Raw genomic sequence first — 1,153,433 nt, 5'->3', positions numbered from 1 at the left:
GCTCTCTTCTTTAGCCTATCCTTATCTCTCTCATTTTTTCCTTCTCACCCCCGCATCCTGCAAGCCCCCGCCCCCCATCATTGATTTTTCCTCCTCTCTTTCCCATTCCTTAGAGTCCAACCCTCCTGGACCTTCCCTTTCCTGAATTTTCCATATGATTTGGGAGAACTCAACTTGTTTTATGTATTCTTACCTCACCATTTGATGGGAAGCAACATGGCATAATGGATAGAGCAGGGGCCTGACAGTCAGAAGGCCATGGGTTCCAATCCTGCTTCCATCATTTGTCTGCTGTGTGGCCTTAGGCAAGTCACTTTACTTCTCTGTGTGTCAGTTACCTTATCTGTAAAATGGGGAATAAGACTGTGAGCCCTATGTGGGACAAGGGCTGTGTACAACCCTATTTGCTTGTATCCATCCCAGTGCTTAGTACAGTGCCTGTCACATAGTAAAATGCTTAACAAATACCATTATTATTATAATTATTATTGTTATCTACAACATCACAACTAAATCCCCAAAATTCCATTGCATCATTTTAACAAGCTTAATGGGACTTTTACCATCATTTGCTGATTTCAAATTTCTGGGACTCCCATCAGATTATATCTACTCACTTTATGGGATTCTCTCAAGACTTTAGTAGAGTGCTGTAAACACAGTAAGTGCTAAATAAGCAACATTACAATTGTAACAGAAACAGTAATAATTGTGGTATTTTTTAAGCACTTACTGTACTAAGTACTGGGGTAGATAGAACACGATCAGGTCAGGCATAGTTCCTGTCCCACATCTATCAATCAATCATACTAGGCCTTCCCAGATTGAGCCGCCTCCCCCCTCACCCCCTCTCCATCCCCCCCGCCCTACCTCCTTCCCCTCCCCACAGCACCTGTATATATGTTTGTACAGATTTATTACTCTATTCATTTTACTTGTACATATTTACTATTCTATTTATTTTATTTTGTTAATATGTTTTGTTTTGTTGTCTGTCTCCCCCTTCTAGATCGTAAGCCCGCTGTTGGGTAGGGACCATCTCTAGATGTTGCCAACTTGTACTTCCCAAGCGCTTAGTACAGTGCGCTGCACACAGTAAGCGCTCAATAAATATGATTGAATGAATGAATGAATTTATTGGGCAATTACTGTGTACAGAGCACTGTATTAAGCGCTTGGGAGAGAATACTATAACCGAGTTGGTAGACATGTTCTCTTCCCACAACAAGCTTACAGTCTAGAGGATCTAGGGCTCATTGTTTAAGTAGGAATCCCCATTTTACAGATGAGGAAACTGAGGCACAGAAAAGTGAAGTGACTGGCCCAGGATCTCTCAACAGTCATTTGGGAGAGTTGAGATTAGAGCCCAGGTCCTCTAACTCCCCAGGCCCTTGCTCCTTCCACTAGAACATGCTGCAATATCGCTTTCCATAAAAAAGGCATATTCTATACTACTTTTTAATTTCAATCAAAATTCTTCATGAAACCGTGATTGCCAGTTCCCTAATTTCCAAAGCATCTGTTTATTTTTAGCTTGAAGTTTCAGGAAGATACAAATTATATAGTGTGGTAAAAACTTTGCTTCCTCTTCATTCAAGGAACTCAAATTGCTTTCTAAAAACACATTTCATGCCTCAACACGTGGGTGTGTTTGGTCCATCTTTCCTCACTCCTCAAGCATTTCCGGTGGTTGCCCATCAATCAGTCAATCAATCAATCGTATTTATTGATCTCTCCATCCATCTCTGCATCAAACAGAAACTTCTTTCTTTGGCTTTAAAGCACTCAATCACCAACCTACTCATTGTACCTCCATCTAGTCTATCTCAGGCCTGACCCCGGCCCACTTCCTGCTTCTGGCCTGGAATTCCCTTTACCTCTATTTGTCTACCACTCTGTTACATTTTACTCTCATTCATTCAGTTGGACTTATTGAGCGCTTACTATGTGCAGAGCACTGTACTAAGCGCTTGGGAGATTGATCCCGGCTCAGTTTTCTATTACAATCAAAATCGACCGGGTCCTGGACTTGGTTCTGATAATGAATAATATTGATGGTATTTTTAGCTGTATGTCTCCGGATAAATCTCTTTGCTCCATTGTGACTAATCTCTGATAGGGGTTAATAACCCTTGGATTTACCTAATGTGAGATAAGTCATTTGATCCAGGATAGAAAGCAGTATGTAAGTTGACGCTATTACTGTTATTATTATTAGACCTGATAACCAGCCCTACTTCCTCGTTCACGTCTCCCGGCTGACTCCCAAATGTAGTGGGAATCAATTAGGCCATTTTATAAGTTGTTTCAGGAAATATCAATAGGAGGTGGAATTTCTATAAATCCTGTCATGGCCCAGCCCAATCAGCATTACCTAATGATCGATTGGCCTCCGCTGTTTTTCCTCCCATTATCCTCAGAACTAGCTTTAATCCCGGTTCACTTTTGTTAGCTGCCTGGAGGTTTCACCAAATCTGCTCTAACGACCCAAAATGTCAGAAAAATCTATCACGAGCCCGCAGTTTGTTTGACTATGATGGTCGCGACGCAAATTCATAGAGTTCAGTCAATTCGTTACTGAAAAAAGGTCAGTAAATGAACACAGACAGCAAAATGCCTGTAATTTGCCCATTATTCAAGTGTACATTATACAGATACACTGAATTGCCCTGCACCTTTCTAAAATCTGGGGGGTTCCCCCACCCCACCCTCCCTTTAACTTCCAGTTTGTTTTGTTGTGTTTGTACAATACGCAGAAAATTGCTCAGCTTGTGGTCTATAGCCAGCAATTAACACCACTTAGCAGCTGTTAAATAGGGTAATCGCCTGTTGTTATCTTCCCGTAGCTTAATTCAAATGCTAATTGCTCTCAGTGCACTGATCATAAACCTACCAACACACCAGGTATGATCTGCTGGAGACATTCTGGAGTGAAATAGACCATGCTCTTCCCACCGCAGAAAAAGCGCAGCTGAGGGGAAAAAAAAAAACCCAACCCTGTTGGAAAATCATTGATTCATTCAATCGTATTTATTGAGCGCTTACTGTGTGCAGAACATTGTACTAAGCGCTTGGAAAGTAAAATTCCAATTAGAGAAGCAGCGTAGCTCTGTGGAAAGAGCACGGGCTTTGGAGTCAGAGGTAATGGGTTCGAATCCCGCTCCGCTACTTGTCAGCTGTGTGACTTTGGGCAAGTCACTTAACTTCTCTGGGCCTTAGTTCCCTCATCTGTAAAAAATGGGGATTAAAACTGTGAGCCTCCTGTGGGACAACCTGATCACCTTGTAACCTCCCCAGCGCTTAGAACAGTGCTTTGCACATAGTAAGCGCTTAATAAATGCCTTTACTATTATTACAATTTGGCAACAGAGACAATCCCTACCCAACAATGGGCTAACAGCCCAGAAGGGGGGAGACAGGCAACAAAACAAGTAGACAGGCATCAATAGCATCAAAATAAACACATAGAATTTTAGATATGTACATATCATTAATAAAATAAATGGAATACAAAACATATATATACACACACGTGCTGTGGGCAGAGCAGATTCCGTGGTGAAAAAAGTTGATAGAGGACAAAATTAGAACTGTTCAGGGCAGAAAGAAAGTGGTTCTAAAATTATAAGAGAAAGAAATAGTTTAGAATGAGTTGAGTTGAATGGCCTTTGGATTAATCCCGTGAGGAGCAGGTTATTCCAGTTAACTCCAGTGAGTGCAGTCCAGTTGTAAGAGGGTCTTGGGACTTCATCTCTTCATCAGTGGTCTCAAGGAGCTGAGATGGAACAACCAATCGATTGTATTTAGTGAGTGATTACACTGTGCGGAACACTGGGCTACGAGCTTGGGAGAGTTCTATAGAGGTAGTTAGACATTTAACACTCCAGGAGCTGATGAGTCACCTAGCACTAGATCGAAACTAAGCACTAGTTCAGAACTCTTTTAGACTGTGAGCCCAATGTTGGGTAGGGACTGTCTCCATATGTTGCCAATTTGTACTTCCCAAGCGCTTAGTACAGTGCTCTGCACGTAGTAAGCGCTCAATAAATACGATTGATGATGATTATAACTAAGCTTTCAGTGCAGTACTAAGCGCATAGTGCAGTGCTAAGTGGGTAGTACAGTGCTCTGCACACAGTAAGCACTCAATAAATACGATGGAATGAATGATGATGATGATGGCATTTATTAAGTGCTTACTGTGTGCAAAGCACTGTTCTAAGCACTGGGGAGGTTACAAGGTGATCAGGTTGTCCCACGGGGCGCTCACAGTGTTAATCCCCATTTTACAGATGAGCTAATTGAGGCCCAGAGAAGTTAAGTGACTTGCCCAGTTACACAGCTGACAATTGGTGGAACTGGGATTTGAACCCATGACCTCTTACTCCAAAGCCCGTGCTCTTTCCACTGAGCCACACTGCTTCTCTATGAATGAAAGTAAGCCATCAGAGAAGTAGAGTGGCTTAGTGAGTAGAGCATGGGCCTGGGAGTTCGAAGGAGCTGGGTTCTAATCCTGGCCCCACCACATGCCTCCTTTGTGATCCTGGGCAAGTCACTTAACTAATCTGGGCCTCAGTTACTTCATCTATAGAATGGGGATTAAGAGCGTGAGCTCTATGTGGGACAGGGATGGTGTCCAACCTGATTAACTTGTATCTACCCCTGCTTTTAGAACGGTGCTTGGCACGTAGTAAGCGCTTAACAAGTAGACAAGCAGTGTGGCTCAGTGGGAAGAGCACGGGCTTCGGAGTCAGAGGTCATGGGTTCAAATCCCGGCTCCACCAACTGTCAGCTGTGTGACTTTGGGTGAGTCACTTCATTTCTCTGTGCCTGTTACCTCATCTGTAAAATGGGGATTAAAACTGTGAGCCCCCCCGTGGGACAACCTGATCACCTTGTAACCTTCCCAGCGCTTAGAACAGTGCTTTGCACATAGTAAGCGCTTAACAAATACCATTATTATTGTCATTATTATTAAATACCATTATTATTATTATTTAATGGTTTCTTTCACTTGTATTTTGTTTTATAGATGCTTTACGGAGGATTTAGCAGCTCAAATCATACTGAGAAATTTAGAGCCAGGCTGTTTGAAATGGTGGCACCCAAAACCTTGAGAAGGATTGGAGATTGAGAGCACCCTGATCTAAACCATACAGGAAAGGACATGAATCCACGAAGTTCAAAGGTAACTCTTGTCAGTCTCAAACAACAGGGATTCTTTTCCAGACAACTCCTCACCTGCTGCAGTCTGCTCCCTGTGATACTCCTGAGTAGAAGGGTAGCGAACAGGTATTTCCTCAACCAGAATTCCCAGTAAATTCAACTGCAGCTCAAACATGCCTTATCTCCATTCTGCCTTTTCTGTTTTGGCGTAATTTCCCTGAGATTTTGTATTCGTGTGAAATTGGGAACATTTCTCGCCATTCAACTTCTGATGAAAGGGAGAAGTGTCAGGGAGAGAAATAAAGTGAAACCCATTTAATTAATTATTGAATTAATGGGAGGAAACTGCATGCATTTTAAAAGTTATCTTTAATAAAAATGCATTTGCTTGTGTGCACTTTGGAACATTTTCCAGGCAGCAGGAAGCAATCGTTTCCTCTGTGTGTAGTTATATATGAATGCAAAATCATTTGTATTTTTGGCTCCATGGAACATGTAAATGGAATGTGTTTGGGTCAGTGTTTCTAATCTGGACACAGCTCTATTGATTTCCTTCTGACTCGCTCTCTTCACTTTGCCGTCTTGAGATGCTAGACATGTTATTGGATGAGATATAAAGCTGAGGTCCTGACCATTTGTGGTCGTTAAAGATCCCCTGACACATCTTGCTAGGATAGAAGAGTTAGCTTTGAAATCCTGGCCGAATTCCAAGCTGAGTAATTACATTCTCTCTACCAAAATTCTGTTCTACTCTCAAGTGGAAATCCTCAATTCCCAATCTCCAAACTGCTGGAGTGTGTCTTTCTGCTATTGTTAAACTGCTTCCTGGGCGTCCTTCTCCAGGGAGCGCTTAGTGGGGAAAAGCCTCTTAGAGGAGATGTGATTTTAGTAAGGCTTTGTAGGTGGCGAGGCTGGTGGTCTTCCATATATTGTGGGGAACGGAGTTCCGGACAAGAGAGAGGATGAGGGAAAAAGGGGTTGGTCTTGAAATTGATGATATCGAGGTATAGTGAGTCGGTTAGCACTGGAGAAGCAGAATGTGCGGACAGGGTTCTAGGAGAAGAAGGCTGGCTTCTCCTTCTTCAAGAGAAGCAGCATGGCTCAGTAGGAAAGAGCCTGAGCTTTGGAGTCAGAGGTCATGGGTTCAAATCCCGGCTTCGCTACTTGTCAGCGGTGTGACTTTGGGCAAGTCACTTCACTTCTCTGGGCCTCAGTTACCTCATCTGGAAAATGGGGATTAAGACTGTGAGCCCCATGAGAGACAACCTGATCACCTTGTAACCTCCCCAGTGCTTAGAACAGTGCTTTACACATAGTAAGTGCTTAAGAAATGCCATTATTATTATTATTATTATTATTATTATTATTATTATTATTATTCTTGGTCTCAGTGGTTAAAAATGGTCAAGAAAGATGGTGATCACACTTAATACAGTACCTAGCACATAGTAAGTGCTTAACAAATACCATCATTATTATTATTTCCCCCTCTAGACTGTGAGCTCATTGTGGGCAGGAACGTGTCTATTTGTTGTTATGTTGTACTCTCACAAGCGCTTAGTACAATGCTTTGCACACAGTAAGTGCTCATTAAATACTATTGAATGAATGAATGAGTCAGAAAAGAAAGACTCCCGGAGGGTTTGCTTTTTTTATTTTAGGTATTTAGTACTTACTTTGTGCCAGTCACTGTTCTAAGCACTGGGGTAGGTACAAGCTAATCAACTTGGACCCATTACCTGCACCACATGGGGCTCATAGCCTTAATCCCCATTTTATAGATGAGGTAACTAAGGAACAGAGAAGTAAAGTGACCTGCCCAAGGTCACGCAGCAGAGAAGTGGCAGAGCCAGGATTAGAAACTGGGTTCTTCTAACTCCCGGGCCCGTGTCATACAATAGAAGAGCCAGATGGAGCTGCAGGGGAGAGCAGTGTAAAGAAGCCACCAATCCTCCAACTTCTCCTTGGCCAAAGTTTCCTGCTCTGGCCTTCTCCTGTCACGTCTGCTATGGCTGTCATAACTCCTGCTACACTGCTGTCTGCTCCCATCTACTCATGCAAATTCTGAGTGACATCCTATGAAAACACAATCTTCACTCTCCAACACATACGCTGAATTTTGGGCAATTTGGCTCAATTAAATAATAAATATTTTAAAAAGACTATATTGATCAAATCTTATTATATATTAGCCAGGGTTTTACATAACACATATATTTCTAATCGAGGAAACTCACCCTTCATATATGTGTATGCCCAGGGACAAATTACTTCAAGATGGGGGAAAACAAACATTTTATTTCTTTCCCCTTCTCTTTCCATCACGACACACTTGTCTTTACGTTTAGTGGGACACGAAGCTGTCCAGAGCCAAATTAATCTTTCTGTTCCCTTGCTTCTTCTCTCTTCCGTTGACCTTTCTCTCCCTCTCCCCATCTCTTGTTCTGTAGAGAATGGCAGAGGAAAGAATACGTAGTGAAGGAGCAGTCAAGACAATTTCTGAGGCTACAACTTCAGTTGAGGAGGAGAATAAGAAAGCAGAGTGGGCTCTGGGCGAGGAGGAAAGGTTACCACGAGCAAAATGGCTGCACCAAAATATTGCAGCCTCACAGTCTGAGGAACTGTAGCATTTCATATACAAAGAAATGTTCTATTATTCCTATTTATCAAATGCCAGTGGTGCATTGAACTGAATTGGTGTAATCCCTAACAAGTGCACACAGAAGATGATTATTATAGGATCCTTCTGTTTTGAAAAGAGATGGAAATGGAGCATAGTATTAGGAGGAGAATTATAGTTATTTATAAGTCTATTATGTATGAATTTGCCCAGACCTTATTCCTCATAAGTCAGTGCCCTTTGTATGCCTGCGGAATTATTTTATTCTATTGCTGACTTGGTAAGTACTGGTAATAATGTTTTCTTCCTCATTGTGTAGAATTTAGAAAGCACTCGCTGATATTCAGCACTGAGCTAGATACTGTTCAAAACATGATCCACGGACATAGTCAAGTTCAAAGAAAGCTTACTACTTAATTGAAATTCAATTCACTGCTCACCAAGTTGGATTCTAGGTAGATGTTTTTCTTATTAATTCTCATTTCCTATTCTCTTCCCATACCTACTGAGCATGTGCGTGCACACACATACACATACACAGCGTGGCTCAGTGGAAAGAGCACGGGCTTTGGAGTCAGAGTTCATGCGTTCAAATCCCGGCTTCGCCAACTGTCAGCTGTGTGACTTTGGGCAAGTCACTTCACTTCTCTGGGCCTCAGTTACCTTATCTGTAAAATGGGGATTAAGACTGTGAGCCCCCCATGGGACAACATGATCACTTTGTAACCTCCCCAGCGCTTAGAACAGTGCTTTGCACATAGTAAGCGCTTAATAAATGCCATTATTCTTCTTCTTATTATTATTATACACAAACACACACACATGGAGATGTGAAAGCATTCTGTCATGAAGATGAAAATTAGAGGTTCTTGTCATCATAAAACTTTGTTTTACCACTGATAGATGACTCTTGCATTATATCAATACTTGCATTTCTTTTTCTGTTTGTATGTTTGAGTCATCATCAATTCTGATATGGAGCAAGATTCCTTGTACTTTTTTCAGAATACATTTATGTTTTTAGGAGATTCTCATTCCCTTCGAGAACATTTAGATGTTGGTGGTAATAATAATAATGGTGGTATTTGTTAAGCACTTACTATGTGCCAAACACTGTTCTAAGCACTGGGGTAGATACAAGGTAATCAGGGTGTCCCATGTGGGGCTCACAGTCTTAATCCCCATTTTACAGATGAGGTAACTGAGGCACAGAGAAGTTAAGTGACTTGCCCAACATCACACAGCTGACAAGTGGCGGAGCGGGGATTAGAACCCAAAACCTTTGACTCCCAAGCCCGGGCTCTTTCCACGCTGCTTCAGTGGTATTCTGTGTTTGTATTTACGTTGGTCTTATATTAAAAATATAATCAAATTTATGACATTTCACTCACTATATGCAATTGAAAACAGGTCTACTCTAGGTAAAATCCGCATAAACAGCAAATGATTTCTTCATGTCATTATTATACATGATTATTGTGTTCAAATGTACTGTGCCATATTGTGCATCTGTTTCAACCCAGAAAATAGATTTTAGTACAGATGTATTGGCTTGCGTTCAATGCTATTTGTCTACTGCAAAGCTGTTGTACTTGATGGTACTCAACCCAGAGTAGATATTTGAGAATTTCCAAAGTTGCTAAGGGACTCAGAAATGAGTTGTTGCCAAAGGACACTGGCTGCAGGGAAAGGGGGAAATTGTTCTATAGCCTTGCACTTGGTTACTTCTTTTATCTATAATCCATTTTAATGTCTGTCTCCCCCAATCAATCATATTTATTGAGCGCTGACCGTGTGCTGAGCTCTTAGGACAGTACAGGATAACAGAGTGGTAGAAACGTTCCCTGCCCACAATGAACTTATATTCTAGAGGTGAGTTTGCAGACTAGAGATAAGCTTAGAGTCTCGAGATAATAGTAATAATAATAATAACTGGGGTATTTGGTAAGCGTTTACTCTGTGCTAAGCACTAGGGTAGATAGAAGATAATCAGGCTGGACACAGTCCCCGTTCCACGTGGGGCTTACAGTCTTAATCTCCTTTTTAAAGATGAGGTAACTGAGCTGTGCTGGACCATGAGAGTGCATACTTTCGTCATCAAGAAGGGCATTTGTTGAGTAATTACACTGTGCAAACCGCTATACTAGGCACCTAGAAACCATTCAATTAACATTATCCAATTTCTGCCAATCTAAAATATATAGGCCCCATCCCGGGATATCCCACTGGAATGTAGTAGTAATAATGTTATTTATTGAGAATCTACAGAGAATTCACTGATTAAGGACTTAGTACACCAGAAGCACAAGAAAAGTCCCTGGTAGACAAGGCATTTACACTCCAGTCAGAGTGAAAGAAAGCAATATCCCCAGGCAATGGAATTAGGAGAACTGAAATTCTGTGTTCAATTGAACATACATAAATACATTTGTCTCACAAGATTCATCTTGTTTCCCCTCTCTGGAAAACTGTGTTAGTTCCACTCAAGAGCCTTCATGGGTGGTTCAGACTAGGAAATGCTGGGAATAAAATGGGGGATTGGATGTTCTGTCCCTGGTACTGACACAGTGGATTGGATTTACCCTCGGGACGGGGGCGGGGAGGAGATGGGACTATCAGGTTTACCCTGACCCCTCCCTGAGAGCACCCCTGGAGCAGAAATTCCAGACTGGTCTCAACGAACCAGCTGCGCAGAGCTGGGTTCAAGCCTGTGCTTTAAAGTTGTTGTGTAATAACACTAGTAATAATAATTGTGGTATTTGTTAAGTGTGTAATATGTGCCAAACACTTTATTAAGTACTGGGGCACATACGAGGTCCCACATGGGGCTCAAAGATTAAGTAGGAGGGAGAGCAGGTATTGAATCTTCATCTTGCCGATAAAGGAACAGAGGCACAGAGGAGTGTGGTGACTTTCTCAAGATCACACAGCAGTCAAGTGGCAGAGCCACCCAGCTTCTCTGACCTTCCAATCCTGTGTTCTTTACACTATACCACACTGCTTCTCTAGACTGTAAGCTCGTTGTGGGCAGGGAAGGTGTCTGCCAACTCTGTTGTACTTTCCCAAGTGCTTTGTACAGTGCTCTGCACACGGTAAGCGTTCCATTAATACCACTGATCGATCGATTGATGTATCAGACTCTTCTAGTCCTCTCTGCTCCATCCCTAAACTCCTAGGCAGCAGCCTCTAAACTGGGGCACTGGGGAAAGGGACAGCAGCATACCACACCCAAGAAGCAGTGTGGCCTAATGGATAGAGCACAAATCTGGGAGTCAGAAAGACATGGCTTCTCATCCCGGCTCTATCCCTTTTCTGCTGTGTGACCTTGGGCAAGTTGCTTAACTTCTCAGTGCTTCAGTTACCCCATCTGTAAAATGGGGATTAAGACTGTGAGCCCCATGTGGGATAGGGACTGTGTCCAACCTAACTGTCTTGGCTCCACCCCGGTGCTTAGTACCGTGCCTGGCATATAGTAAGAACTTAACAAATAACACAGTTATTATTATTATTATTATTATTATTATTATTATTATTACATGGACTGTGTCCAACCTGATTAGCTCGTTCTGCCCCAGCGCTTAGTACAGGGCCTGAATCCTAGTAAGCTCTTAGCAGATACCATTAAAAAAATAGCAATTAGAGGGCCAATTCCCCCCTTGGCACTGGGTACTTTGTCTTTCGCCATCTATGGAATTGGCCTAGAGGTTCCAAGCACAGATTAGGCTGAACAGCCGCCTCAGGACGGTTCATGTTTGGCTTAGAGAAGAGTCACATTACCTGCTGCTTAGCCATATTGCTTCCCACATGGAAGAGGTGCTTTGAGAAGTAGATTTTGTTAACATAATCCTATCTATAATCTTAATTTAGCCAGGTGGCTAGATAGGCAATCTATTTATCCTCTGAACAAAGTCATCCGTACTGCTGAGGGATGAAATACGGTGAAAAAATAAATCAAACAGGAAATCTACAGCTGTATAAATACACAATTTTCAAGCCTGGGAAGGCGCTGTCTTCTATGAATTATTTATAACCTAATTAAAATAGCATAAATCATAAATTTACGTTAGATGCAGATGGGCTCCACTATTGACAGTCCACCAGGCGGGACAGATTTGATATGACCTTAAAACTTTCTGTAATTGATGTTTAGTGGAGCAGTTGAGAACTGTGCTATGTATATTTTATAACCCAAATTGAAACAGTTCCATATTTATTAACATATGTTAAAGCCACCTCTGCTTTCTTCTCTTGCTCATGAAGCAGCTGTAGCAGGAAGCTGGATTCTAATCGTGCGTTGCAAATCAGAAAACTGAACAATAAAGTCAACCGGAAGAGTGGGTAAAACACCCTTGCAAATACCCGATGCCCACAAAATTCTTTTTGACCTGAAAAATTCCATTACTGATTTGCATCCTTAATACCTTCCTCTAGCCCGCATCTTGTCCTTGCCACAGCCCAGGGACAAGAAACAGGTAATGGATACAGATGCCCAGTGCGTTATCAACGCTTCCCGTTTTGGTCAGGGAATCGATAGAAAATTACTAAGAAAAATGTTAAGGTATTCGTTTTAACAGTACTCTTCATTATCACAATGATCACCAAGGGTGAAGTGTCTTCTGCCCCACTCCCAAAGGTCCTGCATGGTCTAGTGAATAGAGCGTGGGCCTGGGTTTCAGGTCATGGGTTCTAATCCCAGCTCCGTCACTTGTCTGCTGTGTGACCTTGGTCAAGTCCCTTCACTTCTCACGTGGGGCTCACAATCTTACTCCCCATTTTCCAGATGAGGTAACTGAAGCACAGAGAAGTAAAGTGACTTGCCCAAAGTCACACAGCCGATAAGTGGAGGAGCCGGGATTAGAACCCATGACCTCTGACTCCCAAATCCGGGCTCTTTCCACTGAGCCACGCTGCTTCTCTACTTACTATTCCTTAAATGTCATCATATACAGTACAATGTCCCAGAAATCTTAGAACACAGAGACAGTGAGGGCCTGGTCCCCTAGAAACAGGTTTTTAAGATTTCCCATCAGGGGGATTTATATCAATTCATGTTTCTCCTGCTGGCCCTGAGAGACAAGATGCCATAATGGCAACAGCCACCTACCTGGTAGTTGGGCATGGAATTGTCAGGAGAGAAGGAAAGGGGAAGAGAGAGAGAGATATGGAAAGCAGCAGTAGGGGTTCCACTGGATCATGGCAGGACTCAAAGTTAGGCTACTTAAGGAGAGGAAAATAGGCAGAAAACAGGCTAAATGCTATATAATGTTTCATAAGCTTCAGCTAGGTCGTCTTCCACTCAGCACCAAACAATTATAAGCAAAAGAGAAACTACGTGGTCTAAGCGGAAAGAGCACGAGCTTGGGAGTCAGAAAGACCTGATCTAATCCCGGCTCTGCCACTCATCTGCCGCGTGATTTGGGACAAGTTACTAACTTCTCTCCACCTCAGTTACCTCATCTGTGAAATAGGGATTAAATCTTACTCAGTTTTACTGTCAGCCATTTTGGGGGATAGGGATTGTGTCCAAATAGATTATCACGTATCAACCCCAGTGCTTAGACTAGCAATTGGCACATAGTGCTTAAAAAATATCTTTAAAAAAAAACCCCAAACACAAGAGTAGACATCTGAGAAGGCATTTTCTACTACGGGTATTGGAGACCACTAAACATACTGATTCCTCCTTGCGGCAGTTATTGTTTCAGACTGACTCATTAACCAAGCAGATGGATTTGTTTTACAAGTACCATCTTCTATTTAACCAAAAATTCTCAGAAAAATAATAGTTAAATCTGCTTCTTTCAACTAGAATAGCTGTTGGTGCTGGAGAGGTGGGCTGATCATAGTCCCTCATTTAGCTTGGATTTCGAAGTTGCCCTGGTTATTTTGTGCCAGTCAAATCAATCAATCAGTGGTATTTATTGAGTGTTTACTATGCATAGAGCACTAAACCAAGCACTTGGGAGAGTATAATGCAACAGATTTGGTGAACCCAGTCTTTGGAAATTGCTCTTGCTCAGTTTAAATTCTGGGACCTTTACACCCAGACTGGAGCGTGTTCTTCCTTTTTTTTTTAATGATATGTGTGAAGCGCTTACAATGTGCCAGACACTGTACTAAGCACTAAGGTAGATACAAGATAATCAGGTTATATATGCCCTTTTCACTAGGCCATGCTGCTTCATTACATGCTCACTTAGGATTCATTTTGGGGTTTGGGCATCTGGAGTATGTGTATCCCAGAATGTTTGAGGGGTTTATTCAATCAGTGATATTTATTGAATACTTACTGTGTGCAGAACATTATAGTAAACACTTAGGAAAGCAGTGTTGGTCGGCAATGATCCCTGCCCACAAGCAGCGTGCAATTTTCCATCTTCTCCTTTCCCCCTCTGCTCTCGTGGTCACCAAGAGGGAAAGCTAAGGACTTCAACTCGGAGTGATGTCCCAATATATTAATTTTCCACAAAAATACTATAGTCAGCTTAGTTTGGGGTTACCTAAATTGTAGGCCAAGCCCTTTGTCTCCTTAGTCCATAAACAGTCCTCTAAAGAACTGATCAGTCGGGTGCAAGAACCAGGACCAAGTGAACCAGAAAAAAACCAGAGGATTAGAAGCGGTGATGGTGGGGGCAGGTTTATTTTTTTCACTTTGCAGTTGATAAAACTGAGGTACAGCAGACCAGAGGAAGAATTAGGACTAGAACTCAGATCAAGTAACGGCCAAACCAATTATTCTAATAATAATATTACAAATAGTGGTATTTGTTAGGCACTTGCTTTGTGCCAGGCACTGTACTAAGCGCTGAGGTAGATACAAGATAATCAGGTTGGACACAGTTCTTGTCCACATGGGGCTCACAGCCTAAGTAGGAGGGACAACAAACAGCTCTTGAATCTTCCAGTTTATAGATGAGAAACCTGAGGCACAGAGAAGTTAAATGACTCTCCCAGGTCACTTAGCAGGCAAGAAGCAGAACCTTGCATTAGAGCCCAGATCTTTTGACTGCTAGGCCAGTGCTCTTTCCACTAGGCCAGGATGTTTCTAGGTAAACTGGTTTATAATCAGTTCTTGGAAGAGGTTAGCAGCTAAAGGAATTTCAGATATTGTGGTTTTCTCAAGCTATGGTGAACTTATAAATCAAAACCAGTGTAAGTTATTGTCTGAGCTAAATCTAGTTGATTAAAACAAAATTGGAAAGGACCATGAATGAGCTAGATTTGGCCAACTCTTTCTTTTGTTCTCAAAATCATAATGTAGGAAGCACACTGGTGTTTAAGGCGGATCTAACGGTTTGCAGGGACCCACCCAATAACAGTTGTTAAGCATCAACAGCATTCATAAATGTGTCTTCTCTATTCCTTCGTGACACACATGATTTGAATAATTGGTGATAATTCAAATAGGCTTTGTCAATGAGTTAATGGAGGCACGATTTATTTCCAGTGACAGCCTTTCACTTTATGACAACAAGGTACGTGTCCCTGACATGCAGAATATAGCTAACAATGTCTTTGTACTTCATTAGTGTCAAAAATCCTGCACTCTAGAGACAGGGTAAATTTATATATGCAACATCTTTTGTAATTTGCCTCTTAACAAACAATGAAAACAGACATAAAAACATATTTTGGTTTACGTATTCCGTCACTGTGGATCAGACTGGTGGTTCCTCCTGCATCCCGCTTAGTGTTTTGTCCCCAACTGCAACGCCGAAGAATGCTAGAAGAAACAGGCCCTCCTTATCTCCTATGCTTGTGACTAAGGATTTACCTTTTCCCCTCACTTAGCTTTATGGGATCTTTCCAAAACCCCAATCTCCTCATACTCTCTGACTGCTGTCTTTAACTGATGGTGTTGGAGCCCTAAAATACAAGTGTGAACATGAAGTTGTGGGCAGAGAATGTGTCTGCCAACTCTTCCAACTGCTTAGTACAGTGCTCTGCACTTCGGAAGCGTTTAATAAATACCACTGATGTTGGTATGCCTAAAAAATTGGCTCTGCCCAGGCTAGCTCCTTACTGCTGTGAAATGTCATGAATCAACCACTTAGCCTACAGAGAAATGCAGTTTTTCTTTTTCTTTCCTTACAAGTCTGTTGCCACCACCACCAAGACCTCTGTCTGGATGTTTTGAAATCCTACAGTCTTACCAAAGTCTTATTGCTGTAGTATACTACGGCTCAGTCTAACAAAAACAGGTCTTCCATTGGAATGGAGAGAGAATTTGAGGAAATTTCACCAGTAAAGCCTTAGTAGATGCCTAAATGAAAAGCTTCACATGCTAGGGCCAATTCTGGATACCTGACTGCTCCCAGAGTAAGATAAAGAGAGAGGAGATAATCCAATTTCAGTATGGGAGCAGCGAGGCTTAGTGGAGAGAGCATAGCTTTGGGAGTCAGAAGACTTGGGTTCTAATCCAGACTCTGTCAGTTGCCTGCTGTGAGAGCTTGGGTAAATCACTTATACGATTGAATGAATCACTTATCTTCTCTGTGGCTCAGTTTTCTCACCTGTAAAATGGGGATTCGTTCCCTATTCTCCCACTTACTTAGACTGTGAGCTCCATGTGGGACAATGACTGTGTCCAACCTGATTAACTTGTATCTGCCCCAATGCTTAGAACAGTGCTTGACTCATAGTAAACACTTAAATACCATAATAATTGCATTACGAAGTAAGTTTCAAGGGCAGGCTAAAATAGTGTTCGGACAATCACCCCAGACACGTCACAATCTTCATATTTGTTTCAGCCTCTCTTCCAGACATACTGATTTATTTATTTTCTCGGAATAGTTTCTTAGTGGGCTTTCTCTTAGAGCAAAAGACTCCACTGTTTTATTTAGCTCATCATTGGACAGAGTATCTGTTATGCTGACCAGAATGCATTAGTCTCTTATACAGTTTTTCCCTCATGTATCTTAATGTGCTATTTCCCCAAAAGTTTGGGCCTTGTATTCATATTGATAGGGCTTTAATCTGCTCAATAACTCATATTTGAGGCTGATATATAATCCTCATACTAGTGCCAATTTAATCTAAAAGAGCCTTGTTCTGAAGGCTTGTAAACCACCAAACACTATTCGCCTCTAAGAATAATGATGGTGGTAGCTGTGAAGCAATTACTATTCAGTTGTATTTATTGAGCACATAGTGTGTGCAAAGTACTGTACTAATTGCTTGGGAGAGTACTATGTCACAATAAACAGACACATTCTGTGCCCACAGTGAGTTTACAGTCTAGTGGGAAAGTCAGACATTGACATAAATAAAGCACTGATCTGTACAACAAACTACTGACATGCACAGCATACTATATACTATGTACCAGATGCTAAATTAAATGCTGGGTAGATGCAATACAAGCCTATCAGACACAGTCTCTGTCCCAAATAGTAGGGCTCATTGAGGGATAGGAACTGTGTACAATTCCCACTTGTATCTTCTTTTTGGGCACTTATTTCACTGGTCTGTACACAGTAAGCACTTAATAGATGACTATTACTACAATACTACTATAGGAGGAGGGAGAACAGGTATTTCACTCCCATTATACAGATAATAACTATAATGATAATGGCATTTGTTAAGAGCTTCCTATGAGCCAGGCACTGTACTGAGCGCTGAGGTGGATACAAAGCAAATCAGGTTGGACACAGTCCCTGACCCACATAGGGCTCACAGTCTCAATCCCCACCCTACAGATGAGGCAACTGAGGCACAGAGAATTGAAGTGACTTGCCCAAGGTCTCACAGCTGGCAAGTGGCAGAGCTGGGATTAGAACCCAGTTCTGAGTTCTTTCCACTAGTCTATACTGCTTCTCATGCTGCCCCAATGGATCAGAAAGTTATTGCTTTTATTGTTAATCCGGTTCCCCAGGGCAGGGGGGCTGGGGTGGGGGTGGGGGGGCGGGTAGCCATTCACTTGTTCTCCAAAGCTACAGTTTAGCTGCATGGTCTCCCTAGTTCTGCCACTGAAGCGAATGTGTGGCTCGTCTTCCCTGCCTTGAGGAAAGCATCTCTAGGTGGGTTAATGCTGTGATATCCTGAGGGTCCCTGAAACGAGAAGCCTGGGAGAGTTGCCCCCCACCTGGAATGGGTGCCAGTTCCAGTGAGGTGATGAGGGCAATGGCCCCCACGACTCTTTGAGTAGAATCCCAGCTTCCCTCATCCCAGGTCTCCGACAAGCCACCGAGAGCTGCCAACCAGAGATGAAAAGACCCAAATTGGTGGCTATCTGTATTAGCTGCTTGCAGACTGTCTCATAATAATAATAATAATAATAATAATAATAATAATAATAATAATAGTATTAATAATAAAGATGATGGTATTTGTTAAGCACTTACTATGTGCAACGCACTGTTCTAAGCACTGGGGGAGATACAAGGTGATCAGGTTGTCCCACGTGGGGCTGACAGTCTTCATCCCCATTTTATTTTACAGATGAGGTAACTGAGGCACAGAGAAGTGAAGTGACTTGCCCAAAGTCACACAGCTGACAATTGGCGGAACCGGGGCTTGAACCCATGATCTCTGACTCCAAATAATAATAATAATAATAATAATAATGGCATTTATTAAGCGCTTACTATGTGCAAAGCACTGTTCTAAGCGCTGGGGAGGTTACAAGGTGATCAGGTTGTCCCATGGGGGGCTCACAGTCTTCATCCCCATTTTACAGATGAGGTAACTGAGGCACAGAGAAGTGAAGTGACTTGCCCAAAGTCACACAGCTGACAATTGGCAGAACTGGGGTTTGAACCCATGACCTCTGACTCCAAAGCCCGAGCTCTTTCCACTGAGCCACACAGAGATCTTCTTCCATGAGAGGAGAAGCACGTTGTGGGGAGAGAAGGTGCCTCGGGCTTCTGTTATTATTTCAATCAATCAACCAATCAATCAGTTGCATTTATTGTGTGCTTACTTTGTGCAAAGCAATCAGTCAATGGCATTTATTCAGCACTTACTAGGTGCTGAGCACTGTGTTAAGCACTTGAGAGAGTACAATATAGCCGAGTTGGTAGACATGCAACGAGTTTACCCCCAAGCACTTAGTAGATGCATTGCATCCAGTAAGGGCCAACTGATACCTTTACCACTTGGTGCTTAAAGAAGTCTCTGTTTGATCTGAGCAGTTTTAGGCAGCTCTTTTTTCTCCCTAGGAGAGTAAGGTTGATCATCATTATTGCTGTATCATAGTAAAAAAGCCGTAGCCTTAGGCTGCTTAGCATAAAATGGAACAGGTTCCGATGAGCTAGGTGACACTTTCAGCTCCGTGATCTCATCCTTTGACTTTTCCTTTTGGTCTTGGACCTTACAATGGTGAACACTGCATTTCCTTGCATTTGTATTGAAACTCCTGTGAGAGGGCTAATAAACTCTTGGAACTTTTCATCATTCAAACTTCAGAACAAATGGAAAGATTAAGCAGTTTGGTGCGCCCCGACTTTGTCATTAGGATAATTTTGGCAGGTAATTCATCTAGCCTAGCTTTCGATTAGCTCTTGCTATTCCTTTTTGAGAAACCTTAACAAAGCATTTTGGTGCCAGCCTGAATGACCTTGATTACTCACATTTGTTAATCTAAGTAAGGTTGACATATGCTCACTTCAAGGTGGTCTTTTGATAACAGACAATGATCTTCACACAAAGTCCTCCCTTCCACTCCCCCTCCACATCCCAACACTGTTTTTGATGAAGTATTAATTTATTGCTTTCCAGCTATGCCACGCAAGAAATGAACATCCTTTTAATTATCTCTCCTCTCAATGCCCAAACCCAATAAGAATGTGGCAGTGGTAGGAATCGAGCTCTAGAAAAATGATTACTGCTAGACAACAACAGATTTTATTTACTTATTCCAAAATTGGCCATAGCGAGCGAAAAACTCAATAGTTTGATGCAGCCAGTGGAACTTCTCATCAGAGTCACAAGCAGAGGGGACTGATGGCAGCATTTAAATGATGAACACATTTTCCTTTTTGTTGGATGTAGCTTTCTGAGTTTCCTCTTGCTCTCAATGTCCCCATGTCGACTAACCTGTGGAGTAAGGAATCTTCAACTCCAAACTCCTTCATTTACCACTGTATGCAGCTTTAAAATAAATAGATGGCTTGTGTTTATAACAAAACGAAACAAAAAACCCTCTCAGTGGCCAGTCTCCTCTAAAGGTTTTTCTTATAAATTCCATCCGATGAAGTTTTGCTACATCATTCATTCATTCAGTCATATTTATTTATTCATTCATTCAATCATATTTATTGAGCACTTACTGTGTGCAGAGCACTGTACTAAGCGCTTGTGTAGTGTATCCTCCTCTTCCACCCTTTTTCTAGGAGTCACAATTTGCCTGTGAGGAGCTGCGTGGCCTAGTGGAAAGAGCACAGGATTGGTATTTAGAAGACATGGGTTCTAATCCTGGTTCTACTACTTGCCTGGCTGCATGACTGTGGGCAACTTACTTAACTTCCCCATGCCTCTGTTTCCCCCTTTGTAAAACTGGGGATCTGATACCTGTTCTCCCTCCTCTGTAGACTGAGAACCCGATGGAAGACAGGGACTGTGTTCAGTCTACTTAGATGTTCTCTCTAACCCAGTGCTTAGTACACTGCTTGGCACATGGAGTGCTTAGCAGAGACCATATTTATTATTATCGGTTCAATGTAGAAAGCAGTGTAAAACGACTCTCCATTGCCTCCTCATTTCCCAGTTTTCCAAACCTTCAGGAAGGACGTGAGTAGCCAAAAGCAATCTCCCCAGAGGGCTTTCAGTGTGGACATCGAATCCTGCTGCAAATTGGAGGATTCTTTGTTTCGGAAACTCAAAAGTGGAGCCATTTCTCAAAACTCATCCTCCTCACTCTCCAGATGGTAGTGCCCAGAGAAGACTTCCACAAAATAGGCAAGCTTGAAGCACTGGGATTGTAAGCCCCACGTGGGATTTAGACTGGACCTAATCTTTTACCTTGTCATTGCTTCAGAATTTAGCATGGTACTACATACAGAGTAAGCCCATGATTGCTACTACTCCTGGAACCTAACCACCAGTACCATTCATTTCTGTGTTTGGAAATATACTGGGCGGTATGGAAATGGCTATGGTAACTTTTTTTTTTTTAAGGCAACATTCTCCATTACTTTCACACAATTTGTAAAACACCATTTTGTTTTTTTGATGCCAACAACTGAGAATCCACGTTTTGTCCAAGACTGTTGAAACTTCTTAGTCTTCTTTATAGCCAAGACTATAAACTCTAGGCTTTAAGCACTTTGTGGTCTGGGTGCTTAGTATAATGCTCGGCACACAGTAAGTGCTGAATAAATGGTACTTATTGATTGCTTATTATTCAAAGCTTTGAAAAGATGAATGAACATCAGTCAGGGAGTTTTTATTAGAAACATTCAGAGACTGAAAAGAAACTTCATGGAAAATGCATCATATTCATAAATGAGAGACTAGAAATGTCCACCTTTAAAGAATAAACTTTCAAATAAGTTATTTCAATTCAAATTATCTTCTAGAACCTTACAAATTATTCAATTCAAACATATCTGTGTTTTCTCAGTAATGATAAGATAATGATAGAGAAGCAGCGTGGCTCAGTGGAAAGAGCACGGGCTTTGGAGTCAGAGGTCATGGGTTCAAATCCCGGCTCTGCCAATTGTCAGCTGTGTGACTTTGGGCAAGTCACTTAACTTCTCTGTGCCTCAGTTACCTCATCTGTAAAATGGGGATTAGGATTGTGAGCCCCCTGTGGGACAACCTGATCACCTTGTAACCTCCCCAGCGCTTGAAACAGTGCTTTGCATGTAGTAAGTGCTTAATAAATGCCATTATTATTATTATTATTATTATAAGACCACATTTATCAAATGCCTTATTCATATTAAAATATTTGGGTGAACACCACCTCCCAAGGTGAAAATTATCCCTCAATTTGAAGTACGGAAGCAGACTCAAGGACAGTCAGTAATAACCATAGTCCGATGTGTTTTTAGGTAATTTAGGAAAATCTTTACCCATTTCTTTTTCAGAATCACCTTATGCATCAGCTTAGTGCCAATGAACGTTAATAATGAGCTCATTTCATTGTAAATGGACTAGCTTTCATGCCATCTGCTACCCATGTATGAGATTGGCTTTAAGCCATTTACCACAGTCCTGTAGGAGCTGTCCTTTCACCTTCCAGAAAGAAAACAAACCCAACTTTCACTTAAAAATCTCTCTTTATAAAAAACAAGTGCTGATCAGTAAAGGGCAGACCAGTGCTGGGCTCTACCATTGCAGGAAACCCCAAAAACCTGGAAATCTGCTTTGGGAATCCCATTTATGAGTTCAGTCTTGGGGAGACATTAAACAAAATGTCTACTCGTTCACCACGAGGCAGGTGTATTCATAAGTATGTGTAAACATCTTCACTCTCAGTCACCCACTCGTATATTAAAGCACTTGAACTTGACGGATAAGAGCTAGAGGGCAGCTAAATAGCTAGATGAGAAGGATACGGTGGAAAAGTACATGAGGCACATCACAAACATATTCATGAAAATTCAACATACGACTGCTGTTCAAATCAAGGCAGTTGGCACTACCCCACCCATGAATCAATCACCGACAATGTGCGAAGCTCTGTATTAAGTGCTGGGGGAATGCATGGTAATTTATTAAGACACATCTGTGGCCCTGAAGGGGTTCACAGTTTTAAAGGGGCATGGCAGATATATACGGAAAAGTTACCTGGAATTTTAAAGGGAATGGCTAAATCCAACAACTCCAAAGCAATGACAGCCAAATGATGGTTCCTTGGTCCTTGGGGCCTAAGTCTAAACTGCCGTCCCCCTCCGGGTGTTCTACAAGCCATGTAGACAGGATTTTAATCCACTCTCTGCCTCTCCCTCTCTCTCAGGAGTGGGTGGGAAGATCAATCAATCAATCGTATTTATTGAGCACTTACTGTGTGCAGAGCACTGTACTAAGCGCTTGGGAAGTACAAGCTGGCAACATATAGAGACATATAGAGAAGATATATAGAGAAGATGGGATTCCACAGGCCAACAAACCCATCCCTGAGGAACCATGGAGACTAGGTGGTGAGGCAACTCAGAGAGGTACTTCTCGGCACATTTAGAAACGTGGAGTTTTTGAGTTTCTGAACAAGGTACGTGTGGTTATGGAATGAAGAAGGCAAAGTGGTTGAGTCTGCACTGTGGTGGTGAGGGAGAGTAGCATATGCAGATACTGGCTTCTGGACAAGAGCTAGGCCCAATCAATGTATTGAGCCCTTACTGTGTGCAGAACACTGTTCTGTTGCCAACTTGTACTTCCCAAGCGCTTAGTACAGTGCTCTGCACACAATAAGCGCTCAGTAAATACGATTGAATGAATGAATGAACACTGTACTAAGTGCTTGGGAGAGTACAACATAACAGAGTTGATAGACACGATCCCTGCCCACAATGAGCTTACTGGGGGAATTTGTTAGTTTCATCAGGTTTTCACTTTGCCTATCTGGACCCTCTTCCCCTGCCACCAGAAAAAATTATAATTGTGGTATTCATTATGCTCTTACTGTGTCCTAAGTGCTAAGTACAATTCAATTGGGAAGCAGCACGGCCTGGTAGATAGAGCTTGAGCCTGGGAATCAGAAGGACCTGGGTTCTAATCCCGGCTCTGCCGTTTGTCTGCTGTGTGACCTTGGGCAAGTCACTTAACTTCTCCGTGCCTCAGTTACCACATCTGCGAAAAGGGAATAAAGACTGTGAGCCCCACGTGCAACAGGGGCCTTGTCCAACCCAGCTTTGAACAGTGCTTGCCACATTGTAAGCACTTGACGAATACCATCAGTATGAGATCATATATAGTCCCTGCTCCAAGGGGGGCTCACAGTCTAAGGAGTTGGGAGAACAGGTATTTAGTTCTCATTTTATAAATGAGAAAACTGTGGTGCAGAGAAATTAGGTGACTTGCCCAGGTTTGCACAGCAGAAAAGTGGCAGAGCTGGGATTAGAATCTCGGTCTTCCAACCCCCTGACCTGTGTTCTTTCCAGTAGCCCAACCTGCTTGCAAAATTATATCCAAGAAATACAGTGATAAACAGGCATGTGTCGTCTTAAGTTTATTATATCCAGATCAGTTTTATGGGAATAAAGATAGCTCACAGTCCTCCACTAGTATAACAAGGATCACAGTATTCCATTTGATCTCACACCTGAATTTAGTAGCTTCTTCCCAATTTACAGTATTGTTTGGACAGGAAAAAATCCTACCTTCCTAGGTTCTTGCTTAGCCATGCCCTACTGTGTCATGCAGGGTAAATTAAAAGGGAAAATGGGAAGAAAGCGCAAAGATTTAAAACAAAACAAGGCTCCTGGTAAAATTCCATATCTTTAAAACAATAGCTATCAGAAATCTAGCGCTCAGGAGGAAATCACTGATTGGTTTCTTGATTGGTTTATTTATTTCGAGCTGGGATAAGTGGTTGCATTCAAATTGATATGTGGCTGATATCAGAGTTTTGGCAGGTCCTCTTATTTAGGGTTGTTAGCTAAATTCATCATTGTAGTATGCCCATATTTTTTTTTGTTTCTTCAAATAATTCTTGTTTCAATTTAAAATGTCCCAACATAATCAGTAAAATTCTAATTTAAAGAGATAAAGCGCTGTTTGTTTATCCTTCTGCAGAGCGTACTTCGAGCCATATAAGGAAAGTGATAATTTACAGAGAGCTTTCTGTTATGTGAAATCCCATTCACTGCTTTTTTTGTATTCTGGTTTCAAAAAGAGGGCTTGCAGTACAAAGTTCCCAGATAACCAGTTAACTGATGCTTTTTTTCTGGTCCTATGTCCTCTAAGTTGTTGATTTAGTCTAAGTTGGAAACAGGCGCAGTGGCACACACCCAAAAATATATTTGCATACTTGTCTTCCAGCTTAGTTGAGAAATTGGTCAAGGGGAAAAACTTCAGTAGGAAGTTATTCCTGGAAATGATAAAGAAGCTTCAATTAATCTCTTATCTCTGAATCTTATGTGAACTTCCTAAGCAAAGAGTGGCCTTCTGGATAAAGCACAATCCTGGGAATCAGAACTTGAGTCCTAGTGCTCCTTCTGCTACTTTATCTGCTGTGTGACCTGGAGAAAGTCACTTCACTTCCCTGTGCCTCAGATACCTCACCTGTATATTGGGGATTCAAATTCTGAGCCCCATCTGGGACACGGGCTGTGTCCAACTTGATTAGCTTGTGCTTAATTTAGTGCATGACACACAGTAAGCACTTACAAAAAAACAAAACAAAACAAAAGTAATGAGAATCCAGGTGCTCCTGAAGCAGTGTTTCTAACCTGCTAAGGTTTTGGACTATGAAAAATAGGAATGTGGCTGCTTTAGGATGATTAACAAACGTACTTATTATAGAAAATATACGGAAGGCTTGAAAAGAATATTTTGCTAAATGCTAACATTGAAATGATGGAAGCCTAATTTTTGAATTTATCATTGTGATATTATTCAGTTAAAAGTTTTCAGGCTGATTTTTGGTGGTGGAAGGGGTTTGAGGGGAAATGGTCTTTATTAAGCACTTACTGTTTGCCAGGCACTCTGTTTGCATACAAGATAATCAGATTGGATATTGTCCCTGTATTGCATAGTGCTAATAAATCTAGTGGGGAAAGAGAGCAGGTGAGATGAGAAAACAAGCACAGAGAAGTTAAGTGACTTTCCCATTGTCAAACAGCAGGCAAGTGGTGGATCCAGGACTGGAACCCAGGTTTTGTGACTCGAAGGTCTTATTTCTTCCACGGGGCCAATCTGCTTTTTTGCTGAGTTTATTCATGGTTGAGGTTTTACATAGTACATTTGGGGTACATCAGGAAGTTGAATCATTCAGAACAAAATCAACAGTATTTATTGAGCATCTAGTGTGTACACTGCATGTTCCTTCAATGGTAGGTTCCTCTCCCACCCACCCCCGCCCCACTTCTACCTGTCTTATTGTTATAATTCTCCACCTCACTCTATTTGGGTGGAATCACATTACATTAGTTAAGTCCATGCCATACCTCCAATAGTTAACTTCCTATTAAGGGATCTTTATAGATCCTTTTCAAAGAAAGTATAATTCTGAAATTACCTTTTCATTTATATTTGAAACAGTAAATACTGAATGATAAAGTTGGATGAAAATACTTGTAAAACAGGGTTTTGATCAATAATTCATTTGAATCTATGAATATCTATCTTTAGAGATAACTAAACTATTATTTACATGTCATTAAAACAAAGTAAAAATGCAATAAATAATTCATTATGGTAATTGCATCATAAAAAACTTCCTTTGGCCCCCAAATGGCTTATCCTTTATTTACGTATTTCCACAGCATTACCAATTCATCAGCGAAACTACTCAAGCTTAGTCTAATTTTTTGCACCAATTGTTTCCCCTGGCTGCAAAAATCTCTCTTTTACTATCCAATAATCTTGAGACATTCTTTATTATAAGACCAGGGTACTGAAATAAGAGTAATATTTGAAATCTTCCACTTTAAATTTAGGCAAAGTTTCAAAGTAGCTCTCCTTTAAAGGGCAAGCAACAAAGAGTTTAAAAGGAAAACTGTACTGGGGGACTGAGTAGAAATGGACTGAGAGAGGGCTTGACATGGGAGATTGGCTGGGATAGTTTATGGATAAATCACTTTTCTTCTCTGTTCCTTGGTTTCCTGTTCTATAAACTGGGGATAAGATACACATTCTCCTGCCCCCGGAGTGTCAGGAACTGTAACTGATCTGCTACAGTGCTGGGTTGATAGCAAGCATTAAAATGCCGCAATTATCCATATAGCTGATTCTTGATTAAGATGTAATTTGTGTACCTTCTCGAAGTGTCTGACCTCTGAAGTCTGCGGATACAACTTCCGTTTTTTTTTTTTAATCTTTTTTAGCTGTCAAAGCCAGAGCAGTAGAAATGAAAGCAATTTTCAACTACAGAAATATTTAAATGGAGAGTGTCTTTTAATCTCCATTTCTCTTCATCTTGAAAAGCAGACAAATGTACGATAGTTCACAATGCTCAAATGTAATTAGGCTTTTAACTGATCTCAGGTAGAGGTCATCTTCATCTCTCTTCTGGAGAAAGGAGAGCCAGAGCAGGTGGAGCAGGAAGAAAAACAAACTAACTTTTAATAGCCCCAAGAGGCACAGATAATGCAGGGTGTTCAATTACCAACCGATACAACATACAAAACTGTTTGTCATTCAGAGTTAAGCACTGCAAATCAATAGAAAGATCCAAGCGTCAGTAAAGGGGAAGAGAAAACAATGCAAAAGCCCATGTCCCATAAAACACAGTTATTCAACAGGACTGACCTGGTCACCAGAGTTTCCTCAAGTGAAATGCTGGCCGAAAGGGACCGAGAGGTAGAGCTAAATCCTCCTGAATTCTGGAAAAAAGAGGAGAATCTTCATTTAGAAGGCATTCTCTCTGGTCTGAATAATGATAGTAACAATGATAATAATAATTGTGCTATTTATTAAGCGCTTACTCTGTACCGAGCATTGAGAACTTGTCTACCAACTCTCTTGTATTATACTCACTGAGAGCCCCTTTGTTGGCTGGGGATTGTCCCTATTTGTTGCTGAATTGTACTTTCCAAGCACTTAGTACAGTGCTCGGCACACAGTAATTGCTCAGTAAATATGATTGAATGAATGAATTCTCTTCCACCTGCTTCTTACAGTGCTCTGCACACTGTAAGCATTCAGTAGATGCCACTGATTGATTGATTGATTGTGCTAATTGCTGGGATAGATAAAAGATGATCAGACTGGATACAGACTCTGTCCCACATGGGGCTCACAGTCTGCGAGGGAGGGAGAACATCTCCATTTTACAGCTGAGCAAACTGAGGCACGGGTAAGCACCTTGGCACAGCCAGACTTAGAACTGAAATCCTGCATTATTTCCCTTTAGCCATTCTTCTTTCCATGGTTTATGTTGGCCATGATGGAAGAGTGACCACTTCTGAAATGTCCTAAATGGACACAATATGTTAGTGTCCCTGGAGACGAAGTGTGGACAGACAAATGAAAGGACTGTCAACATATCAGTCTAGTCCTCTGGGAACAGTCTCTTGGGGTTCTAAGATAGAATAAGCACCCATTAGTTTTCCATATAATAATAATAATAATAACAATAATAATGTTGGTATTTGTTAAGCACTTACTATGTGCCAAGCACTGGGGTAGATACAAGGTAAACAAGTTGTCCCTTGTAGGGCTCACAGTCTTCATCCCCATTTTACAGATGAGGTAACTGAGGCACAGAGAAGTTAAGTGACTTGCCCAAAGTCACACAGCTGACAAGCGGTGGAGCCGGGATTAGAACCCACAACCTCTGACTCCCAAGCCCGGGCTCTTTTCCACTTAGCCACATTGCTTCACCTGAGTCAAGGGTTTTCCAACCGCTTCAAATTTTGGGGCCCCAAACAAAGTTTTCTTACTGTGAGCCGTGGCCTGTCTGCGGTAATTCAGGAAATAAAGCAAAAAAAAAAAAAAATACTTGAGGCCAAAGGCACAGAAATACAGTGATCACCAGCCTGATTGCCCTTGACATGATTGGTGAGGGGGAGGATTGGCCATTTAATTAACCTAGCAGTGGCCAGAAAATCAGTTCGATCAAAGCAAAACCAAAATCTTCAGGGTTTTTTGTATCAAATTTTGCTCCCTTTTCCCTCCATATACATTCATACTCCTCTTCTGAATTGGCACCCTATTTGTAATTCAAATGATGATTCTACTTGCTTTTAATATGTTTTTTGGATAGAGCGTGAAGGCAGAATTAGGGGACATTTTTCTAATCATGCAAGTCTGGATGCAGCACAATGAGGTGTTGGGAGATGTGGATCCTAGTGGAAAGATCACAGGACCGGTTTTTGGGAGACATATGTTCTCTTCCCAGTTCTGTAATTTCCCTGCTGTGTGACCATGGGCAAGTCACAACTTCTCTGTGCCAGTTTCCTTATTTGTAAAATAGAGATTATATTCTCCCTCCTCCTTCCTCTCTGAGCCCCAGTGGGGACAGGGGATATGTCCATTCTAATAATTATTATTATGTGCCAGGCACTGTTCTAGCACCAGATTGGATACAAGCAAATCAGGTTGGACACAGCCCCTGTCTCACGTGGGGCTCGCAGTCTCAATCCCCATTTTTCAGATGAGATAACTGAGGGCCAGAGAAGTGAAATGACTTGCCAAGGTCACACAGCAGACAAGTGGTGGAGCCAGAATTAGAGCGCATGATGTTCTTACTCTCAGGCCCATGCTTTAGCCACTATGCCATGCTGCTTCTGATTATCCTATATTATCCCAGAGCTTGGAACATAGTAAGTGATTAACAAGTGCCACAATCATTATAATTATTGTTGTGTTTGGGTATCTGATGCCACAGGGTTGGAAGAAAAACCTTGTGTGCGTGTGTATACGAGGGAGGTCCCATGCACTTGGTGTTGAACACAGAGCATACTTAGATGCGGGCACATCTTATAGTGGAGTTCCTATATTATAGAAGAGCTAGATGTACAATAACGTAGGCTAAATAACACACGTAGCACTTAGTACAGTGTTCTGCCCATAGTAAGTGCTTAATAAATACTATGAATCCTTACGTAGGTAGGAGTAATTCAAATAGCATAACCATGTTTCAAATGCACCTTCCAAACTTGGTACTTAAACCATTAAACCATGCTAAACGATTGCAAGAAATTTCCCATCTGTTTCTGAGCAAGTCACTTCACTTCTCTGCACCTCAGTTCCCTCACCTGTAAAATGGGGATTAAGACTGTGAGTGCTGTGTGGGACGGGGACTGTGCCCAACCTATCTTATATCTACCCCAGCACTTAGAGGGTGCCTGGCACATAGGAGGCACTTAAATACTATTATGATGATGATGACTACTATGATTACCATCATTATTATTTTGGAAATCCGTGTTTGAATGCCTCTCCTTTGTGCTCGCTACAAGCTTTCCTGGCTTTTCTTCATTTGGATGAGATAGAGAAAATAGCAAAAGTCCATCACGTTCACCAGATGTGTCTAATTAAAGTGCACTTGTCTGGGCAGCAGCAAAATTCCGCCCTATTTATCCCTGGCGAGCCGACCTCTCTGTGTAGCGCAGGCTTTCCGCTAAGCAGACGAACAAACAAAGGACCCTATCTATCAAGAACATTTGGAAATGTCCCTTAAAGTCACACAGTGGGGTAGAGGCTAGTCTGCCTTTGCTATTGATTTTACCTTTCATTATTTATCAAGTCCTGGCCACTTGCTTCCTGCAGCAGGAAATAGAAAATTTGAGCCAACGTGCGACCATGAGGCTGGTATTAAAAACAGACAAATGAGACTGAGCAAAAATACAATTTGGAATTCACGCAAAGGAGAAGTAGATGCCAACGGAAGAGAGAGCCAATGGGCATCTCTTGGCCACAAAATCCTTGGAGCAGAGTTACTTTTGCTCCCATCTGACCACATCACTTTCCTGATTTGTTCTTGTTGCAAATACCCTCTTTCCTCTCTCTCTCCTCTCCCAGATTCCAAGAGTTTTCTAAAGATACTAGAAATCCCGGTAACAACCTTCTTTTTATGCCAGTCTGCTGGCTGGTCAGTGTGAATGGTGAAAGGGGTTGAGAAACAAGGAGTAAATTTTGAACTCAATTCTACCAATGAGGCCTATACAAAGGGAAATAGCATACCGATAAGGAATTTAGCAATAGGTTCCCTCCCTCTTCATCCAAAAGGCTACCACCTCAGCCCAGGAGCTCATAATACCCCAGCTAGGTTATTGTATCAGTGTCCTCACTGTTCTTCCTGCTTCCAGCCTCTTCCCTCACCCCACTAGGTTATTTTTCAGTGTCCTTACATGTCGCCCTGTATCCATCCTCTTCCCTCACCCAGCTAGATTACTATATCAGTGTCCACATTGGTTTCCTTGCTTCCAGACTCTTCCCCCATCAGTTCCTACTTCAGTTTTCTGCCCAGATTATTTTTCTAAAACATCTTTCTCCACATGTTTCCCCACTCCTGAAAACCTATTGGTGACTATCCATTTCCTCTAGGCAACAAACAGAGATTCCTTTCCATTGACTTTAAGGCATTCTGTCCCTCTTGATTATTGGCACTCTTACCATGATAAACTAGCTCACACTATTTTTTCTCCAGTGGTGTTTGTGACTCTGTGCCAGGCATTGTACGAAGCACTGGGGTAATTACAAGATCACACAGACCGTGTCCAACATGGGGCTTAGAGTCTTAATCTCCATTTTGCAGATGAGGGAACCGAAGCTCCCAGAAGGGAAATGATATGCCCAAGGTCACACAGTGGACAAGTGGCAGAGCCGGTATTAGAACCCAGGTCTTTTTGACTCCCAGCCCTGTGCTCTATCCACTAGGACATGCTGCTTCTCCCAGCTCTCCTCCTTAGCATTATTATAGTATTTTTTAGTGCTTACCCTGTGTCCAGCACTGTTCTAAACTCTAGGGTACTATTAGTTAACCAGGTTGTTCAAAGACCTCCTGAAATCTACCTCTTCTTCGTGGCTTTTTCCAATTAATTTTTCTTTACTCCAAATCATTTTCTCCCAAATCATGTGTAAGCTCCTCGGCATCAGGAATAAAGACTCTATTACACTCTCCCCATTTCCAAGAACAGTGCTCTCCAATACAGTGCTCTCCACGAAGGTGATCAGTAAATGCTGCTATCAATCAATGTCCTATATTGAGCACTATTTTGATGGATGGGTTGATAGGGACAAAGGGAACAAGATGACAAAAATCACTTAGATCACCTTTCACATTTCTCAGAACTCATTGCATTTTTATTAGTTACTCTGGGTTTGGGCCATAGTGACCTCAGGAAATCTTAATACAAGCTTCTAGTTATCAACATAAATATCTCCATAAGAAAGCAAAGACAAATATATCTCCAACCAATTTGAAAGTTGGGCCTTCCTTTCTTTTCCCCCGCAACCTGAAAAAAATGAGTTTATAGTGCTTCTGATGAGCAATTATTAAAATTGTTAGCAACAAGATTATAGCCTGGAGTTGAATATTCTGATTGTAAAAAGGACTAAAGTGACTTTGCTTTTCAAGAGCTAAATTTTCAGCCAAACATTTTTTTTTAAGCTTTATGATGAATCCACTTATGACAGGTCCCGCTGAGTGGCATTGGTCAAGCTGTGTTATTACTAGTCTATCAGGGAATGCTGGGATATGTGACTGACAACTTAATATTTCGTTTGAGCAAGGAAAAAAGGAGACTTTTGTTGTTTTTTTCCTCCCATAATGAAGACCTCTGTTGTTGTTTAATATTTGAGTGCTTTTTGCACTCTGGCTTTTATCGAGAAAAGTATCCTGTGTGGGTGGAGGTGGACGGAAGATTCTTGGACTTATCACAAATTACTCTATGCTGTATCTCAAATACAGCCAGTAATGCCATTTAGGTGCTTTTCTATTGAATTTCAGTTGCTACTAAAATTGTCATTGGATTGCTTCAATTGTTTCCTGCAATTTTATTGCATTTCAACAGACAACTCTGTGGAAGGGTTCTAATTAGGGTGGATGGCAGCCTCAGGGGCTTCCAAACCCATAGTTCTGGGGGCATTTTGGCTGATGAAACTGAAAAGGCTCCTAGTAGTCAAAAACATCACCAGCAGCTTTTAAATGGAACAGCACCCCATCAAAAGGTGGTGCATTGTAATCTCCTAGGCTGATCAGAAAGCAGAGGAAAAAATATGGAGGTTTTTAAAACAAGTGTTAACAGCGTTATTTCAACGGTATTATTGATTCATAGGTTTTAAAACAAGAGGTTGTTACCCTCAGCATAGCAACTTTTGCTATGCCTTCAGGCAGAGCACAAATGTGAACACATTCGGGTCAAGGTTCTTAATAATCATAATATGATGGTTTTTTAAGTGTTTACTATGTGCCAAGCACTGTGCAACTACACTTGGGCAAACATAAGATAATCAGATAGGACACATTCTCTTTCCCAAATGGGTCATTTATCCCCATTTCACAGTTAAGCAAACCGAGGTCCAGAGAAGTAGAATGACCTGCCCATGGTCACACAGCGGGCAAGTAGTGGAGCCGAAGCTTGAATTTAATGTCTTCAATTCCCAGGCCCATTTTCTAGGCCGTGGCTGCCTCTCAGGTTTGGGAAACAGGCCCAGGTACAGGCAAAAAAGCAGTGTGGTCTAGTGAATAGAGCCCGGGCTTGGGAGTCGGAAGGGCGTGAGTTCTAATCCCGGCTCCTCCACTTGTCTGCCGTGTGACCTTGAGTATGTCACTTCATTTCTCTGTGTCTCGGTTACCTCATTTGGAAAATAGAGATTAAGACTGTGGGCCCCGTGTGGAACATGGACTGTGTCTAACCAGGTTAGCTGGTATCTACTCCAACATTTAGTTGGAGAAGCAGCGTGGCTCATTGGAAAGAACCCGGGCTTGGAAGTCAGAGGTTGTGGGTTCAAATCCCAGCTCCGCCACTTATCAGCTGTATGACTTTGGGCAAGTCACTTAACTTCTCTATGCCTCAGTTATCTCGTTTGTAAATGACTAAGTGTGTAAGTCCCATGTGGGGCAACCTGATAACCTTGTATCTACCCCAGTGCTTAGAACAGTGCTTGGCACATTTAACAAATGCCATCATTTTTATTATTATTATTATAGCCGAGACTGGTAGAGTATTGGAAACTCTCTAGGTGCAGTCTGGGGGAACAGTGCTGGGGTAGATACAAGATAATCAGATTGGACCCATTCCACGTCCCACATAGGGCTCACTGTCCTTAATCCCCATTTTACGGATGAGGTAACTGAGGCACAGAGAAGTGGTCTGACTAAGGGTACACAACAGGCAAGTGGCAGTGCTGGAATTAGAACCCAGGTCCTTCTGATTCCCAGGCCCAAGCTTTATCCACTAAGCATCTGCTCTATCCACTGGGCCACACTGCTTCTCAGTGTTAAAACATTTTAAGGATGTTCTAGATGTTTGCCTAAATTCAGCGGCAAATTGGGAATGCCAAAGAGATTGATATTGTAGTTGAAAGATTTTCTCTGAAATCTGTTCAGAACTTGGGGAAAATAAATGGCAAAAATATAAAGGACCACCATAGCCTAACCATTGAAAAATTCAGAATAAATGTGTTTTCCTCTTGCTTAGAAACTGGAGAGAACTTTCCCAGGTAGGCCAAAACTGCCCAAAATGTTTAGATGAAAATCCACTCTCATCCTGGAGTCAGTCCCTATTTAAGCAATTGATACCTTTTCTTTCCAATGAAAGCCGGGATAGTTAATTTTAATCTGGAGGATTTTCTCCTCTTCGCTGTACAAGAGAGGGAAAGTACAGCACCATGTTGTCAGGTGATACCTGATGGCACTGAATCACAAAGTAATGAGGTAGACTTAGTGATGTTGCCTTTCTGAATCAAATGCCATTGGCGTCTCTCCAAATGAGTCGAGACTGTAAATTTAGTGTATTTCACTGGAAAATGTGAAGGTGTCTCCTGTGGATGAATTTATAGACTGTCAAGAAGTATTACCTGTGACATGGGGAAATGACCTGTCTCACACAAATCAAAGCTTCAGAGTGATAGTAAGCCGCTCCAGGGACCAAGAGCCACTGACCTGCCTTTTAGAGACATAAACGTGTTGGTAGTACTTTATAAATTACTTCTCGTGTGGGGAGAGGACACATTTCGCTTCTAGAAAGGTCAGCTGTTCTAAAGGAAGCACTTAGACCGTCTTTATTTTCTTTTCATTTCACACTGCTTCTCAAACTTCTGTTTATGCTTTATCGATACAACGTTATGATCTTCTTCCTCTGTTATGCTAGTTATCAGATTTCTCTGTAAAAAGAAGCATGCAGAGGAAATGTGCATTTGAAAATGGATTGTGGCTGGGTTACACACTTGGAAGAAACTTTTAAGGAGCAATTTTTTCTTCCTGGGGGCTGCAAGAAAAGGTTAATTATGGAGCTATCAGTCTGTTGAAATTTCTATAGCTGTTCTTCATTTCCCACTTCTGTATTCACAACATCAGTCTCTACTGAATCTGAGACAAAGCTGCCTGAATGTGTGGAAGGGGCAAGATCCTGGCTTCCAATCTGAGCCCTGCCGCTTTCCTGCTGTGTGACTTTAGATCGTTTCTGTCCTGATTACCTCGTATCCACCCCAGCGATCAGTAGAGTGCTTGGGACACAAGAAGCACTTAACAAATGTCACAGTGATTATTATTACACTACCTTTCCCCATCCAGGGACCTCACTGGCTTCACCCCTGACAACCTGTTCCATCCGCTCCAACCACCAGGACTGACCTAATGATGAGTTCATGACTCTAACCTGTAGACAGCCCTCTACTCTACAGCAAAGAAATCAGTATTAATGATAAGAGTTGGACAATGCTGCTCACACTTTCCCTGTCTATCTTGGTCCTATTGGAGCAGGAAAATCAAGGATTACTCTACCCTTTGGAACATGTCCGCTTATTCTTGTGTACTCTCCCAAGTGCTTAGAACAGTGCTCTGCATGTAGCGCTCAGTAATAATAATAATAATAATGGTATTTGTTAAGCGCTTACTATGTGCAAAGCACTGTTCTAAGCACTGGGGAGGTTACAAGGTTGTCCCACGTGGGGCTCACAGTTTTAATCCCCATTTTTTACAGATGAGGTAACTGAGGCCCAGAGAAGTTAAGTGACTTGCCCAAAGTCACACAGCTGACAGTTGGCGGAGCCAGGATTTGAATCCATGACTTCTGACTCCAAAGCCTGGGCTCTTTCCACTGAGCCACACTGCTTCTCTGCTACCATTGATGTTCGATTGATTGACTGTTTGATTCTGTAATATATTTTGAGAAGCAGCATGGCGCAGTGAATAGAGCACGGGTCTGGAATTCAGAAGGTCATGGGTTCAAATCCCGGCTCTGCCACTTGTTTACTGTGTGACCTCGGGCAAGTCACTTCACTCCTCTCGCCTCAGTTCCCTCATCTGTAAAATGGGGATTGAGACTGTGAGCCCCACCTGGGACAGGGACTCTGTCCAACCTGATTTGTAGGTATCCTTGCCAGCACTTAGAACAGTGCCTGGCACATAGTAAGTGCTGAACAAATACCATAATTATTTATTATTATTATTATTGATGTCCGGCTCCCCCTTCAAATCATAAACTCCTTGAGGGCAGGGAGCACATCTACCAACTCGTACTGCACTTTCCCAAGTGCTTAGTACAGTGCTCTTCAATCAATCAATCAATCAATCATATTTATTGAGTGCTTATTGTGTGCAGAGCACTGTACTAAGTGCTTGGGAAGTACAAGTTGGCAACATATAGAGACAGTCCCCACCCAACAGTGGGCTCACAGTCTAAAACACTTCATGCAGAAAGTACTCAAGTACCATTAATTGATTGGCTATAGCACATTGGCAAGTGCACACAAAGGTTGTCACACTCAACCAGCTCTTCTAAAACCGGATAAATGTGAAGGACAACCGCTCACCAAATACAGTTCCTTTTCTCATTTGTGAAAAAAGAGACCCTGTTTCCCATGGATTTGTTGTGATGAATCGCACTGGCAGGATTTGACTTAGAAGAAAGTTTGGGTGGCAGAGACTGAATGAAGAAATGCATAGAGAGCAGGGTGGTAAGACGTGGCAGAAACCCAATGCTGCATTGTAGAAATGTGCAACAAATGTTGCTTAGATACAAACAGCGACCCAGGCCTTAATCCTACCATACTTATGACTGCCACTGCTTCAGTTCATATCGTGCAACTGACAGGTTCTTTACTGTGCTTCAGTAATATTTAATGCTGTCATTGCTCTCCAAAGGACTGAGTCACTGGTACAAAGCAACTAGGGAAATAAATCTCTTTCCCTCAAAGAATTTAACAATCCAAAGCAAGGGTTGTTAAAATTATTGTTGCTCCCATTTTTGAGTCGTGTTTGAAGTTATTTTAAGGGGTTGTGTCATGCCTGCGAGTCTCCTATTCTTCTCTGCTTTCCTGGAGAATGTAGGCTGTCTGGGTAGAGGATGATATTTCAGGCTTCTGGCTGTTCTTCTCTCTAGTTCTCCACACACTTTTTCCTCCTGGTGATTTCTCTCCTTTTTGAGTAGCTGGAAGGTACAACCAAGAGGAAATCTTCAGTCAATAGATCTTGCCTTGGCCTGCTAACAGTTATCCCTGAACTGATCAATGAACACTTCTCCCTTTGTGTCAGAATAGACTCAACATTGCAGAGAACATTTAAAATGCCCAGTCCTTAATAATATGGATTGCAAATGCTCCAGGTGTAAATGCAATGATGTTGTACGAATAAATGATCAAACATGTTATTAGAATATGAACCCAAGGGCAGGCCTTGAAAGAAAGCAGTCCAGGCACCATAGAAATTTGTGGTAAGCCTAAAATAATTATATTAATCTCTGCTTCTCTTTATAATAAGAAAAATGATACTGGTAGCTGAGGTATTTGCCAAACACTTATAACAATAATAATTATGGTATTTGTTGTGCTCTTACTATGTGCAGAGCACTGTTCTAAGCACTGGGGTAGATACAAGGTAATCAGGTTGTCCCACGTGGGGCTCACAGTCTTAATCCCCATTTTACGGATGAGGGAACTGAGGCCCAGAGCAGTGAAGTGAGCTGCCCAAAGTCACACAGCTGATAAGTGGCGGAGCCAGGATTAGAACCCGTGGCCTCTGACTCCCAAGCCCGGGCTCTTTCCACTGAGCCATGCTGCTTCTCTTATTGAGTGCTTACTGTGTGCAGAGCACTGTACTAAGCACTTGGGAGAGTACAGTATAGGAGAGTTGATAGGCCTATTTTATACTTATAATGATCTTAAAATACAGAGGATTTATCTCCACTTTAGAGGTGGGATAACAGAGGCACACGAGTTAAGTAAAATGTTGAAGTCCCACAGCAGGGAAATAGTGGTGTCAGGATTGAAATCCAGATCCTCTGACTGGGGGCCCAGTAAGCTCTGATTGTCTGCTCACAGCTCAGTAAAAAAATGAACAAGGCTCATATTTTTCTCGGTCACATGTAAATAAAATACCGAGAAGTGACTGTGAATAGTATGTAGGTGAAATTCCTTGTGAGCAGGGAATGTGTCTGTTATGGTTCTGTTTGTCTTCCTCCAAGCGCTAAGTGCAGTGCTCCGCACACAATAAACACTCCATTCATTCATTCAATCGTATTTATTGAGCACTTATTACGTGCAGAGAATTCAGTGAATACAAGCGATTGATTTGATTGATGTGAAACTGAATGGAAGTCTTAAAGATGACAAAATCAAGTCTTTCAAAGGATAATTTTAGTGCGGAGAAGAGTGGTACAGCATAAAGTATTTTCCTCCCTAATAAAGTTCATTATCTTATTGTGTTTTTCTACCCCTGATACCTTTAGAATGGGTAGCAGGATTTTAGTTTCCCTTAATCATTTTACAATTGTGCACCAGACTTAATTGATAAACATGACTTACTTCACTTTATTTTTTTTTCTTCAAAGAGTACCACTGATCTAACGGCTTAAGCTAATTTTATATGCCAGTTACACAGAGATGCAGCTTAAATTTTCATTAATGCCAGTTCCTTAAGGGATCACTGACTATTATAGGAGAGTGATAAAATATGATGCAAGGACTTCAGTTATTCTGTGTTCATTTTTACCATTTTTGGACTTCCAATAGTCCATAAACACTTTTCTGCCTTTAAAATTGAATAAATCATCAATCATCAGTGTTTATTGACCACATACTGAGTGCAAAGCACTGCACTAAGTATTTGGGAAAACAACAGAAGCAAGATTTTATTTCAACATTGTGATGGTATCCAAATCTGATATCTGTATGCCATTAATATCAATACCCAGTGTAAGAAAAGTAATTTCAGTGTCTGGTGCAACAAGAACCTCAAGGCCAACGAGATCTATCTTAAAGTCTTTGAACTTTTATCTTGTTCAATATAAATGCCAATTTATTTTGGTTTCTTATGATCTTCCTGGGTCTCTACTCTGAACTCTTTTGGAAAGTTTTTAATAATGAGTTACTTAAAACTGTAAGCTAGGGAGGGTCTTACAAGAACAGTTCTATTCCTCTTATGATATTAAGCCTCAATTCATGAAGTTCAAATCATATTATAATCTTTTCTGATGCCTTAGTCCCCTGAAAAATAATGTCTAATAAACTGTCTCCACTCTCTCTCCAGTCTCCTGTGAAATGACTACCTTCCAGCTTCTCTTTCTTTGAGTGTTTCACACTTTCTCTTTGCTACCTCATCCAACCTGGAAATTTCCTAAACTGAATTTCATTTCATTTACTCTTAATATTCATAACTTCCCTAAGTAACTCTGTCTAATTGCTCTATGCTACCTAACGCTTGAAGCATCGGTTAATTTATGTCATCCGCAGATTTAATTAACATGCTATTTATGCTGCCCTCTTCCAGATCATTAAAGAAAGTGATAAGTAAAGCTGTTCCCATTACCAATCCCCTCAGTACTTAACTAGGTTACTCTACCTAAACTAATACTTTGTCACTTTGCTTTCCTCTTTCAAGTCCCTAGTTCCAGGTTCTATGTAAGTAGTCATTCTAAAATCTAGATAAAGCAATATAATCCATGCATTTTATGAACAGTAGGTCTTAGCTTTATCTTGTAGTCAAGGCAGCACAGTGCTTGGAACATAGTAAGTGTTTGATAAATACTATCATTATCATTGTTATTATCATTAACCCCCTTCAGCCCCATCGTAAACATATCTGACAGGATCGCACAGCTGAATGGTTGGCAAATAGATTTTCTCAAAAGAAAACACAAATGGTGAGACTTCCCCACCGTTTTTATCTTTATTGCAGATTCCATTAATGCAAGTTTCTCCTCTGTGACTGTCACAGTTCCCTCCTGAAGGCATAATGGGTAGTCATCATTCTTCTGAAAACACCTCACATTCATTCCTGAGTGCATGTGGGCTAAATCAAATAATTCCATAGTGCCATAATGTCCAACAGATTGGGTATCAGTTTAATAATGACATTCAATTCAGAAACCACTTGACTGGGATGTTAACAATCCCAGGTTCCTAGCTGTGCTTCTCCCCATTTTCACCCAGTGTCGGTCTTTCATCATCTGCAACAGTCTTTATGCCTCTTTGCACCAAATTTACTCCCTAATTCTTCTCCAAATCAATATCAAGACCCATCAGGCCTCCCTGCTCAATGATTCTTAGCCATTTACTTGAAAAATAACAGAGTTAGATCCTCCCCACGTTCCAGTGTCCAATCATTTTCCTTCTGCTTTGGCCCAAACTTCTCTTGTCTATCAACCAACGCTATGTTCTTGCTGTAATAGTCAAAAGCTTCCTTACAGCTGAATGCACCACTGTAATAGTCTATGAAGCCTTTTGACACATATATATGAATGGCACCATCCCAAAGCGGATTGCACAGCTTCTTTTTCTCCTCACTTTTCATATTCTCGCTCCCTGGGTTCATAAAAAAGAGCATTATTTTCTCTCATTATTTTTAAGGAAGATAGGCTTTTTCAATATAATTTCACCAGGATAGCATATTTGATGTGTGAATGACCAGCCACTTTATAACCACCTACTGCAATTCCAATTTTACCAAGGGAAGGTCTGACTCAGCTGTTCTTTGGAAAATTAGGTTGAGTCTTCCCTGGTCTACTTGACTATTCATTTGCCTTGGAAGGATAGGGCCAGCCCAAAGAAGATCAGTTACCTCTGGAGCATTTTTTTTTTCCCCATCCTTCATCTCCAGATAATAGGACTTGCGGGATGGCCATCTATGCAAACATAATAATAATGATGATGATGGCATGTATTAAGTGCTTACTATGTGCAAAGCACTGTTCTAAGTGCTGGGGAGGTTACAAGGTGATCAGGTTGCCCCTCAGGGGGCTCACAGTCTTAATCCCCATTTTACAGATGAGGTAACTGAGGCACAGAGAAGTGAAGTGACTTGCCCAAAGTCACACAGCTGACAATTGGTGGAGCCGGGATTTGAACCCATGACGTCTGACTCCAAAGCCCGGGCTCTTTTCACTGAGCCACGCTGCTTCTCTACCCCTTATGACCGACTCCCATCATCTTCTCTCCTACTTCCACCATCCTCCTTCTCGGCCCCTCCCTCTCTTCCTGCCTCTTTCTTTGCCTTTTTGGCCCCATTTCTTCCCCTTTTTGAACTCCCCAAATAGCACCTCAGGAAGCAATAAGCATGACCTAGTGGAAAAAACACAAGCTCGGGAGTCAGGAAATTTAGGTTCTAATCTCATCTCCAATTACTCTTCTGCTGTATGACCATGGGCAAGTCACATAATTTATCTGGGCCTCAGTTTCCTGATTTGTAAAATGGGGATTAGATAGCTGTTCCTCTCCCAACCCCTTAAGGTGTGAGCTCCGTGTGGCACAAGCCTTTGCCAACTCATTGTGGGAAGGGAATGTGTCAGTTGGCTGTTGTACTCTCCCAAGTGCTTAGTACAGTGCTTTGCACAGAGTAAACACTCAATAAATACGATTGAATGATTGAACAGACCTGATTGTCTTGTGCCTACCCCAAAGGTCTGTAATAACAATAATAATAATAATGATGATGGCATTTATTAAGCGCTTACTATGTGCAAAGCACCATTCTAAGTGCTGGGTACTTGGTCCATAGTAAGTGCTAAATAAATACAATTATTGGAAATAAAACATGGAACTCATGGTCTAAGAAAGAGGTAAGTCCGATTTTGAATCCCCATTTTGCAGATGAGGGAACTGTGCCACAGAGAAGCTAAGTGACTTCCCCAAGGTCACACAGGAGGTAATTGGAGGAGTGGGATTAGAACACAGGGCTCAGTGGCTTGCTTCAAAACTGAACCTTTCAGCTTTAAAGTACTCAAAAATCACGGCCTGCTTGTAGGGGGTTTCCGTGTTGAGATGTCAAAGAATAGCTTTAAACAATGCACCTCTAAAGCATTTTTTTCTTCTCTGTCATGCTTGTTAATACCCTCCATGTTATCATTCTCGTAATATATACCAAAAACCAAGGTGTATTTGAACAACTTCAATACCTGTGGAGATGCTACACCTCCAAAAACAAATTTGAAAATATTAATAGGAAAAACGTGTGGCATTCAGACATCTTCACAAGCCAAGTGTCATGATAAAAGTTTTGATGGAGTACAAGTATTTAATTTTTCAACATTTGCCTAGGGAGTTCAATTTAATACCTTCCGTGTGTCCACCCCCTCATGATGTCTCTGGTTATTCCTGTGTATGCAAATGTTCCTGTCAAATCTCAAAGGAAATATCTGAATTGAATCATTATTTATGATTAAAAATATAGGAGTAATTACCACTACTGGCTTCAGATCTGTGTACTGTATTCCATGCCAAAAGGTACATTCGGGGTCTAATTAGTCTTAAGAAGGAAATGTTTTTCTCCTCGTTTATTAAATGAGAGAGATTTTCTCCTTATTTTCCAGAGCTGTTTGTCTATCAGCCATGAGCCTCTCAGTATTGGAAGGTATTCAGTGAATTCACAAGGCTCAAAGATGAGATGTTCTGGATTTATATTAGTTGTTGGAGCAAAATCATTTAGTCAAAAATCACGTGGCTCAAAATTGACAGTTTTAAATGTCAAAATTGAAAAACAAAGTTGATTAGAAGTACAAAGATTCATATGAACACCAGGTATGCTGAGACATTTACATATGGAGAGCGTGTTGATGCATCTTTACTTTTCCATTTTCAAAGATAGTGGTGGTAATCTGTCCATACCAGCATGTCTGGATGAAAAGAATAGCGTAGGGCTGATCTTCCAGCTACTGGTGGGCTACATTTACAACTTGCAGAGCTTGTTGTTATTTTCAGAGGCACCACATGATTGGAACCAGTTTTTTTGTTTTGGGTTTGGGTTTTGGGTGGTTTTTTTTGGTGGGGTGGTGAGGCTTCAAGCTGTCAGGAGCCATTGGTTGGAACAGACGGGAGAAGCAATGTGGCCTAGTGGGAAAAGCATAGAAGCAACATGGCTCAGTGGAAAGAGCCCGGACTTTGGAGTCAGAGGTCATGGGTTCAAATTCTGACTCCGCCAAGTGTCAGCTGTGTGACTCTGGGCAAGTCACTTCACTTCTCTGTGCCTCAGTTACCTGATCTGTAAAATAGGGATTAAAACTGTGAGCCCCTGGTGGGACATGGACTGTGTCCAGCCTGATTAGCTTGCATCTTCTCTAGTGCTTAACACAGTGTCTGGCACCTAGTTAGCGCTTAACAGGTACAATAATAATAATTTAAAAAATAAAAGTAAACTTAGCCAGTCCATGCTGCCTGCAAGGGAGAGCTCTCCTGGATTTAGCCTGGGAGAGGATTGTGAAGACAGAAGACATGGGAAGTTGTTCCAATTCTTAACCTCTTCCTTTCCCTTCCAGATAACTTCAGTGTTTTCTGCCCAGGATGGCCAAATGTGTTGCCCCACTTCTGCTCTTTAGGAGCCTTAGGATATATTTAACAGCTGCTGTGGTATTCTGCTATCATTTCATTTTCTCTCATGTCTTGTCCAGTGAAGCTATCAATCAGCTGTATTCATTGAGCTCTCACTGTGTGCAGAGCACTGTAATAGCATATAGGTGAGTACAACAGACATGTTACTTGCCCACAAGGAGCTTACAGTCTAGAGGATCAAAGCTATGAACTGTGTTCCACTGTTGATAATAATGCACCGATGACTCTGCTACTGGGGGTTGTTAGACGTGAGGGAGAGAAATCTCAAGCTGTTTTCACTCGACCCCTGGTCTCTTTAAGGTGAGAATTTGGAAGAAGAGACTCGAAGTGATGTCTGAGAAGATAGGCAGGGGATGAAGTGTTAAATGGAAGTAGAAGGAAGAGGATAGTAAGGGATTATGTAGGTGACAGTTTTTCATTTTAGTCTGTGGAGCAGAAATCCAGAGAAAAGATGAGGTAGTGCGGAAGACCAGGGCCACAGTCTGTGATCACAGGCTGCACCCCTTCTCCCTAGCAGCTATCTTACAGTGAGGGCTGTTGGCTTCCCTTTATTCACCACCCTCAATACTTCAGCACTAATATCTTGTCTTATGCTGTCGAGTCGCTTCCGACCCATAGCGATTCCATGGACACATCTCTCCCAGAAGGGCCCACCTCCATCGGCAATCCTTCTGGTATGGTATCCGTAGAATTTTCTTGGTAAAAATATGAAAGTGGTTTACCATTACCTCCTTCCGTGCAGAAAATTTGAGTCTCCATCCTCGACTCGCTCTCATGCTGCTGCTGCCCAGCACAGGTGAGTTTTGACTTGTAGCCGATGGCCTTCCACTCCCTAGCCACTGCCCAAGCTAGGAATGGAAAGGGTAGGCCTCTGCTTGACTCTCCCTCCCATAGCCAAGACTGGTAGAGTGCTGGAAACTCTCCAGGTGTGATCCTGAGGGTCAGCACTTACGTACATATCCTTATTTTATTTATATCAGTGTCCCTCTTCTCCTCTAAACTGTAAGCTCATTGTGGGCAGGGAATGGGTCTGTTATATTGTGTTGCACTCTCCCATGCACTTAGTACAGTACTCTAAACATAGTAAGTACCCAATAAATGTGATTGATTTATTAATTAAACAGCCCTTCCAAGCATCTTGTTGCCACATGAGTATCCAGAATATTGGGTTGAATGGTCCACTGATGAAATCCAGTAGTAGCATTTTGTTCGTTTTCTTCAGAGTCTATGGCCATTAAGGAGCTGGATAATTTAATGGTTAACTAAGTCAGTGTTGAATTTTTAAGTATATTACCACTTCTTAGCCCCATGGTACAACCCTGCTATTTCTGATCAGTTTTTCTGATGCTTCATCAAAGCAATGCATCGTACCCTGTGCCCTGGAAGAATGAATTAATCTCACATGAGTGGGTAGTTCACTTCAAAAAAGTATTTATGGAATGAAACATCCTACAGGACCAGGGCAAGTGTATTTGCATTGGTATTGATCGCTAATCAGCTTCCCGTAGCCCCTTAATGCCTAAGGAGATGGATGATGGTAGAAGTTAGGAATTGACAATAGTGTTCCTAATAATGTGTGTGTGTGTGTGTGTATTATATAATTTTAATTACAATTCAAACCACCCATATATATTTTAGCAAGAAATGTAATTATTTCCTAGTTACCCATAAACAGGGCAGTGCTAATTCAACATGCTATTATGCTTTTTAATATTCCTCAAGTAGGGAGAAATGTGTATTTCCCTTTTCTATATGAAATCAGTGTTGAAAAGGTCATTTAGATGGTTCATACAAATCACTCAAAACCACGAAAATAGATAAGTATGGTATTTTCCAAAGGGCAAAAATTGAATCCCAAATTTAGCATATCATTAGCAGTCGTGTATTGTATACAGTTGTCATTGCTTTTCTAAAGCCACAGGATGTGAGTTTACTTGGCATATTTTGTTTCTTCATCCTCAGTTCTATTTTTAATTACTAGTGAAAGGGATAATAATGAAAAGAACAAAGTTCAGTTATTATGCCAGCGACTAATTCATTTGGTAATAATTCAGACGGTATCTGTTGCTTCTTCGGTAAGGTAGGCAGGAGATGAGTGAGCAGTCCAAAAGAGGAAATAATGCATTCCGCTGAGGTGCTGGAGGGAGAAATAGTACACCATTTCTGGGAGACATAGAGGCAGGACACTCGAGAAAGCTATCAATTTTGTGGAGCTTCCAGAAGTTTGAAAGGGATGATTGAAAATGTGCTCTATTTGGATTTTTTTTTTGGTTGTTTCTCTCAATCTACCCTATATCTTTATACCTGGTTGCTTCCCCCTAACTTGTAATATCTTTTAGTGTCTGTCTCCCCTTTACTGCAAGGATACTTTCTAATAACTACGGTACTCTCCCAGGTGTTTAGTACAGTGTTAGTCAATAAAAACAGTTCACTTATTGATTGAGGATAGACAAGTTTGGTTCTTCATGCTAGCAACTGTGCTAAATGTTGGGGTAGATTGAAAAAGAAAAACATGATTTAAGGCATGATCCCTGCCCCATAAGAGGCTCGGAATCTAAGGAGGAGAAGGCACTTGGAAAACAGGATTCTTACAGTCAAGGGGAGCGCTTGACAAAATCAAAATTTTAGAGCATTAATCATTAGTTATTGAGCACTATCTGCTTGCAGAGCACTGTGTGCAGAGCAAGTACAGTAAGGTTTGTATACATTATCCACTAAACTGTAAACTCACTGAGGGCAGGGAAAGTGTCTTCCAACTTGTTATATCGTATTCTTCCAAGCACTTAGAACAGTGCTCTGTACACAATAAGCACTTAATAAATACGATTGATTGCTCCATGCTTTCAAGGACTTTTCAATCTCAACAGCAATTGGAAGGAGTAAGCCTCTGGCCCCTCAATACTCCAGGCGAGGGACAATCAACCAGTCGATGGTATTGCTGGGAGTGTGAGGTGAGCACAAAAGTGCTTAGACTTTCAGTGCGTAGACAACTCAAAAGGGAAGACGAGACCGTATTGGGACTGTAGGGGATGTCCATTTTACCCACTGGCATCAGGAGAAATCCAGCTTTAACCTTTGCTCTTCCTCAGACAGCTGAACTCTTCCATCCCAACAAACAAGCTCCTCTAAAAGTGAGGCTATCTCGAACTTCCAGACATGGCCGATTAAGGATTGTGAAAAAAAACACCTCAGTGTTATAAGAAAGAAATATAAGCCCCTTTAGAATTAAAAATACCAAGTGAAACCATGAAGGTCCTAAAACATTGGAATATGACAAAAATGTGAATGTGTAGAAATACAAGCACTCATAAATCTTCATTGCCAAGGAAGGTGGCACTTTTTGCTTTCTAAGACATTATATAAAGTGATTTATACCAGAGTGGCAGGGAATTATACTCTGAGCTGTCTTGTCATCTGGAAACACAATACCTAGCAAAGCTTTGTGAGGAGAGTGGCATGAAACACTGGGATTTTGAAAAAAACAAGGAAAACTCTTTGTTCTATTTGTCAGAGTTTAAATGATGGAATTCTTCAAAAAAAATCAAAACATTATCCATCCCTGGTATTTATACTCAATCTCTTTGTGTTAGAGGTGTTATTAAAATTACTGGTTCAAAAATACTATGATATATGGCTTCAGTAAGTACACCTCATGCATTTGACTTTCCCCAATGCCCTGATATATTTTCTTTGAGGAAATGCAAGTTTTCTAGGAATTACAGTCACAAATTGCTGAAATATCATATTCACCTGCATCAGTGCCTCCACGTTATTTCTTCACCTGGATTTTTCAGTTGGAAAAAATATATATATTTTTTGTACCACATAAATGAATGCATGACTGAATAGAGCCTGCCCTAGGTTTGTCAACAGCAAGAATTGGATTCATGACCCAGTGTCGAGAGGGGTGAATCCAGGTTGAGGCATCAATCTCTCTTGCCTAGCTGATGGCTAGCTCTGGTGCAGAATTTGTTCTGACCGTTTTGACACCTGTCTGTATGTTTTGTTTTGTTGTCTGTCTTCTAGACTGTGAGCCCGTTGTTGGGTAGGGACCATCTCTATACGTTGCCGACTTGTACTTCCCAAGCTCTTAGTACAGTGCTCTGCACACAGTAAGCACTTAATAAATACGATTGAATGAATGAATGAATGAAAAGGAAGGAATGGCTATTTAAATTCATTTTATAATGGAAAACATGAGACATTCACTGTAGGGAAAAACCCTGGAAAAAACAAATTTCCTTTTTATGGAAAAGCCGTATCTCCATTACCCAACATTCATTTCCCACTGAGTTCACTCACTCACACACACACACTCACACATATACGCATACACACATAAATAAAACATAGTCATTTTCTACTCTCTGATGACAAATTGCCATGACCCCACTGAATTTCAGCACAACCTTTTTTAATCTTTCTACAGTTGGGAGGGTGGCTACCCGCAGAGTTAAGTGACTAGGCTCAGCTGCATGTATGCTAACAGAATCCCTTCCTGGAGGACAAGGAAGAGAGGGAGCTCTTGTTCATGTTGGTCATGCATATTTCCATTCTTTGTTGGACTCGTTTGAACCAATTCCTTTTGATTGACTACACTTTGACTGAAAAGTCTTGATATCCAAGAAGCAGTATGGCCCAGTGAAAAGAGCACAGGGCTGGGAGTCAAAGGACTTGGGTTCTAATCCCAGCTCTGCCACCTGACACTGGAGTAATTATAATAGTGGTATTTGTTAAGCACTTGCTATGTGCCAGACACTGCACTAAGTGCTCGGATGGTTACAAACAAATTGGGTTGAACAAAGTCCCTCTCCCACTTGGGGCTCACATTCTTCATCCCCTTTTTAAGGATGAGGTGACCAGGGCACAGAGAAGTTAAGTGCTTTGCCCAAGGTCACACAGCAGACACGTGGTGGAGACAGGATTAGAACCCACATCCTTTTGACTCACAGGTCTGGGCTCTATTCACTAGGCCACATTGCCTCATCTGTGTAACCTTGGACAAGTCATTTCACTTCTCTGTGCCTCCATTACCTCATAAGTAAAATAATAATAATAATAATAATAATGCTATTTATTAAGCACTTACTATGTGCAAAGCACTGTTCTGAGCACTGGGGAGGTTACAAGGTGATCAGGTTGTCCCACTTGGGGCTCACAGTCTTCATCCCCATTTTACAGATGAGGTAACTGAGGCACAGAGAAGTTAAGTGACTTGCCCAAAGTTACACAGCTGACAATTGATGGAGCTGGTATTTGAACGCATGACCTCTGATTCCGAAGCCTATGCTCTTTCCACTGAGCCACGCTGCTTCTCTAACTCCTACTTAGAGTGTGAGCCCCATGTTGGACAGGGACTATGTCCAGCCCCATTATCTTGTATCGACTCCAGTGCTTAATACAGTGCTTGGCACATAGTAAGCACTTAACAAGTATTATCATCATCATCATCATTATTCAGATGCTGCCCAGAAAAAACTGAGCATCACCCATTTGGCCACCTAGTGCTGGAGAGTATTTCACCATCCAACCTCCCTTCCAGATCCGTCTAATTACATTAACTCTGCATGCGCCTGCAAGGTAAGGTGATGACATCACACGAAAGTCTGATCAAAGCCCCAAATTGGAGCATTTCTCTGTGGGGGGCTTTGGGGAGAAAGGTGGGTAGGGGGTTCAGGCTCACACTCTTAGAAGCAGCATGGCCTAGTAGGTACAGCCCGGGCCTGGAGTCAGAAGGCCCTGGGTTCTAATCCTGACTCTGCCATTTGTCTGCTGGGTGATCTCGGGCAAGATGCTTCAATCTCTGGGCCTCAATTACCTCAACTGTAAAATGGGGACGGAGACTGTGAGCCCCACGCGGGACAGAGACTGTGTCCAACTCGATTTGCTTGTACCCACCTCGGCGCTTAGTACAGCGCCCGGCACGTAGTAAGTGCTAAGCTTAGAGAAGCAGCATGGCTCAGTGGAAAGAACACGGGCTTTAGAGTCACAGGTCATGGGTTCAAATCCCGGCTCTGCCAGTTGAGCGCTGTGTGACTTTGGGCAAGTCACTTCACTTCTCTGTGCCTCAGTTCCCTCATCTGTAAAATGGGGATTAAAACTGTGAGCCCCCCGTGGGACAACCTGATCACCTTGTAACCTCCCCAGCGCTTAGAACAGTGCTTTGCACATAGTAAGCGCTTAACAAATGCCATTATAGGTTCAGTCAGGGAAGAACCCTGATCCTCTACTTGCACCAGGGTCGTGGTGGTTCTTTTCTGGGGCCCTGTTCCAAAAGATGTTGCTTCCAACAAGTCCACCCAATAATAATAATAATGGTATTTGTTAAGCACTTACTATGTGTCAAGGACTGTTCTAACCCCACTGATCCCACAGTGCAGCAGTACATAACTGCCTCACTGACCATTTGATTTCCAGTCCTTTGCACAGAGCAGCAAAATAAATCAGGTAGGGGAACTGGGGAATGAAATCCCCATGATTGAGCAATGTGGGAGTCTGAAGTAAATCTAAGCCTACTGGAACGAGTCAGTAGGAACATTTCAAATAAACAGCCATCCAATCGGACATTACTAGATGTTTGTTCACCCTTAAAATGTAGAGTTAATGATCTCAAGCTGTATCTTGACAGCAAGAAACCAAGAGTGGGCTTCCATGAAGACAGACACCCCACAGTCCTCTGTGTCCCATGCAGCGGAAACTATTCACCGTGATGGTCATTTAAATCAAGCTTCTAAAGTATTTAAACCCATTCCAAGATGATTTGTTTTCTGAGAGCCTGAGTGATTAGGTCTTTGGAATAGAAAAAGCAAACATGGAGTTAGGATATTTTAGATTGGTGAATAAGTGTTTTAATGTGTGGGGGATCATTCTAAAATATAGCTAGTGGAACATGAAAGTTTCATAAAGCATTATGGGAAAGTTTACACTCTTTCCTTGTTTGTATGGACAGAACCCATATAAAGTTGTTCTGAAATGAATTGGATGCAGAGAAAGCAAGAAAACTGCATGTGTACTGAGTGCAGGAAGCATTATCAGTTTAATCATTTTAATTGCACCAATGTATTATTTCCATTACACATAAACATTTATTAGTTTTGAAATGAACCTCATATTAACATTTGTCTCTCCCATGCACCAAAATGTCAGACTTTCTTATTCATTTAGATTAGTAATGCCTCAATGAGTTGCAGAAACATTTTTATCTTTGCGGATCTTCATTATTTACTTTGACAAAATCAGTTCTATACATTATTAACTTCTTAGGGCTGCTGATCATTGTACCAGTGTTTCTTGTTTCGGTCTAAGACCATGATCCCTCCTGGTTCACAGTTCTAAATCATCTTTTCCTCTAAAGGCATGTTGCTTTGTATAATGTTCTCCTCGGTTGTGTATGTCAGTGACATTTCCTTTTGCCTGGGAAAATTTTCAGACCACTTTGATCAACTCTGCCTCACAGTGGCTATTTGTACTCCTTCTATAGGCCCAGAAAGAGGACAAAGAAGATTCAGCACTTGTTTCTTGTGCAAACCTGAAATGCACCATTGAGTGCTGTTAAAAGTTACCTTAAACAAGGGTTACTTTATGTCAGAACTCAGTCTACATTTCAAAGGGGATCCTCACTTCAATTCCAGTTAGCAGTGTGGCTCAGTGGAAAGAGCACGGGCTTTAGAGTCAGAGGTCATGGGTTCAAATCCCGGCTCCGCCACTTGTCAGCTGGGTGACGTTGGGCAAGTCACTTAACTTCTCTGTGCCTCAGTTCCCTCACCTGTAAAATGGGGATTAAGACTGTGAGCCCCCTGTGGGACAATCTGATCACCTTGTAACCTCCCCAGCGCTTAGAACGGTGCTTCGCACATAGTAAGTGCTTAATAAATGCCATAATTATTATTTATTATTATTAGTGACTTGTAGTCTGGGTTCTCGGAGAGACAGCATGGCGTAGTGGTTAGAGCACGGGCCTGGGACTCAGAAGGTTGTGTGTTCTACCACTTGTCTGCTGTGTGACTGTGGGCAAGTCACTTTCCTTCTCTGTGCCTCAGTTACCTCATCTATAAAGTAAAGATTGAGAGTGTGAGCCCCACATGGGATTCACCCCTCACATCCAAGCCATCACCAAAACCTGCCGGTCTCAGCTCCGCAACATTGCCAAGATCCGCCCTTTCCTCTCCATCCAAACTGCTACCCTGCTCATTCAAGCTCTCATCCTATCCCGTCTGGACTACTGCACTAGCCTTCTCTCTGATCTCCCATCCTCGTGTCTCTCTCCACTTCAATCCATACTTCATGCTGCTGCCCGGATTATCTTTGTCCAGAAACGCTCTGGACATATTACTCCCCTCCTCAAAAACCTCCAATGGCTACCGATCAATCTGCGCATCAAGCAGAAACTCCTCACCCTGGGCTTCAAGGCTCTCCATCACCTCGCCCCCTCCTACCTCACCTCCCTTCTCTCCTTCTACTGCCCAGCCCGCACCCTCCGCTCCTCCACCACTAATCTCCTCACTGTACCTCGCTCTCGCCTGTCCCGCCATCGACCCCCGGCCCACGTCATCCCCCGGGCCTGGAATGCCCTGCTCCCTCTGCCCATCCGCCAAGCTAGCTCTCTTCCTCCCTTCAAGGCCCTGCTGAGAGCTCACCTCCTCCAGGAGGCCTTCCCAGACTGAGCCCCTTCTTTCCTCTCCCCTCGTCCCCCTCTCCATCCCCCCGTCTTACCTCCTTCCCTTCCCCACAGCACCTGTATATATGTATATATGGTTGTACATATTTATGACTCTATTTATTTATTTATTTATTTATTTTACTTGTACATTTCTATCCTACTTATTTTATTTTGTTGGTATGTTTGGTTCTGTTCTCTGTCTCCCCCTTTTAGACTGTGAGCCCACTGTTGGGTAGGGACTGTCTCTATGTGATGCCAATTTGTACTTCCCAAGCGCTTAGTACAGTGCTCTGCACATAGTAAGCGCTCAATAAATACGATTGATTGATTGATTGATTGACAGGGACTATGTCCAACCCGATTTGCCTATGGACGGAGAATGTGTCTAATAAGTCTGTTATATTGTACTTTCCTAAGTGCTTAGTGCAGTGCTCTGCACACAGTTAAGTGCTCAATAAATATGACCATGTTCTTTCTTCTGGGCCGCACTCCTGATAGAAGGACAATTTTAGACATTTATATGAGTTTCTGTGTATTATATAGCTTAAATATCTATTCCTGGTATTTATTGAGTGTTCACTATGTCTAGAACACTGTACTAAATGTTTGTGAGAGTGCAATACCACAGAATAAGCAGACATGTTCCCTGCCCATAACAAGCTTACAGTGTAGAGGCGGAGATAGAAAATAATAATAAATAATTTACAATATATAATTTAAAAATACATACAAAAATGCTTTGGGGTTCAGGTTGGAGTAACTAACACATGTCCAGAGGTCACAGATTCAAGTGCATAGATGATGCAGAAGGGAGAGCAAATGGAGGAAAGGAATGTTTAGTTGGGGAAGACCTCTCGGAGGAGATGTGATAACAAAGCTTTGATGGTGAAGAGAGTCGTGGTCTCGCATATGTTGAGGGGAGAGAATTCCAAGGTAGGCGAGGATGCGGGAAAGGAGTTGGCAGTGAGCTAGACAAGATTAGGGCACAGTGAGGTTGCTGGTTCTAGAGGAGTGGTGTGTGCGGGCTATAGTAGGTCAGTGAGGTGAGGTAGGGTGGAGCAAGATAAGTGAGTGTTTTAAAGTCGATGGTAAGGAGTTTCCATTCGATGCAGAGGTGTATGGGACAAGCCATTGGAGGTTCTTGAGGAGTGGGGAGATGTGGACTGAACAGTTCTGTTGAAACCAGATCCTTGCAGCAGAGTGAAGCAAGTACTTCAGTGGGGAGTGTTAGGAGGCTGCGAGGTCAGCAAGAAGGTAAATGAGGTAGTCAAGCCTGGATGGGATAAGTGCTTGGGTCAGCATGGTAGCAGTTGGTTGGAGAAGACAAAGTTTTAGCTAATTTGGTGACAGATTGAATATGTGGGTGGAATGAGAGCGATTGAGTCGAGGATAAGGTTATGGGCTTTTGAAATGAGGGAGATAATGATCTTCAGATTTTTTTTTACATCTAGAATAATAAAAAATAATTTTGGTATTTGTTTAGCACTTATTATTTACCAAGCATTGTACTAAGTGCTGGGGTAGATACAAAATAATCTGGTCAGGAATAGTCCTTATCGCATATGGGTTTCATCCCATATGGGTTTCACAGTCCAAGGGGGAAAGAGAACAGGTATTAGATCTCTATTTTCCAGGTGAGGAGACAGAGGCCCAGAGAGGTCAAATGATATTGTGCTGTCCCAGGTGCTTAGTATACTGCTCTGCACACAGTAAGTGCTCAGTAAATACGACTGACTGACTTGTGAAGGTCACACAATAGGAAAGGGGTGGAGCTGGGATTAGAACACAGAACACTTGACTTTGAGGCCCGCGTTCTTTTCACTAGCCAAACTCATGACTTCAAGAGGAAGACAGCACAAGATGCAGGGAGATCAACAAGGAGGCTGACCCAGTAGACAAGGTGGGATATAACTGCCCAGATCAGCATACTAGTAGCCCAGAGAGAAAAGGGAGGATTTTAGCAATGTTTTGAAGGTAGGACTGACAGGATTGGTGACATGTTGAATATGTGGGTTGTATGAGAGTAATAAATTGAAGCTGTTCACTCTTTGGTGGGTCCCCTCTGTTTTCAAACCTGCTCACATCCATAAGGAAAAAAAAGTCTGGATCCCATCAAATTTTCCAGTTTTAACCCCATCACCCTACTTGAAGTCCTTTCCAAGTTCCTTGAATAGGGTGTATAACTTCTTCCCCCTTCATAACCACCAGATTCTCTCTTTCCCTGTTTTCAAGGCCCTGCCGAAACCATCTCTTCAAGGTCTTCCCTAAATGACTTCTAATCTTCCCAAATTATGTACTCAACAAAAACCACTTCAGCACTTGTGGCAACTGAGCACTTGTGGACATCTCTTCATATCCTTCTACTTAAACATTAACTCAGAAACACAGTCCCTCCTCCTCCTTCCTATCAGTAAATTATTTTAGCGTCTGCCTTCCTTGCTAAACTATAAGATCCTTGAGACCAGAAATCATCTTCATTTGTCCTATTTGCTCTTCTAACTGCTTGATGCAGTTCTCAGCAGAGAGGAGGTGCACAGAAAATAATACCAATGAAGATGAGAGTTCAGCATGGTGGGATTGGAAAAAGAGTTGTGGCTGCAGGCCCGATGACATCTTCCTTTCTAAACTCCTGTGCGCATCCAATTTGGACTGTGAATCTGACAGAGTGACAGCAGCTATCCTAGAATGCAGGAGGCAGTGAACCATTTTCATCACCCAGATTTTAGGACTTCGGGGACGGCTTTGAACCCACCCAGGGAAGCGGTGAAGTAGAGAGGTAGAGTTGAGGGGTGAAAAAGTCTGGGCGGTTTGTCAATCAAGCTGTCAGTCAAGCTCCAAAACCATCCGTCTTGTGTGCACTTCACAGTCTCTGCTAATATTTGATTAGTGTTTGATATTTGCTTAGACCCCTGTGGAATTTGGCCAGAGATGAGACTTTTCCCCAGGAAAATTCTATTCCCAAAATAGGCTTGGACCATGCAAATACAAGCCCTTAACTTGGGTAATAATACCGGCAGTGTTATTTGTAAAGCACTTTTTGTGTTTCAAGCACTTGTGAGAAGAAGTTTATCTTAGTAGATAGATCACAGGCCTGGGAATCAGAAGGATCTAGGTTCTATTCCCAGCTCTGCCACTTACCTGCTGTGTGATCTTGGGCAAATCACTTCACTGCTCTGTGCCTTAGTTATCTCATCTGTAAAATAGGGATTAAGACTGTGAGCCCCTCATGTGACGTGGACCGTGTCCAACCTGATTAGCTTGGATTTCCTTCGGTGCTCAGTGTGGTGCCTGACACTTGGTAAGCATTTAACAAGTGCTATTTAAAAGAAGCGTTGTACCCAGTGCTGGAGTAGATACGAGTTAATCAAGTCATCCACAGTCCCTGCCCGACATGGGAATCAGAGTCTAAATAGGAGGGAGAACAGGAATTGAATCCCAATATGACAGACGAGGAAACTGGGACTCGGAGAAATTTAAGTGACTTGCCTGAGGTCACACAGCAGGCCAACGGCTGAGCCGGCATTAGAACCCAGAGCCTCTGAGTCCCAGGCCCCGCTTTTCTCACCAGGTCACTAGTGGCACTGGGCACTTTAATCAATATTCTCTGCAGGATTTCTGTCTTAAGAGCATTAGAGCATCGGAATTGAGACACATCTTGTTGCTCTCATTGGAAGATTTCCTCAACAGTTGAAGAGCAGAAGCTTAAGTTTGAAAGCTGGCCCAGAGCTAGTTAGGAAAGAGAAGTATTTAATTTGAAATGATGGCGTGTTGTGGTTAATCCTTCTCATCTTTCACAAGGGCTTCAGAGATATTTATTGAACACCTGCTGTGTGCAGAGCACTCCACCAACCAATTAGGGAACATGCAAGAGCAGGGGAAGATGTGGTTCCTGTCTTCATGGAACCAATGGACCTGGCTAAGAGGGAGATAATAGATGCAATAGACTATTTTGCAACACAGCAACAGTTTGAGGCTTTGTGTGCACACTAGGTATGTACTTTCTGCAAATGGGGCTCACAAGGCACACCAGCTACTATACAGCGTTATTAATGATTGTTTCATTTGAATGCGTTTAGCTCCCAGAGTGCATATTGAGTACTGCTACAGGAATATTCTGTTCTTCCATGCAATAGAATAATTTCCTCATGGAAAGTAAGTTTTCTGTATTCATTCCCAGCCCCCCACTCGATTCTCAAAGCGTGTTCCTGGTGGATAGTTTCCAAACAGTTTTTTAATGGGTTTGTTTTCCCATTAACCCCATCGCCACCAGTCTCCCACTGTCCCTCGAGCATAAACTTAGTTTTGAAAACTCATTTCCTGGCCTGAGCCGAGCTCTGATCTAGCTGAGACAGTGAACCCAAAGAGGCTGCATTTCGGGACTGTGGTTGTTTTCCATTTTTATTGCATTCTTAAAGCCTAATGTCTTTGAGGCTCATAGCTTGTGGTCTCTGCTTATGTTCATGGCTGCCACCTCTGCCTATAGCCTGGCAACGCCTAGTACAGTGCCTCTTCCTTAGTAAGCACTTAACAAAAACCATAAAAAAAACCTTTCTGTCTAAAAAATGTCCACAAGAGCAATAGGAGAAGGAAGATATAAATTTTAAATTTTAGACCATTTCTATCTCAGAACTGGGCTGGATTAGATAGGTATATCTTCTGAATGCCTTAATATTGATATTTACTTGAATTTATTGAATTTCCAGTAACAAACATTACAAATGCATAATCCTACTAAAATCTCTTCCCTCACTTTACCTGTGTCTGACAGAGATTTTAGTAGGTAACCCTTAAAGGCCAGAAGTACGAGGGAATCTCAAAGTCCATAAAAATACAGGAGGGAATCATCCATACCGTGAATTAGACTTATAGGTGGCACAAGGCCCTCAACCATAATTGCTTACTGGCTCTATGAATAAATTTGCAGTGTCCATTTCTAGTACTTTGGATCAGCACATTTCTTGAAAACTTCCCCCGTAAGACATTTGGGTTAGCATCCTCCTCTTCAGAGGCCCATAAAGACTAAATTTACTATATACAATAAAGCACAGGGAAAACAATTAATTGATTCGATGGACAAAACTCTTTTACTGATTGAGAAGATGTATGGTGCACTAAAATTCAGAACCACTCCACATCCCTTCATTGGCGGCATTGGCTAGATTTACTTTAATTCGTATTTCCTTGTTGATTTTTAAACGACCGTCTTTTCCAGCTATTACTGCACACTAATGAGAACAACCCTTTTATTCTCATCTAATTATTATCATTCAGCCTCTTGGTTTCCGTGCTGCAGTGCTAGAAAATTGAAAATAATAACAGGAGGCAGTTTTTTTTGTGAAAATCTTCAGAGAAGAATGGTCCACGACAGGGCACCTAAATGAATAAAGGCCCATGTTTTAGGCGAGCGGGTGTGACCTGCTCAGGCCTTGGCCAGACCAACTCCATCTTGGTAACAAACCGTCACTTGCTCTGAACAAGCACAGCATGTATCTCCAGGGCTTGGTGCTTAGAATAGTGCTCGGCACATAGTAAGCGCTTAACAAATGCCGTCGCTATTATTATTATAAGGAACCGTGGGCCCCTCGATTCTGAAAACCCACAAGGTCACTCGGGTTGAAATTTCTGATAGGTCTTGCCACACGATCTTCCTAAATATGGCCAAGGAAGGAGGAGGATCAGGACGTAGCAGGGTATATATATATCCTGCTATTCCTTATGGATAGGGGAGATGTGAGCATGTGAGTTGCTGCACAAACTCTTGCAGCAGGTCAGATCTCTGTCACACGATGTGGCGAGTCACCTCTGCCGGACCCTGTGTTGTGCCGAGTGACCTGTTGGAACCAGGAGAGGTGGGTCTTCCCTATCTCCTGTGTACAAGGGGACCCCCGGATGATGCCCAAGGGCTTGAGGTAGCCCAGGAGGCATCATCAGAAGCTGGACCATGCTGACCAGTGTAATGGCTGGGGATTGAGATTGTGAGCCCCATGTGGGACGGGAACTTTGTCCAGCCCAATTTGCTTTCATCCTCCCCAGCACTTAAGAGAGTGCCTCGCACAAAGAAAGCGCTTAACAAATACTGTAATCATTATTATGATATTATTATGAGAGAGTTGGAAAACTTAATCTTATTTTGAATATGCTTTGGTTCAGGTTGGCCTCGATTCAGGACTCTCCTTGATGGGATTGGTTCCATATGGATCTCCCAGAACCTGGCTTTGTTCATTAAATTTTTAATTAATTAGAGTGCTACGAGGCCTGTAATCATGAAAGTGCTGTGCACATAGTAAGCGCTTAATAAATGCCATTATTATTGTGATTATTATGAAAAGTTTACACCAGCAGGAGGGATGTGGCCTGAGCAAGATGCAGGTCAGAGAAGACCTTTCAGGCTTATATCAAGCCTCATCTGAGTCCTGGCGAAGGGCCCAGATGACTCTGAAAACATCCAGTAACAAATCCAGTGCTTAGTACAGTGCCTGGCACAAAGTCGGCGCTTAACAAATATCATTATTATTACTGTTACTAATTAAGATATTGGTGGTTACTCCTCTTTTCATACCATTATTACTTCATTTATTTGTTAGTTATGTTACATATTAAACCCTTACTGAGTGACAAATACTGTGACAAGTACTGGGCTGGCTACAGATGAATCAGATCAGACTCAGTCCGTGTCTCCCTGGAAGACAGTGATTTTATTTCCATTTTACAGGTGACAAAACTGTGTCCCAGAAAGAAAGATTAGCACACACAGCAGGCCTTTGTCATAACTGAGACTAGACCCTTGGCCTTTTAGCTCCTATTTCCATGATTGTCCATAAAGAAGATTCCTTTCTAATCATCGTAGCCTGCAGTCAAAGCCTCTTTTGCCTAAATCACACCCTCATGGCAAGGACTGTTTTTGGTTTTTTTTGTTTTTTTTTTGTTTTTACTTTAGTTACATTTTCTTAAGCTCTGCACACAGGAGGCACACAATAAGTACCATAATAGCTGCTATTGCCAATGCATTTTACACCACAGGGAGCTTGAACAAAGCCTGCTTATTAACATATCATACAATTCATGAAAATAAATAGAAACCAGAGCAGTCCCTAACTGGAAACCTGGTGAATGTCCCAATTCAATTGAGCTGCAGTGTATGATATCTATGAAATTTTAGTACAGTATAATTAAATATTAAGTTTTCTTCTCATTTTTGGCTAACATGCAATCACATGCAGTCCTCTTTCCTTCAGACTGAGTCTGATGCAGGAGAGGGACCATGTCCGACCTGATTATCTTGTTTCTACCCCAGAACTTGGAACATAGTAAGTACTTAACAGATAGCCCAATTATTATTATTAAACCACACTGTGATCTCCCGTGAAGTTACAAATGTTGCATCCAAGATTGTAGAGAATGAAAGCTTTATAGAAGTCTTTTCTTTACTCATTGCCTTGAAAATACTGGCATCTTAGATTCATCTGATAATGGCCTTTAAAAATTCGTTTGTTAAAGACATCCAAAAGAATTAAGATAAAGAAATGTAGGGAAGAAGCATGGCTTAATGGCTAGAGCACCAGCCTGGGAGTCAAAAGGTCCTGGGTTCTAATCCTGGCTCTGCCATTAGTCTGCTGTGTGGCCTAGTGCAAATCACTTAACTTCTCTGTGTTTCAGTTACCTTATCTGTAAATTGGGTATTAAGACTGTGATCCCCATGTGGGACATGGACTGTGCCCATCCTGATTATCTTGAATCTACCCCAGCGCTTAATACATAATGCATGGCACATAGTAAGTGCTTAACAGATGCCATAAAAAGTGTGACTACTTAACCGCACTGCTACCCAAAAGTGACACATTAAAACAATGCCGTCTATCAAATTAAAGATACAGCAAGTCTTAGTTTTCAGAAGTCTGTAGTAGCGATAACCCTTCCATCCACAAACACAGAATGCAACCTGAAACTGAATTATTACCAGAAGTAAAATAAATCGGGAGGGTGATCTGCTCCAGTCCAAGAAATAGGCAACAGCTCAAACCTCCGCAATATAACTCAACGCAAGTAGCGTCACCTGCCAGGAAGGCCTCAGGACTAATGCATCTTTAGGGGATATTTATTGAGGATACGGTTCAGAAATTTAGAAAATACAGCTAGTCCCTTAACCTTTGTACGAAGAGATATATCCTCTGGTAGTCATCTCTCTAGCAAATGTTCCCATCAACCCAGAGCCTGATCCCCGTGCTTTGCCATGCTGGAGAGGGGAAGAGGGCTCTCAATCCCCGAGACTGGAGAGCCCAAGTGCTCACAGACCTAATGAAATGGGCATCGATAAGAAAGGCATTGACTAGACCGAGCTAGGTGTTCTTGCACTCTGATCCATCCAGGGAGAAATATCGGACTGTCTTAGATGTTCTTCCGCTGACCTTGAAGCAGACTGCCATTAGGCCCCAGAAAAAGTAGTTGGCTGCTTAGGGAGCTCAGAAAGGATGTGGTCATCTATGCCAGAGCCCTAATTGGATGCCCCAGATGGGTGCTTGGCTTTAGTCTCTCATGTTGCCTGATATCAAAGGGGGAATCAGGCTGGGTGGAGCACTGAGGATCCTCTTTCTGGAGCAATGCAGTGGGGTGGGTGGGGGAGTGGAGGACACTCACCTATTCCCCTGAAATTCCCCTCCTCAAGTCTTAACTCCTCCCTTCCTTGCTCCTCTTTTTCACTCCCTCTGCCACGTTTTAGCAACTGCAGTATGGCCCCGTGGAAAGAACACCGACCTAGGAATCAGAGGACCTAGGTTCTAATTCTGGCTCTGACATTCGCCCGCTGTGTGAATTGGGGCTAGTTACATAATTTGTTATGCTCAGTTTTCTCATCTGTAAAATAGGGATTAAGCATCTGCTCTTCCTAATTTAGACTGTGAGCCTTGTTCGGGGGGGGTGCCCATTCTGATTATTTTGTGTCGCCTCCAGTGATTAGCACAATGCTCGGCACAAGTATTTGCATTATGATTATTGGTGGAGGGGAAGCAGCATGGGATCCTGGGTTTTGCTTGAGTACCTAGACGAATCAGAGGAAGGACCAATTTCACATTCAGTGGATAGAGCACGACTCAGGAAGTCAGAAGGTCATGGGTTCTAATCCCAGCTCCACCACTAGTCTGCTGTGTGGCCTTGAGCAAGTCACTTCACTTCTCTGTGCCTCAGGTACCTCCAGCACTTAGAACAGTGCTTTGCACATAGTAAGTGCTTAATAAATGCCATCATCATCATCATCATCATCATCATCATCATCATCTGTAAAACAGGGACTAAGACTGTGTGTCCCATGTGGGACAGGGACTATGTCCAACCTAATTTGTTTGTATCCACCCCACTGCTTAGTACAGGGCCTGGCACATAGTAACCGCTTAACAAATACCACAATCCGCAAAATCTTTGACTTGAGAAGAGTAGTGTGTTTACTATACTGAGCATTTACTATTTGGTGTGCACAATTTTGTTTGACAAATTGGCTGCCAGAACTGCTCCCTTCCCATAAATTTTATGTGGCTCCTGGGCACTATTACTGATGGCCCCCAAACTCCTTTAATTAAAGGAACTTCATGCCAATTAGTACAGTCCATTAAATTGCAGGGTGTTCTGGTAATGGGATTAGAGTATTAGTCCCTTGGCTTCCTGTTACAGTGGGCTGGCTGTGGGAATATCCAGTCACCAAACAGCACCCAAAATCTTATGCAAAAGCAGAATAAATAGTAGAAAGTCTACTCCAGAGACTTCAAATCATGGACTACATTTCCCAGGAGCCTTCAGGAGTTTTGGGTTTTTTTTTTTTTAATGGTATTTGTTAAGTGCTTACTATGTGCCAGAAACTATACTAAGTGAAGTGCTTGGCTAGATATAGGCAGAGTTTGTGTCCCAAATGGGGTTCACTTTCATAATCCCCATTTTACAGATGAAGGCAGTGAGGCACAGGAAAATTAACTGACTTGCCCAAGGTTATACAGCAGACAGGAGGTGGATCAGGGATTGGAACCCAGGTCATCTGACTCCTAGGCCATGTCTTATCTACTGGAGTACACTGTTTCCACATCAAGCAAAAACTCCTCCTCACTGGCTTTAAAACACTGACTCACCTTGCCCCCTCCTGCCTCACCTCACTACTCTCCTACACACACACACTCAGCGTGGCTCAATGGAAAGAGCCCGAGGTTTGAAGTCAGAGGTCATGGGTTCAAATCCCGGCTCCACCAATTGTCAGCTGTGTGACTTTGGGCAAGTCACTTCTCTGGGCCTCAGTTACCTCATCTGAAAAATGGGGATTAAGACTGTGAGCACCCCCGTGGGACAACCTGATCACCTAGTAACCTCCCCAGCACTTAGAACAGTGCTTTGCACATAGTAAGTGCTTAATAAATACCATTATCATTATTATTATTATTACATAGCCTGCACACTTTGATTCTCTAATCTAACTCTCTCACTGTACCTCAATTTCACCCCTCACCCACATCCTGCCTCTGGCCTGGAACACCCTCCCTCTTCACATCTGACAGACGGTTACTCTCCCCCCTCTTCACATCTGACAGACGGTGACTCTCCCCCCTTTCAAAGCCTTATTGAAGGCACATCTCCTCCAAGAGGCCTTCCCTGACTAGCCCCCTCTCCCCTCCATTTTCTTCTCTCATTCCCTTCTGCATCACCCTGATTTGGTTTCTTGGTTTTCCCCCCTCCCAGCCCCACCAAGTTTATGCGCATATCTGTTATTTATTTATTTATACTAACTTCTGCCCCGCCCCCTAAACTCGTGGACAGGGAATATATCTGTTTATTGTTGTATTGTATTCTCCCAGGCTCTTAGTATGGTGCTCTGCACACAATAAGTGCTCAATAAATACGATTGAATTGATATGAAGAAGACCAGGAGAGTGAAAGGTATTGCGATTTAACCAATCAGGACAGGGTATGAGAGAAGGTATTTAAAACACGTGCAGGGAATTCACGTGGGATTTTCTGTCCTGAGTCTGTGCTGCTCTTCTCCGTATGTGAGTAAGTACTAACCTGCCCTAAATTAGTTAGTGAGGCTATGTTGATTTTCGGATCCTATTATTGTTTCTGGGTATCAGAGAATTTATTTTCTCCAGGTTGGCTGCTGTGGAAGGGTTTTTATCTATGTTAATGTTCTCTCTGTATGAATGCAGACAGCATTGTGCTTGCCTGATTTAGTTTAGCAATCTCTTTGACTCCAGTACATGGACTTGAGTTCAGCTTCTTTTCCTGTATTCAAGCATGAGACCTTTGAAGGAAGTGCTGGGTGTTTTCTTAGAAAAAACATGGGCGAGACAGACCATAAACTTTATAGTGGCTAATAGTCATATAGAAACTCAGTTTGAGAGCTCTGACAAAGCACCAAAAGGACCACGCCCCAAAACCTATGATGCTTTTGAACTCAAATGGAAAAGCTCATGTAAGCAAGTACATTCTTCTTCATGATCAGAATATTTTCTCACCTTTCCTGTTGTAGAGCAAGCTGGGCCGTTTATAAGGCAAGGATACGGTGGCTTAAACTGGCCAATTTTACTTTATGGTTAACAGAAGGCAGGTTTGTTATCGGATATTTGGTGTCCGTCAGATTAGGCTTGGTTTTATGGCCAGAGATGAATCTCTGAGACCAGCAGATAAAGCTGAAGAAAATACATCACTTTGTTCAGCGGGAGCTTGACTTATTTACTGAGGTGGCTGATGAACTTATCACTAATGCTTTTCTTCATCTTCCCACAGATTTCCCCACGATTTCAGGAAAGTGGCCACATCTCAGAGCTGCAGAGTCTGGAGTTGATAAACAGCGGGGAGGTTTGTATCCTACACTCTCATTTGTGTAAACAGTGTGGCATACAGGCGTCTAACTGATTAGCGATGAATGGTTAGAGAAGATTAATCTAGTGTCACAGATTTAAGCCCTCCCTATTTTTCCCAACCTCTAGCTTGTTCATTTTCTTCATTAAATGTTTTGAAAGGAGCCACAAGTTTTCAGCAGTCCACAATTGGTAAAGGCGCCTCTAAAAAAGGAGTTCTAAGCAGCCAGATGTCTATATGAAAGAACTAGATGGTGCAATAATCCATCCTCATTTCAAACTAATTCTGCATTGAGTTCTGGGCCAGCCAGAGAAATTGAGTGAATTAAGTGATGCTGAGATTGTGAAGGGTGAAGGGTGTAGCTGCAAAGGGGTGGGGTGTGTGGGTGTGTGTGTGCAGTCCATTAGAGCTCAGCACAACTCTGCTGATTGTGAATGCATTTATCTCTTCTCTGGCTCTCCAGGAGAAAGAACAGCTATTGAATCCCCATTTTACAGATGAGGAAACTGAGAAGCAGCGTGGCTCAGTGGAAAGAGCACGGGCTTTGAAGTCAGAGGTCATGGGTTCAAATCCCAGCTCCTCCAACTGTCAGCTGTGTGACTTTAGGCAAGTCACTTAACATCTCTGTGCCTCAATTACCTCATCTGTAAGGCGGGGATTAAAACTGTGAGCCCCCCATGGGACAACCCGATCACCTTGTAACCTCCCCGGCGCATAGAACAGTGCTTTGCACATAGTAAGCACTTAACAAATGCCATTATCATTATTATTATTATTATTAAGCACAGTAGGAAAGTGGCAGACCAGTGATTAGAATCCAGGTCCCTTGACTCCCAAACCCTTCTCTTTCCACGAGGTGATGCTGTTTCTCTAACTGCTTGAGTCCTTAATCACCCAACCTCCAAGGCTGGGGTGCAGTGCGACTTGAACTCAGCTCTCCTTCACTACTGATTTTCAGTTTAGAAGAAGGAACTTGCCTGCTACTTCTGTCTTCTCTGTTTCTCAGCCACTATTAGAGGGAGCAGGTGTATCCCCAGGATTGGGGGGGCAGGGAAGGGATGAGAGGGGAGTGTCGCTGACCCCTAAAAGCATTGAAGACTGGCACTCTTCCCCTTCACTTCCTCAGATGTCCAGAGTCGCACCATAGCTGCAAGCAGCATCTCCGTTTTCCTGGAACTCTGAAGTTTGAAAAGCTTCCTGTCCTTTCTCTAGTGGGAGGCGGAAGGCTAGGAGGCATAGGTGTGAGATGACATGGGTGCTGCCACGGTTTGGTTTAAATCAAGTGCTGATTCCTGCCATCATTTGGTGAAATGCCATATTCTTCTGCTCTTGAAAGATCAATTGGATGAGTTCTGCTTCCGGAGTCTTTTTACTGTCAGGATGAGTTCTGCTTCAAGGGTCTCTTTACTGTCAGGGTCCTTCTTCATTCAGCTCGTGAATTTCACTACTTCGTTGATGGATGTCGACTTCAACTGTGGTATTTGGGAGTTTGAGGAGGTGTATTTTATACCGCTCTTCAAAAAGCTTTATGGCCCACCATATCTCTAGTACTTTGGGAAGACTCTGTGATTACAGCAAATAAATGAAAATAATGTATGATGAAATGTGGACTTGCAGCTAGTGAGATGAAAGTTTAAGGTTATAAGCATTAAAAGGCACTTATCACTACTAATTAAATGACAGCCCACAATAATGTTGGAAGTGTGGTGAGTCACAGATTATCTTTCCAGTTTTGTACACACAGAAAACAATGCCATTAGCATTGACATCTTTTCATAAGGAGTCAGAGACACACACCCCTGTGTGTATTTATCAATCACATTCATGTTGTATGTGCTTATAAGGGACAGGGTGGGCTGATATAAAAAGATAAACATTGCCATTATTTTATTAGTGATCCATTCACTGAAGTAGTCTGTCTCCAACAGTGGCAGTGAAGGATGGATGTAGGGTTTTTTTTTTTAATACTTAAGTGCTTATTATGTGCTAGGCATTGTAATAAGCACTGGGGTAATTGCAAGATAATCAGGTTGGACTCAGTCCATGCCTCCACGGGGCTTACAGTCTTAATTCCCATTTTACAGATGAGGTAACTGAGACACAAAGAAGTGAAGTGACTTGCCCAAGTAGTCAAGTGGAGGAGACGGGACCCTCAATCACCTCATCTGTAAAATGGGGATTAAGACTGTGAGCCCAATGCGAGAGAGGTTCTGTGTCCAATCTGATTTCTACCCAGGACCCTCAATCACCTCATCTGTAAAATGGGGATTAAGACTGTGAGCCCAATGTGAGAGAGGTTCTGTGTCCAATCTGATTATCTGATTTCTACCCCAAAACTTATTACAGTGTGTGGCTCATAGTAAATGCTTAGCAAATCAGTGTTATTATCATTGTCATCATCATTCCCATAACCCCTCTCCTGTGTGCCTTTGACCCAGGTTGTTGAAGATCTCCTTATCTGAATTCTATTGAGAAGCAGCGTGGCGCAGTGCGTAGAGCACATGCCTGGGAGTCAGAAGGTCATGGGTTCTAATGATGACTCTACCACTTGTCTGCTGTGTGACCTTGAGCAAGTCACTTCACTTCTCTGTGCCTCAGCTCATCTGCAAAATGGGATTGAGACTGTGAGCTCCATGTGGGACAGGGCCTCTGTTCAACCTGATTGCTTGTGTCCAGCCCAGTGCTTAGTACAGTGCCTGACACAGAGTAAGAGCTTAAATACCACAGTTTTTATTACCTACATAGCTGAAATATGGGCCCACTGACAGGCCTGGCTGATTCACTGATAATTTCTTGTCTTGTCTTTTGATCACAATGACAACACAGAGGTGACACTCAATGAAGCCATCTTTCCTGAACATGACGACTGTGACAGAGCTAGGAGTTTCATACAGTTACATAGATGACTGGAAGGTACCACCCATTTATAGACTTTCAGGGGTTGGTCTGTAGTTTGATGTCACTTAAATTCTTCCGTGTTTGGTGATTAGGCCCCTTTGGAGTTCTGATTTTGATGTTCTGTTCCCTTTCCAGGAAAAGACATCAGACTTAAAAGAAACCTTTGAGGTTTTCTCATTGAAAATGGATGTTCTTTTTTTTCCCACCCTTTCTGAATTTCATCAGAAATGTTGAATGTTACAGGGTGCATCTTGAATTAGCTGAATAGACAGAAAAAAACAAGGATTTTTGAAACTCCATAGTCCTGGAAAATCTCGATTAGTTCTGTCTGTCTTACTGTTCTGCAGATAATTCAAGTTTAAGGGACTGGAAACTCGACCCATTTATTTTGAAAAATGGGAGTCATGGCTATAAAGCTGAGAATTCTATTGAACTACAGTCATTTACTTCTTAGTAAACTGATTTATATTATATGTCACGCCTGCTTCCATTTGCATTATTAGTAAACCACATAGAGCCAAAGTAGGCATTTGGAATACCTTGGTCCAATTTTTCAAGCTCTTGGTTCCCATATTGTCTATTCAATTCAAATTCGGTGTAGGCTTTGGACATTTCTGATTACTTCAGAATTTCAGTATTCCATGCAGTAGAGAGAGAGAGATTTTGTTTTATTCAATGTCCAGTTAAGAAAAAGTGGTCATTAAATTACAGTCAGTGTCATGCTGTCCATTGTAATTAGGTTTTAGTTGTTGGAGTTAACTGCTAGTCCTGAGACTCCGATGGACCATGTCTGAAGTGCAGGGAAAAGACATTCTCTGGATGCAGACAAGTTCTAATTATTTCCACTGCCCTCTCCCTGCCTCTCTCCTACCTTCAACATCTCACCCCCCTCTTCTGTCAGGGTTTCTGTTCAGTAATCTTCCGTTCCCGGGCTCCAAAATTTACCCTTAAAAATTAACAAAATTTGGGTGCTAGCCCTTCTGAGAACACATCTCCAGGAGACCTGGTTAATCTCCCCTCTTTATATTCCCCAACTGCCCTTATAACCACCTAGCAACTTCCATTCCCATTCAATGTATGTGTATGTCCTAGGCACACTATTATTCCCCCTAGTTTGAATTTCTTTTAATTCTGTCTCCCCAACTTGTCTCTGTAAACACTTTGAGGCCAGCAGTTGTTTCCTCAGACACTTTATATTCTCCTAAGCACTTAATACAGGGTTTGGCACATAACTGTGGCTCATTCATTATCACCCAATTGGCACCCTTCAGAGTGAAGCTGTGACAGCTTCCAAGGGCAGTGGGTTGGGATGGGAGTTTCCAAGTACTCTACTGCTCTTTGACCTTGTTCTGCCTTTTCCTGTATGTTACATCATCTGAGAGACTTTTTAACATTCCTTTTCTATAATTTCACTTGATCCTTCTACTTTTTCTATACATTTTATGGCTGGTTACTTTGCCCTGAAACTTTTTATTTTTTCAGAGCATAACGTGCAACCCTTCAGCAACCTGATTGATTTCCAAATATCCAGTGCAGTCACTTCAATTATTTGATTGTGGGGTATTATTTATTCTCCAGACTGTCTCAAATGAGCTTTTGCAGTCTATTGTTAGCGGTGATAGCTAAACACAATGCATTTCTTTAAAATGGGAAAACATTGAAAATAGAATACAAAGATACAGGTCAGATTATCTCCCGGTGAAATTTTAGATGATTAATATGTAGTTTTATAGAGTTAATTCTAATGTATCACCCTATGTAGAGGGGGGTGGTTTGTGTGGGTGAAAAAAACCCCCTAAAACACTGTATTGTTGGACTATTGTAGATTAGGTAGGAGTACTCCCCAGGCTTCTTCTTTAGCCAATACAGACACAGTCATGATGGACAACTGGAGGCTACTCCACGCACGCAGAGTTTGTTCAATCAGTCCATGGTACTTAGTGAGCACTGACTTTGTGCAGAGCACTGTATGCACCGCCTGGGAGAGTAGAGTACAACAGAATTAGTTGACAGTTGCATTCCCTGCCCGTGGATTTTCACTGTAAAATGGAACACAGAAATAATTTATAAGATATGCACATAAAGTTCTGTGGGGTTGAGGGTGGGGTGAATATCTAAGGCCCAAAGGTTTTTGTATATAAAACCTGAAGTGGGCAGAGCCTGTATCTATGGTGACCAACATTGTCCTCAGGCTACAACTCCTCCATTATCTAGTAATAGCTTCTGAAAAAGGCTTCAGGAAGCCTGTAGTGAGGGCCTTCCCCCCCCCCCCCCCCTTTTTAAAAAAATCGTATTTCTTAAGTGCCTTAAATTGGGCTCACGGTCTTAATCCTCATTTTACAGATGAGGTAATTTGGGCACAGAGAAGTGTAGCTTCTTGCCCAAGGTAACACAGCAGACAAGGGTTAGAACTGGGATTAGCCACATCACTTCAAGTGGGGTAGAAGCCTCCTTCAAGGGAAGTGGAAGGAGAGTTTTCTGCCCCCAAGAAGGGCACCTTGATAGTGAAGAGGATATGCTGTCTCCTTGTTTGAGGGCCACAGTGCTAGTTAAGGAAGATGCTTTATCCACAGGATTTTATGGGGGGAGGAAATAAAGCCCTCTTATTTTCCCTAACAAATTTTGGGTTGGCTCTCTTTTAGGCAAATCCTTTCAAGAACATTTTCTAAATAATGTTGCTGTTACTAACTCAAACAATTTCATTTCATTCCATTGGTCAAATGAGCCCACAGTAAAAACTGCAACTGTTTGCCCTTGAATAAATATAGGTTGGCACTGAAATACCTAAACCCTCACAAGCCATCAATAGCAATTAGATATCCTGAGTGGTCTGATGTCCAAGAAAATGGAATTGGGACATTGTGTATTTGGAGAAATTTTAGTGCTTGGAGGAATAATTACTTGAACTAGATTGTATCGAGTCACTGACATTGAGCTCTGCTTATCCCTGCTAGAGAAGGTATAGAAGCACAGTCAAATGAAAATCGAGGTCCAAAAACAAATACCTTCTTTTTAACCATTCTGGGTTCATTCCTGTATAACAGTCCCATTTCTACCCTAGCCTAACTCGCTGACCCTTAGCAGCTGGGAACGCCGCAGTGGCATTCACAAATGTGTGAAATTTTGGCATACAGGATTTCAATTCATATTTTACAGGCAATCATTAAATGTATGGCAGAGACTGAGTCACACGAACACTATTAAATTCCTTCAGATCTCCTCTCGTGCCAGTCAGCCTGTCCTTGTGCTCTGAATTAACAAGTGCTTAGTGTATCGTTGAGGTTTTTTTAGATAGTATTTCTGAGTGATTGTGTTAAAAAAAAGATTGCATTCTTTAGTATTTTCCCTTAGGAAGACCCACCTGTGGCAGGTTGGCATGGTGATTGGTGTTTAATGTACCTTCCTCTTTGCTTTACATACTGAATATACGTATATGCCCACTGACAGAAATTGATCATATTTTCTTGTCAGAATTTTTTTGCCTTGAAAGAGGGTCTACAGTACCAGAGTACATATTCAAAAAGAAATGGGGTTTTCAGGACTAGGGCAGTTCCATAAGGTGTGGATTTGAAATTTTTTCTCACCCTCTGTTTTCATAAGGAATAGGTCAAGCATAATTTCTGAGCTATTTGTATGGCCATTGCTCAATTCTAAACCTTCAGTGAAACAACATCCTTAGTTTCTCCTTGAACAGGAAATGATGTTTATCATGACATGTGCCATTTCAAAACTGCATCGTTTTGTAGGAACATTTATTTTAGCATCTATGTATGAAAGGAAACTACATCTAGAAAGAGAAATAGCCTGGTTTACTGGAAAGGAAACAGACTGAGGAATAGGTGGACCTGGGTTCTCATCCCAGCTTTGCCACTTCCTCACTGTGTGACCTTGGGCATGTATGTGACTTCTCTGAGTCTTAATTTTCCTCATCTTTTAAAATAGGGATTTAACAACTGTTCTACCTTCTGCTTAGTCTGTGGTCCCCATATAGGATATAGGAATTGTTTGGCCTGATTATCTCTTATCTATCCCAGAACTTAAAACAGTGTTTGAAACATAGTAAGTACCTAACAAATTCCACAATTACCATTAGATCCACATAGCATTTAGCTAATGTAATTATGTATGTTTATAGATAAGCTTCTTTTCCTCAGTGATGCTTAATGAGCTGCCTAAAATTATCTGGACCTCTAGTAGGTAGCACCCTTCCAAAGCAGAGCTAGCATTTTGGCTAATTTCAACTTTTGACTTTTCTCCATATGTAAGGTACAAGCTAATGGATAGTAATCTTTATGTAGAAGGCATCAATATGGTTCCCAAATCAATCCCTGGTTGATTGAACCCACTACCCAGCTATTAATACGTCCAGTTAGAGTCTCAGATGATAGCCAAGGGTTTTACCACATTCAGCCCATTGACACCTTTTTGAAAGCACTCACTTCTTTTGCTCCTTCAAAATTCGATGGATCATTGATGGAATATTTTAACTTGAGGTTAACAGATCTAACTGGCTTAACTTCAGTGCAATTTTGGAGTCAAATTGGAGTCATATTTTGGAGTCAAATTGTAGATGTCCCAATGACACTTACAGGACCACAATAATTCTAAAGAATGTCAAGGGAATTGAATGGAAGACCAAAGCATTGGCTACATGGGCAAAGCCTAGAAATATGCAACAAATGACAAATGTCAGTGGCAAAGAGCTAAGTTTACCTTGCCCTTCTGGGAGCAAGTATTAAATAGTTTTACCTCCAATCTTGTCAGTGGTTGCCAATCACTCCTCCAACGTAACTGTTTCACCCTCTCCAGATGTTTGATGAAACTCCACGTGGGCTCTGGGCACTGTTCTTCTGAATCATTCTGTTCACCTTTTGAACTTCCTCTTATCCATCTCCTTACCTCCTTTAAAGTGTGCTCTCTTCTTCCGTGTTCCTGGGCTCTGTGCCCTCTTCATTTTAGCCAAAAAAGAAAGAAGGTTTAGGCTGCTGGGATAGGGCAGCTGGAAAGACTTAATAATAAAAAAAAACCCTTTTCTAGAAACTTTTCTGCCTGTGCATGTTACATACACGGCATTGTAGGGCCATAGAAGTTAGGACCCATTTGCCTCTGCTGTACTCAAGCAGGGTAAGAAGCAGTGTGGCTTAGTGGGATTCATTCATTCATTCAATCGTATTTATTGAGCGCTTACTGTGTGCAGAGCACTGTACTAAGCACTTGGGAAGTACAAGTTGGCAACATATAGAGACGGTCCCTACCCAACAGCAGACTCAGTCAGAGGACCTGGGTTCTAATCCCAGCTTTCTCAAATGCTCTGCCTATTATTTGCTGTGTGACCTTAGACAAGTCACTTCACTTCTCTGTGCTTGAGTTTTCTCAAGCTGTAAAATGGGGATTAAATATCTGTTCTCCCTTCTACTTTGACTGTGAGCCCCATATGGGACAGGGGCTGTGACCTAATTGTACCTACCCCAGTGGTAAACACTTGACAAAAACCATAAAAAAGGCATTTTATAAATAAAGTTTTCTGGGTAAGGATAGATCAGCTAGCTTCTTTGGATCCTTCTTCTCCTCCCCTCAGCAATCACTTTAACGATGTATCTGGGCTGTATAGTAGCCCAGGACACGAACTGATGGCCGAGCCTAGGTGAGACGATGTTTCAGCTTCTACTGAAGATGTAACTGAAGTCAAGCAGGAAGCAATATTTCCCAGAATACCGGTATTACCTAGAGACATCACAGAGGGATTTGTGCCAAGCACTGTACTAGTTAAACACCGGGGTGGGTATAAGATAATTACACCAGAGTGGATATAAGATAATTATTACCATTGTCAATGGTATTTACTGAGCCTTTACTAGGTACAGAACATATCATTAGGTCAATCACGGTCCTTGTGCCTTATGGAGAGTACAGTTCAAGGGGGTGGGAGAATAGCTATTTCACCCCCATTTTGCAGGTGAAGAAAGTGAGGCACAGAGAAATCCCATGACTTGCCCAAGCTCATAGAATTGGGGATAGAACCCAGATCCTCTAACTACTAGGCCATATTGCTTCTCATCTTGCTATGAAAACCAATCAAGCTTGGTTGAAGAATCTTTAATTAACAATTGTATTTATTGGAGCGCTTACTTTGTGCAAAGCACTGTATCAAGCACTTAACACGGTACTATTAGAGAGCTGTACTGCCCTCTCTTTCTTGCCTCACTTTGCTGAACCCTGCAGTTTTTATTGAGAATCATCTCTGTGCTCTGTTTATAAGTCCATAGACACACACCTTTATATAGCTAAAGACCTTGGCAGCAGGCTTATAAATCCTTCCTGTGTTTATTGAAGATTGCTTGTTCAAAGATGTCAAAATTTGTATCTTCCCACCTCTTCTCTTCCTGCCAATCATATTAAGGTTTTGTGTCTCGGTTCTGGATTTTTGGGAAATATCCGGAGGTAATTTTCCCTCATGTTTCTCTCTGGAGCCCTGTCGCATCACCTCCTTCAAAATACCACCGGGGAAGTAGTTGCAGAATTGTGGCTTGGAACCATGATCTGAGGCCTCTTTATAGAGCTCAGAGTGCATCGTAAGCATATCACAACTTAGGCTGTTTTTTGGGGATATGTGGATAGGGAAGAGGGTTAGCAAGGCAATCTTGGGTACACCTCATGTGCATGCAAAAAGCAGGAGTCATCACTGCCGTTGTCTTCTTCACCTAGAAGACAATTTAGACCACAGAGGGACGTGGTTTCAGGCAAGGGTCAAGGAATTCTTCAGTCATTGTAGAAAATCTGGGAAAGTTCAGGAGGGGAAGGAAACTCTTCTCCCCCTCTGACAGCCGGAAGAACAAGTTGTTATGGTGCCTCAATCCTGAAATGGAGAATTGAGCTGTTGTTTTGCTGCAGAATATGCATGGGAGTGTCAAAGCAATGCGTGTTCCTTTCATAAATAGGATAAATGAATCCTCTGAACATCTCAGTAGACATATTTTCATAATTCAATCCTTGTTCTTCTCTAGATTAAAAAATAAGCTATATTTTTATGGCATTTATTAAGTGCTTACTATGTGCAAAGCACTGTTTGAGATTGTTGTGCATTTCTTCAGCAATTTAGCAGATGAGGAGCTTAATGTTGACAGTACCTTCAGATTTCTTATAATAATAATAATAACAATGATGATGGCATTTATTAAGTGCTTACTATGTGCAAAACACTGTTGTAAGTGCTGGGCAGATTACAAGGTGATCAGGTTGTCTCACGTGGGGCTCACAGCCTTAATCCCCATTTTACAGATGAGATAACTGAGGCCCAGAGAAGTTAAGTGACTTGCCCAAAGTCACCCAGCTGACAAGTGGCGGACGGGATTTGAACCCATGACCTCTGACTCTAAAGCCCTTGCTCTTTCCACTGAGCCACACTGCTCTTATACTGCTGTGTGCCTGGTAGCCACTGTTGGGGATTTTTTGTTTTGTTTTGTTTTTTTTCAAAATCATAGCGGGCTGTGGACTGACAGATATGTGCTGTCAGAAAAGGGTTGTGTGATTCTGCCAGAGTGTTCTATCAAAGTCGTGTAGGCGAAAAATACTCTATGGAATAACTGATTGTAATTTTGCTATGCTCATAAAGTTCTTGAACTGTAGGGGCTAAAATGTGTACTGTCACAATTCAATCGCCATGTTATTGAGAGCACTGCTGCCTCAGAGCAGAGGGGCAGAACACGTGGAATGTTCAAAATTGGGCAAAACATTTGTAGAAAATAGATCTAACTAGAAATGGAAAATGCACAACACTTTATCAGGAAAGATGAAAGCAGAAATAACACCAAACTGTTAGGCTCTGAAATAGTGGAAACACTTTTTTGCAATACAAAGAAAAGATGTTCAGAGAATGCCAGGGTTTTAAATACCATCGTCATTTGCTGGTACTTAACCTAAAGATTACTGCAAGGTGGCAGGAAATCATGATTGTACGGCTATAAGAATGGTAATTTTAGTACACTCAAACAAATGGGGTGAACTATGACTATTGAAATGACACAGTTGGGTCTCATTTCTTCAAGAAGCACAGTTGTCTAGTTTAAAGTTTCAACTTAAGGTAAATCTTTGAGAATTCTAAAGATTTAACTCTAAAGAAATCCATTTAAGATGAGGAGAAATAGAGGAAATCAGCTTAACTACAGAATCATACTAGGTGAGGGGTCCTGCTTGTAGGTTAAGTTGGTGTCCGTGAGGGCAGCAAAGTCAAGTCGAGTCGTCCCTTTTGAGGAGAGGGTCATTATGACTAAGGTTAGCAGTTGTGGACCCTTCTTGATCTCTAGGCTTTCTAATTTCTTTCACCTTGATCCAGAACTCTTGACTCAGGATACTAATCTTCTTGGAGAAGAAATTCAAAAGAGAAGCCAGGTACCCTGCCTTATACCAAAACTTTAGGTGAAGAAGACAATCCAGTGATCGTATGTAATAATAACCGTAATTGTGGTATTTGTTAAGCGCTTACTATTTGCCATACGCTGTACGAAGCACTGGGGTGGATACAAGCACATCGGGTCACACACTGTCCCTGTCCCATGTGGCGCTCACCATCTCAATCCCCATTTTACAGATGAGGTAACTGAGGCACTGAGAAGTGAAGCGATTTGTCCAAGGTCACACAGCTGAGCCAGGATTAGAATCCATGACCTTCTGACTCTCCGGCCCCTGGTCTATCCACTATGCCATGCTGCTTCTCAACTTACACAATTTCTTGCTCCACACAAGGTGGATTTATTTTCCCATCCCTGCTTCCTCTCAGAGGCTATCCAAGAAAACACCACACTGGAAAGCTACTAAGTTTTCCCAGCTAATTCAGGGAAAGGGGTCTTTCGTCCTGATGGAAGTTGGAGGAAGACCAATTAATTCCAACGCCAGAGTCGAGTCAGTGTCTGGGTTCTGATGTGTGGGAATCAGAAAACCATCTTCACCTGGCTGAAAGAAGAGTAGTGGGTTCTGGAGAGGAGAGAGTCTCTTTTCAGTGCTACTCCCAGGACCAAAGTCCGCTGGGGCATAGAAGAGGCTGCAGGATTGGTTTACTTCAAAGTATTCTCCCTGGAAAGGGAATTAAGCATATATCTCCAGCCAGAATGGCTTAGGCCATTGTGAAAAAATATAAATTTAAATTGGCAAGATGAAAATGAGGAGCTTTCCATCATCTGATTTCATCATCACCATGAGCCGGATGCTCTGAACTTATGTGTTTCACCCTGATGCTCAATTCTGTCTTGGTTGCATAGACAGGATTAAGAAGTTTAAATGCAAGTGTTATTCCACTGTAACAAAGTCAGTTTAATGTAACTTTCTCAACGTAAAGCAGTGTAGAAGTCCGACAGCATCCTGCATTGTAGCATGATTACAAACACTGATGTTCATTTCTGTCAAATTTTACCAGCAATTACCATCTACTGATGCCAAAATGAATAAATGATAGGTGCGACAGTGGAATTAAGAATGATCAAAATGCCCTCCATTGTTAGAAATAAGTGGTACATTGATTTCAAGTGGTTTTATATTGCTGGAGCCTAAGAAGCAGTTCTATTCTGCATCTCTACCAAGTGGGAGGATGCATGGAGGTAGTGACCTTTATCTTAATAAATACAGTGTACACCAAGGTGAATTTTCTGTCAAGATGCTCACAAAGTTTAACAAAGGTCCATATTTTAAGAGTGGAAACCAAATTGCTTGTTCCCATTAAGAAAGACCTTAGTGACCTTTCCGCATTTCCTTCAACAGAATAAAAGCAAACTAAGCACGGGTGACAGAGCTTGGAAAAAGTGATTGTAGTGGCATTTTGAATCTGTCAAGGCTTTCTGTAACTACTGCACTGTAGGTAGTCTAATGAGACATACTGCATAGAAACCCAGTGAGGAAAAAAAAAACTCTTTAAAACTAGTGTTCTGGATAGCCCAGTGAGAGAAAACTCTTTAAAACTAGCGTTCTGGGTGTTAAAACTCTGCAGATCATTATTTCCTGCTGGGGAGCAGAATCTTTTGGTAGTTGTAGTTTGGGGTGAATTTTGTACAGCTGCCACCCCTTTTATCCTGTATTTCCCCAAGGACTTAAGGTAAGCAGAGACTTGTCTGCCCCCAGTCGGGAGCGTAAGCTCCTCCTGGGCTGGGGATGTGAGCTGTGTTTCTTTAGTTCTTTTCCAAGGGACACAGCACAATCCCTTGCACCCAGTAAATTTCATTACTATTACTACAGCAAGAAGCAGGTGAGATTTTAGAACCCATGTGGATGAATCCAGAAGATTCAAAGAGAAGCAGCTTGACCTAGTGGATCGAGCACAGTCCTGGTAGTCGGAAGGCCCTGGGTTCTAACTCTGGGCCCACCACCTGTCTATTGTGACTTTGGGCAAGTCGCTTAACTTCTCTGTGCTTCAGTTACCTCGTCTGTAAATTTGGGGTTGAATTTGTGAGCCCCATGCAGGAGATACGCTGTAGCCAACCTGATTAATTTGAATCTGCCCCCGTGGTGTGTAGAGTGCCTGGCACTTTTGAACAAGGACCATAAAAACAACAACTAAAAAACAACAAAAAAAAACTTCATGAACATGCTAAACCCAGTTGAAAATCTAATGAATTCTCCATACGAATTGCGGGGTTGATAATTGCGCGTATCTTTCTTGAGCCAGTATTGGAATCTGTCTTTACTTTCTTAAATAGAAAGAAAATTTACAGAAGCAAGAGGAACAGAAGAATATTTGATTTATAGAAGCTATCATTGTACACTGATCTTTAGAAATATGTAAATGAATATGAATGATATGAAATGCTCTGAAACATAATCAAGAGCCTTTAATTATGAACAACAGCACAACCATTTTTACCTTCACAGACTATAATCATAGTATTAATTGAGCACTGGCCTAAGTACTTGGGGAAAGTACATTATTGAGAAGACATGATCCTTGCCCTCAATGAGCTTACAGTCCAATATCTCGAGAGGCACATGATGACATATATAGAGAATGTTAGAGTTAGAATATTAGATTATGAGCTTCCCAAGAGACAGAGTTCATGTCTAATTCCCACCTGTATATTTCCTCCCAAGTGCTTAGCACAGTGCTCTGCACACAATTCATGCTTAATGCTGCTACTTGAATGAATTTGATATTCAAGCCTGCCATGAGCTTAAATGTATTAATCAATCAATCACTTGTAGCTATTGAATGTTTACTATGTGCAGAGCACTGTACTAGTGCTTGGGAGAGTCCAGTATCACAGAGTTGATAGACATGTTCCCTGCCCACAAGGAGTTTATAGCCTACAGGCCACGAAAATCATTCCAACAAATGGCTCTGTCTTGAACTTTACATTTTTCAGGGGAGGAGATTTTACCACATCTTGTGCTGAAGCACTTTTATCTTACAAATTGTAAAGTCAAGAAGTCTACCTTTGAATATGATCCAAATAATTTTTGTTGCGGTTTAAACCATTTCCTCCTGTCCTAATATCGCTGCTGGTGGTGGTGGTAGGAGTAAGAGTATTTACAGAATGGCCGCTAGGTTTAATGCACCAAACCGCCAATTCTTTGGAATTGTGTAATAATAATAATAATTGTGGCATTTAAATGCTTACTGTGTGCTAGGCACTGTACTAAGTTCAGGGGTAGATACAGGGTAATTGGTTTGGACACACTCCCTGTCCCACAGAGGGCTCACAGTCAATCTCCATTTTCCAGATGAGGTAAATGAAGCCCAGAGAAGTGAAGCAACTTCTCCCAGGTCACACAGCAGACATGTGGCATAGCCAGAATTAGAACTCAGGTTCTTCTGATTCCCAGGCCTGTGCTTTAGCCACTAAACCATGCCACTTCTCCTTCTGCCAATTCTATTTCACTATACTAATTTAGTACAGTTCTCTGCACATAGGAACTCGATATAATAATAATAATAATGGCATTTATTAAGCACTTAACTATGTGCAAAGCACTGTTCTAAGCGCTGGGGAGGATACAAGGTGATCAGGTTGTCCCATGGGGGGCTCACAGTCTTAATCCCCATTTACAATGAAGTAACTGAGGCAAAGAGAAGTTAAGTGACTTGCCCAAAGTCACACAGCTGACAAGTACAAAACAGACAAGTGCCACATTCCCTGCTCGTAAGGAACTTACTCTTTAATGTGGGGCAGACATAAAAATTCTTTCAAATATAGTAATCCAAGTAAGTGGCAGGAGTTGTGTGTATTCTTACATCATTTTCTTCTTTCCTATGAACCCAGCATTGGAATAGGGGAAGAAGTGGGGATAGACGGTCAGGGCAAAGAAGAAACTGAATACTCTCAATGTCTCAGAGCAGGAAAATTTGAGCCCAAGCAATATTGTAAGAAAAGATAGTGTTTTAGATCCAGTAACATCCCAATAAGAAGAATGGGTAGATTTCACTCTTTTGTAATGATGATAATAATAATGATAATTAGTGACATTTAAGCCTGCCGTTATTCAGGAGACACACTTAAGCGACTTTATATTTCAATTAACTTTGGTGTCTCGGCAACTAGAGACAGAGTGATTCAGCATGGACGCAAGTGTCATGCTGTTTGTCAGACTAGGATGCAAATTTAAGACAACGTCAATCTCTGCAGGTAGCCCAGAATGTGCCTAAGCGATGGAGACTCAGTTAGGAGGAGTTGGGGTTGGAAAAGGGAGTGGATAGAGGAAACTTTTCTGTTAACCTTTTTCCACTTCAGTGATTCCTCTATGTTACCATTTTGCCTATTTCAAATTATCTATTTCATTCTCATCCCCTCCTCACCTTCTCTCCCTCTCTTCCCTTCCCTCCACCTCTGCCATAAATGGATGGGCTTCTGTGGGTGACTTTTTAAAGGGGTTATTGCAGCATACACAATGTTCTCCTTCTTACCACAGTCACAGATCTCACTCTAAGAGAAAGGCTCCCCTTCTAGTCTGCAGTCTGTTTGTCAGCATGGATAGTGCCTACCTAATCTACTGTACTGTATTTTAAGCACTTTCCCAAGGGCTTAGTACAGTGTTCTGCACACCATCAGAACTCAGCAAATATTAGTGAATACAAGCCTATAAGGAGTTTGTTTTAGAGATATTGGAAATCTACAGTGAATACTTACCACGTGTGAGCTCATTAAAAGTGGGTCCTTTTGATTAAGATTTTAAGATTTTCCTCTTGCAGATGCAAAACAAGAGAAATTTTATCCTTGAAAATTTCTCAAAATAATGTCATCGCCTAGTAACGTGCCTAGCACATAGTAAGAGCTTAAAAAATACTGTAAGTTCAGTACAGGTTCAGTTAAATTTGGAATTTTTCATGTAACAAATTCCAATTGGCCAAAATGTTCTGGATTTTCATTTCAAGATGGTTTCCCATATTTTATGTCTTCCTGGAGCCCAATTAATCCGACTGCATTGTGATAGTAGACTGTGAGCCCACTGTTGGGTAGGGACTGTCTCTATATGTTGCCAACTTGTACTTCCCAAGTGCTTAGTACAGTGCTCTGCACACAGTAAGTGCTCAATAAATGCAATTCATTGATTGATTGATATAGCCATCTTATTCTCTCTCCATTGGCACACATCCATATACATTGACAACGTATGTCCCTAAAAATAGGCACCTCTGAATGGGGTAGAATATTTTGGCGAAAGCTGAGCTGCAACAATTGAACCCAGGAAGAATATTCCATCCAAATGAAGCTGTTTAAAGGCAGTAGGAGAAAACAGAAAACAAGATTACCCTGAAATGTTAAAGGCTGTCTGGAGTCATCTCTTTTAATAGGTCTTTTCTGAGCTGCCCATCATTAAGATGCCACATAAGTTAAGGGAAAGCCAGGACTGATGCCATTGTAGTTTGACTTAAAGGGTTCTCTTTGAAGCAGTGTAGGCTACTGGATAGTGAATGGGCCTGGGATCCAGAAGGACTTGGGTTCTAATCCTGCCTCCGTCACTCACCTGTTGTGTGTCCTTGAGCAAGTTACTTCACTTCTCTGGGCCTCAGTAATGTATCTGTAAAATAGGGATTGAAGACTGTGAGCCCTGTGTGGGATGGGGATTGTGTCCAACTCAGTTATCCTGTATCTACCCCAGTGCTTAATACAGTGCCTGGCACATAGTAAGTGCTTAGCAAATATCACAATTATTATTATTATTGTTATCACTGTTATTCTTAGCAAGATGCAGTTTCTCTTCCTACTGTCCCCAGCGTGGAGTTTTGCCCCCGATTGCCAAGATGCAGAGGTTACAGACTGCCTAACCCCTGCCAAATTGAGGGTGGTTGCTGTGTTGACCCTCTGCTTCAAGCCAGAAAAAACAGGACCACCCAAAGCACAGTGTCACCTCAAAGTAAAATGTCAACAGGCTGCTGTCAAGGAGATTTGTTTGTTTCCCCCCGCCCCCAGTGCCCACTAATAGGTCTTTCTGCATCAACATGTTCCTGAGAGATGTTTTCCCTCCTGATGATTTATAGCCTCTTCTCCCTGTATCTTTAACTGGAAAGTTGACGGTGAGCCTGTTGAGGTAAGAACCACACCTCTGATCTCCCCGTGTGAACGCAGCTCCACTAAGTAATAAAAAATAGCACTTATGCGTTACATGTCCTGTTAATTCCTCTCTTAGAGCCAAATTCCAAATAGCATTCTCTGGGTTTTTCATTTATATTTACACACTTTACTCTTAACAATACTCTACTCAAAGGAAACAATATGTCAAGAACTGTTTGGAACTGAGTACAAGGTTAAGGAAGAACTGTCAGGGATGTCTAGAATTATTAGTGTTTCTACGTGATATAGGAAACTTGGGATGAGGTGGGAAACAAAACAAAATGCAGACCAAAATGACTAAAGCATTCATGCAAATAGGAAAAAAAAAATCCCTTCATGTAGTGAAGCGCTTACTATGCGCTTACTATGTGCAAAGCACTGTTCTAAGCGCCGAGCACAAAATGAGGATTGAGACCATGAGCCCCATGTGGGACAGGGACTGTGTCCAACCTGATTTGCGTGAATCCACCCCAGTGCTTGGTACAGTGCCTGGCACATAGTTGGCACTTATCAGATGCCATAATGGGTTCATGGGTTCAAATCCCGGCTCTGCCAGTTGTCAGCTGTGTGACTTTGGGCGGGTCACTTAACTTCTTGGTGCCTCAGTGACCTCATCTGTCAAATGGGGATTCATTCATTCATTCATTCATTCATATTTGTTGGGCGCTTGCTGTGTGCAAAGCACTGTGCTAGGCGCTTGGGAAGTACAGGTTGGCAGCATGTGGAGACGGTCCCTACCAAGCAGTGGGCTCACAGTCTAGAAGGGGGATGAAGACTGTGAGCCCCCAGTGGGACAACCTGATCACCTTGTAACCTCCCCAGCGCTTAGAACAGTGCTTTGCACATAGTAAGCACTTAATAAATGCCATTATTATTATTATTATTAGTGTATTCTTAACATGTTTCTTCCAAGATTATCATCAAAGGGAACCAGAAAAGCAAACATGAAGCAAAGATGATGTGCATAATCAAAGTATATCAGCTTGAAAGCAAATGGCCCTTTTCTTGAATTTGTACAACTGATGAATAAACTTGGTTTACAGTGGGTGAAGAATGCCGAGAGGATCAAATGTTAGTTTGTGACACCCTGAACACCTCAGCATTCTAGATTACATGGTGCTTTAGTGGACAATGGAAAAAAAAATGACAAAAAATGAATTAGAGGTGAGTCGGAGGGGGGGAATCAATCAGTAATATTTATTAAGCACTTACTACGTGCAGAGCACTGTACTAAGTGCTTGCTAGAGTAACTACTACGAAATCAGCAGGAACGTTTCCTATCTATAACAAGCTTACAATCTGGAGGAGATGTCTGTGAAATTGAAGATAGCAGAACCCAGGAAGGGCAAGTCTGAGGGCAAGGAAGAATGATCTCCCAGAGGTAGGAGCAAATTCTTGAGGGAGATATGTGGAAGGGGGTGGTAAATAATACTATAATTGTGGCACTCGAGCTAAAATACAATCAGATGAGACACAGTCACTATTCCGCATGGGGCTCATACTATAAGGGGAATGGAGGACAGGTGATTTATTCCCACTTTAAAGATGAGGAAACACTGGATGTCACTGATAATTTGTACTAATCTATATCAGGATATGCATCCTTTGCCAGTTGGGGACATAAAGGCTGAGTCTAAGTAGAACTGTTGCGGCTGGTACTCACAAGGGTTAGCTCTCTAGACTGTAAGCTCATTGTGGGCAGGGAATGTCTGTTATATCATTGTATTATTTGCTCAAGAGCTTGGTACAGTGCCCTGCACACAGTAAGCGCTTAATAAATATGATTGACTTACTGACAGGTATTTGACAGGACTGGGGTTGAGACACTGACAGGAGAGCAAATGAGGCAGTCATCTGATATAACAGATTTGTACATATATAATCAGCAAAGAAAATGAAGAGAATTAATTGGAGTAATTAAGAAGTAATGAAGACCTAGAGAAGTAGCTGTTGATATAAATCAGGAGAAGGAATGCTTGGGAGCTTTGAAAAGTGCATAAACTGGCAGTTCTTGAATCACCAAAGTTGAGGGAGCTGAGGTTAGTATAAAAATACTTTGGTGTTAGGAAGCTTGGAAAACTTCGATGTGGGGGGATACAATAGACAAGAAAATTAAATGTGTGACGCAAACTTCATTACAAGCTAGAAAGAAGTGACAATAAGTATCTCTGAGCTTCCCTTTGACAATGGTGAAAGAAAAAGGACACCAGTGATTTGAGAAGATTGAGCGTCCTATGGATGAGAACAGTTATGTAGTCACAGATATTTTGTCCATTAATGAAATTTAGCAGATTTCTTTTACTTGTGACAATGGCATAATTAAGTTGGCAGAAATAAAAATGTAGTTTAGTAAACTGAGAATGATTTAAATACTAAAGCAACATGTCCCTGAGTTTCAGTATGTAAATGGAAGTGTCCTACAGCCCTTAGTAAAGATGGAATTCTGAAAGTGCTGAAGACTTACAGCCTCATCCTAGGAATTGTGCTTGAGAAGAAAGTTACACACCTGGAATTTTGAAAACTCCAGTTTTCCATTCATTCATTCAATCGTATTTATTGAGCACTTACTGTGTGCAGAGCACTGTATTAAGCTCCAGGGGCACAGAGAGGTTTTCCATATCAACCCAGAACACCACCACCTTGCCGGCCTTGCGTCAAAAGAGGATTCCTTTCTCATGTGCATATACACCCAGAAGCCATCCCTAAACAGGGCAAGAGAAAATATCCCTGAGCCATTCCCAAGTGACACTTTAGAAATGATCATTGGAAAGTTGGGGGAACACATCTGGTTGAGACCTAGGAAATATTGAGATTATTGGCAAATGGTTTTGCAGCACTGGAATTCCTGCAGTTTACATGTCGATTTGGGTAAAATGTGAAGGAAGAATGGGGGAACATAGTTTCCAGAAAGTGGCTATGGTGGGATGTGACTGCTGGTAATTACTTTAAAAGCTCATTTCAAACAAAGTGGCAAGACTAGGGGATGACGCTTACCCATATTCATTAGTTTTAACCAAAGGAACCAAGTGAAACTATTTAAAATTCATGGTTTACTGGAAACTGACTTTTACATATAAACTGATCTCCCTTGATGTACTACTGACCTGCTGACAGGTCCTCACTTCTTGAACCAAACTGTATGAAGCTATTTTTGTCCAATTACACTGTGACAGAAACCTTATATTCTTCCCATCATTTTTAAACATCCCCCCACTCATCCCCTCTCCTTCCATCGAAACAGAAGTTTTCACAGTGAGATTTTGAGATAACCTGAGAGTTTTCAAGAACACAGCTATAGTGTTGTATCAGGAAGGTCTACACCCTGTTCCTCTGGTAACTGTCTTTCCTGGCTCTTTGTGTTTGGTTAGATTCTCTTGCTAAGCCAAGTGAGAATTAGTGAGGAAAATAATTTTCAGAGTAAGCCTGTCATATCACTAAATAATGCATTGTCAGTGCCTAAAACACGTCAGCTGAGAAGACAAGGAACAATTGTAAGATATAAAAATATGTTCAGAGCCCATCATTATCCCCTCAGTGAGGTGTGTGATTACAGAATTTATCTAATAATAATGGCATTTATTAAGCGCTTACTATGTGCAAAGCACTGCTCTAAGCACTGGGGAGGTTACAAGGTGATCAGGTTGTCCCATGGGGGTCTCACAGTCTTAATCCCCATATTACAGATGAGGTAACTGAGGCACAGAGAAGTGAAGTGACTTGCCCAAAGTCACACAGCTGACAATTGGCAGAGCCGGGGTTTGAACCCATGATCTCTGACTCCAAAGCCTGGGCTCTTTCCACTGAGCCACGCTACTTCTCATGTACGTACACATACAATTATACGTTTCCTCCTTACAAGTGTGTTATGGGGAGAAGCTTTTAGTTTCTAGATTGGTTTTGCACAGTTGTGTTATTAGTTTGTTTTAGGTATCTGTTTTTCATCAATTCAATATGATCATACCAATTGAAAACCCCTCATTATGATTGTAGGGTTGGCCTGAGTGAGATAAGCTATTGTTGAGGAGTGCAAGCAGACTATAATGAGCAAAACAACATTTCCCTTCAAAACAATCCCCATAGTATAGGTAACAGAATAGACACTTACATTGGATCCACCTGTTTGACTCAGAAGTTCGGGTTTGCTCGTGAAATATAAGGTCGTAGTCTTTTTCCTTAGCCAAAAGGGAGCCTAACAGATGATCCCGCCCATTGGATTCTGTTCAAGTCTCTCGTGTAAATTGTGATTGATATATAGATACCAGTTTGTGTGTGTGTGTGTGTGTGTGTATGTGTGTGTGTATATATATATATACATATATATATTTATGTTTAAAGTAATCCTACACTTCAAAAGTTGTCAGTATTTAGAGGTTCTAATTCATTTTGACAGGAAATCACCAACTGTCTTCAGGCCCTTTTGTCTTATTAAAATGTACATCATCAGGATAACTAAGTAGTAGCTAGTTTGGGTGTTAAATGTTGCTGTTATTTAAGATGAATATTATATGTAGTTATTTGTAATATATACTTTATAGATGTATAAATTATAAAATTACAGCGCAAAATAAGTTTTTGTTTTGCCTCATTTCTTGGGGATATTGGAATATTGTCCTTTCAAAGGTGATTCTATTTATGGCATAGCAGAAATGAGCGATGTACAGCCAATGCTGTCACCCCCATTAGATTAAACAGGCTTCTTGAGGGCAGTGGACGTGTGTCTTCTTACAGTTTTCCTCTCACAAGCACTCCCCTCAGTAACGTGCCCACTCAGTGAAGTCCACTGATTGTGTGAATGTAAAGATAGTTCTTGACTACGTACGTGCCCCATGCCATGCCTATCTTCTTTCAAATTTCTCTTTTGGTATCCCAGTCTTTGTGGATAGAACAGCGCTATTTTTTTTAACAGTTTCCAGAGTTCAAGTTGGTGGATCCTGCCACATTATTTTGTGAACATCACGAAAACAGTTTTGAGGATTTGGCATTGCTCCCCGTGCTATTTTTGTGTGTGTCATATTACACACATCATTCCTGAAGTGCCGGATTTTGGTCTGAAGCCATGTTGCGATTCAGGGACTATTTAGTGGACTAATTCTTCAGTAATCTATCCAGAATGATTCTAGCTAGAATCTTGCAAGCAGTGGGAAGAAGTGAGATACTTAGTGTCCACTATCAATTCCCTTCTTTTCTTTCTTAAAAATCTTTTGAATCTACGTGTTTTGGTGTTCTACGTGTTGCGGAAGAACATGCTGTGCAAAACTCCCTCTTTGTCTATGATGAAGGTGGTTCCATCTCAATTTGCTGAATTGTACTTTCCAAGCACTTAGTACAGTGCTCTGCATGCAGCACACAATAAATACGATTGAATGAATGAATTCACAAGAATGCTGCAATTGTGCGTATGAAGCCATGTAGACTCTTTGCAAATGAGTAAAAGCCCTAAATTTGGTGGTGGTGTTGGGTAGGATATCTGCAGAAAGTGGTCTAAGTAAGATAAGGAAAGAAATAGTTAAAGATTGCCATTAAGAATATATTTTAAAACTATTCCAACATTCTAGGATACTGGAGGAATCAGCAGGTATTGCTTTAGAGCCACTAATCATTATGTTTGAAAACCTCAGGAAGATGGAGGAAATTAATGGCAAATGCGCAAATGCCACATTCATCTTAAAAACAGGGAAAAAATGATGGCTGTGCATTTTTGGCCAACCATAACATAATTAATTTACAACCACCTAGCATAAGAAATCTAGCAAATTTATGTCAGGCCACCCTGATTTTCTTATATGATAGTGTAGGTGGTCATTTAGAGTAAAAGAAGGGAGAGATGTACTCTATCTACAGCACTTAGGTTTTTAAACACAGGCCAACAACATTCCTATTGACAGCTGCCCTTCAATCGATAGCATTTATTGAATTCCTTCTGTGTGCACAACTCTGTCCTAAACGTTTCAGAGAGTACAGTAGAGTTAAACAACACAGCTTCTGCCCTAAAGGAACTTACAGTCTAGCAGGAAAGACAGTTAATTACAGATGGAGGAGTATTCTCTCTCTCTCTCTCTCTCTCTCTCTTTCTTTCTCTCTCTCTCCCTCTCTCTCCCTCTCTCTCTTTCTCTCTTTCTCTCTCTCTCCTTCTCTCTCGCTCTTTCTCTTCTACATCATCTATACAGTTGGATTAATACCCTTTAAGCACTTGATTTTCACCTCATCCACAGCCCCACAGCACTTAATGCATATCCTTATCCCCTGCCATTCCCCCATCTCTGTTTAGTTCAATGTCTGTCTCCCCGTCTAAACTGAAGTTCCTTATGGGTAGTACTGCTTAGTACAGTGCTACACACACTGTAAGCACGCAATAAGTACCACTCATTGATTGAATGGAGATCATGGGACAGGAACTGTGGCTGATGGGACTATCTTGTGTCTGTTTCAGTACTTTGGACAGTTAATGGTGGTATTTGTTGAGCACTTACTTTGTGCCAAGCACTGCTCTAAGCGCTGGAGTAGACACAAGGTAATCAGGTTGTCCCATGTGGAGCTCACAGTCTTAATCCCCACTTTACAGATGAGGTAACTGAGGCACAGAGACGTTAAGTGGTTTGCCCAAGGTCACACAGCAGACAAATGGTGGAGCCAGGATTAGAACCCAAACGGTGAACCCAGGATTAGTTGTGTGGCACATGGTAAGCATTTAATAAAAATCCATAATTACAATGATTCAAATCTCTAGTTTCCTAGAGGAAACCCAAAGATATGTCCCTGCTGGTTTCCAGTACTTTCAAGCTGTGACAATTTAGGTTACTCCCCCATCCACTTGTTCCATTTTAGCCTCCACATCTTTTCTCACTCCTCCCTCTATGCCACTTTCCATGCAACAGGCCACCCTTCATAAAAATATTTTCCTAACCACACACACATCTTCAGTCAGGAAGCTTTCTGCATGAATGGGGTAAGACAATATTTTCAAATTATTTATCCATGCTTCTCAAGCGCTTTCCTTCTTCAGTAACCTCAGGAACAAAATGAACTGAGAGAAAATCAGTGAAAGTATCCTTATAATATAACAATTAATATAATATCCTTATAGACTTTATATGCTACTAATAATTAATAACTATGGTATTTGTTAAGCACTTACTATGTGCCAAGCACTGTTCTAAGCACTGGAACACTGTTCTAATATTCAGTCTGAGGGGACAGAGAATTTTCTGGGGAATAGGGACTTGGTGATTCTTTTTTCCAAAATGGCTTTGCAGTTTGTGGATGCTCAGAAAATATTATTTTCTGTGCTTGAAGATGACATTTCTAATATTTTCCGTATATAAAAATGGGACTGAAGAGATCAGGGAATGACTAGCAGATCTTTCCATTCCAGCCCTTCAGAGAGTTTGCTCGTGGTTTGATTGGCTTCGAATGGCTTTCTGTTTCTTATGGTCTTGCCTCTTGCATTATAGCCAGCAGGACCATTTCCTCAAACTGAGCCATCCCATCTGTGATTGCCACATGCCAGCATGAGCTGACTGTCGCTTTCATTTACGAACCACCAATGCTAGTATTACGGCCCTTCAAATTGGGCATCCATCTGACACCGAAGCATTTCTTAGGCACTCCTTGTATCCCCTCCAATTTCACAGCCAGCAGAGAGTCTGACAGACTGGAATCATCCAGTCATATCCCTCAGCCGGCGCAGTGCTGTTGAGCTCAGAATGACCTTGTGTTCTGCAGAGATGGCGTCGGAATGAATCCATTCCAAAACTTTGCTCCTGGAAACCGTACCCTACCATGGAAGATTGCAGTCGAGTACCTCAGAGGAAATCTGGCCATTCCCTGATGTGCGTTTAATGGACATGATAACAGGACCCCTTCTGGATAGATCTTTAATTTGGTATAAGATTTAATGCCTCATTAGTGCCAAGCTTTATCTGCTAGACTGCAAAATCAGTATTGGTTTTGTTGAGAGGCTGTAGATCCTTGTCTATTAGTGCAACTCTGACAGGTTGCCACTAATTTAGAATTCCTTGACAGCTTTCAGTTATGTGTTCCTATTGACTAGTTGAAGCGTTTTCATGCTGTAGGCTAAAACATGACTTGAGTCTCACCAAGTTGACTGACACCCCTCTTGTAGTGCAAAGTCAGCAAAATGTAAAAAAAGCAAAGTTCATCTAAGACATTTGAGTTGTCACCCTTCCTTTTCCCGCTTGTTTAAAGCTCAATCTTCTGTCCTACTGTATCTTTCAATTTTTTTTTTAAGGGTACTGGTGAAGTGCTTACTATTTGTCAAACACTGTTCTAAGTGCTGGGCTAAGTGTAGTAATTAGATTAGACACAGTTCCTGTTTTCATGGGGTTCAAAGTCTAAGTCTTTTATCATAAGATAATAAACATTTTTTTTAACTGATAGATACTCAAGTAGTGATTGAATCTGATGGTTCTGTTTTGCTTTTGAAAATTTAGAGTAATATTATTTCATAACTCCAAGACTAGGATAAGAAAAGACTTATGAGAAAAATTGGCTGAAAAAGTAAACCATGCTTTTAATAAGGGTGTTGAATATAGGTCCTCAGTTACTAATTTTTATTCATTGAAAAAAGCTTTAAATTATGATTTTCTTCATTCCTTTGGTTCAGTTTTTTAGCAGTGTAGATGTTATACTCCTATAATGATGGACTCAATACCTGAAAAAAAAATTCAAATAGCATTTTGAGATAGAGCCTACAGTCGGTTTTCAATGTGTAGAGAAGCAGTGTGGCTCAATGGAAAGAGCCCGGGTTTTGGAGTCAGAGGTCATGGGTTCAAATCCCTGCTCCGCCAACTCTCAGCTGTGTGACTCTGGGCAAGTCACTTAACTTCTCTGGGCCTCAGTTACCTCATCTGTAAAAACTGGAGATTAAAACTGTGAGCCACACGTGGGACAACCTGATCATTTTGTAACCTCCCCAGGGCTTACAACAGTGCTTTGCACATAGTAAGCGCTTAAAAAATACCATTATTATTATTATTATTATATTTTCAAAATATCACTCCAGGTCTCTAAGGATACCTATCCACTCAAAGAATTATTCCTCCTCATAGACCACTGCTATCTCTCCCAGTGAGGTATAGCATAAAGAACAAAGAGATAAAAGCTGGCTCCAAGTCAAGGGCTTTTAATCACACTCTCTCCTGTAGGGGCTCAGCGCACAAGCATCCATCCTGAGACTGAGCAGTCCCCATCCTGAGTTTGGGCAGTTTACACGGGTGGGGTTTTAACATATCTTTTCATTTTCATGAACCCACCCACAAAGTCAGCTCCCCTTGGTCCTCGGCAAGATGCTCTGACAGAAATGAACACTCAATTGTCCCCGTGCTGTGTCAGGTTCCCTGGCTTCTCATTTGTGGTCGAGAAGGAATTTTGCATCCTTCGATCTCCAGTGGTACTGGTTCATTGCTCTTAGTCCCTCCATTTATTTTTATGGTATTTGTTAGACGCTTACTATGTGCCAGGCACTGTGAGGAGCACTGGGTAGATTAAAGTTGATCAGGTTGGACACAGTCCCTGCCCCACCCACGTCGGGCTCACAGTCTTAATCGCCATTTTTCAGATGAGGTGACTGAGGTGCAGAGAATTGAAGTGACTTGCCCATGGTCACGCAGCAAGCAAGTGGTGGAGATGGAATTAGAATCCAGGTCCTTTTGACACCCAGGCCCATGTTCTATCCATGAGACCGCACTGCTTTTCTCCTCCTCCAACCGTCTCCTCCTCCTCTCTCCAACTCCACCTTGATCTCCACCTTCTCTTAGGTCATTGTGATTTCTGGCCTGCTACAGAATTACATGGAGGGAGTAATCAGTGTATTGCCCGTGGTGAGGGTCTTCCCATCTTTTTTCCACATGGAAATACTCTTTTTTCCACACACAAAGGATCATTCTGGAGGTTTATATTCAAAAATTCAGGCAGCATCTGTTCTATTAATATAACTGAGCCAGAATATTTTTTTTCCCGGGGGAAGTACTATAACTCTTATATTTTAGGATCTTATCAAGTTCTCCCAAGCCTCTATACAGCTCTCAAGAATGATTTTTTTCTTGTGTGGGATCAAAAATGATCCTGTTCAGGAGTTTGAGTTAAAGTCTTTCCGGCTCTCCCAGCTTGCTAGTGGTTATTGCTCGGTAGCACTCTCACTTTGCTCTATCTCTTGTTGAATGTGGCTTCTATTTCCTCCTCCAAAGAGGTTATACGTTTCTGTAATCTGTTTTGCCCCACATGAATTACATCAAACATGCTCCTGAGAGATTATATTTCATCTTCTTTGACATCTGGGGGAGCATTCTCAGGCTGAGACAGAAATGTTTCTGGGCCCATCTGTGAACAGCTTCAAAATTCTATTTGATACTTTTCATTTTGGTTTAAAAACACAAAAGGGATAACTCCCGACTCTGCCACTTGTCTGCCGGCTCAATTTGGCAAGTCACTTAACTTCTCTATGCCTCAGTTCCTTCATTTGTAAAATGGGATTAAGACTGAGCCCCATGTGGGACATGGACTGTGTCCCACCTGATTAACTTGTAAAAATCACAGTGACTTTTAAAAATCACAGTGCTTAGTATGGTGACTGGCACATAGTAAACACTGGACAAATACCATTAGAAAATACTACTACTTGTTCCCTACCTAGTTTATGGAGAATCACAAGAATTGCACACTGCTGGGATATGCTTAGTACAGTGCTCTGCACACAATAAGCACTCAGTAAATACGATTGAATGAATGAATGGAGTAGATAGAGCACAGGCCTGGGAATCTGAAGGACTTTGGTTCTCTTCCAGGTCTAATTGAATTCCAATCGAATCTGGGAAACTGAAGCAAAAAGAAGTCAATTATTGGCATTTTTTGAGCATTTTCTCTGTACTGAGCGCTTGGGAGAGTACGGTAGCTCTTACTCTTGGATTATATGGAATTCTGATTGCATTGGATTATTAGATATGAATTTCTGTTGGTCACCTTAATTATGGGACAGGCTCTTGCTTAGTAGGCTGAATTCACAGGCACTCTTTAACCTGAACAGTTTCTCAAATGCTACTGGCACCCAAACATCATATTTTGTATCGGTATTAAACAGGAACAACTCAAATGACTGTATCAACCTGTAAGTAAGGTTGGTCTTTGTATTGTGCATTTATAAATCAGTTAGGTATGATATTAAGGCTTTACTAGGTGGCAAGCAGAATGATTATAATCATAGGAATAAGTACATTCATTCATTCAATCATATTTATTGAGCGCTTACTGTGTGCAGAGCACTGTACTAAGCGCTTGGGAAGTACAAGTTGGCAACACATAGAGACAGTCCCTACCCAACAGTGGGCTCACAGTTTAGTAAGGGGAGGCAGAGAACAAAATAAAACATATTAACAAAATAAAATAAATAGAATAGGTACAAGTAAAATAAATAAATAGAGTAATAAATACGTACAAACATATATACAGGTGCTGTGGGGAAGGGAAGGAGGTAAGGCGCGAGGGATGAAGAGGGGGTGGAGGGGGAGAGGAAGGAGGGGGCTCAGTCTGGGAAGGCCTCCTGGAGGAGGTGAGCTCTCAGTAGGGCCTTGAAGGGAGGAAGAGAGCTAGCTTGGCGGATGTGGGGAGGGAGGGCATTCCAGGCCAGGGAGAATGGCTTAGTGGGTAGAGTCCAGGCCTGGGAGTTTGAAGGTCATGGGTTCTAATCCATTTTTGCCACTTGTCTGCTGTGTAACAGTGGGCAAGTCACTTAGCTTCCCTTTGCCTCAGTTCGCTTAACTGTAAAATGAGGATCAAGCCTTACATGGGACGGGGCGGTGTCCAATCTAGTTATCCTGTATCTTCCGCAGCCTTCAGAACAGTGGCCTGGCACATAGCACTTAACAAGTGCCATTATTATTTTATATACTGAGCATTGTAGTAGGCACTGGGGTAGATGCAAGATAACCAGGGACTCACAGTTTAAGTGGGAGAGCGAACAGGTATTTAATTGCTCTTTTGTAGATGGAAAGACCAAGGCACAGAATACTAAGACTAGGCTTGAATCAGAAGCTGCACTGTGATAAGTGCCGAGGTAAATGCAAGATGATAAATTCATTGACAGGAGGCTAATATGAGTCTTCTCATCCTAGGACGTTTAGAATCACCAGGGAACCCAGGCTCAGCATGGCCTAGAGAACCATTATGGGCCTGGGTGTCAGAAGGACCTGGGTTCTAATCCTGTCTACACCACATGTCTGCTGTCTGACCTTTGGCAAGTCACTTAACTTCTCTGGGTCTCATTTACCTCATCTGTAAAATAATAATAATAATAATGATGGTGTTTTTTAAGCGCTTACTATGTGCCAAGCACTGTTCTAAGTGCTGGGGAAGATACAAGCTAATCAGGGTGTCCCACATAGGGCTCACAGTCTCCCCCATTTTACAGATGAGGTAACTGAGGCAAAGAGAAGTTAAGTGACTTGCCCAAAGTCAAACACCTGAAAAGTGGTAGAGCCAGGATTAGAACCCATAACCTCCAACTCCCAAGCCCGTGCTCTTTCCACTAAGGCACACTGTTTCTCTAAAAGCCACGTGCATTTTAAGCACGCATGCTTAAAATGGAGATTAAGACTGTGAGCCACATATGGAACAGGGACTGTGTCCAACCTGATTGACTTGTATGTACCCCAGAGCTTAGAACAGTGCTTGGCACATAGTAAGCACTTAACAAGTACCATTATTATTATTAGTATTAAGCATGTTTGACTTTTCCTCTATCCCACCACTGATCCACCATCCCATTTTCATACTACATGAGATTTCTGGCACAGAGACTTCCTGACCAATCAGGAGGAATATACCGTAGACGTACTGTCCTGTCTACATGGATCCTACTTATCAATTTCCTGTATAATAAAAAGTAGTTGATAATATTGGTGGCATTTTTTTAAGTATTTACTATGTGTCAAGCACTGTACTACGTTGGGGTGGATATAGCATAATTAGTTCATACACAGTCCCTGTCCCACAGAGGACTTCACAGTCTAAGTGGGAGGGAGAAGGGATATTTTATCCTCATTTTACAGATGAGGGTATAGACTTGCCCAAGGTCACACAGCAGGCAAATGGCACAGATGGGATTAGACAGTGCTCTGCACACAGTAAGGGCTCAAAAAATACGATTGATTGATTAGAATATAGGTCCTCTGACTCCCAGGTACATCACTTTCCACTAGATGAGTCTGCTTCTCATTTACACCATCCCAGAACTTCAAGCCAGGCAACAATTCCCTTATGGTGTTGGATCCTTAGCCCAAGAAGATTGGCTAAGAATGGGCCAAAGAAGATTTTTTTTCTGCATTTGGCTACTTATTACCAGTGTTCCTGTTAAGTGGTATCAGAAAACACAGGGCATGATAAATTATTCTTCACAAGGCATAATTTCTTTGGAAATCTACACTGAAGTGCACAGTGAATTGGTTGTGGCTTCCTTTTGGTTTCCCTGAAGTACTATATGTGTTGTATTTACTCTGCTGAAGTGTGTTTACATTTGTGGTCAAGCTCATTGTCTAGATAGTCTATGCTAAAGGGTCGTTTTAGAAATAAGCTACCAAACCTCTATATGATGATCCATCCGTGCGCAAAATAGATCTGGAATATTCTGTGATATGAAATGCAAGTTTTGGCATAAGTGGATGTTTACCACTAGATTCAGAGTTATCAAATAGTACTGTGGTCTTTTTAGTTCACTAACTACATGCTTGAGGCCTCAAATTTGCTTTATTTGAGCAACACAGATCAGTATTGATCAGAAGGAAGGAAAACTCTCTGAACTTAAAAATGATGTGTAGATTCACACATACATTAATATCCTTTACCAAATGAACTCATGAATCTATTTGTGAAGCATCTGTTCTGGAGCAAGAGTCCTCCAAATTAAATCTCAGTGTTGGAATCATAATTTTGGCTTGCAGTGGCATGTATATTAAAGGGCTGGGTAATGGCAGAACTTGGACAGTGGCATTTGTTATTTCAGGAAAGTGACTCATTTCATTAATGGTGCATTTCATGTGGAAACAGTCAATTGGAATTTTTTTATGGAATCCTCTGGTAAGGAGATGAGACCGTTAAAGGCTCCATAGAGCAAGCATCTGCCAGGGTACTAAGTTCACCCAAGCCCGTTTTCCCTCCAGCCACTTGCGGAAGTATGACTGAAATTAGTTATGCTTTTATGGCAGATGAAGGTAACAACCTGTAGAGCATGTTGGTAAGATGGTGGAACTGAGCGGTAGGTCTTTGGAATTGTACTTCCCGAAGGCTTATAGTTATAGATGTTCCTCGGGCTGGAAAGATGCCGTGATGCATCAATGTGCAGGGTTGGATGCAGGTCAGCAGGATGAGATAACTCTTCTCCGTGAAGAACATGAGTTAGAAATGATTAATTAATCGTGCACTGTGACACGATTAATCTTTCATCTAATCATTCATTTGCAGACATTTGCAGACACCCCCCTCCTTCCTCTCCCCCTCGTCCCCCCTCTATCCCCCCGTCTTACCTCCTCCCCTTCCCCACAGCACCTGTATATATGTATATATGTTTGTACATGTTTATTACTCTATTTTTTAAATTTATTTTACTTGTACATATCTATTCTATTTATTTTATTTTGTTAATATGTTTGGTTTTGTTCTCTGTCTCCCCCTTCTAGACTGTGAGCCCACTGTAGGGTATAGAGCCCGTCTCTATATGTTGCCAACTTGTACTTCCCAAGTGCTTAGTACAGTGCTCTGCACACAGTAAGCACTCAATAAATACGACTGATTGATTGATTGATTTTTGGCACTCCCTCTGAAACCAATGCTTCTAGGTCCCTCTTTTGCTTCATCATCACAACCCTTTCCATAGAATGATATACACTTACACAGACAAACACACTCACTCTCTCTCTCTCTCCATTATTCTCCTCGTCATTTTGGATTGCTTATCATCATCATCATCAATCGTATTTATTGCTTATCTTCACAGATTTCTGATTCATCCTCACCCCCTGCTGTAGTAACAACTCCAGCCATGACCTCAAGAGGAAAAACCTCTGAGAGAGCAAAAGTTTGTCAAAAAGCCATTCACACCCCAGGGAGCCCACTGAGGCTTTTCTTATCTGTAATCATTGGGAATTTAAAAAGCCTTCAAGAACCTTGAGACGGAAGCAGATTGATTGATTAGAGGGGCAACCGGGGACCCCAGGGGAGGATGAGCTCTGAATACTGTGGACATGAAATAAATCAAGTTTCCATTGTCAGGAAATCTGTTGAGATTGACGGAGAATCTGCATCTCTACCTACATTCTCTATATGTGTGATAAAAAAAGTTTTTCTAAATATATAAACCTTCATATCAGAAGAAAACATCTCAGACCATAAAATTCTCCCATGGGTGCTGATGTGACTGAAAACTAGGTAACATTGTTTTCAACAGGAAATCTGAAAAAGGCTTTTCATTTTTTCTATGCTAAAAATAGTTCAGACAGCTTTATGGTAAGTTATTTACCGATCCTTGTTTACACCTAGTTTCCTCATCCCACCCTGGGCCCAGTGGTAACCAGCTGTGTGCTAAGGCTCAGTGTGCTCATTTCACAGCATCCACCCTGACAGATGAGTGGCAGAGGTTTGAAGTTTCAGCCTGCTGTGAGCAGCTTAAGACACAGAAGTGATAGCTCGCTAGATTTCTCAGGTTTAAAATGGGTCAGCATCGGCAAAGCTAATCTACCTAAATTGAGAAACACCTGACAGATCAAACAACCCCTACAAGGGCTGTTACATGGAGCAACACATACCTTGAACAACTGAATGGATACCCAAGCTGGTTCGTTTTCCTCCCATGAGTGTGTAAAATAAACGTTCTTCTCCTTCTGATTTGGGACCCACTCTACTGAAGAATAATGGCACATTTTAAAGCTCATTTAGACAATGATCAGGAAACCTTCGTGATCTGAATAATACTTTTCTGAAACAGATTTAGGCCAAAATTCTCTGGAAGTTCAATCACTCAATAGTAAATAGGTAGTAGCTCATTTTGATCCAATGACATGATCTCTTTCCTTTCTAATTCCAAGCCAGATCTAAATATTCACAGTGACATTGAATCTGTTTTAATGATCAGTCCTATCATCCATCCTCAGCACTGAGAAGCAGTATGGCCTAGAGGAAAGAGCACGGGCCTAGGATTCAGAGAATCTGGGTTCTAATTCACCCTCTGCCATTTATCTGCTTTGGAATTTGGGGCTGGTCAAAACTTCTGTATGCTTCAGTTTCCTCATATAATAACAATAATAATAATAATAATAATAATAATAATAATAATAATAATAATGGTATTTGTTAAGCGCTTACTATGTCAAAAGCACTGTTCTAAGCACTGGGAAGGTTACAAGGTGATCAGGTTGTCCCACGGGTGGCTCACAGTTTTTATCCCCATTTTACAGATGAGGGAACTGAGGCCCAGAGAAGTTAAGTGACTTGTCCAAACTCACACAGCTGACAGTTGGCGGAGCCGGGATTTGAACCCGTGACCTCTGACTCCAAAGCCTGTGCTCTTTCCAGTGAGCCATGCTGCTTCTCCTGTCAAATGAGGATTAAATCCTGCTCCCTCTTGCTTAGACAGGGAGCCACATTTGAGACAGAGACTGTGTTTCACCTGATTATCTTGTATCTCCTCAAGCACATCTTAAGGTGCTTGACACATAGTAAGCACTTAACAAATACCATGATTGTTGTTTATTATTTTTTTAAATTATTAATAGCAGGCATAATTTTTTGTTATTATTTGTATGCATTTTTCACTTTTACATTTGATGATTAATTTCATTATTGTTGGTAAATCCATTTACTTTGGGGCCTCAGAATTACAGGCCACAGATGTTTTCTCCCAGTAGGTTCCTCAGTCATTAAAACCTTGTCATTCAACTTTGAACAGTGAAAGCCCACTAGTAGGGTCAAGGAACATGTAGTGTCAGAGAAAGGAGGACCCCAAAGAGACCAAGATGTGCAAGCCAAATACTCTATTAATTCATATCGATCCATTAGAGGGAAAAGAAGACCAGCCAAAGAACTTGATCATGTTAGAGTGGTGTAACAACAGGACAACCAGAGGGAATGAATGAGTCAGAGAAGTGGGAATGTGTCTGCCATCTCTGTTTTATTGTACTTTCTCAAGCACTTAGTACAGTGTTCGGCATATAGTAAACATTCAATAAATGCCACTGACTGATAGAGTGACCAGCCTTAGTGGAGAGCAACCAGAAAGAAAATCATAGGCTGCATGTTATAATATGGAGAAGCAGCGTGGCTCAGTGGAAAGAGCCCGGGATTTGGAGTCAGAGGTCATGGATTCAAATCCTGGCTCCGCCAATTGTTAGCTGTGTGACTTTGGACAAGTCACTTCACTTCTGTGGGCCTCAGTTACCTCATCTGTAAAATGAGCCCCCCGTGGGACAACCTGATCACCTTGTAACCTCCCCAATGCTTAGAACAGTGCTTTGCACGTAGTAAGTGCTTAATAAATGCCATCATCATCATCATAACCTTATGAAATGTGCTTTGCTCACTTGACAGTCTATAATTTGGGGGCTTTGGGTAAAATCTTAACCATTTTCTTGGTGTGAAGAAAATAGCATGGATGTATTCTGCAATGTGCTTGTGGTTTCATAGATCCAGAATACCAGTCTCATCTCTTCTTGACCTTCACATTTCTCTTTGGGGAATAAGGAACACGTGCTTTAGCATGAAATAATTCGTCTGCAGCCTTTGGGAAAGAGGGACACCTAGTAGTCCAGCAGAGAGTTTGGAGGGTTTAAATTCAGACCTTCCTTGGGGAGGCGTGAAAAATAGATTGCATTAGAATCTCTAATGAGTTTGACCTTTTCACAAAAACCTATCAATTTGTTGTTACCCTACCCATGTATTCATGGTTCAGTGGTTCGGCTATATTGTTGTACTGCTGTGTTTAAACCCGGGCAAAGGTGAAACAACATCCATTTTGTGCCGTCTACTGTGCAATAGCTAGGTGAATCCCACGGTCTCCAGCATAATAACTTGAGAGCATGATGTTTATTCTTTTTATTGAAAATGACACCGAGCAGTGCACTGGAGAACAGATGACCTCTTCTCCCTCCACAGTATGGAGAGATGCTGGCTTATTCGTTCAGTTGTATTTATTGAGTGCTTACTGTGTGCAGAGCACTGTTCTAAGTGCTTGGGAGAGTATGATATAACAATAAACAGACACATTCCCTTAGAAGCATGAACCCTGGGACATAAATGGTAATTGGAAGCAGTGTTGCCTAGTGGGAAGAGCCCAGAACTGGGAGCCAGGAGACCTGGGTTCTAATCTCTGCTCTGCCACTTGCCTGTCGGGTGACCCTGGGCTATTTAATTAACTTCTTTATGATTCAGTTTCCTCTTCTGCAAAATGGGGATTAAATACCTGTTCTCCTTTCCTCTTGGTGAGCTCCTGGTTGACAAGGACTGTGTCCAATCTCATTACCTTGTATCTATACCAGTGCCTAGTGTAGAGCTGGGCACCTAGTAAGTGCTTAATGAATGCCATAGAAAATAGTAAGCCCTTAGCTAATATCACAGTTATTAGCTTAGCTTGGGAAGAAGAAGAACAACTAAACAGAAGCTGGGGGGTGGAGATAGGAAGAGAGCTGATGATAAGAGTGTTGCCCTCAGAGGAGGCAGGCTCCTGGATAACTCACACTGGATCTAAATCTGGGTCAGAGAGAAAATGTAGATGGGAGAAGCCAGAGTTTACCCTCCTTCTCTGTATCTTTGGGTAAACTGTGAGGTCTTCAGAAGTCAAAGTAGGAAAATGCAGCTCCGCTTTCTCCTTTTTCATCTACTATTCTTATTTGTGTTTCTTTTTCAGATGGTCAGGCTCATTGTTAATATTCTTTCATTGCTTCAAGTTGTGGCAGAAATAGAGAAGTCATCAAATATCCAGTTTTGTTTGTTTGGTTACCCTAAATCCATTTTGGTGTTTGAATTTTCCATCCCTTTCCAGTGGGACTTCTTTTTGTCATCTTCACAGTGTCAATGCAAGTTCCATAATGGCACAGCGTGGCGTGATAGATCTGGGAGTCTGGCGGTCATGGGTTCTAATCCTGGCTTCCCCTCTTATCTGTTCTGTGGCTTTGGGCAAGTCACTGCACTTCTCATTGTCTCAATTACCCCATCTGTAAAATGGGGATTGAGACTGTGAGCCCCATGTTGGACAGAGATTGTATCCAACTCAAGTTGTTTGTATTCACCCCAACGAGTCTGGCGGTCATGGATTCTAATCCTGGCTCCCCCTCTTATCTGTTCTGTGGCTTTGGGCAAGTCACTGCACTTCTCATTGTCTCAATTACCCCATCTGTAAAATGGGGATTGAGACCGTGAGCCCCATGTTGGACAGAGACTGTGTCCAACTCAATTTGTTTGTATTCACCCCAGCACTTAGAACATTGCCTGGCACACAGTAAGTGCTTAACAAATACCAAAATCATCATTATTTGTCTTCAGATTCCTCCAAAGCTGGGGTTTGGGCTTGGGGGGTAGGGGAGGGAGAACGGTTTATTATTTTAGTTCCATTCCTTTAAAGAGGAGAAAAAAATAATCCAGAAAAGAGCAGCACAACCTGTGGTCTGAATTCATTGTCTTGTACCTATGCCAATGTTTAGAATCTAGGAAGCGTCAACCAGAAATGTCTTTTCTTCAGGGGTTCCTCAAACTGACGGCAGTCTGAGCGGCCTGAAACCCAGTCCCTTGCACATGTCCTGGCCATCTTGGCCACTTTGACTATTGAGGTGCCGCCACGGGTATCAGATCAGCCAAAGGCTTGCCATGGGGGCAGGGTTTGGTCCTGAGACAGTCAGGGCATCTCTGGACTGCGGTCAGCCTGGAAGCAGCATGACATAATGGCAGGAGCACTGGCCCGAGAGTCAGAGGACCTGGGTTCTAATCCCTGCTCCACCACATGCCTGTGTGTGATCTTGGGCAGATCACTTAACTTCTCTGGACCTCAGTTTCCTGATCTAAAATGGGATCTAAAATTTTGTAAAGTGGGAATTAAATAAAGACCCGCTTTCCCTCCCCTTTAGACTGTAAGCCTCATGTGGGACAGGGACTCTGTTTAACCTGATTATCTCACATCTACCCCACCGCTTTTTACAGTGTTTGGCATACAGAGCACGGGCTCGGGCGTCAGAGGTCATGGGTTCTAATCCCGGCTCCGCCACTTGTCAGCTGTGTTACTTTGGGCGAGTCACTTCGCTTCTCTGGGCCTCAGTTACCTCATCTGTAAAATGGGGATGAAGACTGTGAGCCCCACGTGGGACAACCTGATCACCTTGTATCCCCCCCAGTGCTTAGAACAGTGCTTCACACATAGTAAGCGCTTCACAAATACCATCATTATTATACAGTAGGCATATAAGAAATATTAATAAGTGCTCCTAGATGCTTTTCCTGAGTCTGTAGGTGAGGCTGGGCCTTGCTGAGGAGAGGGGCTTGGGCCTTGTATGAAGAGAGAGGCTAATGGGAAATGGACACCTGCTTCAGAGGACGGGGGAAAGAATGCAGGGGCACTAGGCTGGCACTTTTGTCTTTTGGGTGAGGTTGGGTTGTCCCTCCCTCCATTCTCTAGTAGTTAAATACTTCACAAGTAGACTGTAAATGTCCTGGGGACAGGGACCATTTTCTGAAGGGCATAGCATAGAGCTCTGCATGTATGTAGGAGTTTTGCTGGGTAAGAATTCCATTAGGTATGAAACCTTAATACACTGTTTTAAGACATGTCTACCAGATACACACAGTGCCCTGAAATACTCAGGTTGAGTGAGTTTTATGGACAGAGTCCAATAAGGAGGTTTTTCTGAAAGGTTGGAATTACATAAATGGCTAACAAGGGAGGGGAATTTGCCAGCTTTTGTTACCTATTCATTCCTGGTGCCTGCTTTCGGGTATGATTTGTAAAACTTTACGTTTGGCCAGAACTTTTTTAAGCTAGAAATCCACTTTGATGATACCAGCTGACTTCAGAAATTTTCACATAAAGCATTTTGAAAACATGGGGTCCTATAAAAATGCTTAATAATACAGTACATAGGTGAATTGTGTTAAGGTTGTCTATTAAGACATTTTGGCATATTGATTCCAATAGCACCACCCGATCCTTTTGATTAGGTGCCTTTGGGGCAGGGAATTCTATTTATGGCTTATTGATTTGCAATCTTAACTACTGCAGAGAAGCAAACATGCTTACCGAACTCTACAGATAATCAATAAGAAAGGTCAAGAAGGCATGGAATTATATTGCAGGATCATCAATTTAAAAGGATAAAATATTTGTTTATTCTTAATGCAATATGCTGGGTAATTAATCTGTGGAACTCACTGACACAAGATGTGATTGAGTCAGATAGTTTAGTAAGTTAAAAAAAAAAAAAAGCAAACACAGATCCTGCATGAATAAATAAAGGATTTCCAGTTACAGGAGATAGGATGAAATTAAGAAGGCTATTATCTTTGTAGTTCCAGACATTGCTTTTCTTAATAAGAATGACATTTGCTAATAGCTTACTATGTGCCAAGCACTTTACTAAATATTGGGGTAGATGCAGTACAATCAGGTTAGACACAGTCCTTGCCCCTCCTGGGGCTCAGACTAAGGTGGAGGGAGAAGGGGTAATTCATCCCCATTTTCATCCCCATCCTTCCCTTCCCCACAGCACCTGTATACATGTATATATGCTTGTACATATTTATTGCTCTATTTATTTATTTATTTTACTTGTACATATCTATTATATTTATTTTATTTTGTTAGTATGTTTGGTTTTGTTCTCTGTCTCCCCCTTTTAGACTGTGAGCCCACTGTTGGGTAGGGACTGTCTCTATATGTTGCCAATTTGTACTTCCCAAGCACTTGGTACAGTGCTCTGCACATAGTAAGCGCTCAATAAATGCGATTGATGATGATTTTACAGATGAGGAAATTGAGGCACAGAGAAGTTAAGCGAACTATTCAAGATAATAATAATGATGGTATTTGTTAAGCGCTTACTATTTGCCAAACACCATTCTAAATGCTGGGGTAGATACAAGGTAATCATGTTGTCCCAGGTGGGGTTCACGGTCTTAATTCCCATTTTACAGATGAGGTAACTGAGGCACAGAGAAGTTAAGTGACTTGCCCAGAGTCACACAGGTAGATCACAAGGAAGGCTAGTGGCAGAGCAAGCATTAGAACCCAGGTCTCCTGACTCCCAAACATCTGTTCTTTCCACTAGACCCTGCTGCTTCTTAAGTCTTTAAGTGGGAAGGGAGACCAGCTCTACAGCTGTGGTATCCAAGGTTCTGGCATGTGTAGTGAGTTGGCTGTGGGGGAAGGCAGTTGGACGGAGATAGAGACAGACAGACAGAAAAGCTGGAAGAGACAGCAGATTGCGGAGATTGAGAGAGAAAGGAAAAGGAAAAAAGTCAGTGAGCTACAAAGACAACTACTCAGGGTAGAAGGAACTCCTAGGCCTTCTCCAACACATGGGCAAAACCAACATACAGTACATACATAGTTGGCTCAGAGCTGAACAGAAGAAGCAGGAAGTGATTAAAAACAAAATAGCAGCAGCGAAATGTAGAACCCATGACCGCCATCTTCCTAAGATGCAGCAGAGAAGCAGCGTGGCTCAGTGGAAAGAGCACGGGCTTTGGAGTCAGAGGTCATGGGTTCAAATCCCAGCTCTGCCAATTGTCAGCTGTGTGACTTTGGGTAAGTCACTTAACTTCTCTGGGCCTCGATTCCCTCGTCTGTAAAATGGGGATTAAGACTGTGAGCCCCCCCGTGGGACAACCTGACCACCTTGTAACCTCCCCAATGCTTAGAACAGTGCTTTGCACAGAGTAAGCACTTAATAAATGCCATTATTATTATTATTATTAAACCTCCAGCATTTCTCTCCATCCTGAATCAGTAAACTCTGGGGAGCTGGCGGCTGCTGGATTTGTTCTTGCTCACTGCTATGTACTTTTTCTGGTTGCTCCTCCTCATTTCCTGGAGCCCCTCCTCAGTTCAGCACTGCTACCAGTGCCCCATAGAAATCTCTCATCTTCTCATCCTATCCTCCCCCTGGCCCACTGAATCAACTACCCACTTCAGTCCGCACCCCCTAAGCACTTACATATGCACTTCTCCCCCAAAAGCTCATTGTGGGTAGCGAATGTGTCTGTTTATTGTTGTACCCTTCCAAGCACTTAGTCCAGTGCTCTGCACAGAGTAAGCACTCAATATAAACGATTGACTTACTCACTGACCAGCCTTTTTGTTCATAGTTTTACACTCAGTTGCTTCCCTTTATTCACGATTCATTTTATTGTCTGTCTCCTCCACTACACTGCAAGCTTCTTGAGAGCAGGAATTGTTTCTACTAATTGTATTTATACTGTCTCAAGTGCTTAGTACAGTGCTCTGCACAGAGTAAGAGCTCAATAAGTACTCTTATTTGATAGCTTCTTTTTTTCCCCAGGTACGTTTTCTTCAAATGCCATCAGGTTGTCTCCGACCCGTAGCAGCTCCACGGACGCGCCCTCTCCAGAATGATCCATCTTCTGCCATAAAGTCATTCTGGTATGTGTATCCATAGAGTTTTCTTGATAAAGATACTGAAGTGGTTTACCATTGCCATCTTCCGTGCGGTAAAACCTCGAAGCTCTGCCGTTGTCTTTGATCAATGTTTTGATCACTTTATCAACCACCTTGGACTCTTTCCCATGTCTCTGCTGCCCAGCACAGGTGAATTGGCTTTTACTGATGCTTCGGCTTAGATCTTTCCAATATGGGTAGCCCTATATGGTATAGCTCTAAGCTTCATCAACAAACACCAACTCTCCTGCCATGATAAGGAATCAGTTCATAGGAGACAGCTTAGGCAGAGAGAAATAAATTACCAAATGGGACTTCCTATGACTGGGTCTCAGGAAAGAGGCAGGTGCAGGACAGGAATGTCAAATTTAATTTTCTCTCTTAGCAGAAGGCTTTCCTAGTATTGGCAGTTGAACCATTCTCCGGGAATATTTCAGGTATTTTTTTTTTTTTTTGATGTGGGGTCTGGAGAAGGAAAAGGGAAGGATTTTTTTATGGTATCTGTTAAGCACTTACTATGTGTCGGCACTGTACTAAACGCTGGGCTAATAAGATTGGACACAGTCCATTCCCACTTGGGGCTCACAGCTTTAATCCCCATTTCACAAATAAGGGAACTGAGGCCCAGAGAAGTGAAGTGAGTTGCCCAAGGTCACACAGCATTCAAGTGGCAGATCCAGGATTAGAACCGAGGTCCTTCTGACTCCTAGGCTTATGCTCTACCCTCTAGGGAACACCGCTTCTCATATTGTCCTTCTGATCCTTTTTGACAGAAGATCCCTCAAGACTGTGAGCCCTTTGTTGGGTAGGGATTCTCTCTATCTGTTGCTGAATTGTACTTTCCAAACGCTTAGTACAGTGCTCTGCACACAGTAAGCACTCAATAAATATGATTGAATGAATGAATGAAGAGCCAGCCTCCCCCCGAAATGTTTCAGTAGATTCTGTGGAGGTGGAGAGGGCATCTATTCCTTTCCCTGCAATTCTCTTGCTACTTCTCTGGTTCTCACTTATCTCATCTGTAAAATGGGGATTAAGACTTTGAACCCCATGTGGAACGGAACTGTGTCCAACCTGATTTGCTTGTACCCCCCCAGCACTTAGTACAGTGCCTGGCATATAGTAATAATAATAATAATAATGGTATTTGTTAAGTGCTTACTATGTTCCAAGCACTGTTCTAAGCGCTGGGGGAGATACAAGGTAATCAGGTGGGGCTCACAGTCTTTAATCCCCATTTTACAGATGAGGTAACTGAGGCCCAGAGAAGTGAAGTAACTTGTCAGCTGTGTGACAAGTGGCGGAGCCGGGATTAGAACCCATGACCTCTGACTCCTAAGCCCATCCTCTTTCCACTAAGTCATGCTGCTTAAGTGCTTAACAAATACCCCAGTTATTATTATTAGGTCAGTGGCCTTGATTTGTAAAAGTCTGTGCTACAGAGAAGAAATTGAATTAGGAACCAAAAAGGGAAAAAGGGAAGTCCCTGAATTGGCAAAAATGCTCCTTAAATTAATGGAATTTAGGAAGTTCTTACTCTGCGCCAAGAACCCTGCTCTCTGCTGGGATAGATACAAGATAACTGAAGTGGACACAGTCCCTGTTCCACAGTGGGCTCATAGTCTCCAGGGAAGAGAGACTAGTTATTTTCTGCCCAGTTTACAGGTGAGGAACCTGAGACACAGAGATGTTCAGTGACTTGCCCAAGGTCACATGGCAGGCAAGGGGCCTGAACGGACTGGGACTTGGGTCTCCTGACTTCCAAGTACCCTGCTCTTTCCATGAGGGAACACTGCCTCCAATTCTTTAAATCTTGCCACCTGCTTCTCTTTGAACCATTTTTTCAGGGCTCACTGGAGATATAGATGCTGGATTCATGGGCAGTTAGACTACCCTAGTTTTATAATTGATCAATCAATCAACAGTGTTTATTGAGTGCTCACTGTGATCAGATCACTGTATTAAGCACTTCAGAGAGGACAATGCAGTCTTACTATACTTTGGAGCAATCTCATCTTCAGCTGTTGAGTTTTGTTTGCTTCCTATTATATCCGTCTCCTTTTGGCTTTTCTAGCCCCAATAAAAGAAAAGCACATTTTACAATCCAAGAGCATTATTTCCAAATGCTTCAGCATGTCTCTTTCTAAAATCATTTCCTATCTCATAATTCAGTTATACCTAATGTTATAATGATTTAGAGCTACAGTAACAACTCTGTAATGTACCCAGAAGCACTTCAGCAACAAAAAATAAAACTAAAAAAGACTTCTATCATCAAATCACTTAACGGTACCTCCTTTAGTTTTTGGAGACATGAGACATAAGAATGTCTTGGGAAGTAAATGGCTTTTCGTGGGGGTTGATGGGTTACTCTTGTGAATGTAAGTGCCTGGTTTATGTTCGGGAAATTCTAAGGCAAAACAGGCTCCGCTAGATTAGTATAACAAGGGAAAATAATATCTACCTGTTAGTGTTTCTTCCCCAGAGTCGTCTTCCAGTAATGACTTCATTTCTTTGATAATGATCGGAAACAGATATTAAGGAATTATCTTTTAATTGGTTGTGACAGCACCAGTCAGAGACTTCACCAAACAGCAAATGAATCAAGTCCATTGTAATTGGAAGTGTTGCACAGAAAGCTCATTAGCAACCATGTTACCTGCAAGTATCACACTAAAATTAAAATCTCAAGAGCTGGGCAATTCCAGCGAGACAAACTGGGTACTGATGGTGACACAGATGAGAGTGAATTTTATCCTGGAGTGGCCAGAGGTCAGGAGAATCCATCAATGGTATTTATTTTTTGTGGTACTTGTGAAGTGCTTATTATGCGCTGTGACAGATACAAGGTGGGACACAGTCCCTGTCCTATATGGGGCTCAGTCTTAATCCTCATTTTACGGATGAAGTAACTGAGGCCCAGAGAAGTGAAGTGACTTGCTCAAGGTCAGACAACAGACAGGTGGCAGAGCTGGAATTCGAACCCAGGTCCTTCTGACTCTCGTACCATCAGTAGGCCCATCCTCTATCGACCGGGTTATGCTGCTTCTCTGCCTTATTGAGCAGAACATTGTTGCTAAGCACTTGAGAGCGTACAGCAGAGTTGGTCAACCTGATCCCCGCCTTCAAGGAGTTTCCAGTCTATCTCACAAACAAATATGGTACGACCGGTGGCCACCGTCACATTTTGTCCATACAAACACAGGCTGCAATTGCACTGATTTATTTGTGGTGCCTATTGCTGTTTTCTCTTTCACCTTGTAGCCTCACAGTCCCCTCAAAGCTCCTGTTCAATAAGATTTGCATCCTTCCTGACTGGTAATGATAATAATGATGGCATTTATTAAGTGCTTACTATGTGCAAAGCACTGTTCTATGCGTTGGGGAGGTTAGAAGGTGATCATGTTGCCCCACAGGGGGCTCACAGTCTTAATCCCCATTTTACAGATGAGGTAACTGAGGCCCAGAGAAGTGACGTGACTTGCCCAAAGTCACACAGCTGACAATTGGCGGAGCTGGGATTTGAACCCATGACCTCTGACTCCAAAGCCTGTGCTCTTTCCACTGAGCCTCGCTGCTTCTCAACCTGCTGGTACCCATCAGGCTGATGAGTCTAGACTGTAGACTAGAAATGGCATCCATCGTGGCACAGAGCTGCTCGGAGAGTTTGGGAAGTAGAAGAATCTTAAGCATGGGTGTAGAGAAGCAATTGCTTTCAAGGAGAAAGTTATCACAAATTCCTTGCCTCATCCAAACTGTAATAGTAAGAATGCAAATTAAACATTAAGTACAGTGAAAAGCTTGTCTTATGAATGTTAGCACTGAATCAGCAAGCTAATCTCAAATTTAAATACCCATAGTCCTGCCACAAGTGCTGCATTTGCACAAACATTTTATGTTAAAGCCGTCTTTACAATTTACTGAATGGTTTGGTGTGATTGCATACCCAGCTAAAACAGCCATTTTCCACTTAACTGAGCTGGTTTGGAGCCAGAGCAAAGATACTATTTATTTTACTGTCACCTATAGTTAAGGTTATGTCAGGGTTTCCATTCTAAACCGGTTTTCGGGGGTTTACAGCTCTGTAATAATTCTAATCACGAAGTGAATCCAAAACACTTTCCTCGGAGCACCTGATTGCTTTAGAGCAGTCATGCCAAATATTTAGACTTAAGGAGAGGTTTCGATATTAGAAGCAATGGAAATTGTATTGGGCACATTAGTCGACTGGTGAAGGTGAACGTTAATGGTGCCATTTTTGAAGGAACAAATGACCAGTCTTTTTATGAAAATAGTCTGGGGAGGAGAAAGCCCCAAACATATAACAGAAAGACCCAGGCCCGCTCAAAATAATCACTTCAGTTTATCAATCTATGGCACATTTTATGCTGTAGTGTACCCAGTCCTATCCCCAATACTAAGATTAATTTGACCTTTGGGAGATTTCCCTTCTGTACCTTTCCATTTCTCAGTGCATATTCTTGGTCTGTAGGTTTGCTTTTTCCTCTTTATTCTGACAGGCACACACAGCTTTCTGTTGAAAATGCTCGTTTTAAATTAGAGCGAACAAAGTCTACAGCCAGCCAGTATTTGGTCTCTCTGGTACAAGCGTTCTTGAAATGTCTTTAATTGACTGTGGCAGAGTGATAAAACCTAATTGTTTTCTCCGTAAATATCTGAAATGTAACGGTCCCCTGTGTTTTCCGAGATCTCTGAGGAGAAGCACCCAATTCCCAACCTGTTTTCTGAATATTCACCTGCTTTGATGGGTTCATTTATTTTTATGGTATTTGTTATGCACTTACTATGTGCCAGGCACTGTACTAAGCACTGGGATAGATCCAAGTTAATCAGGTTGGGCCCAGTTTATGTCCCAAGTGAGGCTCATAGTCTTAATCCCCAGTGTATAAGATGAGGTAACTGAGGCACAGAGAAGTTGTGTCTTTCCTCAATCCATCTAGCAGACAAGTTGGGCAGCCAGGTTTAGAACAAAGGTCTGTCTCCCCCTCTAAACCATGAGCTTATTGTGGGCAGGGAATATGTCTATTACATTATACTCTCTCAAGTGCACACAGTAAGTGCTCAGTAAGTACGGTTGACCAACTGACAGGCCTTTCTGATGTCCAGGCCCATATTCTGTCCACTCGGCCAAGGGTTAGGCATTTAACATGTGATATGACTTTGATTCTGCTGGGAATGTGTCTATTCTAAGTTGATCTAGCCTGAGTCTGGTCATTACCACCAATCTAGCTATCCCCTAATGCTTATTCATTCATTCATTCAATCGTATTTATTGAGCGCTTACTGTGTGCAGAGCACCGTACTAGGCATACATAATGTAAATATGTTTGTGCTCCTATAGTCTCCTTTTTTATTTTTTGCCACTGTTCCTGTATTCCGTGACAAGTTATAAATTGGTGTATTGCCATGTGCTCCCCATATTCTGGATTGCTTCAAGTTAAGATAATGTGGCAGTCTTTTTTAATGTATCTCTCCATACATTAGCATTACTTATAATGTTCATTTTTTAGTGTCATTGAAGTGCTTACTGTGTGCCAGGCTCTGTACTAAGTGCTGAGATAGATACAACTTAATTATGTTGGACACAGTCCATCTTGTACATAAGGACTCACAGCCTTAATCCCCATTTTACAGATGAGGTAAGTACAGCATAGAGGAAGTGAAGTGACTTGCCCAAGGTAGCACAGCAGAAAAGTGGCAGAGCCGGGATTAGAACTCAGGTCCTTCTGACTCCAGGCCGTTGCTCTATCTACTAGGTCATGCAGCTTCTCTAAGCACTTACTGATTGCAGAGAACTGCACTAAACACTGGTAGAGAATACTCATGTGAGAATTAGCCAAATTTCTTTCCCTTGGAACTTTTTTAGTGGTTTCCACAATCTCCCACTGCAATGTTTGCATTCAAAAAAAAAATTAACCAATTTCCAGTCAATATCATGAAATTTTCCCAACTGTGGGGAAAAAAGTACCTTAGGCACCCTACAACTCAAGAGCCAAATTCTGTTTTCAGCCAAAATGTCCCTGGTCCCTAGAGAGTTGTTCTTAGATGGTTTCACTGAAAAACATTGTGATAAAAGATCTTAAAACTGATTAATAGCTTTAGTGGATAAAATCTGAATTCACAGGCTAGTTCACTGAATTCCAGTTCCATATTGTGAGAGGATAAATGGGCAGGACAAAGTATACAAATTAATAATCCCCAGCAATTTATAGTAGCTGCACATAAACACATTCATCCAAGGTATAATACCCAGAGAATTGGGTGGAAAATGTAAGTTCCTTGCAAGTTGGTTCAGTTTCTTCTGAGAAAATGAGGTGAAGTAATAGAGACATTAAAGGAAGCCTATTTCCAATCCTGTTGCTTTTGATGAATTGAGTCGGTCTTTCCCTTCTTTCTTCTTCTCCTGAGCTGTTTAATTCATTTTGTTAAGAGTCTCTTCATATTCCATCTTACACACTGCAAAAGATGGTTATATCATTTTCCAGGAAAATAAGTCTCATGAAATTACAACAATAAATTTAAGATACTGCTTTCACTTCACTACCCAAACGAGGTAACATAAAAAGCAATTTCTAACTGATGTTTGGTATAATTGAGCCACAGACACGACCCCTTAATTGGACTGAACTATAATAATGTTTCATCACTGTAACTTTCATTTGTACTCAATTCCGGGGGTTTTTTGGTTTTTGTTTTTTTGTTTTTTTGTCACTAAAACTGAGAGCTTCAAAACTTGGCCAGGGAACAAGAACACTTTTTGACCATGATGATTGTTGCTCAACAGCCTTGAAATTAACTTCCTTTCAGCCACTAGAACTGAGCCTCCATTAATAAATTGAGGTGGATGTATTAGGAAGTGATTTGTATATATCAAAGAAAAATGTTGCTGATGATGAAAATGCAGATTTTAGGCTGGAATGATCAAGATTTTCAGGGACTATTGATCAAATTCACCATCATTCCATCAGTCAGTGATACTTGAGAAGCAGCGTAGCTCAGTGGAAAGAGCACGGGCTTTGGAGTCAGAGGTCATGGGTTCAAATCCTGGCTCCCCACTTATCAGCTGTGTGACTTTGGGCAAGTCACTTAACTTCGCTGGGCCTCAGTTACCTCATCTGTAAAATGGGGATTAAGACTGTGAGCCCCCAGTGGGACAACCTGATCACTTTGTAACCTCCCCGGCGCTTAGAACAGTGCTTTGCACATAGTAAGCACTTAATAAATGCCATTATTATTATTATTATTTGATGATTGATGATTCCATCGGCAATGATGATTTGAGCACACACTGTGTGTAGAGCACTGTATTAAGCATTTGGTATTTGGCACCGTGAGCAGTTGGTAGAGTGAGATCCCTGCTCACAGGGAGTTTATCATCTTCAAGGGAGACAAACATTCTAGATTAGGGATAGGAGAAATGGTAGCATAGAAGAACATTTATGCAAGTGTTGTGGGGCTGGGGTGAGTATTAAAGGGGACACAACCAAATCCACAGGCAACTCAGTAGGGAGGGTGGAGCAGCATGGTGGAGAAGATAGAACACGGGCCTGCGAGTCAGAGGGACATGGGTTCTAATCCCAATCCGCCACTTGTCTGGTGTGTGACCTTGGGCAAATCAGTTCACTTCTCTGGGCCTTAGTGGCCTTATCTGTTAAATGAGGGTTGAGACTATGAGCCCCACATGGGACAGGGACTCTGTCCAATCTGACGTTCTTGTGTCCACCCTAGCACTTAGCACAGTGTCTGGCATGGAATAAGTGCCTAACAAATACCATTATTATTAAATCAAAGGTTTAGTCTGGGAAGGCCTCTTGGAGGAGGCGCGATTCGAGGAGGGTTTTGAAGAGGGGGGGCGGGGTGGACTCTCAGATATGGAAGGAGAGGGAGTCCCAGGCCTGAGGGAGAACAAGTGCTTAATAAATGCCATCATCGTCCTCATCATCAACATGGGCAAGCTGAGGTACAGAGAGTAGGTTTGTGTTAGAGGAGTGGAGTGTGCAGATTGGGTTTTAGAGGAGGGGTGGCAAGTTTAATTGGAAGGGAGATAACTGAGTGAGTGTCTTAAAGCCAATGGTAAGGGAAAAAAATACGATTGAATGCAGAGGCGGATGGGGAAACGTTGGAGTTTTTTGAGGAATGGGAAGATATGGACTCAGTTTTTTTTTCCAGAAAAATGATCCAGGCAGAAGAGTGAAGTGTGGACTGGAGAGGGGAGAGACAGGAGGCAGGGAGGTCAACAAGGAGGTTTATGGTAGTATTCAAGACAAGAAATAGTGAGTGCTTGGATCAGCATGGTAGCAGTTTGGATGGAGAGGAAAAGGTGGATTCTAGTGCTGTTGTGAAGGTAGAGATGAAAGGATTTCATGACTTATTGATGGGGTAGAATGAGAGAGATGAGTTTTGTTTAATGCCAAGTTTATGGGCTTGTGAGACAAGGAAGATAGTGATGCAGTCTACAGAAACCGAAAAGTCACGGGGAGGGTAGTTTGGGGAGATGAGGAATTCTGTTTTGGAAATTTTAAGTTTGGGGTGTTGGCTGGCTATCTAAGAGGAGATGTCCTGACACCAGGTGGAAATGTGAGAATGCAGAGTTAGGACCGGTGAAGTAGATTTGTGAATCACCTTCCTAGAGATGGAATATTTATTCAGTCCTCACCTGTATTTTAGCCTCCATATTTAACATCTTTAGCCTGGCAATAGGGTTTCTTAATAAAAAGAAGAAATCCTTGGTAATCACTAATGTCTCAAGTTCTCCTCCTTCGATGACAGTGGACTGATTTAGATTTAGCAAGGTAAGCATGGTATGGTCAGCATTTCACTTCAGTAACCTGTTTGTCATTCCTAGCCAGCAAGTATACCGTCCAGATAAAGGAGGTCCTACTCAATTTAAATACCGGCAGGTAGAAAGAGAATGAAGGGGCTGAAATCCAAGCAGGTTTAATCTATTTTAGCACACTTTTAATCCATTGAAAGAAACCCATTAATTGCCTACCAAAGCACAACTTCAAATGCTGCTGCGTAGCACTGAGCAGCTGGGAAACGATAATGGCAGAAGAAACATGCTGCTATGAGCCAGTCCAAAATGGAATGAGTGTTGTTTAGCAAAGGTGTCAGAACTTGATTCTAGAGAGAAGCATGCGAGGCTCCATTAATAGCAGCATTTTGAAACAGAGGAACATTGTTTTCTTTTTCATCGTTGAAGTGCTTGGTGGTCAATCAGTCCATCGATTAATGGTATTTTTTGAGCACTTACTGTTTGCAGAGCACTGTACCAAATGCTTGGAAGAGCACAATACCAGATTGTCGATAGACCAGATCCCCACTGTCAGTGAGCTTACAGTCAAGTTAGGGAGACAGAACATTAAAATAAATTAGAGATTAATTCTTGCATCCATCCTGGCTGATAATAAGAGCAGTCACCATTAGGTGCATCATCTTTAAATCACAAGAAGAGCACCGAAAGAGACATTCGTATTTTTCTCTTGAAAGGAGCCGGCCTTCCTTATGAAAACAAAGATTTAGGGGAGGGGTTCTCAAGACCACAAAGGAGGAAAAAAAGCTATAGGACTTTTTTTATTTTAACGTGCAACTGTTGAAGGCTATCAACCAGTATTTGAAGTGCATTATCCAATATAACAAATGCATTAACTCTCTGGCACTAGAAGTAGGTCTCTGGGTGTACAAGATATTTTCCCTGAGTGCTCAATCAGAACATATCAACCCCACAGGCTCTGAAATTAACTCTTCTACCTCCTAATAGTACTTCATCTGATTTCTTTTTTTAATGGTATCTGTTAAGCACTCACTATGTGCCAGGCTCTGTTCTAAGCACTGGGGTAGATACAAGCTAGTCAGGTTGGGAACAGTCCCTGTCCCACATGGGGCTCACGATCTAAATCCCCCTATTACAGATGAGGTAACTGAGGACCAGATAAATTAAGTGACTAGCCCAAGGTCACACGGCAGAGCTTGCATTAGAACCCAGGATGTTCTCACTCCCAGACCCATGGTATATCCACTATGTCATGCTATGTAGGTCTAAATAGGTCTTTTGAGGGCCTTTTAGGGGGATTCCAGGGGACAGGAAAAGCGAGGGCACACAGTATATATTGAGCCAACCTTTTAGCCACCCACTGGGTAGACTCCCAATGGGATTGCCTCCTTTAGACTGGAAGCTTCATAAGATCAGAACTTCTTGTGATGTGCAGCTATTGAACTCGCCCATCCATTTACAATAGTGTCTTACCCTGGGGCTCAAAGAATTCCAATGATAGACTGAAAGCAAATGTTAAGCGTAAGGAGGAGTTAGAAAATTTTCCAAGGAGTGGGGGAGAACCTGAGTTGGGAGTTCAGTGAGAGAAGGAAGTTGGGTTTCATGGAATACCTTGAGTGGCTGCCCACCTCCCTCTAGAATGTAAGCTCATTGTGGGCAGGGAATGTGTCTCATATCGTTGTATTGTACTCACCCAAGTGCTTAGTACAGTGCTCTGCACAAGTAAGTGCTCCATAAATACAATTAACACTCTGACAAGTATCAAACAGAAACTCTTTACCACTGATTTTAAAGCACACAATCAACTTGCACCCTCCTACCCTATCTTGCCAAGTTGTACTTCCCAAGCACTTACTACAGTGCTCTGCACACAGTAAGCGCTCAATAAATACAACTGAATGAATGAATGAATCTCACTGATTTCTACAACCCGACCCGCTCACTTGTCTCCTCCAACACCAACCTACTCTCTGTACCTCAGTCTCATCTATCTCACCACCAACCCCTCACCACATCCTGCCTCTGTCCTGGTATTCCCTCCCCCTTAATATGTGACAGACCACCACTTTTCCCCCCCCTTCAAATCGTTATTAAAACCACTTTCCCCCACTTCAAATCGTTATTAAAATCACATCTCCTCCAAAAGGCCTTCCTTGACTGAGCCCTCATTTTCCTGACTCCCTCCTCCTATGACACCTTTGCATTTGAATTTGTACCATTTATTCACTCCTACCTTGTGCCCCTCAGCACTTATATGCACATCAGTTATTCATTTGTTTATTTTAATGACTGTACACCCATCTAGGTTGTAGCTTCTTCTGGGCAGGGAATGTATATACCCACTCTGTTATACTGTACTCTCCCAAGTACTTAGTACAAGTGCTCTGCACCCAGTAAGCATTCAATAAATGCCACTGATTTATTGAAACCAACAGACAAGACCCCGACAAGGAATAGATATGATGCCAATAACGTAATCAGGATGCTTATTCACAAAAGTGTTTAATTCTGTCATTATGCCTTAAATGTAATGTTTGGTGGGGACCAGTGTGCTTGTTGGCCCCAAACACTTTGATTTTGTTGAAATGGATTATGATTAAATGGATACTTTCTCCCCCTACTGTTTATGATTAATGTAGACAAGTGAAATCACAGTTGTCCTACGGGTGCCTGGATTTCAAATTTCAGTTTTCACACAATTTTGGAATAATTTGTTTGTTGAATCACCTTTTGATAAACCTGCCTGGGTACCTTAGAAATGTCACCGTTGTCTTCTGCTGCAACTAAAAGGACATCCTCCATTTCCTTGGGGCATAACAATTTTCTAGATCTTAATGTAGCACCCTGATGATACAAGTCTCATTAACTGACATCTTTTTCTGAATCAGACCTCTGATTTTATGAACTGGCTGAAAAGCCGCATGTCTGAGCCTATCCAGGCAAATGAACCGAAACTGTAACGTTCGTTTATTGGGTTCGAATTTTCCCGGTTGTTTATGTCTTTTAGATTTGTTATCCATCACAATCAAATTACTGAGCACACTAAAATAAACCTGTGCCAAATTAGCTATCAACATGAATAAAACATCTATGCTTTTCTCCCCATATACATTTTTTACATTCATTAGAACACCTAGCAATATCGTTATATTGTTAAGGTGCTTTGATTTTTCTTTTTTATTCTTCTCTGTATTTTGATATGCTCTTCACAGAAATTCAAAAGTAAAAACCATCACAATAGAGTAGTGGAAAGTCTCTAGTGTGGAGAATTGAAAACATTCAGGAGATTAATGTCAATTTTTGAAGCACCAAATAATGTCTGGCTCTATAGACTGTAGCGATGAGTTTGAATAGGCCCGCATATGTCATCCTTTGCTCTGTTAATGAGGATCATGTGAGCAGAACTGTCAGAAATTGTGACATTCCATTGCTTGCATTCTTATTAACTCATATCCCCAACTAGGCCTTGCGATGCTTTGTTTATGAAAGTGTCTTCGTCTGGTCTCACTATGCCTTTCTTAGATCTCTGGAAATCGTGCATCGTGAACCAAGGCTCTGTTTTACAGAATCAACATTGCTTTAAAAGAATCATATTAGAGTGCTTATCCAACCATTTCCATAATTTCAAATACCAAACAGATGTAGGAAAGGGTGAATGGAAAAAAATGGTATTCAGCTTGATACATACATATTTAGTGACAGTTTATAATCCCCAGCTCTCTGTCATCAAAAAACAAGGATGATATGGATTTTTGAAGTCTTGTTATCTCATAAAGCCAAATTTTCTCAGAAGTTTTTTTTTTTTTTTTTTACTTTTTTTAACTTTAGCACCAAATTTTAGGAAATAAAATTGGGAACTAGAATTCACTTTGACTTAATACTTTGCTTCCCTAAAGACCACAAAACGATTATATGTCTATTTTCCATTTATTCCTGTTTTTAAAAATATTATAATAATGGGATAAAATGTAGTAGGTGTCTGGTGCTGTGCTAAACATTGGGATAGATACAAAGATTATCAGATTGAGTCCCTGTTGAACACAGAGGTCACAGTCTACGAGTCAAGAAGAACAGTTATCTCACAGAAAAACAAATCGAGAGGCGTTGTGATTTGCTCACTTTTTAAAATTATTATTACTATGTGTTAAACACTGTTCTAAGTGTTGGGTTAGATACAAGCAGATGACTTCACACACTGTCCCTGTCCCCACATGGGGCTCAAAACCTTAATCCCCATTTTACAGGTGAGGTAACTGAGGCACAGAGAATGATGATGATGATGATTATGGTATTTAAGTGCTTAGTATGTGCCATGCTAAGCGCTGGGATAGATAGAAGCTAATCAGGTTGTCCCATGTGGTGCTCACAGTCTTAACCCCTATTTTACAGATGGGGTAACTGAGGCACAGAGAAGTGAAGCAACTTGCCCAAGGTCACACAGTAGACAAGTGGCAGAGCTGGGATTAGAACCCATGACCTTCTGAGTCTCAGGCCTTTGCTCTATCCACTATGCCATGCTGCTTCTCGAGGGAAGTGAAGTGGCTTGCCCAAGGTCACAATGCAGACAAGTGGCAGAGCTGGGAGATTTAGGATTTGAACCAGAATCCCCTGACTCCCAGAACCACTACTATTCTATTTATTTTGTTAATGATGTGCATCTAGCTTTAATTCTATTTGTTCTGACGACTTTGACACCTGTCCACATGTTTTGTTTTGTTGTCTGTCTCCCCCTTCTAGACTGTGAGCCCGTTGTTGGGTAGGGACCATCTCTATATGTTGCCAACTTGTACTTCCCAAGTGCTTAGTACAGTGCTCTGCACACAGTAAGCGCTCAATCAATACGATTGAATGAATAAATGAATGAATGAACCACACTATTTCCATGATACATTTTTTTAAAACTATCATTTTACTTTCCCTTGGGAGAGAAGCTAGGTCTTTGATCTGGTAAAGTCAATGGGCCAAAGCCTTTCACCAAAATTAATGCTGATTTTCTTTGAAAAGAAATAAAAATTGATTGACTGCATACTGTGTGCAGAACACTTTACTGAGGGTTTGGAAGAGTAAAGTAGAATTAGTAGCCATGTTCCTTGCCTTCAAGGGGCGTGCAATCTCATAGAGACAGACTCTAAAAGGAGATACATGTAGGCAGTGGCAATAAGAGTATAATACCCACATGCTTAGGTGATACAAAATTGCTGCATCACTTCGAGATTCTGGATTTCCAGAAACTGTACAGACAAAGTGATGTCTACAATAATCTGGTGCCAATTTTCTATATGTATAACATGATATTTTTCTGCAATTATACAAGGAGTTCTCCGATCATCCACATTTAACACACTTTAAAAGGGCCTATGAATAAATTGTGGGAGAATAGAAAGTTAACAGATAATAGGCATCTATACAAAAAAAGCATAACAGGGAACTTTTGTAACTCTGGTGACACCATTTTAGGACTGGATTAGTAACACTCGGTTGTTCAGATATCCACATAGGTGAGAAAAGAGCTAAAGAGACTATTGCCTATGGAGACAGTACTCTGCAATTCTCCAACTAGTTCGTGTGGAAGGATATTTGTGGTAGGATACCAGGAGCAAGAAACTAAAGAAAATGTGTTCTGTGAATAGTGAGCATGACTGAAAATCAGTGGTTCTTAAAGTACAGCGTTGCTTTCGAAATGTCTATAATAATAATAATGGCATTTGTTAAGCACTTACTATGTGCAAAGCACTGTTCTAAGCACTGGGGCTTAGTACAGTGCTCTGCACACACCAGTAAGCGCTCAATAAATATGATTGAAAGAATGAATACAAGGTGATCAGGTTGTCCCACATGAGGCTCACAGTCTTAATCCCCATTTTATAGATGAGGTAACTGAGGCACAGAAAAGTTAAGTGACTTGCCCAAAGTCACACAGCTGACAATTGGCAGAGTGGGATTTGAACCCATGACCTCTGAATCCCAAGCCCAAGCTCTTTCCATTGAGCCATTCTGCTTCCCTACTAACTGAACTGAATTTCCTCATCTTTTGGGGATTTGACCACTTCCTGAACTTTCCCCTAACGTGGAACTCTTCCCTCCTAGGCACTGGAGGAAGGGATTGGAAATGAGGAGGAACCAAGCCAAACTGGTTTTGATGGTTTTAGCCCTCCCTCTCCCCATCTCTTCCCTTGTAAAACATGCTGCTTTTATAGTTCATGGGCACAGGGATGAAAAAATGTGTCAGGAAACCATGTTAGAAAGAAATGGATAAGAGAGAAGAGAATATGAGCCTGTGAAAAGATGGAAACCACGATGTCAGTGTGTCTAAACAACCTTTTATAGACAGTGACTGTAAAAGAATATGTTGCATGTGTGAGCAAATAGACAATAGCAGATCTCATGCTATGTGATGTAATGAAAAGGACTAGGATATAAGAAAATCTCTGGTGTTGTCATGTGCCTCCAACTGCTATGTGAAAGATCAACAGAATATTAAAAAAGCCCTGGTTGAATGAAATACCAATGACTGTCCATGTATATGGCTGTTCTTAGGCGTAGTAGTAATAATAATTGTGGTATTTAAGCGCTTACTATGTGTCAAGCACTTTGCTAAATGCTGGGGTAGATAGAAGATGATCAGGATGGACACAGATGTGTGTCACATGGGGCTCACACTCTGGCCGTTGAGATTGTCGGAGATAGTCTTTTACTTAGCTTTTATCATCCTCATCATCAGTGGTATTTATTGAGTGCTTTCAGCGTGAAACAAAGATGTTAAAGATATCCGTTCATGACAATTTTGTCAATATCAAAGCAGAAAATCTCCATAACTAATAAAAACTTGCTCCTACTTATTCAGCATTAGTTTTTAATATTGCTTTTGACCAGCATCATTTAAACTTGGAAGTTATTTGGTGAGAACCATGATCATTGTGGGTATCTCTTAGGTTCATTTCAATCCATCAATCAATGAATCGTATTTATCAAGCACTGTCATAAGCACTTGGGAGAGTACAATATACCAATATAACATACACATTTCCTGCCTACAGTGAGCTTAAAGTCTAGAGGGGAAGACAGCATTAATTTAAATAAGTTACATATATGTCCTTAAGTGCGAAGGGGCTGGCAGGATGAATAAAGGGAGGAAATCAGGGTTTTGAAGAAGGGATTGGAGAAAAGGAAATGAGGGCTTTGTCAGGGAAGGCCTCTTGGTAGAGATGTGCCTTCAATAAGGCTTTGAAGGTGGGCTCGGTGGGGTCGCATAAGTGGGAGGCAGACAGCAACCTTAGCAATTGCAAAACAGTAAGATAAATAATCATACTTCTAAGTGTTGTACTTTGTTATGACCTAGTGTGTGCTTTCATTCCTTTTTTTAGCTAGAATGCAGTGGCAGAAAATGAACAACCTTCCACCAATGTGTGTCTGTCTGAATTCCACTGCAAGTGACATGGGAAGAAACCACTGTGAGCGTGCCCAAAGCGTCAGACATGAGGTGAGTGCTACAACATGAGTTTTCCTCCATGTGGTGCTCTAAAAAACAATGCCCGTGCTATAGGAAAAATGGGTATAAACTGTTTCTGAGCAGTGTTTTCATTCACACTTGATTTTCAGCAATGGACTAACCTTATCATCTTCCCCAGTTCACTGCCCCTCCATATTCCCTTCGTGCTAAAGACCTTGTTTGCAGATGTCATTTTGTTGTCCATGAATGCTGGTGGAAAGCTATTACTGAGGTAGGTCATAACTGATTGGGGGTAGGAATGCATTTCAATAGGCTACATTAGGGATTAAGACGAAATTTTAAATTGCTTTTGAGTGGCAGGTATTACAGCTGCTCTTGGTTCCAAATGCTTCCAATTTCCATCTGCTACCATGATAGAGAGTAGACAACAGGGATATATATTTCCCCTGCAAGAACAATATTAAGATTTAAGGCAGCCCATCTCTTTCATGATAGGTTTTGCAGTATGAAAATGCTCCCAGAAAAGGCTGTGATAGGCACACTCATTAGGCAATTTTTCTTACATAAAGACTCTGTAATCTATATTTCCTTCAGCCTAAGATAATCAAAATGGGTTCTAATAGAAAATTTCCATGAATTAAAAAACTGAGACCTATTAAGAAGCTTATAGCACATTTAAGGGATATAATCCCCCCCGTGAAAGCTTTATCATGCAGGCGCACTTCTTCGTATAAATAACTTGGATCATTTGAATGCACATTATATAGATTTATATCTGGAACATTTACCTTTCAGTCCAATTAGTCCTTTCATTCAGAGGGGTAAAGGTGCTCAGCATTCCTCCAGCTAATCAACATTTCCTGTTAATTTCCAATTAGTGCTTCACCAGAGGCCAGAGCCATTTGGTAAGTGAATTCGATACTCCTGAAGTGTGTTGGATTGACAGTCTTTCTGGCCACATGTACGTGTTTTTTTGTGGAGTAAAAATGGCCCGAGCAGGGATAAGTGTAAGCTTCCTCGAGGTCCCAGTGCATTCAAGCCTCACTTAAAAGGATCAACTTTTAAGGAGCTTAGGCTAAGCAATTCCATTTATTCTGCCATTTGTTTCTAGTCTGGATCTGCCAGAAATATTACCAGCCGATGCCATCTGGTCTGGTGTTTCTCATTGTGCCCACTGTCCACTAGCTGATTCGAAACCACCGATTCATTTTGCATAGATCATTAAGAACTGTCAGATGGTACAGAATTGCTGGGACTTTAATTCTCCTCAATTCTTTTGGCCTAAGTTGAGTAAACTTTCTCCAATTAATTCAAAGTAGACCTGTGATTTGGAATCGGAAAACTTTTAATGAACAAAGCATCCCTCGGTTGACTTAACTCTGTTTATTGCACACATTTTCCTTTCTCCAAATCTGGACTTTTTTTTTTCCCCTGCCTCTTCTCCTGACACACAGGATGGATGAGTTCGACCATTAACGCCAAATTTCCAAAAGACTTAAAATGTTTGTGTCTACTACCTGCCTTTAATATGATAGGATTCCTTGGGCATGTGGAGAAATCCAGTTGCCTGAATGCCTAGGCATGTTATGTATCTAAATGTTTTCCATGTTGGATTATGAAGTATGTGTAGGTGAAGGTGTTGCTTATGAAGTCATTTTGTTCAGTATCCAGTGGATGCAAAATAAAGTAGGCGGATTGGGAGGGAAGGTGACTGAAAGTTTAGTGACCATAAGATAGCAGTGTATTCATCTGTGCTTTCTGAGACAAGAGCTGAACTCGGCAAAGAAAAAGTTCTGTTAAGCATTTGAGACTGTCTAGATACTTGTATCATCGTATTTGAGTTGCTAACGTGTTTTAGGGACTGAATAGGGATTGATGTCTTGGTCTACATTGCCTCTGGAAATAGAAGGAAAAAGTAGTTCTGCTTACTTATCTTTCCAGATGAGTATTGGGTTTGATCCTTACCTACTGACTGTTGATCTAGGCAGTCTAAGAGGTTAGCTTGATTTACTCTTCAGGGCCTAGCATGAACTCAGTTCAGCCAATGCATGTGTTTTTCCCTGCGTGCTTTGGTTACAACTCAGGGAATGAGGGGGTGTTTTTCCAAAAACCTGAGCTTAAACTACTGATGCACATGGTATCGGAAGCGATGAGGCTACAGCTGGGTGAGAGCTAGAATGTTCAAGTTTCTGGAATGGGTTCAAAAGATGAAAATGCACTCTTTCAAAGTCAAAGCAGCTTTCATGTGAGAAGGAATCTCCATGGCACCTGGAAAAAGGCTGTGAAATATAATCTAAGGAAATGGAATGTCCAGTTTGTTATATGATGCAACTGCTCCAGAAATCATGGTCTGTAAAGGGTAATTCAACCTGTTTTGCCTCCAGACTTTTCACTCAGTGCCTTCATTGCTTTGGTCACCATGAAGCTGGCCTGTGAATGATTGCTCATTCAGCGATGCAGGCCTGCTAATGACAGCAATGTCTGATCCTCTATATCCTGATGGTCAATTCCTCTATGATTGGCTTGTGCTGATTGGAGCATTCCTGCAGACAGGTGCTTGCGAATCCAATTTGTCACACATTTCCTTCTCCATTTTCTTCTTCCATAATCACTGACCACAGAATTAGGAAAAGACAATATGTACCAATCAACACCGTCAAAGCACAGCCTTGTGATTTTGGGTCTAGTGCTTTCTTTAGAAAGAAGGCCAAGAATCTGGCCATGATAATGCACTCTGAAATAATAGAATGACCGCCTGGAGGATTCTGTTTGCAAACTCAGGTTGTCAGCCTTGATCGATAGAGAACAATGATGATGAAGCCTTTTACTTCTTCCCGAATGTCAGTGGAAGAGGTGCGCGGCAAGAAGCATTTCAACCACCCATTAAGAGCAGTTTTATTAATAGCTTCTGCTTACATGCGGGGAACTTCATCACTCATCATCTTCATTGTCTGTGACAAAATGCTGACACCATTGGCTCAGGATGGCTCAAAGAAAGGGGCAAGAAGTGGCAACTAAGGAACAGTGAGTTTAAGAAGAGGGTTTGGGAGAGGTGGCCAGTTTGTGGAGGGACCTCATGATTTAGCTGAGAAACTGGCATGCCAGAAGAAAACACTTTTGTCTTTGGAGGCAGTCGAAAGGTTTTTCAATAATGGCCATAGTTACAATTGTGCTGCGCTTAGTAAGAAAGAGAATGTTGATGCATTTGGAAAAATCTAGCTGGATTTTTCTAGGGAAAGATTTTATTTTTTAATGGTATTTGTTAAGCACTTATTATTTGCCAGGCACTGGACTAAGCGCTGGGGAACGTACAAGCTAATTAAGTTGGACGTAATCCGTGTCCCACATGGGGCTCACAGTCGTAATCCCCATTACGTGGATGAGGTAACTAAAGCATAAAGAAGTGAAGTGACTTGCCCAAGTTCACACAGCGGACAAGCGGTAGAGTTGGAGTGCGAATCTGGGTCCTTCTGATTCCCAGGCCCATGCTCTGTCCTTGAGGCCATGCTGATTCGCTGTCCCTGGGGCTCATCCTCTTTTCCTAAGAATAATAATGATGGTGTTTATTGATCACTTACTAGGTTCCAAATACTGAGGAAAATGGTGGGTAGACTGAGGATTAGAAGAGAGAATAGGGGAAATGAGAAGCAGCGTGGCTCAGTGGAAAGAGCAAGGGCTTGGGCGTCAGAGGTCATGGGTTCGAATTCCTGCTCCGCCGCTTGTCAGCTGTGTGACTTTGGGCACATCACTTCACTTTTCTGGGCCTCAGTTCCCTCATCTGTAAAATGGGGATTAAGACTGTGAGCCCCACAACGGACAACCTGATTGCCTTGTATCCTCCCTAGTGCTTAGAACAGTGCTTGGCACATAGTAAGCACTTAACAAATATCATCGTTATACAAGTGCTTAGTACAGTGCTCTGCACACAGTAAGTGCTCAGTAAATATGATTGAATAAATGAATGAATGAATGAGGTCTTCGTCTGGCAAGGCATTTTAGAGAAGATACGATGTTAATAAGACTTTGAAGGTGGAGTGAGTGATCACCTCTCAATTATGAAGAGGGTGGGAGTTCCAGACTAAAGGCAGCAAGAGTGAGCAGTGCAATTGCAAGGTTGAGGTAAGTGAGTAGGTTGGCAATAGAGGAGCAGAGTGAACATGCTGGCTTCTCGTCGTATTTGAGTTGCTAACGTGTTTTAGGGACTGAATAGGGATTGATGTCTTTGTCTACATTGCCTCTGGAAATAGAAGGAAAAATTAGTTCTGCTTACTTATCTTTCCAGATGAGTATTGGGTTTGAGCCATACCTACTGACTGTTGATCTAAGCAGTCTAAGAGGTTAGCTTGATTTATCTTGATAATATTAACCGGTTGAGAACAGGACCAGTGTCGAGCTCTTTCATCATCCTGGGTTGTCTCTTCTGCTCTGGGTCTCTCATTCACCGGGGTCAAGAAGAATGAACTCCTCAAGGGTTGGGCTATAGAAAAAATAAGGAGCAGAGAGAGGGTAGAGCAGCAGGAAAAAAGTGATCAGTTGTATTTTTGAGTGCTTACTGTGTGCAAAGCACTGTTCTAAGCACTTGGGAGAGTACAATGTAACAGAGTTTGTAGATGCATTCTAGAGGGGGTGACAGGCATTCTTGTCTTATACTGTCAAGTCGTTTCCGACCCATAGCGACACCACAGACATATCTCTCCAAGAACGTCCTGCTCTCCATCTGCAATCATCTGGGAGTGTATCAGTAGAGTTTTCTTGGTAAAAAATAAGGAAATAGTTTACCATTTCCTCCTTCCGCTCAGTAAACTTGAGTCTCCACCCTTGACTCTTTCCCACACCGCTGCTGCCCAGCATGGGTGAGTTTTGACTTGTAGAAAATTGCTTTCCACTTGCTAGCCACTGGCCAAGCTAGGAAAGAAATGGGTAGGCCTCTGCTTAACTCTCGCTCCCGTAGCAGAGACTGGTAGAGTACTGGAAACTCTCCAGGTGCGACCCTGAGAGGGGAGACAGGCATTACTATAAATAAATTATGAATGTGTACATAACTCCTGTGGGGCTGAGGGAGGGGTGAATAAACCATAAAGCAGAACATTAACCAAACCATTTAAATTGCCTTGGTAACTAAAATAGTAGAAAATAGCTACCCATTTCAAAAATTAGTGAATGTGATTTTTCTGATATCTGCAACAGAGTTAAACAGCAGTGTGGCTCTAACACCTTCAAAGTATGCCCCATTAGCAACAAGTTGCCAAAGGGAATTTTACTCAGTGAACACAACCAAACTGGAAATAATGTGCTATTATGTCTTTAGTTCAGTAGTTCATTACATTTGGCCAGAAATTTTCACCTTCACTTCTCTTGTTCCTTGACACATTTTAAAATATGATTGTGTTGTAAATCAGTCCATTTCACATTTGCGCTTCATTACATAACAAACTGAACATCCGAATTACAACGGAAAACATTTGTTCCGTTTGGGCAGTCAGAAACCCACCGAAGATGGGGAAGGGAGGGAGTCAGAAGGATTCAGAGAACCTCTAACTTAGAATGTCCTCCTTACTGAGGCACAGACCCCTCCAGTTCTGTCAGAACGAGGGTTTTTACTTTGCGTCATGGCTATAACATTGTTAGGGAGTAAGTGAGTACGTGATGAACCATATGAGTGCACTGGTGTAAATGTTTTTCAATTGTACTTTCAACTACTTTGTAATAATTGTGGTATTTGTTAAATGTGTACTAGGTGCCAAGTGTTGTACAAACTCTGGGTTATATATAAGATAATTAGGCTAGATTCAGGCTCTGTCCCACATTGAGCTCCTACTCTAAGTGGGAGGGGGAACAGGTATTGAATCTTTGTGTTACAGATGAAGAAACTGGGACATAGAGAAGTTAAGTGATGTGACCAAGGTCACACAACAGGCAAGAGGCGGAGCCGGAATTGGAATACAGTGCAGGCCCTCTGGATCCCAGGCTTCTGCTCTTTCCACTAGGAAACACTGCTTCTCCAATTCCCTCCTCTACATTTGATCATATACTCCACTACAGTAGGATTTCAAATCCAAATTAGAGAAGCAGCTTGGCTCAGTGGAAAGAGCACGGGCTTTGGAGTCGGAGGTCATGGGTTCAAACCCCAGCTCTGCCAATTGTCAGCTGTGTGACTTTGGGCAAGGCACTTCACTTCTCTGTGCCTCAGTTACCTCATCTGTAAAATGCGGATGAAGACTGTGAGCCCCCCATGGGACAACCTGATCACCTTGTAACCTCCCCAGCGCTTAGGACAGTGTGCTTTGCACATAGTAACTGTTGGGTAGGGACTGTCTCTATATGTTGCCAACTTGTACTTCCCAAGCGCTTAGTACAGTGCTCTGCACACAGTAAGTGCTCAATAAATACGATTGATTGATTGATTAATAAATGCCGTCATCATTATTATTATTATTATTAACTGCAGGACAATATTTTCCAGATTCTTAGTGATGATGGGGTAGAATCTGTCTCACTATGGCACTGGATAATGAAATGAGACCACATTGCTGTGGTTCATGGATGAAGTGGTCCCAGCATTTAAAAAAGGACGTGTTTTCCAAACACTGAAGAAAATAATCACTTTTTAAAATATCCTTTCAGTGTTACAAAAACAAGGCATTAATTATAATTAACTAAGCAAATTCAAATCTCAGCCTAAATCCACAAATAACTAAAAGAAGGCAGCTTCTTATAAATTATCACAACTATTCATTCTCCAAATGAGGCAATTAATTAAGATCTGATTACAAAGTTAGAGATTAAAAAAATGCTCACCAATCACTGAGATGGTTAACAATAATAATAAAAAAACCCTTTCAGAATTAGATTCCTGTATTGTTATTGAACAAATACAATTAGTTGAACTGCAGATGACACATCTGTGGTCATAAACTTATATTGAAAAACACAACAACCCTTTAATGAATTTTTCCCAAACATCGGAAACCATATCATATCTTCACACATAGCCCTCAAAAGAATTAGCAATATGTTGGGGTAAGGATACTGCTGTTTTAGGTGCAGTGAGCTAACCTTTAAAATAATATTAGATTTGTAATTCCTGTTGGCTGTTAAACTGGCTATAAAGTGAGCAGAAATTAAGTTGGAGTTCCATTTTGCAGGCTTCCATCTTGTTATTGTTAGTAATGTTATTTTTAGTAGTAATCTGAATAAACATTTAAGAGGACCCAAAGTCTTTCACACAGTATGGGAGACCTCTTCTTTCAGATTCGAAGTTGGTGAAAGGTTCAAGTTAGAGAAGCAGTGTGGCTCAGTGGAAAGAGCCCGGGCTTTGGAGGCAGAGGTCATGGTTTCAAATCCTGGCTTTGCCAACTGTCAGCTGTGTGACTTTGGGCAAGTCACTTAACTTCTCTGTGCCTCAGTTACCTCATCTGTAAAATGGGTATTAAAACTGTGAGCCCCCTGTGGGACAACCTGATCACCTTGTAACCTCCCCAGCACTTAGAACAGTGCTTTGCACATAGTAAGCGCTTAACAAATACTATCATCATTATTATTATTACAACAGATAATAGGCCTCATAGGAGGCCTTCCCAGACTGAGCTCCCTCCTTCCTCTCCTCCTCTTCCCCCTCCCCATCTCCCCAACCTTACCTTCTTCCCCTCCCCGCAGCACCTGTATATATGTAAATATGTTTGTACGTATTTATTACTCTATTTTATTTGTACATATTTATTCTATTTATTTTATTTTATTAATATGTTTTGTTTTGTTGTCTGTCTCCCCCTTCTAGTCTGTGAGCCCGCTGTTGGGTAGGGACCGTCTCTATATGTTGCCAACTTGTACTTCCCAAGCGCTTAGTACAGTGCTCTGCACACAGTAAGCGCTCAATAAATACGGTTGAATGAATGAATGAATGAATGAACAGATGTACCCAATAGAAGGAAATTATATACCAACAACATCAAAGTGATATGGAGGACCCAGATGGAATGCTCCCACTTGATTATCAGCCTTGATAACTGCATCAGACTCCTTGTTGACCTCTCCTTTTCCAATCTCTCCCCCGTCCAGTCCATACGTCACTCTGCTGCCTGGATATTTTTCTAAAAATCCATTCAGTAGGTGTTTTCCTATTCCTCAAGAACCTGCAGTGGTTGCCCATCCACCTACTCATCAAACAGTAGCCTCATAGCTACCACTCTTAGCCCTGCTTTGGAATGTGAATAGAAATGCATATGATTTTTCCGAAATGTTTATCCATCTTCCTTCTCCCCATAGCAATGTTAATCACCTCACTGGGTAGCAACTCTGCTCTCCCACCCTGATCCCCACCTCTTTGAACACAAAGCTGCAGAAACTCATCAATCGCCATTCTGCTGACTTGGGAGGACAGGAGGGTGGCCAGAAAGGGAGAATAGCTCAAAGATTAAGAAGTCAGAGTATTGAAAAAGATCATAATTATGAGACTGCCATTGTGGCATGACACACCGTGGGCGTTAGTTTTCAAATTTTGAAGCATTAGAACTTTATGGGTTCCAAAGTTTTGATGTGTTAAGTGTTTTCTTCTCATAAGTGCTGTCATTAAATATAGCCTTTTAAAAACATCTTGCTCTTTAGTGTTCAACTTGTCTGATCTGGAGTATTAATGTTTAAAACTGTAAATGTCAGATTTAGTATTATAAGGAAATACAACAAATGGGAAAAAAAGAATAAATCCTAGCTAGCAAGGAAAAAAAAAAACAACCCTCCAGTAGCAACCATGAGAAGACTGCAAGATGAATATATTTCTTGACTGTATTTTCACACAGCATTGAAATACTTTAGGGATGAGCTAATGATCAGTAAAGTAATGATGTATTTAGTATAGCTATTAGCAGGTTAAAATCAAAACTTAAGTTTTGCAGACTGAAACTCCTGGATAATAATTTTAGGGCTAATCAAAGGACACTGAAAGTGACGGACACTTAAAACTAATAATTAAATCCCCCTAAAGCAAATTCAAAGAGAACAAGAGGAAGAAAAAAATCCAGGTTTCCCAAAACAACTTGACGCACAAAAACTTCAGGGTAGCAGAATGGTGAGAAATGCTTTGCGTTTTTATTTCATTTTCAGTCTCCTCACCTAAATAATAATAATCTTGGTATTTGTTAAGCACTTACTATGTTCTAAATACTGTTCTAAGCACTGGGGTAGATGTAAGGTAATCGGGTTAGACACAGTCCCTGTCCCACATGGGATTTATTGTTTTAATCCCCATTTTACAAATGAGATAACTGAGGAACAGAGAAGTTAGGTGACTTGCCCAAGATCACACAGCAGACATCTGGTGGAGCCGGGATTAATTAGAGTAGTCCGTTGGTAATGATGGTATCTGCTTAGAGGGTGGTTTATGGCCATGCCTATTAGGTAGAGCCCGGGCATGGGAGTCACTTGTTACTGCCTGATCTCTAGGACTCAATTCCCTCACCTCTAAAATGGGGATTAAGGCTGTGAGCCCCATATGGGACAGGGACTATGTCCAACCTGATTTGCATGTATTCCCCCCACCCTCCGCCGGCACTTAGTACAATGCCTGGCACAAAGCAATTGCTTAACAAATACCAGTTATTATTATTATTATGATGATTATTTGCTAGAAACAAGACACACATTCGCTGCCTACCGGTTTACGTTCTAAAAATATCAATTAATCATATTTAGTGCTTACTGCGTGGAAAGCACTGTACTAAGCCCTTGGGAGAGTACAGTACAACAGAGTTGTAGATACATTCCCTGCCCACAATGCATATATATAGTAGGCGGTATCATTCATTCATTCATTCAGTTGTATTTATTGAGCGCTTACTGTGTGCAGAGCACTGTACTAAGCACTTGGGAAGTACAAGTTGGGAACATATAGAGACAGTCCCTACCCAACAGTGGGCTCACAGTCTAGAAGGGGGAGACGGAGAACAAAACAAGACATATTAACAACATAAAATAAATAGAATAAATATGTACAAATAAAATAAATAGAGTAATAAATATGTACAAACAGAAGAACAAGGATTAGCTAAGAGAAGGAAAAGCCAGATGAAAAGCACTCAGTTTAACATAATATGTGTACAATGTATTTTGGCTAGAACATAAACCGAGAATTAGGGAAAGTTCAGGCAAGGTACATCTGTTTTGGCTAAATATGTTGCTTTATTGTGGAAACTGCTAAAACTGCATGAAGTTAGAATAGAAGACTTTTGGACATACCTTGCAACTCTGATGCTTCTCCTATGTGTGATTTTAGTATCTGTTTCCTGTTCTAGATGTAAATTCCTTGAGGGCAGAAATTGGGTCTACTTTTTCTTTTGTGTTCTTCCAAACCCTTAGTGCAGTGATTCATTGATTATTTTAGTTTTCTTTAGCATATATTTTTGCTTCAATGCTACCCCAAATTTTAGAACTGGGTATACCCGAATAAATCAGAATTAACAATTGAATGTGCATCTAAACATGCTTATAAACTTAAGTGCTGAAGACGGATATAAATGAGTAGCGACAAAGAGATTTTTGACACAGAGTTGAATTAATATTTGGAATTTCCATGGACTAAAGTAAAATGAAGGCAAATATGGAAATAAGAAAGTTGGAACTCAAGTTCAGCAGCTAGATAAATTGAGTTGTTTTTAATGGATTTACTGTCAAAGTTTAGTTCACTTCAAGAACTTCTTTGAGTGCCACACAAGCAAGCAGGCCATCTGCTACAATTTTGGGGTGGGAAATTTTGCAAGAAACAATTTTGGTTTTGCCCCAAATTTGCCTGGGCCAAACCTAATGTTTGACTTCAAATTGACGCTTGCAGAAATAGCACCACAGAGGTAGATTAATGTTTTTTGAGCTCGGCTCCTCCTCTGCCTTGCTCCTAGTTTGTACATATTCATTACTCTATTTATTTATTTATTTATTTTACCTGTACATATCTATTCTATTTATTTTATTTTGTTGTATGTTTGGTTTTGTTCTCTGTCTCCCCCTTTTAGACTGTGAGCCCACTCTTGGGTAGGGACTGTCTCTATATGTTGCCAACTTGTACTTCCCAAGCGCTTAGTAAAGTGCTCTGCACACAGTAAGTGCTCAATAAATACGATTGATTGATTGATTGATTAGTGCACAGCTGCCTGAGTGACAGAGAGAAATTCACTTTTTCCAGTTCCAAGCCTAAAGCCAATCCTGAAGGCTTCAAGACAGTCTAGAGGCCAGGCAGATCTGGGGAAAGATAAAATCCTTTGTTCTCATTTAATTGAGAAACTATTGCCTGGTTCCTTAGCACAGTTTGGGGGAGAAGAGGAGAGGTACTTTGGGTTTGTTTGAAAGTAGGATTTTCAACTCATTCTTCAGCCTTAAAACAGCAAATGTCCAGTGAAGCTTGTTTAATTGGACAAACGGTGATCAGAAACAGGTTTGTGGTAGTTTAAAATAATGAACTTAGAAAGTCTGTCTATTTTTTTTGACTCCCTTTCCAGTAGATGTCATCCCCTACGTACTTTTCAATAACTTTAATTATATGATGCAAAGATAGGGATGGAGATGTTTACTCTGAAGATTATTTTAATATCTATTTTATAATACCTTTGTCATCGGTGGCGGTGTTGTTTTTCATTCTCCCTATTTTCAAGGTCATTTCCAGAAAAAATAATTTTTTCTAGATAAAGTCTCACAAAACTTTTGAGGAAAAGAAACTCATTCAAATTGGATTTCATCACAAAATAATTACTTGGATTAAAAATTGCAAGGAGGATATTATACCCAGAATGATGCTGTTTTAATTCAATTGTGTTGGGTGGCTAAGAGGACCCTAGAATGGTAAATGTTAGAAATGACTTTAGAGTTATTCTAGTGGAGTGTGGGGACATAATGCATGTATTGATGGAAATTTCAAGGTCTAACAAAGATAAGCATTCCAAGGTTTATTAATGTTTAATAATTTTCAGATTACGCAAGCTAAAACTATTTAAACAGTTAAGAATAGGGAAATGAAAAAAAATATCGGTCTAAAGTTTTATGAGGCTGGAAATTGTAAAGTGCACTGTACTATGGGTAAATATGTCTGGAGAAAATGCATCAAGGACCTTGGAAAAAAGATTTGAGGGTAAAAATGGAAAGAAAATTAAATGTCAGATTTTAATTATAATTTTGATGCTAATATTGGTATCTGTTACATGCTTGCTGTACTAAGCGCTGGGGTGGATACAAGTAAATTGGATTGGACCCAATCCCTGTCCCACGTGGGGCTCACAGTCTTAATCCCCATTTTACAGATGAGGTAACTGAGGCACGGAGAAGTTAGAAGTGAAGTGACTTGCCCAAGGTCACAAAGCAGACAGAACGCAGATCCTTTTGACTCCCAGGCCCAAAATCTAACCACTAGACCATGATCAGTGAAGTGTAATAACCAAGAGAAAGAAAAGATGGGTTTTGATGTGAATTCATAAAGGTATTACAAACACCCAGGTTTAATCCCCTCTGTGCAACTTCAGCAGACTGATATAGTTTATTTTAATATCTGTCTCTCTCACCCTCCCACCTCCCTCTGATTATCCTAAACTTCTTGTGGACAGGGGAAGCGTCTACCAACTCTGCTTTATTGTACTCACCCAAACAGTACACTCCTGCCCAAAGCAAGTCCTAAATAAATGCCACTGATGGACTGATTGGAGAGGTTTTCATAGTGAAACAACAAAATGTCTTAAGTGAGCAATAAAATGTGAAACATTTTGAAAGAGTAAGTACACTTTTGACAAGATGGAAAAGTGGTGTCCATGCGGAGCTTTGTGGCCTAGTGGAAAGAGTATGGGAGTCGAAGGACCTGGGTTCTAAATCTGCCTCTTCCACTTGGGCAAATCACTTAAGTTTTCAGTGCCTCGGTTTCCTCACTTGTTAAATGGGAATCAAGTGTCCGTTTTCCCTCCCTCTTAGAATGTTGCGTCCCAGATGGGATAGAGACTGTGTCTGATCTGATTGTAATGTATCGATCCCAGTAATTAATGATGGTATTTGTTAAGTGCTCACTATGTGCCAAGCACTGATCCCAGTACTTAGTACTGTGTTTGGCACATGATAAGCACTTAACAAATACTATCATTATCATTGTTGTTATCATTATTATAGTCGATGTGGATTTAGAAGGCACTTAAACCCATCAAAGAGCCTCTAAATATGGTAAATTCCTTGTGGGTAAGGATCATATCTACCAACTCTGTTGTAATGTACTCCCTTAACTGCTTACTTCAGTGCTCTATGTGCAGTAAATTCATTCAATCGTATTTATTGAGTGCTTAATGTGTGCAGAGCACTGTACTAAGCGCATAAATACCATTGATTGATGGCCTGTAATCGAGGAAGAAATAATAGAAATATTGGATCAACCTTAAGGACAGAGTCATTTAGATTAAATACGAGGGAATGATACCACAATGGGTATTTTTCAAGCAATCCAACTAATCATATTTATTGAGCACATATTGTGGTCAGAGCCCTCTTGTGAACATACCTCCTCAGCATCATTTGCTCTCTCTTCCCCCTTAGACTTGAGCCCCATGTAGGTCAGGGCCTTGGTCTCCTCTCACTGTATTATACCTACCCTGTGCTTAGCACAGTGCATGGCACATGGTAAACACTCAAACACCACAATTGTTACTACTTCCTTGATATTAAGCAGAGAGAGAGGTTTTTTTTTTTTACCCTCTTTGGTCCTGGACTGTGTCATGGTGCAATCCTGAAATTGCCAGTGGACAATCTACCTCAGTGATCTCTACATAAATAATTGCCATTAAGCCGATAGTGATTTTTTGCTCTAAGCTATCCTGAAAGGCCTGAAGCAATAAAGATCCAAAGCAGAAATATCATTTTTTTAACAAAGCAAGAAAAACCACCTCTAGGTACACACACACACAGAAGATTCATGCAGTGTCAATCTTCAAAATTGTTCTGTTGATATAACTGAGACGCACTGTCCTCCCAACGAAAGTCAAATCAGCAGTGTCACTGTGGCAGACAGCCACCTAGGTGCTGGCAGTGTTCTTGTTAAATTGTGTACTGCTTGAGAATGCACTATTATAACAGGGCAAATAAACTTGAAACACCAGCCGGAGGTCCAAGTTAAGATGTAAAGGGCTCCAAAAGGAAGCTGTCAGATTTACCTTTATTTGTATTTGTAGAGAAAGTGTCAGCATCCAAAAAAAAAAATCACGGAGAACAGAACATGGTAGAATGCTAGCTAGCAATGGCACTATTGGAAGTTTGTAAGGAAAAAAGTAAAGTTTTATTACCTTTCTAGCTCAGAGGTGGTAGAAATCCAGCAGCTAGGAACAGGTGGGGAAAATCAACCTCTGAACTCTTTTATCACAGCCTTTCCCTAAGGCCAATGACACTAGCCAAGTGATGTGCTTTATTTGTCCCACGTGGGACAACCTGATCACCTTGCATCTTCCCCAGTGCCTAGAACAGTGCTTTGCACATAGTAAGCGCTTAATAAATGCCTTATTATTATTATTATTATTATTATTTCTATTCCCACCATGAATAAAGTCATCTTCCAATTTTTGACACTCTTTAAACGATCAGTGGCTGCTAGTTTGTTCTAAGTTGCCGGGGTAGATATAAGATAATTGGACTATGTGCTCTGCACATAGTAAGTGCTCAATAAATATGATTGATGATTAGAGACAGTCCCTTTCCTCCATGGGGCTCACAGTCCTAATCCCCATTTTACAGATGAGGGAACTGAGGCAGAGAAGTGAAGTGACATGCTCAAGGTCACACAGCAGACAAGTGGTACAGCTGGGATTAGAATCCATGTCCTTCTGATTCAGGCACGTACTCTATCCACCATCCATCATCCAGGCCATGCTACTTCTTGCTGCTTTATGGGTAAGGGAAGCAGCTAATGTAAAGGTAAGGTACAGAAGTGCTGTGGGAGTGGGATGTAGGTGAGGTACTTGAGGTAAGATTCCCACCCAGGACTTGCTCCCAATGGCAGCTTGGGATCCAAAAATGGGTGGCCCAGTGGAAAGAGCCCAGACTTAGGAGTCCGAGAACTTGGGTTCTAATCTCAGCTCTGCCGTGTGTCTGTTGTGTGACCTCGGGTTAAATCACTGAATTCATCTGTGACTCTGTTTCCAAATCTGGAAAATGGAGATCAAACACCTGGTCCCACTCCTGAGACTGTGCGAGCCCTAATGTGGAGCAGAGGCAATCATGGGCCCACAGCAGCACTTAGTGTGGTGCTTGGCTCACAGTAAGTACTCAAATACCATAATTATATTCTATTTCTGGGTATTTATGATCATCCCATTTTATATCAGGCACACAGAGCAAATATTCTTGTTAATCCACAGTGTTCATGTGAACTACCTACTTTTCTTAACACTCAGTTGGAGAAGCAGCATGGGCCTAGTGGAAAGAGCAGGGACTGGGGGGTCAGAGAACCTGAATTCTAATCCCGGCTCTGCCAACTGTTTGCAGTGTGACCCCGGGAAAGTCACTTCACTTCTCTGTGCCTCAGCTCTCCTGTTCTCCCTCCTACTTAGTCTGTGAGCCCCATGTGGGAGAGGGACTGTGTCCAACCTAATTGATTTGTATCTATCCCAGCACTTAGAGCAGTGTTTGACACATAGTAAGCACTTACCTCCCCCTTCTAGACTGTGAGCCCACTGTTGGGTAGGGACTGTCTCTATATGTTGCCAACTTGTACTTCCCAAGTGCTTAGTACAGTGCTCTGCACACAGTAAGCGCTCAATAAATACGATTGATTGATTGATTAACAAATACCTTAAAACAAACAAAACAAACTCGGTGTGTTTGTTTCATTCACAAGAGTGGTCTACCCAAAATGCTGTTGTCTGTGAAAAATACCAAAATATGCATTCTAGGCTGTGTATCAAATCACCATTTTTCAGCCCTATTATTCCTACCCTGCAAAATGTTTTCTGGCTTTAAAGAATGAATCAACCTAATCATTGCCAAAAACCTTGTTTCAACAACAAAACACACATTTCTTTTAAGTAACACAAAACTGTTTGTTTTGTTGTTGTTTTTAAATCTCCCAGAAATGCGCTCTCATTGTTCATTGTCAACTCAGTCATTATGTTCCCAACTAAGCTGAAGTTTTTCATTTTTTTCCATTTTCAGGGCAAAATTAAAAATATGTTGGCACCCTGAACTACCATGCTCCCCTGAGGCTAGTGGAGATTATATGGTGATGAAAAGCCATTCTTTGTCCACACTTCCAGGAAAACCACACTGAATAATATCCAATTCTCTTTGTGATTATTCTCAAATCACTTTTCAAGGGGCCAGAATGATAGCAATGAGGCAAGCATTTCCAGCGAATTTTTTCTTGCTTACTAATCAATCAATCAATCAATCATATTTATTGAGCACTTACTATGTGCAGAGCACTGTACTAAGCACTTGGGAAGTACAAATTGGCAACATATACAGTCCCTACCCAACATTGGGCTCACAGTCTAAAAGGGGGAGACAGAGAAAAAAAAAACACCAAACATACTAACAAAATAAAATAAATAGAATAGATATGTACAAGTAAAATAAATAAATAAATAGAGTAATATATATGTACAAACATATATACATATATACAGGTGCTGTGGGGAAGGGAAGGAGGTAAGATGGGGGGGGATGGAGAGGTGGATGAGGGGGAGAGGAAAGAAGGGGCTCAGTCTGGGAAGACCTCCTGGAGGAGGTGAGCTCTCAGCAGGGCCTTGAAGGAGGGAAGAGAGCTAGCTTGGCGGATGGGCAAAGGGAGGGCATTCCAGGCCCGAGGGATGATGTGGGCCGGGGGTCGATGGTGGGACAGGCGAGAACAAGGTACGGTGAGGAGATTAGCGGCAGAGGAGCGGAGGGTGCGGGCTGGGCTGTAGAAGGAGAGAAGGGAGGTGAGGTAGGAGGGGGCGAGGTGATGGACAGCCTTGAAGCCCAGGGTGAGGAGTTTCTGCCTGATGCGCAGATTGATTGGTAGCCACTGGAGATTTTTGAGGAGGGGAGTAATATGCCCAGAGCGTTTCTGGACAAAGATAATCCGGCCAGCAGCATGAAGTATGGATTGAAGTGGAGAGAGACACGAGGATGGGAGATCAGAGAGAAGGCTGATACAGTAGTCCAGACGGGATAGGATGAGAGCTTGAACGAGGAGGGTAGCGGTATGGATGGAGAGGAAAGGGCGGATCTTGGCAATTTTGTGGAGCTGAGACTGGCAGGTTTTGGTGATGGCTTGGATGTGAGGGGTGAATGAGAGAGCGGAGTCGAGGATGACACCAAGGTTGCGGGCTTGTGAGACGGGAAGGATGGTAGTGCCGTCAACAGAGATGGGAAAGTCAGGGAGAGGGCAAGGTTTGGGAGGGAAGACAAGGAGTTCAGTCTTCGACATGTTGAGCTTTAGGTGGCGGGCAGACATCCAGATGGAGATGTCCTGAAGGCAGGAGGAGATGCGAGCCTGGAGGGAGGGGGAGAGAGCAGGGGCAGAGATGTAGATCTGGGTGTCATCAGCATAGAGATGATAGTTGAAGCCGTGGGAGCGAATGAGGTCACCAAGGGAGTGAGTTTAGATCGAGAACAGAAGCGGACCAAGCACTGAACCTTGGGGAACCCCCACAGTAAGAGGATGGGAGGGGGAGGAGGAGCCTGCAAAGGCATGGCTGTGTTAGGAATTGATATAGAGAATAATGTTTAGTACTAAACATTTGCACTCTAGACTGTAAGCTACTTGTGGGCAGGGAATCCATCTGCTAACTCTGTTGTATTCTTTCCTGAGCACTTAATTAAGTGTTCTGCAAACAGTAAGCCCTCAATAAATACCACTGATTATTTGATTGATTTGAGCTGAAATATCAGAAAGTTTTAAACAAAAGAAAGCGTATTTTCCAAGAGTGTTTGGAATTCACTCTTTTGCAAGATGAGCAGGTTGTATTAAGATGCACTGTGATGGTATTGACACCTGTCTACTTGTTTTGTTTTCTGTCTCCCCCTTCTAGACTGTGAGCCCGTTGAAGGGTAGGGACTCTCTCTAAATGTTGCTGAATTGTACTTTCTGAGCGCTTAGTATAGTGCTCTGCACACAGTAAGTGCTCAATAAATGCGATGGAATGAATGAATGGGTGCAAAATTTCATATAAATCAGTAAAGCTCCCAGCATGGTAATGTGTAACCACTGGCCACTTAGATACTCATCGAAAAACCCAGACATCTCAGTAGCAAATACAAATTAATCTTCAAATATAAGAGAAGCTGAATCTGTGGTGACATAACCTCATTCCATTCAGCACATCTGAGCCTCAGCCTCAAATTAAGTGCTTACAAAGTGTTAAGTACTTCTCTGGGCCTCAGTTTCCACATATGTAAAATGGAGTGTAAATATCTGTTCTTTCCCCTTAGATTGAGATCCCCATGTGGGACAGGATAGCATCCAATCTGACCGCATTACTTTTTTCCTTGCAATCAGCACAGTGCATGGCAAATAGTAAGCACGTAAATACCGCAATTATGATTTCTATCTTCTTAGTTGATTTTTTTTAGAGGAATTCAAACAAGAAGCTGAATAAAAATAACATTTATTTGTAATGGCCACCTTGAGAAGGCAGTTATAGATTTACTTTTTTTTGTTTTTCTTCTTCGAATCCCCGTAAAAAATTTTTGTCAGAGGCCTGCTTTAGATGAGAGAACTACTTCTGCCATTTTAATTACATTAAAGGAATATGGCTGATGCAAAGTTTCTGCCATTTACCTTCTGGTATAATTCTAAGCATGTACTCCCCTCATTCTTTCTGATCCATATTTCGATCTGTTTTCTTACACTTAATTATAGTACATTCATCAACTTATATCTACTGCCTCCCAATCAATAGTATTTATTGAGTGCTTACTGTGTGCACAACACCCCATTAGATTGCAAGCTTCTTGAGGGCAGAAATTGCATCTGTCAAATCTTTTTTTTTAAAAACTTTCCTTAAGTACCTAATACAATATTTGGCATGTAATAGTTCAGTAAACATTGTTCATGTCTATAAGAATATTGAGCAGCTTCTAAAAGTTTGTGTGAATACTGAACTGGAAACTTTATTCTACTCATTAAAAAGAGACTAGAAGACAAACACTCACCTTTTGTTCCGTGACAGTGTTACGCTAGTTTTATTTTTCTTCAGGAAAAAACCCTATGAATAAGAAAAATGTTCCCTTCTACAAAGCTGAATAGAGATCATTAAGCATAGATATTTTTCTGTTTGTTGCTAATTGCCCTTTCTACTTTAATTACTAAAATGGCTCATACATAACATTCATTTTTCCCCTTTAAATGCCCTTTAAGTTGGGAGTGATAGACTCCATTCATTGTTGCACTGCAGGGAACAGTCAACACATTATATAAAATAAAGAAAGGGAAAAGAAGAATAGAATAGAATAGAAAAGCAGCGTGGCTCAGTGGAAAGAGCCCGGGCTTTGGAGTCAGAGGTCATGGGTTCAAATCCCAACTCTGCCAATTACCAGCTGTGTGACTTTGGGCAAGTCACTTCACTTCTCTGTGCCTCAGTTACCTCATCTGTAAAATGGGGATTAAGACTGTGAGCCCCCCGTGGGACAACCTGATCACCTTGTAACCTCCCCAGCACTTAGAACACTGCTTTGCACATAGTAAGTGCTTAATAAATGCCATCATTATTATTATTATTAAAAGGGAAAAATTCCAGATTCCAGAGAGGAAATTAATCAATGTGTTTTCCACCCCTGGATATTAATGAAGGAATTTAAGCACTTATTATGTGCCAAGCACTGTTCTAAGCACTGGGGTAGATACAAGGTAATCAGGTTGTCCCACATAGGGCTCACAGTCTTCATCCACATTTTACAGAGAAGGTAACTGAGGCCCAGAGAAGTTAAGTTACTTGCCCAAGGTCACACAGCAGACAAGTGGCAGAGGCGGGATTAGAACCCATGACCTCTGACTCCTAAGCCCAGGCTCTTGCCACTAGGTCATGCTGCTTCTCGTGGATGCTAGTAATGAAGTTAAAGACCATGACATTTTCAGTGGTCAAAGGCAGTGTTTCAGGAATAGGTGAGCTTTAGCATCATAATTTCCAGAGAAACCACAAATTCCCTATCACAATAAGCTAGGATTTTTCAGTACCTGGAAAGCAATAAACTTCCCTTCCCTTCCCTTCAGGATCATTAATTTGAAGGGGACGTATAAAGGGCACTAGAGTATAAATACTAGGCATTATTCTAATATAAAATTATAAAAAAAACTATATAACCATATAGTATATTTCCATGCAGCAACACCACTTTAGATCATATACTCCACCAGCAGTTCCTGCAGGTCAGGTAAAACATATTTCTTCCTCAGGTAATAAAAAAAAAAATGTAACAAAGTATTAGAGAACTTGAAGTTTCATGAAATTGCCATTTCCCTTCTCTTTTTTGCCTTCAGTGTGTCATGCATAAGTACACGATCACGAACATCGAGAAAACACATTAATCAGTGCTTTCAACAGAATGAGTTTATTACCCTCCTGCACAGTCAGTCCCCAGCTCTTTGGCATGAAATTTTCCATTTTTCTGACATTTTGTCAAAGTTTTTTCCATTCACCACAACACTTTATATTCCTCTCGCTAAACTCTCCATGCTTCCCAATGTTTTGGTGGGAACTATTTCGTTTGCTGCTACTCTTTGGCTCTGATGAGTCACTGACTACAAAATCATCTCTTTTTGGCTCAAGGGATGCTAGCTATGCATTCTCCTGGAACAGAAAGACTACAAACATCCCAGTCATTCTCCAGTCACGGTGTTTTTTGCAGCAGTCAGCCCAGGGTCTATTTCTGGGACATTTTGCCAGAAAAGCCCCGTGAGAATTGTATGAAGTGTTCAGATTCTCACCTATGTACTCTCTACCAGAACTTACTAGGAAGCTCTGCACATGCTGTGACTATAACTACTGTGTCTCTTAAATAGAACTGGCTATAATCACAGATCATTATTCTGATGACACCTGTCCACATGTTTTGTTTTGTCGTCTGTCTCCCCCTTCTAGACTGTGAGCCCGTTGTTGGGTAGGGACCATCTCTATATGTTGCCAACTTGTACTTCCCAAGTGCTTAGTACAGTGCTCTGCACACAGTAAGCGCTCAACAAATACAATTGATTGATTGATTTTTCCACAGTAAGTGCTCAATAAATACGATTGAATGAATGAATCAGAAGAGAGAGGGAGCTTCACCATGTTCCAATCAACCAGTGTTATTTTTTGAGTACTTACTGTGTGCAGAGCGCTGTACTAAGCTCTGGGGACTTAGTACAATCTCCACCTTCAAGGAGCTCAAATATCACTTGTCAGCTCATGCAAAGAAACCTCAACACTAGAACCAAAATATTTCTTATTTAATCCAGCGCTTAGAACAGTGCTTTGCACATCATAAGCGCTTAACAAATACCATTATTATTATTATTATTATTATTATACAGAGGTGAATGTTATCTTTATATTCCATTACTTAGGCAGCATGAAATCAAAGCAGGGTTCTTGTCTACCAATTCTATGATATTTATTACTCTCCTACTCCTTTTGCTACTTTCCTACTCCAACCTAGCCTGCACACTTGGTTCCTTTAATACTAATCTTCTCACTGTACCTCAATCTCATCTATCTCACCGCTAACCTCTCGCCCATATCCTACCTCTGGCATGGAACACCCTCCCTCCTCATATCAGATAGACAATTGCTTCTCCCAACTTCAAAGCCTTATTGAAGCCACTTCTCCAAGAAGCCTTCCATAACTAAACACTCCTTTCCTCTTCTCCCACTCCCTTCTGCATCCCCCTGACTTGTTCCCTTCATTCATTCTCCCTCCCATCCCCACAGAATATTTGTATATATCTGTAATTTATTTATTCATTCATATTAATGCCTGTCTCCCCCTCTAGACTGTGGGCTCGTTGTTGTATTGTACTCTCCCAAATGCTTAGTACAGTGCTTTGCACACAGGAAGCGCTCAATTCATTCATTCAATTGTATTTATTGAGCGCTTACTGTGTGCAGAGCACTGTACTAAGCGCTTGGGAAGTACAAGTTGGCAACATATAGAGACGGTCCCTACCCAACAATGGGCTTACAGTTTAGAAGTGGGAGACAGACAGACAACAAAACAAAACATGTGGACAGGTGTCAAGTCATCAGAATAAAAAGAAATAATATGATTGAATGGATGTATGAGTATTTTACTCTCCCAAGCCCTTAGTAGAGTGCTTTATACACAGTAAGCACTCAATAAGTAACATTTTGCTTGATATCATCTAGAAGGTTGACAATGTTACCAATGGTATTTATTAGTTCTTGAGAGAAAAAAAGGTGTTAATTTTAATTATGGTATTTGTTAGATGCTTGCTATGTGCCAGGCACTGTACTTAGCACTGGGGTGGATGCAAGCAAATCAGATTGTACACAGTCCCTGTCCCATGTGGGGCCCACAGTCTCAGTCCCCATTTTACAGATGAGCTAACAGAGGCACAAAGAAGTGAAGTGACTTGCCCAAGGTCATATGCAGACAAGTGTCAGAGCCGGGATTAGACCCTTGACCTTCTGACTCCCAGGCGTGTGCTGTCTCCACTATGTGGTGTTAACCTCCTACATACCTACATGATCCAGGAACTTCGGGGTAGATGACTAGGGAATAACTAAGGCTTCCTAGTGATAGCTTTAATACCTCTAGACTGTAAGTTCATGTGGGTAGGGGATGTGTCTACCAACTCTGTTATTGTACTCTCCCAAGTGTTTAATACAGTGCTCTGTACACAGTAAGCAATCAAATGTCACTGATAGCACCTAAATCTTTCCTATGTATCTTTCACCCTTGAATTTTTCCAAACTCCGCTAACCAATGAGCCAACACCATTTCCTTCCTGCCCAATTTCCTGGGGTATCACATTCCCTATGCTTTTTTTTTTACCACTTTGTGACCAAGAGTATTTTTTTAAAGACCTCATTGGGTAGCTCTTTACATTGATGTTGCTATAGGGGAACCACAATTCAGTGTACACCCTGTCTGCAGCCCTTCTTGGTCTTTGTCTTGTCAGAATGAGAAGTCCTAATCCTTTTGGTCTATCCTTCAAATATTCCTCTTCCATCCCCGTGTTTATTCTGAAGGCCCTTCTCTCTGTTTCCCATCACCTTTAATTTTGCCCTTAAAATGCTGCAACCAAAACTGTGCCATTATTTCAAAAGACTTGGAAAACTCCTGCTACTGAGGATAATTTAATTTAATTGTTTTTATTGCAATTAGAGTTTCATGGCTTTGTTTTTTCAACCAGAAGCTTCCTATTCAGGAAGGTGAGGGAATAGTCATGGCTTTATCTGACTTCAACCCAGATCTCTTTGTCCCAGATTGGATCCTGAAATAGGATTCAGAATCAGGTGAGTTCAAGACTGACTGCCTTTCTAGATAACCTTTAGCAAGTCAATTCACCTTTATGCTTCTTTATGTAAAAGAGAGATAATAACACTGACCTATCTCATGGGGTTACAGGGAGAAATGGGGGTGAAAAAAATTATGTAAATCAAAGTATTGTAAAGCTACTTCTGGATCAGCCTGAGATCAGAAATGGCCCGTTTAGCTTTATAGGAAAATTATTGCCCAAAGGTTTTGAAGGCCACAAAGTAAATGTCTACAATGATTGAGTGGGCTGGAGCTGTTTGCAACTGAATACTCAGATGATTAAAAGGTCTAAGTGCAAAAATTATGGAAATTGCAGAAATCCACAATATGCTAAATCAACTTGCTTGAAGATAAGTCTGGAGGCTCAATCATGTTTTATTCTCCGGGTTAAGGACAAATATATCCTGTGAATGAATTTTCAATAACAGGAACGACAGCAAGTCTGCTAATAATACTAATGGCAATGTACTTTATATGAAATCTTCTCACCTCAAGACCAGAAAGGTCATCGTAAATTTAAGTCCTCGACTGAAGGATCGACTCTGGTTCAGCTATTAGCATCAAATCAGCAGGAAGAAAAATAATGCTGCTGGAAAAATCTGTCCTTAGAATGGAATAAATCGAATTGGTCTATCTTATAGGCATTATAAAATAATAGAACATGTCTTAAGTGGGAATGTTAATGATGAGAAACCCTCACTATTATATGCTTGCTTTAGAGAGATACTTATTAAGACCTGTTCCTAGCAATCAGTAGTATTCGAGTAGTATAGTGCTCTAAATATTTGGAAAAGTACAAAGCCATACAGTAGTCTCAAAAAATTTAATGCTTCTATTTTAAGCCATGTTGGTTTCATGAATACATTGCTTTTGTGTAAAGTCATACTGAAATGTCATGTTGCTGAGGGGTAAATATGATAGAACCATTTGAATTTACAGATTTGTAATTTCCCTCTAGTGAAACACCTTCTTGTGAAAGAAAAGTTGCAGGAGACTTGAACTTTCAGTAGTAACCTGCTACTGTACCTTGATCTCATTGATCTCGCAGCTGATCTCTCACCCGCATCCTGCCTTTGGCCTGGAAAACCCTCCCTCCTCATATCAATCAATCAATCAATCATATTTATTGAGCACTTACTGTGTGCAGAGCACTGTACTAAGCGCTTGGGAAGTACAAGTTGGCAACAAGTCTGTCATATGTGACAGACAATAACTCTCCCCCCTTCAAAGACTTATTTCCTCCAAGAGGCCTTCCCTGACTAAGCCCTCTTTTCCTTTTCAACTCCCTTCTGCTTTAATAATAATAATAATGATTGTATTTGTTAAGCACTTACTATGTGCAAAGCACTGTTCTAAGCACTGGGGAGGTTACAAGGTGATCAGGTTGTCCCACGGGGGGCTCACAGTTTTTAATCCCCATTTTTCAGATGAGGTAACTGAGGCGCAGAAAAGTTAAGTGACTTGCCCAAAGTCACACAGCTGACAGTTGGCGGAGCTGGAATTTGAACCCATGACCTCTGACTCCAAAGCCCGTGCTCTTTCCGTCTTTCCACTGAGCCAGGCTGCTTACCCTCACTTGCTCCCTTTATTCATCCATTCTTTACCCACAAAGAGTTTACAGTCTAATCCTTTTATACTTTGGGGAAGGTCATTTAGAGACAGGTTTAAAAGTTCAGATTTGGATCAGAAATACTGTAGGAGACCTCAGCGTTCTCAATTGCTTTCTGTCTATGGTAGCTCTAGTATCATTTATAAATGCAGATGGGGAATCTCACTAATCTTCATAGAGATCAAACTCACTTGCAAGAGACAGAGAAAAGGTAATGCCCAAATTACTGGGTCCATAGGATTCCATTTTCACAAGACTTGAGTTCTGCTTAGAGTCTGTCTCCATAAGGACATACAATGCAGAAATGTATAAAACTATCCTGATTATGAAGGTTAATCATAGCGGAGTTTTTTTTAAACTCATGAGGAGGTTTCGGATAAACCCTGAGTGAAAGTTCTTTCAGTACTTATTTTATCTTAACTGTTCTCCTTCCCTGCTGACAATTTCTTTTAAAATGGAAATTATAGCTCCAGGCCACTGTGGCTTTTCCAAACATCATGTACTATATGTAAAAGTAGCTTTCAAATGTTTAATCAGAGCAGTTGTTCAAGAATGTTGGAGTGCTTTTTTTGTTTTGTTTTTATACGAGCAGGAAGTTGACAACCCTTTCTTTGATGGTACTGTGGGTCCTCCACTCAGTTCTCTGTTCTTTTAAATTCCCACTATAAATATAAATGAATTGTATAGTCTCTTACAATTGATGTATTTCCAGGCTCATTTGCATAGTAATCATTTCCTTTGTGGTCACAATGGTTTACCCAATTGCAAAGTATTAACTTTTTCCAAAACCATTTCAGGAACTATTTGCTCTCACATGGTAATAAGAGGGGCTAGATCCATAGCTAATCTATATGTCCCAGACATTCCACTTATACAAATAAAATTTCTGCACTTACAGGCAAGATCTAGTAAGCAATGTGAATTTCTCCCATATAAATGTGCTCAGGAAAAAAAAGAAAATTTACAGCAGCCATTAAAGGCATTCTTGGCACAAATGTTCCTCTATCTCCTGAGGTCTGTAAATTAGACTATAAACAAAAGATATTGGAATTAGCAAGGCAGTAAAGAAAATGCAATGTGATGGTCTGACAGCAGTTATGTATAGAATGATTAGGAATTGAAATGAGAAAATGAGGTAAGGAAATTTTGCCCTGGTATAGTATTTACATCTATCTTATATGGTATTATGCACAGCCTAGTATAAAGATTTGTTTTGACTGCTTTTTTTGCTTGAACAAACCACAAAATATAAAAATGAAATGGGCAGAATGGGGAAAGCTATAGGGTTTCCAACCAATATTCAGTGCTCTTGCAGTAAGAGTTGAGTCAGCTAGATTGTATTTTTAGAAGCTTCTTAACAAATTCCTGTTGATGCAAGAAAATACCCTGCTATTGCTTCTTTGGGCCAAACTATAATTAGGACTTACCTTATTCAGCAGAAATCCAAACCTTTATCCAGTTTTTATCAACCAAAAACTCCAAACTTTCACTTGAGGTAAATTTTTGAAAGAACCCCACAGGATCTCAGCAAAGCAGTCCCTGGAAACAGTGACTTGCTTTGAGAGAAGAGGCAAACCTTGAATAATAATAATAACAATAATGGCATTTTAATAGCGCTTACTATGTGCCAAGCACTGTTCTAATCACTGGGGAGGTTACAAGGTGATCAGGTTGTCCCATGTGGGGCTCACAGCCTTAATCCCCATTTTACAGATGAGGTAACTGAGGCCCAGAGAAGTTAAGCGACTTGCCCAAAGTCACACAGCTGGCAAGTGGCAAAGCCGGGAATTGAACCCATAACCTCTGACTCCAAAGCCTGTGCTCTTTTCCACTGAGCCACGCAGCTTCTCTCTTGATGAAGGGGGAACTGTTTTTTGGGTCTATTCTGGTTTCTTCTCAAAAAGTTTCCCCTTGGAACTACCACCCAACATGAAAAATGACTGAGGAGATTGATGCTGGAGGATACATCTTTAGTGAGTCAAAAAATGCATTCCCTCTTCTGGTGGAATATAGCAGAAAGAAGTGTGGGTCATGAAAACCCCAATAGCAGGTGCAAAGTCTTTAACAGGAAAAAAGAAAGGAAGGAAGCAGCGTGGCCTGGTGGAAAGAGCTAAACCCTGGGAGTCAAAGGACCAGCTCCAGCTCTTGTCTGCTGTGTGAGCTTGGGTAAGTCCCTTAACTTCTCTGTGCCTCAGTTTCCTCATCTGTACAAAGGGGATTAAATCCTACTCAATCAATCAATGGTATTTATTGAGTGTTCACTGTGAGTGGAGCACCGAACTAAGTGCTTGGGAGAGTAGAAGCAGCGTGGCTCAGTGGAACGAGCCTGGGCTTTGGAGTCAGAGGTCATGGGTTCAAATCCCGGCTCCGCCGACTGTCAGCTGTGTGATTTTGGGCAAGTCACTTCACTTCTCTGGGCCTCAGTTCCCTCATCTGCAAAATGGGGATGAAGACTGTGAGCCCCCTGTGGGACAACCCGATCACCTTGTAACCTCCCCAGCGCTTAGAACTGTGCTTTGCACATAGTAAGCACTTAATAAATGCCATCATTATTATTATTATTAAAATACGACAGAGTTGGGAGGCACATTCCCTGCTCACAATGTGCTTACAGTCTAGCCCGAGAGACAGTGATGTAAATAAATAGCCGATAGGCACAAAAGTGCTTCCTCCAAATTACACTGTGAGCGTCACGTGAATCAGGGATTGTGTCCAACCTGATTACCTTGTTGTCTACCTCAATACCTACTACAGTACTTGGCTAATCGTAAGACTAATTTTAAAAAGTACGTGAGTCTTAGAAGTGTACAAGCAACGGGAAGCACGGGGAGCAGGCATGGCTCAGTGGCAAGAGCCCGGGCTTGGGAGTCAGAGGTCATGGGTTCTAATCCTGGATCCGCCACTTGTCTGCTATGTGACCGTGGGCAAGTCACTTCACTTCTCTGAGCCTCACTTCCTCATTTGGAAAATGGGGTTTAACACTGTGAGCCCCACATGGGACAACCTGATTACCTTGTATCTACCCCAGTGCTTAGAACAGTGCTTTGCACATAGTAAGCACTTAACAAATGCCATCATTATTATTACAAGCAAGAAATTTTAATGGGGACGTGAACTGCCGTCCAGCCACCCAGCCTCATGTCTGCTGATATTTCTAATCCCTGCTGAGGACCCAGGCTGGACTTCTACCATATTTCCATCCAAAAGGTGCCTTTGACGTAACACCTCACAACTAACATGGATAAATTGATTCTAGTTCACGTAGCGCCATTGCGCACACCTATCTCCACTTGTTGTGTTCCTGCTGTACTCATCCTTGGGAGAATTCACCAAGTGGACACGGATGTAGCACATTTTCAAGTACAGACTGAGATTTTTTTCTACAGGCAGAACCCATTTACGGCCAAAGTGTCCCAGGACAGGGCCTCCCCTCTGGACTGTAAGCCCCTTATGAGCAAGGAATGTGTCTACCAACTCTGCGGTATATTGTACTCTCCCAGGTGCTTAGTACAGTGCTCTCCACACAGTTAACACTCAATAAATATGATTGTTGGTTTGAGGCTGAGCCCTTAAGGACTGACCCGGCAGGCTGTTAGCTTGTTAACCTCTGGGATCTTCACTGAACACATTATCCAGTGGTATTTCAGCATTCCTTTCCCGTGATTTCCACATTCAAGTGTCCTTTGTAGTTCTTTGGTTAGAAACATCACCACGGATCATAGGGATGCAGCATGTAAAATTTGGTTTAGAACTCAGGCCTTCGTATTCCCAAGGCAATGCGCTGGCCACTGGTCCAACAGAAGGAGAAGCATCTGGAGCCTAGTGGAAAGAGCACGGGCCTGGGATTCAGAGGACATGGGTTCTAATCTCTGCTTTGCCACATGTCTGCTGCGTGACCTTGGGCAAGTCACTTCACTTCTCTGTGTCTCAATTACCTCATCTGGAAAATGGGGATTAAGACTGTGAGGCCCATGTGGGACAGGGGCTGTGTCCAACCTGATCACCTTGTATCTACCTCAGCGATTAGAACACATAGCAAGTATTTAACAAATACCACAATTATTATTATTATTACTTTTATTATTAGAAGGGCTGGCTGACAGTTTCAAAGTGACAATGAAGCTCTTAGGAGAGACAGCAGTTTTTTAGATGGCTCAGAAAAAAACCAAAGGAGAAAACAGTTCGACTGAACTGAAGGAAATCTGAACCACACTCAGCATGGATAAATGATCAGTCATCTGACTAATGTTCAATCAATCAGGCCACTGTATTCACTCCAAAACTCAATCTTCTTTAAGCCATTACTACTATCAAGCCCTTGCTAGAGTCAAACAACATGTTTGTGTCAGAGTGATCAATAGTTTTTAACCTGGTTCCCATTGTCAGCTTGCTTAATTGCATTCTTTAGAATCATAAAATTAGAAATCTACTCTTTCCTTCTGGCAGTGAGTTATTATTCCTTGTGTGTTCTTGTCAACTAGTTCAAGGACAGCAAATCAAAAAAGTTTTACCTTTCAAAAGTATTAGGACCTGAATACAAGCCAAGGGTTTATATAGGTGCTGAGTCTGTTGACTCATAAGCCAAGAATCGTAAATCTTAAGGTATGATGTATGGATGATAAACTGAAGCACAAAGCAGAAACTGTGGTGAAACGATCTGCGTAATCGGACAGCTGAATAGACAGTAGTGAATTAATCACCACCCTCATTCTCCAGCATATATTACTGCTAGGACACAATGTTGGACAGATCTGACTAGCTGAAATGTTGGTCTAGCTTACTGAGGCTATTATCCATTCATTCAATTATTCAATTGTATTTATTGAACACTTACTCTGTGCAGAGCACTGTACTAAGCGCTTGGGAAAGTACAATATAGCAATAAAGAGAAACAATCCCTGACACAGCGAGATCACAGTCTAGAAGTATGGAGGGAGAGAGGAGTCAGGAAAAAAAATTACAAGCCCCTGGGGCACAAGACAGTGGCTTACATATCTTATTCCTCTACCGAAACAGTGTAAAAGTCTATCAAACCCTAATAGGGAAAGGAAGAGGTTTCATGAGAAACTTTCTTAAGCCCTAGTTCACTTGACTAAAGATCTCATTCTCTGATTTTACTCATATTGATATAAATAGCTTTTAGAAGAGACACACAGGTCCTCAGATGGATGCATTATTAATCACATAACCATTTCTGACTTGGTGATCAGATATGTTGGAAAATGAAATTCAAAAGCCAGCACTTTTAAGCAGATACAGTTTTCCCATAGAAACTGATATAATCAGTCAGAGTTTAGGCCCCAAAGGAATGTTTTCTCTCTACAGGAGCATATACGCAAATATAGTATTAGTTCTGAATAAGCTTAAGTAAATTATTTAATTCACAAGTGATGACTGGTTAAGATAGAGACAGGGAGTAGGGAATATCTAGTTTAGTTCCCGGACTACTGATTTGCTTATGATGCCTGCTACTATTGCTGTTTGGTACTCCTCTTGATAGGTAATTGGACTCATAAAACTGAGGGATACAACCACAGTAATTCAAAAGTTTAGTGAATACTTGTAGTGAACTGATGCATACCCAGGAAGCAATAATGAAATGCTGACTCTCCTGGGTTGTTATAGACCATCAGATAATGATCTCAAAAGCATCCCAAGAGTCTCTTACTATACTATGAACAAAGGAGGTCCCTAAAGAAAAATAACCTAATAATATTCCGCTAATTTAACTTAATGCATTTTGTTAGAGCATTGTTGCAAAGCACCTGAATATATTTTCTAGAGCCACACCTACCGTTCTCATATGAAATGTTCATGTGAGCCATGAAATCAGGCATAGGTGATAGAGCACAAGCCTGGCAGTCAGAAGGTTGTGGGTCTAATTCCGTCTCTGCCACTTGTGTGCTGTGTGACCCTGGGCAAGTCACTTCACTTCTCTGGGCCTCAATTACCTCATCTGTAAAATGAAGATTGAGACTGTGAGCCTCTTGTGGCACTGGGACTGTGTCCAACTTGATTTTCGTGTATCTACCCCAGTGCTTAGTACAGTGTTTTGCAAACAGTAAGCATTTAACAAATACCACACTTGTTATTTTTGTTTAAATCAACCAGAGAGAGAAAGGAAACTAATAGATTATTTTCTCTAGAGATTCCTGGACTCTCCATCCAACAGTAGTAATAATAATAATGGTATTTGTTAAGTACTTACTGTGTATCAGGCACTGTTTTAAGAGCTGGGGTAGATACAAGGTTATCAGGTTGTTATCACAATCTTCATCCCCATTTTACAGATGAGGTAACCGAGGCACAAAGAAGTTAAGTGACTTGCCCAAAGTCACCCAGCTGACAAGTGACAGAGCCGGAATTAGAACCCATGACCTCTGACTCGCAAGCCTGTGCTCTTTTCACTAAGCCATTCTGCTTCCAATAGAGTATATTATACATATATTAGAATATATTACACATATATATATACATATATATAATCTACTCTTTATCTCTCTACCTCCCGCTCTCTCTCTTTCTCTCTCTCTCTATTATATATATATATATATATAATATATATATGTATTTATAGCAGAATATTTGCAACATTACTAATCCAGATTAATCTATTTCCCTAATGCCTCAATCTGAGCAGATTAGTGTCAAGATTCTTCAGTTGCATTTTGGGTGGTTACCAACCCATACCGCACCATTTTGACACCCAAGGAGATGGATCCTGGACTATTTTGTAACATTGGCCTCTACACCTCCTAATTGAAACTTTCACCAAGGTTTGTGACTATAGCATTAGATACGGTCATATGGCAGGTTGTACATTCTGACTCCTTTTCCTTCCATTTCATATCCCAATTAACCCATTGTTAGGGAGAAGACGACATGGTTTTTCTTACTCATCACTCAAATAGCTGCTATGAGAAATTGGGAAGCTTAACGGTTGATCATTCTGAAAGAATTATAATGAGGTATATAAAAAGGACAGCAAAAAATGACTTTAGCTCACCTACAGGCTAATTAGGGCGAACATGGAGCCAAGAGAAAATGGCCCAGAACAGGAGCAGAGATGCTAAAGAAAACCCATTAAGGAACCTTACCTTCTGCTTCTTTAACTTGTTAGTACAAGTAGTGTGACAAACATGTTCATATGTTCAAGTAGGGAGAAACAGATGCAATTCAACCAAGACACAAAGTGTCCAGAGTATAATCCAACCCAGTCATTATCTTTAAATTTCTGAATAAATTACAAGCATCACCAGTGTAAGAATCTTCAGGATTTCACTAGCTCTGATAAGGTAAAAAAGTCAATAAACTTTTTGGGCTCAGAGTGGCATAGAAGAGGTTGAATTTCAAAAAGACAAAATTTCAAGAGAGTTTCAAATATGAGGCAAAAGCTGTCTAGACAAGCTGTCATTTAAATGAATAAAACATATGACAGCTACAAAATATAGAGCTGTGATTTCATCAAGGGATAATGATAATGTTACTTGAATAGTTGCATTATCATTGAACTCTGGGCTGGCATTGTGGTTTCATAACTCAGAAAGAGTGTAGAGAGTCTATCCATAATGATTAGATGCAGGGTGACCATAATATTGCCTCATGATGCCATTGTTAGAGATAAATTCTAGATTTTTTTTTTACCAACAGCCTGACCCAATAATAGTGATGATTATTTTTTGTCTATTTAATCCATTTGTTATCATCCAAAAAAAATCAATCGTCTTTCTTTCCTCCACCCTCACCTTCTCAGCATGCTTTTTCTCCACCTATTCTAATTTCTCTTATTCCTTTCATTCTTGGATCACTATTTATCTTTCTAATGGTCTATGGAGAGTCCATTTAAGAAAAGCATTCATTTGGATGAGAAAGATAAACAGGATTTAAATGTTAGAAACTAGTGACTTTTTAATTCTATTAACTTTCACATGGGTAATTTCTGCACTATCCATATAGTGTATCCTTGAGGATCTTACAGTCAAATAAGGAAGACAATCACAGCCCTGCCACAAGCCTGCTGTGCGACCTTGGGCAAATCACTTGACTTCTCTCTGTCTCAGTTTCCTTACCTATAAAATTGTGATTTAAAAGCTGTTTGACTTCTCTGTTAAGACCGAATCCTGCCAGGGACAAGGACTGTGTCTGATCCAATTATCTACTCCTGTGCGTAATAATGCTTAACAAATATCACAGTTATACCTGAGATAATATAATAGTTTAGAAGAAACTGTACCTGCCCACAAGGAGTTTAGTCTAGCAGGCTCAACAGACAGATATTCTGGAACCTATGTTAGTAATGCGGAATTAATTACAGGGATTAAGTGAATAGAGTGGGTTTCACTAGCAAGGCTAATAATAATGATAAAAAAAAATTCAAGTTAGGATCTTAACACAAACAACTACCTAGAGTTTCCTAGCATATTAAGGATTGTACATTGGAGACACAATGAAAATGGAAAGACTCACATCTTTTTGTTATAGAGATATTAATGTTTGAATCCAGAATAAGTGGGGGGATTAGATGATGGATTAAAATGTACCTCTTCAACAACACTCCAAGTGGTTTTTGAAAAAGATATTATCTAGATGTTATTAAAACCTGTAAGTTCCAAGACCTGAAAACATATTACTGAAGCACAAAAGAAGTGAAATTAAAAAGAGAGCAGCTTATGGAGATATGTGTTTAAGCTTACTCTGTTCAGTTGTTGAAAAGTAGCTGTAATGATGCAATTTCAAAAGCACTGTGGGGACACACTAGGGAACTACATACCAATTAGATGAGTATTTTGCTATGGTCAGAGTCTTGAGATGCCTTTCCAGTAATCAATGAGGGAAAGATTTGGAAAAGCATGGTTTGATTGAAGGTACTGTACGCAGACTTACATAACAAATGGACAAGGCTTATTAACTTTGTAGAAATCTTTGAAGCATCTGTTCCCACAGTATTCCTCTCTGACTATTTTCCTAAAAAGTGGAAAAGCTTATACAAATTTCACAGCCAGTTCTGGGGAAGCAGATGCAAAAAGTGGTCAGCCAACATTAGGGAGCTGCTCTTCTGCTGGTGGGTTTGTTTTTCACTCAAGCATAAACATTCCCCACTGTTATGGCTTACATAAAACTAAGAGATAAAAGTGTTTTCTTTGAATAATTCAAGTCCTATCTGTTGTAGCATATCAAGCAGGAGAGGACGGCAGCTGAAGTAAAAATATAGCACTTATTTTTCAAATGAGCTTTTAAGGTGTTTGTTGTTAATACATCCTGATGCTATTTCAGTCTGAGAATTGGGCTGCCATCCAAAGAGTTATCAGGGAAGAGGCCATTTTGTCCCATTCAAAAAAAATGACCCTACTATGTAATAGGTACTGACTGAGTGCCTACTGACTGAAGCAGTATACTAAGGGCTCGGGAGAACAATCAGTGGTATTTGAGTGCTTACTGTGTTCAGAGCACCCTGCTAAACACCTGGGATAGTACAGTAGAGTACCTAGACATGCTCCCTGTCCTCAAGGAGTTTATAAATTAGAGGGGAAGGCACATATAACAAGAAATGACATAAGGGAAACAAGCCAAGTGGAAATATACTTATGTAAGTGCTGTGAGTGTGGGTGAGACAAATACCTATGTATTTAGGGAGTAGGATTAAGTACATAGGCATTTGTGAGGGCAGTCATAAATGTGCTGTGCCCTCTCTTCTGCATTTATAACAATAATAATAATGATAGTGGTATTTATTAAGTGCTTACTATGTGCCAAGCACTGTTCTAAGCTCTGGGGTAGGTATGAGGTAATTGGGTAGGACACCATTCCTGTCCCACATGGGGCTCACAGTCTTAATCCCCATTTCACAGATGAGGTAACTGAGGCCCAGAGAAGTTAACTGACTTGCCCAAGGTCGCAGTGCAGACAAGTGGTGGAGCTGGGATTAGAACCCAGGTCCTCTGAGTTCCGGGCCCATGCTCTTTCCACTAGGCCATGCTTCTTCAAGTGTATTGACACTTGACAAGAGCATTGTCTACACACTTGGATCTGTACCCTTTTAACACTTGATATTCACCCCCACCCCCGGCTTATACATATATCCTCATAGTTTCCCATTTCCCCTGCCCGTAATTTGTTTTAGTATCTGTCTCCCCATATAAAAACCATAAGCTCTTGTAGCCAGGGATCATGTCTACTATCTCTGTTGTAGTGTACTCTCCCAAGCACATAGTACTGTGCTGTCCACACATAAGCCCTCAGTAAGAGGCATTGATTGATTGGTGCACAATGGGGGAAAATTGGATGGGGAGATGACAGATTATGATGGGGAGGGTTTCCTGGATATGTGCTTTAATGAGGCTTTGAAAATCTGGGGAGGAGTGGACTGTTGGATATGAAGGGGGAGGAAATTCCAAGCAGGACAGTAAAACAGACATCAGACATGTTCCCTGCCACCAAGGAGCTTGCAATCTGATGTTAGTAAGGTACTCTTTCAGCTCTTAAGACTCATAGGCAGCCTTACAGTGATCCAAAGACCTTGAAAATAGTGACTCCATTCTCCCAAATGTTCAACATCCCTTTTACACCTCTTAGAGATTTGGTTCTTGACAGTAGGACCACTCGACCACCTGAAGTAATGAAGTACACTGGTCATCGTTCTATTTTTGTGAGCATTAACAATACATTTGTTTAGCCTCCCTGAGCCCTAGGCTTGATTGGAAGGTGCAAAGAGTGGATTGGAGGGGCTTTAGAAGCAGCAAACCAATCAATAAACTGGTAAATACTGCAGGAACCATTCTGATAGTAAGTGGACTCAGACCTGCATGGAAGGTCATTCTCAATAACCGGTTGTCAGTGGTTCAGTGGAGGGTGTAACAGGTTGAGTGGCAGGGAATAGTGAACAATAGTAATGCAGTCAATTCAGAGTGATGTATGGATCCTAAGTCTGCAGCGATTGGAATGCTGGAATGAGAATATGCTCACGTATTATTTGATAAAATTCTATAGACAAAGGCTGAAAGCCATTTGGACATTTCTGTCATATTCCTGGTCACATTTCCAGCCCAACACGGGATGGAATTTAATAGGGGCAAGGATTGGGTGCAACAGCAAAGACACACATCATAAATATGAGAGGGATAATAACTGTCCATTCTACAAGGAGCTTAGGAGTCTTCTACCGATGCAAGAGAAATCACATATGGAATCACTCCAGCTCTGAGAGCACTCTGAGAGCACAAAATTTTAAGACATCATACAGATAGCTCTCCAGGGTGAACTGTGCCCAAAACACAGCGTAAGCAACAGTGTGACTACCTCAAAGGATATTACATCATAGGAGATCAATCAACCAATCCATATTTATTGAGCACTATATGCAGAACACTGTAATAAGCACTCGGGGGAGTACAATGTAACCAAATTAGAGATGAAAGAAAACACAGTCATGTGTTCAGTCATGTGGAAAACCGCCCGAATATTCACTCATTCTATCATATTCATTGAGGTTTTACCGTATGCAAAGCACTGTACTAATCACTTGGGAGAGTACAATATAACAGTAAACAGAAGCATTCCCTGCCCACAATGTACTTACAGTCTAGAGGGGGAGACAGAAGTTAGTATAAATACATACATTATTTTGTTTTGCAACTTCACTTCTCCAAGTTCTTAGCTCCTGCAAAGCCTGAGCATTAACACTGGGTCACTGATGAAAGAGATCTTGGGTAACAAAGAGGGAGGGAGAGAGAGATGGTCCATGGGGAATAAAGAACAATTAATTTGAGTTCCAGGCAAAAAACTCCCTTCCTCTAGAAAAGGGGCAGGGTGGAGTTTTAGAAAATACATGGGTGGAGTCTCTGTGCCCCTTGGTTCAACCTACACCTTTCTGCCTGGCTTTTACTAACCCAGTCCCTGGTAACATCAGCTGGAACCCAAGGGAGGATTTTGGCAATCAGTCCGTGTTAATTATTAAACATTTACTGTGGGCAGAGTACTTGTCCAAGCACTCAGTAGAGTGTTCTGCCCACAGTAAATTTCAATTAACGTTATTGATTAATTGATGATATCCTTGTTATTTTATAAATTTTGGGTGTCATCCCCATTCAATTTGAAGCAACTTAGGGACAGGGATTGTGTCTTGTGGCTATCATACTCTTCCAATTACTTAATGCTTAGGAGTCAGTAAAGCCACTGATTCAAACTGCAAAGGATCACCGCTTCAAACACTGGCACATTTTCCTCAGTTTTAGGTTCTTTAATGTAGGCCATATGTGTAAATCTGGTAACTGTACAGACGGTCATTTGCATTTCTCCTAAGTGAATGCTTCTCCTAGAGAAGCAGCGTGGCTCAACGGAAAGAGCACGGGCTTCATGGGTTCTAATCCCAGCTCTGCCAATTGTCAGCTGTGTGACTTTGGGCAAGTCACTTCACTTCTCTGTGCCTGTTACCTCATCTGTAAAATGGGGATTAAGACTGTGAGCCCCTCATCGGACAACCTGATCACCTTGTAACCTCCCCAGCGCTTAGTCTTTTAGACTGTGAGCCCACTGTTGGGTAGGGACTGTCTCTATATGTTGCCAACTTGTACTTCCCAAGTGCTTAGTACAGTGCTCTGCACACAGTAAGTGCTCAATAAATACGATTGATTAGAACAGTGCTTTGTACATAGAGCTTAAAAGTGAAATTCCTTTTTATCTCACCCCCTACCAATAAATGGAATTTGAGTGCTTATTATGTACCAAGCACTATATTAAGTGCTTCAGAGAGTGCAATACGACAGAATTAACAGGCAAATACCCTGCCCATAACAAGCTTACAGTCTAGAAGGGGAGACAGACATTAATATAAATAATATGCCATTTAAAGAGCTCTTTCACAATCCAAGGAAAATACTGTATGCATTAAAAACAGGGGGAAAAGTACAGTGGCTTTCGATATGCCAAGTTCTAACCAGGGTAAGTTTTCAGTGGCTGCTCTCAAAGCCCTTCAGCAATTTGTCCCTTTCCCCTGGGACACTTCAAACGTTTCATGAGACTTAGCAAGGACCACCTTTGGACCCAAATAAACCCCAGTGAGGGTAGTATCCCTGAACCATCTAATTCCAATGCCAGGTTTTAGTCCAGGCTCACTGAATGCAGAAGTTTCTCCATGTTTCAGGGTGGGGCAGGAGAAAAAAAATCAGCATACTCTTCCCTGCCAGACTTTTAAGAAGTCAAATTAGTAGGCAGTTCTCCAAGTTGTGCATGCTTAGAGATGGGATATCGGGTGGTACTGGTTTGCTTTGCCAAGAGTAGATGTTGGTATGTGTCTTTTGAAATTCTGCTTCCTTCCTTTCTTAATTCCTGATTTTTCCAGTTAGATTGCCTCATCCATAATTTGAGATGCCATTGACTCAGATTTAAAGGACTCTGCCACAAGCGAGGAGGAAATTTGTAGATTACACGACACCTTCTCTGCAGATCTTGCCTCACGGTTTACCTCCATAAGATTTTCCTTCTTGATTGCAGCTACAGTAATAGTATTCATGGGCCAATTTTAAGAAAACCACCCATGAGAGCATTTGGATAAATAACATTTCTTTCATATATAGGCAGCATGCCTGCTTGTGCCTGAGTTGTGGAGCCAAACATCAGAGTACTTCCCTATCTTCACAGATAGGACTCACTTGAAGAATTACTTGCTTGGAATAATAACTTTTAATTCTACTAATTTGTAACTATGATTAGCCCATGTCTTAAAGTAGAGCATTATGTAGGTGATTTATTCACTTTTTAATGCAAGAAACCTGATGATTCAAGGGTGAAGTTACAAAATTCTCATAACTGTATTGCTGCCCTGTCAGACTTTTATATACACGTGCCATTTCCGTCTGATTAGTAGATCTTCACTGGCCTAAAATTGGAATCAACAGCTATAAAAAAAAGACAGTTGCTGAAAAAGCTATTTTCCCTAACACAAGTCTCGATTCTAGACTTGCTGAAAGAGCTATAAAAAGCAGTGCTTAAGTTAATTTTCATTTATCAGTAATTTATACATGCAACCTGTTAGGGATAAAACTTTTTGATAGATACCGTTAAAAGTTAGTAACAGACAGCATTACCCTAATGCCTACAATTTAATATACCTCCTTAATTGGGTACCACTACAAGACTGGACATTTTGAATTCACAGAATTCAAATGAAGTTGGCAAATTTTCATTAACAGCATCATCAGCTTCTAATCTTGAGCTCAGCAATTCGTGTTATAGATTCTCCAAAATATGGATTGCCAATACCAAATCCTTGAAAAAGTACCATATTTTACCAAATTACCATATGAACCTGCTTACATTTTCATTCTTGCCATCAATCTAAGGCTAAACCCGCATTTCTGTAAACGGAGGTGACCTCCAGTACAACCTAACACTGAAATCCAGTGATTCTAAACTGACTGTGAATAATGTGTTATCCATGTCAATTACGAACAGCATGCCTCTGACTATTTCCCGTATGTTTACTTACAAATTTAATTTCATAATACCAATTAGATATCATCAAATTCATTTGCACAAGGTTGCTGAATTTCTTGGGTGGTAAAATGCTCTTCAGCCTCAATGGATGATTATACCACCTAAGGCAGGAGAATAATCACTCAGAATGTATTGCTCATTATCCCATTATTGTCTAATAATTAGCCTAAACCTCCCAGCTAAAGTTGTTATTTATATCACAAAGTAGCACTATGCTAAGTATATAGCATTCATAATTTACCACCAAAAGAAGTTACTTGTGATGCCACTCTGACATAACTCAATCAGCTAGGATAAGATTGGTGGAATAAACAGAAAAAAAAAGGCAGAAAGACCCGAGAAGAAAACAAACAGGGGTGAAAAGGGTTGTAATTAGAAATACCCACCGAGGATTTTCCATTAATTTCTCTAGGCTCTGGCCTAGAATGGACAATTTGGAGGGGAGGAAAAAAGGGTGGAAGTTTCAAGAAAAAAAACAAACTGAAAAAAAAAATCAGTGGTACAAATTACTTGCATTTTCTTTTCATTTGCAATGTGTCTTACAAGATGAGTGGGTAGCCTAATGGAAAAGGCACAGTACTGGGAGTGAGTGTACCTGGGTTCTAAGTTTGGCTCCATCACTTGCCTCCTGGATGACCTCTGGCAAGTCAAAATTTCTCTGGGCCTCAGTTTCCCCATAGGTAGAATAGGAATTAAAAACCTGTTCTTCCTCAAACTTTGAGCCAAATGCAGAACAGGTGCTGGGGTCTGATTTGATTGCACAAGAAGCAGCATGGCATAATGGATAGAGCACAGGCCTGGGAGTAAGAAGGTCATGGGTTCTAATTCTGGCTCCACCACTTGTCTGCTGGGTGACATTGGGCAAGCCACAGTTTCCTCATCTGTAAAATGGGGATTAAGATCGTGAGCCCCGTAAGGGACATGGACTGTGTCCAACCTATTTATCATGTATCTACCCCAGCCCTTAGAACAGTGACTGGCACATAAAAATCACTTAACAAATACCATAAAAATAAAAGGGGAGGGGGCTCAATGTAGCGGGTGTTTATAGCCTGTTGGAGGAGTTTGGATGGAGATGCGGTGATATCAGTGGGGGAGGATAGTGGGATCTGAAGTTGTCAGGGTAGGAAAGAGTGGGCTTGGATGTAGAAAGGAAGGAACTAGAATGAATAGTGGAAGATCAAAGTCAAGGACAGAAGTTGTTTTTGTTTTCAGAAGATTAGTGGAGTGGGTGGAGTTGTTAAATTTATGTATTAGTGAACATATCAGAAACAAACACCCTTATTGAAAGAACTGCCTGTTCATTTTTTAAGGTATGGCTAGGACAGACTTGTTTCCTTTCAGTTCTCCCTGCTTCAAAGTCCTTAAACAAGTCTCCGTTAATCTAGCCTTATCCCAGATTGTACTAAATCCTAGAAGAATCAAGCTCCATGAGGAGAGACAGGTTTGAGTTGATCCAGCCTCACTGAGGCTTTATCCCTCAGGAGCTCTCCAATCAAAGAAGGCTTTACTGGAGAATCAGGATCAGTGCCATTAATCTCTTTTTTGCATTCCCTCTGATCCCTTTCCTTCCTGTGGTTTACTCACCTAATTCCAATTTAAAGTTCAAAGGGCCAAGCCTGCACCTTGACTTCTGCTACTCCTGAACTAAAGCAAAATGGAGATCGATAACAGTGATATTTCACTCAGTTTGGGATTCCACGGGTCAAAGGATGAAGCATTTGTGATGTTCTTCACAAAACCTACCAAGACCACCTCTCTTCAGCAGGGTCAATCACTCTAGGTGGAAATAATAATGATGGTATTTGATGGCAAATGTGAATGAAGCGATGACTTCAGAGTTCTAGGAGATGATAATAATAATTATGGTATTTGTTAAGCACATACTACTTGCCAGGCACCGTAATAAGTGTGGGATATGTGTGCACCACTGTAGTAAAATGACACATGTACTCTAGTGAACCAAATATACTCCCAGAGAGTAAAAGTGACAAAGTGATCCAAGTTTGAGAAGCAGCATGGCGAAAGGGAATGGACTTGGGAGTCAGAAGACCTGGGTTCTAATCCCAGCTCTGCCAAATGCTTGCTATGTGGCCTCAGACAAGCCACTTGACTTCTCTGTGCCTCAGTTTCTTCAACTGTGACCTGGGGATTAAATATCCATTCTCTCTCCTACTTAGACTGTAAGCCCCATTTAGGACAGGAACTGCATCCGATCTAATTAAGTTATACCCACCCCATTGCTTAGAACAATGTTGAACACATAATAAGCACTTTAAAAATACCATAAAGAACACTGATGTTTCAGGATTATTGAAAGGATCTAGAGCTGTAGAATTTCAGCAAGACTATTTCTTGATTTGCATATGTCCACCCCAGTGCTTAGTACAGTGCCTGGCACTTAGTAAGTGCTTAATAAGTAACATTATCATCATTTCAGTTCATTGCATCCTTAAAGCAGAGTGCTCAACAATGTACTAGTTATTAATAGTAATGGTGACAATGGTGACAGTAATAGTAGCAATCGTATCTGTTGAGCACTTACTGAGTGTAAAGCACTGTAATAAGTAAACATTTGATCTTTATCTAGTTCCTGAAATATTTTTAGATTTGATTCCCATGAAAGAGTGATAAACCCTTTTGTCTCTCACTCTCTAGACTGTAGGCAGGGAATGTGTCTGTTTACTGTTATAGCATACTCTGTCAAGCACTTAGTACGGTGCTCTGCACAGAATAAGTGCTCAATAAATAAGACTGAATAAATGAAATAAGGTTGTATGGAGTCAGTGAGTACACTACTAGCCAACACCATGGAGGGTCTTCATTCATTGTCGTATTTATTGAGCACTTAATTGTGTTCAGAGCACTGTAGTAAGTGCTTGAGAGAGTACAATACACAATAATCAGACACATTCCCTCCCACAACGACATTACTCCAGGATATCCCCTTAACCCCTTACATTCTGGTTAGGCTAATGCATTGTTGTTGTCCAGATCATCTAAGCCAAGCTGTGGTGTTTATTTTATTTATTTTATTTTGTTAGTGTGTTTGGTTTTGTTCTCTGTCTCCCCCTTTTAGACTGTGAGCCCACTGTTGGGGAGGGACTGTCTCTATATGTTGCCAATTTGTACTTCCCAAGCGCTTAGTACAATGCTCTGCACACAGTAAGCGCTCAATAAATATGATCGATGATGTTGATGGTGTTGGTTTGGATTTCTAGATCACTACTTCAAATTTTTCACTTCTCTGCATGTGTAGGTTCAACCCGAAGAAAGTAGCATCCAAGTCATCTAGAATACCTGATTAACTTCAGGCCCCTTGAAATAAAAGAAAATAAACTGCCACTGTGAAAGGTGTAATAGAACAAGTTGAGAGTGTTTATTTATGTTTAAATTGAATTTCTCACCTTTCAGTGGTTTTAATTGCTTCATTTGTTTTATCATTTTTGTGTCCATATTTCATCTCTTAAATGTATATGTTTGGAGAAGTTCATGTGATTATTTTTTAATATTTCATAATATTTACACAAAGGATTTTGATGTTTTTAGGCTGCTGTGAAAAATGTAATTACTCTACTTGTAAATTGATAATAGAAACTTTATAATAGGCTATTTTTCTAAATTGTTATGGCTCAAAGCAATCTGTCCCAATGTAGCAAATGTAACAAGTACGATATCTTAACAATGGCATATCAAATGCATATCATTTACTTATTTGGTGTTCTATTATGTGAATATGGACAACAGATTATTTTCAGTCTGGGGGAGTTGGTGGCAGTTAAGGAGGAGATTAAACATTTGATGTTTAAGTCTTGATAAAGTCCTGCCAGTTTCCTACACTAAAATAAGTCTCCCTAAGCCATAAAATGTTCAAGGCACTTGTATATTATATCTCAACTGTGTGTATACATCCAAAGAATTCCATCAACAGAAGGAAGAGTTTCCAAGAAGCTCTATTTTCTCTCCAGCCAAATCTACTCTAATTATTCCATTATCATTTCTTGGGGGTTGAGAAACAAATTGCCCCTTTTTATGCATTATATACATTTATTCATAAGTAATAATAATAATAATAATAGTACTTGTTAAGCATTTACCATGTGCCAAGCACTGTTGTAAGCACTGGGGGAGATTCAAGTTAGGTTGGACACAGTCCCTGTCCCACAAAGGACTCAAACTCTTAATCCCCATTTTACAGATGAGGTAACTGAGGCCCAGAGATGTGAAGTGACTTGCCCAAGGTCACACAGCAGATAGGTGGTGAACCTGGGATTAGAACCCATGACCTTATTTGTACATATTTATTCTATTTATTTTATTTTGTTAATATGTTTGGTTTTGTCGTCTGTCTCCCCCTTCTAGCCTTTGAGAACCACTGTTGGGTAGGGACCATCCCTATATGTTGCCAACTTGTACTTCCCAAGCGCTTAGTACAGTGCTCTGCACACAGTAAGCGCTCAGTAAATACGATTGAATGACTGACCTTCTGATTCCCAGCCGGGTGATTTACCTGCCAAGCCACAGTGCTAATCAATGAATACACGCAGAAATCACATACTCATGACTGAGATAGTCACCATTTATAGGAGGTTGCCTATCTACTGAGCTTCAGGAAGAATCACAGTATGGAAGTGTTCTTATAGGGACTTACAATCAATCAATCGTATTTATTGAGCACTTACTGTGTGCAGAGCACTGTACTCAGCGCTTGGGAAGTACAAGTTGGCAACACTACAGCCCCCCTTGAAGTCACAATATCAGCAGGTCCCCTTGACTTTGGTCATGTTGATTTTGGTCACAGCTCTCTCTCTACCAATCACTTATTTTTATTTTTCAACTAGTATTATAAGAGCTTACTGCATAAAGAGCACTGTAGCCAGCGCTGGAAGAGAGTTCACTGGTGGAATTTGGACACGAGCCATGTCTTAGCCTTGGGAGACTGGTTTTCAGAAGCAGCGGGGCTCAGTGGAAAGAGCCCGGGCTTTGGAGTCAGAGGTCATGGGTTCAAATCCCCACTCCGCCAACTGTCAGCTGTGTGACTTTGGGCAAGTCACTTAATTTCTCTGTTCCTCAGTTACCTCATCTGGAAAATGGGGATTAAAACTGTGAGCCCCCCGTGGGACAACCTGATCACCTTGTAACCTCCCCAGTGCTTAGAACAGTGCTTTGCACATAGTAAGCGCTTAACAAATACCATCATCATTATTATTATTTTTAATCAGAAGACTCTCAATATCCAGGTATCTTTTCTGAAGTGGAGTCCCCTGGTTTTTAAATACCTGCTGAGAGTTTACTGTGTTTGGGAGAAGGCATCTTTAAAAGCCCTCTAAACTGCACTCCTTGCCATGCCCCTCAAAAAAAAATCAAAGGCACTCAGTTTTTCTCCCCCAACCATGACTTTCAGATAACCCCAAAAGAAAAGCCCCACCCACACCTAAGGTATTGTTTGCTTCTCATTCTCGGTGGTATTTGATGAATGTTCACAAATGATGCCACTAGTCTGCTGTGTGACCTTTGGTAAGTCACTTCACTTTTCTGTGCCTCAGTTGTCTCATCTGTAAAATGGGAATTACACATTACAAGCATGTGCTTGACAAATGCTATCATTATTATACCTGAATTCCCTTGATTTTCAAAATGCCTTCTGAGGTTTCACCATTTTCAGGAGGAGGCAGTCTTTAGAACCTCTCTAACCTACACTCCTTATTATCCAGCTCCCCCCTCAAAAAAATCAAACAAAGAAGGGCACTTATTACTTTTATTCCCCCATCATGACAGTCAGATTAAAGAACCCCAAAAGCAAAAGGAAATACTGACACTCAGGCAGCCAGATCAACACCTAGTGAGCAGTTTACATGTAGTTACATTAGAGAAGCAGAGCAGCTCAATGGAAAGAGCCCGGGCTAGGGAGTCAGAAGTCATGGGTTCAAATCGCTGCTCTGCCAATTGTCAGCTGTGTGACTTTGGGCAAATCACTTAACTTCTCTGTGCCTCAGTTACCTCATCTGTAAAATGGTGATTAAGACTGTGAGCCCCATGTGGGACAACCTGATCACCTTGTATCCTCCCCAGTGCTTAGAACAGTGCTTTGCACATAGTAAGCACTTAAATGCCATTATTATTATTATTAGTTCTGGAGGGTATTGGCCTAATTTTCCTCTCCTTTATATTCAGGGACACCCTTCATCATTCCTTTCTCCAGCAAGCTTTCCTTTCCCTCAGCTCCCAAAAAATTATATAATGAACCAGCCTGACTAATTAGCACACCAAATAATAGACGTTTACAGAGCAGTGGCTACAAGATGAGTGAGAAACTTATCTCACACCACTTGTGACTAGCTCAAAAAATTACTAAGGAAATCATTCTCTTCCTGCAACTTCTAACTAAATGTTGCAAAGCCCCTCTTACAAGAAGTGATGGTGGGCTACAGGTGAACCTGTAATGTCCAGCTGCTCTAATGCTTTCCCACAGGAACCAAGAGAGTTCCGGAGCTCTCCACGTGCAAAATCCCTTCTTATAAGGAGGTGGAACTTTCCTACCGCATAATCTTCTCTCTGATAGTGTGTACTTAATCAGCTGCGTTCCAGGTTATTGGCTCACACCTCGTGCAAATTGGAGGGGGGTTCTTTTTGCTGTTGCTGTTGCATTTGTTGTTGGAAAGAGCCCAAGACACTATTTCCCAAGGAGTTTATGGTGGAAGAAGTCTGAGGTTCACCACTGCTTTTCCTGTCTTCTTTGAGTTACTTCTGGCAGATCTAAAGGTAATCCTTTTGATTTCGACTTTATTGCCCTTTTTATGCTAATGATAAACTAGAAAGCATATATATGGTTTCCACCTGTTTTATCGTGTCCACATGTTTTTCAACTCTTTTTATATCGTAATCTCCTGAGTGACTAGTAGAGTGGTCTGCACATAGTGTTCAATAAGTATAGTTAGATAGTTTAGCTTCTTCTTTTCAAGCTTGCATTAAAGGGTACTGACCAGATTTGCTATCATTATTTAGAGTGGTCTGCACATAGTGTTCAATAAGTATAGTTAGATAGTTTAGCTTCTTCTTTTCAAGCTTGCATTAAAGGGTACTGACCGGATTTGCTATCATTATTTCAATAACTTCATATTTATAAATTGAAAAACTTCCAGCACAAAGCCACCCTAAAAGCACAGACTTTATTTCTCATAGGGGTGGATTTATTGTTATTCTAAAAATCTATTCTAGGATTAAGAATGGAGAGTTAAGTGGGGGGGGGGGGGTGTCTTTTTTTTTCAAAACCACATTTTTGTAAGCAGGTATTCAGTGGTCTAGGTAATTGTATTTGCTTTTCAATAATCCCGTGGAAGACGACTTAAAGGTGATAATTTTGGGGAAAAACAATGTATTTAGCATAGAAGATAAGAAATCCATTTCAGTAGATTAAATTATTAACTGTCAGGGTCTATTTCACAGCTTTGTTTCGAGGATCTGGAGCCAAGCCTTAACGTAATTTATCCTTACAGGCATTAGCATTTGAATCATAAAACTACCTAAAAGAAAACAAAGTTTTTATCAACTAGATCATCATGGGGCATTGTAATCAAGAAATGAGTATCTTTTTCAGGCAGAAGCTCTTTGTAAGGAGGAGGAGATAAAAGAGTCAAAAGGAAAAAGGGCCTTGGGTGCTGGAAAAAAAAATTACAATGGCACACCCCCCCACACTCTCCCCCCCGCCCCCCACGACAGGTGTTTAACAGCAGAAGAGTTTGTTACTTGAATTTTGAAGTGTGTATAAATACGTGAAAATAATTGACATGTTAAATGATCAAGGTCTTTACGTTTTGGTTTATGGCATGTTCAGTGGAGAAGCTAAAAAGTTGTGTCATGTCTATATCAGAAAAGTTAGTGTTCAGTGACCATTACCGTAGGCATGAAAGTATCTTTATCTTTAAAGATTATAAATTTTAGCCTCCTCTTGCTAACTTCATGATAAATTATATGGAAGGACAAGGGCCTGGTTTCAGCCCCCATTTTTCTCTTTTTTTTCTTCCTCAGGCATTATTTTGTGAGGAAGAAAGTACAGACCTCAAGTTACAGTTTTGTGGTCATCACTTTAGTGAAAGCTCCTTTTAGTCAGGGGACATATCACTTAGGAATTCTGTACTTCCCAGCACTTATGTGGCACCAAGTGGGAGCTCAAATGCTATTACCTACAGTATATGGCCAAAGCATGCAGGTGTGACAGGGCTCACCAGAGGGGAATTCCTTAGTAAATTCTATTGCTAACCATTTATGTTAGGAAGCTTTTCTAGTTTACTATTACACTAAGTGAAAAATGCTGTTGAGATAGAGCTGGAAAGCACTGATGATTTGTTTAAAACGGAAGGACTTTCTTCCTGCATAACAGGAAAAAAGGGAGAGAAGTTTTCTGTGGACACTGGTTGCATTTTCACCATAACATTTATTAATTAATATTCTTTAATGCTCCAAACTCTTCCAATTCCCTAGCAGTGGAAAGAGCACTGGCTTGGAGTCAGAGGTCATGGGTTCTAATTCCGGCTGTGCCACTTGTCAGCTGTGTGACTTTGGGGAAGTCATTTTACTCCTCTGTACCTGTTACCTCATCTGTCAAATGGGGATTGAGACTGTGAGCCCCACATGGGGCAACATGATTACCTTATATCCCACCTAGCACTTAGAATAGTGCTTGGCACATAGTAAATGCTTAGCAGATACCATTATTGTTATTATTATTAATAATTCCAACAGGTTAATTTGTCACATAGTCACAGTCATAACATAGTCATAGCTAGTTATTTAATGCAGTATCTTCAGAGAGAATATATATTGTCTCCAGTAGATTTGGCTTTTTATTTATCCTTTAGAAGGGGCTTTGGGGCCAAACCCCAAATATCAGGAGTGCTCTTTTTGCAAAAATTCCTGAGTTCATGCAGAGTGTCTGTTTTTCAATAACTCGCTATCTGAAGCCCATTCTTTCCAGAGGTGCCCCAGAAGCCTTTTGACTGAGTAGATAAAGTGGATAACATTGTGCCTGCTTTAGCTAACGCTGTGCTTTTGGGCAAGATCGAAATGCTCTCATACATAGTCTTTGAACACCTGATTTTGTCACTAGAAAGCTCAAAGATTCAATTGGATTTATCCTTGTAAGAAGATCAGTACTAAATCAGAGAATAACTGCTCTTCATTCAAAACCGTAATACTTTTGCATTGAAGATATGGAGAGTGTTGTATTATATTCACCTTTCCTGTTACTGATAATGGTTTAACATTTCATATTTCCTTGTTAAATAGGATGGAGAGTTATTACAGCTTAATACTTTTTTACCCTATGGAAGATTTATTTGTCTGAAACATTATTATCTTTTATAAATATACCCTAACCCTCTGCTTAGCACTATTCTTCATAATCTTGCCCAGCCTCACTGGGGGAATAAGAGCATAATCATTGGCCATGACTACATGAAGCCTGGAATTTTTTTTTTCCCCAAAGGGATTTTCTAGTGGAAAATTCCATCCTACCTTTTGTTGGGTATAATACAGTCTTTACAAGATAATGCCCTATGCGTACAAGGTGTGTGTGTGTGTGTGTGTGTGTGTGTGTGTGTGTGTGTGTGTGTGTGTGTGTGTGTTTGAGCTATGTACCACTGGTATTAGCAGTATTTGGGCTATTAGACTGATAGGGAGTTAGGCGAGGGGGATGGAGAGAGTCAAGGTGCCGAGATTCACAGCTCCAGTCAGGTTGGTGCTCCTACTGGTCCTCTTCCCTCCCCATCTAATTTCTCATGATGGGGACGCAGTCAGCAGTGCCCCACCCAAAATAGTGCCAGGCATTTCCTCAAACATATCCAGCCCAAGTCCCAAAATTAAGCACCCCCCCCACCCGCCCCGCAGAGCCCACATTTATTCTTCTAAGACCTAGTAATAACTGGACTGTGTTCTACCCTATTACCTTGTATCTACCCCAGTGCTTAGAACAGTGCCTGGCTCACTGTAAGCGCTTGACAAATACCATAATTATTATTCTCCCATCAAGTCCACACTCTACTCTACTGCCCTTATCACTTTTCATTATTTTGTGCAAGTCTCCTACTCCTTCATTCATTCAGTCATACTCCCTAGAAACCTCCAATGGTTGCCCGGTCATTACTGTAATCAGTTGATGTTACTTACTGAATATCTATATGTGCAGAATCGGGTGTTTGGGAGAGTATGGTGGAATTATTCTGCATGATCCCTCACCTCAATATATAATCTGGCAGAGAAGACAATTTGTTGCATTGAAAATAATTCAGTATATAAAAAAGTACCTAAATGCTATGAAAGTTGGGAATTGCTGTGGTGTTGCAGAATAGCTGAAGTGGCCGTTGCAAAAGGAACGAAGGGGTGATAGAGGTGAGATTTGGTCAATGCCAACTAGTCAGTGGTATTTGAGCACTTACCATTACACAGAGCACTCTACAAAGCATTGTTAGGAGACATGATCTCTGCCCTCAGTGAAGTGTGATCCTGAGGGCGTTCATTGCAAGCCCTCCTCAAGCTCTTCATTGAACTTTTGTCTACTCTTCTCAGGAGAGATATTTTTTCCCCCCTTTACTGAATGTTTACTGAATGGTATCAGAGTTGATGTTCTGGTTTTATGTAGTAAAACTGTTAACATTACATTATATCCCTTGTACCTGCCAGTCAAAAGTTTTGGCCATGCAGGAAGACTCACGCTTATAACATCTTTCTTTGCTAAATCACCACTGGATAGTTTTAGATTGGGAAGGGACTGTCATTCTAGATCACTCTCAAGCTGTTGGAATGTGGAGAAATAACAGATAGTGGACTAAGATAAAGACCAGTTGAAATGCCATCCTGGAGAAATTCACCAAGTTTGCACTTTTATGCCTTCCCCAAAATTATAGAGAAGGGAAATTATCTTTCAAATTAGGGTAGTTAATTTGATCACTTTAATTGACATGAGGCTGAGTTCAACAGACCGAACAAAGCAGTAGCAAGTGGCTAACACTTAAGATTAATGTCAATCCTCTCAGGCATCGTGGCTTCTTCTTTTCTACTAATGTGGTGGAAATTCTTTGATCACTTGTGTATGTTTAACACTGGGGAAGGCAAATATTGTTTCTCTAGGAACATGCCACCAAAGAAATTAAGGGGCCTTCCAAATATGATCTCAAAAAATCATGTAAATAGTAAATCAAAGGACTCTTGAATCTTGGGCATCTGTTGCATGTTGTAATTTATTCTTTTAAAATGAAGCATGTTTTAAAGTTATATCAACTCATGAAATTCTGATAGCCAGGAGACTGCTGACATAATTTTGACTCTTATCGGGAGATCCCCATAAGCTACTGGAATATAGTATTTCCTGCCTACTATATTATTGTGTGTGTGTGTGCGCACAGTATGCCATATAATATATATTAATATTGTATACAATATAATGTGTTCCAGTACTGGGTGGGGAATCACCGAGTCAAAATTTGAAGTGAGCAATTTCCAGCTCTTCCATAGCATGCATTTTTCTCTATGTATTTGGATAGAGTACTGTTAGGAAAATAGGAAATGCTTTTCTAACAATGTCTGTCTTGGGCATGTGGACTGATTAACCTATGTCTACCCCAGCACTTAGAACAATGCTTAACAGATACCGTTAAAAAAAGCTTTTCTGAATGAAGATTTCACTGTGAATGTTAGCCCCATGTACTGTCAATGCAGAGTTGATATAATTTCCAAACATTCATATGACATGAGAGCAATGTTTCAGTATACCAGAAGCCAAATATATAAAACCCTGTAAAGGTTGATGGTCATTGTCAACTACTGAACCATAATCAATGAGATTGGAATTACTTCATTGCCTTCCTACCAAGTTAATTGTGAGTTTTTATAAATTTCATTTTAGCATTGAGAGATTGGTCTCAGGTGAATTTCCAAGTTCAGAAGTCAACAGTCCAACATTGTATGTAGATCATCTGCTGAATGTGACTTGTGCTAGCAAACTGTTGGTCTTTTTTTCTCAGCTTGAAGAATTTACAGGGGTTTTTTTCATAATAAACCCTAGAGTTCCTTCCTTGGCTGGATATTGTTTCCTTCCTTTATACTCTCTATTTCATCTTTATTTGATTTGAACTACGTTATCCCTTTTGTATCTCACTGAATTTTTCCTCATTATCCTGTTCTTGCCAATTCAGGATCACCAGTAAACTTGGAAATTTTACTTCCAATACCATGATTCACACCATTAATATACATAATAAAATGTTGGAGACTCAACCCATCCCAAAAGCTCCTCATTAATAACTTTTTCTCAAGCCTAACAGGGTTTCACTTATAGTGCTGCTTTAATTGGCTGCATTTTAGCCAACTTTCAATTCAATAAAAAACTTTCCCCTTATTTCATGTTTCATTATCTGTGCAATTACTGAGGTAAAACTATTTTTCAAAAAGATAAATACTTATGAAAGGATCTGAATTGGCAATGCTTGAAATGAAAATCCTCCAACTAGAGAAGAGAAAGCATTAGGCTAATTCACCTTTAGTTTTTCGTTGTTCAGAGGCGGTTTGGAAAAAAAGGACAAAGAAAAATATCATGTCGGACTCTTCCCAGTTTTGATGTGACCTGCAAGGTCAGGTCTCTCAGTTTGTCTCTGTCAGGCAGTGTTATAAACTAGAAAATAACAGTGATTTCTGTTCACGAACAAAGTCCCATTTAAATTACGTGCACTCAGAGGAATAGGAGGAGGAGTGAGTGCTGTCTGAACTTTTCCAAGGCCTTAGAGTACGGTTTAAATGCCAGCTTTTGTGCCCTAAATAACATCCTAATGGCCCAAGAAAGTTCATGGAGCTCTCAGAAGGGCCTGATTTTAACGCAAAAAGGTGAATACATATGGACAGCATCTGGCTCAGTAAGAATTTGTTGAAGAGGCAAGTTACCTTTCCCATTTGAATCAAGATGGAAATTTCACTTATAAATGGGACAGGTTTTGTTCCCTTTTCACTGTAGGACTGGACCTAAATGAAAGAGTTGAGTTGAAAGTCATGCCCAGTTTACAGGCTTGTGAGGCAGAGAGAATGGTGGCATTATCGCCAACTTGTACTTCCCAAGCGCTTAGTACAGTGCTCTGCACACAGTAAGCGCTCAGTAAATACAATTGAATGAATGAATAAGTGACCTATAGTGGTATCTATGGTGTAGTGGCTCAAACATGGGCTTGCAAGTCAGAAGGTCATAGGTTCTAATCCCAGCTCCGCCACTTGTCTGCTGTTTGGCCATGGACAAGTCACTTCATTTCTCTGTGCCTCAGTTACCTCATCTGTAAAATGGGGATTGAAACTATGAGCCCCACACGGGACAGGGACTATGTCCAAGCTAATTTGCTTGTATCTACCCCAGTGCTTAGTACAGTGCCTGGCATATAGGAATCGCTTAATACTGAGATTATTATTATCATTCGTTAAGGAAGAATCTAGGCAAGGACAGGGTTTGGGTGGGGAGATGAGTTCTGTTGCAGCAGAGAAGCAGCGTGGCTCAGTGGAAAGAGCCCGGGCTTTGGAGTCAGAGGTCATGGGTTCAAATGCCGGCTCCACCACTTGTCAGCTGTGTGACTGTGGGCAAGTTACTTCACTTCTCTGGGCCTCAGTTACCTCATCTATAAAATGGGGATGAAGACTGTGAGCCCCCCGTGGGACAACCTGATCACCTTGTATCCTCCCCAGCACTTAGAACAGTGCTTTGCACATAGTAAGCACTTAATAAATGCTATTATTATTATTATTATTAGCAGTAGGAAGTTTGGAAGCCAGAGAGAGGTGGCAGTAAAAGTAGATGTGTTAGTAGGTTGGTATTAATGCTCCCATTGTGCATTCTGCCAAGTTTAAAAATCATAAAACCAAGTACTGCATTGTTTTCATATTCGCCTTTGCTTTGATACTTGGTAATGTTTCCATTAAAGCTTGGAGAATATTTGATTACGAAGTTGTGAAAGTGTGCTATAAACACATTTCAAGAATGCAGCTAATTACTCTTTACATACATTTTCACCTCATTCCCTACTGTGCAACATGCATATTTGGATTATTGAGGCAGATTTTAAAAGAACAATGGGGTTGCGTCTTTTAGGTCATCTTGGTGTGTATGGTAAGAACAGTAGCATCACTTCTGCAAACAAAGGAAAGACATTATGTGTCTTTATACATATGGAATATTAGTACTTATCTATGCCAAAGAGGGTAACAAGCCATAAAACCACAGGGAAAATATTATATTAGATAATAAAAACAGGAAAATCTTTCTTATAAATATTTTTACTCCTTTGCCTAAAGCCCTTACTACCCTTAGTCTCACTGTTTATTCATCTGAATATTTTAATTTTTAATGTGAAGAAATAGGCTGACCATTGTTTTCCTTTTCCTGGCTTGGAGGCAGACTAGAGTGAAGGGGATATTATGGATATTTTGGATCTTCCTGGTACATAGGAACAAGGGTTCCCCTTCCTTTCAAGCACTTTTCAATTATAGTAGGAGTAAAGGTATTTACTAAGTAGAAAAGGGTACAAGGTACTGTACTAAGCATTTGAGAAAGCATGAATAAGATGGGATACATGCCATTGACATAAATCTAAAGCTGTCAGAGCTGACATAAGGCCAGTGGGATCTCCAGGAAGATAACTTGATGATAATGGTTGTAGCATTTAAGCACTCACAAGGACCCTGAAATTCTGCTTTTTTAACCACCATTCCCTTTTGATGTTTGCTTTTAATCTGAGCATTGGGTATTCATTCATATCTGGTTAAAGCCATTTTAATAATAATAGTAATGGTATTTGTTAAGCAGTTAACTATGTGCCAGGCAGTATACTAAGCGCTGGGGTGGAAACAAGCAGATCGGTTGGAAACAGTCCCTGTCCCAAGTGGGGCTCACAATCTCAATCCCCATTTTACAGTTGAGGGAACTGAGGCCAGGAGAAGTTAAGTGACTTGCCCAAAGTCACACAGCTGATAAGTGGCAGAGCCAGGATTAGAACTCATGACCTCTGATTCCCAAGCCCAAGCTCTTTCCACTAAGCCACGCTGCCTCTCTAATGCCATCTGATACTAAGCCCTTAGAAAAGCAAAGCAGAAGCACAACAGATATTCAAGCGGAGTAGAGACATTGATCTCTCATAATACAGTTTTGGAATCTGCAGCCCTATAAATTAATGGTATTTATTGAGGGCCCATTATATCATTTGACTTGGAGAGTACAAAGCAGTCCAGGATGTTGAACTCCCCATAGGTAATATATATCCAACAATGTTGTGGAAGTGTATGAAAAGAGAATTGGTACATTTTTATATACAGTGGGATCTTAGCCTACAGCCTGAATGTAAGTATTTTACTTGAAAAAGGGAAATGTAAACATAGTCACCAAGTCTTCTCCTTAAAGCACACATCATCTTCTCAAACCTGACTTCACAATTCATCATTTTTGTGGTTAGAACTTACAGTGATTGAGTGATCTAGCAGCAGGACTACGTGATTCAAAGGCCAAACCAAGTCTAAAATGAGAATCAGCCTTAGTAATGAGCTACATTGGAGAATTAAGACCATTCTGGATTGACAGCTAGATAGAAAGAGAAAATTAGATATCCAGTGAAGAAAAGTGTCAGGCTATACCCCAGTTAGATGACTATCCAAATTATATTTAAGTAGCTTGTCTAGCTTTGAGGTATATATGCCTGAGTGGGAAGGAATGAGTCAGACTCAATCATCATTCCTATCTACAACTCCATCAGGCAGGTGCTTCGGATCTGTCCTTTAATTTTCTTTTTAGAATATATTTATGTCAAGATAATATTGAATTACAGTGGGTTTCAGAACTGATTAGGGAAAATTCCATTAGATGGCTTGTCATAAGAAATATGAAAGGATGCTGTGATATTTTCGGAGGGGAGGGAAAAATTTAAGCAAATGATACATTATGGCAAATGTCTTCAAATATATTGTTACAGAAAAACTTCTGAACTTCATGCAATGCTGAATTTCTTAGAATTGAGATTCCATCCATCAGTAAACAGTATTTGAGTGCTTACTGTGTGCAGAACACTGTACTAAGCACTTCAGGGAGTATAATACAGGTTAGAAGGTAGGAATGGTTCCTGCCTATGGGAGATTACAGTGTAGTGGCAGAAAGCCAGGCCGGCTTTCCAAGGGCTGGTTGTCGGGAGTTAGGATTTTCTTCCTACAATTCTTCTGTCCCTGTCCCTCCTTGCTATGTGTCTGGCACTGTAATAAGTTCTGGGGTAGACACATACAACCTAGGTTGGACATTGTCCGTGTCACATATGAGGCTCACAGTCTTAATCCCCACTTTATGGATGAGATAATAATAATAATAATTATGGCATTTGTTAAGCGCTTCCTATGTGCCAAGCACTGTTCTAAACTGAGGCACAGAGAAGTTGTGACTTGCCCACAGTGCTTGTATCGAATAGCCTGTCACCTAGATAATAAAACAAAATGTAAGCCTGTGACTTCACAAATTCTCCCTGTTCCCAAGGAAGAACCAATCAATGGTATCTGAGTGCTTACGGACTAGAATACAATAGATTAGGTAGACAAAATCCCTACCCAAAAGCAGCTTACAACAGAAGGGAGGACCAACATTACACTAAATTACCAATGGTTTTTCATTCATTCAGTCGTACTTATTGAGCACTTATTATGTGCAGAGCACGGTAGTAAGCCTTGGAAAGTACAATACAGCATTAAAGAGAGACAGTCCCTGCCCCCAACAGACTTACTGTCTAGAAGGGTTATAAATAAGTGCTGTGAGGCTGGGGAAGGGGTGAATATCAAAGGACTCAAGGGCTTTAGACCCAAGTGTGCAAAGGCAACACAGAGAGAAGGCTTAGTCAGAGAAGATCTCTTGAAGGAGACTGTGATTTTCACAGGGGTTTGAAGATTGGGAGAGTAGGGATCCATCTGAAATGAAGGGGGAGGAAGTTCCAGCTCAGGAGGAGGATGTGGGCAAGGGGTTGGCAATGAGACAGAGGAGATGGAGGCAGCATGGTATGGTGCTAAAGGAGTCGAATGTTCTGACTGGACTGTAGCAGAAGATGCATTTGAGGCAGGATTAGAATCCAGGTCCTGTGATTGCTGGGGCTGTGTCCCGTTCACTATGTCTTGCTGCGTCTTTTTACACGAGAGCATAATGATTTCTGTCTAAGCGATAATTCACCATTGTAAAACCTGATTAAGAGCTACATTAGCAGATTCATTCAATCGTATTTATTGAGCGCTTACTGTGTGCCGAGCACTGTACTAAGCGCTTGGGAAGTACAAGTTTGGATGGTCCCTACCCAACAGCGGGGCTCACAGTCTAGAAGGGGGAGACAGACAACAAACCAAAACATTTAAACCAAATAAAAAATAAATAGAATATGTACAAGTAAAATTGAGTAATAAATATGTACAAACATATATACAAGTAAAATAAATAAATGGAGTAATAAATAAGTACAAACATATATACCGGGATTATTCATTCATTCATTCATTCAATCGTATTTTCAAGTTAGCTTCCCTATTGTAAAAAAAAAAAAATGTCTTTGTTTCAAAGCACGTTTGTATAGCGCTGTAACACAACTTGGAATGTGTGTTTTAAAAGGCCCTCTCATTTGCTTGTGGGAGTGTGTGTGTCTGCACACACTGTATATAATAAAAGCTAATGTTATTGGCATTTCTGAGTATATAAGGAAAATTTATTTTGATTTCAAACATGTTGCAGAAAGAATGAAAATCAATGCTGCACATAGTTCTCTAATACAATACTCAAGGGACAAAAGACTACTTCAAAGCCATCCTGTCCTAACAAAGACTAATGTAAACAGCCTTTATAATTAGAGAGTTACCAATATTCTTGCTACAGACAGTAACTGGATTGGTCCAATATAATTAGATTTTTTTTTTCCAGGCTCAGGACCAGACGTCTAAGGCAGATAAAGTCATAAAGGAAATAGCTTGTATCTGAAAAATGCACAGATGCTCAATGGTTGTACTTTCAGAATATAATGTAATGAATATACGTCATGTTTCAGGTTTTGATTTCTGATTCAAATCTTGTTTGCCTCTTTACCCAGGCAGAGTTTTATAGGTTCATTATTCCGTTTAACTGTCCCATAGCTTTCACTCTTAGTTCACTTTTGTTGAGAAATAAAATGTTTCAAGTCAAGCTGTTCACTGAACTGGATGGTTTTGTCCCAGACCTTATTTGATTTCCAAGTTAAAAAAGCTAAGGTTTAAACTGCTTTAAACCCAGTCTTGTCCTTTTAAGACAACCATATCTCTGACAGTATTCCATTAACAGTGAATCATTTCACAAGTCAAAAATGGAAGAAATTAGAAAAAAAGATATCTTTGCTTATGTTCATTCAGTGCTCAATCCTTTGAGTGTTTCCAAGTTTCTGTAACTTAAATATCTATGAAAGGAGCAGTTGCCAGTTGCTTTATTTTTCTGCCCAGATGTCAGTGGGAATATACTACTGAAAATCTGAAGTTTGTGGGCTGTTCAAACAACATAATGTTTTCTATTGTACATGTCTTCCACCCACACTTCTAAAATTCACTATTTAAAGCCTAATGATTTCCCTTTACTTTCACATACAGTGAAGTGTGTGGTAATGAAATGTAAAGGTGTGGTACTTAAGATGAGGAAAAATAGGGGAAGAACTCACTAATTGTATGCATATTAGCCTCCATTTTAACCAGGCTCAGAAAACAAGGTTAATAACAGAAACAGTGAATCCTATAGAACACTAAATGATTTATTTTTTCCATGACTATCCCTTTTCCTTCTCATTCATATTAACAGGTTAGAGTAATTCTACATTAGTTCTTGTCATAAATGTATCTAATGCAGCACTTTAAATTGATAAGAAGTTTTTTTTGAATGGTATTTATTAAGCGCTTACTATGTGCAAAGCACTGTTCTAAGCACTGGGGAGGTTACAAGGTGATCAGGTTGTTCTACTTGGGGCTCAGTCTTAATCCCCATTTTACAGATGAGATAACTGAGGCACAAAGAAGTAAAGTGACTTGCCCAAAGTCACACAGCTGACAGGTGGGGGAGCCGGAATTTGAACCCACGACCTCTGACTCCAAAGCCCGGGCTCTTTCCACTTAGCCACTAAGTTGCTTATAGAGAGGATGCTGATCCATTTTATCCACCAGTCCAAAATATGCTGATTGTCAGTATGCTCTGTCTCGGGAGTTGGATCATCGAGTTATTGTCAAATTCAAATAAAACTGGGTTGTGGGGTAGATGATTAGAAATAATGTCGTGCTTGGAGTATTATGTATTTTCCACTTAATGGTATTAACCTTTTACTTTGTGCAGCGGATAACCACTGAACTCTCTTAGTCAAGGCATTCCAGACCCCCGGGGGTTAAGGCTATATACCCAAGACAACTGTAGGGGAGGGGTCAGGATGAATAAAATGAGGTAAACTCATTTGGCTTGTCATATGGAGAAGCTCTTGTGTTGGTTTTCCCTGTGAGAGTGTAAACTCCAATCAATCAACTAATCAGTGGTATTTCCTGAGCACTGACTGTGCTGAGCACTGTACTAAGTGCTTGGGAGAGGACATTAGAACAATATAACGGGCACATTCCCTGCCCATGAACCCGGCTCCGACACCTGTCTGCTGTGTGACCTCTGGAAAGTCACTTTGCCTTTCTGGGCCTCAGTTACCTCATCTGGAAAATAATAATGATGGTATTTGTTAAGTGCTTGCTATGTGCCAAGCACTGTTCCAAGCACTGGGGGAGATACAAGGCAATCAGGTTGTCCCAGGTGGGGCTCAGAGTCTTTAATCCCCATTTTACAGATGAGACAACTGAGGCGCAGAGAAGTGAAGTAACTTGCCCAAAGTCACAAAGCTGACAAGTGGCGAAGCCGGGATTAGAACCCACGACCTCTGACTCCCAAGCCTGTGCTCTTTCCACTGAGCCACGCTGCTTCTCATGAAAATGGAGATTAGGACTGTGAGCCTATATGGAACAGGGGCTCTATCCAACTTGATAGTTTTGCTAGCAGGAAGAGGCCACCATAGTCCCATGTGGGACAGGGATTGGGTCCAACCTGCTATCTTTTATTTACCCCAGCGTTTAGTGCAGTGCCTGGCCCGTAGTAAGTGCTGAACAAATATCACTACTATTATGTTTTATAAACATGATGGAAGAGGAATTTCTTTTACTTGAAATTTTGGAAACTGAACCCATATGAGATGGAGATTTAGGAAATATGTGCAAGTACATTTTAGCCAAGGGGAAAAAAGGCAGTAAGTAAGCTCTTCATCATTCAGTTGTCATTATCAATTGAAATGACTATTTTTCCACTGAATGATAGAGACTCAGAATATTAGGCTTGCACACTTCGTGGCTCAGTGGAAAGAGTACGGGCTTTGGTGTCAGAGGTCATGGGTTCGAATTCCGACTCCACCACATGTCTGTTGTTTGACCTTGGGCAAGTCACTTAGCTTCTCTGAGCCTCAGTTACCTCATCTGTAAAATGGGGATTAAGACTGTGATCACCTTGTATCCCCCCCAGTGCTTTGAACAGTGCTCTGCACATAGTAAGCACTTAACAAATGCCATTATTATTATTATTATTATTATTATTATAAAACCAGCGTAAGATGTATGACTATATTCTGAAATCAGTATCAGAACTCAAAACTTAACATAACTACACAAAGCAAATCAGGTTGGACACAGTCCCAACCCCTTTTTTTACAGGTAAGGTAATTGAAGCTCAGAGTAGTAAAGTGACTTGCCCAAGGTCACATAGCAGACAAGTGGCGGAGCTGGGATTAGAACCCATGACCTTCTGACTCCTAGGCCCAGGCTTTGTCTACTATGCCATGCTGGTTAACAAATACCATCATCATTATTATTAACAATCCTTGGCATTTAGGGAGTGCTTACTGTGTGAATTCATGAGTTAGTGCTTAAATAATAGGGTGGATACCTAAATGTTTGGGGAGATTGTGAGGTCATAAGTGCATCGGTGGTGCAGAGGCATTGACCCATCTTGTTGGCCATTTGGATCAAAAGGAATAATTTATTTGAGCGCTTACTCTGTGCAGAGCACTGTACTATGCACTTTAGAGAGTACAATACAACAGTTAATACACATTTCCTGACCACAACAAGATTATACTGTAACACAATGATGTAATTTTTCTGTTTTCCCATTTTCCCCTCCAATAAAGTGGCATTATATTTTTTCTTACAGTAGAACTTGACTGAGGATACCATTTTATTTCTTTTTTTAAAAAAAAATTCACACACTCATGGAATTCTGCCATAAAATCTAACAAGCATTTAGAATGAATCCAGGCTTCCATCTAGCTCCCATTATTATCACTCTAACTCCTAAACTGAGTTGTCAGTTATATCCCTAACACTGTGAGGTTTTCAGTGGTGAATTTTCAAAATGAAATGTTATTCACAGATCGTGTCTTCTCCAGCAGTTCTTTTGGACAGTGGTGGTGCCCATTTAGAAAGCCCTTTGTAGCTGGGGTTTAGTAAGATAAATCATCAAATTCGGTAGGAATAGGTGATAAACATCCACAGTTGGGCAGATTTGTAAATAGGAGTCACACTTTATATCTGTCACCTCATATCTTTCATTTCCAAAAGGTAAGTCTCCACCTTCTAAGTCAGTCGGTAGGAAATGTTAACTATATCCAAGACCTAATAGTCTTTTTCTCATATCAGGCTATTTTTTTTCCCACTAGGGTGTTTCTACAGTATGTGAGGAGGAATCAGTATGAATATGTCTCCTTGTGCCTCCTTTCAGTGATAGTTTTCTGAACAGTACCCTGAAGTACCATTCTAGGAAGTTTTATTTAGTAGGAATCTCTAACATCTGTAGGATTCATTTGCATATGAATTTCTTCTGGGTCTAATGCTTCCTTTCCCCTGGGACTCCTGAGACTCAACATTTTTTCATCCAAAAGTGTTTTTGCTGCCAATTGTAGTCTTCCCTTTTTAAGCTCCCATAACTGTGATCAGCATTATTGTAGTATTCCCATTTTCAGTTAATCTTGTACAGGCCTGAATTTGGATTTTATTTTGGCCCACTCATGGTTCCTTATTTTCCTCCAGCCTGAGCTTAGTAGATAAATTTGTTATAATGCTTTAACACACAGAGAGCCTAGAATTTATTATTCTAAACTTCCATTAGGTTATTCATTATTCCAAATGTTTTATATTAACTCTCCCCTCTTCCCCAAATTGTAGAATTTGTTTTCAGCATTTCATGCCAAGCACTGTAATAATAATGATGATATTTGTTAAGTGCTTACTAAGTACCAAGCACTGTTCTAAGCATTGGGGGAGAGACAATCAATCAATCAATCGTATTTATTGAGCGCTTACTGTGTGCAGAGCACTTTACTAAGCGCTTGGGAAGTACAAGTAGACAAGTTTATCAGGTTGTCCCAACTGGGGCTTACAATCCCAATCCCCATTTTACAGATGAGGTAACTGAGGCACAGAGTAGTTAAGTGACTTGCCCAAGTTTACACAGCTGACAAGTGGCAGAGCCAGTATTAGAAACCACAACCTCTGACCCCCAAGCCTGGGCTCTTTCCACTAAGCCATGTGCCTCATATACTAAGTCCTGCGGTTGTTAAAAGATAACTAGATGGTTCACAGTCCCTGTTCCAGGAAGAACAAATATTGAATCCCCATTTTACAGAGGAAACTGGGGAACAGAGAAGTTAAGTGACTGGCCCAGGTCACACAGCAGATAAATGGCAGCCAGATTTACAACCCAAATTCTCTGACCCCGAGGCCCATACTCTTTCCTTAAGGCCACACTGCTTCTCAAATTCTATTTCAATACATTAATCCACTGATGAGTCAGACCAGCTTCAGTGGTGTGATATATGGAGGAACAGCTATTCAATCAGTCAATTGTATTTGAGCGCTTACTGTGCGGAGAGCACTGTACTAAGAAGTTGGGAGAGTACAAGATAACGGACACTTTCCCTGCCAAGGATGAGCTTACAGTCTAGAGGAACAATTTTGTTGTTTCCTGTCCAGGCCTTAGATAATTTTGAAGCCCTAGTAATGTTCCTTCTCACCCATCATTTTTAAAGACTGAGGCATCCTAATCTTTACTTGAACATCAGGATGCTTCTCCATCCTGATGGCAAACTGATATTGTCTTGTAAATTGTAAACACGTTTCTATGTTTCCTCCAACCAATCACATTTATTGACTGCTTACTGTGTGCAGAGCACTATACTACGTGTTTGGGAAAGTACAATGTATCATAGTTGGTAGACATGCCCCCTGCTCTGTCCATTAATGTGTAAGCTTCTTGGAGTAGTGAAGTAGTCTGTTAATGGTGTTTATTGAGTGCATATTGTATACAGAGCACTGTACTAAGTGCATGGGAGAATATAATATAACCAGTACATTCCCTGCCCACAAAGAGCTTACAGTCTAGAGGTGGAGACAGACATTAAAATAAATAATTCCAGATATGTATATAAGTGCTGTGGGCCTGGGAGTGGGGGATGAATGAAGCCAGCAAGTCACAGCGACGCAGAAGGGAGAGGAAGGAAAGGAAGACTTCGTCAGGGAAGGCCTCTTGGAGGAGATGTGCAGTTGTGGCCCAATGGAAATAACACTTGCCTGGGAGCAGAGGACCTGTGTTCTTATCCCATCTCTGCCACTTGCCTCTGTGGCACCTTGGGTATGTCACTTAACTTCTCTATGCCTCTGTTTCCTTCCCTGTAAAGTGGGGATTCAATACCTGTTCTCCCTCCTACTTAGACTTTGAGCCCCTAATATGTGGCAGAGACAGTGTCCTATCTACATAGACAGTCTCTAACCCAGTGCTTAGTACAGAGACTTGCATGTAGCACTTGACATATACTAAGATTAATATTATTACTAGGGAATGTGTTACTCCATTACTCTGTACTTCCCAAGTTCTTAAACTGGTGCAGCACCCTGGCCTTTGTACAGTTGTACTAAATAATAATAATAACACTTAAGCCCCCCTCTGTATTCTACCAATCTTGGCTATGGGAGGGAAAGTGAGGCTTAGGTATACCTATTCCATTTCTAGCTAGGCCAGTGGCTAGTGAGTGGAAGGCAATCTGTTACAAGTCAAAACTCACCTGTGCTGGACAGCAGCGACGAGAGAGAGAGAGAGAGAGAGAGAGAGAGAGAGAGAGAGAGAGAGAGAGAGAGTGAGTGAGTCGAGGGCAGGGACTCGAGTTCACTGTGTGGAAGGAGGCAATGGCAAACCATTTCTGGATTTTTACCAGGAAAACTCAATGGTCACAAACAGAACAAATTACAGATGGAGGTGGGGTATTCTGGGAGAAATGTGTCTATGGAGTTGTTATAGGTCAGAAATGACTCAAAGGCATACAACAAGAGGCAAGTTAATAAGATTGGCCACAGTCCCTGTCCCACATGGGGCTCACTCTTTTCATCCCCATCTTAAAGATGAGGTAAGTGAGGCACAGAAAAGTGAAGTGACTTGCACACATTCACACATCAGACATGTGGCAGAGCTGGGATTAGAACCCAGGTCCTTCTGGCTCCCAGGCCCGTGCTCCATCTGCTAGGCCTTGCTGCTTCTCAGCGTCTCATCTTCTGGGGTCTGGAGTCTATTTAAGGGATGACATAATAATAAATAATACTATTTGTGGTGTTTGGTAAGCACTTACTATGTACCCAGCACTGGGGAAAATCTAGTCAGATTAGACTGAGTCCCCATCTCTGTAACAGTGTAAAGGGAATTGAGAACAGGTATTTAATCCCCATAGTACAGATGAAGGAACTGAATCCCAGAGAAGTTAAGCGACTTGCCCATTCATTCATTCAATCGTATTTATTGAGTGCTTACTGTGTGCAGAGCACTGGACTAAGTGCTTGGGAAGTACAAGTCGGCAACATATAGAGATGGTCCCTACCCAACAACGGGCTCACAGTCTAGAAGGGGGAGGCAGACAACAGAACAAAACATGTAGACAGGTGTCAAAGTCACCAAAACAAATAGAATTAAAGCTATATGCACATCATTAAGAAAATAAATAGAATAGTAAATATGTACTGGTAAAATAGAGTAATCTGTACAAATATATATATATAAGTGCTGTGGGGAGGGGAAGGAGGTAGGGTGGGGGGATGGAGAGGAGGAGAAGAAAAAGGGGGCTCAGTCTGGGAAGGCCTCCTGGAGGAGGTGAGCTCTCAGTAGGGCTTTGAAAGGAGGAAGAGAGTTAGTTTGGCGGATGTATGGAGGGAGGGCATTCCAGGCCAGGGGGAGGACGTGGGCCAGGGGTTGATGGCGGGACAGGCGAGAGCAAGGCCCAGGGAGGAGGTGAGCGGCGGTAGAGGAGTGGAGTGTGCGGGCTGGGCTGGGGAAGGAAAGAAGGGAGGTGAGGTGGGAGGGGGCGAGGTGATGGAGAGTCTTGAAGCCGAGAGTGAGGAGTTTTTGCTGTTCTCTCCCTTACTTAGGTTGTGAGCCCTGTGTGGAGCAGAGACTGTGTCCCGAATATTTTGTGTCTTCCCCAGGGCTTAGAACAATGCTTGACAGAGTAAGCATTTAACGATTGTTGTTGTTACTATTATTGTTATGATTATTATTATCATCATCATCTTGAATCTACTCCAGTGCTTAATACAGTACATGGCACATAAAGAAGTACCATTTTAAAAACAACAGCAATATCAACAACAACAACAAAATAATAATTATGGTATTTAAGTACTTAACTTGCTCCAAGCACTGTTCTAAGTGCTGGAGCACTGTTCTAAGAACTGGGAAAACAGACGGTCTCTGCCAGACAGAAATCTCACAGTTTTGGGTGGAGGGAGAACATTTTTACAAGTGGGGAAGCCAAGGAGCAGAAAAGTTACATGACTTACCCGAAGTCATACAGAAGGCAAGCAGCAGAGCCAGAATTAGAACACGGGTATCCTAAAACACAGGTATCCCAACTCTGTCCTATGTTCCTAGCAATATGTCCTGTGTTCTTTCCATTCGACCATGCTGCTTCTTCCTGAAATCTTGAAGTCTGAAATCCATTTGTGATTCTGCAGAAATTACAGGGGCTAGCATGAATTCCCCAGACAGATGCAGTTTTAAAATCAGTGATTTTTTGCATAGTTTTTCATACATTCCCTCATACAAAATGATGATCTCCAACTCTAGTTACTGTAGTTGGGATAGTGGGGCTTGAAGAAATGTTTCTCAATGTGAGAATGATTTGTAATGCGTAAGCCATTAAAGAAATTTTGAATTAGTTTTTAATGAGAGAAATGAAGACAATACATTTGTGTGATTCAACACTAATGAGACCTTGCAAAAGCAGTTATTGACAAAAAGCAGGTCAGGGAATACTTGGAAAATTTGAACATATGCAAATCAGCCATTTCCTGATGATGTACGACTTTGGGTATTAAGGGAATTGGTAAACAACCCAAACCACTTATGGCTATTTTTGAAAAATCATTGAAAACCTAAGAAGCATATGCTTGGAAGCAGATAAAGTACTATCAGTTTTTAAGGGGAGCAAAAATAAATATCCCTGTAACCTTGAGACTTTGCTGGGTCTCAATTCCCTCATCTGCATAATGGTACCTGTTCTCCCTCCTACTTAATCTGTGAGCCTCATGTGGGAGCTGATCTTCTATCTACTCCAGCACTTAATACAGTGTTTGGTAATAATAATAAATAATAATAATTAGGGTATTTGTTAAGCTTTTACTATGCGCTAAACACTGTTCTCAGCACTGGGATAGTCACAAAGTAATCAGGTTGTCCCACGTGGGGCTCACAGCCTTAATCCCCATTTTACAGATGAGGTAACTGAGGTACACAGAAGTTAAGTGACTGGCCCAAGGTCACCCAGCAGACAAGTGGCAGAGCAGGCTTTAGAACCCAGGTCCTCTGATTCCCAAGCCCGTGCTCTTGCCATTAAGCCATGCTGCTTCTCTGGTATATATATAAATATATATATGCTGGTAAATACTAAGCATTTAAAAAACACCACTACTATTATTAGTGGCAGTAGTAAGATAATGGAATGAGTATGGAGATAAAAACCACTCAGAAAAGGTAATAGTACTAGAAGGCTAAAGCAATAATAGTATATACAGTAAATCATGGTCAACAAGTTTGATGACATTTTTCATGTTCAAATCATGTGAAGGGAGACCTTGATCCTTGTTCAAATAAAACATATGTAAATACATTGGTTCAAAGTGGAAAGAAAAAGAACCTGCTTATATGGATTCAAAATGGTTAAGGATCATGAGCACTAAGTTAGAAAACGACAAATGTGACCAATTTTGGGACCCAGTTGCACAATTTTTAGAAGGATGAGTGTTAGGTTACATTTTTTAGTAAACCTTTAATAATGAATTGAAAGATCATAAAAAGTTGTCTCAAACTTTCTGAGAATAGTAAATTAAGATGGACTGCAATGACAGCTATGTTATAGGGGAGTCTAGAGGGATAGGGGCAATATAGGCACAAAGTAAATTGATATTAAGATGGCTAAATACTAACATTATAACAAGTGGAATTTTTAGATTGCAAAAATGCTAGCCAATACAGCTGACATTTAACCCTTGAGACTATGATTTCATTTTCGGCATGGAATTTGTCTATCCATTCTGCTATATTGTACTCTTCTAAGCACTTGCTACAGCGCACTGCACACAGTAAGTACTCAAATACAGTTGACTGAAATTTACCATTTTAGAAAAATAGAAATGCTCAAGAGCAATTGAGAAGCCGTTCCCTCTTCTTTTATTTTAATTTACCTCCGAGTTGAAGCCATCAACAATTTTTATAGAGTTGGTGGAAGTGAGCAGGAGTCTATTCTAAGTGGAAGTTGTGGGAAAGGGTGAGGGAAAATGTTTAAAGAGAACATGTATATGCTTTTACTTCCAAACAGAGAAGATGTCCAGGAAAGAAGCAAGAGGGTGGGGTTGGATGAGATCCTGAGGGAATACCTTGGCTATGGGAAATGGTGCATGGCAACCTAAAGTAGCCTTTTTGTTTCTCAACCAACATCACTTGACAAAACTCATTGATTGTTGTGGTCATACATGTATGCTGTGTCTTTCAGATAACTAATTTGTATTATAGTTTCATAGCCCACTATATATTTCACAGGTGCTTCAAAATAATGATGCCTTGACATGGGTCCCTTCTGGTAATTTTCATTTTCGTAGTTATAGATAATAAGGTATTAACACAGGGAGTATTTGCTCACTAGATCCCAAGGACTTTTAAAACATAAAATCTCTGAGTGTTTAATTCTTAATTTGATTTCACCCCAGTTAAGTAGCACATACTATGCTTTTTCAAAGGTGGACAATTTAATTTTCATTCTCTCCTAATGCGACTAAGTCTGACAGAGTTGGAATGGAAAATAAAATAAAACATGGAAGTGCAATCCTAACCTTTCTGTGGTTATTAAAGATTTCAAGGCTATTTTCACCAGAGGAAAAGTGTTTGCCCTGTCAACCTGGACACATTCCAGTTTGGTAATCACTTCCACCTGCCAAATCTCTCCCTGCAGTTTTAGTCTGGGTATCTGCTAAGCAGCTGTCACATGCTCATCCTTTGGGTGCAGTTTGGCTTAAAGGAAATGGTTCCTTCCTCATTGTGGTAAAGACTTTGAAATCTTTTAAGAACAACATTTTATCACTAGATTAAAGAAATTAGAAATCTCCCCAATATAGTATATATTCTGTAATAAAACTAGAAAATCGGTAAGTTTCACCTACAGGGAGTTTGTCTGAAAAGAGGCTGCCTTACTGTTATGTCTTTGGGGACTGAGTCAGTCAAGGGCATTTATCGAGCACATACGCTGTGCGGATCATTGTTCAAAGTACTTGAGAGACTACAAGGGAAACCATATCCAATTCCATTTACTTGTATCCACCCCAGCACTTAATACAGTGCCTGACACGTAGGAAGTGCTTAACGAATGCCATGATTATCAATATTAAGGGAAAATGTCCTCCGAATTACTTGCATTATACTCTCTGATGCCCTCAGTACAGTGTTCTTCACATTGAGTGCTCAACAAATACGATTAATTACTATTAAAGGTAGCAAGCAAGGCTGCTGTCTTCTAGAGCCTCTCTCCACCACCGTACAATCTACTTAGGTGGAAAAAGGGAGGGAGGAGTGCATAATGGGGCTGGGTCCAGGGGAGAATTGTTACTCAAGTACAAGATTGTCACTCTACACGTGTGGGTGTTTACTTTCAAAGTATCAGCTTTGACTTTTGCCACGAATGCATTCTGATACAATGGCTTGATGCCCCATCATAAAAAGAAATAGCAAGAACTGTCTGGAAAGAATCGTGGCTGATGATAAACAAGGATGCTTACCTTCAACATTTACTTGGCATTTCAGGATTAATTAAGAAAGCGATAATGGGCTGTAGAGCAAACTGCTGGAGTAGTCACCAGATGAAGGGCAAGTGTTTTGAAGAGAGATAATAAACTTAGCACCGCATGTAATATCAAAGTTCTGGGTGTGTTGTTTCTTTCAAGGGAGTAAAGGTGAAATAAATTTATTTTAGGCACAGAGAATCGTTTAGGGGTTGGGAGAGGTTCTGATACTTTTAGGATGTTAACTGGAGTATAATAGATGGACTCTTCCCTGTTTCTCCTTTCTTTCCCCATAAAATAATCACAGGAGTTTTCCTTCCAAAGCACTACTGTTCTTTCGTCACCTTTCATTTTTGATCTCCTCATTGGTCCCTTGTGATATTTCAACTTGTCCTTTGCCTCAAAAATATCTGAAAACACAACCCTGTCATCTAACCTGAATCAAATGAAGAAAGGGACACAACAGGGGTGAACGTTTTCATGAAACAAAGCGAAGCAGCTTGGAATGAACTCTGGCAAAGTGGTCTTCCCCTTCCTTTTTCCAAAGGCACCCCCTGTCCTAGGAACAATACTTTTAAAAGGTCCATCAGTTTATAATCTGACAATGTCAGAATTGACCTTTTCTTTTACTTTTCATACTCAGCTCCGTGTTTGAAGTCAAACTCTTCCATTAAATTTGGGTAGTCCCATTTTTCTGAGAATTGACTTGAAAGGAATTCTCAAGTTTTTATTTTTGATCAAGTCATAAGCCTAAACATTTGCGGGTTTGTGGTTTTATTCCACTTAGATATTTTTACTGCTCAATTTCTAAGACAAAACAGGTATTTCCATTGAAATGTATGGTGAAGAAGTGCCTTAGTCACAACATTATATGCTGGAAGGTAGTGGGTTCTTGCAATTCTGAATTTCCTTGGGTCAGTTGGAATGCAGTATCTCTCTGGTACCTTTCATTTGAGGCTTGTAGTACTACATCCCAGAGATGCAAATTAATGGGATCTGTTTGCAATCCTGTCTTATTGCAGATTTGTCTTGGATAGCAGATCTTGGCACACACAGACCACTCTCCCATTCATCCTTGGAAGCAATCCACAGCTGTCAGTGATTTGGATAAAGATCCTATAACCTTGGAAGTGAGTGCTGCAAATTAGGACTCTGGAAGTAGAGCAGCTTTGAAAGTAATCACAGGGACTTAAAGGAAACCAGGGGGATTAATGAGAATTAGCCTACTAAGAAACCTACTACATTTTTTTAATGGTATTCTTTAAGCGCTTATTATGTCCAAGGCACTGTTCTAAGTGCTGGGGTAGATAAAAGGTAATCAGGTTGGACATGATCCCTGTCCCACATGGGGCTCACAGTCATAATTCTCATTTTACAGGTAGGGTAATTGAGGCACAGGGAAGTTAATGACTTGTCCAAGGGCATACAGCAGACAAAGTGGCAGAGATGGGACTAGAACTCCCCCCCAAGCTTGTACTGCAAGGCCACGCTGCTTCTGTTTCTCCTTCCTTCTCAATTTTTAGAATGGTGGGAAAGCTGTCTCCTTTTTGACCGTTTAGATGGAGACAGAATGAGGTTGAAACTGGGGGCTGGATATCCTAATCAGTCAATCATGTTTATTGAGTGTGTTGTAATAAGTGCTTGGGAGACTTCAGTACAGCTGAGTTGATAGACATGCTCCCTGTTTTCAAGGAGCTTGTAGCGTAGGGACTTCTTACGCACTTTTGCGTATTTGTGTATTTTTTCCTGACACTAACTACAGTGCTTTGCACAGAAGAGGTGCATAATAAATGCTAGTTGGATTGATGTCAGAAGCCAGAGGGCTGGATACTATGGAGCAGTACACATAATAGTAGTCCCTCATCAGTGGAATCCAGCTGAGTCCAACACCCTGTATTAACCCTTGCGAAAGTAAAGAGCACAAGATGTAGCAGACAATACATTATCATTTTCAACTAGTAAAATCACAATAGGCTATATATAAATATAAGAGGTGTTTGGGTGATAACACTTGGAATGTTGGGAAATGACCTCACTTCTATGGTATAAAACTGTAGGCTGCCATAAAGGCCATTAAATAAAATCCATGCAAAATGCTCTCTAGAGGCAGTTCTGCCTCTCTTCATTTTTCATGAGAAAATAATCTTCAGTAGGGTAACCTTTGGATTTTTTTTTTCAATTTAGAAAGCGCTTTGCATGGCTTGAAGGGAGGGGTAGCATTACAAATTGTGGGAGAAGGATGGATACAAATTTTGGAGGCTAGGTAGAATGTAGCGCCAGTGATTTGCAAGGATGATATAGAGGATTGTTTATAAAGGTTAGACCAGTACTTCATTTAAGAGTACTTTTGCTGAAATACTGGAATCCTGAAGTTTCCTCTCCAAGTCTTTTACCTCAGCTTATTTGCAAAAACATGCACTGTTGGGATGTAGAGAAAGGAATAACTAGACAATAGAAAGAGCAGCCACCTTTGAGAAAATTATGAAAAATTAAGTGACTTTCCTCTTGACCTTGTACTCTGCATCGGGAAATCATATCATAAATCCTTGGGTCTGCACAGCTCAATGTATCTTAATTAAAATACTATTTGCACATACTTGGAAAGTATGCAGTTATTTCTCATGTCACGAGAAGAGGTGAAGGGGAAAGAAGTCCATACCAATAAGAAAAGAGCCCTTCTCACTATAGAGAAGCTGTCTGCCGTGGCATGATAAAGACCCTTTGGAAGGTACAATATTAATAAGGACTATGATACATGTTAAGCACGTACTAGAGAAGCAGTGGGGTGTGGTGGACAGAGCCCAGGACTGAAAGTCAGAAGGATGTGGGTTCTGATCCTGGCTCTGCTACTTGTCTGCTGTGTGACCTTGGGCAAGTCACTTGAATCTCTGGGCCTCAGTTCCCTCCTCTGTAAAATGGGGAGATTAAGACTGTGAACCCCTTGTGGGACAGGAGAACAGTGTTTGGCACATAGTAAGCACTTAAACACCATTATTATTATATTAATCAAACTAGTCCTCTGACTCCCAGCCCTGAGCTTTTTCCACTAGAAAATTAAATGTGTAACCACCTTTGAGAAAGTTATTAAAAAAGTGACTTTTCTCTAGACCTTGTTCCCTGCACCTGGAAATCACGTCCTAAATCTTTGGGTCTGCACTTTCTCTGTAGGGTTTCCAATCCATCTCTCCTGGATTCTGACACCTGATATCCTAATTTGAGTTAAATAAGATAAATTGCTTGCCCAGAAAATATGTGGTGAAGTTGGAGTGGAAGCAGAGGAAGGCTCCATTTCTCTTTTTTAAGGTAGATCAATTGAAACAAAGTTATGATTTAATTACACTTCAATTACACTTCCATGTACCTGACTTTGCTTCTCACAGTTCAGTCTTTATCTGGCAAAAAATTGAAGCTGTAATACAGATACTTCAGGAAAAAAAGCTCACCTTATCTGGCTGAGGCAGGAGGAAATGTGTAATTTTCCATCTTAAAACATCCAAAGCATGGAAACCATTTAGGTCCAGGTAAGAAAATGTTGTTTTCTAGATTTATTAGTTCACGTTACCCAAAATAGGCCTTAATTATATTAAGTTGCTCTCTGAAAATTAGGTAACCAAAAAAAGCTTCTAAAATGAAAGAGCGTTAGGAAAAGGCCAAGGGCAAGGAGAAAAAGTTAGAAATTAAACTACAGCAATCATACTCTCCGTCTTTACCTAAATTATATTGTTTAAGCTGAACACACTACATTATTGAAATTTCATTGCTAAGAGCCAACTTCGGTTCCTGGTTTCTGTGGAAACCAGGTCGGGAAAAGCCATAGGTAACCAGCATGCATCCAGCATCTGAGAGAGAAATCTCACTTGCAGATTTTAGATGCTGACTGCCTGCTGGGAGAAGCAAGTGCCAGTTTTCAAAGGCAGCTTTGCACTGTTTCAAACTCTAGAGGAAAACTAATTAAAACAAAATAGTCCCCCTTTTAAAAATGTATGTATAACTTTAATTACAAAACTGAACGGAATGCTGAAATTCAAGTGCCGCGTTCTTATTGGCCAATGAAGTATTTTAACTTATGGAGAAAGAAGCATTCTATAAATGGAACACTGTCTCCATGGAAACAAGAGGTTCAACTTCTAACTTTTCAATGCATGAAAAGGTCACCTCTTATTTTTATCTTTCCCTGACTTATAAAAAACAATAATGACCTCTGAAGTGGGTATTTTCTGGCAGTTAATGATGGGTTGGGGTTGAGATCTTCAAGCTTTGCTTTCAGGCTACATCTAGTCATTATACCCAAAGAATAGCACATCCATTGGTTCTAAGCTTTGAAAGACTTAATGCTGTAAATATTGCAGCTGTGAAAGGTAACACCTAACCTTTAGGGTATTGAAGGTTTTGTGATTGGTCTTGCTTTCAAATCCTCTGAAAGCTGCTAGTGAATTTCGATTCGAAATTAAGTTGTTTTGGGTAAGGTTATGTAGCTATCCTTTGTTTTCAGACACAGTGCTATTGATGGTCAGGTCCTGTCCCAGACTGATACTGGGAAGTTGCACGTGAGACACTCAATCACTTTTCAGTGTTATTTATTGAGCACTTACTGTGTTCAGGGCACTGTACTGAGCGCTTGAAAAGTACAATGCAGAAATAAACAGATATATTCCCTGCCCACAACGAGCTTACTGTGTGCAGCGCCCTGTTCTAAGTATTTGGGAGAGCACAGTGTAACAGCTTATAGTCTAGAGTCAGACTTACTTTCATTCCTGCTAGCTTACAAACAAGGAAAGGTCTTCATTGTCCTGTTGAATTGGTTCCGCATTGTACCTATCTGTTTTCGTCTCTGCCTCCTTATTCTTCATAAACCCTTTATGCAATTAGTCAGTGGTATTTGTTGAGGGCTTATGTGCAGAGCTATGAACTAAGCACTTAGGAAAGCACGTTATAGCTAATAAACATTGTCCTGGTTTTTGAAGAGTTTATAACATAGCGATGGGGTGGGTAGAATCCAGCAGGAAATGAAGAACTTGAGGTTGGTTAAGAGCCACCCTTCTTCCAATTTCTATCCATCAGGGTTGCCCTTTGTAAGTACTATCATTATTACCGTTCATCATCATCATCATCAATCGTATTTATTGAGCGCTTACTATGTGCAGAGCACTGTACTAAGTGCTTGGGAAGTACAAATTGGCAACATGTAGAGACAGTCCCTACCCAACAGTGGGCTCACAGTCTAAGAGGGGGAGACAGAGAACAAAAACAAAAACAAACATACTAACAAAATAAAATAAATAGAATAGATATGTACAAGTAAAATAAATAAATAGAGTAATAAATATGTACAAACATATATACATGTATACAGGTGCTGTGGGGAAGGGAAGGAGGTAAGATATGGGGGATGGAGAGGGGGACGAGGGGGAGAGGAATGAGGAATGAAGGGGCTACCGTTCCCATAGCTTAGAACAGGGCAGGGCACACACAAGGGCTTAGCAAATGCCACAGTTATTGTTGTTGTTTTTTTATTAGCTTGGAAACCACAGCAGGTGGGAAAAAGGTGTTTAATCCCCATTTTTACAGATGGAAAACCTGAGGTAGAGAAGTTAAATGGCTTGGTACAAGGTTATCCAGCAGGCAAATGGCAGACCGAGGACTAGCATTTAGCTCTCTTCACTCCAGGTTGTTGGTTCTTTCCAGTAGGTCATTCTGGTTTCGTGCTTGAGTGGGTTTCATCTTCGATACAAAAGGTTGACTATGTGTTTACATTTGTTATTTTTCTCAAGTTGTTTTAGGTAGCATGGACCAGTGTGACAGCATCATGGTCTATAAATAACTATTATACTAAGTAATCTGTTGCCACTAAAAATATTGCCTTTCTTATGCAAAACCTTTCCCCAGGAAAAACACCTGTTTGGCCTTTTTCTTACTGCTTTTTGTCTCTAGTCTCTGCTTTTCATCGGTGACCTTTTTACTCAGGGGAATGCTTTAATACTGGTCTTTTCGAAGTTGCTATCTCTCCTTTCATTCATCTTACTCATGGATTGTATTCCAGCCTTTCTGCTTGCCCCCTCTTCACTCAACTACTTTGTGAAGGGGTCAGTGGCTCACAGAAGTTTGGAGATTGACACAGATACTCTGAGAATAAGCATGCAGTTGATGATTCTGTTTTGATCACTTGTCCTGTATTTTTGCAGAGATCTGTGAGGCGTGACTTAAATTTGTATCGTAGTCTGTCTGTGTGAAGTGTCAGATCAAAGGAAGGATTTAAGGAAAAGTAGCCCAATTATGCAAGGCAAAAATTCGGGCTCTGGTTTATGACAGTTTGGCTTAAGGCTGCAGTGGGTGTGAAGTGGCTTGCCAGTGTGGCCCAGAAGCTACAATTAGGTCTCTTATTGGCAAAGCTTTACCTCTCAGGGTCGCACTTGGAGAGTTTCCAGTAATCTACCAGTCTCAACTTTGGGAGGGAGATTCAAGCACAGGCCTACCCATTCCGCCCCTAGCTTGGGCAGTGACTAGCGAGTGGAAGGCAGTCTGTAACAAGTCAAAACTCACCTGTGCTGGGCAGCAGTGGCATGGGAGAGAGTCAAGTGCGGAAACTCAGGTTTACTGCATGGAAAGAGAAAATGGTAAACCGCTTCGATATTTTTACCAAGAAAATTCTATGGATACAGTACCAGAATCATTGCAGATGGAGGTGGGGCATTCTGGGAGAGATGTGTCCACGGGGTCTCTATGGCATCACTCGACAGCATAAGACAACAACAACAATTGGTAAGGCTCTTGAAAAGTCTGTCATCTATCTCAAAAAACTAGCCCTTCTAGATGTTTCCCTGTTGTTCTCCAGTGAAATTCTTAGGGCATGCCAGGCAGCTTCTTGTCCACATCCTGCCTCTGGCCTAGGACGCCCTCCCTCTTCATATCCAACAGAAAATCACTCTCCCCGACTTTAAAGCCTTTTTGAAGGCACATTTCCCTCAAGAGGCCTTCCTTGACTAAACCTCTTTTCCTCTTGTCCCATTCCCTTCTACTTAGCCCTGTCTTGCTCCCTTTCAGCATAGACTGGAAGAAGGTTGCCAGGTAACTGTTACTATGACCTCCAACACAAGTCCACCACATGTACGAATTTAGCATGGCCTAATGGAAAGAGCTTAGGCCTGGTGTCAGAGGATGTGGGTTCTGATCCTGGCTCTGCCATTTGTCTGCTATGTGTGACCCTGGGTAAGTCACTTTACTTCTCTGTGCCTCAGTTCCCTCATCTGTAAAATGGGGATTAAGACAGAGTGCCCCATGTGGGACAGGGACTATGTCCAACCCGATTACCTTGTATCTACCCCAGAGCTCAGAGCAGTGCTTGGCACATAGTAAGTGCTTAACAAATACCATCACAATTATGTTTAATTTTCCCTACTCTTTCTTGCTTTTTTTTTTACCTTTACTTTTCCTCCTGCAGTCCAGAAAAGAGCAGGGAGTGGTGGGCAAAGGCTACTTCAGGAAGTACCATCTACCCCTTGTTCATTTAGGCCATTTCTAATGACCTCTCCTGGATACAGGTCATGGCATCTCCTAAGTATTTCCCTAACCAACATAATAATTATGGTATTTGTAAAGCACTTACTAGGTGTCAAGCACTGGATTAAGTCCTGGGGCAATTCGCAATTAAGAAGGCTAGACACAGGAGGGAGGACAGGTAAATGAGGATGAGGAAACTGATGAGGAACTGAGATGCGGAGAAGTCAAGTGACTTGGCAACGGTCCCACAGAAGGTAAGTAAGTGGCAGAGCTAGGATTAGAACTCAGGTCCTCTGACTCCTAAAAATGTTCTCGCTCCACGAGACCACACTGCTTTCCAGCAGTTCATCCATTCTGTGTTTTCAGCTCCGCATAGAGAATGGGATGATCTTGAATCAGAGCCGTTTTATTCCATAAAATGAATTGCTGACTTTGGTAAACGGAAACAGACCATGTGATTTGAAATAACTTGTCACCCTTTGAAATTTAAAGGAAAATCTATACAAAACTCCCAAGTATATTTTCATTTCTCTTAATTACTGCATTACTGTGGTTTCCTGCTTTCCTGTCTACATCTTCCTGCCTCAATCGTATAATGTCATCTTAGAAATATTTGCCGAAATGTACTGGGTAAGAAGGATACCATGAGGAAGAGAAATCTGATATGTGAACATTGAACTCTGATCCCAATAATTGTCATTCCACAAAGACTGACCACGAGGTTTGGGTATCTTTACTATTAATTTTATTGAAAACTGCAATCTTTAAAATAAAATGCTTTGTAAAAAAAAAATTGGATTTCAAAACTATTGACATGGAGAAGGAATATACAGATTCAGAGTGAAGTGATGCCTTTCACAGGTCATGAAAATTGAAGAGTACAATCAAAAAAGACAGTGCAGAAGTAAACGATTATCAGATATCGTGCTGAATTAGTTGTTTTAGTCAGAAAGAGTTAGTAAATGGAAAGTTTTCTATTTCATCCCACTGTTCCCTTCTGCAAAGGTTAATGAAGGTAAGTCACATCACAATGTATTTATAAAATTCATCAATTTCTTCAGAATGTCTCCTGTACCTATGACATCCATCACATTGATCTCAAAGCTGTTTTTTGTTTCTAATGTTTTCATCATGTTTCAATTGAGATATGGCTGCTGAAAGCCCCAAATTTGCTCATTTTATTCTTTTTTTAATATTGTTCATTTTTAGAAGTTTGGGGATTTGATACACCTTTTTTCCCTAAAATGTATTATGCTGTTTCTTTCGCATTAACTGTGAATCAAGCGCTGTTATAAATTAGGTGGGTACACAGTCCCTGTCGCACATAGGACTCTGAATCCAAGTAGGAGCGAGGACAGGTATTTAAATCCTGATTTATAGATGAGGCCCTGATTCATACAATCCAATATACATTTGTGTAAAATATAAACAGTTAAAATTCCCTTCTATTAGATTATTTTGTCCCTGGCCACATAGGAGATAAGATAAACAGTCTTGTCCAGGGTGGACACAAGACAGAAAGAAAGAAACAGACAATAAAACAGCCTTAGTGCCCAACTCCTCTCAACTTGCTTAATGAAAAATCCTACCTAGGTCCTAGTCTTAGAATCGAGCTAAGGACTTCTGCTAAAAATACCAGTTTGGGGACACCAAAGCAGCTGAAAAGCCTGTTTACTAGTGCTCATTTTATATATGGTATTTTTTTTAAACACTTACTACATGCCAGCCACTCTTCTACGCACTGGGGTAGATAAAATATAATCAATCAATCGTATTTATTGAGCGCTTACTGTGTGCAGAGCACTGTACTAAGCACTTGGGAAGTACAAGTTGGCAACGTATAGAGACAGTCCCTACCCAACAGTGGGCTCACAGTCTAGAAAATATAATAATATAATCTGGTTGGATATGGTCCATGACCCACATGGGGATCAGAAGCAGCTTGGCATAGTGGAGAAAGCACAGGCCTGGGAATCAGAAGGTCATGGGTTCTAATCCCAGCACTGCAACTTGTCTGTTGTGTGACCTTGGGCAAACCACTTCACTTTTCTGGCCCTCATTTACCTCAGCTGTAACATGGGGTTGAGATTGTGAGCCCCATGTGAGACAGGGACTGTGTCCAACCCAATTTGCTTGTATCCACCCCAGCACTTAGTACAAAGTAAGTGCTTAACAAATACTGCAACTATTATTATTGTTATTATTATTTTGCAGCTGAGGTAACTGAGGCACAGTGAAGTTAAGTGAGTTTAGTTGAGTGGAGATGAGAGGCTTTGGTATTGTGAGGGCCCACCTAGACTGCAAGCCACATGTGGGATGCAGGCTGTGTCCAACCTGTTAACCTTGTGTCTGCTGCAGGGTTTAGAACAGTGCTTGGCACATAGTAAATGCTAAACAAATACCATTAAAAAAAGCTGGAACAATTCACAGATAGGAGGAAGAAGGAGAATCAATCAATCAATCAATCAATCGTATTTATTGAGCGCTTACTATGTGCAGAGCACTGTACTAAGCGCTTGGGAAGTACAAATTGGCATCACATAGAGACAGTCCCTACCCAACAGTGGGCTCACAGTCTAAAAGGGGGAGACAATGAGAATGAGAATCACTTCTAAACTAGCACGTCTTCATCTTTAAGGTTATTAGAAAATGTGAAATGTTTTGGAGCTCCAAGGGAAGTTTGAGGATTTGATAGAGCTTTCTTCCTAAAATGGATTATGGTATTTGTTTAGTGTTTACTATGAATCAAGGCTATTAGGAAGCTGTGAACTGTTTCGGAGTTCAAAGGGAAGTTCCCATTCCTTCTTGGGTGGCCAGATTGCTAGACATTCAAACTCATAAGAAGACTCCACATCCATGTAGATGTTTGCAAAATGAAAGATTCAGTCCGAATAACTGTATCCAGGCATATATGTGGTCTGTAGATGAATTTTTAAAGAAAAACATATTTTGAAGACATAGACTGTTCTGGGTTTCATGACTCACCTGTTGTTTCTGTAGTATTTTCCTTGCTACTCATGGGAGACATGATTCCCAGCTCCCACTCATGTGGATGGTTATGGTTATTTTCCAATGTCATAATAAAGCTGTGCATAAAGTAAATATTGTTCTTATGCACAGGAAAGATGTGGGTTCACGTTTAGCTGCTAAAGAAATCCACCACCCATCCATAATTTATGCCAACCTTGAAATTAGATTGAAAAATGAAGCAGTATATAAACAGTTTGATAAAATCATTCCAGTTTCAATCGGTTGGGTATTTTTTTTATGTTAAATGCTTACTACGTTCCAAGCACCGTCCACTGGGGTAGATACTAGCAAGTCAACTCGGACGCAATCCATCTCCCACATGAGACTCACAGTTTTAATCCCCATTTTACAGGAGAGGTAACTGAAGCACAGAGAAGTTAAGTAACGTGCCCAGGGTGCTACAGCAGATAAGTGGCAGAGCTGGAATTAGAACCCAGATCTTTTCCATTCATTCATTCAATCGTATTTATTGAGTGCTTACTGTGTGCAGAGCACTGTACTAAGCGCTTTGGAAGTACAAGTTGGCAACATATAGAGATGGTCTCTACCCAACAACAGGCTCACAGTCCAGGCCCGTGCTCTATCCACTATGGCACACTTGAGCACCTATTGTGCACTGAACAAGGTATTAAGTACTTCCCAGAATGCAAGCAAAAACATAATCCTTGGCCTCAACGAGTTTTCAGTCTAATGAAAGAACTCCAGATCTAACAAAATATTTTACAATCTTTTGCCAATCTCACTTTAATGCTACTTCTGAAAGATTATCCACAACCTTTTACTCTTTGGACTTCAAACTTCATTTACACAGTAAGGGTTAATGACTGACTGAATTCAAGAATGCCTACCAAAAAGAGTGACTGAAGAATTATCGGATGGAGGCTATTTCAAGTTTGATTAAAGTTCTTCCCGGCCCATCACTAAACGTTACTGTCTCTGAGTCTAATTTCAGCTGGCTTCTAGAATTGAGAGTCCCATTCCAATTTGCACAGCCTGTGGTTCATTCATTCATTCATTCAATCGTATTTATTGAGCACTTACTGTGTGCAGAGCACTGTACTAAGCACTTGGGAAGTACCAGTTTGCAACATATAGAGACGGTCCCTACCCAACAGCGGGCTCGCAGTCTAGAAGGGGTTCAAAGTAACCTATAGTTCTGTCTCTGCATTGGCCTCTGTTAGGAACTAGCTGGGCAGTACTGGCTTTTTATCCATTTTTTGGCTAAAATGACTAATTTCTGATTTAATTATCTTATCTGATTGAAAGGCAAGTTAGTATAATCATAGATCAGGGTATCCATCTATGTTGTTCGTTATGTCCGTTATAAGGGAACAGAACACTCTTAAAATTTCTAGATGAAGAAGCAGTGGTGTTGATTGAAATCTCCCTGTCAGAACCCTACTGTGTTTCATTTAAATCAATTTGAGCACTGGCCCTCCTCCAACCCTCCCCTGCCCTGCCACCCCCCCCCCACCCCCAGCCTAATTTGCAGAAGAGGGAGTGGCAGTGGGAGTTTAGGCGGTGAGCCTGTCTATAATGTGTCCAATGTAATAGTAGCAGTCTGAAGAAGTAGGAAAGCCACCGAGGAAAGAGACATATCTCCTCCAGGGTGAACTGTAGAGTCTTCAATGAATGACAAAAGCGTATTTTAAAATGCAGTTGCCCAATTGGAGTTTGTTGCCTGACTGAAAAAAGTCTGGCTGCTGAAACTTCACAGGGCTCTTCTGTAACATTGGACTGGAGAATAAATGGAGAGGGAGGAGTACAGTGGAGCACAAGTAAATGACATGTAAGCAAAGCTCTCTGACACACGTCTGCAATACCAACAGCTGTTAGTGTCTGGGAGGAAAGAGATGGATGTGTAAGTCAAAGGCTAAAAAGAGAACAAAGAATTCTGGGTGGAAGGGACTGAAAACTGGTTCCACTTGGCATGAAACTGGCAAAATGACCTTTGGCTCATTCAGTTGCTGAAAAGGGAAAGGACAGCAATATTCAACTAAATAGAAATTCATCTTATTTCTAATTCATTGCCTACCCATGGTTCCTTGATCTGCTACGGGAAGGAGTCTGGCCTATTGGCAGGAGCAAGGGCTTGGGAGTCCTAGGCCGTGGATTCTAATCCCAGCTCTGCCACTTTTCTGCTGTGTGACCTTCGGCAAGCCACTTTACTTCTCTGTGCCTGTTACCTCATCTGTAAAATGGGGATTGAGTGTGATCCTCATATGGGACAGAGACTATGTCCAACATGATTACCTCGTATCTACCCCAGTGCTTAGAACAGTGGCTGGCACGTCATAAGTGCATAACACATACCATTATTATTATTATTATTATTATTATTATGAGGTTGTCAATTATTTCCAGCATATGGTGGGTTTTCAAGTCAGCTTGTTGAATCACTTGATGTTTAATGTATCATAGTAGCAGCCAAAGGATCATAACCCCTTGCCTTTCATCCTGAACTGGGACAAAATATGCAGCTTAGTAAGCCCCATTTCAGTAAGGTGAAAGTGAGGCTGGCAACCACTGGGGTGATGAGAAGGATTTAATAACTTTACTGTGTCTTTTTCAACCTGCTGAACGATTTTTCTGATGGGGCTATTTATAGTTCTGTAGCTGATGGCCTGACCCGTTCACCTGCACGACTCGCAAAATGCTTAAGAGCCGCTCCTAATCATCCTCGTTTCCAATTTAGTCTAAATAAGCCAGAGTAACGTTTGGGACCATTTCATCTCCCGGAGTGATGTGGGATAACCATGTAACCTGGTATTTTTAGTTATCTGTCAAAGCAGTCAATTTTCCATTCTGGGAACTTCAGAAATCACGCATACAGCCCTGTTCTTATCAGGCTATGTTAAAACAGCCCCAGCTACTCCAAGGCACATAAATCCAGTCCTACCCACTGCCTCCTGGGAGTCTGTGACCTTCATAGTTCACTCCATCCCCATCTCATACTTCTATCTAGTTAAACTCCGTTCTTTTAGCTTATTTTTTCAGTCAGTCATTTATTGAGCACTTACTGTGTGCAGGAAACTGTACTAAGCACTTTGGAGAGTACAGTATAAAAATGAACAGACTCATGCCCTGCTTAGAGGAAATTTAACAAGCTTCTCCAGTGCTCCCAGATCCCACTGGGAGCTCAATCACTACTACTGCTTCTACCATCCTGGCTAGCTTTGCAGAAGTCGGGGTTGGGACCCAAACTGGATGTGATCAATGGTGGAAACATGGTGACTGCAATGGAAGAAGAGGAAGGGACATGGAGGAGAAGTCCCAGGATTGCCCCCATCCCATTCCTCCTCTTCTGATGCTGCTTAGCCACACCTCATTCTCTCCCTTCCTCCCTCCCTCCCTCCATCCCTCCCGCTCTCCCAACCCAGTTTGATTCCTGATTGTGTTAGCTTGGAATCTAGCCCACTTATTCAAGCTGTCACCACATCCTGTCAGTACTTATTCCCCAACGTTTCCAGGTTCTCCCCCTTCACCTCCATCCAAGTATCCACCGTAGTCCAAGCATTTTTCTCAACCCAGTTTGGCTACACTATCTGCTGAGCTCCCTTCCTCCAGTCTCTCCCCTCTCCAAAAGTAGTGAGTAATAGGATGTATTCAGCACTTACTGTGTGCAGAGCTCTGTACTATTCTCTGAGAGAGAATACACAAGTGGGAATTTGACAAGGGCCCCATCCCTCATCTGTACTTTATTCTGCTGCCTGGATTATTTTTCTTAATGTTCTGCACAGAACCTCCAGTGTAGAAATTTTCAGTGGTTGATCATTCTGCTTCACATCAAGCAGAAACTCCCTTCAATTGATTTTATTTTTAAGGCATTCCATTGTCTTTCTCCCTTATACTTACTATCTCACAACTGCATTCCATTTTCTTGCTTCATTCCTCTCAAGTTTATGTGCACTCTGTGCTTAATTCTTGTCTCCCATCGTTGAACTGCTCATGTTCTACCCCTGTCCAGAATTCTCTCCTTCTTCATATCCAAAGGACAACTCAATTACAACCACCCCCCTTCCCAGAGCCCTTGGGAAAATCCTTTTCCTCCAGGAAGTCTTCCTTAATGATTTTCTAATCTCCCTGTTTTATATCTCCCAACTCTGATGTCAGCACTCTTTCACCATCCATATTTTTAAGTATTCATGTCATACTCCTATACCAGTGGCACTTAGACAAATAGCTTATACTTTATCCCTTCCATTATCCATAATATATTTAAGTACTTGTCATCATTGAGGACAGGGGGTTCCTAATAATAGTAATAATGATGGTATTTGTTAGTTGCTTACTATTTGCCAAGCACTGTTCTAAGCGCTGGGGTAGATACAAGGTAATCAGGTTGTCCCACGTGGGGCTCACAGTCTCAAATCCCCATTTTACAGATGAGGGAACTGAGGCACAGAGAAGTTAAGCGACTTGCCCAAGGTCACACAGCAGACAAGTGGCAGAGCAGGCATTAGAACCCATGATCTCTGACTCCCAAGCTCATGCTCTTTCCACTAACTCACACTGCTTTGCATTCCTTTGAACTCTGAATTTTTAATTTCTTTGAACTCTCCCAAGTGTCCAGTTGAGGGATGTACACACAGGCACGCACCAAGTATCACTGGGTTTATTGATTGATTTAAAGAAGTGATTTTCACCAGGTTTGTGAGGAAACAATTTTTTAAGTAAACCAAAGCTACAGTGTAATGCTATATAACACTATTCTTTCCTAGTTCTTCAGATATCACCACACACTAATTCTGCGTGCATATTTATGACCATTTGGATTTTCGGGTATATTAACAAATAGACATATGTCTTCATGTATAAAATCAGTGAACTAGGCAATAAGAAATAGACGTTGGATTCCTTAGAGGATTGACTGGAAAAAACAGTGCACTGTGCCCATTTTAAGATGTCTATTGAACTTTTCATCTTCATACATTAAATGGAATAGAGTATATTTATCAGTCTGCCAAAAATGTCAGAGAATGTATTCTACAGCTACTGAGGGATGATATGTTGTGACTAGACTATCTTGTTTATTTGGAGAAATGAAACGAAAGAGTGCGTTGCTTTCAGTGCCATCCTTCCAAATGATTGGTGGGTAGCCGAGACTTTGGCTTCTCATTGACAGAGATTAGGGGAACGTAATTCAAGGGTTATTATGATCTTTTCTCTGATCTTTTCTCCAAATTGAGCACATAGAGTGAACAAGGAAACTTGTTGGCAGGCCTGCCCTGAGAAGTTAGGATTCAGAGGGTATCTTTGCAAGTGTACTGTTCTTACCGACTAAAGCAATGTCCACTTTATTCTATTTCTATTCCGCTAAGATATTACACCAGTTGTTTTACACCAATTGTTCTTTGAGTTGTTTTTCTTTTTTTTAACATTCATTGTCGGCTTGGGGGTTGAGATACCCCACTGGGCAAATCTATTTATCACTCACTTTGGGATTGCAGTCTACGCATGTTTTGAATGCTGCTGAGTTTTACAAGGTTTCAGATTGCAGTAACGTTTTGGCTTAGGTGAAGGAGTCCAAATAATTTGTTGTGCCTGCATTCCATTTGCACACTGATGTGCAGAGAGTTTTAATTCTGAGATGCGTTTGTATTAGCTGTTTTGATTATTATTGTATTTTCAAAGATTTATTTTGTTTACAGTATTTCGTCTCTCAGAATCGCTTGCGCTATTGAAACTAGATTAACGTGCTCCAGCCAAGATGGCCTAAATTAAACAGAGAGAATTACAAAACAAATAATATAAAGTGGCTTAGAGCCGGCAAGTGCTTTGCTTTAAACTATAGAATTAAAAGATGATGCCTAAAGTTAATTAAAAAGGCTGATTTGGTGACTGAGAATTGTGACTGTTGATATTGTTTATAGACATTGTGGAGAGAAATGTCTTGCATGATAGGTTGCTGTAGATGGTGAAGAAAGCAAGGAACTTTCTTTTTAATAGGAATTTCCTAAGTACTTTGTTTTAATAGTCTGATTAAGCACACACCATAGCCTCAAAATCATACAAGACTAGTTTATTGAGGGATAGGTATATCCAGCAGGATATATGTGTTCCTACAAGAAGGTTCTGGAATAGTCCTGGGGGCTGGGGGTTGGGGGTGGCAGAGAAGGGGGGATTTATAGAACAAGCACCCAAGCTAAGGAAGCTAATTAAGTTAGCAGCCAGCAGGTCTAAGGATTCCAGGAAACCAGTTTCACAGACAGGCTCAGATCTAAATGTAGAAAAACAATAGGAGTAACGCTAAGGAGTTCAAATTCAACAGAGCTGTAGACACCCTGTAATGACATTCCACTCTACAGGGACAGAGGCTCAGTGGAAAGAGCACGGGCTTTGGAGTCAGAGGTCATGTGTTCGAATCCCGGCTCCGCCACATGTCTGCTGTGTGACCTTGGGCAAGTCACTTAACTTCTCTGAGCCTCAGTTACCTCATCTGTAAAATGGGGATTAAGACTGTGAGCCCCACGTGGGACAACCTGATCACTTTGCATCCCCCCAAGCACTTAGAACAGTGCTTTGCACATAGTAAGCGCCTAACAAATGCCAACATTATTATTATTATAAAATAAATGGTATGTACCCGTGGGGCTTAAAATGGGTGAAGAGCAAGTACTTAAAGGATGCAAATCCAAGTGCATATGTGATGTAGAAGGGCGAAAGAAAAGGGGAAATGAGGGCTGGGTCAGGAAAGTCCTCTTGGAATAGATGGGATTTTTAATCAGGCTTTGAAGGTGGGGGGAGTGGTGGCTTCTCATATGAAGGGATTGATTTCTAGGGAAGAGAGAGGAGGACATGGACAAGGAGTGATGGATGAGATACATGAGATCGAGATCCAGGGAAGAGGTTGGTGTTAGGGGAGCCAAGTGGGCAGGGTTGTAGAAGGAAATCAGTGAGGTGAGATATGAGGGGATGAGCTGATTGCTTCAAAGCCAATAAATAAATTTTAAATTTACTGGGACTGTGCAGGAAGAGAATCCCAGTTGGTGGTGTATCCCAAAGGAAATTCAGGGATATGAACGCTCTGGCAATCAGTTCTCCAATTTACCACATTTGAATTCAGACTTTATTAATACTAGTTGGATTCCTGCTAACTCAGAAAATGGTATTATTCTCCCCTTCTAAACTGTAAACTCACTGTGGGTGGGGAATATGTCTGTTATATTGTAATCTCCCAAGTGCTTAGTACAGTGCTCTGCACACAGGAAGTGTGCAGTAAATGTGATTGATTGAATGAATGAATTGACTGTATGCAGAGCACAGTCAGAAGCACTTGGGATAGTATACCCTCTAGGTAGTAAGCTCCTTGTGGGCAAGGAACATGTCCACCAACTCTGTTATACTCTCCAAAGCTTAGGGAAGTGCTTTGCACCCAGTAAGTGAAGCAGAAAGACCTAGTGGAAAAAGCATGGGCTTTGGAGTCAGGGGATCTGCGTTCTAATCCCAGCTCTGCCCCACATATCTGTTGTGTGACTTTTGGAAAATCACCTAACTTGTCTGTACCTCAGTTACCTCATCTGTAAAAATGGAGATTAATACCATAAATTCCATGTGGGACATGGACTGTATCCAACCTGATTATCTTGTATCTACCCCAGTGCTTAATACAGTGCCTGACACATAGTGAATGCTTAACAAATACCATTTTATAAAAAAATGTTTCCACTAGCCTTCTGTGTCTTTAAGTGAAGCCCTCTCTCCTATCTACCTACTCCTGAGTATTGGTCTCTTTCTGTCTGTTTTGTTCTGTCTCTGATTCAGTCTTTGCTTATTTTTGTCACTGTCTCCTTAGTGCTGACTTGTGAATCTTTCTATTTCTCTATCACTCATAATACTCTGGCTCAGTCTCACACCTGTTTTCCCTCAGTGTTTCCATCTCATTCTCTGTCTATTCTCTGTGTTTCTACTTCTCTCAGTATCTCTGCTTCTCTATTTGTTTATGATTCTATCATTTTCTATGTCTAATTTTTTTTTTCCTCAGTGTATTTCCCTGACTCCATTTCTGCCTGCCTCTGTCTCTCTGATGCTTACATCATTTTTATCTGTTTGTCTTTTGCCTCTCTGCCTCACTGTCCTGTCTACTGGTCTTATTTTTTCTTGATCACCATCTCCGGCCATTTGATTTCTTCCCCCTTCCCACCCTCCCACATTTATCTCTCTCTCTCTATCTCTCTCTTCTTCTCCATGACCCACTGCCCCCACAATGACCCTTTAAAATGTAAGCTTTCTGTGGGCAGAGAGCATGTCTCTATTCTGTTGCATTTTCCAAAATGGAGTGCACCAAGAGGAAGCTCAGTCAATGCCATTAGTAACTACTGCTTAGTTACTGCTCTGACACTCTTCACCTCAATAGGTACACTCAGTTTGCTTGTGTAAATGCTGTTTCCTGGCTCCAATACTCCCTTAAATCATCTCCCTGATGAAACCAGTATGTATCGAGAAGCAGCGTGGCTCAGTGGAAAGAGCACTGGCTTGGGAGCCAGAGGTCATGGGTTCTAATCCCCGCTCCACCACTTGTCAGCTGGGTGACTTTGGGCAAGTCACTTAACTTCTCTATGCCTCAGTTACCTCATATGTAAAATGGGGATTAAGACTGTGAGCCCCATGTCGGACAACCTGATCACCTTGTATCACCCCTGCCCCCCCAAGAGCTTAGAATGGTGATTTGCACATAGTAAGCACTTATCAAGTGCCATTATTATTATTATTATTATACTTGTCAGCTGTGTGACTTTGGGCAAGTCACTTAACTTCTCTGTGCCTCAATTACCTCATCTGTAAAGTGGGGATTAAGACTGTGAGCCCCCCGTGGGACAACCTCATCACCTTGTAACCTCCCCAGCACTTAGAACAGTGCTTTGCACATAGTAAGTGCTTAATAAATGCCATCATCATCATCATCATTATTATTATTATTACCATTATTATCACCCATACATTCATTCCAGAATTTTATATTGTGCATCCAAGGGCCCATTCTATTTGCTCTCAAAAATTAGTTGCCAATGCTGCAAAGCACATTTGTGACCCACAAATAATGAACATAAAGAACCCATTTTTAATATCCCACTTAAAATTGGTAAGTAAATTACCATCTCAGATATGTAAAAGCACCCATAGCCTGTTCCCGTCAGCAATTCATTTGGTTTAACTTAGCTTTTTTAAAATTGAAAGCCATGGCAACAATATCCTATAAATACCAACAAATAGAATACAGGTTTCCCCACTGTCAGTGTAATGCTTAAGTAAGAAAATTGAAAAAAGCAAAGTGATGAATCCACTATCTACTTGTCTAATTGAAATCCTCGGCTATTTGTGATATACAGAATAATTAAATGCACTGAACGATTTCTCCATTCTGCCCCTCTTTTTTAAAGCACCAAGATCCCAAAGTGCATATTCTTCTCTTAGGCTTATACTGCTGATGTATGACATGTTTCTTAAATGCCTGCCTTGTCACCTGCCCTGAAGCCAGAGAATATTATCAAATGTAATTCTTACAGGATTTACTATGATGAGATAGTCCCCATGACCGCCCTTTTGGAAAATATAAAACTCGCAAATGTAAATCTGTCTTACTGCAGGTAATACTCTCATCGTAGTAATCCTGTTCTGGCTCAGTGGAATTCTGCACATAATTCATTTTCACCATAATTGCATATCAATGAACAGAGTTTTTGGAGATTCTAAAGCAAAATTTAACTCACCTTTGTACACTATTGCTTAAGAAAGAGGAGAGTATCCTTTTTAATAATTTTTTTCTCTTTCTGAGACAAATTGCATGCTGAATTCAGAGGCTGGGTTCAAAGAGATTGGGATGTCCATTTTAAGGGGCCACCCGAGACATGAGTTACTGGGTTTAGGTCACCTCCCCTGTAATGTGTGTTTTCTTTGCATGTTGGGGGAATTACAGAGCTTTTCACCCACACCCTGCATCTCATAGGATAAAGCATGTTGCGATGTCTGGAGGAATAGTCGGGCAAATGGACTCAACCTCAGTCTGGACGTGGGTATTATGGTCGAGCAAATTTTCCTTACTGCCTCTGATGTGCTCTCCCGTATGCTTAATACAGTACAGTAAGCGCTCAATAAATACCACTGATTGATTAATAGTATTGATTGGGTTTTGTCCCTGCTTTCCGAACTCTGATCTTTGCCTTCCTAGTCTATCCCAGTATGGAGAAAATAGGCTAACTGTGAGTATAAGTATGTTAACTACCCAGGCTTCTGCTTGGTGGGGGCTCAAATTCAAGAGTTAAGAGCATCTGTGTGCCTTCTTCTCTAGACTCATAGCTACTTGTGCGTGGGGAAATGTGTCTACCAGCTCTATTGTATGGTAGTTTCCCAAGCGCTTAGTACAGTGCATTGGACACAGTAAGAACTTATTACTGTTATCATTATTATTGTATTTAAGTGCTAACTACATGTATCTAGGTGAGAAGCAGTGTGGCTCAGTGGAAAGAACACGGGCTTTGGAGTCAGAGGTCATGGGTTCAAATCCTGGCTCCATTTATTGTCAGCTGGGTTACTTTGGGCATTTAACTTCTCTGTGCCTCAGTTCCCTCATCTGTAAAATGGGGATTAAGACTCTGAGCCCCCCGTGGGACAACCTGATCACCTTGTAACCTCCCCAGTGCTTAGAACAGGGCTTTGCACATCGTAAGTGCTTAATAAATGCCATCATTGTTATGTATCTAGCACTGACCGACTAACCACTGGAGTAGATAGAATTAATCAGGTCAGACACAGTCCCTGCCCCACATGGGTCTCACTGTTTAAGGAGGAGGGAGAAGAGGCATTTCATTTCCATTTGACAGACGAGGGAACTGAGGTACAAAGAAGTTAAGTGACTTGTCCAAGGTCACACAGCAGGTAAGTGGTGGAACTGGAATTAGAAGTTTCAAAGCAAACAGTCCAGTTTTATCACCAAATGGTTACTAGCCCTAAACCCTACGGTGCTTATGTGCATATATGTAATTCATATTAATGTCTGTCTCCCCCTCTAGACTGTAATCTTGTTGTGGGCAGAGAATGTGTCTGTTGTACTCTCCCAAGTGCATAATACAGTGTTCTGCACACAATAAATGCTCGAGAAATATGATTGATTCAATTTGATCTTTCTCAAAATAATTGATTTTCCCTGTGCAGTCATAACCAGAGAGTCCCTTGTTATCAAATTGGTGTTCTTAGCATAAACCACTGCTGCCTAACATTGGATATTAATTTGCTCAGGTGAATGTCACCTGCCCCTCTGTATACTAATGATTTTGAAATTAATCAAACACTTGCTATATGCCAGGTGTAGAGGCATATTATCAAGATTATCTGACGGGATAATTCTAATGATAATATGATTGTGGTATTTAAGAGCTTACTTTTAGTCAAGCACTTGACTAAACGCTGGGGTTAGTAAAAGATAATCAGGTCCCACATGGGGCTCCAAGGTTTGAGTAGGAGGGAGAACAGGTATTGAATCCCCATTTTGCAGATGGGGGCACTAAGGCTCAAAGAAGTGAAGTGACTTACCCAGGGTCTCACAGCAGACAAGTGACTGAGCTGGGATTAGAACTCAGGTCCTCTGACTCCCAAGCCCGTCCTCTTTCTGCTAGGCAACACCACTTCTCACGGTCTAAGAGGGAGAAGGGAGCAGGTAGTTTATTCTCATTCCACAGATGAGGATGCCCAAGATCACACAATAGGCTGGCGGTGGAGCCGGGACCAGAAGCCAGGAATCCTGATTCTCGGTCCCTTACTCATTCCACTGGGCAACACTGCCCTTCCCTAAAAACAGGACCGTGTTTTAGTGTCATCGGGGAGGCTCTAGAGATTGCTAGAATGACTGGGACTTCAGGTCTGCCCTTTGCACATTGAGGACAAATAGGACAGATCACACACATCCCCTTAACAATACTCAACCCCAGTGAACTCTTCTTGCTGTCAGACTTCTCAGTCTTCTGTGAGATGGGAGAAGAGCAGGCAGAGTTCACGCTTTATCAAGTAGGAGTGGATTTGTTCCCAGTACAATTAGAGACCTTTATTTAAGTAGGAAACAAGTGCAGATTCTAAGAGAACCGAGCCATCACTCAGTCTCCCCTTTGTTCAAGGAAATTCATTTGCTTAGGAAATTGTAATAAGCAAGAATTAACTGAACAAAAAATGGTATTTGGTATAAGCAAAATGCAATTTACAAACGTTCCCCAAGCTCGGAATTTAAATAGAAAAAGACAAATTAAGCCCATCGAAGGCCAATTAAAAATAGAACATTAGAAATTGGACTGAAATGGACTCATGAGAAAATGAAGGGACTGTAAACTACATTTTTGTCCTTTGGCACACTAGCTCTGCGACCTCGTCACCTTTCATCCTTTTCACTCACAGGTGGCTGTGGATTTGCCCATCAAACAGATCATTTATTCCAGTCAAGTGTATCCTAAAATATGAAAACAATTTAGAAATAGAATATATTAAGTATACTTTGACCTCAGGCATCAGTGTCCTAAATAAAAGTGTATTTAGTTTGGCTTTGCAATAGCGAAAACTAGAATGTTTATCATCTTTTAGTACTCAAAACACTTGCCAAAGTACTTGGAAACTACTGCTAAGGCACAGAGTAGTCTGTGTTTCTGATTTACATCTTTCTATTCACCTTGTGACAAAGAACTCATGTTTTTCACTGGTATTATTCCTCATTTTGCAGTTGAGGAAACTGATGTCCAGAGAAGTAACATTCCCGTGATGATGATGATGATGATAATAATAATAATAATAATAATAATTGTGGTAATTAAATGCTTACTATATGCCAAACACTGTTCTAAACACCGGGTGGATACAAGGTAATCAGATTGGATGTAGTCCCAGTCCCATATGGGGCTCACAGTGTTAATCCCCATTTTACAGATAAGAGAACCGAGTCACGGTGAAGTGATTTGCTCAAGATCACATAGACATGGTGGAACTGGGATTAGAACCCGTGTCTTGGCTCTCAGGCCCGTGCTCTTCCCACTAATTCATTCATTCAATCGTATTTAGTGAGCACTTACTGTGTGCACAGCACTGTACTAAGCGCTTACTGCTTCCCTTGGTAACACAGCAGACACATAGCAGAGCTGGAATTAGAACCCAGATCCTCCGATTCCAAGGCCTGTGTTCTTTTCACTGGGCCACACTGCTGCTCAACCGTATATGAGGTTAGTCATTACTCCAACTCTGTAGGCCTTTAGTTTGATCATAAGCCTAATACCAGGTGGCTGGCACACTCTCACAGCCTCCCAAATAATTTGCAGTCCATGTTGATTTAATTTTCAGTTTCTTTGTCTCTGAATTGTTGAACACTGCGATGTCTTGGAAACATGATACTGTAATGCTATCCAAATTCCATGTTGCCCATGTAGGTGTTTGGTTGCGTATAAGGTTTCCCAGGTCCAGACTGATACCTCACCTCCATTTTCTTCAGAACTATCATCAGGTCATAATGTCAGTCTGACTGAATAGCGTTTTGTTTTTGTTTTTATGGTATTTAAGCACTTCCTATGCGCCAGGCACTGTATTAAGCGCTGGGGTACATACACGCTAAGCCAGTTCGACTCATTCCGTATCCCACATGGGGCTCACAATATTAATCCCCATTTTACAGATGAGGTAACTGAGGCCGAGAGAAGTTAAGTGACTTGCCCAAGGTCACACAGCAGACAGTTGGCGAAGCTGGGATTAGTAGCCAAGTCCTCCTGACTTTCAAGTTCGTGCTCTGTCCACTAGACAATGCTACTTCTCAGTTGACAACGATCTGCCTATTTGGGGAATGTGTGCCTCTAGGTTAAATTAAATGCATTGAGTATTTTCTGAATGAGAACGTCAAATTCTCTAATCTAAATCTTTGAGTTCCTTTGCTTGATACTTGCCCCAGTTTCTCTCAGGCCCTGGAGGAGCAGCATGGCCTAGTGGATAGAGCCTGTGCCTGGGGGGCAGAAGAACCTGGGTTCTAATCCCGGCTCCACCACTTGTCTGCTGTGTGAACTTGGGCGAGTCACTTCACTTCTCTGTGCCTCAGTTAACTCATCTGTAAAATTGGGATTAAGATGGTGAGCCCCATGTGGGGCATGGACTGTGTCCAACCTGATTACCTTGTATCTACCCCAGCACTTATTGTCTGGAGCATAGTAAGTGCTTAACAAATACCATTAAAAGAAAAGAAAACAAAACAAAACAAAAACTCTGTTCTGTTCTTTTGTTCCATAGTGGGCTAGAGGGCTTCTTAAACTCCCTTGCAACTCCATGGCTCTATAATCATTTGTACAGTCTTAGAGCATAGTCCTCTCCATCACTGACTTATTAAGCACAGATACTCAAAAATGTAGTCATTGAAGAAATAAGGCATCATGGCAGCACACTGCCTAATCCAGGAATTTACAGACCCCTAGTGTGTTGGGATTTTAGTGTTCAATAGCCTTGCCTTAGTTCCATGTGACGTATTTGTTCATTTGATACTAATGGACTAAGACCTCATCTGAATCCAATCCCTGATGAAAACATTAAATCTAATATGGTTTTAAGAATCAATATAGCATATTATCTGCTACTTCCATATTAATCTGCATTACGAGGAATATGAATGTTACTGGATCTATTTTCCCCTCAGCATTACATTTATTTTTACCTTCCCAAACGGATGATTTTTCAATTAAAGAAAGGAAATTGTATCTGTTAGAGGCCTGTGCTCACTCCATTGGACTGTCTGATCCCGGATCTGCCACTTGTCAGCTGGGTGACTTTGGGCAAGTCACTTAACTTCTCTGGGCCTCAATTACCTCATCTGTAAAATGGGGATTAAGACTGTGAGCCCCACCGGGGACAACTTGATAGCCTTGTATCTCCCCCAGCGCTTAGAACAGTGCTCGGCACATAGTAAGTGCTTAACAAATTCCATTACTATTATTATTAGTAATAGTAGTATAACCTCCTCAGTGTCTGCCACTCTCTCCCCAGTGAGAAAATTGAGGCTCTCTAGAGGGACAAGAAAGTTTTCTTCTTAATTGTGATGAAAGGAATTTCTTCCATTATGTCATCTTATTTAGGTGAACTTCATCTTCTCCAATGCCCATTTTCACTTCCTTCCATTTTAACTCCTATTTTCATTTCAACTAATTGGTAAAGACAGAATTATCTTTTGGAAAATGTTATCTTGATTTATTTTCTCCTGTAGTAAAGAGTCCCAGTGGGTTTTCTCTTCAGAGTAGTTTCCTGTACTTTGGGTTTCAAGATCATCTTCAGAAGAAAGTTGTACTGCATTCATACTAAGAACTATACTTTATTATATGTTTGTACATAGAAGCAGCTAAGGTTTCTCCTTTTTGCATTATCAGATACATTTCTGTAGAATAGTGTTATTAAATAATTGCATTTCATTTCCCCAGTAGGTATTGAATGTGGGTTTTTGTGTGTGTATGTGTGTGTTGGGGGCGGGGGGGGGGGGGGGGGTTAGTGTGTGGGTTTACTTAGTGCATTGTATGGTTTCTGAAAATCTTCTGTACTCTGTGGCATGTTGTAAGTATGAATCTTTGTAGTGCCTATTATATCTGTGGTGATTTGTGTTCATTTGGTAACTTGTGGCTGAGTCATAATTACTGTTTTCTGAACTAACCTTCCTCCATCTACTTAACGGACAACAGACACAATAATATCTTGACTACCATTCTCCTGAAATTGTTTATGAAGCACAATATGCAAAAGCATTTTCGCTCAACATTTTTTAATTTTATAGTGATTGGTAGGGAGGAATTCATGCATATTCATTTATATAGCTATAGAAATATATAAGCTGTGCTTTGAAGGCTTAGGAACTACATATTTTATGTTTCAGCCTGTGCTTATTGTTCTAATTCAAGAAGACAGTCAGATTATACCTGGGAAAATAGGCTTGGTGGTAGTCTCCTGTGGTTAAAATCTGTTCCTCACTGTTAGTTGTAAATGCATGAAAGCAAAAAAAAAAGATAAATAAAAAGACCGATTGGTAGAATTTCAGTAATTCATGAGAAAAATAGCTCTTAAACTTCATCTTCCCCCCAGTCCTTTCCCCTTCTCCAGTGGGAAAAGATACAGAAAGGAAGCCAAAGATCCGTGTATCCTATGAGAAGCAGTGTGGCCTAGTGAATAGAGTACAGTTCTGCAAGTCAGTCCCAGCTCTGCCGCTTGTCTGCAGTGTGACCCTGGACAAGTCACTTAACTTCATTATTCATTTCCTCATCTCTAAATTGAGGATTAAGATTGTGAGCCCCATGTGGGATATTGACTGTGTCCAACCTGATTAGCTTGTTTTTACTCCAGGGCTTAGCATAGTGCTGAGCACATAGTAAATGCTTAACAAATACCATTAAAAAAAATCTTCAAGTCCGGGAAGGGATATGTCATCTGACACCCCCAGAGCAGGGAAAGGGGAAGAGCCCATAATTTTGCCATCCACCTTAGATGCTCCATTTTCTTTCCATGATTTAGCTTCGTAATTAAACCAAACTTTGCCAAGATATAAGCTTCTGTCAAGCAGAATATTAGGTGCTTGAGGAGGCTGACTGAACTCTGTCAGGCTTCAGTGCACTAAATAACCCCCTAATTAGCAATAGCAAATGCCTAACAGTGGTGATCTCATTACCATAGAGTCTGTCAAGCCCGTTTGTTTTGAACATTTGCATATCCAAACTGGAGGATTCATCAAATTATGAAAAATCAGAATTCCATTTATTTCCTGAGTTCTTCAATATGTGTAATTATCTCTTTATTTCGGTGGGTCGTTCTTTGCTAACCCATGTTAGGAAAGCATTTGAAAAGCAAATGAAAACATTCCATAAGAAAATAATGAAAAAAATGACTAGACTCCATTGAGGCCTTTTCCTCAGGAGATGGAAGTTTGGGATGCTCATCTGTATGCCTCCAAACTAGGGATAAAATGACCGGTCATCTTATATTTGCTATTATCTAAGGCAGATGTGGGATTAAAAACACCTACCCACATGCTGTTGCGATGTGTAGTCTCCAGTGACTCTGACTCAACAGATTCCCAAACAAGATAATGATCAAAATCAGAACTTAATTAGTAATGCAATTGAGAGGAAATCCCAAAAGAAAGTATTAAAGTCATGAATTTCAGGGTAATAGTTAATGCCACTGACGTTTGAGACGGACCAAATTGAGCGTTCGATTCAGGAATTCACAGACGTAATTAATCATTGGTATTATTGAGCACTTACTATGTGAACAGTGGTGTACTAAGTGCTTGGAAAAGTATAATAGATTAAGTAGACAGGATTTTGGGCCCAAAGGAGCTCAGAAGCTGCAAGGCATAGTGGATAGAGCACAGGCCTGCGAGTCAGAAGGTCATGGGTTCTAATCCCAGCACTACCACTTGTCTGCTGTGTGGTCTTGGGTACATAATCCTGAGTAGGAGGGAGAACAGGTATTAAATCTTCATTTCGCAGATCAGGGGAGTGAACCACAGAGAAGTTAAGTGATTTGCCCAAGGTCACACAGCAGGTAAATGGTGGAGCCTGGGATTAGAACCCAGGTCCTCTGACACTGAGGCCCATGCTTTTTCCTCTAGACTATGCTGCTTCGCTATGTTTATATGTTTGAAGAGGAACTCTCAGTAGGGTCATCTTCAGCTACAGAGGGCTGATATGGGACACACACTCACACACACAAACACACGCATACACAATTTATTTATTTTACTTGTACATATTCTATTTATTTTATTTTGTTAATATGTTTTGTTTTGTTCTCTGTCTCCCCCTTCTAGACTGTGAGCCCACTGTTGGGTAGGGACCGTCTCTATATGTTGCCAACTTGTACTTCCCAAGCTCTTAGTACAGTGCTCTGCACACAGTAAGCGCTCAATAAATACGATTGAATGAATGAATGAAAGCTCACTCTGTCCAAAATGACTATTTGAATAATATTACCTAATGAAAATATTGATGAAACAGTGCCTATCACAATGCAACACACTTGCTTCTTGGGTTATTCTAGTTTCCCCATTTATAAAAGCTGTATCTTTAATATTTAGAATTGTAGACACTTGCATTGAGTGTAAAATCACTGTAAAGATGTTGTACAACATTAAGTTTTTTTTAAGCTGAATTTAGGAACTTAATATGTGTGCAACATTTTACTAAGCACTGGGGTAAATGTAAGCTAATCAGGTTGGACACAGTCCATGACCCACGTGGGGCTCACAGTCTTAACCCCCATATTAAAGATAGAGGAACTGAGGCATGGATAAGTGAAGTGACTTGTCCAAGGGTCACCTGGCAGATAAATGGCAGAGGTAGGATTAGAACCCAGGTCCACTGACTCCTAGGCTTGTTTTCATTCTACTAGACCTCATTGCTTCTGAGGGGCAACTGTTCTTATTCCTTACCAGTGTTATTGACAGCATTCCCAATGACTAGAAAGTTACTTTGAAGAAAACTTCCCATATAATCATTAAAGTTTTTTAAATAACTCACATCCAAAATTAAATGACATTTAGGAATAGATGTGGCGAATTACAAGAAAGCTGAGAGTGTAAATAAAATTTCACATTGAGCAATATTATTAAGTGGAAAAGTGACACACTGCTATAGGATATCCTTGGAATAGCCTAGAAGCAGAAGTCAGTAGAGGTTTGTGCTGGGATTGCTCAGGGAACTAGGAATTATTCATACTTTCCAGGTTTATCCAAGCATTGAAAGAGTTTGCAATTGTTTTATAAATTCAACCATCTGAATAAATCATTCTGGACTTATTTTCCATCCAGTCTCTTTGAACTTGGGATTTTTGCTTTTAGGGGTGACACTTGAAATCTTCTTTATGAAGCAATACATTATCATCTTGATTTGAAACCCTTGGGAGACTACTGGGCATTTTTAAGGTAATCAGTTGTTAACCCACACCTCATTACCTGTACTTAAAACCATCTAGAGAAATGATGGCTTTACTGAAGCTCAGTCATTCACTGTTTATTTTCTGGTAAAGAAAACTTATAATTTACACTTCTTTAGGAACACTCCCTTGGCCTGCTTAGATTGCTTTTCAAGAAGGTTAGCGATCAACGAGTCTGTTGACATTTTGCTTTGCCACGTTGTTTAAAATGGGAACTTCTGGCTAGGTTTTTCCTAATATTGAAATTATCAGGGTTAAATTGTAAATTTGGACTACGTGGGTGAGACCTGAGGCAATGACTGTCTATCCAGAGGTAACTTAAGAAGCCTGCACATCACAACCAGTCAGTCACTGAGTCAGTTGTATTTACTGAGCGCTTACTTGTACACAGTACTGTACTAAACACTGGGGAGAATATGCTATAACAGTAAATAGACACATTCCCTGCCCAGAACGAGCTTACAAATTAAAGAGTGGCCATATTCATTTGGACTCATTCAAGCGCTTAGAACAGTGAGTGAGCACTCACTAAATATGATTGAATGAATAAATGAATTTAGGTGATACCTAGTTTGTGCATAGACCATACATAGGTGGATTTGACATGAAAAGACCAAGGTTTCAGTTAACTGAGCCATATTGCATCCCAATTTTTAAATAACTGCAGGGGTTTTATTCTTGGATAATCCTGCACTAAATAAATCACTCACTGTACCCAATGCCCTGTTGATATGCGGATATACACGTGTCGATACTATGTATTAAGCATCTACTTTTTGCAGGGCACTTCACCTATATAATAATAACAATGGTACTTATTAAGCGCTTACTATGTGCCAAGCACTGTTCTATATCTTGGGAGAGTACAATAGAATTAGTAATGATGATTGTGGTATTTAAGTGCTTGTGGGCAGGGACTCTATCTGCTATATTGTTATATTGTACTCTCCCAAGAATTTACTACTTTGCTTGCATACATTAAGTGCTCAATAAATATGATTGATGGAGTACTTACTGTGTGTAGAGTACTGTACTAAGTGCTTGGGAGAGGATAATTCAACAGAATTGGTGGACATGGTCCCTGCACACAAGGAACTGACTTCACCCTTAAATTATGATCACCTTTTAAGGAATGAACTAATTATCACTTGTCTTGATTTTTCTTATTCACTTTATTTTTATTTATCCAATGTTATTTTTGTGAGCCACATTTGATTGGAGCTGTGAACTTAAATAAGCTTTGAAGGTGGAGAAAGTGGTGGTCTGGCCTTTATGGAGCGGAAGGAAGTTCCAGGCTAGGGGGAGGACATGGGGAAGGGTTTGGGGCTGAGATAAATGAGATTGGGGCACAGTAAGAAAGATGGAGCTAGAGGAGTGGAGGGTGAGGGCTGGGAGATCAGTGAGGCAAATGATAAACTGCTAATTGGTTAAACCATGCAAACTCTACCTCAGAGCATATTCTCTGGCATGGCCTCCTTGGAAAGGATTGTGTTGCATGTCTATTGCATTACCTTATCACAGTGATATTTTGGTATACTGAGTAAGAGTTGATGGTGTTCTGGTTCCAGTTTTAACCCCTAGATCTGAAGGAAAATCTAGTGAGGAGGAAAAAGGGTCATTGGAAGTTTTACATGCTGCGAGAGACTGAAACAGAAGTATAGAGTCTGAAAAGGAAAGAGTTAAAGATTTAAATTGAGATATTTAAGTGTGTGAAGGTTAAATTAAAATTGGCCGGTGTCTCTTTCTCAAACTCTTTTAAAATAGGATTTCTCAATGAAATTAATAGCATGAAAAATTGGAGCCGATAAAAAGATCCACACATTTCAAGTAGGGTGAAGTCAACCCATGCAATTCAGTCTCTCAAGAGCACAGAGTTAAACAACTTAGCAGTATCAAAAAGGGCCAGATAATTTTATGACCAATAACAACATTTGCAGTTTTACATGCTAAGTGGAGAGGTAATCAAATCTCATGCTTCTAAGAATACACTAATTGATTTGATTTTTTTTCTTCCAATTTAGAGGACTGCACAAATTTTCACATCAACTGTGGGAAATGTTTGCCTTGTCAGTTTTTACTGGTAAAGGCCAGTATTCTCAATAGTTGGAATGAAATACTTTCTGCCTCTATATCTAATAATAATGACCGTTCAACCAATGTTCTACTGAGCACTTAACAAATACCATAAAAAGGGTAAACACTTATATTCATCTTCTCTCCCTGTCTGGAGCCTTCTCCTCTCCTACTAAAACATCATTCTGCACACATCTCCCTTGATTCTCAGATAAGGTCATCTTAGGCACCAGGGATTGTTGACACACTCTCAGTGGTCAGCAGTAAAATTCAGCAATTACAAAGGATTCTCTAAACCAGACAATAAGTTAACCTACTGACATTTTAAAAGTTCTCTTCCATGTTCCTCAAAATGGTATTCCTTGAGCTCAAACAATTGAGCTCAATTCTTTCCCCTAAAATTGAAATTAAAATTAAAAGTTTCTTTCCCCTAACATTTATTTCAGTGTTTTACAAAAAGTTTGTGCTCACCAATTTTTTTTTTTTAATTTCCGTGGTCTTCACGCAGGGCTTTGTTGTGAATTGACAACCTATACTTCCCAAGCTTTTAGTACAGCGTTCTGCACACAGTAAGTGCTCACTAAATACGATTGAATGAATGAATGAATGAATTGAGAAATGTTGTTGCATCGTCAGAAGTTTCCTAGACAGGGACAGATCTGGTCTGGAAGTTAAGCAGCAGATTTTTTTTCCTGCAAAGAAGTAATTGGGCCTTTTCAAATATGCAGTAGAGACATAAGGATCAAGTGATTATCACCACCCTCATTTCCTCTTCAATTTGAAACTCAACCAAAAAGGACCTCACATTCTGAGGCACAAACAAGATCCAAACATATGTAAACATCTTGCATAAATACCTTCTGCCCAGATGGCCTTTGCCAATTGTAATGCCGCAAACTTCAGCTTCTCGGGGTTCATTCATTCATTCAATTGTATTTATTGAGCGCTTACTGTGTGCAGAGCACTGTACTAAGCACTTGGGAAGTACAAGTTGGCAGCATATACAGATGGTTCCTACCCATCAGCGGGCTCACTGTCTAGAAGGGGGAGACAGACAACAAAACATATTAACAAAATAAACTTTGATGGGGGAAGGCAGCCGGGCTTGCCTTTTGATTGCTACCAACAGATTTTCGAATTCCCTGTCCTCAGATTGCAGGATTTTAGAGCAGAAAGAGATGGAGGGAATTTATGGTGTCAACTGATGGTGAAGAGAAGCAGTGTAGTCTAGTGGATAGAACAGAGGCCTGGGAGTTGGAAGGCCCAGGATTTTAATCCTGACTGTAAGCTCCTTCAGCTAAGAGATCATGTCTTCTAGATATCATTCTCTCCCAAGCACTTATTACAATGTTTTACGTACAGTTGGTGCTCAATAAATTTTACTAATTGATTGATTATTGCACATAAGAACCTGGGTTTTAATCCCAGCTCCGCTGCCCATCTGCTGTGTTACTTGGGACAAGTCACTTCTCTGTGCCTCAGTTTCATCATCTGTAAAACGGGGATTAAGCCTGTGAGTCCCTTGTGGGACAGGGACTGTGTTCGACCAGATTAACTTGTATCTACTGCAGCATTTAGAACAGTGCTTGGAACACAGTAAGCGCTTAACAAATACTGTAAAAAAAATTCCCCAAACTAGGAGGAAATCCCAGGGTGCTGGTTGGTTTCCTGGGCCCACCTCGATGTCTCAAACTGAACTTTCATTCTGGGCACAAAATTCAGAATCAATCAATCAATTGTATTTATTGAGCGCTTACTGTGTGCAGATCACTGTACTAAGCGCTTGGGAAGAACAAGTTGGCAACATATAGAGACGGTCCCTACCCAACAGTGGGCTCACAGTCTAGAAGGGGGAGACAGAGAACAAAACAGAACATATTAACAAAATAAAATAAATAGAATAAATATGTACAAGTAAAGTAAATAAATAGAGTAACTACCCTGCAGGGATGTAGCCCTCCAGTGCCTACTTAAAGCCCCCTCCAGCCTACATTTCAGGCTGGCTACCAGCTCCACTATAGCCTGGGTGGGAAGATATTACCTTCCCTTCAATTAGACTCCTGATAATAGTGGTGAAAACAAGCAGAATTTTAGCTACCAGTCAACACTTAGGCATTTTTCTCTACATGTTACCTTCATGTTCCATGGCTGATTAGGATGGGAAAGGACTCAAGCTCCAAATAAGATTGTTTACAACTCTGCCCTAGCTGTTAGCCATCTTAATTTGAGTTTCTCATAGACCACTGGCATCTGGCAGCCGACAAGCAGATAACTCCTTCACACCCAGTTAATGGGGAAGTGGGTGCGTTGTTCTAATTTAATTTTTCCGTTGTTTGGGGTTTCTCTATATGTAGGCTTGTGTAGATGCTGTATCTGACACCATTCAGATTCAGTGTGGTAGAATAACACAATTGTCCTGTAACCAAGAGAAAAATAGGAGCACCTTGGCCCTAAAGGTCAGTTCCTTCTCCTTAATGCCCAATGCTCCCTCATCCGTAAGAAGTGATAAAATTAAACAATCTTCTCACCTAGGGATAAACATCCCATTTCTTTAGGTTAGAAATGAAAAAGGCACAGGACTCAGCTTGAGGGAAGAGGGGTTGCTGTGGTCTGACATTCAGTTGAGGGTTTTTGAACTGCCTCTAAGTTGTACTTTTCTTCACTTTATACGCTATTAATTATTTGATTCAAAACACTTTGGAGAGAAAATCACCTTAATCTCTAAAATATATCCCTGCCTTTAAAATGCACTTATGCATGGAAATGAGCCATTTGACTGATGCTTTGAGAACCCTGCGATTTATTATTTTACTTAAAGCAGTATTAAGGGCTGGCTGAGAGAAATCTAAAATATTTTCTGGTGAAATCTTATGAAATTCACTCCAAAGATGAGTCTTTCTTGACCTTTATCATCTTCTTAGTCATTTCCCCCCCTCCTTTTTTAAATGTGGAAATGTCATAAACATTCATGACAGGTAGCACCATATTAATCTTACAGTAAAAAGTTATAAGAGCTTCCTCATGCCACCATGTTTTTGGAAGACTTACAGAGCGAGAAAATGAATAAAATGACTAAGGAATTAAGCTTTCTAAAATAAGAACAATAGTAATGGTAATATCAATGCAATTTGAACACTCAGAGTACAGTGTGCTATACTAAGTGCTTGGGAAAGCACAAAAGAAGCACATATATCTAAGTCCAAAAAGAACTTATGCTCTAACAAGAGACACAGTTATTAATTGATTCATTCATTCAGTTGTATTTATTGAGCACTTACTGTATACAAAGCACCTTACTAAGCACTTGGGAGGGGACAATATAACAACAGACACATTCCTCCCCACAACAAGCTCACAGTCTAGAGAGTGTGACAGACATTAATATAAATAGGTAAATTACAGATATAGATATATACATATGTGTTGTGGGGATGGGAGGAAGATTGAATGAAGGAGCAAGTAAGAGCAACGCAGAAGGGAGTAGGAGAAGAGGAGCGGAGGGCTTAGTCAGGGAAGGCTTCTTGAAGGAGATGTGCCTACAATAAGGCTTTGAAGTGGGGGAGAGCAATTAATTGTCTGATATGAGGAACAAAATGTGCGGTCTGAGTTGTAGTAGGGGAGTAGCATGGTGGGGTAAGAGGGAGTAAGGTGATTGAGAGCTTTAAAGCCAATGGTGATGTTTTTTGTCTGTTTGCGGAGTTGGATGGGCAACCACTGGAGTTTCTTGAGGAGTGGGGAAACATGGACTGAATGTTTTTGAAGGAAAATGATTTGGGGCAACAGAATGGAATATGGACAGGGGTGGAGAGAGACAGGAGGCAGGGAGGTCAGCAAGGAGGCTGATACTATAATCAAGGTGGGATAGGATAAGTGCTTGCATTATTGTGGCAGCAGTTTGGATAGAGAGGAAGGGGTAGGTTTTGGTGATATCGCGAAGGTAGAACTGACAAGATTTAGTGATGGCTTGAATATGTGGGTGGAATGAGAGAGAGGAGTCAAGGATAATGCCAAGGTGATGGGCTTGTGAGATGGGAAGGATGTTGGTGCTGTCAACAGTGATGGAAAAGTAGCAAAGTGAGCGTGAGGACAGGGAGGATGCAATTTGTTACCCGTTCTTCCGTGGGCCTTTGGAAAACTAAGGTAATGGTACCCGGAATCATTGACAATGGAAAATGAATTCTTATTCATTGTTGGCATTCAACCTGAATAATGTATATAAATCATACAATAGGGGCACATGTTTCAGGGGAGGCTAAATTCCTGATATAGTGACTTACCAAATAAAATAACTGATAAGTAAAAATGGAAGGATGACTACTTTATGATATGCCTTATACAAGTTGGTTGTAAGACTGCAATTACATATGCTTGATGGATACCAACAGACCTCCATTAAAAGGGATATATTGTAATCTGTTTATCCCCACGTATTTCCCACTGTATATTTGTGCTTTACTTTTGCTAGGTTCCCTTGTGCATTAAGCAGAAGAATGCTGTTTCAGCAGAAGGGTATCAGTTACCTTGCAAATTAAATTCCTATTCAATTTCCTTCCAATAGCTCAGAAGCATGGAGTCAGAGCACTGGGATTTAAGACTGAAAATCTCTATTGCCAAGCTAGAGTAATCAGCTAGTCTGACTAGATCACCTACTTTGACAAAAGGTTTGAGAGCCTTTCCCCAGCAATGTTTGGAACAGGACTCTTTGTACTGCGGGCACTCCAATACTATTAATAATGAAAATGAATAGATGATAGGAAAAAGCCCTTTCATCTCTTGGGCTTGAAAATAAATCTCTCCATTGACCACGAGTTTGTGTATTTGCAAGCTATTTTCCCTTGGGGTGGGGAAAGGGTTTAGAGTGGTATTTCCTTATCCTAAATTCATGCCCCATCTTTCTCTCCCACATTCCAATCCATTTCCCATAGGGGAAGTAGCGAGACATAGTGGGTAGAGCCCGGGCCTGTGAGTCAGAAGGACCTGGGTTCTAATCCTGGCTCCACCACCTGTCTGCTGTGTGACCTTAGGCAAGTTACTTAACTTATCTGGACCTCAGATGCCTCATCAGTAAAATGGGGATTAAGAATGAGCCCCCTGTGGGACAGGGAGTGTTGTCAGTGTGCTTAACTTGCATCTACCCCAGTGCTTAGAACAGTGATTGGCACATAGTAAGTCCTTAACAAGTATTATTATTATTGTTATTAGTATTATTATTAGTGGACCAGGGAAGGGGTGACCCCCAGTGCCTTGGGTGGTTTTAGGATCCCCCCCAACCCTGAGGTGATAAAGGTCTGCCGCACACTGCAGCTAAGACCTAAACGATCATGATTTTTCTCTAACAACCTTACTGAAAATTCATTCGTTCATTCACTCAATCATATTTATTAAGCACTTGTGCAGAGTACTGTACTAAGCACTTGGAAAATATAATACAGCAATAGAGATAATCCCTGTCGATTACAGGCTCACAGTTTTAAAAATGAAATGTCTAGTAAGAGTGAGGAAAGGGAGTAGACAAATTACAATTAAGAGAAGCAGCCAGTTCTGAAAACAGGAAACCACAAATACACATTGGGTGTAATCAGGAAAGTGCTTTGAAAAAACTCTGGTTACACTATATATAGATATAGTGAAAATACAATTCATGGGAATACAAAATTATGTTCAGAATGAAAATTCAAAATAAGTTATTTCTGTTCTTATTTGGCAGAACGCTCCTCGACTATTGTAAGGTGAATCCTCATCGATAGTATGAGCTCCTTGAGGGCAGGGATTGCATCACTAATTCTATTGTATTCTCCCAAGTGCTTAGTGCAGTGCTCTACATGGTGTAAGTGCTCAATAAATGTTACTGATGGCTTACTTCTTCTGAGGTGGTAGTTCTTTGGTGGTAAGATTTCATGAATGACAGATCTCACTGTCCTAAGTGGGAAGGAAGAAAGCAAGATCCTTGCCTAATTGTGCATCCAGTGATGGAAAAGGCAGAAGAAAGATATGAAAAGTAGTAGACTAGCCGTTGTTCAGATCATGGGGCACAGTCCAATTGTATGGAGTCAATTGAACTCAGGCAGTGAACTCCACACTGAGTCATTTCTTCCCTTCAAAACCACAGGCACCTGGCCACCTAATTGTCCCCAGATATCAATGAAATCATTACTGAAGGAGAAATATGGGATTTCCTGATGATCATTGCCTGTTTCACACACTATTTTGCAAAAATAGCCTATATTCCTCAATGATTTTCTAGGACTCTACCTTAGGGAGTGTTTCCATTATTTCCACAAAGAAAATGGTTTTGCCTTTGTCTACACAAATAGTTAATATCATGCTCTATTTGCAGACATAACTTTTACAAAGCTCTGTATCACCTGCATAACAGTAAGATCTTTTTTTATTCCGTTACCATTATTTTTCAACATATTTTCAAGTATGTCCACATCTCCTACACCCCCTCATTTTTTCCATCTATGCACTGAATTCTGATCAGTATTTTATTTTCCATATGCTTTCAGAATAATAATGTTGGTGTTTATTAAGCGCCTCTTAAGTGCCAAAGCACTGGGGGTAAGTACAAGGTAATCGGATTGAATTCAAATTAGGCATATGGCAGTGTGGGCAATCAACAGAAATATGCATTATTAATACAATAACACATGGCTGTCCTGTAAAAGAAAGTTTCCAGTTGTAGCTTTGAATACGTCCGACAATCGCTGTTTCCAGTTCTCCCCGACGCTTTCGTGGTTCATTCTAATTTTTCCCAGAAAAAGTTGTATGGTCAGGGTAAGAAGGCATGCAGGGTATACTTAACCAGAAATCATATCTATGTTCATTATATTTCCATTTGGGGTGCTGAGGTGGATCAATTATGCTCATGTCTTGCTGTGAGAGCCCAGCATGCTTTTTCCGCTGCTTCCAACTCCATCTTGTTTTGTTCCGTATATGTGTATATATATATATATAGATATCAAAGCCACACCTTAGAAATATGGCTGAAGGCTAACTTGACTGTGTAGGTAGTCTGGGGATGCAGGGCTATGTGTCCATTCACAGAGGAAGCCTGATACCATCCCCTCTCACTGTTGCTATGGAGTTGCAGCAGGGAGGAAAGGATGGGTAGGACCAAATGGGAAGATGAGTAGGAAAGGAAAATAAAACATTAACAGTAGCATCCATCATCTTTAGCTTAGCCACACAGATGATGCCCGTTAGTGTGATGACCTTTCTCTTTCCCTCCTGATGGTTGCTTCCAAGAAGATGGGAAAACCCACGGTGAAGGCTGTATGTTAGTGCAGTTTTAAGGTACCTGACAGGACTTTTTAATTTTATTTCATAGCTTACTTTCAAATTCACGGGACACTGTCAGTCTTCTCTATGTATTGGAGTTAAACTTGACTCAATCCATAGATTCAGGTGCATTTAGAGATGTAAGTATTTCTAAAATGAATAAGAAGAATTTCACCCGGAGACGCCTTACAACCTGTTCTCGTATCAGTCCATCAATCAGTGATATTTAGTGAGCTTGTGAAAGAGTGTAAACAGAAAATATACATTCAATGCCTTACAGGAGTCACGATCCAGTCGGTGAGATGGATCAAAGTTATTTATAAATAATATCAGTAGGAGAGGAATATTTTCATTTCGACATCCAACTTTTTACTGTACAATTTTAAGTAAAAATTGTAGGATGAGAAAAACATTGCTGAACTGGAGTTGTGCTTTACAAAATGGATTTATGATGACAGCTAACTGGAAGATCAAATTTCAGTGACTCATGAGGGGAAAAGAAACAACTTAGTTTAGGATGTTAAGCAAGCCATAGAATAAATCATTAAAAATCCAATGTGAAAAAGACAATAATTCACAAACAAGCTATCCAATTTATAGTTGCTAATATGCTAACAGTCCTTGCAGCAACAGAATCAGTCAGCTGCTATTCCTAACCCCATGTCTTATCCTAACATTTTCTCAACAGTAATCATCATCATCATAATAACAGTAGTAATAAGTGGTATCTATTAACTTACTGTATGCCACACACTGGGTAAAAGATAGATCAGACATTGTACTAAGTGCTGAGAGAATACAATACAATAGATTTGCTAGACACAATCCCTACCTACAAAGAGCATACAGTCTAATGGGGGAGTCAGAAACTAAAAGAAATTACTGATAGAGGAAATGGGAGAGTGTATGGGTATGTATGTAAATTTTGAGGGATTAAGAATGGTCTGAATGTCAAGCTCTTAAGGGGGTCCAGACCGAATGAATAATACTGAATACCATGATTATTATTGTGAGAACTAGTAGTATAATTTATTTATCCTGTCCTACTGACTTGAATAATAATAATAATGATGGCATTTGTTAGGCGCTTACTATGTGCAAAGCACTGTTTAAGCGCTGGGGTAGACACAAGGTAATCAGGTTGTCCCAGGTGGGGCTCACAGTCTTAATCCCCATTTTACAGGTGAGGTAACTGAGGCTCGGAGAAGTTAAGTGACTTGCCCAAGGACACACAGCAGACATGTGGTGGAGCCAGAATTAGAACCCATGACCTCTGAGTCCCAAGCCCGGGCTCTTTCCACTGAGCCACGCTGCTTCTCGTGAATGTACTCCCCCTTCCTTTTACCATACAACATAGTCTAGGGCAAAGAGTATGAGCCTATGAGGCAGGGGATCTGGGTTCTAATCCCAGCTCTCAGTTACTCGTCTGCTGTCTAACCTTGAGCAAGTCATTTAACTTCTCTGTTTCCTCATCAGTAAAATGGGGATTAAATATCTATCCTCCTTCCGCCTCAGACTGCCAGCCCCATGAGAGACAGAAACGTTATTATCTAATATCTACCCTAGGGCTAAGTACGATGAGAAGCAGCATGGCCTAATGGAAAGCTTAGACCTAGAGGAACTGGGTGCTCATCCCTACTCTGTCAATTGCTTTCTGTGTGACCCTGGGCAAGTCGCTTAATCAATCAATCAGTCAATCGTATTTATTGATCGCTTACTGTGTGCAGAGCACTGTACTAAGCGCTTGGGAAGTACAAGTTCGCAACATATAGAGACAGTCCCTACCCAACAGTGGGCTCACAGTCTAAAAGCTTAACTTCTCTGTCCCTCACTTCTCTTGGTATCCCTCCTACTTAGACTTTGATCCCCATGTGGGACAGAGACTGTGACCAACCTAATTAACATGGATCTACCACAGCACTTAAAACAGTATTTGGACACATAGTAAGCGCTTTACAAATACCATAAAAAGATTGTTATTACATCCTCCTATTACTACAAAGATAACCTGCGTTCTAAGGGCTGCCTGTCTGCTTCCTTTATGCTGACTGCATTACTTTATGCCCTGGCAGCACGAAAACAAATAAACTCAGCCTCCTTCATACTATTCCTGAAGGGTAGCTTCCTGGAGATCCAAGGTTAAACGAACACCCTTGAATAAATGCCAGGTACAGAGGTGAGGTGCAGGAGTCCCCTGATTTACCAGCTGTTTCAGTTTACAGTGGGGAAGGAAAGAGAGGAGATATTAAAAAGAGTTCTCATCTGCAGCAGGGAAACCTGGGCCCTATTTCAGATCAGCTAAGAGAGGTAAATAATAATGATAATAATGATGGCATTTGTTAAGCACTTACTATGTGCAAAACACTGTTCTAAACCCAGGGGAGGATACAAGGCGATCAGTTTGTCCCATGTGGGGCTCACAGTCTTAATCCCCATTTTACAGATGAGATAACTGAGGTCCAGAGAAGTGAAGTGACTTGCCCAGAGTCACGCAGCTGACAAGTGCAGCGTGGCTCAGTGGAAAGAGCACGGGCTTAGGAGTCAGAGGTCAGGGGTTCAAATCCCGGCTCCGCCACTTGTCAGCTGTGTGACTTTGGGCAAGTCACTTCACTTCTCTGGGCCTCAGTTACCTCATCTGGAAAATGGGGATTAAGACTGTGAGCCCCACGTGGGACAACCTGATCACCTTGTATCCTCCCCAGTGCTTAGAACAGTGCTTTGCACATAGTAAGCACTTAACAAATGCTATCATAGTTATTATTATTATAAGTGATGGAGACAGGATTAGAACCCATGACCTCTGACTACCAAGCCTGGGCTCTTTCCACTGGTAGAGGGAGGGGGCATCCATCTGGTCTGGAAAGGCGCTGCAGCTCTCCAATTGGTCTTTGAAAGCAGCTAGACCAGTGCATCTCTAGTCTCTGGGTGCTGGGGAAGGGAGGTGATATATATTTTTTAATGGTAGTTAAGTACTTTCTATGTGCCAGGCACTGAACTAAGCACTGGAAAATAAAATTGGACATAGTCCCTGTCTCACATGAGGCTCACAGTCAAAATAGGAGGGAGTAGGATTGAATTCCCTTTTTACAGATGAGGAAATTGAGACACAGCAGATTTAAGTGGCTTGCCCAAAGTCACACAGCAGACAAGTGGCAGAGCCTGGGATTAGAACACATTTCCTTCGACTGCCAGGCCCAGGATCTTTCCATTAGGCATCCCTGCTTCCCACCATCTCAGATCTCTTTTCAGATGCTGGAAGGGCTGGTCTAGTGCACCGTGCATAATCTCAAAGGGTTCCAGATGATCAGCCTTGCTCTCACAAAGGGAATTCAGTCAGTCAATCCTTGAGCATTTACTGCATACAGAACACTGTACTAAGCACTTGGGAGAATACAGTATAACAATAAACACATCTCCTGCCCTCATTGAGTTTACAGTCTAGAGGGAATTCTAGGGTCCTCCTTTTTCTTAGACCCAGAGAGGGGCTCAAAGGAAAAAAAAATAGACACCCTCTCTCTCCATCCTACATGGGCTAAAGGGAGAAGAAAAACTGTGTGATGGATTGGAGAGGACAGAGATGGAGAAGAGAAGTGAGGGATAAGGAGGTAGATAGGAAGGATAATGGACAGAATGAAATGAATCCCAAGGAAGTAGGGAGAATGGTTCAGGCCTTGGGGCAGAGAGGGAGAAACAGATGACAGTAAATACAGGAAGAGAGCAGGGAAAATGGATAGGGAGCAAGAGGAAGGAAAATGCCATCTGTATTATCCAGTTGAAGAATGGGTAATTAGGATAGATTGAAGTAATTTCCATGCTACTCTGTTTGACTTCTCCTGCTATAAGGCCCCCTCATCTTCACACTAATATATACAATGCATCTTCCAATATGAGCAAAGATCTGTTATGTGGGAACAAGTAATGAGTTCCCTGAACTCATAATCTAGGATCCTGAGGGTTCCCAGGGGTTTCCCTCTAAAGCTGAAAGGCACTTCAATTTGATTAAATTAATGAACATTAATTTCAACATTTCCAATTAACCTTCTCCGTCCCCATAGTCTCCCTATAGTTTTCAAATTGTCACTATACATTAATCTTATTCAGATATGCCTTCAGCCTTACTTTGGGTAATGTATCATCGTGGTTGATTGAGATTAGTGGAGAAATAGGTGCATGTTAAAGGGGGTTGATTTCTAATGACCTCTGTAGGAGAAAAAAAACCCACACACAGTTCATATGGATCTGGTATCACTGTTGAACTGTTTGTTTCTTGCACCGGTGAAAGGGAGAAGTTACAGGTTTTGCAACACAGAATCAGTTTGTTCTTTTTTACATCCTAGTCATAGGAAAATGCTTCCTTGCTTTTCTATACACCCATCAACACATCAGTCCACCTCTCTGGAAAATTAAGTAAAAAGGCAGAACTATAGTGAAAATCAAGCACTTAACCTGAGCTGAACTTTTCTTGATAAAGAAATGATAAATTGAGATCATGTGGTTCATGAACCCGAAACTAGTAAGGTTTTTTTTTCCCACTATTTTCAAAACATTTCCCAAAACAAGTATAATAAAGATAAGCAAGAATTTTCATCTGATGGATCCCTTCAAAGCACATTTGCTTTTAGATTTTGTGGCTGAGCACTTTGCTGCTGTGCCTGGTTATTTTCAATCCCATTTCATTACTTTTCTGAAACAGTGGACTACAACATTAGTAGTGTAACTAGAAATGTCAGATTATAACTATGGTGCAGTAGCAGTCTGAAAAGTGAAGCTGATTTTTTTTTTCCTAGAAGAAAGTTTGAAGAAATTCAATGAAAACTCTTCCCATTTGTAAAACAAATGCTCGTTACTTTTATTATTGTATTCTTAAATTATATAACTTGGATTTTTTATGGTACTGGTTAAATACCCACTATCTGCCAGGCACCATACTGATTGCTGTGTTAGATTAAAGGTAAGTAGGACACAATGCCTGTTCCACATGGGGCTCACAGTCTAAGTAGGCTGGACTAGGGTTTAATCCCCATTTTACAGATAAGGAAACTGAGGCACAGAGAAGTTACTTATTGAGCACTTATTGTATGCAGAGCACTGCACTAAGCACTTGGTAGAGTACAGTATTACAGAGTTGATACCCATGTATTGTACCAAGAGACAAAGCTGACAATCAAATGCTCCTAGCAGATGGCTTTTAAATCCTGCTCTCTGGAATCGAAAAGATAGATTCATTCAATTGTATTTATTAAATGCTCACTGTGTGCAGAGCACTGTATAAAGTGCTTTGTAAACTACAGTACAGCAATAAACAAGACACACAATGAGCTTATGGCCCTGAGGAGATGGTTGATCCAGTCATGGCTCTATCCCACAAGAGCACTTAGTCTAAAGGGGAGGGAAAACTGGTATTTATTCCTCACTTTACAGGTGAGGAAATTTAGGCCAAGTCAAGAGACTTGCCCAAGGTCACACGGCAAGCAAATGGCAAAAACTAAGAACCAAACCCAGGTCTGCTGACTCCTAATTCTGTGCTCTTTCCATTAGACCATGCTGCTCCTGTGTAGGAAAGAAGTCCCACAACAAGCACAAAGCTACCCAGACTCATTTCACATTGTCGAAGTATGGTCTCTTAAATGCATTTTTATAAAGTATTGATAAATTCAAGTGACCACTTCATAAAAAAAAAATCCCAGTTTACCAGCAGCTGAGTTAGAAAATAATCCCTGCTGAGAGCCATTTTTCTCAATCAAAGCAAAAATTGGGTACTTTTGCCTTTGGGCTGTTTCTGTGAAAAGACCATTTCGATTTCTGTCCATTTAGAACCAGACTATCCTTGAGGAATTGTTTTTTTAAATCTCAAAAACAGTATTTTACCACCAAACCAATAAAATGTGACACATCAAGAAGGAAATATGGACAGAAGACCTTAAAGATGCATTGCATTGTTTTGTGCAATCTCCACATTTACCTTCCAGAGCCACTTAAAGTTGCTGAGAAAAATTCCAAATTCAAGGTTAAAAAATCCTAGCCGGACCTAAAGGGGTTCAGTGTCCATGCCTGTCACAGTTTTTCCTGTGCTTTTTCTGCAGCTGAAGCATTAACCCTGGTAACAGGGTTCTTCAGGTTTTCTTTTCCCACTTGCCATGTTTAATTTAATCAGGCCATAAATAAAATCTGGGCAAAAATTGGAATGGGGCTAGAAGTACATGAATAGCCAGAGCAGATGGGCTTTACTCAGATGTTATTCTGCATTAATGACTGTAAGCTCACTGTGGGTAGGAAATATGTATGTTGCTCTGCACATAGTAAGCGTTCAATAAATATGATTGATGTTGAGCATGTCCCATTAGTGATGCTGATGGAACTGCTCAAGGGTTTAGGCATATTGTCTGTTGGAGAGTCCATGTCTTAGTCATAGAGAAGGTTGGTCAGAGCCTCAACCCTATAGACCATTCGTTTGGAATGAAGTCCAATAAAATTCTGCCACCACATTTGGGAGACTGCCAGTGATGTCCTTGTGTACTAAATTCAATTTCCTGCTTCCTTGGCGATTAGAAAATTTATACAAATGTTCTGATGCTTAGGAGTTCTTGGTGATATTAAGTACCTGAAATGCCACATGCAAGCTGAATTATATTCAATTATATCCCGCAGTATCCTGGGACTCTTAATACAACTCTCTCAAAATGGCAGAATGAATCTCCTCCCCATCCTGAGAAGCAGCATGGCTCAGTGGAAAGAGCACAGGCTTTGGAGTCAGAGGTCATGGGTTTGAATCCACACTCTTCCACTTGTCAGCTGTGGGACCTTGGGCAAGCCACTTAACTTCTCTGTGCCTCAGTTACCTCATCTGTAAAATGACATTAAGACTGTGAGCCCCACGTGGGACAACCTGATCACCTTGTATCCGCCCCCCCCCCCCAGCGCTTTGAACGGTGCTTTTCAAATAGTAAGCGCTTAACAAATACCATCATCATCATCTTCTACCTAACAGTCTTATGAGTGCTTAATGCAAGCACACAGCTCTATGGTATTTCTTGGCCCTGATTTTGAACAAACCAATCAAAATTTATGGAGTACCTGTGTGCTGAGCACTATACTCTGGGAAGCGGAATGGCTTAGTGGATAGAACCCAGGCCTGGGAGCCCGAATGTTGTGGGTTCTAATCCTGCCTCTGCCACTTGTCTGCTGTGTGATCTTGGGCAAGTCACTTCACTTCTCTGGACCTAAGTTTCTTCATCTGTAAAATGGAGAATAAGCCTGTGAGCCCCCTGTGGGACAGGGACTTTGTGCAACCCGATTTGCTTGTATCCACCCCAGCGTTTAGTACAGTGCCTGGTACACAGTAAGCGCTTAACAAATACCAGAATTATTATCGTTATTATGTTTGGGAGAATGCAATAGAATTAGTAGACATGATCCCCATTCTCAAGGTGCTTAATCTGTGTGTTTGTGTGTGTGTGTGTGTGTGTGTGTGTGTGTGTGTGTGTATATTCCTAGTTAGTATTTCCTAATTATTTTGTTAATGCATTACCTCCATGTACCCTGATCCTGTACAGTATGACTATAGGTTTTAGAGATTATTTTCTGGGGTGGAGATATTGAGATAGTAATGTACTTGGTTGGACTCCCCCTCCCAGATTAGAATATATGGACATTTCTATCTTTATAAGATGCAGTTGCTTTATGTGATACTATTTTGAGCAAATGAAATAATGAATTCAAAGTTCAGAAAAAAAAACACCTCAAATTTCTAAAAGGGCCAGGATTAAAGCCAGACTAGATCCCCAAACCTGAGTTTATGCAACTATGTAATTAGCACAAATCCTCTGTGTCCCCAAAACTCAGATTAGTCAATGTTCTAATAACTGTTTGGGGAAACTTTAAAGAGATTAATCATATTTCTGGATATTTGGAGTCCAGATTTTAGAATCATAATAATTTTGTGCTAATGAATTATAGGGAAACTAACACTATTAAATCATTCCAAGACAATTTACAAATATAAAATTGTTCTAAACAGTTTTCTAATAGTTTTTGTTAAAGGATTCTCAAACATAGCCCACCAAATTTCTTTTGGTTCTATTAAATTGTTACATCATCCAGTTTTGCTACTCCAATTATGTGCCTAGTTTTCTGCTTATGAGGATCTATACAGGCAAGTTTAGGCATACAATCTGTTCCCAAAACCATGCGTTCATGAAAACTGTAAAAAAACGGTAATAGGTAGTAGAAGCAGAAGAGATCAAATGTATTTGAGGTCTGCAATCTGACTTCCTTTAAGCACGGCCTGATTTGTTATGGACTCTGAGCATATGGGCACATGCTTGAGTTGCTTTTCAGTCTTTTCCTGCCAATTGCTTTTCTCTGGCTTATGAAATTGGGCTAAGTTTCCTTAGTCTCAGTTCATTGCTTAGCCTTACTTGCTTCGTTCACCACTCTATCCTTAGGCACGGTCTCCGGAATTTCAATTCCTGAAGTTCCCACGACATTTGGACCACACTTTCTATTTAATCTTTATTTGTAATCACCAAGTCATAGAGCTTCAAGGGAAACCTGGAGATCATCTGGTATAGCTACATATCTCCAGGCAGTGAATAGTTAGCTTTCAGAAGAAGTGGTTAGCCAATCAGTTCCAAAGCCACCAAATATGTGGACTCCTCATGCCATCTTCTTAGCTGATTCCAGCAGCTTGGGTATGAGCGGTGTGCCTTGAAACCCCTTAATCAGGTTTTGCAAAGGAATTGAATGGAAGTAAAGGAAAAATCTACCTGAACCAGCAAGCCATGAGACTGGTTGGTTATCTGATTTGGCCTTTCTCTGCCTCCGATTGAAAGCCACACCCACCTCTGAGGCAGAGCTAAATTGGAGCAAGTGTTTACCCAAAGGCCAAACCTTTCTCTCTGCAGGCTGCTTTCTCCTCCCCTTGCTATACTTCACAATCTCTCATCTTGACAGAAGATTACATGCATGGCTCAGTGGATTGGGAGTCAGAGGTCATGGTTTCAAATCCCGGCTCCGCCACTTGTCAGCTGTGTGACTTTGGGCAAATCATTTAACTTCTCTGTGCCTGTTACCTCATCTGTAAAATAGGGATGAAGACTGTGAGCCCCACGTGGGACAACTTGATCACCTTGTATCCTCCCCAGTGCTTAGAACAGTGCTTTGCACATAGTAAGTGCTTAATAAATGCTATTATTATTATTATTATTATTATGTAATAAGAATTTTCTTGTTCTGTTTAACCAATTCCTGTGGTCGAATAGGCAAGGGACAAAAGGATGAACACCGGGGATTTGTGATTCCACTCTTTTTCCTAGACATTTTCCTCAATTTTTGATGGTGCTGAGATTCTAGACTTTGTCATTCTTGGCCATTCAGAATGATCTTTTCAATCATTTCCTTGAATGCAAAAAGCAGTCCCTTCAATGGGAAATAGCAAAAGCTAACCGAAGTACTTAGATCTCCATATCTATGTTGATTTCGGGTCAAGTTTTAGCCTTATGACTTTGGAAAATATTCCCTCATCACTGATGGCTATTCTAATTCAGAGGCAAGCTGTGTTGTAACTTTATCCAGAAACTCTAATGGGTCCAATTTAACTTAAAAAGAAACTGTGATTAAGACATGTTGACAAGGCAAAATACAGTGCATGGTAAATTATGTCACTTCCAGTATACCTACTGGTTGCTCTAAGGGGGATTTTGCTGAAAGGGATTTTAAATGAGTTCCTGAAAGGATGAAATATTTGGGACTAAATATACTGGCTGAACTCCAAGATATCAGATAATTGAACTTGGATCCTTTTCTGGAAGCAATTAGGTCTAATTTGCATAGCTAAGGTCATTTGAACAACTTTCTGGTGGAAACTAAAGGTAATTGAGATTAATGACTCTTACATACATTGTTTCTCTTCCACTTAGCATATCAAGGTAATATTTCCTCGAGAACAGAAAATATTTTAGTAACTCTCAAACTGAAATAATAGAAATACACTGCCTTATTCCCATCTCTCCTGCTACATGGACTTCATGCTTGAGCTTTCCTCCCCCTGACTTTCCCCCTTCAAATTCAATAGACCACAGCTTTCCCCATTTTCAAAGCTCTCATAGAATCACATCTCCTGCAAGAGGCCTTTCCTTATTACTTTCTAATTTCCTTAGTTTATTTCCCTCTTATGGTCTCGTTCTTCTGTCCTACTTAAACATCGCCTCCTCTGTTATTTTATATCTTGCATGTCCTATTACTAAAGCAGCATGCCTACCCTGTTACTTGAAACAGTGTAGCTTAGTGGACAGAGCACAGGCTTAAGATTTAGAAGTACCTGGATTCTGATCCTGGCTCCACCACATGTCTGCTATGTGACCTTGGGCAAGTCACTTAATTTCTCTGGGCATCAGGTAAAATGGGGATTAAGAGCATGACCTCCGACTCGCAAGCCTGTGCTCTTTCCACTAAGCTATGCTGCTTCTCAAATAATGGTATTTGTTAAGCGCTTACTATGTGCCAAGCTCTGTGCTAAGTGCTGGGGGAGATAGAAGGTAATGAGGTATGGGCTCATAATGCCAATGTGACATTGGCATGACAATGCCAAGGGTATGAGCTTCTGAGACAGGAAGAATGGTTGTTCTGTCTTGACCGGAAAATCATCATCATCATCAATCGTATTTATTGAGTGCTTACTATGTGCAGAGCACTGTACTAAGCGCTTGGGAAGTACAAATTGGCAACATATAGAGACAGTCCCTACCCAACAGTGGGCTCACAGTCTAAAAGGGGGAAAAAATCGGTCTAAATCAGTGTGGGGGGAAGGGCTTGGGTGGGAAGATAAAGAGATCTGTTTTCGACATGTTAAGTTTGAGATGTTGGGACGTCCAAGTGGAGTTAACTTGAGGGCAGGAGTGCTCTGCACACAGTAAGTGCTCAATAAATACGATTGAATGAATGAAATGCGAGACTGTAGAGAGTGAGAGAGATCAGGGCTAGAGATACCAATTTGGTCATCATCTGCATTGAGGGGACAGTTGAAGTCATGAAAGAGAATGAGTTCTCCAAGGGAGTTAGTGTAGTTGGAGATCAGAAGGGGACCCAGAGCTGAACCTTGAAGGACTCCCGCAGCTGGGGAGTAGGAGACAGAGCAGGAGCCCACAAAAGAAACTGAGAATGAGTGGCCAGAGAGAGAGGAGGAGGATCACGAGAGGACTGTGTCAGTAAAGCCAAGGTTGGGTGATCTTTCTAGGAGATTATCTGCTAGGATGTTGAAAATCCTGAATTTCTGAAACACAGTTGTGGGCAGCAGATGTGTTTGTTGCACTCTCCCAGGTGCTTAATACAGAGCTCTGCACACAATAAGCACTCAATAAACATGATTGATTGACTCACTTATTGACAGAAAAATGAGAAGCAGCATGGCCTAGTGATTACAGCATGGACCTGGGAGTCAAAAGGACCTGGGTTCTAATCCCAGCTCTGTCACTTGTCTGCTGTGTGACCTTGGGCATGTCATTTAACTTATCTTTAATCTCAATTTTCACTCTGATAGCTTAACAAATTAAACTTTCTGTTCTCATTAGTAATCATTTTTTGAGGGGCAGGTTATACTTTGTACTGAAAATAAAGCAAGGCCCTTTCAAAATGTTTAAACTATGATGGTATTCTTTTCTAGAAGCTAACATGATGCCAGAACGGGTGCTGGGTTGAGGGAGCAATTTATAAACTAACTACAGAGGGAATTACAAGAAAGCACATGAAATACATTGAAAGGTGTTCTAAATTATTCAGAGCCATGCAGCCATTCTGCCTAAACCAAATCAGGCCAGTGAGGCATAATAGTAAATGAGCTTTCACAGCCAATTTTCTGGTGTTTTCTTCAGGGGGTGTAATTTTGACTTTGCATTCTTCTGAGCAGTTTAGATAGATGGGACTATTCTGTTTTCTTGCCAGCCTCCCACTCTGACTTGACTGATGAAAGTTTCTTTTATAGTCAATTAATGTTCCAAAAGGCTTTTCAATTCAGCTAAAGAGACTTATTAGAAATATATGAATTTGATTCTTATAAATGTCTAATAAATGTGAAGGCTAAATACGTAGGGTTTACTTGAATGGAAAAACATATGAGTTCAAAATGGATTCAGAATAAAATTGGTGAAAATAAGATACATTTCATAATTATACATTACTGTTGAACCCACAGTTTATCTACTTTGTCGCCACAAGCACAATAGTAGAATTCAATACACTTACACCCTGAATGTTCACTGAATGAGGACAGCTTAATTCCAAGAAGTTATTAGTGGCCATTGGCAAGGAAAGTCATGCAAATGTAGAAAAAAAGTTTGATTTGGAAGAGGTCAAAAACAGGGATCTTCAAAAAGGTCGTAATGCTCATATAGGATGACATTTGCTAACATTTGTTTAATTTATATCCCTCACCACCATTTTTCGTGTTAAAAAACAAATGAAAATACTGACCTAAATTACACATGTTTAAGGTGAAAAGAATCAGACTCAATTATAAATAATTTAGGAAACTGTTATTTAGAATCCATAGAGAAACAGCATGGCCTAATGGACAGGGTTCATGATAGAATCTAGGTCTCCTGTCTGATTCTAATTCCAACCCTGCAATTTGCTTGCTATGTGACCTTGGGCAAGTCACTTAATTATTTTGTCCCTCAATTTCCCCAGCTGTAAAATAGAGAATAAATTATTTTTCTCCCTCTTACTTGGACTTTGAAGTACATACATGGAACCTGGCATGATTGTTACTTAAAAAATACTTTCCACTAACCAAAGTGTCCTATCTTCTTTATAATAGTGTTCATTTTATTCACAAAGATTGTGCATTTGACAAAACAAATCACTGATGTTGTATGTGGGAAACATGTTTGATGTACCCAAACCACTTCAGGACCTAAATATATGTATGTATTGAAATTGTCAAGGGATTGTGAAGTTTAGACCTAAGCTCAAATTCTTTCTTTATAAATTCTCTCTGAAATACAGGTGATAAATCACCAGATAACAATTGCTATCAGCTTTTTAAATAAAGGAGAAATGTTTTGCAAAATTGAGAACCCATTATAAAAACAATTTCCATAATTAGCTTGCTTTTCCGCTCTCTGTTTTCCATAATTAGCTTGCCTTTGTCTGTTTTCATTGACGGTTCTACCTCAGTAGCCTCAAAATATCATTAAAAGGTTTATTATTGAAAATACAGCAAAGTTTGTCCTCAGAATTTGGCTTTTTAACAAAAAAGTGAGAATACTTTTCAAAATAGATTCGGCCTGCCAAATTTGCATGGTCCGTCCAATTTTTACCTTTGTTCTACCTCCCACCTTCTCTCCCCGTTCCTCCCTTGTCCATAGAGATTCCTACCAAGGTTTTCATTTCACCTCCACTTGATTCCTATTTAAACTGATTTCAACTTGTCTTTGGGTCTAAAAGTCAGGGTTTATTTTCAAGGTTCTTTACACATGTGCATGTTTAGGTGGCTCAAGATTGTTATGTCCAAGAATTCTCATGCTCCATTTTAGGCAGAAGAGGCTTATTTTTTGTTTAGGCTCCTTGTCCAACTTTAGACAGTTATATCCAGAGCTCCTTGTGGAAAGGGGATGTGTCTACTAGGTCTTTGGTACTGCATTCTCCTAAATGCTTAGTACACCTTGATTAGTGTTTCCTTGCTGATGTTCTTATCTCATGTCTCTCCCCACTCCAGTCCATATTTCACTATGCTGCCCCAATCATTTTTGTACAAAGTCCATGTTACCCCAGTCCTCAAAAACCTCAAGTGGTTGCCCATCCATCTCCAGATCGAAAGGAAACTCCTCACCATCAGCTTTAAAGCCCTCAATCACCTTGCTCCCTCCTACCTCACCTTACTGCTCTCCTACTACAGCCCAACCTACACAATTTCCTACTCTGGTGCCATTCTACTCTCTGTTCTTGGATCTCATCTATAATGCCGCTGACCTCTTGCCCAAGTCTTGGGATTGATTGATTGATTGGGAGCAGGGTGGCCATATGGAAAGAGCAGGGGTTTCAAAGTCATGGACCTGGGTTCAATTCCCTGCTCTGCTGCTTGCCTGTTGTGTGACCTTGGTCATGTTTGTTAACTTTTCTGTGCCTCAGTTTTCCCTACCTACCTGTAAAATGGAGATTCTATATCTGTTATCTTTGATTGAGAGCTCCATGAGAGACAGAGACTATAACCGACTTGATGCTCTTGTATCTACCACAGTGTTTAGTATAGTGTTTAGCACGTAATAGTTGCTGAACAAATACCATTATTATTAGTAATATGTGTGTGTCTCATGAACAAATTCAAAAGTATTTGCTTAATGTTCATTTTCGCCCTCCCAAAGAACCTGGGTTTTCAAAATATGAGCCTATGTTTTTAAGTGCCATACCAATGATCTTTTTTTCAACTGCCCTAACCCTCAATATGGGTAAAAGTGTGATAGTGGAAAGATAGTTGGCTTCCTGTGTAAAGCCTGGTGACAATGTTAAGTTTTAAAGTGATTTAGCAGCAGGAGATGAGGGTTATGTCCAAGTCCCAGTCCTTTACCCATTAATTAGCATCAATTCATTCTCACTGATTGCTCACCGGATGCAAAACACATCCTGGCGAGTTGAATTTATTTGGCACACACAGATTATTTGGGTTAGTCGAGCCACAGTGCATAAACTCTGATTCCATTATCATCCCAAAATTACAGTATAATCTTATCAACCCAGGCTCCCTAGGAACTATCACCTGCTAGGACATTGAAAATACTGAATTTCTGAAACACAAAGCATGAAGCCTATTGTGGGCTGCAAATGTGTTTGTTGCACTCTCCCAGGTGCTTAATACAGAGCTCTGCACACAATAAGCACTCAATAAATATAATTGATTGATTCAATTAGCGACTGAAAAATGAAGAGTAGCATGGCCTAGTGACTACAGCCAGGACCCGGGAGTCAAAAGGACCTGGTTTCCAATCCCACTTCTGTCACTTGTCTGCTGTGTGACCTTGGGCATGTCATTTAACTTTTCTGTACCTCAGTTAGCGCATCTGTAAATTGGGGATAAAGAGTAGGAGCTCATGTGGGACAAGGTCTGTGTCCAACCTGACAAGCTTGTATCTATCCCAGTACTTAGTATAGTGCTTAGCACATAGTAAGCAGCAAAAGTAAGTAAGCAAGTAAGAGAAGCAGCGTGGCTTAATGGAAAGCGCATGGCCTTGAGAGTCAGAGGTCATGGGTTCTAATCCTGGCTCCTCCGCTTGTCAGCTGTGTGACTTTGGGCAAGTCACTTAACTTCTCTGTGCCTCAGTTACCGCATCTGTAAATTGGGGATAAAGAGTAGGAGCTCATGTGGGACAAGGTCTGTGTCCAACCTGACAAGCTTGTATCTATCCCAGTACTTAGTATAGTGCTTAGCACATAGTAAGCAGCAAAAGTAAGTAAGCAAGTAAGAGAAGCAGCGTGGCTTAATGGAAAGCGCATGGCCTTGAGAGTCAGAGGTCATGGGTTCTAATCCTGGCTCCTCCACTTGTCAGCTGTGTGACTTTGGGCAAGTCACTTAACTTCTCTGTGCCTCAGTTACCTCATATGTAAAATGGGGATTAAGACTGTAAGCCCCACGTGAGACAACCTGATCATCTTGTATCCTCCCCAGCACTTAGAGCAGTGCTTTGCACATAGTAAGTGCTTAACAAATGCCATCATCATCATCATTATTATTATTATAGTAAGTGCTTAACAAATGAAATAAAAAAAATCTTTGTCATTTCACACTACACATTTCATTTGGGATCTGAAATAGGCACTGTTCACTTGCAACAATACCATATTTGCAGTTGAAAATATTAGTTTCCGATGTTATCTACAGTTTCCTACCAGATTATTTTCTACTCCTATCCGTTCTAATAGCTGTAAAACATACCCAATCACTATAACTTATGAGATCCACAAAATCACAGGCTAAATGAGCAATTCCAGACATTTGGGGAGATTACTGAAGTACTGCCAAACATTTTTAGAATCTAATAGAGCATTTTGTAAATGTCATTTTGAAAATACAGGGATTTTGAAAACCAGACTTATGAAGTTCTACTGCCATGAGTCTTTCCTTTGTGCATGGCATTGTATTAAGCAAAAAAACCTAAAACACTGCCCTCAAAATTTTGCATACTATCAAAATAATTCTCATGGACTTAAATGAGAAATGAAGTTTCTGAGCCTATGATGTAACAAATAGGGGCATTTTATCATTATTAGGGTAATAAGTGCTTACTGTGTGTCGTGTACTATACTAAGTGCTGGGGTAGATGCAAGAGATTCATGTTGGATGCAGTCAATGTCCCACATGGGGCTCACAGTCTTAATCCTCATTTTACAGATTCATTCATTCATTCAATCATATTTATTGAGCACTTACTGTGTGCAGAGCACTGTACTAAGTGCTTGGGCAGTACAGGTTGGCAACATATAGAGACAGTCCCTACCCAACAACGGGCTCACAGTCTAGAAGGGGGAGACAGACAACAAAAGAAAACATGTGGACAGGTGTCAAGTCATCAGAGTAAATAGAAGTAAAGCTAGATGGACATCATTAACACAATAAATAGAATAGTAAGTATGTACAAGTAAAATAAATAGAGTAATAAATCTGTACAAACATATACAGGTGGTGTGGGGAGGGGAAGGAGGACCGAGGCACAGAGAAGTGAAGTGACTTACCCAAGACACTTTTTTATAAATGGCTTACCCAAGGTCACACAGCAGACATGTGGCAGAGCTGGGATCAGGATTAGAACCCAGGTCCTTCTGACTCCGAGGCTCGTGCTTTATTACTAGGACAAGCCCTGCATTATTCCCTAAAGTGTGGATTCAGTCATTAGCTCTTCAGTATGTTAAATAATTAGGATATTTTTCCTACCCTAGCCTATCTTGAGAGACACTTAATTGCAGTAATAATAATAATTCTAACCAATTGCTTTTTCTATGTCAAGCACTATGCTAAATGCTGGGATGGATAAAAGGAAACCAGATTGGGCACCATTCCTGTTCCACACAGGTTTACTGACTGAGGGAGGGATAATAGGGACTTTATCCCCATTTTATAGATAAGGAAACTGAGGAACAGAAAAGTTAAGTGATTTAACTAATCTTTAAGCTCCTCCCACTAGACTGTAATCTCCTAATTAGCAGGAAATGTGTCTACCGACTCGGTTGTATTGTACTCTTAGTACTCTGCACCAAGTGCACAATAAATAAGATTGATTGATTGATTGGCTTGTCCAGGCATTAAGGATCTGGATCATCTATCTACCCATCCTCTGCTCTTTGCACTATCAATCAATCGTATTTATTAAGCTCTTACTCTGTACCGAGCACCCTAGGCCTTGCCAACACCCAAAAGCTGGCAACAATTCCAGAAATACTGCTCTAAAGTGCTTCAGCTTCATTTAATATTTTTCATCAGATCCTCAATTTTGAGATTTGAGCAAACTCAACCCTTTGAAGGAGACCAAAGAGGGATTACATTGGTTAAAATTGTAAATATGGAGTGAAATCAAAGGATCAAGATGATCAAATTTCATCAAATAACCATAGAATTTGGAATTTCTATATGGTCTCTATTCATGCAACCCTCCTATGCAAGCTGTCCAGTGGATCCAAACTTTTATATTTAAAAAATAGCGTATATCACCAATCTTCAGCACCACTTTCTTGTCCCAGTATGTCAAAGTTATGAATGCTTACAGGCTATGATGAGCCTTTATTTCAGCCTTTATTATTTTTATGAAAGGTAGGCTCCCTAGACTCTACCCATTAAAGAAAATTATGCCTGGATTTCCTCCATCCCTTTCAATCTGCTAAATACGTTCACATCAATGTTGAAATAGGAAATTAGTTTTAGAGTAGAGGAGTAATGATATGATAATTGTTTCTTACAAGTATATAACCTTGAAAAGATAGAATAATAGAAGGAGATTTCAGGCCTTTAAAATGGTTAGAATTTTCCATGTGAACAATTGGCATCTTATTATGTTCTTTTGTTTTCTCCTGAAGCCCTAGAACTTTAAAAACCATTATGAATGAGAGCTTCTCTGCAAGCCCATTCGCACAAAGTGCTTCCTGAAGATGTTCCCATTTCAATACCTGTAACTCCATTTCCTTCTAGTAATAAGCACATCCCTTTGATTTTTATCCCCAAATTCCTAAGCATAAACTGTCTTCGAAGTTCAAATGTCTGAATCCAAACCGCATAGAAGCATGAATGCTATCAATAACTGTCATCAGTCCCTTGCCTTTGACCTGCCTCTGGCCTGGAACACTCTCCCCCTTGATATCTGACAGACAACCATTCTCCCCATCTTCAAAGCCCTATTAAAATCACATCTCCTCCAGGAAGCCTTCCCCGACTACCCTCTTATTCCTCCCTTCTGCATCATCTGTGAATTTAGATTTATACCCTCTAGGACTTTTATACTTCTCCTGTTGTTGCTTTGACTCCTGTCATGAGTGACAGAGACTTTTTTAACCCATGACTCTAATCATTAGTCATTTCCAGTATACATTAGATATGTCACTTCTGGGCTCATGGATAAACTGCTTGTTCCTAATTTATTTAAAACCATTTTGTGTTTCATTAACAAAATTATTGAATGAACAAAAGTAGAAGTGAAGGAAGTCTTGACCTCCAACTTGACTCAACTCAAAATACCCAAAATGGGTGCCCAGACTGAAGACTCATTTTGAAAAGCTGCAGCAAACCTCTAGTGGATTAAAGCAGTTACACTTCAGAAAGGGATGAAATAGAAAAGCAGTTCATAGTAATAAAGTATAAAGATTGTGATTCTGTATCCTCAGTTATTACTGCCTGATTGTTGTAATCTAATTACAATCCTAATCCTAATCTAATAAACTTTCAGAAATATATTTGCTTTTCTCCTAAATACAGAATGTTCACCCATTACAGCAAGTGGGTATCAAACACATTTGTCATAATTAAAATATATTCAGTGTGGTTCCATAGGTGGCAAAATACAAATATATTTTTTTAAAAAAGCTACATTGTGTACATAGTTAACTGTCCTTCAGCAACACTAGACTGTCTTGCTTTCTCTAGTTCCAAACATACCCCATTTGTTCATGAGGTGGGTCTTAGTATAAAATAAGTGTATTACTGCAAAAATGCACATTGAAATGAAATTTATTTAAAGAACTAAAAACAATCAAAACTCATTAATATCCTTCCTAATAGAGAAAGCAACAAAGGTTATCTACCAAGAGCTTTTTACGGAAACCTTGTAAAGTGAGGTCTGCCGCAAAGTGAGTAAATTCCAAGAAAAAGGAAGATGGATTTGAAAGTAGGTTAAAGGGAAGAGCGAGGGGGAAAGCTGTTCCAGTTTTGCGCTGCCTCAAATTTCCTCCTGAGTGGGGAAAGTATTAGGAATAGGGAAGATGGGGGGAAAATGAGCAGTTTAAAAATCATTAATGGATAACAAATGATTAAGTTTCTGTAAAGGAGATATTGCTAGGGTAGAAAAATTAAATGTAGCCCCAATAGTACCTTCAAAGAGAAGATGAAAAATGAGCTTCTGATAAAAATTAAGAGAATTGGTTTGAAAGTTAGCTAAACCTTAGCATCTTTCTTTCACTACCTGCAAAGGGAGAAAAGAAAACGAGCAGGAATCTTATACTCATTAGACACGACTGAAGGCATACTGTAGATCCTAATGTATTGGTTTTCAATTTTTGAAAAGCAACAATGCTTAGCAGAAAGAGCACAGACCTGACAGTCAGAGGACTTGGATCCTGATCTTGGCTCAGTCACTTATGGGCAGTGTGACCTTGAGCAAGTCACTTAATATTTCTGTGCCTCAATTTCCTCCTCTGTAAAATGGGGATTCATTTCTTGTTCTCCCTCCTACTTAGATTGTGAGCTTCATGTAGGGCTGACAGGGAGTTAGTTTGACTGATGATCTATGTCTACTGCAGTGCTCAGTTCGCTGCTCAGCACATAGTTTGTGTTTAATATAATAATAACTATTATTATTATTATACACAGGGCCACTCTGGCAGTTCACTGCCTTTGAATATCCTAGGATGGGCACTCCCCCCAAAAGACATGTCCGGCAAGTACTTTAATAGAGTTATTAAATTAGACTTGTAAGCCCGTTGTGGACAGGGATTGTCTCTCTTTATTCCTATATTGTACTTTCCAAGCACTTAGTACAGTGCTGTGCACACAGTTAGTGCTCAATAAATACGATTGAATGAATGATTAGCTGCCTCCTTTGAAGAGCAAATTTGTTCCCTGCTGAACCTCCCTGCATTTTTCCTCAACTTACTCACTCAGTATGAGAATAGAGGGATGGCTCCTGCAGGGAGACAGGGGAAACAGTCACAGAGAGTGGCCGATTCCTCCTCCACGCTGGAGTCAAATGTCCTTCTGGATTTAAAACCCAACTAGCCATATCCCCCTAGTGTGTAAATTACACCCTGGGTGTAGTTTAGTTGCCAACAGAGGCCATATTAAGTCTTGTAGGTCACTAGAGTACTGATCAGCAAGACAGTTCTTGATTGTGGTTCTTAGTTACCAGTTAGGCAATGACTCCTTTACCTCACACAGGGAAACAGTCATTTAAATGATCTGCTAGTGACTAGCTTACAGTCTAGCTTGTGTGTTGAGCTAAGTTGATCTACTTTGTGGTTGCAACAGGTTGAAGTATTTCTGGGACATTATAAAGGAACTCTGGCCCTCTTGAAATCTCGGCTAGACTGTTCATTACCTGGAATTCCAAACCTTTCAGTGAGACGCATTAGATTATTAACACAAGCTAAATGAGTTTTAATCAGGTGGCGCCCTTTCTAATATTCCCTGTGCCATTGGATGAAACTCCCGTTCACTGTCAATTTCAGATATAATTGTGGCAGGTATTAAAATGAACTGGTATTTAAAGTGTGTGGTGTGAGTTTTTTTAAAAGGTTTGGTACATGCAGTATTCTCTGTCAGAAGGACTTTGGATTCTCAAAGCACATGCTAGTGTGCTTGACTATAAAATATAAAGCAATTACAAGTCTAAAAAGTAATGCTCAAAGGAATAATCAAAAAGTATGAAAAATCAAGAGGTTATCAAAAAGCATGCTAGTATTTCTCAGAGAAGATTGTGCTTATTTCTAAGGCTTTGGCCTGAAAACTAAGGAAACTAGAGTTTTGTTAGTATGCTACGTATCCACCTATTGCAACATGTGAGACAACAGTAACCAATTCTGATGTCTCTGTGGCTCAGTGGAAAGAGCATGGGCTTTGGAGGCAGAGGTCATGGGTTCAAATCCTGCTCCGCCAATAGTCAGCTTTGTGACTGGGCAAGTCACGTAACCCTCTGTGCCTCAATTCCCTCATCTCTAAAATGGGGATGAAGACTGTGAGCCCCCCGTGGGACAACCTGATCATCTTGTAACCTCCCCAGTGCTTAGAACAGTGCTTTGTACATAGTAAGCACTTAATAAATGCCATCATTATTGAGAAGCAGCGTGGCTCAGTGGAAAAGAGCATGGGCTTTGGAGTCAGAGGTCATGGGTTCAAATCCTAGCTCTGCCAATTGTCAGCTATGTGAATTTGGACAAGTTACTTAACTTCTCTGGGCCTCAGTTATCGCATCTGTAAAATGGGAATGAAGACTGTGAGCCCCACGTGGTACAACCTGATCACCTTGTATCCTCCCCGGAGCTTAGAACAGTGCTTTGCACATAGTAAGCGCTTAATAAATGCTATCATTATTATTATTATTATTACTTCAGCCTGGATTCTTGTAAGCACCGGTATAAAAGAATCGGTTTATGAAGAAATCCCTCATCTAGCAAAGCTTCCATTTGATTATCCTTGGAGTTTTCACTTGGTTTAAGCTAAATTCACAGGGATTTCCCTTTTTCGGTTATCATCACCACAATCAGTATTCTCCAGGATTTTACAATCTAATCCATTACTCTCCCCCCTTGTTTCTCCCTCCTTGGGTTTCCTTTTCTGCCTCCTCTCTAATTGGAATAAACAAAAGCTCACTCCTGGCTTCCATATCTCTTAGCTGATTCTAAAACACATCAAGCTCTAGTCAGACCCTTATGCCAAGGCTGCCAAAACTACTTTTTGTTACTGAGCCAGAGGAGTGGGAGGAAAGGAGATAGGCAGACTGAAAGGGAATTAGTTTCCACCTTCCTCTTCATCCAACGTCTCTCCCACCCTTTATTCTGCAGAAAGTCCCAGCATGGTGACTGGGAAGGATGAAGCGTCCCTAAGCCAGAAAAGGGAAGAAAGGTTTCTATATTTGGCAAAGAATGTTCTTAGCATAAGACAAAGGGAGAAGGGAAATCTATGCATAGTGCAATTCCATAATTTTTCTTTCCTGGGTGCATGAAATTTTATTATAAGGTTTCATAGTAGAACTATTGGGCAGTCCAATACACTAGCCTAATGAAAAATAACTCATCTTTCTTTGCTTGGTCATTCATCTCTTGTTGACCACGTTCCTATTCACAGAAAAATGAGCAATAAGTAAGGGTCAATAACTCTAGGTGTGCTGAAAGGATTCGCTGTTGTATGTTTTCATGGAAACATTGAATATACCACAGCAACTAAATGGAGGCTGGAACTGAGGTTTTATTTTTGAGCAGGGTAGGGTATGTTTATAAATGCTGGGATGCTGCTGTCATTTGGGCTTTTTGCTCCCTCAGCAGTGTGTTTCTCCTTACTCACTGCCATGATCACCTGTCATCTTTGCTTCATGTATTTCACCTTTCTAACCTCCACTCCATGCTACAAACTGTGCTACAAACTCATACTTTTGAAGACTTGGTTCTTTTCACTTCAGGACCATCTGCTCAACTCCCTGGAAGATTTAGTAACTACAAGTAAGTCCTCTTTCCAGCTGTAGAATTTCCTTTCATCAAGTTAAATCAAAGACCATGTGTCAGTATTAAAGAGACTTTCCTGATATGGGTGAAATTCATTTTGGTCATGAGCTAGCTGATTGTTATGTGAGAAACATTATGGCCTAAGTGGAAAGAGTACAGGCTTCAGAGTCAGGAAAGAGGCTGCTAATTTTCTTCTGCCCAGATCATTTTCTTAAAAAAAAAAGTTCAACCCGTGTCTCCCCACTTGCTTTTTTCCCTTAAAATTTGTATTTGTTATGTTCTTGAAGGTACCAAGCACTTTCCTAAGCTCTGGGGAAGATACAAGATGATCAGGTTGGACATAGTCCATGTCCTACATTGGGCTCACCTTCTTATTCTCCATTATGAGAAGCAGTGTGGCTTAGTGGAAAGAGCCCAGGCTTGGGAGTCAGAGGTCGTGGGTTCTAATCCCACCTTTGCCACTTGCCAGCTGTGTGACTTTGGGCAAGTCACTTAACTTCTCTGTGCCTCAGTTACCTCATCTGTAAAATGGGTATTGACTGTGAGCCCCTTGTGGGACGCCTGTGATGGTGACAGAACTGCCAGATTGTTGGCTGTGATTTTTGTGTTGGAGCTGTGCATCACAAACAGCAATATAGCTCTCTAAACCTTAAATTTAGCTTGTCGCAATGTTTGTGCTACAACTACCCATAGGATGTGCTGGCCTTTGTAATTTAGTTTCTCCATCCTTGTCTATCATTCCATAATGGAACAGTATTCTGCCTGGGTTATCGATCAATCAATGGTATTTTTGAACACTTTGTGCAGAACACTGTACTAAGCATTTGGTAGAGTCCAACACAGTAAGTTTAGTAGCCTATAAAATTAAATTACAATGTAGATATAGAAACTCTTGAGCAACTAACTGTCTCTCAGCTTTTCTATTGAGTGGGAAATTTGTCCTGGAGAATCTGAAATCTATTCTAGCCTCAGGTCCTTTAGGCATCCTACAGTGGAGCTGGATAGAATAAGTAGAATGAGGTTGGACTATACAATTGTACTTAGCCCCCATTGGCTATAGGAAATTGATCAGATAGGACACTGTCATCTCTGATTCCATCAGCCATTCAGTTTTGGACCAATTTCAGGCTATCAATGAACTTCTCAGGACAAAATAATTGCTAGAGACCTAATCACTGATGGTGTTAAATCATTTTATAAGGTCTAAGGAAAATGCATAGAGGTTTCAGTGTTGCTCCCTGCATATCTCATGGTTTTTACAAGCTACAGTGATCATGCTACTGTGCTTGGCTCTGGCCAAAAAATACACTGTGATTCTGAAAGTGTACAGTCCAGGAGATATTTAGTTGCTGAGCCAGAATGACTCTGTCTGGGATTTTTTTGGAAATAGAGGAGAATGATGTTCCTCGTGTGCATTTTTGTTCTGAAGATATTAACGAGGGGACATCTTTTTGATCTTCTAGCATTTTTCAGTTTTTCCTATATTAAGGAAAAGCTTGTGTAAGTTTTTTAATGTTACGCCTCCTCTGTACTTGTAGAACTTGTCAGGTATGCCATCAAATCTAAGCCTTTGACCATTTTTCCTAACTCAGTCAATCATATTTATTGAACGCTTACTGTGTGCAGAGCACTGTAGTAAGCACTTGAGAGAGTACAATATAGCAGATGTAGTCACTGCCCACAACAAGCTTACAGTATAGAGGGGGAGGCAGACATTCATAGAAAGAAAGAAATTACAAACATGTACATCAGTGCTGTGGAGCTGGGAGAAGGGATACATAAGGGGAGCAAGTCAGGGTGACACAGAAGGGAATTGAAAAAAAGAAAATGAGGGCTTAGTCAGGGAAGGCCTCTTGGAGGAGATGTGCCTTCAATAAGGCTTTGAGAGGGACAGAGTAATTTTCTGTGGGATATGCGGAGGAAGGGTGTTCCAGCCCAGAGGCAGGCAATGTAGGATAGGGACCCTGTCCAACCTGATTAACTTGTATCTACCCAGTGCTTAGTACAGTGGCTGGAACATAGTAAGTGCTTAACAAATATATGAAAAGAGCAAAGACACCAAGCCCAGTTTTTTTTACTGAAGGGAAAACTTGAAAACCCCCTGAAAATAACATGGGGAGGTGAAAATATAAGGCAGAAAGAGGATACCTGATAGAAGTGCAAATCTGTCACGGTGGAAATCTTGAAAACCCTCCAAGTTAATCAATATTCCTTACACTCAAAGCAGGTGTAAACTTGGAAGGAGTGCTCTAATCTTTTAAAATTAAAGAGAAAACAATATGTATTCCTATTTTACATCCGACCAGTTATTTCATCCAGATCTATTTGTGTTCCTTCCTTTTGTGTCCTTGTTCTTGCTCCGCTCCCATTATTGCCAATATTTTTTTCTGTCTGTCTCTCTCCCCCATTAAGCTCCAAGCTGCTGAAGGACGGGGAAAAGGTCTTTCACTGTTGTGGTACTTGTGCTTAGAAAGCTTCGTGCTCAGTAGCTATGCCAGCCCCAGTACTTGCTTATTTGAAGAGACTAGTCAGACCTAAGACTAAAATGGGTCTTTGAATAATTGAGAAGTAGCATGGCCTAGTGGATAGAGGCCGGGCCTGGGACTCGGAAGGAAAAGGGTTCTAATCCTGGTCTGCCACTTGTTTTCTGTGTGCCCTTGGGCAAGTTACTTCATTTCTCTGTTTCTCAGTTACCTCAGCTGTAAATGGGGATTAAGATGGTGAGCCCCATATGGGATAGGAACTGTGTCCAACCTGAATTACTCGTATCCACCACAGCACTTAATACAGTGCCGGGCAAATAGTAAGTGCTTAAGAAAAACCACAAGTATTACAATCTCTTATGACCAATAATGTTTTGCTTTTTAAGCAATCCCAGAAAGATTAATTTCCCTGTTTACTCACCTGAAGCCTGCACTTTTTTTCAAAACCGCATAAACCTCTAATCAGTGGTATTTACTTAGCACTTAAAGGGAGTGCAGAACACCATGCTAATCGCTTAAATCTACATGATGATTGTTATTCTTTCAGACCCTTAATGGGGGAAGGGAGAGTAAATAATCCTAGATTCTTCAACCTGCTGACAGCCAAGTGTACTTTTCTTTCTATTTGTCTTACCCAAACAAGGTACTAGTCTTTACTCCTCCAAGAGCCTCCACAGAGCCTATTTAAAGATGGGAAATATATCTCAGTCAGCTGAAAGCACTTTCTTCCTGGATGGGACTCAGGAGGTCCCCTGCCTGCAGCTCTTATCTGCCAGCAGGTGAGAGCCAGTAATTGAGGCTGGTTACACTGTTTCCTCTGTTTCTTGGTACGCCAATCTAGGATCAGTATTATTTCTGATCCTCATCGAAGGCACATGCCTTCCAAGAGGCCTTCCCTGACTAAGCCCTCATTTTCTCTTCTCCCGCTCCCCTCTTCATCACCCTGATTTGCTTCCTGCTCTGCACACAGTAAGCATTCAGTAAATTCGATTGAATGCATGAATTCACCTCCCCCCCAGCACTTCTGTACATAGCCATAATTTATTTATATTAATATCTGTCTCACCCTCTAGACTGTAAAATTGTTGCGGGCAGGGGACTGTCTACCAATGCTGTTGTAATCTCCCCAGTGCTTATGACAGTGTAACTTAGTACATATTCTGATGACTTGACACCTGTCCACATGTTTTGTTTTGTTGTCTGTCTCCCCCTTCTAGACTTTGAGCCCGTTGTTGTGTAGGGACCGTCTTTATATGTTGCCAACTTGTACTTCCCAAGTGCTTAGTACAGTGCTCTGCACACAGTAAGCGCTCAATAAATACGATTGAATGAATGAATGGATAGAGCAGGGTCCTGGGAGTCAGAAGTTCCTGAGGTTCTCATCCCCGTTCTGCCACTTATCTGCTGTGTGACCTTGGACAGATCATTTCACTTCGCCTGTAAGATGGAGATTGAGACTGTGAGCCCCATGTGAGACAGAGACTGTGTCCAACCCAATTTGCTTGTGTGCACCCCAGCACTTAGTACAGTGCCTGGCACAGAGTAAGCACTTAGCAAATACCACAGTTAATATTATTATTGTTGCAATGCTCTGCACAAAGTAAGCACTCAACAAATATAATTGATTCTGAGATAGAAACACTCCAGATAAATGTACTGTAAGTGCTTAGTACATTGCTCTGCACACAGTAAGTGCTCAATAAATACCATTGAATGAATGAATGTACTCTTCTAAGTGCTTAGTAGAGTGCTCTGCACATAGTAAGCACTCAATAAATATAACTGACTGACATAGCCATAATTTATTTTAATGTCTGTCACCCTCTCGAGGACACACACACACACATATATGTGTGTATATATATGCATATATATATATACATATATATATACACATATATATATACGTGTGTGTGTGTGTGTGTGTGTGTGCTCAAGAGGGTGACAGACATTAAAATAAATTATGGCTATGTCAGTATATATATATATGTATATATATATATGTCAGCTGATGTTTCTTCTGCTATAATGTCATAACAGAAGCAGAATGGCCACATATTTTGGCAAAACAAATTTGCACTGTTGTTAGTGGTGACAGTTAAAGGAACAGAAGACAGAAAGAATAGCTTTAGTACAATACTTTCTGGCCTTGGATAGCCAGGCCTTAGACCTCAATATTCTCATATCAAAATAATAATAATAATAATAACTATTATTATTGTTATTATTATTATTGTATTCGTGAAGCACTTACGATGTACCAAGCACTGTTCTAAACACTGGGGTCGGTACAAGGTAATCAGCTTCCACGTAGGGCTCACAGTCTTAATTCCCATTTTACAGATGAGGTAACTGAGGCACAGAGAAGTTAAGTGACTTGCTCAAGGTCACACAGCAGACAAGTGGTGGTGCCAAGATTAGAACCCACATCCTCTGACCCCCAAGCCTGTGCTCTTCTCTCTAGGCCATGCTGCATTGCCTTCAAAAATGTAGTAATGCTTAGTCGCTACATACACCATGGGAGGGTAGGAAGAATGCCCTAGGTGATATTTGTAAAGGGATCCAAGCAAACTGCACCATTGTCTTGGGTTGAGGATCCATGAAGGGAGTTTAAACTGGCAAATTGAATAAATTAGCCAGTTTGAATTGGGCAGCAAAGAAAGTCAATGAGAGTGGGCTGCAGAGACATTTGATGCAGTCCCTGAGGTGACCTAGATTGATTGCCTAACCCACCAGTATTACTATTACCTAGTAGTCATATTCCATGCTAACGCAACAGTTGAATGTCCTTCATAAAGCATTACCGGGCATTTTTCAGTGCTAATTAGACTAAAAAGTTGATCTCTCCACAGTGGTTTAAGTGAGGTGATATGCTCTAGGATATTAGTTACTGGTACCTTGACTTTTGAGAAGTAGTGTGGCTCAGTGGAAAGAGGACGGGCTTTGGAGTCAGAGGTCATGGGTTCAAATCCCAGCTCTGCCAATTGTCAGCTGTGTGACTTTTGGCAAGTCACTTAACTTCTCTGTGCCTCAGTTCCCTCGTCTGTACAATGGGGATTAAGACTGTGAGCCCCCTGTGGGACAACCTCATCACCTTTTAACCTCCCCAGCGCTTAGAACAGTGCTCAGCACATAGTAAGCACTTAATAAATGCCATCATTATTATTTAAATCACCCCAACATCAAAGTCCTTTTTAAAATTACGTCTCTTCCAAGACTCCCTGATTAATCTCTTATTTCCCAACTGCAAATCCCCACCTCGGCCTACTGCTATTCCAGCGCTTAGAAGAGTGCTTTGCACATAATAAGCGCTTAACAAATACCATCGTTATTATTATTAATTAATACTGTCATCCAAACACTTGGGGACTTGAACCCACTCTCACCCTCCCCACCCCCCTGCTCCCTTGTGCATATACCTTTAAAACTGTTGTTCTCCTTTACTGTAATTTATTTTGGAGGCTGTTTCACCTTAAGGGCAGCAGGGATCCTATCTACTATAACTCAATCATACTCTCACAAGTTCTAAGCCCAGGGTTTTGCACAGAGTAAGCCTGCAATAAATGTAATTACTTGGTGTGACCCTACCCCACAGGTTGGCAAAAAAAGACTGATATGTCCTCAGGACTGGAGATTCTAGCAGGGAAGGTCTCTGTAGCACTTTACCTACTATTGTTTCCAACAAAGATTAAAACTTAATGTCAGGATAATGGCTTTCAGGTCTGGGATCTTTCTTGAGTAGAGAAAGGGTAAGGAAATGTGCATTCAGTGTGGAGGGGGAAAATCTTTCTTTTAGAACCATTAAATTCTTCTAGAAGCTATTATTGTTATTATTATTATTATTGTTATTATTATTATTATTATGAATACAGCTAACTCTATTCATCTCACATTTTCATTTGGAGTGGCTAAGATGATACACACAAAACATAAAATAAAATACCTAGTGCAAAAGAAATTGAGACAGGCGGTTCATTTTCCTAGCTAATGTCGCCACAAAGCTATTATACATGTATTAATAAATAACTTTATTTTCATATATAGATTTGGGCCTTTAGGGAATGAAAATTGCTTTGAAAAGGAAAACAGTGGTTTCATTCTTACTGCATGAGTTAGATACACTTGGTGAACTAACAAACTAAAATGATTCTTTGCCTTACCGACAGTGACCTGTACTCTGATTGGCAGAAATTTTCGTTAATCAGCAGGGAGCAATTGATTTTTCCACTGGTCACTCAACTGTACTATATTTTATAACTTTAAAAAACACAGATAAATGCTGCTATAAATCATACAGTGTGGCTTAAACCCCTGGTGATCTTTTCAAAGTCAGTCATTTCTACTGCTAGGTTGTTTTCAGTATCTCTCTCCTTTGATTTTACATCAGCCCGTCTGAAACAGAAACTCAGACCAGCAAAGGATTTTAAAGATGTCACATCAATAGTTTCTCAACAAATCAGATTCTGTGAAATACTCAGGGCATTTTAAAATTCACATATTACAAAAGCAGGCTTCATATTTTCTCTTGGTATTATCTTGTCCTGTACTACTTAGGCGTTATATAAATATTTAGAAAGACTTAAGATGTGGTAATATTCAAGGGCTTAGTACAATGCTCTGCACACAGAAAGCACTCAATAAATACCATTGATTGCCTGAGTGCTGATTTAATTGTGGTGCCCAAAATACAGACAGTGCAGTCAAAAATCCACCGAGGACTATGTATTATTCGCAGCTAAATCTTTCCATTCTGCCTTCAGACTGTGATTGAATGGGAGGGGATTTTAATACTGCCAATTCGTAATACATGAATCCCTGCTCACAAGGAGTTTATAATCTAGAGAGGGTCTAGAGAGGGTGACAGACATTAAAATAAATTACGGCAATGTACCATCAGTGTTTTGGGGCTGAGGGTGGGGTGACTCTCAAGTGCTTAAAGGGTACACCTCTAAGAGTGTTTTTTGCAGAAAACATCCTCTGAGCTGAACAGTCTTGTAGCAGGGTTCTGAAATGGAGCCATTCTCCAGCAAGGATCATATTTATAAATGATTTTCAAGAACAGATCTAATTCCATTTCTTTATTCCATCATGTATATTGTCCACAGAGGGGAAAAACAAATGGAAGAAATCTAAAGCTAGGTTTTTAAATCTACAGGTTGAGCCTTAAATCCAACAACTCATCTGTGGTTAAGAGCTCAGTGTGAAATACCAGAGCTAACACTCTGTATTCATCTCACATTTTCATTTGGAGTGGCCAAGATGACACACACAAAACATAAAATAAAATACCTAGTGCAAAAGAATTTGAGACAGGTGGTTCATTTTCCTAGCTAATGTCACCACAAAGCTATTATACATGTATTAATAAATAACTTTATTTTCATATATAGAATATTCTTAGTATAGAGTTCATTTACTCCTGGAAATCCAGCAGAAAGGCTTGGATGACAGGTAATTCACAGCTACAATACCCTATACTAATTGAAATGGGATGAAACAGGAGAGTGCTAATCAGACATGATTTCACATTCTACTAACTTTAGGGAGTGAAAATAGCATCTTCTCCCCAGAGAGAAATATTGAAGATGCATAAAACCAACATGATGACTTTTTCCCCCATGTCTTACAAGAGAAAGAGGAATCTAACAAAGAAAGCTTCTTCTTGTTAAGTAAAAATGCTGTAATAAAAGGGATCAATTTAAAAGTCACCGGCCTGCAACTGCGAAAGATCAACAGGACTCTTCACATGGTTCTGTAGGCATTCACTGTCGTCAGAATGCTGACAACATATTTGGTTTGCAAAAAATAGCAATTTTCTAATGTATTTCCAATGGAAAAGTCATGCTACCACCCTGTGTTGTTGTTTTTAGCTCTCCCTAAGATCACTAATAACACACAAACATGGGACAAAATGAACAGAATAAAGATCAGCAAAGAAATGACTGTGGGAACAACATCACTGTGTACCTTTTAAACGCCCTAGAAGCTAAGATGAAAGCGAGAATTGCTCAGTGTGTGGGCAGAAAGATAAAAGGGTTATGTCTTTTTTTCTGCTAGAAGACAATTGTTTCCCAAATTTATATAGGCTGGTATATCACTAAACAGATAATTTGTAGGGAAGCATAGGTATAAAGGAGGGAGGAAGGATTTGGAGGACAAAGGAGGTTTAGAAAGACCCCAGTGTCATGAGAGAGAACAGCATCCTTTGTTTGTTTCTACACCATTAAGACCTAGCTTGTTTACCATTCCATGTATTAGAATCAGGGTCCCTGTCATGGTGATGTCAGGCTGAATAAAAATGAAATGCATAGCTTGATTCTATCAGCATATTAATAACACAACACCAAATATCCCATTGTCTCCCTTGGTGACATCTCGTACACATTCAGAAATAAAAGTGAGATAATGAAATGTTATTTTCATTCATAAAGTGTTACTGGTTGAGTTGCTTTCTTCTTACACAGATTTAAAAGCTTCTCAGTGTGGGTGAATACTATCAAGTTTGACAAGCAAGCATAAGTCTTACCCCGGCAAATACAGTGTGTTAATAAAATTCCTACTGCAGAAATTGAAGTGTAGATATCAAATATGTGGGAGTGTGCTTTAGATTCATATAATCTCCAAGGGAAAAAGAATCAGTATTCGGAAATGTTGTGGGTCCAGGGAGCATTTCCTTCTCTGGTGATTGCCAACCATGGAAATTAGGGATCACCAAGATAACGTTTGCTCTTTCCTCTGTGTACTTCCCTTTCTCTAACCCCTGGAACTATTTTCAGGCCTGACAGAAAGTGGGGAAGAAGAGAAACTGGGAAGGTCTAAGGGGTCCCTAGGTGGGCTTCATGGACTTTCATCGAAATCCTGAGGAATTAGGGGCTTGGGTGACTAGAATGAGGTAGATGCTCATGGCCCTCAGATGGTCATGGTGGACATCCCTCCAAAGCTGAGGAAGGCAGCATCTATAGTAGCAGTAATCACTGTGGTATTAAAGTGCTTTACTGTGTAGTAAGCACTGCACCAAGTGCCAAGGTAGATATCAGATAATCAGGTTGGACACAGACCCTGTCGCACATGGGACTCACAGTTTAAATAGGAGGAAAAAGACATTTAATGCCCTTTTGATTGTGAGGAAACTAAGGCTCAGAGAAGTTGTGATTTCTTACCTAAGGCCACAGCTCTGAGGGACACCCTCAGTAACCAGGGTGCTTGCTTATTTTTAAGAAAGAGTGATTTAGGAATTGAAAGATAGACAGATTCAAAGAGACACCATTTCTTGATGTTGCATATACGATGTGTAGTGTTTTCCCATTTGAAGTGGACACTGTGATGGTGAATTTCACTTATGACATCATTATTATCACAGCCCAAAACACTTCAAGCCTAAGATATTCATATTCACGCCCCACCCTTTCTGAATGGTAGTACTTGCCCTCTGGAAGTGATAAGTAGGCTGTCCATTGCTATTGAAAATTTTCCACGTGGATATGTCAGGCCATCAGATTTCATAGACTTTAATCAATTATATTTATTGAGCACTTCCAGTGTACAGATCACTGTTCTAAGCCCTTGGGAGAGTACAACAAAGCATTGGAACATACACATTCCTTGCCCACAGTGAGCTTTAAATTGGAATGGAAATAATTCAAACCCACTTTATAAACCACCTTTTCATTGACTCAGTCAATGAATAGCATTATTTGAGCACTTTGTGCAGAAGCAGAATATGGAATAGTGTGATCTAAAAAACTACAGGCTGAAGTTGATTGGTGGTCCTTGTAGCAAACAAGGGGTCCATGCATTTTTGTTCTCTCCCTTAAACTTACAATTGAAACAAGTTTAAACTGGGCAAATTGAAAAATGACCAACTGCTTGCTCATTATTTCTAAATAGATTAATCCTTGGAGTTTGTTGATAGGATTCTTACTAAGAACTTATGCAAAACTGAAATAAATACTCAACAGTACATAAAAGGCTCGACAACAGTTTTACTTTAATCTTTTAAATTCAGGCAACTTTGTTGCATTTCAGTTTATCATGGCAAATAAATGTCAGCATCTAATTATGGGACTATATTCTGTGCTACCTCATTTTCCCCATGATGACAAATCTTTGATAAAATACCTGCTGTAAAGTAGCAACAACAACAAAACAACAACCTGTAATTTAGCTTTGACTGCTAACTTCTTAATTTCCCTCTACATTCAACAGCCCTTTGCCCTCAGGCTTGTGTTTACATTTAGTAGTCAATTTTCACTGTCAAAGTTCTCTTCCTCCTGAGAAGTTGGAATTATTCCGAGTGTTAAAGTACAGAGGAGCCTTCTTTGACGCAGTCATCTGTGCTCTTAGTTCAACCCCACAGCACTACTGATATCAATATGAAAGTAGTTCAGGTGAGACATTGTTACTTCCACCTTGTTTTCTGTGAAATTCCCAATATGGAAATGTGGAATTGCATAGCGTATCTAAGGTGGGGACAAACAGATCAATAATAGTAATAATAATAATAATGGTATTTGTTAAGCACTTACTATGTGCCAAGCATAGTGTAACCTTCCTAGTGCTTAGAACAGTGCTTTGCACATAGTAAGCGCTTAATAAATGTCATCATTATTAAAGTACTGTTCTAAGTACTGGGGTAGATACAAGGTAATCAGGTTGTACCATGTAGGGCTCACACACTTAATCCCCATTTTACAGATGAGGTAACTGAGGCACAGAGAAGTTAAATGACTTGCCCCAAATCACACAGCTGATAAGTGGTGGAGCTGGGATTAAAACCCGTGACCTCTGCCCCCCAAGCCTGTGGACTTTCCATGTATGTGACTGTCATGAACTTGGTGCAAAGAGCCCCTTTCCAAATCATGTCACTGCCTCGGATGAAGAGCTTGGCCTCTAAAAGAACAATATATAATTGATTATGGTACTTGACAAGCTTACTGGGTGCTAAGCACTGAACTAAACACTAGGGTAAATACAAGATAATCAGGTTGGACACAGTACCTGTCTTACAGCCCCTGACACTCACAGTCTAAGTAGGAGGGAGAACAGGGCAAAATATACAGGACCCAAACATTTTATAGGAACCTCCAGGTACAAAAGACATTTCTACCCTATGACTTATAGGTACCTGACATTTCTAGCAGTTTTTTTAAATGTCACACTTAACAAAGCCAGGCTTGCTGTGACTGAAGAGGAGCCCTTATAAACTTAGTGATATGTTCTAGGATTCATATAGTACTAAGAAAAGAAAATCTATTAGGAGAAAATGCTTCAAAATAGACTGAGGAATTTTGAAATCCCTATTATATTGAATTTCTTTGGATATGAGTCACAATTATTGGAGTAACTCGGTCCCTTTGTTCTTTAGATTGCTGCATTTTACTCCAATTCATCTATCTGAGACTCCTCTTCCAGCCTAACTCAACAATAGATGTTGAGGCGGGTGGGGATTTCTTAACCAAACTGTTAGGGGAAAGAGGAGTTACACTTTAACTGCTACTATTATTGATACTAACTATTATTGATACTGGACAAAGTCATTTAAATTTTATCTTAATATTGCCAGAATCTTAGAATGTAGCTGATTATAAACCAAGTGGGACATTTGAAGAGAGCCAATCTCTCGATTTTCCCCTTGCCAAACCTTAAAATGGGAGAAAAATATCATTTTCTTCCCCGCAATTTAGAGGGAGCAATCCTATTAAAAGATGTGGAGAAATGCAAGAATAAAAAGAAAAATAAAGTGTAGTGAGTCCACTTAGATATAGATTTTATGCTGGCCATTGAATGATTGTCTCTGTTGTTGAATTGTACTTTCCAAGCACTTAGTACAGTGCTCTGCACACAATAAGCGCTCAATAAATACAATTGAATGAATGAATGAATGCCAAGCATAGTGACAAGCAGCCTGGTTTAGTGGAAAGAACTCAGTTCTTAGGTCTGAGAGTCAGACCTAATACTAGCTTGTAATCCTGGCATCGCCACTTGTCTGCTGTGTGACCTTGGTCAAGTCACTTAACTTCTCTGTACCTCAGTCAGTTTGAACACCAGTGAATTCTCCTGAGGCAGTAGAGAAAGGAAAATGCACCTTTCTTCTTCTGTCTGAAATCATGGGCTCTTTATGCTTTTAATATGAATACTGTGACAATTCATTCATTCATTCATTCATTCATTCAATCATATTTATTGAGTACTTACTGTGTGCAGAGCTCTGTCCTAAGCGCTTGGGAACTACAAGTTGGTAATCTACACATTGCAGCAATGGTACAATTTCCTGTCAAACCTGATTTCCTGTTAGAGGTGCCTTGGATACTTAGGATAGCTCTTAGGATAATTCATCTTTCTGAGGCTCTAGTCATTAAAAGTTTAAAAAAGCTTGAAAATTTAAAGGAACTGTGTTCTCCAAATAGGAAATTTTCAAGAGATTGCATTTCAAGAGCAAATTTCAAAACCACAAAGCTCAAGTGGGTTTAAAATTAATTTATATTCTTTCTTCCCTCCCTAGTTGATAACATATTCTTCAAAGCAATTTATATGCAAATGTTTATTTGAAAAAGGTACAGGATTATTGGGATAAACATTCAAACTCCACTTCATGTCAGTACTCCTTTTTTTCAAAACAGGGAAAAATCTCCGACTCTGCCCGTTTGTTTTGTATGGTAACTTTTGAGTTGGCTTTAAATTTGGTTCCTGAATTCCTTGTGGGTTAGAAATTGATCCCAAGAAATGAGAATTCTTGAAGCAACCTTGAATCGTGGTAGTTATTTGGAACTGGAGCAAAGAAGAGTAATTAACAACAGATAAGGGTGGTTTCCTTTAACTTTCTGCAACAGTCTGTGTGGAACAGAAAATTTACATTTGGCTTTATTGTTGAGATATGACTATGTGGATCTAAGAAACAGTGGATTCTGGTTTTGAGTGGCTTATTTAATAGTTTCTTGTGCAGGAAATCTATAGACTGCCTGTAACAGAACTTGACATTGGTAGGAGCCTTTGTACTCATTTTGATTGCAAGGCTCTTTGGCTTTAGATGTAGGTGTTGAATCATCAGATGGGTAGTTTTTGCTTTACTCAGATTTGGAAACTTAGAAGTCATTGCTCTGATGAGAAGAGAGCTCTATAGAAAGTAATATTTTCAAGATGGATCCCCCATTCACTTTCAAGGACAGAGTAAGAATGAGAGAGGGGGAAGAAACAGAACCCTTGTAGCAGATATTTACACACTAAAGACATTTTGCTGTTCCCATGATTGAAGGAGCAGCATTCCTCTGCTTTCCCATTTTTCTGTGAAATGCAACAGAGAAACATGGAGCTTTGTAGGTTGATTCCAGTTGTCCAAACCCACTCCCAAGGAGAGTTGCTTGTTTCCTGTTTGCCCAGCAAACTATAATCTGCAAGCCAGATTTCCCCTCCCGCTTCTGCCACTTAGCAGGACAGCTGCTGTCAGTTTAGAAGCAGAAGTGCCATTCATTGGAATTCCAAATGTCCAAAGCTGAGGACTGCCTGTCAAAAGAGGGGAAAGATTTCAAAAGGATCTAGGGAATGAAACTGATCATCAAGAAGGCAAGCGGCACTTTGGGAACAGAAATTTCTGAAAGATCGTGAGACGTAGGGGCCAAAGCAAAACTGCACCAGCCGCTGCCACCAACAACCACAACAGCACAACAAAAGGCAGTTTTTGTTTGTGTGCACAATATGGTCAGGATTGGCACAGTATGGTCAGTATTGGGCGTCCTCCACTAGCCTTTCTGCCCGCATGTGCACCCTCATGCAAATTTTACCACCAAGAGTGTCTTCAAGCATGAAGGACAAATATATTCATGGCGCGAGAGGCACTGGAAGCAATGTTGAAAGATGGAAAAACAAATCTTTAGACTTTGCAGATTGGAAAACTGAATAGCAATCACTAGTATTGAGTGCTTACTGTATGCAGAGAACTGTACTGGACACTAGGAAGGGTACAATACAACAGAGTTGATAGACACATTCCCTACCCACAGTAAGCTTGCCATCGTGAGGACAGTAATTTCTTACATCCACTAGATTGTAAGCTCGAGGGCAAAGGTGGTGTTTACCAACTCTATTGCAACTGGTCTCAGCCAAGTGTTTAGTACAGTGCCCTGCACATAGCAAGTGCTCAATAAATACTAACGATTGGTTCTGTTCAATGAGTGCACCAAATATTAACTCGTTATCCATTTGTTATGGTGATTGGCAGTGGCAAATGAAAGTAGGACATGGGGCTAGCAGCAGTGTCAGTAACTGTTTCCCCCATTGTCCACATCGGTCATCATCATCAATGGTATTTATTGAGTGTTTATTGTGTACAGAGCACTGTAGTAAGCACTTAGAGTACAGTACGGTAAAGCTAACAGACTTGTTCTGTGCCCATAATGAACTTACAGTTTATTGGGAGAGAAGGATATTAATACAAATATTTTTCTCTTTCCCTTTACCACCCTTCTCCCATTCATTTCCTTAGTCTTCCTGCTCTGTCTCTACTCTAGCCTGTCCTCAATTCTCCTTCCACTCTTTCTCTTTTTTCACCCTTTGTTTTTTGAGGGGGAAGGCCCTAGAGATTCATTTCACCTTACATCTTTTGCAAAGTGACATTTCTCATGATGATTACTTCATTAAATCAGAATCTAGACTTTTTCCCCTTTGTTTTCATCCTTTCCAATCAAACAATGGATTCTAGATAAAAAGAAGAAGAAAAAAGGAAGGAAAGCTACTGTAAAATGAAGCTTGGCTTACTTTATTCAAAGTAAGTCTAATTGCAATTATAAACAGCAGCATTAGCTAAAATACTCTGCTACGCAAGTTAACCAAGCTTTGCCAGTTGAACTGTTATAAATGCACCAATGAGCTCATTACGTGAATTAGAATCTTTGACTTTCCCATCAGTCTCTATTAGTTGCAGTTGTTGGCTTCTTATTTAAAATCAAAGTGAATGGCTTCAACTCATATCCCAGGTATTTACATGCATGAATATTTTGTCATGCAGTAAGATAATCTGGTTCTGTCAAATTCAAATTATGCCTCATAAAAAGAGAACTTAGTCAGGAAACTGTATTCCATTATTCCGGAGAGGCCAGCTGTGCAAAATTTTCAGCCATGAGCTGCATAATCTCAAGGAACATTAATTGTTGCTAATGATAATGGCAACAAGTGTGTTTATTCCCCCCCCCCGCCCCCCAAATCTCTTGGTCCTACTAGAGTGACCTAAAACATTTAAAATATCATCTGGAGCTCACCCTTGAATACCGTAGGTAATCTGGCACCTCAACACCCCAGTGTCAAGTGTTCCATAAAGTGTTTGAGAAGAACAGTGAGTTAGTAGGGGAGGTTGGTGGGGTCAAGATTTCTGCCCCACATCTGGTCCTCTTTTAGCCTGGAATGGGACACTAAGTCCATGTTTCCTCCAAACCGAATGCCCAGGAAGTTTTCTGGGCATTTCCGAATGCCCAGTGACACCTAGGCCATAAGTCAGAACAAGTCCATAAATTTTAATGAAAAGAACGTTGAAATAATAATTATGGTATTTGTTAAACACTTACTAAATCAATCAATCGTATTGAGTGCTTACTGTGTGCAGAGCACTGTACTAAGCGCTTGGGAAGTCCAAGTTGGCAACATATAGAGACGGTCCCTACCCAACAGTGGGCTCACAGTCTAGAAGGGGGAGACAGAGAACAAAACAAAACATATTAACAAAATAAAATAAGTAGAATAAATATGTACAAGTAAAATAAATAAAGAAATAGGGTAATAAATACGTACAAACATATACATATATACGTGTGCTGTGGGGAAGGGAAGGAGGTAAAGCAGGGGGATGGAAAGGGGGAGGAGGGGGAGAGGAAGGAGGGGCTCAGTCTGGGAAGGCCTCCTGGATGAGGTAAAACATATTAGCACAAAGTAAAATAAATAGGATAGTAAATATGTACAAGTAAAACAAATGGGGTAATGAATCTGTACCAACATGTAATAATGTGTATTATTATTCTTAAATGTCAAGCGCTATTCTAAGAGCTGGGGTAATCAGGTTGGACACAGTCCCTGTCCCACGTGGGGCTCACACTTCTATAACCATTTTACAGATGAGGTAACTGAGGCACAGAGAAGTTAAGTGCCTTGTCCAAGGTCACACAGCAGACATGTGGCAGAGTCGGAATTAGAACCCAGTTCCTTCTGACTCCCAGGCCTGTGCTCTATCCACTAAGCCATGCTGAAATGTGTAGAATAATGGTCCTGGGCAGCTATTACATTCAAGTTTAATTTATTATTTTCCAACTCTAAGTGAGGACCAGTCAGAAAAGAACTCCAAACCTGTTAGTAGAGTCCTGCTTTATAATTAAAAACTAAAGCAAGCACAAGATGAAGTTGAAGGATCAAAAAGGAAAGTTTTCTTATGAAAATAATAATAATAGTGGCAATTGTCAAATGCTTACTATGTGCCAGGAACTTTACTAAGCCCTGGGGTAGATACAAGGTAATCGGGTTGGACAGAATCCCGGTCACACACATAGAGCTCACAGTCTTACTCCCCATTTTATGGATAATTCAATCATATTTATCGAGTGCTTACTACTGTGCCAAACATGATACTAAGCACTTGGGAGAGCACAATATCACAGAGTTGGTAGATGCATGCCCTGCACACAGTGAGCATACAGTCTAGAAGGGTTCATGGTATTAATCCCCATTTTCCAGAAGAAGAAATTGAGGCACAGAGAGGTTAAGTGATTTGCCCAAGGTCACGCAGCAAATAAGTGGCAGGAACCCAGGTCTTCTGACTCCCAGGCCTAAGCTGTATTCACTAAATCCTTCCAAAAGTCCCAGGAAGGACTGTGAAATTGGCCTTGGATTTAGGTGGTACCGTTTGCTGATCAGATTATTCAATTATATTTATTGAATAATAATAATAATGATGGTATTTGTTAAGCGCTTACTATGTGCAAAGCACTGTTCTAAGCACTGGGGGGATACAAGGTGATCAGGTTGTCCCACGGGGGGCTCACAGTCTTTATCCGCATTTTCCAGATGAGGGAACTGAGGCCCAGAGAAGTGAAGTGACTTGCCCAAAGTCACACAGCTGACAATTGGCGGAGTCAGGATTTGAACCCATGACCTCTGACTCCAAAGCCCGGGCTCTTTCCACTGAGCCATGCTGCTTCTCTAATGAATTGAATTGAATGTTAACTAAACATACTAAAAATACTAAAAATACTTGGAAGGAACAATACAATAGATTTGGTAGACAGCAATTCCAGCCTTCAAGGACTTTACCGTTTTGTTGAATGGGTTCACCCTTGCCCACTTAATATCATAATGGTTATAATAATAAGCACTTACTGTGTGTCAAGCACTGTACAAAGCTCTGAGGTAGATACAAATTAAAAGGTTGGACACAGCCCCTGTGCTAGATGTGGCTCACAGTCTAAGTAGGAAGGGGTGGAGGTATTTGATCCCTATTTTACAGTTGAGAAAACTGATGCACAGACAAGTTTAGTTGCTTTCTGAAGTTGTGACCTTCACTTGGTCTCTGCAATTGGCAGAGCAGGGATTAGTAATAATAATGATGCTATTTGTTAAGCGCTTACTATGTGCAAAGCACTGTTCTAAGCACTCTAGTAGCATGGCTAGTGGACAGAGCATGGGCCCACAAGTCAGAAGGACCTCGGTTCTAATCCTGCCTCTGCCACTTGTCTGCTGGGTGACCTTGGGCAATTCATTTCACTTCTCTACGTCTCGGTTCCATGATCTGTAAGGTGGAGATTAAGACTGAGCTCCATGGGGCACATGGACTGTGTCCAACCTGATTAGATCGTATCTACCCCAGCGCTTAGTACAGAGCCTGGAACATAGTAAGCACTTAACAAATACCATTTAAAAAAATAAAAGTGCCAATTAGTAGAGCTTCCGAGTTGATTGGTAGTATTTATAGTATTAACTGTGTGCTTACTGTCTACAGAGCACTAAGGGCTGGGAGAGAATGATGATGATGATGATGGCATTTATTAAGCACTTACTATGTACAAAGCACTGTTCTAAGTGCTGGGGAGGTTGCAAGGTGATCAGGTTGTCCCACGGGGGGCTTACAGTCTTAATCCCCATTTTACAGATGAGGTAACTGAGGCACAGAGAAGTTAAGTGACTTGCCCAAAGTCACACTCTGACAATTGGCAGATCTGGGATTTGAACTCATGACCTCTGATTCCAAAGCCCGTGCTCTTTCCACTGAGCCACGCTGCTTCTCTGCACAGGTGACACTTAGACAGGGTTCCTGCCTCTCAGGGGGGCTCACAATCAAAGAGTTAAAGTGGGAGAAGGAATTGGAGAAGACAGTATGAGCTGGAGAATCCATCTTTTATGATAAGGATCTAGATTTTTCTTCTGGACTCAAGATTTTTCAGATGCAATGTTTTCTTCTGCTATTTTTACTAGGAAAGCAAGTGACTGATAGATGTGTCTCCATAATAAGGGCTACCAGCTTCAGGAAAGTGTATCAGGTCATATCCTGATTCCATCACTGGCCAGAATGCAGCTATGAAGACATAAATATTTACTGTATTTCACCCTTAGAGGTTCCTGAGTATTTTAGGTTCCCCACTCTGCTCCTTGCAGCTAGTTGTAAGTGTCTGTCTGCCTTTATCTCTGCACTATTGTCTCTCTCTCTCTGGGACTGTCCCTTTTCTATCTCCCTCTCTTCTTTTTCCTCACTATCTTTCTGCTCTCTCTGGGGCTATCTCTGTCTGCAATCTCCCTGTCTGTCTCTCTGTTTTACTCTTTTCCCTCTTCTGAATGAAGTCTCTGACTCTAACTGCATCTCTAGGTGTGCCTCTAGGCATCTTAGCTGTGTTTCTGGACCTTGTGTGTATTTTTTTCACCCAACCTCTTAGGAGCCCTAAGCCCAAGAAAACTTTCCCTACTCCTTCTTCACCCCCCTGTCACCTCAGAGCTCAAAATGAGCCTCACTGTTCAAAAGGCAAAGCCGAGAACTAACAGACGGCGGTGAGTGACAGAGTTGGGAATAATATCCGACTCTACAGATTCCTTTTATCTCTCTTAGTGAGAGCAATTCCAAGTCCCAGAAGAAAGGTAACAGAGTTGCACTAAATGGAATCTATGATCTAAAGAACCTACCTAGGGAAATCTCACATTGATTAAGTGCCTGCATTTCCAAGGCTGTCAGATTTGGATAATAATTTGCGATGGTGGATTTGACCCTGTTATTGTACAAGAAGCAACCAAAAATCAGTCATCAGAGAAAGGAATATTAGATTGAATTTGGATTCCCATAAATGTAGCTTGCTCCTCCTTCATATGGTTTAAATACTGAACATTCTAGACTTTATAGTCTTACCTAAGGTCATTGAACAAAAAGGAGAAGCTCTACCCTTAATTAATCATACGTGATGGCTTGAAGTTTCTGTTATATTTGGTCCAGTTCTAGCACTTCTTTCTTCCTCTCCCCAACAAGATCCTAGAAAAATCGTTGGCCAAGTCCCATTAACCTCCCAGCACCACCTCCAGATTTTAACAAGAACACATTGTAGGGGAAACAAAAAACTCTTCATGTGCTCTTGTTAATTGAGAGTTTGGGAGGAAAGTTCCAGGTAGTGCCTTTTCTTACTACAAAGAATCAAATTTGCCTGCATAAACTGGGCTTTGGAGAGTGGATTTTTGCTCAGAGGGAAGGAGCTATGACTAATTTCTGTCAGCTCTCTTGAAATGGAGTGGTGGTCAGAGAGATAAGCACGTACTCCCTTCTCTGTGAATGTAGGAAACAGAGTGAACTCACAATTATAGGATATTGTACTTAGAGTTAGGAAATGGTCAATAGAATCTACTGTACAACTGTGAGACCTGAATCCCAACAGGTACCACACACATCTGTCTTTTTGAGCAGTTTCAGCAATGCCACTTGAGAGCCCCAATCAATATCAAATGGCAAGAGAACATCACAACTTATGAATTCATCAATAGTCAGTCTCCCCCACAAAAGGAGTCTCTGCTTGATGCAGCAGGAAATGGGTAGCCAAACTATGACTATAAATAACTCTACCTAACAAATATCCCACCTCCCTGAGTATGCTGAGTATTTATATTCAGCACTCCAGAATGTGAATGTGTTTACTTATTTATTAATACATTTATTAACCTACACCAGTAAATAGTAAGTTCCTTGAGATACTGGTCTACTAATTCTACTTGTACTCTCCTAAGCACCTGGTGCAGTGTTCTGCACACAGTAAGTTCTCAATAAATGCTACTGATGTATTATCTTCTCACGATCCCTAATGGCCTGCATTTTCATTAATATATCTCTCCTTAATCGCCAAACCTTTAAAAAGTAAGTTCCTTGACGACAGGGTTTCCATTGTCAATAAATATTGTTGACGATGATCTTCTTTTGCCTTGAAAGATAGTTTGTGCTCTTCTAACAAATACAGGACTAACAAATCTATGATCTCTACTGATTCCTCTGCATTGAGAATTAAGTATATCACTTGTATTTCACTCATATTTATGAAGAACTTACTGTGCAGAGAGCACTGTACTAAGCTCCTGGGAGAGTACAGTATAGTAGACACATTCCCTTCCCACAACAAGCTTACAGTCTAGAGGGAGAGAAGGGAATTAATATAAATAAGTTACAGATACATACCTAAATGCAGTGGGGCAATTTGATATACATGAAAGACAGACAACTCAAATATTCAGAAAGTGAACTATTGATCAACTGCTAATTTTATTCCTTTTATTTTGACTCCTGGCTTCTGGGACATTCCAGTGATCCCTGCAATTGTTTTCCTTTGGCAAGGGATTATGAGATGGATTCATCGATCCTGACTATGGGCTATCCATTACATTAAACATGAACTTGACTGACAGGTCAGTAAGATCCAGGAAAAAAAAAACCCTTCAAATTAAATATTTACCTGTCCAAGGACCCATTCTTAGTTGGAAAGTACTCTCAACAGGGTTGTAGATTTATTAGACAAAGTTTAAATGTTGTAGAATCCCTGAGCTAATCCAGTCTTCATGTTAAACAACCCCAGGTGTGCTGCTCATAAACTAGTGTCATCTCGACCTCTTCCAGAAGCCTAAAACAAGGAAATGTTCCTAAAACATTTTTACACTCTATGACAAGACAAACTTTGAGCTGGTGGTGTACTTTTTCTCACAGTTAGTTAACTACATTGTATTGTAAAGGTTCTCAAACACCATTACGTCTACTAAAATCTCACTGTTGATGAGAAAATACTACCAGGGCTAATATGTCTCTCAGGCTGCTTATCTATTGCAAAATTTCTTGCCATTTATGTGACTCTGTCTATCGGTACAGATGCCAAGAAATTGTCCTACACCAGGAGCATGTCAAGTTCTAGCAAGTGCTTCATTAAAATCAATTTAAAGCAATATTCGCACACAGTCTTCAATGCTACAATTCTAGAACTGCCACCTGCAGAAGAGGCAGACTAGAATATACCAGGATATTTTTAAAATGGGGTCTTTTCCGAAGTCCTTTTAGTCTCTCCACCCCTGCCCTTCCACCCCTGCTCTCCAAGAAGCCTTCATTGGGTCCTGCAAAGCCCAAGTCACAACAACCCAACAGCCACCTTAAGCATTTATGTATATGTACTCATCTTAGCACTTAGGAATAATCATTCATTCAAATCAATTGCATTTTAGTGCTCATGTACCTATATATATATATATCCATTCCACTGAACATTCAGTTCCTTCCAGACAGAAAGCTCATTGTAGGCAGGGAACATATCTTCCCCTCTGTGTTATACCTTCCCAAGGGCTTAGTACAGTGCTCTGCACACAGTAAGTGCTCAATAGGTACCATTGATATATTGCTCATTCCTCTATTTCATCCTGACATATGATGATGGTATTTGTTAAGCGCTTACTGTGTGTCAATCACTGTTCTAAGCGCTGGGGTAGGTACAAGTTAATCAGGTTGGACGCAGTTCATGTCCCACATGGGGGCACACAGCATTAATCCCCATTTAACAGATGAGGTAGCTGAGGCACAGAGAAGTGAAGTGACTGGCCTAAGGTCACACAGCAGACAAGTGGCAGAATCGGGATTAGAACCCAGTCCCTCTGACTTCCAGGCCTGTCCTCTAGATACTAAGCCATGCTGCTTTTCCCTCCAGATCCCTCAGCTTGTAAATAATTTACATCTGATTGGCAGGGAGTATATCTTTTGTTAGTGTTCTGCATACAGAAGGCAATCAAAGTTTCCTAGCATTGATCAACTGATTGTTCACCACTGATGGAAATTGAAATGGGTGTTCATTCCAGACTTGGGGAAAGGTATGAGCAATGTGGTGGAGGGAAGAGAGCCGAGGGAGATGGATGGTTGGAAAATTTCATTGGAAAGAGCATTGGAATGTTCACAGACTGTTTGGGGGCCAGAGCAGAAAGCCGTGAAGAAGGGAATATCAGAAAGAAAGAAAGAAAAAGCAGGAGGGAAGGAAGGGAGGGGGAAGAAAAGAAGGAACGAGAGAAACTTCGATATGGGAAGCAAAGGGCCTGTTAGTTTATATTTAAAAGAGGCAAAGGTGATTTTTCTAGAGTGAAAAATGATGCTGTTGCTTCCTTCTCATAATTACAAACCCCCCACAAAACTATGGATCTTACAGATTCCATTTGCATTGTATAACATGCAGTTTAAATGAAATCTATGTATATCACCAAAGAATAAATGAGGATTTCCTTGAAGAGATGGTTTAATGTTTTATCATCTCTGAAGCTTCGTAAATTTCAATAGTTCATACATCCTTTTGGCACTGAAATTCAGTACAATGTTTAGAAACAGCTGTTACTCCAAAATTTGGAGAAGGTGAAACAGATGGGTAGGCAGAGAGCTGGAAAACTCCCCTGGGGTTTCATCATCTGCTTTCTGTTCTCAGAAAGGTGGACAGTAATAATTCCCAATATGGCCCTTTGAAAATGAAGGAACCAGGTGCCACTATTTTGTCGATACACTAGCTTTTTTTATTCTTAATCAGAATTTTCTACCTTTGACATCAGCAGTCTATTTCATCAATTGCCATCAGCACCACCAGTAGTAACTTGGATTTGCAAAAGTTTACCAGTCCTTTGCAAGTGCATTTCTTCTGACAGGCATTAATATTCACTTTCACTAAAACACGTCGTAAATCGCCAACTATCATCTCTGATGAGAACAGTGTTGCTTAGTAGAACTTGTTTTTTCCATGTGAGAATAAAGGCATATAGTCAGCTGAGAGAAAAATGAATGTGTATTTTACTTTCTGAGCTGGGCTCTGTAATTGGGGAAGTTCAGTATTGAAGACCCTCAGCTTTCATTAAGCTCCGTGCTAAGTACTCATCATATGCAGTCATCCTAGAAGAGCAATTACCCTTCCCAGACTGTAAATAGGAAACTTAAATGATGTTCTAGCTGATGATTCCAAACAAAGGACAGCAATGAAAAGCTGCAGGACAACAGAGTGAGCCACAGTGCCTAAAATGAAGGAATATGAATTAGCTAGGACTGAAGAAAAGTCAATCCTAGGAACAAAGGGAAGGAGCAAACAATGCGTTGCCCCAAACTTTAGAACACCTGAGAGTCAAGCAGTGCTTTATGTAGCTTGTGATGGAGGACCTAGTTTAAAACCGAAAACCTTTCAAGAAAGAGAAAAGAAAAACGGCAGATGGCGAAGCAAAAGAAAAGCCAAGAGAGTAAATTGCATGGGAAACAAACAGTGTGAAAGGCTGGTAGAAGTGAACAAGTACAATAGGGAACACAGAGGAATAATAATGATGATTTGTTAATTGATTAGCATGCCAAGCTCTGTTCTGAGCACTGAGGGAATACACAATAATCAGATTGGACACAGTCTCCATCCCACTTGGGGTTTGCAGTTTAAAAAGGAGGGAGAACAGGTACTTAATCCCTAATTTTACAGATGGAAAAATTGAAGCAGAGGAAAGCCATGCTCTTTCCATTAGGCTACTAGGAATGTAATTCTGGAAAAAAAAAAATCAGAAAGAAGGGATTTCTTGCCAGACTCTGCTTAGTCCAGGTGAGCTGATTTCAAATATGCTTCTGTGCTGGTTTGTTTTATTTATTTCCCTTAATTACTTTAAGCGGGGACAGTCTGGTTTGGAGGTTGCAGTATGATAAATACTTCTTCTAGTTCTTCTAGTAGAAATAGTTCTTAGTTCTTCTAGACTGTGAGCCCACTGTTGGGTAGGGACCATCTCTATATGTTGCCAACTTGTACTTCCCAAGCACTTAGTACAGTGCTCTGCACACATTAAGCGCTCAATAAATACGATTGAATGAATAAATGCTTTCATGAACATTGAAGTTCTGGAGCATAATCTGTCTCCCTGCATCAAAGTTGCACTCACCTCAACACAGCTATGCTGGGTGGGACATGCAGGAAGAATGACTGTCAAGAGGGTGTCCAAACAACTGCTGCATGGAGACCTGAAATTGGGAAACTGAAAGCTAGGAGGGAAGAGCAGACATAATAATAGTAATAATGGCATTTATTAAGCACTTACTGTGTGCAAAAGACTGTTCTTAGTGCTGGGAGGATACAAGGTGATCAGGTTGTCCCACGTGGGGCTCAGTCTTCATCCCCATTTTACAGATGAGGGAACTGAAGCACAGAGAAGTTAAGTGATTTGCCCAAAGTCACACAGCTGACAAGCAGTGGCGGAGCTGGGATTTGAACCCATGACCTCTGACTCTAAAGCCCGTGCTCTTTCCTCTGAGCCACGCTGCTTCTCTTAATGATGATATTTGTTAAGAACTTACTATGTGCCAGGCACTATTCCAAGTGTTGAAGTGGATACAAGCAAATCAGGTCCCTGTCCCACGTGGGGCTCACAGTCAATTCTCACTTTACAGATGAGGTAACTGAGGCACAGAGAAGTGAATTGACTTGCCCAAGGTCACACAGCATACAAGTGGCAGAGCCGGGGTTAGAACCCTCGTCCTCTGACTCCCAGCCCATGCTGTTTCCACTAAGCCATGTGATAATAATAATGATAGTAACAATAATTATGGTATTTGTCAAATGTTTACTATGTGCCAGGCACTGTACTAAGGCACTGGGGTGGATATGAGCAAGTCTGGTTGGACAGAGTCCCTGTCCCACATGGGTGTCACAGTCTCAGTCCCCATTTTACAGATGAGGGAACTAAGGAACAGCGAAGTGAAGTGACTTGCCCGAGGTCACCCAGCAGACAAGTTGCAGAGCCAGGGTTAGAACCCATGATCCTCCGATTCCTAGCCCTGTGCTCTATCCACTACTCCATGCTTACAAAACCTCAGACATTGTTGCATCCCAGCTAACAACTGGGAGCTGATTGCCAAAGATCCATTATCATCATCGTCATCAATCATATTTATTGAGCACTTACTGTGTGCAGAGCACTGTACTAAGCGCTTGGGAAGTACAAATTGGCAACAGATTCACCAGCCTGGCCTGGGGCCATCATGAAAGGAGTGATTGTTCAATCAATCAATCAATCAATCAATCGTAATTATTGAGCACTTACTGTGTGCAGAGCACTGTACTAAGCACTTGGGAAGTACAAGTTGGTAACATATAGAGACAGTCCCTACCCAACGGTGGGCTCACAGTCTAGAAGGGGGAGACAGAGAACAAAACCAAACGTATTAACAAAATAAAATAATTAGAATAGATATGTACAAGTAAAATAAATAAATAAATAAATAGAGTAATAAATATGTACAAACATATATACATATATACAGGTGCTGTGGGGAAGGGAAGGAGGTAAGACGGGAAAGTTGAAAGTTTTTCAACTTTCAGTGGAAAGTTGTTTAGTTAAAGGGAGATAGAGGCGAAGAGGAAAACATTGCTAGGTGCTGCAAACATTAAGGTGGCAACCCAACAAGGGCGAGCCTTTTGTGTGCACACTGTGGCCAGTAATAATAATAATAATAATAATAATGGCATTTATTAAGCGCTTACTATGTGCAAAGCACTGTTCGAAGTGCTGGAAGTAACTGGGAGGGGATCTCTCATTGGCTTTCTCAGTCACCAGTGGCATCAGATTGGACACAGTCTCCATCCCACTTGGGGTTTGCAGTTTAAGAAGGAGGGAGAACCATACTTAATCCCTAATTTTGCAGGTAGAAAAATTGAAGCAGAGGAAAGCCATGCTCTTTCCATTAGGCTACTAATGAAAAAGGCTACTTTTTTGAGTATTCATTCATTCATATTTATCTAGCTCTTACTGTGTGCAGAGAGTACAATGCTACATGAATGACACTGTGGTATAGTTGACAGAGCACGGCCCCAGGAGTCAGAAGGTCATGACTAATCCCACTCTGCCACTTCTCTGCTTTATGACCTTGATGAAGTCACTTCACTTCTTGGGCCTCAGTTACCTCATCTGTAAAATGGGGATTGAAGCTGTGAGCCTCATGTGGGATGGAGACTGTGTCCAACTTGATTAGCTTGTATCTACCCCAGTGGTTAGGTCAGTGCCTGACATTTAGGAAGCACTTGGCAAGTACCACAGTTATTTTTACTATTTTTCTCTCTCTCCCTCTCCCTCTCCCTACTGGGATACTAGTGGATGAGAGTAGACTCTTGCATATGAACTCCAGGCATTTCTTTTTTGGGATAAAAGTGATACATTTATACTTTTGGAGGGAATTGATTAATTAGAATTTATAGTAAAATGAACCTTCATGGCTTGTTTGTTATGAGAGTGGTATTGGAAGGGGATTAGAAAGCTCTTGACCAACAGACTGAATGAAAACTCATAAAATTCAAAAGACCTCAAACAGATTCTTTGCTAGTGACCTAGGCTAGTGATTTTTGAGATAATAATAATAGTAAAGATGACATTTGTTAAGAGCTTACTTTGTGCAAAGCACTGTTCTAAGCGCTGGGGAAGATACAAGGTATTCAGGGTGTCCCACGTGGGGCTCACAGTCTTAATCCCCATTTTACAGATGAGGTAACTGAGGCTCAGAGAAGTTAAGTGACTTGCCGAAAGTCACACCGCTCACAAGTGGTGGAGCCAGTATTAGAACCCATGACCTCTGGCTCCCAAATAAAAACAGGTAGGAAACAATTATTACTCTTATATGACTGATATGTGGTATTTGAAAATATCTGGAGAAAGCTAAAATAAGTTCATTTCAATGAATTTGACATACAAAAAAATCTTTCTGAAAGGATGTTTAGACTGTGAGCCCACTGTTGGTTAGGGACTGTCTCTATATGTTGCCAATTTGTACTTCCCAAGCACTTAGTACAGTGCTCTGCACATAGTAAGCGCTCAATAAATACGATTGATGATGATGATGATGATGTGTTGGAAATGGAGATAGCATTTGAAATCCTGTGCCAAGAATTCAATGAAGAACCTTAGTTTTAGGTCATTTAAAAGCTTAGAAAGTAAATTATTAGAAGAGCGATTTTATTCCAGATGGGCATTAGAAAATCATCTTCAGACATAGTCATTTAAACTACCATGATTGTGAAAGCAGAGAGAAGAGACTAGTTCTCCTAAATAGGGAATTATGGGAGAAAGATAAGGAAAGAGTGAAGTTAGCACTAACTGTGTCTCTGCCTTTAAAGTTAGAAATTTTTGTTGAACTAAAAATAAAAGTTCACTTTTTTTTTCCTCTATAAAAGGGCTCCCCACAATGGCATGTTGTTATTAAGGCTGGGAACTTTTAGATTTATTATTTTTTTAAAAAAATTTAGGCCAAACAACTAATGTCCTGCTGGGACCAAAATTGCCAAGTTTCTGACATTAGCTGACATTTTTAAAAAGCTTTCTGACACGAGGAGAGATCCTTTAAGCCTGGAATGTAGCCAGCATTAATGCTTTTGTCTATATGAAGGGTCTCTGAAACTCAGTCTAGAAGGAAAGTAGAAAGTAGTACAAAGTAGAATACTTTACTAAATGGGATAAGTTTTAGTTACAAACAACAGGAGAGGAAGGTAGAAGATGTAAAATCACAACGCTGCAATTCATTTTGACCTCTACTCCCCACCTATTTCTGTTTTCCCCATTCAGTAGCAGCTAATAAGCAGCCACACTGATTAATATTTCTCAGCCACTGTCTTTACCAGTGAATGGCTAGGAGGTGGTCTCATTGATTAATTCAATCTTATTTATTGAGCGCTTACTGTGTGCACAGCACTGTACTAAACGCTTGGGTAGTACAAGTCGGCAACATACAGAGATGGTCCCTACCCAACAACGGGCTCCTGATCAGGTGAGACCTAAGAAAAATAACTTAAATGCCGAGGCCAGTTAAATACAGTGAGTCAATAGAGAAACAAATCGGGAATTTGATATGGAAATGGCATGGGAGTCACCTGAATCGTTCTCTTTGAAGATAACCTGTTTTTTTTTCCCTGACATTGACTTGGAGACAGGAACTGTGTTTGATTCCCACCTGTGCATTCTCACCCAGTGCTTAGTACTGTGCTCTGCACATAATAAGCACTTAATAATTCCTAGCACTGCTACTATGCTCCTCTGATACAGGTTGGAATGCATTTGAGAGATGGAACTCATTTCCCAATAGAGAGAAGCCAAATATTGGTAAACATTCAGTTTGAAACTATCAGCCCATTTACAGGTCTCATAGCAGAACCCAAGTAAACAGCCTGGATGTAACATGGGGCAAAAAATGGGCAAGAGAAGATCTAGGGAAGGAGTAGCCAGCCAAATCGTTTTTCTTGTGTAAAGCATCTTCTTGTGACTTATTCAGTGCTCCCCATTCCCATCCCCATTCTTTTTTAGTCAACTCTTACCCAAGCAAATAACAGTGTCAGTTGTGTATGCTGCCACAATCATGTTGAGTGATCTCTTTGAATGATCATCTGTGGTTCCAGGAAGTGGAATTATTCCAGGGCAGAGATTTGTCCTCCTAAAACTACCCCCATTAATACTTAGAAAAAATCAAGTTGGGTGAATATGAGGGAAGAGATATTATTGATTGCCCCTAATCAACTCTGCCTCCCTTTTGACTGTGAGCCCCAAAGACTAGAAAAAGTTGTTTTCCTAGTAACACCTTGAAATGATTTAGTCATTTATATCCTGAGAGCTCCCAAAAGGTTTCATCAGATGCAATCATACAAGAATCTTATCATTGTGGAAAATGAGACATTTACAGGTCTCATAGCAGAACCCAAGTAAACAGCCTGCATGTAACATGGGGCAAAAAACATGGGCTAGCCAGTGCTTAGTGCAATGCTTGGCTCATAGTAAGCACTTAACAAATACCACAGTTATTATATAAAAGCTACTTTGCCACATATCTTCCTTGTGCAATAATGGCAGATGATCTGTAGTGTGTTTCAGCTGTTAAGATAGCAGGGCAGCACTGGCAAATAAAAATGATGATCCTATTAAGCATAAAGGATAATGTATGTATGGTACAGTGGAGAACATCCTAATGGTTGAATGCCTGTACTTTGAGATGATTTGGCTTCTTTCATAGATTTATGCTGGATGTGAATCAGTAAACTTGCTGGAAGCATCACTATGCATTTGTTATGGGAACTTTCAATGTCATGCATTATATGATTTCTATCCACAAATAGATTCAAATAAAAGTTGTCTAGAATTCTGGAAGTGTGCCAAGTGAATGAAAACTCATTTGATTTCCTATCTGTACATATATTTTTACATCTTCCGTAATTAACCCGTCAATCTAACTTTTGCTGAAAGACTGCTGCTAGGTATTATGGGTTGGATTCAGAGCTAAGAATTCAGGCTGTGCTGTTGCCAATCTTTGATACTAGAATACTAGCCCCTATAATGGGCTTATTCAAATTTAATTTTTAGGATTATATGTCTCGTTCGATTTTCCACCTGTGATATCAATTTTTGTCCCAGAAGAGTAAAATAAAACCAACCCCATCGCAACAGTGAGATCTTCTCTGGGGGGGAGATATATGGAACAGAAAATGAAGGACACTTTTACTTTCATTCGAGCCGTAACTATGGTTTTTAGGAAAAGCCACGCTGCTTCTCTTGGGTTGTACTCAGCCAAGAGCTTAGTATAGTGCTTTGCGCATAGTCAGTGCTCAAATACCGTTGATTGATTTTTTTTTTTTCCATCCTAGTCATGGTCATGATGGCAGAGATCCCAGCTGAATTAGCCACTGCTAAATCTTCTTGCTACCACTGGGGAAAGCAGTAGCAACATAAGGACAACCATGGCCTGTGCACTCTAGCCAGATTCCACTGTTGCTTCTGTTGCCATTTTCCAATGGCCTCTGGGAAATGTAGGCGTTCAGCTCCTTTTCTTCTTGGGTCATGACATTTTTCTTTCCTTCCTTCTCATCATTACCCTTTCCAGGTGTGATTAGAGAGTTTGAAAGCACATTGCTTTTACCCAGAAGACATGCCATGACTCAAGTGTCCATCAGGAATATGTGCTGAGCTTGGTTTTTCTTCTTTCTACTACGCCAGCTGTCCAAAGAGATCATTTGAGTGAGTGCATGAGAGAGAGGTGAGTAGGTCTGCTTCCTCAGTTGTGCTCTGATTGGAGTAAGCACTCAGTTGATACTATTAATTGACTAATGCCTTGGAAAGAAAGAGAACCTTGTCCAGTTTAACTGAATGTTTCCATTAATTTGTAAAAAAAAAAAAAAAAGAAACCCCATAAGACTCCACAGTGAGGCAACTAAAATAATCATTTGGAAGTACTCTTAAACGAACTAATGCTACAGTTGACGTTACCAAAATAAATCAAGGAAATATCTGCTAAACAACAACAATAACCATAAAAATCCCAAAAAACAGGAGTTTTCTTAGACTGCATCATTTGACAATGGGGTTATTTTGTCTGTTTTAAACGTCTTGTAATTGATAAGAAGATCCACAAGGGACAGGGACCAGATTTAATTCCCTGAACTCTCCCAGCGCTTGGTACAGTGCTCTGCAGTTGATCAATTAGTCGTATTGAGGGCTTACTGTGTGCCGAGCACTGTACTAAGCGCTTTAGACAACACAGTTGGAAGACATATTCCCTTCCCACAAGGAGCTTATAGTCTAGCACACACTAAGCACTCAGTAAATATTATTTCTACTACTGCGTGAATTACAAGGAACCTTTGGTTTCCTGAACGACACTTTCTTCAATGCTTTCCAACTACTCTAATTCCTTTGCAGGAGGGAGAGAATTTGATTCAACACTTATTAATTCTAAATAAAGTCCAGTGGGGAGCAAATGCATTCATCATGCAATTCATATTTAAAGACTTCGTCAGACCTCACAACCCATATTTGACTTAAATTGAACTTTAATGTTGAAAGAAAAGAGGTTGAGCATGGGTAGTCTGCTAATTAGCACTGTTATGTCATCTTTCTGTTTTCTTCTCATCTGAACTGCTTATAGCGGTACTAGTTGCATATACCAAGTCAGTCATCCTGAATAATATAATTTGTTTTTGAACAACAATTTACTCTAGCTTTTAAACAGAACATATTGTTAATGGGCTTTACCAATACCGTTTCTGAATGACATTAGGTTTACGTGGATAATGGCAGCATGGGTAATGGCAATGTGTATTTTTGGATTAAGAATGCTTCTAAAAGAGTGCGTCATTATTTCTCCACCTCCATGTTTCCAACTTAATTTTTGTTCTACCATAACAACAAATTGACAATGCATTAATTTAAGTGTTCAATTTAAAACCAGCCTTGGAGTTAATGCATTTAAATTGGTAAAAGCAAAGATAACAGCAGGCTAAAAGCCTTGTGGAAATTGAAATGCTATCAACCCAATTTAAATAATTTTGGTAGTACCACGATTTGTCTTCTTTGGAATAGGAAAAGGCTTTATCCCTGTTAACTTAGAGATGAAGTTTCCTGGGCTTTCTTTCTGTACTTTGGAAAGATACTATGGAAAATTCCCAGATCTTCATTAAAATAACATTTTATATAGTTTTCAAGAAAGATATACAATTTGAATCCAGATGCCTGGATATGCATTAGATTTCCTCATTTCTTTGTTACTTGCTCAGAACATTTCAAATTCAATTATTTAGCCTGAGGAAAGAATTATGGAAAAATGTCTGAAATGCAAATTTACTTATATAGAGTAATGTGTGGGACAGGGACTTTGTTATATCCTGTATCTACTGCCACACTTAGCACAATGGATAGCACATATTAAGCACTTAACAAATGTCATCATTATTATCATTAGCTGGAGAACACACACTGTAGTCTGCCCCTCTCCTTCCCGCTTCGGTGGTGGTGAGAACCCCACCCGCAATCAACAGTTTCAGATGCTGTAGTTTAATGGCCTGATATCAAAATAATTTCATTGTAGAAGTCTTCCCAGTCAACTAGCTATAGCACTACTGAATGTCTTTGAATTGGACACAAAAGCTGATGATGACTTTAAACAGGACGAAAGTACAGAGTAGCAGCATGGCCTAGTGGAAAGAGCACAGGTTTTAGAGTCAAAGGACCTGAGAATCTTGGCTCTACCAGTTGCCTCCCATGTGTCCTTGGTCAAGTCACTTAACTGCTTTGTGCCTCAGTTTCTTCATCTGTAAAATGGAGGTTCAATGCCTATTCTTCTTCCTACTTAGCCTGTGAGCCCCCTCCGGGGCATGTTCCTACCCAGGACTTAGAACAGTGTAAGCACTTGACAAATACCAGTCATAATAATTAAAAAACAGTAATATGGTGATTATGAATGACTTCATGTAGTTAGCCCACAATTGTTGATTGAAAGTATTCCTGAAGAAAACTTTAGTTAAGTACCACCAATATCATGCAACTCTTACATACAACCAAAGGTTTTTTGGCCACCCAGAGCTGAATGATGTTACTGACTACTTGTACATATGGGCTTTGTGTACCAAGTGAACCATGGGTACATGCAGCACAGCACTTATGTCCATATCTGTAATTTATTTATATTATTCATCCATTCATTTAGTCAGTCATATTTATTGAGCCCTGTACTAAGCGCTTGGAAGGTACAGTTCAGTAACAGAGACAATCTCTGCCCAACAATGGGCTCACAATCTAGAAGGGGGGAGACCGACATTAAAACAAATAAACAAGCATCAATGGCATCAATATGAATAAATAGAAAAATATGGAATGCTTCATGAATTTGTGTGTCATATTCATGTCTGTCCCCCCCTCTAGACTCTAAGCTCATTGTGGGCAGGGAATGTATCTGTTATATCATTGTGTTGTTCTCTCCCAAGAGCTTAGTATAATGCTCTGCACACATTAGGAACTCAATCAATATGATTGGTGGGTAGATGATGTAGGGAGCCAACTCAAAAAGGGCAGAGTACCTGTTGGAGATTAATGGATAAAAGGTGGCTGACGATAAAGTGTCTTCAAGCTTAATAGCAAGCTTAAATGCAACAAAAATGTGATAGTGTCTTGCCTTCTGCATGAGCTTTGAACCGATCACAGCATCTTATCCATTTTCTCAAGCAGTTTTTCTCAGGCATATTTATCAAATGGCAAGGCAGGGTTGCAAACACAGTGTTTAGGATACTTGTGACAAGGCATATCGGAACACAACATTGATGGATGGGGCATATGAGGAAAAAAAAGATGACGATGAAATTACCAAGCAGTCGCAAGAAGGCAGGACAGAGAAGGCATTTTAAGAATGTAGTGCAATGCAAACTCAAGCAATGTGGCATAATAGCCAATTGTTAAGAAATAGCAGCTGACTGACCAGATTTAAAACAGACCATATAAGGGTGACTTTCCTCAAGCAGAGATTTCAGAAAGTTCATGAACATTTCAAAGTAGCACCAGGCGCTTCCATTATCAAATGTGTCAGTGTGACAAAGAATTATCTTTATATACTTGTAGGGTTGGATATATGAGAGTCTTCAGCTATTCTTTTTCACATGGATAAAATATCTTTCTTCCACTCTCTAGGAAAAATGAGTTTGGTAAGATTTGGAACCAAACATAAAATTGACATAAGGTGCTGTAAGTATTAAAAAAAAAAAAACAGAAGAGGATCACTTTCTGCTAAAAAAAAAATAAAAATATATAACCCACTCTTCTTTATTCTGCATGAATAACCTATTGATCTAGCTAGTGCACAAGGTCTCAGACATGCTTAGTATAACAAAATATGTTTGTTTATAAGGGATGGTGACTAAAAATAGGTAGACTCAAGTGTAATGTATCTTAACTGGAAGGATTTGGTTGATGGCTAGAGAAGCTAAAGGGAGTTTGAATATTTAAATCCCGGTTTTAAAAAAAATCTGTTTTGTGTCCATGCTTGTGTGAACTGCAGGCTAACTAAATGCTTACTGTAAGAATATGCTTTTATGTTAGGTTGGTCTATGATGTGTTAGAGCGACAAGTTAGGGATGTAACAGGGCATCCTGCAGGTAGGTATACTGACGTAACTTTATCAACACTGTCCGTCCAAATATTTTTGTATTTCCTGTCAAAGACAATTCTTAGCTAAATGGACAGTTGTATCAATGCAGTGTGTCACTGCTTATAATCTTGTCTTAAATTTCTACATGAAGACTGTCACACAAATTGTAAAGAACATCGGTATAATTCAAACAGTGTTGCTTCTTTTGCCTTGATTGTTTGACTTTTGTAAAATGTGGCACTAAAACCACGTCAAAAAGGTGGTGGTAGTTCTATTCCCAAGCCTCAAATAATAAGTGTTGTTTTGTTTGTTTTTTCAATTGAACTTGAGCCAGTGGATATTGAGAAAGTCAATCTGATAATCTGAGAGTCAAAGGCTCTTCCTCAGAGGCATATGAGCTCTGTGAAGATATTAATGTCTTTTCAATGTTGGGGAAGTTGTGATTAGACAGATACTGTTTAGTGTCCATGAAAAATAAATGTATTTTTCTGATCACCTCAATCTCACACCATAACATGATTGGGTCCTAGTAAAATCAACAAACACCCAAATTTAGGATTCTTATGACCTTAGGTTATACTCAGTTTTTGAGATCTAATAATCCTTTTCAAATAGAAACATGTCGAGTCTTATGCATATTCTGTTAAAATATCATCAGTCATTTTTCATTGGTATGCATAAATGATCCTTCTTTGTTTGATCTCAGGGTAGTTCTGATTTTCTTGAAGCAGATACTGAATGGATCATTCCAAAATTAAAAAAAAAAAAGAAAACCTAAGGGAAAAGGCAATTCTGTTTACCTGGATCATTATGGAAGCAGTAAAGTTGGTATAACGTTATTTTGGCACACACAGCATTGTGATGTCTTCCATTTTCACATCACAATCACTAAACTAATGAGCAGCATTGTGTATCACATAGTACATTTTGTATCGCTGATTGATTTACTTGTCAAAACTACATATCCTGGGATTCATAACAAATTCCTAGCTGACATTTTTGAAGGAAAGGAAAGCCTTGCAACTACTAAGAGCAAAAAAGAAATGCCTTCCTTCATGAACCTCTCTGATATGCGTTTGTCATGATATTTCCTAATCCAGAACAGTATTCCAGTCTACTAAACATATACTGTTGAACTTAATTTTTCCCAGTTCCCAAGGATGACAAAGAAACCACTACTCTCAGCTTTCTTTCTTAACAACTCTCCTGCTCGAGGGATTTAATAGAATAAAAAGTAGTAAGGGTTTTAATAAAAAGAAAAATGTTTTTTAAAAAATGGAAATTGATATTTAATGTTATCATTTACTTACATTCCCAGGTTGATACCCAACTATGGAAATCAGTTTATGTCATCTAGGAATCTTTTGTACTTTGTATGATTAGATTTGGCTTCAAAAAATGTCGTATCCCAAAATCACTTTAATAGTTCCTTGCTTTTCTATTTGCAATGTAGGCAAATCATACTTAATGAATTGGTGACAAAGTAGATTTTTTCATTGTTAAAGTGTTATTTTAAAAAACTAACGAGTAGTTGAATTAGTCTCCAGTTCAGAAATATTTTGACTTAAATTTCTGAAATTAGATTAATACTTTTCAGGCAAGAATTCTGTGATTGTCTTTATTTCAGGAAGTTTTATATGGTGGCGTCAGGGTCTTGAAGAACTTCCTCCATTGGGAAATCATGTAATGGCCTCTATCTTCTCAGTGGAAATTGGTGGGAAAGGGGTTAACAGTTTGAGGATCCCTCCCTGACTGACATTTGATACAAATTCCAAAATTATTGTAACTTCGACCAGTTCCAATACTTTATCCCCCTTGGTCTTCATTATTGTTTTACTGTATTCCATATTGTAACACTGTGAAACACATAGTTCTCTGTGGAACAGCACAGTGAGGCCGAGGACAGGCTGGGAGCCTTGTCCCACTTGTCCTATTCACTTTCCACCCTCTCTTATTCTTGGGATTTTTTTTGTCCCCCTTTAGCACCCCAAACTTGAGTCCCTTCCTTCCTTATCTCCTTATCCCACAATCTATTATTTTTTTTTCCTCTTACCCAGGGAATTTTTTTTTTTACAACAGCCCAATTTTTCCCATTGCCCTGTGGGAGCAGAAGAGAAAGCTATTACAATAATCCTCTCTCCACATGAGAGATCACACACCCACAGCCCCCCCCCCCCCCCCCCCCACACACACACCCCACACACTCCACATCTTCTGCCCAGCTTGCCAATGTTGGCGACATTTTTGCCTGAGACAAGCCACCATGTGAAGCTATGGGGGGGAGGAGGGGGAAGGGAAAGGAAATTTTCAGGGGGTCGCAGTTTTTCCCATCATAAATAGGAAATTACTGGCCCAAAATACCACCAGACCACCTTGGGAACAAAACAAAGCAACAACAAACTTTTTGTCTTTTGGTGAACAAGAAAACATCTGTCAGTTCTCCCACAGTACACAGGCAGTAGAGCCTAAGGCTCATTACCTAGCAGGCTCCCTTATTGTTTTCTACATGCATGATAGAAGTCAGCTTGGTACTTTTAACACCTGTGTGAATGGACAAAAGCCACTTTGCCTAATGCAGAAAGCGATTCTAGGTATAGCTGAAGACTGCTCTAGATTTAAATAATTAATAGGAATTGATCGTCACAGCAAGAAGTATGGTATTTCTGCTAGGACTTTGATCTTTTTATTCCATAGAGATTTTTACTACTTGTAGTAGTAAATGGATTCCAAGGAAGGACGATATATCTATATGACAGAGTAATTTTCTTACCAGCAGGTTGCATTCGTCTGTCTACTTAATATACAGAATCCTAATTGTATGGTTCATAAGTAGAAACATTTTCATGAAAACACATCTGGTTAATTGTTGATGGGTTTTTTTTTAACTCCCACCTTCATCTTCATTTTTATGAATAATATCTGTTGAGTGGTTATTAATCCTTCCTAGAAATTGTGGATTTTATTTTTGTACAGACTGTACTTCTAAAGAAAATGTCTTCAGATAATCATTTGGCATGGTCAGCGGATGATGATCTTCAGTTGAAGACCAAAGCACTGAAATTATAAACTGTGCAATATTCCACCATATCTGTACTAGCAAGGCAGGCTGAATGTGACAAAGATTCAAGAGAATATTGACAGCAGCTTTATCCCCATGACTAGAGACGTATTATCTCTTTGGAGCTGGTTAGGCCAACTTTAAGAATGCTGAGGTGAGGTGATAGTGAGTGAAAAGGTATGTTCAACTCAAGTCTACTCCAAAATCAAATGGAAACAGTAGCATTCAGCCTCCTTTGCTTTTCCCCCCTTGCCATGCCTCTGTGACTCCCTTTCCTTGTCATTCTCTTCCATCCTATTCTTCAGTTCCATTTTCCTATCTGTATCTTCTTCTTCTTCTCCATCCTCCAACTCTTTTCTGTTTTTCTCTCTTCTCTCCCTTGAATTTCAAGGTCTTCCTGCCTTTGGTGAAATTAGGACAAGGGAGGGATCAAATCCCCTCCCTTAGGGCATTTCTGTTCTATTGCTGGAAGGGAAGCTGAGCTCTGCACCCTGAATATTAGAGAGCACTGAATCTAGGAATTTGGCAGCTTTCTTTGCCAGGCCTCATTGATTCCTAACCCTAACAGTCCTCCAGATAAAGGTTGAAGAATACACAAGTGGTCTTCAGACTAACAACAGAAACAGCATGGGCTCATGGAAAGAGCATGGACCTGGAAATCAGTGAGCCTTGTTCTAGTCACAGCTCCACCATTTGTGCCTGCTGTGAAACCTTGGGCAAGTCACTTAACTTTTCTGTGCCTCACTCTCCTAAACTGTAAAATGGGGATAAAAATACTTAGTGTGATAACAAACAAGGGTTTATGATGTTCCAAGAACTGCTCTATATGCTAGCCTAGATTCAAGATAATTACATCAGACCTAGTCCCTGCTCTATAAGTGCTCACACATAAGCAGAAGGGAGAACAAGTTTTTTTTACAGATGAGGAAACTGAGGTACAGAGAAGTTCTGGCTTGCCCTCCATCATCCAGCATGCAAGTGGCAGAGCCACTTGTCAATCATATTCTTGCAGTGAACTTTGCATTATTCCTTATTACAGAACAAACTATGGAAGAGGCTTTCCTTTAGACTCAGCATTATCTCTCTTTCCTTCTATATGACCAAACACACCTCTAGAAAAAGCTGAAATTGAAAGCTACACTGAGAAATAATGGATTCATTTTGAAATTTCACTTCAAGGCCTTGTACTTCAGGTTCAAGTTGAAATTCTAAACACATCTCATATTTGTGCAGGATGACAGGCAAAAAGCGTGATCAAACACATAGTGTTTTCCAACATAGGGAAAACTCTTCAAAGTAAAAGGCATTAATATATGCAGCAGCAACTTGAAGTTAACTGCTAATGTCATTACTTTGGAATTAAAGGTGAATGTTGTACCATTACTCAAGTTCAGCACTAATTTATTACTCATCAAATACTTCTAAAATACCACAGATTCTGTTTGAAAAGGTGATTCAATTTCATGCCATATTGATCCAAACCTATTACACAGTATCATCTGCATATAGATCGCATCAGGTATCCAAGGTGGAGGTACCTTATTAATATCACTGACATATAATGTATGAAAAACAATGAACCCCAAACTGAACCACGCAGACTTTCTTCCAGGTAATAGCTTTTAATTTCTTTTCATTCCCATAATAAATTAGCTAAAGTCCATTTGATGGGCATTACAATTGAGAATTTGCTTCTTAGTCCATTCCTCCAAATGTATAGGGTTACCAGGTTGATTGAAGGGCAATGATGTTATATTTTCTAGCATAGGTTCTCGTTACTATAGGAGGCATCGATGACCTATGGCCAGAGGACAGTTAAAAGGGGTCAACTTTGTGTTGGCAATCAGCATTCAACTTGGCTATTTTATTCAGCTCAGACTGGGAAGTCACATTCACTACTTTCTGCCAAATCTCCTACTTCTAGAATTGAGCCTTGGAGTCAGTGGGATGCTGTTTCTCATTCAACAAGTGGTTATAATTGTGATCCTTGTTAAGAAGACTAACTGTACTAAGCTCTGGGATAGATTATCAGTGCTTAGTACAGTGCCCCAGTGCTTAGTTCAGTCCTGGCACATAGTGCATAACAAATACCACAGTTATTAGCAGGTCGGTCACAGTCTAAAGTAGGAGAGAGAACAGGCATTTAATCCCCATTTTACAGATAAGGAAAGTGAGGCCCAGAGTCATTAAGGGACGTGCCCAACGTCACACAGCAGACAGGTGGTGGAGCTGGGATTAGAACCCAGATCATCTGACTCCAACGCCTGTGCTCTTTCCACTAGGACACACATTAGAAGGCAGGTTTCTCAGGAGCAGGAATGGATCTCTTGCTTCAGTTGTACTTTCCCTAGCTCTTAATGCAACACATTGCACTCAGTGAGTGATTAATAAATGCTGTTATTGCTGCTGCTGCGCAACTGCTTCTGCATTAAGCCTGTGACATGTCACAAGAAGTGGAAGGCCATTTCCCAACATCTGGCTTTTAAGAAGTGTATGCGTCTATTGGGGAAGTAAGATGTACCTAATAGTTGGGGAAGTTGCAAATCAAGCATAAATGCAGCAGAGAAAAAAATTCCCAGACTCTTTCCTGTCTAACAAATTAGGAAAACTCATTGCTGGATTTTTTTTGTGAATCGTGTTCACACAATGCCCATTGAGTCAGAAGACTTAGTCCCATTTTATTTGCATATAATCTCAGAAATACCCATTCATATGCTCTACTAAGGATGGAAAACATTCATTCATTCATTCAATCGTATTTATTGGGTGCTTTCTGTGTGCAGAGCACTGTACTAAGCGCTTGGGAAGTACAAGCTGGTGACATATAGAGATTGTCCCTACCCAACATCCTTTTATCATAAAGCATTGTGGTCTAGTGGAAACAGCACACACTTGGGACTCAGAGAACCCAGGTTCTAATTCCAGCCACTTGTCCCCTGTGTGACCTCAGACAAATCACTTAACTTCTCTGGGCATCAGTTACCTCGTGAGTTACCTCATCTGTAAAATGGGGATTAATACTTGTGAATTCCATGTGGGACATGGACTGCGTCCCACCTGATTAGCTTGTGTCTACCCCAGTGCTTAGTACAGTGCTTAGAACATAGTAAGCGCTTAAAAAAAAAACAACCAAACTCTCGATCCCAAGATGTTCATCAATTCATGGAAGTTTTCTGTGGACAAGGGGATGTGTCTTCCAACTCTGTTGTAATGTACTCTCCTAAACCCTTAGTACAGTGCTCTGCACACAGTAAGCACTCAGTGAATAACATTTATCGACTGATTCTCCCCATATCTAATCTATTACTAAATCCTACAGTGCCTTTAATAATGTCCTGTACCTGTTGGAGAGCAATAAATGTTTGATGCAGTGATGATGAGGAGGAGGATTAAAATGCCTTTCTCTTTTTATTGGAATTAAGAAGTTATGGTTGATGCACGAGCATAATACAAGCATCGGAAAATTCATAATTTTAATCCTAAAATTACTAAATGGCACTACCATTTCAGTCCTTGCAACACTCTTCATGGGGCCTGACTCCATTTGGGCTGAAGAATGCCTTGATTAACGCTGATCACATACAGAACTAAAAAAGGCAATTCAAAGATTTCTGACACAATCTCTTAAATGCCATGCCCTTAGGTTTTCCAAGGAAACAGGAGCTCAATCCTTCCCATCAAGCAGAGTAATTCACTAGCTATGCAGTTTCCCAAGCATGGAAAAGGGAACATAGGTTTCATTTGCCCAGTCAGAAATAGATCTAGAGACCATAGCTTATTGCAGCAATTAGCTTTCCATAAAAAATGACAGTAATTCAAAAGTAATCCAAGGATTTAGCCTCCTCTTAACTCTTAATCTTCTAGAAGGTCCAGGTTTATCACACAAGTGCCAGAATTCTGTTTCAAAATACAGTCAAGATTTCTCAGTTGATAGGAACAAGTCAATTTTATTCTAGTTAATAATACATCTGAAACACCCAAGCCAAAAGCTTAGGGGTCAAAACCTTTGAAATTCTGACAGGCTTTTATTCTTATCTATTTGAGGATAATTTAGCTTTGAGAAAACATTGCAAAAGATCATTAGACAAAGATAAAGTCCACAGAGTTTCTTCAGAAGGGATTCTACTGTCAGTTTTATCAGATTTATTTTGTTTGATTTTCAACTTATATTAATTCTACTTCAAAATGATAGTGATATTTTAGAAATGTTGAAATGATTAAATTAACCTTCAATTTCAAACTAAAAGCACTGATAAATCATTCTTATGCATGTATTATTTGAAAGTCTGATTCATCCATTTGCACATGGAAGGGGGAGATGGCTAAGACATAGGAAATATCAAATATCTTTGGTTCCTCTCGCATCGTTCATAATTTTTGCAATTGTTTGGGAGATTGGAATTCAGTTCTGCAGAAGAAATTGGAAAAATTGCATATGAGGCATGCCTCTGGCATACTCATAGGGGGCATTGACTTCAGCAAGGTTTCACGGTCTGTTTTCTTACCTACTGAATCATTCATTCAGTTGTATTTATCGAATGCTTACTGTGTACAGAGCACTGTACTAAGTGCTTGGAAAGTACAGTAGGGCAATAAAGAGAGACAATCCCTGCCCACGATGGGCTCACAGTCTAGAATCACATGTCAACCATCTCCAAGGTAGATCTGGACCTGCAGAGTTTGATTTTTAGCCAAAGGTTCTTAAACATTCTTACAAGGTGTCTTTTTGGTGTAATAACCAAGTTCTTATAAAGTAGCCTGCACAATCTTCTGTTGAAGGATTCCCAGCCCAAATGTACTTTCTTCTGGGAAGCCAGAAAAGGAGTATGGAGAGTTTCTATTTTTCCTTCTTTTCCTCTTAAAAATGCAGAGTTGATGAGAAAATGGCCCTAGATCACACGGGAATGTAAAATGCCTTTGGGAAAGCAATCTAAGCCTAAAAACCCACAGCAATGTTGAAAGTTAATGAATTTTTGACTTAATAACTTTTTTTCCCCATAAAGAAGTTACTTGAGATTTTCTAACCCGGAGGACCGTGTCATCAGTGATGGCTGCTTCCTTATAACCCCATATCTGTAATCCTTATCTCAGCAATAATGTGGCCATGTCACGAACTCCCACCTCATTACACCTCGCAGCCTGTGTTTTCACCATCTTTGTCAGAATTTTACTTATGTGGGTGTGTTTGGTGCAGCCAGCTGAGACACCAGAAACAAAACTCTGCCTGTCACCACAGAGATGTGTAGACTCCTTGTGAGTTTTAATTTTAAATTTTAAAGTTTACATTTTCAATTTAAAAAGCCATTAATATCTTCCCTGCAAGAGGGATGAAATCATACTTACCAGCTCGATTTTAATCTTCCTGTGTGTGCTCTGCACACAGTAAGTATTCAGTAAGTGGCAATGATTGGTTTGATTGAATGATTGAAGCAGGACAGATTCTACTCCTAGAATATGGCAGAGCAGAGCAAACCTGGACTATCTCCAATGAGTCCAGATGGCAAAATCTTCCCTGGTGGATCTTTAAAATCTTGCTTGGAAGGGAGATCAACTCCTGGGGCTTCTCCTCTAGGGAAGGAAGGAGTGACAGAGGTTTTAGGGGAGAAGGGTAGAATAGATGAATTATTTTATCCAAAAGATTGGTTTCTGCCCTTAGGGATGTCAGATATCCCATTTTCCATGGGGTTTTATCTATGTGCTTTCTCTCATTTTCCCAGAAAAGTCTGGCAAAGGGGATGAGGGTGAAGGGAAGGGGAACAAATAATGTTTCCATATTGGAGTGCTTCAAACCCCACTGTTCTACCAAAGAAGTAGTTGCATGCAGTCAGACATCTGCCAGGGTTCCAAAGCCCCAAACTGAAATATGTGGATCAGAGTGGAATTTTTTATTTGTCTCTGTTGGCTCCACTTTACAATTAGCAAAATTTGTAAATCATTTTGAAAATGCTAGCCAATTTCTCAGTAGCCTAGGAGATATGTCATCTGCCAATATGAATGTTCCAATTTCTTAATTATTTTATCAACTTTATTTTATCTGTCTCATTACTTCAAATATATTTTCTTCTCTTTTCTCTCACTGAAACAGCAATTTCTAATCCCAGACAATTTCCATCTTCATCACAATCTTTGTCATGACCATGTATCTCACAGTTCAGTTACTGGAAATTACTCCTTTCAGTCTTTCACCTTTATCATGAATTTAACTCCACCCACTAGCTTACTTACTGACCTGCTATGATGGCCCTTGAACTGCCTCCAGTTCTTGACTGCCACTTTCTTCAGGGAGTCCACCTTGATGGAAAGGAGCCACCAATGGTCATGTAGGTGATTAGAGTAGAGAGATTAGGTTTATCAGGAAAAAAAATGTTCAAAACATGTCACCCCACTCCTCAAAAAACTCCAGTGGCTGCCCATCTACCTCTGCATCAAACATAAACTCCTCATCGTCAGAGCAGAGCAGGACACTGAAGTCTTCCAGTGCTGTTCGACCAATCTTTTACCATCATCCTAGAGTACACAATAAGGGATTTAAACTCTTGGGAAGCTAGGTGGCCTATAATAATAATGATGATGGTATTTGTTAAACACTTACTATGTGCAAAGCACTGTTCTAAGCTCTGGGGAGGTTACAAGGTGATCAGGTTGTCCCACGGGGGGCTTACAGTTTTAATCCCCATTTTACAGATGAGGTTACTGAGGCACAGAGAAGTTAAGTGACTTGCCCAAAGGCACACAGCTGACAGTTGGCGGAGCTGGGGTTTGAACCCATGACCTCTGACTCCAAAGCCCGTGCTCTTTCCACTGAGCCACGCTGCTTCTCCTAGTTGAAAGAGTGCACGAATGGGAGACATAAAATGCAGGTTTTAATCCCAGGTGCCACGTGTGTACTGTGTGACCTTGGGCAAATCACTTCACTCCTCTGGGCCTTAGTTTCCTCAAATGTAAAATAATAATAATGATATTTGTTAAGCGCTTACTATGTACTAGGCACTGTACTAAACACTGGGATGGATAAAAGCAAATTGGGTTGGACACAGTCCCTGTCCCACGTGGGGCTCACGGTCTCAATTGCCATTTTACAGATGAGGTAACTGAAGCACAGAGAAGTCAAGTGACTTGCCCAAGTTTATACAGCAGACAGGTGGTGGAGCCAGGATTAGACCCCAGATCCTTCCAACTGCCAGGCCTGTGCTCTATCCTGCTGTATGCCTGCTCTTCCTCCCTCTTAGTCTGAGCCCCATGTGGGACAGGGACTGTGTCCAATCTGATTATTGTGTACCTATCCTAGCATTTAGTACAGTGCTTGACATCTAGTAAGCACTTAATCAACATCACCAATATTATTATTATGGAGTTAGAAAAGCTGTTGATAGAAAACTATTCAAAGTCAGCAGGGTACAAGCGTCGTCGAAAGGCTTTGAAGCAGTCATGCAGGGATTGCGGTATGATAGTGACTGCTACCAAATTAATACAGTCACTCATCCTATCCCGCCTAGATTACTGCATCAGCCTCCTTGCTGACTTCTCCGCCTCCTGTCTCTCCCCACTCCAGTCCATACTTCACTCTGCTGCCCGGATCATTTTTCTCCAAAAACGCTCTAGACGTGTCACCCCGCTCCTCAAAAAACTCCAGTGGTTGCCCATCCATCTCCATATCAGACAAAAACTCCTCTCCATTGGCTTTAGAGCAGTCTGTCACCTTGCCCCCTCCTACCTCACCTCACTTTTCTCCTTCTACAACCCAGCCCACACACTTCACTGCTCTGGTGCTAACTTTCTCACTGTGCCTCGATCTCTCCTGCCTTACCGTTGCCACCTTGCCCACATCCTGCCTCTGACCTGGAACTCCCTCCCTGCTCTTAATATGACAGACATCCTCTCTTGCCCTCTTCAAAGCCTGCTGAAGGCTCATCTCCTCTAAGAGGCCTTCCCAGACTAAGCCCCACTTTTCCTTATCTTCTGCATCACCCTGACTCACTCACTTTCCTCTCCCTGCCTCCCAGCCCCAAAGCACTTACGTAGATATCTGTAATTTTATTTAACCTTGTGCTCTTCCTCCCAACCCCAAAGCACTTATGTACAGATCTATAATTTTATTGAATTGTATTGATGTCTGTCTCCCCCACTCTAGACTGTGAGCTTGTTATGGGCTGGGAATGTCATTGTTTATTGCTGTATTGTACTTTCCCAAGTGCTTAGTGCAGGGCTGTGCACACATTAAGGGCTCAATAAATATGATCGATTGAATCAATGAATGACTATGCTTTCGAGTCAGAGATGCAAGGCATTCAGATCAACATCCTCATCATCATCTTTGGTATATCTTGAGGATATACTGTGTGCAGAGGTCTGTACTAAGCGCTTGGGAGAGTACAATACAAAAGAGTCAGTAGTTACCTTCCTCCTGCCCACAAGGAGCTTACAGTTCAGATGACTATTCACAGTACAGTTCAGCTTACAGTTCACAGGCTTCTAGACTGTGAGCCCACTGTTGGGTAGGGACCATCTCTTATGTGTTGCCAACTTGTACTTCCCAAGCACTTAGTACAGTGCTCTGCACACAGTAAGCGCTCAATAAATACAATTGATTGATGATTAGAAATTTTTACAGTCAAAGCAGAACTGACAGGGATTCTTTTCCCCCAGGATTCATGGTGATCTTCCACTCCCTGGAATTCTCCCTATAGTCTAACTTCACTTCAGAGCATTCCTCCTTAAAAATGGGGAAATGATAACCTCTGAATTGATTTCCGTTCTTAGATGGTGACCTGTTAATATGCTTGGTGATGTTTCTAGAAGAGCAAATTATTCTCTGTGCCTATTTTAGTTTTCAAGTGCCCTTGGGATTTAAGCACCTAAGAGTTAAATTGGATTGAAAGAGGTTTCTGAAAGATTTTAATTAATGATGAGTTTTTAGATGTAACCAGTAATACAGAAGATTGGTTTTTGCCTTGATATTTAGAATATTCTAAATGCAAAACAACTTCTGATTTTCTAAGCTGCTATATGAAAATGCTTTCTTAAATCAATTAATCATATTAAGTACCTCATCAAAGTTCTTTATTCCCTCAAAAATTCATGCCAAGTGCCATGACATTTCTATTACAATTCATTTCCAAATCAAAAATTGACCAAGAAATCTTAGGCTTTCTTGTGTGAAGTATGTGCCCTATTTCTTTCTAAAGAGGGCAATGTGAATGAAGGGGAAATATTTATAGTTTTCATTTGAGATTAACACTACAGTGGATTTCAATGGATCTGATGTTATAGGTCCAGGCCTGGAATGAGGATCAAATGGTGCCAAAAGGCATATTTTTACTCTCTTTAATGTACGGAATCATTCTGAACCTTACTTTTAATAGAAAAAAAAAATAGCAGTTCTTTAGAATGCAAATGTCAAGATAACAGGGACTTGGGAAACATGCCTAGCATATTGTTAGTACTTAGTAAATAATACTGTTAATTATTCAGAGTCATGAAAAAGTCATTTCCCAAAGGTAAAACAGTGTCAATCATTGGCAACCCCATCCTTATAATTTATCCTTAGCATTAACCCCAAATTGATTGTAATCTCCTCCCACTAGACTGTAAACATCTTGTAGGTAAGGATCATGTTTACCAAATGTATTATCCCAGATGCTTTGTTCAGTGCTCTGAATTTGGTAAGCACTCAATATAGACTATCCACTGATGACTAACTTAGCCCTGGCCCTTTTCTTTGCCTTTTCCAAACCCCATTCAAGTTAATTGGCAATTGAGAGAGTTGTTAGATTTCACTGTTTTAAACACTGACTATTGAATTTTGATGACAAGCCCTAGAAGTCAGGGGTCTTATTCTTATTCTTGTTACGTCTTCTTATTCTGGCATTTTTTCTCCAGTAATTAGTTGAGTGCTATACATCCAGTAGGTGCTTAAGAAATGCTATTTCTGCTGATTTAGATATTTTACTGAATTTAAAATCTGTTATTCCCCTCCAAATGCCAACTTTTAGAATATGATTTTCCAAATGACATTTCCTGTTTGTCTGAATTCCATGCAAAATTCAATAATCATTGAATAATTTGCATCCAGCTTGTACAAATGGAGCAGAGTTGAATCATCTTCTGATGAAATCTCCTGATAGTGCAGCATAAAAGCAGAATGCTACACTTGGAAGTTTAGGAGATGATAAGCTGGGTTCTGAACTTTGCCTATTTGCTTCTCTACTCCTGATTCCATAAAAATGATTGCTTAGAATTTTTTTCTTTTAATGGTACTACTTAAGTGCTTACTATATGTCAGGAAACTGTACTAAGGGCTGGGGTAGCTACAAGATATAATTTGGTTGGACACATTCCCTGTGCCACGTAGGTTTCACAGTGTTAAACTGGAAGGGGGAGGATTTAATACCCATTTTACAGATGGAATAACTGAGGCACAGGTAAGTCAAGTGATTTGTCCAAGGTCTTACGGCAAACAAGTAGCAGAGACAGGATTAGAGCCCAGGTCCTTTCTACCAGGACTGTGCTCTTTCTACTAAGCCAAACTGCTCCACGTCATGGAATGAGGAATGTTCAGAAAGTGGCAACATTCCACTTTTCGAATGATTTCCCTACAGACAACAGTGTTCATGATTGGGGAGCAGAACTCTGTAAAATGTTTCCAACCACATTCCCAATCACAGAGCTGACAAACATATATTTTACCGGTTCCCTGAATGCAGAAAATGTAAATCTTTGTATTCAGACATTTTTATCACTGTCCTACTGGAATGAAAGGCAGTCTTCTATGGTGAAAAGCATTCATCTTACTGATCCTTCATCACAGACAAAACTATTGGAAGACAATTTAAGAGGGCAGTAAAAAAGAGAGGACTGGTCAAGAAATAAGTCCTATGTATTGCTCTTGGCTTGGCCATCAAAATTGCCAGATAAATTTAGATGGCTCATTTAAACTCTCTTTGCATTTATTTCTTCACCTGCAAAATAGGAGTAATGAGGCGTGCTGTCCTTCTTGCCTGAAAAGGATGATAGTTGAAAGAGCCTGGAACATGATGTCAGGAGACCTGGGCCTGCTGTGTGACCTAGACAAGTTACTTAACTTTTCTGTACTTCAGTTTCCTCATCTGTAAAGTGGGAATAATGCACTTTACTCTGTCCCTTAGATTGGGCCCCAAGTGGAATGGAGACTCTCTCCAATCTGATTGCATGGTAACTATCCCAGTGCTTGGCACATAGTAAATGTTGAATAATTACTCTTAGTATTACTATACAGGGATGTTAAATTAGTCATTTAGTTAAATAGTTAGACACAACGATTCCCTTAGAGAAAGGTTTTCTTCCAGTTACAAATCATACTAAGTTGCAAACTGAAGTGGCAGCCCTTTAGAAGGTGTGTAACTTAAATATAATCTCTTTTTTTGTCAGCATGGAGAAGAACAGTATTTGTTTAAACATATCCTTTTCCAGATAAATTCAGTAAAGCCTAAAATGAGGCAAACTTCCTTTCCTCAACGAAGTAAACTCCAAGATTGTCCTATTGCCAAAAAACCCCATAACTACCTGGTATCTAACTCAAATAATTTGAATCCTCATTTCCTACAAAAACTGCAATCGCATGAAGATTTAGAAATCATCTTCAAGTCCTTTTTCAGCCAGATTTGACTTTCAACATACAATTTTGTCATCATTATCTAAATTTCATCATTTCGGAAACAGCATGTCCTAGTGGAAAGAGTACTGGCCTGGAACTGAGGGGACCTAGTTTCTCATCTCGACTCTGCCACTTGTGTGCTGTGTGACCTTGGGCAAGTCGGTACTCCATGCCTCAGTTTCCTCCTCTATAAAATGGGGATTCAATCAGTATCTGTTCTCCCTCCTCCTTAGATGATAAGACCCATGTGGGACCGAGACCGTGTCCAAAGTTGATTAACTTTTATCTACCCCTGTGCTCGGCATTTAGTTAATGCTTAACAAACAACTTGTTATTTTTTTTTGAGATTATTAGTTTTAGACAAATAGCATACAGTAGATGTGTGCCCACCATCTACTTCATCCATGCTTAAGTCCTTTATTTATCCCTGAGACCCATGTCTTAGTTGCTTTTCCTGCCCTTTCCTAAGCCCACTGTGGGCAGGGATTGTCTCTCTTTTTTGCTGTATTCTACTTTCCAAGCACTTAGTACAGTGCTGTGCACACAGTAAGCCCTTAATAAATATGATTGAGTGAATAATAAGTAGTACATATTCCCAAGTCCAAATGGAAGATTCAAGTCCAAAGAATTCCTCATGATTTTCATAATTGAAGACTTTTTTTCCTCCCCTCTGTCTTTTTGGTTCAGAAACACTGCATGACAGCCTTCCACACCTACTTTCTGAAGATGATATTATTAATAATAGGATGATATTAATAATAACAACAATAATAATAATGGTACTAAGTATTCTGTGCCACACATTGTACTAAAACATGGGACAGATACAAGATAATTAGGTCAGTCATGGTCCCTGTCCCAGGGGAAGCAGCATGGCCCAGTGGCAAGAGCCTGGGCTTGCGAGTCAGAAGTCATGGGTTCTAATCCCAGCTCTGCTACTTGTCTGCTGTGTGACCTTGGGCAACTCACTTAACTTCTCTGTGCCTCAGTTCCCTCATCTGTAAAATGGGGATTAAGACTGTGAGCCCCACGTGGGACAACCTGATTACCTTGTATCTACCCTGGTGCTTAGAACAGTGCTTGACACATAGTAAGTGCTTAACAAATACCATCATCATTATTATTATTATTAAATGAGACTCAACAGGAGGGATAACAGGTATTGTTAATCTCCATTTTAGAGATGAAGAAATTAAGACATATTGAAGTTAAGTGACTCCTCCAAGGTCATATCACAGGCATGCAGCCAAGCCAGAATTATAACCCAGGTCATCTTATTCCCAGGCCCATGTGCTTTCCACTACTAAGCCATGCTGCTCTATATCAAATTTCTAAGTCCGCTTTGTAACAAATGCAAATATACTAAAAGTAAAATAAAGGACAGTGAAATAAGGGGTATTTTTTGAATTCTTATCCTGGAGGTACAGGCTAGTCCCCTCATAAACAGATGAGTAGCCACATCATTTATCTGTGAATAAATCCTCTAAATGATATTAGAAGCAGGCTTCTCTGACAGTTATTATTTCTGGAGGGGAAGGTTTGTGTGAGGTTTATACGTTTCAGTGATGTGAATGATACCTGCATTTCACTAGGTTTTATTTTGGGTAAGAAATTATTTTTGCATTAGAAAAAGTAGAATGTATTTGTAAGGACAAGTCAATGTTAATCAAAAGGTCATCAAGAAAAGTATATCCTTGCAAAACCTTAATCTACTTAATGTTATCAGATAGGAGAGCACATTGATTAGGAAGATCAATAGGGTTCCTGTTTAATGATTCAAATTTCCTATCTCTCCATGCCCTGATAAAGATGCCCTCTGAGTATGCTTTACATAGGACAATAAGGATATTCATAACCAAAATCCCTTTTAACACAGAAATCCCAAGAGGACTGGGTAAGTAGATACTGTGTTTGTTTGCTATTCAGTCAGACTTGGGCAATACCTCTACTCACCAAATTTTTATTTAACTTCTCCCTGACCCTCACTTGCACTCTACTCTATATTTCATTGCAAACTTCATTGAACAAATAAGTCAAATTCTCTGAGCTCATGGATTTCAGAGCTATTCTTTGCTGCTTCTAAATCAGGCTTTTTATTTTAGCCTGTCAAATCAGGAGGGAGAGACATTGGTCTTTTCCCCCTATACCTTAGTCAACAATCTTTTACCCACATAAGAGCTTGCTTTATTAAGATATCTGTTGGTTAAAGAGAAACTATTCATCTGAAATTTAATATTGTGGTGGGCTAGAAAAATCCACTACCTCTAGATACCAAATGGCGACATATTTTTCCATCTCCAGTTAACTGTGTATACAATAGGATTAAGAAAAACTCTTGGCTGGCACAGAAAATTCTACACACTTTGCAACAGAAGTGGAAGAAAATATAACTCCAGTCAACTTAAATTTTCCAAGGAATCAAGGAGCAAATATCGTATAAGGTTGAGGATAATGACTGTGCCTTTGCAGATCCTCATTTGTCATTGAAAAATAATAAATAAAAACCACCAAATTAAGACTTGGGAGGATTTTAGAGGTCTTTTAAGTAATTTCCAGGAATTCACCTAACCTTCCCAATAGATGGTATTTATCTTATTCATAAAAATTTATGTGGACAATGATTCTACAACTTTCCTCCGAAAATCATTTAGATCTCAAAATTATAGGAAGGAGTCAAGGTAGTGGAAAGCTTACAGTCCCACATGGACTCTCAGTCTGAACAGGAATTTAATCTTCACTTTACAGGTGGGGAAACTGAGGCACAAAGATGCTAAGTGACTTGCTCAAGTTCACCCCACAGGCAGGTGGCACTACCTTCCACTACCACTTTTTCAGACCTTAAGAAAAGTCATGGAACTGTGGAAATTATGGTAGTGATGCTATTTTTTGTGTGCCAACACTGTACTGAGCACTGGGTTAGATACAAGATAATCAGATCAGACACGGGTCCTCTCCCACACAAAGCTCAGTCTAAAGTGGGAGAAAGAAGGGAGATCAATATTCCTTCTTTGAATATGAAAATATTTTCCAATGCTCCTTTTATTCCCCCTAAAATAAAGTCCAGAATGATATTTTAAATGAGGATCTATCCCTGTAACTGGACTGGCTTGGTTATCTGGAGGCAGGGTGATAATAATTATCGTACTTTTTTATGGCATTTATTAAGTGCTTACTATGACAAAGCACTGTTCTAAGTGCTGGGGAGGTTACAGGGTGATCAGGTTGTCCCATGGGGGGCTCACTGTCTTAATCCCCATTTACAGATGAGGTAACTGAGGCACAGAGAAGTTAAGTGACTTGCCCAAAGTCACACAGCTGACAGAGCTGGGATTTGAACCCATGACCTCTGACTCCAAAGCCCGGGCTCTTTCCACTGAAGCCACGCTACTTCTCTAACTTATTGAGCGCTTTCTATGCTCTAAGCACTGTTCTAAGCACTGAGGTAGATACAAGTTAATCAGGTTGTACACAGACCTTGTCCTAGATTGGGCTCACGCTCTTAGTCCCCATTTTTTTTTCAGATGAGGTAACTGAGGCACAGTGAAGTTAAGTGACTTGCCCAAGGTCACACAGCAGACAAATAGTGAAGCCGGGACCCATGACCTTCTGACTCCCAGGCCCGAGACAGGCTAAATTAAACCTGCAAGTCTGTTTCAGCCCTCTGATTATATGATCTCTGTACAGGGAGTTACTTAAAATTTAAACATTTGGAAGTCTTCAAAATGTTAATGTGCTAATACAGTAGTTACCCATATTGCTTTAAAGCCTATAAAAATAGACTGATTTAATTGTGATTGGAATTAGCGCTTCATGGTTGGTAATAAGTGTGAACTCATGCTTAGGACAAATAAGCAACTTTCTTTTATACTGAAAGTGATAAAGAGAAGTAGCACTATGTCATTTTTAGTTGAATTTTTAGAAAGCGAAAACTTAAATAGATAACTAATTCTGATTAGATCGTGAATTAATGACCTGAGGGGAGTCACTGAATTAGCTTTCCAAATTTACCATCCCATCCCTTGGGTGAAAACTCATAAAAGTTGTGAAACTTTGGCTAAGGAGACTCATAACACACTTGGGTTAGCATTGTTAAACTAAAAACCGCAATCCTTTATCTCCTCGTGTACTTAAATTGCTAGGAATGATTTATTGTATGTTCCAATTTAAGATGCACATGATAATTTGACACCAAATTGATCAAGAGAACCTCATCCAAAACCCATCAGGATGGTTAGTTCTGGTACCAAGAGAAGCAACGTGGCTCTGTGGAAAGAGCACGGGCTTTGGAGGCAGAGGTCATGGGTTCTAATCCCGACTCTGCCACTTAATAATAATAATAATACTGGTATTTGTTAAGTGCTTACTATGTGCAAAGCACTGTTCTAAAGCGCTGGGGGGATACAAGGTGATCAGGTTGTCCTACGTGGGGCTCACAATCTTAATCCCCATTTTACAGACGTGGTAACTGAGGCAAACAGAAGTTAAGTGACTTGCCCAAAGTCACACAGCCGACAAGTGGCGGAGCCAGGATTAGAACCCATGACCTCTGACTCCCAAGCCCGTGCTCTTTACACTGAGCCACGCTGCTTCAGCTGTGTGACTTTGGGCAAGTCACTTAACCTCTCTGTGCCTCAGTTACCTCATCTGTAAAATGGGGATTAAGACTGTGAGCCCCACGTGGGACAACCTGATCACCTTATATCCCCCTCAGCGCTTAGAACAGTGCCTTTGCATGTAATAAGTGCTTAACAAGTGCCATCATTGTTATTATTAGTACTAGGTTCCTAGAGTCAGCAATAGATAACAGACAGAGCAGTTTTGGAGAGTGAGGTAGCAGATAGGAGACTGAAGGGCCAGGTGAACTGGGTTATGGCTGGAACTCTTTCTCCCTGATTCCTGTTCCTTGCATTAGATATGGCATCTTGAGGCCTTCACTATTTCCAGCAGAAGCCCTAAGAGTGATCATGGTGACATTTGTAGCCCTTTCTGAGAGCCTGAACTGAAAGGCAGTAACTGAGAACTAGCATGGTCCAGTGAAAAGAACAGTCCCTCGCTTTCAGAAGTCCTGGTTCCCGACTCTGTCATTTGGCGGCTATGTGACTTTGGACACATCACTGAATCAATCGTATTTACTGACAACTTTTCAGTGTCTGTGTCTGGTATGCTTATATTGTTTCTACCCCCAGTTTTTTGTACAGTGCTGGGGACATAACCACTTAACAAATACCACCATTATCATTGTTATAAAATCATTATAGTTAGGATCTGCCCCTCCAAACTAAGGGAAGGTAGGTGGCAAGAGCAGTGGCTGAAAATAGTCCTTTGGAGCAAGAGAAGCTTTCAGGTGAATAAGAACAGAAGCAGCTAGTTCATGCTTCAGGCCTGGAATATGAGATAGAGGCAGAGCCAAAGTGGTCCTGCTCCAAAGTCAAGCAAAAGCAAGCTGGAGAGTTGCAGGATTATCTAGCTAATTGGGGACAGCTTATTTATTTCAGTGCCTGGCACATAGTAAGCGCTTAACAAATACCATAATTATTATTTATAAATACTTCTGTGCCTGCCTCCTCCATTAGTGTGTAAGATCCTCATGGAGGTGGACTGTATAACATGATTTTTTTTATACCCTTTACAATTGCTTAATGCCATGCATTACAATGAATGCTTTTACTAGAACAGTACTTTGCATATAGTAAGCGCTTAGTAAATGCCATTATTATTATTATCATTAATGAAGAGCAGTATGGCCTCTGAAAAGAGCATGGGCCTACGAGTCAGAGGACCTGGGTTCTAATCTCTGTTCTGCTTGTTACCTGCTCTGTGACCTTGGTTAAGTAACTTACCTTCTCTGTACCTCAGTTTCTTCTTCTGCAGAATGGGAATCCAGGGCCTGTTCTCCCTCTTACTGAAACTGCAAGCCCCATATGGGTCAGGGACTGTGTCCAACCTGATTAACATCTATTTACCCTAACAATTAGAACAGTGCTTGGCACACAGTAAGTGCTTAACACCTATAATAATAATAATAATAAAATAACACAATAATAGAACTATTTTTCAATGTTTATACCTCTACCAACTTAATGGCTTATTATACCTACTGCCTCAACAATAATTGTGGTATTTATTATGTGCTTACTATATGCTAGGCAGTGTACTAAGCACTGAGTTGGAGACAAGCAAATTGGATTGGACACAGTCCCCATCCCACGTGGGGCTCACAATCGTAATCCCCGTTTTACAGATGATGTAACTGAGGCACAGAGAATTGAAGTGACTTGCCCAAGGTCACAAAGAGGTGCACACAGTGAGCACTCAATAAATTGGATTGAATGAATGAATGACTCCTAACTGGGATGAGAGAGTGGGAGTGATAGCGTCCAAGCCACTCATTTGAAAATCTATTTCTTCAAGCAATTTCTTGGGGCCCCAAATCTTCATTAATGGACTGAGGCTCCTCTGTCTTTTACTATGTGAGATGCTGTCATTCACCATTGGTCCCTGGATGTGTAAGATTTATTACCACAGTAGAAACTGACAGTGTTATCTTTGAGAAGAAAAGGTAAAACTATGTAATTCATATTTGGTGTTAGGGGCATCAACTCATTCATGTTTACTTTTAAGTGACCTATACCAGGCTTGTTTTTGTTATTTCTATGAATTTTGTTGAATCTCTTCAGAAGATGATCCAGTACTGTGCCTCAGATTAATATCTCCTCATCTCTTTCTCTTACACGCACACACACACACACACCCCACCCCCACCCCCATTCTCCCTACCCTAAATAAATTAGAGTGTATTAACCTAGAACTGTGTTTCTTTAATGTGGCTACCATGGCAACATGGGTCCACCGGAGAAAAAATTGTGTGCGTGCTATATGAGAGAGAGCGAGAGGACAGAGATAGGGAGAAAGTGATGAGAGAGAAAGCAAGAGAATGAGATAGAGACAGAGGGAAAAAGAAAAATAGATAAGGGAGGCAGCAAAAGAAAGATAGGATAGAGATGGAGGGAAAAGGAAAAAATGTGACAACAAGGGAGAGAAATACAGGTGAGAGACGGAAAAAGAAAAAAATGATGAGAGGAGAGCAAGAGGAGAGACAGAGGGGAAAAGATTAAAAAGAGAGAGCATCAGATGGGAAAAATAGGTGAGAGAGATGAGAGAAATAAAGTGGAGAGAGGGTGTAGGGAGAGTGAGGAGGAGGAGAGAGAAAGACACAAAACAGGCTTGTTGTAAAATACTCTGAATGTTTCCAGGGTTCTGTTGGGGGCTGAGATGAGAGAGGTTGAAGCTGAGGACTAGAGAAAAGAGGCTCCTTAACCATCTTGAGCTGGCTCAGGGAGCTACCCAATGTTCTTGCATTTCTTCTTCGGTATGCTTAATTCCCTTCATCTGCTTCTTTGATCCTACCCATCTCCCCTCCTGACTGATCTGATGACTCTCGAACACTTCCCCTTTTGGACCCGGTGTGGCGTAGAGGAAAGGGGAACGGGGATTCAGAAGGCCCAGGCACTAATCCTGGCTATACCTGCTGATTGCTGTGTGACTTCACAACTTTGTCCCTCAGTTTCCTCATCTGTAAAATGAGGATTTAATACCCGTTTTCCCTCGATGGTGCCAGATCTCATTATACTGTAACTCCTTCAGGGCCTATTGGGTAATAAGTGCTAAACAAATACCCCACAGTTGTTCTGTGTGAAATGGCCAGGAATACGCAGATGCGGTGTTTCATCTCTGTTACTTATGTAGGAGAATCTACACCATAACTGGACTCTAGATGGGTTTTATCAGCAGTAACCAGCCTTTTGTTATCCTTTTGCTCCCTGGGTCCTTCAGCTGTGACCAACCCACCTACTCCTCTGGTTGTTCCAGCTGCCTGCTTGGTCATACCTGATTCTCTCTACAGTTCTTTTGTTAGCCCGGTAATTCCTACCTCAACTGAATTCCTCATAGTTTTCTTCATTGGCATGATTTGAAGGAAAGGTGGTCTCCAAAATATCATGCTGGTCCCCTGGAGAATCACAGCATATATATCTTTGAAAGCCACAAGCCTGAATTTCTCATCTGGATCATTCAAAAGATGCATTTGATCTCTGTGCCTGTTTGATTCCCTGAATTGGCCCAACCCTCTGCTTCCTGGTGACTCTATAGACCCGACCAAAGGGACAGAAAGCCAAAGAAGAAGAAAGGGAAGCATTTCCAGGGCTAGATTGCAGATCATATCACCTCCCATCTAAATAATCCAATTAGAAAAACAAGCCGCAAGTGGGAATTTTCAGATCTGAGCTTTAGTTGGAAAGCAAAAATTCCTTTATGCCATCTCACTTTTTTTGGTTCTTGAGTAATTATTAGACTCTTCCTTGCAGTCTAATTGTGGGCATTTTTAACCTTCCCTGATTAAATTCTCTCTGTCCCCTTACTGCCACTTGAGCATTTCTAAACCACCAAAACACCTGGGCTCTCAAATCTGCAGTAGCACATAAACCCTAGCTCATGGAGTTCTCCTCTTCACCTTCTTCCAACTATTGTTAAATTATTCTACTGACCATCTGCCCTTTTGGTTCTTGAGGATGGGAGATCATGTCTACTAACGGTTGTAATAATAATGATGGCATTTGTTAAGCGCTTACTATGGGCAAAGCACTGTTCTAAGCGCTGGGAGGGATACAAGGTGATCAGGTTGTCCCACGTGGGGCTCACAGTCTTCATCCCCATTTTACATATGAGGTAACTGAGGCACAGAGAAGTTAAGTGACTTGCCCAAGGTCACACAGCAGACAAGTGGTGGAGCTGGGATTCGAACCCGTGACCTCTGACTCCAAAGCCGGTGCTCTTTCCACTGAGCCATGCTGCTTCTCTTACTTGTGCTTTGTAGAGTGCTCCACTCACAGTAAGTGCCATTGATAGGTACTGTACATGCCACGGATTGATTGGGTGATTTTCAAGCATTTGAACCAGCCAAGAAAGCTGATTCACATTATTCAGACAGCAACAAAAAGCTCTTTTTATCAGAATGACCTGAAAGGTCCACCCAGGGTATACTGGATTCACTGAGGAAATAAGCAGTTCCCTGATTCACTTGAGCTGTGCAGTCCTGTCTGTAGTAAAGCAGAGCCTGGGCAAAGGAGTCAACTCTAGCTAGGCTTATCTTGTGTTATGCCATCTGTAAAGTGAACATTTCCCTCAACTCCAGATTTACTCAGATAAAAGTCATTTTGATCACAAGTGTTCTACCAAATTGGCTATGTTTGGCCTGAAGACCAGTGGCTAGCCTGGCAGTACTGTTTCTAGGGCAAAGCTGCACGGAAATGTGTGCCCGGGTTAGTTTCTGAACCCGAAGGGTGGGTTTTCAAGGTGTAGGCTACTCTTTAACGTACACTCCGTGCCTGTTTCACCTCCCCAGAGGGAACGAATGCACCGGGTTGAGCAGATTCCAGCTTCCACATCCACCCACCTTTGTCAAAGCGATACGCTGGGCATCAGAGGGAAGACTTGTTTGAGAAGAGGAAGGTTTACCAAGCCAGTTTCCCCATTCCAGGCACAAAACTGGAAGGTTCTAACCGTATCTCTGAGGAGATGCCAGTTCATATAATGAATCCAAAGGAAGTAAATAATTGATCTGAGCCTCTCCAGGAGAACAACCAAAAAAAATAGATTTGTTTTGATGTAGATTTGACACATTTGGAGAGGGAATCATTAAACATTTAAAAAAAACAACACTTTTTTGAGAGGAGAGAAAATAGTCCAAAGAAAAATAGAAACCCTTTACACATTAAAGCCTTGCTACCTATACTCCAAATAGTGCATAATTCAAAACTCGAAGGTCCCAGTGGCTAGCTGCTCTATTGTTCTTTAATAAAAGTATTGGATAATCCAAATGTGTCTAATTTATCATTTTTACAATTCTCCTTATATTGCAAATTAATGAGGCTTTGCTTTATCAAATAACAAAATCCCCTTTGAAGTTTAGCAAAATGAGTGAACAAAGTTTCTGTGTTGGTGATGAAAAGGATTCTAGAAACGGTTAACTCAGAATCCCCAGTAATAGAAAACTCCAGGGAGAGTATCTGAAAATACAATGAAACTCTGCTATCCATAGACTTTGATCATTTTTTTTATTTTACAGTTTGTTACCTTTTTGAAGAGCAGGTCATTTTTCCTTTTCTGATGCTAAAATATAGTTATTCTTTCAAGTGACCATTTGAGTAACTTAAAAAAATTAATTGCACTTGCTTTTCTCTGTTGTCTTAATATAAAGAGCTTTTTTTCTAGGAGATACTTTAGCAGAGCATCATCAAAAGGTATCACTAAATAGAAAAGCCCAGTCTTAATGGGTTTAGGTAATATCAGCTTGGTTTATTATATTCAGTGTATGTGTGCTCTTTGAAAAGTATTTTCACTGGTAACAGCAAAGAAGTAAAGAAGAAAGTGTAGGTGACGAATGATTAATAGCTAAACAGCAGCATAGCTGGTGATCCAATAACTGGATTTTGTTGGGATCTAATGAACTTGTTTTCCAGGCCACTCACTTGAATTTCTTCCTGTGGGAGCATCAAGGATAGTCATTAATAGTTGATAACACCTCCGTTTGCCATGCCACTAAAACAGGACCTCTGTCTAGCCCAGACCGAGGATCAAATGAGTGTGAGGATAATTACATGTTATTCATGAAAGCCCCAATTGGAGTTTCCCGCGTTAACAGTATCTCATCCTACTCTCATCCTACTAAAATCATCCGCTTCACTCACTCCCATCCCCGCTGACTTTTTAAAAACACCTGTTCCCACCATCCTTGCCCTCTCGCAGCTATTTTCAACCTCTCATTCTCCTCATCTTGCATTTTTCTGCCTAGAAACAAGTCCAAGATTTTGCCCATACTAAATAAGCCATCCTTTCACCCCTTCAAGCATTGTAGTTACTGTTCTGTCTCCTTTCTTTCATTCTTGTTTAAACTTCTTGATAATAATATTAACAGTGATAATTGTGCTATTTATTAAGCACTTTCTTGGAGCCAAGTACTGTACTAAGCACTGGGGTAGATGCAAGGTGATCAGTTCAGACACAATTCCTGACCCCTAAGGACGTCACAGTCTGAGGGAGAACAGTTATGGAATCCCTATTTTACTGATGAGGAACTGGGGCAAAGAGAAGTTAAGTGACTTGCCAAAATCATGCAGCTAAATGGCAAAGCCAGGATTAGGACCCAGGTCCTCTAACTGCTTGCTTGGCCTGGGCTTTTTTTTTTATTTTTACTAGGCCTCACTGCTTCTTCTTCAGCAAGTTATGTCCACCTGCTCCTACTGCTTCCTCTCTACCAATTCTCCACTGGTGACACAATCCTTTCCCGGTTCACTTCCTACCTCTCCGACCATCCTTCTCCGTTTCTTTGGCTGACACATCACCCTCACATCCTTTAATTCCTTCTAAGTTTCCAGGAACCATTTCCTTATCCCAGAACCTTTCACCTTTGGTGTCTTTGTTGACTCTGTTATTCACCTCCCACATTCAGTGTCTCACTAGAAAACCTGCCAGTTCTTTGCCTATTTTATTTCTCAGATCTACCTCTTCCTCTTGCTCAAGTCCTCGTTCCCTTCTATTTGAATTACTTGACAGACTGCTTATTCGTATTCTGAACTCAAGATTCTCCCCGCTTTCAACCTGTTTTACATATAATTTATAACCCTTTTAAAATGCTAATCCCTACAGTCCCCTCTTCATTCAGTTGTATTTATTGAGTGCTTACTGTGTGCAGAGCACTGTACTAAGTGCTTGGGAAGTACAGGTTGGCAACATATAGAGACAGTCCCTACCCAACAGCGGCTCCAACAAATTACCTATTTTTACGTGATTAATAAAAAAGGACTCTGATTCATTTTGTTCAAGCCATCAGCCAAATTCCTCTATGTATCCACTCTTTTCTCTTGTTATACTGAGGTAGTAGTAACAGACACAGGAGTCATAGTTGAAGCCCTGTTCTCCTCAACATTTCTTTTCATAGTTAAGGATAACATCTGACCTCAAGAAACCCATTATGGCCCTCACACTCATGAATTTATCCAAACCCTCCATGACCTTATTGATATTTTTCTACCTGCAGACCTTTCGGGGGTAATGAATTCTATGTTCACCACCCACTGGTTGAAAGAGTATTTTCTTGTGCAGGTCACAGTACCATACAGTGAGTCAATGACAGGGGCAGAAGTAGTCCTGAATTCCTTTGAAGTCTTAGGAAATTCTACTGTTCCCTGCATACTGTGTCTCAGCCTCTGAATCACTCTCACCTCTAAAAAATACTCCCGCACCTTGGAGTTGTGGCATATCAGTACAATCATGCAGAGAAGTCACTCCGGGGCAAACTTAATTATTGTGCCCTCAAATAAATATAGCATGCCATTTAAGACTTTTCAGTCAGATTTATATTTAAAATATAATAACCTGACATGTTAACAGTTAAAAGAATGAACCCCATGAGGCTCGGGGACTGTATTTGATCTGATTATCCTGTATCTCCTACATTTAACCTGCATGACATTATAGCTTGGAAAATGGTAACTTCATTAGCATATAGGAGCTCGACTTTTGAAATGTAAACACAGTAGTTGGAGTTCAAAACAGGTGTGGTGGTCTTATAGCAAAATAACGACTATGAAAGACAGCTATTTTACTGCGTGGCGAGGACAGTTGCAGTCACATTGCCCCCTCCAAGCACATTATGTTGGAACTGTGAGAACCGGTTTAATGAGATGGAGGCATCTCTGGTCTGAACGAATAAGGAGTTGTTTACATTCTTATATCAACTATGGAAATGAAGGTCAAAGTGTGTTGTGATTGGCTAAGCTTTGCAAAATGATATCACTTCACATCAGTACCAGAAGAGTGAAGCAACCTGTCTCAGTGAGTCAGGTCTTCTCTACGGCTTTGGAAAAAAAAAAAAGAGTAATTAAATGCAGTTGGAAAATAATCCTGATCTTAATATCATTGAACACAATTGAATTTCAGTAAGATGGCTTTAACACAAAATACATTCAAGGTCATGAAGTAATTTATAGTAGTGATGACAATTAGTACACATTGCTTCAAATGTTGCATATGTAAATTGTGGGTATGAACATATATATATCCTTAGATGCTCAAGGGAAATGCAAAGATAACCATACACATTTTGTGGTTGAGGGTGCATTGGTTTTAGGGTGATTATAGGGCTACTCTGATCTCTTTCTCCCATAATAGTAATAATAATAATAATGATGGCATTTGTTAAGTGCTTACTATGTACCAAGCACATAGTGCTGGAGGAATACAAGGTAATCAGGTTGTCCCTCATGGGGCTCACAGCCTTAATCCCCATTTTACAGATGAGGTAACTGAGGCACAGAGAAGTTGAAGTGAGTTGCCCAGAGTCATACAGCTAACAAGTGGCAGAGCCAGGATTAGAACCCATGACTTCTGACTCGCAAGCCCGTGCTCGTTCCACTGAGCCACGTTGCTTCTCTTAATGAAAACAAAATACAGAGTAGCCTCCCCCACCCATGGATTTCGATCCTTTTGCACACTGAGTCCATATTTCCTAGATATTTCCAAATGTATCTTCTCCCTTTCCCCTTTCTCCGATGTAACTAACCCCTTTCCTTAACCCCCTTCATCCCTGACTACCTTTCTCTTTTTTACTGTTCATCTTTCACCGGGTAAATAATGGGCTCATGAATCTTCTACTTCTCCACTAGGGTCAGGGGAGAGAGTTTAGGGTTGGGCTCTCCTGCTAGATTGTAAACTCCTTGAGGGCAGGGATTAAGTCTTTTGACTCAGTCGTACTTGCCCAAAAGTTCAGGGTGCGCAGTATCTCTATCGTGCCATTTGGGTTGGTGTGGGTACTGATAGGAATATGCTCAAAGTCGCATAGAGGATGTTTGGGGTTGGGGATTGGAGGCTGAGAGCGAAAAAGTCTATCTTCTTTGTGGGTAGTTATTAGTATGTGCTAGTATGTGCTTTGTTAGAAAGGAGACAGAATCTACCTTCAGAGTGCCACTCACATTTGGGGGATGAATCTGTCTCCTGCACTACACATTTTCTACATTTTGATCAGAGACTTGGACATTACCTCTTTGTCTAGTCAGTGCTTTTATTTGAACATCCTTTTCCCAGAAATAGATTTAGACGTACTGCAGTGAACTCCATGGGCACTGTAGATTTGCAGAGAACTGTGCGTCCGCAGGTTTCTGGCTGATACATCTGAACAGAGAAGCATTTAATTAGAGGTAACAGTCTGCCTGTAGTTGTGCTATCCAAAAAGAATCAACATCTCTTTAAGGAAAACTCATCTAGGCTTGTAGCCTTCAGAGGTGCCTTTACATGTCATACATAGTGTCTTCAGAGAAGGTATCTCCTCAACACTGTACATTGCAAGAATTGTCTTATAAATTAGAAATAAAATTGTTTGGGTTTTTTTTTTTTTTGGCTTAAGCACCTCCATAATCCCCTTTTTAAGTTCCAGTGCCTAATTTCCATTTCATTATGTGAGCAAATGCACTTGAAACAAAGTCATTTGCCCAGATTATATCCTTGAGACACTCTCCAATGGACATTTCTAAAGGAGTGAAACAATGTATGCACTTCTCTTGGGCATATCTTCGTTGTGACACTCTGTATATGCCAAAGGATTAAACTCAAAAACAATTAGTTCCTTTATTCTCCGTTATCATTACAGGTTAATTTAGGAAAAGCAGGGAGACATCCCTCTGACAACTTTAATCAAATCAAGCAAAGGCCTTGAACACTTACTGAGTGCAGAGCACTGTACTAAGTACTAGCTTGATTTCAACAGGGTTAGAAACAGTGATGCTTGCCTTCAGGAGCTTACAGTCTAATGGGTGACTGTACAAAGCACTAGCTTGAGTTCAACAGGGTTAGAAAAAGTGATACTTGCCTTCAGGAACTTACAGTCTAATGGGTGAGACAGGTATAAAAGTAGAGAAAGAAGAGAAGGAAGGAAAAATGGATATGTAGAGGAGGAAGTGCTTAAGGAACAGGGTATGCAAATCAATAATACTGATGATGGTATTTGTTAAGCACTTATTATGTGCCAAGTACTGTACTAAATGCTGGATTGAATACAAACAAATGGGGTTGGAGACAGTCCCTGTCCCACGTGGGGATCACAGTCTCAATCTCCATTTTACAGATGAGGTAACTAAGGCCCAGAGAAGTCAAATGACTTGCCTAAGGTCACACAGCAGCCAAGTGGTGGAGCTGGGATTAGAACCCATGATCTTCTGATTCCCAGGCCTGTGTTTCATCCACTAGGCCATGCTGCTTCTCACTAGGTAAAGAAGCGGTACAGGTACATAATTGGAGCATAATTGAGGTAAGCTAAGACAATAATAATAATTATGGTATTTATTAAGCACTTACTATGTGCTAGGTACTGTACTAAGCACAGCGGCAGATAAAAGATAATCGGGTTGGACACAGTCCGTGTATCATATGGGCTCACAGTCTTAATCCTCATTTTACAGATGAGAAAACTGAGGCACAGAGAAGTTAAGTGACTTGCCCAAGATCCCACAGCAGATAGTTGGCAGAGTTGTGATTAGAACCCAGGTCTTCTGACCCCCAGACCTGTGCTCTTTCCACTAAAGCACCTTTGCTGTACAAAATGCCAGGTAATAATAAGTACAAGTCCTGTTATCTTTTCTGGATTTCACCGAAGCCTTTGGAAAATGGCTTTCCAATCTGGGCTTTGGATCCTCAAACTGTTAAAAGAGAATAGTAATTCTTATTGGGAGAGGAATGCTGAATGAAGAAAAATGCAAAGGTCATTGAAGCCTTCTAATCCCACCTCTGCCACTTGTCTGCTGTGTGACCTGGGGCACGTCACTTCACTTCTCCATGGCTCAGTTATCTGTAAAATGGAGATTCAGGCTGTGAGCCCCATGTGGGACAGGGACTGTGTCCATCCCAATTTGCTTGTATCCACCCCAGCGTTCAGAACAGTGTCTGGAAAGAGCCTGGCTTTGGGAGTCAGATGTTGTGGGTTCTAATCCCGGCTCCACCACTTGTTAGCTATGTGACTTTGGGCAAGTTACTTCACTTCTCTGTGCCTCTGTTACCTCATCTGTAAAATGGGGATTTAGACTGTGAGCCCCAGGTGGGACGACCTGATTTCCTTGTATCTACCCCCAGCGCTTTGAACAGTGCTTGGCACATAGTAAGCGCTTAACAAATGCCATCATTATTATTATAGTATGTCCTTAACAAATATCATTATCATTATTGTTCCCAAATCTACATCTCCATTCCTGATCTTGCTCCTTCCCTAGAGTCTCACTTTTTCTCCTACCTTTAAGACATCTGTACTTGGATGTCCAGCTTTTACTTCCAACTTAACATGTCCAAACCAGAACTCCTTATCTTCACACACAAGCCCTGTCCTCCTGCTGAGTTTACAATTACTGTAGGCAACACAAGTATCCTTTCTGTGTCTGAAGCCCATCACCTTGACATATGCTTAACTCCTCTCTCTCTCATTCAACCCTCATACTTGATCTATCACTAAATCCTGTTCTTCTACCTTCTCAACATGCCTAAAATCCCTCCTTTCCTCTCCATCCAAACCGCTACCACGCCAATTTAAGCATTTATCCTTATCAGTGGCAACCCTAGTTTATCTTAGGTAGTCCAGACAACTGAGACTACTTCAGTTTTTCACTGGCCATTGTATTTTGCATTGATCCCCAATAGCTCTTGCTCACTTTAAATGTTTTGATTTCCACGTCTGGCTTAGAGCACGCTTCGGTCCCATGCCATTCTGGGACTTGTTCACTCATATTCCCGAATGCTGGGAGATGTTAACCTCAAGTTCTCCATCTTATCCCTTTCCCCTGTGGTTGCTCAGAGGAAAAATAGATGGGAATTAAATGGCTTAGGTCATGGACAAGGGCATACTGAACAAGAGTGAGTCTGACCATCTGCATGGCTTTTGGCTGAGTGACTACTATGATGGAATGCAACAATTGCCAATTCAAATGATGATTCTGCGAGGATGTAAAATTACAGAATGCTTCATCCATGCTTGAGAGGCATAATAACAACATCATCATCACCAAGTGTTCTCTGAACACCCACTGAGATCTTAGCACTGTGATTAGTCACCCAATGAGACACCAGCATTTAAAATAATATCAAATTTCAAAATTATTCTCTGTTCATTTGACCTTTTTTTTTTCTTTTCTGGAAAGAAAAATTGAACATAATCACAAGGGAAATGGAACCTGGGAGATGGTACAACCACACTAAAAACCTGCCCTCCCCCCCACCCCACACCCACCCGATTTTTTTTTCTAGATTCCCAGTGGTTATTTTGGTCTGAGGACTCATAATTTTTACATTCATAAGCTTGTTTTCCAGCAAATCCACCATAGTTTTCAGGATAATAACATTTTCCCCTGGGCACTGAACTTTGTTTCACTGTTTCTCCTTATGCAATCGGTTATTGCCTTCTACTTCTTAAACAGAAGAGGGTTAAAAAGGCCAGTGTTGTTCCTTGCTTGGTTTTAGGCACTTAGGGATTGACAAAATCTACATTCAAGCAGCATATCAGAGCAAGTACTCCAGTGAACTAATCATACAGCCTGAGTAAAATCAGCTAAGCATTTCTGCTTATTTCATATGATTACACCATTCAGGAACATGCAACCAAGTGATTGTCTTTTTTGTTTGTCTGCGGTTGTGGATTGCCATATTAAAATGTCATTTTTCAATTTCTCTCACAGATAGCACTGCATGTCCTAGCTGGGATTCATGTGAGAGTCAAGCAGTGTTCGATTGTGTGATAAAGGGAGTGATTCTTTTTTAATGGCGGGGAAGATGATCTAGATAATAGTGATTATAATAGTAACAACAATAATGATATGCTTTTAAATGATAGGGTAGGTTAAATAGAGCCTTTCCCTCCCACTGGACTTTATACATTGATTCACACATTTGTGCTGACATTCTGTGGAAAAGAATAGGCCAAGGATTAGCACCATATGTCTACAAAGGTTTGAGTCGAGTTTCACAGAGAGGTGAATTGTGTTGTCGGCAGCCAGTAGGTTAGTGGCAGAGGCAAGAGTCAAGATGTGGGTTGAGAGATTATCACCATAATGGATTTATGATTCACTGGTAGGAGCCCACATCCTTTCTCATTCAGGAAATAATTTGCGGGAAAGAGACCCATAAGTGAGTCTGGTCCTAAAACCTCCGATTCTCACAAAGACTGCTTGGTGGAGTATAGAGAGGGTTGGTTTCACTGAAAACTCAGGGAAGAACTCATATTTTAACCCATGGTATTTATTGACTGTGTACCGAACACTATTATTAGACAGTTGGGAGAGAACTGTGGCATTTGGAAACATGCCTCTCACCATCCAGAGCCTGTAAGGCTAGCTTCACTAAATGAAGGACGATGGTAAATTTGAGTTCTTGTATAGGGAAACTACCTGCTTGTTCCCTTCGATTCAGAGGAGAATTGAAGGTGTTGTTGAGCCCGAGTATCTAGGAATGTGGCTCCCACAGCTTTTGGAGATGATCTGAAACTCTTAAGGTGTAAATCAGCATTGCTAAGGGAGCAAAGTTGTCCTAATTGGTCCTCTCCAGCAATCACTTAGATTTACTGTCTTACCTACTACTACTACTACTACTACTACTACTACTACTACTACTACTACCACTACTACTAATAATAATAATAAATAATAATAATAGTCTTTGTAAAGTCATTACTATAAGTCCAGCACTAAGCACTAGAGTAGATATAATCAAGTGCTAAATAGGTCTCACAGTCCAAGTAAGAGGGAGGACAGGTTTTGAATCCCCATTTTGCAGATGAGGAAACTGAAGCACAGAGAAGTGAAGTGACTTGCCCAAGGTCACACAGCCGACAAGTGGCAGATAGAGGATTAGAACCCAGCCCCTCCGACTCCCAGGTCCATATACTTCACATTAGGCTACATAATCGGGCAAATGAGCCAGGGTAGAGAAACAGCAATGCAAGTTTTGGGACATCAAATCTCAATCCTGGAAACAGAGAAATTTCAACTCTCACATGGCTTTCCCAATCCAAACCTGGAAATGAGTTCATTCTGGGTATTTCTCCCAGCACACAGTGAATAGTGGTGAAGAGAAAACGTAGTCCAACAGTCTGAAAATTTGAATAGAGTATATATGAAATGATGCTCCAACGTTTTCAGACTTCTTGGAGCCTGTTATCTCTTCCCTGGTATTGTGCTGAATCCCACCAGTTCTGATTCCCAGATCCTTTGCTTTATATCCAGTCCCTTATGGCTCAGTTTGTTCTTGTTGTGGGTAATGTTGCATTCATTTCCTTGCCTGGCGTCTCACTTCCAGGTTGCTGATATCTATTTGGTGCTTAGTTTTTTCTATCTAATGTTACATCGATTTGGTTGTATATTGTATTGATTTTATCTTGTTCTGAGTATTCACTTTGGAATAGAAAAGAACTTCAAGTTAGCTGCCTGGAAAAGCATAAGCAGCCTGGAAAAGCTCATTTGGGCGGGTATGTGCTGAAATGGTCAGAGGCAGATTCAACCAATGGCAGAGAGTTGTTACACAGAAAACTGGACACACAGAGAGTATAAACTGTGGTTAACAATCCAATTTAGATACTAAATTCCACTTATTTCAGAGTTAGTATCAGAAGAAAGGATGAATACCATAGTGTGAGATATGAGAGAATACAGAAAGCTTTTAAACTGTGCTTATAGGACAGTGTATATGAACTAGAAATAGCATATTGTCACAGCTCATCTTGAAATATCAAGGAATTCCTCTGTTGCTGCAAACTGCAAAGTGAGTTGTCTTGGTCTGCAAACAAAGTGGTCCATTACTAAAAGAAGGCTGCCCTTAATCATAACTTGTTTATTTAATAGATGAAATTTCTCACAATTTCCAGGTGGACACATTGAAATGTGACAAGCCATTTGAGACCCACAGGTGAAAATTTGCCATAGGTATAAATGATCAACTCCACGCTCAGCCTACATCCCCCGGTGAATTCACCAAAGGAGTTAGATCTGGCATTTTTAGTTCCAATGTGCATCCACAAACTGCATCTTTGGAATGGAATCTGAAGTGTCTGTTCTGCGACTTTAACTGAAAATTGATTTTATTTCGGAAGCAGCATGGCTCAGTGAAAAGAGCCCGGGCTTGGGAGTCAGAGGTCATGGGTTCTAATGCCTCTCCGCCACTCATCAGCTGTGTGACTTTGGGCAAATCAGTTAACTTCTCTGAGCCTCAGTTCCCTCATCTGTAAAATGGGGATTAAGACTGTGAGCCCCACGTGAGACAACGTGATCACCCTGTATTCCCCCACCACTTAGAACAGTGCTTTGCACATAGTAAGTGCTTACCAGATGCCATTATTATTATTTTATGGGGGATTATTTCTCTGTGGGTCACTCTCTTAGTCTCCTTAACAGTGGATGCACTAAACAGTAGCGGGCTTTCCAAACTTATAAGGTATTTTATTCCCCCAGTGTGGGAGAAGAACAGGATACTAGGCATTTGCAAGGCAACCTCTAACTTGAAGATTATAATAATAATAGTGCTATTTGTTAAGCAGCTTTTTAAGTACTAGGGTAGCAGTATGAAGCAGATGACATAGTGGATAGAGCACAGGCCTGGTGGTCAGAAAGTCATGGGTTCTAATCCCAGCTCTACCTCCTATCTGCTGTGTGACCATAGGCAAGTCACTTCACTTCTCTGAGCCTCAGTTATGTCATTTGTAAAATGGGCATTGAGACTGTGAGTCCCATGTAGGACCGGGACCATGTCCATTCCATTTTGCTTGTATCCATCCCAGCGCTTACTTTTTTAGTCACTGTACTTTTTTAGGATACAATCAAATCAGACATGGGACTCGTAGTGTAAGGAGGATGAGAACAGGCATCAAATCCCTGATTTTCTGATGAGGAAACTGAGGCACAAAGAATTTGTGACTTTCTGAAGGTCACACAGCAGGAAGATGGTGCAGCCACTGGTTACAGAAGTATTACGTGGTGTCAGAGACAGAGGGTTTGATTCTCACCAGGGTTTAAATATCTACCAAATGGTGATAGCTACAGTAAGCATATGATTCTCTGAGAGTTTGGAGAAGCCCTATGGAACCTTATGCAGTTTTAGCAAGGTCTCCTTACTGCTGGCAGTTAAACATTTGTCCCTCCAACTTTAACAAGACAGAATGAGGTTAAGTAGCCATGTAGTCTGGATTTCTACAGTTGCTTTCTCCATTTTCTGAATGTGAGGATCCATTAGAGGGGGCATGCAAGAGTATATTTGGTAACTGGGAACTTTGGCAGATTGTCCCAATTATGTCTATACAATATAGCCCTCCTAGATTAAAATTGCCTTTTTGTTTAGTCTATTATCCACCATTTCCAAGCCAGGCACTACAATTATTTGAATAACTTTGATCATCATTTTGCTAAGAGGTTTTTCCAAAGCTTGAAAAAATGCTCATAGAGACCTGCTGGTCCAAAAACACCTGCAGTTCTCCATTGTTAGCATAGTGTAAAAATGGCTCATTTCTCCTGGTTCTCTTTTTTGCTAATTGCCCGCCAAAGGCCGGTGGAAGCTCTTGGTAACTTTTGTGAGATTCAGCAGTTAAACTGCAGGATTTCCCAACGGCAAATGCAGTAAGAAGCCTAGCACCTTCCACACCAGAATCCATATTGACAACTTGCCATGAGCCTGAGGGCTAAAGTCTAATGAGCAGTTCTTCTGGATCCAAAATAAATTCACTCCGTCTTCAAAACTGACTTCAGGAAAGCTTCAGTTGCTCCTATTGGGTCCTGCTCCACTAGGGTGATGGGGGAATCTTACTTGCATACTTCCTGGTGGGCGGGTGAAGCTACTGCCTTTTCTCCCCCATAACCTTTTGGGCTGGACGGGCTGGCTTCCCCCATCTCTTGCCTGTGATGAACGCTTTTCCAAGCAGCACTGAAAAGACCAAAAATTGGGTCTGTTTGACCATTTGCCCCTCCTAAATCACATTCCTCTCGGCCCATCTGGTAAAAACCTAGCCACTATTCCACCCCCAAACTCAGTCAGCGGTATTCATTGAATGTTTACTGGGTGCAAAGCAGTGTATTAAGGAGAGCACAATACAATAAACCTGATCCTTTCCCACAAGGATCTTAGAGACATTCAAATACATTACAGATTCTGCCTGCCCCCGCCCCCACCCCCTGACTGTAAACTCTTTGTGCAAGAAAGCAGCGTGGCTTAGTGGAAAGAACACGGGCTTGGGAGTTAGAAGTCGTGGGTTCTAATCCTGGCTCCGCCACTTGTCAGCTTTGTGACTTTGAGCAAGTCACTTAACCTCTTTGTGCCTCAGTGACCTCATCCATAAAATGGGGATTAAGATTGAGCTCCATGTGGGACAATATGATTACCTTGTATCTACCCCAGTGCTTAGAACAGTGCTTGGCACATAGTAAGTGCTTCACAAATACCATTAGTATTATTATTATTATTACTATGTTGCCAACTTGTACTTCCCAAGCGCTTAGTACAGTGCTTTGCACACAGTAAGCGCTCAATAAGTACGATTGATTGATTGATTATTATTACCCCAGTGCTTAGCTCATAGTAGGAGGTTTAACAAATAGCATTATTATTGTTAGATAAGATTTGGAGGTAAAGGAACTGTGAATTCAGATGTCTATAAGAGTCCCATTTAACAAGTGGGCAAGGTCAGCTACCTTCTTTTGAGTAATGTTATAATAATAATAATAATGATGATGGCATTTATTAAGGGCTTACTATGTGCCAAACACTGTTCTAAGCGCTGGGGAGGTTAAAAGGTGATCAGGTTGTCCCACAGGGAGCTCACAGTCTTCATCCCCATTTTACAGATGAGGTAACTGAGGCACAGAGAAGTTAAGTGACTTGCCCAAAGTCACACAGCTGACAATTGTTGGAGCCGGGATTTGAACTCATGACCTCTGACTCCAAAGCCCGGGCTCTTTCCACTGAGCCACGCTGCTTCTCTAAGCAACTTCTCTATCCCTGCCTAAGGGAAAGAAAACAGGAACATCTCTCTGGAATTTTTCTCAAGACGCCATGAATTTGGTAACCACGCTGGTTATTGGCAAACAGTATTAACCATTAGTAATAAGTCTTTCTCAAGGTCCCTATATTCTAAAACACTTTGTCATCTTCTCACCTCATAATTCTGTGAGGGAGTTTGGCACTGATATCCCCATCTCACAGGAAGCACAAGCACGAAGCTGTTTAGTCACTCTTTGACACGTTCACACAGCTTCTGTAACAGAGGAAGAATTTTCTCACGCAGACCCTGAATTCCCACCACTTCCTCAACCACAAAGCCACCTCACCTCCGTGCATTATAGTAGATTTAAATAATATCCATAGGAAACTGCAAATGTTGCAAGAGAAAACCAGAAGCTGGTGTGCCATCTTTAGCCCTCGGCAGCTGTCTTTGCTACTTTTTGTGCTCCTGAGAGAGATTGTTTACTTGATACCTGGTTAAATTGGAGTTTGGTCATTTTGTGCATTTCTACAGTTAATATTATTATGATCACTATTGTTGAATTTAAATGCTTACTATCTGTCAAGCACTGGGGTGGATGTAAGTTAAGTAAACCAGTCACAGTCCCTATCCCACATGGGGTTCATAATCTAAGTAGGAAGGAGGACAGGCATTGAATCCCCGTTTTATGGATAAGGAACTGAGGCCCAGACAAGTTGAGCAACATGCCCAAGGTTACACGGCAAGCAAGTAGCGGAACTAAGATTACAACTCAGGTCCTCTGATTCCCAGATCCATGCTCTTTTCACCTGGCCACACTGTTCCTCATCTTTCCCATCTCGAGATGAAATTTTCTCATCATCTGAAAGATGATATAAATGGTGGCCAAATTCTGGCAAGTCAACAACTCCAGGACGATATTTTTCTTCTACTGCTACACAGATGTTTTAGTTGCTTTACACGTTCAAGGTTTGTCTCTTGCTGGTGTTACCTGATGTCATAAAAGACTGCCCTCTTTGTGGGTTTAGATGTGTGCTTTGACACTCAGTAGGCCCTCAGTAAATACCATGAATACAGCTACTATTTCTGTCATGACTACTGTTAGTATTTAAGGCTCCTGACTTCTAGAACCATCAGACTCCCTTCACCTTTGTGCTGAAACTCTGTTCTGAGAGCATGGAACATACAACAGAAACAAAAGTCACTCTCCCTGCCCTCAAAGAGCTTACTTTTACTTACGGTTTACCCTTTGACCAGCAGCCAAAGGCTATTTCAGAACCTCTCACTCTTGGTAACTCTGCCTTTTGCACGTCAGGGATTCAGGACAAGAGAGGCATCATGGCCTAGTGGATAGAGCAGAGGCCTGGAGGTCAGAAGGACCTGGGTTCTAATCTCGGCTCTCCCGCTTGTCAGCTGTGTGACTTTGGGCAAGTCACTTCACTTCTCTGTGCCCGAGTTGCTTCATCTGTAAAATGGAGGTGAAGACTGGGAGTGCCGTGTGGGACATGGACTGTGTCTAACCTAATTAGTTTGTATCAATCCTAGCATTTATTACACTGCCTGGCACCATAATAAGCATTCAACACATTACTATGTTTAGGGGTTTCTCTGCAGTCTCTGATTCATCTTTGACAAATTATTCAACAGCTGTTGTTTCCTAGCAGTCAGTAGCTTTGCTTGCTTCCTTCCCTCCCTTTCTGCTTGGTTTGCGCTAGACTCTCAGCTCTTTTGTGTCTACTAACTCTATCATATTCTCCCAGGTGCTTAGGACAGGGTTCTGCATAAAGTAACTATGATCAATTGATGGATTGTACTAGCTTGTATCACTGTACGCCTATGGTTTAGGCATTCTTCTGTGATCTATTCTCACTGATGTCATGCCCAAATGAGGTGAGTTTTGATAAAGAATATCTGTGCTGCAAGGAGCCTTATCTATGCCTCAATCTCCTCATCTGAAAAAGGGGGATTAAATCCTACTCCCTCCTACTTAGACTGTAAGCATCATGTGTTGTTGTTTTTTTTCTTTTAACAGTATTTGTTAAGTGCTTACTATATGCCAGGCAAAGGACTTTGTCCAACCTGATTATCAGGTATCTACTCAAGCGGTTAATACAGTGCTGGACATTTAGTGCCTAATAAATACCATAAAACAGCTTAATGTGAAGATTTTGTTATTAATGGGAATATAGTGGGAGCCTTCATCATGATGCAGGACTGAAACAGCAATAAAAAACTAATTGAATTGCAATATTGAATCCACGCCACAAGAAATTACTTTATCACTGAATTAGGGACTGGTTGGAAGGACTGAGGCTGAAAAGAAAAACAACCAGTTTATCTAGAGCCTGGCTATGTGTCAGCACTCCTTAAGGTGAAACAAAATGTTTTATTGGATTGTCAGATTTTGCTATGAGTGAAGATATTTTTTTTTCCTTTTCTACCTGAGGAAAATTATCCTCGATGCCAACAACAAAAGTTGTGTGGGAGCTACAAGTCAAAGTGTAAACTCAGCTTACTGAAGAAGTGTTCCAGCCTGAATCATCTCCAGATCAGTGACAGCACTCACATTTTAAAGAGGGATTAACAGAAAAATGGGGGAAGATGTGTAGGAGTTTGGAGGGAAAATAAGTGGAAATACAGAGGGGGAAGGTAGTACAACTAGAAGAAGCTAATTTTTGCATATACTGTAGAAACAGTGAAGTTAAGTAGGTAAACTGTTATGTACTCTGTCTTGCACAGAGTACAAGAAACGTGAAAGCAAAAACATAGTCTCCTCAATGAAGCCTTCTCCCATTAACTCCACTGAACTCTGGTCACTCCAAATGCTCTTTCTCCCTGCTAACACTTCTGAACCTTGATCACTAGAAATAAATCAGTATCCTCACACTTCTTATATCTCTAATTTGCATATCACACACACACACACACACATATTCTCATTATCTCTGTCTCTCTCTCTTTCTCCACCCCAGCCCTCTCCAACTGGACACCAAAGCAGCTATTGAATGTTAAACTCAAGTGGTAGCTTGTAAAGATTTTAGATACAGTGCAGCATCAAGTTGTTGCTTTTTTAATGGGATTTGTTAAATACTATATACCAGGCTCTGTACTAAGCGCTGGGGTAGATACCAGCTAATCTGGTTGGACACTGTCCCTATATTCGTTCATTCATTCATTCATTCATTCAATCGTATTTATTGAGTGCTTACTTTGTGCAGAGCACTGTACTAAGCACTTGGAAGATACAATTAGGCAACAGAGACAATCCCTACCCAACAACAGGCTCACAGTCTAGAAGGATGAGCCAGACAGCAAAGCAAAACAAGTAGGCAGTCATCAGTAGCATAGCACAAGGGGTTTGCAATCTTTATCCCCATTTTATAGATGAGGTCACTAAGGCACGCAGAAGTGAAATGACTTGTCCAAGGTCACAGAGCAGACAAATGGCAGAGCTGGGATTAGAACCCATGTCCTTCTAAATCCCAGGCCCGTGCTCTACCCACCAGGTCATGCTGCTGCTGTTAAATAGTATGGGTAGCTGTACACTGATCAGTCAATCAGTGATATTTATTGAGTACTGACTGGGTGCAGAGCACTGCACCAAACACTGGGGAGAGTACAATACATTAAAGATGGTAGAGATTATAGTCTAGAGGCGGGGACAGCAATGATAAATAGGCCAGCCATGCCTGAGACGCAGTGTGGCTTAGTGGAAAGAGCACGGCCTTGGCAGTCGGAGGTCGTGGGTTCTAATCCCAGCTCTGCCACTTATCAGCTGTGTGACGTTGGGTAAAGCACTTAACATCTCTGTGCCTCGAGTCCCACATATGGAAAATGGGGATTAAGGCTGTGAGCCTGATTTGGGACAACCTGATAGCTTGTATCTCCACCACTGCTTAGAACAGTGCTTGGCACATAGTAAGCACTTAGCAAATGCCATTATTATTATTATTATTATTATTATTATTATTATTATTATTTGGTTCATCTCTGCAGTAGTTATTACTGCGGTGATTCTCCAGCCTCCAAATTTCAACTGTTTGCATGTCACTGGCGATGGAAAATCATCTAGTCTGCTCTTATACCCTCAATTCACTTCATAATAATAATAATAATAATAATGTCATTTATTAAGTGCTTATATGTGCAAAGCACTGTTCTAAGCACTGGGGAGGTTATAAGATGATCAGGTTGTCCCACGGGGGTCTTACAGTCTTAATCCCCATTTTACAGATGAGGTAATTGAGGCACAGAGAAGTTAAGTGACTTGCCCAAAGTCACACAGCTGACAATTGGTGGAGCCGGGGTTTGAACCCATGACCTCTGACTCCAAAGCTCGTGCTCTTTCCACTGAGCCACACTGCTTCTCTTCATTTTCAGCTGTCTCCTGAGATGCTGTCCCTGCCCTCTTCTCCCTTGTAAATGTTTGCTAATCTTGTGTCAGGTGCACTTCCCTGTTCAAGCAACACTGTGGCCTGGGTTTGATATGATTCACTTCCAAACTCATTGTTTTGCATCAAACCTTTCAGTGATGACAGACATTCACTTTCTCCCTTTAAGTCAGATTCTAAATTGCTTAGCCTCTCAAAAAAAAAAAATAGGAATCACCCCACATTTTCTCCAGATTTCCACTTTGTGAATTAGTATGGCATTCCTCTACACATTTATCCCTGTGGGTAGATAGGTAAGACGTCCACTTGGTTTCTTCTGAGATGGAAGTGATGATGGATGAGGCTCGAAACTGATTCATGACCATATCAATCATTGGTTCGAGGGTGGTTTCAGTAATAGCTTATGACAATGCCTTGGCTAGAGAGCTATGTTTCTGTCTAAGTTATAATTCCACCGTCCCGTCTGAGAGGTATCTGCAGGAACATTATCCAAAATGACTTTTAGGTCTCCATCAAGGACTGATAAATGACTACTTGATCAGAATCCTGGGTTATAAACCTGGGGAGGACATATATCTCAACTAATATTGATTCTTCATTGATTTTGGTCATTTATTAAGGAAGCCAATAATACAGGGGTAAATAGATGATGGCAGCCTCCTAGGGAAAGGTCATTTGTGCAACCTTGAGTGTTAACAAACTAAAGAGTCACTTTAAGCTGATGCTTCTCTATGCAGATGGAGGTCTTCAAGGGCAGATGTTTGTATCAGTGCAAGGACAATGAGACTGCAAAAAGCAATCCCTGTTAGGGTGATCTATTAGTACAATTCTTATTACCTAAATTCCTCGGTGATTCTGACTGTAGCTGTAGGCATCTTGTTAAGCTAATGAGCCTAGGGATAACATATGATAATGGCCTCATAGTAGCTAGGTATTTTGACAAGGCTGCTATTTTAGCACTTTGGAGATGTAATTTGTTAATAGCTAATTCAATTTCAGCATTTCCATGGTAAACACACACAAAAATCAAAGTAACTGCCAGAATCAAAAAGCTCGGTGCTGGTATCCCATCCCATGCACATCTTCATTTGGAGAGAAACTTGGTGTGGGTTAATATTTGATCCAAATCCCCTTTCCTTTGATGCTGCTCTTTAGTTTCATATGCTGCTGAGCTAGGATCTGAGCTAGGATCTACTAGGAAAGTCACACTCGACTGCTTTTACAGATCCATCAGTGTCATCTATGTGAAACACATCACCAAGGGCCAGATAGGCTTACAAGGAGTAGGGATGGGAACTCAGAATTGAAACAATGTTGGTTTTATTACAGTTTTGCTGGGAAAGAGATGTGAGGAGAATGGTTGACAGGATACCCAAGTAGTTACCACGAGCTGGCCAAAGTAAGGCAGACAAAAGAAACATTTATAGGTACATTAAAGCAAAGGTTGAAATCCTGTGGCATAGCTGTAATTGGTGGAATCCCAACAGAGACACCGTGGATGATTCTCAGAGCAAGTGCTTTGGAAATGTGATAAAAATGAGGCTCAGTGGTGAAAGGTGAAAATAAGCTTTGGATAATAAAATCTACAGTGTACCAAAAGAGAATTGTTAGAGTTGAATGACTTATGAAAGAGTGTAGGTTAGGTATTAGACTCTGGTCATTTACAGTAACATAGATCAACACTAGCTGCATAACTTTCTATCCTGAAAAACAGCTATATTCAAACTTCCATAATAATAATAATTGTGGTAATTGGCAAGAATTTCCTGTGCAACAAATGCTATACCCAGAGCTGGAGTTCTTTCTATCCCAGTGTTTACTGCAGTGCTTGTCATAGAGTAAGCCCTTAACAAATATTATTATTATTATTATCTTACCCTCCTTTGTTGCCCTCTCTGGGAAAACTAGAATACACAGATTTCATGTGTGGTTCTTGAATTTTGGGGTTTAAGACAAGTGTCTCCCATAAGTTGACATACGTGAGCAACCTTTTCACAAACAAAAACAGATTTACACAGATATATCTTGGGTACCTGGAGGTGCGTATTCCATTTTGAGAAAAAGCATGGCTCAGTGGAAAGAGCATGGGCCTCGGAGTCAGAAAGACCTGGGTTCTAATCCCAGCTCTGCCATATGTCTGCTGTGTGACCTTGGGGAAGTCACTTCACTTCTCTGGGTCTCAGTTACCTCATCTCTAAAATGGGGATTAAGAGTATGAGCCCCATGTGGGACAGGGACTGTGTCCAACCTGATTAACTTGCATCTATGCCAGTGCTTAGAACAGTGTTTGGCACATAGTAACCACCAAACAAGTACCATTATTATTATGATTCTAAGCAGAAGTAGGCATTTCATGACTAACATAGAATGAATAACTGAAGGAAAATTTTGTTCTCATTTCTCAAGACAAGGAAGACTGCTAAATCCATCTCTGACCCATTCAAAAGCTGATTTTGGGGTTATGAGTTTGAGAAGCAGCTTGGTTTATTAGAAATAGCTTGGGTGTCAGAAGAACTGGGTTCTAATCCTGGCTCTGCCACTTGCCTGCTTATGTGACCATGGACAAATCACTTCTATGTGCCTCAGTTTCCTCATCTTTAAAATGAAATTAAACACCTATTCCATGGGACATTCTGGGCCCCATGTGGGACATTGATTGTGTCCAACCTGATTATCCTGTATCTGCTTCAGCACTTACTACAGTGCCTAGCATGTAGTAAGTGCTTAAATTCATTCATTTATTCAGTCGTATTTATTGAGCACTTACTATGTACAGAGCACAGTACTAAGCACTTGGGAGAGGACAATACAACATAAACAGATGCATTACCTGCCCACAGCGAGCTTACAATCTAGAGGGACAAATACAATAAAACAGAAGCAAAATATCCCTGCAAAAACTATTGGCTTCTAAACTCCTAAGCCCTTTGTAATGTTATGAAAAACTGATATGAAATAATTCCCATAGGAAGAATTGATAATGAAAGTTCAAGTAGTATCGTGTAGCCATGGAATTTTGGCTGCATCAAACAGCAACAGGGTGAGCCTTTCAGTTAATCAGTGGTATTTACTGAGTGCTTTCTGCTCACTGTACGAAGTGCTTCCCCCAAAGTACTGTGCACCTGATGCAGAGAAAAAGAGAGAATTGGTGATATGATATACAACTAGTGACCACAGTCATTAACCGGGATTAAAGGCAATGTGTATATGCGTCTTGCAGGTAGAACTGCAGGTTAATACACTCATGCCATCAGATGGTAACAGAATTTGCACTTCTGCAGCCACTGAGATTAGCCAATCTGTCACAAATCAAGTAATGCCTCTTGGACCCCAAAATACAAATAGAGTCCCAATGATTGATTGCCAACAGATTGGTTTTGTTATTATCTCTGCCCTATTTGTTTATTGCATCAAGTGCTTGAAAAGTGTTAATGAATATAATTACCATACCGAGACAGATATAAACCCACACACTGCCTATGAGCAGTGACAGGCATTATTTTAAATAATTGGCCTTTAAGACATCTGGTAGGATTCCAACCTGGTCTCTCATTGACTATAAGTGAATAAATGATTTGTGAATTTACCAAGCTCATGCCAGTATTCAATGGCAACCCATTTTTGTGGTCAGATTCTGATGAATGGAAACTTAAAGGTTACTTTAGTGGGTGATAGCAGATTTAGTCATGAGATAAGGAAGCACTAACTGAAATAGAGAGTAAAAGTAAAATGTTTCTTCCCTTCCTCTCACTGAGGAGACATCTATCTTTCTGCCTTCCTCATCTAACATGATTATTTCCAAGTCCCCTGGAAAGGCAGGCTTTCCGGAATGAATGACAGAATGAAACATTTGGATGGATTATTATTATTATCATTATTATTTTCATCATCAGTTTGTTATTACTTTGTTGTTCAGAGGGAAGTGAGAGAAGCAACATGGTGCAGTGAGTAGTGCACGGGCCTCGGAGTCAGAAGGACCTCAGTTCTCATCCCAGATCCGCCACTTGTCTGCTGTGTGACTTGGGGCAAGTCACTTCACTTCTCTGTGCCTGTTACCTCGTCTGTAAAATGGGGATTGAGACTGTGGGCCCCACATGGGACACTGACTGTGCCCAACCCGATTTGCTTGTACCCACCCCAGTGCTTAGTACAGTGCCTGGCACACAGTAAGCACTTAACAAATGCTATAATTATTATTATTACTATAATTTGTTTTGAGTTATCCTTGGGCTCAAATATGTCACATCAAAAATAAATATAGCAAGTGCAATATTAATAAAGCTTCCATACTTAGATCATGGTCTGCATGTTCACAAGAAAACGTGAGATGTGAAATAGTTGTTTTCTCTCAAGGTCGCACCTGGAGAGTTTCCAGTACTCTATCAGTCTCGGCTATGGGAGAGAGAGTGAAGTGGAATGGCGTACCCATTCCATTTCTAGCTTGGGCAGTAGCTAGGGAGTGGAAGGCAATCTGCTACAAGTCAAAACTCACCCGAGCCGGGCAGCAGCAGCATGGGAGAGAGTCGAGGGCAGAGACTCAAGTTTACTGCATGGCAGGAGGCAATGGTAAACCACTAATGTATTTTTACCAAGAAAACTCTATGGATACACCACCAGAATGATTGCAGGTGGAGAGCGGGGCATTCTAGGAGAGATACATCCATGGTGTCGCTATGGGTCGGAAATGACTCGACGGCATAAGACAAGAAAACAGTAGTTAAATAAGAACACAATCGCCTTTGATACTTTACAACTATTCTTCTATGATAAATGCAAAAGACTCTCCAAGATTATTATCACTTGCTGAAGTTGTGATAAGTATTTTAGTCCATCCCTTGCCTTTCACTTTGTGGTGGGCTCCAGACAGAAATTGTTTTCTCTGTATCAAACATATCAAGTACAGCCTGGCTCCCAAATAATTACATCACCCGCCAAATGAGTAATATAGAAGTCATTAGTCTTATTGAATTAGGCTCCTGCTTTCTGAAGACGTTGGGTTAAATTGCTATGACTGCCTCAGAGATTTCAGGCAAAATGAAATTCAAATCCTGTGTTGAATGTCTTTACGAAGTCTGCTTAAATCTATTCTTGAAAGTGTTGAAAGCATCTAGCCTCTAACTGAATTCATACTAAAGATGGCTCTCTTGAAGTGACATTGTCTAATGAAAAGAGCTAGGGCTGGGAGTCAGGAGTCCTGGGTTCTAGTCCTGGCTCTGCCACTGAACTGCTTTGTAGATCAGAGAGGCCTTTTCTTGCACCATTCCCCAAGTTTTAGCACAGCATATCAGAAATAAGAATAACTGCAATACCAAAAAAGGTTGCATATTGCATCATGATCTGCATTTTGCAGGAAAAATTGAGCCATAAAATAGCAGTAATATGAGAACACGATTACCTCCAATGCTTTCCAACTATTCTTCCACGTGGCCTTGGGCAAGTCTTTTAAATTATCTGCATCTCAGTGTCTTCATCTGCAAAATAGGGATAAAATACCTGTTCTCTTTGTCTCAGACTCTGATATGATTATTTTATAATCTCCCACAGTGCATGCTCTTAGTGCTTCATAAATACCATCATTATTCTATCTCCCTCCCATCGCTTCTATTCTCTTTCATATTCTTCATCTCTTCAAGACTTTAACTCTCTCCAGTTTGTCTTTTCCCTCTCTTCCAGTTTTGGCATCGATAAAGGACTAATCGGAATCTCCCTCTGAAGAATCAGAAAATGTTGGGACAGATATGCATGTGACTGTTAAAGATCTTTGGCTGAATGTGCAGCTGGACATAACCTAAGTCTTCAGATGGGGCTGTAGTGATGGACCATTACTCTGACATGGACTGTCATATCCTGTGTTCTCTCTAATGTGCAATATCTATCCGGTAAATAGAGACACACCTGGCTCAAAAGTCACTTCTAAAGAATATTGATCAGGGACCTGATTTCAAGTAGTTAGCACAGTACCCCACGCAAAGTAAACACTCAGTAAATACTACTGATCGAAAATGAAAACATATGGAGGATTATATCTATGGAAGATATTTCCTCTCTTTTCACCCATGTAGAAGCATACTGAAATGCTATTTTATTCCTTTATCCATAGAAGGGCATAAAGAGAATAGTATAGGTGATTAATTCACATTAGCAAGACAAAGTACATAGGAGTGGAAACAGCTAGGTTAGTTGGATAGGTGGGAAGATGGTTTTTCTATGGTATTTTTATTGCCCCATTCACCACTCAAGAGTCCCGTTATAGGGCTTCACACTTCTCCATCTCTGTTGCCACATTACTGATGTCTGTCCATGCATATGTTTCCCCCATTCATATAGGAAGACTCCATCCTAGAAATGGAAAATCACTGAACAAATAAGCTTGTTTGTTTTTTAATCTATTGCATGTTCATTATGTTATGAATAACCACTTTGGACAGTGTGGTAAACAGTCTGATGATCTATTTGATTCTTTGCCAGGTATGTAGTTGATAAATTAACTAAGTTAGCTATCAAAAGCTGGATGCCCTTCAATGGGGATAGGGGCAAAGAAGGTCCTAGGGAGGAAAAAAATGATTTTCCATGGATACACAAAGAAAAGTGCCTGGTATATGTTTAACGACAACTTTTTTTGGCGGGGGATGGGGGTGGGGTGGTGTTGAAGTTATGAGATTGAATAGAGCACATGATGAATCTGAAACAGTGCTGAGTTAAAGTTGGTTGATACATACTCCTCGAGGGCCAGGATTATGCCAATTATACTCTCCCAAGCACTTAGTCTAAAGTTTGACATACAGGAAGCACTAAATAAAAGCACTTGTTTGAACGATTGAAAAACATAGTATGAAAAACATATGGTTCAAATGCATACAATGAATAAGAACCAAGGATTAATCCTTTGCAACAATATGACATCATTTAGAGGCTTATGAGGGAATGATTTGCTATTTTGTTCTCCATGACTTAAATGCAGAGAAATTATAACTAGACCAGAAAGAGACCCAAAGACAATGAAAGGGAAAATAGTATTTATGGGGAAAGATATAAAGAATGGAGGCTATTTAATCTAGAGAAAAGAACTGACAGGGTAGCAGTTTTTAATTATTTGAAGTTTTATTGCAAGGAAGATGGTGAGCAACTCTTTTTCATTTCCTTAGAGAAAACAACTAGAGTAAATGGATTTAAATTGCAGCAAGTCCAACTTAGGTGAAACCATGAGCAAGATTTAATTGACAGTAATGGTGATGAAGCACTAGAAGGAGCTATTAAGGAGAGTTGTGGGATCCTGCATCCCAAGAAATATCTAAAGACAGAGTACAAAGTATCTGACTTGTTTGTTTTAAGTGTGACCATGAATGCAAAATGCATTTCAGTTTTATGATGACCACTGTATTAAGTGCTGAAGAGAATTGTTAAACCATTTACCAGCAAAATAAGTTGTGGTTCCTGCTCTCAAGTAGCCTTTAGTCTAATAGGAAAGACAGGCTAAACCGTAGAAAGATGAACATAAGATATGATATGCCATTGTTCAGGCCCATTAAACGTATGCCAATATACGTGTACTGACATTTGGGACAGGGATATTCATAAGCAGTGGGGTACAGAAAGAGGTTAATCAAGGAAGGCTTCAAAATGGAAGTGTGTTTTTAGCATACCTTGAAGAGGGTAGGGACATGACTCGTGAGGAAGGAACTTCAAATGAAATTGGCTACTGGTAACCCTTATCTTAAATGGAAATATTGTACGTGAGAACCAATTTTCTCTCAGAAAAATAATCATATAAGGGGGTTTAGTTCCTGGTCCAAGTTTGGACACCCTACTTTTAACTGACATTATCAAACTTTTTTACTACAATTCACTGAAATTAGGTGAGTAGCATAGCTGCAGTAATATATTTATATTGAGTTAGGTTTCATGATAAATTCCTCTCCATCCATTCATCAGCACGCTGGTCCAGACACTTGTATTATACTCTCCCAAGCACTTAGTACAGTGCTGTGCTCACAGCAAGTGCTCAATAAATGCCATTGATTGGTTTTCATATCCCAGCTTGACTGCTGCATTCTTTCATTCATTCAATCATATTTATTGAGCACTGAATGTGTGCAGACCACCATACTAAGCGCTTGGAATGTACAATTCAGCAATAGAGACAATCCCTGCCCACACAGGGCTTACAGTCTAGAACAAGTAAACAGGCATCAATATAAATAAATAGAATTATAGATATAAACTTTTATGCTTAAGTGCTGTGGGGCGGCGAGAGGGGGATTGAGCAAAGGGAGAGAATTGAGGTGACGCAGAGGGGCGGGGGAGTTGAGGAAAAGGGGGGCTTAGCTCCTTGCCATTCTCTGTGCCTCCAGAAGTCTTTCCAGTCCATACTTCACTCTGCTGCCCACATCATTTTTCTAGGTCGTCTTTCTGCATACATCTCCCTACTTTTCAAAAAAAAAAAAAAGTTTGATATCAACTAGAAACTCCAGCCCCTTGGCTTTAAAGTGCTCAATCATCTCTCTTCCTCCTATTTATCTACTATTACCCCAGCTCACAATCTTCTTTTCTCTCCAACTAACCTCCTCCTGTACTCATGCCCATTTTTACCTTGCCAACCTTTCACTCATGACTTCCCCACTCTGGAAACTCACTCTGTCTTCATAGCCATCGTATTTTAGTTCTCCCCATTTACAAAGCTCATCTAAAGCAGCATGGCCTAGTGGATAGAGCACAGGCCTGGGAGACAGAAGGACCTGAGTTCTAATACCAGCTCCTCCACTGGTCTGCTGTGTGACCTTGCGCAAGTCACTTCACTTCTCTGTGCCCCAGTTACCTCATTTGTCAAATGAGGATTTAGCCTGTGATCCTCATGTGGGACATGGACTCTGTCCAGTGAGAATAGATTGTATCCCCTGGTGCTTAGTACAGTGCCTGTCAGTAAGTGCTTAACACATACCATTAAAATAAAAGAAAAAGAAAAAAGGAGGTCTTCGGGGAGTAACCTCTAATCTCCCCACATACCTTTCAACTGCTACTCCATGTGCCACTTAGGCACTCAAGTCACCTGAGCCCTAATAGAATCCATGTACCTATCTTTTATACATTTATTACTTCCCCTGATCCTGTGTCTAACCACACTGGAGTGTAAGCTCCTTGAAGTCAGAAATTATGTCTTCTAACTTGATTGTACAACCAGAAGCACTTAGTACAATGGTATGTAGCATCATAAAGGTGCCTGATATTGGAAAGTCAAAACCCATGCGTCTTAAAAAACAGATACAGGGGGTAAATTTAGCAATATTGTAAGAGCTCTTTGCCCTAACTTGAAATGTCTGAACTCAAGGACTTCCTGCCTGCAGGTTTTTGAAGAAAGGTGTGACATGATGCTATTCAAATTTGTCTTACTTTTATAGATATCAAATAAACTGTAGAGGAAAAGGACTGCTTGAAGGAAAAATTTCACAAATAGGTCAAAGTAACTACTTCTTGATCTAGAACACTCACTGTAATGAAATTTTTTGAACACCTATTGAGCTAAATTCAATTTAGAAAGTTCAATAGATGCACATGCCATGTTCCCTGTTGTCAAAGACACATGAAGATCCATGGATTGGGCAGAGAATTAGGAAATAGGGATGGGGAACTATTGAAGGTCTCATCTGTTCTATTTTTCTATTAATCTAGAATAAATATCCTAGAAAATAACCTACTTTACAGGTTTCAAGTATTGAAAATACTAAACATAAATATATTGATACCATCATTTATGCATATTAGTTTGGTCTCCACCCATTTTTACTACACTGTGAAATTTTTTGACCCAAATCAGCACGTGGGATCATGAAGATATGGCTTAATTTGCCATTACGGAATTTTAAGATCCCCAAATGGAGCACAATTATTTTAATATCGAGCTGTTAGTGTCATGTTAAATTGCACAAAGTTTCAAATATTTTTTAAAATCTTCTGGAATCTCATAATTTGAACTAATTTAGCATTCAATATCCCAATGCTAATTATCATAAATTCCTTTGGTATTCATTGTAATAGCACTAATTATCATGAAATTGTTTGATAGTCATTGTAATATCACCGATCATAAAGAATTCATTTGACATTTATGAGGACAGCACATGTATTTCCTGCACATACAACAGTAATTTGGCATCTGTAAAGCATTACGTAATGGAGGCAAACATCAAATGTTACTCAGATTTTAAAAATAAATAAGAGGCTAGTCGCCATAAATTCGGAACATGAGACACCAACCAAATTGTTTGGGAAGTCATTTTCTGGACACTTCTGCTCACCAATTGATTAATAACCTTAATTAATTGAGGTTCTTTTTACTGCCTTCAGAAAGATAAGAGTAAGATGATTTGTGATAATGGCACATTATGGATTTTTGAAACTTTCCAAACCAGAATTTACCTAGGCCTGTATCACTTCATTTTTAGAGTACTCTGGAAGTTCATTTGCATCATATAGTAATTCATTATGAAAATGTAATCGGCACTGGGAATAATCAAACAGCCTGAACTATTTTCGGATATATTATCTGGCTCCCACAGACCGAAATTCCCTGTTAGCCTGGACCATTGAAAGACCTTTAGTGTTCCAGACCACAGGGTCTTGGGTGTACCAAAAACTGCACTGCCTCCATTGATCTTCCATCCTGATTCTTGAAGATTTGAGAAACATGGAGCCAACAGTTCACCCTATTATCTTTCCCCTCCTGCTGTTAGAAAGGTATCTGTGACTGTGACATGGATATTTCAGCTGCTAAACCAGGGTCTTCCACATATGCCTTAGACTCCATACCCACTTTGTACAAGCCCCTGGTGCTTTCTAATAATAACAATTGTGGTATTTGTTATGTGCTTACTATGTGCCAGGCACTGCACTGAGCACTGGGGTGTATACAAGCAAATCGGGTTGGACAAAGTCCCTGTCCCGCATAGGGCTCACAGTCTCAATCCCCATTTTACAGATGAAGTAACCGCAGCCCAGAGAAGTGAAATGACTTATCAGGACCACTTACCCAAATAATTTGACACCAAGATGTCAGGAATACTGTCCAGGCTTAAATCTAGGGGCAATTTTCCAGAGAAGTGATTAATCAGGGATCCAATCCTCCTAATAATAATAACGATGGTATTTGTTCATTCATTCAATCATTCAATCATATTTATTGAGTGCTTACTATGTGCAGAGCACTGTACTAAACGCTTGGGAAGTACAAGTTGGCAACATATAGAGACGGTCCCTACCCAACAACGGGCAAGCGCTTACTATGTAGAAAACTGATGTTCTACAGTTGCTGGTATTTATAATACTTTAGCTCTGCTGGAGGGAATCAGGAGGCATGGGTTCAGTCTTGAATTTGGCTAATGTGAGCAGAGACCACACTTGTACTTTGCAATGTTCAGCACTTTTGCCTACCTCTTTGCTTGTTTCCCTCCATGTGCCAACACGGAATGTGAGTAGCAGGACCAGGAAAATGTGAACAGCACTGAGCAAGCCACAAGAAACAACATGGCTTAGTGGCAAGAGCATGGGCTTGGGAATCAGAGGATGTGGGATCTGATCCCCAAATATACAGTGTGATGGTTTGTTTACAACTCAGTTCATATGAAAAACCTGGTTTTGATTTTGATATTCCTCTCAGCATCTTAACCTTTTAAAGATGCTTTAATATTTTTTGCCTAGATTCTCTAAATGATAATTCCAAACAGCTCACTCCTCCTTCCACGTTGGTGGCATTTTGAATCGATTCAATCTCTGAAAGATGGAGTTCAAAGCAATTACATGCACACTTTCCTGATGCTCAAGTGCAGCTGCTTGTAAGCATCTTTTTCCATTTGAAAGGGAACTTGGGAAAAAAAGAGGAATGCGGAATCCAACTGGAAACACCATGAATCTGCTAAGTAATGATAAATAAAGTATAGTTAGAGAGATGTCCCTCTGGAGCTGTGGGTACATTTTTAGAAGCAGAGGAGGAAACCATCCCCACTGTTGGTGTAAGAATATTTGGGCCTCTTACATGGGAGAAATAGTTCATCCTTGTGTAAAGATTATCTCTTTGGGCTTCAATACTGGCCAGGTCAGAAGTAGCTTTGCGTTAACCTCTGTGTAAATGCCAGACACATAGGGAAGGATTTTCAGATAATTTTCATGTTTTCTCTCTCACATTGGTTTTCAGTTCTTATTTTGTGCCACTGCTGCTCATTCCATCCCTTTAAGCCCTCAGTGACCTTCTTGCAGGTACAATATGATATCCTCACACTGACTGGAAATCCTCTCCTGGTGTAAAATAGGGTGAAAAAATACCCCACTAGATAAATGGCATAAAATGATCATTTGAGTCACAGGATGGGAAAATGCTGCAATATGTCCACTGATTTTATTCAGGATGGCATGGGATTGGGGTGAAGTGAAATAGGACAGGATTTACTGAGAGTGCAGCTCAAGGGTCTGAAGTGATGGGTGTGTAGACATTGCAGTGTCAAACCTACCAGGGGGAGGAATTTCTTGGATCTGAGCAGCAGTGAGGCCTAGTGGAAAGAGCATGAGCCTGGGAGCCAGAGGATTTGGGTTCTAATTCCAGCCCTACATTTGTGTGACTGTGGGCAAGTCACTTAACTTCTCTGGCCTTCTGTTCTTTCATCTGTAAAATAGGGATTTATTGCCTGTTCTCCCTCCTAATTAGACTGTGAGCACCAGATGAAACAGGAAATGTACCCAACTGAATTTACTTGTATCTACCCCAGCACTTAGAACAGGGCTTAACACGTAATAAGCATTTAACAGATACTGTCATCATCATCTGCAAAATGATGATTCATTCTCCGTTCTCTCTCCTAATTAGACTGTTAGCCCCAAATGGGACAGGAACTCTGTCCAACCTGATTAACTTGTATCTACCCCAGCACTTAGAACAGTGCTAGACACATAGAAAGCACTTCAACAATACGAGAAGAATACTAATCTCCTATACCCCCCTTGAATAATTGAGACATCCTAGGAGAATCAGGATTACAAAGGAAATAGACAGAGACCATGTCCTAGCTGGGTTTACTGTTTAGCAGAGAAATAATTTTCAGGATCTTTCATTGGTTTAAGGTGATCTTGTTCTAATTGAATCAAATTCAATTATCAATAATTCAAATTTGGACTGAAACATAGTGTCAAGCTTGTCATCTTTAACATCTTTTCAGTTTCCTGCCAAAGCATACAGGCTCTCACCTCCTGAGGATCCAGTATCTGCCAACTGCCACTCATTACAATTAAGACTCACTTAGATCTGACAATGGGACCAAGCAATTGGGTAATTATCACATTTCTAAGGTATCAAAAAAAAAGATTATTCTTCCCTGTTCCTCCTTGCTCCAGTTGTTCACCTTGACCCGCTTAGATACTTTGCTTGATACTTTTTTGTGTGTTCTGCGATAATGATAGCTCTTTTCATAACTGCAATTTCTGAGACAGACAGGCTTAGTTGGAGATTCCAATTATTGTAAAGCTCTAAGCTTGGAAGACTTCCACTAGCTTCAATCATTGATGCTCAGAGCAAGACTTTCCCTGAACACACCAAAGGTTGTCCCTGTCCATGGGTGGGGATCTCAAAATACAAAGGATGAGGCAATTTTGCTCACTCAGTAAATGTGGAGTAGGGATAGAATTCTTCACTTCAGTTTTTGAGTCTCTCCTTATTGGCTCTCAAACCAGAGACAAGCTTCAGGCTCCTAGCCTTTTTAATTGTCATTCACTCCAATCTATTCCAAACAACTCCATAAGCCACTTAATACATTTTTTTTCTCTTTTTGGTACTTGTTAAACACTTACTATGTGCTAGGAACTATACTTAGCCCTGGGGAAGATGCAGCATAATCAGGTTAGACACATCCCTGTCCCACATGGGGCACACAGTCTAAATCAGACAGAGCAGGATTTAATCCCCACTTTTCTCCTTTTTCATTCCACGGATTTCTCCCTCACTGCTGCAGCCACTAGAGTCTCCCCAAATCTTCACATTCAACTCTGTCTGTCCTTAAAAGGCCAGCTCAAATTCCACTTCCACAAGGAGGAGGTAAATTGAGAAGAGCAGTTCCCCTTGGCACTGACCCTACTGGAAAAAACTCCCATCCAACTACAACTCTTCCAAAATAGCACAATAAATCTATCATGTATTTTTCTATCTAAACATTTTAGATTGTGACATTCTTGGGTATTATACGATTATATGGGCCTTGCTCACTCAGCATGTGAGCAAATATGAGAAAGGAGCTGGAATGAGTGGTGGCAGCCCTGTTGAAGAAGAACAAGAAGGGTAAGGATAATTCCAGGCCCCCAGCAGTCCTGTCTTTCCTATTAGAAGTAATCAATCAATCAGTTGTATTTATTGAGGGCTTACCGTGTGCAGAACACTGTTGTGAGTGCTGGGGAGAATACAGTACAAAAGAGTTGGTAGATATTTTCCTTGCCCACCAAGGGCTTACAATAGAGTAATAATAATAGAGAAGCAGCATGACCTAGTGGAAAGAACCAGGCCTGGGAGTAAACGGATTTGGGTTCTAATCCTGGCTCTGCCATGTGTCTGCTTTTCCGTTAGAGTTCTCCCCAGAACAGTGAGCAAATCTGTAACTATTCAACAAGTGTTTATCAAATGCAACACCACCCCTTCCATAAAGATCTCAGCCACAGAGCCCCCCCTCTTAACTTCAGGGGACAGGTCTTCTCTGCTTGACTAGATACAATATGGTGCTCCAAAGTTAATGAAAACCATTTTAGGCAGGGGTAAGTGTTAATGATGCTAATTGAACACTTACAACTGCCATCCCAAAATCCAACACCTCAGTGGCACAGCCAGAGACAGTTTATACCTACAAGAAATTGCTGAGACTAGCCTGGGGCCATGCTGAATAGGCTGGCGAGAAGAAAGGAGTTTGTGTGGGAGTGCATAAGAGGAGAATGCCTTATCTATAATGCCTTATCTATAACAAGTACCACAAAGAATTCTTGACTGCTATTCAGACTCAAGCAAGGGGAGGTGCAGTTATGTTTTGTTAATTTCCTGTTCTTGTTTTTTTTAATCCATTATATGTGAAGAGTCCTAATAGAAAATTGTTCCCCTCCATAGTGTCTCATGAAGTACTTTATTGGTATAGGAATCTATGTCAAAACAGACCATAAGATTCAAATATATAATAATAATGATGATGATGATGATGGTATTTGTTAAGCATGTGCCAAGCACTGTTCTAAGCACTGGGGAGGACACAGGGTAATCAGGTTGTCCCACATGGGGCTCACAGTCTTCATCCCCATTTTACAGATGAGGTAACTGAGGCACAGAGAAGTGAAGTGACTTGCCCAAAGTCACACAACTGGTAAGTGGTGGAACTGGAATTTGAACCTATGACCTCTGACTCCAAAGCCTGCGCTCTTTCCACTGAGCCACGCTGCTTCTCTTTCGGGCATTTGGGAAAAGATTCAAAGCCTAAAAATTCTGTTTGTTTGTTTTTGGGGTTTTTTTTTACAATTTCAACTCAAAGGAATACCAAATGGCTTGGCTGCCCACTAGGACATCGTGGTAATGAGAAATGCCACAGCTATTATTAATAAACCCTTACTCTGTGCCAAGGTACTGTACTATGTGCTGGTGAAGATACAAAATAATCAGGTTGGACTTAGTCCCTGCCCCATGTGGGGCTCATAGGCTAAGATGGAGAACAGGTATTAAATCCCCATCTAGACAATTCTGAATTGTCTGATAAACAGAGACAGCATAAATTATTCTTCAAAACTAATTTTGAAGGGTCCTTCAAAGCACTTATTTATTTAAAAAAATGAATTTGAATTACTTTTGATTTACAGGTATTATTTTTAAGGAGGGAAGTGAAGTCATAAGATCCACTTTGGTAAGTGCAGCTCTGAAATTTCACTGGTAGTAATGAAATAAATATTGGAACATTGTTTATTGCTTGTTCATCAGGGGATGCAATTTAAAGAGAATTCAGTCTTCTAGAAAAAACATCATGAAAATGAATTCTTGTCTGTTGTCAAAAAAAACCCCAGAACAATCCGATTTACACAATTCTGCCCAAACCTGTGCTTTGACTCTACATCTTGGGCAAGAATATTGTTAGGGAATTAGGGTAGGTTCATCTGACAATGCTAGCCTCTTTGGCTGCAGAATGATGTGGTGTTAGAAGATATGGGTTGAAAGTGTGTACATTGGGTGACAATGAACGCAGGTGCAAACTACAATGTATGCAGTCCTAAATGCAGAGTTTTCAAAAACATAGTTCACATAATATGAAAGAACTGAATATATGTCAAATCTGTATTATTTTATTTAAACAAATTCAGTCAAGAAAAAATAGTGGTTAGAAAAGTGTCCAGATTATTATCTTGCCCATTAATCTGGGGGTGCATGTTAAGAGGAAAGAGCTAGTGCGTATTCCTTCAACAAGTATATTTAGATTGTTTTTCTCTAGGTCTTTTAGCATCGGAGGTTTTATACGGAGTAGGTTTCCTAGGTTACCACCAGTTCTGAGGAGGAGATATTTCATTGCCTAGCATTAAAGGAAGCATTTGGTATATACCTGTTCATTATTAGTAGATTTAATGCAAAAGTGCATGTATTATCAACATATGGGAATAATTTTCAGACATTTAATGCATTTTATATTCATTTTGTTGTTCTTCGATCGTCATCTTTTACCAGTGTGCTATGAAATATTATACAGCTATATAGGATAGGGTTGTCTATTTTCGAGGTTAATGCTAGTAATAGTGAATCCAATCGATGGGTATAGTTGTGTCCGAAAAGAATGGTACATGTGAACCTGACCATTCATCCCACTTGGTGAGCCCGTAATGATCGTTCCTTACAAAATGTCAAGGTTCTCTGCATGCGGGTTTGTACTATGAAACCTTCAAAAAGGTAAAATAGATAATGCAAAGAGATATGATAAAGAACATCTTTGGCAGAGAGCTAATAACAATTTTTTTAATATAGTATTTAAGTACTGTGTGCCAGGCTAAGTGCTGATGTAGATACAAACTAATCAGGTTGAACACAGGCCCTGTCCCATATAGGGCTCGCAGTCGTCTTCATCCCCATTTTACAGATGAGGTAACTGAGGCACAGAGAAGTGAAGTGACTTTTCCAAGGTTACACAGGAGACAAGGGGCAGAGTCTGAATTAGAACCCGGGTCCTTCTGACTCCCAGGACCGTGATCTATCCACTAGGCTGCTTCTCCAAGTAGAAATGTGACCACGACCCCGTAGTAAGATAGGGACTGTGCTAGGATTGATTACTGTACACCCAACCCTGGTTCTCAGTATAATTCTTGGGAAATAGAAAGGGCTTAAAAAATACTGCAATTATAAATGGGTCTGGATGGAATAGAGTGGATTTTTTTCCCACACCTGTGGATATAGATTATAATTTTTCCATAGGTATTCCAAATCCAAAGGACCAGTGTACATACCATCTAGACAGGCAACCACTGATACCTTTGTTCATCTATCCTAGATATATTCTCTGGCCTGTGGCAGCGATTGTGCCATGGATCGATCAGCAGTGGTGGGTATTTTGGGATGTTTGCCTGATTTCTAACCGTTTTTAGTGGTAGGATTGAGACATTTTTATAAACATTCATCACTGATTTGCCTTTATTGAATGGCTATTTTGTTTTAAATATTAATATGTCATTGGTTCAAAATGTCAACTTTCAGGTCAGAAAATGCCAGTGTGAAACAAACAAATCAATCCGTATTATTCACTGAATATCTATTGTGTTCAAGCATTGAAGAATTTGGAGAGTACAATAAAATACATAGATCTGATGCTTGCCCTCAAGGAGTTTCCACTATGGAAGGGGAAACAAGACACAAAAATTATTTACAGAAAAGAGGAACGAGGACAAGGGCAAGCATATCTGAGTATAGTAGTAGCAGAGAGCTGATTAAATCCAGTGGTTAGGTGTTTCTGCTTAATGTTGTGGAGAATGGGTTAATTGTGGCTTAGAGGAATAGGAGACAGGTTCAGATTGATGTTTTAGAAAAAACAATGCGTTTCAGCAAGTTGTTCCTCCCTCTAGACTGTAAACTCGTTATGGGCAGGGTGTCTGCTTAATCTGTTGTATCGTGTTCTCCCAATCGCTTAGTATAGTGCTCTGCACATAGAAAGCACTCAATAAATATAATTGATTGATTGGAGAAGAGAAAAACTGGAGGCAGGGTGACCAATGAGGAGGCTCACAGTAGCTAAGCTGGGGTATGACAAGAGCATGGACCATTGTGGTGATTCTTTTGGATGGAGAGGACAGGCCAGATCTTGGAAATGTGGAAGAAAAAATCTACAGGATTTGGCAACAGATTAAATCTAGGGATTGAAAGAAAGGGATGAATCAAGGGTAATGCCAAAGTCATGTTTCCCTGGAGACAGAGAGGACGGTGATATTGGCAAATTTACAGGACAAGCCACATTAAGGAAAGAGAGTAAAGCCAGGCATAAGAAAATGTGAAGGATTAGAGATATTCCATTTGGTAATATTAAAATGAAACTTTTTCTGGACCATTGAAATATAAGGTGTTGAAGGGGTATTATGAAAAGAATAAATACTAGTAAGATTGTTGAAAAATGTTCTGGCTAAATGCTTCGTGAATCTACACAATCACTATCATAGCCAATGGGTATTGGAGAATATTACAAAATGTAAATTTGGTGATAGGTGGCTCTTCTTTCCTGAAGATGACACTTTTTGTGTTTAAAATTATCTTGCCTTATGACAGCCAATTAAGCCCAGATTTTCATTTTAAGAAGTAATATCCCATTGTATTGGAAGAGAAAGCTTCCATTTTATTGGGCAGACATTAGCTGTAACACTTTAAATCTTTCAATTGATCACATTTCTTACTTTGAAGCCTTTCCTTTATCAGTGGCAAAAATTAATGAAGGATATCCCTGCTTTTATTTCTGAATTTGAAAAAGTATAACTATTTTCCATTCATATGTTAAAGATGTGAGGATTATAGGAACAAGTACATTTTGAAATAAGCTTGACCATTTTACCTTAATACCACAAAGCATCAATACATTTTTACCAATTTACTACCTCCTCAGGAATTAGCCAGGTGACCCATTAAAAAATGAATAAAAATCATAATAATATTTTACTATTGCAGGATGTTGCTTTTCATGTGTGAAGTTGTAGTTATCAAATAAATCTAACAGTGGCATTTTGGGGACACTTATTTTGTGCAGCGTGGCTCGGTGGAAAGAGCACGGGCTTTGGAGTCAGAGGTCATGGGTTCAAATCCCGGCTCTGCCAGTTGTCGGCTTTGTGACTTTGGGCAAGTCACTTCACTTCTCTGGGCCTCAGTTACCTCATCTGTAAAATGGGGATTAAAACTGTGAGCCCCCCGTGGGACAACCTGATCACCTTGTAACCTCCCCAGGGCTTGGAACAGTGCTTTGCACATAGTAAGCACTTAATAAATGTCATCATTATTATTACTGTAGGGATTCATAATTAAGCCTCATGCGTATAGTATATGTTCAGCTCCTAGAGTAAGCTTTATCATTTTTTTTATTTGGAGTTGGGGACTAATATGTGGCATAAAAGACAATATTGCTTACATTTATTATGAGTTTGATATGTAAGGTCTACATTTTATTGGATTTTATACTCTCCCCACCATTAAAGCCCTACTAAAATCTTTATCTCCTCCAGGAAGTTTTTCCAGACTGATATCTCATCTTCCCACTCTGTTCTTTGTCCTTCTACATTGCCTCTGTTCTTGCATATATACCCCCTAAGCACTTAGATACTCACCCCATCCCCAGAGTAGTTATGTCCACATCCTAATACATTGTAGTTTCCCCTATCTCTAAATTATTTTATTATTGTCTGCCTCCGCCATTAGACTGTAAGGTCTTGTGGCAAGGATCATGTTTAACAACTTTACTGTACCCCTCCAGCACTTAATACAGTGCCCAGTACAAAATAAGTGTCCCCAAAATGCCACTGTTAGATTTATTTGATAACTGTTCAACTATTTATTTGATAACTGTCCAATTGTTCTGATCGATGATTTGAAGAAATATGCAATTCTAATTCCCTAAGGTCATAGGTCCAATTTTTAAAGGAAGAAGAAGCATCCAAAATATCACACTTAAGAATGAAATATGGTCTAATAACCTTAGAGAACACCATGGCCAGATCAAAATAGGATATGTGCTAATGTTGAAAAAGGACGGACAGTACTGCAACAATGTTTATTACCCTTATTATTATTTATTACCTTTATTATTCTTTATTGATCTCAAGTTTGGTCCTGAAGATAGACATGTCTGGTCAACTGATTTGAGTCCTCTCTCCTTAGAATGAATTTTCAAACCCTTCTGCATTTCCTAGCAATTCTTCTGCAGCAAGAACTGTCACAGAGTTTAAAGAGGTTTTCCAACTCATAGGACCATAAGAATCAAACCTATACCTATAAATTATTTCCACTCCCAGAAAATATCAGTGGGAGTGAACACATGCAATAGTTCTTGAAAAATGTTTCATATTGGGAACAAATTAATGTGTTACTGAGGTGTTCTAATCAGGTATGTGTTTAACCTTTCAGTATAACTTTGGTTAGTAAACATGCTTAGGTGTTTATTTATTGACAAATGAAGGGTTTTATGAAACTCCTGTAGTTTTATGCACCTTTCCAGCCTGAATCTCCTTCAATAAAACCTGTAATAAAAAGACACCAATTGTAGTATTTTGTATGTACATTGTACCTATTTCTATGGAATTTATTTTATTACTTTTTCAACACTGAGGCCCAGGAACTTAGATTTCACATTCTACTACACAGTGGAAGAAAAGTAGCCAAATTTCCGTAACACTAAGGAGGATTGTGTATGCCCGCTTTAGTTTAAGAAATTGATTTATTAGTTATCATGTAGCATTTCTACACACAGTTATTGTGATGTTTTAGATCATGAGGAAGCAGAAATAATTATGGTATTTTGTTAAGCACTTACAATGTCCCAGGTGCTGGGGAGGATACAAACAAATCAGTTTGGATACAGTCCCACGTGAGACTCACAGCCTCAATTCCCATTTTACGGATGAAGTAACCGAGACACAGAGAAGTGAAGTGACTTGCCCAAGGTCACACAGTGGCAAAGGCAGGATTAGAACCCATGACCTTCTGATTCCCAGGCCTGTGCTCTATCCACTAAGCCATGCTTTCATAGCATACTGTGAATAGTATATGTTCATAATATTCTTTTGTGTTCACCAATAAATGCAGAACATGTGTAGTGTCCTTACTTGTGGTGTTGCATTTAATAATTATGGTACTTAAGTATTTACTATGTGCTAAGCATTAAGGTAGATGGAGGATGATTAGATGTAAGCTCCTGTGGTCAGGACACTCCCAACAACACTATCATATTGTACTCTCCCAAATACTTAGTTCAGTGCTCTGCACACAGTAAGCACTCAATAAATACCACTGATTGTTTGGACAGGACATGCCCAATCCCTTTCCCATCCAGGACTCGTAATCTCTGTACTATATTAATCTCATCATTAAATCCTCGTTAAATTGGGGCCCAATGAAGTTAAATGTTTGCCCAAGTTCACTGGTCAGGTCAGTGGCAGAGCTGAGCCTAGAATTCAGGTCTCCTGATTCCCAGCCCCATGATTTGTCCACAGGATTGCACCATCCGTACAGTTTTTATGTGAAAACTTGCATCTTTAAAGAATAAACCACTTTAAAGGCAATAATGAAAGAAATAGCTGTGTTTAAGTAGAGATATCAATATCGGCATTATGAAATGGTCTTCAGTTTAAGAGCGTTGAGGATGTTTATTTGTAGTGTTTTTATTTGTCATCCACTATACTGTTTTAACAATAGTAGATTGGGATCTTGAGAACAGACAGTGGAATATTGAAACACAAGGTCAAGAGTTGGATTTTATGCATATTCAGGGCCATTAATGAGCTCAAGGATTTATCATTTTTCAGTTGTCTAATCCTCCAGGCGATGTCCCTTTAAAAAAAAAAATGACTCCCAAACGAAAAACCCAATTTGGACAATCATTAGTGCTGCTCCTTCAGCTGAAGTAGTACAGAGTTTTATTATCTGAGTAGAAGGTCATGGCTTAGTTGTACTCCCTGTGTTGCCGGTGAGCAATTAGCAAGTGTCCATGATCTCCTTACCAGTGTATATCTAGAGCACTGACTAATTACCCCCCTCCCCCCCACCAAAAGATACCCTCTGGTACAGAGATACCCTTGCCCCATCATAAATATAATTGCTTATTTACCTGATTACTTACTTTTTCTTTATCTACATATTAACTCTCCAGGAAGTCTCATTAAGGCATTTTTTGAAATAGCGTTTATGGCTCAAAGCCAAGTTTAAACATGCCCATTTTGTGCTACTAGCTCTAGAGAATGATGAAATGGAATATTTTTTTCCAGTGCGGAGGATGTGGCTATCAGATTTGCTCTCCTAGCCACAGTTTAAGCAGGCAGCATCCCAACTGGTGAGAGAGTAGACCACTGAAAATGTACTTTCAACTGGGGCAAAGGGATGCAGAAGTCTGATTCCTCTGTTTTTTTCTCCTGTTAATCTCCTCTTGGCTAATATCATAATCAACAGCATTTGTTGAGTCATTGTCAGTTATATTCATTGAGCACTTACAGTGTGCAGAACGCTGTACTAAGTGATTAGCACTGACAACTTACTGTGTGCAAAGCATTAGTGTTTGGGAACATGGGCTAGAAGTAAAAGATACATTTCCCATCCCCAAGAACTTTACAGATAATAAGGGAGAGACGGGCACATTAATTGCTAAATGCATCATTTTATTATAAAGTAAGGCAAATGATCTCTGAATTACATTTTAAAATTAACAACTCTCTCTGGAGTCAGAAATTGAAAACCAACACCTGAATCATAACCCTACTTGAAAAGTTTATTGGCCAGAGCTACCCTCGTGTTTAAAGCACATATATGATTTATTTTAGGGTTATGTCAATGCTAAAATCTATTTGTGTAAGGAAAGAATAATACATTGAATGAAATTCTACAGCACACAATTTTCTGGCTTGTAGCAATATATTACTCAAGACCTGTGGAAGCTAAGTATTTAAATACATAAAGCACTCAAGATCATCTAAAGTTTTTAACAACTAAAATGAGGTTAAGTTTGTTTACATCTTGAGGATGTAGATAATAAACAAATATGCTGACGCCCAAACTCACCTTTTAAAAACAGGCTTTCATTTTATAGGTGTTTATTATGAACAGCAAGCTTTTTACAAATGATTAGGCTCAGGATGGAAGAGTGTGGAATGGCTTGATTGCATTTAAGTTGAAAGGGACATTAAAACTGTTGATAAGCTATGTTTTTTCTAGTAAAACACAGTGACATTCAAGGAGATTTTCAAATACATTTCTTTTCTTACTACGGGATGATGTTCCTGCAGCTGGAATAAGTATGTTTACGTACTAAATATTGGATATTGGCTTAGTGGAAAGAACATGGGCCTTGGAATCAGAGGACCTGGATTCTAATTCTAGCTCCGCCACTTTACTTCTGTGTGACCTTGGGCAAGTCACATAGCTTCTCTGTGCCTCAGTTCCCTCATATGTAAAATGGGTATTCAATACTTGTTCTCCCTCCTACTTAGACTGTAAGCCCCATGTTGGGTCTCATTATCTTGTATCTGCCCCTGTACTTCATACATGCTTGACACATAGAAAGTGCTTAATAGATGCCGCAATTATTATTACTATTATTATTATTATTATTATTACAGGATTCCTGAAACTTCAATTTATTATCCACATTTTCTCCATTGGGCACATGGGTAATTTGTTCCCTGCTTAGCAGTAGAAGAAAAATATTTTTCTTGAGTCTTTGAGGAATATGACCACCATTTAGATCATCGTCCAGATGATGAGAATATTTAAACTCAGGAGGGTCAGATGAGGATCCGCGTGACCTAGTGAAAAGAGAACAGGTCTGGAAGTCAGAGGACCTGAGTTCTAAACTCGCCTCCACTTCTTGACTGCTGGGTGGCCTGGGCAAGTCACTTCACTTTTCTGTGCCTCAGTTTCCTCATCTGCAGAATGGGAATTTAATGCCTGTTCTCCCTCCTGCGTAGACTGGGAACTCCCATGTGGGATAGGGACTGTGTCCAAATCAATTGTATTTACCCAAGCAATTTGTATACTGCTGGGAAAATAGTAAGTACTTAAAAAATACAATTATTATTTTTTTGCCTTAGGTTGTGATCCGCATGTGGGCCAAGGACTGTCAGACCTGATTACCTTGTATCTTCCCCACCACTTAAAACAATGCTTGACATACAGTAAGTGCTTAACAAATATTATCGTTATTGTTATTAATATTATTATTCACCTTTATTTATCTTAGCATATGATAATTATTTGGCTATTCTGCTGATTTTCATCTGCATTTGTTCAGCTTGGTGGAGATGAATTGGGAATATTTCAGGGTTATAAATTGTAAGGAAACTTTAGAAGCAGATTTGCCTAGTGGATAGCTTGCAAACCTGAGTGTCAGAAGGACTTGGGTTATAATCCTGGTTTGGCCACTTTAATAATAATAATAATAATAATGGCATTTATTAAGCACTTGCTATGTGCAAATCACTGTTCTAAGCGTCTTGGGCAAGTCACTTAATTTATCTGTGCCTCAATTACCTCATCTGTAAAATGGGGATTAAGACTGTGAGCCACACGTGGAACATGGGCTGTGTCCAACCTGATTAGTTTGTATCTATGCCTGCATTTCCTGGCACATAATAAGCACTTAACACATACCATAAAAATAGTTTTGATGTGAGAGGACCACTTCCATGCCAAGATTCTATTCTTAGTAATTCTGAGTTACCTCTTGATGCGGGATTATGCATGAGTTTAGTGAAATGGACACCCTCGGCATTCTTGATGTAGATTAGACTGTGAGCCCACTGTTGGGTAGGGACCATCTCTATATGTTGCCAACTTGTACTTCTCAAGCGCTTAGCACAGTGCTCTGCACACAGTAAGTGCTCAATAAATACGATTGAATGACTGAATGAATCAGTAGAATGTTTTGTCACTGCATCAATTGCTGATGTATTATTGAAGTGACACACCATTAGAAGCAACATCCAGTTCAGTAACTTTGATGATCACTGGTTGTGAGTAGGGGCTTTCTTTCTAATAGGCTGGTCATCACCTCAGTCTTCAGATTGACTGTCAATCCCTGGCAGTAGGCAAATTCCATATGTGAATATGTGGATGTTTCTGGGCCACCGTCACTTCAAGCGCTTAGTACAGTGCCCTCTGCATGTAGTAAGCACTCAGTCAGTGCAATTGATTGAGTGACTGTTGCTGCACTGAACTCTCTCAAGTGCTTAGTTCAGTGCTTTGCACACAGTAAGTGCTCAATAAATGTGATTGCATGAATGAATGAATGATTGATTGCCACAAAGCAACTGAACCAACATCAATCAATCATATTTATTGAGTGCTTACTGTGTGCTGAGCACTGTACTAAGCGCTTGGGAAGTACAAGCTGGCAACATATAGAGACAGTCCCTACCCAACAGTGGGCTCACAGTCTAGAAGACATGGAGCATTAGGTTCTTAGTGAGCATCTCCAAACTGAATAGCCGCCACCTTCAAGGCCGACACAGAATTTAATGAGAAGCAGCTTGGCCTAATGGAAAAAGCATGGGCCTGTGAGTCAGAAGACATGGATTCTAATCCTGATGTGGCCTATCTGCTGTGTGACCTTGGGCAAGTCACTTAACTCCTCTGTGCCTCATTTATCTCATCTGTAAAATGGGGATTAAGACAGTGAGCCCCCTGTGGGACAACCTGATTACCTTGTAATAATAATGATGGGATTTGTTAAGTGCTTACTATGTGCAAAGCACTGTTCTAAGTGCTGGGGAGGATACACAGTGATCATGTTGTCCCACGTGGGGCTCACAGTCTTAATCCCCATTTTACAGATGAGGTCACTGAGGCACAGAGAAGTTGTGACTTGCCTAAAGTCACACAGCTGACAATTGGCGGAGCCAGGATTTGAACCCATGACCTCTGACTTCCAAGCCCGTGCTCTCTCCACTGAGCCATGCCGTTTCTACCTTGTAATAATACTAATACTAATACTAATACTAATACTAATAATAATGGCATTTGTTAAGTGCTATGTGCAAAGCACTGTTCTAAGCACAGGGGAGGTTACAAGGTGATCAGATTGTCCCACGGGGGGCTCACAGTCAATCCCAATTTTACAGATGAGGGAACTGAGGCACAGAGAAGTTAAGTGACTTGTCCAAAGTCACACAGCTGACAATTGGTGGAGCTGGGATTTGAACCCTTGACCTCTGACTCCAAAGCCCGTCCTCTATCCACTGAGCCACGCTGCTTCTCTCTCTTTTACCTATCCCACAGCTTAGAACAATGCTTGGCTCCTAGTAAGCACTTAACAAATACCACAATTATTATTACTGTAATTAATACTTTGTGCTATTAATGGATCCTCTTCTATGCTGAAAAGATAAGGGCCACTATACAGTACTGCTGCCTAAGTCACATCGGCAGTCCAGGAGTGTGTGATTGACACAGCTAGGTGACAGCTGATTCTAAAAATCAGAGTTAACTTCTTTCCAGCAATAGAAAGCAGAGAGATTTGGGTTGTTACTGCAGTCAGCTTTCTCAGTAGATTCCATTTTTATTGTTATGTGAAGTTTTATCACTCTTCTAAACTTCCAATTTCCGAGGCACACAGGCATGTGCAATTTGTGTTCCAGGACAAAAGCAACCAATGACTTAGAAAATAACCATCCTTTCCGAACTAAACTTTATGGACTGGCCATTTTAGGGTTCTCACTCTTCAACCATCAGCGCTCCTCAGGAAAAAATATTAAATTTGATGCCTGCTGTGGAGATGGGAACTTAATAGGGGAAAAACCCATTTGTCCATGTCCTGGATGCCCTCTCTCCCACGTTCTCTGTCCCTGTCCTGAGAGACAGCCTTAGAATCACTGGGGAGATTCAGACTTTCTTTCTCCTATTGCCCATCGATTCACCTAGAGGGGAAATAGAGATGTTGGGAGGACGAGAATGATGAGAGGTCAGCTAGCATTTGGGGTTCAGATTTTCCCCTGATGTCACTCTATTTCCCTGTTTAACAGTCCTAAACTCTGTTAGTGGGTATCTTGAAGGGTTCACAATAGAGATGCCCAATGGCTTTACTACATACAGTTGGGTTGTGAGTCTTTCTCCCTTTCCCATTTAAGCCCCAGAGGCCTTGGCATCCACAATCACAGAAGTCAAAGCTCTGGGGCGGAACTGGTGGGTGATTGAACTGGGACCTGGCCCCATAAGGAGTCAAGGCTGGAATCAAGAGTAAAAACAAGGTCTCTTTCTGTCTTTCTTTTTATTGGCCATGCCTAATAATAACTGAACATCAGGCAGGAAAAAAAGACCACAGAGTTGGACCAGAATCGCCGATAGGACTATTATCCAGTGACTACAAATATTATCTGCGTGAATTTCCTCAAGACTCTCTCGATCTTATAACCGATGAAAGTGTTGATCATTTGAATAACTGCAGGGTTTTGTAAAAAATTAAAAGAAGTCTTTCCTTTTTAGGAGGTAGAAAATGCACTATAAACCAAAGGTACTATGATACATTTGGGGGCATCAAGAGCCTTTCTTTGTATTTAGGAGCGTGTAATGTAGATTTAAGATTGCCTCAGTTATATGAGGTTTTTGCTCGGTATTTTCCATGGACTAATAATGGGGAATAACTGGGAGAGTGGCACAACAAGCCCTCTAGTGGCTAAAATACTATTTTCACATTTCAGTGGCCATAAATTCACATAGTGTTGAGGAAAAGAACGATCTGTGTCCTATTTCAAAGGCATTTTGCTGAAATTCCTCTCTACTTCTGTTTTAAATAGTCATTATTTCTTTTTCCTTTATTGCACTTTGATAGTAAAAACCTGCAAGCTAGACATCATCAATTTTAAGGTGACTCCTTCAACTCTTTAAGAATCCAGTCATCCTAGCAATGGGATTGCAAAATCTAAATGAACTCAAGATAGAAAGAAATGCTTTAAAATGGTCTTAAATAAACCAGGCATATAGATTTTTATGCTTTACTGCCAAAGTACTCATTTTTCCATATTGTCATCTTTCTAATCACTTAAATTTTTGGTTGATTTGGTACCTGTTGTTCCCTGATAGATTATAAGGTGTTTATGGTTTTTTTTTTGTTGTTGTTGCTTTATTCAGTGGTATTTACCCAGTGCTTACTATGTACCATTCACTGCACTAAACACCGGGGTAGATTCAAGCTCATCAATTTGGACACAGTCCATGTCCCACGTGCGGCTCACAGTCTTAATCTCCATTTTACAGATGAGGGAACTGAGGCACAGAGAAGGGAAGTGACTTGCCCAAAGTCACACAGCTAAATGAAGAGGCTGGGATTTGAACCCATGACCTCTGACTCTCAAGCCCATACTCTTTCCATTGAGCCATGCTGCTTCTCTAAGGTGGGGCATTGTGTCCAACCTGATTACCTTATATCTAACCCCAGTGGTTAGAACCATGCCTGGCACATAGTAAGTGCTTAACAAATACCACAATTATTATTATTATTAATAACAAATGCCTTAAAAAAACTGTGAGAAACTGGTATGAACCATAACGGGCTAAAACTCTAATGGTTTTGGTGTTTCCCCTGCGACTCACACTTGTTATACAAGCTGCAGGTAGAAGCCGATGAAATACAGGATAAGATTCAAATGAACCTGAATGAGTGCCTTAGTTGAATTCAGAGTAATCCTATTTTTAATCAATACCTATTTCTCAAAAACAAATCCATGTAAAAAGGGAATTTTTTTAAAAATGCAAAAAAATGAATCTGAAGTTGATTGATTTAGAATTCCTAGATGGCCAGATCATCTATCAGTTTGGGGCATAAAGATTGGATAACCCAAAATAATTGATTCAAAAGTGTTTTATATGTGTTTCTTTTCGTGGCTTGTTTCAAATTAATGAGGTTTTGTTGTATTTACCCTTCCTCTCATTCTCACGTCTCCGCATTCTATCATAGCGTTTTCATTCTAGTAAGATCCAATTCATTGTAATTTTAGAGTAGGAGAATCAAGCAGGCAATTGTAGATAGCTATAATTATTATTGTTATGTTTGCTTTTGTTGTGATTCTGACTGTGAATAAACATTTATTAAGACTCTTCCATATGGCAGGCTACCTATTCTAAATATTCAGATTCTCTGATGAACTTTAATGGCAATTTATTCTTTTTCCATGCTGCCTTTATTGTTGTTGCTTTTTGTGTTTTCCCAGTTAAAGCTAAATAGCCCTTCCACTGAGCTCCTATAGTGTCAACTTACTTGCAGTACCTTGATCTCCTCTCTCTCACTGTCTACACTTTCCTCACACCCTCTCTCCTGCCTGAGACATTGACATCTCCAACAGACCACCACATTCCCCAGCCTTAAAGCCCTTCATGTCTCCTCCAGGAAGCCTTTCCTCACTAACGTCTGATTTCCCCACCCTATTCTCACTTGTTTCCTATGAATTTGTGTTCATACTCTCAAGGACTTTGATTCTCACCCCACCCAGAGACCACTTATGTACATATAATCGTCATAATAATTTTGGTATTTGTTAAGCACGTACTATGCGCCAGCCATTGTACTAAATCACTGTGGTAGATCCAAGCAAATCAGTTTGTCCACAGTCCATGTCCCACATGGGTTTTACAGTCTTAATCCCCATTCATTCATTCAATCGTTTTATTGAGAGCTTACTGTGTGCAGAGCACTGTACTAAGCACTTGGGAAGTACAAGTTGGCAACATATAGAGATGGTCCCTATCCAACAACGTGCTCACAGTCTAGAAGGGGGAGACAGACAACAAAACAAAACTCCTCCGAGAGTGAGGAGTTTTTGCTTGATGCATAGGTTGATGATGATCTTACTGATGAGGTAACTGAGGCCCAGAGAAGTGACTTGTCCAAAGTCACACAGCATTCAAGTGACAGAGCCAGGTTAGAACCCATGTCCTTCTGATACCCAGGCCCACGCTCTATCCACTAGGCCTTATTTCTCCTTCTTTCCCTAGCCGTAATTTACTTTATTGTCTATCTTCTCTACTAGATCGTAAGGAATGCCATTCCTCTTCATGGCCAACAGTTGATCCCTCCCCCAGATAATCAAAGCCTTAGTAAAAGCATAAAGTATTCAATAAATAGGATTGAGGGATTGCTCGCCTGTTTAGCAAGAGGTAAAACACAAAGAAAAGACATCACTACAATGTGTATCTTTTACAGCAGGGAGCAGGACTAGCTCTTGCTGGGGATCTTGTTGCAGTAGTATTTATTTAGCCCTCACTGTTTGCAGATCACTGTATTAAACTGGGAGAGAATACAGACATTGGAATTAGCCCTTCAGGAGATTCACAATTGTATCTGGGGCAGATGAGTGTTGAGCAGATCTCTTCTCGAGGGATAATAAACCTTTCTGTAATGAAAAAGTCGATGGAAGTTTGGCAATTTACGTCCACCTGTGACATTGTAGATTCTAAAGTTTCTCATGAGTTATGATTACTATTAGACATGAGAACACTGGAGATCCCAGAGCAAGCAATTATAATTCCTTTTTCTTTCTACCCAATATGCCATATATGCATGTGACTCACATATCATTTTTGTAAACATAGTATCCTCTTTTATAGCACTGGGCTCCACACTGGTAGAAAATCTGTGAAGGGATGAATCTGAGGATGTCTATTTGATCTTCATGCTTTTATGAGGGCCATAATTGGTTGGAATGAGCAGAGTAGCTGTGAAATCTGAGAAGACAGGAAATATTTTTTTTCTTATATTATTTGTTAAGCACTTATGTGCTGGGCACTGTACTAAATGCTGGGGTAGATGCAAGATAATCGGGTTGGACACAGTCCCTGTCCCAGATGAGGTTCACAGTTTTAATCCCCACTTTACAGGTGAGTTAACTGTGGTACAGAGAAGTGAAATGACTTCTCCAAGGTCACACAGCAGACAGGTGGCAGAGCTGGGATTAGAATCCACCTCCTACTGACTCCAGGACTATGGTCTATCCATGAGGCCATGATGCTCCTCCAGCCGTTGCCTCTATGATTCAAACCTGGGGTCAATCATATTTATTGAGTGCTTACTGTGTGCAGAGCACTGCACTAAGCGCTTGGGAAGAACAAGTTGGCAACATATAGAGACGGTCCCTACCCAACAGTGGGCTCACAGTCTAGAAGTCACGTTGGATGCTGGACCTTGTCTCCTGGATTCAATTTGGGGTGGTAGCACAGATATGCATGTATCCTTATACTCTTCTGCTTCCCTTATAAGTAATTTATTTTAATGTCTGTCTCCCCTCACCAAAACTGTAAGCTCTTCAAGGGTCAGGGATCATTTCTTCCAACTCTAGGGTAGTGTGCTCCCCGAAATGCTTAGGACAGTGTTCTGCACACAGTAAGAACTCAATAAATATGATTTATTAATTAAATGAAGGAAACTACTGGAAAACCCCTTTCAACCACCGTGAAGTTCTTGCTTGCCATCTGCCATCCAGTGAGAAAGGCAGAGAGCTTGTCTTTTGCTGTTGTTAAAATGGATAGTTGCAGCCCTGAGAATTAGTTATTGTGTGGCACTGCTGGCTTGTTGCTACCTGAGTGTACAACTAGCTGAAAGATTGATCCCATATAGATTGTTGTTCTTTTTTGTTGTTGTTGGCTTTTTGTTTTGTTTTGGTATTTAGTTTTTGTACCCAGAGCTAGCAGCAACTGGCAATATTTAGAGCCAACCAGTGCATGAGATAGCTGAAAGCTGGACATTGAATTGAGTGAGATGAAAATTTCCTCCTCACATGGGTGATGATGATGACAATGATGTTGTCACACAAAGGAAAACTGTCTGGCCCTTATCCTCCCAGATATCTGGCAATGTTCTTATTTCAAACTACAAACAAAAAAATCTAATTTTTAAATGAAGTAAAAGGAAGAAGTTTGGCCTAGTGAAAAGAGCATGAACCTGGGAGTCAGAGGATCTGGGTTATCAATCAGTCAATCAATCATATTTATTGAGCGCTTACTGTGTGCAGAGCACTGTACTAAGCGCTTGGGAAGTACAGGTTGGGCTTGGGAAGTACAAGTTCTAATTCCGGCTCTTCCACTTGTCTGATGTGTGACCTTGGCAGATCACTTAACTTCTCTGTGCTTCAGTTACCTCATCTGTCAAATGGGGATTCAATCCTCCTCTCTCTGATTTAGACTGTGAACCCTATGTGAGATCGGGATGGCCCAGTGTGACCCATCTTGTATCTACCCCAGCGCTTAGAACAGTGCTTGACACATAGTAAACACTTAACAAACCAGAAAAATCCTGGTAGAGTGTTTCCCCAGCTTTTCACAATTATAAAATGTGATCACTATCCCTTCTGTACTTGTGGAAGGGGCATTAAATCTAGTTCACATTGCATTTTCTGGTGGTAAATTTATACATGTCTTCAGCATTTAAGGCCCATTTGCATGTGTGATTTTTCTCTTAAGAATAGATGTCTTTTCTGAGAACGTCTCCTAGATGCACATATGTCTTAGGCTTTCAGTTGTGGCTATCATTTAAGTTACACTCGGATCTGAGCTGCACAGAAAGCTGCATGGAGTCACGGTGATCAAAGCACTTTGTGCTGGTGACAGATTAAGCTATACAATACAGCCTTTTCAAATATCTGTTTTATATGAGTAAATACCCAAAATGGGAGCATCAAATCTTTAATCAAAAGATTGACTGAAATGATGTTGCCCTGCCTCCAGAAGCTTCCCTGGCTCTTTGCAAAACCTGTCTCGTCCTCAAGAGCTATTACCGCTGAATTTATAGAGGACTATTTTCAGATGAGGAAGCACAGAGAAAAACAAAGGGTACAGGTTTATTACACACATAAAAAGGAATGTTATGTAGACCCTCTGAATCAGGGTGGTACCATCAGTTTGGTCTACCTTAGATCATTGTGGCCAGGGAATGTGTCTCTTTATTGTTGTATTGTACCCTTCCAAGTGCTTAGTACAGTGCTCTGCAGATAGTAACCACTCAATAAATATGATTGAATGACGCAGTGGGTGGGAGAGAGAAGCAGTGTGGCTGAATCGATAGAGCACAGGGCTGGGATTCAGAAGGCCTGAATTATAATCCCACCTCCCACACAAGCTTGTTGTGTGACCTTGGGCAAATCACTTAATTTCTCATTTGTTTCCTCATCTCTAAAATGGGTATTCAATAGAAGTTCTTCCTCCACCACAGACAGTGAGCTCCATTGTGTCCGATCTGATTATCATATATTCATTTTGCCCTTCAATCATATTTATTGAGTGCTTACTGTATGCAGAGCACTGTACTAAGCACTTGGAAAGTACAATTCGCACTTGGAAAGTACAGTTCAAGCTTGGAAAGTAGAATTCAATGTTTAGCCAAGTGCTTGGCACATAATAAGCACTTTACAGTTGTTAGTATTATTATTATGGGCAGGGAGTGTGTCTACCAACATATTGTACTCTCCCAAGTGCTTAGTAAAGTGCTCTACACACAGTAAGTGCTCAATTAATATGACTAATTGATATTATGGGCTTTGCTTGAGTGCTGTCAGAGACAGGATTTACCATTTGGAATCTGGGGAAGTGGTCCCAGCCTTAGGGTTAGGTTTTCATTATCAAAAGTGCCACCCCTCTCCATTCCTCCAGTGGTAAAGTTCAAAGCCATGCTAGCTCCTTTGGAAGCTGTTCTCTCTCTAGCTGCCCCTTATCTCTGGGACAAGAAGGTAGCAGAAAGACCACACAGCAACAGTTGAAAGCGATACAGCAGCATCCTCAACAATTCTCTCATCTCCCAGAAGCTCAGGATGTTTTCAGTTCAGCACACTGCCAAAAGCTTGGGAACTGCGCTGCCTATCCACATCCCCAGCTCCCCAAAGTCAACCTCCTCATGCGTTCTGCATCCTTCTTTCTCCTTTGACAACTCCATCAATTCCCCTCACTTTCCTTTCTGGGAGAATGATCTTAAAGAGAAAGCGACATTATCCAGGTCAACAACGTTACACTTTGGGGCAAGTTGCTAAAGTGTTTGAAATTTGAGTAGTATGACAAGTCTGATCTGCTATAATACTCCAATTTCAAGCATCAAAATGTCGCTGCCCAGGAAAGAACATTAAAGACTGGCACGACTCCTACAGATAGCTGAAGTCCAGGTTCAACCTTAATGCTTTGTGCCCATCCTGCATTAATCTTAGCATCACTGCCTGTCAACATAAAGATCTTGATCTCAATCTAGCAGTTTACACTCCCTATTCTTTCTTTTGCTATCATTCTTCAAGAAAACAGCAATTAGCTTGGGTAGGGGGAATGACCACCAACCTGACCTATTAATTGTGTAAGAGTCATTTTGTGAATTTGACATCTGATTGTTTCTTCAGGACTATCTCACCTCAACTGCCTATTTGTTCTCCTTAAGTATAATTCTGTAAATGTGTTCATGTCTTCAATGAGCTTGACTTGCACAGAGTACTTGCTTCAGTTTTTAAATGCTATCACTCACCTTTCGGCCAAGATTTCTAATACCTGCAACAGAACGGCACTTGGAACTTCTTTGATTTGTGTAATCATCTGAGGCATGGCTTTGAGTATATGGGGTTTATTCCCTATAGGATTGCCCTTTCAGTTTTTAGAGCTTTGAAATTGTTATTCATTAAGCTTGTTGTTATGGAGATAATCTTAGAGATCCATGGCTGGTAAATGTGTTAGCTAAGAAATGTAAATAAGATGGATCTGACTGCATTCAGATTATAGATTACTTTTTTCCTTTTTTTCCCCCTCTTGTTTGTCTATCAATTTCCTGTTGCTTCTTTCAGTCCTAATTAGTTCCATCCACAGTACCAAGCCTAGTGATCATATTGCTCACATCTTTACTCTGCTCAGAACATCTTTACTCTTCAAATCTTTTTTAGGGTTGGAATAAGTACCTTTCAGCCTCTTTGGTTTCCTGGGAACTGAGCGCATGTCACCTGAGGGTGTCAGAAGGAAGTCTCAGGAAGGGGTGCTGGGAGGCTAAGTGTTCTTTACTAGAGTTTCACGCAAGAAAAAATAGGATCAGAACAGGTTTAAGGAGAGATTTCATCTGGCTTTGCCTTAATCAGTCGAATTTATAGAACACTTTGTACAGAGTACTGTATAAGAACTTGGGAGAGTACAAGAGAGTTGGTAGACATGATCCCTGCCCACAAGGAGCTTACAGCTAGCAGGGAAGATGAACACTAAAATCAGTTTCAAGTAGGGGCAAACGATAGTGAAGAAAAACATATGAATAAGTGCAAAGGTGCAGTGTGAAGACATGAGTGTCTTAGACTAGAATTCAAGTGAAATTTCAGAATAACTGTGTATTCTGGTCTCTGTGGTCACCCAGAATGGATACATCATCATCATCATCATCATCAATCGTATTTATTGAGCGCTTACTATGTGCAGAGCACTGTACTAAGCGCTTGGGAAGTACAAATTGGCAACATACAGAGACAGTCCCTACCCAGCAGTGGGCTCACAGTCTAAAAGGGGGAGATAGAGAACAAAACCAAACATACTAACAAAATAAAATAAATAAAATAGATATGTACAAGTAAAATAAATAGAGTAATAAATATGTACAAACATATATACATATATACAGGTGCTGTGGGGAAGGGAAGGAGGTAAGGCGGGAGGGATGGAGAGGGAGAGGAGGGGGAGAGGAAGGAGGGGGGTCAGCCTGGGAAGGCCTCCTGGAGGAGGTGAGCTCTCAGTAGAGCCTTGAAGGGAGGAAGAGAGCTAGCTTGGCGGATGTGGGGAGGGAGGGCATTGCAGGCCAGGGGGATGACGTGGGCCGGGGGTTGACGGCGGGAGATATTATGGTATTTGTTAACTGCTTACTATGTGTCAAGCACTTTCCGGGTAGATCCAAGTTATTCTGGTTGGACGCAGTCCATATCTCACCTGGGGCTCACCCTTCCCTGGCTGAGTGAGCTTACTTTCTAATGTATGTGGATTCAAGTCAGACTCATTTAAAAAGCTAGATGATATCACTGCTTTACAGTGACTTTGTTCGGGGGGTGGGTGTTATTCGTAGGGCAAGCTGGCTGACTCTTTGATTTTCCACCTCATTTTCTACAAATGCATCAAACATTGTTTAGGTGGCAGAACTGTATTGTGAAAATTGGTAGCTGGATACACGATTTCCCCATTTCAGGATGGTATATGTGTGATCGCTCTCTTTTCTGTTTGGCAAGAATAGAATTGAGGTTGGAATTCTATCGACGTATAATAATAATAATTATGGTACTCTGTGCCAGGCACTGTACAAAGTGCTAGGGTGTATACAAGCAAATAGGATTGGACATAGTCCCTGTCTCACATGTGGCTCACCGTCTCAATCTCCATTTCACAAATGAGGTAACTGAGGCACAGAAAAGTGAAGTGACTTGCCCAAGGTCACAAAGCAGACAAGCGGTGGAGCCGGGATTAGACCCATGACCTGACTCCCCAGCTGAGCTCTATCCACTATGCCATTCTACTTCTGAATGTGACACAGATACTCCATTCTACCTCATATCTTGTGGATTTACAGATTGCAGTAATTCATACTGTTTTCAAATCTGCTCTTGGTCTTCTTGTCTTCCTGTGACCTTTACTAAGAGATAGCTATCCTGCTCTTGATTGTTGCAAGTCAAGCTGATTTCTGCTTCATTTATCAACAGTTCAGTGCTACATTGCTTGAGAATTAGCCCGGCTATGTCTTCAAATCAGTTGTTTTACCTTCCCCGAAATGTTCTTGTTCTTCAGGTTTGTTGTAACCCAGTGTGCATGGTGCTTCTGTGACAACTGCAAAGTGGCTTATAATTTTCAGCATGAATATGGGGGGACGGGGGGAACGTGTGTGTGTGTGTGTGTGTGTGTGTGTGTGTGTGTGTAAAATAGCAGCTACAGGTAATCCTTGATTTAACTCATTTTAAGTTATTTGAATGGCACTTAAAATATTTCTAAATTTATACCCTGTTTCAGCACTACAATATATCAGTCAATCAGTAATATTCATTGAGTACCTACTGCGTGCCCAGTGCTATTATAAGCATTTGGAAGAATAGAGTAGAATTCATAGTCCTGATCCCTGTCCTCCAGGACTGCCCTGCAGTACATCAGAAGACACAGACAGAAAAGTAAATTACAGATAAAAAGGAAGAAGAGTAAGGGTTATGAGAGGTTGTGAGTACTTAAATGTTCAGGTAGAGAATATAAGGTGGAGAGGCAAGAAATGAATTGGGGAAGGCCCTTCTGGTTATGACTTTACAGCCCCAGCCTCATTTGGGCATTAGCTCTGAGAACATGGCCTTTCCAGGGGGACAGGAGGCATGGGAAAATGACAAATGTCATTCTTTAAAACTGTGATGGGAAGAGATAAAGGAGTTGAAGAGGGTATAAGAAGATGGAAAGGGAAAAGCAAGGAGAGCAGTGTTAACCTGACCTCCAAGTGGAGTCACCAAAAGGGTCAACAAACCCATTTTATTTCCTGTGATGTAAATGATTGCTACCCTATTGTGTCATGTCTAGGACTCAATATGCATTGATTAATATAGACAACCTATTCATTTATAATTGATTGAATACCCATTTTTGGGTAACTGTGGTCAAAATAAGTTATCTTACCAATTCTAGCATTGTTCTTGTGAGAAAACTGAGTTAATGCACATTTCAACTTGACACAAGTTTGAGGAACCAGTTGTGTTGTCGTAGGAGGACTGGGTATAATTGATAATTTTCTCAAGTGCTTTCTTCCTCATCATTATTATAAACAATATCTTTTGACCACCAACCACGTTCAGAGCACTTAGGCTCTTTTGGTGAAATCTGGACACTTTTAAATTGAAACACTTTTCTAGAATGAAAGCTTATTTTCACCCACTTCCAAACCTGGGCTTGCATTCTCAAACATGGATGCAAGTAGGTTGACTAAAATTGGATGTGTAAAATAGATAAACCTCAGTTTTCCTCTGCAAAAAGGGGATTAATTATAAACAATAAGCTTCTGTAACAGATGCTCTATTTGCAGTTTATTGTTTACAATTAGTGCACTTTTCCCCCTCTGGCAGTTTGAGGAAACATTTACAGATATTATTTATCTATCTTTTCTGTTAGGCAAAAATTGATTTACATCAATTACATATTGCTACGCATAATTTTAGTGAAAACGATAATAGAGAATCAGAAGGCCGAAGGGTCCTGTCTAAAGGCAAGGTGCCTTTATATAAGAATAGCTCTGAAAGGGTTTCAGAGACAGAGCTTCTACAAAGTCCCATAGTAACTCACTGAGTGGAACACATTATCATTTATGGTGTGGTCTTGTCTTCTAATCTTGTCTGTGTTGTATATGACTAGCTAATAAGCCACAAGCATTATTTTGGGATCTGAATGGAATCTGGCTTAACAACACCAATACTGCCCTCCATGTGCTTCCCAGCTAATTAAAGATAGCATAGGCAAGATTAGAAGACATAATCATAGAAGCACAGAACCAACCATGTGGAGTATAAAAATCCACATAGCAACAGACTTTCTGGGCTTTCAGGCTGGCCAGGCAAGGAGGATATTTGTCCTTTCAACCAGTATTTAATCTTCCCTCCTTGTCAAATAATTCTTCCCTGTGCTAGATCTGTGTCAATCTATTTAAAATCCACTGCAGTGACCCAATTTCCCGTCCTGTCTTTTAAGATTAAAATAGTTGGGGGAGATGGGAAAAAAGCAGAAAGAAGACTTTCACAGAGTTGGAAGAAAAAAAATTCTCTCTTTAGCATCACACTTCAGTTGTTGTTGCTGCCCGTGAGTCACCTGAGAGGGAAGTGTTATTCGGCTGTTAGAGCAAGGAGACCGGCAATAAGGATGCTGCGAATGGCCAAGGCTTTGCTGATTGACCTTGAACAAATCACGCAACCTGTGTGTGCTTCTTTGGATGAAAGGTGCTATGTAAGTGAAAGTTCCACTATATTGTCTGGTAGTGAATGTTTCTTGTTGACATTTCTTAGAAGTGTTGCTATCTGTGATTTCTTAATACGATCAACACCTAAATACGATGTTTTAAAATTACAGTATTTTAGAATAATCAGAAAGAGAAGCAGCATGGCTCAGTGGAAAGAACACGGGCTTGTGAGCCAGAGGTCATGAGTTCTAATCCTGCCTCCACCACTTGCCAGCAGTTTGACTTTGGGCTAGTCACTTAACTTCTCTGGGCCTCAGTTACCTCATCTGTAAAATGGGGATTAAAACTGTGAGCTCCACGTGGGACAACCTGATCACCTTGTATCTCCTCCAGTGCTTAGAACAGTGCTTCACACATAGTAAGTGCTTAACAAATGCCATCATTAATTAATTTCTCAAAGTGGGAAAAAAAAGAGACCGTGCTCCACTAATTATAATTTTCCCCCCTTTACATACTAATTTCAGTGGCTTATTCACAATTATTCACAATAGTTACCCAGCCTTGAGTACCCCAAATCTGAAGGTCTGCATTTGTAGGTCCTTTGCTCTAGTATATGAAAGTAAGTAGTGTAGAGGTAAAGTTCTATAACAATTTATAAACTTGTGGATTTCTGTTTTAACCCTTGAGCCAATCTGTCACATCATACAAATAACAGGATGATAGCGCAGTCACTAGAGACGGTGTAGAATCACATCCAATTCTTGGGGTCAGTAGGTCTTGTCTTCACTTTGCAGAGGGAGAAGTTGAGTCAAAGCAAAGTCCACTTTCCTAATTTCATCAATGAACTAAGAAGTGAATGCATTTTTAGCAGTTACTGCTCTTTAATATTTGAACCAGAGCATGGTACTGAAACCTTTTCTCTTCATCTTTCCCCAGAAAATTTGATTTTAGCATCCATTTCCTCCAAGCCATTTTACTAGAACAATTGTTTGTGCCCATTGTTAAATAAATATTGGTAGCTTTTAAAGGTAAATTATGGGTAGAGAGCAATGACATGTGATCTAAGTAATATATAAATAGAAATGATGAGCTATTGCAAATTTAAATTTGCTAATGGAATCAAAGAAGCTTTGAGAACATACGCTGTAAAGGGAAAGATCAAGGAAGGTGGCCCAGTGGAAAGCACATGGGACTGGGAGACAGGAGACTTGGGTTCTTATCTTGGCTCCACCACTTTTCCCTTTGCTTTGCAGCTTTGTGTGGGTCTCTTAACTTATTTGTGCCTAGGTTTTTTCATCTGCAAAATGGGGAGATATTCTCACCATTTTATCTAACTCTATCTCTTAGGCTGTGAATCCAATGTTAGTCAGTCACTCAATTATATTTGTGGAGTGCTTACTGTGTGCAGAGCTCTGTACTGAGTGCTTGGGAGAGAACAGTACAGTTGGGAGAGTACAGTATAACAATATGACGGACACATTCCCTGCCCAAAACAAGCTTACAGTGTGGGAGGAAGTGGTAACCACTCCAGTGCTTTGGACACAGTAAGTGCCTAATGATTATCATCAGATGAAAGCCAATCATTTGACTGTTAGGGAAAACTTGTAAGCTTGCTATTTTTACCCTGCCTGGCCAGTCAGGGCTAACGATTGGGGTGGGCTCTCTGTCGGAGAAAGGGGACATCTGGAAGTTTGAAAGATAAGCTGGAAGAATCTTATGATTTTGAGGACAGGTCACTTATTGCCAGAAATTCCATTTCCCTGGTGACACGTTGTCTGTTGCCAGGGATTGCTTTTCGCCGCTTGTAATTAGACTGTAAGCTCTTTGTGAACAGGAATCTCTCATATTCCAACTCTGTTGTATTTTTCCAAGTGCTTAGTTCAGTGCTCTGCACACAATAAATGTTCAGTAAATACCACTGATTGACTGGTAAGATCTCCTGCCACTCTTTCCCTCCTATCCCAAGCATATACAGGGCCACTAAATGCCACCTGTCTCACCAAATCATCCATTGTTTTGGAAATATTGACTAAGGATGGAAATAGTAGCACACAGGACATTATAGAAGATGTTCACCTTTAGAACCTCTATGATGGGGTGATTGATTGTCATGTGTTAGCACAGTAGTTCTTCAGATTTGGGAACTTTGAATCAAGCTGAGGGTTTCAGTTTGAAGTATTTTGCTACATTGTTTTTCATGGAAAATAATGCTTTTCCTTTGGTTGGATTGAAAAGGTAGAATGCTGCTTTTCCTGCTGGAGGTAGACCAACCTCACTTCAATGTCGAATGGCTAGACTGTGCTTCAGTTTCAAAAAGCCAGAGTGCCATTTTACAAAGTCACTGTAAGAAGATGCCCATTGTAAATCCTTTTCATATAAATTACAGAAAGCACATGAATCAGAACACCTACCTAGCAGCAGAGATTCAGCTTGGGGCTCACAAATCTTGTCTTCTTGACTTAAAGGCAGGCAGGGGTTTTCTCTTTCCAACTTTCTGGCTCTGCAGTGGGCCGCCACTGAGCTTCCTGGAAAAAGAATTGTTCCAGCAAAGAGATTAGCTATCACTTAAGGGATGGGCAGCTGCTGCTTCTCAGTACAAAGGCTGTTGAAGCAGGATTTCCATGTGCAGTCTGGCAATGACAACAATATTAGAAAGTTGTTTGGATCAAAGCTATGAATACAGAGGAGGCAGATGAGATGAAAACAAAACATGCAGTGGAGAACCAGGCTATAAGAATGTGCTACCAGAATAGGAAAATAGAGGCTTCTAGAGGAATTGAACCGCTGAATCATTTGAATTAGTTCAAATGCTAAGAGAAATGGCACAACAAAGCTGCCTTTCACCAATAAAGCTTTGTATTCCATGGAGAATAACTCCATTCCTTCTAGTGAAGTTGACTGCCTGCTTTTGCCTACAAAGGGGAGGAACTAAAGAGATCCTATTCTTTGTTATTTAGTCAGTCAATGGTATTTACTGAGCACCTATCCATTATGTCTGCAGCATTAGGGTATTATGAGGAGTTATGAAAATTGAAGGCATGATCCTGCACCTTGAGGATTTCCCACAACAGGGGGAGGTAGGACAAATAAGCAAATGAAAGACACAATTCTGTCATTATACAAAGTTAGTTACCTGCCCCAGGAAACCCCCGACCTGATTAGCTTGTATCAACGCCAATGCTTAGTACCATGCCTGGGACATAATAAGTGTTTAACAAATACCATAAAAAAGTGGTCATGACTCTGAATAGAGCTGGGAAAGGTGGAACAAAGAACAATCAAGATGAACAGAAGGATACTCTACTTTTTAATATCTAATACTTACTAAAAAAGGAGATTAAAAATCCAATGTGTTCTGTCCTCATAAACAGAATATTTGTGTATATGAATCACTTTGTTCACTCCAGAAACAAGTCACCTCTGCTGGAGAATACAGAAATCTGATGAAAGGCAGGGCATTTAAAGAGAATTGAGGTCTAGGTCAGGCCAGTAAAATGTCATTCATAATGGGATCTTTCAATGGCTAGACAGAGAAACAGTGAACTTGGTTTATCGGACCCAATCGCTGCTGTCTGTCTGATATTAATCATTTCACTCTGTTGGAATGGAAATTTCCTCTTGGCTTCTCAACTTGAAAATCGGTGTGAATGAAATGCATCATTATTTTAGACAGTATTAAGCATCAATTTGCACTAGACAAGTGTTAGAAATGTGTTAATTTGTGGTGCCTCCAGGATCACTTTTGAGACAATCTGCATTCACATTGGAATATTCTAGCATAGATGGCAAAAGCAATAATTTTGCATCACTTAATATGGGAGCTAGACACACACAATTGGGTGGAACCCTTGAGAAATCGTCTGTTCTAGCCTCCAGGCAAGGAACGAGTAAACCATCCAAGAGAGATGGTTGTCTATTATTTCCTTTAAAATCCTACAAAGATGAAGATTTCACCACCTCCTAAGGAGCCTGTATCATCACCCCAAATACTAAGCATTTCTTTGTGTCCCCTCCTGTTTTGATTCAAGCCCTTTAGAGTGGTTGTTGAAAAGTCACTGTTCTTTCCATAAAAAACAAAACACTTGCTCTTAAAGAAAGTTTTTTTGTCATTCCTTAACCATATCTTTTCTTCAGGCCAGACCGCCCTAATAATGCCTTTGATCTTTCCTCAGAAGAATTATTTTCCATCTTTTTTGTCACTGTTCTCAAATCCTCTCCAGTTTTTCATCAGGATGTGGCATTGAGCACATTAGTAGAAGATTCCATCTTGCCCTGTTGATGCCATGGGCCACTTAATACATTCCAGAACTCGAACTGTTGACTCTCTCTGACCTCCAGGGGATCATTTCTGCCCTACCTGTGCTCTATCAACTTTTCCCCATCCTTTCTTAATTTGGACTTTTATCCTTATTGAAACTCACCATTCTTTTGTAGGCCCATTCCCCCCCCCCCCCCCCGTTTTTGAATTCATGTAAAATTTTACACCTGCTTTCCAAAGTATGACAACTCTGACCCATTTTGCATCATTTACACATTTGATGGGCAACTCTCTATTCATTCCTTGAAGTCACCAATGAATCGTGATATGAGAACATGTTGAAAAAATTAAAAATAAAGGGCTTTGGGAGAGTGAAGGCTTGTATCTTCTATTTTAATTGCATGGGCACTGAGATAGATTAATCATAGAAATAAAGACATGATTAAGGTCTTGTTTAAGCTGTAATGGAGTTAAATTGTCAATTAATGAATGGAGATAAGATACGGAAATTTTAAAAGGAAAGATAATCAAGAAAAGAAAAAGCAATTAATGTGACAATAATTGGAGTCTTTTGATAACAGGGTAGCCGTAAGTAGTAATAGTATTTACTAAGGGTTGCTATGTGCAGAGCACTGTACTAAGTGCTGGGAAAGAGTGCCCAGGTGGGATTAGAGAAGCAGCATGGCTTAGTGGCAAGAGCCTGGGTTTGGGAGTCAGAGGTCATGGGTTCAAATCCCGGCTCCGCTGCTTGTCAGCTGTGTGACTTTGGGCAAGTCACTTAACTTCTCTGTGCCTCAATTACCTCAACTGTAAAATGGGGATTTAGACTGTGAGCCCCACATGGGACAACCTGATCACCAGCGCTTAGAACAGTGATTTGCACATAGCAAGCACTTAACAAATACCAAAAGTATTATTATTATTAATTAGACATGAACTCTGGCCTTCAAGGAGCTCACAGTCTAATTCATTCATTCAATCATATGTATTATTCTGTGAGCAGAGCACTGTACTAAGCACTTGGAAAGTACAATTTGGCAACAGAGACAGTCCCTACCCAACAACGGGATCACAGTCTAATCATCTGGACCCCCATTTTTCAGGATGCTGTTTCAAAAACAATCTCATGTGAATATCGAAAGAATCATTTCAAGTTCATCAGGACAATCCTAGCACTTTAGGAACATTTCCAGTGGGAAAGTTATTTTTTATGGTCGATATTAAGTGCTTACTATATGTCAAACATTGTTCTAAGCACTGGGGTAGATACAAGTTAATTAGGTTGGACATTGTCCCTGCCCCACATGAGGCTCACAGTCAAAGTAGGAAGGAGAACAGGAGAATTGAGAAACAGAGAAGTCAAGTGACTTGCCCAGGGTCACCTAGCAAGCAATTGGCAGAGCTGGGATTAGAACCCAGGCCCTCCGACTCTCAGGCCAATGCTCTTTCCACTAGAGCCAATCTGCTTCTCCTATCAGATTTTGTATCATTATGTAATACTTTTTTTAAAGTATTGATGGTGTATGGAGCTCTACATTGCTTTGTTGCTTTATTACCAGAGAGTAATTATTTATTTCTGAAATTTGGTGTGTTACCTTAATATTATCAATCCTCTAGATAAAAGATTTTTGTTGAATTATGGAATCTACAAATAGGGAGCAAACATTGATAAGATTTCTTCCATCATTCTGCAGTTTTAAACCCACTGGGATCCACTTGAGACTCTCAAATTACACAAAGCTTGGGTAACCCTCTTAATAGTGTTTGTTTAATGCAGGCTTTGAAGTTCCAGAATGTTGGAGAGAATCTGCTTCCACAAAATCGGTTCAATAAAATCAACTTTTATCTCTCTAGAGATGTTTAACAATTCTGTTCACATAGCTGTAGGAAAAAAGAAATGAAATCTTGATTGATACAGATTGAGAATATATGCCTAAATCATTGCCTTATTGAAAATGGAGTTTCATAGAGTCAGGTAATGATTGAGCCTACCCCAACAACTTAACTTACTTTAACTATAAAATTGTAATCATAGTAATGACTCGATTAATTCTATTCATTTCATAATTCCATCAAATTAATCATTCTTAATTGCAGATTCACCAGGGCAGTGTCCCTGGTGTTCTCTTCTTTAAGAATTGTGATTCAGATTTGACAGTGTAGAAATGAAGATCAAGTATTAAAATGGTCAAATTTATCTTTTTTTCCCCAATGATATTTGTTAAGCTCTTACTATGTGCCAGACACTGTACTAAGTGCTGGGAAGATACAGGGTAGCCAGGTTGGACACAGACCTTGCCCTACATAGGACTCTGTCTTAATTCCCATTTTACAGATGAGGTAACTAAGGCACAGATAGGTTAAGTGGCTTGCCCAAGGTCAAAAAGCAGATGTGTCAGAGACAGAATTGGAACCCAGGTCCTCTAACTGCCTGGCTTGTACTCTTTCCACCAGGCCACGCTGCTTCTCTCTTTCTTAAGAATTGCAATTCAAGTTTGATAGTGTAGAATTGAAAAACAGTTCTTAAAAAGGTTCTGGTTTGAGTGAATATCATACTTACATGTGGTTTTTCAGAGCTGTCCAAGGTGGATTTTCTAAAAAGTGAAGGGAAAGTAAATGGGAGGGATAAGCGGAAGAAATTGATAATAATAAGTATAATAATTGTGGTATTTGTCAAGTGCTTACTTTGTGTTAAGCACTGTTGTAAGCTTTGGGAAAGATGCAAGATAATCAGGTCAAACACATCCCTGTCCCATAAAGATCTCACTATCTAAGTAGGGAGGAGAACAGGTATTGGATCCCCATTTTACTTAGAATAGTGCTTGGTACATATTAAGTGCTTAACAAATACCATCATTATTATTTTACTCAGGTCCTCTAACTCCCAAGCCTGTACTTTTACACAAGGCCATGCTTACTCTAAAATTAGAGAGAAACTTCTTGGGGAGTTCTAGTACGCACATTACGAGCCCTATCACTTCTGTTTTGGTGTAGGACACGTAGAAACTCATCAAAACTTCTCTCTGTTGGCTTTCGTGGGAAGAATTGGCCTTTCCTCGTTACTGAGTTTCCAAGCAAGAAACGTCCTGACCATCCTCAGTGAAATACAGTGCCACGTGAGAGTTGCTAGAGTTAAGACTGAAATGAAATGAAAAGTTTGGGATTAAGGAGTTGATGCTGAAGGGTAACAACTAGAAAAACCTCCTCTTTTGAATTCTAAGGGAGAGTCATATACATTTCAAAGAAGCGATTTAGAATAAACAAAGAAGTATTGGAAGCCAGGCATGAACTGAAACATTTCTGACAGCAAAGTTGTAAGAATCATTTTAGTGAGAAAATACGGTACATCCTTTTGATAGGAAAAAAAAAGAAAGAAAACAGGAAAAAAAAGAGCAGTTCTTGGGGAAAACACACCAGAAGAAGGAGCAGAACACAGAACTTCCCTCCCTCTCCCCACCATCCAACCCCAAAGACACAGGAAACAAATAAGTATACATTGTATATATTTTAGTCAGCAAGTTGGTGGTGTTGTCAAGTCCAAATACTGAGTCATCAATGGTTTTCATTGATATTTAGCCTATATAGATGAACTAATCCTTTCAAGTAGAGTTGTAAAGAAATTTTTTTTTTAATTCAAAAATTCCAGTTGCCCTACTGAACTTGCTATGTGGTGGCCTCAGTTTTTCCATCCAAACAGGAAACAATCTGGTATTGCATCCTCTTTGTCTCAATAACATTTTACCCTACAGGGTAAACTTGAGCAAGTCACTTCACTACTCTGAGCCTCAGTTACCTCATCTGTGAAATGGGGTTTCACCTTCCTGCTTAGATTGTGAGCCCTATATGGGACAGGGATGTGTTTGATTGGATTATATTGCATTTTCCACAAAGTTTACAACAGTGCTTGACACATAGTAAGCACTTGACAAATACCACAATTATTACAGGGAAGATGCCTTTTTACTGGCCTGTATCCCCTACCCCATTATTGTAGGAAGGTGATAAAGATATGGAAAAAAGACAAGGTGGAAAATCCGGCTGATCTTAATATAAAGAAAAATAAATTGGCTAGACAAACCATCAGCCATGTCAAAGTAGGTCCACAAACTACTGTTTAAATTATTTGGAATGAAATTTCATTGCTGAATAAGCCTGTAATTACTCAAACACAAGAAAACATTACATTACAAATATAGATTGTCAAACAATGAGCCCATTAAGGAGAAATGTATCGTATTTGTTTAACTGGGAAGTGTTAGTGGAAGTATACTGGAAGGAGACATTTTATTATTTTTTTGATACCATTCTTTGTATCTTTCAGCACCATTTAAATAAATGACAGTAGAAGCCCTTAGTCTTGGATAGACCTCTCTAACAATTACTCTTCAGTTAAATGAAACAGATTGATTTTAATTACTTATGTCTTTCACCTTCAACTGCAGTAATTGTAAATACCTGGTTGTCTTGGTAGTGTCCCTCTCTTATTCTCCTTCACATTTAAACTTCGAAATCATTCTCCAATTTGGACCGATCATCTCTGATTTAACTCTCAATAAGGTTTACTTTCTCTGAGGAATTATTTATCATGCAGTTTATTTTTATTTCAGCTACACAAGGTAACTTCATAATTATAAAGAAGCCAGTAGCTTCTGGTAAACTAAAAATAGAAGAAATAAAAACAAATCGCTTAGTTCAGTGCTCTGTACACAGTAAGCACTCAATAAATACATTTGAATGAATGAATGGAATCTGGAGTTTGGCAAGTGAATTCATTAAGCTGAACTTGATTCTTCCATATTTTGAAGGACATGTGAATTCAAGTATGTGAAGTCGCGTGGCATAAAATGTCAGTGACTAGAATGTATTTGAGTGAACAGAACACTCAAGCTGTCATAACTTAAAGTGTAATGATGGTGATTATAATTCTAAAATAACTTCCCCCTGCAAATCCCTCACCTTCAAAAGACAGGATTAACAAGTTTATTGTAACTTTAGAAATACTTTGTTTCTCAATCTTTCATTCTTTTTTTTAAGTTTCATTATATTTGCCTCTGCCACTGTCTTTTATAACTTATGAATACTATGGATGTTGATATTTATCTATAAATACAGGTATACATACATAAATGTGGGTATGTATATATGTATGTATGCCTGCATTTATAGATAAATATCAACATCCGTAGTAGTCATAAGTTATATAATACAGTGGCATGCATATATATATATATATATATATATGCATGCATGTATATATATATATATATATATATATATATATATATATATATATATATATATATACGCACAAACATGCTTTGTTCCAGGAAAAGGGTGCATTGTGTTCACTTTTTAAATTTTCCTTAAGGTAATTGTTTTGAAAAGACAAAAGATAATTGCCAACCAAAGGGAGAAAAATATCACTGTCACGAATGAGTGACTTTTTTGTAAAGAGCTTTTAAATCTAGAAAAGAGAAGCAAATCATAACAAGGGGAAACAAAATCATATTTACTTGATACTTGTTTTTATTTTCTTCATAAAAGTATGTAGAAAAGGGTATATTGTCTATTCCTGCAGAAAGGGACATCCTGCTTTAAAGGTCATTACAAATATCTCCCAGTTGGAAGATTTAAGTAATCCAATAAAGCTTTTATTCCTAAGCTTTCACCCATAGTCCCAGAGGCTTGAAGGTTGGCATTAGAGGAGCTAACTGTGTGGGCTGGGTTGCAGTAGGAGAGCATTCATTCTTTCAGTCATATTTATTGAGTGCTTACTGTGTGCAGAGCACTGTTCTAAGTGCTTGGAAAGTACAATTTGGCAACAGAGACAATCCCTACCCAACAACGGACTCACAGCCTAGAAGGGGGTAATCATGATAGTATTTGTTAAGTGCTTACTATGTGCCAAGCACTGTTCTAAGTGCTGGGGGAGATACAAGGTAATCACGTTGTCCCATATGGGGCTCACCATCTTAATCCCCATTTTGCAGATGAGGTAACTGAGGCACAGAGAAGTTAAGTGACTGGCTCAAAGTCACACAGCTGATAAGTGGCGGAGCCGGGATTAGAACCCTTCACCTCTGACTCCTCAGCCTGGGGCTCTTTCCTCTAAGCCATGCTGCTTGAGGTAAGGTAGGAGGATGTGGATGGAAATAAGGAAGAGAGATGGAGCCAGATGCCTAAAGATTGTCTCCAGGGATTCTGACAAGCACCAAAGCCCCAACCCCGGGGAACATGGACACAGATTCAGCTGGGAACCTAGAAGCATAGTCAGGATGGACTTAGAGATATACCCAGAGGCAGAGGCTGCAACCGGAGATATAGCCGAATAGCAATTAACATCCTCCAAGTGGCTGCAGGGACAAACATTAGAATTGCAAGACTGTCCCATAGAGATCATGATTCCTTTCAGCAGGAACTGTGGTTTGCCTACAGCCCCAAACTACAGCTAAGGAAGCCACCAGAGAACTACAGAAAGATGCAGAAAGGCCTGAGATAGTGACTGTTCTTTCTTCTGCTGTCTGCTCCTGGTCAAACAGCCTCACTGCTGAGAGCTGAGGAGGGGCCACTCAAGGAGGGATGAAGCCAAGCCCACCAGTGTTTTGTAGAAAGCCTGAAACCATGTCCAGGATTACTCTAATTTCCATCCCTTAGTGTTCAGTCAGCAGCTAAAGGCTAAGGGCAGCAGTGAGCCCCACCCTCAAAGCAGTAGAGGGGAAATGAATGGCTTTGCAGTCACAACCTCAAAGATGTAGGAGCAGAAACAGAGTCATAATAGAAGTGTCATATTATTATTATTGTGTGTCTCCTCTAGACTGTAAACTCCCTGAGGACAGGGAATGAGTCTACCAGCTCTGTACTCTGACAGAGAAGCAGCATGGCATAGAGCATGGTCCTGGGAATCAGAAGTTCATGGGTTCTAATCCCAGCTCCACCACTTGTCTGCTGTGTGACCTGGGGCAAGTCACTTTACTTTTCTGTGCCTCATTTTCCTCATCTGTAAAATGAGGAGTGAAACTGTGAGCCCCATGTGGGTTAGGGACCATGTGCAACCTGATTTGCTTGTATCCACCCCAGCGCTTAGTACAGTGCATGCTGCATAGTCAGCGCTTAACAAATACCAAAAAAGGATATATTGTCTTAGTTATCTATTTTTTTTTCACTGAATGAAGTACTAACATAATTATTTAAAAGGGAATCCTAAAGGGGAGGGGGGAATCATTCTCATGATTTCCTTTTGAATTTGGGGTGCATTCTCAACATGCTACATAGTCAAAGAAAATATGCAAAAGACATGAAACCACCTCTAATAATGCTGGAGATCTAAACCCGCTGTTAATTCAAGTATTTGAGTTAGCTCAATGGAGAAGCTGCCCCCTCCAAATTCTTCAGCAGACAATAGAGCGGCAAGATGGTTAATCTGTAAAGCATACTAAAAGCAATTTCACATCAAAGGGAACTGAAAGGGAGTAATAATAACTTGAGAGCAAATCACTCTTTATAGCAGCTTAACCCTTTCATAAAGGTCATAGTCTCTACACTGTAGTCACAGGAAGGGGTATTTCTGTAGCTGAATGATCAGGAAAAGATCAGAAATGAAAAACTGTGTGACTCAAAAATGTCTACCATGAAACTGCAACACAGAGGAAGTTAAAGAAATGATCAAATATTTGCTATTATGCAGGGTAATACCACTGTAGTGATTGGATTGAAATGATATACTAATGATTAGAAAGAGAATTAAAATTTAAAATTATAACCCTTTACTTCTTATTGGAATTAGTTTATCCAGCATTGGTCACCATGGTGATATCTTAATTGTCATTAGTTCATTTTCTCATTTTAGCTTTGTAAGGAAAATGTTTCCCATTTACTCATCCATGGTAAACTGTCAAATTTCTCTGTAATGTAACACTAATTTATTTTTAAAAAATGACCGAGGTAAAATTTTTGTAGTTAATAGTCCCTCATTGGGTATGACAGACCAGACTCAACCCAGTCATGAAGAATTTAGAACTGAGAAACTGGACAAAGAAATTGATTTTAGTGCTGGGGTTTGGGGAAGCTTTATTTGCTCTCCATCATCTCTACCAGTCGTGTTTCCACTGGGCCAGTGGGTACAGCGAACAAGTAGGCAGGCATGGTGCAGTGCAAGAATCGTTTTACGTATAAAGCCCATTTTTGGAGACCTCAATGTGGTGCTTCCTAATTTTCATAGTTATGTAACTTTCAGTGAAGCAGCATGGCCTTATGGCAAGAGCGCCGGTTAGGGGTTAGGAGATCTGGGTCCTAATCCCAGTTCTTATCACTTGCCTCATGGGTGACCTTGGGCAACTCACTTCACTTCTCTGTACCTTGGTTTCCTTATCCATGGACTGTATCCTGAAGTGATTATCCTGTATCTATCCCAATGCTTAGTACGGTGCTTGGCACATTGTAAGTGCTCACCAAATACAACAATTATTATTAGTACTAAATTCCAAGCACAGGACTAAGTGTGCTTTGCAGAGTATAATCATATTGAATGCAGTCTGTCTCCTATATGGGGCTCACAGTCTGAGGGAGAGGGAAAACATGGATTCAACCGTCATTTTACACATGAGGAAACAGAGGCACAGGGCGTTAAGTGAGTTGCCCAAGGTCTCACAGCAAGCAAGTGGCAGAGTCAGGGTCACATGAGAACCTGGGTTTCTTGACCGTCATTCTTCCCAGCACCAGTCAGATTTCTTTGGGGAGCATCCTGTCAATGACTGATGGCACAAGGGTTACGTTATCTTTTGCTTCTCTTTGTTGTTGAAAATCTTTTCCTCTGTAAAGGGGAATACACCTGTATGCGTCTTTGAATATGAGAAGGTGATCATTCATCTGCATTTATTTCCATGTAGGTTTGTGGGGGAAAATACAAATTAAAAGAATAATAAAACTATATTGGAAGTAACGGTATTTGGGCTAGCATATGGAGAAAGCATGAATGAAACACAAGACTTCACTTGAACTCCACAGGGTAAGGGAGAAACTAAAATCTTTAAGGCTTTAGAAAAAGAGGGTGTGTGTACGTTTACAGTGTATATTTGTACTTGTAGAACATTGCCACTAATTCATTTCTGGCTCAGAAAATAGCTTTAATTATGCATGTCTTTTTAACTGTTTTAGTATTCAAGTATAACCTAGAAATAAAATCACTTCCTCAATCTTTGGCTCATGTTCTTAATAGAAAGCAATGGTGCAAAGTTAAAGTTGCTAATTTAAAGAGATTATTTATTTTAGTGTCTGTTCTCCTCCTATTAACTAAGCTCCATGAGATCAGGGAACATGTCTATCAACTCTGTTATAGTGTACTCTCCCAAGCGCTTAATACAGTGTTCTGCTTGCAGTAAGTCCTCTGTAAATACGAGGTGCCAATTATTTTTATTTGAGACAAAAATTTTTGTTTGCTTTCAAAGTGTAGAGAGTGCCTGATTGCCACCCTTTCCCCTGATTCCTCATTTGTCTGACAAAGTCCGATGAAATACTTTTCCAAATTGGCTACAGAGAAATGTATTTTGATCTTTTGAACCTCAACTTATTTAGTCCATAAAATCTCTCCATTTTATCCATCACTTTATTCAAGCTCAGAAGTTTGCAAACAATTCACTTGGCCTTTATCACTTCAAAACCACAGAAAATGATGAGTAAAATCAGAAATAAATGTCTTGGAAAAATATTTTTTTTCATTTTATAGCCCTTCTTTATACCACTTTAAAAACAATAAAAAAGAAACCAAGCAGTTTAGCATTGTAATAGGAGCATTGCAAATAGTAAGTGACAAAGTGGAAGTAGAGTATAGGTGATAATAATAATAATGGCATTTATTAAGCACTTACTATGTGCAAAGCACTGTTCTATTATTAATTCTTTACATATAATATTGATGTGGGATATAGCCAACCATGAATTAAACAAAGGATAGCAATTCTTCATAGATGGGAAAAACTCTTGATTTTTGTTTCTAAATGGGCACATTTGGAAAGTTTAGGCCAATGACAATATGATGGATTGTTTGTTGCAAAGGTATAGTTACCCTTCAGTTTGTGGAAAATGCAATTTTAGAGAGCCTTACTTAAATTTGTGTTAGAATTGCAAACTTGGTTCATGTAAATATGAATGATTTAAGTTGAAGTGTCTCATATGACTTAATGGATAGAGCACAGGCCTGGGAATCAGAAAGACCTGGGTTCTAATCCTAGCTCCACCCCATGTCTGCTGTGTGACCTTGGACAAGTCAAGTGACTTCTCTGTACCTCAGTTCCCTCATCTGTAAAATGGGGATTAAGAGTGTGAACCTCATATGGGACAGAGACTGTGTCCAACCCGATTGCCTTTTATCCACCCCAGTGCTTCGCACAGTGCTTGGTACATAGTAAGTGCTTAACAAGTACCATAATGATTATTTTTTAAAATGATCATTATTTCTTTTAGCCAACATCATGCTAATCTGACCTTAAAGAAATCTTTTAAAGTAACAAGGTGCTGTAGGACAAGATCATTTCTTTTACTTCTTTTCAAGGCTTCCAAGCTGCAGTCCTTCCCTAGTTTCTTTAAATGCATTGAATTCTTTTGTAGAACCTACTTTGATAAGCACCACCACTGGTCGTTTTTATGATGTTCTTCTGCGGCTTCTGCGTTCTTCTGCGGCTATTTTTATGGCTCTAAAATGTGTCCTTCCCTTGAACATCACATTGAGATTGTGCAGTGGTACCTCCGGAGCCATCTAGCCTGGTACTTAATCCGACAAGACAAGGCAGCATCGCAAACGATGAGGTGCTGAGGTTCAACATGTTACCATTACTGAGGCTAAACTGACTATTTTCCAGCTACCCCCAGGGACAGAGACCTATGAAGGATGAATAATGAGATAGTCACCTAGCTTCTGCTGGTGAATTCAAGTGGGATAATGACATGCGGTGGAAATATTAACAGGACTCACTGAGGCAGTCTCAAACGACTGTTCTAAACACACTGGTTTCTGGGAAGCAGAAACAATAGACAAGACACAGCAATTGCAGAAGCTGTGACTCATTCTTTTTTTGTACTGCACATGGATTTAAGCCTTTTAGTTGAAGAGTTAGAAACCCAGTGACAGACTTTGAAAGTGATCTTTTCAGCTTGTTTCTATTATGTAGTCTAGACATGTGTATAGCTCATGTGATCTTGGTGTTTGAAGACGACACTTCTCCGAGACAAATGTTATCTCTGCGTGCAGATGTGGTTGAAATAGAACAGTATGTTTCTGACTATTCCTTTCCCAGGTTACCTACACAAAGATGACCTTTACTGAACTGGTGCACTTGACATTTGCAATGCCCAATTTGTTTTTGATTCTCCTGCTAACTATCACTGTCTGCCACAGAGCTGGATTATCTGCCACCTGTCTATAACTATGCTATGTTGGGTTGTTCTTCTAAACATTTCTTCTCCCTCTTATTTAGACCTGCAATTTCTGCACATGAAATAGTGCTTGTTTGACTACCACACTTTCATCCTCTAATAGGATGATTTTCCAGGATCTCATCTGTGATCCCATCTAGCAGCAGATATACATGATATATATTCAGTGCAGTTGAACTGCACACAAATTAAGATGTGATGTCTATGATAGCTTTAGTGCTTCATGGAAAATTGGAAACTTTTGAGAATGCAGATGGGAATGCATCTCCAATCTCTGTTGTACTCTCCAAAGCCCTCTGTACTGTACTCTTCACATGGGGAGCACGCAGTAAACTGATTGATTCATTGATTGATTAATTAAGCCAAAATACAAGTGGAGAAATAAGTTTTGTTGGGCAAGGAATGCGCCTTGTGCTTTTGTTATGTTTTCTCAAATCCTGAGTATAGTGCATTGGACCCAGTGGATGCTCAATAAATATCACTATTGCTACCTCAGTTTTCAACTAGAATATTTGGAGTTCCCTCTTCTGCTACTAATAATAGTATTTAAGTACTTACTAGGTTTCTGATCATTTGGAGTATTTGCTAAGAATAATAATAATGGCATTTATTAAGCGCTTACTATGTGCAAAGCACTGTTCTAAGCGCTGGGGAGGTTACAAGGTGATCAGGTTGTCCCACAGGGGGCTCACAGTCTTAATCCCCATTTTACAGATGAGGTAACGGAGGCACAGATAAGTGAATTGACTTGCCCAAAGTCACACAGCTGACAATTGGCAGAGCCAGGATGTGAACCCAGGACCTCTGACTCCAAAGCCCATGCTCTTTCCACTGAGACACGCTGAGCATGCAACTAAATGATGCCTTACTCTCAGCCCACCCCTTCCCTGGTGGCTCACTGGGTTGGCTCTCCTGCCGGAGCCTCTCCAGGCACTGGGCGATGACTTGGTCCGGGGAGAGGGGGAAGCTAAGTGCTTCCAGTGCTTAGAACAGTGCTTGGCACATAGTAAGCACTTAACAAATACCAATATTATTATTATTATTATTATTACTATGTACTAAGCTCTGGAGTAGATATAAGATAATCAGGTAAGACTCCGTCCCTGTTCCACATGGGGCTAAAAACTGTGTCAAGCGCTGCTGTAAATGCTGTTGTAGATACAAGTTAATCAGGTCAGCCGCTGTCCCTGTCCCACAAGAGGTTCTCAGCCTATCATAGTCTTTACCTAGACCGGAAAAAGCCCCCAATTCCTGAAGGACGAAAACCACCTCCAAGTAGGTATTCTGCTTCGCGGACCTACCTAAGTGTTGGTAATTATTTTTAATAGAATTGTTCGTCAAGATCTTCAACTTCCCTCAGCAAGTTAAAGATTTTCAGCTCCTATTGATTGAAAGACTTAAATTCCTAATTTAAAAGAGTAAAGCCACAAATAAGTTATCTCCAGATCCAAAATTTAGCATGTTCTTTATGGACATTTAAAAATTCACCTTTGGTGTTTCAAAAGTGCTTTAAATAGTATTAAATGTGTTTCATGAATCTCTCCTGCTTCCTTTTGGTAAACTCTGATTTTTCAAAACCTATATTCTTTCTAGTTCTTACAACTGTCGCGTCTTATTTCACCTGAGACAGATAAATACATTCATTGATTTCTATCCGAGCTTATCTGTTAGTCGCAGCTGAATTGGACACTGAGTTTCATGTTCATTCCTTTATTAATTCTTTCAAAGATTGAATACAGTCTGACCCGAAGTCCCTGGCACTGCTGTTGGTCTTATGTTAACTTTTAATGTTATCCCTGCTTAAAGTGAGAGTATCTGCAGAGTCAAAATTTCACTGCTCAAATCTTGCCTTTTACATAGCGGTTGTATTTTCACCTTTCAACTTTGCCTAGAAACTAAGTTAGACTTCAGACATGCACAGCCTGAATAACAGAGTAGTTTATTCACTTTGGTTATGCAAGTTCACTTCTTCATGCTACTGATCTTATCCTAAGCTACCATTCCTAGTACGGCGCATTGCAAAGAGATATAGTCCATGAACAGGAATGATTTAGCATGGCCCGATTCAATATAGAAGAAGAGGATTTTCTGAATAGACTTGTGGATTTGAAATATTAATGCATATTTCAAATACAAGAAAAATGTGCTTTCTCTGAGAAACAGTGTTGCCTAGTGGAAACTGCTCAGGCCTGAGAGTCAGAGGACCTGGGACCATCTCTCTATGTTGCCAACTTCCCAAGCGCTTCATTCATTCATTGATTCATTCAGTCACTCATATTTATTGAGTGCTTAGTGTGTGCAGAGTACTATACTAAGTGCTTGGAAAGTACAAGTTGGTAACATAAAGAAATGGTCCCTACCCAACAACGGGCTCACAGTCTAGAAGTGCTCTGCACACAGCAAGCGCTCAATAAATACGACCGAATGAATGAATTAATATTTCCTGTTCCTCTACTTGCCTGCTCTGTGACCTTGGGCAACTCACTTAAATTCTCTGGCCTCAGTTCCCTCATTTGCAAAATGGTGATTCGATGCCTGCTCTCACTGCTAGTTACACTGTGAGCCCCATGTGGGACCTGATTATTATATAAGTACCCCAGCACTTAGTAGAGTACTTGGCAAATTGTTAAGTGCTTAACAAATACCACAATTATTATCAGTAGTAGCAGGCTTACTGGAATTAGTTACAAATAACCTTAGGAGAGTACTTTAGGATCAATCTTAAACTCTCAATCTTTCTTTCTAACTATGTTTCTCTTTCTGTCCTTCAAATCCTGCTGCAAAACCACTTCCTTCATTTTGTGGATTTAAAAATATTACGAATAGGGTTGTTTCTTTCATTAGATTGTGAGCTCACTTGAGGGCAAGAACCTCCATCTTTTTTTCTGTTGCACTTTCCTAAGAACATACCCAATAAAGACATCTGATGGATTGATTGATTGAAAGGTTATCGCACGATTGGTTTTCCCATTTTAATGGTTATTTCTTCCAATAATAGTGAGACAACTGAAAAAAGATGCAAAACTCCCGTAAGGTTATGATGGATGGTGGGTAGAGTGACATGCAGCTTTATAAGTGGGACCAACAGCATTGTGCTAAAATAATGCTTGAGGAAGTTGCGGGATAAATAATCTGAACTGAGAAGATCAAGAATGGAAATGAACCAAAGGAGATTGACCTTGCTAACAATAGTGGCTGTCACAAGCCAAAACTGGAGCTCTGGGAGAAGCTGAAACCCCTGCTGTTTCAGGCATGTTAACATGAATTCTTTGCTTTCATGAGCCTAAATGACATAGAGATTTTTCTTCCTCCATTTTTATACATTTCTGTGCCATCCACCAGGTCAGTCTGTGGTATTAAGCCTTAGAAAAATGCTGTGCTTCCCAGGGGTCACCAGCCAGCACATTCTGCATCTGAGTACCATCTGAAAGCCATCCTCTTGTCTAAAAAAAATTCCCCGCACCAATGCAGCCTCAGACCAAAGCACCAACCTCTGATCCAGCAGAGTTACTGTTATAAATTCTGATTTATAGGTGCTCAATTGCCTTAAAACAATAATGAATGATATAGCAAACATTAGGTTGGTATGGAAAAGTGCTTCCGTTTCCATTAGTATCTGTAGAAACTCAATTGTATTATAGAGGGTAATTGCCGGATTAAAAACAGACGATGTTTGCAGGAGATATGCTCTCAAAATAATAGCACTGTTCTAAGCAGTTGGATACATACAAGATGATCAGGTCACATATAGTCCCTGTCCCACATGGGGCTCACATTCCAAGTAGGAGGGAGAACAGGTATTGAAACTTCATTTTACAAATGTGGAAACTGAGACTAAGGTTGTTGCTCGACTCTAAGCTTGTTCGGGGCAGGGAACGTGTCAACCAACTCTGTTGTATTGTATTTTCCCAAGCGCCTAGTACAGTGAAGTACAGTGATTTAAAGAGCTAAATACTACTGATTGCCACTGATTGAGACTGAGTCACAGAGAAGTTAAGTAACTTGCCCAGAGAAAGGCAAGAAAGTTACACAAAGGCAAGTGGGAGAGCCTGGATTAGAACCCAGGCCCTCTTTCCAATAAACTGTAGTGAGATTCTTGACTGTAGCCTTCATAGGAATAACATCCACTGACTGATTGAAATATTGCAGTTGGACTGAACTACACAACACTCCTACTGAATTTGCCTTTAAAAACAGAAGATAGTGACTTTGTCAGCAATGGCTGGGTGAGGTTTATTGATTTGAATTTTGTTTTTTGTCTTTAGGTCAGCACATGCTGCTTAAGGAAAATGTTAGGAGCATTCAGTGACAGGAAGAAATAGGCTAGCGGGACAATTATTTAGGAAAATAATGAGGGGTAACTTCAAGGGTCAGGAAAAAAACCCTAAATTTTACAAATACCAGGTATATACAGTGCTTTGCACATAGTAAGCGCTTAACAAATACCATTATTATTATTATTATTACAAACAGAACATGTGCTTTATATTTAAATCTGATTTAATGTATTATAATTACCTTAGATAATGAGAGTGATCCTTAGTACGAGAATAGGAAGAGCTGCCTTGCTCTATATATCAGTGCATTTAAGTAGCTCTTTGACCATTTATACGTTCTTCCACTCAGTATCCAACTCAACCAGGTGAATGATCTACAGCCATATAAGAAAAATTAAGAAGCAGATTAATTAAGGGGTAGGGTACAAAGCCAACTGGAAAAAGATTTAGATTTAGAACTCAGGGTACACAATCCTTAGGATTATGGTGATTATTGTGAAACGGAAAGCCATGTTGTACTTAATTGCATTATTCGCCCCTGTGTCATTGTATTATGTTGCTTTAGAATAATTATGATAATAATAATAATAATAGTAATTGTGGTATTTGTTAAATATTTACCATGTGCCAAGGACTGTACTAAGTGCTGGGGTGATACAAGCATATCAGGTTGGACACAGTCCCTGTCCTGTGTGGGACTGATAGTCTCAGTCCCCATTTTCCAGGTGAGGTAACTGAAGCACAGAGAAGTAAAGTGACTTGCCCAAGGTCACACAGCAGACAAGTGGTAGAGCCAGGATTAGAACCCAAGTGACTTGCCGAAAGGAAATGGACCTTTCAGGAAAGGTGCTTCTTTGGCATCAGTATTCATTGGTCTTCAAGAAATGCCTTGAAGAATTAAATACCTGCATCTGTTAATACAAGTAAAGGTCTTCTGTAAACGTGGAGTTCTGATAAAAGATAGGACAAAAGCCTTTATTTTTCCACTGGTACTAAAGTGTCACTGGGTTCCATAACTAGCAGTGGGAGAGTACTGTCTCATACCTTTGAATAAGTGACCAAATTGTCAAGACTAGGACTGAAAACAGAAATTCATTAGCCCTTGAAATTTGAAACTGGCAGACTCTGACACCCATAGCAGCACGTCGACTTGTAAATGGTGAACTTTGCTAGGAATTTGTCAGAGTCTAAATTGGAAGACCTTGTACAGTATGATGGAATGCAGATGTATGAAAATTCATTGGCACTGTTGCTAATTATTTAACACTTATTAAATGCCCACGGTGTACCAAACACTTTAATAATGTTTAAGGACACCATCTCTCCTTTGAATCATCAGTGGGTTCAGTATACCTATTTGAATCCCGAGGCTGAAACTGACTACTTAAGCAGCCTCTGATGAAAAAGAGAGGGACAACAGGCTAAGGAATTGGGAACTTGCCACTTTGAAGCAGCGTGGCTTATTGGAAAGAACCCGGGCTTGGGAGTCAGAGGCCTTGGGTTCTAATACCGGCTCTGCCACTTATCAGCTGTGTGACTCTGGGCAAGTCACTTAACTTCTCTGTGCCTCAGTTACCTCGTCTACAAAATGGGGATTGTCTGTGAGCCCCAGGTGGGACAACCTGATTACCTGGTATCCACCTCAGCCCTTAGAACAGTGCTTGGCACATAGTAAGTGCTTAACAAATACCATTATTATTATTCAGTGCTTAGAACAGTGCTCAGCACATAGTAAGCGCTTAACAAATACCATCATTATTAATAATAATAATAATAGTATGTGCCATTTGCTTTACTAAGCGCTGGGGTGGATACAAGCAAATTAGGTTGGATACAATCCATGTCCCACTTGGTACTCACATTCTCAATCCCCCATTTTACAAATGAGGCAACTGAGATGCAGAGAAATAAAGCGACTTGCCCAAGGTCACACGGCAGACAAGTGGTGGAACCGGGATCTGCCTGCCACATGCTTTTGCAGGGAAATAAAGCAAAACGGCAAGTGGGGTGAAGCATAGCAGTAAACACAGAAGTATATACCATTTTTTTGGTGTGCCCTGTACCCACTCAGATCTAGCTCAAAATGAATCCACTATCACGGGACAGAGAAGACAAATAAATTCTAGAGGACCAGAGTCATTTCCATGGCCATTGAGCCACAAGGATCAGAAACCCTAGTAATGTGGCAACAGTGGTGTATGCCACTAATAGAATAAATAATGTAGTGAAATATCAGGACAGTAGAGAGGTAATATGGTAATGAAGACTTGGAGAATAGAATTCTGATTTCCCCCCTGAGTATCGGGGAGTTCACTTGTCTGGGTAGAATTGGGATATTGCCCTATCATGATAGCTTTGAAGCCACCCTGCAATGAGATCTTGATAACTCATAATGAAATTAGGACATTTTGCTTCTCTCTATATAGATTTTTTTATGGGCTTTGGAGGTTTTGTCTGAATAGACAAATTAAATTGGTCTGAAAGGATCTTCAACTTAGAACTCTCAAGCAGCGTGGCGTAGAGGATAGAACATGGGCCTGAGAATAAGAAGGTCATGGATTCTAATCCAGGCTCTGCCAATTTATCTGCTGTTTTATCTTGGGTAAGTCACTTCACTGTGCCTCACTCATCTGTAAAATGGGGCCTAAACTGTGAGCTCCATGCGGGACAGGGACTGTGTCCAACTCAATTTGCTTGTATCTAACCCAGAGCTTAGTACAGTGCCCCGCACATAGTGCTTAACAAATACCATCATCATCAGAACGTTGAAGCTAGGATTTGGAGTGTGGTCTAATCTCTATAGCTCTAAAAAAAAAAAAAAGTGAGCTTGATGTAGGCAGTGAATGTGTCTGTTATTTTATTGTACTCACCCAGCACTTAGTACAGTGCTTTGCACACAGTAAGCACTCAATAAATACAACTGAATGAAAAAGGAACAGGAATGTGCTTTAATCAATAACTCCATTTCAAAAATGAATAATGTTCTAACCTCCATAATGTATGAGACAAACTCCACTGTAAAATGCTTTTTGTTGTTGTTTTTTCCCCTTGGCATCCAGTAACTTGATTTTTTTCTGGGTTATTGTTGGACACAGAATGAAGATTGAAGCATTAGCAGGAGAAAATGGTCAAATGGCAATCTTCTTTCTGATATTTTCCATGATTATTACACTGCACAAAGGGTACCAATGGGTTATTCTTCCTGAAATGCATGCTGCTGGAAAATAGATACTGTGAAGCGGACACCCTCGAAATAAGTTTTTCAAAATGTAGCCAATAGAAGTGTTTCTGTTTAGTGCTATTGATTCTATTTATCCACTAGCATTACAAGGCCCTTCCACGTTTAAACTTTGTTGAGTAAATTGCAATCTTTCCCTTAATTCTACTTTGTAGAGCTTAAGGATTTGCTAATTAGTCTGATGATCATTTGTCCAAGGTGTCCTAATTCTAATTGACATCTGTGAAATTCTCTTTGACAGAGGAAATGAAGTTTCCTTCTCTCCCACTGAGTGCCATCTATGGTTCTGGTTAGAACTCTGATGGCTTAGCCGCATTGATCTAAATTCTATGGATAGCCATGACAAAAAGGACCAACCGTTTGGAGTTTAAAAAGAAAAGTTCCCAATCCTGTCATCTGTCTCTTTCATGTCAAAACTTTTAAATTGATTTAACTCCAAAATAAAACTTGATAGTAGAACTTTGTTCACTTCAAATGAACAAAAGTTTCATCTTTTCACATATTTTTCTTGTTCCTTTAATGTGAATGTTTTTCTGAGGTTTTACTTGTGACACAATAGGCAGGATATCTGGACTCCTCTGTTGGCTTTGGCATCCGGTTTGGTCTTTGAAATTAGGTTCAGGTAATAATAATTATTGTGATATTTGTTAAGCACTTACTATATGCCAAGCATTATATTAAGTGATGAGGTAGACACAAGATAATCAGATCACATAAAGTCACTGTTCAAACATGGGGCTTAATGTCTAAAGGAGAGAGAGAAAACAGGTATTCACTCCCCTTTTTTACAGATGAGGAAGCTAGGGCCCAGAGAAGTTGAGTGACAATTGAGAGTTCAGCCAGAGTTTGGATTTTGCGGAAACCACCAAAGCCTCTTTAAATGTATGATAAGCAACAGAACCTCAAAAAGCAGGTTTACAGAATCCAGTTCAATTATTTAATTACCAGTGAAGGAAATGGTAGTGTGAATTTCCCCTAGGGGCAGAGGGTCGTTGAATGGGTATAATAATGATGGCATTGGTTAAGTGCTTAGTATGTGTGAAGAAGCACTGTTCTAAGCCCTGGGGATACAAGGTGATTAGGTTGTCCCGCGTGGGGCTCACAGTCTTCATCCCCATTTTACAGATGAGGTAACTGAGGCTCAGAGAAGTTAACTGACTTGCCCAAAATCACACAGCTGACCAGTGGCGGAGCCAGGATTAGAACCCATGACATCTGACTACCAAGCCCATGCTCCTTCCACGGAGCCACGCTGCTTCTCTGTGTATGTGTATGTATATGTTGTGCACTTCTGTGCTGCATCTCTTTCAAGGAGTCTACCTGATGATGATGAAAAACAGCTATACTTTGTTATGCTTGTAAGTGGTGTTGGAGTATCTTATCAGGTCACAAGTCCAGTTAGGTTTCATGGTAACCACTACTGCTGAATAATAATAAAATAATAATGATAATAATAATGATATTTATTAAGTGCTTACCATGTGCAAAGCACTGTTTTAAGCGCTGGGGAGGTTACAAGGTGATAAGGTGGTTCCACAGGGGGCTCACAGTCTTAATCCCCATTTTACAGATGAGGTAACTGAGGCTCAGAGAAGTTAACTGACTTGCCCAAAGTCACGCAGCTGGCAATTGGCAGATCTGGGATTTGAACCCATGACCTCTGACTCCAAAGCCCATGCTCTATCCACTGAGCCATGCTGCTTCTCTAGGTAGATAGACATGTTATGTTAATATATATATACACAATATGTGTGTATATTATATATTAATATGTATTATTGGAGACACATTAATGTACATTTGAATAAATCCATAATATAAATAAATAAGTTATGGATACGTACCTAGGTGCTGCGGGGCTGAGGAAGGGGTGTTAATTCATTGAGACTGTCCCATGGACGAAAGTAGGAAAAGCCAAAGACTGACAACTCCCTCGCCCCTTCAAAAGCTTTTTGAAGGCCCATCTCCTCCAAGAAGCCTTCCCAAACAAAGCCCTACTTCTCTGCATCTCCCACTCCCTTCTGCTTGCCCTGACTTGTTCCCTTTGCTCTTCCACTGTCCCAGCCCCACAGCACTTAAGTATATATCTGTCATTTATCCATTTATATTAATGTCTCTCTCCCCCTCAGCTGTAAGCTTATGGGCAGAGAAGGCATCTGTTACATTGTTAAATTGTACTCTCCCCAGCACTTAGTACAGCATTGTTAAATTGTACTCTCCCCAGCACTTAGTGCAGTGCTTAGAATAATAATAATAATAATGGCATTTATTAAGTGCTTACCATGTGCAAAGCACTGTTCTAAGCGCTGGGGAGGTTACCAGGTGATCAGGTTGTCCCACAGGAGGCTCACAGTCTTCATCCCCATTTACAGACGAGGTAACTAAGGCACAGAGAAGTTAAGTGACTTGCTCAAAGTCACACAGCTGACAGTTGGCTGTCAGAGAAGCAGAACACTTATTGTGTTCTTACTGAGAAGCAGCGTGGCTCATTCATTCATTCATTCAATCGTATTTATTGAGCGCTTACTGTGTGCAGAGCACTGTCCTAAGCGCTTGGGAAGTACGAGTTGGCAACATATAGAGACGGTCCCTACCAGTGGAAAGAGCACGGGCTTTGGAGTCAGGGATCATGGGTTCGAATCCCCACTCTGCCAATTGCCAGCTGTGTGACTTTGGGTAAGTCACTTCACTTCCCTGGACCTCAGTTCCCTTATCTGTAAAATGGGGATTAAGACTGCAAGCCCCCCGTGGGACAACCTGATCTCCTTGTAACCTCCCCAGCGCTTAGAACAGTGCTTTGCACATAGCAAGCACTCAATAAATGCCATTATTATTAAGTTGGAAGAGCAGGGATTTGAACCCATGACCTCTGACTCCAAAGCCCATGCTCTTTCCACCAAGCCATGCTGCTTCTCAGTAAGTAAAAACAAAGTAAGTGCTCAGTAACTACCATTAACTGACTTATTGACTGTTGAAGTTTGAGCACGTGGTGAAGCAGGTCCCAAGGTGACCCTGGGGTACCGGCCATCTCAAGGTCAAAAACTCTCGTGATGGCAGGTGGAAGTGAGGGTGGGATACCTCCCCCACGACTAAATCTGCTAGATTGACAGCCGGAGCCGGGCCTACAGAAGGTGTCCCTCACCCCCCGTGCATTCATTTATTCATTCATTCAATCGTATTTATTTTAATGATGGCATTTGTTAAGCGCTTACTATGTGCAAAGCACTGTTCTAAGCGCTGGGGGGGCTACAAGGTGATCAGGTTGTCCCACGCGGGGCTCACAGTCTTAATGCTCATTTTACAGATGAGGTAACTGGGGCTCAGAGAAGTGAAGTGACTTGCCCAAGGTCACACAGCAGACATGTGGCAGAGCCGGGATTCGAACCCATGACCTCTGACTCCAAAGCCCGGGCTCCTTCCATCTCGGTATTGAGTGGTTACTGTGTGCAGAGCACTGTACTAAGCGCTTGGCAAGTCCAAGTTGGCAACATATAGAGACGGTCCCTACCCAACAGCGGGCTCACAGTCTAGAAGGGGGAGACAGACAACAAAACAAAGCATATTAATAAAATAAATAGAATAAATATGTACAAGTAAAATAAATAGAGTAATAAATACATAAAAACATATATATAGGTGCTGTGGGGAGGGGAAGGAGGTAAGGCGGGCGGGGGGGATGGTGAGAGGAAGGAGGGGGCTCAATCTGGGAAGGCCTCCTATAGTAAGCGCTTAATAAATGCCATTTAAAAAAAGCCTCTTACTTCTAAGGCTGTCTTCCAAATCCTGCATACAGTAGGCCCCCCATCTGGTCTGATCTGCAGATCAGATTAGGTCTGGAGGAGGGGGGAGGGCAGAGATTGGATAGACTGAGGCAGGAAGCTGGATTGGCCTAGGGGCACAGGGGAGAAATACCTGTCGCCTCTGATCTTCGGGGGCAGGACACCGAGACACGCAGCAGCAGGAGCACGAGGAGCAGCTGCAGGAGCAGCAGCAGCAGTCCACGTGTCTTTCTGTGCCCAGAAGGCCAGATGCCCCCTCTGCCACCAGAGCCAACACACCGAGGCAAGGGCCGCAGGACGGGTGAGTGTCTTGTGGGTGACACCCAGGTGTCCCACTGCTGATGGGGATCATGAGTGGATTCCCAAACTGAGGCCTTCCCAGACTGAGCCCCTTCCTTCCTCTCCCCCTCGCCACCCTCTCCATCCCCCCATCTTACCCCCTTCCCTTCCCCACAGCACATGTATATATGTCTGTACATATTTATTACTCTATTTATTTATTTTACTTGTACATTATTCTATTTCTTTTATTTTGTTAGTATGTTTGGTTTTGTTCTCTGTCTCCCCCTTTTAGACTGTGAGCCCACTGTTGGGTAGGGACTGTTTCTATATGTTGCCTTCTTGTACTTCCCAAGCGCTTAGTACAGTGCTCTGCACACAGTAAGCACTCAATAAATACGATCGATTTATTGATTGACTCAAGACAGATGATTTTGTGATCTATTTCCCAGAGCCTCCAGGGAGGGCTATTGCCTAACCTCTTATGCTAGCCCATCCCAAAGTTTAATCACTCCTCGTGCCAAGAAGTCCTTCCTTGAAAACAAATTAAAATATCTATTGTTTTCAAATGTTCCGAGTTTCAGGCTTTTATTTGTTTTCTGCTTTCTTTTTTTGTTTTTAAAGTACAGTAAGAGTGCAGAATCAGGCAAGTGGAAGTAAGTAATGTTGTGTATTGAACAGGAAGGATCATCTGCCTTGAAATAAAGCTTCATAAAATGGCTCCAAGAGTTTTGAATCCTTGTCTAGCTATCATTTTAAGATTGATTGATTAATTGATTCCTCCCGTGTAGGGAGAGCCCATGGTGACAGCTAGCTAGCCGCCCTCCACGTGCGTGGGGAATGGAATGGATTCCTCCCACGTGGGAAAGTAAGTGGATTCGTCCCGAGTGGGAATTGCACGTGGGTGAGAACTAGCCGCCTCACCCACGTGCGATTAACGTCTGATTGTGTTCCTCCCGTTAGGAAAGCTCGGATATTACTAATTGATCACATTTTTCCTTAAAGGGAAGTTCAATCCACTGCGCCTAAACAATTACATAATTCAATTCGCCTCGTGGAATAAATTTTATATAAAACAGGCTTTCCATCCCCGGTCTTTCTGTCTCTCTCTCTCTCTCTCTCTCTCTGTCTGTCTGTCTCTTTCTCTGTGTCTCTTTGTCTGTGTCTGTGTGTCTCTGTCTTTCTGTCTGTCTGTCTCTTTCTGTCTGTGTGTGTCTGTCTGCCTGTCTCTCTCTGTCTCTTTCTCTCTGTCTGTCTCTTTCTCTCTGTCTTTCCCTCTGTCTGTCTCTTTCTCTCTGTCTGTCTGTCTGTCTGTCTGTCTGTCTGTCTGTCTCTCTTTCTCTCTCTCTCTCCACTCATTAAGAGCCCCTGAGGCCATAGTGGTGAGAGCAGAAGGCTGTGAACACAGATAATAGCAGGGGCAGATGGGGGGCCTACTGTATGCAGAATTTGGAAGACAGCCTTAGAAGTAAGTGGGTTTTTTTAATAAAATGGCATTTATTAAGCGCTTACTATGTACAAAGCACTGTTCTAAGCGCTGGGGAGGTTACAATAATAATAATAATAATAATGGCATTTATTAAGCGCTTACTATGTGCAAAGCACTGTTCTAAGCGCTGGGGAGGTTACAAGGTGATCAAGTTGTCCCCCGAGGGGCTCACAGTCTTAATCCCCCATTTTACAGATGAGGTACCTGGGGCTCAGAGAAATAAAGTGACTTGCCCAAAGTCACACAGCTGACAAGTGGCAGAGCCGGGATTTGAACCCATGATCTCTGACTCCAAACCCCGGGCTCTTTCCACTGCGCCACACTGCTTCCCAAAGCAGCGTGTTAATCTTCCTCGTATTCTCTCCTCTTATTTTCTCTTTTCCACCGCCCCCCCGCCCCGCTTCCTTTATTACTAGACTTAATTTTATGGGAAATTGGCCTTCCCCTGTTTTGGAGTTGGGGACAGTAATGTAAGTAGATATGGAAACTGTTGAAATGGTTCACTGTGTAAGCTAAAATAGTGATAAAAATAATAATACCTAATGTTGCAGATTTTAAATTGATTTTTCCTCCGCCTGCTTGACACAGCTGGTAAAGATACGTATCTGTTAGTGTACTTTCTTGAAGCAACTTTTGCTAATAATGAGTCTGTTTAGGTGCCGGAAAAGTTCAAAACCTTTCTACATGAGTGTTGTTTGTGTATGATAAATTGAATTGCAATAACGTGAATGGTTGTGACTGTTTTTTAAATATGACTGTTTTTTTATGACAATGATTTTCCTACATGCTTTCATTGCATTTAGTATGTTTAGAGTTTTATGGTATTGAAGTTGTTTTTTCCCCTGTCTTTCAAAAATCTAGTTGGTAATTAGTTGTAAACTTAATGAGGTTGATTGTGGCAAAAGAAAATAGTAATACTGTTTATTTCCCCATTTTCTTTTTAATGGTGTTTGTTAAACACTAAGTACTGGGGTAGATGCAAACCAATCAGATTGGACACAGTCCACGTCCCACTAAGACTCATAATCTTAATCCCCATTTTACGGATGAGGTAACTGAGGTGCAGAGAAGTTAAGTAACTTGCCCAAGGTCACACAGCTGATGTGGCAGTTGGGATTAGAACTCAGGTCCTTCTGATTTCCAGGTTCATGCTGTATCCACTAGGCCATGCTGCTTCTCTAAACTTGTTTTGAGGGAAAATATTAAAATTATGGACCGACTGCAAAATAGTGCAAAATATTATACAAAAGGTTTTATACATTGTGTGATATTCAAAAAGCAGACTAAACAAACTGAAGTGCAAACTGAGCCCCTTTTTTCCTCTCCTCCTCCCCATCCTCCCCGCCTTACCTCCTTCCCCTCCCCACAGCACCTGTATATATGTTTGTACAGATTTATTTCTCTATTTATTTTACTTGTACATATTTACTATTCTATTTTATTAATGATGTGCATATAGCTATAATTTTATTTATTCTGATGGTATTGACACCTCTTTACTTGTTTTGTTTTGTTGTCTGTCTCCCCCTTCTAGACTGTGAGCCCGTTGTTGGGTAGGGACCGTCTCTATATGTTGCCCACTTATACTTCCCAAGCACTTAGTATAGTGCTCTGCACACAGTAAGCGCTCAGTAAATATGATAGGATTAATGAATGAATTGTGAGTTATCAGCAAACTATGACAGATACATGCTCCTACCTAAAAACAGTGCAAAACTTCCTTCCTGGAATTCAAATCTGTCACACTTGCCACTGGAGATATGCATTTTATAGACTTATTGCAGGTATGGAAATGGATTGTACAATTTAAGCTATCATGTCATGGAAAAATTGTGCTTCTGTCATCATTTTAATTGGTGCTTTTTGTAAAAGAGAGATTGGGGGTTACAAGAAATTGCCAAGTGACATGAGCACAAGTTTAGCCAACCATTAAAGGAAAATGCTTTGTAAGTTCTGCCTGACAGGATTTAGTAATATGTGAAGGGTGCCATATGACCTATTCTATGGCAGAAAGTGTGATACATGGCAAAGTTTCATCTGTGCTAATCAGGCTCCCATTTCTTGTCGGAGTATTAAATGGTTGTATTTCAACTGAAGAATGAAGAGGTGGTTGTTTTTTTTAATGTCATTGTGAGGTTATGTTAAAATACATTCTGCTCCATTCTTGTTCCACTAGTTCAATAATAAGCAGAATATAGGTAATCGCAGAGGAACAAGGTGTCTGACTAAACTATTTCAATGGCATACATTGAATTATAAATCTTTCCGCAACAGAAAAGGTCCAACCATTCTCATCTTTCTGGGTCTTTACCCACTTGTACTGAGATGGATCACACTTTTCTCAGCTCCTTTCCAAGTGTTGAACCTCAAAAATCTTTTGGGATTGGTTTTTCCACCTACCTCTGTGACTTTATGAAGGTTTTAATAATGAAAAACAGCTTTGGAACAAATAATGAAAGAATAAGGGAAATATCACAGGTGTTTTAGAGAGAAGAAAAACAATTTTAAAAACTTTCAAGAGAAGCAGCATGGGGTAGTGGGTAGAGCAGGGCCTTGTGAATCAGAAGGTCATGGGTTCTAATCCTGGCTTTGCCACTTGTCGGCTTTGTGACCTTGGGCAAGTCATTTCATTTCTCTGGGCCTCAGTTACCTCATCTGTAAAATGGGGATTGAGACTGGGAGCCCCATGTGGGACCGGGACTGTTCCAACCTGATTAACTTGTATCTACCCCAGCGCTTAGTACAATTCCTGGCACTTAATAAGCATTTAACAAATACCACTATTCTTAATATGTGATTCAGAGAGGAATGGCTAAAATATCCCAAATGTTGTGACCCACAGTGCAGCGATAAAGTTGCACAAATTCTATAAAGTCTTAACACAATTGGAACACACTGGGATATGTGTCTGGCCTCATTCATTAAATTACATTTGATAGCTTGCTGTGTGCAAGGCACTGTACTAAGCACTTGGGAAAGTATAATATAACAATAAAAAGACACATTCCCTGCTCAGAATGAGCGCCTCAGGCAAAAGAGGATGCTTCTTTTTTGGACGAGTTCTCTCTGGAAAAGCAGGACGGCCTTGATTCTATTTTTATGTCCCTACATTTGCTCAGATCCTTCATATAGTACAGAGAAGCAGCATGGCGAAGTGGACAGAGCGGGGGCTTGGGAGTCAGAAGGTCATGGGTTCTAATCCTGCCTCTGCCACTTCTCTGCTATGTGACCTTGGGCAAGTAAATTCACTTATCTATACCGTATTTGTAAAATGAGACAGGGACAGTGTCCAACCCAATTTGCTTGTATCCTCCCCAGTGCTTAGTACAGTGCCTGGCATATAGTAAGCGCTTAACAAATACGATAGAATGAATGAACAAATGCCAGAATTATTTTTAATTCTCAAAAAGTAGGATTTGTTTTGTACACATTTGTGCATTATTTCTTTCTAGTCTGAGAGGACCAAATGCTAAGTGGTTTTATCCTTCTTCTACAAGTTGTTTCTACTCCCCCGTCTCCAGTCTCCTCTTAGGTCCTTTAAATATTGCAATAATCTTACAGCTCCTTTTTGCCCCCCAACCCTAGCCTGTGATATTGCTTTTTCCTGGTTTTCCCAGGCATACAGCTCTGAGACCTATGTCATGCCCCCTTGTCCCGAGTTTTGCCAATGGCATAACTTTTCCCAAAGGCTCCCTCTGAAAGACCCACTTGACGCCTCAGTAAACACTCTAGACTTGTTCAGTTGCTATTTTTTTACATGTTTAGAAATCCCAAGCAGATAAATATGTAATTTGTCATGATCAAATTTCTAGAAAACTTGAACAAGTTTTCCTTGCTTAGGAGAGGGGGAGGCACTAAATATTAAAGCAGAAACCCAAGGATAAATGGAGAGTGGCAGTTTCTATTGTGTCTTTCCTCTTCAGGAACTTAAGTGGAGATTGATTATGATGCGATCCTTTGTGGTATGATGAATGCTTTATCTCTTAGGGAATAATACATGAAAGAGTTTATTTCCATCATTGTTGGCTCAATGCTGGGGAGACAATTGAACTGCTCTTTAGAAAACTCTAAGAGCTAGCTAGTTATTGAGAGAACATGTAAAGCAAATATAGTCAGGTTAGAAATATCTTTTCTTATCACAAAGCTAAGTGACTGTCTTTAGATGATAAATAGAAAAAAATGCCTTAAATGGTGCCATAGATTACAACTAAAAATATTGAGCATACAGATAATTTCAAGAATTTATACAGAGCTACTCACATCCCAGAAAGAAATGTGCCAAGACAACATGAAGTATAGGTTGTCAGCATTGGGGGGAGGTTGTGGATGTGTATTTTATATGTTAAAGCAGCGCTCTGAATTTTGAGGGTTAAGAATGGGCACCATAAGTGCTTAGTACAGTACCCTGCACATAATAAGCACTCAATAAATACCACTGATAGAGGACTAAACTGATTTAGTCCTCCCTGCCCAAGAGGAGTGGGTTTTTTCCTTTCAGGAAATGAGGTTTCAGAGCATTTTGTGCTGCAATAGAGCAGACTGTGCTATTGACGACTGAGGTGGTGGAGGATGCGTTGATTTCAATTTTTGGAAGCATCAGTGATTGAAATTTGTAGATAACTCATTCTTAAATATTTAATACAAGGTTGTGAGGTTGACTGAGAAAATGCCACCTGGGAAATTACTTTCCATGAAAAAAAAAAGCGACAGCAATTTAACAATCCCGTTCTGCTAGGGAAGGTGACACTTGTGTCTGTCCAGGCCATCAAACTGGGGCAGGGCAAGCTTCTATCCTGACTTTCCACATAGTTGTTCTCAATACAAATGAAACTTTATATAATGTCACATTTATCCCTTTCCTAACTTAACAGGCCTACTCCAATATCCAGTTTCATTAAGTCCTCTTTGGTGTTACAGCTGTTATTGACCTTTCTTTGATTTATCTTTCTCTCTTCCTTTCTTTTCCTCTCTCCCTTTTCCCCTCTCATAAATCCCCTAGAATGTAGTCTCTTGATTATTTTTATTTCCTCAAGAGCAAAACCTAACTGTTACCAGACTCTGTACCCCTGCACAACCACCACATACTTACCCAGCTGGTGATAGTTCTCCCTCTCATTCTATAACCCTCTTTTTTGGTGGGAGGGAGGGACATGCAAATGCTCTGGAGTTTAGGGATATTAACTCACTTCCTCCAACCCAGTTAGTTTATACAGAGCTACTGTATACTGAGCTAAAAAAAGAACAATTTTTTTCTTGTGTGGGTTTGTGTGTTATGATATTTGTTAAGCACTTACTACGTGTCAAACACTGTCTAAGCACTTATTATTATAGGATTAAGCCTACTCAGATGCACTCCAGGGTACCTGGACCAGTCCATAGTCTTAGTTAAAGATGGATGGGAAATCTTAAAACCCAGAAGATGAAATTTGTCACAAAGAGTTCCAGAAGGTATTAGATGGTGTTGAGAAGGTGAATAATCTGTGTTGGGTTTTTTTTTCTCTCAAACATTGATTTAAAATGCCGCTTTATAAGTATGGCTCCCTTTTTTTTTATCACTTCAGTCTCATGTAGCCATAATGTATCACAAGACTGTGTTTCTGTTCTTTGTCACTTGACCTAAATACTTATTAATCAAAATCAAAATTCAGGGTGGTATGAGATTATTTCATAGAAAAACAGCTCATCATCATCATCATCATCAATCGTATTTATTGAGTGCTTACTATGTGCAGAGCACTGTACTAAGCGCTTGGGAAGTACAAATTGGCAACATATACAGTCCCTACCCAACAGTGGGCTCACAGTCTAAAAGGGGGAGACAGAGAACAAAACCAAACATACTAACAAAATAAAATAAATAGAATAGATATGTACAAATAAAATGAATAAATAAATAGAGAAAAAAATATGTACAAACATATATACATATATACAGGTGCTGTGGGGAAGGGAAGGAGGTAAGATGGGGGGGATGGAGAGGGGGATGAGGGGGAGAGGAAGGAAGGGGCTCAGTCTGGGAAGGCCTCCTGGAGGAGGTGAGCCCTCAGCAGGGCCTTGAAGGGAGGAAGAGAGCTAGCTTGGCGGATGGGCAGAGGGAGGGCATTCCAGGCCCGGGGGATGACGTGTGCCGGGGGTCGATGGCGGGATAGGCGAGAGCGAGGTACGATGAGGAGATCAGCGGTGGAGGAGCGGAGGGTGCGGACTGGGCTGTAGAAGGAGAGAAGGGAGGTGAGGTAGGAGGGGGCGAGGTGATGGAGAGCCTTGAAGCCCAGGGTGAGGAGTTTCTGCCTGATGCGCAGATTGATTGGTAGCCACTGGAGATTTTTGAGGAGGAGAGTAATATGCCCAGAGCGTTCTGGACAAAGATAATCCGGGCAGCAGCATGAAGTATGGATTGAAGTGGAGAGAGACACGAGGATGGGAGATCAGAGAGAAGGCTGATGCAGTAGTCCAGACGGGATAGGATGAGAGCTTGAATGAGCAGGGTAGCGGTTGGGATGGAGAGGAAAAGGCGGATCTTGGCAGTGTTGCGGAGCTGAGACCGGCAGGTTTTGGTGACGGCTTGGATGTGAGGGGTGAATGAGAGAGCGGAGTCGAGGATGACACCAAGGTTGCGGGCTTGTGAGACGGGAAGGATGGTAGTGCCGTCAACAGAGATGGGAAAGTCAGGGAGAGGGCAAGGTTTGGGAAGGAAGACAAGGAGTTCAGTCTTCAACATGTTGAGCTTTAGGTGGCGGGCAGACATCCAAATGGAGATGTCCTGAAGGCAGGAGGAGATGCGAGCCTGGAGAGAGGGGGAGAGAGCAGGGGCAGAGATGTAGATCTGGGTGTCATCAGCATAGAGGTGATAGTTGAAGCCGTGGGAGCGAATGAGGTCACCAAGGGAGTGCGTGTAGATCGAGAACAGAAGGGGACCAAGCACTGAACCTTGGGGAACCCCCACAGTGAGAGAATGGGATCGGGAGGAGGAGCCTGCAAAGGAGACTGAGAAAGAACGACCAGAGAGGTAAGAGGAGAACCAGGAGAGGACGGAGTCTGTGAAGCCAAGGTCAGATAGTGTGTTGAGAAGAAGCTCATGGTCCTATGATCTCAGACAGTGTGACTGGGAAGTGTATACATTTAAGTGTTATCACTGTTCTATCTGGAAATAGGAAAATATTGCCAAAATGTCTTTGTGTTTTGGGTGTTCTGGTCAGGGGTAAAAGTTGAGTCAAAAAGTATTTTTACTTAAGATAGCATGATTGGTTTGTCTGGTATCTGGATGAGTGGATTACAAGACAGTAGTATAGCCAAAAATCATCAGTAGTGATATAATAACAATTGTTATAACTGTAGCATTTGTTGAGTACTAACTACGTGCCTAGCACTGGGCTCCGGGCTGGGGTAGATACAATACAATCAGATCAGACATAGTTCCTGTCCCATATGAGGCACAATTTAGGTGATATCAGCCATATTTATTGAGTGCTTACAAAATATACAGCACTATACTAAGTGCTTTGAGGATTACAATATGACTGACTTGATAGATGTTTTCCAAGTCTTACCCAAAAATCACCATATTACCTATATCAGATTTAAATTGAGTTCAGTAGAAGAGTAGGCGCAATCCTCTGCTAAACTGTGGCTGGAAATGATATAACTTTAAAGAAAACACAATAATGTGATGTCCTTGAAGTATGAATCTTCTGGTTTTTTTTTCTTTGAAGTAGCAAAAACATAACTCTATGTATTATACTAGATGTTTCTATCTGAAACAGTTATTGTCCTAGGCACTAGTGGAAAAATTAGAAGTTTTGGCAAAAGGCAAACAAGCCAAAATCAACAGCTCTTAGTGCATCTTATTTAGACAGCTGCCAACTCTTTCTGCTGGCTTTCTGGCGGACAGAGTTCCCACGACGTCCAGATACGGTTGGTTTTAATTAAACACTCATTGTCTTTCAGTTAGTGAAAATTGAGTTAATGATAATATATTCATCTGACCAAATCAGATTTTTCTTTCCAAGTCTACTGCAGATGATGGATTATTGTACTAATTATGTCCACAGAGGTTAGGAAACAGGTACCTTCATTTTTCCACACAGATTGGACTAATCATGCTTCTTAGGAAAATGCAAACAAAATAAATATTGTATATTTAAAAGGGTAATCCGAATGCTGAATTCTGAATCCCCGACTGTTAAAGTGACTTTAATTGATTTAACCCTCTTGAAAGACACATATGCATTATACCGAAAATGAATGAATAGTTCTTGGCTTAGCAGATGTACAGTATATATGTCATGCCCTTTTGTTAATGAGTCCTTTGAGAGTGGCTCTGTTTTAAAAGGCACAGCGCCTGTCTATTACTGGTAATTTTCCCTATGCTACTGAAAAAAGCTATGGGGTATATTCTCCTCTTGAGGAGAACAGGTAATTCGTATTAGCATTAATGAGATACATAGATCTACCAACAGTAGAATATGGTCCTTTGTTTGATTTTAAATGGGGGGAAAAATTTCCTGGAATTTTTTCAGAAAATAGAATTTATTAAACCAAAATGAAATCTAAACCCCGCAATTACTTCTTAACTTGTTTAAATAGTATGTAGAAAATCAGGGGATTCAATAAATGTAGGCTTGCCAAAAAAAAATGTGCAAACAGTAATGTGTTCAACTGTTGGTTTTTGTGTTTAATGAACTTAGAAGCATGTGTAGATTGGCTTTTCCATGTTCCGACTATCATGGATTTTTTGATAGGCAGGCATTTGACTTAGCCATTCCAAGGACTCGGCTTCAGAAAGGGCACAAGAAATTTCAGTGGGCTACATTATGTGCCAGGTTTTGTCTTGAGGATGTATTCCCAACCAGAGAGCCCTCTGGATTGTAAGCTTCTTGTAGGGAGGGAATGTGTTTACCATCTCTGTTGTGTTGTACTCTCCCAGGTACTTACTACAGTGCCCTGCAAATGGTAAGTTTGCACAAAGTACACAGGAAACACTTATCAAATACCATATTTATTATTAATTGTTATGTTTCCCATTTTACAGATGAGGAAATTGAGGCAGAGAGAACTTAAACAACTTGTTCCAGGTCACACAACAGAAAAGTGTCAAAGGCATGATTAGAATCCAGGGCTCCTGCATCTCCACTCCATGCTCTTTCCACTAGGCCACAGTGCCTCTGGTTCTGTCCCTGCTTCTGGCCTAGGACTGCGACAATTGCATGCCTACTGGACTGAAAAGCCATCTGGGGCATCCTGGGGCGTTGGATGTGGGGGTCCCTGTAAAGTTATTCCTAGAGGATGGAATTTATTTCCCTCGCTATCCTGGCATTGTCCACGCCAAATGCCATAGTTGGGCTTCTCCATGGTTTGATTCATTATTACCTGTAGTTCATGGAAATTTGACAGATGCCAATTGGGAAGATTTGCCCTGTACAAGTCATGTAGAAAGGCAGAAGTGAATTATCCAGCTGACAGACTGCTTTGGATGACTAGGCTATGCACTAATCAATCAATCAATCAATCAATCATATTTATTGAGTGCTTACTGTGTGCAGAGCACTGTACTAAGCGCTTGGGAAGTACAAGTTGGCAACATATAGAGACAGTCCCTACCCAACAGTGGGCTTACAGTCTAAAAGATCAAATATTTTGATTGCTAAGTAGTCCCTGTTATGGAAGGGGGGAAATAAAAGTTCAAACAGATACTTTATTCAACTGTTTTTAGGTTGATTCTTTCATTTATTCAGTTACTGCACAATCTTAGAGATCAATTTATTTTTCCATAAAGATGTTTTTGGTTCCCATGTATTTTGAGTATACAAGGTGTGTGTCAAGGGGAGGGAGGTTCAGTTAACATTCAGCTAATTTTGTAAAACACATTTAATTTGATCAGTTCAACCTATTGAATGCTTGCTGTGTGCAGAGCTCTGTACTAAGTGCTTGGGAGAGTATACTACAACAATAAAACAGACATATTCCCTTCCCCCTTTTCTTTACACATTCTTTTATATCTTTTCAGGAATACTCTGTTCTTTTGTCCAATTTTTGTAAGTGCTGAATGCTAAAGCTAGAAATCAAGGTTAACAACACCATGAATTTAAAAAATGTAGTTATATGTAATAATAATTATGGTATTTAAGTACATACTATGTGCATGCACTGTTCTAACCGCTGGGGTGGGTACAAGCCAATCAGGTTGGACACAGTCCCTGTCCCGCATTAGGGCTCATAGACTAAATTCCCATTTTACAGATGAAGTACCTGAGGCACAGAGAAGTGAAATGGCTTGCCCAAGGTCACAAGCAGACAAGTGGCAGAACTGGGATTAGAACTCATGACTTTCAGACTCTCAGGCCAATGATCTAGCCACTACATCATGCTGCTTCCCTGTACTATCCAGGAAGCATGCATTTATTAGAAGCAAGTCAGTTGGATGGGTGAACAGCTCTTGAAATCTGATGAACATACAAAGAAAACGGTTGTTAATTTTCCAGTAGTGATTATTTATTCTCCACCAATGCTTGTTTCTAAATATATATATGCCAGGAATTTGGGACTGAAGCTTTGTTAGAAAATAACTTTTACAACGCCACAGCATGTTTTGTACTCTTGAGGACTGTTATGGCAGAAGGTTCATGTTCATAACAGAAGAAAGAAAATATTGACATTCCTCAACTTTTTTGCTTGATTGTCCGTATTAACACAATCCACAACACATTCTGGAGATAATGGTGCAGATGAACTGCTTCTACATCTTGTGAGCTCAGACATGTACAGATTGCTCCACCTTAGGAGCAACAGGTGTTCTTTAGAAAAGATATTAATGAGCTTTTTTGGTTGTTTTCTGGAGTGTTAATTGCATCCCTGAAAGAGCAGATGCTCAAGATTTTCAATAACTTCGGAAATACGTTTTAAGGAAAATGAATCGTCCCCTTAACTCACTTTTGACTCGTAATTTTGACTTCATTTAGAGGACACGGTCTTGAATCCATCTTTTCCACCTCCTTGGATGTGTTTTGCAGTGACAGGAATTCCTGTGGACAGAGAGCATGCCCACAGTGCCCAGTACAGTGTTCTGCACACTGGACGAGAAGCAGCATGGCCTAGTGGAAAGAGCAGGGGCCTGGGTTCTAATCCCAGCTCCCCATTTCTCTTCTCTGTGACCTTGCACAAATCCAGCATCCCAGGTCAGAAAGAATGGAGGTTTCCATTTTCGTTTCAATTCAGTCGTATTTGTTGAGCGCTTATTGTGTTCAGGGCACTGTATTATGCGTCTGGGGGAGTACAGTGCATCGATAAACAGACACAGTCCCAGCCCACAGCAGTCTTATTCAATGACTAGTTACCAGACAAAGATTATGGGCCATTGCCCAGAAATTGGCAAACTCAGCGCTGGGGTAGTTACAAGCTAATCAAGTTGAACACAGTCCCTGTCCCACATGGGGCTCACACTCTTAATTCCCATTATACAGATGAGGTAACTGAGGCCCAGAAAAGTGAAGTGACTTGCCCATGGTCACACAGCAGACAAGTGGCTGAGCTGGGATTAGAACCCAGGTCCTTCTTACTCCCAGGCCCTATCCACTAAGCAACGCTGCTTCCACTTAACACTGAATGTATTAGTAGTGGTTTAAAATGACTGAAATATGTTTACCAAGGTGAAATTTCTTGCTCTCAAGCATTGGCTACTTCAACCATGCTTTTTTTCCGAGGATTCCCAAACTCTTCCTAAGTGAACGGTCTTTGGTCTTGAACTAAATCTGGGGGGAGGGCCAACCTTGGCTTTTGACTAAATTTCAAAGACTTCCCTCTTTCAATCTTACACTTAAGTTTCTCCTCCTTTGATCCTCATAGCAAGTGGTTTGTTTTAACTTCAGAGTATTTCCAGACTTCGCTCCTTTCCCCTCCCCAACCAATCCCCCATCTTTTCTTTTTTCCTCCAACTTCCCTCTCATTGCCACCTCCATTATGTCCCACCAAACTTCAATGTGAATCATGGTTGTCTCCCAGGGGACCCAATATCCCTCTCTAGATAAATGCTGCCCTGTAATTTTAAACATAAAAGGGACAAGATCAGGTCCAGGGAACTCCTGGATTTTTCAAAGACAAAATGATCAGAATAAATAGTGTGTTCACTTACAGAAGAAAAGTTTGATAAAACACCCCCAGGGCTATGACTCATAAAAAGGGCAGTTGCTACTTATATTAAAGAACAGGAGTAAAGCAATATTCTGTATTCCAGCTGAACATATTTGAGACTTAAGGAAATAGGGATCAGTAGCATAGCCTCAAAAAAAATTAGGAAAACTGAAAACATGAAAAAAATAGAAGGTAGGGGACTGTCTCATATTGATGGAAAGCTTATTTCTGCCCAATAATTTGGAGACTATGTTCAAGAACAGTTCATCCGTAGCAAAATCTGACCTCTTGTATTGCTGCCATAGTCAAAAGACCTCTGGTGTTCTGTGCAGCAAGTAACAGTCATGCAAGTTAAAGCTGCCTATGGGAAGTTTTGACAAAAGGACCTGATTTTCTTAGGGTTAGAATAAGAAAAGAGAAACTCTCCACCATCTAAGTTGTACCACGTAACTCCCTCCTTTATCCTAGTTCTCCTCCCCATTTTTCAGCATTTGCAAACACCTCCCTAGTCAGAAAGTTTCTGGTTGGAGTTGTGTAAGCTATAGGACTGGCTGAAGGGCAAGTGATGCTCCTGTCAATTCAACGTGGAAGGTTGCATTACATAGCTTGGAGTTTTATATGCTGACCCAAGCAGTGTAGCATAGAAAGAGGTTAACTCTCAAACCAAATGTAAGCTCCCCCCGCAGATGAGATTTCTACAACTTTCCCTCTCCTTTCACTCCCACGATATGTATTATGTGTCCTTTGTATTTAAAGCTGTTACACTGGATTGTAAATTGGGGCCCAGACTCGCTCTGATTCTTAACCACTATTTATTCTGATCATTTTGTCTTTGAAAAATCCAGGAGTTCCCTGGCCCTAATCTTGCCCCTTTTATGCTTAAAATTACAGGGCAGCATTTATCTAGAGAGGGATATTGGGATTCAATTGCTCAGTAAATCGATTGAATGAATGATTCACAGGTGCCTACTCTATCGTCTAACATTTCACCTGCCTCCAAGTGATCAGACAAGAAGTTACCCAATCCACCTATTCACATAGAACTTTTGGTTAGGTTTTAGGGGGGTGTATTAGGGTGTCTACTGCAAGGAGGACGGTGATCACGTTTTTTCAGTAGCGCTGACAAATTGTGAAATTAGAACCCATGACCTTCTCACTCCCTGGCCCATGCTGTATCCACCACATCATGTTGCTTCTTATTACACCCTTCACCTGGAAACACATGTAAGCTGTAGCTGTAGAACAGTAGATCTCTGGGCATACACTGTATGAGCCGCTGTGGCCTTGTCCAGCTTGTATACCTTGTACGGTGGAGTGAACTTGCAGAAGAATGCATTGTCCACCAACAGCCACATTGCTGGGGTTCAGACTGTGTGTGCAATAAAAGTTGTAGGTCATGATCTCCTCACCGTACCTCGCTCTCGCCTGTCCCGCCATCGACCCCCGGCCCACATCATCCCCTGGGCCTGGAATGCCCTCCCTCTGCCCATCCGCCAAGCTAGCTCTCTTCCTCCCTTCAAGGCCCTGCTGAGAGCTCACCTCCTCCAGGAGGCCTTCCCAGACTGAGCCCCTTCCTTCCTCTCCCCCTCATCCCCCTCTCCATGCCCCCCATCTTACCTCCTTCCCTTCCCCACAGCACCTGTATATATGTATATATGTTTGTACATATTTTTTTACTCTATTTATTTACTTATTTATTTTATTTGTACATATCTATTCTATTTATTTTATTTTGTTAGTATGTTTGGTTTTGTTCTCTGTCTCCCCCTTTTAGACTGTGAGCCCACTGTTGGGTAGGGACTGTCTCTATATGTTGCCAATTTGTACTTCCCAAGCGCTTAGTACAGTGCTCTGCACATAGTAAGCGCTCAATAAATACGATTGATGATGATGATGATGATGATGATGAAATAGTGGAAAACCTGAAATTAAAACTCAGTGTCTTTGATCGTTTTCGCCACTTTAGCCTAGTGGCAACAGGCAGGGGGATCACATTCCCATGAAGCACCCCCTTTCCTAGGTCAGCCTGGTTAAAGGCATGGAGAATGATGAGAACTCAAGCACAGTGAAAGAGAAAGAGGCCTTACCTTGTTCCCTCCTGCTGCCTGGTCTGGATCTGGGTCAAAACAGACCCAGATGGGCTGTAATTCAACAGATGGGCTGCAGTACCCATATCTTTAATGAGAGGTCTTATAATTGGAATGAAATCAAGCTTTCACTAGAGTTGGGTGCCAGCAAGTGGAATCAGCCCAGAAGAGATGACAGAACTGTTTGTTTGGTTTTTTCCCCCCCAATGAACAGAAGCATACTTTATGAGCGTCAGTCTCCGTTTGGTAAAAGGATGTACTTTTCTTATCTGTTACTTGTTACATTGAGATTGTCCTTGCTTTATACTAGGTAAATGGAGAAAGGGGGAGTGGTCAAGGACACCCAACGTTCACCTTAACACAACATTACATCAAGCTGCTCCCCCTCCCTCTTTACCTTGGAAATAAAGTGGGGAAAACTCGGTTGAAGATGTATCACTTCCTGAGGAGCATCTCCAATACAAATGAAGCATCAAACCATTTTTTTTTCTTTTAAAAACCCAGTAGTACAGGGAGGAAGCGGTGGAAAAACTATTTTGTTTATTTTGAACAGTATTGTGCTTCAAAATGCAAAATATCCTGTTGTTTTTTTTAACTGCCTTAAATTCCTCCTGATTATTACTGTTGCCAATTCCATGTATCCTAGAGAGTAGCTCACTAAACGTTCTGCTCTGGTTTCAAGATTAAAAAAAAATCAGGGAGAAACCCTAGCATTTATCAAAGAAGAAACTGCAGCATAGAAACTGCAGCATCTCTAGGAGTTAACAAATGGGTGCAGAGTGCCGTGTTCAGTTTTGCAATTAACTTCAAAAGTCGGTGTGTCTAGGGATAAAAGAAAATCCCATTGCAAATGTAAATTCCGCACTTCAGAATGTGGGTTTCCGTCTTGGAAGGAATCTGCCAATCATCTGCTCAAACTTATTCGTGGGAAGTAGAAGTACCACCTAAGTGAGAAACAGTGGGATCTATGAAAACAGCATGGATCTGAGATTCATGAACCCTGGTTTCTTATTCTGGTTCAGTGATATCAGGCAAATGACTTCTCTGTGTCTCAGGTTTCTCATCTGTAAAACAGGGGAAACAATGTTCGCCTTTCTTGGGGATTTGGTGAAGATAAAGCCAGGGATTAATGTGAGAGTGCTTTAAAAATAAGCGATAGAAATTCAATTTGTATTGTGTAGAGTTTCAGTTGCATAATTATGTTGACATATACCTTCTGAATGAATTATGGACTTCAGTGAGGACTAGTATGAACAATTAATTGGGATACCGATTCATCTGCTCTTTTGTTACCAACATGCTCTAAGGAACTGATGTTCTACAGGTATCTGGCATATACTTAGACTACTAGAATTGTGTGGCCTTCTGCAAGAATATTGATGTGACATTTCGCCTTCCTCTCCAGCATGTCAGAGGTGGTAACTTTATGAACCTGTTATAAGTACATAATAGAATAATGGAATCAAATAATCCCTTTGAATAATAGTCTCCAGCTATAAAAGAAATGTTGCCTCTGAGATGTGTTGTTTATTCTTTTTCTTGTTACAGTGCTCTATTTCACAACAGACCCATAGAGGTTCTGATAAACCCTCCAAAGTGCGGCTCTTTCATCTTTATTATAATTTGTCAAAGTGTCTGACATTGTACCCATATCTCTTCATGAGATAATGCTCTTTTTCCAAATCCACAACTGGGTTTTTTTTTTTTCCCATTTCAGACGTATTTGGGAAATTAGGCAGGCAAGTCAACTTGGACTCTTTCCTGATCCATATTTTTTTCTTAATTTCCTTTATGTAATACTGTATATAAACCTTCCAACTTCAGTCCTTGCTCCCATTGTAAAGTGTTCATATGACACTTACTTTTTAAAAAAGTGGTATTAAACACTACGTGCTATGCACTGTACTACGTGCTGGAGTAGATACAAGCTAATCAGGTTGGACACAGTTCATGTCCCACATGGGGCTCACAGTATTAATCTCCATTTTATAGCTGATGTAACTGAGGCACAGAGAAGTTGTAACTTGCCCAAGATCACAGCAGACTTTTGATTTCTGAGGCACTTTAGTGGACAGTACTTTACTATACAAATGCCATTATTATTATTATTATTCCATGCTACTGTTGCTAGCAGGACTTAAAATGTGCAACACTGAGTAAAACAGAAGAGAAAGCAGCAGATGGTCAGCTGAGGATCCTCTGGAAGATAAGAGATTGGGTTACTTTTATTTAGAAAGATCAAGGCCAGGAGGGCACCCTGATGGAAGTTTATAAACCCATGAAGCAAGAGAACAGGGGGAGCACAGAGTGATTGTTCACTAAGTCCTACTACAACGAGATAGAGGGAACCCAGTTGAAGTTTTGAAGCTGGTAGATTAAAACCAGCATGGCGTAGTGGATAGAGCTGAGGCTTGGGAGACAGAAGGTCATGTGTTCTAATCCTGGATCCGCCACATGCCTGCTGTCAAGTCACTTTACTTCTCTGTGCCTCATTTATCTCACCTGTAAAATGGGGATTGAGACTGCGAGGCCCATGTAGGACAGGGACTGTGTCCAACCCGGTTTGCTTGTATCCACCCCCAGTGCTTAGTACAGTGCCTGGCAGGTAGTGCTTAACAAATACCCCTATTATCATTATTATTAGAACCCATGACCTTCTGACTTCCAGGACCGTGCTCTAAAGTGGGAGAGCTCACTTTTTTCTAGAGAGTCAGTTTTATCGTTTAGATCTATCTGAAAGAAATAAACTATGGCTGTCTCCGTTTGGGTGACCAGTGAGCTGATGAATTTGGAGATAGCTTCTGGAGGATGACGGGGATGGTGCACTGGTTCATAGGAAGGCAGGAGTAGGAGATAGGGAAAGCAGCAAAGGAGCAAGGAAAGCAACAGGGAAGAGGAGGGAGGTGGAGAGTTAGGAAGGCCAGGGCCTGAAAACCTGGACCATCTGGACAGTTGGGGGAAGAGAAGACTAGCAGAATTGGTCCCCAGAGGGAAACTCCGATGGTTCTAGGAGCAGGAACAGTGGCTGGAATGGGGTAAGGGGAAATTCCTCCCACTAGAACAAGAGCAGAGTCAGGAAGAGGTCCAGATGTGGGGGCAAATCAGGGACACTGCACGGCAGACCAGATAATTTATCATGGAACCCAAGGGCCAGGAGAGAGAGGAATAGGAAATTGAAAAGCTGATCTGAGCACTTTTCTAGCCTTTTTTTTCTTCCACGACTTAAAGCTTCAGATTTTTATGATGCTCTTCAGAAACATGAATTTTGACCCTTGGGCAGTCAGGAGCCTCAGATTCTAGTCCTATCTCTGCCTCTGAGATGCTCTGTGACTTTAGACAAATCACTTAACCTCTTGACACACTGTCTCTTTGTCGGTAAAATGGAGATAAAATAGATTGAGTCTCATGTAGGAGAAGGACTATGACTGATATAATAACCTTGTGTTTAGCACAATGCTGAGCACATAGTGAGCTCTTATAAATGCCAAAATTATCCATTTTTATGAGCCTCCATCATCTGAGGTGGCCAATTGTTCATAATTTCCATTACGTTTTCGACAGACTGGTACATTGACTCAGCCATATATTCTTATAAGGATAAAGCTTTTTTTTGCTACCCAATTTGATCTGAAAGCAAAAACCTATTTGTCTGTGACTATATTGGCATTTAAATAGATGCCAGCAATTATTTAGGAAAACAAAACTGAGTTGCTTTTGGAGAGGTCTAGAGATTTAAAAATTGCTATAGTTCATCACAATACGGTGGAAAAATGTGCTTCAAATTTGAAATTTCGAATGCCTAAATGAAATGATTATTAAAACTGAGCAAGAGTGTTTTTTCCCCCAGTGGATTTCATAGCTAGCTAGAGCAGATTAAAGTCTGTGTCTTTCACTCAAAAGTGCTGTTTTCCCTTGAATCTGGAAATGCACAACATCAGGATTATGAACTGTAAATGGTAGGATGATGATTTGTTATCTTTTGAGTTCTGGCTATCTGTTTTGGTTTTGCACTGTATATGTAATATGCGGAGCACCAGTCTCCCAAGTGGAAGCAGCATAGCTGAGTGGAAAGAGCACAGCCTGGGAGTCACAGGACCTGGGTTCTAATCTCAGCTCTGCCGTTTATCTGCTGTATCCTTGAGCAAGTAACTTACTTCTCTGTGCCTCAGTTACCTCATTGGTAAAATGAGGATTAAAGTTCTGAGCCCAGTGTGGAACATAGACTGTCCAACCTGATTATCATGTAGCTATCCCAGCATTTAGTACAGTATCCGGCACATAGTGAGCACTTAACAAATGCCATTAAAAAGTGATTTGTACAGTGCTCTGCAGTCACACTACAAATATTAGTGATTGACTGGTGTTACTCATGCAACAAAATTGACCGTGGGTGTGTGGAGAGGGGAAAGCGGGGATTCTCCATCTGTGACTCTTTCCCTCTCTCTCCTATTCAGCATGACTTTGTCTCTTTCTGTCTCTCTTTTTATCTTTCCATCTGTCTTTCTCTTTGTTCCTGTCTCTCCTAACTTTTTGTCTCCGTCATTGTCCTGTCTCATTGTCTTTGCTTCTCTCTTTCTGTATCTCCTTGTCTCTTTGTGTATGAGCCCATTGTTGGGTAGGGACCGTCTCTATATGCTGCCGATTTCTATTTCCCCAGTGCTTAGTCCAGTGCTCTGCACAAAGTAAGTGCTCAGTAGATATGATTGAATGAATGAATGAACCTATTTCTGACCAACTTTGAATACAGGAATGAAGTTCAATGTCACCATTACAGTATAGCGGGACAGCTATCAAAAAGGGTTTGTTAGGGATGAGTGCTCAGTTGGATATTTGGAGATAAGCTATCAGAGAAACAGTTGTGGCTTAGTGTATAGAACAGAGGCACAGGAGTCAGAAGGTCCTGGGTTCGAATCCTGGATCTGCTACGTTTCTGCTGTGTGACCTTGGGCAAATCACTCAACTTCTCTTCACCTCAGTTACTTCATCCTCAAAATGGAGATTAAGACTGTTGGACATGGACTATGTCCAACCCAATTACTTTCTATCTACTCCAGTGCTTCGTACAGTGACTGGCACATAGTGCTTAACAAATTCCACAAAAACCAAACCAAAAAAAAAAAAAACCTGCAAAGGGGCTTGTCTCAGGAACAGATAAAGACCAGTGAGCTATAGGAGTCCATAAATTGAATATGATTCAACAATCTAGGGCTAATACAAGATAACATCATTTTGGGAAATATTAACGGGAGCCTGACTTTATAAGAGCTGATTAACAATAACTTTGGTCTCGGCATTTTAAGAGGTCTGTGAAGAAACCAGAGACATACAGTAAATTGATTAGAGGGATGAAAAAGGGGACCCAAGAGAAAAGGTTAAAAGGACTGGGATGATTTAGTCTGGAAAAGAGAAGACAGAAGGGTGACATAACTGTCTTTGAGGAGGTGGAAGATTATAATAATGATGATATTTGTTAAGCGCTTACTATGTGCCAAGCACTGTTCTAAGCACTGAGCACTGTTCTAAGCACTGAGGAGAAGACTGACTAGTTGCTGTCTGCCTCCCCAGAAGACAAAACAAGACAAATGGGTTTGAATTGGTACCGTTTGGAATGATGCCTCTTCCCCAAAGCACAAAGAAGATGCAGAAGGAACCATTTTAGGCAGAGAAAGATTGTTTATGATGTATGGTGAGTTTGATTCTAATTGAGATTTGGTTGCCCTGAATGAGCATGTTATTCAGCCTTCTATTTAGCATCGTATTTGCCTCTCAGCACGATATATCCAACAGCAAATGAATTGAATCAGGACTTTATATGTAACCTCATGAATAGGCATGCAGTTATTTGATATTCATTGAGCTACAAGATGTTTCTTTGGACTCTGTGACATTCTCAGTTAGCCCTCTGGAGTAGCCTTAGAATCCAAGTCTGGTATACGTAGGTCTTCTAGCTGCTGCATATAATAGAGTGCAAATTGTCATCATCATCATCATCAACAACATTCCAGCTGTCTGTTTTTTGTTTTTTTTTAATGGGCATCACATTGCTAAATTCAATTGACATCCACCACCTTTTGTAGTAAGATGGAATTAGAGTAATAATGTAGCAAAGTTGAGCATAATATGGCAATTTTATTTGAAAGGATATACATTTCAAGTACGCATAATTATATTCACAAATCCAGTCTCTGGAATGTGGCCCCTTTGTCCTCACCATCCAGACTGCCAAGCTGGGCCAATCCCATCCTGCTGAACAACATGAAAAGATCATTCAATAGTAACTCACAGTGGCTGTCGCCCTCCCCTTTCTCAAGCCTCTAGATACCAGCCCCTCCTTCCTCCATCCTTCTGATGGCATCCTCATCTTCCCCTGATTCTACTCCCCTCTCTCAATGCTTAGTCCTCAAGGGGATGATTGCTAATGATGTTGTTTGTATGTAATTGTAGCATTTGTTCATCTTGGGGAAGCAGCGTGACTCAGTGGAAAGAGTACGGGCTTGTGACTCAGAAGTCATGGGTTCTAATCCCGACTCCACCACTTGTCTGCTGTGTGACTGGGCAAGTCACTTAACTTCTCTGTGCCTCAGTTACCTCACTGGAAAATGGGGATTCTAGACTGTGAGCCCGCCGTTGGGTAGGGACCGTCTGTATATGTTGCCAACTTGTACTTCCCAAGCGCTTAGTAGAGTGCTCTGCACACAGTAAGTGCTCAATAAATATGATTGAATGAATGAATGATTAAGACTGAGACCCACATGGGACAGCCTAATCACCTTGTATCCACCCCCAGCCCTTAGAACAGGGCTTTGCACATAGTAAGCACTTAACAAATACCATCATTATTATTATTATTATTACCCATAGGAGCTGAACTAAAATTTAAATCTTCTGTCTTCTTGGTGATTTCCCATCTCCCAGTCCCACATGGGGCTGAAACTTGGAGAACCCAGTGCGCCTACTTGGGACTGGGAAATGGAAAATTCCAGGTTCCATGTAACTTTAAGTTCAGTTCTTGTCTCTACACTGTCCTAAGAATTCTCTGTTCACAGGCCTATTTGTTGGCAACTTCTTCTCTATTCTCCATATAGTTGCCGTGGGGCCTCTGGTTCCCACGTGGAACTTGGCATGAACCACTACCATTTTAATCCAAGCACTTTTCTTATCCCGCCTTAATTACTATTTCTGCCTTCTTGCTGACCTCCCTTCCTCCTGTCTCTCCCAACTCCAGTACCTAATTCACTCTGCTGCCTGGATCATCTTTCCTACAAATACGTTCATTCCACGTTTTCCCACGCCTCAAGAATCTCCAGTGGTTGTCCATTCACCTCTGCATCAAGCAAAAACTCCTCACCATCGGCCTTAAAGCACTCAATCACCTTGCGAACTCCTACCTCACTTTGCCGCTCTCCTACTACAACCCAGCCCACACATTTTGCTCTTCCAATGCCAACATACTCACTGTACCTCGATCTCATCAATCTAACCACCGACCTCTCATCTACATAATGCCCTCCATTTTCATATCCGACAAGCAATTACTCTCCCCACCTTCAAAGTCTGATTGAAGGCACATCTCCTCCAAGATGCTTTCCCTGACTAAGCCCTCATTTCCTTTTTTCCCATTCCCTTCTTTGATTCACTCATTCAATCATATTTATTGAGCACTTTCTGTGTGCAGAGCACTGTAGTAAGCGCTTGGGAGAGTACATTGCAACAGTAGACACATTCCCTTCTCGCAATGAGCTTACAGTCTAGAGGTGAGGGAGACAGACATCAAAACAAATAAATTACAGATATATACATACGTATTGTGGGACTGGGAGGGGGAAGAGCATAGGGAACAAGTCAGGACAACACAGAAGGGAGTGAGAAATGAGGAAAGTTGGGGCTTAGTCTGGGAAGGCCTCTTGGAGGAGATGTGCCTTCAATAAGGTTTTGAAGAGGGGGGAGTTCATTGTCTGTTGGATTTGAGGAGGGAGGACAATCCAAGCCTGAGGCAGGAAGAGGGGTAGGGGTCTGTGACGAGATAGGCAAGATTGAGGCACAGTAAGAAGGTTAGCCCTAGAGGAGTGAGGCATGTGGGCTGGTTTTTAGGAGAGAAGCGAGGTGAGGTAGGAGGCGGCAAGGTGGTGGAGTGCTTTTAAGCCAATGGTGAGGAGTTTTTGTTTGATGTGGAGGTGAATGGGCAACTACTGCAGTTTTTTGAGGGGTAGGGTAACATGTCTTGAATATTTTTCTAGAAAAAATGATCCAGGCAGCAGAGTTAAGTATGGACCAGAGTGGGGAGACACAGGAGGCTGGGAGGTCAGCAAGAAGACTGATACAGTAATCAGGGCAGGATAGGAGAAATGTTTGGATTAACATGGTAGCAGTTTGGATGGAGAGGAAAGGGCAGATTTCAGTCGTGTTGTGAGGGTGGGACCAACAGGATTTAGTGATGGATTGAATATGTGGGTTGAGTGACAGAGAAGAGTCAAAGATAGCACCAAGGCTATGGTCTTGAGACAGAAAATGAATTAATGCTAAACAGGGCCTTCATCTGAGCAGTTATTTTCTTAGAATATGATACTCTGAAACTCTGATAGAAGTATAGCATCTGTGTCTACTGTAGGTGACAAAGGAGAAGAGGGGAATCATATTGAAATAAAGTACTTCAGGCTAAAATCAGAAAAAATGCGGTCTCTTGTTCCAGTCAGGGTCCCTTCTTCTGTAAAAATTGTGGGACTTGACCGAGTGTAGAAATAGCTTAGGCTAAAAGGTGGGGGGAGGGGTTAATTTGAACAATGATGACTTCGCGTGGGAAAGCGATTTAAAGAGAAGCAGTATAATCTAGTGCAAAGAGCATGAAACTGGGAAGCAGTAGCCATAGATTTTAATTCTGGCTCCACCACTTGCCTGCTGTGTGACCTTGGACACGTCCTTTAACTTTTCTGTGCCTCAATTTTTTTTCATCTGTAAATTGAAGATTAAGTACCTGTTCTCCCTTGGACTGTGAGCCCTGAATTGGTCAGGGATTACTTCTAATGTGTTTGCATTGTAGCTATTTAACTAAATCCTTGGCCGATAGAAAGCACCTAACAAATATTATTAGAGTTATTATTTATTATGAGGGAAAAGAAGCAGGTGAGATTTGGTCTAAAATATCAGGTAAGAAGAATGAATGGAAAACTTGGAAGGTGTGGCACTTTCTGTTTTAGTTGTAGATGCATGGAGAAGCAGTGTGGCCTAGTAAAAAGAGCACAGGCCTGGGAGCCAGAAGACTTGTGGTTCTAATCCCAGCCCTGCCATTTGCTTGCTGGGTGACCTTGGGCAAGTTACTTCACTTCTCTGTGCCTCAGTTCCCTCAATTGTAAAATGGGGACTAAATGCCTGTTCTCCCTCTTACTTATACTTGCCCCACCATGTAGAACAGTGTTTGACACATAGTAACAGCTTAACACATTCCATAAAACAATGGAAATTTTAATACTGTTTGGATTTTGGCTTTGATCATGGTTGTCTTCCAATTCTTCTTTACCTTCCCTTTAGGTGAGCTTTTTGGTCTATCTATAAGATGATAGTGGTTGTTGACAAATTGGACTTGTAAAACATTGTCAGAAAAAAATACTCAATACCCTATTTGTTGGAGGTATGTATTCCCTGAGAAACTTGAGCCAATGTAGGCTGTGTTGTTTTCTTTTGTGTTACTACAAAACTGTTCTGACCACTGCATCCTAAAACAAGAATAGAAACTCCACAATCGGTTTTGTCCTCACCCTTTCCCTTCACTCCTTCTTCCATCCCTGACTGGCAGCAACAGCTATTGCTACCATGGGCTGTTTCCATGGAAATGGCATATGCTACAATGAAATCATCTCAGCATTATCACTTCACGAAGCACAGCCTGACAATGCTATCATGTGTCACGTGGGGACCCCAGGAAACTGAGTGGCCCCAGGTCCATGGGAATACTGGTGTTAATCTGGCTCGGTTAATAATAATAATGATGGCATTTATTAAGCGCTTACTATGTGCAAAGCACTATTCTAAGAGCTGGGGAGGTTACGAGGTGATCAGGTTGTCCGACGGGGGGCTCACAGTATTAATCCCCATTTTCCATATGAGGTAATTGAGGCACAGAGAAGTTAAGTGACTTGCCCAAAGTCACACAGCTGGCAATTGGTGGAGCCAGAATTTGAACCCATGTCCTCTGACTCCAAAGCCCGGGCTCTTTCCACTGAGCCATGCTGCTTCTCAGTTGCTGCTGAGCAAGATTTTGTTGGGGGTGGCGGGATAAGAGAAAAGGCACTTGAAACCATCACCACCTTCTGGGTGGGGTGTGAAACCTTGAAAGCCGTTAGAATGGCAGTGAATATGTGAATTTGTGTTTGTGTAATTTGTGCTTAAATTACATAATAATAATAATAATGCATTTATTAAGCGCTTGCTATGTGCAAAGCACTGTTCTAAGCGCCGGGGAGGTTACAAGGTGATCAGGTTGTCCCACAGGCGGCTCACAGTCTTAATCCCCATTTTACAGATGAGGGAACTGAGGCACAGAAAAGTTAAGTGACTTGCCCAAAGTGACACAGCTGACAATTGGCGGAGCCGGGATTTGAACCCACGACCTCTGACTCCAAAGCCCTTGCTTTTTCCATATAGCCACGCTGCTTCTCTCATCATTGGCTCTGGGCAGTAACTGTTCGAAGAAGCAGTGTGGCCCAATGGAAAGATCATAGGGCTGGGAGTCAGCAGACCTGGTTTTTAAGTCTGGCTCTGCCACTCATCTGCTGTATACCTTGGACAAAACACTTCTTTGCACCTCAGTTTCCCATATGAGACAGGGACTTTTTCTGACCCGATTAAGTTGCATCTACCCCAATGCTTAGAACAGTGTTTGACACATAGTAAGGGCTTAACAAATACCATAAAAACGGCTTCAGTTTGATTTTACTCTTCTGGACAAAATGATTCATCAACCCTTGCCCTGGGTAACTGAGAGTTTGCGCAACAGTTTTTATTCTTTTGTTGAAAGTCACCATAGAGGAGAGGTAAGTATGAAAGACTGCTGACCCAGGCCCATGATATTAAGTTGTAAGTTGAAAGACACAAGGGAAAGCAGCAAACTCAAAGAAGATAGTTCATCTTTAGTTTAAAGAAGGTAGTTGCTGGGCTGTCTCAACTTTTAATTGATTTTGCAGTGAATAAGAATCCAGGGGAAAAAAGGAGAGAGGGGAGTAGTCTAGGTTCATCACTTGAGACTCCCTAAAGATTAGAAGAGAGAAGTTTAGTAAGTCCAATAAAATAGAGCAATGCAATTTCAATAAAACAGTTGGAGAGAGAGAGAAGGATTATTAAAATCCCAATAGCTGGTATTAATAGAAGAGCCATTAATGTCAGAAGATCAAAATTAAAAGTAGTGTTGTTCGTGCATATTTAGAATAGCTCGAGTATTTTAGAAGAGATGTTTTTGCTGTTCTCAGGTTTAAAGGCGGAAAATGTCAATGCTGTAAATGACAGGCAATTTGCAAATATGCAGGTGTTGTGGTTTTATATCGTATTTTCTTGAATACTTTTTGAAGGCTACCTTGTCTATTTTGAGGAAGATATATAAAATGTCCCATAACTGGGGCTGTAGTAACCTGATCATCTTAGGTTCTATCAGTCTCCCAGGAACCCTTGTTCATTTTAAATGCCTTAAAATCTGAATTGGGACATGCTCAGGTTGTCATATAGTATTCTAAGACCTATACCCTAGACTTCTGAGAATGCTCGACGTATCGTACTTGTCACTCTTATTCCTGGACTATGAGATATCAGAAACGAAGGGTAAGATGCATCTCCAGACTGTAAGCTCATCCTCGGCAGGTAATGCATCCGTTTATTGTGTTATTGGGCTCTCCCAAGTACGTAGTAGAGTGCTTAAATAAATGAATAATCTAAGGATGTTGTCCTGACGTCCCATTTTCAACTAAAATATATGACCACTACAGACATGGGTCAACAAAATTTCAACCGTTAAATAGTGTTCATCTATTTTGCACTAATGAAGAATGATATCTGTAGATGTGCCACATTTGTTAGCAGCATGGCTCAGTGGCTCAGTTGAAAGAGCACCGGCTTTGGAGTCAGAGGTCATGGGTTCAAATCCCGGCTCCGCCACTTGTCAGCTGTGTGACTTTGGGCAAGTCACTTAACTTCTCTGTGCCTCAGTTACCTCATCTGTAAAATGGGGATTGTCTGTGAGCCCCACGTGGGGTAACTTGATTACCTTGTATCTACCCCAGCACTTAGAATAGTGCTTTACACATAGTAAGTGCTTAATAAATGCCATTATTATTATTATTATTATTATTATTATTGTTAGGCTGCCTTGTTTTCTCTCCAGTGGCCTCATTCTTTAATGTTTCAGAGAAACAGTGTGGGCTAATGGAAAGAGCATGGGCCCAAAAGCCAGAGGACCTGGGTTCTAATCCTGGCTTCAGCCCATAACCTGCTCTGTGATCATGGGCAAGTAATTTAGCTTATCTGTGCCTCAGTTATTTTATCTATAAAATGGGAGTTAAGATTGTGAGTCCTATGTGGGACAAGGACTGTATCAACCTGATTACCTGGGACCTAGTGCTTAACAAATTCCATTTAAAAGAAAAACCTGAACACTTTGTTCTTTCTCTGTTGTCAGTTTTTGTTACTTTAAGAATTTTAAGTAGATCATTTAAGATCCAAAATATTATTTTTCTTATAATAAAATGATTATATAATAGGAATGAATTAATGGTGCAAATGCCAGTTTTTAAAATTAGTGTATTTAATATCATTTCTAAACTAAAACTACTGTACTTTTTCTTTTGACTTTTATTGCTAGCTTTAACAAGACACCTTATAAAAGAGGGCTTTATATTCTGAATTGCACCCATTTTCTAGGTGCAATATAAATAATATAAATATTACTGTACTCTTCTGTTGTTTTCATCTCTAAATAATGAAATCCTAAAATAAAACAAAAATGCTGTGATCAGAATTGGGTTCTTTCCTCAGAGCAAATGGGGCAGATATTTATTCATGTTGCTCCTGGTATAACAATATCAAAAGGCAGATCTGGTTTAAGGATTTTATGAAGCAATGGAAAATGAAGAAAAACTAATTCCAAAATAATAAAGGGGAAATAGGTATTTTAGGTTCTTCTAAATCTAGTGTATGCAGGAGAGCATATGCCATTTAGGAAGGAATTGAGATCGAATGGAATTTTTCTGGTTTCAGCAGGCTCATTGCCACTTCATTGGACCATGCAGTTTACTAGCACCCAAATCATCAGTTCCCACACAGCACCTTCCTGATTTCTCTTCATTTCATACTCTCATTCCTGCCTACTGACTGGCAAAGTTCCCTCTTTTTCAACTATCATTCACCCATTTTATTCTAAATCCTCTTGCTTGCTTTCTTCCACCTAAGTACTCCCCTTTTTCTTTTCTCTATCCCCACACTCCACCCATTCATCTCCTCATCTTCTGGGCTTTACCCCTTGCTCCCTTCTTCGTTGTATTTCTTTTTGTTTGTCCTTTGATTTTTGGTACAGCTCCCAGCTGCATCAGACTGAATTGTTACCCAGAATTCTTCTTACTGAAGAAATCCTGGAGGATTAAAAAAAAAAACACCAAAGAAAGCAAATATTTTATTCAAAGATACCCAATTCAAGTACCGGGGACCAATGTCAGAATTGTCAAGGAAAGGAAGACTTTAATCTCTTAAGAGGACGATAAAAGTATCCTCATTAAAAACATTAGGAAGCTGATGAAGGACCATGAGTTGGTATCATATCACTAGAAACACTCTATATGCTGGCAGATTAATTGGTTTTGGGTTATTTAAAGTGTGTATATTTGTGTAGGGTACTTCACCCCTCACTTCCTTCTTCACCAGTACCCTATATATTTCTCAATAATTATTGATTGCAATCCCCAAGTTGCCTGGGTATATGTATAGAGAGCCATGGCCAATTTTAATAAACTCATCACAGTCTCAAATGGGTCCCAAATCACTAAGTCTGTTTAGTGCTTGTAAAGTAGTGTTACATTGATTTAATGATGCTATTAGTGATATTTGCAGTGATTGTACTGGTCTAAACAATTAGTATTTGGGATACTCTTCTCGGTAGAAAAAACACCTAATTCCACTAATTGCCTCTAGTTCTGCTTCTATTAATGGCACAGTTTGTACATGCTAATAATCTTAGCTGCTGCTAAGTTAATTAAAATTCATGTCTGCAAGTATAATTCCAAGTTAAAATACATATTCTAATCAGCTTTTAATATATGGAATACAAACATATTTCTTTGGAACGTCAGATTTAAACTTTTAGGAAACAGGATTCAGAAAATGTAGGAATTTTAAAATGAAAATAGATTCAGGCATAATTTGTGGCAATCTAAAATGAGGTGCAAAATATTTTGATGACAGAAGAGAATTGCCGAATGTCCTGTCAGTCAATCTTTAGTTTGGAAAATAATTGCAGTGTTTTCCAAAGAGCCGGTATTATTCTTTGGTTGAGAGAAAGGTATCTCAGAATTTGGTACTTTCTCTTGTTATTTCCTCCCTCAAGGGTGCTTTTTCTTTTAGTGTATTTCACTGTTATTCCTTCTCAGTGACTACTAATGGATATCAAAAAATCCTGCACCTCTAGTCAACTTCAAGACTCAGCAACTCAGAAACATAATAGAAATAAAGGAATTTTTGCTCCTCAAACTGCCCCTTACACTGAAGTCCCTAAAACATGTCTGCTTTGGACCACCAATACCCTTAATCTGGCCCTGAGAATGGTGCCTAGCCCCTGAAAAGGATTAACTGTGTTTTTCCCTGATTATATGCAGTACCTGGAAAATTTCTCCTTGCTGAACACTTGAAGCAGACTCAATACTTTATTTTAATGATATTTATTAAGCATTTATTATGTGCCAGGCACTGTACTAAGTGCTGGGGTAGACACAAGCTAATCAGTTTGGACACAATCCATGTCCTACTTGGGGCTCACAGGATTATTCCCCATTTTATAGATGAGGTAACTGAGGCACAGAGAAGTTAACTAACTTGCCCAAGGTCACAGAGCAGACAAATGGTAGAGTTGGTATTAGAACCCAGGTCCTTCCGATTCCCAAGCCAGTGCTCTAACCAATAGATTATGCTGCTTCTCTGTGCTTCCCAATTATTATTTGCTCTGTGTTCAGTCAACGAATGGTATTTGAGTATATAAGATCCCTGTCATCAGTGATCTTAAAATTTAGAGGGCAAGACAGCCACTAAAATAAATTGCAGGTAGGAAGAAGTAGTAGAGTTAAATATGTGCATACAAATACTATGGTGTTGTGAGTACCTGGATGTCACAGTTAGGTGGAAGTTGGAGGTGGGGTGATTAGAGGAATATAGGGTGAGTAGACTAGATATTGTATTATACTCTCCCAAGCACATAGTACAGTGCTTTGCACAAAGGAAGTGCTCAATAAATATGATTGAATGAAAGAATGAGAGTCTCCCCTGGGGGAGATATTTAGGAGGAACTGCTGTTTCCCTCGTGGTGTTCCCCTAGACTTCATTGCCAGCTTGTGTCAGGAAACACTCCGTGAAGGGAGGAAAATTCATGAATGGAGACTTGGTATGAAACTGTGGAACAGAGACTTTGACCTACCTATCTTGTCTGTACCCCAGCACTTACAGTAAGCATGCTTGGCACATAGTAAGCACTTAACTCTATTATTATTATTGCTATTGTTGTTGTTATTGTTATTAGTGTCACTATTGATAGCGATATCTGTTCTGGTTGATTCTGTGTCATTGTATTTGTCTCATGCCAGGGGAACTTCTGCAGTGTTCAAGGCTATCAAAGTCTTAAAAAAAATAGAGGTACTCAGATTCCTCATGTATTGAAGGTCTCTTGTATGAACTCACTTTGAACTACCAGTACTCCTCATAGCCAGTGACCACCACACAGGAGAAGCAAATGTCTTTTCCACACCTATAAATGGTGCAGAGAAGTTCAAAATTTTAATGCAAAGGTTTTGTCAGGCCTGGACAGACAGTTGGCCTCCAAGAGGCTGTTGACTTTAGAACTATTTTTTATGTATCTGTTTCAAATTACCTGTAGGTTTTTGTGGGTGTATATTGGACTTCGTTTCTGCTGTCTTCTCCCATTTTAGGCTGTAAGCTTTGTGATGGTGAGGCTCACATTTGCTGGTTATTACTGTCGTCTTGGCAAGAGCATCTAGTTCAAGGCTTGGTACATCACAATGTACTTAGTGAATGGTAGTGATGGATGCTTATGATGTCACATCCTTCCCCTCTTTCAATAGCAACTAAAATTCTCCCCCTCCATGAAGACTTCCCTGATTAACTATTTCCTCATAACCCAATCACCCTATACCATTCCAGCAACATTAGCAGTTGTATGCATCAACCTCCTAGTAATGATAGTGGTAATTGTTAGCCACTTACTATGTGCCAGATGCTGTACTGAGAAGATTGAATAAAGTTCACAACCCACATGAGGCTCACAGTCTGAGGAATGAGAATTGGTATCTTATCCCCATTTCTATAGATGAAGAAACTGAGGCATAGATAAGTTTGTGATCATCTTATTTTTCTTTTCCTATTCACTCATTTGTATTTTTATATATGGTTTGTTTTTATTGTTATATAATGACTGTCATATTTGCTTACCTTCTTCATTAGATTGAAAACCCTACTAGAGTAGGCTATTGTAGAGAGAGCCCGAAATCCAGGCCACACTTTGCTGTTTTAAAATGCCACACTACATTCTAGCTAGATAAGGGATTGGCACTAGAAAAAAAAATAGATTTGGGTCTGACTAGTCTTTGCTGGTTTCTCTTTCCAGAAAAAATGAATGAAATGGAACCTATTTAATCAGGATGAATTATTTTTCTCTTTGCAGCATATAAATCCAAGGTAGAAATATACATAAATATAAACTAAGCATAATGAATTATGAATATGGTATTGACACGCTGTATATAATCAATATGCTCACAGCTGTGAGAGCAACCTGGGCATCAAGTTGAAAACCAACTCTGCGTTCTTCCAAAGATAAATTGTCCGTTTCAACTGCATAGGTCAGACCTAATGGCAGGTGGAAAATAATTATGGGATTCTGCCTGTATCCTAGATGAAATCTCATGAGATGTTAATAGAATCTAACATGATCGAATCTATCATCCTCTAATTAATTCCTATAACTATCCTTATGTACTGTATCAATTGAGCACTTTATGCAGTGCAATGTACTAGGCAGTTGGGAGAGTACAATACAACAGAATTAGCAGATACATTTCCTGCCCTTAATGAGCTTTACAGACTAGAGAGGTAGACAGGCGTTAATATAAATAAATAATTTACATTGTACTCACCCAAGCGCTTACTAAATGCTCTACCCACACAGTAAGTGCTCAATAAATCCCACTGATTGGTTGATAGAAGTAGTAGTATTTATTGAGTGCCCGTATGGTGAAGTACACTTTTTAAAAAATGGTGTTTGTTATGTGCGTACTGTGTGCCTGACTCAGTATTAAGTGCTGAGGTAGATACAAGGTAATCAGGTAGGACACAGTCCCTGTCCCACAAAGGGCGCACAGTCTTAATCCCTGTTCTACAGATGAGGCAGCTGACACACTGAGAGGTTAAGTGACTTGCCCTAGGACACACAGCACTTCATTGTATCAGTTTTATTTAAGGGCAGTGCATTTAATAGTACACCTAGAAATTGACTTGATAGAACTGGTGTCCTGTCATAAGCAACTCCTGCCCTAAGTGGCATAGTGAATAGAGCACGGGAATGGATTTTAATCCTGTCTCCTCCACTTGCCTTCTGGTTGACAAATTACTTCACCTCTCTTTGCCTCCGTTGCTTCAACTGTGAAATGGGGATTCAGATTCTGAACTTAATATGGGACATGGACTGTGTCCATCCTGACTAGTTTGTATCTTCCCTAATACTTAGTTCAGTGCCTGGTACATAGTAAGTACTTAACAAATTCCTTAAAAAAAGGCAAATGAACAAACAAAAAACAAAAGCGACAGATGAGGCTCTCAGTTCAGTCACGGAGACTGTCCGTCTTCAAAGTCCTATTTAAAGTTGTAACTCCTCAAGAAAGACTTCCCTGACTAACCTCTCATTCCTTCACTGTGTCTGCCATGTAGCTCTTGAGGACTTTGATATTCACCCCATCCCAGCCCCACAACACTTGTGTATATCCCTATACTTCGCTCTTTCCCCTATCTACGCTTTATTTTAATGTCTGTCTCCTCCACTAGATGTTAGTCTTTTCAAGGGCAGAGGTGATGCCTGCCTACTCTAATGTGTTGTACTCTCCCAAGCCTTAGTACAGAGCTCTGCACAAGGTAAGTGCTCAGTGAATACAATGAATTATTGATTTGAGAACCTGCTTGAAGAAATTGATTATAGTGTGAGAGGTTTACAACAACACACCTCACACTCTCTTGCTTCTGGTCGCGTGCTCTGGCGGCAGCCCGGAGGACAACAAGCAAGTAGGTGGATAGAGGTAAAGCTCATGGGGAAATGTAATAATAATACTAATACTACTACTACTAATAATGATGATAATAATAATGGCATTTGTTAAGCGCTTACTATATGCCAGGCATTGTTCTAAGCTTTGAGGTAGATACAAACTAATCGGGTTGGACACAGTCCCTGTCCCACATAGGGCTCACTGTCTTAATCCCCATTTTATAGAGGAAGGAACTGAGACACAGAGAAGTGAAGTGACTTGACCAAGGTCACACAGCAGGCAAGTGGCAGAGGCAGGATTAGAACCCAGGTACCAGAGTGCTGAGAGATCAGGGAGTTCAGAGACATTGTCTCCTGCATTTGCAGCCCTTCAGCTGCTGCTGCTGCTCCTGACAGCCTTTATTCTGTATTTTCTGATAAGGATGGATGGAAAATGATGACAGGAGTTCATCAATCTCTTTCACCCTGGTGCTGTATGTTGATTTATTTTGGATAATGACCATGTCCATTGCCTGTAGGCCTGTCAAGTTTTGAGAACCCCATCTTTTAGTTCCACTGGCGATGCAGTCCTCTGGGTGTCATCATTTCTTAAATCAGCTTCAATTTTGCTCGTTACCCGGAGTTCAGTGTGCTGTAGAGAATTTCTTCTTCTGAGAGTGTGTGCTCCAATAAAGCGATTCTGCCCCCATCATTCTCCCCATACTTTATATCTCATTTACTCCAGTGCTTTGACACATTACAAGTGCTTAGTAAATCTCGTAATTGTGAACAGTGAATTTGAGAGATGGTGGTTCAGGATCATGGAATAGTGGATAGATAATGGACTTGGGAGTCAGAAACACCTAGGTTCTAATCCCAGCTCCGCCACATGTCGGCTGTGTGATGTGGAACTAGAGACTTCATTTTTCTGTCCCTCTGTTTCCTCATCGTAAAATGGGGATTGAGACTGTGAGCCCCACATGGGACAGGGATTGAGTCCAACTTGATTTGCTCGAATCAAGCTCAGCTCTTGGAACAGTGTCTGACATATAGTAAGCGCTTAACAAATACCATAATTATTATTGCTATTATTAATACTATTATATGGGAAGTAACATGGCACAGTGGGTAGAGCATGGGCCTGGGAATCACAAGGTCATGGGTTCTGATTCCGGCCCCTTCTCTTGCCTACTGTGTGGTGTTGGGCAAGTCACTTCACTTAAGCACTTAGAACAGTGCAAGCACTTAGAACAGTGCTTTGCACGTAGTATGCGCTTAACAAATACCATCATTATTATTCTCCGTGCCTGTTACCTGTCTTTAAAATGGGGATTAAAACTATAAGCCCTATGAGAAACAGGGATTGTTTTCAACTTGATTAACTTGCAAATACCATTATTATTATTATTATTATTATTATTATTATTATTTTCACTCCATAAGGAATGAAATGTCCTTCCTCCTCAGAGAACTATTAGTAAGCATAATCAGACCTAATTCAGAGGGCTGAGATTTGTTATTGGTATATTGTACTCCCCCAAGCATTTAGTACAGTGCCTTGCACACTGTAAACACTCAAATACCACTGACTGAAAAAGAGGCTCCTGTTTAATGGATTTAGGTTTCATTCATCCTCCTCAAGCAAGGAAAATATACTAAATATTTATACAGAAAGAGCCAATCCAAATCTATGTTCCAAGGGTTTTTTTGTATTCGATTTGACATGAATTATATGTAGCCATATAGATATAATATGGTATTTAAAAAGTAGAAAACAAAGATGAATCAACTATGGTTATTTATTCCTAATGTTCCTTTGGTAGATTGGGTTGAGATCCTTAAGATACTGACTGAGATAGTGTAGAAAGGTGCTTCTTAAACATAGAACATCATTATTATAGCTCCTCTCTGTAATGAATCACATTTTCCGAGGAAAGGATCACAAAGCAAGTTTTATCTCTGTCAGCACTGCAAAGTCAATGGAGCTGTTCAAGAGCAAGACTTATACATCATCAAAACAATTGCCAGTAGAGTCTTGATCCCATAATCATTACTTTTAGCAATGGTCAGTGATGTGTCAAAAAAAAAGAACATTGCCTGATTTTCAGGTACCAGATTGAACCTATGATGGTGACAGTTAGAAAAATGTTTTTCTTGACTTCAAAATGGAGCAAACTAGATATAGGAGTGATTGATGGCAGATACATATGGAGCAAGAAAACGGAATCTTGTCTGAATGTAACAGCATTTAATGTTAAAATTCAGCAGGAAAATGCTCATTAGGGAACTTATATACTCAAAATTGTGTACCTACGAGCAGTTCAAAGTCCGTCAATGTGTTTGAATCCTGTGTTAGCGAAGCAATACACTAGAGTCACTGAGGAATGCAGTGTGCTCTGATGTGCAGCGTGGCTCCAGACTATCTTAAGCAAAGAATAAAGTTAGTCAAGTTGAGCAAGAAAACTCGGTATTTTTTTATACATTCTGTGTTCAGTCCATCACACCAGAAGTGACATTATCAACCTCTTCATAAATGCTGTTTAATTTTTTATCGTATGGTTAATTTGTAACCAGTGTAGTTCATTCATCTATCTGTTTATTCATTCACTTTAGAGAGCTCAAGAATTCTTAAATAATGTAGCATTGTCATACATCCTAAATGCAATGGATTTTCCTTTATTTAGAGAAGCATCATGGCCTAATGGAAAGAGAACAGGACAGGAAGTCAGGAAACCTAGGTTCTAACTCTGGCTCCGCCATTTACCTGGTGTGATCTTGAAAGCATCACTTAGCTTCTCTGTGCCTCAGTTTACTCACCTGGAAAATGGGGATTAAATACCTGTTCTCCTTCCCCCCTTAGACAATGAGCCCCCTGTAGACAAAGACTGTGTATAATGATAATAATAATAATAATGGCATTTATTAAGTGCTTACTATGTGCAAGGCACTGTTCTAAGCATTGGGGAGGTTACAAGGTGATCAGGTTGTCCCATGTGGGGCTCACAGTCTTAATCCCCATTTTACAGATGAGGTCACTGAGGCACAGAAAAGTTAAGTGACTTGCCCAAAGTCACACAGCTGACAAGTGGTGGAGCTGGGATTTGAACCCATGACCTCTGACTCCAAAGCCCGTGCTCTCTCCACTAAGCCATGCCGCTTCCCATGTACCATCTAATTGAATCTGCTCCAGTGCTTAGTACAGTGCTTAACATGAAGTAAGCACTTAATTAGCATCATTATTACTCTTATTATTTTTATTTTTATTAATTCATCCGGTGTATTTATTGAGCACTTACTGTGTGCAGAGCACTGTACTAAGAGCTAGCAAGACTACAATATAACAATTGGACGCTTTCCCTGACCACAGTGACCTTACTGTCTCAATGGGGGAGACAGCCATTAATATAAATAAATAAATTACAGATACATACATAAGTGCTACTGGGGGGCTCGGAGGTGGGGTGATGAACTAAGGGAGCAAGTTAGGGTGAGGCAGAAGGGAGTGGGAGAAGAGGAAAGGAGGGCTTAGCCAGGGAAGGCTTCGTGGGGGAGATGGGCCTTCACTTCAATAAGGCTTTGAAGCAGGGGAGAGGAATTGTTGGATTTGAGGAGGGAGGGCGTTCCAGGCCAGGGGGAGTTGCGGGCGAGGGGCTGGCAGCAAAATAAACAAGATCAAGGTACAGTGAGAAGGTTAGCAATATAGGAGAGTAGTATGCAGAAGGAGAGTAGTGAGGTGTGATAAGAGGGGGCAAGGTGATTGAGTGCCAATTGTCAGGAGTTTTTGTTTGCTGCGGAGGTGGATGGACAGCCACTGGAGTTTCTCGAGTGGGGAAAAATGGCCTGCCCCATTTTCCCCAGATGATTTAGAAGATAGGGACGCCTCATTGTACAAGAACAAGCTGCTCTTCCGTGGAAGCAGAGGAGGGATGAGGTGGTTACAGCAGCCTTTCTGTGTTCCACATTGACATCTGGCCACCTGAAAATAATTCATTAAGTCGTATTTATTAAGTGCTTACTGTGTGCAGAGCACTGTACTAAGCACATTAAGGATAAATAAAACACCAGAGCGGTAAAGACAATGCAAAAATCTTAAGAAATATTGAAAGAAGATGGGATTGGGGGAAAAGACTTGATTGCTCAACAATCAGACCGACCGTATTGTGTGTGTGTGTGTGTGTGTGTGTGTGTGTGTGTGTGTGCGCGCGCGCACTTGCACCTGCACACATGGCATGTATGTACACATCTTTGCATGTATTTTCACAGATGGAAATAGGAATTTTAACATTGGTGTGTCCCATAAAGATTGCACTTGACTTCTCAGGTGAAGTGTCACTGGGCATATTCATTATGTGAAATAGAAGACTAGGCCGGCAGACATTAAAGTTCTGAGAATCACTACAACTAAGGACAGGACAAATACGGGATTGCTGACCCTAAATCCTTAAACAACTGGACTGAGGCTGCCCACTGAAGCAATGAGTTGGTAGATTTGGGACCAAAGACAAATACCCCCAAAACACTTTTTTTTGCACGTTAGGTAATGTATATTGGTTATTTGTTGCCACAGGAAGCAGGGATGCAAAAATAATAATAGGTTCAAAAAAGATTTAGACAAAATATAATGGATCATTATAGGGAAAATTTGGGCTGTGAGAAGATACTTCTGTGCCAGGGCAGTTGGTTGGCAAAGAAGGCAACCATTTCTTTGTTCCCTTGTCACTGATGGAGACAAAATATTGGATTGGATTCCCCATTACTCTCACCCAGGAGAACTTTTTTTTTTAAATAAATCTATGTTCTTAAGTTTTTTTTTTCTTTGACATCTCATGATAATATTTTGGTTCTCTGCAATAGTGTTAAAATAATAGCAGCCTGGAGTTCAATTTAGTCACTGTTCCTAGCCTGAAATAATTATGAATACTATGCTTTACCAGAAAATGAAACACATTGGTGGTAAAACAAATCCTTTAGATGGCAACTAATTAAACCCACAAAGACCCATTCTGATGTGGGCTACAGTTACAGACAGCATTAAAGTGAACCCGCCAAAATCCACTCTTGAATTCATTCAATCGTATTTATTGAGAACTTACTGTGTGCAGAGCACTGTACTAGGCACTTGGGAAGTACAAATCGGCAACATATAGAGATGGTCCCTCCCCAACAGCGGGTTCACAGTCTAGAAATTCAGGTAGACGATTCTATTCATTCATTCAATTGTATTTATTGAGCGCTTACTGTGTGCAGAGCACTGTACTAAGCGCTTGGGAAGTACAAGTTGGCAACATAGAGAGACGGTCCCTACCTAGCAACGGGCTCATAGTCTAGAATACTATGTGATGAAGCAGCACATTGAGCAGCATATTAAGAAGCAGCGTGGCTCAGTGAAAAGAGCATGGGCTTTGGAGTCAGATGTCATGGGTTCAAATCCTGGCTCCGCCACTTGTCAGCTGTGTGATTTTGGGCAAGTCACTTCACTTCTCTGTGCCTCATCTGTGCCTCTCAGATGTGCCTCATCTGTAAAATGGGGATTAAGACTGTGAGCCCCACATGGGATGACCTGATCATCTTGTACCCTCCCCGGTGCTTAGAACAGTGCTTTGCACATAGTAAGTGCTTAATAAATGTCATCATTATCATTATTATTATTATTAGAAGGGGGAGACAGACCACAAAACAAGACATGTAGATTCTAGGCCAAGTTCGTTCGGGTATGCATTCCAAGCAAACCTTTTTAACCTTTCAATATGTTCATTCGTCTGTATGTTTGCTAAGTGGCTGCAGTCTCTAGTTGAATGTTTCGTTAGTAAAGATTATTTAACTATTTTATAGCAAGTTTAACAGGTGGGCCGTTAAGGAGTTCTTGCTGCCACCTAGTGACTCAACTAAACCATCTAGACTTGCATGTATGCCCTGGTCCTCAAACAAAAACACTTTATTTGCGTACCAGTATCTGAGTAAAGGAGTTGGGGCCACTGGACTATTTTTTAGGGGTAGAGAAATGCAGGTCATTGATCAGCGGTGGATCCCAGGTGCCGGGGTGGCAGCTCCAGAAAATGGGGAAACACAGAGACCTTTATGTGGGAAGCTGAGGAAGGTCTCCCAAATTATCTGGCACTGGCCTAAAGGGACCTACTTGAAGGAAACAAAATACAGGTAGATCTCCTGGCCGGATCTGTTATAACACTGGGGGAAATGCCTCCTCTGCAGCCCGGTGACTGAATCAAATTTACCTGGTAATATGAAGGGACTGATCTCATCCTTATCGCTAGCATCATCATTACTGATGGTGCTTTATGCGTGCCCTTCCTGAGTAAAAAAAGACATGAATGTACTACTAAAGACATACTGGTAACCTTTGGGCATTTGGTTTGCGCCCCACCCTCAGCCCCACAACACATCACATCATCATTAAGTGCTTACTTGGAGAAACAGCATGGCTTAGTGGGAAGAGCACGGGCTTGGGAGTCAGAGGATGTGGGTTCTAATCCTGTCTCCGCCACTTGTTTGCTGGGTGACCTTGGGCAAGCCACTTAACTTCTCTGTGCCTCAGTTACCTCATCTGTAAAATGGGGTCTAAGACTGAGCCCCACATGGGACAGCCTGATTACTCTGTATCTACCCTGGTGCTTAGTGCTTGGCACCTAGTAAGCGCTTAACAAATACCATCATTATCCAGTGCTTAGAACATTGCTTGGCACACAGTAAGTGCTTAACAAATAGCATGGTAATTATTATTATTACTATGTGCCAGGCACTGTACTAAGTGCTGGGGTGCGAGGGTGGATACAAGCAAATCAGGTTGGACACAGTCCCTGCCCCACGTGGGGCTCACAGTCTCTGTCCCCATTTTACAGATGAGCTAATTGAGGCACAGAGAAGTGAAGGGACTTGTCAGAAGTCACACAGCAGACAAGTGGCCGAGACAGGATTAGAACCCATGACTTTCTGACTCCCAGGCCTGTGCTCTATAATCCAGCACTTAGAACAGTGCTTTGCACATAGTAAGCGCTTAATAAATGCCATTATTATTATTATTATTACCCCATACTGCTTCCTTCATTGATGGAGTGACTGCCTAACACTGTCCTCAGTATCATGAGCTCACAAACTTCTTGTTATTTTGACTTCTGTCCCCCACTTACCTTTTTTAGTTTATCTCCCAATTCTGCTGATTCTTTCTTTGTTACACTACTCAGACCTGTCCTTTCTTCTTCACCCTGCAAACACTTCCTAGTGAATGCTCTCATTAGTAGAGTTATCTGTTGGTTATCTCTAGGAGATTGTATGTGACCAATACTTGTGGGTCACTGTGATCCTTTATTTGCGGGTTGGATATGGTCCTTGTCCACACGGGGCTCACAGTCGAAGTAGGATTTCATCCCCATTTTACAGATGAGAAACTGAGGTACAGAGGAGTGAAGTGCATTGCTCTAGGTCACATTTCTGGGATTAGAACTCAGGTCCTCCAATTTTGATGCCCGTGTTCATTCCGCTTGGCCAGCTGCTTCTCTGGCCTAGTCGACTCTGGCCGTATCCTATGGTGACTTATCACGTCAACCACCTTGTTGACCTCCCATTCCCAGATTCTCCAGGTCCTACTTCACCCTGCTTTCTGGATTTTCCTAAAAAAAATAATAATTCTATGTATACCTCCCCATTCCAAGAACCTCCAATGTTTTCCCATCCTTCTCCACATCATTTTTCACTATCTTATTCAGGGCACTTAATCAAGTTCACCTCCTTGCTTATCCTTTCATTCCTGTCCCACTGCAACTCAGCCCATATACGTTGCCCCTGTAATACCTGTCTACTCAATTTTCCTCACTCTCCATCGACCCTTTGCTTGCATCTCCCTCCTTCCTGGAATTCTCTCACATTCTAATCTAACAGACCACCATTCTTCCCCTTTTTCAAATTCCTACTAAAATCATATCACCTCCAGGAAGCCTTCCCTGAATACACTTTAACCCATCCACCTTCCTCACATTATTTTTCCTCTTTACTACCATACCTATGCACTCAGTCCCACCCAATAATTACCTAATGCATCCCCTCAGCACTTGTGTCTACATGCTCAGTGACTTCCCTTAACTAATGTATTTTAAGGTATATCTCCCCCGATACACTATATTTTCCTTCGGGGCAGGAATTTTCATGTCCACCAAGTGTATTGCATGCTCTCTCCCAAATGTTCACTGTAGTGCTCTGCACAGAGTAAGCATGAAATAAATGCCATTGATTAACATACCAGTTAAATGTGGGTAAAGATGATGGGAAACAAGGCCAGCATGGGGATGATTGGAACAGGAAATGTAATTCTCTGCGGCCTCCATTTTTATTAATCTCCCTTTCTCCTGTCCAGGGCCATCCATTTGTTGGGGAACTTCCAACTGGGGGAAAAATATCACATTGGACCACCTGAAGTAGATTTTTTTTTAAAGGAGAATAACAAGTGGCAGATAGTTCCTCTACTTAAGCCCCCACTTACCTCCCATCAGCTACTGGATCCCTCCAGAAATTGTCTGTCTTGTTGATGGTACTCTTCCAAGTGTTTAGTACTGTGCCCTGCACACATGGTAAACTCTCAGTCAACACCACTGATTGATTATCTAACCAGGGCTCCTCTTTATATCAGACCTGCTGGGCATTCAATCCATCAGGAGTACTTATTGAGTGTTTACTGTGTGCATGGCACTGTACTAAACTCTTCGGGGAGTACAGTACAACAGAGTTGCAGACACTTTCCCCATCCACAAGGAACTTACAGTCTAGAGCATATGGGAAAGAGCTTATAGTGACTAGATGGCTGCATTAGTTGGACCTATTATTCATTCATTCAATCATATTTATTGAGCACTTACTGTGCGCAGAGCACTGTATTAAGCGCTTATGTTTTTGGGTATAGTGCACAGCTACTGGTAGGCTTAAAATGAGAACATTTTGATCCTAGTGAGCAAAGCTTATTGCATGCAGGGAATGTGTCTGTTTATTGTTGTACTCTCCCAAGCGCTGAGTACAGTGCTCTGCACACAGTAAGTGCTCAATAAATGCGATTGAATGAATGAATGCAGACCACATGGATAGAGGGATATTTATGCAGATGTGGCAGACAGGTGTTTCCACCTCCATCACATATTCATTTGGACAGGAGTCATTCTCACTATCACCACTGTCTCTGCTGTCTCTACAGTGGCTCTTTTAGAGCACTGGTGGAAATTTGTAGTGTGGCCAAACCAAGTAATTCAGTTGTGCCAGGAGTTCCCACCAACAGTGTAAAATGTGCTGGGTGACTGTGGCGGCCACCCTTCACCCGTTACTGGCTTGAAAGAAAGTGGCTTGGTGTTTGTTGTGGGCAGGGAAAAAGCCTACCAACTCTGTTAGATTGTACTCTCCCAAGCACTTAGGACAGTGCTCTGCACATAGTAAGTTCTCAATAAATATGATAGATTGCTTAGTGAATTTCCTCCTAGACTCACCTGTTCTTTCCACTCCCCACCCTGTCTTCTTTTCCCATTTTATGTTTCTCTCACTTTCCCACATTTCTCTCACTTTCTGCCCCTTCATATCTATTTTCCCTTCTTTACTCTTTGTCCCTCCTTTCTTCATCTCTGTGTTCCTTATTTATTCTCTCCCATTATCATTTTCAGTATTTATTAATCACTCAATCATATTTATTGAACACTTACTGTGTGCAGAACACTATACTAAGTGCTTGGAAGAGTACAATATGACACATTCCCTGCTCACAATGAGCTTACAGTCTAGGATTTATTGAATGTCTATTATTTCTCTCTCTTCCTCTCTTCCCCCCAACTCGCCCCCAACTGAATCACCCCTCCACCACCCCACCTCTGATCACATTCTCTGGGGCTTCAATTCTGTTTGACTTTAAGCCCTTTGTGATCTAGTCTCCTTAACTTGGAACAGTCTGGTACCCAGTTCAAACTGGGAAGAGAAGTAGGTCAAGGAGCAATGCAACTATTTTCAAGAACCTTTGTGCTATTCCTTTTTCTCCCACACACCGCCTCATCCTCACCTACCATATGGCATCTCTAATCCATTTCCTTCCTCAATGAAATAAATCAAAAATAACAATAATAGTGGAGCTAAAAGGAACCTGTTTTAAACATGTCACTCTATATAACCCTGAGGGGGATAATATGCTAAAAGTAGTCATAACTTCATCTATAACAAATCCACTTTTAGAACTTCTGCAAGACGTAAAGCAGTCCACTGTCCTATAAGCTGTTGTTTGGTCTTTCTAACAGTTACTCTGGACTCTAACATCTTCTAGACTTGTATGCTTCTTGTGGGCAAGGAATGTGTTTACCAACTCCTCTGTAGTACTCTTCCACATGCTTCTTAGTACAGAACTCTTGTGCTCAGATATCGTTGATTGATTTGGGGAATCGAGGTAGCCAGAAAATGGGGAAAGAGAGATGGGTGGGGAAGGATCCCTGTATTTTCAAGACTGCTACAATAAAAACCAGCTACTCCACATATGTGTAATAATAATTGTGGTATTTAAGTGCTTAGTATGTGCAAGGCACTGTACTAAGCACTAGGGTGGATGCAAGTAAGCCGAATTGGACACAGTCCGTGTCCCACATGGGGATCTCAGTTTCAATCCCTATTTTACAGATGAGGTAACTCAGGCCTAGAAAAGTGAAATCACTTGCCCAAGGTCACACAACAGACAGGTGGAGGAGCTGGGATTAGAACCTATGACCTTCCTATTCCCAGGCTTATGCTTTATCCACCATACCATGCTATGTATGGTCTGTCATCACAGTGACATTTGCAATGATTATGTATAGACCTCTGAAACTTAGAAATGTCACAGAGTTTGGGTCAGAGACTGGAAGGGCACATCTCTGTAGGGGATGATGTTTCTTTACCTCTAGAGATGCTGACACAACTTTGTAGCCTACATAGTCTTGTTGGACCCCCAATTATATAAAAAAGTCCAAACTGGAGGCTTGAGAAAGGATGAATTCACATATCAACCTGCAAATCAGTATCATTCATTACAAGAAAGGAATTCAGGTGCTTATCTTAAGAAAAAACCTGGAGAAAGTTAACTGCTATTTACTTTTATTTCCAGGTTAGTGGGAATTGAAGGTATCTCTCAATGCATAAAGAATTGAGTTGAGCTGTCAGGGGATTTAAGTCATTGTTATGCCAACTGTCACTCTGATGGATTCACTTTTGTTAGTAAATGATGTCAAAGTGGGCAACCTCTAAAGCACCCCCCTTTTGCCCCCCAGTCCAAGAGATCAATTCCTTTACGTAGTGGTGTTGAAGCTTGCTGTGGTAACTGTGATCACAGCAGTAGAATTCAATGGCTTCCCTTTAAATCCCAATAGTTCTGATCATTGCAGATGTTATCAAGACATTAACAGAGTAGGTTGGTATTGGTTACTGTTGCAGCTGCTTAAGTTAATGAAGTCAGTATATTACCAGCCTTAATTTTAGACACATTTATTTCTGCTTTCATAGGACAGCTGTGCCAAAAGTACTAGGATAAATGTCCTGTGTAACCCTAAAATGAAAATAATTGTTATGTCCCCAATTCAAGTATATGTTTTATTTTAAAATCTTTACTTTTCATTTATATGTATAGGGTACTTGGTGTTTAGAATGTAAGGACAGACATTTTGATGTTAATGTGTCTCACTGGCTTTCCAACCTCCCCCAAAATACTTAGCAGGGTATTTTATAGACTCAGTATTTAGTTTAAACATCTAAACTTGTGTTGCCACAAGAGGTTCATAGATCCTGATTTGTCAAATATTCTAATCCCCCTAAAACAGAATGCTGATGAAATTTTGCTGCTGTAATGACACTGCTGTATTTTGTCAGCACTTAAGCACTTACTTAGAAGTTCACCATTCTTAGGAATAACCAACGGAAAAGAGAAGGCATCATAGGAGGAAAGTTAACTGTCAAATGTAATCCCTGCCGGCAAGGCAGGTGAACTGGGAATGTTGATTGATATTATTTCAATTCCTAGAACTGTCTCCTACCCAATTCAAATTGAGCCCTGCCTACAGTCACAGTATAATGGATAGCAGGAAGACTCGGGGCAGGGAAACTAATAACAACAGGGCCCAGTGAGAAGAGCTGCCTAAGATCTGCCCTATCTCTGGCTACCAAATATAGGGGTGTGTGTGACTGAGATCAAATGAGACAGGGAGAGGAAATGGGCGAGGAAGTAGCCTATAGAAGACAAAAGCACAGAGTGGAACTCAAATGCTGCAGATGTACTGCATCTGTTTGCTTACCACTGGGGACCCAGAGATAGAAATGAAGACATTTACACAAAGATGGTTAGAGAACTAACCCAGATAAGCAGAATGACAGCCAAGTTGAAGTCTGTAATGATAATGGAGAGAGATTGACCCCATTGGCCAGGACCCATTTTTCAATACAACACATATTTGCGGTTTAACTGTAAAAATGCTATAATTAAGGTAGAGGGCAAGCCAGGAAGCTCTTGAATGCCACTCACTTGGTGAAAAACAGCAAGCAAGTAACCTTTGAATAAGGACTATCTTTAAAGAGAAATGTGATGTTTACTGTCATTTGTGTATTGTCTGACATTCTCAAGGATATTCTAGTTAGATAACTTTTTTCTATGAAGATGAAAGGAATTATGTGCAGCCTGATGTAGTTATTGTAACCTGGAACTTAGGGATTTTTCAGGGGAACATAACATCAAATATATCTTCATTTCATCCAAGCTCATCTCTCTCTAAACATCACTAAAAATAGATGCTTCATTAACAATTCTAGTTATCCTTAAGGTGTAAAAGACCAGTTTTATTAGGCAAGAGGTGGGTTTTTTGGTTTTAATAGTGACTCTAGAAATATTGAGAAATGGAACTTCATGAGTTATGCATGAGATCAGAATTAATGTAGTCACTATTTCTGACTCTTGATTAAATGCTGGCATGTAACCTAGAAACACCAAAAGTAATGACCATATGATAGCCTGAGAATTAAGATGATAGGCTGTAACATGTCAATTAACCAAGTTCTTCTTTTTACATCCCCCCCTTTCTTCTTCCCTCTTCATCCTTTTTCTCTCTTTTTCTTTTCTCACTCTTCTTCCTCTTTCTCTCCCTCCTTGTCCAGTCTAAAGACTCCTCACACCTCCAAACTGTGTAGTTGTTTTAAGAAAAGTATGTCATTCTTGTTGTTCTACAGAACAAATCCAGGTATAAAGTTGCAACCATCATTTCACATATGAAAGTAAGCAGTTGCAAAAGTAAACCTAGGAATTTTCAAATAAATGAAGGAAACTAAGGGGTTGATAGCATCAGCCTTTTTAATTAAAGATGCTTATTTTGAGAATTGAGAAATTCAGTGAAGTTGATGGGAAATCCCTATGATCAAAACTCATAGTAAATGGATTATTACATCAGCATGTACAGAGTGGAGAATGGAAATACCAACAGATCCACTTCTCCAGAGGTCCACAGAAAGTCATCTCCAGCAAAAATGTACTCACTCGAGGCCAAAAAAAAATACCATGGAAATAAGAGCAAAAAGTTTTCAAATGATCTGATACTTCTGAATTTATTGCAAAAGACTTCAAACACCCTATAGAAGATTGGGGATTTCCTCATGGGCACCAAAGTCTGCCTGAGCAGAAATCACTAAGAAAAGTCAGTGAAGCCGGAAAAAGCTGAAAGTGAAATCTAGTCAACAATCACTCAGTTAACACATAAAGGAAATAACCCAATTACTAGAAAGCAGCAAAAAGAAAATAAAAAGTATGGAAGGGTAGAGAAGCATTAAGTAGAAAGGAGAAAATTGTCTTTGTCATGGATTAAGAGGGATTAAAATCAGTGTACATCCTGAGGGTAGCCATTAATGCACTTACTGGGAGTTTGTACTGCCTATATGGATGAGTAAGAAGAAGTAAAATAACTTAGGAAAGACTAATTTTAATTAACAGAAAAGCTGTGCGTGAAGTAATATAGTCCTGATGGCAGAACCCTTCATTTTACCATCTCCACTTGGTTCTTCCTGGGCCAATTAGAGCCACGCAGACACCCAAACAGATATGAAGTGAGCCAGAAGAATAAGGACTGTGTTTTTGCAAACAGCCCTGAGTAGTACAGATATGCGACAAAATTAAGAGCTTGACTTGAAAGAAGCATTCAATAATATTGCTTTTCAGTTAAGTACCCCTACCACATTAACCATATAAGAGAAATATAGTGAAAAGAGAGGTAATGTAATTTATTTAACTATTATTCAATTAAAATCAGATGGATCAAGAGAATTAGAGAATGAATCGAGAGAGGAAAAGTATAGGGAGGCCTGCCAGAAACAATGGCACTAAAGCTGCCATCCGGTGGATTTACTACTTGTGTTATTTTTCCAATTACAGCCATCGTGATATAAAAATTCAGAAAGAGCCTAAGCCTACTGTTTTTTTGGCTTCAGGAGAAATAGCTTGGAAAAAGCAAGGGGGAAGGAAAAAAAATACTTCGAGCCTAATGGTCTGCAGATAAGAGTCACTGGGGTTATTCTTTTTAATACAAAGAGAAGTGTATCAAAATAAAGATAGATAAAGAATACAAAAGTGGAAAATAGTGTTCTGAAAGGAGCAAACAGAACCCAGTAAGTCGTTTGAGGTTTGGATCTGAGCTTTAAGCCGCAGAATTCATAGACACCAGAAGGGAAACAGCAGCAGGTAAGCAGAGGTAGAAAAGAGTTTGTGGGAGGTCTAACATGCAGCCGTCATATAAAATTTTTGCTCAGAAAACTTAGACATTTTAAGTCCAGAGGGGGGGAAAAAGGCAAAATAGCAACAGAAACTTCCTTCTTAAGGGCGGAGAGGAGGAGGAAATTATCAGTTAACTATTGAGACAAGCAGGGAAACATGCAAAAGCCCTTCTTCAGGCAAGCAGTCCTTTAAGCCTAGGGACATGCTAAATGAACCTTTTCACCAAGAGGCAGTGAGGCGCTCTGTGTGTGTGTGTGTGTGTGTGTGTGTGTGTGAGAGAGAGAGAGAGAGGGAGAGAGAGAGAGAGAGAGAGAGAGCGGATGAGAGCGAGACACACATACACACACACGCACACACATTCATACATACTGTTCCACCCAGACCTCAGAAGGAGGATACAGCCAGTCAGAGACGGAGAGCGATGGGGAAGCGAGAACGTATTGGATGAGAAATTTTTGTTACAAAAAAACACCAACCAGAGGAGGTGCCTCACCTATTTCCAAATATAATGAAATACAGAGTGGAGGAAGCATAAACTGCGAGAAACCATCATCCAAAGTGCTATTAAAGCTCCGGGCTGGAAGGGTGTAATACCTGTATCCTTTCATCAGTGAGAGCCAGTGAAATCTGGAGGGTTCCCTCTGGATGCTTAAAAACTCTGCAATTCTCCTCTTCCCTAGGCAGAGGAGCAACAGAAGGAACTGCTACATTTGAACTATCAAAGGCTGTAAGGAGGATGGGAGCCCGAAACTGAGAGTCACAGAGGAAGACAGGCAGAGAGAGATTCTGTCACATCATCGGTAAGTGACTGGCATTCCTTTACCCTGGGGCCGATTTGTGATTTCTGTCATTGTACTCCTAGATCTTAGCTGCATTTGAAAATATTTACCACAGCAGGTCAAGAATCAGCCTGCAAAGACCTTCTCAACTACCATGTTTTCAGAATGTAAAAATTGTAGGATGAAGACAAAAGGGTTTGTACATGTTTTTTTCCTCCACTGGATTTTTACATCAGAAAAGTTAAATCAGGAGTAAACGTAACCTGTTTACTCCTCCCTAATTTCACTGAGGAAAGGGGGAAGAAAATGATAAACAATTTCAGAAAATGAGCCGGGGAAGAGAACGATGCCAGGATATCAGGAATCATCCATGACAGAAAATAAACATATGAAACGAGAATGCAGTTTGCTAGAACTGAATGTCAATTTTGTGATTGAGGGATTTTATAGATTAGGGTAAAGGACAGAAGAATTGACTCTGGGGTCTGACAGTGTATTTGCTTGTTAAAAGGCAGCAGTGGAAGACTATAAGATGAGTTATACTGAAGTTTAGAATACTTGGAAAAAACAATATTTTGAATGCTAATAATGATATCCCTGAAGCGTATATCTGCAACTGATAGAGTATAAAAGCCTAAAAAACTATACTGAGCTGCCCTGTTTTTTCCTCTCTAGATGAAGAGAATGGTTTAGTAGCCTCTGTTGAATGTCTATGAGCGTTCTTTAAAATGGATTGATAATTATTCCTACTATGTGCAGTGCTGTACTTTGTATGATTTATAGATTTTTATCTCCTAAAAGAATGATCCATTAGACATAGATAAAATTAGAATAATTTTCCTCCCCTTAAACACAGAAGATAGGAATACTCTTATATTATTTGAAAAGAAGTTACAACAGTTGATATAAACTCCCAGATATTTTATGTGGAACACTTTGTATGTTACTCTTTTTGTGACTATTTATTAAATAACTAATTTCCAGAGTTTCTTGTTTTCAGGCTAAGCCCCTTTTTCCATTGAAGAAAAAAAAACATTGCTTTGGAAAATATATATTCATTAAGGTTCCAATAGCTGAAGTTAAATGTAGACATTTAAAATTTGGTGACATTTTTAAATTGGTGGAGGTGTAATTAATTATTGCTGAGTTATGGCAGAAATCCTCTAGAAATTCTTGTGACATCCACATTAATACTAAATGAGTTCATCATGATTAATATTAGTACCTTGAATACCAAAGGAATTAGCAGTGATTAGGTCATTATTGTAAAATGTTACAAAAGGGTCTGTAGTAAATTTAATTGCCTTACACGTGTTTCTTCTACAGTATGATTGCCCTATAAAACTGTACTTTGATCTTCTGGGTGGGCTTGTGTCTTTCAAAAACTTGAAAGAAATGTGTTTACTTTGAGAAGAAACTACTGTGAAGGTTTTACTGGATAATGATGAGAACAAAATTGTTAAAAGAATGAGTGATTGTAAACAAAGGCTAATTAAGTTGAAGTAAAGATGCAAATCGTGTGAGTGCAGGTTTGTGGGTCTGTGAGTGTGGCTAGACAGGTACAAAGCGTAGAAGTGTATGTGCGTGCATGTGTGTATACATTTTATACCATTACATTTCTGGTTACATTTCTGGGAAGAAAGGTAAAGGTACCAAGGGAGTGCCAGGGCGGGGAAAGGGGACTAAATTATAGAAATGAAAAAGTTGAAGAAATGAATTTAGGTTGAGGTAGAATTTGGGTATTTTATATTCAAAAGGCTGAATCTGATACCCAGGGTCAATGAGAAGATTCATGAGAAATATTACTTGAAAAAAAACTGAAAATTTTAATGTCCCTCTAAAAAATGCTTTACATCGCTATAGACTATGATCTGAGCATTGAACTATACTTGACTAGATAGAGGTGCATGCTCACTTGGCTTTAACTATTATATCACTAGAGATAAATGGAAACTTAGAGCCATTGATAGTAGAGAACCCACTAGCCTTCATTGACTAGAAGGAAATTGCATGGCAGATAAGATTGCTTCTGGCAAAGAGAGTTGATGGCTTGTATAAGCTAGGAAACTGAAAATCTATACTTGTGGAATTTTAAAGAATGGATTGAGTAGCTGATATTTAAGGTAAGCCAAGTTTCACTTGTTAAGAGGTCACTGTCCACCCTGATAAGATTGGGCATCATTTGAAGTTGTATATTTATAACTTCTGTAAAAACCTCACTTGAAAGGTTCATCACACCTAGAAAATTTGTTGCCATTCCCTGACTCTCCTGTACCATGGCAAACTACTAGAAAAGGACTGGTGTAGCTGAATGTGGATTTCAGAAAATATCTATTTCTAGGCAACAGTCTACAAAATAGTGATCTACAAAGATAATGTTGATAATATTGGAAGGGATTAAAAGTTGATTCGGAGGTAGGTACCAGACTTTCTGAAAAGGCTAGAGAGTTTTCTCTGGGCGGAGAAAGGTAGAAATGGTGCTTTCAGAAGTCAATATTGAGTTCTTTTAGCTTGAATTGATGAAACAATTTCAAAACTATGTTCTCATATTAAAAAACACGTCCCCCACTGGAAAGTAAAAACAGCATTGAAATTAGCTAGCAGGATCAGATTTAAAAAGACAAGAAAAATAATTCTTTTGCAGGAGATCTTCAATTATCTTCATCAGAGAGTGAATCAAGACTATATTGCTGTCTGAATTTTTGACTGTTTAAGTGCTGAAGTGGCTTTTAGCAAGCGTTATTTTTTTTTAAATCCAGATGTTGATTCCTTTGGATTCCTTAAATAATTTCTTCTTCTCTTCTAGTTTTGATTACTTAGACTTTACATGTTTCTGTTCTTCATCAGTGCTTTTAAATGTACCTGAACATTTAAGAGTAATTTTATTCTTTAACATTTTAGCTACCAACCCTCAGGCTTATCAAACATGGTTTTCTTATTATAGGCTGTGAGTTCCCTGCTGGTATATGTCTAGAGAAAAATATTTTCTTCAATATTGTACCAGGTTAGAACTGGGCTCTATTAGGTTACACTAATATGTTGCATGAACTTCTTAGCACTTTACAACAGGAAAGAACCTGGTCGGAAGCTTAAAGCAATAGAATCCCTGCAGAGTTGTATTTTCTCAGCATTTGTGATCAATAACTCTACATTAGGGGCTAGTGCATTTTAAAAAAAATAATGGAACAAATAAAATTTCTTAACACTTAAGCTTTATGAGTCCTTAAAAATAAAAATAGAATCTTCCCATTTGTTCACCCCTTTAATTTTGAAATACTGGTCCCAAGTTTTTGGGTTTTGTTTTTTTGGGAGAGGGGGAAGGGGGTGTTTGAAGAAAACACAGGGAACACATATATAAAAGTTTTATCTCATCAGGGATGAAGTTTGACTTTTTTGAAAAAATAGTGTTTAAATGTCCATAAGAATAATAATAAAAATGTAAGTGGTGCAGTTAATCAGCAAATGAGTGGCTGTTTTAAGACTGTTTTAAATACTTAGTATTTACTTGAAAGATTAAAGTGGACTGTGAAAGTTGTGCTAGTATTACATATAAATGTATTTTTATCAACTTATTGATAGGGAAATGTGCTCTGCTTATTACTTTGAACATTTATTTACAACAATTACTTGGAATCTTACACATTTTCTTCTCAATGTGCCATTCCAAGCTAAAACCCCTAATACGTCCCCTTGTATTCCTTCCACGTATAGTCTTATGATTTGTAATTCCCTTATTTTTGTCTAAGTGCTGATCATCAAAACTTAACTTGGATTTGCCCAAAACATAATGACTCTTCTTTCCAGGTTCTTGGAAATAGAACTGCTCTACAAAACCAGTTCACAAAATATATTTCCAACATTCTGGTCTTTTGGTGGGAACATCAAAACTTTCTTAGAAATATTGCGTGTATTTTACCCCAGAATAGTACAAGGAATTTGGTCAAGTCTCCAGGGAAGTCTAATGAATCCTTCTGCAAGTCCTGTGGTATTTTTGACCTCTATCAATATTAGAGGGAAGTTTTAGGATAAAACCTTAAATATTTTCTTTGTGCTTTTGATGGCATAAATGATGCTAGATGACTTCTCACATCCTTGCTGTGCACTGAATTATTTCATCCTTCTTGGTCACACTTGATATTTTGGATAGATTTTCCCACAGAATGGTGGCAAAAATGATACAGAGAATAAAGAGACAGAATCTGAGGAAAAACTAACAGGGAATAGGATTATTTAGCCTAAAAACAAAAAAGGAAAAGCTAAGAGATGACTGAGCTACTATCTTCAAGTACATGTAGGATGCGTATGTTGCATGCTAACCAGTTGTTCTTCATGCTTACTGAGGGCTGAACAAAAGAACAATGGTTGAAATGAGGTAGGGAAGATTTTGGTAGAATATCAGGTGGAAATGTTTGATGAACAATATGGTAGAACATTAGAATGGTGACCCACCATCTCTGAAGTCTTTTAAGAAAAGAATGACACTCAACTGTCTTAGAGGCATGGGACTGGACCAGGACTTTGTTGGCATTCCTCCTAATTATTATTTTCTGTTTCTCTGATGTACACCCTGCTTCAGTAGGAGGAAGGATTGAAATGATGCAGCTTTGCTGCTACACCTAGTTAAAGATGTGGTGTGAAAACTTCATGTGAATCAAATGAAGTCCAGTGGTCAAAAAACTAAATTTATTGATACTTCAGATTTTAAAATCAGTGTTCTTGAAAGGAGATTAAGGGAATGGTAAAGCATTTTTTTAATGATAGAACCTTACATAGATGGTTTGATTTTTGTAAATTATTTTAATTGCTCTATTTTGGGTGATGGTGTAGTTTCCCAATTTTTCCTCCAATTTTGATCGGGAAGGATCATGTGTCACTTAACAATGGACAGGAAAGCTACCCTGCCTTAATAGATACCTACCTGTCAAGACAGTATCTGATTATCTTTTATCTATCCCAGAGCTAGTACAGCACTTAGTAAGCGTTTAATAAATCCCATAGCTCAAATGGATAAACATGCTACTTTTAGAGGATAGATAGAAAGATGTCTTTGCAATAAGCATTTAGAGGCACTCTTTCCATAAATTATGAGCAGAAAAAGAGACCCCATTGTGTAGAAACTGCTTCTCATGATTTTTGCCCCTCTTTGCCAGTAAAGAGTACCAATCAGTTGATCATATCAAGAAAAAGGGAGAAGAAATATTTCGGACATCACCTAGTATCTTAGTCACAAACTTCTTAATACGGCATCTGTGAAGGGGCAGAAACCTGCCTTCCTTAACTGTGCAGGAGTCAAAGTATAATGTGGGCAGGAGACCAAATGAGAATTCAGTCTAATACAACTGTCATCTTTGTAGTATTTGCAGATCAGGCTACTGAATTAACTATGCAGCTGTACAGTTGAAGGGACTCATAACAGGGCAGGGGGGAAAAAGTATGTCATTCGATAATTAATCATCTAATACCTCCATTCCCCCTTCTTCTCCCCCCAGCCCCCAACCAAAATGCTTCCAATCAAGCCAGCACTGCAGGCATGGGGAATTTGTGGGAGTGGCAATAGATGGAAGGGCAAGGAAAAATTCATTTTAATATATAAACCTCACTTCTTTCTCTCCTCTTATAGTCATCACATTTGAGACTCCTTTAAAAAGATGCCTGAGTAGAATAACTAAGCTTTCTGCAAGACCTTAGGTACCAAAGAGCTTTGAAAAAGTTTATTTTTCTTTGTTTATTTTACAGTGTTTCCTCCCCTATAATGTATTTATCTTTTCTAAGTTATTGAACCTGAGGACTATAAATAGTAAATAGACTCTGTCTTTGACTACATAATTTAGAATCTTGAATGACAAATGGCCATTGGATTTTAGAACACCCTAAAAAGAGGTGAGAAACAAAAGAAAAGCAGTGATATTAAAATACACGAGACTGTTTCTAGTTCATCCAGATATAGAAAATGACTCATTTAATTTGTTTTGTAGTGTATATGTTCAAGGAAGTAGTGGAGATATATATATATATATATATATATATATAAATTATACATATGTATGTATATAAATCATACGTATGTATATGTATATATGAAGAGGGAGAGTGAGCTTGCATGCATTGATTTGGGCAAACTCATTTTTTCTTTTCCTCAGAAGTACCAAAGTTTCTTTGTGATCTGTCAACTCAGGCAGTGTAGTGAATGTCCTCATGATAATCTAAAACAGCCTTCCCTCTTTTGTTTGCATTGTTCTAAAATTTGAAAACACCAAGAAGAAAAGTTCTTTGTTTCTCTTTGCGCCTATATGACAGTTTTAGGGTGTGGCAAATCTTTATACAAGTAAAAAATAATTATTTCAATTTTAATTAGTATTATGTGAAAGGGGTTGATGAGACATGGATTTAAAATGTTTTATTTTAAAGGGGATACCTGGGGGAGCAAAATTAAACCTTGGATTTCAAGATTCTGTCCATTCCATTGTTGAAGTGGCATTATCTCTTGCTTATTATTAATGTTTCTGAAACTCTATATAATGTACAACCTTATGCAATATCATATGTACTCTCAAGAGTTATCACTGTCACAAAACCCAGAAGTAAAGTTAGTTAAGGTCATGGTCACCTAAATTTTCCTTAATGTCACCCTCTTTAGATTTTAAGCACATTGAGGGTGTGGAACAAATTTACCAACTCTTTTGTATTGTACTTTCCCAAGTGCTTAGTACAGTGCTCTGCTCACACTAAGCACTCAATAAATATCACTGATTGATTGACATACATTCCAAACTGCCCAGCTCCCAATTTTGAGCATGATCTTGCACTACTAAGTTTTGTGTAATTGTATCGACACACTTAGGAATGCCGCATGAATGTATGTTTACAATACCCTTTGGATCTGAAACACTGAAAGTGGGGGTACTATGAAAACAAAAAAGTCCAAGTGGCAATGTCACAAAAGCTGAAAGTCTCTGTTTACTCAGAAATATTTGATAATAAAAATACTGAATTAAAATTGGTGGAAAAATCCTTCCGCATCACGTTTTGAACATGTCAGGTTTAATACGTTAGCAATAAAACAATTTCAGAACACAGAAGAACAGTCTTAAGACCTTCCTCAACAGTTCAACAATAATCAGTTGCCAAAAGTGATAATCTTAAATTCAATTTTGATTAGGGTTTTACAAGAAACCTTGAGGACATTTGAAAGTTGTCAGCAGGCGATGGCAGTGTTTTGCTCAAGTGGCCCTTATTAAAGATTTCATCAGACAATTCTTTTTGTCAATATTTGCTGGATGGACACTTTTTAGCATAATAAAATCTTTAGTTTCTATTTCAGTTAGTGCCCTAAAATTCATGTGAAACAATATGGATGATGACTCCTTCCAGAATTATAGCAGACTTTGAATCAAGTAAGCAAAAATAAAGAGTAGAAGGAGAATTTTCTCTTGACATTTTTCAAGAGATTTTCATAAGATATGTGAGCAATAATCTTAAAGAGGTACATAGAAATCTCTACTGACCATCCCAGGACAGAACTTAATGAGGCTGCTGAATCTTGGGAAGGGTGGATTTTGCCCCATCATTCTTTCCCAACCAGCCATTTAGGGCTTTGACAGGCATTCTCTGATATACCACAATTCAAAAGCTCAGTTTTTATTAGTTGCTTTTTAAATTATATTGTGGAAACAAAATTAAAACTAGGAGTTTATTAAGATTTTTCAAAAATATTAACTCAGGTCCAACCCCGTGCCCCATATTAATCGTATAGTCATTATAAAATTATTGGGACAGTAAGGAGATGTTCTTAATGCTAGAAATTGGCTCAAAAGTGAAGTAAATTAGCTAAAATGATCATTGTATAAAATAGCATGTGGAAAATAATGATGGCAAGTCACTGGAAATGACCTTAGAATAGTAGCATCAAAAATGTTTTCATTAAATGATACTGCAGAGGGGAATCTTTTCTTGGACAGGTTTTTGGGGTTGTTTTAATGGTATTTGTTAAGCATTTATTATTCAACACACACTGCTCTAAGCACTGGGAAAGACTGCCTTCTCAGCTTTAAAATCTGTTGCTACTAATAACACCTTCTTAGGAGCCCAAACCTAAGCTTTTTCCGGGGGCGGGGAGGGGGCGGTAGCGGGGTGTTTATTTTATATAATTTGCACGACTTTAACTACTATACTACTACAGGGCATCAGGTTTAAATGGACTTTAATTTGAAATTCAAAGTTTTTTTTTTATAATTAATTGGGCTGAGGTGTTACCAAAATTTTGGAAATTGCCTAATATTCTAATGAGAGAAAAAGAGAAAAATCCATGCCATTTTGAATAAAGAAATATCTGCTTAAAGAATTCTGTGACAGAAATGTTGCAAAGGTTACAAACATTATTTCCAGACAGCCTTTCTGCCAAGTTCTAAACAGGAATATCATATGGAGTTGTTTTTCAAGATTTTTATGTCCATCATGAATACTCGTACTGATTCACTGTCCTGCTGTCATCTCTTTATAGTCCAAGCAGACTTGAGTTGACATGGGCTTGGCATTGTTGCTAGAGCTGAACTGTATTCTAGGTTCTCATTATCCCAAATTTCATCCTGCCATTTGTTAGATGTGGACCAGAGAAGTGAAGTGACTTATCCAAGGTCACACAGCAGACAGATGGCGGAGCTGGAATAAGAATCCAGGTCCTTCTGTCTCCCAGGACTGGGATCTTTCCACTCAGCCACGCCATGTTCTAGTAAGCAGTGTGGGTCAGTGGAAAGAACACAGGGTTGGGAGTCAGAGGTCATGATTTATAACCCCGGCTCCACCACTTGTATCTGCTGTGTGACTTGGGGCAAGTCACTTAACTTCCCTGTGCCTCAGTTACCTCATTTGTAAAATGGGGATTAAGACTGTGAGCCCTACCTGGGACAGCCTGATAACCTTATTTCTCCCATTGCTTAGAACAGTGCTTGGCACATAGTAAGTGCTTAACAAATGCCATCATCATCATCATTACTATTATTATTCCTTGATTATTAGCCTAGTTTGACAGTGTTATTGAGGCAGTGACATTCTGTGACAGCTTTCAGAGCTTCCCTGCCAATGAAGATCTTTGGTAGCAAGTGTAATAATTTTTTAAGCATTTTACTGTGTGCAGAAAACTGTACTAAACCCTGGGACAGAATCCACAGTTGGGAATTAGATGTGGTCCCTGTCCTTTGGAGATAGGATTTGCCTGCTACAATCCTGCTGAAAGGCTTCAGATTCAGTGTGTGTTAACCCATGAAATATATGTGTGTTGTCACCCCCTTTTATGAGTTAAGCTACACTGTCAATCAATTTACCATTGGCTTTAAAACACTGTCGCCTCGCCCCCTCCTACCTCACCTTGCTGCTCTTGTACTACAATCCAGCCCACATACTTTGCTTCTCTAATGCTAGCCTACTCATTATACCTGATCTTGTCTCTCTCTCCACTGACCTCTTTCCCATGTCCTGCCTCTGACCCAGAACACCCTTTCTTTTCGTATCTGAGATCACTCTCCACACCTTCAAAGCCTTATTGAAGATACAACTCCTCCAAGAGGCCTTCCCCAATTTAAACACTCATTTCCTCTTCTCCCACTCCCTTCTGAGTCACCCTGATTTGCTCCCTTTATTCAGCTCCCAACCCAATAGTGCTTACATACATATCTGTAATTTATTCATATTAATGTTTGTCTCCCTCTCTAGATTGTAAGTTCATTGTGGGCAGGGAATGTCTCTAATAACTCTGTTATATTATTATATTGTACTGGCCCAAATGCTTAATACAGTGCTCTGCACACAGTAAATGCTCAATAAGTATCACTACTTAATAGCAGTATACCAAGCTGGTCTCTGCTCAACAACTAATAGCCATTTTTAACCTAGGATTTGCAATGTGTGAGGCTTTGATTTACTTAGTTTTTAAAAATTTCCTCTGCCCTTGCTTTTGGCTTCCCAGTTTTAGCTCTCCATATAGCAGGGGTTTTTTTGCATATCTTGCTGTCATTCGTTCCTCTACAGGGCCCCACCTAGCCTAATTCTTTCGATCGAGCAAAGCCTTGATACAAAGAGGTATAATATTCAAATGATGTAGGATTGTTTTCCCTTTTTCACTAACCTTCACTTAAGCAGCGTGGCTTAGTGGAAAGAGCACAAGCTTGCGAGTCAGAAGTAGTGAGTTCTAATCCTGGCTTCACCACTTGTCAACTGTGTGATGTTGGGCAAGTCACTTAACTTCTCTGTGCCTGTTACCACATCTGTAAAGTGGGGGGTAAGAGTGTGAGCCCCACGTGAGACAACCTGATAACCTTCTTTCTACCCCAGTGCTTAGGACAGTACTTGGCACATAATAAAAATAATGATAATTTTGGTATTAGTTAAGCACTTAGTATGTGCCAAGCACTGTTCTAAATGCTAGGGGTGATACAAGGTAATCAGGTTGTCCCACATGCGGCTCACAGTCTTAATCCCTATTTTTCAGATGAGGTGACTGAGGCACAGAGAAGTTAAGTGACTTGCCCAAAGTCACACAGTTGATAAGTGGCGGAGCTGGGATTAGAACCCATGACCTCTGACTCCCGAACCCGTGCTCTTCCACTGAGCCTTGCTGCTTCTCTGCATATAGGAAGAGCTTGACAAATACCACCATTGTTATTACTATTACCAAGATTTGATGGAATAATTTTTTAAAAAATCTTAATTTATTAAGTGGTGCTCAGCTAAAACTCAGCAACTACATAGTCAGTTTAAATATTATTTGGACTAGAAATCTTCAAAGAGTATCCAAGACTGTAGGAATTGCTCATCCTAAACTTTTCAAATTCTGAATTCTTTATCCTCTCGGATTTTTATATGCTTGACCTTGGAGAGGTTTTGAGTTTAAATTCAGCAATTTTGGCCTGATTTATATTGCTGAATGCTAAAATAACACCCTTCTGGGAACCCTTTGGGACTATGGTGAAAGGAGCTTTACAAATACCCAGATAAAAGCTTTTGCTTCCAAGGACTTGGAGCAATTCAGAGCTCGGAATGGTCTTCTGTAGTAACTTGGCAAAATATTGAGGACTTGATTAGAATTTTCATTCCACTTGCTTTCACACAGAAATAAATGTTTTCTTTTTTAATCTGAAAACTGATGGTACTCCAAATATTCCAAGGTTCAAAGATCTTTTGAAAACATTTTCAAACGTTTTGGAGAAAAATATAATCTTGGCATTCATTAGGCGAAGAGGATATACCTCTAGCAGGTAGCATTGTTTGACCTGTGAAATAATCTAATAATTTGTCAGTTTGGGAGCCTGGTAACTGTTGATTGAATAATTTATATTATCATTTTAACAGAAACACATTGTTGCATCTGAGACAAATGCTTAATTAAGTCTAAAGATATACCAAAAATAATGCCAAGCAAAATATATTCCATTTCTTTTAACTAATATTCTGGACTCGTATTTGGTTGTGACAGTATTCACACTTCAGACAGTAAATTGTACATGTAAAAAATTACAATGTTTTTCTTAAAGTATGGGATTCCAGCAGAACTCTTGTCTTGAACTGATTGATGAAATGTTTTGAAATATTATTTTTCAGAATAGATTGGGGATTAAATTTGGCAATATGAATTAACTTGCAAATAATACAAAATGAAGCAAGAAAAATTTATAAGGGACTCAATGGAAATTTTTGAGAGCTGCTAAAGTTAGTTTTGGTGTGCTAACAAAAAATAAATACAAGGACAGAATTTTGCACAAGCATTTCAGAATGAAGATCTACTTCCCTGAAATGTACTAATATTTGATTTTTCCGTTTTGTGTTCAGTATTCTGTTTCAGTATTTCTTATTCTCCCATAAAAAGTCCATATGTCAGTCCACATAAACCATTTTACAAATCACAAGAAGCTCTGGGGAGTTAGAAACAGAAGACTCTCAACTTGAAGCCATGAGTATTATTTAAAAGGGAAGAAAAAGGACTTGAAGCCATGAGTATTATTTGAAAGGAAAGAAAAAGGACTCATTCTATATGCAGTTCAGCTGAAATTGATTTATGTATGTACAGTAGCTTTCCTTTATTTAGATGATGATATACAGTGAATTGTTATCTATGAATGAGGGTTCAGCCTGTTCTAAACTGAAGCTTTCTCTCAAAGCTTTCTCTTTCACACTGCATTTCTGATTACAGTGTTCCCATTTGGCCGGTTTATCACTGCTGTCTCCCAGACCTCCATGCCTCGTCATTTGAGACTTAGTACTACTGAGCTTAGAAAGTATTTTTTGCCATTACCCGATTTGTGGACAAATTGAAAGAGGAAGGTTTCTGAAAATACTAAATATAAATCCTTAAATTAATACTTCCAGAAAGAACTCATAAAACCTATCTTTTTTTTTTTCCAGTGGTTCTTGCAGATGGGTTTATTGTGATTTTGACTCTTCATGGAGTACATGGAGAAGCAGCGTGGCTCAGTGGAAAGAGCCCGGGCTTGGGAGTCAAAGGTCATGGGTTCTAATCCCGGCTCCGCCACTTGTCAGCTCTGTGACTTTGGGCAAGTCACTTTACTTCTCTGTGCCTCAGTTACCTCATCTGTAAAATGGGGATTAAGACTGTGAGCCCCATGTGGGACAAACTGATTACCTTATCTCCCCCCAGTGCTTAGAACAGTGCTTGGCACATAGTAAGTGCTTAACAAATGCCATTATTATTATTATTATTATTATTATTATTACAATGAATCATTTCTTGATGTCCATATTACAGTGGATGCATTGTATTACCAATAGTATTCCTGGGTATAAAAAGGAGGAATAATACTATTTATTAGGTATGTGCTGTGTGCAAAGCACTGTGCTTAGGGTTAGGGAAGAATACATGGGTGAGAATTAGACTGGATCCCTGGCCCTTAAGGGGCTCATAGTGTAAGTATAAAGATTGAAGATGCGTAAGAAAATGAAACAATAAAAATACAATGTCAACATAACTGACAAGGACAGGGATGGCTACCAAATCAAATAATAGCTGTAGGTTACTCGGCTAGAAGAGCAGAGTTATAAGTTTCTTGTGTCTCAGAGCCTAGCAATTTTAGCCATAGTGATAACCATAGCTTTGGCTTTCTCAACATTTTTCAGTCTGTGGACTGCCTTTTTTATGGTGGTCGAGCCAAACATCAAGTTCAAATCAAGCATCCTCCATGTGTAGCCCAGATAGAATACTAAAATAAATAGATTTCAACAAAATGTGGGTTTGGTGCAAAGATATCCCCTGACATATGGTTTCCATTAAGAAAATACATTCCAGATGTCAATTTGACCTGAAATGGCAAGACAGGAGTACTAACAAAAGCTCCTATAATCCAAACTACCAATACTGTAGTAACTCCTTGGTTCACTGGGTGTTACCTTTGATGGCAGGCTGTACCAGGAACTGCTAAATATTGAGCCACAGAGGAAGGAGAGGTACTGTATGTGTAGAGTGCAGAAAAACATTTTCAGGAAACAGTGAAGCACAAGCTCAAACTAGGTAGCATAATCGGGTTTTGCAGGGAAACAGCAGAGGTGGACAAACCACCGTGAAATGAGACCATTAGGAATGGGGACATTCTCACAGAAAATAATGAAAGCAGTATCCCCCCCAAAATGCCAGGTTCTAAGACCCCACAGTGTGGAAAGCCAAACGATATTTTCAGCCATGCCCCAACCCCTTGGCCAAAACTCATTGGCCAAACTCAAAACACATGGGCAAAACTTCATTTTCAGATTCAATTCTTTAAATGAATGCATATATATGCATATACATATTTGCACATGTGTATGTTCATTGCCAGTCTTACCTCCTCCTCCTTCCCTCTCTCTATAAGTGAATACGTGTAATTGCATATATACATGTGCACCTGTGTATATATTTATAAATATACCGATGTGTAGAAATATGATCAGTATTGTTATGTATTGAGCACTGTACAAAATGCTTGAGTGAGTACGAGTGTAGACAAAATCCCTGCCTTCGAGAAGCTTACAGTCTACTGATATCTGCAGTGAAATCCTATATGTGTGTTTCCAGGAGTATAATGTTTGAAGAGTTTCTCTTTATCATAAGAATTATGTCACTTTTCCACCCTTGATGGAGCTTCTAAGCATGCCAAATCCTTTCACTTGAAGTGGCATTAACAATTTTGATCTCTGAATGTTCTGTTTCAGAGCCTCACAGCTAAAACATTGAACATATCCAATTAATTGGCTAAGATTGTCATTGGTTCGCCTTGCCAATCTTTTTTTTCAAATAATTAAAATTGGTATTTAAATATTTGTGGCAAAAAATATGGGTCATGATATTTATTTTTCCCTTCAATGTTTAGGCCATGTAAAAAAAATTGTTCAACATCATCACAAGGAACTGTTAAAACAGGAACACCAAAGTGCTTGGATATGAACATATCTGTCTGCTCCATTTCATACTCTGTGAGTCTAAAGGTGGTCCTTTGTCAGAAGGTACGTTAGCCTTGTACTGCCTTGACAACTGACTTCAAATAATCCCTCATGTTCTTCTTAGTCTCGTGACCGCACTAGTGGATTTTCACAAAATGGAGCTACCAAACCGACAGCAGAATTGTGCCAGCCTGTGAGAGCCAATCGTCCCCCCAACACCTGTTTTTGGGGGCATTCTACCACCACTTATCTTTCCTCTTGATGTAAGTCCTCCGAGCAGTCTTACCTGAGTTTACCCCAGCCCAACATCTCCCTAAGTAAGCGAGACGTTCATACCAGAGAAATAGTGTTGCTTAGTGGATAGAGCACGGGCCTGGGAGAAGGACCTGGGTACTAATCCTGACACCGCCGTATGTCTGCTGTATGACCTTGGACAAGTCACTTAATTCTCTGGGCCTCAGTAACCTCATCTGTAAAATGGGGATGAAGAATGTGAACCCCGTGTGGGACAGGGACTGTGTCCAACCTGATTAACTTGTATCTAGCCCAGCGCTTAGAACAGTGCTTGGCGTATAGTAAGGGCCTAGCAAGTGCCACAATTAATATTATGTATTATTATTAATACCAGGAATGTGCTCCTACTTTAGGTTCAAGAAAGTCTTTTTGAGACTTCTGGGTTAAATGTGAGATAATTTCTGTGGGGTGCATGGGCACCCATTTCGTAGATGTGGGAAAAAAATGGGTTCTTCATAATCTCCAGGTGGGTTCCATACTTTAGGAACACATGGAACCGAATGGAATACCTTCTTTGCTTTTGCAAGCCTCCTTCCTTACCTGGCAGGGAGTAACTGGTTCTGATTCTATTCTAGGTTCAAGATGACACCCAATGCATTGGGGAAGATTTATAGGTTCAGTATGGATTGCTTGATGTTAGAGTACATTACTTGAGCTATCCAGAAGGAGTATAAGAAAGATGCTATTTTATTTTGAAAGTAGTGTCTCTTTACTTTTTGCATCCCTTAATATTCCCGTATGGCCCTTATGGTCAGTAAAATTAATCATTGCTTTCAATCAATCAGTCAATCAGTCATATTTATTGAGTGCTTACTGTGTGCAGAGCACTGTACTAAGCACTTGGTAAGTACAAGTTGGCAACATAAGCTTTCCATAAAGCTTTGATGCCTCGATCAGAAAAGTTACTTTTTCAGATGTTTTTGAACCTGGCTATAATTGCTATTGTGATTTGTGCAATCTAGAACTGTTTCAAATGTGAATTAAATTTTACCATATTATCTGAACATTATATGGAGGGAAAAAAAGGCTCTCTAATTCATAATCCTTACAAGGAAGTATATTTCTATTTCATGTTATTTTTTAGATATTTAAATAGATTTTTTTCTGGCTAATTTTATGATTGACTTTGTGGATCGTCCCTTCAAATATTAATATCTTTTTTTTGAAGTAACAATGCAATCAGGTTTGGATTTACTTCTTTATTTGCCTAGAATATCTGTATTCACTTCCGGAGATATGGGCATTTGCTCTTTGAATCAGTAGGGCAGAGCAAAAACGAAAGAAGAGAATATGATATGGGGTGGTGGCTTTCAAAGTTGTGTTGGACTGAAGATTTAGGAAGCAAGCCAGGGAAAAAGGCAGGTGAAGAAAATAGCAAAGCAGACAGGAGAGGGAGCTGATAGAAAGCAGTTACACTCAGTTCAATGAGTAAATGATTAAATAAATATACATATTATGAGATGGTAAAGGAAAATAAACCAAGAGATGGTGTTTTAATCAAAAGCAAATATATCTTCTCAGTATTTCTTTGTGCATTTGGTCAGATATGACAGTGGTTAAACTTTCAGTTTTCAGTAAAGCGTTATGTCCTCACTAACACTGTGAACGTTTGTTTAAAATAAAAAATGAGAATCATTACGAGCTCTTTTTCCCCATTTTTCTTATTTATGTTGATATAGACATTCTGAATCATCAAATGCCTCTCATTTTTAAGAAACCTTCCAAAACATTCACTGATCAGGCAAATTGTATAGATGTTTGTTTCATCTCTGTTAGAGGGTATTTGACTTTAATTGATACTCGCGTAATAGCCGTACCTCAAATGAACACTTTTTACAAGTGAAACATTTTCTGAAAACATAATTGTCTTTGAAACCTCTTCGCTTTCCTCTACTGAGATCTCTTCGGTCTTCATTTCTTCTTGCTATGGATTTAACAGCTAGGAAAACAGTACTGTAAGTTGGAAAACAAATACATAAAATACAAAATATTTATATACACTTATGGACCAAACCCTTTATCAAGTCTTAGTGAGACTGTTTTATAAGGGCATTTTTTAAAATTGTGTTTTAGTGACTATCCATGGAATTTACTATCAAACCATTAATCTCAGGCAACAATACTGAGAACTGTTACGGAAGGATTCAGAGCTTGAGATACTCTTCATGGATAATAATGACATTTACCTTGTCTAATGATCAAATTAGATATATAGAGAATTAATAAAACATTTTCACAGAAATACTACTGGAAAAAATATTTAATCTACCAAGTTGTGGATAAAATAGTTAAGAAAAAAATAAAACAAATAAAATGTTGGTTAAATCCAGAGAGAAAGTATGTGAAAATGTCTTTGTCAAATTTTCTGACAAAAACACATGCTTGGTTTAAAATTTTCCCTTGGTGAAACAAATAATATTTATTAAATAACCTCACTATCACAAAGCTTACCATTTAAAAACCAACAGAAATACAGAATATTGTTTAAAAATGCATCTTCACTCATAATTAAGCTTGTGTCTCCACTTAAAAGGCATTATGAAAGGTTGGGTTATCAAAGTGACCTATTTCCTGTTGTTTCTAACAGTTTTGTGGCTTGTCTTTACTAGATAATTGGAAAAGGGCTTGCAGGAAAACAAAGGAAAACAAACAAAAAAAGAATGTTTCATAATTTAGTGGACCTTGGGAACATATCAGTTCTATTCTCCTTTGCTGATCATATACTAATCCCACCTGATAATTACAATAATGATTTGTTAGGTTTTCACTAATATGCCAAGCACTATAGTAAGTGCTGAGGTAGATAGAAGTTAATCCGGTCAGACACAGTCCCTGTCCCATATGGGATTCACAGCCTATCAATTTGACAGCCATGGAGGGCAATACTTGAGCTTTGCTTTGAGTATGGAACAAGCAGCATGATTAGAATAGTGGGTAGATAGTGAACAAAAATGCTAAGAAAAAAAATAATGGGGAGTGAAGGAGTTTGCTAACAAAAATGAACAAGTTATGAATGAAAATCATATTTTCACCCTAAGCTAGGAAGCAATATTTGCATCAACTACATTTATATTCTTTCTCCTGGCTCTTTTGCTCCATTACTCAATTTTCTCTCCATGTTTCTCTATTCATCCTCCTCTTTTGCTTTTCTTGTACTTCTTCTAGTTTCCTTTTTTCATTTCCATTTGTACTCTTCCTCATTTTATTTTCCTTTTGGCTTACCCTCCCTTCCTTTCCTCTTTTTTGTTGCTTTGTCATTTTTGCCTTTTTCCCTCCATTCCCAACTATCTCTGTTTGCCCCTTTCCCAGTACCCTGGTGCACCAGTCCTGTATACCGGGATTTTTCTGGGGAAGGAGCAATGGTGAGGGCTGCATGAAAAGCATTTGGCTTAAGATTGTGGTAACTGATTCAATTGTGTGCTTTGGCTGCCATTTTTAAGGAGCCTGACAGCCCTTTGCCCAAGCTTTTCTCTAATTCAATCACACAAAACCCCAGAGGCTGAATTCTTGGGTATAAAGATAAATAAGTGGTAAATCAGAAAACTGCATTCATTCATTCATTCATTCATTCAATCGTATTTATTGAGCACTTAATGTGTGCAGAGCACTGTACTAAGTGCTTGGGAAGTACAAGTTGGCAACATATAGAGACAGTCCCTACCCAACAACGGGGTCACAGTCTAGAAGGGGATTTTCTTTCCAGATTTCAGTTGACTATGAGATATCTATAACAGACATCCTGACTTCACAACAGTGAATGTATGTCCTGCTTCAGTACGGTAGGGGAAAAATAATAATAATGATTTCCTGCATCATTTACAAGTAGTGCAGCAATTCCACAGAGTTAGGCTCCTTAACACAAAGAAAACAAGAGGAGTATATTACATTGCACCACGTTATAGAGTAATATACTGGAATAAAATGTTTACAGAGAAATGATGTATTGTACACTGTCCTTGGATTTCATTGCAGTACCAGATGATGTACTTTGATATGACTTATAACTAATAATAATAATGATGGTATTTGTTAAACGCTTACTATGTGCCAAGCTTTCATTCATTCAATCGTAGTGAGCGCTTACTGTGTGCAGAGCACTGTACTAAATGATTGGAAAGTACACTTTGGCAACAGATAGAGACAATCCCTACACAACAACGGGCTCACAGTCTAGAAGGGGGAGACAGACAACAAAACAAAACAAGTAGACACGCATCAATAGCATCAAAATAGATAAATAGAATTATAGATATAGTCACATCATTAATGAAATAAATAGAACGGTATTTGTTAAGCGCTTACTATGTGCCAAGCACTGTTCTAAGCACTGGGATGGATACAAGGTAATTAGGTTGTCCCATTTGAGGCTCACAGTCATAATTCCCATTTTACAGATGAGGTAACTGAGGCATAGAGAAGTTAAGTGACTTGCCCAAAGTCACACCGCTGACAAGTGGCGGAGCCAGGATCAGAACCCATGACCTTTGACTCCCAAGCCTGTGCTCTTTCCACTAAGCCACGCTGCTGCTCTAAAATGTTTCATATCTTTAATTCTTTTAAGAAAATGACCTTAATATCTTTGCTTTGCTATGTGCAAAATGCTGTAAAGTGTAAGGAAATTAAGAACTAAGAAGCAAAGTGCTGTAATGGATAGAGCAAAAGCCTGGGCGTTAGAAAGGCCTGGGTTCTAACCCTGGCTTTGCCACGTGTCTGCTGTGTGGCCTTGGCCAAACCACTTGACTTCTCTGCGCCTCAGTTATCTCACCTGTAAAATGGGGATTAAGACTGTGAGCCAGATGTGGGTCATGGACTGTGTTCAACACAATTAGTTCTTGTCTACCCCAGCACTTAGTATGGTGCTCAGCACATCGTAAGTGCTTAACAAATGCCCCCAAACTAGTTATAATTTAATTGTTATGCCTTGGAGAACAACAAAAGTATGATGAGGGAGGCAAACCCTGAACTGTCAAACTCTACATAGTGTCTGCAATATTCCAGTTCTCTTTCACATGAGCACCATGGAAAACCTTGACAAAGTACTTATTTTCTTGTGTGCTGAGTAATTATGACAATTGTTTAAATGCTTTATATACTGACCTAATTGTATACTGACCTATATTAGATGATACTATTTGTATACTGACCTAATATCAGAGACTTTTGTGGAAACTTCAGTTTCTATAGTTTTAGAGCAGGACAGAAGATAGGAAAAATAATATCAAAGAGAAGATGGATCCCTGATATCTCAAAGGTATTTCAAGCCTCTCTGGTTCATTGACTAAATTTGTCTGAGGGACATGTGATTCACCTCTTTGTATTTCCTTCCTCTGTTCTGGATTCTGAGATAGCATCTGTTGAACAAATACCAACTGAAAAGGAGTACACCGCACAGAGCGTTACCAACCTTTCAAAAAGTTATTGTACTGAAAAAAGGGCCTGTTCTCTTCCACTCTCCTCCAGATAAACTGAGAGAAGCCACAGTGTTACTTATTGTATTGTTCTTTCCTCAATAGAGGATGCCATAAAACTGGATGAAAGTAAAAATGAAATTGAAAAGATTGTCTTGCCTCTGAGGTAACAGACTTGCAGGTGTCACACACAAAGACTCTGGATGTAATCTCACCTATTCCTCAACCATATCAGCAAATTTTTTTTTTTCCTGTGGTCTTTCCAAAAGATGGGAAGTGTGATAGTGTCAGGCAAGGCTGGTGAGATTATCTGTCTGCCACTGAGCGTAAGGTCAGGAAGGAGAGAAAATACCCTTAACTTCTCTTAACTACTTATCCACATTCCTGCTTCACCTAAGCTGGCACTCGTGGCTCAGTGGAAAGAGCTCGGGCTCGGGAGTCAGGGGTCATGGGTTCTAATCCCTGCTCCACCACTTGTCAGCTGTGTGACTTTGGGCAAGTCCCTTAACTTCTCTGTTCCCTCATTTGTAAAATGGGGATTAAGATGGTGAGCCCCACATGGGACAAACTTGATTACCTTTTATCTCCCCCCACCCAGTGCTTAGAACAGTGCTTGGCACATAGTAAGCGCTTAACAAATACCAACATTATTATTATTACTCTCTCAAACTAACCTACTCACTGTGCCTAATTTTCATCTCATCCACCACCAACCTCTTGCTTACACCCTTCCTGCAGCCTGGAGCTCCTTCCACCTTTATATCTGAAGACCACAGCTCTCTACCACATTCAAAGCCACTGGGGCATCACATCTCTTCCAAGATATCTCCCTTGATTAATTTTCAATCTCCTGAGTATATATCCCTCCAACTATTACTTCAGCATTTCCCCACCACCTAAACACTTAAGAACCCACAGCCTCCCCTAGTACTTAGATATTTCTCTTACATGCTCGATTACTTCCTCTTTCCTCTAGTTTATTTTAGTGTCTGTCTCCTCCTCTTGACTCTAAGCTCCTTTAGGTCAGGGATCACGCCTAATAATCAGCTTCTCTCCTCCCTTCTCTCCTTCTACAGCCCAGCCTGCACCCTCCGCTCCTCTGCCGCTAACCTCCTCACTGGGCCTCGTTCTCGCTTGTCCCGCCATCGACCCCCGGCCCACATCCTCCCCCTGTCCTGGAATGCCCTCCCTCCACACATTCGCCAAGCTAGCTCTCTTCCTCCCTTCAGAGCCCTACTGAGAGCTCACCTCCTCCAGTAGGCCTTCCCAGACCGAGCCCCCCCTTTTCCTCTCCTCCTCCCCATCCCCCTGCCCTACCTCCTTCCCCTCCACACAGCACTCCTATATATTTGTAGAGATTTATTACTCTATTTTACTTGTACATATTTACTATTCTATTTATTTTGTTAATGATGTGCATACAGCTTTAATTCTATTTGTTCTGACTATTTTGACACCTGTCTTACATGTTTTGTTGTCTGTCTCACCCTTCTAGACTGTGAGCCCGTTGTTGGGTAGGGACCGTTTGTATATGTTGCCAACTTGTACTTCCCAAGCACTTAGTACAATGCTCTGCACACATTAAGTGCTCAATAAATATGATTGAATGCATTTTTTTTACCCTCCCAAGCACTTAGTACAGTGCTCTGCACCCAGGAGGTGCTCAGTAAATCTTACTGATTGGTTGATTGATTGAAAATTCTGATATTTTTGCTGATAAACATGCTATGTAGCGAAATTAGCCTCAACATATCCAAATTTCCAGTACCACGCTCCGTGACATTCAGAGGTTTCCATGAGAAACACTAAAACATTTGACTGTACCAGATGCCTGATATTTCAGGTTTGCCTGCAAAGCCCTTCTCTGCTCTTCCTTAGGGGAAATCTGGCTTTATGCTGCCATCAAAAGCACTGAACTGTTAAAAGTACATACTGAGCATTGAGAAGTGCCGTGGAAGGTCAGCAGTGAGGTGGTTAATTAGGTTCCGGCTATTTGCTGGTCTTTCTCTAGCTCCTGGTGCTGTAAGGCACAACACCAAGGAATGAAAGCACATTTTCCGTGTTCCAAAAAATGGTTGTCTGGCTGCTGAAGGATGGAATTTGGGCACGTGGAGTTATTGTTATTGAAATGCCTTCTAGAGAGAGTGTGTATGATAAAATGGTGAAAGGTGATGGGGAGCGGGGAGATGAGGGGGGGAACCTGGATTTGAAAGGGGACTGGAAATATTTCGGTCCCAACAATGAAGTGAGTACTCTTTGATTCAGTTAAATGGCAGTGCAGAGAATGGGCACTATTATAAGCAGAAATGCACAATAAGGACTCTTTTGTAACAGAGAGAGGAGCTGAAACTGCTGCCAGTCAGATCTATTGGTAAAATTCTGACTTTGGGCAGTTTTAGTAGCTCATTTTTGATATAAAAAACAAAACTCAAGGCTTTAGCTTTACCTTCTCACCACATTTTTCATATAATCTTATTTAAATAATGAATGATTGTGAATTCAGAAGAAAATGATACATGGACCAAATATAAGTAGTAGGAAATGTCAGTATTCCAAGGGACACTTGTCTAGATATGTGGGATATTTTGAGTAATCTTAAAGTAGAGTATAGAGGTGATCCAGGGGTGTTGAGAAAACCTTTGTCTCATGCAGTCACACCTTTCCATGTTGGGAGAATCAAGAGGAAAGGTGAACTCAAGAATAAAACATCACACTATGACCAAAATCTTCTAGGTAAAAATTGAAGGAATGAAACGTGGGATGATGAAAAGTGGAAAAAATGCTGTTATTAGCTATTAGTTTCAATGTTGGTAATGCCTTAGTTCAGTGTTGGCAGTGTTTCAGCATTGTTCAGAACGTTATATCCACATGTTCTTAGATCTCACAGTGGGAATGATATAAAACCCTATAATTCATGCCTACCAAACACATACTGAGAGAAATTCTGCACTTCACCATGCATTGCCATCCAGCTAGGGGAGAGAATTGGATATTGGTATAACTCAATAGGTTTTTAGCTTTGCATTTCTTTATTCATGATTTCAGAATAGAACATAGTAGCGGGAACTTGGCAAATACAGTGAAAAACTGAGATCTTTGAAGATGAAAACAATATTTCTCAGAGGGACAAATAAAAGCAGTCATATCAGCCAAGGGTGATTAGCATGGTCTTATTTTGCTGATGTGGGAAATCCAGTGCAGCCTACCACCTAGAAGAACTAAAATTTGGCAGAGGCTTTGAAACTCTTAGAAGCAGCATATTCTAGTGGAAGGAGCCCCGGCCTAGGATTCAGAGGACCTGGGTTCAAATTCTGGCTCTACCTTGTGCCTGCTGTATGATCTTGGACAAGTCACTTTCTGTTCTTCCTCCTACTTGGGACAGGGATTGTCTGACTTGTTCGTCCTGTGTCCTCCTCATTGGTTAGAACAGTGTTTGACATTAAGTGGTTAACAATTGCCATTAAAATAAAATGATAAACAACCTCACCAGCTTTGAGTGAAATTTACGGTAGACTGAAATTACCATCCAACGTACTTAATTGTCCACAAGCTCTGCTAATTGTTCTGCTTTGTGACCCTAGGCAAGTCACCTAACTTCTCTGGGCCTAAGTTAGCTCACCTCTAAAATGAAATTAAGACTGTGAGCCCCATGTGGGACAGGGACTGTGTCCAACCTGATGATAATGTGTCTACCCTAGAGCTTAGTACTGTGCCTGGTAAATAGTAAGTGTCTAACGAATACTATAAAACAGAAGAGGTTGTGTTTTAAGAGAACCTTTAAGTAGGGGAGGAAAAGCATTGTGTTTTAAGAGAACTTTTACGTAGGGAAGGAAAAGGGTTTGATGGTTCTTAAGGAAGGAGGATTATATGCCTGTGCAAAGTGTATGAGGAATGTAATGGAAGAAGAGAATGGATAGGTAAGAGACATCCAGTGGAAAGCCATTAATTTAAAAGTTTGATTTTTTTTTTAATAGAGAGAGACAATGGGAAACCATTAGAGGTCTTTCAGAAGGGAAATGGTGTTTTGAATGACATTTTAAGCGGATAATCTGAACAGGTGTATGCAGGATAGACTAAGCTATCATGGGGCCAAGTTCTCTGCAATTGATACAATTTGATGATGCTGAAATAATTATTCTGAAAAACTACTGGAGACATGAAACAGCAGGGACTTGTCCTACTCATTGCCAATCTTTTTCTGGCTCTTCATTGCCTTTTTCATCACTCAGTTGAATCGGGTTTCAGACGCCTCACCATTCTACTCCAACTTTTCCTCATTCATCTCCCCTAACTTCTGTTTTCTGTCTTCACTCTGTTCAAGAAAATCAGGTAGCCTTTATTTCCCTCTTTGCACTCTCACCCCTATGCTTCCTTCTAGATCTTCTCATAGATCCGAAATGATCTCCCACTTCCATCCATCACGACTCCTCGTTCTCTTTCAAAAGTCAGCTCGACCCTGGCAGCTCTAAGAAAACTGGTTCTGACCCTCCATAGGCAAAGCAGCTTATGAGGTGAGTAACCTTGTACTCTCTACTTTTATGATATCGCTAAAAATTAGTGAATTCCCACTCCTGGTACATTGTTTTTGTCCATTGGGACAAATAACTAAGAGCAGTAGACCCTTGAAACTTCCATTTTGCAACTCCATCATTGCCAACTTGTACTTCCCAAGTGCTTAGTACAGTGCTGTGCACACAGTAAGTGCTTAATAAATACGATTGATTGATTGATTGATTGATTCAAGGAAGAGGGCAGAAAACCATGCAGTATAGGACCTCCAATCACTTTTTCTCTTGGCAGACCTGATAGCTTTCAACTGAGATGATTGATAGTAATAGCAATAATAATAATGGGGTATTTATTAAGTGGTTGCTATGGGCCAAGCACTGAAATAAGTGCTGGAGAAAGTAAAAGATAACTTGGTCAGACAAAGTTCATTCATTCATTCAGTCGTATTTATTGAGCGCTTACTGTGTGCAGAGCTCTGTACCAAGCACTTGGAAAGTACAGTCCAGCAACGGAGACAATTCCTACCCAGCAACGGGGTCACAGTCTAGAAGGGGAGAGACAGCCAAAAAAACAAGTAGACAGGCATCAGTAGCATCAATATAAATAGAATTGAAGATTTAGACTCATCATTACTAAAATAAATAGAATAATGAATACGTTCTTACATGCACAAGTGCTGTAGGGCGAGGAGGGAGGGAGGGAGTGAGGGCGATGAGGAGGAGGAGAGGAAAAGGGGGGCTCAATCTGGGAAGGCGACTTGGAGGAGGTGAGCTTTTAGTAGGGGCCTGGGACTCGCTTCTAATTAGGAGGGACAACAAGTATTGAATCATTATTTTTACAGATGAGAAGACTGATTCCCAGAGTAGTTAGGTGATTTAGGAATGTAGGGGGCTGAAAAAGCACCCATGGGCATAGGAAAAAGTCCACTGAGCTCAAAATGTGGTCCAAGATGATGAGGGAATCAAATATTTGATTACTTGTAAGGACTAGGTCCCAAAACAAGATAAAATAGATCACACACGCCTGGGAATCAGTAGGACTTGCGTTCTAATCCCAGCTCGGCCTCGTCTGCTGTGTGACTTTGCGCAAGTTACTTAGCTTCTCTGAGCCTCAGTTACTTCATTGGTAAAGTGGGGATTAATACTGTGAGCCCCGTGTGGGACATGGACTGTGTGTCCAACCTGATTAGCTTGTATATACCCCAGTGCTTAGCACAGGGACTGGCACATAGTGTACGCTCATTATGGGCGGGACATACATCAGCTACTTCTGTTGTTTTGTACTCTCCCAAGCTCTTAGCTCAGTGCTTTGCTAAGCTAAGCACTTAATAAGTGGTCAGTATATACTGTTGGTTGAGTGATTAACAAATGCCATAAAAATAGTCTCTGGGAAAACATGCCTCACACTATGGTGGTTCTCTGTCACACCCACTTTTTTGAGGAAAATATTAAATATATATCTTGGGGTATGCCTGCCTAGGTAGGTATGTCTACTGGGGCCAAGGAGGAGGCCAAGGGGGGTCCAAGGCCAAGCATCAACATAGTGAGTCCCATAAAGCCACAGTGAGCCCTCTGAAGGTAGAGGACCCTGGGTATATTCACATTTTGCCAATAAATAGCAACCGTGACAGAGAAATACTCATGGGAACCTAGACACAAGCTTATAAGAGAAGCACAGGCACGGGGACTGACAGGGAATGGGAATGCTAGGAGAAAGAACTGAAGGGAAGAAGGAAAATAGAAGAAGCTAGTCCTGCCCAAAGAAACAAAGAAATACAACTCCGGGTAGCTTCTGAAGGTAAGAACTGGGACACAGACACCCAGGTTTCCAGAACGTTGTTGAATATGAAATAATGGCCCTTGCAGATGATCCGGGCATCAGCCTGGCCTAGTGGCTAGAGAACGGGCCTGGGAGTTAGAAAGTCCTGGGTTCTAATCCCCGCTCTCCAATTTGTGTGCTGGGTGACCTTGGGCAAGTTACTTGACTTCTCTGTGCCCCAGTTACCTCATCCGTAACATGGGGATTAAGATTGTGAGCCCCACGTGGGACAGGGACTGTGTCCAACCTGATTACCTTCTATCTACCCCAGTGCTTAGAACAGTGCTTGACACATAGCAAATGCTTAACAAATACCATTATTGTTACTATTATTATTGTCATTATTATTGCCTGACTGCTATGATTTTCATGTATTTGTCAAATTAACAGTTTTCAGTAGACCGCATGATCAGTTGTGTGAGAGAAGATGCAGTAGTGTATTAGCTGATTTTTACACTTGCAAACAGGTACATTTGACCACAAACCCTTGTACTTTTTAACATAACTTCAAATAACATAACAAAAAAAATTCAAATATTCGGTGCAAATATTATGAGCTGTTCCAGGGTGCTCAAGCTGTGAAGATTATTTTGTTTCCACATTCCTAACGTCCACATGCCCTCCTCCCCTTGAGTGTCTGCGGGGGTTTAAAATGAGGGAATCAATCATATTTATATTGCCCATAGCTTCAAACCGTGTACTAGTCCAAACCTTTTGCATGTATGTTTTGCTTCCTTAGCGTTTGACTTCACAGCAGAAAAGCTCATCTCTTTTATATATAATAAATGTTTATTAGAATTAATAATGATGCAATAATTGTCATCAGCAACAGAATTTAGTAAGCACCTACCATGTCCGGTGCACAGAACTAAGCCTGGTCTCGAAAGGTTATGACCAAATACAGAAGGCAATCAGTCATAAATTGATGAGTGTGTGGTAGTGAAGGCGTGGGAGAAAAGAAATCAGCTTTGACAGTACCTTCGTGGCTAACCAAGCTGAGTGAATGTTATGTTTACTGGGCTGAGTTGAGGAGCCTCCGATTTTAAGCAAAGTGCTGAGAAAGCTGTTTTACCTCATAGATCACTTGGAAAGCCTTGAATTTCCTCCTGCTTCCTTGTCGGGTTGCTATGAGAAGTGGAGTGACCCGGAAGGGCACAGGTGTGGGAGTCAGGAGACCTAAATAATAATAATAATAACAATAATAATTACGGTATTTGTTAAGTGCTTACTAAGTGCCAGGCACTGTTCTGAGGACTGGGGTAGATACGAGATTATCAGGTTGGACACAGTTCCTGTCCCACGTAGGGCTCACAATCTTAATCCCCATTTTACAGATGGGGGAACTGAGGCACAGAGAAGTTAAGCAACTTGTCCAAGGTCACACAGCAGACAGGTTGCATAGCGGGGATTAGAACCCAGCTCCTCTGACTCTCAGGCCTGCGCTCTTTCCACTAGACCATGCTGCTCGTCCCAGCTCCACCACTCCCTGCTGTGTGACTTTAGGCAAGTCACTTAACTTCTCTGAGCCTCAGTTTCCTAATCTCTAAAATTGGAACAGAATGCTTGTTCCCCCTCCCCTTCAGACTGCGAGACCCATGTGAGACATGGACTGTGTCTGATCCGATTATATTGTATCTGCCATAGTGCTTGGCATGTAATCAGCACTTAATACACAGATACAATTACTATTATTGCTTTGGTTTTTGGGAAGAGCCAAAGCGGCTTTAAACATGTAGCACTGTGGGGATTGCTTTCCAACCATCTTGCCTAATGTTTGTGGAGATACCATCCAACCTACCGCACTTTCCCATTAGTAATCCATTCTGATTTCTAGGCCAAACACTAGTGGACTTACTGTAGTCAAGTGGGTGAAATTTTTCCCTTTGGACATTCAGGGGCTGTTAAGACACAGGTGCTGTGTGACCTTGGTCAAGTCTCTCAACTTCTCAGTGCCTCATTTCCCTCATCTGTAAAAATGGGGATTGACTGTGAGCCCCGGATGGTACGGGGAATCTGTCCAATCTAATTGGCTTGTATCTCCCCAAGTGCTTAGTACAGTGCCTGACACAGAGTAAGCACTTAAATACCACACTTACTATGATTATTATTATCCTTGTTGTTATTATTAGTAGTAGTAGTATTTTTCAGTGAGCCCTTTAAGAGTAGAGGACCCTGGGTATATTTCCATTTTGCCAAAGAATACCCATCAAGCACCTACTGTGTGCAGAACACTGTATTAAATACTTAAAAGAGGACACTGCAACAGATTTGATAGACATGTTTCCTGCCCACAAGGAACTTATAGTCTAGAGGTTGTACTGGGGGCCTAGTGGGTAAATTAAAAGCGACCATGTCTGTTAACGTTTTTGTACTCTTCCAAGCAGATAGTACGGTTCTCTGCACACAGCCATTCAATAAATGCTGCTGATTGATTCATTAAAAGAACAAACCGAAAGCAAAATACCCAGTTCTGACTCTGCTTTGATGGAGTCAACAGATGTGGAACTGATCCTCTTAGCAATCTTCTTAGATTCAACAGTGAAATAAGAAAACAAACTCTAGCTACATTTGAAAATTCAAACACGGTCTTATGTACTCCATTTCATAATGAATTGTACAGAATAAGGGGATTAAAAGCAAGTGCCTTAGGAATTTCTCACTGATAACTCGTTTATTTCATTTTATTTCATTATTTCATTATTTCAATTTATTTCATTATTTCATATTAGAATAGAAGTCACATTGTCATAGATCAGGTGGGTATTCTTAGCTGGAAAAAAGGAAGAAAATGTAATGACATAATTATGGATTGGTCATTTAGTATTAATTAGATTGAGGAAAGATGCGTATTTAATAAATGCAACTGAAATACTGCTAGGATTTTCCTTTTGTGCCTTTTACATAAGAATATCAAACATTTGAACACTCACAGTATCTCAGTTCAATCATATTCTCATTACATTGGCAAATATCACATTGCATTTTTCCCTTTTTACTGTTCCAAAAATAGAAACAGTGAATTTATGCATCTTTCTTAGGACCTGAATTAATTAATGGTTGAACTGGGAGTAGACCCGGGTGTGAAAAACTGGCAGAATATTATTTAAAGATGCTGTATTTTCAAATACTATTCGTATGATATGAACCACTAAGGCACCCTGGGAGACACATGATATCAGAAAAATATGGGTGAACGATTAATAAATGGGGTGTTTAACACCACAGACTGGTAGTTTACATAGTCCCATAAGTCAGACTGTCTGAATTTACTTTCTGTCTCTTCTTGAATCTCAAGGACAACTCACTGTTTAATCTTTGGAAAGTTGCTTTTTCCAGGTGGGTCATAATTTGTCCATTTATAACCTGAGGCTAACTGCATCTGCCCCTTCTAAATTCTAGAGGGTATTCTGACAATAATGATAATATGTGTGAAAACGCTCCAGATGCTTCAGAGAAAAGGAAGTTTATAAATTCAAGATATAATTTGATTTAGTCCACTCAATTGCCCATGCTAAAAGGAGACAATGCCAGCGGGGAAAAGGAAGTCCATAGTTCATTCCAAAGCATCATTCTCGTCATTTATTTCAACTTGGTCCGCTATCAACTTTTCCACTCCTAAAACTGTCGTAAGTCACCAGGTTGATTGTTATGACTTCACCTCCTTTCTCTTCCCATTTCCTCTCCAGTGGAGGTGTCCATGAGTAGGAATTGAATCAAAAGAGGGGAGAGTGACTCCAAGGAGTGAGTCTGGCCAGCTCCCTGGTTTCTGACTAATTGAGAGTGAGTTGCATTCCTAATGATGCACAAAAACTGAGGAAAAATAATTAGCCCGGAGGGCTCAAAAGTAGGCTACAAAGATGCAAGAATTAGAATCATCCCTTCCAGCTCTGTGACTCTACTTTCTTCATGTATTTTGCCCTCTCTGGGATGTTTAGTGACCCTAGGAATTCTAAGGTTCAGTGAAGCATTCGCAATCTATAGTATAGAGCTATAGATGTTAATATAAAAAAGGTTTTTTTTTCTGCAAAGGGTTTTGAGTGTCCTTCACCAGAAAGTACACCAAGTTCTGCTGAATGAAGAACAGGTGTGAAAAACTGTCAGAATATTATTTAAAGATGCTGTATTTTCAGATACTATTCATAGAATATGAACCACTAATGCACCCTGGGAGACCCATATCAGAAAGAATATGGGTGAATGATTAATAAATGGGGTGTTTGCTGAAAATATTCCAAGCACTGTGTTCAGTCAGATTAGACACAGTCCCTGTCCCACATGGGTCTGTTACCCTAAAGGAGAAAGGAGAACTGGTATTTATTCCTCATTTTACAGACCAGGAAATTGAGGCCCAGAGATGCTGAGGGATTTACCCAAAGTCAAATAGCAGGTAAGTGCCAGAGCCAGTATCAGAACCCAGGTCTCCTGACTCCCAGGCATGTTGTTTCTCAATTTCACTCTAATGGTAGTTTTCTACTGTCTCCCAAATATAATCGTTAAAAGAAATGCCTCTTACAATACTGAGGAACAATATGGCCATGTATCCCATAGACTGTAATTATTGTATATTGATATGTCAAGTTTTCACGTGCAACAGACTGTGTTACTGTGACTCAACAGTGTTTTCCTTGTGGAGATAAAGCCTCTCTGTAGTTGTTGTGGATATCAAGAGATATATCTATCTACCAAGAGCTAGAGAAGCACCGTGGCTCAGTGGAAAGAGTACGGGCTTTGGAGTCAGAGGTCACGGGTTCAAATCCCGGCTCTGTCGCTTGTGAGCTGTGTGACTTTGGGCAAGTCACTTAACTTCTCTGGGCCTCAGTTACCTCATCTGTAAAATGGGGATTAAGACTGTGAGCCCCCCGTGGGACAATCTGATCACCTTTCAACCACCCCAGTGCTTAGAACAGTGCTTTGCACATAGTAAGTGCTTAATAAGTGCTATTATTATTATTATTATATCAAGGAGAGGAACCATCTCACTTCCTTCAAATGTGCTGTTACCACTGTCAGATCCAGAATATCATTCTGGATGGAGCACTGGTCTAAACTCATAATTGAACTTTCCAAGTGCTAATATTCATCAGACTGAAGTTTTGTCCAAGTAAAAAGGAATGCCATGGTTTCAATAAAAGTAGTCCTTCATTAAAGGAAAGAATCGAAGCAAAAGACAAAATAATGGTATTTTCTAAAAAGTCAAGCCAAGCATTGATGCTATCATTTATAAATAGAAATTTGTAAAGTGTTTGACCTGAAAACAAGGTCTCATCTGCAAAATTTGAATTGGCATCTCCTCTCTTCATTCATGCCAGCTCGTCACCTAATCTCATTCTTCTATTCTATTTCCCGAATACAGATAGTTTATCTCCCGCAGAAACTATGGTCAGATTTCCCGGGTAGTAAAACATAAGAAGAATGGAGCAGCTGAACATGAGGCATTCCTATTAGCCTTTGTGCCTGATTCAAATTAAACCAGCCTAAAGAAGCAGCGTGGCTCAGTGGAAATCAATCAATCAATCGTATTTATTGAGCGCTTACTGTGTGCAGAGCACTGTACTAAGTGCTTGGGAAGTACAAGTTGGCAACATATAGAGGCAGTCCCTACTTAACAGAGGGCTCACAGTCTAAAAGGGGGAGACAGAGATCCCAGGCTTGGGAGTCAGAGGTCATGGGTTCTAATCCCGGCTCCAGCACTTGTCAGCTGTGTGACTTTGGGCAAGTTACTTCACTTCTCTGTGCCTCAGTTACCTCATCTGTAAAATGGGGATTAAGACTGTGAGCCCCATGTGCAACCACCTGATTACCTTGTATCCACCCAACACTTAGAACAGTGCTTGGCACACAGTAAGTGCTTAACAAATGCCATTATTATTATTATTATTCTAGCCCCCAATGCTTATTAGTGCCGTAGTGATTTCTCTTGGTTTCTGGCCCAAGAACCTGTTCTTTCTAACTGTCCAAATATCTCCGCACGAATATGAATTAATCCTTCTTGCTAATGAAGAATAACCAAAACTTTACAACGTTAGGAAGGATGCTAGTGTATAGATGTGCTTTTTAAAAGCTTAGTATTACCCTAATTGAGGGGAGGGGGAGCGAAGAGAGCACAATTCACAGCAAGAAGTTTTTACCCTAACTAGAAGTGTAGTAAATGTGTCCAATGAATGCATTTATCCAAATAAGATGGTTCAGATCAACTGTGTTGTGTCTTTGTGTCCCTGAAGTCTTTCCAAAATACACTTATGTTTTGTTGGTAAAGTATTTTGAAAGAGGAATGAATGATAACAAATTGCCAGTGATTTGGACTTCATTTTAATGATACCTGTTGGACAGGTCCTCTGACATCTGAGAACAATGTAGAACAGAAAGCTATTATATAGCCGGCTACTGTCTCATATAGCATCCAGCTCGAAATGAACACTCTTTGCTGGCAAGAGGCTAGCAATGAGATTACTCGGAACAAAGCTCTGGTTTCCAGCTTCAGCCAGAAAGACATTAGAACAAAAATGACCAATTTGAGCTGCCACACGGTACAGTAGTGTATTCAAAAGAATATAATAGAGGAACAATTTAGTAAACAGCAACTATATTTAACACGAAGGAAAACTCTACTGGAAAAAAATAGTTGCATACAAATGGAAAAGAGAGAAATAAAGCATAAGAAAATAAACTGTAGAAAACCCTCGAAATCAAAGGAAATCATTGACTTAACAGTCATAAAATAAATGTGAACCTGTTAGAATACCTAGAAAAGTGTGACAAGATCACTCTTCTAGTATTATGCGAGATGTGTGTAATGTAGGCCAATATTTTAAATATAGTGATTTTGAGTGTGGGAGGAGGGGCTAACTGAGAATAAAGGAGGCCATAAAGGGAAAAATGACACTGCATACTAAGAGGAACACCTTTTCTTGAAGATGAGAAAGAAGACTGATGAAGGGAAGCAGAGTATAGAAAGATAAAAGAGAGGAAGGGGAGTTCTGGTCTTAGATGCATGGCAGGGAGGAGGATGGGTTACTTCAATGCAATGGGCCTTAAGACCTTCCCTTCAAGATGTCCATAAGGGTTCTTTGGAGCATCAACTGGGGCTGAATGAACGCAGCAGCCCATATGTTGGAGGGCAGAGGGCCGTTCAGAGAGCTAACAGCTGAGTCCCTGCTTCTAACTCAGGAAACTGCCTGAATCAATAGAAAGGAATATTTCTGAAATTTCTATTTAAGCAGTTACTCAGTTGATTATTACATGATCTGGTCTACCATATGATAAAGTGTATTGTACTAGAACACCACTTCAGGATTTGTTCTTACATCTTCATTTTATTTTTGTACCTAGAGCTAGAATTGGATTTTAAAGATAGAGAAATAATGGTCAGTTAAACATAGCAATGAATACGTGACAGAGATAAAAGAGGCGATTAACCTATACAAGGTAAAGATGAGTGGAAGTAGAAATCAATATTTTTTTTTACCTGAATGGTTTAATCTGAAAGAATATCGGGCAGGGGAAAAGAATCTTTGCAGTTGTATTTATCAGATATTTCCTTTCCTAGTACCATTATTTTTTCCTCGAATAACTGTGCCCTCCCTTCCCTGAAAAATACTTCCATTCTTGTTTCAATTATATAATTTAGGATTAAGGCGTTGTCTTCCACTTTACTACATAAAATGGTATCTTCCTTAGTAACTCTGAAACTATTTAGTATCATCTCAAATTTTTACAAATACAGATCCCAGCTAAAGTCTCATTATTCCAGGCCTTTTTTTACCAATACTCTGGAAAATACTTTGGTCCTATGAACTCCCGTCTGATCTCGGCCCAGCAATTACTCAATTATGTCTGAACTTTCTCTCCATTCCTCTCCCGCCTCCCCCAAGTGAGGGAAACAGAGTGGATGAAATTGAGGAAACTGCCTTCCCTGATTTTACATGGGCAGAGAAGGGGTGGTAATAACAGAAACTCTGTCCCATTTTCTTTGTGCTATAAAGAGGGACTTTAGGTGCTGCTATGTCACACAGAGTCTCTACTCTTCCCTGATTTGAACCCAATCCTTTTTAAGCCAGTGTGTCCCACAGCTTCTAGAGGGATCACTATTTTTTCCACAGTTCCAAGTGTATTTTAATGTAAGTACCTTATATCACATTCTAGTCTGTTAGCTCATTGTGAACAGAGACTGTGTCTGTTTTTTAGTGTATTTAACTCTCCCAAGCGCTTAGTACAATGTTCTGCACACAGTAAGCACTCAACAAATATGATTGAATGAATCAGTGAATCACAGTATGTCAGTTGACTTGTAGTCATCAAACTATCTTCTAAAATATTGGGGTCAATGTATGCTCCAATTGTCAAGTGCACTTTAAATTTGAGAGGTTTAAGTAATTTAAAAAAAAAACAAATCTTCCACCTTTAAATCTCCAGCTGACAATTTTTTCACTGCCAGTCTAGCAAGTGTAGAAGCTTCTGTGGATTTCAAAATATAAACTATTTCATCTGCAGGTCGTACCCTAAAAAATGTCAGTTGGAAACTAAATGATATTTTTCCATTGTTTCATTTCAAATAACTATGTTTTCCACTTTTCAAAGGAGGGGTTTGAATGAGACACAATGCACTAGTGTATCTATAATTCAGCAACGTAATAAAATCATGCATCCTCGGTAAAGACATTTTAAAAATAACTCCCTTCCACACTTGCATTTTGCCCAGAGGGTTTGCCGTCTATGTACAGACCAATCTTGAAACGATAGTAAATCAAACTGTTGATGTCAGTTTACCAATTAAATTGAAGGTGACCCAAAACACTAAATCAGTGAAGAGATTTTAAGGAAGCATAGGCAGAAACAATGATATCTTGATGTGAAGATTATGATATGCATTGGGGTCACTGTTCCGCTACTCGGAGATGGAGTCTCTTCAACAAAAAAAACCCTCTAAGCCTTCAGTATTAATAGAAGCTGATATTCTCTTGAATTCCTGGCTTATTTTCCTTTTTAATTCTTAGAAATGAGGAATGCTGTATCTAGTTATACTCAAACAGAAACCTCCCATGCTTGGCCACATTACTGTTAGCGGATCCGGAAATATTAGAATAGTGGAGAGACTGTCCTTTGGTTGGGAGATGGCGCGATGGAATGATGGATCACTCATCGTTATTGAGCACTTACTATATGCGGAGCACTGTACTAAATGATTGGGAGGCTGATCGTGAGATTATATTGGAATATAGCAGCAATGTTCAGTTCTACAATAAAAGTAATAATAATGGTGTTTATTAAGTGCTTACTATGGGCCAAACAATGTTCTAAGTGCTGGGTAGAAATGTCTGTATGTTCTTTAGCCAAAAGGAGCTCTTCTTTGAACATTCATTCATTCAATCCTATTTATTGAGTGCTTACTGTGTGCAGAGCACTGTAATAAACGCTTGGGAAATACAAGTTGTAAGTGTATATATAGACGGTCCCTACCCAACAACGGGCTCACAGTCTAGAAGGGGGAGACGGACAACAAAACAAAACGTGGACAGGTGTCAAGTCGTCAGAACAAATAGAAACAAAGCTAGATGCACATCATTACCAAAATAAACAGAATAGTAAATATGTACAAGTAAAATAGAGTAATGAATCTGTACAAACATATATACAGGTGCAGTGGGGAGGGGAAGGAGGTAGGGTGGGGGGGGATGGGGCGGAGGAGAGGAAAAAGGGGGCTCAGTCTGGGAAGGCCTCCTGGAGAAGGTGAGCTCTCAGTAGGGCTTTGCAGGGAGGAAGAGAGCTAGCTTGGCGGATGTGTGGAGGGAGGGCATTCCAGGTGGGAAGTGACCACCCCCACATATTCCTCATTCAAAAGATTCCAAAAATCTCCCTTTCGCTCCATAATGGTCTCCTAATATTCCAGGTCCATGACAAGTAATGGTAGGAAAAAGAGGTAAATTACAGCCTGGATTTAAACAGAGCTTTGTGGAAATACCGCTCTGGATAACTAGTAAAACCAGGGAGATAAATAAATTACTCATCTCACCTGTGTACAAGAATTGTATTCTTCCTCACCTAGCCAAAAATATTGTATAAAAGGGAAACTAGAAAAACAGAAAATCTAATCGAGTATTTGCAGAGTATTGTTTGCAGAGCACTAGATTATAAGTTGTGAGAAGTTATTGATTGGAAAGAGTAGAGGAACCATTTGTTCAGTAGGTCATCCCATGGTGAAACTCTTTTCTTTCACAATTGGCATCCTGCTGTTATTTGAATATTTTCATTTTATAGGCCACAATCTGAGTTAGGCCCTGATTGCCAAAATAGGAAGCAGTTTGCATTTCTTGCCCCATCCAGGATAAGGGTGCTAACTAGATGCTTTATAACTCTGCCAGAAAAAAATGCAAAAAGACAGAAGCAGGAGCTGAGGGAACATGAGACAAAAGAATGAAATATTTTCATAAAGCTAATATACCTGTTTCTTTGCCTAGCCAAAGTCCTGACGATTCCCCAAAGAGCCTTGCTATTACCTCCTTTCCAAACACTGATAATGGAAAAATGGAAATCTCTTACAAAAGGAGAGCAAATTTTCATGTTAGTTGTCTTTTTAATACGTGATTCAGATAATCTATATTCTCCACATGTCCCCCACAAGAGAAACAATGGCTGCTTGTGGTATTGCTTATTTTGTACTCTGTAAAGGGAAAATATTGTGAATCTCAGAGATAGCAAAAGTACTATACAATGAATTAGTTCCTGTGATAACTGCTCTTTTTTATTATACAGAAGAGTAAACAGTCATTAATTTAAAACTTATAAATTGGAAATCTGAAGACCATAACACTTGTGCTAGTAGGGACCCGGTTTTTCAGCGTATGATTACTTCCATAATTCTCGGGTATGGAGAATTACTGCCAAATAGAATAGTCAACCATCCCAAATGAGATACATCTTACTAACACTTCAGTAAGGAGGAAAGAAGCAGCAGAGGACATGAGAAGAATGTGGATTCCAGCGAACATATGATTTGAAAGTCAAAGTTAAACAGTTTATAGTGTTATTTTGATGAGGAGGAGAGTGAAAAAGAAAGCTGTAAAAGCTCTCTCAAGGAAACATAGTTCTTTCCGTGGCTAGTGAGCATACTTATAATATTCAGAACCAAGTATATGAGAGCTATTGAATATTCACTTTTGTATGACTTATTGCAATTGCCATCTCTAAGTGCAGAATGAATCTCAGATACTTAGATTACAAATTTTAAAGAGGAAAACCAGGAAAATCCTGTTGCATTAAAAACTTGAAAAATCCAATTTGATAGGTGCAAGGGTTCCTAAGGACATCCTCTGTTTCTTAACAAGGGGGAGAAAAAATCAGGTGTGTGAGGCAGCACTTGTACATATTTGTACAGATTTATTACTCTGTTTTGCTTGTACATATTTACTATTCTATTTATTTTGTTAATGATGTGCATATAGCTTTAACTCTATTTGTTCTGACGATTTTGACACCCATCTACATGTTTTGTTTTGTTGTCTGTCTCCCCCTTCTAGATTGTGAGCCCGTTGTTGGGTGGGGACCATCTCTATAGGTTCCCAACTTGTACTTCCCAAGCGCTTAGTACAGTGCTCTGCACACAGTAAGCGCTCAATAAATATGATTGAATGAATGAATGAGTGAATTGGCTATGCTAATGAGTGGAGCATCAGAAGATGTTGATCTTTTCAGTCAGGTCACTCAGCCAGTGTCCCTAGAGCCATAAATCAATCAACTAACAGTATTTTTGGAGCACTTACTGTGTACAGAGTGTTTTTTAGGCACTTGAGAGAAAACAGTAGAGTAACAAGACATGATCCCAGCCCTCAAGGAGCTTACTGTTTAGCATGGGCTGCGGACAAAGAGACACTAAAATAAATTACAGAGAGGAGGATGTAATGGAGCTGAAATATGTACTCGAAGAAGTAAATGGTGTTTATTGAGTGCTTATTGTGTGCAAAGCACTGAACAGTGCTTAGTAGTGCCTGGCACTTAGTATGTGCTTAACAAATACCATAATAATAATAATAATAATAATGGCATTTATTAAGTGTTTACTATGTGCAAAATCGCTGAGCCCAGCGGCCCTTCAAATGTTAACACTAATGTTGCCTTCCCTCCCTACCCTCCCTTTTGAGTAACAAGCAATTGTGAAAAAAAAATAATAGATCTATCCATGACATTTATTGACTGTGTGCAGAGGACTGTACTAAGCACTTGGAAGAGTACAATGTAACAGAGTTGGTAGATGCTTCCCCTGCCCGAAAGCAGCTTACACTTTACAATGTATAAATCCACGTCCCAATCCCTGGTTTCTCGGCTTCCTGGGGATGAGGTGGTACAGTTTGCCACCCTGAAACTGACAGGTTGTCCTGTACCTCTTTGTGGTGGGGCAGGGCGTTTCTCGGACTCCGTGAATAGACGAGGACACGTAACTAATGTCTTCTCATGCTTGAACAAAGACTGGAAACCAACGTGAAGAGTAATAGGATTCACTTTTGCCAAAATAGCATACCAGTAGTTGGGGGGAGGGGCTTTTTAGTGGTGGGGAAGCAGTTATTTAGATTCACATCTCACCTTTTGCTTCTATTATTGTGAATCCTCTTGTGTCTATCCCTTCTTTCTTTGAAATAACCGTTTCTGAGGCCAACAGTTATTCAGGAATGTACAGACGTAAATGTCAAAGGGAAGAATTGGATTCCTTATTCCAACTGAACAAGCCAGAGGGAATTGTAGGGAAATGGAATTGCATTAACCAAAATGAAATTTAGCCAGAAAACACAGTCACACATTTTAACTCTTCTCAAGTGCCATGTGGTTTTTAATGATCACCAGCAGACCAGACCCACTTTTAATAGCTTGATGTGAAAAAAGTAAGTAGCAATTATATGTCCTCTAACGCCACTCTAGAGAAAGAACCTTCTTTCTCCAAGGGAAAGAGGGGCAGTTTACGGCATCACTAAGGCCGTCCAGAATGCTGTTCAATCTGAACTCTGAATCCATTTGTTTTTAATGTGCTTGATTTAGAAAGATTGCAGCCAAGCACACACTGTCTGAAAGGACAGTCGAGTGGCATCATGGCTTCATGGATAGAGCACAGGTCTGGGAGTTGGAAGGCCTGTCTCATCAGGGACCAAAGTAACCCTTTCAAAGTTAGGGTCATAGATCATTTTGCAATAATAATAATAATAATAAGTGCACACTATATGCCAAGCACTGTACTAAGCAGTGGGGTTAGGTAGGATCTGATGATCCTACATGGGGCTCCTAATCTAACTAGGAGGGAGAACAGGTAATGAACCTCCATTTTGCAGATGAGGGAACTGAGGCACAGAGAAGTTGTCAGTTGCCCAAGGTCCCACAGCAGGCAAGTGATGAAGTGGGGATTAGAACCAGGTCCTCTGACTCCCAAGCCCGAGCTCTCTCCTCCAGACCACACTGCTTCTCAGTGAAAGGATGGTCAGGGCTTAGGGGATGATGGGATTTTACATGTTCAACTTGCTGTGACTTTGGTACCATTGTAAAGAAGACACCACTGACCATGGACTTCATCTGTGGGTTCCTGTGTAACTGAAAAGGTTACACAAAGACTACACAAAATTAAAAATGACACTTATGCAGGCACACATTGAGGCAGTGAAGCCACTTTCACATTGTCGTACATTTCCGAGAGCACCGTGTAGAGTGTTAGGTGTTGATAAGCCTATAAGTGAAGATTTTGGTTGTTTTTATTTTCACAACTGACATGACAAGCTCCGAGGTGCCATGGCTAGCGTGGCAATAGCCACAAGTAGACAGGAAGGCACCCAGCATGAACTCCTGAAAGAAAATCATGAGGCAAACGATTGTAAGGAACTCAAGTACAGAACCATGCACGCCAAGAGGTATTGGAAGACCTTGAGATAAAGCTGCAGACTCAGCCAATATCACAGAGGGAGGAAGAGATGAGCTGTGTACAAAGCTTGGCTTTGTTTCTCCTGGCAAGTTGTGGCCGCTGGCTGGGGAGCAGGTGGGGACACAGAAGGAGAAAGGGGAAAACAGAGTACAAAGCCTGGCGTTGTTTTCTCCTGGCAAAAGCCAGGAACCTGGAGAGTGGCAGAAGCTGGCTGGAAGCCAGTATTTGATGGGAGAAGAGAAGAGTGTGCCAGAGCCAGGCTCAGAAGATGGAAAAAGAGGAGAAATAGAGGCAGATGAACAGAGAGGCAGGGAGAGAGGGTATTGAACTGTTTTAGATGCTAGTGGAGTTCCACTGTTACCTCAGGACCAGATAGGAGAACCTGGGTGAAGTCAAAGGAGAAGAGGAAGACAGCCAGCTATTGACAGACTTAAAGGGTGATCCATCGTTAGCACAGACATATGCCCATGCACAGTTTTAATTATGAAAACAAGGCTTTTAGGGGACAGTGAGGAAAAAAGGGGGAAGGAGAGCCAGAGGAAAAACAGTGAGAGAAGACACAGAGAGCAGATGATCAGTGATGAAGAGCAGAGTGCTCTCTCCTCTCTCTCTTTCTCTCTCTGCCCCATCAGTACTTAATTTGCATTCAGAGAAAAGTCAGAGAACAGAACCCCCAACACCTTTCCCAATCTTCTTCTGAATAAACTGTCTCTCAACCACATGGGTTGAGTAGGGAAATGAAGGGAATAAGAGTCTTTAAAGTATTAAAGCTCCTCTTCCTGGGAAAGCTACTGCTGTGGATTCCAAAAGCTGACCTCCATCAATATATTTAAACCGTAGCTGCAAAGTAAGACCAGCTACTTTAGAGGATTAACAGGAAAAGGATAAATTGCCCAATCCGTTGTTCCTTATTGATATCAATTGACACTTTGGGCTGTGTCTGATGATGACCATGACTCCCCCATGGGTCTCGGGGCTTTGCTCATAGGTCCTGGGCTAAGTCCTAACATGGATGGCCCCCTTTTCACCATGCCCCATTTTCTTTTCTTGCCCCACCTCTTTCTCTGCCCAAACTGATCTCATCCCACCCAAATCTTCCCCAGCTCTGATATTTACTCTTCCAACATCCACACAGGACCACCTAACATCTCCATCCTAACCTCTCTTTGTGCCTCCTCCTCATCCTTTTCATTCAATTATATTTATGGAGTGCTTACTGTATGCAAAGGACTTTTCATCTTTCTCAACCTCCTAATCCTCCTTTTCCTTTTCTTCTTCCTCCTTCATTGTTCTCCCACTTCTCCTATTCCACTTGCTCCTCTCTCTTTCTCCTTTTCTTCATTCTCCTTCGTATCCTCCTCTTCTGGGGGCCTGGCCTGGCTTTACCAGTCATTTCTTTGCCCATGCTACTAGCACCTTCAAACCTAACTGCCTCATTAACTCAATCTTTAGCAGCCTGGGGAAATGTCAGGGGCTGGCACCAGGCCTGCAAGGAGGGAGAAGCTAGTTAAATCAATTTCCAGTCCCGGAGACTCGTCATTTGTATTGTAGGGGCTGGGCTGTGGAGGACGCTACATCTTCCAGCTCCTCCATCTGATCCACTGCCTTCAGCCAGGTCCTGGAGTCAAGGAGAGAAACGGGTCAAATAGGGCATGCTGGCCCCTCCCAAAGATCTGTGGGAAGCAGCATGGCCTAGTGGATACAGCCCGGGCCTGGGAATCAGAAGGACCTGGGTTCTAATCCTGACTCTGCCACTTCTCTACTGTGTGACCTTGGGCAAATCGCTTCACTTCTCTGTGCCTCAGTTACCTCATCTGTAAAATGGGGGTTAAGACTGGGAGCCCCAGGTGGGACAGAGACTGTGTCCAACCTGATTTGCTTTTATCCACCCCAGCACTTAGTACAGTGCCTGGCACATAGTAGTGCTTATCAAATACCCTAGTTACTATCATTATTATTATTGTCTGTGCCCTGGGTTCAAGGGGTAGTGGAGTGGCACAGTTCTCTCTTTATCCCTTCCCTCCTGTCCTCTTCATCTTATCCAATCCCTAACAACCCCATCCTTGTCCTGCTGCCCATCAGGGCACAAGAGAAGGCTAGTGGAAATAATGGGTCATCCTCAGGTGGAAGAATGAGGTTCCCCTGGGGATGAATCACATCTGATATAGAGGAAGCATTTTTATTGCCCTTTCAGGAATCGACCTTAAAGCATGGGGCATCATGCATTCACTGTGTGCCTGTTGTGTGCAGAGTACAGTATTTTGGTATTTGTGGCAAGACTACAGAAGCCTTTGGTCAAAGTATCCAGTGAGATTTGGGAGATGGAAAATAAGGCCAATGACACAGAAGCTGCTCATTTTCTTAAATTAAACAAGGGAAGAAGGAAAACTTCAAATCCTGAACACTACTAACACCTTTCTGCGTTAACCATCAGGCCCATCATGCGATTCTGCTGTGGCACTAGGAAAAAAAAAGTGGAAATGGGTATATTACCAGAAGGGTCAGAGTTGGTCAGCTAAAAGAAAAAAAAAATCACTTATCTCTTGTCAATACACAGTAGGTCATCAAGCATGCCAGAAAAGGAATGTGAAAGGGTCTCTTTGTAGACCAGGACAATACTAGGCCTCTAAAAGAGTAAGGCACAGTTCCTTTGTAAAGTCTGGGAAGCCCATTATATACAGGAAAATTAGTGGGGTATGTAAAAGCATATCATGTATCATCATGTACTTCCCTGTAGTAAATAAGTGGTTAGAGGAGTAGTTTAGCTTAACATACATGCCTACCCAATAAATCTATTTTTTGGTGGCTTTTACAATAGCCATTAAGCAATTCAAAGTAGAAATGAAGGAGAAGCTATGATATATGCTTTAAGCTCCCCCATGCAGATGATACTGTAATCAGGGCAGGTGAGGAAGAGGTATTTTCTGGAACATAACGACTATGCCAAAGTGTCTGCATAAAGACAAGTACCCAGTCATGGTGGTAGACTACATGTGGGAAGGGGAAAGCAGAAGGACATTGTGAAATGCTGAAAATGGAGGATGATCCTATTAAAATTCTGGGGTTTCTAATTAGAGGCAGAGGGGATGCAAAAGAAAATCAGGAAGCCAAATTGGCAGAAGGTGAATAGGAAAGGAGTGTGTTGTCTCTGGAAACTGCCATTCAAGAATAGGGCACAGTTGATTAAAGAATTCTTACTCCCAGGCTCTCTATACGACAGTTATGAATAGGTCTCTCTGGTCAGATGTGTGACTGACTTGTTCAAAATGTTCTTCTTTACACTTTGAGAAAATAAAGTGAGTATGACAAAGAGGCAATTCACATACAGATCCTTAATAGAAGGATGTCTGGGAAAGATAGATGTGGCCTTGATTTTTAGTTTGATTTATTTAGTTTTTCAACTGGAGGAAAGGAGGAGAGGAAGGATAGGTGTAGCTGTATAGCCTCAGATTGCATTTGAGGGGAAATAATGGATGTAAGGTGGGAATAGAGAAGATGGAGAAAAGATTGAGTACAAATTTGAACATAAGGCAGTTTTAAGTACAAAAATATTGTAATATTGAAAAATATTTAAAAGACTAGCTTGGTGGGTAAAGACAGAGCAGAATGGAAAGTTGGGGTTGAATAAAGAAGAAGCAGTGTAGCCAAGTGGATAGAGCAAGAACCTGGATTCTGATTCCGCTCCTCTACTTGTCTGCTATATGACCTTCGGCAAGTCACTTAATTTCCATGTGCCTCAATTTCCTCATCTGTGAAATGGAAATCAATAGTTTGAACCCCGTGTGGGATATGGACTGTATCCAACCTGATTGGTTTAGTACAGTGCCTGGCATATAAAGTGCTTAAATACCAAACACCATAATTAGGAAGTAATGAAAATAAGGCTTGTCTGAGGGTCAGGGGTGGTAGGTGAAGAGCAGGGTATATTTAATCTCAGAATTATTCACATAGAAACTTTCTGATCATGACTGAGTCAGATATCTAATACGTTGAATCTGGGAAAGGCTATTCATTGTTCAGGATTAGGCAGATGTACTGAATGTCATTAGTGGGGAGTTTTTATTGGATTATGAGGATGAAAAATCCTTAGAAAAGAAATTTGATACACAATATTTTGGGGAAAAGTGATTAATGTAACAGCAAAGAATTAAGAGGAAGAGGTTGTGGATAGGATTGTACAATCTAAGTAAAGTAGAGGATAAGCAAATTATCAAGTTATGTTTTTTTCTAATAATAATAATAATAATGGTGGTATTTGTTAAGCGCATACTATGTGCCAAGCACTGTTCTACGCACTGTGGCGGGGGGGAGGGGGGTAGCGGATACAAGGTAATCATTCTGTCCCATGTGGGGCTCATAGTCTTAATCCCCATTTTACAGATGAGGTGACTGAGGCACAGAGAAGTGAAGTGACTTGCCCAAGGTCACACAGCTGACAAGTTTCTATGACATAGCCCAAATTACTCAAGGCAATGGTAGCCCATTAATAAATCAATATTTCAGCAGACAAATGTTTTTTCAAAACTTTTCCAGGATAGTGAATTGGTTCCATCACTTGACTGCTGTGTGACCTTGGGCAAGTTACTTCACTTCTCTGTGCCTCAGTCACCTCATCTGTAAAATAGCATTTGAGTACTCTGTGAGACAGGGACTGAGTCTGACCTGATCATCCTGTATCTTCCCCAGTGTTTACAACAGTGCTTGACACGTAGTAAGTGCTTAGCAGTTACCCATATTATCGTCATTATTATTATTACTACCACTAAGACCTAGGAAGAATGCAATGCTACGGAGAAGGTAGACATGATTCCTGCCCACAAAGAGCTCAGAGACTAGAGGGGATCTAGATACTAACATTTATTATAGATGGGCAGGTACATATGTGCTGCGGGTATGGGATAAAAATGCCTAAGGGTTACAGAATCAAGTTCATAGGTGATACAAAAGGAGAGCAAAAAGGGGAAGAGAGAAGCCTTTTGCAGGAGATGTAATTTGGTAGGGTTTTCAAGATGGGGAGAATTGTGCTCTGACAGATACATATGACGAGAGACTACCAGGCCAGAGGGAGGATGTGGAAAAGGAACACCATCGAGAAAGACAAGATGAGTCTATTGGCATTGGAGAAGTAAAGCTAGCAGGTTGTGTTGTAGTAGGAGATCTGTAAGGTAAATGGGATTCATTCATTTGGATTTATTGAGCGCTTACTGAGAGCTGTATCAAGTGCTTGGGAGAGTACAATGCAGCAATAACCAGGCAAATTCCCTACCCATAAAGAGCTTCCAGTCTAGAGAAGGATAGGGAGAGCTGATTGTCACATAGTAAGTGCCTAACAAGTACCATTATTATGTACAAATAAGTGCTGTGGGGCTGAGGGAGGGGTGAATAAAGGGTTCGAATCCAAGTGCAAGGGTGACATTGAAGGGAGTGGGGTCGTCCCCCTCTCCATCCCCCCCATCTTACCTCCTTCCCTTCCCCACAGCACCTGTATATATGTATATATGTTTGTACATATTTATTACTCTATTTATTTATTTTACTTGTACATATCTATTCTATTTATTTTCTTTTGTTAATATGTTTGGTTCTGTTCTCTGTCTCCCCCTTTTAGACTGTGAGCCCACTGTTGGGTAGGGACTGTCTCTATATGTTGCCAACTTGTACTTCCCAAGCACTTAGTACAGTGCTCTGCACACAGTAAGCGCTCAATAAATACGATTGATGATGATGATGATGATGCGGGCTTAGCTGGGGAAGGCCTCTTGGAGGACATTCCTGATATGTAAGCAAGAGGCTATCTGCACAGTTTCTTAAAAGAAAAGAACTCTATGGTTGTCTGTAGTGAGTTAGTGGAGAATCTACAACGGTACTAGAGCCTCTCAAAGCTGCAAACAGCTTTTTTGGTCTCTGACCCATTTTTGTTCTGGTATATAGCTTCACTGGTAAATTATGTGAGCCAGAATGAAATAGCTGCTGCAGAAATCAGATTCAGTATTCTCAAATCTTGCACTCCGTTTGTTAAATGATGTCCCAATTCTAAGTGTTAGATCTTTGGTAAGAAAATGGAGGGATGAAGTAATCATTGTGATGCTTCAGGGAAAGAAAAGATGTTTTTAGCTGAAACATCTGGATTTTTTGTTGACAAATTGAGACACTGTCTCAACTTTCCATTTCATTTTATTAATATAGCCTGGCCTAGCTGACTCTTTTGGAGTAAATGGAGTACTTAATGGTGGCAGGGTTCCAGTAAACACAGGCTGTAAATATTCCAATTAAAATGAATTTCATAATGATAAAAAGCACTGAATTAAATGGATAATCCATTTAGGGCAATGCTTCTGTTGGTTAACATTAAGTGAATGATGTATGGTCTTGTCATCTGAGAAATATTACTTAAGACAATTATTGTGATATGATGAATTTTATTTTTCAGATGTCTGAATTTTCCAGTTTTTGTTTTTGTAACCATATAAATAAATATGTAATTGTTAAAATGTTAAAATTCCTGAAAGTATACAAAAATGAGTCATATTCTGCACATGTCTTCAATGTTTATCCAGTGGTTTTTTTTTTTCTTCAGAGTCAATCAGTCACATTTAATGAGTGCCTATTGGGTCCAGAGCACGGACCTCAGAGCTTGGAAGAGTACAATATAACAGAGTTGTTAGGCACATTCTCCGCTCACAACGAGCTTACAGCTTAGAGGTGGAGCAGACATTACTATAAATAAAATTATGGTTATGTAAATTAATTATATGGGGCTGAGGTGAATAAAGGGTACAGGTCCTAGTGCAAGAATGACACAGAAGGGAGTGGGAGAAGAGGAAATGAGGGTTTGGTCCAGAAAGGTCTCTTGGAGGAGATGTGTTTTTAGTAAGACTTTGAAGGTGGGAAAAGTGAAGGACTTTCAGATATGACGATGGAGGGCATTCCAGGCCAGAATCAGGATGTTGGTGAGGAGCTGGCGGCGTGATGGACGCGATTGAGGTACAGTGAGTAGGTTGGCATCAGAGGAATGAAGCGTGTGTGTTGGGTTTAGCAGGATATTAGGGATGTAAAGCATGAGGAGGCGAGTGATCGAGTGTTTTAAGACCTATGGTAAGAAGTTTCTTTGTGATGTGGAGTTGGATGGGCAACCACTGGAGATTCTTGAGGAATGGGGAAAAATGGATTGAATGCTTTTGTAGAAAAATGATCTGGGCAGAAAAGTGAATCATGGAGTGGGGAGATGGGAGCAAGGGAGGTCAGCAAGGAGACTGATGCAGTACTCAAGGCAGGATAGGATTAGAGAAGCAGCATGGCCCAGTGGAAAAAGCACGGGCTTTGGAGTCAGAGGTCATGGGTTCAAATCCCAGCTCCACCAATTATCAGCTGTGTGACTTTGGGCAAGTCACTTACTTCTCTATGCCTCAGTTACCTCATCTGTAAAATGGAGATTAAAACTGTGAGCCCCCCATGGGACAACCTGTTCATCACCTTGTAACCACCCCCAGCACTTAGAACAGTGCTTTACACATAGTAAGCACTTAATAACTGCCATTATTACTATTATTTTAAGTACTTGGATTAACGAGGCAGCAGTTTGGATGGAGAGGAAAAGGCAGATTTTAGCAATGTTGCGAAGGTTGAACCAACGTAATTTGGTGACAGATTAATATGTAGGTTGACTGAGAGAGATGAGTTACAGATAACATCAAGTTTACAGGTTTGTGAAACAGAGGATGGTGGTCTTGTCTAAAGTGATGGGAAAGTCAGACAGAGGACAGCGTTTGGGTCAGAATATGAAGAGTTCTGTTTTGGAAATATTGGCAGGACATCCAGGTAGAGATATCTTGAAGGCATGAGAAAATACAAGACTGCAGAGACAGAGAGAGAGAGCAGGGCTGGAGTTACAGATTTGGAAATCATTCACATAGAGATGGCAGTAGAAGCCGTGGAAGCAAGTGAGGTCTCTAAGGGAATAGGTGGAGATGGGGAATAGAACAGGACCCAGAACTGACCCCACAGCTGAGTTGGAGACAGAGGAGGAGCCGGCAAAAGAGATGGAGAAGGAGTGGCCCGAGAGATGGGAGAAAAGGAAATTTCAATTTCAAAATCAAAATCACTCAGTACCACAAAAATATACCAGTTCACTCACGTGAATACACACACGCACACACACACACACACACTCACCCGCCCCCCTCCACTGCCCCAGAGGATGAAGGTGTAGCAGTTTAGTCTTATTCTAAGCAGAAAAGAGGCTTCTTCTTAGAGTTGCCATCATTTAACAGAAAGCACAAATTCTATTTAAACCTAACCGTAATTCTGCAGACAGTCACACCAGTATGGTGTACTGATTGGTTAGAAGTGTACCGTGGTACGCACCTGCACTTTTGTTAGGGCCCATCTTAAAAGTCTTGCCACATGGCAAGATGTTTCCTATTTAATCCTTTTCTGTTTCAGTTTCCAATCTCCCTGTATCCTCTACTGTGCTCATTGAAATGCATGCACCATTCCTTATTGGGTCTGCTAATGACCCAATCAGGGTCATTAAGGGTCTGGAAAAAATTGCACCAGCCCATGGTTATCTCTACTATTTTTTTTTTTCAATTTCCAGGCCTTAATGTTCTCTGCCACTAAGTGCTGTCCATCCTAAGTGATTGATAGGGTCTGAATGATTTCTGCCCTGAAGCTGGGTCTTTTCAAGCCCACGGGCAGGACCTGAATACCTTTCCTCCACCCTGAGGCTCTATTCCTTCAGACTGATCATTGGGGCCTTAGCAAATGTTGCCTTTGGGTTGCCTCCTTTCAGTTTCAATTTCACTTGCAGGCCTCCTACCCTTAGCTTTTCGCCCTTTAAATTCCCAAATTAGGTTTTAAAAGCCCACTGGCTTTTATCCCTTCCATTTTCATATTTTCCTGTTCATGCTTCAGTAACATGCAAGTTGATTGTTGTTTCATTGATCTGTCTTTTCCTCTTAAGCGTTTCAATATTCAGGTTTTTTTTTCAATAACACACCATTTCAGTGTTAAAACTTATTCTGTGTGGTAGGACTCTGCTGCTTTATACAGCAGCCTCACAAAATAGATCTTTGGTTCTGGAGGAATTGATTTGTGAATTCATACAACCCTTTTGTTTTATGGATAATAGACAAAGTGTTTTCTTGTGTGTGGAAATTGAAACTTGGTAATTCTCTTTATCCTTGGGGCGGGTTCATATTTTGACTACCTTTTCCATGGGTAGAACTAATCCACATCTGGCATGTCTGACACCTTTCAATTTAGCTTTTTCAGTCAGAAACTAGGCAGCAAACATGCCCTGCTGGCCAATATTTGAGGTTATTCCTGAAATGTCAGTAGTGGTCCTCATGAAGCACCATAAATCTATTCAGAGAAAGCTGAAAATGTTGTCTTTTGGGACAGACAGTTACATTGCTTTTAAATATGAAGGGAATTCCACCCACCATTGCACTCTCATATGTTGCTTTCCATGTGTGTGATCAGTTCATCCCAAAGATTTCTTCAAGTCATTCATTTATTTCCGTTTATTTTCCGACTTTCACAAGGACTAGTTTTGAGCCCTGCCCATGTAAAAATCCACAGCATCATCAGAATACCTCAACCACCTTTGCATAGAGCAAGCATTTTAGGGTTTGTGAGAATTCTTTCACCAGAAATAAACAATTTGGACCCAAACTGGAATGGCTAATTTTCTTTTTATGGCATTTGTTAAATGCTTACTATGTGCCAGGCGCCATAATAAGCACTGGAGTAGATACAAGCTAATTAAGTTGGACAACGTGCGTGTCCCACATGGTACTCACAGTCCTGATCCCCATTTTACAGATGAGGTAATTGAGGCACAGAGAAGATGAGCAACTTGCCCTAGGTCACACAACAGACAAATATCAGAACTGGAATTAGAACTCAGGTCCTTCTGACTCCCTTCTGACTTGCCTTTCCCATGCTCTCCAACAACCGCAGGAATTGCCCTGTCCTGACAGGGTATATTTAAGGATTTTATGCCATCACCAAAGGCTGTTATGGGACCCTGATGTCAGATAGTCAGGTGATTAGCATATGTGGTCAGTTTTCTTGCCGTAGTTGGGCTCGTATATTTGGGCCAAATCCTGTTGGTGTAGGTGAGGAACTTTTTAAAAAAATTGTCCTGCTCTTCTTGAGCTTTACTTTCTGGAATCTCCAAAATACTTTGAACAGCGGTGAGATGGAAGAGAAGAGGAGGAAGCTGAAGAAGACTCAAAAAAGTATCTCTGAGCAGGAGAAAGTGTGACATACTAGAGAAAAGAGAAGCTTTAAATCAGAGAGCTAATAAAAGCAGGAAGGTCAAGAACTTTATATTGTAATTTTTAAGCAGAAAGGAGGTCAGTCCTGACATTTTGTTCCAACTCTCTTCCTGTATTCACTTATCTGATCTCTACACCCACTGTATCATAACTTGCATCCTTCTTTGCCTCTCAAGGCAACTCATTCATTGTATCTTGTTCTCATCTCCCCTAGAACTGAGGCTTTAGCAATCAAATTTGGAAACGTCAGAGAACACATTTTATCTGCATTATTAATAAATCCCCTCCTAAACCAGATTGCTGCCAAGACGAGATGGTGATTTAGGATACAATTAGTTGATGTCATAAAGGAAGGCAGCGAGCTTAGAACATAAGAACATAATGCCATTAATGAATCAGACCAGTGGTTCATCCAGCCCAGTAGTCTGTCTCCAATGGTGTCTGTGAGAGATGCGTAGAGGTAATGCGTGATGACTGCCCTCCTTGACATTCATCCTAGTGGTTTGAAATATACCACCCCAACCTTGCCCTCTCAACATCTTAACATTCTCTCCTGTAACCTATTATGAACCACTCTGCCATGAAGTTGTCCAAACACTTCTTGAATTTACTGATAATTTCAGCCTGCACAGCTTCCTGAGGAAACAGATGCCATTCATTGTGTAGTCCATGGTCATTTTCTTAATGTAGAAGATTCCTACAGACAATGCACCTGCCCTCAGGCCTGGAAGAGAGGAAATTGAAAGTGGGAATATTGATTTATACTTTGACAGTATTTAAACACTTATTATGGAGGGAACATATGTAATAATAATTATGGTATTCATTATGTCCTTACTATGTGCCAAGCTCTGTACAAAGTGCTGGATTCGACACATAAGCAGATCATACACAGCTCTTTGAGGGTAATAATAATAATAATAATGGCATTTATTAAGCGCTTACTATGTGCAAAGTACTGTTCTAAGCGCTGGGAAGGATACAAGGTGATCAGGTTGTCCCATGGGGGGCTCACAATCTTCATCCCCATTTTACAGATGAGGTAACTGAGGCACAGAGAAGTTAAGTGACTTGTCTAAAGGCACACAGCTGACAGTTGGTGGGGCTGGGATTTGAACCCATGAGCTCTGACTCCAAAGCCTGTGCTCTTTCCACTGAGCCACGCTGCTTCTCTAGGGATCTAGGGTAGGGATCATATCTACCAACTCTGTTAGACTGTACTAATAGAGGCACTAAATACAGTGCCTTGTGCCCAGTAAGTGCTCAGTTAAAAAGCATAGCCTAGTGAAAAGAGCACGGGCCTAGAATCAGAGGACCTGGATTTTAATCATAGCTCTGCCATTTGCCTTCTGTGTGACCTTGAGAAAGTGACTTCATATCTCTGTGCCTCAGTTTCCTCCTGTGCAAAATGGAGGTTCAATACTAGTTCTCCCTTCTTGTTAAACTGTGAGCCCCCTTTGAGACAAGGATTGTTTCCGGCCTGATTATCTTGTATCTATCCCAGCACTTACTATGTTCACTCATTCAATTGTATTTATTGAGCACTTAACTGTGTGCAGAGCACTGTACTAAGCACTTGGAAAGTACAATTCAGCAACAAATAGAGACAATCCCTGCGCACCACACAGGCTCACAGTCTAGAAGCGGGGAGACAGACATCAAAACAAGTAAACAGGCATCAATAGCATCAGTATTAGTTCTTGGCACATAGTAAGTGCTTGACAAATACCACCGTGACATCCTTGTCCACCTCGGCCTCAAAATCTGAGAGAGAGGGAGGGAGACAAGGTAGCTTATACCCACTTTACAGATGAAATGACTGAGGCAGAGGAATGTTGTGGCTTACCCACGGTCACACATCAGACAGGTGGCAGAGCAGCACTCCAGACTCCCAAGCCCATTCTCTTTCCATCAATCCACACAGTTTGCTTGGAGATAAGATGTTACATTCTGCAACCTTCAGTGTGGCTTAGTGAAAAGAGCACTGGGAGTTGCCTGCTATGTGACTTTGGTCACTTCTCAGTACCTCAGTTTCCTCATCTGTAACATAGGGATTCAGTACCTGCCCTTGCTCCTACTTGGACTGAATCCCACCTCACGTGGTACAGGGACTCCGTCCGACCTCATTAGCTCATATTTACGCCAGCATTTAGAAGAGTGCTGACACATAGAATGTACTTAGCGAATAAAATAATAACAGTGATTATCAACACTTTATTATTATTAGCATTACTTTTTGTGTTTTCCTTAGGTAGACCTTCTTCTAAGCTGGGGCCTCATATCTGTTGGGCTGATGTTGATGAGGTCTTCATTCCTGTGACTAAGCTAGAAGTATCTTCCTTTTCCAAAGGAAATGGATGGAGGTCTTAATAAAGTGTCAATGTTGCAATTCAGGCTTATGGTGGTGGTATATAAACCCCACTCGGGGTCTTGGCATTGCTGCAAGAAATTGTTAACCACAAACCTTTTCAAAAAACTTTGGACACTGCCAGTGTATGAAGTGAATTTAGTCCCTGAGATTACTCCATGGTAAGCTTGTTGTGGGCAGTATTGTACTGTACTTCTCCTAGTGATTAGTAGAGTGTTCTGCACACAGTAAGTGCTCAACAAATACTATTGATTGATCTGACAGATCATGTTAAAGACTTTTCTGAGATAGGCACTACAATTTCATCAGTGTAAAGTCAGACTGGTCACAAGGTTCACTTTGATTCACTTCATTTTGCCCAACATGCTGACAGATGCAGCAGGAGAGGAAGACCTTGGGAAGTTCAAAAGTCAATAAGCACCATTCAGAGTTCTATAAATAGTCATTCATGTAGATGACCCCATGTCAGAAGACATAAAGATGAATGTGACACATAAATAGGTTACCCCCTCATTCTGTTTTATAGCCAGGAATGTGTGTGATGTTATATACATCTTGTTGCTCTTTGGGAGTGCAGTCAGCATCTATCTAGTGAAAGAACACAGGGAGGCTGGGGTTCAAATCCTAGTTTGCTTCTGGCCTGCTGTTTGAGCTTGGCCAAGTCACTTAACCTCTCTGAGTTTCAATTTCCTTATCCATAAAATGGCCACTATGCAGATTCATTCCAGCTTTACAAAAATAGCAGTAAGACTGAAGGATTCTTTCTCCTTTTATCACTGGTGAATTTGACTTCTAAACATCCCCGTAAGAGCTTATCTTTGCCACTGAACCTCATCTCAGGAAATTCAGAATACTCAGATTGTGTCGAGGAAAAATGTTAGGCTGCTGAATGATTATAAATAATGAAAATGGTAAAATCCTGTCCCTGAATACAGATGCTCCAATCTCCTCAGCATGTACCTTACATGCACAGCAACTGTGAATTTTCTTATCCTTTGGGCCATATAAAGTTCTGTTTATGTTGCTTCAAAATACATTGCGTTTTATAAAACCAGAGAGCAGCATGACTTCAAGCCAGCATGTAGAAGAAAATATTCTGAAAGTCAGTGTGTGATATCATTTTTAAGTACACAGTACTTTTCTCCTTGTAAATACCCCCCCGATTTTTCTCACAATGGTATCTTTGAGGTAGCTAGTTAACCACATGGACACAGTGAAATAAAATCAGCTATGTTTGGATATCATGGTGTTCAGTAAATGAATGACATAGATCCCAAAGCCCAAGATGCTGTCTTTGGAACACAATTTTCCTTACTGATCATTAGCTTCCTACTAGAAAGTTGGCTTTTTTGTTTATATCATTTTTGTGTGTTTATCTTCTGTGTCAAAGAACTGTCAAAATGCTGTGTACTATAATGGTCATAATAGGAATCCCATAAAATCAAGGGCGGAACACTTCTGAAAGATCTACAAAATCAGACTTTTTCTAGTTACAGATTCTGTGTTTACATATAAGCAATTTGCCGACTTGTACTTCCCAAGCGCTTAGTACAGTGCTCCGCACACAGTAAGTGCTCAATAAATACGATTGAATGAATGAATGTCTGTGGGAGGTTTTGGGGTTTTTTGTTTATAGAGATACCTTCCACCTTTTTCTGTTGCATATGCTAAGGCAGTTTTAATAGGTTTAATAGAAAGGAGTTGAAAATGTATGTTAATTTTGCACCTAAAATCTTGGCCCTATTAATAGCCTTGAAATGAAAAGCTCAATTTGATATTTACAACACTGAATTAGTGTCATTTCATCTAATTAAAACAGCGTGTTGGACAATTTCCTAGGGGTCTCTATATGCATGTGCTTTTTTGTGTGGAGTTCATTCTATGAGCTGCTTTTTAGATTTGAGAATACTAATGGCACACGGGCTCAGCATATGAAACATCATCACCATGGTGACCAGATGCTAAAGCAGCTCTGGGCAGCCACCATGTTTTGGGTTTTTTTAAAATATTTCTCCCCCTCCAACCCCCACCTCTAAGGAGCTATTGTTTTCTTAGGAATGGAAGGCTAATCTATTGACTGATTTGCCAGTGGAGAGAAGTGCTCAGTCCTGACAATCAACGAGTGACTGAACAAAAGCTGAAATCCTCAGAAGTCAAGCAGTACAGAGATGAGCAGGACCCTGTTGCCTCATTGACATGCAAAAGCTTATGTGAGATAGGGTTCAGAAAAGCAGGAGCTAGGGAGGCCAGAATGAAAACAGCATGGGAAGGAAGGAGAGACCCCTTTTTACTTGTTCAAAGAATATTTGAAGTTTGTATTGGTATGTGAAAGGCACCGCTTCAGCTAGGTTTGGAAGTTAAGGAGAACGATTAATAACAAATAATCATATTGCCGCTAACTGGAATAATGATAAAGGAAGGATTTAATAACGTTAAAAGGAAGGTAAAATAAAGAAACCTGATTATCTTGTATCTACCCCAGTGCTGAGTACAGTGTCCGGCACATAGTAAGCACTTAACAAATATGATTTAAAAAACAACATCACAATCAGTTAATAGTATTTGAGTGCTTACTGTGTGCAGAGTACTGAACCCAAGCCTTGGGGGAGTACAACATAACTGAGTTGGTAGATAGATTTTCTGCCCACCAGGTGCATACAGTCTAGCATGGGAGACAGACATTAATAAAAAGAATTAAAGATATCCACATAACTTTATGACTTTATACGTATTGTGGGGTGAAATAACAGTGCAAATCCAAGATTGAGGGAGATACAGAAGGGAGAGGTGGTAGAAGTAATGATGGCTCTGTAGAGGAAGACCTCTTGGAGTGGATATGTTTTTAATAAGGGGAGGAAAAATTTAAAAATAAAATAAATAAAAACTTTTCCATGTCCAAAATATGAATATTCTAGTGCTTAAGTGAAAATTCTCAGGTTGATGAATAGCAAAACTATGACTGGCCTCCAGGTCCCCCAAGAAAATGTCAACAAAATTAGCATGTCTTTGAAGATGGAGATTGCTGTGGTCTGCCTGATATAAAATAGGAGGGAGTTCCAGGCATAGGGAAGGAAATGAGTAAGAGGTTAGTGGTGGGAGAGATGAGAGTGAGGCAAAGAAAATAAGTTTATTTGAGAGCAGCATTGATTACAAGCTAGGGAGTAATGGGAGAAAAGAGTGGATAACTAGGTAGGAGGGAGAGAACTGTTTGAGTGCTTTAGAGCCAGTGTTCAGGGGATTTCTTCCTGATACACAGAGGAATGGACAACCACTGGAGATTTTTGAGGTGTGGGGAGGTGTGTATAATATGATATTTTTAGAAAACTATATATGGGCTGGGGAAGGGAGAGGCTGGACAGGAGTCGATTGAGGAGGTGGATAAAGGATAATGATGTGGAGAAGCAGCGTGGCTCACTGGAAAGAGCATGGGCTTTGGAGTCAGACTTCATGGGTTCAAATCCCGGCTCCGCCAATTGTCAGCTGTGTGACTTTGGGCCAGTCACTACACTTCTCTGTGCCTCAGTTCCCTCATCTGTAAAATGGGGGTTAAGACTGTGAGCCCCCCGTGGGACAACCTGATCACCTTATATCCTCCCCAGCGCTTAGAACAGTACTTTGCACGTAGTAAGCACTTAATAAATGCCATCATTGTAATTATTATGTGGCCCTGGACCAAACTGGTGGCTATAGGAGTGGAAGAAATAATGATAGCGGTATTTGTTAAGTACTTACTATATGTCAAGCACCGTTCGTAACTCTGGAGAAGATACAAGATAATCAGGTCAGGCACAGTCCCTTTCACACACAGGGCTCAAAAGCCCAAGTAGAAGAGAGAACAGGGATTGAATCCCCATTTGACAGGTAAGGTAACTGAGGCACAGAGAAGCTAAGTGACTTGCCCGAGGTTGCACAGCAGGCACGTGGCAGAGCTGGGAACAGATGCCAGGTCTTCCAACTCCCAGGTCCTTCCTTGCTCTATTCACTAGGCTATGCTACTCCTGCTGTGGAGGGAGAAGCAGCAAGATTTAACAACGGACTGAATTTGAGCAGTGAAAGATACAAGAGTCAAGGACAACATTAAGGTTGTGGGGTGTATGGTGGTGGGGCGGACTCTGACGGGAAAAGTCATAATGAGACGACCAAGAGGCAAAAGGAAAGGTGGTCTCTCTCTTCAGGATGATTACATGAAAAATTCATTCATTCAGTCGTATTTATTGAGCGCTTACTGTGTGCAGAGCACTGGACTAAGCGCTTGGGGAGTACAAGAATGCACTTTAGGTTAAACCACTTAGATTTTGATAGTCTTTATTCCATCAGAGCACAGGTCGCTCTTTTGCCCTCTCCAAAACACTGCATCTTTCACTTGTTTTGAGCTCCCATCTTTCCCAGGCTGGCAGAATCAAGCCTCGTGATTTGTGGGCAATTATTTTTCAGGTGCATTGTTGTGGAGGCTTAGAGAGGATAGTTCTGTGTTTTAAAAATAGGGAGGCTTTCCTCTGTTGTGTAGCTGTACCTCTGAAAACTGTCTTTGAAGTGTTTTGTAGTCTCGCTTGCTCTCTACTCTCCCAGGATTGTTCATTTTATTTATTTTGCAGTTTCCCACTGATCCTGTCATACATTTTTTACAGATGTTGCGGATTAGAATTGAGTTCTGCTGAGGCTGTTGTGGGGCCACTTGTAAATTACTTGCCTTTCACACTCAAGAGACCAATACATGAGCTCTGCCAGTATGTTCTATTGCACAAACCCAAGAGCCCGGATTGAGTTTGGATAGAGTTCTGGGCACACCTACATGTAAAGTTAATTTATTTTAAGGGAGAAGTAGATAAATGTTGGTACCTGTGCCTTGCTCTACAGTAAATGTTTAATAAATAATTTAATTTAAGAGAAAAAGTTATTTAATATATTGCCCTGGAAGCCTAAGGATTGCAACTTGGAGAATAGTATTGGCATTTGTAGAATAACAGTGTTGATACAATCTGTGCCAAGATATTTCGCATAGCATCAAGTTAAGTACATTCAACAGCATGTGTGCAAGAAACAAAACATGATAGCTATTTCGCATCAAAACTATTCTAGTGGATCTCAGCTGTGAATGTTTCCTGAAAGTATGTGCAAACTCTGAAGTTATTGGGACAATTCATTTAAGCCTGTATTTTCCCAGACAGTCCTTGGAGACATCCTCTGGAGGCTGAAGATGGTTCCTGAATTAAAATTTGTCATCACAGTCATTTTCCATGGTCCACGGAGGGTACTACACTCTGAGTTTTTTTTACTTCTCCCTGTTATGCCACTGTGACAGTAGGCCTGCAACATTCCCTTCTAGTCAGAGAAGCTCGCTGTGGGCAGGAAACATGTCTCCCAATGCTGTTATATTGTAATAATAATAATAATGATGGTATTTGTTAATAACTTACTATGTGCCAAGCCCACTGGGGTTGCAGGTAAGCAAAGTAAGCAGGTTGCCCCACTAGGGGCTCACAGTATTAATCCCCATTTTACAGATGAGGTAACTGAGGCACAGAGAAGTAAGTGGCTTGCCCAGGGTCACACAGCACATGAGTGGCAAAGACAGGATTAGAGCCTGCATCCTCTGACTCCCAAGCCTGTGCTCTTTCCTCTAAGCCATGCAGCTCTCCCAAGTACTTAGTACAGTGCTCTGCACACAGTAAACACTCAGTAAATAGGATTGATTGGGGTAGGAAAGACACTCCGTTCAAATCGAAGTCGATCATACATCCGACGACTTAAAGAAAATGAATTCTTGTTTTTTGACAATAGCTTTCAGAGTAGGGATGACCACCTAATACATCAGAATTTACTCATTGGTGTTGGTGATAGCCAGTTAGTTTGGTTATGGATGCCCACTATCTAGGAATGTTGATGAGTCGGAATTGAAACTGTGCAGGAATATATGAGTAGAAGTTGCTTTATGGTCAAAATTCCTCACATCTCATTGATTGCCAATCCATTAATACTATTTATGGAACATTTACTGAGGGTCAGACACTGAGCTGTGCACTACAACAGCACCAAGACACATATTCCCTTCCCTCAAGGAGGTTACAATTTAGTGTGAGGAAATAGAGGGGAAAAAATGATTTACAGATCATGAAAGCCAGTGAAGGAACAAAGGATGGAGCAGAGAACAGTGCAAACACTGAAAAAAACAGCTAAGCAAATTGAATATAAAGGTTCATATATATATATATATATATATATATATATATATATAATATAATATATAAATATAATATAACTAGGCAAACAAATATCAATATATATCCATGCCCACAAATGCTGAGGATAGGAAGAAAGTATGTAAATGTTAAGGATAGATGTGGGGATATTAGTAGTCGGGTGTTGGGAATTAATCAGAGAAGGCTTGCAGCACCCAAACAAATTCTGGCTTTAGGAAAGTTGATTTCAATGTGAGGGTAAGCAGACCCTTCCTCTAAAGAACATACTGGCCAGCCAAGTACATTATACACACACACACACACACACACACACACACACACACACACACACGCACGCACGCACGCACGCACACACACACACATTCTGTACACACATAACACACACACGCTCTCTCACACACACACATTGTATATATAACATATACACAAATGTATTACATATGATATATAAAGAAATATACTTCATATATCCAGCAAATGTTACATACAGTATAACATTGTGTAGTACACAACATAAAGATGTATAGCTTCTAATATATATGGAAGTGGATACCCACAAAGAGCAATGAATATCCATAAATTCCCAGTAACTATCAACTTGATATGGGTTTTGATTTGTTTGCTTTTTGTTTTGAGTTGGGTGCATTTACCTCCAGTTAAAAGTCAGTTGAAAGTGGAAAAGTTGATGAATGTGATGAGCAGCACATTATTCAAAAGCTCCTTTTATTGCTCTTCAGGGACAAGAATAAGATAATACCTATTCTCAGGAACTGATAGCCCATTGAGACAGAACATTTAGCCATTAGGAAGAAGAGGTATCCTACTTAAGTCTCTGGTCTGCAGCTTGCTATCATTCTGTGACTCTGCTTCCATAGATAGAACTCACACTGAAGTCATCTCAGGGTCCTCACAGAAGGCAGGACCTCGCTCAGCTGTGATCTTAACTAACTAATCGCACCCTACACTCAAGGCCGTGTTTTTGGAGAAAGTTTAGTCCTCTGTTTTATGGGGCTCTGCGACGCTAAACTGGGAACCGAATTCTAAAATCCAGCTTTATGACTGATGATTTTAAAACCAATACGATATTGAAAAAATAATTAAAATAGTTTGTAAATGTTTGGGATGCTGAGGAATTAACAATGAAGCAACAACTGCATTCACGTAGAAAGATCTTCAATCCCATGAACCACAGACAAGACAGCAGTTGACAATTTCTCAGATTCTATTTCCTTTCACATTCTCTCTGTAATGAATTTCTTTATGTGAGTCAAGAAAGCCTTACCTAACACATTTACTTTGGCTTTTTAACAAAACAGAGTCCAAAGAGAATAAATTAAAAGTTGTCCCTGTTTGTCCTTCAGACCTCAAACAGCAAGCGATGATTTATTTCTAGTTCTATCCAGAAAAGTGAACACAAACTAAAAACTGCCACTAGCTTCAAGGGCCCTTTTTTTTTCAGTTCATTAGTGTCTCTTCTGAATTTGGTATTCAAAACAAAACTCCAGAAGGCAGAAGCTAAAAAGACCTAAGGATTTGGGAAAAATGTTTTTTTCCCCATTTTTGGAATGTGTATATGACTTTGAACTTAGCTTAATTTGAAAGTTCGAACTGAGGGAGAAGACCAATTGTAATGGGTATTGTAAATGTGTTCTTTCATTAATTCTGTTTACTTATTTAGAAGATCAATATGATAGCCCAATGTGTTGGGCTTGAATCATTAAGGAGGGTTTAGAAAACAAAACAAGAAGCACATTTGGCAGTTTATAAAGCTATGGTGCAGCTATTCCTAGGATTCTCAATCCTGGTGTTTAGAACTGCATTTTAAGAAGGGCACAATAGAACTGCTTAAAGTACAGAGAAGGGCAACCAATGTAACTGGGGGGATAGGACAGCAGACAAACTGAGAGACTGAAAAGATTTAAACTCCGTTTCTGAAAGATGAAGGCTGAAGCAAAACACTATTAAAGCTCATGTAGTCATGTAAGTGGTGGACAAAATGAATCCGGGATTACTGATGCACGGAACAGTATGAGGGTTCGTTCATTGAAGTTTGAGGTTGGTAGTTTCAAAATAAACCAAAGAAAGCACTTCTTCACTGAACAGGGCGTAAATTTATGAAATGAATGATCACAGGAAGTTGTGGACTTAAAAAAAAATGAGAAATTTCAAAAGAAGTTTTGCAGAGTCATTGATGAGGATGATGATGGTATTTGTTAAGCGCTTATTATGTTCCAGGCACTATACTAAGCCCTGGGTTAGATGCAAGCAAATCGAGTAGGACACAATAATGAGGAGTTCATAGAAAAGGGATTGTGGAAGAAAATATTGGGCTATTATAAAACTCAAGAAGTGGTTAAATTAAAATTATGGTCAATAATCCTGATGGATTGAAAATGTCAGGCGTATTTAAAGACATTATTAAACATGAGATTTATAATCTCCTCCAAGAAACCTTCCCTAAATCCTCTTCTCCTCCCAGACCCTTCTGTGCGACTCATACTTACTCCTTCATTCATCCTCCTTCCCATCCCCACAGTACATATGTATATATCTGTAATTTATTTATTTATGTATCTATTATTTTTATTAATGTCTGTCACCCCCTCTAGACCATGAGCTCATTGTGGGCAGGAATGTGTCTGTTGTTATATTGTACTCTCCCAAGAGCTTAGTACCGTACTTTGCACACAGGCACTCAATAAATACAATTGAATTTAAGGAAGGCATCCACATTCAATTGCTTCTCAGTGTATTCTTTGGTGCCAAGAACAGACACAGAATTGCTGGACTGGATAAACCATAAGACTGTACCTGTATGGCATTGCTAATGGTGTCCTCTGGTAAAAATATAATTGTGATTAATGGTCATTGTATGTATTAATATCAGAATCAGACAATAATGTTTCTTTTACCTTCCTTTTTGCAATAATTTTGATACATAGTTTAGGATTCATAATTTTTTAAAAAATAATGGTGAACAGAGCAGTGTGCCTCAGGTCTGTCCAGCCTTAATGCGTAAATAATCTTTTGAATTCTGTGATGCCATCATATATCTAAAATATTTCTTATACATAAATTGGCTTTGGTATGCTGAAAAAAATATCATGAAGTGTGACTTTCACAAAATGTGTTCCTTGCCATTTACATGCAACGATCTTACTAGTCATTACAATGAAGTATTTCCACTAAGGAGTTATTCTTAACTTGAGGTAAATACACTCCTGCCTCAAAAAAGGCTTTTCTAATGCCTAGCTTTAGGCAAAACGGCATCAGGTTAAAAATTGTCAGGTCATGTGAAGTTATCACACACTCTGTCATTTTGTAGCAAACATTCAGCTATCGTTGTTGTGTGAAATGATGTCGGTGTCATGGATTAGGTCGGTTTTAACCTTTGTCACACTGTTTACGCTGCAGCTCTCCTGAATGGAATTAACACAGAAGCAGCTTTTTCAAGAAAGTGTGGGCAGACTTCCTGAGTACCTCCCGTTACAGAATATTCACATTACTGAACTCACATCATGACTGATGCTGGATGCATGTGTAAAGCCTAACTCTCTTTTTATTCTCCCAAGTGCTTAGAACATACCCTGCCCTCATTAAGTAGTATTTATTGACTGAAGTGGAAAAGTAAGGAGGAACAGGGGAGAGGTGAAAAGGATAGAGGAAGGAAGGGTAGAGGAAAGGGAAAATGAGAGGAGTTCTCAATTTGTCAGCTCTGGCTAACTTCTGATAGACACCTAAGCCTAGTAAGAAGTAGTGTGGCTTAGTGGAAAGAACACGGGCTTGGGAGTCAGAGGTTGTGGGTTCTAATCCCAGCTCCACCACTTATTAGCTGTGTGACTCGGGGCAAGTCACTTAAATTCTCTGTTACTTCACCTGTAAAATGGGGATTAAGATTCTGAGCCCCATGTGGGACAACCTGATTATCTTGTACCTACCTCAGCGCTTAGAACAGTGCTTGGCACTTAAATGCTTAACAAATGCCATCATTATTATTATTACCTAAGCAGTTGGAACTATGCTGCTTGGCTCAGGACGGTAGAATGAATGTGAATCTACTGCAGTTTTCAGTCTGAGAAAGTCACCGGCATCAATCTTGCATTCAGGTCCGACACCTACCTATGTCGACTCAACGCCTGTTAAGATTCTCATATTTGTCCATGTCCCATTATTATTATCGTTATGGTATATCTTAAGTGCACACTGGGTGTCAAGCACTGTTCTAAGCACTGGATAGATAGAAGTTCATCGGGTCAGACACAGTCCCTGTCCCCCATGGCGTTCACAGTCTAAGTGGAATGGAGAACAGGTATTGAATCTTCAATTTTTCAGATGAGGAAACTGAGGCATGGAGAAGTTAAATGCCTTTTCCACAGTCACACATCAGTGGGGGAGCTGGGATTGGGTCGTCCCACTCCTGGACCCATGATATTTCTACTAGGCCATGCTACATCTCCAGCTATCTTACAATGACTGGCTCTGAGGACAGGAGGACATGAGAGTGTAAATGGCTCCATGGAAATCATCACTGTCACCACTCTGCAAACAACAACGGGTGGCCCTGCTTACATGTAATTCCTCTCAGCCATTGGCACGTGACCCATTTTCTCCTTGAATGCCAAGGAGACAGAAAAGGTCTGTTATTTTATTTTCATGGCCAATTTGTGCAAGAAATTATTTCTCGAAGACATACTCACGGGTGCAGTTTTACCACTAACAATGTTATCTTCAAACTGAAGGCAGTTCTTTCTGTGTGCTCTTTCTTCATGTCTTCTTTCTGTTCTTCCCTCTCTGCCACTGTGTTCCTTTCTCACATTTTGGTCACCTGAGGTTTCACCCCTGTCGAGTTCCTTAAAATGTGGTCACCTTCTGCACGTTATTAATCATTTTTAAAAGTAATTAAGAACTTTATTTGGGCCTAGTGCTGGGATTGATGCAAGATAATCAGATTTTACACAGCCTTCTTCCCATACATAGGTCTCCAATCTAAGTGGGAGGGAAAGCGGCTTTATTACCCCCAGTTTACGACTGAGTAAACTGAGGTCTAGAGAAGTAAAATGACATATCCAAGGTCACACAACAGGTCAGTGGCAAGCTGGGACCAGAGTCTTGTATCGTCATCCCAAGCTTTTTAAATTAGGCTAAGTGGAGTACCTAAGACACCATTAGAAGTCTTCAAGAGTTCTGAAATTTTACCAAATAATAATCCCTGTTTTTCCACATTCGAGGCAAATAAAATGATTTGTTTTTCATTTTAAGTCTTTTTCCTACTTCCCTGACTTTTCAAATGAGGTAGGTAGAAAATTTCCCATTTCTGTTCTCCGAAGTCCATTACTTGTTCGTCTTTTATTTCCAGGGCCTGCTTCTTGCTAAATCATTCTTATTACTCCCTTTGCCTTCACTTCCTTCTCTGGCCTACTTAGGAAAAGTGTCATTCTCTGTTCAACTTTCATTATGACACTTGGATCTTCCTACCTCTATAGTTCATAATTACCTACTCCATGCATGGAAAAGAAAAAAAAAAGGTACATTGTGATTGAAGAAAAATCTGATTTCTGTTATAATTAATTGGACTATAAATCTTCAATTTGTTAGACATTGTCAGAACAATTTGTGTCATTTACCAGGTGCATATCATCATTCGGTGAGACTGAGACTTAGACTTTGCCTGAGGAGCTCCTCGGGATGCATTTTTTTTTTCCTGGAATAGGATTTCAAACTATGGATTGCATTGCAGCAAAGGCTGGGAAGGTTTTAAGAGTAAGGATTTTCTATTCAGAAAAGTTTAATCTCGCTTTCACATCATATCAACTGGGAAAGATTTGATGTTAAATTAGTTGCATATCCATTTCCCTGTAGGTCAAAAGCGATCCTCAACATGCCTGTGATTAAATCAAAGATCAAGACAAGAGATTAGGAGACACACTGAGCTAGCAAATTTCTTTTTTAGTTTTGAAATGCGGGTACAGCCCTCAGTCAGGCTAATGGATTGCTGTTCTTGCTCTGGTGCCTGAAAACAGAAGTTCTTCACCCAAGAGACATCAACTTCGCTTTTGTCCATAGGCCAAGGAATAGGAGGCTCAGCAGAAATAGCCCATTATCTTGATAAAGGTAAAATCTGCACACCTGCAGCTTGATTGATTCCTTTTTTTAATCTTTTCCTTAATTGACTCAATCCGGTAGAATCAGGTAGTCCAGATCACCTGCATGGGCTAAATAATGTACCTAATGATCCTTGAAAGGTGAGAAAAATGTAGAAAAGAGTCACAACTACTCACTCATCAACGGTTTCAGTTCTAATGACTCTGAGGAACTAGTGAGTCATGAATGTTAGACTGGCCTTGGAATTTATTTCTTTCTCTTTGAATTCTTAGTAGGTTTCAGATTGATGAGAAAATCAGAGGTTCATTCATTCATTCAATCGCATGTACTGAGTGCTTACTGTGTGCAGAGCACTATACTAAGCGCTTGGAAAGTACAATTAGGCAACCTATAGAGACAGTCCTTATCCAACAACGGGCTCACAGTCTAGAAGGGGGAGACAGAGAGCAAAACAAAACAAGTAGACAGGTGTCAATACCATCACAGTTTATCTTAATACAATCTGCTCATCTTGCAAAAGACTGAATTCCAAACACTCTTGGAAAATATGCTTTTTTTGTTTTAAAATTTCTGATATTACAGCTCAAATCAACCAAATAATCAGTGGTATTTACTGAGGGCTTATTGTTTGCATAACACTTAAGTGCTCAGGAAAGAACAATACAACAGAGTGAGCAGGGTAAACACTAGTGGTTAACAGGTTTAAGTGCTATACAAACAGGAAGGGTTGAAAATATGCAGAATGTGCAGAAATAGTTTGCCTCTGCTTATGCTGGAAGAAGATGCCGCTGATAAAAAAGTGTGCGTGTGTGTGTGATTTTTCAAACACATAATGTATGTGAATTTTTCCCTTCAGAAAACAATGACAGTAGCAGCAGGAGAAAACAGAAGGAAACCATATTTTCCCCTTAATGTGCCAAGCAGCTTAGCTCCGTGTTTCATACTAGAGGGGCTCAGGTTGCCTGTGCTCTTGATTTCTTGGGTTCTTGGCACCGGGGTACTGCAGTCACAGCAGTTCCAGAACCCAGGAGCTTCGGAAAGCAGCAGCATCTCAGACCCAAATGCTGGGAGAATAGCGGGGCCCAGTGAGAAGTGATGTGTCTGTTGGATACAGTATGCATCTGGAAGTCAGAAGACCTAAATTCTAATCCTGGATCCACCCACTGTTTGCTATATGACTTTGGGCAAGTCACTTTACTTCTCTTTGCCCAGTTTCCTCAGCTTTAAAATGTGGATTTAATACCTGTTCTCTTTGCTACTTAAACAGTAAGCCCCATGTGGGACAGTATGGTGTCCAACGTGATTTATCTCTTATCTACCCCAGTGCTTAGAGCAGTGCATGACACTCAATTAATGGTTAAAAACTATCCCAAATATTGTTTATACGAGCTGACAAGGTGGAGGATAAGAGTTTGGGCCACATCTTCAGTACAGGGCTCTGCACACAGTAAGCGCTCAATAAATACAATTGAATGAATCTTCCTCCCTCAGCTTCCCTGCTAAAGACAGCTTCTAGACTATGAGCCTGTTGTTGGGTAGGGACCGTCTCCATGTGTTGCCAGCTTGTACTTCCCAAGCGCTTAGTACAGTGCTCTGCACACAGTAAGTGCTCAAATATGATTGAATGAATGAATGAGGCACAGAACTTAGACTGTGGAGGGGTCCCATGTGCCCTAAAGGCGGCGGGTTTGACCTGTTGTCCTACGATATTTAGATTTTTCTACCCACTGTATTTCCTGTAAGAACATTTTACCTTAAGGAATTTTAATTGTGTCTGTAATTCAGATCAGGTTGGACAGAGGCAAGAGTGTTGCAGAGGCACAGAAGACTCCTCAAGCGAGGTTACTGTGGTTTGAGCATGAAATATTTTCTTAGTCACAAAGGTTCTGAGACTAGAGGTCAGACTGGAAAACAGCGTTAACTGTCCCAACTACCCAAAAATATGTATTTATGCATCACACATGAATTCCATTAAGCATGAATTGGTTTTAAGCATGAGAGACCAACACTTTAATTTAGTTTTACTACACAACACATCAAAATTCAAATTGTTTTTAATTTACATGAATGGTTAAAAGAAAATATATCCGTATGAATTAACTCACAGTGGCTTTAATAGAAGTGCATTTGTTACTTTGAAAAATACCAGAGTTTAGTTAAATGTATCCAACTGTGAAAAGAAGAATGCAATCAAAAATATCTTGGTACAAATGAAAGTTATTGGTTTTGAGAAATAATTGGTTTTAGATGAAAGCCATAAGAATTAGTGCAAACATCCAACTTGAACAAAAATCTTTTCATTTTTATGCAAATACGTTGGCTGTACTAAAACACATTGTTCCGGAAGCAAGATTAGGGCTTGTTGATACTGACTAGATGCGGCTTCATCTGTTTTGCTGAAAAATGAAATGGACCTGCATTGTGGAGCTAAGGGATTGTTGATTAAAAATGCACATCAAAAAACAAAAACAAAACAACAAAAGGAAGACGATTGAGGAAACAACTAAAAAATCATGGAGCATTGTACCAATAGCACCTTGCTTATTTGGTCCTGCTAGCTTTGAATTTTGAGGGCCCAAAACCCCTCTTGAACATAGGATGACCATAGTTTGGGTGTCCTCTGTGTCATCACCTAGCTTGAAATGGATGCTGCATCCCCTTGCCTTCAGATTCTTCTCATTGCCATCACGTGCTTTTTTACTTGGCTGCCTCTGTAGCCCGATCTCTGCCTTCTGCCTGTGTTCAGGCAGGGAAGGTGGTCAGATCCCGACAGCTGTTTTATACTTGCCTCACCTTTTAAAGGCGGGCGATGCGGGGGGGGACTTTCTCCCACTGAGGATTTCTAGGAAAGGTTGCACCCTGAATTGACTGCCGACTCCATTTTCAGCTTTCAACATCTACTTTTTTTTAAAAGAAAGCTTCAGGAGGTAGGGCTTAGGTAATAATAATCATTAATAATAACAGTGATTATGATAATGGCATTTATTAAGCCCTCACTAAATACTGCTAAGCATTGGGATAGGAACATGGTTATGAAATCTGTTTCCCTTCCCTCTCCCATCTCTTCCAGGCTCTTAAAAGATGAGGAAACTGAGTCTCGGGGTGGTTGTGAACCACTCTCTACTTTTCCCCCAGTGTCCTTTCCATAATCTTTATGGAATAATCTTTATTTATGGAATAATCTTTAGCTTTAATTCTATTTGCTCTGACGACGACACCTGTCCACGTTTTGTTTTGTTTTGTTGTCTGTCTCCCCCTTCTAGACTGTGAGCCCATTGTTAGGTAGGGACTGTCTCTATATGTTGCCAACTTGTACTTCCCAGGTATTTAGTACAGTGCTCTGCACCCAATAAGTGCTCAGTAAATACGATTGAATGAATGAATGAATAATCGTGACCTCTAAAGGAAAAGAGAGGAAAAAAAATTCTGACCTTCAGAGGTTTTAGAAACTGACACCCAATAAATGGTGAGACATTTTGATAATAATAATAATAGTGGTATTGAAGTGCATACTGTGTGCCAGACACTGTACTAAGCACTGGGGTGGATGCAAGCAAATCGGGTTGGGCATAGTCCCTGTCCTTTGTGCGGCTCACAGTCTCATTCCCCATTTTACAGATGACCCTGAGAAGCAGCATGGCTTAGTGGATAGAGCATGGGAGTCATTTCTTTTCACATTGTAAATGAGACAGAGTCGAAACCAACAAAATACATTGAGGGGAAAAAAAGACAAATAAAACAAAACAAAACAAAACAAAACAAAAAAACCCCAGAAGAACACAGTGGTATTTTTTTCTTTTCAGGGAGTAGTGAAAACCATCTCAGGTAAGACACGTTAGCTGATCCCTTTCTCATGCAAGACAGCTAATTTAGGATTTATAATTGCATTCTGGTGACTTTGGGTTGCTTTGGGAGTGTAGGCCATATCAAGTGTTATAGCTGAGCATATAACATCTGACTGTATTAAAAACACCCATCAGCAAAGGGAAAGGAACATAATTTCCTTAATCAATATTGTATTTTACATGTATTAAAACATTTTGCGTTCAGGGACTAAATACCAACTAGTGCATAATTAAAAAAAAAAATTAAGAAAGCTGGACTGAATTGGATGACTTTAATTTTGCAGTTAATTTGAAAGAGAACAGCTAACTTTGGGGATCAGAGTGTTAAAAATGATTATAAAATGTGTAGTGCTCAAAAATAAAATTCCATAATGTATTAGATTCTCCTCTAAGCTGTCTCTTGTATTGTACTCTCCCAACTGCTTAGTACAGTGCTCTGGTCATAATAGGCACTTTATATTGATGCTATTGACGCCTGTCTCCTTGTTTTGTGTTATTGTCTGTCTCCAACCATCTAGACTGTAAGCCTGTTGTTGGGTAGGGATTGTCTCTTTCATTCAATCGTATTTATTGAGCATTTACTGTGTGCAGAGCACTGTACTAAGTGCCAAATTGTACTTTCCAAGCGCGTAGTACGGTGCTCTGCACACAGTAAGTGCTCAATAAATACGATTGAATAAATGAATAAATACCAATGATTGATTGATCCCCAAATGTAAAGTACTTTTAGAAACTGCATTCAATCTTTTTGGCCAGGAGGGTATCTTTTAGCATTCTTGTCACCTATTGATGGTATTTTGTTGGCTGAGAAGCATTCATATGACGTTCTCAGGCAGGAGCTTATTCATTCAATTGTATTTATTGAGTGCTTACTGTGTGCAGAGCACTGTACTGAGCTCTTATGAACTTGGAAAATCTGTTTCAGTGAATGAACTCATTTCCTTCAATTGCATTCATAAATTGAAAGTGGAACTGGATTACCCAAGAAGGAATAGTAATACTTATGGACATTGTTAAGCGCTTACTATGTGCAGAACACATAGTGCGGGGTAGATACATGGTAATGGGGTTGTCCCATGTGGGGTTCACGGTCTTAATCCACATTTTACAGATGAGGTAACTGAGGCACAGTGAAGTGAAGTGACTTGCCCACAGTCACACGGATGACAAGTGGTGGAGCCGGGATTAGAACCCACGTCCTCTGACTCCGCAGCCTGTGCTCTTTCCACTGAACCCCGCTGCTCCTCTATGTAGTCCACTTGGTGCATTGTACTAGTTGCTTGGAAAGTACTGAATAATGAAGTGGTATGTTCCTTGCTCATAAGGAGTTTACATTCTAAAGGGATGCCTCATTATTCATTCATTCAGTCAGTCATGTTTACTGAGCACTTACTGTGTGCAGAGCACTGTACTAAGCACTTGGGAAGTACTGATTTTGGCAACATATAGAGACAGGCCCTACCCATTATGCAATTAAAGGCCTTCCTTCCCGCATTACTAACCTCTTGGGGACCTGGTGTTTGAACTCACCCTATAGCTAATATTCAGGCACCACGATGAAGTTAAACATGAAATCATTTACAAATGATTGAGTTGGACAGATACATGAAAGTTAAGTAGGGTGTGAAAGTTCATTCATTCAATTGTATTTATTGAGCGCTTACTATGTGCAGAGAACTGTACTAAGCACTTGAGTTGTCTAAGAGTACTGAGAGTTGTCCAAAGTGATGTATGGTCCAAAGTGGAAGGAAATTAACCAGGGAAAGCTGTTGGAATGTGTTTCCCCTTCTAGACTGCAAGCTCACTTGGGGCAGGGTACTCTCCCAAGCACGCAGTACAGTGTTCCGCTCCACTGTAAATGCTCAATAAATAATTGAATGAAAGGGAATTTTAAGGGGCATTTGAATGTGGAGAGTATGGTGGTGTGATTCTGAATTATGATGTCTTATTATTACATTAGGATGTTAAACGTTATTAAGTATCTACAGCACTGAACAAAGCACAATGGTGATTATATGAAATATAATTAAGACAGGATCCAAGATCCACAAGGGGCTCTCAGTCTAAACACAGGAAGATATACAGATAATTTAATCAGAGTAACAAGAAAATAAAATACATCAGGAGTAAACGTCATACATACCTTTCCTCTCTGATAGCAGCATCTAATGTGGATAGAAAGCGAAATCAGAATTAAGTCCGTGGCTGGATGTGTAAACTAGAGTTGGAGGAAGGATTTTCCTTATATTGCGCCGAAGTGTAGGCATTAGTTCAATCATGTCCATCAGTGGTATTTATTGAGCACTTGCTTGGTGAAGAGCACCGTACTAAGCACTTGGGAGAGTACAGTACAGTTGGTATGCCATTAAGGAATCTAGCAGGATAGTTTGTAGGATACAATGGGAAGTCTGGACTGGTGTAATTAAAGTATTTTGCATCAGGTGAGTCAAAAAAAACCAGCATTATGCCTCAGGAGTTGGTAACAGGTGTTCCTATCCCAAATTAAAAGCAGCAAACTAAAGTGCCAAGTCCTTGGCTATATTTTCAAGGTCATAGCATCAGGGGAGACATGCTAATAAAATGAGACCCAGCTTGTCTGTCTGAGAAAAGCCCACAGATATACCATGTGATAAATATGAATCTGTAATATGACCCAGAGGCTCATTCTAAAAGCAAAAGGGGACTGTTTTTTTTCTGTAATCTTTATGCACATTTTCTCTTCAATCTCTCCTCCAAATCTCCTTTTCTCGTGTTAGCAAAATCAACCCAAGTATCATTCTCACTTTCTCAACAAATTTCCCCAAGGTATTCGGTAAAATTTTGCTTCTAAGGGCTTAAAAGGTTTAGACAAGATCCAGTAATGATTGTGTACGAGTCACCAATGTGGTTTGCCTGCCTCTCAGCTGTCCTTGGTTTCTCAGTCCAGAAACCCATCTGTCTAGACAGGTGTTATCTCACTGGGATCTAAAAGTAGAAACTGAACATCATTATTTCTGAGTTCTATTTAGAAACTGCAACTCCAGTGATCCCGCAGCTCTAGTCCAAACTGTGCTGTTTCAGATTCCCCCCGCCTCTAGCAGATGGGTTGCAAAATGGCATATTTTGTATGGGCCAGCTGAGGAGAAAGCCGTGAGCAAAAACTGTAGGCGTCACAAAAGCTAAACAGGCATGACATTAAGAACTGCAACAGATCTGTAAATGACAGGTAATAGCAGGTTTGAAGCTTCTCTACTGGACATTTTCTGGAATGCTCATTATTTCTGAGCTTTGATTCCAGTCTTAATACAGTACTTAGCAATTTAGTCTCCTCCCACTGACTCAGCTACTCACCTCAAGTTAAATCAGCAAGGAGATAAGATTAAAACTGCACTCCAAGGCAAATGTAAAGAGCATTTAATGGATTGTATTTCTGACGGGTGAATTAAACCAGTATGTCTTGAATTCTGTTAGACTTACCCTAACACTATCACTAGACCTATGACTGATGCGAAGCAGTGTTGCCTAGTCGATAGAGAATGCATTTGGGAATCAGAGGACCTGGGTTCTAATCCTGCCTCTACCACTTGTGTGTTGTGTGAAAGTGGCAAGTCACTTCTCTGTGCTTCAGATATCTCGTATATAAATGGGGTTTAAATACCAGGTCTCCCTCCCACATAGGCAGTGATCTCCATGTGGAACAAGACACTGTGACCAATCCATTTATGTTGTCTTCATCCCAGTGTTTAGCCCAGTGTTTGGCATATGGTAAGCACTTAAATGCCATGATAATCCCTTATTACCAACCAGCACCTTGAAGAGCAGAGTAAACTCATAAAGTGCATCTGCATTGGTTGACTTCCTCTTCCCTGAATCAAAATTGAGTTCCAGATCCATCTTCTTCCCCAAACAGACTATGGTTAATAGGTTGCTACCAAATAGTCCAGCAAACCAAAGGAAGTATACTATTATTCAGTTCACGTGGGGATTTTTCCTTACTAATTAAACCAGGGGGGAGATCAGCAGTAAAGAAAGCTCAGCAAGATATCACTGGTCCCAGATGGGAAGCCAGCCTGCAGAACGCTCCTCTTTGGAATTAAATATTTCTTCAACCCAGTCCTCAGATTGGTGAAGAGTCCATTTTGACCAGTCCATGTGGTTGGGATATTTCAGGTTCCTGACAGTTCTTCAAACTTTGGATAAGCTTGTCCTGATAGAAACACTGTCGAGGAAACACCGTGACATGTTACCCAAATGAATAATTAAAGGTTTTCAGTATACTAGGCTGCTTATTCGTGCAGGTCTGAAGTATGTCAAATTCAACATTTTAGGTGAAGAAAAATATGGTGTGGGGTATTATGGGGAAAAAAAGAAGGCTCTGGACTCGAGGTAAATTTCTTTTCTTAATTAGGAATGTATGCAGTACAGATTATTGTGAATAAAGGGTCACATCTCTACAGACTAATAAAGGTCATTTTCCTTCCAAGCTGTTTAAACTGAATGCCCGTCAGTTTATAAGTGCCATTTCAGAAGATAGTATGAAGGTGAGTTCTTGTTTCCCCCCGCATGGATTTCAAAGTCTTAAATCTTTAGATTGGTGCTTACCATTTTTTCTTTTTTTGAAAAGTGTTATGATTAGGTGTAAGGAGTTTACTGGAGTTGTCCAACAAAATGAACCTTTCACTCTAGAAATTTTTGGGTATGTGTCTGTAAACTCATAGGTGGTTCTCTATTTTGATGATGGCAAAAGCCAAAAAGGAAACTTTTGGGTGCAGTTTGGTTCGAATACCCAACTGATTAGATCTTTAATTTGAAGAAAACTTGTGCCTTTGTGCCTTTAATGAGATTCTAAGATGGTTGAGGGCAGATATCATTTGTGCTAATTTTGTTGTATTCTCCTAGGTGCAGAGTACGATGATTTGTACTCTGTCAATACTATTGATTGATTTTCTTGGTCTTGCTTAAATGAGTGATGGTTCAAGTTTTCCCTGAGAGAAATCTGTGCTCTACAAAAGTCCTTTTTAATTGTTCTGTCATATTTCTTTGCTTGGACTATTGAATGGCATGTTCATTTAAAAATGATGTAATTGCAGGAGAAGATGAATAAATCCAAGATTGACTTTTTTTCTATTAATATTTATTTGCTGTGGAGCGTTAACTCTGTTTTAGGGCCTCTATATCAAATACAGAAGAAAATTTGGCAACTCCTTAAATTAGATTAAAAAAGATGAACAAGTCAAGTAATGAATATTTCCTAGAAATGTGTTGTTGCTACTTGTGATATGTCACTTGAGCCTGTTAAAGCTCAATAAGAACAAATTCTAGTGAAACTTTGCAAAAGCAAAAAATAAACTGAAATCCTTACTACGCACAGCGATATTGTGGGAGAATATCAAAACGCAAATTTTTGCTCTGTGCTTTTGGAAAGTGGAATTACAGAATTCACTAAACACAGGCGGCGGTTATATTCCTCACTGCCCATTTAAATCACATGATGTAAGCAGAGGCCGTCAGAAAATCCTAGAAGAATAGTATCTTCTCGTACCGTGAGGCCTTTCACAAACCACAGTTTAATCAGTGCGGTTCCTACACTTTTCCAGACAAGCAAAACTAGCCAACCTCCATTTCCACTGCAAATAGAACAAGATAATATCCTTTAGGCCCTTCTCTAAAATGGCCACAGAGAAGCTTAGAAAAGAAGCACATTAGAACTACCTAAAGTATAGTAAGTTCAATGAACTTGATTCAGAATTTAAAGAAATAAAACATAACGGGCAGCCGGATAGACAGAATCTTGAGAACCCATCTAGTCTATCCCCCTGCTTTTAGACAGGACTGCACTTAAAAGCCGGATTTTTCACCTATCTTGACTGCAAAGGATCAGTAGAGGTGAGCTAAGACAGAGCTTGTCAATAGCCCATATCAAGATCTCTTCTGGGGATAAAGAGGCATTCTACAGTTGTGTGAGCAGAGCCTCAGAAGTGGTGTGGTTAAGACATGCAACATTTCAGACAAGATAGGGAGTGCATATGGACTTTTAAAGCTATGCCACACCATATAGGGGCTGAGAAATAGATCAGAAAGAAAGCAGAAGAGCCAGGGCAAAGCAGATCAACTCAGAGGCTTGAGGGGAAAAATATGAGGCAAGTTCTGCTCATAATAATCATTTGGCATTGACTGTACAGAGACAAAAATAAGTTTATTATCATTCTATTTCTGAAGTCCAGGAGCTGACCCAGCCGAGGTGGGCCCTCAGCAGGTTTCGGGACAAATATTCCTTCTTTTGCAGGGAGATTGAGCTGTGTACAGGCTCTGCACACATTAAGTGCTTAATAAATACGATTGAATGAATGTGTCGAAACCCAGTGCCCCTGCGCAAACAACAGCAATTAGCATAGCTGGGCTACTATTCTTTTTATTACTATTGTATTAGGAGTTACTATTTGTCAAGCACTGTTCTAATCATTGGGGTAGATACAAGCTAATTATGTGTCTAATAGGAGAGAGTCCAAGTAGGAGGAAGAACAGGTATTGAATCCACATTTTACAATTGAGAAAGTTGAGGCAAAAGAGTGTCTTGCTTAAGCTCACACAGCAGAGGTGTGGCAATGCCAGAATTAGAACCCAGGTCCTCTGACTCCCAGGCTTGTGTTTTTTCCAGTAGTCCACACTACTTCTCTAATGATCTACTTGCAGTCTCATCCCTCCTTCTCCCTTCAAGGAGATGACTACAGGGAACTTTTCCCATCAATAATACTGATGGCATTTAATAAAATTACTGTGTGCTAAACTCTGAGGATGATACAGTACGAGCAGATCGGCCACAGCCTGTCTCACATAGTGCTTACAGTCTGAGAGGGAGAACATGGGGCTCACAGTCCTAATCCCCTTTTTCAGATGAGGAAGCTGAGGTCGAAGTTGTGACTTGTCCAAGGTCACACCGTAGGTAAGTGGTAGAGCCGGGATTAGAATCCAGGCTATTTGACCCCCTAAATCCATGTTCTTTCCACTAAGCCATTCTGCTTCAACTCTCAGTGTGGGGAACACTAATTTTCATTAGACTGTTTACTCTGTGGTCAGGAGAGTGCCCAGTATCACCAAGCCCCCTCCTCATTCATGCCTGCCACTTCCCACCTCTCTCATACCCCTATTTACCCCTAGCTCTGAATCGGTTCTTCACCTTATCTGCTTCTCTTCCCCAACCCCAGCCCTGGTATCTTGAGGTGAAAAGGCTCATGAAACTCTAAGTTCCTTCTCTAGGCTGTAAGCTCCTTGTGGGCAGGGAACATGTCTTCCAACTCTGTTGTATTGGACATTCCCAAGCACTTAGTGCAATGCTAAACACATAGTAAGCACTCAAAAATACAATTGATTCATTGATTGAATGACTGTTAGTTGCTTTAGTGAAAGTCGGCTCAATTTAAAACTTCTGGGTTGAACCAAAAGGATCCATAATTACAGCTTAGGTCTTCAAAGCCTGTTGGCCACTCCAAACTCCATCTTGCATGCTCCTCTCAGTAAGTGCCTCACCCGCTTTCAACCCTGTTCTCAAAAAGAAAAATGGGCCCCTGTGATTATATCATGAATAGTCTTCCCCTGTAGACTGTAAGCCCCTTGTTGGGTGGGATTCTGTGTCTAACAACTCTGTTTTAGCATTGTGCTCTATCAAGCGCTTAGTACAATTCTCAGCACCCAGTAAGTGCTCAATTAATTGATCATGGCCAATGAACACACTTGCTAAAGTAACTGAGCGTAGGATAAATTCTGTAAGGAATTAATCCTGGGAAGAATTTAAGTAAATCTCTTAAAACTCTTTAATGTCATTTAGTGTTTGTCTCCCCTACTAAGTTGTAAGCGCCTTGAGAGCAGGAAAAAAACCCAACTGTACTAGCTCTTTTGAACTCTCCCAAGCACTTAGCAGAGTGATCTGCACAAAGTAAGCACTAAATAAATACTATGCATTGATTGACGGCAATATTCTTCATGTCTATTTGTGGTTTCTGAAATGACAGAAAATAGTTAAGCTGCAGTTGGGACCGAGAGTAGTACTGTGGACTGTTATCATCAAGTAAAACAATAAGACAAATATCGGGAAAGTCATTCCCTTGATAATGATAATAATAATAATAATGGCATTTGAGCACTTACTATGTTCCAAACACTGTTCTACGTGCTGGGGGGATACAAGGTAATCAGGTTGTCCCACAGAGGGCTCATAGTCTTAATCCCCATTTTCCAGATGAGGTAACTGAGGCACAGAGAAGTGAAGTGACTTGCCCAAAGTCACACAGCTGACAAGTGGGAGAGTTGGAGTTAGAACCCATGACCTCTGACTCCCAAGCCTGCGCTTTTTCCACTGAGCCAGGCTGCTTCTCTGAAAGTTACCAGCCCTCTGTAAAGATATTTTTCAGGGCTTTTACAGTTAGGCATTTGTAAGGCATAAAATATATGGTATAAAAATAAGCATAAATTTGCACATAAATGAGATTTCTCAAGTAAGAAAAAAAAAGTACATAGGAAATGCAGTGCAATATCATGCCAAATCATAATTTCTTTTATAGCTCCAGTGAGATCAGAAGTCTTTGGGATTGGTTAAGTGATAAAAAGTAGCAATTTAGAAAACTTTGTAAGAGAGCAAAAAGTCATTTTCAAAGATGTCTAGCACTTTGCTTCCTGTTATTTAACAACTGATAGCTCTAAATGCTTCATTTCATTCCTATCCTCCTGAAACCCTATAAAACCATATAGAATGTTTCATTTTGTTTTTGTGCGGGGGCTACTGAAAAGCAATGTGACCAGTGTATTAGCTAATATTAAATGGCCAATATGCCACACACCTACTTAATAGAAATGCCACTGGGAGGTATTAAATGATTTGTTGGGTGCACAAGTGACCTGCTATATAAGAGCACCCAATACAGGCTTAAATATTCAGATAAGGGCTATTTTACTTAAAAAATGAAAATGTTGCACAGTGGCTTTTTTTCCCCCCTAGGTGACATTGACAGGGTGGAATCTATATATGAGCTTAATTTTAGCTTTTTGATTTTTTTTTCTTTTTCTCTTTTCTCTCCCTTCCTAAAGCAAACACAAACCCATGCAGTGATTCTGTCCTGCTTTCTAACAATGGCAAATGATTCATTCAGATATCGATTTCATTTGAAGAGTTTTATAGGCAGTACTTAAGTAATGAAAAATAATTAACTGCGAGAATGAGCTTCAAGTTAAAGTAGTAGAATAATGGACTAACAATATAGAAATTAAATCCTGTCGTGGCAGTTTTTTCTCTGAAAAGGAAAGCAATTTTGTTATACCCAGGAAAAGAGATCAGTAGGAAGAAATGTTTCCCAGAATTCATGGGGACAGGGAATGTTTCTACCAACTCTGTTACGTTATACTCTCCCAAGTACTTAGTACAGTGCTCTGCACACAGTAAACACTCACAGAAGCAGCGTGGCTCATTGGAAAGAGCATGGGCTTTGGAGTCAGAAGTCATGGGTTCAAATTCCGACCCCACCATTTGTCAGCTGTGTGACTTTGGGCAAGTCACTTAACTTCTCTGGGCCTCAGTTCCCTCATTTGTAAAATGGGGATTAAGACTGTGAGCCCCATTTGGGACAATCTGATTACCTTGTTTAACCCAGTGCTTAGAACAGTACTTTGCACATAGTAAGCACTTAACAAATGCCATCATTATTATTATTATTATTATTACTAAATGCAATTGATTGATTAACCCTAGTGCCTTCAGCCTCTTTGGCAAATAATAATAATAATAATGGCATTTATTAAGCACTTACTGTGTGCAAAGCACTGTTCTAAGAGCTGGGGAGATTACAAGGTGAACAGTTTGTCCCACGTGGGGCTCACAGTCTTAATCCCCATTTTACAGATGAGGTAACAGACACAGAGAAGTGAAGTGACTTGCCCAAAGTCACACAGCTGACAAGTGGCAGAGCCGGAATTTGAACCCATGACCTCTGACTCCAAGGTCCGGATCCACTATCCTTGAGGATTCCTCCAGATATTCCACTATTGCCTAGGCCCAGGCTGTTTGGAAGATCTTCAAAGGAAAATTCATATGCCATAAGATAAGCAGCGTGACCTAGTGGATAGAGCACATGTCTGGGAGTCAGAAGGACCTGGGTTCCAATCCCAGCCCTGCCACTGGTCTGCTGAGTGACTTCGGGCAAGTCGCTTCACTTCTCTGTGCCTCAGTTACCTCATTTGTAAAATGGGAATTCAGACTGTGAGCCTCCTGTGGGTGGGTCAGGGACTGTGTCCAGCCTGATTAGCTTTTATCTACCCCAGCACTTGGTTCAGTGTCTGGCACAAAAAAAGTACTTAATAAAATAAAACACTTAATACCTTTAAAAATTATGAAATAATGTTGGTGTATTGGGTTTTAGAAGGAGCACGAAGCAGCGTGGCTCCTTGGAAAGAACACGGGCTTGGGAGCCAGAGGTCATGGGTTCTAATCCCAGCTCTGCCACTTGTCTGCTCTGTGCCTTTGGGTAAATCACTTAACTTCTCTGTACCTCAGTTACCTCATCTGTAAAATGGGGATTGAGACTGTGAGCCCCCAGTGGGACAACCTAATCACCTTGTATCCCCATCAGCGCTTTAGAACAGTTTTTCGCACATGGTAAGCGCTTAACAAATGCCACCATTATTGTTATTATTATTATCCTCTCTGGTGCCTAAATCTACACCCCTAAGTCTCCAAATCTGTAATAAAGACCTACTGCTACCTTGCAGCTGCTGTTGGTCCCATAAATTTTCTCACTGACCCAGAATCAGCCTTCAACCCTAGTGCCCATTTCCCATCTCTGCAGTGAAATCGGGACTTGTTTAGGTGGTTGCTTTGGGGACTGCAGATGCCAGCCTTTCACTACATGACACAAATTGGGAATCTAGCCTTCACAGTTGCATCTCCAAGTGACTTTGGTTCAGTGCCGTGGGTACCGTGGTTCCTAGGTGCATGATCAGTCGGTGATATTTGAATGCTTACTGTGTGCCAAGCACTGTACTAGCCTGTTGGGAGAGAAAAAACAGAATACGTTAGTAGACACATTTCCTTCCCCCAGGAGAGAATGACCCAAGTGTTTCCCGCTCATAGAGGTCACCATGATAAAGCATTCCCAGATTCCAGGGTCTTGGAATCTGCCCTGGCCTCATATCTTCCTGGAGGTCTCTTTTAGCCAATCCCAGTTCGTTTGGTATTATAAGGTAATTCCATTTTTCAATGCAGTAGTAGTAATTGTATTAAGTGCTTTGAGTGTGCAGAGCATTATGCTAAGCACTGGGAAAGAATACACATTGGTCATTATACCTGGTCCCTATCCCTCGGGGAACTCAGAATCTAAAAATAAAAAGTGACAGGAGACTGGTGACATATCTGTTGCCGATTTGTACTTCCCAAGCGCTTAGTACAGTGCTGTGCACACAGTAAGCACTCAATAAATACAATTGAATGAATGACTATCATAAGGAGAGATGAAATGAAGCACTAAAGACAAAAAGCTTAGTTGGATATTGTGGCACATCTTGTCTTATTCTGTCAAGTCGTCTCTGACTCAGCGTGGCCTGGTGGAAAGAGCCCGGGCTTTGGAATCAGAGATTGTGGGTTCTAATCCCGGTTCTGCCACTTATCAGCTGTGCGACTTTGGGCAAGTCACTTAACTTCTCCATGCCTCAGTTACCTCGTCTGTAAAATGGAGATTAAGACTGTGAGCCCCCTGATTACCTTCTCTGTACCCCAGTGTTTAGAACATAGCGCTTAACAAATACCATCATTATTATAGGAACACCACAGACACATCTCTCAGAACGCCCCACCTCCATCTGGTACTGTGGTTTGAGGGGAAGATTTCATGCTCTTCATGGCTTTGAGTCCATGCCCACAGTGACTGCTATGGCAGAGACACTGGGAGGATGCCGGTGATGATTTTTTTTTTTTTCTGTGGATTCTAGTCTTTTTATCAGGTAACCCCTCTCTGGGCAGGGCCCACACAATTTTGTTTGGCTCCATGACATTCGGTTGCTCTGACCTATCACTCAGAAGCCCCAACAAAAGCACGGCAAGCACATCAGTGGGTGTGTATTTAAACCAGGTGAAATAGATGATCTCAGTGAGGTCATTAGGGACCAGTACAACTCTCCCTTGTATCAATCAATCACATTTATTGAGCACTTACTGTGTGCAGATCACTGTACTAAACTCTTGTGAGAGTACAGTATATGTTCCCTGTCTACAAAGAGCTTACAGTCTAATTGTCCTCCAATCACATAACCCTTTCTTTTTTAGTGACCAAAATTTACCCCCAAATTAAGATTTCAGTGGCAGTAGGAGCAAATGAATGGACAGGCTGATCACATGTCAATAATGCTTCAAACCCCATTTTGAGTTGAGGACTCCCGTTCCTAGTTTAGAACAAAATATGCTGCAAGATGATCAACAACACGTTATCTTCTTGGGTTTATTTTTAGCAACCAGCCACAGGAAGGCTGACAATTGGCAGTGGCTACAGCCAGGCAGAAGAAATGTTAGCTCTTCTCAGGGTCAAACCTTTGTAACTCTGACAGTGTGAGTGAGCCTAACAGAAACAATACTCCAGGAGGTGTTACAAATACCCTAGCTTTAAATAGCCCTTCGAAGGAGGTAACCTTTTCCAATACAGAAAGGCTTGGATAATTTGTGGAGAGATGTCAAAATATGACAAACTTTTTTTCTTTTAATTCGGTCTGTGATAGAAGTAGAAAATATCCTCCACTTGTTTCGTATTCTTACTTTTTCATCCTCACTCCTGATTGATTTTTCCTTTTAAAGACTGATTCAATCAGGTCACCATTTGACTTCCCCGAGTACTATTTTATAATCTTTTATTTTTCCGTGTTGATGCTCCATAACAATGGAAATATATGGATATATACCAATGTAGATCCACCTAACATTAAATTAAAAATAAGAAATTTAGACTGTTGTTATCAGCTACCTTGCTGAATGCTTGCTTTAATAATAATAATAATGGCATTTTTTGTTAAGCGCTTATGTCTGATCTGATTATCTTGTCTCTACCACAGTACTTAGTATAGTGATTGGCATATATGCTTAACAAATAGCACAGTTATCACTACCTCCAAGGACCCCACCAAGTATCACTGAGATGTAATTCAATCAACACTCCACATGTAAAAAGCAGTACAGTCAGCAATGCTTGGATAGGGGATTCAAAGAGTAATATATGTGGAACACATACCTGAAATGTGAAGCCTCCAAATCTATTGTAAGATCCAAAAATCTAAGCACGTGTGTGTGTATTTTGTATTTGATATAAACTTTAGAATCTTAAATATTTGTAAAGAAGCCAAATGCCAAATTCTATAACAAAGGAGTTATTCATGTAATCTGATTGGTGATCATGAGCCCAACATCTATTCTGTAAACTAAAGAAATTGCTTTGGATTTTTATAAAAATCAAATTTCTACTGTTCTGCATCTTTAATCATTTGGCTGTGTGCTGGAGTTTGTAAAATTAAAATGAAATATACAGATAAAGTAGATAAAAACAGACAGTAGGAATAGAGTAATTGGTAGAGTAATTGCTCACTGAACCTTTGAAGACATGGCACAGTTTAATATGTTTTGTCACAATTTTCTAAATTACTTGTTTTTTACCAATTAATAATAATGTGTATTGTTAAAGCTGACAGCATTTGAATCAGAGTAACCTCTTTATTAGACAGTTATGTTGAAAGATTTTACCAGCAAGAAAGGCTTAGATGTTCTGTTCATTGAACGGGAGCCTCTTTGCATATGGCTTGCATTTCTTACAGAGGAATCAGCTAGTCAGATGACACAGGTCTGGGACCAGGAAGAAAAACTTGACTTTGCTTATGAAGTTGATGAGTTTTACAATGGAAAATTACTACTACTATTAAAAGGAGAGAGGGCAAGATGTCATTTTGAATATGGTGTACAAATGTTTCAATTTAAAAATTGGAAGGCCAATCAGCCTTCAATGTAGAGAAGCAGCGTGGCTTAGTGAAAAGAGCACGGGCTTGGGAGTCAGAGGTCGTGGGTTCTAATCCTGGCTCCGCCACATGTCTGCTGTGTGACCTTGGGCAAGTCACTTAACTTCTCCGAGTCTCAGTTACCTCATCTGTAAAATGGGGATTAAGACTGTGAGCCCCACATGGGACAGCCTGATCACCTTGTATCCCCCACAGCGCTTAGAACAGTGCTCTGCACATAGTACATGCTTAACAAATGCCATAATTATTATTATTATTAAGATGAAGCAGTTGAGGCTGGAATTGTACTTTAAGCCATTTGACATTCCTTGGATTTATTTCATTTTTATCGCAGATTACACCAGATCATCATGATCATAACCAGTTAACAGTGAAGTACTCACTGGATATATAGCTACTAGGTGCCCAGGATCACGTGGCAAGAAAGTGGGAAGGGCACAGGCCTAAGAGTCAGAAGACCTGGGTTCTATTCACGGCTCTATGCCAGACATCTGCAGCATGACCTTGAGCGGGTCACTTGATTTCTCTGTGGCTCAGTTTCCCCCTCTCTAAAATGTGGATTAAATCCTACTCCCTTCTGCTTAGACTGGGATCCAGGGATTATGTCCAACCTGATTATCTTGGATCTACCCCAGCAGTTAGCACAGGGCTTGGCGCATAGCAGTTAGCAAGTATCAAGAAAAAGGAAGGTAGTTTGTAAAGCACTGTAGACAGGTCGATCATGTCCAGATAAATCATTTAGGTAATAATTTTGGTATCGGTTCGTCACTTAATATGTGTCAAGTACTGTTTAAGCAAAGTTCCTGGCACACAGTAAGAGCCTAATAAATACCACAATTATTATTATTAAAATGGGGCAGAAATGGATTTGGGGACTGTTTGGACATGGGACTCCTGGCCTCCTTCAAGTCATGAGCTCCAGATGAAGAATGGGCCCAAAATAGCTCCCTCCAGAAAGATTCCTGGCTGCAGAGAAAGCAGGCATCCCCTCTCCAAAACCTCTTTCCCTCTGTTGATGAGCTATTTGATTGGATGAAATTACATAATTGAAGGCACAGCTTTTCGACTCACTCAAAATGTCCTTGCTTTAAATGTATTTTCACCCTAAGCACTTATGTACTCACCTCCCTCCCTCCTCCGACAAAAGTATATACCTATCTGCGTATTCGATCGCTTCTCTTAACTTGTATTTATTTTGGTGTCTAGCTCCCTGCATTATATTGTAAGTTCCTTGATAGCAGAGTTCAAGTCTCATAACTCTACTGTATCTCCCAATCTTTAGAACAGTGCTGCTGTAGAGTAAGTGCTCAAAAAATACTGACTGATGGACATATTTTTATCTTATTTACAGAGCAAGGGAAAATATAAGCCTTCCCCAGGTTTCACAGGAATATCACTGACAACATCAGAAATGAAATGAATCAGTAAAAGTGACATCTTTGCTTTCATGTTTAGTCGGGGAAATGCTGTGATCCCTTGAAAGATAAACTGGGCTCTAGAGTTTTGAAACAAAAAGTAGAATATATTTCAGTGATGTAAAACCACATGTAAATTGAATTAAGAATAAACCAATGCAAGACTGTGAGCCCCATGTGGTTACCCACATGATTACCTTGTATCTACCCCAGCGCTTAGAACAGTGCTTGGCACCTAGTAAGTGCTTAACAAATACCATTATTATTATTATTATGATCTTATATCCACAGTACTTGACACATAGTAAGCACTTAATAAATATTATTATTATTATCACTTTTTCAGATGGATACAGTCCAGCCATGCCTATCTAAGTTAAGGGCACTCATGTTCAGGTGTCTGCAGAAATGTATCATGAGGAGGAGCATGAGATTCAGTCGTATTTATTGAGTGCTTACTGTGTGCAGGCCCATGAGATCATGGGCCTGGGAGACAGAGGGCCTGTGTTCTAATCCCGGCTCTGCCAATTTCTTGCTCTGTGACCTTAGGCAAGTCAATTACTGTCTCTTTGCCTCAGTTTCCTCAGTTCTAAAATAGGGATTCAATAGCTATTCTCTGTTCTGCTTTGATTGTGAACCACATGTGGGACAGAAACTGTCCAACCTGATTAACTTGTATCTATCCCAGTTCTTAGAACAGTGCTCACACATAGTAAGCACTTAACAAATATAATAATAATAGAATTATGGGGTGGTGGTGATTTTTCTGCTCATTCAATCAATCAATCGTATTTATTGAGCACTTACTGTGTGTAGAACACTGTACTAAGTGCTTGGGAAGTACAAGTTGGCAACATATATTGCCATTCTATTCTTTTTTCCCCTCTCCCCACCCCTTCCTCCTTTTCCCCAGCTCTTTTATGTGCCCTGGCCATAAAAGTAAGCAAGCATTTTGAAGACCCTGTTCAAGGGATACCACAGCACATTATAAGTTTTAGGAACATGAAATCTTGAGCAGGCTTTGTGAATTTGAAAACATATAAGCATCAGCGAATATTTTTCATGCAGTATTTTTAAAATACTGAGCTCTACATTCAAGAGTTCTATCAACTGATTTTTTAAAAAAGCACCTTCAAGTCTGCTAAATATTCATCCCTTATGGGCCTGGATGCTGCTTCTCTTTTCATTGGCATTTTCACTTGCCTTATCTCCCTTCTCCACCCAGTGGAGCAGCCACTGTAGCCTGTATTACTTAAAAGGATGCATGCATAACTGGAAGAGAGAGAGTGGAAATGCTCAGAATTTGTGTTTGCTGCTTGACCAGCTGCTACAGTGCTTTGAGCCAATTCCCATTGAGTGATTATAAAGGGATTTAGCAGCCTACCGCTCTTCTTGTAGCCAGGAATTGTGTGCTTCCTTTCCTGAGCTCTTCACTCTGGTTTATCAGCCCTACTCTAACTATCCTTATGGGGTAATACATTTTACACATACCAAAAAAGGAAGGGAGTGCCAAAATATGCCCTTTGGGATGAATGGAACTCTTGGGAACACAGACATATTACTACTGTTAAAAAAAAAATTGAGAAAACTGTGAAGAAAGTAAGATCAGAACACTATTAAAGCCTGGAAACAATACTTTAAGCACCTTAATTTTCCCCAAACCTGGAAATAAGCTAGAGAAAGATGGCTTAGTAGTCTTACATACTGATCTGAAGCAGGGTTTGGGGGTTTAATTAGATAGTATCTCACTTATATAAGCACAGTTTCTACTAGAGAAAATCACCTGTAAACTATATTCAGGAGCTTGTTTGTGGGTGATACTTACCAGCATAGACTGTTTCACCCATGGTGGAAAATTATTCACTATTTGAAGGTCATCTTTATTCTGGATGCTGAGCCAGTACTAGGTAACGAAACCTGTTTTCTCTGGATGTTTCCTAAATGCCACTGCCTTGCCTCATTGCTTTTGGTTTGATTTCATTGTGTCTTTAAAGTGTTTCTTCTGTCCATCCTTTTGAACAGTTATGCCATTTTCACTCGTCATTAAACACCTGTTTGGGAATCCTTGGCCCTCATTTACATCAAAATTCCCTCCTAGAAAAGGTGCGATGTGACAAGCTGTACTTCACAGCTCTGTGCACAGAGAGGAACACCATCACTGATGTTTCTGTTCTAATTGTTACTCTCCAATCCTGTTCTTCTTATTCCCTTTGGCTCCTCCAACCTACGGCGTGGCTGAATCTGTATGGGAGAGTACAAATATATATTGGAAAAATAGAACATGAACTGTTGTCCAACCTGATCAGCTTGTATCTGCCCCAGCAGTCCCTGGCATGTAGTAGGTGCTTAACAAATACCATAAAAAAGTAAGGAGGGGAGATTAGTTACCATTTGTGTACATCAGCCATCTTCATCATTGATTCTACTTTGGTTGAATTTAGCCTTTAGTTTGAACGCTGCATTCAGTGCATAGCACATTCTGAAAAATCTGAGAAATAGAGCATGAGCTTGGGAGTCAGAAGGTCATGGGTTCTAATGCTAACTCCACCACTTGTCTGCTCTGTGAACTTGGACAAGTCACTTCACTTCTCTGTCCCTCAGTAATAATAATAATAATAATAATAATAATAATAATAATGGTATTGGTTAAGCGCTTACTATGTGTGAAGCACTGTTCTAAGCACTGGGGGGATACAAGGTGATCAGGTTGTCCCATATGGGGTTCACAGTCTTAATCCCCATTTTACAGATGAGGTAACTGAGGCACAGAGAAGTTAAATGGCTTGCCCAAGGTCACATAGCTGACAGCTGACAAGTGGCAGAGCTGGGATTTGAACCCATGACCTCTGACTCCCAAGCCCATGCTCTTTCCACTAAACCACGCTGCTTCTCTAGTGATCTTCTCTAGTGATCAGTGATCTATGTCCATCTTGATTTGCTTGAATCCACCCCAGAGCTTAGTACAGTGCCTGGCACATAGTAAGCACTTAACAAATGCCATTATTATTATTATTATTCTAAAGGAACTATAATGTAGACCATGGTACTTTTTAAGTGTTTACTATATGCCAAGCACTGGCCTAAGTTCTGGGGTGGATGCAACTTGATAAAGGAACTGTAGGTAGTTAGTTTCTTTAGTGCTTTATTTTCAGACGTACTGCTTGGTTGGGATTCTCCAAGGGAGTTCCAGCATGAGAATTTAACCCAAAGATTATGCCCCTTCTGGGTTCCTTCTATCCTCAAAGCACAGATATGCAAAGTTTGCTTATGCAATTTTCTCATTAATTCCAAGGTTAGATCCTGGCTGATTTATTTAATAATTTATCAGGACCTGAACATGCTACATAATTTATAAGTCCCCTGTTCACTCCCTTAAATATATATATAATTAATCACAAAAAGTCAGTTTGGCAAACTGGACTCTACCCCCTATCAAAAATAGGTGGGATTTTAGCAAGGAAATTGATGACTTTTTCATTAGGAAATTGGACTCATGCGGACATCCTGAAATCCGTTAGAATTCCTGTTTCCACATTTTCATACATCAGTGAACTGTGAAGGACAGAACAGATTAGATTTCTGTGCCACTGTGTTTTTTTTTTTTTCTTCCTGTTTGGCACTAATAGCAGCTCCACATATGGGGCATTTGAGAAGAAACTGTCCCCACCCTTCCCATGACCAGTCGATATTTCCTATATCCTTTACCTCAAGATGTCTGTATCTTCTGCCCCAACAAGCATAAGGGTTGTTGGTTTCTTTTGCTTCTCCCTCCAAAACCGCTAATGAGATCACAAAATAAGACCATAAGTGTGTTCAGTTTCACTTCTGCACAAGTAGAAGAGGGAAGTGTATTGAAAGAGAAAACTTGATCTTGCTGCTTTTTTCAGAGGGTTTTGAATCTTGGATCTATGACAGTACAGTTCAGGCAAATTGCCTTTCTGGTTAGCTCTTCATTTTTAAACATCGAGTCTCACCGGTATGCATGCAGTCAGAGAGAAAATGAGAGTGGCTTTCAAACGGGTATAATATTTCATTAAGATTAATGCCTGGAGCAGCATATTTCTGTTATCCCAGGTATACCAAGTGGGCTTAAAATGGCCCTGCACACTTATCAGTGACTAAAGTGCATTTTATCGAAACACCATCCGCACAGCATGCAAATCTAATCTCTTCTGATAATCACCTAAAATGAAGGAAGACATAAAGAGACCTGTAGATGGAATTTGAGTGAATTTGTTCATATCCCACGGTGAAAACGCCCCCACAAAACACACACACACACACACACACACACACACACACACAAATTAAAAAAATCAAGCCCCTGGAACAGCCAATAATACACACACACACACACACACACACACACACACACACACACACACACAAATTAAAAAACTCAAGAGCCCCTGGAACAGCCAATAATATACCATTAGGAAGAGAAATTTAATACCTAAAATGGATGCTTCCATTTGTATCATACCATTTGTAGATCTTTTCCAAACCTTGGTTTGTATTTCAGATTTAAACCTGCCTCCAACATATCTCTGGTTGGAGAAGATGGAAAGAAACTGAGTTACTTTTTATTCATGAACAGTAATCTGCTCTGAAAGCTGTAATTTAGGCATGGAAGTAATTTTTTGGAGAAGGTTTTGTGGAAAGATTAAGACCTTGTTAATTAAAGGCTCTTATCAGGAAATCTTATTAGCTTCAATAGAAACTTTCCACAGCAGTGAATAATCTAAATGTTCGACTAATTAATCTCATTAGTATTTGTTTTGTGTTCAGGTGTTTTCGAGGCACCTAAATGAAACAGAGTTCTTTATCTCTTGCCTTCCTAAAAAGCCCTCACTGAGGAAAACACTCTAACTCCTTTTGCTGTGAGCAACTCGGGTGGAGAAGAAAGGTTATATAGATGAACAAGCATTTGGCCCTTTGAAATTGGGCCTGATACAGAATCTCAATCAATAATAGTATTTTATTAAGCACTTCTGATGTTTGCAGCACTATAGAAAGAAAACATACAGGACCAGAAGACAGGTTTCGTGACCTAGAATTAGATCATTAGCAAGCATGAAGGTGATCTTTAGAAAGAGAACAATTCTTCACAATGGGTGCATATTCAGAATTTATTTCAGTAAATATCTCCCACCTGTTCTCCCACCTTCCTTGACTGTGAACCCCAAATGGGAGAAGGATCTTGTATCTACCCCCGTGCTTTGCACAACCTTGGCACATAATAAGTGCTTAAATGTCATCATTTGTCACTTTGTGCAAAGTGCTTGTTAAAACATAATTGAGACTTTGGAACTGCCCTCACCATTGCCATTTTGGAATTATTTTAGTTTGTTTTCTTTTTTCTTCCCTCTTTTTCCTTGTGTCCATCTTCTCCTCCTCTCTGCTTCTCCCCTCCTCTTTTCAGATTTTGAGCACCTGCTACAGTCATATCTCTGTACTATTGTACTATTTCCCCTATTTGTAATTAATTTTAATGCCTGTACTCACCAATAGACTGCAAGCTCCTTGTTGGAAGGAATCCTGTCTACCAACTTTATTGTATTGGACTTTCTCAAACGCTTTTTACAATGCCCCACACACAATTAATGAGAAGCAGCATGGCCTAATGGATACAGCATGGGCTTGGGAGTCAGAAGGACCTAGGTTCTAATCCCGGCTCCCCCATGTCTCAGCCGTGTGACCTTGGGCAAGTCACTTAACTTCTCTGTGCCTCAGTTCCCTCATCTGTAAATTGAGGATTAAGACTACGAGCCCCATGTGGGGCAGGGACTGTGTCCAACCTGATTGCCTTGTATCAACCCCAGCGTATAGAACAGTGCCTGGCACATAGAAAGCGCTTGACAAATGTCATTGGTTGAGTGAAAGGAACAGAATAGATAAAGAGGGAAGATGATCTTCTCTTAGCCCAGCCTGTTTAGCTCATCTTCATTCATTCAATCGTATTTATTGAGCGCTTACTGTGTGCAGAGCACTGTACTAAGCGCTTGGGAAGTACAAGTTGGCAACATACAGAGACGGTCCCTACCCAACAGCGGGCTCAAAGGCTAGAAGGGGGAGACAGACAACAAAACAGATTGTGCCCCGATCGTATCTATCTCACCGTCAACCCCTTTCCGACATTCTCCCTCTGGCCTGGAACTCTCTCCCTGCCTCCATTTATGCCAGATGACACTTTCCCTGCCTTCAAAGACTTATTAAGTTGCATCTTCTCCAAGAGACCTTTCCCAACTAAATGCTCTTATCCCCTGTTCCCTTTCTCTTCTGTGTTGTCTGTGATCTCTGAGCTTTAGGTATCCTTCCTACCCTCAGCCTCATAGCACTTATGTACATATCTATAAATTATTAATTATAAGTTATTTATATTGCTATTTGTCTCACCCTCTAGGCTGTTAGCTCCTCATGGGCAGGGAACGTTCTACTAATGCTGTTGGATTGTACACTCCCAAGTACTTAGAACAGTGCTCGCATACAGTAAGCACTCAATAAATGCCATTGATTCTCCACATAGAGGAGAGACAAGCAAACACTGGTTGCCAACATTCTCCTCAGAAATAGTCTCCCAGAGGAGATACTTATCCTTTTTCTTTTTTCTTTCTTACCCAGAATTTGTTCAGCAAGAGTTTTTAGGCAAAGCAGAATAATATTCTTAGTCCCTTGGGTGAATACACAAGAAGCAGCATGGCCTAGAGTATTGGCTAGAGCAGGGGCCCAGGAGTCAGAAAAGTCAGAAGGACCTGGTTTCTAAACCCGGCTCCGCCACTTGTCAACTGTGTGACCTTGGTCAAGTCACTTAACAGCTCCGTGCCTCAGTTACCTCATCTTGTAAAATGGAGATTAAGACTGGGAGCCCCAGATGGGACTGGGACTGTGTCCAACCTGATTAGCTTGTATCTACCCTAGTGCTTCGTATAGTACTTGGCATGTAGTAAGCACTTAACAAATGCATTCAAAATTGTATTCAATTTAATCTCATCAAGGTATTCACTGTAAGGTTTCTGAAAGCTACATTTAGACTTTGGGAAAAGTGAGGCATTGGAGGATAATGCAAATCTAGTTCTTTAGGCCCTCACAAACCAAATTGATTGTATTTGTCAAGAAGTTTAAACTGATGTCTGCTGAGATTTTACGTGATTATGCAATTATATCCAAATGCCTTCTGTTAGCAGGGAACTGACTTGGCATTTCAGTTTATTTACAAAGATGTGCTTGAATAATCCTGTGCAGAACCGTGCCTATAAAAAACCCATTTCAGATGCAGGAATCCTTTATTGACACTTCACTGGAAAAATCCTGACTCTTAAAAAATTGCATTGTTAGTTGTTTCAATCCCATGAGAGGGATTCAATCCCATGTGAGATTGATACTGATAGTTTGATATGTTTTAGGACGAAATGAGCCTCCCATTTGTACTGAGTGAGGGAGTGACACAAACATACTTTCAATGCAGTTGAAATAGATCTGAAATTGTCACCTTCTACTAGGGCATTAGCACATGTATGTTAACATTATGGTAACAATTTTATACAATATAAACAATTATATGGTTTTTTTTCTTATCTCTGTTCTTTGCAAAATCAGACCTAGCAGAGGGTAAGCTTGTTGTGAATAGGGAACATGGTGACATCATTATTCTGTATTCTCCAAGCACCTAGTACAGTGCACTGCACCAAATGCTAAGTGCTTAGTGCAGTGCTCTGCACACAGTATGCACTCAATAAATAGAATTGAATGAATGAAATGGGTGTTCGATAAATACTACTACTGATCAGTCGTTGTCCATTTACATGATAGTGCTGTATGTTGGGAGCTCAGTGATTTATTAAGCTGTTGACATCATCTTTTTCTTGTTTCTTTAAAATTTTGAGCTCCTGACCTTTTCCAATTAGCCTGCTCTCTAGCGAAGGTGAATTGATATCTGCCCATTTGAGAAACTTGCTGCAGTGGAAGAATGAGATTAACTCTGAGACTCCATACCCAGATAGATCTGATTGGCATGAAATTCCCAAAGAGTTTAGTTAGGAAAGTGTATTGGTATTTCTAAGTTCTTTCAGATAAATAACAGCATATATGGATCTTGGAGAAGTGCTCTATCTTCTGCAGATCTAATTTTTTTTTAAAAAAACCCTGCATTTGGCCTTTCCAAAGGTATGATGTACTGGGAAAAATAGAAACAATTTTTGTGTGACACTTAAAAATGAGCTCTTTTTTATTCACTTTGGCTTTAAATTGAATGTTTAGGTGTAGCAAATGGCTTATGTGTTGTATTAGGGGCCTTTGTCATAATCTGAATCTTTAATCTTTTGTAATGACTACTATTGCCCCTATACAGAATTGTATTGCCATAAATTAAGCCATTGCTACTGGAAAAACATCAGTAATGTCAGGAAGTCAGCTTTTGAACATAAGTAAAGTATCCCTTTACCGACTGATTAATTTAAAATAAACAAGCCCGAGGCTCAAAGTTTTTCGTAAAAACTCATCTCCTGCCAGGTTTCCTACCAGCTAGCCCTGCAAGGGATAATGGAATTGTCAGATATTAGAGTGAGAGGATATTTTCCTAGCCTGTTCCCTCTTCTGCTTAGACTGTGAGCTCCATGTGGGACAGGGACTGTGTCCAATCTAATTATCTTCTATCTACTCATTCATTCATTCAATCGTATTTATTGATCGCTTACTTTGTACAGAACACTGTACTGGGCGCTTGGGAAGTACAAATTGGCAACATATAGAGACGGTCCTTACCCAACAGCAGGCTCACAGTCTAGAAGTGGGGCTCACAGTCTAGAAGGGGCTCACAGTCTACTCGAGCTTTTAGAACAGTGCTTGACACACAGTAAGCCATTTAACAAATGCAGTTAGAAAAATAATAATAAACAGATATGAGGAGGATGAGCAGGCTGCAAATAATGCTAACCTCTCATCTCCCTTCCCTGTTTCTTTCCTTTTCTACACATACCCTACCATTCTCTCCCACAGCCCTTGCATACGTATCTTTACACTCGGTTAACTCTTCCCTCCTGTAATTGATTTTAATGTCTTTCCCCCCCACTAGAAATTAAGGTCCTTGAGGGCAGGGATTATATCTACTGGCTCTATTGCACTCTGCCAAGCAGTTAGTACAGGGTTTTGCAGAGAGTATGCAGTCATTGAATCCTATTGGTCATTGGAGTGGTAACTGATAGACTCAGTAGGTGAGGTTCATTAACTCCAGGAGTTGTAGAATATAGGCTGGATTTGAGAGATTGAGAGAACATAGAACTGGGTTCTAACTGGCTCTGACACTTGTTGACCTTGTGCGTGTCACTTAATGTTACTTATGTCTGTTTCCTCATCTGCAAAATGGGGTATAAAAACCCCTTCTTTCTCCTATTGCATCATGAGCCCAAAATAGAACAGGGACTGAGTGCAATCTGTTTGTCTATTATGTGTCCCAACACTTAACAGAGGCCTCAGGACATAGTAAGTGCCTAATAAATGCCACAGTCGTTCCACTAGATTATAGGGCCCTAGAGGATAGAGGGACAATGTCTACCAAGTGCAGGCTGTAAGCTTATCTCTAGACTGTAAGCTCTTTCTGAGCAGGGAATATGTCTGCCAACTCTGCAATATTTAATCAGTTGAATTTATGGAGCACTTACTGTGTGCAGAGCACTCTAAAAAGTGCTGTTGTACTCACCCAAGTGGCTAGTATAGTGCTCTTCACACAGTAAGAGCTCAAAAAAATTGATTGACTGAACTCTATTGTATTCTTCCAAGTTCTTAGTACAGTTTTCTGCATGCAGAATGTACTCAATAAATTCCACTGATTGAAAAGAAAAGTTAATACTTTGTTACTGCAGATGCACAGTGTGCTTGGAGATGATAAAAACCTTCGCAGATATGTATGGCAGAAGTGTTTTCATCCATCCTACTTCGGGGATTAGAGGCGCAGAGAGCTTGAGAAAAGTCCCACAGGAAAGCCAAGGCTTGTCCACAAGGACTGGACAGCTAAGTGGATTCTGGCCACACTTACATGGGCACTAGAGAGAGTCTGTTGGCTAATCAGCGTGGCTCAGTGGGAAAGAGCCCGGGCTTTGGAGTCAGAGGTCATGGGTTCAAATCCCGGCTCCACCACTTGTCAGCTGTGTGACTTTGGGCAAGTCACTTAACTTCTCTGGGCCTCAGTTCCCTCATCTGTAAAATGGGGATGAAGACTGTGAGCCCCACGTGGGACAGCCTCATCACCGTGTATCCTCCCAGCGCTTAGAACAGTGCTTTGCACATAGTAAGCGCTTAATAAATGCCATTATTATTATTATTATTATTATTATTATTATTATTATTATTATCAGGTTAGACATTCACTTTGTACAGAATCCATTGGAGAGGGAAAATGCTATGTGCCAATCCCTTAATAAAATAGCAGACCTGGTGCTGCCCCACAGCAGCTCTGCTTGAACTCCAGGAGAGTTTACGCAGAATATTCCTGAGGAGCACATAGAGTTTACAACCCATGGAACAGAAATCAGTAGGGTGAGCCGCTCAGGAGCGGGAAATGAGACGGTTTCATAATCAGATTAGCCTTTATGCACGGCCCTCGGGGAACACTGAAACATTCTGCCAGAGATGAAAGGGCCTAGATTGCCCTCATATGGGAGAAAATCTGAAATGCCAGTTTTAGAGTTTTCCAGTTGATAAAATGCCAAACCCGAAAGCTTTTGGCTGAATGAATAGGTTCAGAATTGTCATCTTATCGCAACCTATTGAGTTATAAATATTTGTGACTTTCCTTGATTTTTGCTTTTATTGAATTTGAATCAGATTCCATCTTGTGAAACCTTTTGAACCAACCTCTAAATTTAATGTGTCTGACAGCTGAATGGGAGACGCCAAAGGCGTCCTTCAACCGAAGAGGCTGTTTGTCATTGTTGTTTTCCATTTGAAAACTCAGAGAGTGATTGACCATAAGGATTCCTTGGGTGCAGAGTGAACGGTGGGGGAAAGGAGAACTACTTACTCTGATGAGGAAGGCCTGGGCAAAGGAGTGAGCTAAGGCTCTGGAATTGGGGTAGCTTCTCTTACTGGCCGTGTCCTGGAGGAACTCGATAAATGGCTCTATACTGTGACCCGAAGGACGTATTTAGCCTGAGCCTTCTATTGTTTCAGAAGATATTTTCAGGAGAACGGAGGAGGCAGACTGTTGCTTCTCCAGATTAGGATATAGGATTCCCAAGTCCCAGGTGTGTGTAATAATAATAATGATGGCATTTATTAAGCACTTACTCTATGCAAAGCACTGTTTAAGCCCCGGGGAGGTTACAAGGTGATCAGGTTGTCCCAGGTGAGGCTCACAGTCTTAATCCCCATTTTACAGATGAGGTAACTGAGGCACAGAGAAGTGCAGTGACTTGCCCAAAGTCACACAGCTGACAATTGGTGGAGTCGGGATGGGACCTGACCCTTTAGCAGGGTGGAGTGGATGAAAAATGGGCGTGGGAGTCATGAGTCATGAGTTCTAATCCCAGACCTGCCATTTGTCTGGTGTATGACCTTGAGCAAATCACTTCACTTCTCTGTGCCTCAGTTACCCCATCTGTAAAATAGGGATTGAGACTGTGAGCCCCATATGAGACAAGGACTGTTTCATCATCATCATCAATCGTATTTATTGAGCGCTTACTGTGTGCAGAGCACTGTACTAAGCGCTTGGGAAGTACAAATTGGCAACATATAGAGACAGTCCCTACCCAACAGTGGGCTCACAGTCTAAAAGGGGGAGACAGAGAACAAAACCAAACATGCTAACAAAATAAAATAAATAGAATAGATATGTACAAATAAAATAAATAAATAAATAAATAGAGTAAAAAAAAATATGTACAAACATATATACATATATACAGGTGCTGTGGGGAAGGGAGGGAGGTAAGATGGGCGGATGGAGAGGGGGACGAGGGGGAGAGGAAGGAAGGGGCTCAGTCTGGGAAGGCCTCCTGGAGGAGGTGAGCTCTCAGCAGGGCCTTGAAGGGAGGAAGAGAGCTAGCTTGGCGGATGGGCAGAGGGAGGGCATTCCAGGCCCGGGAGATGACGTGGGCCGGGGGTCGATGGTGGGACAGGCGAGAGCGAGGTACGGTGAGGAAAGCAACAGTTTCCAACCCAATTTACCTGTACCCACCGTAGCGCGTAGTACAGTGCCTGGCACATATCCCCCCCCCCCATTGCTCTCCCCCTCCCCATCCCCCCGCCCTACCTCCTTCCTCTCCCCACAGCACCTGTATATATGTTTGTACAGATTTATTACTCTATTTTACTTGTACATATTTACTATTCTATTTATTTTATTTTGTTAATACGTTTTGTTTTGTTGTCTGTCTCCCCCTTCTAGACTGTGAGCCCACTGTTGGGTAGGGACCGTCTCTATATGTTCCCAACTTGTACTTCCCAAGCGCTTAGTACAGTGCTCTGCACACAGTAAGTGCTCAATAAATATGATTTTATGAATGAATGAATTCAGTTGTATTTATTGAGTGCTAAGCGCTTAATAAATACCACAATTATTGTTATTATTACTTTATCAATAACATCTGCTCACATCATCTCCTTCCCTCCCAGTCTGCACATGTGTATACAAACACACACACAAACACACACACGTATTGTTTACCTCCTACAGGGGCCCAAATTACTGCTTCCTCCCTTGCTTCAATCAGTAGTATTTATTGAGCATTTACTGTAAGCTGAGCCCTGTACTAGGTGCATGGAAGATTTTAAACACACCTCCTAAATATGACACTGCCATAAGGGACTTTGCTGGTTTCCACCCATTCCAGCTCTGCCTACCCTACTCCACTTCCTGTGGTGCTTCTGGAGAAAACAAACACAATGACCATGAAAAAGGAGCTTTTCAGAACCTCAGCAACAGCAACAAAAATATTACTGTGTGGAGAACGCTGTATTGAGCATTTTGGGAACATCCATAGTCAGAGGTCATGGGTTCAAATCCCAGCTCCGGCACTTGTCATCTGTGTGACTTTGGGCAAGTCACTTAAGTTCTCTGTGCCTCAGTTCCCTCATCTGTAAAATAGGGATTAAGACTGTGAGCCCCCCGTGGGACAACCTGATCACCTTGTAACCTCCCCAGTGCTTAGAACAGTGCTTTGCACACAGTAAATGCTTAATAAATGCCATCATCAGTATTATTATTAGAGAAGCAGCTTTGCTTAGTGGCAAGAGCCCGGGCTTTGGAGTCAGAATTCATGGGTTCAAATCCCGGCTCCCTCACATGTCAGCTGTGTGACACTGGGCAAGTCACTTCACTTCTCTGTGCCTCAATTACCACATCTGTAAATTGGGGATTAAGATTGTGAGGCCCACATGGGACAACCTGATCACCTTGTATCCTCCCCAGCGCTTAGAACAGTGCTTTGCATGTAGTAAGCACTTAACAAATACCAAAATTATTATTATTATGTGAGCCCGTTGTTGGGTAGGGACCATCTCTATATGTTGCCAACTTGTACTTCCCAAACGCTTAGTACAGTGCCCTGCACACAGTAAGCACTCAATAAATACGATTGAATGAATGAATGAATGAATGCAATTTATTGAGTGCTTACAATGTGAAAAGAACTGAATAAAGCACTTGGTTACTACATTGCTCCCTGACCTGAAGGAATTTGCAATGTGATTGGAAAGATAAGATGAAATAGATTGGGGAAAATGTACTATGTCTAAGAACAGGAGAGTAAATATAGATAATAACCCAGAGGGAGATAATCAGTCACATTTATTGAGTGCTTACTGTGTGCTGAAGACTGTACTAAGCTCTTGGGAGAGTACAATGTAACAGAGTTGGTAGATATGCTCCATTTCCATAACAAGCTTACAGTTTAGAAAAGACATAAGGGCCCTGGGACAAAGCTTGAAAATATAAAACTGTCCTGCCAGTAGCCAATAATCTGGTAATTTTCTCATACCCTCTGAAGTATAACATCCTTGTGGTGATATAGTTTCAGTAATTTTGGAATCCCAAACAAGGCCAAGCCACAGGTACCGAATTATTTTGCTAAGTAGCGCAGAACATATTTTAATTGACATTGTATCATGAGCAAATGGATTAGGGCTGAGTGTGAAGCTCATTAGAGATCTTTAGAACATTCCTAATTATCATGTAGGTATTTGAACACAAATAAAGGAATCTTAAAGTCCACAGCCCTCTCCAGAGCTCGTGGAACTGCTTTGACTGAGGAACTTGAAAGTAATCAGTTCACATTTGCAAAGTGAATTCAGGATTGTTGTTGGTTTGTTTTCTTTTTTCCCCCAAAGAAACAGCCATGTTTTCTATCTTTTCAAAGCCTCTAATTTATTATGAGAAAGTTAGCGAGCACGATAGTATGTCTTGTTAGCAGGAGCTGCCAATATTTCATTTCCTTGGGAAAATGGTATTTTTTCCCCCCTGATCTCTTAGGTTAATTTATTAAGCTGAGAAAAAGGTTTCATGCATAGCATATGGGCTTGGCTCAAGATAATACCTTGGTAATAAGGAGAGATATTTCACTTGCCAATTATCTTTGACATAAACCTTCAGTAGGGATAAGGCTTTGCCTCATTCATATTTCCTCAAGGGCAAACTCAGTTGTACCAATAAAAAGGGACCATAAGTAGTTCATATGAAGACATACTCCTAGATTAGGAGGCAAGCATGGAAAATAGAAAGCATCTTCGCAGCATTCATTTAAAAAAGGAAACACTAAGCTTTATGCTTTTACGATCACGGTTTATTTCTTGGTGTATTTGTTTTGTGGCGGTGTCTTTTGCTGATCTCTTGACCTTTATTAATACATACTGGTGAAGAGTTTGTCAGGTCCATTAGGGTATACTGCTATGGATCCAGGAAGCAGTAATGTGCAGATATCAAGAGGAATCTGAAGCAGGTCCTCATTGTTTTCTAAAAGTGTTCCTTGGTGAAAAAAGGCAAAAATAGTCTAAGGAATTATAAAATGAACTCATTTCATCCGAACATGGCAGAATAAAGAAATGCACATATTTAAATGAATGTATCGGAACTACCCTCTTCTTGTGCATGTGTAAGGAATTTCTGACCACTGAAAATGAACCTCCCTTCTCCCCACTGGTGAGTGACGGGAGGTGTGAAGTGAGAGTTTACCGAAGCTTGGGTGGGAAATGATGGGAGGCAGGAGTCACGTTGCTGAAGGAAGTTGAGGGGAGGGTGGAATTATTCTTAGATTGACAGGAGAGCCAAGTTTACCAAAGACCTAGACTCTGTCACTTACCTCTCCTACCCATTGGCCTGTGGACCTACCCTGTTTCAGCATCATCACTATTAGAGAGCATTTATTGAGCTATCGAGAACTCTTCTGAGCACTTGGGAACATTCAGTGAAAGTAGAAGCCACATGACCAACAACCTCTACTGCAGCTCTGGTGTGACTTCTCTTCTGCTGCCTTTGTCCCTAACCATTTAGAAATCGTTTTAGACTTGTAACTGGCATCAGATATGCCAAAATGTGACCTAATAGAAAGAGCATGGGCCTGAGTGTCAAAGGACCTGGGTTCTAATGCCAGCGCTACAACTTTATAGGTTTTTTTATGATATTCAGCGCTTACTAAGTGTCAGGCACTGTTCTAAGTACTAAAGATAACCTAAATTAGGTTGGACACAGTCCATATCCCACATGGGGCTCACAGTCTTATCCCCATTTTACAGATGACATAACTGAGGCAAGGTCATACTTTCATTCATTCAATCGTATTTATTAAGTGCTGACTACATGCAAAGCACTGTACTAAGCGCTTGGGCAAGTACAGTGTAACAGCAAACAGACACATTCCCAGCCCACAGTGAGTTCACAGTCTGGAGGGGGAGACAGATGTTAATATAAATAAATAAATGCATACATACATAAATAAATCAGATGATTTTCACAGCAGGATTAGAACCCAGGTCCTTCTGAGTCCCAGGCCTGTGTTCTGTCCACTAGGCCATGCTGCTTCTCCAGCAGACCACTCGTCTGCTGTGTGACTTAAGGCAAGTCATTTAACCTCTCTGTGCCTCAATTTCCTTGTCTGTAAAATGGGGATTCTGTACATGTTCTCCCTCCTATTTAGACAGTGAGCCTCGTGTGGGTTGGGAACTGTATCTGCCTTGATTAATAGGCTTAAAACAGTGCGTTAAACAGTACTTGAAACATAGTGTGTAAGTGACAAATAGGGTACTAATAATAAACTTGCCTAAACTGTGTTTTTAATATAACACCCCCTTCAAAGCCTTATTGAAGGCACGTCTCCTCCAGGAGGCTTTTCCTTACTAAGCCCTCCTTTCCTCTTCTCTCACTCCCTTCTGCATCGATCGCCCTGACTTGCTCCCTTTATTCATCCTCCCTCCCAACCCCACAGCACTTATATTACATATCTGTAATTTATTTATATTAATTACTGTCTCCCCCTCTAGGCTGTAAGCTTGCTGTGGGCAGGAGATATGTTTGTCTGTTTTATTGTACTCTTCCAAGAACTTAGTACAGTGCTGTGCACAAAGTAAACACTCAAGAAATATGATTGAAAGAATGAATAATATTAATGATCAACTTTAATGTGATGGGAGATTGAGGGAAAGTTCCAGCTCTATTTGGTTACATGCACTGAAGGGCAATATTTTCTGAAGGAGAAGGGAAGCTGCCCTCATCCTGCTCTGCGTAAGGCCTCTGGTGGGGCTGCCTTCTTGGTGGTCTGAATTTGTCTTTTACTGTAGATACTTGTTTTGTGTATGAGGAGCAGAGGTGAAAGTAAACTGGAACTCGACAGAACAGGTTAACTGGCAGGACTGGGATCCCAGGTGCACTGTGGCTCACTGGGCTCTGGGTTTTATACTTTCTTTCATCAACTGGCAGGCAGCATGAAACTGATTGCAGGGCCCACTTCCAGCTGCCACGTCGTGGAATCCACCAATGCCTTCACCTTCACCGTTTGGATCAAGTGTGAGGACTGGAATCAGTCTGGCTCTTCATCAAGTAGCAGAGTGGTTATCCGCGACCTATGAAAGATGACTTAAAAGCTCGCAGGGAGCCATGCCATTTGCAGACTTTGCTTATGTTGAAAACCCTTGTTTCAGTTGTACCTGACTTCTTATTTTATACCTGTACCCGCAGGCCTACTTAATTCTGCCAGAACGTGAGTTTCCACAGAGCGATTTGGATAGAACTTGGTGGAAGAACTCGGGAACGTTCTGCCGACGACACGCTCCACCCAGATACAGCGTGACACGCTGTCCGAAGAAGAGGTGTGCCTGTGGCGTCAGAGGGTGAGTCCTGGAAAGTGAAATTTTCCACATACTGGGGTATACTAGAACACACCTCCTGCATTATAAGAGGACTGGGTGTATTTGGGAAAGCTGACTTCTTCCACATTAAGAAATGAAGGTGGTACTTAGTGCCGAGCACCTTACCGGCTACTTCTGATAGATCCAGGTCAAGGAATCAGTGGACCCAAAGGAGGGGAAAAGCAGTGATTAAAGTTTGACTGCTCTGGAGGAGACAGTAATCACTGTTTCCAGGGTCACACTTCTTCTGCCAGCTCTTTAGGGGCTATACTTCAGTTCAGAAAAGGTAGCAGAATGTGGGATGCAGGAAGAACATGGATGCTTGGTTGTGGTATCTTCCTCTGAACTTTGTGGTCTTGGGAGCTCTAGGCCCAACAGGAACTATAGGGGAATTATGACTAACCTGCTTCTTCCTTTTTCCTGTTCAGCTCCTATAAAGTTCCGCAAAATTGGGATGCTGTTACATCAGGGTTATTATAGGGAGCTGAAATTGTTTTTCAAATAACCATTAGCTTTTCTGAGTATTCAGCTTCCTTTCTGGCAATCAGTGATGGAACTGCACAGCTAGAGTAGGAAGAAACTAACAATATGGAACTGTTTTTTGTAAATTTTATATGAGTTGCATGTTAGTCTTGCAAAGACATGTGAAATAACCAGACCAAGACTTTTTTCTTTTAATTACTAACCACTCTCTGACAAACCAGGTAAAACCAGCATAAATGGTCCCTGTGATAGACAAATGTGGCCATTGTCAAGGTTACAGAATGTGTAAATGCCTGTTCTGAAGAAATAATAATTATGGTATTTAAGTGCTTACTATGTGCCAGGCACTATACGAAGCGCTGGGGCAGGTACAAGAGAATTGTGTTGGACACAGTCTCTATCCCACATGCAGGCTCACAGTGAGAGTTCCCATGTTAAAGCTGAGGTAACTGAGGCACAGAGAAGTGAATTGACTTGCCCAAGGTCACAAAGCAGACACGTGGAGGAGCCAAGATTAGAACCCAGGTCCTTCTGACTCCTAGGCCTGTGCTCTTTCCATGAGGAAGAAATGTGTGCCAGGGCAGGATTGATGCACTAAGCTTGATGACATGCGACTGATGGACCTGTGGTTGTGTCATTGTACTTTCTGCCGTCTTTCATCAAGACTTTTCTCACTTTTTCCCAGGTAATTTTCTTCCTGGTTTTCTCTGTAGTGGTTCATGAGGTCTGCTCACATACCTCAACGTCAAATTACTCTTATGTATAACTAGAGGAGAAATGTGGATATGGAAGGTTACAAAGATGCCCACAATTTAAAGTGTGAAGAGAGAATTAGTGATTTAGCTGCCACTCTACAAGCCAGTTAAATTTCTGAACTTTTCTAGATGTTGATTAGAACCCGTTGTGTAAGCTACTTTGAAGATCCCAAAGAGACTGGAATGTGATTAAAGACCCGGGGAGAAATTTCCCTTTTGAACATTTCCCTCTGAAACTGAAGCCAACTCCCACTGTTTAATGTAATGACAGGTACAGATGGCACCGTTATTTTCTATATTTTTCACTAATTACGATTGACATTGCCCCTGGAATTAATATCCTTCAATTATGACTCATTGAGATTTCAGAGCCTGAAAGCATCACATTTCTGAACTAAACACTTTTTTTCTCAATTTTGTGGCAATCAGTCACTCCGACATGACGCAAGTCTCAGGTTTTGTACGCGATGAGATTTTCATAAATGTTTTTTGTGTTCCCTTGTGGCGTTATCCTCTCTCCACAGTATTTAGTGGCAGCTGCCTCCCTGCATCTTATTCATTCATTCAGTTGTATTTATTGAGCACTTACAGTGTGCAGAGCACTGTACTAAGCGCTTGGGAAGTACAGATCGGCAACATATAGAGACAGTCCCTAGCCAACAATGAGCTCACAATCAATCAATCAATCAATCAATCGTATTTATTGAGCGCTTACTGTGTGCAGAGCACTGTACTAAGCACTTGGGAAGTACAAGTTGGCAACGTATAGAGACAGTCCCTACCCAACCGTGGGCTCACAGTCAGTCTAGTCTTATCAATCGTGAATTCACTGCCATGATTAGGGATGGGGACCATTACTTGCCCTCCCCTGCCTCCCAATGGCTTTTTGAACTGGATTTCCAGGCTAGCTCATTACCTGGTGGTTTGAAAAATGTGAGAGTTTCAGTCAGGTTGAAATGACCCCACATGGTGGCTTTCTGGACTGTTTGGTCATTGAAACATCGCAGGACCCAGCTAGTACTTATTTCCCCTAAAATCCCTGCCTCCTTTTCAATGCACCATTCCTAGAATTGGTTTTGAACCCTTTTGGTTTTGTTTTTATATGTGTGTGTGTGCATTTCTTGAGCTCTCACTTTGCACATAGCACTGTACTGAGCAATTGGGAGAGTGCAATTTAACAGAGTTGGTAGGCGCGTTCCCTACCTACAGGACACTTACAGTCTACAAACACACTAAAAGACATGCCATGTTAAGTCAGATCAAGGTCCGTTCAGTATAGCAACTTTCTCCAAAAATAGCAATGAAGAATGTTTTGAGGAACTCACTGTCAGCTTGGTTATCAGCTCATTATCCTCCTTGGTTGGGCATCTAGCCTCTCTAACATTCCCCCAAGAATGCTTTCTGTATATCTCATCCGTAAATCAATTTAAGCCCTTCTTGAAGCTATTGATATTTGTGACATCCTCAACTTCCTGTGGTAAGTCAGTCCATATTCTTACAACCCGCCCTATGAAGAAGTATATCTTATTGTTTTAGCTCTACCACCCTTAGACTATGCCTGGAGTTTAGAGATTTGGTAACAAGCAACTCTGTGGTGACAGTTCTCACCCTTCATGATTTTGCAACCTGTAATCCAGTCCTTTCTCTGCCTTCATTCATTCATTCAATAGTATTTATTGAATGCTTACTGTGTACTGAGCACTGTACTAAGCACTTGGGAAAGCAAGTATGTTCATTGTGGAAAGGGAATGTCACTGTATAATATTGTACTGTGCTAAGCACTTGGGAAAGTACAGTACAATATTATACAATGACATTCCCTGCCCACATTGAATTTACAGTCTAGACTCAGAACTCCTCATCTTTCTGAAGAGTCTTGAGTCCTCGTAGGCGGGAAGCATGCCTACCACTTCTGTTGTGTTGTACCCTCCCAAATGGGAAGATTCAGAATTAGAACCCAGGTTCTTTGACTCATAGGCCTATGCTCTTTGTTTCCGCTCATGTGGCGTTTCTCTTGTTTGATCTCACAGGTTTTCCCAGGCTGTTTGGCAGCCAGTGTCTCACAGACTTTTTTTACCTCTTCATTTAACAGGTTCCTGCTATACTTGCTCTCAGGTTTCTTTGGGGATTCCAATAGTTGTGAACCCACTGCATTACATTCTTGGCCACATCACTGATTCTCTTCCAGCTTGACTTCTTATTCTCTCTACTTTGCAATTCATCTAAGTGGCATCTCCGTGGCACTTAAAACTTCTCCTGTCCAAGATTCTGAGTATCTTCAAACTAAGCAGGACCCTATTGAAAAGGAAAGGTGTGATAACTCTCAATGCACACCCAAATCTCACTGGATCTTGTCCACTAATAGATGGAATATTTGAGATTTTGAGACATCAAAGCAATGGTCATGCTTACATTTCTTTTTTTTTGGAGACTCAGTACTATCCTCTGGTCTGAATCTTGGGTATACTGGCATAGAGGTATTTAATGGGTTCAAACTTTGTTATTGCTTACAGCCCCTTGAATCAAAGAATTGATAGCATCCATTGAGAATCTACTGTGCTGAGCACTGTAGTAAGTACTTGGAAAAGTACAATAGAAGTAGATTGCCCATAGATATCCTTTTTAAAGTTTGCTATAACATCACATATGTGCTCTGAAGAATTAAGAATACAAATTGGGATGTTCTTTGTTGGAATGAAAAAAAATTTGAGTTTGGGGTAGCATAAACTAACATCCAGATTGATATAGTATACATTATAAGAGCTGTCCACTGTATTTTCTACCACTTTATGGTAGTTACTAAGGCTACCTGCTAGATCCAGTAACATTAAATGGGTATGTAATAATCATATTAACTATGCCATTTATTCAAATTTTTCTGTGACAAGAACCATGCTATGAATCCTGGGGTAGATAGAAAATAATCAGGTAAGTTCAAGTCCCTGTCCCACTTGGGGATAAAAATATAAGAGGCAGGGAGAAAATGTATCTCATCCATATTAAGCAGATGAAGAAACTGAACTGTAGGTGGGGAAGGGGTAGAGAAGAAGGGAAATGTGTTTAACTTACTCTTAACCTCTGCCCATCCTTTCTGACCTTTTGAAGCTATGTTGTGTGTGTGTGTGTTTTGTATAGTTGTAGTAAAAGTACTTACTAAGTGTTTAACATTTGCAGAGCACTGTACTAAGCACAAGAAAAGAGTACAGAGGTAGAAATTAGACATGGAGCCCCCTTTTTGTTTTAGAGGATATCACAATTTGTGAATACAAGTGGGGAAGTAACTCCATTTCCCCAAACCTCAAGCATCTAGGGCAAAGATATGAAACTCCAATCCACTCCTCCAGCTCTTTTCAGGTGTCCATACTCGTTAGTCACCAATCCATATTCTGTTATCTCTTCTCTTTTCTGAAGGAAATGGTTTGATTTTTTTTAAGTTTCTAACTCTCATATTTTGACAGAGCCATTAATGTATCCTTCATTTCCCATAAAGTTCCCAAAGTTGTACACTTGTACAGCTGTACACTAAAAATACCATTCACATTGTAAATTGTATAGAAGAAAGACACCGAGAATTTTATGCAGTTGGAATTAATAGCAGAAAATTATGCTTTCTTTCTTGAATAAAATCAGAGTGAGACATTGCATTATACATATATATATATATATTTATATATATATATATATATATATATATATATATACCAGAGAGTCTCTAGGAAGACTACATGTTTATATGTTAATTTTCTGCAGAAATAATTTCACAGAATAATTTATGCAAGACATACACATAAAAATAATTTTACGAAGCGGTGCTTTCAAGCCATTAATGTCAGAGGAAACAAAATTCCAAATTTAATATTGTTAAAGAGAATATTCATAATTCTCATTTTAACAGGATAAATAATCAAGTAGCACATTCTGTAGTATTGTAAAAATCAATTTAATGTGCTTATCTGTCTTTTTGATATTGTGAGTTCTCCTAGAGGAAATGATGACACTGTCTATATCTCATATTCTGCCAAGTTTCCTATAAGGCCCCCAAATTAATACACAACTAGTTTTACAATAACATCACATATACATCAATATAGTTAATGTATCTAAATGCTGACAATTTTATTTGAATTTGACTTCCATTTTAAACATGTTTTCCTCAATTATTTTATAGTTTATCTGACTTTAATTTCTGCTCCTTTGAAGTGTTTATCTTTTCTATCCTAATTAAAAATAGATTGAGAAACAAAAACATTGCTGTGTCCTGCTCATGAAACGGGAGAATTAAAGATCCATTAAAACAGAAACAAAATATTGTAAAACTGTCTTTCGGGCTTTTTTCTGATTAAAATAAGGGCGTTTTAAAAAATAATTAGTATTCATTAAGTGCTTACTACTAAGCTCTGAGGTAGAAACAAGCTTACCAGGTTGGACACAGTTAATGTCCCACATGGGGCTCACCATTGTAATCCCCATTTTATAGATGAGATAACTGAGGTACAGAGAAGTGAAGGGACATGCCCAAGTTCACACAGTCAAGTAGGGTAGCTGGGATTAGAACTCAGGTCCTTCTGACTCCCGGGCCTGTGCTCTTCTCCAGTAGGCAACACTGCCTCAAACCTTTTAGCATTTTTAAAATGTTATTTCAGAGATAAATAGTGTCTTCTAGGCAGGGTAACAGAAATGAAAAAACAGCAGAACAAGGTGAACAAGTGTACCCAAGTGTCCCAAAATGTTCACCTGTAACTTTAGTTTCTTTCTAGCTTTTTACGTCTGAAAAAGCTGAGGGGAAATGACAGTAACGAGTAGCATTGCAGGCACCTCTCAGCTATTAGGTAGTCTTCCAAAGCACCCAATCCCCACCCAGGCCAAGATCTCTAGACTGTGAACTCCTCCAGGGCAGGGAACATGGATACCAAGTCTACTGTATTGCTTTTTTCCCAAGTGCTTAGGACAGTGTTTGGCACACCGTAAGCACTCACTAAATACCACTGATTGATGGAGTGACTGTGTGTACCAACTCTATTTTAGTCGCTCTTGAACTCTTAAATGCTCAAATATCATTAGTTGATTAATTGGTTGATTGATAGGACTGGATTAATGCTGGGTTTTTAGGAATTGTAGCTCTGGACCCAGGGATAAGAAGGATCTTCCTTCCTCCCCTCCCCCTCAACCCAGCTGTCAGTTGAAAAATATGTGACTTAAGTTCCTGTCGTTCAGCACTGCTTATAGAGGTGTCCTTCTCTCCTTTTTTTTTTAACCTTATCCTTTACCCTTTCTTTTTGCTTCTCCCTTCTTCCTTTCTCTTTCTCTCTATCCCTCTTGTCACATCCTCTTCCCCGCCCCTTTCTTTGATCACCTTAAGTGGAACAAACAAAAAATATCTTTTTTCCCCAATTAAGGTGATCCTATCTTTCCAGTTCATCTCCCCCTTGTCCTTTTTTCTTTCCTTCTATCTCCCCTCTTTGTTCCCCCACCTCTTGTTGTCTTTCTTGTTTTCTTCCTTTCTTTTTCTGTTATTATGGTACCTAGGAAAGAGTCAAAGCAGCTGGGGTTGCCTGCTGTGTGACCTTGGATAACTTTTCTAGGCCTCAGTTTTTTTATCTGTAAAATGAGGACTCAGTATCTATTTTCCATCCCCCTTAGGCCGTGAGCCCATTGCGAGTCAGTCAATTGTATTTATTGAGCCCTTACTGCTTGCAGAGCACTGTGCTGAGCACTTAGGTGAGTAAAATGTAATAATAAGCAGACACATTCCCTACCCAAAATGAGCCTGGACTGTGTGTAGCCTTATTAGAAGCAGCGTGGCTCAGTGGAAAGAGCCCGGTCTTTGGAGTCAGAGGTCATGGGTTCAAATCCCAGCTCCACCAATTGTCAGCTGTGTGACTTTGGGGAAGTCACTTAACTTCTCTGTGCCTCAGTTACCTCATATGTAAAATGGGGATTAAGACTGTGAGCCCCCTGTTGGACTACCTGATCACCTTGTAACTTCCCCAGTGCTTAGAACAGTGCTTTGCACATAGTAAGTGCTTAATAAATGCCATTATTATTATTATTATTATCTTTCCCAGTGATTAGTACACTGCTTGGCACATAAGCACTTAACAAATAACACAATTATTATCATTATTATTACATGTCAAGAGCCCACTTTGTGCTAAACATTGCACTAAGTTGTGGGTGTGAATTATCAGGTCAGACACAGACTTGTCCCACAGGGTACTCAGAGTCTAAGTAGGAAAGAGTAAGTTTTTAACCCCATTTTACAAATGAGGGAATCGAGGCCCAGAGAAAGTAAGTGACTTCCACAACATCATGCAGGTGACAAGTGGCCGAGCTGGAATTAGAACCCACGTCCTTTGACTCCCAATCCTGTGCCCTTTCCATCAAATCAGGCTGCCTCTTTCCTCCTTTCTATTATATTTTGTTTTTCTTTTTCCTTCTACCTGTGTCTTTATTCTTATTTTTTATCTCTTCCCATCTATTTTAATAGCCCCCCCTCTGCCCATCTTTATTTCTCTGTTTCTGTCTTTTCTGCCTTTTCAGACCCAGCCAGTGGCCACTTGGGGGTTCTTCCAAACTCTGGTCACCTCAACTGAACATGTTGTGGGTTAAAACATCCCTTGTGAAATAAAGTACCAGATCTCTGAACTGAGTCATCAGTCTTCTAGAATTGGTCTATACGTAGCTTTGGGATCAATAGCAACCAGGTTCTATACCTAGTCATCTAATGCTTTGTCCACTAGGTTCTTGATTTTTTGTTTTTTGTTTTTTGCTTTACTGTAGCCAAAGATCTAACAATCACATCCTTTAACAGCACCCATTCAGTATTTAATTCCTGATGATTGCTTTAGTGAAATGAGAAACCACCTCATCATCTATCTTGCAGCTGAGGGAGAGTAAGATGTCTGTGACATTTGGCCTTTTTTTTTCATTAAATACAGTTTCTTTCCCTACTTTTCCTCCATCTATTCCAATCTTAAATTCCCTTGTTTTTGGATACAGTCATCTTCCCAACAGTTTATCTCTTTTCCCTGAGGTGGGGTGCAGGTGAGGATGTGTGGAGGAAGGGAGTGAATACAAAAAACTTGAACTTTTCCTCATCAATATGGCTTCTTGGCTACAGAAGAGAACTGACAGCAACCCGGACAAACAGGAGTCTGTGGCATTCAGTGCAGGAACCCATCAATGCCCAAGAGATGCCCCTGTGTGCCTGAGAGGAAAAATAAATCCAGTCATTAACTACATTTACTCATACATCATTGCCTTCTCCCCAGTTCCTTATGCTGATCAAAGTTAATATAGTATAGAAAACTGAACAGCATCAGTTATGACTTGTGGGGTTGTTTTTGAAAGAGTAAAAGAAAAGAGAGAAAATATTTCTCATGTAAAATGACTGTTCAACAGAAACTGGAAATGTATAATAACAATAATAATGATAATAGTAATAATGATACTGTTGGCATTTGTTAAGCACTTATTATTTGCCAGGCACTGTACTAAGCGCTGCGGTGATTATAAGCATATTGAGTTGGGCACAGTCCCTGTCCCATGTAGGACTCACAGTCTCAATCCCCATTTTATAGATTAGGTAACTGAAGCCCAGAGAAATGAAGTGATTTGCCCAAGGCCACAAAGTAGACAAGTGGCGGAGTGGGATTAGAACCCATGACCTTCTGACTCCCAAGCTGGTGCTCTATTCACTATGCCATGCTTATATATATGTACACATACACACACACACACACACACACACACACATTAAATATTGATGGCAGGAAGTAAAATTAACAAATTAACTGAATCATTTGACTATTAACACATTAAAGGCGGAAACTGTGTTTACTTACACTATTGTACTGTCTCCAGCACTGAGGACAGTACTCTTCCTCCAGTTGGTGCCCAGTAACCATTGATTGATAATTTTGTCGAAGGCTGAAGAGAACTGATGGAAGGATTATTATATTGTTTCCCCAAAATATTTCAAGAAAAGCTTGGATTTATTATCTCAGGTGTTATCCAAGTGTTAATGTGAAATTGGAATCTTAAGAGTATTTCCTTGATTTATGCAGCACCTTTCCTCTGAAGAAATCAAAGCATATCGTATTTCATTTTAGAATTTGTATTAGAAAAAATATTTTTGAGGCAGCCTTCAAAAAGGCAAAATGATTTTAAACAAGTAAAATATGAACACATTCTTTTCCATCTTCCTACATTACCAATCATAGCACATTTCATCTTGGGTCAAAATTTCTACTATTCTCTTATTTTGACTGATTTGCAAATGTCAGCATCAAAGAACAACTGAGAAATAACATCTTGTGGGTTAAAGCAACCTCCATCCAGTTCTCTAGCCATTCATTTCACTCCTACTTCTCTGGAAGTCATTATTGTTTCCCTGATCTTTCTCACAATTCTGATGTAGAGTCAATATTCTTCCAAAGTGCTTCCATTCCCAGCGTACTGATCGTGTAAAACACTAGCTCTTCCATTGTCTCACTTTGCATATACGTAATAATGTATTCCAGTCCCTTAATCTCTGAGATCCTTTTACTTTGCACAAGTTGTTTCTCAAACATTGTAAAAATCACAGAACTGTAAGGGGCTTCAGAAGCCAGCTCTCTTCAGGCAGGCAAACTCCTAAGCCACAACTTCTCTCGTTAGTCCCTTCCATGAATTTATCACCCTGCTAGTGTCTGTTTCAACATTTTTCAGCCCGTTTTAATGTACACCTATATTCTTTGGTTTGGTCTTTAAATTGACAAATTAATCAACATGTTTGAGGTCAATTATTAATCTCTTCCTTCTCCTTGTTTTCTTCTCAATCAATCATATTTATTATCATTATTTCTATTGATACTAATTGTGACATTTCAGTGCTTACTATATACTAAGCACTGGGGTAAGGTGGGGTACAGCTGGTAGACACAAACAGAAAAGAGAAATAAAATAAATCCAAAGGGGTGGATTAGAGCCCAGTCCTGGGAGTCAGAAGGACCTGGGTTCTAATCTTGACTCTGCCACTTGTCCGCTGTGTGACTTTGGGAAAGTCACTTAACTTCTCCGGACCATATGTTTACCACCACCAAAGAGACAGTCAATGAGCCTTCTGAAAACTCCAGCTTTGGTTTCTTTCAAAATTATGGAATTTGTTTGCTAGGAAAAGGAGGTACAGAGAAGCTAAATGGCTTGCCCAAAGTGACTCAGAAAGCCAGGTTCTCTGACTGTCTCATTTACATGAGGCTCATTGTCCTTGTCAGTAAAATGTTGATTAAATAGCTGTTTGTTTGTTTTTTATGGTATTTGTTAAAGGCTTACTAAGTGCCAGACACTATGCCAAGCCCTGGGGTAGATAGGCTAATTAGGTTGGACACAGTCCAGGTACACATGGGGCTCACGTCTGCATCCCCGTGTTTCAGATGAGGTAACTGAGGCACCAGGAAGTGAAGTGACTTGCCCAAAGTCACCCAGCAGACAAGTGGCAGAGTCTGTTCACACTCCCACTTTGACTGTGAGCTTCATGATGGACAGAGACATGTCTGACTTGATTATCTTGTATCTACCCCAGCACTTACTACAGTCCTTGACACAGCATTATTATTTTCACTATTATCATGTAAGCACAAATAAATGCTTGTGCAAAGATCTACTCACAGTGCACACAGGCATGGTATTAGGTTGTTTTTTCTCAACTCATCATGTCCATTTCCTTAGTTAAAACAGACCTAGATCATGTTTTCATTAGCCCATATCTTACGATGAATTGTCTGTTAAAACATTTTCAAAGAGGTAGCATTTATTCTGAATTTTGGGCATTATTAAAAGCATAGTTCAAGTATATCCAATGGTGAATTTTCCCTTGTGATTATGACAGGAATGCAGACATTATTAAAACTCTCCTTAGATTGTATAAAGGAATTGGGTCTGAAAGCCACATATACCTTAAAAAAATAATTTGGATCAAGAAAGAAAGAGAAGGATTCTTGTATTTTTTCATCACATCTTCATTTTGAATGAAGTAGTTTCATTATAGAATGATGGAAAATGTCAGGATGTAATAATAGGTTCTGGGATTTGATGAAGTTGAAATGTGAGGAGCATAAAGATCTAATAAGAATAGTCTAGTCTGGCCAATGTAATGGGAAAGTTATGAATATATTCTGACAAAGATTGGGAAAGTCATGTTTCTTATATTTAATTTGCAGAGGGCCAGATAAAATGACAAGGCACTTTCTTTAATAAGACTGAGTGCCATCCAAATCTTTTATTTGCAGCATTGAAAAGTTTTGAATTAAAATACTAAATTTGCCTCAAATGTACATGCTATCAGCGAATTGCTGTAGAGATAGCAATGGTGAATAAATTTTGGATGCGCTTTCAGCTGGTGTTGCTAATGGTAAGAGAAAGCTGCTCTTGATAAGAAAAGGGTCGTGCAATTGAATGTGAAAATATGGAACTGCTTCCTTCTAATAGTTATTTTCTCTCCTTACTCCTCACGGAAGGAAACTCCTGAGAAATGTTCAGTGGGGATTTGTAAAGGAGGTGGATATTGTGGAGAAATCACAAAAGTTTCAGTCTTTAAAAGTTTAACTTCTTTTCCCTGTATGAAACTTAAATGTAGTGTAGTGTTTGAAATGGTTTTTACACATTTCTTCACTATATGTGCTCTGCCCGTTCATACTTCCAAACCTAACAAGATCAATTTTGTATCCCCTTTCTTTTCTTTATTCTCCACATCCTCCAGCCAGTTTTCAGGCAGTAAAATCCTCTTCTGTCTTTTGTTTCTTTTCCCACCAACTTCTCATCTCTCTTGAAATTTACACAATATAGTTTTGTCGTTTGGGGGTATCATCTGGTGTGTCCTGACCATCCAGCTATGACACGTGGATATTTACAAAGGTCATATACTCCTGGGAGTGCATTATTGTTTCTTACGGTGGGGAAAAGCCAGCTGATAAGGGATTTGGAAACAACAGTCTTCTTAGCACAACCTTCCAGACAATGTAAACCCATGGATTAGAGTTCAGAGGCATCCATGGCTATTGAATAGTGGCAGCCATGGACAAAGCCAAGTAAAGCTTGATTTTATTAAGTAAAAGAAGTTTCAACAGTGGAACCACCTCAAAGTGTGACCTCAAAATGTCTTCGTCTCCCATGTGTTGTGCATGTGAAGACATTCTGACAATGCATTCTCACATTACCCTCTACTGACTGGCAAAGGTATTCGATGGAGGTGGAAAACAAATGTATCTGTAGGGAAATTGTGGAATTTGAAAACAGAGCAAAATATTCCTCAGTTGCTTCCATGCTGGGATAGATGTTTTCCTACTTGCTGTTTTTCTTCCTATTTATTTTTTTTGTGAGAGCAGAATGATGAGGAAGGGAAAATGTGTTGCTGAGTTGGGTTTTAAGAAGAAGGCATTTTCCTTTGGTTATGGATGTGTTCTTTCTCTGTTCATATGTCCCCAAATACTTGATGTTCCTTCAAGAACTTTGGATTTCATTACTAGAGAGAACCCTTCAAACTTGAGTGCGACTCCAAGTGCCTGCTTTATGAGAAGCATTCTTATAAAAGCGGCCAAAAATATGCCAAACGTTTCAGGTCTGTTAGAGGATATCTGTTGCATTAAGTGCTTGCTCACAACAAAATGTCGCAATCAGACTATCACAGCAAATGAGCTGGAAGATGCAATTAAATGCAGTGGGAAAAATTATTTGATGGGTAGTTGAAAGATTGCTGGAGGATAAATTGGGGAGGATGACTGCCCAATTTTAAGATCCTGGGATTGGGATTCACCTACTAAATCAGCAATCTTGTCACTTAATGTACATTATATCAAAACCATCTGCAAACTGGTCAGTATTCTGATAAATATAGGAAAAATGTATTTAGACTCTGGAAACTCTTGGGAAAATTGCATGTTGGAGTATGCATTTAAAGGGATTTAAAACACCCCCGATAGTTTTTGATCTGCATTTCCAAGTCATTTTGTGTTACTGGATCAGGTTTGATACTTGTTTCATTAACCAAATTTATTTAATGTAGGTGATTCATGGTCCAGACTGGGAAATTAATATTAGATCTTTTATCATATAGTTTCATCTGAAAATAAATCACCATTGCAATAATTATGATGCGCTATTTGGCCTTGTGTCCCTTTATGCCAATATTCAGAGGATGATCCATAAAGTACCATGGCCCCGATTCCTAGGCACAAAGGGTATAGGACAATTCTTTTGAAGATAGTCATTGGACAGACTTTAATGATAATCTTATGTTTCATATGTTCATTTTCTTAAAACATTTGGGATTTTTAATATTTTACACAAATGATGTCCATATATAGAGATACCTCTCCAGAGGCAACCTCAAGTAGTATTTTCAAGTTTATGCTGTTGGGAAGAGTTTCACATGAACAAAAATTACCCACATGAGTGCTGTTACATAAAAGACATCTTATTGGTATTCTGAATGCAGAGAACTTGCAGGTAAAGTGGCAAAATACTTTAGGGAATCTCTGCCTCTTTTATCTCTTAATAGATCATTTTCTGAGGGGAGATTAAAATCTGTGAAGTCTTCCTCTTTATCAACCTCTCTGAAAATCAATATTTTTAGTGCCTCTTTTCTTTTCTGGCACTTGGTTGTTCAGTTCTGCTTAGCACCTAGAGGGCAAGGATCATGTCTTACTAACTCTTCTGTACTCTCCCCAAAATCTAGTACAGTGCTCTGCACAAAGTCAATGTTTAATAATAGACTATTAATTGATTATTTAATCTTATTTTATGGTAGTGAAGTCCGCTTTAAAATTTGATTTTTAATTTAATTTGTCATCTGGCTGGTCTTAGTCTCTACCAACTCTGTTGTATCGTAGTCTCCCAAGGCTTAGTACAGTGCTCTGCACACAGTAGGTGTTCAATAAATAACACTGATATTCTTTGGTAAACTCTGATGCATTTCAGGTCCCGAACCACTATCTCTACCTGTGAGTCTGCTAATTCTCTATGATCCATCGATTTGTAAGAGTAGTGTTTTCACCTACAATGTGGAAACCATAGGGATGGGCCTATGACAGAGGGGAAGAAAGAAAGGATGAGAGAAAACATAATAATAATAATGGTATTTGTTAAGCACTGTTCTAAGCGCTGGGGTAGATACAAGGTAATCAGGTTGTCCCATGTTGGGCTCACAGTCTTCATCCCCATTTTACAGATGAAGTAACTGAGGCACAGAGAAGTTAAGTAACTTGCCCAAGGTCACACAGCTGACAAGTGGAAGAGCCAGGATTAGAACCCATGACCTCTGACTCTCAATCCTGTGCTCCTTCCACTAAGCCACGCTGTTTACTTATTGAGTAAGTGCTCAATAAATACGATTGATTGATTGATTTTATTATTTTACTTGTACATATCTATTCAATTTATTTTGTTTTGTTAATATGTTTTGTTAATATGTTTTGTTTTGTTCTCTGTCTCCCCCTTCTAGACTGTGAGCCCACCGTTGGGTAGGGACCGTCTCTATATGTTGCTGACTTGTCCTTCCCAAGCGCTTAGTACGGTGCTCTGCACACAATAAGCGCTCAATAAATACGATTGATTGATTGATTTTACTTGTACATATCTATTCAATTTATTTTATTTTGTTAATATGTTTTGTTTTGTTCTCTGTCTCCCCCTTCTAGACTGTGAGCCCACCATTGGGTAGGGACCGTCTCTATATGTTGCCAACTTGTCCTTCCCAAGCGCTTAGTACGGTGCTCTGCACACAGTAAGCGCTCAATAAATACAATTGATTGATTGATTGATTCAAACATTTGAAGCCTGTACTTCACTGGATAATTAGGACTTCTGAGTCATAGCTCAAAGCCTGTCTTTTGTACTGGTCTAGTTGGAGTTCTCACTGAAGCTCAAACCTAAATGATAGCTCTTGAGGGATAAACAGACTGGTGTCACCTTATGAAAAAAACCTTCAGTCAGTGTTTTTGCAAGGTAGGGTTTATCGGCCTTACCTAGTTGCCTTTCATTTTTGAAGGTGACACTGTGAATGGACAAAGTTCATCCTTGTATGCAGGTGTGACAGACCCCCGACCCTGCACCTAAACATTGACAAGCCATTGCATACATCAAGGACTAATTTTCCCTAAGGAGTTGAATGGTTAATGATCTTCCTTCCTAATTAACTATCTTCCCAAAAGTCAGATAGCTCAATTTCGTCCAGCATGAATCTGTACCTTTCAAAACTGCCAAAGAAATTTGAATTGATTGAACGAAATAAGAACACTCATATTTTGCTATTTGATCTTGATAGTTCGGAGAAAAGGGGTCGGGGAATGTGTATGTATGTGTGTGTGTGTGTGTGTGTGTGTGTGTGTGTGTGTGAGAGAGAGAGAGAGAGAGAGAGAGAGACAGAGAGAGAGAGAGAGGGAGAGAGACAGTTATTATTTACTACGTTATTTGGAAGAAATCTCTGGATAGGAAGCTGTGTGGCCTAGTGGAAAGAGCACAGGCGTCATAAGATGTGGGGTCTAATCCCAGTTCTACCACTTGTCTGCTTGTGGCCTTGGGCAAATCACATACCTTCTCTTTGATTCAGTTTCTTCATCTGTAAAATGGGGTTTAAATCCTAATCACGCTCATTTACTATGAGCCAGGTCTGTGTGACACAGACCTGTGTCCAACTTGATTGACTCTTATCTACCCCAGGGCTTAATACACCATGTGCATATAATAACATAATAACCACTAGTTATATTTAGGTGTGTAATTTTACCTAGATCTTTAGTCATGCTAAATTGACAAATATTATTCTGTTTGCTCGTCATTACCTGTCTCCCTCCTTAAGTTTCTTTACTGTCTCATCACATTTTGCGTTAATTTTTTACCACAACCACATTGCAACTTTATTTAAAAGCACTTTGCTAGCTGCCCTGGATCTTTTGCACAATAAATTAAATATCTGCTATGTCACTCATCTTTGGACTTCAATTTCCATCCCTATGGTTGCGACTGTAGTCTTTGGGGCCCCAAGAACACTGCCTTCTTCATACCCACAGATCAGCTCTTTTCATCTCTTAGCACATTTCCTTCATGTTCAAAAGCCAGCATTCTAGAAATGATCTCAATTGAAAAATAATAATGACATTATGTAGTCATTATCTTTCAACGTTTGGCCTCCTCACTCTGCTCCTTCTTGGATATTATTGTGGGACAATTTAGCAGATGATTTCACCCTAAGGGGAAGCAATTGAAATGATACAATTTTAGGTTTATAGATTTCTCAGTGATTAAAAGTTGTTTGAAAAGTTCGATTTCTATCAGCATCATGTCAGCCGTTGATAGGGTCCCCTACTCAAAAATCTCCAGTGGTTGCCTATCATCCTTAGCCTGAAGCAAAAACTCCTCACTATTGGCTTCAAAGCTCTCTATCACCTCGCCCCCTCCAACTTCACCTCCCTTCTCTCCTTCTACAGCCCAGCCCACACACTCTGCTCCTCTGCTCTAGCCTCCTCACTGGGCCTCATTCTTGCCTGTCCCACCGTCGACCCCTGGACCACGTCCTACCAGTGTGGCTCAGTGGCAAGAGCCGGGCTTGGGAATCCGAGGTCATAGGTTTGAATTCCGGCTCTGACACTTGTCAGCTGTGTGACTTCGGGCAAGTCACTTAACTTCTCTGTGCCTCAGTTACCTTATCTGTTAAATGGGGATGAAGACTGTGCGCCCCATGTGGGACAACCCTCGATTACCTTATATCCCCCAGCGCTTAGAACAGTGCTTGGCACATAGTAAGTGCTTAAATACCAACATTATTATGATTATTTTTATTACCCCTGGCCTGGAATGTCCTCCCTCCTCACATCCACCAAACTAGCTCTCTTCCCCCCATTCAAAGCCCTACTGAGAGCTCACTTCCTCCAGGAGGCCTTCCCAGGCTGAGCCCCCCTTTTCCTCTGCTCCTCCTCCCCTCCCCATCACCCCTACTCACTCCCTCTGCTCTATTTATTATTATTATTATTATTATGGTATTTATTAAGTGCTTACTATGTGCAGAGCACTGTTCTAAGCGCTGGGGGGATACAAGGTAATCAGGTTGTCCCACAGGGAGCTCACAGCCTTAATCCCCATTTTTACAGATGAGGTAACTGAGGCACAGAGAAGTTAAGTGACTTGCCCAAAGTCACACAGCTGACAGTTGGCGGAGCCGGGATTTGAACCCTTGACGTCTGACTCCAAAGCCCGTGCTCTTTCCACTGAGCCACGCTCCCCGCCCCACAGCACTTGTGTCTGTTTGTAACATTTATTATTCTATTCATTTTCTTCATGATGTGTATGTATCTATAATTCTATTTATCTACTTTGATGCTATTGATGCCTGTCTACTTGTTTCGTTGTCTGTCTCCCCCTTCTAGACTGTGAGCTCGTTGTTGGGTAGGGATTGTCTCCATCTGTTAGAGAAACAGTGTGGCTCAGTAGGAAAGAGCCCAGGTTTTGGAGTCAGAGGTCATGGGTTCAAATCCCAGCTCCGCCAGTTGTCAACTGTGTGACTTTGGGCAAGTCACTTAACTTCTCTGGGACTCAGTTACCTCATCTGTAAAATGGGGATTAAGACTGTGAGCCCCACGAGGGACAACCTGATCACCTTGTAACCTCCCCAGCGCTTAGAACAGTGCTTTGCACGTAGTAAGCGCTTAATAAATGCCATCATTATTATTATTATTATTATTATTATTATCTGTTGCCAAATTGCACTTTCCAAATGCTTAGTACAGTGCTCTGCACACAGTAAGCACTCAATAAATTTGAATGAATGAATGAATGAACTTATTTTTTCATGGTATTTGCTAAACACTTAGAATATGCCCAACACTGTCCTAAGCGCAAGGGTAGTTACAAGGTAACCATGTGGGGTTCACAGTCTGAATGAACAGGTACTTCATCTTTGTTTTACAGATGAAAAAACTGTGGCAAAAAGAAGTCTAATGCCTTACCCTAGGTCACATAGCAGCAAGTGGCAGAGGTGGGATTAGAACCCAGGTCTCCTGACTCTTAGGTCTGTGGTCTTTCCACCAGGCCACACTGCTTCTATTTATACATAGTGGAAGATTTTCTAACTGGTTATGAAATCTCTGCTATGCAGCCATTTAAAATTAAGACTGTGACTCCTCTGTTAAAGGTGGTTTAATTGTGGGGACTATGTGAAAATATGGGGATTACCTAGAAGTCATCCCTCATTTAACCTTATATCTCTCTTACATTGATTATTCTACCTCACAGCCAAAACCAACCTAGAATGGTTGTGTTCTAAGGAGATGGAAGCAGTGAGGTGAAGAGTCCTAAATTGCACATTGCTCTAACTGGATGTTCACTATTTCCTTTCCGTCCTCTATACTGTGGGTGTTAACCTGTATCTTTTTTCATCACAAATGGATGAGGAGGTCAGGTGTGTCCCAACCATTTGCTGTTACTTAGGAAGGAGCCTGATGAAGCGGGTAGAGCATGGGTCTGGGAATCAGAAGGTCATAGATTCTAATTCCAGGTCCGCTGCTTATCTGCTGTGTGACCTTGGCAAGGCACTTCACTTCTCTGGGCCTCAGTTACCTCATCTGTAGAATGGGGATTGAGATTTTCCCACGTGGGACAGGGACCGTGTCAGCCCGATTTGTATCCACCCCAGTGCTCAGTATAGTGCCTGGCACATAGTAAGCATTTAACATATACCACAATTATTATTATTAGTGTTTCTCTACCTCTACCTATCGTAATGAAAGCTCACTCTTGAACCCAATGCAATTTTTCATAAGACACAGCGTAAGGCACCTTTGCAAGTATCTAAAATACAAATGATGCTATTTCCAGTTACTATGCATCTACCACTCAGATTGAACATGAGTTGATAAAGACGATTTTTGAATTCTTTCCCCATTATTTACAAAGGTGGAATAGATGGAACATATGTATTAATTCAGTTATCTTTACAGAAAGCATTACAATTTTAAAGTAACTCATGACAAGCACTGAATAAATGTAGACGTTGGAAAAAGATATGTCTACTTTATTTCTGAAAGAATTATTTATCTCCGTGTCTCAACATTTTGAAACTTTCACATCTCTTTAGAAGGCCTTTTTTATTCCAACGGAGACATTAGAATAAAGAGAAATGTTACATTTTAACCTCAGAAGCACTGTCAACCACAGTTAGTCTGATCCATACAAATCTATGATTTATCCAGCTTGGAAGGGGAAGTTCAACAGAATGCTTTCACATAGATTCCTTGTGCTACAACATTTAGTGGGATAATGGAAATTGAGTATAAGAGATTAGTGGAGGCCATTGTTTTGACTTTGATGTCGGACTTTGAAAATGAATCATTTGGTCTGCTGTGTGACCTTGGGCAGATCACGTCTCTGTGCCTCAATTACCTCATCTGTAAAATGGGTATTAAGAGTGTGAGCCCCGTTATGGTAAAGGGACTGTATCCAACCTGATTACCCCACTGCTTAGAACAGTCCTTGGTATATAGTATGTGCTTAAAAAGTACCATCATTATTATTATTATTATTAACATGAATATCACAATAACCTATACTATTATGATATTGCAAAGCATTTGTCATCACCATCAAATAATTCTTATCCCCCCTGATTTCAGTTAATGGTATTTATTGATTGACTAGTCTGTGAGGGCACTGTACTAAATCCTTGGGAGAGATACAACAGAATTAGTAGATATCGTCCCTCCCAGGAATTTACAAACTAGTAGCATCAATATCATCATCATTAATTAACTCTCATCTTCTCTGAGTTTATTTCACTAACAAGGTCTAGGAACATTTGCAGACTATAAGGCAATGTAGTTCTTGTTTGTTCTGTGATGTGGCAGTTATTATTCTTCACATCCTTGGAGATGAAAGTCCCCTTTCTAGAATTCTGCTCACTAAGTATAAGAGGGGATTCTTCCTGGTCCCTACCCAGTCCTGATTTGAAATGTCAGGGCTTTTGTGACTTCCTTTGCAATATTTCTCATTAGAGGCTATTTCCTTTCCAGTAAGACAATTCATCAATTAATCAGTAGACGTTATCCTGTACCTACTGCATGCAGAGTAACATACTAAGCATTTGGGAGAGTACAATAGAATTAGTGGACATGGTTTCTGCCCCCAAGGAACTTATTCTCTTTCAGGGGAATTTCAATAACAAGTTTCTCATATTAAAATAAGAGAGTAGCTGTTGCCTAAATATGATGGTCTACGTAGTCAGGGAAGATTATCTGTTTGCTCTCATACTTAGATTGTAAGCCCCACATGAGAAGCTGTGAGAAGCAGCATGGTCTAGTGGAAAGAACCCGGGCCTGAGAGTCAGAGAACCTGAGTTATAATCCCACATCTGCCACTTTCCTGCTGTGTGACCTTGGGCAAGTCACTTAACTTCTCTGTGCCTCAGTTCCCTCATCTGCAGTGGGGAGTCAGCACCTCTTCTCCCTCTTACTTAGACTGTGAGCCCCAAGTGGGACCTGATTATCTTGTATCTACCCCAGCGCTTAGTACAGTGCTTGGCACATCAAAAGCATTAATCAATACCACAGTTATTTTTATTGTTTCCCACTTGAGACAGGGACTGCCAACCTGATTATCTTGTATTTACTCTAGCACTTAATACAGAGCTTGAGGTAAAGCACTTAACAAATAAGCGCAATTATTATTAGTATTATTATTAATATGATTAATGTTAATTTTAGGTAGTTGTATCATAAGACAAAAAGGATTAAGTGCTCATACTTACAAAGTGTTCTTTTAATTCTATTTTCTGTGAGAGTTTGGAGGGAATGATTCTCCTGGAAACACTATTTAACCTGGGCCCTGATACGGTCCTCTCCAGGTTCTCCTCCTGTCTCTCTGGCTGCTCCTTTCAGTGTTTTGTTTTTTTTTCCAGCTCTCCTTCTGCCTCTCACCCTCTAGTTGTGGAAATTCCTCAAGGCTCAGTTCTGGGTCCCCTTCTATTTTCCATCTTCACCCACACCCTTGGAGAACTCGTTCACTTCCAAGGGTTTAACTTGTGCAAACCAAAACATTTTTGTTGATGGAGCCGCTAATATTTCACATAGCTCTTGAAAGTAGGTTAAATATGTAAAAGAAAAATCCACATCTTGTTTTGCGGAGAAAAATGGCACTTAAAAACTGTTCAATCATTCAGTGTAGGTGTTTTTTAAGCAAACCCTTTTAAAAAAAAATGAATGATACTTCAGGCTATAATTAGCCTAAAAGAAACATGAAGCAGAAAATGGCTATGCTGTTGAAACTTTAGTGAATACAGCAGTTTAAACCATTTCACTAATGGTTTTCTTCTCTAGTAAATATATCATTTACCTTCCAGTAAATGTATTTTTGCTTCAGTGTGATTTGTCAAGCAATTTACGTAGGTGGAACAAATCACTTGTGTAGTTTTGAGACGCTCAAGATGTAGTATAAGCATCAGTCTTTACCACATCATACTGCAAAGAATAGTGGGGGTTATTACCCTCATTTTTACCAAGAGCAACAGAGACCAAAAACTGTCATAACGTGGACCAGCTGCTTCAGAAGGTGAGTCAGAAATCAGCAGATGCGGCTAAAGCAGAATAGGGGTCATTACAACTTGAAATTGCCCACCAGGAAAGTACAAGAGCTTGGAAGAGAACGAGTTGGAAGCCAGAGCCTAGCCATACATATCACACATATGGTTGAGGAGAATTTCAGATACGCACATCTGCTTTATTTTCTTAAGCAAAGCATTGTGGCCCAGTGGATGGAGCACAGGCCTGGCAGCAGAAATATCTGGGTTCTAATCCCAGCTCTCCCGCTTATCTCTTGTGTGACCTTGGAGAAGTCATTTAACTTCTCAGTCCCTCAGTTGCCTCAGCTGATAAATGGGGATTGAGATTGTGAACCCCGTGTGCTATAGGGACTGCATCCAACCAGATTTGCTCGTATCCACCCCAGTGCTTAGAACAGTGCCTAGCACATAGTAGGCACTTGACAAATGCCACAATTATCATTATTATTATTTTTATGATTATTACTTTAGTCCCAAATCTGCATCAAGCACATCTGACTTTACTGGTGATTTTGTGCCATGCAAAAAAGTCAAAAGAGGCACGTTATACAGATCCCACCACCAAAGGGCCTCAAAATCAGTGGATAATCCCGATCCTTTAGCAGGATCCCAGGCTTTTCCATCCTCAGTTGTGTTCAGACATTTGGTTGCCACTCTGAATGGATCTCCTGGCAGCAGCGGAAAACAACGCTGAGCATTGGCAGTCCAATGGATGGATAGGAAAAACTGGTAATACGATACTCGTAGGGTTCAAATCTTGGAGTCCAAATCCTGCCTATGGGATTCAACCTAATATTTTTATCCTTTGTACCCTGAACTGTGACAAATAGAATTCACTGCAAATCCTGCCATTTGTGATTCCCACTGGTTACTATGAGCACAATTAAGACAGGAAGAATTGATGTACTATTTTCAATCTGCCTTAGGTCTGTCTCAGGTAAACATGCCAGATTCAAGGATGTAGTCTGTGTAGAGATTGGAGTATGGTTAATGGGGAAAATTAAAATGACTGTAAATTATTATTCCAGAGGATGCTTTTTGTGACCCCTCCAGCCTGGCACTTTCTTTTCCCTTCCCTTTGTTTCCAGTGTTAAGCAGCCTACAATCTTGATATTGAATTCATTTGAGTTAGTCAAGTGCTTAGTACAGTGCACACAGTAAGCACTCAATAAATATGATTGACTAAAATATGATTTGCTATTTTTTATTAAAGAAATGAAAATGACCCGTAGATTTTAAAAAATGTGTCAGGCCCTATCTAGCATCAATAGCAAATTGATGGTAGAATACAGTGAAATAAATAATATATAGAGACCTTATAAATCACTCTGTTACGATTACAACTCCTGTTAAATTGCCTACAAGGTATCCTTAAATGGTAAAATGCACATCAGCTAAGCATGTTGTATTTGTGGAGCACCTTCACATGTGATTAGTTCAGTATCTCCATTCGTTAGTCTACAGTTGTAGGGATTTTAATTATTGGGTAGATCTGTGAAAATTAACCGTGATGAAAGATGAAACCTGGTAGGCCTAGCCTTTTATCTTGTGTAATTCATTGCTAAGTCAAAGCCAACAATTACTTGCTTAATATTGATACAGATATTTACAGAAGATTGTAATCCTTTTAATGAATGAAAGAAATGACCTCCACTTAAAAATGAGACACTTGAAAGAAATTGGCATTCAATATACAAATGTCAACACATGATTAATTTCTTTTCATCTTATTTTCATCTTATTTGCTGGATCAAGACAATCTCTACAACTCTTAATAAGCCGGGGGCTAACATTTCTGTTTGCTTTTATCTCCCCATCTATATCTATTTTTCAAGTAGATCAAATAATGGAAATCCTTTTCTTCATCAAAAAGCACACTCTTCATTGAGTATAAATGGGGGTTGGAGGTAAGCATTGGTCTGTGAAGAAATGTCTGAAAATTATTCATTTCTTGAAATCTATTTTCATAAATATGGAAACTTCTTGGGTCACAATTGAACCACCCATCAGCCTTTGTAACCTCCAACACTACCAGTTCGTTAAGTCATTTTAGCTCATAGCTTAAAATTTGTCCACAGTGTAAACAGCACATCATGTCTGCTTATTTGGTGGAGATAGGGAAGAGAATTAGTTTTTGACAAAACTTTACATATTTCCATGTTGCAAAATAAAATAACAGGATTTTTTTTTCTATTTCTGTGAATGTATAAATTATTTAGTGAGGCTAAGAGAGTAGCTCATTCAATTTGATTCCACTACCTAGCCTAGATACAGTTTTAGGCTCCTGGCAGCAGCTGTATTTGCACTTTGGAGGCACACAAATGCTTGAAACTGTTTTAAAATCCTTTTTACCCCATGCTAAATAGTTAGTGATCACGAAGTCACGGTGTTGCTGCCAGGCACAACACCGTGTCAGTTTACAACTTTCAGAAACAAATTTCTAAATTAAATGGGGGAAGATATGCTAATGCAATATTAAGGTTGCAGATTTAAAAATGGAAAAGTCAGGACCTGCATAAGTTACGGTTTTCATCAGTAATATTAACATGCCCGCGTTAACCAGACCACCTATATTAAAGGATGTTTCTTCCCACCAAACCGAAATTTTACGTATTGAACTTCAGACGGCATTCCTTAGGCAAGCTGAACTTGAATTTCCTATTTCACAGTAAATGTGCATCTCTGACTGGCTTGAATTTTCTTTTAAGGCCACATATCCTGAATGATTGATACATTAATGCTTATTAAATACCCACAATAAGCTGAGCTCTGCAAAATGAGCCCATTTCAAATAAGTTAATGTAGTTTAAAAAAAATATAAAGAAAAACATCTGCCTCTACTTAATCGGCTGTCCTGAGTCCTTCAGAACAGGCAAAGGGGTGATGCAGTCAATTTCTTTTTTCCCAACATACGAACTGCCCTTCCAGTGGATAGAGCACAAGGTAGTTCTAATCCAGTCTCTGCCACTCGCCTGCTATGTGACCTTGGGCAAGTCACTTAACTTCCCCTTGCTTCGGTTACCTCATCAGTAAAACAGGTATTAAGACTGTGAGCCCTGTATGGTGCAGGGACTGTGTCCAACCTGTTTCAGAGCTAGTGAAATGCCTGGCACATAGTAAGAGCTTAACAAATACTATAAAAAAAGAGAAATAAATGGAAGAACAGCCCCTTTCTTGGAATGAATAAGACAGCCTGGCATAAATTGACAGTAGGGTAAATGATGCTTCTTAAAACCAAAAGTCTGCAATTAAACATATTGAATGGATGGACACGTGATCGCTACGATGGCAGATCCAGGATTAGAACCCACGTCCTCCGTCTCTCAGGCCCTTGCTCTTTCTGTTAGGCCATGCTGCTTCTCATGTCCTCCCCCCGGCCTGGAATGCCCTCCCTCCGCACATCCGCCAAGCTAGCTCTCTTCCTCCCTTCAAAGCCCTACTGAGAGCTCACCTCCTCCAGGAGGCCTTCCCAGACTGAGCCCCCTCCTTCCTCTCCCCCTCCTCCCCGCCTTACCTCCTTCCCCTCCCCACAGCACCTGTATATACGTATATATGTTTGTACGTATTTATTACTCTATTTATTATGTACATATTTATTCTATTTATTTTATTTTGTTAATATGTTTTGTTTTGTTCTCTGTCTCCCCCTTCTAGACTGTAGACTGAGCCCACTGTTAGGTAGGGACCATCTCTATAAATTGCCAACTTGTACTTCCCAAGTGCTTAGTGTAGTGCTCTGCACACAGTAAGTACGATTGAATGAATGAATGAATAATAGTATTTATTAAGGGCTCATTGGGTTAAGCACTGGGAAAGAATACTCAGGTGAGAATTAGACACAGTTCTCATCTCTTGAGGAGCTCACATTGTGAAACTGTCAGGTTGGGAAGAGTGGACCAAGGTGGACACATTGCAATAATAATAATGTTGGTATTTGTTAAGCACTTACTATGTGCCAAGCACTGGTCTAAGCACTGGGGTAGATACAAGGTAATCAAGGTTGTCCCACGTGGGGCTCACAGTCTTAATCCCCATTTTACAGATGAGGTAACCGAGGCTCAGAGAAGTTAAGTGACTTGCTCGAACTCACACAGCTGACAAGTGGTGGAGCTGGGATTAGAACCCATGACCTCTGACTTCCAAGCCCAGGCTCTTTCCACTCAGCCATGCTGCAATAGCAACACTTAGGAAAGCAACTCGTGTCCCCTAGACAGGATGGGAGAATGTCAACTTTGACTTGGCAGAGGAGTCCACAGGGACTGTAAGCTCATTGTGGACAGGGAATGTGTCTGTTATATTGTTATGTTGTACTCTCCCAAGCGCTTAGGACAGTGCCCTGCACACTATTAGCCCTCAAGAAATGAAATTCATTGATTGAGGTTCTGATCCTTTCTTCTAGGGTGGGTCATAGGACCTCAAGTGCCTGGAGACATCAATTTGTGTTAGAATCCAACTTGGGAAGGGCATCTAAGTCAATCATATTTATTGAGCACTTACTGTGCAGAGCACTGTACTAAGTGCCTGGGAGAGTACAGTATACAGACCCAGAATTTTTAGATGTGTAAAACCTACAGCCAAGAAGCACTGAAAGTGTAGGGACCTTCTAGGAAATGGTAGATCTAAGATAGGCAATTAGGCTGTAAGCTTCTTAAGGGCAGGGACCGTGCACACAGTAAGTGCTCAATATATATCTTTCATTGCTTGATTAAAGTCCTAAATTCCGTGTCCAATTTATTTCCAAGACGTCAGTACCAGTCGAATACTTGGCAGGCAGCAGATATGTCAAAAAGCACCGCGGCTTAGTAGAAAGAGCCTGGGCTTAGGAGTCAGAGGTTGTGGGTTCTAATCCTGTCTCGACCACTTATCAGCTGTGTGACTTTGGGCAAGTCAGTTACCATCTCTGTGCCTCAGGTACCTCATCTGTAAAATGGGGATTAAGACTGTGAGCTCCACGTGGGACAACCTGATTACCTTGTATCTACCCCAGCGCTTAGAACAGTGCTTGGCACATAATAAGTGCTCAACAAATTTGATAACAATAATAATAATATGCCCCAACCCAACTAGATCCGCCGTGCCTTAGGCAACAGAGTGGTGAAATACCATTTGTTTTATTGAGTTCATTCACATCATATTGCGTACTTCATTAATAGCTTATGAATGTTTTTTACTAGGAAAATTTTGTGTTCAGATCATGTACTGGTTTGAACATCATTCACTTTGAAGCAAAAAACTTTTCTAACAGCCTGGCAGGCCTTTCTGCTGTCTATGAGTTTATGGAGTGCCTGTTACGATGACACTACAGCACATTAGAAGATTCTTGCTCCTAAGTTGAAATTAATAGAGCACATGTAGAAAGGAATTCTGTATTTGGCTCAGCCACTGACCTTGGTCAACTCAATTAACATCTTTGGACCTCTGTTTCTTTGTCTGTGAATAGTGATAATGAATATTTAGTGACTTGATATCCCTTAATAGCCACTAGGTAAATGGAAAATGTCATTGACTGTAAAAGAACATTCTTTCTAATAGGTAATAATGTGTAAGCAAAGTAGCCCAAATTTCACTTTATACCAAACCCGTGGCCAGAGAGTAAATAGACAGAATTGATTTTCCTTCCACGTATTTGATTGAATAATTTTCACAGCCTGGTAATCTGATACCACACTTTGAATATAAACTGATTACTTACCAGGTCAAAGGGAAAGGGGTCAGGGGAGAATGCGTACCCATTATTTAGATATCTGTATGGGTTTTTAGATCTTAAACACTTCATAAGTCATTGTATGATTGAAACTCTTATGAAACTAAATGGAGGAAAATTATAGGGTAAAAAGAGAAACCAGCTCAAATGAAATCAAATTTTGCCTTGAATCTGGGAGTTGTTTAAAAGCCATTTCTATAATCTTCCACAGCAAAGACAAAACGTGCTGTCTCTTCTTGGTTGGTCCATGCCTGTTCTCTCAGCATCGTCTTCTCTTACCCTATCTTGATCACCTTTGAACAGTAGAAGAAGAAGCATTTATCGACTGTCTACTTGGTGTAATGTACTGTACAAGTGCACGGGAAGTACAGAATTGCCAAGTGATGTGTCCCCTAACCAAAAGGAGCTTTCACGCTAAAGGGTTGACAGACGTAAAAATACTTAGAACTAGGGTGGTCAAAATAAGTGAATCGAGCAGACTTTTATGAATGCTATGAAGGATGTAAATAAGGTCATAAATGCTACCCATTTCTACTGCCCTTGTGTCCTTAAATCCACCACCTGTGACTGCCCCCATGAAGCCAAATCCTTTCCCCAAAGCCAATCCACTTTTCGCTGTTGCTCCTTAAGTGTCAGCCCCATCTCTGCTAGTAAAGTGGCTTCTCCTCTCATAGTCCGCACAGTCATCCAGTGGCAACACCACTCTTCTCAAGGCTGACACATGAGGATGGAGAGGAACCTTTCTGAGACCTATCCTTGACAAAGCTAGTATTCGTGATCATATTTATTAAGTGATTATTGTGTGCAAAGAACTGTACTAAGCACTGGGAGAGAATGCACAGGCGGGAAAGGAAGCGGGTCTTCAGTACAGTCAAAAATGTTGTGTCAGCAATCAATCAATAGTATTAATTGAACACTAACTGTTTGCAGAACACTGCACTAAATGTTTGGGAGACTACCAGTTACCTGGACCTCAGTTTTGGCTGGGAATACTTTCAGCAAATTGGAGGAACATGGTTCACAAACAAAGCCAATTCACTGACATGGAACAGGAATCTCTCAAACCTGTAGACGGCTTCAGGCATAGGGAGACTCACCCATGGCAATCAATCAATCAATCAATCGTATTTATTGAGCACTTACTGTGTGCAGAGCACTGTACTAAGCGCTTGGGAAGTACAAGTCGGCAACACATAGAGACAGTCCCTACCCAACAGCGGGCTCACAGTCTAGAAGGGGGAGACAGAGAACAAAACCAAACATACTAACAAAATAAAATAAATAGAATAGATATGTACAAGTAAGATAAATAGAGTAATAAATATGTACAAACATATATACATATATATAGGTGCTGTGGGGAAGGGAAGGAGGTAAGATGGGGGGGATGGAGAGGGGGATGAGGGGGAGATGGCCAGACCCCTTCTCGAGCAGCAGGAATCCCACTGCTCTTGGGAGGATCCAGAAGTGGAGGCCCAGTTAATAATAATCATGATGATGGTATTTGTTAGGCTCTTACTATTCATTCAGTCATATTTATTGAGCGCTTACTGTGTGCAGAACACTGTACTAAGCGCTTGTGCCAAGTAGTATGTGCCAAGCACTATTAAGCACTTAGTATAGTGCTCTGCACACAGTAAGTGCTCAATAAATACTATTGAATGAATGTTCTAAGCACTGTGGTAGATACAAGCTAATCAGGTTGGACATAGTCCTGTCCCACATGGGGCTCACAGTCTTAATCCCCATTTTACAGAGGAGGAAACTGAGGCACAGTTACTTGCCAAAGCAGTCACACTTGCAAGGGACTTGCCAAAGGTCACATTGTAGACACGTGGCCGAGTCAAGATTAGAACCCAGGTCCTTCTGACCCCCAGGCCCGTGCTCTACCCACTAAGCCGTGCTGGTGCGGTCTCCCTCTGGGTCTTTTAGAACACAGCCATTCCGTATGGCTGAATCGGGAGAAATTTGTTTGAGTCTTTGTATGAATGCATGTGTGGGAATGATCTATGAAATAGCATTGCTAGAAAAGCAAATAGTTCTCCAACGTGCAATTATCTTGACCTTTCTCTCTTTCTGTGCCATCAGGAGCAATCCGTTTTCACTCAAAGTATGAGACTGGGCATATAAATAGCTGAGTATCCCAATATAGGACTTAAATTTTGTGTTATGTTAGTTTTATTGCAGTCACTTTTATTAGAGCCATTATTCTCACAACATCCCTGTGTGGTAGAGATTAGTCATTTTGTCTTCTATCCACATGCTGCCTGTCTCCTGTAGGGTAACATGCTCAGTGAATTTGGCATAGAAAGACTTAGCCTAGAGTGGAATTTTTTAGAACGGTCTGAGCAACTGTTTCCAGTTATGCAAACTTTACAAACATTCTGAAACTGATGAAATTCAAAATCCATTATTCACTCTTAACTATTTATTCATTCATTCATTCAATCATATTTATTGAGTGCTGACTGTGTGCAGAGCACCGTACTAAGCTCTTGGAAAGTACAATTTAGCAATAAATAGAGACAATCCCTGCCCACACCAGGCTTATAGTCACATTTGTGGCTTCAAATCTACCTGGGTCGTTTTATAATTGAATAATTTGCTAAGTATAATTCTTTTCAAAATCTTACAGTAAGAAAATATTATTTGGCAGGTTATGACAAATACGGTGAAAAGTCAGAATACTTTTCAGTATTTTCATTCCATCACTTTTAAGATGTGTAGTCAGTAGGGTGAAGTGCATGTAAAATATCCAATTCAAATAATAGGCATCTACATTACTTTGCTCCAAAGCTATTTGCTAATGAACAGCTCTGAAGGTGTACTATATAACTCTGTTTCCCCTAAAGAAATCCTTCATTTATTTGGAACATGACCACTGAGTGAAACATCCCTTTGGAAATGAACCTTTCAAACTAACTCTATAGAATAAATACTGTATTGATACAGTCTTTTTTTTCTTTTTTTTTTCTTTTTTTTAATAACCCAAAGCTTATAAACTGTAGGGCGAAAATGTTGTTGCTGAAACAGAGTAACATCAGGCTGAGTTCTTTATAATATAGGTTTCTGAAGGCAGTTTATAAATCTATTATTGCTTCGAAGCCAGGATGTGTGCTTTAGGGCCATTTTTAGCACTAATTTAAATCCCTAGATGTAAAACAGCAAATCAAACCAATTACACTTTCCTTAGAATGTGAACTCATGCGGGACAGGAACCGTGTCCTTACCTGCTTATTATTGTATCTATCCCAGCTATTAGTACAGTGTTTTGCACATAGTGCTTTGAAAATTACCACAGTTATTATTAGTAGTAGTTTTGCACTCTAGTATTCTGTCAGTGGAAGCTATTTACCCTAGCCTTCCGTGGGCTTGGTTCCTCTTTCCTAATTAAAGGTTTGAATAAGCCAAAGAAAATGCTAAAGAAAGAGTTAAGATAAGGTTGGTGTTCTCTTTCAGTGGCTTTCATGATGGGTAGATGAAATGCAGTAGTTACAATTTTTATATTTGTTGCACGCTTACTGTGTGCCAGGCACTGTGCTAAACACTGCGGTAAGCAGAAGATAATCAGGTTGATTATCTTGATTGGATGAGGCCAATGAGGAAACAGAGGCAAGAGAAGTGACTTGTCCAAGGTCACACGGCAGGCTAGTGACAAAGGCAGGATTCAAACCCAGGTCTCCTGACATCCAAGCAGCTGAGAAGCAGCTTGGCTCAGTGGAAAGAGCAAGGGCTTGGGAGTCAGAGGTCATGGGTTCTAATCCTGGCTCCGCCACTTGTTGGCTGTGTGACTTTAGGCAAGTCACTTAACTTCTCTGTCCCTTAGTTACCTCATCTGTAAAATGGGGATTAAGATTGTGAGCCCCATGTGGGACAACCTGATGACCTTGTATCCCCCCAGCACTTAGAACAGTGCTTTGCACATAGTAAGCCCTTAACAAATACCATCATTATTGTTATTATTATTATCCAAGCCCATTCTCTTTCTGCTAAGGCTGAACTGCTCCACAGTTTTCATTTGAGTACGTAGTTTTATTTGAGAATGTTTTGCATTTCAAGTCTGCTTTCTACCATAAACATGTTCGTGTATGTCTTTTATCCAACATAGTCCTCTAGAAATTTGTCTGACTTGTTGATGGTTTCGGAAGGTACAACTTTCTACAATTTTGCAGCAACTTTCTACAATTTGAAGTACCTCAAGGTTGGTCATCTGATTATAGACTAGAAACTTTGGCTGCCACTATGAATGATTTGTTCTGGTTCCTATTTAAAAAACATTCAAACTGTGCAAATTGTCAACTAAAGCAGAGAGTAGGAGCATAGTATTTAAAACCAAGGACTGTAACGAGGTCTGTTCTCTCCTAGAAGCTACAGTCCCAGAGAAGGAACCCAAAATCTCACACCTTCATCCTCAATAATGGTCTATTTTTTATTGTTATTACTGTATTGAGAAGTAGCATGGCTCAGTGGAAAGAGCACGGGCTAGGGAGTCAGAGGTCATGGGTTCTAATCCCGGCTCTGTCACTTGTCAGCTGTGTGACGTTGGGCAAGTCACTTCCCTTCTCTGTGCCTCAGTTCCCTCATCTGTAAAATGGGGATGAAGACTGTGAGCCTCACGTGGGACAACCTTGATTATCGTGTATCCCCCCAGTGCTTAGAACAGTGCTTGGCACATAGTAAGCACTTAACAAATGCCAACATTATTATTATTGTATTTAAGTGCTTACTATGTGTAGAGTGCTGTTCAGAGCACTGGAGTAGACACACATTTATCAGGTTGACCCAATCCCTGTCCCAGTTGGGGCTCACAGTAAAAGTAGGAGGGGGAACAGTATTGAATCCTCATTTTACAGTTGAGGAAACTGAGGTACAAAGAATTAAGTAATTTGCCTGAGGTCACATAGCAGACAATTGGCAGAGCTGGAATTAAAACCCAGGTTCTTTGACTCTCAGGCCCATGGTCTTCCCACTAGGTCATGGTGTTTCTCAATCACAGTCTCATCAGGTAGCAGAGACGAGGCCAAACTAAAAGAGTTTTCCCAGGCAGATGGAGGATTCTAGGTATATGAAAAGCAGGCTTGGATGATTAGAGGCCATTCCAGTTACAGGAAATCCCCCTGACATACATTTTTTCCCACAGAGTAAATACCATTGATTGATTGAAAAAATGACCTAGAACCAGCTAAGTGGCTCCTCAGCAATACCTGTTGACAGATTCTCAAAAGGCAATAATCCTTTCTATCTTAAACGTATACTATACATTTTCTCATTTATTTTCCCATCCTTCATTTGATCTCATAAATTTTGGTCTTCTCAGTATGATTGAAAGGTCCAGGACCAGCTGGATATCTGTTTATATATCTTTGATTTGCCTTTACACTTTGGCTTTGGAAACTTCCTTATTACACTTTGAACTGCAAAGCAACCATCAGGAATCCCATCCTCAGCTTAGTGGTTGTTCTGAATTGTACCAAAAAAATAAGTAAAAAACATCCAGAAAAATTGGAGGCACTAAAATATAGAAACAGATGAAGCATCTGTTTCCCAACCCAAAGAATGGAAAATTCTGCTAGTTCAAAGTAAAATAAAAGCGTAACAAGAATAAGGAGAGATGTCAGCTGGCCAGCTCTAGAAAATTCCAGTCCAGGTATCCAGAAATTCTTAAATTTCATTGACTCGAAAATATCTTTTAACTTGAACTTTGAAACTAGAAAGATCATCGTGAGTTCATTTGTTCCCCTCCTTCTTTCTGATTTATGTTTGGGGTGCCCTGTTGTGGAGTGAAGTCTTGAAAAGTTTCAGAACATTCCTAACTGTCCCCACGTCATATATCTGCAATGCAAATCCATAAATCTGCATCATAAAATTTAGTGTACCATCTAGAAGCCTATTCAATAAAATTTAGTGTAGCATGAGGTGGTCATAATATACTTTGCAGAATTTGCCCAAGGTCATGCCATGGGACATTGACAAATAGTACACAGGAGACAAAGCTCTTACCTTTAAGTCCAGTGAGTAGAAAAATTCCATTTTATGAAAATGTGCTTTTAGCCTGTAATGCCCTTTTGGTTAAAGATGGATTTTCTTGTGTTTTTGTGTGTTTCTATGCTTTGGCATTTGTTCACCTTGTTTCTAAGGGTAATTGTGTTTGCCTTGTCTGCCCCTGGAGAGTGTTAGCTTCTTTTGGGTCAGGGTTTGTGGTTAAACTTCATCTTTGCATTCTTTCCCCCAGTTTTAGGGAAGAGGAAACTGAAGCACAAGTAGGCATAGTGACTTACCCTAAGGTACCCCGCAGGTCAGTGACAGAACTGGGATTAGAACCTATATCTCTTGACTCCTAAACTTGTGCTCTTTCCACTGGAACGAACTGTTAGTAGACCAGAAAGTCATACCCAAAATGTCAGATTAGTAGAACTTCCTTTTCTACAAGGGCGTTTTGCTAAAATTTACATCAGAATTTTGATTGCTGTATTTCTACCAAACAGATTATGGAAATATCAGGTTTTTTGAGATTTAAACACAAGTTGAAAACCACACTGAGTTTAACTACGATCCGCATGCATGTGACTACCCTTTAATAGTGATGTAAAACCTTATTAGGATAGTGTGAACAATATTAAAGTAGGAGGCTGTATGTTCTGAATATTTCTCAGCTTTGTTTTTCTTTTTTCTGACCCTTTTGGCATGTTTAGCTTTGAGCTAATTACTAAATTGGAAGAAAAAAATAGCATTATCTTCTAGAGAGTCTGCTATCATTCTTTCTGTTATTTACCTAATCAAGGTTCTGCTATAGTAAAGCCACAGAGATGCCATTAAGTATTAGAATTTCCAGTGCACATTCAGTTACCATTAAAAAGAAAACATCTGTTGTTAGCATTTGTAGTATTAGCGTATACAGAAGTGCTGTCTTGTAGTAAGCAAGTTACATGTACAACTGATCTTGGCTGTAACATTATACTTTACACTGTGCATTTGTAATGTTCATATATTGAAAAGAAAATTCTCCAGGTGGTATGAAATCTGAAGACAGACATGGCAGATTTTTTACTTACTGTGAATTTTGTTGTTCCATGGAGTTTAGTTGAAAGTAATGTTAAATTGCATCTGTTGTACACAGATGCACATTTCTATCAGCAACACCAAAAAAGCTAACACCAACACAAATGACCAGCTCCATATGTTACTGACATCTTTTTTTTTTTACTATTTGTATAATGTAAGTTATTGTGAATTATGTTTAGCTAAGGGGGCACTTTCTATAGATAGATATCAAATCCTGCATATTGACTTAATTTTATTTTATCTGTGAACTTATAAAATAAACATGCATCAGGAGTATAGTATCAGTTTTGAGTGCCTTTTTGGTGCAGACTACAGTACTAGGTAGTTGGGGGAAACAAAAAATGAAATAAAAGACTTGATTTTTCTGCCCTCGAAGCTAATGTCAAAGCAGTAGACCTAAGTTGATTGTGATAAAATAGAGGTGAAGCATAGACCCAATTTATTCAATAAATGCATGAATAGATACCAGTGAAACAAACGCAGTGTAGGGCTGAAGAGCTGGAAAGGCAAAATCAGGAAGGAGGCAATTAATCGGGAAATGCCTCTTGGAGGAGATGACATTTTAGGAATGCCGTGGAAAAGGGGAAGGATGAGGCTTTTGGAAGATGACATGTAGGAGAGAATTTCAGGGAAGGGGAAAGGTATGAGCCATGGTTTAGAGGTGGAGACTGAGGCCTGAGGGACAGGTAGCATGTCAGCTTGGGAGGAGCAAAGATCACCATCTGAGATGGTGTGGGAGAAGAGCACAGATAGGGGAGAGGGGAAATTGTGTTCATCTGCAGTTCTGAATTATCAATGGCTATTAAATTATATAAAATTGTTTCACGTATACAAGGGTGATGAGTTCTGCAGCAATCTTAGCATGATGTCTATCTTTGCAGGAGGGAAAGATGGGGGTGTTATTTGTATCAGCAGTATAAGTACAGCACAGCTCTTATTTTATCATAGGGGACTTTGGTTGCATCATTCAGTAATAAACACCGTCTGTATCAACGACTCTCATCTGAGAGGGCAAACCTTTCTATTAGTTGTACATTAAATGCATTGTCAGCCCACTCTGAGTGCATTTCTAGTGGTCATTTTAAACACATTACACCCAATCCTGTTCCCCGCTGCTCAGACAGACCACCCATCATCATCCTTATTGGGAGTCAGAGCGGAAAGTCTGAGTTTCTCATAGATTTATGTACCCAAAATGAACTACAGATGCTCAAGAGGTGAATTCCCACTTTCCAGTGAGTTTTGGAGAGATGTAACTGTCTGACTTTCTCCCACCTTCCCATTTTGAAAACTTGGTTGAGCGTAATCACTACTCTTGTTTGATTCTGGAGAACGACAATACTATGAGAACTCTTTTTTTTATTATATTCTAAGGAACAGGTAAACGTTTTCAAGAAATACAAATACAAGTTAATGCTAGATCAGTGCAAGCCCCAGGTGGGACAGAAGTTGTGTCTGACCTGGTTACCTCTTACCTACCCCAGTGCTTGATAAATATTATTATTGTTATTATTATTACAACTGCTATTATACTGTGTCTACCTCAGTGCTTAGTACAGTGCTTGGCACATAGTGAATCCTTAGCAAATACCACAGTTATTTACAGTACAAAGCCAGTACTAGTGGAAAGCCAGATGCTCAATAATATGCATAGTAAAATCACTTAAATCCGCATTTGCCGGGATTTAGAAATGAAAAGGGAAAAAGCTCCTTTCCTTTGCACTCTCAAATAAGATTTCACCTCTTGCCATGTAGAAACTGCTCCCTGACCTCTTTTCAGGTTTTAGTTAAAAGTAAAACAAGCATTTCCAACCTTACAAAACACAGAAGCAGTAATGCAGCAGCAACAGTTATTCAGCCTGAGGGGGAATACCAGGAGTAAAATGGAAGGAAAAACTATCTTGTTTACTTTTATTTACTTTTAATGGGATATGTGAATGATTGCACCTCTCAAAGTCCTTTATTCAATGATTGTAAAAGAGAAAGGTAGTGAGGCCTATCTGTCTGTCTCTTTGTCCATCTGTCTGTGAACTGAATCGTCCTTTAATCCATCCCAGCTAAACTGAAGACTACCTTACAGGGAGAGGATGCAGTTCAGCTTGCAGGCCTACCATCAGTATCAGCATCATTATCATGCATTTGTTAGGTTGCTTATTAGGTGCCAAGCACTGTACTAAGTACTGGGGTAGATACAGGGTGATGGTACAGAAAAGTACCATATCTGGGCTTTTTAGAACTGAGAGGCATGAAGCAGCGTGGCGTAGAGGATAGAGCACGGGCCTGGGAATCAGAAGGTCATGAGTTATTATTCTGGCTCCTCCACTTGTCTGTCGTCTGACCTTGGGCAAGTCACTTCACTTCTCTGTGCCTCAGTTCCCTCATCTGTAAAATGGGATTGAGACTGTGAGCCCCACATGGGGCAGGGACTGTGTCCAACCCGATTTGCTTGTATCCACACCAGTACTTAGTACAGTGCCTGGCCCACAGCACCTGTATATATGTATATATGTTTGTACATATTTATTCCTCTATTTATTTTACTTGTACATACCTATTCTATTTATTTTATTTTGTTAAGATGTTTGGTTTTGTTGTCTGTCTCCCCCTTCTAGACTGTGAGCCCACTGTTGGGTAGGAACTATCTCTCTATATTGCCAACTTGTACTTCCCAAGCGCTTAGTACAGTACTGTGCACACAGTAAGTGCTCGATAAATACGATTGATTGATTGATTGATTGATTGGCCCATAGTGCCTGATGCTTAACAAATGCTATTATCATTACTATTATTATGAACCAATGCCATTATTATTATAAAAATGCTGGTATTTGTTAAGCGCTTACTATGTGCCAAGCACTGTTCTAAGTGCAGGGGTAGATACAAGTTAATTAGGTTGTCCCACATGGGGCTCACAATCTTAATCCCCATTTTGCAGATGAGGAAACTGAGGCCCAGAGAAGTTCAGTGACTTGCCCAAAGTCACATAGCTGACATGTGGCGGATCCGGAATTCGAACCCATGACCTCTGACTCCCAAGCCTGGGCTCTTTCTGCTAAGCCACGCTGTTTCTCTGATTATTATTATTATGAACCACGGGTAATTAAAGAAATGTTTGTTCTTCAAGTTTGAAGACATTAGTACAGCACAGAGTGCAATGCTTTGCACACAGTAAGCGCTTAATAAATACTATTTCTACAACTAATACAGGCAGGAGACCAAAATTCCACTAAGCTGATCACCTGTGTATTCTCTCCCAGTACTTACTTCAGTGCTCTGCATGCAGTAAATGCTTACATGGCTCAGTGGAAAGACCATGGGTTTTGGAGTCAGAGGTCATGGGTTCAAATCCCGGCTCTGCCAATTGTCAGCTGTGTGACTTTGGGCAAGTTACTTAACTTCTCTGTGCCTCATCTGTAAAATGGGGATTAAGACTGTAAGCCACCCGTGGGACAATCTGATCACCTTGTAACCTCCCCAGTGCTTAGAACAGTGCTTTGCACATAGTAAGTGCTTAATAATTGCCATTATTATTATTAATAATAAAAATTATTACTTCTGCTACATTATTTATGGCAACCCTTGAGTGACCAAGAAGACTGATATAACAATAATAATAATGTTGGTATTTGCTAAGCACTTACTATGTGTCAAGCACTGTTCTAAGCACTGGGGTAGATACAAGGTGATCAGGTTGTCCCACATGGGGCTCACAGTCTTATTTCCCATTTTACAGATGAGGTAACTGAGGCCCAGAGAAGTTAAGTGACTTGCCCAAAGTCACACAGCTGACAAGTGGTGGAGCCGGAATTAGAACCTAATGACCTCTGACTCCCAAGACCTGGCTTTTCCCCTGAGCCACAATATGGTACCCACAGTCCCTTCTAGCTGGTGCACATGCCAATATTGGACCTCAGCATACTGCTGCAAATACCATTTAAAGCTCCTGGCATTATTTGTGACTCTACCGCCTTGCTATATCTGCTGGCCAAAGCTCTTGTTCTAGAAAGTGACCCAATTTCTGATTGCTGCATGCCTCTAGACTGTAAGCTCACTGTGGGCAGAGAATGTGTATATTGTTATAGTGTACTCTCCCAAGCACTTAATATAGTGAGTTGCACACAGTAAGCACTCAATAAATGATTGACTGACTGATTTTTGCCCCTTAATGATCACCCAACAAATTGGATCAATTATAATGGAGAACCAGCAATGTGTTAAGTCTTTTATTAAGCACTGCCTTTGGACTGGTCTCCTTGGAGTAAACAAACAGACTCAAGCAAAGCTTACTCGCATATTGGCAATACCTTTTTTTCCCCCTATTTCCTGTTTTGAAAGGAAATCAGGACTGGCTTTCAGCTGGGTCAAAAGCCACACTTGCATAGCAGAAAATGGATATGGGAGAAATTTAAAATGAGCACTGAGAAGGAGTAAGAGAAGTTTCTGAACTGTGTTAAATGTACTTTCTTTCTGGATTGCTGGTACTCCCCCTTCAGTCCCCTGAAGTAAAGCAAATTGCTTGTGGCAAGTTTGGAAGGTAGGTCAGCAACAGCGTGGATATAACTAGGTGCAACGGACATTCTAGTATATTCTATTTCGAACTTTCTTTTTTTTCCAAAAATGAAACCTTCCTCTGGTGCTTTTATCACAGAAGCTTCCTTAACACAAAGAATCAACTATATTTTCTTAGCTTGATTGACAGTGTGGAAAATATTGATCCACCAGTTCAGTGAGCTCACAGTTACTTAAATCCTGCTTCACATGCAGCACTGTGCTTAAACAGCCTTGAGTTCAAAGAATCACGTATTTTAAAAATAGATATTTACAAGGAAACTCATCTCTAATTTAAAACATCCCTGACACCATCATTTCCACTTGTGATTCCTAATGTAATTGGAGCTTATCGAGTTTTTTAGAAATCAAATCGCATCTGGATGCTTGAAGGACATATACCAAAAAAATCAGTATTTCACTGATTATTCAATCTCCCATTGTACATTCCTGAAAGAAAAGATGTCCACCACCAGAGCAGTAGGCAGGCCAGCCGGCTTCAAACCTTCTACCATCATGAGGTGGTAAAGAATTTGCCAGTCTCTCCCAATTCCATATGATGCCAGTGTGTTATGCCAGGAGTGAATGTCACGTAACTTATGATATCACACAGAAGCCATTCTCACTCCAGAACCAAGAACATTTTTACGGTGAAGATCCTCACCTTTTCCCACTTCTCCAGACCCTTCGCGCTTTAATTCCAGGTTTATTCAGTCATATTTGTCGAGAGTTTATTGCGTGCAGAGCACTGTACAAACACAATCCCTTCAAGTGCACTACGTTCTTTTAAACGTTTAATCATTTCCCGTCTGTACCTGCACAGCTGGGAGAAACTTTTCTTCAATCAATCAATTGCATTTGTTGAGCGCTTACTGTGTGCAGAGCACTGTACAAAGTGCTTGGGGAAATACAGGGCAATAGAGTCGGTAGACGTATTCCCAGCCCCCAACAAGCTCACAGTTTAGAGGGGGAGACCTGCATTAATGCTAATGAACAAATACTGGTGTGCTTGTCTTGGGTCCATGATTTGTCTGAGGAGCTAAGTACCACAATGTGAAGCGCCAGACATGTAGGTAATCAGATGGGAAAATAGATAATAGGCATTCATGACTGAGAACTATCTTCGTTTTTTAACAGTCAAAAATAAATAGAAGGGAAAAGGAAAGGGTCAGTAAAATACTTCTGATAACTGTATTTCATATATTTTATTGGATTAGCCAATGACAGTTGCAAATTTCCTGCCACACCTTCCAATAACTTTTAATGAAATAGCCCAGGGAAGTAAATCCCATCCTTGTCAACAGTCTCTGGAGAGAAAGCAAAGGAGGGATTTCATGCAGAGAGCAAAAAATAAATGTGCTGCACTGCGAAGACCACATCCGTACCTAGAGTTAGTCAATCAATGCCTTCAAGGAGGTTGTGGCAGTAATAATGGAAACAAATTACTTCATTGAAATTGTCGCAATTCTCCTTTCCTGCTATTTTACTGCAGCTGCTGGTTGAGTGGAAAGAGCTCATATCTGGGAATCGTGACACTTAGGTCTTAGCCCTGGTTCTGTAAGTAGGGGAGTGCTTGGTGGCTCTGTCTGCAACACAGTTGAAATTTTTTTGACCCAGGGAGCTCTGCTCAGTAGACGGGATATTGGGTAAATGTCTTGAACCACAGTGATTCCACAGTGTTTAATCAACTTGTCAAAAGTTGTTATTGAGTGTTTACTGTCTGCAGAACACTGTACTACGTGCTTGGGAGAGTCCAGTAGAGTTGGTTGCCCCCCAGGAGCTTAAAGTCTAGAGGGATCTACTGTTCGTGCACTCTGCAGTATGGTAGGACAAACAGGAAATAGGATGAATTCACCAATATTCATAAATCATTCTGGTTCTATTTCTCATATGAAGAATAAACTATGATTGAAAGACAAGTTATGATTTTATCTTTTTGCATATTTCTAAATTATGGAAATTACAGGGACTGTGGAATTTTGAATTAGGTACCCCAGGACAAGATGATTTATTTGGGCTGAAAGAAGTTGATGCACACTGCATCCCTTTGGCACATTGTAAGTAAAATTGACTGAAAATTATATACAGCAAAGAGCCTGCTGGCTTTGTCCTATGGAATAATTATAGTGACAGATCTCAGAGGAGTAAACCACTAGAAAATGTATTGCGTAGCCCAAGAGCAAGCAAATTAATACCCGGAGGATTAAGGGAACAAAGTCAGAAGCGATCGGTAGTGTAATAATTGTATCACAAGAGTTGAATCCAGTCCTTACTAGGACAATACTGTTTTCCTTTCCTGCTGAATTGCCAACTGCAACTGAGTTATGCTAGGAAGAAGCTAGGACAGCTCTGCTTTATGTCCGATGAGGTTCAAGATGACCACAACACATAGGTAATCAATTATTGCATCAAGACCACTTGTTTTGCCTGGTCTTTCTTTGCGTGGGTCAGCGGCTGTTGGCAATCTATGGTTACCCTGGTTACTTCCAAGGACTCTCAGAATCCTGCAAGGAAGAACAATATTCTCAGAAATGGGGTTCGTTGAACAATAAAATTTGTTAAAAAGCAGGACTTTTCTTTTTTAAAACAACCAGGCAGCCACTTAGTAGATGCTGAGTTGATGTGGCTTCAATTCATATGTTAGTGATTTATGGTATCAGAAGGCAACCATATGGTTGTGTAAATATTAGATTTTGTGGGAGGGGAATCGAAAGACGGAATACAGTGAGCACAGCTAAACGTCTCAGCTTATAGGTGTTGCTTTGGTTTGAGCAACTGTGACTCTGTTAATAATAATGACCTTATCAAAGCACAGAATAATGTTAATTAAATTTCTCCTTAATTTCACAATTGTGCTTAATTAGTTCAATCATTTCTGGAAATTTAACTGGCTGTAAAAAGAATGATCTATTGACAAGGGGGTTTGTCTTCAGATTGCTAGTTTACAGTTCGGTTCCTAGTTGAACCTTGAATGTGCTGCAAAGTGAAATGCATCTGATTCATGATTTGTGTGAACAGGCTTTGTAGTCAAAGAGGTTAGAGTGTCTGTTGGATCAAATGATTCACTTTCTGCCCTGGGTCAGAGAATAATTGGCTTCAGTGGAAAGAGCCCGGGCTTGGGAGTCAGAGGTCATGGGTTCTAATTCCGACTCTGCCACTTATCAGCTGTGTAACTTTGGGCAAGTCACTTAGCTTCTCTGTGCCTCAGTGACTTCATTTGTAAAATGGGGATTAAGACTGTGAGCCCCACGTGGGACAACCTGATGACCTTGTATCTACCCCTGCGCTTAGTACAGTGCTTGGCATGTAGTAAGCACTTAACAAATACCATCACTATTATTATTATTATTATTATTATTAGTGTGAGGTGGTTGTAATGGAAGTTATATGATGAAGCTGTTTCAATTAAAAAGCAGAATTTACATTTACAGAAATTTCTGCTGTGCTGGTTGACAATCTATTTTTGACTACAGATTAATCTTCAGCAGTCTTCAGCTGTAAATATGGACTTGTGCCTACTTACAGGAAAGCTAAATTAATACCCTGGGGAGTAGCCCTCAAGAGAGGGTGATAATTACTATTATAGACATTACCACTGTTGCTTTTACAAACAGGTTGTCAGTTAAAGTTCACCTATAGAACTCTACAAACAAAAGCTCATTTAATTTCAATTGAGTGTTGATGGTTTTCTTAAGCATTCTCATCTTTTGCTCTTTGCCTTGACCAAAATCATTTAAGTGTCCCAGAAGAGCTCAGATGTTGTTATTGTTGGGGGAAATAGGATTCAGTCTTCAAATGAAAGCCAAACTTTGCAACCTGGACAGAGCTGTCACGGTTAAATTTACCAAGAAAAGAAGAAAAGGCAGTCCTTGCCTTAAAGGGTTTATAGCTAAAATGTGGATAGGTATGTTGGAAATGACAGGGCTTTTACAAGATGGAAAAGAATCAGCATTGGGTATCTGCTCCTAGATGGTCTTCGCTGATCAGTATGAGACCCGAAAATGCTCCTAATGTTAAAGCCTAAATATTGCAATTCTGGGAAGGAAGACTTTTCTTTATTCAGCCTACTATGGGATTGGCTATCACTCCTTCACACTCCCATTCATTAATATTGTTATGCCCACCTTATTATTATCAGTGTTCATGGACTTTTGTAATTCATATTGAATTCAATTCATTTGTATTTATTGATATGCTTTATTGATATGTATTTGTTGAGCGCTTACTGGGTGCAGAGCAGTGCAGAGACTTTGGGCAAGTCACTTCTCTGTGCCTCAGTTACCTCATCTGTAAAGTAGGGATTAAGACTGTGAGCCCCCTGTGGGATAACCTGATCACCTTGTAACCTCCCCAGCGCTTAGAACAGTGCTTTGCACATAGTAAGCGCTTAATAACTGCCATCATTATTATTATTAATGGTGTGAGGATGAAGAAGGCAGATCAGTAGTGGAAAGTTGGGGAAGCAGTCAGGGTTCTAGCAAGGTAACTTCATTCAGGTCATTCAATTGTATTTATCGAGTGCTTACTGTATGTAGAGTACTGTCCTAAGCGCTTGGGAGAGTACAATATAACAATTAATAGACAAATTCCCTGAGCGAGCTTACAAGCTAGGGTGGGGGAGACAGACATTAATAGACATAAATACATTACAGTTATGTACTTAGTGCTGTGGGGATAAATAAAGGGAGTGAGTCAGGGCAGTGCAGAAGGGAGTGGGAGAAGAGGAAAGGAGGGCTTCGTCAGGGAAGGCCTCTTGGAGGAGATGTGCTTTCAATAAGGCTCTGAAGCGGGGGAGAGTAATCGTCTGTCAGATATGAAGAGGTGGGACGTTCCAGGCCAGAGTCAGGTATTTGAAATAAGTTGGGGCTAGAGGACCCACGAAGATTGGACGGGGAGAGGAGGAGACTAGGTTTCTAGTCACCAGGATTCCAGAAGTGTGGAGACAGAGGGCTGTTGAAATGTCATAGAAATGAAGTTCAAGGGCTCTGTAAGACATTTTGCTCACACCTATATAAACTCATGTATAAATTCAGTGGTATTTATTAAGCCCTTATTGTGTGCAAAGCACTGTACTAGACACTTGGGAAAATATAATTCAGTAGAATTGGTAGACATGATCCCTGCCCTCAAGAAGATTTTCAGTCCTCAGAAGAAGTTTTGTGTGTGTGTATTGTGTTGTGTACTGATGTGTCCCCCTCTCTCACCATTCTCCATTTCTAGTCCTGGGACACTTGGGAATGGTGTTTTTGGCAGCATTGGCAGGTGGCTTATAGCCACTTCAGAGCCAATCACAGTCTTACCAGCCAATCTGACTATTGGAGCTAGCAGCCCAGCTGATTTGGAGAATTTTAACTCTGTAGGTAGCTAAAGGGATTCATGGAGAGATACAGTGCATGGAGATGGAGTCTCGCATCAGGAGTGATGAGTGAACCTCAGTCCTGTGCTTCCAGGACTGAGATCCTGCACAGAGAAATCGATAATAGTGCTAGTGATGATCGTGCTAGTGATTGTAATACTAGTAGTAGAAGCACTGCAGCCTAGTGGGTAGAGCATGGGCCTTGGTGTCAGAAGGACCTGGGTCCACTGCTTGTCTGCTGTGTGACCTTGGACAAATCACTTATCTTCTTGATGCCTCAGTTCCCTCCTATGTAAAAAGGGGAGGGAGACTGTGAGCCTTGATGTGGGACCTGGACTGTGTCCAACCTGATTAGCTTGTCTCTACCCCAGCACTTCATACAGTGCCCGGCACATAATAAGCGCTTAACAAATACCATAAAAAAAATAGTGGTGGGAACCACCAACAGTAGGCAGGTTGAAGCTTTGGGGTCACATGGTTCCTTTGTTAAAATAAAGAAATTGTGGAATGTCTCTGTTATAGTCCACTTAAGTGGATTGTAAACTGGGACTTGGTTTGGTTCAACCAAGGGTGGCAGAAAGCTAGGTCAGCAATTCCTATGGCGCCTAAGATCCTGATTTCATTGTTCCAGTTTTCTCAGAAGCTGATTAACTGGGGCGATATGGTTATGAAAGGTCGCAGATCGTTTTTGCCTATGAAACTCCAGGTCTAAATCTAATGCTGAAACCTACAGCCCTTAAATGAACTGTCTGCAGGCAAAGGTAGAGCTCAAGTTCTTCCACAAACAGATAAATAGGGCACAAGAGACTTTTTTTGTTTTTAGTCACCAGGGATTTACCGTCACCAAAGCTTTTAATGAGAAGGACTGTTGAATGTGCAAAAACAAAATTATAAACCATACTCTTATTTTTATTGTATTCTCCCAAGCATTTTGTAAAGTACTCTGCACACAGTAAGCACTAAATAAATAACACTGATTCCTGTCATATTCCTGTTTATAAATCAATTTGCAATCATGTTGTATGATGAAATAGTTTTTTTTTAATAATTATTATTCCATTGGCTGGTATTTAATGAGGAATCGTCAGTGAATGTAAGCTCCTTGTGGGGGAGGAGCGTGTCAATTAACTCTATTGTATCATACTTTCCCAAGCGCTTAGTACAATACTCTGCACATGGTAAGAGCTCAGTAAATACCATTGATTGAAGAGGTGCACAGGCATGCCCAGGTGCTGGTAGAAGATTTGCCAAGAAGCCACAAAATACTAATCCTTGGCACTGTCATCTAAACTGCTAGAGAAAATGATCCTTTTTTTGTCCTGAGAGTACAGAAAAAGAAGATTGGGCCTGTGTGCTGTTTTTCCTCCTCTCTTCTGAATCAGGTTTTACACCTCATGGGTGACATAAATACCATGTGCATTGGGGAGAGGCACATCTTAGCCTTCCCAAAAGAAAAAGAAATTACAGTTATGGCTTTTTGTTGTTTTGGGATTTTTTCCTATTAACATTAATGTCTACAGCCTTGATATTATACAGTCTTTCAGAAGGGTACTTAATCGCTGAGCATCTTTTATAAATTTGAAAGTTAAATAAAAGTGAGTGCATATAATGTTGCCTACCTTTATGGAAGATTTTTATAATTTCATTAAGGGTTGAAGTATTAATGCAGTGCCGTATGTTTACTATAAACAAAATTTAAGGTTGTCCAAAATAATTCAATATATATAACATCTTTTATCTCAAATCTTATTTAATCTTATGATCACTTCGTATTTACTATTGTACTAAACTGTGTCTTTAATATCTGAACTATACTCCCAGATACAAACGATGGTCTTCATTAAGTGCTTACTATGTACCAGGCACTGTGCTAAGTGCTGCAATAGATTTATTCATTGAATTGTTTTTATTGAGTGCTCACTTTGTGCAGAGGACTGTACTAAACACTTGGAAGAGTACAGTACAACAATGAACAGTCACAATCCCTGCCCACATAGAGTTTACAGTCTAGAGGGGATTCAAGATAGGTTGGATTGGATACAGAGCCTGTCCCACATGGGGCTCACATTCTTAATCCCCATTTTACAGATGAAGTAACTGAGGCAGAGAGGAGTTAAATGACTTGCTCAAGGTCACACAGCAGAAAAGTGGCAGAGCTGAGACTGGAACCAAGGGCTTCAGACTCCCAGTCCTGTGCTCTTTCCACAAGGCCAGGCTGTTTCTCACTGAAAGAAAGGGGTTAGACATATTAAAGGTTATAAAGATGTATAATATAATATTTTCATTTCACCCAGCAGTACTGAATTAGAACATTTGGTGACTATAAAACAAAGGCTCATATTTCCTTATGTTTTTGCAATCTGAGTTTGTGTTACACATCTACACAGACTTAAAATACTGAAGATTGTTGCTCAGCAGCAGTGTAATATAACAATTACTATTTTTCCCCCTCTGTTTGTTCTCTGTTCATTTGTTTAGTCATGGGGTCAGTTATTTCACACTATGGAAGAACCTCTATGTGTAGCCTTTGATCTAGACATATCCATATTAGCTTAAAGTGTATAGTGATTGATACTAAGCACAGTAGAAAAAATAGTATTTATCAAGTTCTTACTATGTACAGAGCACTGTACTAAATCCTGGAAAAGAGTAAATAGGTGGGAATTAGGCACCCGCGCTGTCTCTAGAGGAGCTCACATATATGAAAAGATTTTGATTGAAATTGAAAATAGGCTTCCCCATTTGGTTCCTTACAAATGCAGTTATTAGAAGTCTAAACTTATTCAGCCAAGACTGTACCATCTGATTATTGCCATAAATTTGGCTTAGAATATATACGTATTCATATCATATATCAGTATTTAATTAGATTCTTTTTCCCCCAAGTACAAATTATTTTACATATAATTAAATTATCATAAAAGGCATACTTTAATTTTAAGATGATACAGTCTCACAGATAACCTTTCACCCATACACCCAAGACATCTAAGCCTTAAAGGTAGGCAAATATGTTTTCCTGGGCCTTGAATTTCTCTATGGAATCTGGCTTGGTTATTCTGCAGAGTAGGAAATATTGAGTGTTTCGAATTTCAATAGTATGATAATCCCACTACTCCAGTGTGTAATATTCAGCATTTTTTTCCAACAGATAGACTAGTTGACTTTCTGAGCATGCTAAATATTGAGGTGCATCACTCTTTCGGGAAATTAGGGAACTTTAAAATGCATTACTGCTGTATGGTATGCCGTACTGTAACATATCTTGAAATATTTTTTAACAATAATAATAATAATGGTATTTATTAGGTGTAAGGCACTGTACTAAGTGTTGGAGCAGATGCAAGCTAAACACAGTCCATTTCCCACATGGAGATAACAGCCTTAATCCCCATTTTACAGTGTGATAACTGAGGCACAGAGAAGTAAAGTGACTTGCCCAAGGTCACACAGCAGATAAGTGGCAGAGTGGGGAATAGAACCCAGGTCATCCGACTCCCAGGCCTGTGCTGTTTCCACTAGGCCATGCTGCATTGTTGCGGCTGGCATTTAAAATAAGGGCATTCTCGAAGAAGCTGTTTGTATTTCTGGCTTCCAGTTTGCCTATTGTCCAGCATGGTGGGGGTGCATTCTCTCAGAGTTCTCTGAGAGTGCCAAGAATGTAAACCGGACCTCCTGGCACTGGGAAAACTGGTTGGAAGTGATAGGAGCTGGTCAGAACCCACAGAGCTGTCTCATGGCTCCAGGTAGGAAGCCCAATTTAATGGAGGAAGTCCCATTACTGCAGGTGACCCCTAAAAATATCTGGGATTGAGCCCCAGGGGCAAAGCATGACCACCTCTTCCTCCCCACTCTGCCCGCAGATCTTAAAGTAGACACCACTCAGTGATCATTCACTCTCCCCTCAGTTGGTGAGGATGGAGTATCAGCAGAATCAATCAATCAGTTGTATTAATCCAGAGTTTACTGTGTGCAGAGTGCTGTACTAAGCACTTGGCAGAGTACAATACAGCGGAATTAGCAGAAATGTTCCTTGCCCATAATGACTTTACATTCTAGAGGATGCATCCAGACAGATTACAGATGCACAGATTAAGACACTGAGCCCCACGGGGGACAACCTAAGCAGTGTGGCTCAATGGAAAGAGCACGGGTTTGGGAGTCAGAGTTCATGGGTTCTAATCCCGGCTCCGCCACTTGTCTGCTGTGTGATCTTAGGCAAATCACTTAACCTCTCCATGCCTCAGTTCCCTCATCTGTAAAATAGGGAATAAGTCTGTGAGCCCCATGTGGGACAAACTGATTACCTTGTACCTACCCCAGTGCTTAGAACAGTGCTTGGCACATAGTAAGCACTTAACAAATACCACCATTATTATTATTATTACCTTGTATCTACCCCAGAGCTTAGAACAGTGCTTGGCACATAGTAAGAGCTGTGAAATACCATCATTATCATTATTATTATCATCCAACTCCCAGAGAACTGTTATAGAATAGATCAGGGCCTTTGGCCGTGAGGCATTACCAAAAACCTCTCGGACCTGAAATTGCGTGGGAGTCCCCGTGATGGATACCTCAATGGGAGAAATCTTCTTAGATTCACCTTCTTTCTTTCATGCCTCAAGACATGAAAGGTGGCCCATGAAAGAAGTTACCTGCTTTAGAATGGTATTAGGGCACTTGTTGCAATGGAATTAATGTTCATTTATCCCCATTCCTTTTGTAGGTGAGTAGAGCTTTACATTATCTCTTAGGGGTTCCGCGAATGTCGTGTTGAGAGGCTACAAGGCTACAAAGCAGAGTCATGTGAAACTGAAATCATTTTATCCTTAAGGCTTCAATGTACTTTACACAAAGTCTAGCACTAACTCCACATAGGAGCAGTAGGGGCCATATCCATGTTTATATTCCACCGTCCGTGAACACATCTCAGTATCATTCGGGCATTATGCAAATCTTTGGAGCACATTTTTTAGCAGTTGATGAATGTTAATGCATTTATGACACTCCCACTACTGAGTGGTGCGGGTATTTATCAAGTGGCGGCTTGGGGAAACTCAAAGTACTTGCGGGCTCGTCTAGAAATAATCATTCCTTGCCGCAGTAACTCATGAAAAGTAGCACGTGGCTGACATGATGGGAAGGAAATTAACTTTTATAGTATTTGATACTGAAGCTATAATTGTTTCTTTGCCTTAAGAAAACAAATCTTTCCCCTTCATATCCCATCCCCTGTTTTTAAAGTTGAAAAACGGGCTTTTGAGGTTCCCTTCCAATTTAAATCCCAGGAAAGTTCAGAATAATTCTAGACCAGAGGGTATATATCATCCATCTCTACCCACTTCCTTTGGTGCATCCATACTTTTTTCTTCATCCTCAGATCCCGGGAACGCATTGATTTTTGAAGTCCTCTGCCAAAATTGCTGGCAAGGGTGAGTGAAAAGTGATCAACATGTTGAGGGAAATGTCTATATTGAGGAGCTCCAATGGGCTCCTCTGCCAGAAAAATGGTTTTGACTGTTTAATCTCTACCATGCTGCCTCTCCACACCATAAGCTCAAACATGTCTAGAAATTGCCCCCCTCGTTAGATCAATCTATCAATCAGTGGTATTTATTGAGCATTTACTCTGTAGAGCACTGGATGGACTAAATGATTATAAGATTACAGAAGTCATGGTAGGCATGATCTCTGCCCACAGAAAGTATACAATCTAACAGGATCGCAAACACCAAATTAATTATAGAGGGGGAAATCAGCAAAACAATCATATTGAGGGCTTACTATTTGCAGAGCACTGTACTAAAGACTTGGGATGGGTGGTAGACACATTCCCTGGCCACAATGAGCTTACAGTATAGAGAAGGAGACAGACATTAATATAAATACAAAGCAGATATGTACATAAATGCTGTGGTGCTGAGGTGTTCATCCTCATTCCTTACCATCAGGTAAGGCTGGTCTTACACTGTCCTACACTGATAAATGTCTACTGTTCTTAAAGTCCAGGGAGGAGATAGAAGCGGTGTGACTTAGTGGAAAGGGCACGGGTTTATGAGTCAGAGGACATGGGTTCTAATCCCAGCTCTGCCACTGTCTGCTGTGTGACCTTGGGCAAGTAATTTAACTTCTCTGTGCCTCAGTTACCTCATCTGAAAAGTGGGGATTAAAATGTGAGCCCCATATGGGACAACCTGATTACCCTGTATCTACTCCAGCACTTAGAACAGTTCTTGGCACGTAGTAAGTGCCTCACAAATGCTATTATTATTATTATTATTATTACTATTATTATTATTATTATTATTATTCTACCTGATATGGAAATGAAACCTGACATCTCAAAGTTACCAGCTATAGAGTTTAAATGATATATGCGTCATAGTACTTTAAAGTCTCTTGGAGTATTTCTGTTCTATGATGTCAATTTTCGTGGTATAAAATGTAGTTACCCCATTCATGAACTAGCTTTAAAATCTAATGTTAAACTTTTGACTCCAAGGGTTTACCCGGTAGCTCATTTTGAATATTTTGTGTAAAGCACATTTGGAAACCAGCCAGTATGAAATGTAGTGTCTTTGAACTAGAAAATGCAGTGGGAGTTGTAAGATCAAGTTCAAGGCATATGAGTCAAACAGGACTAGGAAGAATGAAATGAAAAATGAATTTTCTTCCTTGAAATATGAAACTGAAGTCTGTTTGGAGGTCAATGTCTAGAACGCACTGCTCACTTAAACCGTTTTCTAGCTTGGATTTAATCACCTGTCCAGTTCAAACCATAGACCTGGACATTTAATTCTCTCAGGTATGCTGTACCTTTAAAACTGCATGAAGTCATTTCACATTCGGCTTATTTATTACTGATTTGCATCAGTACTGTGGTGAACAGTTCAGTCGTTGGAAAATGAATAGCGTGCTTGAATCATTAATTTAGTCTTTGAAAGATAAAATTACTGCAACTAGCTTTGGAAATGTCAGGATATAGCATGAGGCCAATAAGAGAGGAACACTTTTTTTCCCTGCAGTTAAGTAATTGTTCCTCAGAACACATGAGGAGAGTACAAATTTAAACATTTAGAGGCAGTCAGGAAAGCTTGAAGGGCTTCTCTCTGGGGGCACCTTGGAGGAATTCATGTTTCTAAAGTGGGAAGCATTTATCATTACTCCAAGAACAGGGGGCGGGCTTCAATGCTATCGTGTCAGCAGAGCTAAAGCAAATGAACTTGTCTGACACTAAGGACCACTGTACCGTGGCTGTCAGAATAACTTGCCCTCAAAGCATTTCTTTTAAAAGGGAAAAAGAAACTGAGCCAAATAAATAGCAAAGCGATGCATTTGTGAGAAGTGAAAGGAAAACTTTTTGGTTTGAGAAAAAACATTGCAGTAAAATTTTTATCTTTGGAAATACATAAATGGCCCATTGCAAGGCTTACACCACAAGCATAATTTGGTTACTATCTCTTTGAAAATGGAAGCTGTAGATTTTGAACTCATTGTGGGCAGGGATGTGTGTCTGTTAGATTGTTGTGTTCTAATCTCCTAAGTGCCCTGTAAACAATATGTGCTCAGTTAATAGGATTGATTAATAATCTTGTATTATCCAAATGCTTATCCTGTAGTATGTGCTTAATACATTGAATTATTATTATACTTATTTTGGGGTTCCTGGACTTCAACGGATACTTCACTTTGTTCACAGGCTTGGATGATTCCAGAACCCTGAGAGGAAGCACTGTAAAATTTTAGAGTATAGAAGATGTGATATCTGTTTTTATAGACTCACAAGGCCAGATTGAACCTTGAGAGTCACCAAGTCCATACTGAGAAACTGTGTGGCTTAGTGGGTGAGAAGTTGTGTCGCCTAATGGATGGAGACCAGGCCTGGGGGGCAGAAGGACCTTGGTTCGAATCCTAGTTCCAAAACTTGTCTCCTGAGTGACCTTATCATTTAACAATTGCTTAATAAATAATGGCATTTATTAAGCACTTACTATGTGCAAAGCACTGTTCTAAGCACTGGGGAGGTTACAAGGAGATCAGGTTGCCCCACGGGGTGCTCACAGTCTTAATCCCCATTTTACAGATGAGGGAGCTGAGTCACAGAGAAGTTAAGTGACTTGCCCAAAGTCACACGGCTGACAATTGGCAGATCTGGGATTCGAACCCATGACCCCTGACTCCAGAGCCCGTGCTCTTTCCACTGAGTCACGCTGCTGTTTATGCCTCTTAATTGTAAATAAAGTGGTTGAATTTTTTTAAAGAAAAATACATGTATCTCATAATTATCATTCATTCATTCATTCAATCGTACTTATTGAACACTTACTATGTGCAGAGCACCGTACTAAGTGCTTGTTGCACTTGACTAGCCCATCATGATTATGTCTTTTTTATTAAGGGCTTACTATGTGTCTAGCACTGTTCTAGGAGCTGCGGTGCCTATAGCTGAATCAGGTCAGACACAGTCCTTATTCCAGATTGGGCTCATAGTGTAAGGAGGTATTGAATCTTCATTTTTACAGTTGAGGAAATTGAGGCATAGAGAAGTTAAGTGACTTGCCCAAGGTCATACAGCAAGCAAGTGGCAGAGCTGGGATTAGAACCTAGGGCCTCTGAAAAATATCTGTGCTTTTTCCACTAGGCCATGATACTTCTCTCTTTGGCCATACTACCTCTCTAAATCCCAATAATCACATAGAGGAGAAGATAATAATCAAATGCATCTTCTGTGTGTTTGCATCTGTCTACAGAAATCTTGTGCTACCGTACAACTACAAGGAATTCAAGCTGTTGCTTAGCTAGGTCCATTTTCCCCTAGGATCGCTGACTTGTCTGCATTAGAGGAATGAATCAGAATACTCATCTCATTATGTAGTCTGTGATGCAGTGTTGTTATATGTAATCCAGTGCAGTGATCAGGAATAACTGTTTTCCAAGCAAACAATGTTCTGCTCAATTATGTCTTAAGTGTCAGTAAGAGAATGAGAGGCTTTACATATGTGTTATGCATATTTTAATGATCAGTTACAAGTAAAAAATAGATTAATTTTCCAGGGGGAGAATACAACAAAGTAATTTCTAAGGCCAGGGGTAGAATATACTGACCAAATGGACTAATTAGATTTTGGGAAATGGTGCACATAAGTAGGCAAAGAGTTCAGTTATTACTGCAGAATATAGAAAACTCATATTGGAAAAATTGGGGCCCAGTAGACAGGTTTTAAATTAGAAATTTTACTTATGTATCCTTGGGAGACTCCCCCATCATCCCTAAAAATGTCAGAAAACAAGCTTAAAGTGCCATCACTCTAACCATGTATCATTGAGGAATTTATCTCTGAGGAGGAGGGGAATGGAATGGGAAGGGGACAGAGAAGGAGGCAGGGATAGAAGGATGGAGGAAGAAGGGGAGAAAGGGAAGAGGATAAGTAATTACAAAACTTTTCCTTATTACTCCACTGTAGGGATCACTGAAACAATTTTGGGCTTTCTAGCTTTAAATACAGTCTCACAAAAGTTGAAACTGCTTGGTCAGTTTACCTTATATCTCCAAGTGTTTAAAAACTAAGCACGGTTAGAGTGTACATCTGATGGCTAATTATGCTATCTTGGCACAGGCATAATGCAAACTAAGATGCTTGCAGTAGATCTGCAGAAGGGGTGGATGTTTGTTGAAACACAGCAGAAGGCAGTGACAAGATCATCACTAATCGATACTTTAAGGGTGGGTGGAACAAAATCCATGTAGGCAGCTTGAGATGCTTGTTGTTTCTTGAAGCAAAATAGTAGCTCTTTAAATTGATATCCATTACCTCCCTCCAAGGTCTCTACCATTGCTTAATTGGTTTGGGGAGGGGGTGGTAATTTTAAAAAAATATTAGTTTTATAAACCACGCAACCTCAGTTTCATGAAATGAAAATTGAATGAACTGATAGAATTCCTTGAAAGACAAATGTGTCTTATGGTATTATTTATGAATTGCATTGAACTTTGGTTAGTTCTGACAATGCTAAGTAGTATTAATAATGGTAATTATTGGGCTTCCCCTGAGTGTAATACATTCACTGCACCTAGCGCTTGGGAAGGTACAACAGAAAGAAGATTCATGATCCCCTCTCTCCCCCTCTCTCCCCCTCCCCATCCCCCCAGCCTTACCTCCTTCCCCTCCCCACAGCACCTGTATATATGTATATATGTTTTTACGTATTTATTACTCTATTTTATTTGTACATATTTATTCTATTTTGTTAATATGTTTTGTTTTGTTGTCTGTCTCCCCCTTCTAGACTGTGAGCCCGCTGTTGGGTAGGGACCATTCTCTATATGTTGCCAACTTGTACTTCCCAAGCTCTTAGTACAGTGCTCTGCACACAGTAAGCGCTCAATAAATATGATTGAATACGATTGAATGAATGAAAGGAGCATACCCTCTATTGGAAAGGCAGATAAACATATATTTAAAAATCCTTAGCCATGAAATGTTACATATAGAAAGATACGAGCTATCTTGCGTTCTCTGATCATCTCTTCACGGCACTGAGCAAACTGGAGTCTTGTTTTTTTTATATAGAAAGCTGTGTAGGTATTCAGACTGGGTAATTCATGGAAAAAAGATCAGGCCTTGGATGTAACTTTAATAAATAATTTAAGCAGGAGCTAAAGATCTTTATTAGCCATTCTAGAGCTGAAAGCTGTTATTAAATTTTGCCACCCATGAAACACACCATCCAGCACTGAACAGACTGACAAACAAGCTAAAAATGAATTCTGTGACCTAGGGGAGACCAAAGTGTAATTCTGCATCGTGATAGTATTTAATCTTCTATAAGAAACAATCAACTCTACATCATGCAACTGATGGCATTCATTTTATTAAGGAACTTTTGAATCTTTAGAGATTTCCACAAAAGCAAAGCATTGCTCTGTCTTCCAGGAACTTACAGTCTAGTGTGGAAGACGGACAAACATTATCGACATTTAGTTGAAATGGCAGACAGTACAAGTATATAATAGGAAATGATAAGAATATGTTAGAAGAAATATAAAAATGATCAAATAGAAAAGTTTACGTGTTTTAGAGGAGCTGAGGTAGAGAGGAGCAGCATGACCGAGGGGAAAACTGCCCAGACACAGGACCTGGATTCCAGTCCTGGCTCTCCCACTTGCCTGCTGTTTGACCTTGCTTCTCTGTGCTTGTTTCTCTGGGCTTTGTTTTCCTCATCTGTAAAATGGGGATTCAATACCTGTTCTCCCTTCTCCGGACTGTAAGCCCCATGTAAGGTAGGGACTTCCTGGAACCTGATTATCTTTTATCAACCAGAGTGCTTGGCACCTAGTTAGCACTCAGTAAATATCACAATTATGATTATATACATAACTGGTGGAAGAGCATATAAATGCATTAACTGATAACTGTTGAGAGGGAGGGGGATGGAAGTGTTTAAGTCAGAATGACCTGTGTAACATTATCTGTGAGAGTGCCCTGTAAGAAATACTCCATTAAAATGCAGTGGCTCTATCATGAAAGAGCACTAAAGAACATTTTAACATGGGATCCTTGTACTTAAAAATAAATGGCAAGGCAAAATCGCTAAAATTAGGCCATAGAACACAGCCAACATTGAAGTAATGCTAATTAAAACCCCAAAATCACATCTACCAACTGTATTGAACTAAGCAAATCCCATTAACTTGCTAATCATTTATCCAGTATTGCAGTCATAACTCTCCAGCCTCTAACATACTGCTCATGCCTTTCACCTTCCATGGGGCTTCCTTACTCTCAGCTAACTGAACCCTATCCTTCTCTACTTTCAAAACGCTCCCCAAAAGGCAGCTCATCCAATAAGTACACCCCCTTACTTATCTCCCATCTGTCTTGTTTTTCATTTATATAATTGGTTCACTTTTGTATCACTTGCAGCCGTGGTCTTACTTTTTTATCTATTGTATATTTGTCCATGTGTGTATGTTTGTCACTCCTGATAAATTAAATGTAAAGCTTCTTGAGGGCAGGAACCCTGTAATTTTTGTCTACTGCATTTTCTATTGTTTGTTGAGAAGCAGTGTGTCCTAGTGGAAAGAGTACAAGCCCGGGAGTCAGAAGACCTAGGTTCTAATCCTGGCTGCACCACCTTCCTGCTGTATCACCGTGGGCAAGTCACTTAACTTCTCTGTACCTCGGTTTCCTCAAATGTAAAAATGGGGGTTTTCACACCCATGATCTTGGGAGTCTGGCCACTTTGAGAGCCATGTTGGGCTCTGTTCTGCATGGAAAATCCATGCATAGGCATTGATCTCTGGATTTCTTATCCATGAAAATCCTTTAACTCTAGATAGGGTTCCTACCACAAAGACAGGTTTCCTCCATCCTCCCATGCCTTAGGGTCAGCTGCTTCTGACTCTCTAATTGTAGTTTCACCCCTGAACTTAGAGTCGGTAGGAGTGGCAAGAAGCAAATTTCAGCTTTGTGCATCTGATATCCTATTCAAAGTTTTAAGGCCAACTCTAAGAAGACTCAACTAGAAAGATCTGAAGCGATTGCAATTTTCGGTCTGGTAGCTTAGCTCTGTACACCCCAATCTCAAGACAAGTGGCACTTCATGGTTAAAAGGAGGCTCACTCTCTTCTATTAACTCTTTATTGGTTAATGGTTAACAAGCCCCCAGAGTGTAACTAGAGAGTTGCTTTTGGGCCTAGGGCTCACCTCCTGTGGTTTTTCAATTTTGTGGAAGTCTTGCTAACCTAATTGAATAGGATGTACTGACATGAACTTGGCATGGAACACACTACCTTGGTGGATTGTTAGATGCAGTGATGTCTCCCATGTTCCAATAACCAATTATCTTCCTTCCGCACAGCCCCACTGAGAACCTATTGCACTTAGCCCTGATCATTTTGGAAGCAGTTACATCATATGATGTTTGCTTGGATGATATAGTCATTACTTGATCATTATAAATTCATTAGATGTTGATTAATGCCCTGATACCCTAGGCAATTCCAGGATCTACACAAGGGATATTAAATCTTAAGGATACTTTGGTGTAATAAATTCTTAATTCATAGATGAATTTAAAATATTCATGGACAGATAGCCAATTGGTGTAAGTATGTGAGTATCACTGAAGCTTAGTGAGTTATATCTTCATAAATTAAAAAAGTAAGGTGAGTCAGGGTGGCTATTATTATTTTTCTTTTATTGAAAAGCAGATTTTTCAGATACAATTCAGATACAATGAGAGAAAGAAGAGTTGTAACATTAATACATAAGTCACTTTGGGGCAAAATTTTGGATTGGGTTCACTGGACAAGGTCACAGTTCTTTTAAAGATGGAAAATCTTGTCTGCCAATATTTCTTGCTGATGATGCCCTAGAATGGAAATCCAAATAGGTGTTAATGTTTGGTATTTTTCCAACTCTATAATACATTAGATTCCAAGTGACAATGAGTTGGAAAAATTCATGTAACATTTTAGGAAAGGAGGTTGGCCATTAAAGATTTAGAAAAAAATAGAGAAAAGTTCATGAGCCTCCAAAATATTTTCAAAGGATATAGAAGGCATCACAGAAAGAAACATCAATTTATTGTAAAGAGGAAAGGCTAAGCAAGGTTGCTTACAGTTAACAGAATATTTTCTACTCTGGGCTCTGGAAATGAATATACAAAATCCAAAAAATTATCCTCAAAGTTAGGGTATGGTACACCCCAAGACATAATTAGTAAATATACACCTTTAAATGGATTTTTCTACCTTGAGTAAAAGTTGGGAAAACTACTTGCTGAATTTAATTCCAGTCAATCAGGGGTAGTTATTGAATCCTTATGAAGCATTTGGTAGAGTATTACAGTACAGTAATAGTTGCTAGGCTCATTCCTTGCCCAAAGCTTACAGTCTAGAAGGGAAGACAGACATGAAAACAAACTTCGGATATGTACTTAAATGCTGTGGGACTGAGGACGGAATGAATCTCAAGTCCTTAAAAGATCTAGACTTGGACTGTGCAGGTGGCTATTGTAAGCTTTCAGTCATTTCTTGCAGCCACGGACCCACGATGGCTTTGGTAGCCATTTTTAACACTGGGACTATAATTCCCCAAAGTATTTTTGGGGAACAAAGGCAGTTGCCGGGGTTTCTCTGAGCATTTTGGAGTCCTTTCTGGGCTGGATTTTCTGAGTCTGTTCCAACCAGTCTGGCACAAGTCATCATCCCATTTAAGTAATGAAATGCATTAGGAAATAGGACATATCAGATTCAAAATTACATTGACTAAAATGTGTTCCTTTCTTATTATTATTCTTGTTTCTATTCCCAAAAAAGGGATCTGTGAAGGCAGTCGACTCCTTGGCTACCTGACAGAAAAAGTCTTTCTTTCTGGGATGTTTTTAAATCCATTAATTTGATGTGAAGTTACCTTTCTTGTGGGCTAGGATCTTGTCCTCTGCTCCTGGGATTTCTCCCAATCAGTTGGTGCCATATATTGCACTCAGTGGTTAAAAATATTTACCGCTGTTACAACAAGGGTCAAGTTCTGAATTTCTGCTTAGTGAACAGTTATGGGTGGAAACGCATTCTAAGTTTAAGGCCAAAATCATAATGTGTTTCTAGTATTTTTTTATTGTTTTTCCTTTTACTAGTTACTGCTATATTAAACCCCAAAGCACATGTTGTAAGGTATTCAATTTTCTCACAGTTTTTTTTCAGCCAGTTCATCTGCCTTTCTTCCTAGAGAAAATATAACTTCATTAAAAAAGTTTTGGTATTTTTTCCCCCAAACTACAGTTGGGATCTTTTCGTTGCTCACTTTTGTGATCAAAATCAAGAAGTATTTTAGAAATCTCAGTAACGAAATGGCTTATTTGTTATTAGAAGAGGTAATTATTTTTGCTTAATGGGTCTCTGGCTCAGTTCTCTGATTTATGTGGTTATCTTGCTCTAAGAATCAGGGCCATGTTTTGATTGGGCAGAAGACAACTGCCAAAGTCTAGCACTAAAACAAGATTGTGTTCATCTTTGGCAGAAAGACAAAAGACCTTTTTCTTCTGTTGCTTCAGAGGCTGTTCTTAGCGAGTTTAGTGATGGTTTGAAAGAAGGCACGGAAGGGCAGCAGTATTTCATTGCATGACCAAATGGGGGTGTTAAAGTGTAATACTGGCATTGTGCATATAATATTTAAAAGAGAAGTAGTGTGGCTTAGTGGAAGGAGCATGTGCTTGGGAGTCAGAGGTCATGGGTTCTAATCCCGGCTCCATCGCTTAGCTGTGTGACTTTAGGCAAGTCCCTTAATTTCTCTGTGCTTCAGTTACCTCATCTGTAAAATGGGGATGAAGACTGTGAGCCCCACATTGGACAACCTAATTACCTTGTATCTATCCCAGCACTTAGAACAGTGATTGGCACATTGTAAGCACTTAACAAATACCATTATTACTATTATTAAAACACTCTAAAGAGGGAAGCAAGGAAAGACATGGAAAGTGGAAGGAAGGTGTGGAGTCTCATAATTCATTTTAAGTCATACTTCTTGCCCAAGAGGTAGGAGTTGAGCCTCTTTTGGATCGTGTGAACCTCTGTGGCTTTGTTTCTGTGTTAAACTCTGAAGAACTTGATTTAAAACTGATATAAAAGTTGCTGTCATAAAACAAGTTTCTAATATGGAAGAGTTCAGTGTAGTCCTTCAGTAGATGTGTAACTTTGCCTTTTTGTGGCTCTAAAAATCAGGAGATGAGAAGCATAGCCTTAACTGGAGGAAGTCCAGCTGTGCTGAGCAAGAACTCCGACACTGTATTTATGTAAGTCACTATTGTAGCAATTTTAGACCCAGCTAGGAAACAAAAGTATAAATTTCCTGCTATTTCCTTTGTGATGGAAAAAATATGTGCAAACAGAGAAATGGGATCAGTGGAAGGCAGTATCATTTAATAGACCTAGCACTGGACTGGAAACTAACTTTAAGTACTGGGTTTTTTTTAAAATGATATTTGTCAAGCGCTTACTGTGTGCCAGGCACTGTACTAAGCACTGGGGTGGATACAAGCAAATCAGGTTGGATGCAGCCCATGTCCCACGTGGGACTCTGTGTTAATCCCCATTTTATAGGTGAGAAAACTGAGGCACAGAGAAGTGAAATGAGTTACCCAAGGCCAACCAGCAGATGAGTGGCAGAGCCAAGATTAGAAGCAGGTCCTCTGACTCCCAGCCCTATGCTCTCTCCACTAGGCCGTGCTACTTCTCAGACTCCACTGTAACGTTGGGGAACCTATGCTACCTTCTTTTTCTAGCCCTTGACTTCCCCATATGTAAAATGGTTACATAAATCAAATGCAACTTAATGAACAGCAGTCCTGCTATTTGGTGATTGCCCCAAAGAGCGTCCACCATGAGTCAGCCGTAGCTAAGTGATTCTTGAACTGGTGAGCTTTAGACGATGAGCTCCTTGTGGGCAGAGAGCTACCCTGCCAACTCTGATGTATTGTACTTTCTCAAATGCTTAGTACAGTGCTCTGTACAAAGTAAGAGCTCAATAAATACAATTGGAAAAAAGTATAATAATTATAGTATCAAGATTAACACAGAGTCCCATGTGGGACATGGGCTGCATCCAACCTGATTTGCTTGTATCCACCCCAGTGCTTAGTACAGTGCCTGGCACACAGTAAGTGCTTGACAAATATCATATTAAAAAAAAACCAGGACTTAAAGTTAGTTTCCAGTCCAGTGCTAGGTCTATTATGTGTGCCAAGCATTTTGCTAAATGCTGGGGTGAATTTAAGATAATCAGTTTGGGCACAGTCCCTATACCATCCAGCCCTCAAAGTTTAAGGTGGAGAGAGAATAGGTGCTTTAAGCCCCATTTTACAGATGAAGAAACTGAAGCACAGAGAAGTTAAGTGACTTGCCCAAAATCACAAAGTATGCAAATAGCATAACTGGAATTAGAACCCAGGTCTTCCAACTCCCAGGCCTATGCTCTTTCCACTAGGACAAGCTGCTTCTCTAGAAAGAAAGGACTCGGTATGGGCTTCCTCTTTCTTTATAACCCCAGCAATTGTGTGAATGAACAAAGAAAGTCGATTTCTTTGCGAGTTAGCCAAGAGTGGAACATGTTGAGTATTTTGTCCCGGCCACACACAAAGTCAAGTCAACACAGAGGAAGAGAAATGGGGAATTAGGGAGAGTTACAATAAGTTAGGTTTTGTGACCTTGGATTTGTCTAGGATTTGTGACCTTTGGGGTCACTTGGATTTGTGACCTTTGGGGAGTTGATATTCATCAACTCTCAACCCCACAGCATTTATGTACATAATCAATAAATTATACAGTGTAAGTTGTTTGTATTAATGTCTGTCTCCCTCTCTAGACTGAAAACTCATTATCGGCAGGGAATGTGTGTACCAATTCTGTTGTATACTCACAAGTGCTTAGTATGGTGCTGTGCACATGGTAAGTGCTCAATAAATACCTTGAATTGATTGATTGAGCTTGCTATAGCCAGTGGATTTGGTCCAGGAAAACATTGCCAAAGACCTCTCGTGGACTATCTATCTTGTGTCTACCCCAGTGCTTAGAACAGTGCTTGGCACATAGTAAGCGCTTAACAAATTTCAGAATTATTATTACTATTATTATCAATCATTATCGTTAATATCTGTCCATTTATCTATCTCTATCATCTATCAAACAATTAATCAAATTTACTGAGTACTTACTACGTGCAGAGCACTCTATTAATTGCTTGGGAGAGTACCATGTAGCAGAGTTAGTAAACATGTAACCTGCCCACAACTAGTATTTGTCCCCATTTTACAGATGGGAAAAATGAGACACAAAGAAGTTAAGTGACTTGCCCAAGATCAAACAGCAAGCAAGTGGTGGAGTTGGGATTAGAAAGATGGTTTGGAAAGAAATGATACCGTGCATCAAACATTTATTGAATTTACTGACACCATCAGGAAATCATGCTAATAGGCAGGTTTTAGGGAGTCCATACAGTACAGTTAAAACTGAATTCTGCTCCAAAGAACTGAGAGAAGATATGTACAAAATATAGCATATAAGGGATCATTTGGATTGTAGATTTTATGAGCCTCACAGAATCCTAAAATAATAATAATAATATTAATAATAATAATGACATTTGTTGAGCGCTTACTATGTGCCAAGCACTGTTATAAGCACTGGGGGGATACAAGTTAGTCAAGTTGTCCCACATGGGGCTCACAGTCTTAATCCCCATTTTCCAGATGAGGGAACTGAGGCCCAGAGAAGTGAAGTGACTTGCCCAAAGTCGCACAGCTGACAAGTGGCAGAGCTGGGATTAGAACCCATGACCTCTGACTCTCAAGCCCGGGCTCTTTCCACTGAGCCACGCCGCTTCCCCCCACTGCTTCTCTTCAGGGAGGTCCTGCATTTGCCTGTCTGCTGTGTGACCTTGGACAAGTCACTTCACGTCTCTGGGCCTCAGTTACCTCATCTGGAAAATGGGGATTGAGACTGTGAGCCCCATGTGGGACAGGGACTGTGTCCAATCTTCTCCAGCGCTCAGTCCAGTGCCCAGTAAGGGCTTAACAGATACCACAATTATTACTGTTCGATCACTTCAACTAATTAAGACGGTAAGTTAACAAGAAAGTTGGTAGTTTGGAAATATAACCTGAGAGGATAGGAATGTACTAATATTTGTGTAAGTGTTAGCAGAACCAAAATAAAGCCAACTTGTCAGTCATATCTGCTTCCTCCCCCAGTGGCAGTTCCCCCTAGCCATAGCAAAAAACTGGCAGGTGGGAGTAAAAAGCTGATTATTAAATAAGCTACACCTGGCATGGTTGCCATGGTTACTCATATTGCTCTCAGCTGTGCCACTCAGAATCCCCCACTTTTACGTTGCTTTGCCCTCAGTGCTTGCCTTTTTTTGATCCGGCTGGAAGATGGCAGGTTGGTGCTGGGTAGTGAGCAGAAGTAGCCCATGGGATGAAGGACTGAACACTAGGTGAGAAGGAAATGGAATTTAGAGCAGTTAATCACTTGAGCTCCGCTTTGGGATCTGCAAACAACATTCTTTCCAGTTTTTTGAGCTTTGAACCTGGTTACATTTTGGCAACCGCTTCCAAGAAATTGCAAAGGTCAATCTTCCTCAAGGGTTTCAGTCAAAATATTTTTTAAAAGATTTTCTTCTCCACCTTCCCCTCATAATCATCACCATTTTTGTATATTTACATTTTCCGAATGTGTGAGGCAGAGCACTCCTAGGGCTCGGAAGAAGCTTGAGTATTCAGTTTAAAACACCTTTACTCTAAATCTCAAAGGAGTTGCAAGTCTAAAATTCACAGTTTTTGAAAAGCTGAATTTGTAAAACTTTTTCTTTTGAATATTAATCAAATTATTGGAAATATTTCCAAAATTTCTAGAAGAGGAAGAAAATATATTCTTTTTTAAAATACCCTATTTCTTTCTTTCCTGGTCATAACATGAAGAGTAGATAAATATTGTTTAAAAGCAGACACTAAAAGCTATGAGAAAAAAGTCTTATATTTTCCAAATTTTAGACTGAAGATGATTTATCCACTCATCTCGATATTACTGCTGTTCCTGAAGTGCATATGGACTGTATCATTTTCAGCCTATTGATGTTGTATCTTTCTACACTCATCTCCATAGATATGACTGAGTGTGATAGAGTAGGCTATGTTTGGAGAAAATAGAAAGCTGAGTGCTTGCAGAAAATATGTAGTTATCAGTTATGTAGATTTTTTTTGTTTTTCTGTTTTTTTGATGTTTAAAAATGAATGTTCTCATTCATTCATTCATTCAATCGTATTTATCGAGCGCTTACTGTGTGCAGAGCACTGTATTTAGCGCTTGGGAAGTACAAGCTGGCAACATATAGAGACGGTCCCTACCCAACAGCGGGCTCACAGTCTAGAAGGAGGAGACAGACAACAAAACAAAACATATTAACAAAATAAAATAAATAGAATAAATATGTACAAGTAAAATAATAGAGTAATATGTACAAACATATATATATATATATACAGGTGCTGTGGGGAGGGGAAGGAGGTAAGGCGGGGTGGGGGAGAGGAAAGGGTGCTCAGTCTGGGAAGGCCTCCTGGAGGAGTCAAGCTCTCAGTAGGGCTTTGAAGGGAGGAAGAGAGCTCCTTACATTCATTATTCCAAACATTCAAGTTTGGGAAATTAATCCTTGATAGATTTGGGATGATAATAGATAATAGAGGCTATAAAGAAGATAAAATTATTGCCCTGGGAATACTTCTCTCATATGTTTGAAGGTCCAAGTGAAATTGGAGAACAGCTGTGTCTGAACAAAACTTGCTTCTTTGATATCTCCTGTTCATCTACTGCTCATTGAGAAAATGGTGCAACTAAAAGTAGCTGGCAAAAGTCACGGGAGCGTTGATTTGGGAAGGGTGTTTAAATCAGTTGTTGAGAGTATTGGTTTTTTGGAAAAGTCAGATCTCTGTATTTTCTTTTTAAATGCAATGGTTGATTTGGCAATAAGGCAAAGATAAGCGCCTTGAGGGTGGGGCTCTTGTCTCCTAACCCTATTTTACTCAGTATGGTTTTCTTCACAGAGTAAATGCTCAAAAAAGAGCCGGGCCTTGGGAATCAGATGATCTGGGTTCTAATCCCTGCTCTGTGATTATGGGCAAATAACTTCATTTCTCTCTGCCTCAGTTTCCTCATCAGTAAACTGGGATATTAATACCCGTTCTCCATCCTAGATGGAGAGAAAGGGACTGTGTCCTACCTGATTATCCTGTATCTACCCCAGTGCTTAGGATAGTTCTTGGCATGTTGCAAGGGCTTTACAAAAAAACTACTATTCCTGTTATTACCCCATAATACATCATGCAGAATGCTAAACCATGCGTGGCTGCTGGAAATCACACATGGATACCTGAAAATGTAAATGAAACAAAACTAGAAAAAGCAGTGTGCCTTAGTGGATAAAGCCTGGGAACCAGAGGAGCAGCATGGCTTTTTGGATAGAACATGGGCTTGGGAATCAGAGGTCATGTGTTCCAACCGCGACTCCACCACTTATCAGCTTTGTGACTTTGGGTAAGTCACTTAACTTATCTATGCCTCAGTTACCTCATCTGTAAAATGGGGATGAAGACTGTGAGCCCCATGTGGGGCAATCTGATTACCTTATATCAACCCCAGCACTTACAACAGTGCTTTGCAAATAATAAGCGCATAACGAATACCATAATTATTATTATTATTATTATTATTGTTAATCCCAGCTCTACCACCTGCTTGTATTGTGACCTTTGGCAAAAAAAGCAGCATGGCAAAGAGGAGTGTGGTAGAGTGTGCTCTAGCACACTCCTGGTAGTCAGAAGATCATGGGTTCTAATTCTTACTCTATTTGCCTGCTGTTTGACCTTGGGCAAGTCACTTTACTTCTCTGTGCCTCTGTTACCTCATCTGTAAAATAGGGATTAGGACTGTGAGCCTTAGAACAGTGCATCGCCCATAGTAAGCACTTAAAAAAAAACCCTTCCCATCCCTACCTCTCAGCATCATTTACCTCTTTGCTCCTCTAGTGGTGACTTCAATCACAGATGAAATAGTTCCAATGTCAGCCTTCTATTTAAAAAAAATCCAGTCAATAGCATTTATTAGAACTACTCTCCAGATTTAATTCTATTATCCAAAAATCTGGTATTATACACCTGCATACATGTGTATGGATGTGTAATATAAACTAGCATTCCCCTGTTGATTGAAGTCCTTCAATTTTTGATTACTTATTGACTACCTGACTTTCTTTTAGCCAACTAATATTAGAGGAAGTTCAATCAAAACCCATTAAGAATAAAGAACATGGTTCAGAGAAGAAGTTATAAGGAAATTACTTCTGTACTGTATGTATTATTCACGAAACATATCGGAAGAGCCATGATTGTCTCACCCAAATATGTACTTCTGGACCTTAGGTGAACCAGGAAGGGGTATTAACATATGATTTGGAGCTAATGATTTTTGAAGGAAATTATAAGAAGGATGTTTGGGGTATATTGGGAGGAACAAATAAATGAAGAAAAAATGTATCTACATAAAAAATATCAAGAAAAAGTTTTAAAAAATTGTGGGTCCTTTAAAAAAAAGTGTTCTCCAAAATAGTATTTGGAAGTACTGATTAAGTAATCAAAGTTCTGTTTATGGTTTTTAAGGGACCTAATGACAGGTTTTCAACTGGGAGGTAACCACATTAAAGGATAGGTTGAATCAAAACATTTTTTTAAGGTTTTTTGTTTGTTTTACTGGTGCAACATCCTCAACCATTAGGATGGTTCCAAATTTGGATAGTCACCCCAAACTTCCTCCAAGCATATTGTTGGAGAGGAAATGCCAGCCTAGATTGGTCTTTGATTGGGCTGATCCAATAATGGCCTTCCTTATGACCTTCATTTAGTTTATAATTTAATCACTGAGGTAATACAGGAAAGAAATTAAAAAGAAACACAAACTTTATGAAATTGAATTTGATACACTTAACGATGGGGTTTTGAGAGAAATCAATGATATTTATTGAACTCTTGCTGTGTGCAGAGCACTGTACTAAGCACTTGGGGGAGTACAATGCAATGAAAGTAGCCGACACACTCCCAGCCCATGATTAATAAGTAATTATTAAGTAATTATTAAGTATTATAAGTAATACTTATAATCTGAGGAATAGGAGCTGATAAATGGAAGGAAAGCGAGAGGGGTCAACAGGAGGGAGGGGTGTCACTTGTAGTTTTAAGGTGAATACTAGCAGAAAATTGGTCCCTAGCTGATTAATCCCTACCAACTCTGTGTTGCCATCAGTGCTTAATTGGGGGCTACCCTCCCAGAGAAATATGTGCCTGTTGCAGACCTCAGCAGCTTTCCCAGACTTGTGGCCGATGACGGTTTGGACCGAGTTTAGGCAGATACCAGGAAATGTCTAACTTTAGCTGATCTTTGTGGTGGCAACCTATGCCCTTATGCCTCTCTTAATAAAGGCAGTGGTGCAGTCTAGCTGGAATAACTTAAGGTGCAACATTATGATGAAGCAGGAGATAAAACAATCAATCAGTGATGTTTGAGTGCTTACTATGTTCTCAGCACTGTACTAAACACTTGGGAGGGTACAGTACAACACTAAATAAGCACATCCCTGCCCACACCTAGCTCACAGTCTAGATAGACATTAATGTACATGAATACAATAGCATACAAGAGTTAGCAGACATCTAGATAGACATTAATGTACATAAATACAATAGAATACAACAGAGTTAGCAGACATCCTCCTTGCCCACAGGGAGTTTACAGTCTAGAGGGCGAGACCGAAGAGTCTGTCCTTTCGTGGTCTCTTCCAGCCAGGGTGCTTCTCTTTTCAGAAGAAGTAATTGCCAGTGTGTGTTCAAAATGTCTTCATAAATTCAAATATACGTTTGTTAAAATGGCAAAACTGACTTCATTAGCCTCCATGTTCAACGTATTCCACATGTCATTTCTATGTATACTCAGATCTATCTATAGACATAGCTCTGTAAAGACAGAGTTCCTTGCTTTTTTCCAGATTCTCACCAAGTTGGGGTGAATGATAACTTAGGGGTGACCCAAGGGTATTGGGACTGAATGAGGTGGGTGACTTCTGAGAACAGCAGTGCCACCTATTAGCTGTGTGACTTCGGGCAAGCCACTTAACTTCTCTGTGCCTCCCTATCTGTAAAATAGAGATTAAAACTGCAAGCCCCACGTGGGACAACCTGATTACATTGTATCTACCCCAGTGCTTAGAACAGTGCTTGGCACATAGTTAAGTGCTTAACAAATACCACTATAATTATCATTTTTTTCTGGGTACTGGCTACATCAGTGGGAACCTCCATTTGATGTAAATTCCTGGGCCTGGTGTCCCAGAGCAATTATGTTAGTGAAAATTTAACTAATGGAGAAAAGCACTGTGGATTTGTAATTGAACAACACCAGCTATCCTCTGGCCTTTCGTATAGAAATCTTTTCAGACAAATGAGGACTCTTTTCGAACGGGGAGGCCCCTGCAGCTATGTCTGATGGAACTGCCAAAAAGCCATCTATGAGACTATTAAAAGTGAGAAAACATTATAGATTGAGGTTGGAGTTATTTTGGAGAATAACTAGTTATGTGTATAATGTTATGGCTCATCTGACCACAAATGACAACTGGACTGTGAAATGATTGAGTTGTTTTTGGGTTGGTTTTTGTGTGCGTGTGTGTGTGTGTGTGTCTTTTTTGTTTTTATCACATAAAAAGGCCCAAGTGGTATTAATGGAAGGCGGTATCAAGGCAGGCGAAGACTGGAAAAATTAAGTGGAGGAAATGAAAGTGGAGGTATGTTTGTGGATGTGGTGTGGGATTGCTTTTTAATTTAATGTGTGCATCAACCAATAGGGAAGGAAGAAGCATTAGCCGTGGCACTAAGTAATACATTCAAAGATATATTGTGCACTTAAATCCCCTTGTGACACAAATGGACATCAGAAATGAATGCAATTTTACGACTGCTATTTTATCTTAAATCTAAGATGGGGGATTAGAGGATCTCAAGAGAGATAACAAGATCAGGTTTGCCAAAAATATACGTATGAGCTAAAATCATATGGATTGGACAGAAAACAGGGGAAAGATAGAAAAAGCATTGGGGAGAAGAGATTAGGACACCATCCATAGTTGTAATTAATATGGCATCAGTCCAAATAGATTGTAAGCCTTGGGTTCTGTCATTCATATAAAAATCTTTAAGTAGCATTTTCCTAGAGACGGCAGTGATTGCCAGGAAGAGTGGTAAGATCAGATTGGTTTAAGAGCAGAGTAGGCACTATGGGGGCATTGTGTTCTAGTAGGTAGAGCATGGGCTGGGAAATCAGAAGGACCTGGTTTCTAATTCTGACTCTGCCACTTGTCTGCTGTGTGACCTTGGGCAAGTCACTTAACTTCTTTGTGCTTTAGTTCCCTCATCTGTAACATGGGGATTAAGACTCTGTGAGACAGGGACTGTGTCCACACACCCCCTTTTTTTTTTTAATCTACCTGAGGGTTTAATGCAGTGCTTGGCACACAATAAACACTCAATAAATATGGTTGATTAACAAATACCACAGTTATTATTGCTATTACAGTTAGAGAAGTTGTGTGACCATAACTCAGTTGGATTTAATTCAGAAGGGCCACAAAATCAGGTTGAGAATATTTTAATGAAGACCGAAGTAAGGTTTGGAAGTAATTCATAGGAAAGGATTATAGTGGGGTTTAGCACAGGACACTTTATTTAGTAAATACTAATCCAAAATGTGTTCTCTGGAATTTGTTTCTGTTTACTTGTGTCTTTTTGTGACCAAATTGAGGTCATAAAATACCACAAATGCCACTGACCTATTAAGTAGGATGGAAGCAGGTTGGCTGAGTGGGTAGAGCATGGGCCTGAGAGAAGGTCATGGGTTCTAATCCTGTCTCCACCCCTTATCTTCTGTGTGACCTTGGGCAAGTCCCTTCACTTCTGTGGACCACAGTTCCCTCATCTGCATTATGGGGATTGAGACTGTGAGCCCCACATGGGACTAGGTCTGTGTTCAACCCAATTTGCTTGTATCCACATAAGTGCTTAACAAATTATGTTATTATTATTGGTATTATTATTGCTAATGGTGTATTGACAGTGTGTATTGCTTGGTTTATTCCAAATTATTCCATTACTGCAGACCTCTCTATTTTTGGAGTGACACTGGCTCACCATGCCTTCACTTGATATTTGCCTGGGGAGGGGTATCATGGAATTTGGCATTTTTGGTGTTCACATTTATTCTTACAGATGGGGGTCCTTCCTCTGAATGGCTGCTGTATTGTTGCCACAGAGCTTCTTGCAGATGTTTTCATTCTCCAAGAGCCCAATTGGGAGCTGTCTTGATAGATGGCCCCTTTGGGACTTATTGATTATGTTGCTAAACTTGTGAGCAGATCATCGAAAGTCGATATCCTGCCTTTGGCTTCCAAAGCTGCAGTTATTCTTCATGTTTCTCAACCTGCCAGTAATATAGTTAATGAGATGCCTTAAATGTGCTATGTGTTTCTCACTTACTAAGGATCACTGTAGGAGAAATCGAATTTTTCCGACCTCCAGTAAATTGTACCCGTTTCTCGCCCCAGATATTTTTGGGGTTTTTACATTGTGGTGGAACCTTGATTTTCATTTTGTTTCCTATGTCCACCCTGATGTTACCATTCTGAAAGAAATGAGATGTACTCCCTACCCTTAAGGAGTTTAATCTCAGACAAAAAAGACATTCCCCCTTCTAGACTGTGAGCCCACTGTTGTGTAGGGACTGTCTCTAGATGTTGCCAACTTGTACTTCCCAAGCACTTAGTACAGTGCTCTGCACACAGTAAGCGCTCAATAAATACAATTGATTGATTGATTCAAGACAGATGATTTTGTGATCTATTTCCCAGAGCCTCCAGGGAGGGCTATTGCCTAACCTCTTATGCTAGACCATCCCAAAGTTTAATCACTCCTCGTGCCAAGAAGTCCTTCCTTGAAAACAAATTAAAATATCTATTGTCTTCAAATGTTCCGAGTTTCAGGCTTTTATTTGTTTTCTGCTTTTTTTGTTGTTTTTAAAGTACAGTAAGAGTGCAGAATCAGGCAAGTGGAAGTGATGTCGTGTATTGAACAGAAAGGATCATCTGCCTTGAAATAAAGCTTCATAAAATGCCTCCAAGAGTTTTTAATCCTTGTCTAGCTACCATTTTAAGATTCATTCATTCATTCAATCGTATTTATTGAGCGCTTACTGTGTGCAGAGCACTGTACTAAGCACTTGGGAAGTACAAGTTGGCAACAGAGACAGTCCCTACCCAACAGCGGGCTCACAGTCTAGAAGGGGGAGACAGACAACAAAACTAAATATGTGGACAGGTGTCAAGTCGTCAGAATAAATAGAAGTAAAGCTAGATGCACATCATTAACAAAATAAAGACAATAGTAAATATGGACAAGTAAAATAATAGAGTAATAAATCTGTACAAACATATATACAGATGCTGTAGGGAGGGGAAGGAGGTAGGGCAGGGGGGAGGAGGAGAGGGAAAAGGGGGCTCAGGGGGCTCATTCTGGGAGCCCCCCTTTAAGATGCCTCTAGAACTTCACTAGAGAAAGTAGGTGAACTTTGTTTGCTCTTTCCACTTTCTGATTGTGCAAAATGCTACACATATTTTCTGTAGAAATTCCATTGAGAGGCAAGGGACATTGTTCATGTAATTGTTGAATACTGCAGCTGCCTACTAGCAACAATACCTTATCTAAATAGACTCCTCTGCTCAGTCAAGTGTGCTTTCTTCATGGAGTAGATTATCTCTGAAACAAATATAATCAAATAAGTAAAGAGGAGCATGCGGTAAATGAAATGCAGAAGGTGTTGCATCCAGAATAAAATTGTTACAGTATTTACCTGGGTAAAGTTTACCATTGTAAATTGTTTTCCTGGCTGATGAGCTGCAACTGGTAGGTGGGCTGTCATTTGTAAATTTAGCAGGGAGTCAAAAATACTAAAAGAAAAAGAAAAGCAAATACAGGCATCTAGTTTCTCAGGATGTTTTCAACCCTTGCAAGGTATGATTCTTGGAAAAAAGCTGTGCAGCACATAGTAATAATAGTAATTTTGATATTTAAGTACTTAATCTGTCAAGGACTAATTTTAATAATAAATGTGGTATCTTAGTGTTTTTTATGTGCCAAGCACTGGTTTAACCACTGGGGTAGATAGAATAATAATAATAATAATAATAATGGTATTTGTTAAGCACTTACTATGTGCAAAGCACTGTTCTAAGCGCTGGGGGGATACAAGGTGATCAGGTTGTCCCACGTGGGGCTCACAGTCTTAATCCCCATTTTGCAGATGAGGTAACTGAGGCACAGAGAAGTTAAGTGACTTGCCCAAAGTCACACAGCTGACAAGTGGCAGAGCCGGGATTTGAACCCATGACCTCGACTCCAAAGCCTGCGCTCTTATCCGCTGAGCCACGCTGCTTCTCTAAAGGTAAGCAGGTTGGACACAGTCCCTGTCCCACATGGGACTCTGCCTTAATCCCCATTTTACAGATAACTGAGGCCCAGGCCACACAGCAGGCAAGTGGCAGAATCAGAATTAGAACTCAGGGCCTCTGACTCCCAGGGACATGTTCTTTCCAATAGGCCACAATACCTCTAAGAGCAGTTTTCTGTTCCTTCACTGCTCTGGCAGGCTGGCCAGAGTCAAACAAGCACGACTTTCCGTAACTTTGAGAAGGAGCATGACCTAATTTAGGGGAAGCAGTGTGGCTCAGAGGAAAGAGCGTGGGCTTGGGAGTCAGAGATCATGGGTTCGAATCCTGGCTCCACCACTTGTCAGCTGTGTGACCTTGGGCAAGCCACTTAACTTCCCTGTGCCTCAGTTACCTCATCTGTAAAGTGGGGATTAAGACTGTGAGCCCCACATGGGGCTCTGCACACAGTAAGCGCTCAATAAATATGATTGAATGAATACACTGATCACCTTGTATCCCTCCCCCAGCACTTAGTACAGTGCTTCGCACATAGTAAGCGCTGAACAAATACCACCATTATTGTTATTAATAGAAATAGCACGGGACGGGAATCAAGAGACATGGGTTCTAATTCTTACTCCACCACTCTGCTGGTGTGGCATTGGGCAAGTCACCTTCCCTGTGTCAGTCTCCTCATCTGTTAAATGTGTTCCAGCTCCCTCTTAGACTTTGAATCCAATGTATGATGGGAAATAGGTCTGATCTACCCCAGAGCTTAGCACAGTGTTTGGCAACTAGTAAGAACTAAATTAAATATCACAGTTAAAAATTTTCCAATGTACATGGTGGCTATTGAATCTGGTAGTAGAACTCATAGATGGCCTGAAGGATAGAGAGGAAAATATCACTCACATCCCTGAAAACTCATTATATGGGGGTTATTTGAACTGCTTTGGAGGCCTTTCACAAGCCTCTGACTAAAAAGAAAGCAAATTGGGGGAGAGTATAATTGGGGTTATGTTCTTGTCAGCAATCTCAGATTTGGGGTGGAGGATTTTTTTCAAATCTATTTTGCAGAAGGCTAAACAGTACATTTCCCCTCTCCTTTAAAACCTTCAATGGTTGCCCATCCATCTTCATGTGGGAACAGTATGGCTTAGTGGAAAGAGCCTGGGATTGGGAGTCACAGGTCATGGGTTCTAATCCTTCAAGCTTCCTTCATCCTTCAAGGCTGTCCATCACCTCGTCCCCTCCTACCTCACCTCCCTTCTCTCCTTCTCCAGCCCAGCCTACACCCTCTGCTGCTCTGCTGCTGCTAACCTCCTCACTGTACCTCGTTCTTGCCTGTTCCGCATTCGACCCCCGGCCCACATCCTCCCCCTGGCCTGGAATGCCCTCCCTCCACACATCCGCCAAGCTAGCTCTCTTCCTCTCTTCAAAGCCCTTCTAAGAGCTCACCTCCTCCAAGAGCTCTTCCCAGACTGAGCCCCCTTTTTCCTCTCCTGCTCCCCTTCCCCCCACCCATACCTCCTTCCCCTCCCCATAGCACCTGTATATATGTTTGTACATGTCTATTTGTTCTGATTACTTGACACCTGTCCACATGTTTTGTTTTGTTGTCTGTCTCCCCCTTCTAGACTGTGAGCCCGTTGTTGGGTAGGGACTGTCTCTATATGTTGCCAACTTGTACTTTCCAAGTGCTTAGTACAGTGCTTTGCACACAGTAAGCGCTCAATAAATACAATTGAATGAATGAATAATCCCAGCTCTGCCATTTATCAGCTGTGTGACTTCAGGCAAGTCAGTAAACTTCTCTGTGCTTCAGTTATCACCTCTGTAAAAGGGGGATTGACTGTGGGCCCCAAGTGGGACATCCTGATTACCTTGTATCTAACCCAGCTCTTGGAACAGTGTTTGGCACACAGCGCTTAACATACCACCATCATCATCATCATGTCAGTTATTTGTCACCATCAGCTTTGACACACATGGCCTAGTGGAAAGAGAGTGGGCCATGGAATCAGGAGGCCTAGGTTCTAATCCTGCCTCTGCCACTTTCCTGCTTTGTGTCTGTGAGCAAGTCACTTATTTGTACCTCGTTTCCCTCCAGCATAAATAAATAATTATGCAATGGGGTAGTATATGGCATTTATTAAGCGCTTACTACTTGCCAGGCACTGTACTAAGTGCTGGGGTGGAAACAAGCTCAGCAGATGGACCCAGTTTCAGTGTCACATGAGTCACAGTCTGAGTGAAACAGGTATCTCATTCCCATACGGATGAAACCGAGGTACAGAGAAGTTACGTGACTTGCCCAAGGTCACGTAGCTGGTGTGTGGCAGAGTCCAGATTAGAACCCGAGTCTCCTGTCTTCTAGGGCCATGCTGGAAATAAACAAGGGAAATGAGGTACAAATAAATAAATAAATAAATAAAATGGGGATTCAATGCCCCATTTGTCCCTCATAGGCTGCAAGCCCCATGTGGAGCAGGGACTGTGGCCAACCTCATCATCCCATATCTATCCCAGTCCTTAGCACTTTAATAGTACTAATTTTGATATTTGTAATGTTAGGACTATTAAAAGGACTAGTGGTGCATAACTCCATAAATGTTTTCCCTCCCACTCCTTCCTTTCCTCTGAAACCAGGAGTTGTCCCCTCTAGATTGTAAGCTCCTTGTGGGCTGGGAAAAGGGCCAACCCACTCATGTTGTACTCTCCCAAGTGCTTAGTACAGTGCTCTGCACATAAACACTCAATAAATATCATTGATTGATACCAAGTGTTCCTTCATTAGCTTCTATTGGGCACCTAAAGTGTTTGGGGCACTCTGCTAAGCACTTGGGAGTGAATAGTGACCATAAAGGACATTGTTCCTGCTGTCACAGTGCTTACTACCTCTCCATTCAGGATCGGGGAAGAAAAAGAACTTTGTCATATAAAAAATTTCCAGATATGGCCTTGAACCATGCCAACTTGGGCAATGGATGGAGCAGAATCTTTCCAGGTAGCTTCCCAGGTCATGATTTTGTTCTTCCATGAGTTGGCCCTGCTAGAGGCTAATGAATCCATTTCTGATCGGGTAAAAAGGACACGGGCAAATTATCGAAGGGAAAAACAATGACTTTGGATTACTGCTTTAGTGCAGATGCAACCAAATCATTTTCTTTCTAGTTCCTGATCAACCCATATTAATCTTCCTTCACTCTGAACTTCAGCTTCCAGCATGCCGTCTCGGTAATATTTCCCGTTGCGGAATATGTAATCAATCAGCTTTATGTTTCAGTGGAATCTTGAGGGTGATAAGGATATGTCAGGTCCTTTTGTTGTTTTTCATGTTAACCTTTCTAAACTGAAATAGCAAGCTACGAGGTAGTTTCTCTGAATTATTCTTCTTAATGAACCTTATTGGATAGAAATAAACATTTAATCGTTGGCACCTCTTCACTGAATGTTAATGTGAACGAATGATAGCATTGGCATTCTGTCATTACCAAATAAATTGAGGACAATAAATTTAAGCTAAAAGAGCAGCTGTATGTGCAAAGTGTGGCGATGACCTGAAAAACAGAGAAAAGTTCAAAGGAACCTCCATTTCCAGATATTGAGAAAATACAGAACAGGGCACTTTTTAGAACAGAGTCATCAACAGTGATCTTTACTGAAACATTTCTCTTAGTAAATGTTTAGCAAGAAGTGATATAGATTTTTCAGTGTTATCATTGTTTTAGCTACTGGCAGTAACATAATAAAATTGAAAGTTAATTTGGAACTATGGCCCTATCATTTGGTGCTCTAATTAGTTGCCTTGGTGCGCAACAGTGCCTAAGGACAATAAAACTGGAAAAGATATCACGTAAGGAAATTGGAGCAACTGAAACCACAGGCTAAATGATCAGAGGTGTTGTGGCTTGAGTTTTAGGTGTCTTACTCGAAGTCCAGTTCCTTTTTAATTCTGTGAAATTGTGACCTGATTTCTTTCATTCAGTTGTGGCTGGCTGCGTGGGTGAAATTTAGCTCTCCCTCCTCCTCTTCACTCTGTCTTGAGCTTGAGTGTTCATTTCTTCCAATATCATCTAGCATTCTAGAGGCTTTTCCACAGCCTGCCTAAGAAATGATTATGAATGGTTCTACTTCCCAAAGCCCAGTTGTGTTTTAGCCAACCATTTTTTAGAGTTTTACTTAGGTTGTTACAGAAGCCAAACTTTCCTCATGAATGTCACCTATGTGATTCATTCAGCACCTGTGTTACTGAGGGATGAGTAGGATGATTGTTTGGAAAGAAGGATAAGGAAGTCTATAAGAGCAAGAAGAGCCAAACTGGTTTCCTTGATGCAATTTTAAAGTAAAATGCCAAGTTCTTAAGCACCTGATTTTTGAGCTTGTAATAAAGTTACAGTCCATTTACTCTGCGCATATGTGGCCCTAAAATTTGTTCGTTCTCCTCTCTATGGAAGCTACAGAATGGAATTTAATTAAACCCCTTACTTCATTCAATAGTAGAAGCCTTGTCCATTTAATTGATGCTCGGTCAAAGCAATATTGATCTGATAAAAGCAAATCCATTTCACTCCCAACAATTAAAACATTTAAATAGGCTCTGTCTGTTTTTTGATGAGAGGATATAAAACCACTGTCGAGTACCCTGACGGTCGATGGTAATTATTAATAAATGAATTAGTGTCCATTTGCATTGGAACCCATCTTGTTTTTTACATCCTAATGTCTCAATACATTAAGGTGCTGCAAACGCCTACATTTCCTTCTTATCCTGTTTGAGGAAAAACTCGGTTTTCAGTTTGTTAGATAAAAGCAAGCTTAGTACTAGCTCCTGGAGGGAAACATGATAGAAATTAAATGGCCAAGTAGGTGCCACAACATGACCCCCAGGTAAAATCAGGAGAGAATGTAGAACCAGCACCTTAATTAATGTTTATTTCATGACCCAGCATCTGTTTTTGGTGGTGTGAGAAGTCGGAAGCCTGGAAAAGATATCCACAGCTGGTGCCTTTCCTTGATGATCCGGGCTTTTTGGATACCAAAAAAAATACTGGAACTATCAAGTTTTGGGTCTAAGCCTGGCTGGGAACTGGGAGGTGATTATGGTAACAAGTCTCAAAATATTTGGTCATGGACAGCAAAGCTGGAGGGCTTTGAACAGCTGTTTCGTGACTGGGGCAAAGTAGCTCTAAAATAACCTTCCTTCCTCTACTTATCGTTGCCCAATCTAAATGTTCTTTCTTTGTTTTTGAGTTGGACCAAAACCCCCTGAAGTGATTACAGAAAATTCCCCATTATTTGGTATTCAGCACTGATGAAAGTACCAGGTGCTTTGTATGAGTAATGTATGTAATGTCAATAGTTTGGGTTTGAAGATGACCTAAATAAGGTTTTATCCATGTGTTTGGCTGGAAAGACTGAAGCAGAACTATCAATCCTTCTCTTGCTGCGGGCATGTAAAGATTACCCTTTGCTGTTTTGCAGCATTTGTTATTTGGAGTGCCAAAGTGGCTTTCAATCCTGCTCCTTGGCATCACTGTCTTCCCAAGGCCTCTAGTCTACAGGATGGCTCATTCCTGATTGCCACCCACCCAATTAGGAGACCTGCACATGATTCTCAGAAGCGATCAATCCCCTCTGGGCAGGGAAAGTGATGAGGGGAAGCCAGTGGGACGTTGAGGGGTGCCTCCTCACTGGGGGCATATTTTATGTGTGTGTCTATGCATGTGTGCACACATGTTTAGAAACTAGCCCATTGGGCCGGGAAGTGTCTTCAAAGTGAGGACATGATCATAGCAAAGCAGAACACACAGCTAAGTGTTGTCATGTGCAGTGTGAGTCACTCAGTCACTGTAGTATGTGGAGGCCTGTGATGCCCAAGTGATGTTTTAAAAATATTTGACTGCTCTGAGTTTTCAAAATTATAACACCAGTTCACAAATTAGCAGTGTGTGTGTGTGTGTGTGTGTGTGTGTGTGTGTGTGTGAGAGAGAGAGAGAGAGATTACAGTCAAATTTCCTGGAATTTTGTAACCCTAATCCATTTCTGGTCAAGACATTATTTTTTGCTTCAGGATGAACATTTCTCTCAGGTTTTAACTGGGTCCCCTATATATGTACATCTAGTAAATAGAAGAGTCCCGAAATTTGGTTGCGTTTGATTTGAAGATTAGATGTCTGCAAGATTTTATTTTCACAACTGGATTATAGCACAATGTTCGGTGCATCAAATACAAAAATTGGATTAGAAATGATTTCAAATCCTTTGAAATACGAGTAAATTTAAATGACAAAATAAGGACTTTTAAACAAGAAATTAAAACATTCTTTGCCTTTGATATATTGGCTGCAAAGGCTAGGTGTCCGGGGAAAAAATACGTTTGATATGAAAAGTTCGTTTTTATAATAGAAAAATATGCATTCAGTATTTTTGTGACGAAAGGGTTAGAAATTTTAGCCTTTGAAAATTGAATTATACAGATTCAATTGACTATTTTATTGTCACATCATCTCTGCTTGATTCTTATTGATCTCATAATCCAATTCAGGAGAATTAGACAGAGGTATCTAAAATAAAAGTTGCATTGTTTATTCAATCTTCCTAGATTTCTTTTCTCTAGACTTTTGTCAGATAGAGATGAGTATTGAATTATTTAACTTTGGTATTGTCCTATTTACCTCCATAGGTCAGGTTGGGTGATTTGATTTGTACAGAAAAATTAAATTAATCGGCATAGAGTTGACTTGAGGAAAAATATACCTGACGTGTTGGCATGGGATGCCGTGTCTTTAGGACAGCGGATGAATATTTTTGGAAGTAAAATACTCGAAAGGAGATGAGTGTGATATGGTAATATGTTGCATGAAATGTCTGTTTCTATCCAGTATGTTCAGGCTAAATAGATAAATTGCTAGTTAAGCCTGATATACCTTGTGTGTGTCTTGTGATTTCTACTTAGAAATCATCATGGGCCTAGGAAAATAATTTTGATGCCTGTCTGAAAACCAGCCCATTCAATCCCTCAACTGGGTTGCTTAGAAAAAAGCACTCCCCCACAAACAACATGTACTAAAAATATCTTTCCTTCTATAAATCTCTCTTAAACCTACTCATCTGGTCAGCCAGCCCAACAAATTTTGTAAAGAGTTGTTTTTTCTTCAGCCCATTTTGAGCCTGTTCCTCCATTCCTCTTGAGGAATTTAATTCATAGTAACTTGGTTCAGTCTTTCCATCCCCTAAAGCTCCAAGGCACGTATGCCTCTGATCATCATGTTTGCTTTACTGTGTTCTTCTTCACCATCTCAAGTGAGGTTGCAAGTGATATTCCAGGTGCCTGTACATTACGGCTTTTATAGAGAGGCAAAAAACAGAGCCTTTTTTAAAAAAAGAAAAAATGCTGTCCACTTTTGGGCTTTTTAGATGCCTTCTTCATGCAGCTTTTAATAGACTGTGAAGACAAGTAATAGTTTAAGGAATAAAATTTCATTTTAATATTGCAATATGGTTAAAAAGGCTTCCCTCTGTCAGACTGAACAGGCTTAATTTTGCCCTTTCAATTTTAAAACTTTTTTTTATTTGTCCTAATACTTACCAATATTAGCCTACCAATTTGGTATAGAAGTCCAGTACTGTAGACAAGGACAGTGCTATTTGAGATTACTCGTTTGTATATTTAAAATATAACTAATTGCATATTTTTATTATAATTCATCCAGTTTCATCCTTTGAACATGTTCCATTTTTAAACTAAATTGTAATTTGTTTGGTTTTTTTTTGGAAAACGCAGTGCAGTTTCATGAGTTCATCACACCTCACAGACTGGGAGCCGCAAGTAGGCAAGGACTGTCTGATCTAATCATAATAATTGAGGTACTTTTTTTCAAGTGACTACTACGTGACAAGTGCTATTCTAATCATTGGAGTAGATGTAATAATCAGGTTGGACACAATCCCTGCCCCACAGGATGCTTTCAGTCTAAGTAGAAGGCACAACAGGAATTGAACCCCCATTTTCAGTTGAGGAAATTGAGCCACTGACCTTATGTGACTTACCCAAGGTCAAACAGCAGTCCTGTGACCTGATATGATTCTCTTGTATTCATTCAATCTTATTTATTGAGCGCTTACTGTGTGCAGAGCACTGTACTAAGTGCTTGGGAAGTACAAGTTGGAAACATATAGAGATGGTCATTTCACTCATTCATTCAATCGTACTTATTGAGCGCTTTGTGCAGAGCATTGTACTAAGTGCTTGGAAAGTACACCCAACAACGGTCTCACAGTCTAGAAAACTGTATATGCCCCAGGGCTTGGCATAGAGCAAATACTTCCTCCTAGTCATTTTTTAAATTATTGTTATAATGTTAAATTATTGTTAGAAAGGAAATTATTTTGTTCTAAAGCACTGTATAGAAAGGTAAGAGTTCTTCTCCATCTTATTTCATGTTATAAATGAGGAGCCTAATTTTCCTAATAGCTTTGCTTGCTCCCTGAAAGTGAGTTACTTTAAAGATGACCACTGTTTCTCTCGGCATACAAGGGACCAGTTTGTATATTGCTGTATACCTTGCGTAAAAAACTTAACTAATTGTGATTTATTCATTTATTTTGGACAATGTTAATGTTTTAGTAAACTATGAAGAGAACTTTTCCTCTGTAATTTTTGGAACAAAGAAAAGAAATTAATATTTTCAATGTGCTTTTGAAAAAAGTCTACTATAGCTTCATTTGTTTATGAAGCAAATTTAGCAGAATTGCAGAATAATCATTCGCAAGTGCCACTTTCTAATTGAAATCATGCCAAAAACCTAAATGCTTTTATAACATTGACTCTAGATTCAATAATTAATTTGCACTGTCAACCTATTCCCATATACTTACCCTATATAGTAACCTTTATACCCATGATGTATTCTTCAAATTAAACTGGCAAAAGTTGGACAAGAAACTACTTTGTGAAAGGGACAATAACTAAATATGACCTCCCAAGTAGAATTAAATTACGTCCGCAAAACTCACCTCTTCCTGCTGACAGGCTAAACAGCTGGATCATTGCAGTCTTGTCTTTTGAGTTTCCTGGAGTAGAGACAAGGAAGAATAGATTTCCTCTGTTTTATGTTTGTGTTAACCTGCCAAAACGAATCACCCTGAGATTATATATCGCAGAACAGTATGGTGATAAGCACCAGTGAGCTCCTTGGTTACTTTGGTTCTATTGCTGTCTCTGGCCATGAAAAAGACCATCGCTTACTTAAAAATGATCAGGTCTTCAAAATGCACTTTGGCTTCAATTGCCTGTTTTTTTCTAAGCCAAATAGTACTTAATTATATTGTTTGCCTCCAGTATTTTTAATCCATCCTAATTATTTTTCTTCAAGAAGCTGGAGACAGATCATTTTAAGGATAAAATAGGATTATAATCTGATTAGGTAGGTCTTCATGGCATGAACGTATTGTTTGATGCTGGCATTTTCATGTGCTTTGAGATTTTCAGTCAGTTATCTACTCACTGCAACTCGGCAAATGGACCTCTTAAAGAAGGGGGATGAGGCAGAGAATAAGGGTTCATTTTTTCTGAAACTTTTCCTGCCAGAACCTACCCAAGCCAGCCTTAGTCCATACTGACAGCCAGCCAGACAAAATTAGGCACTATCTTACAAAACCAAGTCCTCAAAATCAGATGCTCTGGTAGGGAGAAACCCTACCACAATACAGCCAAATTCTTTGTGTAACATTCTCAAATGGAGAACTTGGGTTCTATCATTGAATTATCTGAATGGATTTGAAGCCTCCCAGGAAACAGAAACATGACAAAAATTTGTAAAAATTTTTGAAGGGTCCTGCTTGTCTCTTCAGAAGATGGGGAGCCAAATTTTCCAAATATGTTCTCTTTACTCTCCCTATGTAGAAATAGATTTTTAAATTAGGTTTTCCAATCCTGTAGCTGTTAAATAAAAACTGTTGATGCTACAATAAAGGGAACATATAGCTGAGAATGGGAGATTAATTCCATTAAGTTTAAAAATTCTTATCACTGAGCAATAAGGTTTCTGCTAAATGGAGATATGAGTCACAGAAAGGGAAAAGGAATTGTATATTTACCCAAAGTTAGACTTTTGTTATTTTTTCCCTAAAAATACAGGATTTTAGAAAGCCAAGGCAGTATGACAACTATTTTTTTTTGTCCTGTTATATTGAGAAATGCAATATCTTGCCATTGTGCAATCATGCAAACACATCAGACTTATTTGCCAAGGGTTAATGATAATGACACATCTCCTGTAAAGACAGTTGTCCTTATGGAGGGCATTTGATTTTTATAAGATATGCTGATCTTTAATGCAATCCATTTAAAGTTTGTAGACTAATATCTGGTTATTTTATCAGGTTAATAACTGAGTAACATTGCATTACAAGGGTCAGTTTAAATGTGTTGAATTTATTGTGAATTGGATACCACAATATATTGAAGGCAGTTCAAATATTCATTTAGGGGAATCTTACTTTCAAGCACTGAAAAGAGAGTTTTACCTGCAAGTGTTGCTATTGAATTGAGTTACAGAAATGCAAAATATTTGCAATTGCTCTCTATTACACTTCATCTTTATTCAGGTGGATGACCCCATTCACATTGAGAATTAGTTCATGTCCTGATGTATTAACTTGGGATAGTTAATGAAATAGCTCTGGCGTTAACCCATGTTATGCCATTGATTTTTAATAAAGATAGGTCAGTTCATTCAGATTATGTAAAAATCAAATCCTTTTAGCCAAGAGGTTTCAGAATCTTTCACCAGTTTTCAAAATTATTAATTTTACCCTCCTAATTCAAATAAATATAATTGAAATGGCACAAGGAAAGTAGTTGATGCTTTTGTAAGTACAAAAATGTTTCAAGATAATATTTTCTTAAAAAAGAATACAATTCAGCTTTCTGTTCATTCAAATAAGGGTTGGGATAAAAATTTCAAATCAAAATGGGACTTTTAAATTTATTCAAATTTGTACACTGCTGATTTTGTATGGCTGCTAGTGAAATTATCTCTACAATTTAGGACTCCAAACCCATTCTCATGCCCTTTCATACAGAAATGAGGATTCAGAATTAAATTTACATACCAGTGAGCATATTGTTTTCCAGACAAAGATGTGAGTTCACTTAAACAAGAATATTAGGTGTTGCTAAGAGGTGGCTAAGTTTTCTTGTCTCTCACAATAGGAGGAGTCTGTTTTATTTGTACAGAACCATTTTTCTTAGGAAATGAAAACTATCGATTTCTTTCCTTCCCTGTTGTTTATCTCTCTCGTGGTTCACAGTGAAGTGAACTGAAATCTGAATGAGAAGAGAAATTCCGACCTTTTCTGCTAAGATGTCACCCTTCTGAGCCATAAAAATAAATTACTCCTAAACCTCTCTGGCTTTCTCAGTTGGCCTGAAATACCAACTTTTATTTTCCACCAGTGTTCTGCGGGGGGTTAGGATGTTTGAAAGCAGTGTTTAACTTAGGAGATAAAAGTTTCATGCTTCATGCACATACTTTTCATGAGGCTTACAGCATGGAAAAGGAGCCTGCTTTATTAAAATTATCATAACACAGTAAGCGCTCAATAAATACGATAGATTGATTGATTGATGACTACCTAGCATTGCGTTCTGGAAAGTTACTTTTAAGTATTCACCTGAAAAGAGCACAGCTATGGGATTCTAGAGACTTAAATTGGAAATACGGGATTGCCTGCGGGGGCTAGATCATAAGTGGTCATTATTTATGTCTAAATAACCACCCCAGGTATTACACAAGAAGACCAGGCCAAAAAGTGTCTGCTGGGTAATAGCGCTGTGTGGCAAAACTGTCCTACAATCACTTCAGCCAAAATCTACCTCTCCAACCCTGACCTCTCTCCTTCCCTGTAGTTTCTCATTTTCTCCTGCCCTCAGGACATCTCTATTTGGATGTCACAGCAATGTTTCAAACTTGACATGTCAAAAACAGAATTTCTCATCTTCCCACTCAAACTCTGCCCTACCCATGACTTTATCACTGAATTTACAGTCTAGAGGACTGTAAATAGGTAAATAATCTTGTACTCTATTTCTCCCATCCCTAATATATTTTGATATGTTGCCCTCTGTTGACTGTCATCTCCTTCTGGGCAGGGATCCCATCTGCCTGCTCTTTTTATTATACTTTCCCATGCAATAAACACTCAATAAATACTATTGATAAGTGGGCCCTCCATGTTAAATCTGAATACATACGGTTTGTAATGGTGCTGCCCTTCTGCCCATCTAATTGCTGATAACAATATTAATAATTGTGGTATTTAAGGACTTACTATGTGCCAAGTACTGTTCTAAGCTCTCGGACAAAGTCTGTCCCACATGGGGCCCACAATCTTAATCTCCATTATGCAGATGAAGTATCTGAGGCACAGAGAAGTGACTTGCCTGAGCTCACATAGCAGGCAAGTGGAGGAGCAGGGATTAGAACCCACGTCCTCTGACACCCAAGTTTGTGCTTTTGCCACTAAGCTATACCACATCCCTCTGTACCCTAGTGAGAATACAACCAGCAGCATGAGAGGGCATGAGTGATCTCCCCCTTCTAGGCTGTGAGCCTGCTTTTGGGTAGGGGCCGTCTCTATATGTTGCCAACTTGTACTTCCCAAGCACTTAGTACAGTGCTCTGCACACAGTAAGTGCTCAATAAATACAATTGAATGAATGAATGAATGTCAGGCTGTAGAGTAGACCACTGGCTCTATAGCCAATTCCTTCATGCAGCTTCTTGATCTCAAGATCCCGGAATCAGGGCTCATCCACTGTATAGGCTACTTCATCACCACTTCTCTTTAGAGCATATAGAACATTTGGAGGTGTTTTTATATTGTTCCTCCTCCTCTAGACTGTAAGCTTGTTGTGGGCAGGGAATTTGTCTACTAAGTATGCTGCACTAGGCCACATCCAGGTCTGTTGCGGGGGAGGGGGGAGGTTGTAGTTGTTTTGGCCTCACAGTTTGGAAGATTCTGATATATGCATTTTTCAGAGCAGAGAAAATTGGCTTAGGACCCTCAGAACAAAAGTCATGCTGTAATGATAATGGCTGTTAAACCCGCAGTATAGTAATTCCATTTGCCCTAAATTAAACAAAATATTTATGGCTTTAAAGCTAAGCCTACTCTCCCAAACTCTTAATACAGTGTTCTGCCCAGAATTAGTACTCAATAAATACCACTGATTGATTATATTGCACTCATGTCATTGACACAGGAAGTTACTCTGTGGGATGATTCATTTTTCAATCGATCAGTGGCATCTATGAAACTTGTAAAATTGTCACTACTAACTTCAGTTCAGAATTGAGGAAGAAGCTTCTTGTTCCCTCATCCTCATTTTTATTTTGATGTATACTCATCTAATGAGCCATACATAAATTTCTCTGAAAGCAAATAAGCGTTCTTAAGAACAGAATTATCTTATAGACCATAAAATGACCTTTGAATACTGCTCAATAGTATAATTTTTCTGGAAAAGTGATTAGTAATAAAATCACAGGGTACCCTTTCCCGCCAGTGCAAATTATTTGGCATTTTTCAAGGAAAACATTTCGTGCTGTGATCCAGAGCCTCCAATTGTTTACTCCATCTGTGGAAATGCCATTGGCTTTTAAGCCGTTTAGAAAATGACTACATATTTCTCAAACATAATAGTAATATTAATAATAATGATGGTATTTAAATATTTACTATGTATCAAGCACTGGGGAAGATACAAGCACCGTTCCAGCCTCTCTCAAGGCTCACCATCCAAGTAGGAGGAAAAAATTTATAGATGAGGTAATTGAGGCACAGAGAAATTAAGTGACTTACCCAAGGTCACTATCAGACACGTGGCAGAGCAGGGATTAGAACCCAGGACTCCTGACTCCTAGGCCTATGCTCTTTCCACTAGGCAATGCTTCTTGCAAGGAATTACTAGAAATTATGCACTAGAACTGTTATTAAACTGATGTCTATTTTAAGTGTGCTGTACCAGTCAAGATACGATCACATGTTAACAAATGTTCCTTCTCCATATTATTCATATTACTCTTCAAGTTGGTGTCTTTTTGCAGTCACTTTACCAACTTGATTTTGGCTTTTGCTTTTTTCTTTTTTTTTTTAGCTTCATGTAATCTTGCTATGCTAGAAACATTCCCTTAAGAGTCTTTCTCACTATATCATCGCTGTTGCTATGTAAAGAGCACTGATGGGCTGTTGTTTTATTCTCTGAAATCTGCTGACATGGTTGTTCTCTTTCTTGGGCATTTTGCTTGGGCATTTTGCGTGGCAGCAGGAGGCAGGTTTCTATTTCTTCATTTCAAAGCCATAACATTTAGATTCTAATGAACATTGATATTATGTATAACTCCACTTGGACGTATTTTGCATTTACAAATGAATATGTACCTAAAAAGGGTGCTTGGCCTCTTTGCCTTCTAAATAATCTTTACTGGGGCTAACCTAGGTTTGAACTCCCTATTACCTATCTGTTATGTTCAAAGGACTGTCACTATGCACCTGCTGTAGAAACAGATGAGAGAGAAAAAGGCTAAAAAAGCCGAGGAGAGAAATCTGCAGCCCAACGATCCACTGAAGATTCATTCGATTGCATTTCAGTCGTATTTATTGAGCACTGTACTGAAGATATAAAGTATTCCAGGAGGACTGTAGGCTGTGAACTCTTCTCTAGACTGTGATGCTAATAATTAATAATAATAATGGTGTTTGTTAAGCACTTACTATTTGCAAAGCACTGTTCTAAGCGCTGGGAAGGTTCCAAGGTGATCAGGTTGTCCCATGAGGGGCTCACAGTTTTAATCCCCATTTTACAGATGAGGTAACTGAGGCACAGAGAAGTGAAGTGACTTGCCCAAATTCACACAGCTGACAGTTGGTGGAGCCAGAATTTGAACCCATGACCTCTGACTCCAAAGCCCGTGCTCTTTCCACTGAGCCACCATGCTTCTCAATTAATAAATGAATTAGTATCCATCTACATTGGAACCTGGCTTGTTTTTGCATCCTAATATCAGGGCAGGGCTTTTGGGATGGATAAAATCATTATGGATAAAATCACTGAATGTGTGAGCAGATCAAGAATGCTGATTCTCTCCACCCTCAATTTATGTAAAAAGGGCAAATTAAGGCAACTACCCAAAAGGCACTGGACCTAAATCATTAAATGGCATGGCTTGGTGGATAGAGCAAGGGCCTGGAGCCAGAAGGATCTGGGATCTAATCCCAGCTCTGCCACGTGTCTGCTGTGTGACCTTGAGCAAGTTGCTTCACTTCTCTGGGCTAGAGTTACCTCATCTGGAAAATGGTAATTAAAATGTGAGCTCTATGTTGGACAGGGACTGTGTCCAACCCAATTACCTTGTATCTACCCCAGAGCTTAGTGCAGTGCCTGGCACATAGTGCTTAACAAATCCCACAAAAATTATTATTGTTATTAGGGTGACCAAATCTGTAAATGGCAAAATTGTTCTTATTACCTGTTTTGAAATGAAGATTGTCTTTCATTGGGGAATTGCAACCACTATTTGCTATGGTTGGTGCCTTTTGGATTCTTCCTACTTGACTTATGATTTTCAAAACCTCTACTCAAAAACAGCCAGGTGGCCACATGTCAGATTGGTCTGTTTGTAGTTGGTGGCTCCCAGCAATGTACTATTACACAAATTGTTTGATTTTTATTTTATTGTATCTATAAATTGCTTTTCGGTTCACCTATCTTGCTGTCACTACCATATCGTTTAAAATAAAATAGTGGCTTGGGTATTAACCATGGACCTGGGAATCAGAACTCATGGTTTCTAATCCCACTCTGACACTTACCTGCTGTGTGGCCTTGGGCAAGTAAAGTGACTTCTCTGAGCCTCGGTTCCCTCATATGTAAAATGGGAATTCCATACTTGTTATCCCTCCTACTTAGACTGTGAAACTTTTGTGAGACCTGATTATCTTGTATCTACCCCAGCATTTGGAACATTGCTTGAAACATGGGAAGTGCTTGGCAAATATCATTATAATTATTATTATTCAGCCGACATCCATCCGGTGTATTCTTCAGCAGATATGTGTCATGACAGATATTTTTTACATGCTGATTCCCTGGTTATGTTTCAGTCGTCTCTTGGGGGAGCCTGCCTTTTTTTTTTTTCCACGGTAGTTTAAGTGCTTACTATGTGCCAAGCACTGTTCTAAACCCGTTTACTATTAAACTACAGCATGAAGGGCAGTTACTCTGGATCAGTTTTCATACATATTTTCAGTTCAGTTCCTGTCTCCCCGATCCTCAAGAACCTCTCATGGCTGCCATCCACCCCCGCATCAGAGAGAAACTCCTTACTCCTTAGAGTAGTGAATGAGCTCACCTCACCGTACCTCACTTTATTAATCTACTCCAGCCCGGCCCACACACTCTGCTCCAGTTGAATCACTGTGCCTCTATCTCATCTCGCAGCCAACCACTTTCCCATGTCATTACCCTATCCTGGAAACCCCTACCCCTCCAAATCTGCCAGACCACCACTCTCTCCACCTTCAGAGCACTGCCACATCTTCTCCAAGAGACCTTCCCCGGTTAATCTCAATCTGTGACCTTCAGACACCTGATATTCTTCCCTCCCCAACCCCACAGCACTTAAATCATATATTATAAATTATTTATTCATATTAATGTCTTTCTCCCCCTCTAAACTAACCTTATTATGGGCAGAAAATGTCTTCTAATTCTGTTGTACTTTAATCTCCCAAGCACTTAGTACAGTGCTCTTCACAAAGAAAGTGCTCAGAAATACGATTGATATGAAACTTTCCCTCTTCATCTGTCCCAATGTGCTTGTTTTACTTTGTGAAACAAAACAGTAAAGCTTGATGTTTCAGTCTGGATGAGAGAGTTTGCATGACAAGTACTTGAGGAGGACTGGGTAGAATTTAGGAAATTTGATTGGCAGGCATTTTGTGCAAATTTACTTTTTATTTGAGTTTAGGCTAAAGTACTTGCATGTACCTAGTTTCTTCCTGCAATTGGGTGCATCCAAATTCACCTGAATCTGAGTCCAAACCTTGAAAAGATTTAAGTTCTTTAATTGATTGGGTTTCTTGAGAAATTCATGAGCTTGGATTTCCTTGCCAAATTCATTCGTGAACAAAACCTCATTTTTCTCACTGAGAGCATTTTTCTTCCCGTGATGTACACAGGTTTCTGTTAAGCAGTTTTCAAACTGAAGTGATCACTGACAAATTCACAAGCATCTGATTCTTTGACATGCACTGTAGCAAGCATATTTTCCCTCGCAGCTGAGCGTATGAAAGGCAGCTACTGTTATGCTAAGTAGACAACCTGTAAAATGTCTTATTATGACTGAAAAGCTGAGCTACAATATTGAACTAGTTTGTTCTAAATGGAATGGAGCTCCGGGGGGACTTGGCTAATTTGAGAAGCCCTTCCTGAGCTGTGGGGATGTCATGGTCAAGTGGCATGGCTCAACTCAAAGAGCACAAGCCTGGATGTCTGGAGACTTGGGTTCTAAACTCTGCTGTGTAACCTTGGGCAAGTAACTTCTTCTCTACACCTCAGTTTCTCCATCTGGAAAATTGGGAATAATACCCACTGTCCCACCCCCTTGAGAATTATAATGATTTGCAGGACTCAAGACTCTGTGTTTAAATCTTTATTGAACAGGTAGACAAGATTGGATTAAGCGCATATCAAGGTTTTGAAATTTTTGATTGCCTTTTAAGTTTTTGTGACTTGTGCCTGAGTCCATGGGATCTATTTGTTGCAGGTATCCTGGCCTTAGTTGATTAAATACAAGGATGAACATTTGTTGAAATCTTGGGATTCCCATTTTTCAGCCAGATCAATGGTGGCTCCTGGAAAGATGCAAAGTCAGTTTAAAGTGATGTGAAGGGAAAGATGTTGGAGTACTGCAATGAAATTCCCTGACTCTGGACCTCCCAGGCAAAACATTTTAGTTTCCTGTCTTTCCTAGTTTGCTATGTTCCCTAACTGTAATTTATTTTAGTGTCTTCCCCAGAAGATTGTAAAACTCCTTGTGGGCAAGAATCATGTCAATTAATTCTATTGTATTCTCCCAAGGGCTTACTACAGTGTTTTGCCTAGTAGGTGTCCAGTGGAAACTGTTGATTGACTGAAAAAAATATTCATCCCTGAATTGTATTAGCATTAACCCATTTTATGAAATACAACAAGAAGTAATTTAAATTACAGTTCACTTTTCAGGAATAAGTACACCACAATCAAATGCAAACTATGTTAATTCCCTTTCAATTTTCTTTCATACATTTAAAAAGAGCCTTTGGCTAATTCAGACAATAAAATGATTGTTAATATTTATCTTTAAAGCCATAAATCTTCTGTTCAATTTAGAGCAAATGGAATTACTACTCTGTGGGCTTAACAACCATTATCGTTACAGCAGCGCTTTTGTTCTGAGGGTCCTAAGCCAATTTTCTCTGCTCTGAAAAATGCAGATATCACAATCTCCCAAACTGTGAGACCAAAACAAAAAAACCCCACAATCCTGCATGTGGCCTAACAGCCTGTGAGAGGAATTTTGTCAAATAGATTAATTTTCATTAGTGAAATAAATTATTTACATTTCCTTCCTTCTATACCTCCAAAGCCAATCTGTGCCAGGCCTCTGACTGCAACTTTGTCAGCATCACTTTATGATGTTGCGTGCATGTTTATTGGTGTCACTCTCTAAAGAGTGAGGATGTATGTGACTTATCTTTCGCCACTAGTCCAGATTATGTGCAGTCACTATTAGCACAAACAACAACTCTACAGGAAATTGTCACAGGTTCATTAAGTAGCTTGGTTGAGACAGCCTTTGATTCAGCATTTTAAAATATGATGCAGACATTAGTAGACACAAACAGAATTAGCATTTCCAGGAATGGAACAAGCGGGCTCTGAGGTTGTAATTCGTATTCCGGTTTTCCCAGTTAATGGACATCTGTTTTCAAATGACTCTGGGGTTAAAGCTGTGTCCAAGTCCAAGTTTCCCTCACTTTCAAAGCTTTTCCTGAGTCGCCTGTTCTAAGCGCTGGGGTAGATACGAAGTTATCAGGTTGTCCCACGTGGGGCTCAGAGTCTTAATCCCAGTGTTACAGATGAGGTAACTGAGGCACAGAGAAGTTAAGTGGCTTGCCTAAGGTCACACAGCAGACAAGTGGAGGAGCCAGGATTAGAATCCACATCCTCTGACTCCCAAGCCCGTGTTCTTTCCAATAAGCCACGCTGCAATATTCTAAGCTCTCGGGAGAGTATAATAGAGCTAAATTTGTATGTTCTGACCCCATTATCCTTTCCTCTCTGCTGTGCTTCATTTTCTCTTACCAACTGATAGACTTCAAGCTTATCCCCAGTTTATTCATAGATGAGTAGTGAGATGCAGAAGAGCTTTCTCTAAGAGGCCACTTGAAGAGTCCTGTGTTGACACAGAATTGCACTAATCAGAGTGGTATTTTCCTCTTTTAGGAACTCTCCTCATTTCCTCATCTGTTGCTAAAGTTTGAAACAAAATCCCCCACTACCTCCTCATCATCCTCATTATTGTTTAATGGTTGTTCGCATTCTTCCCTGTTAGCCTCCTCCTGCACCCTGCCACCTTAATTTCCTGCTTTTATGTTTTGGGCATATTTTGTCAGCATTGTGCTGCAGATGTCTATGCTTACATGGTAAAATGAACTGGCAAAAATCTGTTTTCTTTGTTATTTTTCCTTGCTGACACACTAACGCTAGCAAAAAAAGATACATAAGCAAATGAGCCAAATGATTATATGTAATTAGCTAGTTGGATATATGCAAGCAAATTGTTTGCTGCTTATAAGCAGTTTGTAAAAGATTATATTATCATTAAAGCATATCTAAAGTCTATTAGGACATTCGGAGAAAGCCCAACCAATCACAGTCCCACTAATCTGACTCTAGGAAGAAGTCTCCTGGATTGTTCGTATGGTTTGGTGGTTTTCAAATCGCATTACTCGTGAAAGGTGGTTCATCTATTGCTGTTAGGAGACATTTTAAAAATAGTAGTTCAGTCTATTAAAGATGAGTACCTTTCCATATCAGGTCCTTATAATAACAATTGTCATCATCGCGGGCTCTCGGAGATAATAGGCCTCAATGTCATTATGGGAGTTCAGTTCAAGATACATAATGTACATGGCTGTCATTTATCGCTCTTTAGATCCCCAGTGGATAGGACTGTTTCTTTAATGTAGTTCAGTTTCTGAAGAGCAAAATGTGTCATTTCCAAGTTTCATTATCTGGGGATAAATAGAAAATCTCCATCTCCATGGCTGTCAAATCTCACCCTTTTCATAAGCAGTAAATTCACTTCAAAGAATCTATTAAAACAAGTTTCATTAAAGCATATTTGCTTGTTCAAATTGACCTCTTCAGAAATTACTTGATGGAAATCATCATTCTGTTGGATTTTTTAAATTGCCTCCATATCTAGGTCACAATTCCACTAAATAGTTTGAGAATCAAATAGCTGAAAAGAAAATGAAAGGTGATGATAAAAATGGGATATTGAGTCCATGCTGTGTTTACATTTTTATTTCCCTTTGTTGAAGGAGTATGTTTCCTGAGATTTAGGGAAGCGGCACTGTCTAGTGGATAGAACCCAGAACTGGGAGTCAGGAGACCTGGGTTCCAATTCCACCTCCTCCCCTGGTCTGCTAAGTGACCATGGGCAAGTCACCTGCTGAAGTTACTGCTCAAGTTCCTCATCTGTAAAATGGGGGTTAAGTCCCTCTAGGTGAGAAGCAGTAAGGCATACTGGCTAGAACATGAGCCCGGGAGTCAGAAGGTCATGGGTTCTAATCCCTGCTCTGCCAGTGCCTGCTGTGAGACCTTGGGCAAGTCACTTCACCTCTCTGTGCCACAGTTACCTCATTTGTAAAATGGGGATTGAGACCGTGAGCCCCACGTGGGACAGGGACTGTGTCCAATCCTTCCACCCCAGCACTTAGTACAGGGTCTGGCACAAGGTAAGTGCTAAATAAATGCCACAGGTGTTGTTCTTATTAAACTCCTTGTGGGCAGGGAGCATTTCTCCCAACTCTGTTGTATTTACCCCAAAAGATTTACAGTGTGGTGCAAACAATAAGCACTCAATTACTATTGATTGATTGACCATTCTCCTTAACACTTAGACTAAGCCTCATGAAGGATAGAAATGATCTGATTTGATTATCCTGACTCTACCCCAGTGCTTAGCACTTATCAAATGCCACCAAGATAATGAATGATGATGAATTTGTCTAGGTTAAGGAACAAAAAAAGTCTTTCTCTACCTGCCCTCCCCTCCAGGGCCAGAGGACAAAGCAGAGTTCGCTAATTTTTTTCAAGTTTTCCCGAGCCCAAAGTTATTGATTGAGTAAAACAAAACAAAAAAAAAAACCGTGTAGTAGCTGGGCCACTTTCAATAGCCAGACTAATAAGCAAATGCATGAAGTATGAAATTCATTTTTATATACTGAATTCCCATAGAAATGACTGGAATAAAGCCAGTGTGGGAATGAGATATTCCTCAAACCAGATGTATTTTTAGACCATGTACCATTAAATGTTCCCCCTCAGCTTCAATACTGTAGCTCGACAGTATTTAGAAATTAATTTGTCCCTGTCTCTCTCTCTCCCCCCTCTCTCCCTTCTTTTCTCCATCTCCTCCTCCCCACCATTTCTCCAAAATGAGTCAGGTTGCCAAATTATTTTTGTTGAAAATTGTAACACTGGGCATTATCCTTTTCTCTTGGTGACTGAGAGGAGACAAGGGTGTGCGTGTGTGTGTGTTGCGGGGTTGGGCGGTTTATTGTTGTAAGATGTCCATCTTACAAGCTCCAGAATTAAGTGACCTATGAAAAGCATGTACAGAAAACACCCCAATCCAGTTTTGGAAATCAAGTTAGTTAAAATGAACGGAGTGATTGGGAAAATACAATCTGTTCCAGGTTATATATGTTTCTACAGTTGTCTGATTGAAAGTGTCTTTGAAGTACTATCAACTTATACATCTAGCAAGGTCTAAGTAGTGTTCTCTTCAATCAATCCATTGTACTTGTTCACCATTTTACTCTGTCCAGACTACTGTGTTAAGTGCTAGGTGAAGAAAGAGTGAGTTAGTAGACATGATCCCTGTTGTTAAGGCGTTAACAATCTAGTGACTCCCCCAGGGTCACACAGCAGACAAGTGGCAGAGCCAGGATTAGAAACCCGGACCTTCGCACTCTCAGGCCCATGCTCTATTAACTAGGCCACTCTGCTTCACTTAGTTTGAGGGGAGAATCATTCCCGGCTCCACACTTGGTTGCTGTGTGGTCGTGGACAAACTTTTTCACCTCCATTACATGCCCTGTAAAATGGGGATGAAATACCTATTCTTCCTCCCTCTTAGACACTGAGCCCTGTGGGGGACAGGGACTGTTACATCTGCTTGTATTGTACCTAGAACAATACCTGTCTCATAGTAAGTACAAGTACCACACCTATCATTATTATTTGCTTTTAAATGAATTTTATTTGTCTTTTTTGGGATTTATCTTTGTCATATGGTATTTATTAAGCTCTTTCAATGTGCCAGGCATTGTTCTAAGTGATGGGGTAGATACAGGTTAATCAGGTTGGACACAGTCCCTGTCCCAAATGGGGCTCAAAGTCAGAAATCCATTATACAGATGAGGTAATTGAGACGCAGAGAAGTGAAGTGATTTGCCCGAGATCACACGACTGTGAGCCCGTTGTGGGCAGGGATTGTCTCTATTTGTTGCTGAATTGTACTTCCCAAGCACTTAGTAAAGTGCTCTTCACACAGTAAGCGCTCAATAAATACAATCGAATGAAGTGGCAGATCTGGGTGTAGAACCTAGGTCCTTCTGACTCCCAGTCCTGTTCTCTATCCACTAGGCCATGCTGCTTCTCTAATTTATCACCTGTATAATGAAAATATCATTTGCACTGGGTCAGTGGATGGTCTTTTCTCCTTTGAATCATTCTTAAAAGAACACAATGAATAATTCTAATGCAACACACCTAAGAAAGGAAAGATATTTTGAATGTAATAAATGAGCAGGTGGCTAAGCAATACATGTTGACTGAGTATAGTAGATTCACACTGAGGCTAACAACGCCTTTTATTGATAATCTTCCGCCATCTGTTCTGATGATTTATTCATACTAAGAAAAAGGCAGGTGAGAAGGGAGAATGCAAATAAGTGGTAATGCTTAAGTTCTGAATCAGGCTGTGATTTTTGCAAACAGGATCCATTTTACAATTGCTCTGAAAGCAATCACAATCCTTGAACCAGAAAACTTGCCCGGTTTAGTTCTTAGTTCTTCACTGGTGCTGTGGGTTTGCCGACGAATATGATAAGAAGGTATTTCAGGGAATGTCCAATTAATGAAATAAAATTTTCCTGTAGACCCAATCCTAGTTTTGAATTCTGCCTCCTGGCCCTTTTGAGTTTGGCAGGAGGAGAGGGATAATTATCATGTTTGGAGCCAGTTAAATCAAATTAAGTGGCAAGACCAAGTGTAGCTGTGAATAGAGAGGGGAAATATAGAAATAGAGCATACATAGTCATGGGTACTTGTTGAGCAGAGCTTTTGAATAGAGAAAAGAGGTCTGCACATGATGGAAATGGTTGAGGAAGAGAAAAGCATCTGGAGTAGAATCTCTTTCTAGGCTGTAAGCTCCTTGTGGGCAGGGATTATGTTTATCTACTGTACTGTACTCTCCCAAGCGCTGAGTACAGACTACTAAACACAGTAAGCGGTCAATATATACCAGTGTTTTGAGTTGGAAGATTAACCTGTTCAGAGTCGACAAGGAAATGCAGAGGAAAGAAACCCAAGCTTAGGGGTGGTATGAGGATAATTTAAGGAAACCTTGTCCCTTGGAGTGAGGAATTGAGAATAGAAAGGAACATCATTTTCATTGTGAAAATGTTTCATCACTTGCAGAATGAGATTATCATCATCATGATGGTACTTAAGGGCTTACTATATGTCAACCACTGTTCTAAGTTGTTGTCTTATGCTGTCGAGTCGTGTCCGACTCAGAAGCAGCGTGGTTCAGTGGAAAGAGCCCGAGCTTGGGAGTCAGAGGTCATGGGTTCTAATCCTGGCTCCGCCACTTGGCAGCTGTGTGACTTTGGGCAAGTCACTTCACTTCGCTGTGTCTATTACCACATCTGGAAAAGGGGGGTTAAGACTGAGCCCCATGTAGGACAACCTGATCACCTTCTATTCCCCCCCCCCAGCTCTTAGAACAGTGCATGGCACATAGTAAGTGCTTAGCAAATACCACCATTATTATTATTACCACAGATACATCTTTCCCATAGACACATCCCTCGCAGAACACCCCATTTCCATCTGCAATCATACTGGTAGTGTATCCATAGAGTTTTCTTGGTAAAAATCTGGAAGTGGTTTACCCTGGCCTCCTTCCGCACAGTAAACAAGTCTCTGCCCTCGACTTTTCCCCATGCCACTGCTGCCCAGCACAGGTGAGCTTTGACTTGTAGCAGATTGCTTTCCACTCACTAGCCACTGCCCAAGCTGGGAATGGAATGGATATGCCTCTGCTTGACTCTCCCTCAATCAATCAATCAATCGTATTTATTGAGCACTTACTGTGTGCAGAGCACTGTACTAAGCGCTTGGGAAGTACAAGTTGGCAACATATCTCCTTCCTGTAGTTGTGACTGTGGTAGAGTACTGGAAACTCTCCAGGGGCGACCCTGATAGGGTATTGTTCTAAGTACTGGTGTAGATATAATTTATTAGTTTGGACATAGTCCCTGTCCCACATGGGGCTCACAGTCTAAGTAGTTCTCTAAGCTCCTTGTGGGCAGGGAATATGACTACCAATTATTTTTAAGTGTACTCTCCCAAGTGCTTAGAACAGTGTTCTGTACACAGTAAATGCTCAAATATGATTGATTGATGTGGGAGGCAAAAGTCCAAATAATGATAATGGTATTTAAGTGCTTACCATGTGCAAAGCACTTTTCTAAGCACTGGGGGATGCAAGAGTTACAAAGCAAGGAGAGGCTGAAACAGACTCTCAAACTTTGTCTCCAGGAAAACAGGCTCTGGGAGATTTGTGCATTCATTCAATCGTATTTATTGAGCGCTTACTGTGTGCAGAGCAGTGTGGCCTAGGGTAAAGAGCATGGGCCTGGGAATCAGAGGACCTGGGTTCTACTTCCAGTTCTGCCGCTTGCCTGCTACGTGATAAATGCAAGTCATTTAGCTTTTCGGTGCCTCAGTTTCTTCAGCTGTAAAAAGGGATTAAATCTCCATTTGCCCTGTGACTTAGAAAGTGAGCCCCACACTTAGAACATTGCTTGGTACAAAGTAAGCACTTCATAAATCCCATTATTCTTATTAGTATGGTGAAGAATATTATCACGATTGACACTGAGAGGGAATGAACTGCCAGAGGAATGACAACCAGGAAACAGACCCTAGAAAGACTTTGAAAGAGGACAGAAATAGGATCCCTCTGTTGCTCAGGCTAAAAAAAAAATCAGAGCAAAAGCTCATTGCCAAAGCTTTCCATCCTCAGATATTGATGTTTAGAAAGCGTTAAAGCATTGGAGGAGCAAAAACAAACTTTTTCAGTTTCTAACTAAATGCCAAAAAGATGACATATCATACTTCTATGCTTCATTACAAATGTATTTGATTGTGAAAGCTGGTTATGGTTCTTTTGTATACATACAAATATAAAAGACTCTTGTAAGATTTTTGCACAGTGTCCTGCAATGATAGATTCCCTTCTGCATAAGTGAATATATAGTGATAGTAATAATTTCTTTTGCAGATGATTCTAATGTTATTGCAGGAAGCTTAGGTAGCCCTTAAAGGGTAAATGCTGCATTTGTGTCAGCTGTTACGTGGCTCAGTGGAAAGAGCCTGGGCTTTGGAGTCAGAAGTCATGGGTTCAAATCCTGGCTCCGCCAACTGTCAGCTGTGACTTTGGGCAAGTCACTTAACGTCTCTGTGCCTCAGTTCCCTCATCTGTTAAATGGGGATTAAGACTATGAGCCCCCATGTGGGACAACCTGATCACCTTGTAACCTCCCCAGTGCTTAGAATAACAATAATAATAATAATAATAATGGCATTTATTAAGTGCTTACTATGTGCTATTCTAAGTGCTGGGGAGGTTACAAGGTGATCAGGTTGTCCCACAGGGGGCTCGCTCCCAGTCTTTATCCCCAGGTAACTGAGGCACAGAGAAGTTAAGTGACTTGCCCAAAGTCACACAGCTGACAATTGTTGGAGCCAGGATTTGAACCCCTGACCTCTGACTCCAAAGCCTGTGCTCTTTCCACTGAGCCATGCTGCTTCTCTTCTTAAGCACTTAGAACAGTGCTTTGCACATAGTAAGTGCTTAATAAATGCCATCATTATTTGTAGGTTGTCTGCATTATGACAGCTATGATTTTTAGAAGAGCTAGAACCCCGTGGACTATCTGATGCTACCAACAGTCTGAAAATACTTATCGGGAAGAGTGGATTGCTTCTGCTACCCAAAGTAGACATTCCTGTAATCCAACTACTGTGAACTAGTGAAGTGAGGCATATGCAGGCTAGTTTAGTGTTTACAGTCCTCACTTCTCCTCTCCCCACATCTTCCCCAGTTTGTCTCCCCTTGACTAAAAGCTATTTGGGGCAGGATGTCTGTGATTAAGCTGAGTTTGTCAATGAAGAGAAATCTAGAACCACCTTTGGAAATAGAACCACAACACAGATCTCAATTTTTCACCCAAATTTCACCCTTCCACTTAACAAAAGATGACCTATTGCAACAGAGAGCTGAATATGTTCACCAGATTCAGCTCCTTAAGCAGCACACCGAGTAATAGTCATGGTGGTATTGAAGTGTTTACAACGTCCCAAGAACTGTGCTAAACGCTGGGCTGGTACCGTTTGATCAGGTACAGGGTAAGGAGGAATCTTTAAAATGCACATCTCACACATTAGCTTTTTGATGTGTTACTGATGTTGAGGCAACTGCAGAACATGAAACAGCATAAAATATGGCTTTTTTGAAAAATGTGCTCCTGCACTAGCTATCGTATCTTGGGTAATTTTAGCCGGCCTGTGTTATTCATCATAGATTCATCTGCCTATGTTGAAATCGATGTGAGAGGCTTCTGTTCATTGGATCGGAGATTTAATATCATTATTCAACCTGCTGGCTTTTCGCTGTTTGAATCAATAAGAGGCCGAGAGGTCTTGGCAAGCTGGTTTGGTTTTTTTTCTAATATTGATTTTGATGACCAGGCTGGTGCCCTAGAGTCTCACCATTGATTTTAAAAAGGAGAACTGTCAAGTTGGAGGCCAATTTTGTGCTATTAAACACATCAGGGCTTGTAATTAAAGAAAGTGTCAGACTGTCATATTTTACAAGACTGGCAATGGGAATCTTTTCCCACACTTCCAAGCAGATTACAAAGTCCCCAGACCTTCCGGAGCCAAATGCATGTAGAGTGGGCACAGGGTATATAAAACTAATCAATGTTCAAATGGTTGGCAATTCTTTGGGCCTCTATTTTCCTGGGACTTGAAAATTAAAGGAATAATTGATGATTCCTGGGTCTAATTCTCTTCAAACTCAGTGATGGGTCCTAGATGTATTTCTTCTCAGACAGGGAGCAGAAGAACTCTCCTCTCAGTTGCCTTCTCCATTCCCTTAGGAGCCAAACTTCTGCCTGTCTGGCTCCAGAGAGTCATCCAGCCTCTAGAGCTTCTAGCTGCTTCCAGCTCAAGGAAAATGCTTCTCTTCATGCTGATTATTCAGGGGATAAAAATAAGGAGCCAGTAGGGATTTCCCACACACACCAAAGCGTCTATCACTGGCCCCTAGTACACAGTGCGAGGCAGGGTTCAGATACTTAGAAGATTCCCCTAAGTGTGGAATCTCCCCCAGGACTTAGAACAGTGCAAAGCACATAGTAAGCACTTAACAAATACCATCATCTTTATTGTTTTTATTATTATTATTGACTTAAGACAGCCATGCTGCTGTATTTTTGAAGTGAACCAAACCTTTGGCCTGGTCTATCAGCAGAACAGCATTGTCATGCTAAGTAAATGTGTGGAAAGGAGTAAGGGCTGAGTGCTATTTATCTAGGTTTACCATAAAACACCTGGGCTTTGCTATGCTTATCAGAGCAAACTACCACATAGCAATAAACACTAATGAGAGATACTAATATCTCTATAACACCTATAACACTAATAAAACTAATAGCAGCCCTATTCACAAGCTGACTGATGGGAAATTCCAAGCTATAAATTGGCAGCAATGCCACAGACCTAATAGGAAGTGAACTAGACTGTGATTTATTCAACTCGTGGAAAATAAAGAAGTTTTAGCTTTATGTAAAATGAACCTATTTTCTCAGTCTTCAGGTCTGTTCGCTAATGGTATTTGTTACACGCTTAACCATGTGCTGGGCACTTTACTAAGCACTGGTGTGGATACAAGCAAGGTGGGTCAGACACAGTTCCTGACCCACGTGGGGCTCATGGTCGCAATCGCCATTTTACAGATGAGGCAACTGAGGCATGGAGAATTGAAGTGACTTGCTTGAGGTCACACAGCAGACAAGTGGCGGAATGGGGATTAGAACCCATGACCTTCAGACTCCGAGGCCTGCGCTCTATCCATTATGCCATGCTGTTTAACAAGTGTCTTTCTTGCAGGGTCTTTGAATCTTTACACAGATGCCTATATACTTTTTTCATTATGGTATTTGTTAAGCACTTTGTGCCAGACACTATGCTGAGCAGTGGGTCAGTACAAGTCATTCAGGATGGACACAGTCCCTATCCCGCATAGGGCCTAGAAGAGTGCCTGACACATAGTAAGTGCTCAACAAATACCACAATTATTATTATTATTAGAACTGACAGTCTGACTCCCCATTTTATAGGTGAAGAAGAAGTTAAGTGACTTGTCCAAGTTCCTACAGCAGACAAGTGGCAGAGCTGGTAGTAGAATCCAGGGCCCTCTGATGCCCAGGTCCATGTTCTTTAAACTAGGCCACACTGCTACTTCATAGATCAAGGAAGAATCCATTGCCTAATGGATCAGCTGAATTGTCTGACTACACATCAGGATAAGTAGTGAGCTAATCAATCAATTAGTAGTATTTATTGAGCACTTACTCTGTGCAGAGCACCATATTAAGCACTTACTCCGTGACTCAGTGGAAAGAGCATGGGCTATGGAGTCAAAGGTCATGGGTTCAAATCCCAGCTCCGCCACTTGTCAGCTGTGTGACTTTGGGCAAGTCACTTAACTTCTCTGTGCTTCAGTTACCTCATCTGGAAAATGGAGGTGAAGACTGTGAGCCCCCCGTGGGACACCCTGATCACCTTGTAACCTCCCCAGCACTTAGAACAGTGCTTTGCACATAGTGAGCACTTAATTAATGCCATTATTATTATTAGAGTGCAATACAATAGAGTTGGTGGATTCGTTTCTTTCCCACAGTAAGCGTAGTCAGTAATTCAGTTGTATTTTTTCAGCACTCACTGTGTGTAAAGCATTATACTAAGAACTTGGGAGACTACAATATAACAGTAAACAGCCGCATTCCCTGGCCACAGTGAACTTACAGTGTAAAAGGGGAGACAGATATCAATATAAATAAATAAAAACAAAATAGTCCTGTTAAGCTAATGGATTCTAATCTGCCACTTGATTCTTTTTTACCCTTGGGCAAGTCACTAAACTTCCTTAGCTTAGGTTTTCTCATCCCTGAAATGGAGATGCAATACCTCCTTTTCTCCCTCCCATGTAGTTTGTGAGCCCACTGAGAGTATTACTATTTTGCAGAGGGTTTCCACCTGTTTCTGCTCTATGCTCACTGGTGAGGAATTCTGGTATAAATGAGGGAGGTTGGTGGGAAAATGCTAACTCCATCAGACACTGGGGCCACAGGGTTGTAGGATATTGTGTCCCTCTGTGCTAGTGCACTGCCCTGACTGTGCACTTCCTCAAAGAGAAGCAGCAGCATGACGTAGTGAAAAGAGAAGAGGGCTGAGATTCAGGGAGCCTGGGTTCTACTCATACCTATGTCACTTGCCTGCTGTGCAACCTTGAAGAAGTCATGAAATGTCTCTGTTTCCTCACCCGTAAAAATCGGAAACTAAATACCTGCTCTCTTCCCCTCATAGACAGGGAGACCTATGTTGAATAGGAATTGTCTCCAGTCTGATTATCCTGTATCTACAATGCTCAGCACCTAGCAGACTCTTAACAAATGCCACAATTACTATTATTAGTATCATTATTATTATTAGGAAATGTGGGATGAGACTGATAACATCATGCCAACAGATTTTATAGCCCATACAGCAGCCAAGTTCCTCTCCCCAGCAACCTCTAAAGGGAAAGAGATTAAATCTAAATCAATCACCTGGAAGAGGACTCTCACTGGAAGGGTACTTCATTGTTGCTTGATATCTTCAGATGATAATCGGCAAAATGATCCTTTTTGTTAATGGCTTCAGGGAGATTAGTATAAACCAAGCTAAAAGGGAGAATCAGAAGGAAAGGGCAGGGATGTTCTTTCTCGTTGAGAGCCCAGGAGAGTACATTTGTCATAAGCAGCATGGCTTAGTGGAAAGAGCACGGGCTTAGGAGTCAAAGGTCATGGGTTCTAATTCCGGCTCTGTCACTTGTCTGCTGTGTGACCTTGGGCAAGTCACTTCATTTCTCTGTGCCCCAGTACCTCATCTGTAAAATGGGGATGAAGACTGTGAGCCCCACGTGGGACAACCCAATTACCTTGTGCCTACCCCAGTGCTTAGAACAGTTCTTGACACATAAGTAAGTTCTTAACAAATATTATTATTATTATTATCATTATTATTATCCTCTCCTAAAATAGGCAAAGGGGGAGAGCTGAGCTCAAGGCTTCAGATACAGCCAAGGTGTTTCTTCAGAGTGAACACTGATTCATTCATTCAGTCAGGCATTTATTGAAAGCTCACTTTCCCACAGGATCCCACCTCCAATAAATATGATTGAATGAATGAATGAATTGAGTGCTTACTGTGTGCAGAGCACTGTACTAAGCGCCTGGGAAGTACAAGTTGGCAACATATAGAGACGGTCCCTACCCAACAACGGGCTCACAGTCTAGAAGGGAGAGACAGACAACACAACAAAACATGTGGTCGAGTGTCAAGTCATCAGAATAAATAGAAGTAAAGCTAGATGCACATCATTGACAAAAAAAAATAGAACAGTAAATATATGCAAGTAAAATAAATATAGTAATAAATCTTTACCAACATATATACAGGTGCTGTGGGGAGGGGAAGGAGGTAGGGTAGGGGGGTGTTGGGGAGGGGGAGAGGAAAAAGGGGGCTTAGTCTAGGAATGCATGACCGCTTTGTCAACTGGCCCAAGTGGGATGAGCAAGGAACGTGGCAGATCCCTTGGTTATGTTTTTATGGAGACAAAGAGCCCGGCCTAGTGGGAAAAGCATGGGCCTGGGTGTCAGGAGGTTGTGGGTTCTAATTCTGACTCTGCCACATGCCTGCCATGTGACCTTGAGCAAGTCACTTCTCAGTGCCCCAGTTCTCGCGTCAGTAAAAGTCAGTAAAGTGGAGATTAAGACTCTGAGCCCCCTGGGGGACAGGGACAGTGTCCAAACCACTGTATCTACACCAGTACTTAGAATACTGATTGGCAAGCAGTAAGATCATGCCTGTGGATAATAGCGAAATGATTCCAGAAATAAAAGTTACATAAACTGAGAGAAAGTGCTAAAAATGGTGTCAACATTCACACAGCAGCAAAGTCTCACCTTATAAATGGGAGGATTAACACGTTTACATCAGAATACAGGACTCTGGATGGAGTCATAGCAAGTTAACTCCTCAAAGGACCTAAGAGAGGGGGAGATGCATCATTTTTCATCCATCATTCATATCCTTCGTAGGAACTGCTGCTGCTAACAATGGCATTTCATCTGAGTGTCATTGAATAACTGTCTCTTGCACACTGTACAGCCCCCCCCCAATATAAAAACACACCTTTTTCTAGCTTCTAATTCCAACAGGGTGAGCATTGTTTTTCTTAGAGGGCTCTTAAAACACCAAAGATGCTACTTATAATAATAATGGCATTTATTAAGCGCTTACTATGTGCAAAGCACTGTTCTAAGCGCTGGGGAGGTTACAAGGTGATCAGGTTGTTCCTCGTGGGGCTCACAGATTTAATCCCCATTAAATCCCCAGTGGAAAGAGCGCAGGCTTTGGAGTCAGAGGTCAGGAGTTCAAATCCCGGCTCCGCCAATTGTCAGCTGTGTGACTTTGCGCAAGTCACTTAACTTCTCTGTGCCTCAGTTAACTCATCTGTAAAATGTGGATTAAGATTGTGAGCACCATGCGGGACAACTTGATCGCCTTGTATCCCCCCAGCGCTTAGAACAGTGCTTTGCACATAGTAAGCACTTAATAAATACCATTATTATTATTATTATTATTTCCCCTACAGAAACTAGGTGTTAAGTGTTTTGATTCTGGTGATAACATTTACTGCACCTGTTTGGCTTCTATTTTTTTATGACTTTTGCTAAGTATTAAGAAATCTTTTTAGACATTTCAGTGAAAATTATAATCAATAGTGGAGGTTTATAAGTGCTAGGAAATGGATTTTTGTTCATGATATCTCCCTAAAGATTAGGCTTCTTGAATCTCTTTGTTTCAGTGTATTTGATAGAAGAATATTTTAAACCAGTAAAATAGTAAATGTATAAGCCAATAAATAGAATGAGGCTCTTTGCCTCCTAGAGAAGCAGCATGGCTCAGTGGAAAGAGCCTGGGCTTGGGAGTCAGAGGTCATGGGTTCTAATCCCAATTCTGCCACTTGTCAGCTGTGTGACTTCGGGCAAGTCACTTAACTTCTCTGTGCCTGTTACCTCATCTGTAAAATAGGGATTGACTGAGCCCTATGTAGGACAATGTGATTACCTTGTATCCCCCCAGTGCTTAGAACAGTGCTTCGCATATAATAAGCGCTTAACAAATGCTATTATTATTATTATTGGAGCCAACAAGCTTTGAATAATATTCCATTTAATTAATTAATTTGGGATTTTCAAGCATGTATTCTCCTTTCTCCCTATTTTTAGTCCAACTCAAATTTGATATAGTCTGTCATTAATTTCAGCTGGTCAGTAACCTCCATCAAATGGGATGATGGTTGTTCTTCATTTCCGGGAGGGCAAGTACCTGGATGACAAAACACATCTTTTTGATTGGCTTCCTTTGAAAGACTACAAATAAAGTCCAAGGTGTGAAGGGTGAAAGAGCCCATTTCTTCATCTCTGCTAGCGGTCTCTTAGAAAAGTTAAGCCAGTTTGAAGAGTGGTAGGGAAAAATTGAACTCTTGTCTGTGTCATATCCAGGGATGTCTGTCTGCCACTGCCGTAAAAGACTAAGACTGCATTCTCATTTCTCACCGGAGAAGTGTACTGAATGCATTCCTCCTTCCCTAACAAGACTTAGTGCATGCATTGCACACAGTTAGTGCCCAATAAATACCATTAATTGAAGACTTGTTGAGTTGGTCCCTGGGTCTCGAGAAAGAGCCCTGATTCCCTCTCTCGCCCCTCTCCAAACACACACGCACAGTTGAATGGTGAGTCTAGGCAGATCTGCTTTACCTGCCACTCAAGGGGACATGACCCTGGGCAAGGGAAAAAACAGGGGGTGTGTTGGGGGGGGTAGGAATTTGTTGCTTCTACTGTTATTTATTGAATTGTATTTCATTCATTTGTATTTACTGAGCACTTACTGTTTGCAGAGTACTGTAACAAGCAGTTGGGAGAGTACAATACAATAATAAACAGACACATTCCCTGCCTACAATGAGCTCATTTGCTTGTATTCACCCCAGAGCTTAGTATGGTGTCTGATATTATTTTTATCATTATTATTAAATACTAATCCCTCCCGACCCAAAGCCTATAGGTATTGAGAAACAGTGAGGCTTCATTCTTCATGATGGCCAAGCAGCTTCTCCATAGATTCTCCCGGATTGGCTCATCCTATTCCCTCTTCCCAAGTTAATATAAAATCTATCCAATCCATCAGATGTACAATCGCTAGGGTGCTCCCATGAGTGAGAGGAGGACCCAAGAGACTGCAACATAGAGAATTAAAAATCAGTAGCAATAGAATCCTCTACATTATCCTGGCTTCAAAGGGTTTTTTTGTTTTGTTTTGTTTTTTTGCTTTGGGGGAAAAGCTTATAGAATTGATTCCTTACTCTGTTGTCTACTTGCTCTAGGATTTTAAAGATTCAGATCACGTTGTATTTTGCAAAGCCACCTTCGATAACATGATTCAGTGAATTTAAATATGACATTTCTGGCTACTTGAGAGCATGTATAAATTTAAGTATACATTTATTCAAATCAATCATTCCTTAGTTATGAAGACTGCAGAAGTAACTACTTCCTTTCTCACCAATATTCCATGTACTATATTGGCCCCTTAGGCCTTGGGTTTCCAATCTCTATGAACTATATTGACGACCCCAGGTCACTATGAAATTAACATCCATCCTAAATCCTATAATTCTCCCTTTCATCCTGCGAGGTAAAACATTAAAGAGTCCGGTAATACCCACCAGGAACTCATAACTCTGACTCCAAAAAAATTATCGAGGGTTCACTGAAAGCAGTTACAGTGGAACAGTGTTTCCAATCAAGTTTAATCAGAACAGAGAGCTGTTCCTGTGCATGTGAAGTTGATGAAGGTAACCAAATGCTGTAGAAATTACTTATCACCAGTGATCACATGGTCAAAAGACTCCATTTATTAGGAGGCAGTGGAGTTTGTGTGTGTCTTTGTAGTCTTAATAATGATCAACTCTAAATCATAGCATATCTGTGTTAGAATGAATATAATATAGTTAGACAACATACCTAGTTTCTCATAACTCAGTATAAATAATTTCATGGTTGAAAATCGGAATTTTCACAACCCAAGAAAAATAAACAAGAACTATAAATCTAATCATACTTTTTTTTTCTCATTAAACAGGTGTCATACTTGGCTCTATTCACAACTCTTCATTATCAACTACTGACTGAAACCATATAAGGAATACTGTACAGAAACCAATTTGATTTGAGGAGCGGTCTCTGAATTGAAGTGATAATTCAGGTATAGTGGATGTTTAAATGAGCCCCTTTTTCTAAGGATTGATACATGCTTGAAAAGTTGGTGGAGATCTAAGAATAAGGTTTCACTGAAGAAGGAAAATAAATCTCCAAAATGGTGAAAGAGTAGATTTCTCAATCACAAAATGCTGCAATTTTAGCCTTGAGTTAATGCTGTAGTTCTATATGTATTAAGATTAAATGAATGACAATCTAGAATTTTGCACCAAAAAATATGCTTTCAAAAGAAATAATGCTTCAAATTTGAGGCACACTAAAATTACTAGACATTGAGCATCTACATGCTGGGTTTCCAGACAGTCTGGCCATAAAAGAACACCTCAAATCTACCCTAGATGTTCATAGTTATAATTATCTGAGAAGAGCACTCCTGAGATCTTCAGACAGCCAGGTGGGTTGTCTCTAATGGGGTGCAGGAGAAGACCAAAATGGCTGTCTTGAAAGTAATTAATTCGAATAGGTCCAGTATGTTATGCGGTTGTGGTTGGAGCCTATGTATATTAGTCACCACAGTAGACCTCTACCACTCACAAAAAATTGATCTGTTTGAATTATCTGGCCAAGTGACCCGGTTGGTCTTGACTATGGCTGTCAGGTTAAAGCAAAAGCTACTTTGAAAAGTCTCTTCTGAAGTTGAGAAGTCACTCTGTCAACATGGTCATGATATCGTGAGCCCCATCTGATTAGCTTGCATCCACCCCAATGCTTACAACAGTGCTTGACACAGGGAGTGCTTAACAAATACCATCAGTATTATCTGTGCATAGTAAAATGTAAAATATGTGGTGTCACTAACTAGTTTTTACGTTATTTAGCTGCACCTCATACGTTTTCCAGAACTATTAACTGTGGAAGTGCCATGCAAATATGACTATATGTTAATCAGACATTTCCAGTCATGAATTAGAGGCATATTTGGAAATTGTAATCTAATTTGCTCTAGTAATATTTGAAATAGGTTGTGTACCATGCTTGTGTGAGAATGCAATGCAACCCAACACAACAGCTGTAAGTAAGAGGGTTTCGGATCCGATGCTCATTATCCAGATGGATGATGGATAGGCAATTTAAATTTATTGAAGAAGGTTCAGCAGATGGAAAGAGGATGAAGGCATAAATGTCTCTGCTACCTGTGAACTGGTGCACTCCATCATTTACCGGCTGAATGAATTATGTTCACGTAGTTCAAAACAACTCTAATTAATGTTTGAGAAGAGCCTTTCTGTCAACCTATTTATAAATTCAATTCCAGGTTGAAAATAAGAAGCTTGTTTAACTCTCCAGCAAGCATTTGGAAGCCAGTTTGGCAGTGCATAGTTCACACTTGTTATGTCAAATGCTTTACTGGTCTACCCAACTAATTGAAAAGCATATTGGTGGAATAGAAAGCAATTGAAATAAATGAGACAGCCTGTGCACTCCAAACAGACATTGCAGAATTAGAACTGATGAACCTGACAAGAGTGGATTCACTGTGTCACTTTAAATATAGCACCACTTCATTCATTGTCTGGCACCTGATCTGTCATGGCATCCACTAAAATCCTCCAGCTGAAAGATTGACAGTTTTAACCTGGCACCACCAAGTGAATGCCACCCATTCCGTGAGGTATGCAGAGTGGAAAAAGGAGCAGTAGACTTAACTTTTGAGAGTGGAGATTTCAGCTAGCGGCTCATGGTTATCTCCCTCCATCACTGGCTCTGCTCCAGAAAAATAATTTGAGAGGGTGGGAAGAGTGGCACAATCCCATCCTTTAACGAGCATGAAAAAAATTTCCCACCTTAAAACTAATGGTCAGAGCTGAAGTTCGCTGAGCAAACAAGGCTCAAAATAAAAGAATAGCACTTTTTTGAGCACTTATTTTTATAATTTTTTTTGCCTCTGTGGATGCTGTGTAAATCATTCCATCAACTGTGGCTTGGTTGGAATTTCTATTTTGCATTTTAATGGTACAGTTGGATTTGCTCTCTTTGGTTTACTTGTATCTCCATTCGTCAGCAATTTCTACTTGTCATTTAATATGAGCAGTTGCAGTGAGAAGCAAGAAACATTAATTTTGGTACATATTTCTGAGTAGGGTTTGAAGCATTTGAAATATTGCTCATTTTTGGATATACTATATGAATTGGAATTGAATTCTTCTCTGGACTCTAAGGTCATTTTGAGCAGGGAATATGTTTACCAACTGTTGTATTGGACATTACCAAGTGCTTAGAACAGTGCCCTGCACTCCCTAAGGAGTCAATAAATACCATCGATTGATTCATTCAGTCATTTTTGAGTGCTTACTGAGTGCAGATTGATTATTTAGTAGTTCATCTTCAGTGGCAGGAACGTGTAGACAGGTGATAGGGTTGGGAGCTGGGACTTTTACAGTAACTGCTGACACACTAGTGGTGTGTTAACATTTGGCCCACTCCAAAAGAACCTCCAATGGCTATCCATCTACCTCTGTCTCCAACCAAAACCCCTTACCTTTGGCTTTAAAGCGCTTATTCAGCCAGTCCCAATCTACCTCACTTCATTGAACTCCTACTACATTGCTCTGCACATAGTAAGCACTGATTGACTGGTGGTGAGGGAGGCCATCCTTGACTAATGGGAAGAATATAAGGCTGGGATTCTGGAGACCTGAGTTGTAGTCTGACTCTGTTTAATGGCCTACTTTGGGCAAGCTGTTTTTTCTTGGGGTCTCAGTTTTCTCATCAGTAAAATGAGGATCACAAAAGCTTCCTGTACTCTCAGGAAAGCTGCACAAAGAGATAAAATGAATAATGTGAAGGCATTTTTGAGGAAAAAAAGTACTATACAAAAAGCAAGGTGTTACTATTGCTAGTAGTACATCTACCTTGGCGATAGACTTGCAATCAAAGTAAGAGAGAGATTGCCAATCCCAACTTCCATATGATCATCATTTTCTTTTTCATCTTGAAATTGCTTTGTCTCCCACTTCTGCCCCACAGAGAAGTTCAGCTTTAGAAAATACCAGACAACTGGAATAATTTTTTGATAAGGTTCCTTTCCTTTATAAGCTGCTCCTGCCAGACTATAAATTCCTTGAGGGTGTGGCTCACCTCCGCACTGGTACCCTGCTCTGCATACAGTACAACTCAATAAATACTACTGATATTGATGATAAAGGCAAGAAAGTCATTGTTTCCCAACCACGTGGTAGGAGCAGCTATAAAATCCTTAGTCTTAACTGAGAGGATGGAAGGACAATTATATTGATTCTTTAACTGATTTTGACAGTGAGAATTGTTGTTTTACTAAAGTTCAGGAATAACTGTGAATCTTAAAGATTACAGAAGTGGTTGGAAACTTTCCATGCTAAAATAGGGTCCTTCTCAAAACACTTATGGAACTAAGATGCAGCTCCTGGTTCACTGTATCTTTTCCTGGGGATTAAAGTCAGATGCATTGAAAATTATGTTCTTTTTTGTAAGGAGGGGGATAGAGTGGCAATGCTCGCTGCAAATGTGAAGCTGGGCACGTGACAAATTTGGAGGGAATATAAGTTTGTCTTTTTTTTCCCTGTGCTTGATTGTGAGGGAGGGAATAAAGAGGAAGACAAATGGGGAAAAAAAAAGAGTAGGAAAGAAAAGGAAGAGAAGATAGGTGATGAACAATGGACTGGGACAGAAATACACCAATGGAAATACTCCAGAGGCAGTCAAACATAAATTTCATCACCTGACATTGAATGAATTTAACTGAAATTGTAGAAGTAGACACCATCTCTCTCATAAACCAGATGTGGATAGAGAAGAGATGAAATACAAGGTGAGAACACCAGGGAGGCTGAAACAATAAATAAGCAGGTGGCCTGCCTCCAGAGGATGTTTCATAGTAATGGAGAGTGATGTAGGAGGTTGATCAGGCAAGGATAACTTCTCTGGGCCTCAGTCCTCTCATCTGTAAAATGGGGATGAAGATTGTGAGCCCCACGTGGGACAACCTGATCACCTTGTAACCTTCCTAGCGCTTATAACACTGCTTTGCACATAGTAAGTGCTTAATAAATACCATCATCATCATCGAGGATGATACTTTCTTAGCTGCAGTCTGGAAAACACCATGCAGTCGGTTGAGAACAAGTGTGGAGAGAAGCAGGGACTGTGTCCAACCAACCCGATTTGCTTGTATCCACCCCAGAGCTTAGTACAATGCCTAGCGCATAGTAAGTGTATAACAAATATCATTATTATTATTATTATTAGAAGCAGAGAGGGGTTAAAGTTTAAGTTGGAAAGCCCAGAAAACCAGTCTACAGTTACTAATTTAGGAAGGTTCAATGATGACAGTTCACAGTGGTACGGAAGCCAAGCTGAGCTTTCTCATGAGAAGGCTAGCTACTGCTAGACACCTGCCCGTTTCTGGAAATGAACCTTTGAACTTTGGGGAATCCGGCCTGAGAAACTTAGTGTAGATCCTGTTCCTTAAAATGGTAATTTTGGGGACTTGTTGGAGTTTGTTGCCTTGGGTCCTTAACACAGTTAGAGCAAGAAAATTTCAGTTGCAGTGAAAGGTATGGCTGTTTTAAAACCAATTCCATTTGACTAATTGTGGATCAAAGCACACCCCAAATGACTTTTTTTTCTCCAGCTGTCTTGAATTCATTCCAGGAGGATTTCATTGTATCAGTGTGCATCTGTTCTGTTTTGCTCTGCATTTGACCTTCCTTTGATACTTATCTCGACTGGGGTACATTTGTCTTGTATTAAAATGTTAATATGTACACCATTTAAAAAGCCAAAGGAAAATGCTGGTTACATTTAAGGGGAACTCTTCATAGCACATCAAATATGGTTCTTTTCATAAATCAACATTTTGAGTGCATAAAAATTGTTCAGTGAATTTGCTATGGAAACGTTTAAGCGTTTGTCTGGGATGAAACAGAAGTTGAAAAATGACCTTTGTATTTGTCACTATAGCAAATCATGTTGTTCCTTGGTTTCAGTGGTGCATAGCAGTAGAAATAACAGAGTTGAATACGATAGACTTCTCCTTACACTGAGTTTTCCAGGTCATTTAATTCTCACTAGTGTCTTCAGAACCTCTCCACCAGAGTTAATGATAACAGATTGTCACATTATCTTGCTCTTGGTGACCTGTTTGGGTAGAAGACAAAAACTCTACTCACTCAGACATAAGTAAAGGAGGAAAAAAAAAGTGACTTTAGTAACTACCGTGCGATGTATATTCTGTGGATATGCATCAACAAAACGATCAGTCCTTTCCTTAAAGCAGTTCACTGTTTGTAAAAGCAGTGTTATTGAGAGAGATATTTCATGGTCTAGTCCTCTGTACTAGGAAATCTCAGAAATAATTTGACATGTAGGTTGTAAATACTCTGGATAGACACAGTTTCTACCTATAAATTCAGAAAGGGTCCTTGTCCATTTTTGGCTTTTGCAAAAGTTTTATTTATAAATTTATAATGACAAATGTGAAATGCCCAGCAAGTTTCTTGATCAGCTGACTTTGAGTCACTTTTTTTTTCATGTGCAAATTATGGCCAACTAGTTTAGATAAATTAAGAACTGCTCTCAGCCAAGCCCCCTCATAAGAGTCAAAAACTCCTTGATGAATTTCCTCCTTGATTTTCATTTTGGCTGAAATTAGAGCTCTGTATGGCAGTGCTTATTGTTCCGTATGAATAAAGAATAAGGGGAAAAAGGCATTCTTTTCAAATGTTAATATCAGTTTAGTTTAGAAAAGATTCCTGAATCTCTTCAGTTTGATATATGCTCAGATTTTTAAATGGTCTTACATATGGGATTTTTCATCTCATGTAATTTCTCTCACTCCTTATTTCTTCATTATCAATGTTCTGTTATCCGATCTCCCTCCTTAGGCCACATCTCTGGTGAAAACCAGCACTGCTAGTGTAAGTGGCCAATGTTATGACCCCATCAAAGGGCACATTTCTTGGTCTGCACAATGTGGAAGAAATTGTCACTGTTCATTGATCGTTTCAGCCCATGGGAAGAAATTCTTACTCTCAATAGTGTCATCTTTAAAGACAAAAATGTTAGGGGGGCGTGTGTGTATGTGTGTCAGATGGTCAAGTAGACTACATGAAAGTAGGGTGGGAAGCAGTGTGGCCTAGTGGAAAGAACACAAGGCACAGAGAACAGCAATTGGGAATTGGGTTCTAATCCCGGCCACACCAGTTGTCTGCTGTATGTCTTCAAACAAGTCACCTATCTTCTCTGTGCCTCAGTGACCACATCTGTGAAAGGGAGAAATGGACTGACCCACTTCATGTGAGAAATAGACTGTCCAACCTTGTATAAATCCCAGTGTTTAGTACAGTGCCTGGCACATAGTAAGTGCTTAACAAATGCCATTTTTTTTAAAGAAAAGTCCTCTGTTGGCATGTGTTCGAGTGAAGACATCTGAAATGCCAAATGATATTGAGTCATCTGGGTACTGATATCATTTTCTGACATCTTGATTATATCAAGAGTGAGTGATTTGAGCATATCAACCCCATACAGACCTTGTGCAGTCTCTAAGTAGTCCAGGTTCAATTGCTGAACAATTGTGTAATTGATGAAATGCCACTGTTTAGAACCTAGATGCACTTCTTATCTTTGGCAAGTGGAACTTGGGTCTTGCTATTATAAATTGATATTTGGCTCACTCGCTGACCCAGACTAAACCCTTGTTATTAACATTTCTGGTGGTGGATGGGGAAGTGACGGTGTTACAAGTTATTCAATAGCCGAGCTAATACTGTGTATATTTTTGATACTGATGGAAAATGACATCTGAATGATAAATCATTTTATTCTTCTTCAATGACTTATCAATTTTGCTGTTAATACTTGACATCTTAATGCAAGCTTGTTAGTGAATGTTAATAAATGTGACAATCACCTGCTGGTACTGCTTTCCTTTATTTTCAGTTCAGCATCATATACTTTTTTTTAATCAAATATGTATTTCTACTGGAAAAAAATCAATTACTAGTAAATCATTTTACTTTCCAGTTGTCCTTGATCATCTAATATGTCTTACTGCTATAGTGTAGTAACTTAAAACACAAGGAGATTTAAATGTCATGGAAATATAGGAGAGTGAAGTATTTCCAAAAAAAATATGTGGTTTGATTTGTCACATAATGTAATTGTGGGGCTTGAAACTGCCATAGTCTTTGACCTTGCACTATAAAGGTGAAATCAGTCTGAATTGCACTGGTGACTCTGCTTTCAGTGAAGCATCATTATTATCAACAATTGCATTTGGTGAGAACCTGTGGCACGTAGAGCAATGTACTAGAGAATGTGTGCAAGAAGTGACACTCTTGCTTCATAACAGGATTTTAGCCATGGAAACACTTCCAGATATTGACACATGGACCTAACATAACTTTTCAGAAAGCATCTTTGCTTCAGCAAAGAAAATGTAGAAAGATAGGTAGGAGAAGAGGTGGAATTGAATTCCTATTCCTTCCAGGCACAGAGCGATCTTCTGCTGCTCTCCCTGGCTAGAAGTAGACAGTGATAAATTATTCTCCTTTCCAGATTCCAAGAACAGAACATTTCTTTACTAACCCTTTTTTATGCATGGAACTGCAGCGGAAATCTACTTATTTGCTTCAATAATTTTAACATCAAAGTGTCCAAACATGTAATTGAGAGAAAAGTGACCAAGATCCCCATGGTAAACATGCATTACTTTTTGTTAGTTAAGTATCCCTTGAGTAGAGAAAGAAACCAGCATTTTCAAAATGTCAGTGATTAACTCACTCTGCATCGCAGTGTTTTTCCCTGTGCAAGCCATAATATGATATTTGAATGAATCACAGCAGGGTGACCCAGTGAAGTGCTGATCTGAAGTACTATTTGCTCTACTACCAGCTTGTCTTAATTTCCCTTTCCCAAAGTTCCTTTGAGCTGTAAATTTAGATTGATGTCTTCAGGAACATAATCCTTTCCTGTAGTAAAGAAGTGAATTTAGGTCACTGGCCATGCAAGTGCAAAATGCATTTTTTGGAATAATTATTCATATTTGAGTCTTTTAAACACTTAGGGGAATATAAGGTATTTTTAAGGTATTTAAGTGCTTACTCTGTGCCAGGGACTGTATTAAGTTCCTGGCTAGGTATACCTTGGCAAATGTAATCTGTTTAAGGACTATGGGATAGAGTGGTTCTTTACTTTGAAAATGGAGGAATTTTTGAACGATGCAGTAAAAAGGCTAGAATTTAGGGATTTGGTTACCTTCCACCTCCCACAGAGGGATCCAGCCTATTTTCACAATTAGCTTTATCTGGGCCGTTCCAGTCCTTACCTACTGTAAACATCCCTAGAAAGTTTCAGTCTTTTGAGAAGCAATGTGGCCTAGTGGAAAGAGCATTGCCTTGGAAATTAGAAGATCTGGGTTCTAATCCAGGCTCTGCCACTTGCCTGCTATGTGACCTCGGCTAAATTACTCAACATCTATAAGACAGTCTTGCCCAATAGGCAAGTTTAGGGGAAAATTAGCTTTTTTGGGGGGGTGGGAGGGACATATTCCCCAACTGCCTCCCTGATGCCTAGGTGGTTGCTATGATGAACATTTTTGGAGCAAAAATTATCACCTTGGTAAACAAGGAGGATGTCACTGAGAGGGTATTTTTGTCAAGGATGAAACTTCCCTGCTTTCTACGACCGATTCCCCAAACATTAGTCATTGTGAGAATAATGACTATGGATTGATTATTGATTTCAGGAAAATCTTAATGAGATATTGAACACTGGGAGAAATATAGTCAAATAAGATTATTGTAAATTGCAGACTAATTCAGCCTAACTAGATTTGTATTTCTGCTTTGTTTATCTCATTAACTTTATAATTGAAAAACGGATGTTATGGCTTTAAAATAAAGAGTTGCTAAAGCAGCCTCATTTTCAAACTGCCTTTTTATGGAAGAGTTTTCAAGAGGGAAATAGAAATAAAGACACAAATCTCAAATGGCATATGCTGATTTTTTTTTTTCCAGAGAGCCTCTTTGCATAAATTATTTGCCGAACAGGGCAAACCCTCGTGGTCCCAACTCTTGATTTTTAGGTGACATTTCCAGAATCTTCAAGGGCATTCACATAGACACCTGCCACTGATTAAAGGCTATACAACTAACTAATAGAGGCTGTCCTTTAAACCATCAAAGAATGTAACACACAATAGTATTGGAACATGTTGGGTCTTTCAAAACTGTATGTTCTTGATAAGACTCAAATGATCTTGGAAGATCAATCAGTCCTTTGACTGTATTTGAATGCTTACTGTGTGCACAGCACTGTGCTAAACCCTGGAGAGAGTACGATATAACAGTTAGTAGACTTGAGCAGAGAGACAGTAATCCAGTTAAATCAGTTGCAGAAAAGTGGAAGCCTGGGCAATAGAAGAGGCCCAAAGCACATTTTACCCCTTCTCAACCTACCCACAGCTTTCCTTTTTCTAGGGAAAATCAGTCAATTCTCAAAGGAGACTGTCCTTGTGGGGTTGACAATGCAAAGACTACAAAATGCCACTACCACTTTAAGGTTATTCCAAGTTGGCAATTTAGACAAAGCCAGCATTCCTTTCACGTTATCAAGGTTCTTTTATACAATCCCATAACTGATGTAATGTTTGAGGGATTCTCCAGGATCCTGGATTTCTACTCACTTTTCAGAGAAGATTGCCATTTGATGTTCACTCTCTCAATCTTTGTCATTCGATGAAAATTGAAGTGCTAAAGGTTATCAATTTGGCACTCTATCACCAAAGTGCTCTGTGAAACTGGGAATCTGATAAAAAAAAATAAAGTTTCAGGGTCATCGTGATTACTTTTTAATGTAACTTTTTTTCCTGTAGGTGTACCCTAGAGAAAAAGCATATTTTGCCAATTCTGGAAACTCTGAAGTCAAACTTTGTGTTGATCATTGCTTCTTTATCATGATCTCCTTTTTCAGATGTGTGCCATGTGATGCCGATGTTTACACGGTTTGCCACTGTAATGTGTAGCTGATGTCTAGACAGTTTTGTGAAATATTGAAGGTTATGTGACTTTTCAAAAGTTGTAATGAAAACAGGAGAAAGCATTTATTTTCCACCTGTTTGTAATTACTTTTCAGAGCCTGCGTGGCAAAACCTTCTTATATTTGTTCCTAAAACAAGTAAAACTTTTCTTTCAAAAACAACCAGGGAAACAAGAACTACATTTCTCTCTGATTTATAATCTATTTGAACTAATTAGAAATTAAGAGGAGTCTGGAAAGCAATTTTTGTTAAAACCCAAAATGTATACCCTTGAAATAAGTGGTGATGCTGCAATTTGGAAAATGGAATGGGCTTTAGGAAGAAAATAGAACTATGAGAGTTTCACAATTTATAGCCTATAACTGAGAAGATTCTTCTTCTGTTCAGATTGTTCCTTGAAACTTAACAATTACACTGCAGAGGCAATCCATTCCGAGAACTGAACAACAATCTAAAATGTTTTATATTTACAGGATGTGGAATATGCCCATCTTGATTCACGTAAGGTAGCTTAGTGTGGGAAGGTAGTTTTAGAAATATGAGTGAAAATGATAAATCTCTGAAGTAGCTTGTGTGTGGCCCACAGATTCTACCTTGCCGTGAAGGTTTATGAGACCTTGTTATCCTGTGAAAGCATATGCGCTTCAGAGTGAAGGATGGTCCCGGGGGTACATATTATAGCTGAAACATTCATTCTATTTACTGCTGCTTGCAAAGGCCACACTTTTCTGTTTCCTGAATAATAGCAGAGTTTTTCAGAATCAAGGTATTGATGTGAGATATTGTTACGGAGCCTTGGCAGAAAATAATAATAATAATAATGATGGCGTTTGTTAAGCGCTTACTATGTGCAAAGCACTGTTCTAAGCGCTGGGGGGGGCTACAAAGTGATCAGGTTGTCCCACGTGGGGCTCACAGTCTTAATCACCATTTTACAGATGAGGTAACTGAGGCTCAGAGAAGTTAAGTGACTTGCCCAAGGTCACACAGCAGAGATGATTGGAGTACATGAAGTTTTGCCAGTGGAGAGCATTCCAGATAAATGTTGGGCTATGGACTGCGATATGTGTTGCCACTTAAGTGTTCACTAGCCCATGAGGTATTTCCAAACTACACCCCTAGACTTCCGATTTGCTCCACACCAAGAAGTACCTTCCAGCCCTGAGAAGCCCAGTAATTTGGAGGGAACTCTGTGGGAAAGCAGGTAGCCTAGTGGATAGAGCATGGGCCTGGGAATCAGAAGGACCTGGGTTCTAATTCCAGCTCTGACACTGGTCTGCTGTGTGACCTTGGGCAAGTCACTTAACTTCTCTGTGCCCCAGTTACCTCATCTGTAAAATGGGGATTGAGACTGTGAGCCCCGGGTGGGACGGGGACGGTGTCCAACCCGCTTTGCACGCAGTCTCAATCCCCGTTTTACAGCTGAGGGAACTGCGGCACAGGGAAATGAAGTGACTTGCTCAAAGTCACACAGCAGACGAGTGGGGGAGCTGGGATTAGAACCCATGACCTCATGATTCCCAGACCCGTGTTCTAGCCACTAAACCGTGTTCTTGGGTTCATAGGTGCTGTGGGACTGAGGGTGGGGGTGATTATCTAGTGCTTAAATAATAATAATAATAATAATGACATTTGTTAAGCGCTTACTATGTGCAAAGCACTGTTCTAAGTGCTGGGGGGGATACAAGGTGATCAGGTGGTCCCACGTGGGGCTCACAGTCTTCATCCCCATTTTACAGATGAGGTCACTGAGGCTCCGAGAAGTGAAGTGCCTTGCCCAAGGTCACACAGCAGACATGTGGCGGTGCCGGGATTCGAACCCATGACCTCTGACTCCAAAGCCCAGACTCTTTCCACTGAGCCACACTGCTTCTCTAAAGAGTACAGATGCAAGTGCATAGCCAACAGCAGCATGAGGAGTACATTCGTCTACTGGATAGAGCATGGTCCTGGGAGCCAGAAGGCCCTGGGTTCTAATCCCAGCTCCGCTGCTTTTCTGCTGTGTGACCTTGGGCAAGTCACTTCTCTGTGCCTCATTTACCTCCTCTGCAAAATGGAGATGGAAACTGAGTTGCATGTGGAACATGGTCTGGGTCCAACTTGTATCTTACCCTAGCGCTTAGTACAGTGCCCATCACACAGTAAGCACTTAACAAATACCATTAAAAAATTTACACAGAAGAATCAGGTACCAGCCCACACCCTCCGCTCCTCTGCCGCTAACCTCCTCACCGTGCCTCGTTCTCGCCTGTCCCGCCGTCGACCCCCGGCCCACGTCCTCCCCCTGGCCTGGAATGCCCTCCCTCCGCACATCTGCCAAGCTAGCTCTCTTCCTCCCTTCAAAGCTCTACTGAGAGCTCACCTCCTCCAGGAGGCCTTCCCAGACTGAGCCCCCTCCTTCCTCTCCCCCTCCCCATCCCCCCCGCCCTACCTCCTTGCCCTCCCCACAGCACCTGTATAGATGTTTGTACAGATTCATAACTCGATTTATTTTACTTGTACATATCTACTATTCTATTTATTTTGTTAATGATGTGCATCTAGCTTTACCTCACTTTATTCTGATGACTTGGCACCTGTCCATATGTTTTGTTTTGTTGTCTGTCTCCCCCTTCTAGACTGTGAGCCCGTTGTTGGGTAGGGACCGTCTCTATATGTTGCCAACTTGTAATTCCCAAGTGCTTAGTACAGTGCTCTGCACACAGTAAGCGCTCAATAGATACGATTGAATGAATGAATAAATCAACAAATCTAAGACTGGAGCCTCTTTTTTTGGAAGTAGTTTTCTTTTGAAACAAGCCACTAGTTTCAGCTTTCAAAATGAGAGGAAAAGCTGTGTCTTGTGGATCATGTCTAAGCATTTTGGGTCACCTTCCATATCTGTAACAAAGAAAAGATAATTATCTGCATAGCAGAGGGATGTTCTGAAGAGTTAATGTTTGCAGTGTGAGGGATGTTCTGAAGAGTTAATGTTTGCAATGTGGAAGGAGAAAGTTGAATTAAGTTACTGTACCATTATCAAATGCATTTCTCTTCCTATAAGCATTTGTGATTTCATGCAATTTTGTTTTAAATAATCAAAAGCCAGTGGAGAAAATGAAACTAAATATTTGAAGCTCTACTATGGAGTTTTGAAATGATGAAATATTGGTCAGTGAAAGATGTTGGAACATAATTTTGGGTAAATTAAGATTTCAGTTAACATGATAACAGTGTTTTTTAATTACATGACTTTTAAATTAAATTGAACTGCTTGTTTGGAAAGCCCCAAAAGATCAATATGTTGGGTTAGCATTCTTAAGTGTCTCAGACTTTAACAATAATTCTACCTTGTTTCCTCTAGAATCCTCAAGTGCCCACAGAATTTAAAACAGTGTGCTCATATTCTTTACCTCACCTAATACAGGCTTTGCTCATTTTACTAGCCAAAGGGAAGAAGTCTGGTTTTAATAATAATATTAGTAATTTTTAAGCGCTTGCTAGGTGTCAAGCATTGAGCTAAGGCTGTAAGCCCGTTTTTACAGCCTTAAAGTTTGCCATCTACTGGGACAAAGGATGCACCTCGACATGGCTGCAAATGCTCTGTTACTCACTTCACTAATAATACTATTAATTGTGTTATTTGTTAAAATCCTTACTTTGTGCCAGACACTGTATTAATCACCTAGGTAGATGCAAGATAATCAGGTCAAACATAGTTCTTGTCCCACAGAAGGATCAAAGTGTAATGGAGAGGGAGAACAGATGTATAATTCCAACCTCTTTTACAGATTAGGAAACTGAAGCTCAGGGAAGTTGTTGGTTGTCCATGAAGCACGTGGAGGAGCTGGGATTAAAACCCCTACCATTAATAAGAATAAGAATAATGATATTTTTTAAGCATTCATTATAATCCAAGCACTGTACTAAGCATTGGGGCAGATACAAGATAAAAAGGTCCCACATGGGACGGTATTGAACGGTATTGAATCCCCATTTTCCAGATGAGGGAACTGAGGTACAGAGAAGTTAAGTGACTTGCTCAAGGTCACACAGCCTGGAACTGGGATTAGAAACCAGGTTCTCTAACTCCCAGGACCAGGCATGTTCTATTACGCCCCACACCAATCCCCTATTGATTTCAGGACAAAATGGAAGTACCAAAGTACCTGTTGGTTTGGGGGAGTTCCACACATGAATTATGGCCATAATTTGATGCCCCAACCAAAAAAATGTGTTGGCGTTGTCTTTGAGAGTGATTGCTCTGAGAATATGTTTTCTATACACTGCTAGGTAGTTCTGCATGAGTTTCCCTCTCCTACCCGACGCGGCAGTTTTGTTATGGATGTTAACTCTAATTGCAGAACACTGGATGCTTCATTTTAATCTTTAATAAGTTTATATCTTTTTAAATTGATTCTTGGAGTGTGAAATCTTTGATGTCATTGCTCTTTAATGGCTTAGCCATTCAAAAGATGGATGGGAAATGCGTATTTCCTTTGTTTCCCCAAACGATACAGCAAAAATTAAGAAGAAAAGACACAGTGTCCTTTCTGTGGCTTTAGAGCAGTTGAACACATACAATTGTAAATCGTTTCCATCAGTGGGTATCTGTTTTGATTCTGGCTTCATAAGACGCTGCACACAGGCCAGATACAGTTTGTAAGTGTCATGCGTGACATCAGAACAGGGGGGTGGCATCTTGCAATACTGACAGAAATAAGGTGGTGATTAGAAATGAGTGACAAGGTGCCTTTCATCTTTTGATGAGGAAATATTTTATGTCAAAATATCTCACCACAGGAGCAATTTTCTCTCTGTGTATGTCTTGTCCTGAACACATTTTGCATAATAATGGGATAAAAATGTGAAATTGTTGCCGAGCGTTGCTTAGTTACACAATAGCAGATGTGCTGCCTTGCCCGATAACAAACGTTTGAATGGTATCTTGTTGTGATATTGGCAGATAGCATTCATGGGAAATGGAATCTATTTCTCTTGGAAGAATTAATTGGGTTTTGATAAAGCAAATTAAAGATATTACAATGCTTTTAAAGCAACTGGCCTTAAAACGTTTAAAATTACCTGACAGAATTTAATCACCCAGTTCTAAAGTATACTAAAGAATTTAATCATCTGAATTCTGAGTACTTTAGGAAGACAAAAAAAAGTAGCATAATACTTTTCCTGATCTTGAAAGCAGGGTAGCCCTGTGCAATGTCAATCAATGATGGGCTGTCAGTCATCATGCAGCTTTCCAACTATTTAAAATGTTCTTAGTAAATGCACTGCATTGACTATGCGGAGCTTGGAAGTTTAAAATCTACTATTCATAGTATTTAAAACTATTGGAGGCAGAGCGTTTCTATAAAACCTGACATTAACATCACTGGTCCGCTTCCTCTCTTGGGGAAGTGAAATTTTACAGTTTTCCCTCAAACTCTAACTTGGCAATGACTACGTGGGCAAACTGTTCGCTTCCATTATTCTACTCTGTTATGGAGTCGGGGGACAGAGGGGAGCGAACAAGAATTGATGTCAAAGGAAAGCAGAGCATAATGGCAGACTTAAAAATAGACCGGCTCACTAGGATTGCCTTCGTAAGTGCTGTTGATTTGACTCCCGCTGCTGTTTGTGTAATTCAGGTGTGTAATTAAGGAAAATGTGGGATCAGCAGTTTCTAAAAGAAGCAATAGTTGGCATTATCGGGCTGTCTGAGAGGGAGACATCTAGAAGTGCATTCATTCCGAAGCCAAAACGGAGCAGAAACTTAATGGGTGCCAGAATTTAAAGGAAAAATAGAGCGAGTCAAGAATGATCTATCTGTGTATATATCATTGGTCAGGTATAATTCCTGACTCTTTCCAGACTCATGTCAATGGTGTGAAGGGTTTCAGAGGGGCTACTGCTCTGATATCGAGAAAAAGATACAGTGCTTGCCAATTAAATGCCATTCCAATTCTGGACCTTCAGTTAACTGAAGGGCTGGCCGTGTCCTCTGACAGCAGAGTTACAGACATTACACTCCTGATCCTTCAAACCCCTTTCTCCCGGAAGGTCTCTGATGGGCCCCAAATCTAGGACTGCACTGTACAATGTAAAGCAGAGATGCAGGAAAATAATTAAACCTGCCATTCCTTTTAACTTAAGAACGATATTCTTTTTTTTCCACCTTATGTTGTTATTCCATCATGACTGATAAGGTGACTGGGACTGGGTTACTCTATGGTTAGATACGTTGAGGTTGCGAACCCAATCCCCTTACGGTGAGCGAGAAAAGGACCTTGTAATAGGACCGAATTTTGGCTACTCTTCAGACTTCAAAGTTGCTCTCTGATTCTACAGATTGTCCTGAAATGAAAACTTAGAAAATATTTCTGGTGTAAATCCTTTGTTGACAACTCAGTTTTAGGCTGTTTGTGTCCCTGTCTATGTTTTTTTGTTGTTGTTGTTGTTATTGGGGTTGGTATTACAGGGAAGAAAGGAATGGTTGGTTTCTAAGGGATATGGCTTTCCAACAATATTTATTACCAACTATAGATATACACTAAATTCGGGTGATTGATATGGCTGTAAAATTATTTTTAAGTTAAAATACAGTTTACTGTTCCCAGCCAACCACTTGTTTTTTTTCCTCTCTCCTACCCACCCTCTACAAAATGCTCTTCATTTATTTCCCCACTTTTTGATCACCCAGGCCTCAAGCGCTCTCTTAAATCTTTATTTTCTCCTTTTTCTTGTCTTTTTGCCTCCTCTCCTTTGACTTTTCCTCACTTTCGCCTTTCTCTTCCTCTTGATTTCCTTTAGCTTTTTATTTCTTTTCCTGTATGATTGTTCCTGAGGATACAGTGCTATTTCTCCTTTTTTTTTTTTTTTTTAATGGTATTCCTTAAGCACTTTACTGTTACGGGCACTGTTCGCTCTGTTCTATTTCCCTCCACCTTGCTTATCTGCTCTTCCTCCTCCGCTTCCTCGGGCCTCCTACTGCCCTTTGAGATTTCCTTTGCCAGCCACAAAAGTGTAGCAGTCGGCATCATGACATGGACTCCTAGGTTCCCAGTGATGAGACAAGCAGGACTGAGTTTGAAATGGAAAAGAATTGAACTTTGCCTCTGCCATATGCCCATATTGCAGCAAAAAATGCAAATTGGCTCCTATTTGCAGTGCACCTGGACAGTCCTGAATCTGAGGTCTCCCATCTGGTGACCAAGAAAACCTCAGCAATTTTCCGAACTTAGAAGGTAGCGGTAGTGAACGCCTGTGTGTTGCTGCCCTGTTCCTAAGCTGCCAAGCTGCCCTGTTGAATAAGGCGGTAACAGAGGATGCTCTGGCATGCTAAGTAACTTCTGCCAGGACCTATCATAATGTCGTTAGCGCCGGGAAATGTTTCTCATCCAGCCCTTGGGTGTCTGGGTTGAACCATGAGCTGGTAGACTGAAAATGATGGAAGAGAGCTTGGAAACCACCTACTCCTGTCTATTCCCATGCCATACTCACTGCCCAGTTGCAGGTAATAGGAGGTGAGATGGCTGGAATAGGATGGGAATACCGAATACATTTTTTTTTATATTAATGTCTGTCTCCCCCTCCAGACTGTGAGCTCATTAGGAGCAGGGAATGTATCCACCAACCCTGTTATACTGTACTCTCCCAAGCGCTTAGTACAGTGGTCTGCCTGGAGTAAGCGCTCAAAAAATACGACTGATGGATGGATTGTTCTGCCCATCACAAGGCCACCCCAACGCTCAGTCCTCAAATATAACTCTAGTTACACACCTTTGCAGGTTGCAAACCTGCACCTAAGTTGGAGCTATTTTTATATACTTCCCTCGTTAGCCTGTAGAAGTCTCTTCCTGGCTTTGCTTCCTCTCAATCAATCAATCAATCGTATTTATTGAGCGCTTACTGTGTGCAGAGCACTGTACTAAGCGCTTGGGAAGTACAAGTCGGCAACACATAGAGATAGTCACTACCCAACAGTGGGCTCATAGTCTAGAAGACTTGCCCAAGTGACTTGCCCAAAGTCACACAGCTGACAATTGGTGGAGCTGGGATTTGAACCCATGACCTCTGACTCCAAAGCCCGTGCTCTTTCCACTGAGCCGGTCATATTAATTGAGCACCTTATTGTGTGCAGAACATTGTACTAAGCACTTGGGAAAGTACAGTACAACAATAGTGACATTCCTGAGGAAATGTGATTTCAGAAGGGCTTTGAAGATGAGGAGAGCAGTGATCTGCTGGATGTGAGGCTGGGGGAAGAGTTTCAGGTAGGAGGGAGGATGTGAGCAGGAGATGCATGGCAAGATACACAAGAACAATCCTCCCATATTCTCCAAATAGGTCTCTTTTAGATAGTTCCATAGCCTTCAGCTCTGGTTGTCTGCTGTGTGACCTTGGGCAACTCACTTAACTTCTCTGTGCCTGTTAATTCGTCTGTAAAATGGGGATTAAAACTGTGAGCCCCATGAGGGACAGGGACTGTGTCCAATCCAATTACCTTGTACCCATCCCAGCACTTAGTACATGCCAGGCACATAGTACGCACTTAACTAATACCACAGTTATCATTATTAGTGATGCCAGTGTCTGTCTGTTTTATGGTGTTTATGTGTTTAATATATGTCAAGCGTAGAGAAGCAGTGTGGCCTAATGGAAAGGGCAGGGGCCTGGGAGTTAGAGGACCTGGGTTCCAATTCCAGCTCTGACATTTATCTGCTGTGTGACCCTGGGCAAGTTACTTCACTTCTCTGTGCATCAGTTCCTTCCTTTGTGAAATAGGCATTCAGTACCTGCTCTTCCTCCACATAAGACTGGTAGCCCCATGTGGGACAGGATTATCTTATATCTACCCCAGTGCTTAGTACTGACTGATCTGTAGCTTAGTGGAAAGAGCCTGGGCTTGGGAGTCAGAGGCCATGGGTTCTAATCCTGGCTCCGCCACTCATCAGCTGTGTGACTTTAGGCAAGTCACTTCACTTCTCTGTGCCTGTCACCTCATCTGTAAAATAGGGAGTAAGACTGTGAGCCCCACGTGGGGCAACCTGATGATAATAATAATAATAATAATAATAATGATGGTATTTGTTAAGCACTTGCTATGTGCAAAGCATTGTTCTAAGTGCTGGGGGGATACAAGTCGATCAGGTTGTCCCACATGGGGCTCAAAGTCTTAATCCCCATTTTACAGATGAGGGAACTGAGGCACAGAGAAGTGAACTGACTTGCCCAATTCACACAGCTGGCAATTGGCAGAGCTGGGATTTGAACCCATGACCTCTGACTTCAAGGGCCCGTGCTCTTTCCACTGAGCCACACTGCTTCTGATTACCTTGTATCTACCCCAGTGCTTAGAACAGTGCTTAGCATATAGCGCTTAACAAATATGATCATTATTATGGTGCTTGACATATAGTAAGCATTTAACAAATTCCACAGTTATTATCAAGCACTGTTCCACACACTGGAGTAGATACAATTTAATCAGACTGAGCACAGTTGAACTCCCTGTCTAAGTAGGAGGAAGAATAGATAGAACTAGAAAAACAACCTCTTGCTCTCTCTCTCTCTTTCTCTGTCTCTCTCCCTCTCACTATATATATTTTTTTGAATAAATATATATGTATACACACACACACACACACACACACACACACACATTTGAATAAATGTCTTTGCTGGAGCCCCAGCGTTCAGTCAGTGATCAATTGACAAGCAGCTGCATGTGTTTTTAGACACAGTAGAAAGAAACATTTTTTATCCTCCTAGTTTGTAAATTCCCCAAGGAACAAGACCCTGTCTGTCAGTCAGTCAATCTTATTTGTTGAGCACAAACAGTGTGTAGAGCACTGCACTAAGCACTTGTGAGAGTACAGTATTACAGATACATTCCCTGCCCACAATGAGCTTACAGTCTAGAGGGGGAGATATGGTCCATGTCTAAATCCCACCTGTGAATTTAGTAAGCACCAAAGGAGGGCAGGGAATCATTCTTTTAGATACAGTGGGGAGAAGTATTGTTTTTTTTTTTTTAGACATAATGCTGCTCATCTAGTTCTTTACCTAGACACCTTCAGTTAAATGCAACAGTCAGGGATTAATTTTGAGTGGTAATTAATTAGTATGCATGCTCCCTTGTCAGATAAATAAATAAATGAACTCTCACCATCCTCAGGATTAGATTGTGACCACAGAAAGGGAGCCTTCTTGGTTGAGGATCCTGGGCTGCAGATTCTTAGCCTCTGGCAATTTAGCTTTGCCCTGACATCATGCATTAAAGAAGAGAAACCAGGCTTGCTCAGTGATAAGCAAATGGACCAGACATTAGGTGTCAGATTGTTTCCAGATTTCATTTTCATCTTGAGCACTTGCTATTTTTCTGCCATCCCCTGCTATTTTTAGCCTTGCTTAAGATTACAGAAACAGGTTGCAATTGGCACATATTATATATATATATATATAACCTACATAACGCATAACTCGCATAAATATGCCCTTTTTTCATGTCGTGTACAGAGGGCCTTATTGATTTCAAAGGGTATTTTAAAACATGGATGTTGAATTAATTTAGGGGTTGAATCGAGTTGAATCGGTTAGACCTCAACCTTCTCTTCATGTTCAAATCCCTTCTAAAATCTCCCCCCAAATTCCACCTCCTCCAGAAAGCCTTCCCTGATTAATTGTTCAGAATTATTCACAATAAGGCAGATGTAGAAGCTTGTATGCAAAGATGAAAGCAGCGTGGCTTAGTTGGAAGAGCAAGAGCTTGGGTGTCGGAGGTCTTGTGTTCTAATCCCGGGTCTGCCACTTGTCAACTATATACCTTTGGGCAAATCACTTAACTTCTCTGTGCCTCAGTTGCCTCTTCTGTAAAATTGGGATTAAGACTGTGAGCCCCACGTGGGACAACCTAATTACCTTGTATCTAACCCAGTGCTTAGGCACATAGCATTTAACAAATACCGTCATTATTATTATAATTAAAAGAAAAGGACGCTTTAGGAAATGGAAAGTGAGTTGGGGTGGTATTGAAGTCTATGAAACTATATAGGGTGTGGACAGGGAAAAGACAGAATTTTTCAAATCCCTAAATACCAGAATGAAGCAACACCCATTGATACTTGATGGTAGAGGTTAAAAAACTAAAAAGAATAAGCACTTAAAGATTTGGATAAATTCATGGATGAGTGGTCCAAAATGGGTTACTTGAGGGAAAGCTGTGGGTATTGAGAAAAAAATTTTCTATACCCATGCGTTATTGCCAGTGTTTTTCTTCTGGCTAACCTTCAGTTTTGTAACTAGAAAGTGCTGGAAAAAGTGATGAGGGAATAATAATGAATGTCAAGTAAGGAGAATTTGAGTAATTTCAGAGAACAAACTGGTAGGTATTATTTCCAACCCTGATAAATCTCTAATTAAAAGTTCCCAAATAGCTACATATACCCTTAATTAAGAATTGGAAAATTCTGAAATCTATCTGCCAAGCTGACTTGAATGATCATTCAAGAAAACTGAGTTTAGGAATGCTGTCCTGTTTTTCCACAATGTTTTTTTAGTGTAGGTTGTAATCAGAGTTGTAATAAGATAAAGCATTGCTGGAGGAAGGAAAACAGTGGTGGACTTTTCAGGAAGTATAAATGGATAAATAATTGTTCTCTTGGCTCAATAACATTTTTCCGAGCGAGGTGCAAGCTTTCATTCATATTTCCATTAGTGTGTTAGTGGAGGATTAATTTTGTTGAATTGTACCCTCCCAAGCACTTAGTACAGTGCTCTGCACATAGTAAGTGCTTGATAGATGCCACTTGTTTAGTAGAATTTGGTCAACATGCCCAGAAGAAAGTCCTTAGACAGTAACTCTAGTATGCTGACATTTAGAAAAGAAATATAGTTGGCTGTAGTGCCAATATAAAAGTCTCTCCCTAGAATAATTTTGTAAATGTTGTTAGAAATTACATGCCATATGAATCTCCATGCAAAATATATTGAAAATAAAAATAGTTTGTGAATATATGACTACCCCCAAACACAGTGAAGCTCATCTTCTCCTAAGGTGACAATTTGAGGGATTGTTACAAGATAGTTTCAATTTGTCAAGCTATCTCTAGCAAGTTAATGGTTTCCATCTATTTTCTTGAAATGATATGCACATCATCACAAAAGCAATATATTTCCATTTGTTTCCTGCTTTAGTTAATCAGTGACTGTCACCATCAAATCATTCCACCTAGGTGGAAGTTTATACTTTTCTTAGAGGATTTTTATAAAGTGTCTTTTCCTGCCCTGTTTGAATATTCTAGGGAAGGAGTGTGGCCTACTGGAAAGAGCACGGGCCTGGGAATCTGAAGACTTGGGTTCTAATCCTGACTCTTCCACAGGCCTGCTGTGTAACCTGGGCAAGATGCTTAACTTCTCTGTGCCTCAGTTATCACAGCCTTAAAATAGCCATTCATTACCTGTTCTCCCTCCTACTTAGATTGAGAGCCTCATGTGGGACAGGAACTGTGCCTGACTTATCAACGTATATCTACCCCAGAACTTAGAACAGTGCTTGACTTATAGTACATGCTTGAGAAATACCGTAAATAGGTTCCCTATCATGTCTACATATTTTATAATATTTTTGGTCCTAAAATATTTGCATATCTTATTTTCTCTCTCCCTCTCTCTATATACTCATATTTATTATTCAGATAAACAGGCACAAAGTTAAGTGAGTTGTTTAGAAGTTCATATTGAATGCATAACAGTCTTAATTCCTGTTATTTGTGTATAATTCATCTCTGGTGAGGTGAAAACCTTTTACACATTTTATCTTTCCTGCCATAGCATCTCTTTGTCTTGCAAAAGGAAGTTAAATTTCCAGATGATGAAACTGAAGGATAAGGAAATTAGATGCTGTTGTGTTTAGGGGTGGGTGAGTTGGAATCTTGTACAGTTCTCTTGCTAGGAATTAGGCAGCATCAATCTGAAAGTCTTGATTTCTAAGGATGATTTTTACATCCTGTGGCTCTCTTTTTTGAATTAAACTGGCTGAAAAAGAAATGAAATACCATACTAACCATTTAGATCTATAAATCACCAAAAGCAGCAGTAATGGGTATAAAGGGTTGGAAAATAAGTTTTATTAGGAAAGGGAAATCTCTCTCATTCAGATCTGCCCCCCATCTTACCTCACTGATTTCTTCCTGAACTTAGCCCGCACCTTCTCCTGTATAATCGACCTCTCACTGTAGCTTGATTTCATCTACATCTATCTCACTGCCAACCCCTTGCCCATGTCATTTCCCTGACCTGGAATTCCTTAACGCTTCATACATAATAATTAATAATGATTATGGTATTCGTTAACTGCTTACTATGTGTCAAGCACTGTTCTAAGCTCTGGGGTAGATCCAAGATAATTGTGTTGGCTCACAAGTCTTAAACCCCCATTTTACAGATGAGGGACTATGACAGACCAACCACTCACTGCTTTGAGCATATCCCTAAAACCCATCTGCTCCAAGAGGTCTTCCCTGAATAAGCCCTCTTTTCCCCTGTTTGCCCTCTGCATGTGCCACCTACGTGCTTGAGTCGGTATTCCTTAAGAACTTGCATGCACCCCACTCCCACCCCTACAGCACTTATGCACAATACACCTGTACTCTCCCTTTTCCTCTACCTGTAATTTATTTTAATGTCTGTTTGCCCTGTAGCCTGTAAGCTCCTGGTGGGTAGGGCTTATGCCCACAAATTCAATCGTACTGTTCTCTATCAACTGTTTGCTTAGTACAGTCCACATAAAGTGCTCAATTAATACTATTAATTAGTTGATCTCTAGGTCCCTATGATTCAGTGATTAGTTTGTGTGTGAACATCCCTTATGATACTTTGGCTAACCATTTACAGAAGAAACAATCCACTAGTGAAAAGGTCAGAGGGAGAATTGGGAGGCCTAGTTAGAATACCTAAGCCACTATTATCCATTTGTGTAGTTTCTGACTCTGGCTATCATAGTTTCAAATTTAAGAAATTTTGAGGAGTCACCCTACTGCCTCCCAGAATTTTTTTTTTTTGGAAGAATGAGGCTGAAAAGATATTTTATTTCATTGGAAGAAAGGTGTTGTGCCTTTGCAGTTAGCTGACCTTTTAAGTTAGTCTGTTTCAACTTCAGATTTAATGGAGCAAATCAGCTTAATTAGATATTTTAAAATCTTCTGGTTTCTACAACTTCAAGGTCTCTGGAGTGTGCATATGCCTGGAGAGTAACCTGATCCAGCGGCATACGGGGGAGGAAGGGGAAAATGAAGTGTTGCAATTTATTTTAAATAGATGACATGTATCATGAAAAATGCCAGTACAAATCACCACTGTGGGTGATTTTTCATAGCGAAGTAGCCAAATTAGCTCACGTAAAATTGGTATGGGAAATAGCGGTTTCTCTAAAACTTGACATAACAGTATTAATACCACAGGTGGTAATCAGCACATTGAAAGAAGTGTTGTAATTACTAACAACTCACCAAGCGCCTTCCTGTTTTGCAATGAAAAGTGTATTGTGCTTGGGGCCTTGAGACTTAGAGATGCAGTGTATCCGGCTCTGAGATTCACTTCCAGTATTGTAGTTTGCAATAGCTGCTGTTATATCTGATGTGCTGTATATGGAGCTACTTGTCTTCACAAGGCAGACATTGCCATATTCTGGCTTTTTCCTCTTGGAAGGCTTTCTTATGATAATGATGCATTTCTAGCAGTGGCAGGAAAGCTTCTAGAGATACAGAAGGCTTGCACAGATGTCAGCTTTAGTGGGACTGCACTGATGCACCCAGATTTTAATTTCTCTTTTTATTCCTTGCACATGAGGACGTTGGAAATTCACCCTCCAGAAAACTGGATTAAAAGAAGGGTAGGGCCTTGTCTGTTCCACAGGGAACTAAAGCCCATCCTTTGATGTGCTGTGGCTCAACAGTGAGAGTACAGTTCTGTCCATACAAAATGATCCTTCTTTCCCTCAGAAGGCTTTTTGTGCTGTAAAAGCTATAAAGTATTAGATTTTTTAACAATTTCCATTTCAAGAGAGGCACTGTTTGTGTGGCAGTAAAGCAATGGTTTAATGCAAATGCGGCACTCCAGGCCTGTTTTCCCCAAATGCTTTCAACCCTGCTCTGTAAATAATGCATCTTGAGATGATATTAGCACCTTTTAAACAATTTAGCCCAAATTAATTCAAATTGGAAAACAATGACTGCATTTTACCCTGCAAAATAATGTCTTTGGCAAAGGAAAAAAAGAAGAAACATTCAGCCCAGAGTTTATCTGGAATTTTGCAAGGAACCTGCTCTGCACATAGTAAGCGCTCAATAAATACGATTGATTGATTGATTGATTGATTCAACTTTGGTCCTCCTTGGCCCCAAACCCTTCCGGTTCCTTCTCCTCTATGTTTTCCTCCCTCTCCTTCTCCTCCTCTTTTTTTCTCCTCTTTCCTCACCATTGCCCCCTTTCCCTTGACCTTTCCTTTTCTTCCTCCTTTCCCTCTATCATCTTTTCATTTTCCTTATCATCCACTTCCTTTCCCTTTTCCTCCTCCTCCTCATTTTTGACCATCTGCTTTTTTTTAATGGTACTCATTGAGTGCTTAATACATTCTAGTCACTGTACAAACACTAAGTACAAAATAATCAAGTTGGACACAGTACCTGTTCCAGATACTCAAGTTGCAGCTCACAGTCTAAATTGGAGGGAGGATTTAATCTCCATTTTACAGATGAGGTAATTGAGGCAGAGAATTTAAGTGACTTGCCCAAGGACACACAGCAGACAAGTGGCAGATTTAGAACTAAAACCCAGGGCCTCTCACTCCCAAAGCCCATGCCCTTTCCATAACAGCAAAAGAGCTTGTACTTCCGAAGTGCTTAGTACAGTGCTCTGCACACAGTAAGTGCTCAGTAAATACGATTGAATGAATAAATGTACTTTGCACACATTATGTGATGGCAATTTAATCTTCACCAATGAATCAATCGTATTGAGTGCTTACTGTGTGCAGAGCACTGTACTAAGCATTTGAAAGAGTAGAATATAACAGATAGATGCTCTGCCCAAAAGATCACAATCTAATGGGTTATGATTCCCTGGCCGTGCTTGAAAGTGGGGTGTAAGGAATCGCATTCAGCTTTGTACACGCATGTGGCATGAGCGCACACACACACACACACACACACACACACACACACACACACAACAAGAAGGCTTAGGACTTAATTCAATTAGAAAGCCATCTTCCCCAGCACTGTTCATTTGTGTTTTGGGAGAACTTCAGCTGAGACAGTGTAGTGTTCTGTTTTTCTCCAGTGAATGTTTGGCCACGTAACTGTGTCTTAGGTGTTTTTATCTTTAACATGCCCCTTCACGCAGCCTTTTCCTTAATAGCAATGTTGTTTGTTTTAATATTAAATATTAATTTAAGTTTTGGAAACAGCATGGCGTAATGGACAGAGCATGGGCTTGGGAGTCAGAGATCATGGGTTCGAATCCCGGCTCTGCCACTTGTCAGCTGTGTAACCTTGGACAAGTCACTTCACTTCTCTGTGCCTCAGTTACCTCATCTGGAAAAAGAGGATTGAGACTGTGAGCCCCACGTGGGTCAACCAGATAGCCTACCCCAGCACGTAGAACAGTGCTTGGAACGTAGTAAGTGCTTAATAAATAACATTATTATTGTTGTTATTATTATTATGTAAGTGCTATGGAGGAATCTGAACTAGATTGGGGAGTTTCTTTTTTACTCCAAGTGCAGGGTGGGTAAACAAACTTCAAATAGCAGTCTGTTCTTTCCTTGGGAACCATGGCTAAGTGAGAGTCCTGAGTGTTTCAAACAACTTACTTGATGTTAGGTTTCATGATGATGATGATCATAATAATAGTGGTATTTGTTAAGCACTTACTATATACCAGCCACCATACTAAGCGCTGGGGTGGTGAGTAATTTCAGAGAACAAACCGGTAGGTATTATTTCCAACCCTGGGGTGGTGTTCTGCACACAGTAAGCACTCCATAAATACGGTTGAATGAATGTAAGCCAATTGGACTGGTCAGAGTCCCTGGCCCACATGTAACTGGAAAATGGGAATTAAGTGACTTGCCCAGGGTCACACCACAGACAAGTGGCGGAGCCAGGATTAGAATCCAGTTCCTTCCATCTCCCAGGCCCGTGCACTATCCACTGTGATAGAACTAAAGCGTAGTATAGTATGCTATTATCCCTTCTAGACTGTGAGCCCACTGCTGGGTAGGGACTGTCTCTATATGTTGCCAACTTGTACTTCCCAAGCGCTTAGTACAGTGCTCTGCACATAGTAAGCGCTCAATAAATACGATTGAATGAATGAATGAATGAATCAGAGTGGATCGAGCATGGGCCCGGGAGTCAGAATGTCATAGGTTCTAATCCTGCTGTGTGACCTTGGGCAAGTGACTTCACTTCTCTGGGCCTCAGTTCCTTCATCTGGAAAATGAGGATTGAGGCTGTGAGTCCCACGTGGGACAGGGACTGTGTCCAACCCGATTTGCTTGTATCCACCCCAGCACTTAGTACAGTGCTTAGCACATACTAAGCACCCAACAAATACCAGAATTATTATTATTATTTATAAGAATATAACACTGTAATGATGTAGATATAGTATTTTAAGATGATATATTTTATGCTATCCCTATAGCTCCGTTTCGCCCCTAGATGAAGAATTGATCATAGTTAGAGACATTTAAAGGCATCCTGTGTGTCTTGCGGTGAGCATTTTTCAGGGAGGATCACGCGTCTCGAGCGTATTTTTGGAGAAGGAACTTGGAAATTAGGATGGCGGGAGAGAAGCTGCCAAAATGGCTAGTACCACCGTGTAGATATAAATCAGAAGCTAGAATTTGCCCCTAAGCAATAGAAAGAGAATATAATTAGAGATCGAAATTACTTCTGAAAGTAATGGTGCAGGATTTCATTTAGTTGTTCCTTAATGATTTCTTAATTAATAAAAATCATATTAACAAGAATGGTGCCTTCCCTTAATTGAATCTGAAAGTTTGATTACTTTTGAAATCAAACCAGAATTTAATTTGAAAAATGTTTATTACTGTGATTATCAACCCTAGGACTGTCAGAGCCAGCCGAGGTAGTTTTGTTTTTGTTTACTTCACTAAGCTTCAAGAAGAGTTGTTTCAATAATTCAGTAAGAGAAAAACTCCTGGAGCCAAATATGGTAAGAAACTGTGGAGGTTATGATGAAAAGTATAAAAACAGTTTCCTTATTTATGAGAAACTGACATGTAAATTTATTGTGAGTTCACGCACCCTTTAACACATAAATATTTCATCATACATAAAAAGTGTGTTTATTATGGTTTCACTATCAACTCATGAAACAAAATATTGCTTTAGAACAATAATGTGACCTGTCACTCAGGGTTGTGGGTGTTTTTGGCCTATTTAGTTATAAACTACTGGAGCCCAGTTGCTTCAGAGCTTCAGGAAAAGCTTTATCACAGTGGCAAAAAAAAAATAGCACGTCTTTGCACAGTCTTATGCCCATATTCACACATGTACTTACCTGAGCCATTTAAAAAGTTAGTCTAAAAGAGTTTCCAGAAACGTTTTTGGTGAGCCCAACCTTAAAAAAACTGTAAGTTTTGGAGCTCTTCATCATTACAAGAAATTTCTTCGCTAAGCCTTTTCCCATTTTTGGAGGTTTGATTTTGTTTTGTATAACACACAAGCCAGTGGATTTCATAGGCCTCACTTTTCTCCAGTTAGGTTTTTAAAACATTTCCTGAAAATAATGTTTAAAATGGCAATGTTAAATTGCTAAGCACTGGGATTACTTACATACATGATAAGAGTGGTATTCTTTTTTTTCACCAGAATGATGTTTAGATTGCATTATGTGATCATTCAGGCACTGACATAAAATATGTATATACAGTAATACTATTACAATTTCCATGAAGTAGGCACATTATGAAAAATCCCCAAAGTGTTTTTCAAACTTTACCGACAGAGGCAATTTAGGCATTTAAGTCTCCAAGAATCAAAAGAATTTATACATGCTTGGACAAAACAAAGAAAGAATTCCACTCGAACTTTAGCTGTGGTCTTACTAAGTAGATCATATCTTACATGATGACTTGTATTTGAAGACCTGGCCTTAAGACATTTCGAGTCAAGAAAAATGGCTCTCACACATTTCAGCCGTCCAACCCACCAGTTTTGATATTAGCTTCCTTTATGGCACTAGCTCTGAGAGGGCAGGTAGTGATGTTATGGCACGGAGGAACTGGGAAGAAATAAGAAATGCTTTTATAAAGCATAAGGAGGAGAGATTTAACCAGGTCCGCGCAGCAGAGCTCAAGAGATGGGGGAGTTAGGAGAGGAGCATCCAGTTAGAGAAACCGAACGTGTCCATTTTTTTTTTTTTTTGATGAATTAATAGTTGTTTATCTTATCGTGGAATCCCTCTGGTTCAACATAGAAAAATACATTCATGTAGTCCTCTATAATTGTTGAAGTACACACTTTTGGATAAAAAATAAGGTACCCGGCTCTGTCACCTTCTGCGTGTATCCTATGCAGTGGGGAATAAGAGAGGCAGTGGGTGGTGATGGGGAGTGAGGAAGGAATCTCTTGGCAATTGTGCAGTTTGTACATGGTTGCCAGATTCTCGTTTCCTAAACCAAAAGGATAAGAAGCAGCATGGCCTAATGGAGAGCGCAAGGGCCACGGAGTCAGAAGCACCTGGATTCTAATCCTCGATCTGTCCCGTATCTGCTGTATGACCTTAGGCAAGTAATTTAACTTCTCTTTCCCTAGGAACACCATCTGTAAAATAGGGATTAAGGCTGTGAGCTCCTTGGGGGATAGGGACTTGAGTCCAATCCGATTTGCTTTTATCTACCCCAGCGCTTAGTACAGTGCCTGGAACACAGTAAGCACTTAACAAATACTATAAGAAAAAGGATGCTAATCCTTGGTGGAGGATAAAACTGTCAGTGGGAGAACGGTCAGTGGATCATTTCTTCTGTAGAGCAGTAGTTAACTCCATCATGGGCTTGAAGTGGAGACTAGAGTCTGGCACTCTGGTAATCACTCTGAATATCTTCCGAGACCTTCATTATTGGAAAAAGTTGGTGAGAACATATTGCACAGGAGTGTACCTCAAGAGCTCGGGGCAAACGGCCTATACGTACCCGTCAACTTGCTTAATTAGTGAGAGAACAAAATGATTAAAAATTAAAATTGCTTGAGCAAGTTCTAAGGCAAATTCTCATTTTTATTTCCTTCTTAATGAGTCTTTAATTAGCTGAAATTACATTAGGGAAGTTTCATACCTTCTATAGCTTTGCTTGCATGTGGAATACCCTCTTTCCTTCGCAAATGATGGGTATAAGTGGATAATGAAACGTTCTCAAGAGTGAAAGGAATTGTAGTCTGTTTAGTATTATTGAATACCAACTTGTGTATATTTTTGGGTGAGTAAAATTAAAGTAGACAACAAACAAGGGGAAATTGTGTTAGAAATATTTTATTTTATGCTTTGTTTTCCTCAATTTCTTGCAAAGCAATTTTTATGCAGAAATGCAACACCTGTTTCATTACCAAGGTTTAATGTTTTCATGTGACATTACTACAAATGCAGAAATTACCTCTGAATTGCATTTAAACTGTCACCCTCCAACACAGCTCAAGTAATGGATGTTAATCTTGAAATTACCGAAAATTTAACTTGCTGTCACTCTCTCCTCTTTTCTGCTATCAGCTTGCCTTCCGTACTTGAGTGATCTTGGTTCTGGGCTGTATATTATGATACTGGCCATGTTTCTTTCATTTTTAAATATAGCACAACAGGACAAGTTGATAGGTGGAAAGTGGAAAGTTCTGAGGTTTTATTTTCAGAATCAGTGCATTACTTCAAACGGCATTGCAGTCTTTGAACAAAGATGTGTTGAGGATTGACCATAGGAAAGACAGACAAATCACTCAAATTCAAGGCTGAGACAGGTATTAAACTCTCTAAGTACAGCTGTAAATCTAATTTTCCCATCCCCTTGTGGGTTGCATAAGTATGTGGCCATATGAGATGTGACTTGTTTATGCACTGAAGTAATGCATTTGTCAGCTGTGTGACCTTGGGCAAGTCACTTAACTTCTCTGGGCCTCAGTTTCCTCATCTGTAAAAAATGGGGATGAAGACTGTGAGCCCCACGTGAGACAACCTGATTACCTTGTATCTACCCCAGTGCTTAGAACAGTGCTTGGCACATAGTAAGCGCTTAACAAATACCAATATTATTATTATAATAATAATAGTGATAATAATAATAGTGGTATTTCGGTGATTATTTTGTGCCTGACACTGCACAAAACTCTGAGGTGGATACACGCAAATTGGGTTGCACACAGTCCCTGACCCACATGGGACTCACAGTCATAATCCCCATTTTCCAGATGAGGTAACTGAGGCACAGAGAAGTGAAGTGACTTTCCCAAGGTCACCCAGCGGACATGTGGCAGAACTGGGATTAGATCCCAGGTCTTTCTGATGCCCAGGCTCTATCCACTAGGTCATTGAAGGAAGGATTCCCAGCAAACTTCCTCCCTTCATCTCCAGGTGCAGTGGCAAATTCCCATTTTGGCAGAACCATGCTGACCAGTGTTTAGCCCAACTTCACCCTCACCCCTTTTAAACAGGAGAGGCCAGGGACGTGAAAGCATTGCGGAGGAGCACATGACTTCAAATTTCCCATGATCTGGGCTGTGCATATTCATTTGGGCAAATAGAGGAAACCATTAGTTACAAGATCCTCTTGAGCAAGTATTGTGATTTTTTTTTCTTTTATTGCATTCACCCAAGAGCTTAGTGCATTGCCTTGTCTTTATATGGATTGATTTGGGGCAGCAGCATAGTAGCATAATATGGATAATCCTTCCATGGCACTATATCTAAATTTTTGCTATACCTTATGTTTTCATTAAGCAGTGACTGTTCTTCAAACTACAAAAGCATGTATTACCATATTCAAGTTTTGTAGGCTACTTCTTCAGTTCCTTCCTTATAATGAATATGGCTGCCTCTCCTTCACACCTCTCGTAGGCAATGGCCTTTCCTCACTAGAACCTTTTTTCTCTTACCTGCCTTTCCTTCTATGTAACTTATGCACTGGTATCTGTGTCCCTTATGCTCTTGATATTCACCTCAACACCTGTCCCACGGTACGTAATATCCTTATTCTCTCCGCTTCCCCCAGCTGTAATTTATTTTTATGTTGGTCTCCCCGATTCTTTGTGGGCAGAGAAAATGGTTACCAAATCTACTGTATTATATGCTTCCAAGTGCCTATTAACAGTGCTCGGCACAGAGTAAGCACTTGCTGATGGATTGATCATTACTGACTTGAGGGACTTTGGAAAAATTCTGCTGTCTCTTGACTTTAGAAGGATTTTCTGAGTTCCTATCTGGAAGAAAAAGAAAAAAAAACTGGTGTAGGGTGAAGACGGAAGGAATTGAAAAACTTCAAGAGACCAGAAAAAAAAAATAAATACATGGCAGTTTTCTACCATCCATCAAGTGTGAAAAATGATGAAATAATGCCTGGCACCCCAGATTTTTGAATAATATATAAGTCCTTTTCTGTGACAGTAAAAGATTCTGCAATCAGTGAAATGCAGTGAAACAGAAAATGAAAACCATGAAGAGAATATCTATTGGTTTAATGTGGAATTGCCTCTTTAGCTCACAAGTGATGAGCGTAAGTAGATAATGAAGAATTTTCCTCAAGAGCAAAGGTAGTATATTCTGTCCAATATTAGGGAATCTAACTTAATGTGCATGTATGAATAGAATTTGAGAAAATGAGAATTTTGTATTTTTAATTCAAATATTGAAAGGTTCATGCTAAATACAATTGCCAGTTATAGTACAATTAATACAATTAATCTTGTTTAATGAATCTTTCTGAACAAAATATTCCAGCCTAAATAGAATTTTAATCCTCATCCCAATTGCCTCTGAACATTAATGAAAGTTGACATAGCAATATCAGTGACTATTAAATTTAAAAGAAATTTACCTTAATGACAGTCACAGGAAAGAATCTGTACAGGGCCACAGCTTTGTCCTAGACATCAAATAACCATACCCAGTTTCTCTAATCAGAGCAAATAGGGGATGCTTTGGATGTCTCTTGAAACTGGAGCCCTCTTTACCTAATGAACAAACAAGTCTTGTTTTTAAAGTGTAAGTTTTACCACCTTTTCTGATCAGGGACTTGCTTTACTGTTTTTGTTCTGTAATACCTGAAACACTGAGGAAGATTTCTTGGGAAAATTTAATCCCACCATATTAAATCAACTGAACCTAGAGAGCTACCCATTGTTGGGTAGGGACCGTCTCTATATGTTGCTGATTTGTACTCCCCAAGCGGTTAATACAGTGCTCTCCACACAGTAAGAGCTCAATAAATACGATTAAATGAATGAATAAATCACCACGGAGGTGTTATGTTCCAAGGGAGACTTTGTGACACAAGCCTTTCTTATCCTAATGACTCTTCTAATTAAAATGCCAGCTCTTCATTGGTAAGAAACAACATATATCCTCTTTGGGTAACCAAAATGGGGTGTCAACCTTTAGTAACAGGCTCAACTTCTGAGACCCGGTTTGTACCAGATCCACTTTTCCATGACTGAAATGAACGTTTAGTTCATTTACGGGTTAACTCTAATTGAAGAAAGTATATAGCCCTTGTGGGGAAAAAAACAATAGCGTTATATCTAGATTGCACATTTTGTTTTAATTCACCTAGGCACAGAAATAGATTTTTCAGGCTCACTTAATTACCTAAACCCTTCCTAGATCCACCTGCCTTATGTTCTGAGATGGATAGCTTGTGGTTGGTTAGCTAATTAATATCTCCAAAATACAATATTATTCATTTGATTTCCTCCTTCCTTTGTGTCCCTCAGCCTCCATCTCTCCCTCACTCTAAGAAGCCTTATTTGGCAGCTAGCTGCAGGAGAATCAAAGGGTTGACTACCAACTAAGCCTGAATATGAACTGAAAAACAAAAGTAAATTTAGGAAGGAATAAAACACTACCTACAGACTTTAACATTATATTCATACGGTATAAATGAGCCATTCAGTGAAATATTTCCAGATAATATTTTTTTTCCGAAACGCTGAAACGGTCCCACACTTTTTTTTTTGGAAGATTTATTATTTAATGCCCCATTAGATGATAAACTCCTCTAGGGCAGGGAACATGTGTCGTGGTACTGTTGTACTCTTGGAAGAGCTTAGTACAGTGCCTGCCACTCAGTATTCAATACATGACATTGATTGCCAACCTCTAACCTCATCCCTCCCTACTTCCCTGAAAAAAGGCCACCTCTATTGGGCTACCCTACTCAAAATGCAAAAGTTTCCCCCATAAAATCAATCATTGGTATTTATTGAACATATTTATGAACAGAATGTAATAGGGTCATCGTGGTCAGTACCTTCAAAGAGCTTGCAGTCTATCAGCTGACATCTTATGATACCCTATATATTTAACCCCCTTTTATGCCCATTGTAGAGATCAAATAATTTAGAGGGAGAGGGATGTTTGGTTCCAAGTCTTCTAGACTGTGAGCCCGTTGTTGGGTAGGGAGCGTCTCTATATGTTGCCAACTTATACTTCCCAAGCGCTTAGTACAGTGCTCTGCACACAGTAAGCGCTCAATAAATACCACTGAATGAATGAATTCCAAGTAACAAAATGCAGTTGGAAATGCTTGGATTTAAAATATAAAAGTGAATCAGTAAGGTAGGATAAATCTCCCCCCCACAAAAAAAAAATAGACAGCTTCTACTCTTGGCAGGTGTAAAACTGTCTCTAGCTGCCTTCCAAAGTCACTAATTTAAGTTCCGACAATATGTAAGCCTACTGAGCCTACATTTTCTGCACTTATCTAATTAACTCTCTCTGCTGGAGGATAATGATTTTTTTTTTTATGTATGAGGCAATGTTGTGAAAGGTTGAAATTGGTGTGGACAGTAGAGCTAAGCATAGGTTTAAAGTGTTGGAGGTTTTTTCATTAAACCATTTGTAAAGGGAATAGGTGTGAATATGTAACAAGGCTAATATTATATTTTGAATTCCCTAGTACCTTTCATGCCCAGATGAAGATAGTCCTTTGTCATCCCAAGGGGACAGGGAAATAATTGAATGTGGCTTATAAGCATTAGGTATCAGAGGTGCTTCCAAACATTTGCTTTTCTCACTCAGCACTTAGTCACTTTATCAGGCTTTGTGTCTATAAAGGTATCTTATATACCTCCTGCATCTATGTGAATGATGGTTTATGGCTTGGTGTTGTTTTCCTCTGGTGTGCCTTAACTAATGCTCCAGCCTTCCTGCTGACTTGCCTTCCTCCTGTCTCTCCCCATTCCAGTCAGTTAGTCAATTGTATTTTTTGAGCACTTACCATGTACAGACCCCTAGAACAATTTAACAATGTTACAAACACGTTCCCTGCCCACAGTGAGCTTACAGTGTACAGGGGGAGACTTTGCTCTGCTGTCTGGATCATTTTTCTAAACAAAATGTTCAGTCCATGTCTCCCCATTCATCAGGCCCTCCAGTTGTTGACCATTCACCTCTGCATCAAACAGAAACTACTTACTACTGGCTTCAAAGCACCCAATCAATTGCCCCCTCCTACCTCACCGATTTTCTACTATAACCCAGCCCACATGCTTCACTCCTCTTAACACCAAATTACTCACTGTAACTCCATTTCATCTATCTGGCTATGGACCCCTTGTCTAATCCCTCCTCCTCAATATGTCACAGAACACAAACCTTCCCACCATGAAAGCCTTATTAAAAACACATCTCCAAACGGCCTTCCCCACTTAAATGGTCTTTTCTCCATTCTAGTATATCACATGGTGATGCTTTTTGAAATACAATTTTAATGATATTTACTATGTGTCATGTACTGAGTTTCTTTCTGAATGTAATCCTAAGACTATAAGCTCACTGTGGGCAGGGAATGTATCCACTGACTGTTATACTGTACTTTCCGAAGGACTTGGTACAGTGCTCTGTACACAGTAAGTGTTCAATAATTATTGATTCATTAATTACTGTTCACTGTGGATCTTTCAGCCCCTTATCTTAACTACTTAAAAAGAAAGCCTACCTGTGGCTTTCAATTCTGTGTTTATCAGTTCTGTGATTCTGTATAGAATTGTCTATCAATGTGTCTATCAGTTGTTATATTGTACTCTCCCAAAAGCTTAGTACAGTATTCTGCACAAAGTGTTCATTAAATATGATTCTGCAGAAAATCAGGTACCACTGGAGGCTGTATGAATTATAAATATTTTTGTTTGTCACCCCATTAGAGTATAAGATCCTTGTGGACAGGGAACATGTCATTTTGGTATGCTGTACTTCCCAAAGGCACTTAGTAAATGCTGCTACTATTACCTTGAGGTCATGTCAAAAGAGACTTAAGATATGATGAGCTGGTGACACACAAACTCTGGAATAGTTCTTGTGCTGTTTCTGCTGAAGATCTATACTTTACCCCCTTCTGTAGTTGTTCTTTATATTAAAAGCAGGACTTCTAAATCATTCAGCTTCCGGCACTGTTAACTTTCTTTATCATTAAATTCACTGTTTGGGGGGAAAAAATGAAACAGCTTTAGCGTGTCTCTTCAGAAAGCATTGCTGAAATCCTTTCCCTTTTTCCCTAGGCAACGATCAGCAACCTTCTCATTAAAAAGAACTCAAAGAGGTTTGCTGATTTGCAAAACATGGTGTGAGTGATGTGTACATTACTTGCATAATTGGTTTTGCGCGTACATATGCCACACACAATTTTGGAAATGTACCCCTTCAGTGTTCATTCTATTTATTGTTCACTCTCTTACCAGATAGCCATTTTTAGTTACTCTTCACTGATTATTATTAGAAAAGTAATGAAAATGCAGTTTTAAGTCCTTTTTTAAAGCTTAATTTTAGAGATTCCCAAAGCACCATATTCATTATTGGAGAACAAACAGATAGTAGACTCCATTTCTTTCTAGATATTCAGAGCTGAAATTTCTATTATAGAAAATTCTATTTCCAATGAAGCTTTCCAACCCTTTTCTTTCCTCATCAAACCCCTTAATTATACCTCTATGCTGAAAGTGACTCAAATCTAGGAATTCTGTTGAGCCCATTTATTGGTCATTTGTGACCATCTTTCATTTTGCAATTAATATTTTAATTATTTAAAGCTTCAGAATCCTTCTCCTCTGAAGGGAGTAGAAGTGTAACTTGAAATTATTCTTTACCCTTTCACTCGGTAAGAAACAGAGCTCCTTTAAAATAATTAACAGATCTTACATGAGGCTGAAGATGGTATAGCTGATTTACTTAGAATTGGAACAAAGTTAAATAACTAAAGCAAAGTGGTTTTCAAGAATCCTGCCTAAAGCAGTGTGGATTTCCTTCCTGAAGCTGTTTTCTGATGCATTAAGATTGCCAACTATGTCAGTTGTTTGGTCAGCCTTTACAACAATACTTTTTTTTTTTTTAGAAAAAATTCAAAATTTCACAATTAAGACCTGTATGCAGACCAGACAGGGACCATGGACTTGTGCAGATCCATAACATTCTTGTACAGATTATGAACCTTTGTGTAGATTTTAAAATTCTGGACATTCACAGTGGAATTGAGGGGGAGTTAAGACCAGATCTAGAATTTCCCAAGCTGATAACCCTAGTGAATGGTCCAAGTACCAGATCTGTAGACGGAAGAAAATAGTTGAAAAAGTCACAGTCTTTCTTGAATTGCACCTTTACTCTTGGGCCATTCCCTTGGCGAATTTGCAAACCTTAGATAAAATTAGATTAGAAATCATGCTATCTACAAGTGTAATGAGTGTAGGTTGACTATGACCATCTTCATTTTCTTCATCACTTCGATCAGTCACAAATGAATATTTTTAATGGCATGATTTAGTAGGGGGTTTCAGGAACAAACTGATTTGAAGACCAGTGAAACTATTGACCTGTCTGTTGCTTCTTCATCTTTTACTTTATGGCTTGGAAAATGAGAAACCAAAATATTGCAAGGCTGCTGCTGTTTCTTCTCTGACTACAGATAGGACAATCAGTAAATGGTATTTGTTAAGCACTTACTGTGTGCAGAGCTCTGTACTAAGCTCTTGGGTGAATACACTAAAAGAGCTCCAGGCTGTAAACAGAAATCTTAGTTACACATTCTTAGGCCTCAGGTGTGATAAAAGCTAAATCATACTGTAAGACATGGTATCACTAAGGAATTCAGCAAGGATAGAAAGCCAATAATCCCATTTCAAAGTGCTTTTTCCTCATAAATTTGTATTATACTTTGTTAAACGTAGTGCCAAAAGTTCATTCGAAGTTGGTAAAAAGTCAGTAGAAAAAAGAGCAAGAAGCCACTCTACACTAAGAAGGATTTGATGACTATTATAACCTGAACTATTACATTAAAAATGTATTTTTCAAATGGAATAATTAATTTTTGGATAGTGTATGTGCTTTTGAATATAAAAACACACGTATATATTAAATTTACACACAGTGTGTGTATGTATATATATATATGTGTGTGTATACATATGTATGTGTGTGTGTGTGTATATATATATAAACTCACACACACAACCTTGTATTTTCTTTCTCAGGAGCCTTTTTATCAGGTTTCTAGAACGGATATTCCTAGATTTATAACTTGTTTGGTTTGGTATATTTCCATAGATTACTCATGCACACAACAATTCTAGGACTATTTGTTCACAAGCTGATAAGGCTACTGAGAAAGAAAAGACAAGTGGGTCGGTTTTCTTCAAGGAAAAAAGATAGGAACAAAAAAGAGGTTAGTAATCCCTTGTATGGTAATGTTAATTAGCTGCGGTTCACAGAGTGCTTTGGAAATGAAAAGCACTAAATGTTGTTTATATTATCTGTTTAGTGTATGCCAAATACTGTGCTAAATCTGGGGAAACAACAAAAATCAAGAGTCGGTAATTGGGTAACTATCAACCCTGCGGTTTCTCCAAGGGACTGAAACAGAGTGCTAGACTGAAAGAACCAATTGTCTGACTCAGTATGGCAATTCCTGTGCTTATGAAGAACAAAAATATCCTCTAGTTATGAAGGGAAAGTTGTTATAATGTGACTCTCCAACTTGCTACTTTAGCCTACATTCTAAATAATAAAGAGTTTTATAGCAGAGAATTTTGATTAGTAAATTGGGAAAGTAGGGAGTGTATGGATTTTCATTAGCTTCAATACAATTTTGTGACTGTACATTGAATTTCACTTTTAAGAAGTCAGGCCATAAGGGAGGGATCAATCTGTTTTCTAATTATTTACTTTCAACATTGGGAATGGGGATGTATTTGGAAGGAGTTCGATGCCTTTGACCTGGCTTAGTCATATAGCCAAAATGTCAGGTTCCCAGAGTAAATAGATCCCATTCTCACAGTTACTACTGAATTTGACTTCCAATAATCATCTCTAACCACTGGCCAAGATTTTGATTTCAGTACTATTCCAAGAACAGTATATGCCAGTTGCACCCAACCATCTTGGTTCCGCAAATTGAAAGTGTATAAACACCTTAGAATAACTCGAGAAACCAAGTTGTTCTTTTAATAGCTATGCAAAGCATGAAGAATAAAACAGCAGGATATCAGATGGTTAAAGACCTGCCTCATTGGAGCCTGGTAATCTCTTGTGAGACCACCTGCTAGTTTTTCATAACTCCCCAAACAATTGGTCATGCCACAGTATTAAGAAGTGAAGCGAAACTTACTTTGAAGTTTGAGTCTTTTGATGTGGTTGCTTGTTCTGAGGTTTCCTGACAATCTGGGTATATGTTTCTCTTGTTTGAAGGGGATAATCCCTTTCACTCTGCGGGGAACATTGTCCATTGTGGCTAAATCTGCTGATTTATCCAGTTACAGGTTGTTGTGTGACACTACCTCTTTGATTTGCAATCTGTCCATTTCCTTGGATTACAGAAGCTACATTCTTTGCTAAATCTGTCTAGTATATACATCTAGTTAGTCTTATTTATTGAGAGCACTTGCTGTATGCTGAGCACTGTACTAAGCACTTGGGAGAATACAATATAACATTATAGCAGACACATTCCCTGTCTTATTGGCCCAGCTGCTGCTGATATTGCCCAAGTCTTTACATTTGCTACCCCATCTGACGAAGCATTTCAAATTACTGAAATTTATGAATTTTCTTCTTCTTATCATAGTATTAATTAAGCACTTCCTATGTAGTAATCAGTGCTCCAAGCTCTATGGTAGATACAAGTTAATGAAAATGCGCTTAATAAATGCAATAAAAAAAAATGATGATGATGGTATTTGTTAAGCACTTACTATGTGCCAAGCACTGTTCTAAGCACTGGGGTAGATACAAGGTAATCAGGTTGTACCACGTGGGATGCAGATTCTTAATCCCTGTTTTATAGATGAGGTAAATGAGGCATAGAGAAGTGAATTGACTTGCCCATAGTCATACAGCTGATAAGTGGGTAGGGACCATCTCTATATGTTGCCAACTTGTACTTCCCAAGCACTTAGTACAGTGCTCTGCACACAGTAAGCACTCAATAAATACGATTGAATCAATGAAAAGTGGCACAGCTGGCAAAGCCCCAGCTCTTTCCAGTACTGTGTCCCATAGATTTTTCTTTCACAGAGTCTCAGAGATGCTAGTTGTATCAAGGTCATTACTATCCCCTAAAGCATTACTTTTTACCCATATGTGTTTTAAGCTGCTAGCATTAGAGTAGAGGCATCTGGATATTTTGTTTTGCCTTTTTGGCCGTATTCCCACATCTGTCAGCTTGTGGATTTGATGGGAAATCTCCTCAACCTTCATGATTTTCCTCTAATAATAATAATAACGGTGGTATTTAAGTGCTTACTATGTGCCAAGCACTGTTCTAAGAGCTAGGGTAGATAGAAGGTAATCAGGTTGTCCCACATGGGGCTCACAGTCTTAATCCCTATTTTACAGATGAGGGAACTGAGGCACAGAGAAGTTGAGTGACTTGCCCAAACTTACACAGCAGTCAAGTGGCAGAGTTGGGATTAGAACCGACGACCTCCAACTCCCAAGTCCGTGCTCTTTCCACTGAGCCACGCTGCTTCAATACTCATTTGATTCTCTCAACTCTTCCAGCATTCCCTTATCCTTGAACCATCTCCTTTCCAGGAGTTGGATCAAACCAGAGATTGTGCTTTAGTGCAATCATGACTAGCCACTGTAAATGGCACTGTAGAGAATAGCTTAATATTTCACAGCATACTTAGCAGGTGACTGTCCTAACTTGCGGCAGGTACAAATGATAGTTTATAATTGCTAATAAAATGAATTTTCACTTAGGGTAAATCATGCAGAACACTTTTCATTTTACATAACACGTGGCAGTTTTCTGATAATCCCACTGTTCTTTGGCTAGAAAGCTGTAACTAACTTTCAACTTCTCGTTCACATTTGGGGAATCTACACGAGTAGCCACAGCAGTGATTTACCGTGCAGAAAATATTGGACTCACTTTCCTCTTTTGGCTTATGGGTACCTTGTGTGTGTTCTCTGAGGCTTCATGGCTTCCCTCAATTCTTCCCTCATTGATGGAATATATTCTTCATCTTGATGAATCACTCAGATTGTGATTGCCAACTAATCAATAGTATTGTGCACTAAGGCTGAGTGAGTACCGTGTACTAAGTGCTTGAGGTTGTACAATAGAGTGGGTAGATATGGCCCCTGATCTCGATTTGCTTCCAATCTAGTGGAGGAGATAATTATCAAAATAAGTTACAGGTAGGGTGAATTAAACAATGGCATTTATGGACACAATCTCTGCCTACAAGGAGCTTACATTCTATAGGGATAGAGTATAAAGATATGTATGTAGGTATAATAGGAATGTGTGAGAACCCTAAGACTTAAGGGAAGCGGAAGTGCTGAAGTAGCAGGATGGGGAGGAAATAAGGTGGGAAGATGAGAAGTTAATCAGAGAAGGCCTCATGGAGGAGTTGTGATTTGATGAGGACCTAGAAGATGGGGAAAGTGGTGATCTGCCAGATGGGATAGAGGAGGAAATTCCAAGTAGGAGGGAGGGCATGAACCCTAGGAGAGCAAGATACACAAAAATGAGGCAGAGTGAGGAGTTTGGCTTAAGAATTCTTAGCTTTGATGTGCTGAATCTACTCAAAGTGGAATTCAGCGTTAGTGACAAGTATGTCACACAGCAATATGTTGGAATTTAACTTTTTTTTTTTACTAATCTGGAATTTTTGCACAGTTGGAGCTGTTCTCTGTGATAGTAAAAAAAGTAATTTTGTTTAAAATTAATTTAATAGGGTATTCATCACTGTTTCCTGGATTAGAACTGCTAGGACCATCTCCATCCTCTAACAAACCCTGAACGGATGCTCAAATCATGCTGTGTTGAGAAAGTCTAATTGGTTGTTTTAGCTTATTAGGGATGGAAGTGTTAACTACAGAGCTTGACAGCAACAGAAATTAGGAACAATACTAAGCTAAAGTTATATGGACTGTAGCTAATGAATGACAGATATCTTGCCCAGTTTTAACAAAATCCTTTTATTTTTAGTATGTTGGGCAATTAAAAAAAAAAGGATTATGAACTGCAATTTTTAGTCCTTGGCCTGTTTGCCATAATAGCTGCATTTTTTTCAGCTTGCCCTTGACTAACAGTAATTGCATAGACTCTCATTCTCTTCGCACCCCAAAGATATTATCAGGGTGCAAGTGTCCATTAGTAAGAGGGAATTGCTTCACAAAAAGTAATTCATCACGGTAAGGAAAGCAGGACCTGGTGTCCTATACACAGGACTTTAATTTGAGGTAATTTTAAAACAAAATCTAGATGCTAGTTGATTCTATCTATGACCTCTACAGTCGAGTAAAGATTTATATAATAATTAGAAGTCTAAAAATTAGTGCACTTTTCAGTGTTATCTGTGAACCTTTTGGCAAATCTGTTGAATCATGTGAATGTTTCATTTTAATATAGATATTACCTGTGGCTGTATGAATGTACCCACAAAAGGCAAGATCAGATATGTACTCAAATCCCCAAAGGATGGTCTTACAAAAAAAAAAAAACCAAAACATTTGGGCAGACCTCGTTTTAGAAGAGCTTGTAGATCTGGTAGCAACCCAGGACTACTAATTTTAAAATGTCATTAGCCAGGGACAAAGCAACTGATGTGCAGTCTCTGGATCCAGCACCTAATAGACTTGATGTGGGAGGAATTACTGCCCCAGAAAGAGGTTTCATCCTGTATCCCTCCTCTTCCCTCCCCTCTAATCCACTCAGACACCTATGTGCTTTTCTGTGTGTTGGCCAGTTTTTCCTAAGCACCAAATATCTCCACCAATTCTGCATGTGGGGACCACCTAATTTGTCCTTCCCTCTAAACCTTTTATCTTGTCAGATTCTTCCAGTATGCTAGGAGGCATTTCCTCTTCCATTTGAGCAGCCTTTTCTCAGACTGGGGATTATTTTCTGATCCAGCGCCTTATAGACTGTGAGCCCGTTGTTGGGTAGGGACTGTCTCTCTATATATTGCCGATTTGTAATTCCCAAGTGCTGAGTACAGTGCTCTGCACACAGTAAGCGCTCAATAAATATGAGTGAATGAATGAATTCTCTGTAGGGTTGGAGGTTTATTCCCCTGCTGATTCCCCCCAATAAACATAAGGTTCAAATCCCTCTCATGACTTTTCCTTACATTTCAATTTAGAGAGAACTTTTTCTTTGAATGCTTTCGTTACTTAAATGAGCAAGGAAGCCCCCTGGGTGTAGGGCAGTCAATAGTTTTTGTGGAGCATCTACTGACTGCAGAGCACTAAGCACTTAAACACTAGACAAGGAGAGTTTGTTTATATTATCAAGACAAACTATGTTATGCATCTCTTCAAATGTGAAATGAAGAACTTTTACGTACTTGAAAATTCCATCATCTCATTCTCTGGATAGATGACAGATCTTGAATGTTGTTGCTTTACCCTGATGGTAGTTTTCCAGGATTTGTCTTTTTGGAGAGTCATTCCTTCATGCCTTAATAAATGTAATTATAGTTTAATTTTAGTAAAATAGAGGCAGGCATAGTTTAGTTCAAGGCCTTCATGGAAATGTAAAGAGCAGACCTGTGTAAAATGTTGAAAAAAAAAAACCCTGAATAATCGTTGCTGCTACCATTTGCCTTTTGACTCTTTTAAACTATTTTTAACAGTGATTGGAGGGAAAAAATGACGCCTTGCAAATAAATCAACAGTTTATCATAAATTTGACATGCATCACAAATTTCCAGACAATTTCTAGAGTAGTAATATTCCTTAAAAGAACTGCAGCTGTCTACTCAGGTGCATTCAATCTCTTCTTGATGGAAATAATTACCTTCCACCCTCACTGGGTAATTGCCTTTTGATTGAGGTCAGCAGAGCAATCCAGTCAGTGAGAGGTGGAATTTCTTCTAACGTAAAAAGACAAGGGGAAAATTCATGAAGAAAAAGTGGTCAAGGTAGGGTTAATAGAAAGTGTTGGCACTCATTTATTTGCAATAATATTTTTAAGTGAAATCATTCTATCGAATCTCTTCAGATTCACCTTAGTGTGTGTGTGAGACTGTGTGTGTATATGTGTGTGTTATATATATATATATATATATATATATATATATATATATATATATATATACATAAATCCTGCAGTTTTCTATCAGGAAATATATATATATATATATATTTCCTGATAGACAGCAGTAGGATTTCAAATGCTTTGCTGGTTCATTAATTCATTTAACTGTTCATAGCAGTTTCACTGCAGTACTGTAGCGAACTATGGTAAAATAGAACTCAGCATTGTGTGGGCTTTTGGAAAGGATTGATTTTCTTATGATGAGGCTTGGAAGTAGGTTTTTTTTAACTTATTTATGAATATACACAAAAGAGTGAATCTTTATATAAGTTTTTAATGTAGACTAATTTCATTCGCCTTCAGAATTATTAAAAGAAGCAGTACTTGACCTACTCTTGGGTCACGGGGGCAAGAGAACTATTCCCAATGGAGGCAATAGAAATAACGACCAAAATGTTCAAGCTACATATATCTTGAGTGAATATCATTGACATGAAGTTAATCTAGCAGTATATGTTGTGTATGGAGCATGAAATGAAAGGTCGATGGAGGTGGGATTTAACGGATATATTTTCTGTAGAACAGGTGGTTTTGGGGAGTAACTTGAAAAAGGAGAGGGATCAAGTTTGAATGTTGATTAAAACTACCCCCTTGATGACAAGTTGAATGTTGATTAAAACTACCCCCTTGATGACAAGTGTATGCCAATATAGTGCATTCTTGTATAAGTAGGAGGAATTTTACTGTGCTTTATCCAGATTAAAGGACTAGAGTCATTCTAGTTGTACATTTCAAGGAAACATGGGGCAAAGGTGAGTTCTGTAAGGACTCAAACATCATTATAACTATTGTTTATTTAGAGTTGAAATCTACAGTGTGGTTACTGTACAAGAGATCACACTCTTCCTGCCCTGGGGGTTCACAGTCTGACAGACAGGGTGGACTAATTTATTTTACACCTTATTAGGTCATTAATAATAACGATGATAATGATGGTATTTATTAAGCACTTACTATGTGCCAAGCACTTTTGTTGTAAGCACTGGTCTAGATACAAGGTAATCGGGTTGTCCCACATGGGGCTCACAGTCTTAATTCCCATTTTACAGATGAGGGAACTGAGGCACAGAGAAATTAAGTGACTTGCCCCAAATCACACAGTTGACAAGAGGCAGAGTAGGGATTAGAACCCACGACCTCTGATTCCCAAGTCCAGGCTCTTTCCACTAAACCAGGCTGCTTCCCTCATTAGAGGAGGTAATGAATGAAGCTGAATTAGTATGTGGTGTGCCTGGAATCACATTTTCATTTTCTGTTTGGTGTGAGGAGAAAAATAGAGAAACAGGTTTTGGTGCCATGTCAGTTATGCAATTGCCGGCAAGTGGCTGCACTAGGAGAAGTACACCACATGGGTCGTCTTGAAAATAAATCTCCTGGTGTTTCTAAAGTCACACACAGTCATCTGCAGTAATCCATGCTTAGGTTAGCACAGTAAATCTACTTTAGCCTATTCAGGGCAAGTTCAGAGGTTTTTATTGTAAGCCTTGTTGTACTACATTTGATTTTTATATTGCAAATAAAACAAAGTCATTGGTGATGTGGTTGCTAGGGTAGTAAATATGGAAACACTGTTTAGAAGCTCTCTGCATGTAAGTGATATTGCCTCAGTGAGATACTATTGGATTCTCCCCTCCCACCACCCTCCACCTAATTGTTTGAAATACATTAGGTTGCCGACTTGTACTTCCCAAGCACTTAGTACGGTGCTCTGCACACAGCAAGCACTCAATAAATATGATTGAATGAACGAATGAATGAACATTATGAAATTAGATAAGTCAGTTTTGTACTCAGAACTCACCACTGCCCCAAACATGCCAATTTCTTTGAGGCGTTTTTTCCCATATAATGGGTTTATTAGAGTGTGCTATTAGAGGAGAAGTAAAACAAGTTGTTTAGTTTCACTATCCCTTTTCAGAAGATTGTTCTTACCAAACGATGCTGCAAAAATTCTGGACCTAGTTGAGTGGCTGTCTGCAGTTGGCATCTTGTTTGTAAGTTTTGAATTAATATTTTAAAATTACACTTGGCTTTGTCCATTTATTAAAGAAGTTAATAATAAAAGGATTAATAATTGGGGATCATATTGAATGCAAACCTTTTCCCTAGAAATCCATTGTGTCTGTCTATTTGGAAAGGGGATCATCTTAAGGAAACAATCAAATAGTTCAAGAGAATCAGGATGTGACACCATCTATATCAAAACTGTTTTCTGAAAGAATGTAGAAAAGTGTTCAGCACTAACCAAACCTAGGGAGCTTAGTACAGTGCTCTGCACACAGTAAGTGCTCAATAAATATGATTGAATTCAAACCCATTTTTAGATATGAAATGACACCCATGATAAATAGAGAACAGGAGGATAACAGAATTTTGAGCCTTCAAAGTATTTTGGCAACAATTCATAGTGTCACTTCTGAGGGAAAAAGCCAAGTAAAAGTTCTTGGTTTCAAGAAACGGAGGGATGAAAATATTTTTAAAAAGCTAAATGTGATTATATAGATATGAGGTAAATATTGCTTTATGATGATGATGATACTTAGTGGTATGAGCAGAACAGCTAGCAGCAGTAATGAGCAGTAAGGGGCCAGTAGTCTCAATGAAATGTTAGCAAGGTAAACAGTATTCATGACCTATTTCATAGCAGATGATATTGTGCAGTATGCAAATGCTCTGTAGCTTAAAATAAGCAGAAGAATTACTCTGATGGTTTTGACACCTGTTTACATGTTTTGTTGTCTGTCTCCCCCTTCTAGACTGTGAGTTCGTTGTTGGGTAGGGACCATCTCTATATGTTGCCAACTTGTACTTCCCAAGCTCTTAGTACAGTGCTCTGCACACAGTAAGCGCTCAATAAGTACAATTGATTGAATGAATGAATGAATATATTTTGAATCGTTTGTGGCTTGATTCAGCATGGCTTTTTGATGAATCCCTTAAATGGTAGTGTTCCTTTTTCTTTCTAACTCATCACCTTTAATGATAGCTCTTCAACAAACTCTTTGAAAAAATCCATCCATATCCTAATGAATCTCACTGCTAATCTTCCTTTAATTTAACCGAGTTTTTGAGCCTTGGTTCCTAATTCATATTTTATCATATTGCACCTTGACTCTGTCTTTAAAACATTAAAACACATAAAAATATGATTTTGAAGACAAACGTAATGTCATCAAAATACGTGTTTCAAACTGATGCTGACATCTCTGATATTACCTTGGTGCTGAATCTTAATATGCTTAATATTGGCTTCAAATATAGGAATATGAGATACATGGGGATCAAATTTATTTGGTGCTTCTATAAAAATAGTATATATATATATATATTTAATTTATGTATATTTGGTCTGAGATGGGGTGTGGCTGGTTAGTTAATTTGGTTACCTCAAAGGGACTTTAAGAGTTCCTTCTAACCTTATGGCTTTATAATGTTTATGCAAATATTGAAATAGATTGTTATACTGTGGTAGAAGGAAGCCCTGCTATTAATAAGCATGACAGCATCTAGCCTGATTCTAGCGTGGTTTAAATTTGTGTAAAGGGGATACCAGGATTTAACAGAGTTAGTGTGGCCCAGTAGGAAAGAGCACAGGACTGGGAGGTCAGGAGATCTGAGTTCTAATCCTGGATCCACTTGTCACATGACTTTGGGCAAGTCACTTAATTTCTCTCGTCCTCAGTTTCCTCCTGAGAAAAACAGACATTAAATACCCGTTCTCTCTCCCCCTTAGAGAATCCCGTATGGAACAAGGATTGTGTCCAATCTGATGATATGTACTCCAGCACTTAGCACATACAATTATTGTTAATATTAATTATTAATAGCAATAATAATGTACCATACTAATAGCCCCTCTAGACTGCAAGCTTACTGTGGTGAGGGAACATATCTAACAACTCTGTTTTATTGATTCTCCCAGGCACTTATTAAAATGCTCTAAACACAGTAAGCACTCAGTAACTACCATTGGATTGATAATAAGGATAGTAATAACAATAAAGGGAAAATCATATGCACTTATTTCTCTCCCCTCACTTTCTTTTCCCTTTCCTTTCCCTTTCCTTCAAATAAAGAAAATAAGGTGGAAGGTGGCTGATTATATCTCTGATGATCTTTGTAATACTCTCTCAACTCCAAATGGAAAATTGGGCTCATTTAGATTTTAACATAAAATCTAGATTTAATGTATTGCATATTTATTTAGAAGATCAGGAAAACTATGATAAAAAGTTGTGCTTTCTGATAAAATCTTCCTCCGGGCAGAAGTAAAAAATAACAGCATATAATTATATACAACACAAGTTGCAATTCCCAGCTTCCATTAAAATCACTAAAACACCAATTTGAAAAGATAGGTATTTCAAGGCCTGTGCCCTCTAGGCCAAAGGAATTGAGCATTTAAACTGGATCCCCACAGGGGACCAGTAATTCCACAGGCAAGTTCCAGTTATGGGAAACTTTGGATGGCTTAAGTCCACATCTACACTGTAAATCTTTCAATGAACAATCCAAATGTTAATGCAGTGATCGAAGTTGGATCTCTATTAGGAGAAATAAAATTTTGCAGTATGACTCTATTTTGTATTTTTGTCTACACAAGCACATTACCTAGATATTTCAGATGGATGGGTTCTTTTTCCCCCTAGGTCCCCAGGTAGTGAGGCAAACTATACTAGTTATCATTTCATTCATTCAATCATATTTACTGAGCGCTTACTGTGTGCAGAGCACTGTACTAAGTGCTTGGAAAGTACAATTCGGCAACAAATGGAGACATTCCCTACCCAACTGAGCAGCGTGGCTCAGTGGTAAGAGCACGGGCTTTGGAGTCAGAGGTCATGGGTTCAAATCCCAGCTCCGGCAATTGTCAGCGATATGACTTTGGGCAACTCACTTCACTTCTCTGTACCTCAGTTCCCTCATCTGTCAAATGGGAATGAAGACTGTGAGCCCCCCGTGGAACAACCTGATCATCTTGTAACCTCCCCAGCGCTCAGAACAGTGCTTTGCACATAGTAAGCGCTTAATAAAGTGCCATCATTATTATTATTATTAGAAGGGGTGGATAATAATAATGGACTTTAAGTGCTTACTATGTGCTAAGCACTGTTATAAGAGCTGGGATAGGTACAAGGTTATCCAGATTATTTCGTATATGAAGGTAGATGTACACCTCCCACCACCAACTTCACTTCTTCCCCCACACCCACCCCAGGCAGTAAACTCCTTATGGGCAGGGACTATATCTGCAAATTATGTTGTACTGAACTCTCCCAAGCCTTTAATACAGTGCCCTGAACGTAGTAAGTGCTCAGTAAATACCATTGATTAATTTAATTTATTGATGTGTACTGATAAATGTAAACATTTATTGGGGTGCATGAAATCTCCATTAATCCCAGCCCAGTTTGATGCAAAATACAATGCATTCAGGAATGATAAAATGTTGCCATTTTCCTTTTTTTGATATTACAGCACACTTGAAAGTGTGGTGAATTATTCAAAACAACTATGTGCATTATCAAAAGTGTTGTTTTCATTGATGTTCTGTTATGTAAATATTTAAACATTGATTTTTTTAATGGGCAGCCTGTGAACATTCTGATGACATTTTGTCAGAAACTTTGCAATAAGTGTCACAAGTCAGCTTTTGCTGACAGCCAAAAGCAGAACTCCAAAAGAAATGTAAATAGATGTCACTTCTCATTTGTAAGAAGCAGGGAAATTATGAATTCATAAATACTTAATAGAGATGGGTCAAATGAAAACTTGCTCTTCCCATTGGAGTGGATATCTATTTATGCATACAGTTTGTATGGCGAGCTTCCACTGAGACAATGTTACATGGATGGAAACTAAGAGAAAAGGAAGGAAGTGGGTTGTTTTTCTGGGAAACAGGTCTTTTACTGATGACTTGAAGGTTGTACGGAGTGTACTTGTTTATGCATCATTTATTTTATTTTATGTTTTTCAAGTATTGAAATAGATGGGGCTAATAATGGCATTAACCTTTCTCCATTTCAAAACACACAGGACAGGGATTTGTCTTAACCTCTTCTGTTTATATACTTCAGTGATATTGAGACATTTTCCTCTCCATTCCTATGTCTCTTGGAATGGATCAGGAAGGGAACCAACATTAGCCCTGGCAAGTCCACCACTTGTCAGCTGTGTGACTTTGGGCAAGTCACTTCACTTCTCTGTGCCTCAGTTACCTCATCTGTAAAATCAAGATTAAGATTGTGAGCCACGTGGGATAACCTGATCACCTTGTATCTCCCCAGTGCTTAGAACAGTGCTTTGCACATAGTAAGTGCTTAACAAATACCATTATTATTATTATTATTATTATTATTATTATTATTATGAATGTCAGAAAACATCATAAGCAGCCAGCAGAGAAGTAACTTGGATTAGTGTCCTGAATTTGAAGGGCTGTGTAATTAACAAACATTTTTCATTGTTGAGTTAATCTGAACCTTTTGTGGAAATATTTGAGTTTAAATTTTTGCGTTATTGAGGTTAAATATTTTGTGAAAATATTAATTAGTGGGATCAAGCAGAATGTGAAAATCCTGAATAAATATTTCCTTTCCCTAACACTATCTCCCTCATATATCTCCTGTAAAGAGAGAAAGGAATCTCCATTATCTAACCCACACTAGTTTGTGGGAGATGCCAGATCAGATGTCTAATTAAATGTGCTGCTTTTGTCTGTTTCCACATGAATAATTAAGTATTTCTGAGAATTGAGATATGTAAATTGTTGTATTAGGGTTTTTTTCAACCTTTCAGAAAGAACATAAAATTGAGAGAAAACAGAAAGACCTGACTGTGCCACCACAGCTTGACACTTATTGAATAATTGCAATAATCAAACTCCTCAGTTTGGTTCCCTGCTTTAAGGATCATTCAACTTCCTAAACAAAGTTCTAATAATAACTCAACACATAAATGGGCCTGCATAGAAAATTCCAAGTTTCCCTCCATAACCAGTCTCTGCTGAGGAAGGAATTTTGCCCTTGGTCATTCTACTTGACTTCATATCCAGTTTTCTTCCAGAAATTGTGGAATTCTACTTGAAAAATTCAGCTATTTAGAAATGAGACAAACCCCGTTGTTGGGTAGGGACCGTCTCTATGTGTTGCCGACTTGTACTTCCCAAGTGCTTAGTACAGTGCTCTGCACACAGTAAGCGCTCAAATATGATTGAATGAATGAATGAATCACATTGATATCCTATTCTCACAAATCTTGAGAAGTATGCTGATATGCACTTCTCTTTTAAAGTTATCAAAGTTGTGTCCCCGCTCAAATGGAATGGAAGGATTTCCCAATTATCTGGCTGATTTGCTCTGCCAAGACAGCCAGATAATTCAGGTTCAAAATTTCACTTTGGAGCCTGAATTATCCATATAGGCTGTCTCTATGGGGAAACTGGTTGGATAATTGTTTAATCCTTCATTTCACATGAGCTGGGCAGACCCATCTAAGTTTTATGACTGAACTTCAATCTTTCCTTGCCCGGAGATAATATTTACAGTCAATTGTAGTGTTAGAAGGAAAAGTGATGCCACTTATTTTAGCTATCATGCAATTACACTTTGTATAGAATAGCTTCTTCGAGTTCCTTTTCTGAAATTAGTGAATAAGAAATACATTTGTACCTTGCATTCTTTTCCACAGGATCTTCTCTGACCCCCACAGTATTTTTTTTTATAAGTTCTATCCGCTTCTCACAGGCAGAATAGTTGCCTTGGCAACCAGGAACTATGGCAACACGTAGGACTTTTTGTCCTAGGGAAAGGGTTTAATATGGTAGTTCATTTTATATCTGCTTTTGAGCACTTCAGTCTTTTCTTCTTACCCTCTTTTCAACCCAGATACCTTTTGGAAGTGTGCCTTGCGTCTCAGGATATTAGAATGCTACTGTTTATCCAAAATGAGAAATTCACTAAATAGTAACAGTACCTCACCCTACTGGTCTTTCAAAAGAATCATACACCTAGAAAGATAGGCCCCGGAATAACCCCTTGGAAGTTGTTAGATAAGGTGGTCAATCCCTTAAAACGGACTGGAATTGAGAAAGAATATCTGCTGCTAACCGAATATCCTCTGAGTTTCACAACTTGAATTTGAATGAATGTTAACTATCCAAAGGAGAGACACATTTGAAATACTAGGGACATCTTGTATAGCATTATTATGAGAACAAATTGCTCTTACAACAAAGTATATGACTCAATCTGTAATTCTAAACTGAAACTTTTCCATCATGGGATGTAGGAGACTGAGAGTGACAGGTTTAATTTGATATTATGATAGAAGAGTTCATCTTCAGCAAAATGTAGACAGCAGACAAGTGATGGAACCAGGATTAGAACCCCAGTCCTTCGGACTCCGAGGCCCTTACTCTATCCATTAGGCAACACTGCTTCTCCATCTGCATAAATTCAAAGATGAAGATATTGTTCCCTCTACATTTTTGGTTGAATTTCAAAGTGGTCATTGTCAATTCTTGTTTCTCTTCAATGTCCCCTGTTTTTCTTAGGGCATCTACCAAATTTACTGTTATCAGAAACTACGAAGGGTGTTCTGCCTTTCTGGAGAACTTAGTTTCAATTTGCCATTTATTGACAAGCAGTCTATATTAGGTATTGTAAACCACACACTGGGAAAAAGCCCCTTTAGGTTGCACAGAACTAACAGAAGGAAGGCAAAATTATATTTATATACATGGAAAATGTGTCAAAACCCAGTCAATTGAGGTGTTTAGCCAACTGAATTTTGCATAATCCTTTAGAATTTTGCATTTTTCTTAAGAAATAATTGTTCAGTTAAGTTACAGACAAAAAAAATGAGACGTTTGGGCAACTCTGAATATTGCTAGTTATCAGTCCTAAGCACACTACCAGTCCTCAATGTGTACCTATCAGCCAAGCACTATGGATTATTCTACCAGTCAAGTGCATGTCATTGACTTTAGGGAGCATGATTTTTCTTCCCTGATTTTCATAGGTTTCAGAAGTTATCAAGAAGTAATACCATCCCATCATAAAAAACAACTGATTTTCCTTTTTTTGTCCTCAGTACATAGCATTTGAACAAACTTATTAGATTCCATAGTTTATTTGAACCAGTGAAGCATATCACTGTTAGACCTTTAATTTCCCAACAGTGAGACAATGTACTTCTTCTACAATTCCACTCTTTTGGCTTCAAATATCTTTTTTTTTTCCCTTTCTCAGGAACGCCCCCTCTCCCCCCGCCCCCAACCCTACACTCTAAAGCTTTTGGTATTTATTATTGTTGTGATTCTATTTCCATTGCCAAACAAGCTTACAAATGTGCATGAAGACCCTGTTAATATTTCTCAAGTTGCTGCGATTGTAAAGTTCAGACATTTCTAAGGGTACCTTAACTCTACGGGAGAAATCACTATGAAGGAAACACTTTGGTCTGCTAGTGTCATGTTTTTCAGCTTGTACACACTGGCCTCAGTGTTAGCAGTCTGGCTAAAAAATCATTCTTCGTACACTTACTCAAAATTCTCATCCAACAGAAACTCTTGACAAATGTATTCAGTCAGCATTCTCCCTCCCATTTATCCATTCTCTTCTCCCATCTTATCCAGTTTTGTTCCTTTCAAGTGCACCTACTTTCCATGCCTCAGTCTCATCTCTCCTGATGCTGACCTCTTGCTTGCATTCTCTGCCCTATCCTGAATTCTTGCCCCATTTTCAGTACCCTTCTGAAATCTCATTTCCCCCACAAGCAGCAAGGCTTAGTGGAAAGAATCCAAGCCTGGAAACCAGAGAATCTAGGTTTTAATCTTGGCTTTATCACTTGCCTGCTTTACAACCTTGGGAAAGTCACTTTACTTTACTGTGCCTCACTTATCTCATCCATAAAATGGGGTAAGACTGTCAGCCCCGTTAGGGACTTGGCCTTTGTCCAACCTAATGATCTTGCCTGGCACATAGTAAGCACTTAACAAATGGTATAAAACCCCCCAGAAAAAAACAGAAGTGATTGCTATCATTGTTGGGCAGCTTAAGTGGAGCTTGGCCAGAGGTGGGTGTGGATTAGATTCAGCTCCCCTCAATCTACACCATACTAATTTCCAACTATCTATGCAATGGAAATCCTAATAATGAATATTTAAAGTAGTAAATTTGGTAAATACACTCTCAGCTGTAAAATATTTGGGCTATGCTGATATTCTGAATGAATAAAATATTTTTGGGAAACAAGGTCCATATCTTTTAAAAAAAGAAAAGGTCGAACTCATAAATTTGGAAAACAATTCAAGAGACTATGTTGACATTTAAGGAGGTAATTTAGAAATATGTATTTTTTAAGCAGTTTCATGAACTAGTGTCCCTAAATGACAGTAATTTATAGAAACTGTATTTTGCTTCCCAAAGTAGCTAATTTAATATCAGATCAACTCTTGATGGCCCATGTTAATGGGAACAGGGTCAACATGCAAAACTGAATCCCCTAGAAAATTTCAAAATCCCATTTTGTGTGTGTGTTTTTTATTGACTTGAATTTCTTCCAAATCTTTTTCTAGATATAATAGCTCCTTGTGTGCAGGGAATATGTCTACCAACTGTTATATTGTACTTACTCTACCAAGTGTAAATGGTGCTGTTTACAGTAAAATGCTCAAATATGAGTGATGGATTGTATGAATATGGATTAATTTGTTTCCCATTATTATCACCGATAAAATTATTAATTGAGCCCCTACCATGAGGCCTTCTCCCTTTTGAAGTCTTCCTTGCTTCTGTACAGTGAAATGACCAAAAGACTTGGAGAGGGGCATAGGGAAGACAAACATATGGTAATATTTTGCGCTATCTACCTTTAGTTCCTTAGTTCTAATATAATTGATGTAGTTGGCATAGTTTGAATTTGCAAAGGGTTTTCAGTGCAAGATTTAGCAGAAGAATTAAATGACTGTTCCGTCAGCCTGGTAGACAAGTGGACATCAGAATTTTTGAGGCAGGCTCTGATGTGATATAAGTGATGAATCCCTTTAAAATGTAAGATCTGCCTGTATGTATGTATTAATATTCATGTAATGCCAGGGTTTTGTTTTGTCCAAGGCAGACGTTTGTCAAAAGCATTTTTCCACTGGAAAGATCCTCTGAAAACCACATGTACTCCATGGCAATCTGGCCATTTCACTCTCACCTGCTGCAGAAAAGCAAATGAGATTGAGATTGACTCAACAAACGGAAAAGTGCTTATGGAGAGGTCAATCATGCTTACTGTGTATAGAGCACCCTCTAGACTCTAAGCTCGTTGTGGGCAGGGAATGTGTCTGTTTATTGTATTGTACTCTCCCAAATGCCTAATACAGTGTTCTGCACACAGTAAGTGCTTAATAAATGCGATCTAATGAATGAATGAACTGTACTAAGTGCTTGGGACAGTCTAATATAATTGAGTTCAGTAAGTCAGTCAGTCAAATATTCACGCAGACCTTGTGCCACATGGGGCTCAGTCTTAATCCCTGTTTTACGATGAGGTAAGTGAGGCACAGAGAAGTAAAGTAACTCACCCAGTGTCACATAGCAGATGAGTGGTGGAGCTGAGATTAGAACCTGGTCCTTTGACTCACTGTCCCGTAATCTTTGCATGAGACCACATTATTTCTCATGAATTGTACTTTCCAAGTGCTTAGTGCAGTGCTCTGCACACAGTAAGTGCTCAATAAATAAGACTGAATGAATTAGGTACCTAGGTAAACACATTCTAAATAGATACTGGCAGCACAAACCAAGCGAAATAATAGCCGCTGAATAGTGCATCCACCCAATGTGTGATTTTCTTAATACCATATTCTCGACGCCTTCCCTGATTAAGAGCAAAGATTTAAAACTCTGAAATCCGTGGGAAATAGTAATATCGTAGCACTCATGCTGATAGAAATTAATCAGTGAAATTGGGCCCAAATTAGTGTAGTATAGATCATAAAGTGTTGTCACCTTCAGCAATGTTTATTAAACCGTTTTCCTGAATAAAGTGGGGAGAGTTTTATGTACCCTGAACATGATAACATTCCAGTACTTACATGAATTGTTTGTTGTTCTTATGTAGATACTCTAACACAACAGAATTGAGAAAATGCAAATTGCTTTCTTTTACTTCAGCTATTTGGAAAGGCCAGAGGGTAAGTCCAGAATCCCATGATGAGTTGCTGATATTTGTTGTTACTTTATCGCGCTCTCCATTCCTCTCTATTTTACTTTTTTTCACTATTTTTAGTGGAGATATTTTAATAGTAGTTATTTAAACTTAACTGTGGAAACTTGTTTCAATCTTGGAAAAGGAAAAGAAATAATCAGGTTTTTAAATTTATACCTTTAAAATGGGCTTTCCAATAATATTGCATTATACTGTAAAAGACAATTTTAGTTCTACATCTAGGATACTAACTGGAAAATCTAGCATTTAATATTTAATAACAACTATGGCATTTGTTAATCAGTATGGTGAACACTCTTAAGATGAACTAAAATTATGAAAATCATTGCTGTTGGAAAGTGCTGTAATTATGCAATATCACACTACAAATATAGTCTGTTCTTTTGGTTTCTAAGTGCTAAAGAGTTTGCCCTTACTCCTACATGTCTGCTCATGTGTACAAATGAGTACAGAGATTTCAGAAGTAGATTTCCCCCATTAGAAATTTAGTCAGTTCAAACACTGTTCTTTCTAATTAGGGTCTGTGATTTTTTTTTCCCCACAACCTCCCCTCTGTTTTATAAATCTAAGTTTTCTTGATAATGATATTTTCCCATTTTTGAAGAATACATATGCTGAAATATAAAGGACTCTATGGAGGTAGAATGCCATGAATTAGAAAGTTGTGATTTGCTTTTTTTAAAAATCAAACCTTGGCTCCATTCAGTCCCACAGTTTTCACACCTCACCAAGTATGGAAAAATAGGTATTTCTATGATAAGGATGCCATTTTAAACCAAGGGAGGCATAGCTCAGGAACATTTTGTGAGAGCGACATCTAACCTTGAACCCTTATTAGGCTCACCATTTTACTTATATGTATCTTCAGTGATATAGAAACGTTTGACAAAGGCATTTGTCATCTATCGATCATCGATATTTATTAGGCTCTTACTGTGCAGAGCACTGTATTAAACACTTGGGAAAGTACAACACGACAGAGTTAGTAGCCGCAGTCCCTTCTTACATGGAGCTTAGGGTCCATGAGGGAAGATAGACATTAAAATACTATAGGGATAGGGCATATAGAGTATAAGAATATTTGAGTACATATTGTGGGGTTGGGGTATCAGTGTTCAATGAATCCAGAGCCAAGTGCAGAGAGGAGGGCGGATGGGGAAACATACTGTGAACAAAGAATTTCACCAGTGGTTTGGACCCCATTTCCAACCCACCTAGCTGTCTGATTCTATTGTGGTCATAAAGGATGCTTAGTACTACAGAATTTGAGATACTTCTGATATGTAGCCTAGCATTTGAGAATAAAGATTGTTCTGTCTCTTATGTGTGGGTATGATGACCCGTTGAAGAACAGCATATACCTAACAGAGAGATAGGATTCTCAACGCATCTAGACTGTGAGCCCACTGTTGGGTAGGGACCGTCTCTATATATTGCCAACTTGTACTTCCCAAGTGCTTAGTACAGTGCTCTGCACACAGTAAGCACTCAATAAATATGATTGAATGAATGAATGAACGAGTCAGGATTTTCTGGAAAATAATGAATCAGTTTTCAAATAGCTGTTGGAGGTATGTGTTAATGTATTGTGTTAATGGGCTCTTCTCATGAAATATTATTCTCTGCCCTGTAAAATTGTGGCTAGTCCTTTTTGTACCTTATTTCCCTGTTGCTTGACTGTTCCCTAATTTGAATGTTCCTGAAGTTAGGCCAGGTGTCCTCATTTGAGCTCAGTCTTGGTAGCAGTTTTGGTCAGCCCTGTCAGACTTCCTGTGAATGCCTTCTTTGTTATTACCCCATTGTGCCTGGCCTGATTACATCCTGGCATTGGGCAGAGTCCTTTTCTTCACTCAGGACATGCCTGGCAGCAGCCTCCCTCCCTGTAGGTTCCTGTGTCCCGGAGAAGCTGAATTGCCTGGTGGAGACAGCATGGGCCTGGGAATCAGAAGGACCTGGTTTCTAATCCTGGCTCTGCCAATTGCTTGCTGTGTGACCTTAGGCAAGTCATTTAACTTCCCTCTGCCTCAGTTTCCTCAACTGAGGAAACAAGGATACCTGTTCTCCCTCCTACTCAAACTGTGAGCCCCATGTGGGACAGGGACTGTGTCCAACCTAATTAACTTGTACCTACCTCAGTGCTTAGAATAGTGTTTGACACATAGTAAGCACTTAACAAATGGCATTAAAAAAGTCCAGGCACTACTACTATCAAGTGTCAAAAACAATAACAGCACCAGTTAGGTTTGTCAGCTGAGCGGTCCCTCGTCATTTATTGATAGAAAAATCAATTTCCAAAAGAAGGGATTATTTCTGGATATTGGGTACATTTTTTTCTATATAAGGTGGAATTTAATTCCCCTACTATTGAGTATTTGACCTTGCAATTTTGTAATTTACATCCTTGGAAAAGCCCGTTGATGCCTCAGGTGTAGGTTAATGGGATGGCCCTTCTCTTTTTCTTGGTTTCTGAGATTAATTTTGATTTTTCAATTTCAAAAATACATCTACTGCCAAAATATGTGGACCTGTGGACAGCATGTAATCAATAATCAACAGCAGCTGGGTTCAAAAGTAGTTTAGAACAGCTATTTTTGACATCTCAGTAGGCCAAATTAAAAAAAAATATCGTGCTTTCTTGGTTTGAAGGGTCTTAAGCTCTGTCTCTTTTAGAGGATAACAACTATGCGTTGGCCGTGACTTTATGAAAGGGTGAGATATCAAGGTTGTGACCCTCAAAGAGACCTCACCTCATTCAAATGGACAGTCTGCTTGCTACTAAGTTCAGCATGGCCTAGTGAATAGAGCATGGGCCTGGGTTCTAATTCTGGGTCTGTCACTTGTCTGCTGTGATTTTTTTTTTTAATGGTATTTGTCGTGTTTACTCTGCTCCAGGCACAGTACTAAGCACTGGGTTAGATGCAAGCTAATTAGGTTGGACACAGTCCATGTCCCACCTGGGTTTTAGAATCAATCCCCATTTTACAGATGAGGTAACTGAGGCACAGAGAAGTTAAATGATTATGATGATGATGGTATTTAAGTGCTTACTATGTGCCAGGCACTGTTCTAAGCACTGGGGTAGATATAAGGTAATCAGGTTGTCCCACATAATAATAACAATGGCATTTAGTAAGCGCTTACTATGTGCAAAGCACTGTTCTAAGCACTGGGGTAGATATAAGGTAATCAGGTTGTCCCACGTAATAATAATAATAATAATAATGATGATGATGGAATTTAGTAAGCACTTACTATGTGCAAAGCACTGTTCTAAGCACTGGGGAGGTTACAAGGTGATCAGGTTGTCCCACAGGCGGCTCACAGTCTTAATCCTCATTTTACAGATGAGGTAACTGAGGCACAGAGAAGTTAAGTGACTTGCCCAAAGTCACACAGCTGACAATTGTCAGAGCCGGGATTTGAACCCATGACCTCTGACTCCAAAGCCCGGGCTCTTTCCACTGAGCCACGCTGCTTCTCTTCTGCTTCCCATGTGTGCCCACATGGGGCTCACAGTCTTAATCCTCATTTTACAGATGAGGTAACGGAGGCACAGAGAAGTGAAGTGGCTTGCCCAAGGTCACACAGCAGACAAGTGGCAGAGTCTTGATTAGAACGCACATCCTCTGACTCCCAAGCCTGTGCTCTTCCCACTAAGCCACGCAGCTTCTCCAATAATGATGATATTTGCTAAGCATTTAATATGTTCAAAGCACTGTCCTAAGCGCTGGGGAGGATACAAGGTGATCAGGTTATCCCACGAGGGGCTCACAGTCTTAATTCCCATTTTACAGATGGGGTAACTGAGGCACAGAGAAGTGAAGTGACTTGCCCAAAGTCACACAGCTGACAATTGGCGGAGCGGGGATGTGAATCTATGACCTCTGACTCCCAAGCCTGTGCTCTTTCCACTGAGCCACGCTGCTTCTCTGTTAAATGACTTGCCCAAGATCACACAAAAGACAAGTGGCAGAGACGGGATTAGAATTCAGGTCCTTTTGACTCCCAGGCCTTTGGGCAAGGTGCCTTACTTCTCTGGACCTCAGTTACCTCATCAGTAAAATGGGGATTAAAACGTGAGTCCTATGTGGGACAGGGACTGTGTCCAACCTGACAATCTTCTATCTACCTCAGTGCCTGGGACATAATAAGTTATTAACACGTCACAGTTATTATTATTATTATTATTATTAATAGTGCCTCAAATGGGATTCTGGTACTCTGAAAGTGTTAATGAATGTCCTCCAAAATAGGCCACATATTAATCAATCAATGGTATTTATTGACTGGTTACTATGGACAGAGCACTGTGCTAAGCACTTGGCCTCCTCCCGGAGGCCTTCCCAGACTGAGCCCTCTCCTCCCTCTCCCCATCCTCCACCTCCCCATCCCCCCCAGCCTTACCTCCTTCCCCTCCCTCCCCACAGCACCTGCATATATGTTTGTACATATTTATTACTCTATTTTACTTGTACATATTTACTATTCTATTTATTTCATTTTGTTAATATGTTTTGTTTTGGTGTCTGTCTCCCCCTTCTAGACTGTGAGCCTGCTGTTGGGTAGGGACCGTCTCTATATGTTGCCAACTTGTACTTCCCAAGTGCTTAGTACAGTGCTCTGCACACAGTAAGCGCTCAATAAATACAATTGAATGAATGAATGAATAGTATACAATAGAGTTGGGAGAAATGATCCCTACCTTCAAATATCTTACAGTAATTCAGGGTAGGTACTGTGTTTACCAATCCTGTTATATTGTACTCTTCTAAGCACTTACTATAGTTCTCTGTACACAGTCAGTGCTCTATAAATATGATTGACTGACCAATAAATATTTGAACTACAGCAATATATTAGGCAGGGTTGAGAGCAAAGGAATTATATCCCATACACTTAAAATCAGAATTCACATGTGAGCTTAATGATGAACATGGGCCTAATTCCCCTCTCCCTCCTAAGAGTAAGTGAGCCTGGAAGGAGAGTGAAATCAGACCCTTGGTGCCTAAGGATTATTTCAAATGCATCACAAGCCAAGGGGAAAATGATTCTGTATGACTAAGTGTGCCCTAGTCTCTTTTCCCACGTGAGTCTTATCACATTTCAGCAATATACAAATTTGAGTACTAAGAAAAAAAAACCTTTTGATCCTGATTCAGTACCATGAGAGAATAATTTCAGTCATGTCTCAGGGAAAGATGGTGTAGGTGGGGTTTGTTGAGGGCTGAGACGTAGTTCATCCTTGTGATTCCCTAGGACCATTTCTTCAGCTTCTTTTCTGCTTTTGTGCCCTCTAGAAATATGCAGAGCATGACCTGGATGAGGGGGCTGGCTTCGGGGGCTGGCTGCAGCCTGACAGACAGGAATTCAGAAGAGAACAAGAGTATTGGTTGTAATAGTGGGAGTCTCTTCGTTGCCAGGATCCTCACAAATAGGAAGGAAGAAACCGAGTCCCACAGCACTTAGCAGAGCTAGTGGGACAGCTGAGAACTTCCAACTCATTATCACCTTTTGTGAAAAGAGCATAAAGCAGTCTTTTAAGGGGAAAAAAAAAATTAAGTTGTGTAATTCAATAATAGAGTTTAGGATCCTCTAGCATGACATTCAGTGGATGCCAGTCAGGTTTACTTTCAGAAAACCAGCTCTACTGAGGATATATAGGGAATGTCCATTTGGGTTCACCCTACATAATAAAAAAAATGGGCTGAAAGCATGATAGAAATATTTTCATTATTCAGAAATAAGATGCGGAAAACCAATAGCTTGCATTTCACATGCAGGGCTCTAGGAGGATTAAAACCTATTTGTTTCCCCCAGTTCCTAGGGAAATCAGAGTAAGCAACAACTAATCCTCAAATGAACAAACTGGGCTTGTTCTTTCCAACTCCTCATCACCTTTCCAACTAACTCTTTCAGAATCAGCATATTTTTAAAATTTAAATAGGGAAAGGATGAAATAGAGTAAATCCTCCCCATGAAGATCTAAACAGTTTTCAGGGATTTTTTGTTTCCTCTCCATTTTTACAAAACCTGTTTGAAAAGTCATTTTTTGGACCAAATGGAACTCAGTTTTCCATTATTTATTTTCCAGCAACTGGAATCATCTTGAGTAAGTAAACTACATTTTACTGGGCAAGTCCTAAGGATTCAACGGAGCTTTCCTCAAATTCATCAAGTCTGATAAACGACTGGTTTTGCATGTGTGACCCTGGCAGACAATTTAAGCTGACAGATGTATCTTTTAAGAACCACAGTAAAATATTCAAGCTTCTATCTAGGGATGAGACTGTAACACAGTTTCAGCAGATAGCAGATGGAACGGAGGGAGACTATTCATTGTGGCAGTGCAGAGAGCATGGGTATGGGATTCAGAGACCTGGATTCTAATCTTGGCATGACTACTGGGTGAGTATGGGTGACCTTGGGCAAGTCATTTAATTTATTTGTGCCTTAGTTTCTTCATCTGTAAAATAAGGATTAAATATCTGTTCTCCCTCCTACTTAAATTGTGAGCCCCATGTGGGACAGGGACCATGTCTGAACTGATTATTTTGTGCTTAGGGCAATGCTGACACATAGTAAGTGCTTAACAAAAACACAATTATTAATTATTATTGTTACTGTTATGACTGTTACTATTTTCATTGACTTGCACTAGTTTTTTAAGGTATTTGCTAAGCGTTTAGTATGTGTCAGTCAGTTGTACTAAGTGCTGGGGTAGATTTAAGCTAAACCGGTTTGACACAGTGCATAGCCCACATGGAGTTCACAGTCTTAACCCACCTCTTTCAGATGAGATAACTGAAGCCCAGAGAAGTGAAGTGACTTGCCCAAGAGCACACAGCAGACAAGTGGCAGAGAGGGGATTAGAACCCAGGTCCTTCTGACTCATAAGCCCGTGGTCTATTCGCCAGACCCTGCTGCTGCTTGTACATTATTGATTCCTTTCCCAAGTCTCTAACATTTATTAGTAGGCATATACTAGTGTGGATTAGCGCCAATAGATTGGACAGTAGTACCATGAAATTTCCCTCATACTTTGCTTTAGGTGGTGGGCCCTGTGTTTTTATTGAAAAACTCTTTTTCACACCTGCAAGATAATCTAGTTTGTCTGATTAAAAAAAGAACTTTGACAAGAAATGTATATCTTCTAGACTGTAAGATCATTGTGAGCAGGACGTATCTACCAACTCTTGCAAGTGCTTAGTATAGTGGAGAAGCAGCATGGCTCAGTGGAAAGAGCACGGGCTTTGGAATCAGAGGTCAGGGGTTCAAATCCCAGCTCCACCAGATGTCAGCTGTGTGACTTTGGGCAAGTCACTTCACTTCTCTGGGCCTCAGTTCCCTCATCTGTAAAATGGAGATGGAGACTGTGAGCCCTCTGTGGGACTGTGAGCCCACTTGGCCCACTGTTGGGTAGGGACTGTCTCTATATGTTGCCAACTTGTACTTCCCAAGCGCTTAGTACAGTGCTCTGCACACAGTAAGCGCTTAATAAATACGATTGATTGACAACCTAATCACCTTGTAACCTCCCCAGCACTTAGAACAGTTCTTTGCACATAGTAAGCACTTAATAAATGCCATCATCATTATTATTATAGTGCTCTGCACACAGTATGTGCTGAACTGTGAGCCCATATCTAGACTGTGAGCCCATTGTTGGGTAGGGACCGTCTCTATATGTTGCCTATTTGTACTTCCCAAGGGTTTAGTACAGTGTTCTACACACAGTAAGCGCTCAATAAATACTATTGAATGAATAAACACGAATGATTGATTGGTCAACCTTTGTAAGGCTAAGGCTCAAGCCAGACATAGGCAGGTGGCCTGTTGATCCTCCCTGTTGGTGACTTTTGTCTTCATGCAAAATTTTCAACAGTTTTTTTCTCCTTTCCCAGCTCAGTTTGTCATACTAGCTAAAGATGGAAAAGTCCTATTAGACTGAATTCGTTCCCTGAGGCGAAAGAAAAGAAAGACCTTTAATAGAGGACATGCTGCTTTCTTTCCAGTTAAAAGGACAAATACACCCTACAGCATAGAAGGCAGGTAATAGATAATGTTTAAGGCTGCTGTTGCCCACACTGAATCATGTTGGAGACATATTTAACCTTGTATGAAGAGAGAAGCCATGACCTTTGAAAGTGTATGAATTGCGTGGCTGTTTGTGAATTCCCTAGAGATTGTTAGATGGCACATATTTACCTGTTTACAGAAGTCAGGGGGAACATGAAGTTTAATTGTCTATGAAAAGGAATTTATGGTATTAGTGTGACTTTGTAAACAATGACCCATTATTTCACATTGTAGCAGCCATGCCATAGCTGAAGAAAAACTTGATTGGAAAAAAAAAATCAACAGCACCTAGATATTAGGACCACAAAATGATTTTATTTCAAACTATTTTTGTTTGGTGCCGAAAGCACTGAATTGCCAGAATTCCTGGCCTAAATTAACACTTAATGCCAAATGATGAACCTGGATTTTAATCAGAAACCCAATTATGTTCCCTGCTTGGCTGCACAGTAGATATCTTTCTCTTTTTGGACTACATCTTATTTTATCCTTAGCAGACTTATTGGCAGCGTAGAACTGATAATAATAATAATAATAATAAGTGTGATGTTGGTTATGTATTTACTTATTTTTATAGTATTTAAGCCCTTACTATGAGCCAGGCACTGTACTAAATGCTGGGGAAGATACCAGCTAATCGGGTTGTGCACAGTCCCTGTCAATCAATCAGTTGTATTTATTGAGAACTTACTGTGTGCAGAGTTACTGTACTAAGCACTTGGGAGAGTACAATATAATATGGGGCTCGCAGTCCTAGTCCCTATTTTTCAGGTGAGGGAATTGAGGCCCAGAGAAGTTAAGTGACTTGCTCAAAGTCACACAGCAGACAAGTGGTGGAGCTGGGATTAGAATCCAGGTCCTTCTGACTCTCAGATCCCATGCAGCCACGTGGCCATGCTGCTTCTCGCATTCGGGTAAGCAGATCGGACACAGTTCTTGTCATATATGGGGCTGACAATAGAAGGGAGAAGGAGAACATATATTTAATCCCCATTTTACAGTTGAGGAAACTGAGGCACAGAGATTTAAGTGACTTATGCAAGCCCATACAGCAAACAAGTGGCAGATCTTGGATTGGAACCCAGGTCTCTCGACTTGCAGTCCCGTGCTCTTGGTACTGCGCCACAAATCGTACTTATTTTGAAAACTCAATTAAATGTACAGGTTGATCTTTACCAGAAGGCTTCCCTGGTTGCTTTCATTAAGAATGTAAGCATGGCCACTAGGACATTTTCTCTTAGATCCCAGCCAACCGTATTCACCACCTCCCCAAAATTAGGATGCTACTTAATTCCCTTTCCTTTAGTGTAGGAGAAAAATTCGAAAAATTAGAGTCATTATGTATTATGTATAATGCCCTGCAGAGCACAGCTACTGCAATAAATATTCAAAAATGATAATGCCTTTGTTCTTCTGAAATATGTAGGACCGGATAATATAATATAACATTCACTTGATAAAGAAAAATTACATCTGATACTTAAGTATCCTTTCCTGTATCCTCTTGTGATCTGACTGCCTAGAGGTGGAGATAATAGACTTGTGGGCTGTGAAGAGGAAAACAGCTCTCTTCTATCAGGACCATCCTTATTAACAATTATTATTATTATTATTATTATTATCAGGTTATGTGAGTGCTTTCTATGTTCCAGTCACTCTTCTAAGCACTGGGGCAGGTCCAAGATAGTCCAGTCCCTGTTCCACTTAAGGCTCACAGTCTCAATCCCCATTTTACAGATGAGGGAACTGAGGCACAGAGAAGTTAAGTAACATGCCCTAGGTCACACAGCAGACATGCGGTGGAGTTGGGATTAGAAGACATGACCTTCTGGTTCCTTGGCCTGTGCTCTATGGGAATAATTATGGGTACATTAGTTCTGCTCCTTCACCCCTATTCATCCCCACATCCCAAGACTGTAAATCATTAGTTCTGGGGTCACTTTGGTCCAGCACTGATGAATTTTCCCAACCTGTCTATGGCTACCTCCTCTATAATCTGCTGAAATCAGGCTTAAAGAATCACGCCCTGCAATAAGAGCTGCTCTAGGGCAGTCAGTCAATCCATCTATCAGTGGTATTTATCGAACTCATTTTGTGTATGGAATACTGTACAAAGACCCAAGTGCATGGCTGCTGTCAGAGAGGGAGGGTATATAGGATGGGAAAATGAGAGGTTAATTGAGAAAGGCTTTTTGAAAGACGTGTTAATTTAGTGGGGGCTTGAAGATGATAAGAGTGGCTGTCTATTGAATAGGAATGGGGAGGAAGTTCTAGGCCAGAGGGAGGATTTGAGTAAAGGGTCAATGGTGACAGAGAGAGACGAGATCAAGATACAGAAACCAGGTTGGCCCTCGTACACCTCCCAAGTGCATCTTTACTCAGACCCTTATTAGTAGGGAGCAGAGTGGTTGATCACTTGGTTCAGCCTAATGCACCTCCCTGCTGCTGATCAGCAGGGAGGAAAATGGGACTTTATAAATTTGAATAAAATTTAAGTGCTTTTTATGTGCCAAGCAGCTTTCCACTTTTCCTCATCTCCACTCCCTTCTGCGTTGCGCCGACTTGCTCCCTTAGCTCTTCCGCCCTCCCAGCCCCAAAGCACTTATGTACATATCTGTAATTTTATTTATTTGTATTGATGTCTGTCTACCCCACTCTAGACTGTTGTGGGCAGGGAATGTCACTGTTTATTGTTGATTGTACTTTCCCAAGCACTTAGTACAGTGTTCTGCACACAGTAAGTGTTCAATAAATACGATGGAATGAATTATCCCCTGGAACAGATACAAGGTATTCAGATTGGATGCAGTCCCTGTTCCATACCACAATCTAAATAGGAGAGATTAGGACTTAATCCCCCGAATTATCCCCTGGAACAGATACAAGGTATTCAGACTGGACACAGTCCCTGTTCCATACCACAGTCTAAATAGGAGAGATTAGGACTTAATCCCCCTTTTTTTCATATGAAGAAACCGTGGCGCAGAGAAGTTAATCAACTTGCCCAAGGTCACGCAGAAGGCAAACAGTAGAGCTGGGATTAGAACCCAGGTCCTCTGACTCCCAAGCCTGTGCTCTTTCCTCTAGGCCAAGCTGCTTCTCCCTTACCAGGAATTTACCAGGGCATAACTATTGCAGTAGTGTACCTTGTTCCAGAAGAGGAAAGAGAAATGTTGCATAGATGATCCCATTTGCAGCTAGGAGGTAGGGGAGGTCTAAGTATTATTATTTAGCCAGTTTATGGATTGGAGGGGGAAACTGAACTGCAGAAGCAGTCACTGGCCGCATGTGAATGACTGGATGAAGGAGGAAAAATTGAACCTAAGTGAACTACCAAATCAAGGGGAGAAAAGTCTAACTCCACCTTTGTATAACGTACGAATGCGCACAGCACCATTCATATATAGTTTGGGACAAAATTGTTTCATTTTCTTCCTCATTCTCAGCAAAAAAAATTCATGAAAGATGAGTCTTATTATGCACCTAATTAAGCAAGTTAGCAAAAATGCCACTTTTTATAGAACAGGTACTTAGTTTATCCAAGACGTATAGGCATTGTTGAATATTGCACAAGAGTAGTGAAGCAGTATTATTTTGTTAGAAATCAGTGAAATTGTTCCAAGACAATTGGCCAAAATATGCTAATTTCATTGTGTTTTCAAACTTTTCACTTAATATGTCACAGTAACAGTTGATATTTGCCATTAAGAACTTCAGAGAATAGGTTGTGTTTTTTAGTATCATATATGCTCATGCCTGTGTTGTTATGATTCTTACTAATTATGATCAAGATATATATTTTATTACAACTGTGATTTTATTGACCACTCTGCAATTTAAAGATAGTTTATCAGTAACAGAGGTGAAAATGAGGTATCGCCTCATGATTAATGGTAATATTCTATTTTAGTAAATGTCAGGGGCTTTTACCTCCAGGTCACTCATCACCAGATTTGATTACCAATGGTGATTTCTTCCTAGTGATGTTTGCTCTCTACTGTAATCACCTCCAAACTACTTACTACCTGCTATAGTCTTAATAATATTATCAGTATTAGGGAGTGATGCTTCATCAGCAGTTGTTGGCAGTAGTTTTCATAAACCCTGAGAACCATATAGTGCCAAAGAGACTCTCTGATAATGTTTGATTAAATACCATCGTGGTGATTTGGAAAACAGCAGTAATGAAGCCGCAGGGTCTAGTAGAGAGAACGCAAGCCTGGCAGTCAGAGAACCTGGGTTCTAATTCTGGCTCCACCGCTTGCCTGTGGTGTGACCTTGGGTGAGTCCCTTCACTTCTCTATGCCTCAGTTCTTTTGTCTGCAAAATACAGATTCAATACCTCTTTTCCCTCCTGTTTAGGCTGTAAGCCCTATGTGGGCTATCTTATCTCCCCCAGTACTTAGTACAGAGCTTGGCACATAGTATGCATTTCACAAATACCACAATTATTATAATCCATTGAGGATTAAAGAAGTTGTCCGACAATGTAATGCCATTGTATGCCAGTGACAACCCAGCATTAGAATCAAATATGCCTATATCGGGGTATTTGCCTATAAGCATGATGCTTGAAAATATTAAATTCCTTTTCAGTACATTAGAGAAAAAAATGTGACTCTATTTGGGTATTATCTTTCTCTTCTTCCCTATTCTTGGGCCTAGTCACAGGACTAGGGCAGATTTTACACTTAAACAAGATAATGTTCTTATACACTGAAACTCAAGAAGGTTGTGTACTACATGGCAGAGAATCTCGGAAGGTCAGCCATTACGTTCTATTTGGATCAGACTAATAATCTATCATGCCCAATATAGCCTCTAGTAGATGACAACAGGATATCTGTAATACTTGGATACCCACTGTACCATTACAGCCTTTTCCTTTAGTACCACTATTTATGTACTACTTGTCAATTAATTTGTCCAACTCTCTCTGGCAGTTTTAAATTGCACTGCTCCTGTGATAGTGAATTCCATATGCTTATTTCCCTTGTTTCGGTTTTGAATTTACCGCCTAAGATTCAATGGGCATTCCCTAATTCTGGTGATATGGAATTTAATGAATAATAATTTTGTATTTTGTCTCTTCACAAGCATACAAGCTGCAATCTGAAATCCTGCCAGTCTTGGCTTTCCAGATCAAAGAGTTCCACCTGACATACATATTATATTTCCAAAAGTAATCTGGATTCCATACGTTTTAGGGTGGCCAAACATGGCAAGGGAGTCAGTTAGGAAAGAAGTGAACCATCAGAAAATCCTTTTGAACAAAGGGAGATTTCTTCTGAGATACTTGTCTTCCATGAGTGAGAAGAGATCCCTTGTTGGCAATAAGAATATTTCCATTTTCCCTAGATAATTGCTTTCCCTGAATAATAATTTATCTGAAAATAAAGCTTTTATATTTTGAGCCCATGTAGCTCACTATAAAATAGCTTCTATTTAAACCCAGGTGACTAAGTTGGAGGTAGCGTTTTCTCTGGCCTTTTTTTTTTTAATATATGACTTCCGGGTGTGTTTCCACAGCCCCTGTGAACCATTTAACTAGATACAGAATCAGGTCCTCAAGTGTAATGCAAGGTTATTGATTTTAGTGTGCAAGCATGTAAACATAATAAAGTGATCTTCACAATAGAATATTTTCTCTCTAATGCATTGCAAAGGAATTTAATATTTTCAAGCATTATGCTTACTATAAGTTGTATTTTGTACAGTTGCAATTTCTCTAGTAGTTCAAGGTTTGTGGGATAGCAAATACAACTTTAAGGAGGCTGAGATAACGTTATTTACTTAAGCTGTCACTTATGATTAATGAAAAATTCATCTCCTAAGGCAGGGGTTTCCTCACATGATATCCTTATGAAATTGTAAGGAAAGGCTTAGTTTCATTCCAATAATAATATGACTTAGTATCCTTAACAGAGATCCCGTAGTGGTACTGTTCATTTGAATTGTGTGACATGGGATAGACTCTGAAGCATTGAACTTGCCAGTATGAGGGGAAACTGTAGGAGTAGCTAAAGCTGATTCCAGTTGTCAAATTTAACTTGATCTGTTACCAAGAAATTTCAACTTAATACCTATAGCAAGAGAGAAGATGTGAATCAAAGGATAAAGAAAATCAGAAGAATGAGCAAAGAGCAATAGATCATATAGCTAAGAGTGATCTGGACCAGTCCACTGCTATTAATTTTCATATTTAGTTTCATTGTCTTGGAAACCCATTTTAATCTTTCTTTAGTCTTGCTCATTGAAAGTGCTGGAGTGCTTTGTCTTCATTTTTTTATATTTGTCTTGTTAAAATGCAGTATTTCACAGAAGAAAGAATAGTCATAATATTCTTCGATTAATTCATGGCAGCCTATAATTTAAGGACCCATAACTTGTCAAATAGATTTAATTTATTCAATGATATAAATTAATCATTAACATGCTATTGTAAAAAAAATGGGGGGGGGCATCGAATGTGCTTGTTATTCCCATATTTGATTGACAAAATATTGTTCTGTATTTGGCGATTTGGTATTTTGATCTTAAATAGCTGGAAATCCGTGTGATAGTGCTGTTCAGTGAAATAAACATGAATTTAGTTTAGTGGGTTACTTGTTCTTTTTCCTTCTGCAGGCACCCTAGTGGGAGTTAGTTTTCCAAACCCACATCCCAGAACTCCAGCAGGGCCTCTTTAGGGAACGGCCTCTCCCTCTTTGACCTGCTGCCAGCAGTGGGATCACTGCCAGCTTAATAATAATAATAATGATAACATTTATTAAGCACTTACTATGTTCAAGGCACTGTTCTAAGCGCTGGGGAGTTTACAAGGTCATCAGGTTGTCCCACGGGGGGGCAAACAGTCTTAATCCCCATTTTACAGATGAAGTAACGGAGGCACAGAGAAGTTAAGTGACTTGCCCAAAGTCACACAGCTGACGATTGGCAGAGCTGGGGTTTGAACCCATGACATCTGACTCCAAAGGCCGGGCTCCTGAAGGCCAAGCCAAACCAACAGCTTAGGAGAGTATTAGATAGCATCCAAATGGAAAAGTGGCTATCATCAGGTCCGTAGTGGTGGCGCACCCTACTCTATCTTGTCTCTACCCCAACGTTTAGAACAGTGCCTGGCACATAGTAGGTGCTTAACACATACCATAATTATTAATATATATAAAATTAATAATTAAGCACGGTTGGACCCAATCTCTGTCCCGCATAGGACTCACAGTCATTTCTCATTTTACAGGTGAAGTAAGTGAGGCACAGAGAAGTGAAACGACTTGCCCAAGGTCACACAGCAGACGAGTGTGCATTGAGTCAGCAATCTCCATACCTTAGGAAAAGGAGAAAGGAGAGAAACCAGTTTTATAGCCATCCATTCATACAAAAGATGTTCAGCTAATGTAGGGAAGGATGGAAAAAAAGTCAGGCTAGAAGTTGGCTCCTTTATTGTATCTTTCAGATGGGCATTGGACCTAGGTTGCTGAGTTTTGCATAGGACACTCGTGTCTAACTAATGATTCTCTAGTTTAAACTGAAAATATGGGCCCAGTTGCCTGGTTTGAGCAAAGAATCTGGAGGAGGGTGGAGAAAACTACTCTCCAGAATTGACTATTTCTTCTGCCACTTGCCTGCTGTGTGACTTTGGGCAAGTCACTTTACCTCTCTGTGCCTCACTTCCTGCATCTGTGAACTGGGGGGAAAAAATGTGTTCTTCCCTCCTTCCTGGATTTTGAGCCCCATGTGGGTTAGGGACTGTGTCTGATTGCCTTATATCTAGCCCAGTGCTTAGTATGGTACTTGGTACTTAGTAAATTCTTAAAATATGTCATGATTATTGCTAGTACTATCATTATTCTAGAACACAGTTCAAGAATAGAACAAGGTGGTTGGCAGGAATACCAAATGGATACACTTAAGAGTTTGTAGTAAAACTTGGTGATAGCTGGAGACCAAGACCAAATTGAATGCTTTAACTGGTTTGCTGATCTGTGCTCTTTCTGAAGGGACAAAATACCCTCTCAGGCATGCAAAAAGCAAAACCTACCTTGTTTTCACAGTTGGTTTTCCTATAGAGGAACACAACAATGGAAGAAATAATCAAAAGACTAATTGGTTTGTTAGTCAAGGTTACTGGCTTTGATTTAACAGAGACAAATTAGATAGATCGCTGTGGCACCCACAGAACATCTGCTGAGGGGGAAAAAAAATCAAAAGTAGCGATAAACAAAATTGACTTCCTCTAGTTGGCACTTTTCATCCAGCTGCACCCAGCTATAAAAGAACTATTACATAAACCCTTGTTTTCGATTTCAATTCAGAGACCTCTAGAACAAAAGCTTCCGGTGATTTTTTTTTTTTTCTTCTTTCAGTAGCTGCCTCAGATCCATATGTCGTTGCTGTAGTTGAACCATGCCTTCATTATTATCCCGTGAAGCAAACGCAAGTTCAAACAGTGTCTGGAACTTGTGTTTTCTAGGCCCGAATTTCACTTTTTGGAATTGTTGTACACTATGGCAAGACTCCAACTCAGGAACAAATGTTTCCATTAACCCTATGCAAGTTCTTCTTTGGCTTGATGAAGGCAAGTCCAGTAGAGTAAAGCTAAGTGTGAGTTAAAGCCTCTGAGAATGAGTTCAAACAAGCCACCAAAACCTAGACTGTTTACTATTTAACACATCCAAGCTCACTTGAAATATGACCTCCTTAAGGCTTTTCTTAAATACCCGTGAAAGGAGTCTAGCTCTCCTCCATGATTCCTCACACTAAACTCCAAAGTGGCATCTGCGATAGCATACTTTTATAAGTACCTAAACATGCAGTGCTTCTCCAGTATGCAAGTATATTTTTTATTGCAGTGCATTATATGTACATTATGTAATGCACATAATAAAACGATATAATTATATGCTGACAGTTTTTGTGCTAGTTATCTGTCCACCTTAACACTGCATATTTGGGGTTTAAGGCTCTAAAGGGCAGGGACCATGTCTGTTGTAATTTATGTACAGCATCCATTCAGTTTTAATTGTTGAATGATAATGATCTTTAGGTATTATCACCAATGCCTTCGTGGAAATGAGGTCTATCCCATCAACTCAAAACTCAGGAAAATTGGAAAATCATTCTAAACAGAAATTGAATACACCTGGCCTGCATTCTATTCCCTTTTAGCTTGGTTTTCATGGCAGACTGGGAGAAATTTGAATTTATTTTCTGCAGAAAGATGGTTATCTTTTATTAGCCTAGTGGTCTGGGAAGCACTTGGAAGAAATGGTGGGGGCATCCATTTTAAATTTGGTAAGGAGAACAGAATATGTGCCAAACAAATATACTAGTAATAATAATTGTGGTACTTAAGTGCTTACTATGTACCAGGTACTGTACTAAGAGTTGGGGTAGGTACAAGGTAATCGGGTTGGACACAGTCCCTGTCCCATATGGGGTTTACGCTCTTCATCCCCACTTTTCAGATGAGGTAACTGAGGCACAGAAAAGTGAAGTGACTCGGCTGAGGTCGCACAACAGACAAGTGGCAGAGATGGGATTAGAACCACAGAACCCTCTCTAGACTGTGAGCTTGCTGCGGGCAGGGATTGTCACTTTTATTGCTGTATTGTACTTTCCCAAGAACTTAGTACAGTGCCCTGCACACGGTAAGTGCTCAATAAATATGAATGAATGAAAGAACCCAAATCCCTCTGACTCCCACACCTGTGCTCTTTCCACGTGGCTATCCTGTTTCTCACATTTCAGGGTGTAACCAAACAATAAGCCAGAACCCTCTGGGGAGGTGTGATTTGGTTTCAATTCAGGGTGGCATTGCTGAGTGCCCATCTGTTTCATTAAGGCCATATAATTTGCAGCCACCAGATTATCCAATTCTATTATTTTAAAATGTCTCTTCCAGCAGGTTAGAGGTTGCATTTCATGGCACTTCTCTGAGTGCCTCATTCCCACCCAGATCCTTATGAAAGGGCAGATAGGGCCCCCTTCATCAGATGTGGGTTATTGACAATAACCTAGGCTGTGACATGGCTAATTGTGAAGCCAGGTTAGTTTAGTTTCCCTGAGCCATGTCAAAATAACACTTCAGGCTTCTGCTTCCTACGTTGAGCTTGATTGACCTAGAAGTAATCCCTCACCCCAGGCCGCTGCCTGGTGCATTCTGGCTTCCTGTTTGGAATGTCTTCGATAATTTATAATGCTTTATCATTTGCTGTTTTACTGTTGATCCCAATACTCAGTGCTTACTTTTCCTTGCTCAACAAAATAGCTAAGAAAAACTCCCGGAGAACCAGTAATGGTAAGAACTGTGGCTCTTACAATAGCACTGTTTATAGAAGATATGCCTACAAAGGAAATACCACAATCGTTTTTACTGGAAAAGACTAAAGGGTATCTTAGTAAAGGTTTTCAAATATATAAAGGGTTATTTTAAGGAGGAATGTGTTCAAATGGACTGTATCTTTAAAGAAGAGAAAAAAATGGGCTAAATTGTAAAAAGAAAGATTTAAGTTAAGCATTAAAAATAACTGCCTGAAAAGGGCATTAGACACTGTAACAGGATAATGAGGGAGGTTTGCCATTGCCATCCCGGGAGATAATTAGTCTTTGCCATTTTCAGTCAGGAAAGTCAGGATTGCCCACGAGGACCCAACCTAACAGAGCTCAGGATGGTCATCAAGCATAATGAAATTTAAAGCCCAGTGCCTAGAGCAGTCCCTTACGTGGACTAACAGAAAATGCTTCTTTCCTCTTGATTACTTTGTGACTGTTAGTGGCAATCTATTTGGAGGAAAAGTCAGTTGACTGGCTATAGTTTGACATGTACATTCTTAGTCTAGTAATATGAGAAGCTGCTGGAGGGAGACGTGATGAATAGATGGGATAAATGCAAAGCTCAGTCTGAACGATGATAGGAAATTCTTTACAAGACTGGGATTGACATTTTGTAATCTTCTTTTTCTGGTTTTGAATGAGCAGCTGTTTGGGATCAATCTCAAAAGTTTCCCCTTCTGAATATGTAACATAGCCCTGGACCAACACAAATCTTTCTGCCCTCCCATTGCCTCCCCATAGAGCCGAAGGGACTAGAAATAATAGGAACACTGTGTTGTGGTGAGTGACATGTGGGATAAATGTGAAACTTGATAGAGTCTCAGTTTCCTAGTAAGGGTTTATGCGCTTTTTTACTGTAAGGTTTGGGGGAGAGGAGATGGAAAAAGGCTTTGAGGTTGGGGGAGGAGAAGTCTTTCTTTGGATCCACCCAACTTGCATTTTAACCAGAAGTCAACTAAGAGTATTTATAAAGCACTTCCTGTCTGCAGAACATTGCATTAAATGCTCAGAAGAGTGCTGTACAGTTAGTAGATACAAACCCTGCTCCCAAAAAGATTACAGTCTAGTCTGGTAGAAAGACACTGAAATAATTTACATATGAAAGGAGTACATATTTAAATGATGAATTTCAACGATTCCTAGCAAATGCCTGCTTCTTTTTAGTAAATAATGTTTCGAACTTTATCCAGTGCTTTTTTTCATTGGGACAGTGGCAAAGAAGCTCAAAATTGGTCTTCTGAACAAACCTAATTCAGATCATTAGTTCTCTGACATCAACTTGGAAATTGTTTTCAGTTCAGAGGAGAAGCTCACAACCTCTTCCCAGCTAATGTGGTTACCTGTAGAATTATTGGCATTTTATCTTTTTTGAGCTAGTTTGACTTAAAGATGATATTCCAGTTTTGATTCAGTTCCTGATGTTCTGATTTTGGGGGGCTTTTTTTTCTTAAAGAGATTTAATCTAGAATGGAAAATTCTTGAAGATTACTAGTTTTAGTTTTTTAAAGCATACTTTGTTGTGCAGTTAATACCTCAGTGTGGCTCCAGGACAACATGTAACTTCTTTTCTTGAGCTAAATTCAAAATACTACATACGCGAAGATTAAACTCTCATTTATTAACGCATGACAGAAAGCTACCCAGTTATCAGAATAACTTATTGGGGGCTACTGGGATGGCTATGTCTTTTCTTTTTAAATATTAGGGAAAGGATGACTAGCTAAAATACAGAAGGAAATACTTAGAAGTGGGAAAGCAATTATCTAATGTGGTTGTCAAAAATCTTTAATGCAAGAAAAGGAAATAATTCTAGTTGTATTTAATGCTGAGCCATTTTTCTGGTTCCTACGTTGAGCTTGATTGACCTAGAAGTAATCCCTCACCCCAGGCCGCTGCCTGGTGCATTCTGGCTTCCTGTTTGGAATGTCTTCTCTGTGAAAAATTATTGTAACCTATATATGTTGTAATTATAATATAGTTTTAACTCCTAGTAAGGGGCCCAACATGTTTTGTTCTGTTTTCCCAAATATTCTAGTTCTGCCCAATTTAATCAAAATTGCTACTCAGGAGAATGACTAAGAACTTTGCTTCCATTGAATTTTATTTTACCTGTTTTCATAGTAAATTTACCGTAAGGGAGCAGTTTTTTAATTTGTAAGTGATAAGATTAAAGGAGTTTGTTTTCAGGACTCCCCATGAATGTGGAAAAATATTTCCCCTATTGCCTCCTTTTCTTTGGGTGTCTTTTTCTCCTTATGGCTAAACTTTCCTGGATCACCTGATGTTTCTCCGGTGACTAATGTTGTGTTCCAGTTCACTGATGCAAAATTGTGTAAATGCTCCTCTTTTTCATGCTTGTCTTAACCCTTCCTAAACATGAAGGAACGATCCATATGAGTCTGGCCAATTAGTGAGAAAACTGTGTATGCCATCCCCTGCAGTGCACGCTGATAAATAGCTATGGCTTTAGATACATCACACAAGATTTTTTGATTCTGGCTACTTTGGATTATGTTCTTGCTTTTTAATGTGCACATGTTAGCCTTTTGAAATTGAAACAAAAAATGATTCTAGGGAGTCAGAAAGACCTGGGTTCTAATCCTGGCCCCGTCACTTGTCTGCTGTGTGATTTTGGGCAAGTCACTTGACTTCTCCATGCCTCTTACCTCATCTGTAAAATGGGGATTGATGGTGAGCCCCCTGTGGAGCACGGATTGTGCCCAACCTGACTAGCTTGTGTCTACCCCAGCGCTTAGTACCATGCCTGGCAAGTACTAAGCTCTTAACAAATACCATTATCATCATTATAGGAATATTTTATTTTGTAGATAGCATCTGGGGGCCCCTCAGAATGATGCTGACCTGGGTCTGGCTAAACCTGCTGACCTCAGGCTCCCTGGCATCTTCACCCAGGGGAAAAGGAGATTGTACCTTTGGCAGTCACAGGACATGGGAGAGCAGATCTGAGGCTTAATCACTTCTCTGCTCTCCTCTGCCCCTAACTGTCAATCTTCCCACCACCAAGTGCAAAGAGGAGGAGGGGCCAACCATGTGAGCTTCAGTCGATTTGAGATAGTTTGGAAAATTGGAAGCTATTTGGAACTAGACAGACTGTGACCTTTTGATCTGAACTATTCATGGCACTCTTGAACTATTTTTGATTCCCAAATCTACTTCTCCAGTCCTGATGTCTCTCCTTCTCTGCAGTCTCTCATTTTCTTCTGCCTTCGGGACATCTCTGGGATGTTCTGCCAACACATGAAACTTAACATTTCCAAAACAGAACTTTCAGACATTTTTTTTCCATCCAAACCCTTTTCCCCACCTGTTTTTCCCATTGCTTTAGACAACACCACTATCCCACCATCTCCTAAGCCCATAACCTTGGCATTATCTTCAACTCATCTCTCAATCAATCCACGTATTCATTGTCACTAAATCCTGTTGGTCCTGTCTTCATAACAAAACTAAATCTGCCCTTTTCTCTCAATCCAAATTGGTTCTACTTGTCCTTTCTCACCTTGAGTACTGCATCAGCCTTCTCACTGACCTCCTTGCCTTCTCTGTCCCCACTCCCAGGCCTTATTTAACTGTGCTGCCCAGATCATTTTTCTAAAAACTATCCTCCTATGTCTTCCCTCCTCCTGAAGATGTTCCAATGGCTGCCCATCCAATACCCTAGCAAACCAAAACTCCTAGCCACTGCTTTAAAGTACTCATTCAGCTCACCCCTCCTTCCTTAACTCACTGATTTCCTACTACAATCCATTCTATATACATCATTTCTCTAATGCCAACCTGCTCACCATACCTCATTTTCATCCATCTTGCCCATCGTGTGTTTTCTAATTAGGGCATCATTCATTCAGTCATATTTATTGAGCGCTTACTGTGCAGAGCACTGTACTAAGTGCTTTACCTGCCATCATCACAGTACACTTCCGTAGAGGTATATGCTGCTTTTGAATGGAAGTTACCCCAGGCATACAATTTGCATTGCTGCTTTTGGTCCCTTGTAGCCTTTCCTAATTCTAGAAGCTAAAAAAAACCCTAAATTCTGAGACCAGTTTTATCTTCTGTGAACTTTGTGTTGGTTGAGGTTTCCTAGGCACTAGAGATTTGATGAAATGCATTTTACTGCAGCTAACTTTGTAGAACTGAGATTTGGAAGATGAGGCTCTATGTTAAAGGAAGAAAGCAACACTCGTATAACAAAGTAAACAGAAGTTGTTTCAGGTTACCTTCTGTGACCAGCCTTATAGGTATATTGGATTTAGATAACAGGAGGAGAAGAATGGAAATAACTGTGTAACCTGTGTCTCCCACCTCGACACCGTCTCTTCTGTGTGGCTTCTCTTTTTCTACTTGCTTTGTTTCCTCTTGGTGGCCGTGAAATGTCTACTGCCTATAGTTTGTAATGTATCATGATTGTGGTTTGGGATATTCGTCTTCCACTTCTGAGGGAAGTGTTCAGCTTATTTTCTAGAAATATCAGGGCTACATTGAAAGATGATTTCCTGTGAACCCCTGCCCCCTCTGGGCTAATTTAAGAAGTAATGGTGGCGTACAGAACTCTGTTCCTCAGTGGCATCGAACACAGCTTCCATCATGAGGGAGTCAATATTTCTGCCCTGTACCTGCTATAATTGGATCAAAAGCACTTCAGATCAATGACGGACGACATGTTTCTGCCTGATTTTTCTTCCAAGACAAAGTGATCAACCTGAATAGGGACAGGACGATTAAAAATGACCCCTTGTCTCTGAAATAAAGCACAGTGGAAAATATAGGAAGATAGCATTAGTAATAAAGTGGTCCATTTATTTAAAAACAATTTTGAGACTTGTTTTTGCATTTTTTTTGGTAACCAATTTTTTTGGAATTGATGTCAGTTCTTTAGTATGTCATTCACCGAAGAAGCCTCCATCATTTTCATCATTTTTCTTAGTATTAATTATGGCTTATTCATTAATTTATATCACCTATCTCCCTCATTAAATTGCGAGCTCTTTATTTTTCTGGCGTTCTCTCCAGGTGCTTAGAACCATGATTTTCACACAGCTGTTACAATTTGTATTGATAGAGACTGGTAGAATTCGTTGCTTGGGAGGTTTGAAAGTCCTGCGGGGCGGGGGGGGGAATGGAGAATAGATTGGCATGTTACCATTTAAGACTTCTCTTAATCCATCAGATATCCCATTCTAGTTATTCCAATTAGAAGGTAGAAAAGATTCATACCTCCAGAAACAGCTTCTAATCTTGTATGTGACCTTGGTGTCATAGTTACCTTTTAGACAGAATTCAGTGATGTAGGACTAAGTGAATTATTATGAATTTAGCAGAGAAAGGATTAAATAGATTGCCTATTGCCATTTTACACTGGCTCTGTGGGAAATTAGATTATATGTTTAAAGAGAAATAACTTTTTTTTTACATATTTAAGTCTCTCAATGGTATGCGATTACTCAGCCTTCAAATTTCATTAACTTTTTTTTAATGGCATTTAAGTGCTTAGTAAGTGCCAAGCACTGTTCTAAGCACTGGGGTAGGGTAATCAGGTTGCCCCACGTGGGGCTCACACTTTTAATCCCCCATTTTACAGTTGAGGTAACTGAGGCACAGAGAAGTTATCTATAATTCTGTTCTGATGCTACTGATGCCTGTCTACTTGTTTTGTTTTGTTGTCCGTCTCCCCACTTCTAGACTGTGAGCCCATTGTTGGGTAGGGATTGTCTCTGTTACTGAATTGTACTTTCCAAGCGCTTAATACAGTGCTCTGTGCATGGTAAATGCTCAATAAATGTGATTGAATGAATGAACGAATGAAGTGATTTGCCCAAGGTCACACAGCAGACAAATGGCAGAGCTGGGATTAGAGCCCACGTCCTCTGACTTCCAAGCCTGTGCTTTTTCCACTAAGCCATGCTGCTTAGATCGTAAGCCTGTTGTGGACAGGGGTTGTCTCTTTATTGCTGAATTGTACTTTCCAAGTGCTTAGTACAGTGCTCTGCACACAGTAAGCACTCAAATACGATTAAATGAATGAATGAATGACTTTAAGAAACACGCTGCCACCGCCTGAAAATGCTTCCAAAATCTTGGGACTATTCTAGGTTTCTCTTACTATCCCTAGAAACCCTTACATTCTTCCAAAAATGGCTCTGATTGAACTGCCCAGGCAATTATAACTGGGCATGCCATTTAAAATACTGGATTATCAATTACCCATGCCTGTTTACTTGTTTTGATGTCTGTCTCCCCCATTCTAGACTGTGAGCCCATTATGGGCAGGAATTGTCTTTCTTTGTTGCTGAATTTTACTTTCCAAGCACTTAGTACAGTGCTCTGCACACAATAAGTACTCAATAAATATGATTGAATGAATGAATACACATGTTAATTTTTCTACATATTCCTAGATATCCATTGACCTTTTGACTTCCATCTCTTGGAAGAGCTGGTGTATAGGATATAACAAATATATTTGTTTTTGGTTTGTATTTTTTTCTGTTCAGGATATTTGTTGGGTCAGGATAATGATAATAACTGTGGTATTTGTTAAGTGTTTACTATGTGCCAGGCACTGTGCTAAATGCTGAGGTGAATATAAGCAAATCAGGTTGGACACAGTCCCTGTCCCATGTGAGAATCAGTCTCAGTCCCCATTTTACAGATGATGTAACTGAGGCACAGAGAAGTGAAGTGACTTGTCGAAGGTTATACAGCAGACAAGTGGCGGAACCAGGTTTAGAATCCATGACCTTCTGATGCCCAGGCTCTATCCACTATGGATTATTCATTAATCGTTCTGGTTGCTTTACTTCAAATTTTTCCCCAGTAGTGTGAATCCAACCTAACTTTTCCTGCAATTAAATCGCACATCTCCTACACATCATAGGTCTTACTGTTCACCTCATAGTGATTGCTTTGATATAGCATTTCAAGTGACCATTTAGGGTTCACCTCATCATTCACTAGCATTATCCCTGGCTCAGTGGTTTCCAGGTGTGAAGTGTTTTCTAGTGTGAGGCTTTGGGTGAAAAATGTAATAAGCTACAGGGTACAGCTGAGATTATAGTCTTGTTTCTTTTGCTTTTTTTCCCTTGGACATTATCATCCCGAATTCCTTTTATCCTCATTGAAAATAAATATATACCCATACCTTTGATCCATCATTTGAAAAGCATCTGTAGTGAAGCCATTTCTGTCCCATGAGGAATATTTATGTAGACTTAGCATCTAGAAATCTACTACTGGATCAGGAAAATGGCCCATCCACTGTAATATTCTGTCTCCGACAGTGGAATCTTAGATTGTTTGGTGGAACAGTGTGATGATTGACTTCTAACATTAAATTTTTCCTCTTTATCTCTGGGTTTTCCTCAAACACTGCATTGTCGACCTTTCGTCCATAACCTAGGCTGATTTAGAGCCTTCTAATACTTTCTGCCGGCACAGTTTCCAGGCTCAGTGAACACCATAGGGTTTCCACCCACTGTGGGTGAAGTTTTTCCTTTTGTTCATTTTGAACTGGCTACCGTCGAAACATCCACCTCCCCCCACCCCGCCACCACCACATCCTGGTTTTACGCTACTGGGTGAACAAAACTTCCACAATCTCCCTATTCACACCTTTCATGAACTTAAGTCATGGCTCCTCTTGGACTTACTCTCTCTGGAATGGGCAATCAATAATCATTTGTGTTTAAAGAGAGCCTTTTGTGTTCAGGACACTTGCAGTAAGTGCTTCTTGTCTTGTCCTATGCTGTCTAGTCGTCTCTGACCCATAGCGACTCCATAGACACGTCTCTCCCAGAATGTCCCACTCTCCATCTGCAATCATTCTGGTAGTGTATCCATAGAGTTTTCTTGGTCAAAATACTGAAGTGGTTTACCATTCCTGCCTTTCGTTCAGTCACTTTGAGTCTCCACCCTCGACTCTCTCCCATGCTCTTGCTGCCCAGCACCGGTGAGTTTTGACTTGTAGCAGATTGTCTTCTATGTGCTGGCCACTGCTCAAACTAGTAATGGAATGGGTATGCCTCTGCTTGGCTCTCCCTCCCTTAGCCAAGACCGGTAGAGTCCTGGAAACTCCTCAGGTGCAATCCTGAGAGGGGGTTAAGTGCTTGGGAGAGTACAATTCAAGGAGTAGACAGGATCCTTGCCCTCAGGGACGTTACTGACTAGTGGGGGGAGTCTGAGATAATAAAATAATGTATAGGTAGGAGGAAGAATTCATTCATTTATTCATTCAATCATATTTATTGAGCATTTACTGTGTACAAAGCACTGTAGTAAGTGCTTGGAAGAGTACAATATAACAAGCAGGCAAATTCCCTGCCCACAATGAGCTTACACTCTGGGTTTGCTATAGGGTATATAAGAGAAACTGCATGACCTAATGGATAGAGCACAGGCCTGGGAATCGGAAGGTCCTGGGATTAGAAAAAATCCCAGCTCTGCCACTTGTCTGCTGTGCGACCTTGGGGAAGTCACTTCATTTCTCTGTGCCTCACTGTGCGACCTTGGGGAAGTCACTTCATTTCTCTGTGCCTCAGTTACCTCATCTGTAAAATGGGGATTGAGATTGTGAGCCCCAAGTGGCCCAGGGACTGTGTCCAACCCAATTTGCTTGTAAGCACCCCAGCGTTTAGTACAGTGCCTAGCACATAGTAAGTGCTTAACAAACACCATTATTAGCATTATTAGTAGTAGTAGTTGTATGTATTATCAGTAGTATCAGAGAAGCAGCGTGGCTCAGTGGAAATAGCCCAGGCTTTGGAGTCAGAGATCACGGGTTCAAATTCCGGCTCCACCACTAGTCAGCTGTGTGACTTTGGGCAAGTCACTTAACTTCTCTGGGCCTCAGTTATCTCATCTGTAAAATGGGGATGAAGACTGTGAGCCCCCTGTGGGACAACCTGATCACCGCGTAACCTCCCCAGCGCTTAGAACAGTGCTTTTCACAGAGTAAGTGCTTAATAAATGCCATCATTATTATTATTAGTTGTAAGTCATATACGTAAGTGCTATGGGAGATTGCAAGTACATAAGTGCCCAGAGGTGCTGAAGTGTTTGTTGGAAAGACGTTAACCTAGGGTGATTAGCAATTAGTCTGGGAAGACCTCTCATAGGAGATGCGATTTCAGAACAGCTTTGCAGATGGGGAGAACAGTGCTATTGGATTTAAGTTGAGAGGGAGCCCTAACCTTTTCCACTTTATCGGGTGGATGATTGGGAGAATTGGAAGGGGGAAGAAGTACCAGGTAGGTATTGCCCGTGAAAACGAGGCAGGATTCCAAGCAATATTTGATTAGCCAAAGTAGCTTCTGCTGCATAGTCTATTGCTTATTTAGAATAGTCAACGTTGACTTCGAGACCTTCCCTGAATCATATAGTTGTAATTTGGAGTATTTTCTTCCCTCAGTCTATTATCTTGCACCTGCTCTCATTGACGCTTGTCTGCCGTCTTTCAATTCACTCAGCTTTATGAGAACTTGCTCAGAATTTGTTTTTTTATCCATAGAACCACACTGCTGACTCATCAAACAATGACATAAAGGGATTTGAAAACTTAGATTTTGTGACTCTGTCCTGTGTTTCCAATAAGAGCTGATGCATGTTCCCTGAGCAACAGTTTCCTTGTTCCCAACCACCTCTGCTTTCCAAATATATTATCAGATCTGAGTAAATTGCTCTTTTTAAAAAAAATTGTAGAATCTTATGTCTGGGACTAAACTCAGTGTTAACTTTTAGGCCGCAACTGATCACATCATAATGTAGCATCTGTTTTACAAACAAATGGAACAAATCATATGACAAGATTCTACTTAGTTTGTGTTTTTGTATTGTTTCTTTCCCACTCATTTTCCGGATTTAATGCTTGAGTCATAAGATGAGTTTTGTCCTTTGCTCAACAGGCCTACATACCATTATTTTTTTTTATGATTTACCCAATAACATTTGGACTTCTAAATAAGAAATCTTGCAGGGGTTCAACAGCGTATTTAATTTAGGAATGTGCTTTCCCCATTTCATGATCCTGTCATAAAGGCACAGCCCTCTAAGAAATGGTAGTGAGGGCCTCAGGCAAAAAGTTGGTGGTTAGCTGTCAATCCTGGCATTGAAATCAAATTACAACTTCAGTTTGCCCCTGGAAATGTGCAAGGCTGGGGTCATTCTGACTGACTCTCGATAGCATACCTCTGTAATTTATGGCTGTTAAACTCACTTAAAATCATCATTGGATAGATTACCTTTCCCTTCTCTCCAACTTCTAGTTGGAAGCAGGAAATGGGGTCCTTAGCATTACCATTTGAACACTTAGTTTGACAGTATCATATTTAATACTGTAAAACAGATAAAATAACCCTTAGGGGATCATGATACTAGTGTCCCTCTGACATATAGGTTATAAGGTTACAAAGCAGCGTGGCTCGGTGGAAAGAGCATGGGCTTTGGAGTCAGAGGTCATGGGTTCGAATCCCAGCTCCGCCACATGTCTGCTGTGTGACCTTGGGCAAGTCACGTAACTTCTCTGAGCCTCGGTTCCCTCATCTGTAAAATGGGAATGAAGACTGTGAGCCCCACGTGGGACAACCTGATCACCTTATATCCCCCCAGTGCTTAGAACAGTGCTTTGCACATAGTAAGCACTTAATAAATGCCATTATTATTATTATAAAACCCTGAAGTCTGTGAAGAAGTTCTTCTGGTTCCAATTAGACTACTTTTATTTATACAAGTACCCATTTTAATAAGATAATGCTGAGACTTTCAATCCACTTTAATTTTCTAGTCTTATGTTTTATGTTGGTGTACTACTAATAATGATGAGGTACGTTCAAATATGAAAATGCTTGCTTAAACCCAGAGATGTAACTTTTAGTGCTGGCTTTAATTAGAAATTTAAAGAAACTCTTGCAATTAAATATAGTCATAAAAATAATAGGTATATTTCTATAACACTAGTCAATTTGTTGCGCCATTAATATCATCCAGCTTGGCATTTGAAAAAATGTACTGCAGTAATTCAAGTAGAAAATATCGAAGAGCAAAAAAATTACCAGACTTTTAAGCCACTATGACTGTTTTAGAATAGCAATTGACAATTTTAAATGTCTTGTTGGATAATTGCTTTGTCTTTTCAAATGCATTTGAAATTCCATATTTGCAAATCTATTCACTGAATAGAACTCTTCCTCGGGGCTTATACTGGTCTTATATGAAAAGTAAAGGAAAGGTCTCTTAAATGAAGGTACGGCTTTTCAAAGGTAAGGATAAGTGTAAGAATTATTGAAAATCAATAAGCCCTATCTATCTGAAAATAAATTTTTCATATTTTGGAGATGAACTATCTTTTTAAAGCCACTGTGCCAGGTGTTTCTGTCTCTCTTCTGCGCATGGGAACCCCTCTACCTCTGCCATAGGTGGCAGCTGCCTGTTAGGGGAGAGGAGACATTGCCAAGATCTTCAAGTAGAGATTAGTCTCCTAGAGTTGAAAACCTGGACCCTTCTTTTGCCAACTGTCCCACTTAATAATAATAGCATTTATTAAGCGCTTACTATGTGCAAAGCACTGTTCTAAGCACTGGGGAGGCTTACAAGGTGATCAGGTTGTCCCCTGGGGGCTCACAGTTTTAATCCTCATTTTACAGATGAGGTAACTGAGGCACAGAGACGTCAAGTGACTTGCCCAAAATCACACAGCTGACATTTGGCCAAGACAGATGTAGACTGCCGAAGATCTTTGTATATAACAAAATGTAAAGGAACAGCTCCTGAAACTTTTGAAAATTTGAAAAACAGTGAGGGGAAAATTCAGGCTCTTGGGTAATTTGTACAAACTTTAAAGGTGAAAGGTCAAATGCATAACCTGCCTCTGGTGGCTAGCATCAAGGCTACAAGATTTCTCCCTTGTACTCCCAGCTTGTACTTCCCAAGTGCTTAGTACAGTGCTCTGCACACCGTAAGTGCTAATAAATATGATTGAATTAATGAATGAAATTCTCCCTATTTCAGGGGGCACCTTTTCCCTTTGAATATGGAAGCAAACTTGGGATGGAGGTCGGAAAGTTTGGGGCTCCAAGAGGGTGTGATACCCATAGGATGAGACTTCTTGCTGCCAGAGAACCAATCAACAGATAGTATTTATTGAGGGCTTATTCTGGGAAGAGGACTATACTAAGTGCTTGAGAGAATATAACAGTCATGAACCCTGCCATCAAGGAATTTACAGTCTAGCAGGATTATCCAACTCCTACTGCAGTCACTGTCTCTGTAAAACATTGGTTTCCATCTAATCCCAAGCAATGGGCTGGGAAAACTACGCAAAATCTGTTAGCTTTGCCCTCCTAACTCCCATTGAGTTGACACTATTGCTCTACTACCATTTAGTTAATATGACTTCATTTCACTTGATGGGAACAAACTGGGTCAATAGATTTTTATGTAATGTTATTGACTTGATTTTACCACCTTCTACTACAGGAAATTGCTTTATAAATCATGTTTGGTTATGATGTCAATGTATATGTCATGCTGAGTAGGTCAGTGGATTATCTAGTGTACCTGTGACTTGAGAGAAAAGTTTTAATCAGCTTCCCCGAGATGAGAAAATTTCAACAATTCAAAGAAATTTGCAGCATAAAATTCATCATCATTAAAAGGGATATATTTAAGATTTCACATGAGCCAGTCACCATGGTATCATTCTTAAATGCAAACTAAGACAGGGCCATTTCTCTTTAGCAATTTAAAGTAAAAAAGACAATATGCAGGTTCCCTAACTTCCTTCAGCATCCCTCTCTTTTCCTCTAGCAACCCATTACACACTTTGTCCCTAAACGTATCTGAGCATGTTTGAACCTAATGCAGAAATTTACTGGAAACAATATCCACCTGCTGTATGAAATTCTTCCTCTTTGTGTGGAACCTCCTTTGGCTGGCTACCTCTTTATCTTAGGGTCATAACTTTGAGAGCTGTATGCCCAAAGGCAGAACCAAAGTGATCTGGATTTAGAACCAAACTAATGAGTCCTACACCTGTGGAAAAACCTGGATATCTGGACAGTTACTGAATCATGTCTACCTACTCTGTTGTATAGTACTTTCCCAACACTTAGTTCAGTGTTCTGTACAGAATAAATAATGTTCAATAAAAGCCACTGATTAATTGATTGAACTGGCTCACCCTGGTTACTGATTTCCCCAGTTGTGCCCACAATATAAATGTGGTTAAGTCACCCGGAAACCCCAAAAGGACCAACAACATTCGGAACTACCCTGGTAAGAGTCTTGCCAGAGTCATCTATATTAACTGAATATCTACTTTGAAATTATCACTGCACACTTTCCAAATACTTTTGGGGTTTGTGTCAAATAGCATTGAAGTGGAGGTGCTTTTTTTTTAAGAGGGGTTTAAGGTCAAGCTGTGAGAAGTAGTGTGACCTAGTGGAAAGAACTCAGGTTTGGAGTCAGAGGATCTGGATTTCAGTCTCTGCTATTTGTCTGTTGTTTGCTCTTGGACAAGTCATCTCCTTTCTCTAGGCCTAAATTACCTTATCTCTATAACATGGATTAAAACTGTGAACCCCATGTGGGACAGGGGTTATGTCAAATGTGATTATCTTGTATCTACCCCAGTGCTTAGTACAGTGCCTGGCATATAGTAAAGTGCTTAACAAATGGCATTAATAATAAAAAAAAAAGATTGTGATTGTCATGGGATTAACAATTTCAGGACTATATCTCCTTAAGAATAGATCTACTCAGCTTTAATTAAAACACAGCTCTCAGGAATTTCATCCCGACAATTTCTTCTTAATAATCTAACAGTCTTAAATTGTAGTTTATCTCTTGATAAAAATTAAAGAGAAGATGTTTCTCACACGGGAGAAGCTAAAAAATAAAATGCTCCCAAGAGGAAAAAAGCATAGTTCTGCACTTATCCCCTATAGTAAACAGCACCTGTATTCTGATTTTCTGTAACTTTCATCTCTGCTCCCACCTCACAAATTCAAAGATTCTTGAGCTGTAAGAAAGAGGCTAGGCAGGATAAGTAAAGTCCACGGGCAAGTAGAGAAGCAGCATGGCCTAGGGAAAGAGCATGGGCTTGGGAGTCAGAGTATCTGAGTTCTAATCCCTGCTCCTCCACTTGTCTGCTGTGTGACCTTTGGCAAGTCACTTAACTTCTCTGTGCATCAGTTACCTCATCTGTAAAATGGGGATTAAGACTGAGTTCTATGTGGGACAGGGACTGTGTCCAACCTAATTATCTACCCCACGCTTAGTGCAGTGCCTGTCTCAAAGTAAGCACTTAACAATTATTATTATTATTATTTCAAGCAAGTCTTACCAACATAGTATTTACATTCCCCATCATTTCTCTGAAGTCCCATCCCCCTGCAGGAGTGCAGAAATGTCAGAATTTGGCACCCAACCTAAACCTCCTCATAACCTGGCTGAATATTAGGCTCTGAGTGTTAGTGCCTATCTCTCTAAGGCCATTTACCTTTGCAATCTTGAAATCTCATGCATCACTAGAGCAGGGAATTGGGCAGCAATATTGCTTTTTGAGTCCCAAGCAGTTCATAGTGCTTGTAATTGTTGACAGTTTAAGTTGATACTCGATAAATGATGATTGTTTCAAATATCTTGTGCTTAAATCATTCTGCCATTGTATTCTAGACCTTCACACCTAATTGTATTAGGGCTCAGAAGTAATTTAACTTGCACTTCTCAATCTCATATTCCTCTGATGGATTTTCTTTCCTCTAAGTGCCTACAAAGATGGGCAAATCAGAGATTCATTTAGTGGAAATTTCAACCTATATTTTCCCACTACTGCTACTTCTAAATTTCTTTTGTGGGTATTTCAAGGCTGCTTTTCCAGAACTGTAGCTTCTAGCTACCTAGGAGCAGGGGAAAAGTGATTTTTTTCTTTTATTCATTTTTTTCCCTTTAACTTTACTCAAAGGCAATTTCTCGGTGTGCTGAGTAACAAAGATTATATACGCGAATTATCTCAACTCTCGTAGGCTTGGTCATGGATAACCCCAAGTTTGAGGCCAAGGATTATATGCTTCTTCCCAAGTGTATTATTTCACACTTAAAATCCAGTTTGTCCATGTTCCTAGGTGCTTTGGGATGTTCAGAGGCATTGTATGTATTCATGAACAAAAAAACCCTTAAAGACAAGGAAGTATTACTGAACAGCTGGTACTTAGTATTCTCTGGTGTTATTTTTAAGTTTTCTTTTTGCTTTGTTACTATGGAATGGAAGACAAGGTAGAATGATTTTTATACATGTGTGTTCTCAGACTTTTTTTAGCTCTCAGCGTTCGTGGTAATAATAATAATGATGGCATTTGTTAAGCACTTAGTATGTTTAAAGCAATGTTCTAAGCGCTGGGGGCGGGGGGGAATACAAGATGATCAGGTTGTCCCACATGGGGCTCACAGTCTTAATCCCCATTTTACAGATGAGGTAACTGAGGCACAGAGAAGTTAAGTGACTTGCCCAAAGTCACACAGCTGACAGCAGAGCTGGAATTAGAACCTGTGGCCTTTCACTCCCAAGCCCATGCACTTTCCACTGAGCCACACTGCTTCTCTAAAAGTGAATGACCACAAAGGGACTCAAACCCTCAATCTTCTGATCCGAAGTCAGACGCTTTATCCATTAGGCCAAGATATAGTAATTGTGAATTTACCCTTGTGGTCTTTTAGATAACTAGTATAATCGAGAGAGGTTATTTGTTGGCAGTGGTTTATTGTATAACAAGAATCACACTGTAGGAGACTGTTTTGCGATCCCCAAAACTGCATGGAAGCCCAAATATTGCCTGACCTGACTTCTTCCTTCCCTTTGTCTTTGCTTTAAGACATTATAAATTCACAGCTTTTTTTCATGGAAGGTGCAGCACTGTAACTTGGAGTTTATGGACTCTCTAATAAGAATGACTATTACCTAGAATATTATTTCCAGGGGCTTATTTAAACATGTTGCAGTTTAACTGTTGGCCTTTATTTCTGTGGTCTGTAGACAGAAGTATCTGAGAGTTCAGAACCAATTTCGCCTCCTAGTCTTAGTTCAGTCCCTGAAGCCCTAATCCTTCCTTGCTATATTTGTCTTTGGGATTTTTTTAATCCGATCTCTGGCTGATGTTGCCTCCTAGAAAAAAGGGAATTGGAGAGAAATGAATACTTCGACCCTGTTTGTTCTATTAAGAATGGTCAGTAGAACCTCTCTCCCCCAAAAGTTAAATATTCATGAAAATACTTATTTCCCTTAGGAAAGGTTGCTGAGAAAAATAATTTAGCAAACAAGGGAAACTTTAAGACCACAGATTATCACAGGAGTAAGAAACAAAGGCAGTTGGCATGAATATTTAATGGCGGAAAGTCCCCTACAGAGTTTAGGATGAGATACATGCACACACCATAAAGACACTCCACTCATCGTTCAGTAGTGATGTTCTATGTCAGAGAAGGACATATTAGTATATCTGGTTTATGCATTGTAGTTTTTCAACCCTAGGAGTTAATGAATTGTATGTGTGGTCTGCATTACTTTTGAATACAGTAACTGCCAACTGGGGCCTGAGTTTTTGCTGTCTGCCGGCTTGAAGTAGTAAACCTAATAAATGACCCATAGAAAACACAGACACTTAGGACATTGTGTTATCAGAACTTTCTGTACCTTTGTGTATTGAATATTTAGTGTATAGACGTGTCAACAATTATTAATTTCTTGAGGTGATTGGAATAAATAGCCCATCTTTTTTTTACCTTGAGTTTTTGGCTGTAAGATTTTTAATTGCTTTAGGGCCAATTTCTTATCGTATTAGAGCTGGATTATTGTTGGGTCTTTTTTTCCTAACCAAGGGCTGTCTTCTATCTTAATAGGCTGAACCTTAATGAAGGAACTTCAGAGCTGCTAACAGTCACTCAAGACACAACTTGGGAAGACTCTAGTAGCCAAGGATGGGGTCGTCATGGAAACTGATTCTGTTTCTGTCAGTCACGGGGTGCCTTTCAGGTAAGAAGTCTTATAATCTATGAATTTCTGAAGTACAAAAGCAGAAATTTGTCATCCTGCCAACTATCTATATACATGCAAATGATTAATATTTCATTCATATAAATATTTTCTTGTGCATTGACATGGTGACAAATATTAAATGAAATGTTGCAAAGCACACAAAGTCAAATGTTCTAAAAATTCCAATGAAGTGAGGATCCAGCAAATTTTTTTCATTTGCACAGCAAACCACTAGTAGTTTTCAGCGGATACAGTAATTACATAGCTCTCATTTGTAAAGGTTAATCATTGTAAAAATATTTTGTATTTTTGAAAGATAATGCTAGAGGTTGATGTTACTGGAAGTTTACCGATTTGTTAATGGTTAACCATAAGTTTGTTTTAGACAAAACAAGATGTTATTTGTTCTCTGAGTTTCTCTTAGCTTGTGCGATCTCTTCAAAGCTATATCGTAGATTCTTGATTACCTACAACTTTTTTTTCATATTCTTATGGGCAACTTTCCTTATCTGAAACTATCGTTTAGCACATGGAATTAATGTGAGGTTGTTTTAAACTTTCATAAATTGATATTCTCAATTCTAATGGTATTTTTAGACTGTGAGCCCACTGTTGGGTAGGGACTGTCTCTATATGTTGCCAATTTGTACTTCCCAAGCGCTTAGTACAGTGCTCTGCACACAGTAAGCGCTCAATAAATACGATTGATGATGATGATGATGATTCATAATTCAGTTATGTGTTGGAATAATATTAGTTAAATTGCTAAAATGCATTTTTTTCTTGTGTGCAGTTAGTTTTAGATACTCTTGACTGCTTGCTTGGACAAATAACACACTTTGTAAAAACAACATTCTATATAGCAGCAGTGGCATAGTTATATTTAAATATTTTTTTCTAATTTTTGTTAATAATAATTGTGGTATTTAAGCACTTACTATGTGCCAGGCACTCTACTAAGTACTGGGGTAGATACAAGCAAATCAGGTTGTGCAAAGTCCCTGTCCCACAAGAGGCTCACAGTCTTAATCCCCATTTTACAGATGAGGTAACTGCGACCCAGAGAAATGAAGTGACTTGCCTGGTTACACAACAGGTGAGAGGCAGAGCTGGGTTTAGAACCTAGGTCCTTCATACTCTGAGGCCTATGTTCTATCCACTAGGAAATGCTGCTAATGCTCTTAAACATTTCCCAAGTTAAATTGCATAATGTTAGTTTTCCCCGAAATGCTATTGAACTCCAATGGAAAGGTTTCCAGCTATAGTTCTAAAACATTCAGTAGTGTTACGGCAACTAAAGACCTTAAGATGCTACAAAATCACATTCTAAAAAGCAGATTGAAATAGATAAGTGTAAGTCTAGTTTAATGTGCATATTACCTAGCTTAATAAAGAGACTCAGATGAACCCCAAGGTTTCTTCACCCAAAAAAACGGAAGCGGCTCAGCAAATAACAGCTTTACAATTACAGTACTGAACATTTACACAAGTACTCTAGGAAACAGGCAAGATCAGAAATTGAGAGTCTAAAGAACTCAAGCACCCAGAAAGGGCATGTTTGACAGTGTATTAAAAATATTTTAACACCTCTTTTAAAGTGAATGCGTTCATCTGTAGACTCTATTTAAAATTGCGATTTGAAAAGTGTAAAAGTAAATGTCTCATGACTACCTTTGGGATATTCAAGTGCCACACATTTTTCAGCTAAGTTAATTATAATATTTCACAATTTGAATTTTACTGGAAGTGATGAAAGTTGCTTTTAAATGTGATAGGATCAGGATGTCAAGGTAGGTGTTCGTGCAAATTGTGTGTCATCAATGTCCCCTTTTATAACATCATTCCAGCTAGTGATCTGAAGACGACCAAGGTATTGTGTTCACAATCCATCACCAAAGTTGGTGTTTTGTATTTTATTTGTATGTTTCTGTGCATTTTATTTGCTTTGAACAAATTCTTTGAAACATTGCGCTCCCTATAAATACTAATGACAGTAGTATTACAGCCCTGTAATAAGACCTGGGAAAAGAATACAATAGAATTAGTTTGCATAATATTTGCCCTCAAGCAGCTTACGATTTAACTTGGGAGTCAAATGCTAAAATGCTAAAAAAAAAAAAAAAAAAAAAAGAACAGACAAGAGGAAATAATCAAGTATACGATATGCAAGTGAGTGAGTGCTAAGGGGGTTATGAATGCTTAAGTGCTTAAATGATTGGTGTATCCTCAAGTGGCAATTGGGTGATGTAAACTGGGGAGATTAGAAATTAATTGGAGAAAGTCTCTTGGAGCAGATGCAATTTCAGAATTTGGAGATGGGGAGAGCAGTAGTCTGTTGGATATGTAGAGGGAGGGAGTTCCAGGTAGAAGGGAGGTCAAGGGGAAGCAGCGTGGCTTAGTGGAAAGAGCACAGGCTTTGGAGTCAGAGGTCATGGGTTCAAATCCCGGCTCCGCCAATTGTCAGCTGTGTGACTTTGGGCAAGTCACTTAACTTCTCTGTGCCTCAGTTACCTCATCTGTAAAATGGGGATTAAGACTGTGAGCCCCCCTGTGGGACAACCTGATCACCTTGTAACCTCCTTAGTGCTTAGAACAGTGCTTTGCACATAGTAAGTGCTTAATAAATGCCATTATTATTATTTTTATTATTATGAAAAAGAGATAGGTGTTGGCAAGAATGAGATAGAGTAGGTTCGATTGAGAGGAATAAAGAGTGTGAGCTGGGGTGAAGTGGGAGAAGAGCAGTTAAGGAGGTGGGAGAAAGCAGATTGCTTTAAAGCCAGTGGTCTAGAGGTTATGCCAGTTGGGGTAAGGTATTGGCAACCATTTTAAGTTTTTGAAGAGAGGGGAGATATGTGCAGAAGAGTGTTAGAAAAATGATCTGGGCAGCTGTGCAAAGTGTGGCCTGGAAAGGGTACAGACTGAAGGGTAGGACATTAATGGGGAGGCTGATGCTGTAGTCATTCTAATCATAATAATAATAATAATTGTGGTATTTGTTAAGCGCTTAATATGTGCCACGTACTGTTCTAAGCACTGGGAGAGATACAAGGTAATCGGGTTGTCCCAAATGGGGCTCACAGTCTTAATCCTCATTTTCCAGATGAGGTAACTGAGGCACAGAGAAGTGAAGTGACTTGCCAAAAGTCACACAGCTGATAAAAGGCAGAGCTGGGATTAGAACCCATGACCTCTGACTCCCAAGCCCGTGCTCTTTCCACTGAGCCACGGATATGTGCCTCACTAGCATGGTGGCTGTTTGGATGGAATAGAAGGGGCAAATCTTGGAAATGTTATAGAGGAAGAGTTGATATAAGATTTGCCGACAGGCTGACTATAGGGGTTGAAAGACAGATGTCACAACCTGCCCCTTCCATCCTAAAGTGACTGTTCGTTGCTTTCCCACAGTGTGACTACTTTAGCACAGGCCTGGGAATCAGAAGCTCATGGGTTCTAATCCTGACGACTCCACCTGTCTGCTGTGTGACCTTGGGCAAGTCACTTCACTTCTCTGTGCCTGTTACCTCATCCATAAAATGGGGATTGAGACTGTGAGCCCCGTGTGGGACAGGGACTGTGTCCAACTCGATTTGCTTCTATCCACCCTAGCGCATCATACGGTGTCTGGCGTGTAGTAAGTGCTTAACAAATCCCATTATTAATAATAATATTATTATGCGATATCAACCCTGAGGATCCTGCCTGTTTACATCCTGCAGGTGAAAACATTTTTTCCCTTTCTCTCCAACTCCCTCTGTTCAGTTAAATCCACTCAGACAACAGCTCATCACTTCTGCCAGGAGGGTTCTATATTATTGAGTAGAGAATGTTTGTCATTGATAAGCCTATACAAATACTCTCTCTTTTTCATGATGTCAGGAAGGTAAATAGCGTGGAACTTTGTCATTGCTTTCTATTGTTGCAGGAGAATTTAGGCAACAGGGAAAATACAAAGAGAAATGCTGGAGAAAGTAACTGCCAGATAAGATTAACTCTGACTTGGCTCCAGTTGGTGGGAAGGTGAAATGTATTATCAGCCCTTGTAAACATGCTTAAAATTGTTCATTTGCACACTAATCCAGGCTCTTAGCAAGGCATGATAAGGGAGCCTATCTCCATATGTGAGCCCAAAGAGAGGGTTATCAGCAGGACTCTGATGGTTCTCCACGTGCAATTAATCAGAAGACAATTTAATTTCCCCTTGTCAGCAGGGAACTCACCTGAATTGAGCAAGTTTTATTTGTTGTTTTTTATCTAAAGGGGGAAGAAAATGTCAAAAGTTATCTATAATTGTCACTGGTTCCTGGTGTGATTTCAAATTAAGCCATCAACCAGAAGAAGACTGAGTTTAGCATCCCAAGGGAATGTGGGCAAATCATTTATCCTAATATTCTGGCAATTATAGCAGGTGGAGTAAAAACTTCCCCCAACAAACTCATCTACTTAGGTGGCTTTTTCTCTCCCCGATAAAACCGTATTCGGTATTCTGCATTTTTTATTGAGATGCTAATGGAGTAGAAGTTTCCAATACTGCTTCATTACTTGCGTTACCATATTTCAGAGTTCTTGCGTAGTATTCAATTATTGGAGGAGAAATATTTATTTTGATTAGGAAATGGTTCTGAGATGCACTGTAATACTCGAAACAAATTCAGATGAGTGAATGAATGAAAGTAATCTGCAGAATTACAAGCTAACAGCCCATCAGTGCCCGTTGTTGGGTAGGAACTGTCCCTATCTGTTGCCAAATTGTACTTTCCAAGCGCTTAGTGCAGTGCTGTGCACACAGTAAGCCCTCAATAAATACAGTTGAATGAACGAATCAGTGTACTGTTATCATGAAATACATTTCTTCCTATGATGGTATTTAATATGGCATTTAATATTTATGAGAAAACTGTCAATTTTAAATAACTTTTAAGACAATCCCTGCTTTTGTACCGATGCCTATAGGAAGTTTAACTATGTTTTCTCCATAATCTAAAATGTCTGCACTGCTCTGGGTCAATCTCAATCTTAGGTGAATATTACATATTTTCTCTGATCTCTTTAAGAAAAGTTTTTAGGAAATTTTCTGGCATGCAGTTGTTTCTTGAATAATCTTAACTTATGCACCATATAAGCAAGTAATTGAAAGACCAAGCATGCAGAGGATCATTAAAGTCTATCAAGTTTAGAAGATGGTTTTCACATTGAACAGAATGATGTATTTGTTAACCCCTGAATTCTTTGTTTCCCAGCATTACTGACCTTAAAGTGTATATGAATTTGAAGGAAAATGGGTAGAGATGATGAAATGAAATTGTACTACTAAAAACCACTCATTCCACTCAACTAAATTGGCTGTAAGAGCATGGTTTCAGTCCTTAAAGCTTAGTTTTCTCTAGGATACAAGAGGCAGTCAAGTAACTAGAATAACAGCTGACTAGATATTTAGAAATTCTATGAACCTCTGTTTGTGTATAATGATGAATGTTGAGGAGTAGATTGTTTCTTACATTATAATTTTTCTGATGGTGCACTCCTCAAAATAGCACCTTCCCTATGCAACTGATAGGATGCAAAACACATTCTCATGGCAGACTGTTCTAATATGGTGAAATGGTTGATCTGACTTAGATGAAAGCATCTGAAAGAATTGTTATAAAGAACACTGAGGAGACCAAGAAGCGGGGATGAAATACTACCTTAGTCCCTGTTAACTGTTATAGACAGGAAATCACTGAAACATGTACAATTGAAACAAAGTAATTTGTTGACTAGTTTTCTTTCATTTCATTGACCATCAGTAGCAGTATGTGATGGTGGAGTGTAAAATAAATAGCCATGATATCCTAAAATAATAACTATGTTTATTACTATTTTTTTCTACTTAGCATGGAGAATTCACCCTTAGTTTGTTTAAATAAGAGAAACTCCTGGTAAAATCAGAAAGAAAATTAGAATTAGAGCATCTAACATTTTGGATAAATGTTGATTTCTGTTACTGGCCTATTTTAAAGATACCAACACCTTTCCAAAGCTCATAAGAGTTAATCCAAATTTCATCATGTTGTATGTGCATAATATGTGTATTCCTAACCTTAAACATTAGAATAGTCATTGTAAATTAGGCAGTTTTAGTTGAAACTATGACAATGACATAATCAGGCTAAGAACCGATTTCCTAACTGAACAGAAATATTTTCTACCCCTCTTGGCTATTTTAATTTAAAAAGAGTGTTTAAATTCATTATTAGTTTTGGATGAGGTCATCGATTGTGCCTCTAAGAAATTGCACTTTGCTCCTGGCTGAAAGTTGGAAACTATGGCTTCCTCTGTATTCATTTATTTCTATCTAGGTAAGCCCTGTTTTTCTTTTGCTGTTTTCTGCTGAAACACAGAATTTGATTGTATTTATTGCCATTGGCATCAAGATAGTATCTTTAAGTAGTTGAAGTAATGAGCTTTTGATTATTTTTGTTTTACAAATAATGGAATAGTGGAAGTTGAAAACCATAGTTAGGACCCCTCAGTATGCTCTTAACCTTGAGAAGCAAGGCATTTCCACTTTATGAAATAGTTTGGTTGTTGAGAGTTCTTTGCATATCCTTAGAGTTAAGAAATGAGCCCTACTTGTTGAAATAGAATAATCTTCATCCCAAACCTAGCAAAATATTGTTTTCAGTAGTTGGATCAAAACATCAACCTGAAAACTTGACATAGTAGCTCTTCTCCCTACTCCCTCCCTCTCTAAGTGCTCTCTTTAGCAAAAGACTATTGAAATAGCTGTAGAAAAATTTGCTAAAATGTGGTCACCGCATAAAATGAAAGGGTCACTACACATGTCAGATGGTGCTCTTTGTATAAGGTTAACTTAGTTTTCCAAAAGTTCTGACTTGAACCATAGAAATACCAAGTATATTACAAAAATAGACTGTGAGCCTGTTGTTGGGTAGGGACCGTCTCTATATGTTCCCAACTTGTGCTTCCCAAGCTCCTAGTACAGTGCTGTGCACACAGTAAGCTCTCAGTAAATACAATTGAATGAATGAAAAATAATTTTAATTGATAAAATATTCAATCATTTGTATTAAGTGCTTCTATGTGCAGAACACTGTATTAAGCACTTGGGAGAGTACAATGCAGCAGAATCAGCGGTCATGTTCCCTGCTCACACCAAGCTTACAGTCTAGAAGGGGAAAAAGACAGAGTAAGTGATAATTAAGGCTCAAGTCCCAGGTGTAAGAGAAGCATGGGCTGTGAAATGGAAGTACCTGAGACAATGAGTAGAAGTTACGGAATGCAAAGTGCTAAATTGAAATCAATCATCTTCCGGTGGAAATGAGAAACAAAGGCATGGGATGATTCACCAGCGTGGCCTAGTGGAAAGAGCATGGGCTTGGGAATCAGAGAACGTGGGTTCTAATCCCAGCTATGCCTCTTGTCTGCTGTGTGACCTTGGGCAAGTCACTTCACTGCTCTGAGCCTCACTTCCTCATTTGGAAAATGGGGATTAAGACTGTGAGCCCCACGTGGGACAACCTGTTTACCTTATATCTACCCAAGCGCTTAGAACGGTGCTTGGCACACAGTAAGTGCTTAACAAATACTATCATCCTCATCATTCACCAGTCCATCATATAATCGTCAAGGTGGAAAGAGCTTTGGGATATCATCTAGTTCAGTCTCCTGCTTCCAAGCAGAGAAACATTCCTAGTATTCCCAGAGAAGGTGAAGACTTTCTGGGCTTATTTTTCCCCCCACATATTTTTTGTCCTTTTACCACCTTTTTCACCACCCTTTTAAATATGGTGAAAGATATTGTCAGATAAGAGATTGAAAGGGAAATATAAGCTGTTTCATTTGAAGGTCTCAGACATTGGGATTCAGAATTGGAACAGATTTACTGTTAGTTGCTTGTGGGCAGAGATCACGTGCACCAACTCTTGTATTCTCCCAAGCGCTAAGTACAGTGCTGTGCATACAGTAAACACTCAATGAATATATTTGATTAACTGACTGATCAAAAGAGCACCAAAGAGAATTAAGTGTACAAATAGGAAAAATCAAAACTCTTCAACCTGTAGGGTTTTAAGGTCGCTTCCTGTTAAGCTCATGCATTTTGGCATATTAGCAGAGCTCATAGGTTGATTATCTTGCCTAATTTTAGAACTACAACCACCTCAGGACCTCTCTTAAACAGCAAAGTGAGGGGTAGAATTTTACCTCAGTGTGCTATAATGAATTAGTAGTCTAATATAGGATATTACAAGAAAGCAGTTCTTTAGTTCAGTATAGATTCATTTAGCCTTTCCCTCAGCTTTGCAAGGAAGGGTTAAAAGTAGTACTTCAGTCCTTTTCATAAAGTCTGTGAAGATTTTTTTTTTCCTAAGTGATTATAGCAGAGAATGTGTCAGTGTGATTAGGTGATTGTAGTTTTCCAAATTGTATTTACCTTTCGTGTTTTTTTTTCTTTCAGTAATGGAGATAATAAATGTAAACATTGTGGTTTGAGTTAAATGTTTCTTAGAGTTAGGCTTGTGCAAAGATTGACAAGAAGATGCAAAGCAGAGTTGGGAAACGGAAGAGACAGTGGGTTGATCTGTAAAATCACAATTGTATTTGGCCAGTGAAAACTATTTCTACTTTTTTCAAGAGGTAATGAACATACCCGCCTGATGTTTTGGGGGAAAAAGGATGTTTAGAACACCTATTTTATTTGAAGAGAAATCACATAGTGTATTTGCAGGAATAAAATTTTGCATTTTTGACTCCAAAAACCTATCAAGTACTGTGCAATATAAATATTGCATCTCTCCTACCGTACTCTCCTTCACCTAAATTTCCCATCACAGTTGATGGTATTACCATCCTCCTAGTCTTTGAAGCTTGCAATAATTGCATTATCCTTGATTCCTTCTCTCTTTGAGTACTTGCATCCTGTCTACTGCTAGCAACTCTTTCTTCCCCCTTCTGCCCATTCCTGTCCATCCAACCTGTCCCCTCATTGGTGCAGACACTTGTCATAGCCGAACCTGACCACTGTATTAGCCGCCTCACTGGTTTCCCTGCCCCCAACAGATCTCCTCTTCAGTTGATATTTCAGTCCACTGTTTATATATCCTTTCAGAAATACTGCCCTTCATCTGTCTTCCCACTCTTCATAAATCTCCAATGATTGCCCGTTCCTTTCAACCCCAAATAAAGACCCCTCACTATGGGGTTTAAGACACTCAATTCACTCTGTCCCTCTTATTTATCCACTCTCCTTTCCCACTAAACCCTAGCTTGCACTCTCCACACCCTGCACCCCAAGAGAACTTTCCTATTTAAATTTTTTTTTCTTTCCAAAGTCATTCCTCCCCAGCTTAAGTCTCAGTACTTAATACACTCTTGCCCACCCATGGCACTCCTGAACATACATACTTAGATAGGGTACTCTTTAAAGATATATCCATTTTTCTGTTTTCTTTTTATTCCTATCTGAAATTATGTGGGGTTCATCAGCCCCAAAGGATTGGCTTTTCCCTGAGGGCAGGGATCACCTCTACTAATTCTTTTGTATTCTCCCAAGCACTTAGTAGCAAGCTCAGAACAAATGCATACCTTAACTACTGTTGATTGATTAATGCCCAAAAATGGTTGGGAAGAAGAGGCTCCCCACTACATTAGAAGATTAAAAACTAGCTCGTTTTACCCAGGTGAGTTGGAAATGAGTTTTTAATGCCTAGTTGCTCCAGAGATATCAAGAAATATTCAGAGCCATCAGTTTGTGGAACAGGCAAGAGAGGACACTATGAAACAGCAGGGAGATGCAGCGAGAAAGTGATGGGAAACTAAAGAGGAAAGGAAGATGAGAACTTCATTTTTAACATGGATGAAAAAGAAACAGGGCTCACAGTCTTAAACCTCCTTTTATAGATGAGGAAACTGAGGTCCAGAGAAGTGAAGTGACTTACCCAAGGTCACTCAGCAGACAACTGGCAGAGCCAGTATTATAATCCAGGTCCTTCTGGCACAGTGCTCTGCACATAGTAAGCGCTCAATAAATACGATTGATGATGAAACAGGAGAGCACAAACTGGAATCTTTTTGGGTGGGTATAAAGGGAATGAGAACTGTATGGCATGTTTTTCCACTCACTTCCAGCTCCTGACTCCTGCTCTGTGAAAGGAATATAATATATATTTGTTAAGCCCTAACTGTGTGCCAGGCACTGATCTGAGCACTGGGGTAGAAACAAGATAATCCAGTTGGACACAACACTTTGCAGGGCTCACGGTCTTAATCCTCCTTTTACGGATGAGGAAACTGAGGTCCAGAGAAGTGAAGTGACTTACCCAAGGTCACTCAGCAGACAACTGGCAGAGCCAGTATTATAATCCAGGTCCTTCTGGCATCCAGGCCCATGCTCTATCCACTGTGCAATTTGGAGGAGATGTTGGCTGTTGAGACCCCAGCTCTCAAACCACTATCACCAAGTCTAATCATAAATAACTCTGAGAGTGGGTTTTAGAGTGAACCTGTGATACCCATTCGAGACTCAGAAATCTTTGCATGGATTTAGATTTCCCAGTTCCCTGAGTTATTTCAAAATGTATTCTTTATATTTGGGAATCCTTTTCAGGAGACATTTTCCAAAAACTTTATCATCCTGTAGCAATTTCATTTCAAATGCTGGTGGTATTTTTGAATAGCTAGCACTGCATTGTTTTACCAAAAGCATTTTTTTATTTGAAAAACTTTTTTCTCAAAGGCACATGAAAGCGTGTGTATTCCCGCAGCATCTAATTCTAGCTTAAATGTAGAGATTGTGGAAACTTTGGAATATTAAAACAGAAATATTATGTTTGGAATGCGTACATCAGGTCTGCTGTAATGCAGAACTTACGTTTGACCTAGAATATTATTAGGGAATTTAGGGAATGTTCATCTGACAATGCAAGCCTATTTATTTAGTTTTGGAACAAAATTCCTTGAGCTCATGTGTGTACACGCAGCATTGGATTCGGAGAATTTCACAAGTTTTCCCTTTACATGGGAGTTCTGGTTTCACAAAAATGGCAAACATTTCTAGTTTGTGTATGTGCAGGCCTAAATAGTTGCACACCTGTAAATTAATCAAAATGTGTTGGATTAAAAAAACTACCAAACTTGAAGTGTGTGTGTGTGTGTGTGTGTGTGTCTGTGTAAATATATATATTTTTTAAATTTGTTTATGAGTACTTCAGTCTTCTATCTTTAAGTCTGCTATAGTCTGGAAGATGTTGGGAAAATCACTAATTTTTATTTGGCAAACTCTGTAGCAGAGCTAATTTGAAAGTTTATTTTTATTGCTACACTTTTAATTCATTGCTATTCTAATGCTGGAATATTTCAGCCAGCCAAGGGACATTTTAACTGTGCATAGTTTACAGAATTTATGTATCTAGCCTTTTTTATTCAATTCAGTATTGATTTTTAAACCTCATTATGAAGTATCTCTTCTTTCTGAAAGTGTGACAAACAAGTGTTGTCCAATATTTTGGAATCGTGGGAGACTGTTTATTTCACACAGTGCAGTTATTGAGTCTCAGCTTTTCTCAGGGGTCTACTTTGGTAGATGCTTTACTGATGCTAATGCTTTAAAATGAAGCTTTAGGAACTTGCCATTCTGTGGTATTGTGGCTGGTGATTTTGCATTAAATAAAGCTTAAAAATAGATTATTTTCATGTGTATGCATTTGCTTCCTAGTAGGCAGTTCTTCCTCTGAGTAATTGAGATGTGTTTTTTTTTAAAAAAAAAAACTTGTTGGGAGTCCTCCTCCCACTTCAAAGTCAATTAATAATAATAATAATAATAATAATAATAATGGCATTTATTAAGCACTTACTATGTGCAAAGCACTGTTCTAAGCCCTGGGGAGGTTACAAGGGGATCAGGTTGTCCCACGGGGGGGGGGGGGGTCACAGTCTTGATCCCCATTTTACAGATGAAGTAACTGAGGCACAGAGAAGTTACACGCAGCTGACAAGTTGTGGAGTTGGGATTTGAACCCATGACCTATGACTCCAAAGTCCATGCTCTTTCCACTGAGCCATGCTGTTGTGTCCCAAAGTGAACTGTTTAGCTATTCACACTCAAAACCTGTCCTCCCACTGTCTTTTCCACCATCCTACCTATCTCACAAGCCCGTGACTCTGGCGTTGTTCTTGATTCATCACTCTCATTCTACCTACATGTCCAATCTGTCTCCAAATCCTGTCAGTTCTATCTTCACAACACTGGTAAAATCTGCCCTTTCCTCTCCAAACTGCTACCACACGGATCCAAGCATTGATCCGATCCTGCCTCGGCTACCTCAACAGCCTCCTTACTGAACTCTCCCCACTCCAGTCCAAGTTTCATTCTGCTGCATGAATCATTTTTCGAAAAAAAGCTGTCTATGTCTCCCCACTCTTCAAAAACCTCTAGTAGTTGCCCATCCACCTCCACATCAAACAGAAACTCCTTATTGTCAGCTTTAAATCACTCAATTACTTTAGCTTCCTGATTTCCTACTTCAATCCAGCCCACACATTTTCCTCCTTTAATGCCAACTTATTCACTGTAAATTATTTTTTTATTTTTATTTTTCCCTATTTTTAATGGTGTGTGTTGTCACATGCCAAGCACTGTACTTAAGTGCTGGTATATTGTATTACTATAGATATTAATAGTATCGTGGCTCAGTGGAAGAGCACGGGCTTTGGAGTCAGAGGTCATGGGTACAAATCCCGGCTCCGCCAATTGTCACCTGTGTGACTTTGGGCAAGCCATTTAACTTCTCTGTACCTCAGTTACCTCATCTGTAAAATGGGGATTAAGACTGTGAGCCCCCCGTGGGACAACCTGATCACCTTGTAACCTCCCCAGCACTTAGAACAGTGCTTTGCACATTGTAAGAGCTTAATAAATGCCATAAAAAAGTATAGTACAGGATGATATAGTAAATTATACTAATATAAGTAAATGAATTTATATTAACGTCTGTCTCCCCCTCGAGACTTTAAGCTCATCGTGGGGAGGGAACATGTCTGTTATATTGTTATACTGTACTCTCCCAAGTGCTTAGTACAGTGCCCTGTGCATAGTAAGTTAATAAGTTAAGTATTTCACACACCTACTTTATACGGGTTATATTAGTTTTGTGTTTTAATAGTATTTTAGCTTATTGGTCTGCAGTCTCTTTAGATGGAACACTGTGAAAAGAAATGTTTTAGTTACCATGTTGTAGGAAATATCAATTTTCCTCACTACAAACCTGTGAGTGGTTAACGATGGCTCAGTATACTATGGTTAATGGTAGCATTTTAACACAGTTCAGCGCTCTAAGTGGTTGCATTTAAACTCAGGGCAGTGACACAAAAGGTTGTTCTTTGATCTTGTTCAAAAGAGAACCTGACAATTGCGTCAATTTATAATGTAACTTTTAGACAACTCAGGAGAAAATGTGAATAATAACCGATCCCATCATTCTCCTCATGCAATCATGGAGTATATAGAAAAGGCCCGATTAAAAATATTGTATCATTCAAATAAGTGTAATGACAGCACTGCTATGGCTCTTGGTCCTTGAAGTTATGTTTCTGTCTTGGTTGTGAGACGGCTCTCTTATTCAGACTAGAGATATCAGTGCTCTCACCCTTGGTTTTGTGGATAAATCCCAGTGAGATCTAGCCCAAATTAAATCCTCCCTCTCTGACCTGTTTTTTGGGGTTTTTTCTTTTAATTTGTGGACAGGAAGCCCTGTTCTGTGATTATATGGTTCACTTCAAATCCTAACTGTATTTAAGTTATGCTCTTAGAGAAAGAACCAAGAATCGTCAGGGAAGTATTATATATTCACTTTATTTTACTGGCTTTTTCTATTTAGAAAATTGTCCTTTGATTCAAAGGTGCGGGTACAAGTAGGAAAACAGTATTTCAAATAAGAAAAATGGTAGCCTCGAGCTTTCGCCTCACCAGGGGATTTACAAATCTGGATCTTGCTCTGAGCCTCTAAGCTTTGCAAACAACTTCTTTCCAGCCGATTCTGAATGACAAAAGCAAGATCAGCAGTTCCTTCTATTTCTAAATAGTGGGTAATTGTATTGGCTATTGATCTTGCAGTGACCAACATAAAGGTTAGAGGCGGATTAATGATAACCAATAGCCTGTGTTCTGGGAGGCAAATGAACCTAGGGAAACAGGAGTATGCCTGGTTCGATTTCTCTACCCCATGTCTCTTAGAATGCAATGTAACCAAGGCCCTATAGACTGCTCGAATGAAACTTATAAAGATCTTTCTCAGAAGTGCCAATCAATCGTACCAACAGCCATTGATCTGAGAAACAGCATAGCGTAGTGGATAAAGCATGGGCCTGGGATCTAATGCCGCTTCTGCCGCTTACCTGCTTTGTGACCTTGGCCAAGTCAACTTCTCTGGCCTCAGTTACTTCAACTGTAAAATGGGGATTAAGCCTGGGAGCCCTATATGGGACAAGGGTTGTGTTCGACTTGATTAGCTTGTTACTTTCCCCAGCGCTTAATACAGTGCCTGGTATATAATAAATGCCTAACAAATGTCATTTAAAAAAAAAGAAAAGCAAATGTCATGAGATGAAAGAACTAGATTTTTTGCTGTTTTAATTTGTTCCCAAACTATAGTACTCTGCACACAGTAAGTGCTCAATAATAATTGACTGATTGGGTAATGAAAAGATGAATCCCACAGCATTTATTGAATCACTTTTTTTACAGCAAACTGCATCCTCCTTGAAGAAGAAGACCTCGCCATAGTGGTTCAATTAGTAAAGCGCTACTAATTTGGATTGTACTCTCCCAAGTGCTTAGTACAGTGCTCTGCACACAGTAAGCACTCAATAAATATGATTGAATGGGTGAATGCATTAAGGGGAAGAAGGAGAGCCTTTATGTGCCAACATCCTAATTGTAGAATAATTTCAGTGCTGCTTGATTTCAGTTTGGGCATATGTTTGTCCTTATAAGTGTCTGTGAGTGGGTTCAGGGTGGGAAGACATGAGGAAGAAGGCGAAGGGAGGTATTTCCTTAGCATTAGCTTCCTGTTGTGTATGTATATTAGACTGTTCCTTTCTTTGAGTGTCATTCTGTAAATGCTTGTGCATATTCTATCTCTAATTAACTGAGATATAGTCTAGTGGAAAGAACCTGGGCCTGCGAGTCAGTATCAGTAAACTCAGTATCTAGATCGCAATTAGTGTCCAGTCTTCTTCATGGATTTACCTTATCCAACTTAAAAGGAATTTCTTCCAATACCCTGTATGGGCCATTCCTCATATCAAGTGATAAAAGAGTATCACCATCCTACCAGCGTAAAAATAATGCTTATCACATCAGACGTTCACTAGGTAGGAAATAGGATGGGAATGGGTGACAGCAGGATGTTCATTCAACAGATTTATGGTACTTTAAGATGGGGTAACTGTAAATAGGGTCTTGCCTTGTTTTATGATGTGGACAGGAGAAATGTTTTAAAAACACAAAGAAGGAAAATCTCCAATCAATGAATGTTATTTATTGCTTGCTTACTGTGTGCAGAGTGCTGTACTAAGTATTTAGGAGTACAATACACAGAGTTGGTAGGCACGTTCCTTGCCTACAAACAATGTAGACAAGGAGTGGGCAATTAAGATGTATCAACAAAAAAACAATCACAGTTGGGAAAAGTTTGAAACAGATAGAAACCATTGGTTCCCCTGTTTGGGTAAAAACTTCAATGGTACAACAAAGAACAGTTGTTTCATGCCCAGAAAGCAAAAGAGATTATCAGATAAACATTGTCATTGTAGGCCACATTTGTCTACACACACAAAAAAAAAAAAATCAAAGAAATTTATTCATTCAGTGGCATTTATTGAGCAGTTACGGTATGAAAACAATTCCCCTATGCATGTCTCCCTACCACCCCCGCAAAAAAATCTCCCTTCCTGACCTGACCTCCCTTCCTGGCTCAACACGCTGTATACACAACAGAGGGCATCAAGACATTGCTATATTTTAAAATCTTAACATTCTTATTACAGTTTTCACAGCTCCATAATGATAGTGTGGTAATTAGCTCAGTAGCTTTTCACACACAAAGTTTCCTCCAAAAAAAAATTGTAGGTTAAGAAAATTCACCAAATGCTGCTTATCTAAACACTGTTAGACAAAAAACAAAGAAACAAACAAGCAAGCGCCTTCTTGGTTTTCAGGTTTGTTATGGATGGGCCTTAATAGTAATGGGAAGGAAATAGAATGATGAATTTTGGAAGTCAAGATATTAGTGATATTTATCGAGAGCTTACTATGGTCAGAGCACTGTACTAAAGGTTTGGGAGAATACAACAGAGCGGGTAGATCGGTTCCTTGCCCACAAGGAGTTTAGCGGGGGAAGCAAGCATTTTTACAAATAAATAAACGAAAGATATATACATAAGTGCTGTGGGGTTGAGGGTAGGGTGTTCTGAACACTGGGGTAGATAACTTGTTAAGCACGTTGGACACAGGCCATGTCCCACATGGAGCTCCCAGTATTAATTCTCATTTTACAGATGAGATAACTTATGCACAGAGAAGTGGTGACTTGCCCAAGGTCACATAGCAGACAAGTGGCGGACCCAGGATTAGAACCCAGGTCCTCCTGATTCTCAGCCCTGTGTTCTATCCCCTAGACCACACTGCTTCCCACCTACTTGGCTTTTGGGTAACATGCAGAAGTAAAAGATGTAATCTTTCCTGGCTTTAGGAAACCTGTAGTCTAAAGAGACGTAATTTATGTGTGTGTGTGTGAAGATGGGGAGGAGAGGGTTTTATGAATGTGTGTGTTTAGAGGGTTTTCTGAATCTATGTGTGTGTATGTATGTATTTAGGTTTGCCTAGAGGGTTTTCTGAATTGTGTGTGCGTGCACTGGGGCATGTCCAGAGGGTTTTCTAAATTTGTGTGTGTTTCTGGGTATCCCAGTGGGGCTTTGGAATTTGTGTCGCTGTGTGTGTGTCTGTAATGTCATGGTGCGTACGAATATGTGTTTGTCTGCCAGCCGCAGCAACTCTGCAGCCACTCTACTTCCTTTCAAGACATCTTTTGGTTGTTCTTGAGCCCCGATTTTCCCTCTTCTAAGGCATTTTACCACGAGTATTCCCAAGCATCCCCTCCACTCCTTGAATTGACATTGGAGTGACAGAACATGCAAAACAGTCTGGAAAGCGTTTTCTGGATCAATGCATAAAAATCCTGCTAGAATTCAAATTTTTGTCCTCTTGCCCTTTGCTTATGCATGCTCACTTATGGAAACTGACATTGCCTTACACTCCTGATATCAGTCTTCAGGGCATCGTTTCCGCATGACTTTGAAGTCCCAGACTTTTCTCCCCAATGTGTTCTCATTGTCCAGAAGGACACAAAAGCATGTTAGGGATTTGTACAGATCACCAGTGTTGAAGGGTAGCTATCTCTGAGGAGGTATGACAGCTGTTTCCGTGGTACCAGCAAAGACGTACTGTCATTTGGAACAGGCAGGGAGGAAAATAATTTTCCCTCAGTGAAATGTTACAAATGCCGATAAGTAAAAATTATCCATGTGAGAAACTGATATGCCCTTCAGAATTAGAATGAGATTCCCCTTTTATTTATAAAATTTAGAAAATCGTTTATCTCTAGAGAAGGAAAAAATAATCAGAAGATGAGCCATGGATAGTAAGTTATTTCCTCAGAAATAGAAAATAACAGACCAAGATCATTTGTAAAGGATTTAATTATTTTTCAGTGGATTTAATCACTTGGGACTGTGGATGCATTTTCATCCATAAGGCTAACATAAAATTTTAATGAATTTATTGCCCAGACCAGTTATTCTTTCCTTGTTTCTGTCCTTGCCAAAGTGAGTTGGTGGAAATCTGATTGCCGCCCCTGCAGATGGACTTGGGGTCAAAGTCAAAGATCAGTAGAGGCAGAGGACTCTAGTAGTGTTGGACGTGTCTTGTCAAAAATGATTGTCTTCCGTGTAGCCCTATGAAGAGGGAAGAAGGCTCAAACCTTTGCTTGGGGTCCATTTGGGCCATTATAATAGGAGAAAGATTGAAGAGTTGAATAAACTGCGATATATAGGATGGAAAAATCCTAACCCAAGCGGAAGTGGCATGGCTTAGTGGAAAGAGCATAGGCTTGGGAGTCAGAGGTCATGGGCTCTAATTCCAGCTCCACCACTTGTCAGCTATGTGACTTTAGGCAAGTTACTTAACTTCTCTGTGCCTCAGTTACCTTATCTGTAAAATGGGGATTAAGATGTGGGACAATCTGATTACGTTGTATCTACCCCAGCGCTTAGAACAGTGCTTGGCACATGGTGAGTGCTTAAAAATGACATTACTATTATTATTATTATTACTTTATTAAAAATAGGGTGGAAGGCAGGAAAAAAATCATTCATTCAGTTGTATTGAGTACTTATTGTGTGCAAAGCACTGTACTAAGCACTTGGAAGATTACTCTACAACAATAAACAGACACATTCCCTGAAATTGATAATTGAGAATGGCCCAAGCTGATAATTTGAAGGCAGGAACGCTTCCACCAAATCTTGTACTGTACTCCCCCAAGCACTTAGTATAGTGCTCTGCCCTCAGTAAGCTCTCAAATACCAATCAGTCAATTGTATTTACAATTTCCTCAATTGTAAAATGATATTTATTAAGCATTCATTCATTCAATCATATTTATTGAGCGCTTACTGTGTGCAGAGCACTGTACTAAGTGCTTGGGAAGTACAAGTTGGCAACATATAGAGACGGTCCCTACCCAACAACGGGCTCACAGTCTAGAAGGGGGAGACAGACAACAAAACAAAACATATTAACTAAATAAAATAAATAGAATAGTAAAGATGTACAAGTAAAATAGAGTAATAAATCTGTACAAACATATATACAGGTGCTGTGTGGAGGGGAAGGAGGTAGGGTCGGGGTGATGGGGAGGGGGAGAGGAAGGAGGGGGTTCAGTCTGGGAAGGCCTCCTGGAGGAGGTGAGCTCTCAGTAGGGCTTTTAAGGGAGGAAGAGAGCTAGCTTGGTGGATGTGCGGAGGGAGGGCATTCCAGGCCAGGGGGAGGACGTGGGCCGGGGGTCGATGGCGGGACAGGCGAGAGCGAGGTACGGTGAGGAGGTTAGTGGTGGCAGAGGAGCAGAGGGTGCGGGCTGGGCTGGAGAAGGAAAGAAGGAAGGTGAGGTAGGAGGGGGCGAGGTTATGGAGAGCCTTGAAGCCGAGAGTGAGAAGTTTTTGCCTGATGCGTAGGTTGACTGATAGCCACTGGAGATTTTCGAGGAGGGGAGTAACATGCAAATGTCTTTGCTCTCCAGTTTCTTGATATTTAGCTTTCAGGTTGTTTGAATGCATTTCTGATATGTTGATTATATCGATAGTTTGAGTTTAGAGGATGTGAGCTGACAGCTAGCCCGATTTTTGGTCCCTTTGTAGCTGCAGGGATTCATTTGTCTTTCACATACCATCACTGGACAGTGGAATACAAGTGAAGATATATTGTTCAGATGTTGTGAGCATTTATCATTTTTTATTTAATTTGCCAGATTGAAGAGAGTATTGGTGATGATGTTTGGCACTTGGAGCTGTAGACTTGCCATTTAGTAAAATATATCAATACGAAAAACCTCAAGATAAACTTCGATTGATACTGCATGCAGAAATTCTCAACACCCACATGTTCTGACCCTTAACTCTAGAGAGTTCTGTACAATATATTGTGGTTCAAAGTGCAGTTAGTATCCAATTCATTCTAAGAGTTGCTCATTCCCACTAGGATTTAGAGATTCCAGAGATATTATTCATCTGAGTAAAATATAGAGAGCTGAAATTTATCAGTCTGTCTCAAGGGAGCTGGGCCTTACTAAAGATGGAGAATTAATCACAGTATTCATAGTATTTGCCTGATGCTTTAGGAAAGAAAAAAAAATTGCAAAATAAATAGGCCAGTTCTAGTTCTCCAAAACATCTCTTAATAGAGATTTTGCAGGGCAAAACAAGGGGGTGAAAATAGGTTATCCTTCTAATTTGTAAATATTCTTAAAGCTACAATTATTAGGAAAATAGTTTGTTAACATTTTATAATAATAATGATGATGCTATTTGTTAACCACTTACTATATGCCAAGCAATGTTCCAAGTGCTGAGCCCTGTTCTAAGAGCTCAGGAGTTTCATGATGTATTTTCAGCATGGTCTCTTATACAATCAAGTCAGCCAAAAGTAGTTCCATAGGATCAGTCTATTCCTCATCACAAGAATATATCTCAATTTCTCTCTCCTTTCGTCACAGAGGGTACATAATTGTTATGGAAGGGAAGAAGGCATGTGAGCTATAATTGCCTGAGTAGATATAGGTGGTGATAACCCAATTTAATGTTCTAATTAGTGAGCTTCTCATAAAAAAAATGCTTTCATTACCTTGTTAAACCTGGGCCAAGATAAAGCTTCTGGGGTTGGATGAAGTGCTACACGATGTCACTGGCATCCACCCACTTTACTCCACAGAAACCACCCTCTCAAAGGTTGTAAATGATCTCCTTTTGCCAAATCCAGTGGCCTCTACTCCATCCTAATCCTCCTCGACCTCTCAGCTGCTTTTGACACTGTCAACCACCCCCTTCTCCGGGAAACATTATCCAACCTCGGCTTCACTGACACTACCTCTCCTGGTTCTCCTTTTATCTTTCTGGCTGCTGATTATCAGTCTCTTTCATGTCCTAGTCCTCTGCTTCCCACCTGCTAACTTTGGGAACCCTTCAGGGTTCATATCTGGGTCCCCTTCTATTATCCACATACCCCCACTCCCTCAGAGAGCTCATTCAAAACCATGGCTTCAACTACCACCTCTATGCAGATAATTCCCTAATCTATATCTCCAGCCTTGATCTCTCTCCCTCTCTGCAGTCTCACGTTTCCTTCTGCCTTCAAGACATCTCTCTTTGGATGTTTTCTCATCACCTCAAACTTAACATGTCCAAAACAGAACTCCTTATCTTCCCACCCAAACCTTGCCATGCACCTGGCTTTCTCATCACTATAGACAGCGTCACCATCCTTCCTGTCTCACAAGCTCATAATCTTAGCAATATCTGTCACTCATTCATTCAATCAGTCATATTCATTGAGCACTTAATGTGTGGATAACAGAGTCATCTCTCTTATTCAACCTACTCTACTACTTAATCTATCATTAAATCCTGTCAGTTCAACCTTCACAGCATTCCTAAAATCTGCCCTTTCCTCTCCATCCAAACTGCTGCCATACACTTTTCCTATCCCACCTTGATTACTGTCTCAACCTCCTTACTAACCTTCCTGCTTCCTGTCTTTCCCCTCTCCAGACCTTCCTTCACTCTGCTGCTTGGGCTATTTTTCTAGAAAAATGTTCAGCCCGTGTTTCCCTGATCCTCAAGAACCTCCTATAGTTACCCACCCACCTCTGTATCATAGACACTCCTTGGCTTGAAAGCAAGCAATCACCGTGCACCCTCCTATTTTACTTCACTGCTGTCCTATTACAACCAGCCTGTATACTTCACAACACTAATGCCAACCTACTCACTGTATTTCAACCTCATCTGTCACGCCACTAACCTCTCACCCATGTCCTGCCTGTGGTCTGGAATGTCCTCTTACTTCATATCCAACAGACAATTACTCTTCCCACCCTCTAAACATTATTGGAAGCACATCTCCTCCAAGAGGCCTTCCCTGACTAAGCCCTCATTTCTTCTTCTCCTACTCCCTTCTGTGTCACCCTGATTTGTTTCCGTTATTGACCCCTTCCTCAGCCCCACAGCACAATGTCTGTCTCCCCCTCTAGACTGTAAGCTTATTGCAGGCAGGAAATGTACCTTCAAACTGTTATATTATACTCTTCCAAGTGCCTAGTTGAGTGCTCTGCCCATAGTAAGCACTCAATAAATATGATTGCTAGAAGTGAAAAAGTAAGGGTTGTTTGTATCAAATGACTCAATGTTCTCTCTTCGATAGAGGCACCAAAAGATATTTGGAGGAAAAGTGTTATAGTTGTTCTCCTTGACTGTGACTACTACTCATTCCCTAGAAAAATGTGTAAACCTCCCTACTAGCATCAACAAATTTTCAAGAGTAGTCCAACCAACAATATAAATAGGCTTTCCTTCTTGCCTCCTCTTGTTCCAAAGCTGTGTCTTCAACCCAGGCCACACAGACTACTACTCTTATTTTAGTGGGTAAGTCCTGAACACTTCCAACATTAAAGGAAATCTCAAGCCTACCATTAGTATACATTGGTCCATTAGGGAGAAAATGGAGAAAATTTACATTAGGAATGTAAATTACAAATATCAGCTCTCTAAGCAAGTCCTTCAAAAACCAGGCAACTAAAAGATCAAATTTACCCATTTTTTACACCTCCTTTCTCTTACGTTTTCTTTCTCTTACTCTTTCCTTCCAAGTTTTCACCTTCTCTTCAATGTCACTTCCTCTTCCATGCTCCTTTCTTCCTCCCTTTCTCTTCTTCAGTCTCCTGTTCTACCTAGATCCCAGGCCACCTCATTCAGATTGCATGTTTATTTTTAAAGCCCAGAAGCCAACAGATGCTTTTTTGGCTACAGATGAGTGTACAATTAGGAAAATGCAAAATTTTGCATCATGAAGTTGTTCATGGACATGGTTGGATATTTATGTTTGCAAAACAGGTGATAACACTGATTTCCTTGGCTATGGTCCCCAAATCAGTAACAAATCTATATTAAATAGCAAGCTAAATTTTAGCTTTAGTACACTGCTTTTTAATAAAAACTGCATTTTATAAAGTAGCAAAGATCAACACACATGCTTAGTTCTTAATAACTCTGAAAAAAATATTTCAACATTTGTATAATCCAGCCATTATTATGCTAAGAAGTAAACGTACGTATTAATTGGTTCTCAAATTCCCTCATTTCTTATGCTAGTAAATATTGATGAACTTCAGTAGATTAGTTGCTGCATCCAATTGGTTTAACAGGTCAAAATGCAAATAGATGTGTGCTTTTTAATGGAAGATATAGATTTATGGGCATAAAAGGCTGATGAGCATTGTTAATGCATAATATTGGTTAATCGTTTGTACTGGCAACTTAATGTTTTGAATTTAAATTAATCGGTTTATTTGGAAAAATAGTTTTTCATGCTACTTTGGTTAATGTCTGTTAATTAGTTTGGTGTGTGAAAGAAATAGTTTCTGCACATTCTCAACAGTTTGTTAAAACCAAGCTCTATGACTCAACATATTGAAGAAATATTTAAGGTTGACAAATTGAGTGTTTTCTTGAACTTAAAGGGGCCAAAACAAAAGCTCCATATGTTATTAAAATATTAATGTGTTTTGCTGCCTTTCAAAATGTATCTTGTTGGTCAAAGCAGATTGATTAGTTTGTTTTACACCCAACCTTAAATCATCATATGACGTGAGTATCGATGTCTTTAAATTGATCAAAGAAACAGTCCTTTTAACATTTCTTTAATATCTTAATATTGTTCGGGTTAATACAGTAACAGACCTATAGAGGCATGATTATCAATAGCAGTTAATTAGATACCTTCAAGTTCATTACATCAGCAAGCACTTGATACAGTGCTTTGCACACAGTAAGCACTCAATAAATAGAGATTAAGTGAAGGAATAAGCATTCCTTATTATTGTCAATGTGCTGAGAAGACTTAATTGTTATAAGTTACAGGTTAACTCATTTAGTAACTGTTGTTTACTTTTACTCATTCATTTTAAAGGAATTACACATTTACTAATACAGTGTTCATCTCTTTACTGGAACTCAGATAATTTACTAGTAATGTCTAAAAGATTCCGGCTCCCAAGTCTCATTAATTCAGTATTTAGAGCCCTAACACATTCATTAGCTGCTTCATTAAAATGAGCTTTGTAGATTGGAAAATTACTCTTCCAAATTTTATAAACCTCAAACAGATGAAAGACTAGTGAATAAAGTGTTGGTTAGGTCAATTTAGGACTCTCATTTTGCATATTAGCATATGATTCAGAAATACTTATTGGTGGTGCTTTTCCATTACCCAGAAATGTTCTCATAATTGTTATAAATACTTAAAGTGAATCTACGGGGTACATATTGGGAACAGCTGAGAAAAATAATTTAACTGTGGAGCCATTACCACGTTCCAGCACTGACTCTGCCCTCAAGGCTAAGGTTTAATAGCTTCCATCTCTTGAGGTCATCTTTTATTTTCTGAATAATAGGTTCTAGATTGTCCTTTACAGTATTTCTTAACCCTGTGTTCACCTTTATCCCTAAAGATGCCATGTTTTAATTTTTCTTGAACGTCAGTAAGAATTGAAGATCAGAATTAAAAATTTCCTTCCATGGTGTTTCAGGAGAATGAATTGTGAAACCACATTTTTATCTTCAAATTATCCCATTTATGAATCCTAACAGTAGCTGAAGCAGATTAGGATAGAGAATATCAACTGGCGATGATCTGCTTATATTGAACCTACCCCAATGTTTAGGTCAGTGTTTGGTGCATAGTAAGATATAACCACTATTTTTATATTTATCATTCTTAGTAGTAGTAGTAGTACTAAGTATTAAGTAGTAATAATGATGACCTTGAGGTGGAAGGAAGGAGAGAACATTACACATCTTCAGCAGAAGAAGTGTGGCCCCAGCAGATAGAGAATGGTCCTGGGAGTCTGAAGGACCTGAGTTCTAGTCCCAGCTCTACCACTTCTCTGCTGTGTGATTTTGGACAAGACAGTTCACTTGTCTGTGCCTCAGTTACCTCATCTGTAAAATGGGGATTAAGACTGTGAGCCCCATATGGGACAGGGACTGTGTCCAACCTGATCAGCTTATATCTACCCGAGCACTTAGTAGAGTGCTTGGCACGTTGTAAGTGTTTGGCATAGAGTAAGTGCTTAAGTGCTATTAAAAAAAATACACCTGACTGAAGACCAGTGTCATCAGTGAGGTGAGTTGGGCAGTTTGGGACAGTGATTAATAATAATAGTAATTGCAATATTTATTAATGTGTGTCAAGCACTGTGTGATAGATACAATATAATCATTGGACACAGTTCCAGTCCCACATGGGACTCATAATCCAAATGGGAAGTACAACAGGTATTTAATAATTGTGGTATTTGTTATGCCCTCAATATGTGTCAAGCACGGTAATAATAATAATAATTATGGTACTTGTTAAGCACTTACTCTGTGCCAGGCACTGTACTAAGCACTGGGTGGATGCAGGCAAATCAAGTTGGGCACAGTCCTTGTCCCATGCAGGGCTCTCAGTCTCAATCCCCATTTTACAGACGTACTAAGTGCAAGGGTAGATGCAAGATAACCAGGTGTCACATGAGGCTCACAGTATCAATAGGAGAGAGAACAGCTATTGAATGCCCATTTTGCAATTGAGGCAACTTGAGGCTCAGAAAATTTAAGTGACTTATCCAAGGTCACACGTCAGACAAGTATTGGAGCTGGGATTAGAATCCAGATCCTCCAATTCCAAGGCCAAGGCCAAGGCCATTTTATAGATGAGGAAACTAAGGCCCAGAGAAGATAATCTGTCCAAGGTCACACAGCAGTCACGTGAAAGTGTTAGGATTAAAACCTGGGTCTCCTGCTTCCCAGTTTTGTGCTCTTTCCACTAGGACACCAAAGCAGATACCTGCGGGAGGTAAACTCCTTGAGAGACAGAATAATATCTACCAACTATTTCATTGTATTCTCCTTGTTCTTAGTACTTTGCTCTGCACATAGTAGATAATAAATACCATTCATTGAATGTTTGTCAGGGACTTCAGAGCACATGCAGTTAGCAGTATCACTGCTAGATTCAGAAGTCCAGGCTTAATCGGCTAGGAGCTGCTCCACTGATTACACTGAACTAGGATTCAAATTAGAGCCTGTCTTGTATTTAGAGCAGTTCAGGGAAAAGGAGTGAGAAATGCCAGTCAGGATTTTGTTGTTAACTCTACAAAAGCCAAGCTCACTGTGACCGAGCTCGGAAAACTGGCCAAAGTCAACTTGCAATCAAAGTTGGAAAGAATCGATATGGGGTTGCATAAAGACTTGCATAAACACTGTGGTTTTGCCCCAGTGGACGAGGAAATTATCGAAGAAATACACAGAGCTGTTTACCGTGGACTTGAAGCCACGAGGCTGGAGACCTTGGAGAAGAGGGTGGTAAAGTCTGAATATTGAAATTGGCTTTAAGGCACTCCATCTCCCTGCCTCCTCCTACCTCACCTCACTTCTCTCCTTCCACAACCCAGCCCTCACACTTTGCTCCTCTAGTGCTCACCTTCCCACAGTGCCTCCATCTCGCCTGGCTCGCCGCCGATCCCTGGCCCGCTGCCGATCCCTGGCCCATATCCAACCTCTGGCCTGGAATGCCCTCCCTCCTCAAATCCGACACAATTACTCTCCCCTCCTTATTGAAGGCACATCTCCTCCAAGAGGCCTTCCCAGACTAAGCCCCACTTTTCCTCAACTCCCAGTCCCTTCTGTGTCACCCTGACTTGCTCCATTTTCTCTTCCCCCTTCCCTGCCCCAAGCACTTATATGCATATCTGTAATTTTATTTATTTGCATTGATGTCTGTCTCCACTGTCTAGGCTGTAAGCTCGTTGTGGGAGGGGAATGTCACTGTTTATTCTTGCACTGTACTTTCCCAGTTGTTAGTACAATGTGCCGCACACAGTAAGGGCTCAGTGAAAAGGATTGGATAAATGAATGAATGAAAGAAATAACCCCATCTTGGCTCACTGTAGCCTTCTTATCCAAAATTTAGTTTAAGCAGAGAGAAAACAGCCTGATCTCATGGGAAACTTATTCTAGCTGAGGCCCTGACTGGAACAAGTCAAAGAACAGAGAAACAGCCATCCCAGTATTGCATTGTAGCTTAGTGGATAAATCATTATTACGGTATTTGTTAAGTACTTACTGTGTGCCAAGCACTGTCCTAATAGAGCACTGGACTGAGACTCTGAAGACCTGGGCTCTAATTTTGGCTCCACCATCGGTGCTGCATGATCTCAGGCAAGTAACAACTTCTTTGTGCCTCAGCTTCGTCCCTCCTTCTTAGACTGGGAAACACATGTAGGACAGAAACTGTGTGTGATTTGATTCTTATATTTACTCCAGCACTTAGCGCAGTGCTTGGAACATAGTGAGTTTTAAACATGAGAAGCAGCATGGCGTAATGGATAGAGCACAGGCCTGGGAGTCTTAAGGTCAATGGATTCTAATCCCAGCTCTGCTACTCATCTGCTGTGTGACCCTGGACGATTCACTTCACTGCTCTGTGCCTCAGTTTCCTCATCTGTAAAATGGGGATTGAGACTGTGAGCCTCAGATGGGACAGGGACTTTGTCCAGCCCGATTTACTCGTATCCACCCCAGTGCTTAGAACAGTACCTGGTACGTGATAGGCACTTAACAAATACCATAATTATGATTATATACTACACTTATTATTGTAATTATCACTATTATTAGTAGTAGTAAGCTTAGTTCTCAAATTGCCACAGTGTTGCAGAGAACTCATTATGTATAATCAGTCTTTGGGAGGTGAAGATTTCAACTATCAAATTGGCTGTCCATCCCCCTCTGTTCTCTTAACCTTCCTCAGAGGTAGCAGTTTTAGTAACCAGAACTAGGTGAGGGAAAGCAGAGAGCAAAGCATTTTTGGAGGAAAGACAAAGGTGATTGCTTTGATATAGGGATTGGTCATCAAAATTTTATTTTTCTTAACATCTTTTTCCCACCATTACAGACAAGTATTGTGTTGGATTGGCCCTGACAATTATAGTGATGTTTAAGTGCTTACTACATGCCTAGCACTGTACAAAAAACTGGGGCAGACACACCTGGAGCTCTAAAAGTCCAAGTAGGAGGGAGAACAGATATTTGACCCCATTTTCCAGATGGGGAAACTGAGGCACAGAAAAGTTAAGTATCTTGCCCAAAGTCACACGGCAGACAAGTGGCAGAGACAAGCATATGTCTAAGGAATGGCATTTTCTATGTCTTCTCTGGCAGATATTAGAAAGGTACCATGTTTGTTTTTGGACTGACGTTGCTTATGTGTTAAATACTTCCTCTCGAGACTATGATTAGCTTGATAGATGACTTGAGCATGTGACAGTTTTTCTACAATGGTGAATGTTTGAGCTGGCTGAGTCTTATGTGTAAGTAATAATAATAATAATAATACTAGTGAATATGGTATCAGTGAAACCCTTACTATGTGTCGAGTACAGTTCTAAATATTGGGCTAGATACAAATTAATTTAGGTTGGACACAGTCCCTGACCCATGTGGGGCTTACAGTCTAAGTAGGAGAGAGAATACGAGTGCTTGTTATTTCAGCATATTTTATTTGTGCTGAATTTTACATCCAATTTATGCAGAGAGCTGCATCTCAAGCTAGCCAGGATTAAAGTGCATGTCTGCAGCCTGGGGAAAGCGTTTCTTAGTTCTGTACCTCACGGTCCCCTCTATAAAAAGTAGGAAAAAAAAAATACCACCAATCCTGTTTTAACTTTCTCATCCTTCAGAGCCCCAACTCCCTTTCACAGTCAGCTCTCCAGTCATGTCATAACAATATTTTCACTACATGTTTACTGTCCATTCACCCCGTGGTGGTGTTGAATTGGTGAGGTGGGAGTTCTAAGTAGGATAATGTGTTTAATGCAGGATTGTGTGGCATGGTTCTGTGGTTCGGGTTTCAGAAGGTGACTAGCCTTGCCTGAATTTTCCCATCGTGCTCTGTTATTCCCTTATTGGGTGGGAATGATGATCCCCTGCTGTTTCCTTAATCACTGACTGTTTTATCCACCATGATGGATAAACCTGGACCATTTTATCTGGAACATTGAAGAACACACAGTTGGATTACTTACTCCCAATTCAGTTCTGGCTTTTATCTTTAGGGAGGTTGTGTTGTGTCGTTTTCTTTTCATGTAGTCGCTTATTGTACAGATCACAATTTGACTGGTTCTTGGACCTGTGGAAATTCTTGCTCATTAACGAGGATCCTTTCAGGGGCAAGTGGGATTTCAAGCAAGTTAATAAGTGCATAGTCCAACAGCAGGAGGTTTCTTTTTTTCCTAATTTTCTTGGATCCGATATCTCAACCAGTTAAAATAAAATTTAGAGCCCCCCTGATGTCTCAAATGTAAACTAGCTCGCAATCAATTTGGCTTAATGAAATTAAAGCCATACAGTATGACTGAAGAGGAGAAGTCCTCTGGTGCTTTTTTGAATTCATAATGGAGACAACTGTTATGGTCTAAATAGATCATTGGCAAAAATAGCTGTTTCAAAACACTAAAGGAAGATTTAGGACATTTTATTCCCAATTAATCAACAAACTAGAAAATTCTAATTATCTTATCCGGGGAAATTTAGAGATTTCATTTTCGATGGATTCTTTGCAGGTACTTTATAATGGGTTCTGTACAATTAATCGCAGTGCTGAATAATATTAGTCATTCCTTAATATAAAATCCCCATCAAGGTAGATGTTGAATCCAGCACGCTAAGCTTTGTCTTTTAGTGGAATGCCAATTAAAGTAGAAGGGAGTACAGATAGGCATCAGAGGTCTATTGTGCTTTTTAAATTTAGAAACAGGGGTGTTGTAGCATTGATTAGTTAATGAAAGGGCCAGGACACCGGAAAGGTTGAACATGTGACTTTAGTTAAATGTGTTTATTGCCGTTAAAATTGATTTTCTTTGATGCTTTGCCTCATCCTTTTGTTTAAGGAACCCGAAAGCCAAAACTCTACTTACTTGTAAAGGACTCACAGTTTTAAAAGCTGGTGGAAAAAAAAATGGGGAAATGAAGGTTGACAAGGCCAAGCGCTTATGTCTCAAGATTTTACAGAGACCTATAAATTGACAGTAAATAGACACACTGCTGTCTCCTGAGGTTCAACCTGAGGGTCACCTCTAAAGAATGGGAAATCTTTAGCAAAGTGTCATTAGTATTGGCTTCCATTGCCCAGGAAATCAAGTTAGGACATGCTCTTGTCCTTCAACCAGGTACAGACTAGATTACCAGATTACAATGTGATGTTAACTGTGTAGGAGGCCAAGAAATGTTGACCCAGGCTGGCATATTAAATAAAAGGCATTACCTTCTTCAAAGGTCATGGGTTCTAATCCCGGCTCTGCTACTTTTCTGCTGTGTGACCTTGGGCAAGTCACTTCACTTCTCTGTTCCTCAGTTTCCTCATCTGTAAAATGGGGATTGAGACTGTGAACCTCACATGGGACGGGCACTGTGTCCAACCCGATTTGCTTGTATCCACACCAGTGCTTAGTCCAGTGCCTGGCAAATAGTAAGGGCTTAACAAACACCATAATTACTATTAATTATTATTAGCACAGGCTGTTGGTCAGATAAATTGCGAGAGAGTTTTAGAATTTCCAACATGTTTAGTGTTTGGATTAATTTAAAAAGTAGTGGGAATGTTGATGATAGACATCAAGATATTGAAGGTCTGGATAGTGTCACAGCAGCTGCAGACCACACTTCAGAGGGATCACGTCCCAATAGTACATTCTCAAAGGAATAATAATTGTGTATTTTTTAATTTTTTACTGTGTGTCAGGCACTGTACTAAGCCCTGGAGTGGATACCAGATAATCAGGTCCCATGCTGCCTTCACAGTCTCAGTAGGAAGGAGGGCAGGCATTGAATCCACATTTTGCAGATGAGGAAACTGAGGTGCAGAGCAGTTAAGTGACTTGCCCAGGGCCACATAGTAAGTTCATGGTGGAGCTGAGGTTCGAACCCAGGTCATCCGACTCTCAGGCCTGTGCTGTTTCCATTAAGCAACAGGGCTCGCAGCATGTATCATTAACTCTAAGGGGAAGTTGTAAAGGGGGCCATAAGTGAATTAGACAAGCATGGCATAGGGCTGGCAAACAGAAATTTAGCATTGATTTAAAAAAAAACGGATTATTTGGTATGGCTTAGACCTCAGATTGAATTTTCCCATTGCCAAAAGAAATTACATTTTTGATCAAATGGCAGAGACCGGGTACTTTTTCCCTTTAGGTGCATATTTAGGGTTGAGACAGAATCCATTGGAAAAATCGAATGGAGTCATTCAGTAATGGATTTGGGAAGTATCAGTTTACAAGTTCACATACTGGGCACAAGGAGATGGGGAAAGGGAATGGGGATGGCTCAGTGCAAACCATCACCACTACATCCCAAACAACTCAAGCACATGTCTTGTTGGTGGAATGTACCTTTCCCCTCTTAACTATGGTTAACTATGGTTAACATTCGCACAAATGGAAATATGGCAACTTTCTTGTCACTTATTGCATTTTTATGGACAAAGTGTGCTAGAGATTCTTGCTGAAAGGCACACTTATGGATGGTAGTCTACTATCAGCGCTATTACCTTTGAACCACAGCACAATGTGACTGTGACTACTGGTGAATTGTAATTTTCCATAGGCACAGAAACAATAACTGATGATTAGTATGTGAAATCTCTGCAAGTCACTTCTGCTTCCATTCCCTTTCCCCTTCCCGACCACTTCCTTTCCGCTGCTGGAGCTTTCCAACTGTAAAATGGGTATAGAATTATCCATATGTCAAAACCCTTTGTAGCACTTCCAAGGAAGGGGAAAGAGAGAATGAAATATATGTAGATTATCGATATGTACATAAGTGCTATGAGGCTGAGTGAAGAGACTATCAAGTGTTCAAAATCCAACTGCATAGACGACACAGAAGGGTTAGGAAGCCAGAGGGAAAGGGATTCAACTGGGGAAGGCCTCCTGGAGGAGATGTGACTTTAACAAGCGTTTGCGTGGGGGGAAAGTTCTCTCTGTCAGAGTGTAAATTGCAAGGGAATTCAGGGTTTTTAAGGTGCCAGAATAATTAGAGAAATCAGTCATTTTATCTCCTTTCTAATGTTCATTTTCGATTATTTTTCTTAATACTCAGTTGGCGTGCTGGTTTAATATACTTCATATTTAAGAAATTTATGTGTTCTTTCTTCCTGAATGACTTTAAAATCTGAAGTTAAAGAAGGGGGAAAGGGAGCAGAAAGCTCACTGAGATAGAATGGAATTGATAAAAACAGTTGTCATGGTTGTTTCTTTTAACCCATCCTTATTAGTCTCTGGGTGTTTTCCTGTTGTGCAGATTAGGGCATTTTACATTATCTTCCTCATTTGACTTGTTCACATGATGTTCTACAGGAAATAGCTTGATTAGTTTACCTGTGTGTTGCAGACCTATTTCTTTTTATTTTGTGGCTTATTTGGCTAGGGAGGCAGAAGGGAGTCATTTGCGAGTTTAGTAGCACACAACACAATAATTAAGGCTTGCAACAGTTTGTAGTTTGGGGGGGGGGGGGGCGGCACAATTCTTTGGGGATTCATTGGTACCAGATTCCACAGTAGTAGAAATACCAGTGGTAGCTTGTTGCATACATCCCCAGTGAAGCCGGAACCGTCACTCCCTTCTTTCCTCTTGTCTTTTCTTATGCTGTTGAGTCGTTTCTGACCCATAGCTACTCCATGGACACATTTCTAGACTGTGAGCCTGTTGTTGGGTAGGCACTGTCACTATCTATTGCTGAATTGTACTTTCCAATCACTTGGTACAGTACTCTGCACACAGTAGTCTCTCAATAAATAAGATTGAATGAATCTCTCCCAGAACGCCCCACCTTCATCTGCAGTCATTCAGTTTCTATCCTACCTCATTTGAATTACAGTTTAATTCCTTCTTGTTCAGTAAGTTTTGAATCAGACGGGGATAAAAATCCATTTAAGCAAATACCAAGGTAATTCTAGGCAGTTTGCAAAGAGGTGGTCAGCCTAGAAAAAGTAAATTTTTTTACAACCATACATATTCATAGATTGAGAGACACTACTTGTTTTGAGTTCTGCCCTTGTCTTTGATTATTTTGGAACTCTTTACACTTATTTTTAATAATGGCAAGAGTAGTATGCACAACCAAGGCATTATATTTAACTTCTAGTTGGTTCAAACTGCTGGCAGTGTTTGGAGCATTGAAATTAAACACTAATATAGTCAGAAAAGCATCAACATTATTATCATCATCTACAGTACGTAAGTAGGAATAGCGCAGCTAGTGAAAACTTGGTGTCAATATTTTTAGAGGAAGCATTATTCTCATTTAAATGGAAAGAACAGAGAATGCACATTTCATTATCCGTACATTGTATTTCGTTCCTTTTAACTCTCCAAAAAACAAGTGGCGGAACAAAAGGCAATCTGATTGAAACTCTAATTCTTTAGTGAAAAATTACCTTCCCTTTTTCTGTTTGTTAAATTATGCTGTCCTTTTAAAACAATGCAGCTGCTCCTCTTAAGAAATTGCAAGTCACTTAATCAAAATAGATGCTCTTCTTGCATGTGGATCTTTTGTTTCCAAGTGACGCGTGATGTTCCATATGTCTGGATGTGTCAAACACAAATGTTGCTAATTAAATCAAAACAGGGAAGGTAAAAACTCTATTGGGTCCGTATCTACCTAGGTGTATTGTGGATTGTATTGTGGTACTAAGGCCCTTTAGTGTTTGGGACATTAACACAAATCTTCTCTGACTTGAGCAAGAAAATTATCTGAAGCTCAGACTGTCACTATTTAGATGACCAAATCAAGCCAGATTCTTCAAACACTATTTAAGATAAAACAGGTTTTGGAAAGCCCCACTAGACAGATTAATCCCAGCCAACATATGTTGGCAAAAATGATTTTTTTTCTCATTTTCTCATTTTCCTGACGTGTCAGTGGAATGAAAATGTAACCGAATAAGTTCCTCTTCAATTATAAAGAGATAACTGTCAATAGAACTTGGAATATAATGAAAACAGTGGCAAGTTTAGTTTGCAACTTACAACTGTTAAGGTGAGCAAGATTGTGACACTTGCTTATTGGACCTCTACTGGAAAAGGTTCGTTGGCTCAGCACAGAGCCCACTTGTATAAATTGAACACAAAAACAATTAAAAAAAGTAATCTTGGGCCAGAAGTCCCCTTGTCTGGCAGGGGCCTCGATCATTTTTGCAATAACCATTTCGCAATGAGCAATTTTATTTTGGTCTTTGAATGTTTTATACAAACAGCTCGAAACACCCACTTGACTGTAAGCCCCTTAAATCAATCAATCAATCAATCGTATTTATTGAGCGCTTACTTTGTGCAGAGCACTGTACTAAGCGCTTGGGAAGTACAAGTTGGCAACATATACTGTACTTAAGGGCTAGTACAGTGCTCTGCCCAGACTAAGCACTCGATACAGACCAGTAGCTAATTCTACTTCGTCGTATTTCATTACCACAACATCTGGAAGTTAGAGATGGTTTTCCTGATTGTACAGATGGAGAAATTGAAGTATAGACAATTTCCAGGGTTCCCAAGCTCACCAAGAAAATCAGAAGCTTGGAAGCAGGGGACTAGGAATTACATTCCATGAGGGGCAGAGCGCTTACCAGTTCTTAGAATGTAGGAGGGATGGAGCCATTTAGCATCACAGCTTGGACTCTATTGGTGAAAGGGCAAGGAAGGAACTGTTACTTTTTCACTGTGGGGATTTTTTTTTCACTTTTATTTAACACTTCTTTTTCCTTCGGGGTCTGACCTTCCCCATTTCATTATTATGGTATTTGGCAAGTGCTTACTATGTGTCAAACATGGTTCTAAGGCCTGGGAGTGATACAGGCTACTCAGGTTGGACACAGTCCCTGTCCCACATGCTGCTCACAGTCTACGTAGGAGGGGCAAGTATTGAATCTCTATTTTACATTGAGGAACCTGAGTAACAATAAGTAGATGGCCCAAGGTCACACAGCAGATAAGTGACAGAGCTGGGATTAGAGTTCAGGCCCTCTGACTCCCTTTGCTCTTGGAGAAGCAGTGTGGCTTAGTGTCAAGAGCATGGGCTTGGGAGGCAGAGGACATGGGTTCCATTCCTGCCTCCTCCACTTGTCAGCTGTGTGACCTTGGGCAAGCCACTTAACGTCTCTGTGCCTCAGTTACCTCATCTGCAAAATGAGGACTAAGACTGTGAACCCCATGTGGGACAACCTGATTAACTTGTTTCTACCCCAGTGCTGAGAACAGTGCTTGGCATATAGTAGGTGCTTAACAAATACCATAATAATAATAATTATTATTATTATTATTATTTCCAAACCTGTATGAAATAGAAGGCTATCTTTCTGGGTTTCTGGTTTTAAAAGCAGTTTGTTCTGTTCATTTTTTTACACCCACTGTGTTGTGATAATTGGGAAGAAGTGGGGTTTTCTGAATAGAGAGAAAAGGAACTCCTTACCGTTGGCTTTGCCATGATTATAATTATCATTTTTCATAATTGTAGTTTTATTCTTATTATTAAGAATAAAATTATTATTATTCTTAATAGTAAGAGGAAAACTACAATTTTGAAAAATGATCTCTGGAAAATAGCACTTGCATCATTGGAGTGTACTTTTCCAAAATAACTGAGTGGCAGTAGAAGTTTAATAAGTGATCTAAAATATTGTACTTAATAATAATAATAATGGCATTTATTAAGTGCTTACTATATGCAAAGCACTGTTCTAAGTGCTGGGGAGGTTACAAGGTGATCAGGTTGTCCCACAGGGGGCTCACCTTCTGAATCCCCATTTTACAGATGAGGTAACTGAGGCACAGAGAAGTTAAGTGATTTGCCCAAAGTCCCACAGCTGACAATTGGTGAAGCCAGGATTTGAACCCATGACCTCGGACTCCAAAGCCCATGCTCTTTCCACTGAGCCACGCTGCTTCTCTAAGTATTCTTCTGAAAGTATTAGCACACATATTAGGTTTAAATTCATTTTCTTGGCTCTAACTTTGAACTCCCTAGGGCTCTTATGCTTTGCCCTAAGCCTGGCCTTGTGATTTGTGTATTTCACATCAGTTAGGTTTCTGATCCCAGGAGACTAAGGGCATCAATTAGGTCAAAGTAAAAAAGTTTCTAGGTCTTAGTCACGATTTAGATTGGTTGTTATTTAATATTTAATGTTTAATTTGATTGTGTTGAAGTTGCCACTTTACCTCAGTCATATACTGTAGCCTAGCACATTTCCAGATCCAAAAACATACTCCTGGGTCATAGTAATTTGTAGATCAGGGAGTAGGGACTTTATATCAAGCTCTTGACCAATCTCTTAATTATTTACCATGTCAAAGATTCTTTAATGATGTGTTCTTTTTATTGTACCCTGGTGGACCATTTGCTAAAAAGCAATTTGCTGTTTTGGAGATAAATTAGCTGTATTCCTCATTCATATACATAGGAGGCACTGCCTTTTCTAGGACATCTGCATCCCTGTCAAATCCCAAAGCCTTCATTTTTCACACTACAGAAAGGTTTGTTTTGAACAATTCTGACATTAATAATATCATTTTTTTTTTGCTCATTCTATACTGTATGCCAGCTTGTTTTTGCTGAAAATCAAAATATTGGTGATGAGCAAAGCTATCTCCTTTCAGGAAAAGTGAATCATCTCCCAACTTGAGTTTGTGAAGCATATGTAATTTGGAATGAAAATAACACTGAATTGCAAGAGACGGTTGGGTTCCTGAAATCATGTATTTCCATAAGAAAGGCTAAGAAGAATAAATGTAGTGCCCTCATCCCAAATACCTTGTAATTTCTTTGACTTTTTATGGGATTCTAATGCAGCCCATAGTGAGTGACTGAGTCAGATTATAGTGTAATATTAGTATATTGCAGGAATAGCAGTGTTTAAAATAGCCTGGATAACATTTTCTGATAATAAGCACTGACGTTGGCTGACTGTACAGACTTACAGGGATACAGCAAGGATACAGAATAGTCTTGGAGGAATTAAAATAGAGGCAAGGAACATATTTAATGCATAGAGGAGAAAGTAACAGGATGACAATTGCCATTGCTATCAGCCACTCTAGTCACAACTGAGCATGCTCTCTTGCTAGATAGTAGTACACTAATGACAGTGAGAGAGAGAGGTGGAGGAAGGTGTGAAGGAAAGAAGGAAAAGTGTCTAAAATGTTGATTATTTCATCATCTTTCCCCTATTTAGAAAACCTCTCCCATCCCTTCCCTCTCCCACAATGCCTCAGGCACCGAAGTGCTAATTGACAGATCTCCGTACTACCAATAATAATGGTGGCATTTATTAAACGCTTACTATGTGCAGAGCACTGTTCTAAGCGCTGGGGCGGGGGAGGTAACAAGGTGATCAGGTTGTCCTACGGGGGGCTCACAATCTTAATCCCCATTTTACAGATGAGGTAACTGAGGCATAGAGAAGTTAAATGACTTTCCCAAAGTCACACAGCTGACAATTGGTGGAGCCAGAATTTGAACCCATGACCTCTGACTCCAAAGCCCGTGCTCTTTCCACTGAGCCATGCTGCTTCTCAATAGAATTGACCAATAGTCAGTCAGTCATATTTACTGAGCACTTACTGTGTGCACAGCACTGTATTAAACTCTTGGGAGAGTACAATCTAACAGACACATTCTCTGCCCACAGTGAGCTTAGAGTCTAGAGGGGAGTTTACATCAAGGTGTGTATCTGAAATGGTAATTGAAATGATAATTGTTGTGACATTCTCTCTATTTCACCCTAGTTCACTATGATTTCCTACCTTAATTCCATTTACAGTTAGTGAGATGTAGTTGTGTATTCTTTGAGTACACTGTACACTGTTATGAAGAGTTTGCAGTGACAGGCACTACGAACATCAACAGTAACAACATATTCAAATATGATTGTTGTATTTGCAGGAAAGAAACTGTCAGCTGTACATTGTCCTGTTCACCTACACCTACTACTAGAATAAAATCCCACATAGGACCTTGAGATGGTGAATTGAAGGGACATAAGCTATGCCGCTTGAGGATGCTCTTATAGAAGTGTGGGTAGGGGAACTGCCCAAAAGGCTGCACTGCTTTGTTTGGGCTTTAGTTTGGAATCATCAGCCTGTCAAATTCCTCTGTTCTTGCCAATCGACCATATGCGGGGAAATGAAATGTTATAGAACTAATTTAACCAACTTCCAAGGAAGGCGTTTCCGTGGCCAATTTTGGAAACACATTTCTATGTCTGGCAAATTTCACAAGAATAGAATACAAGTATTGTAAGAATTATCCTCTTGGCTCGTCGTATGTGGGGGTATGGAGTGTTCTATTATTATCATTAAAAATTATTTGCAATAATGATAATGAAAACTTGAAACACTTTGTGCCAAGCACTGAATTATGTACTGAGGTAGATAAAAGCAGTGTGGACCGCAGAAGCATGTGAAGTGGCATGGCCTAGTGCTAGAGCCTGGGCCTGGGAGAAAGAAGGATCTGAGTTCTAATTCCAGCTCCACCACTTGTCTGCTGTGCTACCTTGGGCAAGTCATTTAATTTTTCTGGGCCTCAGTTACCTCATCTGAAATATGGGGATTCAGACTGTAGCCCCATATGGGACAAGGACAGTACCTTACTACCCCAGTACTTAGTACAGTGCCTGGCCATAGTAAATGCTTAGCAAATGCCATACAAAAAATACAAGATAATCAGGACAGACTTAGTCCCTTGTCCCACATGGAGTTCACAGTCTAATTAAGAGGGAGAACAGTTGTTTAATTTCCATTTTATGTATGAGGAAACTGAGGCTCAGAGGAGTTAAATGACTTGCCCGAGGTCACACACAGAGAAGTGGCAGAGATGGGATTAGAACCCAAGTACCAGGCCTGTCCTCTTTCCACATGGCCATGCTGCTTCTCAGAAAATCCCCCACATACCTGGTCCTGCAAAATGGTACAGTTGTAATCATTACATTTTTAAAAATAACTGTGTAACAGAGTAATTGTGCAACAGAGAAGTAGTATTGCCTAGTAGATAAAGCATGGGCCTGAGTGTCAGGAGGACCTGGATTGTAATCCCGGCTCCGCAACTTGTCTCCTGTGTGACCTTGGGCAAATCACTTTGCTTCTCTGTGCCTCAGTTACCTCATCTATAAAGAGGGGGTAAGAGTGTGAGCCTCATATGGGACAGGGACTGTGTCCAACCTGATTTCCTCGTATGTACCCCAGTGCTTAGTATAGCTCCTGGAACATAAGTGCTTAACAAATAGCCCAATTATTATTTGTATTAGTAGTAATTAACCATTTTCCCATTTATTTTCGAAACTAAGACATTTGTTCCTCTCCTATGGTAAAAGTTTGCTAAGCATAAGGAGAAACTTCACAATAGATTAGACCTGAATTTGAAAATGAATTTTGATCCGTTTGCCAGGCTTAGATTATTTCAGTAAGAAATATGCTTTCTGTGGAAGCTCAACACCAAGATAGGTCTTAAGTTCCTCTACCTTTGGAACTGGTGCTAAAGGACCTGACTTTGTGTGCAAGTGAAGGACCATATTTTTTTTTTTCTAATGTTTCAGGTGCTCTCAGGGCAATGCGGTCAATTAATGGCACTTAGAGAACCCCTGTACTAAGTCCTTGGAAAAATAGTTGTAATAAGACAAACATTCCCTGACCTCAAGCAGTTTCCTGTCTAGTTTTACCCCTATACTGATGTAAAGGGAAGGAGTCATATGTGGGAAGAAGGAAGCTGTCTCCAAGTACAAGGCTAAACTGCTTGGTAGGCTATTATATTGCAGGTGCCAAGGTCTCCTACCTATTAACATTTATCATTCCTATATCCACATGGTTCAATAAGTTCTATTGATTGGTTGTCTAATAATTGCCACTTCCCAGCAGCAGCACCATGCCAACTGCAGCTCCTCTTTGGTGGTCCTGAGGACTGCGGGAAAGACATGGCTCAAACATTCACCCTCTCCCCACCCCACCTCCAGTACTTTGAACTAGGCTCCCTGTTCAGTCACTCAGTGGTATTTATTGAGCACTTATTATGTGCAGAGCACTGTACTAAGCACATTTGAGAGTGCTATCCAACAGAGTAGGCAGACACATTCCCTGCTCATAGAGAGCTTAAAGTCTGAGAGGGAGACAGACATTAATATAAATAAACCATTTGGAACGAATAATTTAAAGATATTATAAATGCTGTGAGGTTGCGGGGGGTGTGGGGAGAGGCATGAATATCAAATGACTAAAGATCATAGATCCAATTGCACAGATGATGCAGGAGGGAGAGAAAGCTAGGAATAGGAACATTTAATATGGGAATTCTACATGACCATGGCAGTAAGAACCAGAAGTAAGAACCACCCGTCTACATGTTTTGTATTGTTGTCTGTTTCCCCCTTCTAGACTGTGAGCCCATTGTTGGGTAGGGACCGACTCTGTATGTTGCCGACTTGTACTTCCCAAGCGCTTAGTACAGTGCTCTGCACACAGTAAGAGCTCAATAAATATGTTTGAATGAATAAAAGTGGTAGCGGCACCTTCCGTACGTTTGGAGTGTGGGAAGGTTGTGACATTTGCACTCAGGAACGGCAGGTTGGAGTGATGTGGAACCTGGAAACTTGATCCTTTGACCCTAATGTGTGTAGTTTTTATTGTCCTTGTTTTCTTAGGTTGTTTTCCCATTTTCATCTTTTCAGTCTGGCCTTTTGGATCTGTTGCCAAACTCACCCTCTCCCCTTTACCCTGAGTCTGTGAGTCCCTGTGGGGTAGGGACCAGGTCTGGATTACCATCCTTGTACCTTTCCCCAGTGCTTAATATGTTGCTTGGCATTCAGCAAGCAACCAACAAATGCTACTGAATAAATGAATGAATGAAACATTAATTCCTGACTTATGAAAAAAGTTTCTGACAATGAATGTTGTAGTAACTTTGACATCTCTCCATGCTCTTGATGTTAGGTGGGAATCTATCATAAAATAATAGCCTGTACAGAGAATCTGAATCCTGGGCAACACAGTGTTTTTGTTTCATTCTTCTCCTTGATCCAATTTTTGTAAACTGGCTGAAAGCAGAGTGAGAAACATAAGTCCTTTGAATTGAAACATATATTGACATCTTTATATGTATGTCAATTTTGCCACTGTTCAAGTTTGATTCTGAAGAGTGCATAACTTTCAAGTTACTTGAGTCATGATAGCTAGGAAAGCACTAAATTCATGCATAAATGAAAGTCAAAATCATCTTTATAGAAAAAAAAAATGGTCTCTCTTTGCAATGCCTCACTGGAGGCCAGAGACAGAAGTGGAAAAGAGTAAAAGATAAGCACCAGAAACAAAAAAAGAGGAATGCAATTAAAATTTATTTTTACTCTCTTTAATGGGCTCCAATTTCAGAAAATGAATGAGCCCGAAAGCTGTATAAAAGAGAAAGCCATTTTTTGCCTGTCTATAAATCCCCGGGCTAGGGAAATGCATACATACTGGCATCCGCTGGGTCCTCATAAATCATCCATGAACAAGGAGAGGGAAAATTCTATTATTATCTTCTCTTGCTATTTTTACATTTTGCATAAGTTGGCTATTTTGGGGATTGCATAGCTCAGAAAAATAGGAAAAACAACACAGTCCTATTACTATCTGTTGTTTTTCTATATTCAACTCATGTCAAGAAAAAGGATTGATGATGCTCTTGGCCAGGAGATTTTTCAAACCATCCAGAGCAGATGGCTGTTTCAACTTTTCCCAAAAGTCTTGTTTGATGGAGATGTTGCACCCTTCCTTGGGACCCAAATCCAGTATTTAATTTCTGTAATGGATTTTCCAAAATAGCCACCCCCACTGTTATACATCTACTATTGCTGCTACTTCTACTATGATAATTTAAGACCATTACCTTCTGGTTGACACTCAGTGACCAGGCAACATCTTCTCCATAAAATGTTTCCATATTCACAGATAATTCTTGTCTCCTATAATCCCTTTTTTTTTTCCTCCTGGCTAAGCCTCCCAAATTATTTTGTTATTCGGAGTCATGGGCAATGTGGTCTTTGGATGTGCGATAGCAAACAGACGCACTTGGTTTAACCTTTTTTCAGAGGACCTGTTTTCTATCCTTTGAATCATTTCAAAGCTCTTCTCTGGAGCTCTTCTGTCCTCCTTATCCTTTTCAATATGTGGTGATTGAAAGCCAAAAGCAGTGACTGCTCGTGGATTATAGAAGATGATTTAAGGTTCATTTAGAAATACAGGTGTCTTATAAGCCGCTCAGTCACAAATCAATCATACCAAAAAACTGAATGAAAAACAATGAATGCAGGCTCTGCGGACAAACATTTGTGTTGGAGGAGTTCGGATTTCTGAAATAAACTATAGAAAAGTAGGTAACTGAAGGCAGATATGGTGACTGGTTCTTCAGAAAATAATAATAAAAAATAAAATTTAGCTTCAAAATGTATCATACAATGGTCAAAATTCTCATCTCATTTAGAAACTGTATATTTTGTGATTATTATTCTGGGAGGGTGAATATAGAGGTCAGAATGTTGGGACGGATTGGATTGGGGTCTATCTTGGGCCATTGTGTCTGGCTATTGCATGTAATATATTTCCCCTGTTCTTTTATTGGGAAAAGCCCAGGAACCTTGGCTTTTGTTCCAAGTGGGAACGTATAGACTAGCAGTCAATAATAGGGTAAATTGCTTTAATTCCTACATTTGAGACAGGACCGTCCCTTAGAAGTTATAAGACTAACAATAAATTATGGGTTATCAGATTTCCATCACAAACTGTGGAAACTCCTGAGGATATTTTAACCAATTATACATCAGAAGGGAAGAGAATAGATGGCCATCATCATTTTGTTTACAACATGACTATTTTATGCCAATCAGAGTGACTAACCCATTCGAGTCCGTCAAGCAAAACTAATGTGATGCATTGGTTGATTAGTGTTTTGGATCAGTGATGTGCAAGGTTATTGTTTTCATTTATTTCATTAATGTCTTTTGGATTTGATTAGGAAAAAAAGAGTGGAGAAGTAGCAAACATCCTTATAAGCAGTTCTAATTTCATTGCTAAAACAATGAATGACCAGTCAGTCTCACCAGGTGGCTAAAGATAATAATATTCTGCTTAAAGCCATTTTAAAAGATCCCCACAATTATCTTCCAACTCATCCAAGAGAGATTTTTTTTCAACCCAGAAAAATAGCCAAGGTTCGGTTACCCTGTGATTTCAAAGAAACAAAATGCTTCTTTGCGATTGAGAGTCAGAGATGAAGCCCCCTAGCCTCTTCCCTGGGTGGGTATCCTAATCTTCTGATAGCAAAGGGTTAAATCTGAGCAGAGCAAAAGTTTGGAGAACAAGTTTAAGTCAGTAGTGCAGTTAATTTGTTTTTGCTGAGTCTATTTCTCAGTATTGATTTTTGATCTGGGCAATACATTGCCAGGAGCTGGAGTTATTTGCAGTTGAAAGCATTTGCTCTGTTTTGTTTAATTCAGTACGCAGCTCCTGTCTATGTACGATTACCATGTAGAAGAGAAAAGGGGATGTCAAAGCTGAAAGATGGCAAAGTGGATTAAAATGTATTCTTCTGCCTTAAGGGGGTTTTGCATGTACCTTCATGTGAACATATAAGAAAATGAGCAACTTATCATTCCCCTTCTGTTCATCATAGCCAAACTAGCCTAATCATTCACACTAAAGTAAGACATACTCGCTGGCTTCCACACTAGAGAAGCTATGTGATTTGTGTCATGTTTCTGCTCTTCTTCATCAGAATAGTAAATGTAAATGTGCACGTGAAGGGTATACTAGATCCCAACAGCAATTCCCACCTCTGTACCAAAAGGTGCCACACTAAATGGGAAAGATGACTACTAAAATGTAGTTTGGTATTGTCATTGTTTCTGAAGAGGAATTACATGTGCCGATCAAATAAGAATCGAAATGAATATTGATTTTTTTTTTTTAGACCATTGAGCAGCCATAACCAAATCCATAGCAGCAAACCTGAAGTTAGCCAGTGGAATGGAGCTCCGTGTAGTGAGATTAATGATTTAGGGGTTTTTTAAAAATAAAAGCATTCCCACTATGGAGTTTTACCTTACATGGAATTAATTGCATATTGTAGATTTACCACTACAGAATCTTCGTAGACTCGGGTAATTTAATTTGACCTAATATCTGAATTTTTAAAATGCAAGAAAACAGTACAAACAAATATTTTATAGCCACCCCTATTGCATCCATCGGCAAAGGGGTTTGGTATCTTTTAGAAGGAGAAGATAGTGGACTTGGAAATGTTTGCTGAGTTTATATTGTGTTGAGAGAAAGAAGAAAAGAGGATTTTATGTGAGCTGCAGACGCAGTTGTCAGTAGTATTTAACCAAAAGTTATCGAAAATGACAGTAGGAGCAAACCATTGGAAATATTTTATTGCATTTTATTTTGCTTTGAAACTATGATTAGGAAAATATTTCCTGGTTTCCTGACTGAATCTTTCTCCCAGAAAACCTGTACAACTTTTTTTTCATTCTTATGGGAGTAGCTGCTAGAACACACACACACACACACACACACAAAATAATGTTTTATATACTTATCTAGGATATATAAACCTATATCCATATATCTAATAATAATAATGACGGTATTTAAGTGCTTACTATGTGCATACCACTGTTCCAAGCGCTGGAGTAGATACCAGGTGATCAAGTTGTCCCACGTGGGGCTCACAGTCTTAATCCCCATTTTACAGATGGGTAACTGAAGCCCAGAAAAGTTAAGTGACTTGCCCAAAGTCACACAGCTGACAAGTGTTGGAGCCGGGATTAGAACCCGTTACCTCTGACTCCCAAGCCCGGGCTCTTTCCACTGAGAACATGCTGCTTCTTTATGAGTTTAAATGTGAATCATAATTTTACTGAAATTCACATTTTGTTTTTTTTTAGAGGTGAAAAGCAGTTTCTTAAACTGAAGTTAGCCTCATGAACAACATTCAAGAGGGCATCAGATAAATGTTTGCACCATTACAAGGGCAAAAAATTAAAATAAAATCCTGTCACAAAATGCAAATCTTTCTCTCATCTGGGTTTAAATACTTGGACTCCCTGCGCCTTATAGTGTAAGTCGCTTGTAGGACAGGGTCTCTGTCTGACCGGATTATCTTAAACATCTACCTCAGCACTTAGTATAATGCATGGCACATAGTAAGACCTTAACAAATGCCACTGTTCAATTGTTAATATTTTAGACTTCCTCTTGAGCTAGAATTTCTTTTAAAAGCAGTTTTCAAAGTATGAGAAGCAGCATTGCCTAGTGGAAAAAGCACTGGCCTGGAAATCAGATTACCTGGTTTCTAGCCCTGACTCTGCCACTTACCTCAAGTGCTTAGTACAGTGCTCTGCACACAGTAAGCGCTCAATAAATACAATTGAATGAATGAATGAATGATCTTGTATAAGATGCTTAACTTTCCTGTGCCTCAATTCCCTCATCTACAGAATGGGGATTCAGTGCCTGTTCTTCCTCATGTGAGCCCCATGTAGGATCTGATTATCTTATAACTACCCCAGCACTTAAAAGGGCACTTGACAAGTACCACAATTAAGAGCCCATTGTTGTGTAGGGACCATCTCTATATATTGCCAACTTGTACTTCCCAAGCACTTAGTACAGTGCTCTGCACACAGCGCTCAATAAATATGATTGAATTAATGAATTTGGGCTATTTATTGAGTGTGCATTTAGTGCCTTGTCCTGTACCAGACACTTAGAAAGTACAGAATAAGGTAGTGACCTTTTCCCTGCCCACGAGGAGCGTACACTCTAATGGAGGAGACAAACGTATAAATGTAGATTTTCAGATATTACCTATTCACATGAGTGCATGTGTGACTGAACAACCCAATGCAAAACCCAGAACCCCAGTAATATTGTGTGCACAAAAAGGCTGCCCTTTTTGTTGAATGTTTATACTGTCTGGCACTGTTTTTGTCTCTTTGTCTACTGCTTCTTATGAAACCCTTAAGGTATATATACCTTTGAGGATGACCTTTGAATATATACATATATATATATATATATATATATATATATATATATATATATATATATATATATATATATTTCCGAATGTCTAGAACTCCATGTGGTTGAATACATTGAATGAGTGATTGCAAAATAAGTCATAATTGTGGTGTTTCTTAAGCACTGTACCAAGTGCTGGATTTGCAATCCAATTTGATCAGACACATACCCTTTCGCTCACTGTCTAAGGGGGAAAGCAAACAGGCATTTAATCCCCATTTTACAGTTGAGGAAACTGAGACACAGAGTCCCAAGCTCACACAGCAGCCAGCTGGAATTACAACTCTCATAGTCCGGCTCCCTAAACTGATAGTTGAGGATTCTGACCCATTTTCTCATATGCTTGGCCCCTCTATTTAGCTTAAGTTAAATTTCTGGCATTCATTGAAAATCCAGAGAGGCCAATTTGCCGTCTGGATTTTGAGTCACTTAATAAAACTTTTATATGTTTAATATGTATTACACTTCCTCAGCCTGTAAATCAGTTAACATTTATATAGAATAAAGGAATTACCATACTTTCAAAGGTATGAATGTATATCTGAAAGACAGTAGCCCAGAAAACAAAATACTACAGTCATAATCGACCAATGTGAAGTTTTATGTCAGAGTAACAGTGTGTTCAAAGTCCCTCCCTGCCAAATGCAAATCAACCTGTCACCAATCTTTATCTCTTTGGTAACTTCTTGCAGTTGACATGGATGATATATGAATTGTACATACAACCGCAAATGTGTATTTTGAGCCTTTGAGTTAATTACATAAGCTCGTGGGAAAGAACCCAATTTTAATTAGATGCATGCAACAGCCAAGTTGGACTTTGAATTTTTTTTAATTTAAATTTAATTTGAATATTAATTTAATCCAAGTTACTAGATAAGATATAATAAACAAGACATAAAAAGTATTGCAGAAAAGAAAATCATTTACATAATTGTTACTATGCTGCTACTGAACCTCTTATTAAAACTATATTAGTTAAACTAGTTAATGAACTAACTAAACTAGTTAAACTAATATCTCTGTCAAATAAGAGGTCTGTACTCTGGACTTCATTACTGCATGGTCTGCTGATAAATGTTATTAATTCTAATTCTGCTTGTTTGTGTTCACCCCAGCGCTTAGTTCATTCATTCAATCGTAGTTATTGCATGCTTACTGTGTGCAGAGAACCGTACTAAGCGCTTGGAAAGTACAAATCGGCAACATATAGCGATGGTCCTGGCACACAGTAATCACTTAACGAATACCTTAATTATTACTTTTTAGGTTTCCATTTACTTTATAATATGCCATTTGACTATTCTAAACTTTGCAAGAATTTAGTACAGTTCACTGACCAAGTGGCTTAGTAAATGCTACTGCTACTACTGCTGTTGCTACTACTGCTGCTAGTGCTACTACCAGCAATAATGGTATTTGTAAAGTGCTTATTATGTGCCAAGAACTGTTCTAAGCACTGGGGTAGATACAAAGTAATCAGATTGTCCCCTGTGGGGCTCACAGTCTTAATCCCCATTTTACAGATGAGGTCACTGAGGCACAGAGAAGTTGTGACTTACCCTAAGTCACACAGCTGATAAGTGGCAGAGCCGGGATTAGAACCCTTGACCTCTTAGTCCCGTGCCCAGGCTCTTTCCACTAAGCCACTACTAAATAATGATAGCATTTATTACTATCTACTTTACTATTTACTATTTACTATTTGCTATTACTATGTACTATTTACTATTACTACTACTACTATTACTACTACCACCACTACTACTTCCACTCCAGGGTACTTTGGCGTGGGAAGAAAAGGTCTGTAGTTCCCTTCCACATCTTTATAGCCTCTCCGAACAACTCAATCTCAAGAAACATTAATCAGTGAACAACCCATTCAAGCGCATTTTGGGGGGCCCCTACTTATTTAATTTCAAGTTTGATTGAAAGTCTTAAATTACATTTGACTTTAAACAAAAAAATCAAAAAGGAACACCTGAATTGTTGCAGGGCACTTGACAAGATGCACGGTTATGCTGTCAACGGTGACACAATGTAATGAATAGTTACACAAATGAAACATCTGTCCGATCACTAACTGACTACATCTGTTCTATCACTTAGTGTATGGAACCAGGGAATGTGAAATTAAAAGGAGATGTTAAATGAGCCTACTAGATGTATGAGTTTTGAAGGGTGACAAGATGTATAGAATCTTTTCTAATGTCTTTAAAATGAATGTTTCAATTAAACGTGGTTCTGTTTCACAGTTCATCTCTCAAAATGAATCCATTTGAGGCAAATGTTGTGATATCATTTGTTATTCATTCATTCAATCATATTTATTGAGCGCTTACTGTGTGCAGAGCACTGTACTAAGCTCTTGGGAAGTACAAGTTGGCAACATACAGAGACGGTCCCTACCCAACAGCGGGCTCACAGTCTAGAAGGGGGAGACAGACAACAAAACAAAATATATTTGTTATCTACTAGACCGTGAGCCCATTGTAGGGTAGGGACCATCTCTATATGTTGCCAACTTTTACTTCCTAAGAGCTTAGTACGGTGCTCTGCACACAGTAAGTGCTCAATAAATATGATTGAATGAGTGAATGAATCAACAGCTAAAGATTGTTAAGGGTGATGAGTCAAATTCCGATCAAGTGGAACTACCTCAACTTAGGTCATTTTGATAGATAAAGAGAAATTGATTGTCTTTGCTAGATATTTAAATCATAGATCAATTATTCGTCCTTACTGGCTTGCATTAGGAAATGTAGCTTGTGTTCTGCAAAGCAGCAATTGCACAATTCAAGTTTTAATAATGATGGTATTAGTTAAGTGCTTACTATGTGCCAGGCACTGTATTAAGCACTGGGGTGGATACAAGCAAATCAAGTTGGACACACAGTCTCTGTCCCATGAGGGGCTTACAGTCTCAATCCCCATTTTGCAGATAAGATTACTGAGGTACAGTGAAGTGATTTGCCTAAGGTCACGCAGCAGACAAGTGACAGAGCTGGAATTCGAACCTATGACTTTCTGACTCCCAGACTTGTGCTCTATCCACTATGCCATCCTGCTTCTCTATTGTATCCAGTGAGTGTCTTCCTTTTTTTTTTTGATAGCATTTACTAAGCACTACTATGTGCAAAGCATTGTTCTAAGTGCCGGGGAGGTTAACAAGGTGATCAGGTTGTCCCACAGGGGGCTCACAGTCTTCATCTCCATTTTACAGATGAGGGAACTTAGGCCCAGAGAAGTGAAGTGACTTGCCGAAAGCCACACAGCTGCTAAGTGGTGGGGCTGGAATTTGAACCCATGACCTCTGACTCCAAAGCCTGGGCTCTTTCCACTAAGCCACGCTGCTTCTTGCTTGGTGAGGTTTAGTGTTCAAGGGTGGTAAGAGATCAAAGCACAAACGTAAACCATCCAAATTCTTCAGTTTCTAGACAACTATTTTGGAGATTGCCAACGTGGGGAGCTATAGGTACCTAGAGCCCAAAATAACCAATTTTACTGTAAAGCAAAGATGCTTAGGGAATCCAGGTACAGAGGGAAAGCCAAGTCATTCATGGATTGTCCACTGACCACACTACAAAGCCCCTCACCAACCTCTGCATGCATGGCTGACCCACAGCCCTTCCTCCTATGGAGCTTCCCAAAAAGTCCTACCTCCCTCTTCTCCATCGCCATCCCCTGCTTGGAAGATCGGGTGATTTAGTAATTTAAACTATGAAGAAAATCAATCAGGAGCATCTATTCATCACTCATTTATCAGATCATCTTGAAGGATTTCCTCTGATTAATGAATAGTAGCGCAAAATATGCCAGTCTGTTGTGGAACCCTTGATTCTTGTGGCAGTCAATCTCCCATATAACTTATGTGCCCTGAAAAGAAGAAAACAATACTACTTTTTTTTAAGCAAGTTTCCTAAATGATTTTTATAGTCATTATTTCATGTAAAAAGGAAAACCTCTGACAAGCTTTAAAGCCTCTGTAAGTTAGTTGCATTAGTTTTTCAAGATGAGACAACCCTGCTGGGATTCCCGAAGGATAAACTTACTACACTCTCATTAAATTTCATTAGACAGGATTAGGGTGTCACACTATGTTTAAATGGGCAGTTGAAGACATTTGTAATGGAAAACACCATGGATAGTACCTCGACACTGAGCAACACCTTTTAATGTGAAACAGTGGAGAAAGAATGAATGAAACTGTGAATTTATGAAAAGCGATATTTGAAAATTTATCTCCCTCTTCTGGTGCTCATTTTTAAAAGAAAAAGGATCCAAAGAACTAGTGGTGACCTGTTTTCCATGGATTGTTATTGTGTTTTATTTCTCTTTCTTGTCCTTACCACAGTTCTTTGGAAAGCGCTTCCTAGGTTCTGGTCATTATAAGTGTTCAAGATATATCTCTGACCAGACACAGTGAAGTAACTTGAATTGCTGAGCAAGCTAAAGTAAGGATACTTAAGAAAGTTTCCCCAAGGTCTTCTTGATTGTTTCTGAATTATAAATTCATACCTAATTGTAAATGTGTTGAAGGTCCCATTGGTTTGGAAGAATCATAATGATCTAAGAAGTAGAGCCATGGTTTCATGATGAATTATGCATTTTGCGCTACGACGTGTTAATCAGGTGAAATCCTTCAAGACGATCCATTAAATGAGTGGTTTCTGTCAGCACCTAGTTGATTGTCTTCACAGTTTTAATGATGAAGACGCCCAATCTTGTGACCAGAGGTGGCCCTGGGGAAGAGGGAGGCGGGATTTTTCCATGACATAGAATGGTCTCTCCTGCAGTGAATTGAAGATGTGATGGGTGGAGAAAGGTAAAGCGAGGAAGACAATTTAAGAATACTTCAATTTTACCCTCCCAATTTCAATTATCTAGTAGTTAATTAAAAGGAATCCACCCTCTTTTAGATTATGTCTTCCGTGTCTCTCCCAAGTCCCCTCATGCAGTTTCTTCCACCAGGTACATGAATGTGGATTTGCAGCCGGGGGGAGAGAGTTTCTGGTGCGCAGTTTCCTCCACGAAGAACATGTGTGGACTGTGGAACAGGCAACAGACTTGTTTGGGCAAACACCTTTCTAGTCAGTCAATCTCATTTCCTGAGTGCTTCCTGTGTGCAGAGCACTGTACTAAGCGCTTGAGAGAGGGTAAAATAATAATAAACAGGCCCTTTCCCTGCCCACGATAAGCTTACAGTCCTTTTCTCCGGGACTCTTCTTCCACAACTAAACCCTGCAATCAGGAGCAGGGGACAGAGGCCACCCACACCCTTCTTCTGGAGCTGACCAACTAGTAGACTTAATTACTGTCTGATTAGCTGGTTAGCTCTGATTAGCTCTGTTGCTAGATTAAAAACTGAGCTCTGGAGTATAATAATAATAATAATAATAATAATAATAATAATGGCATTTATTAAGCGCTTACTATGTGCAAAGCACTGTTATAAGGCTGGGGAGGTTACAAGGTGATCTGGTTGTCCCACAGGGGGCTCACAGTCTTAATCCCCATTTTACAGACGAGGTAACTGAGGCCCAGAGAAGTGAAGTGACTTGCCCAAGGTCACAGAGCTGACAATTGGCGGAGCCGGGATTTGAACCCATGACCTCTGACTCCAAAGCCCGTGCTCTTTCCACTGAGCCCCACTGCTTCTGGTTCTTTAGGAGAATGTTCTTTAGGCATTCTTGCTCCAGGATCCTATCTTAAAATTTTAAGTCTGACATTTTCCAGTGTTCAGAATATTATGGGAAGAAACGGCTCTGGATATATTTGTACTCCAGTTACAGTGATGATATTGTTCACCAGTTTGGAATGGCCCTTTCTCTTCTAATAAGAACTTTGGTATTTGTCAAGATCACTGTGGGCCAACTAATAGTAATAATAATAATGATGGTATTTATTAAACACTTACCATGTGCCAGACAGTGGCATTAAATTGATTATTATTATTATTATTATTAATTATTATTATTATTAATGACATTTATTAAGCACTTACTATGTGCAGAGCACTGTTCTAAGCGCAGGGGTAGTTATAAGGTGATGATCAGGTTGTCCCATGGGGGGCTCACAGTCTTCATCCCCATTTTACAGATGAGGTAACTGAGGCACAGAGAAGTTAAGTAACTTACCCAAAGTCACTTTGGTAGATTTGGTAGAACATAGATATATCGGACACAGTCCCCATCCCACATAGGTCTCACAAACTAAGCAGGAGGGAGAACAGGTTTTAAATCCCCATGTTTTAGATGAGGCAGTTTAGGCACAGAGAAGTGAATTGATTTGCCCAAGATCACACAGCAGGCAAATAGCAAGGGCAGGATTAGAAACCAAGTCTTCTGACTTCCACTGGATGGTGCTCCTTCTTCTAGTTTTTATTTCTGCTTTGGGATCTATCCATGTACCTTCAGCCCATCATTGAAATCCCCTGGCCAAGCAATTTGTACACATATTTGCAATCTCGGTTTTGCTAGTTTTCTTGAATCAAAAAAGATGCCAGCATGAAATTTCTGTTCAGAGGTGTTTAGTAATCAGGATTATTATGGTTTTATACCTTTTCTTTCCAGGAGGCAATAAACTGGTGTTTAGCATTTGATTTATTATGGTGCCTGTTTGTGTTTGAAGCAGGACTTTTACATCAGGTTTATGTATTTTAGCAATATCAGAGCTTGAGGAGTTGAAGCCGTTGCTTGGTAGGATTTAAATGTGCTATTCTAATTGTAGTTTCAGGTACTTAAAGCCGGTATGATGAAGGTTGTGCATGCTGCTATGATTCAGATGATAGCAATTGAAAGAGCTGACGAGACAATTGTGTTGTTTTTAAATGTTTCACTAGTACATACTTGTACAATAGCTAACCTCTTTCGACCTTCTTATGTTGCCAACTTGTACTTCCCAAGCGCTTACTACAGTGCTCTGTGCACAGTAAGCGCTCAGTAAATACGATTGAATGAATGAATGAACCTGTGCCCAAAACTTGGAACTGAAACACTGGACAACAGGCCGGAGTTAGGTCCTGAGATCTCAGACTGTCAATACTGATCAACCACTCCGTAGAACCTCATCTCTCGTAATAGAGCCAAAGCTCAGAAGTTTCCCTTTCACTGCATGGGTGGAAATTGAGAAACAGCATGTTCTGCACACAGCAGAAGCACTCGATAAATACGAGTGAATGAATTGGATGAATAATGGCTAGAACACAGGCCTCGGAGTCAGAAGGACATAGTTCTAATCCAGGCTCCACCACTCATCTGATGTGTGACCCTGGCTAAGTCACTTAACTTCTGCCTCAGTTTCCTCATCTGCAAATTGGGGATGAAGGCTGGGACTTCATCCATAGACCTCGTTCCACATGGAACAGGCATGAGGTCCAACCTCAGTAGCTTGCATCTACACCATTGCTTAGAACAGTGCCTGACTCATAGTAAGTGCTTATCAAATACCATTAAAAAAGAAAGTATGCAGAAAGAGGGGTGGGGGCCCAAAGAAGTCACCTTTGCCCCATCATTATGTTGTGGCATGAACCAAATGAACCAAGTGGCTGTCAGAGCTACAGAGGTTGTGGTAGAGCTAAGATTCCAATAATAACCAGGTTTAGAAAGTGATATATCAAACAATCAATGAATCAGTCATTTTTATTGAGTGCTTACTGTGAGCAAAGCACTGTACTAAACGATTGGAAATGTACAATACTATAAAGTTGGTAGTAGCAATCCCTACTCCCAAGGAGCTTCAAGTCTACAGGAACATCCAATTCCCATCTTGAAGTTGGAAGCCCCAGCTTGCCATTTCTCAAAGGCATAAGACTAGCCTGGATCAACCTGAACGCTCTTGGAGTCAGGTCAAAATTTAGTCTGGTCCAATCAATCAATCAATCAATCAGTCATATTTATTGAGCGCTTACTGTGAGCAGAGCACTGTACTAAGCACTTGGGAAGTACAAGTGGGCAACATATAGAGACAGTCCCTACCCAACAGTGGGCTCACAGTCTAAAAGGGGGACCCTCTTTTGAGAAGAGGAGGAAGAGGAGGGCGAGGAGAAGGAGAAAGAGGAGGAGGAGGAAGAAGAAATAGTAGAGGAGGAGGAGGAAGAGATGGCAGGGGACAGATGGAAGAGGAAGATTCAGTAGTAGTAGATATAAACAACTCTCCAGTTCATGTCTCCAGGCTGTCAGACTGTGGAGCTTCATGAGCCATTGAGAGGTCCATGAGGTGAGAGGATCTGAGTTGCTTGGCCTGAACTAGGAGTAAGTAGCAACAGAGGGGGTCTGGCTTGTTGTCCCCATGATGCTCAAGGAACCTAAGTCCTCCGGGCCTCCGTTTGTTCATTACCTCAGCTTGGATTTCCAGACACGTAACTTAGGACCCAAGAGACCGGGACTGCCACTCTAGCGGTGAACTGGCCCCAGCAATTAGAACTCTCCCAAGTGCTTAATACAGTGTTCTGCACACAATAGGCGCTCAATAAATGCAGTCAAATGAATGAATTAGTGAATGGGAGGTTTGTGGGCAGAAAAGTCTTGGATACCCTCACCACTACCTAAAGTCCACACAAAAATCCATAGACTGCTAGAAAACAGATAAACGTGCAGGAACACATAGGCACACAGGCATTGGGACAGGGAAAATAATCGTTAGCGCTACCCATAGTCCTGGGCTGGAAACACACATAGGAGAACTTACACACATAAGAATACCCACAAAAGTCCAGAGACACACATACCCATAGTTGGAGAGGCTGTGATTTGAGAGAGATTGACATTTAGCTCACTGATTTCCAGGTATGTTACGGCATAGGAAAACAATATCCTTGCCCTAAAGAAACATGTTGTTATTTGAGCCGTGGAATTTACCACTTGCTCGGTCATTCAACTAGGTTGACAGAATGTCTTTTTGAAGAATTTTGAAACCCACATCTAGTCCTAAGCTGTTTGCAAAATCTATTCATGGTCAGTGGTTCTCATCAGATTGAACTTTAAGCAAATATAGTTTCTTGAACACAGCATGTGTCAGATGTTTTGAAATGGATCTAATTTGGGTGGATTTATAAATGAATCCAGCCATTCTAGCTTACTCTTGAGGTTCACTACCTATCTTTTCTTCTCTCTCAGTTTATTCCAAAATACAGAATTCACTGCTGGGGGTATTGAGAGCCAATTTTCCTGGTGTGCATCTATCATCTTTGTGCAGGATATATGAAATTTTGACAGCTATTTCCTGGAAATTGCAGATACTTAATTGTATTTACTGAACACTTCCTGTATGCAGAGCACTGTCCTAAGCATTTGGGAGAGTATAACGTAGTGGGTAGACACGTTCCCTGCCTACAATGAGTCTACAGTCTAGGGAAAGAGTCATTGAAACCTACATCCTCAGAAATTGAGTTGGGGTGTGTGTGTGTGTGTATGTGTGTATGTTCCAATTAGAAGCAATATGAAGTATTTGGACTTTCCTTAAGAAAAGCACCTTGGTCACAAACTGCCCTCTATCAAGCAGAGAAGCAGCATGGCTCAGTGGAAAGAGCATGGGCTTGGGAGTCAGTCAGAGGTCATGGGTTCAAATCCTGGCTCTGAAAAATTTTCAGCTGTGGGCCCATGGGCAACTCACTTAACTTCTCTGTGCTTCAGGTACCTCATCTTTAAAATGGGGATTAAGACTGAGCTCCCCACGTGGGACAACCTAATCACCTTGTATCCTCCCCAGCACTTAGAGCAGTGCTTTGCACATAGTAAGCACTTAACAAATGCCATTATTATTATTACTATTATCATTATCATTATTATCAGAGTACCTGAAATTAGTGAGTTTTCAAATTAACTCTAATCCTAACAAAACTAAATTCTATAATGTTTTCAAATATCAAAATAATTTTCTGGGTTTTAAAATTAGTATCAGACTTGTATTCTTCCTGAATTCCTCAGTTATTTCAACTTCAGATGGTTGATTTGAGATATCGGTTCATAAATTATTTTACCTCATCCAAACTCCCTAATAAGCACCATCTTTGATTGTGTGTGTATGTACATGCACACACATATAAATCCTGCTTCTTAATTCAGTGAATCACTGTAAATGGCATCCTTCAGGTATCATAAAGATGAAACTGCTTTTGAGACATTAGCTTATTCAGAGTCATGACAGCGAGAGGCAGTTTATATTACACTTGGGTCTGAGAAGAAATGGAGGCCCCATGATTCAAGAGTAAATTCCAACGGTGAAACAGTGATGCCCTTAGCCAATGGACCATGCTGTTTCTCGTTTTTTAACTCTAAATTTCACTTGCCACCTTGCAATACGCTTTTTAAGGTTGAAACTTGTCTCCAGTGCAATCTTGTAGGCTGACTTTTAAGGTGTCACATGGTGGCATTTGCTATTGGTTAGCGCATATGTAGCTTGTGGTTCCTAGGTTCTCCATTTCTTTGTGTTACCTGTGGATTATTTTTCTTGTATTTTAAACATTTCTATTTAAATTTCTCTTTAAAGCCCTTCACTCCTCCAGTTCTCTTTTCTGTGCCTGTAGTGCTACTTTTCCAATGTACCTAAGGAAGAATAGATTGTTTCTGCCAAACAAATAAGCATTGAAAGAAACTATGGCCATTCGTTGAATCATCCCACAAAAGGGATGAAAGTGACCTTGAGGTTATTTAGTCCAAGCCCATGCTAAATAATAATACTTCAGAATTCTGTGTGGTTTTCTTTCAAATTCCCAAAAGTGTGGTGGCTTAGGCAATATGTAGTAAGAGATTTAACTATACTTAAAGGCCTATTTGTAAAACACGTGGAAGTAGTCTTAGGCTTTGAATGGCAGTTCAGGGAAGGTGAAGGGCCACGAGTCAGTGGAGCCCCAAAAGGCCCAGAGGTGTGGATGCTGAGACTCACAATGTGGAAAAAAGTTGGCCCACAATTGATGAAAATGTAAAAATCTGCCTCAAATAGCCTATGCAATCGATAACTATACTTGGGTTAACCCAGGTAGCCCATTCTGTATTGAGAACTCAAAGTGAATTCTCACATATTGCCTCACTGGCCCTCACGAAGTTCCTGAAAGGAAGGGGGAGACTGGAATTTCCTTTAAAGTTTTGCACAGAGAAGTTAAATGGCTTGTCTAAGGTCCCAGAGCAAATCGAGATCTGAGCTGGTACTAGAACTCAGATTGCCTTTTTGCAGTATTGTTTCCACCCTCTAGAGTGAGTGCAGAACAATTCAAACTGCTCAACAAGACATTTGTCTAAAAACCTACGGCTTGGGAAATGCCACATCCTCCCATGGCTCCTTTTAGTAGTGTTTAATGAATCCACTGGAAGCAGGGAAGAAATATTTAGTTACTTAGCTCCAATGAGAGACTTGGGACTTTCAGTTAAAATCCACTTCAAAATGGAGACAAGTCATTATTTTCTAGCCAGCATCATGCATATTGTCTCCAAAGCCAGGTTTGGGTGTCTTCATCACTCATTTTTGTTATAAAAAGGGAAAAGAATCTCAAAGGATGAATTCTTTGACAAATCTTTCATGTTTTCGTTAGCAGGGCTTTTAGTTCTGTCAGGATTAATTATTCATCCATTTGTGGGGGCACAAGTGCTAATCGGAACTTGAGGCAAGATTCAGAGCTTTTAGTTCATTGGAAAAGTTAAGGATGGTGGAATATAATCTATAATCTATCAGACGGATGTAGGGAGGGCAAGGATTATTCTGTTGCCTCAGGATCCTCCAGTTTCATGCCAGAAATAGTATGATGGACTTAGTGAACCACTGGTCTGACCTAGTAATGGCAATGTTTGTGTTTTTGCCCTAATATAGTGGAGGCAGAGGCAGTCGAGAGACAATAAATGTAGATTAGAGGATTTGGTGGTTTTATTCAAAATTCATTCATTCATTCAATCATATTTGAGTGCTTACTATGTGCAGAGCAAAAATGAAAGGTTGTCAAAGGGAAAGTAAAATAGGCATCTCATTACTCCATGGTCATGAAAGAGCTGGGTTTCTAAGTGTTCAGTACAGTGCAAGGGCTTAGAAGGCCTGCACACAGTAAGCGTTTAGATATCACTGATTGCTTGATCTCTGGTTAGATGAATAAATGAGGGCATGAGGGTAAAGAAATCATGATTTGAGAGGAATCTGAAAGAAAATGCACATAGGTTGTCATTTTTTTTTCTTCAAACTTCAGATGGCAGTTTTCTAGATTCATGGTATCTGCTTCCAGAATCACAGATTTCTAAACCAGCAAGACTCCCTTTTGGTAAGAAAGTCACATTTATTTTTCTGTCTATATCCTACACTTATTCTGCTTAATTTTCTCAGCCTCTGAAAATCAAACATGCATTGTTTATAACCCACATATAGGGGTCAGATGTAGTTACCAAAGAAGTGGGAAGAAAAATCACTAATGCAACTAGCATACCTAGAAATGTGATTTGTTAGCACTCTCCCAAACTCTTAGTATAGTGCTCTGCACAAAGTAAGCACTCAATAAATACCATTGATTGATTTCAATGCACCAGGAGTCGTCATTATCAACTAGCACTGGGTGTCTATTAGCAACCCTCTCATTAACGCTTCATTTTCTTTCTTTGTCAGTTTTATTCATATCACTAGCATTCTGAAACCCTCACAGGAAAAAAAAAGCATTTAGAGCTATATTGGGTAAAAAGGGTCATTTTTGCTTCTGTTGATCATTGGCTCTACTGAAAACTCAGAGATGCATTAAGTCTGCAGGCAGTTTTAGGAAGGTTACATCAAGTGACTTGGTAATAATCTTATATAGCATACAAAAGACCTGTGTTAAGCCTTGCCAAAATGGATTTCCATGAATGCAATAACACTAGTTCCAAATTGAACCTGTCTGCCTGGGACAAGCAGAATTTTTGAAATGCGTTTCACAGCAGAAAATTCTCCTTTTCCTGAACCTACTCAAGGTACCTAATGGAAGGAGGAGCAGCATCGCCTAGTTGAACATGGGTCTGGGAGTCAAAAGACCTGGGTTCTAATCTGCGTTCTGCCAGTGGCCTACTGTGTGACCTTGGACAAATCACTTTACTTCTCTGTGCACCAGTTTTCTCATTTATAAAATAGGGATTCCATGTCTGTTCCACTGTGAGCCCTATGTGGACAGGGACTCTATCCAACCTGATTAACTTGGATGTACTCCAGTATTTAGAACAGTCCTTGACAAACAGCACTTAACAAATACCATAATACTAATATAATAATAATAATGATGATGATGGCATTTATTAAGCACTTACTATGTGCAAAGCACTGTTCTAAGCACTAGGGAGGATACAAGGTGATCAGGTTGTCCCACTGGGGGCTCACAGTCTTAATCCATATTTTACAGACGAGGTAACTGAGGCCCAGAGAAGTTAAGTGACTTGCCCAAAGTCACACAGTTGACAAATGGTGGAGCCGGGATTTGAACCCATGACCTCTGACTCCAAGCCCAGGCTCTTTCCATTGAGCCATGCTGCTTCTCTGCAGCGTGCAGATATAGATACAGATATTAGATAATATCTGTATCTATATGGATATTAGTGGAAAAGATTAATAATTGTGGTGTTGGTTACATGCTTAATATGTCGAAACACATAGTATAAGGACCTGGGTTCTAATCCTGGTTCCACCAATTGCTTTGTAAACTTGGGCAAGGAAACATATCCAGCCTCAGCTACCTCATCTCGAAAATGAGGATTTAGAATATGAGTCCTAGGTGTACATTATAAGGATCTTGTATCTACTGCTGGGCTTGGTGAAGTGTCTGGCAAAGAGTAACTGCTTGACAAATACAATTAAAAAAAGCACTGTGCTAAGGGCTAGGGTCGTGGACTAATGGGTAGAGCATGGGCCCAGGAGTCAGAGAACCTGGGTTCTGATCCTGACTCTGCCACTTGTCTGCTCTGTGATCTTGGACAAGTCACTTCACTTCTCTGTGCCTCAGTTACCTCATCTGTAAAATGGGGTTGGCGACGGTGAACCCCCTGTGGGACGGGGCTATGTCCAACCTGATTATCTTGTATCTACACCAGCACTTAGTAGAATATCTGGCACAGGATAAGCACTTAACAAATGCCATTTTTAAAAAATACAATTAGATCAGACACAACCCCTACTGCATAGGGTGCCATGCAGAAAGGATTAGCATTTTTGAAGGTATGTAGCTCTCTAGTGTCATCCCCCAGCCTACATGCCTCCCCATTCTCCAGAGGAATTGAGAGAGATTTGGGGTTTTCAGAGCCTTGATCCTGCTGCCATATCAGTAGGCATCAAGGCAGCGAAGAGCAGGAAGTCTCGGAGTAAGTTAGAGAGCAAGATCACAGAAGAACTAGCCCTCTAGGGCTGCAGTGTTAACTGGGTGAACTCCGAGAACAGTGCCTGGCACATAGTAAGTGCTTAACAAATACCACAATTATTATTATCATTAATAATATTACATCTAATACTAGGAAGAGGAATGATCCAATCCTTGTTGTATTCCGCTGCTTTTGTGAAACTAATGGATTTGGGCAAGGAGTGTTACTTAGACTGAGTGCCCTCAAGCCTCTGCCATCAGTACATGCTGCTAGCAACTATGCTGGAATCTTGCAGCTGTCAAAGAACGAGGGCATCTGCCTATAACATTTTATAGACTTCAGGCTTCAAATATTCATGACTTCATACCAACGAAAAAAACACATATTTTTTGCACCCACCCCCCAATAATTTGGTGTTTATTCGTATGTGTGGGGAAAAGCTTACACGGAGAATTTTTTTTATAGTGAATTCTTGACCTTGATGCTCTGAAAAATGACTCCACAGACTAAAATCTTAAACACAAATTATGCATTGCTTGCGTAAAAGAGCTGCAAGTTAAAGAAACCTGTCTATATAAAATCTTATGGCCATGGGATCTAGTTGAATGCTAATCATATTGCTTTAAGCTCTATCCTAATATGCAAGCACAGTACTAGGTCTTTTAAAATATGTATATGCCTTGTTTGGCTATGGCTTTGGAAGCTTAAACTTCTTTTTGAGCTGAACATTTGCTTAAAGTTATTTCTCAATGTCACTGTTTCTCAAGTTCCTTTTTGCATAAAACATTTAAAAAGAGCTGCAGCAGAACCCGATTGGGATGGAAAAGTGCTGTTACATATTATTTGATAATATGGGAATTCGCAACCACGTGACACATTCTGCCGAAGACATGCCAGTGATTACTTAATCACATGATTTATTGACCTCTGTTTTGAGAAAAAGTGTTGGTATTTATTTAAAGATACTCTGTCTTTTGCGTTTGACTCAGAGTTGGAAACGTAGGTCTCAGTGCCAACTGAGGTGCTCTTTCATTATGCAAGTGCTTCTGGCAAGCTAGGAAGAAAAAGTTCTTGCATATTGATGTGAGTCTTTAGTAAAGCATGCATCTAAAAATCACATTCACTGCAGCTGGCAGCAACCAGATGATCTTCCTTCTGATTTAAAAGAGCAGCAAAATGACAAACCTTGAACAATCTCAAAAATGGGAATGTTAAGTTTGGAAGCATCTCTGAAAATGTATCATGTTTTGCTTAATTTAGTGCAGGCTGCAAATTTTGGTCACTTGTCAATATGAAGTGGCATGTTTTCCCTAAGCTGACATAGTTATTCCATGTTTCTGAGTGCTTTAATTGTAATTTTCATGAACCGCATTCATTATGCATATAATCTAATATGAAGCAAAACCAGAAAAGGTCAAGAAGACACTTGAATGAATATATATGTTGTGCTTTCAGTGCTAAGTTTCTCATCCTTAAGTGATTTCACTAAGTAGTTTTGACTTTATACAGTACATATGTCTGAGAGAGACAGTTTGTGTTTGGAAGTTATTGTGTGCAGGCACATGATGGAGTGACTTTTAATGAGTATATTGGCACTAATAGTCTGTGCTGTATTCTAGAATGGAGCGGTTCAGAAAATTATAAATAGTGAACCATTTAAATTAGCCCTTGTAATAAGTGTGAGATGTATAAATAGAAAATTCTCAGATTGGGTCAGTATTCATTATCATCATCATCATTATCATCAAATTATATTTATGACCCTCTTTGTCCCAACAGAGGCAGTCACTGATAGTACAAAAATTGATCATCTCACTAGAGATTCTCTCCAATCAGATGGAATTGGCATCTAACCAGATGTCAAGAAATTCCATATAATTGGTGCTCTTCTCCAGTCAGCTGGAATCAATCTCCATCTGCTCAAGGGTGAACTCCACTTAAAGGAGAGATCCAGTATACGGAAGGTCTTCAGATAGAGAAGCAGAGTGGCACAGTGGAAAAGAGCACAGGCTTTGGAGTCAGAGGTCATGGGTTCAAATCCCAGCTCCACCAGTTGTCAGCTGTGTGGCTTTGGGCAAGTCACTTAACCTCTCTGTGCTTCAGTTCCCTCACGTGTAAAATGGGGCTTAAGAATGTGAGCCCCCTGTGGGACAACCTGATCACTTTGTAATGTCCCCAGTGCTTGGCACAATATAAGTGCTTAATAAATAAATGGCATCATTATTATTATTATTATTATTATTATTATTATTATTATATTATGTACCCGGTCCCTTTCTGATTGTAAGGATTATTTTTTTTTTCTGGTAGCATTTGTTAAGCACTCACTATGCATCAAATTCATCAGGTCGGATACAGTCCCTGTCCCTCAGAGGTATTCTTAGTAGGATGAGTTTTCGGCAATGTGGCCATCACTGAGTTTGGGATCTCTCCTTCGTTATTTGATTAGAAAATATGCTGCCCTAAATGAATCCATGGTCCAGTGAACATAGCTAGGTTCACTATTCTTATTTTCATGTTCACTCAAAGGGATTTGAAACAATTTACTATCTATAGGTAATATATCATCCTACAAGAATTGATTGCTAGATGAAAAAGAATAAAATGAAAGCTCTGAGTGCCCCAGTTCTTTTCAGATTTGAACTGAATTGTAAGATTTAGTCATGTAACTTCTAACACTGATAATGGACCACTGGTATACGAGTTACAAGTGGGCATCAGTGGAGAGGGATTGGTTTATAATGAGCTCAATTCTCCAGTTCAAGGCTATCATGGATACAGCTGCTGGGAACAATAAAAGGGAAAAGCTAAACTCCAATTCCCTCCTCGATTCTTTTTTGGAAACTAGTTTCCTCCTGCTTCAGTCTCTGACTCTTGACCCTGGAGTTCAATATTGCCCTCTCCTCAAATTCCAGCTGTCATTAAAGGTTTCAGTGAACTGCTTATATATTTTAGTTCAACTTACAGTTGGCGTAATTGAAGGCTTAAATGACAGAAATATAGACCACCATCACATTGCATTAAATCATCTTTTTTATTAAATACTCAAAAGATACCCAACATTGAGATTAGTTTGGTTTTAAAACTTTCAAAAAAAATCACCCGTGCTTCAACATTGAGATTTTGGTGTTTATTCAAATGGTTCATCCCCATATAGAAACTTAAGCAAAGGAAAAACTAGTGTCCCCGAAGAAGTCCATCTAATATCACATATATGCAGATTCAGTATTTTTTATAGTTGATAGAGGTGAGACCCCATGACATCCTTAGATGCAAATCTGGCTGGGAAGATCAGTGCAGTTCTCTAGTCATTTTTACATTGCATACACACAAATGTTACTCTAAAGTTACTCCTTGCAGTGTACTAATTGTGATATTTATTAAGTGCTTACAACATGCCAAGCACTGGAGTTGATACAACATAAGCAGATTAGACAACCCCTGTCCCCCATGGGACATTCAACCCAGAAGAATGGTAGACTAGGTATCTTATCTGTATTTTATAAATGAGGCAATTAAGGTACAGACAAGTTAAATGACTTGCCCAAGGTCACCCTTGGAGGGGGAATTGGGATTAGAACCAGATACCCTTACTCCACAGCCCTTGCTCTTTCTATTAGGCTCTGCTGCTTCATGTTGTGTATTTGTGTTGGCAGTGTTTTACATTTGGCCATGTATTCTTTTGGTCTACCCAAAGCCTTGCCTTAAAGTGAACATCCTGCTACTGACTTCCCCCTACCACGTTTATTTGGCCTTGCTGTTGATCCCCAGACTCCACAGCTAAACAGAGGTGCTACTTGTTCAATTAAATTACATTCCAGAAGGGGTAGGGTAATAGGTAAACCAGTGGTCTGCCAAATAGTGTCCTCATACAATTTTCTGAGTCTTTAGGACCGGTAATAACTGCTTTTGTCTGTATAGCATTACAGACATAATCATAGCTGTTAGTTCCCATTGTATTTTATCCCCACATCTCTCTTTTTTCGAAGTGCATGTCGAAAATTCTAGTATTTCTGTTCTCAGGCCAAATTGATTCTCTACAGTTGTCTATAGCTGACAATTGCAGTTTATTAACCTATACGTTTTCAGTTGTTTGTAAGACTAGTTTTATCTTGCGCACCTGGAACGTATTGAAACCTAGTATTATCAGCTCATTGAATTTTCAAGAGCCAATTGCATCTCTCAGAATATATGAGGTGCCATACACATCTCTAAATGTGTTCAGATTCATGTCTTCTCCCACTCCTCACAGCTGGGTACATAGCATGTTGATTTTGATACATGAAAATAGTTTAATCATTTTAGGATTTGCTTGGGTCTCAAATTGTAATTCAGTTGTTTGCACTTTTACCCACCGTGAAAATGTTTCCAAAGGGTTCTCTTTTTTCTAATTTTGGTGTTTGTTCATTTAGGTAGCTGGCCACACTTATCATATTTCTCTAAAAACATTATATAGGAACTATATGTTGTCAGGCCAGAAAGACAAGGACAAAATGGCTTTAACTATCTGACTCTTATGTTTTCTGCTCCCATAATTGCTACAGTACCAAGAAGGGCCCTAATCCGGGCTGTCATGCCATTTGACTTCTCTGTTTATAATTGCATTTGTCCCAGCAGATATGACAGTAGGTTCTTCACCAGCTGTAGTAACTCTATTAAGTCTTTCTTTAATATCTTGAAATTTGGCCCCAAGCACCCTAGGCATTGTTTGGTACCTGTCTCTGGAGAGTTCTCTCTTGTTTCAGTTTCACCTGTTTCCCCTGCTCACCTTCTTCCCTGGGATTAGTACGTAAGTGGCATTTGTACCACCATATGTCATTTCATTATCTTTCAGGTTCTCTAATGCCTGGGGGTGTTTGGTGTCTTAATTTTTTTTCCATTAATGTCAGAAGTGTATTTACCACTTGTATAGGAGAAAGGGACTAGAGAATGCCATCCACCTCTTTTATTGTTGCAGGATATATCACCCATCAATGAGAGAAAGGCAGCTGTTGAAAAATATTGGCTCTAATCTGTCCTCCGGAGTTTAATGTGCATTTTTTCGGGGTTGAGGGTCAGGGAGATGACTGGTTTTAAAGTGGTTCCCTCAGTTTCTGAATCTAGAGATACCTCGGGACTGAAGCAACACAGCATAGTGGCCATATGTAGCCAACTTGTACTTCCCAAATGCTTAGTACAGTGCTCTGCACACAGTAAGCACTCAATAAATATGATTGATTGATTGAACACAGTCCTAGGAGTCACTTAGGTCATGGGTTCTAAGCCCGGCTCCACCACTTATCTGCTGTGTAAGCTTGGGCATGTCACTTCACTTCCCTCTGCCTCAGTTACCCCATCTCTAAAATGGGGATCGAGACTGTGAGCCCCATGTGGAACAGACACTGTCAACCCTATTTGCTTATATCCATCCCAGCACTTAGCATTTAGGTATCCCATACAAATTAGGCATGGACCTGGCCCCTCGAAGGGCTTGAAATCTATGACTATATGTGGGGGAGAGGACCAGAGATAGATATATTGGTAGCAGAACCACAGGTGGGAGAATAATAATTCTAGTTTTGATATTTGTTAAATTCATGCTATGTGCCAAGCACTAAGCGCTAAAGTAGATGCGAGATAACCAAGTCAGATAGTCGCTCTCCCTCATGGGGTTCATAGTCTAAGTAGGAAGAATAGCAGGCATCAAATCCCCATTTTACAAATGAGGAAATTTAGCCACAGAAGTTGTGACCTGCCCAAGGCCACACAGCAGGCACATGGCGGAACTGGGATCAGAACTCTCTCCCAGGCCCGTGCGCTTTCCACTAGGACAGACTTGAAGGAAGCTAATAATTCACCCCGTTTCTTCTCCAGACTAATTTGTACCATCTCATTTCTATTTGTCCTCACATAGGAAATTTTTTTTGTCATTATTAAAATCATTCTAGCAAGCATTCTTCTTGTGGCCACTGCAAGCGGGAAAGCGGCCACCAAATCCTCCCCAGTCTTGGGGGTTCCCTGAGTACCGTGCTCTGCACAAAGTAAGCGCTAAGAAATATCACTGATTAAATGATTGATCAACCCATCTCCTGTGAACACCGTCCTTTCCCTGATGGATGGAGCATATCACTAACTGAGCTGCCAGTTGCTTTATAATCACTACTAAACTAATCCCTCCTCTTTCTGGCAATTTAATTGCCTTTTTGTAGTTTCCCCCAAAGGAAGGCTCAATTCTCCTTATTGAGTTCCCCCAAATACTAAAATATTGATTTCATATTGCTTTACAAGTGAGAAATAATTTCAAACATTTTACAGGTTTCTCTCACTGTCTCAAAGCTGAGCAGAATTATCCATTGCTGAGTTTATTAGAGGTAATTTAATGTACTGGTTTTAGAAAATTTCCCTTCAATGAAATATTAATCAGATATTGAAAAGGTCCCATAACTGGATTCTTTCAGGGGTAGACTGAATGAGAAAAGTGGTCTATAATTATGAGTTTGAAAAATTCAGCACTGTTTTCTCTAAAGGAAAACTAAAGTTTTAAAACTGGTTAGATCTGGGGGCTTAAATTTTTAAACAGGGCAGAGAGAAAACTTGTCATTGTAAGGCACATAATGCAAACAGGTAGAAAATATACTGTTTTGCTCATGAGGAGTCTGGAAAATGATGCCAGAAAATCACATAATTGAATTTGTTATTCCTTAGCTGTAGCTTGGCTTGTTTGTAAACTCTAATGATTGTTTTGGATCAATATCATATTATTTAGTAGCCTGAACCATAATTGACTAAATGCCCAAGTCTAAAGGGCCTAACCCCAGAGGAGTTTGTTTATTAGGTGAGACCTTTGTCATGACACGTCAAAACTCTTTAGAAATAGAATAGGTGTAAGGGTAATTTTCTGGAAAATTAAGTTGCCACTTACCCAGAGTCCAGTTTCATAACTCCTTTGATTAAGATCCATAGCCAAAGGTCATGATCAGCTGGAAGCCAGAGAATTCCCAAGCTTTTACTCTTCAGGCTGCAGCTGATTAAAATTTTCAAGCTTCACAGCAGTACATTGGCTCAACTATTCCCTGGAATTTGAGAAATTGACGAGTCCGCATACCGTGTTCCCAATGAGAGGGAACACAGGGTTGATCTCATTGTCTTCATACAGATGTGCATTTGTCTTTCTCACAGTAGATTTTTAGCAATTTGAAAAAACTTTAAAAAGTGCCCAAGTCTTCTTGAACACATAACTAGGCCAAGGGCCTTTTTAGCAGTAGCAGTCAGAGTGATGAATGGCAGTGTGTTGGACGGGCATACAGTTAATCGATCACCCAACCCTCGGCCCAGGGAGACATGATGACAGTTCATCCACCCAGTTGTCACGGAGGCAACTGCGATGCTGATAATGATTATTACTGGTCCCTGCCCTGCTAATTACAGTGATATTTGTTAAGTGCTTACTATGTTCCAGGCACTCTTCTAAGACCTGGGGTGGATAACAGCAAATAGGGATGGACACAGTCCAACCCAAGTAGGGCTCACAGACTTAAATCCCCATTTTACAAATGAAGTGACTTACCCAAGATCACACAGCAGGAAAGTGGTGGAGTCAGGACTAGAACCCAGATCCTTCTATAAAATGGGGATTAAGACTGTGAGCCCCACATGGGACAACCTGATTACCTTGTATCTACCCCAGTGCTTCAGACAGTGCTTGGCACGTAGTAAGCGCTTAACAAATACCATTATTATTATTATTATTACTTCCAAGCCCATGCTCTATCCACTAGGCTACGCTGCTTCTCAGTCTGATATGAGACTCGGCAGTCCTGACCCATAAATCCTGGGTGAAGGCCGTGGATGTGGGAGGGGCCACATTCCCAATGGACTCCAGGCCCTGATAGCAAAATACCCACCTACTCCAGCTCTCCTGAGCAGCAGCCCTGTGGGTTTTAATAATAATAATTATAATTGTTGATCACTTACTATTCGCCAGGCACTGTCCTGAGCTCTGGAGCGGATGAAAACAAATTGAGTTGGACACAGTCCCTGTCCCACATGGGGCTCACGGTCTCGCTCCCTGTTTTACAGATGAGTTAACTGAGGCCCAGAGAAGTTAAGTAACACACCCAAGGTCACACAGCAGACAAGTGGTGGAACCAGGATTGAAACCCGTGACCTCTTGACTCCCAGGCAGGTGCTCTGTCCACTATCCACCATGCTGCTGCTCAGGTGACTGTATAGCTCAACCTTCGCAGCACAGCAGTTTTCGGGGCTCGATACCCCTGGTTTACAGATCCAGATTTCTTAGTGCCGAGCAGGCCAGGTGACCATGGAAGTTGTCCTGGGTTCAGACAGGCAAAATTCAACTCTTGGAGGAGGTGAGAAACCCTGCTGCCTCCATCCCAGGGGGAGTCTTTGCTGCAACTGGTGCAGAAAATCAAAGTAAGAATAATAATAATAATAATAATAATAATAATAATAATAATAATGGCATTTGTTAAGTGCTTACTATGTGCCAAGCACTGTTCTAGTAGTAGTTAGAGGCCCTCCTCTCAGGATCACACCTGGAGAGTTTCCAATTCTCTACCAGTCTTGACTATGGGAGGGAGACTCAAGCAGAGGCATACCCATTCCACTCCTAGCTTGGCCAGTGACTAGCGAGTGGAAGGCAATCTGCTACAAGTTAAAACTCACCTGTGCTGGGCAGCAGTGGCATGGGAGAGGCATGGCAATTTTACTGCACAGAAGGAGGCAATGGTAAACCACTTATGGATTTTTACCAGGAAAACTCCATGGACACACTACAAGGGAAAGTGGGACGTTCTGGGGGGGATGTGTGATGGAGTCACTGTGTGTCAGAGATGACTCCCCAGCAAAAGACAAATGCTTACTGTGCGCTGAGCACCTTCCTCAATATTAGGAAGGCACTCACAGGTGGGAATTAGAAACAGATTCTGTCCCTCAAGAGGCTCATACTCTATGAATATAGGTCAGGGAAAGGACTAGAGACAGACACAATGAGGGAGCAAAAGCAAAGGCAGGAGAATAATAATAATAATAGTTGTGTTATTTAAGTGGTTGCTATGTGCCAAGTTATGTGCTTACCACTGGAGTAGCTACAAGATAATCAAGTTGTACCCAGTCCCTGTGTCTCATGATGCTCACAACCTAAGGAGAAGGGAGGACAGGTTTTTAATCACCATTTTATAGGAGAGGAAACTGAAGCACAGAGATGTTATGTGATTTGCCTGAGGTCACACAGCAGGCAAGTGGCAGTTGGGATTAGAATGAAGCCTTCACCCCATTTACTCCCTACTGTCTTTTGGGGCTTGGTGTCAACAGGGCTTTAACCTCTCAGATGTGTGAGGCAGACTTTACAGGGAAGTCCTTTTGACTTCTGGGAAAGGGTCAGAGCTTCAGGAATTCTAAAGAATGACTGATAGCAGGACAATTCAGTGTCATCTAGTGGAAGGAACACAAGGCCAGGGGACAGAAGATCTGGCAATGCAACTCTCCTCCTATATGTCCTCGAGCAGGTCTCTTTTAATGTGTTTGTGCCTCGGTTCCTTCATCTGTAAAATGTAGACTGTGAGCCCCATGTGGGACAAGGATTGTGTCTGGTCTGATTGTCCTGTGTCTACCCCAGTGCTTAGTACAGTGTTTTGCTCATTGTAAGTGCTTAATACATGCCTCAGTCATTAGTTATATTGTTAGTAATTTCAGGGCCCGGTCACAGTTATGCTAGGGTCATTGCCTGTTAGGAAAAGACTTGTGACTGGCCAAGGGCAGTGGGCCTCACCAATATCTCTGTATGAGCTTGGGCTTTGAAATTGTAGGAGAGATGAGGGGAGAAGCAGCATAGCGTAGTGGATAGAGCTGGAAGTCGGAGGGTCGAGGGTTCTTATACCTCCACTGTCTTCTGTGTGACCTTAGGCAAGTCACTTCGCTTCTCTGGGCATCAGTTACCTCATCTGGTAAAATGGGAGTAGAGACTGTGAACCCTACATTGGACAGGGACTGTGTTCAGCCCGATTTGGTTATTCCACCCCAGCGCTTTGTACAGTGCCTGGCACATGGTAAGCTCTTAAGTAATAACAATAATGGTATTTGATGATGATGATGATGGCATTTATTAAGTGCTTACTATGTGCAAAGCACTGTTCTAAGCGCTGGGGAGGTTATAAAGTAATCAGGTTGTCCCACAGGGGGCTCACAGTCTTAATCCCCATTTTACAGATGAGGTAACTGAGGCACAGAGAAGTTAAGTGACTTGCCCAAAGTCACACAGCTGGCAATTGGTGGAGCCGGGATTTGAACCCCTGACCTCTGACTCCAAAGCCCGTGCTCTTTCCACTGAGCCACGCTGCTTCTCGTTAATCAATCAATTTGTTAATTCGTTAATCAATTTGTTAATCAATCAATCAATCATATTTATTGAGCGCTCACTGTGTGCAGAGCACTGTACTAAGTGCTTGGGAAGTACAAGTTGGCAACATATAGAGACAGTCCCTACCCAACAGTGGGCTCACAGTCTAAGCACTTGCTATGTGCCAAGCACTGTTATAAGCACTGAGGTAGATACAAGGTAATCAGTCCTTGTCCCACAAAGGGCTCACACTCTTAATCCCCATTTTCCAAATACTCCAGTCACTATTATTACTCTATCATGAAGATTTCATTTTCATTTTCCCCATAGCACTCCCTGGGCAGTCACATGTTCAGAAAATTATGCCTGTCTGATCACAATCTCACTCTTTTTGCCTGTTGAACATCATTCTCATCCCAAACCACAAGGTTCGAATTCACAATCAATGTTCATGTTGCAGCAAACTATTTTCATGCAAAATAAATGCTTGTTAGTATCAGAAACTGAATCTGTGCCATGACTCAAGGGAACCTTGCTGAATTTCCACACCAAAATCTGCAATTATTTTCTTTCTTAATTTAATATTTTAAAGCAGCAACTTTAAACACGCGCATGAAAAATCTCCTGGGGGTCCTTCCAAGGTGTTATTTGAGATTTAAGACCACAGATAGATTTAAATGGTTTTTTTATTACTCTGCATAGTTGCTATATTAGAGAATATCTGTACGCTGAAAGATACTAAGAGCATTTTCCTTTCTAATGTAAAGTGGAGTCGAAGACAGATGATAAATTCTGTGGAGGAAATCAGAAGTGCTAATATAGTAAAGAGAACCTTGTAAAGAATTGTTGGAAAAATCCTTCCCCGCTACTTCAGGCCTGAACTATAATTGGATGCAAAAGTTAGAGATGAGGGCTTTTCAAGTTTCCAGTCCAGACTGAAGTACAATCTTTGTTTTTGCTTTTTTTTAAATCAATCAATCATATTTCTTTAGTGCTTACTGAGTGCAGAGCACTTCAGGGGTACAGTGTTACAGAGTTGGTTGACATGTTCCCTACCAACCACAATGAGCTTACAGTCTAGTGGGGGAGACAGATATTAATATAAATAAGTGATTTAAATTATGGGTATGTGCTTAAGTGCTTTGGGACTGAGGGGAGGTGAATAAAACATTCAAAGCCTAGTGCAAGGGTGATGCAGAAAAAAGTGGGATAAGAGGAAAATGAGTGTTTAGTCAGGGAAGGCCTCTTGGAGGAGATGTGTTCTTAATAAAGAGCAAATTCAGTTTTCAGAAGCCATGCTCATACCTGAAAAGAATTAGACAAATGATAGTGGGTTCAAGCGATATTTTCCCAAAGAAAACATCTGAATTTTTCATCATGGGAAACACCATGATTGCTCAGGTAGTAGAATACCAGATGAGGAAAATCTGATCTTGCATTTCCTGGATTTCAGTCGACAGCAAAATTGTGGTCAATTTTTTATTCCTTCTCTTTTCATTTAATGTGTTACATTCTATGATCTGCACATCTTTCGCGTAATTATTCATTCTCTAGCCATTGAAAAAGTGCCAAAGGTTTAAATTATCGGTGGGCTTATTAATAGAGTTTGAAAATCACAGTGTCTTCCGATAGCCCATCATCCTAATATCTGACATGATGAAGTGACATTCTAACTTTGACTTTACTGACTCTTTTTTTAAGTGTGTGCAACAGGGGATGATGACTCTGAGTGACTCAGATCCTTTCCACCTTGCACCCGGTATCTACAGCTACCACGTATCGAACCTGTCTTTGTTTAGTGACTGTAGCCTCCTTATCTGACCAAAGCTTTTGCTCAAAATGCACAACTTGTTTCTGTTCAGTTGATTATCTGCCACTGTTGTATCCCAGCACTCTTGAAACTGCCTTCCTTCAACGACACTTATAGTAACAGCTTGCCTATCCTGCCATCCTCTATTCATTTCCAACCCACGAGAGCCACGTTGCAACAAGATCTAATCAGAGCTAGCAGTAGTTGAAGTTACAGTATTCGTTGAGCTCCTGTAGGGAATGGTGTTCTCCATTAATTGCTTGGGAAAACACAACACGTTGAAGCAACATTGTTCCTTGCCCACAAGGAGTTTAGACACTGACAGAGAGAATGAAACTCATCCCTGGGGCTCTGTAAGATGATGATCATCAGAATCATGGCAGATAAAAGGAATAGGCTTTTCTGATTTTAAGTGACTTTTATACATAATGTAGAAATGTGAATTTTCTAATATCTTGAAGTAAAATTAAAATTCCAATGCACCCATTTGTGCAATTTCTCAAAATAATTCAAGGAGACAGTATGTTCAGTAACCCCTGTTTATGTAACCTTCAATTAATGGGGAACATGGAATAAGATGAGAATAACAGAAGAGTAACCAAAGTGGGAAAACATCAGTACTTGGTGCAGCACAAATTCATTGACTAAATAGTCATAGATGGTTTATCCATAGTAAAAGCAATAAATCACAATTCTAGGAGCAAAATAAAGCAATGAATCACCCAATTTCTGGGTAAGCCAAAAAGCAGTAGACCACACAAATTCTGTAGTCAAAATAGAAAGACATCAATAGACAGATCCAATCTCCCAACTCTGATTCGGAGAAAGGGAACAGGCACTGTCATTATTGCCCCAGTGTTGTTTCTTTTCTTTTATTTCAAAAATTTTCCTATAATCTAAAGGTCACGAGTAATTTAAAAGGGTTTTTTAGCTTACTGGAGATGAAAATGGTAAGATAAAGTAGGAGTTTACAGTCCAGCAGGGGACTAAAATGAGTTTAAGGTAGGACGGAGCAAATGAGTTGAAAGGTACCTAGGTGCTATGGGGAAATAGGATTAGATGAGAACCTAAGTGCTTAGCAGGTATGGACTTGACTGCACAGGTGAATTGGGTGGCGGGGAAGAGAAAAAAGGACAGGAGATGAGATATTAGTCAGTTTCCCTGGAGGGGACGTAATTTTAGTTGGACTTTGTGGGGAGAGAAGTGGTTTCCAGACTGGAAGAGGGGAGAAAATTCTAGGTATAAGGTTCATTTTTAGGTGAATAGCCAATTATTGCTACATTCCTGGAAAGATACCTAGACCATAACAGATGATTAGTGTTTTTCTTTAAGGAAAAGCTAATAGTTTTTTAACTGTCCCAGGAACACTGTTAGTACATATAGACCAAAACCTTCTCATAGCCTTTATGGCCTTCACAGTCCTTATGACCTCAGTTGAAAGTGACAGTGTTTTTCAATGGAAAAAAATGACTTTTTTTTCTCTCTGGCAGATCTTTCAGGGAGTTCTTAGGCCACTGACTCTTTAATCTAACAGGCAATTCTCCTTTACTAATTTTGTTCTAAGTACCGTTGTGTAACCAAACCATCATTGTATTTAAAGCAACCTAATTAGGATACAGTACTCTATTCTGTTTTGAAACACACAGAGTTCTTGGAAGAACGTATTTAAATAAATGAGCCTTAGGTACATTGTTTTTCTGAAGCAGCTGAATTCGGGGCAGATTCCAGTTTGGTACAGGTATTTTTAGGCAAGTGCCCAAAACCTGAGAAATCATCTGTCTGGCTATGTTCAAATATTCTTGTGTTGCCGATAGTAGTAACAGTTTGTCCCATAATGGCATTTGTTAAGAGCTTACTATGTGCCAGGCACTGTACTCTGCGCTGGGGGAGAATACAAGCAAATTGGGTTGGACGCAGTCCCTGTCCCACTTGGGGCTCACAGTCTCAATCCCCATTTTACAGATGAGGTAACTGAGGCACAGAGAAGTGAAGTGACTTGACCAAGCTCACACAGCAGACATGTGGCATAGCAGGGATTAGAACCTATGACCTCTGACTCCCAGTCCCATGCTCTATCCACTAAACCATGCTGCTTCCCATAATCCAAGACTAATATTTTGGGGCTGGTACTCCAAATTCTGAGCAGTGGCACATTTATCTGTTCTGAAAATGTGAGCCTTTGCAGGGGTTGGGTTTGTTTGCTCTCTGGATTCTGCCCTCTTCACTTCAAGAAAACAGACCGCTTTAATATATTACCGCATTTTATTCAAACATAAAAAACCTTATATTTAAACAGCAGGATTTAGAGCCGTTTGAAAATGGTAGTGAATAAGGCTTGCTATCAGAAAAGTGTTGGATTTCACCAAATCATAAAGCTGGTTGAGAACCTAGCTTCCACTACAAGTGAGAGTTCGGTATAATCAAGAGGATCGAGTTGGGAGATGTAGGTTTTCTTCTTATATTTTACATTGACCTGTATGTGAACTTTGGCCAGTCACTTAGATATCCCTCTGCCAGGTTTGGCTTCTGTAATATGCTCACTCCACTGGGGTGAACTGGAGATGAATTATAATATGGCTAGAAAGCATTTTGGAACACTTGGAGCTTTTCAGGGAAAAATGTGCTTTAAATGCAAGGCAATCACATTTTCTCCACTTGTCCTACACTTTCCCATTGCTGAAGTACAATTGAAGAACCAGTTTACCCTTATGCTAATGAAGCCACACTTCAGGAACAACTATTCTGGTGAGGGGGAAACAAAACAGGAGTGGATCTTTAACCTAGATTCTAATCCTAGTTTAACCACCGACAAGCTCCGTGATTTGCAACCTAAATATGTGCAGAGCACTGTACTAAGCGCTTGGGAAGTACAAATTGGCAACATATAGAGACAGTCCCTACGCAACAGTGGGCTCACAGTCTAAAAGGGAGAGACAGAGAACAAAACCAAATGGCAGCAAACCTTGTGACTCCCAGGCCCCTACCCTGTCCCCATGCAGCAGACAAATGGCAGCAAACCTTGCGACTCGCAGGCCCCTACCCTGTCATCATCAATCGTATTTATTGAGCGCTTACTATGTGCCGAGCACTGTACTAAGCGCTTGGGAAGTACAAATTGGCAACATATAGAGACAGTCCCTACCCAACAGTGGTCTCACAGTCTAAAAGGGGGAGACAGAGAACAAAACCAAATGGCAGCACACCTTGTGACTCCCAGGCCCCTACCCTGTCATCATCAATCGTATTTATTGAGCGCTTACTATGTGCAGAGCACTGTACTAAGCGCTTGGGAAGTACAAACTGACAACATATAGAGACAGTCCCTACCCAACAGTGGGCTCACAGTCTAAAAGGGGGAGACAGAGAACAAAACCAAATGGCAGCAAACCTTGTGACTCCCAGGCCCCTACCCTGTCCCCATGCAGCAGATAAATGGCAGCAAACCTTGTGACTCCCAGGCCCCTACCCTGTCATCATCAATCGTATTTATTGAGTGCTTACTATGTGCAGAGCACTGTACTAAGCGCTTCGGAAGTACAAATTGGCAACATATAGAGACAGTCCCTACCCAACAGTGGGCTCACAGTCTAAAAGGGGGAGACAGAGAACAAAACCAAATGGCAGCAAACCTTGTGACTCCCAGGCCCCTACCCTGTCCCCATGCAGCAGACAAATGGCAGCAAACCTTGTGACTCCCAGGCCCCTACCCTGTCATCATCAATCGTATTTGAGCGCTTACTATGTGCAGAGCACTGAACTAAGCGCTTGGGAAGTACAAACTGACAACATATAGAGACAGTCCCTACCCAACAGTGGGCTCACAGTCTAAAAGGGGGAGACAGAGAACAAAACCAAATGGCAGCAAACCTTGTGACTCCCAGGCCCCTACCCTGTCCCCATGCAGCAGATAAATGGCAGCAAACCTTGTGACTCCCAGGCCCCTGCCCTGTCATCATCAATCGTATTTATTGAGCGCTTACTATGTGCAGAGCACTGTACTAAGCGCTTGGGAAGTACAAATTGGCAACATATAGAGACAGTCCCGACCCAATAGTGGGCTCACAGTCTAAAAGGGGGAGACAGAGAACAAAACCAAATGGCAGCAAACCTTGTGACTCCCAGGCCCCTACCCTGTCCCCATGCAGCAGACAAATGGCAGCAAACCTTGTGACTCCCAGGCCCCTACCCTGTCATCATCAATCGCATTTGAGCGCTTACTATGTGCAGAGTACTGTACTAAGTGCTTGGGAAGTACAAATTGGCAACATATAGAGACAGGCCCTACCCAACAGTGGGCTCAGAGTCAATAACGGGGAGACAGAGAACAAAACCAAATGGCAGCAAGCCTTGTGACTCCCAAGCCCCTACCCTGTCCCCATGCAGCAGACAAACGACAGCAAACCTTGCGACTCGCAGGCCCCTACCCTGTCATCATCAATCGCATTTATTGAGCGCTTACTATGTGCAGAGCACTGTACTAAGCGCTTGGGAAGTACAAATTGGCAACATATAGAGACAGTCCCTACCCAACAGTGGGCTCACAGTCTAAAAGGGGGAGACAGAGAACAAAACCAAATGGCAGCAAGCCTTGTGACTCCCAGGCCCCTACCCTGTGCCCATGCAGCAGACCGACGGCAGCAAACCTTGTGACTCCCAGGCCCCTACCCTGTCATCATCATCATCATCAATCGTATTTATTGAGCGCTTACTATGTGCAGAGCACTGTACTAAGTGCTTGGGAAGTACAAATTGGCAACATATAGAGACAGGCCCTACCCAACATTGGGCTCACAGTCTAAAACGGGGAGACAGAGAACAAAACCAAATGGCAGCACACCTTGTGACTCCCAGGCCCCTACCCTGTCCTCATGCAGTAGACAAACGGCAGCAAACCTTGTGACTCCCAGGCCCCTACCCTGTCATCATCAATCGCATTTATTGAGAGCTTACTATGTGCAGAGCACTGTACTACGTGCTTGGGAAGTACAAACTGACAACATATAGAGACAGGCCCTACCCAACAGTGGGCTCACAGTCTAAAAGGGGGAGACAGAGAACAAAACCAAATGGCAGCAAACCTTGTGACTCCCAGGCCCCTACCCTGTCATCATCAGTCGTATTTATTGAGCGCTTACTATGTGCAGAGCACTGTACTAAGCGCTTGGGAAGTACAAATTGGCAACATATAGAGACAGTCCCTACGCAACAGTGGGCTCACAGTCTAAAAGGGAGAGACAGAGAACAAAACCAAATGGCAGCAAACCTTGTGACTCCCAGGCCCCTACCCTGTCCCCATGCAGCAGACAAATGGCAGCAAACCTTGCGACTCGCAGGCCCCTACCCTGTCATCATCAATCGTATTTATTGAGTACTTACTATGTGCAGAGCACTGTACTAAGCGCTTGGGAAGTACAAATTGGCAACATATAGAGACAGTCCCTACCCAACAGTGGTCTCACAGTCTAAAAGGGGGAGACAGAGAACAAAACCAAATGGCAGCACACCTTGTGACTCCCAGGCCCCTACCCTGTCATCATCAATCGTATTTGAGCGCTTACTATGTGCAGAGCACTATACTAAGCTCTTGGGAAGTACAAACTGACAACATATAGAGACAGTCCCTACCCAACAGTGGGCTCACAGTCTAAAAGGGGGAGACAGAGAACAAAACCAAATGGCAGCAAACCTTGTGACTCCCAGGCCCCTATCCTGTCCCCATGCAGCAGATAAATGGCAGCAAACCTTGTGACTCCCAGGCCCCTACCCTGTCATCATCAATCGTATTTATTGAGCGCTTACAATGTGCAGAGCACTGTACTAAGCGCTTGGGAAGTACAAATTGGCTACATATAGAGACAGTCCCGACCCAATAGTGGGCTCACAGTCTAAAAGGGGGAGACAGAGAACAAAACCAAATGGCAGCAAACCTTGTGACTCCCAGGCCCCTACCCTGTCATCATCAATCGAATTTGAGCGCTTACTATGTGCAGAGCACTGTACTAAGCGCTTGGGAAGTACAAACTGACAACATATAGAGACAGTCCCTACCCAACAGTGGGCTCACAGTCTAAAAGGGGGAGACAGAGAACAAAACCAAATGGCAGCACACCTTGTGACTCCCAGGCCCCTACCCTGTCATCATCAATCGTATTTGAGTGCTTACTATGTGCAGAGCACTGTACTAAGCGCTTGGGAAGTACAAACTGACAACATATAGAGACAGTCCCTACCCAACAGTGGGCTCACAGTCTAAAAGGGGGAGACAGAGAACAAAACCAAATGGCAGCAAACCTTGTGACTCCCAGGCCCCTACCCTGTCCCCATGCAGCAGATAAATGGCAGCAAACCTTGTGACTCCCAGGCCCCTACCCTGTCATCATCAATCGTATTTATTGAGCGCTTACTATGTGCAGAGCACTGTACTAAGCGCTTGGGAAGTACAAATTGGCAACATATAGAGACAGTCCCTACCCAATAGTGGGCTCACAGTCTAAAAGGGGGAGACAGAGAACAAAACCAAATGGCAGCAAACCTTGTGACTCCCAGGCCCCTACCCTGTCCCCGTGCAGCAGACAAATGGCAGCAAACCTTGTGACTCCCAGGCCCCTACCCTGTCATCATCAATCGTATTTGAGCGCTTACTATGTGCAGAGCACTGTACTAAGCTCTTGGGAAGTACAAACTGACAACATATAGAGACAGTCCCTACCCAACAGTGGGCTCACTGTCTAAAAGGGGGAGACAGAGAACAAAACCAAATGGCAGCAAACCTTGTGACTCCCAGGCCCCTACCCTGTCCCCATGCAGCAGACAAATGGCAGCAAACCTTGTGACTTCCAGGCCCCTACCCTGTCATCATCAATCGTATTTGAGCGCTTACTATGTGCAGAGCACTGTACTAAGCGCTTGGGAAGTACAAACTGACAACATATAGAGACAGTCCCTACCCAACAGTGGGCTCACAGTCTAAAAGGGGGAGACAGAGAACAAAACCAAATGGCAGCAAACCTTGTGACTCCCAGGCCCCTACCCTGTCCCCATGCAGCAGATAAATGGCTGGAAACCTTGTGACTCCCAGGCCCCTACCCTGTCATCATCAATCGTATTTAATGAGCGCTGACTATGTGCAGAGCACTGTACTAAGCGCTTCGGAAGTACAAATTGGAAACATATAGAGACAGTCCCTACCCAATAGTGGGCTCACAGTCTAAAAGGGGGAGACAGAGAACAAAACCAAATGGCAGCAAACCTTGTGACTCCCAGGCCCCTACCCTGTCCCCATGCAGCAGACAAATGGCAGCAAACCTTGTGACTCCCAGGCCCCTACCCTGTCATCATCAATCGTATTTGAGCGCTTACTATGTGCAGAGCACTGTACTAAGCGCTTGGGAAGTACAAATTGGCAACATATAGAGACAGTCCCTACCCAATAGTGGGCTCACAGTCTAAAAGGGGGAGACACAGAACAAAACCAAATGGCAGCAAACCTTGTGACTCCCAGGCCCCTACCCTGTCCCCATGCAGCAGACAAATGGCAGCAAACCTTGTGACTCCCAGGCCCCTACCCTGTCATCATCAATCGCATTTGAGCGCTTACTATGTGCAGAGCACTGTACTAAGTGCTTGGGAAGTACAAATTGGCAACATATAGAGACAGTCCCTACCCAGTACTGGGCTCACAGTCTAAAAGGGGGAGACAGAGAACAAAACCAAATGGCAGCAAACCTTGTGACTCCCAGGCCCCTACCCTGTCCCCGTGCAGCAGACAAATGGCAGCAAAACTTGTGACTCCCAGGCCCCTACCCTGTCATCATCAATCGTATTTGAGCGCTTACTATGTGCAGAGCACTGTACTAAGCTCTTGGGAAGTACAAACTGACAACATATAGAGACAGTCCCTACCCAACAGTGGGCTCACAGTCTAAAAGGGGGAGACAGAGAACAAAACCAAATGGCAGCAAACCTTGTGACTCCCAGGCCCCTACCCTGTCCCCATGCAGCAGACAAATGGCAGCAAACCTTGTGACTTCCAGGCCCCTACCCTGTCATCATCAATCGTATTTGAGCGCTTACTATGTGCAGAGCACTGTACTAAGCGCTTGGTAAGTACAAACTGACAACATATAGAGACAGTCCCTACCCAACAGTGGGCTCGCAGTCTAAAAGGGGGAGACAGAGAACAAAACCAAATGGCAGCAAACCTTGTGACTCCCAGGCCCCTACCCTGTCCCCATGCAGCAGATAAATGGCAGCAAACCTTGTGACTCCCAGGCCCCTACCCTGTCATCATCAATCGTATTTATTGAGCGCTTACTATGTGCAGAGCACTGTACTAAGCGCTTCGGAAGTACAAACTGACAACATATAGAGACAGTCCCTACCCAACAGTGGGCTCACTGTCTAAAAGGGGGAGACAGAGAACAAAACCAAATGGCAGCAAACCTTGTGACTCCCAGGCCCCTACCCTGTCCCCATGCAGCAGATAAATGGCAGCAAACCTTGTGACTCCCAGGCCCCTACCCTGTCATCATCAATCGTATTTATTGAGCGCTTACTATGTGCAGAGCACTGTACTAAGCGCTTCGGAAGTACAAATTGGCAACATATAGAGACAGCCCCTACCCAATAGTGGGCTCACAGTCTAAAAGGGGGAGACAGAGAACAAAACCAAATGGCAACAAACCTTGTGACTCCCAGGCCCCTACCCTGTCCCCATGCAGCAGACAAATGGCAGCAAACCTTGTGACTCCCAGGCCCCTACCCTGTCATCATCAATCGCATTTGAGCGCTTACTATGTGCAGAGTACTGTACTAAGTGCTTGGGAAGTACAAATTGGCAACATATAGAGACAGGCCCTACCCAACAGTGGGCTCAGAGTCAATAACGGGGAGACAGAGAACAAAACCAAATGGCAGCAAGCCTTGTGACTCCCAGGCCCCTACCCTGTCCCCATGCAGCAGACAAACGGCAGCAAACCTTGCGACTCGCAGGCCCCTACCCTGTCATCATCAATCGCATTTATTGAGCGCTTACTATGTGCAGAGCACTGTACTAAGCGCTTGGGAAGTACAAATTGGCAACATATAGAGACAGTCCCTACCCAACAGTGGGCTCACAGTCTAAAAGGGGGAGACAGAGAACAAAACCAAATGGCAGCAAGCCTTGTGACTCCCAGGCCCCTACCCTGTGCCCATGCAGCAGACCGACGGCAGCAAACCTTGTGACTCCCAGGCCCCTACCCTGTCATCATCATCATCATCAATCGTATTTATTGAGCGCTTACTATGTGCAGAGCACTGTACTAAGTGCTTGGGAAGTACAAATTGGCAACATATAGAGACAGGCCCTACCCAACAGTGGGCTCACAGTCTAAAACGGGGAGACAGAGAACAAAACCAAATGGCAGCACACCTTGTGACTCCCAGGCCCCTACCCTGTCCTCATGCAGTAGACAAACGGCAGCAAACCTTGTGACTCCCAGGCCCCTACCCTGTCATCATCAATCGCATTTATTGAGAGCTTACTATGTGCAGAGCACTGTACTAAGCGCTTGGGAAGTACAAACTGACAACATATAGAGACAGGCCCTACCCAACAGTGGGCTCACAGTCTAAAAGGGGGAGACAGAGAACAAAACCAAATGGCAGCAAGCCTTGTGACTCCCAGGCCCCTACCCTGTCCCCATGCAGCAGACAAACGGCAGCAAACCTTGCGACTCGCAGGCCCCTACCCTGTCATCATCAATCGCATTTATTGAGCGCTTACTATGTGCAGAGCACTGTACTAAGCGCTTGGGAAGTACAAACTGACAACTTATAGAGACAGTCCCTACCCAACAGTGGGCTCACAGTCTAAAAGGGGGAGACAGAGAACAAAACCAAATGGCAGCAAACCTTGTGACTCCCAGGCCCCTACCCTGTCCCCGTGCAGCAGACAAATGGCAGCAAACCTTGTGACTCCCAGGCCCCTACCCTGTCATCATCAATCGTATTTATTGAGCGCTTACTATGTGCAGAGCACTGTACTAAGCGCTTGGGAAGTACAAATTGGCAACATATAGAGACAGTCCCTACCCAATAGTGGGCTCACAGTCTAAAAGGGGGAGACAGAGAACAAAACCAAATGGCAGCAAACCTTGTGACTCCCAGGCCCCTACCCTGTCCCCGTGCAGCAGACAAATGGCAGCAAACCTTGTGACTCCCAGGCCCCTACCCTGTCATCATCAATCGTATTTGAGCGCTTACTATGTGCAGAGCACTGTACTAAGCTCTTGGGAAGTACAAACTGACAACATATAGAGACAGTCCCTACCCAACAGTGGGCTCACTGTCTAAAAGGGGGAGACAGAGAACAAAACCAAATGGCAGCAAACCTTGTGACTCCCAGGCCCCTACCCTGTCCCCATGCAGCAGATAAATGGCAGCAAACCTTGTGACTCCCAGGCCCCTACCCTGTCATCATCAATCGTATTTATTGAGCGCTTACTATGTGCAGAGCACTGTACTAAGCGCTTCGGAAGTACAAACTGACAACATATAGAGACAGTCCCTACCCAACAGTGGGCTCACTGTCTAAAAGGGGGAGACAGAGAACAAAACCAAATGGCAGCAAACCTTGTGACTCCCAGGCCCCTACCCTGTCCCCATGCAGCAGATAAATGGCAGCAAACCTTGTGACTCCCAGGCCCCTACCCTGTCATCATCAATCGTATTTATTGAGCGCTTACTATGTGCAGAGCACTGTACTAAGCGCTTCGGAAGTACAAATTGGCAACATATAGAGACAGCCCCTACCCAATAGTGGGCTCACAGTCTAAAAGGGGGAGACAGAGAACAAAACCAAATGGCAACAAACCTTGTGACTCCCAGGCCCCTACCCTGTCCCCATGCAGCAGACAAATGGCAGCAAACCTTGTGACTCCCAGGCCCCTACCCTGTCATCATCAATCGCATTTGAGCGCTTACTATGTGCAGAGTACTGTACTAAGTGCTTGGGAAGTACAAATTGGCAACATATAGAGACAGGCCCTACCCAACAGTGGGCTCAGAGTCAATAACGGGGAGACAGAGAACAAAACCAAATGGCAGCAAGCCTTGTGACTCCCAGGCCCCTACCCTGTCCCCATGCAGCAGACAAACGGCAGCAAACCTTGCGACTCGCAGGCCCCTACCCTGTCATCATCAATCGCATTTATTGAGCGCTTACTATGTGCAGAGCACTGTACTAAGCGCTTGAGAAGTACAAATTGGCAACATATAGAGACAGTCCCTACCCAACAGTGGGCTCACAGTCTAAAAGGGGGAGACAGAGAACAAAACCAAATGGCAGCAAGCCTTGTGACTCCCAGGCCCCTACCCTGTGCCCATGCAGCAGACCGACGGCAGCAAACCTTGTGACTCCCAGGCCCCTACCCTGTCATCATCATCATCATCAATCGTATTTATTGAGCGCTTACTATGTGCAGAGCACTGTACTAAGTGCTTGGGAAGTACAAATTGGCAACATATAGAGACAGGCCCTACCCAACAGTGGGCTCACAGTCTAAAACGGGGAGACAGAGAACAAAACCAAATGGCAGCACACCTTGTGACTCCCAGGCCCCTACCCTGTCCTCATGCAGTAGACAAACGGCAGCAAACCTTGTGACTCCCAGGCCCCTACCCTGTCATCATCAATCGCATTTATTGAGAGCTTACTATGTGCAGAGCACTGTACTAAGCGCTTGGGAAGTACAAACTGACAACATATAGAGACAGGCCCTACCCAACAGTGGGCTCACAGTCTAAAAGGGGGAGACAGAGAACAAAACCAAATGGCAGCAAGCCTTGTGACTCCCAGGCCCCTACCCTGTCCCCATGCAGCAGACAAACGGCAGCAAACCTTGCGACTCGCAGGCCCCTACCCTGTCATCATCAATCGCATTTATTGAGCGCTTACTATGTGCAGAGCACTGTACTAAGCGCTTGGGAAGTACAAACTGACAACTTATAGAGACAGTCCCTACCCAACAGTGGGCTCACAGTCTAAAAGGGGGAGACAGAGAACAAAACCAAATGGCAGCAAACCTTGTGACTCCCAGGCCCCTACCCTGTCCCCGTGCAGCAGACAAATGGCAGCAAACCTTGTGACTCCCAGGCCCCTACCCTGTCATCATCAATCGTATTTATTGAGCGCTTACTATGTGCAGAGCACTGTACTAAGCGCTTGGGAAGTACAAATTGGCAACATATAGAGACAGTCCCTACCCAATAGTGGGCTCACAGTCTAAAAGGGGGAGACAGAGAACAAAACCAAATGGCAGCAAACCTTGTGACTCCCAGGCCCCTACCCTGTCCCCGTGCAGCAGACAAATGGCAGCAAACCTTGTGACTCCCAGGCCCCTACCCTGTCATCATCAATCGTATTTGAGCGCTTACTATGTGCAGAGCACTGTACTAAGCTCTTGGGAAGTACAAACTGACAACATATAGAGACAGTCCCTACCCAACAGTGGGCTCACTGTCTAAAAGGGGGAGACAGAGAACAAAACCAAATGGCAGCAAACCTTGTGACTCCCAGGCCCCTACCCTGTCCCCATGCAGCAGACAAATGGCAGCAAACCTTGTGACTTCCAGGCCCCTACCCTGTCATCATCAATCGTATTTGAGCGCTTACTATGTGCAGAGCACTGTACTAAGCGCTTGGGAAGTACAAACTGACAACATATAGAGACAGTCCCTACCCAACAGTGGGCTCACAGTCTAAAAGGGGGAGACAGAGAACAAAACCAAATGGCAGCAAACCTTGTGACTCCCAGGCCCCTGCCCTGTCCCCATGCAGCAGATAAATGGCGGCAAACCTTGTGACTCCCAGGCCCCTACCCTGTCATCATCAATCGTATTTATTGAGCGCTTACTCTGTGCAGAGCACTGTACTAAGCGCTTCGGAAGTACAAATTGGCAACATATGGAGACAGTCCCTACCCAATAGTGGGCTCACAGTCTAAAAGGGGGAGACAGAGAACAAAACCAAATGGCAGCAAACCTTGTGACTCCCAGGCCCCTGCCCTGTCCCCATGCAGCAGATAAATGGCAGCAAACCTTGTGACTCCCAGGCCCCTACCCTGTCATCATCAATCGTATTTATTGAGCGCTTACTCTGTGCAGAGCACTGTACTAAGCGCTTCGGAAGTACAAATTGGCAACATATGGAGACAGTCCCTACCCAATAGTGGGCTCACAGTCTGAAAGGGGGAGACAGAGAACAAAACCAAATGGCAGCAAACCTTGTGACTCCCAGGCCCCTATCCTGTCCCCATGCAGCAGACAAATGGCAGCAAACCTTGTGACTCCCAGGCCCCTACCCTGTCATCATCAATCGTATTTGAGCGCTTACTATGTGCAGAGCACTGTACTAAGCGCTTGGGAAGTACAAACTGACCACATATAGAGACAGTCCCTACCCAACAGTGGGCTCACAGTCTAAAAGGGGGAGACAGAGAACAAAACCAAATGGCAGCAAACCTTGTGACTCCCAGGCCCCTACCCTGTCCCCATGCAGCAGATAAATGGCAGCAAACCTTGTGACTCCCAGGCCCCTACCCTGTCATCATCAATCGTTTTTTTTGAGCGCTTACTATGTGCAGAGCACTGTACTAAGCACTTGGGAAGTACAAATTGGCAACATATAGAGACAGTCCCTACCCAATAGTGGGCTCACAGTCTAAATGGGGGAGACAGAGAACAAAACCAAATGGCAGCAAACCTTGTGACTCCCAGGCCCCTACCCTGTCCCCGTGCAGCAGATAAATGGCAGCAAACCTTGTGACTCCCAGGCCCCTACCCTGTCATCATCAATCGTATTTATTGAGCGCTTACTATGTGCAGAGCACTGTACTAAGCGCTTCGGAAGTACAAACTGACAACATATAGAGACAGTCCCTACCCAACAGTGGGCTCACTGTCTAAAAGGGGGAGACAGAGAACAAAACCAAATGGCAGCAAACCTTGTGACTCCCAGGCCCCTACCCTGTCCCCATGCAGCAGATAAATGGCAGCAAACCTTGTGACTCCCAGGCCCCTACCCTGTCATCATCAATCGTATTTATTGAGCGCTTACTATGTGCAGAGCACTGTACTAAGCGCTTGGGAAGTACAAATTGGCAACATATAGAGACAGTCCCTACCCAGTAGTGGGCTCACAGTCTAAAAGGGGGAGACAGAGAACAAAACCAAATGGCAGCAAACCTTGTGACTCCCAGGCCCCTACCATGTCCCCATGCAGCAGACAAATGGCAGCAAACCTTGTGACTCCCAGGCCCCTACCCTGTCATCATCAATCACATTTGAGCGCTTACTATGTGCAGAGCACTGTACTAAGTGCTTGGAAGTACAAATTGGCAACATATAGAGACAGGCCCTACCCAACAGTGGGCTCAGAGTCAATAACGGGGAGACAAGAGAACAAAACCAAATGGCAGCAAGCCTTGTGACTCCCAGGCCCCTACCCTGTCCCCATGCAGCAGACAAACGGCAGCAAACCTTGCGACTCGCAGGCCCCTACCCTGTCATCGTCAATCGCATTTATTGAGCGCTTACTATGTGCAGAGCACTGTACTAAGCGCTTGGGAAGTACAAATTGGCAACATATAGAGACAGTCCCTACCCAACAGTGGGCTCACAGTCTAAAAGGGGGAGACAGAGAACAAAACCAAATGGCAGCAAGCCTTGTGACTCCCAGGCCCCTACCCTGTGCCCATGCAGCAGACCGACGGCACCAAACCTTGTGACTCCCAGGCCCCTACCCTGTCATCATCATCATCATCAATCGTATTTATTGAGCGCTTACTATGTGCAGAGCACTGTACTAAGTGCTTGGGAAGTACAAATTGGCAACATATAGAGACAGTCCCTACCCAACAGTGGGCTCACAGTCTAAAAGGGAGGAGACAGAGAACAAAACCAAATGGCAGCAAACCTTGTGACTCCCAGGCCCCTACCCTGTCATCATCAATCGTATTTATTGAGCGCTTACTATGTGCAGAGCACTGTACTAAGCGCTTGGGAAGTACAAATTGGCAACATATAGAGACAGTCCCTACGCAACAGTGGGCTCACAGTCTAAAAGGGAGAGACAGAGAACAAAACCAAAGGGCAGCAAACCTTGTGACTCCCAGGCCCCTACCCTGTCCCCATGCAGCAGACAAATGGCAGCAAACCTTGTGACTCGCAGGCCCCTACCCTGTCATCATCAATCGCATTTATTGAGCGCTTACTATGTGCAGAGCACTGTACTAAGCGCTTGGGAAGTACAAATTGGCAACATATAGAGACAGTCCCTACCCAATAGTGGGCTCACAGTCTAAAAGGGGGAGACAGAGAACAAAACCAAATGGCAGCAAACCTTGTGACTCCCAGGCCCCTACCCTGTCCCCATGCAGCAGACAAATGGCAGCAAACCTTGTGACTTCCAGGCCCCTACCCTGTCATCATCAATCGTATTTGAGCGCTTACTATGTGCAGAGCACTGTACTAAGCGCTTGGGAAGTACAAACTGACAACATATAGAGACAGTCCCTACCCAACAGTGGGCTTACAGTCTAAAAGGGAGAGACAGAGAACAAAACCAAATGGCAGCAAACCTTGTGACTCCCAGGCCCCTACCCTGTCCCCATGCAGCAGACAAACGGCAGCAAACCTTGCGACTCGCAGGCCCCTACGCTGTCATCATCAATCGTATTTATTGAGCGCTTACTATGTGCAGAGCACTGTACTAAGCGCTTGGGAAGTACAAATTGGCAACATATAGAGACAGTCCCTACCCAACAGTGGTCTCACAGTCTAAAAGGGGGAGACAGAGAACAAAACCAAATGGCAGCACACCTTGTGACTCCCAGGCCCCTACCCTGTCATCATCAATCGTATTTGAGCGCTTACTATGTGCAGAGCACTGTACTAAGCACTTGGGAAGTACAAACTGACAACATATAGAGACAGTCCCTACCCAACAGTGGGCTCACAGTCTAAAAGGGGGAGACAGAGAACAAAACCAAAGGGCAGCAAACCTTGTGACTCCCAGGCCCCTACCCTGTCCCCATGCAGCAGATAAATGGCAGCAAACCTTGTGACTCCCAGGCCCCTACCCTGTCATCATCAATCGTATTTATTGAGCGCTTACTATGTGCAGAGCACTGTACTAAGCGCTTGGGAAGTACAAATTGGCAACATATAGAGACAGTCCCTACCCAACAGTGGGCTCACAGTCTGAAAGGGGGAGACACAGAACAAAACCAAATGGCAGCAAGCCTTGTGACTCCCAGGCCCCTACCCTGTCCCCATGCAGCAGACCGACGGCAGCAAACCTTGTGACTCCCAGGCCCCTACCCTGTCATCATCATCATCATCAATCGTATTTATTGAGCGCTTACTATGTGCAGAGCACTGTACTAAGTGCTTGGGAAGTACAAATTGGCAACATATAGAAACAGTCCCTACCCAACAGTGGGCTCACAGTCTAAAAGGGGGGAGACAGAGAACAAAACCAAATGGCAGCAAACCTTGTGACTCCCAGGCCCCTACCCTGTCATCATCAATCATATTTATTGAGCGCTTACTATGTGCAGAGCACTGTACTAAGCACTTGGGAAGTACAAATTGGCAACATATAGAGACAGTCCCTACGCAACAGTGGGCTCACAGTCTAAAAGGGAGAGACAGAGAACAAAACCAAATGGCAGCAAACCTTGTGACTCCCAGGCCCCTACCCTGTCCCCATGCAGCAGACAAACGGCAGCAAACCTTGCGACTCGCAGGCCCCTACCCTGTCATCATCAATCGTATTTATTGAGCGCTTACTATGTGCAGAGCACTGTACTAAGCGCTTGGGAAGTACAAATTGGCAACATATAGAGACAGTCCCTACCCAACAGTGGTCTCACAGTCTAAAAGGGGGAGACAGAGAACAAAACCAAATGGCAGCACACCTTGTGACTCCCAGGCCCCTACCCTGTCATCATCAATCGTATTTGAGCGCTTACTATGTGCAGAGCACTGTACTAAGCGCTTGGGAAGTACAAACTGAGAACATATAGAGACAGTCCCTACCCAACAGTGGGCTCACAGTCTAAAAGGGGGAGACAGAGAACAAAACCAAATGGCAGCAAACCTTGTGACTCCCAGGCCCCTATCCTGTCCCCATGCAGCAGATAAATGGCAGCAAACCTTGTGACTCCCAGGCCCCTACCCTGTCATCATCAATTGTATTTATTGAGCGCTTACTATGTGTAGAGCACTGTACTAAGCGCTTGGAAAGTACAAATTGGCAACATATAGAGACAGTCCCTACCCCATAGTGGGCTCACAGTCTAAAAGGGGGAGACAGAGAACAAAACCAAATGGCAGCAAACCTTGTGACTCCCAGGCCCCTACCCTGTCCCCATGCAGCAGACAAATGGCAGCAAACCTTGTGACTCCCAGGCCCCTACCCTGTCATCATCAATCGCATTTGAGCGCTTACTATGTGCAGAGCACTGTACTAAGTGCTTGGGAAGTACAAATTGGCAACATATAGAGACAGGCCCTACCCAACAGTGGGCTCAGAGTCAATAACGGGGAGACAGAGAACAAAACCAAATGGCAGCAAGCCTTGTGACTCCCAGGCCTCTACCCTGTCCCCATGCAGCAGACAAACGGCAGCAAACCTTGCGACTCGCAGGCCCCTACCCTGTCATCATCAATCGCATTTATTGAGCGCTTACTATGTGCAGAGCACTGTACTAAGCGCTTGGGAAGTACAAATTGGCAACATATAGAGACAGTCCCTACCCAACAGTGGGCTCACAGTCTAAAAGGGGGAGACAGAGAACAAAACCAAATGGCAGCAAACCTTGTGACTCCCAGGCCCCTACCCTGTGCCCATGCAGCAGACCGACGGCAGCAAACCTTGTGACTCCCAGGCCCCTACCCTGTCATCATCATCATCATCAATCGTATTTATTGAGCTCTTACTATGTGTAGAGCACTGTACTAAGTGCTTGGGAAGTACAAATTGGCAACATATAGAGACAGGCCCTACCCAACAGTGGGCTCACAGTCTAAAAGGGGGAGACAGAGAACAAAACCAAATGGCAGCAAACCTTGTGACTCCCAGGCCCCTACCCTGTCCCCATGCAGCAGATAAATGGCAGCAAACCTTGTGACTCCCAGGCCCCTACCCTGTCATCATCAATCGTATTTATTGAGCGCTTACTATGTGCAGAGCACTGTACTAAGCGCTTGGGAAGTACAAATTGGCAACATATAGAGACAGTCCCTACCCAACAGTGGGCTCACAGTCTAAAAGGGGGAGACAGAGAACAAAACCAAATCGCAGCAAGCCTTGTGACGCCCAGGCCCCTACCCTGTTCCCATGCAGCAGACCGACGGCAGGAAACCTTGTGACTCCCAGGCCCCTACCCTGTCATCATCATCATCATCAATCGTATTTATTGAGCGCTTACTATGTGCAGAGCACTGTACTAAGTGCTTGGGATGTACAAATTGGCAACATATAGAGACAGTCCCTACCCAACAGTGGGCTCACAGTCTAAAAGGGGGAGACAGAGAACAAAACCAAATGGCAGCAAACCTTGTGACTCCCAGGCCCCTACCCTGTCATCATCAATCGTATTTATTGAGCGCTTACTATGTGCAGAGCACTGTACTAAGCGCTTGGGAAGTACAAATTGGCAACATATAGAGACAGTCCCTACGCAACAGTGGGCTCACAGTCTAAAAGGGAGAGACAGAGAGCAAAACCAAATGGCAGCAAACCTTGTGACTCCCAGGCCCCTACCCTGTCATCATCAATCGTATTTGAGCGCTTACTATGTGCAGAGCACTGTACTAAGCGCTTGGGAAGTACAAACTGACAACATATAGAGACAGTCCCTACCCAACAGTGGGCTCACAGTCTAAAAGGGGGAGACAGAGAACAAAACCAAATGGCAGCACACCTTGTGACTCCCAGGCCCCTACCCTGTCCCCATGCAGCAGAAAAATGGCAGCAAACCTTGTGACTCCCAGGCCCCTACCCTATCAATTTCCTGTTCTTGCCTGGGGCCTGAGAGTGAGTGTAGTCAAATTTTTGAAGCTTGACTCAGACCTTGATAAAACTTTCCAATATCCAGGCTGGGTTATGCAGACATCCCACTCTGAACATGGTCAGAGAGGGGAGAAAGCCCATCCTAATTTCTTAAAGAACCATGGCTTTCCCCCTACAATGTTCCTTCAAGTTGAGAAATACTGAACTAGTAAACTTCCTTGGGAAAATAACAAGCTTGCAAAAAGTGAATTCTGAGTTTGCAGTGGTAATCAGCATTATTATGACTTATCAAGTAAGGACACACACAGTAATTTAGAACTGATACATCATTTTGAAGATGGAGGTAGTCCAAGAACAAATAGTCTGGGTTTAATTCAGAAGTTATTGGCACCTCTTTAAAAGTGGCTGTCTTCTAGGGATTTCTTGGAACTTATTTGAAAAAGTTGTAATTGTTGTACCAAGCCCATTGAATTACTATCTCAGCCCCATCATAGCGGTTGCAAGATACTAAATTATCCTACATGGTGTTTAAATTTGAATGTTCATCTGTATCACAATTCACCCTATTTAACCTACTGAAATTGAATTACATTATCAATTAATAGGATCGTGAAAATCATGGGATGCCTTGTGATGGAAGAAGTTTATCCTTTTTTTTATTTTTGGCCAGTGATTCAGTATCTAAAAGCCAGTTCTGCACCAACGTCATAAGGGTAGACTGGACTCATCTCCAAAGCCAAAACAACGAGAAAATCTTTGCACCCTGATAGTTTTCAAAACAGCGCTTCTTATATCAGTAATTTATAATTTCCTCCAGGAAGCTGAAATCATGTTTAAAGACATCAATTTTAAATGAAATTCTCGTTGGTGGATGTTTCAATCTTCTTGCTAATGGGCTTCCGTTATCACCTAGTTGGGTATTTTTTCTGCCTCAGGCATTCTTAGACATTTTATCTAAGTGACCTGTTCAGTGACTTAAGAAAGATGGGTTTTCCTCTCTGTCATAGCAGAGTGTATGATTTATCTACTATAAGTATACACATACATATATATGTTTATGTTTCCAAAAGAAAACTGTGTTAACTGAGCGGACTCTTGTATAATCAAACTAGTTTGGAGTTCACTAAATGTAATCTTGTACCATAAATCTCAATTAATCTTGTAGACTTTGGCTAATCACATCCCTACCAGGCAGGATCACATATCTCACAGGGCTGGGATTATTAAAATCCATATTTCACGTTAACAGCCATGTGTGTGAGATTAGTTCCTAAGTAGTAATGCACCTGCCATAAATACCTCATATCTGCTACCTTCTGAAATACCACTGCTGTCAAAGATGAAAAACTGTGATATGCATTTAAAACTGGTTTACATGCCCCCATCCCCCCGCCCTTTTTTTAATGGACAGGGAACGTTTCTGCTCGTCCTTCTCTGTTTCAATGTTTTGAAAAGTCTCTAACAATTCAAAATTCTATGTTATTCTTCTGAAACCAACTGTGAACAGGAGTTTTAGGAAGGCATTATTATATTTAAGCACTTACTATGTGCCAAGCACTGTTCTAAGATCTGGGGTAGATACAAGGTAATCCATTTGTCCTACGTAGTGCTCACAATCTTCATCCCCATTTTACAGATGAGGTAACTGAGGCACAGAGAAGTTAATTGGCTTGCCCAAGGTCACAGAGCAAACAAGTGGCAGAGCTGGGATTAGAAGCCACATCCTCCGACTCCTAAGCCTACACTCTTTCCACTGTGTCACTCACTGCTAAACATTTATGGATACACTGAATGTGACTTTTTGGTCACAAAAGCACTGCCCATCTGGATCTTCACAAATGAAAATAAGTGTAATGACTTTCATAATATGATATCTGTACTTCTTCCTGTGGCTGTATTTTCATTTTTAGTCAAAATGTTCTAATACAAGGAGTACCATTTGTATTTAACCTTTCAATCCTATTCTCAGTGGCAGTGACTTGAAACAAAATTGAGGTCCTACTGGATTTTGACGGTTTCCTCAATATTAAAAGGTTAAGTTACTTTTTATTTGATTCTTGTCACCCAGAAGTTGAAGGTTTCAAAGTTGATTCAATGAAGACTGAAACAATATGAGATTTGGAGAAGCAAAAGTGAGGTAGGAGCAGGTACTGCGAACATTAAATACGTGACCTGGATGCCAGGACTCACATTGGCATTTTCAGTCAAGCAAGCACTAATAGGTGGTGGCATCTTCTAATACAAACAATAACTTTTAGAGCCTCTTTCATTGTACCGAAGCATCATTAAGATGCCTGCCACCTTTAAAATGATAAGGAATTAAAGCAGATGCTGCATTCTAGAGGCTCTGCAATTATGCTGGCCACTGTTCAGCATTAACAGTTCATCTGAATGATCCATCTGTCTATAGAAGACTAAGGAATAGGAACTAACTTGGTTCCACATGCTTAAACCTCTTAATAAAAAGCTATCCCATTATTCAGGAAAGCTGGAAATGTAGTAGCAATTAAATGCCGCTTCTGCCTGAACAGATGCTAATTGGTGGTCAAAAAGATCAAGGCATAATCTGTCATCACAGTTTTTCTCTTTATTGTTTACTTACTTCCAGTCAGAATTTCCATTAAATGAACCCCTCAAATAGGTGACATTTTGACAGGGATAATTTGGGGTAATGTCAAACATCATCTTAGCAAAGCTTCCAAGCAAAAAAAGAAAAAAGGTTTCTGGATATCCCAACATAGGGTATGTTAGAAGAATTGCATAATTTCTTTCCAAAATTGAAATTATAGGTGCGGTGGCCATCGGGAAGTGGGCAGGGAATGTGTCTGTTATATTATTTTGTTGTATTCTCCAAAGCGCCTAATACAGTGCCCTGAGCACAGTAAGTGCTCAATGAGTCTGATTGATCGATTGATTTAGTTTCATCCTTATCCAGTGATGAATGGGGGAAAAATCAGCAAAGGAGTACCTGGCATTTTTAAGTGCCATCATTTGCAGGCAAGCTGCTTTTTCATGCAAGAGCCTCAGTTCCTAAATAAATAATTTTTTTGTAATAGTTTCTAAAAACTTAGAAAACTTGGTTTTTCACTTACCTAGGTGTCATAGAAAATTAAATAATTAGGAAGAGATTACTTCACGCTCTGAGACACTTATGTATAATGATTCTGTCATCATTATTTAAGCATTTTTCTATAAAATGTGTACTGGGCCTCTTTTTTTTGGTCATACGGAAGATGACAAATATCTAAATGGCATGGTGAAATTTAATTTCTAACAAGTCAGTTGTATGAGTTTCACTTCTCAAATTACATGTTTTGTAAATTTCAGGAAAATAGTGATGTGCCAGAAGAGAGTAGTAGGATAAAAGTATAGGAAGAAATTTAGGTTCAGACCATGAATTGTAAAGTCACCATCGAGTGAAACCTGGTTCTCTAGGCTGCATTTTTTTAACTAACATACTTGATCCTAAATCTAAGTAGTATTCCTCTCAATACATAAGCAGGTTTCTTCTTCAAATGAAATTGGCTGCTATTGAATTGTTGACTGCATGTCTCCAGGGCTCTCTGTGTTTCTCCCCAATCAATTGTATTTATTGAGTGCTTACTGTGTGCAGAGCACTGTACTAAGCACTTGGGAGAGTATAATGTAGCAATATAACAGACATCCCCTGCCTCGAATGAGCTTACTGTCTAGAGGGGGGAGACAGACGTTAGTAAAAAAATAATAATAAATTACGGTTATATACCTAAGTGCCTTGGAGCTGGGAGGGAGGATGAATAATGGAGCAAGTTAGGGCAACGGAGAAGGGAATGAAAGGAAAAATAGGGGGCTTAGTCAAGGAAGGTCTCAGAGGAGATGTGCCTTCAATAAGGCTTTGAGGTGCGGGAGAGTAATTGTCAGATGTGAAGAGGGAGGATGTTCTAGCCCTGAGACAGTCGGCAAGATAGACAAGATGGAGGTACGGTGAGAAAGTTGGTATTGGAGGAGCAAAGTGTGTAGTCTGGGTTGTAGTAGAGTGGCTAGGTTTTTGTAGTAGAGTGGCTTGGTCAGATAGAAGGGGGCAAAGGTGATTGAGTGCTTCTAAGTCAATGGTGAAGTGTTTCTATTTGATGCAGAGTTGGGTGGGAAACTGCTGGAGGTTCTTGAGTAGGAAAACAGGGACTTGACATTTTTGTAGAAAAATAATCCGGGCAGCAGAGTGAAATATGGACTGGAGTGGGGAGAGACAGGAGGAAGGGAGGTCAGCAAGGAGGCTGACGTAATCAAGGCAAGATAGAATAAGTGCTTGGATTAACACGGTAGCAGTTTGCACGGAGAGGAAAGAATGGATTTTAGCGGTTGTGGAGGTTGAACCTTCAGGATTCAGTGATAGATTAAGGATGTGGGTTGGATGAGAGAGAGGAGTCAAGGATAATGCCAGGGTTATGCACTCATGAAGCAGGAAGAGTGGTGGTGCTGTCTAAAGTGATGGGAAAATCCGGAGGACAGGGTTTGGGTGAGAAGTTATGTTTTTGACATGTTATTTTTGAGGTGACGGAGTGATTCTTGGGTGATATTTCATTGAGACTTCCCCAACCTTTTTTGAAGGTCTTGAGATAATAGCAATAACAACATAAAAATATTGTTCAGCACTTAATACAGTGCTTGGAACAGAGTAAGTGCTGTGGTACAGACAGAATAATCAGATGAGACTCAGCCCCTGTCCTTTGTGACTCACAGTCTAAGGAGGAGGGGGAATAGATATTTAGTCCCCATTTTATGGAAGATGAAATTTAGGCATGAAGCAGTAAAGTGACTTACCCAGGGTCACACAATATGCAAGAGACAGGGCCAGCATTAGAACCCAGGTCCTCTGACTCCTATAACCATTCCCTTTCCACCAGCTCTTGCTGTATCTCAAGGCCTGAATAACCTTTCCCAGCTTGGATTTCTGCCCTCTGTTTTTGTTCTGCAACTCTATTACTGTGCACTTTCCCTTGTTGAATTGCATTCTGCATTTGAAGGTTACATTTTTTTCCACTTCGCCCATCACTCTGAATTCTAATCTTGTCTTTCAAAGTGTTAACAACTTCCTCCCAATTCAGTATGAACCACATATTTTTTTAGAGCATGCTCACGATTCCTTCATGCAGATCATCGATAAAAGATATTGAATGGAACTGCTTCGAGTGCCTGTGGTAAGACTCAATTCTTTCCCGCAGTTTGACACTGAGCCATTGATGATTGCTCTCTAGTTATGCCCCTCAAGTTCCATCTTGTCAGAGAGGGAATCAAGTGAGAAGAAAGGCATCAAAAGCCTTACTAAATTTAAACAAACTTACCTCTATTCTTCCTGCTTTATGTGTGCCAATCTAACATAGAAAGAGGCTAGTAGTAATATGTGATAGCATTTATTAAGCACTTACTGTATAGACCACTGTACTAATTGCTAGCTAACCTACTAAGTTCTGGACCACATTTATTTGCCATGATTTATTCTTCCCATATCACAAAGGCTGCCTTTTCGAGTCTGTGCCCACCTATTTTGTGCATCTTTTAAGCTTTCCCTAAGCAAGTTTCCGTAGGCTTGTTTCATCTTCTGTGAATTTTCAAATACTGAGTGCCCTCCTGGATGATACCTGCCAAATCTCTACAGATCTTAGAATGTGTATTACATAACCTTTCTGGTTTAAATTAAACTAGTCTTTTCAAATGCCCTTTAAGCATCTAATTTCCCTTTTCTTGCTTGGCTTCCCCACTTTTCAATCCAAGTAAGGCTTTTTTTCCTAGGTTTAGCTCTTTTAGGCTTCCTCGGTTTATGTCTTTACAACCATGGTTGATGATGGTGAAGGTGTCAGAGATGGTTATTAGCGTACTAGACGTTGACTACAGACACAGTATCAACAAGGTATCTTGCAGGCATAGATTCAAAGTTTTAAGCTGACTTTTCCATAGCATTTAGTAAGGAAATGTAAGGATAATTTCACACACAGTATTTTTCCTGATGCATACTTAACCTGTAGCATGAATTGCCTTGAAAATAGGTTGAACAAGAATTGTTTCTAAAGTATAAATTTAGTGCACATGAATTCAATAAGGAATGGAAAATGCATAATAGAGCTGACTATCAAAATATGAACTGTACATTTCCCAACCTAGGAAAATAATTCTGACATTCATGTTCTGTAATTTTGTCTTGCCAAAGTGAACCACTTTAGAAAATAAGCAGTCTGATTTTCTCATTTCATTTACATAATTTATTGCTAGAAAAATTATTCAAATTGCACACATGTTGTATAGAGGTAAAATCTCAACTATTGGTTTACTTGGCATGAGAGTAAGTCTTCAGGAATGTTGTTTAATAGTGCTCTGCACACAGTAAGCCCTAAATAAATACCACTGATTGACTGATTTGGGGAATGGAAGTATTTGATCTGGAGATTTCCACAGAAATCCATAGGACTGAATGATTCTAAATCTGAAATTTAACAAGGAATGGCTAGGGAATAAAGGTTCAATTGATTTTTCAGTCATTATTCAGCCCAGTTTAATCATATTGTCCAGAGGCCCAAAATGGAAAAAAAACCTTTCTCTGTGGAAATGCCTGGTCTGGGGCCGTATGGGAAACATCCCCCTCTGAAAGTCAGGCTTTTGTTCGTTAAAGCTCATAAATGTATTACAACTTTCTGACCTCAAAAAATTGCACCACTCTTGTTTAAATCGTCATCCGGAAGTGGGAGGGTTGACCTGGTATCCTCTTGCCGTCTTTGATTCTGGTGACTTAAAGTCTATACTTTGCATAGTCTTAATCTGGAAGAGTAAAGGATTACTTCTCAGGGGATGTGAACAGGATAATAGGATAAAGGGTAAAATTTCCTGACTGTCAAAAATTCAGGGAAATTATGAGAAACGTCCCCCCTTCTAGACTGTGAGACCGTTGTTGGATAGGGACCGTCTCTATCTGTTGCCAACTTGTACTTCCCAAGCGCTTAGTACAATGCTCTGCACACAGTAAGTGCTCAATAAATACGATTGAATGAATGAATGTAGGAGGTGGTTTAAAGTTATAGATTAAAAAGCAAAAGAGGGCATTGCAATTTATACATTTCTCTTTTTAGGAAACTGTGTAATGCTGTCTTCAATAGTGCTATAATGCTATAATTTCCCAGGTGGCTATTTCAAAAACAGCATATTCTGCATCTATGGATGAGAAAAAAGAGATTTCATAATTAGACAAAGTTATGAGGAATATTATTTCACTTTCTGTGTCATGGATCTTTTAGTCCAAAAACCATCATAAGCCTAATAATATTAATGGCATGTCCATTTATCCTTAGCAACTTTAATTCTTATTCACTAATCTAATTTTTAATGGTATTTTCAAGTGCTTACTTTGTGCTAAGTGTGGGTCAAAGAGAAGGCTATCAGATGATTATCTTCACCTTACCTTGTGGATACTAAGAGGAAATTATTTTTAAATACTGGAGAAGGAGGCAGGAGTTTAAAATCAAATGATTAAATGATCTTAAAAGAGCATAAAGAGATCTCCACTACTGCACAACTTCATTTAGCTTCCTGTTAAGAGATATATAATGAAATTTGCTGTAACTGATAAAGATCCTTGCACATTCTTTCCTTCACTGCTTGCAGGCCTTTTTTCCTAAAGTTTTTTTCACAGTACTTTTTCTGGCATAATAAGGCCCAAGCTGTTGTCTGCTGAGATTTCAGGTTTTTGTTTTTTTTTTACAAGGGTTTAATGAAACAGCTGATCCCTTATGGAGTTTTAACCAAGATTCTCTAATCGGGGTTTTCCTTTCAGCAGCCCATGGTCCATTAAACAATCAGTAATGGGCCTACATGCTTAATGATATATAATTGCCACACTACGCTCCACTTCACGTTCTCTTCAGGAAGCCTGTGGATGTAAGATGTACTTTCATCATGTACAGTAGAGTAATGCCAAGCCAGCCACAGTGGGGTTAAAAAAAAAACCCTGCCATAATCTAGATTGGTGTTTAAATTTGAGAGGAAACCATTTTACCTCAACACAGTGGCTCTAATATCCACCTGACCAAGTGCTCATTTCACCCACTGAATTCCCCACCTCCACTCAGATTTTCAAACCACATCTTTCCCCTCAACTGAATTCCTTCCCCCCCCCAAAAAAAAAGCATTGCCCTCAAGGAAGCATTTCACAGGTAGATATATCTCCCTTCATATATATAAATAAAATATATATATATAAGAAAATGTCTGTGTGTGTATATATACACACAGTTTTATATATATATATATATATATATATGCAAACATATATACACACCCATACATTATTTTCAGGGTAAGAGGTTATCATCTGAAAGCCAAAGTGTTTTCTGTCATGTTCTCATTCATTCAATTCAGTCGTATTTATTGAGTGCTTATTGTGTACAGAGCATTGTACTGAATGCTTGGTGTAGTGAATAGAGCACTGTCCTGGGTGTCAGAAGGTCGAGGGTTCTAATCCTGGCTGCACTATTTGCCTGTTGTGTGACACTGGGTGAGTCATTTCACTTGTTTGGGTCACAGTTCCCTCATCTGTAAAATGGGGATTAGGACTGTGAGCCCCACGTGGTGCAACCTGATTACCTTGTATCTACCCCACCACTTAGAACAGTGTGTAGCACATAGTAAGTGCTTAACAAATACCATAATTACTATTATTACAATACAACAATAAACAGACATGTTCCCTGCCCACAGTGAGCTTAGTCTCCCACTCTTCAGTATAATGCTTCACATTCAGTAGGCACTTAAATGCTAACAACTGATTTATTGAAACCCTTTATCTTAACTTAAGTTTATATTGAAAAGAAGCACTTAAACCATGTTCACCAGAGTCCCAGGCCAAGACCTCTTTCAAAGCCTAAAATTTCAAAATCTTTGCTTCAAATCCCTGTCACTGAAGAAAGAATCAAAATGCCCCCATACACCTCTCTTCTAGCTTCCAACTGTGCTTGGCTTGGGTTTCCTCTGCAGACACTGAACGTGAGAAATTAAAACCTATTACACGTTTCTAATTAAGATCTTTGAAATCAGTTCCTCAGTGGACTGCCTCCCTATTCCTGCTTTGTCGTCCCCCCCCGCCCCGTCTCCTCCCCGCACACTCATTTTTGAGGGTTTTCTAAGGACAAGTTAGTTTCACTTCCATCCCTAGGTAGATAACCTTTAGTTTATTCTGCTGACATTAAGAGCTAAATGTGGTCAATAAGGACAAAGCCTTTGATGATCATAATAGATTCCAGAATGCAGACATTTGCTGTTTGAACTCCTGGCAAGAACCAAAGATTTCACTCCCAGCCTAGACTATAGGTGTTCATCCAATAATCCTGCCCAACTTTGGGGTCTTTAAGAAGGCAACATAATCTGCTATTAACCATTTTTTCTTTTAATTTTGGAGATAGTAAAAAGTGATAGCATAAAATGTTTTCTGCATAAAATGAATCATCCCATAAACTTGAAGTAGTTATTTTCTGAACAACTCCCCTGACTATTGATTATAATAAACCTCAACAACTGAAAGGATAATGAGTACATATTAGGAAGAAACACTTTTCAAAAATGAGTTATGAAGTGAAATATTGCTTAAATGGGATCTCACTTCTTGAGGCTATTCACATCTCACTAACAAGGATTTATTTCGAAGTTTTGAGAGACACAACTGACCAAAATAGTACCAAATTGTTCTTCAAGTGTTGAAATGGCAGATGGGCAATGTATTTTTCAAAAGCCTCAATACATAAGCAAATATTTCTTATTCAAACTTTCTTACAAAACCAGGGCAATTCTTGCATAGTTATACCTTAAATGCCACATTTTTCTATTCCATTTTTACCACAGGCGGCTGCTTCAGTTTGCAAAGTTGAGTTTAAAGAATGACAAAATCTGTGTGCAGAGCAATGTACTAAGCGCTTGGGAAGTACAAGTTGGCAATATCACCCCATTTTTATATCGTCCTTTGTGCCCTTCAGAACCACAGACTAGATGGGTTTTTGGTGCGACCTAGTAATAGGGTTATGTTCTTATTGCGCTGACCGCTCACCACTCCCAGTATGGCAAAGCATTCTTAGAAGAAACGAGCATCCATTTGTGGCATCATGTAGTGTTGCAATCTAGCAAGGGAAAATAATTCTAAACTCCAATTTGGTGGGTTGTGAATCATGACCAAGACATAGGGAAATTAGTATGGAGCAGCAAAGCCGTCCTCAACCTTTATCCACCTGGAAAAACAAAGCAGTGTTTTTCTTCTGAATGAAACAGGCTGTTAATTTAATTTGCCATTAAGGCCCTGTGCTATTGTGCTTTCTTGGCCAATCTATTTAACTATGAACAGTTATTTTTAAGCTGTTTCCAAACTCTGCTTTAAGCAGGAAGGCCATATGCTTGGGGAAACTCATTCTTATGGACTTTCCGAAGCAATTTTCTGCCGTGTTTGCTGAATGAGTCCCCATTTGGGGAAGAACCAGGAGAGGAGAATAACTATGATCACTTTGCTCAAGTGGAAATAGTGTGGGCCTGGACCTGAGTTCTAATGCCCCTCTGCCACTTGCTTCCTGTGTAGCCTTGGGCAAGGCATTTCTCTGTGCTTCAGTTTTCTCAACTCTAAAATGGGGATTCAAGACCTGTTTCCCTCCTATTTCGATTGTGAGTCCCATGTGGGATAGGGACAGTGTCTGATTTGACTAGCTGTATCTTCCCCAGTGCTTACATAGCATTTGGCACATAGCAAGTGCTTTATAGATGCGACTATTATTATTATTATTATTTTTACTGGGTGACCTTACTTAACTTACTAACTTCTCTATGCTTTATATGTCATCCTTAAAGTGGGAATAAAATTCCTATTCTCCTTAAACTGTGATCCCGATTTGGGGTAGGGACTGTGTCCAATTTATATTAATGCCTGTCTTCCCCTCTAGACTCTAAGCTCATTTTGGTCTTGGAATATGTCTGTTTCATTGTTATATTGTGCTCTCTCAAGTGCTTAGCACAGTATTTTGCATATACTTATTGCTCAATAAATATGATTGAATGAATGAATATATGAAGTATGGTATCCACCCAGAACTTAATAATAATAGTAATAATAATAATGGTATTTATTAAGTGCTTACTATGTGCAAAGCACTATTCTAAGCACTGGGGAGGTTACAAGATGATCAGGTTGTCCCACAGGGAGTTCACAGTCTTAATCCCCATTTTACAGATGAGGTAATTGAGGCCCAGAGAAGTGAAGTGACTTTCCCAAAGTCACACAGCTGACAAGTGTCGGAGCCATGATACGAACCCATGACCTCTGACTCCAAAGCTCGTGCTTTTTCCACTGAGCCACGCTGCTTCTCTACTAAATTACTTAGTACATTACTTAGTACATTACTTGACACATATTAAGTTCTTACCAAATGTCATAATTATTTTTACTAGGCTTTGAGGTCATTGTGGGCAGAGAATGTGTCTGACAACTCTTTTGTGTCATACTCTTCAAATTGCTTAGTACAAAGCTCTGCATATAGTAAATGCTCAATAAATATCAATGATGGTGATTATTATTGCAAATACCATAAACCTGGGTAAAATTAGGAAGGTAAATAAAAGATATAAAACACATGAGAGACATGCTATTATTTATAAATCCTTGCCTACAATGACAAAAAACAAAGCTTCATCTAATTCCCCAGCTTCTTCCTGCTGTGCTAGATAACAAGTCAACTGGTTCCTTCACTTACTAAACTCTCAAAACCTGTATTTCAGCTATAGGAAAATCCTAACTGTAAGTATTAATACTTCCCAAGAGGCATAGCCAAGGCACTTTAATAACTCACTGGAAGCTTCTGAGATTCTAGTCTAAATTCAGGAAAGTATTAAAATCTTGTACTTCAACAGCTCATTCCCCAAATGAAATTCTTCCAACTTTGATAGTCAAACATATTTGTGCATGTTGATGAGAAAATGGAAACAGTTAAATAGATCATTGCCTGAATATGAGAGAGTATTTTTCTTGTACTCTTCCCTTTATTCCATGGGCAGATTTCATATCAAAAAATGAAAGATTTAATCTCCTATAATGAAAGATTCAAATATTGAAGTGTGCTGTAATTGCCATCAAAGCGGCCACGAAGGTGAAAAAAAATGAATGACTGGAGGAAAAAGTGGCACTTAAAATGAGAAGAGATTAAACATCAAGAGAGTATCCAAAGTGTTCCAATGTTAAAAGTCAAAATAGATGAAGTGAATCAGAGCATTTTCTTGTGGCCCAAATAAGTTAGTACAAGCTTGGACTGGAAAATCTTGAAGTGATAACCTTCTGATATTTTATATACTTATATGCTGTTACTTAGGTTTTCAGTTAAAGAAAGATTCTTTTTCAGCATAAGCAATGGGTACATCGGGACATTTTGAGCTGTTTTGGTTGATACTTTGGCCAAGTTTCACTTTGTCATCTTTGGTATGAATTTCTTTTCTGTCCAACAACATCACACAAGCAGTTCTCCCCTTAAATAGAAATTGGAGAGTGGTTTCATGGTGGGTGGACATGGGGAGTGGGAGAAGAAAGAAGGAGTGTGATCCTGAGATTTTTAAAATATGTGAATAAAAATGGAGATAAAAAGAAAACAAGTGTCAAATGGAGGAAGGGGGGCTGAAAAAGATGGAGCAGAAAATGGGGGAGAACAGGATGGCAAACGAGGATCGATCCCAAGTTAAAGGAGATGAGAAAAGAAAGGATTTTATTAGGTGGTCATCAGAGGAGAAAGATACTGAAGGAAACAGTGAATTGGGGGCATATAAATTGATGAACAATTGAAAAAATGGAGGTAAAAAGTGAACATCCCCTCCTTCCCTTCCAGTAATTCTGTGCTAAAATTTCCCTCAACACACCTGATAGAGGCTCAGAGGCACAGGTAGAAATCTATGTCAGTGGTAATTTATTGAGCACTTACTCTGTTCTGAGACCTGTAGTAACCTCTTGGGAGGGTGTCATAGAGTTATTAGACACAGTTCCTGAGCTTGAGGAGTTTACAATCCAGTACTGCAGATTGTTCTTCAATGCCCAGAGAATTAGGACTTGAAGGTTTGCTTTTTCCTCCCCTAACCAATTCCAAAGGGCCAAAATGTGAGGAAAGGATTACATAGTTATAGTAGTTGAACATGGACATGGTACTTTATTGTAAATAAGAAACAGATAAGACAGGCCGCTGCTCAGAAGTGGTAGCGATTGGAAAATATAAATGAACTTCAGTTCACATACTCTGTTGAGTGGAAATGGACTTTACCTATATAAATAATGTGTTTTTGAACTGAATTGCAGAACTTTGAGAGGTGGTCTCATTTCCTGACCACTATTCCTAGATTTTCTTTCTTCTCCTTTTTGGTAATTACAAAGATCAATCCTTTCAAGTAAGTGATTGATTGCTCTGATTGACCTTGTGTGCCAGAGAGGTTGGGGGAGGAACCCATATAGCCTTTACTCGGCATTTCAGCAAATTTCCTTCATTAAGTGTTTATATTGGCAGACTGAAAATGTATGATTGGGACTCGGAAATTGTCCCCTGATGAATATAGATTGTATTTTTTCATATAAATTACTTAATTAGAGTGACGTTAAAGTAAAGTTGAAGAACTGAAGATGTTCCACTCAAATAATAACAGGATGACCCTAATAAGTAGGTAAATAAGATAAGTGCAAAGATTACTCTTAAAGCCCTGAGTCATAGTGTGACGGGGGCTGCCCATTTCTGTATGGTCATTGATTAATCAATCTGCTAATTCCTTAGTGCTAACTGCATGCTGAGCACTATACCAAGCTCTTGGAGGAGTCCAATTCAATAAAGTTGATAAACGTGATTCCTTCTCACAAATTGAAAGAGCCAGAAGGACCTGGGTTCTATTCCTGGCTCCACTACTTGTCACTACTTGTGTGACCTTGAGCAAGTCACTTCACTTCTCTGGGCCTCAGTTACCTCATCATAATAAAATGGTAAAATAATAATAATAATAATAATAATAATGGCATTTATTAAGCGCTTACTATGTGCATAGCACTGTTCTAAGTGCTGGATGGGGATTAAGACTGTGAGCCCCATGTGGGACCTGGACTGTGTCTAAAATGTTCAGCTTGTATCTTGTATCTATCTCAGCACTTAGAACAGTGCCTGGCACATAGTAAGCACTTTAGAAATACCATTAAAAAAGGGTCATTTCAATCATAACAATCATTATGGTATTTCAGAGAAGCTGCGTGGCTCCGTGGAAAGAGCACGGGCTTGGGATTCAAAGGTCAAGGGTTCGAATCCCGGCTCCTCCACTTGCCTGCTGTTTGACCTTGGGCAAACCACTTAACTTCTCTGTGCCTCAATTACCTCATCTGTAAAATGGGAATGAAGACTGTGAGCCCCACGTGGGACAACCTGATCCCCTTGTAACTTCCCCAGTGCTTAGAGCAGTGCTTCACACATAATAAGTGCTTAACAAATGCCATTATTATTATTCATAAGTGATTACCATGTGCCAAGCATTATACTAAGCCCCAGAGTAGATACAAAATAAGCAAATTGAGCATAATCCTTGCGCCACATAGGATTCCCTGACTAAGGGAGAGGGAAAACAGGTATTTAGTCTTTGTTTTGCAAATAAGGAAACTAAGACACAGAGAAGTGAAGTGACTTGCCCAAGGTCACACAGAAGGCAAATGTTAGAGTTGGGATTAAAATCCGGGTGTCCTTACTACCACAGCTGTGGTCTTTAGAGTAGGTCATGTTGCTTCTTGTTTTAGGCTGAGTTTGGGCACAGTGATGCTAATGCAGAACTATTCCATGGCCTTTTCTATGTAGGAAACAGAGGGGTTTGTAGGAAGAAAGTTTATATTTGAAACACCAGCATAAACTCATGCTGTTTTTGAGTTGCCAATGTTTCCCAGGCATAAAAATGATTTCCTGCTGTTCTCTGGAGCATAAATTCCCTGGATGTGAATTGTTTGTTTTTATTTGTGAGCTGTTCATGTTTTCCATAAAACGAGAGTCTTCCCATGAATAATAGAGGTCCCTTATTAAGGTCGCTAGGCATGAAAGTTATAAAAAAGTTCTTGGGCTGTACCTAGGATGTTAAATGTTGGGGAGTTCTATCACCTTGAGTCCCTGTAAGTCTAAAGATTAGGTATAGTACCCCAGTCCCTGAACTTAATCCATTTTTCTTTTCATAAATCAGGAATATTTTTGTTTACCAGAGGTCCTTTGGAGCTGAACTGTTTAGGTCTTTTTGTGTTTTTTTTTTCTTTTTTTCCCCAGACTCCTAACTTTAGCTGAACATGGTTCCAGGGTGGTAATAATTTGGTTATCATTACAGACAAAAAGGATCAAAGTGCCAAAGTTGGTGAATGAATTGCTAGCACCTCAGCACCTGAGGACTTATCCATCCATAGCATACTTTCATACATCAATTTATGCACACTCAGTTCTCCAGTATTGCTGGGGTTATGTTCTTGCAAAGTCCCGGGCTAAGAAGAAACTCACATTTTAGTACTCACCATGCCCCAGATCCCATGCAGATATGCATGTAGATGAGCTGCTGCTTCCAAAACCATGTTGCATTGTATCCAAACCACTGATGAAACAGACATTCCCTAATTACCTAGCCACGTCTGGACAAAATCTTTGCTGTAAATACGTGTCAATGCAAAAAATGGCTGTATTCCATTTAACCTCGTATTTGTCCACCTATATGTTGTTTCCTTCTCATTCCTTCTAAATGAAAAGAATTTGGGATCTGTCGCCCATTGACTAGTACCTGCCAATGTGGGCAGAGAAGACTTTGGTGGCTCCTTAGGTAACAATTTTCTGGATCCTGATGGCATAGTGTTACAAAATTGACCCAGTAATAATAATAATGGCATTTATTAAGTGCTTACTATGTGCAAAGCACTGTTCTAAGCGCTGGGGAGGTTACAAGGTGATCAGGTTGTCCCACAGGGGGCTCACAGTCAATCCCTGTTTTTACAGATGAGGTAACTGAGGCACAGAGAAGTTAAGTGACTTGCCCAAAGTCGCACAGCTGACAATTGGTGAAGCCGGGATTTGAACCCATGACCACTGACTCCAAAGCCCGTGCTCTTTCCACTGAGCCACATCCCAGACCCAACGTTTGGTAACGCATGAAAAGACCCTTGGTAGGCACATCACATTGTGCTACACCCTGTCCCCTACTCATTGCACTCCATTACCCAGAGGGAACATGGCTATTAGGGACAAGATTGTCAGTCAGTCATATTTATTGAGCGCTTACTGTCCAACCCAATTATCTTGCATTTATTGAGCGCTTGCTGTGTGTAGAACACTTTGCAAGGCACTTGGGAGAGTGCAGTATAACAATAAACAGAGCCATTCCCTGCCCATAATGAGCTTACAGTCAAGGGGGGAGACAGATATTAATATAAATTAACAAATTACAAATATGGACATAAGTGTTGTGGGGCTGGGTTGGGGGATGAACAAAGGGAGCAAGTCAGGGTGACTTGCAAAAGGGAGTGGGAAAGAGGAAAGGAAGGTTTAGGGTAGATTTCTTGGAGAAGACGTGCTTTCAGTAAGGCACATTGATATATGCACACTTTTTTAGAAGCAGCATGGCCTAGTGGTTAGAGCATGGGCCTAGGAATCAGAAGAACCCTGCCCTGCCACTTAATGATGGCATTTATTAAGTGCTTACTATGTGCAAAGCACTGTTCTAAGCGCTGGGGAGGTTACAAGGTGATCAGGTTGTCCCATGGGGGCTCACAGTCTTCATCCTCATTTTACAGATGAGGTCACTGAGGCACAGAGAAGTTAAGTGACTTGTCCAAAGTCACACAGCTGACAATTAGCGGAGCTGTAATTTGAACCCATTACCTCTGACTCCAAAGCCCGTGCTCTTTCCACTGAGCCATGCCTCTTGTCTGCTGTGTGAACTTGGGCAAATCACTTCACTTCTCTGGGCCTCAGTTACCTCATCTGTAAAATGGGAGTTAAGACTGTGAATCCTATGTGGGACAGGAACTGTGTCCACCCCAATTAACTAGTACCTACCCCAGTGCTTAGAGCAGTGCCTGGCACATAGTAAGCACTTAACAAATACCACACTTATTAGTTATTATTTTACATAAATCACTTTCCTTGTAATCAATTCTTTTGCTCAGGTTTATTATCTGAAATTACCCATCATTCCCCCAATACTAAGTACAGTGAATGCTAGGCACACAGCAGGTGCTTAATAAATAATGATGATGTTAGTGGTATCTGTTAAACACTTTGTGGTGAGAACTGTACTAAACACTGGGATAAATTCAAGATAACCATACTGGACCCAGTCATGGGACTTACAGTCTAAGTAGAAGCAAAAACAAGTATTGAATCCCCCCATTTTACAGGTGAACCTGAAGCATAGAGAAGGTAATTGACTTTTCCAAGGCTACGCAGCAGACAAGTGACAGAGGCAAGATTAGAACCCAGGGCAGTAAGTGATTTTACCTAGAAGTGACCCAAACTTAGATTATAAAGAGGGTGAAAAACCTGATGTAAAACCCAGAATCTTTTCTGTTAGGCACAACTCGAAGACATAGTTTGGGAAGGGACTCTGTCTACCAACTCTGATGTACTGTCTTCTCCCAAGTGCTTAGAACAGTGCTCTGCACACAGTAAGCACTCAATAAATACCAATGATTGATTTGGCTGGAAAAAAAAATGATACCGTGTACTTATTGTGAGTGAAGCACTCTGCTTAGTGCTGGGGTAAAAGCCATATTAGTAGATAGGACATAGTACCGGTCCCACAGACAACTCTCAATCTAAATTGGGGACTATGGATACTTGAGAATGATAAATGAAATTAATAATAATAATGATAATAATGATGGTATTAAGCGCTTACTGTGTGCAAAGCACCGTTCTAAGCACTGGGGAGGTTACAGTGTGATCAGGTTGTCCCACAGGGGCTCATAGTCTTCATCCCCATTTTACAGATGAGGTAACTGTAACTGAGGCCCAGAGAAGTTAAGTGACTTGCCCAAAGTCACACAGCTGACAATTGGCGGAGCCGGGATTTGAACCCATGACCTCTGACTCCAAAGCCCATGCTCTTTCCACTGAGCCACGCTGGGCCAATAGTTTGCAAATGAAACAATCCAAACAATGTAAAATGAGTAGCAGAACTGGCAAGGGGTGGGGATTTGGGGGCTTTTCAATAATAATAATAATAATAATAATGATGGCATTCATGCACTTTACTACATGCCAAGCACCGTTCTAAGCGGCTGTGGTAGTTACAGGGTAATCAGGTTGTCCCACCTGGGGCTCACAGCCTTAATGCCCATTTTGCAGATGAGGATACTGAGGCACAGAGAAGTTAAATGACTTTCCCAAGATCACACAGCAGACAAGTGGCAGAGCTGGGATTAGAACCCACGACCTCTGACTCCCAAGGCCGTGCCATTTCCACTAAGCCACGCTGCTTCTCCATCCGCCCTGCTCCAGGTAGCATGCCTGGGTTATAATCTTCACAGTGCCATTGCTACATTCCCTCTCAGCATTCAAACAGACACTCTATGATTTGTGGCTAATTCTATGTTTTGAAAGTTTTGTCACCATTTGGAACTTTGTCTCTTCCCCCACTGGATTCCCAGTGGCTTTGCTCAAAAAACACCATCCCAACATCTCTCTTGTGGCTCCGCTGCCAGTTCTGCTATCCACTACTGCTCTGCTCCAGTTTGTCATGGCTCTGTATGTCTTTTTAGAGGGTGCAGCACATTAGGGATGCCCTGTAAATATTAGACTGCAACAATAATATTCACAAAGTCCTTAGAGAGTCTCTAACATTATGTGTTAGAGAATTCAAAGCAGTATTATTTATCCCGAATTCTGCCTAGGGCATTTTTTTTTTCTTTTTCAACCAAGAAATGAAGAGGTCAATAACTTGCAGAAGGTCACAGAGCAATTCACTGGCAAAATTCAGCAGGGAAATATTTTGATTCAGTAATTTATCTCACTATGCAGAGTTTGGATAGAGGGGAACCTGAACTTGTAAACCTCAAAAACAGTGCAGAACTGTGATCCAGCTTGTAGTTGCCTATTTTGTCTGAGGAAAAATAGCAAAACACTTCTTTATTTGTGATGAATACACCCCTACTCCCTAGCATGTCATGAACTGTAATGGCAAAGGTTGGCTAATAACAGCAGACTGGGATAAAAGAACTCTGGTTTGGCAGCCTGTTAGTTCCCTAGAAGGTTGTTAAACCAAGAGAGAACAAAGTATAGAATCGAATTCATGCAATTTCTTCACTGCTCTCTGTCTTTGAAAAGGCAGAATCTACTTAATAAGTACCAAACCAAATTTATAACAGTGGTGACTGTTCAAAGTATAGGCCAGTAGACCAACTGTGTTCTTTTGAAAGCATTTTACCAGAAGTTTCTGAGGAGTGACTGGGAGAGAAAGAGATTGAATTTTGTCACCAAAAGGACCAAAATAAGTGAGGTGATCTTTTGCCTCTAATAAGATTGCTATAAAGTGGCTCTGTACCTTTAAACAAACACACAGAATGTTTTGTTCACAAGACTTGCTGTTGTGAGACCTTTTAGCATTTACACAGCAGCTTAGGTAAATTTCAGCCTTGTCACCCATTCTCAGGGAATGTACACTTGGCAATTTTGACGACTTTTTAAGAAAGCTTTCATTAATTTCTTCAAAAATAAGACTACTCTCCTAAAGATGAAATGATACAACACGAATCTTAGTATAAAAAAAAACCGATTTAAATGAAGGTCACTTTTGTTTTATTAAAAGTGAATCACGGGTTTCCTTAAACAATAACAACTCAATGTGGGGAAAAAAAGTACATCTGTTCATTCAGAAGTTTAGTAAAGCATTTCAGAAAGCTGCAGTGATTTATCTTCATATCTCCAACAGCCTGGATAATTTTCTATGATATCTTTATAATTAATCCTTGATATTTATTTGTGGCAGACAGCGCTACTATGCAAGCACAGTACCTGTTCACACGGATCTTAGAGTCTATTGTACAGAGCTCACTACCACTCTGTCCTCACCTTCCCACCTTCCCAACTTGTACTTCCCAAGCGCTTAGTACAGTGCTCTGCACACAGTAAGTGCTCAATAAATACAATTGATTGATTGGACTGAGAGAGCAGGTTGGGGATCAGTATCTAGGGAGACCAAATCGCTACTCCTCCTTGTATTCTTCATACAGCACCCCTCATAATTTGACTCATTGCCAAAGTTTTGTTGATCTCCCATCTTTTCAGGCTTTGTCTTTTTATTGTTCTATCCCCTCCCCAAAATACAGTGAAATCCTATTTGGCCCCAAAGGCAATGCACGTAGTCCCATTTCCCTACCTCATTCACCACACCATACGGACAATATAGCTTTGAATAGGTGGTTCAGTGAGACTTCCCCATCATAGATCACTGTCCCATTCTCTGTGACTGTTCCATTGATAAGATTGGGAATAATCAATCTCCCTTTCTGTTCGGTACACTTTTGAACTACCTAATCATGCACACCAATCATAATGTAGTGCAAATATCAATTTCTAAACCCAGGGCCAGGGCACACCTTCATGATTATATGTCTTATGTTTCCCCATTCCATCCCCCAGTTTGTGGAATGTTATCCTGAAAAGGCCAACTCCAAGTGGCCAGTTTGAAGAGCCAGGAAGTCCGATTTCATTTTCTCAGGGCCTCATCAATTCCATGGTTTATGAATGTTTTTGTCCTCTTATTCTATCGCTGGGATCTCTTGAATATTTCGGGCCTGAAGATCTTCCGGGAGCTATGTAAGAAAGTACTCAGTGCTTCTGGCAGTCAGCCAGATTGCAAAAGTGCCTCTGTATTATGGGAATAGAGAGGATGAGTTTAAAACAGCAGCACCATTTATATTAATACTGTCTCTTTTATACTGACACAATTAATAACAACTGTGGTTGCCTTAGATTAGATGTTTTTATTGTAGTCAGAATTTTGACTGTTAATTGTTTAAAGGCAAATGTGTCATCAATTATTTTGAGGGCAAAAATTAATATATCCTCTGTCAGGTAACAGTGGTTTAGTTATGAAAATTGCCAACACCCTCTCTAGCTGTTATAAAATAGTGCTTTTATGAAGCAGGCATAAAGGATTTCTGATTATTTCTCAGCTTCTTTGGTAGACCTAGCACTAGGAAATTTTCAGATTAATTTTTTACAACTTTGTTCATATCCTCCGGTATTCCTTCCTTTCATCACCAGTTTCTTCTATCTACCCATCTCCTGCTCTTCCCATCTTTTCAGTAGCCCTTATTTGGATCTGCTGTTGCATAGGTAGTCCCCACATTTTGACGGGACACAAGATTTCTAACCCAACTTTTGACAACACAGAGAAAATTCATGGTGTGACCAGGTGAATATTTGTCACATCTCTGTCAGTTAACCAGAAGTATGTAGTGAGCAGTTCCTGTGGGCAGGGCACTGTATTAAGCTCTTGGAAAAGTGTACTTCAACAGAGTTTGGTAGACACATTCCCTGTCCGCAGTGAGCTGAAGTCTAGAGGAGACTAGGGGAAATATTGATGTATGTCTAATTGCCCTTCATATTGCAAGATGACAGCACTCGTGCTGAAATTTACCCATGGGTGTAGTCGCCACCGAAAAGACCAGTGTGAGATCAATAGTTCCTACTGTAGCGTGCACACACTATGACTGAGTTCCGATTCTGTTCATTGACTGCAGAGAAGTATAAAGTAAGATTGCGGCTCCCAAGAATTGTGCAAGGTAGTGTGGGAAGACAAGCATAAAGAAGTTGCATGCATTGTTCCTGAGGAGACTGTAGTTGGTGTTCATGTATTACTGAGTAAGGATCTTCTGATACATGGAAAACAATGCCTTCTGCCTGCATGCTACATAAACTGCTTTTTTGAGCTGTTTCACCTCATAATTTGCGTAAACATCATTGCATATAGTACTTAGCATCAAATAAAATGTACTCTAAGGAATTACCAAAATAAAGATATGGGAATTAGATATTTTTTTAATGGAATTTGTTAAGCACTTATGTGCCAGGCACTATATTAAGTGCTGGGATAGATACGAGGTAATCAGGTTGGACATAGTAAGGTTTTCCTGGTAGAACAAGTCAGATTATCATAGAGGCAAGTGAAGGGGCCCCCTCATACTCCATAATAGACAAGAGGGCCCCAAGGGTGAAGTCCTTGGGGAAATTTCCCTACTCTCTCCCACACTTCCATGAACGAAGAATAGTGGTAACTCTAGACAAACCTGCATAGCATGGGCACTTAAAAAGTCAAACTACTTGTCTTCTTTTTGATCTCTATACCACCCCTCTCTAGCGTGAGCTCTGAACAGAGTCCTAGGAAACATTGGTTCCTGGATTTCAGCCAGAAAAGGGGCTGTTTAAGGAGCAGAAGCTGGCAAAAGGTGGCACTCTTTAAACGCCTCTTTCCTCCAAGGCCAAAAAATGCCATCTCATTAGGGCATCCATGCAGTTTATTTGGACCCTGTTTCTAGGTTTGAGAGGATCTTTATCATCATCTTTCTTTTTATGACAGGCCATTTACTCAATTTGTATGGCTTCCCTGATTACTCTGCATCTGAGCAAGTTCATTACAGCAATTGTTAATATGCTTTTGACGTCAATCTTGGGTACCAGTGCTGAGGCTGATGTTTTTGTTTCTTTTTCAGCAGTTTTTCAGTCTTCTGTGGGTTTGGATATTGTTAGTTTCTTCTTTTTATTTGCAGAAAACTACTCATATCAACAGATAGCAAATACAGTATGCTCCCACATAGTGATTCACTGCTAGATTACAAATGTGCTACATTACAAATGTTCTAGAGTACAAAGACTGTTCAGTAATAAGTCAGTTATAAAGACTTAGAATCTTCCTATGAAATATTTTAGATCCATAGACTCAATAAAACTCTAAAGATGAATCTTGGCTCAACTTAAAATGAACCTAGTGAAGTTGAGGCCAATTAACATTATACTTTCCTAATCTAAGTGCTGGGATAGATAGGATAAAGCTTCTGTCTCATATTGGGATCATATTTAATCTGTCACCAAATTCTACTGGGTCAACCTTCACAACATTACAAAAATCCACCCCTTCCTCTCCATCCAAACCGGTATCACATTAATCCAAGCACATATCCGATCCCTTTTTGGTAACTGCATCAACCTTCTTGCTTACCTCCTTGCCTCTTGTCTCTCCCCAATCCAGTCCATACTTTGCTCAGCTGCATGGATCATTTTCCTATAAAAACATTCAGTCCATTTATCTCCACTCTTCAAGAAGCTCCACTGGTTGCCCATCCACATCTGACTCTAACAGAAACCCCTTAACTTAGGCTTAAAGCATTCAATCACCTTGCACCTTTTTACCATACCTCCCTGATTTTCCACTACAACCCAGCCCTCCCGTTTTGCTTTTCTAGTGCCAGCCTACTCTCTGTATCTTGATCTCATCTGTCTTGCCACCAACCTCTCACCCACATCCTGCCTCCGACCTGGAACACTTTTTATCTTTGTAGCCGACAGACATTCACTATCCCCACCTTCAAAGTCTTTATAAAAGCACCTCTTTTCCAAGAGCCCTTCCTCGATTAAGCTCTCATTTTCTCTTCTCCTTTTTTCTTCCCGCATCACTCTTGCACTTGGATTTCCACCCGTTATTCATCCCTTCCTCAGCTCCACCCCTTCCTCAGTTAATTTATTTGTATTAATGTCTGTATCCATCTCTTGATTTTGAGTGCATTGTGGGCAGTGAATGCATCTTCTGTTACATTGTTACTCTTCCAAGCACTTAGTGCAGTGCTCTACACACAGTAAGCACTCAGTAAATATGATTGAGGCAGAATGCAGCACAAATTTGAAAAAATAACTACATATAGCAAAACATTTTTCATATATTTTGATGTGGAAAAAAAAAGCACGTACTGCAATCCTTTCACAATGTATTCAAGGTAGGGTATTATTGTGCTGTTGTATTTGGTGTTTGTAACACCAAAACCTACATCTCAAGCAGACACAAACACAGTAGTATACATTTATCTGTCCATTTTTATCTATGCACCTGATTGTGGCTGAAGAGGTTGATGTGGATTGACATTCCCTACCGCATGAAGCTCAGACTGTAGAGGTGGCAACAGGCATTTAAATAAATTATGGATATGTACATAAGCGTTGTGGGGCTGAAGGTGGGCTGAATATCAAGTGCTAAAGGTGCATAGAGGTAATGCAGAAAGTGGAGTTGGGAAAAACAGGGCTTAATTGGGAAAGTCCTCTTGGAGGAGATGTGAGGCTTCGAAGTTGGGAGAGTGGTAATCTGTTGTACCTGAAGTGGGAGGGAGTTCCAGGCCAGAGAGAGGGTGTGATCAAGGGGTCAGTGGTGAGATAGAAAAGACTGAGGTACAGTGAGTAGGTTGGCATTAGAATTTAGTGATGTAAAAAAAACAAAATCAAGAAAGCCAGCATATCCTCTGGTAGACTGAAAAAGTGCAGCCCTACTGGAGCATCAAGTTGCAAAAGAAACTGATGTCCTTAGGGGCAACTGTAGTGTCCAATATGGAATAACGTAACTTATTTATCAGAGCATATGTGAGGCCATTGCCGTGGCCAAGGAAGTAGATTGTTTTCTCTAAGTGGCAGTTTTCGTTTATAATTTTTATTACTCTTTAGTTATGGAAAACCTTGTGGGATGATAGAAAAAATAAGCAGTAGACAATTCTTTAGAATGAGTGCGTGGTTGATTAAATATCGACTCATCAGACCTAGCAGTAGTCTTGATGTCATTTCTGCAATTAAAGATACCATCTAGTCTGGCTGCATGCATATGGAGGCATATTTTGAGTAATGTTTCATCTTCCCCAGACTAAATACTATATATACTAAAATTTTAAGTATGTTTCATTTTTGGTGGAAGAAAAGATGTTGTGTCTTCACACTTAGAATATGAATCTGGAGGTATCTTAAAGGATCTCAAATTCAATACTTTCTTTTTTGGTTGTGTGTAAGTAAGGCCTGATATTTTTAGTCCTACCATTATCTCTTCATTTTGTGATAATGAGAAATGCTGTCTGAAGGAATTTTCATTTTAGCGACAAACCTGATTGATTTTGAGCTCCTCTTCCCATGTGTTTCCTGTCCACAAAGTGGAAGCACTCTACAAAAAAGAAAAAGAAAAAAGATGCAGTGGTTCATGACAGGAGAATACTTTTTTAAATTGCTGATCTATTTTGATTCCTTTGTCACCCCAAAGCTGTCCACATAAAATGTAGTCAATTGCTCAAAAAAGGATCTCTTATTTTCAGTTTCTCCTTAGTTTTTGAAATATTTTGTGCTATACATAAAATGCCTAATCTTGTCAACTGCATGTTTTTTTCATTTTTCTCTCTTAACCTCTCTTAACCTCTAAGCTCTAATGCCAAGATGTGCTTTTCAATTTTATAGATTATAATACATTTATGATCATTAGAATTTACAAATGCAAACTAGGACAGTGTTGCTACTAACATTAACATTATCAACATTTTGGATTTTTTTTTCCATAAGAACAATATTAACAGTACATCTTGTATGTGCTTCAGAGCTTCTGCGTGGAATTTGGGAGTTTATATGAATATGCGGCACTGCCCTCTCCTGGATAGAAGCACCAGTGATACGAGTGATTAATGTCGATTTGAAATTCCATTTTAAGAAAATTTTGAGATCTAGGACAGAAAAAAATGCCTTCAGGAATCCTGGTAACTTTATGTATTTTCAGGATTTAAAAGATATCAGAAAATCAGAGCTTGATCGGAGGCGTTAGAACATTGGCAGCTTGTTTCCAGGGAACGGTGTCTGTGAAACTCTGACCGTCCTGATCATTAAGGTTCACACTTTTAAATCGTTATTACTGTAGCATCAGGGCACTTTTTTCCAGGTAATTGCAGTCTAATGTGAAAATACGCAGGAAAATGTTATTTTTCTTTACTTGCTTTACTAATCCGTCTTGTACTGGAGTGTTTCTTTTTTCTGACTGGCTGCTGAGTTCTAACTCAGAGGTGGTTGAATTTGGGTGATGGGGGTGAAATGACCTCTCACCTTTTATATCTCTTCTTTAAGGCAGATGGTTTGCATCCTGCTCTCCATAGTGTGTGAGATTCTTTTTTGGCACGTTCACATTTAGGGAGGGGAAGGTTGACAAGAAGACAGGGGCATGTTTGGAAATTCACTACATCCTTTAAATATCACCATTTACACATCCACTTTGGAACTTGGAATGTTTGCCCAATGCAAGAATGCCTCAGGGTCCAATCCAAAGCTACAGTGATCCTGTTTGACTTTTTAAGTCGTCACCTTTTTCCTGTTAGTAGATCTGTAAACATGAATGGAGCACCTCTTAAATAATTAAGCCAGGTAGGAACAAATATGTTTGGCTAGGTACACTGAGGTCAACCAGAAGTTTCACTACAAATGTAAAGGACATTAGTCTGCGCAATGTCATTATTGATACTACTTCTTTTAAATCATTTGAGGACCAAACAGGGAATTCTCAAGAAAAAAGAAATACCTAATGCTTTATTAAACTTTCTCTCTTATTTGTACAACACAACAAAAAATGGTATTTATTGAGTAATTACTGTATGGAGAGCACTGTGTTAAACTCTTGGGAGAGTAATAATAATAATAATAATGATGATGATGGTATTTAAGTGCTTAATATATGCCAAGCACTGTTCTGAGTGCTGGGGTAGATACGGGGTAATTAGGTTGTCCCTCATGGGGCTCACAGTCTTAATCCCCATTTTACAGATGAGGGAACTGAAGCACAGAGAAGTGAAGTGACTTGCCCAAAGTCACACAGCTGACAAGAGGCGGAGTTGGGATTAGAACCCATGACCTCTGACTCCCTAGCCCGTGCTCTTTCCACTAAGCCACACTGCTTCCCTCTAGCAGTTTTTAGTCTAGTGACAAGCTTATCATTTAAGCAATGTATGGTGTTTATTGAGAGCATACTATGTGCAGAGCACTGTACTAAGCGCTGGCAAGAGTACAATACAACAGAATTAGCAGACAAGTTCCCTTCACATAAGAGTTTACAATCTAGAGGGGGACTGTAATGATAATTATGGTGTTTAAGCACTTTCATTTATTCATTCATATTTATTGAGTGCTTACTGTGTGCAGAGCACTGTACTAAGCACTTGGGAGAGTACATTACAACAATAAACTGTCACAGTCCCTGCCCATAGCAAGCTTACAGTCTATGTGGGGGATACAGACAACAATATAAATAAATAAAACAAAATAACGAGTATGTGCTTAAGTTCTGTGGGGCTGGGAGGGGGAAGATCAAAGGGAACAAGTCAGGGCGATATAGAAAGGAGTGGGAGATGAGAAAAAGTGGGGTTTAGTCTGAGAAGGCCTCTTGGAGGAGTTGTGCCTTCACTAAGTCTTTGAAGGGGGGAAGAGTAATTGTCTGTCGGATTTGAGGAGGGAGGGCGTTCCAGGCTAGGGGCTTGACATGGGCCAGGGGTCGGCAGAGAGACAGGGGAGATCGAGGCACAGTGAGAAGGTTAATAATAATAATATGCAGTGAAGGCACAGTGAGGTTAGTACTAGAGGAGTGAAGTGTGAGGGCTGGGCTGCAGAAGGATAGAAGCTAGGTGAGGTAAGAGGGGGAAAGGTGGTGGACTGCTTTAAAGCCAGTGGTGAGGAGTTTTTGTTTGGTGCAGAGGTGGAATTGTCAGCTGTGTGACTTTGGGCAAGTCACTTAACTTCTCTGGGCCTCAGTTACCTCATCTGTAAAATGGGGATGAAGACTGTGAGCCCCCCGTGGGACAACCTGATCACCTTGTAACCTCCCCAGCGCTTAGAACAGTGCTTTGCACATAGTAAGCACTTAATAAATGCCATCATCATCATCACAAAGATTTTTGAGGAGTGGGATGATAAATCGTGAATGTTTTTGTAGAAAAATGATCTGGATAGCAGAGTGAAATTTGGAGTGAAGTGGGGAGAGACAGGAGGCTGATGCTGTAAACCAGGCGGGATAGGATGAGTGATCATAGTAACAGTTTGGATGGAGAGGAAAGGGTGGATTTTAATGATGTTGTGTAGGCGGAACCGATAGGATTTAGTGATCGACTGAATATGTACTAGTGCTAAGCCCTGTACTGAACACTAGTGAAGTGAGAGCTCTAAATGTTCCTCCCTATAAGGATGGTTGACCTCAAGAGAAACAGGGTTGAGTTTTAAAAGTGTTAAGTATTTGAACTAGGGAGCAGTGTATCAATTTGAAAGTCACTTATCTTCCCTGTGCCTCAGTTACCTCATCAGTAAAATTGGGGTTATGATTAATAATAATATTAATAATAATGGTATTTATTAAGGGCTTACTATGCGCCAGGCACTTAAGACTGTGAGCCCCATGTGGGACAGGAACTGTGTCCAACCTGATTACCTTGTATCTATCCCAGCGCTTAATATAGTGCCTGGCACATAAGTGCTTAACAAATTCCATTAAAAAAAAATCTAATTCCCACATCTTTATTTTGGTAACTCCTTAGAGTACATTTTATTTGATGCTAAGTACTATATGCAATCATGTTTACACAAATTATGAGGTGAGACAGCTCAAAAAAGCAGTTTATGTAGCATGCAGGTAGAAGGCATTGTTTTGCATGTATCCTATCAAGAAAATTGTACTCCAGGAAACACTGGGAATTTAGATACCTTGAGGTTTAAAGTCAAATGTAACAGGCAAAGCTTACAAAATGTCACTGTTTCAACAAGACCTTTCTCTTTCTAAAGATGAGGGGTTTTTTTAAAGGAGAAGAAGGTATTAGGCTTAGTAGCCGGGCTTCAGAATGTGAAATCAGTTAATCAGTGGTATTTATTGAACACTAACTTTGTGCAGAGCACTTGGGAGAGTTCAATAAAACAGAATTAGCAGGCACACTCCCTTGCCAACTTGTTTTCAGCCAGAAAGAAAAGTGAAGATTTTACCAAACAATTGAATCAGACTATTTAGTTCATGCCAAAAGCTGTCACCCAGATTTCCTGGGGTTGTCTTATTTTTCAAGGTAAATGACATCGGAGTATGAGAATCACTTATAATGTTTGTGAGGAAGTGAAATATTGATTATAAGCTTTTAGATGAAAAGGAAGGCAAGCCAGAAGATAAACACGCGATTTTCTCTTCTCCCAAAGGAAATCAGAAAAGATTAAATTGGGCACAGAAGCTGTGAGTTATAAGTACCTTGGGACTGTCCCAACTGAATGTGAAATGCCCCTACTGTTTTTGAGTCTTTTGCCTAAAAGGGCCAAAGCAGTGCCCCATTGTGATTAGAAAAAAATATGCCTCTGGGATAAGTGGAAGTCATCCCAACTTGCACACTGTTATTATCGACTCTCTAATAATGATAATGTGTGGCATTTATTGAGTGTTTTCTATAGGCTGTGCTGCGATAAAAATGAGTTTTTCTCAAGTCAGTCACATAACTTGTCCCAAATGATACTTAATGTATTTATCCCCATTTTATTGATGAAGAAACTGAGGCTCAGAGAAGTTAAGTGACTTGTCCAAATTCATACAGCAAGCCCTTTGGAGAGCTGGGACTAGACGCTGGGTCTTCTGACTCCTGATCACGCACTCTCGCATGTACTACCTAGGGAAGGTGTGATGTGACAAGCTTTGTTCCAACATTGGCTGTTAGATTGTATCCCAGAACCTCATTATTTCTGATTGTCTCGCCCCTTGAAGCTAAGTAAAGAGGCACTGGTCGAGCTACAATAGACACCTGGAAATGATTTCTGAGATAAGTCTAAATCTCACCGAAGTTTGGCCTATAATGTCTTTGAGAGCCCAGAAGTAGATGAACTGTGGCCTGAACCATTCATTCAATTCAATCGTATTTATTGAGCGCTTACTGTGTGCAGAGCACTGTACTAAGCGCTTGGGAAGGACATGTTGGCAGCATACAGAGACGGTCCCTACAGAACCAGTAAGCACTCAATAAATATAATTGATTGATTGATCAATTGAGCCTTTTTCCTGGCTGGAATCTTCCTCCTTTTCCTGGGTGGCAACAAGGCTGAGAAAATGCTGGCTTGATAAAGATCATCATTATTATTCTGGGCTATGATAAACTAAAATATTTAAGTAATATTGACTTAAATATCAAGTATTTCTGTTTTAGGTTTGTTTGCATTTTTTTCCACTATTTTGAGTGTATTTTGTAAGTCCTCTTTCAATCCAAAAGATCCATACCCCCAAAAAATTCACTCTTATTCATTTTATATCACTGAGAGTTTATTGAGCTAATCTAAAATAAAAATAGATATGGGAGACTACTCAAAGCAGTGTGTGAGAAAGTTGGTAGCAAGGCTTACTGAAGGCACAACTCCTCCAAGAAGCCTTCCCTGACTCAGCCCTCCTCTCCTCCCACTGCCATCTGCATCGCCCTGACTTGCTCCTTCATTCATCCTCCCTCCCATCCCCACAGCACATATGTATATATCTGTAATCTATTTATTTATGTCATTGTCTGCCTCCCCTCTAGACTGTGAGCTCGTTATGGGCAGGGAATGTGTGTGTTGTTATATTGTACTCTCCCAAGTGCTTAGTAAGGTGCTTTGCACAAATTAAGCGCTCAATAAATACAAATAAATGAATGAAACCAGTGATGAGATGGAAGGAAGTGAATTTACAGTTTTCTGAAATTAAGGTTCGCAGTGTGTTGTATATAAAAGGCTGCAATTAATGACAATATAACACAAAGTGTAAAATTATGAAAAGTTAACTCCTGTTTTGAAGTGTGATGGAAAGGAAGGCTTGAATTCTAGTAAATGGCATTCTTATACATTTTGTAATAGGTTGATATTGAAAATATGTAATTTTTCCATATCTACTGTATTAATTTTGTTTTTCAGTTTGTTTTTGCAGCAGAGACAGAGTTTATGTTTTATGCAGATCTGATTAAGAGCCCCAGTGAGGGAACACATATGAGTGCTTCTAGGAAATGCAGTTAGGAAAGATTTTTATTTATAACAAGGCTGGGGTGCTTTATAAAAATTTTCTTCAGTAGGGGCAAGGAGAGGATGCATTTACAGACAACTTGGTAGGTTTAAGGAAACCCCATCATTCAAATATATTGCTCTTAGCAGGGTAAATATGCATATTTTTATGATCATTTAGAGAAGTCTTCTGAAAAAAAGTTGGACTTCAAATTTCTTCAAGAAAATTCACTCATTAGCATTTAAAAATATGCATTCACTTTCCCTCCAAATCTTTCACTGCATGGGTTGGAGTAAAAACACCTCATTTTTAATATGCATTCTCATTTTTCCATTGGTAATTTCATTCATTTCTTATTTCACCAAATGACTCTTAAAATGCAGTGCTTAGCAAATACCATCATCATCATCATCACCATCATAAAAAAGTTTGATATGTCCATTTGCTGTCCTAAGTTTCCAGTCTGTGGAAGAATTTGAAAATTATTCCATCTGCTTTTGAATTCTGTTCTCATGGAGCAGTAAATATCCGCAGGCTGGGGGAGGGGGAGTTTGAGGATTGAGATGGATTGGAAATTAGGACTGTGTGAAGTGGGATAAATTAACTTTTGTGGGGCCTCAGTTTTCCAATGTGAAAAATGGGGATAATAATTCTTAGCCTCTTTACTGCCTAACAGATAGTGGCAGTAAAATGTAGATTATGTAAAAGGACTTTTTATTCTGCTAAGGAAAGGCTCTGTTTAAAGCCTGTATAAAACTGAGGCGTATAAATCCTGCACTTGTAAATAGAGATCAAGCTAAGAAATATGTGCAATCATGAGTCAGACACGAAAGTTGATGTGATCCAGGAATATGCTCACCACCCTAAAACCAGGGATTTTTATTCATCACTCAGGAAACTCTATGGCCACATTCACACAGCTAAATTGGATGAAACCACCCTCTCACGGGCCATGAGATGTAAGGTTACGCAGATAACATGAACGCTATAATGAGACAGAGAAGTGGCATGACCTAATGGATGAATCACCGGACTGGGAGTCAGGAGGGCATGAGTTCTAGTCTTGGCTCTGTCACTTGTCTGCTGTGTGACCTTGGGCAAGTCACTTAAATTCCCTGCGCCTCCGTTAACTCATCTGTGAAACGAGGATCAAATCCTTCCGCCGACTTAGACTGAACCCCATATGGGACTCACACATCTATCCCAGCTCTTACTATAGTGTTTGGCACAGAGTAAGCACATGACAAATGCCATTAAAAAAAATAAAAATTGCAAGATTGAGATTTAAGAAAATACAGAGAGCCCATCCCTGCTGCCTAATCTGTTTTCTTCAGAAGTTACTTCCACATCCTGTCTTAGAACTAGGGTTTGTCTTTCAGGTTATTGAACAAGATGTATTTTGGGGTAAGATTTCCAGTGGGCATATCACTACTTGATATTAAACATCCCAGGCTATTCAACTCTTATCCCTGAAGGTATATGTTTCTCATTATTTTCACTCTCTGCCAAATCTGTCATGAGCATCTTTCCTGCAAATGTTAAGTAAACTGTATTTATATGATAGTGCCTCTGCTGAACTGCATAAACTATTAATTACTGTTAGACTATATCAAAATTTAGTGGCAACTGAATACCATTGCTATAAAATACACCTGCCTCATCCCCTCTGAAATTCTGGTATTGCAAAAGATCACCATTAGTTTACTGAAATTATTATTTCTGCATTCTCCCATTCAACAGAGGCAGGCTGCAAGCCATGTCATTACCTAGAGATGTCATAAATAGTTTATTTTCTATCTAAAATTTGATCTTATTCTCATACCTCTAGACCAAAAGCTCATTATAGGAAGAGAATGTGTCTGCTAACGCTGTTGTATTGTACTTTCCCAAGCACTTAGTACAGTGCTCTGCATATAGTGAGTGCTCAATAAATACCACTGATTGATTGATACCTTATCTTTAGAACTACCCCTCAAAGGGGTACCACAGACTATGGATTGGATTCCTAACAAATTCTGAATTCAGCTAATCAGTTGGTATTCCCTCAAGCTCCCCCAGCTAAATCCTCAATGCTTAGACTATTACCTCTGGCTTGCCAAAGCAGCTGAAGAATATTTAAATAAATAAAAATACCATCATCTTTTCCAGGGTTAAAATTTGGACTGAGAGAGCAATAAATAAATGGGCTGAAGACTCAGTGGCCCAACTGTTTTACTTGAATAGCCAGGCCTTTAGGCTGTAAGTTCCTTCTGGGCAGGAAACATGTCTACCAACTCTGTTGTATTATACTCTCCCAAGCTTTCTGCACACAGTAAGTACTCAATAAATATGATTTAAATTTTGATCTTTTACTTAACATTAGTGATAAAATATTGAAGCTTCTCCAACCAACCTCTTTCTCAAAGTGTGTAGAATTACCACATGATTTTGCTCGTATTTGTAACTGAGGAAGATAAAGTGGTTACTAACTAAATCAAACTATAATAGTCCATTCATATACCTTCTATAGATGTTCAAAGAAAGTCCAATTCCAATTTTCAGGGACTTGAACAAACTCAGAGTGTGTTTGTTCACTCATTCTGAGGTGTCTTTCAGTTGGTCTCTTCTCTCCCCTTGCTGCCTCTCTCTCTTCTCATTGTGTTCTGCTTATTAGCGGTTATACAGCTCTTCATAGTACTCCTCACACTTTCCCCTCATGCTTTCCTGTCACTATCCTCCTCAGATTTATTGGCCTGCAGTCTCCGTGTCATATGTTTCTTTTCTTTTTTCCCTTCTTTATTTAATCCATTTCTAAGTTTTGATATTTTTCCCTGGTAATGTTTCATGGTTTCATGGTTTTGTTCTTCCAATCAGTCAATCAAGGGCATTTATTGAGTGCCAAGCCTGTTTGTCAGGGAACTTGGGTTCTTATCCCAGCCCCGCCCTTACCTGCTTTGTGACCTTAGACAAGTCACATAACTTCTCTGTTCCACAGTTTCCTCATCTGTAAAATGAAGATTCAATTCCCTCTCCTACTTAGACTATGAGCCTCATGTTAGACAGGGATAATATAATAATGATGGTATTTGTTAAGCGCTTACTCTGTGCAAAGCACTGTTCTAAGTGCTGGGGGGATACAAGGTGATCAGGTTGTCCCACATGGGGCGCACAGTCTTAATCCCCATTTTACAGATGAGGTAACTGAGGCACAGAGATGTTAAGTGACTTGCCCAAAGTCACACAGCTGACAAGCGGCAGAGCTGGGATTAGAGCCCATAACTTCTGACTCCCAAGCCTGGGCTCTTTCCACTGAGTCACGCTGATGTGATTGTATTATATCTACCTGAGTGCTTAGTATAGTAGTTTGTACATTATAAGTGCTTAGCAAATAGGAATAGTATTGTTATTTTTATTAAGCAGAACACACATTTACTGTCCAAGTGGAGTTTACAGTCTAGTGGTGGGTAAATTACCATCCGTTTCAATTTTACAGAGGAGCAGCGTGGCTCAGTGGAGAAGAGCACGGGCTTTGGAGTCAGAGGTCATGGGTTCAAATCCTGGCTCCACCACATGTCTGCTGTGTGACCTGGGCAAGTCACTTAACTTCTCTGAGCCTCAGTTACCTCATCTGTAAAATGGGGATTAAGACTGTGAGCCCCATGTGGGACAACTTGATCACCTTGTATCCACCCCCAGCGCTTAAAACAGTGCTCTGCACATAGTAAGCGCTTAACAAATGCCATCATTATTATTATTATTATTATTTACAGCCCTACTACAAACTGAAATCACAACTAGATAGATTGCCATGACAATTTCTTTACTGCTCTCTGCTGCCGACTTCTTTCTTCTTCATTCTGTCCTGCATACCATGGCAGGAATCATCTTTCTGAAATGCTAATCAGAGCACATTACCTTTTTGCCCAAAAGCTTCTAATAATTCCCTATTACATTTCTTATCAAATGAAAATGTTTGCCTGTCTCCACCAGCTGACTCCTTCAAACCTCTTCCCCCTCTTCTCCCACTAATGTCAGGATGCTGCCCTCTTCTTTGTTAATCATCCCCCCATTTTTTCAGAAGTTTTAATAAAAAAACACTTTCTCCTTGTGGCATTTCATGAATAATCCTCTTAGCATCCTGGTATTCCTTATCCAATGCATCTTATTCCTATGGTCTGTAAAGTTTTGGCATTTATTTGTCTTTCCGTTCATTTAGCCACTGGAACTACCTAGTTTTGTTTTTGTTTTTAATCCATGTGCTTGCAGTCCTCACTAATTATGGATTTATCTTATTTGGGTTTGTAAACTCCAGGAGGACTGAGACTATATATTTCTTTTGCATATTTCATAATCACCTTGTTCACTACTCCTATAGGACTAGGTAGAAATGTTTGATGATTTTGGCAGGAGAGAAAAGATAGAAAAATCAGTTGATTGTGCTTCCCCGTGGCAGCTGTTATTGGCCAAAAAAAAAAAAAAAATCAAGAATTACTCTGTATGGAAGCTTCCCTTTCCCACTAAGATATCTTGGTCTACAAAGTATCTGACAAAAGTGAATAATTAACAAGCAACATTACAATACTATAACATTACTTGTGCAAGATCAATTCTTGAAAACCTTTACCACTTTAAGCCAGAATTTGGGGCTAAGATTTCAGGTGAGAATTAGGGAGAATTTAAATGCCGATTTTGTGACTTTTTGTCATGTTGATATAATCTTGGATATGTAAATCTTATTTTGTGATTATCAACTATTTGTTTTCTTACTGCAGATCTAGTAAGGAACTTATTTTCCACTGCACTCTGGCTCCAGAGTTTGTTCATAAAGTCACTCGTTTGACTCTAGAAAAATGTTCTCATTAATATTTGAAACACATCATCTAGATAAACCTGGACAAGGTCACCATAGCCTCTTCTTCAACCTTCATTTTGATCATTAAAATGGTCTAAATTTATCTAACATTCACTCCCATGAGATCCTCAACAGTGGAGTTTCTGCAATGTGATCTAGATTCTATTGGTTGACTCTTTTGGAGCCGTGTGTGGGAAAACTGAGATGAGCTGGTGTAATTTCTATTAGCAAAGCATGACCTTGGAGACTTGCATAGGAAACAAATACGACATGGAACTCAGCGGAAGTATGTATTGAACACTCTCTGAGTGTCATGAACTGGCAAATGGAATGAGTTACTGAGGAAGCTGGAGGAATCTCATTAATTAGAGGTCTTTAAAACCAGTTACTTGTAAAATATTGGTAGTTAAGGTCATGTCCTATTGAAAACTTGGTAACCTCTTAGGTTCCTTCTCAGCTTCATTTTTCTTTATGAGCCCGAAGTAATTGTCATATTATATGTTAAAAGGAGCACAGGGCATTACCACACACCCTCCCTTCCAGGTGGACAGTCACAAATGCCCTTATAAAATATGACTGCCACTGATAAAACAATTCACACACCCCTTACAGTGAGCTATCTTAAAGAGAAGTCCTGTGAAAGTAAGCATCTTGGAATATTGGTTATTTGACCGCTGATGAAGCTGTAATTTTGCTCGGTGACACTCTGAATGTCTGAGAAGACTTATTTAGGGATGCACTGCTCTCCTTGAATTGAGGAGGGGCTAGAAAAAGTGCCTTAAACATTGCTTAGCACACAAACTATCAACATTATCATCATCATCAATGGTATTTATTGAGCACTTACCATGAGCAGAGCACTGTACTAAGTGCTTGGTAGAGTACAATACTGCCCGTCACAAGATTACACAAAATGGGTTCTCTAGAAGGCCGTGCCTGGTGAGCTACTGCTCACCGTACAATAGCACTCATTCATTCAATAAATCAATCAATCAATCAGTCATATTTATTGAGCACTTACTGTGTACAGAGCACTGTACTAAGTGCTTGGGAAGTACAAGTTGGCAACATATAGAGACGGTCCCTACCCAACAGTGAGCTCACAGTCTAGAAGGAATTCAATCATATTTATTGAGTGCTTACTGTGTGCAGAGCACTGTACTAAGAACTTGGAAAGTACAATTCAGTTTACCTGTAAATAGTGCAAGAAAGGGGTATCAGTCTTGCCTCTTTCCTCAATCATATTAATAATAATAGTAATAGTGATGGTATTAAGCATTTACCATATGTCAGGCACTGTACTAAGCACTGTGGTGGATACAAGCAAACCGAGTTGGACACAGTCTCTGTCCCATGTGGGGCTCACAGTCTCAATCCCTATTTTACAGATGAGGTAAATGAGGCCCAGAGAAGTGAAGTGACTTGCCCAAGGTCACACAGCAGGCAAGTGGTGAAGCCAAGATAAGAACCCATGATCTTCTGATGCCAAGGCTCTATCCAGTACATCATGCTGCCTCTCCATTACCCTCCATTACGCATCACCCCCTCCCATGTCCCACATGGGGCTTACAGTCTACGTAGCAGGGAGAACAGGTATTCCCATGTTACAGGTGAGAAAACTGAGGCACAGAAAAGTGAAGTGAGTTGCCAAGGTCACGTAGCAAGGAACTGACGGAGTCGGGATAGAGGATGGGCCTGTGGAGTCAGAAAAACCTGGGCTCTAATCCCTGCTCTGCTACAGGCCTGCTTTGTAACCTTGGGCAAGTCTATGGCTTGGTAGTCTTTAAAATGATGATGATGGCATTTATTAAGTGCTTACTATGTGCAAAGCACTGTTCTGAGCACTGGCGAGGTTACAAGGTGATCAGGTTGTCCCACAGGGGGCTCACAGTCTTAATCCCCATTTTACAGATGAGGCAACTGAGGCCCAGAGAAGTTAAGTGACTTGCCCAAAGTCACACAACTGACAATTGGCAGAGCCGGGATTTTGAACCCATGACCTCTGACTCCAAAGCCTGTGCTCTTTCCACTGAGCTACGCTGCTTCTCTAAAATGGGGATTAAGAGTGTGAACCCCAAAAGCCAGGATTAGAACCTAGGTCCTCCTGATTCTCAGGCCTGTGCTCTCTCCACTAGGCCATGCTGTTTCTCTAGCTTAAACTCTCTGTACCTCAACTTGCTTATCTGTAAAATGGGGATTCATTACCCGTCATTCCCCCCAGTTAGACTGTGAGTTTCAGGTGGCAAAGGGACTGTGTCCAAAGTGATTACTCTGGGTGTTTGAAATTTTAGACTGAATTCATTCATTCAATCATATTTATTGAGCTCTTACTGTGTGCAGAGCACTGTACTAAGCAATTGGGAAGTACAAGTCGGCAACATATAGAGACGGTCCCTACCAACAACAGGCTCACAGTCTCCCAGCATCATGATGTCCTACCGATGCAGCATGAGAAGCGTCTGACAATATGTCCAACCAGATTGTCTTCTACCTCAGCAGTTAATTCAGTACTTGGCTCATGGTAAACACTTAACAAATCCCATCATTATTTATACTTATTTATTGTTACCTCTTTTCCCTCCTTCATTTCCAGTCCAGAAACAGCAAAGTCCCCAAACCTTTAATAATTATGGTATTTGTTAAGCACTTAATGAATTCATTCATATTTATTGAGTGCTTACTCTGGGCAGAGCACTGTATGAAGCACTTGGAAAGTGCGATTTGACAACAGAGACAATCCCTACCCAACAGTGGGGTCACAGCCTTGAAGGGGGAGACAGACAACAAAACAAAATAATTAGACAGGCATCAGTAGCATCAAAATAGATTAATAGAATTATACATGTATACACATCTTTAATAAAATAAATAGAATAATAAATATGAACAAATACACAAGTGCTGTGGGGCGGGGAAGGGAGTAGACCAGAGGGAGGGAGTAGGGGTGATGGGGAGGGGAGGAGGATCAGAGGAAAAGGGGGGGGCTTAGTCTGGGAAGGCCCCCTGGAGGAGGTGAGCTCTCAGTAGGGCTTTGAAGGGGGGAAGAGAGCTAGTTTGGCGGAGGGAGGGCATTCCAGGCCAGGGGGATGACGTGGGCCAGGGCTCGATGGCAGGACAGGTGAGAACAAGACACAGTAAGGAGGTGAGCGGCAGAGGAGCAGAGTGAGCAGGTGGGCCATGGGAGGAGAGAATGGAGGTGAGGTAGGAGGGGGCGAGTTGATGGAGAGCTAAGAAGCCGAGAATGAGAAGTTTTTGCTTCATGCAAAGGTTGATAGGCAACCACTGGAGATTTTTGAGGAGGGGAGTGATATGCCCAGGGCATAGAGTGAAGTATAGACTGAAGCAGGGAGAGACAGGAGGATGGGAGATCAGAAAGGATGTTGATGCAGTAATCCCATCAGGGCAGGATGAGAGATTGTACCAATGAGGTAGCTGTTTGGATGGAGTGGGAAGGGCCGAGCTTGGCGATGTTGTGAAGGTGAGACCGGCAGGTTTTGGTGACGGATTGGATGTGCGGGGCGAATGAGACAGCAGGAGTCAAGGAAGACACCAAGGTTGCGGGCTTGTGAGATGGGAAGAATGGTAGTGCTGTCCACAGTGACGGGAAAGTCAGGGAGAGGACAGGGTTTGGGAGGAAGATAAGGAGCTCTGTCTTAGACATGTTGAGTTTTAGGTTGTGGGCAGTCAACCAGGTGGAGATGTCTTGAAGCCAGGAGGAGATACTAGCCTGGAGGGAGGGTAAGAGAACAGGAGAGGAGTTGTAGATTTGGGTATCAGGCACTGTACTCTGCACTGAATTTTCCCTTGTCTCAACCTCTGGCTCCCTCAATTCTCTATTTCCTGAAGGTTCCCAGAGATGTTAAGTACTCCTGAAGCCAGGATGTGTGGCTCTTTCTGTTACAGAATAATGTTGTGATCTTTTTTCTACTCGAAACAAGTCATATATAAATATTTAGAATGTGTAGATTGACAGTTATCCCTTTTAACCATTGGTTAACACTAGTATAGTTCATGACTAAGCTAAAAGGCCATGGAACTGCAGCTCAGGAGCCTTTCAAATATTCATATAATCTATTTATATTAAATAAAGTTTATAATATAAGCAAGCCATTTCCACTAATTAAGAAGGACCTATTTGAATGTAGAGATGTAATTTCAAGCAGGTGCGCGCATTTTTTTTTCTACCATTACTGCAGGTGTATGAAATTTTAGGCTGAATCTAGAGATCAGTTTCAATCTGTCAATGTTATGATATGCTCCTAATGCAGCATGGGAAACTTCTCTCAGTATGCACTAGGATACATTTAATTATGGGAAATTGGTCTAGAGAAGGAGCTATGAGACATTTATTGCAAAATTATAGCTGGAATATCCAAACTATTCAAATAAGTTAAAAAAAATGTATATTTTTAATCATCGTCTCTTCCTTGATGCTGTTTTAACTCTCTATATATTCTTTTGTGGCCATGATGCATGGCAAAGTGGATAGAGCATGGGCTTGGGAGTCAGAAAGTCATGGGTTCTAATCCCAGCTCCCTCACTTATCTGCTGTGTGGCCTTGGGCAAGTCACTTCACTTCTCTGGACCTCAGTTACCTCATCTTTAAAATGGGGATTAAGACTGTGAGCCCCATGCGGGGCAGGGACTGTGTCCAATTCGATTAGCTTATATTCACCCCAGTGCTTTGTACAGTGCCTTGCACATAGTAAGCACTTAACAAATACCACAATTATTATTATGATGGTAATAATATCCTCATAACAACATCTTCTGATTATTCCAAATGTCAAGAAGAGTGCTAGATACGATCTAGACCCACTTTCACTTGTAGAATCTTCGTAAGATACAACACATGTCCCTTTGGTTAAAAAAAAAAAATTGCCCACTTCCACATGGTCCTTAATGACAATGTTTTCAGTCTCATTATTTAATGCCATGACCAGAGGGATATGCGGTGGAAGTTTTGGTCACCGTTTTGTTACTTGATGACATAGTTGATGGCACATTTCCTGAGGCAAATGAAAAGTGGGTCTCCTGGTGTCGCTTTCTTTAATAGTAATTTCCCTTACCTTCACAGAAACGCACTGATTGACACCAAAACTATGTTTAGTCCTTTGCAGATTTGGGTCACAAGTGGATGTTTCTACCTCAGGCAGACTTGACTATTAAAGAACTAATTGTAGACATGTGCCATATGTGCTACAACCCCCCTCACATCTCTTTCCCTTCAAACTCTCAGTTCCTTTGAAGTTGTTGGACTTTCCTTTCAATATCTCTCACCTTTTGTCTTTCATAGTATCCAATCAATCCCTTTGGAAGGTGTCATGTTCAGAATTAAACTCAATACTTTATCTCACTACTCATTGCCCAATTAATATTATATAGAATGGGATGAGAGATAATCATTTCAATTATTTAACCCCCAGTATCATAGGGATTTTTCAAGGCTAATGCTCCCATTTGGGGTTTGAAGGCAAGCTAATGAGTTAAGGTTAGGTTGCAAATCAATGTCTGTTTAACCAGAGAATGATGCAGCAGTGTATAATGCAGGGTAGGGATTTTGGTAGTGGGTATTTTAATTCGTTGTGCTTTTCTCTGCTTGGATGCCTAGAATGATCTAAGTACTGCTCTCAGACTTTCAGAATCTAAAATATCAGGGGTATTTATGTAGAGAAGTGCATTTCTTGTGAAAGATGAAGGAAAGCGGGGAAGAAAGGTGGGTCATTTAGCAGAGTTTTGTATGCTACAGCATTTAAGAGTACAAAAATAACCTGTAACCTGACTCTCTTCCTCCTCATAAATAACGAACTCCTTGTGGTGATTCCGACATATTTCCACATTGTAGTTCTTCCCTACCAACTATTAATTAAATATAACACAATTTTACTACACTTTTAGAATTTGGGGCTTAAGAGTCTTTTGTCATCATTTAAAACCTTGAGAATTATACACCTTAGAGAAGCACAGGCATTCAACTAGAGTTCTTTCTTTATCATCATTTTATTTAATATTTACAGTGATTTGATGTCAAGTAGGATAAAATTTTTAGTAAGCTGCAGTTCTTTGGATGATCATAGAAATTCACGCCCTGTAGATATGCTGAAAAAGTGAAATTTTGAACACCCTGCTTTGAAAGTGATATGCCACATTTGAGGTTCGCTTCCACCTTGTGAGCTCAGCAAATATAAGTCTTTGAGATGTGAGTAGTAGTGTATTGATTAAAAAAAAACTTCACAAGCCTGAAAAATAGGTGGCAAATTAGTAAAAGAAGCCTCAAAACACGGTTAGACTATTCAGTAACAGAACAATTGCTAGACTTTCCTAGATTGTTCCCATTTCTAGAACATACACCAGAGAGGAACTTTCAGGAAACCTGGAATCCCCAGAAAAATCATCTATATTATAAACCAAAAGAAACAGAAGACTGAACACTTTCAAGATAATTTAAATGTTAAAGAAAAAAACTGGGTTAGATTTTTGGTGACATTTGACTAAACATGCTAGCTAGCAAAAATACACAAATGAAGGTCACATTTGCAAGTATTATAAGAGAACCTACATTTTAATTAGGTTGCTGATAAATGTCATTGAGCCTTCGCGACTGACCAACTGTCATTTAAGAAAACAAAGAAAAGCGCTACCTAAAAAGCAGAATCTATCACATCGCCACTGAATTTGAAACTATAGTTGCATTAGAGGAGGTAATCTGGTGATGCTGTGATGTGATGCTACTCTGCAGCTAAGTAGAAAATATTTTGACAATTCAGCTTTATCATGCAACTCTCACTTTGTCATCTAGGTCCTGAGAGGCTGTTCTTACTGAGTACTATTTAAAAATGCTGCTTCCCTGTGGGATTTGTGTAAATGCATTTTTCTCTTTTGGGGGAAAAAATATTACCCTTTCCTATCCATCTGTCCTCTGAGAACATAGGGAAGTTTATGATTTAACATCAGGATAAATGGAAATAAATATATGATCATAAAAATAAGCATGTCTCAACTCGAGTTGAAAAAATCCACCAGTAGAAAAATAGTGAATGTGTGCTACCCATCATGGCAATTCTGGTTTACTGTACGTAAATCCCAACTCATAAAGGGGTCAGGAGTAGTACATGCTGAAAAGGGAAAGCCTTGATTGGTCCGCGTGCAAAACCAATTCAATTCCAACTGGACTATATCAGTAGTTGTAATTAGGCTAGAAAAGTGTGTGATCAGAATCATGTGACTCCATTTCGAAATGTCTTTACCTAAGATGAGAAAAGTACCATCCTATCAGAGAAAAAAGACCCCATTTTCTCCATCTCTCCATTAATGGTGCCTTTTCCCTCTTCTGAGCTTTGACCCCTTGAGAGACCAGATATGAGTTCCTGTGAAGTGACCTACACTTTAGTCCTCAGGATTAAATTTTCCTGAAGTTAAATGATTGTAGGTGGCATTTGAGACCTGCAAATTCAGTTGGGATGATCATAAGACTATGGTTTCCTGGTGTTTATGTAAGAAAGCTAAAGGTCAAGCACTTATGGCAGTGCTATAGAAAGAATAACAGTGACGTGTCTCCCTGAGCCAAGCTTTTTAGGGAAAGAAACTTCCCACTGAGAGTAGCATTGTGACCATGCTTTTTCATAGGGCCAGTCAAACCCAGCACCAATAATAATAATTTTGGTATTGGTCAAATGCTTGCCCAAAATCCTGGGAAAATTACAAGTTAAGGTTGCAATAATAATAACTATGGTACTTGTTAAGTGTTTACTATGTGCCAAACAGTGTTTAAAGCACAAGTTGATCAGGGCTCACACTCTTAATTCCCATTTTACAGGTGAGGTAATTGAGGTCCAGGGAAGTTAAGTGACTTACCCAAGATCACACAGCAGACGTGGTGAAGCTGGACTATGTGCCTCAGTTACCTCATCTGTAAAATGGGGATTGACTGAACCTCACATGGCACAACCTGATTACCTGGTATCTACCCCAGCTCTTAGAACAGTGATTGGCACATAGTAAGCACTTAATAAATGTCATTATTATTATTATTGTTGTTATTGTATAATCAGGAATGTTATCCCATGGATTTGCAGGTTGCAATGGGAATGTATTCTGCAGCCTCTAGAAAAGTAATAGGAAATTCCTTTAAATGCAGAATACTGTAATGATGGATATCATTAAACCATTGCTTAATTTTAATGATTATTGAAGTAACTGAAGCGTATCCCCAGTATTCAATAAATAAGGAATTTCCATATGATTAGGAATCCCTGCAACTGGTTACTGAAGTCGAAGCTTGATCTGCTGATGGTGTTGTGGATTTTCAAGATCAGTGAAGAATTTGTCCAATTCAGGGTGAACAGCAGCTGCTTCTTGTGGCTTAAAAACAGGAGATATACCCTAATCATAAAAGATGGTCGTTTATCTTTATACTATATTTTTTTTGTTCCTGTACCGGGTTTTCTGACCTATCTCTGCACACATTGAGGATTTAACCACAGAGTGGTTAATTAGTGCTATATGGGAAAGGATATAAAATTTTGAAGATATTTCCTTCAGACATAAAACATAAACAAAGTACCAGGGTAGTTAAAATAGAATTTTTAAGCATTCTTGTAGACGATGAGTCTGGTTCGCAGCCTGGTGCATTAAAAAAACAAACAGATATTTATGTAGCACAGCAGTATAAAAAGTTAAGCAATCTAATCAAGATCTAAATGAAAGGCTTGATTTGGATGTTAAAAAAGACATGGTGGATGTTGGATGTGTGTGTGTATACAGAAAACAATATCACTAAATAAATGTAATAATAGATTTTTGATCTTATTAGATATACCAAAGTGTTTGCATTGAGATCACTTTTTTACTCAGCTTGCTTGTTTCTGCACTTCCCTGCCAAAGACACGGATATCCAAATTGAAATTCTGTGTGTTATTTATAAGTTATCAACCGTTTCTAAATATGCTTCACAAGGGCAACTTCCCTGAGCTACAACATCCATCTTTGCAAGGTTCATAAAACAGAAGCAGGCTAAAGTTGCAGTTAGCATTAATCCCTATCAAAGAGAGGACAGCCTTAGCAATTACCCTGTGAAAGGTCAGATATCAAATTTCTTTACGCTGACTTCAGTAACAGATCCAGTCACCCTGCAGGCCCTGGCGGAACATGACGTTTCTGTTTTTCACACATTTTGTCATCCATATAAGGTGTCTTTCACTATTTTCTGGACCTAATTATTTTGGAGCTGAGATATATGTACAACTGGGGTGCTTATGTGTGTGTATGTTGTTTCATTTCTGAGGGGGCATGTGGCAATGAAATAAGACAGGATATTTAATTTGACTAGGAAGGGCTTGTAATGATGAAAATAATTAGAGTTTGTAGTCTTTCCTTGCGTAACACGATTAAGAACCTAGCTCTGTTACCTAGCAGTTTTAACTGATACCTCCAGCTATCCACTCAAAATTGGTTACTAAATGTTCTGGGCAAGGTTGCTTTTCTCAGCAAAAGTTATTGAAAACATAAAATGATATATAAAAGTCTATTCACACATAGACACAAGCACAGAATGTGAAGGTTAAATTGATTATCGGAACGGTCACACTCAGTATCTATCCCTCCTGGAACTATTTCCCTTTTAATCCCATCAAGTACTCTGGCATATACTTTGTATTCATGTATGCTTGTGTGAGGACCTTCATTTTTTATCTTGTTAGGTGTTCCAATACCACTCTGATCAGAGATGTATAAATAGGTGACTCTTGGAGCCTTTTGGGAGAAGCAGTGTGGCTCAGCGGAAAGAGCATGGGCTTTGGAGTCAGAGGTCATGGGTTTGAATCCCGGCTCCGCCACATGTCTGCTGTGTGACTTTGGGCAAGTCACTTAACTTCTCTGAGCCTCAGTTACCTCATCTGTAAAATGGGGATTAAGACTCTGAGCCCCACGTGGGACAACCTGATCACCTTGTATCCCCCCCCAGCGTTTGGAACAGTGCTTTGCACATAGTAAGCACTTAAAAAATGTCATCATTATTATTATTATTCTTTGAGAAATGTAAAAGATGTGGGCATTAAATGGTGGAATCATCCCCACTTAGGCTACCAGATTATTAATGAAATATATGTGATAGGGTTAAGGACATTTGGGAATATTTAATGGAGACATCATAATTTTCTGTTCTACTCACTTCCTGCTTCAATTTTGGGGTCTAAGCACCCCTGGTTAATTGAGTTTGTTTCTGCAAAACCTGAGGGCAACTTTGGCAATGTAAGTACAGACAACTGGCACATGGCCTCAATTAAGCCTGGTTACATTGAAACAAAAATGGATATATCCCAGGTGCTTTACTGGAATCTGTGTGGTCATCTGTATTTCAGTCACTTTCCAACAGATGCTTTGAATTTCCATCTAAGAGGAATCATGTAGCATTTCCCTGCCCTGACTTCAGTTACCAGTGTATAAAGAAGAGGGGAAAAGTACTAGCCACATGAATGGGAAGATATGGAGCTGGAGAAGGCAGCTTTCCCTGTGACCATTAAATTTTCTATACTGTCCTCAAACTCTTTAGATCAGCTTCTTCCAGAAGTCACTCAGGCAGAAAATTCTGAAAAAGAAAAACACTCAAAATATTTTGGAAGATAGAATTCAACCAAATTAACTGGCATTTATGGGTACTGAGGTACCATGGGAATTAAAACATTTTCTCCAAGATTCTTGCTTTCTGATCAGTCATATTAATTGAGTGTTTACTATGTGCAGAGCACCGCACTAAGTGATACGATTGATTGAATGAATGAAGTGCTTGGAAGAGAACAATAAAGCAGAATTGGTAGGCACATTCCCTGCCCATAAGAGTTTACTGTCTAGGTGATCTCCCCCAAGTTACAACCAATACAACTTTGATCAAAACATCCAATTCTCATCTCATCCATTTTAGCAGATGCAATATTCCTCAAAACAAAAATGCTTCTGGGCTCAGAAAGAAACAAGAGAGAAAACAGTTTATAGTTGGAAGAAAAGCACATGGTGCGTGGTCAAACAGATTGTTTTTTCACTTGCCTCCTTTCCTGTAAAATTTCCCCTCTCCATCCCACTCAGAACTGGCTATTGATTCTACAAGGATCTTACCTCCACACCCAAGGCAAGAATCAATAACTCTTGAGAAGCTGATTGGATGCAGTGGGCCTGAAAAGGAGAAGAGAAAATATTCAAGATTGAGGACTTTCTGTAAAATCAGTCTTTGATCAAATAGTTCAAATAAGAAAAAATGAAAGAAAGAAGTTGTAACGAAGTGTCATGATATTCCTGTTGTCCGGAGATGTCAGAAAAAAGTATGAAAAGTCAGGTATACAGCATTTTTAGACCAGTGATAACCAACTATACCGATATCTTTCACATTGCTTGTAAAGAACATTTCCCATCAGAATCAGAAATACATAAATATTCACATTCTTATGTCATTTCATGGTTTGTTACTTCCAGGAACTTCACTTATCTGATGTGTAACCTTGGACAAGTCTTTTGACTTCTCTGTGCTTTAGTTACCTCATCTGTAAAATGGGGATTAAGACTGTAAATCCCTTATAGGATATGGATCATGTCTGACCTGATTAGCTATATCTAGTACAGTGCATGGCACATAGAGAGCACTTAAGTATCATTTTAAAAAATCACCACCAAAACTCAGTAGGTTAATTTATAATAAACCTCTAGATTGACAGGAGGAGCTTTTTGTTTGCTTTAATGGCCAGAAGCAAACATTCTGTAGAAGAAAAGCTGCAACCCCAGAAGATATGACTGATTGTTTAGCCTTGAGGTGAGCTTCAGAAGGATTAGCATTTTGCCAGTCCCTATTTCCAATTAACTGTACAGAGCAATCCAGCATATGGACCAGTGGCACAGGGGAGCTTTTGTTCAAATGAGTGAAATTCTTCTGTTCATAGAGAAAGATATTGACCTTTAACAAGGCTTCCCTAAGGTAGTAATAGTATTCCACTGATTACCATTACATGACATGAAGCCGATATGCAGTATTCCCATGCTTTATTTTATAATGGGCGTGTGAGATAGTTGTATATTGGGGGCTATCCAGTCTCTGTTTATACAAGATAACAGTACAGCGTGACATGGATGATTTCAGAAACCAAAACTAGACACGACCTTAAGGGAAAGGTCTTTGAGTGTTTTCCATTAGCTTACACCTCTGGATGCCTAAACTTACATTTAAATCGTGGTTTTGCAAGAAAATTTATACCTTCATATAATCTATTCTCATATAGATTGCCCCGGAGATGGTAGCTATTTTCAGATAAAATTGATCCACCTTACTCAGGCATTTGTTTGAGCAGTAAAATCTAGGAACCACAGACCTCTTAATCACTTCTTGTGCACTAGGAATGAACACACACACACACTTTAGAGGTGGGAAAATTCTCACAATTCACTTTTTAACCAAGGAACAGATCCAGCAGAAAAGCACTTATTGGAAAACATGTTTACTTCTAGAAACTGGAAATGGCAATTAATAGCTAGCATGCTTTTTTCTTTTATTTCCAAACCATAAAACTCATGAGTTACCTCAAAAGCAATCTGTTGACTAAAACATTTTGGATCCACTAGGAAAATTGCTTTCACAAAAGAAGGAAAAGGCCACAAAACTCATCTGAGAAACTACGGTTAATAAGAGCTCCAGTTCTCTTTTCCAGTGTTTAAAGTGATGTCCACCTAATTTATTTAGGTAAACTGTTTCCTTTGAGACTGGAGTGGGAGATAAGAGATTCTGAACAGATGCTAATGGTGACAATATGTCTTTTTAAGAAGTCCCCCGCCTCTGCTAGTCTTTTCTTAGCCCAAGATATTTGCTTTCCTCCTGTTGACAATCAGAACTTCTTCAGCAACTACTCTCTAGCTTTATCTTTCATCTCCTCTGTTAACAAGGATTTGAACTCCATTCTTAGATGTTCCTACTCAAAAAGAAAAGGCTCTTCTTAATTAAAAAAGTGCAATGAAAGAATAACAACTCTGTTGGAATTTTTCAGGATTTCTATGAAATTCCCTTTGCTTTTTGAAAATCAACAGGTATTGACAAAGCTGAATCCATTCTTGGTCACATATTTTCAGAGATTCAGTAATCTTCTGCATTTCCACAAAGGGATTTTGTTCTCCAGTTGCAGAAGAGCCGCCTATTTTTGAGTTGGCATCAGTCACTGCACATGACAATATACATTTCTAATCCAAATGGAGTCTCCCAATCAAGTTTCCACAGAAGAAAATGCTGGAAAAAAGTGAACAATTCCCACTCTGAGAAACCACTTTTTCCTTCTTTTGCAGAATATTCTGAAGCTATTCCTGGCCTCCCCACTCCATATGCTGTTTGTGGGTTTTTTTAATTTTAAAAATAAGTCCAGCAGTTAATCCCCAACCCTTTTTTTAAATTCGTACAACAGACCACACCCATAATTAGGAAAAGTTAATCGCTCATTAGTCTGGTGAGATGCAGAAAAATGTTATTACCAGAAAAATATTTATCATTTCTTAAAGACCTTCAGGCAGTGTGAAAAGTTCATCCTCTTGTGAGTCTTTCTAGAGCTATCCTTTGAAGAAGAAAATGGAATGTTTCAAAAGCCCATACATATATCATTGAGTTTGTTAGTATTAGATTTCAGTTCATTAAAAACATTGTAAACAGTTGAGATATGGTTTTATAGGATTATATCATTATTATTATTATTATTATTATTATTATTATTAGGATTAAAAACAGCATTATGGAATTGTTCTTTTCTATTATTTGATCTATAATTGTTCTAATACCTGTGCAATAATGAGATACTAGTCAGATGTTTAACCTCCAAATTTTGCTACCTGTACATTTGATTCCAAAAAAAAAAATCAGAGTTGAAAGGGATGATAACATTGTTTAATAATCTGTCCTATTTATTGTCCACCTTCTGTGTGCAGAAGATTGTATTGCACTATGAGGATAGAACCGTAGAATTAATAATAATGATGGCATTTATTAAGCGCTTACTATGTGCAAAGCACCATTCTAAACACTGGGGAGATTACAAGGTGATCAGGTTGTCCCACGGGGTGCTCACAGTCTTTATCCCCATTTTACAGATGAGGTAACTGAGGCTCAGAGAAGTTAAGTGACTTGCCCAAAGTCACACAGCTGACAAGTGGCGGAGCCATCATCATCATCAATCGTATTTATTGAGCGCTTACTATGTGCAGAGCACTGTACTAAGCGCTTGGGAAGTACAAATTGGCAACATATACAGTCCCTACACAACAGTGGACTCACAGTCTAAAAGGGGGAGACAGAGAACAAAACCAAACATACTAACAAAATAAAATAAATAGGATAGATATGTACAAGTAAAATAAATAAATAAATAAATAGAGTAATAAATATGTACAAACATATATACATATATACAGGAGCCAGGATTTGAACCCATGACCTCTGACTCCAAAACCCGGTCTCTTTCCAGTGAGCCATGCTGCTTCTCAGCCACGCTGTTCCCTGCCCACAAGGACTTAGATTGTAGTTGTGAAAACAGACACAAAACTAATTTTTAGATAGGAGGAAGTACTGCAGTAAAACATGTGTACCCAAGTGCTGCTTGTGAGTACTTGAGTGCATAAGTGGCATGGGCATGTTGAAATGGCATTTGGAGGTGATCTGAAGTAGAAAGATTAGAGATTATTCAGAGAAAGCTTCCTGGGGAAGATGGGGGAAGATGTGATTTCAGACCTTGAAGATGGCGAGGACAATTGTCTGATGATAAAGGGGAGGGAGTTCCAAAAGGAGGGAGGTTGGGAACAGGACATTAGTGGTGGGAGAGGTGAGAATGAGAAGGAGAGTGTCCTTTTGGGTATGGGAGTAGAGAATCTGGGTTCTAAACCTGGTTCTGCCTCACTTGTCTGCTGCGAGACCTTGGAAATCATTTAACTTCTCTGCGCTTCAGTTACCCCATCTGCAAAACGAGAATTAAATCTGAAGAGTAACTCTAGTCCTAAATTCACGGTTTTCTTAGCATGAGCCTTTTCCTTATCCATGCCCTAGTCAACCTTATCCCAAATATAACCTATTCCTAAAATCATTTTTCTTTGGGAGAAGGGGATGATTTTGTAAATAATTGAATAGCAATTTGATATTATCAGTGAAATGCACTTGTCCATTCACCCTTCATTGATTCTTTGGCATTTTGTTGTCAAGTGCTAATTAGAGTGGTGATTTGCAAGGATGCTTTCAGTGAGATTCATTGAGTTGGGTCAATTGGTTAACAGCCATAGCCTAAAAAAATCATTGCTGTATAAAATAGATCTGGAGAGTAATTGTAGAGTGCTGTTTTCTTATTAACCATAGAGACCTGGCCTTCTAGAGCAGTTCCACCTATGTCAGTCACTAATATCGAATGTCAAGGCAGAATTACAAATAATGAAGTTCTGGAGCAAAGAACGTGGTACATACAACAAAACAGTGCTCATCATAACACACTCTTACAAGGAAGGGCAAGAGGAAAATGGCCAAAAGCATTACCAAATGATCCCCATATATTGCGTCGAAATGAAGTATATGTAATCATGGAAAAAATAATGCTTTAAACACACAAAGGAGCAAAACCACAAATGTTGTACCATAGGAAGACAGCAGCCAGAGTTCTCTTTAAAACTTCCATTTAGTGCTTCCTCATTGATTATAGAATGACAATATGGTATCTCATTATCTTCCATTAAATAGAGCCTCCTAAAGTAGTAGTGGGAATTGTTGTTAGACTTCTTTATACACGCATGAATAAGCATGGAGACCTTTTCCAATTCATAGACCAGAGATATGGGAAATTAAAAGAGAAAACTATACATATTTTATATCATTATTCACAAGGGAGTTTGCATAATTTAAAACTATGTTCCCTATCACCATTGGACTTCTTCTTTATGCAATACATTAGCCTAAATATCAGATTAGTGTATAGGATTCCACTTAGTTAATGTCAAACTATGTTTCAAAGCATGATATGATGAATAAAACATTCATGGAAGGAATGTATTGAGTGGTTTGTGGCTCAGTGAAAAGAGCCCGGGCTTTGGAGTCAGAGGTCACGAGTTCAAATCCCGGCCCTGCCAATTGTCAGCTGTGTGACTTTGGACAAGTCACTTAACTTCTCTGTGCCTTGGTTACCTCATCTGTAAAATGGGGATTAAGACTGTGAGCCCCCCGTGGGACAACCTGATCACCTTGTAACCTCCCCCAGTGCTTAGAAGAGTACTTTGCACATAGTAAGTGCTTAATAAATGCCATCATTCTTAGTAGTAGTATTATTCCATCTCCAGATTTGTAACTGGCAGGTTCTGGTCAGAAACAGCTCATCTGACCTGAAAATAGCAGGAAATGCCAGATGGAACTATCCTGACTAATATTTAGTTTTTGAAGAGATAATAATAGTTGTGGTATTTGTTAAATGCTTACACTGTCTGTCAAGCACTGAATTAAATACCAGGGCAGATACAAGTTAAGGTACAAGATACTAGGCCAGAAGCAGTATGGTCTGGTGGAAAGGGTATGGGCCTGGGAATCAGAGAACTGGGTACTAATCCCAGCTCTGCCAATTTCTTGCTTTATGACCTTGGGGAAGTCACTTAACTTCCCTGTGCCTCAGTTTCCTCAAGAGCAAAATGGGGGTTCAGTGTTCCTTCTACCTACTTAGACTGTGAGCCCGTGGGGTGGGGACTGTGTCTAATGTGATAAACTTGTATCTACCCCAGTGTTTAGAACAGTGAGTGCTAAATACCATAAAACACCTAATAAAAATCAGGTAAGACACAGTCCTTGCCTCACACGGTAGAACAATAATTTAATCAGTGGTGTTTATTGGCACTTCCTATGTACAGAGCACTGCACTAAGCACTTGGGAGGGTACAATACAACAGAATTAGCAGACACATTCCCTGCCCATGACACTCTTACTGTCCAGAACAGGTATTTGATCCCCATTCTACACAAGACAAGCAGTAAACATGCTTCATCAATTGTATATATAAATATAAAAGATGTGATGTCGAAATGAAATTGTTGTGAAAATACACAGCGGGTTCTGACTATGAGGTCTATTAGAAAAGTTAAGGAACGTAGCACAAGCCATTTATTTTCACATATTTTAAAATACATTTGCCTTCATTTAGCATTTCAAATATAATATGTAACTCCAACATCGTAATAATATTTTATCTTATTAAAATTTCATTAATATGGTAAAATGCCTAGGCTGTGAGGAACTATGAGGGTGATTAGAATTTGAACACTTTGTTGCTAGACTTTTCCCCTCAACCTTCAGCTCTGCTGCTTGTTTGCTGTGTGACCTTGGGCAAGTCACTTCACTTCTCTGGGCCTCAGTTACCTCATCTATAAAATGGGGATTGAGACTGTGGGCCTCGGTTACCTCATCTATAAAATGGGGATTGAGACTGTGAGCTCCACATGGGACAGGGACTGTGTCCAACCCGATTTGTTTGTATCTACCCCAGTGCTTAATTACAGTACCTGGCATATAGTAAGTGCTCAACAAATACCAAAGTTATTATTCTCCAGTTCTCCTCAAGTTTTTTTTTTCTCCTCTCATGGCTTCTGGATATTTCATGTGAATAGTTCTTTACAGTTAACATTGTACAATCTGCTAGATTGCAAAAGCCTTGAGAACAGGAATAATGAATTCTATTGTACTCTCTCCCAAGTGTTTAGTACAGTGTTCTGCACAGAGTAAATTTTCAGTGAGGACTACTGATTGACTGATAACATGACAGGCTGAACAGTCTGCTTTTCTCACAGAGCTGTTTTAATTCATCTTCTTTCATCATCCCCTCAGCAGAGTATTTTGGAAGATTTGAGACAATTAGACAAGCTGCATACAATTTAAGAACTAGGCTCGAATTCTAGTCTACATTCCAGAAGTCAAAGGGTGAAAGCATTCCTCAGTGTTACAACCTGTTAGGAAAAAAAGTCTTCTATTTTGTTACTTCTTCATACTGATTTTCTTCCTTCAAAAACACAGAGTACTTTCATTAGAGGCACCAATTGAATAATCTCTCAGGATTTGGGCTTGGGACATTATTACGGTGCGTTTGATGAATAAAAATTTCTTCTCAGAATATTCTGGTGGAATTTTCTGGAGGATGCCCCTCACGTATTATAATAATAATGGTATTTGTTAAGCGCTTACTTTGTGCCAAGCACTGTTCTGTAGGGTAAGGTAAGGAAACAGCCTTGAGGAAATGTTTTGAAGTGATTGTTACAATGAGGCTATGAGAGCAAAATGTATTTTAGGGGCTGGCTACCAGAAAGCGTTTTGCTACTGCTTTCCCCCCTCCTTGATAATAACCTGAGATATTCAAACTACTTTTCTAATATTTGTCCACATCTTAGTTCTTGTTGATACTATAAAGTGGGAAAATTCTTCTTTCCAGTTTGTAACGTATTTCCTGTGAACCACCTCTCTGTTAATCGCACCAGTCAGCCAAGATACTGTTAACAGTAGGAGCATGCGATTTGAAATGAGTTCACACACTGGCTTTCTGGCCTCTTGCCATAGAAATCTCCCAAGTTATATATGACATTGTGCTCAATATGGCCCTTTACACAGCAGATACAATCCACTGTACATTCCTAGAAGACTGCTAATAAAAGACCTGATGAAGGGGGAGAAGGGAAATGTTGCCTTGGGGAAATTAAAATGGTTCATGATGGCTTCCTCTGGCTACACCCCCAATTCAGTAGACTTAACTCGGTTAAATAAAGATTTGGATTTATTGTGCTTCATCATACTTGCTGTGACACTTAAGAGCCCTTTGATATCATTTCCCCTCTTCCCCCCATTTTATATCTTTGCTCAACAAGAGACGTTACAAAATAAAGCAAGCCAAGTTTCAAAGAAACATTATGAACCGATGTATTCAGGGTTGTAGGAGAATGAATCAAATAACTAATCCAGCAGTAATGTGAGAAAGTTGCTCCTTGAATTTATGGTTGAAAACAGTCTTGACTATATTCATAGAGAAGCAGCATCACGTCCTAGTAGAAAGAGCAGAGGCATGACAATGGAAAACTTGGGTTCTAATCTCGCTCTGCCATTTACCTGCTGGGGGACATTGGGCAAGTCATTTTGCTTTGCTCTGCCTCCATTTTCTCATATGGAAAATACGGATGGAATTCCTGTTCTCCCTCCCATGTGGGAGGCATTTATGATTCAGAAAATTCAACACCAAGTCCAGCTTTCAGTACAAGATTGCAGCAACATAGCTGAATGCTAGTTAATATATACTCTATCTATTACAGAGAAGCAGCATGGCTCAGTGGAAAGAGCCCGGACTTTGGAGTCAGAGGTCATGGGTTCAAATCCCGGCTCCACCACTTGTCAGCTCTGTGACTTTGGGCAAGTCACTTCACTTCTCTGTGCCTCAGTTCCCTCATCTGTAAAATGGGGATGAAGACTGTTAGCCCCCCATGGGACAATCTGATCACCTTGTAACCTTCCTAGTGCTTAGAACAGTGCTTTGCACATAGTAAGCACTTAATAAATGCTATCATTATTATTATTATTATTATCATCTCTAGATAACCACAAAAGTGATATGCCAGGAAAACACAGAAAATAATGATCGGTTCTGTAACTTTTGTGTTATGTGTGGATTACAGGGAAACTATTTGCTTTAAAATTAGCATATAAATTCCCAATAGTACAGTTTATTTGCACATTTCCAAAAATAATGCAGTACTATTTTATTTTTCCTTTATCAAGTTTCATTTGAAAAGTTCTCAGGCTTTTACAAAATTTCATTAATTTTCTTAATGGTTTCTCCTGTAGGAATTGTTCTCATCATCCCTCCCTAAGGATGGGAAACAAACGATAGAGATTTTGATTACTTTATTTAGTATCACACAAATGTTGTGTTCATGTTTATTTTTATGGATTTGAGTAATTTCACATTTTACCAAAGAACACTCTTCTGAGATTTTCTTTTTGGTTATACATAGAAATAAAATTTGTAAGAAAATGTCTTGTTATATTAAAGCACTAAGAGGATAAATGATCTGGAATTCATAAAATACTAAGCACTTAGTACTGTGCTCTGCACATAGTAAGTGCTAAATAAGTGTGATTGAATGAATTGAATGAATAAAAGATATCAGATGCTGTAGGAATAATAATTATGGTATTTGTAAGCACTTAGTATGTCCCAAACACTGTACTAAACACTAGGGTAGATGCAAGCACTAAGAGGATAAATGATCTGGAATTCATAAAGTACTAATCGCTTAGTACAGTGTTCTGCACAAAGTAAGCTCTCAACAAGTGCAATTGAATGAATTGAATGAACAAAGGATATCAGACTCTGTAGGAATAATAATTATGGTATTTGTAAACACTTAGTATGTCCCAAACACTGTACTAAACACTAGGGTAGATACATGATAAAATTTGGCAGGTCGGGCCTGCCCCACTTAGAACTCACATTTTAAATGGGAGGAAGAATAGTTATCTAATCCCTTTTTTCAGTGAGGAAACTGAGGCACAGAGAAGTTAAGTAACTTGCCCTAGTTCACATAGGAGGTAAGGGAGTGGCAGAACTTGGATTAGAATGAATAAATGAAGGAATACATGCAGGGGGAGTCTGCAAAAATAAATGTCTGTGAACATTTTTGGAAAAAAAATGTTTTCTTTTTTATTTCTACAGAGAGTGTTGATTATGGACCGGTGTTTGTTCAGGAACCTGACGATGTTGTTTTTCCTGCTGATTCAGACGAGAAGAAAGTGGCTCTTGATTGTGAAGCTCGAGGCAACCCTGCTCCAATTTACAGGTATAAATTGTCACACAGTCATATTTATGGAACACTTTTTGTGAGCAAGGCACTGTATTAAATGCTTGGGAGAGGACAACAGAAGTAAAAAAACAGGCCCTGCCTTCAAAGAGCTTTCAGTCTGATACTGAGCCAATTCCAGGTTGTGATCACTCCACAGTTCCTTCTGTAATGTCGGCTGACTGGCCCCAACGTTGGAAACCTCTCCTCCCAGCATCACTTGATCCCTACAGACAAATCAATTTCCTTCCCATTCCCTCTTCTCCTCACCCTGCCTGTTCCTGACTACTTGTCTTCCTCCCCGCTTTCTGCCCATCTTTTGTATAGAATTGTGCCGTGTGGTATAGAGTGTTTCAATTCTTTCTTACCCCATGGCCTAGTGGATAGAGCCCGGGCCTAGGAGTCAGAAGGACCTGGGTTCTAATCAGGGCTCTGCCATTTGTCTGTTCTGCGACCTTGGGCAAGTCACTTCCCCTCTCTGTGCCTCAGTTATCTCTTCAGTAAATTGTGGATGAAAACTGTGAGCCCCATGTGGGACAGGGAAGGAGTGTGTCCAACCTGATTATCTTCTTGGTGCGTAGAACAGTGCTTGATACATTGTAAGCACTTAACATATACCATTGTCATCATCATTATTATTATTATTATTATTTGGCCTTTGGTGACTTCCATGGTACCCCAACCTTCCATCTTCAGACAATTCCAACTAGGTAATTATTTTTAATTTTCTCTTTCCTTGTGATTTTGAATGCTTCAATTCTTCCTCTGTTCCAAATAACTAAGATTAATAAAATGTTCTGAACCCAGTAAACCCTCAGATAAAAATGATAATAATGATGATATTTGTGGTATTTGTTAAGTGCTTGCTATGTGTCAAACACTGTTCTAAGCCCTGGGGAAGATACAAGATAATTAGGCTAGGCACAGTCCCCTGTCTCACACAGGGCTCACAATCTAAGTAGGAGGGAGAACAAGTATTAAATCCCCACTTTAAAGACAAGATAACTGAGGCACCGAGAAGTGAAGTGACTTGCCTAAGGTCACACAACAGGGGTTAGACAGCGGAGACGTGGTGGAGTCAGGATTAGAACCCAAGTCCTTTGACTCCCAGGCACATTCTCTTTCCACTAGGCCAAGCTGCTCCTCAACCAATGCCATTGACTGATGCGACATTTAATTCCAAGAAGAACTAATCTTTGTGTGGGAGATAGTCTTAAAGCGAGTAGAGTTTTTAAAGTTTATTAAAAACATTCATTCCTTTGAATTGAAGGCAATTTACCAACAGAAGTCATCAGGCCCGTTTGACTATTTAGGGTAAATTGTATATCAATATGTTCCTTCTCACTTTTCCCCAGATGGCTCCAAAATGGAACAGAAATAGATTTGGAAAGTGATTACCGCTACAGCCTGATAGAAGGAAATTTCATTATCAGCAGTCCAAGCGAAGCAAAGGATTCCGGGTATTATCAGTGCTTAGCATCCAACACTTTTGGAAGCATTCTGAGCAGGGAAGCCATCCTCCAGTTTGCTTGTGAGTATATTATGCTATTTCCTTAAAGTCTCATATATGCTTACTGTCTATCTGTGGATTCCACTCTTTTATAACCCTAATAATGTCATTGGAAAATGGAGGTACAAGACAGGGATAGTCCTTTAGTAACAGTATTTGTTGAGAAATTTCTAAATGGTTTGATGAGTCTGTTCCTGCCTAACCCAATGAAGGTATCTAAGGGTAGGCAATCCCCAGTGGTTGCAAGCAGAGACCCATGTCAAAGAGGAAAGTCCTGTAGTGAAGTCTGCCTGCCTAGGTGGCTTCTCAAAGAAATTTCCCTGGACCTCCCCATAGTTTCAAATTGGATAAGAAATGTCGTGAGAGGCTCTTCCCCCATCCATGCTTGTGGTAAGATCCGTAGCCCGGAAAAGGGGAAAGTCCCCTTCTAGCACAAAAGCCCACCAGGAACAACTCCCTGTCAGCGAGGAGGCCCAGATCAAGAATCTCTCCTGATCACGCCAGCCCACCAGATGAGGCTAGCAATGCCCTTTTCAACCCAAGGGTGAAATTCATGAAGCAAGGGGAAATATAGGAAGTAGATGCCATTTTGGAGGAAGGAAGCTGTGCGGGATGGGTTGTGGGGAGACTGAGCCCAGAAGGGAAGAGAGTTATGTCACTGGCTCTGTTTGATACAGTAAATGGAGCTAATAGCACAAAGGGGGCTTGTAGCATAAATCTGAACTGATGTGGGAGAGTTGAACTGGAAAATTAATCCATAAACATTGAACTACCGTCCGTCTTGATTCTTGTATGGATTGCCTTTATATGGATACATTAAGAAATATTCAACATGAGAGGTCAAGAACTGGCTCTTGCAATCTTCTAGACATTACTCTTTGCTCAAGAGAATATTAAGCCTTTAGAGGGCACTGCAGAAAGATGGGGAAAAACTGAGTTGAGAAAAGTCACCAGGAATGAGATAGAAAATAGATCAGACATTATTAGGATACGATGAAGAAAGGAGGGTTGGTGTGCCTCAAGCAAAGAACAACTAAAAAACAAAGAAAATTAAGAGTTTTTCTTTGCTTTTGTTTCTCGTAAAGGAGGGGATGTCAAATTGGTTCCCAGCTCCAGAGACGACTACGGAAAGGGTCTTAAATTGGATGAGAAACTTTACATGTATCCATGTAAATCATTGACTGTCACAATAAATTTGTATCCTAGGCTATGAAACTTTGAATATATGTTGCCAATTTGTACTTCCCAAGCGCTAGTACAGTGCTGTGCACACAGTAAGCGCTCAATAAATACGATTGATTGATTGGTGGGAAAAAGAATAGATTAAAAGAACAACGTTGAGTAGTTTAATCAGCCTGGAGGCAGGGGGCAGGACCAGATTGTTTTTTGAGGTCCTTTCCACCTCTGTGATTGCTTCTATAATTACAGGTGCGAAAATAAGAAAATGTGTAATTGCATAATTGCAAAGTGCTTGTTCATCAAAAGACCACAATTATTAAGTTGTTTGTTTTTTTTATTTATGAATTTTATTTGATTCTATGTTCTCATGAATCAGAACAGCTGCAGCCACAGATGGGTTCATTTCCCCACCTTGAAAATGACCCCAAATGCCTCCCCTAGAGGATCTTTCATTTCAAGACTCAGCTAAATGAATATTTATTATGGGAGTTCAGTTAGTTAATGACATCACTTTAGAAACGATAAGTTCCCACTACTCAGGGGTGTAGTGAATATTAATGTATGATTGGAGTATGTTTCTGAAGTTCTCACGAGCTTCTCCTACATAAACCAAGCGCTGTATATTGTATTATTCATTAGGGTCAATTTATTCATTTGTTCAGGATTGTTGTTTTGTCATCTTGTTACGTTCATCAGGTGATTTGCCTTCTCACTTGGGATAGCGTGCCTTTTGTTCTTCATGTCAAGCGCGACTTCACAGAGTAAAACTTAGTCATTGCGTCGACTGATTACCGTGTTGATGGGAGTTTTGAATTGATAACATGGCATCAGGGACTTTTCAAACATCCTGTCGAGCTTGAACTCCAAAAGCTCAGAGCAATATTATGCAAAAGTTTAGATTTTCACAAATAATTCATGTCATTAAGTCAGATATTAAAGGAATCAAGAATAAAATTTCCTCATGCTGTTTCTAGCTTCAAAAACTTCTTTAAATGGCAACCCGGCTAAATTGGATAAACTCATATCTTAAATTGGACCATGCTACTTTTCAGTTGATACAAGTGCTTTAGACCCAGGAAATTCCAGTAGGTTTCTTAGCAACAGTTCTGAAAATTTGCCTCTGAATTCTTTATCATATTTCATTTCATCATACTGTAGCATTAGTGGTAAAGGAGGGTCAACATTTACAGATTTTTGACTTCTTGAAAATCTATTTTTTATCAAAATAGCCTTACCCAACTTTAATTCTTTTCCCCCCACCAGAATTCAGCATGGGTTTTGAATTTTAAAGCAAAGTTGACTGGTCATTTGTGTCCAGTGCTGAGATTTCCAGCACAGGAAATCACAGGGGTATATTCACCGCTTTAGTTCACATTTTCATAGGTTTAAAATATTCACATAACCTGAATGGGTAATATGTATGTTAATAAGAAGTATGGATGTATATTGTGCATGCAAATTAATGAGGTTGCTAATTGTGAAATTAGCATATCCTATTATAAAGGCAGAGAGAAGTTGATTTTCCATGGTATCTTCCACACATAAAATATTCGAAAATGTTTTGTGGATAATAAAACAACTCAGAATCATTTGATTCAGCCAACCCCTGGAAAGCAGCTATTTAATTATCCCCATGTACAAAGCCTAATTACTCAGGCATGAAGTTGGCTTGTTTGTATTCCTTCTATATTTTTCTCCATACAAATGAAATGGTTGTAGGCAAGTCCCCACATATTTTTAAGGCCCAAATAAATTGCTGACTCCCTACATAAAAACATCAGTATGTGGTGTAGCAGATACATGTAACCCATTTACTATACATGCAGCAAATTCAAATTTGGCAGTTATTTTCTGTCAATAGAGTTTACTGACAGCACTCCCCATCTTCAAAGCCCTAGCAAAATCATATCCCTTCCAGGTAGCCATCCCAAACTAAGCTGTCATCTCCCCCCCGGCCCACTCTATTTTTCCTCCATACTTCCTCTCCCATGAAATTAGTACCACCTTTGTATGGCTAAAGTTGGCATGGAATCTTCAGTGTTGAAATAATAATGACAATTATGGTGTTTGTTAAACACTTACTATATGCCAGGCACTGTTCTGAGAGCAGGTGTAGATACAAAATAATTGAACACAGTCCCTGTCTCACACACGGCTCACAGTCTTAATCCCCATTTTACGAGTGAGGGAACTGAGGCTCAGAGAAGTTAAGTGACTTGCCCAAGGTCACACAGCAGACAAGCTGCCCATCTGCCGGAACTTGGTGAGGTGCCGTCTCTTGGGAAAGCTATTGCCGGTGTCCTTTTCAGCCCTATATTTTGAGCATTACAGAATAAAACCTCATCAATCATCATTTCATGTAAAGGGTTTCATGTTCATTCCATCAGCTGAGCTGCTAGTCCATGAATCAGTAAATAGCGAGAGAACATTTCTAATCATGTTGTCAAACTGTCAAACCTAGACTCCTGGTTATTTGGAGAAAAGGAGTTCAAAGGTTACCTCCGTTTCAGCTGTCAACTTTGGCACCTCCCCACTTCCATGGCTTGAACCACAGAACTTCAAAACAATGGGGAACTAATTGGATTATGTTTTTTAACATTCTATTTTTGCACTTCAGGTAGGATAGAATCAAGTGTTTCAACTCTCAGGGTGTTGTTTCAGAAGGGATGGAAGTGATACAGCATTGTCATACAGTATTCCTTATAATGTATATATTATGAATCTGTTCAGCTAGGACCATTGATGTAAATCCAAGGTTTATAAACAGAAAATCATCCACCTGAAAAATCTCAACTAATACAAATTTATTTGAAACACAATTCAAATAAAAAATAAGAGAGAAGCAGCCTGGTCTGGTGGATAGACGGGGCTGAGAGTCAGAAGGGTACGTCACTTAACTTCTCTGTGCCTCAGTTACCTCATCTGTAACATCGGGGGTTACAACTCTGAGCCCCACTTGGGACATGGACTGTGTCCATCCTGAAGAGTTTTATTGAACAAAGTTTCCTTTTTTCCTGTACTCCAATAGAAACACTAATTTATGAACATAGTAAAATTTCTTTGTCAGCAATTACTGAAAGATTTAACCAGTGCTGTGATAAGTCTTTTCTTGATAAGTCTCTTAAAATACATTTTTATTATATCATGGAAACACATTGTGGAAATAATTCAGGCTATGTTATTAAAGACTGCCATAATAGCATTTCATTATCCAGGTATCCTTTTCAATTATAAGTTAGTCATTGGTATTTATTAAGCACTTAGTTCTACTCTCCCAAGGACTTAGAACAGTGCTTGCCACAAGTAAGTAGACATAATCTGAGCTTGCAGTCTAGAGGGGGGAGATAAGACAGGAAATAAATTACGGGTAAGGGAAGCAACTAAATGTAAAGACACATGTATAGTGCTGTGGGGATTGGAAAGTGGGACTAATTCCTGGGAGAGGAGGTAGGGAAGGAAAAGCACTGCTCTAGGTGCTGGGGAGGTTACAAGGTGATCAGGTTGTCCCATGGGGGGCTCATAGTCTTGATCCCCATTGTACAGATGAGGTAACTGAGGCACGGAGAAGTGAGGTGACTTGCCCAAGGTCACACAGCAGACGTGGTGGAGCCGGAATTTGAACCCATGACCTCTGACTCCAAAACCCGGGCTCTTTCCAGTGAGCCACGCTGCTTCTCTGGTAGACAACGGTCCTGCCCCTGAGTAGCGGGCAGAGAAACAGCTTATATTTATTATTTTATTTATTTTATTATATTTACAGTTCTATTTATTTTATTTTGTTAATATGTATTGTTTTGTTGTCTGTCTCTCCATTCTAGACTGTGAGCCCGCTGTTGGGTAGGGACTGTCTCTATATGTTGCTAACTTGTACTTCCCAAGTGCTTAGTACAATGCTTTGCACACAGTAAGTGCTCAATAAATACGATTGAATGAATGAGTGAAAATGGGGTGGGAAGATGAGAGCTTAGTCCGGGAAGGCTTCCTGGAAGAGATATGATTTCAGTAGTGCTTTGAAGATGAGGAGAGTGCTGGTTTGTCAGATGTGAATGGGGAGAGAGTTCCAGGCTCAAGAGAGAGAGTGAGCGAGCCAGGGAGATTTATCACATTGTACAGATGAAGAAACTGAGGCATTTGAGTAATGTGCCTTTAGATGCATACAAAACTAGTTACTCTGCATGCCCTGTTGAGGAGGGTGTGGAGATGGGATAGGAGAGAATAGCCAATTGAATAATGTGGCTTGGGTTCTAGCAAAACACTGAGGAAGTAGGAGAGAGAATGTCGAGAATCCCTGAACAATGGTGAATGGGTGATAAAATTCGAAACCTGGCTCTAAGTGACTCTATAGCACACCCAGCTTTGTCGGCTGCTGTTTCAGTTAATTCTGCTACTATGTGATTAGTGATATTCGTGTCATAGCACACGTGAACATCACATCAGGTCCTGAGATTACTATTTCCCTCCACACAAGAAATACATATTTGTGTGTTTGAATACGTTTGTAGAAGTTATATTTCTGGGTCAATCTCGAAATTTACCAGATCCAAACCACAGCCGTACTGAAATATAATTGTCACAGCCTCTGGAATAAACAGGTCCGGTAGTAACTTCCAAGGCCAAAAGTGACCTATCAGATCAAGGCCCAATTTCCATGGTCTGTTCCCCAGACTGGACATAATTCTGGGAACATTTTGTAACTGTGGACAAAGGGACTATTCCTTAGAGACCTGTTCTATTCAGAATCCTGAAGGGTTAGTTCTTTGAAAAGAAATTTGTAGTCAGGGTAACTGTTCGGAGCATAAGATGAATTTGGATGGCTAGATGGACTAAGGAGGTGTTTTTTCCCATGTTTTAGAAAGACTAATTTGGAAGACAACCATTGGATATGATTTGATATTTTTGTCTAATACAAATCAAATGGCCTTCGTGGCAGTTGTTTAATTCACCTGAATAACGATGCCTACGTAGAGACTATAATATACATTAACTGTCAATATAATCATATTTACCTTTACACACCCATTGTACAAAGTGTCTGGGGATGGTTCTAGAGGACTAAATAGGGTGACAGGAAGCTATGGACTAGCTAATAAAGAGATAAATTAAATAGAGCATTTTTGGGCTACTCTCTCGCAAATGGGACGTTTTGGGGTAGGGTTCATCTATAATTGCCAGTTGTATTCTCCCAAGTGCTTAGCACAGTGCTGTACATGGAGTGAGGCCTCAGTAAATATCACTGATAGATCAATCAACTGATGGATACTTTGTTCTGTTCAGAAGCCTTCTGCCCCTCAACTTCAGGGCGATGCCTTATATTTCCTCATAACTATTTTTACGCTCCAAACTCTGCCACAGACACAAAATATTTTCTCCTCTAAACCCCGAAACCTAATTGGTACAGTTCACTCATAGATTATTCAGGTTTCTACAAGGCCATCTCATCTCAAGTATTCAAATCTAGCAGGACAAGAGAGGGAGGAGCATCCTAAGACTTGAACCCAATCCTTCATTGAAGTTTAATTCTTCCAATTGTCACTGCCCTTTTGTGTTTAAAAAAAATCAATTATCTAATTTAGCCTACAGGAGAATATATTGATTAATCACAACTCATATATCCCTGTTCCACTGATGAACCACCAGGACTAGAGCCTGACATGTAGGATTCTTGCAAGCAACGACACAGACAGATAAATCAATAGTGTATTGGGAGAGAAGGTAGTACTCTAAGGGAAGCTTTCCCAAAACGCACGCAACAGCTCATTAAGAAGAAATTGCCATCTCCCGAAACCTGGTTTAATAAGCCAGCAAACTTTTCTCTACGGAATAATAAAAATGTATAACCTGGTGATCCAATTTATCTTAATGATGATTCATTTTAAACACTTGACATTTGTGTTTGTGTGTATGAACCTTGAGTTAATTCCTGGCTTTACCAGACTGTAAATGTTAAACCATATTACAATACATATCTAAACTACACAAACAGCACTGCATTATTATAAAATATTCATTGTAATAAAAAATTTAGGAAGGTAACAGCTAAGAAAAAAAGGTTGAGCCAGCAGATGACCATTTTTTTTCCAATGTTCATTCTTAACTGCCCTCTGCTATATGTTGAACTATGATATTTTTCTTCAGTGTTTTTTTAATGTGCTGGAGTCAGCTCCTTTTTTTATTTTAAACTCTGTTAGCTGTTGCTTCTCTTCCTCCTCGATAAAGGTACTTGTTCATGAGCAGGACAGAGTGGAAGAAGATTGTGAAAAGTATGGCATAATAGTAACATGGACTAGTGGGAAGTTGTTTATACCCACTGCCTTCATTTCCTCCAATTCTCTCTTTGACCCCCATCAAATTTGGCTTCTGCCTCCTCTACCTTAAGGAGGCTGCTCTTTCTAAGGTCACCAATGACCTTCTTGTGAAATTCATTGGCCTCTACTCCACCCTTATTCTCCTCACCCTCCCTGCTGCCTTTGCGACACTGTAGACTGAATAGACTGAAAGACACTGTCTAAATGTGGCTTCATTCGATCAATAATATGTATTGCTGTTTGCGGAATTGGGAGAGTACAATATACTGACAATATTTTTTCTGGGTTCTCCTCTTATCTCACTGGCTGCTCCTTCTCTGTGTCTTTTGTAGGCTTCTCACTTGCTTTCCATTCTCTAGCGGTGGGCATCCTTCACGTCTCAGTATTGGGTCCCTTTTTACTCTCCATCTATCCGCATTTCCTTGGAGTACTCACTCTCTTCCACAGCTTCAACTACCATGTGTAGTCATACAATCCCCAAATCTACCTCTCCACCCCGACCTTTCTCCTCTGCAGTCTTGGGTGTCTTTCTGACTTCAGGATATCTCAGCTTGGTTGCCCCATTGACACCTCCAACTTAACCTGGGGAAAACAGAACTCCTTGTCTTCCCACCCAAACCCTGTTCTCACCCAGACTTTCTTATGACCATCACCCACCCTGTCTCACAGGCCTGAAACCTTGGCATGATCCTTGACTCGTCAAACTGCATATTTAGTCTGTCATAAGAATAATGTTGGTATTAAGGGCTTACTATGTGCCAAACACTGTTCTAAGTGCTGGGGTAGATACAAGGTAATCAGGTTGTCCCACGTGGGGCTCACAGTCTTAATCCCCCTTTTACAGATGAGGGCACTGAGGCACCGAGAAGTGAAGTGACTTGCCCAAGGTCACACAGCAGACAAGTGGCTGAGCAGGGATTAGAACCTGCATCCTCTGGCTCCCAAACCTGTGCTCTTGCCATTGAGCCACGCTGCTTCTACCTTCACAGTATCTCCAGAATCCACCCTTTCTCTCCATCTATGCTATACTGATACAAGTGCACATTCATTCAGTCATATTTATTGAGTGCTTACTGTGTGCAAAGCACTGTATTAAGCACTTGACAGAGTACAATACACTGCCCCCAATGAGGTCATAGTCTAGAAGGGGAGACACAGCAATATAAATAAATAATAATAATAATGGCATTTGTTAAGCACTTATGATGTGCGAAGCACTGTTCTTAGTGCTGAGGGGGATGGAAGGTGATCGGGTTGTCCCACGGGGGGCTCACAGTCTTAATCCCCATTTTACAGATGAGATAACTGAAGTCTAGAGAAGTGAAGTGACTTGCCCAAAGTGGTGGAGCGGAATTAGAACCCATGACCTCTGATTCCCAAGCCCGGGCTCTTTCCACTAAGCCATGCTGCTTCTCAGCTCCCCCCATCCCCGCCCTTCCTCCTTCCCCTCCTCACAGCACTTGTATATATTTGCACATGTTGATTACTCTATTATTTTATTTTTACATATTTACTATATTCATTTTATTAATGATGTGTATATAGCTATAATTCTATTTATTCTGATGTTATTGACACCTATCTACTTGTTTGGGGAGGGTTTTTTTTGTCTGTCTCCCCTCTTCTAGACTGTGAGCCCTTTGTTGGGTAGGGACCATCTCTATATGTTGCTGATTTGTACTTCCTAAGCACTTGGTACAGTGCTCTGCACACAAGTAAGCACTCAATAAATACGATTAGATGAATGAATGAATAAATAAATAACAGATATACACGTAAGTACTGTGGTGCTGAGAGGGGGAATGAATAAAGGGAGCAAGTCAGGGCGACTCAGAAGACAGTGGGAGAAGAGAGCAGGGCTTATTCAGGGAAGGTTTCTTGGAGGAGATAACACCCATATCACTCCATAACTACTGCCGCAGCCTCCTTCATTGAACTCCCTGCCTCCTGTCTTTCTCCTCCTTAGTCCATACTTAACCCGACTGCTTGGATCATTTTTGTAAAAAAAAACCCAAAACCAAAACCAAAAAAAAAAAACAGTCTGAATTTCCCCACTCCTCAAAAACCTGCATTGCCCCTGCATTGCCACAGCAAATATAAACACCTTCCCCTCAACATTAAGGCACTCAATGACCTCTCCCCCACCTATCTTACTTTGCTCATTTTCTACTACAAACCAGCCTGCACACTCCATTCCTCTGTTTTGAAACAAAAGCATAGCGTGCTTATCTGGAATTAGTAATGGTGTTTATTTAGGTCTGCTGACTGTGGTACTAAGCAGTGAAGGGATACAACTGGATTATAATGAGTTGAGAAAAGAGTTCATTCAGTCAGTCGTATTTGTTGAGCTCTTACTGTGTGCAGAGCACTGTACTAAGCGGTTGGCTGGATAGTGGATGTGACAGCAGGTAAACCTGTCATTATTGAGCCCACAGAGTGCAGAGCTAGAGGGAAATGCAAAGAAAGCAGAAAAAAGGAGCCCCCTGTTTTCAAGGAGTTTACAATCTTGTAAAAATAAGTGGATTTTAGAATTTTTTAATGGTAGTTAAGTGCTTACTATGTGCCAAGCACTATTCTAAGCACTGGAGTAGATACAAGGTAATCACGTTGGATACGGTCCATGTCCCTCATTGGGCTCACAGTCTCGATGCCCAATTTACAGATGAGGTAACTGAGACCCAGAGAAGTGAATTGACTTGCCCAGGGTCACACAGCAGACAAGTGGTAGAGTTGGGGTTGGAACCCAGGTCCTCTGACTCCCAAATCTGTGCTCTATTCACTCTGCCGTGCTGCTTCTCGAGGCCTATTTGAATTTGAAGGGTGGCATTTGCTATTTAAACTGTCACCCTTGTCGACACTATTCATTGATGATGTACTATAAGCAGAGCCCTATGTTCGGCACTTCTGGACAATGTCACATGTATTGTCACTGACCTCAGCAGACTTAGAATCTAATAGGAGAGAAGGTAGACAGATACACAGCAAAGAAAAGGGTGACAAAATAAATAATAAATATATATAAACAAATAAATCAATAAAAAGGCAAACAGATAAATACCTGAAATTGAAGTGTCTGATGGGATGGCGAGATAGGAAGGTGGGGAACTAATGGAGGAAGTAATAAACTCCGCTATTAATTGCTCAATTTAGCTTCTCAGCCCATAACAATTTTCTATTAACCTATATTTCTCATCTCTGACTAAATAGCTCAACCATTATTTTTTTTTTCTTAAAAGCATTGTTAGAAAAATCATTTTGGCTTCTTATTTGAAGCCAAAGTTCAGTAATTATCTAAATAGGCTTACAATGATTCTGAAATCAATTTTCCTATGTGAGATATTGTTTTTCCTGGAGATTTCATCAAGCGACGCCTTGGTAGCTCGTTAAATAAATATGGTCGTTTGCAGAGTTGGCTTAATGAGACATGCATCCTCTTATTGATAATTCACATGGTGAATTTCATCCTGCAGTACCATTTTCAGGCTGAAAATTTGTGTGAAGTACATGGCCTATCCAGGGCCATGTCATGTTTAATTCTCTTTATTGTTTTTAAATCAGCTAGCAGAATGTTATACTCTGAGAAAAAGAAATTAGTTTTTGCAGTCCTCTCTCACGAAATGTACTGCCAATCAAGCTTAAATGAATAATTTTAAAAATATTATAGTTCACTTCAATTATAACAGGGCCCAAGAGTGACTCCCACAGAATTATCGCAGTAACCTTGGAAAAGAAGTACACAGCGATCCTCGAAATTGGAGAAGAGTGACTGAGTGGGAAGAACACAGGCCTGGGACTTAGAGGTTCTGGGTTCTAATCCCTGTTCCACCGCTTGTCCGTTGTGTGACCTTAGGCAAGTCGCTTAATTTATCTATGCCTCAGTTACCTCATCTATAAAATGGGGATTGACTGTGAGATGCGCATGGCACCATTGGACGTGTCCAGCCTGATTAATAATAATAATAGTAATGATGATGATGGCATTTATTAAGTGCTTACAGTGTGCAAAGGACTGTTGTTAAGCGCTGGGGAGGTTACAAGGTGATCAGGTTGTCCCATGGGGGGCTCACAGTCTTAATCCCCATTTTACAGATGAGGTAACTGAGGCACAGAGAAATACCATTACAAAAATTAAAAAACAAAACGAAACAGGAGCAGTGTACTCCAAGATGCAAAAAACGAAGTTCACTACTCAACCATGCTTTTGATATGTGTGACTTTGCTAGGTCAATTTACATTTCTCTTCCTCATTTTATTTGTATTTATTATTATTATTATTATTAATAATAATAAGAAGAAGAATAATAATGATATTTGTTAAGCACTTACTATGTGCCAAGCACTGTTTTAAGCGCTGGAGACAGATACGAAGTATTCAGGCTGTCCCAGTGGGGCTCACAGTCTTAAACCCCATTTTCCAGATGAGGAAACTGAGGCCCAGAGAAGTGAAGTGACTTGCCCAGAGTCACACAGCTGACAAGTGGTGGAGCTGGGATTAGAACCCACGGCCTCTGGCTCCCAAACCCGGGCTCTTGCCACTAAGCCACGCTGCTTCTCTACGTATTTACAGGGTTATAACTATTCTGTCAGGAATATGCACATGTTGAATCAATAGTTTGTTTTTTGCCCCTATATTAACAATCGATAAAGTGTTAGATGACCATCAAAGTTATCAGACTTTGATTATCAAAGTTATTTGACTGATGAAAATATACATAGATGGTAATCCCAGTATGCTTAAATCACAAATGCCTGCTGTATCTGTGGAAAGTCCCTTTCTTGATCCAAGTTTATCCAGAACAAACATTAACAATTCAGCACCTAATATGTTGCAGGAGTTCCCCTAGGCAGTGAGATTAATCTTTTTGGGCTTTGCTCTCCCAATGCCATTTCAGAATCAACTGTGGGATCCTTAATAGCAGCTTAGCTTCAGTATACTTGGCTTTAGTGCTGTAGTCCCAGAAAATTTAGTGTTTTAACTTAATATGTATAATTAAACATATCAAAGTTATGGTGGATTAAGTTTGTGTCAAAGTAGTGGTTGTAATGGTGTATGGACTTCTAGAAATGACTGGTTTTTGCTATGGGAATAATTCACCTGAGAACATTTGCAGTGTTCTTACAGAATGAGACCATCCACCCAGCTTCTACTAGGAAAGTGTGATGGCTGCCCTCTTTTATTGAGACATTTGTTAGGTGCTTACTATGTTCCTCACACTATAGTAAACATTGGGGTGTTTACTAGATAACCAGGTTTGACATAGTACTTATCGCACATGGGGTGCTCAGTCTATATTCTTTCATTCATTCATTTATTCAATCAGATTTATTGAGCACTTACTGTGTCTTGTACTAAGCACTTGGGAGAGTACAGTACAACAATAAACAGACAATAAATAGGAGGGGGAATGGGTATTTAAGCCCATTTTACAGATGAGGAAACTGAGGCATGGAGAAGTTAAGTGATATGCCCAAGGCCATACAGCAGGTTTGTAGTATAACTGGGATCAGAACCAAAGTCCTCAGACTACAAGGTTGTTTCTGTTTCTTCCATCCATCCCCATTGTTAGGCATGTAAAATCTAATATATCTTTGAATGGTATTTAAGTACATACTATGTGTCAGGCACTGCTCTGTATGCTGAGGCAGATAAAAGTTAATCAGGTTGGACAGAGTCCCTATCAATCAATCAACTATTTATTGAGCACTTACTATGAGCAGAGCACTGTACTAAGCGCTTGGGAGAGTAGAATACAACAGAATTAACAGACACACATAAGTTTACAGTCTAGAGGGACATGAATATTAACAAAGAAGTAATTTATATTATATAAATTAAAGGTGTATACATTGGTGCTGTGGTGTTGGGGACAGGCAGAATATCAAATGACTTAAGTTCACAAATCAAAGTGCATAGATGATGCAGAAGGGAGGTCATGGTGCTTTCTCATTTTTTATGACATTTGTTTTTTAAAAAAATTATTTTTTAATGGTATTTGTTAAGCACTTGTTATATGCCAGGCACTGTACTAAGTGTCAAGGTAAATATGAGCCAATCAGGTTGAACACAATCCTTGCCTCACATGGGGCTCAGTCTTAATCCCCGTTTTGCAGATGAGTGACTGAGGCACAGAGAAGTTAAGTAACTTGCTCAAGGTCACCCAGCAGACAAGTGGCAGAATCCATTCATACTTTTTCCTGAATCTGGCACTATTTTCTCCTCGCACAACTTCCTGTGGTAAATGCATTCCATTTTTTTTTTTTTTTTGCATCTCCTGCATAGCTCTGGCCCATTCAATTGTGGGAATGATAAGAAGGGTTAAAAAAAGAAAAATAAAATAAGTAGATGTAAGGAAGTAGTTGGGTCATCATAGGATCAATCTCAGAGTAATAATAATAATAATAGAGAATCAGCATGGCTCAGTGGAAAGAGCATGGGCTTTGGAGTCAGAGGTCATGGGTTCAAATGCTGACTCTGCCAATTGTCAGCTGTGTGACTTTGGGCAAGTCACTTAACTTTTCTGTTCCTCAGTTACCTCATCTGTAAAATGGGGATTAAGACTGTGAGCCCCCCATGGGATAACCTGATCATCACCTTATAACTACCCCTGTGCTTAGAACAGTGCTCTGCACATAGTAAGTGCTTAATAAATGCCATTATTATTATTATTAATAATAATGGCATGGCTTCAGTAGTCCAAATTATATCAAAGTTTAATGTTTTAATCTAGAGGAAGATGTGAACTGCAAAATCCTATAGACTTTTAAATAGAATGAACATGAGACAACTATTCAAAATGCGAATATCTTAAGTATCAGGTAAATTATATTACGTAAGTATTAAGTAAATTATATTAATCTTTTCATCACAAAAAAGTTGCTTCTGCTTTTAAAAAAAAACCCTGCTGCATTCTTGCCTAAGCCACATGGAAACCTTTTCCATCCCATTAATTAATAGGAATATTTGATTTGTTTAGTTTGCTACATTTTTTTACATCTCATTAAACTCTGGGCTTATATGTATTTGTAGTCTGCTTTTGTTTCACTTGTTCTAATTATTTTTTGAGGATTTAAGATACTAACCATATGGTTTTGAGTACTCTTTTTTGACGCAGCAGACACTGCTGTGCCGGATAGTGCTTGTACACAGCTCAGAATTTGAAGAGAGTGGGGGGGAAAAAAAAAGGGTGGTAACTGATCTTGGGTACATTTGATTAGTTCACAAAGAAGGAGTTTTAGTTTATTGCACAGATTCTGTAGGCAATTTTTGTTGGGTGGGTGGTTTCCAATTCTCACAGAAAAGCAGCAGTCGGAGAAAGTTTTGAACTATAAAGTTAGGAGCTCTGAACCAAAGGCCCTTGGAGTCAGTTCCTGAACACTTTCCTGCTCCCTGTACTGTTTCCATCCAGTTTCTATCAATCAATTAATAAATAAAGTAATTGGGAGAGAAAGTACAATGTGGTTGGTACCCAAGATACCTACCCTCAGTGAGTTTACACTCTAACAGGGGAGACAGACAGTAAAATAAATTACAAGTAACGGAAGTAGCCAAGTATAAATCCAGTGGGGGCGGAGGAGTATTTAAGTGCTTATGGGGTAAGGCTGATCAATAATTGTCTTTATTGAGAGCTTACTGTGGGCAGAGCACTGTACTAAGTGCTTGGGAGAGTAGCAGCAAGGCCTAGTGGATAGAGCACAGACCTGGGGCTCTGGTTTCTAATCCTGGCTCCGCCACTTGTCTGCTGTGTGACCTTGGGCAAGTCACGCCACTTCTCTGTACCTCAGTTAGCCCCTTGTAAAATAGGGATTAAGACTGTGGGCCCCATCCCGGCTCCACCAATTGTCAGCTGTGTGACTTTGGGCAAGTCACTTAACTTCTCTGTGCCTCAGTTACCTCATCTGTAAAATGGGGATTATGACTGTGAGCCCCATGGGGGACAACCTGATTACCCTGTATCTATCCCAGAGCTTAAAACAGTTCTTAGCACATAGTAAGCGTTTAACAAATGCCATCATTATTATTATTATGTAGTATAGGGACTGTGTCTAACCTGATTACCTTTTATCTACTCCAGCGTGTAGAACAGTGCTTGACGCACAGTAAGTGCTTAACAAATACTATTATTATTTAATATTCAAGCCTTCAATCTCACTACCTAGAGGATGAAAATATACAGTCAATCATATTTGAGTGCTGCTTACTGTATGCAGAGCACCGGGCTAAGTGCTTGGGAGAGTACAGTATGACAATATAATAGATACATTCCTGGCCCACAATGAGCTTACAGTCTACAGTCTATTATCCACTGTATTTACCTTCTCTGTTGCCTTCCTGAATGGTTTTCTCACCCCCTGCGCCATCAACAAATCCTCTTGCAAAAGGAAATTTGACAGCTCTGAGGAGTGAAACAATTTGTGCTAACATCTGAAAATGTCTGCCTGGTTCCTTGGGTCATGTGCTAGAAATTTTAGGCAGAATTAGGAATGACCCTTCAAATCCCCTCCCTTCCCCCACCCCTGCCACAAAAAATTTGTAGCTACCAAAGCTAGAAGATTGTGATCAAATTGGGGTTAAATGCCTCCTTCACTTTCTGCATTTGATCATAGCATGAGATGGAAATGTTCATTAGAGATCCATAAATAAATGACCATGCATGTGTCCCCAATCCCCAACATGCAAAGAAAAAATACCAGCCACATCCTGGCAGAATTGTAGTCATAAGTCTGGATGGAGACTTAAGTTTATTTTAGAATTTTGTATTTCTTTTTCACTGACTTCATTTCAGCTTAATTTACTGCTGTATTTAAGATATTAAACATCAAATTCATGTGGCATAAGTGATTAGAAAAGGGCAACTCCTCCCTTAGGGATCTACTTGAAAATGTCACAATTAAAATTTTCCAGAAACTTTAATATGTTTTCAGCCTCCTGGCTGATGAAATATATTCAATGGCAGTGTTAGCTTAAGGACGGTATGCGGAAATGGAAATGTTGATTTACTCCTCCTCCCTCCCAAGCTCCCTAATTGGAAGACACTATTCTTCCTGGCAGACTTAACATGTATTTCTGGAGATATCCCCTTGCCACTGAATCTTGGAGTCAAATATTAAATTATTAATGTGATCCTAGATAGATGATGACAAGTTTTCTTTGGGGGGATTTTTTTTTAATGGCTAAATAATCCAGTCATTTTTCAGAAGTGGTGAGATAGCAAATGCAGCCAATGTCATATAACATTTTGTTTCTTGAAAGTGAATTTTATCAAACAAAACTATAAAACCTTAATGAAGAGCACTAAGCATAGTGCATTGCTTTTGTGACCACTCAATTTATGTTGCTGATGGTGATTGTAATGATAAAAGTATAAAAAAAAAAGAAAAAATATTATTCTGTGGATGGGATCAATAGCCCGTATAGTATTCTTCCCCTGACATTGACAACATGCTTCTTGGAGAAACAATGGGATTACTATCCTCCTCGCTGTATTGTACTTTCCAAGTGCTTTGATACTAGTCCTTTTTCCTGCGATATAGCGTAAGTGGGGTCAATCCATCCATCGTATTCATTGAATGCTTAATTTGTACAGACCACTGCACTAAGCGCTTGGGAGAGTCCAATGCAACAATATAACAGAGTTGGTAGGCCACACGAGCTTACTGTCTAGAGGGGGAGACAGACATTAATATAAATAAATTATGGATATGCACACAGGTGTTGAGGTTGAGGTTGGCTGGTCTGGGCATTCCTTTTTTCTCCCAGATTATCAATCAATCCATAAACACTTGAGAGGGTATAATAGAACTAAATTGGTAGAACACATTCCCTGCTCACAATGTGTATGCTTCCTGTAATGAGATTGCCAAAGCAGCATAGCGTAATGGACTGTGGGCATGGGCCTGGGAATCAGAAGGTCATGGGTTCTAATCCCGGCTCTGCCACTGTATGATACAGGGACTGTGTCTAACCTGATTACCTTTTCTCTACTCCAACGTTTAGAACAGTGCTTGACACCTAGTAAGTGCTTAACAAATACTATTATTATTTAATATTCAAGCCTTCAACCTCACTACTTTGAGGCTGAAAATATCCAACCAATCATACTTATTGTGCTATGTATGGTGCAACTGTGTGGCCTTGGCTGAGTCACTTCTCTGCCTCAGTTACCTCATCTGTTTAATTGGGATTGAGACTTGGAGCCTCATGTGGGACAGGGACTGTGTTCAATCTGATTTGCTTGTATCCACCCCAGTGCTTAGTACAGTGCCTGGCATATAGTAAGCGCTTAACAAATACCATCCCTATTATTATTATCATTGTTCTGGACCATTAGTATGGAATCATGCCAACAAATGCCAGCTCTCCTCATCCTGCTTCCCAACTACCTGAACTCTAGGAAATGAGGTACTGGAAACCAGTCCAGTTGCCAGGACTACAACAGAGGCGGTATCAGTTGTGATAAAGCAGCCTGGGGGAAAAACTAATTTCAAATCAGGCACCCATGCTGACATCAAGGTTTCCAGGGTAGGATTTCAAGTGGAATTATTGGCAGTTGGCTGTAAAAACACAGGTCCTTTCTGCCTGCTGCAATTCTGACTAATGTTCAGTAGGCTTAATGAAAAAAGAACACGGTAGGTTTGCTCTCTGAAGGTTTGGTCCAGAGCTAGGTTTCTCTAAATAAATTCCTTAGAAAGTACTCTTGGGCTCAAAAAGACGCAGCCTTTTGTTTTCCGTTTGTAATGTTCAGATTGCTTAACTGCTGTGAGCTTCAATTTCTCAGTTTCTTATAAGGGACCAGTGAGCCAGCCCGGCCTTCCCTGAGGAGAGCCTGCAATATGGGCATGATCACATTCCCTCTGTCGGTTTGTATTTGGGGGGAGGGGGAGGCATTTAGGACTATTCAAAATGGGCTGTCTACCCTAGCGGAAATGATGGAGTTCAGCCTGGGTGTTTGGGGATGTGGTTAGGGTCCTGGAATCTATTATGATGGACCTCAGATCCTGTCTCTTCTAAGATTCAATAACGTTTGAGCTGTTCTGAAAGATAAGGAAGGAAAGTGATCTTCTTTCTCATAGTACCGCGTGCTGGTGATTCATGGATTTCTTTATTGTACCTGGTAACCCTCTATAATTGATTTGAATGTCTGTCTCTCCTCTAGACTGTAAGCTGTCTGTGGTTGAGCTCTGTTGTACTGAACTCTCCCAGTCACTAAACATAGTGGAAAAAAGGAATCATTTTTTGATTAATATGAGTTCAATAAGACAATCAATATTATTTATTGACTTAGTATCCGTGCACAGCACTTGGGAGTTGGTAGACATGATTTCTGCCCCCAAGGACTTCACATTCTAGCGGGGTTTGCCTTCAGTTTCCTTAGAAATCACCTTGTTCCCTCCTACCTCACTTGGCTAGTTTCCTACTATAATCCAGCCCATACAGTTCACTTGTCTAATGTTAATCTTCTCACTGTGCTTCAATCTCATCTATCTCGCTGCCAACACTTCGCTCATGTCCCGCCTCTGGCCTGAAATGTCCTCCCTCCTCAAATCTGACGGATAATTACTCTCCCCCACTTCAAAGCTTTATTGAGGGCACATCTCCAAGAGGCCTTCTGCGTTGCTCTGACTTGCTCCCTTTGTTCATCCCCCATCTCAGCCCCACAGCACTTATGTACATATCTGTAATTTATTTATATTAATGTCTGCCTCCTCCCCTCTAGACGGTAAGCTCACTGTGGTCTGGGAATGTGTCTGTTTATTGTTGTATTGTACTCTCTCAAGCACTTAGTACAGTGCTCCGCACACAGTAATTGCCCAATAAATATGACTGAATGAATTAGAACAGAGAGATTACTGTTTATGGTAGTTAAGCAAATTGGGCATTTCAAACCAGTCTTCGTCGCTTACCTTAAGCCACAAAAATCAAAAAGATTTTAGAAAATTATTTGCATCTAGTGCATCATCCTATATATTAATGTGTGTCCAAATATACCTCATCTTTGCCAGACACTGTTTCTGGCTCTGTTTACACTCATAATTATTAGCTTGTTGAAAATAATTTTTCAGGTGGTTCATTAGATTTTCAAGGATAATTGTATTCAGTTTGAGAAAAATAGAGGCTCATTCTTAGAGCAGGAGGGAATGATGTGGTTTCCAGTTACCTCAGTGAATGACCAGCAATCATTGAGCAGAAAGGGTAGAAGGGGAAAGATATTTATGTGGAAACTGGGTGGAGAGAGGACTTAGTGCTTTGGGGTGTAACTTGCTCGACACAACTATGCGAGTCTTCCTGCTTCATTCAAAGCAATTTATTAGAAACAGTAAATCTCAACTGAGAATGTTAACTGGGATTAGAAATTTGAATGGTAGATTTCATTACAAACGTAAGGCCATAATGTAGTCTATTTCTGGGATATGTCCAAAATTCAGATGAAGTGATTCCAGAGTTTTGAATATTTGATGGTTTATAAAAGTGAGGTTCCCTCTCAGGGTCATCGCTGGAGACTTTCCAATACTCTACCAGTCTCGACTATGGGAGGGAGAGTCAGACAGAGGCATATCTATTCCATTCCTGAACTTGGCCAGTGGCTACCAAGTGAAAGGCAACCTGCTACAAATCAAAACTCATCCATACTGGCCAGCAAGAGCTTAGGAGAGAGTCAAGGGTGGAGACTCAGGTTTACTGCGCGGAAGGAAGCTATGGTAAACTTCCATATTTTTACCTAGAAAACTCTGTAGATACACTACCAGAATGATTGCAGGTGGAGGTAGGGTGTCCTGGGAAAGATTTGTCCATGGCTTTGCTATGGGTCAGACACGACTCGACAGCCTAAACAGCAGCAACAACAACAACAGAAGTGAGATAGAGGAGTCATGAATAAAATTCCCTTTGGGCTTAAGCCTGTCCTGTGCAGTCTTTCCAAATATATACTAGAAAGTATGAAAAAGAGCTCTGTAAACAGTTTGTGAGTTTCAGTGTTTGAATTACAATGATGGAACAGATGAAATTTCTACTTCAACTCTCTTAAAATTATAGTTAGTAGTGGGAGTGTATTTAGGCAGTTAAGATTTTATGAATCAAAGGGTTGTTTATATCTGTGCTGGCTTATTGTATAGTTTTCATGGTAAAATCACTTTGTTTATCCGCAAGTCATGATCTCTTAATTCAGTGAAGCCCTTTTTTGAGAACAATAGCTTCATCATTCTTCTTTTAGTAGGGCATACTTAGTCAAAACAAATATAAGTACTGTAAGAAATTGTCTTTCCAGAAACAGCCTGCAGATTACAGTGTTGTTGTTTTTTTTCCTAAAAGAAACATAGTGAGATGTTTTTAATGGCATATGCTGTGTATAAACCAAATCTGCACCAAACAAGGTTCTACTGATTCTAAATGACAGGATTATTCTATACGTTACAGTCTTTGGATTTTGCAGAATTTCTATCTACCCACTTGTCCCCTAATCTCCATAGCCAATTTTAGCCCCAAATAGAAGCTTTGATAGAGGTGAGAGGTAAGGGGAGACTCTTTGCCCCACAGACAGCTGATGGAGGCAAGATTTATCCAGTGTCGTACATATCCTTTGCAGACCTTTTTTGGCTCAGTTATTGCTAGTGTCTTTGAAGTGCGCAAAGAAAGATGACTTCTCACCTGCACTTTCCTATGGCAATACCCCTCTGGAGGTCAAGTGGAAGAAATCAGCTTGCTAAATCTGTAGTGGGAATGGTACCTAGTGAGCACCTATGGAGTACAGTGCACTGTTCTGAATGCTTGGGATGCACAAAACAGAGAAGCAAATCATTCTCTGCCCACAAGGAGCAGACCCAAAGAGTGTACAGTGCGTTGTTTGTGTGGTCATCATCCTATGCTTCCATAAATATTGATATTTGTTCTGATAACGGTTTCTAACTCTGAGTTGCTTCAGACAAACAGCACTGTCTCAAACATAAAATAAGATTCAGACAATTTTGCAATGAGAGGAAAGGCAGAAGTTAATGAAGAAACAAAGTGAGCACTGAGGGTGTGAAGTAATGGTTTGTGGGGACTGCAGTTTGAGACATACTGGGATTGGTGAAAAATCCCCATTTCTAAACCAGTCTTCCAGGAAGTCTCCTTTCTAATGAAAAAAATACAGGTATCACTCATTTTGCAGTATAAATGTTTTATTCAATACTGTAATAATAATAATAATCATGGCATTTGTTAAGCGCTTACTGTGTGCCAAGTACTATTCTAAGCGCTGGTGGGGGATACAAGGTAACCAGGTTGTCCCACATAGGGCTCACAGTCTTAATCCCCATTTTACAGATGAGGTAACTGAGGCACAGAGAAGTGAAGTGACTTGCCCAAAGTCACACAGCTGACAAGTGGCGGAGCTGGGATTAGAACCCACAACCTCTGACTCCCAAGCCCGGGTTCTTTCCACTGAGCCCCAGGGACACTTGGCTATGATTAGAAATAAAATGTTCCAGAAATGGATCTGATCCTATAATTATCCATAGCAGTTCCAAGATGAAGAAACATTACTAAGGGGTAAGGTGCGTAATTATGAAATCTTTTGTACCTGTTCTACACTAGTAAATCTAATGCTGCCAACATAGTACTTTGAATTGCACAGCACAATGTTTTCTGAATTGTATTGCTTAGCAGCCTGCATCTTCCATTTTCATTCCTCCGCACTGACTATAGTTTGCGGTATGAAATACAAATCAGTCACTTCATTCAGAATCAGCATTCATTTATTCCTTTGCAACTCTGGAGAGGGAAGATTCAACAGATTCATCCCAGGAAATGGAGCTGGTCTCTCCTGAAAACCAGTGTTGGCAGGAGTAATGATATTCTCAACACTTTCAGAGAATTAGGTAAAAAAAAAAATACCCCACAGCACTTAGAAAATAGAACTAATCATTTTTTCCTCACCCTCAAGGTGGGAATCGGATGATAGCTCATGTTTGAATGTCGTAATTCTCTAGAGTTGAGAGGCTTAGATTTCCGTTCCCTTTTTCTCGATGAAATCTCTAAGTCCTGCTTAAATCACATCTCTTTCAGGAGGACTTCCCTGGCTAATCTCTCATCTCCCACCCTATGATGTGATGATGATGAGGGGATTTGTTAAGTGCTTACTACTTGCCAGGCACTGTACTAAATGCTGGGTTAGATACAAGCAAATTGAGTTGAACACAGTCCCTGTCCTACACGGAGCGCTCAGTCTCAATCTCCATTTTACAGTTAAGGTAACTGAGGCACAGAGAAGTAAAGTAACTTGCCCAATGCCACACAGGAGAGGTGGCAGAGCCCGGACTAGAGTCCGTGATTTTTGAATTCCAGGCTGTGCTTTATCCACTACACCATGTTGATCCTTTCCCTCACTCTGTTGTCTTTGCAATTGAGTCCTCACTCTTCACTTAGATAATCACCTTATCTCAGTACTTTGTGTACACCTCATTAAACTTTATTGCTTTCCCCTGCTTGTATTTTTTTATAGCCGGTATCTCACAGACTAGATTGCAAACACTTCAAGGGCAAAGATGATGTTTACTAACTCTATCGTATTCTCCTATAGGTTTAGTACAGTGCTCTGGAATAGAGTAAATGTTATTGATGGATTTTTCAATTGATCCTTTACTCTAGGCAAGTGATTTTAAGCACGTTGCTTAGCAATATTCCTTAATTTCTTGAATTTTATAATATGGATGCTTATCACTTAATCTTACTTGGAGATAATTAGTAAATACTTGCTAATTGAATTTTTAAACTTAAATTTGCTTGCTAATTTATAGTTTATAAATTTCTTAGTTTATAAGAAATTTAATTGAGTCTTCTGTTTGCCATTTTTTCTTCCTGTTTGTAGACAATCACTCAGTGGTATTTATTGAGCACTTACTGTGTGCAAAACACTATACTAAGTACTTGGGAAAGTACATTATCATAGGTTTGGTAGACATGATCCCTGTCCTCAAGTAGCTGACAATCTAGTAGGGAGGGATATTTAGGAAATCACCAAGATTATTTTAGATGTCAATCCTAATTCTCCTTGACCAGTCAGGTGCCTTCAACAATGTGGACCATCCCCTTCTCCTTAAAACATGATTTATCTTTGACCTCACTGATATTGTCCTCTCCTGGTTCTCCTCCTATCTCCCTTTCTATTATCCATTTATCCCTTGGAGAATCCATCTGCTACCATAGCTTCAACTACACAGGTGATTCCCAAATCTCTCTCTCCAGCCCTTAACTCTCTCCTTCTCTGCAGTCTTGGATTTCCTGTTACTTCCAGGACATCTCCTCTACTTGGATGTCTCTCCAATACCTCAAATGTAACACGTGCAAAACAGAACTCATCTTCCCACAATACCTGGTCCTCCTTGTGTCTTTCCCATCACTGTAATAATAATAATAATAATGGTATTTGTTAAGTGCTTACTATGTGCAAAGCACTGTTCTAGCACTGGGGTAGATACAAGGTAATCAGGTTGTCCCACATGGGGCTCACAGTCTTAATCCCCATTTTACAGATGAGGGATCTGAGGCACAGTGAAGTGACTTGCCCAAGATCACACAGCAGACAAGTGGCGGAGCTGGGATCAGAACCCACGTCTGTGGACAACACCATTATTCTCCTTGTCTCAAAAGCTTCTACCCTCAGGATTATCCTTGACTCATCTCTTTCATTTAATCCACATATTCACTGCCACCAAATCCTATCAGTTCTCCCTTCACAACATTGCTAAAATCCACCTTTTCCTCTCCATCCCAACTGCCACTATGCTGATGAAGGCATTTATCCTTTCCTGCCTTGAAGACTGCATCTGCCTCCTACTGATTTCCCTTCTTCCTGTCTTTCTGCACTCTAGTCTTACTTAACTCTGTTGCATGGATCATTTTTCTCAAAATCTGTTCTGTTCATGTCTCCCCACGCCGCCACCAAGAACCTCCACGATTTGTCCATCCACCTCAGCATCAAACAGAAACTCCTTACCTCCTTTAAAGCATTCAATCATCTTGCTCCCTCCTGCTTTACCTCGCTGATTTCATACTACCACCCAGGCTGCAAACTTCACTCTAACCCCAATCTACTCACTGTACCTCGATCTCATCTATCTCCCTGCCAACCCTGGCCCACATCCATCCTCTGGACTGGAAATCCATTCCCCTTCCTATGTGACAGTCCACCTCTCTTCCCACCTTCAAAACTTTATTAAAATCCCATCTTTACCTAGAGGTCTTCCTTGACTAAGCCCTAATTTCCCCTACTCCCTGTCCTTTCTATATCGCCTATGCACTTGGATCTCTATCCTGCCAAGGAAGCAGCATGGCTTAATGGATAGAGCACGGGCATGAGTTCTAATCCTGGCTCTGCCACTTGCCTGCTGTGTGATCTTGGGCAAGTCACTTCGCTTCTCTGGGCCTCAGTTACCTCATCTGTAAAATGGGGATTGAGATTGTGAACCCTATGTGGGGCAAGGGACTACGTCCAATCCAGTGTGCTTGTACCCACCCCAGTGTTGGTATTTGTTAAGCACTTACTATGTGCCAAGCACTGTTCTAAGCACTGGGGTAGATGCAAGGTAATCAGGTTATCCTATGTATGTGGGGCTCACAGTCTTCATCCCCATTTACTTACTTACTTGCTTACTATGTGCAAAGCACTGTTCCAAGTGCTGGGGGGGATACAAGGTGATTGGGTTGTCCCACGTGGGGCTCACACTACCTATCAGCTATGTGACTTTGGGCAAGTCAACTTCATTTCTCTGTGTCTCGTTCCCATGTTAACTCTGTTGTATTATACTCTCCCAAATGTTTTAAACAGTATTCTGCACAGAATAAGCACTTAATAAATGTCATTGACTGATAAGAATCACTGGCTATTGATTCTTATTCTAACTCAATGAATAGCTAGAACACGGAATCAGTTGCATCAGGTGTTTCCATGCAGCATTTTCACTTTTTCACTTTACTTGACAGGTCTGAAGTTGTAGTGGTACTCTTACAATATGTAAGCTTTGTTACTTCAAGGTAGTATGCCTCCTCTGATGGTAAAAATGAGTGACAGTAAAGCAGCAGCATCAGCCTGCTTATTCAGCCAGCACTCCTGCTGACACGGTGAAGGCCATCACTGGAAAACAGTGTCAGCCATTCCAAATGATACATGTAGCATTCTCACTTTGATTTTTGAAGGCACAGGGTAATGGAAGCTGAATAACACTAGTTAATAGCATTTCCCAGCCTTTTATTCCTTTTCAGAAGCCAGTCAATCAAGAATCTGTGGGAACCATCCATCAGTCAATGGATAGTGTGGTACCGAGTGTTTGGGGGAATTCTGTAAAGTAGGAAGTCACAATCCTGGCCCTCAGGGAGTTTATAATCTAGTGGGAAGAAGTTAGGGAAGGATTAGAAGATCCTTGTGGACACTGACTGTGATTGCCAACTTTATTGTACTCTTCCAAGGGCTTAGGACAGTGTTCTAAACACAGTGCAAAATAAATTTCATTGATTCATTGAAATAAAGAGGTAGGCAAGAGGCCAACTGCAAAGATAACGTTGGCAGCTGTCAAAGCAAATGCTTGAATCTGGATCCGACTGCCTTTTTTTAATGGAAATGGGATGGAATTTCAATGTATCCATAGACATGGCATGGCAGCAGTAAAGAGAAGGTCTGGATGAAGAAAGCTGGAATACCGAATACACTGACTGATCAGTGAGCTGAGTACTAATGTGTCCTGATATAATAAGTACCCTAAAAAGCTCCCCAAAATGAGCATGGATTTTTTTTTCCAGTCAGAAACCACCTTTTCTGTGCCAGAAGAATAGTCTTTAAATAACAGGATTTAGGATGTTTTCATTCTATTTGACTAAGATGAGTTCAGTGGCCATTTTTTTTTAATATAATGAATGAGAACTTAGGTTTATAACAAAAATTCCTTTACAGGAAGGGAACTTGAATCTTACTTCTTTTTGTACTTTCCCAGGTGCTTAGTAAAGTGCTTAGCATTCAGTTAATACCGCTGATGGATTACTTGTTAGGTTTACATTTCAACTGCCCTGCCAGAATGTGTTTTAGGAAAATGCTGGTGTTGTCCTAATGCCAAAAGCACTTGAGACTTGAATATTAGGGGGAATTGGGATAAAATGCTTCCCTTGCTACTTCTACAGCAATTGCACCTGCTCCTCTCTCCTACCACATCTACCCAGTCTGTTCCTCAAAGAGCTCAAATTCACATTTCCTTGCAACTCATGTTTTCCAGTACCTAACCGATTCTCTGGTGGTAGGAAAATTTGGACACAATATTTGGAGTTTGGGGGTTTTCAGATATAGTCAACTTGGAGTAAACAGTATTTTCAAACTAGAAACACTGTAATAACAGAGAACTAGGCATAAATTCAGAAGATAAAGATCTGAAAGTCGTAGTAGACTTCAAACATGTGAATCAGCAATGTAGGGTGGTTGGAATAAAAGGTAAACCTTTGGACCAGGTGTCATATGATGCATGTCCTTATGAGAATATTGCATTTACCTTAGGCTTCCAGGTTAATAAATACACAGTGCAGTACATATTGCGAAACACTGTGGCCTAGTGGAGAGAGCACAGGACTGTAAATCAGAAGACCTGGATTCTAATCCTGGCTCTGCCACTTCCCCTCTTTGTGACCTTAGGCAAACCATTTCATTTATCTGTGCCTCAGTTCCCTTATATGAAAAATGGGAATTTAAAAAATGTCCTCCTTCCTCCTTAAACTGTGACCTCTATGTGGTTCAGGGTGTCTGATTTGCTTATATTGTATCTACCCCAACACTTAATACAGTGCTTGGCACATATCCATCTCAGCACTTAGAACAGCATCTGGCACATAGTAAGTGGTTAACAAATACCACAACTATTATTATTATCTCATAGTAAGTACTTAAAGTTTACCATACTTGTTATTATTATTATTATTATTATTATTATTATTATTGCAGAACAGGTTGAGACATAAGCTACAAGGACCAGTTTTAGGATGAAGAATCATAGAAAGCACTTCACAGATACTACTATCATTATTATTATTATTATTATTAATGGGAGGGATTTCTTAGAAAACACTCTCCCCTCTACTCCACCCTCTGGAAAAATAGTGATTGCAAAATGGAATTTTTAAAATAAATTTTAAAGGGATTGAGACTATCCCAGAGAAGAGAAAATTGTCAAGAACATGAAATATTGAAAAACTAGCTGACTTGCTATTATTCTTCCCTAGCAGAGCAAAAGAAATGGTGCGGGAATTGTGTCAAGGTAATTTTGGGTTAATCAGAGGGAGTAATTGAAAGTTTTCAAAGATGTTACAGGCTCAAGGAGAAAGCAAATTTATGAGAAGCAATGTGTTTTTGAAATTAAAGTCTAAGGTGAGTTTTTATTAAAGCCTTTGTGAATTATTCAGATAGAACCGCTGAAGATATAAACGAATGGGAAAAAAAAAGGAATGCAAATCTATATTACTTAATTCAACCATAGCACAATAAATGAGATATGCAGAGCCTAGAAAGCAAGCAATTTACATCTTAAAGCATTTGATCAAACTGTCAGGGCTTTACTAAGTGCTCTGCTGTAATGCACCTAGCTGATGAAAACAAGTTTGGCAGAGCACAAGTCAAGTACACATAGCAGTTAATTATGGAAAGTGTTTCCAAAGCTGAGATAGAAAGAACAAGCCACTATTCAGAGGAGTCTTGGATAATGGGAGAGAAAAAAAATCCAGTTATTTGATAGAAACATCTAGAGGGAATATAGAAAGGGCAGTTGTATCCAAAGTTCCATAATTAGTTAGGCCTGGGATAAATTTTATACTGCCAAGAGAAGCATAAGTATAAATTCTTCTCAAAGAGGTATGGGCCAATGCATCAGGCTTTGGGTGCCCCAGAGTCTAACCAAAACGGGTGTCTTCTCCCCCAGGGATGTGCCTGGCAGCTGAATGGGTAGGAAACAGGAACCCAAGCAGACATCACATCCAAAGGGAGTGAGTTCCATGTGGCGTCTTGGTGCTGAAGATGCTTAGGAGCTGGGAATGATTTTTGATGCACAGACAATAATAGCACTGAGGCTTTAGAAAGATAAGGTGATGGGACAGTTCTCTTGGCAATTTTGCCACAGTCTTGTAGTGTCCTGGGTTGCTACTTGCAGTGTTCAGAGGAAATAGAAGTAGAAGATGTTGCCCATGCCCTCAAGACCTTCGTCTAATAAAGGAGATGGGAAGATGTAAGTGGGCAGATAGCCCACAGGTAGGAGTGAGGGCTGGGGCCTTTTCCCATTAGGACCCAATCAATTGATCATATTTATTGAGCACTTGCTATGTGCAGAGCACTGTACTAGAGAAGCAGCATGACCTAGGGGATAGACCATGAGCCTGGGAGTGGGTCTAATCCCAGCTACCCCACTTGTCTGTTGTGTGACGTTGGGTAAATCACTTAACTTCTCTGTCTCTGTTACCTCATCTGTAAACTGAGGATTAAAATTGTGAGCCTCATGTGGAACAGGGACTGTGTCCAAACCAATTTGCTTGTATCCACCCCAGCGCTTAGTACAGCACCTGGCACGTAGTAAGCACTTAACAAATACCATTATTATTATTATTAATAATAATATTATTATTACTACTACTAAGCACTTGGGAGAGTTGATTTAAGGATTGAGAAAGCTGATAGGAAACATAATGGAAACCTCCCAAACTCACAAAACATTTGTTGATGGGAGAGACTTTTCACCATGGCCATTGAGTCAAGGACATAGAAGAATGGCTTCAGACAGGAACAAAAATGGCTTAGAGTCAAGATTAAGGAATCATTTTTGACCCCGTGTTCAGGGAAATAGTATAATAGTCTAGTTAGGAAAGTTGTGGAATTGTTCTCAGGAGATTTTAGGATAGCTTTCATCTTCAGCTATACTACTATTTCATAAATCAGAAGAAAACAACTTTGGGAAAGGAATACCACTCTCCCAGATTACCGAATGGGTAGGCTTTATTTAAGTTGAAAACATGCTCGTATTGTGTTCTTTTCATCCAAAAATAGTATACGTCCATCCATCGTGATGTAAAAATGATCTAGATGCAAATGGCCTAATGTGACATCACATGTACTTATACAACCATGAATAATTCCTGTTTTCACAAAGAGTAATGAATTTTTAGTGCTTAATTTACAAGGTAGTTACACTTGTCCCCTGAGAGGACAGCATGAATAAAACTCTGGTTTACCTTTGTTTTCTCTTTCCTAATTGGAACACTAAAACAGAATTATTTGTGGCCAATAATGAATGAGGTTAAAATTGCAAGTAATAGCAAGGGATCAGTCATTTGAACTGCCTGAAATGTATCCCGAGGAAAAGAAACTACCAAGAGAAGAATGTTTCCTTCAAACCTATCATTGTCTCTTGCAAACTTGTCTTTCCACATCTTATGCTATATCTTCATTTATTTTTTTAATGGTATTGAAGTCCTTACTATGTGCCAGGAACTGTACTTAGCACTGGGGTAGACACAGGACAATTGGGTTGGGCACAGTTCCTGCCCCACATAGGGCTCACATTTTACAGATGCGGTAACTGAGACCCTGAGAAATTGTGACTTCCCCGAGGTCGTACAGCAGACAGGTGGCAGAGCCAGGATTAGAACACAGGTTCTCTGATTCCCAGGTCCGTGCTCTTTCCACTAGGCCACACTGCTTCTCAATTCCTTATTTTCATGTAATAGAGCGAGAATGTGTTTTGATGAAGAACCTCTAAAGAGTTCAGCAGATGGTATTCCCCAACTCTAAAGCATTAGTGTCTTCTCCCAGCCACCTCACCCAGAATATCAACATTTCCTCAATTCTTTAGTAATTAGCATCCAATTTCTAGATTAAGCCTGCATTGGACTTAATTGTTGAATTTCAGCATGTTGCTAAGAAATGACAATGACATCCTAAATTGCAAAGGGCAGGAAGCCTGGGTAACAATATTACTTAGGAGTGGACTCATCTGAAAGATAATCTACGCAGTATACCAATATCTTTATTCTTTGAATCCCTCCCATCTTCATTTTCTCCAAGAAATCCTTAAATAGAATCTCAGTCACCACCACAAAACATAGACCTTACTACATGAATCTTCATTTGGATCTAAAACAAATAAAAGCATTGAAACTCCTCTCTTTCATCCAGAGACTTGATTGATTTGGAAAGAGTAATAATGACCTTTACGATTTTGTTATCATCCTCGAATATCTGATGAATGCCATTATACTCATCCCTAGGCTACATCTTGGCCTCCACTATTTGGAATTGATCTGGGCCCCTGGTAACAGAGCAGATATTTTATCACATTCATAGATGTGTGCTATTTGATATATGGTTTTCAAGGAAAGAAAAGCGATGTCTTTATGAAAGGAAAAAGTTCAACTCAGAGCTGAAAGAGTAAATATTTGAACAAGGTAAATTAGTATTCTTTTATGTTTTATTCCTCTGGGCAAAACTCATTACTTTACCTTGAGAACTGCGTGTGTTCCCCTCAACTACCTTTTCTTCTATGAGTCTCCTATTCATGGGCCTTCATTTTATATCGTGCCTTTATAAATTTTTCTATTTTGTCACATTTTAGTGCCTATATATACACACTATTATTTGTGTGTCAATAAATCAATCCAACATGTATTTAAATCACACATCACGGGAAGATTATAAATTGCCAGCCTTAAATAGTAATGGATCCCTGTTGTGATGAATGACATTAATACTCTGCAGTGTCTTTACTTGAAAGCATGGGAGCAAAAGTTTATCCTTAGAACACATGAAATCTATCAACTTAATGAATGCAACATGTAAAGTAAGATGGTAATTTTCAGACATTTTGATGGGAATATCATTTTATCAGCCAATCTATACCTCACTTGTAGTTGAGTGCCTCTTGTGTGTTAAGCACAGTACCAAGTTATTGGGAAAGTTAAACAATAACAAGAAACCAGTTGCCTGCCTTCAAAGATCCTGCAATCTAACGGAGGGAGGAGACAAAAATTATTTGCTATGAGGGGAACCAGTGGAAGAATAAATGTATAGCAGGGAGTAAAGCAAATGTACGAGGACAAAAGTATCAAATGAATAACATCTTTTCCCCCATCTTCCTTGTCTAAGCAAGGCAGACCATTCTCTAGGCCCAAATCTATGGAAGTGTAAAGAACTCCTTCAGGGTGGCTTCAAGGTCTGTACATCTCTCGTGGTTTTAATTCAGTAACAATTCAAAACAGTAGCTACAGTAGTGAAACTACTGCTTCTGTCCAGCCGCCTAGAGTGGCCTTGCCAAAATATATTACGCATTTAATCTGAAACATAGAAAATACAGAAATTGAAATCATAATTCATTTAATTGTATTTATTGAGCACTTACTGTGTGCAGAGCACTGTACTAAGCACTTGGGAAGTACAAATCGGCAATTTATAGAGATGATCCCTACCCAACAACAGGCTCACAGTCTAGAAGGGGGAGACGGACAACAAAACAAAACAAGTAGACAGGTGTCAATATTATCAGAATAAACTGAATTGCAGCTATGTACATATCATTAATAGACTAATAAATATGTACATTACAATAGAGTAATAAATATGTACAAATATAATCATATATAATTGTAATCTGATCAAAGAGAGCCTACGTCCCTAAATCAGACACTAAGCACCCTGAATTCTTGACAACAGAAGAGGAAATTGAGATTTTAAAAAGAGTAGTTTTTCTTTACCTACCCAACAAAAGTCCAGAACACTTCAGAGTTCTTCGTTTTAATAAATGAGCTTAAGTATTCTGCTCCCCAGAAATTAAGATGATAGGAGTAATTTTAAACCCCTTTTCCTACTTTTTTTGGTGATTTTTTTTTGGTCCCTGGAAGGATGAATTAACCATACTTTAATTGACACTAATCATTATATTCTTCCACCAGTCTCAAAATTTTGGATGAGAGGTTTTCAGCTGAGGGCCCATTGAAGCTGAAATTCAAGTAATCAATCCGTGGTATTTATTGAGGACTTAAAGTATATTTAGTAGACATGACCCCTGCCAACAAGGAGTTGGCAATCTTGTCAGAAAGACGGAGATTACAATAAAGTACCGATAAGGGACAGAGTAAGAGGAATATATATTTATATAAATGAGTTCTGTGTGGCCGCAGACAGGACCTAAAAAGTATAGAACCAGTTGTAGAGGTGGGGAGAGTAAACAGGTGAGGGGGAAAAGAGAGGTTAATCAGAAAAGGCTTCTTGAAGGATATGTGATTTCAGTAGGGCTTTGAAGATGGGGAAAGTGCTGGTCTGTCGGATATGAAAGGGAGTTTCAGTCCAGACGAAGGATATGAACAAAGTGTTCTGTCTTTCTCTATGTGGGATTAAGATCTACCTTTGTGGCGAGCCCCAATTATAATGCTCCTACCCATCTTTCACAAATGAACTGTTGTGAATGCTGTTGTTTCTTACAGCACTCTCTCACATAGAGATAACGCTCTGATTTTGTAGGATGGGCCAAGTTAACCTTGGCTCAAACACTCCAAATAGTAAAGCACTTTACAAATACCAGACTCAACAAATACCAGTCGACAAATAGTAAAGCAGTTAACAAATACCATGATTATTATTACTATTACACGTTCTGGATGGTGTGTGATATGGCAGTCCGTGGTAGGCTAGCTTTGTCTCCCATAAAGAAAAAAGATCCAAAGCTTTCTAAAGCAGAAATCTCTTTGCTCCTCAGTACCCCTTTCAAACTTGTGCCCTGGATGTCAGCCACCTGGCAATGTCAGGTGCCTGTAGCCAATTACAGGGGATGATTTAGGCCAGGAGGAGGGGATTAGTTTACAAGCCATGACAGAGAACACTCTACATTTAAGGGGCCAGAGGGACAGAACTTGTTGTTTGTGATATTTAAGTGCTTACTATGTGCCAGGCACTGTACTAAGTGCAGAGGTAGATAGCAGTAATTTGGATAAACACAGTCCATGTCCCACATGGGGCCCAAAATCACCACACTACTCTCCTATTAGAACCCAGCCCACATACTTCAGTCCTCTAATGCTAACTTTCTCGCTGTGCCTCCATTTCATCTATTTCACCTCTGACATCTGGTCCACATCCTGCCTCTGGCCTGGAACATCTTCTGTCCTCGTATCCAACAGACCATTAGTCTCCTCACCTTCAAAACCTCACTGAAGGCATATCTCCTCCAAGAGGCCTTCCTGACTAAGCTCTCCTTTCCTTTTCTCCCACTCCCTTCTGCATCACCCTGATTTGCTCCCCCAACGCTTACGTACATATCCATAATTTTTAAATTTATATTAATGTCTGTCTCCCCCTATAGAATGTAAACTCACTGTGGTCTGGGAATGTGCCTGTTTATTGTTATATTGTACTCTCCCAAGAGCTCTTCCCACACAGTAAGCACTCAATACAATTGGCTGGCTGACTGACCATTCTGCAATTGAGATAACTGAGGCACATAGAAGTTAAGTGATTTCCCTAAGGTCACACAACAGACAAGTGGCAAAGATGGGATTAGAACCCAGGTCCTTCTTACTTCCATGACCATGCTCTATCCACTGGGCAATGCTGTTGCTCTGGCGAACACTCTATTGTTGAATCCAGAGGAAGAAGATCTCATGGGGTGCCATCTGAAGCTCTTGTTAGGAGCAAAGGGTAAGAGTTGTTGTTCACCCTACAAGAGGTTTTCCACCAGGGTAGACATGTGGTCAGTCTCCATTGTGTCCACATTTGTGCCTTTGTGTCCACATGTGGACATGTGGATAACAAAACTGCTAAAAGAGGGAGAATGCTTTAGGGGAGTAGCTACCCCGAGTAAAGTGGAAATCAATTTTATTACGTAATTATAAATTAGAGATTAGGAGACACTCTTGAATTTGCTTTAAGATCAGTTGTACTGCTGGTGTCATTCCACGACTAAAGAAGTACAAGAGCCCTTTTGAATCAGGGTAGACTTGTATATTCTGTGTGTGCAGATCTCATGAACTAGAAGAGATTTCAATTGCAGTGGGGATTGCATTCCTCTAAGCTTCAACAACCAGCTCTTATCAACAGGACCGGCTAGTGTGGCTGAGTGGAAAGAACATAGGATCTGGGGTTCTGGGGAATTTGGGGTTCTAATCCTAGCTCTGATACCTACCTGTTTTGTAAACCTGAACAAGTCACTTAACTGTTCTGTGGCTCCATTTTCTCATTGGTAAAATATGAATTGAATTCTTATTCTCCCTTCCCCACTTAGTCTGTGAGCCCTAATTGGGACAGGGATTGTGTTTGGCCTGATTGTCTTATATCTAGCCCAGTGTTTAGTGTTTAACACATAGGAAATGCTTAACAAATGCTACAGTTATCATTCGATCCTTCTGGTGCAGTTTAGGAGTTCAGTAGCTTAAAGTCAACAGATGGCAGCAGCATGCTATAGGGTCATTCATGGGGTGGATTTTGTGGTGAACCCCCACAGAAGTCTTTACCCTAACCATAAAAAACTGAGGGGTTTAGGACTCCTGAGGATCTAATCTCATACAGGGGCAAAGGGGCTTCGCAATAGTGAGCATCCGAGACCTGCAAACTGTCTTAAGTGACTCTTGCCCCAAGAGAGGTGAAAGGCATAGAGAAAATAGTAGATGGCAACAGCAAGCAGCAAAAGATTTTGCTTTATTACACAGGAGAGTGAGAGCATAGAGTGAACATAGATTTGTAGAGGGAGGAGTCTCTTTAAAAAGAGAGAATCCCAGCCAAGCCACTACTTAATTGCTGTTCAGAGCTCCTCAGTTTCTAGAACTAGTCATACTGAAGAATCTCACAATCCCCTCACCCTCTTTCCAGTTCCAAAGTCAGGCCTGGATCTGAATGTTGACACTTCTGGGACACCCCTGCCCCCATTTAGAAACAAAAACACAAAAAACACACTAAGTATAATAAATATCTTTATTAGCTTATTTTATTAGCCTATATCCACTATCTCCTATAACTGAGTGAAGCCAAAGCATATAAAAAATAGAGATGTCCTTTTCGCTGAACTCTCTTACAAATAAATGGGTTTTCCTCTATCAGAAACGCTCGAACGCTCCCAGAATACTAAGCATCCACTCAGGCAGTAGGGGGCCTATTTGTTCGCAGTTAATTTTTCTTTCTCCATAGAATTACAGAAGGGCCATGACCTCTCCTTTAGCATTTAGAAGGAAAGAGGACTTCATATTTGGAAATACCAGATAGGCCTCTCATTTGGTAAAATTCCTACTGGGATACTGCCCAATATTCCTAGGGTGAATTATATTGGGTCTCTACAGGCAGAGGGTTAGATACCAGGCAACTTCTCCACCTTGATTTCTTTTCTCAGTTCTCACTATGCACAAATGACTTTTATTGGGAGGAGAGAGGAGGAGGGGAAAAAAATCAATAAACAGGAGATGGTTTAAAGAAATAAGTATTAAATGTCTGTAATAAATATTCTCACGTGTGTGTGTCTGTTTTCCGGGTTTATATTTAGAGATGTCTGTATCTCTCTCTCAATATATATATTCATTCAATCGTACTTGAGCGCTTACTGTGTGCAGAGCAGTGTACTTAGCGCTTTTTTTTATATATTTGATATATGCACAAAGCATTCATTTTGACAGATATATATCTTATAGGGGTAATTTGATATAGTTGATGCCTTGAATTTTACAAAATCTTTGTGGTTAAGATGATAGGGGTTTTTTTAAGGGCTTTCTGTCCCTGTCTAACAAGTGAAAAAAGGGAGAATGTGAACAACTTAAAATAGTCATTCAAACTTAAGATCCTGCTGGCCATTCATCTAAGTCCTGTCTTGTGTTGACAGATCTGAGAAATTTTAGTGGCCGAACAAGAAGTGCAGTCTCGGTGAGGGAAGGCCAAGGAGTTGTTCTGATATGCTCCCCTCCACCTCATTCTCCAGGTACAGTAATGCTCTCTATTGATTCTGCTCTGTGTCATTTGTTAATTTTTATTAGGCAGTGGGTTGACTGGGAAATATCCCAAGAGGAAATGTGTATAGTTTTCTTGAAGGATCTCTCAAGGTACTCTCAGTTTTGCCATAATGTGTTTTGACCACATATTTTTCATAGAATGTTGTTGAGGAATTAAAGTGTGTTCTTCTGACACTGGGACACAGTCTGTATAGAAGTTAATGCAGTGTTAGAAAAAACATTTATGCACAAATGTAAGGCACTGGTTAAAGTGTGCATACTGTAGTGAGAGGTTTCTGAAAGTGGGGCTTGTCAAGAACACAAACCTTATATTTCAGGATAATTACGCATACTAGAAGAGCAATTGGAGATTACCCTCTTTAAAATTTCATAGAGTATGGAGCTAAATCACTGTGATAACATTGTTTCACTAATAATAACATCACACTATGAGTCAGTAAATACTATTACTTCTAGCTTAAAAAGATAAAATAGAAAGGGAAATAGAAATTTTGCAAAACCTGTTTTAATCACAGTATTGAGGCCAACACAGAAAGTCAATGTACAAATTGTTATTCGACATTTTGTTATGAATTCCAGTTTTCTAAAATTTACTTCACTAAGGCCAAGAAGATTAAGAAACAAATATCTAAGATTCCAAAACAAAAACCTGAGAAGTTATCAATAATTATCTTTTGACTCCTAGAACTTTTTCCGGTAAAATTTGTGATGGTTGGTTAGCACGTCACAATTTAATGGGCCCACCAGGCCACATATCTCTGAGTGTAGTTTTTCTAAGAGCAGGAAGCATTATTCGAATTGACTACCTACTTATCATCATGTTACAGACCACCAATAGCATTTCCACTTCAGAAAGGCCCTCACAAAATCAGAAGATTGAGCCAAAGGGCCATCTGTCTATTTCCAGTTGGGAAAGTAACACGAGACTGTGGAATCAGTAAATGGAAAAAAGTATTCAGCAATCTAGTGCCCTGGCCAACTTTCTTTCTTTAATTAGTGTGAAATCTGTAATTGCTTCTAAGCTGAATTATCAGTGCAATGCAGGTCCAATTTTTCAGTTTCTCTGTGGCTATTTCCTTCAAAAGTAACTCAAAAGTGTCTGAAGGGGTTTTCTTTAAACTGTCTCACCTTCTTTCCATGCCTTATCATCATTCAACTCCAGTCACCTTTGGGATGAAGCCAACCTTGTTAAATTGCAATTCGAAAGGAAAACTTTCTGAAAGCATGAGCCATAGGAAAGAACAACAGAGAGTCCAGTAGTAAGAATTCCACCTGCAGCTATGGGCTCTTGCCAGCTTCTCGGGGCCCTCTGAAGATGTTTATTTTCAAGTTTAAGCATGACAAACTTGATCTCACCGGGGCAAGAATTTTCCAGAGATGTAAGAGAGTTTAAGGGGCAAACATTCATAAGGTAATAATTTATTTGTCCCCCGAGGAAAGTCTTCATCTCATTTTACTTTGCAATAACTCTAAACCTCCAAACTTGAACTACATTGCCTTTCACAGTCTTAGAAACAATTCCCTTGCTGGCTTGTAAAGGAAGATGACAGATACAAATTGTGTTTTAGAAAAACTTCTAAATGAGCATGTAAACTCACTGTGGGCAGAGAAGCATATCTACCAACCTTGTTATATTGTATTCTCCCAAGCACATAATACAGTGCTCTGCACATAGTAAGTGCTCAATAAATACAATTGATTGAGTGGTTGATATTTCCTTCAAAAAAAATTGTAAATTTCCAGCGTTTCTGAGCCATACTAAATATCCTAACTGGTTATCTGAAAGGAAAAATCTGGAAATTGATCACAAGTAGACTGAGGAAATATCTTGGGAGTTTGAGTTCCACAGGATGATTGCTGGATTGTAATGATTGCACAGTGCTATCCTCTACTATCAAGAGTTTATCTGGATCTCAAATGCCTAGGATCTATTTTGTCTAAGGACCATTTACATGGGAATGGCTAGGAAATAGGATCAAAGTGGCTTGTGTCATACCTTTAGAGTTATAAATTTAGGGTTAGGTACATCCTAGTGAGGATGGACAGGGATAAGTGGAAGGAAAGAGCCCATTCCTGTAAGATTTTATTTGGGAAAGGGGACTGGAATGGAGGAGAAAGATATAGGTCGACCTTGAACTATTTTGAGGTTATGGGAAAAAATTTCCTAATAACCGTGAACATAATAACATGAACATGTCTCCCCCTTCTAGACTGTGAGCCCACTGTTGGGTAGGGACTGTCTCTATATGTTGCCAACTTGTACTTCCCAAGCGCTTAGTACAGTGCTCTGCACACAGTAAGTGCTCAATAAATATGATTGATTGATTGATTGATAATAATAATAATAATGACGTTAATAATAATAATAATAATTGAGCTTCCTATGTGCCAAGCCCTGTGCTAAGTGTTGGGATAGATACAAGGTAATCAGATCAGACACAGCCCCTGCCCCCAGTGGGGCTCGCAAATCTAAGAGGGAGGTAGAACAGGTATTTAATCTCCACTTCACAGATGAGGGAACCTGAAGTACAGAGAAGTTCAGTGAAGGTCAGAGGGTGGCAGAGCTGGGATTCAAACCCAGATCTCCTGACTACTGTCAAACCTGGAGATGGGATTAAACCTCTAGGAGTCTTGCTAATTTTAAGAATGAAAGGATGCACGCTTGGCACCATCGATTCTTTGCCCTCACCCATCCCAACCAGTCTGCCTCTTCCTGAGAAGGGAAAGGTGGGACTGTACTTTTCCATGTACCTATGACTGCTTCCTCTCTATCCCTTTTACCCTCTTTCCCTGCTACATGTCCCTCTTTCTCTTTTCTTCTCCTCCAACTATTTCCCTGTCTCTCTTTGCCTCGGTCTCTCTCTTTGACTCTGTCTCTCACTCTCTCCCTCTCAGATCTCATTCACTCATCTTCTCCCCACCACCTATTTCTAAGATAGATATAGATGGGTGAAGGCTATTACCTCAGTGAATAAATAATTTACCATGTTTCCTTAGAGGCCAATCCCAGGCACTGTTAGTATCATTTGAAAATGAAAAATGACATGGTGGATACTATCTTTTATTCTCCTTCCACAAATAAAGAATTTTTTTCTACAACATTAAGCACATATGCCTAAATGTTTTTCATTGCCAAGACACAGGCTTTCTTTTTAATTCTTTTGAACTGGAATCAGCATTGTACTGTTCTACAGAGAAGAAATGTGCTGCAATGTATAATGAAGGCATTCAAAATCTCTAACAAGGTTATCGAAAATAAAAAAGCAATATGCGTATAATATTTTATTTTAAAATCATAACAAAATAATCCACCCTAAACTTTCCTAGTAGTATAGAATAAAATAGTCTGTGGCACAAAATGGATTCAAGGTCATTGAGAATTAATCAGATTTCTATAGTTATTATTAAAATTTGTTAAATTTTGTTCTATAACAAATGACCTTCTAAAAAGATTCAGTAGGTATTTGTTCAAGTATGTATTACATCACATCCTTCAATAATCAATTTTTCCGTGTCCTCAGCCTCTCCTCAAGGGTATAATGTAGAATAACTAGTTCTCAATCCTACTTCAATTGGATTGTACGTGAGTTGGTTTTTTTTTTTAACCTGGCTATGAATTTGTTGAAGTGACAGAAAGATTTGATATGTCTTCCAAATGTGCCTGTCTTATACTAGGACATAACTTCAAGGGAACAAACAAAAGAAACAGACCAAAAATGCTAGCTGTATTGAAGGGGGTAGAAATATCGATTGATAAGAGATTTATGATGGACAACTAGAGAGAACGATAGGCATGTATTAGGCATAGTTAGCAATGTTAGGTGAAACTGCCATAACCATTAAAGTCAGATTTCAAGCAGGACAATCATCACAATGATCGTCCAAATGTTATTTAGCTATTGTGGAGTGACGGGATTTTTTTATGGTATTTGTTAAGTGCTCACTATGCTCCAGGCACTGTACTAAGCGCTGGGGTAGATATGGTAGATACAAGCTATTTCAGGTTGGGCACGTTCCATGTCCCACATAGGTCTCCAGGTCTCAATCCCTGTTTTACAGATGAGGAAACTGAGGCACAGAGAAGTGAAGTGATTTGCCCAGGGTCACAAAGCAGACACAAACCCACATCCCTCTGACTCCCGGGCCCATGTTCTACAAGCTAGGCCATGCTGTTTCTTTTGGGCTAGGTGAATCATGAATTTGATACAGTAATTGCATTGCTTATATTCATAGGATCCTACCTCTCTTGTTCCTTGTATATTTCTTAAAACATTTGAAATGGTTGAACTCCAAAATGATTGGTTTCTCCAAAAAGCTTTTTCAACATCCTTGAATTTTTCTCATTTTCTTACCTTTTCCAAACTCTTGCTTCCAACAAGAGCAATGTAATCCTCCAATGCTTGATTCATTGATTGGTAATATTTGAATAGTTTCAAACCTAATTATTGAGCTATTTCTTGTTAGTTGCTATTTTTTGGACCAGGAAAAATAGAAAAAGCAGGTCCATCCAAATCTTGGCAGACTAAGAATTATTTGGCATTACAAATCATTCTATTTCTGCTTTGGATTGATAAAAGAATCAATAAAGAAAGAAATAATATTGATCAGAATAACCTTTAAAATATGTTTGTACGGTGTCTAGTTGATAAATATATACTTTTTAGATTTTCATATGAACATTGTTTCTAGAAAAAGAAACTTCAAGCTAATCTCTATTTTATTAGTGATTATTACTGGTCATTCAGAGAATATACATACTTCATTTCTAAGGTTGCTTAAGGACTTTCTCAGTGTAAAACATATGGTATATGATATATTTGACAAAGGAAAATAGAATTCTGTGCTGGCCTCGTGGCCTTGGTGCTATTGAGGAGGTTTACTATTTTATATTCCACGTTATGACATTGAAAGGAAAAATGTGTGGACATTTTCTAATTCTTCCAAGTTGAAGGGGTATCATTTTCCAAAGAGATAAACACAAAGCATTGACGGGTGTATGTCAGGGATGTATTTCAAAGCCAGGCAAGAAAAGGGAGCCTGCCGTCCTGCATGAATAAACGGACGAAAGGTTGTAATAATCACAAAGGTACTGATTTGTTTCATGAAACGCATGTTTTTCTAGTGAGGTAAAATGGTCCAGGTTCCGTAGTCTCCTCTCACACAAATTAACAAGGTTTTAAGTCCAAGGTGAGCTTCTTGGCTAGTTTCAGTTTCAAAATCTTTCACCATTTACTTTGTCTTCGAGGGCAGGGATTGTCCTTTGCACTCTATTTTACTCTTCCAAGTTCAGTAGTCAGAAGGTGCTTAATAAATACTATCGACTGATTCCTGAATGATGGAATTGGTAAATACCAGAAGCAGCATGGCGAAGTGGAGATAGCATGGGCCTTGGTGTCAGAAAATCATGGGATCTAATCCTGACTCCTCCACACATCTACTATGTGACCTTGGACAAGTCATTTTACTTCTTTATGTGCCTCAGTTACCTCGTCTGGAAAATGGGGATTGAGGCTGTGAGCCCCACATGGGGCAGGGACTGTGTCCAATCCCATTTGCTTGTATTCACTCCAGTACTTAGTTCAGTACTTGGCATATAGTAAGCGTTCAATAAGTACCTCATTATTGAGAAGCAGCATGGTGTAGTTTGTAGAGCACAGGCCTGAGAGTCAGAAGGTTCTATTCCCGGCTCTACCACTTGCCTGCTGTGTGGCCTTGGGCAAGTCACTTCACTTCTCTATGCCTCAGTTACCTCATCTGTAAAATGGGGATTGCGACGAGAGTCCCACACGGGACAAGGATTGGGTCCAACCTTATTGTATCCACCCCGGCACTTAATGCAGTGACTGACACATAGTAAGCGCTTAACACATGCCACTATTATTATTATTCTAGAGAACCCCCTTCTTCTAAAGTGCTTGATAAAATATATTCCTCTCCTCTGATTTTTGAATGTGTCACGCTGGTCATTCTTTGAGGGCAGGCTGACTGTTTTTATTCAGTGGTGCCCCTCTAGACAGTAAGCTCACCACAGGCAGAGAGCTTGTCCAATAATTCTCCTGTATCCTACTGTCCTACAGTAAACGCTCAATAAAAACCATTGATTGATTGGTCCTATGGGCAAACAGCTTATTATAGGCATTGCTGGCTCTCTCTTGGAAGTAAATGACAGCACACACCCAGATTGACCTAGCAACTTGACGTCACCATCCCGTGATGTTTAGATTTTAGCCTCTGTGAAAATCTTGGGAAGACTGCTGGCCTCAACTTACTAATGGTCATGTGACCATTTGGCCAGCAGCTACAAATTGGAGGAAATACCAAAACCCATTTCCCTCCCTGCAACAGCAAGTCTAACCCTAATTAGTGGGTCACCTCACATAGATAAGGCCAGAATTTCCTTGGTTATAAGCAGAGAGCCAGAATTCACTTGGGATCAGAGTTTTAATTTAACAACCATTGTTCAGTGGAATCTTAAAGATAATAATAATTATTACGGTATTTATTAAGTGCTTACTGTGTGCCAAGCACTGTTGTAGGTGCTGGGGAAGATACCAGATAATTGGGTTGGACACAGTCCCTGCCCCAAACGGGGCTCACAGTCTTAATCCCCATTTTACGGATGAGGGAACTGAGGCCCAGAGAGGTTAAGTGACTTGCCCAAAGTCACACAGCAGACAAATGGCAGAGCAGGATTAAAACCCATGACCTTCTGACTCCTGGGCCCCCACTTAAGTCTTCAGAAGTGTGGTATGCCTTCCTGGATAGCCACACGGTCCTCATCAACATCTACAAAAAATATAGGCAGCTTTAGTCCACTAGGCATATCTTAAGCAGTTTTTTTCTCCATGTGTCTAAAGACAATATCATCATTCTTTATTATGATGATTTGAAGAAGATCATTAAGGGGCTTATTCAGTTGTTATCACCCTAATCACCAAACTCAGCACAGAGGAATTGGAAATAAATAGGCATTTTCATCCCAAAATTTTGTTGTACTAGGAATTAATGTTTTCATTTGGGCAATTAATAATGGTAATCAAAGCTTTTTTTAGTTTTTGTTAGAGATTCATAGGGCTGCATCATTCTAAATGTGTGTATTTGTTTCCCCTTTTATAGAAGGCTAATTGCAGGCTCTTTCTTCGAAGATGTATTTTGCATGTGGAGACACTTGAGATAAGGGCTATTGCACATTGTTGCTTTACTATCTTGCAATAGTTCTAAATAGACGCATTCTAAATATTAGAAACGTATGAGAGATATATTTTCTTTTCAGTCAGTAGCATTTATTGAAGGATTACTATGTGCACAGCATCGCACTAAGTTCTTGGGAGAGTTCAATATAGTTTTCTGTTCCCTGCCCGCAGTCAGCTTAAAGTCTAGAGGGGAATGCAGATGCTAATATAAATAGATGATTCATAATATATAATTTAAAGATATATACATAAGTAATAATAATAATAATGGTATTTGTTAAGCACTTACTATGTGCCAAGCACTGTTCTAAGTACTGAGGTAGATACAAGGTAATCAGGTTGTCCCACGGGGGCCTCAGTCTTAATCCCCAATTTACAGAAGAGGTAACAGGCACAGAGAAGTTAAGTGACTTGCCCAAAGTCACACAGCTGACAGGTGGCGGAGCCGGGATTAGAACTCCCGACCTCTGACTCCCAAGACCATGGTCTTTCCAGTAAGCCACACTGCTTCTCCAAGTGCCGTGGGATTGAGAGTGGGATGAATATCAAATGCCCAAAAGTCACAGATCCAACTACACAGATGATGCAGAAGGGAGAAGGAGCCAGTGAAAAAGAAGGGCTCAATTGCAGATGGTCTTTTGGAGGAGATGCAACCTTAATAATACTTTGAAGGTGGGTGAAAGTGGTGGTCTGACATATATGGAGAGAAAGGAAGTTCCAGGCTAGGGGAGGATGTGGGAAAGGGGTTAGAGGTGAAATAAATGAGATGGAGTACAGTGATTCAGCTGGTGCTAGAGGAGCAAAATGTGCCAGCTGAACTGTAGTAGATCAGTGAAGTGAGGTAGGATAGAGTTAGCTGATTGAGTGCTATGAAGCCGATGGTAAGGAATTTCTGTTTGAAGTGGAGGTGAATAGGCAACGGTTGAAAGTTCTTGAATGTGGACATGTGGCCTGAAGTGTTTAAGAAAAATGATCCATGTAGCTCAGTGGACTGGAGTGAGGAGGGACAGGAAGCTGAGAGGTCAGTGAGGAAGCAGATGTGGAAGTCAAGTGTCTCTCCCCACTGCAGTCTATACTTGGCTCTGCTGCCTGGATTATCTTTGTACTGAAACGCTCTGGGCATGTCACTCCCCTCCTCAAAAATCTCCAGTGGCTGCCTGTCAACCTACAAATCAAGCAAAAACTCCTCACTCTCGGCTTCAAGGCCCCCTCCTACCTCACCTCCCTTCTCTCCTTCTACAGCCCAGCCCACACCCTCTGCTCCTCTGCCACTAACCTCCTCACTGTAGCTCGTTCTCGCCTGTCCCGCCATCGACCCCCAGCCCACGTCCTTCCCCTGGCCTGGAATGCCCTCCCTCCACACATTCGCCAAGCTAGCTTTCTTCCTCCCTTCAAAGCCCTACTGAGAGCACACCTCCTCCAGGAGGCCTTCCCAGACTGAGCCCCCTTTTTCCTCTCCTCCTCCCCATCCCCCCCACCCTACCTCCTTCCCCTCCCCACAGCTCTTGTATATATTTTTTCAGATTTATTACTGTGTTTATTTTACTTGTACATATTTACTATTCTATTTACTTTGTTAATGATTTGCATATAGCTTTAATTCTATTTGTTCTGATGATTTTGACACCTGTCTACATGTTTTGTTTTGTTGTTTGTCTCCCCCTTCTAGACTGTGAGCCCATTGTTGGGTAGGGACTGTCTCTATATGTTGCCAACTTGTACTTCCCAAGTGCTTAGCACAGTGCTCTGCACATAGTAAGCGCTCAATAAATACAATTGAATGAATGAATGGACACCTTTTCCTCGATAGATGCAGTGCTTTTCTTCCTGTACCTAATCTTTCCCTTTTTTTGATAAAATCTTCGCACCAGAAAGGAATAGATCATGTTTAATACTAGTGATGCTGAAATCAATATAGATATCACCCTTATTCTCTTGAGTTTTTGATCATCAGAATGGCTCACTGACACAGGAAAAAATTCATTTTTCTAAACCAATATCCCAGAGTAGATGTGGGATTTTAGGTAATATTTTCTAAACAAAACATGGGATTCTTTGCACTGTTCTCTTTTTGCCTTTATTTATGTGCATTCCACTGGGGTGGCATTTCCATTCTCCGGCCTGTTCTTAGGTGTATTTCTGAGTTCAGCTTGCAATCTCTCTGAAGGCCTTCTCCTTCTATTCCTTATAAGCCACTCAACTCTTGTGCTTTTTAAAAAGCACTTGTCCAAAACTTCTGATCTATGCCTGCACTTTTTCCTTCGATTGTCTTCGTTTTGTATTACCTTGTCCACCTCACTCCCTCACCAACCCCACTGTCCCAAATCTCACCTATCTAGTTCTAGCGCGTAATGATGCCTTTGTACTATATTCCCCAGGCTTTCTGCCTTCTCCTTCTTCTGTCCTTTTTGGTGCTTCCTTTTTCCTCTCCTAATTTGCCCTCAGGCCTACGGCAAGGGAAGGTGTTTCTGAAGTCCTTGAGCTGCAGTTTCCCAGCTCTCCTCTTCTTCCCTACCCAGTTCAGTGGGAGTAATCATTATTTCTCCCTCCTGCTGAAGACCTGAGCGGCGGTAAAACCACTCTGCAGCCAGTGAAGAGGAATCAGCGGGAGTGGCAGTGCAGCGTGCTTGCTGAGTGCTGTTGTACTTACAACACAATTAGATTGTTGCCAGAACAAGCATCCAGCTCAGCATCAAAGACCAATTTTCCCAGTATTTCAGCATTAGGGCAATTCTTAAACTCTATGTTTTTATAGAGGCTGCATTTTTGTTCTGGGCAGAAAAGCTTCCAGAGCTCACATTAAGCTAGTCCCCCAGGTTGTACTTCCATAGAGATAGGACTTAAAAACAGGGATAAGATATAAAGTGCTGAAATTTTCAATATGACTGTAAATTCCAAATTTCTCTCTCCCACTCATCAGATCACTTCATCCTCCATTCTTCCTACATACTCATCCACTCACTTTCCCCCACCTATCCTCTTTTCCTCACCCGAGGGCAGTCAGAACTCTTCCCAAAATCTTTCATTTGCCCCACACTTCCATCCCATCTGATGCCTTGTCTCTTTTACTGTTTTGTTCCCCCTTGTCTTTTCCCTTCTTCCTTGACCATATGTAGGGAGTATCATTGCAGTTACTTTGCCAAGGCTGGAGTATTGCATTGCCCAATGCAATTGTCCTACCAATCCCAGTCTTCTGTTCTCTGACCCTCCTCCACACCAATCTACAGAGGGCAGGACAGCCTTGACCAGGAAACTAGAGTTTGCTATACCCAATGCTCAGGGAGCCCAAGGCCTGTTTAAACATCTAAAAAGCCAAAAAAGCCGAGTATGCAAAAACTTGTGCTGTCAGTCTCTCCACCATCTGACTCCTCCTTCCCTATCCACTCCTTTCACTATTCCCCAATTCTCTGTCTTCATTCTTCCTTAACCAACCTGGAGAATGGCATAGTGGATGGAGCACAGGGCTTGGAGTCAGAAGGACCTGAGTTCTAATCCTAGTTCGGCCACTTCTCTGCTGCGTGACCTTGGGCAAGTCACTTCACTTCTCTGTACCTCAATTACCTCATCTGTAAAATGGGGATTAAGACTGTGAGCCCCATGCAGGACAGGATCTGTGTCCTACCTGATTTGCCTGTATCCACCCCAAGTGGTTAATATAGTGCCTGGCCCTTAGAAAGTGCTTAACAAATATCGCAATTATTATTATTATTATTATAATTCCACCCACACCTGAGTCTCGAATCCCCAGGCCCCATCCCCTTGCTCACACTGTTCACCCAGCTTGGAACTCCTTCCTTCTCTACAACAGACAGCCTCTCCTAACATCCCACCTCACTCAGGAAGCTCTCCCTGATTTATTTCCCAGCACACTGAGCCTTATCATTCCTTCAACCAATTCTTGCATTTATGAATTTATCTAGTCTCCTTAGTATTCATGTGTAGACCACTCTAGCTGTAAAGAGTATATAGTGATGTTTGTTTCCATCATGAGAAGCTCCTTGTAGTTAGGGAGTATGAGACTGCTCTGTACCCTCCAACAGCCCTGATCTGATCCAGTAGAGTTGGTGGACACAATTCCTGTTCTCAAGGAGCTTACAGTCTACTGTGTGCAGATCACTGGATGGGGTGCCTGAGAAGTAGCAAGGCGTAATGGAAAGATCCTGGGCCTGGGAATCAGGGAACCTGGCTTCTTATCACAGCTCCACCAGTTGCCTGCTCTATCACCTTGGGCAAGTCACTCCACTTCTCTGTGCCTCAGTTTCATCAACTGCCCAATGGAGGTTAAAATCCCAGTATTCCCTCATACTTAAACTGTGAGCTCCATGTGGGACAGGGCCTGTGTCCAACCTAATTAACTTGCATCCACCCCAGTGCTTAGAAGAATGCTTAGTAAGTGCTTAACAAATACCGTAATTCATAAACATAAAACTAATTTCACTAAGTGGATGCTCAATAAGCGTGGCTCCTGCTAGTACTACTACACTAGCAATCAATCAGTTGTATTTATTAAGCACTTACTGTATGCAGAGCACTGTGCTAATCATTTGGGAGAATACAGTGTAACAGAGTTCAGATACGTTCCCTATCCACAATGAGCCTGTAGTCTAGAAAGGGAGACAGACATTAATATAAATAAATTACAGATCCGTAAAGTGCTGTGGGGCTGAGGGAGAGGTGAGTAAAGGGTGCAAATCAAGGATGACACAGTCGGGAGTGGGAGAAGAGGAAATGAGGTCCTAGTCGGGGAAGACCTCTTGGAGGAGATGTGCCTTCAATAAGACTTTGAAGGTGGGGAGAGTCATTGTCTGTCGAATATGAAGAGCGAGAGCTTTCCAGGGCAGAGGCTGGCTGTGGGTGAGAGGTTGGCAGCTCTAGATGAAATCTAGGTAAGGTGATCATTCAAACAATAGTACTTAGTGAGCACTTACTGTGTGCAGACAACTGTATTAAGCCCTTGGGTGAGTACAGTATAACAATATAGCAGACACATTCCCTGCCCACAATGAGCTTACAGTCTAGTGGGAAAGACAGACATGAATGTAAATCAATAAATTACAGCTGTGTACATAAGTGCTGTGGGGCTGGGAGTGGGGATGAATAAAGGGAGCAAGTCAGAGAGACACAGAAGGGAGTGGAAGAAATAGAAAGGAGGGCTTAGTCAGGGATGGCTTATAACTTCATTTCTCTGTAGTTCTGGTAGAATATAAATAATTTGTGAGGTTCTAGCATGTTTCTCAATTCACCTGGGTGCTTAGATGAGTCAAAAATCATGAGTTTTCCACCATGCCTTCCCAAATTGGAATCCTACACACCCGGATCTTAAATAAGTGGATAACCTATGATTAAAGGATCTTTTTCTGTGCAGCATGCCATTCAGGTAGATGCTTCTGACCTGTACTTCCCAAGCAGTACCGTGCTCTGCACACAGTAAGCGCTCAATAAATACGATTGAATGAACGGTTCTGTTTTCAGAAGCACCCAGCAAATCAGTTCCCGAGATGAGCAATAGAAATATTTTTCCTTGTGGGATTCTTAATATTTTCTCTCAAAAATGTAAGATAATTACCAAAAAAGGTGTGTCCTTAGAGGTGGTGGATCACTCATTGGAACAGTTTTCTCCCTCAGGGAAAATGAAAGTGTGGAAATGTGGAAAGAGAAAACTGGCTGACTCTACCCAATTAAGCGAGGACATAATGTGGGGGAAAATGGACAATCCTGACAGAATTTGCCATAGGGAAGGTTAGCTATATCCTGCGGCCTTGCCCATGTCAACAGCTATTACACTGGCTGCCTGTTTCATAGCCCTTTGAAGGGGATGGAATAGATAAGGAAAGGGGAGGCTTAGTGCATTGGCCACTAATTTGTTTTACAATGACCTGAGAATTTTGCCTTCCATCCTGTAACTTTCCTGCCTTTGAGGCATGTTTTTGGTTATCAGCTAGAACTTGACAAATGGAGGAGAATGATAGCAAGCTTATTAATGGAAAGCTGTTTTCCCCTAAGGAAAAGTACCTACCTTCTTATGGATATTTTCCAACATCTCTGTGTAAAGTAGAACATGTAAAATAAAATGAAAATCCATATCCTCATCTGTTAGTGCCTCTCAATTGTTTTTTTTTTTTTTTACAAACCACTGTTTGCCAGTTGTTACCAACAACCAACCTTAGTGACAGGTAAATTAGAATTAAAGGCATAATGCCTTTAGGATAATGCCAACACAGCTAAATCTATTCTTGACCAATAATTTGACCTCTTAATAATAATAATTGTGGTATTTTAAAGTTTACTATGTGTCAGGCACTGTACTAAACGCTGAGGTGGATATAAGCAGATAGGGTTGGACAAAGTCCCTGTCTCATTTGGGGGTCACAGTCTCAATCTCATTCATTCATTCAATTAATCGTATTTATTGAGTGCTTACTATGTGCAGAGAACTGTATTAAGGGCTTGGGAAAGTACAGTACAACAATAAGCACTGACATTCCCTGTCCACAAGGAGCTTACAGTCTAGAGAAGCAGCGTGGCTCAGTGGAAAGAGCACGGGCTTTGGAGTCAGAGGTCATGGGTTTGAATCTTGGCTCCGCCACATGTTTGCTGTGTGACCTTGGGCAAGTCACTTCACTTCTCTGAGCCTCAGTTACCTCATCTGTAAAATGGGGATTAAGACTGTGAGCCCCACATGGGACAACCTCATCACCTTGTATCCCCACCAGCGCTTAGAACAGTGCTTTGCACATAGTAAGCGCTTAACAAATGCCATCATTATTATCAGTCCTTAGAACAATAGTAAGCACTTAATAAATGCCATCATTATTATTAGAGCTTACAGATGAGGTAACCTAGGCACAGAGAAGTGAAGTTACTTGCCCAAGATCACACAGCAGACAAGTGGCACATCCTGGATTAGAACCCATGACCTTCTGACTCTTAGACCCGTGCTCTATTCACTACATCATTCTGCTTCTCTTCCTACTCCCCCTTAATAATAATAATAATGATGGCATTTATTAAGCACTTACTATGTGCAAAGCACTGTTCTAAGCACTGGGGAGGTTACAAGGTGACCAGATTATCCCATTGTCCCGTGGGGGGGGGGGGGCGGGGGGGGGGCTCACAGTCTTAATCCCCATTTTACAGATGAGGTAACTGAAGCCCAGAGAAGTGAAGTGACTTGCCCAAAGTCATACAGCTGACAAGTGGCAGAGCTGGGATTTGAACCCATGACCTCTGACTCCAAAGCCCGGGCTCTTTCCACTGAGCCAAGCCCTTTGTCCCTTTACCTCTCCACCTCATATTTCTCCTCCCTCTTCTTTCCCTCACCCTTTTCTGTCTCCTCTTGTTTTCCCCTCTTCCTCATTTAATCAATCAATAATGCTTACTCTGTGTAAAGCACTATACCAAGCCCTTAAGAGAATAAAAGACAATTGGTAGACATGATACCTGCCCCCAAGAAGCTAAGTCTCTTTCATCCTTTTGCTTTCTTATTCTTATATTCTATTCACATTGAGCTAAATGAAGATTGCTGTTTTCAAAAAAAATGTATGTGTGTTGTGGAATGGCTATTTAATAAAATTAAGGTGGGAGAAGTTAGATATGAGAGAAACTAAGAAAAATGCTGTTCTTTAAAATTCATATTAAAATCTGAATGGTCCCAGATAGAAGAGCAGCCCAGTGATCTCAATAAAGAAGCTAGGGTAACTTCTGATAATAATAAAATATTCATTTGTGGGAATATCCCAGGGCCGCCAATGTTATTAAAAATCTCTTTGGTCACCTTTCTTAAATAAGCTTTTTTACAACATATAATCATTGACGATAATATCAGAGTAGACTAGAGTGCTTGCCCACTTTGTAAAGCACAGTTATCATGCTGGGTTTTAAAATTGTTAAAATTCTATCCAAGGATTTTGTTTAGAAAGCTAATAAGATTTGTACTGTGGTAGTGTTATCCTAGAGCCAATACCCACCCCTGGAAATTATGGTCTTTTTTTTCCCCTCAAATACATTAAGGCATCCATTTTGATGGTGGTGTTTTTGCAATTAAAATGAAAGATCAGGCTGAGATGAAACTAATATAAAAACTGAACAAAGTGGAAATAACTGTAAATGGCATTCAGAAAACAACAAAGCTAGTGAAAATATAAGAAATGATGGCCTGCCCTTGCTAACATCCATTTTGGGGGATTAGCTGTGACTCTATGCTCCTGTGCAAATTAAAGTCAAAAAATGCATTATCCAGAGCTTTCTATCTACCATTTTTCCAGGTCACCATTTTCATTAAAAGCCATGGAAGATTTTATCTATTCTGAGAAATGACTGGATGCTTCCTGCATATCCTTCAAGATTTTTACCCCACTGAAGCAATTTAAATAATGGGATTCCAAATCCCTTTCATCACTATTCATAATTACAGATTCTACCTTTTGTACTGCCATCCTTTGGGCCTCAGCCTTGTTGTACAATGTGAGCTGGCTGGCCCTTGGATATTTTCCCAAATGTCATGCATTCCTTTTAAGTTCTTGTTCGACATTCCTAGTCTCGTAAAGTATGGTCTGGGGAACACAGAAGAAGCCTTCAGATAGTCCATCTTAAAGGCTACAAAAATGACTCTCTCCCTAAAGGATTTTATGGGGGTGCCATCCACATCTTGAAGGAATCCATTTGTCAGCTCAACCTGTCTTCCTGTTGGTATAGCTGATTTTTTTCTTTCATTTCTGCAGGGGCTTTTGGCTTGATTTCATGTCCTTCTAGAAACAGAACCCAAGCCAGTAGAATAGGCCTGTGACCAAATTCCATTAATGTTCTCGAACCCTGCATCTGAATATTTCTTCAGTCTACCTCATTTTTGCTAATCCCCCATTGTCTTTCTCTTAAATTGAGAGGCAGTGTGGCTCGGTGGAAAGAGCCCAGGCTTTGGAGTCAGAGGTCATGGGTTCAAATCCTGCCTCCACCACTTCTTGTCAGCTGTGTAACTTTGGGCAAGTCACTTAAATTCTCTGTGCCTCAGTTCCCTCATCTGTAAAATGGGGATTAAGACTGTGAGCCCCACATGGGACAACCTGATCACCTTGTAGCCCCCCCAGCACTTAGAACAGTGCTTTACGTATAGTAAGCGCTTAAAACATACCATCATTATTATTAAGTTGCATTTGCTATTTTTATATGAACCATGAGAAACTGAACTGAGGTTTCATAGAATTAACAACCGGAGGGATAATATTTTGATTTGAAAAACATACATGAAAATTTAAACAACTACCCTGGAACTGTATTGGTTTGTGGGTTTGCGTGTTCTCAATTATAACAGGAATGATGTTTATTGAGGCACCGACTAGATACAATGCACTGTACTAAACACTTGGGAAAGTACAGCAGAAGCCCCAGAGCAATACTCCACCCTAAGTTGATAACTTGCTTTTCAGCAGCAAGTGGAACATTTCACTTACCTTTCTAGCTGAAGTTTCTTTTTATGGAAATTAGGGTAAAACAAAAATTTGAAGATTAATTGCAGTGATTACATATTAACAAAGACAAATATATGTTTCCTATTTTTCCCCCTCCTCAGGCAGGGAAGCGATAGGTACAAAACCTCTAGAGCAGAAAGGAAACTGTTTTAATGCCACTTGATAAATAGATAATAGCTGCTGTTTCTGTATGGCGCATCCCAATGTGACAAATAAATTGCCTTCATTAAAGATTTGCATGGAGGATTAATGAGTATTAGTTAAGCCATTGCGGCAAATGGAACATTTATGAGAAATTACATGAGCTATAGGAAGGTAGGGATCAGGCAGACTTATTATATCACCGCTCACCCAGAGAATCTCTTCTGCTCAACAATCAATTGTATTTCCTGAGCACTTTCTGTATGCAGGGCACTGTACTAAGCATTTGGGAAAGTACAGTATAACAGAGTTGGCAGGCATGTTCCCTGTCAATAAGGAATCAATGCAGTCCACCCATTTGGAGTCAGAGGTCATGGGTTCGAATCCCGACTCCGCCACATGTCTGCTGTGTGATCTTGGGCAAGTCGCTTAACTTCTCTGGGCCTCAGTTACCTCATCTGTAAAATGGGGATGAAGACTGTGAGCCCCACGTGGGACAACCTGCTCACCCTGTATCCTCCTCAGCGCTTAGAACAGTGCTTTGCACATAGTAAGCGCTTAACAAATGCCAATTATTATTATTATTATTATTATTATTATTATTGTTTGTGGATGACGTTCTAACTTCTATATGCACAATTGACAAAAATCGTGTGGACTTCAACTACTTAGTAATGCTGCTTGTCCAGAAATAGTTTTCCTTCCTATTATTTTGGGTATCATAGATTTTTTAACAGTATCATGCTTCACACTGACTGGCAAGTTTTCCCGCTTCACATAGAAAATCCAATTAGAGGTCTAAGCAAGATTTTATAAACAAATTGAAAATCATATGTCTCTGATACCATCTACTTTTTTTTCCCCCTCTGTAATCCAGGGTATCATAGGGATCAGTCCCCACTGCCACCTGGTGGATTTGTGTTAGTTTATTAAAAGCCTGTATTAAGTTTTTTTGTTCAAAATAAATGTCTTGAAGGATTTCATCACCAACTGGAATTTTGGAACTTTAGCCAAAGAAGCAAGCCAGTGGGGTGAGATTTCACCAGGTGGCCACCAAGTGTAGCAAAATATAATGCTAGAAATGGGCCTGGAGTGTTGAAACATTTTAACCTGAAAAATCAAGAGAGAAATGAAAGTAGCATAGGGTTTCATGAGAGCTGAACTTTTTCTCTATAATTGTTTTATTTATTCATTTTTGGTGGGGGCGGAAGAGGGGATGGAGAGGAGGAATATCTCCTGGCCAGGTCATTAATATCTGAGCCAGGGGCAACCCCAGTGGGTTTGAAACTGTGATGTATTTACCTTTCCTAATACACCTGATTCACCTGTAGCGTGGAGGTTATGTTGTTGCAGAAAAAATAGATCTCTGTCAGTTATTGTGTAAAAGCACAGGGATAAAAAGAACCTAGAATTGTTTTGGAAAATCTGACTCTTTTGGAGGCAGGGGAGAGGATGAGAACATTTTGTATAACAAACTAATACAAACCCTATTAAAACAGTGAGCACTGTATTTTGATTGATTGATTTAGGTTAAATGTTTTCTTTCAGGTACTTAAATCATCTGCCAGTCAGTTGTTTCCTAAATATAAAAAAAACCCTTAAAAAAAGGGTATTATTTTCAATAGAGCATATTGGGTGATCCTAAACAATTTAACAGGACTTCAGTGCTTTCTCTGATGGAATCCTACCTCTGAATTTTTTTACATTACCAAAATAAAAACACCATCTGTTATAAGAGGGTAGACTCTGCCCTATTTATCTTTTCACAGCTTTAATAATAATAATTGTGGGTTTTTTTAATTAAATGGTTACTGTGTGCCAAGGACTGTGCCAAGTGCTGGGGTAGATTTACTCAGATCAGAAAATAAGCTTTGATCCATGGCCCTCAAACCTGAAAGAAACTGAATGTACCTAATGAGAACCCTGCTGAGACCTTAATGAAAAATTTAATATAGTCCTTCCTCGTATTCCATTTTTGATTGGTTTTCAGGAGAATTGTGTGGGGATCTCTAAGTAACAATAACAATAATAATAATAATAATAATAATGGCATTTGTTAAGTGCTTACTATGTGCGAAGCACTGTTCTAAGTGCTGGGGAGGTTAAAGGTGATCAGGTTGTCCCACGGGGTGCTCACAGTCTTCATCCCCATTTTACAGATGAGGGAACTGAGGCACAGAGAAGTGGAGTGACTTTCCCAAAGTCACACAGCTGACAAGGAGCCGGGATTAGAACCCATGACCTCTGACGCCCAAACCCGGGCTCTTTCCACTGAGCCACACTGCTTCTCTGAGCCAGAGAACCTGGGTCCCAATCCTGACTCCGCCACTTGCTTGCTATGGGACCTTGGGCAAGTCATTTAACTTTTCTGTCCCTCAGTTTCCTCAACTGCAAAATGGGGATTCAGTACCTCTTCTCCCTTCTACTGAGACTGTGAGTCACGTGTGGGTTAGGGACTGTTTCCAGCCTGATTAGCTTGTATCTAGCCCAGTGCTTAACACACAGTAATCATCATCATCAATCATATTTATTGAGCGCTTACTGTGTGCAGAGCACTGTACTAAGCACTTGGGAAGTACAAATTGGCAACATATAGAGACAGTCCCTGCCCAACAGTGGGCTCACAGTCTAATACCATAAAATATAGGATAGAATCAGCGTTCATGGGGCAGTGTGTGTGTGTTACTTATTACATGCTTACTAGAGAAGCAGCGTGGCTCAGTGAAAAGAGCACGGGCTTTGGAGTCAGAGGTCATGGGTTTGAATCCAGGCTCTGCCGTATGTGTGCTGTGTGACCTTGGGTAAGTCACTTAACTTCTCAGAGCCTCAGTTACCTCATCTGTAAAATGCAGATGTGTGTGAGCCCCACGTGGGACAACCTGATCACCTTGTATCCCCCCAGCGCTTAGAACAGTGCTTGCACATAGTAAGCGCTTAACAAATGCCATCATTATTAAGTGCCAGTGGCTAGAAAACTCTGTGGATACACTACCAGAATGATTGCAGATAGAATTGGGCCATTCTGGAAGAGATATGCCCAAGGAGTCGCTATGGGTTGGAAAAGACTCGACAGCATATGACAAGATGATGAATATAATGTGTGTATCTGTGACAACATTGTTTTGTATTTTTTAAAAAAACAATTGCCTTTTACCTATTTGCAGAGATCTCCTACAGTTGGGTGTTTAATGAGTTCCCCTCCTTTGTGGTTGAAGATAGTCGGCGCTTCATCTCCCAGGATACAGGCAATCTCTACATCTCCAAGGTGCAGGCAGCAGACGTCGGCAGCTACATTTGCCTCGTAAAAAACACGGTGACGAATGCCCGGGTTTTGAGCCCCCCAACTCCCCTCACACTACGCAATGATGGTAAGTAGATAGCACACCCCAAAGAGGTCAAATTCACTGAACAATATTTGTAATAAACGTGGCAAAAAAGCCGATCGAGCTAGGTTCCATTCACTGTAATTAAGAATTGTACTTCAAAAAATTAATCTTATGCATATTCAATGAGTAGAAAAGTTCTTATTTAGAAACTACATAATCTAGATGCACAAAATAGTCCACTCCGCTTGTGATAAAAAGTAACCAAGTATAATTGGCAAGCAACAAGCTAAGGAAAGGGCATTTTCTCTGCCCTTTAGGGGCTCTCTTTAGCATAGAATACAAGTATGAGTTGCATCAGTTTTATAGGTTCACTTCCTCACTATGTTTTAACTGCTTTTGCTTTGAATGTTGACTTGTATTTCCTGATGTGCTTGTAATTATTATTTCAATAACAATGTGAGCAGTGGGAATCTGCTTTTTGGTGCAATTCAAGCAGGAGTAATGACTTATAATCATAGTTATTGTCTTCTAGCTAAAATATCCTACACTTGAAACTCTTCACTGCCTTCAAGTGTAAACACTCACAGTAAAGCATGACATTAATTAAAGGAATCAAACATTCACATTCATAGAAGGTAGGTGGCTAAGCTAACGAATGATGCTTCCAAGTAAAGTTTGTTCGATTTGATTCTTATTGAAATATATATATATTGAGTGCTTACCGTGTGTGAAGCACTGTACTTTGCACTTGGGGGAGTCCAGTACAATGGAGTTGGTAGACAATATTCCTATTCCACAGGCAGGAAAGGTGTATCTATGAATAAGGTGTGTCTAGGGATATAATGTAAGGTGTACTTATGACTTTAACGTTCTGTATTTTTTGACAATTGCCAGCCAGTCAGTCAGTAAGATTTATTGAGTGCTTACTGTACGCAGACCTCTGTACTAAGACCTTGGAGAAAGTACAATATAATTGGATTGGCACATTCCCTGCCCATGTATCCATCTAGATGGACCAACTGAGGAAGACATTTTATTGGTGAGCAAGAGAGAGAGAGAGAGAGAGAGAGAGAGAGAGAGAGAGAGAGTGTGTGTGTGTGTGTGTGTGGAAGGGTTAATGTGTGACTGAGTCCTTATGCATCAAGGACTCATTAAGATTGCCCAATCCACTACTGTATTTTTACCGACATTGCCCTTTGCTTTTCTTGGTGTCACAATCTAGCCAGTGCCTCCGCTCTTAGACAGTTACCCTATTTCTGATCGTTGTCTGCCATACCATCCTGTCTTCTGTAGCTCTTCCCCAGTCCTTCACTGCTATGCCACTGTGTTTGAGGATTTGCTCCTTTGTGTCCTTCAAGTTTTTCTTCTACTTTCCTTTTCTAATTGTTTTCTTTTTCAACTCACCATCGAGAAGTTGTCTAGATTTGTTGCCTTAGTCCATTCTCCTCACCTGCCCTGCTGTGGAAAGCTGTGAAGGAACAATCATTACTTTGACCCTGGTGGTTTTACAGACTTCCAGAGCCTCATTGTTTATGATTTTATCTTGCCACTTAAGTTTTGTGCATAGGTAGCCTGGGTGTAACTTCCCCAGAAGCCAAATGTGGAAGCTGTGACTTGCCCAAGGTCACACAGCAGACAAGTGGCAGGGCCGGGATTAGAACCTGCGTCCTCTTGACTCCCAAGCCTGTGCTCTTCATTCTCAGTAACAAATAGCAAACGATCACTAGTATTTATAGAGCACTGCACTGTACTAGGCACTTGGGAGAGCACAATAAAATAGAATTGGTAGATATGATCCCTGTCCTCAAGGAGCATCAAAGCTCTGCTGACTTAACCCAGCTAGACTTTTTGGGACATGCGAGGAGAACAAATGCCACCAGGAAAACTAAACTGCTGGTGCTAATTGGAGATCTGAAAATGGAAAACTGAAACCCAGGAGAGCATAGGGACCACTTTAAAGACTGTAAACTGGTTGTGGGCAGGGAAACTGTTTGTTATACCATTGGATAGAGCTCTCCCATGTGCTTAGTACAGTGCTCTGCACACAATAGGCACTCAGTAAATACAGTGGACTAAAGCAATGCCTCAAACACTGCTGCATCCCAGATGAAAGCTTTCAGTTGCAGAGAATGGACCTGCATGGCATCATGCTCTCCAGGAAGGAGTGGTGCTTTTGAAGCAAAAGCTTTGAAGGGAACAGGGAATAGGGGGAAAACAAGAAAGCAGAATCAGGCGCTGCAAACACTGTGTTACTACACAATAAGGGGCAACCTTTTTGTGTGCACAGAATGGCCAGGACTGTGAATGGGTCCCAAACTCAACTTTTCCGCCACATGAGCATTCACTTTTCACCATCAGTGGTGTCTTTTTCAAATGTGAAGCCATAGTTATGGGATACATGTATGGAAAAAAGGTAAAAGATGGCCCAAAATATCCTGAGTGTCCTCATTCCATTTGCTTTTACGGTCGATTTTCCTATAATAATAATAATAATAATGATGGCATTTATTAAGCTCTTACTATGTGCAAAGCACTGTTCTAAGCACTGGGGAGATTACAAGGTGATCAGGTTGTCCCACGGTGGGGGGGCTCACAGTCTTCATCCCTATTTTACAGATGAGGTCACTGAGGCACAGAGAAGTGAAGTGACTTGCCCAAAGTCACACAGCTGATAATTGGCAGAGCTGGGATTTGAACCCATGACCTCTGACTCCAAAGCCTTGCTCTTTCCACTGAGCCACGCTGCTTCCTATAACATCGGGGTCACATCCCTGATAAACCTTGAGTTAAGAAACATTTGTTTTAGGATGCTCATGCCGTGTCCAACACATATGACTTCACATGATAACTAGTTTTTCTGACTCTGCCTTGCATTATATCTAGACAAAGACTGTAGTAGTATTAGCAGTAGTACTTACTGAAGTCCAACTTGGTGCACTGCACTGAAGTAGGAGCGTGGGAAGTACAGAATAAAGAAGCGATACACTCTACCCACAGGAGTTTATGCTCTAAGGGATTGTGATAATTACATTCTTTAATTCTACCTTTGTATTCTAGCCAAAACATGCATTATTCAAGAACTAAATTGTACTTGAAATCAGAGTCATCAGAACTGGGAAAGGTACAACAAACTCTCTCGGTGTTGAAGACATAAAACAATCGGTAAAGAAGGGAAAATTTGGGAGCGAAGTATATTCAATATGATTAAACAAAGAACAGTTTTTCACAGAGGATAATAAACATGAAGTGGGCAATGAAGAATAATTGGAGTAATTTCAAATTTTGTGGGTGCCCTCATAATCCTGATTACCTAAATGTATCTTTGTACAGAGGATACTTACAGAACTTTTATGCCTGCATATATCTGGCATATATGTTCCAATACTAGATCCTTTCTTGGGAAAATAAAGTGTTTGGGATAAACCTGTTTATTGCACTGTGGTCAGCTAAAAGGTTGTGTAAATCCCTGCTGGGCTGTAAAAACCTCTGAGTGGCAAGGTAAATATTATAATTGATTTTTTTGCAGTCTTTGCAAACCCACCCTCTTAGGAATCTGAATGTGTAGATTACACTTCCTCTGCTTTGACTCCACAGTTATTAAAGAATAACTGACCTACAGATATTGTAAGACATAGATTTTGACATTTTTTTCTTAAGTACACTCCTTTATATCATAAGGATCATGTATAGTTCCATCTGCAGTACACTAACAATGTATGGATAGATACCAAAGTAGAAAACAAAATCAAGAAGACCACCATGGGTTTTAGGAAATGGTCAGGCAGGGTGTAGTGTGTCTTGGCTTTGGCAAGCTCCAGCCAAGGAGCTTGAAGGTCCGTAAAAAACAGTTTTAATGTCCAGCCTTCTATATGGCTTTAAGACTTCAGCCTACTGAAGAGGAAATACCCAACTTCTTAAGTAGTTTCACCCTGGCCACCACAAACCAAGCTCAACATCTAATGGCAGGGCAATATCGCCAACAGTTACTGGTACTGGATACAAGGTAATAAAAACAGCATTTTTATTCCTATTTTTATTGCTGTTTTTATGATAGTAAGAATAATGATGGTATTTGAGAAGCGCTTACTATGTGCCAAGCACCGTTCTAAGCACTGGGGTAGATACAAGGTAATAAGGTTGTTCCATGTGGGGCTTACAGTCTTAATTCCCATTTTACAGGTGAGGTAACTGAGACATAAAGAAGTTAAGTGACTTGGCCAAAGTCACACAGCTGAAAAATGGCAGAATCAGGATTAGAATCCACGACCTCTGACTCCCAAGCCCGTACTCTTTCCCCTAAACCATGCTGCTTAGGGCTCTTTTATGCCTAAATCTTATGTCCCTGGCTCATGTATTTTTTTATGGTATCTGTTAAGCGCTTACTATGTGCCAGCCACTGTACTGAATTTTGTGGCGGACACAAGATAATTGGTTTGGACATAGTCCCTGTTCCACATAGGGCTCAAAGTCTTAATCCCCATTTTACAGATGAGGTAACTGAGGCACAGAGAAATCATGACTCACCCAAGGTCACACAGCAAAAAAGTGGCCGAGTCAGGATTAGAAGCCAGGTCCTCCAACTCTCAGGCCCATACTCTTTCCACTAGGAAATGCTGCTTTCCTAGGAGCCACTAAGTCAATACTTACTCTATTGTATTCTCCTAAGTGCTCATTACTGTGCTCAGCATGCAGTAGATGCTCAATAAACACCATTGATTTAGTGATTGATTGAATGCTTACTCTGTACTGAGCATATCCACTTGTCTATTCATTTCTAAATGCTACCTGCTGTGTGACCTTGGGGAAGTCACTTAACTTCTCTGTGCTTCAACCCCCTCATCTGCAAAATGAGCATACAATACTTATGCCCCCTCTTACGTAGATTTGTGAGAACCATGTGGGGCCTGATGATTATATCTACCCAAGGTGCTTAGTACAATTCTTGGGGCTTAGCACTTAACAAAAACCACAGTCATGATCATTATTATTATTGTTGTTATTGTTATTATTATGTCTTTTATTCTTATGTGTTCCCAAGTGCCTAAAACAGCACTCTGCACACAATAATTGTTCTTAAAAGTTTAATGCAGCTGATGATTTCCTTATGACTATGAGGTTTCTAGTTATTTAAATATGGGACTATTTAGCCCAATCTAGATGAGTGCCACAGTTTAGAAATATAACATGGCATTGTTCAAATAGGTACTGCAGATGCCCTGCATTTTCCTCTAGTGTAGCTGTGTTCATTTAACCCTCCAAATAATAGCAAGTTTATGTGCTCCCTCAAACCCCTTTCAGAGCTTTGAGAATTGACCTGCTGATCACCGTTGTGATTCAGCAATGTTAACATTATTTTATGACCAGTCCATCCTTCAGGAAGGAGTATCTCTCCTACAATGGTTTCAGGTGGTCTTAAACTCTTCATTTCTTCCTTTGGTTCCTGCTTTCTTTATTACAGATGTATCCTACCATGAACCAAGGGATTTTTTTTTCCACCTGCCATACTAATCACTCTGCAGAGTTTTCAATTTCTGGTCAGGACGAGAGGGACTAGGAAAATTTGTGACACGAACACTCCTATCATAACATTCTGCTATATTTATTGTTGCAGAGGAAGCCGACTAATATTAAGGCTTTATGTCAAGCTCTGCAGGAATGCAGAAACCTACCCGGCTTTTATTAATCTTTTTATTTCTTTAGCAATGTATCTCAAAGGAAAACTTATCTTCCTGGTTTGAAGCAAATTAAATAAGAATATCAAGAAATCCTTGAATGGTTTCTGAATAAAATGAATTTCTCATTTGTTCAGATATCCTTGACAATCAGTCATTCTGTACAATTCAGTTTAACTTCAAGAAGGCTTATGAAAACAATTTAAAATTCTATCTTGAGATAAAAAGTTTTATCAAGAAAAACATCATACATCATTTCATTAACTCCCTTAATATGTATTGGAAATTGTGAAGACATTCAATAAGTGCTTAAAAATAATAAAATGAAGTTGTTAAATGCATATGCCTCAGAATCTTATACCTCTGTAGGAGGTATAAGTTACAATATAGATTGATTTTTTTTAAGTTTTCTGATTCTAGAAATGAACTCTTTCAGTTGTACAATATAATATTACCTGCTTTAAAAAGGCTATACCAAAAGTAGTGTTTCCTATTAATATATAGAAGATATTTTCCTGTTGCTGTTGGCACCTAAAAGTATTGACTTGGGAAATAAATCCTGGTCCTTAAGATTATTAACAGCCTAGAGACTAGACTGTAAGCTCACTAGGGGCAGGGAACGTGTCTACCAACTCTTTTATAATGTACTCTCCCTAAGTGGTTTTCACACAGTAAGTGTTCAATTAAGATGATTGATTATGGGGTGACACAGAAGGGAGTGGGAGAAGAGGAAATGAGGGCTTAGTTGGGAAAGGCCTCTTGGAGGAGATGTGCCCTCAATAAGGCTTTGAAGGTAGGGAGAGTGATCATCAGTCAGATATGAAGAGGGAGGGTGTTCTGGGACTGAGGCAGAGAGTGGTGAGAGGTTGGCAACGAGATACATGAGATTGAGGTACCATTAGCAGGTTGGCACTAGAGGTAAGGAGGAGGGAAGGTGATTGAGTACTTTAAAGCCTAGTTAGGAGTTTCTGCTAGATGTGTAGGTGGCTAGGCAACCACTCAAAGTTCTTGAGGAGTGGAGTAACATGGACTGAGCATTTTTGTAGAAAAATGATCCAGACAGCAAAGTGAATTATACTGGAATGGGGAGAGGTAGGAGACAGGGAGGTCAGCAAGGAGGCTGATGCAGTAATCAAGTGCTTAGACAAATATAGCAGCATTTTGGATGATGAGGAAAAGGCAGATTTTAGTGATGATGTGAAGGTTGAACTGACAGGATTTGGTGGCAGATTGGATATGAAGTTAAATGAAAGAGATGTTCGAGTACAACAGCAAGATTATGGGCTTGTGAGATAGGGAAGATGGTGTCTACAGTGATGGGAAAGTCGGGCGGAGGACAGGGTTTGGTGGTGTTGTCTACAGTGATGGGAAAGTCAAGAGGAGGACAGGGTTTGGGTGGGAAGATAAAGGAGCTCTGTTTTGGACATGTTAATTTTGAGGTGTCTGACAGCCAAGTAGAGATGTTCCGCAGGCAGGAGGAAACGTGAGACTGCAGAAAAGGCGAGAGATCAAGTGGAGATGTAGATTTGGGAATCACAGGCATAGAGATGGTAGTTGAAGCCACTGAAGCCAATGCATTTCCACGGGAGTGGGTGTAGATGGAAAATAGACGGGCACCCAAAACTTACCCTGAGGGACTCCTACAGTTAGGGTGAGGGGGGAAGAGAGGTAGTCCATGAAAGAGGCAGGAGGAGATAGAGAGATAGGAGGAGATCCAGGAGAGGACAGTGTCAGCGAAACCAAGGTTGGATTAGGACAGTGCTCATTGCTTAGAACAGTGCTTTGCACATAGTAAGCGCTCAATAAATGCCATTACTATTATAAGGTTTCCAAGAGAAGGGTATGGTCAATAATATGGAGAGCAATTGAAAGTTTGAGCTGCCTAGTGGCAGCAAGGAGATGTGGGTGAGGAGAAAGTTTCCCCAGGTTTAGGTGACAAAATTGCAGTTTTAACAATGGCTTATTTAAAAAAAAACCCTCTGGACCCGTTTCTTTTTCTGTTGTTCAAAGGTCAAACCGATGAGCAAATCAGCTTGCAAAATTATTTTTCCTTAGCTGGTTTTCATTTTATTTTCCTTTTAGAGACTACTAGGGGAAAGGTTGATGGATAGCTGTGGGAGGAAACTATATCTTGAGGGGAAAAAGGTTCATTATGAATGAGAAAGGAGAAAAAATGAGAGAGAAGTTGGAGTTCAAAATTGAGTGAGAAGAAAATATCAGGTTTTGTGCCTGTCATTTATGTAAAGGGAATCGAGAAAGGCGTGAATGGACCTGAATATTTCCAGACTTTTTTGTAAGCAAACACCAGCTCCTAGCGAATCATGAGGAAGGGATACTATCCAATGAAAAATTCCAGCAAAGGTGGCAGTTTCCTGTGGGATTGTTCAGAGGCCTTGAGAAATTCTAATCTTTGACTCACCCATTAACAATTCCTGTGGAACCATTATGTTTCCATTTTAATTCCAACTCCTTTGGAGCCATTATAGCGCTCCTCCCTCCTCCTTTCAGTCGATCAATCTTTGTGGGAGCTGGTCAGGAGAACTTTCAGAACAGGCCCCTGTGGCTGTCAAAATGAGAAAACCAGTCCAGTCTAAATATAATCTGCTGTTCCTAAATACATTCACATCAGATCTTAATGGCATCTGCTCTATGCTTCTGTATATCTCTAGCAGAGGTTTTCTTTTCTAATTTCCCTTGCAGGAAGGACAAAAAAACCCACAAGAAACAGGAATTCATAAAATCAGGGAGTCATAGACTCCTTTACTGGGGTAAAGCCTTTCACTAGCTCACTTTTAAGGGCCAACAAGGATGGTGGTTTGCTGTGCGTACCATTCTTGGTGTGGACTATTTCACAGAAGAATGCCAGCGTTAAAATTATTCTGCTTTACTCTCACATGAACACAGCATCGGGACGTTGAAGTGTACTTTAGTAGTTAATGTGTTTACCATGTAAATCCCAAATTGAAGTGGAAGAGTCTATCCTCTGTCAGAAAAGTTCCAGCTCCACCTACCATCTGTCTAATGCTATCGACAGTTCTTCCATTTCAAATTTGAAAGTAATTCCGTAGCCTGTTTTCAAATCAGTCTGAATGCTTTTCCTGTGCTTCTGATACTACTGGAATGAAGCCAAAGATGTTTGTGCAGATGTCTGCGTTTGGGGCTGAATCCCAGTGACTGGGTCTTGGCAAGGAAAATAGGTTTTGAGGTTCAGTGATCAACGGAAACAGATATAATAGGGCATGTAATGGCATTGCCTTGATGAACTTGCCCTTGATGTCCTGAAAAAAATGTATTTCGACCACCCTGAATTTCAAGGTACAAATGATAGTATTGTAAAAGATTTCTCTAAAGTGATTAAAATCCTCTAGTACTTCCCGACCTCGTTACAAAGATAATGTTACGTCTTAATGGTGCAGGTATCTGAACATAACTCAAACCTGCTGTTTACTGCATCCACTAAGAGGTTTTCCAAACCCATCATTTGCCTGGCAATAGCTCGCTGTAGAAGGAAGCAGTGACATGCCAGTGTGGTCCAGCTCGTTACAGACAAAAACTGCAGAATATTACCAGGCTTGTGAAATTAATGAGTGTGAAAAATCCATTAAATCATTAGGAAAGGAGATGGTGCTTAATTTAGAGAAAATACTTAAAACAACAGATCAGATAAAGAATTGCAGTTAGCCGTCCTTGGTTGTTCAGTTGTAAAATTAGTAAATTAAAGAGCAGGAAGTGGAGAGGATAATAGACCTCTTTTATTGCCTTCCTATGTTTTTACACTTCTTGGATCCCCAAAGCTGGCCAGTTATTTCCCCCTAAGTCTCATGCATAGATACTATATGGAAATCTTATATAATTAAGGATGAACCACTTGCAACACATCGGTATTTTGAGGCAGAATGTATGTGATCTATTCGATTCATTTTTTTTCCTTTTTTGTGGCTATTTGAAATCCTGCCAGCTGCATCTAAATAATGCTGCTGACATAAGAATCACAAAGTTACATTTACAGGAAGATTTTCCAAGACAACACATATAAAATAACTGTGAACAACATGTCCATTGAAGTTTCATGTTCATTCAGTAGCAGTGATAAACACAGCTGCCATTGGACTCTATTTTTAGGGAATAAAGTGATTTATAGTATCTAGACTGTGAGCTCGCTGTGGGAAGGGAATGTTGTCTTTCAACTTTGTTGTATTGTACTCTCCTAGCTGCTTAGTATGGTGCTCCAGTTCATACTTCACTTTTCCAAAGAAAGTTCAGTCCATGTCTTCCCCACTCCTCAAGAACCTCCAATGGTTGTACAGTCACCTACGCATGAAACAGAAACTCCTTACCATTTGCTTAAAGCACTCCAAGAGCCATTCCCAGATTAAGCTTTCTTTTTCCTGGCACCCTCTCCCTTCTGCATTGTCTCTCTGCTTGGATCTGCGACCTTTGGCCATTTGCTTTCACCGCTCCTTCAACTCCATAGGGCTTATGTACATATCGTTAAATTAAATATAAATTATTTATATTAATTTCTGTCTTCCCCTCTAAACTGTGAAGTCATTGTGGGCAGGGAAGGCGTCTCCCATTTATGTTGTATTGTACTCTCCCAAATGTTCAGTACAGTGCTCTGCACGTAGTAAGTGCTCAATAAATGCCATAGATGGATAGGTAAATTATTTTAGTAAATTTTGGAATAGAAATCACACATCAGTTTGAGGGCCAGGAAACTATTTTGTTTTCATTCAGAGTAGTTCATGCAGCGTTTGTTAATATGCAATCAGTACTAGCACAGAGTATATAGTATCTTATAAATCCAGATGCTGCATCTAAGTAAAATTAAATTATTCACAGTTGGAAACATTGTTTATCATCCATACCCATGAAGATTATATATACATTGTGGAAATACCATGGCAAAGGAATAAGAAAGCAACATAACTAGTATTAGGAATAGTACTAGTATTTATTATGTTATTATGTTTGTGTTATGCTTATTATGTTTATTGTGTTATATTCCTGTGTGAAATTTACTGTTCTAAGCACTGGGGTAGAATATGGGTGGAAATTAAACACAATCACTGGCCCCTCAGAGGGTTCCTAATCTAAGCATCAAGTAAAATGATAATAGTTGTGGTATTCATTAAGCATTTACTATGTGCCAACCCCTGTTCTAAGCACCGGGTAGTTATAAGGTAGTCGGGTCAGATACAGTCCCTGTCTCATATGAGGCTCACAGTCTTAATCCCCATTTTACAGATGAGGTAACTGAGACCCAGGGATGTGAAATGACTTGAGTAAGGTCACACAGAAGACATGTGGCGGACCCGGGATTAGAAACGACGTCCTCTGACTCTGAGGTCCGTGCCCTTTGCACTAGGCCATGCTGCAAGAGAGAGAAAACAGGCAACAGACATATAAGGAGAGATGAAATGTTAAAAAAAAAACACTAAAACAGCCAAAGACAAGTACAAATGCACAAACTCAAAATAAGAAAGTGCAGTCTAATACCACAACCTTAGAAGGCCATTATCCTCTACTTCTCTCTGTTGCTCTTTTTGACTTTGCTTCACTGTCTAGCCCCAAATTCTAACTCTAAGCTATTGAGGAAAAACCTTGTGACCTCCAGATGGGGAGTGGATTCAGCACTGCCCACTCCAGGCCTTGTTCCACCCACTCCAGGCCTTTGAACTTTTTGTGCTAAAAACTGATTTGGCTCCAACCTGACCACCTCTGGGACATGGAGAAAAATGAGGTTGGTTTAGTGAAAAGAATTAAATAGGCCAATGATCAGACATCTCCCCTTAAGTTCTTTGTGTGTCTATTCTTTCTTGAGGCTGAATGCTATTTCTGAGAGTCCTGAGTCAGAGTAAAGCTCTGTCCATGTTCTAAAGGTATACAGTGAGATGTTATGTAGATAAATTGAGACGGACTCTAACATGCCTGGGAATCTAATCCAAAGGTCAAAGATAGGGGGTTGGCTGGCTGAGCATTTTTTTCATAAGGACCAGTCTTTCAGAAAAACAAGTCGTGACAAAACATTGAAGGTTTGTTGAGTGAGAAAACGAGGGAATAATCTGCTGTTACCCTCTAATACATGTCTTTAAACCCGTGCGTTGATCTGCATGTAGTACACTGATAGATAATAAAAAAGGTATGTTTTCCTTTGAGCATCTCAACCACAGAACCTGTGGGATAAACTTCACCTCAAAGTGTAAACCTAAGAAATAGTAGTCTGTAAAACAGGGTCTATTTCATTCAGTTCGTTTTTGAAGAACTGACAGCTGTACTGATTTTGTCATAGTTGAACATTGCTTTAATTACACCTACACTGAGCACAATTTGGAAAAATGTAATGTTAAGAGGTTCAAAGATATCTCTCCGAACTTTTCCAGCACTTTGACAGCCTTCTTATTTCCACTTGGAGGCATAGAGTAACGATGCCCTTTCAGAGAGTCATCATTCAGGATAGTCTATGTCATGTCACTTCTTCCTCTTTTTTATTTTCTTCTTTGGATTGAGCACCTTCATTCTGAAATGTGGGCTCACTTGATTTAGGGAAGAGAGGGCGGACAAACCCACTTTTATCGCTTACCTTGTGATGCATCTTCAATTCATGGAAGAGGACTTTTCTTCAACTTTAGAAAATAAAGTAGAACATAACTTCCAGGGTTGATATTTTCAGTAATAGCTGTTATTTTACATGACACTGAAAGATGCCATCATATAAGTTAATGGAAGGTGAGGTGTTTATAGCGAGTTATACTTGTGAACTTATTTCAAATGATCACAGGCTTGATCACTTACTATTCAGTTGTTAACAAGCTAACTACCGTGCTTTCAAAATATAGTACCTGGACTGGTAAAGAATTTGTGACATTCGTATTTTTAAAGACCATTCTTTATTTCCCAGGTGTGATGGGAGAGTATGAGCCGAAAATTGAGGTGCATTTTCCCTTCATGGTTACAGCTGCTAAAGGAACTACAGTTAAGATGGAGTGCTTTGCACTTGGCAAGTAAGTACATATTCTTCCGTAGTTAGACACGATTGTTTATTAAAATGTGATAAATCTACTTCTGGGTTCAGATATGTGGTTGGATTTCATTTTCACATAAGCTCCTTCATGTACAGTAGCTTTTTATAAGACAAGCACATGGAAATTGACTCAGTAACCAATTATAAATTCCCTCCCCTACTCAACTCTGTGGAAAGCAGTATATGCAATTTTATACTATGCACTGCCACTGTACATTTCTTCAACTGAAAGGAGAGCTGATCCATCTATTTGTCACATATTTATGCTCACTGTTCTGCCAGGATTCAGTGCTTAAGGAGCATAAACAGATCTCACTGTAGGGTTGTCTTCAGTCCCTGGCATAATCTCCTACTTAGAAAGATACTAGAATTATCATGTACTACCTTGCTCCTAGATGGATTGTGAATGCTGATGAAAACTTTTGAGACAATGTTTGAAAAATTGTCAGAGCGTAATTGTGATAATAGTATCCTGAGCCCATGATTACGGCAGAACCTTCTGAGTTAATGATAAAATGATAGTACCAGCTGTCTGAGTAAAACACCTAATCATGGCAAAAATCAGTCATCTGATTTACAGTGATCCCAATACATCCACTCTATTTCAGGTTTCTGTTTCAGAGGCTTAAGACCCCATATGTACTCACTGAGACTTGGTCATGCTGTTTGTTTGCAGCTTATATCCTAGAGATTTGGGGGAGAGAATTTTGATTGTATTGGACGAGAGTACTCCTTCTTTTCAGTAGCATGTTTCTTGGAGGATACTGAGACCCAGAGGGCCTCTCTAGATCCTGTAATTATAATTTGGCTCAATTGTATTTCCTGTTTCGCCACCTTTCTAGTCATTTCACTTCACCGGTCGTGAAGAAATTTCATTGATTTAGGTATGAAATTCTGCGGATAAAATGTAGTGCATGAAGTTAAAATATTGAAGTTATTCATAGTAGGAAATATTTACAAGTGGGCTTGGACAAAATCGAAGCTGTTAGAATGAGAAAGTCACAGAATCATCCAAATAAATATTGTTTAGTATTTGAAGTAATCGGAATGTACTATTCTGCTCTTGCCATTTGATAAGTGGTTTCAGATTCAAAGCAGACACTGTATGTATTTATGCAGTGGCTTTAGTGGATAGAGCACAGGCCTGAGAGTTAGAAAGACCTGGGTTCTAATACCGGCTCTGCCACATGTCTTCTGTGTGACCCTGGGCAAGTCACTTAACTACTGGGTGCCTCAGTTACCTCACCTATAAAATGGGGGTAAGAGTGTGAGCTTCATGTGGGACAGGGAAAGTGTCCAACCTGATTAACTTGTATCTACCCCAGTGCTTAGAACAGTGATTGGCACATAGTAAGTGCTTAAAAAATACCATAATTATTACTATGTTTGAATATTATCTATTCCTGGGCAAGCCTGTCTATAAGTAGCTTTGCATGAACAAACTACTAATGGTATATTCAGGAAGGTGTTTTACTGACCTGATGAAATAAGAAACCTCAGTTATTACCCAAGATTGAATAGTTTAAAAAAGTGGTTCAGACTCCACAGTCTGAATGTATCTTTGTGTCACAGATGATAAAAAAAAAAATCTCCTTCTCTCAGGTCCATGTAACAGACAAACTAATAGAAATACCTGAACCAAAACCAAGGTAATCTATCTTGGGTTGGTTTAACTTGGAGCATAGATTTCACTACACACCTCATGTTTTAAATATCTCTTAAATCACAGCTTTTGAACTACACTCATGAGTAAAGTGAAGCCGTAGTGTAAAACAAATTAGAGAACCAGATTTATATAGAAACAAAAGGTGTTTCCCAGGAGTCCTTTCTTAATGTTAGCTGGGTTTGCTTTAAGAGAGCCATGTGAAATATGGTTAGGAAATGCATCCTAGGAGCTGACTGACAAATCATAAGATTACTGTTGTTCATATTTCATTTTCCAGTCAATGTATCATCTTCTCTTCCTCCTTTGCTCAGATAGCTAGAGGAGAGCATCTCCACGGGGGCATCCTGAGCAATTTATTTCATTCACCTTCAGTGAAACAGCATAATTATTTAGGAAGAATGATCAGTAGTTAATGCCCTGCAAATCATCACCTCTGAAAGACAGAAACACCTATTCTGTCCTTTGAATACAAGAAAGGCCACCATAAAACTAAGATCCCAAAATAGATTACTAATAACTTCAAGGCCATTATCCATCTCTTAGCTTCCTTCCAGCCCATAATTTTACTCTTCCCATTTCAACTGGAGAATCTGAGAATTATATACCTAGGCATTAATCACTTACATTCTTAGGACCAACCACTGTGTCAAAGAGAACTTAGGCTAAGATGGTAAAAGTGAAATTGATTTGAAATAGATAATTCAGTTTACTAGTTTTAATGTACTAATCAGGGACATTTATTTCATAACATTTAGAAACAGGTCTACTAGTTTCAGAATCTTACACAATTTATCAGTGAGATCAGACAGAAATGAACAAATGAGTAAAGACCCAGAAGCAGTCTAAAGCTTGGGAAATCCTTCTTTATTTTCCTTGACAACTACCTAGTAGTTATTTTTAGCAGGTAATGATATATTTATGATGCCCAGGCTGAGTGCCCTTCAGAAAGATAATGGGAACTTATCAGTAGGAATGGTACAAAGGTACCAAAATCTGTGAATGACCTATTTCATTCATTCATTTATTCAATCGTATTTATTAAGCGCTTACTGTGTGCAGAGCACTGTACTAAGCGCTTGGGAAGTACAAGTTGGCAACATATAGAAATGGTCCCTACCCAACAGTGGGCTCACAGTCTAGAAGGGGGAGACAGAGAACAAAACAAAACATATGAACAAAATAAAATAAATAGAATATGTACAAGTAAAGTGAATAAATAAATAGATAGATAAACATATATACATATACATAAATAAATAAATAAACATATATACAGGTGCTGTGGGGAAGGGAAGGAGGTTAGATGGGCGAATGGAGAGGGGGACGAGGGGGAGAGGAAGGAAGGGGCTCAGTCTGGGAAGGCCTCCTGGAGGAGGTGAGCTCTCAGCAGGGCCTTGAAGGGAGGAAGAGAGCTAGCTTGGCGGATGTGCGGAGGGAAGGCATTCCAGGCCAGGGGGATGACGTGGGCCGGGGGTCGATGGCAGGACAGGCGAGAACAAGGCACGGTGAGGAGATTAGCGGCAGAGGAGTGGAGGGTGTGAGCTGGGCTGTAGAAGGAGAGAAGGGAGGTGAGGTAGGACGGGGCGAGGTGATGGACAGCCTTGAAGCCCAGGGTGAGGAGTTTCTGCCTGAAATGCGTAGGTTGATTGGTAGCCACTGGAGATTTTTGAGCATTTCTGGACAAAGACAGTCCAGGCAGCAGCATGAAGTATGGATTGAAGTGGGGAGAGACAGGAGGATGGGAGATCGGAGAGGAGGCTCATACAGTAGTCCAGACGGGATAGAATGAGAGCTTGAACGAGCAGGGTAGCGGTTTGGATGGAGAGGAAATGGCGGATCTTGGCAATGTGGGCGGATCTTGGCTATTTGGTAGTCAGAAATGCGTATGAGCAATTTACAAAGGAGTAGAAGGAGCAAGGCTCCAGAACTGGCTAGAGCCCCTAAAGTCATGAGGCAAGTAAGGCTGCTAGTCTCCAAAATTTCTTTCATATGAACACCATTTGCCATTCCTTTCCATTGTAGTTGGATGCATCTAGATTTCTGTTATCTCCTGGTGATTCTAATGTATAATTTCATGTGCTCCTAGTTTGTGTGAAACCAAGATTCCATTTGGCTAGCCAACAGGAAAGGGGGTTGTATCTCTAGTAATATGTCTTCCGTACTAGATTCTAGTAAAGGTGAGAGCTAAAAATCAGAAAGCAATTGGAGTGGGGCAGTATGTATCTATCAAACTAAAGTCAATTCAGTTTTCTGATAGCTTTGTGAATATATTCAGTAACTGTGGAGATAGAACTAATCCTGAGTAATTACCTGATATTTTGTACAGTCGTCATCATCAACTTTAGAAATACTGTTTGTTCCCTGGAGGCTTAATTGACCCCAGGTGCTGCGTCAAATCCAATGTTCCCCTGTAACAAAAAAGAAATCCTGTGCCATAAAGCAGCAAAAGGTTATCTAGTAGGACCACTCTGCCTGGTAATAGTGGTCCAGAAAGATTGTATTTACTATCCCTGAACCTTATCTTGCTTGTGCAGCCATTAACCCGGAGTCAGATCAGTTCTGCTGAAAAGGCCTTGGACCAGTTACTGTAATAATTATGAAATGACCTTTCCGGCTGCATCTGAAACTTGGAGGAAAAAGAAGGAGGGAAGAACCTATTCAATTTCCTGCCCTTTTGAGTTGTCTCTTATCTCTCTTTTCGATAGCTGGTGCAAATCGTCTTTTGTTACCCTCCAACAACTGCTTAATAGGGAGGGAGGACACTGTATTTTTTCTTCTTTCTGTGCTTCTTTGCAAATGCTGAGACCTCAGTTCTCAACTGGTTAAGCTGTTTGGCTACAGTTGTGTTTTTCCCGGCTTAAGCTGAGCTGTCTCACAGCATTGCTCTTCTGTTCCGTTGTAACTGTGAGAATGACAAATATTCCTCCGAGGCTTACTGTGGTATGCAGTTGGCGAGTATTCCTGAAAGAGCCCAGTCTTTAGTTACAGATTAATGATTTATTAATAGTGTTTATGTGGAACTGCCAGTCACTGAGGACTGTAGGAATTAAAAATAAATTGGAGTTGTGCAGCATTCGTCTATCAAACTAAAGTCAAATTACTTAATTGACAGAAGATCTGGGGAAAGGCATCTGTCCCTAGGCCAAGGGATCAATAGCTGTTCAGTCCACAAGGGGACAAGATGCATTATAGATCCAAGAGGGAATTGTCATTGCTGCCACTTACCGAGTGCCTTTTCACTGTTGTTACTGAGGAATCATCCTGCATTAGTTCAGGAGGGCCAGACGTGAAAGATTTCCTCTGTAAGTATCGGGCGCCTTTGGGATGAGGTTTCAAACATTTTGATGATTAGCAGCTGAGAAGGCTAGAGTCCAGACTGGAGAACTCGAATTTATGGACTCAGTCTCTTTTTAAACAAGACAGTGAGCTCTCTGGCTCCAGTTGTATGAGAGATTATCTGCAAAGCATCTCAGAGAATCTGGATAAAACTAAGTTAAAGCCTCAGAACAATCACTGTGTGACTGACTGTGCACCAATATTAATTAATAATTCCTTACTGACATACGGATTGTGAAAAGTTAAACTAAGTGGTATGTCAATTTAAATACTGATTGAGGGAAATATCTAAGCTACATCCCTCCTGGAATAAAGCTAAACTAGTATATTTGAAATATTTTCCGAAGATGTGTAGCCTCCTAATAAATTGAGAGAATATATTTGGCTTATCAGACTTCAATAAGTGGGAAATGTTTTGGCTTTACCCTACCCATTTTATTTTATCATCTGGAAAAAAGTACCACATAGCGTTCCGTTATATTTGATACAGTTTAGCAGCAATAGAATTAATTGCCAGAATAACAGTGATCTTTAAGAGATTATGAAGTTTTATTACTCATGAGAATAACTTTTACTTTATAAACAGAACAAATTTTAGAGGGCTTTTCCTAAAATTGAGGTGTGCTGAAAATGTCAGAGGAAGATTTTTCATCCAGCTAGAGTTAGTCTTGCTGGTAATTCCTCAGCAAACTTCATTTTCAAAGGATTTAGGACTCATCCAAAGAAGAATGATTCTAGCCTGTAATCGATGGGTAAAGTTAAGGGTAAACAAGTTCACACATCACTTCTCTCATTTTTTGTAGTTAGACTGTTCAGATGGTATCATCTCATTTTTATAGTTTTAATACACTAGATTTGTAAACTGAATTTGTGATTTATTTTAAACCTGGTAAGAAAGGACACAATCTACTTAAATATTGTAATGGCAGCCTCTTTTTGTGCTTCATTCCTATTTGCTTTAGAGGCAAGATTAGAGTAGATCAATAAATGAATGACTGAATAAACAAGTTCACCATGCTAGAGAAAAAGGAAGATCAGAGGAACTGAAAAAAGTACAGAAGAGGTAGAGAGAGAAATTAAGCTTCTCATAAGCAATGATCATGTTTACCAAGTCTATCGTAGTGGATTCTCCCATGTGCTTAGTTCAGTGCTCTGCACACAGTGAGCACTCAATAGATTGCCTTTAAAGGTATTTTATTGCTTTCATTTGCTGTCATATTTCTCCACACCCAATTATTCTAGTATTAGTTACCCATCAGAGCTCACCTTCTGCAAAGTTGAGAGGGGCCAAGACTGGACTGGAGCAGAATAGGGGAGAGCGGACAGGTAGGAGTAATGAAATTCATTCCTACATTCATTCAGTTGTATTTATTGTGCGCTTACTGTGTGCAAAGTACTGTACTGAGCACTTAGGAGAGTACAATATAACAATAAACAGACATTTCCCTGCCCGCAACAATTAAGCAAGAAGAGTAGAGACAGGATCGTGGCTTGGGGATTGTCCCAACCTTCTCTCCTACCTTCTCTACTTCCTGCTCTCCTCCCATCACGCTCCAGTCCAAACCCAGCAACCCCAACTTTGGAGTCCCGAAAGATGGGGACTGCCAGGCCTGAAAGGGATGGGGCGAGGAAAGTCACAACAACAAGGTCCCAGTGTGATACAGCAGAGTTGGAGTTGCAAAAAGAACAAATAAATACATAAATAAATAAAAGAAGAGCTGTGGAAAAGAAGGGGTCAGACAGTGGGTGCAAGGCTGGGGGGTGGCCAGAAAGCTGCAAAATCCAAGGGAACAGGGATTAGATTGAGCTAGGGAGGAGGGTACAGGGGTAATTCTTAGGCAAATTCCCCAAAATGGAGGCATCAAGCCTCAGTTACTTTTACTGGAAGTGATTTCTGCAAGACTGATGTGGAACCCTCAGATATAAGATAACCCATTGAAACCTGAGGCTTCAGAATGTGAAATTAATTTAACAAAACCCAACATAGTCTCTGCCTCATACTCTCCCTCTGCCTTTGAGGGTGTCCTGTATGTGTCTGGGGTTTTGAAACCAGAATCCTGCTCCCTGTTATACCTTAAATAGGTGTGAATGAGAGAGGAAGGTTGTGGGGTGGGGGGCTTGTATTTTTTTTAGTTGTTTGCCTGTTTGAAATACTTGGTCTGTGAAACCCAGAGGCCCCCGCAGAAAGGGAGAAGAACTCTGCTTTTCTCAACGTGGAAAAGAGAAGCAGTATGGAATAGTGGAAAGAGCACAGGCCTGGAAATCCGAAGACCTGGGTTCTAATCCCTCCTGCACCATATGTCTGCTGTGTGTCCTTGGGCAAATTGCTTACCTTCTCTGTGCCTCAGTTGCCTCATCTGTATAATGGAAATTAAGACTGTGAGCCTCATATGGGACAGGGACTGTGTTCAAACTGATTAGGTTGCATCTACCCCAGTGCTTAGTACAATGCCTGGCCCATAGTAAGCACTTACATGCCATTAAAAAAAAATTACCCATATCCCATCTGTCCCAGCAGCCCATACTCACAATCACACCCACATACCTGTTTTTCGCATCCTTCTTACCTCTTCTTTCCCCATACTCCCCACTTTTTGTTTCCTCACCAGTACTTAAGTGGCCAGGCTTTTAAAAAAACAAATTACCACAGAAAAAGAATTCCTTTGAGACAACTTTCGTTTTACCACTTGCAGTTCTTTTAAAATGTTAATTCTAAATTGACTTCATTTTTTGGTACTGAAAATAGCGTACTGTGTTTTGGGAGCAATGTGGTCATAGTAAAAGCATTCATCTTGAACAGTCCAGCCATGGCAGGAAGTGGAGGTTGGTTTGTGGCAGTCATTAGCATTGTCTTAGAAGGCAGAGGGGGGAGAAATGGCAGGAGAGAAGAGGGGATAAGGGAAGGGAGGCTGGGAAACTTGGAGAAATATGAAGAAGAATGGAAAAGACTAGGAGATGGGTAGGAGCCGTAAGGAAGGGAAATGGGGGAGAGGTGAGGGAATCTAGAAAGTTTATAAATGTTTCATAAGTCTCATCTTGTATTCTATATATAGGCCATCCTTAAGCTCAGTGTGGTCTGAATTGAGCTCAGTATACCTCTACATCTCCTAGGATGGCTGAATGATTTAGTACCTAGTTAAATGATAATTTTTACTAAGGCAAAACATTAAAATATGCTTGTAGAAGACACCCATCAAGTGTCAGCTGCCTGATCCTTTTTGAAATAAGTAGCGAGGTACTCTCACATACAATGAATCGTTCGAAGGATAATTCTTCTGATTTTCAAAGTCCTGATTAGGCTACAGTAAAAACATGTTACAAATGATCCATCAGCCTCACTCATTATCAATCATCCTTCAGCTCCACTGATGTACTGTTGTGAACTAGTGAATGGGGTCCAGATAACTAGTATACCGGGTCCACTAAGTGCCAAATCGATGTAATATATCCAGAGCACTGTATAAGCACTTGGGAGAGTCCCATAGAGTTCAGGAGGAAAATAGAGTTCATGCTAAATATGTAAATACTGCTGCTAATAATAATGACAAAGTGCATATTCAACATAGACCATTTAATTTTTGAGGAGAAACTCTCTTATCTTCCCCTCCATCTCAGGGGTAGTATCCCAGTAACCACACAAATGCATGAAACCCTTCTCTTCATCCACCTCCTACACCAGTAGATCAATAAATCTAGAATTTCATAGATCTTGATCTCATCCTGGCTCTTCTCCATTCAGGTAACTTGGATTCCATGGATAAGAAGTGAACTTCCCACTCTGTGCTCTATTACAGTATCTTTCTCTGGCAACTTGACTGCTCTGATGACAGGGGCCTCATAAAGAGTAAAATATTTAAAATCACTGGAAAGAAACAGTCTTCTTTATTGCATCTTGAGTAACCAGTTTCAATAAATGTATCATGCAGGGAACATTAATAGCTTTTGCTTGCCCTAGCATTTTACGTTCTTGCAATTCAAATAATTCTAATCATTGCACCAAAATTCCAGCTGCAACAAATCTTACCAGTAAAGTTGAAACACTGCAGCCTCACACTCTTCAGCAATATAATGCAAATCCAATGCTACATTCTTTTGATGCAACATTATGAAATACATTTGCATCTATAGTATAAAAGGGAATGATCCTTGAGCCGCCTGCTAATTCATGCGGCATTATCTCTAGCCATATTTTATTTTATAACAGTTTGTCTCTCATACGGCAACAGCATAAGGATTGAACTTGTAATATCATTTGGGATCCATTTATATCTGCTTTCCGGGGCAGCCACGTGTAGAGTTTGGTGATTCAAGGGTGCCACCGAAGTTGTGTTCTACCAAGAAATTTGCCAACTGACTGTGGTAATGAATTGTTAAGCCTCAACAGTTTCATTGGTAGGGATTGGGAATCATTAGGTATTGTTTTCTGTATGTCCCCCATCTTCTGTCCTTGTGCAGACCATGAATTCTTCCGTGGACTCACGACTAATTTTCACACCAGCCAAACCATCCTGTCTGTGGCCAGACAAAAACAAAGCTATCAATCAACCATATTTATTGAGGGCTTACTATGTGAAGAACACTGTACTAAACACTTGGTAGAGTACAGTACAACAGAATAACCAGACATGTTCCTTGCCCATAACAAGCTTACAATCTAGAGGCGGAGACAGTTAGATGCATTTGATGCTGTTTTCTCCTTCTAGAGAAAGAGCAGGCACCAATACTGCTGATGAGAAGGACCCCTCCAAAACACTCCATCTCTTTTTATCCCACTGGTTAATATTTCAGCAACCCATAGCATCTGGGTCAATTATTATTTCCATGACTAATTAAATGGTTTGAGAGTTGGTTGAAGAAGTATATAGAATCCTGGTACCCTAAGTAGATTTGCCATCCTTACTTTATGACACGTACCAAGCACTTACTCTATGCTAAGCACTTGGGTGGATTCAAGTTATGAAATCCGGCCCAGTCTATGTCCCACACAGAGTTCACATTTTATCGTATCTCCATTTTGCTAATTAGGATTCTGAGGTCCAGAGAGGTTTTATAATGTGCCCAAGGTCACACAGTAAGCTGTTGGCAGAGTTGGAACTTTCACTCTTGTCTCTTGATTTTTAAGTCATGTGCTCTTTCCCCTGGACCATGCTGCTCTCCATTTCTTTCTGAAATACTAATCTCCAAGGTATATTCTGTTCTCTCAAAAACCTCCCCCAAAACCTGCTCATTCCATCTTCTATAACTCAACCTTTTTTATCAGATAATGCCTTGGGAGAATAAAATGTAATAGAGTTTGTAGGCATGAGAAGCAGCATGGCTCAGTGGAAAGAGCACGGGCTTGGGAGTCAAGAGGTCATGGGTTCAAATCCCGGCTCTGCCACTTGTCTGCTGTGTGACTTTGGGCAAGTCACTTAACTTCTCTGTGCCTCAGTTACCTCATCTGTAAAATGGGGATTAAGGCTGTGAGCCCCACGTGGGACAACCTGATCACCTTGTATCCTCCCCAGCACTTAGAACAGTGCTTTGCACGTAGTAAGCGCTTAACAAATGCCATTATTATTATTATAATCTCTGAACACAAGGAGCTTATGGTCTAAAAGGAAGTGAGACATTAAAATAAGTTACATGGGGAAAATGGCAGAGTATAAGGATAATAATAATAATAATGTTGGTATTTGTTAAGTGCTTAGTAAGTGCCAAGCACTGTTCTAAGCGCTGGGATAGATACAAGGTAATCATGTTGTCCCTCGTGGCGCTCACAGTCTTCATCCCCATTTTCAGATGAGGCAACTGAGGCACAGAGAAGTTAAGTGACTTGCCCAAGGTCACATAGCTGACAAGTGGCAGAGCTGGGATTAGAACCCACGACCTTTGACTGCCAAGCCTGGGCTCTTTCCACTAACCCACGCTCCTTCTTAAGTGCTGTGAGACTGGAGGTGGGGTGGATATCAAGTGCTTAAGTGATTTGGATCCAGGTGAATAGCTAATGCAGAAGAGAGGGCAGATAGGCCTAGTCAGAGAAGGACTGTAGGAGGAGATGCGAATTTAGTAGGGCTTTGAAGGTGGGGAAACTGGTGGTCAGGTTGTTATGAATGGGGAGGGATTTCCAGGTTGATTGACTAATTGAATGAGCATAAAGCATCAGTGATTATTATTTTTCAACTTTATCATTCTTCACTGTAGTTACAGGTCTTGAAGTAACAGAGTCTCTCTTTTCTACATCTGATTTTATGCGTTAAACAGGAGGTAACATCTTGCCGAAACTATTGCCTAAATTTGTGAACCATTTTATTATTATTTTACAACCTAACTGATACGCTTAGTGAAGGCAGCTGGATCAGTGTTGCCATACCCTGGTCCCATCAGAAGGCTGACTAAAAACCTGGTGAGCAGCAAAGAAGATTTGAAATTTAGAACAACAGGATTCATGCCCACACTCACAGACACCAACACACACCTTTTAACTTTCTCTTACATTTTTCTTTCCGTGACTTGGTAATTGTATGTTTCTGCCAGATCCTGACATCTGCTACTGAAAACAACTTGCCAGTCAGAATAGGAAGTTCCTGTAGTGATACAAGTTTTCAAAAATTCGAACAGTCGATAGGCTCAGATGTGCCCTTCTTCAATAATCTTTAGTATCCGTGTGGTCCCTAAATGACAAAAGCTGAACAGTGGACTGACTTTTTTCCCCTCCCCTAAATTGCATTTGAAATGCAGGCAGTATGTGCAATCAGTGTTAAGGACACCTAACCTGCCTTTGAGTTTCCCCAGCTGTATTTCCAAGTCCCTCTGACACCATCCGAAGCCGTAATAATTCTTAATAGACTAATTTTGCCCTTTAGATTTTTTTTTTGCTTTAAGCTTTAACTGAAAGTAATGGGCAATAATCCTAGCTTTAAATGGAAAAAGGTTGTGAAGAAAGCCTACAGTCCTTTCACTCATTTTTTAAAACCCCAAAGAATGACTAACCCCTGCACTAATAAATCCTTTCTTTTCTCTTCTGCCCTTTTCATCTTTCTTTTTTTCCCCCCCAACAAAATGAAGAACTGTGAGGCAAATGAACACTGGTCCTTGAATTTGTCCGAAGATCAGAAAGTTGTGAGGCCTATTACGTTTGTATATTTTGTCTTCATCGTCAGTATTTGTTGAACACCTTTAGTGGACAAAGCACTCTAGTAGGCTCTTGGCACCATATAATAAAAGTAGAAGAAATGGCCCCTGCTCTTGAGAAGCTTAGTATGGCCCTTCCTGTGGGGTTTTAGGTCTTTGATTCTTACTTTCACTTATTTCTAATTTCCTTACCCGACTCTGTGCCAAGTAAAGTCCCTGCCTCCACACGCTTCCTCCCAAACACCACTACAACCATCTCTACCTGCTCCTTGTGCGAGAAGGAAAAAGGGGGAAAGGGAGAGGGAAGCAGCAGCGTAGCTTAGAGAAGTGAGCTTGGGCCTGGGAATCCGAAGGATCTGAGTTCTTATCCCAGCTTCGCCACTTGTCTGCTCTATGACCTTAGGCATGTCGCTTAACTCCTCTGTGCCTCAGTTGCTTCATCTGTTACATGGAGATTAAGACTGTGAGCCCAATGTGGGAAAGGGACTGCGTCCAAACCTGAGTAACTTATATCTACCTCAGCACTTAGTACAGTGCCTGGCATTTAGTAAGCGTGTAACAAATACCGTAAAAAAAGGGAAAAGGAGAGATGAGAGAAAACCAGTTAATCAGTGGTATTTGAGTGCTTACTCTGTGCAGAGCATTCATTCATTCATTCAATCGTATTTATTGAGCGCTTACTGTGTGCAGAGCACTGTACTAAGCGCTTGGGAAGTACAAGTTGGCAACATATAGAGACGGTCCCTACCCAACAGTGGGCTCACAGTCTAGAAGGGGGAGACAGACGACAAAACAACACATGTTAGAGCACTGTACTTAACACTTAGGAGAGTATGGTAAAGTAGGTAAACATGATCCTTGCCCTCAGGTTGGAAGGTGAAAAGCAAAAGAGGCACCCAGTGGGATTGTGGAGGAAGGAAGCATGTGGGAAGGGTGATGGAAAGAGAGCAGAAGAGTAGGGGGAAGCCTCTTCCTCCTCCTGGATATTATACTACCACCCCAACTTTCCTCCCTGATGCCAATCTGAATGTTCCCCCTTCTCTTCAACTGAAAACAGGACATGGGACTTACCTGAGGCAAGACATCTGGGCACTTCTAGAAATTATTTACCAGTGTTGGAAGGATAAAAGACATTAAGGAATGGAGCAAGCTTTGTGTGTCAGTCAAGTCACCTTGCACCCTGAATACATTTTTTGAGCTCTAAGTTGATGCCGGCCTGTGAATTTCAAAGTGTTCTGCGGTATTGAAACCATCTGCTTCAGCAATTCAATTTTTATATTAGAAAGTAAATCCCAAACTGAGTCAACAAAAAATTAAATCATAGTGGAGCACTTGGCAATCACTTGGATGCATTTAATAATATAATTGGGCTTTAACTGGTATGGAAAAATGCTTTGGTGGCCCTTTCTTCGATATAATAACTTTTAGCCTAATCATATTATTTGTGGGTTTTGTAACTTGGTTCATTTATCGCCAAAAAAATACAATTTCCAATTCGTCCTTTATCTGTGTTTCTTTCTAGCATTCCTATTGCTGTAAGGTTGAAGCCAGTCCGAGCCACCCACAGCTGAATTCACATTTGCTCTGGGAAGCAGTATGTGCAGTGGCAAATCATTTGTGTGTTTAGGGGTATATTACACTCAACTTTTTTTCTGTCGGGGCATGTAGCAGGGAAGCAGTGTGGCCTAGTGGGGGACATTAAAAAACCATGGTTCTGGGAGTCAGTGAACCTCAATTTTAACCCCAGCTCTACCTCTTGTCTGCTGTGTGATCTTGGGCAAGTCATTTGATTTCTCAGTGCCTCAGTTTCCTCATGGGGATTAAATTCTACTCCCTCCTAGATTGTGAGCCCCATATAGGACAGGACTGTGTCCAACCTGATACGTTTACATCTACCCCAGAGTTCAGAGTTTACCTATGTAAAAGCTATTTGCGCAGATATCTTTGTGGTGCATTAGAGAGAGAACTTCCACTGCGGCAAACAGAACTGGAATAGAGGAAGCTGTTATTTGATGGATTTTTTTAATCAAATGAGATTTTAGAAGGGTCATTTTTAGTGCCCAGTGTATAGGGCTTAAAAGATACTATAATGATAACATTATTCTCCAGCCTTCAGTCCTCCTTGCAGCTCATAATAGCTGGCCCAATGTAAGAGCCTGTATTCTCCAATTCTCCAGTTAATTGACAACTGAGTATTTTAGGGTAGGTTTGTGTATGATTGATCTTTTATTAATAATAGTGATAATTGTGGTATTTGTTATACACTTACTATGTGCCAAGTACTGTCCTAAGTGCTGGGGTGGATAAAAGCAAATCGGGTTGGACACAGTCCCTGTCCCACGTGGGCCTCACAGTCTCAGTCCCCATTTTATAGATGAGGTCACTGAGACCCAGAGAAGTGAAGTGACTTGCACAAGATCACACAGCAGACATAATAGTAATGATGGCATTTGTTAAGCACTTACTATGTGTGATGCACTGTTCTAAGCACTGGGGTGATATAAGGTGATCAGGTTGTCCCACGTGGGGCTCACAGTCTTCATCCCCATTTTCCAGAAGAGGGGATTGAGGCACAGAGAAGTGAAGTGACTTGCCCAAAGTCACACAGCTGACATGTGGCGGAGCCAGGATTAGAACCCAGATCCTCTGACTCTCAGATCTGTACTCTATCCACTCTGCTAACATAACATAATTGTGGTATTTGTTAAGCACTTACTATGTAATTACATATGTGATTTTCAGTGATATACTCTCCCACCACAAGCATAAAGGGGAAAGGTCTGAGTGGAGAAGGGGGCAATTGTTATATTTGTGATTCCTATGTAAAAAGTATTTGTGCAGATATCTTTGTGGTGCCTTAGAGAGAGAACTTCCACTGCGGCAAACAGAACTGGAATAGAGGAGGCTGTTATTTGATGGATTTTTTTAATCAAATGAAATTTTAGAAGGGTCATTTTTAGTTATTCAATTGAACCTATTCCATTCAGGACCTGTGTGGCATTGTGGACAGCCATCCTGTTGTTTGGCAAATTCCTCCAAGATCTGCTGCCATTTGGCCATCATATCTTGCTCATTGAACACTATGCCAAGTCTTTTAAGCTTTGCTTTAACTGGGGGAATTTGATCAGAGAAGGTTTCCCAGAAGTTTAGCAAGACACCATTTAGGGATCTACAGACCTGCCACTCGACCCTTATTAATGAGCATTATTATTATAAGTTTTTATCGTCTTTCATAGCTATCCTCCTACTCTCCTTCCTTAACTAAATTTTGACTAGCCTTATTTGAATATGACTTATAACTGCCCCAGTCATTTTCCTTTATTTTTCTCCCAATGTTCCTGGGCTATAAGTCTGCCCTCACTCATTCTTGGGAAATTTGCATCCAAACACCTCTGTAGCACATCAGATCCATTTCTTCACAAATTATTCCTGCTCCAGCCCATCTGGCTCTTGAGCTGGATATTTTCTAAAAGTTAAAATGTACAAGTAGGAGTGATATCTATTCATCTTCACTTTTAATGTGGAAAATCTTGTCTCCCTAAAAAGTGCATATTAAGTAGATCATTATCACTCACATTAGCAGGAATTTGTTTCTCTTTGAATATGGACTATAAATTACTTTTTAAAAGTGCACTCAAAGAATGGGGTGGCTCTATTATGACTGGGTTTTATGAGTTCTCTAAGAAAAAATTACAAAACTTTCTTCATTGAGTTTCTATCAAAGATATGTAATGTTTCTCCCTCTTTTAAGCCAAATCACAAAGAAGCAGTATCCATATATATTTTCACATCCAGTGTAAAACTCATATGTCACTTATGATGTTTGCAAGAAAGATAGGAAACTCCATTAGCCAGGAATACAATTTGTCTCTGAATAGAAATTTGCAATTGGGGAACAATTTCCTTTGATATCATTATATCTTCCAACTAAGTGTGCTCTCTACCTTGACAGATTCCTGAAGCTAACTCATCATATTAACAAAAATGATTTTTGAAGGCATCTCTTAATGACAGAAACATGGCCAAAGTTCATCTAGCACTTTTTACAACTCTGTTCAGTGGAACTATTCATGCTAACATTAATGCAGCATTTAACGAAAATGCCTATGGCAGATTTTCCAACAATTATACACAATTCTTCACTGATGTTTTAGCAGTGCTAACTTCTTTGAAATCCACTATTAGCTAAAAAAAAAAAGCCATCTTTCTTTCCTGTTCTTTTCCTTCAGATATTTGATAAGTTAACTGTACAATTATAAAATGATAGATTCAACATTATCTAAGATTGGATGAACATGAAATCACCATCTCTCTTCAACTTTTAAACAATATCACAAAACTGGCCCAGATTACTCTTAGGGGTTTATCAACCTTTGAGGAAAAGCTGATCCTTTTCAAAGAAGAGTTTCTCCTGAACATTTCTGGAGAGTTTGCAGTCTCTTCTACACTAACTTTGGGATCTTATATTCAGAAACACCATCAACCCAAATGACTAAGGAATTAAAAGAAAAGTTAATGGTGTTTTTAGTTTATGGATGAACTTTAAGAAAGAGTATTTTCTCCAGTTCCCGACTTGGGTTTGGTACAAGCTCAGCCAGTATGAACATATGAATCATATGTGTGTTTTTGTTTTTGCTTTTGGCTGTTTTTTTTTGGTGCGCTCCCTCCACATATCCACCAAGCTAGCTCTCTTCCTCCCTTCAAAGCCCTACTGAGAGCTCACCTCCTCCAGGAGGCCTTCCCACACTGAGCCCCCTTTTCCGTCTCGCCCTCCCCATCCCCCCCACCCTACCTCCTTCCCCTCCCCACAGCACCTGCATATATGTTTGTACAGATTTATTACTCTATTTTACTTGTACATATTTACTATTCTACTTATTTTGTTAATGATGTGCATTTAGAGAAGCAGCATGAAAGAGCACGGGCTTTGGAGTCAGAGGTCACAGGTTCAAATCCCAGCTCCACCAATTATCAGCTGTGTGACTTTGGGCAAGTCACTTAACTTCTCTGGACCTCAGTTCCCTCATCTCTAAAATGGGGATGAAGACTGTGAGCCCCCCGTGGGACAACCTGGTCACCTTGTAACCTCCCCAGTGCTTAGAACAGTGCTTTCCACATAGTAAGCGCTTAATAAATGCCATTATCATTATTATTATTTAGCTTTAATTCTGTTTGTTCTGACAACTTGACGCCTGCCTGTACACATGTTTTGTTTTGTTGTCTGTCTCCCCCTTTTAGACTGTGAGCCCGTTGTTGGGTACGGACCATCTCTAAATGTTGCCAACTTGTACTTCCCGAGCGCTTAGTATGGTGCTCTGCATACAGTAAGCGCTCAATAAATATGATTGAGTGAATGAATGAATGTTGTCATCACCACCTGCGCAACACAATTAGCGATTTTAATGGTATTTGTAAAGTGCTTACTATGTGCCAAGCACTGTACTGAGCACTGGGATAGATACAAGTTAATCAGGTTGGTTAGAGTCCCTGTCCCACATTGGGCTTCCAGTCTTAATCACCATTTTACAGACAAAGTAACTGAGGCACAGAGAAGTTAAGTGATTTGCCTAAGGTCATGGAGCAGACAAGTGGCAGAGCCATGATTAGAAGCCTGGTACTTGTAACTCCCAGGCCTGTGCTCTATCCACTAGGCATTGCTCCTTTTCTTCACTGCTGCTCACTTCACTCTTCACGCTGCTTCATTTCTCTTCATGGAATCGGAGAGTTGGAGGGAATCTCAAAAAATAATCGTCTTTTGGGTCCTGAAGGCCCAAGCTGTCCATGCCCAGAGAGGGGAATTCCAGAATCTCTCTTGGTAGCAAGTTTTCAAATTTTATCATCTTTATAGTCAAGACGTTCTCTCTAGATAGATGAATAGTTTCTATCTACAATCTAAGTCCACTTTAATAATAATAATGATGGCATTTGTTAAGTGCCTACTATGTACAAAGCACTGTTCTAAGCGCTGGGGAGGATACAAGGTGATCAGGTTGTCCTAAGGGGTGCTCACAGTCTTCATCCCCATTTTACAGATGAGGTAACTGAGGCTCAAAGAATTTAAGTGACTTGTCCAAAGTCACACAGCTGACAGTTGGCAGAGCCAGGATTTGAACCCATGACCTCTGACTCCCAAGCCCATGCTCTTTCCACTGAGCCACGCTGCTGCTCCTCTTTTTTTACTTCTACATGGATATAAAGCACACCCCTCCTCCCCTCATTAAAGATTAAAAAGAATTTATAAAATATTATGGATGATTTGTCTTGAGCCGTGATGAACGCTTCTTGAATCAAAATAGGTAAAAATGTTCAACATACAAGTCAGTAGGCAAATAGACAAAATCATGTCCTGAAATGCACCTATTGATAAGTAACCATTTTTGCAAAAGGCGGGGGAAGAGAATTTCCTTTTGCAGTATTGCCACTTAATATACATTCTGCATGGCAAGCGAAGTGTACCAACCAACTCTCAAACCTTAATTGGGATTACATTTTATTGTCACTTGGCCTATTAAGTACTTAAGTTACCAGATAACAGAATCTATGCTTCTAATAGAGGAAGAGTTTTAACCAGAGTTTTGCTAATTGTTTCCAGCCCGGTTCCAACAATCTCGTGGGTGAAAGTTAATGGCTATATTCCTAGCAAAGCACGACTGAGAAAGGCCCAGGGTGTGTTGGAGATACCGAATGTGCAATTGGATGATGCAGGAATGTATGAATGCAGAGCTGAAAACTCTCGAGGAAGAAACTCCTTCCGCGGACAACTGCAAGTATTCAGTAAGTATATTTCTGAATGTTAATAAGCATAAAAGCGAATGTAAGAGCCTGATCTTGATTTGTTGGACTATTTTTGTGACACCTTTTATTCAATAGTAAAATAGTGATGGAATCGGGCCCACATAAGACAGCATGGCATAATGGATAGAGCACAGGCCTGGGATTCGAAAGGTCATGGGTTCTAATCCCAGCTCCGCCACTTGTCTGCTGTGTGACTTTGGGCAAGTCACTTCACTTCTCTGGGCCTGTTACCCCGACTGTAAAATGGGGATTGAGACTCCCCATGTGGGACTGGGACTGTGTACTACCCGATTTGGTTGTATCCACCCCAGTGCTTAGTACAGTTTCTGGCACACAGTAAGCACATCATAGCAAAAACCTCAATTATTATTATCAATAATAATAAGACTAGTTAAAGCTTCATCAAAATCCTGCATATTGAACATGTTATGATTTATTTAGAGTTTAGAGCACAATATTATTAATAATAATAATAATTGTGGTATATGGTAAGTACTTACTATGTACTACGTACTTAGTAGAGTAGGCACTCTACTAAGCACTGGGATAGGTACAAGATAATCAGTTTGGATGCAGTCTTAATCCCCATTTTCTAAATGAGGAAATTTAGGCACAGAGATGTTAAATGGCTTGCCCAAGGTCACACAGCGGACAAGTGAGAAGTATGAGCAGCAAGGCTCAGTGGAAAGAGCATGGGCTTTGGAGTCAGAGGTCGTGGGCTCAAATCCCGGCTCTGCCAATTGTCAGCTGTGTGACTTTGGGCAAGTCACTTAACTTCTCTGGGCCTCAGTTACCTCATCTGTAAAATGGGGATGAAGACTGTGAGCCCCCCGTGGGACAACCTGATCACCTTGTAACCTCCCCAATTGGCAGAGCCGGGATTCGAACCCCTGAACTCTGACTCCAAAGCCAATGCAATGGAAACACTGAGCCACGCTGCTTTCCCAATGCATGCCTCTGAGTTCTGCTACCAACACACTACATTATCTGTGAGCCCGAAGTAGACACCAACTCGAAAAGGCTACCTTGTCTTGGGAGGCTGATAAAGTGTCCCTTCAAGTTTCAGTGAAATAGTTGATGTGATCGAGCCCCTAAATGGCTGTGAGACTGGACTTCCTCAAAATATTACATCTGACTTTTAAAGCAGGTGTAGCAGTCTCTCCTCTATGTCATGTTTAAAATCAAATGACAGGAAAGCAACACAAACAAATGCGCTCCTGGAATGTGATAAATCCAACAGCTTAACACCTCACCTTCCCTAGGCAGGTCACATGAGGGGGATGGGCACCCAAATGCCTGCTCTACCGTAAAGGGGTAAAGAGAAATCACTTGAGGGAACAATGAAGACAAAGCTCAGAAACTGAGGCATTGCATTGGAGAGTTGAGCGAAACAGCAGACAACTGAGAGACATCTGCAGACCAATCAGCCTGTGTAGAAATCAGTGATGGAGTGATTTTAGAGGCTCTGAGAAAAACCCAGCACCAAGAGTCAGCAGGGAGCCAGCAAAGGATAGCCTCAATCAATTAGCAGCATTTTCTGAGTGCCTCATCTATGCAAATCACCGCACTAAGAACCTGAATATTTTACGCGCACATTATGTGGCCGGAGATTGTCAGTTGGGCATCAGTATTTTTCAGTTGCCTTTGGACGGCAGTTATATAAAACCCCTTCACCAGTGGCATTCATTATCTTTCAACCCTGAAAGACTGCTACATAATCTGCATATAGTATATTGATTTATCATTACTCAGAGTAGAGTAAAAAGGTCTTTAACACTTATCAACTGGAAACTGTGACAGTCAGTGACAAGAGATAAGCAAGTGTTTCTTTGTCCACATCTTAGTGCTTTGAAAACGTAACCCCTAAACTGAACTCGTGTTCATGTACATTATATAAATAGTAACCATGCCATGGTACAGCTGCTGAGCCTTTGTTACTAAGTTTAAAGACGTGTGGGTCCCAGTGACCAAAATCTTTCAGTGATAATTTGTCGAAAACAAAGTCAATGGTAGCATTTCTTATTTAAATTTGGTCCAACTCAGATTCTTAATTCTTTAGAGTGTTTATTGATTCCCTATTCTACAGATCAGATTTTTTCTATATTTTGACTCTGTATTATGGTTATTACATTCAGAGTTACATGGAGCTCAAGAGTATTGCCTTTGGCCTTTGCTTTTAAAAGAAAACATATAGATGTGGGAATATGCAAAGCCCTGAATTTGGAGAAGCGCTTGAGTTCTAAATGTTGGCACTTTTAGCATCGTTGTCACTTTGAGCATGGCAATGGGATAGGGGTGGTTATAGACATAATTTCTTGATATTACAATTTCTGGTTGCAGCCCCTAAAAATCTTGAAGCTATGACTAGAAACTCCATAGCAGAATATATGGCAAGCTTTTGCATAAATTAAGTACAAACATGTCTGTGAGGAGTTTTTTTGTCTGACCACAGTTGTTATTCTTTAAGCCAAGGCACCAAGAAGCATAGAGCCAAGTGTTCCTAAAATAGGATAACCCAACTTAATCCCATAAACTGTCACAATCAACTATATTCTTTAGTATTACATAAACAATTCTATCAGAAGTAGAATAGCTCTGGTGCCAATTTACCAGACTTCCTGTACTCTCTCCTACCATCTTTAAGTTTTGTTTCACTTCATAAGAGGTGTGATTGTGTGTGTGTCACACACACGCACCTATGAAGAATAAGCTTTACAAGAATGAATTAAAAGAAGTTTTCTGTGGGTAGGGAACTTGTCTCTCAATTTGGTTATATTGTACTCTCCCAAGCACTTAGTACAGTGCTCTGCACATAATAAGCACTAAGACCATAAGCTCGTTCAGGGAATGTTTCTTTTTATTGTTATATTGTACTCTTCCAAGTGCTTAGGCCAGTGTTTTGCACAGAAAAAGTGCTCAATAAATATGATTGATTGAACAAATATGATTGATGGAATGGCTTAATTAATGAAGAGTATTTAATAGCAATTAACTATGTTTCTTACAGCCTATCCCCACTGGGTAGAGAAACTTAATGATACGCATTTAGACAGTGGCAGCCCTCTACGATGGGAATGCAAAGCCATTGGAAAGCCAAGACCCACGATTCGTTGGTTGAAGAATGGACTTCCCCTCTGGCCACAGGTACTGTTGGAAATTAGCCTGCAGATTTACCGTCAAGAAATAGAAATAAGCCCATCGTGGCCATTTAACAATAGTACTTGGTAAGTGCTTCGTATGTGCCAAGCACTGTTCTCAGCAATAGGGTATCTACAAGTTATCAGGTTTTACACAGTCCCTGTCCCACCTGGGGCTCACATTTCTAATCCCCATTTTACAGATGAGGTAACTGAGGCAAAGGGAAGTGAAGTGACTTTTCCAAGGTCATATAGCAAACATGGAGCAGAGTTGGGATTAGAACCCAGGTCCTTCTTACTCCAAGACCCGTTCTCTATCCACCAAACCACACTGCTTCTCATTTAATCTGATTGATATAGTTTCTTCCCATGGGATCAGCAATCTCAAGCATATACTCTAAAATATTGGAAAAGAAAATTAGCTATAAGTATAACCACTATATTATAAACTCCTTGAGGCTGAGATTATATCTACCAACACTATTGTATTTTCTTGAGCACTTCAGTAATATAAAAAGTGCTCAAATGTCACTGATTAAATGATTGTTCCATTACATGTTATTTTAAACTTGAATTGACTCTAGTAGTGATTATTGTCTGCCCATGAGAACTCTGAGGTTTTTGCAATAAGGCAAATGTGAACTAGTTTTTTTCCCAAATTTCATCGGGAGACTTTTTAGCTATTTTCTGGAAAACAGAATATGGTAGACACTGCTTACTGTGGAATGAAAAACTGCCAAATGAATGATCTTTTAAGATTGGGATTTTCCTCTGTTCCTTTTTCACTTCTCATCTAATAACTTCATTTCTTAATCTCTAATAACTGAGATGCCAAAAGATATTGATTATTCCATTTATTAAGTATTTACTTTCTACAGAATACTGAACGAAGCACTGAGGTAGAGATGTTGAAAAAAGTTGTCTTGAAGCACTTTACATATCTGTGAGCCTAAAATGATAATCCCTCAAGAGGGACATAAAAATGTTCCCATATATTTTAGAGGGATTCACAAGATATCTGCACTAGACAGCATGTATAGGATTTAAGTTTCTCCTTAATGAACATTTTTGCTCTCCAAAAATAAGTAAATTATGCAGTTTTTCAAAAGTCACTTTTTTCCTGTGGTGGTACTGGTAATGGCATAAATGACTATTTTTCTTTACTCGGGTAGGTTTCTGCACCCTTTATGTCATCTTGTGCTTAAAACCAGTTAAGTGAATGTAGCACCGCTGACAGTTCAATATTCAAATATTCATAATATTCTAATTAGAATCATAATTAGAATTTATAATATTCAAATTAGACTCTCAGAAAGGAAACATAATAATTTGCTTTTTTGTTGTATTTACGTAGCATCTATCCCACTTATTCCCTAGTGCTTTGACAGAGGGTTGTTTTGTCACTAGTATCTACCTGCATTATTCAAACGTAGTAAATGATACAGTCTAATAATATATCATTAAAGCAATCAAAGGTGCTGATGAAAGTGACGGTAACATAGTAGCTCCAATCAGTCACAGCAATTCAAGGCTACAGAAATGTCAATACATACATACACAATGCACTCTACTTGAAGCTTGCAGCATTTGTGGCTCCTAGTAGAGAGCTTCTTTTGATCAAGGAAATATTTTCTGACCACTAAATTATATGGTGTGTTTATTCTTTAGGAAAAAGAAAAATTGGAATTAGATTGAGAGCATTAAAGTTTCACCCCTCCTGGTTTAAACCAATTTCAGTTCATACCTTGTGCATCTAAGGCATAATTCCTTCCACTTGATAGTCCTGACAATTTTATGCAAACTATATAAAGATAATAATAATAATGGCATCTGTTAAGCACTTACAATGTGCAAAGCACTGTTCTAAGCTCTGGGGGGGATACAGGTGATCAAGTTGTCCCACGTGGGGCTCACAGTTTTAATCCCCATTTTATGAGGTAACAGGCTCAGAGAAGTTGAGTTGCCCAAGGTCACACAGCAGACATGTGACAGAACTGGGATTAGAACCCATGACCCCTGACTTCCAAGCCCAGGCACTTTCCACTGAGCCACGCATATACAGCACATATGAGGGAAATTGTCATCAAAAATCTCTAAACAAAGCAAAACAGTGCCAGAGAAATAAAGGTTCAAAATGACAGTTATAGCAAATAGTTAATGAGAATTCTAATCAAGACAATATATATTGGCTACAGCCACTCAGGGATTAACCAAAAATGAATGTGCCAGGTTTCAGTTTTGAAAATGAGAGAGACCAGTTCTATTATCATTCAAATACAAGACAAATGCAAGTCCTCTGCTGACACACCTTTCTAGAAAGAATCAGGAGTAAGGCAGAAACACAAGACAGTCCCAAATAGGTGGGATCTCCAGAAATCCTAGTTCTTAACAAAATGTGACCTTGGGCAAGCCACTTAACTTCTCTGTGCCTCAGTTACCTCATCTGTAAAATGGGGGTTAAGACTGTGAGCCCCACGTGGGACAACTTGATCACCTGTATCCCCCCCAGAGCTTAGAACAGTGCTTTGCACATTGTAAGCGCTTAACAGATGCCATTATTATTATTATCTTTATATAGTTTGCATAAAATTGTCAGTGCTACTCCAGCACTTAGAACAGTGTTTGGTACATAGTAAGTGCTTAATAAATGCCATTATTATTAGTAGTAGTAGTAAGCACAGAACAAATACCATATTTTTTGTGATTTAAAAAACACTTTAGGTGCTTAGGAGGTACATCATTTGTTCACTTTGTTGACCTGCTTTTTTATTCCATTACAGAGTGGAATTGAGATGGCTAATGGTGTTTTGATGATCCATAATGTGAATCAGTCAGATGCTGGGATGTACCAGTGCTTGGCAGAAAATAAATATGGAACCATTTATGCTAATGCTGAACTCAAGATTTTAGGTAAGCCAGGCTCTTTTGCATGAATATGTACACAGTTGCTCACTTGGTCCCTAGATCCCTTGTCTAAAGAGTAGTAAGTTTCTTTAACTGAACAGCTCTTTATATATTCATTATTTTAAAAAGATGGTAGACATTTTTTCTCAGCTGATTTAGCACTTTTCATGCATAGCAAAATATCCTCCATATCATCTTTTCTTTGGAGATGTTCCTTCTTCATTTGTTGAGAAAGTTGAAATGGCCTTTTTTTAAATTGTTCTGTTCTAAGGCATTGTTTTAAGAATAGAAATTAGGTAGCACCACCCTCATCTCTTCACACTCAATCCAAGAAATTTCCATCATCTCTCTAACTCTCTCTAGAACCATTTACTTACAGCTGTGTGAGCAAGGGCACTACTAGAATCCTATTATCGTGTTGCTCACCTCATCCCTACATCACCTATGTTCTCCTCTCTGTCATTTATTTCATGTCTGAGTCCCCCTGCCTAGATTGTAAAATCCTTGAGGGTACGGGTTATGTCTACCAATTTTATTGTAATCTCCCAAGTGCTTAGAACAGTGCCCTGCACACAGTTAGCCCTCAACAAATACCATTAATTGACAGATTATTAAAAATGGGAAAACATTTAGAGTCAAATAGGGTAAGAATATAACTGTTTGACTAGTGTAGATATGGCCTAATAATACCTAATTTGGCACCCAAACAAGGAACTCGACGTACGCTATTTAAGGATGGTGAATTCCCAGGAAATGGCAAAGAAAACACTTTTCAGGATTTTCGTGTCATTCATTCATTCTTTCATTAAATCATATTTAATAAGCACTTACTGTGTGCAGAGCACTGTACTAAGCACCTGAGAAAGTAAAGTACAACAATAAACACAGTGAAATTCCCTGCCCACAAGGAGCTTACAGTCTACAGTGGGGTGGGAGAGACAGACATAAGTAAAAAAATACATAAAATTACAGATATGTACATAAATTCTTTGGGGCTGTGGGGAGAGAGAGCAAGGGGAACAAGTCCGGGCAACGCAGAAGGGAGTAGGAGATGAGGAAAAGTGGGGCTTAGTTTGGGAAGGCCTCTTGGAGGAGATGTGCCTTCAGTAAGATTTTATAGGCCACGAGAGTAATCCACAAAGCAGGAACAACACACGATTCTTCAGAATTTATATTTCTAAAAACTTCAGACTTCTGATGCCTGCTCATAAATCCCAACAGTGAATATGAAGTTTTCTTCATATGTACGAATTTAAGCATTCTAAATTAAACATGACCCATCTTTAGCTTCCTTTTCCAAGAGCAATTTTAGCTTTCTAGTCCTCTGAACATAAGGGCCAGAGTGTTCACTTGCCAGTTTCAGATTTAATCCTGTTTTTGAAATTATTTGGTTTAATAGTCTCTGCCTTTAATTTGTTTTCACAGACCCTAGCATTAGCTGATGGTTGGTATAACTAACACAATTAATAATATAGCCAGATGAAATTGTGGCTAGTAAGGTCAATTAAATTTCACTTTCTCCTTTTTCTGTTAGTTGATGGACAAGCCTTCTGTTGTATAAATGTCAAATAATTTGTATTAGAATTGTTTCTGAAAGAAAAACGGAAAATAAATGAGCTGCAGCCACTTATTGAAATGGACAGCCACCATTGTGTTTCTCTATCTCTTTCTAACAGCCTCTGCACCCACGTTTGCATTAAATCAACTGAAGCAAACAATAGTTATTACCAAAGGCCAAGAAGTCATCATAGAATGCAAGCCCCAGGCCTCTCCAAAGCCAACTATCTCTTGGAAGAAAGGAGACAAAGCAGTCAGAGAGAGCAAAAGGTTAGAAGCCTGTTCAATAACTTAATTCCTGCTTTGTGGTCTTATGGTTTCCATGTGGCGAAGAGATGCTGGTGATCTTGGAGGAGGGGGGTATAGTTTGGCTGTATAGGCTAGAGGTTTGATAGAGTGGCATCGCTAACAATTGCACTCAAGAGATGACGGTACTGTCATCATGAATTGCAAGAGGAATTTTTCTAAAGGTTTCAACAGGAATATTAATAAGCATTCTGATATTAACACTTTTCCTTCTTCACTACACATTCGCTTTACCCTGTTTTTGGAAAAAGGAAACGTTTGACATTTTAAGTGGTTTCTGAGGTGAAAAGTTTGAAGGTGATAATGGCATCACCTAGGTGAGAACATGGGGATCATCACATGAAATTATTTCAGGGGTTTTAGGGTAGTCCTACTTGATGCCATCTTGTGCAGAGTGATGCTGTGTGTCCAGTAATTTGAAATTATCACCAAAGACATTAATAGAGTCAAGATATCAGGTCATGGGGTGTATGCAATTAATCAGTGCTTCTGTTACCTCCCTTGGCTTTTTTTTCCCCAGTAAGATCTTCCCTGATCAGTGTTGGAAATCTAATTTAAACCACTGCCTATTCAATATCAAACTGTGCTAAGGTTATTCACTGAGGTAATCATGTACCTTTGAGCTGCATTGACAGTAACTCTAACCAGAGTACATAATTTTTTTCCTTTTGCATAAGGAAAAAATTATTATGATTGGTTTAACGAAGGGATTACTAAAAGCTATTGGAAATTCTTACATTGTCACTGAAATGTATGTGCTGCATTAAGGACTGTGTCCTGACCCCTTTTATTAAACCAATTGGTGGAACCCCCCCCCCCCCCCACCTGGGTCCTGTGTTTTAGGATGTCTGTTGTTACCCATAATGGGTGCAGAACACTCAGTTGGGGATAAAATGAGCAATGCAGAACCCCTGTGCTCACAGTCAACCTAGCCGACTGGTCCTGGGAGGTGGAAAGAAGAGAAAGAAGGAACATTTTACCAAGTGGAACAACCACATTAGAAATTGTCCTGATCTTCAAACACCCCTTCTCCACCCACCCATCCCCCCCATCCTCTAGACTGTAAACTCGTCATGGGCAGGGAGTATGTCTGTCTATTGTTGCATTGTAGTCTCCCAAGCACTTAGAATAGTGCTCTGCACATAGTAAGTGCCCAATAATTATGACCAACTGGCTAATTGACCATCAGATTTATAGCCCCACATCAGACATTTTTGCCTTAGACTCCATGCAGCCCTTGAGGCAGCTCTGATGGCATTAGTAGAAGCAAATTCACTTTTGTTATGATTAACTGGGAATGCCATTTCTGTGCTTTGGTTTTGCCATTAAAATCTAAACATTTGAAAAGATTGACTTTTCCCATTCGGTAGATCCTGCTCCCTAGCCAAAGCAAATGAGACACTTAACCCCAGGTTGGGAGTTTGAGTCTTTTTTATTGTCTTTTTTAACTAGAATTATTACATTGTGTTATTATTACATCTCCTTCAATCTAATATAAAACTATCTCTTCACACAACACTAGCATTTGGATGTGTCAATCTTTTCTTCAAGTAATTGCTTGCAGAAGTCTCCCAAGCTCAGGTTAATTCTTTAAAAATGGTTTTTCCTGTATATTTAGGTAATAGCAGTAGTGAACATGTCTGAATAGAGTAACAACTGAACTGAGATTTCACTGAAGTAAATATGGAATAATCCTTTTTGAAGCTTGAATAGTTTGAGCTGATTTTTTCCCTCATATGGTACCCCCCACCCCCTCATTTTATTCTCTTCATATGCATTTGGAAGGAAAAGTGAGAAAATATTATTCTAGTCTTGAGAAATGGAGAATATGTTGTTTTATGTGAGAGGTTGTTCTACTTGTGAGTTGCAGTCTCTTTGGGACAGTGTCTTATCATGCCGTCAAGTTGCCTTTGCCCCATAGCGACGCCATGGACACATCTCTCCCAGAACGCCCCACTCTCCATCTGTAATTGTTCTGGTAGTGTATCCATGGTGTTTTCTTGTTAAAAATCCAGAAGTGGTTTACCTTTGCCTCCTTCCATGTAGTAAACCTGAGTCACCCCCCTTGACTCTCTCCCATGCCTCTGCTGCCCAGCACAGGTGAGTTTTGACTTGTAGCAGATTGCCTTCCACTCAAGCTAGGAATGGAATGGATATGCCTCTGCCTCACTCTCCCTTCCATAGTCGAGACTGGTGGAGTACTGGAAACTCTCCAGATGTGACCCGAGAGGAGCTTTTGGGACAATACTTAAGATTTTAAAAGAATATATTTTAGAATTGAGCATTGTCACATCCTGATTTTAATTCAGCATTACTAAGGAAGGTAGGTGTACTGTATGTCAAAGTACACTTAGATCCCTTGCTGTGGCATTGTTTATAAGGGCCTTTCTTAAAAACTAATAAACAACACATTGCTTTGCATTACTATATGACTTCACACTGCACATCCTTGCAACTGCATAGAAGATTTTCAACATTGGAAATGCATTCAACAATATTTACAGAAATGAGAGAACAATTGAATTTTTAACTGTGAGGTACATAGTATGAATGAATGCAGAAAGCCATTTAGCTTATTCCATCTTGCGCCACCCTTAGAATTGCTAAAAGAAAAGTAGCGCTTTGATCAATTTAGGCTCTGAAGGTACACTCTTCCTCAATCTAACGTGGCAGTAAGTACTATTGCTTGATTGACTGACTTTGGAATTCTCACCTCTAGTCAGGCTAGAAAGTCAAAGTTCCCATGAGCACTTACAGCTACTACCCTCCTGGGTGGAATCAGTGGGGTCAGATTAATTAAGCTTTCATTCTTCAATGTCAAACCCTGGGGGAATTTTTGTAAAACTGATAGTTTAAAAAAAATTAAAATTCTAATTTGTATTATCTGAAGCGCTCAAGTTCTGCCCTACTTGTAAAAGGAATATATGAGGAAAGTGTCTATCCATTTAAAGCTTAAAAAAAAATAGATTCATAGAGAATCGGGCCTCTTTGTCCACTGGACAAAAGGAGCTTTGCCCCTACCCTTGGCACCCTAAGTTCCTACCACTTTCCACTCCTCCACTCACAACTCTCACCATCCCAAAAATTCCTCCTCTTGCTTCTATCTCTATCAGTTCCATAAAGAAGCTAAAAATGGCTCCCTGGCAGAAGTCCCAGGGAAGTGTCCTTGTAATCAGAGGCAGTTGGGCCCATGATCCGAGACAAGGGGCAAGGAACCAACTTTACTCTGAGGTGACCTGTCAAACCTCCTCCATCCTGGGTTCACTAAATCCTTGCTGTAGCCCTGCTGAGAGGTAGAGGAGTTGTTAATCAATCAGTCAATTGTATTTACTGAGCACTGTAAGTCACCGAATTTACTGAGAGTATACTGTAACAGACATTCCGTCACCCAAAACAGTTAGGTCCTGTTAAACATTTTTACTCTTTAACAAGTAAAATAACTAAGTCCCACTGCAAGACAACATAGTTAAAACACTATCTTTCCTGTGTTTGAAGGTCACCTACCAAATGCATCATTTACACATCCTTTAATTTGACTGACTTTACCTGATTTTTCAACTAATGTGTTTAAGGAATCCTAGTTAGTAAAAAGCCTCCCAAGTCTTTTTATTCATTTGTTTTTTTCTCTCTCCTCTGGTTCAAACTGTCCTGCTCATTAAATTCATATTGGATTTTCACTCCAGCTCATTATTTCCATTACATGGCCATTAATTATTATTAAAATACAATCACTGGAAAACTCTCCAGCAGTGCAAAAATATTGTCTCCATTATTCCTTGTTCAACTTTCTTTATTTGTCATAAAGAAAATTGCAGCTAGTCAGAAGAAGCTGGAGTTACATACACCTCACTCTTTGTCCTTGCTATTTGTGAATTTCTGACATTTTTTGAAATTCCAGAGTAGTTTAAAAACAGTTCTCCCTCCATTTAAAGGGCTAACTTGGAAGTTCATGTCTGTTTATTGTTGTATTGTACTCTCCCAAGCGCTTAGTGCAGTGCTCTGCACTCAGTAAGTGCTCAAGAAATACAATTGAATGAGTGAATAAATAAAAATTGCCTCTATTGGGACAGTGCGCTTGGATATTTCTGCAAGAAAGAGACCAGTAAGTTTTTTTTATAGCTTTCCTTACTATCTCAAAAGATTTTCTCCAACTTTAATAGGCTGAAAGTCTGCTGGTGTAAGGGAATTGTTTTTTTACCTGCTCAGTGAGCACACCCAGAAAATTGCAGTTCAGGTGCCCATCTGTCTATTCTCAATGAAGGTTCATGCTGTAGTTTATCAGGCATCAATGCTCGAGTTCACACCAACTAATTAACACTATCTATGGAAAAAGGATATTCTTTATGGGAGCCCAGGAGAACAATGTTACTGAAGAAAAGTCTCTTCTTACCTTTTCTTGGGGAGAAAAAGAATTCATAGCTATAATTAAGGTCTTGTTTTTTGCCCCTTTGTTTCAACTTCCATGCTGTGTTTGCTAATGAAGATGCTGTTTGTTGCTTCCTCTGTGACAATGTCTTTTAAATATTAAGACCATAAAACAATGCAGATCTTAGTCAGAAATTAGTTAGAAATTAGCTATACTGTCTTTCCCTGGTGTCAGAGGAAACAACGAAATGAAAAAGAGCATTCAGATATTCAGAAACTGATTTCCTTATTTACCTTTTTTTTGAAGCTTCTCAGACCTATGAGGAAAAACAGGAAATATTCAATCTGGAAATTTTGAAAAAAGAAATGGATTTTCAATGGTTTGGGATATGATTAGGTAGTCGTAGCTGAAAGGAAAGTGAAATTGAGGGACAGTAAGAGGGATATTGAGTGTTAAGTTGGACTAGATGAAGATGGACAAGATGAATTTTCAGGCCACCTTTATTCTGTCATTTACCTTCATTGTTAATTGTTTTGTATGGCTGGCATATTTCTCAACCAACAGTATTGAAGAGCCTTCAGTGCTGTCATCTTAAGGTGTCAATCAAAGGATAAATGTCAGTTGTCAAAAAGCAGTGCCAGTGACCCAAAAACCTGTTAGCCAGGACTTATGTCCATACACAGTAAGGATTCATTTTTTTTTAATGGTATTTAAGTGCTTACTATGTGCCAGGAACTGCACAAAATGCTGGACTAGATCAGGTTGGACACAGTCTGTGTCTTACATCAGGTTCACAGTCTTAATTCACAGTCTTAGTTCACAGTGAGAAGCAGCGAGGCTCAGTGGAAAGAGCATGAGCTTTGGAGTCAGAGGTCATGGGTTCAAATGCTGGCTCTGCCAACTGTCAGCTTTGTGACTTTGGGCAAGTCACTTAACTTCTCTGTGCCTCAGTTACCTCATCTGTAAAATGGGGATTGACTGTGAGCCCCCCGTGGGACAACCTGATCACCTTGTAACCTCCCCAGCGCTTAGAACAGTGCTTTACACATAGTAAGTACTTAATAATAATAATAATAATAATAATGGCATTTGTTAAGCGCTTACTATGTGCAAAGCACTGTTCTTAATAAATGCCATCATTATTATTATTATTATTATTAATTCCCATTTTACTAATGACATAACTGTAGAGAAGTTCAGTGACTAGCCCTAGGTCACATGGCAGACAAATGGCAGAGACCGAATTAGAACCCAGGTTCTTGCGACTCTCAGGCTCTATCCCCTTGCCCAGGCTGCTTCTAACTAGGATTAACTCAGCATTATAAATACATTTCAATGGTACAAATTAGGAACAAGGCCTGCTAAGATAAAGTCTTAGACAAAGAGCTGCATCTCAGCTGAAAACTGGCTGATAGTTGCTGCTGGAAGACCAGTACTGGGCTGTGCATTGAAGAAAGGTGGGCAGAATCTTTGAAAGGGCCAGGATGCAAGGAAGCAAACGTGCAAACATCATTAAGCACACAAATGAGGAAAAAAAGAGCTCAACAAAGGACATCCTTGGGAGTGTACAGTGTCACCAAGATTGTGGATCCCAACCTTGGCCTTTTCTGCTAAAGGGGGACCCTTAGGTCAGTTTCACTTTCTGTAGCATCCTCTCCAAGCCCCACAGACAAGGATATTTGCAAATAGATCACTGACAGCTTCAAGACATTTCATTACCTGATCAGACCCACCTTGCATCCAGCCCAGTATTCTTCCAGCCAACAGCTAAACCAAACTGCAAAGACAGAGCAGTGAAGATGGTTGGGGCCTAACTGAAACTCAGAGGCCAAAAGACAATAGATCAAAATAATGGCAATCAGAGCCTACAGCTAAGTGCCTGCTGTATAATCATGGGCAAGTCAATTAACTTCTCCGTGCCTCTGTTTCCCCATCTGTAAAATGGAGATTCAGTTCCTTTCCACCCTCTTCCTTAGACTGTAACCCATTGTGGGATTGGGTCTGATCTTATTACCTTGTATCTACCGCAGCACTTAGTAAAGTGCTTTGCACATAGCATTTATCAAATAACACAATTATTATAATTATTATTAAAAGCCCAAAAGGTCAACAACAGAGATCTCTCAATTGTTGCAAAAAAAATGACATATCATATCTGTATTTAATCTGACATCTTAAAATATTGTAGATTGCTGGTACATTAGAGAACACTAGAGATGCAAATTGGAGAGTATTAGTCAACAGTATTAATAACTATTCCAGCTTTTGCTTCACAATAGAGGACTCTATTTTAAATGAGCATTTGAGAATACATCTAAAAAGATAATAAAGTACTTTCTTCCGTTAGCATTAATGACCTCCATTCTCAAAAAGGATTTTCTCCTTTATTTTCCCAAACTTTAACACAGTGGCAAACCACTCTGGGGACATCAATTTCTCTTTCACTGGAATTTGAAGATTTCTCTAGACTCTGAACACTAAGATTCTCCTTTTTAAAAGTGTAATATTATTTTGCTTTCCCTTTTCTTACTTTGTGGCTCCTTTTTCAGTTCCTTCCTTTTTCTTCACTTTCAGGTAGAGAACCAAATAGTTCACCCACACCCAGGAGACGATAGTACTGAAACCTCAGTGATTTTAGTGTAGTAATGATGACAAAAATCCTTGCTCAGTTGTGCTATGAACACCTCCAGTTTGTGCCTTTACATCTCGAGCTAATTATCAGTTTAGCTAACAGTTCATAAATTATACTTCTAACTACGGTTCATTTACTGCAGTTCCTATAAATTACTACCCGAGTTCCCTAGTATGTGTTCCACATAGGCACAACTTGAACAAGTCATTAGTTGCTTAAAGGCTTTTTTTTTCTTAAGGCCCCCCAGACTGCAACTTTCAGCTTAATGTGTCCTTAATAGAAACTACATCTAAAATACTCGGGAATTCAAGTATCTAAGTACATGCTACTGACTGATCTCCCCCACCTCCCCAAGTGACTCTTTAGTGAACATAAAGTAGTGGAGAGAGGAGATTGTGAGGACATTTAGAAAAAGGTACTTTATGGCAGAATTCTTATCTTCCTCTGAGAGTCACACCTTCACTTCTTTTCAGTATTTGCATAAATCATGATCTAATTTAACTGTGGCGGCTCAGAATGGGAATTCGAAGGCTGGTTACCAATTAGAGCACAAAAACAATGTTAACCTTGACTCTGAGGGGGAAAAATGGCACGATCAATTCCTTCAGAAGATCTTTGTTTTAAGAGTAATGCCTGAGCATCAGCATAATGTTTACTACTTTAGGTTTTAGCGTTTGAAAATATTTGTTTTCCACAGCAATGGTGTTTATTGAGCACCTACTGTACTATACTAAGTTCATTCATTAAATCATATTTATTTGTCTCAATAATAATAATGACATTTACTAAGTGCTTACTATGTGCAAAGCACTGTTCTAAGCCCTGGGGAGGCTAGAGAGGGATCAGGTTGTCCCACGGAGGGCTCACAGTCAATCCCCATTTTACAGATGAGGTAACTGAAGCACAGAGAAGTTAAGTGACTTGCCCAAAGTCACACAGCTGACAATTGGCGGAACCGGAATTTGAACCCATGACCACTGACTCCAAAGTCAGCAAGCACTTGCACACTGTCCCAAAGAGAGAGGGTCAGAGTAATAATAATGATGGTATTTGTTAAGCGCTTACAATGTGTGAAGCACTGTTCTAAGCGTAAGGGGGTTACAAGGTGATCAGGTTGTCCCACGTGGGGCTCACAGTCTTAATCCCCATTTTACAGATAAGGTAACAGGCACAGAGAAGTGAAGTGACTTGTCCAAAGTCACACAGCTGACAAGTGGTGAAGAGGAATTAGAACCCATGATCTCTGACTCCCAAGCCCATGCTCTTTCCACTGAACCACGCTGCTTCTCTAAGTAGTAATTTAAGTAGTAACTTGAATAGTTACTTGAGAGACTTGAGAGCCTATTCCAGGAATTTGGACTGGAGACCAGGTTCTGGAGCTGGGAAAGAACTTGGAGTCTGTTCAGAAAAGTGAAACCTAATGTCCACAGGCTGAACGGTAGCAGGAATTTTTCACCTTCAGCTTCTGAGGACAGGAACCCTTCTCTAGAAGGGATAATAATAATAATCATAGTAAAAATGATATTTGTTAAGTGCTTACTACGTGTTGGGCACTGTTCTAAGCGATGGGGTAGATACAGGGTAAGCAGGTTGTCCCACAAGGAGCTCACAGTCTTAATCCCCATTTTACAGTTGAGGTAACTGAGGCCCGGAGAAATTAAATGACTTGCCCAAAATCACACAGCTGATAAGTGGTGGAGCTGGGATTAGAACCCACGACCTCTGACTCGCAAGCCCGGGCTCCTTCCACTAAGCCATGCTGCTTTTCTTGGGATCTTGCGATGCTGCCAAGGCAGGCAGATTCCTGATCCATAACTTTATTCCAGGGATTTCGTGTGTGCAAGTTGTCCCGCTCCAGCTACTGACATGCTCCAGGTGGCTCGAGTCAATTATATCCACTGTGAAGGAGGCACGGGAGCAGTCGTCTAAAAGAGTCCCCATTTCTTAGTTTATTGTCACCGCGTTTTTCATCGAATTGCCACCCCTAATTTAGCCCTTTTAAAAAAAATAATAAACCGACTTCGGCAAAAACTAGCAGCAACAAACATTCACACCTCCCTGTTCCACCTCATTTACCACAGCGAGGTGTGTGCAGATTATTTGCCGGTTATTTAAATGCTAATATTCAGGAATGCTGTTTTAGGAACAAACACCTAGTTGTATTTAAGGCCAGCCTCTTCCATGGAATGTGTCTCTTGAGGCAAATACCTATGCACTACCCAGTGTTTTAAGCACCATCTACTCTAAACACAAATCAGGACACATCTCAAAAAGCTCTTAAGAATGTTTTAAGCAGTACAAACAAATCATCTTAACTAACCCTTTGAAATAGAACCGCCCTGAGCAGTGTGCCTCTTTCTGGGTTTGAATATAATTCTAAGATTGCTTGTAAAATGTAAAAGGTGACAAACCACATTTAAACTGTTACATCCCTTTAAATAATTTGTGTGCAGGAAGGTATCTGCTCCCTGCTGGGATCAAAAGTTGATTTTCTTCTCTAAGTATGTTTGTTTGTTTTTTGGTGTGTAACTAGCTGTGAACACTTAAGGAAACCTCGAAAGTTGATCTGCATAAATAATCTTTGCGGCCTCACCCACAGTAACCTTTCCTTCTGGGCCTCCCCCTTCCCAAATGTGCAGTGTGCATCCTCCAGTCAAGCAATCGATCCATCAGTTGTATTGAGCGCTTACTGTGTGCAGAGCACTCTACCAAGAATTGGGAGAATATAATATAACAGAGTTGGTAGTCACGTTCCCCGCCCAAAATGAGCTTTCAGAAATGCTGATTTGAAGGGGTAGCACCTTGACTGCCTTGTGACCAGGGTTTCCAACGGCTGAGAACAATTTTTACAAACAGAACTCAAGTCCGTACAGAGAGATGCTAGTTGATGAGGGTAAAGGACAAGTATTAGGATGAAAAGAACTTTTGGTGAAGAAAAAGAGATGGAGAAAATGCAAAGATTGGTATGAGTAGATTAGAGGGTGAAGAATTCTGGCAGTGAAGATCAGTGCTTAACAGCGTGGTTTAGTGGCGAGAGCTCGGGTTTGGGAGTCATCATCATCATCATGGCATTTGTTAAGCGCTTACTATGTGCAAAGCACTGTTCTAAACACTGGGGAGGATACAAGGTGATCAGATTGTCCCGCATGAGGCTCACAGTCTTAATCCCTATTTTACAGATGAGGTAGCTGAGGCACAGAGAAGCTAAGTGACTTGCCCAAGGTCACACAGCTGACAATTGGCAGAGCTGGGATTTGAACCCATGACCTCTGACTCCAAAGCCCGTGCTGTTTCCATTGAGCCATGCTGCTTCCCAGGCAGGGGCTATGGGTTCTAATCCTGGCTCTGCCAGTTGTCTGCTGTGTGACGTTGGGCCAACCACTTCTCTTTTCTGGGCCTCAGTTCCCTCATCTGGGAAATGGAGATTAAGACTGTGAGCCCTATTTGGGACCACCTGATTACCTTGTATCTATCCTGGTGCTTAGAGCAGTGCTTGGCACATAGTAAGCGCTTAACGAGTACCATAATAATAATAATAAAACCTTTTTAGCCCAACTTGTGGATGGAAATCAAAGATTGCGATGTTCTAAAATTTCCAAAGACCACAAGACAAGCCTCCCTCCCCAACTGGGAAGCTTGGGTATATATTGCTGTAGCTAGTTGAATAATGTAATAAGACAAAAAAAAATTGGGGACTCCTGAGTTCTGAGAGAGAATAGGCCTTTGGTCACAAAATAATTTCTAGATTAATTTACCTTTGTGAAGCATTTGTAAACTATGCCAAGGAAATATGTTCAAGAAATAACAAATTCCCGTATTTTTAGTATACTACTTGAGGGATGTATGCATAAACCTGTCAGTATATATGTATAGGGTATTGTTATTAAAACCTGCTGTTCACAGATTGTTTCAGATGACAGGACGCACGTATGTTATCAATGAAACTGATAACTTGTGTGTAAGTCCCTTTGACAGCAGGTCAATTGTGTGCAAGTTTCCAAGAGCAGAATTGGTCCTCGCAAGAGTAATGTAAGAGAAGAACCATTTCTTGAAATCCTTCTTTTGGCCCGTATATTGTATTTCTAAGATTTCGTATTAGATAAAATTGCTGACAGATCATTCGTACGAGTTCCATGTCATTTTTTTTTTTTTATAAATTGAAAGCGAAAACCCTATCTGGTGTTCTACTTGAAAAAAGGTTCGGTACAAAAAGTCCATTGCAAGGTTTAAAAGTTAATAAGCAGAAAATGTGTGCAACTACCTGGGGGCATCTTTGAAACCATGCCTGCCATCTATAAACAGGGAGGTTTTATGCCATCAGAATATAAAGTATCTCGAATGTTCTCAGTGGTAAATGAAACCATAATCATGGTAAATATTTAAACAAGTGAAGTTAATGGCAATTTATTAAATTGCCCCTTTTGTGTGGATTACTTTGGGAGCCATTTGGCTGATCCCAATTTGGATAAATTGAAAAGCCTTGCACATTATTTAACATGAGTCTACAAGGTAATAATAATAATGGTATTTGTTAAGCGCTTACTATGTGCAAAGCACTGTTCTAAGTTCTGGGGAGGTTACAAAGTGATCAAGTTGTCCCATGGGGGGCTCACAGTCTTCCCATTTTACAGGTGAAGTAACTGAGGCACAGAGAAGTTAAGTGACTTGCCCAAAATCGCACAGCTGACAGTTGGTGGAGCCGGGATTTGAACCCATGTCCTCTGACTCCAAAGCCCGTGCTCTTTCCACTGAGACACGCTGTTTCTCTAAATTCACTGTGGGCAGGGAACATGTTCACCACCTCTGTACAGTGTACTGTACCAAATAGGCTGTGGATAAATATTACTAGTAAGTATCCTGGGCTGCTCTTACCACACATTTCCCACCATATCGAAACTGTTCTTCAAACTCTTTGGGCTTCACCTTTCTGTCAGTTAATGTCACTGTGGTGACCCTGACATGAAATGATCTGGGCAAAATCTTGTGGAATGACAAATTATCAGGGAGTAGGGTTTTTTTAGATGATTAGGTTAGAAGCAACCCCTTTTAAGTAAATAAAAACTGTACTGTTCCTCTACAATGGAAAGTGGAAATAGAAAGGAAGTTGGATGACAACAGAAATACTCACTAAGAAAAGGCAGTTGAGTAAAAATAATTATGATATTTGTTAAGTGTTTAGTAATGTTCCAAGCGCCATGGTAAGTAAAGATCTTTGGGTTGGACACGGTCCATGTCCCACAAGGGGCTCACATGGTAAATAGAGGGAGCAACTGGAAGTTGTCCCTTCTGATTTTAAATACCTCAAGATGCAGGATAACTTCTCGGACTCTTGCAAAGTACAGCAGTAAATTCTATAGAATGCAAATTTTACTTTGGACGTTTTAATTTCCATTATTCTGCACTACAACCACTTGGATCTTATAGTCATTTTACTTCCTCTTTTCTGTGTGCAGCTTTTGAATTACTGTAGACAGTAATTATTTTTCTTTTACTCTCTCCTCACTGCACAATTGTAATTTAGCCTGCAATACATATTTAATGTTTTAATCTGGCCTCATGAATCTGTTTCTAGAGCTACTTAATCATTTTTGTTACTCTTCTCTGAATTCTCTTCGATTCTTTGACCTTTATCTGGTACTGGGATTCTCAAAGCTACATGCATTATTCTGGGCCTTTGCAAGTTAGTGTCAAGTGGAGGAAAAAGAACACAATTTAAATATCAAATAAATATCGTCCATTAAATGTATGTATGTGCTCGTCTTCTTTTACCAGTTATGTTAGCTAATGTTTTCATCAGTTTAAATTTAATTTGTATTTTCAATTTCCATATTCTTTATATCTCTAGGTCCTTTTGTCAGCATTTCTTGTGCACTAATCAATTTTACCTCATGGGACACGTAGCAGAATAGCTGCAAATAATGTTTTAAATATTGATTGTAAGCATCTTTGATATCTCAAGATTGTTACTTATTGAAATTTTACCTTTTGTTCAGTGTTTTTTTTAATTTTCTCTTTATCAGTTGCTTTGTTTTATGTGAAATTGGGAACTAATGGGTAAATTTTGCTTCAGCGGGGTAGTCGATCGTAGTATGAGCAGATACACTGTTCTCTCTTGGGGATGAAGAATTTAACCTCAACTAAGAAACGGCCCTTTGATCAGAATACTTGGCCCTAGTCTGTGGCCCTGGTCTGTATGATTATACAAATAGACTAGGTAACCTAATTTCATTCTGGTTCAGGGTCATCATTATCAGGACCCTAGGAGAAGATCTAAATGATAGAGCAAAATTCTGAAATGAATCCTGGAAGGAAAAACTGAACCTTGCACTTGCTGAATGTAACTGTTCACTTAGTTCTGCCATCACACAAATCTTCATACGTTTTTGCAAGAAATTTGCAGAGGAATTAGGTCACATTCATCCAACACCACAAGCCCTCAGATGCAGTGCACCAGGGTGTTAGAAGTGTTTTTTGTGCATTTTGTGAGGTGTCCAAATGGGCAACCACCGTGTAAAACGAGACCTGAGTGTTGCAGTATATGTTAGAGGTTTCACATTACTTGTGCTTTCACAAGGACAAGAACAAAGATGGTGTGTTTACTCTCAGAAGAATGAGCTCTGGTCAGATATACTGACCAGATTTAGGTTCAGTGATGAAGATAAACTGGACAGGGAACAAAGGGAGAAACTGCTCCTCTGACTAGGGTGCTTAATAAATGCCATCATAAGTGTTCTAGGAAGGAATTGCTACTTTGCCTATCAAGGGAAATCTAAGGACAAGAGAAGCAGAGGGTCATAGGTCAGATGTGGTTCATTCATTCAGATGTATTTATTGAGCACGTACTGTGATAATGATGGTATTTATTAAGGGCCTACTATGTGCCAGGCACTGTACTAAGCGCTGGGGTGGATAAAAGCAAATCAGGTTGGAAACCATCCCACATTCATTCAATCGTATTTATTGAGTGTTTACTGTGTGCAGAGCACTCTACTAAGCACTTGGGAAGTACAAGTTGGCAACATATAGAGACGGTCCCTACCCAACAGCGGGCTCAATCTCAATCCCCGTTTTTACAGATGAGGGAACTGAGGCCCAGAGAAGTGAAGTGACTTGCCCAAGCTCACACAGCAGACAAGTGGCAGAGCTGGAATTAGAACCCGTGACCCTCCGACTCCCAGGCCACGCTGCTTCAGTTCTCAGTTTTTCAGGTGGAGACCTGACTGTTGTGAGTAGAGAAGCAGCGTGGCTCAGTGGAAAGAGCCCGAGCTTTGGAGTCAGAAATCATGGGTTCAAATCCCCGCTCCGCCACTTGTCAGCTGTGTGAATTTGGTCAAGTCATTTAACTTCTCTGGGCCTCAGTTACCTCATCTGTAAAATGGGGGTTAACACTGTGAGCTCCAGGTGGGACAAGCTGATTACCTTGCATCTACCCAGCGCTTGTAACAGTGCCTGACACATAGTAAGTGCTTAACAAATATCATAATTATTATTATTATTTCTGTGGCAGGGGGAAAGACATATAGAAAAGCCAACAGAAGAGGTAAGGAGACCCATTTGTGAGGAGAGAGGGGACTGTATGCATTTATATAGAGAGATAAATTTGAGATGTTTATTTGCCTCGCTGGTCATGGATGCACATCTGCTTTGGTGTGGCATGTGTTAATTGCCCCTTGTTACTGGTGGTGTGTTATCCAGAATTAATTGACCAGCTCCAAAATGGTTCTATGGTAGGTACTGTCTCCTGTGTTTCTCATTAACACACTGGTGGTGTTTGTATCTGTGTAAATATCCTGAGTGCTTTCTACATACACATGTTGATTACTGAGATAATTCTGGGATGATTTGCCCAAGGTAATAGCAGGCAAGCTGGAAATCTGCATTTAGAATCCAGGTCCTCTCCACGTGGCCTAACTTCTTCAATCTCACTTTTAACTCCATCATTCTGGAAAAGAGGTGGGTGAGTCTGAGAAAGGGTATCATTGTAGTTGTCATCTTGGGGTGAAAAGGGATAGGAGTGTGGTTCATTTTGCTCCTGAACAATATTAGTAGCTATTGGTATTTTGTTTCCACCATGGCGCACTCAAACATTAAATCACTCTATGGCAGTTGCTATCAAAGTGACATTGGGAGCCAATAAATCAGATTTTGAAATGGCTCTTTAACATTCCCTACTAATTTGAAACCAGCTAGCATTGAGCAAACATTGGTGGGTAAATTCCTCAGTCAAATGTCACCTCCCTGGTAAAATATTTCATAACATCAGTAAACAGTCTTTTAAAATTAAGATTTAAAAAATGTTTAGTGAGAGCCTCTTTAATTTGTGAGGTATTCCATAAATTCAAGAGAATACTAGGCTAGATAATGCTGGTGTCATTATTGATGCCCCTGTAGTTGCAAATGAGTCTTTGCCAGCCTTCTTTCTGATTCTAGCTTTTTGCCTAATTCTGATTTCACGCGTCAGTAAATTCTGAACAATCCATGTCTCAGAGCGCATCATGTACTAATTTTGCTCTGACAACCTTGTAATGGGAATTTGAATACTTATTACATTTTTCTTGTTAAAAATAGAAAAAAGAACCAGTGCCCATGTTTACAGCTCCCTAGCCATGTCTCAATAAAGTGATAATGTATAGGGTAGCTGTTTCTGTTTTCTATTTTTTTTCTTTTTACATTTTTTATAAACAAGAATCCATACTCAGCAAAGCATGTTTCCTTCTGGGAACTTGTTCACCATGAGATGAATGAATGTATACCCCTCTTTCTGTTCTGAAATTTCTAAATCATTGAATCAGTGTAGTGCTGTACACGAAGCCTGATTTTATTCAGCAAAGCTTGAAGGATCAGCAAGAGATATCCTCAAATCAGTTACTGAGAATCCTCTGCGTGCTGATGGCTAAGCTTTCTGAAGAACTCCCGTCATCAGGATCCTCCTTCTTTAATAGAGAGTGCAAAACACTGTAGACTCTCAATAAATGTTTGCCATCACATCAAGGAAGCAAGTAATAATAATAACAATTATGGTACTTGTTAAACACTTAGTTTTGAGCCAAGCACTATTTTTAGCATTGGGATAGATACAAGTTAATCAGATTGGCCACAGTCCCTGACCCACATTGGCCTCACACTCTTAATCCACCTTTTTTTTTGTTTACACTTGAGGTAACTGAGGCACAGAGAAGTTAAGTGACTTGTTCATTCCTCTGGACTGGTTCCCTCTCATTTCCTTTCCTATTGTGGTTGTTATTAACTTTGTCACATTTCCTATTATGGCCTTTGCGATGCCACAAGCACTTGGGTATAGGTGTACATATTTATTATTTGACTATTCTATTTATTAATGATGTGTATATATCTATAATTCTATTTATATTGATGCTGTTGGTGCCTGTCTACTTGTTTTGTTTTGTCTGTCTCCCCTCTTCTAGACTGTGAGCCCGTTGTTGGGTAAGGATTGTCTCCATTTGTTGCCGAATTGTACTTTCCAAGAGCTTAGTAAAGTGCTTTGCAGTTGAATGAATGAACAGGCACTTGATGAAACATTCTGACCAGGGTGCATAGTTCTTGCAAGGGGCTCTCTATATTTGCTTTATTTATATACAAATATATGTATGTACATATATATGTAAGTATTAATTTCATACATATCGTAGTTTTCATAGCTCACTGATCTTTGACTACTTTTATGCAAGTATCCAGGTGTTGCTGTTTGCATAATGCTCCTCTTCATATGAAACATCAAACACATATAGCTCTTTACAGTCTTCTGAATTTGCATTCAGAACATTGCACCTTCTGCGATCGACCATTAATATTCAGAGTCCTAAAATCAAATGTTCATAAGCATCATTTTTTAGAAAATGTAATGCACTTTTTATAGCTTCCTCTGACATTTAATTTTTGTTCATTGTTATGCTCTCCTCCCAGATGTCATATTATGCTCATTTAAAACATTCCTACAGGTGAATAGCCAAGCAGATTATACAGCCTCAGCTACTTAGCTGGAGTTAATTCCTCGGTTCTTTAAATCAAAGCTTCTCTCAGACAAGGAAGAGTGGTGTATGTTGGCTTTTGTGATTAGTAAGCCAAGTTACTTATTTTACCTAATACAAACCAGTAGTTTTCTGGTAGCGTGCCTCTTGCTCTTAATTCCCCTCTGGGTTCTCTTCCATCTCCCTCTCTATCTTCCTCTCCTAACTTCCTTCTCCACTCTCCCTTTTGTCTCACGTCTGTCCTTAGCTCTATCTCTGCCTCTCTGTCTCTCTCCCTCTCTCTCCATTCATCTCTCTCTCCTCCACCCCCTTTCATTCATTCAATTGTATTTATTGAGCGCTTAGTCTGTGCAGAGCACTGTACTAAGCACTTGGGAAGTGCAAGTTGGCAACATATACAGACGGTCCCTACCCAACAACGGGCTCACTCTCTCCTCCTTCTTCCACTTCCCATCCAGTGACTTTTTTCTTTTAATTCTAGTAGGAGAGAATCTTAGTTTATTATTATTAATAATAATAATGATGGTATTTGTTAAGCACTTACTATGTTTCAGGCCCTGTACTAAGCCCAGTTCAGTATCTAACAGCCTCCCAATAGCACAGGAAAAATGTGTTGAATCCATCCTTCATTTCAATCTGCTCTTTTCCCCTTTGTTTCTTTTGATGATGAAGAGGGTTTTAAAGGGTTCACACCTCATGGGGACTACCCTCTAAACAATGACTGGCTCATTCCCCGGACCAATTGCCCACACAGTTTACCGCACTGCCAATTCGTGGCTTAGAAGAAAGAGCAAGGGCTTGGGAGTCAGAGGTCATGGGTTCTAATTCTGGCTCTGCCACTTGTCAGCTGGGTGATTTTGGGCAAGCCACTTAACTTCCCTGTGCTTCAGTTATCTCATCTGTAAAATGGGGATCAAGACTGTGAGCCCCACCTGGGACAACCTGATAACCTTGTATCTCCCCCAGCACTTAGGAAAGTGCTTGGCACATAGTAAACACTTAACAAATACCATTACTATTGTTACTATTAGTGTATTGTAGACACTCAGGTTGGGAAGTAGAAGTTGCCTCAGTTCCATATGTCACGCCTTCCCAATTGTTGGGCTTCCATAGCAGTAAGCAGTTACTCATACTGATGATTCTAGCTCCCAGGATCGCTAGTCAGGAAAACTAGTGGGGAAAGTAACATGTTCCACTTTGCCTCCCTGAACAGAACAAAATCCTGGGTACCCACACATAATTAATTGTGGTATTCGTTAAGCACTTACTACGTGTCAGGCACTGTACTAAGCGCTGCGGTGGATATGATCAAATCAGATTGGACCCAGTCCCTGTCCCACTTGGGGCTCACAGTCTCAAACCCCATTTTACAGATGAGGGAACTGAGGCCTTGAGAAGTAAGGTGACTTGCCCAAGGTCACACAGTAGAGAAATGGCAAAGGTGGGATTAGAACCCAGGACCTTCTGATTCTCAGGCACTTGAGCTATCCATTAGGCCATGCTGCTTCTCCGATTTCATCACATATGCAGTTGGTCACCACACCTGCTGTTCAGAGTGGTTGGGGCTTCTTTACAGGCCAATTTTCTCTCACTGCCATTGAGTTTACAAGCTTTTAAGCCAATAAATATGCTGTTTACTTTATTACAGGTATCACGCAGGTTCTGAAGAAGAGGGAGCCCCTCTAGTGTGTAATACAAGGGAAACTGACAACTAGTAGATAAATTCTTTTGTTGAAAATAATTTCTTTCTTAGCATGGGGTCAGTAAACTTAATGAAGAAATTTTCATGGCATAAACATATTATTAAAATGAACTAATTCAGGCACTTCCAACAAACCCCAGAGCATACTGAATCGTAAAATGAAATTGCATGAATGCACCACAGATGATGTCTCTGTAATTTAGGCTTTCCATTTTGCCTAAACTCTGTAGCAACCTCTAAGGCTTGGCCAAAGCAAAGCCATCTAGGTGTCTGATGAATTGCAAATTTTCCTGACAACCAATCAGGATAATTGTTGCCTATGTGAACAGTCCCGAATTCATCCCTGTGTTTAGTAGACACAGTTCAAATGAAGCCTTTAACTCTTTTTTTTTATTTTGTGATTTAATTTCCTAATTAAACATTAGGAATTAACATTCTGATTGCCATCAAAACATTTTGATGTTTTGCCTTCACTCAGAATTTGAGGGACAGAAGTTAAGGATTTTTTTAAACCTAAAAAGTCTGGAAAGATTTTTATAAAAGCAACTCTTACCTTTTTCCATTGAGGAAAGAATAAAAGGAACTAATTTAAACTGCAGCGTGAGGGAATAAGGTTAGTTATAAGGACAAATTTTCACTTCATTAGGGAGCTAATATGCCTGATAAAGCCTGAAGGCAGAGCAGTGACCTATATTATCTATCAAGTTTATTTCTAGCCTTATAAAAACACTTGTGGTATGTTTTAGAGTAATAGCAACTTTGAAGGGCAGGGAATGTGTCTGTTATATTGTACTGTCCTGAGCACTTAGTACAGTGCTTTGCACACAGTAAATGCTCAATAAATGCAATTGAATGATTGATAGCAACTTTAAGACTGTCTTCACAGGAAAAAGGAAGCAAAGAGTTGAACAGTTTGCTAGATAAGTACACAAAATTATAATTTACCACAGCCTCCCCAGTACTTGTTTAATGTTTATAAATGTACATATTCGTTTTGTGTGTTAGGCTGGTTAATACATCCATTAGTCTGGGAGCCTCTCTACGACACAGTCTTTAGCTCATTCCCTTGTAATTTCACTCAGCACACAATACAGTGCTTTCCATAGTAATGATGCTGAATCAATAGAAATATTACTATATAATTTAATGGAAGTACTCTGTATAATTCAGGACAAAGTTATTGTTTTCTTAGTATTGTTTCTCTCACTGGCTGATTTGTTTGTGTTACTGGATCCTTTTACAACTCCACTCTCATTTTGCCTGGAAAGACCTCGCATTCAGGTAAAGATTCAGAGTGGAGGGGAAAGGAAAGTGCCCAAGTTGTTTTTCAATCATTCCGCTGTTTGGGGATGTAAGCGTGCATTCCAAGCTGTTATTACTGGTAATGGGAAAACTGTGACACACTGTGGTTGTGAGATCTTCTGGCCTTGGTGGAACTCCGGTCGTTTCACCATAAGCATGTGATTTAATATCGTCATAATATCATCAGGATTCCCTGCTTTTTGCCTATCCTTTGACATCACTCTTCAGCTCCAGACAGTTAGACCATATGAATCTAGTGCCTATCTTTACTTTTACTGTAGCATCAGTAATGTGATATTTATTCAATTTTCTTGTCAGAGTAATGCATTAAAAATAAGGGAAAGGACCTGATTTATATTTCTGAATGTACATCAAATAGATTTGAAGGGATATCAGACTAAAAGAAGCCATGGTAATAGGCAACTAAAGTGCAGAATGGTAAGCTACAACAATCTGTCTGTGTGGATTCAGAGTTGGTCCTAGGCACAGGTTCTTGTTGGTGTTAAACTTTCATTATAATGAATTCTTTCCAATGCCACGAAATAAGAAGACCGTTACTAAGTTGGACGAAAAAACTATTTTGCAAATTTGAAGAATCTGAGGAAGAAAGACAAGCGAGTCTTTTTTAATGTGCATAAAGGGTGAGATGGTGACAGTTTGGTATAGATGTATTATTTGATTCAGAACATACACAAGAAAAAAAGTGTTAAGATTAATAGGATGGCTATTCAAAATGCCATTTCAAAGCAATCCAAATGCTTTTATTTGATAAATGTTTAAGCTCTTTCAGATATTTTCCAAAAGCTTAGTGTCCATATAGCCCTTAATGAGGATGTGGGCTTTGATCAGAGCACTTTTGCTAGATAATATCAGGTACATTTGAGAAGAAAAACTCAGGACAATCTAATTTGTAGACCATATAATCTAGAAAAGTACATCTTAATCCAATTTGTAAACCATAATGTGGACTGCAATTTTCTACAGTAGGGGAAAAATGACTCGTATTTGTTTATGAATAGCACCTTGAAGGGTTCTGTTTTTAATGAAATGTCCAGTGACAAATCTGATTGCCCTGGAACATCTTCATATTATGTGATTTATAAGCAGCCTAAGGGTCAAAGGAGATATTTGCCATGGTGATGGTGAAATATGGGATTGATGTCTTTCTGGTCTGTAATATTTTAGTTAAAAATTATTCGACTCTAGTTGCCGCAATAATTCCATTTTATTATCTTTCAACATTTGCACATATGGTGCCTATAAAAGCAATAACCCATTTTGGGCAGGGAATGAAAGAGATTCTGTGCTAAATCCTTCCTTGTAATACTTGTGTGTGTGATTCATAACAAGAACTGAAACACAAGCCTAAATACCTTCCTTCAGAAAACAATTGCCCGGAACAGTCCCCCTCCATGCTCTTAATTGGTTCGTTGAAAATAGAGAATTAAGCCAAAGAGTGTTAAGCAAAGTATCGTTTCCCAGGGAATAATCCAAATGACATTGTACAATTATGAGGATCCAGAAAAATGGACCAGAACAATATCAAAATGTTCGTGATAAAGAAAATACTTAACACCAAGAATGTATGTACAATGGATAATGTAAATATATACCAATGAAAAAGATTGTGAATTTAAACATGTTAATACATGTGCGCCTATTAAAAAACATAATTAACTTCCCTGTTGGCCCCACCAAACCAAAAGCTATGCATACTTGGATTTTATGCTCACCTGAGTCCAGAGATTTCAGCATTTCAATTTAACTGCCAGACTTGAGCTCTTAGGATATTTTGTTCTCTATATTCTCTTTATTGCTGTATTGTACTTTCCCAAGTGCTTAGTACAGTGCTCTGCACACAGTAAGTACTCAGTAAATACAATTGAATCAATGAATGAATGAACAATGGCAACAACAGTTTTGGTGAACACTTTGAAGTTGGGAGGTACTCAACTAGTGATTTGAGGGAATAACATCGATGCAAAAAACACCGTAGCTTGTGTAGCTGTGTAGTGTGGGTGCACAAATGATTTGTGTTTTTTCAACACGTAGATCACACACAGGCTGGTTACAAACATGCTAGTCAAACACATGCTGCTCAAGACACATGTGACTCTAACCCAGGGCTCAAATGAGGAGTAAAAGAGTGCTATGATAAACCCGGACATTAAAATCCTGCTATCAGAAGAGCATTCCAAGAAGAATGGTCTAACAGGTGGTGGTGGGCCAACAGGAGGTGGCTGTGCAGCCATTTCCTAAATCTTGAACAAAGCTTTAGAATCATTTTTGCCTGGTCTATGCGTTTGAGTGATGTTATGCTACAGCTTCACCTAAGAATGGAAAAAATAACCTTTTCTCCAGTAGAAAGGGGTTGCTTTACAGGCAACTCATGAAATATAGAGAAGACAAAGGCAAACTCTCAAAAAGAAATAACATCATAGAAGGTGACAGGTATATATCAGAGACAAATTTTCCTTGCAATCCAGAGGCAAAGAAGAGATTGACACTTTGCCCTATACCCTCCCCAAATTGGAATGTTTTTTCAGTAGGCATGGACCAATTTGACTCCTTTGACCTCATTCTATCAGTCTAACTGTTATAAAGGATAATAATAGCACTTCAAATTCTCCCCCCCAACTCCCCTCCCTATTTTCCCATTGTCTCTTACTTTATCTTAGTTTCTTTTGTCTCAGAATTATGTGACCTCTTCTCTAGTATCTTGTTTTTCTGGAGTTAATGTACTTGTAGCATCAATGGTTGAATAGAAACTTCTTCTTCATAAGATAGCTTCCCTTTATAGATTGTGGTGAGAGGAAAAACATTTTGGTACTCCAATTATAATGGCTGTATTACCTGATCCCATATGGGAAGCAGGGAACTCATTTTTGTCCTATTTTCCAGGATCAACATTGTGGTCTTTTTCTTGTTTTTTCAATTAAATATAGTCAAGTTCTAGCATTGAAGTTGCTCAGAACCTAGGTGGAGTTGTCTTAGGATGACTCTCAGAATTGAAACTTGAGAATTCAAATTTTCATTGCTCATAGCCAGAACAGTTAAAACTGGATGATCACGAATAGGAAGAATGAGGGGTTTTTTTTTCCCTATTTGATTCAACTCTTTTCACTATGACCTGGGCTACACTTGCATAGGTATTTTCAAAGGAGTGGATTGAGCACAGGACTGATAGGACACCCTGGTCTAATCCCAGTCCTGCCATTTGTCTGCCATATGACCTTGAGCAAGTCACTTAATTTCTCTCTGGCTCAGTCTCCTAATTTGTAAAAAAAAAAAAAAAAGGGGGTGCGGGTTAAGATAACTATTCTCCTTCCCCCTTAGACAATGAATTCCATGCAAGACAAGGACTGTGTTAAATTAGTGAATTATTGGTATTTGTTTAGTATTTACTGTGTGCAGAGCTCTGTACTAAACTCTTACAGGAGTACAACAGAGTTGGTTAGGACCTACCCACAAGGAGCTTACAGTCTAGAAGGGAGAAAGATGTCATTTTAATAGGGCTTTGAAGGCAGGGAGAGGGGTTGTCTGCTGTATATCAAGGGGGAAGGGGGCTCAAGGCCGGAGGGAGGACATGGGTAAGAGGTTGGTGGTGAGATGGACAAGATTTAGGTACAGTGAGTGGGCTGTTAGAGGAATGAAGTGTATAGGATGGACTGTAGTAGGAAATCCACAGTGCAAGGTGGGAGAGGACTGAGTTGATTGAGTGCTTTAAAGACGATGGTAAAGGAGTTTCTGTTTGATATGAAAGTGGATGGACCATTGGAGGTTCTTGAGGAGTGGGGCGATGTGGACTTCACCAATTTTTAAGAAAACTGGTCCAGGTAACAGAGTGAAGTAAGAACTCAAGTAGAGATTATCCTTATTCCATCCCAGCTCTTAGCATAGTGTTGGGCACTTAGTAAGTGCTTAGCTAATACCATTATCATCATTATTATTAAAGTTACTATTAATAAGAATTAAAGCAGAGCTGAATATTTCAAAATCTGTTTAGTCTTATAACCCTGAAATGAGATGAAAAGTAGTTGAAAGATTGACTGCTCTGCATTAAACAAGGCATTCGCTGTATTTTAATTCAATGATTTTATGCCCAGAAGAGAATAGGTAATGTCTCTACTCATGCTGACATAGCAATAGGTAAACTTCAGGACATTTACCATAACTAGGACTTCTCCTGCTCTGAAGAAACAGATGAAAGCACCTCTAAAAATTCTCAGTGAACTACTGTACAACAGCAGTAGACCAAATGTCTAGTCCTGCCACTACCTACCATCTGCTCAGAGCCCCAAATTCATCGTCTAGGGCAGATATTATTCGTATCAGTCTCCCATCGGAGTCGAAACCCAGAATTAACAATTCTGGTGCTTTCTCATTTAAGCAGAGGGAAGCACAACCCAACTACAGCCAAGTCAAGGGAGCATTGCTTCTTTATATTCTCTCTTCATAAAACTACTTTGTAAACACAACTTGGTTCTTTTAGTTTGTACTTAATGCAGAATTCATTTAACTTCAAATTAAGACGTTGTGAATTGCTTTGATTAGGCAGAACCTCATCTTAGAGACTCAGCACGGGCCTGGGAGTCGGAAGGACCTGGGTTCCAGTTCTGGCTCCTCCACTTGTCTGCCGTGTGACCTTGGGCAGGTCACTTCACTTCTCTGAGCCTCAGTTTATCTCATCTGCAAAACAGGGATCAAGAGTGTGAGCCCCATGTGGGACAAGGACTGGGTCCAATCTGATGAACTTGTATCAACCACAGGCTTAGAACAATACATGACATGTAGCACCATTATTATCGATCTGCATTTCCAGGCTTGTGTTTCTGGGAAAAAAACACATTCCACTATTCCCGAACCCCCGCATCTGAAGGAAGGAGGGGAGAAGTTCAGTGATTTGCCTGCTCCTCTGGCCCCACCTTTCCTCTAGTACCTTTGGGAACCTAGCCTTTCCTGCCATCATCACTCTTGCCACATTTCCCATCTCCCTCTGCCCCATTTCAGAAGAGAGGTAAATGGTAAAGGGTCAAACTCTGAATTTTTAAAAATGCTATTATATTTCTGGAGACTCTGGGGCACCGAGTTTGCTTAATCTGCATACCTTTTGTGTTAGCGATGTTCATAATTACATTTGAAACGGTATTTATAAACTGTTTTAAAATGAAATACAATACTTCATCACACTCCTTTCTTGATAGTCCTATCTTGATAGTGCTCTTGAGGGCAGTATATAACATTAACTATAGACATGGAATTAGTAATTGTTCTGGCGCAGATATATAAATTATTGGACACTTGTCCAGAGCTGTTCACCCTGCCCAGGATTATGGTTTGGATCATATCCATTGGTTTCTTTCAGAAATCAATGTCAGACCAAGCAGAAAATTCTTGAGATTTTTGCTCTAAAGATTTTGTAAATTCACACTAGCTACCATAAGGTTAAGATGTCCACTTAACCTACTGCTTTTGTCCTATGTTACATTTCCAAAATCCTTTCTCTTCCTCTCGTTCTCTCACACACACACCCCACCCTCCACCGCCACTCTACAGTGGATTTATTCAGTCAGATCCCATTTTGCTTTTATTTTAGAACATATTTTCTTCTGATCATTGAAAACAGTGAGTCTAATGAGTTGGAACCTGTGAAAATTTATGGAAAATATGTGTATTTTCTCATTTTGAACTGTACTGATTGATTATTAATGGTATCTGGTGCATTATAGAGCCTAATTTAAGAGACCAAAGCATACCTTGCAGTATGCAGTATATTATATTCAATCATTAACTTTAATATTTATATGCAGTAGGAAACCCTGTTGCAGCCAAGAGAGTTTATAGGTAATACAGAAATAAAATCCCCATATGAATTCTTGTTTATTGATAGCACACTGTTAAATGTTGTGAAAATCCATAAAAAAGGGAACTCATCTAGGAAGCTAGTGAAATTCTTAACTAATTAAGATTGGCTCTACAAAGGAGTGACTACTTATTCTGAGGAGGAATTGCCTATTATCTATTTCATACAGTTATGAGTGGGAGTGTCTTAATATACAGATTGGGTTTGCCAAAGTTCAACTAAATCTTTCTTTCAGACCTATAAAATATCTTCCAGGCAAAAATGTTTTGATTTGCTACTGTTATTTGCACATTTCTCTCTAGCCCCAACTCTGTTCTTCTCAGACTTTCCTACTATTGAAAGTCACTACAGATAACCCCACCGTCCTCTCTTTCTCAAGCCTGTTATCTTGGATTATCCTGGACTCATCTCTCTCATTTAGCTCACATATTCAATCTGTCATTAAATCCTATCCTTTCTACCCTTACACTGCTGAAATCTGCCATTTCATCTCTACCAAACTGCTACTACACTGATCCAAGTGTTTATAATAATAATTAAATGGTGCCTTCTAAGGACTTACTATTGCCAAACAGTGTACTAAGCATTGGGGCAAATATAAGGTAATCATGTCCCACATGGGGCTCACAGTCTAAATAGGAGGGAGAACACATACTGAATTCCCATTTTGAAGGAGAAGGAACTGAGGCACAGACATGCTTAATGACTTGCCCAAGCTCACACAGCAGACAAGTAGCAGAGCCGGGATTAGAACCCAGGTCCTCTGAGTCCCAGGCCCATGCTCTTTCCACTAGGCCACACTGCTTCCCTTGCCTTGATTACTGCATCAACTCTTCCTAATCTCCGTGCCTCTGTCTCTCTTTCCTCTCCAGTTCATACTTCACTCAGCTGCCGAAATCATTTTTCTGAAAAAACATTTAGTCCCTATTCCCCCCACTCCTCAAAAACCTTCAGTGTTTGCCCGAATACCTCCGCATCAAATGGCATCTTTCAGTCATTTGTTTTTATTCCGCAACAGAAGTGAGGAAATGCCATTGATAAACACTATTTAAATAACATAGATTTTATCCATATTTGGCTGCAAAAACATTCAATAATTGTGTCTCATTTAGAATGCCAGGAAGCATTTAAGACAATCTATATTCTTCAGCAGTGCTTAGAGTAACTCTCTATTTTTTCTACTACAATTTTTTTTTAGTTTTGAAATTGATGATATTCATGCCATATTCTATGCTTTTCAAAAGTACCTTACCATAGTAAGGGTTGATAAAATGACCAGTGATAGAGACTGTTTAATGGGTAATGCAGATGTTTCCAACTTGCACTTCCCAAGCACTTAGTACAGTGCTCTGCACACGGTAAGCGCTCAATAAATCCGATTGAATAAATGAGTGAATCTGAGTAATAGCAATATACTCACATGCAAACTTCCCATGTAAAATGAAAGAAGCAAAAGACTTTCTCTTACAAAAGTTATTCTAAAGTCTTGTTTCATATATGTTCAGAGCTGTCAATTATGTACATAAATGTAGTGTTGATCTGATTCCAGCTCTAATCATGATAAGTGAATGATGATTATTTCAAGAAAAGTAAATAGATATATCTGGACAGATTTCTACATATGCAAGTTACTCTTTGGGAGTAGGGAGTAACTGAAGAATAACTAGAAGACCTTTCCTAATTATTCAAACATGATTGGAGCTATCTGGGGTGATTACGCACAAATTATTTCCCACAAAGCCTACAATTTGCCTTCTGGGGCTATAAATTGATTGAGATCATTTACTCCCAGATGAGTCCCAAAGGGCAACTCAGGAGAATGTGTTCCACTTTGGCTTTTCCAAAAGAAGTAACCTGGGAATGAATAGCCACCAGAGAATAGGGCTATTTTTTTTGTTGCTAAATGCACAGATCTGAAACCCTCCAGCCCCATTATATACTCACCCCTGACATGAAGACTAACTAGTGGAGAAGTAGATATCTGCGAATTGAATGAAGTCATTGAAAAAAAGAAATAACCAGTAGAAACTGCAGTATCAGTAGGGCCCAGACAAAGCTCTCCTTGAATGACACTGTCATCCATCAGTGGCTAGATGATGTGCAGTTTTAAGAGCTAGACTTCTGAAAGGTTAATGACTTTTCTTGCATTCATCTGTTTCCTAATTGCTATGGTACACACTTTCATTTATAACTTTTACCATTGTCCTTGCTGCATCTGAATAGCAGATGAAGAAATTCTAAAAAGTGACACATCCACAACTAGGTTCTCTGCAACTGTTAGGTCTATTTGTTTCAGAGGTTGTGGATGTCTTCATCTTCAACGCTAAGACTCAATCAGTTGTATTATTGAGAGCTTGCTGTGGGCAGAGCAGCTAAGCACTCAAGATACAGTTGAGTTGGCGGACACAGTCCTTGCCCAGTCTACAAGGGAAGATAGGCATTAAGCCCAAATTACAGGTAGGGTAAATAGAATATACTGATTTGTTCAAAAGTGCTGTGGGGCTGATGTATTAGGTTTCAGCCATCAAGGGCCCTGTTTGGTGCCAGAATAGCCTTTGAGTCAGGGAGAAGGAAATGAAGTCGTACTATACACTAAGCCTTCTGGTTAGGTTTAGCGAAAACTCACTCAGTAGCCAATAAGTTGTTTGTTTTATTGACATTCATAATAATAATGAAGGTATTTGTTAAGCTCTTACTATGTGCCCAGCACTGTTCTAAGCACTGGGGTAGATGCAAGGTAATCAGGTTGTCCCATGTGGGGCTCACAGTCTTAATCCCCATTTTACAGATGAAGTAACTGAGGCCCAACTGTACTGAAAATATAATCATCATCATCCAATGGGGGAACCAGATTGGACCTTGGGTAAGAAGAAAGTCTGAATTTGTGCTGAGGATTTTAGATATGAAACTGAAAATAAAGTGCGTGTTCTAATACAGCAGGAAGATGTTTCCCAATTCTGGGAAATGAAAAGTTGGGACTAATGGGGCTTTGATATTGAAACCGATTCTGTTCTTTAGTTTGTTTGTGTACACAACATGGTCAGACCTGTAGGTTCTGTATTGGACTTTTCAGTCACTTACACTCCATAACTGTATTTCACCAGCAGCAAATAGAGCCAACCCAGCAACAGGCTCACAGTCTAGAATAGCCCATCACAATTTCTAACTTTAAATGTAAGATGTTCGTTGGTTCATTCAGTCAATCGTATTAAGTGCTTACTGTGTGCAGAACACTGTACTAGGTGCTTGGGAAAGTACAATAGAATACTAAATATGTACAAGTAAAATAAATAGAGTAATATATCTGTACAAATACATATACAAGTGCTGTGGGGAGGGGAAGGAGGTAGGGCAGGGGGATGGGGCGGAGGAGAGGAAAAAGGGGGCTTCTGAAAAAGGATTCTGCAGCTCTTCTCTTGCTGAGATCTCCCTGGGGGTAAGAAGATGATAATAATAATAATAATAATAATAATAATAATGGTATTTGTTAAGCGTTTACTATGTATCAAGCACTGTTCTAAATACTGCCATAAATACAAGGTAATCAGGTTGTCCCACGTGGGGTTCACAGTCTTAATCCCCATTTTACAGATGAGGAAACTGAGGCACAGATAAGTGAAGTGACTTGCCCAAGCTCAAACAGCAGATAAGTGGCAGAGCCAGGATTAGAACCCACGACCTCTGACTCCCAAGCCGGGACTCTTGCCAGTAAGCCACGCTGCTTCTCTATTTACAAAAGTGATGAAGGTTGGAGATATTCGAGTTGTAATAACTGTCTGAACTACTTCAGTTGTCATCCTACAAGAAGCGGGTTGATGGATTTAAGATCTCACTAGGCATATATTCTATGGCTTCAAATGGTTTACAAATAAATTTCTTGTGGGCAAGAAAGAGAACTTCTCTGAAAAATATGTACTCAGTGCCTCATTTGATTGATGCTTAATTAACAGTTGATGCTGGTTATTATCTGGTACATTTATTCAATGTTATTTATTAAGCACTTACTGTGTGCAGAGCGCTTAAAGTCTAAGAATTTGTGAGATAAAACTAATTTAGTGGAACCATAATTTAGATATTCTTAATGTCTGTTTTTTTAAGGGAAGGATGGAGAGGGGCTATTGCCTGTAGTTCCTGGGGGCTAGTCTACTATTCTTCTCTTTCCGGCTCCACCACTGATCTGCTGTGTGACCTTGGGCAAGTTGCTTCACTTCTCTGTGCCTGTTACCTCATCTGTAAAATGGGGATTGAGACTGTGAGCCCCTTGTTGGGCAGGGGCTGTTTCCAACCCAATTTGCTAGTATCCACCCCAGCGCTTAGGACAGTGCCTGGCATACAGTAAGCGCTTAACAAATGCTACAGTGATTATTAGCGTGGCCTAGTGGATAGAGCACGGGCCTGAGAGTCAGACGGTCATGGGTTCTAATCCCGACTCCACCACTTGTCTACTGTGTGACCTTGGGCAAATCACTTAACTTCTCTGTGTTTCGGTTCCCTCATCTGTAAAATGGGGATTAAGACTGTGAGCCCTATGTGGGACAGGGACTGTGTCCAACCCGATTATCTTGTATCTAACCTAGTGCTTAGAACAGTGCCTGGCATATAGTAAGCGGTTAACAAATATCGTTATTATTCTATTTATTATTATTATTATTCTTTTTCACACTGGTGGCCCTGATCTATCTCCTAGGTCCTAATAGGAACATAAATAAAGCCATTCCAGTTGAGATAAGTGGCCTAATTATCCCCAAAGTCTGTCTGTGACAGACAAACTAGAGGAGGAAAACTTGACAACCCTCTTAATATTTGCAATATAAAACCCTTAATTCCCCCCAAACAACCCCACTGTGAATCTAATCAACCCTTTCTTTTCTCCTTCTTATCTCCGTCTTACTCATTCCTGCTCCAGGAGGCTCCTGAAGCGTAAAAGGAAACTGCTCTTTTGAGTTTAGGGTGCAGTTTAACTGGCTTTTCCATTTTAGATGGAATTATGAAAAATATCGTGATTAATTTTAAAATACATTTTCAAATTGAAGCAAGAGACTTGCCTTGGCTACAACTCGATTCCATTTTTTTAATGTGTAAACGAGTGGTTATTCTTAGAGCACGGTCCTCATAGAGGCATTGAAAATAGATCTCCATGTAGGCAGGGTCTACATGGTAGACAAAACTGTGTCTACCAGTTTTGTTATATTGCACTCTCCCACGTGTTTAGTGCAATACTCTGCACATGGTAAATGCTCAATAATTACAATTAATTGGTAGTAACAACCAGGCCCCAGTTGCTGAAGATTGTGAAAAAGATTCACTTTTAGTGATTTCCTTATGAGGAAAGGAGCATATGAATGGTCTTTGAGTGCCTACTCTGTATATTATCTTGAGGGGATAGTGTAGATTTTTACATTACCACTCCCCTATGACCAAGACATTTTTCACTAATTGTTAGGGAAAAAAATATTTACATAAATTCAACTTCATCTTTCTTTTTAAAACTCCATTAAGGCAATATTTCCTGAGGAAAGGAGCTTGTTTAAGAATGTTGAAATTGTTTTAACTTTGGAAAGCATTTTAGTTAAAGTTGACATTGATTTAAAGAGATTAAAAAAAGAGTGTGTCCAACAGCAAACCTTGTGTATTTTTACTAATTTGAATGAGGAAAAATATGTACAAACAAAATGAGTGTATACAATGAGGGTATAAATCACTTTTCTTCTGCTTTTTTTACAGTGACTGTAGTTCCCTACTATAACCTTTTTCTCACTAAAGTCTAGTTAGGGTTTTGGGGTATACATGACCTTTTGGGGATTCATTTGTTCCAAGTAAAGGAGATGTTCTAAAAATGATAATGATCATATTACTTTGAATTTATCTAGACCTTTTTTATATTTTTCAAATTGCATTTGTCCTTGTAATAGCCCTGTGAGTTTGGAAAGAGCAAGTATTCTCACCCCTATTTTACAGATAAGGTAACACAAGCACAGAAATATTAAAGACAACTATGGCATCAGTAACCAAGTTGCCATGACAGTGGGGAAAGATTGCACTCCCTCCTTTATTCCTCTGGCACCTGCTGATAAACTAGGCCGGTTACAGCTCTTCGGGACCCCATAGGACTTGTTTTTATTGCTCAGGGGCAGGTAGCTTATGCAATCCGGAACCTTTTTCTTTCTGAGACACACTGAAGACAGGAGGAGGTAGTCTTTGAGCAACCACCACCTTGTCATGCTCTTTCCCAGGGCCCTGTGGTAGGGAAATGCTCACAAACCCCTCGGGTCTTCTGGGTGTGACTCTTTGGAATAAAAAAGAAAATACTGGGAAGCCTTCCAATAGGCCACACTGCCTCTCTGGGACATAGTGACCAAACAGCAACTATTGCAAATTGTCCCATTTCCCACAGTTTTGAAATAATTGCATATTTTGTCAATTTAGGTTGCAAATCCTACTTGCCTTGATTAAATACCATGTGTGAGTTTCATCCTCGAAGAACTCTGTAAAGTGTGAAATACCACACCCAGAGCACAGGTTATCCTTTTGTCAGCAGCATGGCTAAGTGGAAAGAGCGCGGCCTTGGGAGTCAGAGGTCATGGGTTTGAATCCCGACCTGCTTGCACTTTTAGAAAAATGACTCCAAAATGCACTTTGTATGATTTATTTATAGTTATTACCAAATTCACAGACAGGAATTGAGAAAGTAAATGTAGAGCAGTCATCCCATTCAGGCGCCACTTACACTCCTATTTCTTGTATGTACTGAAGTCTGTTCATTGCACAGACAAGCTTCACTGAGAATAAACGGTGAATTACCCTCTGTAATCCTTCCCGTAGCTAGACTGGCTTAATAATAATCATAATGATGGTATTTGTTAAGCACTTACTATGTGCTAAGCACTGTTCTAAGCGCTGGGGTGGATACATGGTAATCAAGTTGTCCCACTGGGGCTCACAGTCCTAATCCCCATTTTATGGATGAAGTAACTGAGGCACAGAGAAGTTGAGTGACTCGCCCAAAGCCACACAGCTGACAATTGGTGGAGCCGGGATTAGAACCCACAACCTCTGACTCCCAAACCTGTGATCTTTCCACTAACCCATGCTGCTTCTCATTTAACTGCTGGGTGCTGTTTATCCCAGATGACATGTGTTTCCATCAGTGAATATGCAGTGGACTGACAACATGATCCATTTCAGTGTTTAGTACAGTGCCTGGCACATAGTAAGCACTCTGTGGCTTAGTGGAAAGAGCACGGGCTTGGGAGGCATTGGACGTGGGTTTTAATCCCAGCTCCACTACTTGTCTGCTGTGTGACCTTGGGCAAGCTGCTTAACTTCTCTGTGCCCATTACCTCATCTGTAAAGTGAGGATTAAGACGGTGAGCCCCATGTGGGACAACCTGCTTAGCTTGTATCTACCCCAGTGCTTAGAACAGTGCTTGGCACATAGTAAGTGCTTAAAAAATACCATCATTCTTCTTATTATTATTATCATTACTTAGCTAATGCCATTGTTATTATAAAGAAACACATTGGCTGGCTAACGTGATCATCTTTGGTTTATTGTCAAATCCAATCTGAAATTTTCCTGTTTATCTCAGTCGATTAAAAGCATTTATTGAGCATCTACTATACTCAGAGCACTGTCCTAGAGTCTAGCAGAGTAGCACAGTAGCATCGCTGCTCCCACATCTATCGCGGGAGGAAAATTTCAGTGAGGTTTTAGGAGCGGGAGGTAGACTGGAAGGAGAGCAAAGAAGGAGGTAGATTGTTCAAGGAGTTTAGAAATGAACGAAAGTAGTGTAGCGGAGAAACATCTTTATTCCGACACGTTTTTATTGATCACCAAATCTGACTGCACACTGTGCATTCATTTGTTGTTCTCCTATTTCAGAACTCAGGGGAACCACCCGAATTGTACGATATCCATCTCGCTTCCGGGTGTGTGATCTGTTTTCAATTGGCTTCCATCATACCTTAACTGATTGGTTCCAAATAACGACACTCCGTCCCCTTTGTCAGACATATCTTCTGGTGTTCTATAAGAGTGGGTTCTTGGTTTGTTGTTACTTGTGATTGATCTGGTTCTGGTACACGATATCATTTGTCACCATTGCCTGCAGTTTCATTGCAATGTGCTGGGCATATTCATTCACCATTCTGCGCCCTATAGATCTTTCCCTACTGTCTTAACTCCAGAGTAGTGCTTTGTTGAATTCTGAAAACAGATGGACTGCATCACCTGAACCTCAATAAAAATGAGATTAGGTCCATGATGGTTGAAGTAAAGGTGGAAAGTAATAATAATAAAAATAATAATGATGATGTGGATAGTAATGACACTGGTTTCAGGAATTTTGCCCTTGAATGGTCTATTTTTTATCCTCAAAATTGGTATGTCATTTTGGGCCTCCTTTTCAATATAAATGGAAATAGCATTTCTCCATCTATCACTGGCTTCTACAGTGGCATTTTTCTATCTTTCCACAGATTCATCAGTATTTGACTTTGAAGCTGCTAGGCATGAGATTCATGTCTATCCTTTATTACGTATTTAGTTTTCATAATTATCTTTGCTCTTCTTTGGCAGAGGTTTGCTATCTTCTTTGTTTTGGGGTTTTTTTATTTGCTTTTTGATAAACTAACTGCCTACCAGCATTTCTCTTTATGTTCTTTTAATTTGGTTTCATTTTAGACTCACGTGAATCTATTGAAAAGAGCAATTTAATTGCAGTCGAGAGGCTTTTCTTTGGTGGGTTAAATGTGTTTTTTCCTCAGGGGCAGGGGTCATCTTGGAACATGCCAAGGAGTGAGATTGGCATGCTTAAAGGCTTTGAATTTAAAACAGAGAAAGGCCTGCTAGAGTTGAAGCATCTTATGGCCAGGGACTATAACTTGTGTCTCTGTTGCACTTTCCCAAGTGCTAATTACAGTGTGCTGCACTGAGAAGCTCAATAACTGCTGCTGCTGCTGCTGCTGTTTGAGAGAGTACAGTCCAACAGAGTTGATAGGCACAATCCCGGCCCTAAAGGATTTTACAGTCTGGTGGGGAGATTACAATCTAGTGAAGTCAGACAATGGGCTAAACTATATTTAATATGCCCTGTTTGGAATGAACTGAGAAGAGTGTCTTTTCAATCCACTTCAGGGCTTTCTGAAATGCCAGGGGTAATCTCTGCAATGTTCTCCATTCATTCATTCAATCGTATTTATTGAGCGCTTACTGTGTGCAGAACACTGTACTAAATACTTGGGAAGTACAAGTTGGTAACATGTAGAGACGGTCCCTACCCAACAACAGGCTCACAGTCTAGGAGTGGAGCTTGGGATGTCCTTTGTCCACTGTGGCAAGCATCACTGCTAGAGCAACAAGCTGGGCAACTAAATGCTACCTGTCTCACCCAAGTCTTTCCATTGTTTTGGAAATATTGATTAAGGATAGAAATGATAGCACACAGGACACTTGTTTTGTTTTGTTGTCTGTCTCTCCCCTTCTAGACTGTGAGCCCATTGAGTAGGGATCGTCTCTATTTGTTGCCAAATTGTACTTTCCAAGCGCATAGTACGGTGCTCTGTGCACAGTAAGTGCTCATTAAATACAATTGAATGAATGAGTGAATGCTCAGCCCACATGCTAAGGAGACTGATAGTCAGCAAGAACTGTGGTCTTATCATTTTTAGTTGTAGAGTCAGGGGAATTCTGCTGGGGCGGTGAAAAGTGTTTGCTCAACAAGCCCATGCCCACATGGATTTAGGTTGAAATGAGCCACTCCCATTAACTGGTCAACACAGTGTGGTGTTGTGCAGATGGAGAACAACCTGGTAATCATGATAACAACGATGATAATAATAATAATAATAATAGTGTTTGTTTAGCCCTTCCTATGTGAGAAGCTCTGGGCAGGTTCAAGATAATCAGTTGAGATGCAATCCCTCTCCCACACATGACTCAATCATCTAATGGTCCTATATACAGTTCTCTGGACACTACCTGATCAAACCGGTAAAAAGGCAGGAAAACTGTTCTTCAGACAGTTGGAGTCAGATTTTTAAAATTTGATATTTATTCCATCCTCTGTGGAAAACCTTTAGTTTTATGATCTTATTTCAAAGGTATCCCAAGACTGGATGATTGAGTGAAAAAGATTTTAATTGGTTTCATAGTCACTGTTTGCAGAGACATAGGAAGCAAAGATTATAAAAATCACAGAAGCAGGTAGACTCATTGATTGCCAATCAAGAGACATGAACTCTCATAGTGCTGCTTCTGATTTGTTGTATTTCCTTGGGCAATACATATAATCTTGCTCTTCATCACTTTTTTTCACATCTATAATGGCAGTGATGTTTGGCAGTTACATAAGCCTGTGAGGCTGGAATGATATAAAATGCATATGTAATTGGCACCAAAAGGGACTGCATTTTCTAAAGGCTTGTTTAAAAAAAATAGTGCGGCATATAAGAGATTGAAAAATGAAAACAGCACTGCAATATTGAATTTTTTTGTTTCAACAGATTATTTTATTTTTCCTCTTCATTCAGATGAGCCAGTAATGTGCAATACAATATGAAATTTCTGTTGCAAATCCAGTCACAATTTTTACAATCCTAGAAAACCTTGCACACATCATTATTACCATTTAAACACATGCCATTGCTTCAGTTTATACCATGCAGCATTGCCTTTTGGAAAGAGATTGGGGCTGGTAGTCAAGAAACCTGGGTTCAAATCCCACCTCAATCCCTGGTCTGCTGGGTGAACATAAGCAAGTCACTAAAGCTCTCTGTGCCTTGGTTTCCTAATCTGTAAAATGGGGAAAAGAGAACTCTTCTCTCTAAACTCTTAGAGTGTTGGCCTCTTGTGGGTCAAGGACTGCAACTGATTTGAGGATCTTTTATCTAATCCAATGCTTGACACCTAGAAATCACATAATATAGGCCACCATAATAATGATAATCAATATTGTAGTTTTGACCAGAATTGTTCATCATATGTCACCAAACTATTTTTTATTTTTCAAAGGTCATATTTGTCCAATCAGTTGATTTCTTGATTGAACAAATATAAAACGTCGACAGACAGGCTATTAACATACCTCATTCTAGCTTGACTGAGAAAAGCTGTGAGTCTCAGTTACCAATGAAAGACTGTTATCAGTGAAAGAGCAATGAACAGAAGAATGTCTCAAGAAATTATTAAGCAGTCCAGGCATTTGCACAGTTCCTTACTCTTTACTGTCACCGCTGTTGTACTAAATAAGTCTTGCGTATTACAGGCTCAGAATCTCTAAATATCAGTCACTTGCAACTGAAGGCCACTGCCTCACCACTTCCATCTAAAGTTGTATGAGAGGATATTTAGGTTTATTCCACCCTACTGATTGAGTGTCTTTTTGACCTCTGCCCACACATTTTTTTTCCATCATGCAACCATGGCGACAAAAGTCATTAGTATACTGTCCAGAGAATGTAATGGTGTTATTGCAAGTTCCCAAATAGTTACTGTTATGTTTTTTCATATACAGTGAAGTGTTGAGTATTTCAGGATACAGAAACAAATTTATGAAGCCTCTCAGGTAGTCACAGTTTAAAGTGATAGGCTGTTCTCAATTGGCAGCAGTCACTTGGGGCGGAGTTTTTTTTGAACTATTTCCCAATTCAATCGGTTTGTAAACAGCATGCATGTCTCACACAAGAGGTGTTCAAGACAAATGAAAGGAAACGCTTCATCACACTGAAAGAAGGTCATAAGCACAAGAGATTCATTACCACAGGAAGTAACGCTGACTGAAAATATCAATAGAATCAAGGACAGTTTGATAAACTAATAGATTTAGGTCCTCACTGGGCTAGTAGAAGGAAATGTTAGGTGCTTTGGAGGGAAACCTTAGGGATGTTAGAAGATTCAAGAAGGATTTATAGATTCATGAAGAGTTGGTCCAAGATGGTTATTAGAGTGGAAAATGTAAAAGATATAGGAGGCCAAGCCTTAACCGTGAGGCACTTATCTCTGTATATCTGTAATTTATTTATTTATGTATATTAACGTCTGTCTCTGGCACTGCAGTGAATTTTTTTTTCAAATTAGTTGCCACTACCATTGTGTTCAAATAATGGATTCTGATGCTTTCTATTTAAAGTTTACTCAGTAAATGGAAAAATTGACTTGGGAAAGAATACCTTAATTGATATTTTTGAGCACCCACAGTTTGGAGAGTAATAATACAGCAGTCTTGTTCCCAGTCCTCTTATACCGTAAAAAGTTTAAATTTAAAAAAAAGCATTCTATCCTGTCTTATGCATTCTTCATATCCCCAAGTTGTGCTCCCCCAGGTAATCTGGACAATTGTCTTATTGTCATTACTCTTGTCATCATAATCCATGGAGGTACACTGAAGTAAAATGATAATGAAGTAAAAGGAATCAATAGCTGTTTTTCCTCAACTGGTATAAACTTTTAGTCACCTCGAAAATTAGACAAAAAGCACCTATAAGGGTAGACTAATAGCTCTGGATTGTTGACTGTATTAAATTGTTCGAAGAGGAGGGAGAAAGGACAGCATACTTTCCATCTTTCATGTGACTTGATACCGCAATTGCAAATTTCCAATCTACTCTAGAATTCAAAACAAGCATACTGCTGACACTTATTTTTGCAGATCACTGTGAAAGAATACAAGAGCTGTTTTTCCTACTCCATTCCACCCAATTTTCCATTCATAAACACTTCTCAAGTGAATCATATTAGAGTGAGTTTCTCTTTTCTCATCTTGTGTCAGTGCAGTAATATTTTTAGACCACTGCAAAAGTGTGTGCTTTCTAAGGGCAGTTTTAGAGGAGGTTTCCGAAGTAAATAATTTATCCATCCACATTAGGGATCACTGCATCTGATGCTACCCAGTAAAAATTTCCCTTCTATATTGCCATAAAGTTCTCCTCCTTGAGTAGTTACAGGAGCCAGAAAGACAGGTAAAGCGCTAGCCATTCTCTTGACTGCTTTATCAATGTCAGCCCAGATCTTTAGATGGCCAAACATTATTCCAATTTCCCTGCAAATTAATGTAAGTTGACAATGCCTGTTACTAGGAGCTAGTGGATTCCTGTTCCATTTCATCACTCATGCAGAATGAAACGTTGCATTCAATCTTTTTACTCATTTCCTTGTCTAACTACAAAATGGATTCCTGGACATGAAGAGAAGCGAGAAAAAGCAATCGAATTGTGGGGGGCCGGGGGGGAGGAGATAGTTTGACATTACGTACATGTTGTAAAAATGTCACCCAGATTTAGCATTCTAGCTGGCTTGCTGAAGAGCATGGAACGAAGTAGAGAAGCAGGTTCCATCTGACTGGACATTATTGCAATGCTTATAATAATAATTCTTTATCTAGATGATTGCTGCCCCAAGCACATGAAAGCTTTCCATGTGAACATCTAATTAAGCAGTCTTAAATTTACAAGAATCTCATTCCACTGAGATTAAGCCTCCTTGTGTGCTAGGAATATCATTTTACTATTCTCTTTCGAGGTCTCGAAAGAGGTCACTTGAGGTTATTGTTGGCCCTCCCTAAAAACATTTGTCCTCCAAGGTAGCTGGGCCCTTTTTGTGCCTGAAGTAATAGCCATTAACCCTTGATAATGATACCTAGAAGATGTGTTTCTCTGCCCTGTTAACACTTTTTCATTCATTCATTCTGTCGTATTTATTGAGCATTTACTGTGTACAGAGCACTGTACTAAGTGCTTAGCACTTTTCCTTCACTGTGGCTTTTTCCAGAGGACATGTTAAACGTTTCCTTTTTTTCTGGTTAAAAAGACCCGAATTTCTGAGTAACTAAATAACTTATGAAATCTGATAAAAAATCAATACAAAACTCAGAAGTGTTAAAGTTTCATTTGATTCATTATTGTACTCACTCAAGCGATTAATACAGTGCTCTGCACACAAGTGTTGCTCAAATACTTTTGAGTGAATTTTGAGGGGGGATAAGCGGCATAATTAGAGTGGGAAAGCCAGGAGCTAAGCGTCTAAATGTTGATATGTTGTGCATGGGAGAGACGGAATGAACAGTGAAAGAAACAGACAAGGAGAGGATGGAAGAGAAGCAGTGTTGCCCAGTGGAAAGAGCACGGGCTTTGGAGTCAGAAGTCATGGGTTCAAATCCCAGTTCTGCCAATTGTCAGCTGTGTGACTTTGGGCAAGTCACTTAACTTCTCTGGGCCTCAGTTACCTTATCTGTAAAATGGGGATTAAGACTGTGAGCCCTCCATGGGACAACCTGATCACCTTGTATCCCCCCCAGCACTTAGAACAGTGCTTTGCACATAGTAAGCGCTTAACAAATGCCATCATTATTATTATTAAGAGAAGGAAAAGAATAGGGACCTAAAAGGAAGGAAATGATGACGGACTTTGATTGGCATTAAGCCTTTCAGGTTTCTCCATCTGACATCCTGTTACCTCTGAGTGGCCTCAAAGTAATTTGAGAGTAGGAACATTGACAAAAGAGCTTTACCTGGCTGTAGCCCAGTGAAAAGCTATATATCATTCATTCATTCAATCAATCGTATTTATTAAGCATGTACTGTGTGCAGAGCACTGTAGTAAGTGATTGGAAAGTACAATTCAGCAATAGAGACAATCCCTGCCCACACCAGGCTTACATACACAGAGAAGAAATCTTATGGTGAATTTCATCTGTCTCCCTGAGCATAGCTCATGCTTCATTTCTGCCATCTTGAATTGTGGCTAATACATATTAGCTGCCAAACTTCCCCTCCATTCATCCAGTCATTTTAGCCCCAGTTAAGAGATCTGGGGAATCCATGACCTTTGTCTAGTTGACATCATGCATGCCCCAGGTATTCATTAATTCATTCATTCAATAGAATTCATTGAGTGCTAACTATGTGCAAAGCACTGTACTAAGCACTTAGGAGAGTACAATGTAGGCCCCTCCAGACATTTGCCATGCAGAAGTTTAATACAGCACACAACCTAAATCAGACTCAGTACTTATAATTCCATAGATATACAGTCTGTGATATACCTACAAACTACTATAAATATATAATAATAATGATGATGTCATTTGTTAAACGCTTACTATATGCCAAGCATATAGTGCTGGTAAAGCAAACTTTCCTGGACATAGGATGTTCTGAGCGTACATGGTCACGAGCAGACATGGGGGAGGTAACACAGCAAATCTACCAGCGTGTGTTCCAGCAGGGACGAAGAGACAGAGTGAGTGAACTGGGTTCTCTCTCTTGAATTAAAAACTTTATCCATCTTGAGGCTTCATCTAGTTTACTAATTGACTCTCATTCCCACAGGATTCTGGGAAATGTAGGTCTCTGTCTTGAGAGAAATGTAACTTCCAAGCAGCAAGTGCTACAACAATATATCTCACTTACCTTTCAGTCCTTTGACTTCAGTTCCACCTCCAATAGGAACCTCAATTCTGTCCCTATCAGGCTCTACCTACTCTTGCTTAAGAATAATATGCATCAGACATTCACCTTAAGTGAGCTAAATAAAAATACATCTATTTAGTGTTTTAGACCTCAGCTTTTGTCATGGTTTCTAATTAGCTTAGCATTACTTAAGTGATTTTTTAAAAAATCAAGTAGGGGGGATGATCAGAAACTCATCATTTCTCCCTGATGCGTATTGCAGTGACCTTCGAAGTTTAACCGTGGTGATAATTCATCTCACTTTCTTAGGAGATTTAAAGGTTTATACAGGTGGTGTAGAACAAAGAAAAAGAGGACTCTTGGATATTCTACAGGAATTAAAGTTTCACATCTATACCAGTTATTGCCCTGTTTCTTTAGAGTTAAACATTAAGAAACACTGACAGGTTTTATATCCAAGCTAATGAGAAATGACAGCTGGCTCAGATAGCAAAATATATGAAAGCCACAGGGTAAATGAGTCAATGTCTCCTAAGCTAAGTTTATATCTAAAAAGTTTATGCTCCAGGGTATACTCAAAACTAACAATATTTCAGACTTCAGGAAAGAGTTGAGTGGAAAAGACTTACGTGTAAAGATATGGCTAGCCTATCTGGATTGTAAAAGAAAGGCTTTATTTTTTCCTCAGATCAGAAGGTAAATTCCCCAGTTGTTCTATGTGACGTTCTTGTAGGAAGAGATGAAAAATGAATTTGATACCAACCTTTACTAATAGGCAGGAAACATCATTAAATAAGCTGCAGGATTTCCCCGAAGCTATTGGAAAGAAATAATGTTTTTACCATAAACAGAACTCCATAAAACTCCAAAGCAGATAAGAAAAAAATCCATCAGTCCTTTCCTTCCTACTTACGTGATTTTGCCTAGACTTTTGATAATAGTATTTTCTGAGCAATTACATTGTTCCAAGCACTGTGCTAAAGTCAGAGTAGATCTAATCTGATCAGGAACAGTTCCTGCTCCACACAAGACTCAATGTGACCTAGTGGACAGAGCATAGGCCAGGGAATCAGAAGGACCTGGGTTCTAGTCCCGGCTCCACCACTTGTCTGCTGTGTAACTTTGGGCAAGTCACTTCACTTCTCTGTGCCTCAGTTATCTCATCTGTAAAATGGGGATTGAGATTGTGAGCCCCCATGGGACGGGGAATGTGTCCAACCCAATTTGCTTATATCCACCCCAGCGATTAGTACAGTGTCTGGCACCAAATAAGTGCTTAACGAATACCACAATTATTATTACTGTTACCTTACCGAAGCCATCCCAAACTGCTGAGATGCTAACCTGTTTTTAAAGACCTCTGGAAAAGGAAATCCTTCATTCAACCTAAAAAGCCACTAATCCAACACTGAACAATGCTCCTGGTGCTAAAAGGCCTCCTTAAATCTAACGCCGATCCTTCATGCTGCAGCTTAAGTCCATTTCTTCTTGTTTTACCTTTAGTGGTGATGGAGCACTGCCACACTTTATTCTCTGCATTTAGCCCGATCATGTTCCAGGTTGTTGATTTCTGACCACTGCTCCAGTTGAGGAAGGTCACATTGAATTCTGATCCTAGGAATGATCTCCTCTGAGGAAAGAATAAGCAGAAAGGCAGATAAATTGGGATATAGGGATTTAAATTAAACTGGAATTGCAGTTAGAGGTCAACTACTTCATAATGATCAAAGCCATAAGAGAGCTGATGACCTTTCATTTAATCCATTAATCTGTAGTCACTACCTGGAACTGAAAAGGAGTTGAGGCTTTGTGCTGCACAAGTTTTGCCCTCAGGGACTTTTTGCTGTGGCCCTAACTAGCTCTTTCCCATGGACAATACACGTGACAGGTTCGTATTCACAAACGTCTAACCTGGATAATAGAGGTACTAGACAAACTTCCTAATTAAGAGTTGTGAGATATGGAAACGGTTCCTGGGGAGCTGAAGAGATCTTCCTAACAGATCCTTAAAAAGAAAATAGAAAAGACTCTTCTCTGCTACAATTCTTTAATTTTCTTTATTTGTATTGATGTCTTTCTACCCCCCTCTAAACTGTAAGCTCGTTGTGGGCAGGGAATGTGTCTGTTGTTGTACTGCACTCTCCCAAGCGTCTAGTACAGTGCTGTGCACACAGTAAGTGCTCAATAAATGCAATTGAATGAATGAATGAATGGCATAGGTAACTCTACCCTTCAAGGCTTTGATAGGAGGAAACAAGATTCATATCATGTAGAAAATCGACTTTAGGAGAATAGAATTGGGGTCTTCGATACCTATAAATAGGAGGCCTCATGTCCTCCAAAATAAAGCAATAATAGCCAAATATCATTTTGGGAAATTATCCAGTTGACATCATGGTATGTATTTAGTGTTTATTTTATTAAGTTTTTAGTAAGCAGTATTTAATAAGTCTTTAACTCTTAAGTCCTGAACGCTGACTTTAACCCTGGTCTAAGTGCAAGATAATTAGATAACACAGTTCACATCACACACAGGACTCACAGTACAAATCTTGTAATCCTGGTGTACTTTCCTAATCTCTTAGTACACAATGTCACACTCAGTAGGTGCTCAGTAAGTGCCACACTACTACTACTATTGCATTGTTTTCAAAACTTCCTTGGGTCTGCAAAACTCAGTTTGGGCTGCAATACTCTTTCATATCCTGTCTCCTCCCATCTCCAGTTCATACCTTTTCACTCTGTGACCCAGATCATCTTTCTAAAAAAAACTGTTCAATCCGTATCTCCCCACTGTTTTGAGGATCTCTTATTGTTAAAAATGGCTTAAGAAGATGCAAAGAAACAGTACTTTGATTGTTAGAATGCAGTTGGCCCTTGGTTCCCCCATAACAATGGAGGGGAACCAGTGGTATTGTTTATTTGTTCAGATAATTCACAGTAAGAAACAGGTTTGAACCTTCCCTCCCTAGGTGTGGAGAGAGATCACCCAGTGGCTTGTCTGATGATTAGCAGGAAACAATCCTCCATCAATTAATCATGGAAAATCAATTAATCAGTGACATTTACAGGGTGCTTACTTGGTGCAGAGCATTTTACTAAGCACTTGGGAGAGTACGAAACATCAGAGTAGGGAGTCTCAACTCCTGCCCACGAGGAGCTTGCAGACAAGATGGGAAAATAGTTATTAAAATAAATTGCAGATTGATATGTAGTGCAGGAGGTGGGATGAATATCAAAGTGTTGAATGGGTACAGACCTAAATGCTTAGGCAACACAGAAGGGAGAGTTAATGGGGATGTTTAATTCTATTTGTTCTGACGACTTGACACCTGTCCACATGTTTTGTTTTGTTGTCTGTCTCCCCCTACTAGACTGTGAGCCCGTTGTTGGGTAGAGACCATCTGTATATGTTGCCAACTTGTGCTTCCCAAATGCTTAGTCCAGTGTTCTGAACACAGTAAGTGCTCAATACGATTGAATGAATGTGAGGATTTAATCGGAGAAGGACTTTTTTTTACAGGAGATGTGATTTTAGTAGGGCTTTGAAGATTAGGGAATGGTGGTCTGCTGGATATCAAGGGGGAGGAAGATCCAGGCCAGAAGGAGGGCATGGTCAAGGGGTTGGCAGTGATAGAGATGAGATAAATTCATGCTAGAGGAGTAAAGTTTAGGGGCTAGGTCATAGCAGGAAATCAGCAAGGCAGGGTAGGAGGCGACAAGTTGATGAAGTGTTGTGAGGCCGATGGTAAGGAGTTTCTGCTTAGGTTTCAGAGGGTGAGGGAGAAGCAACCCCTGGAGCTTTTGGAGGAGTGGGGAGACAGACTGAATGGGAAAATTCTCACAGAGTTTGCAACTGATGAAAACTTTCAGAAATCAAATTCCATGACTGTAGGTCAATTTATGTGAATGGGGTCTATGATAATTCTGTGTGATTTCATCTGAAAAGTTAATGTTACTTAGTGTTATAACTAGTTATTTAATAACCTTGACACTTCTTTGGTGAAACATTTTTATAGATATAGAAAGTTCTTTAACTGAATTCAAAGTCTCTGTGAAATTTTATGTGCATAGAACACCCCCTCATTCTCACTAATGGCATACCAATCATGAAGGAACATTATTCATAATAGCAAGTGTGTCGTTGGTTAAGCGCTTACTAAGTTCTTAAGAACTCTGGTGAGCACTGGAGTAGATACAACACAATCAGTTCAAATGCCACCCCTGTCCTTGAATGGAGCACGCAATCTAAAGGGGAGGAAGATGAGCAAGATGATCTCCTTATCACAAATGAGGCCTAGAGAAGTTGTGACATCCCCAAGGTCACACGGCAGGCAAGTGGCAATACTGAGATTAGAATCCAGGTCTCCTGACTCTCAGCCATATGCTCTTTCCTCTAGGCCTCACTCTGCTTCTCAGACTTATTTACTGCTCAGTAGCAGAGCAGTTATTTATTACTTAAAAAAAAAAAGGCTCAGGTAGGTCCCTGCTCAGCAGCCATATACTGTCCCTTTAACTTCAACAAACAAGTAAGGTTCATATCCAGTGATAAATAGGATATCCAAAAGGCTTTACATGCACAGCCAAAGACAGAGAAGCAGTGTGGCTCAGTGGAAAGAGCACGGGCTTTGGAGTCAGTGGTCATGGGTTCAAATCCAGGCTCTGCCACTTGTCAACTGTGTGACTTTGGGCAAGTCACTTAACTTCTCTGTGCCTCAGTTACCTCATCTGTAAAATGGGGATTGACTGTGAGTCCCCTGTGGGACAACCTGATCTCCTTATAACCTCCCCAGTGCTTAGAACAGTGCTTTGCACATAGTAAGTGCTTAATAAATGCCATCATTATTATTATTGGCATTTGGCCTAATGGAGAGTGGCCTAGTAGCCTGGAAGTCAGAAGGACCTGGGTTCTAATCCCAGCTCTGCCACATGTCTGCTGCATTACCTTGGGCAAGTCATTTCGCTTCTATGTGCCTCAGTTACCGCATCTGTAAAATGGGGATTAAGACTGCGAGCCCTAAGTGGGACAGGCACTGTGTCTAACCTGATTAACTTGTATCTGTCCCAACGCTTAGTATAGTGCCTGTCACATAGTAAGCACTGAACCATAAAAAAGTGCTTAAGTGGCAGCAGCATTGTTGAGCTGAACCCTATGTCTGAACATCCCTACTTTAGGATCCTGATGCTCGATAATAATAATAATTATGGTATTTGTTAAGCGCTTACTATGTTCCAGCACTGTACTAAGTGCTGAAGTGGATACATACAAATTGGGTTGGATACAGTCCTGTCCCACGTGGGGCTCACAGTCTCAATCCCCATTTTACAATAGAGGTGGTAGATATATTCCCTATCCACAAAGAATAAATATACTACTCTCATGTCTTTGAAAGCAAAATAACACAGTAGAACACAAAGATCCTAATTTTCAACTCTAGTCTAACCTTTAAAAGTCTTTAACACCCACCTTCACAAAGTACTCAAGGTCCAATGCTAACAAAGGTCCCCCACAAAAAACCACACACAAATTCTGAACATCAAGGTTTTAAAGAAAAATTGCAGCGTGAGCAACATAAGCAGCAGATCTCATTTTCATCCCTTTAGAGCACAGTTTGCACTGTAGAACAACTACCATAAATCATTTGTTGGCTTGTACAATTAATTTTATGTTCTCTACCTGTCCTCCTCTCCTTTTTGGCCCTGGTTCTCTTCATGTTTGATTTCTAAGGTCACTCAGTTTGAGGTGAAATGGCTATGCTTACTATTAAAATATCACGGTGATATTATAGTAAAGAATTCTATTAAACAAATCCAGGGCCAACATTATTTCTCACGAGTTTTCTAATTACTTGTCAGGAAGTGTCAAAAGAAAGATAATCTATAACTGTCTAACTCTCCTGAACTAAGAAGGAAAATAAGCTGGATTTATTGTGAATTGTCTTTGAAGGGTAAAATATTCTATCTACCACCTCATACTTTTACCTTAATCCTGTCATTTTCCTGAAGTAGATAACTGTGATTTCAGATTTCATTGAGTTTCTTTATTTATTACTTAGACTGCTTATTCATAGAAATTCAGAGGGGACTTTTTTTTCCATAATTTTCAGAACCGCTGTTCTTCCCGATGGAAGTCTTCGGATCCTAAATGCTTCAAAATCAGATGAGGGAAAGTATATTTGTCAAGGTGAAAATGTTTTTGGTTCAGCTGAATTCGTAGCTTCGGTATTTGTAAAAGGTAAGAAAATGTGTAAAATGTTTAATCACCTATGTGTTTTCTTGGCATTGACATGTACACGTTCATTTAGCTTTCTCAGAACTCCTTTTACTCATGTAAGAGAATAATGAAGCCAACACTATGTTATGTCTGTTTTCCCTTCCCCCTGCAGCTGGCTTACAATACAGTCATTCGATCTATAGTATCGATTGGGTGCTTACTCTGTGTAGAGCACTATGCTATACTAGCGCTTGGTGAGTAGATTAGAGTTAGTAGACTCAATCCCTACCTTCAGGGAGTTTAAAATCTAGCAGAGGAGACAGGCACTAAAATAAATTACAGGTAGGGGGAAGTAACAAAGTTGAAAAAAATGTGCATATGTGATTTAGGGGATACAGGGAGGTAAGTGCCTAAGTCTTTATTGGGTGAACACTCAATGCATAGGTGATGTAATGGAGGTGAAATAGGGTGGGTAGGTGAGAGATTAATCAGGGAAGGTCTTCTGGAGGAGGTGGTATTTCAGAAAGTCTTTGAGGCTGGGGAGAGTAGTAGGTTTCTGAATGTGAATGTGGCAGCGGGGAGGGAGGGGAAGGAGTTCCAGACAAGAGGAAAGACATAAGCAAGAGGTTGACAGAAGACTCTTACTCCTTCTGTTTGAGGATAGAGCCCCAATGATTCACCTCTGTCCTATACTTGCAGGGGTGGCAGGGTTCAGGATGGCAGGTGAGTGTCACCACTTCTCCACTGCCCCTCCAACAACTTTCTAAGCTCCCCCCAAAATACCCTAGATAGTTCCAAAAAGATGTCAGTGAAGTCAGTAATGTCCACTGGAAGAACGAAGATAGTTCCACTGGATAATAAAGGAGACTAACTTGTATCTATCCAGTGCTTAGAACAGTGCTTGGGACATAGTGAGTGCTTGACACATGCCAGAATTATCATTACTAAGAGGACAGAAGTAGGTGGTCTTCTCCTTTAAACCTTCCAATAGTAAAACCCTCAAGTGCTTGGCTCAGAATTGGACCAACTTCATCATCATCAATCGTATTTATTGAGTGCTTACTGTGTGCAGAGCACTGTACTAAGCGCTTGGGAAGTACAAGTTGGCAACATATAGAGACAGTCCCTACCCAACAGAGGGCTCACAGTCTAAAAGGACTTAAAGTAGGTGCGTGAGTTATAGCATATTAACGTGATGGTTAGCTTCCTAAAGCAATCTTTTTCTCCTCAGGCCCTCAATGGATTCAGGATAGTAGCGTGATCGTATTTTTTTCCATGGCTATCTGAAGAAAGCAGTTGCTCGTTTTTAGAAATGTCAGTACATTGTTTCCCTGTCTTCAGCACCCTTTAGTTCCTAGCCCAGCAGGTTCTCAAATATGTAAAATAATTAGGAAAAAAAATGTAATTTAACTGATTGTTTTTCATGAGAGTCAGAGGGTGCCTGAGTGTCATATCCAGTCCAGAGGTGGAGATCAAATAAAATAATAATAATAATAATTGTGGTATCTGGTAAGCACTCACTGTGTGCCAGGAACTGTACTAAGCTCTGGGGTGGATACAAGCTAATAGGTCAAGACAAAGTCCCTGCCCCACATGGGGCGTACAGTCTTAATCCCCATTTTACAGCTGCAGTAACTGAGGCCCAGAGAAGTGAAGTGACTTGCCCAGGGTCACGCAGCAGACAAATGGCAGAGCCGGAATTAGAACCCAGGTCCTTCTGACTTCCAGGCCTGGGCTTTATCTACTAGGTCATGCTGCTTCTCAAGGCCATGCTGTTATAAGAAACCGGACTCAGGTTGGGGAGGTAGGCTGTCCAAAAGCGAGCAGAGGTGGACTAAAATAATCCAGTTCTCCTCTTCAAGACGAGGGTGGGTCATTTCTGACTCTTGCAGCCCCAGACTCCATTGAGAGCTAGACCGTTTGAATATGTTCTCCTTCATAGCCCTGGGCTGTCTGCAAAGCAGGGTATTCAGGAAATTTGCACATATCCAGACAACTCATTGGAATACGGAATGAAGAACTCTGATATTTGGATATGATGATGATGATGGCATTTATTAAGCACTTACTATGTGCAAAGCACTGTTCTAAGTGCTGGGGAGGTTACAAGGTGATCAGGTTGTCCCACGGGGGGCTCACAGTCTTAATCTCCATTTTACAGATGAGGTCACTGGGGCACAGAGAAGTTAAGTGACTTGCCTAAAATCACTCAGCTGACAGTTGGCGGAGCCGGGATTTGAACCCCTGGCCTCTGACGCCAAAGCCCGGGTTCTTTCCACTGAGCCACACTGCTTCTCATTGATATATGAGAGTTGGCTAAATATTGCTACACAAGGATGTATGACCTCTTAAAAGTTAATGTTTCTAGTGATTTCTAATCGTTAGGAGAAACAGCGTGGCTTAGTGGAAAGAGCCCAGGCTTGGGAGTCAGAGGTCGTGGGTTGTAATCCCAGCCCCGTTTGGGCAAGTCACTTAAATTCTCTGGGCCTCTGTTACCTCATTTGTAAAATGGGGATTAAGACTGTGAGCCCCATGTGGGACAACCTGATTACCTTGTATCTACTCCAGTGCTTAGGACAGTGCTCAGCACATAGTAAGCACTTAACAAATACCACTATTATTATTATTAGTCACTCTTTGATCACATTGTTCACACATTTGATCACACTAAGTGCTTAGTACAGTGCTCTGCACACAGTAAGCACTCAATAAATACGATTGATGATTGCTGTTCCTTCATGGTTCATAGTTTACAAAAGCAACTGCTGAAAAGAGCCCATTATTGGGAAACATCAATTTGGGAGAAGTTGGGGAAGAGGGGGTGGGAGGTGGGGGAAGGCTCCTTGATGCTCCGGACATCTCTTGGCTAGCAGTGCAGATTATAAACTCCTCAAGGGCAGGGATCGAGCCCGCTTAATCTACCGTATTGTCCCAAGGACTTCGTAGAGTGGTCTGCAGGGTAAGTCAGCAGTAAATATTATTGATTGATTGCAAGCACTTGGGCATTTAGCTTCAGTTGGGTAGAGCTCCTCTATCCCCACCTCCCTTCTATCACCCCATAAATAAGAGGGGTTTGAAATTTCAGGAAAAAGAACTGGCCTTGGATGTCCTGTTTATGGTGTTTATTGAGTGCTGACTTTGTGCTAAGGGCTGAAGCAGGTACAAGAAGGAAATCATTTCAGACATAGTTCTTGTCCGACAGAGACCTAAGGTCTCACATTAGAATATGGACTGCAGGCTGCCCTGGAGGAAAATGCTTTTCTACAGCCCTGGACTTACTATTTAAAGTAAGTCCTTTAACATTTTAATACGCTTTCAGTATGCCGGTCCCACAATGCCTTTTAAGATGAAGTAGACGTCAGAAAAATACTGAATGGAATTTGGAATTGGAGAAGTTCTAGACTGATTAATTGACGTGTTTGTGTCTCCAAAGAGCCGACAAGAATAGAACTGGCTCCTAAGAGAACTGAGCTAACAGTGGGAGAAAGCATCGTCCTCAGTTGCAAAGCATTCCACGACCCCAGTTTGGATGTAACTTTCTACTGGACACTAAAAGGACAGCCTATTGATTTTGAGAAAGATGGTGGACATTTTGAAAGCATCCGAGCTGTAAGTGAACACAACTTTTTTCGTATGTGTGTTTTGTGAATTTGGGGGATTTTGACTCTACCTCATCCATTAAACTCAGATAATTAACAAAATTCAGAAAACATCCCATTGTTAACTGGAGTGTGACATTCCAGTTCCTTTGGGTTGTTTCAAACACAAAGATGCATTGTTCCAAGTTATTTTAAGACCCTACTGAGGAGGCAGAGATACATAATAATGAAAGTCCAATTCTTTTATTGCAGGCTTTATTGAGGTTACCCATGTTTTCAGTAACTCGAACTCACAGAGTTTTCCAAAGTGATTTGACTTACATTGCAATTATCCTTGCTTAATGATAGGTCTGTATGTGCATAATAATAGTTATGCTAAAATGTGTAAATGAGATGATTGTAGGTTGGCCTTTGCTTCTCTATTCTTTAAGGAATGGGATATTTTTGTAGTTTGACTAATTTCTCAAAAGTTGCAAAGTATTTACCATTTGTCTCACATTTAGATTTTTCCTGACAAGGTCTAGATGAGGTAAGGCAATTCCAATCATACTATAACATTAGATCCAAGATGCAATTTTCCTCTTCATTTCCCCAGTTAAATAGCAAGCAACCAAATTTAGTGGGTACTGGTGAGTAGACTCACAGTTCTCTTACGGCACGCTGTTCAAGGAGCATCCAATCCTAGGCAAGTCCACCCACCCAGTGGCTTCCCATAGTGGAAATACTGGTGCCCTTGGTTAGCAAGTGTCAGAAAGTATTCCCTTGCAGTCTACAATAGTTGGGAGCAGTTAACATAATAGCTGTCTAAATGACAGCAAGCAAGCAGAACAGCAGTAAACCTCCACTTGATATGACAGACCTACTTGATTTAAAGTTTTGCTCAATATTTCCTATTGCTAAAACAGTTTCATGGTCGAGAAACAATCACCCATTGCCATATACACTGTTGCATCCTTTTAAAATACCTACTCTCTTGGGAAGTGGCCCGAGTAAACCCAACCTTGAAGCGAATTGGATGGAGGTATTAAAATAGGCTTTGATACCTCTTTTTGAATTGGGTGGAGTTATTAAAATAGGCTTTGATACCTCTTCTTTGAAAGGGATTTTCAAAGATTCCACATCCATCAGGCAGAGACCACTTCTTTGGCTGTAGGAAAGGACAGAAGATTAGCATTCTCCTGGAGAGGGATGGAGAAGCTCTCAGTGGCCTTTACAGCACATATACAGGCAAGGCATGGCCACATATTCCATAACCTCTCAACATGGTTTTTCCTCTAAACTGTTAGTTCCTTGTGGGCAGGGATTATGTCCACCAACTCTATGGCATTGTACTCTCCCGAGCACTTAGTACAGTGCTCTGCACAAAGCAAGCGCTCAATAAATACCACAGAATGACTGAAGTGCTGATCTCCACCATAGCAAATTGGCTAAAGGAATAATTTCAACCGCACCTGTCCAGGTTGAGCCCTCTACATCCTTGCAGGGTGGTGAGAGAGGTTTGGGGGGCTTTCAGTAAAGGGGACTCCCAAATCCATAATCAACATTGATGGGGAGATATTAAAAAGGGGCCCTCTCCCTCTTCCTGACATTCCATGATGCCACTATGCCTGTGGTCTGGGAGAAAGGACTGGAGGGGAGAGGTTTGAGGCTGGCAAAAGAGGATAACATTGGAATTCTAAAAGAGCACAGTCTAGGACATGTTTCCTGTTATTAATAGTAGTAATGGTAATAATAACAATTGTGGTATTTGCGAAATGTTTGTATATGCCAAGCACTTACAAGATAACCGGGTCAGACACAGTCCCTCTCCCACACTGGGCACTCAGATTAAGTAGGAAGAAGAACAGGTAATGAATCCCCATTTTATCGATGAGGGAACTGAGGCTCAGAGAAGTCAAGTGAGTAACCCAAGGTTATACTGCAGGCAAGTGGCAGAGCTAGGATTAGAACCCAGGGCTTCTGACTCCCAGGCACGTGCTCTTTCCATTCGGCCACTGTTGATGTGTTTAAAACTTAAAAAGGTTACAGGCCCATTCTCAAAGTTGGGTTAGGCAAGGGTTTTGTGTGTACATTTAAGGATAATTTATGTTCTTCAAAGTAAGATCCTCAAGGAATTACCCTATACATTAGCTTACATATACTGATCAATGAGCAGTACAGCTAAGGGCATGGTTCTGGTTTGTTTATCCCATTAATGAAAAATAATTAACCACCAAACACTTTGTAGCACGCTGGCTTGCAGAGGACTAAATTGCTGGAGAAGTGAAAGTTTCAGTTGGGGGATTCAGCAGGGAACTGGGGCTTTAGCAGGCCAAGTCTTGGAGAAGGGGGCAGAAAACCCCTCCTTAGCTATCCAGACTGTAGGGGTGTTGGCATAAACCAGAGAAGGCTGTTAGATAGAAGGTACCTTGCTTAATTTCCTGGAGTAGGAAACACTAGCCCTTCTTCAGGCAATCAAGGCAGTCAAAAAGAATATAAGAGATGTGGAATCTGGCCAGAATCCAAAAGGGAATTGTACCTGACTTCTGTGAAGGACTGAAACCCTCTGACGTCAATCAGCACATAACATTTTAATTGGCGATATTTTGAATGGTATTTGTTAAGGGCTTACTATGAACCAGGCACTGTTCTAAGAACTAGGGTATATACAAAGCTATCAGGTTGGACACAGCCCCTGTCCCACAGAGAGCTCACAGTCTTAATCCCCATTTTACAGATGAGGTAACTGAGGCACAGAGAAGTGAAGTGCTTTGCCCAAGGTCACCCAGCAGACAAGTGGCCGAGCCTGGATTAGAACCCAGCTCCTTTTGACTCTCAGGCTGGTGTTCTGTACACTAGGGCATGCTGCTTCTGTCCTGGGACCAAGAGTTAGACCCCAGTGGCAACCCTGTGGTAAAGTACTCATGATCTGTCAAGCCTCAAGATGCCTACGTCTGGCCAGAACGTTATTTGGTCAACCAAAACAGCCCTCTTTTCAATCCTGTACTGTTCCTGTTAGTTGTCTATGAAGGAATCTCTTTCAGCAGCTGCCTCCAGACCTCAATAATAATAATAATAATTATAATTATGGCATTTGTTAAGCACTTACTATGTGCCAAGCATACCGACATTACAGAAAACTTAGGCTGCGCACTTGTGCCATGCAAACTAGCAGTTTCTTTCATTAATGTGGCCCACCAAATCCCAGAAAGCTCGCGTGGTGGGAAGACTAGAACTGTGTTTTAGTCCAAAACTATAGAGAAAACATACATTGTGGCGGAACTGTATCAGAAGACAAGGCATGATACTTAACCATCACATCCACCTTAATACACCTTAAGCTCTTACTTTCTAGGTAAACCGAAAAATAGAAGTTGACTGGGAATGTGTTTTCCTATTCTCTCTTCTCGGGGAGAGGTTGGACCGGTGGTCTCAAGAGCTTCTCTCAATGCTCTGACTTTCTCTGAATTTATCATCACCTCCTGAAGACAGAGTAAATGGAATTTATGAAATTGCCTGTTTAAGCTATGGTCTCTGGCAGTTATTTTGATGTCGGATAAATGTATTGACAATGCATTTCTATCCAAAGTAGTAGTCTGATCCAGAGGTCTCCTAAATTAATCCTAGTGAATTTTTCTGTACGGCCCAGGAAATACAGCACATTGCTTGTTTCTTTTCACTTAAGCCACTTCTAAAAGCACCCGGGATTTGGCAAATCATACTAGACCCTAGGAATTAAGGGGCTCTTCAAGGACCCTTCAGGTTCAGCAATACCAAAGGGATTTGAGAAGATCAACCACTGCCTTTAAACTAAATCATCCAGTCGTGCACGAAGCAATTGAATTTTGCTTGTCAGCGGATGTAGAAAGCAGGCCATATAAGGAGCACCTCTCCAAGTGGACACCAGGGCCAAGCCCCTGATACCCCTTCGCACTTCTCATGCCATCCCTCCTCCTCAGTGGGACCAGTGTGGATGTCTGTTCATGAAGGTCCAGAAACTGTCCGTTCTCATCAGAGACCCGGGGTGAGGAAGGATGGGAATCTAGTTCAGAAAGCTGTCGGGGCCACTGTCCCCATCATCCCTGTATATTTGGCAATTATGACAAAACAGAATACATAAAAGGGAGATCATCCATTGCCTAGTGGATGGAGCACGGACCTGGGAAGCAGAGGACCTAGTGATCATGGCAACTCTGTCACCTGCCCTGTGACCTTAGGCAAGTCACTTAACTTCTCTGTGCCTTGGTTTCCTCACCCGTAAAATGGGGATTAAGTATTTGCTCTCCCAACCCTACAGACTGAAGGCCCACCTGATTTTCCTGCCTCTAACCCAGTGTTTAGTACAGTGTTTGGCATGTAATAAACTTTTAACAAACATCCCTATTATTGTTTTGATTGCTTAGTTTTTGCAGGAGATGTAAATAATATGAAAACAAATAAGGCTAGATGAGACACAAGGAAGGTGTAAAAACATCTAAAGGGATGTTTGATTTTATTATTGTTAAAGGCATTAGGGAAGCTGATTAAAAATTTGATCTTTTTCTTTCATTAGATATGATTAAAGTCACTACTGTGAATTCATCAGGGCAGCTATTCACTTCCAGGGCCAGAAGGTCTACAGAAAAGTTTCAGAGACAATTTAGGCCAACATAGTGTGCTATAAAATAGATTTTTTCATTGAGGCAGTGCCTTTTCCTTTCTCTTATTGAGTTTGATATTATTTTTATCATTTCAAAGGCATTCTCTTTTGACAGACACTTTATCTTCATGGCATTGCTGAGCAGCATTATAAATGACATTCAAGAAGTTGTTCATCCACTTGCAAGGCTTAATCTTCGAGGGAAGCATAGACTTAGTGTTCCTCTCTTTTCTCATAAGTTACTAAGACTCACTGGGAAAGCAAAATAATTTGAACTGCCTTTCTCATCTGAGCTAAGAATGCAAGTTCAATCTCTGAACGTCTGGCTCATTTAGAAATATAGGGCAGAGCAAATAAATATCTAAGTATGTGAAAAAATAATAGAAATAGAGATGAACCCTTTGCATTAACCTGTGCTTTATTTACCCAGATTACAAAACTCTGACCAAAAGTATTTCCCTCCCAGTTCCCCTAGCGATAGACATGCCTGGTAATACCATTTTCTGTTTATTTGGGCGAGTGATAAGATTCTATGCCTCTGTGTACTCCAGGTTGGATTGAAAGTGTGTTAGTTTTGAAAAGCAGTTCTTTAGTCCATCGGGAACATTAATTTGACATGGAATGACAGCCAGACTAAAAAACAGTTTGAATCTCAGGTCATGACCTGAGTCTGTGTTATACTAATTACCAGCAAACATTTTCAGTGTTGACCGTTCTTTTGGCTCGTGTGCAATTCTGAAACCAGTTCCTTGGGGCCTAGACCACTCCCTAGTAATGAAATAAGTGCTCAGAGAGGTTTTTCTGGGCCACTTGGTTACCACAGCCATCCTTGCTATTAGGCAAAATCTTCCTTTTGATTATTGATGGGCACTGCAGTCATGAATCATCAATTTGCCATTTGCTAAAAATGTGCTTCTATTAAAAATATCCATCCATTCATTTCCTCATTTTTAAACTCTCCTCTGGAATTCCACCAATTTATCATCTTCTTTGTTGAGACTGGGGTACCAAAGATGAAAGTAGTATCCAGATGTGTATCAGTATGAGCCTTAAAAAGAAGGACTTCCCCATCACACATTGCTATTCTTTTTCACATTAGACCCACATCACAAAGTATAACCTGGCTGCTGGGGCAGGAAGAATTTTGTAATTATCTTTTTTTTTTTCAGTATTACCGTTTCCAGGTTTTGACTACTTCAGGGTAGCTACATGTATCTTAGATTAATTTTCTCAATATATTTATCATCTTTTATCTGGACTGAATGCAGTCTTTCCATTTCTTTCTAACTTACCTTAGTGTTTTATCTCTCTATATAAACAGAGAAAAAGAAATTGAGATATTTCTCAATTTCTATTTCTCCATATATACATATATATCTATTTCTCCATATATACATATATATCCCTCATATATATTTCTCTCAGATACAATATATATCTGCTGCTCATTAAATATAATTTTTCTCATTCACAGCCATACCATAGTAGAGGGTCATTATTCAATGTGCTCTTCCAAATTTTATTGGCCAACCTTTATCTATGCAACTAATTTCACTTCAGCTTGACCCATAGAATGTGCTTTTATAAATGTCCATGTCAACAGAGTTGTGGTGTTGTAGAGTGGTGGTTAGGTCCAATTTCTCCAGCAAATAGGAAATGCTGAAATCAGAAAAAAACTTCTTTGACATTAGCGCTTTTGAACTTTTAAAAAGGAAAATATAATGTGAGTGCCTTCCATTTTATATTTTGGAGAATTACTTTTATATTAGCTTTGTGTTGAAGTAGCCATCACCATTGTTCCTCACTGTGCTTTTCAGGCAGTGTTTTGGGAAAAGGGCTATTATTTTCAAGACAGACCTCCTAAATGTCATCTTGTTATTTTCAGTTTCTTTTGTCACTTATCACTATGAAGCTATTATATGTTGAATGCTGGAAGCCGCCTATAGTTTATTACGTACCTAGCTTTTCAAAATATGTGTGGTGTATCTCCCACCTAATAATCTTGGAATATGATCAAGAAACACATTGAATCTTATTAATCTAGTGATAACAATAACTGAGCAGGTTGCTTCCCACTGATATTCCTCAGCTGTTTTTTTTTTCAAAGAAGATGAATTTTTACATTTCCATAGCAACCTTTGATGATCTATTTGTCTTTCTAATCTACAGCCTTCTTTTGGCTTACTTTAAAAGGAAGAAAAAGTAAAGGGCAACTTAATCCTTCAGAAAAACTAAGCAGACTGACTCTGTTTCACGATCTAGTTGTGGGTCAAAAATACGGTTTTCACATTTAATGAGTTGAATTGTCCCGATGTAGCTTCGGGACCAACCGCAGCAACTCCTCAGGAAATGCAGAGGGGTAAACAACTTCCTTTGCCCATCTTCTAGAGTCTCTGTTTAGGCAAGGTGATGCCAGGTTTGAATGAAAAATCAGCACGCAGTGATTGACAGCAGCCTTCCATATGTTTCTCAAATGGCTGCATGGAGTGGCCTATATTAGAGCAGCAATAGAAGTTTTTCCGCTTTCACTGGAAAAACTGTCAGAACTCATTCCTCTGGAGAGGTTGGTGGCAAGAGCCTGATTGAACTGAAGGCGGGGCTGCAAGGAGGTGCCCGGCAGTAGTCAAGTCAAGATTTGACCAGTTAAGTGAGGACTTTATCAACTCAGTGAAAATCAATCAATCGTATTTATTGAGCGCTTATTGTGTGCTTACTGTACTAAGCACTTGGGAAGTACAAGTTGGCAACATATAGAGACAGTCCCTACCCAACAGTGGGCTCACAGTCTGAAAGAGGTGTAGTGACTCACCTAAGGAATTGTGTTTAGGTTTCTTAAGCATCTGGGTCCTAAATATTTTTTTTTTCTCAAAAAAGGCATTATATGATGATGATGATAGTATTTGTTAAGTGCTTACTATGATAATAATAATAATAATAATGGCATTTATTAAGCACTCACTATGTGCCCAGCACTGTTCTAAGCACTGGGGAGTTTACAAGGTGATCAGGTTTTCCCACGTGGGGCTCACAGTCTTTCATCCCCATTTTACAGGTGAGGTAACTGAGACACCGAGAAGTTAAGTGACTTGCCCAAAGTCACACAGCTGACAAATGAAGGGGCTGAGATTAGAACCCACGCCCCCTTGTTCCCAAGCCCATACTCTTTCCACTAAGCCATGCTGCTTCTTATTTACATGTCATTGTTAACAGTTATGGAATTGCATTGAGCAGTTAAACTTTTTGTCAGCGCCCTAACGAAACAGGTCAATTGAGAAAGGATAATTTCTCAATTATTTGATTGATTTCTCAATCAAAGAAAGCTCTGCACACAGTAAGTGCTCAATAAATATGATTGATTGATTGATAAAATAGAGCACTGTTCCAATTAAATCTCACCATATTGTTATTTGAAACAAACATTTTCAAAGGTCTTTTCCATCACCTCATTTCTCATTGTCCATGAGGGCTGTCAGTTTGGTGATGAGTAACCTTTCATAGCTAAGTCATTGCTTTATATCCAGCAACTCTCTGGGTCAAAGCCAAGACCGGGTCACCCTCATCCTCAAAAAAACTCCAGTGGTTGCCCAGCCACCTCAGTATCAAACAAAAGCTCCTCACAATTGGCTGTAAAGCAGCCCATCACCTCACTCCCTCCTACCTCACCTCCTTTATCTCCTACTCCCCAGCCTGCACACTTTGCTCCTCTAGTGCTAACCTTCTCACTGTGCCTCAATCTCACCTATTTTACTGCCGACCCCTAGCCCATGTCCTGCTTCTGGCCTGGTACACCCTCCCTCCTCTAATCCTACAGACAATTACTCTCCCCCTCTTCAAAGCCTCATTGAAGGCACATCTCCTTCCCAGACTAAGCCCCACTTTCCCTCATTTCCTACTCCTTTCTGCATTGCTCTGAATTGATCCTTTCTCTCTTCTGCCCACCCAGATCTATGGCACTTATGTCCATATCTGTAATTTTCTTTATTTGTATTAATATCTGTCTCTCCCCGCTAATAATAATGATGATGATGGTATTCATTAAGTGCTTATTATGTGTTAGGCACTGTACTACGCACCGGGATGGATACAATCAAACTGGGTTGGACACAGTCCCTGTCCTGCATGGGGCGCACTGTCTTAATCCCCACTTGACAGCTGAGGTAACTGAGGCACAGATAAATTAAGTGGCTTGTCCAAGGCCACACAACAGACAAGTGGTGGAGCCAGGATTAGAACCCATGACCTTTTTTTAAATTTATTTTACTTGTACATATCTATTCTATTTATTTTATTTTGTTAATATGTTTTGTTTTGTTCTCTGTCTCCCCCTTCTAGACTGTGAGCCCACTGTTGGGTAGGGACCATCTCTATATGTTTCCAACTTGTACTTCCCAAGCGCTTAGTACAGTGCTCTGCACACAGTAAGCGCTCAATAAATACGATTGATTGATTGATTGATTGTTGACCTTCTAACTCCCAGGCTCTTGCTCTCTCCACTACACCATGCTGCTCTAGACTGGAAGCCTGCTGAGGGCAGGGAGTGTAACGGTTTATTGTAACTTCCCAAGGGCTTAGTACAGTGCTCTGCACACAATAAGCACTCAATAAAAACTGGTATTAAGCAGTAAAAGTTTAATTTTTAATCTTGTGAGTAACTCTGGCTTCACTTTTGTTCTGTGATACTAAACGTAAGGGTTTCACAGGGATCTATTAATTGGTTCTGTCCTCCTCTATTTCTAGCAATAATTCTTTCATTTCCTGCTAATGGACCCAGTTATTTAGTTATGCAGGTTAAATCATGAATCTGGTTGACTGGAATTTTAACAATTCCTCAACAATGAGAACCAGCAAAGTCACTTTCTGAGATTCGTTTTGTTTTTTTTTTCACTTCTTGGCAGCAGAGCACACATTAAATGTAAATTGTTCTCTAAGCAGAGAAGAAAGCATTCAGGGATTCCAGTCTTCACGTTAAATATCTGAATTGTGTGTCAATAATATTAATCATATTTAACATAGCTAATAAGCATAGTCCCTAGAGAATTAAAAATAATTCCTTTGCACCAAAAGAGTGGGCGCCATGCTTATCCTTTCATTTCTAAGTGTTCTTTAGGACCTGCGCTTCTTGAGGAAATTAAAATAAACCTGGAGTAGAGCCTAGAAATGTTAAACCCCTCCTGACTGCTGGATTTTTCTTCCTGGTAGTACTGTCATGTTTATCTTGTTGAGCAAAGGAGTTATAGATGATTTTCCCTCTAGCAATACCTCGAGTCAGAAGGAGATGGACTAAAATCCAGTAAATTTGTTTTCAGCATTATATGAATGGATTAAAAATAAATGATTGAAAATTAAAAGGTCTGTAATAAGCATATTAGCTCCTAAAAAGCAAGCCAAGCAAAGCATCAGGCATTGCAAATAATATAAACAGAGCTGCAGAGGATAGTGTCACATGGACACAGTGTTACAGAGACTGTTAAACATCTGTCATTTACTTTAGTCACATCTGCAGGTAGAAATAACTGCTGCATGACCTTGGACAACTCACTTCCATTTTTTGTGCTGCAGTCTACTTATCAGTAAAATGGGAATTAGATCCCTGTTTTCTTTCCTTCTTAAGACTGTGAGTCCCAACTGAGACTGAGATTGGGTCTGATCTGATTAGCTCAGTGCTCGACACACAATGAGAGCTTACTAAATATCATTATCATTGTCATTCACCATCAACAGCTCCATCTTCAAGTGAGTTCATTAATTATGGTATGTATTATGGACTTACTCTGTCAAGCACCGGAGTAAATACAAGGTCAACTATATCGTACTCTCCCAAGAGCTTAGTATAGTGCTATGAGCACCATAAATGCTCAATGAATGTAATTGATTTGTTGATAGATAGTCCCTGCCCCTTGTGAGGTCCACAATTTGAAATAGGGAAAGCAGTTATCTTATCCCCATTTTATGGATGAAGAAACTGAGGCACAGAGAGATTTTTGTGATTTGGCCAGGCCCACACACCAGGCCAGTAGCAAAGCTATAATTAGAGACCAGATCATCAGACTCCTCTCCCCTTGCTCTTTTCACTAGGCCATGCTGCCAAAGAATCAAGTATTTATTTATTTATGGTGTTTATTGAGCTCTTGCTATGTGCAGAGCACTGTACTAAGTGCTTGGGAGAGTACAGTATAACAGAGTGAACAGCAGCATATTTTATTTGCTAACCTTCTTTAGGGTAGACACATTAATTGAAGGAAGAATCAGATTCAATGAAGGTTACTTAGAAACCCTGTGAAGAAATTAGGAACTATGCCCTATGCAAATAGAGTAAGAAATGCTGGATAAGTCTGAAATACATTTGACTCTGATCACAACCCTTGAAGGAGGGAGGGCAGACTGACAAAAATATAACTGAGCCCGTAGTTTTTCTAAACTTGATCACAAAGTTGCAAGTGGGCATGAGTTGTCCCTGAAATACTAATTTTCTGACTGCTTTTTTTTCTTTTTCTTTCAATGTCTCTTGGAGTGTCTCACTATTAGAGTTTATTAGTAAAAATCACCATATGAAGCCAACTTTCTTTTACAAGAGGAATGACAGAGGTTTCTTTTAAAGGATGAGAAATAGGGAAGATGAAATTTAGCTTTTTCTTAAAAACCCAGAAAATCATGAGGTTATAATGGCTTTGGATAAGCCATCTCATTCATTCCCCACCCCAAAACCATCCTGAATGAAGTTGCATCATCCTATTATAAAAAGGAAGCAAAGACACCTTTCACATATTGTCTCAAGTGGAGTGAACAATTATCTGGAAAATCAGGCCCTATATCTACTTTACTCATAGAATAAATATATTGGATAACTGTTCAGTGGCTCAATTCCCCACTTCACTTTGGCTGTGAAGGCTGTGTCACTAATAAGAAACAGCCAGAAGTATATGAAATTGTGTTTGCCTTGTTTCCTTTCTCTTTTTTAATGTCAAGTGTTTACTATGTGCCAGATACTGTAGTAAGTGCCGGGGTAGATACAAGTTAATCAGGTTGGACACAGTCCACGTTCTGCATGGGGCTCACAATCCTAAATCACCATTTTACGGATGAGGTAACTGAAGCACAGATAAATTGTGACATGCCCAAGGTCAAACAGCAGAGTCAGAATTAGAACCCAGGTCCTTCTGACTCCCAGGCTGGTGCTGCATCCACTAGGCAACACTGTTTCTATTTTTAACAATTTTTATATATATGTATAAAATTTTCCTGCTCTATGTGAAAGGCACATCAAAATGAACAGGAGCTTTCAAAATTTCAGTTCTGTAAATAGTCAATACAAGAATCAAGGACTGAGAGTCAGGATAACTGCGTTCTAATCCCAGTTTTGCCACTTGCCTGCTGTGGGGTCTTGGGCAAGTCACAGCTTCTCAGTGCTTCAGCGTCTGTAAAATGGAAATTAAATGCCTGTTCTCCCACCCCTTTAGGCTGTTATCTCCTTATGGACCGGGACTGCCTCTGAGCTGATAGTATTCTGTCTCCTCCGCACACAGTACAATGCTTGGTACAGAGTAAGCAGTAAACAAGTAACACAGTTATTATTATCATTATTCATTTACTGAACAACTTCACTTATTGGAAGAGCAAAAAGAGTTTAGCCCCTAAATCCCCCTAATTTCAGGTCACAATTTGTGACACTGAAACCTTTTCTCTGAATTTCTGTGAAATGATGGGATTGGTCTACATTAGATAGGGCTCCAAGGTCATGGCAGCAGTTGAGGGCTGAAAATCTCTCCCCTTCTTTTTTTGGAAGGAACTTCTTGAAATACTGTAGGAGCAAGGATTGCTGCACCAGCTAATTAGGGTTATATGAACTATCAATTGTGCAGCCGAAACTACACATGAGCTGCAGAGTTACTGAACTCCCAAGAAAAATGATGGGTTGGGGGATGGGGGCTATGTTTCACACTCTCTGCTTTTCCCTTTCAATGACTGGTGACAGGATGGTCATACTTGTAATAGGGGAAAGTGAAAATCAGGCATAGAAAAAACTTGGAGCAAGAGAGATCCACAGAGAGAGCAGAAGGGACAGGGAATGCAAAAGAAAGCAGAAAACAAAGACCAAGAATAACTCCTAGGAGAGAAGAGTGAAAATGAGGTGTAGACGTAAGAAAAGGACGCATCTGTTATAAGTAACCACTTCATTAAAAGTGCCCTAAATTGTGCAGGTTTTCTCTTAGGAACTGAACACTCTGGGCCAAGATTAAATATAATAGGCTCTCATAGGAATTCTTCTCATTATTTCTCATGAAACATCAGTGAATCTACTAAGAGTGTAATTTAGGTTTAGTTTCCAGAATCCAACTCTTTCACTGCTAATCTGCCTTCAGTTTAGGATTTTTACAATATTAAGCAGATATGAAGCAAAAATTTAGGGTGGCTGTAAAGATGGAAATAGACCTAACATTCTTGACATTTAATGCACGAGGCCATGGAATTGACAGAAACGGGATGGGCAAAGATGCCGCCTGTTACAAACCAATTATTGGGGGAGACAAGTCAAGGAAAGATTCCTGACTTCATGAAACTCTTTTGTATTGCCCTGAGGAATCACTTCCTTGGGGGCATAGAAGAGCAGAAGTTTACATGTAATTGACCTGAAGAAAATAAGGCATCTGAAGAGCCAAGATGAAAAAATACTCCAAAAAAAATGCAGTGTTGAGGTGTAAATCAGTGTGTCTCAAAAACGGAAGGCAAAAAAGTCTTCAGTTTCCAAATTTTTATTACTTTTATGTTTGAAGGACACAACCCTATTTTTAGAGAAGCAGTGTGGCTCAGTGGAAAGAGCATGGGCTTTGGAGTCAGTGGCCATGGGTTCGAATCCCTGCTCTGCCAATTGTCAGCTGTGTGACTTTGGGCAAGTCACTTAACTTCTCTGTGCCTCAGTTACCTCATCGGTAATTATTTATTTATTTATTTATTTACAGTTGGGTTCAAATGCCTTGCCACCCATAGTTTTGGAGCTTTCTCATGCTGTAGATGATAAAAAACAGGTGACCAAAGTAACCAACTTCCATCCAACACATCAATTTATGGTGCTTTCGAATTATGACATTATTTTTTAAAAATTGTATGTTGAAATTACTGATGATGACTGGACACCTGGAGACTCCATGACATATGAGTCATGGTACATGTATCTGCGGCTCTCATTTTGACAACTTTCTTTAGATTGAAACATGGAATCTTAATATGTAAAAATTTTGCTGTATTATTAGCTTAAATATACCCAAAGTGTTCTTGAAAATGAGAGGTTTTTATCTAGTCATAACCATAAAGAGGTTACTCTTTTCTTCCTGGTACAGCTGAGAGACAGGATTAAGTGACTAATAGCTTCCTTACACCATTCCTTTGAACTGCAAATTTACCAGTGATTCCAAGAAGCCGAGCACCACCCATATTCTTATCGTAACAATGTCATTATTTTAAGGTGTTGGTTTTCTGACTTCAAATAACCTTTTCCTAATAAAAAACAAATTCTAAGAAGGATCATCCCTTTTCTTTAGAAGAAATAGATTCAAATCCATTGCATAAAATAAGAATTTACTGTGGAGTATATTAACTCAGCCGAGATTGAAGGGGAGCACTATACCAAGGAGTATCATGGTTCTGATTATCCTAGTTGATCTGTCATTGCTTAGGGACTGTTAATCCTCTGTGGAACATTTTAATTAGCAAGGACAAAAATTGTAATAAACTAGATTTTGCTTTCAATTTTCTCAGATTTTCCTCTCATTTTGAAAAACATCCTACAGTTATGAATGCATTTCTAAGTATTTCAAAGGAGTTTCTTTAGTTGTCTAATGAAGACAGTTTTCAAATTGTGATTATGCCCTTTATTCTAAGTTAATCATTGTTTTAAAATAATTTGCATGTATAGATATTTCTGTAATTGAGGCGTGTTTCAATTTTGAACTGTTGTAGTCCAAGCTTGTAAACCTAAAACGGGCTCTGGCAAAAGTGCAATGTTCCCCCTTAAACCACCGTGAACAGGCAGATTTTCAACATTTTAAACTGGCACTTCATCCCTCTTTCAGCAAGCATCCTCTGCAGATTTAATGATCAGGAACATCCTTCTGATACATGCTGGGAGATATGGCTGCAGGGTACAGACCACAGCAGACAGTGTGTCAGATGAGGCAGAACTTCTTGTTAGGGGTGAGTATGCTAATATTGCAGTCTGAAGACATGATCACCATAAATTATCATATAAAGGGACTTAAATGCGTGGACTTTGAGGACATCCATACTATGCATTACACTTCCAGTTTCATCATAATACATGTGTCATTTTTGCTTAACCTTTTTGTCTTTGAAAGGACTACATGGGAAATAATTTCATGATAACAGACCCAATTACTAACAAAAGTCTCGGGGCTGGGACCTTTCTAAGCACTTTAAGGGGCTAAATGTTAAACTGAAATTTCAAAATGAAAGCGTTAATGCACTAAAACTTTTGGACAATTAGATAAATTATGCTTTGCCATGAAGCTAATGAAAAATGAGTATTTTTCACTGAACCATAAATTCTGTGTTAGTAGCCAGGAAATATTAGCTATATGCCTAAAATGGGGACAATTGACAGAAAAAAGTCTTAAAATATTAACTTTAAGTCCTTCTTATGCATTGTGAAGGTATTTAAACTTCCCAGTCATGGTCCATATTGTCAAATTGGGGGCACACTTTGTTAGCATTAACTAAGTTAGCAGCAGTTTGTCATTGACTTAGGATGGCAATTCTTGCTGAGACAAAAATCCAGGTGTGTAAGATTTTTTTAATCATCTACAAGTTGCTTCTTGAGGATGTTTAAGTATTGTATTTTTGTATCGATTGCTTATTCTCTACAGGTAAAAAAAGTGGCAATCCCTGTAAGGTGAGGAGGAAGCTGCTTTTTAGAATGATGCCTTGCTATTTATCCACCACTAGAGTGTTGCCTGATAATCACAAATAAAAAACTCATTAGGATCTTAGGAAACCAGCCAGAGAATTCAAGACATATAGTGTGGCTACAAACATTTTCATCTAGTGCAGCTTTTATCATTAAACATATATTGAGTTTAATTTTCCCATCACTCACTGGGACAGATAAAATAATTTTCTAAAAGAATGAATGGTCCTGTGAATGAGTATGCCCAGTGTCACATATGCTGGTTGATTTTATATTTAACATGAGATTATTTATAGCAAGACTACAATCTTTAGTAGTTCTAACGCCTAACCTTAGGCATTTATAGCATTAATTCCTGTCACAGCAACCGCTTACCTCCAAACCATCTTATTCTTTCAAAATTAAGCGAGCCCCATACATAAGCAAATTTTGTAGAAAACTGCTATCACCCCTCTTTCTGAACCCTTCAATCTCTTCAGTCTGCTCCAGTTATGGTCTGGGCTTTGTTTATTGTATTTTAAAGACTACTTGTGGTTACTATTTCTTCATTTTCATTCATTCATTCATTCAATCATATTTATTGAGCACTTACTGTGTGCAGAGCACTGTTACTAAGCACTTGGGAAGTACAAGTTGGCAATGTATAGAGATGGTCCCTACCCAACAGTGGGCCTACAGTCTAGAAGGGGGAGACAGACAACAAAATGAAACATGTGGATAGGTGTCAAGTCATCAGAACAAACAGAATTAGAGTAAAACGCACTAAATTTGGCAATTTCAAGATTATCTTTCTTTAACCTCACATGGCACGATTGACTGTTAATAATAATAATAATAATGGCATTTATTAAGCGCTTACTATTTGCAAAGCACTGTTCTAAGTGCTGGGGAGGTTACAAGGTAATCAGGTTGTCCCATGTTGGGTTCACAGTCTTAATCCCCATTTTACAAATGAGGGAACTGAGGCACAGAGAAGTTAAGTGACTTGCCCAAAGTCACACAGCTGACACTTGGCGGAGCGGGGATTTGAACCCATGACCTCTGACTCCAAAGCCCAGGCTCTTTCCACTGAGCCACGCTGCTTCCAAGATAATCTACCTTCTCACATTGACTTAGTGGAAGCTTTCATCAATCATAGAAAATTACCGCCTAGAATCTATCATTTTGAATTACACATTTTTTCAGAAGATTATTGGTTCAGATCATTATTTCTGGCATGACGACTCAAGCAATATAACTCTTCTTTGTAAACTTTATTTGAAATACATAATCACCACAGCCAAAGACATCCTTTCACCTCAGCCTTATCCGGAAATTGAAGCTCATATATTTATTTGTCTCACAAACCCAACTCGGAGAATGTTAAGCCAAACTAATAAACGGCATCGATCACACACTACTGAACTAGGGAGGCCCAGAGTCCCTCTTTGTAATCTATCATCTAGTACATCTGTTACAAATTACCAACCTTTCGGCCTGCTGTATTTAAGCGCTCCTACTGTAGACCACTGTCTCCATTTCTCTAAGTGAGTTAGAGGGTGTCTTCCAAATGGAACGGAGCCCACTGTCAGCCAAATGACAGCTGTAATCTTTCAGTCTGTGCTGAGTTTTAATGGCCCAGCGCATGATGGTAAATTTCACCCTAGGCTTGTAGAAATCTTTAGAGCAACAGGCAGTCAGCCGGAAGAAAACCACAATGATAGCCCTCTTCTCTTTGACACCTATTTGGCAGTAGTGATTTTGGTTGTTCATGGAGGCTATTATCTCTTTCCTGCCTTTGGGAGCAGGGTGTGCATTGAGTTTCATGCAGCTGGGGCTAAACAACTAAAAACTGTGGTATTTGTTAAGCGCTTACTATGTGCCAAGCACTGTACTGAGCACTGGGGTAGATTTAATAAAAGCAGATCAGATTCAGTCCTCACAGGGCCTTCAGTTTGAGAGCTAAAAAATGATTAGCCAGAAAGGATTATTCAAGACCAGAGGGACAATCTGATCACCTTGTAACCTCCCCAGCGCTTAGAACAGTGCTTTGCACATAGTAAGCGCTTAATAAATGCCATCATTATTATTATTATTATATTGTATTTCCCCTATAAGTATCTAATTGCTTTCATTTATGAAATGGGGATAGTACTTGTGTTAGCCCACCTCACAGAGAAGCCGTGAGGAACAGGTGACAAACTATAAAATGAGAATGAGCAATTGCTATATCAAAAAGCGTGTTTGAAAGAATTTAGCATTTCGTTTAGTCATCATATACTATTCTCTCCACCCTAATATGCATTGAAGAAATTAATGATTTTCTCACACACAAAAGAAAGTGTTTAGAAGAGATCTGCAAGATGCTTCTAATTAGCATTATGCCTGGTATATTTTCACACCCCATAACAGTATTCTCTCTGAAGATGTCTTTAATACATCTGTTCTCATCATCCACCTGACAAATTCATCTCAGGGATCCTGGAGGCATTTAGGGTTATTTCTGATAGATGCATTTAAATTGTTTTAGTTGTTATACTATTTTATTAATAATAATAATAATGTTAATGGTATTTAAGTGCTTACTATGTGCCAAACACTGTTCTAAGTGCTGGAGTAGATACAAGGTAATCAGGTTGTCCCACGTGGGGCTCACAGTCATAAACCCCATTTTACAGATGAGGTAACTGAGGCACAGAGAAGGTAAGTGGCTTGCCCAAAATCACACAGTTGACAAGTAGCGGAGCTGGGATTAGAACCCATGACCTCTGACTCCCAAGCCCGGGCTCTTTCCACTGAGCCACGCTGCCAGGAGTGAAAGGAGTTAGCAGTGCTGCTAATGGCTGTGTGGGGAGTATGATGAGAGTCAGTCCTGAAGGGGTCACCAGTGGTAATAAGAATAATAATAATAACAGTATTTAAGCTCTTGCTATGTGTCAAGCACTGCTCTAAAGTGCTAGAACATTAATGGAGTAATCCTGGCTGTGGATAGGGCCAGGATGGGTGGAAAGTGGTAGGCTTTCACATAATGGGAAGGGTATTGCCTAGGTGCTGGCCTCCAGGATAATTCAGGGATTACACTTGATTTTTGACTAGGAAGATACAACCCATCCTAGCTGGTAGCAAACTGGCATGGGCTGTAACTCAGAACGAAAACACTATTCTGATATGAAAAATATTAGGCCATGGCTATATGCCTGGATGGCAGAACTTTCCTCACACCCTCCCTTGTCTCTCTTTCTTTCTCTTCTTTTTCTCCTTCCCTGATCCCTTTTCCTCTACCATTCCTCCCTCCCCAGCCCCTGTTCTTCGTTTCTCTTCCTATCCTTTACCTTCCTGTCCTTTTCTCACTACCTCCCTGTCTCACTTCCCTTCCTCTCTCCCCCTCTCCTTTTCCTTCATCCCTGTCTGATTCCCTTTTCTTGAGCTATTGCTACTCTTGCAGCTGCTGGAAAAGCCCCAGAGCTTCATTTTGCTTCCTTTCCCTGCAACAACTGCCTCTTTTAGAGCCAAGTTGGAAGGGCTCCAGCCATAATAGCTGCAGCTACTGGGGCAAGAGACATGAAAGTAGACAATCCGGGACTTGGGAGCAACAATATAATTCACCATCATCATCATTGTTTATTGGAAAACCCAGATTCCAGTCCCACCTCTACCACTATCTACCTGGGTGACCTTGGACCTTGAAATAGACCGAAAAATCTGCATCGATTCCCCAGCAAGCAGATATGGAATTGATAAATATGTTCCTAGTTTTCAGATACCAAATTTTTGCAAACAAGATCTTTAAATGTTTAGATCTATTTAAGAGACGCAGGTGCATGCAAGCACTTAACACCATAACTCCATCCTTAAAACCCTAGGGTAAGTACAAGTCTTTAATATCATTCTTGGCCCAATGGATGCTCAGTAAATGCTAATACGACTATTTCTGCTACTACTACAACTATTTAGGAAACCACAGTGCTTAAATGCTAGGTATAGCTTCTTGTAAAAGCTTATCCAGAGATCCAACAAGTTCTTTGGTTATCAGAAACTGTTTTCACCCCACTTTCTAGTGTCATAACAAAGGTATGTCTTAAGGCAGAGACCATTGCTGGTAGCATGAAGAAATTCAGCACTACCACTGATTCCAATTCTATTTAGTTTATGTTTTTCCCCCAGAATGTCATATCTCTCAGATCCCGCCTAATTTCCTTGGAGTCCTTGACCCAATGGACTGTATACTCAAGGGACTTTTTGGACCTTCTTTATCTATTTTTGTATCTCATAACAGTGTTTAATGGTACCAGGAAAATGGGTTGAAGAGTAGATTCATCTTTAAAGTTGGCAAATAAATAAAAATGCAACAGTTTCCCAATGTGCTGTTTATTGGCTTTCAAGGGGAGAAGAAAAATCTCTAACTGAACATGAAACCCACTGGATGAGGTTGCCAGAAAGTGATTCTCCTGGGGATCTTTGACTGTAATTGATTCAATAATTGTGAGTAGTGGATAAGCTACAGAAGCAAACTTCTCCCCTGAGATTAAGTGTATCAGAAGGCATTTACTGATGGTCATTTGCTGTCTGAATCAGACCAAGGAGTATTTGCCCAGACTCTGCTCTCTTCCCTAAATTGTCCACCGTCAAATCAAAAATGCATTTTAGGGACACTAAACAATAATGCAACCCTTGGAAAAGTGGCTGCCGTTTTAACTGCCCAGCTGAAATTATGAATGACTACAGCTGAGCATAAAATTTAATGAGATTTCCACTAAATGAGTGACATCTGCAAAGTACTCAGGTCTTGGCTAGCTGTCATTCATTTGTCATCACTGAAGCATTTGTCTAGGATTAATCCATTTTTAGAAGAGTTTCATGTAAAACAATAATAAGAAAAAACTATTAGCAGGTATTTAATGTACCATAGGAAATAATACACCTAAAAAACCCCAAAGTAGTCTTAATCCTTATAGTCAGTCAGTTTTTTACTGAGCACTAATTGTGTACAGAGCAATGTATTAAGCACTTAGGAGAACACTTTATAACAATAGATAACAGACATGTTCCCTGCCCACAAAGAGCTTGCAGTCTAGAGGGGGAGATAGACATTAATATAAATAAGTAAAATTAAAGCTATAGTCACCTTGAGGCTTGTATTCTTTCAGGCTCTTAATACAGTGCTCAGCACAAAATAAGCACTCCAGTAAATACCACTGATGAAGAGGATGGCAATTATTAATCTAACATACAGTCACAATCATACATCCTTTAACTCCTGAATAGGCCAAGCTAAGCTGGTGATGGTTTGTTATTAAAATTCCACATGGTATGTTTCTGACTCTAGTCTACCTGGAAAAGAATAGAACCAAATAAATATCCCAAATATCAAATAGTAAATGCATACTCTCTAATCAGTCTCAACTCCCGATGAGTATGTATTCCACTCGGTTCATGTCTGTATGATATTCATATATCATACAGTAAGCACTCAATGAATACAGTTGAATGAATGAATTCATTTGAATTTCATGGTGTTTAGAATTCATTCTGCCAACTGCATATTAGAGGTAACACTGTTCTTTCACAGAAATGCCAGTCATTAATTTATGTTTCCACTGGTTTTTTTTCTTACCTTTGAGATTAGTAACTTCACTTTTATTTCAGAATGTAGAGTCTGTGAGGGGTTGGTCTGGTTTTTTAATCTTAAATTGGGAAACTCCAGGTGTTCTCTATGTTTTAAAATACTGTGCTCTTTATTTTATTAGCACCAAAATAAATAGTTAAATCCATTTTTAAGAGAATTTCAAATTTAATTTAGTCTATGCTGTGTAATACTTAACATACACAGAGAACAACACAACATAATAATAATAATAATAATGGTATTTAGTAAGCACCTACTATGTGCCAAGCACTGTTCTAAGCACTAGAAGGGGTAGATACAAGGTAATCAGGTTGTCCCACGTGGGGCTCACAGTCTTAATCCCCATTTTACAGATGAGGTAACTGAGGCACAGAGAAGTGGAAGTGACTTGCCTAAAGTCACACAGCTGACAAGTGGTGGCAGAGCCAGTATTAGAACCCATGACCTCTGACTCCCAAGCCCGTGCTTTTTCCACCTAGCCATGCTGCTTCTCTAATGATGATACACTAAACTGAAGGAACTATAAAACGCTGGTTGAAGAAAATGATGGGGATGTTAGAAGATGTCTCCATCACCATGTGGGTGAATATCAGGAAGGACAATCATCACTCAGTTCCTCCCCAGATTGTTTTCTGCCATGTTTGGAGACAAAATACTGCATTAGTCCAGAAATGGTCCAACCCTGATGATACAGCTTTATGTTTTTATAGGTTCTGAGGACACAGTAAATATACTTTATTTTATTCTCAGTTATGAAGAGAATTGGTTCAGCCTAAAACCACAGATACTTTGAAATCCACTGGTAAAAAAGTATTTCAGAGAATGACTGCATGGCTCATTAGGCACGTGTGTATGAGCAACCAGACATTTGGCTTCGTCAAAACCTTCTGGAGCATCAGTGTAGTCTCAGTGGAGTGACATGCCATAACCAACATAATTAGCACAAGTCTTGTTTAAAGTTTGAATGACTACTGCTAAATACTCTTCAGGCTATTTCAGTCGGAAGACCAAATCATTCATTTTTTCCATTGTCTTCCTTAAAACAAATTTTAAGGGAAATCTTCAAATTCAAACAGGGCAATCACAAATGTAATCCCCAGGTTTTAATCCACCAATATCAAGTGATTAAGACTTGTTATATTTTTCACAGCGACTTTCACAGGGTTCCCCACTGTGATAAGGCTGCTCCCTCTTGAAAGGGGAAACCTAATAACAGTATCAACAAACATGTGTGATTCCAATTTTATGTTGCGCTGCATGGCCACAAATCATCTCTTCTACCTCCTTATATTATATAATACCATAATCTTTTAGGACCCAGAAATCCCTAAAATTCTTGCCTAACATCCTGCCCCAAATCTTGGTTATGCCTTTCATCAACAAAGTAATCCACATCTCCAGGTTTTCAGTGTTTACATTTTCTAGGAAGAATAAACAGTATTGTGGGGTCACAAAAGAAAACTTCAGCTCTTGATTTATAAAGAAGTTATTTCCATACAGAAAGTTATTTTTATTTTCCTCCTCAGTGGAGCAGATACTAGCAATGTTATCGATCCTCATCAATGGACATTTATCCTTTTGCTTTTGTGTTCAGCCTGATTGGATATTAGTAACCTGATTAAACTTATCTTAAACACATCAGCCTGAATAAATATATTTGCTTTATGTTGAAAGTGAATATTTGTGCTTTTTTTTCCAAATCCCATGACATCCCTGTATTACAGAATATTATTTTAAAAGAAAAATATGTAAAGTTTTTGTTACCAAGACAAAAAGTTTGGTACATCTTTTAAAGTTCTCTGTCTATTCAGACCATAATGCAAAGGCTTCTTCAAGTGACATGTAATTGTTTTGTTTTGTTTCGTTTTTCTCTATATGGATGACTTCTTAAAATAGCATGGAATTTTCTTTTTCTAAAGGCTTTGTCTTCCAGCAGTCATTACTGAATCTGCCAACAGTAAGTTTACCTCAACTGGTCTCAGTAACATTGCCATTTTACGGTGGGTTTTGCTTTCAAATCTTACTTTTATTGTGAAATGTGATATCAATTGGTACTTACCTAGGAACACAAAGTGACGAAGACAATCAAAATTGTAATTAATATCACAGCAATCATCACGTTCAACTGCATCCCTTGCCTCATGCTGACAATCTGGCTATTAATGGTGCTTTTTCAGAGAGTTTATTATATAGTCTGATGTGGTCCATACTGAAAACCCATTTCTCTTGTCAGGACTTAAAAGATGATGTGAAAAATTGGTTCTTCATCGGCTCAGCTATTGATTTCTGTTTTTAGGTCCTCCAGGGTCGCCAGGAATAGTAATAGTTGAGGAGATCACTGAAAACACAGCCACTTTGTCTTGGAGCCCTGGGGCTGACAACCACAGTCCAATTACGGCTTACAACTTACAAGCACGGAGCCCCTTTTCACTTGGCTGGCAGACGGTAAAAACAGGTAAGACATGCTTCTGCAGAAACATGAAGAGTGTCAGAGTGAACCATGCAACAGACCCCAATCATACAAATTGTATTTACTGACAATCATAGTACCTGTGGGATTAGGAGCCCTCATCAACATTCATTTAAATAATTTACTGTGATTTGCCCAACAAGTCAGTGCTTTATCACCTTTCCATTAAAATCCCGACCCCCTCTGACTTTGAAGATCCCAAACTCTGTGCACAAGAGTAATAATCCAAAAGACTCGGAAAGATTCCAGCATTAGCAATTACTTGAGGATGATCTAAACCACACAATTAAAATGCTCCTTGTAGATTAAAGATACTTTCTTGGGAACATAGCCTTTACATTTAGGCCTGAATTTTCCACACAGCATGCCTATCAAAAAATAACAATGCTTTTGCAGAGAAGCACCCTCTCATTTAAACTATGAACCCCATATGGGATAGGGACTAATGCTCCTTATAGATTAAAAATACTTTCTTGGGAACACAGCCTTTACATTTAGGCCCCTCCTTCCCTACCCCTGCTCATTCTCCCCATCCCCCCTGCCTTACCTCCTTCCCATCCCCACAGCACCTGTATATATGTTTGTACATAATTATTACTCTGTTTCTTTTACTTGTACATATTTACTATTCTATTTATTTAACATGTTTTGTTTTGTTGTCTGTCTCCCCCTTCTAGACTGTGAGCCCACTGTTGCATAGGGACCGTCTCTATATGTTGCCAACTTGTACTTCCCAAGTGCTTAGTACAGTGCTGTGCACACAGTAAGCGCTCAATAAATACAATTGAATGAATGAATGAGTGAATTTTCCACACAGAGCGTGTCTGTAAAAAAAAAATAACAATGCTTTTGTAGAGAAGCACCCTCTCATTTAAACTATGAGCCCCATATGGGATAGGGACTATGTCCAACAGGATTATATATCCCAGAGCTTAGTACAGTACTTGGCACATAGTAGGAGTTTAGCATTAATAATGATTATTATTATTTTTAATGATGATGATAATGGTATTTGTTAAGCATTTACAGGGCACCATTCCAAGCGCTGGGCAGATACAAGATAAATGGTCTGGACACAGTCCGTGTCCCCCCATAGGGCTCACAGTCTTAATCCCCATTTTGCAGCTGAGAGAACTGAGGCACAGAGCAGTTAAATAACTTGCCCAAGGTCACACAGCAGACAAGTGGCAGATCTTGAATTAGAATTCAGGTCCTTCTGACTCCCAGATCCATGCCATATCCAGTTAGACCATGCTGCTTCTCTAATATGAGCAAGATTCATCTTTCCAATTGAAATCGATGTAAAATCGGTGTATGTCTCTTTAATCTTCTCACACATCTAATTCCTTGTCTCAGTGGAAGATCCAGCAATCCGGGCCATATTTAAGGGAGGGCAGAGAGAGTAAACACCCCAAGTCTTGCATTTTAGGCCAATCTCTTCATTTGAAGATGGAGAGGACTTCAGGTAGAGTCTGCTTGGGTCCCAACCTACCTCTTTCCCAAGAAGACATGGGGCTTCATGTGAGCCCCATATAATAATAGTAATAATAATGATGGTATTTTTTAAGTGCTTACTATGTGCAAAGCACTGTTCTAGTGCTGGGGAAGTTACAAGGTGATCAGGATGTCACACGGGGGGCTCACAGTTTTAATCCCCATTTTACAGATGAGGTAACTGAGGCACAGAGAAGTTAAGTGACTTGCCCAAAGTCACCCAGCTGACAATTGGCAGAGCCAGGATTTGAACCCATGACCTCTGACTCCAAAGCCCGGGTTCTTTCCACTGAGCCACGCTGCTTCTCGTGGACATGGACATGGACTTTTTCTAACCACATTGGGCTCACAGTCTTAATGCCCATTTTACAGATGAGGTAGGCATAGAGAAATGAAGTGACTTGCCCAGGGTCACAAAGCAGACAAGTGGCAGAGTCAAGACTGTAAGGCAGGGGGCTTTTCTCTCTTCCATCCTTTGGCAGAAAGAGCATTTGCCACTTCTGCTACCCCACTGGCACCCCTTCTCTCTCATGCCTCCTGTGTGAATTAAGGGTTTACGAGAGATTATTAGCATCAGCGATCTGCATTTTTGCTAACCCGAAGTGGTCCGTGAGAGGAAGACTCAGGAAGAGGATTTTTGCCTCAGGATCTTGTCATTAGGAAGGAGCCCCTTTTAAAATGTTCTCCATTTATTGTTTTAGTGATGGTGTAAATCAAATGCTTAAGTGCTAAGCTTTGGAGTCAGAACCCAATAATTAGATCTGACACAGTCTCTGTTCTGGTTGGGGCTCAGCTTTTGAGTGAATTACTAGCAATCATGAGGTATAGAGGCGACCAAATCTTGTTTTTAAGCATAGGTCACTGCAAATCAGATCTGAAACTCAATACTTACTCTTGATTGATTGATAAATAGACCAGGAGGGTATAGAATTAGAAGCAGAAACCTAAAATATTTTAGTTTTTTTAAAAGTACAGTGACTGAAACGTCATTAAGAAATGAATAGCTCAGAGGATAAACTATTAAGATTCAGATTTCAGTTAATTTTAATTGCAAATGACAGCTTGTCACAAAACACACGTTCGCAGAGATTTCCACCCCTGTATTTTTCAATTTGAAGATTTCTGACCGCCTGTAGGAAGATACAGCTGAAAAATGTTTAACCCTCGGAGCCATCTCAGACCTAATTCTATTCTAGAGAAATATTGTCTAAAGCCCTTTTTAAAAATCATGCATATCTTACAATTCATTTAAAATGCCATTTGAGCAAAACATAGATTCTTAATACTTAGAGCTTAATTCAAAGGTCAGATAGTGATTATTCTTATGAAGGTTATGTTGTAATTTTACTAATAAAGATGCAGCATGTCCTGCTGAAAATAACATGGATCTGGAAGTCAGGGGACCTGAGTTCTAATCCTGACACTGCCGCTTGCCCGCTATGTGATCTTGGACAAGTCACTTCACTTTTTTGTGCCTCAATTTTCTCAATTATTATTATTATATTTGCTAAGCATTGTAATAACCACTATTAGTAAGTGCTTACTATAGGCCAGACACTGTACTAAGCACTGGGGGGGATAAAAGCAAATCAGGGTGAACACAGTCCTTGTCCCATGTGGGGCTCACAGTCTCAAACCCCATTTTACAGATGAGGTAGCTGAGGCACAGAGAGGTGAAGTGACTTGGCCAAGTGGATGCGCAGCAGACAGGCAGCAGAGCCAGGATTAGAGCCCATCACCTTCTGACTCCCAAGCCTGTGCTCTATCCACTGTGCCATGCTGCTTCTCTGTTGTATATAAGATAATATAAGATATAAGATATATCTTATTATAAGATAATAAGATATAAGATAATCAGGTAGGACATGTTCCCTTTCCCACAAAGGGTTCATAGAGAGAGGAAGAATATTTTACATCCATTAAATGGAGATTGATCGCCTTGATTGATTCTTCATTCTGCTTTGACTTTGAGTGGGTAGAACTGTGTCTGACCTGATTAATTCTGTTGTATTGTGCTCCCCAAACTGCTTAGTACAGTGCCCTGCACATAGTAAGTGCTCGATAATACCACCGATTTATTATCTTAACCCAGTGCTTACTTAGAACAGTGCTTGTGACACAGTAAACTCTTAAAAAAAAACCCACAGTTATTATGATTATTATTACTGAGGAATAGTAGTAGTTGTACAGTGTACTGTAGGGAAGCAGCATGGCTCAGTGGAAAGAGCCTGGGCTTTGGAGTCAGAGTTCATGGGTTCAAATCCCGGCTCTGCCACTTGTCAGCTGTGTGACTTTGGGCAAGTCACTTAACTTCTCTGTGCCTCAGTTACCGCCTCTGTAAAATGGGGATTAAGACTGTGAGCCCCACGTGGGACAACCTGATCACCTTGTAAAACAGTGCTTTGCACATAGTAAGCGCTTAATAAATGTCATCATCATTATTATTATTATTACTAGGTGCTTGCGAAGTACAGAATAATGAAGTAGCATGTTCCCTGCCCATAAGGAACTTATACTCTAATGGGGAAGACAAACATAATCAAGACGTTTACCAGTTGACTGCTGGTACTTGCAAAAAACACTTGTCTTTTGATAGACTCCCAATACAAGCACATGCGTAAATTTTCTGCAAAGTCCAGATAACTTGATTTCTTTTCTCCTCTCCTGTGCAGTACCAGATGTCATCACCGGAGATATGGAATCTGCCATGGCGGTGGATCTGAATCCTTGGGTGGAGTATGAATTTCGGGTGGTGGCCACCAATCCAATCGGCACTGGAGACCCAAGCGCCCCATCCCGGATGATCCGAACCAATGAAGCAGGTAAGAAAGAAGACGGAACTGCATCTCTAAATACTGACAAAAAGTGTAATTTCATTAATAATGGTTAACTAGCTACAGATATTCCTGAGCCATTGGCTTTTGATTTTGAGGAATTAGAAAAAAATCTGTAATGCTATCACCTCCCTTCCCCCAGATCTCAACAGGGAATTTAGAGCAGTTAATTCCTACTTCTTCCCATTCTTCAGCCTGACTGTAGTCTTGAAAACGTATGTGTAGACTTTCCTGTTGCTTTTCTGTGTGATGAAATCATCTGTGTCTTTTCACAATAATAATTATAATGTAATATAGTATAATATATTATTAATTATAATATAAATATAATAATTATAATTATGCTTGTTAAGCACAAATTATATGTCAGGTGCTGTTCTACGTGCTGTAGTAGTAGATACATGGTAATCAAGTTGTCCCACAAGGGGCTCACAGTCTTAATCCTCATTTAACTGATGAGGAAACCGAGGCATAGAGAAGTGATTTGTCCAAGGTCACACAGCAGACGAGTGGTGGAGCTGGGATTAGAACCCAGGTCATCTGCCTCTGAGGCCCTTGCTCTTTCCACGCTGCTTCTCCTGCATAACATTTTGCAGAAGACTACCCATTCCCCTCAAAGCTTCGAACAGATTTCCAGGAGGTTCCCCACCCCCAGGAGTGCCTCTGGAGATGGAACTCAGTGGCCAGAGAGTGGGGAGAAGCTGAACACTTAAGATTAAAATACCAGTCAGTACTCATTTTGCTTAGTACAGTGCTCTGCACACAGTAAGTGCTCAATAAATTCCCGTGATTGAGTCCAATGACAATTCTATAGATGGGACAGAGAAAACAGGATGGGCTGATTTCAAACCAGATAGGAGGAGGCAGTCTGCAGTGGGGATGCAGCGTGGCTCAGTGGAAAGAGCCCGGGCTTTGGAGTCAGAGGTCAGGAGTTCAAATCCCGGCTCCACCAGTTGTCAGCTGTGTGACTTTGGGCAAGTCACTTACCTTCTCTGTACTTCAGTTACCTCATCTGTAAAATGGGGATTAAGACTGTGAGCCCCCCGTGGGACAACGTGATCACCTTGTAACCTCCCCAGTACTTAGAACAGTGCTTTGCACATAGTAAATGCTAAATAAATGCTATTATTATTATTATTCCAGGGGCCACTGCCCATGAAGCATGGCTGCTCTACCAGCAGCATGGGATTCAGAAGGTCATGGGTTCTAATCCTGGTCTGCTCTATGACCGTGGGCAAGTCACTTCACATCTCTGTGCCTCAGTTTCTTTACCTGGAAAATGGGGAATAAGACTGGGAGTCCCATGTTGGATAAGGACTGTGTCCAACCCAATTTACTTGTATACACCGCAGTGCTTAGTACAGTGCCTGGCACACAGTAAGGGGTTAACAAATACGATTTTAGAGAAGCAACATGGCTCAGTGGAAAGAGCCTGGGCTTTGAAGTCAGAGGTCATGGGTTCAAATCCCGGGTCTGCCAATTGTCAGCTGTGTGACTTTGGGCAAGTTACTTAACTTCTCTGTGCCTCAGTACCTCATCTGTAAAATGGGGATTAAGACTGTGAGCCCTCGTGGGACAACCCTGATCACCTTGCAACCTCCCCAGTGCTTAGAACAGTGCTTTGCACATAGTAAGCACTTAATAAATGCCATTATTATTAATATTATTTTAAAAAAACAAAGTGCCACCTAAGAAATTAGGAAAGTAGAGGAGGGATGGAAAAACAAGCAAGCAGTAGTAAAAAAGGAGACTTGGCAAACACAAGATAGACAAAAATATTTGTGTTCAAAAACAACAGGCATCCAAGAGGAATAAAGGATAAGATATTCTCAATATTTCCAGATTCATAGCCACAGGAATCTCAGCCTCCCGGCTTCTGAGACTTATCTGCTACAACATGTTTTTCTCCTACTTCTTTTTTTTCAGTTGAATGAATTGTAAATCGAACATTAATTGCCTGGTTGGATTTTCATGCTTTCATAAAATCAGCCATGCTCACATTGTGCACAGGTGTACATTAATTAAGTGCATAATAGGTTAGTCATTTCTCATTTTATTTACTTGCTGTGCAGATATTGGAAAGATTGCCAATAATACTACTAAAGCACGTACATATCCTTCCTAAAGAGCACAGAATGATTTTGCATATTGTTAATTGTATTTCAACAAAGCCAAAGATTACTGCTTAATTTAGGGGCTCACTATATAAATATTCATATCTAAAACAAATAATCCATTTTGGTTGGATAATCCTTTTAGGTTTTAGTATACTATCATCTCAACACATATCAAAGAATGCTTTTATGGCTTTAGCAAAAAGTATTTTTTATGTTCCCCATTAAATTGTGCTGGGTCATATGATTTTTATTCATACCTGAGAAGTGTTGTGTTTTATAAGACTTCTTCCCATTATCTATCTTGGTTTTACCTCAATCACATAGTGCTTGTCTCTCCGTTTTAGTTTGAGTTCTATGTTCGGCATACTTTGTTCCATCACAATCTTATGGGAGAGAAGGGAAATGATATGAAAAATGCATGAAGTTCTGTCATTTGAAAGAGAATTGAGAAAAGCTTTTACTGTCAACCTCATGCTTTCCATGTTTTGGTACCAGACGTTGGCTTGACGCTACTAATGTTCTTGCCAGTTTGTCTGTTTCATCAGGCAGCAAAAATCAGAGAGGTCGCTGACATCCTCAGAGTTCCACTGCAGTGATGAGCTGCTCCTAAAAACTAAAATCCTTCTTACTTAGAAATACATGCTCTGAATTTGAAAAGATGAGTCTAATAGGCCATTTGCTTCTGGCATGTGATTTTGGGAAATTATAGCAAGGAAAGTTGAAAAGCACCTCATTCCCTTTGATCTTAAGGTTATTTTTTTTTTCCAGAAAAGATTGTCACCAAACTATACAGCCTAAGGCTCTCAATTCTACCTTCATCCACCCCAAGTGAGCCCGCTATTGGGTAGGGACCGCCTCTATGTGTTGCCAATTTGTACTTCCCAAGCGCTTAGTATAGTGCTGTGCACACAGTAAGTGCTCAATAAATATGATTGAATGAATAGTTTTTGGATGAATTGCCTGGGCTGGAAGCAGCTACCAATTAATAATAATGATAATTATTATTATTATGGTACTTGTTAAGCGCTTACTATGTGCCAAGCACTGTTCTAAGCGCTGGGATAGATACAAGGTCAGCAGGTTGTCCCACATGGGGCTCACAGTCTTAATCCCCATTTTAAAGATGAGGTAACTGATGCTGGGTTGTAGTAGGAGAGAAGCGAAGTGAGGTAGGAAGGGGCAAGGTGATGGAGGGCTTTAAAAAGCCAATGTTGAGGAGTTTTGTTTGATATGGAGGTGGATGGGCAATGACTGGAGTTTCTTAAGGAGTGGGGAAACATGTCCTGAGCGTTTTTTTAAAAAAAAAAAAAAAAAAAAAAAAAAAAAAGATCCAGGCTGCAGAGTGAAGTATGGACTGGAGTAGAAAGTAACAGGAGGCAGGGAGGTCAGCAAGGAGGCTGATGCAGTAATCCAGGCAGGATAGGATGAGTGTATTTGTGTGTATTTAAATTATAATCCCAAAGCAAGTTGCAGTGCTTAACTGAAAATATGATCATGATTCCTTCAACTGTGGGAGTTATCATGGAAAAATCAAACAGCACCCCTGTATTCTGGAAAAGGAATGGAATCATCAGAGAATATTTTAAATGAAAACTGGAATCTGAACCAAAAAAGTTCAGGAAGTAGTGATTCCCTTTCTTCATCGTGTAACTCAACAAGATATATATATAAAATAATGATGGCATCTGTTAAGCGCTTAGTATGTGCAAAGCACTGTTCTAAGTGCTGGGGAGGTTACAAGGTGATCAGGTTGTCCCATGGGGGCTTACAGTCTTAATCCCCATTTTACAGATGAGGTAACTGAGGCACAGAGAAGTTAAGTGACTTGCCCAAACCACACCCCTCTCCAGCTTCAAAGTCGTACTAAAAGCCAATCTCCTCCATGCAGTCTTCCTGAGCCAACGCCTACTGCCCTGATCATAACATTTACTAATGTTTATGTCTCAGGACCCATGTACATAGCCATTAATTTCCGAGTGGAAAAAGCATGGAATTACATATCAGGGGACCCCATTTATGTCCTGGTTCTGCCACTTCCCTGCTTGTGAACTTGGGTAAGTCACCTAATATCTCTGACAATCAATCAACAAATAGTATTTATCGAGCGTTTGGGAGAGTACAACACTAGGGAAATTAGCAGACACATTTCCGGCCCATAATGAGCTTTTCCCTCTGCCAACTGGCAATGAAATATCCATTCTCCCTCCCTCTTATTCCATAAGGCCTTTGTGGGGCAGGGACTGTATCCTATTTGACTGTCATGAATCTACTCCTGGGTTAGCACTGTGTGTGGCACAGAGGAATCCCTTTATAAATACCCTAATTATTTTTTAAGCATCCACTGCCATCGTTTAAGCTCTTGCATTCATTCAGTCATATTTACCAAGTGCTCACTGTGAGCGGAGCACAGTAATAAGTGCTTGGGAGAGTACAAAATAACAATAAACTGACACATTCCCTGCCCACAAAGAACTTACAGTTGTACTATTTGAGTGCTTTATGTTTCCTTGTCTCACCCAGTAGGTGTTATATTCCTTGAGGGTCATTTTGTAATTGTTCTCTGAACTCAATATAGTAGGCTGAGCAAAGTAGGTGCTAAATATTGTGGTAAATGGTTTAAGTACCTATGGATTGCACCACACTTTGATTTTTTTTAATTCGTATTTTTTGAGCTCTTATTTTGCTGAGAGCACTATACTAAACAATCAGGAAAAGGCTGATTCAGACAAAGATTATTCAGGATAATGCAGACAAGATTCTTGAAGGACAAGGGTGTCAGTCTGAGAATAAGTGGGTAGTGGGGTACTGGCTCTGGCACATAAGGAAAGATTAAAATGAGAAAATATGGCAAAACAAATTATGGAAACAAGGACAACAATAAAAACAATTAGAGCTGCAGTGCAAAGAATTAATTTACAAAAATTAAGTGAACTATGAATTACAAATTTCAGGCTCCTACTATTCTAGTCAGGTAACACAATTCAGGAGAGATTTCAGTGTGACATTTTTCTTACACTTGTGTAAAAGCTCTTAATTGCCTGAAATTTTGTCCTGGATTTTTTAATGTACTGACAGGTTCTTTTTTTGGGGGAGGGGGGGGGAGATTATGAATGCATAATGAGATTGAATGAGTCATCCTGCTTTTTATGTTCAATTTAAAGTATACTGACATATACTGATAAATAGTAAAGCAAGGCTCAGGTTTAACTGTGTTGCTCTTCAGTGAGTTGAATCTGGTATGTTTCCTCCTGTGAGCAGATTAAAACACTTGCCCATTTTACTCTGGAACAGAGAGTTGTGAAGCTGTTAAAAAATGATGGCATTTATTAAGGGCTTACTATGTGCAAGGCACTTTTCTAATCACTTAGGAGGTTACAAGATGATCAGGTTGTCCCATGGGGGCTCACAGTATCAATCCCCATTTTACAGATGAGGTAACTGAGGCACAGAGAAGTTAAGTGACTTGCCCAAAGTCACACAGCTGGCAATTGGCGAAGCTGGGATTTGAACCCATGACCTCTGACTCCAGAGCCCGGGCTCTTTCCACGAAGCCACGCTGCTTCTCTAGTTGCTGATGGCTTGACGTTTCATTCAAAGAAAGAGGGTTTTTTGCACTGCTGACATGCTGCAAAATGCAATTTTAAAATGTGGAAACATGAGATATCCCAAGCAAGCTAGTGATTTTAGTTCTCTGGTGTTTGCATCAGTAAGTTTTCATCGAGTTATTTGCAAAGTTGTTTGTTTTATTTTTTTTTAACCAAGATACTGAAAAGACAAAAATGGTCAAAAAGCAAATGTGTAAAACCACTTAAAATATGTCCCAAAATAAAATTGGCAAAGAAACACAGAACTAACATTTTTTTAAGAAAAACTTGTTTATCCCTAAGGAATAAAAAATAAATTATTTTTTAAGCTGAAACATTTTAATTCAAAGGAAGCAAACTGACTTCTGAAAAATTTACTACTTGGATCTTTTTGATGAGTTTCAGGGGCTCCCAATTCAGAAGATCAGGTCTTCAGGCTGGGGAATGCTAAGAATTATGTCAATGATAGTTTCCCTCTGGGTTACACCAAGATGGAAGGAACATCCTAAGCAATATATTGAGGATTCTTACATCCTTCTACATTTGCCTCTTGTCACCAAAGGCACTGGGGCCTCTACTTTTAATAAAGACCAATAATGGAAAAATTGCTTCTTTTTAACAGCTCATAAATGAGATCTACAGCTTTGTTTGTGATTCACCCAAAAAATGTGTGCAATGCAACAGATAATTCATTGCTCTTCATCCTACTAAGTTATATGTGACAGCAAACCTACTTTTTTTAAGCATTTTAATATTTTTAAAAAACTATTTACTCTGCCATAAAGGCAATGGTGCACCATAAAGCTACTAATACAGACTCAGAGGCCGGAAAGTGGTTTTTAATAGTTTTCTTCTTTTAATAATTCTCCATTTGAAGTGTTCTCTCTCAACTGCACATTCTGTGGTTTGGTACAGTGGAAAAGAAATTTATTACTTTGACACATTTATTCTCTTGATGATTATTCATTTGAAAAAAAGTCACCAGATGACTATATTTTAGAGTTTGCAGAGGACATTCACTCTTCTGACAGGTTGTTATTTCATTTAATTTCATTATCCACTCTTTTATATTATTTTGCATTTACATCATTTCATTTTTCTTACTGTGTCTGCTGTCAAACTCAGCCACATCCTATTTTTAGACTGTGCCCCTCTGGAGGACTAGGGAACATGTCTAACACTCATTTGTATATTTTTCCCACGGCTTAGTAGAATGCCGTGCACACAAAACATTTAATAAAGAATAACAACAATTGTGGGATTTAAGTGCCAAGCATTGAACTGAGCACTGGGGCAGATACAAGATGGCCAGGCTGTACACAGTCTCTGCCTCACATGAGGCTCAAAGTCTAAGCGGGAGGCAGAACAGATATTGAATCCCCATTTTACATCTGAGGCAACTGAGGCGCAGAGAAGTTAAGTGATTTCCCCAGGGTCACATGGCAGGCAAGTGGCAGAACCAGGATTAGCAGTCAGGTGCTCTGATTTCCAGGCCCATGGTCTTTTCACTAGGCTTCACTGCTTCTCAATGCTATGATTACACCTACTGTCAGGCTTTTACTAAGACTCCTCTAAAATGGAGGCACCAGTACTATTTTCTGGCTACCCAGGAATAGTAGTTTTAGTTTTATAGACCTCATGGGGACCTTGAATTCAAAGCAGTCACCAGCTGGTAGAGCAAACAGTGTTATCAATCAATCAATTGTATTTATTGAGCACTTACTGTGTGCAGAGCACTGTACTAAGCGCTTGGGAAGTACAAATTGGCAACATATAGAGACAGTCCCTACCCAACGGTGGGCTCACAGTCTAAAAGGGGGTTATGTCATATGACATTGAAGAGAAATTCACTGATTAAATTTTACATGATCCACACTAGGGGTACTTAAATATGCCCTTTATTTAGATTATGTTGTCTTTGCTTGTAATCAAACTGCCAAGTGTCCATCAAAATCATATTTAATAGGATTGAACCTCCAGTTTGTGTTGACTACAGATAAAAATACTGTTCTCCAATCTCTTCTCCAAGCAAAGGTGGCAGGTGATTATTATGATGATGATGAGGTAGAAGCAGTGTAATAGAGTTATTTGATGACTATTAGGCCTGATTATGGGGTCTAGCAAGTACATTTATACTCAACTTTGAGCCCCCATAAGAAGAGGAAAAGAATGCTATTAGATCCAGTGCAACCTCCTTATGGCATACTTACTTTAATTTTGAAGATAAATGAAAGCCTAAGTGGTCATCCAGTTCCCTCCATATAATGATGGTATTTGTTAAGCACTTACTACGTGCTAAGCGCTGGGGGAGATACAGGGTGATCAGGTTGTCCCACGTGGGGCTCACAGTGTTCATCCCCATTTTACAGATGAGGGAACTGAGACCCAGAGAAGTGACTTGCCCGAAGTCACACAGCTGACAAGTGGTGGAACCGGAATTAGAACCCACGAACTCTGTCTCCCAAGCCCGGGCTCTTGACACTGAGCCATGCTGCTTCTCATATCAAGCAAACATCTTGACCATTGACTTTAAGGCGCTCCCCTACTGTCTCCCTCCTACTTATTTTCTTTTCCCCTCATGTCCCAGCTCACACTTTTCATTCCTCTCTAACTAACCTACTCACCGTACTTAGTTCCTCCGAAAGGTGGAAGTGTTTCTAAGTAACCTTGCTGTTCCTGACACCTCCAAACAACCACTGAGATCTCTTGGTTCTTATCTGGACACTCTTGATTGCACACTAGTTAAATATGTTACTTGGCCCATACTAGGCAAAATATAGAAAAATAACAGTACGATAGCAAAAGTCACTAAATCTTTATACTCAGTATATATTCCAGCGGAATCACTACTAAATGTCTATAATACAATGAACTAGAGAGCCCAGAAGTGATTTCATAATTTTTCTGCCAAACTCCATGTTTTTCTCAGAAAATAGAAGAGAAAGTGAATGAAACATATGTATTGTGTGTTCTATAAATGAAATACAAAAAAAGCAGCCAAGCCTAATGGTAAAATTTCTAAGACCTACAAGCAGTGAGGACATGTTTTGCTCAAGGGTCTTCATAAATTTCTTTATCAACATGAGAAACATGAAGGGATACCAATCACCTGTGTATTCTTGGAAAAAATGCAAAAAAAAAAATGGTTGGAAATTGTGTAATCTCCCTGTTCTCTACTGCTAGTAAGATCTTAACCAGAATTCTGCTGGATGCAGCGCATCTCTGAATTGCAAAGTGGCTTTGGACCTAGGCATGGGACAACAGGCATGATCTTTGCTTAAAAAGCACAGAAGTTCATGTGAAACAGCAACATAGTAATTTATTGACTTTTATGGGGATCAGGGAGTGGCAGCTTGCTTTTCTGATTAGCTAATGGCAGAAGAAATTAGATGTAGATGAAATGTTTTCCTGTAAACATGTATAAACCCCAAGATTCCATCTTTCAAAAATCATACCCATTTATCCTGATCTGGGAGTTCATTTCAGGCAGTTTTGGGGGTTTTTTTGCTTTGGAGTCGATTACTGGATTCTTTCAATTCCTTTCCCTAAGTTCAAATAAATGTCTTTTATTAAAGTAGCTTTAATTTGTGGCATTTGAGGTTGGCTCGGACAGAGCAGAGTAGTGCAGTTATTTTTGTGGTGAGGTATAAATAATTTGGACATTTATTCCCCCCCTACCCCCTTTTATTCACAGTTCCTAAAACAGCTCCTGCTAATGTAAGTGGTAGAAGTGGAAGACGGCATGAACTAGTAATTGCCTGGGAGGTAAGAAATTATTTTTTTCCAATTCTAGGCCTTTATGTTAATTTTTAAATGTAGGTAGTTAGGCAGAGGTTTTCCTCAACAAAATATAGTTTTCAAGTTTATTAAAGGCTTGGAAAGTGCTTTGTCTTGAAATGTGAGGGACAGTTTTGAGTCTTCAGCCTACATTAGGATTTCCAAAATAACTCTTGCCCTTTCTCTGCTTCCTTCTCCAGCTCTCCAGTTGACTTTTCTCCAAAGCATAGAGAATCTGTAAAGTTGAGAAAGACATTACATTTTTTTCTTAAAATTAAAACGAACATGACTCCATTAACCTATATATTATTATAATTATAATTTTTTAAGTACTGTGTGTCAAGCACTGACAGTTTTAAGCACTGCGGTAGATAAGTTGAAACTACTGTTTTCCATCAATCATACCACCTGGTCATTTCAGTTTGAACAGTCTTGATTTGGAGATTAGTGCCTAGGAACTGTTATTTTTATATCTCAGTGAATTGGAGGAAAGTCATATTTCCAATTTAAACAAGTACATGTACTCCAAATAGGAGAGGAAAGCAACTTATTTGTAGAATTTTCCTTGAGGCTTTCAATTTTGTAGACCCCACTAGAGAGAAGTGTTCATCATGGTTTTCAGTGTGCCTTGAATTACATGAGAAGTACTGAATTAAACTTATGGCCCAAAAGCTGACAGTAATGAAGATTTTGAGCTCTCCTTTACTTCTAATTATCCCTGGTAACTAACTTCAAAGCATGCTAAGGTGCCTCTTCTGTTTTGAGAGCAATGTTGAAGTTCAAGGAATAAGCAGATTCAAATTCTCCGATAATTAATTTCCCCTTTTTATTCTTCAGCCAGTATCAGAAGAGTTTCAGAATGGAGAAGGATTTGGCTACATTGTGGCATTCAGACCCAATGGAACACGTGGTTGGAAAGAAAAAATGGTCACTTCTTCAGATGCATCAAAGTTCATTTATAGGGATGAGAGTGTCCCGCCACTTACTCCCTTTGAAGTGAAAGTTGGTGTATATAATAACAAAGGAGATGGACCCTTCAGTCATATCGTGGTCATCTGTTCAGCTGAAGGAGGTGAGTGACCAGTTCATTTCCTCACTAAAAAAAAGAAGCTAAAAAGCCAAGGGTCTGGAAGAATTAAGAGAAAACGTGAATTGATATTTTCACTGTAAGGTAAAAATATGAATATTAGTGGATTGGTTCTAGGTGCTTTGTTCTCTCTCTGTAACAAATCCTGGGAGTAATGATTGTAGGCTTAATGGCTTGGTGAAATTATCTTCTGCTTTCATTTATCTGTGGATGGAAACGCTGATGAGAAATATCACTCCCTCCATACTCACAAGCCAGTTTATTGATACTGGTTGCCCAACTATTATTTAAACAATTGTTTAAAAAAAAGCTTATCCCATTCAGGCTTTTAACATCCACTTAATCACAACTGGCTGTCTTGTTGAATGCATATATCTGCAACCCAAGTGTTGCAAGAAATTTACTTTTATTTACAAAAATAGATTTGTGTGTGGGTGTGTGTATGTTTGGGTGTGTGTGTGAGATGGACAAAATAATAGTGAAGGGACATTTCCAGGCAAAATGAGGTCTTTTTTAGATCGGTGCAGTTTTTTATTCTGCACAAAACACTTTGATTTTATTAAAATGAAGCCAAATTGAAAGGCAAACACAGAAAACTCATTAGCAGGAATATGGCTGTGAGATGAGATGCCATAAACAGGCCTTAAGGTAATCAAGACCAAGAACCATCTTGGATTTGTGATTTCATAATAATAATAAATTATGGTATTTGTTAAGCACTTACTATGTGCCAGGAACTGTACAATGTGCTGGGGTGGGTACGAGCAAATCGGGTTAGACACAGTCCCTGTCCCACATGGGGCTTTCAGTCTCAATCCCTATTTTAAGCATGAAGCAATTGAGGTACAGAGAAGTGAAGTGACTTGCCCAGAGGCACACAGCAGACAAATTGTGGAGCCAGGATTAGAACCCATGAACTTGTGCTACCTGATCCATTATAAACCAGACATTTTTTTCAGAACAAAAGTTCAATCTCATCCATTCAACAAAGTATTTATAAACTCAGTACTACACTGGTGAGAAGTAACAAAAGCGTATGAATTTCTCAATATGCTACATTTTTTAAAATATTAAATGGTTTCCCCTACCTCCCATGGATACAGTTATACAGGGAATGAGAATTGCAAGGTGTCCTTCCTGCCCAATATGTTTTCAAACTTTAGGCCCACACCTGTGTTAGAACAAAATATTCATCACTGTGAAATATGTGAAAAATATCATTCACCACTACATTACAATAGCATAAGATTATGCTGCATTGTTCTTTCCCATGACTTTATCAATCTCATAGAATAATGATTTGATTCGTGTCACTTTCAAAGTTGTCAATAACCAAAGTACTGTGGGTGATCTTGGGCAGCAGTTCTAAATGATTCCCACTTATTTGGGTTAGAACCTTATCCCTCTATCGGACTCCTTTTATCTCATTTCAAAGTAAATGCTACTTGTGAGAGGGAGCAAAAGCGTTCAAAGAGAGACTAGGTCCCAGAGTATCCACTAATAGAAAATTATTGTTTGGTAAAATGTAGACAAGCAGACCAAGGATGAGCTCTGAAACTATGAGCTTGGTTTATGCCCTCATAGAATGATGCCCTAGGTGATGCTTGTATTTGTGTAAGAAAGTAGATGAGTGCTCTTCCCTTAGTGGCTACTTGAGGCACAGAAGCTGAGGACAGACTGAAGGCCCATTTCCTCCAGGAGGCCTTCCCTAACTAAGCGCCACCTTTCCTCTTCTCCCACTCCCGTCCCTCTTCTCCCACTCCTTTCTCCATCACCCTGACTTGCTCCCTTTGTTCGTCCCCCCTCCCAGCCCCACAGCACTTATGTAGATGTCTGTAATTTATTAATTTATATTAATGTCTGTCTCCCCCTTCTCTAGACTGTGAGCTCATTGTGGATATGGAATATGTCTGTTTATTGCTGTTTTGTACTCTCCCAAGTGCTAAGTGCAGTGCTCTGCACACAGTAAATGCTCAATAAATATGATTAAATGAATGAATGTATGGAAATGGCCCAGATTCTGGGGCAAGGTGACCTTTGGGTCAAAGTTCCAGGAGGGAAAGTACGCCAATGCTTCTTACGGTACTAGAACTGGTGTTGTCTACACTTTCTCCTCCCCATTTTGGAATAGGAAAAAAAAAGAAAAAAGAAGGGATATTTTCTTCTACCTGGGGAAGTGTTTCTGTATTTTCAGACTATGGGTGGTACAGTACAGTTCTTTCAAGGCTTGCGTTAGCATCCTCTATGTAGCCAAGAAATGAAAGATCAGGCCACAGCTGTTAAGGAAGTGGAATACAAAGAGATTTAGATTAGCTAAGGCTGGTAGAGGTTGGAAAACCTGGTGTTTATTTCTCCCTAATCTTTTCTGCCTTTGTGCAGTGAGTGCGCTGCTTTTCTTTTTTATTTAAACTAAAATGCTCGCTTCTCATTTAGGGAAATGATATGCAATTGCATCCTTGCAAATATAGCTTCCACAGCTCAAATTAAAATGCTAAATTCATGAGGTGCCATCCTCTGGATCAGATCGTTGTTGAAACCAAGCTCAGTGGGATTTATGTGAACCTGAAAATTAATAAATTGGCATATTAGTGGTAAAATATGAGGAATAATTTCCTGCACTCGCCAGATGATCCATCTGGATTAATGCCCATAAAAGTTCAACTACAGCTGTCTTCCCCGCATTATTAAATAATGAAATCATAACCCTTCTTCTAAGGAGTTTATTAAACTCTCCTTTGATTAATGTTGCTAGCCCCCCTCTGGGGCATCAGATGTGGAATCAATATTGCAAGCACATTCCCCCCCCTCCCCCCCCACCCACAGTATTCTTTGGAGAACTCCAGCTGCTAGGTCACTTATTCCAAATGCATCATTTATATTCATGAACATGGTAATGCTCTTCAAAACTTTTAATCAAACAGAATCTGAATTCTATCAATCAGACTGCCCACTTGATGTCCTACTACTGGGATAGAGAAGCCATTTCTGAGCTCACCAATATCTTCTTCACCAGCAAGGAGATAGATTCCTCTACTCTTGGTGGTTCATTTGCTATCCTTCTATTGCAGCCTTAAAGAGAAGTTCTAAAAATGTACTATGTCACTGAAATTTTCACTAGGGAGAAAGACAGAGAGGGAAAGAGATGAAATGGGGATGTTACATGTCCATCGTGAAAACAGTGGATGTCCAAGAGGACAATCATGCATTTTTCCAAACATCCTGATGCCCACTGTCGGAGGGGGAAATCCTGGCTCAATAATCCACTGGTTGGGTCTAAGACACCCAGTCCTAAAGGGTGGCTGGCTGCTACCTTCTTGCAAAACACCTCACTAAGGAATTCACACTGTTGCACTCATTAATTCCAAAGCTATGTGGACACACGCAAAACTGTTTCTTCTAACCCCACAGTTTTCTGGCTACAAACTATATCACTTTGTTGGCCAGGCATGTCCTAATTCCCTGGCAACATTTTTGCTAAAATAGATAGAGAAGCAGCATGGCTTAGTGGAAAGAGCATGGGCTTGGGAGTCAGAGGATGTGGGTTCTAATCCTGACTCCACCATTTGTCTGCTGTGACCTTGGGCAAATCACTTAACTTCTCTTTGCCTCAGCTACCTCATCTATAAAATGAGGAATAACAATGTGAGCCCCACATGGGACAACCTGATTAACATGTATCTATATCCCAGCGCTTAGGACAGTGCTTGGCACATAGTAAGCACTTAATAAACAGCATCATCATTATTATTATTATTATTCATTCATTCAATCATATTTATTGAGCGCTTACTGTGTGCAGGGCACTGTACTAAGCACTTGGGAAGTACAAATCGGCAACATATAGAGACGGTCCCTACCCAACAACGGGCTCACAGTCTAGAAGGGGGTGACAGACAGTAAAACAAAACAAGTTATTAACACATATTGTGGCAGAACTGAATTCATGCTGATATTTACTAGGTAAGAGTGAGAACGCTGGGATGCCTAGACATAATCCCAAGATGTTCTTTACTAACAGGGAAATGTAACCATAGTATAGTCCCTTGGAGCCACAGGGAAGGTTTTAATCCTACGGAGATAAATGGGAATTCACATCAGCTGTGCAATCAGCATCCGAGTGAAGGAAATAGACTAAAGACAAGCAGGAAAATGGAAGATGGGGGAGTGCTTGAAGGTCTGAGTGATGTAAAAAAAAAAAAAAAGGTTCAGGTAATATTGGGGTTCTGTTAAAATGTATTTTTGTGACACTTCATCCCAGAAGGCCCAAAACCAGGAGTTTGAAGGCAAGTAGAGCGGATTTTCTTTTCCTCATGAGATTGTGTCCTTTGTGTGCTCAGTGGGATGAAGATTGCGGGTACTGCATTGTCCTTTTCGACCACAGATCTAATCATGGGTGAATTAGTGATGTCTTCTTGGAATCACTAGTATGGTCAGCTAGCAAAATACATAATATTAATGTGGGTTGTATTAAAGAAGAAACTGCAATTCTGCTAAAATCATGCACTTATCAGTCCTATAATTTAGTTTGAATGGTTCTCTCATTGGGTCATAATCTTTAATGCCATTGTCTTTACATTGGCTCAACAAGAGGAATATAGCCTCTAACTGATACAGGAATGTTACAGTATTAATGAAGGAACTTGGTATTCAAATAGATGACAATTATGGGAAAACTTTATGAACCATCAAATTTATCATCAGCTCTAGCTATATAATATGTAATGCATGCCTCTATTGGGACATGGAGCATTTCTGACTCGAGAAAAATGTTATTTAGCATCCATACACTTTCAAGCAGTCATAAATCACCTTATTTTGGAAAGCAAATGTGTTTTTCTTTAGCTAAGCTGATGTTCTTATTGAAACCACAGTGAATATCAAATTCACCCAAAGTGTCTACACATTTCTATGCACAGTCGTCGCCTTTCATGACAAGTTTATGTTTTTTAATACCTCCTGTTTTCAACTTCTCCTCCATTCCTCCTCCCTTCTACTCTGCATCACTACCACTGCTTCCACTGCTACCCCTCCCCAAAATTAGGGCTCTAAGGGGGCCACCAAAGTCCTTTCAGCTAGCAGAAGATAACCCCTCCCTCCAAAAGAAAAGAAATGGGAGATTTCTATTCAGTTTGGACCCTCTGGTCACCTTAGTTTCAAGTCTAATTTGAATCTTTGTGGATTGAGCCACATCGTATTTGCCCCAAATATTTTTCCTGGGTGGATTATTGCCACTTTCTCATGATTTGATGGTGTACCTAACTGTGTAGAGTAAAACTCACCCTTTTGTTTCAGTTGGCTCCAGCCTGTGACATATTTTACAAGCCAGGTGGCAGAATCCAAAGTAGGAAAGCAGTGGTCCTACTCACCAATACAATGTGAAACAAGCTGTACCAACTGATAGATGCCAATCAGAAGTTCAGTTCCCGTTGTGAAAATATTGAGAAAGGTGATTGAATGTTAGAAGAAATGAAATGCTCACCCTGGGCAACGGCACTGAAGCCGTCAGGGGTGATTTCCCCGTCCATTTATACAATCCCTAAAAATCATTGCCCAGGGTGTAAATTAGCAAAGATCCATTTGCCAGTTCACTGGAAGATTAAAGTGCAGGTTTTTTCATTTGTTTTATGGATGACAATGCATTTGTGAAGAGGTAGATAGAGAAGGTGTAAAGGATCAGATAGTGACATTAGTATCCCTCAATTAGGGATTTTAGGCACCTCTGTGTGGCTTTCCAACTGCTAGATAGTAGTTTATATCGGCGGGCCAAATGAATGGCTTCCCCTACAGCCCAAGAGCTCTGCTGGTTATAGTTTGGCAGGCCTGATAGAGAGATAAAGTAAAACTGTTCAGAGGCCCAGTAACCAACTGAAGGGAAAAGTGCTTCCTTTTCTGCCATTTAATAAGGCAGACAACACGCGACCCAAATTTAGAGATACGTTCAAGATTGCCTGTTTCATCTTGTAGTTTTCATAACAACTGAAGCAGTCTGTTCCAAGTAATAGGATCAAATGAAGGACATGATGGTTGTCACCATAGCCGTTTGATAGATTTGACTTGTAACAGTCGAAGTTATTATTTCAATTTTTCTTAATACAGAACCCAGCAGTGCTCCTACAGATGTCAAAGCTACAAGTGTGTCTGTTTCAGAGATTCTTGTTTCATGGAAACATATTAAAGAGAGTCTTGGAAGACCCCAAGGATTTGAGGTATGAACAGATGATCATAAGAACAGGGCTGCTTGTTTTTGCTGGCACTGCATCTTTGTAAAAGTGTGATGTGGGTGAAACATCAACCAAATTATGTTCCTCATAAAATGTAAGCAGCTGCAAGAGAACAAAGAATGCAATAAATTTCAATGATATTCTAAAGTATTTTAAAACTCAACAGGGTTTCTACAGCCCTGTTTAAAAAAATAGAAGGGTTGAAAATTATTCCACATTACCATGAATGGCTACAAAAGGATACTGATTAATGGAAGTGGTTTAAATGCCCTAGGGACCGTGCTTTGGTTAATTAAATTTAGAAAGAACAAATTTTCTTCTCAGACTGCCTGGCAAATCTCACTTCCGATATTGAATTCCCCTCACTTGATTGGGTGTACTTATAGCCAATATCTGTTTTATAGAGCTGCTTGGATTTTTCTGTATTATGTTGACATTTTCCTTGAAAGCAACTCTTCTCTGTTCGACCTGTCTCAGACTGATACTTATTTTGCTGAGGATATGTCTACTTGAGTATGACAAGAAAAAGAATTCAGAAATGTCAGCAAATATACTTTTTATGCTCATACTAATATAACAAATATAGATGTACCTGTGTAAAAAACATTTTGTATTGAGGTTTGGTGGGCAAAAAAAGACTTGAACGTGCCTGGGTCGCAATGTTCTTAATGAAATCCTAAGGTTTCTCTAGACTCTTTGTTCATGCCAACACAAAATAGTTATCAACTGTCCTATTTTATTTGGTTTGAAATATTTCTCCTTTTCTGCATTGTCCCCCAAAAGTGTGAAGGTTAACAACAAACCACATTTTGTCAGTTTCATTCTTCTTGAAATGGGATATGGAAAAGGAAAGAAAGGCTTGATTAGGAATATGATAGGAACTGGATTCTGCCCTTGTCGTAATTTTATTTTCAATTTACACATACCACCTTGATTTTTCAGAGAGCTTTAATTCCCAAAGCACTCGCATTAATTATCTCATTTTTGCCCTCACAGTAGCTCTGCAAGGTAGGTAGGAAAGGCAGATACCAGTATCCCCATTTTGCACATGAGGAGACTGGGATACAGAGAAGTTCTATAAAAATGAGCATGCTGCCTTGCCTGGTTTATTGCTAACCCACTTTTCAGATCTGAGTTCAGGGATGGCTTCTCCTGGGAACCACTGATAAATACACTGTAAATATTGACAACTGCAAAACAAGGTGAGCCAGGAGGAATGGGAAAGGGAAACCAAGAAGATTATGTGCAACGTTGCCAAGAGTGCTACCCAGCATTAAAAAAAAAAAAGCATAAAAGATACACCCTGTCCTGATAATATACTTCAAAATTCCTATCTCAGACAGACAGTTTCCGGATTAAGAATATTCTACCATATTTTCTTCTTTCTAACACCTCTGTTCAGCACCTAACCTTTCATGTTTCTTTATCATCAAGATTCTCACTGGATAGGACTTTCTTGTAAAGAAACTCTTGCTTGAAATTCAGGTTTCTTTCCTTAGTGCATTTGTCACACTTTGACAGAGTATCCAAAGGAAAGGCATGGGGATGAGTGGAAATGAAAAAGAATTATAATTATAATTTGGGGGCTAGAATGCATAGCTAACAGAAGTACAAAATACAGTTTGCAATTGGTAGAACTGCAGTGTATTTCATGCCAATGTGACTTTTGTGGGGAAAAGGTGGTAACGGCTAAGAAGCGTTTGTTTTAAGGCAAAAAAATCAGCAATATTATTGTGTTATTTCTAGGCATTTCAATGGACTTATTCATCTTCCTCTCCCATTTCCCTTCTCCCCTACCCCATTACTCTTTTTCCTTTTCTCCACCTTCTCATCCTTATCCAACTGTAAAATTGCCACATTGAGCCTATCCCCAGGCCATTACCAAACATATACTGCCCTAAAATCAATTAATGATATTTACTGAGTCCTTACTGAATGCGGAGCACTGAACTATGTGCTTGGGACAGTACAGCACAGCAGAGTTGGTAGATACAATTCCTGCCCTCAAGGATCTGACGTGTTGCTTATGAGATGTGCCCAGGTATATTTTAATCAATTCCACAGTTCATCTCAGTCACGTCTTATTACCAAATGCCCACTTATCATCTCTTGATTTATTTAAAAACATCAAATGGCAATCTTGGTTTTATGAACTTATTAGATCAAGTTATTATTGCTAATACTATATTAAATGTCATATTAATTAGTATGATATTATTATTATTAGAGAAGCAGCGTGGCTTAGTGGAAAGAGCATGGGCTTCCAAGTCAGAGGTCGTGGGTTCTAATCCCGGCTCCGCCATTTATCAGTTGTGTGACTTCGGGCAAGTCACTTAGCTTATCTGGGCCTCAGTTATCTCATCTGTAAAATGGGGGTTTACCTTGTATCTACCCCAGCACTTAGAACAGTGCTTGGCACATAGTGTTTAACAAATACTATTATTATTATTATTATTATTATTATTATTATTATTATTAATTATCACCTCGGGAAACACTGGCCAAAAGTTCACTGCAGAAAAATGGAAGGTGAGGTTAAGAAGGAGTACAGTTGGCTCACTAACATTTCCCTCTGGATATCCTACTCCATAATTAGGACTCATTTTAGGAAGAAGCAGCGTGGCATAGCAGATAAAGCACGGGCTTGGGAGTCAGAAAGTCACGGGTTCTGATCCCGGCTCTGCCACTTGTCAGCCATTTGACCTTGGGCAAGTCACTTTGCTTCTCTGGGCCTCAGTTCCCTCATCTGTAAAGTGGAGATGAAGACTGTGAGCCCTATGTGGGACAGGGACTGTGTCCAATCCAATTACCTTGTATCTACCCCAGCGTTTGGAACAGTTCCTGGCACATAATAAACACTTAACAAATGCAATTATTATTATTATCATTATTTATTTTAAACTGTAATACTGAGAAATCAAATTCAAACTGAGCTGTTTAACTTAAGATTCAAGTACTTGTCCAACTGGACAACATATGTTGTGGAGATTTTGGAAGGACAGCTTGGAAAGCTAACAACACTTTATTTTATTATCTGACTTTAGCTGCAGTAAAAATCACAAAATGAGCAGCAGTTACCTGACCATAATTTGTCAAACAGCTTGATTTTAATAAGAATGTGGGATAATCTCAGACATAAGTGAAAAAACAAAAATAGTAGTCCCCTCCAGTTACAACTAGAACATAGATTATTTTCCTTTACATATGGTGTATGGCTGTCTGTCCCCAGTTTTACAGAATCTTTAAGACTCTGAAAGCTTCATATAATTGCAATATAGTTTGTTTTCTATCAAAATTAGGAAAAAGAAATACAAAATATTAGCTGTTTAATTCTTCCATATATTTAGATTTCCCTCGAATGATATTTCCAAAATTTCTGAGTCTCAGCAAGATCTTTTCTTGACTTTCAGAGATTGACTTGCTAAACACTATTTCCAAATCCTCTTATTATTCATTGATTATTAATGAGATTTCGTCCTTGACCTGCCTCCAGATGCATAAACACACATACATAAAACAAGACTTTTACTAACGTGTCTCACCCATCAACTGTCAAGGAGGACTGAACCCAGGAGCTCCAGCTTCTAGTTCTCCACAACCCTCTCCCACCAACATGGAGTCAGAGGTCATGGGTTCAAATCCCGGCTCTGCCAATTGTCAGCTGTGTGACTTTGGGCAAGTCACTTAACTTCTCTGTGCCTCAGTTACCTCATCTGTAAAATGGGGATTAAGACTGTGAGCCCCCCGTGGGACAACCTGATCACCTTGTAACCTCCCCAGTGCTTAGAACAGTGCTTTGCACATAGTAAGCACTTAATAAATACCATCATTAATTAATTAACAGCCGGTCTATGGCCAGAACTGAAGAGAGAAAGACCACATTTGAGCAAGTGACAGACTGTGGCAACAGGGGTTTTCAGCCCAAGAAACTTGCTATCTTTGGAAAATTGGTGGCCATTAATTTCAATGTCTGGTCATAATTCTCTGTCCTTTGCAAACCAATACTCCTTTTTTCCCCACTTATGCCCATCATAAAAGGTTTTAAAATCTCTGAAGCCTTTGATGACTTTAAAAGGTTTTCTGGGTTATGCTAACTGATGAATTTCAAACTCCTCGCAAGATTGCACGTCCCAGGATGTGCATTCCATTCTGGATTATTTTTATTAAGACTTTAGTGTCAATAAACATGCTATGACATAATAATGGGAGTAGTAATACCCCGATAAATGGTGATACATTTCCTATCTAGCCATCTTTGAAAATAGAAAGCTTAATTTAAAGTTCAGGGTGAGTCATTTCTGCATCTATTACATGTGACCATTTTTCTTGTTAAAAACCTTCCTCTTTTCCTAGGTATAAATTATTTTTTAGGATAGAATGCCCCATGCTCACATTCAGGTTCATCAGTCCTGAAGATAAATTAACAAGGAAAGAAATTAATCCAATCACATTTATCTCTAGCTTTGTGTGTTTTGTTGTTGCTGTAATGGTTTTTCCCTTTAGACTGTAGTGACATCTTCTGGGATGAATACAAGTTCTTCAGCAAATTAACTTGGTTATATATTGCATGATTCCACACCCATATCCCCCATCCACTTGTAATCAATCAGTCAATAGTATTTATTGAGCGCTTACTATGTGCAGAGCACTGTACTAAGGTATCTTACTGGTATAAAAGTAATCTGATGGACACTATTTTGGGTGTTAAATCAAAGTTAATTAATGGCAGTTAATGTATCGATCATCCTACAATTTTTACAATTGCCTTTATTTTGGTATTTAAGTGCGTGTTGTGTGTTAAGCACTGTTCTAAATGCTGGAATAGATAAAAATCAATCACATCAGAAACAGTCTCTGTCCCACAAGGGGCTCACAGTCTTCAAAGAGATCCTCCTCAGAGCTATGAATTCTGTGTATTCTTTCCCAACACTTGGTTCAACGCACAGCACACAGTAAGCATTAAATAAATACCACTATTAAGGTTTACCAGAGTATACATTCTTAAATAGGTAGTTATTCTTCTTCTTTATTTTTCTTTTTACAATGTATCTAAAAGAAATGGGGTGTGCATTCCTGGGTTTTCCCTTAAAGCCTCCTAATTTAGCCATTAACATTAACATTAAACATTTGGTGTTTAAAAAAGCTAAAAGGCAAATGTCTTTTTTTGCAACTAAATACATAAATCATCAACTACTACATTTAATAATCCTCTATTCAACTAGAATACATATTCATCATTTTTAAAGGGAGCCTATCTACTTATGAAAAGAGAGGAAAAGGAGAAGGTGTGTGTTTGTTGTGGGGGGGGTGCAAAATAATCACATAAAGCAGGAATGTGTTTCTCTTGTGTGAAATGGCCTTTTTTGGTTAGTCATGAAATCGTGGATCTGTGGCTATCGTAGCTTCTCTGTAGACTTTTGCTAACAGGTTGAGCTAAGAAAGGGTCTTCTGCAATTACTAAATCTGAAATAAATGCATTGAGTGTCAAAAAGTGAAACGGATTCAAGTGGTCCGCACTTGGTCCAAGCTCTCTGCTGAAGTTGAATCAAGTTTATGCCACTTCAATTCAGAGAAACGATAGGACTTGGAAGTATGAATTCGGCATTTTCATTGGCAAAAGTGTGAGTTGGATGCCTAGTCAGGTCAGCTGGAAAAAAGGAATTTCTTTTTTACCTTCTTTCATGCTGTAAAACTTTAGGGCCTGAACCAAGCTAAGACTTCACTAATGAGTATTTAGTAATATAGTCTCAAAAGGAGAACATATATAGCAACAGCAAGAACCAACAATCATGAAAGGTCATTTTCATCTGTGGCAAGAGCCAAAGGGTGAGATGGTTTCTACAAATTGTGTTTGATATAAAACTGCTCCAGCCTGCAAATAAAGCCTTCCGTCCTGTCTGTCTCTCAGCTATGCCATTTCTATAAGATTAACCCACTACAAGGTGTCCTAAGGTATTGTCAGTTCTTATTCATTACTTTGACCCTGATCTTTTGACTTCACAATTTAAAGAGCCGCCAAGGAAATACTGCTTATGCCGCTTTCTCTCAAATGATTCATTTAAGCTTCTTTGATTTGAATGGTAAATGTTACCCGTGACCTTTGGAAGGTAAGCTATCCTTGGGTGTCGAAATACTTTTGACTTCCTGTCAGCCTTTATTCACTGCTCTTCTTTGTAACTGGTTCTGGCATCTTTTGCCAGCCGGCTGCAAAGCAGTGTTCTTCAGTGACATCCTCAGTAAGAAGACGACATTCTGACTCCACGCGTCTGAGCACCATGGACAGAATGGCAGCCAAATAGGAACTAAGGTTACGATTCTTGCCTCTCTCTCGGGGCCTACAAATTTGGGGGCAAAAGTGACTTCTCCATGCAGGGAGACTTCAGCAATCTTCGAAGATGATTGCGAGCAGTAATAAATAAAAGGGAAAGCTTGATAATGAATCTCTCATTTGATCATTTGTTGGCAGGTTGGTTACTGGAGAGATATGGATCAAGAAGAATCAGCAGAAACAGTCAAAACAGGAGGAAATGAGTCGTCCATCCTCCTGACACAATTAGAAGGAAATACATTGTACCACTTGACAGTGAGGGCATTCAATGGAGCAGGATATGGTCCCCCCAGCACTGAAATACAGGCAGCCACCAAGAAATCCCGTAAGTGACCTTCGCTGTATGAGGTTTTTGCAGAGAAAAGGCAACAATATTTAATATTTCTGGACTTCACTGCCTGAAGACCACATTCATTCATTCATTCATTCAATCATATTTATTGAGCGCTTACTGTGTGCAGAGCACTGTACTAAGCGCTTGGGAAGTACAAGTCTGCAATATATAGAGATGGTCCCTACCCAACAGCAGGAGGTTCATCTGGAATGTTGATTTCAAGTGTCACTATACTACTTAAATCTGAATGCCCACTCTAGCCCAGGAAGATTGACATTCACTGCAATCAAAGGTTATATCAATCAATCGATCGTATTTATTGAGCACTTACTGTGTGCAGAGCACTGTACTAAGTGCTTGGGAAGTACAAGTTGGCAATATATAGTGACAGTCCCTACCCAACAATGGGCTCACAGTCTAGAAGGGGGAGACAGAGAACAAAACAAAACGTATTCCTGTGAAACAAGGCCAAGTGGTTGTGACACAGGATGGAAGCAAAAGAATTCAGGTTTATACAGGCAGTGGAGTGGCTATTGAAATGACACCCCTAGATCAAAAGTTCTGTTTAAGGAATCCAACCAAAAGGAAGCCTTTTTTACTTCTCAAGCGCTTAGTATAGTGCTCTGCACGCAGTAAGCGCTCAATAAATACAATTGAATGAATGAAGCCTGAAGGGGCAGCCGACTGTAAACATAATTAAATATTAGGATCCTCAATGAGGTTTAAAAAAGAAGAAATATCATTCAGTTCACAATGTCATTTTACTTTTATTTTTTTTTATTTTTCAGCTCCTAGCCAAGCCCCCCAAAACATCATGTGGGAGCAACAAGGCTCTCAGGTCTCTCTAGGTTGGGAGCCCGTCAGACCATTAGCAAATGAATCAGAAGTAATGGGTTATAAGGTAAATGGCTCTACTTTCCTGCTTTTCGTTTTTTCCACCCATCTCTCTTTTATTTAATATTTTTCCGGTAATATTTTTGGTAGCTGAACTCTGCTTTTGTTCTGTCAATCAGTGATATTTAGTGTCTGTTTACTGTGTGCAGAGTAAACTGTACTAAATACATGATGGAATGCACTTCTTTTTGAGCCTACTCCTGGTTCTGCTGTATAGAACATGCGCTTCTAAATGTGATGAAAGAATTAGGGAACATTCTTGCCTCAATATTCACTTCTGGGTATAACACAACCCACAAGTTGCAGCAAGTAGATTTGGTGTAAGAACTACAGAAGCAGCCTGGCCTAGTGGAAAGAGCATGGGCCTGGGACTCAAAGGTCCTGGGTTCTAATCCTGACTCCACCACTTATCTGCTGTGTGACCTTGAGTAACTTCACTTAACTTCTCTGTGCCTCAGTTACTTCATCTGTAAAATGGAGATTAAGATTGTGAGTCCAATGTAGAACATGAACTATGTCCAATCTGATTAGCTTGTATCTATCCCAGCATTTAGTACGGTGTCTGGCACATAATACGTGCTTAAATACCATAAAAAAGAAGTTAATAGTTGTGTTGTATCTTCAGATATCATCAATGGCACTTACTGAACGTCTACTGTTTGCAGGGGGCTGGCCTCGTAATTTAACACACAACTTAAATGATCCTAAATTATCATCGAGGAGAGATGGTCATCTGTCCCTGCCTTTTAAAGATATCCAGATAATCCAGAGCCATGTTCCTCTTGTTGTCAAAAGGTCGTCTTAGATCCAGATGATCTCATCTTCCCACCCAAGCTCTGGCCTCTGTCTTACTTCCTCATCACTGCAAAAAATACCACCGTGCTCCCTTTCTCACAAGTCCATCACCTTTGGCGTTATCCTTGATTCATCTCTCTCATTCGACCAGCATAATTCAATATCACCAAATCCCTTCAGTTCTACCTTTACAACATCTTTGGAGTCCTCCTTTTCCTCTCCATCCAAGCTGCTACTACACTGATCCAAGATCTTATATCTTGCTTTGACTACTGCATCAGCCTTCCGTCTCTCCTCTCCATTCCCGACTTCACTCTGCTACCTGCGTCATTTTTTCTAAAAAAAAGTCATGCAGTCTGTGCCTCCCTACTCCTCAAAAATACCCAGTGGCCGCTCACCGTCCTTTGTATCAAATAAAACCGCCTTGCCTTATCCTGCTGATCTTCTACTAACACCCAACCACCACACTTCACCCCTCTAATGCCAACCTACTCACTCAAGTTTGATCTTTGCTGTCTCAACTGTGTCTAACTCGATTTACTTATCTCCACTCCAGTGATTAGTACAGTGCCCGGCACATAGTAAGCACTTAATAGATACCACTGTTATTATTTTTATTGCCACCTATCCCTCGCCCCTGTCATCCTTCTGATCTGTAACTCTCTATCCCCTCATATGACAGACCGCTTCTTGCCCCACTATCAGAGCCTTACTAAAATCACACCTCCTCCAAGAAGCCTTCCCTAACTAAGCTCTCCCTTCTGTGCCACCTCTGAACACGGATCTGTACCCCGTAGGCACTTGATATGCAACCCCAAACCCCAAAGCACTTGATAGCCCAAGCCCCACAGCACTTACACACCAATCCTTTATATTGTCCCCTTTCCCTTGTCTGTACTTCATTTTAATGTTTGTCTCCCCCTCTAAACTCTAAGCTCCATTTGGGCAGGGAACATGTCTACTACCTTTTCTGAATGGTTCTCTTTCTGTTGCTTAGTACAGTGCTCTGCACACAGGCAACACTCCATAAATACCATTAATTGATAGACCTATTTCGTCCTATTGGAGCCTCAAAAATGGGTCATATATTAGGCCTCTCAGTGACACCAGGCCACACAGGAGTTGTTTTCCTCTTCAGAGTCAAAATATAATGAGATAACTGGATAGAAAAATATTGCCAACAGTCCCCTTGAACCTCTCTAACTCTCCCTATATTGTTAAATCTAAAGTTTGTTATTAGGGGTCAGCATTCAAAATTTTCAATTCATTACATTACAGTCATTAAAGTTGGATGGCATTGAAATCCATACTGTATCTTCACTTTAATAGCACTTGTAATAGAATTTGTAAAAATTCTGGAGAATTAATCATCTTTAACTTTGTAGACATTAATATTTTTATGGAGCTAAAATGTAATTAAGCAGACTGGCAGTCAATTTGGGTTTATTCAATGCTAAATATTATATGGAATTTTTTGTAAAAGAACAAGTCTGGGAAGTTTGCTCAAGCATTGGTTAAATCAGGATCTTCATATTTGATCATAGGCCCTTTTCATAATTCTCCAGTTGGGAAACCATGTTTAGACCTCATATTGCCAATGCAATTATGGATGAGGCCAGTTATTTTATTGTTTTTCCATCCTCTCCCCATCTGCCTGCCCTACCCACATCAAGGCATCCTTACTATAATAAGAGCAGAAGATTAACTCAGAAGAATTGGGTTGTTACTCCCTGTATAGCTGTGGGCTTCATACCAATTCATATCCATTTGATTTCCATGTCGAGCAAAGTCATTTTTAAATGGCAAAGAGATCATCAAAACACAAATGCTGAAAAATCACTCATCAAAAATAAAAAACAGACATCAAAGCTATTCTTAACCTTAACCTTCATCCTCACGCATACCCTAAAGCAAAACTCTAAATCTAACCCTATCCTGAACTCAGTCCCTAATCCTCAATGAGCCTCTCAACAACTGAGATTGCTGACAGTTTCATCTGGTAATGAATTTAGATGTCTAATTATAGGTGATGTATCTTTCAGACATAGAGGAGAAGATGATGACCAACTCAAAAGAAAAAATTAATGCTTCCTTGTATAGGAAAAACCATAACTTTTTCTTCCTTAATTATTTAGAATCAAACTTTTCCTTCCAATCTGAGTCCAAATCAGATATTGAATATCTGTTTTTGAGTCCTTTTTTTCCCCTAAACAAATAACTTACATTTTTGCATATTCTATTTCATTTGGCAATTCACCCTGAACATTCACAACCTCTTTAAATCCTTTCCATAATACGCTTCAGTCCTTGCTGGTTTTTAACATCTCCCGATTCAGAACCAGCTGCAGTTTATTAGGGTATTGCATATTAATGATACAGAAGATGCAATAAAATGTTAATCTGATCTATTTTTTTCTAAATATGCCCCTTCAACTGTAAACTCCATCTCACTTATGATCTTCCAGCCTACTTTATATCCGTGGCTGCATCTTTATTTATCCCAGCCAATCTGTACCGAGTTTATAAATGAGATGCCTCATCCAAGTTAAGAACATGAATTCCATTTTGGATATTCATCCATCCCAGTAGTCTTTCTCAATCAAAGGAATTTGGGAAGAATTTTGCGATGATTGTCATAATTATTAATAATTAATAAGAATTATAATTAATAATAATAATAATAATTGTTTTGTGCTTACTCTGTGCCAAGGACTGTGCTAAGTGCTGGGGTAGATACAGGATAATCAGGCCATTCAGAGTTTCTGTCCCACATGGAGCTCACAGTCTAAGTGGGGGGAGAAAATCATCCATCGTATTTATTGAGTGCTTACTATGTGCAGAGCACTGTACTAAGCGCTTGGGAAGTACAAATTGGCAACATATAGAGACAGTCCCTACCCAACAGTGGGCTCACAGTCTAATTTTCAGCAGCTTCAACTCTCCTCTTATCTTTTCCATACAAGTCTATGTTTCTCTGTCTCCTCACTTTCCTAAGGCAGAACTGTGAAATGAGACTATCAATGGCATTTTGAATAACCATTCATTTATTAGCTCTGTATATGGATCGCTTCTGAAAATTTAAAAACATTATCGAAGCTAAATGCTTAGCAGTCTCATCTCCCAGTAGATACCTCAAAAGATAAAGTGCCTAAATATTGGATTCCCTGCATACTTACTTTCTTTTTTATTTTTCTGCTGAATTCCTGGAAAGCTCCTCTTTCATCTCCTAGTCTTTTAGCCTAAAATGCCATCTAGAATGGAAGGGGCAGAAGAGACCAGTTGAATTCTTGTTTGCTTTAACCTTTGAGTTAGGCAATAATTACATTGTATACTGTATTGTGTACTGGTTAGCCAGTCTCTCAAAATGAATCTCCTCCGCACGCCCCCCCCCAAAAAAAAAAAAACCAAATTGCTAAATTCTCTGGATTTTAGTCTCCATTATTTTGTCTTATTTAGAATCAGCTATAAGTTTGTTTTTTTGTCTCCAAGTACCAGACTAAGGAATGTGGCCGAAATTATAGCCCAATCCAGCTGGACTAGAAGCCAACACTGGGTTCTTTTCTTGACACTGTCTAGTTCATTGCTAAAATTTATCCTCATGCCCTTTCATTCTACCACATCAAAAAAGCAGCAGGGCTGGAGTCGTAACTGGGAGGCACTTAGCATGTGGCAGAATGGTGACACTCAAACTACCCAAAGGACAGGGCTGTCCCTAAGGATTGTGGTACCAGTCACCCTGTATAATCCTCCCTCCCAACTCCCCAGTGGTCAAGGGAGAGGGCTAAAGAGCAGATATTTCCTCCTTAATTCTGCTCTTCCCCTTCTGAATATGCTCCTCCCAATCAGACCCCAGACAGCATCAGGTCCAATTTATTTTTAATCTGGTATTTGTTAAGTGCTTACTATGTGCCATGCTCTGTACAATGTCCCAGAGGGCCCTGCTTCTTCCTTTGTGGGTTAGAGATGAGGGTGGCAGAGGAAGGTGACAGGGAATGGGGAAGTAAATACATTCAAGTAGCTTGAGCTCAGGGATGTGAGCAGTCCCATCGCATCACCATTTGTTCAGAGAAGCAGAATAGCCTAGTGGAAAGTGCCACAGAGGACCTAGACTTGAACCCCGGTTTCACAACTTGCCTACTGTGTGACTGTGGGCAAGTCACTGAACTTCTCTGTGCCTCAGTTCCCTCATCTACAAAATGGGATTCCATACCTGTCCTCCCTCCAACTTAGATTGTGCACCCTGTATGAAACCTGATTATCTTGTTAACTCCTCCAGAGCTCAGTTCGGTGCTTAGCGCATAGTAAGTGCTTAGCAAATACCACAATTATTAATTATTAATATTTATGGCAGCAGGTATCTGGAATAACTTTGCTGAAAAGAAGAATGATATTTGTGAGGTTGATCTTAAAAATTCCTGGATGAATGTGGAGGGACTCTGGAAACTCTCCCAGCCCCTGAATCTTGGAGGAAATCATATTTCCCCCCACCTCCTGTTCCCCTCACCTCCTGTTGAATCTACTAGAGATATGTTTCTACTTTACTAATGTGGGGAATGCTTATGAAAAGTGATTTAATTTTTGTTGCTGTCTTAGACCACGAGCGAGGGAAGGTGGAGACTAGCATAGGACTGTGAGTTGGGAGACCCAAGTCCTAATTCCAGCCCTGACATTGATGAACTGTGTGACTTTGGGCAAGTACCATGAGGATGAGATAGACCGTGAGCCTCTTTTGGACAGTGACTGTACACTATCTCATAATATTTTGTCTGCCCCAGTGGTTAAGCTCATAGTAAGTGCTTACAGCCTGGCCTCGTGAATAAAGCACATGCCTGGGAGTCAGAAGGTCCTGGGTTGTAATTCCAGCTCCACTTCTTGTCTGCTGTGTGACCTTAGGCAAGTCACTTCACTTCTCTGTGGTTCACTTACATATCTGTAAAATGAGGATTAAGACTGTGAGCCCAATGTGGGGCAGGGACTGCGTCCAACCCAATTACGTAGAATCCAGCCTAGTGCCTGGCAGATAGTAAGTGCTTAACGAATACCACCGTTATTATATTATTGTGGTATTATTAAGTGCACTTTTCCCAGGGAGTTGACAGCCACCATTTCATCAACAGAACCCAAGGAATTGGTCCTGTTAAGGGTTTGATCCTCCCTTGAGTAAGATGTCAATGGTTTTCTGTTGGAGGTGGACTTATATTTCAATGAATCATTGCTCTGAAACCCAAAGCCCTAGAGAGCAGCCTCTTGGAAGCAGCCTCCTTCAAAGGAAATGATTGTTCGTTCTCTTTCGGGTCCCAGTTTAGAAGCAAATAGGACTATAAGCCCTTTCAAGTCATTACTCAGCTTTGTACGCCTTCCTTTTTCATAGGTTTCTTTTAGACATGAAGGCCAAAGCAACAGCGAAGTCATTGAAACACAGAAAAACCAGGCAGTGGTCCTCCTTCCCGATGTTGGAGTCTATATCATTGAGGTTCGAGCGTTCAGCGAAGGAGGGGATGGAACTTCCAGCTCCCAAATCAGAGTGCCATCTTATTCTGGTAAGGTCTGGGCCATTGGACCCAGGAAAAACTATCTTTTTTGATGAATAGTGTCAGACTAGCTCTTGCAAGCGAGAAATGTGTGTGGTTTTTTTTTCCTTTTGGGATAAGGTCAACGATTAATTAATTAAAGTTTGATTTTAAATAACGTTAGCTTTTTGGATAGAGTTTGGTGTGCACAGGGGCAGGGCAAGGGGATGAGGGATGCATTCAGAGAAGATTTGATACCTCTTCTACTTTTATACTAGCATGGTAAGCAACTCCCTGGAGACCACCTAGCCAAAGTCCTCAGGCAGCAAAATTTAAGGGGTGATAAATTATATTGTGTCATGCCATATCAAAGCCACCGTGTGGCTCAGTGGAAAGAGCACAGGCTTGGGAGTCAGAGGTCATGGGTTCTAATCCTGGCTCTGCCACTTATCAGCTGTGTGACTTTGGGCAAGTCACTTAACTTCTCTGTGCCTCAGTTCCCTCATCTGTAAAATGTGGATTAAGACTGTGAGCCCCACATGGGACAACCTTGATTAACTTGTATCCCCCTAGCGCTTAGAACAGTGCTTGGCACATAGTAAGGGCTTAACAAATACCGACATTATTATTATCTCCCAAAGTCCAGTCCAAATGTCCATCCTTTCAAACAATCAGTAGTACTTATTGAGTGCTAACTCCATGCAGAGCACTGTACTAAGCACAGTAGAATTAAAAAACATGATCCCTGCCCTCAAGAAGCTTACAATTTAGTTGGGGAGATAGACACAAATAACAGGTAAAGGAAAGCAACAGTATTTAAAGATGGATTCCCCCTTCTATGAGAGAGCATAAATGCTGAGACAACTGGGGAAAAAAAGATCATCAGGGAAGCAAGGGTCACTTACACTGATATGCTGATTGACATTCTCCTTAAGAAAAATCACCTAAAACTACACATTCATCTAATAACGCCCCAGACCTACCTAGCCTGAGAGAGATTTTCACATTCCTATTAGTTGCAAGCACCCAGACGCAATCACTCTAATGAGCTTTGTCACCTTGACTTTCTTATAGTATCTTCACTCTCTGCACTAGTTTAAATTCATGCCCAATACCTCTATTATTTTGATTAACAGGCTTTATTAGTGCCTCTGCTGTAAAAAAAAAAAAGTATTTCAATTAGACTTCCCAGCTTTCTAGCCAATTACAAAACAAATTATTTTCCCAGTCTTGCCTAAGCAGAAGAATTGCATCGGAAAAGAAATCAAAATCACCATCTCTGTAATTAAAATCTCCATTAAAGCCTGTTTGCTTAGGGCTGGTGGGATAATGTGGTGGTGGAGAGTGTAGCTCTTTAAGTCAGGTCACAGGATTTGATCACCACTCCCACGTTAAGTGGCTTGCCCAAGTCCACAAAGCAGGTCAGTGGTAGAGATGGCACCAAAGCACTACTCTCTACTAGCTTCATGCTCTTTCCACTAGACCACACTGCCTCCCTTGCTTTACTACATCACAAGAACCGAGACTGCAAAACTCGACCCCACAGAGAGAGGAGTTTCTGCCCCTTCCCCTCCCCAGTCTTGAGTGAGAGATTCAGGTATTGAAACACCTCTTCTCCAAGGACCCTTATGAAAAATCATCAGAGCATCATGAAATTACAGGGTTTGAAGAAACATAGCTAAATTATCCAGTCCTTACCTCTTTCTTAACCTATAACCCTAAACTTTCAAAGTAGTCAGAGGTCTCTCTACTGTAAGCTCATAGTAAGCTGTAACCTTATAAACGGAATTTGTCTGTTTATTGCTCAATTGTACTCTCCCAAGCGCTCAGCACAGTGCTCTGCATGTAGTAAGTGCTCAGTAAATAGGATTGAATGAATGAGCAGCACAGCGCTTCCTTAGTAAAGCAGTTCCTGTGTATTTGTTCCTTTCACTGTTCCACTCACATCTGACTTCAGTCCTTTCACCTGTGATTGAGTCAGTAACTTCGTATCCTATTGGAAATGGAGGCAGAAAATGGCTACTTATTATCATTCCAACAGTTCCACTACCCTTCATGTTCCACCTTTCCATATGCCTGCATCTCCCCTTGCAAGCATATGAAAATACTTGTTTGAAGCAATTCTTTCTACGTTTATCACTCTCCACTAGTAATCTTTGAAGTTTTCCTTATATCCCAGTGTTGGTGATTTCCCAGCTAAACCCAGATCTCTCACAAGGGTCTGCCCTTTTGGGTCTGCTGCTCATTGCCTCCTCCATGCTGTGCACACACAAACACACACACACACACACACACACACGCCTTCCTGCACAGTGCTTCCTTCTTAAACAGCAGCACCAACAATGGAATCTACTGGTGAGAATGCCGGCTGAATCTCGGTCCTGTCTGCTGTGTGACCTTGGGCAAGTTACTTAACTTCTCTGAGCCTCAGTTCCGTTATCTGTAAAATGGGGATTAAGACTGTGAGCCCCACATGGGAAAACCCGATCACTTTGTATCCCCCCCAGCGCTTAGAACAGTGCTTCACACATAGTAAGTGCTTAACAAATGCCATCATTATATTATATTATTATAAGACAACCTGTCTCTCCCTCTCTGCTCTAGAATTCCCTCTCTCTTCATATTGGGCAGACCACCACTCTGCCCACCTTCAAAGCCCTTCGGTGGATTATAATGCTAGTGGTTTGCGCCCTCCCTGCTGATTGTGTTGCCAAAGTGACTGCAGCATGGTGCCAATATTGTATCTTTGGCCCACATATTAACCAACTTTTTTTCAGGACTCCCGACCATTTCACCAGATGCCCACAGTTGTCCTTGGGTTAGAAACTTTCCCCCCTTGACATAAGCTCCATGTAGGGGTGTACTCCCCCAAGCATTTACTTAGTACAGTGCTCTGCAGATGGTAGACGCTCAATAAATACCAGTGATTGATTGATAAGGCCAGGAGTCCAGCTCTCCGGATTCCCAGAGCCCTGCTCTTTCCACTGGACCAACAGTAGAATGACTTTGCTAGGTTCCACTGTGACTCTCAGCTCATTTTCTGCCGTTGCTTGTATTAAGCCAGTCTCAGCCTCTTCTAGTACTTATACAGTTTGTTTTTCCCTCCTAAGTAAATGATCCTTCACTTGTCTCTAGTGAATGTAATCCTTTTTAAAACCTACCAGCTTCTTTGACTTGTCAAGGTCATTTCAAATTTTAAGCGAACTCTCTGAGGTTCTAATTACTCTTCCCAATTTGGCATCATCAGCAAATTCATCCACAAAGTACTTGAAATCATGAGTCATTAATGAAAATATTCAATTAGTCCAGGTTTGGGGCTGACCCCTGTGGAACTCAATTTGATTTGCTCCCTCCCGTTTGACTCTAAAAGATTAACAACTGTTCCTCTGTAATCAATTGCCCTCACATAGCAAGAGTATCGTCATTCTAGGGTTTAGGGTTTTTACTGCAACAGCAGCCGGGACCGTCTTCAGCTTGAACAAATGCCAAAACGTCTCAGATTTTTACATACAACATTTGTGATCAAGACCCTAGGAGTGCATACTGGGTAAAAGCAAGTTGGACGCATCTTGCTACAAACATATCCTTCACTTAGCCAAACCCTTTGGATCTCTCTCTGTTTTTACAGGTGGGAAAATCACAAGTGCTCAATCCACCCTACATACTTTCTCCACTTCTTCTTCATCTGTCACACTGCTTTTGGCGTTGATAGTCCCTTCAACCTCCTGGTGAAGATCGCCAACTTTGTCTTTTTTTTGTTTCGCTTTAGCTTGATAACATCTGTGGATGGAGCTTTATGTAAGTGAGAGAGCTGGAACCCTGAGCTAAGCTTAAAAACCCTAGAAATACACACAGTGCACTTAGGAGTGTTGGAAAATTGTTAATTATTCATCAGGTTTTCTCTTCAGTTTTTGTAAGTGTTCTCGCACGGGAAGGACAGTTCTTGGCCCAAGTTGAATATGCAGATTGTATGTAATGAACTTTTGTAAGCAAAAGTAATTTCTGTCCAATTGTACTCTTTCCTTTTTTAATACAGTACGTTACAATTTGGTTTTGTATCTGATGACCCTGAGTATGTGCCATTAGTTTGTTAAAGCAGTGGTGTCAAGTGCATCTGTTCAGGAAAAAACAAAAAGTAGTAGAGCAAAAGATCTGTTAAATGCTTGCATCTAGTGATTTTATTTTCCCTAAGGCTGGCTGTTCCAATTGACAAACCAGTGGGAGAGGAGAAAAATTGTTCAGTTACGTTGCCCATTACAGGAGAAGTACAGGAACTATTTTCTGGAAAAACATATGACTGCATATTGAAGTAGCAAAATTTGTCAATCTACCATTCTGTGAACATTCCCAGAAAAAGTTATTAGAGAAGAGTAAGCCATTTATGTTCATGCAAGGCAAACTGAAAGTGACTTTAAAATGAACCCAAAAGAAAAAGTGCTATTGTTTTTTCAAGTACTAGTGCTATTTAGCTGGAAATAAAGTAAATGTTTATTTTAATAGCAAAAAAGAGTTTATATTCACAAAAAATGCTATCAAAATAGCTTTCGTGATATTGCAATGTCCAGAAGCTAACCAAAAACAAAATGAAACCAAGGCAAAGTTTGTGGTGTTTCCACATTTCATTGCTAATCCTGAAGATGACTTTTAGCCCTCTTTCCTCACAATTTGCAGAGATTTGCCTTTACCTGGCAATAAAATTTGCCACATATATATGCATATAATATATTTCATATTAGAATGAGCACTCCAATTTCATTTGGAATATTTTGGACCAGAGCTGTTTTTGACAAGGCATTTGGTCCAATGCTAACAAAAATGCAAATTAATAGAGCTTCTGAACTTACACTCTGTTAAATCTGTGTTGCAATGTGCGAGAGCACAGCTCCAGCCTTAAGCCCATCTCAATCTGGCATAGAGGGGTGCCTCCATTTTACAGCATAAGGAGTTTTCTTCATTATAAATTCACACTAAAATAAACATTTATCAAATAGTAAAGAACAGGGGCTTTTATAGCATTATGCCGGGTCAGGGGCCAGAGTAAATACTGAAAGACTTTAGGCCAGTAATGAGTCTAATTCTCCTCCCTGCGAATAAGCTGGGCCCTTTCAAAGGGACATTAACTCTTTCGGGCTGCCGTGGAATCGTACCTTAATAATAGCAGGAGTAATTGTAGGTCCCAGAAGAATTGGGCTCATTCTTTGTAGAAAGAAGACCGATTGGCCTCGGGATAGGGATTTTGAGTCGATATATCAGGTTGGTTAGGCAATGACTAAATTTTTAACAACTGATTGGGACGTTTTCTGCTTCAGCAGAAAAATCAGTATTCATTGTTTTCTGTACATATTCAAAAAACACCGTGTCTCTGCGTCTTTAGAAGAACATCAAAAAAAATGCAAGGGGCTGGATCCAACCGGCAGCATTTGAAAAGGGATCAAGAGAAGACTAAGCGTTTTGGGGGGTTTTTTGGTCTCTCAAAACTGGTTTCAAAAAAGCTACCGATGACATGTTTTATCGTTGATCTTTCTAAGTTAGTCAGGGTATTCAATGAGTGCTTTACTCTGTGCCAAGCACTGGGGTAGATTCAAGCTGATCACCTCGGCCACACTCCCCATACCACAAGATGCTTATCACCTAAGAGGGAGGGAGTTTGGATATCTTATCCCCATTTTATAGCTGAGGAACCTGAAGCACAGAGAAATCAAGTGACTTACCCTAACCAGATGTCACAGCTGAGACTTCTGTCCATATCTCAAGCCTCCCTATACCATGTTCTTTTCATTATGATATAAGTCACACCACCTTTTCTCGGCAATAGTTATCATCATAATACTGAAGGTGACTTGCCCACAGTTACGCAGCAGGCCAGAAGCTGGGCTGAGAAAGGGCTCCTCTCTCCTGACTTCTCCTTGTAATAGTTTTTTTCCACTAGGCCACCCTGCCTCCCAGCTGACCTCAAAGATGATTTTCCAGCCCATCCCAAAATTAAACAAGCAATAATTTCAAGGAACATTTTTCCATACGTTATGGTGGAGTCAAGCCAGATAGTGGCCTTGGCTTTGAGCCTCTTTGGGATAAAATATCTGTGGGAGTTTCCTGAACTACTCCACATTACTTGTTGTGGTCTAAGGGGACGGAAAAGTGCACTGCAAGGTAGCTTCAGTGCCAATTGCCCAATGGAAAAGTCAAAAAATAAGGCTACTTTCTGCTTGCCAGGCAAAAAGGAAATTTTCCATTATGAGAGGACTTGCACAACCAAATTGTGAATTTAAGGGAAACCACCAAAAAAAAAAAATATCTATAATGATTATACAGAGGGCACTCACTACACTAGTATTAGCTGAACATAATTACCTTTATTTTTCATTGGTCAATCAAAAGACTTCCCAATCAACCTAATTCAGTACATGATGGATATCAAATTTTGTGATATTTCTGTCTATCTGAGCTGAATCAGATAGATACTATCCAAAAATGGAACACACAGCTTCTGATTTTGTTGTATTCTTATAGGGAAAAGAAATAGGGGTGTTTTTATTCAACATGAGCAGATATGTATTTTGCATCTAAAAGCCTATGAATAAAACATGTTTTAAATGTTTATGTATTTATGTATTACATACTTGTTACTTTATAGAAAACAAGACTATTCCTTATCACAGTCCATTATTTTTCAGCTGCAGTACGGAACTTGTTCCTAGATGAGATTGTAACAGTGCAGTCTTAGATCCTAAAGAGACTGTATTTTTGTATACTGTCACATGAGTTGTTGAGAAACTTTACTCATCGTAAATTGAAACTCTGTGCAAGTGAATGTTTGCTGAACAAAATGAAGGTACTGTACAGGCCCATTGCAAACTGTTAGATATATTGTATACAATCTGTATATAAATATACTATATATAATGGTATAGATTATGTGGAAGGCACAGTCAAATAATAGTTCTGTGTACTGTTCTTGTAACATTATTAGGTCTTTTTAATAAATAATTCTCTTTTTATTGACTTTTATCTTCTCTCCTGTCAGTTGGTTGTCAGGGTGGGCCTGAAAGAAGAGATGGAGAATGGTGTGATCAACTACGGTGAGAAGGTTAGTGGGAGGAGAGGATTTGGAAGATGAAGAGCTCAGTTTGGGACCTATTGAGCCCAAGGTACCTCTAGGACCCATTAAAGTGCACTGCATCAGAAAATGTAAGAACTGCAGAAGAGAGAGGCTGGAGTTGGTGAGATAAATTGGGAAGTCTTTCTTGGAGAGGTGGTAGTAGTAGTAATAGTATTTATTAAGAAGCTACAGCCTGCACAGTAGTGGGGAAAAAATACCCACGTGGGAATTAGACACAGTTCCTGGTCCCCTGGGCTCACAATCTAAAATAATGTGGTAATAATAATAATAGAAACTGTGGTATTTGTTAAGCACTTACTAGGTTCCAAATACTGTGGTAGATACAAGATAATCAGAGTCGACACTGATTATCCAAATGGGGTTCACGATCGAAGAGAGGGAGCGTAAAGAGAGATGAAAAGAGGACACAGAACAGAGTTCTGAAAGACATCCCCAGTTGGGGACTAAGAGGCAGGGGAGGAGCCAGAAAAAGGGACAGAGAAGGATGGGCCAGAGAGATTTAAGGAGCTCATTATAATGATAAATAATAATAATTATGGTATTTGGTAAGCGCTTACTTACTATGTGCCAAGCACTGTTCTGAACACAGGGGTAGATACAAGGTAATCAGGTTGTCCCACGTGGGGCTCACAGTGTTTCTTAACAAATACCATAATTATTATTAATATTACTACTACTACATCCAACCTTGAGTGCTTTAAAGAAGAAAATACTGAACTAAACCCTTGGGAGCGATAATCCCTGCCCACAAACAGCTTAACCCCAGTATGTATAATGCATCTTAAGTAGTATGTGTATATATTCATAAAAATTGGCCATTCATTTTTCACTATTCTTCATATTACCCTATTGGACTATTTTAAAACAACCTTATTTTATGTAACAGATGAAATGTCAATCCAGATTAGCTGCGGATCTGTGAGCCCACTATTGGGTAGGTACCATCTCTATATGTTGCCAACTTGTACTTCCCAAGCGCTTAGTACAGTGCTCTGCACACAGTAAGCGCTCAATAAATATGATTGAATGAATGAATGAATAATGGTGCCTAAATTTGCAAATATTTCATAAGACTTGGGATCACTTAATCTTGGAGATTTCCATATATACAAGGCCCCATAAAGTGTACAGATTTGATTTTTTGATGAAACCTATTTAAAGGAAAAGAACCTTCTCTTTATATTGCATTTCTTGGGTGCTTTGTATGTACAACAGAATATTTAAGGCAAAATCATGCTGCATGATATTTCATTTTCATGACCTTTCATTCCATGTAGTCACTGGATTTAATGGAATAACCCTTGCAGAGCTTTAATGGTCTTGCACAAAGTGATGAGTGATCATCATCATCAATCGTATTTATTGAGCGCTTACTCTGTGCAAAGCACTGTACTAAGCGCTTGGGAAATACAAATTGGCAACATATAGAGACAGTCCCTACCCAACAGTGGGCTCACAGTCTAAAAGTGATCAGACTATACATTTGGCATCATTAATAAGAACATGCTTTTTAAGATCTAAACAGTCCTTATAATCCTTATAGTCCTTATACGGGCCCAAAGGGGATTTAAGCAGCAGCTTGTAGCCTCTACACACTGCAGGTGTGAAAAGCACTGTACTAAGCACTTGGGAGAGTACCATTCAACAGCAGACACATTCCCTGCCCACAACAAACACACTATGTGCAAGACACTACACTAAGCATTGGGGTGAATACAAGCAAATGGGGTTGGATGCAGTCCCTAACCCACACGGGGCTCAGTCTTCATCCCCAGTTTGCAGATGAAGTAACTGAGGCACAGACAAATGACTTGGCCAACCTCACAGCAGAGAAGTAGTGGAGCCGGGATTCCAAACCAGGTCCCCTAACTGCTAGGCCCAAACTCTAGCCGCATGGCCACACTGCTTCTCAATCTTCCTTACTGTGCCTGTCACCAGCTCTTCCACACCTTATTTTTACATTGTGAGCCCCTGAAGGGCCAGGAACTTGTCTAACTCTCACCTGGGTACTCTTTTCCAGTATTTAGGACAGTGCTCTGCTCTCAGTAAGCACTTACTTAAACAATTAATTGTGGTAAGCACTTAATCAGGTCTACTAGGATGATGGTTGGAATCCAAAAGACCATCAGGGAGAGCCGCCAAACATCAATATTCTCTTCCGTTGTCTACGGGAGAAGTTATCTCACGAAGAAGAGAAGAGGTGGTGATAGTACAAAGCTTCAGAGTTTAGTGGAAAGAAAACGGGCCTAGGAATCAGAGGGCCTGGGTTCTAATCTTAGCACTGCCACTTGTTTGCTGTGTGACCTCTGTAAAGTCACAACTTCTCTGGACTTCAGTTTCCTCATTTGTAGACTGGGGATTCAATCCCTATTCTCCTTCCTAGACTGTGACTCTCATTCATTCAATCGTATTTATTAAGCACTGACTGTGTACAGAGCACTCTCATGATGGAGAGGGACTGGTTCTGACGTGATTATCACATATTTATCTACCTTAGCCCTTAGCAGTAAGCGTTTACCACTACTAGAAGCAGCGTGGCTCAGTGGAAAGAGTCTGGGCTTTAGAGTCAGAGGTCATGGGTTCAAATCCTGGTTCCGTCAATTGTCAGCTGTGTGACTTTGGGCAAGTCACTTCACTTCTCTGTGCCTCAGTTACCTCATCTGTAAAATGGGGATTAAGACTGTGAGCCCCCCGTGGGACCACCTGATCACCTTGTAACCTCCCCAGTGCTTAGAACAGCACTTTGCACATAGTAAGCGCTTAATAAATGCCATTATTATTATTATTAACAAATATCCCAAATATTAACTCATTCATCTGGGGGTAACAAATAGAGTCTGGAGATTCAATCCAAAAATTTAAATTGATTCAATCAGATTGCCGTCTTTGTAACAATGTCAGCTGGCTTTCAACCCACAGTTGTTTTTGACGTGCTTTATTACTAAATTTAAAGTCGTCACTCAAACATATAGTCTTAGATGGCAATAGTTCAGAAATAGGAGTGAATTAAATCTCTGAACTCCTCAAAATCCAGTCTGAATGGAAATCTTAACTCACTGATTCATTCCTACTTAATTAGATCACAAGACAAGACATAGAACAGAGATTTCTGTGAACTTTATGTATTCCTGTTTATTCACTGGACTCTTAATTTATTTTCCCCTTTGCAGTTATTGGGGAGAAATTAAACTTTCTGCTCAATCTGGTGCACAAGGATAACTTTTCTAAATAGATCTTGCCTTGCAATACTGCAAGTGCTACACTGGTGCAACTTTTTAATCAAAACTTATTTTCGAAGTCACTTAAAGCCTCAAATTAAACCAGCCTAGATAATGGGCCCATTTTAACATTAAATTGTCTTCCAGAGACCCAGTGAAATGAAATGGAAGGATAAATTTCAGCTCTGGAAAATCACCGATTAAATGAAGCGGGTTTAGACACCGGGCAGGCTGATCTGGAATTGCCTATCTGGGGCCACAGGAGGAGGGGGTGTTCTGAGACCTTCCCACCCCCATCGGCAAAGTCATTTTTCAAAGGAAGGCAGATCCAGAAGGTAAGACCAGAACGCAGGGCCTAGGGTGATTGGCTTAACAAATACTGTCGTTATTATTATTTTTTAAGGCCATCAGTGGTCATCTTTGGACCTGAAATCTGGGAGGGGGAAGGCAAAGCCGGGGCTAGAGAAAGATTGGCCTACAATCAGCACTTAGAACAGTGTTTGGCACATAGTAAGCACTTAACAAATACCATAATTATTATTATTGCAATGGCTGCCCTTACTGGCCCAGTGTTTCTTCTTGAGCATTTCCCATACACCTTGCTCATGCCTCTCTAATATCTATTTCTAATTAAAAAAAATAATCATATATACCACCATATATGTATGTATTGTAAATATCATACATATGCATATGTTGCATAATGTATAGTGAGAAGCAGCATGACATGATGGTTAGAGCACGTTCCTGGGAGTCAGAAGATCATGGTTTTTAATCCCAGATCTGCCACTTATCTGCTATGACACCTTGGGCAAGCCACTTTACTTCCCTGAGCCTGTTACCTCATCTGTAAATTGGGGATTGTGACACCCTCATGGTACGGAGACTCTGTCCACCCAATTTGCTTGTATTCACCCCAGCGCTTAGTATAGTGCCTGGCACATAGTAAGCACTTAAATACCACAATTATTATTATTATTATCTATAGGTACATATATGGTATTTGTTAAGTGCTTACTATGTGCAAAGCACCATATTAAACATTGAGTAGGTACAATAAACTGGGCACAGTACCTATCATACGTGGAACTCAAAGTCTAAGAGGGAGAAAGAACAGATATTTTATCCCCATTTTTTAGATGAGGAAACTGAGGCACAGGGAAGTTCAGTGACTTGCCTGAGGTCATACAGCAGGCAAATGGCAAAGCAGGAATTAAACCCTCAGTCTTCTCACTCCCAGGCCCATGTTCTTTCCGCTCTATCCTGCTGCTTCTCATTTCTAAAACATTTCCTTTGCAAGTCCAGGATAGTTTTTTTGTTTTGGAAACCCGGTATGCAAAGTCCACTGCTTCACAGGGGCAAAAGAAAAGGCTCTCCTCCTGAAACAAACAAAAACATTTCATTTGTAGCACGAAGCAAGAGGTTGGTATTAAGATATTTAATTCTTTGAAGGGTTTGCTTGAGCATTATAAGCCATTTAAATGCTAACTGGTCTCATTTCCCTCACGTAATTAGTAAATGAAAGCACAATTACCTACAGGTTCATTAAATAAATCAGTACTGAGATTCCCTCTGAATTTAATGATCACTAATGCAGATGATTGCCATGGACACAATAAACAGAGATGTTGACAACTGTGTGTCACAAGGAAAAAACGTACCTCTGTTCTGTGTTCATCAGCTAAATATCAAGGAGCATAATTTCAGTTTTGCCTTCCCCTAGCTCTTGGAAGCTGGGTGAAAGAGGGCATGTCTGTGTTTCCCCCTTTCAGGATGAAAAACCAGCAGAGTGGCTTAGTGGATAGAGCGTGGGCCTGGGATTCAAAAGGACCTGGGTTCTAAACTCAGCTCCACCACACGTCTGCTGTGTGACCTTGGGCAAGACACTGCTAATCCCGGCTCTGCCACTTGTCAGCTGTGTGACTTCTGGCAAGTCACTTAACTTCTCTGTGCCTCAGTTACCTCATCTGTAAAATGGAGATCAAGACTGGGAGTCCCACCTGGGACAACCTGATAACTTTGTATCTATCCCAGCGCTTAGAACAGTGCTTAGCACATAGTAAGCGCTTAACAAACATCATCATCACTTCACTTCTCTGAGCCTCGTTATTTCATCTGTAAAATGGGAATTGAGACTGAGCCCCCCCAGGATATTCTATGGAAGCAGTAACAATGCCCTAGCAACATTGGAGCGGCTTATAATACATAGAAGAAACATTCATTTTGAATTGCAGAGCACAAATGGAAAACATCGAAGATGCTAGAGTGTAAAGAAATCCAAATCCAAGTTCCTACCCCACACATACCAAGTTCCAAATGCAGGATCATCCATAAAGTAGTGCTTTAACCTGACATAACCCGAGACAGGATGTTTAGAAGATGTATCCAACCTCTTCTCAAAATATACATTCACTACCTGTGACTCAGAACTCATCCCCTTCACCCCTCCTTAAACCCTTGCTTCCACCTTTCTTTTTCCCTTAATGCAATTCCCTTCTGCTCATTCTGCCTTTATGTCTCTTTTATGCTCAAAAAAACCTACCCTTTCTACCTAGCTATTGCCCCCAATACCTGCCCTCATAGGGGTCTTAGGCAGGCAGCTTTTTGGAACTTCTGAATTTTTTTTTTTTACAGAATTTATAAAGTGCTTAATAGGTGCCAATCACTGTGCTAAGCCCTGAGGTGGATACAAGATAATCAGGTCAGACACAATTTCTTGCCTCTAGATGGGATTTACAATCTAAAAGCAAGTTTCGAAAATGTCAGTACGATGAGAAAAGAGAGGTTATGAGAATTTCCCAAGGTCGCACAGCAGGTCAAAAATAATAATAGTAGTAGTAATGCCATTTATTGAGCACCTGAGGACTGTACAGAGCATTTCTGAGTTATCCAAGACTGGCTGCCTTCCCGCAAAGAGCTTTCTGGTATAAGAATGACAGTGAGGATTGGAGAATAATGCTGAGCTGGAATCACAGGGAGGATGGTGGAATTGAGATGAGGGAAGGATTCAGGACAAGAAGAGGCAGAATTGAGGTAAGACCCAGGTTTCCTTAATTCCCAGTCCCGTGCTCTTTCCGTTAAGCAACATCTCCTCCCCAGATATTTTAATTCCCAAGTAAAGAAGGGGTGAAAATTTGTCAACTACTTAAACATGCTAAAAAAAAGCACACTCTACCAAGTTTCTGCAAGAAGCAGCAATAGGTTCTTTGAAGACAATGCATAAATTAAAAAAAAAGGTGGAAAAAAAATCAGACTCACTTAAATTTCCTCTTATTGTGCTTGCTGTTGGGAACCAGAGAAACAATCCAATCCGTGTAAGATGATTATACCCCAATTCTAAATAACATCTCCAACATTAAAAAATGCAAAAAAACCCCTTTTCATTCAGTTGGGGTTAGAGGGGAGGGGGAAGACTTCTTATATTGATGAAAAACAGTATTTCACGGAGCACAGGCTTTTAACCAGGATTAGTTATGCTATTTATTCCCATAACAGTCTGAGGTGATTCATCTTGGAGTTGCTAAGGAAACAGCCTTCATTTATTTCAAGTGCTATCATCAGAATAAAAATGCTGGTATGGAAGAGATAACTGCAAGAGTAAAATAATGAAGCTGTAAGTAAAGTGTGTGGTGTGTGTGTGTGTGCGTACGTACATAGAAGTGTGTTTATTTGCATCTTTGAAGAAAAAAAGTGGTGGTTTATCTGATTTGGGTCCACAAAGAAGCATAAAATATTGACCTAGAGTAGTCTACGTTAATCTTCAAACTATATGTCAAGGGTCCTCCCCACACACCTTTCTGCAAGGCTCTTCTTTCTCCCCACCAACTCAATCCCCAGCAGAAGAACTCACTCTCTGTCTGAGCTTCTTTCATCACATGGACTCTTAAGAAAACAGTCTTGGAAGCTGCTGAGTAAATAACGGTTTCTCCCGAAAATTCCAAGCATCATTCACCTCTGGAAGGTTCCAGTAACACCGAAGACCAGGGAATTCTGACAGCGAGAGAAAAAGCTAGTGAAACATGTAAATTCCAAATTCCTATCTGTCTGCTTTCACTACCTCCAGTTTCTGGGCTCTGAGAGAGTCACCAAGAGAGCGCAACGGGGAAAAGGATTGGGTTAATTTCAGCCTGTGGTGATATCTACCCTTGTAGGCCTCTTGGGTTCCAAGAGATATTTGGCCCTAGGATGCCCTCACGTATGCTCCTCTCCCCCTTCCTGCCGGCCTAGACCAAAGAACTTAATCAATTACTGATTGGACTGTGCCCAACCCAATTTGCTTATATCCACCTCAGCACTCAATATGATGTCTTACATAGTAATAACTTAACAAATACCGCTGTTATTTATGGAATGCTTACTGAGTGCAGAGTCCCAGATTTAGCCCCTTTTTCCTCTCCTCCTCCCCAACCCCCCCACCCTACCTCCTTCCCCTCCCCACAGCACCTGTATAGATGTTTGTACAGAGTTACTACTCTATTTTACTTGTACATACTTACTATTCTATTTATTTTGTTAATGATGTGCATCTAGCTGTCTTTCTATTTATTCTGATGACTTGACACCTGGCCACATGTTTTCTTTTGTTGTCCGTCTCCCCCTTCTAGAATATGAGCCTGTTGTTGGGTAGGGACCGTCTCTATATGTTGCCGACTTGTACTTCCCAAGCACTTAGTGCAGTGCTCTGCACACAGTAAGCACTCAATAAATAGGCTTGAATGAATTGAATGAATGTGTTAATTCTGTATGGTACAGTGCTTTAGAGAGGAGGAGGCTTGGCCCTCGGCTCAAGAAGAGGGTGCGGGCGAGGCGGGGAGTGGTGGGAGGTGGCGGGGAGTGATGGTTTCTTGCCGCCACTGGCGGGGTCGAGGCCGGAGGCCGGTGCCCCCACTCCCCAGCCGGCCATAGCACTAACAGTAATGACAATCATGACAACAGTGTTTGTTAGGTGCTTACTATGTCTCCGGCACCATCCTGAGCGCCGGGGTCGTTAACAGGCTAAGCAGGTTGAACATGGTCCCTGTCCCCCATGGGGCTCCCAGGTCTTCATCCCCATTTTCCAAATGAGGGAACTGAGGCCCAGAGAAGCAATGTGACTTGCCCAAGGCCACACAGCAGGCAAGTGAAAGTGGGGTCCTCTGAGGACACTAATGGGGTCACAGAGAGTCCATTGGGTCCTCTGAGGTGAAATGGGAAATTAAGCTGCTTTCCACAATTTTTTCCACTTTCATAAGTGAACATGGGATCATCTGAGGACACTAATGGGGTCATGGAGAGTTCATGGGGGGTCATCTGAGGAAACGTGGGGTCACAGAGAGTTCATGGGGTCATTTGAGGTGAAATTGGACATTGAGCTGCTTCCTGAAAATTTTCCCAATTGAATAAGTGAAAGTGGGGGTCATCTGAGGACACAAATGGGATCAGGGAGCGTTCATGAGGTCATCTGAGGACACGAGTGGGGGGTCACAGAGAGATCATGGGGGTCATTTGAGGTGAAATGGGACATTGAACTGCTTTCTGAAAAATTTCCCAAATTCATAAATGAATGTGGGGGTCATCTGAGGACACAAATGGGGTCGTGGAGAGTTCATGGGGTCATCTGAGGACATGAGTGGGGTCACAGAGAGTTCATTAGGTCATTTGAGGTCAAATGGGACATTAAGCGGGTTACTGAAATTTTTCTCAAGTTCAGAAGTGAAAATGGGGTCATCTGAGGACACAAGTGGGGTCATGGAGAGTTCATCGGGTCATTTGAGGTCAAATGTAACTTTAAATGGGATTCTGAAATTTTTTTCAATTTCAAAAGTGAAAATGGGGTCATCTGAGGACACAAATGAGGTCACAGAGAGTTCATGGGGTCATCTGAGGACACGAGCAGGGTCACGGTGAGTTCATGGGGTCATTTGAGGTCAAATGGGACTTCAAATGGTTTTCTGAAATTTTTCTCAATTTCAAAAGTGAAAATGGGGTCATCTGAGGACACAAATGAGGTCACAGAGAGTTCATGGGTCATTTGAGGACACAATTGGGGTCATGGAGAGTTCATGGGGTCATGTGAGGTGAAATTGGACATTGAACTGCTTCCTGAAAATTTTCCCAATTGAATAAGTCAATGTGGGGGTCATCTGAGGACACAGATGAGGTCATGGAGAGTTCATGAGGTCATCTGAGGACACAAATGGGGTCATGGAGAGTTCATCGGGTCATTTGAGGTCAAATGTAACTTTAAATGGGATTCTGAAATTTTTCTCAATTTCAAAAGTGAAAATGGGGTCATCTGAGGACACAAATGGGGTCATGGAGAGTTCATGAGGTCATCTGAGGACACAAGTGGGGTCATGGTCGGGTCATTTGAGGTCAAATGTAACTTTAAATGGGATTCTGAAATTTTTTTCAATTTCAAAAGTGAAAATGGGGTCATCTGAGGACACAAATGAGGTCACAGAGAGTTCATGGGGTCATCTGAGGACACGATCAGGGTCACGGTGAGTTCATGGGGTCATTTGAGGTCAAATGGGACTTCAATGGTTTTCTGAAATTTTTCTCAATTTCAAAAGTGAAAATGGGGTCATCTGAGGACACAAATGAGGTCACAGAGAGTTCATGGGGTCATTTGAGGACACAATTGGGGTCATGGAGAGTTCATGGGGTCATGTGAGGTGAAATTGGACATTGAGCTGCTTCCTGAAAATTTTCCCAATTGAATAAGTCAACGTGGGGTCATCTGAGGACACAGATGGGGTCATAGAGAGTTCATGAGGTCATCTGAGGACACAAATGGGGTCACAGAGAGTTCATGGGGTCATTTGAGGTGAAATGGGACGTTAAACTGCTTTCTGAAAATTTTCCCAAATTCATAAGTGAACATAGGGTCATCTGAGGACACAAATGGGGTCATGGAGAGTTCATGCGGGTCATCTGAGGACACGAGTAGGGTCACGGAGAGTTCACAGGGTCATCTGAGGTGAAATTGGATATTGAGCTGCTTTTTGAAAATTTTCTCAATTTCAATATTGAAAGAGGGGTCCTCCGGGGACACAAATGGAGTCACAGAGCATTCATGGAGTCATATTCATTCATTCGTATTTATTGAGCGCTTACTGTGTGCGGAGCACTGTACTAAGTGCTTGGGAAGTACAAGTTGGCAACATATAGAGACGGTACCTATCCAGCAGCGGGCTCACAGTCTAGAAGGGGGAGACAGAGAACAAAACATATTAACAAAATAAAATAAATAGAATAAATATGTACAAATAGAGTAATAAATATGTACAAACATATATACACAGCTATATACATATATACAGGTATGAGATATATGTGATGACACAAATGAGGTCACGGAGAGTTCATGGGGTCATTATTTATTTTACTTGTGCATACTTACTATTCTATTTATTTTGTTAATGATCAATCAATCAATCATATTTATTGAGCACTTACTGTGTACAGAACACTGGACTAAGCACTTGGGAAGTACAAGTTGGCAACATATAGAGACAGTCCCTACCCAACAGTGGGCTCACAGTCTAGAAGTGGGAGACAGAGAACAAAACATATTAACAAAATAGAATAGATATGTACAAGTAAAATAAATAGAGTAATAAATATGTACAAACATATATATACATATATATAGTTGCTTGGGGAAGGGAAGGAGGTAAGATGGTGGGGATAGAGAGGGGGGATGAGGGGAAGTGATGTGCATCTAGCTTTATTTCTATTTATTCTGACGAAATAAATAGACACCTGACACCTGTCCACATGCTTTGTTTTCTTCTCTGTCTCCCCCTTCTAGACTGTGAGCCCATTGTTGGGTAGGGATCATCTCTATATGTTGCCAACTTGTACTTCCCAAGTGCTTAGTACAGTGCTCTGCACACAGTAAGCGCTCAATAAATACGACTGAATGAATGAATGAATGAATGGAGAAGACACTAGTTACCGATCTGGTTCCAGCTCCTGTTCAGTAATTACTGTATTTTCTTTGTGGACAGCAATGTGTCTGCTGTTACATTGTACTCTCCCAAGAGCTTAGTACGTTGCTTTGCACACAGTAAGCACTCAATTCATACAATTAAATGAATGGATGAATGAAATAGGTCTAAAATTGTCTAACAAATACAGAGCCAAGACAATCTAAGTGATGCCCATCTAAATCACCCTATTTTCAAGTAAATAATTCAAAGATAAAAAGGAGCTGAATTTCAGAATAGTCAATCAATGGGGTTTATTGAGTGCATACTATGTGCAAAGCACTGTACTAAGCACTTGGGAGAGTACAACAGAGATGGTAAACACATTCTCTGCCCACAGCAGACCTAAAATCTAGCGGAATACAGGCTCTTTCTCTTCCTCAGCTCCCACGGCAGGTGTCAGAGGCATTTGTGATGTTTGATTTTCAGATTCAGAGAAGCAGTATGACCTAATAGAAAGAGTTAGGCCTAGGAGTCGGTGGACCTGGGTTCTAATCCTGGCTGTGCCACTTGTCTTCATAGCTTTCTTCATCTATAGACATACCTGTCTTCCCTTCCCCATAGTCTGTGTGTCTTGGGTGGGACAGAAACTGTGCCTGTCCTGTTTATTGTTGAAAGACTGTGTGGAACATTCTTGGCCCCAAACCAAGAGCTGCTTATTGCCTCAATCCGTTGCATACAATTACCTGCATTCAGAGCACTGTACATTTGAGAGTACAAGAGAGGAAAAGGGCATTATACCTGCCTTCAGGTGGTTTTCAATCTCACAGAAGAGACAGGCAGAAAGCACTTAAATAAATTATGTAAATCTGTATGGGTAAATGGGCTAACTGAGGTTGTGATGTCTAAGTATCGAATGGAGCCAAAGTCCTGAGAAGATAGCAGGGCGTGATTTGGGGAAAGGAAAAATTAATCTGGAGATACTTCAGGAGTGGATGTTGGCCCTGGCTGGATATTCTGGGGTTCTGGAAAATGGCTTCTATTTGGCCTCAGCTTCTGTCTCAACTGCCCTACCTGGGCCTGTGGGAGTAGGAAAACTAGAACCAAACTCACTTCAACCCTGGGCTCAAATCATAGCACCCCAATCCTTGATCCAGGACAGACCTCAAGTCATCTGTTAAGGAAATAGCCTGCTACTAATCTGCTACCATATTCACCTGTGCAATTTCCCCAGTTATTTACATTGTCTCTGAAACGTTAAGAAAGGGCAGGGGTTATTAAGCAGCCCACAAGAATTAAATCTAGGAATGGGAAGGAGAAGAAGAGAAGGAGGGTGTGGAGAGAAGGGAGGGGACACTTGAAACTGTGAAACTGCCTTACTTTGATTGCACTTTCTCATCTGTCCTGTACAACAGGCCCTGAATGAATGAACGAACCCACTGCCATACCCCTGAGCTATCCTGTTCTCACCCTTCTGCTTCTCATCCTCTCCCACTCCCCTCCCTATTTCTGCTTAAAAAGATGTGCTTAAAAAACACTTTTTGCCTAAAATAATAGGGTGAGGCAATTTTGTGGGTAAATTGTGGCATTTACCTCCGTTGTTTTATCCACTGCACCCTTTCCCATAAGACAATCTTTCTGTTTGTCAGAAAAGATAAGAGACACAGATGGGCAAATTATTAGTACAGCACACTGGATGAGAAAAAAATTCCAGAGTAGCTGAGGTCACTCATATATCTCCAACAACAATATTCAGGAGTGAGACATTTCTCAGTTGTGAAATTGAATGAGATATTTGCCTTCCACAGTTATTTTTAAATTTACGGTCCTTGGTTTTTCTCTGTTAAATTACTTGAGCATATTGATCTAATATGAATGTTACTTGTTAAATACAAAGCAAAGATTCTTTTCAAGTTTCTCAAATGACTAATTTAGCCCCCTTGCCCACTCATTAAAATCAATGTCACATTAATAAGTCTATCTCTGTAGAATGTTAAAGCATCAAATATGAATTTGGTTCTCCTAAGCAGTTATGCCCTTATTCTTATATTCTCTCATTTCCTTACCTGTATTTCATTTTAATGTTTCTCTCCCCACTGCACTGTAAGCTCCTTGAGGACATTGTACTTACCCAAAAATTTATTACACTGATCCACACACAGTAAAAGCATTCAATAAATACCATTGATTGACTGATTCAAAAAATGGGTAGTAATAGAAGGAATTCAGTTATGGAACCAACATGACTTATTAATCCTATATATATTTCCCATCTGAACCTCTGGCCTAGATGTGCATTGTTTCTCTGATTTCTTCCCCATATTTTATGCCCACATTGTACTTGCTAAACATAAAATGAAAAATAATGTTTGAGATCTTTATACGAGGTTGGAAAATTCAAATACTGAATAGCTGTGAGGTAAGGAGTCGGGCCATCATTATATTTTCTGAACCTGTTTTTTTTACAGCAAAACCTAATTGTCATACATTTTAGAATAAACTACAAAATATGTGGAACTTCTACTGTTTTAGAGTGAGGCAGAGAGACAGCGAGAGATGCATTGGGATAATTGTGAAAGATAATGGCTGAGTAGCCCTCCACTTATAAACAACACTTGCATTATTTAAAGACTGTCATTTACTTGCCTCTTTGCCTTCTTTTCTATGAGGTATAATGACCTCAAGCCTCATACAATTTCTGCATTAAAACACATTTTGAATAACCTTATTCTCCTTTGGGCTTCTTCCAATTTCTCTACGTTCTTCTTATAATGTGGAAAGAGAAACGAGACCCAACGTTGTATTAAGGCCCTGACCAAAACCAAATGTTGTACTTTCCACCATTTAGTACAGTGCTCTGCACAGAGTAAGTGCTCAATAAATATGATTGAATGAATACATGAAAGAACAGACTATGATACTTATATCAATTTCACTTAATGGGAGAGGCTTTCAAATAAAAAAAAAACCCTACATGAAGGTTATAATAATAATAATAATAATGGCAGTTAAGCGCTTACTATATGCAAAGCATTGTTCTAAGCACTGGGGAGGTTGCAAGGCAATCAGGTTGTCCCACGGGGGCTCACAGTCTTAATCTCCGTTTTATAGATGAGGTAACTGAGGCACAGAGGAGTTAAGTGACTTGCCCAAAGTCACACAGCTGACAATTGGCAGAGCTGGGATTTGAACCCATGACCTCTGATTCCAAAGCCCAGGCTCTTTCCACTAAGCCACACTTCTTCTCTATAGTAGTGAAACATGAAACCAAAAGGGAAAAAAGGGTAATTGTGGAACGGTTAAATAGAAGAGAAGCTATTTCTGAATTCTAAGAGAAAAGTAAATCAGGTAAGCAGCTAGCATGGAATATATAAAATGGAAGTCGCTCTAACAATTGTTTGCCATTTACCAGCACTAAACAGAAAATTTTATACCAAATATATGTACTATATTACATTCTCTTTGCAACTGGTTAGTTATGCCAATACTACTTCACATATATTAAGAAGTGCTGAAATAATGAGACCAGAATAAGAAACAGAAGGCATTTTAAAGGTAGCAAAAATTGTTACCAAGAGCGACTGCCTACTTGCCACTCCAAAATGGAAATTTTGAGTCAGGCCATCTCTTTCCTTAGGCAGAGAACTGGTATTACAGAGTCTGAGAAATTAAGTCTCGCAGTGTCAAGAGGAATTCCCTTTTCCAAAAAGCACTAAGATACAGTTACCTATCACTCATTTCATTCAACTAATTAATCAATCAATTGTATTTATTGAGCACTTACTGTGTACAGAGCACTGTACTAAGTGCTTGGGAAGTACAAGTTGGCAACATATATCAATCAATTGATCAATTTGATCAATCAGTTAATAAATCAATTGCATACATTGAACAGTGATTCTGTGCAATCAATCAATAGTACGACGAGTGCTCACTGTGTGCAGAACACTCTACTGAGAACTTGGGAAAGTATAACAGAGTTGATAGAGACATTCCCTGCCCACAACAAGCTTACAGTGCAGTGGGGGAGACAGACATTAATATAAATAAATTAAAGATATGAATGCCCTCCCTCCTCAGATTTGCCAATCACACTTTCCCCTTCAAAGCCCTATTGAAGGCTCACCTCCTCCAAGAGGCCTTCCCAGACTAAGTCCCCCCTCCACGTCGCCGACTCACTCCCTTTGCTCTACCCCCCACCCCACTGCACTTGTGTATACATGTACATATCTGTAATTCTATTTATTTATAGTAATGCCTATTAATAGTTTTGATGTGTATATGTCTATAATTCTATTGATTTACATTGATGCCTGTTTACTTCTGATGTCTGTCTTCCCCCCTTCTGGAATGTAAGCCTGATGCGGGCATGGATTGTCTCTGTTTATTGCTGAATTGTACTTTCTAAGAACTTAGTATGGTGCTCTGAGCACAGTAAGTGCTCAGTAAATGATTGAATGAATGAATGACAATGCTGTGGGGCTGAGGGAGGGGTGAATAAAGGGTGCAAATTCAAATGGAAAGCTGTGCAGAGCTTAACTGTGTGGGAGATTACATTTAAGTACACACACTCTCTGCGTTCAAGGAAGGGGTTTACAATCTCTCACAAGCTAGCTTTGAAACCACAACAACCCAAATTGGATCCTCTCCACCCAGTCCATCAATACATCCACTTGCTTGCCCTAAGACATATTATTATGACATTTATTTAGCACCAATTTTTGTGCTATGCTCTAAGACAGATATAAAATAATCAGAACACACATACACACACATGCATCCCTGGATGCTTTCATGATAAAAGTACTGAAGTGTCTCCTTGTAAAGGTTTCATGCCATGAAGACTAAAAAACCTGAAACACTTTTAAGATGGTTTTCCCTTCTCTGTAATAGGCAATTTAGGATGGAAAAATCTCACCAAACAGAAATTAGTGCTTCTCCAAGTGAACACCCTAGGTGTGCAGATCAAAAAATCCATGAAATATTTGTTCAATCCAATCAATGTCCATCATTGTGTTTCACTTAGCCCACTATGTGTCAAGCAGTCTGGCAATGCTAAATCTTTCTTTGGAAAGAATAAAGCACAAAGCTAAGTTTTCAAAAATAGCTTCCTAAATAGAAGCCACAAAACATATGCACACTGATTTTGGGTTACTTGCCCACACAAGCTGGTCTGCTATAATGAAAGAATGCACAACAGGAGAGGATGAACTGAAATAATCATTTCCCATCAGCCGCTTTGACGAGTATGCTAGATCGTAAATGTGCCACATCCGCATCTGACCCGCTGAAGAAATGCTTCTACGGGCAACAAACGTATTATTAGAAAGAGAAAGCTCTAAATTCAAACTTTTATTCCACTTCTAAGTTAATGTGCAGCAGATGCCTAAACTCTCCCCTAAAAAACCCAAGATGTGTATTAAAAGAACTCAAAAACGGATTTTTCTCTTTCAAAACAATTTAAGACATTTTTTTCCTTTGCTAATAAGGCCTCTTTGCCTGGCATTTCTACTCCTCCCCACTCACCACCTTGGAGGGTGGCATAATTTTGAAATTTTTAAGATTTCATAATTATTGGAGGGGCAAATTAAAATTGAGCATTCCACTGAGGCTTCAAAAAAGTCATCTCCGGAGTTAAATGTCAGAAGCATCATGCAACTTTAAGTTCTTTGGAAAGTTATACCTAGGAGGCCAGCACTGCTTTTACAAAGGTGCTTTGGGCTCGATGGAGTTGACCGCAAGGAAACGTTTATTATCCTTAGGACTCTCCACCCTCCATAAGGAATATTGCCTGGCCTTCTTATCTCCCTGTTCTGTACCTATCTCCAAGTTTCTATTAAAATGGACACTAACTGATTATATAGAAATGGTGGGGGCAGGTAGTTTTCCATGCAGAAAATATCAATAGATACAAGAGGAGGTAAGATGGAATAAATCAATCGGTGGTATTTATTGTTTCCTGTGTGAGAGCACTGAACTAAGCACTTGGGGGAGTACAGTACTGTTGGTAGACACATTTCCTGCCCACAGCAAACTCACAGTCTAGAGGATATTTTACTTGGGATGTTGACCATTCTTTTGGGGTATATGCAAATCGCTTACAAATCACCTGAAAATACATTTGTGGCTCTTGCATTTCACCTGAATGCCATTCTCAGGAAAAATCTCTTGGAATTTCTCATAGTATACTGCACTAAGCTCCTGAGAGGGTATTTTAGAGTTGTTAGACATGATCCATGCTTTCAACGAGTTTACAGTTCTAGTAAGGGGTAGGCAGGAAGGGAAGCAGCATGGTTTAGTGGAAAGTGCAAGGGCCTGGGAGTCGGAAGGTCATGGGTTCTAATCCCCACTACACCACTTGTCTGCTGTGTGACCTTAGGCAAGTCACTTCACTTCTCTGTGCCTCAGTTACCTCACCTGTAAAATGGGGATTGGGACTGTGAGCTCCACATGGGACAGAGTCTGTGTCCAACCCGATTTACTTTTATCCCCCCCAGCGCTTAGTACGGTGCCTGGCACATAGTGTTTAACAAATACAATTATTATTATCATGAGAAAAATAAATTACAGTTGGGGGAGGAAATAAGTTTAAAGATATGTTCTTAAGTTTGGGTAGCTGGGCTTTTTGTATTTTTTGGGGGGGGGGCGGTGTTTAAGTGGTATTTGTTAAGCATTTTCCTATGTGCCAAGCACTGTATTAAACCCTGGGGTAGATGCAAGCTAATCAGGTGGGACATAGCCCATGTCCCACATGGGGCACACAGTTGTAATAAGGCACAGAGAAGTTAAGTAACTTGCCCAAGGTCACACAGCAGACAAGTGGCAGAGCCTGGATTAGAACCCAGGTCCTTTTGACTCCGAGGCCTGTGCTGTATCCACTAGGCCACACTGCTTCTCTGTTGAGGGGGCTACTTTATGGTTTGATTATAATCCTTTCTACAGTAATCTTCAGTTTTGTGGAAGCAATGGAAAACAAATTTATAATCCCACAGGGGCACTTCTAATAGTAAATTAAACTGCTTGATTGCTAGAAGCCATCAGCCTCTTTAGGAGTAATTTTCTGAGGACTACACCAATTTTGTTTAGATCCAAGATATGCAAAGGAACTATTCCAGGCAACTATTCCCTCCAGCACTGTTTGAATAACAAAGGTGATTGGCTAGTTTTAATTATTGTGACCCCAGGGCATTTAGAATGCTTTAACCAGACATAGTTGACCCAATAGCAAAGTTGCTAATGTGCAGCATGGATTTCCCAATCCCAGAATGTGTAGGAAAGGGAGCCAAGAAAGGCAAGAGAAATTACTAGGACACAAAGTTGAACCTTTTGGACAGATTTCCAAGGGAGCTTGTGGGATCATTTTTTCCTGGAGATCCTATAGAGCAAGATAAGATGGCTATCAATCTTGAATAATTTAGGTGAAATCCAGCCAAGAGAATGGGAGATGGTCTACATTATGTTGAGACCTCTTCCAGGACCTGATCTCATGCAAATTTCACAGAAAAATCAACAAACTCCCGGAAAAAATCTAGAAGAAATGCATTCCTCCGCACAGAAATCAAAAAGCTTGGGTTTAATCAATCAATCAACCAATGGTATTAGCTGAATGCTTACTGTGTACAGAGCACTGTATTATAATAATAATAATAATAATGATGATGATATTTTTTAAGTGCTTACTATGTGCCAGGCACTGTTCTAAGCACTGGGGTAGATACAAGGTAATCAGGTTGTCCCACAGACATTTGACAGATGAGGTAACTGAGGCACAGAGAAGTTACGTGACTTGCCCAAAGTCATAAAGCTGATAAGTGGTGGAGTCTGGATTAGAACCCATGACCAGTGACTCCTAAGCCTGGGCTCTTTCCATTAAGCCACTCGGCTTCTATAAAGTATTAAGCACTTGATAGAGTACAGTACAGAAGAGTTGGTAGACAAGTTTCCTGCCCATAACAAGTTTTCAGAGAAGTCTTCACAACATTGAATCAAAGGCTACAGAATAAATCAGAGCTAAGGCCAGGGTCTTATCTGATTACATTGAATCTACACAATGCCTGGGACTTAGTAAGTGCTTAACAAATACCACAACCACTTTAATTACTAAAATTCTTGTGCCAGGGAATCAAATCAACAGCCAGAACAAAGTGGAACTTTTAAGAAATGACACTTTAAGCCCTGTCTAGTCCATGTTGCTATGTATCTATGAATGTGTAACTGGTTTATTTGCTTTTTCGGGTGTCTTGCTCAATATTAAGAGACTTTCACACCCATCACAGGAGTCAGTCTTATTTTGTTTCTGGGTATTTTCACTTCCTTGGCTGTCAAATTCAGAAATTATGAAAGAGACAGGATTCTGGTAAGATACACAGATTTGGCAGGGAAAAGCAATGACAAAGCATTTCACAATTGAAGGAGTCTCAGGACGTCTCTTAAAAATAAAGGAGGCTGATATAATTTAATCATTTCCTCAGTCACTGAGGGAATTCAAAAACATGAGTTTTGGGATTAAATCAGGCATATGAATCAATTTCTTTATAAAAGAATGCAATCCCTTTATAATCATGAAAAACAGGATTTTTCAAATATGCTAGAAAATAGAAAACTAAAATACGGTAAATAAATGACAAAAAAATTGCTCCCTCCTCAAAAAAAATCAGTCCCATAATTGGTGGGTGGAGCAAACTGTTTCTGAAGAATTAAGGAGCAAAATAATTTCTTAGGAGGTTATCTCAATTTCTATGGGGCTTTGTCAATTTCTAAGGAGGCTACTGTTTCAAAGACCTTCGTGTTTAAACTCTTATTTACCTAGAAGGATTACAGGTTCGAGTAAACAAGGGCTGTGCTGTTTTAAGAAATTCTAAATCTAGTCACGAGGATAGCTTGCTTAGGATAATTGTGTCCACAACATGATTGAAACACTCTAGCCAAGGCCCCAGTCTTGGTACATCAACTCCACAATTGCATTCTGCAAGTATGACTTTATGTCCTGACTTCACAGGGTTGTTATTCTTCAGAGAACATAGGTGAGTCAGAGACAGAATAACATGCCCTCTGTGATGTGTTCCTGAGTAATTCCCTGAATCTTTAAAGAGTCATTTTCTTCTAGTGGACAGTAACTGCATCAAAGCAGGTAGTTTACTCACCATGGACCCTATAGGATTAAGTCCCTCTGATTAACTAGGTGAACTGGCTTGGATCAAAGAAGAATAAATCTCTCCTTAAAGCCCTTTCTGTCTGAAGGCCTTCACAGTCCATCCTTTTTCTTCCCCTAAAATTCTTGTTTATCCGCTTAACCTTGCAAAGACAATGGGGAAGAGAACTGAAGGAAGGGAAGAGAGGAAGAATATAAAGAAGATGTGAGGGGATTATTTTAGACTGTCTCTAAAACAGATATAAATTCGTCTGCATTTTAGGGAGAGACTTGTTAAACAGACAGCACTCCTACCTCTCCAAACAATGGGATGATTCATTAGCTATTAGAAGCAAACAGGCTGCTTTTTATTCTTTTTTATTGGCTTAATAAACTCCTCACACTTGATGATCTGGAAAGTCTACTTCATTCTAAAGACAAGTTGGGCATTTTCAAGATGCAGCATATAAAATAAATATTTACAACAAATTGTCAATTTGCACAAAAGACTGCAATTCAGTAATACTGAATTCATTGTCGTATTTATTGAGCACTTACTGTGTGCAGAGCACAGTACTAAGCGCTTAATGAACGAAATGAATTAATGTCCTCTCTCACCAAAAACAAAAGAGACTAACATCAAACATGATGTTTGTCAGCTCATCAACATGAGCTGTAAATGACAGAAGCCCAAGGAGGTTACTAAATTTTCAATTTAGAGGTCAGTGAAGTCTCAAAGAATTTTATATAACCTATCAAGATAAATTACCTGTCTGTTCTCCCTTCCCTAATAGAAAGTGATTCCTCCAAGTGAGGATAGTCATCAGAGCACAATGCTAATTAATCAATCGGTCATATTTATTGATCACCCAATGTGTCCAGATCATTGTACTAAGCACTTAGGAGAAGACAAAAGAGGTAAAAGGTCCTCAAAGACCTCATGATAAGAGTTCTGTCAACTCCTGTTAGCAACAAATAATACTTTCTACGAGAGTCTATAAGTTGCTTAAAAACCCTCCTTTAAATCCATAGATTTCCTGACCCGTCTAGACATCCAATTGGTTATTTGTTGCGTCTGCTCAAGAGCATATAGAATCCTACCCTCGGGACTTCTGCTTTGCACATTCAGGTGGTGAATGAAATCACATTTTAGGAATTTGGATCCGGGACTGCATACTTGACATGTATGTTTCCAATAATAAATTAACAATCGAACATGGTTGAAAATTCACGGTTCACCATTCACCATTCCTGTTATGCCTGTACTTATCAATTTATGTACTCTACTGAGGAAGAGGGTGGCCAGTGGAAAGAGCACAGGCTGGGAGTCAGAAGACCTGGGTCCTATGCCCAGCTCTGCCAAGAGCCTGCTGTGCGACCTTAGGCAAGTCACTTAACGTCTCTGCGCCTCGCTTCCTCTGCTGCTTAGAACAGTTCTTGACATATTCATTCATTCATTCGCATTTATTGAGTGCTTACTGTGTGCAGAGCACTGGACTAAGCGCTTGGGAAATACAAGTCGGCAACATATTGAGATGGTCCCTACCCAACAATGGGCTTACAGTCTAGAAGGGGGAGACAGACAATAAAACAAAACATGTAGACAGGTGTTAAAGTCGTCAGAACAAATAGAATTAAAGCTATATGCACATACATCATTAACAAAATGAATAGAATAGTAAATATGTACAAGTAAAATAGAGTAATAAATCTGTACAAATAACTGCCTAACAAATACCAGTTATTTTTACTGTTTAAGCACTTATTCACCTATAAGTCGATTCTCTTTCCATTTCAATTTAACTATCTTTTGTCTGCCTTCCCGGTTATACTGCAAACTCTTTAGGCCGAGATTATCTTTTATCTTTATTGTACTCTCCCAAGCACTTAGTGCACTGTGCTACTAGAGTAGCTTCTTAATTACATACCACTAACACTCCATTCTGTTCAAAATTAGAGAATAACTGTCCCTCTCTGGGTCATGTTTTATGCTCCCCACAACGACTAGATTGTGTGTAGGTCAGGAATTTTTTATGGCATTTCTTAAGCCTATATTATATGTCTCACACCGTACTAAGCACTAGGGTAGATAAAAGCTAATCAGGTTGGACACAGTCCATTAGACTTAATTTCTCTGTGCCTCAGTTACCTCATCTGTAAAACGGGGATTAAGAGTGGCACATACTAAGTGTTTAACAAATATCATTTAAAAAAAGTGGCACAGTGTCCCGAGGTGACCCTGGGGTACCGGCCATCGCAAGGTCAAATACTATCTCATTCATTCAATCGTATTTAGTGAGCACTTACTGTGTGCAGAGCACTGTACTAAGCGCTTGGGAAGAACAAGTTGGCAACATATAGAGACGGTCCCTACCCAACAGTGGGCTCACAGTCTAGAAGGGGGAGACAGACAACAAAACAAAACATATTAACAGAATAAAATAGAATATGTAAATATGTACAAGTAAAATAAATAGAGTAATATATCTGTACAAACATATATATATATATGTACAGGTGCTGTGGGGAGGGGAAGGACGTAGGGCAGGGGGGATGGGGAGGAGGAGAGGAAAAAGGGGGCTCAGTCTGGGAAGGCCTGGGGCTCACAGTCTAGAAGGGGGAGACAGACAACAAAACAAAACGTGGTCAGATGTCGTTATCAGAATAAATAGAAGAAAAGCAAGATGCACATCATTGACAAAATAAATAGAATAGTAAATATGTACAAGTAAAATAGAGTAATAAATCTGTACAAACATATATACAGGTGCCGTGGGGAGGGGAAGGAGGTAGGGCTGGGGGGATGGGGAGGAGGAGAGGAATACGGGGGCTCAGTCTGGTAAGGCCTCGGGCTCACAGTCTAGAAGGGGGAGACAGACAACAAAACAAAACATGTGGTCAGGTGTCAAGTCATCAGAATAAACAGAAGTAAAGCTAGATGCACATCATTGACAAAATAAATAGAATAGTAAATATGTACAGGTAAAATAGAGTAATAAATCTGTACAAACATATATACAGGTGCCGTGGGGAGGGGAAGGAGGTTGGGGGGTGGGGGGTGAAGACGGGGAGAGGAAAAAGCCCACCTGAGCCAGCAGGAGGAATTCGGGAGTGAGGGTGGGATACTTCCCCCACAACCAAAACTGCTAGACTGGCAGCCCAAGCCGGGAATCCAGAAGGTGTCCTTCGCCCCCCGTGCAGATCAGATTAGGTCTGGAGGAAGGGGGAGGGCAGAGATTGGATTGGTTGAGGCCGGCAGCTGGAATGGCCTAGGGGCACAGGTGAGAAATACCTGTCGCCTCTGATTTTAGGGGGCAGGACACCGAGACACGCAGCAGCAGGAGCAGGAGGAGCAGCTGCAGGAGGAGCAGCAGCAGTCCACGTGTCTTTCTGTGCCCAGAAGGCCAGATGCCCCCTCTGCCACCAGAGCCAACACACCGAGGCAAGGGCCGCAGGACGGGTGAGTGTCTAGTGGGTGGCACCCAAGTGCCCTGCTGAGGATGGGGATCTTAAGTGGATTCCACCCATGTAGGGAGAGCACATAATAATAATAATAATAATAATAATAATAATGACATTTATTAAGCGCTTACTATATGCAAAGCACTGTTCTAAGCGCTGGGGAGGTTACAAGGTGATCAGGTTGTCCCATGGGGGGTGCTCACAGTCTTCATCCCCATTTTACAAATAAGGTCACTGAGGCACAGAGAAGTGAAGTGACTTGCCCAAAGTCACACAGCTGAACTACCTGCCCACCACGTGCGCGGGGAATGGGATGGATTCTTCCCGTGTGGGAAAGTAAGTGGATTCGTCCCGAGTGGGAAGTGCACGTGGATGAGAGCTAGCCGCCTCACCCACGTGCGATTAACATATGATTGTGTTAGGGGCCGTCTCTATATGTTGCCAACTTGTACTTCCCAAGCGCCTAGTACAGTGCTCTGCACACAGTAAGCGCTCAATATATACGATTGAATGAATGAATGATTGTGTTCCTCCCGTTAGGGAAGGTCGAATATTGCTAACTGATTACATTCCTCCCGAAAGGGAAGCTCAATCCATTGCGCCTAAACAACTAAACAATTCAATTCGCCTCACGGAATAAATTTTACATAAAACTCAGGCTTTCCGTCCCCAGTCTCTCTCTCTCTCTTTCGCTCACCTCGCCGATTACTGAACGAACTTGTCCCCAGACGACGGGTGACACACAGCAAGGGATTAGAACCCAGACCCACGCACTATCCATTAGGCAACACTGCTTCTCCAAATCAGCATTCTCCAGATCAGTACTCTCCCTGATTATCTACATCTAACCCAGTGTTTAGGTTAGATGACCCTCTTTTTTTTAACCAAACTCTAGTCTACCCAGTTTCAAAATCTCCCAGCAGTGCACCCTCACCCCCATATCACCTGTAGCCCCTACAGAGACAATCAACACACCCCCATTTCTTCATCTCTCCCTTCCCCTCCGTCCCATGGAGCTTTATCCCTGTCTTTTCCCCAAACGCTAGCTTACCCAATTTGATCCTACCCCCAAGTCACCTCTAGCCCCTACAGAGAGGGACAATAATAATAATAATAATCATGATATTTGTTAAGTGCTTCCTCTGTGCCAGGCATTGTACTAAGCGCTGGGGCAGATGCAAGCAAATTGGGTCAGGACACAGTCCCTGTCCCATGTGGGGTTCACAGTCTCAATTGCCATTTTGCAGGTGAGGTAACTGAGGCACGGAGAAGTGAAAGAGTTGGGATTGGAACCCATGACCTTCTGATGCCCAGGCCCAGGTTCTACTCACTACACCATCATTCATTCATTCAATCATATTTATTGAGTGCTTACTGTGTGCAGAGCACTGTAGTAAGCACTTGGGAAGTACAAGGTGGCAGCGTATAGAGACGGTCCCTACCCAACAAGGGGCTCACAGTCTAGAAGGGGGAGACAGACAACAAAACAAAACATATTAACAAAATAAAGTAAATAGAATAGTAAATATGTACAAGTAAAATAAATAGAGTAATAAATCTGTACAAACATATATACAGGTGCTGTGGGGAGGGGAAGGAGGTGGGGGGGGAGAGACACACACCCACTGTCTCTCCCTTCCCTCTCCATCCCGTGGAGCCTTATCCCTGTCTTTTCCCCCAACTCTGGCCTATCCAGTTGGAACCTACCCCCAAGTCACCTCTAGCCACTACAGAAAGGGACAATAAGAATAATAATGATATTTGTTAAGCACTTCCCGTGTGCCAGGCACTGTTCTAAGCGCCTTTTTACCAAACTCTAATTGTTGTGGGCAGGGACTGTCACTCTTTATTGCTGTATTTTACTTTCCCAAGCGCTTAGTACAGTGTTCTGCACACAGTTAGAGCTTAATAAATATGACTGACTGAATGAATGAAAGTCTAGCCTACCCAGTTTGAACCTCCCCCAGATCACCTCTAGCCCCTACAGAGAGGGGCAATCAGCGCACACCCACTTCTCTATCTCTCATTCATTCCATTCAATCGCATTTATTGGGCGCTTACTATGTGTAGAGCACCGGATTACAAGCCTGGGAGAGCACAATACAACAATAAAAGACCCATTCCCTGCCCACAACCAGCTTTCAGCCTAGAGGGCTGGGAAACAGACATCAAAACAAATAAATAAATGACAGATATGTGCATAAGTGCTGGGGGGGGGAGGGGGGGACAAAGGAGCAAATCAGGGAAATGTAGAAGGGAGTGGGAGGAGAGGAAAGGGGCGCTTAGACAGGGAAGACCTTCTGGAGGAGATGAGCCTTCAATAAGGCCTTAAAGTGGGGAGACTGATTGCCGGACTTGAGGAGAGAAAAAGTTTCAGGCCTGAGGCAGGAGTTGGGTGGAGACTGACAAGATCGAGGTCCAGTGAAAAGGTGAGCACCAGAGGAGTGAAACATGAGGGGAGGGCTGGGCTGTAGAAGGAGAAAATGGAGTTGAGGTAGGAGGGGGCAAGGGGATGGAGAGCTTTAAAGCCAATGATGAAGAGGTTTTATTTGATTTGGAGGTGGATGGGCAACTGCTGGGGGTTTTTGAGGACTGGGAAAGTATGTCCTGAACGTTTTGGCACTTCTTGCCTCGAATGCCCTCCCTCCTCACATCTGCCAAACTAGCTCACTTCCCCCCTTCAAAGTCCTACTGAGAGCTCACCTCCTCCAGAAGGCCTTCCCAGACTGAGCCCCCCTTTTTCCTCTCCTCCCCCTCCCCTCCCCATCGCCCATATTCCCTCCATCTGCTCTACCCCCTTCCCTGCCCCACAGCACTTGTGTATATTTATTATTCTATTTTATTAATGATGTGTATATATTTATAATTCTATATTTATTCTGATGCTATTGATGCCTGTCTACTAGTTTCGTTTTATGGTCTGTCTCCCCCTTTCTAGACTGTGAGCCCGTTGTTGGGTAAAGATTGTCTCTATCTGTTGCCGAATTGTACTTTCCAAGTGCTTAGTATAAACTAACACAAACTCTAGTCGTTATAGGCAGGGATTGTCACTCTTTAATCCTGTATTGTACTTTCCCAAGCGCTTAGTTCAATGCTCTGCACACAGTAAGCGCTCAAAAAATATGATTGAATGAACACCAACAACAAAAGTCAAATAAATACAATTCTGCTTTACCTCTCACTATAGGGTTTGTATTTAAAAAATCTGCCTTACTTTAAAAGATCTGGTTTCCATTTATATGTTTGCATTGTTTGTCCATTCAAACCATCTAAGACTATATTAGTGACTGTATTAGTTCATGGGAAAAATTTCATTAAAGTGTTTCAAAATTTTTCCAGTTAAATTAACTTCTGGAACCTTAAAGATGAATTTTGTTTTCAGTGATAAAAAATATTAGATAACCTGTGTTCAAATAAGTGCACCTAAGATAAAGTAAATATTAGTCGTTGATCTGACAGATTTACACAGGCATGGCATGAAAGTAGACAGTTCAGAATCATCTTCCATCCTTGGTTTACCTCATTATTTCTAAGCAAATATTACTGTGAAAGAGGCCAGGCACCCAACAAGAGTCTTGTAAACCTGTGGGTTCTAACTTTAGTGGGTTTTTTAAATTACATTTTTATTATGCTCTCTGTATTTGATTCCTTTGTTCTTTTTTCAGATTTTAGATTACTTTTCCAAATCCAGAGGTGGGATTTTTTTTTTACCCTAAGCAGTGTGAAATCTTATATGTTCTGTTCCCAGCACTGCCAAACAAGGAAAACTAATCATGTGCCTTAATGCATTATTCAATTGACAGCCAAAAAAAGAAATGAGTGTCAAGTATTCAACTTTTAAGAGATGAAGCGCCATGGAGATATTTAAGGTGTGTTCTGTAGTTGGGGATTAGAGATGGGATTCCTTTTTTTTTAATTATTTTTTATGGGAAGAGGGTTAAAAAGGAAAGAATTCATTAAATCACACTTTAGAAAACATCAAAATGTCAAAAGCTCCTCGTCTCACAATATTACGTTTTTGTCTTCAAAAGGCTCCGACTCCAAAAGTATTCACTTAATATCTACATCCAGCTTTACGGCAACCTGGCTGGCCTAGTGGAATGAGCACAGAACTGGGAAACAGGACCTTGAGGTACTAGTCCCAGCTCTCCCACTAGTATACTAGTATTAACCTCTCTGAGTTCACTGTTCATCTGCAAAGTGGGAATGAAACCGATTATGAGCCCCTTGTGTATAATAATCATAATGATGGCATTTATTAAGCGCTCACTGTGTGTAAAGCACTGTTCTAAGCTCTGGGAGTTTACGAGATGATCAGGTTGTCCCACATGGGGCTCACAGTCTTAATCCTCATTTTACAGAAGAGGTAACTGAGGACCAGAGAAGTTAAGTGACTTGCCCAAAGTAACACAGCTGACAAGTGGCGGAGCCTGTATTTGAACCGATGACCTCTGACTCCAAAAGTTGTGCTCTTTCCACTGAGTGTATGATTCCTGCTCTCATAACTATGTATCTCATGAGTAAACTCTTAATAAATTCCATTTAAAAAATGTGCCAATGCCACTATCACTAGCACATATCAAAAAAAAAGCATCTGAGGTAAATCTTACCATGTACAAAATAATGCTTTTGGGGCCATATTTTAAACCCTGATTTCTTTTCAGATCATCCAGTTACTTTCAGGTTAGCAAGAACTAATTTGAATAGTTGGTATGTGCAAGTGATCCTTTCTTCAGAATAACAACTTGTACATTTAATTTCAAAATATATTTTATTTTCAAATCAGTCAGGGAGATTTCCGATTCCAGCTATTTCAAATAAATGTGATATCTACCCCAGTCATCTCCCTACTTAGAAGATTTTAAAGTGCTGTTATTAGATGCTTTAATGTGTAGGTGACTTTTGGCTAAAACTGTTTCGGTAGTTAATCTAATTAATTAATTTACTGGCATCACTGCCCCACTTTTTTGCATAATTCTTTTAATCCCCAAATGGGAGGGGAATTAAGTCGAGCAATAAGGGGAGAAGGAGGGAAAACGAGGAAGGGTAGGGAATGTATCTGTTTATTGTTGCATTGTATTCACCCAAGCATTTAGTACAGTGCTCTCCACACAGTAAGCGCTCAATAAATACATTCGAATGAATGAAAATTGGAGGCTGTTTGGAAAGAGCCCGGGCTTGGGAGTCAGCGGGAATCAGAGGACGGGGGTTCTAATTCCTGCTCTGCCACTTGTCAACTGTGTGACCTTAGGCAAGGCACTTAATGTCTCTGTGCTTCATTTACCTCATCTGTAAAATGGGGATTGAAACTGTGAACCCCAGGTGGGACAACCTGATTACCTTGTATCTTCCCCAGTGCTTATAACAGTGCTTGGCACATAGTAAGCTCTTAACAAACACCATTATTATTATGCTATTGCAGTGCACCAAATGCTCCATACAATACGGCTTCACTTAATTCCTCCCTTTCTGTATTGTCTAGTTTTCAAGCTCTGCTCCTCCTAACCCTTGGCATTCTTAATAGCCTTCACCTGCTAAAGCAGGCCATGTGGCAGCTTTAGTTAATTAACTTCCCCTATCCACATTACCACGTGGTAAGTGCTCTTATCACGTGCTCTTACGTTCAACCTGCTTTTCCTATTCCCCGTGGCTATCTGCTATCACCGTTTAGGGTGATGAGGTACAAAAAAGCTAATCTTTGGCTCTCTTCATCAGAAATCAGGGTGGGATAATTACATGGTTGAGGCAGTTATACAAGTATAGTATCCCTGATAGCCTTCCATTTGGGGTTAATCTAGTATTTTTTTTTAAAAAAAAGCCAACTCATCTTTAATGTGGAATCCCCATTTCACTAGTTTTCCTCTATAATGTGAAAATATCTGCTCGATTATTTTTTTTTCAGGCAAACTCAAAACTTATGGACTTTAGACTTAAAAAGAGCTACTTCGTGGATTGAATGAACATTGGTGCCCGATCAGACCCAGACAAGCTGCAATTTGCACGTCTAAAGGTAAGAAACAAAAATCAGACAGTATTGCCTCTTGGTTGAATTGTGGATTGGCTTAAAAAAAATTGGTATGGTAAGATTGCTTTCTTATTTTAGAGATTGTACTAAACCTTATATTTCACTGTAAAAAAACCACTTTCAGCATGAGAATAAGAGAAACTAGTCAGCAGGAAATGCAGTTTATTAACCAACAATGAACCTTTTTGCTTGTTTACTCGAGAACTAAAATAGTTGATAATGACGTTTGTTGGAAGCCTCTGACAAATTACTGCTTTCCATTTCAGAGATTTGCTGAAATTGTTCAGACTTCAGACTCCCTTGATTAGCTTATTTAATGACCTGGGAAAAACAAGGCTAGCGCTGTCAAATAGGGACCATAGTTCTACAAGAGAGAAGAAGACGGTCTTCACAACTTGATACTTTGGAGACAAAGCTTATGTCTTTTTTTGAGAAGAACAGGTAGCTTTATGAATCAATTATTGAGTGCTTACTTTGTACAGACAATACAAAATAACAGAATTGATAGTCAAGCTCCCAGTCCCTAATACATTTACAATTTAACTCCAACCACAAAAAGTGTTCTACAGCTGTTTGGAACCCACTACCGTGGCTCCATTTCTTTAGTTTCCCCACTGCTAGCAGCTTAACCTCCCTAGTCCAGCTCTGAAACCTGGTTGCAGTTTTGGGAGGGTCTCTGGGACCCCACTGGGCTGTGCAGTTTCTTGTTCTGGTCCAACTTCAGAAGTTCTTTCTACAGCGTCTCATGGGTAGGGGATATATGTTTTTTGCTCTTATTATAAAGATATCTTACTGGCTTCTGTAATAAAATAATTTTGGTATTAAGTGCTTCAAGTGACATCTCTTTATTTCTCAACCATCAGTAGAAATGCCGGCCAGTGCAGTGAATGACACATAAGCACTTAACAAATACCATAATTATTTTCATTATATTACAAAAATTGACTAAGTAATAGAGTATATGAGGTAGATACAAGTGTTAGGCAGAGTTATGAGTAATCAAATGGTTTAGGTGGCGTGGAAGCTGAGGTATATAAAGTGGGGAGATTAGAAATTAATGCAATAGGCTATTCCAGCTCTATTCAATTTCATTTCACCATCCTGAGGTGACTCCCACGAAAGGTTTTGCTACACCTAACAATCGTTACATATCCAACCCGGTAGAACTGGGAACTGACATTTCACTTTACGATCCTGTACCAGTTGGTCTGCCATTATGAAACTATCCTTTTTTTTTCCAGTATTTCCAAATCCCTGTCCTCTCACTACATTTGGATTTATGGTCCTTGTTACAGCCTGCCTCTTGAGATGTGTTTTGCCCTCTTCTACCTTAAGAATTACGAACGTTCCTCTATTCTTCCATTCTGCTCTATCCAAAATACACTTTAAAATGAAAGAATATTCATATGCTCAGAACATAAACATTCAATACATATCATAGATTGCCTTACGGACTTTGACCGGTATCATCTTTGTTCATTTTAATACTGTAGTGACATTCTAGACCGTGAGCCCGTTGTTGGGTAGGGACTGTCTCTATATGTTGCCAACTTGTACTTCCCAAGTGCTTAGTACAGTGCTCTGCGCACAGTAAGCGCTCAATAAATACGATTGAATGATTGAATGAATGAATCTGTGGCTGGTAGGTTCTTGGTTATATCTCTTGCGGTTTTACCTATACTCTGCTTTCAAGGTACTGGCTATGGGCAATCCATTTGTCTCTTTCTGTATGACATTTGTGCTCAAATTCATAACACTCTGCCACTCACTTGCATCACGTAATAATAATAATACCTACCAAGCACTTACTAGGAGTCAAAGCATTGTGCAAAGTGCTATAGTCAATCCAAAGGATTCAGATCAGGTTCTACTGGTTTTTTCTAGTGCTTTTGCTGGAACCTCATTTCTTCAGGTTGACTTTTACTGTGTCACTTTTCCTCCTTGGCTGGCTTTTGTATAGTATTTATTAAGCACTTATGTGCCAGGCACTGTATTAAGCACTGGGGTAGATAGAAGTTGATCAGGTTAGACACAGCCCCTGTCCCACATGGGGCTCACAGTCTTATTCCCCATTTTACAGATGAAGGAACTGAGGCAGAGAGAAGCCAAATGGCTTGCCCAAGGTCACATGGCAGATAAGAGGCAGAACAAGGATTAGAACCCAGCTCCTCTGACTCCCAGTTGCTGATTTCTAAGCATTTTGGGGGCAGCGGACATCTGAAAGTGATTGGGATGAATAGCCCCATTTTCTGTACTCTTTTTCAAAAGTCAGAGATCCTCTATAATTTGTTTAACCTAAGTAAACTAAGTCAACTTCAAGAAGCTTCCTCAGAATGGCTCTCTCATACCTTCTGTTGAGTCTCAGAGGGAGAAACAGGAAGGAAGTTGACTGTAATATATGTAATATATGTGGACCACCCCCTTCTCCTCAACACGTTATCTGACCTTGGCTTCACAGACTCCGTCCTCTCCTGGTTCTCCTCTTATCTCTCCGGTCGTTCTTTCTCAGTCTCTTTTGCAGGCTCCTCCTCCCCCTTCCATCCTCTTACTGTGGGGGTTCCCCAAGGTTCAGTGCTTGGTCCCCTTCTGTTCTCAATCTACACTCACTCCCTTGGTGACCTCATTCGCTCCCACGGCTTCAACTATCATCTCTACGCTGATGACACCCAGATCTACATCTCTGCCCCTGCTCTCTCCCCCTCCCTCCAGGCTCGCATCTCCTCCTGCCTTCAGGACATCTCCATCTGGATGTCCGCCCGCCACCTAAAGCTCAACATGTCAAAGACTGAGCTCCTTGTCTTCCCTCCCAAACCTTGTCCTCTCCCTGACTTTCCCATCTCTGTTGACGGCACTACCATCCTTCCCGTCTCACAAGCCCGCAACCTTGGTGTCATCCTCGACTCCGCTCTCTCATTCACCCCTCACATCCAAGCCGTCACCAAAACCTGCCGGTCTCAGCTCCGCAACATTGCCAAGATCCGCCCTTTCCTCTCCATCCAAACCGCTACCCTGCTCATTCAAGCTCTCATCCTATCCCGTCTGGACTACTGCACCAGCCTTCTCTCTGATCTCCCATCCTCGTGTCTCTCTCCACTTCAATCCATACTTCATGCTGCTGCCCGGATTATCTTTGTCCAGAAACGCTCTGGACATATTACTCCCCTCCTCAAAAACCTCCAATGGCTACCGATCAATCTGCGCATCAGGCAGAAACTCCTCACTCTGGGCTTCAAGGCTGTCCATCACCTCGCCCCCTCCTACCTCACCTCCCTTCTCTCCTTCTACTGCCCAGCCCGCACCCTCCGCTCCTCCACCACTAATCTCCTCACTGTACCTCGCTCTCGCCTGTCCCGCCATCGACCCCCGGCCCACGTCATCCCCCGGGCCTGGAATGCCCTCCCTCTGCCCATCCGCCAAGCTAGCTCTCTTCCTCCCTTCAAGGCCCTGCTGAGAACTCACCTCCTCCAGGAGGCCTTCCCAGACTGAGCCCCTTCTTTCCTCTCCCCCTCGTCCCCCTCTCCATCCCCCCGTCTTACCTCCTTCCCTTCCCCACAGCACCTGTATATATGTATATATGGTTGTACATATTTATTACTCTATTTATTTATTTATTTTACTTGTACATTTCTATCCTACTTATTTTATTTTGTTGGTATGTTTGGTTCTGTTCTCTGTCTCCCCCTTTTAGACTGTGAGCCCACTGTTGGGTAGGGACTGTCTCTATGTGATGCCAATTTGTACTTCCCAAGCGCTTAGTACAGTGCTCTGCACATAGTAAGCGCTCAATAAATACGATTGATTGATTGATTGATTAATACATTTAGCTAAGTAATACAACTAAAATCCACCCCATCCAAACTGCTACCACATTAATTCGAGCACAGTGCCTTGCACATAGGGCTTAATAAATGCTATTATTCTTTCTGATGCTGAACTCTTGGAAAATGAGGGTCTCCACTGGATGATCCACCCCCATAATATCATTCAAAGATGAAACATTTCAAGAACCACCCAAATCAGAGTCATACCATCCACTCACAGTTGATCTCTGTGATTGCTCCTTGAGGTGTCATGTTCATAAAGATTACCACCAATCTGATCACTTACATGTTTCCTCTCACCTTTGTGTTTATACAAACTCCTTTTGATTAGGAAGCAGTGGACCTTTTGGACCACTCGCTATTACATTTAAATGTAATTGAAAAGGTAATATTCCCACAATTAGTAAATGGTCTTTTGATAGTACTTCAGTACAGCAAAGCAATTTTCTGCCTTTCATTAATAACCGGGATTTTGTGTTACAACGAACAATAGATCTATTAAAAATCACTCTCCACCATCTGGGTCTTCTTGAAAGTCGGTCTGGGGCCAAATTATTATTTCTAAAGATGCAAAGGAAATGGACAGGGCTCAGCCTCCCTTGGGTCTGTAATGCACACTTGCAAAGAGTTTTCGGGATAATGCAAGCACTTGATTAGTTTCTAGCAGCTAAAAATTTCCTGGAATGGAGTGAAATAATTGGCAATTATGCAGGGCTAAGTATTACGAAAGAGTGATGATGATGGGACATTATGGCCTGACTAATTAACAAACAACAATTTGGGCAGACCCACAAGAAAGGGGGTCAAAGGGGGAACTACATAATCAGTGGTCTGGAGGAGGTTAACCAGATAAATTGGTCACCTAAAAATAAGGGTTTGAAAAGACACCTTTGATGACCTACTTCTACTCAACGGGTTAATTTTAGCGCTTAACATTACCATAAGATAACTTCTGCATGAGTCACAGACTAAAGTCTACAGAGTTGGGGGAAAGGTGAACTTGAACAAATCACTTTAAAAAACAACAAACCCACACAGCATCTCAGTAGACAAGTCCCTATGGAAAGAGGAAGCTATTTCTTTTCCTGCTTTTAGTCGTCACCAGCAAGTTTGTATTTTTTTAACAAAATAATTTCTCAGTTCTACAAAGAAGAACCTGGTAAAAGGGACAGACTGGTGTGATGCAGCAAACCTGAGTCATTTTAAGATAAATTCAGAAAATTCAGCTCTGTCTTAGGCTATTCAAACCCTACAATTCCAGCCCTACCCAGATCTCAAAGTTAGGTTGTTGGAGGCAGGACCCGTTTTAAAAATAACAATAACAACAATACAAAACCCACAGTGAATTTTTATGGTTTTTTCATCATCATAATCACAATAACAACAATGTTATTTTATAAGCATTTACTGTGCTCCAAGTACTGTATTAAACCCTTGGATAGACACAGTACAAGTAGACTGGACACAGTCCCTCATTCATGAGATTCTCAGTCTAAGGGAGAATGAGTAGTTCATACCCATTTTGTACAGATGAGGAAACTGAGGCCCCGAGAAGCTAAGTGACGTCTTGAAAGTCACCCAGCAGGCAAGTGGCAGAACTAAGTTTAGAATCCAGATCCCCTGACTCCCAAGCCTGTGGTGCCATTTCTTATGTGTTATGTGCCAAACACTGTACTAAGCACTGGGTAGATCCAAGGTAATTAGGTCAGACACAGTCTGGCCTAGCAAGCTGGCCCAGGGGAATGGCAACAGTAGGAACAGCAGTGCCACTACGATAAAAAAAAATAAAAGTAAAAAAAGAGAAAATCCAAGAAAGTCTGTTAATGTTTCCGTTTTTTTGTGGGGCCAGAGGGTGTGGGGGGGGCGGGGGGGGGGAATGGAGAACAAAGGGACCAGTAGCCGTGCTAAATTTAAAATTATTTAAAAATAAAGAAAAGAAAGCTGTTATGGGGAGGTGACAGGAAAGCTACTGGAATCAAGAAAGGATGGGGGTGAGGGAGGGCCTATTTCCTGTTGAATCCACAAGCACGAATGCTGCCTAGAAATCACTTCAACAGGCTGTGATTTTCGCCAGGCTGTCGGAGAACCTTTCTAGTCAGGAACTGAGAAATCTCCCTGAACATCTTTCTATTTTATGACCTAGTAAAAAGGAAGCCCTAAAAGTCAGAGTTTACAGTCTGCAGTGAATGCCCTTTTTGTGCAATTTTGTATTCACGGCTCAAGTCGAAAACACAATCCCTATCCTTAGGTAGTTTTTTTTTTTTAATCTTCTCCCAACACCAGGTTGGATCCTGGGTATGTTTTTTAGTTCATTTTTTCTCTTCAGGTAGTAGTAGTAGTAATAGTATTTATTGAGAGCCCATTAAGCACTTGGGAAAGTACCCCCAAATATGAAAAATGTGCCCTATCCACAAGGAGCATACAACCTTAATGAGAAACAGATATAAAAACATATACAAAGAAAATAAATAATTGATTGTAGAATTCATTATTCATGAAATCTAAAGTTAGATTACTTAGAAACATCCTTTCTTAAACACACTACGCAATTCTACTCTAAACACTGGTAATTAGAATAATAGTCTCCCTATCTTTCCCACACACTGACCAAAATTCCTAATATGTGTGTATGTATATATCTATATATAGGTATATATAGATATATATGTACAAATAAAAGGGCACATAAAAGGAGAATAAGTGGGCAGAGGATTTTATTTTTATTTCTTGAACATCCATGCCCATAAATGGAGATTGATCCTCAGGTTAAGGTTCTCCTTTGGGGAATTAAGCAATGAACCTGTCTTGAAACTAAGTTGATGTGACTTTGGCTCTAAGGAGAATAAACGCCAACCAGGAAGAGGAGGATAGATTCCAGAGAACTCAGATTGGTGTAATAAAAATAATCTAAAGTTAGATTACTTAGAAACATCCTTTCTTAAACACACTATGCAATTCTACTGTAAACACTAGTAATTAGAATAATAGTCTCCCTATGTTTACCACACACTGACCAAAATTCCTAATATGTGTGTATGTATCTATATATAGGTATATATAGATATATATGTACAAATAAAAGGGCACATAAAAGGAGAATAAGTGGGCAGAATATTTTATTTTTATTTCTTGAACATCCATGCCCATAAATGGAGATTGATCCTCAGGTTAAGGTTCTCCTTTGGGGAATTAAGCAATGAACCTGTCTTGAAACTAAGTTGATGTGACTTTGACTGGCTCTAAGGAGAATAAACGCCAACCAGGAAGAGGAGGATAGATTCCAAAGAACTCAGATTGGTGTAGTAAAAATAATCTATTCACTGTGCATCAGGCCTATTTCCTATGATTCTGAAAAATCTTCCTATTGTACAAACCTGATTTCTCATTCTTGACGCTTCAGACATATTTAACAAAAAAAAACCTTATTTTGAATTTAATTCTTTGCTTTCTAACCAGAAATATCTGCATGATCTCCTGTGACATAGAATGGAATAAACTGGAATAAATGGTGTAGAGTATTTTGATAGATTAATCACTGCAGGAAGTGAACTACTCACAGCATTCATCATGAGAGGGAAGACATTATACCAAGATGACATCTGTTTTCTTCCATGCAATTTACTAGACCGATTTCACTGTTATTTAGCAGATGTGTAGATTTACTTATTAGGATTACAAAACTGCTGGGGAAAGTTAGGGGCCTTTATTGATAGCTTTCTAACTTCCATAATTGTAGAATGGCTAAACTTTTCCCGTGCACTAACAAAACATTAAAATTCTCAGTTGATAGGATATTCCTTGGGTTAAAAAAAAGTGGCATTGTGAATCCTTATCTAATCAATAAAATACTAATTAACCCATTTTAAAATGTGGCACTACTCTTTTCTCAAACCAGCAGCCCAAATACTCTTTTTATCTACATTTCAAAGGATCTCGCCTCTCCCATTTTCAGAACTCTACCTGAATACTTTCCCACATTTTGGTTGTTTGTGTTAATTCTGTTGAAAATCTAGTATGCCTTTCCCTTCCATCTTGGTGACGAGAGGGACCCTCGGTAACCGTGAAACAGGGGTTGGGAGAAGAATGGGGTTAAAATCCTTCAGCATTCTGAGCCAGAGAAGCAGTATGACCTAGTCTTAATCCTCACTTTATAGATGAGGTAACTGAGGCACAGACAAGTTAAGTGACTTGCCCAAGGCCACACAGCCAACAAGTGGCAGGGCTGGGATTAGAACCCAGTTCCCCTGACTCACAAGCCCATATTCTATCCACTTGGTGCACTGCTTCCATGCTGCAAGGTATACAAACAGCTTTGTGCTGTGGTCCAAACGTTCCCTAATTCTCCAACAACACGTCAGTGAAAACACAGAGTGAAAATGCGTGTTCCGGAAGAACTGAGAGAACCTTAAGAAAGACCAAAGAAGAGCCTAAAAATGCATTTCAGGAAAGCCCTAATACTCTTTCCAGAGGAAGCTGGGACTTTAAGACCCAGGAACTTCTAACTTCAGTCATTCATTCAGTGAGTCATATTTCTTGAGCGCTTACTGTACTAAGCACTTGGAAAATACAGTACAACAAACTTCCAAAGTGACCTGGTAATGACTTAATAATAGCCTGGCCAGGAGACACGATCCCAAGTCAAAGAAGACCCGAAATTAGGGTTGGGGTGAATCGCCCACAACCAAGCTTACCCATCTTGCCGGAATCTGGCCCAAGCAACTCTAAATTAGGCAACATAATCAATAAGGTCAATAAATGATTGATTTGCATGTCTGTCTGGGCTCAAGAACCAAGTAATAAAGTCATCTATGGAAGACCAGAATTAGTCTTCCATAGATGACTATGGCAAAAAAGACTATGGGGAAAAAAAGATTGGAGGGGAAAAAAAAATCTTTCCCCTGCAGGAAAGAATATGGATGCTCATGGCCCAGGGCTGGATCAGAGTGGGAGTCTATCAGAGGCACGCTGACAACTTTAGAGCAGGAATATTCATTCATTCAATCATATTTATTGAGCACTTATTGGGTACAGAGGAATGTACTAAGCGCTTGGGAGAGTATAATATGACAGTAATCAGACACATTCTCTGCCCATAATGAGCTCACAGTCTAGAGGGGGAGACAGACAAGAATAAAGGATGGGGTGTGAGAACACAGTTATTTCTGCCTTTCTTCTCTCCTATTTTATACTGAGTGACTCTTGGGCTGCAGCTAAGTAGAGCAGCAGAGTGGAAGCACAGGAACTGTGTGAGTTGGCCACTCCATCATGGTTCATGCCAGCCTCAGAGATTATCCCCACAGTTCCAGGTTACTCCCAGCAACATTGTACTCTCCTCAGCATTTAGTAAAGTGCTTTGCACACAGAAAGTGCTCAATAAATGATTGACTGACTGTGGGAGAGACTAATCTGAGGGTTCATGCCACTTTGCTGGTTTTTTGGGGAGCCAATTAGAGAAATCAACTCACTTTACATCTGTCTTTCATAACTCGCTGTTCTAGATTAATAATAATAATAATGGTATTTGTTAAGTACTTTGTGAAAGGCAATGTACTAAGTGCTGGGGAGGCTACAAGAAAATTGGGTTGGACACAGTCTCTATCCCCATTTTACAGATGAGGTGACAGGCACAGAGGAAAGAAGTGACTTTCCTAAGGTCACATAGCAGACAAGTGGCGGAGCCAAGTTTAGAAACCATGACCTTCTTATTCCCCGGCCCATGCACTATCCAAGATGACATGCTGCCTCCCAGTGTGAACCCTGTGTATCCAAGTTTACTACCTTGATTCTGCTAAGAGAAGCAGTGTGACTTTTAGTGGATAGAGCCCACGCCTGGGAGTCAGAAGGACCTGGGTTCTAATCCCGGCTCTGCCACATGTCTGTTGTATGACCTTGGACAAGTCACTTTTCGACTATGTCCAACATGGTTAACTTGTATCTACCCCAGTGTTTAGAACAGTGCTTGGCACATAGCAAGCACTTAACCAGTACCATAATTGCTGCTATCCAGTATCTTAGTACAGTGCTGTGCACGTAGAAAGCGCTTAAAAATACCACAGTAAATAAACAAAAGACATTAGGCAAAGGACAGTTCTCTAGATTGTCAAGTAAGAATACTTAGCATGAGTTCATATCATTATGAAACTTCAGTTCCCAATGCCCTACACCCCTAATCATCTACTTGCCCACTCCAGCAGGAATGAGAAAATGCAAGTATTGCTGCATAAGCCACTAGTAGTATTATCAACTCCTCTGTGCAGGTTCTCAGGCCTGAGGGCTATCTGTCATTCCAGGTGGGAGATTCTATCATAGGTAATTCTAAAATGTTCTAATAAATGATGTTCCCCTCATAATAAAATGAGCACCAAATCAATCATCCCATCAGCGAGGCATAAAATTTATTATCTCTCTAGACTGTGAACTTGTTATGGGCAGGGAACGGGTCCACTAATTCTCTGTATTGCACTCTCCCAAGTGCTTAAAGTGCTCTGCATGTAGTAACTGCTCAATAAATACCATCAATTGACTGATTGTCTCTTGTACCTCTGCTTTGTTAAAATCAACTTTATATAATCACCAAATGGCATTTATTGAGTGCTTACCGTTTGCAGAGCACTGCAGTAAGCACTTGGGAGAGATGAGGCAATATCTTGTAATAAGAAAATGTGGTAGGATCTGCTATATAAAGTATCTGTTAAAATACTGTCTACAGATTTCTTACATGTGGAGGCAAAGTGGTGAGAGAAAAAAAATGCTTGGTCTTAGCAGGCTAAACTAGTGGCATTTATTAACACGACAGTCGAAGTTATAATGCTCAGAGAAAATGTAATTTAAAATTAAATTAACCTCTTGTGCGCCCTACAGCTTAGAGCCTACAAAAGGCTAATCAGAGTACATCACCGACAGCAAACAAAAACCATTTGAGAGCTTGCCCTAAACTCGGAAAGCACAGCATTGACCGGGTGAGAGCCATGTTTACTGGTGATCCTTTGGCAAATGTGTGTCAAATGGAGGATGAAGACAAATGAATCCTGCATTTTAGGTTAGTCTTAGAAAATATTTCTCTTATGTAACAGATCCTCATTCTTATATATAAAATATATCCCTGTTCAAGACCCCGATTCAGAAATAACAGCACTGGTGCATCATATTGACAATATACTCCATTTTTAGAAATAGAAATAAATGGCTACAATAGGTTTCAGTTAATAAAAAGGCATCTGTAACTAGTCCTTCAGAATCCTGATCTGTTACTCAAGGGAATTGTGTGGATCAGGAGATGATTAGGGCTCTAAGAAGCTATTCAGGGCCAGGAAGGGGAACAATTTAGCAGAATTCAATGAAGTTGATAAGCCTGTTGACCCAAGGGGATCTTCCCAGCCCTGGAAGACCATAGAGATCCCAGGGGGTCTCTTGAACCTGTCCCTGGTAACCCAGAGGTTTCCCACTAGACAATCACCTTCATTCATCAACTTCTGCACAGACTGTGTACACCATGATTCAATATTTTACGGCAATAGGCGTAAAATGAATGTACAGTCCTTCTGAAGAAGCCTGGGACTGTGCACACCACTTGATCCTAGGTATCAGGCAGTAGCAGGGCAGATGGATGAGTAAGACATGATTCACTATTTTGTGGCAATAGGCGTAAAATAAATATACAGCCCTTCTGAAGAAGCCTGAGACCTCCCATTTAGCCTTTACATCTATTACATAAAAACCAGCCCTATATATCCAATCTGGGTGAAAATTAGCTTGTTTCCATTTTCCTGTTCTTTCCTGAAAGAAACTAAACCCCAAACTCTCATCCCACCAAGGAAAAGACACTCTCTAGAGCAGCCAATGATGCTTTTTCCTTGCCTTCAAACCCACACAGATCTTACCTATTTAAAAAAAAAACCCTCTCTCCACCCCTCAGTCCTCTCCAGCTATCGCCCCCGCACCCCAACCCTCCCCAACTAAACTCATAGGACATGTCTATTCAGTCACTACCTCTAATAATAATAACACTACTTGTTAAGCACTTTGTGCCAAGCACTGGTCCAAATGCTGGGGTAGATACAGGTAGGATCAACCTGGGTACAGTCCCTGTCCCACATGGGGTTTACACTCTTATCCCCATTGCACAGATGAGGTAACAGGCACAGAGAAGTTAACTAACTTGCCCAAGGTCACACAGCAGACAAGTGGCGGAGCTGGGATTAGAACCCAGGTCCTTCAGACTCCCAGGCTTTTGCTCTATCCACTAATTTCCTCTCCACAGTGTGGTAGGCCTGGTTCTCGGACATGGGGCTACCAGTTTCAGCACAGCTTGAGCCAGAGGGTTAGGATCTGGCTAAACCCACAAGAAAACTCTAATAGTTTGAGTCCTCCCAGAGCAGTCCTTGGATTACTGTGAATTGCACTGAAGCAGTCCCTTTGCCTACTGGGAAATGCAGTTTCTCTTTTTTCTTCCCTACAAATTTATTCCCAACCTCTATCGGGATCAATGATCAAGCACCACATAGCTCTCACCTTTGACTAACATAATACCACTCAGCCTATCACGGAGAGGCCATGTGTCTGCCCCAGTAATGATGTTATTTATGGTCTGATGCAAGTCAAGTATAAAAACAGAGGCTTTCTACCTCAGATGAGAAACCTTCAGAAAAATCTTAAAGCCACCATTTTCCCCAAATATTTTCCTCATGCCATCCCTTATACCAGGAAACACCATCTTCTTCCTTTCTCCTTTGATTTCCTCATTGAGAGTCTCTCAGTTCCCACCATCACCCACCATGATTTTGCAAGAGAAGCGGGGCTGCAACAAGATTAAGAAACTTGTTCACCATCTTAAAATGGGTTGGCCTGCCTCCCCATTCCACACTCTTGCACCCAGAAAACCAGCGCTTCAATTGGATGAATTCGCACTTGGTATTTGGTATTTCCCACTAGTACATTTGGATGTTACTTAGATTGACCTCTACCTGTGGATCAAAGAAATATCATGTTTAGACCATTAGGTTGGCAGCTCTTCAAAGGTAGGGATCACACCTTACACTTTACCTGAGCATAGTACCCTGCACACATCCTACCCTTGGTCAGTACTGTCAAAAATGCCATTATGCTGCCATTTTGTTATTTTCAATGAACACATGGAGTATGCTCCGGGCAAGCCAACTCCTGAATTCCACAAAACTAATCAGGTGTAACAGGTAGTCCAGTCTCTGCACCGGTTTCACATAGGTTATTGCACTTTCAGGAAATCTTCAAAATTTGATTCCTGTCTGGGTTTGGCATTTGAGTTTTTAATAATATTTTCTCACCTATGTGTAGCCTGCTTAACAGGGTCTTTGGGAGTTATGAATACTGATGCATAATGCATAATCAGGTACAACCAATGAATTATATGATCCGGGTCTGTGACTACAATTAGCCTGTTTGGAATGAAGAAAAGGAATGGGGTGCGGGGTGGGAAGGGGTATAAAAAACATCGCCTCAATCGTTGAGGAGAGGTCACAAAGTTAAGAAGAATAGTTTAAATTACATTGTAATCTTGATTTTGACAATATGCAATTAAGTAGGTGATTCCATTCTTTCTAGCTCACATTTCTATTTTTACACTGTAAAGGGCATGTGCTTTTGAACTACTGAATTACCCCGGTCTTCACTTGAATCACATATGCAATAAATTCTCTCATCCTTTTGACCAAGTCAAAAAGCACAAGACAAAATACTCTCATCCAAAGTGCCAGTTAAGAGACCCATATGTGAAGTTTTTGGAATGAAAATTAGAGCTTCCATTTCTTCAGTAATAAAATCCATTTTCTTTAGATTACTCACTTGTTCTTTTAGATGTTAATAATAATTCAAGGTTGTCAGCACTCAGAAATATAAAGTAATAATTCTCTTCTAACAAGTAGACTTATTCACACTTTCTTCAGTATATCTGACAGTCCTGACTGCAACAGGAATCACTGAAGCAATAATTAGCTATAAAACAATGGAGAAGCTAGTAAGTTAAGTAAGCGTCTGACAACCTTTAATAATAGAAGAAATTATCAGAATAAAGTAGACTATTAGACTTCTTTCTGCTGATTGTATTAATTTGGCACACCTAACACAATTCAGTTTAAATAGTCAGTATTAGGAACTATAATTAACCCACACAC

The 1,153,433-nt window shown here is 40.3% G+C and overlaps 1 protein-coding gene, 1 long non-coding RNA gene and 4 other non-coding genes across 9 annotated transcripts; 4 read left to right on the top strand and 2 right to left on the bottom strand.

Annotated features, from left to right (window-relative positions):
* Positions 1 to 44,130: 44,130 nt before the first annotated feature.
* On the bottom strand, positions 44,131 to 44,267 carry LOC119941737. Its single transcript, XR_005455317.1, has one exon. It is a non-coding gene; the product is annotated as a small nucleolar RNA SNORA7 (small nucleolar RNA).
* Positions 44,268 to 333,152: 288,885 nt separating this feature from the next.
* Positions 333,153 to 333,292, top strand: LOC119941660. Its single transcript, XR_005455250.1, has one exon. It is a non-coding gene; the product is annotated as a small nucleolar RNA SNORA7 (small nucleolar RNA).
* Positions 333,293 to 444,458: 111,166 nt separating this feature from the next.
* CNTN5 (contactin 5) lies at positions 444,459 to 1,109,604 on the top strand. 4 transcript variants are annotated; one of them, XM_038761845.1, is made up of 27 exons: positions 444,459 to 444,883; positions 469,361 to 469,493; positions 546,585 to 546,736; positions 654,490 to 654,612; positions 746,981 to 747,113; positions 805,306 to 805,377; positions 895,221 to 895,344; positions 896,700 to 896,875; positions 933,178 to 933,273; positions 953,267 to 953,470; positions 966,002 to 966,104; positions 984,832 to 985,013; positions 988,042 to 988,178; positions 990,952 to 991,081; positions 992,752 to 992,902; positions 1,040,305 to 1,040,432; positions 1,043,845 to 1,044,020; positions 1,058,696 to 1,058,816; positions 1,067,448 to 1,067,606; positions 1,071,788 to 1,071,937; positions 1,081,345 to 1,081,415; positions 1,082,265 to 1,082,499; positions 1,088,611 to 1,088,720; positions 1,095,202 to 1,095,388; positions 1,096,186 to 1,096,298; positions 1,102,458 to 1,102,626; positions 1,106,225 to 1,109,604. In XM_038761845.1, exons 5-27 carry the CDS (start codon positions 747,059 to 747,061, stop codon positions 1,106,326 to 1,106,328), a joined length of 3,153 nt encoding a protein of 1,050 aa, XP_038617773.1. In that variant the 5' UTR covers positions 444,459 to 444,883; positions 469,361 to 469,493; positions 546,585 to 546,736; positions 654,490 to 654,612; positions 746,981 to 747,058; the 3' UTR covers positions 1,106,329 to 1,109,604. The 4 variants fall into 4 exon arrangements, with proteins under 4 accessions (XP_038617773.1, XP_038617774.1, XP_038617776.1 ...); XM_038761846.1 differs by lacking the exon at positions 469,361 to 469,493; XM_038761848.1 differs by lacking the exon at positions 805,306 to 805,377.
* Positions 691,138 to 699,195, bottom strand: LOC119941418. The gene is made up of 3 exons (XR_005455211.1): positions 699,140 to 699,195; positions 698,688 to 698,889; positions 691,138 to 691,320 (listed from the first exon to the last, which is right to left on the bottom strand). It is a non-coding gene; the product is annotated as an uncharacterized LOC119941418 (long non-coding RNA).
* LOC119941715 lies at positions 815,941 to 816,078 on the top strand. Its single transcript, XR_005455298.1, has one exon. It is a non-coding gene; the product is annotated as a small nucleolar RNA SNORA7 (small nucleolar RNA).
* On the top strand, positions 1,045,155 to 1,045,280 carry LOC119941686. Its single transcript, XR_005455273.1, has one exon. It is a non-coding gene; the product is annotated as a U6atac minor spliceosomal RNA (small nuclear RNA).
* Positions 1,109,605 to 1,153,433: the final 43,829 nt, after the last annotated feature.

The sequence above is a fragment of the Tachyglossus aculeatus genome, chromosome 20, assembly GCF_015852505.1.
Source record: "Tachyglossus aculeatus isolate mTacAcu1 chromosome 20, mTacAcu1.pri, whole genome shotgun sequence".
NCBI classification, from domain to species: Eukaryota; Metazoa; Chordata; class Mammalia; order Monotremata; family Tachyglossidae; genus Tachyglossus; species Tachyglossus aculeatus.
This window is presented reverse-complemented; position numbering and strand designations above follow the sequence as displayed.

What these genes read in the sequence shown, in the direction of transcription:
- CNTN5 (XM_038761846.1), top strand. Translation starts at nt 747,059, where the DNA reads ATGGGGTCGTCATGGAAACTGATTCTGTTTCTGTCAGTCACGGGGTGC. An exon ending in CCCTCCACCTCATTCTCCAG is followed by an intron (nt 933,274 to 953,266) that starts GTACAGTAATGC and finishes ACCTATTTGCAG; the next exon opens with AGATCTCCTACAGTTGGGTG. An exon ending in AGCTTCGGTATTTGTAAAAG is followed by an intron (nt 1,040,433 to 1,043,844) that starts GTAAGAAAATGT and finishes GTGTCTCCAAAG; the next exon opens with AGCCGACAAGAATAGAACTG.